This window comes from Ambystoma mexicanum, chromosome 9 (assembly GCF_040938575.1).
Source record: "Ambystoma mexicanum isolate Mex_15411 chromosome 9, UKY_AmexF1_1, whole genome shotgun sequence".
NCBI classification, from domain to species: Eukaryota; Metazoa; Chordata; class Amphibia; order Caudata; family Ambystomatidae; genus Ambystoma; species Ambystoma mexicanum.
Genome location: NC_090931.1, coordinates 697,032,869 through 697,937,667, shown reverse-complemented (window position 1 = coordinate 697,937,667; position 904,799 = coordinate 697,032,869). Strand labels below are relative to the sequence as shown.

Sequence of the window (904,799 nt, the reverse complement as noted above, 5' to 3'; positions counted from 1 at the left end):
ATTCAAGGACTCTCTCGAGTAGCCAAACGAAGACAAGCAGATCTCTGTGTGGATCCTCTCGGCCAGGAAAAGAAAAGGGATCGCAGCAAAAGGCTACACACAGAAGGATTAGAAAAAGCTATCGGGCCAAGGACCAATAATTCTACCCCCTGGCCCGTTTGACTGGAAAATGCTGTTATTTGCCCAACAGGTTCTGCCCCGATGTCCAAAAGTCCCAAGAGGCCCCACTTGACGCAAGGTATGGAGATGTTTGAGACAGACTCTCATCCTGCCCCCACAGCACACTGAGAAAAGAGCAAAGGAGTCCTGGGCTTTGTGGATGGTCATTCACTTAAAGCAAAGGATCAGGAGTCCCAGAACCACTTGCACTGGCAACGAGAAGAGTCAATTGTTTCACACAGTTGGGCCTCATTACAAGTTTGCCGGTCCGGTAACTACGGTACTGATAAACTTGCCGGTACCGTAGTTACCGGATTGGCAAATTACGAATTCTGCTCGCTGGTGCCTTTTCATCCGCCAGGTCAGACCTGGCGGACGGTCCGGCACCTGCGAGCAGAGCACGTCGGATTCACCGGCACCATTCTGAATGGGAAAATACCGGGTCTGATGGGGCCGTAATGACCAGTTAATTGCCCATTCCCGGGCGCCGGCAAACTTCGCAAGTTTGGCAGCAGCCTGCTGGTTTTACCAGTAAGGCTACCGCAAACTTGTAATCAGACTCACACCGCATGACAGTAATTACCAGCTTTATTGAAGTTAAGAAAGTATAGGATTAAATTAGGGAGCTGTGCCATCTCTCACCAGCTTCATACCCGCAACTACATCACTCTCTTACTCAAGCTCCTACCATTCCTTCACATTACTTCACCACACCAGACATCCCATGGTCACAGCTTTCCCCTGGCACATTCTGTGTCACTGCCACACATCTTCCTTCTTCATACAGCAAAGCTCAAATTTACTTTTTGACAATCCAATGTGTAATCCCTAACATTGCTATGCAATCTTTGAGAGGAGGTCTTCATAATTCACTTTCCCTCCTTCCCTTTCGTGTAGACCACCCCCACTCTCCTCATTTGCTTTCTGGGCTGCGTCTCTTATTGTGTGAACTGCTTTGACCCCACACTCTCTGATCAGAGGTTTTTAAAGCTTGGTTGCTACCACTTGCATGCGGTCTGAATAGACTGCATGCTTCCTCCGCGTCTTTCAAAAAGGGACCCAACCTCCTTTTCATAGCCACATTTCTTTGACAGATTTTCTTTTGTTGAATAGTTCCTTGTGCAGTTCCTGCGTGGCAATGTTTTTGTCCTTCCTAGCCAGGCCGAACATAACTTTGTATTCCCCTCTCCGGCACTTTAAGTGGATACTTCAATTAGCACATTGTGTGGCGTGAGCATGTGTGCAAGTATCCGCTTCCTAAGCATCACCTTCCAAATGCTACCACAAACTATCCCCAGGTGGATGGCTTCCCTGATGGCCTAGTCTCTCACTATTTTTACTTTCACCGCTGGGAATAAATGGTTGACTAGTACAATGCGAAATGATTGCTGTACCTTAGACCGTATGGGACCTACTGTATCCAAACCCACTCTTTCCTGCAGCAGATCTGGCTCTCCCACCACTGTCATGGGCACTGTTCTTGCCATTTTGTTGTTCTCGCTCATATCACTGAAAGTAGCACCTGATTCTCTGTTTGATGAACTGATCCCTCGCTGTCCCTTACATCAATAATCGTGTCTCTCACATTCTACAGTGGACTGATTATGTCTCCTCTCATGCCCATCTCAGCTTCAAAACAGAATTCCTTCTTGATGTTCCAAATGGCACCCCTGCCAAGCCTTTCTTTAGTCAATGCTCTTGCTTGTTATCAAGTATTTGAGTAACATATAAAACCATCTTCTCAGCAACGTTTTCCCACTCACCCTTCTAGAAAGCAATTTGCTGAGTTGTGATAACCTGTTCCAACTCCTCCTCCTGTCAATTCTCATTTTCTCAATTTCAGGGAAAATCTGCTGGTTAATTTTTTACACCAGGCACGTAGCCCACCTCATACGTAAACTCTTATAAGGCAATCACCCATCACCTAATGCAGGAGGAAACCTTGCCTAAACCCTTATTGTTTAAAAAGGTTCTGTGCTGGTTATGGTTAATTCTTATCCCGTTTCACACACAAAGGTTCCAACTTTTCCTTTGCCCTTTTTATGACCTAACAGATACCTATTTTTCGATCACTGGGTACCATTTTTCAGCTCCTCCAAATAACCCTAAAGCAAATGCAGTGAGGTCTAACCATGTTCTGTAGCCTGTATGAGAATGGCCTCATTAGAGGAATTTTATTTCTGGAAACTGCTCATCGCACTGCTGATACCATGAAAATGTCTCCCCTTTCTTCCCTAAACTGTGCAGACGTGTTTTCGTACTAGTAACAAGGGTGTTGCTAGGTCTGGAAAAGATCTGGGGCTATGCTAATTTTGGGACTGTCGGGACTGGGGGTTAGCTAACCTTTTTGGTTGTAATCCCTGAGCTTCTATCCGGGGCTACAACCAAAAGACCCGGGCTATAGCCCCCTAAGCCCACCCCCTAGCAACCAACGCCTCTGACTAGCAAAGCTCTTTATAAACTTAGAATGGTATTCGGCCATCCCTAGAAGTGACACCAACACTTCCTCGGTCTTGAATTGTTGCACATTTCTTTTTACTCCAACCAAGTCACTTTGTGGTTGGTTCCTCTACCAGACATTTGGCCTCATTACAAGTTTGCCGGTATCTGAACAGTGTTACCTGCGGGATACCGGCAAACTGTAATACAGTTTCTGCCACTTGGTCTGCCGGAATTACTGACAGATTCAAAGTGTCGGAAACGCTGATAAATCCCCAGTCCATAACATCCGATAGGACTCCATGGGGGGATTTGCTGGAATTACTGGCATCGGTTTTACTGGGCCAGTAATATCTGATATTTTTTTCCAGTAGGATGGCGGATATATCTCCAGCTCAGAGCTGGTGGTAAATCCACCACTCTATTGATTTGGTTTATTTGATTTTGAGTTTTGATAACGCACTCATGACGGACTGATCCGTATAGTGGCGCAGCAGGAATTATAAAAAGAAAGTTGAGCAAACAGATTGTAGCCACCGTCAGATTTGAAACAGACTTCATGTTACAAACATGATAGACAGACAGATATCCAAACAGGAATGTTTTAGTGCCCTACAGAATTGGAAAACAGTGTCCAAGGCCTTGATCTTTCTAGGAATACTATTCCAAAGCCTTGGGCTGATGACAGCAAATCTACTGTTCCCCCTTGATACAAAGGCAGATGAGGGGATGCTTAAAAGTAATTGATCCTGGGATCGTAAGCGCCTGGAAGGTTAGTAACGGCTAATCATGTCCCTCAAGTAGTCTGGATCTACTAATCCATTTAGGCATTTCAATATAAGGCATTGCACTTTAAAATGAATGTGTTCTTCTACTGCTAGCCAGTGTAGTGCTAGACGGGAGGAAGATACATGGGCTGTTTTATTCAGTCCACAAACCAGCCTGACTGAAACATTCTGGGCCTTTTGGAGCCTATAGAGTTGTTTTGCTTGAATGTCCATCAGCAGACTATTACAGTAATCCAGATGGGCATTAGTCAAAGCCCCACCACCATTTCATGTAGATCTTCTGGAACGTATGGCAAAACCTGTCGAAGTAGTCTCAATGAGTAGAAGATTGCCTATACCTTGGCACCAACCTGACAATCACAGCTCAAGTTGTCCTGCCAGATACAGCCCAAATACTTTACTTTGGGGCAAAGCTTAGTCCTATGCCGCGGGAGGTTAGGGACTGGTTTATCTGTGAAGGCTTTGAGTAGATGTTTAGCCTCAAACAGCATGAACTCTGTTTTGGATGCGTTCAATTGAAGTTGGCTAGTGGACATCCACTCACTAACCTCTTTCAGGCAGTAACTGACCCTAGAGAAAGTTTCCTCAAAATTACCAATTTTGATGAAGATCTAGGTGTTGTCGGCGTAGGATTGGTAGCTCCTCCCATGACGCCTTAAAATCTCCATCAATGGTTGGAGATATAGGTTAAAAAGAAGTGGCAACAGCAAAGACCCTGGGGTGCACCACATCCCATACTAATGGGAACTGAGGCAAAACCTCCAAGTTTAACATATTGTTGATGGTTCTCCAGAAATGATTTGAACCACTTGATAGCACGTTCTGATACTTTGCCAACCGTCTTCAGCCGGTCAAGCAAGGTGATATGGTTGACCGGATCGAAGGTGGCGGACAGAACCAGCATTCCCAGAAGTGAAAGTTCACCCTAGTCAGCAGCTTCCAGAAGCAGGCAAACTTGGAGTATGCAAGTGCTGTAGCGTGCGGGTGTGCGGGTATGCGGTAATGCCAGCACATTATTACCACACTGGCACACTTGTAGTGATACCCTTAATGCGGTTTAGATACTCTGTGGTGGACATTTCACTTTACTCAACGTGAATCCACTCTATTCCAACATTTGCAAAACCCTCATCCCCCATCATGGCTTTTCATACCTCCCCAAATAACTATACAGCGTCCTGAAAGAACTAAGACATTTTGTCAGCTCATATAAATTGTACTTCACACTATAAAAACTGGGTGAAGATGTAACCAGTCAAAATGACATTCTGTGTATTGGTATGCCCCACTCTCTGGAGTTATGAATGCCATTAACTACAAGGCTATGTTGAAACAACCAGGGAACACACAGTGACATGACATCATACTTGGGCATGCCAAGAAAAGACAGAGTAGAGGCTGCAATGACAAAATAAAATAAACATGGACTAGAAAAAATAACTCTTAATCACTTTGGCTCAAGTGTATAAGAAAGAGCATTTTTCCTGGATATAGCTGCAGAGTAGATGGGGAAGCGAAAAATAATGTGGGTAGATTGTTAATGATTATGTTGCAGATTGTAACATTAGTAAAGCAGCATAATCAATAAAGACTTCATAAACAATAATACACCCAATCACTCCCTGTCCACTATAGCTGCAATGACTAACATGTGTCTACTCCAACAACTACACACTGATAAACAATTACGACGACACAATCACATAAAAAGTAAGGATAAACAACTAGCAGTAGCTGGCATATCTTGTGCTAATCTGTGATGTCATCTTTGATAGCTTACTATAACTGGCACATTTCTGGGGTTTTTCAGTTTTACTTCTAATCATACCGTCCCTTTAACTAAGTTTTTTCACTGACTTTCATAGGTTTTTATTAGTGCAACTTACCCATAACATTCCATTAACAAATATTTTTCTGTGAATTTCATAGGGTTTTATGAGTGAAAATGTTTAATGATGTCACATCATTGTATTTCCTCTTAACATATGAAAGAACTGTAAACCTCCTTTAAGAAACATATTTTTGCAACGCATACTGATGTGTCTCATAAGCAGCGCATGCTGGGGATGCAAGTCATGGCTGAATTACCTAGGGCATGAGGCTCGACCATGACCCCAGCCTCACCAAACCACCCACATTACCCACTGCACCCAACCTGTATCCATTATACCCTCATAATGTGACCAATGGCCAGTGCTCATGGCTTCAGCAATAGCCAGTCTCCACAATGCATGAGGCATGGGTTTTGACCATGCCACATTCCCCAACAGGCAAACCAGAGTAGACATTTGTCCTTGCTGCGGGCTAGGCCCACTGCCCGGGCAGCAAAGTTATATCACTATTTTTGTACTTACTTTTTGACACTTTCAAAAGCATGGCAGGCAGCTGGGGAGCAGGTGCAAGTGGATCTAGGTCATCTGGCCTAAGCCCCGCCTACCTGGTGCCTTCCTGGTTGCTGCTCTTTTTCACCACTTAGCAAGCCCCGCCCACCTGGTACCTTCCTGCTTGCCGCTCTTTTCCCTACTTAAGGAGCCCTCCTGCCTCTTTTCCTTTGTAGCTGGTGAGCAGGTGCAAGTGGATCTAGGTCACCTGGTCTATGCCCCGCCCACCTGCTGCCTTCCTGGTTGCTGCTCTTTTTCACCACTTAGCAAGCCCCGCCCACCTGGTACCTTCCTGCTTGCTGCTCTTTTCCCTACTTAAGGAGCCCTCCTGCCTCTTTTCCTTTGCATCTGGGGAGCAGGTGCAAGTGGATATAGGTCACCTGGCCTAAGCCCCGCCCACCTGGTGCCGTCCTGGTTGCCGCTCTTTTTCACCACTTAACAAGCCCCGCCCACCTGGTGCCTTCCTGCTTGCTGCTCTTTTTCACCACTTAGCAAGCCCTGCCCACCTGGTGCCTTCCTGCTTGCCGCTCTTTTCCCTACTTAAGGAGCCCTCCTGCCTCTTTTCCTTTGCAGCCGGGGAGCAGGTGCAAGTGGATCGAGGTCACCTGGCCAAAGCCCCGCCCACCTGGTGCCTTCCTGGTTGCCACTCAGTCGGGGCTCTCATCCCAGAACGGACCCGCTGATGAGGAGCTGCACAGAGCTGCTAGCTCATCTCGGTGCCCCCTGGTGGCCAATCATCTTGTGCATTTTGCTGGTTTATTTTTATTTCTTAGTATGTTTTTCATTTAATTTTATTTCTCCTACCATACTGCACATGGCATGGTAGCCCTAATGTGTATGTGAGTGCGGTGGATGATCCAGTGCTTTTCGCAGAAACATTTTCATTTCATGGCATGTTTTTAATTTTGCTTCATCACTCGATCCGTACTGTGCACGTATGGCAGTACCACTGCATATTAGGTACATGGGCCACCATGTGCATTTTGCTAAATATGTTCATTCTGCAGTAAAAAAAAAAAATCTAGTTTTGTCCATCCTACTCTAAAGGGGCATGACTGAATAAGAATGTGTATAAGTGCCTGTTGGTGGTTGCAGATGTTTTTGTGAGGTTTATAATATAGGTTTCATTTTCTTTTGTTCCTCTGATGCTACTGTGCATATACAGCGGTCTTGTTTTATGTGCTGCTGATCAACTTTTGCACTTCACAGAGTATTGTTTTTATATTGATTTACCCTACTGCTGGTTGAATGCCTTGGATCATCTTGTGTGTTTAGCAGAATATATATTATTAATTGTGTGGTATTTACTTTTGCTCCTCCGAAAGTGCTGCGCATATATGGGGAGCCCTTGCTGCGCGTTTTTCATTTCACTATCCGTTTTCCATTTTGTTTTGCCCGTCTAACTCTACTGTGCATGCACAGCTGCACTAAAATGCGTTGGGTTCAGTGGGTCATCCTTTCTATTCCATGGAATCATTTGTCATTTAGTTTTGTCCTTATGATCCTGCTGCAGATGTACGGTGGTTCTGCGTGTGTTGGGTGCTACACATCTTGTGCTTTTCAATGATGTGTATTGAAGTTTTCTCCCTCTGACCCTTCTGCCCATATATGGTTCACTGTATTTTGGTGCAGTGAATAATCTTGCTCCTTTTGTAGTAAACTTTCATTATTCGTCACTCGAACCCTACTGCGTATGTATGTCGGACCCACCAGAATCTGGGTGCAGGGGATCGTCTTGCGCCTTGGCCTTTCGGAGAAATGTTTTCATTCCACTGTATGTTTAGCATTTTGATTTTCCCATCCTGTTCTACTGCCATACATGAATAGGGGTGTGTGTTTGTGTCTCTTGGGGGCTGCGCATGTTTCTGTGTAGTTTGTGGTAAATATTTTTGATTTAGTTGTGTTCCTCGGACACTACTGAGCATATATTTATTTATTTCGGTTCTTGTAGGGCGCGACACGTCTGTAGGCCTCAGAGCAGCAGCATGTAAGATAGAGAGGAAACACCTGGGAGAGTGATGGGATCGATTCAGGAACTATAGGCAGCCCATCTGTGTGCTTGGTGTGGCCAACCATCTTTTGTGTTCTGGGTAATATTTTCCTTTCGCAGTATGGTTTTCATTTTGTTCTGTCCCACCAAAGCCACCGCGCATGCGCAATGGTCCTATTGCATGTCTGGTGCAGCAGATCACCTTGTGCCATTTCCAGAATATGTTTCACTCTGTGCTACATGGTCATTTTGTTTTTTCTCTCGACCATTATGATTGACTAGAGGTGTGTGTTGTGTGCTGCACATGTTTTTGTACATTTTACAGAATATTTCTCCTTTCATTGTGTCGTGGGTTATTTATTAATATTGCCAGATATTTTTTTTGTCTCTGCAACCCTAAAGCACACGTATTGCGGCTGTACTGCATGATGGGTGCAGAGGGGCATTGTGTGCCTTACACAGAATACGTTTAATTTCATTGTATATTTTTCATTTCACCCCCTCGGCCCCCCAAACCCTATAGAGCATGAGTGAATAAGGGGGTGGACGGTCTGTTGAAGCTTGTGAATGTTTTTTTCTATTTATTTTTTATTCTGTGTTGACCCCCCATTCCTACTGAACAGTTACAGATATTTCGATACATTTCTTTTTGCTTAAAAAGTGAATAACGCAAGCTTGGGTGATCCGACTATCAAAATGTATTTGCTGTGGACAACTTCGGGCTCAGAGGTACATGCGTGCCACCAATCTCGATACATTAACACAACTATTTTGAAATATAGTTTTTTTGTTGCTTCTAATGAAATGCAATGCAAAAACCTGTGTTGTACAGCAATCATTTTGGGCATTAACACGTATATGAAACGTTGCTAAATTCTGAAGGAGATTTCTGACTTGGCTGGTTAGTTACATCCTAAATCTGGTGCACTTTCCTTTACAAGAACAAAAGTTACAATGGTATTTCTTTTTCATTTTCCTATATAAAGTGTCATGCAAATGTAACTATAACAGCTGCTATTGTGGAAATATAATATATACATACCATATCCTTGCTATTAATTCCTTCTGAGGCTGCTATGGAATTTGAGGCAGCTAAAAAAGCTTTGAATTCGTCTTTCTTTTGTGGGTTGGTCGATTGTCCTCGCACTCCCGACTCTACGATTATCAAGGCTCTTGCACCTACAATTTGTATCTTAGTGTTTGAAGTAGCAACACCAGGTGATGTCAGGCGACTTCAGTGTGTGGTTTAGCATGAGAGCCAATCCTCGACTGCAGCCGCACCCCCTGCATGATAATATGGACATTCCAGACCATCACTCGCTCGCTGTGGCTCAGACACAGTAAAGGCCACAGTTTCTTTAAGGTCTGGTGGTGTTCAAAATCCTGAACAGTGCCGAAGACTCTAGAGTATTAAAGCACTCTGAAAAACCAGCATTATCGATAGTCCGATGATGGCCAAATCAGGAGTGATCAAAATGTGCTATTTGAGGTAACATTAAAAAAGCAGTGTTTTCGGAGCAAGTAGTACTTGATCTTTGTCCTTAATGCAAGTGGAAGGGTCATTGGGGAAGGAGATTGAGTGGAGAAGGTTTTAACAAACGTAGTTTTAAAAATAAAACCTTGGAGAAGTACAAACATAGGGGTTTAAAGATTTTAAAAAAACGAGTAGGCTGATATAGTGACATTTGATTAGAAAGATATGATGTACATTTGTTTAGTAGATGGTATTTCTTCTCAGGTGTGGTTCAGGCCTCTCTCCTTTTCTCCTATTGTGGTTAGGCAATGAGGCCATTCAATGTATATTTGACTCTTCTATTTCCTCCCAATTACCCCCCCCCTGACAGCACTCACCACCCTGAAGGGAATCATGGCCTTCGGGCTGGGTGAGTGTTGCATATTTCACTGTGCATCTTCTGAACGCTATGCCTTCCTGGTCCGGTTCACATCTCTCCCTTCTCCTAATTACATTTCAGAACTGGATTAGAGCTATGGATGAATCTCTGGTCTCTTGGGAACTCAAATGTACTCCTTGGTTTTGTAACCTGTTGTAGAACACCTGTAAAGCAACAAAATGACTAAAAAAAAACAATTCCGTCTTTGCAATAAGTTGGTATGTGGTAGTAAAATCTCCTATTTTACAGAATGCATAGCATCTACAGTAGTAACAATGGCCACAAAGAACTATTTGCATTGGATACACAGCTATAATCTCCAAAAGGCCATAGAATCAGTCCTTTCCCTATTACTAAGTAAAGACCACACATTTCACAAGTACAAAATCTCCCCGATAATCACCAAAATAATGTTTGCATACACCTCTCAACTGGGCTAATGAATCCTTCTCCTAAGTGCGTCTTCCCCGAATTGCTATCACATTTTGATCTCATTGTTTAGCTTCCATTATGCATCGGTTGGTCATTCGCTCAATCTCATGCATTCTTAAGGCCTCACTTGAAGCTGGCATTGTTCCCTTGGCCTTCAAACACAGCAGGTCAGTCTTCACCTTAAGAAGTCCAGTTTGGACCCCTTTGCTGCGCTTCTGGAGCTTCATGTCAGTAGCAGTATTATGAAATATGTGGAATCCAATGGTATAGGGACCCTTTCCAAGTGGACTTTTGTCCAGGAAAGACTACATAGTCTGATTTGGTGGCCTTTGCAGATGATCTCCACCAGACTGCTGACATAGGAAGTGCCATTGCCTTGATACTCCTCGATCTGTCCGTGGCTTTTGACATTGCTGACCAATCCATCCTACTTGAGGGGGATCTATGTCATTTCATCAACAGCAATTTTTTCCCCCAAACCCTATCTTTTTTTTACTATTGCCAACCCTGCAACCGCTTATATACCCTCCCACAACCCTATATTTTTCAATGTTTTTTTTCAGCAAAAGATGTTTGTAAAATAACCCATCTAAAAAATAGCTTTCGATGAAAGGACCTTGTAAGCTTGAGTGCGGGTCAGAGGACAGCAATGGAGTTGCTGTGTTTTCTAGCTCCACTAATTTATTTTCGGACGTGGTATAATGTGTCCTTTGTCCATATACATCTGTGCATCAGCCTCAAACATCCTAAGTTCCCCATCACCTCTTTCTTTTCAATATTCAGCCTCAGGCAACTGTCATCAACACCTTTGACTTCCCCTTTTTCCTTCTTTCCAATGACACTCACAGCTGCTTCGTGCGGGTAACGTCGGGGAAATACTAACTTCTCTAGTTTCAGGCATGGAGGCCTACAGAGACTGTAGGGACGACCACTGGTTGTAACTCTGCACCACCCAAACTCAGTTATTAGTGGGGGACGCTGAAGAACATTGGAATTCCAACAGAGAATCAGTGCTTAAGCAGGTCAATGCTGTCTATTATTGATAAGAATCTATAACTTGCCCCGCAGGCAGTGGTCGAAGTGTACGAAAAGAAGTAGTGGAACTATGATCCCTGCTGGCCTTGTTCCTGCTCCCCACAAACCCCATAGCCACGCCCCGTCCCACGCGTAATACCAGCCCCTAAACAAATGCACCTACTGTTTAAGGGCAAGTTCAGTGCAATGCACTGAAGTGCACGTTTCAACTGTTTCCTACATTTTTATTTTAAAACGAAACCTTTCCAGAGCGGTTTATTTTTATAACAAAAGTATAGGAACAGTAAAACTTAATTGGAAAAAAAAAAGTAGAGGAGCACCGCTCCCGCCCACTTCGACCACTGCCCACAGGTGGTTGCAGTGGCCGCCTCCTACTTTTCCCCGTAAGTTGCTGCACTGAATACTCGCTATCCTTCCATACGATCTTCACAATTCTGTTGTTTCAGTCACAATCCCCTCCTGCGAGGAGTGTGGGGCAAATCAGTGCATTTGGGGCTCTGCCACATTATCTGCTCAAGTGACTGCAACTGGTGCTAGGTGGCTATGAGTCTGGGCAACGGGGGGCATGACTGTCCTCTCATATCTCATAACTTCTGTGCTCCCCACATTGGCTCCCTGTCAAGAAGCAGATCTCCTTAAAGGCTCCCCGTACTTTACCTGCCTTGCATTTCACTCCACACGCAATACCAATTGGTTTTACACCAAATGACATTTTCATGCTGTCGTAAAACCAATACGTTCCTATGGAATGTGCCCATTTAAAGCACCTGCTAAAAAAGCAGGAGGATTCCATATGGATCGAGTTTAAACACCATCTGTCAGGATTCATTGTGGAAGGCACATACACTCTTTTCCAAAAGTAGCGGTAAAGACCATTTTTTTTCTCTGCAATGTTTATGAATCGATGAAAATTGCATTGAGGGGACAGAGTTTCACATGATCAACACTTCATTTAAAAAGAGGCCCCGTGCATAGAAAATGACCAACTGAAAAAGGTACTGCAGCAAAAGAGCAGAGCAAGGATCCGTCAAGCGAAAGGGCAGATGCCATTTCTCACAGAGACCAATAGCTCACAGAGGGCGCCTGAAATCAATACTCAAGATACAACCATACATCTCAGGCTGTCACATCGCCTGAACCAACTCAGGATAACAGACGGCGGACAGATGAGACGCATCACACGGACGGATGAGATCCTTCCGCTTGAAACACTGCAGAGCTGATGTATGGGGGCAGACTCAAACCGCGAGGTCTTCTGGAGAGAAATCTATAGAGCTTCGATAAACCCTAAGAGCGCCACAGCACAAATTGGGGAGGCTGGTCAAGCGTAAACGGACACAAATGTGAATGTTAGGAAGATCCATAAGCACAGAAATGGGATGGGTAAGTGGAACCCAGCGCTATACGAAGATTACACTTGATCATGGCGCGGCTCATGTTGTGGTTGCCTGTAATTAGCAGGGAGACGAGAGGACTGCCTGCACCCAGGACCGCTGTGCCAATTTCATTGTATGCACTTCAAAAAAGCAAACAATGCACAGCAATTTGGGCCTAGTACAAACAATGGCGTCTCCCGGCATTGCTCATCCACAGCGGGATCCATGGACCTGCAATCCTATTGAATCTTCCAGCTTCTAGCAGGCGCTAAAAGCTGGCAGATGCCACAGGAATCCAAAGCGCATTCGGTTTTGTATGGCACAGAAGATAGCATGCCTGAGACGGTAACTGAAGTGGGTAGCGCAGCTCAGTGGCAACGCGCTCGTCTTGGAAGCAAGACGATGCAGAGCAACACAGGTTCAAATCCCGGGCCCGCGCTCAGAAACTAGATGCCCCTCCGCTATGCTTAACAGTATATATAGCTTTTCTAAACTAAAAGAGATTAAGAGATCATGGAGATTTATTCACAAAGAGCGGATGAGCATCTAGTGATGCAGTGCTTGTGGTTTCTAGAGTATGGCCCAGTCCGCAATAAGAGTTGGAAAAAGATGTTTCTTCATTGAGCTAGTATTAGTGAGCATATTACTTTGGGCATGTTGATATCATCTATGATCATTAATAGGTGGATTGATGCGTATTTGCCTGTGGTGTAGGGCCACACCAGCCAGTAATGGTCCTGCCACCCATCTTAATGGCCTGAGCAAAGCAAGGCTCCCTTAATGCATTTAAATCATTACCGCTATGATCGTCCCACCATTACATGTAATAATGCCATTCGCACCTTTTAGTACTTTGCTATAGCTCGGCTGCTAATGGGTGAAAAACTGAGACTGAAACAAAATGCGCCGGGGCGATCCGGGGCTCTCTGCCAAAGGTAATCGACCACAATGCAGGGATGCACACAGCATCAGAACAAAGAGTTGGCTTGTGTTATAGAACCAATTAACATGGGGAAAGCGGCGGCCATTTTGGAAGTAGAGACATAGGCCTACTAATAGCTAAATGAGTGTCATGAGAAGTTGTTTTGGGAAACAAAGGTTTATTAAAATCATTGCAAAGCACGAAGATGAGGCAACAGAGCATGAACCTTAGATGTTTGGGTGTGCTAAACACAATTTTAAAAAGGCAGGAATAGAGTGAAGAATATGTAGGGAAGATGTGCATGAACTATTCATGGTAAAGTGAAACATGAACAAGAGACTGCAAAGCCAGGATCTTCGAATGTTGCATATGTTAAAAACCGTTTAAAAAAAGGTATGGAAAAATAATGCGAGTTAAGAGGTACGTGAACAATTTGGAGTTCAATTCGACATTGTAGAAGATATGGTGCAGTGGGTGAAGAGAGTAAAGGGCGGGATTGAAATGGAAGGAGAAGAGAAGGATGGGTTGTACATACGATTTGTTGGAAGGTTTGCAGCAGAGGTAGTTGTAGCGCAGAGGTCTGCAACAATTGGCTCTCCAGAAACATCTGGAGAGCTGCAGGTTGCAGACCCCTGTTGTAGGGTGTGGTAAGTCAGAAGGAGTCGGACAAAGGGATGGAATTTCAACTTAGTGTTTTATTCAAATAATAAGAAAAAGAAGGCCTATCGGTTCCTGTTTCTGATAGTCTTTTGTAACAGTTCTTATAAGTCCTTGTAATTCTTCCAAAGGGCTTCTTTGGGCTTGGTGAACTGCCCAACAGTTATTCTTTCTCAGCATTATATATATATTCCAGGACTTTCCTTATCTTCCTCATGACTCTGGAAACGGGAGATTACTCCCATAACATCCTTAATTTTTTCCACAAACCTTCAGACGAGGGAAGACTACCCCTGTAGTGATCTATATCCTTGATATCTCTCTTACAGTTATTGTGACGATGGCGATTACTCCTGAGGCACTCTTCACTCTCGGTATCTTTTCTGTGATGACTGTGATGAGGGAGATTACTTCCCAGATATTCTTCACTCTTGGTATCTTTTCAGTGATTACTGTGATGAGGAGATTACTCCCGCGGCACGAGGCACTCGGCACTCTTGGTATCTTTGCTGTAATTACTGTGATGAGGGAGATTACTCCTGAGCCACTCTGCCCTCTTGGTATCTTTTCTGCAATTACTGTGACATGGGAGATGACTCCCAAAACACTTGCTTTCAGCCAAACACCTACCGCATCTCCCGTGGAAGCACGTCACCGGTTCTTCCCGGGGAGGTGGTTTCGTTCTCTCTAGTCGAACGCTCTTTGCATCTCAAGCTCCGCTTCCTGATGCACTGCGCTGCCTCGACAGACTTCATGGCCTTTCAATATCGGCATAGTTAAAGGATTGCATGGTCCACCTTCCCGATGGTCACGCCACCATCGGCCTCGCTCCAACCTCTGCTTAGGTTGGGTCTCCATCCGACTACAGAGTGCTCTGCCGACCGTTCCAGGGTGTCCTCATGACCAAGGACCAGCTTCTCCTGCTTGTTTCCAAGTTGAATCTCTTGGGGCTGACAGGGTCCATGCCAGGTTCTCCTCTCATTGAGTCCCTTCTTGCTTTTTAGCTTTTTATATTCTGCAGCTGGGTCCTCCCCATCAGAGTGCCATAATCCTTTGTTTGCATTAGTAGAGTATCGTTATTGCCTCCTTGGGCCACCTCTTCTCAGTACTGTCTAGACTTGGAAAAGGATTAGTTTGCATCACTTCTTCAATCTTCCTTTTCTCAGTACTTTTGGGCGATGGACCTCAAGGATTTCTTAGTCTCAGAGGTAAAGGCGTTAGGGAGTTGCACCCCAGAACAGGAGTCCTTGTCTCCATGAGAGTCTCTCCCTGTGAGGTCCCACATTCCACCATCCCTAGGGGGATCATTGCGTAGCAGGCTCACCTTTGTAGCCTCACAGCGAAGGGCTCCACTCGGGAGAGAAGTGACGAGATCCCGTGAATCGTCACAAGAGGAAGGGAGATAATGTGTGGTGAGAGGTGCAGATATAGCAAAGGAAAGAACTGTAGACCAGGCCTAGTTTTCAGTGAGGTGAAGACGCCAGTAGCTTCTAACAGACTATTTACCTTAATGACCACTCACTGATATTATCCGTTGAGTTTCCGCTGCTAAATTGGCCACTAGTGGTATGGATGCCAGTGGTTGGTGTGGGTGTGTGTATACAATAGGCAGTTTTGTTTTGAGGTACATTGTCTTCAAAACGTGTCGTCAATGGTTTACACGAGTGCCAGATTAGGCTGCTTTTCAGATTGCAATTTGATAGCTTTAAGGGGTAATTAAATAATTGGGGAGCTTGTGGAGGAAGCTTAAAGACTGAGGCAGAAGATGTCGTAGTAGGATCCATAAGAAATCCGAAGCTTCACTGGGAAAATATTCTCTTGTGCGATTTGTTGCATTTGGAGAGGCACACATTTTTTTAATGTGATAATGCTGAAGGAATTACGTGGCAATTTCTGTGACCCTTCTCTACCCAGGGGCACAAGATAAAATTGAACATCAAATCACACTATGGAGCTCATTTTGAGCTTGCCATTACGTGAATGGAATTTATAAAAGTCTTGTGTTTACGCCTTCCATTCACACCACAGCTCATTGGAATGGCAGATAGGAGGGGCAGAACGCAACATGTGTTTCTGCTGCCTCCCTTCCTCTCCGTCATACAAATCCTCCAGCATTTGCGCTGGCATGCATTTACATGCCATCGCAAATGCTGGAGATCCCTAAGGACTCCTTTGGCTTTTCACACCAGCAAACAGCAGGGAGACCTCATCGGGATCCATTCTAAACGGTGCCCGTCATGCGTACATATCAGACAGAGTTTAGTCATTTTGCACGGTGGAGTACACAGAGGGAGGGCAAAAAGCTGCATACACGCTTGTAGACTACCTTTTGCACACCATGCAAATGACCAAAATTCAGCATCAGGAACTTGTCTACATCTGGTCTTCACGTACCAGGGTCTACACCGCTGAATTACGGGCTCATCGAAAATGAGCTCCCTTGTGTTGTATTTACTATGGGTGCAGGATGGAGAATAAAGAGGTTTTCTTGAGACGTTCTAAACCAATTTCACCGATAGCTTGCTTGGGAAAATAAGTGTTATTTCCATTCTGTCCCCTTTCTTTTGTAATCTTGACAGGGCATTGCTGGCAGATTGGAAATATTCGTAATGCATATATATATTTCCGAAAAAAGGAATCCGTTGTAAATGTCTGTTTTTTCCAGAGTGGGTTGAAATAAGACTTTGTGGGTAGTAAGGCGTTTCAATGCAGTACATACTTCAGGATTGTCTTTTCAAAGTAAATGGGCTAATTCTGCAGCAGGCAGAGTTTTGAAATTATTATTTGTTTCTCTAAGAGCAATGATTTATATATGCCTAGTGTGGCCCATTTTGTGGCACGGTTGATGGATTTTTCATTCTTCGTTTGTTCTTAGTTCGTCGAGAGCTGACACAGCAATGTACCAGTCCCTTTTACTAGTAAGAGAGCCACCAGGTGGAGAACGAGTGGAAGACCAGGGAGAACTGCCGCTGTTTAGCCATTCCTCCAAGTGGGTGTGGACACCAACATCAAATGCGATTGAGAGAGTGCCTTGTTCTCCATTTTAGAAAGAGAATTTGAATGGGGCATTTGTATTTATTTGAAGAATGGGGATGTCAATTTAGATCCGAAATTCCTTACAGTAACATTTATAGATGGCAGAAGCATTTGACTGTACAACAGCATAAATATATGAAGATGTAGTGAGCCAGTTTCTGAGGGTGTACAAAATTAGGGCCTAAAATAGGGACAAAACAAAGCAAACAAAATGTTTAAAAGAAAACATGTGACTTACAAAGGTAACATTAACCTAAAGGGATCAGGTACTTCATAACAAAGGAGGCGTACTTAATAAATATGCAAAGTTACATTAAGCAGTAGTGGCAGGCCAGGTAGGGAGGATGGGGGAAGAGGGAGCTCCCTCTTTAGTATGTAAGTGACGTTTAAGCCGGACGTTGCATTCCAGTGGAGTAGGGAGAAAGAGCAGAAGCCAGAGGAGGAATAGGGAGGGTATGAGATGCGAGTTTGAGTGCAGAGGAGGATCGGAGAGAACGCGATTGTGAGTAAACCGTGATATAATCTGGCAGGTACTGAGGAGCAAGACCATTGATAGCTTTGTACACTAGAAGGAACTTGAAAAGAGCAGTTGTGCATGCAGAGCCAACAACCGTATTGTCGGTAGGTAGAAGTGGGGAAGAATCTGGGTAGGTTGTAGAGATTGCAGGTAGACATCTTGAGGACTTTGTCTAGAGGGAGGAAGGAGTAGAGAGGAAGGCTAAGGAGTAGCCTTGCGGTAGTCCAGTTGGCTAACCACAGGATTGTAGATTAGAGTGTTTGTAGAGTGGTTAGTAAGAAAAGGACACATTTTCTGAAGGTTGAGGAGATTTATACGGGCAGAAGAGGCAGTAATAGTGATGAATTGTTGCAGTGGTAGGTTGCTATTAAAGAGGGCAACATGATTGCAAGGCTTGGGCGAGGGAGACAAGGAGGTCAGGCAGGAAGGAGATCGGAGAGAGGAGGGATGGAATTGGAAGATGGGAGAAAGAGGACTTCTGTTTTTGAAGAGTTCATCATGAGGCAGCAGAGAGCCATCCAGTGATGAATTCCAGTGAGGCAGTTCATAATCTCTTCTGTGATGGAGGCGTGAAGGAGGGAAAGGAGAAAAATGTTAGTGTTGTCAGCAAAAGGTTATAACGAAAGCCAAAGCATGAGATACGTCTTTTTAGGGCAGAGGTATAGGGGGTGAAGAGAAGAGGCCCAAGGATCGATTCTTGGAGGACTCTGGCATGGAGAGGGTGTGGGGTCAGAGGTTTGCGAGTTCTAAGAGATTTTACAGGATCTACCTTCCAGGTAGGAGGCAAGCCAGGCAAGAGCAGATTTGTGAAACCAAGGTCCTGGAGAGTGAGGAGGAGAGTGGGAAACAGTGTCGAAAGCAGCAGAAAGGTTGAAGACGAGTACAGAAGAAAGTTTGGAGTGGTAAGTATTAGACAGAAAATTGGAGACCTGCATTAGTGCAGTCTCATGGGAGTGTTTACCATGAAAGCAAGATTGAAGTGGAACTCCAAAGCCCTTATCTTCAAGGTACTTTGTGATCCGTCAAAACCACCCACTCAAGGACCTTTGAATAATGGAGGAGAGAAACTGGCGATAGTTTGCTGGGACGTTTGGGTAATCAGAGGGTTTCTACAATAGGCGTAAGACAGTTTCTGTTTTTAAAGGAGGGAAATGTCCAGCGGAAAGAGAAAGGTTTACGAGCTATGAGAGATGAGGGCAAGTGATTGAGACCAAGTCTAACCATTTGTGCAGCAAAAGGGTCACTGGGAGCACAGGATAGGTTAGCAGCTCAAGCAATGTGTTTTAATTCAATAGGAGAGTTTGGAGAGAAGTAGCCAAGTGTAGAAGAGGTGAGGGAGAAGTGGCGGACAGGAGAAGGGTTCGGAAGGGAGAAGCACTGGGAGAGTGCCATGAACTTTAGAGATTGTAGAGGAAAAGGAGTGCACAAAGTCATTAGTAGAAAGAGAGGAAGCAATGAATATTGGCTTGGGAGATGTAAGCAAAGACTGGCAGGTAGATTAACCTTTGCTAGGATGATTGAGAAGGAAGATTAGGTTTGTGAAGTTGGAGGATTTGTCAGAGTCCAGTGTAGATGTTTGGGCAGCAATGGAATTTTCATAGGCCAAGAGCAGGGAATGTTTTCCTTAATTTGCACTATGTTCGTAGGTCATGGCCCATTCTTCTTTCGAGGGTCTGAATTTCAGAGGTGACCCAAGGCAGGGCCCTGCAAGGTGTGAATGTGCAAGCAGGGTATTGTTGGTCAAATGGAATTATAAGTGCATTGTCAAAGTCAGAGAAAGCATGATCAATGGAAGAGGCATGAGTAGGGGAAGAGACCGGAGAGAGGAAATCACATCATCAAGGTAAAGAGAAAGAGAGTCCGGCCTGAATGTCCCCTTAATCATTGAGGAGTAGAAGGAGGCAGGGCTGAGATGTTAAAGTGAACAATGGAGGGATTAGAGAGCGAGGGGTCAATGAAGAGGTCAGAGGAAGAGTGAATTCGAGAGAAAGATCAGAGGCATCCTCTTTAGGCACCCTTTCTGCTTGGTATAGAGGGGTTCTTCCGCCCTATGCTTGCCAAACCACATACTGAAAACCTAGATCTGCCGCTTGTGGTGAGCTACCGAAGAGAGATGTTGGGGGTAGGGAGGAGCAGAGTCTGTAGAGGAACTTGCCCCCAGTTGCTGAAGGTGACTAATGATTGGACTGAACACTATGGAAGCTAAAATACTCATCCTGATAGGATGACACTTTAATGACCCAGAGGATTCAATAAAGATAGAGGAAGTATGGAGTGAAGAGAAGGGAGGGTGCTGAAGTAAACATCCATAATGTTTCTTCAAAAGGCAAGTCCATCGCCCACAGCGATACGAATGCAGCAGAGTCCTTTCCCCAAGTGTGTACACACCAGATCGCTTTAGCCTTCCACGGGTGCCAGCATGTGGCCAGTTTCTTTTCCCAACTTGATGGTACTTCTTCCTTTCAGATTTTGCGGGGTAAAAAAGACCCTGAACGACTGAGAGTGAGAGGCCATGCTAGGCCCCATTGTGAGAGTGAAGCTGGCTTAGTGTGGAGTTCCATTTGAAATACAAAAGCCAGTACAAACCAGTGATTTTACATAAGGCCTAGTGATTGAGCCAGAATGAGCCTCCCTCCACTTTTAGAATGTTCATGGCACTCAGCGGAAGAAACTGCAAGTTAGAACTGGAATATTGTTAACTGCGTCAAACGGGGTGCAAAAGACATGGGGCACGTCAGATGCTGGCTTTGTGTAAATTCACACTTTGACAGATTCAGAACCGCAACAGTGCACATGGAAAGAAAAATACATTGGAAATATTGTGCATTTGGAAGCTAAACTGGAAGAATGATGCCTTAACTTTGAAAAGTAAAGTAGAATGACAAATTGCCTTCATGAAAAATAAAGACTTAATTTCAGTACATGAAAATGACAACTTTTATAAGGAAAGGCCTATTTTGTTTTGCATAAATGAACACTGGTTTCTTATGTAACTGTGGCATATTTGTGAAAAATATCAAGAGTGAACTTATTTCTGTTTATACAGTCTATAAAGAAAGATTATATTGTGACCAACAAGCCCTCATGCAGTATTGAAAGTTTCATGTACATGGTGAGTAAATGCAATATGCTATCCTTTCAGAATTGTGAACTGCAACTTGTTTTTGTCTCTGAGCTGTCACTTTGACCCCAAGACCTTTGGGGCTGGGCCCACAAATGAAACAGGTCTGGTTGTCAATGTAAATGCTAAGATATACAAAGTAGATTGAAATAATGGGATTTACAGATAACATGACTAACAGAAATGATCTCCAAGGTCAGGTTTCAGATCAAATGTACATTAGCTCTGAACAAAGACCATTTGAAGCTCAGCAGGAGAGGGTAGAATAAACATTGGGCTGAGCAAGTGGCTGGTGACATGCTTAAGGAGAAATGGAAACATGGAGGAGAAATGAAACTACCTCTCATAGCATGCAGTGCCATTGGTTAAACATTCAACAAATTTTCCTAAATAAAAAGAGCATTGTGTGTCCCATCAAGTCCATCCCAGGTACATTGTAATAGGGAAGAAAAAAGGTGGTTGGGACCATGTAAAAACAAACGTTTTGTGATGTTCATAACTTAAGGTATGATCAAAAGTATGATTCTGACATTTTCATAAATCTGAGGAATTGGAAATATTGAAAGACCAATAGACAGTGAAATTAATGTTGGAAATATGTAGTGTCAGAGTTGTAACTATTTCAGCGTAGTAGCAAACTACAAAAAACAGTGGTTCTGCCCAGAAAGGGCGTGCTGAAATAAAATTAGTATTTTCCAACTCGCAATAAAATGTAGAATCCAAAAATATATAGATGTATATAGATATCTACATACATCTATATGTAGCATGGAGCATTGGCCTCGCGTCCCACCTTTCTGACACTGGGCAATGAGAGATAGCCATCACATGTGTTTGGCTCAAGTTTGACTGTATGGTGCAATTCCCTCCATGTAGGCTCATGCAGAACCTTGGTAAGGCTAAAGTAAGCTATCCATTTCACATTGAAAGATGGCAGGAGCTCCATATAGCAGGAAGCGCATGACAGTGACCTGGAAAAGGACCTACAAAGACCAAATTCATTCTCCTAAGAAACCACACCAAACATGCCCAAATCCGGAATTGGCTGAATAATATGAAGCTTGAGGGACGCATGCCTCAACTTGCATCCAGTGCAAATTCTCTCAGCTTTTAGACTGTGGCCTCTCATTAGAAAATACATTGGCAAGAAGAGCCAAGTAGCATGGACCAAGCTTGCGCTCCTCCGCAAAGTCAAGCCTTTCATCCTGCCCAGAGTTTAACAACAGTTGTCCAAGCCATGTCATCTTGTGCATGGAAGGTGGCAATGCCCTAATCACAGATGGAACTTTTACCCCTCTGAAAGCCATCCAACATGCTGCAGCATGCTTCATTACAGTACTAAGAAAATGTTACATTCCCACCTACATCCTAAAGGAGCTATGCTGGCTATCACTTCAAGCACACATGTTCAAGTCTGCATTAATCGCCAACAAAGCAAGTCAAAACCAAAACACTCCACTTGGCCAAGCAACTCACCCAACCTGGAGGTCAGCGCATCATCAGAAGCCGCAGCGTCACTAGGCTGGAATAAAAGAACTGCAAGAATGAAAAACCGGAAACAGACCTTTTCCTGCTAATCGCCTTGTCTCTGGAACACGTTCTTAACGCAGATAAGACTGGACTTCTCTCCATGCTACATTTTAGAAATGAACTAGAGAACCTGCTCTTCAAAGAACATCTTGCCAATCGCTGATCTTCCACTCAATCCTATTTCTTCCCCTCTGGAGTCCCGCCCACCCGCTCCCTCCCCTGGTCCCAATACCCATCGTAGGACCTTTGCTACCCCTGCACCCTAAATGTAGTATTGCAACACCTTTAATTAGCACATGGTTGCTTCCCAGCTAGTTTCACACTTTATAAATCCCACACATACAAAATGCCTCTAGGTGTGACCAAAGCCATTTTCTCTGGCGTCATGACCCATGGGGATATGTCTGTAATCTTTTGTTAGGGCGAGGATGGACATTTAGATCACTTGTCCGATTTTGCCCCGTTAATATGGTTGCCAGCAAAAAGACTGCCATAGTTTTTGGGCCCGAATCTGACAATCCCGCCTCGGCCTGCCATTCATGGGTTGGGTCTGATTTCCTCTTCTCCTTCTGCTCCGGAGCCAGCATGGTGATGCTGTTCCAGCTAAAGGCCTTAGTTTAAGACCTGTATCCAGTTTCCTGTCTGGCCCTGTCCGGCCTGGGACACCTAGATGCTGCTTAATACTCGTTCACTGGCATCCGGCTTTGTCACTGCTGTCCCCTCCTTTGTTCATCACCAGGTAAGGTGTGCTTTACCCTCTTATGCACTATCACTGGCCATTGTCTGCTGCCATGTAGCACTTTCGGCATTCTCCTGTAACCTTAACGCGGTCACACCTCTAGACCCTCTTAACTCCGTTAAAACTCTGTTGTGGTCTAACGGAGCAAAGTCACGACCCCACCGGAGTGCACACATTCCTTCAATCTGCACTGGAACCAACGTTGACATGGTTGCATTGCACTACCAAACTGGCCGCAGCACCACTGGCAGGGCCTTACCAGTTCATGTCTATTACACTCTCTGCATTGATTACAAAAGATAACAGGCTTCAAATGTCTTGTCAATATGCCTGATGCTGCCTCTTGTACCACAAGATTTCATTACCAGTACCTACCTATTTTGTTCCTTAATGCTGTTTGCATGCCTGATGTAGCCCCCTGCACCATGAGGTGAAGTTTTGCCAGAATGTATATACACACCCACTTTGTCCTTCATGCCCGTTTGCCTGCCTGATGTAGCCCCCGTTCCATGAGGCGAGGCTTTGCCAGAATGTATACACACACCTACTTTGTCCTTTATGCCTGTTTGCATGCCTGATGTAGCCCCCTGCAACAGGAGGTGAGGCTTTGCCAGAATGTATACACACATCTTGTCCTTCGTCCCATTTTGTACACCCACCCTAATGTTGCATTTTACCTATTGTATTTGATGTAGCCCCCCGTACCATGATGTGAGGCTTTCCCATTTTGTGCACCCATCCTAATGCTGCATTCAAACTATTTTACCTGCCTATTTGATGTAGCTCCCTCGTACCATAAGGTGAGGCTTTCCACTTTGTGCACCCATCCTAATTTTGCATTTTACCAGCCTATTTGATGTAGCCCCGTACCACGAGGTGCGGCTCTGCCAAAGCATGCTTCGTTTAACTTGTCTATTTGCACTTAATGTAACTAGCACTGAGATACCTCAGGGTCTTGAGGGCTGCTATAAATGCTAAAATAAAATAAAAAATAAAATGAATCCTTTCAATCATCTCATTGATTCCTGAGATGGGATATGTGTCCAAGCAAGATATTGTGTTCACTTTCTTGAAATCTATCCAAAATGCCAAGTACCATCAGGCTTCGGAACCAACAGGATTATGAATGACTCCCAAGTACAGCATCTTTTTCACCTAAATCTCCACAGCCTTTGGACGAGCCTTGAGCAGTCCAATAGACTTGCAATTCGACTGATTTCCCTGGAGGAGATATAGTGTGCAAAATTGTTGCACTGGCCAGATAAATCAACAAAGACATCAGTGAAGTGCTGCAGATAGGTATGTAGATCTTGGTTCTGGAGTCATGTCTTTTGGTACACAATTGATTAATGTTGCAGAGAGTATCTCCCTCTACGATGATTCAAGATGTGGCAGAAAATGGTTGGCTCCTCTGGATACCTTCAGATTTTGAGCCAATTTAAATGATATACTTGTAGGCCTTCTGGTGATCATGCTGTGATTTATGGTAGTTGAAGTCACTGGGAACGTGCATGACTTGATGTTGTCCATGCCACATGGTCACCAGATCAATCTCTGAGGTTGAAAGTAACACAAAGATGAGATTGTCTACTTAAAGCCACCTTAAATGTTCTTCTGATCATATAAGTGTTTCTGCTTCACTTGACTGGTCTGTAAATGTTGCTGTGCCAAATTGCAGATCTTACAGTGTTTTCACTGGGTGGTTCTGACAAACTCCGAGTTCCTCCTTCTGGGTCATCTTGTTCATCCCAACCTTCTTTCAGAATAGGAAAGGATGTTTCAGGGTTCTCTTCCATAAACCAGTACAAATGGAGAGAATCTTTTTTTTAACTTTACTTGAATATATAAGGCGCACCAAGTGACCCTGAGGCTTACGGGTGCCAACAAACATGCAAAATAGACAAAACAACAAAACACAAAGCATACTTAGGCAAATCAAGAAAGAATTGTCACTGGATCAAGCAGCGGGTCTATCTAAACAGGAATGTCTGTGGAAGTGGGGAGGTAATTGGGTCAGTGCAGCAAGGAGAGCTCAGGGTAGTAGCTCATCGCAATTCCTCGCATTACCCGCAAACAATTTCTTACATTAGTTTGGTTGAAATGCACCACTAAGCCATCTATCTGGGGGTGACAATCTGTCTGGAAGGTATGCATCAGCAATAATTTCTTTAAATCACTCCGAGGTTTGGACATAAACGGGGTACCCTGGCCAGTGAGGATTTCCTTTGGGAACCCCACCCATGTAAAGTTTTGTACAAAATGTTTCAAAATGTGTTGTGTGGTGTGCCATTTCACAGGGAAGGCCTCAAAGTATTCTCCAGTAGGACTAGAATATAGTGATTGCTGGCCTTTGACAAACTCAGGGAACCTACCAAATCCATTCCAATTCTGGAGAATGGAGCATCAATGATGGGTAGGGGCTGTTGGGAACCTTTACCCACATCATTCCTAGTGGTCATTTGATACACTGGGCTCTGGCTGTAGACAGTATTTTGAAATTTGCTGGTGGATCCCTGGCCAAAGGAACTTACAAACAACATGTCCCTGGGTCTTATTCACCCCTGGGTATCCTGCCGGAAGTTCGGAGTGGGCAGACCTAGATAGTTACTCCCAGGTAATCCTTAGGAGTCCATGTGTTCACGCATCGCTCTACTGAGCTGCTTTATCTTTCATTACTGTGAGATTTGTCTTCATATTCTATTCTATAAACCTATGATCCACAAGCAGTCATTCGCAGGTCATATTTAGCCAATGCATTTTATACTATTTCTCCGCCCTCAGGGCTGGACACTTTTAGTTCCCAACAACCCAAATGTAATTCAAATAGAACGTACATGCAAAAAAAGTAAAAAAGGAAAAAACAAAAGCATAATTAGTAACATAATCGTAATTGCATTTTATCACTTACATATTGATAGATATATTCAAGTTTAAATACCTTTACGAACGTATTCCTGAGCGGACTGTGAAAAAGGGATATATTCAAAAAAGAAACGATTATCACAGTCTAAGTGTTTTTCTATTTAGGTAAGGAATCATGGCATTCGTTGGCTGTGCTTCTTTTAGTTGGGTGTGATGCCAACAGGTGGCATGCTCCTATTTGAAAAAATTATGTTTCAAAAACAGGTTCTCAAATTTTTGATACAAATAAGTCAAAGGGGGCTGGAAAGTCGCCATTCCTACCTCTCTTGTAGAAGAATAGTAGTCACGTAGAGATGCATGCAGTTGTATGGCGTTAGCCATTACTGCATCCCGCTTACCGGTGTTGCTTATTAGCTTTGCGGTATATCGCGTGACGTCATCCACATCCCAACGCCACTGGCGCGTGACATCGATGGCGTGGTAACGTCATGTGCAGCCTAGGTAAACAAAAACATTATGGCTCAGAGAGCACGTAAAACTTGTGTTCAATTTCAAAACATTGGTTAGTCCTGCAAAAGTTGCTACATTATATGTACTTTCCGAGTCGGGTATCTACATTGCTACATAGCAAATGCAACCTATGTTATGCATCCGTTCATCATCTAACAAGTTCCCTTTCTGGGATGTAAGAAACATTGTGGGGAATGCTATTGGTATTTCTAGGTTACTAGTGCTTCCTATAATATTCCTCTGCTGTATATAGGAACATCTCAGTTGTCTCGTGGTAATCACAAAAGTTTCAATATGTGAAACATTCTTTCTCTGATGTAAAGATAACTAACACTACTTGGACTGGTCTTGTAATGTAATAAGCATAGTTCTATATTATTCATCTGCTGCATATTATAACAGCTTGGTGGTCTCATAGTAATAGCAAAACTTCCAATATTTGATACATTCATACTCTGATGTTAGAATAACAGATGTTACTTGACTAGTGTTGTAATGTAATTTGCATAACTAACCTGTTTGTTTACACATTCTCATGCATACCTTATGTTGCTTGATTCGCAACACACATGAAGTACTTCCTCTTCTGATTCTTATTTCAATGCTAAACTTAAAGCATTTGACACTCTTCATTTAAATAACATATGTAGCTGTTGCATATAGTATACATAAAATGCAATACTTTTCAGGTCTTTGTAAAAATGTACAAGTAGCATTGATATTTAATTTCTTAGTTTATCCCATTTGTTGATAAGGAGTCCAAACGCTCTATCCAAAATGTTTCTCTCAGTTCCAAACTCTGTGGCAAGTTGTCATAAGGTCCTCTTCTGGTGAGCGCTTCCACCACTTGAACAAGGATCTGTGAAATATCATGCGTTTGTTGCATTCAGTGTCTAGCCACTGTTTAATTCATATTCTGTGTTCGAATACATGATTTGTATTTGTTCCACCTCAATTTACATGCTCTTGAACATTGTCCCATATAGTATATGCCACAGGGGCATTTAGTTGTATAAATTCCTTTTTTGTATCACAAGTAGCAAAGCATTGCATCTTTATTTTCTCTCCAGTTCTGGGATGATGTATCACATTTCCTTTCGTTACAAACCCACAGTTTGTGCAGTGCAAGCATGCAAACGTATCAATTATTTGGGTTGATGTTGGTTTTTTATATGTTCTTGTTGTCACCAATCGGTCTTTAATATTGGCAATTCTTTGATAAGCGAAAACTGGTAATTCCCTAAATAAATGTTATACTCGTGAGTCACATGTTAGTGTCCGCCAGTTTCTTTAGATCACCAATTTAATAATTGTACTCTGCATTGGATATTTGGAGATAAATACCAGTCGCAGTGACTTTTCAGATTTGGGCTGTTCAGTAGAAGTATTGGCTACTTCTGTTTTCTCTAGTCATTCCTTTCATGGTCTGACATCCTCGGGTTTATAACCCCAGGACACAAACTTATTTTCCATAATCAAAATTAGATCCTCATAATCATCTGGATTGCTGACAATTCTTTTTACTCGTAGCATTTGGCTACAGGGTAGATTTCTAATAAGGCTTAGTTGATGAAAGCACAAGCAATGGGAGTAAATTGTTCCTATCAGTTTCTTTTCTAAACAATGTTGTGTGATACTCATGTTGGGTGGCTTTGATTTCTATATCACATCCAAATAATGAATTTGAGTACTGGACATTTCGCTAGTGAAGTGGATTCTCTCATCTATAGTATTGAGGTATTCAAAGAATCCCTCCAAATTCTCTTTACTGCCTATCGATATTCCAAATATGTCATCTATATATCTTAACCAAATATTTAGGTAGTTATGCCAAATTGGATGGTCAAGTACATGATCTTTTTCGAATTTGTAGATAAAACAATTAGCATAAGGGGGCGCCATGGTTGCCCCCATGGACGTGCCGGAAACTTGTCAAAATAATTGATCTCTATATTGGAAATATGAATTTTGGGCGATGAATTGTAACAAAATAAGGATACATTCCTTAGATGCCTTAAGGTCTTCTTCATTAAGGAGAAACGACTGTTGCCTCAGTTCCTAGATCACGTGGAATGGACGTGTATAGGCTTTTTACGTCTATTGTGAAAATAACGTTATCCAATGAGTATTCAATTTGTCTAAATTGATGTAATAAATGTGTGGTATCTTTGATATAGGTATCAGTCTTTTGTACAAATTAATGGGGCGGGGTCAGATGTTTATGGATCTTCATCTGCTCTGGCATATATGGTGCTATCATTCAATTGTCTTTGACATTCATTGTCATAATCAAATGTGTTCATTATCACTAAAGCTCCACCCTTATCAGCAGGGTGTCCTGTCAATTTTTCATCTCCATACAAGTCTCTTAAACCTCTTCATGAGGTTTCAAATAACCAAATTTAGAATGTTTGTATGAAATGTCTTTGAGGACCTGTTTGTGGAATATGTTCACAGATTGGACTTTACTGGGAGGCATAAATTAACTCTTACGTCTAAATTCCTTCATTTCACTGTCTGGTTCTGTAGAGGTTTCAGCATCTTGACTCTACTTCATCAAAGAAAACCTTTCCTGACAAAATAATAGATTAACTACCAAGTCTTCCTTTGTTGCCTGGTCACCCTTCCTCATCCCTTTACGTTTCCTCTTCCTCGTTTCCTGGGATTTTTCTAAATAAAAAGTGTGTTGAAGTATTGCAAGCAGTGTCCCATCAGTTTCTCCCGATAGATTTTCACATGTTTGATTCACCTGATAATTCTGAACCAGAAGAGGTAATAGTTCCACTTCCCAGTTTGTAGGGTCTATTAACTGGTCTAAATGTATCCAACCAGGTGTGCACTTCATCCTTAAGGTAATCATAGGTGTCTCATTTAAATTTCGTCACTTTCTTAGTTTGTAACTCGGTTTTGTAGTTCTCCAATTTCTTATTAATGTCTGTTAAAATCAGGTCTATCTCTTCTTTATTCAATAGGTGTTTAATTCTTTCTCTATTGTTTGTATATCCTCAGAAATCATTTGCAGGTTTTTAGCTAACTGTATTGTCAAGAGGATCAGAATTAATGGACATTTATTCAAAAGAGATTCCCATTTTTTAAGAAACTCCCTGCTTTCCTTACATAAGGTCTTAGTTGGATCCTTAGACCTCTTGGGATACGTCGATTCTTGTAATACCTTTCCAGGGTAATAGCCTGCAGCTTTCTATTTATTTCCTTACATATCAAATATTCTAATTGTTTAATTCGTTTAGTCGGATCTGCTGTTTTAGTGGGAGTGCGAACGTCAGTGATAACAGTTAAAATGACGTCTGCTTCTTCAGGTGAGAAACTCGATGTTTCTGCTCTTTTGTTAGTAATTGTTTCTATACCTTCAAACAACATGTTCCTGACGTGCCACCGCCATTATGTAGTGCCACAAAGAGAACAATTAAAGGGGGGTAGGCTGTTACCGTCTATTTCAAACTTCCTATATACCACTTAATCTGTTAATGAAAATGTATGCTGAACACAATGGTTAAACTCTGGCACTAGAGTACACATCACAACAGTTACTCCCAAATAATTCTTAGTCCATGTGTTCACACATTGCTCTACAGAGCGGCTATATCTTTCAATTCTGTGATATTGGTCTTCATATTCTTATTCCATTCTATAAACGTATGATTCACAAATCTTAATTTGTTAAGTAAAAACACATAGAAGCAGCAGTCATTCATGTTTGCAGGCCATATTTAGCCAATGCATTTCAGACTATTTGTCTGTTCTCAGGGCTGGACCCTTTTAGTTACCAACAACCCAAATGTAATTAAAATATAACGTGGACAGATCTAGAACAGATTCTTGGAAAGGCGGGGAACCAACAGCTGATAGCTAATCTGCAAAGCTCCCTCCACATAGTTAATCACTCTGTATAAAATACCCCTTCGCTTGACAAAATAAGGCCTCGTCACAACTGCCCTCTTCTGATGATGTAGTGGCCTCAAAAGCAGCATGCAGAGAGGAATTCTTCTGGGCTAAACAAATTTGGATTTTAAAGGAAGTTATTCTATTCCACAAGATCAGGTACCTGCCCCTCTAAAGTGTCTGACCCTACTCCATTCCCCTGCATGGACTCTTGACTGTTTTAGGGGACCTCTGGAGCCCAGGCCACAAACCTGACATCACTCTGTTCGTCTCATGGAAGTTCGGTAGTGTGAGAAACCTAGGGGTATTGTTAAATCAGAGTCCACTATTCACTATTCAATACCTATGGGTATTGTTAAATCAGAGTCCACTATTCAGGTGTCCAGCGGAGGGCCATCGCTCTTGGTTCCCAGCCCCAGGGGTGGACGAGCAAGGGAGGATCACCTGGGTAGGGACTCCAGGGTTGCCTTCGTGGGAATACCCCAGGCGAGATGCAGCATCTGACGGGGTGACAAAAAAGGAGGAGGAAGTCCCAGACGCCTTCATGGGATACGCTGATTCCCATCACCCTGATCCAGGTTTCATTTTCCCTAATTCCCATCCCGTCATCAATGACCCAAGGGGGAGGAAGGAAAGAGTCAATTGCCCAAGGTGGGGAAGGAAGAAAAACCAACTAAAACAAAGTCAGGAGTCTGATGTTAATATCCATTCATCCTCTACCAATTTAAATCACAGGGTATACCATCAAAACCCACCCTTTGAGAGAAAACCAGGCTACATGATTTCCCTATGTCCATTGTCGAGTCCCTGATAGAAGAGCGTTGAAACAGATCTATCCTCGAAAACCCTTCCATCACGCTCTCCCCATTTCCAACCAATACTGAGACGAGGAAGAGGCAACTGGGAGTAATAAAGATTACCCATAGAAACAACAAGGGGAAAGGAAGGGAAATCGACAATAGAAAGAACTTAAACTGTCCGACAGATAAGAGTCAGGCATTTACTAATTATCACTCACACCCGACTCCACTTGACCGTTTTCACAACTATAAAAGGTGTGGTCTTTTTCAAGAGGGAGAGCAAGCTGGGGATGCTGTCTGAACGAGAAGTGCCAAGGAGCAGAGACTGCCAGGAGCTGAGGGGTGCAGGAGAATGGCATGCTGATACACTGGCCCAGTGTCTGCGAGAGGCTGCATCGTGGCGAGGGAGCTATGTCTCCAAGGAGCCGAAGTGAGGCTGCCTGCATCCTGCTGGCAGCGTCATGGACAGTGCTACTTTCCAAGGATGTCTGAGGGGCAGGTGGTGAGACCCTCAACCCCATGTATTCTGAAGGGACCGCCGGTCAACGCGACACTGCCCGGTGAGTTTCGTGAAAGCAGTGAGAAAAACTCGGGAGCGTGCATGTGACCGAGTGGAGCGGGAGAAAGGCACAGAATATAAAGCGCCACTGAGCGAAAAGCAAGCGACGGAAGGTAAAAAGGTTTTGAAGCTGAAAGAGATTGAAAAAGAGTTTGAAAGACACGAAAGTGGAAAGCGGAAAGTGTATAAAGAAGTGCTGAGAGAGCGGAAAGAGGTTCAAATGAGCAGCAGGAGGACAGAAAGGTGTGGGAAAAGGGTGCAAGTAACCCACAACGAAAAGGAGGGTGCAAGTGAGCACCGAAAGGACAAGAGGAGCATGCAAGAGGCACAGGAAGGAAAAGGAAAGTGCCAGGGGCACGGAAAAGGTGAAAGCAAGCGAGAGGCAGGGCAGGTGTGCACGAGAAAGTCAGAAGGGTACAGGTGTGTACAAGTATGCACAAGAAAGAAAGCAAAAGTCACAAAGGAGAACAACAACGGGTGCAGGAAGCACATGAAGGTGAAAGGCTTAAGAAGGAAGAGCAAGGAATAAAGAGTGGGGATACAGATCGAGGTGGTCACGCATAGGGCGAGTAAAGCACCAGGCCGTTTCGAAAGTCTCTGTGTCCCACAAGTGAAGTATGTATGAAAGAACTATGTTTAAAAGGAAACGTACATCCTACCACGTTGAACTTGCATTTGAAACCAAAAAGGGGAAGGGACCCCTGAGAGGCCCAACCAAATTGGAGATTTATTGTTTTGTAACGTTGAAAGGATTGAAGCTTGGGGAAGGTAATCCAGAGGAGCTAAAAAAGGAACTGTGTTATATTTCTTTTGTGGTGTTTGGAACTTGAACACGTTGAAACTTGAGGAAGGGAACCTCAAGGAACCCAAAGACATTGAAGATATTTGAAAGTACTGCAAGGGCTTTGCAAACAGCCCTTTTTGATTGAACTCATTTTTGTGAAACGGACCAACCTACACCTGCTGAGAAGACCACCTGAAACCAGCATTGGTTTCCTATTTTCTGTTGAACCACTACCCTTTTCTTTTAAGACACTTCCTAACACATTTTGGCAAAGAGCAAGGGCAAGCATAGGTTTAGACACAGATAGATCTTTACTTTGCACTTTAAGACTTCGACTGCCCTTAGAAACATCAATGAAGGGATCCCTCCCGTTAGTGTTATGGCCAGTTAGGCATTACACCAACCCAGGAACGTTAGTAAAAAAAAAGGTTTTGAAATTAACATCTTTGTGCCTGTGTCTCTCTTGATACCATGCCTGTCTCACAGTAGGAAGTTACATTGAACAAATCGACTGAGCTATGGGATCCCCCTCCTGGACTATGAACGTGTCAGATTTGTGCTGGTAAGCATGCACCAGCATGTGTTTACTCCCCCTGTCCCCACAGGCCATCCCCACCCCCTCTGGATCCCCTGTGATGTTCCCTTATGCCCCCCTCTCTTCGCGCACACAGGTGTTGCCTGATTTGCTTGATTCTTCTATCCTGCTCACCCTCGCCCCCCTCCATCCTACTTCTGCAGGAGTCTGTCCTGATACATTCTGGTTTCACCATCACCATCTTGTGGCCAATGCTGGATTTTACCTTTATGGACTTCATTGATTCACAGTGCGTCTCCCTTTCTCAACTCTCATGCTGGACTTCTTTGCATCTTGTACTCATGGTGGCCCCGAATCATGCTGTTCCCATCTTCATCTTGTATCCTGGCTTGCAACATTATGTGTTACTACTGACTTCTGCAATTGTATTCTATCTCCCCTCTTTTTGACTGCATGCTCTGTTCTCTCATCCTCTCCCTTTCTCCCTTTTCCTATCTCCTCTCCTCCTCCCCTCACTTTCTTCTATGCACTTAATCAGAATTGTCCCTGGACCTAGTATGATGGCAACCTCGTCGGTCTCCTCCACCCTCCCCTTACTCGTTTCCCCCCGACCCCTCCTCTAGCACAATCTGAAATGTCGTCAGGCCTAGTACGATAGTCGCTCGTTTTGTTCCTCTCCTCCCTTTCTGCACCCCTCTCCCTCATCTTTTATTTGTCTCCGGCTCTACCAGAAATGTCGTCAGGGCTAGTACGGTAGTCGCCTGTCAATTTGCATTTCCTTCCGCCCTCTCCCCCTCTCTTATCAATGTCTTAGCTCTTGCACTATCTGAAATGTCGTCAGGCCGAGTACAATAGTTAATTTCACATCCTTACTGTTATGGCCTGTAAGAATGTAATTGTATTTTCCCTTGTCCCCTCCCGTGCCTTGAAGTGCTTTGAAACACGTGTATAGGCGCTATATAAATTAACTATCATATCAAATAAAAGCACCTTTACCACTCCATGATAATCCCAGTGAATCGCGGACGTCAATGCTGTATTTTCCAGGTATGACCGATTTGGGGGACATTCTTCCATATGCACCCTCAGGTAGCCCAACTCCAAGGCTTGTGAAAACTAAAGACCGTCCCGTCCCTTCAGTGTAATGTTCATATTGCCAAGAAGAGCTTGGTCAGGGGTTGCTTTTGAGCATCCTGGGCCATTCTAGATGTACGGATTGGAGGTTTTAGATGGGCTTGGGAACAGCGTTTGTGGGTCCCACTTCTGACAAAGTCTCGTAAAACAGGTGTTATTCAACACAAAAAGGTCCTTTCATGTGTCGAACTCAAAACAAAAAGGTTGACAGTCTACACTCAACATTTTGAGGGTTTCCTTATAAAGTTCATTGATCTTGTGTACACACCTGTCCCTTTAAGGATTTATGTTTGTGATTCCTATGGATTGTCTCTTGATGGTTGGCTATGTGCCTCCCCCTTCCTTTCTTTTCTGTAGTTATTGGGCGAATCAGCCCCATTTTCCTTTGTAGGATTTCAGCATGAAATCATCGTAATTTTGCTCCACTCCACTATTTCGCTGCAGCGCGGAAATGCAGCCTGCAGAATTCCATATAGTACATGCACCTTTCATTTTATGAATGTGCGCTACATCATGCTTTGCTTCGGGAGAAGTGTAGACTGGTTTCTCTTTTGTGCTCATGCTCCTTACACCATGCTTTGACTCAGGTGAATGCAAGCAGGCATTTCTCTTGCTCATTCTTGCACCTTATGTGAAGTATATACTTGCCAGTGGGATTGTATCTATTTAAGTGACCCTTACCTGTAGTCTCCACCACACCGGTTCAGTTGGAGAGAGGAGCCAGAGCAGGAGCAGTAGGCTCAGTAGCAGCAGCACCACCACCACCACCACCAATTTCTCCCTTGGTATGGTATGAAGACAGGGTGCAAACCATCACCTTAAGCACTAGACAAGAGTTCAGAGCATTCTCTCCAAGACCCAAAGGGATTGAGATGAATCCCAGTGCGAGAACAAAAAGGTCTTTAAATTACATCTACATTCCAGATCTTTTACACTAAGGTGGAGGTCGGCTGGTAAGGAGTTCCAAAGGTTGGTAGCCTGGACTGAAATTGCATAGCCACCCCACCTTATAAGTCTGAATTTAAGAAGTCCTGCCGATGCTGTGTAAGAGTCTAGAAAAAAGATATTGACAGAAACTAGCACTGATAAACAGAGAAGCAATATTATAGTGCGCCTTATGCACAAGACACAGAACCTTACAAATGATGTGTTGCTCATCTGGAAGCCAGTTTACCATCGGGAAAACTGGGGAGACATGAGCTCTTCGATCCTTCATGTACAGGCGATTTAGGCAGTCCCAAATAAATTGCATTACAGGAGACTAGCCAGCTAGACACAAATGCGTTGAATTGAATTTTATTGGAAAAAGTCCAAGAATTTCTTTTGAGAGCGTAAGTAGAAAAAAAACAGGATCAGGAGAACATGGAGATATGAGATTCCTGGGACATCAAAGGGTCCAACCAGACTCCCAAATCCCCAACATTCTGAGATGGAGCTGGACAGGCACCTACTTCATTGGACCAACGTTTGTCAAGCCATGCCTCCGCAGATAAAGGTTCTTCCATAATGTTCTGTTGATTATTTCCATCAGGCCTGTAAGAGGATTTAGAGCACAGTAGAATCAGATAGTTCAGGCCCATCAATAAACTGACGTGTTCCAGGCATTCCTTAAGAGAGTCTGTGAACCCTCCGCTTACCCTGGATGAAAAATAATTGGGTATTATCAGCATAGATCAAGAACCTTGCCCCAAAATTTCCAATTAAGTGAACCAGAGGTCTCATATAGAGGTTAAACGGGAGGGGACTAAGTGCAGACCCCTGTGAAACTCCACAAGACATTGGCTTAACTGATGATTCAAACAGTGGTAACATCACCAATGGATCTCTACTTGCCACAAATTATGAGAACCAGGCCAGCGCTTTGTCTCGAATGCCTCCATTACAAGACTACTATGGTCGACAGTGTCGAATACAGCAGAGAAGTCCAACAAAATCAGTGCCTCCAGTGTCCACCAACCACCTAATGTCATCCATGATGGCAACAACTGTGTTCTAGATCTGGGGCAAAAGCCTGCCTGTGCATCATCCAATAACCCCTGTTGATAAACATAGGGTTGCAACTGAAGTGCAGCCACTGCCTAAAGCAATTCGCTTAATCCCCCCCCCCCCACCCCTTTCCCTCTCTTTCCTCCCTAAATGCCAACTTGTGGTCGTTTTTCTTGTGGGCTATATGGCCCAAAGTACCCAGATGAGATCCCTGCTTTCACCTGATCACCCCCTTCTTGGAATAAACCGCTATATTGCTCCTTGGTTTGTCAACAGTTCCATATTCCCAGTTAGTTTCTGTGTGATGGGGTGATGCTGCATTCAGCTTGTGGGCTTGCAGTTGGCGCCAATGGAGCAGGGGCACACGCTTGCTGCTGAGTGCTAAAGAGGACGACAGACTCGGATCCAAGGACTTTTTCATGTTCTTCAATCCCACGAAAAGTCCTCCACCACTTCCGAATGCTCATCCTGAGGCAGACACTGCATGCAACAAGTCGCAATGTTTTTTGGGCAAGCACCATCTGTTGCCGTGTTCCATTTCTCATGGTGAACACCATCAATTGTCGCCAGCGCCACTGGCAGCACCTGGCCCAGTGGAGTTGTTAGTAAGAGCAGCACCATACGCATTGATTATATCTGCAAAAGCAAGTGCTCATCCAGAGGTGGGCATAGTATTTGCTCACTTTCTGTAAAAAGGCAACATACAAAGACTGTGAGCAGCTGGGCACCAAGCTGCTCACCAAATGCTTAGGCAAATTGAATCAGATAATTTGGGCAATCCCTAATACAACAAGGTGGTCTTGGCAACCTACACACATTTCAATGGAAGCTAGAATAGACCATATGGAAACATGAGACAACAGCTAGACAAGCTGCTACCAAATGCTTAGTCTTGTTGAATCGGTCAATTTGGGCAACATATGACAAGGCCAGAACTCTGGCCTTGTCAAGAGGGGATGGGAGCCCCTACCAGCGAGCAGACCAGAGAAAATCCTTCCCCCGAGGACAACAGTGGTGTTGAGAGGCTCCAGGTTTCTACTTCCCCTTGTGCCAGCATGCTACTATGCATTTCACAAACGCTCCCCACCATGTCACCTACACAAAATGCTTGCCAGACTGTTTTGATAGGTCAACGAGAAGATCAGTCAAGGTCATCAGCAAGGAGCGAAAAGCCCTCCAGCCCTAGCTACTCTCCAAACATTTCAGGCAGCCTGGACCAGAAGCAACTACAGCAACCCTTCCGCTTTGAGCACTAGCGGCATTCCATGTATGGAAGGAGAAAGACCGCAGGGAGAAAGCAGGTCAGCAGAGGAAAAGCAACGCAGCTGTGAGTGGGGCCGCACAACGCCCCCTATCACGAGCAACAACACGCTACCACTGGCTGTACATACGCTAGACCACCAAGGACATTATATGCAAACCTGGAAGTATAAAGAGTTTGGACACTACCCCCCAACACTAACATGGACACTGAACGTCTGGGCCTGCCATCACTATTACACGATTGGCCAGAGCAGCAAACAGGGTGGGACTTACCCTCACCATTTAACAGCTGCATTAATTGTGTCACTATGTGGGAGGGGAAATTCAGAGATAGATTGGTTAGGTGAAGTGAATCGATTGCACGAATAGGGGAGCATAAAAGGAAGCACAGGAAAATGTGGGTTGTAAGGGTGAGGTCAGAGGACGTGGAGGTGGTCGACCAAGATGCCAGCGGGAAGGAGGAGCAGCAGAATGTGGATGCTTTTTCTGGAGAAGGTGAAGTATTGGTTAATGAGTCCAAGTGGTACTGCAGTGTGCGTGTTAGTGTTGGAAGTGTGTTTAGATAAGTTACTGTAAGGAGTTATAGTGGAGTGGATGTGACTGTGTGACAGAGTAGCAGGTGGGTAGAGTGGGAGAAGTTGTGTGGAGGTGGGACTTGTAGCGAGGAAGGAGCTGTAGTGTAGGAGGGAGTGATAGCGTGCAGGAGTGGTTGAGGGAGCAGTAGAATGGAAGAAGGAATAGAAGTGTGGAGGAGGGAGGAAGTGTAACAGAGGGTAGAGGAGAGAGTGAGCGGGGTACAATGACTGAATCCAACAGGGTGTCTGAGGTACAATTGCCTATCCCTCCAGAACACTAGCAAACAGATAGAGATGGGGCAGTTAGGAAGTCCCTGAGGGAGTTTAGTTATAGAAGGCACCCCGCCTTTAGGTCCTCATATCTAATATAAGCCAGATATAAACAGAGTTCAATCTTCAGTAGCTACTAACCTCAGGTCAGTGATGCCTGGGTTAGGGCAGAGGCGCTAAACAAAACAAGAGGGGGAAGCCCTAGGGCCCATTGCGATTTCTATGAAAATCATTGAACTGTCTGAAGCTTGGAGTAATTCTCCTGCCATCTGTGACACACAGGAGATAAAACAAGGTGGCCCTGCCATCCTACAAACCTTTCAGTGGAAGATCGTAAGGATGTTATGGAAACATGAGAAACAAAAGCAAGACAATCTGCCCCCAAATCCTTAGTGCCATTAAATTAGATATCTGGGCAACCCACGACATACAAGATTGAGGCCCTGCTACCATCCATTGTAACAGGGTCAGTGGCTTGACCCAGTCAACATACCCCTACCGACCTGGGTATGCGGCCCAGCAGGGTGTATGCCAGTGTCAACTCTACCCCAGAGGCAGGGGGAAGGAGTTGGGAGGACCTCAGGCCCTGAACCCCCAGAATGTTGCCTATATGGACCTTGGTTCTCCAGTCTGGGCCCACCCCAACTTAAAGGCAAGCAATCCTTGCAGTGGAAACCCTCTGCCAGACAGCTCCCCTTAGCATGAAAGGGCCCAGGAGACGAGAGAGACAGAGACCTTAAACTCTGGCTCGCACCCTCTTAGCTGTGGACCTAGAGTGGAGTTAGAGCCACTCATTTGTCTCAAGCCAAGCTTGATACCTCATTGGCTTGCCCACCACTAAAACAAGTCTATTCTGGGGACTGTCTAGCTACTTGTGGAAAGTATGAACTGTGCATCAACCAGAAAAGCAGAAATATAATTGTTTAATGCCAAACCCAATCACACTGTATATTTGAACATTTCTAAAAGAGCTAGCTATTAAGAAACAGTGTGTGTAAATCGAGTTCTACCACATCACGTAGTGGACAAACTTTATTGAGGGCAGGGTTTTACTTCGTGACTGCAATTTCCCACATCTGCTCAGGTGGAAATGTCGGAAGTGGCACAGGCAATGAGCCAGTGTTCACCTCCAGGTTAGTGGTTCCCCTGTATGGTGAAGGGTGGAAGGGACAGCATATGTGAGGTAAGCCAAGAACGTAGGCTGCAAAGATGCAGGAGTCCAGTCTCCAGATTACCCAAACAGGTGACCAAGCACCATAAGCACAGTTATAAGGCTGAACTCGCCCGCGGAGTAACATTTTGTCTGATGTGAAGATCTCATGCTGCACTTCCGGTCATCGTCTTGTGAAGTTGAGATGAACTGCCAAGCAGGCTGAACCAGGTTGGGGAGGCCTACTGGAGTAAAGCCTTCCCCACTCCGCTAGAAACAGAAATAGGAAGAAAAGGCGGTTGGGCAGAGGTTTGCACTGAAATCACAATTAGTCATGCATTGGCGAACAGTGGGTCCCCAGAAAATAGACACAGCATACCCCGAAGAAACCCGCACGCCCCCCTTTGCCTTCCAGTAGCCACAACAAGGTCATATGCAGTTTGTTTCTGATGCAAAAAGATCAACCCGTGGTGCGCTCAAATTAGTGAATAACCTGGCAAAGATATTGATCAACAGTGATTGGAATGAGATGTCCTGCTCAGCGTGTCTGCCTCTTGCTCGTCTGTCCCTGCTAGATGTATCGCCTATACGGCAATGTTATTCTGCAGGGCCCACTTACAAAGATGTACTGCTAGGGCACACATACTTCCTGATTTGGTGCACCCCCCCTAATACATGGTGACTAGTGACTCAAAGTATTTTAAGATACACTATGTATTTTATGGTAGTAGGGATGCATCGATCGTCCAAACCTCACCTTTCTCTCAAGAGAACCCAGGCCACTTGTGCATTTCTCCACTAGGCGGAGAGATGCAATGGCATTCATTTATACCGGTTTTTCAAAGGGATGCGAGTAGTGTTTTTAATTATTTCTTAATGGGGCGCATGTCTCCAAGCACACTATTCTATGACTAATAATGCAGCGATAGTCCAAACCAATAACTAATGGAAATAAAGCTACCCTGAAATCAAGGGTGGTAAAATGATGGGTCTTAGACGTTTGGTTCTTTCAAAAAGGTTTCGTAAATCGTTAAGGAATTCAATATATGGGATCTATTTGTAAATCGACATTAAACATAACTAGTACAGTGCAGACTGGCCTCACATCAAGCACGTGTAGGTGCAGGTCACAGCCTTTATTGAGTAAACACATTTATATATAAATTTGTAACTGAAAAGAACATTAGCATTTTATAAAGGTCATATGTTTATTATTTTGACTGTGCACCTTAAATTGACTGATTACAGAGAACTATTCATTGGAATTGGTGCACAAGGCGCACACACAAAAATCTCTTTGTAAGTTTGACATTTAAAAGGTTCACTTAAAGCCACGATATCCAAAATCAACCGGGATGTTCAGTTTTGAGAGTTCAGGAATATGTATACAAGTTCTACTATATACCAAAAGGTATATCTGTTTATCCCTGCCATGATAGAAATACCGAAAACACGAGTTCACAAAGACGAAGAGAGGAAACCATGTGTCGCCATTTCCTCAGACAGCCGCAAAAGAACTACACTTTGTAGCCAGTGGGATTCACACCTCCTACAGTGTTGTTCAGATTTCTAACTGCTCCTCTGTAGATTTCAAGCATGGATTGTGAATGGCATCCGGGGAGAAGATTTGAGACTTGAGGAACACAATTCTGTCGTCCATCTTCATTTTCTCAAATTCCTGTTCATGGATCTGAAACAATAGAAGAATAAGTTTAGACTTGAACTGAGTCACAAACTAAGAAAAAGTTATGTTTATAAAATAAACTGGAGAGGGGGGGGGGAAAAGAGTGCTCTTAATAAGCACAATACACTGGGTATTAAATCATCAGGGTAAGAGGGTTTATGGATATGTTCTGGGGACTACACGGATTGTGCTGTTACAATTGCAGTCACTAAAGTTAATTTGAGGTATGTGTGGATGAAGGAAATGGGACTAGAAGTACAGTAGTCAATACGGTGAGTAACTTTTCTTTACTCCTACGTCCCATCCCCTTTCTACCGTACTTATAGGGAAGAGTACCAATCACTACTCTAATCCAAGGGGAGGAACTGACACTGCCCCAAAAATGTTCATGGGGAGTGCATGTCCAAATTCTGCATCAGCTCTAGAGCTGCTCTCAATAGAGTAATTTCTGCAGAAAGCTGACGGGGAGGCTCATGTTGCCACTTTCCAAATAGCATCTCATGGCAAGTGCCTATGAAAAATGTATGCCGTGCTTTTAGCCCTAGTCACTTGGGCATGAAATTCCACAGGCAGAGTTTGCCCTGTAAAGCACAGTGGTGCATGACTGTGGACAGTCCACTGTGCTGTGGTTGGCTTTGCTGCTTGTTTGCTAGGTCAGGTGCCCCCGAACTGGACAAATTCTTTTCGAAGATCTAGGAGTTCTAGTGCTCTCGAAGCCCTGCGGACATTCAGACAGTGCAAGACCCTATGCGCTTCAGCTAGAAAAAACAGTGCCTCTTCAGCCAGTGGGGCACACCCAGGGGAATCTTGCAATTCCTGCAGGCGCAGAGCTTCTGCAGAAACGTGGGAATAAGAGTTAAGAGTAGGAAATGCATAAGCAAACAAACTGTCCCCAAATAAATCGACATGGCATCTCACCGAGACCTCCCCACCCCATCCACCTTCCTGGAGGCACAACACGGTCTCTTGCAGTTTGTCTCTGATGCAAAGAGATCCACCTGGGGTGCTCTGAGCTTAGCGAGGGTTGTCACCCAGTGGTCCAGCCACCAGCAGTGCGCAAAGGGGGTAGAGGATCTTTAGGAATCACCACCTTGTTAGAGATTATAGGGATTTGGGAGTCAGAGGTTGGAAGTCACTGCAGCGGTACAGAGCTCTATTGTGGTCCGCAGCTGCAGCATGGGAATGGGAACCATGATGGCCTTTGAGAACCCTGCAGGAGGTTGGTGTGTAAAGCCTGCCACAACCACAGGCCCCTAAGGGCCATTGTTTAGAGTTCCAGGGCGTAGGACAAGGTGAAATGCCTTAAGGATCAAAGCATCAGATACAAGCAGAAGCTGGAGCACCCTCGGACTGAGCAAGCACCATGAACAGCCTACTCTGAGGCCATGGTGCAAACTCCAATAGTAGTGTGGGGAGTCTAATTAGGCCTGGAGCAGGCTCTCCGAACATCATTGATCGTTGGGAAGGAATGAGCCGGTTGGGAGTGCTAAAGAAAAAATGCTTTAATGTACCTTCTTCAAGGCACAAAACTATTGAAGTGATCCGGAGAAGCAACTTATAGCGATGCTTCAGCGACTTTTGCAAAAGTGTGCCACAGAACGCAGCGGTGGCCAACATTGAAGTGGGCCCAAACATTAAGCACAGAACATAAGGGTTTGTAGCTGAGATACACCTGCAATACTGGTATGTGGAGGCAGCTATGCACGTGGGACATGGCCAAGCCCAGGCCTCCACACCCAGGCACCCACCCCTCAGTCCCTTTACCTATTGAGAGGGCCATGCAGACTAACTATGATTTTAGGGGGAGGGAGGGTGTATGGAGGAAAGGGGATTTCGAACCAGAAGTACAGTAGTGCACATAAAAAGGCCTAACTTTAACCAGCATACATGGGAGAGAGTGGAGTGCAGACAGAGGGGTGGGGGAACCAAAATCAAATTCATAAGTACAGCAGGGAAGCAGCAAACAAAAATATAAGTGAGCTGCATTCGATGAGGAAAAAGGGACTGAGGGGAATGAGGTTGGGGTATAGGCACAGGCGTGGCCACATCCTGCTTGTATAGCCCATCTCCACATCCAAATCCAAATTGTTTAAGGGGAAGCAAGTGCTGCTGTGCTATGGCTCCATTTCTGTCCCTACATGGAAGGAACTTTCATAACTATGGAAGAAAGGGGATGGGACATAGTAATACATTGTATTCATGTCTGGCATTAATGGGGGCAAGAACTATGCTTTAACTGGACAAAATATTATCTGAAAGTTATCCTTATTTTAATAACTATGGTTCTCAGCAGAAAAAAATTGGTGTATTACCAAAATAAATTGGGCAATAAAACTATTTAAAAAAGATGTGAAACAATGTTGGCAACATACCAATGCAATAGATATAGAAATACTGGTTATGGTAGCTGCAAGTGCTTACTGGCAAAACATTAGCAGTTGTCCAAGAGTTTGAGGACAAAAATAAAGTTCAGTTTCTTACTGAAAGTCAGGAGCTTCAGGAGTAAGACAAATGTTGCACATCCACTAACAGGCTTTCAAGTCCTTGTATCCATGATGTCATCGCCTTGTTCAACTCTTTGACACCATCTCTGGATGTTGTCACATCTTTAAACTCACCACCGCCTTTTAGGGGTGTTACTACCTTCAATACTTTACTATCACCTTCTGATTTAATCAACCCTGGACCACCTCCAGGTAGAACCAACTCTTCCCCACATCTTGCTGATTGTACCGCCTTCTGCCACTTCGCCACTTTCTTCGAGTCCTCCAGTCTCCACATCTTCCACCAATCGCTAGTAGTTAGGAAACATTTATCTTTTGGCAACTTTCTCTCCATAGTTTTTATGGACTCCCAATCTGTTTGCTTTGTTTTTTAACCAGATCTGACTTTCTGAGGTGAAGTAAAGCATTCATCTTCACTTCCCCTGCCTTTTGTCCATTTGTTATGGGGAAACTGATCAGTCCTTCAGACTATCGGTACTGGGAAACTAGGTTACCTTTTATCGTATTTATTTTAAAAAAAACTTAAATCTTGCACACAGCATCTTACAATGCAGTGATATGGGGATATTTTTGTATCAACATGTTTTTTGGGACTTGGGATTTTTCTTTACTTTTATATGACCTCAAAGACAAGCTGGTGACCGCAGATATATTTGTAAAATGTTGGCGTTATTTCTCCTGTCAACATGCGCGTTTACAGCATATGGCTACTAAACATGGCAAGTTCTCTAAAGTACCACGAGATTGATTGTGTGTGTGCGTCACATGGGTAGCACTGTATGGTCCCACTCCATATCGGTGGTGCCAGTGGATTTAGGTGTGGGGCACGAGTGAAACCAATAGTTGTCCCGATTGGACAACTACTGGCTGTTTGACTAGTGCAGATCCATCCGATAAGTGGACTTAGACTTGCTTGCAGGCTGAATTTTGGATAATAAGAGCGATTTCTTCAGATCATCGTTGGAGTCAAGAATCCCTCAGACAAAAAGCCAAATGAAGGTCCGAAGAGGCCTGGCATCCCTTCCTGCATCTGTCCTGGTGAGGCCATGTTCGGACTACCTGATCTCCAAAGACCCTGAGCAGTGCTTTAGTCCTTGGACTACAGGGGCCAACTAGTCTCAATACCTTCTCGAGGATACAGTCGTTCTGAACCTTCTAAAGTGTCGCTGGACCAACTGCTGGACTGAACAGCTCCCTTATGGACTACCTCGATAGAAGTGTTACCGTTCTGCGGTTGCTACCAGAACTTCGGTGGTTGCCAGCTTGTGGTACAAGTCACATTCCGTGCAGATTTCAGCATCCCAGCATCAAGGGATCCTGTTTTAAAGAAGGCTCTTCAACTGTGACTGGAAGGACGCCTGCTGCCATCTGTGTGCGGTGGCCATCGCTGCAACTCGCCTTGCCCGCCTTGTGAAGAGTCCTGAAGAGGCCTACTTTGGGGAAACTCGCATTCCTTCATTGCCAGGGGTTGCACCTGGACCTGACCGGAAGAATCCTTCCACCTGCAGCTCCAGGACACACCTCACCAGAACCAACAGAGAGAAGTCCAACCTCCAGCGACCACCAGTCGACTCATCACGTCATCTGGGAAAATTTGAGTCAGGGGGTAGGTAAACGCAAATCATTTGTCTCCCCTCTGTCCTCCAACATTGAGAACTAGTCTCTTTGTGTCCTACCATTCCATTCCACTGCCTTTGGTCGTCGAACTTGGGTAGTAACATCTGAAACACATTTTACTTACCTAGTAACTTTGTTGCATCTCTTCTTTTGAACAATCACCAACACAAGTAACGTACCTGCTACAGATACATTCTGTGGAAAAGCAATAGGGCTCCTGGGACTTTTCGGCACAAGGTCTCATTCTTCTTAGGGATTGGACTGCTGAAGTCAGGGAAAATCACTTGCAACTTAGTTCCAGCTTTACTGCATTAATTTACTTACCTACAACATTCATTTAGTCATTTAAATTTATTTTTAAAACCTATGGTGAATGTATATATGTATTGAGCGATAGTTTTACGTCCTAGTTTCATTTTTAGTGTGTTTAAGGCATAGCATAAATATTATATTTGTATACATTCCTTCCAAAATTGAATTGTGTGCTTGCTGTTTGGACTCGATTTGGAACCCGGAGCCCACTCCGACTCTCCCAGGAATAGCCTGGACTGCCCTCATTTGCTACCTTGATTTAGTTTTGTTAGCCTCTCAGAGTTCCCTGTTCACTATAGCTAAGGTGGCCTCCTAAAATCGGTCCATGAGGTCAGTTTCTAGAAATCCATCTTCCAAGTTAGTGCTCAGCTGTGAGAATACGTGTTTGGGTACCCCGGTGTTGGTCACTGGTGTATTATATAACTAACAGTTGCCTAGTCTTTTTAAATATGGAAACATTTACCATAACTACCCTTGCTGCTCTAGTAGAACATTAAAAAAAAGTTATGTTTAGAGCATTGCTATCCTTGGGTTTACAGGCTGATCTTATGCCGAAATTATTAGATCACCTGGAAACTAGGAGTGTTCCTTTACCAGTTTGTAGTGATGCAGTGGGTGCTGGAGCAGGTTCCAGCAGCAGCAATTGGCTTGTGGTTACTGTCATTATTGAAAATGCATAGGAAGAAGAGGAGGGGTCCCCCCCATGTTTCTATGTCAATCTCAAAGGCGGAGGCCTTTTATGAGGTAAAGAACTTACACTTTCTCTATCTCACCTACCTCGTCGTCTCCATCAGCTTCTGCACACTATTCTCTCTCCAAAATCCTGATCCTTCTGCGTTCTCATTGTTATCCTTTCCTTCCTCTGATTTAGCAAAGTAGCTAGCCTCTGTCTTGCTTTTACTCCTTCTGCTCCTTCACTTTACTATTTTGCATCCTTTACTCCTCTTATAGACCTTGATACTTCTGCTCTTGACTCATGCTCATCCTACTGCCTCTCTCCTCTGACCCTCTCCGTTCTTCTCTTATTCCTCAAGTATATTGCCAATCTTCTTTACTATCTTACCTCTCTTATTAATTCCTCTCTTGTACATTCTTGCTTTCCTGCGGCTTTCAAGCAGGCACTTATTCTTCCCATCCTGAAAAAAATCTTCTCTCAGTCTTCGTTAGCTAATTTACGCCCTATTTCTCTTCTAACCTTGCTCTCTAAAATTCTTGAATGGGACGCCTATACCCAGGTAACCTGTTACTTGAGTCTTCATTCATTTCTTCCTCTCTTGCAGTCTCGTTTCCCCCGTCTCACTCCACTGAAAGTGCTCTTCTTCATGTTTCAAATTCTCTTCTCACGGCTCGTCACTCCAAGCTTTCTTCTATTCTTATCCTTCTTGATCAGTCTGCAGCGTTTGACACTGTGGACCACTCCCTTCTTATTGCCTCTCTTTCCACTTTAGGTATTTTTGGGTCTACTCTCGAATGGTTTCACTCTTATCTTTCGCAAATGACTTATTCTATTACTTGCCCTGGACACGCTTCTTCACTCCCTCTTCTTTATGGTATACCCTAAGGCTATGTACTTGGCCCTCTTCTTTTTTACACTCTATAGTGCTCCTCTCATTGCCTTTATTTCCTGCTTTCACCTTTCTTTCCACCTTTGCGTTAATGACCCCCAGGATCTTTCTTTCTCCTCCTTTGACTCTGCTCTGCACTCAACTGTTTCCAACTGTCTTTTAGCTGATCAGCACTGGATGTCCTCCCATTTTCTACATCTTAATCCCTCAAAAACGGAGGTTTTGTTCTTTCCCTACTTATCTCTTCTACTCCATCCCCTCCCTCTCTATCCTTTCCCCATCCTCTCTTTCCTTTTCACTTTCAGCTCGCAATCTAGGTGTTATCTTTGATCCTTCCCTCTCCGTCTCCGTTCATATCTCCTCTATTGCCCGCTCTTGCCACTATGCTTTGTTTCACATTTGATGCGCTTGCACTGATCTTTCTTTTCACGCCACTAAACCTCTCTTTTCCCTTGTCTTTTCCCGTATTGACTACTGTTCATCTTTACTGCTTGGTCTCCCTGCTTGCCACCTTTCCCCCCTTTGTTCCATCTATAACTCTTCTGTTCGTCTTCTTTTTTCTTTACCCTCTTTGTCCCCATTATATCCTCCCTGCTTTCAATTTCACGACTTCCTTTTGAATCTCGTCTTTTGTATCATTTTCTATTGATTGTCTTCAAATCCACTCATGGTCTGGCCCCGCCCTGCCTCTCTTCCCTACTCTCGTTATATGTCCCTTCAAGCCCCTTACACTCTCAGAATCGAATTCTCTTAACTGTTCCTAAGCCCCCCTGTGCCTCACCTTGTTTCCACACTCTTTTTCTCTTCTGGCTCCTAAACATTGGAACGCTCTTCCCCGCTCTATTCGCTCTTCCTCTTTGCATTTTCCAAACAAATCTTAAAATCAACCTTCTTTCGTTTCTTACTTTAAAAAAAATGTAACCTTTGCTCATTTGTATCATTTTTATTGTACTGTTCTTTGAATTCTTTTATTGTTCAGCGCCTTTGGCGAAAGGTGCTTTATAAATTTAATAAAATACAAGAAGTAAAAGCTTAGACTGTTGGAGTAAGCTGGTGTTTGATAGGACAGAGAAACAGAAAGACACAACACCAGTTAGAGCTGGCCAGACTACAAGGGTCTCAAGGCTCCTCAATAGGTTCTGGTAGTGGTTCTGAGTCCTCTTCTAATTCAAGATTTCCTAAAGGATCTGTTGAGCATATGTGAGAAAAATGATATCATGGATTGGCTGACTACGTTTGAGTATGCGTGTGAGGTACAAGAAGAATTCGAGACCGATAAGATTGCTTGGTTGCTCAGCAGACTACCCCATTCTGGCTGCAGTGCCCATATGGAAATGTCTAAGGCTGGCCGAAAAGGTTTTTGACAAACTAAAACAGCCTCTACTCTTGAAGTTTGAGAAGACTCCTGCCCCATACTAAAGAGATTCAGAGAATACAAAAAGAAAAAGTAACACTTGGGGTGTCTTTTGTGACTGATTCCTTAAAGAATTTGAGTGGATGGGTAGAAGGCCATAAAGTAACCTCTTTTGAAGGCATGATTAATTTGGTAATGCTCAAACATTTTTTCTTCTTGTTCTCCTGTGCTAAAGCAGCACTTGGCAGATTCAAAAGTGTTAGATCATAAGAAGCTGGCAATTGCTGCTAATCTTTGGGTTTCCCATAGAGTGACCCATAAGGTCAAGCATGCTTCTTGTAAGCATGAGGATGGTAAAAAGCAGAAAGAGGGTGGGTCTACTGATAAAATAGTCTTCCCAGAAGCCCCACAAAATGTTTCGTAAGGGGAATACGCTACATGGACAGGGTGGTGGGATTCTTCATCCTAAGCACAAACTTGGACACTTTAAGACTCCCTATATACAAAGGTCCTGTGGATCTTGTGGAGCCAGAGGAGCAAATTATTATGTGAAGGGGGACCTCCACAAGTAACGCTAAGACCTTGGGTGTCCTCTCTCGGGAGCATAGCTCAGGTGCACCATGCTAACCTTGGAAGCAAGACAACACGGAGCAAAACAGGTTCGATCCCCGGGTCCGTGCTTAGAAACCTTTGGGTATTAAGCACATTATAAATAACCAATCATATATCATATCATATCTGTGAATCTAGCACTTCCTTATGAAGAGGAAGATATACTCACAGGAGCAGCCTGCTCTTCAGATTCCTTACCCTGTGGGATAGGATCTAAAGAAGTGTTAGTTTCCCTGGGATCGTAGGAACCTAGAGTTGATGAGGCTTATGCCTCCCATCCCTGATAATACCAAACATTACTTTAGTGATAGTGTGCTGGTAGATGGTGTAGACATCTCTGCTATTTAGGGAAACTGGGGACAGTCAGTCAGACTGCAGTGGATTCCACTCTGGTACATTCAGAGGCACTGACCAGAGCTCCTCTGATGCCCACCAAGTTGGCCGATGGTTCTCCCTCTCAAGCTTCCAGTTATGCCTGTCACTTAAGCTGTGAATGGTGGGGTGGTCAGGATACCCGTTAGTGTACAGAGGCAAGTGCCAGGAAAAATTCTGTTAGGGAATTACCTCAGACTTGGGTCTTGTGAGGGACACTGCAGAACATCCACACACTAGGTCTCAGACCAAGGCTGCCTTAGCCAAGCCTAAGGTCCAGCCAAAGCCAAGGGGGAAACATACGGGTAAAGGAGAGAAGAAACACAGACGAGGAAAGAGAATATCCCCCCCAACTCACCTACCACTGGAGGTGGAGGTAGTTGGTCATGCCCCTGAACATGACTAGGAGGGGCTGACTGAAATACTTAATCCCCATGAACCACCAGAACTGCAGTTTACTTGGTCCCTCAAGGGAAGACGACAGTAAGGCCCAACGTGAGTGCCCATCACTTGAAGGCCTAAGTAGACAGGCCTGCTCCCAGTTGGAGTGTGATGCCCCAGGGAAGCATAGTATATATTGGGAAAGAGGGCTCATGTAGAGCAAGTCTACAGAGTCCACTGAAGGAGAGCATAAGAGGTTGGTGGTTACCCTTCCTACTGCAATTGGAGCATGAGGTCCCCCTTTGCAGGCCATCTTGCCATCAAGAAGATGAAGGAGAGGTTGAACATGCAGTTCTACGGGCCGAAGATAGGGTACAGATAGAAAGTAATTGCAGGTGTAATTCGGATTGTGCAAGTGCAGTAACACGAAGTGCGGGGGAGAGGGGTAGAAATGCCGGTCAGAGCGGAAAGGGCCCATGGGGTATGCGGGTGCCAAGGGGAGGCCAGGTGGAGAAGTGCCAGTGGAATGCAGAGAGTGCAGGGGAAGAAGTGACGGGAACAGGGCCTGAATGGCTCAATGGGGGCTAAGGGTGAGGGAGCAAGAAAAGGCGAGTGCAGGTTACAGGAGTGTGGTCAGGGAGACCAATTGCAGGGGTAGACAGGTCGAGGAGGGCCTAGTGTCCTGTAAGAATCTGAAGAAACAAGGCAGCCAGTCAAAAGGAGGCAGATGGGACATTAGCAGAGGATGGGGAGAGGGAAGGAGTAAGAGAAAAGGAAGGTCTTGAGAAGCTGGAGATCCAGCTCAATTCTGAGAGGGGAAGGGAGGCCATTCCAGACGGAGGCACCGGCAGAGGAGAGAGATCTATACATCACTCTCTACTTAGAAAAGCATCTGATCTACAGAGAGTTGGAGCTAGAAGACTGAAGGGCTCTAGCAGGGAGGTATTTAGATAGAGAGAGTTGGATGTAGCAGGGTCCCAGGTCCCAGAAAGCCTTGAACTTGATCCCTGCAGCAACCGAGCCAGTGGAGAGATTTATATTAGGACTAGAGAGATGCAGTACCTGTGCTTAGGCAAAGGATAAGTCTTGCAGGCCTATTCTGGATTAGTTGAAGGTGACGAAACGAGGAGTTAGGCAGGTTAAGGAAGAGGATGTTGTAGTAGTGCAGCCTGGAGAGGACCAGAGCTCTGGAGACATTAGAGTTTCTGGCGGGAGGTGAGGAAAGGGAGAATGGCAATCAGGAGGTGCAGCTGAAAGTAGGCCTTCTTCGCAAGGCACATGATGTGAGGAGAGAAGGAGAGAGTGTGGTTGACGATGACACCAAGATTTCTTGCATCACAGGAGGGCGAGGGGGCCAGAGTGTAGGAGAGAAGGAGGGAGCTGGGGTCCCAATGAGAAGGATCTCAGTCTTAATGGCATTAAGGCAGAGAACGTTAGCAGTGCACCATGGGTCAATAGCAGTCAGTCAGGAATGAGAGAGGAAGAAAGGAAGGCAGTGGAGGGAAGCTTGAAGGAGAGCTGTGTGTCGTCCGCATAACACTGGATGTTAGGAGATCAGCCAGAGATCAAATGGGCTAGAGGGGCAAGGTAGATATTGAAAAGCCATGGCGAGAGGATAGAGCCCTGAGGGACACCGCATGTGGAGAGTGAGATGGAGGAGAGAAAAGGGCCCAGTTGAATCTGGGAAGGTCGGTCAGAGAGGAAGGAGGCCAGCCAGTCCAGAGTCAGGTCTGTGATGCCAAGGGTATCACAGAGTGGATTTATAAGGTTGGGGTGATTGACCATACCAAAAGGCAGAGGAAATGTCAAGAAGGATGAGAACGGAAGGAGAGTTGGAATCGAGATTAGAGAGCAAGTCTTCTGATTCAGTGTGGTGGATCAGCTGGGAAATGACCAGCTTCTCCAAGAGTTTGCCCAGGAAGAAGGTAATGTTGATCGGGTGGTAGTTAACCGGACAGGAGGGGTCGGCCGAAGGCATTTTGAGCAGAGGGTGCACAAGGAAGCGCTTGAGGAGTAGCGGGAAGGATCCAATGCAAAGGAGTGATTGCAGTAATCAGCCAAGGCTGAAGCAAGGGAGGCAATATTGTCCTTGATATTTCTGGAGGAGCATGGGAGCTCCTGTTTGGATGTTATTGCCCCAAAATACCAAAAATAAAATGCTGAATGCGCAGTTACTGCACATTCGGCATTAACTAAAATAACAAATACCATTATACTGAACAGGGGTTGGAGGATGTCCCTGCTCCCTGTGATCGATATGATGGGATCAGGCGTGTCGAGTGGTGTCCCCCGCTTCCAAGGCGAGAAGTGCGGGAGCGAAAAGAAAAAAGAAAAATAAGGACCCTGCAACGGAAGTCTCAGCCCACATTAGGGGACAGAGACTTACCTCGCATGGGGACGGACGAGGGGACAGAGAGATGGGAATTAAGGTATTTGTGAGGAGGCAAAGTTAAGTAGGGAGGGGTGGTTGGGGGTAGTGGAAAGCAGCACAGAGCGATCAATGTAGTTACGGCGCAATCCCATTTTAGAATTCAACATTTTTGGAGTCGCTAAAAAGGGGTTCGCAGTAATCACGAAATGAAAAAAAAAATGAAATCCCAATGCACACTATAGGTGTATGTCTCTTGGATGCCAATCTGATCCACTACGGAAGAACACTCTAAAATCTTGGAGTGGACACCCAAAAGATCTGCTGAAAAAAAGGACAAGTGGGTACTAGATGAACTTCAAAAACAGCAGTAAAAAAAATGTGAAGGGGCTAGAGGTTTAGTGAAGGAGGAGTATTAGACAAATATATAGGATTAAATCAACAAATAAGAATTTCATATTTTGTAACACATTGAAGATAGCTGGAAAGGTTGGGCGGATAATGGTGATATTTGCACGATAACCATGATGAAGTCGAGATTTGAAATACGAAGCATCATACACATAAGCAAGAGAACCAGATAAAGGGTGTTCAAATGAGCAGTAGCCAGCGAGCACTTAATGAAAATGGCCACATGACTGCTTGTACTATCAACATAGAAAGGAATAATTACAATAAACCAACTACCCACTAAATGCCATCTTAAAAGCGTTTCAAAGTGGCTATTTGTTACAACTTAGTTGGGTGCAGGAAGATTAGAATCTGAAACAGAGGTAGACTAGCTGGTAACACATTTGTATTGTATAGATCACTTGTTTCCTTGGCGGGCCAATATCTGCATGCTAGTAAATATTTACAGGTCTTACAGTAGGTAAGAGCTCACTATGCAAGAAATGTATTCCAGGAGAGAAGCTCTTGCACATCAGGAAGCCATGAGGCCTTGCATAGCCCCCCGGGGCGATCATCATTATTCTGTACAGCTTGTCTGCTGCAATTCAATGTGTTTGCCTGCCACCGAGCAAATCATGAACACATGTAAATGATTAACTGTAACCGACTTACTGTAACTGTATTAATGAAGCACAAAACTGTAACTGTGTTCTTAAAGTTCCAGCGCCTAGATGCATATGGGTTATGAACGCTTTATAAATGGACAAATAAATACATAGCTCACAGTCGCAATAAACATTCAAGGAACAGTGTCTGGGAAGGATAGATAGCAAATCAGTAAATAAGCAAACACCTGGGGGCAATAAATCGCTACAGGAAAAAAGGGATAAAGAGATGGTCAAAAGAAATTTGTATTTGGAGAAAGAGGATAGCGGCAAATCTAGACTAGATTAAGACCTACAGACAGTGAAAGATGAGTGCACTGTTCATAAACACTGGAAAAAGAGGCTAGAGAACATTGAGAAATACAAAAGAACGTAATAGACAACAGAACATTTGTGGAGGTGAAGGAAGCAGAAGGGGCATCATTATCCCGTGGGAATGAAAGTAGGTGGTGCATACATGCCTCAAATAGTTAGGATTAAAGAGCAAATCACTATCCTAGGACTATCCCCAGATAAAGGACGGGCCACTCTTCAGCTATTGAACAAGGTAGAGAGCTCTAAAAAAGCAGCTTTAGCACACAATAAAAATGCAGATGTCATTCAAGAAAAACAGCTAGCAACAATGTTTAAGCTGTGCCAGGGTAGAAGAGATGCCTATTGCCCCCCATGTCAAGCACCAAGCTATCACACTGACCTTCAAGAGGCCAGACACTCTACAAGATGTTGAACAACAATAAATACTTCCATTTAACACCAGGAACTTGACCCATAAAGTATGACACAAGAAATGGATTTCATGATCAGTTAATACAAATAGCATTTTCAGAATACCACTATGAATGAATTAACATTAATATACATGTTGCTGCTTTCTCTATACGCTCATGAGTATTTTAACCAGCTAGTACACTAAACTGGCTGTGAAAAATACTTTACATTTGGCATCCAAATGTCTGCCATGCTTGACCTTAAAACCACCTATCACTACTCAACGGGCAGTAGAGACACACAAAACACTGATGGCAATCGAACTTACCAGTACGACGTGATAGCCCATTGCTCGCAGGTGCCTCATCTTCATTGCTAGCTTGCCCCTTGGGTGTGATGTGCCGAGGCAGTAATTAAAAATCGGGGCATAGATAAGAGCCACTCTGAAAATGGAAAAAAATAGGATTGTTATCTAAGCAGCACTGTGTGGCGTGGATCATGGTCTACACCAGATTAGAGAACACATTTATCGGCTTTTGTACATGTCCATGATATACAATAGATCGATGAAGGCAAACTATTGTATTTAGCTTATCAACGTTTGGCATCATTTATCCATTTAATGGGCTGCGGTTTCTGCATAAATCAAACATAACTATTGCGCAAATGCACACATTGTGATGTGTGCATTTTAATACCACAAAGATAGATTCTCCTGCAGTATTCAACAGTCGCTGCCATAGTCCTTGACCAGCATTCTCCACGTGGATCCCAATGGCACAAGTTGTAACCTTAGTAAATGCATGATTGCAGACCAACAAAGTGTTAGGAAAGCTTTTCCTTTTTGCAACGTTCTTCCATTGCCATCAATGGAACTACCAACTATTTGTTATGACTTTAATCCTGTATTGACTTTTGGAGGAAAATAAAGCCTTTTTGCTTCACTTCCTTTGCTCAACTCACTAATCTTGGTCAGTCCATAAGGTTACCAGTGCAGATGGACCCTGCCCCCTCTGCAATATTCCTGTATTGTTTTACTGTAGCCCACATTACCTTCAAATGAAGTTCTGTAGGTGTAACTTTGCATCGTTTTCTTTGGTAACGTAAATTTTTTAACAGTTCAAATGTGCATAGGAGGGATGATGGCAGTAAACACAGTTCTATTCTTTTTTGACGCACACATTTATGTTCTACCCCATTATGCCATTTTGGGTACCAAATATTCAAAACGGCCGTAGCATGTGGTTTTCACCATATCTCCAAGAATCTTGTTGTTTGGCCTTTCTCCTCTCGTCTCGAGGTCCGTAAAATGACATGCTTGCTGTACAATTTCACAGGATTTGCTTTGATTCCCGAGCAAAGTGATGATTTGTGTGCCCTGGCCTGAAATGGGGGTTGGGACTGTCTGGTTCCAAGCCACACTCCAACCAGATGCCTGGTGCTGGGCGGCAGATGTGGGGCTTGTGGCTGTCCCTGACTGGACAGCTCTTACCTGCTTTAATGGTGCAGGTCATTGCCATTGATGTGCTGGGGCACATTTGGGATAAGAAGGGGAGCCTTGAAGCTGTTCCTGAGAACAATCACTGGAGCCAAGATGCTGAAGAAGAGGAGACAGCAATGAAGACTCGGAAGACTGCGCCTGAGGGCAACCAGCACTGCCAAAATCAAGTTCACGTGAAACCCTGCCTCTCTTTGCAGTGATCCTAAAAGGCCACCATTGGTGGTTTGACCAACGAGTTCAGGCCTCTACACAAGAAGCCCATTGCCAGAAACCAGCAGAATTGCTCAAGGACCATCCTTTGGACTGTCCCGCCTCTGCAAAGGCCTCTGCATTGCATCAGCCGCCATCCTGAGCTAGAGCTCAGGACTCTGCAGGTCGAAGACTTGCAGCTAAAGACCATCTCCTTTGCTGCTGCTACTCTCCGGAACGAAGAGGAGTCTTGCTGGAGCCGAGTCTTCCTTGGCACCACGAATCTCCACTGAGACCCCCTGATCAGGGTGAACTTCACTGCTAAAAGAGATTGTGTGTAGAGGTGTACACTCAATTGCTTTAGTTCAAGATAACTTAAAAGTAACTAAATGGAATTAAAGATTATTTTGGTGCTGCCGGTCTGATCTTGGCTACAAGATCAAATCTGTGATGCACAAGGAGGTCCCTCGAGTGGTTCGGGGGGGGGGGGGGGTGGGGGGGGGGCATGACCTGGGTAGAAGTTGGCAAAATCAATTGCCTAAATGGATTAAGTCACAGTCCACAGAATTCAATAGTGTCGTTTTTACTGATCAAGAATTAACACAGAAAATGATTCAAAATTAAGACACTTCAATAGTTTTGGAACAAAATAACAAATATTTCTTTCCAGAAGGGAAACACTGACTTCAATAATAAAATATTGCATGTGCAGATCTTTTATGTTTCGAAGGTTTGAAAGATACATGTTAAGTACACATGATAACATTACAAAGTAACAATCATGATCGAAAAATTCATGAACACAGATCTCAGTAGGGAAGAGTTCTAGGCGAAGACAAGATGGTATAGCTCGGCGTGCCTCCTCGTGTTTACTACAACGGGTTTCAGGCAGTGGTGCCCTTCATCAGGTAACTGATAACTGCGATTATATTTGTTTCCTGTGAATTAAAATAATAATGTGTAAGTAATATTCGTTGTGGGGGGCGTAGCTTGTGCGTCCCGTGGACAAGATTAACTAACCTGAGAGTTAAAACTTCGCTGTATCTAATGACAGAAATATGAATGCAGTTAAGTGGTTGGACTTGTCAAGCAATGATTAATAGAAAGCAGTCAAACATGGGACCAGTTTCTGGGAAGTAGGGGGGGGGGGGGGTCAGATGTGGCCCCAGAAATTCTGAGTAGCATAGGTAGGGTCACTCCGGGAATCACAGTAATGGGTGCAAGCTTGCATAGCATTTTTCACACCCCACTCCAGGAATAGGGATTGTATGGGCATAACATTCACTCTCCAACTCTTGCTTACCTGACTTTGAGCAGTGGAGTTCGGGCCAAGGATTAGCCCCAGGGTTACACCTGGTGTGGTGAGATTTAAAGATTACTCCTAAAAGCTCTGACTTGCATTCTACACGCCAAAGGTGCTTTATTCTGCATTTGTATTCAACCCATTGGATTTGCCAAAGCTTGCTCTAAGGGGACTCTTCCTACTCCAATTACCTCAAACGTTCACTCTTGAGGCACTAGTCCTACTTAACGGGTAGGGCAGGACTGCTGTAGCAACAGGGGCTTAGACTCCCTAGGCAGGGAATATGGTTACTGAGTAAAACATTTATTCTTTGCTTCACTACTTAGTTTTCTTGCTTTCATTGTTCTTAATTATAAAGCACGAGTGACCTCTATCTGAGATCAACAACTGTGTACATAGGTGCGTTTTGGTGATAACTGCCCTACTTTACCTGCTTAGGGTTAAAGGACTAATACATTAGTATATATTTCTACTCCCGTGTTGTTCATTTTATTTGTGTGCTTTGCGTGTGGTTTACTGTACAATAACAGCACACGCATATCTGCAGAAGTTTGCCGTACTGCTCAGTCTACGTTACCCTGATAGTTTGGCAAGACCAAAGTGGCAATTACCCTGTTTACTAACTAGGGTGGCCTATCGGAACCTTCCCAGAGGGCTATCTCTGAAAATCCCTCTTCACACACAGTAAATTCTAAGTTGGATCAAAGGTTCTCCAATCTGCTAGTCAATCAGCATTTTCCAAAGACGGTCACGTGACCCGGAACACGAGGGAGACACAGTGAGGGAGTACAGAGCACTCCATTTTGGCGAGACTTCTGCTACCGGGAGGCGATCCGGGCCATAAGTAGACTTGAGCCCTTCTTTCTACTTTGATTTGGGCCTTTTCTCCATAAGTCGCCCATCTCCACGCTCTCCAGCCCGCCCTCCCCCATCCCGCCGCAGCATATTGGTGTTCCGGGTCAAGTGACCGTCTGGAACACCATATTTGAAGATCTCCGCCAGGGCAGCCAGCGAAGGACACAGGCTAAGGGCGCCTTCCATCTTCGTTTGCCTGACGCCCCAGCCCTGCCGGGTCCATGTTCTCCTTCTACAGCTACTCCCAGGTAAGGGATGTCTTCTCTGAATCTTATCACTATTGTATTGTGCCACACCTACATAGTGCTTCCCAAGGTGTTCCAACAGGGGATGCGTTACATTATATTTTGCCACTTTTTGCATTTCGCCACACTTTTTTTTGCAGGACTAGGTTTCCCAGTTTAGTAATATGCTTTAAGCCTCGCCATTAGCCAGAGTGGGTTGCCCAGTTTAGATTACTGTGTGAAGCTTGCCACTGCTTGTGTTTTGCCTCACTTGCAATTTTCCAGACCAAGGTACCTAATTTTGCCTGTCTAGGTTTCCCAGTTTGAATTGCTGCTTTGAAGTCCGTCCTTGTTTGTATTTTGCCACACTTGTATTTTGCCGGACTCATGCTCCTAATTTAGATCCCTACTTTAAAGCTCGCCCCCGTTTGTATTTGCCACACCTGCATTTCGTCTGACTATGTTTCCTGGTTTGGAATGCTGCTTTGAGGCTTGCCACTACTTGCAATTACCACGCCTGTATTTTGCCGGACTAGTGCTCCTAATTTAGATCCCTACTTTAAAGCTCGCCCCCGTTTGTATTTGCCACACCTGCATTTCGTCTGACTAGGTTTCCCGGTATGGAATGATGCTTTGAGGCTCACCACTACTTGCAATCACCACACCTGCATTTTGCCCGACTAGTGTTCCTAATCTAGATTGCTACTTTGAAGCTGGCCCCTGTTTGTATTTGCAACACCTGTGTTTGAAGCTCGCGGTTTGGCCACACTTGCGTTCTGCCTAAGACTCCCAATTTAGAATGCTACTTTAATCACGACCTGAGAATATGGGCTGCTTAAGGGAGCCAGTCATTCCCTACCTACCTTCGATCAGGCTATGACTGCACATAGGCATTTTACAACTTCGCTCACTACTTCGTGACTCAGACTACAGTCTTCCAAAGGGCGTTCATCCTCACAGCGCTTGGAGGCCATACCAATGGCAGCAGGTGCTATACAAATGCCAAATAACATCTCTCTTATCAGTTCAGGACTGTGCAACTATTATGCCCACAATGCACAGCAGGAGGTCACCGCACACTATAATGTCCTATAACCAGATGCCCCATTTCATAATCCAGAAGATAAAAATGATGGAAGTGAAGGTCTATATCGAGCTCTGACCTTGGACAATAGGTCAGTTGTGGGCCAGTAAAGCATGTCATTTGCTTGAGGGGTTGGAGCAGTCCTCTCAATAAGTCAGTAACACATTTTGCCTCTGTGCCCAAACTAACCACAAGAGTAGGCTTGTCAGATTTGAATTGTTTCTAGAAACATGCACCGGGGTCTCAGTTACTGTCCTTCTGAGCCTCTGCACCTAGTAGAAATCCCTATGGCCGTTTTCCAGATGAGAAAAATTGCCTTTCCTAGCAGCTTTGGCAAGCTCTGGCTCACAGTTTCTACCGAATGCAAACAAATATGTAGTAGATGATAGGAGTTAGTTGCTAGTTTCTTTTTTTGGCCTGTTACACTAGTTCCAGTTGTGGTCTTTCTTGCGAGACAGACTAAATTCTAGGCTGCCCCTCATTGCACACTTCTCAATGGTATTGTGAGCTATCCCAGAAAGCGTACTTTATGCTTTCTGATGTTCACATCCTAACATTCCTCACAGAAGGCCTTGTATTGTTCACACACACGAGCTCCCACCAAGACATCCCCAAGAAACCTTACTGCATCATGCTTTATTATGTGATGTGGTTTTCATATTGTGCACTGCTGTGCTTTCCAATGTCGGTATCCCGAAGAAACCACCTAATAACTTAATCCTCAACCACCCTCACTCACCACATCTTGACCAACCTCGAGAACACACAAGGCTAGAGAAATAATCCAAACTCCCTTCACCTCTCGAATCAACTTGCAACAAACTCACCAACTGACCTAACCACCCTGACAAGAGAAGCTCCCTCCCGATGCGAGCCTTTCTACTTCCTCTACACTTGTGCTCTCCCGCTCACTCTTCCCCAAGCCCTCACACTACCTTCTTGCTAGCACTTGCTTCTTTGGGGAAGTCTAGCACTTGTTTATTTGCCCTTATTATGACTTGGACTGCACTGTCGATTTGTTTCCCACAGTTACACCGACTGATCTGAATCCCCCCCGAGCTTTGAATGATTAGTTGTACATCTCCCTTTGCATTTTAGCTTAATAAGGCGCTACAATGTGCCCTTGTTGCAGTTGGCACCTTATAAATCACCCATATAAAATGGATGTAAAAGTGGGCTGTTTTACTCCATCTTTGCCACACTATAATAATCCTTGTGTGCAATGTCCTGAAATGAATATCGTTCCGTTTCCCACAGTCTACAGTGTTTATTCTCAATCGCCTTACCAACGTCTTTCAATGTTATTTCTCGTTTGGTAATCTAAGACAGTTTGAAAAAAAGGTCAAATAGCCTTCAATCATTTATTTATTTACTCGATTGCGGATTACATTTTTCTTCCATTCAATCTTTAGTTCTTTACACAGGCTAGTGTTCGGGTTAAAACAGGCTGCTTCTGCCCCTTGCCAGGAGCATAGTATTCAAGCAATTCGGCCAATATCAGTGTGTGTCAGCTAAAGACTATGGCTTGCATCAGTAGTTGGCATTGAAAGGCTACATCTGAAGAGCCAGACTTCTAGCTCTTCGCTTTCCAGAAGACTACCTATTTTGGTCACTGCGTTTGCCTCACTGTTGTGTAAAGCACTGGTCTGCTTTTTATTGGTCCCCATAGGATGATTGCAGCTCCAGCATATTCGAGCCAGCAGACATCTGTTCTTGTACTGACCTCTATTCTGCAGAACATTCTGCATAATGTCTGGATTCCTGTTTTACTGCGTCATAAAAAGTCCCCACCTCAGTCTTCAATGGAATGATAGCGTCAACTGCAAACCACTGAAAATTACAAAGATATGATGTGTGTTCTGGCCCACGACTCGCTGCTGGTTTAGTTAATACGCGGAAGACCTCTGCACTGTAAGTTAAAGGGGAGCAGGTGACATTTGCCTGCAACGAGTGTTGTACCCCCTTTACTGCTGCTCTCACAATTGCTGCATAAATTACCTGGGACCATGCAGGATATACGGTTTAACAAACTCAATTTCTGGAATTATTCTTTAACATATTAGTTCATGTTGAGCATCTTGAACTGCAAAACTTTAATACGGTTTGTACCACAGCCTGAAAAGAGAATCCACCCACCTAACCTCTTCGTTACTCACTCATTGAAAGGAGACCATGTCCGGGGGATTGAAAGGAGACCATGTCTGGGGGAGCCGGCAGGCGAAGCCCACTCCCCACTAAAGCCCACACCAAGGCCTTTGTTCTGTCTGGCCTGTCCAGCCATGGCCGTCTTGCCGTGCTGCCACCCCACTTGTCTCCTTCCTTTCCCCTCCCTGCAGTCGCTGCCGATGTGGTTCTGGATCTCCTTCCATTGCCCGATTGGAGCATCTCCTTCTACCAAGACCTTTAGATAAGCGTTGCAGCAACCTTCTGCCTTGGCTGTGTGTCCTACTTCCTTACCCCTCTTCCTCCTCCGGCACCTCCCTGTTAACCCCTCCTTTGACTCGTTGTCTATTTTCCCTCATGTCCATTGCTGCCTCATTTCGTGCGCCAGGGCCTTTGCAAGGCTCCTGCTAGCATGGAGCTTACCCGGATATGAGCTTGTCTACCCCCAGCTTACTCCACGGACCTCCCTTTGACTTTCTTCTCAATGTCGTGATCCCGACAAAACCTTTCCTGCATCAACCTAACACTGCAACTGGGATATCTGCTCCTTTCTATTCTTGCTTCAGCAGCTACCAAACTGTTAAAGAGCCTCCACGTTCCGCCTCCTAGGCCTGACTGACAATGTTTACAATGATATTTGCCATCGTTTTTGCTGTTGCTACCTGCCACTTTACCCCTCGCTCTTTATTAATCTGTCAGACCTCACTTTTTAACCATGCTTGCTGAGCTTTTTGCTGTCATTTTCGGTGCAATAAGAAATGTTCCTGCAAACTTACTCTTCCTTTCATTGGCGCTGTTGACTTAGCTGTTGCTTTTGCATTGTTGCAGCCCCTACACCATGAGGTAGCCCCCCCATGCATTCGTGTTTTAGCACTTGCACGTACCGAAATGTTGCATGGCCTAGTAAGAGCGTTGTTTTGTTTGTTCTGTTGCTTCAGCCCTCTTCCCCCTCTACCTGCACCGCCCCCCTCCATTCCTTGCATTTATGCGACAGCACTTGCACGTTCCAAAACGTCTCACGACCTAACCAGAATGTTTGTTTTCTTCCCTTCCTGCACTTCCCCTCCTCCCCCATCCGCCATCCCCATGCTATAGCACTTGCACGTTCCGAATATTTCAAGACTTTAAGAACGTATTTTTTTTATTCCCCCATTGTCATCCATTCCCTGCACCTTGTCTTAATGCGCCTTGAAACACAATTTTTTGCTGTATAGTGCGGATCACAAACAACCAATAAATAAACTTAAAATAAATTGTGGCATATATATATATATCAGTACTACAAAAAAAGGTAGCAGGCGCTCCTCTCCAGAAAGAGCATGGCAGGATAACCTGTTCTGAGATGAGAGTTTGCAGCACACGCTTTTTGGTCACTGTACCTTTCACAGATGGGAAAGCGTGTGCTGCAAACTCATTTGCCTGCTACCTTTTTTTTTTATTATTTGCAAGGAACTTGGGGTTGGTCACCCCGAGTTACCTGGGGGCAACCAGACGTGGACTCCCTGGTCACTTTTACTCAGAGAGACACAGCTTCACCTCACTGATGAGGCCCAACAAGGCTGAAACACGTGTATGGGGTTGCTGTTGGTGCTCTTGTTCAGAGAGGAATTGCCATAGCATTTCGATGCTAGACTGCCCATGTGGGCGGGACAAAGACTGATATGCAAATGGATATTTCCCATCTGTGAAAGGTACAGTGAGCAAAAAGCGTGTGCTGCAAACTCATCTCAGAACAGGTAATCATGCCATGTTCTTTCTGGGGAGGAGCGCCTGCTACCTTTTTTAAAATATATATATATATCAGTGCAAAAAAACGAGACGAATCACAAATGTTGAACACCTAATGGTGAAATGGAGCCCACACGCACAGAAGATGCCTACACACACACCAGTAACCAGTGCTTCAATTGTGAGGGGTGAGGTGTACTTTCTTCTGGGCACTAGCACTTCTATCCTTAGATTGAGTTTGATTATGGGGTGATGTTTTGGCAACTTCATTAGCCCGTTGTAGCCACAACACAAGCAACAGAAGTGTGCACGGGTCACATGCCTCTCATCCCAGACTGGTCATTTTTATTCATGGACCTGATGAAGCAAGCCAGCAGCACGGCTGTGCCAATTATCCATTTTCATTAAAAAAACAAGGAGCCCAAAGATGACAATGCTGGGCGCTCATGCCCGCACCCTTTTGCAGTCAGCCTGCATGACACTGGTGTGTTCCACTACTGCCGAAAAGGGCAGCACTGCAGCAGCTAGGTGGGTGTCTCGGGGGTGTGTGCGTCAGGCAGCCACAGTTCTTGAGGCAATTAACTGGTTTAGTTTGCAGGTAGGCATGGACATGCATATGCACTGGCGTCAGTGGTTTGGCTGCAGCGTGGCCCACAGAGCTCTAGTACAGATTCATTTCTGCAGGCATGCTGGGGCTCTCAGCGGACACATGCAGGGCATTGTTAACGTGAGCATTGACCATTTCTTAACTAGTATGCAGCTAGACTGGGGTGTGCCAATAGTCAGGCGCGTCCAAGGCTACTGAGGGATGAGGACTGACCTCTACACACTGGCACGTGACTAAGAGGTGCAGCACACCCACAAGTGGCATTAGCAGGTGAAAGGGGTACTGTGCACAGAGAGGACCACAGCAGCATAGTCACCAGCACCACCAAAGGAGCAAGGTCAACGAAAAGGCCACTGCTGCGGAGTTCCTGTGCCAGTGCTGACCTCTCGAAGATCGTAGTGCTTTCTGCAAGGTCATCAGCTCAATGATGTGGTCTGCATTGTTCATCAGCTTACTATGGGAATAAAGCACGCTCAGTCTATTTTCTGTTGATAGTTGGCCAAAATGTTCCACTTGCCAACCTCAGAATCGGAGGAAAACTATAAAAAGCATATTGTGTTTAAAGAAGCAGTTAAACGTTTAGTGTAATTTCAAGATTATTTTTATCTTAAATTATATGGATTGGTATTTGTAAAACAGACTTCTGCTATGAGTAGTGCACCCATCATCCCCAATGAGCAAGAGGGAGTTGAGCTGCATCCCCAAACACATTCACACTAGGCAGCAGATGTGGGTAGTGACAGACTTGTGTGGCAAATTACCGTCCTGGCGTGGCAGAGGCATGACGGAAAATTTTTGCATCCTGGAACAACTTATTTTACAAATTAACCACGGCCCAAAACAGAATAAGCACACAAATTATATTTTATTTCGAAAGAAAGGGCCACAGACAAATAAAGAGGACATTATTGGAGAATAAAAGATGAAGGAAAAACAAGGCTCATATTGCCATCTTTAAAAATGTGGAGTCTACAAACATTGGGAATGTTAAAGTACAGGACTACTAAGACTCATTTAAAGTACAGCATAGATGTAAACGACCTAATATTTAAGTAAGTGCACCTGTGTTGTCTGTGTGTACTGCTGAATGTGTACTATTAGCCTATCGTGGTCAAAGAAACCTCATCAAATTTGGCAATCTGGCATGGGTGTCTGGAAGTGGCTGGCACAGTTGTTTTGCTGTGGTTAAACTTTTAGCCGGAAGGTCACATCAAGGCATGTGTAGTGGGAAGCAGCACAACTGAAATTCCATAAAATGCTGAAGATGCTTCCCTTTAAAGAGGCAATTCTGAAGTATTGATCTGAAAAGGCTCCTGCTGCAGACGTGTAACCCACTTGGCCACTGTGGGCGAATATAGTTCTTGGAGTCCATGACTGAAGCTCAACCACGCCCTTTTTATAGTGGAATCATTGAGCTCTACTTTCTCAACCACCCTTCATGGGCACCATCCAGGAATTTAAATGTGAACTTGGGCCAGGTTCTCAAACTTTTTTTGGCACGAGTGAGGAGATGCGCTACCGCATCACATCATGAGCACCAAGACAAATATATGTGTGAGGCACATTAAGATACGCTTTTCCACCCCCGTTGAGCATTTGCGCAAATACGGGGGCATTCCAGAGCATTTCAATGCACATCCGAATTAAAAAACATGATGTGCATTGAAATGCACAAAAAACAAACCCATTCCCCTGCATATTTTTGGAACCGGCGCTGGGGTGGTGCTTAATGCATGAGGGGACATTGCTGACTCAATTCATGAACTGCTCTGTCCAACATGCATTGATATCCCCCACAGAGGGAGAGAAATGCGTTTACTTTTTTCGCATTTCACAGAGGTAGGACATTTACCAGCTGGTTAATGTAAAATGCGCTCCAAGCACACGTGTTCCAGGAGCCTGAAGTACATTTGTGTCGAGAGTAGGCTCCTGTGAGTAATGTATTCAAGGGGGCTGACCAGCAATTGATGCACCAGAGGCGTAGCCAAGATTATCTAACAAGTGGGGCCTGAAGTTAATATAGTTGGGCCCACTGCACTGACATTAACAGCTGTAAATGCCCCCACACCGCGCTACCGAGTGGGCATTTACAGATTTGGGAAGGCCTTCCCCGCTCAGGCCCTACCCTGTCTAAGCCCCTAGTTTGCACTCATGTCCAGCACTCCTGAAATGCTAGGTCGCCTTTGAGAATAAGATGACTTAGCTTTTCTGAAAGCAGGCAAATAATCTGTGCTTTATTTCTTTGCACTACCTTTTGCAAATTTTCGGTGTATTGTTGAGATCAGAAAAATGTACGGTTTTTTCAATCTCCCTTCTCATTGTTATCTCGCCTGTTTCCCTCCCCTTCACAGCAGCACCAACACAGCTGTGTTAATGGCTTGCATTAAATCTAGTATAAGGGATCTTTTTACCATGCTCCTGGTGGGTTGGTGCGTATTTGTTTGAGGTCTTCTGCCTAAAATCTTGCATGTAAGTATTTGTGTATGCTACTTACTCATCACCACCTAGGCGCCATTTCAAGTGCTATGGGGTAGGACAGGAAGGAGTTAGGAAGCGGGGAAAACGTGTCAGCGCCAAGCTGTCATAAGTAGGCTAGATTGCTTGGACATTTAATGGCACCCTGAAGCTACTTCTGGGCACTGTTGTGGAAGCGATGAGAGGGGTGCTAGAAGTAAAGCAGGACAGAAGAGGGAAAAGTGTTAGTTACACATTTTTCAGGCAAGAGGTATCAATTATAGAACAGCCCAGGATGCACCACCAATCCTCATATTTCAAGGCATAAGAATCTCCTCGAAGAGACCAAAACAAAAAAGGCAAATGCGAAAAGGCAGTGGAGGATACTAATCAACAGAAAAGGCAAGTGTTTCAGTACCCCCTTCGAAGTTTAAGTAGTAAGGCGTTTAATCCTTATGTTCTAAAATGCTTTCTCAAAATGGACACCTAGTTAAGATGGCGCAACAAATGAAATGAACATGTAAGAAATTCAGAAATAAGGAGAAACAGAATTTCGGAATAGAAAGCTACATTATATGAGAAGTCTCAGACTCCACATTACTCTTTGGATTAGTTCACTGAATAAACACGACCTGGAAGTGCCAGGTCAGACAAACATGGTTACCCAAGTCACTCGCATATTTGCATGAATGTATTCAAAAGGCCTTGGCAATGCTACAATTTGAACATGAAGTTCTCACTCCATGTTTATACTGGGTTTTAGATCCGATGGCTGCCGCTCTCATATCTATCACATGAATTCGAAAGGGCTCGTCAGCATGTAAATAACAGGGACAGGAGACCTGTCTGGTACGGATACATTGCAGTGCTTGTAATCGCAGAAAGTATAGGAAAATATGTACAAACTTCCCGATTTACTTAAGGGAGGGTAGCCGCCATACACACGGGCGAGCCATCTTTGAATTCGTTTTTTATAAATAACACAATTGGTTGAAGGTCAGTATGATGTTTTCTGAGGGGAAAACCATTACTCAGTCTGGAGAGATGAAAACGCATTTTCTCAAACTTGCTGGGCTTTAAGAAGAGGAAAAGTCCCAACCAAAGTTTTACCGTCCTTAGATTAGTTGGGTATGACAACATGAGCAGCAGAAGACCTCTGAGAATTGTACTGGAAAATTATCAAGTAGTAGTGTTATCCGAAGATTAACCTGAAGAACAGCTGAAACAAAGGTACTGGAGAAAATGAGGAAAATTAATTACTACCACCTCGATTTGGGAGCCGGCCAATTTGCCCATTTGAATGCCAGAATGAAACCACCAGGGTAAGCATGCGTATGAAGGGAGCTGTAGGCTATGTGTGCCAGAAACCCCAGTCTACTCACCATCCGGCTGCCCAGGAGCTTCCAGTGCCGACACACTAGAGATCAGTACTTCTCCGCACCACAAGGCACCACCTCTCTCCTCCACCAAGCACCTTTGGACAGTGACAAGGGATTCCCTCCCGAGCTCCTCCCTCATTCAATGGAGGCAATTTGTTGCAAGCCACCTTTCCCTTTGATGAATAAGTACACAACCATGTGCGCCTGATCTACAAAGAGAACTATTTTTATGTTTTGGACAAGACACTATTCGAACACCAGAGCAACAAGCTAGGGTTTTAACTGCATTAATACCTACGTTGAAGGCCATGAGGCCTCCCAGATGCCCAAGCAGTGCTTTGTTCTGCCAGGCAGTTAAGGACTGAATGCCTGTCGAACGCTGGGTTTAATGCTACAAGAGCGTACTCTACAAGACGTTGCTTTGAAGCATTCGTGCAGGCTTTACAGAACATAACATGCCATGGGTTAATGGCAGTGGTGACCACAGTGTTTCACAGAAGTACAAACTAGCGCTTGCAATTAAGGTCAGTGGACCTTACACCTGCAATAGAGGGGTGGGGGGAAAGCACTTCCTCTTCCTAAACCATAGAAAGAACTGAACTCAGCCCACCAACGCATTTCATAAACATCACTAACTGCTATTTTGATTACCATCTTAAATGGTCCAGTTTAATAAGTTCAGGTGTAAGTGAAAAATCCTATAAAACACCATCAACCTGCTCCGCAATGTTTTCCCCTTGCAGACGCACCACATCATAGGATTGGAGAATTCTTGTCTGCTCCACAGTTTGGCACAGATAAGTATACAATCTGTTTTTGGAACCACCTCACTTCATTAAACAAAAAAGGTGGGGCGGAGTATTAGAAAAATGATACTCATTGTCAGAACAATGAAGGGAATGAAAGGAATACACACATCTTTGTGACTGGAGAGCCGAGTGATACACAAGGCGATGCTGGCCAACTGTGCACAACCAATGGGAGGTTTGTCAGTTTTCAAAGGTCCAACAGAGGAGAATTAAGAGTATTTACAAAAAGCTGAGAGTTTATTAAATGCAAGGAGGAAAGGAAAACTTTTGATGAAACCTGGCAGATACTGAATTTGACATCACATCAACAAAACCATGGCATGCGTCTCTTCAAATGCACCCATATCATTCTTTAACTATCTCTGCAGACTGCAATGCTTGTCCTTTCTGTGGGGCAGAATACTTGTGATTAAATAAGCGATCCTGTACAAACCTCCCCAACTCTGCAGACTGTGTCTAAGGTTTGCCTTAAAAATAATTTAAAGGATGGTACCCAGGGTCCGAATGAGGCATAACATAGGCGCAGGCACCAATGAAAACGTGTTGCAATGGCAATTCATTCCTTTTTTGACAGACTGTTGGAGAAGTACTCAAGAGGTGGTTTTGGGTAAAATGTGTTGCAAAATTTCAATTTTAATGAATATGTTTTGAGTAACACTGATGAAAGCTACTAGCTGCACAGTGCAGTAACTCCCAATCCGGCCCATTTGGCCAAAATACAGGCCGACTTCTATGAAAAAAAATCTTCCACAAGCATGTTGCACCTGCACTTTTGGCATTGTCGTACAGACCAGTTGCAGGCTGCTAGTACCTAAATAAAGGAGCAGAAACAAAGCCTCAAATGCAAGAAAAAAAAGATAGAACCGTGATTGCTGCCGAACACCTTCCGAATAGGCCAAACAAGAGGGCAGATGTCAGTCCACAAAAAAAGTCTGCTACATATCCTGTGGGTCAAACAGTCATTGTATGTATTTAACCTGATCGTTTGTCCTGCCAACTATTAGTAAAACACTGACATAAGCAGACGGCGCACACTTCACAAGATCTCCGACGCTGCACTTCGAGGATCAAGTGGTTGAGCTGGACAGATGGTTGGCATCTCATAGTAACCACTGACCCACAGCAAGGATCAAACGGGGAAGCCAAACGAGGTTAAGCTACACAAGAATCATCCTAGGAGTAGCCATAGGTTCTCTCTGCAAATGGATAACATGATTACCCCTATGAGATAATCCACACTAGCATTTGCAACACCTTAAATGATTAGCATGGAGCTGCAAAAGGGCAGAACCAACTTTAATTCACAGTAAACCAGGGAAGCTAGATTATAAAATGCACAGTTGAAACATGATCATGGTTGCACAGAAACATTACCTTTGGATATCTGTTGTATTGTTCAGTTCTTCTATTTCAGTTAGTGGAATCACAGTTCTTCGATCTTTATCCATGCACAATTCGAAATCTAAAATGAAAAAAGGATTAATTTAGGTTGCTGAAGACTTTGGCTGGACGTGGATCCAAGATCCCCAGCTACACCAAGGCCTCAAACTATGAAGGTTTGGTTACTGTTTTGTCATGTCGACTACACATTTACCTCAACAGCAAGTGTTATCCACAAAGGCCACCGCAGCCTATATGATATATGATATTTTATTTGTATCGCACTCGTACACAGGTGAGGTGTTTCAGAGCGCGACTAGGCAAGGGAGGGGAACAGGGCAGAACAACACAACATAATAACGATCTTACTAGGCCCAGTGACATTGAGAACCCGCAAGTGCATGGGAAAGGGAAAAGGGGGAAAGTGCATGGAAGGGGGAGAGTGGAAAGAACGGAGCAGAGGAGAGCAGATAAATAATAATAAATATAAAAAGAAAATGGAGGCAATAAACAGTGGTAGTGCAGCCAGCAAGTGGCAAGTGCAGTGTTTAAGGCTGCAGGCTGGGTAAGTCTGATAAGTGCAGAAAAAGAACAAAAATGGGGGGGGGGTGTATGGGTACAGATACAGTCCCCAGTGCAAGGGGTGGCCAGGAGGAATTGCAGGAGGGTGGCAGGGTGAGCAGGTACCTGGGCCCAGCGGACAGAGCGTGGCCAGGTGCACAGTGCCAAGAGAGAGCAGGGGAGATGGGGAGCGAAGGCAGAAGCAAAGAGGAAGGTCTTGAGGTGCTTTCGGAACCAGAGATGGTTCTCCTCATGTTTTAGAGTGGCAGGGAGGCTGTTCCAGAGGCTGTATGCATCCTGCGAACACTTAGCTACACTTAAGCAACGTTTCAATGGCTTTTTTCTTAAATTAAGTTGCATGGAGTCTAATGGGATGCCACACCCTGCAGCGAGTAATCTCTAGAAAACGAATTGTGGCACTAACGTGTGGACTAACTATCCATGTTGGCAAGGCTTGCTTTTTAACTGAACAGAAATATGGCACACACTGGAATTCTGTTACGGGTTATCAAATTGTCCTTTTTCAAGACACTTGGGCAATTGAACCTGTTCATCTTCAAGGGTTTATTTTGGTTCACATGATAATGGGAAAGTTGGGAACGAGCGGCAGACCCTCTGGGGGTCTGGCCATTTATATGTTGTTAAACCTGGGATGGGAAGTGCAGGTATGTATTGTATTGTATTGTTTATTTATAGAGCGCACCTGGCCGTTGAGTCACTGGGCGCTTGCAGAAAATAAATCTTGGGTTACAGGTACACGAGTATGTTACATTTCTTAAATTACAGGATCATATATTACAAGCTCATATATCAAGCATTTCTTACTTCCAGGAGAGAGATGTTACATAGATCAACATCTTTTTGTGTTGCAATATCGGATGACTTACAAGAGATAAGTTACAGTGTTTACAATAAATATACAGAGTAATTGGTACAGTTGGGGCCTTTAGCGGTCGTTATTTTTAAGCCAGAGTTTAGCGTTGGCTTTGAACGCATGGAAGGAGGGGGTAGCTCTAAGTGCATCTGGGATGGAGTTCCAGAGCTGCGCTGCTAGGACCGGGAAGCTGGACCCACCGGTTCTTTTCAGTTTAAAGTTGGGGACTTTGATGCTATTTGAGAGGGCTTTTCTGATGGGACGTTCATAGGTGTGCTTTGTGAATTTTTCTGTCAGGTATGCAGGAGCTTTGTTGTTCAGACAATTGTGTGTAATGTTCAGAGTTTTGAATTTGATACGGTCATTGATGGCCAACCAGTTGACGGCTCTCCTATGGGCAGATATGTGTTGTCCTTTGGGGATACCTAGGGCTGTTCTGAGGGCATTGTTCTGCAGGGTTTGGAGTTTGTTAGTGTTATGTTTACTGGTGCCTAAGTACAGTGCATTGCAGTAGTCTAATGTTTTAAGGTTTTAACTTCCTTAGCTACCTTGATTTTGATGCCATCGATCGTGATGGAATTGTAAAGCTGGGGTAGTTTGTTCAGTTTATTGGTAGACCCAATGATTAAGAGCTCAGTCTTATCGTTGTTAAGACATAGGCCATGTGTGGCCATCCAGGTTTGGATGATTTGGTAAATTTTGTTTACTAGTCTGGTGTCTTTTTCATAATCGCCTTGGATTGGGATAAGGATCTGGGTATCATCAGCGTAGTTGGTATATGAGACCCCTAGTTTGTCCAATATATCAAAGAGAGGCTTCGTAAAAATATTGTATTACGTGGGGGAAACACGGACTCAAATATCCTCTCTGTGAAAGTCAGTGTAAGAAGAATTAAATCTCTTGGGTTCATACATTTCCATAATAACAAAAATGGGAATAGCTTTGTTATTTTACTGAATAAAGTGCATAACCCAATGCTACAAGACTCCAACACCCTTTTTTTACATTAACAACGGTCGTTTCCGTAGTATTATAGACTTCCTTCTAATCCCATGAAGTGGCAGGGCTGCAATCACGGTCTCAACATTATTGAGGGATGAGAGGGTGACCTTTATCTGTTGTCGCTTTCCTGGGCCAGAGGAGTTGAAACAGGCTCCACCTGTACCCACATAGTGAAAGAGGCACAACAATAGGGTTTTGCAGTGGAGAATTGATAGGGAGCAGGAGCTACTATAGTTATCCAGTATTTATGACTTGTCTGAGCTGTAACGCTCACCTGATTCCCACGGAGGCGCAGGTCTGGCTTCGAGTGCTGGTGCTTCTTCAATGGTGAAGCGCAGGACTCTGAAGATGGACAGGAAGGGCTACTCTGCTCTGGCTTCTCTGGCTCGCAGGAATATTCCCCTGTGCGTGAAAAGGGAGTATTACCTACTGACTGAGTTATGCTCAAGCCTCCCACTCTCTTCTAACCCTTCACGATACCCTTCCACGATTCCCCGTGAAGTCTCACCTTAGGGTCAGAAAGGATGAGCTCTCCATCCTGCTTCGGATGCAGGGGCGCGTTGAAACCCAGTTACTTCACTGGATTGAGGATTGATGGGAGTTCGGGTAAGCTTGACTATTCAGGTAAGGCGCTGTAAAAGTTCTGCTGCAAGTTCAAAAGTCCAAGCTTTATAATAATGTTCATTGTCTTGTTGCAGCAAGCGCTAATGCTTATGTCTTTTTCCCCTTAGGGGCCGGGGTTCGGAATGCCGGAGATATGGCGCCGACCCGAAGTGAAAGGTGCAGTTCGAGTAAATGACAGGTAAGTTCTGGATGAGCGCTCGGGTAATGTCTTTGCATTCGCTCATTCAATGTCTTTGTCTTTTTTCCCCATAGGGGCCGGGGTCCGGAAAATGCCTGGAAGCGGCAAGACCCGAAATGAAATGGGAATGACCCAACAGGTAAGTCTTAGAAGGAAACTGAGCTTTTCCTATTCCTTTCCTTCTCTCACCCTGTTCTTGTCTTTTTCTCTCTAGGCTCTGGGAAGTGGCTGTGGATCTGGATGATCGCTGCTGAAGATGGGAGGCGTCCAGGATAGGTGAGTGAAATGCAGCGCTGCAGCGATCGTAGCGAAATGCTTTTAAAAATGATGTCTTCCTTTTCAGGATCGTCGGTGTAATGTCTCCGTGGTGCTGATTTAGCAGGTAAGGTCTTTTGTCTCCCTTTGCAGGTGACCCAGGATACTGACAGGCGTGGCTGAGGTCCAGATGCAGGAGCTGACAAGGTGAGCGTCCAGCTGCGAGGAGCAGAACAACGCGAAGCGTGAGTTGCTGATCGGGTGTGGTTTAAATAGCTTTGGAAGAAGTTCCAAGTGTGTATCCTTCCACCGATCAGGTATGTATCCTTCCCTGACCACACCCGGGTGGAAAGTAGTCCCACAGGTAAAGTAGTTCCATTTAGGCCTCAAGAGGGCCTGGATGTAGCAGCATGGTCTGCATCAGGTAAGTGCACATTCAAACACTTTAACACATGTCTAGCTTTATGAGCCTGGCGCCTATTCATGCAGCCAGGGCGATAGGTAATTACAAAATCAAATTCCGCAAAGAATAGAGCCCATCGGAGTTTTCGTGAAGATTGAGCTTTGGCTGTCTTTAAGGCGCCAGGACAGGGGTCCAACATGAGCCTGGCGCCTAAGGCGCCAGGACTGCGTCCAAAGGGCCCCAGCTTGGGCCCGCTGGCACTCCCCTGGGGGAAATGATGCCTGCCTCTGGGGTTGCTGGGTCGGACCTTGCTCCTTGGAGGTAGGCATCATGACAGTACCCCCCCTCAAGGCCCCTCCCAAGGTTCTTTCCTCCGGGGGTTTTGGCTTGTTCGGAAATCTCCGATGAAACCTTTGTACTAATCGAGGTGCATGGACATGGTTACTAGGCTCCCACGATCTCTCCTGAGGTCCATATCCCTTCCAGTCAACAAGATAGAAGAGTTTCGACTTTACCACCTTGGAGTCTAAAATGTCTTTAACTTCGAATTCTAATTCCCCTTCAATTTGAACTGGATCTGGAGGCTTGGACAATCGGGTTCCTGGTTGTACTGGCTTCAAAAGTGATGCATGAAAAACTGGATGAATACGCATGTTGGAAGGTAGATCCAGTTTAAAGACCACTGGGTTGATTATAGCCTTGATGGGGTAAGGTCCTATGAATCTGGGATTGAAGGTTCGCGGGCCCTTGAGGGGTAAATGTTTAGTTGCTAGCCATACCTGGTCTCCTACTTGGTAGGGAGGAGTTTTACTTCGGTGCAAATCAGCGTTTTCTTTATACTTTTTCTTGGCTTGCTGTAAATGACTTGCAGCTTCTTTGAAGGCTCGGGTTATTGTGGAATGCAGATGATTTACTGCGGGCATTTCCAGGGTCAGAGGTGGATCTAGGTCAGAGGTCCGAGGATGGTGACCATACAAAGTATAAAAAGGGGTTTGTCCGGTTCCAGAATGCACCGAGTTGTTGTATGCATATTCTGCGATCCAAAGAATGTCTTTCCAATTCAACTCAGATTGGTGTAACATGCACCGAAGATATTGCTCGAGAGTCTGATTGGTTCTCTCGGTTTGTCCGTCGGTCTGGGGGTGGTGGCTGGTGGATAACCGCACATCTATTTGCGCTAATCGGCAACACTTCTTCCAAAAATGGGAGATAAATTGACTTCCACGATCCAAGACTAATACGGAAGGGAAACCATGTATGCGAACTATATTCTCCAGGAATTCCTTGGCCAAGGTGGAAGCTGAAGGCAAACCTTTTAAAAGGGATAAAGTGGGCCATTTTGGAGAATAGGTCCACAATTACAAGGATTGTGTTGTAACCAGCACTAGGAGGCAGGATGGTTATAAAGTCCATTGACAGGGTGTGCCATGGTGCCGGTGGAATATCCAAGGGTTGAAGTAGGCCGGCTGGCCTTTTCTTTTGAGCTTTGTTTTGGGCGCAAATTCCGCAAGACAGAACAAAAGACTTTATGTCTTTTCTCCAAGAAGGCCACCAGAAGTGGTGTTTGATTTTTTTCCTCCGTTTTAGCGATACCAGGGTGTCCTTCCATTAAAGATTCATGATGATGGGCAATAACAAGTTCTTGCAATTCTTTACTTGGCAGAAACAACCGCTCCTGGAAGTAGGGTAAGTCATCCTTAACGGTGTAATGAGGACCCTTTTGACTCCATTCCAGTAAGGTTGAAGAGTCTAGAAGTTGTTTTACTTGTGTTTGGATGTCCTCAATAGTTTGCAATGAAGTTAAACCTAAGATCCTTTGCTCAGGTATGATGGGCACAGGTTCTAAGCTCGAATTAGGTACTTCCATGCCAATCCGGGATAAGGCGTCCGCTTTTCCATTCTTGCAGCCAGGGCGATAGGTAATTACAAAATCAAATTCCGCAAAGAATAGAGCCCATCGGAGTTGTCGTGAAGATTGAGCTTTGGCCGTCTTTAAATACTGTAAGTTTCTGTGGTCCGTAATTACGGTGATGGTGTGTCTTGCCCCGAGAAGGTAGTGAGGCCAAGCCTTAAAAGCAGATTTGATGGCCAGTAACTCTTTATCGGTAATTGCGTAGTTGATTTCAGGAGGAGAAAATGTTCTGGACCAAAAGGCCACTGGTGTAGTTGGTTAGTTTTTGGGTCTCTTTGCGACAGGACAGCTCCCATGGCCGAACTGGATGCGTCGGTTTCCACAATGTACGAGAGATCTGGGTGCGGGTGCTTCAATACAGGTGCAGAGGTGAATTTGGTTTTCAGGTCCTGAAAGGCTTGTTCGGCCTCAAGAGTCCATTCGATGCGTTTGTTTTTCTTTAGGAGAGCTGTGATGGGTTGGACTGTTCGGGAAAATTCCGGGATGAATCTTCGATAGAAATTGGCAAAGCCGAGCATGCTCTGAACTCCCTTCACCGAGCTAGGAGATGGCCATTTGAGGATGGCGTCCACCTTTCGCGAGTCCATTCGGACTCCTTGAGGTGTCAGGATGAATCAGAGAAACTCAACTTCTGTGGTATGAAAAACGCATTTTTCGAGTTTTGCAAATAGTCTGTGCTGGCGCAATTTCTCAAGAACTGCCCTAACATGTTTTCTGTGATCAGATTCTGAAGATGAGTACACCAGGATGTCGTCAATGTAAACAATGACACAGACATCGATAAGTTCCCGAAGAACATAATTCATAAAGTACTGAAAGGCGGCAGGTGCATTGCACAAACCGAAGGGCAGAATGCAGTCTTCCATTCGTCGCCTTCTTTTATACGCATCAGGTGATAAGCTCCTCGGAGATCTAACCTGGTGCACACACAAGCGTCTTTCACCTGGTCGATAAGCTCAGGGATCAAGGGCAGAGGATAACGATTCTTAATTGTTATTTGATTTAGGGCGCGATAGTCTATACACGTTCTAAGGTCGCCCTCTTTTTTCGGCACGAAGAACAGAGCTGAAGAGACAGGAGACTTGGACGGGCGAATAAAACCATTGGCTAGGTACTGATCTAAATACTGACGCAAATGCAGGTTCTCAGGTTCCGTAAGAGCATAAATCCTACTACAAGGTAGTTGAGCATTGGGTACCAGATAGATTTGGCAATCATAAGACCGATGGGGAGGTAACGTGTTAGCCTGTTCTTTCTGAAAAATGTCTTGGAATTCTTGGTATTCTGACGGTAACTGTACAGGGGTGGAAGTTGCTGAGGCTAGACCCATAGCTGAATTTCTTGGATAACAAGTTGGTTCACAATCAGGAAAACTTATCTTCTTTGCTCGCCAGTCAATTCTGGGATTATGTGTTTCTAACCAAGGAATTCCAAGAATTACTTGAAATTGTGGGGCCTTGATCACATCAAACACGATTGCTTCCCAATGTCCGTCCTGACCCACCAGAGTCACTTCAACAGTGGAAAGCGTTACAGGCCCTGAGGCTATTTCGGTTCCATCTACTGTAGTAATGACATCTTGGGTTACTTTCGGGCAGAGAGGAAGCTTAATGCTGGAAGCCAATTCACGGTCTATGTAATTTCCAATAGCTCCACTGTCGATGTATGCTTTTATAGCATGCAACTGCTGAGGCTGTTTTGGGTCCACGAGCACCATTGTCATGACAAAATGCGAGGTCAAAGAGTTAGTTTTCAAGCTCGGCAAGCGGACCCCTACGCTTGTCGGGCTAGGTCGTTTCCCGAATCAGGTGTCAATAATTCGTTATCAGTAGCTCCAACCACCTTCTTAGGTGGTTTAACTGGACAATTCCGAAGAAAGTGACCGGAAGTCCCGCAATACAGACAAAGTTGCATTTGCCGCCTTCTCTCTCGTTCTTTCTGCGTTAATGGTCCTTTAACACCACCGATTTGCATAGGTTCGGATCCGTCGGTACTCTTGGAGTTAGCGTGGGTTTTGATCGGTATTCGGGTTTCGTACTTGAACCGATCTTCTTTTCTGTTTTGAAGTCTGATCAAGTTGAACCACCAAGTCTATGTAGTATGCGCAGACCTGGGGTGGGTTTACTATCTGTGCTAGAACATCCTTAAGTTCTCCGCGCAGGCCTCGATGAAACAATGTGATCCTTTTGTTTTCTGGCCATCCAGTTTCCACAACCAGTCTGTTAAAGGTGGCAATGTAGGGCAGAAGATCCTGATTACCTTGTCGTAAGGATAGCAGTTCGTTATCAAGGGCCTGTCCTTGTGAGTGTCGAGCGAACAATCTTTCCATGCTGGCCTGGAAGCCCTGAAAATTCTGGAGAATGGGATCATCCTGATTTACCAATGGAATAGACCAATCGGCAGCACTGCCACTGAGGTAAGATAGTATAAAGGCTACCTTGGTCTGGTCGTTAGGGAAGGCTCCGGGTCTGCATACAAAGTGTAAACGACATTGGTTCATAAAGACGGCATATTTCTTGGGATCCCCCGCAAAACGTTCAGGCGGGGCCAAAGGCATGTGTCCAGGTAGATTGATTTGTACCAGATTATTTAAACCCATTGATGTGGAAATGTCTCCGGAATTAGGTAAAGGAGTGTGCCCTGCCTGGGCCTGTAATAACCTTTTGGCTAGGCCATCTGTTCTTTCCTTGGATAGCATCAGTTCTCTTTTGAGAGCGTTAGTCTCCTGGCGGGCTGAGTGCACCTCTGCCCGTAATTCCCCCAAAAGCTGGGCCAGCTGGTCAGTCTCGGAAGACTCCATAGCGTCCGGGTGGGAAATTGTGGGTAGGCTTCGCGTTCTGTAACGCTCACCTGATTCCCACGGAGGCGAAGGTCTGGCTTCGAGTGCTGGTGCTTCTTCAATGGTGAAGCGCAGGACTTTGAAGATGGACAGGAAAGGCCCCTCTGCTCTGGCTTCTCTGGCTCGCAGGAATATTCCCCTGTGCGTGAAAAGGGAGTATTACCTATTGACTGAGTTATGCTCAAGCCTCCCACTCTCTTCCAACCCTTCACGATACCCTTCCACGGTTCCCCGTGAAGTCTCACCTTAGGGTCAGGAAGGATGAGCTCTCCATCCTGCTTCTGATGCAGGGGCGCGTTGAAACCCAGTTACTTCACTGGATTGAGGATTGATGGGAGTTCAGGTAAGCTTGACTATTCAGGTAAGGCGCTGTAAAAGTTCTGCTGCAAGTTCAAAAGTCCAAGCTTTATAATAATGTTCATTGTCTTGTTGCAGCAAGCGCTAATGCTTATGTCTTTTTCCCCTTAGGGGCCGGGGTTCGGAATGCGGAGATATGGCGCCGACCCGAAGTAAAACGTGCAGTTCCAGTAAATGACAGGTAAGTTCTGGATGAGCGCTCGGGTAATGTCTTTGCATTCGCTCATTCAATGTCTGTCTTTTTTCCCCATAGGGGCCGGGGTCCGGAAAATGCCTGGAAGCGGCAAGACCCGAAATGAAATGGGAATGACCCAACAGGTAAGTCTTAGAAGGAAGCTGAGCTTTTCCTATTCCTTTCCTTCTCTCACCTTGTTCTTGTCTTTTCCTCTCTAGGCTCTGGGAAGTGGCTGTGGATCCGGATGATCGCTGCTGAAGATGGAGGCGTCCAGGATAGGTGAGTGAAATGCAGCACTGCAGCGATCGTAGCTAAATGCTTTTAAAAATGATGTTTTCCTTTTCAGGATCGTCGGTGTGATGTCTCCGTGGTGCTGATTTAGCAGGTAAGGTCTTTTGTCTCCCTTTGCAGGTGACCCAGGATACTGACAGGCGTGGCTGAGGTCCAGATGCAGGAGCTGACACGGTGAGCGTCCAGCTGCGAGGAGCAGAACAACGCGAAGCGTGAGTTGCTGATCGTGTGTGGTTTAAATAGCTTTGGGAGAAGTTCCAAGTGTGTATCCTTCCACCGATCAGGTATGTATCCTTCCCCGACCACACCCGGGTGGAAAGTAGTCCCACAAGTAAAGTAGTTCCATTCAGGCCTCAAGAGGGCCTGGATGTAGCAGCATGGTCTGCATCAGGTAAGTGCACATTCAAACACTTTAACACATGTCTAGCTTTATGAGCCTGGCGCCTAAGGCGCCAGGACAGGGGTCCAACATGAGCCTGGCGCCTAAGGCGCCAGGACTGCGTCCAAAGGGCCCCAGCTTGGGTCCGCTGGCACTTCCCTGGGGGAAATGATGCCTGCCTCTGGGGTTGCTGGGTCGGACCTGGCTCCTTGGAGGTAGGCATCATGACATGAGCCCAGAGACTGTCCTACTGGAAATTATCAGCGCATTTACCATTCATTTTAATAATTGGGGGACTATTTTCAAGCACAGTGAACATACTAATCTGGCTGTATACAAATCCTGTTTATCAGCCACTTGTAAGGCCAAAAAGAGAGCCCTTTTTACAGTAGTTAAAGCCGCCTCAATGGACATAATTGATATCATATGGAAGCAGAGGGAGTATAAGCTGGAACTGGCTAAGAGAAGGATTGAAATTGCTAAGTGCCTAAGCGATCTATTGTGTACAGCTAGTACTCTCCAAGTATGTAACGCTCTTCTGTCTACTAAGCAGATCCCGGATAATTGGAAAACTAGCATTATAGTGGCAATTTATTTTAGAAAAAGAGGTTAAACTTTTGCGACCTCATATCGCCCGATTCCCCTGCTGGTTAGCATTAAACAGTTCCTGATTTAAAAATAAGATCTCCAGCATTTTTGTTCAAAATTCTGTTAAATAAGGAACTAAAAGGGTCACAAAAATGAACCTATAACTACCAGATGAATTTTGAATCAACATATGTTTGAACTTTTTCCAGCTCCTTTTGGGGCCAACTGAGAGCGCCAGCACTATTAGGGTGTAGTCACCTTATTTTTTGTTTGCCTGGCAGATTTTAGGAGGTCACCCTACTTAGGGTCGACAGGGAGACTCAGTTTGGTCAAAAAACAATCAAGGTAGCAATGGAGAGCAGTCAAGGCTTAGTCTCAGTGTGAGGTCAGAGGCCCTCAATTAGTCCTCACAGAATAACACACAATAATTCAGCTTAGACAGTCAGTTGTAAAAATATGGCATACATTACTCACTGTAATCGTATTTCTGATAGATCCACATGCTGTGCATATAGTCCGATATCTAGTGGTATTCGCAGTACATCTTCTTCCGAAGATCGAAAAAGGGATGTCAACATGGGCTTGACTGTAACACTATCCCTAACGTTACGAGTAGTGAAGCCAAAATTCTTCACGTGTCAAGGTCCCCCCGGTTGTTTTTGTTCTGCCGTGAGGGAGCCTTACAGAATGTGTGAGTGAGTACAGAAGAAAAGAAGGTGTAAGATGTAAACCTTCTACTTAAGGGTGGGCGCATGTGAATCTAAGCAGATACAATCATCAGAAATACAATTACGGTGAGTAATGTATGCCTTCTGATGCTTGTGAATCTGCTTATAATTACATGCTGTGCATAGACTAGCGAGCAGTACAAGGAGATGGTGGTGGAATGTGTGAAGAAACAGTAGCAAAGGGATGTTTTTGCACCGCTGGACCCACCTGAGAATCAGACTTTATGTGTGTCTAAGCAGTAATGTTGAGTGAAGGTGTGAACAGAGCTCCAGGTAGCTGCTTTTGGAAATAGAATCAAGAGGAGAATTTGCTACAAATGCTATAGTAGCTCCTGTGCCTCGAGTAGAGCGAGTTCTAGGCCTAAAGGGTAAATCTCACAAGAGAGATTTACCCTTTACGCCTAGAACGACAAGGCAAGAGAGTAACACAGTGTGATGCATTTAACAATCCATTTAGAAATAGATGATTTAGAAACAGGGTCCCCTTCTCTACCAGCGGCAACAAAGACTAATTTTTGGCTTGACTTTTAGTGGTTTCGTTTTTTCGAGGTAATATACTGCTGCTCCCCCAAAATCTAGTGTATGGAGGCTTCTTTCAGCAGAATTGGTGTGATTCTGAAAGAAAGTTGGAAGTTAAGATGGATTGATTCACATAGAACTTAGAAAGGATTTAGGCGCAAAATATGGGTGTGTGTGCAGTACCACCTTGTCTTTATCAATGGTCACAAATGGCTCTTGAACCGAGAGAGCCTGCAGCTCACTAACTCTCCTTATAGAGGTAATGGCCACTGGGAGGCAGTCTTATAAGTGAGGGTCTTAAGAAAGGCCTTCTGCATTGGCTCAAAGGGAGGTCCCATTAATCCTGTGAGAACAATATTGAAGTCCCATCTGGGAGTTGCCTTAATAACAGGAATCTTCCACCATGAAACCTTGCTCTGAGATGTGGTGTACGCAGAGAGGAAGTAAGGTCGTCCTGAATCTAAGAGGTGTGTTAGATAATAGAGTTGATGTTTTTAGTGTTGCACCAAAACATTTCCACTTATTGGAGTAACAATGCCTGAGAATCCTCTGTAAAAGAAAAAACCGTTTCACTTACAAACTTTTCTCCTTTAAACCAATCACTGCCCTCTGGGTCATACTGCCCCATCCAATGACAGCCCTCTTCCCAAGCCCCTCTGCTGGCAGCCATCTTCAGATTTGGTAAGCTCAGGAAGTGACAGTATGATCAAGAAGAGTTGCAGAGCGGTCGGAGTGAGGGTACACATGTGAATCCATGCCAGACCCATGCTGGAGAACAAGAGTTACAGGTAAGTAACTCGCTCCTTCTCCAGCATGGGGTCTGGCATGGATTCACATGCTCATGAATAACGAATACACAGCAGTACAACATTACACAACCACGGGGGGTGGTAAGGACCTTTTTAATTTGCAAGGCTCAACAGAAGCAATTAACTCTTACCTCCGGAACAGACTCCCCTCAAGCGAACAGGATGCATAGCACTGATTGGCCGACTCTGGACTCCTCCCTGGAATCCCTGTAGACGCAGTATAAATTTGTGTAAGTGTGCGTCACCTCCACTAACAGCCCTGCAGATGTCCATCAGGGGCACATTAGAGAGGAACGCCGTTGTAGCAGCGATCGGCATGGTGGAATGGGCGCTCGGACGGCCAGGCAGCAGTCAGTTTGCCAACTGATTACAGTGGGTGATACAGCCAGAGAGCCACCTGGAAATAGAAGCCTTGGAGAGGGCCTTCCATGGTTCACAGGACCAAAGTTCACAAAAAGCTGAGACGTTTTCTGGAAACTCTTCGTGCGGGCCACATAAAACTTCAGCGCTCTAGCCACATCCAGCGATTACAAAGTCCTTTCAGCCAGCGATGAAGGCATCGGAAAAAACACAGGCAACACCAATGGCTCGTTTAGATGAAAGTCAGCAGCACCGCCCTCGTCTCGTGGAAAGTCAAGTAAGGTGGTTTACAGGAGAGGGCCTGGATCTCACACACTTGTCGTGCAGAGGTGATGGGCACGAGAAAAGCCTATTTCCACAACAGAAACTTGAGTGGAACGGATGGCATAGGCTCGAACGGGGGTCTCATGATCCTGGTAAGTACCACATTGAACTCCCACACCGGGGCTAGAGCCTGCACTGGCAGGAACGAGCGGAATAGTCCCTTGACGAATTCCTTGACCAACCGGTGCGACCACAAGGAGGGTTGTCCTTGGGATCTGGTGTAGTGGGAGATAGCCGCCAGATGAACCTTGATGGAGGCGTGAGCCAGCCCTGATTTGGCTAACGACAGCAAATACGTAAGTACCTGGGGAGCCGTGACCCTCAGAGGGTCGATCTTCTGGGAACGGCACCAAACAGCAAATCTCTTCCACTCGAGTCTGTAGCATTTCAAAGTAGATTATGCTCTAGCCTTGGCGAGAACTTCCTTGCAGTGTGCCGGGAGATCGTAGCCACTGAATTCTATAGCTACAGGAGCTAGGCCTTCAGGTTCAGAGTCCCTGGATCGTGGTGAAGAATGGTGTCTCCATCCCTGGCGAGAAGATCCGCGAACACTGGCAGCTTGACTGGTGGGGACGCTGACATGCTGAGAAGGTCCAGGTACCAGATCTTCCTCGGGCACGCCGGTGCAACGAGGATCATCCGGCACCCTCTGAGTTGACTGATGACTTGAAGCAACAACGGCATCGGAGGGAACGCATACAGAAAGAGGCCGCCCTACGGGAATGAGAATGTGCCACCCATGCTCTCCTGCTGGGGGAACTTGATGGCAAACCTCTGGCACTTGGTGTACGTCGCAAACAAGTCGATCTGGGGATTGCCCCATTTCAGGAAAATATTCTCCAGTAGGCCCTGCCGAAGTTCCCACTTGTGGCAAGAGTGAAGCTCCCTGCTTAGAGAGTTGGCGACTGTTCTTTACTCCTGGCAGATGAAACGGGATGAGGAACATCCCCTGGGCGACGGCCCAGTGCCATAAGTCCTGCGCCATTTTGAGAGCACTGGGGATCTGGTGCCCCCGTTTCCTGATTTAAAACATTGTGGTGGTATTGCCTGAAGACCTGCACCACCTTGCCCTTGAGGGACGGCAGGAACGACTTGAGGGACAAAACGCCGGCTGTAGCTCCAGAATGTTGATGTGCAACGTCTTCTCCTCTAGCAGCCACAGGCCTCTGGCGTGAAGGCTTCCGGTGTGGGTTCCCCATCCTTCCAGGGAAGCGTCCGTCATGACCGTCTCCTGGTACAGCGGGGCCTTGAAATCCGCGCCTCCGGTCAGGTGAGAGCGTACGCCCCACCACCTTATCATCCGACGGAATCCCTCGTTGAGCGTGATCCTGTCCTGTATCTTCCGGACACCTGAATCCACCGGGCGTAGAGGAACTTCCGCAGTGGGCACATCCGTAACGTGCAGAGTCGAAAGAGGTAAATGCATGATGACATCATGCCGAGCAGAGACTTGATGGCTCTCACCGTGGCGATCTTCAGAGCTGGCAGCCATTGCACCTTGACCAGGATGGCCGCTTCTCTCTCCTCTGACGGTGACACCAGGCATGACAGTATTGAGACGGGATCCCAGGAACAGCGCGTACTGCGATTAAGTCAAGCAGGACTTTGCATAATTCACCGAGAACCCCAGATCTGTCAGTAGGGGGATGGTCCTCAGCGTGTGGTGGACAGCGATGTCCCTTGAGCTGGCCCGGATGAGCCAGTCGTCGAAGTATGGGTAGACGCGGATCCCTTGTAGACCTAGATGGGCCACTACCGGAGCCAGGCACTTGGTGAAGACTCTGGGCGCCGACTTCAGCCCGAAGGAAGGGCCTTGAATTGGCAAAGCATCCCCTAAACGACGAAGCGCACTTGCGGTGTCCTGTGTGAATGGGGAAGTGGAAGTACGCATCCTCCAGAACCAACAACGACAACAGATAGTTTCCCTCATCCAGCTGTCCGAGCACGTTTTGAAGAGTGACCATTCAGAACTTCTGGGACTTTTTGTACTTATTTAGTAGTCGCAGGTCGAGAATGGGCCTCTAGCACCCGGTCTTCTTTCGCACGAGGAATTACCTTGAATAAACTCCAGAGCTGCAGAGTCGCCTTGGAACCAGCTTTATCGCCCCTTTCTTTACCATGGCCCGAACCTCCAGCAGCAGCTGAGGGACGTGGTTTTCACTGCCGGGCCTCCGGTGGTATTTGGGGACACTTCCATTTAAACTCTAGAGTGTGTCCGTGCGCGAGCACGTCCAGCACCCAAAGGTTGGTGGAGATTGTCTTCCACATGCTGACGAAGTTCGCCAGCGGGCATCCCACCGTGGTGCACGGGCCCGACGTCCCGACCAGTTCATTCTTGCTTAGAGGTCGATAGGCTGGCTTGGGCTCCCTGTCGACGATGGCGCCCTCCTCCGAAGGCTTTGGAGTGGCCCCTGTTGGTCTCTTGGGCCGAGGAGTGGGAGGGTTGGCGGTGAGAGGAGGAGCCCCCGCCGTAACCCTTTGAGAATCGGGGAGACTTGCCTCCTGAGGACTAAAAGGACGGCCGTCACTGCTGTAGCGTGCCCAGGGCACGTGCCGTCTCCGTGTCTGCCTTGATGGCCTGTAGAGACTCATCCACAGCTTTTCTGAAAAGATTGTCTCTGTCAAAGGGCATGTCCAAAACCTCCTGTCAAATGTTGCTGGCCTTGACCCAGCCACGGCGGCAAAGGCAAATGCCATTGCCCATCTGGCAGAAACCCACATCTGCGATGTCCGTGGCCATCGTGATGGAGTGGTCTGAGGCCAGCTCACCCTCTTGCAGAAACTCCGGCTTCTCTGCCCTCTTATTGTCGAGGAGGAAGTCCAGCAGAGGTGCGAGCTTGAACCACAGCTCCCGGTCATAGCGCATTACGATAGAGAGGGCGTTGGCGGGTTTGATGGTCATCGTTGCAGAATAGATAACTCACCTTCCCATCGCATCCAACTTGCCGAAGAGGCAGAGCCCAACGACTTCTTGGCCGCTGTAGAAACCACAGAGTCCGGCGACGGCTGGGCTCGCAAGCACTTAGGCGTGGAATCCAGTACCCTCTACTTCTGTAAACGGTCCCTCTTCACTCGGGCCGTAGAAGGATTCTTCAGGGAGATGACGAGCATCATCTTCTCTGGGGTCTTCTCAATGGGCTGGAATGAAGTCTCCCTCCTGGTGGGGAGGGACACTCTTGCCTTCGGAAGGGCGCCCTGCGGGTCCACCCTGCGGCTTGTCAAAAAGGGACGCTACCACCACCTCGATGGAAGGAGCCGCCTTAGTCTGGTGCACCTGGGCTTTCACAGTCAGGCCAGCCCCTTGTCCTGCTCAGCCTTTCTTGGTCGCCCCAGGAACATTGTCCTGCTTGGCCTTTTTCATAAAGATCGACTCGGAGGACCAGTCCCCTTTGGCCTTCTCCACCGAGGGTAGGCCAGACGCCGTATGCTGTTTGGTCTTCTCCTTGGTCGTCTCCGGAGCCACCTTCAGCTTGCCAGGGTGATCCGACTTCCTCTTGGATGAAGATCCCGAGTGTTGACTGGAGACCGATGCAGCTGGTGATGTCGAACAAGCCCTGCCCCCGCCGAGGAGACCACTGCAACTGCGCTCCCGACGGTAGTGGACTCGCAGTGCTTGGCCTTTTGTTGGACCCCCGTGGGTGGGGGGGCCTTCAAAGGACTTAGAAGCCCACTCAACTTTCCCGGATCCAGAAGAGGCATGCTCCTGGGAACTACCCAGTGCAGAGGCCTCAGCTTGCAGCCACTGCTCCAGCCGCTTACACCAATCCTTCGACGTGCACTTCGAGAGGTCACGGCAAAATGCACAATCTTCCTCCTTATGCATTGGATACAGGCAGTACAGGCACTGGGAATGTTTGTCGTCCATGTAAACATTCCACAAACCGCAGTCGGAGCAAAGTTTGAAAAGGGAAGTGGAATCCTTCTTCTTGTCTGACATGATCCACGAGGTGTAGGCCTTGAAGAATCTTCTGGAAGCTTCTTCGAAGAAACTCAACGAAATCCGCCCTTGAAAGGTGCTTAAGAAATCCAAAAACGGGTCGCTGTTAATCGGAAGGATCATCAATGGAGAACGAGGCTCGATTGACCGAAAAATAGAGTAAAATCTTCCAAAAAGCCAAAAAACGCAGGAAAAAAAGCTTGAGCGTTAAGCACAAGGACTCCCAACACTTGAACGTGCGGTAAAAATCTGAAGATGGCCGTATGAGGAGGGGCTTAGGTAGAAGGCAGTCATTGGCTGGGGGCAGTATGACCCAGATTTTTTCCTTTTACCGAGGATTCCCAGCCGAACGATGGGGAATATTCATGAGCATGTGAATCCATGCCAGACCCCATGCTGGAGAACATCCACTATGACACCTTTTTCTGGGACATAGAATAAGGTGAAAGTGCAGCTAGGTGTACCTTCAGGGAATTTAAAACCAGACCTGAGTCAATTAGATGACTTGGGTATAAGACAATATGTGTCAGAGAGCAGTCTAGGAGATTGATGCTCTTGGAATTACACCAGATAGCGAAGCGTTTCCATGTATTGGAGTAACAATGTCTGGTGTTAGGCTTTCTTGCTTCTCTAAGTATGTTCAAGCATCTCTGAGGAAGTTAGAGGTACTGAACTCTATGACTTCAGGAGCCAGGCCACTAAGTTGAGAGTTTGCAGGCATGGATGGAGTTTTTTCCCCCTGTCTTGTGATAGCATGTTGCATGGGCAAGGTAGCTTCATCGGAGGAGAGACTGACATCGCCATCAGATGGGAGAACCAGGGTTGGCGGGCCCACATTGGGGCCACCAGAATCATTGTGACTGGTTCCTGGTGCATCATGTGCACTATCTTGTTGAGTAGAGGAGTCGGGGGGGTGGTATGCGTAGGCAAATTTCCCTGAGCATGTTATCCAGAGACCGTTCCCCTTGGAGCGGTTCTGGGGGTACCTGGAGGTGTAATCTGGGCATTGTGTGTTTTCCAGAGTTGCAAACAAGTCGATCTCGGGGAAGCCCCATTCTGCAAAAACGTTGGAGACGATGTATTTGTGTAGTGTAATCGCCATTCGTATTCTGTGGGTAGTGGGAAGTCTCTGCTGAGCACGTCTTCCAGAAGATCGAGTTCCCCTGGAACGTGGTGAGACAGGAGGAACATCTTGTGTTTGAGAGCACACTTCCATATGTTCTGGGACAGTTTGGATAGGCCTGGAGAGCGTGTGCCCCAGTTTGTTCAGGGAATACATGGCTGTGGTGCTGTCCTTGAGGACTAGTACTGTCTTCCCCTTTAGTTGTGTCTGAAAAGCCTTCAGGGCTTTAAACACAGCTGACAATTCCAACAGGTTCATGTGGTTGGGTGCTACTGCTGGGGACCAAACGCCATGCAATTAAGAAGGCGAGGCCCCCTAACCCGTGAGAGATGCGTCCGTGGTGAGAGTGGCTACTACTGTGGGGGTGGTGAAGGTTTTCCCCAGAAGCGTTTTTTCCATTGACCACCACTGCAGAGAGAGAACAAGGGCTGCCGAGACAACCACTAGATCGTCCCATTGTCCGCTGACCTGACACCATTGGCTGTTGAGCCACTCTTGCATGGGGCGCAAGTGCAAACGTGTGTGTGGGAAAGAGTAAATGCAGTTGCATGGCTTTGCATACAGTCACCTCGCGATTGGCTATATGAGGGATCTGGAACAGCATGTTTTGAACCCTGTCGTTAGAGGGGAAGACAAGGCCGTCTTGTGTCTGAATTAGACCCCCACAGAAATAGTTTGACTTGGCTAGGGTCTAGGCTGGACTTTTTCTCATTGATTGAGAATCCCAGACTGAAGAGTAGATCTACCGTCTTCTGGGTGTTTGATAGGCATGTTCCATATGAATCCCCTGTTATTAGCCAGTCGTCGAGGTAAGGATAGACTGGAATGGACGGCCTGTGCACGCGTGCCGCAACTACCGGCAGTACCTTTCTAAATACCCTTGGGGCTGAGGCAATGTCCAAGGCAAGGACCTTTAACTGATAGTGCTTGTGCTCTATAATGAACCTTAGGTACTTTCTGTGCACTGGCCGCATTGAAATATGAAAGTATGCATCTTTCATGTCCAATGTAGCCATGTAATCCCCCTATGTTAGTAGAGGGATTACCTCTTGCAATGTTGTCATTCTGAACTTTTGTGGCTTGACAAATTTGTTTGCTGGGTGCAGGTCTAGCACAGGGCGCATGGTGAGATCCTTTTTAGGTACAAGGAAGTACACTGAATAAATACCTTTGTTTACCTGTAGAATGGGGCAACTTCAATTGCGCTTTTTCTTGCAGGATCTTGAGGTTTTCTGGCAATAAGCGTCTGGACGTTGGGGGTCGGTATCGAGGTGGTCGGATGAATGTGATACAGTAACCGTGGTTGATGGTCTTGAGCACCCACTGGTCTGTAGCGATTCCCTCCCATGCATGAAAGAAAGATGTTATTCGTCCCCCGACCGGGGAGGCGTTTCTACCCCTTCCTTTGCCACAGCCCTGCCCGCTTTGCTGATATTGGCCCGTGATAGTTGCCCCTTGTGTGTTCCCTTTTACGTACTGATTGTGTGGTGTGGGGGGGAAGGAAACATGGGAAGGATTGTCCCCAAAAGGAGCGGTGAGAGCTACCCCATCGCTGCTGTAGAGTCTTTCAGTAATTTGGCTCAGAGACTTTAAGGTTTTGTGTTCCTTTCTAGCTGTTTCCAAGGCCTTGTCCACTGCCTTCCCAAACAGGTTAGTCTCTACCACTGGCTTATTAATTAGGGATGCCTGGGTTTCAGGTTTGAATCCTGGATTTTTTAGCCAATGCGTGCCTCTTAAGCAGGGTATCTTGGGCCAGTGTTCATCCCGCTGTTTCTGCAGCATCCAGGGTGTTTTTGAGGATGTTTTGATTAACTTGCCTCCCTACCAACACAACCGCCAGATGGCGTGATCGTGTTGGCTCCAGGACTTCTTGCAGGCCTTCCTGGCGCAAATTCCATTGGACATCGCTATAACTAGCCAGCAATGTGGTGGTGTTAGCTATCCTAGTGGAGTAGGCTGCTGATGTTATAATGTGCTTCCCAAAACTTCTTGCAATCCTTGTCTGGAGGTGCATCGGCTGTAGACACGGGTACTCCAGCTCTCTTCCCTGTAGTTGCAACTACTAGGGAGTCAGGAGTGACATGTCCCCGGATATATAGCGGGTCTTTTGGAGAGAGGCCAAAGATCTTTTTTACTTGCAGATTTACTGCTCGTTGGAGATGGAGTTATCAAAGAGGAAGCAATGCGCCTTTTGATAGAATTTAAAAGTGGTATTGCTTGACTTGTGGGTGGTTTTTCCTTTAATATGTCCTCCACAAAGTCAGTCTTTGTACCGCCTCTTGAGTGGCAATCTGAAAATGTTCAGTTGTTTTTTTAAGAATAGCATTGAATGCCATCTTGTCATCAATACAAGAGGCTTGTCTTTGATGTAGTGAGGAGGGAGGATCTATACACAGGGTGTCTGGATCGGGGTAGTGGCCGGTGACAGCCAGGGTGACTCGCCTACCGGTGGTTTATCACCCCAGTCTGGAGACTGGTCTATAGTCTCGTCAAAGGGATGCTCTTCCTGATCATAGGGGTCCTGGTGGATTTCCTCTGGTTCAGTTAGGTCAAACACTTCATCATGATGGAATTGACTGGAAGTCCTTTGAACTTTTGACAAAGTAGGGTAAGAGTCTTCCTCTCTTGACCTCCCTCATTCCTGCCATCTAGATTGCTCCTTCTGAGCATCTAAATAGGCACAGGCTAAACTGCCAGGAGACCACGTGAGATATTCAGAATTTTGTTTTGTGCCTTGAAAATGACCCACCGGGTTGAAACATGTGTCAGCACCATTGCACAAACTCAATATATCACCATTAAATTGTTTTTTGTATCAGATTTTGCATTTTCATGTTTTTTATTGATACATATCCGCACATGTTTGGTGATCCACCTTCCTTTTCTTTATCTTTGTGCTAGGCTGGGGTAGCCTATGGATTCACCATCTGCAGCAGACACTGATATTTCACAAATCTTAACTCTACAGACAAAGCGCCCAAAAATACCTAGTAACCCTGATACCTTTTTTGTTTTTGCAGATCTGAAGAATGGCTGCAGGAGTGCTCCTATTATCTATTTGTAATAGCACCACACACCCATGGGCCACAGACCGCTAAAGAGGAAGACAAGATAGAACAAGAGAAAAATCAAACTATGTCAGGCCAGGAAGCAAAGAAGAGTCGAGCCAGGAACAAATAGGCAGGTGTTAAGCACTTTTTTGAAGCATGAATTGGAAGGAATGCAGCAGAGCGAAGGCGGCAGGCTATTCCAGAGAGGAGCAGCAAAATCAAACATGGAATTGCTGGTACGATTCAGCTTGATGCGACCGACATCCAGCTGAAAAGATTTGTTACAGCAAAGACATCTCCTTGGGATAGACAGTTTTATGCTACTGGCGAGATAAGCAGGGCTAGAGTCTTGACAGCATTTATGTGCCAAAGTTCGAATTGTGTGTTAACATGTGCCTGGACTGGAAGTCAGTGTAGAGACTGACTGGCGGGAGGTATATGGTCCCGGCGAGCAACATAACCAACATTAGTACCCGGCACTCATGTCCACGGGCTTACACTGAAAGGTGATTGGCTCATTTCCGAGCCATACCCTCAGTGTAATCCCATGGATGCACGTACCTGCACTGCCTGTCTTCATCCCGGCGGGGGGCGTGGCAGTACTTTAGCCAATGAGGAGGCTCAAAACGTGGCAATCCCCGCTCCGAGCCTCCAAGACAGGAGGCTGCCTTCGTCCCATGCCGGGGCCTCAGGTAAGATTTTTTTTCCTCCACCCCCTCCTCTGCAAGCTATCCCCTCCGCACACTCCCACCCCCACACACCTTTTTTTTCTTTTCTCGGGAGCGAACGCGCTGGGAAGGATGGCTGCCATGGAAAGGAAAAATGGACTGTTTTCCCTTTCCCGGCAGCCATTTTATTTGACTTTCTTTTTTCGTTTCGAAACGCAAAAAATGCTATTAGTATCCCGGTCTAACGGGCCGGGGTATTAATGACTATAAGCCCCTCGATAGCGGGCCAATAACGCCCACGGTAATGCTCCCAGGGCCTCATTAAGGTAACTACGGGCCCCGGGTCATTACCTGGGGCGGTATTGGCCCACTGTCTCGGGGCTTTTTGCCACAATACGAACTGTGCTGTTCTGTATAACTTGCAATATATGAAAGTTGGCTTGTGAGGAGCCAATGAGAAGGCCATTGCAATAATCCAAATTGGAACCCACAATTGCCCTAGCTAGAAGGCAACGGTTGATGTCGGACAGATTTGGTCTAACATGTCTAAGTAATCTAAGCTAGCATGCATAGGAGGATCTAAGCTGGTTCATATGAGGAGAGTTCCAAGTCCAAGATCAATCCTAGTGTCTTAACGTGTCAGCTACTTTAATGGTGCAGTCAGAGCTTAAGAAGGGGCAGTTGCAGGCATCTAACTTCTTAGCACATTGACTAGTGCCAATGATGAGCAGCTTGGACTTTGTGTTGCTCAGTGCTAGAGAACTGGTAGCTATCAAGGCCTGAATACCAGAATAGACTTGATTGATAGCCATAGTCTCTTCGTCATAGTCACCAGATAATTGTAGCAGTATCTGGGTATCATGAGCGTAATTAGTGTAGCTCACACCCATGTGTTCAAGCAGATCAAAGAGGGGCTGCATATAGATACTGTAGTGGGTGGGTGCTAAACAAGATCCCTGAGGGACACCGTAATCAAGTGAGACTGGACATGCAGAATCATCATCAGCATAGACTCTGGCTTGTCTACTGGAAGGAAATGAGTTGACCGAAGCAGAGGCAGATGGAGAAAAATTAGCAACAGCAAGGCGATTGACTAAAATGGAATGATCAACTAGGTCGAAAGCAGCCGATAACGCATGAGGAGTATGGTATTACCATAATGAATAATATTGAAGATGTTAGCTTTAAGATCAATCAGTACCATGGTGCGGTCGGAAACTGGATTGCCTAAAGCTCATGATGTTATGAGTTTCCAAGAAAGTGCTCAAACTGCAAGTAGGCCAACCTATTGAGAATCTTTAGCTTTAAAAGGGGGTGCAGGTAATAGTCCTGTAGTTGGAGGGTATTTCTGGGTGAATAGATTCTTTCTTTAAAAGAGGAATGATCCAAGCCTCTTTTAGATAAACAGTTACAAAAAGCTGCAATAAGGGAAGCATTAATAATCCTTGTAATGAGAGGTATTAGTGAGTCTATGAAGGATATACTGATAGAAGCAGGACAGGGGTCTCCCTTACATGCTGTAGGCTTCAGATTAATAGACTCCTTAATTGAGTTTTCGAAGACAGAATCAGGATAAATTATGGGGCAAGGGCAGACCTGGAAAGAAAGACAGACAGACAGACACACATACACCCCGCCGCTAAAGCAGTAGCTTTCCCGGGCAAGTGCATGACCTTATATGGGATTTAATAACTCGGGAAGGCAGAAAGAAGGTAAAACTACAATATGACTAAAGCATAGGTGAACATCTTGTGGCACTATCATTTTAGGGCTCTAGCCAGGTTTAGTAGTCGTATGCGGTAAAAGCGAATGTGAACAAGGAAAATAAAGCAAAAACAGTAAAAATGTAACTGCTGCCACTAGCTTGTCTTTAGGCACACATGCAAGTAACCAAAAATCCTAAGTGTAAAAGGTTATGGAGATACAAAAGTATCCCCATTGTACTGCACTGTGAGGTGGTGTGTGTATTGTAAAATACAAGACTTCAGAAGGGGAAACCAAGTGTATAACAAATGAGTAAAAGGCAAGGGAAGTGAAGCTGAAGGCTTTACTTCCATTTAAAAAGTCAGGCCAGGATATAAAAACAAAGCAAAAAGAATGGGGTTCCATAGAAAACTCTGGAAGGAAAGTTGCAAAAAGAAAATCTTTCCTAAAACTGCCGCACTGCTGGAAAAGAAAGTTGCCACTTAAGAGTTACACCGATGATGCTGCATTTATTGCGCACCCCCCTAACTCTTTACATACTGGGTGACAGGATAGGGACTTAAGGTGAATGCAGGGAAATGTGGCACTGTGTTTCGTTAACACATTTTAGAGATCCCACAAATTTCCCTGACTGGACATTTGCTAATGGCCAGTGATTCCATTTGATTATCTATGGCTAACTTTTAACAAACCACTTATTGGACGCATGATATAAGCAAGCAAAGGCTGAGATGAGGCAAGTGATCAGTGGTATCTTACGATTTGCAAACATGTTGTAACAGCACACTGCTGATCATCTGCTGACAATTCATGAAGGAAAGGGTGTTGCTACAAATGTCTATGGGAGTGAACCATGTGGCTTTGGTAATTTACAGGGTCATCAATGTGAGGAAAACCCATTTATTACTCTGGCTTTGGTGTTCCTTATTCTACCTTTGCATACTTTACCGATTTGGAAAACTGATCACCCTAACTAACTGAAGTACTTTTGCTGAAGTCAATTCTTTCCTGGTACACTTTGATGATGATGATTTGAGATCAACATGTAACTAAATTATTATTAGTACCCTGGTTGGCAGAGTAAATCAGGTTGCTTGGATCGTGGTCTGAATACCACGATCAAAGCCCGCGTTCAGAGCAACCTGGCAGTTGCTTCCCCCGCCCCACCATCTTCCTCCCACCCTCCATTCCTTAATATTTCCCGTCCCTCCCACCCCCACTTACCTAATGAGTGTGGCAGCTTCTCAGACTTCCTTCCTCCTGCCGCCATGGAAATCAAAGAGGGGCTCCACTTGGAGACCCGTCTTCCAGCTCCGTGGCGGTCGTCTCTGCATAGTCATTTCTATGAATGAACAAGACGCCATTAGGTGTCCCGTTCATTCATAGAAAAGACACCGGTATCAGAGCACCATGTTACTAGATTGGCAACCCAGGATACTAATGATGTTAGTATCCCGTTCCAAGGGCTAGCATGTAGGGGGGGGGAGGGCATTCCAGTGCTCTCGTGATAAGCCCTTGCTTCGCTCAGCCCTGAAACACAGGCTGCCGGGCCATTATTCCCCCGGTATAGCCCGTGGAACGGGTTAATTACAGTATCGTGAGGCACTCGTTGTTTCTGGGGAGACCTTATGAAATAGAATGGTTGGCTGCCATAAAAAGATTTCCTGATGACAGTGCATATGAGAGCATGATTCGATGACTCCGACCCGGTCAGATTCTCGAAGCAGTGGTTCAACAGAGGTTCAGGACTTTCTGGAATCATAATAGAGAAGATATGAATCTCCCCAAAATCACTTTTAGGCAGTACCATCCTCTTTCCCCAGCATGGGAACAGCTGGATAGTTTATATGGTTACAAACACCCAAAAAAATCTTTTGACCAAGGCCCAGGTAAATGTACTCCCAGTAAAAATGATAATCTGTAAATGGTCAGGAGCTCGATTTGTTGATTTTGTTTATTTTATAACACATTAGGCTGCCTCTGGATTGAATCCTATAGTGTAAATGTATGCATTTTATTCATGTGTATTATGATTTATGGATTAAGCTCAATCTGAAATAGAATTATTGGATTAGCTGACTTGTTATGTGCACTGAAAAGCCAAGAGGGCACTGTCCTTGGAAAGTCTTTGTTTGGGAATCTAAGCATACACAGCCACATTTGTTTTTTCTGTAATGTTAGGCTGCCAGGAAGGACTATGTTTGGAACCGAATGACAACAGAGCACAGTTGTTAAATATTTTGGGCATGATTAACATGACCATGTTTGAGTTTTTTTAAGCACACTTTTCACCACAAGAGAATTGCTTAAGCGTCATCTAATCCTAATAAATATATGTTGGGACACTCTTTCATGCCTAACCCCTATCTGAACCATGTGTGCTTCTTGACTATACAGACAATCCAAAACACACCAATTCCCAGTTACTGTTAAGATGGATTTCCAAAATCAGCCCTCAGGAGAGGATTCAGGGAGGTCAGCCTATTATGGTTAACAGGGAAGACACGGTTTAGGCAAACCCAATCAAGCTAAGGTAGCAGGAAGACAGTTTAGGCAAACCCAATCAAGCTAAGGTAGCAGAACGGCAAGACTTAGTCTCAGGAAGGGTGTGGGAGTGGTCTACAGTTATGACGAGTCTACACAGAGCAACACCAATAACTGCTGTTAGACAGGTAAGAATAAAAATATACACAAGTTTAGTAGGCCTTCAAAATGCACACTAAGGAAGTAAAACCTTTATTCAAATATTGTTATACCACCATTTCTAAAACAGATATATACATTCACCTTTAGGAGATATAGAATTGCGTTTGATTCAATGACCAGCGAAAAGCAGGTCAGCACGCTGATGCATTAGAAATAAAAAGAACTGGTAGATTTTCTTTTTGCACCGATTCCTATGGGAACCCCATTGCTCATTTTAGAATCCTGTCCTGATATATGTAGGTCAGAAAAACCTTCTACTTTTACTGCCCTGGAATGTTTTGCTCATTCTTATGGGGAAACCGACTAGTCCCTGAGATGATCAGTACTGGAGAGACTGTCTCTATTATGGAAATCTTTTGCATTTACTGCAAATGGCTACAAAAGATGGCCATTTCCCTAAAACGACTGTGCAATGAGATTTTTTCTTCTTCTATGGATTTCTTCCTGGCTTCCCAGGTCAGGAAATGGCATATATGGCATTCCCTTTCCCGGTGAAAGCTGCAGCTTTCATGGGCAAGTGCGCTTTTTGTGTGAGCCAGAGGAGGGGGCTGGGAGTGTCTGGTCCCAACACAAATTCTCTGGCTCCCGAAAGTCTATTGCTGGATGGATGTAATGGCTAGTGGTTGTCCAGGATTGGACAAACCTGGGCTGTTTGAACTGTGTAGATCCTTCCCATTGGTTGGCTTGGGCCAGCTCCCAGCCTAAATCTTGGATAACAGGAGGGCTCCTGCAGCTATTCAACCGATCATCGTTGGATCCAAGACTTTTACGAAGAAGAGCTGCCCGCTGGCAACCAGAGGATGACTCCTGCTGCGGACCAGCATAGACTCCAGTTCAACCCGGTGAAGCTCTGCTCCCCTGCCTGATCTGAGAATACCCTTGTTGGTGCTTCAACCTGCAGTGTAACATGGAAGAATATGAGTCAGGGGGTTAAGTGAACATACCCGTTCCTGCCCCTCCACCGTCTCTGATAGGGTAACATTGGCTGTAGAGCCCTTGTCCCTAAACTCCCTCTGGCCTCGCCTTTGGTCATCAAACCTGGGCTAAGTATCATTTCCTAGGACTTAGCTTGGGTATAATATAGAGTGGGGTAGTTACTTAACTAACTTTATAGAACTTTCAATGCACCACCAAAGCCCACTGTATCAGTTCTGAAATATGTTCCCTTTAGAAGCCATACATCTTAGGGCTGGACTTCATAAGACAGAGGGAACTGGGTTTGTGCTTATTCAAACTATTCAAACTGTTTTACCGCATCGGATTACTCACCTGTTGAATACTTGTATTTAATTCATGTGTAATCTTATTTCTAAGGGGGGAATGTATGGCGTTGTATATATTTTTTTATTTACATTACTTACCTGCGATTTGTTTTATGCCAAGTGTGTTCATAAAGGCTCAATAAATAATTGTATTTCATATACTGACTAACTTGAATGATTGGTGTTGTGTGGACCAACTGTAGTTCTAGACTGCTCTCGCATTTTTCCTGAGACCAAGCCTCGACTGCTCTTCCACACGCTACCTTCATTGGGTTGTGGCTAAACTCTGTGTTTTCCATGTTTACCATAAATAGGGTGGCCTCCTAAAAAGGATAGACCTAGGATGGGATCCTTGACCAGACTTCCAGCGATCAAAGTCAGGAAAGAACTATTTAAAGACTGGATGTAACCCTATGGAGAATAGGAGAGGAGGCAGAAGAACAAGTTACTTTCTTACATGGTAACGTTCTTTCGATGGGATGGTCCGACGACGTATTCCATATTTATGACAGGTAATGTGCGGCTTCGGAAAATCTTTGGCGTCTGCATCCTGCGTCCGTCGATGCGCCGTCCCCGAGGACCTCCTCCGACGGCCGCCATCACCCGATGTGATAAGTAGGACACACGACGCCCATAGCCTCAGTTATAGTTTTTTCCCAGAACGTGAGCCACCAGTTTTCTGCCAGTCAGACACACAAGGCCTTGCGGAACGCAAGCTGCAATCGCAAAAGAAATTCTGCAGCGGGGAAGGCAGGGAGGGAGCGATATGGAATACGTCGTCGGACCATCCCATCGAAAGAATGTTACCAGGTAAGAAAGTAACTTGTTCTTCGAGGGGATTGGGTCCTCCGACGTATTCCATATCTACGACAGACTCCCAAAGCAGTACCAAGCAAGGAGGTGGGAAAGAATTTAGAATACAAATTTAGCATGCCCAATCAAATTACGGAATAGAGAACTGCCTTGCCAAAGGCCAGATCTTGCCCTCTGATGGAATCGAGGGAGTAGTGACGTACAAAAGTATGTACTGAAGCCCAGGTGGCTGCATCACAGATGTGACAAATAGGAACTCCCCTCTGCATGGCAGTAGACGCAGCCACTCCCCTGGTAGAATGGGCCCGCAAGCCAGCCGGAGGATCCTTACCCGCCAAGCGGTAACACTCGGAGATATCTAAAATAATCCAACAAGACAAAGTCTGTTTCGTCACAGCTTGTCCCAAACGCTTTCCAGCGTAACCAATGAAAAGTTGATCGTCCACTCTGCCCCGGGACATGCGCGAAATATAAAAACTCAACACTCTCCGAGGATCAAGCCTATGGAGCCTCTCCTCTTCCTTACCAGGATGTGGAGGAGGATAGAACGCCGGAAGAACAACCTTCTGGCTCAAATGAAATTCCGAAACCACCTTCGGAAGAAAAGAAGGACGAACTCTAAGGACAACCCTGTCCTTATGAAATACAGTGAAGGGTGGCTTAACTGAAAGTGCCTGTAACTCACTCACTCTGCGAGCGGAAGTAACCGCAACCAAAAACACAGTTTTCAGAGTTAACAGCCTCAAAGGGCAAGAATGTAAAAGGCTCAAACGGAGCACCCATAAAAAACTTAAGAACAAGGTTCAAATCCCAACCTGGCACCAGAAAAGGTGACGGAGGGAACACATTAGTGAGCCCTTTCAAGAACTGCGAAATTAAAGGAATCTTAAAATAGGAACACTCTTCAGACGAGCCCTTAAATATGGACAGCGCCGCCAGGTAACCTTTAATGGTCCCCACTTGCAAGCCCCTGTGGGCCAAAGAAAGCAAAAAAGACAGAACCATGGGAATGTCACAATCAAAAGGATCCACATTCTTAACTCTGCACCAGTCGCAGAACTTTCTCCAACGGTACAGAGACTTTGTTGCCGGCCGCCTGGCCAAGAGCAACACCTCCATCACGTCTTCAGGGAGGTCCCAATCCTTATACCTCAACCTTTCAGAAGCCAAGCGTGAAGGTTGCGGGATCTGACCTCTGGATGGAGAACCTGACCCCCCTCCCGTGAGAGCAGATCGTCTCGGTAGGGAAGACGACATAGAGGGCAGATGGACAAGTCGAGAAGTTCCGGGTACCACGTCCTCCGGGCCCACGCCGGAGCAATGAGGATCATCCGGGAACCGAACCTCCGTAACCTCCGCAGCACTTGCGGGATGACAGGGACTGGAGGAAATGCATACAGCAGTGGGAATGACCACTCCGCCACGAATGCGTCTCCTAAGGCTCCTTTTGGAGGAAATTCCCGCAAGCAAAACCTTTCGCACTTCCGGTTGACACTGGAGGCGAAGAGATCCACTTGAGGGGTCCCCCAAAGGGCGAAGATCTCCAGGAGAATCTCCTGAGCCAGCTCCCACTCGTGAGAGATCGTGCTCTGCCTGCACAGAGTGTCCGCCGTCACGGTGTCGTCTCTGGCCAGATGAACCTCCGAGATAGAAACATCCTGCTGGATGGCCCAGAACTCGAGCTGCATCGCCTCCCTGCACAGCGGAAGTGACCCTGCCCCCCCCCCTTTTGTTGAGGTAGTGCATGGCCACCGTGTTGTCCGTTAGAATCAGGACACTCTTTCCACGCAGAGTCGGCAGAAAAGCCTTCAGGGCTAGCCTGACGGCCCTCAGCTGCAACAGATTGATATGGAGTCTGGACTCCGACAGAGACCAACGACCGCTGACTGTCAACTCGTTGGTATGAGCTCCCCATCCCGTGAGGGATGCGTCCGTCACGATCGTCACCTCCGGCCAGGGCAGCCAAAATGGGGCCCCCTTCATCAGATTGCCCTCGACGGCCCACCATAGAAGGTCCCCGGCTACCGAGGGCGGCACCTGAACAGGGTCCGACAGCCTACTGGAGGACTGAGCCCACTGGAGCTTGAGTGCCTGTTAGACAGAAACCTGTGCAGTTCCCTCTGGGACCACTGCAAAAGATTTAAGACTACAGGTGTTTGGCAGTAAACTCAATTGGTAGCAGTCTGTACCACCCAGGTTTACCTGGTAGCTGTGGCTGAGCAGTCAGACTTCCCTCAAGAAGAGTTAGGCAGTATACAGAGCATACATAATAGGTACAGAGGCACAATAGTACAAGCAAACACTGACCAGAGCTAGGTGTAAAAGTATATAATTATTTATTTAAAAGACACACTCATAAATTACACTAGCACAGAAAAGGTAAGTAAGTCAAAACACAGTCACTATTACTCATATGTACATCCCTAGTTATTGGTTGTACAAGTCTAAGTTAACACCACTTATTTCCAAACAGAGGTGAGCGCTTAACATTAGATGGCACTCCAACAAGTGAGTTAAAAGGGAGGGAAAAGGCAAAGGAAGTGAAAACAGCTAGGTAGAACACTTTTCAGAGATTCACAGTGAGTGTAGAAAGGCAATCTATTGTGGAACAAGGAAGTTCGGTTGCCAGGCCCACTCTAGGGAAAGCCAGGCAAAAAGATGCCCAAGATCACACAATGTCACAAGTCTTTACAGGTGAGTAGAAAAGGTTTTTCCCAGTTAAGAAAAGTTTAGTTAGGGTGCCCAGGCTTACCCAGGGTCGAGAGCCGGGGGCTAAATCTACCCCGTACAATCGGTGGCAAGGGAAGCCGGGCGGAACACAGTACCTTTTAAAATGGAAAGGATCCTCCAGCGGGGGCAGTTGTTCCTGGTAGTGGGTGCAAGTCGCGGCGTCGTCCAGAGGAGGAGAAGATCTCGTCGTGGAGGAAAGCTGAAGGTCGTTGCACTACCAGGGAAGAAACCAGCCGTGGAGTTTTTCCGGTTAAAAGGATGTTACCCCTCTTTCGCGGTTGAGGTAAAAAGTGGTATCCCGGTTGCCGGGGTGCTTGGCACAGGCAAGGCGGCCACGAGGTACTTCAGGTCGGCGAGAAGGCGGCAGAAATTGGTTGTCCCCACCAGTCAAGGGAAGAAGACTCTCCGGCGGGAGATCTCCTCTGTCGTCGAGAAAAGTGGTGAGACGGTTCCGCAGGGCTCCACCGGTGGTGTAGTCTTGGCAGGTCGGCTCGGCTTCTCCCTCTTCGGCTTCTTAGGTCCTGTGGCGACTTCTGCAGAACCAGCCCCAAAGACCCTGCTTTTATGCAGCAAACCCCCATTCATACAGCCTAGCTGTCACTCAAACATGCTAAGTGGTGAGCGGGGTGGCTCACCACTTGGGCCAATCACACCAGAGTGCGACATGAGTTGGCAAGGCAACTCAGTCCAGGGTGCCTAAACCCCCTCCCACACCCCCTGTGGTACCCAGACAGAATGGCACCACTTTGGAGGGCTTCTGTGCAGAAGCCCGCCAAAAGTGGAACAAAGGCTCGACTCGGGTTCAGGGTTACTGAAGTGAACCTAGACGACATTTTGGCGGCGAGTCCTGGCAAAAAATCCCAACCGGTGAATTTATATTAAATAAATAAACCGGCGGTATCTTTAACATTGCACCAAAAAGTGGTGCTTTTAAATCAATGGGAAATCCCATTGGGAAATATTCCGGTGGAATATTTCCGTGGTATCCACTGCCACCAGCCAGAAACTCGGCGAGGGGGGACGGGACAGTACCCCCTCGACAACAAACCCAGGGGCAATCTAATTGCCCCTACCAGTACTTCCACAGTATGATGGCTTGTACTGGTTAAGTTCCTAAATTAAGACTAGTAAAGTCAATGGGGACTTTACAGACCCAGGGAGACAGTAGTCAGTCCCAGGGTGTGGAGTCTATGTTTGGGGGTCCCAATGACACCCCTATGTTACTGCACTGAGGGTGCTGTGTAACACATTCAAAAACCAGTGATAGCCTATGGGGAAAAGAAATACCCCATAGCCCATAAGCGCATAGCAAGTCACAGAAACACTCTCAAGTCATGCCCAAGAGTGAGGGTAAAAGTCTCACTCTTGGCAGGAGAAAAAAATAAACCCCAAAAATCCAGCAAAGCTGCTGGGGGACTCAATAGGTTGGGAAATTCAGCCTAAACAGAGAATTCTCCCTAACAGTGCCCACTGCAAAGATCTCATCCGCAGACGAGCCTCTGGCACCAGAAGAATGCAGGATGCCATGAGGCCGAGCAGTCTCAAGAACTCAGACGCTGGAAGATCCTGGGCAAATTGAAAATTGTTCACCATCTGCTGAATGTGAAGAGCCCTCTGAGGAGGAAAACACTGCCCCAGGGACGTGTCGAGCACTGCTCCGAAGTACTGGAGCTGCTGCGTTGGTGTCAAATGGGACTTCTTTAAATTGAGGGAGAAGCCCAGCCTGTGAAGGGAGTGGCAGGTGACGGACAGATGATCCAGGACTTGCTCGGGAGAGCTCCCCCTGATCACCAAATCGTCCAGGTAGGGGTAGACGTGAATCCCCCCCTTTCCTGAGATGCGCTGCCACCACCACCATGAGCTTGGTGAAAACCCTCGGGGCGGAGGTCAATCCGAACGGCAGGACCCAGAAACTGAAAGTGCGAGTCGCCAACCGCGAACCTCAGGTACTTCTTGTGCTTGGGATGGATCGGCACATGGAAGTAAACATCCTTGAGGTCGAGAGACACCAACCAGTCCTGAAGTTGAAGGGCCTGGAGGACTTGAGAAAGTCACCATCTTGAACTTGTCCTTCCTGAGGAGTTTGTTCAAACCGCGTAAGTCCATGATGGGTCTCAATCCCCAGTCTTTCTTCGAAACCAAAAAATAAGGGGAATACCATCCCTTGTTCCTCTCCGCTACAGGCACCAGTTCTATGGCGCCTTTCTCCAGCAGGGCTAGAATTTCCTGCGCAAGGAGCGGATCCGGACACTTCAAAGAGAGGTTCCCTGGTGGATTGTCGTGAGGCCTCTGCCGAAAAGGAAGACAGTAGCCGTGGGATATGATCTCCAGAACTTGACTGAATGGTAGCGGCTGCGGCATTGCCTGAGGGCAAAGAGGCACCTGCCCGAGCATCCTTGGAATCTCAAGTACCTTTGTTTCCACCTCTGGCACTCTTACGATGGCCTCTTCGACTGCTAGCTCCCCTCGCTTTACTGAAGGACGAGTAATAGCGAAAGGAACCTCCCCTCCATTGCTGTCCCCTAGGACGAAAAGGCGGAGGTTGGCGAACTGCAGCGCCCAACGACTTTGCTGCAGCTTTGGAGGTCTGCAACCTCTCAAGGCTCTTGTCAGCCTTGCTGCCAAAAAGGTGTTCACCGTCAAAGGGCATGTTGAGGAGCCGGGAATGCACATCAGGAGCAAACCCAGACTTCCGCAACCACGCAAACCTGCGCATTACGGTGCTCGCCGCCATGGACCGGCTGACACAATCTGCCAAGTCCAAATCCGACTGAACGGCCTCACACATGGCATCCTTGCCATCCTGAACCATAGCAAGGATACCATCCCGTTCGTCCACTTTGGGAATATGTTCAGCCGCTAATGCAACACAGTTCCACAGAGTGTGTGTGAAACGAGACAAAGCACATATGGAGTTGGCCGCCTGAAGCGCCATACCCCCCCGAAGAAAAAACTTTCTTCGCCCAGCCGTCAAAACGTTTGTCGTCCCTATCCGGAGGGATGGTAGGATACGACGCCTGCTTTGCCGGGGCCGTAGCCTCCTGCACCACCAAACTCTCCGGAGTGGGGTGCCTGGACAAGTAACAGGGGTCGCTACTGGCTGGACGGTATTTTCGCAACAAAGACTTGCCCACTGCCGGCAGACTCTCCGGAGCAGTCCAAGCCGCCGCCGCCACCCTTCTCTGCAGAGCCATACTAAACAGCAAAACCGGGTCAGTGGGGGGACCGAGATCAAGGATGTCCGTGAGATCATCCTGAACGAACTCCCCTGGGGGAGCCGACCAACCCAAATACTCGGTGACCCGAGACATAAGGCGCTGATATGAAGAATCGGCATGAGTGCCAGGCTCCGGCCTACAAAACTCCACCTCCGGAGAGGTGTCCAGTCCACTGGCATCATGCAGTGACTGCCTCAGGTCATCAAACTGGCTATGGCCCGAGATAAGCTCATCTGGAACCGTAACCGGAACCAAGCCGTCATCAGAGCCTTCATCACCCTATGAAATGTACTCCAGGCGGGGAGAGGAAGACCTCTGGGGACCAAAGCAGTGCTTGACCTTAGCCAGAGCCTTTCTAGGGGCAAACCCCGTGCCATGGGGCCCCTCCGACACCACCGCCTCGAAAGGAGTCGAGGGCGCCGAACGAGTCTGCGATGAACGAGTCGGCACCAGCGTCGACAGAAAAGGCGTCGACGTCAGCTGCAGCGCCGCCAGCATCAGCGGCGTCGACACAGGCCTCGAAGCTGGAGCTCCGAGCGTGTCTCTCGACGACCTAGGAGCCGACGGGGTCGACGATCCCCTCTGAGGCGGAGCCTCGAGAGAAATCGTCGAGGACCTCGGCGCCACAGGCGTCGACGTCTTCTTCGAAGACGGCACAGGAGCACGTGGTCTCGAGCGCGTCGAGGACCAGGACCTGGAACGGGCATGGCGAGAACGGCTACCCTTGTCCGAGTGGGACCTCTCCCGCGAGCCGTGCCGACCACCCGAGCCCAAAGGCGTACGAGCAGTGTCTCTCGACCGGTGCCGACCGACCCCACTCAGAGGCGCGGACGGACCGGTGCCCTGCGATTCAAAAATCGCAAGCATCTGATTCCCGAAGGAAGACCATTCCCCCGGTATCGCTTGCATGGAGGGAATGAATAGTCGTCTGTGTGTCTGTCTGGATCTCTTCTCTCCAACTGTACCTTAGAAGGAACAAGTTACTTACCTGTAACTGTTGTTCTCCAGCATGGGTCTGGCATGGATTCACATGCTCATGAATATTCCCCGTCGTCAGGCTGGGAATCCTCGGTAAAGAAAAAACCAGTATCAGTTTCGTTTCTGATCTGTCTTTCGTAGTAATAACCAATCACTGGTCTCTGCGTCATACTGACCACAGCCAATGACTGCCCTCTACCTAAGCACCGCCTCTGGCAGCCATCTTCAGATTTGGAAGCACGTGAAGTGGCAGTATGACCAAGTGAAGAGCCGCAGAGGGGTAGGCGGGAGGGTTCGCATGTGAATCCATGCCAGACCCATGCTGGAGAACAACAGTTACAGGTAAGTAACTTGTTCCTTCTCCAGCATGGGGTCTGGCATGGATTCACATGCTCATGAATAAAGAATACATAGCAGTACACACATGCACAACCACGGGAGGTGGCAAAGGCTCAACATTAAGCATCACATCAACTCAACATTAAGCATCTTACCTCCTCACCAGGCTCACCTCAGGCGAACAGGTTGCGCAGCACTGCTTGGCCGACCCTGGACTCCTCCCTGGAATCCCGGTCGACGCAGTAGAATTTCGTGAAGGTGTGCGTCGACCTCCACGTAGCAGCCCTGCATATGTCCAGCAGGGGCACACCAGATAGGAACGCCGTGGTAGCTGCGATCGCTCTGGTGGAATGGGCTCTCGGACGGCCAGGCAGCGGTCGGTTTGCCAACCGGTGACAGCACATGATACAGCCGGAGAGCCATCTGGAGATGGAAGCCTTCGAGAGAGCCTTCCCCTGATTGACAGGTCCAAAGTTCACAAAGAGTTGTGACGTCTTCCGAAAACCCTTCGTGCGGTCCACGTAGAACTTCAGCGCTCTAGCTACATCCAGCGAGTGCAAAGTCCTCTCAGCCGGCGACGAAGGCGACGGGAAGAACACAGGTAACACCAAGGGTTCGTTGAGATGGAAGTCCGACGGTACCTTGGGCATGAAGGAGGGGTGCGTCCTGAGCACTACCCTCGTGTCGTGGAAAGTCAAGTACGGGGCCTTGCAGGAAAGGGCCTGGATCTCTCCCACTCGTCGTGCGGAGGTGATGGCCACAAGAAAAGCTGTTTTCCACGATAGAAACTTCAACGGGGCCGAGTGCAGAGGCTCGAACGGAGGTCCCATGAGCTTGGTCAGCACCACGTTGAGCTCCCACGCCGGGGCCGGAGCCTTCACCGGCGGGAACGATCTGAACAGTCCCTTCATGAACTCTTTCACCAGACGATGAGACCACAAGGACGTCCGCCCCGTGGTTCTGGTGTATCGGGAGATCGCAGCAAGATGAATCTTGATGGACGCGTGTGCCAGACCAGCTTTGGCCAGCGTCAGCAGGTACGGCAGTACTTGGGGAGCCGTAATCCGTAGAGGGTTAATCTTCTGTGCGTGGCACCAGACAGAGACCCTCTTCCATTTGTGTCCGTAGCATTTAAGAGTCGAGGACGCCCTGGCCTTTGCAAGAACCTCTCTGCAATCGGCCGGTATGTCGTATCCTCCAAACTCTAGCGCTGCAGGAGCCAGGCCTGCAAGTTCAGCGACTTCGGGTCGTGGTGGAGGATGGCGCCTCCTTCCCTGGAGAGTAGATCCGCGTCCGCCGGCAGCTTGATCGGCGGGGACGCTGACAAGTCCAGAAGGTCCGGGAACCATATCTGCCTCGGCCACGCAGGTGCGACGAGGATCATCCTGCACCGTGACCTCTTGAGCTGGTTGACGAGCCGGATTAGCAGAGGCAAGGGAGGGAACGCGTAGAGGAACAGGCCCTCCCAGGGGAACGAGAAAGCATCGCCCATGCTCCTCGTCTGGGGAAACCTGCTGGCGAACCTCCGGCACTTGGTGTTCGTCGCCGTCGCGAACAGGTCGATCTGGGGTGTGCCCCACCGTCGGAAGAGGCGATCCACCAGATCCTGCCGTAGTTCCCACTCGTGGCACGAGCGCAGCTCCCTGCTGAGTGAGTCGGCAATGGTGTTTTTTATCCCTGCCAGATGAAACGGCACCAGAAAAATCCCTTGGGCGACGGCCCAATGCCACAGGTCCTGCGCCTCCTTGGACAGCGCTGGGGACCTGGTTCCGCCCTGTTTCCTGATGTAAAACATGGTGGTGGTGTTGTCGGTGAAGATCCTCACCACCTTGCCCTTGAGGGACGGAAGGAAGGACCTGAGGGTCCAAAACACTGCACGGAGCTCCAGGACGTTGATATGCAGGGACTTCTCCGTCGGGAGCCAGAGTCCTCTTGCGTGCAAATTTTCGGTGTGCGCTCCCCACCCTTCCAGGGAGGCATCCGTGGTCACAGTCTCCTGGTGGGCTGGGGTCTGGAAGTCCATGCCCGCCGTCAGATGCGCGCGGGTGCCCCACCACCGTATCGCTCGTCGGAAACTCTCGTCGAGCTTGATCCTTTCCTCGAAGCTGCCCGTCGTCTGGATCCAGCGCGCATCCAGGAATTCTTGCAACGGGCGCATCCGGAGCCTGCACATGGGAATGAGGTAGATGCAGGAAGACATCATCCCGAGGAGGGACTTGATGGACCTCACCTTGGCCGCGTCGGCCACCAACATCCGTTGCACCTTGCCCAAGATGGTCCTGGTCCTCTCCTCCGACGGGGAGGCCAGAAGGGACACTGTGTCGAGCCTCGCTCCCAGAAACAGTGCGACTTGCGCGGGCACCAGGTGGGATTTGGCGTAGTTCACGGAGAATCCCAGGTCCGTGAGGAGTTGGACGGTCCTTGCCGTGTGGACCACGGCGAGCTCCCTCGTCTTGGCGCGGATGAGCCAGTCGTCCAGGTAGGGGTAGACGTGAATCCCCTCGCGGCGCAGCTGCGCCGCCATCGGTGCAAGGCACTTGGTGAATACCCTGGGTGCCGACCGTAGTCCGAAGGGAAGGGCCTTGAATTGGTAATGACGCCCTTGGACCACGAATCTGAGGAATTTTCGGTGCCCCTTTAGGATGGGAATGTGGAAGTAGGCATCCTCCAAATCCAACGACGATAGGAAGTCTCCTTCCTCCAGCTGACCCAGGACGTGCTGGAGGGTGACCATCCGGAACTTCTGCGCCTTGATGAACTTGTTCAGACGTCGCAGGTCTAGGATGGGGCGCCATCCTCCCGTCTTCTTCTTCACGAGGAAGTATCGCGAGTAGACTCCGGAGCCCCGAAGCCTCTTTGGGACGAGTTCGATGGCGCCCTTTCTGAGCATCGCCTTTACCTCCAGGAGAAGTTGCGGGACGTGAAGTTCCTTCCTGGCCACGGGGGGGACGCGCGGGCACCTTCCTTGAAACTCGAGCGCGTGGCCCCGGGCCAGGGCGTCCAGCACCCAACGGTCGGTGGAGATGGACTCCCACACGCTGACGAAGCCCGCCAGCCGGCCTCCCACCGGGGTGCTCCGGTGGGGGCCCGACCCCACGGCCGGTTCAATCCTGCTTGGACGCGGCCTTGCCGCCTTGACCTCCTTGGCGACGACGGCGGGGTCCGCTAGACTTGCCTCGTCCTCTGTAGGCCTCTTGCGACGACGAGCGGGCCGCTTGACGGTAGGAAGCGAAACCGCCGCCGGAACCTTTGGAGGCGCCCTTGCCTCCGCCGCTCCGAAAGGGCGTTCGTCGTTGCTGCAGGACTCCAAGGGCCCTGGCCGTCTCAGTATCCGCCTTGATGGCCTGAAGGGAATCGTCCACTGTCTTCCCAAACAGGTTGTTCCCGTCGAAGGGCATGTCCAGGACTCTGGTCTGGACGTCCTGCCGAAAGTCCGTAGCTTTGAGCCATCCACGACGTCGAAGGCAAACGCCGTTGCCCAGCTGGCGGAACCCAGTGTCGGCGATGTCCGTCGCCACGGTGATGGCGTGGTCCGACGCCACCTCACCTTCCTGCAGGATCTCAAGGGCCTCCGCCCTCTTGTCGTCCGGCAGAAAATCCAGCAGGGGAGCCATCTTGTACCAGAGCTCCCTGTCGTAGCGGGCCACGATAGCCAAGGCGTTGGCCGCTTTAATCGTCGTCGCTGCCGACGAGATGACTCTACGTCCCATCGCATCCAATTTCTTTCCCTCGCCGTCCGGCGGGGAAGTCGATGTGGAGGCCGCACCCCCCCCCGCTTTCTTCCTGGCTGCCGCGGAGACGACGGAGTCCGGGGTAGGCTGCGCCCGGAGGCATAGGGGGGCCGTGTCCGGGACCCGGTACTTTTTCTCGTACCGGTCTCTTCTAGCTGGCGTCGTGGAAGGGTTCTTGAGGAGGGAAAGGCCCTCATCCCAAATGTCGTCCAACAGAGGCACTGCGAGGACCGTCTTCCTCTTGGCCTCGCGCCGCTGATAAAGGAAGCCTTCCTTTTTCTTCTCCTCAGGGCAGAGTTGGAAAAGCTCGGAAGCCCTGGAGATCATGGAGTGGAAGGATCCGATCTCGTCGGGCGGAGAAGCCCTGGTGGGAGGCGACGACGGAAAATCCTCGTCGTATGCCTCGTCGTCCGTACCCGTCGCTGCCGTGTCAGTCCCCGTATCATCCCCTCGGGTGGACGGGGAGGAGGGCTGGACGGGGCGCGACGGTTGAAAAGGAGGTGGTGGATGGATCCTTCTTTTCTTGGTAGGGGGAAAACCAGAAGGTCCCGGTTCTGGATCCCCCGACGGGAGAGGTTCCTCCGTCGGTAACGGTAGCCTCGTCCTTATCTCGGAGCATAAGGACTGTATGGCCAACAAAATGGCCGCCGAGTTGTCTTGCGGCGCTGGCAGAGGGGAATCCGACGGGCGAGCAGGGGCCCCGTCGGTATCCTCGACGATGTCGTCGTCGTCACCTGCGTCGGGGTCCATTCCGACGGGCTGGCCGCCTTCCACGCCTAGGCCGTGGCTTAAGACCTCGATCAGCTCCTCTTCTGAGGTTGATGCCGAATCTACGACGACGCCCTGCCCCCCCTTCTTCTTCCCCACGGAGGGTTTCACGGGGGTCCTATCGATAGGCACAAAGGAAGACTCCCTCCGAGGAGGCAGGGAGATTCTGGGCCCTGAGGTCGCCACCGCTGGTGTAGCCACCACAGGCTGAGCCAGGGCCGCCGCGACCGTTTCGATAGAGGGCTTGGTCGGATGGATCAAGGCCTTCACCACCTTAGGTTTGCTCACCGCCTTATCCTTGAGGGAGGGGGCACTGCCACGCTCCTCCTCTGCCTTAGAGCTCGACCGGGGCCTCTCCAGGAGCTTCGCCGGGTGCTCGGCCTTCCTCTTACCCGACCCAGAGCGTTGGCTCGTGGTTGATGGTGCCGGGGAGGGTGCGCCCTGCCTGGCGCCCGTAGAGCCCGACCGTTCGGCGCTCCCGGTGCCAGCGGACTCGCGGTGCTTGGCCTTATGTTGGGCCCCCGTCGCCGGGGCGCCCTCAAAGGTCTTAGAAGACCGCTCGGATTTCTTCTTCTTCTCGCCAGACGGGCTCTTACCCTCCAGCCAGTTGGCGAGACGTTGATGGCGGTCCTTCATGGTCCGTTCCGACATGTTGCCGCAAAACGCACAGTCCTTCTCCACGTGCGTCTTGTCCTCATGAAGGCAGTAAAGGCAGAAAGAGTGTTCGTCCTCCTTGAAGACGTTCTGCAGCTGGCATCCAGGGCAGACCCTGAACAGCTTTCCGGGCGTCGAGCTTCCCTTCTCCTGGGCCATCTCCGAGACCGGGCCTGAGCTCGACGAAATCTTCACCCTTGAGGGGCACAGATGAATCCGACACGGGTCCCCGTTGATCGGATGTAGGATCGGTGGAGCTTGAGGCTCTTTTGACCGAAAGAATCGAAGTTTTTTGTGAAAAAGCGCGAAAAATAGCACTAACGCTCGAGAGCAATAGCACGAGGATCCCAACACATGAACGTGCGGTAAAAATCTGAAGATGGCTGCCAGAGGCGGTGCTTAGGTAGAGGGCAGTCATTGGCTGTGGTCAGTATGACGCAGAGACCAGTGATTGGTTATTACTACGAAAGACAGATCAGAAACGAAACTGATACTGGTTTTTTCTTTACCGAGGATTCCCAGCCTGACGACGGGGAATATTCATGAGCATGTGAATCCATGCCAGACCCCATGCTGGAGAACCAGTACATCCACTGACAGTAAAGTCAGACGGCTCAACCACACTACAAATAGTAAGAGATGGGATTAATTTTATGGGCACATTCTTATTTCACCAGGTATGTCTTCTTTCACCCTTCACCAGTGGCAAAACCTCCCTAACTATGGACTAGGTTTTGTGCGGTTGTTTGGGTTAGAAGGCTTACCACTAGTTATACCATTGCAACCTTTTTCTTAAGATGTGCAGGTTGCTTTTTCATTTTCTAGATTTGGGTTTCAGATGTTGGTGCCATGGACATTATGAGGCACATCAGCAGCAGTGTCTCCAATTGAAAGAAAACACTTTCGATGTCTGTATCTTGGTCTTTCTATATGCAGCAAGTACTTGCATCGCTCCATTGGCTGTGATCATGTCAGCATGGTTTTCTTTTTGCCCGTCTAATCAGCCTGTACCTCTCTGAAAGGGACCCTCTGGATTTGCTTGATTCTGCACAATGAAGGTACTGACATTAAAATGTTAAGGGAAGAACCGTCTAGGTGTAGCATTGTCTCTAAGACGTTTACTTCTGCCACCAGGTTGCTGGAAATAATTAAGGCTGCTGGCTGGGATGGTCGCTAAACTTGGAAGTGCTTTTCCAATATAATGGTTAAAAGGGCTGCGTCTTAGGTGGCTGCAAGTCCCGAACTTGCATGTTAGCCTCCATGTCATTTTCCAAAATTCAGAATATCCTCCCATCATGGGGACTAAAACGTATCTTACCAAGGACACGCATGCCGGGATTGTCCCATATATTTTCTGCTTTGCCCATCGAGATCGCCTTCTCAGTTTCCTTCCCCCAGCCTGTGCTGCAAGAGGCCCCCATTCAGGATCCCTGGTGCAGCAGATTGTGTCTGCAATGTGCAAGCTGTTACCTGTGAGCGTGTCCTTCCGTTTGGGGTCTAAGCGAAGGATAAGGCTTGCTTTACTCTTCCTACTATGTAGAAAAATAAAAAATAAAAATAAAAAAAGAGTTGTAAAACTGTTTACTTCGTTTTGTGATAATGTTTGTGATTTTATCCCTTGTGACACACAGATGGTCGCTTTCTGGTTGGTGATCCAACTTCTGTGAAAATAGATGAATTGCATACTGTTGGACTCTGTGTTGTGCTCTGAAACAAATTGTTAAATGGGAGTTTCCCCTCTAATGCCATATATAAAGAAGTGAAATAAGAATCCAAGAGATAATAGGACTGACTGGTTGTGATGTTACACAAAGAACCATTAACACCAATTAAACATCAAGCTCAGTCTGTAACACCAAAAAGAGTCCCCTGCACTGCAATCAGCAGACAGTAAACATAATAACAGATACGAACATTCAAAAAAGCCTCCCAAAGCTCTTCAGATTTTTTAGTAGGCTTTTCACGTTGCATAAGAAAAGCTTTAAGGGAAACTACAATTTAAAGTGCAAATGTGTTATGGATCCTGCAGCAGAGGGTTTTGTTTTCAAAGTAAAACTGTTAACACCGTTTTGAATGGTGTATGACAACTTCAACTTTTGATCATGCAAAGCATCTCAAACTCATCGAGAAGGCTTAATGGGCATTATGATGAAGCCGAGCAAACAGCTAATGAGTTGTGCACACAGGACCTGGGTGACAGGAAAGAACATATGCAAAGTATGAGCACAGAGAATACAGACATTGTAGCCTACGATTTGAATAACCCATGTGACTATCGGAAGTAATATTCATACCGAAGAAGTAATCATTGGGTAGCTGCAAGTTTTGGCGAAAGCATTCGTCCCCTTCTCCTAGAATCTCCTGCAGAGCCAGCAGCAGGCTGGTAGGATTCCGGACAATGCCAGTTGATGGTCTTCCCAACACGACATCTGTAGCTACCTTGGTGACAGAAGGCTTATCAAGTTCCAAGCAGAGGTTGATATAATGAAGCATTCGCTCATTCATCGTAATATTTTGATTGGCTGGAATGAAAATAAAGATAAGGATGTAATCAGTACCTGCGAGTAACACAAATTAGATGTTCAGGATCTTTATTGGAGTAACAAACCTAACAACACTTCTCCATTGTTTCATTTCTTTTTTACAAAAAAACATACTGTATAATAATGTAGTACAATTGTGCACAATGAAAACTTGATTCTTAAAATGTAGCTGTGTCACAAATCAGGGGGTGAGGATGATCAACCACAGGTCGAGAAAATGATGCTTTAAGTAGGGCTTATTCGGGTTACTTACAGACTTGAAGCAAACAAATAGGCAATGCTAAATAATACTGTTCCCCAACAGCAAATGTATGGCTTCTCCTACTTCCAACCTTAAGATGTTTTTCCACGCACCCCAATACCCAAAGAGAATTCCTCTGATTTCAGTCTGGCAGGGTTCTTTAATTCCGACAAGATTAGTTCCTCTACAATCTCATTCCCAATGTACAATAAATTCCACAGGACACGTTCTTCAAACTCAATGCATTAGAAACCACTCTTTGGTTTTACAAATCTTGATCCAGGGTTCTTCCCGAAATGCTGCAGCATTGTAGTCACTCACAGTCCAGGTTTTTTTTGCTCACTCAACATTTCATTCTCACATCCTGCTCCATAGGAATCCTGTAATCCACATCCTGTCCTGGTTTTTGGAGAAGATCCTTCTATGGGTCCTGCGTGGCTGCCTTGGTCTGGTGCTGGGGTTCAGGCTGGTTGGGGAATCCCCAAATGTGCAACCAGTGAATGGCAAAACTAGCTCCTCCTTCTCTTGCTTGCTCATTACTTTTCCAAGTATCAGCATCACTTCTCCTGCTGCCCTACAACTTCCTGTACTTAACACTTTTCCACCTTTCAACCTGTCTTTTCACTCCACTCCCCCGAATTCTCGTCTCCTTCCTCCTCACAACTCTTTACAGTTGTCTCCTTATCTTCACCAGTCAAATCAGTTAATCTTTCCACAACCCACCTGGAAACCCCTCATTACCATGGTTTCTGTCCATCTTCTTCCTCCAGCTTCAGCCAATCTCCTGGTTAGGTGAAATGGGATGGGTTTGCTGCTTTACCTTCATAGACATCCATAGAAACCCCTCCATCCCACCAACTTTTTATTTTTATTTTAAACTTGTCCCGATTTTTGGATGCAAGTGAAGCACTTTGTGTGTGCCTTGCTATGCTCATCTGTTTTGGGGGCAAGGGTCAACCTATATGGCTTAGTGTTCTCTATTGTAACATTCCTGGTTTGTTTTACACTTTACACATAGGATACTTTGTGTCCATATAACTTTATTCTTGACAACTTTGTGGTTATTTGCATGAAGTGTCCAAGATGGGCTGGTAGCAGTGGGGAGTTTCCTACTGTGTTTTTTTATAGTCTTGCATGGACTTCTGCATTTTACCATTGTATCCTATGGATACTTTGATAAATTATGTACTGTGCCTAGATCATAAAGAAAATGTTTTCGAAGTGAAAGAATATTATCAGGAGAAACCGATAAAAAGTTTTTTTAGGTTTACAGAGTAAAATATGGAAGACATAATCAGAGGCTTAAAGCCCTCTCGGGCCCCAGGGCCTGATGGTCTTCCAAACGCTCTTTTAACACTAATCCAAAAATGTGGGTGCGCATTTGTTTACTATCTTCCAAGAGATTGTCATCATGGGCTGTATACACAACTCTTAGAAAAGGTCGCTGTTAGTGCCATTTTATAAAAAGGGTTCAAGAACTTCACATGCAAACTATCGCACTTTAGCTATGATTGACTCCAGCACAAACATTTTCTGTAACTTGCTATTACGATATCTTAATTACTGGATAAACGCCAAAGATTTTTTTAGTAATCAATCAACTGGTTTTAGGCAGGGATGAAGTAGTATCTAATCTTTGGACCCCGACATACTTCATTCTAGACACATAAAAATCTAAGTCAAAGGCCTTGTTTATAATGCTTTGTTGACTTCTCAAAGGCCTTTGACACAGTTAACTGAAACCTTCTATGGGAAAAGATGAAAGCCATCCTCAAATATTGTATTTTACAAAGGCGTTTTATACTGATAATAGAATCCAAATCAGGTTGAATCTGGAAGGCCTGCTGAGTGACGAGATTTTGGTTAACCATGGTCTAAAGCAGGGGTGCACCCTTGCCCGGTACTGTTTAATGTTTATACTGCCAAACTGGAGTCTGTTTTTGAAAAATCTAACAATGCCCCGCTGCATATTTTTCAGCATAAGATAGCTTGGCTATCATAGGCGGATGACTTAGTAATATTGGACCAGATGGCATTGGGACTTCAGCGCAGCCTAGCATCACTAGAACATTTCTCGATCTCGCATAATCTTAGCATACATTTATCTAAAACTAAGATTATAACCATCAAAGCTAATAGAAAAATATAAACAAATATGGATGGGTTATTTAGAATACTTTGGTGGAAGAGGTTTCTAGCTATCTGTATCTTGGCATGTCCATAACAAATGATTTGAATAAAGTGGCTTTCTCACAGTATATTATGATTAAAGCCTCGAATAATTTAAGGCAATTCAATAATTTATATCAAGGACAGGGGGCTATTCAATTGACGGTTTTGCCATTATCTAAGGCATGTATTGTCCCCTTTGTTTTGTACGGACTTGAAGTTTATACGAATGTAGACACTAAGTGGTTAAAAGTTCTGGAAGGAAAACTACGGAGAGCCTGTTTGAGGTTTGTCCCCGTCAGTGCCCATGGAAGCCATCTGTTGTGCGTTAGGTATTACTTCTCTTGCAACACAAAAACTGATTGAGACTTGTAATTTCTATGCAAAGATGTTGATGCTCCAGAATAATGGGAGATCAATGTTCTCATTTTCTTTAAAGGGCTGCAGAGAGCTCCAGCAAGTCCTTAGACCTTGGCTCAGTGAGATTGAGACATTCCTCAATGAGATGGGGCTTTCTTGCTCAGCTTCAGAAAACTTGGCTGTTATATTTAAAGGCTGCAATTTGGGATAGAAATAATGGTATGGCGAGGTTGGTGAAGAAATCTAGCTATGTTGGGTACACTATTTTTCCCAATAAATTCCACGTGTACCTATATTAAAAAAAAAGAAAAAAAAAAAGCGGGGTCTGGGAGTCCCTCTACCGGCACGAACACGGCCCATTGACCTGTTCTTGGGTGGATGGCCCCCGGGAGAGTCTCATCCAAGTCTTTAGATCACTGTGCCTTTCACAGAGGAGACATATCCTAGCTCAGAACCACCGAATAGCCAGAACTAAATACTGACGTCAAAGGTAACCAGTGACCTCTTCCAACAGAAACAAAATACAATGTACAGGGGCCCAGTGAATTCAAGGGCCACTAAAGTGGTTCCTGAGTGAATCAGAGAACAGTGGCCGAGTAAACCTACCTGTTCTAATCCCCCTGCCCTATCTCCATAGGGTGTAATGGGTGTAAAGCCCTTGCCCCAACACTTCCTTGCCTGACTGATCAGTGGAGTTCTGGTCAGAGATACTCCGTTGGGCTGCACCTAACTGTGTTTGCATTGGGAGAGGGCTCCTAAGAACTTTACTCATATTGTGAAACACTTAGTCACCCGATGGCTTTGCCACACTTGTGAGACTCCTTTACAGATTCCCAGACTCCTGAAAAGAGTTTTATTGGGACTTTTGCCTCTAAGGGCACTAGGCCCTATCGTTTCTAGCAAGGAAAGTCTTTTAAAGTGTAGCGATATATTTTTAAGGCTGTGTATTGTGTTTTTATTTAAATTGCCATTTCATAAATAAACATTAACATATGCCTTCTTTTGCTGCCTCCCTCCCTCCCGTCCCCGGTTGCCTCCCCCCACACCCCATTGTCCCTTCTGCGTGGTAGAATTAACAAGGTTAACAGAGTCACTGAATACCAAGGATTCGAAGATGATGAGGGCAATAACTATAATATTAGTCATTTTGTAACAATATCAGCACATCTGCCCAGTCTTACGAGAATTTCGATTGGTACCCCTGTAAAGAATATATAATCCATTCAAGGGCAACAAAGTTCCAAAGTCTGGATAGCCATTCGCTGATCTGTGGTGGATCTTTAGATTTCAATTTTTTAGCTATACCCAGTAGAGCTGCCAGTTGCAATATAAAAAGAGCTTTACATATTTGTTTAGAGCTATGTCTTATATTTGCCTCTAGCATCAACAGAATGTTAGATATGAGAGAACTGGATTTTAACGAACCAAACATTTTCACCATATATACACACATCAATCTCTGTCCAATAACCCTTCAAAATCGGGCAGCCCCACCATATATGCCACCAGTCCCTGAGCATCCCCCACTCTCTCCAGCATTGATCCAAGATGGACGATCTCATCATATGCAAGTGAACTAGAGTACAGTGCCTTACCAACCTATACCAAAATTCTCTTATTTGGATTGAGCGGGTGTGTCTAGGGATAGCTTTCCAGAGCCCTTCCCATTCTTCTTCTGAGATCTGTTCACCCAGTGTTAACCGCCAACAATGTTTGTAATACATAGGGCTATTAGGGGTAGCCTCAGAGATGATTTTATATACATTTGAAATTAGAGCCATGTTCCCTGGGTCGGAGGCAATACATTTTTCAAACATCAACTCGCTGGTTGCCGCTTGTTTATGCAGAGGAGCCAGTATTCAATGCCGGACCTGAAAGTATTGAAATCAAGCTTGTTCATTTAATCCTAGTTCCAATTTGCATTGAGGAAAAGGTTTAGGGTCTTTGCCTTTAAACATATTGCGCAGTTTCGTACAGCCTGTCTGCTTGCATCTAGTAAATGCCTGAGAGGCAAGGTCCGGAGTGAACTGGGGATTAAAAAACTACAGGGTGAAGGAAATGTTGTAAAATTGGCATTGTTTAACCGCTGTGTCCCAGACCTCCTCTACTAAACTCGTAACCCTGCTCTTGTGGATATTTGGGGAACTATCAGATAAACTCGTAACCCTGCTCTTGTGGATATTTGGGGAGCTATCAGATTTAGGGAGCCATAAGGTGTTGCCGAGCTGCGGCCCCTCCTATCGCTCACTCATCTGTATCCACCGCTTCCCAGAATCTGCTCCCCACCAGTCTTTCACTATTCGAATTTGTGCGGCTTGGTAGAACTTTTGAAAATTAGGAAGACGCAGGGCTCCCCTGTTTGTAGGAGTCATTAAAACGTCACAAGCTGCCGGAGGGGCTTTGCTGTTCCACACGAATGCAGATATCACTCTACATAGCTTTTTGAAAAAGGACGCCGGGACCCGGATTGGGAGAGCCTGAAAAATGTAAAGCGCTTTGGGGAGGATGACCATTTTTACTGAGTTGATATGAACAAGCCAGGACATTGTTAATGGACCGCATTTTACTAGTTGACACAACATTTCTTTACGGTGGGTAGTTCGCCTCCTAAATCTCTGCAATCTTAGGAGTTAAAGTGACGCCCAGCAATGTAATTCCTTCTTGCGCCCAGCCAAATTGTGTTTGTGTTCGGAGTGAATGCACTTCCCCTGGCGGGAGAGAGAGATTTAGGATTTCTGATTTAATATGGTTAATTTTCAACCCAGCCACTGACCCATAGTTGTTTAGCTCTCGCTCTACTGTGGACAGTATATGTACCAGATCGGACACGAGGAGTAACATGCCATCTGCAAAGGCCATCATTTTATATGATGTCCCTCCAAAGTTAATCCCTTGAATATCCTCAGTTAGTCGGACCCCAAAGAGAGTTGACCATTCATCAGTAAACGAGTCAACAGTTGTTTATAGTTCACCCTTATTTTGTCTACCTTTCGGGTCGAAGCCCATCCTCGACAAAGTCCGAAAGAGAAATGACCACTCGACCTGGTCGAAGGACTTTTCTGCATCAAGAGAAAGTAAGACCACCGTAATGTCCTTTTTTTTCAACCATCTCTATTGTATGACATGTACACCTAATGTTATGTGTTTGACAATGCTTTATAAAGCCTGACTGATCTGGGTGTATAACTGTGGGGAGTAGATCCTCTATCCTATTAGCCAATATTTTGGAGAGCATTTAGCATCCAAATTAATGAGAGCTATGGGGCGATATGAGCCACACCTACTAGGATATTTTCCTCGCTTTGGGAACAAGATGATCTTTGCCTCCTCCATACTAGGGGATATGCGACCTTTCTGTTTAAACAAGTTATCTAAGTGAGTTTTGGGGTCACCACTTCCCAATAGGTCTTATAGACAAGGTGGGAAATCCATCTGGGCCGGGTATTTATTGAGGGGGAAGAGCGTTAATTACCCTGAGTACTTCTTCCTGGGTGATATCTATCTCAAGGGGATCCTCTTCCTCTGGAGCTATCCGTGGAAGGGTAACTGCATCTAGGTATGTCAGCTGAGCTCCTTGGTCAGGTGACTCCAACTGATAGGAGGTTTGAATAAAATATATGAAACTGCGACAATAAGTGGAGTTTCCTTAGCCTTTTCTGAGGGTAATTGAATCGTCTAGATAGTTTGTGATGCTGTTATTTGGCGTAATAGTCTAGCTAGCAATCAATCTGCCTTATGGGCTTTTAAATAATATTTTTGACGGAGATATTCGATTGTTCTGCCTTTTTTGGCTTGGAGTAGGTTTAGCTTACCCACCAGAGTTCTAAACATTTTTTGAATGGTGCGGCCCACTTTTGTTTCCATTGTCCTCATTACCCGTTGTAGCTCTTCCTCCAGCTTAATTTCTAATGCAATTTTTTAATTTACATATAATCACTGCTTCTGCCATTAAAATAACGCGAATAGTCACTTTAAAAGGCATCCCATGTCACATTTACAGGGGTCTATTGCATCGGATTGAACTCAAAGAATTCCTCCATCTCCCCTTTAATTTTATCTCTCAACACTGCGTCTGCGATAACTTCTGAGGGGAATCGCCATGCCCATAACTCTGAATCCCCCCTGCTATGTTCAAGTCTATGATAAGAGGCGCATGGTCCGAGAGCATATTCGTCCGACAAGTAATCTGGATGACAGTACCTAAAAGTGGCTTTGAAACCCACGCATAGTCAATACGAGAGAAAGACTGAGGGAAATGTGAATAAAATGTATATCCTTTTTTCCCGAGCCCATGAGTGTTGGCCACACATCTACCAATGTTAAGCTTGCACATTTTGGTGTTAACATTTCTGATGGTGGAGCTTGCGTGAAACGGGTTACTACACTTCGCTCCCAGGCAGAGTCCCAGGCCATGTTAAAATCCCATAAAAGAATATTTCCCCCTCACTAAAAGCTTCCATTAGTTTAAGACTTGATTTTAGAAAGCCTTCCTGACGTATGCTTGGAGCATAAATTGAAGCCACCGTTATTGTCTTCGGGCCTAGTGCCAAATTTGTGAAGACAAAGGCTCTCCTTGTGGGTTTTTGTTCGAAGCACTTTAATGTGTGGACCACGCCCCAATGCTATCAATACCCCAGCCCCCTTCCCTACTGCATTTGCTAGCAATATTACCTGGTATTTTCAGAGTTTGAATTTGTTTCTATCAGAGCGATGTGCGTCTCTTGGAGCGCCACCAAGTCCGGTTGGTACCGCCCCAAGAGGGATTCTAATTTCCTGCGCTTCGCGGGCGCATTACGACCCCTAATGTTTAATGTTAGGCACTTGAATTATCCTGATAACTAATAAATATCTAATTGTTGTCCCACGGTCAGACCTTGCAATCCTTGACATTCCTCTCATATACCATGCTTTGTGGACCCCCCTCTTTGTCTGCCCTAACCCGCACGCTAAGCCTCCCCTAAGCCTAACTATCCCAACAAACTCCCCAAACAATGTCCCGTGGTGTGAGCCACAGTACCTTACAAAACCTGCTAAAAGCCCCTAGCTGTGAGTCAACTTTAACCCCACGGCAACGTGCGGGGTATCCTAGTACTCCCATCTGTTACCTGAACAGATGAGATCAGAGATGGTGTGCTCTGTCTCTGCTATGAAGAACCAGTCAGGTCTTTATCCATTCTCGAAAGGATGCTTTCTTCTGCCTTTCCTTATTCCAGTGTCTTTGAGGCGTGCCCTCTGAGTCGTGTCTTCCAGTCCTCTTGAGGTCTAGCCCTGTCTTTCATCCTGTATCGAGCTGTTGAAGTGGACCACTCCCAAGGCTTAGGTTGTTGTGCCAGATGGACAATAGCGGCATTCACTGCCTCCGATGGGCCTCCGGAAGCACCTTCTTCGATTTGTAGTAAGGCCATACCTGATTATGGAGAAGTGATCCTATGCCGTCTGCCTTCCAACGAAAAGGCCACTCCGAAAAGTAAAGTCCATTTATATAGAATTCCTCACAACTGCAATGTTTACACCACTGGTTGCATCTCCTGCCGTTTTTGGAGGGTAATTTGCAAGAGATCTTGAAAGTGTTGTATCTCATTCCCATTGAAAGTAATTAAAGATGCATCCCGTGCCTTCCTAAGAATGTTTTTTGAGGGAATGACGCGTACGCTCCAAAGACATCCCATGAGCGAGCTGCTGGGGCATTGTGAATCCAATCAAGCGCAACCATGACCGTCTCATCCCCTGCAATTAAATCTGCAAAAATGTGAGCGACAGTGTCCTTCAAATCGGCATCTAGTATTAATTCCAGAAGATTTCTTATTCGTACATTAGAGCATCTAGATCTAATCTCAAGGTCATCACACTGTATTTTGAGGTTGCGTGTCAGCCTGGCCAAATCCTCTAGGGTGATATCAGACTGCTTGCTTTCCCCGTGTCAATTCCAGGATCGGCCGCTCATTGCAGTCTACCCACTCCCCAAGGGAAGTTATGTCTTTGCTGAAATCAGATGATTGTCTTATTTCAGCAGTGAAAGCAGTAAGCTGCACCTGAAATGAGGTAAGAAACCTGTCCTGGAATTCCTGGATGCTCGTTGCAAGTCTTCCATTTCTACCTCAGCGCACCTGACCTGCTCACCGGAGTAGCTGTGGCTATATTTCCAGATGTAGGCATCCCCTGGACCAGTGCCCACAGTCTTTGTAAGGGCTTTATCTTGGTTTGAGGGGTTTTGGTGCTCCCTGCGTGGGTGATCTTTCTGCCTCTCCAATGTGATGTGCTGCATACTATGCCACCCGATCCCCGTTTATTATGTAGAGAAACTGTTAAATCTGGAGAATCACTCCACACTTGTTAGATAGTCCAGCCCACATCCATAGCAAGCAGGAAGACACCTGGAGTGTTTCCTCTTTAATTGCCCTCAAAAATCATGCCAGTTCAATTGCAGATATCTCTTATCGGGCATGGACCCTTTAATTGTCCTCTATGCTATCCTTTATGTTGTGCTTGATGTTGTTAGGGCCAGGCCTGAGCGGTTAGCTTGCGTGGCCCCCCCCCTGCAATGTTGGATCTATATAAGGGGTCCCCAGGGTGGCGGAGAGCTTTTCTTTTCTGTTGAGATGCAAACGTTTGTAAGCCCCAATCCCCCCACTTTGCCGTGCACCTACTCTATAAGTGAACTTCCGAGGTGGGAGACAGTCTGTGGTTGTGCCGGCTTCTCGCACTTGCTGGCCACACCCTTACAAGGGCCAGCCTTTCTGCGTTGCGGACGCCACACTGCCGCAATGTTGAAGTAGGAGGGTTTGCTGTGCCTGGGTTCTCCCCGAGCTATATCTGCAGAGCTATGATGCGGTTGGGGGGTGGGGGGGGGGGGCACTGCCTTAATTTTTGCTCTTAGATGGAGCACACTGCACACACGTTTTCAAGGTGCAGCAGCCATCTTGCCTGTGTATTGTGTTTTAACTTGTTTTTCCCTTACATATCAGTTCTTTCTTTACTTGCTTTGCTACATAATAGTGGTCTAAATCTAATTTACCTGTGTTAAAAAGTAAAGTGTTGGTGTGGTACTCCAAAACTGAATGTGCGTATAATAGTGCCTATGCACTATGATACTAACTTGTGTTTTTGAATTGATAAGAGTTGTCCAAGGCCTAAATGAATAATTGTATTTTTATACATTCCGCCTAACTGTATTAAGAGTGCTCTGCATGTGCTTAACTGAACCATTCACTCCTCTCACACTTAAGTCTAAGCATCACTGCTCAGTCATACTATCCAGATAGTTTGGCTAGACATTGGTCATTTCCTCCCAAAGACCTCTATGGGACACTTTTTCTCTGCTGACTTTATGGAGACAAGTACGGCCTTCTTTTATTTTTTTTGTTACTTGGTTTTCACTGAAACTATAACACATTTTTTAAAACACATTTACATGCATACATTTTCTAGAATATCAATTCATTATAAAATATACATTATAAGAATACTTTTCCCATCATCTTAAAAAGTAATACAAAAAGTCACTCATAAAATCATAAATACTATTACAAATTAATCAATTAATCATGTCTTCCACCTGACAGATCTGCTTCACAAATCTAAAAATGTAATAATGTCCAGTAGAAAGCTGTAGAGTGCAATCAGCATTATTATAGAGCAGTCTTCTGAAAATAGCCTTCCCCAAAGCCATTTACAAGGACATGAGACTAAATCCGGAAAACACAATTACCAACCTGTTTCATTTGCGGGGCCTGTAAATTTGCACACAACGCATAAATTATATTGTTTCATTTGCCAGTATGGAAAACTGATAGGCCAAATTTACCAGTCCAACTTCTTTCCACCAAAAAATGATTTGAAGTGGTGGCCAACATGTTTAGTCGAAATCTAAGACCTGATCTGGCAAACCTCCACAAGGGGTATTTAATCAATAACCTTGCCAGGGAACCCAACCTGCATTCACTTTTCGCTAGTTATCGTTTATATACAGGTAATCTATCACAGGTAAGGCACCAAACCCATTTCCAAAGGTGTTATTTGCAACTTCCAAGGTTCTCCACCATTTCTGCTAGACTTGTTCATTTTCTGTATTTGCTGCTCACTGCTAGTTGCCAAAGGTGTTGCTATTTTGAGAAACCTCAACTCAAAGTCACTGAACAGTGTATGAGGTGGGGGGAGGGGTCATACATTTTTTCACAGAGCTGGGTATTTTCCGTAGAATTTTTCTGTTCATGGAAATAATCCCAAACACGTGGCGTATCACTGTCATTGTCACAGATTGGCATATCCCCAAGGTGCCTCTCTATATTTTACCCTCAATGACGTCCAAATCACAGTCCTCCAGTTGGTGAAAGATTTCCCGCCCGTATCCAATATTTGGGTTATTATTGCCTCATACAATTTAAATTTCCCAAACCTACCGAGAAAATGCTTCATCTGAGAAATCAGTGGTTTCACCCTTAGCATCAAGGATCGAATTGCTAATGGTTTTAGTGGCTTTGCAAATATTGCAAATCTGAGACTTCTTCTATAGTCCTAATAAAAGGTCATCCAGTCTGTTCTCCTGGTTTTTCAAAAGTAATTTTTTTTTGTTTCGCCCACATTAATGCCCACGTTGTTTAAACAAGCTTATTGATTGAATGCGTTTCATATCCAAACAATGCCTACTTTATTTAGTAGAGTCAAATAACATATGGTCAGCGCATGTTACCCACAACATTTTCTTTGAATATACTATAGGGGAAATAAAAGCAGACTTTTCAAGGACCTCCACCACGTCCACCAAGTATAAATTAAAAAGAAGGGGTGCAATGACAGAGCCTTGACGTAGCCCATTGTGAATGAGGATTGCTCTTATGTCGTCTCAGGCTTAAGGTGGTATTAGTATGGAGTTGTATAATTGCACTGAGCAGGTGATTTGGGATTCCCCTTCTGTTATGTTTAGTGCACTTGTGTAGTGCCTTATATACCATTTGGTATGATCTGAAAGCGCTGTGGGTTGAACACCCTCGTGGACTGTAGTCCAGGTCAGTGGAGAGAGTAGGGTAGTACATAGTGCTTGGGTGCACTCAGTATGTGTGCAGCCAGTGCGGTGTGCAGCTGCATTCTAATGGTAGGTGTGGTGCAGAGGCTGTATGAGGAAAGTAGAATGTGTGCAGCAAGGCTGTTGACCTCATGGTCTGCATTCTGGCAGTGGTGGCATGTGTGTATGATATATATATATGCAGCTAGGCTGATTTTTTGTGTGGAGTATAGCTGCATTCTAAAGACTGTTGAGGTGTACGTGTAGGTGAGTAGGTATGTAGGCAGATAGGCCGCATTGATCGTGGGGTATAGTTGCATTTGATTATATATTTGTGTAGAGAAGAGAGTAAGCATATTTGTATGTGTGAGTGTCAGTGCAGATTGTTTGGAGACCCCTGTTCTCGTTTTATTTCCAGTGTTCTCTGAGCTGACGTCTATTCTAGAGGAGCATAGGTTCTTCAAGATAATTCTGTCAGATTCCTCGCCTGCTTCAGAGTGACTTACCATGAGGTGGGACAGAGTCAGTCTGTTTCAGAAGCTCGGTTCGAAGTACTAGTGGGCCCATTTTCCGGGTCCTGGATAATAGTTTGTGGCGGGTGAATGGGCCTTCCTGTCATAGTTTATGGTTTGAATTGTATTGCATTATTGTCCCTTCCGGGACGAGAGAGCTAGGGAGCTCCTCAGATTGGAGGGTGTAATGCATATCTGTAGGAGACTAGAGCAAATCTAACCAGACGTAGTTGATATCGCGTCCCAGGTGACGCATTTCATTGCATCATTTTCTAGGCAGATCAGGGTAACCTGGCTTGATCAGAGAGCACCTTGTACATACCTGATGGATATGATATGATCTGGCCCGGTCGTAATGTTTGAATATAAGTGCTGTTTGGCTCTGGGATTGCAGTTCTGTGCATTATTCACTCCAGAGCAAGTTTCTGTATCTTGTAGAAAGTCAACGAGAGGTCCACATTAACTACATACATTCCGTGGACTACTTTCTGCCATGTCAATTGCTAGAGGTGGTCTACCACAATACTTGCCTTCTGCTTTACATCCCTTGCTTTGAGCTAATTTTTATGGGGAAACTGATCACTCTTAAGAGTTTCAGTACTTGTAGACTATGTATTTTTAAAGCTGCACACATCACCTTACAGTGAAGTATGGGTAGGATACTTTGTATCCTTATAAGTTTTTCTTTTGTAACTTCGAAGTTGCAAATGCAATGTGTCCAGACTGGGATGGTGGCAGCGGAAATTTTTCGACTGAGTTTTAAACTTTTCACTCCGGCACTTTTGCATATTACCGCAAAATGTCCCTTCAGTGCAATTTTCCATCCATTGGTGAACCCCCCCAAACCTTTCTCTTTTGTTTGGCTTAACTAACCTGACTTTTTCCAGTGGAGCACAGCCTTCAGCTGCACTCTTATGGGCTTTCGCTCATTTGTCATGGGGACACCGACACATCCTTCATGCTACTGGGAAACTAGGTTTCCCTTAGTCTTGACTATGTTGCCATTACTTGGTAACTTTTTATCTATGTGCAATTTACATTACAGTACCACGCATATGGATCTTTTTGTTTTATGGGCCTAGCCACCCTCAAAGATTTTTTGGGTGTTTGTACAAATGTGCCGCGGACAAACTGGTGGCAGCAGTTTACTTTTAAAGTATTTTTACTTTGTTTTTATGGACCACACCGCGTTTGGCCCAAGACTGTGGCAAGTGCCGAAAATGGCCATGCCACAAAGTCTTTTGTTCTGTCCTTTGGCCATGTTGTCCGTTTGCCTTTCCCCAGGTCGAGGGTATTCCTTATTTGGGCATTCAGCATCCCACGAAAACCACTTCTGTCGCGGGCTCCTGCATGTCACGTTTGCTACCCCAGGAAGAGGGTTGGGACTGTCTGGTCCCAATCCACACTACTGGTGCCAGTATGTCCGGTAGTCATGAATGACTGGAACCACTGTGTGCCACGATTGGCTCACGCCTGGCGTGCATGAAAGAGACCAGATCATCCATTGGCTACTTGAGATTTGAGCGCGAAACGAATCTTGGATAAGAGAAGGGGCTCTGCATCCATTCCATGTCGATCAACTGAGGATCACACCGAACTTCATAAGGAGGAAAGAGCAGACTCGAGGAACCGCCGTTGACGTGCTAGGAAGGTTTGGCACCCGGACCCCGCTGTTGTCCCATCGGATCCTGCTTTTGCATCGTACCAAGGCGGCCTGCAAGGGCTCTTCGACCCTTTGGAGTAGTGGGAACAAATTCTCTCGGCACCTCTTAGCCTCGCAAAGAGCTCATTCGGAAGTGTGTTCTTGGGCCATCCAGTGAACTATCCAGCTCAAACCCAGGGTATCTCCCAGGAACGCTGCCGTCCCGACTTGAGACTTAGGGAGTCGCTTACTTGTGGTCATGGGCCCCCTCCCACCAAACCTCATCGTCGTAGCTCCTCTGGGTCGCGATTTATGACAGTGCGTCATGCCGCAAGCATTTGCGGTCCCTGTGTCACTCGGTGTGGTGACCGCCGCGGTAAGTGCCTGCAGATCCGCCCCACCGTGTCTGAGACGTGCAGCATCAGAACTATTCTTCTCCTTTCTTCGAGAGCGGAGTAAAGGCTACTGTCCCGCAACAGACAATGTCCCGTCCTGCACCCGCTGAGAGCCAGAGTGTCCTTAAACTGCAGGGTTGACTCCTACGAGCAAAGTGGACTGGATTGCCAAAGTTTGGTCCGGACTGTGTCAAGGGTTGAGTACTTTTCATCACTTAGCGGTGGCCCCCGGGCAGATCCATCCTTTTTAATGCACAAGAATCCCTTAGAAGATACTCACTTTGGCTGGGCTAGCCTGCGCTCCCCAGCTATTCCTGAACACTGGAATTCTCTCTATCTGCAAGGGTAGACCCTTCTCTAGGAATAGGACTTTATTCTTCATCACCTCAGCTACAGCCCCCTGAATAGAAACCGCTTTTAGTTTTATGCACAGCCACGTGTTGTTAACACACTACTGTAGGGCTGGACTACATGAATTCGGGATTGACTACGAAGAACTGCCTAATTTGGAGATCAGTGTTGAACTGAACCCTCTCTGTTGCAGGTTGTGGTTATTTTCTCCCATCAGCATTAGGCTAAATGCATTCTGTACATATGTTACAAAGTGAATAAGCGTGTGTGGTAATTGTTTTCTTGATAAATGTGATTTAATCGTGTTTTGTTATAAAGGCCTATAATAAATGTATTTTTTATATACATCTGTCTAAGGGTAATCTGTGGAGTTTTTCTGCTCTTGTGAGCTTCCGATCACTCTCACCCCTACCGAGACTTAGTCTTGACCGCCTGGCAAGCTACCGTAGATTGGTCTGGTTTGTCCAGAAGGTTCCTCTGTTCCACTAGACCAGGGTGGCATCCTAAACTTCTGCCCACCAGGTCAGAGTAGATATCCATTTTAACACTGCATAATGCCATAAAGACCATATACTTTGAAATGGCAGTGCCAGAGGATTTTCCCCTGTCCTTTGGCAATGTTGTCCTTTGGCCTTCTTCCTGTCGTCATAGGGCTGGAATGACTATATATGGAATGTCCTTTGCAGGTGAAAGCTTCTGCTATACTAGGCATAGTGGCGGGTTGTGTGTTCTGATGTGGGGGCTGGGATTGTGATCCCTGTCCACATCCGACCCCCTGAGTGTCTATTGCTGGGCGGATTGTGTGGCCAGTGTCTGTCCATGTCAATTGTGCAGATCCTTACCATTGGAGGACCTGGTTGTGACTCCCGTCCACATACAGGATAAAAGGAGGACTTCTGCAGCCATTCGACAGATCATCGCTGGAGTCAAGACCCCTTCGAAGAAGTGCAGTCAACCGAGGACCAGAGGACGACCATTGCAGCTGATCAGCATTGCCTCCAGCCAAATTCCGTTGAAGACCTGTTCTTCTAACCTGATCTCAAGAAGGCCCCCATTGGTGATACAATCCCATGCTCGGGAATTTGTGCCTGCTGAGCCTTGGCAAGTGTCCCTGGACCACCCAGTGGACTGACCAGCTACCTAGGCTACTTCCCTTCATCTGTCACTGTTCGGAGTGCTTCCTTTGAACTTGCAGATCTTCAAATTGTGCTAAAATGACGCCTGCCCCTGCATTTTCAGCATTCTAGTCCCAATGGAAACTGGTCAGGGCCTGTTCGCAAATCATAGATCACCTGTTGCGGCCTGACTGTGATGATCCCTGTTGCAATCAATCTCTTCACTCCCTGCAAGTCTTCTGAGCCATCTCCTCTGCATAACTCTTCATCCTCGTAGCAAAGATGACCAACTGGCCAGAACATAGAACTGTAGTACAGGTACCACTACCGACCAAAACTAAATCTCCCAAAAGTAGTTTCATGAAAAACTTCTTTTGGAATCTGTTAGGAACATCTTAATTAACAATATGCAGTGCCAAGAGCCTGGAATAATCTGCATCTAAACTACTTTAATCACTGAATATCATGCATTATACAAAAAATTATCTTTCACAGAACCAGAGCAATGGTGAAGATTCGGTCAGCATGACATCTGGAACAGGGCTCAGAAAATGACGAAACCTCAAAAGAATGCTGGTGCTCACACTCTCTGAAAGCTGCTGATACCATGGACCTTCAAAAAAGGTATCAACATAGGGGCCTTGTCTTGTGTCATATCCCAACCCACTTCATTGGGATTCCTCAAGTTAGTGACAACAGTGGAATAAGTAGTGAATATAGGTTTCACTCCAACGGCACAGTAGATGTGGAAAAGGACAGCTTACTCATCAGGTGTTTTGGAAAAGATAGATCGGAACCAATTCTGTGGGTCTTTTTAAATTATTTAAATAAAGATCATTTTGAGTGGCAGGACGAGCCCTTGCCTCAAGTAGGAAACAAGATATGAAGACAGAGCAGCTTCTGTTCAACAGACCCACCCATAGGGGTCTGAGACAAAGGTCCAGGCTGATGAGCACTGACCAGGAGTTGAAGGGTTAATGTTAGGAGCAGGTCCAACTAAGGACAGTACGATAAATCTTGTAACAGTGCCACTTTCTAACGCTAGCCTGAGGGTATCACATGCTACTTTCCCTTGTACGACTCAGTAGAACAAGTTACTCCTTACCTGGTAACGTTCTTTCGATGGGATGTTCCTCCGACGTATTCCTTATCTATGATATTTGTATCTCCAGCTTGCTGGCCTCGGAATTTTTTTTTCCCAGTAGAAGGCACTGTGCGTCGACGTCCGTCGAGTAGGTGTTCCTCGACAGCCACCGTATCAACGCCGACATCATCATGCCCATAAATGGCCACGCGCAGCGTCCGTTGCTCAGTTCCGTTTTGTAGAGTAAGGTAGTTATTTGCATGAATGGTTACTACCCTTGAAGGAGCGTAAGCTGCAACCACAAGGGAAATGTTACTGCGGGGATGGATGGGAGGGGCGATAAGGAATACGTTGGAGGAACAGCCCATCGAAAGAACGTTACCAGGTAAGGAGTAACTTGTTCTTCGAAGGGATTGTGTCCTCCGACGTAATCCTTATCTATGATAGACTCCCACAGCAGTGGTATGTGATTGGAGGTGGGAGTGAGAGATGCCATATTGCTCTCTAAGAATGAACAGAGTGTAACACAGCTTTGCCAAATCTAGTCTCTTGACTAGAGGAGGAATCCAGGCTATAAAATTTGGTAAAGGTATGTGCGGACGACCATGTGGCAGCCGCACATATGTCTCTAATGGTACCCCTCTTTGAAGAGCTGAGGAGGCTGCGATACCCCTGGTCGAATGAGCCCTTAGATTTTGAGGGGGCTCTTTCCCTGCCAGTTTGTAGCATTCCAGAATGGCTAAAATAATCCATCTGGAGATGGTTTGTTTGGTTATTGGTAATCCCAACTTATGTCCTGCGTAACCTACAAAGAGTTGGTCTGCTTGTCTAATTTTAGCAAGTCTACTGATATAAAAACTCAAGGCTCGCTTAGGGTCCAGCCTGTGTAGTCTCTCTTCCTCTTTCCCCGGATGGGGAGGAGGATAGAATGAAGGTAAAGTAATCTTCTGAGTAATGAGAAATTCAGAAACTACCTTTGGGAGGAAGTTAGGCTTCTTCACCTGTAGAACGACTTTGTCCTTGTGAAAAATGGTATGAGGAGGTTTACAAGATAGGGCTTGTATCTCGCTAACCCTTCTAGCAGATGTTAATGCTACCAATAAAACAGTTTTGAGGGTGAGAAACTTCAATGAACAAGAGTGGAGTGGTTCAAAAGGAGCACCCTTTAGGGTGTTTAAAACTAGATTTAAGTCCCATAAGGAACTGGGAATGGTCTTGGAGGGTAAACATTAGTTAGACCTTTCAGGTATTGTATTACCAATGGATTTTTGAAATACGATGGCTCCTCTGCAGTGCGCTTAAAGATCGATAGAGCTGCGAGATAGCCCTTAATAGTGCCAACTTGAAGGCCTGAATTTGCCAAATAAAGTAAGAAGGATAACACCGCAGGTGTACCACATGAAAAGGGTTCGATATTCTTTTCTCTGCACCAACTGCGAAATTTATTCCAACGGCAGCGGTATAGAGTTTTAGTTGCTGGCCTTCTGGCCGAAAGCAACACCTCCATGACGTCATCTGGAAGGTCCCAATCCTTGTACCTCAACCTTTCAGATACCAAGTGTTAAGGTTGAGGGTCTTGATGGCTGGATGGAGAACCGGACCTCCCTTCTGCAAGAGAAGATCCTCTCTGTACGGTAGACGAATTGGAGGATGGATGGACATGTCCAGAAGGTCCAGGTACCACGTTCTCCTGGCCCAATCCGGGGCAATTAGGATCATGGTCTTCCGAAACCTTCTCAACCTCCTGATCATTTGAGGAATGACAGGGACCGGAGGAAACACGTACAGAAGTGGGAACTCCCAGTCCACTACGAACGCGTCTCCTAGAGCTCCTCTTGGGGGAAATTCCCTTGAGCAAAATCTGTCGCACTTCCTGTTGATACTGGTGGCGAACAGATCCACTCGAGGGGTTCCCCAAAGGGCGAAGATCTCTTGAAGGACTTCCTGAGCTATCTCCCACTCGTGGGAGACTGTGTTCTGCCTGCTCAGAGCGTCCACTGTCAAGTTCTTCTCTCCGGCTAGGTGAATTGCCGATAGAGAGATTCCTTCCTGAATTGCCCAAAACCAGAGCTGCATCACCTCTCTGCACAGTGGCAGTGACCCTACGCCTCCTCTTTTGTTGAGGTAGTGCATGGCCACTGTATTGTCCGTCATTATCAGGACGTTTCTCCCCCGTACAGACGGCAGAAAAGCCTTCAGTGCCAGTCTGATGGCTCTCAGCTCCAACAGGTTGATGTGTAGTCTGGGCTCTGATGGAGACCAACGACCGCTGATGGTCAAGTCGTTGGCATGGGCTCCCCACCCCGTGAGTGAGGCGTCTGTGACTACTGTTATCTCCGGCCATGGTTGCCAAAACAGTTCTCCTTTCAAAATGTTCTCTGGAGAGGCCCACCATTGAAGGTCGTGGGCTACCTTGTCCGGAATCCGGAGGAGATCTGTCATCCTCTCTGAGAATTGTGACCACTGAGTCCTCAGTGCCCACCGAAGGGATCTCATTCTCAGGCGAGCCTCTGGCACAAGGGATATGCAGGATGCCATGAGGCCTAGCAACCTCAAAAAGTCATAGGCTGGGAGACATTGGGCATTTTGAAACCTGGTGACCATCTGAAGAATATCTGGAGCCCTCACCTCTGGTGGCGAGGCTTTTCCCAGGGACGTGTCCGAGACTGCTCTGATGAACTGGAGTCTCTGATGGTATCATCTGTGACTTCTTTAAATTGAGGGAGAAGCCCAGCTTGTGAAGGAAGTGGCAGACATAATCTAGTTGGATCGGAGCTTGTTCCGAAGAAACTGCTCTGATCAACCAATCGTCCAGGTAGGGGTAGACGTGAATCCCTTCCCTCCTTAGACTTGCAGCCACAACTGACATTAGCTTGGTGAAGACCCTCGGGGTGGAGGTCAGCCCAAATGGCAGAACTCGAAATTGATAATGAGAGTTGCCAATTGCGAACCTCAGGTACTTCCTGTGCTTGGGATGGATTGGCACATGGAAATAAGCATCCTGAAGGTCCAGAGATACCAACCAGTCCTGAAGCTGAAGGGCCTGAAGGATCTGAGAGAGAGTTACCATCTTGAACTTGTCCTTCCTAAGGAACTTGTTCAATTCTCATAAGTCCAGGATGGGGCTCAGTCCTCTGTCTTTCTTTGGTATGAGAAAGTAGGGGGGAGTACCAGCCCCTGTTCCTGTCCGCTACCGGTTCTATGGCACCTTTCTCTAGCAGGTCTACAATTTCCTGCAAGAGGAGCAGATCCGGCACTTTCAGAGAGCTGTTCCCCGGTGGATAGCTCTGAGGGATGCGTAGAAAAGGCAGGCAGTAACCTTGGGCAACTGTCTCCAATGCCAAGCATCTGAGGTAATAGCCTGCCATTCCGTCAGATGGTGAGTTAACCTGCACCCTACAGGTGTCTTGTGATGGGAGACCTCGGAGTGGTTTGGGAGCGGCTGATGCAGTTGCCGAAGGTAAAGTGGCTCCTGCGGCTTTCTTTCCTTTACCCCGTCCACCACGGGTAAATTTTCCTTGGCCTCTTTGAGCCGGCCATCCTCTGCCTCTTCCATATGAGGAATAATAGCTAAAGGACCTTCCTCTCCAAGAGGATCCTGAGGGACGAAAATTAGTTTGGCGGATTGCAGCTCCTAGTGACTTGGCTGCTGCTTTAGATGTTTGCAGTTTTTCCAAACTGTCATCCGCCTTCTTACCAAAAAGGGAAGAGCCGTGAAAGGGCATATTTAAAAGTCTGGCCTGTACGTCAGAAGCAAAGCCGGACTTTCTCAACCACGCATGCCTGCAGATTGTGGTACTTGCCGCCATGGCCCTGCTAATACTGTCAGCAGAATCAATGCCAGTTTGAAGGGACTCACACATTGCATCTTTACCATCTCTGATGATATTTAAAAATGGGTCCCTTTCTTCTCCTTCCTGGAGGCAGTCAGCCGCTGATGAAGCACACTCCCAAAGAGTGTGGCTGAACCTAGCGAGCGTACAAGTCGCATCAACAGATTTTAAAGCCATGCTACAGACCGAGAAGACTTTCTTAGCCATGGCATCATATTTTTTTATCATCCCTATCCTGTGGAGCAGTGGGGTACTGCCTGATGAAGTTGCAGCCTGGACCACCAGACTCTCTGGAGTAGGGTGCTTAGATAGGTATTCAGGGTCAGCAGCAGATACCCTATATTTCGCTGACAACTTCTTGTTAACCGCAGGGACAACTTCAGGAGTTTCCCAGTTAGTTAAAATCTTTCTTTGTAAAGCAGAATGAAAGGGAACCACAGGATCCTCCTGTGGACCTTTATCCAGAATATCTGTGAGGTCATCCTGTTGAAAAACAGGTGAAGGCGCAGACCAACCCATGAACTCCATAATTCTTGACATTAGGGTTCTATAAGGGGTTTCAGCATGTTCCCCTGGGTCTGGTTTGACAAATTCCACTTCTGGGGAAGTGTCTAGTCCACTTGCTTCCTGTAATGCATCCTGAAGGTCTTTCAACCTTCTTTCCTCAGAGGCAAAAGTCTCTGGTTCAGGTGATGTGGTCCTCTGCAGCCCAAAAGGCCTTTCTTGATCAGAATCTTCCCTTTTTCATAAATTGAAGTTAAGGGGTGATGCTCTGGCCTGTGAAATGGTATAAAACCCATCTCTAAAGCAGAGGGAGCCATCAACAGTGGCCTTGAAAAGGTCGATGTCGTCGACGCCGATGTAAAAATCCTCAAAGGCGCCGACAAAGGCGTCGAGAAAACTGGAAGAGGCCTCGAAGAACTCGAGAGGATCGGAATACTGCTCGAGGATGTCGACGACGTTCTCGACGTCGTGTCGGAGGCTCCCGGTGTAACCGTTGGCTGCGGAGTAGCCGTGGGTTTTTCTTTTATCGGCGTCGATGTCTGCGTCGACGCCGGCTCGATCGATGGATGCAAAGAACCCTTCGATAACGGCGTCGATGGCGCCGATCTATGCTTCGAAGGGGCTTTCGACGATGGCGTTGAAGATGCTTTACTTCCCGATGGCTCATGGCACTTTTGGGTCGACTCTTTCGCCGGGTGCTTCGGCTAGCAGTGTTTAGATTTTTTGGGCTTTTCACCCGGGGTATCACCCTCAGCTGACTTCGAGGGGGTCGAGACCGCTTTCTCGAAGACACTTAGCATCTTTTTTCGGAATTCCTCCCACTCAGCCTGAGAGCTGTGTTTTGTGGGGCAATTTACTCTTTCAGGGGAACTAGAAGACGACGACCAAGGAGATCTTCTACGTCTCTTTTTCGAGTGTCTAGACCTCGACGAGTGGTGGGAGCCACTTCGAGACCTAGACCGAGAATGCTTGTGACGGTGAGGAGACGAACGTCTCGACTCTACCGCGGAAACTTGCGAGGAAGTTAAAACTGACTTACCTCTCTCGAGCTTCCCCTTACGCTCCTTCAAGGCTTTCGCCGTCATGGATAGGCATTCCTCACACTCCGAACACTGGTGTTCGATTCCCAGACACCACAAACAGATCCTGTGAGGATCCGTCAACGACATTTTCTTCCCACAGTCTGTGCATTTTTTGAAACCGAACCAAGGAGTCGTCGGGTCGGAGGAGGAAGCCATCGAGTACGAGTCGGTTTTCTCGAGGAAATATGAATATATTCGACTGACGAACTGAGCAACGGTATTCCGAAGCACACGAAGCGCGGAAAAACGGAACTGAGCAACGGACGCTGCGCGTGGCCATTTTTAAGCATGATGACGTCGGCGTCGATACGTTGGCTGTCGAGGAACACCTACTCGACGGACATCGACACAGCGCCCTCTACTGGGAAAAAATTTTTTCGAGGCCAGCAAGCTGGAGATACAAATATCATAGATAAGGAATACGTCGGAGGACACAATCCCTTCGAAATGTGGGATCAGTGATGCAACAGGCCACTGCAAATGCTGGATTGACAAAACTCATCCTTTCCCTTTACATGCTTCTCACATGAAAGCAAGAGAAAAATGCTTGAAGGATTTAGCCAGAGTAACATTAACTTCATACAAAAAGGTTTAGTGAAGGACTCTTGATCATTAAGGGATTTTGGCAAGGCATGTATCTGGATGTATCTATTGCATTGTTATAAAACACTACACAGCTGTCTAGTCTCTGCAATCAAGGCATATTGAATTTGCGACAGTCTGAGAAAGGGGAACAATCTATGTAGGAAGTAAAATCACAAGCCAATGGAGATGCTCCACATTATATGGAGTTGGTTCTAGGCATATAGTCAGGGTGGGAGATCAAGAGGTTTGGATCTCTGGTGCCAAATATATTTCTGCCTTTTGCAACAAGAAGGAAAGCAGATTCAATAAGGCAATTCAACCCTTCTGACCTCAGGGATTCTATTTGGTTTGTAGTTATTCACTTTATTCGTCACTGGTGTGGGTGCATGACATGCAGGTAATCCCATCAAACATATTAACACAGTAAGCCATCATCTAGAGGGGCAGAAGACTTGAGAAGTGAAGTAGGAATTTGGAAGGCACCTCATCCACCCATTTATCAACTTACAGGAAAGTATAAGAATACTTGAAAATTCATTTTGCTGTACTCCTATCAACCCACTAGTAGTTTGACAGGGTCCAGGACTGGGTCTAGGTCTGTACACTGGACCCTGTCGGAAAGGAACAGGGACCCTCTCAACATGGGCCAGGGAGCATACCAGGGCGAAAGCCAGAGCCAACCCTCTCTGGAGGCTGGAAAGGGAGGAGAGGGGCCCAATCCCTGAAACCCTGTCACGTGCCTTGAATGCAACTACTGGCACCAACTTTGTCTCACAGTACCTTTTCTGGCCAGTGTTTTCCCTTTTCCCAGTGGTGAAGCATGAATAGAGTGAGTGAAAAGAGAGAGAGGCTGTGCACAACATGATCTGCACAACAATACAGAACAAGAATTCCAGGTTCAGTGCAAAAGCAAACAATGCAGCGAAAAGAACCCACAATACCAGACCAGCAGCAAATCACAGAAACAGCAGACAGACCTGTGCGGGGAAAGGGGGTGGGAACAACTCGTTTCTAAAGCTTTGCATATATGTAACCTGGCCCCTGGGGAAGAAATAGCCATAGATTGGCCTGCAGATTGGCCTGTGAGTGGGTATAGAACTAGGAAGATAACTGTATAAAAGGAGAGGTAATGAGAGAGTGTAGATTGTATGGTTGATGTTGTAAGGAGAGGAGGCGGACCAAGACACCAGGTGGAGGGCAGTGGAGAACAGTGGTATGGAGTTGGTGTCAAGTGTAGGTGAGCTATTGATTGTGAGATCGAGTGGTACCCATTTGGAAGTTTGGAGCTGTGAATGTGTGAGAGAATGTGCAAGTGATTGCAGTGAGAGGGAGTAGGTGCTGTGCTAAGAGGAGAAGGGTGGGGAGAGGGGAGAAGGGGAAGATAAAAGTGAGGGCATAGGAAAAGAAAGGTGAGAGGAGAATGGACATAGGAGTGAGGAGAGAGGAGAAGGGATGAAGAGAGGGTGTAGGAGAGAAGAGAAGGGCAAGGCGAGCAGAGAGAAGGCTGCAAATAGCAGAGTGGAGGGAGTGAAAATCGAGAGAGGAAGTAGAGAGAACAATAGAGGGTATGAGAAAGGATGGAAAGAAGGGGGAGAGTGGAACAGTGAGAGTAGTAAGATCAAGGAGATGAGAGAAAGGCACCACCTGACTGAGAGAATGGACCAGGTTTTCTGACATTGGCACAATAGAACCATCTTTCCTATTGAGCTAACCTGGGGAGTGTGAGGTTAGAGAACACTTAAAAGAACCCACGGAGGGAGGCAGATGGATGAAGCCTTGGCCTTTAGGACCTCACCTATAGCTAGCATTACACAGAAGGGGTGATCGCTCGCTAGTTGAAAAACCTGGGTTCTAGGGATGCCTTGGTTGAGGCCGAGTGAGCTCATGGGAGGTTGAGAGTGGGAGGCACATTAGTGTACCCTTCCTGCAAACTAACCAGAAAAATAAAAGCCATACTTTTGGCTATTTGTGGAATAAAGACCCTTGAAACATCCTTCGTAATGCAGAAGTTTGTACTGCCATCTGTGACAGTAGAGAAAGCGTTATGCCGAAGACTGATGGAACATCTTTCATACAATTTTAGCAAGTACTGACAAAAGCATGTTTCCAGAGCCCTCAAACATGGTCTGCCTTGAGCAAGCACTACAGTACAACTGGAGAGGTTCTTCACCTTTGAGTAGGAACTCACTGCTAAAGTGAATAAACAGTGAGTAGGGAATGATCGATGGTGATGGTGGTCTGGTCACCTTTTTGCTGACATCAATATTGCAACCACTGCCAAATCCTTTGTACCTACTTAAAACTTCCTACTGCACCTCCTCCGAGGTACTCTTACTTTCCTCTCATTCCCCCAGAAGCTCATTGTCTCCCAAGCTCTGGTTCTCTCTAGGTTGGACTACTGCAACAGCCTCTTTCTTAATCTACCTGCCTCTACTCTCCGCCCTTTGCAACTTATCCAGAAACAGACTGCGAGATTCGTCCTTGGCCTCAAGCCCTGGCATCGTATCTCTACAGCTCTGAAATCTCTCCACTGGCTCCTAGAGGATGCAAGGATTAAAGTCAAAACCCCCTGCATTGTCCACAAGGCTTTCTGGGGCCTGGGTCCAACATACCTTCAGCTATCCCTCTGCAAATACCTCACATCTCGAGCACTCCGCTCCTCTACCTCTAACTCCCTCAGGGTCAGTCATTTCTCAAAGAAACAAGCTGGGGGTAGATCTGTCTTCGGCTGGGGCCTCCCTCTGGAAAAGTCTCTCTGCCACTCTAAAACTTGAGGAGAACCATCTCCGGTTCTGGAAGCACCTCAAGACCTCTTTGCTTCTGCCTTCACCCTCCCCCTCTCCCCTACTGATTCTACTCTCCCTCGGCACCATGCACATGGCCACCCTCTGTCCTCTGGGCCCAGGTACCTGCCCATCTTGCCACCCTCACGCACTGTTTCTGGGCCACCCCTTGCACTGGGGTCTGTATCGGTACCCATACAGCGCTTCTCCCCCCTGCACTTATCAGACCTACCCAACACTTGCCACTTGCTGGCTACACTCCCACTGTTTTTTTGCCTTTTATTAATTTTTTATTATTTATGCTTTTTCCTCCTCGCTCCACACTCTCCTTTTGTTCCCCCTTCCATGCACTGCTCCCCCTCCCCATCTACCATGCACTTGCACGTTCTCAATGTCACTGGGCCTAGTAAGATCGTTGTTTTTGTTCTCCCCTGTTCCCCTTCCTTTGCCTTGTTGCGCCCTGAAATACATGTGTATGAGCGCGATAGAAATAAAATATCAATATCAATACATGCAGTTTGAGTAGAACAAAACATATAGTGCCAGTTGGCTTAAAGCGAACATCCCCTACATCTAGACAGAGGCTAGATATTGCTAACAAACCAAAAAGACGTTGTTTCATCTCACAGATAAAAACAAAAATAAATGGTCACCGAGTGTGAGACAGGCATGGTATCAAGAGATGATGCAGACAAGTAGATAGATTTGGTAAACCTTTATTTTTAGTGGTCAGGATGCAAGACTACCTATCTTGCCCCAACTCTAAGGTGGGAATGTACCCCAATGAAAAGAAAACTAAGGGAAGTCTAAGTCTATTAGTCAAAAGTAAACTACTGTCTGTGCCAAAACCTATGTTTGGCCACACTTAGTAATAGGACATGTGTGATTTGGCCAACTTAATAGTGTTCAAAGCAAAGTCAATATGAAAAATTGAGCTCTTCCATGGCTCCCTTCCCCCAAGTTCAATCAGGATAGAAAAGTTCCACAAGTTCTCAGGATTCACTTGGCAATATTCACAGTACCTTTTCCTCATCTGGATTCACTTCTTCACAGGGTCTCTCAGGCTTCTCTTGCCTCAAGCTCAGACCCTTCTGGTTATTCTTCAACATACCAATGTTCAAACGTACCTTTTTTCCAAACACAAATGTATCACTCACAAAACTTCCATCAGAAAATATCACTTCACTTGTTGCTTGTGGGACTCCCTTACCCATGCAAAACCAAATCCTTTTGACTTTCAACTTCAGTATCTCAAATGATTCCTTCTCACACCTAGGTCCCCCCTGGTCGTGGCGCAGTTTGCAGATCCAGCCATTACAAGTCACGCAACCAGGTCCCTAGCTTTGCTTAAGTTTCTTATTTGGTGAAGTTGGGGTCTCTTCGGGTCTCTTCGGCCTTCCTGGATCAGCCTCCTGCTTTGGGGCTACCCCAATGCTTCTCAACAATTCTGGTTCACTCACAGTTTCTCAATATCATTTGTTGCACCTTTGCTCCTCAGTTTTCATGTAGATCCCTCACTTCTGTGGAGCTTTTCGCTCACAGTTGACTCTCGCAGAGCTCCTCTGCTGTTGCGATGTGTCTTATCCTTCACAGAGACTTTTGAACGTATAATGTTACACGGGCCCACTCTGCTACTTTATATCCTTTCATACCTTCTTTATCATTGTCCACATCTCAGCGGTGTGCTCTTTCACTTGCTGTCACACCGTTACAAAGTATACAGTCTTTTCTCCATCGATGAGTTTTTTTCCCCATTCAGAAACTCACTGGTTGTGTACTTTGCTGCTCCTTCCTTCAGTGGCTTTCCCGCCTGAGGTCAGGGTCTCTCCACCTGCCCCTCAGACCCTGCTTTACCCAGGAGAACGAGCAACTCTTACCACACAGAGTACGGGAATGGCATGCCCCACGGCTCCCGTCTGGCAATTCCTCTGGCTCTCTGGAGACACAACCTTCTCACACGCTTTCTCCTGCTATACCCGGCAGTCTTAGTGTCCTGGCCTCTCGCTCTCCGTTGCCTTGGTTTGGGCAGCTCTGGCTCTGCTACCTCTCCTGCTCGTTATAATTGCCAAGCATGTGTGTTCCTTTTATATTCACCTGAATACTTAACAGGCTGCAGGTTGGCATAGTTGAAATCAATTGCCTGATGTTGCCTGGCCTTGTTAGTGGGACAGGTCCATTGGGCAAGTTGATGTGCTTTGATTTGCATCTTCCTCGTCCCAGTACCATAGTGGTGTTTCTCATAGGAAATCTGTACTTCTGTTGACTTCCTCTTCTTTGTCATAGTATTTGGATAGCATACCGCAGTCTCAACACCCGCGCTGCCGTCAAACACTCGTCTGACATCTGCAACCTCCTCAAAAGCATGGATCTTGATGTGCTCGCCATCACTGAGACCTGGTTCAAGGATAGTTCTGTCACAAGCTTTGACACACTCCTCCCTGAATGCTACAAAACCCTTTCTGCTCCCAGTTGGGGGAGTGGCACTTATCTTTCCAGAATGGATACCCGTGTCCATCATTCCTACTCAGGCCTACTCCTCCTTCGAGTGCCTAGTCTGCAGACTCTCACTATCCCCAAATTCTTTTCCCATTATGGCCAGCTTTTATCGGCCACCAGGTCAGTCCAATCTCTTCCTCTCTGAATGGGCTGACCTGGCTTCCCTCCCTACTTCCCTCCTCCTCTCAACTCCTCCTGATGGGTGATTTTAACATCCATCTGGACTGTCCGGACTCCTCAGGTCCTTTTCTCACCCTTTCTCTCCATCCCTCTGGCCCCAGACACACTGCGGGTCACACCTTGGATGCTCACATCTCTATGGACATCCCCCTCTCTATCCCTTTCACTACATCCCTCTCTTGGACTGACCACTCCCTTCTCTCAACACACCTGAAGCTCTCCTCTCTTCTTGCAGCAATACATCCGGCACAGTCACTTGGCTTCAAAGACACCAGACCCATGAAAAAAGTGACAGTGGCTGCTTTTGCCTCCTCCTACTCTTCTCCACCCACTCCCTCCCTCCATCCATCCCTCGGCTGACTCCCACCCTGACACAGCCCTTGCTAAACTCAATTCTCTATCTCCAACACTCTTGCCCCTGTCATGAGGGTCCGACTGAAGCCTTCCAAAAAGTGCAACTCTTGGTATGACTCCAACTTGGCTGCCATTAAACTCAAGTGTAGGGCAGCTGAGCGGAAATGGAATGCTCTGGGCGAACCATCTGACAAACGGGCCTGCCGCCTCCTTCAAAGGCAGTATCAACTCTGCATTTGCACCAAGAAAAGAGTCTTTATTCGAGGCTGCATCTCCGCGCATCAAACAACACAGCCAAACTTTTCAAAGTCTGCAGGGAACTGCCCAATTCTTCTGTTACACCCACCCAGGACCTTTGCTCGGCCCTGGCTGCACACTTCACCACAAAAATCCAAGACATCCTTTCCACCTTCTCTTTCACACCACAGCATACACCGACACCAGAGCCTCCCTTAGCCCCCCTCCTCTTACCCTCTCTTCTCTTTCGCCTGTCACACTGGATGAGGCCACCAGACAAGTCCGATCTATGAAGGCTTCATCCAAACAGGTGGCCCCTGCCCTTCCAAAACCATTAAAGACAATGGGCCTCATTACGAGTCAGCCGGTCCGGAAAGAACGGTGGTAGTAAACCCGCCACCACTGTTCTTTCCGGACCGGCGGATTAAGAGTCCTGCAGGCGGGAGGTGTCACTCCCGCCAGGTCTGACCTGGCGGGTTTAACACCACCCGCCTGCAGGCAGACATGGAAACACCGGCACCATTACAGCATTGTGCCGGTGTTTCCACTTCCCCATTCCCACTGAGTCCTTTCGGACTCCATGGGAATGGGGATTAACAGAATTCCGCCTCCAGAAGTCACTGGGGTTGTAATGCCCCGGTGATTCCGGCAATCACGGAGGCGGAATGGTAATACGAGTCCGGCAGTATCCTGCCAGAATTTCCGGCACGGTTACTGCCGGACTCGTAATGAGGCCCAATATCTACACCCTCGCCCCAGCTTTGGCTGATCTCTGCAATCTCTCCTTTTCCAGTGGAGTTTCCCCAACTGCCCTGAAGCACTCCCTTGATCACCTTGTGCTCAAAAAACCCTCTGCCAACCCCTCCATTCCGGCAAAATACCGCCCTATATCCATCACTCCTTTCTTGGGCAAACTCCTGGAGAAACTGGCTATCTCTCAGCTGACCCTCCACACTGATTCTATTGGTTCCTTCCACGAACATCAATCTGGCTTTAGAGCATGCAGAGGCACGGAAACTGCTCTTCTGAACACCTGTGAAGACCTGCTCTAAAATCTTGACACTATCCTGATTCACCTTGACCTCTCCTCTGCCTTCGACACGCTTAACCATAATATCCTGAATGCACCTTTCCGTGACACCCTACGAATCATAGGTTGGGCTCTGACATGGTTAACCTCCTTCCTCTCCGACCGTCCATCCTAGGTGGAACTCTGCCTTTCACTCGACTATCACTCTCTCAACCCGTGGCATTTCTCCAGGCATCTAACCTATCCCTCAGGTTCTTCAACATCTATATGGCTGCCCTGGCATGTTTGATTGCCACTTTCATCTCTAACTTCCAGTGCTACACGGATGACATGCAACTATCTTTCAGGCTACCCTCAGCCACCTCTTCCTCGCTCATATCTGACTGTCCGCTATTCAGTCTTGGTGTGCTGCAAACAACCTCTGCCTCAACGCCACTAAGACGGACTGAGATCATTCGCATTGGGACCTCTGCACCACTTTCCCTCTGGCCGGCCTCCCTTGGCCTTGCGCCCGCACCCACCTGCGAATCAAGAAACCTTGGAGTCATCTTTGCCTTCACTCTTCTTCTCCTCTCACATTTCAGACATCTCTAAAAATTCTATCAGCTTCACCTCCTCAGAGGTACTCAACCTTTTCTCACTTTTCCCCAGAGGCTCACTGTCTCCAGAGCCCTGGTTCTCTCCAGGCTGGACTATTGTAACAGCCTCTTCCTAAACCTCCCTTCTTCTGCCCTGTGCCCTCTGCAACTCATCCAGAACAGAACCGCAAGACTTATCCTTGGCCTCAAGCCCAGTGACTGCATCTCTCTGGCGCTGAAAGCCCTTCACTGGCTCCCCGTGGCTGCAAGAATCAAATTCAAGATCTTTTGCATTGTTCACAAGGCTTTCTGGGGCCTGTGCCCTAGCTACCTGCAATGCTGCTTATTTAAATACGGTCCCTCACGAGCCCTCCGCTCATCTACCTCCAACCTTCTGCGAGTGAGCTGGTTCCCCAAGTAGAGATTTGGAGGGAAATCCTTTTCCTCAGGCGGTGCCTCCCTCTGGAATAGAATCCCTGCCGCCCTCTGTCTTGAGCCCTATCTCCTTAAATTCCAGAAACTCCTCAGGACTTTCCTCTTCTCTTCCTGCTCTCTCCCTCTACCCTGCTAATCCAGTTCTCTGTCTTTTCCTTCACTCCCTCCTCTTCCTTACAGCATGCTGCCTGGCTGCCGGGTATACCTCAGAGTCTCACTGGTCCCTGGCACCCCACCAGTCCTCTCTTACACTTGCCCCTGGGCCCTACACTCCACCCACACTCTATGCACTTGAGAAATTAACCCAAGAGAGTGGCTCTCTCTGCACTTACCCCCAGTCTCAACCAACCGGGTGCACTTGATCCTCCCCGTGACCCTATGTGCACTTACACAATCCGTACGCACCGCGCCTGAAGATCGTTTGTCTGTTCTGAGATTGAAGGAGTGTTGCAACGGGAGTCACCACAGTCAGGCGGCAACAGGTGATCTTGGAGTGGACAACACAGTAGCAGGCCCAGCCCAGCTTCAACTCATGCAAGAAGGCTGAAAAAGCAGGAGCAGACTGAAGACCCTCCAAGTGCCAAGAATGCACTTGTAACAGTGACAGCCGCAGCAAAATAGCCCAGGAGAGAGCTGGTCAGTCCACCAGTTGGTCCAGGAACACTTCAGCAGGGTCAGAAGGCACCTATCCTCAAGCAGCGGGTCAAGTCTGGTTGTTCACACCAGTCAAGGGGCGCGTTGGGGTGGAAGCACTGATGAGGGCCTTCATGAGATCAGGACAGAAGAGCAGGACTTTGGCAGAACAGGGCTTGAGTTGATGGTGGTCAGATTCAGCGGTTGTCCTTGGTTCGTAAGCAGGCTGCACTTCTTAGTAGAAGTCTTGGCTCCAAGCATGATCTGTTGAATGGCTGCCATCCTTTTCTCTAAAATGTAAGATGGGAGCATGCCCAAGCCCCCCCCCCCCCCCAATGGCAAATATCTGCACTATTCAAACTGGCATTGGCTATCGAATCATGGATAGACACTGGCCACATCAACTGACCAGCAACAGACATTCAGGCACGTGAACTGGGAGCAGACAGTCCCAGCCCCTGCCTCTGACCATGCATAGAGACCACCATTTAGCCCGTAAAAGCTGCAGTTTTCCCCGGGAAAGGGATTTCCATATAGGGCATTTCCTGTGCTGAGAAGGGAGGAAGAAGGACAAACAAGTAAAAAACCTTGGGGCACAGCCACTTTCAGTAGCCAATCGCAGTAAATGCAAAAGTGCACAAGTAAAATGCTTCAAAAACAGTACAAATATCACTGCTGCCACCAGCTTGTCTTAGGCACATTGTAAAAGTAACCGAAAAGCAATTATAACAATACAGCAACTAGAAGACTAGTCAGTTTCCCCACAAGAATTAACAAACAGGCAAGGGAAATAAAGCAGAAGGCTTTACTTACCCTCTAAAAAGCAAAAAGAAAGCATGTCACAGAGGCTGAGGGGAGGAAAGCAGCAAAAATAACATCTTTCTTAACAAGCATCCATCTATGTGAGCCTGCAATGGCAGCCTCCATATTGGTGTTAACTGCTTTAGGCCAATATAGGTGCATGGACCATTCGTATCACTTGCTGTGGTGGTAGTTAAAAGCAAGTGCTACTCCTACTGACCAACCAGTATGATTGGTCATCTGATCCTTTCCCCAAGCCCCCTTTAGTGATTGGCTGGCAGGCTTTTGGCCAGCCCATTTGTGCAAAGATATTTAGGCTTTGTCCAGCCCCGGTTGCATTTCTGCTTTCTTGTAACTTGCAGGAGAGGCAGGTCTGCCAACCTACTGAAGGACCAATTCCTGTGCTTCCCATCGTTTCTGCTATTTTTAAAGCCTCAATTACCAAATCTTGCTAAGTGCAGTTGCTTGGGCATATCCTGATTCAGGGTTTTCCCCACTGAAGGTCAATTTTGGGCTTACTGAAGATTTGTGGTAACTCACTACATCTGTTGCATCAAGCCCTACACTCTGGAAGCATTTTCTTTGCCGTTTACCACAGATTCCTGCAATTTACTGCCAGTAGCATCCGCTTGGCTGTGGGACTCTGCTGATATCTAGAGAGGTCTTAAAACTGCATCTCACAGCAAGATTGACCGCTTGGGACTGGCGTGCTGCGGTCTTCTTTTGTTTGATAAGCTGCTGGGTCCTACATCCTCCTGGGGTCCTCCTTTTGCAGAATCTCTGACGCAGGCTTAAGGGGCCAGCACATGGGACGAGCCTTTGCTCCTTTTCAGGGTCACTGGGATCATCGGCGGCCTAGGGTTCAAGTCCTTGGCAACTGAATCTTTAAAACGCATTTGTGGAAAAGATCAATTTACTCACTAGATTGTTTGATTTGTTTGGATTGTTTGATGCTGCTATTTACACTTTCCCAAAACTACTGCAGTGAGTACCTATTTTTGGGTCCTTGAAGGGTTGATTATTTGAGATATTCACCGTTGGGTGTCCCTCGGGTCTGGGGTAGAGTCTCCTTGGAGGAAAGCCTTTGCTGCATTTACCATTTAGCTCTATTGGGGGGTCCATCAGTTCTGCTGCTACTCCTTCTGGGGTCCTGGACCCATCTCTTGACCTCTGGAACACTTCCTTGGGGTCGCCTCTGCCCTTCCCCGGTGTTGTCCATCATAGACTTTGCACCCGTGGTGTAGATGAGACTTATTTGCATTAAAGTGGATGTCTCTAACTTTTCCCATACATTGCAGTGTCACTGTGAACTTACTCAGGAACTCTCCTGAAATTGACTCTGGAGTACTTACCTGTGCCTGGCCATTTCTTCCTAATTCCACAAAGGGTCCAATGAGCTCTGGCCAAGAGTTTATACTTTTAGCACTCACCTTCGATTTTATATTCATTATTAAAGTCCTACACTGTATTTCTATTATGGCGACTGTACCTTTAACATTGTGACTAATTCGGGTAACAATTTGTATATTTTCCTTGAAATAAATCAGGGAGGTAACCGCGTCTAAAATGTTTTATTAATTCTTGAAAGACTTTGGCTAGGGTTTATGCTGGTTTCATACTCTGACTATAATGTATTATATATGTACCTGTGCATTAATTGTAAGATAATGCACAAGGAGGTACTTATGAATGGGGATTATTGTTATAGGCCTCAGGAATTTTTTTAAACATTTTTAACTATTGGTTAAATAGTGTGTCTTTCCCTTTCTAGCTCATACGATGTGTTTGATGGAACAAGTTACTTGCAACTGTTGATCTCAAGCATGGGTTGGCATGGATTCACATGCTTATGAATATAAACACACAGCAGTACATAACAACCACGGGAGGTGGCAAGGCTTAACAAAAGTACTACCACTTACCCCTGGAACAGACTCACCTCAAACAAACAGGTTGCCTAGCACTGCATGACCGACTCTGGACTCCTCCCTGGAATCCCCATTGATGCAATAGAATTTTGTGAAGGTGTGCGTAAACCATGTAGCCGCCTTGCAAATGTCCAGCAAGGGAACACCAGAGAGAAACGCTGTGATGGCTCTGCTGGAATGGGCTCTCAGCCGGCCTGAAGAGGTCTGCTGGCCAGACGATGACAGTACATGATGCAGCCAGAGAGCCACCTGGATATGGAAGCCTTCGAAAGGGCCTTCCCATGATTCACAAGTCCGAAATGTACAAAGAGTTGAGACGTCTTCCGAAAATCCTTTGTGCGTTACACATAGAACTTCAAGGCACGAGCAACGTCCAGCGCATGAAGCGACCTTTCAGTGGGCAATGAAGGATTCAGAAAGAAGACTGGAAGCACCAAGAGTTTGTTGAGATGGAATTCAGAAGGAACCTTCAGCATAAAGGTGGTGTTAGTCTGAAGCACCACCCTCGTAGCAGGGAAGGATAAGTATGGGCGCTTGTAGGAAAAAGCCTGAATCTCCCAGACCCTCCTTGCTGAGGTGATGGCCACTAGGAAATCTGTCTTTGATAAGAGAAACTTCAGAGGGCCTGAAGCAATGGTTCTAATGGAGACCCCATGAGTTTAGTAAGAACGACATTGAGCTCCCAAGCCGGGCAGGAGCCTTCAGCGGTGGAAAAGTCCCGAAGAGGCCTTTCAGAAACTCCTTGACGAGCCTGTGAGACCACAGCGATGGCCTGCCTGCTGACCACGTTTACTGGGAAATGGCCGCCAGATGCACCTTGATGGAGGCATGGGCCAATCCAGCCTTGGCTAAAGAGAACAGGTAGGGTAGGAGCTCTGGGGCTGTGACACGTAGAGGTGTAATCTTTTGCACCATGCACCACACAGTGTTTTCATTTGCGGCCGTAACACAATAGTGTAGAGGACGCTCTAGCTTTGGTCAGGACCTCTTCCTACAATTTAGAGGAATGTCATAATGCCCAGACTCTAGGGCTGCAGGAGCCAAGCCATGAGGTTCAGCGACGCTGGGTCATGGTGCAGTATCGTTCCGTCTTCTCTAGAGAGTAGGTCAGGAAGAGGAGGCAGCCGGAGCTACTGCCATGCAGAGCAGTTCTGGGTAGCAGATCTGGCGAGGACCCACCAGGGCGATGAGTGTGTTCATGCCGCAACATTGTTCGAGTGTGTTGATCACATGTAGCAGCAGCAGAATTGGAGGGACCACTTATAGGAAGAGGCCCTCCCATATGAACGAGAAAGCATCTCCCAGGCTCCCCAGCTGGGGAAACCTGCTGGCCAAGGCCTGGCACTTAGAGTTCACTGCTGTCGCAAAGATGTCAATCCGGGTCTGTCACACATGCTGAAGAGATGTGACGTCTGTGCCTTCTGGAGCTCCCATTCGTGGCAGGACCGCAGTTCTCTGCTGAGGGAGTCTGCAATGGTGTTTTTGATGCACGCCAGATGAAATGGGACAAGAATCATGTCCTGAAGAATGGCCCATTGCCACAGGGCCTGCCTCCAAGGAAAGAGCAGGTCCTGTCTGGTTTACGGATGTAAAACAGTGGTGGAGGTGCCAGAAAAGATCCTCAGCACCCGCCCTTGCAGAAGAGGTAGGAAAGACTTGAGGGCCCAAAACACGGCCCACAACTCCAGAACATTGATGTGCACAGTCTGCTCCTCCGGAAGCAAGAGGCCTCTGGCGTGGGACTGCCCGGTGTGAGCCCCCCCATCCGTCAAGAGAGACATTGTTGGTGACCATAGCCTGGAACGTGGAGAACCTGAAATGGAGCTCCCTGCATAAGGTGCTTGTGTATTCCCCACCACTGAATGACTTGTCTGGAGTCTTGGTTGAGGGTAATTTTGTCTGTCTGCTTGCTCGTGATCTGGAGCCACGTGGCGTCCAGAAACACTTGCAGAGGTCTCATCTGTACCCTGCAAAACGGAATCAGGTGAATGCAGGACAACCTCATACCCAGCGGCGAGTTGATTGATAAAAACGCTGTGGATTGAGCTGTAGCTAGGCGATGTACCTTAACCAACATAGCTGCCACTCTCTCCTCTGAGGGAAATGCCAGAGATGCCACTGTGATGAGGGGGGCACCCAGAAACCGAGTGTTCTGTGATGGTGGCACGCGGGACTTCAGATAATTGATGGAGAATCTGAGCTCCATCAGAAGGCATATGGCATCCCTGGTGTGCTGCACCACCAGGGCCTGAGAGGGGGACCGGACGAGCTAGTCGCCCAGGTACGGATAGACCTGTACGCCCTTGTGCGCTGCCACCGGGGCCATGCACATTGTGCATAACTTTGGCGCCGATTTCAAGCCAAAGGGAAGAGCCTTGAACTGGTAACGACACCCCAGAACCACAAGAACTTCCGACGCTTTGGATGTATGGGGACGTGGAAGTAGGCATCCTCTAGGCTCCAACGTCGCTAGGAAATCCCCTTCTTCCAGCTGCCCGAGTACTTGCTGCAACGCAACCATCCTGAATTCTTGGGACTTTAGGTACTCGTTGAGACTTTGCATGTCCAGGATCAGGCGCCATCTGCCCAGACTTCTTCTGGACCAGAAAGTATCCGGAGTATACTCCGGATACCTGAGGGGGGTGGTGGCGTTCTATTGCCCCTTTTCTTAACATGGTCTGCACCTCTTGTAGCAGCTGGGCCATGTGCAGTTCCTTCCTTGCCATGGGGGGAATGCAAGAGCACCTGTGGTCAAATTCCAGGGTGTGCCCTTTATGAAGTATGTCCAGCACCCACTCGTCGGTGGTGATGTTCTTCCACTCGTTAAAGTCCAAGCGACGTCCCCCCACAGGGGTGCGAAAGTGGGGGTCCAGACTATGGGCCGAGTCAGGCTTGCTTGGGCATTTGCATCTTGGCTTGCGGGCGACGCCAGCGCTGTGCCCCTCCGCCGAAGGTCTGTGAACGGCCCCTGTATGTCTCCTGTAAGGTGGAGCAGGAGTGTTGATGGTACAAGATGGAGCGTAGCCTTTAGAGGAAATTCCCTCTAGATGATCGAAAGATGAAGCCCATCGCTGTTGCAAGGTACCCAGCGATCTAGTAGTTTCAGTGTCCATTTTAATAGCTTGCAGCATTTCGTCCACCACCTTGATGAAGAGGTTATCCCCATCGAAAGGTCATATCCACCAGCTTGGAATGGACATCTGGTCTAAAATGAGTGGCCTTCATCCAACCTTGGAGTCCGAGTGCCACGCTGTTTCCCATCGCGACATCCAACGCCACGTGATGGCGTGCTCAGAAGCCACCTCGCCCTCCTGAAATAGGGCTAAAGATTCTGTCTTTTTGTCATCAGGCAAGAAATCCAGGATCAGGCCCAGCTTGAAGACCCCTCTGGAATATCAGCCTCCCTCCCGTCAGGTTCACGCTGGTTTATATTCCAAATAATTTCTCGGTTGCATTCACAAATCTTAATGTATTTTTACACAGTTCTCCGTGGACATCCTTCTGCCAGGTTCACTTTTGTCAATACACTGTTTGTTGGGACTTTAGACTTCGCCCCTCTTTAATGGTGTCACTCCGTCGGGTTCACTCTTGCCACTTCACAATTCCTTTTGCTTTCTCTTGCTATGGGATTCACTTCAGTTGCGTTTCTTAATGGTGTGTTGGTCAAAGACCTTCAACTGTACAGAGGTTTTGCTAGACCCCTGTATGACCACTTTGACCTTTCTTGGCGGCTCTCCTACGGCCTTCTGGCATCAGTAGTTTCAATCAGCATGGAATCAACCAGAGTCTCTATAGATCCCCTCTGCAGCTGGTATTCCCTTAACAATTTACAGTTCTTTGAACTTTCCAGTTTGCGGAAAATAAAGGGCCATCAGGTGTGTGTGATTCTGGTCAATTGCCCGACTCTGCCTGCCACTTGTATTGGGACATGTCAGGTAAACATCTCTGGTGTTAGTCTGTTCTTTCGTGATGTGCAAAAGTGTTTGTGTGGAAAAAGGGGGCGGGGGCAGTGTTTCTGAATGACGTACGTGGTAGGATGGGGAAAAGGTGTTGGAAGAAGAGGATACCACGTCTCACCCGTTGCACTTCCACTGTCTCTGCTCTTTTTCTGATACTCGTGATGCTCTTGCCCCCGTCATGAGGATCCGTTTTAAGTCCAAAGCCAAATGTAATTCTTGTTATGACTCTGACCCAACTACACTTAAAAGTGTAGGGTGGCTGAGAGGAAATGGAGGGCTTCTTATTCATCCTCTGACAAACTGGCCTGTTGCCTGCTCCAAAGGCAATACCGACTATCTGCACCAAGAAGAGAGCCCACATCAAAGCCTGTGTCTCTGCGGCATCTAATAACTTGGCCAAACTCTCAAATCTGCAAAGAGCTGGCCAACCCGGCTGCAGTCTCTACCCGTCCCGTCACCTCACAGGCTCTTTGAAATGCCCCTGCCTCTCGCTTCATCTCAAAAAGCAAGGATATACTGTCCACCCTCTCCTCTCCTCCTTTTGTGAATGCTGACACTCTTTCAGCCACTCGCCCCCCCCCCTCTCGGCCGTTCCTCGTTTCTCCCCTGACGAGGTCGCTAGACAAGTCAGATCTATGAAAATCTCGTCAAAACACGTTCATCCGTGTTCCTCCAAAACCATCAAGGACCACATTGACACCCTCGCTCCGGCCCTTGCCGATTTCTGCAACCACTCCTTTGCCTCAGGAGCCTTCCCCTCCCCTCTGAAGCACTCTTGTGCATTCTCTTCTCAAGAAACCCACAGCTGATACTTCTTGTCCGGCTCACTATCGCCCAATTTGTATTACTCCTTTACTGGCCAAACTCCTGGAAAAGCTGACCATCTCTCAGTTTAACCTTCATTCCGATTCTGTTGGCTGTCTCAAGGACCATCAGTCCGATTTTAGAGCTGCCAGAAGCATGGAAACTGCTCTCCTGAACATCTGCTCTCCAATCCCTCTGTCCTCATCCTACTCTCTCTCTCTTCTGCCTTCGACACGGTTAACCATACCATCCTGCTCAACCGTCTCTGTGACTACCTGGGTATGACCGATCAGGCTCTGGCCTGGCTGACCTCTTTCCTCTCTGATGGACCCTCCCAGGTCCAACTTGGGTGTTTCCTTTCATCCATCTCCATTTCTACCTGTGGTGTTCCTCAGTGGTCTAACCTCTTGCCCTGGCTGTTCAACCAATACCTGGCAACTCTCGCCCACTGCATTGCCATTTTCTGCTCCAATTTTCAGTGCTATGCTGATGACACTTAACTCATTTTCAGGCTTCCCTCGGCCACCTCCTCTCCTTCTCTCATCTCTGATTGCGTAACTGCCATTCAGGGTTGGTGTGCCGCCAATGATCTCTGCCTGAATGCCAGCAAAACAGAGATTCTCCTCATTGGCACACCTTCCCCCTCCTTTCCCTTCACTCTCTGGCCGGCCTCCCTTAGCCCTCCTCCTACCCCCACCTGTGAGGCTAAGAACTTCAGGGTCATCTTTGATTCCACGCTTTCCTTCTCTGCCCACATCTCTTGATGTCTCTAAAAAGTCAAACTTACTACTGCACCTCCTCAGAAGTACTCAGCCCTTCCTCTCCTTCTCCCAGAAGCTCACTGTGTCCAGAGCATTGGTTCTCTCTAGGTTGGACTTTTGTAACAGCCTCTTTCTAAATCTACCTTCCTCTACACTCCACCCTTTACATCTCATCCAGAACAGGACGGCGAGACTTGTCCTTGGCCTCAAGCCCTTGGATCGTATCTCTCCAGACCTGAAATCTCTCCAATGGCTCCCAGTGGACACACGGATTAAATTCAAAACCCTCTGCATGGTGCACAAGGCTTTCTCAGGCCTGGGTCCAAAATACCTTCAGCTATCCATCTGTAAATGCCTCCCCTCTCGAGGTCTTTGCTCCTCTACCTCCAACTCCCTCAGGGTCAGTGGTTTTTCAAAGAAACGAGATGGGGAATAGATCTCAGTCTTCAGCTGGGGCCTCGCTCTGTAACAGTCTCCCTGCCACTCTGAAACTTGAGGAGAACCATCTACGGTTCCGGAAGCACCTCAAGACCTTCAATCTTTGCTTCTGCCTTTGCACCTCCTCTCCACTGCTGATCTTTTCTCTCTCTGCACTGTGTATCTGGCCTACCCTCTGTTTTCCGGGCCCAGGTACCTGCTCACCCAGCCACCAACCTGCACTGCCTCCAGGCAATCCCTGCACTGGGGTCTGTATCTGTAACCATACAGACCCTCCGGCCCCCACGCTTTTTCCTGGATTTATCAGACATACCGTCTGCTGCCTCAATCCCTTCCATGCACTTTTCCCCTTTACTTCTCCCATGCACTTGCATGTTTCTCAAGGTCACTGGGCCTAGTAAGATCGTTGTTTTTTGTTCTCCCAAAAAGTAGAAAGCGGTCTTTCCTTAAAGGGGAAAATGCACTCGCAGGCCAATAAAACCTTTTCTTCCTAGACTAGAATGTTTGGGACGAGGCCAAGGGAGACCAGTTGTGCACAATTGGGATGTTTTTCATGTGAAAAGATTACCTGTTGCTAAAGTGTCCAATTGAGCAGTTTCTGGAGGTCTGCTGCAGTGCAGCCCACAGGAGACTCCTGGTGATGCAGAGGCGTCCCAGAGTAGAATAAGACAGGTGTTATATATGGATTTCTAAACTTTGACCTGATGGGCAGAAGATTAGGAGGCTGTCCTAGTTTAGTGGAACAGGGGACCCTTCTGGACAAGCCAGACCAATCAAGGTAGCTTGGCAAGCAGTCAAGACTAGGTCTCGGGAGGGGCGAGAGTGATCAGAAGCCCACAATGAGCACACAGAGTAACGAGCCACAGAATACTCTTACACAGGTGTATATCTAGGAAGAACAGACTAGCCCAGCCAAAATGAAGATCTTTTAAGGGATTCTCGTACGTAAATATACATTGGTTGTGCCAGGGTCTACCGGTAAGAGAAGCAAGTACTCAAGATCCCTTAACACAGGTCGGATCAAGCTTTGCCAGTTTAGTTGAGATCGCCTATAGGTCCGAGCCCTGCAGTTTCTCTGCGCTCTGGCTTTCAGAGGCTGCTGGGCAGGACGATCATCTGTGATGGACAGTAGCCTTTTCTCAGCTCATGAAGAAGAGAGTAAGAAAATTCCAGTGCAGAAGGCTTCAGGGCAGAGGAGAGCAGGTAGGAAAAGCACCTACAGCGACAGTCACCACAGCGTAGTGACGTAGGGATAACAAAGGCTTGCGGCGTGGCGCAATCTCCTAGTTCGTAACCCATGGAAGCTGGGACCACGACATTTGGCGGGGGAGGGCCTAAGACCACAAGCTAGCGATTCCATAAGTCTCGATTTGCAACTCGGGACGGCGGCGCTATGCGATATCCTGGGTTAGGGCTGGTCAGTTCACTGGACGGCCCAGGTACACTTCCGTGAAGGCTCTTTTGATGGGTAATCAGGAGGTGCCGAGCGTAGTTGTTCCCAGTACTCCAAAGGGTTGAAGCGCCCTTGCAGGCCTTCTAAGATCAATGACAAAAGCTAGGGTCTGACGGGACAGCAGCAGACACAGGGTGCCAAGCCTCCAGTGTGTCTCAGGCTGTTCCACAGGTCTGCTTCAGCGGTTCAGGATACTTGGCTCCTTCTGTAGTTCGGCGTGAACTTCAGTAGATCGACTTGGAATGGATGCAGAGCCCCTTCTCTTATCCAAGATTTGTTTCACGCTCCAATCTGGGATAACCAATGGAAGATCTGCTCTCTTGCATGCACACCAGATGTGGGCCAATCAGGGCATCAGTCATTCAGGCATACCAGACATCCTGGCACTAGTAGTGTGGATTGGGACCAGACAGTGCCTATCCTCTTCCTGGACACTTGCACACATGGCATGCAGGAGCCTGCTAATTATGCGGTTTTCGTGGGAGGCTGCATGCCCAAATAAGGAATTCTCAGGTCAGCTCAACCTGGATGAAGGCTAAGGACAAGATGGCCAAAGGACAGAACAAAAGACTTTGTGGCACAGCCATTTCCGGCACTGGCCACCGCGTTGAACGCGGTATGGTACAATAAAAACAAGTAAAGATACCAGTACAGTAAACTGCTGCCACCAGTTCATCCTAGGCACACTTGTATAACCACCAGAAAATCCTTAGAGGGTGTCTAGGGCCATTAAATGAAAAGACCCCTGTGCGCGGTACAGTAAGGTACTTGGTGCACAGATAGAAATGGCAACAAAGTCAAAGACGAAGGGAAACAGTTTCCCAGTACTGACAGCCTGAAGGACGTGTCAGTTTCCCCATAACAAATTAGCAAAACCCCAGGGGAGCACAGCTGAAGGCTGTGCTCCACTGGAAAAAGTCAGGTTAGGTCAGTCAAACAAAAGCAAAAAGTTTGGGGTTCATAATATGGAGGGAAAATTGCACTTAGAGAAATCTTTCCAAACACGTTACCCCCCCCTCACATTCGCCCGACCAAGGACAAGAGGGAACTAATCCACCCCTCGATGGGCCTCTTGTTTGGGTCGGGAAAACATTCTGGACAACCCATCAGTATTGCCATGTTGGACAACTGGCCTGTGCTCAATGGTGAAGTCAAAGACTTGCAGGCTAATGGACCACCTCAACAACTTTGGATTCTCTTTCATGTTCATTAGCCACTTTAGCGGCTTATGGTCAGTTTGCACAGTGAAGTGGGTCCCATAGAGGTAGGGCCTCAGCTTCCTTAGGGCCCACATGACAGAGAAATATTTGTTCTCTACAATGGAGCACCTGAGCTCTCGGTCCTTAAGGTGGCGGCTAACTAATCGAATTGGGTGTTCCTTGCCTTTTTATCCACCTGTGATAGAACAGCACCTATCCCAGTGTCATAGGCACCTGTCTGCACAATAAAATAACATTTGTAGTCAGGGGCCCTGAGAACAGGGGCCTGGCACAGGGAGTCTTTTAAGCCTTGAAAGGCCTTCCCACACTCCTCAGACCAAGAAACCTTCTTGGGTTTCTTCAGAGTAGTGAGAGCAGTCTCATAGTCTGCCATGAAATACCTATAGTACCCAGGGAGGCCCAAAAAGGCTCTCTGTTGGGTTTGGGTAGTGGGGTTAGGCCAGTCTTGTAAGTACAAGCAGTACAAGACTAGCCTAGCCCCTCTAAAAGACTTGCCTTTACCCCAGTAAAGTACTGGCTAGATGCTGTATCCTCCCTCCACCAACCTCATGACCAAGGTAAACCACTGAACCCTGACCAATTTGACATTTGCTGGCCTTTATGGTCAGGTGGGCCTTCTGAACGGCCTGCAACACTACTCACAGGTGTTTCACATGCTCTTCCCAGGTGGCACTGAAAACTACAATATCGACCAGATATTCTAAGCAGAATTCATCCAACCCATTTAGAACATGATTCACTAGACTTTGAAAAGTGCCAAGTACATTCTTCAAATGGCATTACAATGAACCGGTAAAGCCCTTCCGGAGTTGAGAATGCGGTCTTCTCCTTGGCATGTTCTGCTAGGGCAATTTTGCAACACCCTGCAGTGAGGTCTAAAGTGCTGGGGTACTTGAAGCACCCAGCGTGTCCATCAAATTATCAGTTCTCAGCAGAGGGTGAGCATCTGTGCTGGTGACGGTATTCAGGGCCTAGTAATCCACACAGAACCGCAATTAAGAAATAACTGCCTTTGGTACCAGAACCACAAGACTGCACCATGGACTGCTGGCGGGCTAAATCACCCCAAGATCCAACATCTTGTTGACCTCTTTTTTGATGTAGGATCTCACTTTATCCGACATCCTGTAACCCTTACTTTTGGTAGGTACAATAACTCCAGTGTTCATGTCATGTTTGCACCAAGGCGTCAAACCTGGAGTCAGTGAGAACAAGGGGGAGAACTGCCTAAGCAAAGTTCTTACTTCCTCTTGTTGGTTAGGAGTCAGGTGAGAGGCCACTTTTGCACCCTCAATGGAGCCATCTGAAGGGCTACCCTGAAATAAGTCAGGAAGAGGCTCCGATTCCTCCTCTTCCGTGTCTGATGCCAGAAGTAGTGCAGCTATTTTTTTTTATTAGCATTTGGTTTAAGAAAAACCTTTTTGCTTAGAACAAAAGACAAACCATCAACAAACACATACCAAAGAGAGAAGATGAAATAAACTCCCTATAATAAAAAGAGAGGACAAAAGGCAATTTAGAAAAAAAGAAGATACAAGAAATTCCAGATTGCAAGGCTTCCTTATAACATTTAAGAACCAACTAAGAAAAAGCCAATGAAAAAGGATAGACAAAATAAAATTAACCAACAGAACTCCAAAAGAAAACACAATTACTTTGGTATGTAGGCACAGTATTTAACGAGGAACAGGCCCCATCTCGCAGGATGTTCAGGTACTCCTACGGGTGCAGTGTAGAAAAAAATATAGTCCAATAAAACATCCATAAAATGATTTTGACACCCATTTCACTACCTTGTGCTCTACGCTCACGCTGCAAACCCTGCAAAAACGTCTTCTAAGTACGGCAGAAGTGCCAATGTGATCGAAATTCGATCACCATTCATCAGTTTAGCCCTCCAATCCTTGGTTGTAAAGTTTGAGAATGCTTTGGAAAATCTTCCCAGCCATTTTATCCTTAGATCTTTCAAACCAGAGTTATATTAGTGTCAAGTGATACAAAGTTTCTTTTTATCAGTTATACAATCCACATTTAAAATTGCGCTGTTCTTTCTTTTTTCTAACTTCCAGAATTTCTTTCGTTGGAAGCAAGTTCATGTGAATGCGCATGAACTGAAACCGTCAGAACTGGCACAGGAATCTGGTCAAGTAGATCGCGACTGTACCCCTGGCCCTTATATCAGTGAAATTGTTTCCGTAGAGTTTGGACTGTTGCCTGTGGTCCAATGTCTTAATCCAGTCCAAGTCATACAATTTCCTTTTTACTTTAGCTGGATTTCCCAGCAGGGTTTCCACTGTTTCATTGAACTCCTAAAGAATGCAGAGGCACGCCTCCCTCTAAACCATTAGTAGCAGGTCGGTGCTGCCAGTCATTGCTTTCTCTATGGCCGCAGGACCACCTTCAGTGTTCTTCACAGAACATTTTCAGAACAGCAATAGCGTTTTCCATACTGTCATGGCATACAGCGAATTTAGACCTAGTTCTGCCCCTATTACCTGCATTGGTACATAGTTAGGTATATTCAAAACTTTTCTCCAGAAGATGCCCTTTAATTTTGCCCAGGCCGCAGCCGCCAGGGTAAAGGACGCCTCGGCCCCATAGGTTAGGATGGGCGAGACCTTCAAGCGGTAAAACTCTATTATTGGCGTCAAAGAGAATTAACAGTACCAGGCTTTGATCAACCTTGCCTGGGCTGCCAAATTCTTTGCTTTACTTCACTGTACAGTTTCCCTGTGGGCATCGACAGCACTATCATTGAGGCACATGCCTAGGTATGTCAGAGATGTGACTTCTAAGAGCTTTTCCCCTTTTATATACCAGGCTTTTATTTTGTCCCCTTTTTTACTCTTCTTGCGGCCAAAGATGAGGATTCAGGATTTCTGAGCATTTATTTTTAAACAATTCATTGTCATGTAGTCTTCTAAAGCATCCAATTGTCTCTGCAGACCCACCTGGGTTTGTTCCAGCAGGATCAAGTCGTCTGCATAAAGGAGACAACTGATCTCCACTCCCACCAAATTGGGAACACTTCGGACTGAGTCAAGGGCATTGTTTACATCCAAAATAAACAGGTTAAATATAGCTGGCACCAGTGCACAGCCTTTTTTAAGTGCATTGAATGTATAAATGGGCACAGTCAGAGCTCCACTGCGATCAAGCCTCACTAGTAGCAATGTATCCTTGTGGAGGAGCCAGAGGGCTTCTCTTATATCTTCCGGACAGCCCCTGTATTTGAGCTTCACCCAGAGTTGATGCCTGTCAATTGTATCGAATGCCTGGGCTAGGTCTATTGATTGAAGATGGAGTTTGCAAACGTTCTTTTTTTTGCTCTAGCCTTTATGTTTAAAAGGAAAAGGTTCAGTGCAGTGTGCGTGTCCTTAACAAAACCCGCTTGCCATTGGTCGTAATGCTTTGATGCTTTGCTCCAAATTTTGAGTGCATGCAGAATAAGTGAACCAAAAATCTTGCCCGTCACATCCAGCAAGGTGATTGGCCCGTAATTAGTTGGAGTTAGTCTGTCGCCTTTTTTGAAGATTGGCCCGATTATAGTGCAGGAGTGTGGGATTTTCTTTGACCTCTTGCTTTCGTTGAGCCAAAGAAACATCATTTATGCCCATTTCTCTGGATCTTGCTTTAGCATAATATTAGTAATGCCATCGGGGCCAGCGGCCCTATATTTACTGGCCTTCTGGATTAGGTTCAGGATGTCACTTCAGCGTCGGAAAGGACCATGCTCCTGTTGATTCCCCTTAGCACAGATCGCTCAGATTGCGCAGATCCCAAGTATCGGGCTGTGAAACCAAGGCCGTAAAATGCTCCTCCCAAACCTCCAATGTTATAGGATTAGAAAGTAAGGAGACTTGCGGTGCATGAAGAGAGGCCATCAAGCTCCACATCTCGGCTGTATTTTTGGAGGACACTGCATTTTTCTGCATCCTGTTGGGACATAATTAGGCGATGGCCTTTTAACCAGTTTTTAAAGCTCTGCTTCAGACGCCTTGAGGTTTTGAGCGCCTCTGGTGTTTCTGCGCCAGTTTACTCTGGCTTCTCTATTCAGACGCTTCTTTCTTTTAGCCACCTCAGAGTCGAATTTATGTTGAGGGCAAAAACCAGATTTATTTGAAGTGGATCTGACTGCGACATAAGTTTCGAAGTCTGAAGTTTTCAATAGGGAGACAGTTTCCCCCTCGTGCAAATGCCACTACAGCAATGGGGTCCTGTTGTATGCTCAACCTTTTTCGACCCGACCCAACTTTCACCTGTGATGTTGATTTCGTTGGTGAATCCATCGGCCATGAAGTAAATGATGCTATAACGATGTTCTGGTCGCTTTGCTGTTTCCTGCACCTCCAGACTAAACATTTGGGCGTGTAGATTCCCCCATGCCAAAGATGTAGTCCAATAAAATTTTCTCCATGCCCCTCTTCCACGTCGGCTTTGCCGGTAGGCCCCCCCCTTGGTATGGCCGTTGGCCATATAGATGTTTCTCAAGGCTAATTAACTTGTCCATTTTAGACCTCGCATCACCTTTGGGCTTGCTAAGGGGGTATAATATTCAATCAAAATGGAAGTGTTGAAACGATGAATGTTCAAATCCCCACAAAGGATAATTTCCAAGTTGGGTCGATTTCCCATTTCATCATCAATGAGCGTTAGAACTCAGTCTGCGAATCCCTTTCCAGCCAATGAGGCAGAGTTCGAATACAGGTTTACTATCAAGATGGTCTTTGCCCGTCAGTGAGGTCCAGTTCTAATTATTAGTCCCTGTATGAGTGTGTTAAGATGGGCATCACGTGAGTGAAGCGTACCTGAAGACTTGGAAGAAGATCTTGACGTGGCAGCCAGACTAACGATGAGCGTATGACGCGAGGAACCGGCCTCTCCGCCACCCAAGGTTTTAACAAGGTGGAAGATGGACCGACTCCCAAAGCAACGGGACGCACTCTCCTGATTTGCGTGGCGTCAGGACAGTGCAAGCACTGACAGGAGAGGCAGATGTCGAATGTCCAAAGACTGAAGTCCGTAGTTGGTGGTAGAGCCGGATAACCGCAACCACTGGAGAAACAAGGATGGCAGGCAGGTGGAAGCTCCGACTGGAAGCAGCTGGGAGGCACAATGCCCCAAAGGAAACAGGTGATGGCTCAGGCAGAGTGTGGGAACCAGACCCAAGAACAGGACTGGGAAACCAACCCAGGAACAGGACTGGGAAACCAACCCAGGAACAGGACTGGGAAACCAACCCAGGAACAGGACAGAGAAGGGGAACCCAGGGAAAAAACGAAACAGCACCTAAGGGTAGAACTCTGGGACCCCAGTGAAACACCAAGACCCCAAAGGGAGACGGACCAGATAAGCTGCAGGGGCAGGAACCCAGGGAAGGGTTCAGGCAAGAGCAGGAGACTGAGCAGGGCCGGAACAGGTAGGTGGCAAAAACGAGCGAAAACACAATCTGGGCAAACCGCGTTGAGACTCGACTTGCTCCTGATCGAGGCTCGCTTTATAGGATGGCCGGCACCCGTGAGAGGCTTGAAACGCAAGCCGTCTCATTACTGGGAGCCGGCACATCCAAAGCGAGGCTCGGAACGCGAGCACTCGCCGTGGAGAGCGCCCAATCTACTGCGCATGCGCGGAATCGAGACCTTGGTCTCCCACGCATGCGTAGAGGACTCCCGACGGGAACCCCAGAAGCTCTCCCCATGGCGGATCCCCGCAGGCGAAAGCACGGGTAGATCCGCCAAGAGAGAGGAGAGCGAGTAGGTGCAGAGGACACCGGTCTCCAGGTAAGAGGCGTGACAGAGTGGAGATGGGTTGCATTCAGAAATTACTTTGAAGCCTGTGTTGTTCTTCAGGGCTATCAGCAGGCCCGCTATCGGTCTTCCAGTTGCGCCTTTCTCTGCTGGGTTGAAATGAATTGAATACCCTTCCAAAACAGGCAGGGTTCGAAGCCACGTCTCTTGTAGATAGACTATGTTGAAATCCTTTAAGTTTAGGGCATCTTCTCCAAATAAATGAACAAAGCCTCTGGTGTTCCAGCTGCAGATATTTATGGTATTACAAAGGTGAGCCTTTGCCGTTTCCTCCTTAGGCTGCCTGAGCTATGCAACCAACTACCAGTGGCCAGTGCCCCTGCCAGCCAGCCCCAAATTTCATCTTCCATTTCTTTCCTGTACACAACTTCCTGTTCTCTATACGGGTGGAGTCAACAACTATGCAGAGTTTCTGGTATTTACTGGCGAAACTTCCGTAGTAGATGGGGATCTTTCACAACTCTTTTGCCGTTGATATCTTTGATCAGGCTCTTGAAGGGCTTTTGAGCGTTGAGCACTAGCCCAATCCTCCTTGGCCCATCCCTTTGCTCCTCTTGGTGGCGCGAGCACTTGTGTATCATAGTCAGATAGAGCAAAGCCCATGGATGAAAGGCTCTCCCTCGTCCCGAGGAGTACGTTTTTCTTCTTGTATTAAGACCAGTAGAGCACTACTTTGTCCGGGCGATCTTCTTTCGGAAGTTCAATCAAGTGCAAGTCTCTAGAATGAATTTGGCTTAAGGCGGGGAGACTATGAATAAGGCGTAATACGTTAGCTCTATTTAGGATCAGATTGTTCTTGATGACCAAAATGGTTTTGAATAATCATCTGAAAGTCTCATTACTGCTCGCTTGGTTTCTTTTGGCTATTACATGATCCCCAACGATAGATTTATATTTTGGGGGGTGGGGCGGGGGCTTCTTTCTTGATTCAAATTGTTGGGTTTCTTTGAATCTACAAAGCTGTTGTCCCCATCCTCTGTCGACCCTTTTCAAGCACTGAGATCTTCTTTGCTCTACGGATTTAAAAGCTACATCGCTTTCATTCAAATCACGGCACTTGACCTCCTTCTGAGGGTTCGTGGAAGGGGCTCCTCCGAGTCCCACTCTTCTACAAAACGTCAATCACACACCCCTTACAGGACTCCTTGAGGCTTTTCTCCCAGCAGTTACCTTTGCTGTTTAAAACATGTTGCGATTTTTCATGGGGGTAACTCCTCCTCGGGATCTGCATCCGCAGTAATGTTAATTAGGCTGCAAGAATCCTCTTGCAGTGTCTGTTTTCAGGAGGACGAGGCTGGTCCTCCCCATCCGCATCCGACCCCACTTTGTCCTGTATGAAGTAAGTCGATTAATTAATGAGGACTGACAGGTCTTGGTCCTCGGACTCTTCCTCCAAATGGCTAGTTGCGGTGACTGTGCTCTCGCGTCTACACATAGTGGCCAGTGTGTTTTGACCCAACGTCAAGGACGCATCCAATTTCTCTTTTTCCACGTGTAGTGTAGAAGTGATGGGAGTAGGGAGTGTCAAATTTCTTAGAGGCCGATTGACTCTTGAAAAAGAACCACGAACCGCTTCTTTGGGTTTTCGGCCAATTGACTTCATAGAGGTCGATTGACCCCTCTCTTTAGTTATTTTTGTTTTCAACGCATCCCTCTTCCGTCTTGATGAATTGGGCACATCACTAATGTCCCTACTCCCCTCTGAAAATTTTGCAAAGATCTCAAACTTTTTCATTGGGGTGCTAGTTGGCCGATTCTCAGGCCTTCTAGGCTGATGGTGGACCGTGTTTGCCTGAACACATGCCGGAGGGTCCAGAGTTGTCACCCCTTAGTCAACTTTCGAGTTTTCGGTAGAACCAGACTGGGCGTTGGGAACTATGTCCATACTCACCACTACCAAGCAATGAGGAGGTCTTTCCAGCCAGTTTTAATTTTGTGCTCCTTGTCCTCTCAGCAGCATTACGGCTCCCGGTATCTTCTCTGCCATTAGCGGGCTAAAAGGAGGCAATGTGTTTCCTCTTTACCCATTGTTGAGATTTCTCCCAGTCAGCGCGTCTTTTGTTTTTATCTTTGATGAATGTTCAATAATACTCGGAAGAATGTTAGTAATATCCTCTTTCTTTTTGTCGATGTTCCCTTGGATTCCTGTTACGAATCCTTCAACAAAGAGGAGTTTTGAATGGAGCATGGCCATCACAGTTGTTTGGTCTCCTATTTGATTGCTTAATGTTTTGTGTAGCTTCAGAAATGGGTGTGTTATAAATAGGTCAAACAGACCCTACTTAACACAAAGCCTATTTCCACCAGTAGGGACAATAATGTGTATATATAACAAGGAGATAAGAAAAGAATGTGACTATTTTGTGTAGACCTCAAAGAACCCTACCTAAACTTCCTGATGTTCCGGCAACACAGACTGAAAAAAATGGGACTGTGTGCTGATAGAATATAAAAATAATGTCAATTTATTACAAAAATTTGCCACAAACAATTTAAAACATAACTAGACCCACAGACACCATACACAGTGGAAGAAAAATAACAAATACCTAATGCCTAAACCTATCGTCTGAAAAACACTTCCTACGTAATTACAAATAACACAACAAGACTCAAAACTAAAGCAATAAACATTCTACATGTGCTATAAAAAAGATTCCCGACATGTTTCTGTTTTCGTCAACAACTCAAACGGTTGAACATTCTTCAGGGGAAAACTTCTGTAAGATATATTGTAGACTGCTTCAACACTGTGCACAATGGGTCAATTTTCACATCTCCAAAAAGGATGTAATCTAAAATACAAAAATAAGGGGAAGAGATAGTAAGGATTGGGTCCGTGAATACTAAATATAAGCCTCCAAACTTCAGGAATAATACTGAGGCATGAGGTAACGTAGGCAAGATAAACCAAATAACATCTGCCTTTATATTAGTTCTTAAAATCAACTATGCAATTACCTTTACTGTATAATTGCTTCCAACGTGTGCCAGTAATTAGAGCTGCACGATGAACACTAATCACTGGGTGCATCTATTGTTTCAATGGGCGCATGTAATTCGCCTCAAAACTTGATCCAGGACACTGTAGAGCCAAGACAAAAGCCAGAAAACACCCACACCAGATGTAATTCAATATGGGTGTATAACCACCTAGTCATCATTAAACAACAAGGGAAAATCCCCTCTATTACCTTCAGTCAGAAACAGGTTTGCTCCGACGGTCGAACTACAAATGATCAATCCGATCTTCAAGAGTTTATGTCCACACTACCTAGAAACAACAAAAGGACACTTGTATACTATCGGTGTACCTCTACATGTGTGGCCCTAAAAGTGAAATTCCAAACACCGCACCACATGGTCTTATAGATAAGTGAAACTAATCCAGAACACTTACTACATGCAAAGTGCTTTTTAATCCGCAATACTGAAAGTTTGGAGGCTTATATTTAGTATTCACAGACCCAATTTTTACCATCTCTTCCCCTTATTTTTGTATTTTAGATTACATCCTTTTTGGAGATGTGAAAATTGACCCATTGTGCACAGTGTTGAATCAGTCTACAATATATCTTACAGAAGTTTTCCCCTGAAGAATGTTCAACCGTTTGAGTTGTTGACGAACAGAAACATGTTGGGAATCTTTTTTATAACACATGTAGAATGTTTATTGCTTTAGTTTTGAGTCTTGTTGTGTTATTTGTAATTACGTAGGAAGTGTTTTTCAGACGATAGGTTTAGGCATTAGGTATTTGTTATTTTTCTTCCACTGTGTATGGTGTCTGTGGGTCCAGTTATGTTTTAAATTGTTTGTGGCAAATTTTTGTAATAAATTGACATTATTTTTATATTCTATCAGCACACAGTCCCATTTTTTCAGTCTGTGTTGCCGGAACATCAGGAAGTTTAGGTAGGGTTCTTTGAGGTCTACACAAAATAGTCACATTCTTTTCTTATCTCCTTGTTATATATACGCTTCAGAAATGGGGCCAGGGTTAATATAAGGGCCACCATTTGTCCGGGGTCTATTGATGGCCTAGCCAGGGTCTGATTTTCCACTTGTGCTGCCGCTATGTGAAGCAAAAGTTCTGCGTCAAATGGATACACCTCAACCTTCCCCCCCCCCCTTGAGTCTCGCTTCCACTTGCCCCTTCCATATCAATGAATGACCAGGCCCTTTGCGGGGATCTCTGCGACCCAACTACCGGATCACACTGTTGGCACGTCTGTCGTCATTTTAGCTTTTTTTCTATCCAGAGTGGAAAGATCTCCCAAGTCCAGATCGCAAATGTTCTTTTTGGGGTTTTAAGGTTAGCCTGACCGGCAACATGAATTCCCTTGAGGGGGTCTGGTTCCATGGTGACCAAGCAGGTCTACTCCTTGAAGGAATCATTCAGAACCGCTCTGCACGCCGGCTTACCTTTCATAAAGTGTATATTTGGACAGGTGGCATCTTTGGCTTGACCATCCACCCCCTGAGGGGTTAGTTCATGCCTCCGGGCAGGGTCCTCCGCCTTCCAGTAGAAGAACCGCTGCTTTGACCAGAGATTTTCTGAGACCAAGCCTCTAGGCTTCCAATATGTCTTCAATGAGTGTTGGGCACGTTTTTTTGATTACCCATCTGGTCCGTTTTCCTGAACCTACAAACCTCTGTAATTGGATCCTCGGCATCCTGGGATGTAGATGATGAAAGTTGGGTTCCAAGTTTCCAGGGGCCAGGATGGCCTGATCTGCCTCCTGGGTATCCCCCTGCATCTTTAGATCGTCTATGGCCATGATCTGGGCTGTAAGTAAGTCTTTTCCTATTTGAATACGGGAGGAGTCTGCCTCGGTTTTATCACCCTCCACCATTTTATCTAGGGTATTATGTGAAGAAGTTGTTTTGGTGCCAATTTTGACCCTAATATGTATTGGGCAGCAGCGCAATCTAAAATTATCCTCGCCCATTTCACCCGAGGCTGGGTGGGGTGATTCGTCGGGTTGGTCTTTAGGGGGGCCCTCCCCTTCTGGGTCTGTATAAGAATTGTTACTCCTTTTCTGAGCCGCGATGACCCTGGGGGAATTCTCACCCGTTCCAAGTCCTCGTCGTTGGGGTGTGACTAGGACACCAACATGATCTTGTCTTCCTGCCTAGGGGAGGCGACTCAAAGGGTTTGAAAGTGGGGCTGAATCAGTCGCCCAACGCAATGAGGGATAATTTGATCAAGGTTGGAATACACCCTTCTCCAGCCGGCACGCATGATTGGGATCAAACACTTCTGAGTGACTAGAGGCTTTATCGGCCGCTCAGATAAAAAAGGGACAACTCCCCACAGTCTTCAAGCGGCTGGTCGTCGTTATAGAAATCTCTTCTGAGTTTCTTTACTCCGCTAGCCTTGGGTTTCCCCCTTTGGCTTTGGCGCAGCGTTGGACTTGGCCAGGGCAGCTCTGGTTTGTGATCTTGTGCATGGTCGTTCTGCTGTGACCCCCACAAGACCCAAGTCTCTGAGGTCATTCCCTGGCAGAATGTTTCCTGGGACTTGCCTCTGTACACTCACAGGTATCCTTACTGATGCTCCATTCAGGGTCATAGTCGCAGGCATTACTGGGCACTTGAGAGGGGGTCCATTAGCTTACTTGGTGGGCATCAAGGGAGCTCTGGCAAGCTACTCTTGGTTTACCAATGTGGAATCCACCACAGTTCTGCTGGCCCCACTATCCCTAAGGGTAGGGGTATCAACCCATTCACTAACAGACTATCCTTAGAGTAGCGCTTGGTATGGTCAGGTATACTTGCATAGGCTTCAGATACTCCACACTCCCAGGATCACAGGGATACTAAAACTACTTTAGACTCTACCTTACAGGGGAAGGAGTCTGAAGAGAAGGATGCCCCTGTTATTTCTTCTCCCTTACATCTGGGATCCCCCTCACATGGCCACTTGCTCCATAAGCCCCACAGCATCCACTGGGTCTTGTAACGCTCACCTGAATCCCTCTGAGGCGCGGGTCTGGTCTGGGCGTTCTCCGAACCTTCCAGAGTCACTCGCAGGTCTTTGGCACCACCCTGGAAGGGCCCCCTCCTTACTGTGATCTTAATCCGGAGAGTGAGATGTCTGCGGGCAGAGAGGAAACCGGGGTTAACGTCTGCCTGACGGGGTTTCGGCCCTTTCCCCTTCCTGACACTCCTACGACTCCCCTAGGCCGCACGTGCTCACCTTAGGTAAGTAAATGCGGCGCTCTCCATCCTGCGTCTGTGCAGGGGCGCTGTAGCCAGTTACTTCACTGGACGATAGTTCAGCCTTTTATTGCGGAGGTAGATTCCAGAAGGCAAGACCGTCGTTAGCTGCACGAACGGTAAGTGCCTTATTTGAGTCTTTTATTGTCCTTTCAGAATCTTGCCTCTTTGCAGGTCCAGTATGTTGATCCGGTAAGTGGAAAAGTCCGGAGTTTTTTGCAGGCAAGCAAAAGGTTCATCTGAAGTTAAATGCACTTTTAAATGTCTTTTTCCCCTTTTCTTTCAGGTCACGGTGCAACCGGCGATGAAGACTGATGCCGAAGGATCATGCCGGAGGACCACTTGAGGAACGTGAGTAGAAATGGAGTCCTGAGCTCTAATAATGTCCTTCTTGTATTTTACAGGTGCGGACAAATGGCGCAGAACGGAGCTCGCGGAGACCGTGGCACAGGTAAGCAGATATCATGGAGTTATCGCAAACCTGTATTCTTTGTTGCTGCAGATGGCTGGAGAACGAAGAATCGCGGCACGAGGCCTTGGAAGGCGCCGACGGGTGGTAAGAGCAGCTCTGGTATTTTCTCGTGCTACTCTAATGTTCTCGTTTTCCTCTTCAGATGTCACGGAAGGCTGGAGCTGGATTTCAGGAAGGTAAGTTAAAGATTGTCCTGTTTTCAGGTGCAGAAGAAGAAGATCAGCTGGAGCCGACACGGTGAGCGTCCTACTGCTATTGCAGAATAACGCGAAGCACGTGAAACCAATCGGGTGTGGTTTAAATAGCCTTCAGTAGTGCTTAGGCGTCTTCTTCCACAGCCTCCAGAGGTAAGAAAAGAGTTCCAGTATGTGGTTCTTGGGAGTGGTGCTGGCCCCACCCAGCAGTTAAAGTAGTCCCAGCAGGATTGGATGAAGAGTTCATCCTGCAGGTAGGAAGGCAGCATGGTCTGCAGCAGGTAAGTCCACCCAAGCACCAATCCCTTTTATATGAGCCCGGCGCTTCCAGTGCCGGGACTGGGTCCCTTTATGAGCATGAGCCTGGCGCCACAGGCGCCAGGACAAGGTCCAAAAGGCCCCTACGGGGGCCGGCTGGTGCCTGGAATGAGGATCATGACCCTGCTTCCAAGGATGTTGGGCTAGGTCTGACACCTTGGGGCCAGTGGTCATGACAGGTCTTGGGACATAGGGAGGCTTACTATAACCAGAACTATGCTTGGGAGACTGACTCCCACTACTCTGAACATTTTCATGGGACTTGCCCTTGTTAAACATTTTGTGGCCCTTATAGAGGAAGATTTAACAGTACCCCACCCTCTTTCTCTTTGTGCTTTTTACCCGCCTCCTGCTTACCAGATGGAAACTTGTCCTTATGGGACACTCTCCGCGACACCCGTAAATCAGCTGCATTGGCTAACTTCTTTGGATCTATCTCCTTAGAATCAGCCAAGTGCTGCTTAAGCCCAGGGGAACAAAGAGCACAATTATGTTCAAGCATGATTAAAGAAATCATGCACTCAAAAGGTGGTGACCTTGTAACCTTCTACCCAACCATTCATGTTTTTTTTTAAGTTTTTTAAGGAATCAGTCACATAAGAAATCCAAGTGTTCACTTCTTTATTTTTGTATTCTCTAAATCTTTTCAAGTATTGGGCAGGAGTCTTCCCAAACTTCAAGATTAGAGTTGGCTTTAATTTTAAAAAGTTTTTTCTGTCAGCCTTAAACATTTCCATAATAGCACTGCAGCCAGAATGTGGTAGTCGACTGAGCACCCATGCAATCTCGTTAGCATCCACAACCTCTTGTACCTCACATGCATACTCAAATGTAGTTGACTGCCATGTCTTTCTTGTCATCATACATACTAAGCAGATCTTTCAGAAACCTTGGATGAAAGGAGGAGCCAGACCGATTGCCAGATTATGTAGAGGAATCATTTTTAGTCTGTAGCTTTTCAAGCTCCAAATGGTGATCCGAAACCTTTTATCTTTCTGCTTTCTCCAACTCTAGCTTAGTCATCAGTTCTTTTTCTCTTCAATTCTATAGGGCCTCAGCCTCAGACCCAGCATAATCTAATAAATCCCTATCTACACCAATACCTTCTATGAAGGCAGCAACAGTTACTTTGTTACTGGGAGCAGTCCCAGCACCTTCTGCACCATCATAGGAGGGTAAAGCTGTAATGCGGCTTTGTGAGGAATTCGACCATCAGCACTGGGAGAGTGCACTCGCCTGGGCTTTTTTGATTTTTTAATAATGAAAAGGAATGATGGGAGGCCAACCTTATAGTCAAATGTATTCCGGAAATGCAGCCTCCAGGTGCCACCTTCCCCTGGAATGTAACAGCCCCGGGTACATCATAACATCTCAAGTAGGGGGCACACCTTCCTGCAGCCATGGACAACCTAATTTAAATATCAAAGGCTCCATGGATCTGCATTCCTTTTGTCCTCCGGCTGGTGGCAGTGTATACTAATGAGAGATAAGTGAAGTTAGCCGAAAGGTGCTTGGTTGCCGGAATAGATAACAGGAAAGGCGGAGATAACACCCCTTTGGTATGCAATGTGTCAACTTTAAGCTAGTTCCCAACCCTCTGTATGAAAGGCAGTGAAATGAATGCATGGGTACACTTTTTAACCATAGGCAAACCCCTGCAGAGCTGACCCCTTTCAGAGGGGAGAAGTATGTGGTTTGGGGGAGACAGGAAGTCTGCTACCAGCACAAACTTCAAGGGAACCCTGCGCTTCAATCAAGAGTCACAGAGGGCTCAGTTAACCAAAGAGACACTTTGCTCTACAACAGACTGGGAGATAGGTGGGACTTGGGTATATGTTGTCACCCATGGTCTGTCCTGTTGCAGAGCACTCTGGTCCTGACCTCATGCATAACAAGATTGTTAGTGGAGACACAGGATTGGTTAATTAAGGCGGGCTTAGCCTGTACCAATCACAGGGGCCCATATGGCTTTAAAAGAGGGCTGAACCCCTCACTTACAGATCATCTGAAGACTTCGGAAGGTGTAAGCAGGACTCATTTGGACCCGAGCGGAAGGTACAGTCTGCCTTACATCTTCCACCAGTGAAGGAAGGCCAGGAGTTCCAAGAGGGAAGCAAAATTCCTCCCCTAAACATCTCCCAGGGAACAGAGGGAGATACCAGACTCAGAGGACCCGTACAGCAGTTCCATAACCGGTACCCAGCTAGCACACATCCTGCCCTGCTAGGTTTGGTGAGCAAGCTTCCTAGGTGGGAAGTGCCAGAGTATCTGAACCAAGGACAAGGCCGTTGCCTGCAAAAAAACTCCTGAACATTGGACCATCCGCCTTGAAAGGACACAAGCCCTGCGAAGAAGCTAGGAGGAGTGCCACACAAACATCATCCAGTGTCCATCTTTTAAGGAAATTTGAGACAGTCGAGTCCTCGAACCACATCCGACTGCGCCGCTGACTGTTGTCACGCCGCAGTCACCAGAGCCGCCCGAGATGCATCGACCAGCATTCCAGATCCGCCAATCAGCACAGACAGCGATTCTTGGCCCTGAGCCGCCACGCTAGACAGCCTGCAGACGTCCCTCTAGCCTTGCTTGCCGAACACCCTGCCGCCTGGTACCCACAGCTGTCTCCCGCCACTAAATCTGTCTCAAGAGCTGCGAACCGCCCTGGAACCGCCTCAACACTGTCAAGCACCAAGAACTTCTTCAGCACCAGATACATTGTGGTTCTGCCCCCCTGGTCCTTCTGCGAAGGCCCGTAGAGACAGTTACGACCCTTGGCCACCATGGTGCTGAAACAAATAATCTTGAACAGTAAGACTAATTACTTTACCAACTACCCTCTTGTCAGTATCCAGCATGCATCCCTTTCCTTTGTGAAACTGTCTGTCCTCTGTGTTCCTTTACAGGGTGAGTTGTATTTTGTAGTGTGCTAGTACTGTCTGTTGCAGCAATGTCATTGTCATCAAGTCAGGGGCACAGGCATGCAGGGGTCGCATGCACAGTAGACCTGGATGGACACTGTCCTGGAGCCTTTGGCACCGGGCTCATGAACAAAAGTACACAAGAACATCCATTTAACACCAAAAGGCTTTTATTATGGACATAGCACTTCAGATGCATTAACCTTGAACATTCCATCCATTAAGCAGCCCCAAGTGTATTCTTGGGTGGGGCTGCTAATGGATTGCCTTTGCACGTGCTAACTCTCTAGGAGTGGCAGGGTGTGGCTGGTAAGCCGGCCCTAATGGGCGTGCCCACGATCTCAGCTATATAAGCTTCCCCGATCCTCAAGACAGACGCTTCGCGTTATTCTGCACTTGCAAGCAGCATAATGCTCACCGTCGCCCGAGGTCAACTTACCTTTGAAGATCCTGCTTCCTGGACATCCTGCTTCCTGCCAGCATACTTACCAACTGGGGGAAGCTGTTGGTACCTGTACAGCCTGTGCCTGCAAGGAAAAACAGAAGACAAGGTTAGACATCGAAAAAACTGTCAGTTTAAGGTTGCGCTTCGCCATACTTCGCGCTTTCCTTAAACCATCACTTACGTGCCTGCTGTCGAACATTGCGGTAGCACCCATCTACCATCTGGCCGCGTCTCGCGTCTCACAGCTGCATTGAGGCTGCATTTCCATCTAAGGGAAGAAAACAGAAGAGAGACATTATTGCGGGCATAAATAGGAGCAACATGTAAAGACATTCAACAGAACGAACAGCATCACAAGAGCTCAAGAAAGATTCACCAATCCTAAGGAGAAGCATAGTCGCAGCTGGACTGGACTAATCCTCATCAGGAATCTGTGAAGGAACTAGATCCCATTCAATGCGCCCCTGCCATAAGTAGCAGGACGGAGAGCTTATCTTCCATAATTCATAGGTGAGCTTTATGGGCTGGTGTATGCTCACAGAAACCATACTATGGGGTGAAGGGTTTGAGAGGTACAACAATAACAGATTGGCGCACTCACACACTCATCTCTACGCAGGAGCAGTATCACCACGTACCACCGCTCACAGCTTTTCTACTGAGGAAGAGGCCTAAAGGGGGTGATTCAAGTTCAGGGAGGGCTGCAACGTGCCCAAACGCCTCCGCAGAGACCAGGTGAGCGTAACAAGTAATAATAAAAGTAGATATTTTTATTTTTATGCAACCTTGACTGGACAGTCCCTTTTATCATTGGGTAATAATGGTATTTCCGCTGTGTTGCAACTAACCAACGATCCATAACCTTGCAGAGATAAGCCTGCTGTTCCGTCCATGTTACCAAATTTGGACAAGTATGTCTTATAATTCACTTGTATTCCAATCTATTCATATACCTTCTGCTGTACTAGAGGTGTGGGGGTTGATTTGATGGTTTAGAAACTGATATTCATCCCTGGGCCATTGGTGCCACGGAAGTTGATTCTTCACAGACTTTCCTGCCAATCCATGATCTTTTGGATCATTTTGGATCCCGTGCCAGTGGCAGACAGGCCTCTTTCTGCACAAATCTTTTAGTGTTTGTGACCTTGAGGCACTCAAAGTACTGTCCGCAATCAATTCCATGTTATAAGTGAGGCAGGTGGCTTACAGTTACGAATTAACTGCAGGTCACTGTGTTTACTGTGTAAGAGTAATCCAGGTCATTTACCAGTGCGCAATACTGGGTACCTCCGATGTTATCCCACCGCTGTACACCAATTTGTTAAGATGGATTTCTAAACTCTGACCTGGTGGGCAGAAGTTTAGGAGGACACCCTAGTTTAGTGAAACAGGGGAACCTTCTGGACAAACCAGACCAATCAAGGTAGCCTGGTGGCGATAAGGACAAGGTCTCAGAAGGGGTGAGTGATCAGAAACCCACAATGAGCACACACAGCAACGAGCCACAGAATACTCTTAGACAGGAGTATATCAAAAAGACATATACATTTATTATAGGCCTTAAAATCAAACATGAATAACGACAGTAATAGAGAAACTTACCACACAAGCGTATCACTATGTAACATATATACAAATCGCTTTTAGCCTAATGCAAGATGGGGGAAACACATCCACGACCTGTAACAGAAAGAAGGTTAACACAATTATTGCATTGGGCAATCTTGCGAATCCAAACTCTAACTTAAGCAGTCCAACCCTACCAAGTGGGGAGTCTTGCGCTCAAAGGTACAGCAGTGGGTTTATAACGTGCAGTCGTGTGTCAGGAGCGAAAACGGTACCTCTTCAGGGGGATGTAGCAGTTCAGGAAGGGGCTTGAGGTGATGAAGAATAAAGTACCACTATTCGAGGAGGGTCTTCCCTTGCAGGCAGAGCGACCTTCGACATTCGGGAATAGCGAGGGAGCGCAGGCTATCCTAGCCAAAGTGAGGATCTTTGAAGGGATTCTCGTGTGTAAAAATATATCGGTTGTGCCAGGGGCTACCGTTAAGTGAAGCGAGTACTCACTGTCCCTTGGCACAGGTCGGACCAAACTTTGCCAGTTTAGTCGAGGTCGCTTGTAGGTTTGAGCCCTGCAGTTTCTCGGTGCTCTGTCTTTCAGCGGCTGCGGGACAGAACTATCGTCCGTGACAGGACAGTAGCCTTTACTCAGCTCACGAAGAAGAGAAGACGACAATTCCAGTGCAGCAGGCTTCAGGAGAGCAGTTAGGCAAAGCACCTACAGAGACCGTCACCACAGCAAAGTGACGAAGGGATCACAAAGGCTTACGGCGGGGCACACTCTCCGAGTTCTCGACCCAGAGTAGCTAGGATGAGATTTGGCAGGAGAGCGCTGAGGACCACAAGCTAGCGATTCCCCAAGTCTAGATTGGCAACTCGGGACGGCTGCGCGCCTATGCGATATCCCGCAGTAGAGCTTGTCAGTTCACTGGACGGCCCAGGAACACTTTCAAGAAAGCTCTGTTGGCAGGTAATCAGGTGGTGCCAAGAGTAGTTCCAACTACTGCAAAGGGTTGGAGAGCCCTGCAGACCTTCCACGATCAATGACAAAAGCAGGGATCCGACGGGAGAGCAGCAAACACAGGTTACCAAACCTTCCAGTGCATCTGTGGCGGTTCCACAGGTCTGCTTCAGCATTTCAGGATACTTGGCTCCTTCTGTAGTTCGGTGTGAACTTCAGTAGATCACCTGGAATGGATGCAGAGCCCCTTCTCTTATCCAAGATTTGTTTCGCGCTCAAATCTGGGATAACCAATGGAAGATCTGCTCTCTTGTATGCACACCAGGCCTTTACCTCTACACTGTGTCTGCCTAAACCACCAGGAACTCAGGAGCAGGGTGGGTGGAAAGGCAATCCGGGTCTGAAAACGCAGGCGGTTGCTTTGTGTCTGTTAAGGTGATTTCGAAAATCAGCCACAGCGGGGAGGATTTCAATAGGCCACCCTATTTTATGGTAAACAGAGAAGAGACAGAGGTTAGCAAAAACCAAATCAAGGTAGTGTGGATGGGTAGTCAAGGCTTAGTGTCAGGAAAAGTGCGAGTGTGGTCTAGCTGTTATGCCACTCACCGGGTCTGGGAGACCGGGTCCTCGGTTCCGGCGAATCCTGACATGGAGGATTTACCCCCAATGGCGCTTTTGACGAGCCTGCCCGGTCTGGGTCTCAGCCTCCGTGGGCGCAACCATGATCGTGGGTGAGCGCATGCGTGGGCGTCCGTGCCCACCTCTCCATGCATGCGCAGTCTGCTTGGCAACCAGAGCTTGCGATCCAACCCTCCCTTTTGGATCCAGACCTATATCCGGGCTCCACTAGCAGCAATTCAGTGCGTCTCAATGCCATCAGTCCCCTGATCACGTTCCTCGCGTAGGACTAATTCTTGGTCCATGCTCCTTGCCGTGTTCTCCTCTCTTGGCCTTGTTGGCCTGCTCTTTGTCAGGCTGATTCCTGTGCCTACCTTCGGTCTGGTTGGGATCCCTACCCTGGGTCTGGGTTGGGTCCTTGCCCTCTGGTTCCTTGTCTCTCCTTCTGGGGGTCTCCCGCTCCTTTCTCTGGTTTCCCGGATTCTCTCTCCAGACTCCCTTTGGCCTCTCCTGGCAGTCTCCTGGCTGTCAGCCTCTTGTCATTACACTGCCTTGTGCTTTTTGCTTTGTACCCTGCCTGCTGGAACCAGCTCACTGCTCCATTTTTGAAACCACATAGTCCAGCCTCCTGGAACTTGTGTACCTCAGTCTCTCGGAACACTGTTCAACACCTAAACTACAGTTGGACCATCTCGAGGCCTTCTGTTTCAGTGCTTGCACTGTCCTGACTTCATACAAAAATCAGAAAAGTGCCGTCCCGTGATGTTGGGAACCAGTCCAGCCCCGTCCCGTTTGAGTCAACCAGGAGGGTGTTGGGTTGGTGCCCCGCGTTGCTTGTTCTTCGCTTCAGTGTACGTCGACAGACTAGCAGCCTCTCCACATCACTCACCAGGAAGAACAGATATCCAACGCTCAAGAGACGCCTCGCTTTACACTACGGCGACAAGATGTCCACACAGAGCACCACCAATATTCAATTTAGTCAGAGAGTATACTAAAATACAATTATTTATTGGGCTTTTATGCACACACCAAGCACAAAACAAAAAGCACAGGTAAGCAATGTAATCAAAAACCATATATACCACATATCACACAAATCCCACCAAAGCAGCAACTTGTAAAGGGAAAATGGGTGCCCTTTACGGCTTTTCATGACCTGTGAAGGTAGGAAGCAGGCCAAAGGACATGGTGGCCAAAGAATACGTGAACATCTTGTGGCACAGCCATGTTAGGGTGCTAGCTACGTTTAGTAGCCTTTCGCAGTAAGAGAAAAAATATCACAAAAATTGTAAAAATCACAGTTACCACACCAGCCTCTCTTAAGCACATAGTCAAAGTAACCGAAAAGCCATCAGGTAAAACGTTATAAGGATACAAAGTATCCTAAATGCACTTCACTATAAGGTTGTGTGTGCAATTGTAAAAATGCAAGAATTCCAAATTAAAGGTAGTGTCTCTCAGTACTGACAGTCTTGGGGACTAGTCAGTTTCCCCAGAAGAATTAGAAAAACTGGCATGGGAACAAAAGCAGGAGGCTTTAATGACCTCCAAAACTCAGACCAGGGTTAGAAAATAAGCAACAAGACAGGGTGTCCCATAGAAATCTACAAAGGAAAAGGTGCAAAAAGAAAATCTTTGCTAAGTGTCAAAATCCTTGCCCGCAAGTGGATCACCCACGGAAGGCCTCAGTCAATCAGAGAACAGTGAAATAGTAGTATTAAAGGGATGGGGTGGTAGGGGGGCAGGGGGATCATCTTTGGGAGGATCTTGCTCCAAGATGTCGTGCTGTACCTTAGCAACCAGGGAGGCAGCCATTCCCAGGCATTTATGCAGCTTTTGCTATGGTCTTCTGAAAACGCACCCTCGTCACTGCAGTGCCATTTGTATAAACCTGCATGAATTTCAGTTCTGGGGACATGTTATGGGCCAATGGCTCTCTCTGGTCAGTCCGAAGCCAAGTTGACCAAGCCCAAATGTCCAACATCTTCTGCCAAAATTGATGTCACTGCTCTTAACTAGATGCTCTAATGGAGGATGGTTTGTTTACAAGTGTTAGGAGGCGATTACTCCGAGTCAGAAGTAGGCTCTTTGAAGTGAGAGTGACAGCGACGTTTACGTTTATTTACTTGTATTGCGCCGGAGCCCGTAGGCATCAGGGCATTCTTGGAGGAAGAACGGTAGTGGCATCTGGAGGAAGAGTCATTCAGTCGTTACTATCTTCAGCACAGTTTCATAAAGGTATCCCCATGTGGATGGACTAATTTCCTTAGACTTCTCAATGGGCAAGATGTTTTCGTTTTGAGCCAGGGACTTGATGGAAGTTTTCCTATTCTTATGAAAACATTAAAGACTATCAAGCAGCTCATTAATGAACTTATGGTGGGTGCATGGACACTTCTGGGCAGGAGCCACAATAATCAGTACCATGGTCCAGCGCCTAGCACCAAATACAGAGCCAGTGCAGATTGATACAGACCTGGGCTTCCCACAGTCTTTGCAGGCCTTCCGTTGGGGGCTTTTGGGGAGTCTGAGGGCAGTATGATGCTGGGCAGAATTCTCAAACAGTGGTACTCCAAAGCAATACCCAGAGTGCAGAAAAAGGGAATTATGATCATAGGGTCCAGCCGGCTCTAGAGATAAACCACCTGTAATATCACATTTAGAGTCATGGGTACAAACAATGGCAAGTAGAGTCATTTGTGCATGCCATCAGATGGAAAATCTTCTGAAGCCAGACTTGCACGTGGTGGATATGTCCAAGAGGAGAAAGCTGTAGAAAAAGAGTCTATTATAAAGGATTCAGATGTCGGACCAATGTCCGACTGCATCCATGAGTGACAATGCGCTCAATGCTTTTATGATAAAATGAGCTCCAGTCAGGCTGCACCCAATCTTTTACCACCTTGCACATTACGAAGAACATTAGAATACAGCTATCCCCACGATAAATTCAGCCTAGCTGCTCCACACACCCTACTTACTGCACAGCACCACATTCCTTAGAATGCAGCTACCCGGGCCGTGACTTACGTCTGGGGTTTCAATACCATTGCACGAGAGTGGCATTTAGGGCATGGTCTCTGTCCTTCACGCGGGAGCCAGTGATGGTGCCGCTGTGGCAGTACATCGCAACTTCGACTGCGGCGAAGCATGTGGTTTCCTGTATTTTTTTAGGATAGTCATGCAAGGAACCCCGAAGGTGGCCTTGGGCTGCAGAGCAAAATGGGAGGTAGATGCTGAGTCTTAATTTACTGACAGGCAGTGAGCTTCGATGTGCGAGTGTTCGCATACCGGGGCTGTGAATGGGAGGCTTAAACGTATTCAGTTCAAGATATTGCATAGGGCGTACGGGACCCTGGCATGGATCCAGTTGTTTGACCCCAGTAAGGACGATAGATGCCTGCGATGTCGAGTGGTGGCAGCGGACTTCATCCATATGTTGTGGGCATGCTCTCACATTTCATGATTATTGGGTTGAGGGGACGGCTATGTTTGCGAGGATGTTTGGCAAAGAAATCCCCTGTGATATACTTTGCTGTAGGTTTGGATGGCTTCCGGGACTACCAAAAGGTTTCCGCAAGTTACTGACCACTGGTATGATATTGGCATGGCAATTAAGATGGCCCAGCTCTACTCCCCCAACATGTCTTGGTTCTGTGATATGGCCTGTGAGTACTGTGCAATAACAGCAGGGGTTAATGGGGCGAGAAATATCTGGGGCCACGTTATAATTGTTCTTTCAGAACACGCTCAATACCAGAGACCAGTTTCTAAGCAGGAGACCAGGATTCAAACCTGTGTTGCTATGCATGGTCTTGCTTCCAAGACAAACAGTGCCCATGAGCTATCCCCCCCAGCCACCGTTTCTTGGTGCTCGATAGCGAGATGGGGAGGAACCATAAACCTCTAAAGAAGGGGGCAAGAGATGTATGGCACTAATGGTAGGATGGCGGGATACTGTGCTGATGTGCATCATTCGGTGTTTTTTTTTTTTTAATTTTACCTGTATGAGTATGAGACGTGAACCTTAAGAGTTTAAAAAAAAAAAAAAGAATGCAGCTACCCCCCACAACATATTCGGCCTAGCTGTACACATGCTACCTGTCTCACATACTCTACACACAACTCCAGCATTAGAATGCAGCTAGCCCCCATGATTAATCCGTCCTAGATGCACATATTTATTTCTCTTAACATTTACACTTATGTTACGTTATTTGGCATTTATATAGCACTCTATATCATTGGTGTGATCTCAAAGCGCTTGTAGGTTGAACACCCTCTGGGACCGTAGTCCAGTCGAAGGGTGCTTGGGTGCACCAGTTAAGTTTGCAGCTAATGTAATTGGTTAATGGTAACTACATTCTAGCATTGGGTGTGGTGTTATTGATATTGGTTCAATGTGTGCAGTCTGGCGGGTGGACACCAAGACTGTGATCTGTCTGCAGTAGGCCTGTGGGACGCTTATGTGTGCAGCTAGGCCAATTTTATTGTGGGATATAGCTGCGTTTTATTTAGAATGAGGTGTTCATGGGATATTGTTCGTATGTGATCAGATAGGGCAAATTAATCGAGGGGTGTAGCTACACTCTAATTGTGTGATGGTGTACAGTATAGAGTAAGCATAGTGATATGATGGTTCATCCGTACAGCGCCCACACACAATGCACTTCAAAAGCGCTCGACGACAAGGGAGGGAACAAGGGTAAACGCAAAGACACACCCACAGGTCACAAACAGCCAGAATGTGAAGACTAGCCATTGCACTCGGCCTAGTGACACCTAGACAGTCCAAGAGCAAAGACAGACAGGATGGAACGGTACACGAGGACCGGAGGGGCTTGAGGGCATACAGCGACAGCATCGAGGGGTCAAAGGGTGCAGGGGGCAGAGAGAGAAATCACAGGGATCAGAGGGTTGGGGGGTACATAGCGACATAAAGGGGGACAAGAGGGAGCTGGGGGCATACAGCAACGACACGGGACATGAGGGGCATGGGGGACAGCAATAACTGAGGGGACAAGGAGCGGGTGCTGGGGGCACACAGCGGCATTGCGGGGAGTCAAGGGACATGGGGGTACACAGTGACATCACGGGGACAAGGGGGGTTGGGGTGCAGTGACGAGATGGGAACATGGGGATCTGAGGGGTGAGTACAGAGCGACATCAAGGGGAGACGAGGGGCTGGCGGCAAACATCCACAGTTACGGGGGACCTGAGGGGGCGGGGTACGCAGCGATGCAGTCTTAACTGGACTGCAGTCCCAAAGGGCGTTCAACCTACAGTGCGTTGACACCATACCAATGGTGAAAGGCGCTATACAAATTCCCATTTACATAAACAGAACAGTAATAGGTGGAACAAGTCTCTGAAGACTGGTCAACATTAGGCTGTGGATGCTTACTATACCTGGAGTCATCAGAATAGCTTATAGTTATGCAAGAAGAGAACAGGCCGATCTGGTTTGAGCCCCTACCACTGGTAAAAGTAACACTAAGACAAACTAACACCCCCTCATGCACCTCAAAATTCAGTCAGGCTAATTTCTGTGTGCCTTGCACGGCCAATCAAATAGAAAGCTTTGCTCCAACTAAACCAACCACAAATCCAACCTTTTTTTCAGGACCCCAAAGTACCATGAGGCCATGCAAATGGAGGACTACACTACAGTGAAACCAAGTAACAACCAATCAGTTTATTAAAATGAGGTTGGATTTAGTTTATGAGGGGAGTAGTTGGCTGGAAACAGCTGGGAGAAATTGTTAGCGAGTGTCTTGGCAGCCGAGCAGGAGTGATTACCTATGAGCAGACTATTCTTTCGTAAGAATCCTAAATAGACAGCATTATGATTTTACAAGGCATTGTGTAAATCTACTTTCCACTCCCAAAGTCATCATTCTAGGCAAGTCTGGGTAACAGAAATAGGTCTTAACATTCATGAAATTCAACAGAATAACAATAATAATCTACATTTCAAAGCGCTTCATGCCGGATTCCTCCTGCTTCTGGACATGTAGTGATTGGTGTTATTACCAAGTTTAAAAGGTACACAATTTCACAACCTCTGAAGGAGGAAGGACTGAACCAGCCAAAGCTCTGACCTGAAGGCTGACCACAGATCCTGACCTGCTAGTCATGACCAAAATATCGTTAGATCATGCTGCTTTTTGGTCATTGCTTGGCTTTGAAAACATATATAATGTCAAAAGTAGGTATTTTTCGTAATTATAAAATTAGCATGAACTACAAAGTTAGCCTTTTTATTGGAGGGAAGGGCCGTAATTGATCAATATGAATTAACAGCAATAGAAAGTAAAATAATATGTCAACATAGACCTGGATTCTGACATTCTGACTGAAAATACAAAATCATCAAATGTTTCCGAGCTATTAGAAAAGGTACTGCAGCCTGCTTCAGATACTGACCAACAGCAAGCCACCCTGCTATAATCAAAGGATCACATACAGCAAACTATCAGCCTGATCCCCCTTCTCCCTAAAATTGGATACCTATTCTTCACCTACCAGAAAAAATAAAGCAAGAATCATACACCACCATCAGAGTATGGCATTTAGTACCCCATCCTAAAGAATATACATAAAATGTGAAGTCCCCTTTTGCCACTTGCTCTGTGATCATTCTTTACAATTAGGTGGTCTGCAGCTAGGGTATGCTGTGTTGCAAGAGTAAATGAAAAAGGGACTTTTTGGAATCTGTGAAAGGGCAACCATCAAAAAGGAAAAAAATCCCATTCTTCAGAATTGCAATATATTCTTATTTGCCCCAAATCGGCCGACTTTCCATTTAAAATATTTTATACAACTGTGTAAACTAGCAAAAGCTCTGTTATTTAACACAATGAGAGAATGAAGGTTGCCGGGAAGTGTGTGCGGCCTATTTCTTATGCTACGGTGGCAGGCAACAAAAAGATGGATAGCAAAACATTTCAGACGTCTGCTCCCTTTACTGGCACAGTACCATACAGAATGCTTCAGCATCTTGCATTATTTGCTCTACAATGTAGCTTTTCCTCATCTAGAAAGCTTCTTTTCAAGGAAATGACATGTAAGTTAATGTATACATTTGCAGATCATATCAACGTTTCCAGGGCAAAATGACAGGAAGCCCTCACTGACCTGAGTTGAGAAGCTCGTTGAGTGTGTCCTCTTGGAGGAGTTTGCTGAGAGCTGCTTGAGGGAAGTAACCCATTATGCAAGATGAATAGACGGCTCTTAGGAGCTCAATGCTAGGAATTCGGGGAAGATATGCCTCCAATGAAGAATTTAGGGCCTCGAGGAACCTTGAGTTGTACATAAATGAAATACAATCATTAATACACAGGAAACATAATTTTATCGAAAAAATCTTAAACAGTGTGAATCTGTCAAGTCTTAGCAATTACTTCCAAGGCCTTTCAGATCATCTTTTTACAAAGAGCAACATTTTGCTTCTGTTTAAGAAAGAAAGCTCTGCAGCAACTTACGGCCCTACACATTTAATTTATTCTTGAAATTAGTCAATTGTTCGCCCAGATCAGGTTTCTTTTTTCCCTTACAATCTTGCTTTCACCAATCAATTTTATTTCACTTCTAATGCAATACATCTCTACTTCTTGCGGAAACCTTTTGGTAGTCCCGGAAGCCATCCAAACCTACACAAGACTCTCTGGGTGCTCCTCTAGGCGAGTGGGTTTGGCTCTATTCCTTTAGTGTCTCAATGGCAATCTTTCCTGTGGATCAGATATTGAACAGAGTTGGATTCCCACGGCATTGAGGGCCTGATTCACAGAACGTTTTCCTATGAGATTGCACCATTATAAAGTGATTCTGTGAATCAGGCCCTTAGTGCTTCTGGATACTTGAAAAGACGGACGCAAATCAGAGGAGCAACTCAAGCTGAAGCTCTTTATGGAAGTGTACCACTTTAGGTGGGGAATTCTTTCTTTTTCCCTTTTCCCAGTAATCCCATGATTAATCTACTAGAAGATTTGCTTCTTTGGTCATTTAGAGTTTCCTAAAGGGCTACAAGCCTAAATGAGATGGCCTTAGAGCAGTCATAATGCAGTGAAAGAATTTGCACACATATAATTTGTATTCAATTGGGCCAACAGAAAAAGTCAGAGGTATAGTGGACTTCATTGGACCTCAGTAGGTTATCCTCAACAAGGAAATGGTAACATGGGGAACCCTTCACAACGGCAAGAGGTGGCAGACAATTTCAGCAGCACAGACGGATTTGGCTCATTAGCAGAAAGAATATCCAAAGAACTGATGCAAAACCAATACTATGGTCAAGATTTTATTTTAAGAATTTGACACACATTAAGACTGCACACTAAAGAAGAGTTCAACAATGTATGTTTCAAAAGGTTTATCAGGTAGTAAGGAACTGTACATTTGGTATTTTGGTTGCTAGTATTTCTTTCCCAGTCTTTTCATTCTTGATCAGGTATGGTTAAGAACTTTGACAAGCTCTGCTACAGTATGCAGTAAATCTCACTTTTTTCAATGGGCACTAGGTACTTTGCCTTCGGGTTCCAGCATGCAGCACATATGCTTGAACTTGCTAAATGTTTGGGTTCTTGGAACCTTATCTCCAGGTTCGAGGCAACAGCCCTTTTTACTTTAAGTCCTAGGACATTCCTTTCCATGTTACAGCTGGCACCCTTTCTCCTTGCATTGACTTTCTCAGTGTGCTTTACTGAGTTGGGTCTTGGACATCTCTCCACCCCATGTTCTTCCTCTCGGTTCTCCCATTGCACTCTGAACCTCTTTGCAGCCTTGCACCTACTTACTGCGCTCCCCCTGCTTTGGTTGGAGCACTTGTCCCATGCAGAAGATTCTCTGAAGGCTCTGTTTCCCCAAGCGCATCTCATTTCTGTTTGACCTCTTGCTCTCTCCGAGGCGAGTCACTTGTCCGATGTCTGGGTGTGGGATTCATCTCTTCTGTGCTGCTGCTTACATGTTCTGTGTCAGCCATCCGATGATCATCTCCATGAATCTCTATGTCTCTCCCCATCTTGGCTGCACTCTAGTCGGTCAGGACCCTTGCCACATGCATGTGGTTTTTATTTGTGTCAAATGGTTATCATGTTCAAAGAAAGACTTTGTACACTGTGTTTTGTCCGATTACCTGGAGGGCAATTCACTGCCCATTACAACTGCCTGGCTTTCCTTTAGTAGTGAAGCAAAGCTCAGTTTTGTAATGCCCTTTGCTTTTACATGGATCGAAGCAATGTGAGCTCTTATGTGTATGATAAATTAGATCCTTGTGGAGCATTTGACCACCTACATTTTTGAGGTTCCGTTTAATGCAGGGTGTCGCCCCTACAAGAATTGGCACCATTTTACTATAGTGAGAACATCAGACTGCTGACTGCTCTAGGTCAGAGCCTGACGAAGGTCAGAGAGCAAAGATGACAAACCAGAGAACAGCATAAAATTAGAGACTCCTGGCTGGTGAATAAGAACTTCAGCCTGAAAACAACCCTGGCAAAAGGGAAGAAATACTTGCCAACAGTAGTAAACAGGCATGGGTAAAGAAGGATGAAATGCTTGCTGTGGTGGCATGGAATGAGGAGTTTCACCAAAAACGATGACATAGTGGTTGTTATAGACTTATTTCTTTAATGAAAACCATATCTATCCCTAACTAGAGGTGGGTCCCCTACCTCAAACAAACTAAAAACTTGTGCAGTCAGGAAGTCTGTTTATTCCAAATCAAATGTTCACTGTCCTAGTTCAAACTCATTTTTAATCCATACCACTTAAACACAAATCCTAATCTAAGAAATGTTATTCCGAAAACCCAGGAGAAGAACTCCCTTCTCCTGGGTATGAGTCTCCTCGGGTGAGACGTGCTCAAGTTCAGGAAATGTTCCAAGGGTCACAAACAAAGGAAAAGTTCCCAAGTTCAAAAAGAAACAAATTTCCACGATTTCCAGATGGAGCTAGAAGGACTTCCCTTCTCCTATCGTGGTTCTCAGTTCTTTGTAAGCCTCTTCTAGGGTGTCCGAACTTCTAGCAAATCTTGTAGGTCCCTCGAAGGGTTTCTAACGCCCTTTACTTTCTCTACCTTCTTTACATTGCCCAACGTTGATGAGGAAGATGCTTGTCATTTGCTCTCTGGTCTTTCGAAAACCATGCTTGGAACAAAGGATTCTCCTCTTTTTAGAAAACGACACGTGTGCCATTGGTTTCAAAGGGGCATGGACTCTTGGCGGGATCTGGTGTCGATGAAAAGAATACCTCTTGCGCACTGTTGTGTGTCGTAAAAGGTATCTTCTGGCTCACAGGCATGTGCCCATGAGGCTGGCAGTTTCCATGCTGCACACCAGAAGGATATGGTTCTTGCCAAGGATGCTCTTGAAGACGCCTGGATCGGAGAGCTGGCCTTTTTTCGGGAACACCTTCCAAAGGATACGTGTCCTCGATTTTTGGCGGCAGAAGCCAGAGCACCAGCCCAGGATTTAAAGTAAGTCTCTTTTGGTTATGTTTCGACTTTCACTTACATCTCCTCTTCTCTGTTCTGGGCAGGGAATGTTTTACTGGTTCTGCCCGGGGCCATTCTGGGATGTTTTGTTTCTTCCTTCTTTCATTGGGGCCTGCTTGGCTTCGCAGCCCTCGGCTATAGGCAGTTTGGGCGTTTGGTGCAGACCAGATTGCCCAGCCCTTCCAGGTAGCGTGTTGCTCGCACTTCTGGCTGTTTCTTGTATAATCGCCTGTGCAGCTCTGCACTGAGGTCCTCCCGCATTTTACCACCCCTACGGTGACTAGTGGTTAGCGGCCTCACCTCCCAAGCCTCATGGAAAGGGTCTCCCCTCTGAAGGATCGTCATAAGGAAAGGGAGGTAAGTAGCACTTGATGGAAGCATCTGCCACAAGGAACCTAGAAAGGTGAACCAGAGACAGATGATGAAAACAGAAGAAGCGTTCTGCGACGTTACCTCCCTGGGATTATAGATTAGATTAGAGACCATGGACAAGGACACCAGTTCATTTAGAATAGGCCCTTGAATCGGTTTAATTGTGCCTCATGACACCTGTAGTTTTGTTGTCCTTTTGAGGTAAAGTTGAACACTGCAGACACTTTATGCCTTAATCCCAAACCTGATAATCCTAACTAATAAAGGCGAGAACCTATATTTGCGTTGCACACATGCTCTGTTGGTCCCAAATCACCACACAGCACAGAAATAATCCAGGAATGACAGAGTTGTGGGTTTGAAAACCATTACATAAACCTGGCCAACAACATATAACACAGACATAAAGGGATAACACCTACACCCTTAAAATGTATCTAGAGATACATAAGTGTCACACAAACCACTTCAATCACCAAGAACCTGAAAATCTTTACCAAAACAAAAAAAACTAATCCCAATGAAAAATAGGAAACAATAGCTACGTAGACCCATGTCCATATGCTTCCACAAACACAGCTCCAAAGATATTTGGAGAAGTGACATTAGCCTTAAAAATAGCCCTTTGGAAATGGGAATTACCTTTTTACTAACTAAAAATCATTATATGTCCAACTTCAAAAAATAAAGTGAAATATTCTTACTTCAAAATCTTATCTGGAGCCATTTATGCAATATTCTTTCCATTCCTCTTATTATGGAGCTCTAGGTAGTTAAATAAATCTATAAAAAGACAAGCCTCAGAGTGGCATTTCCAGAAGTCTTACACCTTTGTATGCCTAGTGACAAAACTTCACAACACTACGTTCAAACATATTCAGCCCACAATTAATATTTTTGGTAAAGGTTTGTGAAGTTCTGAACGGGAGATAAAGTTATAGGAGGTGTGACTATTTGTCCCTTCTCCCCAGAGGGGAAGCCACCCCCTTTGAGGCTAAGGAGGTGAGCCCGCTAGGCAAGACACTCCCCTAGGGGTCTGGGAAAGTGGAACCCCACTGGGAGCGACTCCCCTCTTGGGGACAGAGACTCCCATTCCTGTACGGAACTCCCTTGTCCATAGTACATTGTCTGTCTACATACTTCTGTTTTGGACTTTCCAAATAGTGACATTTTTTTCAATCTCTTTGGCTTCGGGTAATGCTGGATCTCACCTGAACTCTACTGTCAAAGAGCAGCAACACACCCCTTTTGTTTGTGATGACGTCCATACAACAAATAGGAACTTGGAATGGAGGCGAGAGAATCCTACGCAGTGGCGAGCCTCTGACGGGAGGACATCCTGGAGGGGCGGGGTCACACTAGACCACAGAGCCAGCCGTAATGGGAGGAGCGAGCTGATCGCTAGCAAGACACCAGAAGGGTGGCGTGCTGGATGAGAATGTAGCGTAATAGAGAGATTGAGACGGCCATGGTGAAGAAGACTGTCTCATCAGAAGCCGTGGTGGACCTGAGGCCCTTTAACAGACACTGAGACCAGACCGCAGCAGAGAGACCGTATCCCCAATCTCAGCAAGAGAAGTACACCAATTGCTTCCCTTGCTTGTCCCTGCTTGGCAACGATCCAGAAGAGGTAATGCAGCTGAAAGATCAAACAGCTGTATCGAAGACTGGGGGGGAAGGCTAAAAGGTTACAGGAGCCAGAAAACCCAGAACGGGCAGACGGCCAACCGAGGCTCCGCTAAAGTAAGGCGGCCAAAGGGCTTTGGTGAGTGCCGACAAGAGGCATTGTTACCCAATGCTGGGGAAGCGTAGAAGGTTACGAGAGCCAAGAAAACCCAAACAGGCCGACACCCAACAGAAGCCCTTCTAAAGTAAGGAGTTGTAGGCTTTGTAAGATGCTGTGTGCAATGTAAAAATACAAGAATTCAAAAGGGAAACAATGTTTCTCATGAATGATGGTCTGAAGGATTGATCAGTTTCCCCACATCATGTGAGCAAAAGGCAAGGGAAGTGAAGCTAAAGGCTTTACTTGCCTTCAAAATGTCACAACAGGATGAAAACACAGCAGAAATAATGGGTTTCCATAGGAAACTATGGAAGGAAAGTTGCAAAAAGAAAATCTCCCCTAATACACGAGAGGGCTGGAGTCCACCACTCCACTAGCTTGGCAAACCCAGAGTGGGGTCCCCAAATGGGTAGTGTGGCTATTCAAATGTTTGCATACTCTTCAAAGTTACAGAGTTATTTGGGGATGCAAACTTTGGGGATGCCAAATGCCAACCTTTGATAGTCAATAACCGCTGGCTATGCTCACAGGGCACTGGGTTAATGAGTTCAGAGCATATAACAAATACTCAGGTAAATAAATGCTGCAAGGCGGCCCAGCCAAAATGGGAACCTTTCACTGCCAACTAGTCCAGACAGCAATGGTTTTACCTTTAGAATGAACGGAAAACCCAATAAAAAGTTGGTAAGCAATATGGTACTCTATGGATCTCTGGAAATAGAAGGTGAATGACAAGTTAAGCCGATGTAAACTTTCTTCAATCATGAAGTGATGTGGAGGAGGGAAGAGCACTGTAAAATTAACTCTCAAAGAACCCTCATTTCGAGATTACTGTCGAAAGTATTAAATCTCACTCTTCAAAGTCTGAGTTTTCTACCAAGAACCCTAAGGCACTGCAGTCCATCAACATGACACGTATGAGTGAAGATCTTAGGATAGTCCCCTCCTTCAGAAGGTCACAAAGGCAAGAAAGCATCGGCACAAAAAGGAGATTCCATCCGAAGCCTCAGATCATGAAAAGGAGTAAAATATGTTTAATAAACTGCATAAAAGTTGGAATAGCAAAATATGACCTTTGTTCAGTCACCTTGAAAACTGATGCAACAGCCAAGTTTTCATTGCTTGTGCTAACATTAAGGCGAGCCCAATGATAGCAGAACATAGAAAAAAAAAACTAGCTGCTAGGGGCAAAACAAATTGATAGCCCTACAACAGTACCATCTAGAAAAGCGTTGTCTATTGGTATAAGTGGACTATTCTAAAGCCTACAAATCAACATCACCTTAAGGACATCATCTGAGAGTACTGTCCTGATATCTCAGCTTCTCAGTAGCATAAACATTCAGACTAATAAGATTTGGATGGAGAACCTGGAGTCCAGCCTGCTACAGAAGCTCCCTCCTAAGATGAAGTCCTAAAGGAGGAGAGTGACAGGTCTTAAAGTTCTGAACAGCAAGTCCTTCTTGCCCCATCTTGATCCAAAAAGACCACTATTTCAAACATAGATCAACAGTGACTCACTGCAGAGGGCTGCACTGCATTGCTTCTCATGTTGAATCTATGTTTTCCTCTAGATGTGTCTGTTAAGCATGTATTTTCCATGTATGGACAGAAGGGTTGGCAGCAAGACTCCTATTGCTAGTTCAGAACAGGGAGTAGTCATCTACACCATTAACTGAGCGCAAGGATGCCATAATAGTACCAAACACAATAGGTTGCACTGTGACATCTACCACAACAGGTCTCAGTGAATGGAAGCAGACACCAGGACTTCTGAAGAATTGGGACCACTCCATTATCATTGAAGAGATTGCAACTTTAGTGCTGCCTCTGGCACCATGAAGCGAGAACGGGACATGGCACTAAATAGCCAAGAAATTTGGAATCCTGCAACAGCGACTTCTGATGAAATGGAGACACTGCAGACAGATGTCCCACACACAATCTGAGGGCATGAAAAACCATACACGTTTCAGTAACCAAAAATCGTGCCAATAAACTGGATCATGTTTGATGGTGGGAGATTGGAAAGCCTGCAGTTTAGGGAACACTACAGAGAATGAGGGGGTATGCATGTCTTACTAATAAGCATAGAGCCCATTTTCAAATGACTTTGCTTTCAGATACCAGTTATTCAAGTGTAGAAAGATGTTTATTGTAGAATTCCTGAGGTGAGCAGCCACAAATGTCCGAACCTCTGAAGACTGCTGGGACGTTCAAAGCCTGAAAAAGAATATAGTTATCGAAGGCCTAAAATGGGTCACAAATCAATAACTTTTTTTAGCACAAGCACCACCTTGAATACCAGCTCTTCCAAGTTCCCATACAGGACTAGTGTTGTGGATGGTGCTTTCGTGCCCTTAGCTTTGGTAATCTCTTATAAGCGGCTTCTTGGATGATTACTATCCTGTGGAAATAGCACTTCAGTCGATAGGGTGAACCCTGAAAGTTGTTTGGGTGCAGACTGAATTGTCATCAAGAAGGTTGGCACTGATGGAAGCAGTCTGCTCATCTCACTGGCTACTGCATAAAAGGCCCACAATTTGGGGCATAGATCACTAAAGTAAGCACAGTTAAGTGTACGATAAAAAAGCTTTGTACTATACAGCAGATTTCTCAGCCTGTTAAGCATATGAAAGACACAGTGCTCTTTCATAGATTCACATGCTGTTGAACAGACTGCAAAGCAGTTAGGAATACAGCAATAGAGCAGGAGGAGGAGAAAAAAAAAGAAAAAAAAAAAGAGGCTCATCTCTTGCGAACAGGCTGCATAGAACTGCCTGCCAGACCCATAACTCTGACAAGTTCTTTTCGATGCAGCAGAACCTCATAAAGGTATGCATAACTCTCCACATAGCCGCTATGAAGATGTCATGGGAGGGTACCCAGCAAATAAGGCAGCTGTGGAAACTGTTGCACTAGAAGAATGCGCCTTTGGCTTGCCAGAAGGTGGTCTTCCCTCCCTTTTGTGGTAATAGGCAAATGCAGACAGCCATCTTGTGATGCCCGCTTTACAGAGCCCTTTTCCAACTCCAAAAGGGTTAAACATAACAACATATGCTTAGAGTGACAGAACGTCTTCGAGCAGTTGAGGTAGTGCTTATGACCCCTTCATACTTTGAAAGAATTCAGAGAAGTAGAAGGAATACTGAAGAAAGCTGGCAGCACCAGTGGTTCATTGAGGTGAAACGAGGAATGAACCTTGCATATGAATTTGAGATCAGTTTGTAGAATAACCTTGTTCTTGTGAAACAACAGAAAGGGTTCTTGAACCGATAGAGCCTGCAGGTCAAATACGCTTCAGGATGAGGCGAGTGTGGCTAGCAAAGCAGTTTCCCAGGTGACATACGTTATGTCTGCCGTGTGCATCAGCTGAAATAGTTGTCTGATCAACCTTGCGAGGACTGTATTGAGCTCCCATAAATGGTTGACGTTGTGCACTGGTAGAAGCATCCTGAAAACATTTAAGAACTCCTTGTTTATGTAGAGCACAAGGCCGTTACATCTGTAGTCCCAGTGTACCTTTAACTAGTTGCCAGGTGGACCTTGAAAGACGATTAGGAAAAGCATCTTCTTGCCGGTGGGAGAAAGTTGGGCAGCAAATAGGAGGCTTGGCATGCAACAGAATGGAAGTGTTGGCTTGCATACAGACAGTGAATCTTTTTCATTTTTTGCTGTACCATTTGATAGTGGACGGGGCTATGGCGAGAATTTGCCTTCAATCCTGAGACTTTGTCCACTCAACAGAACACCACGTGTTGAGGAGTCGAGCATTGAAGTGGAGGGATGACGGGTTGTGGTGCAAGACTTTACCTCCTTCCCATGAAAACAGGTCCAAGGTTTGCAGAGGGGTAATTTCCTGAGCTTGGGACACAAAAAGCAGGTCAGAGAACTGTTAGAAAAGATGTTCTTTTTGCTGCTTTCATCCCATTGACTTCTGTAGGACATCTTTTCTTTTTGCTTTATTTTGACTCCTGACCCAACTTTGTGGATGTAAAGCCTTTTGCTTTACTTCCCTTGTCTTTTTGCTCATTCTTATGGGGAAACTGGTAGAGACCATCAGCACTGAGACTACATGGGGCTTATTATGAGTTTGCTAGTCCGGAAATTAGGTGCCAGTAGCAATGTGTACCGGCACCTTTCCAAGTCTGCCAGTAAGGGATGTGATCTACTGGCAGCCCTGACCTGTTCAGCCCCCGTACCGGCAGACAATTGCCACAATCACCGGAACAGTGCTGGTGACTGCGGCATCCCCATCCCATGGAGTCCTTAGCGGCCTCTCCGCCACTTGTAATATCCCGGTAATACCAGGATTTCGAGCAGCAGAGACGGTACAGTAGTCCTCCGGTATTCCGCCGAATTACCAGCAGGATACCGGGGGACTTGTAATGAGCCCATATGGCTCTCTTCGTGAATTTCAGGCATTTTTACAACTGTGCACATGACCTGAAAGTGAAGTGCGGTTAGGATATTTAGTATCCTACCTTTTTGGCTATATTTACAAAGTGCCTAAGAAGAGCTGGTGGCAGGGGATATTTTCCCACTGTTTTTTACACTTTTTAGTTGTGCGCTTTTGCATTTATTGTTAAGGGCAACTAAATGTGGCTAGCACCCTAACATGGCCATGCCATACGGTTTTTGCTGTTCTTTTGGCCATATGGTTCTTTGTTCCCCTAGCACAAAAAGTTGCTTTCCTGGGCAAAGAGGCAGTTGGGACTGTCTGGACCCATTACACATCCTGGAGGTGGAATGTCTGAAGCTGGGCGTTAGGGTGGATTTTCAAAATCATCCCTGCTGGGAGGATTTTGGGAGGCCACCCTATTACTGTGAACAGGGAAGATGCAGAGGTTAGCCAAACCCAATCAAGGTAAGGTATGGGCAAGGCTTAGTTTCAGGAAGGGTGCAAGAGTGGTCTACCTGTACAATTAGTCCACCGAGAGCAAATACCAATAATTCTTGTTGGACGGGTCAGTCTAAAAATAAAAACTATTGATTAAGCCTTTAAAATACACACTAAGCAAGTAACATCTTAAGTCAAATATTGTCACATAAACCCTTACAAACTTGATAGGTACAGTCACCATAAGGAGAAATAGAATAGCATTTGATTCAATGACTTCCCACGTATTCCTAATCTTTGATATTCTCTGATATCCTGCTGACAACTTCGGAAAACTTTTTTCATCAGAGAGGGCACAGTGCGTCATCGGCTTGCAGTCCACCAAGGCATCCGTCCTGCTCTCGACTGGGACGTTGACAATGGTATAAGTAGCACGCACGCCACCAGCTACCTCAGTTCACGTTTTTCCTCCCATTACAGCACAGTCTGAGAAACCAGGCATTGAAAGAGGACAAATGTAAAATAATGGAAATTCTCCCCATAATAGGGGGGTAGGATGGGAGGGTGATGAGGAATATGTGGCAGGAACATCCACCAGAAAGAACATTACTACGGGTAAGTAATTTGTTCTTTTAATGGATTATGTCCTCCCATGTATTCTTCATCTTTGACCGACTCCCATAGCAGTATTTAGAAAGAGGTGGGTAAGGAGAATTTATTTTTGATTTATGCTGTGCAGAAGAGCCATTCCAAATTTAGCCTCCTGAACCGATACAGAAGCCAGGCAGTAATGCATGGTCAAGGTTTGCAGTGAAGACCCAGCTGCAGCACAGCAAATGTCCTGCACTGGAACACCTCTCTGAAGAGCCGAAGAAGCAGCCATTACTCTAGTGGAATGTGCCCTTAAACCAATAGGGACATCCTTAACCGCCAAGTTGTACCATTCAGTGATACATAAAAATAATCCATTGGGATAAGGTCTGTTTGGAAACAGACTGACCCAGTCTGTTACCAGCATGCCAAACAAAGAGCGGGTCATCCTGGCTGATCTTAGCCAACCTGTTACTATAGAATCTCAATTCCCTTTTAGGATCCAAATGGTGCAGCCTCTCTTTATCCTTGGAAGGAGGCAGATAAAGGGTAGGCAGAACCACCTTCTGCGTTAGGTGGAATTCAGAGACCACCTTAGGCAAAACATGAGGGCCAAACCCTCAAAATGACTTTCTCCATGTAGATCGTAAACAGATGTTTGCTAGAGAAGGCCTTAAGCTTGGTAACACTACAAGCTGAAGTGATCGCTGTCAAAAAAAGATAGGCCTTGAGAGTCAACATCCTTAAAGGACATGAATGGAGGGGCTCAAACGGAACTCAGATTAAGATCCCAAACTGGGACAATAATCGGAACAGGAGAGAAAATGATCATTAGCCCCTTCAGGAACTGAATGTCAATGGGAACTTTAAAATAAGAAGCAATACTTGGCGAGGGGGCACTGCTTCAACTTAGTGCCATTTACTTGGTTATTATTGTCTATAGATACTGAGTAAACATTACATGTGGGGTGCACACTGTGAGAAACCTGAAGGTGTCTCACCCGCTAGTCCCCGGAGATCCGTCATCCAGATGGCCAGGACACGGCCATCGCTTTTGGATCCAGTTCCTAGGGGTGGACCAGTTTGGGAGGATCACAAGGATGAAGGATGAGGGGTCTTTGGGGAGTGGAAGTGGAACACCGGAGGGTGAGACGTGGTACCCCTTCCTTGTAACATCTTTTCCCCATCCTACCAGGTGAGATACCTAGGAACTCAACCCCCTCACCCCTTTCCCCACACAAACACTTTCTCACGGACAGTTCACCGTGAGCGACAACAGCCCAACACCAGAGCTATATACCCGACATGTTTCAACACCATGGTCAGGCAAGGTCAGGCAATTATGGATCATTACACAAACTTGACTTCCATCACACTTGCCCACACGGATAAAAGGCGCAGCACGAAAGCACATTCTGAGCTAGACAAAATACAAGGAAACAGTAGTTCCAAGATGGCAGTTTAATACAAGGAGAAAGACCGTGAGACCAGAAACGATAGCGAGGAGAGAAGCACCCTTGACCTGCAAAGACTTACTTTCATGAGCCTCGGAAAGTAAGAAACCGAATACCAGGAACTGAGGCTGATCAAACCTGCAGAGTGTGTCGGAGGTACTCTGGCAGGGTGGAGCGATTGCTACCGTGGTACTGTACTTGGTGCCTACAACAAAGCGGCATCAGAAAACAGAGCACAGCCGGTGAGTCGGAAAGACCGATACCAAACCAGCTTGTGTTTGGAACCAAGGTTGCAAGCGGCAACATGGTATAAAGAAAACAGTGTGTGAAGCACCTGGGATGAGCGACGCAAGTAAAATTAGAAGCCAAAGGAAGTAGTTGAACTTTATAATTAAACTTTGGGAGGCCAAGAAAAAATACCATACACAGAGTGGTCCGTCGCCATGTGGGTGCTCATTTGAAAGTCTGTTAGGTATCCAACGGATGCTGAGTGTGAGAGAAAGAAATAGAGATCAAGGTGGTCATGCAACTGGTCCCAGTGCGCATTCAAAAGTCTTCGATAGTTTAATATAATCAAGCAGATACACCCTCAAAGGACTAAGGGGGGGTGGGGGGGGAACTTGTACGATGATGCACAAAACCACTAAACATAGATTCTGGATTAGTTGGGTACTGTATCCACTCAATTACATGTCCTTGCTGCAAGGATTACCAATCCAGACTGAAGGTCCCCTTACGAGTCCAAACCACACAGTATAAAGTGAATAACGTATTGGTTTATCCACTGCGCATAGACCAATGTTCACTTCCTTCCAAATTAAAAATCGCTAATGATTGGCAATTGCAATCTTTTCAAACTCTTGCACCTGAGAAATCTCAGGAATATTTTCCGTTTTCCAATGCTTATTTAATTTCTAATGGCGATTAGCATAATCCTGCCAACACGTGTTTCGACCTCTTAGAAAACGGGTCTTCCTAAGGGCTAATAAATCACCTTTATCTCATAAAATACTTGACCATATTACCGGTGGACTGGTGTCCAAATAAATCAAATAATCTTGCTATCTGACTAGTTTCCACAATGTTGGATGTGTACCACTGGTAGCGCAGAGCAAAACATTGGTAAATACGTTGGTAAATGCATGAATAGTGCTATGTGTCAGGAGGGTCAGTAATGTCCTCTTCTACCTCTGAGAGTAAAGTTTCCCTTTCCTCCCCTTCCTCTTCACTGGAAGAAATAGAGGAGGTATCCAGTCCTTTCTTCCTTCTTCGTAAAGGTAATCCTTTTTTTTAATGTAGATCTGGTCTGCCTCTAGAGGAAGCCACTGTGCCCACAAGTCTCTGGCGGTCCAGTGACTTTTCTCCCAGAACAGCCAAACTCCGAGGGGGGAAAAAGCTGCAAGGCATAAATAAAAACCAACAATGAAGTGCTGTTCAATGTCTGGATCTGCTTGTATGTGGATGCCACATAGAGATGGGAAGTACGGAAAAATATAACAAGAGTATACTGGAACAGAGGAAAAACAATATGCAGTTAAGCAGGGACACCCCGGAAGAAGGTAGCTGGAGAAAACTGGACTACAGCCGAACAGAAAGAAGGGAAGAATCAGCAGCTGGGTACTAAAGAAAGGTTGAAGTGAAATAAGGAAGCGCACAGAGGAAAAGGAAAGGGATGCACAGAAAGGCGGACAGAAACAGGTGGAAGGACCCACGGAAGGCAGGTCGGAGGCAAACTAAGAGAAAGCGGGGGAAAAAGAGGAAAAAACAGCCAGGAATAGCAAGGCGGGTTACCCCAAGAGAAATAATACAGAGCGCTTACAACAAAGGAGAATCCTGGAAAGTTGTAACGCACCGGACGCCGAAGGCAGAGTGATCAAAAGAACTCAGGGGCAGCCATGTTGCAGATAGACTAGACAGCTGAAACAGATACGTGAAGTAACGTTATGGAACAACCAATGGAGGCGAAGTCTCCACTTATTCCAAACACGCCAGTTTCCCTGAGGTATGACACTATGTGAAGCACAATATAGGTTCAGTGCATGATTTTCTAAACCAGTGGGAAACATCCAACAATGTGGAAACCAGCCAGATAGGAAGATTACTTGATTTATTTGGACACCAGTCCGCCAGTAATGTGGTCAAGTATTACATGAGAGAAAGGTAATTTATGGGTCCCCTTGGTCCCCTTCTTCTGGGCGTTGACCCTTCTCATTTCTTATTCCAAAATATACCACAGTTCCTTTATCAAACAACTTCGGGTGACAGCTTCACCCCCGGCTCTCCCTCAGACGGGCTCGGACCCATATTCTCTTTATATTCTTGGGTGATGGCTTCTCCCCTGGATCTCCCTCGGTCGGGCACGGTCCCACTTTCACTGTGGGATTCACTTCCCTTTCTTTCACAGTTCTTGTAGACCAAAGTCTTTCGATGGTACAGGGATTTTGATTGACCCTCTGTATGACCACTTTGAGCTATTTCGCAGGCCCACCTACGGCCTTCTGGTACTTGTAGTTTATCTCATACGGGGTTCGACCAGTCTCTCTCGAGTTAGCACCCACACGGTGCCGGTTTCCCTCTGCAGCTGGTCGCCCCTTCACACTTAACAGTTCATTCAAAGTTCCTCAGCTTTGGTTCAAAACTTGCCCCTTTGCGATTCTCACTCATTACAGCCCGGTTCTCATCGGTTCTTGGCTTGACTTACCGACTGTCGAACCGCTTGGCTTTTGGCTTCTCTGGAGTCAAGGCTGGTACCACAGGCGCAGGAGCACCTGTCGCTCCTGTTTATCGGCATAGGCTTGCCCGTGTACCTCTGACATCTGCTGCAGGACACTTGTGCTATTGTTTGCGGTCTTAGGCTCTCCTCCACAAAGGTTCGGCGGAAGGGCAAGGTCACTTCTCTCCTCGCCACCCTCTTGATTCCCAACGCCTTTCTCTTTCTCTTGCACTGCTGCGTCATAACCCTCTTGTTGTGATGTCTGTTGTACTCGCCTTTCTCCACCTTGTATTCCTATAGGGAAAGGGCCGTCGGGTGTGTGTGTGATTCAGATTAATTGCCTGACGCTGGGGTTGGGATGTGTCAAGAAAACGGTTCTGGAATTAGTCTGTTGTGGTGTGAAAGAATGTTTGTGTCGGGGAAAAAAGGAGAGACGTAGAATTTCCAGATATGTTAACGGGGCAGAAGGGAAAGAGGTGTTACATGCAATAAAGACCTTTGTATTAGGGTTTGTGGGGATCTCGGAAGAGTAGGTTACATTTGACTGGAGGTTTAGACATTGATATTCAGAGAAACAGGATTGTTGGGGTTTGTGAGGTGAACAGGGGATTCTGGGACAAGTAGTGTGTTGTCTGGGCAGATGGAGTGTTCGTAAAATAATAATCAAAAGGATGTGGAGAAGAATGGTTGAGTGTTTTCGGGTAGGCAGTGGGAAAGCTGGGTTTCTGGGAGATGTGATTTTTCACTTTAATAGGGTTCGTGCTCCTAGAGGATTTACCAGATTGGGGGCAAAGGGGGGCGGGGGGCTTGGTAGATTCTGATACAGGAGACTTTATGGGAGAAAAGGGCCAGATGTAGTACAGCCAACAAAGGTCTCCGGGACCTCACCTTCCTCGTCTTTGTAACATACCGCGTCTCATCTGGGGTATCACCCCCATTCCCCCCCCAGACCACAACCCTGGGTTCCCCTACCCAGGTAATCCTCCCCCACTGGTCCACCCCAGGAACTGGATCCAATACTGATGGCCGTGCCCTGGCCACCTGAATAAGGGATTATCTGGGTTTTACAGGGGGAATACCCTCAGGTTTCTCACACTTCCTTACAATACCCTCTAAGGACCTAGACCTCATAGGACCTAGGCTAAATAGGTGACGGCTAAATAGGTGACGGCGAGGGCTGCACTCCCTTAGTTTAGCTTGCCAGATAGTAAACACTGCTTTTAGTATTTGTTTACTCTTGGTTTGTGTTGGGTTCTTAGAAAAAATGACAATTGATGTTCCAAAATAAGACCACACTGTATTTGGATAAAACACAATGTGTTAGCGCCCATTGCCAAAATGCCAATGCATTTCGGACTACACAGTCCATCATCAGGGCAAATTAAGTGGCTGTAAATAAAATACGGGAAACGATCAAAGGGGCAGAAGGACCCAAAACCAACATCGATACATCAATGATGCCCAAAAGGGCTGTGGTCATTATCAAAGCAATACAAATTATAAAACCCCACCAACCCAATGGGCCAACAGTGTTATTTGTGTAGGCCAACAATTCATCACCAGCATGTGACATAAACAGTTACATCTGAACATATGCATCATTGTACACTGTGCTAGGAGGAATGTACAGATGCACGATTGGTGATAGTTGTATCGTAAGGGGGTGGGAGAAAGAAAAAAAAAAGGGACTAGCATTAGAGAGTGCCTCGCCTCAGCCAGTCAGTCATAGCACAAAACGTTACAATGCCTAACTATTTTAATGGTGGTGCAAAGAACCCCCTGCTGGAGTAAAGAAAACAGCAGTGATGCACATGGCCTCTTTGGAAAACTGCCCTGATGTTCAGTCAACGGGTGGCTAGACATCCACTCCGTCACTCATAACACACAACGTTACGAAAATGACAGCCCCTTACTGGGGTAAAGAAAACATTGAAGCATGTAGCATGGTGGATACCTAAAAGTCAGAAAGCTTCTTGTCAGAAAGTATCTGATGCAGGTAAGTGATTTGTGTTGGTCATTGTTCAAAATAAGAGATGCAACAAAGTTCCTGGGTACGTAAAACTTTTCTAATCTTCCAGGTTTAGCTGCCTAGGTGCGATGACCAAAAAGCAGTGGAATGGAAGGATACAAAGATACTTGTCCTCTAAGTTATCCTATGGAGGACAGGGGGAGAAGAATGCTTTTCGTCAACGTACCCCCCCCCCCGATTAAGATTTTTCCAGATGACTAGATGAGTCCATGGGGGAGTATTGAGGAGTTTGTCGCTGGATGATGGATTTTCCACTGTTGATTCTGGTCAGATGCCCAGGAGCTGCGGGTGCAATGCTTCCGGTGCGGTCCAGGAGCAAAGAGCAACTGTTGGCGATGGAGAAATGCAGAATGCAACAATGTAGCCAGCCTTCTTCGGGACACATCACAGGATGGGGGACGGCATGTGTCCTTCCAGTGGCGGTTGTATAAGTCCTTCCAGGACAGGATCCCTTGAAGCTGGGAGACTGAAATTTGTCAGAAAGGCCACAAACAAAAGCGGTCTACCACCAAAGATCCGACTGCAAACGTAGAACTGCAACGTCTCTAGCGAGGTAACCCACTGGAGAGCAGGTCAGTCTACGGGGTAGTCCAGGGACACTTCTGAAGACTCAGGATGGCTGCATCCTCAAGAACAATTTGAGACTGGTTGGTCCGACCAGTCGAGGGGTTGAAGCACCACAAAGCGACTACACAGATCAGGTAGCCCAATAGGGCTGCCTCACTGGGCCAGACATAGGAAGGGATGCTGAGCCTCTTCAGGAGTCTTCTTCGGATCTTCATTTGGATGTTCTTCTACAAGGGATTCTTGGCTGGTGTCCAGACATTTGGTCGACCTAAAACTGTTCGAATGACATTTGGTCGACGCAATTTGGTCGAAAACCAAATGGTCGAATTTCTTTTTTTTAATTATATATTTATTTTTCGGGTTTTCGTTTTTTACAAAAATGGGTTTTTAGAAAAAAAAATAAAAAAGGGGGTTGGGGGGATCCCCCCCCCCCCAAAAAAAAAGGGTGAAAATAAAAAAATGAAAAAATTCGACCATTTGGTTTTCAACCAAATTGGTTCCACCATTTGTCTGGTCGACCAATTTTTTTCGACCAAATGTCTGGTAACCATCTTGGCTCCAATGCTGATCTGAGGAAATTGCTGCAGGAGTCTCTCATCCAAAATCCAGACTGGAAGCAAGTCCAAACCCATGAATGGTAAGGAGCTGTACCATTCAAACAGCCTGTAGTTGTCCAATCAGGGACAGTTATTGGTTCCACTCGTGCCCCACACCTAGTCTCTCTGGCTCCAAGAATGTGACCAGACAGTCCCACTCCCTTCCTCAGCCAGCCAGCCACAGACACAAAATCACACTACCCACTCCCAAAAATAATTGTCAACGATGGCCCACCAAAAATTGAAATACACTAAAACAACAAGCTAAAACAAAAACTACTACTTCCACCAAGGCCTCCAACTATATTGAGCTCCTACTTGTTTGCCTCCTTATCACAAAGCAAATGGCGTCATCTTCCCTCACTCAGAAAGGCTCCCTACACTCCTGTTTTTCCTCTGTAAAATCCTCTTCTTATAAAAGAAAAATATGTAAATCTCGCCACGTGGACTTACCAGACTGCTGCTTTACTCATGCATACCACACTTCCTCACACACCATACCCCTAGTTATCCCTCGCAAGGGGTGTACTCATGTCTGCGTGTTCACCCAAGTTCCACCGTCACGGGGTCCCACCAACGGCCTGAAACTCTCACAGAAGCCGCGCCCCGCTCCAAATAGACAGGAATTCTGTGAAACCGGCTCCTACACACCTCTGCGGTTTGCGTGCTTAGGACTGGTCACTGTAAGTGGGCATGACCCCTTCAGAGAAGCGGCCTGAAAGCCTCGTCGCAGGGGTCACCAAATGTAGGAAATCCCCTAGACGCTCACACCAGAAAAAATACAACCCACTAGGGAAAGAGGCCCAATACACCTCTTACAAGGATAACAAGGTGTATTTCCACCCAAAAATGGAAAGCGCCAACAAAGCACTCTGCTGCCGCGGAACGTTCTGCCAAAATCTGCATGAACAGCGCATTATGAAGGCACAAAGCGCCATTAGTGGCGTCATTGCATACAGTAAGACCCTGCGCGGCTGGTTAGTGAGACCCTACAAATGCACAGTCTGCTCCATAGGGGATGTCAGTCCATTGGTCCCAGCCCCGTCCGTCTTTTCCCGCGTTGGTGATTTTGCATTCGTCATCGGTCCCAAGCCGGGTAATTGGCAATTATTTGCAAATTAAACAACACATCTCTATCTATGTAGCAGTGCACCTGGTATGAGCAGACAAGGGCCCCTGGGGAAAGCTGAGGTCATCCTAGGTCACACACTTCACTCGGTCCCAGGCAGGCCAGCACCTCTCCAAGGTCTTTCACCCTCGTTCTGGGCTATAATTTCATCCCTCCCTTCACCTCACAGCACAAATCACATGACCCCGAAGTGAAGGTAGAAAAGTCCTGCCTTCTGATCATTTTGATCGATCGGGGGTCTCACAGGTTCATGCAGTGGTCTGGGGCTGGCTGGTACCTTGGAATTCAGAGGTCCTACAGCAAAGGCATTTGGGTATTATAACCTAGGATTGGGACTGGTGTGGGGGGGTGGGGGAAATCAGAGACCCATGCCTTCCTTCTCGTGGGATTGTATTGTACAAAGATACGCAGCCCTCCTTCCATGGCCTTGCAGGGCACATTCTTCCCAGGGTGCAAAGGCTGGAAACTTTTTAGACAATTAAGGGTTTATGAATCTCTGTAGCTCTAGCATTTCTAATCAGTGCCTGGATATAACCTGTTCCTTTGCTCATGTTCGCAGCCTAGGCCTAGAGTTCCGACTTTTGCGCTGCGTTTAAGCTTTGTGTTCCAATGTGGCTGCAAATGCGTAAAATGGCTGCTATTCCCACATGGGCACTACATCTACGAAGTATGCAATAATCTAATTGCGTAGAAGTCTTTGCGTTATTCTGCAGCGCTTGGGGTGTGTGGGAAGATTGTGTCCCCTTCCCAACATTCCCTTTGCTCGTAAACTTTATTGCGGGCAGTGTTTCTGCTTCTCGTTTAGAATAATGACATGGTGAAAACAATATTGAGGCAGGTACAGTTACACAATGTAATGCGTGGAGCATGGGGGTGCGTCTTAGACATCGACCAAAATTAAATTAGACACTATTTTCAGCGATAGAAACAGTAGGCAAGTATCATCAGTAGCGACTCAAGATTGGAGGTTTGCCCTATATCTAAAACATGTTTCTTTTCTTTAATGAAGGATGTTTTTAGGAATTGCTATCATCAAAAACTAATATCTACTTTGAGTAAAAATTGTAAAACACATTTCCCATTGCATCTTTTAATGTTTCATAATCTTCCCTTTCTTTGTGTGCTGCACTGAACACTCTCTGGGAACCACATTTTCTAATTAATGTGCCCATTTGCCAACGCGTTTTTAACAGTACGTTTTGGGATCTTTGTTGGGCTCCTGGCTGAGGTGGAGATTACATTTCCTCTACGTAGCGTCTTGCTGTGTACGCCCCGCCTGCCACAAAATCGCGGCATACAGACATGTGGTGTGAGGCAGTCTTTAGAGCTATAAGGCTGATTCTACATGCATCTGATTTTTCTATTAACATAGAAAGAAAACAATCCTTTCCTCTGCCCTCCATCATGTGTTATCGTTACGTTCCAAGTCTTCTTTTCGTTAGCATTCATGTGATAACTGCTAATCAGCATATGCTGTTACTGTGCAATTTCTTTGCATTTTCCACTTTTGCGATCTCAGATTATCTTTTCTGTAAATTCATGATTTTAAATGGTTAAACTTATTCTGATGCCTGCCTTTATTGATTTTACTTTCTATGCGTTTTCCCAGGTTAGTTCTCAACATTAGTTTCCTAATAACATACAAAGGTGGAAGGGGACCTGCGCGAGGACATGCTGGGATATTGTTCTGTGCATTGATGGGTAAAGCTCAGTTACTATTTTCCTTCCTGCGCCCAATGCTTTGGACCAACCTTGCAGATTGTAAAACGTAATTCCCCCCTTTGCTGTTAACCAGATACACGGGAATACCGGCTCAGCAGGTTCGCTATTGATGTATAAATGGCCTCCACTGTAGAAAACACCTTGCACCAAACACCTTCGATGTGATCGATTGCATCCTGAGTTAAAGCCAGAAAAGTTCTTTAGTGCCAGAAGGCCATGTATCTGTTACAGAACGTGGGCGCCTGCATGTATATCCCAGCATGGATGGAGGAAGGGAAGAAGGTTATGTGCCCCCTTCCCAAGTCCGGTGAACCATTTATTGTACCATCGGCATGGTGGGTATTTCAGGGGTCTGTGCACTCAAAGGTTTAATGTACTAGCCATACTCCATGTACCTGTTCTTAGAATCGATCGTCTGGTGGTTGTACATAAGTGACCTTACAGTCTTTCCTCCATGTAGGACTTCTGATGTTCTCTCAGATTGGATCACTTATTACATTATTTACCACGTTTGATGTATTCATCAGGCTTTTCCCCCCAGTACAGACCATCAAATACATGCTCAGGGTTGAGGGGGGTCACTGAAACCTATATAGAACTCTGTGCATTCATAGATTCATAGTGTTTCTCCCTCGCATGAACTATCCGATGCTTCCTCAAGGATGAGGGGGATTACATAAGCTTTGCTTGCACTGTGTGCATTCATTGGGTGTCTCCCTAGTATGAATACTCTGATGACTTTGCAGGTTACAGGAGTGACTGAATCTTGTATTGCACACTGTGCATTCCTAAGACTTTACTTTGTATGGATTCTCAAATGGTTGTCCATGTGCGCCCTCTTAGAAAATAATTTGTTCCATGCCATGTACTGGTATGGTCGCACCCGGAATGAATTTTCCGATGGCTGAACAAATTGGAACAAATAATTAAGGTTTTTGTTCATTCTGTGCACTGGTATCTTCGCTCGCTAGTATGGATCTTCTGTTGCCGGTACAGTGTTGAACAACGATTCAAGCTTTTCCGACACTCTGCTCACTGGTATGGCCACTCTCCAGTGTAGGATCTATGATGGTGCTTCAGGTGTAAGAGAGAATTAAAATACTTATTCCATCCAGTGCGCTCATGAGCCCAGTATTGATCTCGTGATGCTGGGTCAAATTTTACTTCAGAGTGAAGCTTTTAAAATACTACATATATTTGTAGGGACTCTTAACTGTGTGAGATCTCTTGTGCATGAATAGATAGGAACTGTTATTGAAGCACTCCCCACAAAGGCTTCAAGTAAATGCTTGCTCCTTCTTGTGGATCCTAATATGCACCAGGAGTTGGGATTCTACGATGGAGCTCTGACCACAGTAGGTACATATTCTAGAGTTTGTTTGAAGGATCGCCGTTTTGGAAATGGCTCAATTTTCTAGTGGTAGGTGTCAACAAATTATCTATAGCGCATTGCATTGTGGGAAGAGGAGGGAAGATCTGGGGATGAATCTCACTTTTGCCACCGGATGCAGGAATCCAGGTCTCCGATTCATAGGGCTGTGTTAACTGCATGTCCAGGCTCTGGGTCTGTGCTGCCTCCTGCCACTTCCTGTTCATAAGCATCGGAACTTGAAGACGAGTCTGCATCTTCGCCTGAGCGGAGACGGTGGACAGTCATAATATCGAAAAAAAATGTCGACAGACAAAAATGTCGACAAAAAAAATGTCGAAAAAAAAAATGTCGACTTTCGTTTTTTTTTAATTATATATTTATTTTAGGGGTTCGGGAGTTAAAAAAAGGGAAAAATTAAAAAAAAATAATAAAAAAGGGGGGTTGGGGGGGAACCCCCCATTTAAAAAAAAAAAATGCATTGAAAAAAAAAGTCAAAATTTTTTTTTTCGACATTTTTTCGACATTTTGACTGTCCACATTTTTGTTGTCGACATTATGACTATAAACCAGCGGAGACAGTCTTTCTTGCTCACTCTTCTTTCCGTGGCCAGAGGATGGATCAGCTGTAGGGTTTTCTTTCCCTTTAGAACTAATGGATTGTCAGGCTCGGTAATCTGGTTGCCTGGGTCAGGGTCCAGGTTACTTCCTCCAATTTCCTCTCCAAGATGATTAATGTAAATTGTAGGTGGGTCTTCATAATGAATTCTCTCTGACTTCCCCTTGTGACTCAGGTCTTGCTTTTCTTTGGTTCTTAAAGGCATGGTCTAGTAAAAAATGTTATTGTCCCTACGGGTCGGCCATGTTTTTTTAAGCCTAAGTGGCTCGATTTTAGAAAACTTTCCAATGGACCTTACCCGAGTTTTCGTCCATTAAACGCATGCGAAAACAAGCACAAGGGAGCCACCATTTTCTGATAATCCTATCTTTTCCCTGATCGCCCTGGCTGACCTGCTTTTGCAGCACTAAATCAATTCCCCCGCCCCTGAGCCTGTCATCAGCAGACTCGTACCACCCATTTCCCAACGCCAAAGCACGTCTCGTGTCAACATTCGCTGCGCTTCAGCTAATGACGTGTCGCCATGGAAATGGCAGGACGCCTTTCCTCAATAAGTATAAACAGACCATTTCACAACACACAGCAGCAGATTTTCGATTCCATTTCTCTCTGTGTTACTTTGAGTATTCTGTGACGCGTTTCAGTGCTCTGGTCAGCTACCTTTGCCGCTTGTAGCCAGTGTGAACAGATACCAGTACCAGCGCTATAAATTATTTTAGTTTGTTTAAGACACAATGGCTACAATAATGCCCTACATGTACGAGCCCGAGTATACCGAGGAGGAACTACTGGAAAGGGAAGCACGCGAAAACGATGGGGATTCGGACGGCAGTTGGCAGGACGAATCAACAGATGAAGAGCCTGGGCCTAGTCGAATGGACGGCGTATCCACCTGGTGCACATGCAATCGGTGCGAGCTAATGCCAACTGAGGACGAGAACTGCTGCTGCCGAGAAAACTCGGGATGCCTGGCCTACATTTCGGAAGGCGAGCCACGATCGCAATGCATCACCGAGCTGCCAGACTTCAGGGCAGCCTGCCTCACACGGGCCGTGTTGAGAATAATGATGGTGCTTATGCACGAACTTCGAGCAACTGTTCGTCCTCGTAATCCGAGTAACGAGTAAGTATACTCTGCTTGTCATGCCACTCCTATTTCATGTTCTTCTACTATATCCAAAATTACATCTACATATCATTGTAACGCATGTAAGTCGTTCAGTAGTGTGCATTGTCTAGATAGCATTTGTCCGTGTAAAATGCCATTAGTTACAAGAAATGTCATGGACAACAAACGTTTATTAAACTTATCTTGGTCATTTAAAAACAGTTTGTTTCATTCCTTTTCACAGGTGGTACAGGCTGGTGGCCCATCGTTCCTTTACATGGTTACTTCACGGGAGGCTTGGACACCGCGTTCGAAGAGTGATACCCGCCTGTGCCGTTCGTGCCATTAGAGAAACGTTCCCGAGTGACAGCGGTCAGTACAGGGGATTTTCTCTCGCTGTGCTGCAACCTGCCCTGTATAATCTTTAAAGTCTTGTATTTTTGTGTCATGAAAATAAGATACAAAATAAAACACCACGTATATTTTAACAACGGTCGTCTCAATTTTTTTAATGAATCAAGTGTGTCACATTCAAGGATGGACGTCAGACATCTGTGCTCCGAATCGGTGAAGGTCTGGTCGCTGTGAAGCAGGGTGGTCACTATCTATCTAAGCTAACATAACATATTCTCGATAATGCATGCACTAAATAACACTTGTTCAAAGTCTTTCAGTAGGTTATGTCTCTGTAAAAGTCACACATATATCTATACTAACAATTACCATTGGATTATACAGGCCTTAGGGTCTTGACCACTATAATACACCGGTTGAAGTGTGGGTCTGTGCTCACAAGAATCTCCGCTATGTGGGATTTGTTATTGATAAGCAACGATATACTATCATTGATATAAAGGCGATATACTGTATATTGATATAAAGGCGGTTCGCGCCGGTGGATGCGCGCTGGCATGGGAGGCAGTCAGGGGCGCGAAAGGCCAAGGTGCCAAACTACATGTACACTTCAAAGGGTGTCCCACGCCAAGGGGCCATCGGTCACATGGCCTCCTCAGACCCCGTGTCTCCAGCCAGGCCTCCCCTTGAAGCAGGCTGCCCCCCTAAGACCACGACATACATACGTCATTCATTCACAAACACACCCCTGTTTCTAATACTTTATAAACCACTTGATATGTCTCATGAGAACATCTTTGTGCTTTGCAAGTCAACTCCTGAACCTGTTACCTGGCAACCACTGAGATCTACGCTAATCTGCCCGTCATCGTGCTATCCGTGAACTTCTGTGACCGCTTAGAGCAAACCCATCAGTGTGCTACCCGTGGCCACCCACCTATTCTCCTGCAACATACTGCTCTGCTTGCTGAATCCAACTGTTTGTTGGTTAAGGTAAGGCCATGTATCCTAGTCATATTTTGCAGATTTTTAAATTTCTATCTATTTACGAGTTGAGTATACAATAGTGCTAGGTTCATTGGTCTCATTGCTATTGACTTGAGTTTCCATTGCTATGCTATCAATAGATCTATTTATTTTCATCTGTGTCTATTGTCATCGAATTGCACCCTTCGGGGGTCCAGTCTATAATGTAAGCATGTTTCCTTCTCGTGCAATACAGAACATCCAAGGGATGAGTCACATGTTCAGTTTTTAGTCACATCATTTATACATTTCTGCAACTTATGCAAATACTAAGCAACACATAATGAACTGGTATAGTTCCTGCGACCAAAACAAACCTTGCATTGATCATTGTATGATTCATTTACTTTTGTATCAAATCTTTATTCTTGAAGATTGTATAATAATGTCGATATTTACTTTTCAGATTTATCAACAATGCCTGCCTGTTCGATTAGCGGTTGCCCTTCGAAGACCCATGCTAAATCTGAAGGCACTACAATGCATGTATTCCTGAAAACTGTTGATCGAATAAGAGAATGGGTCAGACATTGCGGATATCCACTGGATGAGCTGGAAAGTAGAGTCCAACAAGTCTTACAGGACAAGAGGGGTGATTGATAGCGCATTTGCAGCCAGCAGTTTCCCTTGGACATGTACACAACTTCTTGGGTAACGAAGAATAAACGGCGAACGACACGTATATTGCGCGAAAACGCTATTCCCACTCTATTCGTCCACATTCCGCCACCGGTGAGTCAAGTGTCCGGATTAAGCTTTAGGCCTTGCGGTAGTGTGTAGGTAGCCGAATGGATTAATTGATATTGTAGGTGTTCTATCCCTTGTAATAATTTCGATATTGATATGAGTGTATAGTTTTTTGAATAATGACATTTATCAATATATTCTTTTTCGATTTCATAACCCACAAACGCAATGTATATATATATATGGGGACAGGGAACTGTGCTGTATTGAGCATTTTTCAAGTATTCTGTCGGCTTACATGGCTATTTTTAATATTGGCATTTTATTATCAATCATTAATTGACCTTTACAACTTCTTGACTATCCCTTCAATCTGAAGCAAGAACATTCTACATCCTTGACGTGGTCGCAGTTATCAACCACTTCTAGCGCATATCAGGTAATCTTACTAGGCTAATCCGCTACATACTTGTTTTATGCATGTCAAGTAACAGTTTTATTCTATCGTGTAATTACTTTACCGAATGTTTGGTTACTGCTTTCCAATTGATATACACCTTAGTTATCGTCCACTGGTGTTTGTTTTCAGTTCTAATTAGTGTTATCCATACTAATGCAAGTACTGTCTTTCAGGGAGATACTGAAGCGTCCGCCACATCTACAACATTTCTAGATGTTCTTCAACAGCAGGAGGTATGGATACTGACAGCTCCATCGAGCGTCATCATCAGAGCTGGAATTCTTGTCGTTTGATTGTTCTACACAATGTTTCATTCGTGGTTAGCCGTTGATATGTACCTGTGCTGTCGACCCCAGGTGTGTGTTATGTTTTCACAATTGTAATCCTCACTAATGCAAGTACTATGTTTCAGGCAGTTGATGGAGCGTCAACCCCTGCACTTGATGCAGAGCCTGACATTCAAGTATACGAATCGGCGCAACAGCTTTCGGAAGTGCGCACTACATTTGCAACATCCATAGATATTCTTCAGCAGCACGAGGTATGGATAATGACAGCTCCATCATGCGTGATCATATAACGCGATTCCATTTGCTATACTTTCTTCCCTATTAGCGCAAGTGCTGTGTTTCAGGGAGACGACGAAGCTTCCACCACAATCACAACATCTCATTTAGATGATGCAGATGTAAAGGAATTGTTGAAAAGTCGATGAAATGTGATCATATTTAGATTTTCCTTGATTCTTTTGGACAATGCATCATTTGCGGTCATCTCTTTATATGTACCTGTGCGTTCGACCCCAGGTTTGTGTTATGTTTCCAATATTGAAAACCATACTAATCCAAGTACTGTGTTTCAGGGAGACGACGGAGCTTCCACCACAATCACAACATCTCATTTAGATGATGCAGATGTAAAGGAATTGTTGAAAAAAGTCGATGAAATGTGATCATATTTAGATTTTCCTTGATTCTTTTGGACAATGCATCATTTGTGGTTATCTCTTTATATGTACCTGTGCCGTCGACCCCAAGTGTGTGTTGTGTTTCCAATATTGAAAAGCATACTAATGCAGGTACTGTGTTTCAGGGAGATGCGGATGCCTCCTCTCCAATACAACCATTCATGGCAGTCCATGCAGAGGTATGGATACTGACAGTTCCATCGAAATAGATCATCACTGGTCGAATACTTGTCGTTTGATTGTTGCACACAATGTTTAAATCGTGTTTGGCTATTGAGATGTAGCTGTGTGTTCGTCCTCACGTGTGTTTTATGCTAACAATATAGTAATGAAAGTACTATGTTTCAGGGAGACGATGGAGCCTCATTCCGTGCTGTATATGCGGATACAGAAAATATAGTCGTTGCAGCGCAAGAGGAAGGGAGGACATGCGGAAACGAATCGGAGCTACAGCATGCAGATGTTGAAGGTCGAGTCAAAAAAGTTGCAAAAAAAAAAAAACAAAAAAGTTTTGTTACAAACAGTTCATAACTTTAAAAAAACGTTTGTGCTGGGGACTATTTTATGTTTTTTTCAGTCAATTCTACTACACTCCATCTTGTGTTTAAACTGAACATCCCTTTTCCAATCTCTCCTCCAGTTACCCGTGGGTGTCAGAACTATACACACACAGACAGTGAGGCGAATGAGAGATGTTGCTTGCCAGACCGTGTACACTATGGAGGAACTATTAATTGAGGCGAGGCGTGTTCAGGCTCGAGATGCTCATGTCCAATGGCCAGAACATGAATTAACTGTGTTTGGTGACTACAGCAAAGTTGCATTGGACCATAGCTACAGTGCGACCGCACCACCACAAGAAGATGTTATTGAATGTATTGAAGATAGCTCTGAAGTGGTTGCAGATCAATTTACACAATCTACACCCGCCAAAAATTTGCCACCAAAAAACCTGTCGACATTGTTGTGTTCTCCCATCAATGTTGAAGTAACAGATGTTGAAATGACAGAGAATGAACCAGCCGCAGCATCCATAGACGCATCAGAACTTGATATCAGCGATATTACTTTGCAATGTGTTGAAATCTCCACAACATCTAAGGCCGAAACAACGCTGACGCAGGATGACAGTCTAATGAACGAGAGCAAATACATTGCAAATACATTGTATTCGACAGTTGTTTGATGGAAATTATAAGTATGCTGAAATGTGTGCATTCCATTAGAGGGAAAGTATGTGGGAAGCCATTGATTAATGTGACTCGTCAAATAAAAGGCAGTAACGTCAAAATAAATGCTAGGTTCTCATGGTCTGCACAACCGATGCTGGGGAAACTGCCAGCAGGCAATCTACTGTGTGCAGCTGCATCACTTTTTAGTGGCTCCAGTTTTAGAAAGTTAGAGGCTTTCTTTCAGTTTGTGGGACTCCATTTCATTTCTAAAGCGCTGTACTACATATACCAACGTGATTATCTGTTTCCGGCCATAAGTGATGCTTGGAAAATTGAACAATTGTCTCCAGCAAGTACATTCGAAGGCAAACGATTCAGGCTAGTCGGCGATGGACAGTGCGACAGCCCTGGATTGTCTGCCAAGTACTGCACCTACCACTTTCAGGACATGGATAGTAAGAAAATTGTGAGTTCGGTGGTCGTGCAGGTAACACAACGTACATCCTCAGTGGCCATGGAGAAACTAGGTTTTATAAAATCAGTGGAATATCTACAATTGAGGGGAATGCACATCGACCTCATAGCCACGGATAGACACGTTTCAATTGCCAAGACAATGAGAGAGCAGTTCCCACATATTAAACATCAATTTGACGTATGGCATCTTGCTAAATCAATCACTAAGAAAATCTCGGCTGCAGGGAAAAAAAAAGGTTTTGAAAGTATTTTGCAGTGGTCACATTCTATCACCAACCATCTTTGGTGGAGCTCAAAAACTTGAGGGGGTCAGTGGAAATACTACTTGAAAAATGGCGGTCACTGATGCACCACTGTACCAAAGTTCACTGCTGGACAGCAAATGAACATTTCCACCAATGTGAACATGGCCCTCTGTCCCCAGAGGAGGCACGGAAGAAGAAGTGGTTGATTCCATCTTCACCGACACACAAAGCCATTGAGAAGATTGTTTGACAAAACTCGATCAAGAGATTTGAGAGGACTGACAGAATTCTGTCACACAGGAGATTTGGAGGTGTTCCACAATATGTGCCTAAAGTACAGGCCAAAGCGCTTGCATTTTAGCTTTCGGGGCATGAAAAAATCGCACTCTACTAGCGGTCTTGGCCCCTAACAGCAATGTCGGACGTGAACAATCTAGGACTAGGGGTAAAGTAAGGATGCCTCGCTACACTAAGGTGTTTTCAAAACGAAGTAAGCAATGGGTGATCAAACCAGTCTATGATGAAATGCAGTTCAACTTTGTGAAAGGCCTTATTGTTGCTGTGCTAGAGAAGCACAGATATGGAATTTTGGACGTTTCTGTGCAGAGCAGTGATCCATTGCCACCGAACATTGCGACTGTGCCATGCCCACCCGAAGCACAGCTGATTGTGAAGTACAAATCCCGGTTTCAATAATTGCAATACGATTGTCTTTTTGTAAATAAATGTTATTGTACAGTGTACCTGTAAACCTAACGCCTACCTTCACCATCATGGGTGGCGAACAAGCTGGGTGTCATCTTTGAACTCTCTCTTTTCACCTCACATATGTGTATGTATATATTTTTCTCATGTCTCATCTCATGTAAATGTAAATGCTGCGCACTGTTAATGGAGGGGAGGCTTGCGTATTGCAAATAATAAAACAAACAAACAATAAATCTCACTTTTAACTGAACTCCTGTGGTACTTTATACTTTCCCTGACCTTCCGCCAAAAATTAAATGTCTCAATCTGGGCTGCAAAGCTCGCAGACAACGGGGACAAAATTGGGGCACTTAGAACGCGCCAGCCAAGCGGGCTGTGGCATTTGGGAGAGAAGCCAGTTCGCATTTGCACATTGAGGCGCACTACATAGACGGATTCTAAACTTCAAGTTCTCACAGATGCCTATACTACGTGATTTTGCAAATAAAGAATGCGAAGGACAGCGCCCAGATGAGGCCCACAAGTTGCACTGGAAGTATAAGGGTCTATTGTTTTTTGACCTTGAGACGGGGACCATGCCGAAAGAACTACATTTGAAGGGAGTGCGCAATAACGTAAGAGACGATAAGGCAGAAAATTCAGAAACTAAACCGAGTTTCATTTTAGGTCAGTATACGAAAAATCGTTGTCAAGAGCACGGTCCGTTTTACAGACTGCATTACGAAGAGACACAATGGAAATTTCAAATATAATGTAAGTAAATCTTTACACGCTTTTATACCGGAATGAAGATTTAATGAATGGATGCATGAATAAATGAATGAATGAAGAGCTAGGAAAAGCAAGTAAAACTGTTCGTAGTGGGCACATGGGCATGCAGGTCCACTGGTCTCACCGATCTCGGTCCTTGGCCCAGCCACTTTTCCCTGCACTGCCTACCTGCACTACGGGACTGTCTCTGTATCCTTCAGCCCCTTCTCCCAGTATTTACCTTGCACTTGCCACCAGCTGGCCCTATTTAATTTGTATTCAACTAACCATGTACAGCCCTTCCCCATGCGCGATCAGAAAGACACCTGGCCTAGTAGGATCGTTGTCTGTCTGCCCTTGTTCCCCACCTGCCTCGTCACACCTAGAAACACTTGAGTATAGGTGCGTTACAAATGCCATATCATATCATTCCTCACGCATGTAGACTAACTGTCATTTATCATTGTGTGTTGGACTCGATTTATCTCGTTACTTTTCGCATTGATTTTAGAGACAAACATACTCCATTGAACTATCCTTGCAAGCAAATAGTTTCTGATCGGCCGTAATAAATAAAATGAGTAATATTAATGAAGTTCGGCTAGCGAGACTAATTATCATTTTTTTGTTTTCATCACAGGTATTTGATCCCATTCTGCCACTGTCATCTGTTTGAGACACCGGCGGATGGATTCTTCAGCAGACACCTGCAGCTTCGTGTCAACAACTGGAGCACGATCACCGTATTATGGGACGATCTCAAAGGGCCCACATGCCCTTACGCTGTACTAGTGGCTAGAAGCAACATAACAACCTTTAGGCTGGACTAGTGCCTAGTTGATGGAACAGCCTTTCGGTTCACCGTGCTTCCAAAGTGATTCTTTTTACGAAAATGAACACCCTGTGTACCATAAAGGAACAGCGCGTGACTCAAGATGAAACGAAACAGTTATTGCGGATACAGATAAAAGAAAATAAATGGCTTCCGGAGTTCATATGGCAATTGCTGAATATTCTCTAAACATTTAATGTCAAATAAATGTACTTTACCAAATGTGCCGTGTTGCCGTTTCATTTTAAAGTACAGTTTCATATTCCGTATTGTGGCGCGCTGTGTTGTGAGTTGATCTGTGTTGGTTTCTGGGTTCTGTGTGGAGTCGCGCAGAAGACGACTGGGCGAGTTTGCCTACGCAACACAGTAAAGTCACGCGGAGAGGCGGGGAATATGAATGTTTTGATAATGTCAGGCTCAGGGGCGGGGGAATTGATTTAGTGCCGCAAAAGCAGGTCAGCCAGGGCGATCGGGGAAGAGATAGGATTATCAGAAAATGGCGGCTCCCTGGTGCTTGTTTTCGCGTGCGTTTAATGGACGAAAACTCGGGTAAGGTCCATGGGAAAGTTTTCTAAAATCGAGCCACTTAGGCTTAAAAAAAACATGGCCGACCCGTAGGGACAATAAAATGTTTTACTAGACCATGCCTTTAATGACAGGACAGCAGTGACAAAGTGGAGAAAGAGAGCAGAGCTTGAGGCACTTATTTAATTGCAATCCGGTATAGTTCCATTAGGTAAACCTTCCAAATATCCCACTCCTCTTCAGTGAAATAGGTAGGAGAGGAGCAACATGGAAGAGGACCAGCACATCATCCTATACCTGCCTAGGCATTTCTTCCCAGTGAGAGTGGAAGGAAAAGTGATCTGGGATCGACTCCCCACGAGTTATAATGGATGGATATCACTCTAGTACTCTCTGATGGATCTTCCAATGATCTTGAGTGAAATTCTCTGAATCACAGCAACGCCCACCAGGAGGGAGATTAGGAAAAACAGATCTCTGTGGTCCTAACACTATCTTACCGGAACACCGGACATCACCATCAAGGTACAGAACACAATAGCCCGGACCAACACACTAACCGAAAAGGCAGGGGGCGCCGCAGGACAATGCTAATCACGTGGTAAGAATCACCAGGAGATGCTTGCAATTCTATCACTGCTTGAAAGTTTACAGGAATATTTTTTTTTTTATTTAGTTTGGGATGGCTAATTAAATTAACCTTTCAAACAAAATTACTTTTATACAAAACACATACAATAAAAGGCAAGGTATGCCAATTCAATACAATAAAAGGCAAGGTATATCAATTCAACAAATAAAACATCATACAATATCACATGTGATTAGCATGATTGATCATATAATCGGAATAAAGAAAGCAATCAATTACTCACTTGGACAGATTGGGCATAAAAGCTTATTTAGGAATTGAATAGTAGCTATTCTTACTGTGATCTTTGGAGTCGCAAATAGCTCATTCCATAATTCATCATTTGAGCGTCTTATATAGTGATGTCTTGTTAATTTATCAATGATGTCTTTTCTCTGCATTTTTAAAGCCGTGCATTCTAATAAAAGATGTTTCAGACTTTCTTTGGTTAGTTTATCATTACAAAATCGACAGAATGAGTCATCAGACTTAATGATGCCCCTTCTTACCAAAATTTGTTTGGTCGGCCATAGATTCAGGCGAAACCTCAGTATTTGGCTTCTGAGTTTGTGAGAGGGGCATTTTAGTAAATAATCCGCGGTTTGGCGGAATTTTTTATGCCCAAACAAAGCTCTATCAAAATCTTTTAATTTTAGACAATCTTGTTGGGTTATATGCCAATCGAGTTGATATAATTTAATTTTGGTTTTAGAGGGATTAATTAGTAGAGTGTCTAATGAGATATTGGCTTCCGTCAAATCGGACATAACTGCCGCTCTCCAGCTTGATGGAAATAAGTGTACTGAGCGTAGAAGATAGTCTGCCAGAATCTTAAGTATGCCATTACTCGCCAGGCCCAACACACATTTTCTGAATAAACAGCATCTCTTCCATGAAGCATGTATATTTACTGATAGAATTCCCAACTCAAAGCGGAGCAGTGCTGTTGGACTAGAGTTTGGGAGATTCAAGACTTTCTTCCAAAATTTTGCCTCGAATTTGTTCCAATAGCATGCCTCCATAGGTAGCCAAGCCTCACATCCATAGGTAATAATGGGAAGTACCTTTTGCTGATAAAAGGTAAGAATATGTTTACATGAAAACTTACCATACTTGTATTGCAATATTCTGACTTGTGATATTAATGTGGTCAATTTACCATTTAGTTTGTCTCTTTGGGGCTTATTTGTGGGAGAGTTACTGAATACAACGCCCAGGTATTTGTATTCATTCACCACGGTCAACTTTTGTTTATTCAGAAACCAACAGTACTGTTTCCTTAATCTTAACTTCTGTCTCCCCAATTCCATCACTTGAGTTTTTTCCAAGTTCAAAGTAAGATTATTCTTGGTGGCATATTGATCTAATTTATCAAGCATGTTTTGTAAGCCACTCGGTGTTTTCGAGACGAGGACTAAATCGTCTGCATACAAAAGCCATGCGATGATCTGGTTCCCTAGTTTCGGAGCATCATTCCCTACAATATTGAATTCATTGCCTAAATCTAGAATAAACAAATTGAACAGTGTGGCAGCAAGGATGCATCCTTGTTTCAGGCCTCGCTGGGTTAGAATCTCTTCAGATAGTAGTCCTTTTAAGTTTAATTTAACTTTCATTGAAGTATTGGAATGGAGTAAAAATATTAAGTGTACAAGTGAAGAAGGACACCCAAATTTTAACAATTTCTCGAATAGCAGACTCCGATCTACGGAGTCAAACGCTACTCGAAAGTCAACATAAGCAAGATAAATTGGTTGATTTCTTGATGCATACAGTTCTTTAATTGCATTCAGAGTCGTTATGTTAATACTGGTGCCAAGACCTGCCACAAATCCAGTTTGAAATGGGTCTCGTCGATTCTCTTCTGACGCCCAGTTGTTGAGCTCTCTTAGAATAATTCTACTAAAGATCTTACCCGGGGCGTCAAGAAGAGAAATCGGACGATAACTCGCAGGGTTCGCTCGATCTCCCTTCTTATAGACTGGTACCGTAATGGCCTTACACCATGAAGGAGGAACTGCTTGTTTAATTTGCACAGTTTGAAAAACATCGTATAGAATTGATGCCCATAATTCTGAATTCTGTTTTAATACAAAATTTGACAGGCCATCTGGCCCGGGAGCTCTAGATGAGCTCGCTTTATTTATATAAAACAATACATCTTCTCGATCAAACTTGATTTGAAAAGATGGATTGCTCAATTCCAAGTTTGGTTGTGAGATTTTTTTATTATTTGGAAGACCATATATGTCAGAGAAATAGGTTACCCACTTCTTCTCCGACACACCATTAAGTTGAGTTGCTAGTTGAGTATCAGCCACTCCATTATTTAACAATTTCCAAATTTGCGATGTGTTTTTGGTTTTAACCACCTGTAACCACTTTTCGCCATCATGTTGGAACAAAGCTGCCTTATTGCCCCGGACCCAATTCCTATAATTAGTCTTCAATTTGCGTAACGCAGATTCTCGATAGTGTACCGGTAAAAGGGCTATCTGCCTTTTCTCTTTTCGATACTGTGCTTTTCTCTCTCTGATGCCCTGGTCAAATACATGGGTATGACACTTATTGCCCTTACCAAAACCTGCAGACGGAGTGGAGGCAAAGAGGTGCATTTTATCATGATAATTGGATGAGTCAATACCTTTCAACAAACAGTGATAGTCATTTGTTACACTGGCCGCAAAAGCGTTTAGTCCTTCGTTTGTCCATAATAACCTGTTCCGTTGAGGATTTATAACCAGACCATTCATTTGATACTGACAATATCGAGGTTCAATCATAACCTGGAGTAAAAACTCAGCCCTCAGCATCCAATGATCACTTACTGTAGTCGGAATTACCTTGAACTCAGATATTTTTTCAAATAGCTTTCGGTCAACATACATGTAATCAATTGTAGCATTTTGGCCCCCACAAGTCCAAGTATAAGATGGTGGATTGTCAGAATTAACTGCTCCATTTAGCATTATTAAGTCCCAGGTATCAATAAATACCAACCATTGGGAGACCCTATCCGTATTTCTTTTCTTAGTTGGTTCCAACAGATGTAGATTCAGGTCCCCTGCTAGTATCACGTGCGCAATCTCTGTGGTGGTCATAGTGTTTTCCATCAATGCATTCAAATCATTAAAAAAGGTAGATGTTGTAATTGCAATTGGGTTCCAGTATATGTTTATAACAAGAAATGCCAATTTATGAAACATTATTCTGGAACATTGCAAATAGGGATTTGGGTTAGGACCATCTGAAATTGTATTTATCGTGGACGTTTTAGTGATAATTGTCATCCCTGACATAGGTCTACCTTTTTGTCCCTTAATCGCTGGAGCCAAATGGACATAATGATTGTCCCATGATGGTGGGGCAGTTAGCCATGTTTCCTGCATAAAAACTAAATTGCATTCCTCCAAACAGCTACTCATATTATTTAGTAGGTGTTTATGGCCCCAGGTATTCCAGCTCATAACTACAAATTTCTGGGTTCGCGCAGCAGATTCACCTGTTCTTAGTTATGCTTTCCCGCAGCTACAACTCCTAGCTAAATTACCATCATCACTAGTAGACATGATAGATTTGAAAGCAGTCTCGGACACCAGGGGATCTTTCGTGATCGGAATTAGGTTAAAACCCAGATCAAAAAGATCAGATTTAGCAGACCAAATAATGTTATGAATGACACGGGATCCCAACCACAAACAGGACACCGTTAGATCGTTGTCATCCGGAAATTCTACTTGTACTACATCCCGGGAAGAGATGTCCTCTAAACTCGGCACATCCGAGAATATTTGCATTATACTTTGTCTATTCATAATGTACTTAGGGAAGGAGCCCTCACGACAGCTGAGAAACAAGGCAAATAGCTGGGGGGGCTTTTTGCTCTTTAATCTTCCCTTAGAGCCGGAGCGACTCTGAATACTAGATGTTTCTATGGGCGGATAATATTTGGTCTCTTCAACTGGAAGTTTGAACGAAACCTTCTTAGAAGTGGATCTTTCATCAGAAAATTTTGCCAGATCAGCCTGACTACAGCTCATTGCCTTCAGAGATGATTTAAGAGTCAATTGTTCTGAGGTCAGAGCAGCTAGACAATCTTTGATTGTAATTAAGATATTATTTTGTAGATTTTCTTGAGTATCAAAAGTCCGATCTGCTACTGGCAAAACATTTCCAGATGATGTTATTGGTTGATTATCAGGGGCTCTCCCAGTAATTACCTTCCCATCAATCTCTAATTCAAGCTTTTTTACTGCTGGACTTAGGACCTTGGACAGTGGGTAAGTCAGAGATGGCTCTGGATGAAATTGAGCCATATACTCATCCACTGCCTTTCTAAGATCTTGAGTGTTAATAATTGAGTTGGATACTCTATCATCTTTCGATTGCTTTTTCTTCGGGGCCCTTAAAGCTAAATTCCGATCTGTCGCATTTATGGATTCGCTCTCTAGATCTTCCACTATTTGCACCAGCTCATTGAGGGGAGCATGCGGGGGGATCACATTGAGGGGGTCCGAACCCCCACTCTTCACTCGTTGTCGCTCTTGAGATAAGTTCTGATATTTTTTTAAAATTGCATCAGAAGCTATCAAAGCGCCCCTGTCCGGTTTAGCCAAGGATTTAAAAAATTGTTTTGTTTTCCCACTCGAAGGTATTGTCCTAGACTTCTGATTTTTTGATTTCTTCAGATTTTTCTTCTGTTGATGGTCTAGCCCTTTAGCATTTTTAGCGAATATTGTATATGCCCCTTTAGACTGCTGCTCGTCCCTTGTTTTGGAGGCAATAGCATAAGGGACCTCAGGTTCCTCTTCACATAACACCGCCTGGTCAAATATAGGAGCCAGTTTAGTCAGCTTCACAGTCCCTTGACCCCTTGCGTCCTCACCAACAACATTAGCTGTTCCCACATAAGGGCTTGATTGTGACACTACAGATACCAACCCTACGTCCTCTGCTATTATTTCTCGTATAATACCCTCCACAAAAGGCACCGCAGTCATAGACGTTTGCATATTTTTCTCAACTCTATAAGAGCTCAATTTCCTGTCCACTTGGACACCAATATTATTACTTGATGACACCAACTCACCTAACTGTTTAGAGAAGAATTCTATCTGATCAACATCATACTCTTGTTTCTGGGCCAAAGATAAACCAAAAGCCTTCTGTGACCTCAAGATGGTTTCAACATTATTTTGCAATGAGTTGATCTTTGAGTCTAAGATTTCAAATAATTTAGCGAGGGACATCAGAGCCATATTCATTGCTTCTAATGTTACAGGAGCTGCTTTTTTTATTATCAAAGTCGGGCTTGCAGCTGAACTATTACTATTTAGTCTCCTCGGAGTCGGTGGGATAAATGAAATGGAGCTTTCTGATTCTGAAATATCTCCATTTTTTAAATAAAACAGGGGACTTAGAGAGGTCGTATTCGTCATCTTTGGCCACAAAACAAGAGTCCGATGACCCCAACTCTATAATTGCATTGTCTTCAACAGCAACACACTCTTGCTTCTGCGTGGACAGAGGTGCTAAACTAACAACTCCTGAGCGAGCGTTTAACAACATCATTGAGTCCGATAAAGAAATATTACAATGTTGCTCTCCCATCCCAGTATCAGCATTTATGACCTGGGTCAATCGAGGGCTCAGAGCGGGTTGCTGGATAGCGGAACCCGCTTGTTCATTATTGAGAGGGTGCGCCTCGACACTTGATACACTTAAATTATTACATTCAGCAGTTCGAACCACAGGACGTGTAGAACGACCAACGTCGAATCCGTAGTCTCTCAGGTCACCTGCAACAAAGTCAAGTCGTGATCTTTTCTTCTTTGTTCGCGTATCCAGAGGCGCACTTTTAACAAAAGGACGCGTCAATTTGGGGGTGAACGTTGGACTATCTCTTGAGGTAGACTCCAATAAGGCACGCACTCGTTCCGCACAAGGCATACCAGATTTAAGAGTAAACATGGTTGACACTTTCTTACTTCACAATAATGCCTCGCTTTGCTTTTTTAAAGACTTTAAAACCAGTATTGATAGTTAATCATGAAATGCTTAAAACCTAGCTCTCTCACGATAACCGCGGCACCGCTGCGAAGCGGCAAAGCGGGACTTCACGGGACTTACACGGGTGCGCGCGCGCGGTGCGCGCGCCCCTGAGCTTATATAGCTCCGCCCAGCCCTTATTGCAGAGGAGCCTAAACAGAGAGAAAAGTATATTAAAATCTTGCTTGCTTGTAGCTAATTGATCCTTCACACAGTCAATAGTTCTCCCTTTGTTTTTCACCTGCTGGGGCTTGTAGTTGAACTGTCAACAAATCCAAGGATCCCCAAAAGAAGCGCTGGAAACGCTGGAAACAGGGTCCGCAGCAAAGCGGGACTTCACGGGACTTACACGGGTGCGCGCGCGCGGTGCGCGCGCCCCTGAGCTTATAGAGCTCCGCCCAGCCCTTATTGCAGAGGAGCCTGCTGGGGCTTGTAGTTGAACTGTCAACAAATCCAAGGATCCACAAAAGAAGCGCTGGAAACGCTGGAAACAGGGTCCGCGGCAAAGCGGGACTTCACGGGACTTACACGGGTAAATTATGGATATATTAAGGAATATTGTTTTACAAAATTATATACCAACAGTCCAGGGACGTACAGGATGAGATTAATGTGTATATGGAGAAGTTGCAGAGCGTGAACCCGGTGCCATCATTTTTAATCCTGTGTCCTCTTTCTCACACCCATCATTGGTTAGCTCACTATGGCGTCCAATAGAAATTGACATTTTGAAGGAGAGTCCCATTTTGGTTGGTCCCATTTTGAATTTTGTTACATTTCTTGATTATAATGATGCACAGTAATTTTAGAAGTAATATATATGCATGGACGTTTCCATTATCAAACACTGTATGTGTAATGATTAGCTCGTTTTGGCATTTTATTTCCTTAATTATATTCACCATTCACTCATCCACCAGGAAAGACCCTGGATATTTTAGTCTTCACCCTTCAGCCAAGCCGGATTGATTTTTTACTGAGGCAATGAACATCAACTGCTCCCACACCCTGCACTGGGCGGCTGGCATACATTCTCCCTTAGGCGCTCTACAAGACAACTTCTGTTGGCCTTTCTACAGTTTCTACACCAGAAATAGCTGCCCGCAAAACTGCGGAGTCCATGCTCATCTCTCATCCATAGCCTCACATGTTCCAATGGAGAATGATCATCTAAGGGCATTACCAGCGATCTGCACGCCACATGAAGATAGCAAAGCACAGATATAAGGGGGGCGGGCGCATGCAATGAATAGATACAGAAAACACCTGCAGAGTTTAAAAGACCTTCACTGAAGTGGCAAAGGGCCAGTGCACTCAGGAAGAAAGCACCCCAAGCTTGCACTTCTGGGAATCCTGCATGAGGGCTGGGCCCGTATCCTTTTAGAAAACCAGAGGTAAACCGAGACTATTCACCCAAGAGCCTTCAGGGACAACGTGACCAATGATTCAGGCCTGCAAAGGACACACCAACGCAAACGAGTAGCCTTAGATACACCCATAAACCCAAGTAGCGTTCAGACAGTTTTACTACAGGGATACCTTCAAGCAGCCCTAACACAGATTTAACTTGCAACCTCCTTGGTAATTAGGACAAACTTACAAGAGTTACCTTGCTGAGGAAGAACCATGGTCATTTTACCATTGTTGGGATCTCCTACGATAGCCCCGGAAACAGTATATAGGAACTTTGACCTTTAGTGCAAGCTCAGAGAGCATTGTTTAACCAGTGTATCTATCCTTAAATTGCATTATCTGGTCTACCTTGCTCAGTCTTTACAGAACAATATTGTTCTGGAGTGAATACTACTTCATTTCACCAAACTATTCCTGCAGTTCATCACTTCCTATATGCACAGTCCACAAACCTGTACTAACTGCCAACATATGTCCCTTATACTCGACCTTATCCTAGGACCTTGGTGGCACCAACCCGCAAGGTCTACCATGAACCCCACGCAAGTAGGATTCCTCGCTGGTGACACTGTTCACATTTCTACCTTTTATGCTCCTTCCACAAGGTTGGTGCAAGGGCTTCTTTTCATCAGATATTTCGCATTCCTCGATCTCGTTTAGGGGCGGGGCATGGCATACAGACGTTTAATTCAACCGTTCACAGTTACTGTCATCGGTACCCCACCCCGTGTCCTTTGCTATTTGTGGATTATATTGTATTGATGCTTGGCTGCTTGTCCAACTACATGCGTTTCTGGTGTCCCGCGATTGCCCTGTGGCGTGAATTTACCCTTAATTCGCTTTCGGTTGTTGCTTAACAGTTTCACCATCAAGCTCCTTTGTTGCCATACACAGAACACTCCATGACTCATTATTTCTGGACTCTGTGATACATGTTCATCAAGAACATTTTTAGATGGCTTAAAGAACTGCATACGTTTCTGAATTATTGCCATTTGCATTTCATATCTGTAGTTCGAACTTCCATTTACTGCTGAATTATATGCCACCAATGTCCATTTATTACGTTTTCTACCATTAATGGACTCAAATAGTTGCGCGCGTTATACTAATGTATAACTCTGCCATCCCTAAGCATATACCGACACCTAGTGGCAATTCTGAGAACGTTTCTGTTTCACCTGTATAAATGTTCCTACGTCTTAACCAGAAGGAATCAATAACCGAGCTGTTTAGTTTAACCAATTCAGATAATTCACTGCACAACCGTTTTTTGCGGATTGTTCTTAGTGGAAACCTTAATCACAAATCGGTGTTCATTGGTTACACGTCATGAATATCATACTCCGAATTGATGCTTTTAACAAATGGTTTCTAACGGACTACTCTATCACACGCTGTGTTCTCTAGAGCACATATCAAGTCCGTCATGCAAGCAAACACCGGCATCCTCTACTAGCATGCAACGGCTCCTCTAGATTCTGACGTCAACGTAAAACGGAGCTACACTCCCCCTGAATACCGGTAACTATCGTTTATTAAATATGCATGCCTACAACCAACACCATATCAATCCCACCACCGTCATCTCTTTTATCTCTGCCCCCAATTTTTTGTTTTATTGTAGTCGCCCCTCTTCGTCGTCTCCTCCTATCCCACCCCAGCCCTTCCCCATCACCAGCTTTTCTAACCTTAGCCTTCCTTACCACAGACCAAGCCCTGGAAACACCCTTGGGGAGGTCACAATACGCCAAAGATGACTAGGCTAGGCGCCATACGATCACTGCAGTGGTGATGGGTGCAGTACACATACTCGATATATGTCAGGATCCTGACACAAGAAGCGGGCTCTCAGGAATCTGGAAGATATACACGCCAAATTCCGTAGGAGCCGAAGAAGTTCCCACAAGATGGGAGCGCTACTTTACACGCCTCCTCTGGGACTCCAACGAACCAGATTGTCGGTGTCCCCGAATACTGCAGAGAAGGGAACGTGAACAAGGTTTGGCGAAGGATCACAAGAAAGGAAAAGATAATATGCGATTGTATAATCACATATGGTTGTGAGGAACAGCATTTTACAGAAACAGATTTACGTAACGACAGATGTCCCGATTCTTCCAAAGATTGAAGCCAATTCCCAACAAAGAAAAAAAGGATCCATGAAACAAAGCGCTAAGTGCAGTGCTTTAAATGGCAGGCTTGCCAGTTCTGGATAGAGGTAGGAGAGACTGACAAGGCCCGGGCTGAAAGGAGGGCTCCAGCTGGACACTCGTTTCAAGACGGTACTGACAGGCTGCCCAGTATGCAGTATTCCGTGTGCGACTCTGCACACGACCGGCGATTGAAACAGGTTTCTTTTTTTTTTTTTAAAGCCCGCCGGAACACCACCCTCAGATACAGGACTGCCTGTCCTGCCCCCAGACAACACGATTGGCAGGGGGCAGAACAGGGTGCAGGAGTTACGGGGCAGGGAGTGTGGCCTACCTTAACCCAGCAGCTATGGGTTAAGGTAGGCCACACTCCCTGCCCCATCTACCTTTTTTGGGCATTTCGTTTACAGTTTGCCCACACAGAAATACCCAAACATGAACAAAACAAAAAAAAGAAACAGCCCTGGTGCCTTGTCGGCACCGTAACCGCCATTAGGGCCGAATTATATATTTGGGCATTTTTTCCATCCTGTGCGGGCAAAATGTAAAGTCAAAACATGCCCAAATATGAAGAAAAAAATGAATCTAAAAATCAAACAAACTGCCAATATGTAAAGAAAAGCGCAAAACGGGTTAAAAACGAAAGAGGTCCCTGATGGTGTCACGGCAGGGCCGTGTTTATTTATTTTTTATTTTTTGGGGGTAAGCCATGGATTTCATGGGCTCGACCCATGGTGGGCTCGTAGGACCAGGTCTGACCCCCGGCTCGAACATACCCATGAAATCCCTTGCTCACCCAGCTCTAGTTCCGAAATATCTGCACTTCTTTTATTTGCAAGACATAGTACCTGCACATCTCATAAGGAGGCCTATACTTTTAATGGAGGAGTACTGGCGCTTCTCAACGGTAGGCAGGACACTGGGATAGTGAGTACCTGCCGTTCTGTGTTTCCATTTCAGGCAGTGGGTGAAAGATAAGAGCTTGGCTAGCCATTAGTGTCTTTCCCTGCTCTCTTGAATAGGGTGACCACTCAGACTTTGCCCACAGGGCCGATTCTGAAAATCCATCTTAACAATAATCAATAGAGTGAAGATGCTTTCGTAGGTACATTTCAAGATATCCTCCCAGATGGTCACTAGAACAGCTTCTGTTCCGTGAGATGGGCGGAAGGCAATCTGGAAAGGGTCAATGATTTGGAGCCCTTCAACACGTTTTTGTAATTTAAGAGCAACTACTTTCTTTCCAATCTTTATAGGGATCGGACCATAGTTCTGTGTACATATGGATCATTTTTTTTTTTAACGAAACGCGGCAAGCTGGGGGACAGTAGAAATCTTCAATACCATTGAGACGGTCCCTTGAGACATGGATGAAAGACATGTACCCGTCTGCGCGCAGCAGTTGCTTGTAAAAAAATAAAAAATAAACGTCATTATGATTGGTAGGATTCAGAGTTAAGAGGGGAGAGAATTAGGTCCGAAGATAATGGAGAAAAATCAAAAATTGCCTTACCAGAAACTGATTCAAAAGGTGAGAAATGTAGGTGTCAAATTTAGTTTACTAAGACTTTATTAAATAGATACATTTATACACAAATACATGTTTAAATTAATTGGCCATGTTAGTTGTTGGCAAAAGACTCCCTGAGACACAGGGGGCATTGCATAATTGTTTAAGTGTCAACACGTTTTTTGTTTATTGATAACACTGTTAATATAGTTCTGCTGAAAAAAAATCTTTTATAGTAAATTAAAGAAGTCTTGGCTAACTGGAGGGATGAATCATGCCTGCTTTTGTGTAAATCTTTCTTTTCTGTGATAATCCTGCTTCAGGATTAACAGAGAGGTAGAGTACCAGCTATTGACCTGCTTCTTCGGCCAGTCAACCTGAAATATGGTTACACTTGTAACCCTCTCTGTTGTGCTCAATGACAAAGCAGTGTACATCTCCCCAAGAGGCAGCTCTGACAGAAGCCTGCCTACACCTTACTACTCTACAAGCCCAGTACTGGACCAACACAAAGCGGTTGTCAAATATGTGTGCCCAAGACTTGAATGGAACCCAGCCACCACAGAGAAGCCCTTTGTCACTGTTTGGAGGTATTGGGCAGCCTCAGTGAGACTTTCGCCACTGTCAACTTACCAACAAGAAGTCCTACCTACACAGAGGCCTTCACCACAGTGAATCGGTAATGGGCAACCAGGGGGACGTCTCTGCCACCAAGAACCCAATACTAGCACAAAATCCTACCACCACAGATATAAATTTGCCACTGTGAAGCAGTACTGGGCCACCACAGAAAGGCCTTCGCTACTGTGAACCCGACTCTGGCACAAACTCACACCACTATAGAGAGATTTTTGCCACTGGGAAGCAGAGATCCACACAGCGTGGCACGTTGGACCACACCGACTTGAGTGGGAACCTTTTTTGCACACTCACTCATACTGACCCTATCTTTTGGGATATTTGTATTTATTTTTATACCTTTTTCTTGGAGCTACACTTTCCTCCGGTTTTAGGGCATCGGTCTCTTGAATTTTGCATGACACAGCACTATGTACAGTGTTGCTTCCCTTTTTATTTTCTGCAATAGGAAGGATACAAATATCCTCCTAACTCTTTTTATATTGTGTGATCAGCACATCCCACCTTATGTGGATTGCAGAGTGGTTACACTGTACCCCTTTCTCACTGCTCCTGTAACGTTTTGGTTACAGCAACAGGCTAACCTGAGTGGCTGGTGATGGTGATTATATCCTACTTACCTTTGTGCAAATTTAGCTCCCTGGCTGTACTCACAGCCACGGTAATGCACGGAAGGGGCACAGCTGACCCAAAATGGTGACTGGATTCTTTTTCTGCCATTTCTTGTTTGCTTCTCTCTTCTTGGTGTGGGGTGCATTTACAGGTCCTAACAGAAATCTCTGTCACCTGAAAAACTACATTAAACATTGCCACCAAAAACAGCTGTGCTTTGTTACCTGGCACATGCATGGCAAGCAGTTGAACACTGCATTAAAGAATGGCACTGCGTTTCCTTTTCTTTCATCTGAACCTCATGTTATACGTTGCATTGAAAAATGGATCTACATTTGCTGGTCTGTCATCTGAATACCAATGTTGTGCACTGCATTCAAGATGCCCTGCGTTTGTTTTTTTCTTTCATCTGAAATACCACAAAGTTATGCGCTCCATTGAAAATCAGCCGTGAACGGCAGCACTCTGAAACTCTGCAAACGAATGAAAAACGGCAGGGCTTTTTCTTCTGTGTCAAATCCAAAGAACCTTGTGCAGAGGGTCTAGCCCTCTGTGTTTATGGATCAACTACAAATGCAAACCCATTCAAGAAGGATAAATTAAAAGAATCCCATGACTTACAAAACCGCATTTCAAACATTAGAGAAAATACAGCTTGCAAACGGGTGAAAGAGGAAAAAGGAAAATTACTTTGAAAAACCACCGTCATAGGGTAGCTTTGCTTGCACAGAATTGTCAGTGAATATTTTGGGGGTGGGGCCTGACCAAGCCTTGTATATTATGTTTCTCCCCCACAAGACTTCAATCAATTTGGCAGAGGCTCAGGAATATCAGTAAAACTAGTTTGGCTCAGGTAGGAAAAACTCAGTTGGAAGTCTTGCCTCCCCCTGGAAGTCACATTTATAAGTGAACTATTCCGGAATGACATATGAAGTGGCTGAGGGAGTGATAATTACCTGTTCTGACAGACTAGAAGGCAGTATTAGCAGAGAAGACAAAGAAAGCCAGTGGGGCTAATACTTGACCAAAAAGTGCAAGTTCCTCCAGCACCCGCTCTGAAGGAAAAACGGACAAACTTCAAAGGGGCAATTAAAGTTTTTTGTTGTAAGCTGAGCGAGGGGGAGACCGTTTGCTGTGGGGAATGAAGCACTGCCCCCATATGTGACAGATGCTCCAAATTGACATTAAAATAGTGATTCAATTTGGCATTTTTACGAGCACTCAGAATAAGAAAAACATTTCGTTTTATGCTATTGTTCCATGCAATTTCCAGATGTTAAGAGACTAAGTACATTTTCCTAGCATTTTCTGGACTAAAATTGCCAGTAACGACTTGTTTCTGGCTGATGTATAAATGGGACAAAGAGGAACATTGGTGGACAGATGGGAAATGAGATTATGAACATGCCTAATTCTTTACAGAACTGTAACTTATGTATTTCATGAAAAGGGCAGAAATGCTCCAAAGGGCTATGCTACCTCGCATGGAGTTGGCGATTGGACTGTCTAATTCCGTGTGGCCCACTGAAACCGCCCATCTACTTCTTATGGCGGCGGAATGTATACGTAAGAAGTTATGAGGCATAACTTAGCTAAAAAGTGGACCTGAGAAACAAAACTGTCATACATGACCAAACAGACAAATGATGCTCTCTACCATGAACCAATAAGGTCAGGGGGCAGAGAGAAGAATGATAGACTGTCCAATCCTGGGGGTAGGTGTAATTTTAGAGTACTCGCCTAGATTGTAAAATGAGTGATGCCATTTGGGCTACATAAGAGGGGACTGTACTAGACAAAGGATCAATCCGACAGACACACAAGAATCCAGGGAGACCGGGGAAAGAGGGCAGAGGCAGCTGATCCCATCCAAGAGTGCGCAGAGACCAGACCCTTGCCTAGCTGATCCTATCCAGGAGAGTGCAGGGACCAGACCCTTGCTTAGCTGATCCCACCCAGGAGAGCACAGTGACTGGATCCCTTGTCCTAGCTCTGCAGAGACACCCGAGATCCCGCCGGCTGTCCAGATCCCAAACCAAGGCTTACATTGTAAGTAGCAAATAATCCCAGGCCTAAATTGCATAAACCTTTCATTTGTGACATTGCATCCATTTGAAAGTCCCAAATTGCCAGTATAATTTATTCACCTTTCCTTGGAAGAATTTGTTTAGCCTGAGTATGTTAGTATATTCCCTGTGATAAATCTCTCAGTTGTCTTAGCGTATTTTGAAGTAAATCAATTAATTCCCCTATAAGGACATTCAGTGTAAATTGGTTAAAATTAACCTCCTTGTGCCTAGTGTCTTTCTTTAATAACTATAGTCTTTAAAATATAGTCAACAGAATTGGTTCTTGTGACTGAAAACCAAATGTGTCTTGTGTGCATTCCCTACGAATTCCAATTTGCATCTGTACCATTGAAAACCCAAACTGTAGTCCCATTGAGAGCAATCAATTGTGCCTAGCATCTTACCTGTTGTGTGCCTTTGTCCCGGTCCTTAAAACCAATTTCTGATTTTGACAGCCAATCCCTTCCATACGCTGCCTGCCATTACAAATCCTGTGTAAAATACGAAATTCCATTGCTGTGTGCATTTTTCTTTAGCATTTGCTTTCTTCCCAAAATCGATCTTCCTACCTTGTTTCCACATTGTTCTGTGTGCGGATTAGTAGTCTAAGCTTCCCCATCTCCTCAAGTGTAGCAACACAAATTTCCTTGCATTCTGTCCCGTAGCTGAGTGCATAATAAGCAAAATCTTTTCTGACTTCCCATTTTGGGGTGGTGGACTGTATTCCAAATCCAATTTTCTCTTTCTATACTTACTCCTTGCCATTGCCTTCAATTCAAAGGGAATTAAGTTAGCTGCTGTTTGGGGGTGAGTGTTGAACCTTGGTGCTATCCTTTGCTTTAAAACACATTTTCCTGTTTTGTCATTAAAGATTCATGTGAACTGTGTAGGATTTCTGAACCAATTGTTCTGTAGGAAACATTGCATTGTGTGCCACAACATTGGTGGCTGTTGTCAAATTGTTTGATTTTGCTTTTTTCCCATTAAATAATAAATGTATAAATATTTTATTGATACACTCCGGCCTGGTTCCTAGTCCAGTGTGACATGGGGTGTTTGTAAAGGTTGGTGTGAGACGGGTTGTAGGCCTACTCAACTAAAAGAAACTGTGGGTTATCCAAGATAAGAAGTCTTTTTATTGTTTGCCACATTGTCAGCGGATGGAGTCCTGGCTGGAGTGTGCCGTGTTCTAAAACCGTGACAAAGGTCCTTCTTCTGCCGTGCTGGGCGGGGGAGTTATTGGTTTGACTTTTGTCTTCAGCAGGAATCCTTTGTGAACCCTGCCACGGCTCTAGTGTGTCTGTAAGGACAGGAAACGGGGGGAGGAGTCAGAAACTCCACTGTTCTTTGACTTCTGATGTGCCTGTCTGGAACCAGTTCTAACTGGGGGCTGGCTGTCCTGAATGGCTGTGTGCATGGGTGCCGATTGGCTAGGTTCCTGGATAAAAGGCTTAGATCTTGAGGCTGAAAACAAGGTGATCCGTCGAACTGAAGAATCAACAGGGAAGAAGAGGAGAAGATGTCCGCAGCCACTTCCAGACAACCAGAGATGCCTTCTGTGTAATTGCTGCTGCCCTACCCCTTCTTTCAAGCGTCAGGAAAACTCATAAGAGGACAACTCTCCCCTTTAGACTGGTGGGACCAATCAGTCTTGAGTCGACCTGCATTTCGAGCCATCCCACGACAAGCTGTGACTTTATGGTCTGCAAACCGCCAACACCATGGGATCTGTGGTCACTGTGCAGTGCATAGTCTTCTGAAGATCCTCCCAAAACTTTGGTGGACTCCTTCTGCACTTCAAAAGGGAAGATTCCATTGCATGAAGTGCCCTCAGCAGAGTACTGGACAGATATATAGACAAATCGACTGGGCAGTACTTTTTCTTCACTGATGCACCCCAAAAGGTTCCAAAATCACAGAACCCCAAACAATCCTTTGCTGGAAGCCTCTCCAATCGACTCCTGCTGTGAAATCCACTCCAGTGTCCCTTCTTTCATCTGCCTGACCAAGACGCTGGTGACTGGGTCTGCTGCACCGTGGAGGCATCATGCTGCAACTTCTTAACTCCTAAGGTACTGCAAGCCTCTTGGTAGAACTTACCTAGAACGGAATTACTCCTACTGTGTTGCTGGAGTGCCGATTCGTGTGTTTATGAGATTTCCCATACTCGTTCGCCCAGGCCTAATGCTTGTGAGCCTACAGGGAGACTTCTCTGAAGTCACAGACACTTTTTCCAGCAAATACTGTCACTTACCTGTTACTGAAGAAACCTTTTGAACTTAAGCTGTGCCTTACCGGTTTTGCCCTCCAATTTGACTCAGACACTCATAACTAGATACGGATGGACTTCTAAAGGGGCAGGTGTGAGAAACCAGAGGCGTTTCTCCCAGGCTATTCCTGGGTATCCTTTGTTCAGGTGGGCAGGGGACGGCCATCGCTCTTGGATCCAAACCATGGGGGCAGACGAGTGAGGATCACCTGGGTAGGGGGTCCTTGGAGACTATGAGAGACATGCCCTTGGGCGAGACACTGCATTCCTCCCGTTTTCGATACACCCCTACCCGACCTTCCCTCAGTTGCCATGGGATATTGTCCACCGAGTCCCATCATACCCCAACACTTTTCTGTAAGGAAAAGGCGAAACCATCAGGGAAAACAAAGACCATCCCTGAATTCCAACATGGGTTTTACCACTTCTCAAAACCCACTTTTAAACAACCCTACATTCAAACCCCTTTTCCTTGCAAAAATCCACCTCTTCATCCCTTTTTTGTAGAGCACCGCAATTCCCATAATCCCATTCCACTATTGAAATACCCAAAGACTGGGACGAAGAAGAGGCAGATGGAGTCATGAGGATTACCCATAGGAATCAATGGCCAATGGATTCCTACGGGCAGTCTCAATGTTGTCCTGATAATGAGGTCAGGTAGAGTCCGGCAGGGAGGGACAACTACTCGCACCTGACTTCAATCAACTTTAGCTGGGAGTATAAAAGCAGCAGCCAGAAACACCAATTAGAGCGAACTGGGCCTGCTGGAGGGTGCCAGAAAGCCAGAGAGAGACCAAAGGAGCAGAGAGGAACCTGGAAGGCCTGCAGGTGGAAGGACTACCCAGACACTGAGCCTGACTGTGCAGGGGAGGCTGCAGTGTGGAGTGGAAGCTGGGCCTCCAGGAAGCTTAAACCAGGGGCAGATGGGGTTGCTTGGTGGCACCCACAACAGAACTCCCCGCCTGGGCGGAAAAGGAGAGCCCAGGCCTCTAGGGGACAGCTGACAAGACCCTGACCCCAGGTAAACACCCAAAGTGCTCCTGCTGCTCCTGAAACCAAGATAATGCCGCTTCGGGGAGCGGAGGAAGTGTGAGCAAAATATTTGGAAGTGCATTATGGGATGTGGAGTTCAACACTTTAGACTTTGAAAATTGAGAGGGCTCTGAGCCCTACAGGAGGGGGAACGGGGGGGGGGGGAAAGACTCTTGTAAGCAAACAATCATATCCAGTGTCACAAGACCAACAGCTGCCCTCCTGGGTGAACGGAGTTGGGGAGGTACTAGCAGAAGGAGAGCCAAAGCCTTGACGCCAATGGAAGACAGACGGAAGCAGGAAGCCTCCCATCACAACCGGTAAGTCAAGGAGAAAGATGAAAGCTCGGTTTGTGTAGCATGGCGCTTGCAACAGTTGTATCAAGAGAGTTGATTGAAAAGGAAAAGCGTTGCAAGTGACGATAACCCCAGCATGTGAAAGAAGGAGCTGGGAAAGATAAAGGGTAACCGAGTGGTCAGGTGAGGTAGGAACGCTCATTCAAAGGTCTCGATGAAATGTGTTATATACTATGAAAGTGATTGTTTAAAAAGGCTTGCGCCCGACCGAGGGAAGTCTAATTGAGCTTGAACTGTGATTACAAAACAAAAGCAAGGGGAAGGGAACCCGAAGCAACCACCAGAAAATTGAACAGAGATTGATCCCGGCTGAGGGAAACTAAACTGAAAGGGGGATCCAGGGTGAATCGTGAGTCACCCAAGAAAGAATATCTTATTTTGCGAGAAGTATAACGAGGATCTGAGCCCGGATGAGCGGGATCCAAGGTGAAGAACATTGTGTTCAAAGGATCTGAGCCCGGCTGAGGGAGATCTGGGGTGGATAGTGAATCACCTGAGACATCAATTACTGTGAAAATGTGAAAGAGGAAAATAATGTGTTAGTTGCATCAGACCCTCTGGATCAAGAGACTTTGAAAGGCAAAGTTACTTGTGCACGGAAGGCCCTGATACTAATGTTTGAACTGCACCCTCGTGTCAGAAAAGCCAGACACTGCTGAGCTCGAGTGTACCGTCTTGTCCCGTGCTGAAAATGCGGGGGAAGAGAGGCCAACGGCCTGAACATCCCGACATATCATTTTGTGAACACTTTTCTTTTTCTTAACACTGTTTCCCACACCATTTGTATTTAGAGATATGGATTGGCAATAATGTTTACTAGTATAGGCCCTTTTATTTTGACAATACACCACTAGGACTGCGTCCACCAGGACTGTGTTATTTGATGATCGTAGCTTGCTCCCATCTGTAGATTTAGGATTAGATGGGAGTTTTTCAAACCCTTTTTAAGTCAATAAACACCCTTGAACTGTGATCACTTGTGTCAGTCTTCTTACTGTTGATACCATGGTTTCCTTACATAGGCCTCAGTGAAATAATTGCAAAGTATGTACGTAGCTTCGGTTGGTTTGGTTTCATTTATTTTACCTGAAACTGATATTCTGAAAAGTTAGTACACATGTTTTACTTACATATTGCATACTGCCATGCTAAAAGTATCACAAAGTGGTTTACTTACTGTGAATAGTGCATTGTTTTTTTCTAAAGTTACTTATTGTTGGTCATATTACTTAACTTTCACCTTTACCTTAGTGTGCATATAAAATAAACCATTATTTTAATATAACTATTAGTGTGCCAGTTCTTCTTTGGCCTATGTGTATACTCAAGTTTGTTATACCATCCAACAGCTTTCTCTCCCTCGTAAGATAAGCCTGGCTGCTCAGCCATTGCTTTCAAAAAAACATGTGTGGTTCTGGCCTATACTAAGAGTTGGAGCCCTGTGTCCCAAGTTTGAGTCTCCACAAGTCCTACCATTAATGGATTTTTGTAAAACTCCCTAGCAGAATCCTCAACCCAATAGAACAGAAACTACCCACCCACCCACATTCACAACACACACAGGAATTAAGTGGGGACACCTCTAAATGGACTAAGAATACAACCAAGAAAAGAGCAAACACAGAATACATCTCACGTTAGCTCTCCATCTACAATTCAAACTCAAGGTAAAACAAACAAACAACAACCTGGCAAGAGCCCAACAAACCTGGGTTTCAAAAAGACCTCAATCCTAACATAACAAACGGAAAACCCAGCATCGCGGAAGACAGCGTTGGTAAGACCCCAATAAGAATCAGGGGAAACTTGAATACATAACCATCAACATCCCCCTACATAACCAAAGACTGGAAAAAAGCCCACACGTACAAACAACCAACCACCACAAACCAGAACTAAATACCCTGCAGTCAACCTAATTAAACTCTGGAAAGAAGAGACCGAGCACCCAATCAGAAACTCAACAAACCGCATCATCCAAGAGAGAACGCCAAGTAATGATAACCTTAAAAACACCACCCCGGCCGTTTCTCAAGAAAGGACAGACAACAACTCACAAGGGAAAATAGGCACACTGCACTACAGCTTACTCAATGTAAGATCCATGGCGATACACAAAACAGAAATATATGACCTCCTATGCGAGGGTGGCACAGACACTCTTCTGCACAGAAACATGGCTATCGCACAACTACAAGACAATCACCCACAAAGCCATACCAGACAATTTCAAACTCATACATGCCAACAGAGAAAATGGAAGAGGAGGCGGTATCGTGAGGGCAAACAAAGACCACATCTGTGCCACGCCACTCAGACATAGAATACTGCAAATCTCTGCTCATCAAGATCAAACGACCAGGCTAACATAGTGTTCATTTAAATCAACAGACCACCATCCTACAACTTGAACTTTGCAACGGTGTTCACAGACGCCATCGCCAACCTACCAGGATAACCTAATCGTCGTAGGAGATTTTCAACATCTGGTTCGAAAGAGGGAACAAAACCACAGCAAACTCCCTCTGCGCCCTCCTGGGAACACTCCACTTCAAGCCAACAGTGAACAGATCCACCCACAATGCTTGACACACCTTAGACGCAATCTTCTGCAGAGACCGACTCTCTACCAGCGCCCCACCGGTACCAACGATATGGAGCGACCACCAGCTGATACCATTCTCCGTCAAACATCCGACCGGCATACTTTCCGGTAAAGCAATACTGCACACTACAAAGAGCAGGAACTGGAAGAACCTGGATCTTGAATCCTTAACAGAATTGCTCAAGGCAACTACATCAAACATATCCACGAGCTGAACAGATGACCCCCTGACTCAGGAAAAAATACACAACACCTGGATAAGAGGTCTTAAACCAATTACCACCAGCAAAACCTTTCAAAGCTGCTGCAAACAAAAATGGCCGCAAGGTGGTTCACAGAAGAACTGAGAGAACTCAGAAAAACAAATCAAAAACTGGAAAAACTATGGAGAAACCACTACAATCAGTGTGACAAAATAAAGTACTAAAGACAACTCTGAATATACAAATCAGAAGTCCTCAAAGCAAATAAATAAAAACATACGATTCCACGAGAATCCAAGCGGCAACACACGCATAAAAAGTACTCTTTAAAATTAAAAAAAATAAAAATAAAGTTTAAAAAAAAAAATCATCGAAAACCCTACATCATGCAACAAAGGCATCATCCCATCACAAGCACTATGTGACAACATCACCAACTACCTAACAACAAAAACCGAAACAATCCAACAGACTATTGAAGCAACTATAAACACAAACACAACCATGGAACCACCAACAACTAGCAATCCCCCAACCGCAGCAACACTCGACCGATTTGAACCCATAGGTGAAGAAATCTTCTCCACACTAATAAAGCACACCAACCTCGCCAGCTCCCCCAAGCGATCTATGCCCCCAACATTTACAAAGAAATCCTCTACCGCAACACCCAAGCTTCTTACTACTGGCTACTGATGAATTTATCCCTAATCAGAGGAATAATACCAAAATCTTTAAAATGGGACGCAAGGAAGACGCCAACAACTACAGACCCATATCTAATCTACCCTACCAGGTGAAACTACTGAGAACCATGTATACAAAATCCTATTCATATGGGACGACCCAAAAATAAATGCAGACCACAGCACACGATCTGCCCTCAAACTACTGGATATCACAGCCGCGTTTTAACACAGACACCCAACAATAATTGAGAGACTGGATGAATGCGGCGTAAGAGACACTCTAGAATGAATAAAATATTTCCTCACCGACCCAACCAAAGAAATCTACCTAACGCCATTTACCTCCAACACCAGAAACATCTCCTGTGGCGTACCACAAGGCTCTAGCCACTCTCCACTCTTCGTCAACCTCTACATGTCTCCCTTCATGAAAATCATTCAAAACCATGGACTGACCGCCCAAAGATGACACTAGGGGTGTAACGGTACACTGGTATAATTAGTGTGAACCTCCTCACTTAATCATAATAGCCTTGTCCCTACCTTTTTACTGTGTTGTGTTCAGCATCAGAAGACAGTTTTGTTTGTTTGCATTGGCTTCGCCCTAGCTTAGATGAACAAATCTACACAAAGCCGATCTAGCCAAATTGCAAGCCAACTACCATGGCAGCAGGACCATAAAGGTATCAATTTGGTCCAAGTCAGAGGAACACTCCACAGAAGAATACATTAGCTCCTGTCCTGCAGCACACTTTGCAAAAGCTCTCGAATGCAAAAGCTTTCGAATGGTGGTCTGGGGCCATGCTGCTTTGTATGGGCAAATTCCAGTGCAATGGGTCTCGCCACTGTCTCCAAGGATTGGAGTGTGGACATTGCGGAGTAAAGTGCTGGATATAGGTTAGAAAAATGGGCTTATGGCAGACACACCTAAGAATAGTTATTCACCTCTGCTCATCCAATTACCGTGCTGGACTAAATTGGAGTAGGCTCGCTGTGCATGAAGGTATGTGGGGGGCTCAGAGCTGTATGCTATCAGTTTACACCCATCAGAAAAGTCCAATCGTACTAAATGAAGCGCTGCTAAACCTGGAGCCTACTTTCGTGGCATGCAGAATGTCCGAAAAAGAAGTATGCAATTGCACAATGTCTCAAACCATTTCAGTAAATAGAACATGTGCCGGTTTTCACAGGGGGTGATGGGTGAATGAGCATGCACCAAAGATTTAAAATGTTTGTACGTGTTCACACTTTCTTTGGGCCAACTTTTGAGATGATCGAGTGATTGCTGGGAAATATCCATTGATTAGCTGTTTTTCTGGGTACCTGCAGCTCTGGTTTAAGATGCATGTTTGCCCATTTCAAAATGTTATTTGGTGAGCCCCCATGCCTTACAGCTGGAAAAAGCAACCTGCATACTTTAACAAACGTAGTGTTAGTTTAGGATTTTAAAATTCAAAAGGGCAGTGAGAAAGTGTCAACTATGTTTTTTGGGTACAAGCAGTTTCAGGTGGTGCAGTTTTGTATCCCTGAAGCACATACCCGATCAATAAATCAATAAATTGGAAGGACTAAATCAATTGTGCAATGATTTATCCCACTTCTTTGCTACCAAAATTAATGACATTCGGATTAATATAGCAAAGTTGGTAGCAATGCACCCTGGTAACCCGAAAGTGGTCTCTACCACCACACAGGTAGAACACACAGCCAAATGGTCTGTTTTTCAACCATTCACAGAAGCAGTTGTTCTAGCTGCCATTCAAAGGATTAAATCCTCTTCTCCGTCAGATGCCATCCGAGGGAAGATTATGAAGGAAAACACACCAGAACTTCTAGAAGTTCTAACTGCTGCGGTAAATGATTCATGTCAAATCGGAGTTGTTCCAACCAAGCTAAAATCGGCTGGGGTTGTTCCGCTTCTCAAAAACCCTACACTGGAATCAAATGTCTTGGCCAATTTCCATCCTATTTTTTTGCTTCCATTTCTGTCTAAACTTCTCGAATCCTTTGTTGCACCACTACTTTCTTCTTTCCTTGAAACCTCTAATATCTTTGACCCTGCACAGGCCGGCTTCAGACCTGGCAGAGGGACTGAGAGTGTGCTTGTGTCCGTCCAGGACACTATGTCCCGACTAGTAGACTCTGGTGGGGGCTCTGATTTTATTAGACATATCAGCGGCATTCGACACTGTCGACAACCCCATCCTATTGTCTCGCCTTGTTCAGATAGGCATTTCTGGTCAGGTACTAGCCTGGTTCACCTCGTTCCTGGCGGATCGCACGCAGACACTCTCTATGCCACCTTTCCCTCCTACTCCTTGTCACCTCACGTGTGGTGTCTCTCAAGGCTCCTCCTTGTCTCCAATACGATTCAAAATCTAGATTTGGACCTTGGTGTGCCTCATCTACTCCCACGGCCTGAATTGCTATTCATATGCCGACGACACCCAGATCCTGATCCGTCTTGATCTGGATCCAGGCGGGGTGTCGTTGTGCCTCCGGGACCGTCTGTCGGCCATTGGTGAGTGGATGGGCTACAACTGGCTGAAATTGAATGGAGACAAGACGGAGGTCCTGGTGGTGGGTTGTCCCCTGACTCTTCACTTTGGGTGCCTTCACTTTGGGCGTCTTCCTTTTGGCCTTCCTCCTTTGGTCCTCTTCCTCGTCCGGTTGACAAAGTGAAAAACCTTGGGGTTATTCTTTCAGCCTCTCTGTCCATGGCAAACCAAGTTGCAGCAGTCTGTCAATCAGGCCATTACCAACTTAGGGTCCTGAAGAGTACTCCCTTTCATACCTGAGCTTCTCCGCCCGCCAGTGGTTGCGGCTCCGGTTTTGTCGCGTTTAGATTACTGCAACTCGCTGTATCTAGCCCAACCTAAGGGTCTTACGCAACGCTTACAGCGTATCCAAAACCTGACCGCCCAGATGGCTACGTGCACCCCTTATGGAGCCCATATAACCCTGGTGCTCCGTTCCTTGCACTCGCTGCCTGTGGGCCAGCGTATCAATTTAAAGCCCTATGCATAGTTCACCGGGCCCTTCATTTCCAGGGCGCAGAATTTCTTCAGACCAAATTTACCCGGTATCACCCTGACTGCTTACCATGATCCTCTTCTGCAGATCTTCTTCTTGTCCCCAGGTTCCATCGTTTAAAGGTAGGCAGCGTGCCTACTCCATAGCTGCTGCCAACCTATGGAACGGACTACCATCAACAATGAGGAAATTACCGAATCATCTGGCCTTCAGAAAGGCACAAAAGAGAGCTTTTCTAGGTATGGGCTCCTCTCGATCCTTGTCTATGACATTGTCTGAACGTGCTTCTCTCTAGCGCAAGGATACCCTCGGGTGACCATGCACTCAAGAAATTCATACAACATAACATAAGCATCTCTTACCTCCTCACCAGGCTCACCTTAAAGCAAACGGGTAGCGCAGCACTGCTTGGCCGACTGACTCCTCCCTGGAATCCCTGTCGACACAGTAGAATTTCGTGTGAAGGTGTGCGTCAACCTCCACGTAGCAGCCCTGCAGATGTCCAGCAGGGGTACACCAAACATGAACGCCGTTGTAGCAGTGAGCGCTCTGCTGGGATGGGCTATCGGACGGCCAGGCAGCGGTCGGGCAACCGGCGACAGTGGGTGATCCAGCCAGCAAGCCACCTGGAAATGGAAGCCTGGGACAGGGCCTTCCTATGGTTCACATGACCAAAGTTCACAAAAAGGTAAGTTTTCCGGAAACTCTTCGTGCGGGCCACGTAAAACTTCAGCGCTTGAGCCACATCCAGCGAGTGCAAAGTCCTTTCAGCCAGCGGCAAAGGCATTGGAAAAAACACAGGTAACGCCAAGGGTTCGCTGAGGTGGAATTCCGACGGAACCTTGGCCTTGAAGGAGGGGTGCGTCCGCAGCACCACCCTCATCTTGTGAAAAGTCAAGTAAGGCTGCTTGCATGACAGGGCCTGGATCTCATCTACTCGCCATGCAGAGGTGATGGCAACGAAGAAAGCGGTCTTCCACGATCGGAACTTGAGCTGAGCTGAATGCATAGGTTTGAATGGGGCCCCCATGAGCCTGGTCAGCACCACATTGAGTTCCCACGCCAGGGCCTTCACCGGCGGGAACGAGCTGAACAGTCCTTTGATTAACTTCTTCACCAGACGGTGCGACCACAAAGAAGACCGTACTGGAGATCTGGTGTAGCGCGAGATAGCTGCCAGATGTACCTTAATGGCGGCATGAGCCAGTCCCGATTTGGCCAGGGACAGCAAATATGGATCTACTGGAGGAGCCGTGACCCGCAAAGGGTTCATCTTCTGAGAGGGGCACCAAATCGCAAACCGCTTCCATTTGTATCAGTAGTATTTCAGAGTAGACAATGCACTAGCCTTGGCGATAACTTCCCTGCAGTCTGCCAGGAGATCGTAGCCACCGAATTCTAGCGCTGCAGGAGCCAGGCCTTCAGGTTCAGAGACCCTGGATCGTGGTGAAGAATGGCGCCTCCTTCCTTGGCAAGAAGATCCACAAACACTGGAAGCTTGACTGGTGGGTACGCGGACATGCTGAGAATGTCCGGTTACCAGATTTGCCTCAGCCACGCCGGTGCGACGTGGATCATCCCGCACCAGTACCGTCTGAGATGACCGTTGACTCAGAAGTAACAACGGCAACAGAGGAAATGCACACAGAAAGTGGCCTTCGTAAAGGAATGAGAATGCACCCCCCATGCTCCCCTGCTGGGGGAACCTGTTGGCAAACCTCTGGCACTTGGTGTTCATCGATGTCGCAAACAAGTCGATCCGGGGATTGCCCCATCCGAGGAAAAGGTTCTCCACTAGATCCTGCCGAAGTTCTCACTCGTGGAAAGAGCGAAGCTCCCTGCTCAGAGAGTCGGCGACTGTGTTCTTTACTCCTGCCAGATTAAACAGAATGATGAACATCCCCTAGGCGACGGCCTAGTGCCATAATTCCAGCGCCTCTTTGGAGCGCGCTGGGGGTCTGGTGCACCCCCGTTTCCTGATGTAAAACCATGTGGTGGTGTTGTCTGTGAAGACCCGCACCATCTTGCCCTTGAGGGACGGCAGGAACAATTTGAGGGCCCAAAACACTGTCTGTAGTTCCAAAATGTTTATGTTTTTAACACCTTCTCCTCCGGCAGCCGCAGGCCTCTGGCGTTAGGACTTCCGGTGCGGGCTCCCCATCCTTCCAGGGAAGCGTCTGTCGTGACTGTCTCCTGGTGCAGGGTGGCCTGGAAATCAGTTGCCGAGCGCACACCCCACCACCATATCGCTCGACGGAACCCCTCATCGAGCGCAATCCAGTCTTGGAAGCTTCCGGACACCTGGATCCAACAGGCGCTGAGGAACTCCTGCAGTGGCCGCATCCGTAACCTGCATAGCCGGATGGGGTAAATGCATGACAACATCATGCCGAGCAGAGCCTTGATGGCCCTGACCGTGGCGATCTTCAGAGCTAACAGCCGTAGCATCTGGCCCAGGATGGCCACTACCCTCTCTTCCGACGACGACGCCAGGCATGACACTGTGTTAGCAGGACTTCGCCGCATCCACACTGGAGCAGGAGCTCCTCAGCGCCGTCGCCGTGTGCTGCAGGAGCAGCACACCCATCCAGAAAGCCTCTGAGGTAATTTAGCAGGCTTATTGTAAAATGGCCCTGTAGCCCCTCTGTGCCCCACTGATGATAGTTTTGCACAGCAGCTGCGTCCAAAGATCTGCCGCGGACGCGCTAGTTCATGAATCAATAGCATCTTATGCTATTTCATTGATGAAAATGCCTCTACTACCGAATTCCTCACGAGGCATACTACAATAAAATAGCCGCCACCCTGAAACCCACTGCTGCCTGAATTTGTCCCTCAGTGCGCCTGGACCTCAGCTCTGCCGATTGGCTGCTCGCCAATATTCATAGGCACCCACCCAATCGCCTGCAGGCATTGCCGGTCAATGAAGTAAAGCCAAGGAAAGAAGGCCAACAGCTGACTGAGCCGACAGAGCGCCACATGCGTTTAGGAGCCGTTATGCTGCCAGCGTACGCTACTCCACTTGCAAAGGAATTTAGGTGAGTCTTCTGCACACCACCCCAAAAATCCTTCCCTTGCAGCCTCCTGCTAGCAAGCCAATGGCCCCCCGACCCTTTCACATCTCAGGCGTAGCGTTTCATGCCACCTCTCCCGTGCTGCCTTCAAGCACAAGTCTAACTTTTTAACAGCCTTACAACTATAATGGACTAGCATGCTACGCAGCCCTGTTCAATTGTGCTACTGCCTGCCCCTAGCAGCCCTGATCTATTGTGTTAACTGCCTGCCCCTAGCGGCCCTGATCTATTGTGTTACTGCCTGCCCCCAGCGGCCCTGATCTATTGCGTTACTGCCTGCCCCCAGCGGCCCTGATCTATTATGTTACTGCCTGCCCTCAGCGGCCCTGATCTATTGTGTTACTGCCTTCCCCTAGAGGCCCTGTTCAATTGTGTTACTGCCTGCCCCTAGCGGCCCTGATCAACGGCGTTATTGCCTGCCTGCCTGTACATCTGTTGTCTACAAATGCAGCCCCTTGGCACACGCCCAACAGCGCCTACGCACCTCCTTTCCTCAACCATCTTCATCATATCCCTCTCCCTTCTGGCCATCTGCAGCATGCCGCCTTCGCACCCAGACCAGCAGGCTCACCCATGTCCCACTCCACCACATGATCTCATAAACACCACACCATCGTCTGCACTCCAATCCACACTCAACCACCGTACCAATCTGATCGAACATCACCCACTCCACCTCAGGCTCTGTAGACTTAGAACACGCACCAAACTCCTCCAAGCTCTCCACAGCACTCCACCCTTCACACTCCTTAGGAACACCAGACTTACCTCTTGCACCCATACATCAGTCGCCCAGCTTCACCTCTCTGACCATGCTCAATACTCTAGCACCCATCACGCCGCATCTATCAGGCCCCAGCCTCCCACACCCAAACACGCACCTTCCACCTCCAGCACCCCCAACGCCAACACACACACTCCACTACCAGATTTAAGATGTGCACTCTTTAATGCGCGCTCTGTCCATGCCCATGACCTCGAAATCAATGACCTTATCACCACCCACAATCTTGACCTACTTGCCATATCCGAAACCTGGCTCCATGAAGCTTCAAGTCCATCCATCCACCTCGCCCTCCCACAAAACTATACCATCCTCAGACTGGACTGTAAAAACTCTAAAGGTGGTGGCGTCGTCGCCCTCATCTTTAAAGACACCCTCGCCATGAGAATGTGTAATCAACAATGGGACAACAACGCTGATCTCCTCACCGCTAAACTAGCCCTCTCCCCTAACTGCACCATAAACTTCTTTATCACCTACAGACCACCAGATCTCTCCCCCCATCCCCCCCCCCCCCCGACTACCAAAAGCAACTCCTCCAAAACATAGGCAACAACCTCAAAAGCACCACCAAAAGCATCCTTCTAGGGGATATTAACCTTGGCTTATCTGACCCGAAGGACAAAGCAGCTGCAAATTTAGCCAAAGAACTGTCATACATGGGGTTCAAACACAGAATTACTGCAGCCACTCATAACAAAGGCAGATCCATTGACTGGTTAGCTGATCACAACTGCTCATCTGCAGTCACCTCCATCTCGGCCCTCCCATGGACGGACCTTTACCTCATTCAATTCTCCATTCCTACCACGCCCACCCATAAAACCTTAACTCATGCCCCCCCGCAAAAGTAAGAAGCTCCAAAAAACTCACTGCTTCCAACCTCGCCCCTCTCCTCGATAACCCTGAACTTAAGCCTCCATTTACCCATGACCGTCGCCAACATCTACTCCAGTGCACTCACTCAAGCCATCAAACTCATTGCCCCTCTAGAAGATAAAAAAGGCAAAAAAAGAAAAATCAACGCGCTGCAACTCTTGGTTCACTGAAGAACTATCTGACCTTCGCACCAAGAAACGCAAAGCTCTATCCAGATGGCAATCAGTGCCTAACCAATCTTCTCAACGATTTCAAAGAGACCTCATTGACCTACAAAAAAGCCATATTTCACGCTAAATCCGAATCCTATAACCAGAGAATCACTAATGCCAGCTCCAAATCAAGAGAAATATTCTCCATATTCAAAGAACTCAACACACCTACCTCCAGCCCAGACAAAATCATCAAGGATGAAGCATGGTGCACAGACATTCAGTCTGCCCTCCTCAAAGTCAACACACTCCAAAACAAAATAGCCTCCCAACGCAAAGCTCTCAACACCGCCACCTGCTCGCCCACACCTCCCACTAACAACTCTCTCTCAAAAACACCCCTTTTCGCTTTCAGACAAGTCTCAGAGACGGAAGTCAAGGACCTCCTAAAAAAATAACCAAAAAAAAAAAATAATCAAACCTTCCACCTGCAAAGGGGATATCTGCCCACCCTCCTTAATCAAATAGTGCTCAGAATCCCTCACCCCCATCATCACGGCTTTCATCAATGCTTCATTCGCATCTGGAACTGTACCACAATGCCTAAAAGAAGCTTGGGTTCGCCCGCTCCTGAAAAAACCCTCTCTCAATCCTTCCTCCCCTAATATCTATCGCCCCATCACGACTGTGCACTTGCTCCTCAAAATCCTAGACCAAGCTGCACACAACCAAATCCAACACTACCTTCAAACCAACACCATCCTAGGCAAAGACAATCAGGTTTCCGCAAAGGCCATGGGACTGAAACTGCCCTTCTAGATCTAAAGAATCAAATTACCAAGATAATGGACACAGGCAGACCTGCTCTCCTCCTACTGCTCAACCTCTCTGCAGCATTTGACGTGGTCGACCACAGCATTCTCACATCTCACCTCTTCAATGCTGCACACTTCTCTCACAAGGCAACCACTTGGATTACATCCTTCCTTGAAGGCAGGGCCATGAAAGTGTACTCAGACCAGGCCTGCGCACCCCCCCACCACTATAAGTTGTGGAGTCCCACAAGGGTCTTGCACTGCACCGACCCTCTACAACCTATTCACCAAACCCCTCTTTGACTTACTGGACTCCCTCAACATAGCCTACACAAACTACGCCGATGACACGAAAGTTCTCCTCCCCTCTCCGGAGACTACGACCTTGACTCAGAAGCCCTCCTCAAAATCTACTCCACTATCCAAACCTGGATGGCCATCAATGGTCTCTGCTTAAACTGAGACAAAACCGAAATCATCATCCTAGCCCCCAGCGAAACACTAACTAAACTCAGCCCTGATTACTCTCACATGATTATCCACAGTATTAGCATACCTGTCTCCACTGCCGTCAAGACCTTAGGAGATTACCTGGGCGCTACACTCTCCATGACCAGACAAACTATCGCCTCAGTATCTGCTCTGAACACCAAACTCATTTATGCCATAACCCCTACCTTACCACGTCCAACTGCCTCTCCATAGCCAGAGCTACTATAGGACCCAGATAGGACTACTGCATCACCCTCCTGGCAGGTACATTGACTAAAAACCTAAGCAGGCTCCAAATAGTGCAAAATAATGCCCTCCACGCTGCACTAGACATCCCCAAAACGGACCATATTTCACAGGCCAGAAGACCCGTCCATTGGATCCCAGTCAAGGAAGGAATCAACTTTAAAATCCTCACACACAAGTGCATCAATCACACAGCACCCCACTACTTATCTGAAACTATAACAAAGAAGAACTCCTCCGTCCATCCTAGAAGAAGCCATCACGCCAACCAACTCAGAGTACCCACTGTAAGAAGAACCATAGCCGGCGGCATTGGCTTCCCACACATAGCACCCAAGCTCTGGAATGCCCTCCCCAACTCACTCTGAGCAGAACCTTTGCTGTATTCCTTTCGCAAATCCCTCAAAACTACACTATTCAACTAACATCCTCCCTCCTTCACCTACACTTGCTCGCATTCGTACGATACGAAATGTGTCCTGTAATAAAAATTGCTTTGTAACCATCTTCCTTCCATTGTAACCAGATTAGGTCTTCATGTAACAGCACCATGATGCCCCCGGGCTGACGTGCGCTTTAAATTAATTTGAATAAATAAATATTCACTGAGAACCCCAAATCCGTCAGTAGGCGGATGGTCCTCGCTGTTTGGTCGACGGCAATGTCTCTTGATGTGGCCCGGATGAGCCAGTCGTCCAAGTAAGGGTAGACGTGGATCCCATGTAGTCGTAGATGGGTCACCACCGGTTCCAGGCACTTGAAGACTCTGGGCGCCGACTTCAGCCCGAAAGGAAGCGCCTTGAATTGGTAATGCTTCCCCTGAACGCCAAAGCACAGAAACCTGCAGTGTCCTTTGTGAATGGGGATGTGGAAGTATGCATCCTCCAGATCCAATGACAACAGAAAGTCTCCCTCCTCCAGTTGTCCGAACACATTTTGAAGAGTGACCATTCGGAACTTTAGCATGGCCTGAACTTCCAGCAGCAGCTGAGGGACGTGGTTTTCCTGCCGGGCAACCAGTGGTATTTGGGCACACCTTCAGTGGAACTCCAGAGTGTGTCCGTTGGCGAGAGCATCCAGTACCCAACCGTCGGTGGAGATGGTCTTCTACATGCTGAGGAAGTTCGCCAGCCGACCTCCCACCGGGGTGCACGGGTGGGGGCCCGATGTCCTGGTCGGTTCATTCTTGCTTGGAGGTCGACGGGCCGCCTTGCAGGCCCCGACAACTACAGCGTCCTCCTCTGAAGGCCTTGGAACGGCCCCTGTTCTTTTCTAGGGCCGAGGAGCGGGAGGGTTGGCGATAGACCCCGCCAAAACCCCTCAAGATCGGGTAGACTTGCTTCCTGAGGACCGATAGGATGGCCGTCGCTGCTGTAGCATGCCTAGGGCACGTACCGCCACTGTGTCCGCCTTGATGGCCTGTAGGGACTCATCCATTGCTTTCCCGAAAAGATTGTATCTGTCAAAGGGCATGTCCAAAACCCTTGCCTGGATCTCCTGTCGAAAGTTGGTGGCCTTGAGCCAGCTACAACAGTGAAGGCAAATGCCATTGCCTATCTGGGGGAAACCCACGTCCGCGATATCCGTGGCCACCGTGATGGCATGGTCCGCCGACACTTTGCACTCTTGAAGAATCTCCAAAGCCTCTAACCTCTTATCGTCGATGAGAAAGTCCATTAGAGGTGCAAGCTTAAACCACAGCTCCCAGTCGTAGCCTGCCACGATAGCGAGGGTGATGGCGGCCTTGATGGTCATCGCCGCAGAGTAGATAATTCTCCTACCCATGGCATTCAACTTCTTCCCCTCGTTGTCAGGAGTAGTGAACGCAGCAGAAGACATCGAGCCAGACGACGACTTCTTGGCCGCTAAAGAAACCACAAAGTCTGGTGACGGCTGGGCCCGCCAGCCCTTCTGTGCAGAGTCCGGCAGCTGTACTTCTTCTCTAGGCGGTCCCTCTTCGCTGGGGCTGCAGAAGGGTTCTTCATGAGCGTCAGTCCTTCATCCCAAATGTCATCCAGGAGCGGGACTGAAAGGATGATCTTGCTCTTCGCCTTGCGGCGCTGGTATAAGAAGCCATCCTTTTCCTCCGGCATGAGCTGGAAAAGATCTGATGCTCTGGAGATCATTGCATGGAACGATTCTATCTCGTCCGGCAGGGAGGATCTGGGCGGAGACAACAAGAGGTCACCCATCCCACCGTCGTCATCCGTGCCCGTCGTCGCTGTGTCCAACCCCGTCTCACCTGCGAATGGAGGCGGAGAAGGAGGTCAAGGGTGGCAAGGAGGCAGCGGGTGCCTCTTCCTTTTCTCGGCTGGCAGTTCCCACGTCATCAGAGGCGCGTCCGGCACCAGCGCCGCGGGAGGAGCGGGTGGCGGCGTCGCCGGCCTCCTCCTCTGCATCTTGGATACCAGCATATGAAGGGTTGAGAGAATGTCCATTGAAAGGTCTCTAGGTGGCAGCTCAGGCGTAGGGATATACAGCTGGGGTGTAGGAGCAGGGCTAAGGCCCTCGTCATCCTGAGGCCCTCGACGGTATCCCCGTAGTCGCTGCCCTCGTCGTAGGACGTGACACCGACGTCTCCCTCATCGCCCTCCTGGATGATCCAGAGGTAAACAAGTTCATCCTCCTCAGCAGAGGAGATATCCGTTCCCTGGAGGCCTTCAACACTGCGCCCCCCCCCCCCACCCATTTCTCCGTGTCCAGTGGAGACGGTCTCGGGAAGATAATCTGCATCATCTTCTCTGGGGTCTTCTCAATGGGCTTAAACAAAGTCTTCCTTCTGGGAGGAAGGGACACCCTTGCCGTCAGAAGGGCGTCCTGCGGGTCTGCCCCTGCGGACTTAAAAAGGGACACTACCACCACCTCGATGGAGGGCACCGCCTTCGTCTGGTGCACCTGGGCCTTCACAGTCAGGCAGGGCCCTTTGTCCTGCTTGGCCTTCTCCTTAGGGGTCGGGTTGGACCCTCGATCCCCTTTGGCCTTATCCGCCGAGGGTAGGCCCGACGCTGTACCCCATTTGGTCTTCTCCTTGGTCGTCTCGGGGCCACCTTCAGCTTGCTCGGGTGATCCGACTTCCTCTTGGATGAAGATCCAGAGCGTTGACTGGAGACTGATGCAGCCCGAGATGTCGAACGCACACTGGCCGTAGAGGATCCCGCCGCAGCAGCGCTCCTGACGGTAGCGCACGCGCAGTGTTAGGCCTTTTGTTGGACCCCCGTAGGAGGGGCGCCCTCAAAGGACTTAGAAGCCCGCTCTGCTTTCCCGAATCCGAGCGAGGCATGCTCCTGGGAACCACCCGGTGTAGATGTCTTGGCCTGCAGCCACTCTTACAGTCGATCCTTCAACGTTCGTTTCGAGAGTTTCTGGCAAAACGCACAATCCTCCTCCTTATGCGTTGGCTACAGGCAGTACAGGCACTGGGAAGGTTTGTCGTCCATGTAAACATTCCGCAAACCGCAGTCGAAGCAAAGCTTGAAAAGAGAAGGGGAATCCTTCTCGTCCGACATTATCCACGTGGTGTGGTCCTGAAGAATCTTCTGGACGCTTCCACAAAGAAATTCGACGAAATCCGCCCTTGAGGGTCGCTGAAGAATCAGAAAAACGGGTCGCCGTTAATCGGAAGGATGATCGATGAAGCACACAGGCTCGATTGACCGAAAAATAGAGTATAACTCTTCCAAAAAGCAAAAATCACAGTAAAAGCTCGAGAGCTAAGCACGAGGACTCCCAACACTTGAATGTGCGGTAAAAATCTGAAGATGGCTGCCTGAGGAGGGGCTTAGGTAGAGGGCAGTCATTGGCTGGTGGCAGTATGACCCAGAGCTCAGTGATTGGTTGATAGGAGAAAGACAGTTCAGAAATGAAACAAACTGATTTTTCTTTTACCGAGAATTCCCAGCCTGACGACAGGGAATATTCATGAGCATGTGAATCCATGCCAGATCCCATGCTGGAGAAAACAAAATATCCAATGAATTTATTCATCAAAATCTGCCACTGCTGCCACAATGTTCACAGCGATGCTTGCATTCAACAATGCCGAGCAAATATTTCTGGGTACCTTTCTTGTACCGGCATCAAATGAAGCTGGATGTTAACAGAAGGCTTGATGAATGCTACCTATCAAACCTATACAAGATTGAGAGCAAATTTTGCGCCGAGCGCTGATCTGGCCTGAACAGGCACATGTCCATTAAAGTCTGAGGCACCCAAAAGAATGCCCTCCAGCAGAGGCATGCAAAGGCCCAAGGGAGTTGCAGTTCCCGCCGTCGATTTTCCTAATTTGTAAATGTGGTGATTCCATTTGGGCAATGAGACTCAGTATGCTCGGTAAGCAAAATCAGAACGGATAACAAAGTATAAAGTGCAAGTGCATATAAAACAATTTTAAAAAATTAAGTAGTAAAAAATGAAGATCAATTATTTCATAATCTGGTAGAATCAATCTAAAAAAATCACATCTAAAATCAATTTTGAGCAGCAAGAGGTAAGAGATTTGTATCAAGGAGTTTACAGCAGCTTAAATGTGGCAACAGTCCTCGCTCTGAAGCCCGAGGCACCCAAAAAGGATGAATGCAAGTAGCGACAGGCAAAGGCCCACAGGAAATGAGGTTCCTGTCGTGGATTTGCCGAATATGTAAATGCAAACGTGGTGCCTCAGTGTCAGGCAATGGAGGCTAAATAGCACCACATAAAAATGCGGCAACGAAGGAAATTTAAGAGAAAAGGCATTGTGCGTTATGGAATTTGGTTACACCAGGTCATGGACTTCCACAATGGCTGTGGAGGCCACCATTTTAGGCATTTATGGATGCACCCTACCAACACTTTATTCAGGATTCAGGGGAGCCCATGCAGTCTGCAGTCATAGAAATAATCACTTCCTTTCAAGAGCTGTTTGACGTGTCCTGCCAGCTCCGTGCTGAGGGCGATGCATCCTACGAACAGTTCTGGTACTGCTCAGTGACAAAGTACCTTTGTGATGGACTACCACACCCCACGCTTCATGGACGGGTAGAGTTAGGGAAACTGTCCTTTTTGAATGAAATTCTCTCCACCTGTGAGTCCACCAGTACTTTTTGCTGGAGTCTTTGATTTTATCTGACTCTGCTGCGTGAGTGGGACCCTTTTTCCACACTCTATTTTACAGTGTCCTTGGCAACCCCTTTTCTCTCTTTTTAATACTCTTTTATGGAACTAGGATGTCCTTCATGTTTTCTGGCATCTACCTTTTACTATTGCAGCACGCAGCACTTGGGTGCAGTGTTGCTGGAAGCTCCTTGCGCTTCCCTTTTCCTTTTAACTTGGTTAACTACTGATACGAGGGCAGAGGGACACCCTTTTGTCCTTTGTGCAATTCTTGTGAGATCAGCACACTACACCTTATGTGGAGTGCTGGGGTGAAACATGGTCTCCCTTTTCTCACTGTTTCAGTAATCTGACAGGCTGGTGGCAGTGTACCTTTTTGCGGACTTCTACCACAGGCTGTCTTCACAGCTGCAGTAGGGACACAGGGGTTACGATTTGCCTAAAATGGTGGCTGTACTTTTTTAAGTCTTGTTCATGCGGACCTGTTCTTACTTTGAGCCTTCTTCTACGTTTGTGGGTGGGGGAGGTCTTGATGGGTCTTTTGTCTTTGGCAGGCTTCCCTTGGAAAGCACGCCACGGAGCTCTGAGTGCTTGAAATGACAGGAATTGTGGGATGTGATCAAAACTTCCCTGGTATTTGCCCTGCAGTGTGCCTCCCTGGAACCAATTTGCATTGGCAGGCTGGCTGTGCCCCTGGACTGCCGGCCCCCAGATTTGCTTGGAGGGCTTGAAGATGGTGGACTCAACCAATTTTCTTGCATAAAAGGCAAGGATTCTGGAGCTGAACCTCAGAGTCAACCACTGGACTGAAGATCCAAAGAGAAATTCGAAGAAGGACGTCAGAGCAACTTTCAAGTGACCGCCAGAGCCATTGAGTGACCGCTGAAGACCGGACCTCGAATTCTGAGCGACAGGGAAGGTCTCTTGAAGACTACTTCCTCCCATAGACTGCTGGGACCATCCAGTGAGAAGACCACCTGCATTAAACGCCATTCCAGGAAGAGCTGTGACCCTCTCAGGCTGCGAACTCCCAATACCCTGGGACCTGTGCAATTTTACGATGCAACGTTGTGTGAAGCACAGATCAGGCTGAAACTTTGTGGGCGTCCTCCTCGGCCTGCCGTACCATTTTTCCACTCCTTGAAGTCCCCTCAGTTGAGTCAAGGACCAAGAACCAAAGAAAAGTCTCCTGGACGACAGCAGTCGCTGAACCAAAGCCAGTGAAGGGCTCCAGCGCACAAGTGCCATGAAGATCCACTGCTGGGTGTCCCACTGTTCGAGTGCATCCGTCTGTTCCCTCCAAAGTTCCTTCTTCGGCCATCCAGGCCAAGCAACCTTCACCTTGGGGAACAACCTGCTGCACCAAGTCCTTCATTGAAATATACTGTTCCAAGACTAGGTACTTACCTTGGTCATCTTGTGTTGTTCAGGTCTTCTTTGAGGAATGCATTTAAGACGTTACTTGCAGCCCCTCCAGAGCACTCAAGTCCCACTGGGATGAATAACCCATTGGGCTCTAAATTGCTAAAACTATTACCTACCTGCAAACCTGAAGACACCCTCATAGACTTTGTTCTGTTTGCGGTTTATCTAACTCTTTCTTCTCCAGCCCTTGGTCACTGGATCCCCAGTGCCCACCTTAGGGCTGGACTATTAAAGAGTGGTTAAGAAAGAGTTAACTAAAGTTGCAAAGAGTTAATCTAGGTTTGCTTATTAGTAGTTTTCACTAACATTTGTGCTGCTTTACATTTGTGATTTAAACGGTGCTGCCTTTTATTCTACTGTGATTTTACTGTGTGGATAGTACTTCACGTGACAAATTTCTACAAGCCTTAGTGTATATAAAATAAATAACTTTTTTTCATACAACTGCTAGTGTGACAGTGTTTCCTCGAACCAATTGTATGCTTCAAGTACTGTGTGCCTCACTACAGCCCGTATCCCTCCTACACTAAGCCTGGTTGCTCAGCAATTGATACCAAACCTTTGTGTAGTTCAGGCTAAACCTAAGGGGTAGTCACAGACTGGGGAACACTGGGATAAGTGTACAGGGTAATGCCCTAACAGGTATTTTATCACAAAAAGGAAGGCAAACGCAACTGTGTGTAAATATTCTACGGCGCAGTTAGAACTCTGAGGGAACGGCCACCTACTGTATTGAGTAAGTACTCCTTCACGGCCCGCGGTGGTCGGTCAAAATCTCGAAACAAAAATCTCGAATAACAAAAAGGTCGAAAAAAAAAAAAAGTCGAATTACTCTTTTTTTAATTATATATTTATTTTGGGGTCCGGGATTAAAAAAAAAAAGGTAAAAAACAAAAAAAAAAAGGGGGGTTGGTGGGGAACCCCCCCCATTTCGAATAAAAAACGGCATAAAAAAATATTCGACTTTTTTTTTCGACCTTTTTGTTTGAGATTTTTCATTTCGGTTTTATCACTATAAACCACGGCCCGTGGCCTACAGGCGATTTTATTCCTTTCTCTAACGTAGACCGCGCCTATCTTTTAGATCCGTTGTGGCAAGACAATAAGCGAATTGCTGCCATCAGTGGCCATAGGGTCATGGCTTGCACTGGCTCGCCCAACTGTTTTGGTTACTTTACAAACCAACCCCGAGAATTGACGACTAAATGGGGTATACATGGGATGCCAGGTGGCCCATAAAACTAATAGATAAAATGCCACGCCCTAACTGTGCCATCTTAAACGGAGATAGAACCACGTGACCTTGTATTTTAGCTATCAGATCCTACACCTTCCATTATTATTAAGACTTTATGTAGGCACAACCTCTTTTCGATATGTCATCACAAGAGAAGCCCTAAGGGCATATAAAAATGAGCCAGACAGCACTCAGTGATTTATTTATTTGTTCCCCAAGTAATAACAATCTGATGCTACTGTGAAATACGCAGACAACAGTCTGGCCCCGCATCAGACATAATCACCTATTCTGACTAAGGATGCATCGAAGGTTAGTGCACACTCACATCATCTGTGCCTGCAACACCCTCGATTGCATGATTTTGCAAGCTACAAAAGCATGCACGTAATAGCATGTTTATACTTCAATACGTATCTAGATGTGTATCATATGTATGTCTTGCACACTCACTGTACTGTATAGAAGGGCATTATTAATACTGCACCCTCTATAGCAGTGGTCTTCAAATCTTTTTGGCCTGGGGCCTCCCTGAGCAAAGTTTGGGCAGGATGCCCTCCCCCCCCCCCCCCAAAAGTGCCAGATGGACAGTATGTAGAAATCGCTATGAACTTTTGCGTGCCATCACAGCACCCGACTCCCAGTACAGACCCTGGGCTCTCCCCACCCTACTCCCACCACTATCCCAGTGCTGCCGCCCATCCTGCTCCCACCAGTCCCATAACAAAAGCATACACACATCCATACACATTTAAATAAAAAATAAATCACCATAAACGAACCTTCTGCAGGGGCCTGTGCGTGGTTGCTAAAATGCCCCGCTCCAGGTTGCTCTGCCCGTATGTGCAGGGAGGCGCAGGAGCACCCCCATTGCACATACATACATACATGCAGTGCCCCAGCCAGCATTTCCAATGAGCTATGCAAGGTTGGCGAAGCAAAACACCCCCAGCGTTGCATGGCTCAGTGATCATGTGGGGCCGGGGAAATGAACTGTCAAAGGCAAACAGTGTTTCCCTTTGACAGTTCAGCCAGCCCAGGAGCACTCCCTCAGCTGGAAAAAGCAGCTGAGGGAGTGCTCAGTGTTTCACTGGGCTGGCTCCTCGGCTCCTCCATAATGGGTGAGGTGGTCAGTGGGTGGACGCCCCCTCACCCATTATGGATGAGCCGGCAGGCTTGGATTGGCCTATAGGGCAATAGGGTGAGGACCGTACCAAAAAATGCAAAATGCTAGTGTAGGCCAGTCAAAATGGGCCACTTTTTTGGCCAATGTGGGCCAGTTTGAGGAGTTACTTCACTATGCAGCTAGTAGTTTTGACCATTGTTACTGAATAAATATTCTTTAAATATCACAATTTGTTTACATTTGAACAAAAAACAACCCCATGGGTACAATTCAAACAGACTGTGACTAAAGGACTGAATATCCATTTGCAACTGCTGGCCATTTTTTCATTGGTGCCTAAGACTGTTTTATGGTCCAGTCTGACCATGTGAGCTGCCCCTTCCCATTTCCTCCAATCAAAAAAAAAAAAAAAAAATTATATATATATCTATATATATATATATATATCTATATATCTATATATATCTATATATCTATATATATATATATATATATATATATATATATATATATATCATTTTTTTTTACATTTCATGCTGGTTTCTGGCGCCCCCCCTGGGATGTGGCCACGCCCCCCTGGGGGGAGGCGCGCCCCACTGTTTGAAGACCCCTGCTCTATAGCAATGAAGCCTGGAGCAGTAATTGAGAAGTGACCTTGGACTATTTTTTTGTTTGTCCCTAGGTACCTCTCTTGAACTTCCTAGTCCATGGCAATAAGAAGTAGGGTAAAGAATATCCCCCCATATCAATGCTGGTGATTAAATGTCTGATCTTACCAGAGTTTTGTTTTTAGAAGACTGTCCTGAAGAAAGTGGTCATATTCACACCTGTGTACCACTGAAACCGGTAGACAGTGGTTGTGATACGGTGGAGGCGAAAATAAACCTACCTACACTCTGAACAACCCCCCCTTTTTTTTAACTCTCCCACACTCTTTCTCGTACTAAGCACCTAAGGACAGATGAAGTGGGTTTGTATGAGTTTGTCTTTGTTAGGCAGAAACCTGTGCAGTTCCCTCTGGGACCACTGCAAAATATTTAAGACTACAGGTGTTTGGCAGTAAACCCACTTGGTAGCAGTCTGTGCCATACAGATTCACTTGGTAGCTGTGGCTGAGCCGTCAGACTTCCCTCAAGAAGAGTTGGGCAGTATACAGAGTATTCACAATAGGTCAAGAGAACACCTTAGAACAAGTAAACACTGACCAGGGCTTGGTGTAAAAGAGATATAATTATTTATTTAAAACCACATCTGGAAAAACACACAGGCACTAATAGTAAGCAATTCAAAAACACGGTCACTAAAAGATATACGCTCCCTTAAAAGAATATTGGACAAGTCTTAAGTAAAGCCCCACTTATTTTCAGACAGCGGTGAGCGCTAAACATAGATGGCTCTCTAATAACTCGTTTTAAAAAGGGAGAGAAAAACAGAGAATAAATTGAAACGGATCCCAACACTTTTTCACAAACACACAAGAGAGGAAGGCAAAGTAACACCGTGAATTCAGAATCAGTAGGCTGGATCTGCTTTAAGAGGATCAAAACGAAATGTATCCAAGGTCACACGGTTGCAGTGCACAAAAGTCTTGTAACGGTTCAAAAAGGAGTTGGACCAAAGAAAGGGACCAGTTAGAGGGTCAAGGCGGCCAGCCCAGTCCAGAAGGTTAAGGGGTTATTACCTTGCAGCAATCTTTAGAAAGGGAGGCCTGGCGGACACGGTACCTTAAAGTGGTGAGAATACTCCAGCGGGGGCAGTTGTTCCTGGCAGCGGATGCAAGTCTGTGCTTCGTCCGGGGGAAGAGAAGATCTCGTCGGGGAGGAAGACAGGAGTCCATTGCACTGCCAGGGAAGAAACCAGCAGCGGAGTTTCTCAGGTATAAGGAGCGGTCCGTTGATTCGCGGTTCAGTGGTGAGTGGCTATCCAGCCGCCGGGGTGCTTGGCACGGGCAGTTCGACCACAAACCGGTCTGGGGTGCGAAGAAAGAAGGTAAACCGGTTGTGCCCACCAGTCAGGGGAAGAAGCCTCTCCAGCCGGGAGATCTTCTCTTTCGTCGGGAATTGGTTAGTCGGTTCCGCAGGGCTCCACCGGTGGTGTCATCGTGGTAGGTCCGCTCAGCTTCTCCCTCGTCGGATTCTCCGGTCCTGTGGCGACTTCTGAAGTTCCAGTCCCCAAAGCCCTGCTTTTATGCAGCATACCCCCATTCACTCAGCCTAGCTGTCAAACATGCAAAGTGGTGAGCCGGCCTGGGCCAATCACACAAGAGTGCGACTTGAGTTACCAAGGTAACTCAGTACAGGGTGCCTAAACCCCCTCACGCACCCCCTGTGGTACCCAGACAGAGTGGCACCACTTTTGGAGGCTTCTGTGGAGAAGCCCGTCAAAAAGTGGAACAAAGGGCTCGACTTGGGTTGGAGTCACAGAAGAGAACACAAATGCCATTTTAGAATCGAGTCCTGGCAAAAAATATCAACCGGCGAATTAATATTAATTAAATAAACCGGCGGTATGTTCGAGGCTATGAGAATTAAATAATTAAAGTTGGTAGCCTCGAACAATGGGAAAATCCCATAGGGAAATGTTCGCGGTCGAATATAAAAAGTAGTTTTGACTGCCACCAGCCAAAATGCGATCAGGGGGGACGGAGACGTGCCCCCTCGACTAACAGACCCCGGGGCAATCGAATTCCCCCGACCAGTACGTCCACAATATGATGGTTTGTACTGGTTTCTGTTAATAATTTGGGACTAGTAAAGCCAATGGTGACTTTACATGCCCTGGGAGACAGCCAGTCCCAGGGTACGGAGTCTATAGTGGGGGGGTCACTATGACACCCCTGTGTTACTGCACGGAGGGTGCTGTGTAACACACATAGTACAACCACATGAGACCCTATGGAGTAAAGGACCCCATAGCCCATAAAACACATTAACAGTCAAAGGAACACCATAAACATGTCCAAGAGTGGGAGAAAGTGTGTCTCACTCTTGGCAGGAGAAAAAAAACAAACTCCAGAAATCCAGCAAAGCTGCTGGGGGACTCACTAGGTTAGGAAATTCAGCCTAAAGAGAATTCTATCCAACAGTCTTCTTTCTAGAAGTTTGTCCAAACAGGTAGTGCCACTCTTTTGGCATAACCTTTCTTTGTTTGGGCTATCTGATCTTAACCTAAGTTACCCTAGGACTACTCAGCTTGTCTACGGGATATTAAATCACTACGTACCAACAGTAGAAGGTTGAGATTTTGCCATAGGTGTTACTTTTGTAACACTTTTTTCCATACCTTCACCCATCTGGGTGCTAGTGACCTGGGACAGACAAGGTTGTAACAATCACAAGATTGTCAGTTTATTCAAAAACAAATTCTCTTTACCTTCTTTTCCTGTCCCTATTAGATAAGCGGCTCATCAGCGCATTCTAGTATTATCTTGGGATTGGGTAGGGATAGTGAGAAAATCGATCTATCCTTCGGTCTTCAACAAAAACTTTGTAACTCCCAGGCCACGTTTTGGGGGGTAGGGTGGGTCGATTCCTGTAGCAGATAGTATTCAGGTGTTGCCCCAGTGTCCCCTTCACCACCTGGTTTAACCCCACTTTGTACTGCAACTGGATGATTGCGGTTTAGATGGATTTCCAAAATCAACTCCGTGGATCGGGGGGATTATGGTGAACAGGGAGACACTGAGATTTTAACCATACCCAATCAAGGAAGCTAGCAGAGCGGGTAAGTCATAATCTGAGGAGGGCTGCGTGAGTGTCCTATGGCTACAATGAGTCCACGCAGAGCAACACGAATAATTCCAGTTAGGCAAGTACAAAATACAATTATTTATTAGGCCTTTAAAATACACACTAAGAAAGAAAAACCTTCTAGTCAAATATTGTCACACCAACGCTTATAAAAACAGAACATTCACCCTTCAGGAGATCTAGTAAGGCATTTGACTCAACCAGTGCAACACAGGTAAGTATTGGCAAGCATTTGAAATAGAAAAGTCACTTTAGAATAACCATGAACATCTTCCTTAGCTCCAAATCCAACTCTAAGATGGTTTGGAGCCTCGTGCCCAAAGATCACCAGTTCCAACGTTACACTTCACAGGTAGGTTTATTAAGAGATTGACAATGCCAGAGGATATGATTTAAAAAAAAGTTAATGTATGTAAAATCATTCAATTCTACGCACTAGAATATGTATAGTAAGTGATCCTAAACCAGGCCGCCACCGACCAAAGTCAGGAAAGAGTGATTTAGGGAAAGGACTTTACACCCATGTGCCCTATGGAGGATGAGGGGGACAGAAACGTAGCCCCCTGACTCTGAATTCTCCAGACCACTGCTGAGGCTCAAGATTCAATTGGGCACACAGACTTCTATGCTTTGTCCTGTCGAGAAAGGCCCAGGAGTTGCAGGTGCACATGTCACTTTCGGATGCAGAATTTAGTATCGGCCGGTGGCAGTGCTTACGAGCAGTTACAGACACGTTACAGCAGAACACCAAAACTAAGGAAAGATAAAGACGTCTATGGGGCAGACTGTTGAGATGGATTTCTAAAATCAGCCCTGGTGGACAGATTTTAGGAGGCCACTCTAGTTTTGGTGAACAGAGTTGTGAGAGTTTAACCAAAACCCAGTTGAGGCAGTGTGGGGAGCAGTCAAGGCGTAGTCTCAAAGTGTGGGCATGGGCCCTCAATCTTCACACCGATTCTGTTGGTTGTCTCCATGACCATCAGTCTGGCTTCAGAGCTGCCAGAAGCACGGAAATTGCTCTCCTGAACATCTGTGAAGACCTGCTCTTCAACCTTGATTCCAACACCCCTTGTGTCCTCATCTTACTTAGTCTCTCTTCTGCCTTTGACACAGTCAACCATGCCATCCTGCTCAACCGTCTCCAGGATAACCTGGGTATCACTGATCAGGCCCCGGCTTGGCTGACTTCTTTCCTCTTCTATCGACCCTCCCAGGTCCAACCTGGGTCCCCTTCCACTCCTCCATCTCTACCCGTGGTGTTCCCCAGGGTCTAACCTCTCTCCCTGGCTGTTCAACCAATACCTGGCACTTCTTGACCACCGCATCGCCACTGTCTGCCCCAACTTTCAGTGCTATGCGGATGAGAACTCATTTTCAGGCTGCCTTCCGCCACCTCCTCTTCTTCTCTCATCTAGTGGTGTGCTGCCAATGACCTCTGCCTTAATGCCAGTAAGACAGATTCACCTAATCGGCACACCTGCTCCCTCCTTTCCTGTCACTCTCTGGCCAGCCTCTCTTGGCCCTCTTCCTGCTCCCATCTGTGAGGGTAAAAACCTTGTGGTCATCTTCCACTCCACACTTTCCTTCTCTCCTCACATCTCTGACGTCTCTAAGAGGTCACACTGCCAGCTGCACCTCCTCAGAGGTATTCTTCCTTTCGTCTCCTTCCCCCCGAAGGTCACTGTCTCCAGAGCTCTGGTGCTCTCTAGGCTGGACTGCTGCAACAGCCTCTTTCTAAATCTGCCTGCCTCTACTCTCCGCCCTCTGCAACTGATTCAAAACAGGACCGCAAGACTTGTCCTTGGCCTCAAGTCCAGGGATCGCATCTCTCCAGGACTGAAATCTCTGCACTGGCTCCTAGTGGCAGCGAGGATCAAGTTCAAAACCCTCTGCATTGTCCACAAGGCCTTCTGGGGCCTCAATACCTACAACTCTCTCTTCCTAAATATCTTCCTTCTCGAGCTCTTCGCTCATCCCCCTCCCAATTGGTGGTAGATCTCTATCTTCTGCTGGGGCCTCCCTCTGGAACAGCCTCCCTGCCTCTCTGAAACTTGGAGAACCATCTCTGGTCCAGTAGCACCTCAAGACCTTCCTCTTTGCTTCTGCTTTCTCTCCTCCTCTCCCCTGCTGTTCAACTGGCTGAAAACTGAAACTGCACTGGTTACCTGGCTACACTCTGATCTCGGGCCCGGGTCCCCTCCCCACAAGTTGCACACCTGCACTACCCCCTGGCAACCCTTGCACTCGGGGACTGTTTCTGTATCCCTATAGCCCCCTACCAGCACTTGACACCTGATGTCTGCCCTTACCCTTGCACTTGCCACCAGCTGGCCGCACTTATTTATTGTCTTTATTTATTTTCCTCTTACCCTATGTACTGCACTGCCCTCCCCCACTTTTCCCTCCCCCCACCTGCACTTGCGCGATCTCAATGTCACCTGGCATAGGTAAGATCGTTGTCTGTCTTCCCTCTGTTCCCCCCCCTCCCTTACCACGTTGCGCCTTGAAACAATTGTCTAGAGGCGCGTTATAAATGCCATATCATATCACACTGAATGGCACACACATCAGCTTAGACACTCCGTTATAAAATACATTTTTTTTAAGCCTTTAGAATACACTGAAAAATGAAACTAGCAGGTAGTATTATCACACAACACTCCATATAATACAAATATATACAATCACCATTAGGTTCAATTAATATGCATCAAATAATTTAGCCAAGTAATGCAGTTAAGTAATGCAGATGCAATAAAATGAAGGGAACGGTCACAAGTACAATATCCCTTTCGTTAGTAGTCCAGCCGTACGATTTATGGGGCCCAGTGCCCAAAAATCACACGTTCCAATACAGGTTTCTCACAGGTAACTATTCTCTAAAATGATGCAATGTTCTTGTGGTGGTGATTAGTTTCAAACTAATTAAAAGTTGAACAACAATTTACCACAAGACGGGTAAGTTCTCCTCTCCCTTCCAGACCAACAGCTAACCCAGGGGCAGGATACTTGACCCAGGTTCGACGACCAAAGGTTAATTAAGAGGGTGTCAGGGGGGTGGATCAGGGTGAACACAGGGACTTGTTCCCAATGTAAAGGTTGCAGTTTTGATGATTGTTCCGGCTGGGTGCAGCTGCAAGATGCATTCCCTTTCGATGAAGAATAAGGATCCCAATGATGCAGACATCCTCATAACACTTCATAGGATGGAGGAAGGAGAGTTCCAGTGACGGCATCCTTACAGTCGCAGTCACAGAAGCTGCTCCAAGGAAGGTTTCCTTGAAGATAGGAAGCTGAAATTCAGGGAGAAGGCGAATTCTTGCACAAGCTGGTGACCACCAAAGGTCTGCGCTTGAACGCAGAATGGTGACAGTTCCGGTGGACTGACCAGCTACCTCGCCAGAAGTCCAGGGACACTCCCGAAGGCTGTGAGACGCAAGATCCTTGAGAAGAACAATTACTTTCTTACCTGGTAACGTTCTTTTGATGGATTGTTCCTCCGACGTATTCCACATCTATGACAGTAATCACCACAACTGTGCTGCCTCGGAAAGTTTTTCGGCGTAGGCGGCCTGCGTTGATGACGTCGATACGCTGTCCTCGAGGGCCTCCATCGAGGGTTGACATCACCGGATGTTATATTTAGGACACACGGCGCCCGTAGCCTCAGTTGTCCTTTTTTCTCTGAACGTGTGGCACCAATCTCCTGCCAGTGTGACTGTCGAAAGCCTTGCGGACACGTAAGCTGCAATCGCATAAGAAATTCTGTATAGGGGCAGGCTTGGAGGGTGCAATGTGGAATACGTCGGAGGAACATCAACATTGAAAGAACGTTACCAGGTAAGAAAGTAACTTGTTCTTCGAGGGGATTGTATCCTCCGACATATTCCACATCTAGGACAGACTCCCAAAGCAGTACCAACGTCAGGAGGTGGGAAAAAGAATTTAGAATTTTAGACTGCCCAATCAAATTGAAGAATAGAGGACCGCCTTACCAAAGGCCAAATCTTGCCCATGGATAGAGTCCAGGGAATAGTGTTTTACAAAAGTATGGACAGAGGCCCATGTGGCTGCTTCACAAACATTACAAATGGGAACACCCCTCGGCAGAGCAATAGAGGCAGCCACACGCCTAGTAGAATGAGCCCGTAAGCCTACCGGAGGGTCCTTACCCGCCAAACGGTAACATTCAGAGATGGTCAAAATGATCCATCTGGATAAGTTCTGCTTGGAAACAGCATGACCTAAACGCCTTCCAGCGTATCCTATAAATAGCTGATCGTCCACTCTGACCGAGGACATCCGTGAGAGATAGAAGCTCAAAGCTCTCCTCGGATCCAACCTATGGAGCCTCTCCTCTTCCTTACCAGGACGCGGAGGAGGATAGAACGCCGGAAGAATTACCTTCTGGCTCAAATGAAATTCCGACACAACCTTCGGAAGAAAAGAAGGACGAACCCTAAGGACAACCTTGTCCTTATGGAACACTGTGAAAGGTGGCTTGGCGGAAAGGGCCTGCAACTCACTCACTCTGCAAGTGGAAGTAACCGCAACTAAAAATACAGTCTTAAAGGTCAACAGTCTCAAAGGACAAGAATGTAAGGGCTCAAACGGAGCTCCCATTAGGAATTTTAGAACCAAGTTCAAATCCCATCCCGGCACCTGGAAAGGTGATGGTGGAAACACATTAGTTAGCCCTTTTAGAAACTGAGAAATCAAAAGGAATCTTAAAATAAGAACACTCCTGAGACAAGCGCTTAAATATTGACAGCGCCGCCAGGTAACCCTTAAATGGTACCCACTTGCAGGCCCTTGTGAGCTAATGAAAGCAAAAAAAGACATAACCACAGGAATTGAACACTGAAAAGAATCCACATTCTGAATCCTGCACCAGTCGCAGAACTTTCTCCAACGGCAACGGTACAGGGATTTTGTTGCTGGCCTTCTGGTCGAAAGCAACACCTCCATCACGTCTTCAGGGAGGTCCCAATACTTGTACCTCAACCTTTCAGATACCAAGCATGAAGCTTGACAGACTTGACCTCTGGATGGAGAACCCGACCCTCCCCACATAGGGAAGACAGCGTGGATGGCAGATGGACATATCGAGAAGGTCCGGGTACCACGCTCTCCTGGCCCATGCCGGAGCAATGAGGATCATTCGGGAACCGAACCTCCGTAACCTTCGCAACAATTGCGGAATGACGGGGACTGGAGGAAATGAGTACAGCAATGGAAAGGACCACTCCACTACAAACGCGTCCCCTAAGGATCCTCTGAGAGGAAATTCCCACAAGCAGAATCTTTCGCACTTCCGGTTGACGCTGGTGGCGAAGAGATCCACTTGTGGGGTCCCCCAAAGGGCGAAGATCTCCAAGAGAACCTCCCGAGCCAGCTCCCAGTCGTGAGAGACCGTGCTCTGCCTGCTCAGAGCGTCAGACGCCGCGTTGTCGTCACAGGCCATATGAACTGCTGCGATCGAAATTTCCTGCTGGATGGCCCAGAACAAGAGTTGCATCGCCTCTCTGCACCCTGCCCCCTTTTGTTTAGGTAGTGCATGGCCACTGTATTGTCCATCATAATCAGGACATTCTTCCCTCGCACAGATGGCAGAAAAGCCTTCAGGGCTAGTCTGACGGCCCTCAGCTCTAAAAAACTGATGATGAGTCTGGACTCTGACGGAGACCAACGACCGCTGTCAACTCGTTGGCATGAGCTCCCCATCCCGCGAGGGATGCGTGCGTCACGATCGAAGATTGCCTTTGTTGGCCCACCACAGAAGATCCTGGGCAACCGAGGGCGGCACCTGAACGGGATCAGACATCCTGCCGGAGGATTGCGTCCACTGCATCTTGAGAGCCCACTGCAGAGATCTCATTCGCAGCCTGGGCTCCGGCACCAATAGAATGCAGGATGCCACGAGGCCGAGCAACCTCAAGAACTCAAATGCCGGGAGACTCTGGGCATATTGAAACTTGTCCACGATCTGCAGAATGTGATGAGCCTCGCCTGGGGAGGCGAGCAATGCCCCAGGGATGTGTCGAGCACTGCTCCGATGTACCGGAGCCGCTGGGTAGGTGTCAAGTGGGACTTATTTAAGTTGAGGGAGAAGCCCAGCTTGTGAAGGGAGTGGCAGGTGACGGAAAGATGATCCAGGACTTGCTCGGGAGAGCGCGCCCTGATCAAAAAATCGTCCAGGTAGGGGTAGACATGAATCCCCCCCTTTCCTGAGATACGCTGCCACCACCACCATTAGCTTGGTGAAGACCCTCAGGGCGGAGGTCAATCCCAACGGCACAACCCGAAACTGAAAATGCGAGTCGCCAATCGTGAACCTCAGGTACTTCCTGTGCTAAGGATGAATCGGCACATGAAGGTAAGCATCCTTGATGTCGAGAGACATCAACCAGTCCTGAAGGTGAAGGGCCTGGAGGACTTGAGAGAGACTAACCATCTGGAACTTGTCCTTCCTGAGGAGCTTGTTCAAAACATGCAAGTCCATGATGGGTCTCAATCCCCCGTCTTTTTTTGAGATCAAAAAATATGGGGAATCCCATCCCTTGTTCCTCTCCGCTACAGGCACCAGTTCGATGGTGCCTTTCTCCAGCAGGGATTTGATTTACGGCGCAAGGAGCGGATCCGGCCTCTTCAAAGAGAGCTTCCCCGGTGGATTGTTGTGAGGCCTCTGCCGGAAAGGAAGACAGTAGCCGTGGGCTATGATCTCCAGAACCCACACATCTGAAGTAATGGCACGCCATTCTACAAGATGCTGCGCCAGCCTCCCCCCCCCCATCCGGCGAACCATGGGACATGGCCTCATGACTGAGCAGAAGCGACTGCGGCAGTGCCTGAGGGCAAAGAGGCACTGCCCGAGCGGCTTTGGCACCTGGAGTACCTCGTTTTCCACCTCTGGTACTCCTACGTTGGCCCCTTTGACTGGCAGCTCCCCTCGATCTACCAAAGGAAGAGTAGTATCGAAAGGAACCTCCCCTCCATTGCTGTCCCCTTGGATGAAAAGGCGGAGGTTGACATACTGCAGCACTCAACGACTTCGCTGCAGCTTTGGAGGTCTGCAACCTCTCAAGACTCTCGTCAGCCTTGCTGCCAAAAAGATGAACATTATCAAAGTGCATGTTGAGAAGCCGGGACTGCACATCAGGAGCAAACCCTGACTTCCGCAACCACGCAAACCTGCGCATCACAGTGCTCGCCTCCATGGACCGGCTGACACAGTCTGCCACGTCCAGACCCAACTGAACGGTTTCACACATGGCATCCTTGCCATCCTGCACGAGGGCCAGAAAACCATCCCGTTCCTCCCCTTCGGGAATATGTTCAGCTGCCAAAGATACACAATTCCACAGAGTGTGAGTGAATCTTGCTAAGGCACAAACTGAGTTGGCTGCCTTTAAAGCCATACCCCCAGACGAAAATACTTTCTTCGCCCAACCATCAAAGCGCTTGTTGTCCCTATCCACAGGGATGGTAGGGTACGCAGCCTGCTTTGCTGGGGCCGTTGCGGCCTGCACCACCAAACTCTCCGGAGTGGGGTACGTAGACAAGTAGCAGGTGTCGCCACTGGCTGGACGGTATTTTTTCGGTAGCGACTTATTCACTGCCGGGAGACTCTCCAGAGTAGTTCAAGCCGCCGCCACCCTTCTTTGTAAGGCCATATGAAATGGCAGCACCGGGTCAGTGGGTGGACCTTGGTCAGGTCATCCTGCAGAAAATCCACAGGTGGAGCAGACCACCCCAAGTACTCAGTCACCCTCGACATGAGACGCCTGTATGAGGACTCAGCATGTGTACCAGGCTCAGGCTTGCCAAACCCAACCTCTGGATAGGTGTCCAGACCACTGGCGTCATGTAAAGACTGATGTAGGTCTTCCATCTGGCTGTGACCAGACAATAGGTCAGCAGGAACCTCAGGAGGTACAACCCCCTCCTCATCTGACCCTTCTTCCACCTCGGAGATGTAATCCAAAGGCTGGAATAAATCCACTGTGGATGAGGGTACAGAAAAAGGCTCAAACACAGGCCTCACTGATTAACTGAGGGCCTTCCTCGGAATATCCACGGCCCTCGGGGGGAACCTACGGTAAATCCTCATCAAAAGGCATCGAGGGCGCCGATGGAATCGGCGTAGACGTCTACCTCGGCGCTGACGACTTCGACAACAGCTTCGAGGCCGGAGCCCCGAGCGGGTCCTTCGACGACCTCGGCGCCGATGGCGTCGACGACTTCCTCGGAGCCAGAGCCTCGAGAGAGTCCCTCGATGGACATGGCGCCAACGGTGTCGATGCCTTCTTCGAAGGCCTCACAGGCTCAGACCGTCTCGAGGGCGTCGAGGACCGGGACCTGGACCAGGCACGGCCATGGCGATCAACCTTGTCCGATCGGGACCTCGATGGCTCCCGATGATCGCGCCGACCGCCCAAGCCCAAAGGCGTGCGAGCGGCAGCTCTAGCTCGTTCCCTGCCGGTGTCTCTCTAAGGCGCAGACGGAACGGTGCCCTGCGATTCGAAAATCGCCATCATCTCCTTCTCGAAAGCGTCCCATTCCGCCAGTGATGAATGCTTGTTGGGACAAGCCACCCGCCGTCTAGCAGAGTCTTCTGACGAGGACGGGGAAGGTGACCGGTGACGGCGCTTCCTAGAGTGCCTAGAAAAGGCAGAGGAATGGCGGGACCCACTCCGAGCCCGAGACCCCCTGGACTTACGCTGACATAGAGAATCGCCCCTAGAATCGTCGGTCGAAAAGCCAAGCAGATTTCGACTTACGGGGTTTAGAAACTTTACCTACCGACAATTTCTACTTGCGCTCCCGCACGGCTTTCGAGGTCACAGACTGGCATTCATCGCAGTCGCCGGTGGCGTGGCTCTCACCGAGGCACCAGAGACAGATGTTGTGCGGGTCCGTAATGGACATTTTAGCACTGCAGTCCCGACACTTTTTGAAGCCCGACTTCAGGGAAGAAGACGAAGACATATTCTCAAACGAAGTAGAAGAATCGAGCGCGTCGAAATTCCGAGGCGAACACGTTAGCGGAAAAAACGGAACTGAGGCTACGGGCGCCGTGCGCCCTAGATATAACATCCGGTGACATTGACCCTCGAGGACAGCGTATTGATGTCATTGATGCAGGACGCCTACGCCAAAGTTTTTTCCGAGGCAGCACAGCTGTGGTGATTACTGTCATAGATGGAACAAGTTACTTACCTGTAACTGTTGTTCTCCAGCATGGGTCTGGCATGGATTCACATGCTCATGAATATTCCCCGTCGTCAGGCTGGGAATCCTCGGTAAAGAAAAAACCAGTATCAGTTTCGTTTCTGATCTGTCTTTCGTAGTAGTAACCAATCACTGGTCTCTGCGTCATACTGACCACAGCCAATGACTGCCCTCTACCTAAGCCCCGCCTCTGGCAGCCATCTTCAGATTTGGAAGCACGTGAAGTGGCAGTATGACCAAGTGAAGAGCCGCAGAGGGGTAGGCGGGAGGGTTCGCATGTGAATCCATGCCAGACCCATGCTGGAGAACAACAGTTACAGGTAAGTAACTTGTTCCTTCTCCAGCATGGGGTCTGGCATGGATTCACATGCTCATGAATAAAGAATACATAGCAGTACACACATGCACAACCACGGGAGGTGGCAAAGGCTCAACATTAAGCATCACATAAACTCAACATTAAGCATCTTACCTCCTCACCAGGCTCACCTCAGGCGAACAGGTTGCGCAGCACTGCTTGGCCGACCCTGGACTCCTCCCTGGAATCCCGGTCGACGCAGTAGAATTTCGTGAAGGTGTGCGTCGACCTCCACGTAGCAGCCCTGCATATGTCCAGCAGGGGCACACCAGATAGGAACGCCGTGGTAGCTGCGATCGCTCTGGTGGAATGGGCTCTCGGACGGCCAGGCAGCGGTCGGTTTGCCAACCGGTGACAGCACATGATACAGCCGGAGAGCCATCTGGAGATGGAAGCCTTCGAGAGAGCCTTCCCCTGATTGACAGGTCCAAAGTTCACAAAGAGTTGTGACGTCTTCCGAAAACCCTTCGTGCGGTCCACGTAGAACTTCAGCGCTCTAGCTACATCCAGCGAGTGCAAAGTCCTCTCAGCCGGCGACGAAGGCGACGGGAAAAACACAGGTAACACCAAGGGTTCGTTGAGATGGAAGTCCGACGGTACCTTGGGCATGAAGGAGGGGTGCGTCCTGAGCACTACCCTCGTGTCGTGGAAAGTCAAGTACGGGGCCTTGCAGGAAAGGGCCTGGATCTCTCCCACTCGTCGTGCGGAGGTGATGGCCACAAGAAAAGCTGTTTTCCACGATAGAAACTTCAACGGGGCCGAGTGCAGAGGCTCGAACGGAGGTCCCATGAGCTTGGTCAGCACCACGTTGAGCTCCCACGCCGGGGCCGGAGCCTTCACCGGCGGGAACGATCTGAACAGTCCCTTCATGAACTCTTTCACCAGACGATGAGACCACAAGGACGTCCGGCCCGTGGTTCTGGTGTATCGGGAGATCGCAGCAAGATGAATCTTGACGGACGCGTGTGCCAGACCAGCTTTGGCCAGCGTCAGCAGGTACGGCAGTACTTGGGGAGCCGTAATCCGTAGAGGGTTAATCTTCTGTGCGTGGCACCAGACAGAGAACCTCTTCCACTTGTGTCCGTAGCATTTAAGAGTCGAGGACGCCCTGGCCTTTGCAAGAACCTCTCTGCAATCGGCCGGTATGTCGTATCCTCCATACTCTAGCGCTGCAGGAGCCAGGCCTGCAAGTTCAGCGACTTCGGGTCGTGGTGGAGGATGGCGCCTCCTTCCCTGGAGAGTAGATCCGCGTCCGCCGGCAGCTTGATCGGCGGGGACGCTGACAAGTCCAGAAGGTCCGGGAACCATATCTGCCTCGGCCACGCAGGTGCGATGAGGATCATCCTGCACCGTGACCTCTTGAGCTGTTTGATGAGCCGGATTAGCAGAGGCAAGGGAGGGAACGCGTAGAGGAACAGGCCCTCCCAGGGGAACGAGAAAGCATCGCCCATGCTCCTCGTCTGGGGAAACCTGCTGGCGAACCTCCGGCACTTGGTGTTCGTCGCCGTCGCGAACAGGTCGATCTGGGGTGTGCCCCACCGTCGGAAGAGGCGATCCACCAGATCCTTCCGTAGCTCCCACTCGTGGCACGAGCGCAGCTCCCTGCTGAGTGAGTCGGCGATGGTGTTTTTTATCCCTGCCAGATGAAACGGCACCAGAAAAATCCCTTGGGCGACGGCCCAATGCCACAGGTCCTGCGCCTCCTTGGACAGCGCCGGGGACCTGGTTCCGCCCTGTTTCCTGATGTAAAACATGGTGGTGGTGTTGTCGGTGAAGATCCTCACCACCTTGCCCTTGAGGGACGGAAGGAAGGACCTGAGGGCCCAAAACACTGCACGGAGCTCCAGGACGTTGATATGTAGGGACTTCTCCGTCGGGAGCCAGAGTCCCCTTGCGTGCAGATTTTCGGTGTGCGCTCCCCACCCTTCCAGGGAGGCATCCGTGGTCACAGTCTCCTGGTGGGCTGGGGTCTGCAAGTCCATGCCCGCCGTCAGATGCGCGCGGGTGCCCCACCACCGTATCGCTCGTCGGAAACTCTCGTCGAGCTTGATCCTTTCCTCGAAGCTGCCCTTCGTCTGGATCCAGCGCGCATCCAGGAATTCTTGCAACGGGCGCATCCGGAGCCTGCACATGGGAATGAGGTAGATGCAGGAAGACATCATCCCGAGGAGGGACTTGATGGACCTCACTTTGGCCGCGTCGGCCACCAACATCCGTTGCACCTTGCCCAAGATGGTCCTGGTCCTCTCCTCCGACGGGGAGGCCAGAAGGGACACTGTGTCGAGCCTCGCTCCCAGAAACAGTGCGACTTGCGCGGGCACCAGGTGGGATTTGGCGTAGTTCACGGAGAATCCCAGGTCCGTGAGGAGTTGGACGGTCCTTGCCGTGTGGACCACGGCGAGCTCCCTCGTCTTGGCGCGGATGAGCCAGTCGTCCAGGTAGGGGTAGACGTGAATCCCCTCGCGGCGCAGCTGCGCCGCCACCGGTGCAAGGCACTTGGTGAATACCCTGGGTGCCGACCGTAGTCCGAAGGGAAGGGCTTTGAACTGGTAATGACGCCCTTGGACCACGAATCTGAGGAATTTGCGGTGCCCCTTTAGGATGGGAATGTGGAAGTAGGCATCCTCCAAATCCAACGACGATAGGAAGTCTCCTTCCTCCAGCTGACCCAGGACGTGCTGGAGGGTGACCATCCGGAACTTCTGCGCCTTGATGAACTTGTTCAGACGTCGCAGGTCTAGGATGGGGCGCCATCCTCCCGTCTTCTTCTTCACGAGGAAGTATCTCGAGTAGACTCCGGAGCCCCGAAGCCTCTTTGGGACGAGTTCGATGGCGCCCTGTCTGAGCATCGCCTTTACCTCCAGGAGAAGTTGAGGGACGTGAAGTTCTTTCCTGGCCACGGGGGGGACGCGCGGGCACCTTCTTTGAAACTCGAGCGCGTGGCCCCGGGCCAGGGCGTCCAGCACCCAACGGTCGGTGGAGATGGACTCCCACACGCTGACGAAGCCCGCCAGCCGGCCTCCCACCGGGGTGCTTCGGTGGGGCCCCGACCCCACGGCCGGTTCAATCCTGCTTGGACGCGGCCTTGCCGCCCTGACCTCCTTGGCGACGACGGCGGGGTCCGCTAGACTTGCCTCGTCCTCTGTAGGCCTCTTGCGACGACGGGCGGGCCGCTTGACGGTAGGAAGCGAAACCGCCGCCGGAACCTTTGGAGGCGCCCTTGCCTCCGCCGCTCCGAAAGGGCGTCCGTCGTTGCAGGACTCCAAGGGCCCGGGCCGTCTCCGTATCCGCCTTGATGGACTGAAGGGAATCGTCCACTGTCTTCCCAAACAGGTTGTTCCCGTCGAAGGGCATGTCCAGGACTCTGGTCTGGACGTCCTGCCGGAAGTCCGTAGCTTTGAGCCATCCACGACGTCGAAGGCAAACGCCGTTGCCCAGCTGGCGGAACCCAGTGTCGGCGATGTCCGTCGCCACGGTGATGGCGTGGTCCGAGGCCACCTCACCTTCATGCAGGATCTCAAGGGCCTCCGCCCTCTTGTCGTCCGGCATAAAATCCAGCAGGGGAGCCATCTTGTACCAGAGCTCCCTGTCGTAGCGGGCCACGATAGCCAAGGCGTTGGCCGCTTTAATCGTCGTCGCTGCCGACGAGATGACTCTACGCCCCATAGTATCCAATTTCTTTCCCTCGCCGTCCGGCGGGGAAGTCGATGTGGAGGCCGCACCCCCCCCCGCTTTCTTCCTGGCTGCCGCGGAGACGACGGAGTCCGGGGTAGGCTGCGCCCGGAGGCATAGGGGGGCCGTGTCCGGGACCCGGTACTTTTTCTCGTACCGGTCTCTTCTAGCTGGCGTCGTGGAAGGGTTCTTGAGGAGGGAAAGGCCCTCATCCCAAATGTCGTCCAACAGAGGCACTGCGAGGACCGTCTTCCTCTTGGCCTCGCGCCGCTGATAAAGGAAGCCTTCCTTTTTCTTCTCCTCAGGGCAGAGTTGGAAAAGCTCGGAAGCCCTGGAGATCATGGAGTGGAAAGATCCGATCTCGTCGGGCGGAGAGGCCCTGGTGGGAGGCAACGACGGAAAATCCTCGTCGTATGCCTCGTCGTCCGTACCCGTCGCTGCCGTGTCAGTCCCCGTATCATCCCCTCGGGTGGACGGGGAGGAGGGCTGGAAGGGGCGCGACGGTTGAAAAGGAGGTGGTGGATGGATCCTTCTTTTCTTGGTAGGGGGAACACCAGAAGGTCCCGGTTCTGGATCCCCCGACGGGAGAGGTTCCTCCGTCGGTAACGGTAGCCTCGTCCTTATCTCGGAGCATAAGGACTGTATGGCCAACAAAATGGCCGCCGAGTTGTCTTGCGGCGCTGGCAGAGGGGAATCCGACGGGCGAGCAGGGGCCCCGTCGGTATCCTCGACGATGTCGTCGTCGTCACCTGCGTCGGGGTCCATGCCGACGGGCTGGCCTTCTTCCACGCCTAGGCCGTGGCTTAAGACCTCGATCAGCTCCTCTTCTGAGGTTGAGGCCGACTCTACGACGACGCCCTGCCCCCCCTTCTTCTTCCCCACGGGGGGTTTCACGGGGGTCCTATCGATGGGCACAAAGGAAGACTCCCTCCGAGGAGGCAGGGAGATTCTGGGCCCTGAGGTCGCCACCACTGGTGCAGCCACCACAGGCTGAGCCAGGGCCGCCGCGACCGTTTCGATAGAGGGCTTGGTCGGATGGATCAAGGCCTTCACCACCTTAGGTGCGCTCACCGCCTTATCCTTGAGGGAGGGGGCACTGCCACGCTCCTCCTCTGCCTTAGAGCTCGACCGGGGCCTCTCCAGGAGCTTCGCCGGGTGCTCGGCCTTCCTCTTACCCGACCCAGAGCGTTGGCTCGTGGTTGATGATGCCGGGGAGGGTGCGCCCTGCCTGGCGCCCGTAGAGCCCGACCGTTCGGCGCTCCCGGTGCCAGCGGACTCGCGGTGCTTGGCCTTATGTTGGGCCCCCGTCGCCGGGGCGCCCTCAAAGGTCTTAGAAGACCGCTCGGATTTCTTCTTCTTCTCGCCAGACGGGCTCTTACCCTCCAGCCAGTTGGCGAGACGTTGATGGCGGTCCTTCATGGTCCGTTCCGACATGTTGCCGCAAAACGCACAGTCCTTCTCCACGTGCGTCTTGTCCTCATGAAGGCAGTAAAGGCAGAAAGAGTGTTCGTCCTCCTTGAAGACGTTCTGCAGCTGGCATCCAGGGCAGACCCTGAACAGCTTTCCGGGCGTCGAGCTTCCCTTCTCCTGGGCCATCTCCGAGACCGGGCCTGAGAAGCTTTTGGAGTCCTCCGAAGTGTAGCTCGACGAAATCTTCACCCTTGAGGGGCAAGATGAATCCGACACGGGTCCCCGTTGATCGGATGTAGAATCGGTGGAGCTTGAGGCTCTTTTGACCGAAAGAATCGAAGTATTTTGTAAAAAGCGCGAAAAAATAGCACTAACGCTCGAGAGCAATAGCACGAGGATCCGAACACATGAACGTGCGGTAAAAATCTGAAGATGGCTGCCAGAGGCGGGGCTTAGGTAGAGGGCAGTCATTGGCTGTGGTCAGTATGACGCAGAGACCAGTGATTGGTTACTACTACGAAAGACAGATCAGAAACGAAACTGATACTGGTTTTTTCTTTACCGAGGATTCCCAGCCTGACGACGGGGAATATTCATGAGCATGTGAATCCATGCCAGACCCCATGCTGGAGAAGTGTAATACGCCGGAGGACACAATCCCCTCGAAGGCATCAATACTAGTTGGTCCCACTAGTCCAAGGGCTGAAGCACTAACGAGGGTAATCGGAGATCAGGCAGAGTAACAGGTCTTCATCAGACCGGTCACTGGAGAAATAATGAGCCACAGCAGAAGTAGGCCTCGGGTCATTAAAAGCTTCAAAGAATTATTGGCTCCAACACAGATCTGAAGAATGGCTGCAGGAGGACTCCTCTTAGCCCAAATCCGAGCTGGAAGCAAATCCAGGCCGTCTATGGTAAGGATCTGCACTATCCAAACAGCCAGTAGTTGTCCAATCAGGTCCAACTACCGGTTTCACATCTGACCTAGCAGCAGACTTTCTGGCGCCAGTTATGTGGACAGGGACTAGACAGTTACCGCCCCTTCCTGGGTCTCACACACAAATAGGCGTACTAGCACACGAAAGCAGCCACTTTCCCAGGCAAGTGCATGACCGTGTGGGGACTTTCCTGACCGGAGAAGTCCAGCAGAAGGCCAAATTTCAATATGGAAAAAGAACAAGCGAAAATCTCATGGCACAGCCGTTTTAGGGCCTTAGCCACGTTTTGTACCAATTACGCGGTAAATGCAAATGTGCACACCAACAATGACGCAAAAAACTGTAAAATGTGACTGCTGTCACCAGCTGGTCTTGGCATATATAGAAGGTAACCAAAAAGCTCATGTGTAAAAAGCTAGGGTGATACAAAATTATCTTCATTGCACTGCACAATAATTCAAAAGAGAAATAAAATGTTTCCCAGTACGGATGATCTGAAGGACTGATCAGTTTCCACATAATAAATAATAAATGAGCAAAAGACAAGGGAAGTGAAGCTGAAGACTTTACTTCCCTTCAAAAAGTCAGATCAGGATCAAAAACAGAGCAACAATAATATGGTTCCATAGAAAACTATGAAGGGAAAATTGTAAAAAGAAAATCTTTCCCAACACAGACCATGTCAGGATACCTCCATGGAGAGAAGTCGTCAACGGGGAGTCATCACGGCCAGGCGGCAACAGGTGATCTTAAATGGACGAACAAAAGAGCAAGCCCAGCACAGATTCTGTTGATGCGAGAAGGCTGAAAATGCAGGAGCAGGCATCTTGTTACACATCATGAAGATCCTCAAGGTTCCAAGGATGCACTCAGAATGTTGACAGCTGCAGTGATGTTGACAGCTGCAGTGAGGTAGAACAGGAGAGAGCTGGTCAGTCCACTGGCTGGTCCAGGAACACTTCCGAACGCTCACACGGCACAGATCCTGGAGCAGAGGTCGAGACTGGTTGTTCACACCAGTGCAGGGGTCAAGGCAGGGGTCTTCTTGAGATCAAGCAGAGGAGCAGGGCTTCACTGGGACTTCACTAGACTTGGTGCTGATCCACAGCAGTGGTCGACCTTTGGTCCTCAAATTGCTGCTCTTCTTTGTAGAGGACTTGGATCCAGCGATGATGTATCGAATAGCTGCACAAGCTCTCCTTTTATCCAAGATCTGGGCTGGGAGCTTGCGCAATACCACCAATGGTAAGCATCTGCACCATTCAAACTGGCAACGGCTATCCAATCATGGAAGCCACTGGCCAAAACATCTGCCCAGCAACAGACAATTAGTCAGCAGGATGTGCACTGGGACCAGACTGTCCCATCCCCCCACATCCTGGCTCTAATACAAACTGCCCCTTTAACCTGCAAAAGCAGCAGCATTTCCCCGGGAAAGGGCTTCCCATGTATGGCCCCAGATATTAGTCCTATATTGCAGGTTTGGCGGCCTCAGACCACAGCCTCAGAACTTGGTTAATCCTTTATTAAGGAACTGTGAAAGTATGAGGGCCCCTATATGTCCCTGGAGTGGGCACAGGCAAACATGCATAGAATCTTTGCCAGACCCGCTTGTTGTGTTTTTGATGATGCTGGCAGAGCAAGAGTTAATTCAGCTTGCAGACACCTCTTAGTCACTTTGGTAGCAGAGGTTCAGCCGACTTCAGAGGCTTCTAATCAGCAACCTACCAATGACCCCCAAACTGGACACTACAGCTACAGAAGAGGCCACACCCAGCTGCAGCCACATACCTAGGGTTGTTGACTAGAATCCTCAATGCCCCTTTGTGCCTGCATTACTGCTTGCCGGCAGATTCACATTCTCTCTCACCAAGTGGGAGTGTATGGGCACCTGGGTACTAGAACACATTGTAGACTTCCACAGATGTCTGGTATGAAGCTGGTGCAGCCTGCACCCCTCGCATCATCCCCTTTTGCCAGGGTCAGTGAGAGCTTATCGACCTTGAGGTGAATGCTCTGCTCCTCAAGGGCAACATTGTTGTGTGCCAGTTTCAGAGAGCTTTGTGAGCAACGCATTTCAGATGTAACACCAAACACAAGGGTCCACTTTCACCTTCGTCTAATGATCAGTGATAATCCTCAAGGGGCTAAAATCTTGCGTGGTGTACCAAGGCACCAACTTTTTATTTACAGTTCAGAGACTATATTGCAGTAAAATGTTGCGCTATGCAAGATCACCTCCTTTCTCTTCTCCTTTCGGCGGGGTTCAGGTGTGAGAGCCTTGCTAGTTAAACTAGGTTTATTTATTTTTAAAGGCAAAGTGGGCAGCACAAATATGATAGTGTAAACTTAACTCGAGAACCAAATGAGTGTTCTTATAGCAGCACAAATCCAGGGTTTAAAGAAGCTCCCACACCATATGTTCTTCTCTGCAAGGGGCGTGCCTTATGGTCTCCGGTCGAGCATAAAGGTTTACTCCACCGGCCATCTCCCGTTTCTATAGTGTCTAGCTCCTGAGGTTCCCACTCTTCTGTTTAAAAGGATTTCACACCCTCCTCCCCCCCCCCTCCCCTGCCCCTCTTTTGGGCTCTTCTCCTTTGGTCTCAGTCCCAGCTTTAAAGGGGTTCCTGCATCCTTCATCAACTCCTGTACGGTCACTCCCCCGAACCCCCGGCTCTTCCTGGGGTCTCCCCTTCTCTCATTTCCCACTTGCTTGCAGAAGTAGTCGATTTTATCCTCAAGTTATCAAAGGAGCAGGTTTTAGGAGCGTCTGTTTCACCACCTTGCCTTAGGCTCCTGACTTCTACCCTCTTTCCCACCTTACTATTGCTTGTGCTCATCTTCCTCCTCCCAGATGCCACACCTCAGTCTTGTTACTCCTTCTGTGGGATGAACCCCTGCAGATTGAGGCAGATAGTCCCAGAGTCCTGCCTTGGGCCAAGTGTACCTTCTTGTTCTTTCCTGATCTTAGTAGTTAGCCGACCGATTTTCTTACACAACCTCTTGCAATGTCTCCAAGCAGCCTCCCGATTCTCTGTACCCAACTCCTGATGTACCGCTACTTCCACCAGATTTTCTACTAACCTCTAGATATATCCCTCCTTGATACTCTGTCTCCTTCCCCTTTCTGAATGTCTTTCTTTAAGCTTCTCATATTCCTTCTCCCCCTCTAAATTGCCTCCTCCACCAAAATCTTCCTTGCCACCATCACAAAATGTCTTCCTCTTCGTCCCACATCCATCAAACTCTTTCTGCTCTCTCCAACCTCCTCCAAAGTCTCTTCTCTCTCCAATGGCCTACAAAGTCACTAGCTTTTTCGAACCTCCGGTAAAATTTCCCTGCCCTTTCCAGCTGCTCCAAAATCTCCCTGACAGCTCCTACTCCAAACACCCACACCACCTAACAGAGCATGGGCTAATCCAGACCTTCCTCCTGAGTTGGCCACCCTGTGAGAGTCTGCACTTCTATGGGCAAATAAATGTGCAACAACTAGGGTTTGGTAAATTGACACATTTGCATGGGATTTGGGTTTTGCAGGTGAAGCCAAGCCTTTAGAAGATGAGCCCCCAACCTGGATTAACACCACATGTGTGTGCCCCAGGCCTGTTCTCCATTGAGGGATAAAGGCCCCGGGGATATGGGTGTGTGCACTGTACAAGCCTCCAAAGTTGGTATGGGTTAGAAAACATTTCTCTTTAGGCAACTTTCCCTCCATATTCTGTGGACCACCAAACTTTTTGCTTTTGAACCTGTCCTGATGTTTTACAGGGAAGTGACAGCTTCACTCCCCTGGCATTTTTGCTCATTTTGTCATGGGGAAACTAATCAGTCCTTCACACCATCAGTACTGGGAAACTAGGTTTCCCTTTTGTCTTTTTACTTTTTTGGTAACTTTTAAACAATGCAGTACAGTGCGGATACTTTTGGATCAGCCTAGTCTTTTAAACTTGGGATGTTTGGTTACTTTCATATGTGCATAATGACAAGCGGGTGAGCGCAATTCCCTTTTTACCATTTTTTACATGATTTTTAGTGTGCACATTCGCACTTACCGCGTATTGGCTAGTAAACGTGGCTAGTGCCCTAACATGGCCATGCTTGTTCCTTGGCCATATTGTTCTATGGCCTTCTTCCTGCCTTCTCAGGTCAGGAATTGCCATATATGTTCATGCACTTGCCCGGGAAAGCTGCTGGTCCCACTCCACATTCATGGTGCCACAGAGTCTTGGTGTGTGGCCTAAGTGAAACCCACAGTGCTCCCCGATTGGACCACTGCTGCCCGTTTAAATGGTGCCGATCCTTACCATTGGTGGGCTTGGACTTGATTCCAACCAGGATTTTGGATAAGAAGAGCATTCCTGAAGACATTTCTTGAGATCAGCATTGGAGCTAAGTATACTGTGCAGACGAGCAGTCGACTGGAAATCAGCGGATGACTCTCAACGAGGCCTGGAACTCTTTCCTGTGATTGGTCAAGTGAAGCCCTAATGGACTACTTGATCTGCCAGGGCCCCAAGCGGTGCTTCAACCTTTGGACTGTTGGGACAACGAGTCTTGACACATTCGAGGATCCAGCCGTCCTGAGCTTTCAGAAGCGTCCCTGGACCACCTGGTGGACTGACCAGCTCGCCAGTGGGCTACCTTCGTAGAATTGTCCCCTTTCAGCGTTCGTTGCTGGAACTTCAGTGGTCGCTAGCTCATGCCACAAGTCATCTTCCTGCAAAGTTTCAGCTTCCCAGCTTTTCCCAGCTTAAGGGATCCTGCTCTGGAAGGCGTTCTCTGACCGTGACTCGAGAGACGTGCCTGCTATTGTCTCTGTGCAGTAACAATGGACATTGCTTCCCTTGTGTTCTGTGAGGTGTCCAGAAGAGTACCCCATTGGTGAATCCTCTTTGCCTTTTTCGCAAAGGGTTGCATTCTGCACGAGCAGCCGACCAGAGAAATCCTCAGCCCCAAAGGCATTCTGCAGTAGAATCAAACAAAGGGAAAACCCACCTCCAGTAACACCCAGTCGACCCACCTAGTCATCTGGGAAAATCAGAGTCAGGAGGATAAGTAATTGCAAGGAATTCACCTCCCCCTGTTCTCCTTAAAATAAAACTAATAAACTTTGGTTATTCCATTCCATCGCTTTTTGATCATCAGACCTAAAAGCTTGTATCTGAAAGATAGGAATGTAATTTGACCTAGCCGTAACTTTGTTGAAATATGTTCTGGAACATTTTCACGAGCACAAGAACTCTTCCTACACCTGTTCCCTCTCCTAAGAAGCTTTGTGACATTTGGGCACAAGGCCCCATACATTATAGGGATTGGACTTATAAAGTTAGGATATCATTCTTGTGAACTGGTTTCATTCTACTGCCTCACTGATTACCTTCTTTTAGTTACCAAAGTTATTGTATGCATTTATAAAAACCTAAAAAGGTGACTGTACATATGTTTGATAATTGAGTATTGTGTGATATTACTACCTGCTTATTACATTTCTAGGTTTTTGTTTTTGGGACCTATAATATAGTATTTTTGTACATAGCTTTCTAAATTGAATTATTCTGTGCTTCACTGTGTGGACCACTTACCCCAATCACATTCTCCCGAGATTAAGCCTTGACCACTGTCCACGCTTACCTTGATTGGGTTTGGCTAACCTCCGAGTTCCCCTGTTCAATATAACTAGTGTGGCCAAAATCTGTACACCAGGGGCCAGATTCTAGAAATCCATGTCAACAGTATGCAAAGCAAAAGCATTTTATGGAATGGCGATAGATTTCCGGGAGCAATGTGTGTCTGTGCTACAGAGGAATCTGCACAATGTGCTCTGCTCAGACAGGTTCACCGCTTGAGCAGTACCCGGGAACTTAATTTACTTTTGTGGTCTGTGCTTGTTTACAAAGCAAGCAGCTCAGGACATTTCACTGTGTCTTTTGTTAAAATCAGGATCTCTGAGCAAGTAGCAGATAGAAAGTTAGCATGCTTTTAGTACCTGAGAGTCTGTGAAGCGCGCTGTAGACTTTTTCACCTTGTCTTTGATGTTTGTATGGCACTACAGATTTGTTTGAAGACACAAAGCTCCGTTCTCATCAAAAGACTATCAGTAGTTATATCACAACCATGAACCCATGAATGGCTGCTGTTGGATGTTAAGTGAAACTATCACCTTTGCCATTCATTATAACTCTTCTTTGTACAGGAGCTGAACCTCTTAGAGACAGATTGTTAGGGAGTTTTACTATAGTTCACCTATGGTAGGACTAGAGAAGACTCACTTTTAGGTGTACATGGCTTAAATTCTTAGGTAAGGCCTGAACTACCCAAAAGGTTTGGTAGCAATGGACGAGCAGCCAGGCTTAGTCTAGGAGGGAGAGATGTAGGTAAGTAAAAATAACTTGGGCAGTAACCTTATGAAAATATGCTTATTATAAATACTAAGGCAACTAACACAATATTAAAATCACAGGCAAGTAAACATATTAACATTCATACAGTAAGACATTTAAGGAAGTAATAGTAGACTTTAGATGAATACAGGTAAGTAGTCAGAGTAGCATTCAAGTTAGCAAACCAGTTCTTTAACCAACATTCAATATAATGCAACTAGGAACTGGTAAGTAATTTCTAGGCAGCCTACACTTTAGAAAGTCCAGCCCTATCTGGGGATGAGAGTCTCAAAGTCAGATGGGACACTGGGTGACCAATGCCAGTGGGCGGAACAACAGAGGAAGGCAGACACTGTCAGAATTAAAAGTTTAGCAGGATTCTTCAATGTTCCAGGTGGGTAACATATTCAGTATAAAGAGGGTTCAGGGAGGTTACACTTCCTGATGGATTGCAGCCCAAAGGACTGATGTCCTTAGGCCTGGGAGAACACAGTTGGGTTGTTCACCCAAATGGGTCTCAAGATGCTCCAGAGAAGTAGAGATCCACACAGCAAGCACCTAGGAGCGGAACAGGAGAAAGAAGACGGTCACCAGCGGGTCCCCAAGGTGAGGCGACAGCAGCTACTGTTCGGATTCTTGGCTGAAGGCAGTACTTTTGGCAGAAGCAGACGGTCAGTTTCTTCAGTGGCAAGCTAAACCAACAGATGTTTAAGCACAGAAGTTGCAATCCCAATACATCTTCTTGGTGCAATTAACATACTGTCCTCAAAGGACTTCAGGCGTATTGGACCGGTTTCTCCCTATGATCTTCAGAGTGCTTGGGATATCATCATAAGACATCTGCGTAAATGGGCAGGCTAGCGAGCGCTACACCATTTGTACCCCCCGCCCCCTTTAAATCCATTGAGTGCTTCACATTTCCTACCCTCAAAATGCATCTTCGTGCGTCACATTTCCTACCCCCAAAAATCAGTTAAGTGCAGCATATTTCCTTTCCCCAACCATCCATTTCGGAGCAGAGCCCAACACAATACAGATGTTACGCAATGCCCATCTCAGGGGCAGCAGGGAGCATATGGCTAACCTGTATAATTGGGCCAAATGTAGAACATGGCTAGCCTGCACAAATAGTATAAGTGCCAACAAACAAGAAACAGCTATTTTACACAATTAGGCTAAATGCAGGTAATTATAGGATATTAGGTAATAAGAGTGATGGCTGTGCTCCCCGCCCACACCACACTTACATTTTCCATTGCTGCAGGTTGTCTGCATCAGCATCCTGAGGCGAACACAGGAAAACACAGAGTGGAGCTGCTCAGTAGGGAGCCGCCCTTTGCCTGTGGCCTTTAGCCGAGAGCTGCCCGGAGAAGGGCACAGAGCTGCCTGGGCAAGGGCACTTCTGGTCACGTGACCGAAATCACAGACCAATAGACCAATAAAAGGGGAAAAAGGTGTGGGGAGCGAGGGTCTGCCTGCAGAGGGGACGGCTTTGAGAAGGGCAGCAAAATGGAGGAAGGGGACAGGGCTAGCAAGCCCTGCAGGAGGGTGCCTGTAGACCTTACCTGGAGGGTCCTTTCTCTCCTGGCACAGGTTCAAATGGGCCCAGAAACATGCCACCAGGAGAGCAAAGACACTTTGCATTACGGGCACTTCTGGTCAAGTAACCAAAATCACAAACCAATCTAAGGGGAAGGGAGTGTGGGGACAGAGGGTCTGCCTGGAGAGGGGGCGGCATGGGGGGACAAGCGCAGCTAAATGGAGGAAGGGGAAAAGGTGGGTCCCTCTAGACCTTACCTAGAGGGTCCTTTCTCTCCTGGCACTTGGTAACTGCTGACTTTTGGCAACAAGGCCCCAAACCATCTTATTTATTTAAACTTTATAAAGCGCTAAATGCTCGAAGGCCTGAGGGAGCCCTCTTAGGGTTGGGCATAAGATTTAGGGAAGCGGTCATTGTGTTGATTCTGAAGCGCTCTACCTAGTTTACCTTGCACCCGACTACTCGCCTGTATTGCACCGATAACCGATTCATATGCAATTTTATACCCCTAATGGTGGTTGTGTATATGTTTTATAATGTTTTAAGTAGTACCAATACATACTTGTGATTTTTATATGCTTACTGTGTAACTAAAGGCCTAAATAAATAACTATTTTTATATACTCACTCTCTAACTTGAATTACAGGCGTTGCTATGTGTGAATTTATTGTAGTCCTAGACCACGTTCCCTAGTTTCAGGCTTGACTGCTCGCATAGCCTACCTTCATTGGGTTTTGGCTAACCTCTCAGTATCTTCTCAGTTTACCATAAATAGGATAGCTTCCCAAAATCCTGCTACCAAGACGGATTTTGGAAATCCATCTTAACATGTAGAATCGGAGTTGAGAAGCATCCCGTAATTGAATGGTTTGGTTAAACAAGTTGGTAAATAAAAAAAAGGTAAACATATCTCAGGGTGACAATCTATTTCTGATGGCACAGAAGACTGGTCCATAGGGTGGGTTGATTTAGCAATTTGTTTCAGTCCTTGCCTGGAACTTTGCCTTGCACTGAGGTGGTACGGACAAGTGGGAGGAGAGGGGCACAGACAGTGCAGTCGTTTGGTTGTCAATCCATGGTTGATAAGACCTAGCACCATATTGTGTAGTTGTGCACACACTACGAGTATTGTGCATCCTCTGCAATGAGGTCACAAAAACGATACCATCTCTTGGAGAACCCACGTCTTGCAATTGCAGTTTCTTCATTGAACTCTTCCAGATAGTTGTCCATGCATACTTTACAATGATTTAAATCGGTTCAAAGTTTTATCTTGCAGTGGGTTTTGTACTTCAGGTCCGAGGTCACTTAATCGAAAAAAAAAAATCACTCTGAGCCTAAGAAACTTCTTCATTAGGCAAGAATTGTACCAAATGTTCACCTTTGTTCAAATCGTCTCTCTTCCAGTGTCCCAGGATGGCTGTGCAGATTTCTACGCTCTTGCTGTACCAGACTGGAATGTGGAATTGAACAGTGGCAGAGTTAACTAACCTGCAATTTGCAGTGGAGATGATCACAAATTGCTCAATGTGCAGTGAATGTTCGCTGTACCCACTCATGTACAACCCCAATGAGTGTTGTAATTAAAAGTAGGCTTTCAGCCTGGTATGTGGCTACCTGATGCTGTTAGTGGGTTATTGCCTTTTCTTCTATTTCATCACTATGTGGCATAGTGGCTAAAGAACAGTGTGCCCGTATCGCTCTACAGTCATCCCACCCGTACTCCTGTCGATTATTTGCCTCCATCTGGTCTCAGAATCATCTTACTACATAGGTGAGGCACACTTGTTGACTCACTTGAACAACTGGAGACATAATACCCAATAAACACTCTGAACTCCACAAAGAGGTCGTTCCTTCACCACTGCTCTACTCCGATTACCTAATTCCACGCTAGAAGTCTCACAGGCCCTACCAAACACAGAGAACACCCATAAAAAGTGCATAAAAAGTTTTCCTTATGAGCACAAAATACTGAAACACCTGTAAGGGTGTGGTGTGAAGGCATTGTGAAGCACGACACAGACAACAGATTCACAGTTCAAAATAGAACACTTTGTTAACTTAAATGCCAGGATGGAAAAAGGTCTAACTTGCCTAATGCTAACGGGATTTCCCCACGTAAATGACACAAAGGAAAGTCTGAGTGAAGAGTTCAGCTTAAAGGTCCGTTTGTCCAAAACCTATACTTCAACCCGTATTTCTCAGCTTCTTCCAGATTGCAGCTTCCTTTCAGCTCCCATCCCCAAGTGTCCCCAAAACATTTCTCAAAATTACCTTTCTTAAGGTCAAGTTGATACTGTTTTAAACAATCCTCAGGTTTCCCTTTCCCTAGTTCCAAGTAACACAGTTCATATACAAAAGAACCTTGAGGCTCTGTCTTCAAGTCAAAAAATGTAGTTCCTCAAGTTTCAGGGTTCCCTTCCCCAAGACTTTAATTTCATCACCACAAGTGTCCTTGTCTTCTTAGGACTCCGTTTTACACTTGCGCCCCTTTTTCATAATCTGTTTTCATGTTACTATCTTGGTTGTATAGTGTTTAACTTCAGGGTTTCAATTAACTCTGCTTTATTTTGCTTTCAATGTATATTCATGCCGTCTGAAGCTTTTGCTAAATTCGGTATTCAATACGCCCTTTTTTGGCACAATTTTAAAGTTCCATTCAATTCAGAATTCAACATGTAGGAGTTTTGCTTAATTTCAAAGTTCCGTGCATTACGGAATTTAGCATGCAGAGGTTTTGCTTAATTGTAAAGTTTTTTTTCAGTTCGGTATTCAATGGGCATGGGTTTGGCTTGAGATTCAATTTCCATTCAGCCCAATGTTAAAGATTCATCAGTTTTAGTTTAAGTGAAATACCCAGCACTCAGACTTTCGAAAACGTTCTTCTAAGACACGCGACCACTCCGATACAACGTATTCTACAACAAAAATGTTCATGCATTTGCGCACCGGTTTCTCATCCGACAGGAACTCACTGGTCACTTCGGTAGTTTTCCCAGCAGCACAGAGCACAGACTTCTGCTGGTGTCCAACTCCTGCCCCTCAGACACTCCTGTGTCGACTCCTTGACAGAAGGACGAGCACTTACGATACAAGGGAAAGGGACAGCCTCTCCACATGGCTCCCTTCTCTGCCCTCAAGGAAATGGGGTAACAATATCCCACAAAGGTGTCCGACTATGGGTTCCTTATGGAATGGGACCTGAGGACATCTCATTCCCACTCCCCAAGGATCCTCCACCCAGGATGTCCTCCCTCGCGTCTCCACCCACAAGGTCGGGATACAAGAGGAAAGGCCTTTCCCGAGGCCACCTGAGAAGGGGAACCAAGGGGAATATATGTGAGGACGCCCTCAGATGTCTCACAGTGGAAAGAGGAGACTGACACATAGGTGGAACGCTTTTGGGCAAAGACTTATTTAAACCAAAAGAAAGAAAAATAACTATCCCAAACTCTAAGAGGGGTTTCCCTGTCTCAACAAAAACTGAGGAACTGTCAGAATGTCCTGCGTCCAAATCCTACTTCCATCCCTTACACTTATAAATGGACTAAACTGGATCAGTCACTTCTGAGTCCAGAAGAATGACTCCCTCCTTCTGAACGAACACAGTTCACAAGTACAGGGAATGTCTCCTGTACCCAGGCCTTTTGTAGGCTTGTATTTACAGTTCCGCAAAGTAGGGTGAAAGGCTTCCGTCCCCTGACCTCTCAGTATATTATTTACACAGTTTCATAATGTAGGGTGAATGTTTCCCTTTCCGTGGCCTTTCTCACGCCAGTAGGGAGCCAATCCAGTGACTGACATGGGCTGACCTGGTATTCGACTTTACCAGGTACTGCAACAAAGAAGAGGGCACGTTGGAGGACCTTGTCCTCATGCATGGTTGGGTCCTTGTCCCATGGGTATGCTGGACTGTTTCTTCACCGTATCCCTAGTACACTCCCCAGCCAGAAATACTGTCCCCTTTGTATATTTGACTGGTTATTTATAGTATCCCTGCTACACTCCCCCGTCTCTCTTCCAGAGGGTCCTTGATCCTGTCGTTACGCTTTCTTACCCTTGGGTCTGAGAAGCCTTCACATTGGTTTCTCTTTCTCAGGAACTCAACCCAGTCACTCTGGTTTCTCCGGTCCCATTCCTCCGGTTTCTGGGTTTCTCCTTCTTGGGTCTCAGACCCTTTCTCAGCCCAGGTTTCTCTTTCTCAGGTCCGAGGTCTCTTTACATTGGCTTCTGTAGTGCCCTTGAGGTCCCCAGTCTGCCCCCATACCGTCTGTATGGGCTCCTGGTCTCTCACCTCTGTCTCGGGCCTCCTTGAGTCTTCTGACGGTTCTTCTGCATTGGCTCTTGTTCGCAGCTTCAAAGCACTTCCTGAGAGCCCTGCTGCGCATACCTGCTGGAACGTATTCCGCTGTGCTCCTCCGCCTCAGGAGCCTCAGCCTCTTCCAAGCAGGTTGGGATGCCGTCTCTCCTTCTGCTATGTCCTGGTCAGTAGCTGCAGGTTCAGCTCTTCCGTCTGAGTGGTGCTTGCCTTGCTCGCAGTGCCTCCATGGAGGGACTGACAATGTTGTTTGTCCTTCTTCCCTTTTTAAGTTTCACGGAACACAAAAGTGAGACTGCTCAAGGAGATGCTATTGGGAGTTCTTTGTGGTGCAGAGCTTCTTCCTCAGCTCAGTATATTGAGGTGACGGTTCAGTGGAGTCAGTTCTGATCTTCCTTGTCCCAGTACTAGTGGTACTACTGCTATAGCATAAATACATGGGGGCGCATGTGTGATCAGAGGAAGGAAAAGGTGGTGAGGGAAGAAAGGTGGGCGAGGGTGCACTATGCCGCGTTAACCCATGATGTGCCTCCATGTATTCCAGAGGGGGAAATCCCTCCCCATGAGATCCACCCGCCGAGTACCACCCACCGAGGGACTTTCGGGTAGCAGCCTCGCCTCCCAGGTCTCATGGAAAGGGTCTCCCCCTTGGGGAGAAGGGACGACATTGCAGGATTCGTCAAACACGCTAGAGATTCTCTCTCTTGGTCAGAGTCCTTAAACTGTGGAGAAGAAACCCCAAAGTTTGAAAACAAACTCTGTACTTGCTTTTATTGATCATAAAGGAGGTATACAGATTGGATACTCTAAGGCTTTTAAATGTTTTCATTCATTTACCCTTAAGAAAAAAAGAGAAAGTAATCAAACTGTTGTACTTGAAACAAACATCTCAGGAACGGTTTAGGTTACATGTTCTAAAGAGATCTTGATCGCTTGATTAGGTTATTCTGCAAAAATAAACACACTTTGGGGGATACTGTCCCCAATTATGCATGTCACAGAGCTCTACAAATTCTTAGCTTGCAGAAGGGAGTAGTTTCTTACCTGTAACTCCATTTCTCCAGCATTGGTATCCTTCATGGATGCACATGCTGTGAATATTCCCGGTCGTCAGGCTGGGAAACCCCGGTAACTTTAATATAGTAGTTTTCCTATGGAAAAAAAGTTGACACCTGAGTGTCCCATCAACGTCATTGTGGGTGCTTTTTGCAGCACCAATGGGACGTTGAATGTATAGATCCGCCCCAACAGCTTCCCCTCAGATTTTAACCTTTCCAAATGGAGGATTTCCTAAAAGGATGTTTGCCTGAGGGGGGGAGGCTGGAGGGTGCATGTGAATCCATGAAAGATACCAACGCTGGAGAAATGGAGTTACAGGTAATAAACTAATCCCTTCTCCAGCATTGGATCTTTCATGGATTCACCTTCTGTGAATAGATTTTGTAGCAGTATACATGCTTCGAGGTGTATATCAGGCAAACAGGAGGTAGCCCTTAAGAAGACATGTACATTAAGCAAAAGCATACATCCTTAAGATAAAAAACAGGAACAAACTGTGGAAGCTGCAGGGTTTACCTGACTGGAACAGTCGTTGGAGGATTGCCCGTCCCATTTGCACATCTTCGGCATGTTGCGGATGTAAGCAGTAGTGCCTGTTGCAAGTGTGGGGCACTGCCCATGTTGCTGCATGGCAAATGTCTGAGGGATACGTCAGACCATAGAGCCGCTGAGGACCTCGTTGAATGAGCTCTGGGAGCTGATTGTACTGGCCTGTTGGCCATTGCGTGGTAGAAGGATATTGTAGATGCCACCCATCGTGAGATACCCGATTTCAATATTGACCTCCCTTTATTGGAAGGCCCAAATGCCACAAAGAGCAGATTAGAGGATCTAAACCCTCTTGTGCGATTCAAGTAATACTTCAATGCTCTCTTGACATCTAGAGAATGCAGTGTCTTTTCAGCTGATGAAGAGGCATTTGGAAAAAAGGTTGTAAGAGAGATTGTTGCATTTTTATGAAATTTCAATGTTATTTTAGGAATGAAATGCAGATTCATAGAGAGAACCACTTTGTCCCTCATGAATCGCAGATAAGGTGGATCAATGACCAAGGCTTGGAGTTCTGACATGTCTAGAAGACGTAATGGCCAACAGAAAAGCCACCTTCGAAGTGAGAAACTTGATATCGGCCGATGACATGGGTTTGAAAGGGGGTTTCATAATGGCTGCTAGAACCAGGTTAAGGCTTCATACAGGTGGAATCCTTTTCCTTGGAGGAAAAGTTCAAAAGAGGCCCTACAAGAAATGCTTGATTAGTCTGTCACTGTAGAGTGGGGCATGTGTTCTTTTACGTGTAAATCGTGATATGGCCAACAAGTGCACCTTAATGGAAGCCACCGCTAGACCTTTAGCAAATGACAAAAGATAAGGAAGGAATTGTTGAGGTGTTATATCTAGCGGCTGTATATTACGTTGCTGTGTACACCATGCACAAAATCTCTTCCACTTTCAGCCATATGAGTTGTAGGTGGATGGAGCCCTTGCAGTCCTTAGGGATATTCAGATTTCCGAATTCAGAGTGGTCAGGAGCCATACCGCCAGTTTGAGGGAGTCCAGATTGTGATGCAATATCATGCCCTTTTCTGTAACAGGAGATTTGGCCGGCATCCTAGATAAATCGGATAGTCCACTGTCAGCTGAAGCAGGCCAGGGAACCAGGTCTGCCTTAGCAAGAACGGGGCCACCAGGATTATCTTGCAAAGAGCCTTGCAAATCATTTGTATGGTTTTCCTTATGAGAGGAAAGGGGGGGGGGGGAGAGAAACAGGTAAGCAAACATCCCATTCCAAGGGAAGGAGACTGCGTCGTCTCTGTAGTTCGGATGTGGGATTCTGCTGGCGTAAAGGTCCAGAGTGGTTAGGCCCCATTTCGCGAAGATCTTTGCTGCTTGGGTGCTGTGCAGTTGCCACTTGTGTGTCTGGGAAGAGTCCCTGCTGAGGAGGAGTCCCTGCTGAGGGTATCTACCTGCATTTCTGAATCCTTGGTAGGTGAAAGGCTTGGATCTAAATGTTGTGCTGGACGGGCCAGTGCCAGATGGTTTGTGCTTCCTTGGATAAGATGTCTGAACGCGTCCCCCCTTGCTTCCGTAGGTTGCAAGGTTTGTGGTTGTGTTGTCGAGCTCTTGAGGGGAATAAAGGATTTCAGAGCCAAGTGCACTGCCCGCAAATCTAGGACATTGATGTACAGTAAGGTTTCTGTGGGTGACCAGAGGCCCTTGACCTGGTGCTGGTCTAAATGAGCACCCCATCCTCTTTGGGAGGCATCGGTCACAATGGTGCATTGGAAGTTTGGCTCCACCAGTGGCATTCCCTTTGTGATGTTGAAGGGATGAGCCCACCATTTCAGAGCGTCTGACAGTGGCCAGGAGAGGATTATCCTGTCCAACCAGGAGCCCTGGATTTGGGACCATCTGGTTGTGAGGGTTTTCTGCGCTGGGCGCATGTGCAGGCGACAGTTGGGATTTAGAGGAATGCAAGATGATTATGGTTCCCAGAAGAGCTATGCAAGAGCGGACTGTAATGGATTTGTTCGGTGTAAGTGAGCCTGCTAGAGATAGAAGCTTTTTTACTTTTTCCGCAGAGCGTTTTACCAGATTGTGGTTTGTCAGGAATTGTGCACCCAGGAAGACCAAACTCTTTGAGGGAATTGAGAAGGATTTTCTGTAGTTGATGGCGAAGCCCAATCGTTGGAGCAGAATCTGTCTTGTTGAGAGACGAGAACGCCTGTTGGTAAGTGGATCCCTGCACCAACCGGTTGTCCAAGTTCGGGTAAACGTGATGGCCCTGCCTGCAGAGGAAGGCTGCTACTGGCGCCAGGCATTCGGTGAATATCCTGGGTGCTGATTTTAAGCCAAAGGGGAGAACCCGAAATTAGAAATGGCTGTCGCCCACTACAAACCTAAGGTATTTTCAGTGCTTTGGGTGAATTGGTATATGAAAATATGCTTCCTTGAGGTCAATGAATGTCAGGAATTCTTGCAGCTGCACTGCTCTCATCATCTCTTGCAGCGTTACCATCTTGAATTTTTGTTTTCTTATGTTTTTGTTTAGTATCCGAAGGTCTAAAATCAGGTGCCATTTTTCATCTTTTTTTTGACCACCAAGAACCCTGAATACACGCCCTTTCCTTTTGCTGAGAGGGGTCAATTCTCAATGGCCCTTTTTGTGATCATGCAACGTACCTCACGCCGCAAGACATGAAGGTGTGATTGAGACGCCTTTATGGGTGGGATTGGAAATTGTGGATATTTGAACACTAACAAGTGGCAGTACTGGACAGCATCTAGTACCCATCTGTCCGTAGTTATAGAATGCCACTCGTTGAGATGGAACGCCACATGTCCTCCTATGTGACTGTCTTTGTGGCAGTCATTGTTGTGTTTTATTCTGCTGGCCTCTCTGGGAGGAGGAAGATCCACGCTTCCTTTGTCCCTGGTACTCTCTAATGCACTGGGTAGATTAAGTTGTGCTTGTAACCTTGTGAATAATATGTGAATCTATTATAGCCTTTGTTGTCCCTAGAGCCTGAGAATCTTGAGTTTCCTGAGCCTCCACGAAAATAACGAGCTGTAAGTGATCTAGCTGTGTCTGAATCAGCTTTCATGGCCTTCAGTGCTTCATCTATCTTTTCACCAAAAAGATTTGCCTTCGCACAGCATATCCACCACTTTGGACTGCACCCCTTGGCGAAAGTCTGTACAGCGAAGCCAAGCTTGGCATCCAAGAACCACTCCATTGCTGATCTGTTTAAAGCCGGTTTCGGCCAGCTCTACAGCTATATTGATGCTGTAATTTGATGCCTCTTCCCCCTCTCTCACCAGCAGCATAGCCTCCTTTCTTTGCTGTTCTGACAGGTGGTCTAATAGAGGGACTAAACAATGCCACATTTGATGGTTGTATCGTGCGACAATGGCCAGAGAATTTGCTGCTTTCACTGTTGTTGCCTCAATGGTAAGTACCTTATTTCCAAAGGCATCCAACTTGAAATTGTCATTGTCTGGGGGAGTGGCACACTTATGCTGTGTGCGTGCTTTCCGGCTAGCTGCAGCTGATACAACAGACTCCGGCATTGGTTGTGATGTAAGGCATTTTGGAGTGGAATCTGGGACTTTACATTTCTTTTCCTATCACCCTCTCACTGCTGGTTCCGTAAAGGGATTCTTCATAGTGCATAGGCCTTCCTGCCACACATGATCAAGAATTGGAATGGAAAGAAATGCTTTTCTCCTTTTCCCCATAGGATCAAAGAGGAAGCAATCCTATCTTCTTCGGGAACTAGGGCAAACTCTTGGCAGGCCTTCGCCATCATAGAGTGAAATGCTTATATGTCGTCCGGGGGAGATGGTTGCGACGGACCACCTGGTACGTCCTGTCTGGATCTGTGTCCCATGTATCGGCTCTCCTTGGGGAAGAGGAGACTGTGGAAAGCGGGTCTTCTGGATCAGTGTCCACCAGTTCACATTCTTCCTGTTCTCTCTGTCGTGAACTGAATGTCTGAGGAGCTGGAGTCCTGCAAGGGGATTGCCTTCTAGGGCGAGCTCCCTGGTCTTGAAAATGGTCAGATGTCTCCTTCTGTCGAGGTGTAACCTGTGGGCCTCCATATGGTTGAATTGTTGGAGCCTGAGGCAGAGGAAGTCTGGCATCCAGCTGACCGAGTGGAGCTTGAAGAGTAGACAGGACATGCATGGATAGCAAGGAATGAGGGTTTAAGAGAGGATAATATGATGGAATACCTCCTATGTCTGCTGATGTCGACAGAAAAGAAGGGGTTTGAGATGTTTGCTGTAGGCCCAATCCTGTAGAAGGATCTGGAATGGGTGCCTGTGAACCTCCGTCCTCAGTATTTGATTTGAATACTGCTTGACATTCATAAGAAGGGTCCTCGAAATCTGATGCGATTTCGTGCTGCAGAATTTCACCCGGTAATACCAAATTCCAAAAGAGGCTGGTCGAGTACCGTGGGCCCAGATGGGGCTTTTAATATACCTCTCGGGGACAATACGTCGGTCTCCATTTCTGTACACTCCGGAGCAGTGCACTATTTACGTGCCTGCTTTTGCGCCGGGGATTATTTCTTCATTATCAATGAGGTGGTAGTCAACTGACTGGTTGTCGTCGAGGTGGTAGTCAACGATGTAGTTGATGAGGTAGTCATTGAGGAAGTCGTCGACAGGAGTCGAGACATCGATGGTGCCAAGACTGTCATCGATGTCATCGTAGTCATGGTTGACGCCGCCGTTGGTGAAGTAGATGCCGGTTTGGATGACGATTTGGACGCCGTATGATATTTTGAGGAAGACTCGTGTCCGGAAGAAGACCTGTGCAATCCCAATGACGAGTGGTGTTTCTTGGTGGTCGAAGACAGCTTTTTCGCTGAAGAGGTTGAGGAGGATGTTGGCCTCAATTTATGCTGATCTGTCGACGACAGAGATTTCTGGGACGAGTCAGCGGATCTTGAAGACGGGTGTGAGCCCTTTTCTTTTGGTCTCTCTTACAGCGACTTTGACGTACTACCCTGAGAAGAGTGCTTAGACTACGTGGGATTTGTCACCACCTGAAAGAGGTTTTTCAGGAGGCAATGAATGATTGGCTCATCATGGCCGGAAGACTATTTAGACTCACCTGTCCTCTGCTTTTTCGTCGCCGGTTCCTCAGATTTGGATCTCTGACGTGACGGCAATCTCTTGTCTGAGGGAGTGGTTGACCTCCCACTACGTAACGAGCTGACCTCCGACGCCGGGCATGCCCCCTCATTGAGCCAACAAATTAGGCGTCTATTTCTGTCTAAGGGTCTTTTTTGCGAGAACCCTCGACAGATGTCACATCCGTCGGCCGAATGGTTCGGGTACAGACAAAGGCACTCCGAGTGCCTGTCTCCCTCATACACGTTCTTCAGGCCACAGGTCTTACATGGACTGAAAAAGGACTTTTTCGATCCTGAAGATTCCATAATGGAGCTGGAACTGAGCTTTTTGGGCGTCGAAAGACCGGAAAAAGCAAATGCTGAAGACAAAGAAATTCTCAAATAAATGTAGATATTCTCTCAGGAGAGAAGCGCACGGAATCCCAATGGTTTGGAAGACGGTACAAATCGGAGGGGAAGCTGCTGGGGCAGAGCTATACACTCGACGTCCCATTGGTTCTGCCAAAAGCATCCACAACGACGTTTATGGGACACTCAAGGTGGCAAAGGTTTTTCCATAGGAAAACTACTATATTAAAGTCACTGGGGTTTCCCAGCCTGATGACGGGGAATATTCACAGCATGTGAATCCATGAAAGATCCAATGCTGGAGAAAAAATAGATGCCGGTTTCAGAGTAGAAGCAGGAAAAGGATTATCCAAAGACACTGGAAAGCATTATTTACACAGCAACAAAGTTATTGCTTTACAAAGGACATTATATGGTCAAAGTGACCAGATTACTTAATGAGAAAGTTTGGGTAAGATTTGTAAGTGACAGTAAATAGCATCCACAGTGGTAGTATGGATTGTGTTAATATTGAAGATTCTCCATCACACATATTCAGTTGTTAGCTATATCACAGATTAATCTCCAATAAATTGTGAACTAGATGAGACAGCACTCATTTGAAATCCCATAACTTTTAGAATTCTTTTTTAGTTTATTTTTGTTGTTTTTTTAGGTACAGTCGTAAGTAAATTGTGAATGGCAACAAACTTATTTTTTACTTCTGTATGCATGAAAAATAACTACAATGTAAAGAGAAATGCTTGCATCACATTGTTTTGTGCCTCAAACACCACATAATTAATTATTTATGATGGAGACCTTTGTGGTGTGAAATAATGTACAAATTGACCTGCATGTCTGGCTAATGTTTCAAGAGTTGAGCAGAGAACAAACTTACCGTGGATTCTGGCCACCAGGGAAGTGGTTAAGCATTGAATACACTCGTAGAGTAATAACTAAGTCCTTCAATATAAGGGATTCCGGTTTCGCCATCACCTTCTCAGCGAATGTATCCATCAGGTCCTCATGCCGAAAACCAAGGTTCTCGAACAGAGAAAGGAACAATACAACCTACAGAGAAGAAAGGATTTTTAATAATGTATTCATTTGCTAAGCACCTTGAAACGTATTCAGTAGTTACATGAAACGGTACACAATCATAACAGCGGATAGTAAAAGAAAAATAGTGTTTGGGAGAAAGAGTTGCAAGTAAAATAAATTACAGACTAATGCAGCAATTACACTGAAATCAAACTCAGGAACTCATTGACTTAGCTACGCTGCAGTCCTTAGGACTGCAGCCATTTTTAGTCATATGTGCAGGTGCTTCGGTTGAGGTAGAGCAGGAAGGAAAAAAGAAACCTGAAGAGACTCACAAGGGTTTCAGACTAATTAGGTGTTTTTTTTTTTTTTTTAACCAGTGTTTTGATTTTGTGTAAAGGTAATGGGGACAAGGGGCACCGATGGGTTTGAATACTAGAAACTTGTATCAGGAGGAATGACCCTCAGAACTGTACAGGAAGGTGCAGTATGGAATGCTGAACAAGAGCTGTTGGAAACATGTAATCTTATTCAACTGGCCAGGAGGCACGCTAGAATAAGTAGACCATATCAGTAGTCCATCTTTCTGAAGGGTAGAGCATTAAACAAGACCTTGACAGACTGCAAGGTGAGACGGGGTGTACTGTTGTATACCTTGGACAGGTAGTAGTAGGCAAAGGTGCTGTTGAGGTGAAAATGATAACATGTAAGGTGGAAATAAACTTGGGGTGAATAAGTGGGATTAGTTTCCAAGATAGGAGGTGAGCAATGAAAGTGCAGCACCAGTGATGTCCAAGCTTGACTTGGTTAACTCATTGCCATCAAAGCTAGTGGCAAGGTCAAGAACGATATGGCTAGAGACACAAAGATGTGATAGGCAGAGATTATGAAGCTATAAATGTAGGTGAGCCCTTTCTTGGTGCAGTACATTTGCCACTAACAATCCCACAGGGTGTTCCGCAGGATGTTGTAGCAAAATCATGGGCATACAAAAAGGAGGGGGATGGGGGAGTATACATATTGGCTCAGAGCCAATGCAATCTGTATGGAATGCATACAGATTATGTCTCAAATTGGATGTATTATACAGTGTGGGAACGATGTCATGCTTGTAATTTCTTGGAGTGATTACTTGAAGTTCAAATGAGCCAGGCACAAATCACACGAGTCAACCAAATAAAAACAAAAAGGTCAAGCAGCCTAGCGTGTACCAATTTCAGTGGCTAGACTGACTACATGACATCACAGCCCAATGACTGACTGATGTGAACAGCAGGCCTTCTACTTAACATTTAAAACATGGAGAGGTTGCAGTGCCCATTACCGTGCACCTTGTAGATCCCACTTTACGCAGGAAAAATTAAAACATTTACCAGACAATGGAATTGAACCACAGAGAAATTAAGGGATTTGCCCAAGGTCAAATGTTTTTGGTCAAGACGAGAATCCAATAGTAGGATAAGAGCACAATGGTTCTCACTACAAGTGAGACTTTTTTTTACCATAGTTGTTAGGAAAGATTCTTTTTGCAACTTTCCCTCCATAGTTTCCTATTTAACCCCATTCTTTTTACTCTGTTTTTGATCATGTCCTGACTTTTTGAAGGGAAGTAAAGCCTTCAGCTTCACTTCCCATTTCTTTTGCTCACGTGTTATGGGGAGGCTTATCAGTCCTTCGGAGTATCAGTACTGGGAAACTTTGTTTCCCTTTAGAATTCTGGTATTTTTAACGCTGCACATAACATCTTACAACGCAGTGTAGTGGAGATACTTTTGTATTGCCCTAGCTTTTTCCACAGTGGATTGTTAATTACCTTCATATGTGCCCAAAGATACGCTGCTGCTGCAGTTGTTCTATTTCTACTATTTTTGGTGTGCACATTCGCGTTTACCGCGTAAGGTTACTAAGCGTGGCTAGCGCCCTAAAATGGCTGTGCTGGGCTAGTGAGCTTGTGTGCGTGTGGCCCATGAAGGGGCTGGTACTGACGTATCCTAGTCCACATCCATGGTGCTAGAGATTCTGCTACTGGGGCCGATGTGTAACCAGTAGTTGACCCCGATTGGACAACTACTGGCAGTTTGAATGGTGCAGATCATTACCATTGGTTGGTTTTGACTTGCTTCCAGCTTAAATTCTGGATAAAATGAAGACTTGGGCAGCTATTCTGCAGATCTATGTTGATGCCACAAATCAAGAAGAGCAGCCCGCAGACAATTCAAAAAAGATTACTGCAATGGCCAAGCATCCCTTCCTCTGTCCGGCCTGATGAAGCCCTGCTCATCTGCCTGAAGCCCTGGCATCTGCCTGATCCCCCAAAGACCCTGAGCGGTGCTTCAGCCCTTGGATTAGTGGGACCAACTAGTCTCAATGTCCTTGAGCATCCAGCCCTTCAAAGCCTTCTGAAGTATCCCTGGACTGACCAGCTCCCAGACAGGGGTTGCAAAAATCCTTAAACATGCAACTCTTGGGCACCTATCATTGGAACAAACGGAGGAAGATGGAGCCCACAGCGACCCCCAGACAATCCACAGAGACATCTGGGAAAAACAGAATCAGGGGGGTAAGCAAGCATCATTGTGCTTATCCTCCATAAAACAATATTGGGAACAATGTTAGCCTTGGATCTGGAAGGAAGTGGAAGTCTTACTCATCTTTGGAAAAAATTGTAGAACTTTGAAGCCAAGCCCACTGGTGCCACCATTCTGGTGCGAAACACATTGCATTGGCCTTTGTGACTTTTGGACATAAGGCACCATTAATCTTAATCTTTGGACTTCTAAAGTTTTGATTGCGTCTAGGGATTTGGTTGACTGCATTTAATTTATTTACTTGCTGTGCTGCTTAAGTTAGCTGATGTGTATTTGAACCTATGATGATTGCATACAACATTACTACACGCTCAATTGCTTTTGGCCCATAATAAATAACCATTTTTATAAATGACTGTCTAAATTGACTTATTGTGTGCCATACTGAGTGGACTCATTGAGGGCCCCAGACCCCACTCACACTCTCCCGAGAATAAGCCTCGACTGCTCTTGGTTGGTTTTTGGCTAACCTCTCAGAGCCCTCTGTTCACTATAAGTAGGGTGGCCTCCTAAAATCTGTCCACCGGGCAAGATTCTAGAAATCCATCTTAACAGCTGGCTGCAAATTCACAAGTGGCCCGGCTGTTAAAATGGATTTCCAAAATCAGCTAGGGAGGGAGGATTATTAAAGGCCACCCTATTATGGTAAATCTGGAAAAGACAGTGTTTAGCTAAACCCAATGAGGGTAAGGTAGCAGAGAAGCAAAGCTTAGTCTGAGGGTGGGTGTGAGAATGATCTAGTGACACGATAAGTCGACACAGAACAACACTTTAAAGATTTTAGTTGCTTACTCTGTATTTTAGTCAAATATCACACAGACCCTTTGTGATGAGTCAGAGGGAGCTAAGGCACATCAGGGCCAATTGAATAATGAAAAGGCATTAAATCCGTATCTTTCCAGGAAGAGTGGACTGCAAGGATGAATGCAGAGATGATGTCATAAAAGGCCTTGGAGGGAGGGCCTCCCTGATTGATAGACAAGAGACAAGCAAGTGCTCCAGTGAGAGTTAGAGGGAGGTGCTTTACTTTAATACTGGACTTCTGATGTATGTTTTTGTTTTGATTTGGCAGGACCCGGAGAAGAGCGAGGATGAAAGGGGCCCTTCGGAAGAAGAGACAGTTTATGAGTGGGCCTACTGAATGAGTCTGGGGCCCCTGAGTAACAGGCGAGTTATGCTCCCGTTGAGCACGTTGAAGTTATGTTAAAGTTATTAAACGTTGAGAGAAGAGACTGGGAGTGAGAGAGAGCGGAAAGCATTGCCTGTCAAGCTTCAATCTGCAGAGGAGCCGAACAGCTGTCCGTTCGGTCGAGAGAGAAAGACCGCCTGAACTGTGTAAAGAGCGAGTAGCTCGGCTCCCAGGCAAGTTTGTCGGCAAGCCATAACAAGGGGCGGATGGTCAGCCGCGAAGACCCTAGATTAGCGGTCTAGCTTCTTCTAACGTCTGAGGGAGACGTGGCCGCAGCTCGGTTCAGCTGGGCGGAGGAGCTGCGAGCGGCTCTGGCCTCCACCGTTGCGGGGGCGGGGCTTACTTATGAAAATACAGCCGAGCCTCCAAGAGCCTCCGTGGAGATCAGAGCGTCGCCGGAAAGCACAGCAGGTCCAGAGGTAGCGGATTACTACAGGAAGGGAGACGCCGCTCCCTGCCAGTGAAGGAAGAGGCACAGAAGCCCGATGAAGAGGTGAGAAGTTGAGTGTTCGCGTTAAATAAAGGGGAACGGTCTAAAAGTTTATCCCAACGACCATAAGGCAGGGTTCCGCTCATGGAAGACAGGGACCGAACTATTGGAACTTTGGCTGAAGGAAGTGAAGCCTAGAAAAGACTGTATAAGTGACCTTACCTTTTAATAATCCCAGAAAACACAAAGATAGACAACTAAGATTGAGAAAGCAAGAAAGACTCTCACTCTCAGAGTTCATATCTACTCTTTGAAAGCCTGAATGTGGACCAAGTAAGAAGGGTCTCTATAGTTGGAACTGTGGAGATAAAGGGCAACGTTTCTGTGAAGTATAAAGGTGCCAGAGAAATTACAGCCAGAAAAGTTCCTTCCAAGGTGCTGAATATTACTAGTTGAAAGCCAGAAAGAAAAGAAAAGAGCTAACTAATAAAAAAATAGTTTAACTGAAAACAAAGTGTGTCTGACTCTTCTCTATCCGCTCTATCACACCCTTATAAAACAGAAGTATACATTCAACCATTGGAGAAATAGAATAGCATCTGGTTCAATGACCAGTGAAACACACGCAAGTGCCCCGACGCATTAGCAATAGAAAGAACACTTAAGGATTACCATAGAATAGCTTCCCTAGCTCTTATGAAGACTAGCCCTGAGATGGTTTGGGGCCTTGTGCCCAAATGTCACCAGTTCCCAAGTATATACTTCATAGGTAGTTTTATGAAGAGATTTGCGATGCTAATGGTTATGATTAATGAGTTAAAAGTTAGCTAAAGTTCAGGTAAGAAAATTCACTCAATCCTTGTCCTCAGGTTAGTCCTAGAAATGGATCCTCCACCGACCAAGTCAGAGAAAAAGGTGATTTAGGGACAGGACGTTACGCCCATGTAACCCGATGTAGGACACAGGGGGACAGAAACAGATAGATTAACTTACCCCAAACTCAGATTTCTCCAGAGAACACTTGTGGTGTTCCAGAATTTTTTGGGAACTGCGAGACAGGCATGGTATCGAGAGAGACATCAAGAGAGACATGGACTCAAGAGTACTTGTTTTAAAACATTTATTAAGGCTCCCGGGTTGGGGTAATGCCTTAACTGATGTTTCGAATGACCATCGTTGTCTAGTAGTCCAAAATAAAGGTCCATCTGTGTCTAACCCTATGCTTGCTGTCACTCTACAAAAAGTGTGATAGGAAGACTTTTGAAAAGGAAAATTGTGGTTCAACAAGGAAAACCAAAGTTGGTTTCAGGTGGTCTTCGCACCAAGTGCAATTTGGTCAATGCCACAAAAAGGAGTTCAATGAACAGGGCTGCTCGTAAGACCTTCTCCAAAGGCCCCAACAGTGATTTTCAAATACCTTCAGTGTCTGAGTTCCTTGGGGTTCCCTTCCCCAAGCTTCAACTTATTCAAGTTTCAAACGCCACAAAATAAATGTAACCGTTCCTCTAGAAGCCCCCAGTGTCCCCTCCCCCAAGCTCAGGCCTCTTCCAGCTTTCAACACAAAACAAAATATATCACAGTTCCTTTCTGGTTTTTACAGGGCGCCCTTCCCCAAGCCTAGGCCCCTCTACTTCCAAAGTTCAGCTTGTCAAGATGTGACTTTTCCATATATATAATCTTACATACAATCCTCTCATGAGGTAAAATCCAAGGCATTTGAAAACACCAGGCTCTTTGCTTTTCCTCAGCGTGCTCTGATCCTTTGCACCTCTCTTCCTCCCTGTTTCTTACTCTTGCTTTCCTTTGCACTTTTGTTATCTTCAGTTGTTTCCTGCACCACTTTTATGTATTCCTTTCTCTTTGTTGTGCCCACTTGCACTATCCTTTATTCCTTCTTTCTGTTGTGCCTCTTGCACGCTTTGTTTACTCTTCCGTGCACCTCTACACCTTTTTTCCTTCTTTCTGGGTCGCTTACACCCTTTTTACACTGTCTTTTCCACCCATCGTGCCTCTTGCACACTTCTTTCACACAGTCCTCCCATTTTAGGTCACACAACCAAGTGCCCGGGGCTTAGCTTTGCCCCTTTTGACAGTTCAATCTTCATCAGATTAATCCTTGTTCATAAAAACACCTTAGTGCTTTTCTTTTTTCTCGCTCTTCCTTTAATTTAAAGTTCACCTCTAACATCTTTCGCAGGCTTCTGACCCACTTCACTCGGATCACTTAATTGTCCAACTTCATTCCATTAGTTATTTCTCAAACACGCGTGTCCCTGACTTCGCGCTCACAGTGTTACTTATATCTTTCCATTGTTGAAGTTTTCCCTTTAGCTTCAATCGAACTTTTACAAAACCGCGGTCCTCGTTTATTATGTGTTTCTAGTGTTACTTTGTATCGCGCTCTTCACAACCCGGCTTAGCAATGCTCTTCAGCTCTACAACGACTCTTCGTTCCAAGGTCAGGGTCTTACCGCCTGCCCCTCAGACACTCCTGGGCTGCCTCACAGGCCCAGTGGAACGAGCATTCGCCTTCAGAGGTTCTGCGGGGGACCAGCACGCCTCCCGGCTCCCATGCATCGACTCTTCTTGGCTCCCTGGAGACACAGCTCCCTCACCACGCTTCTGCTCTTTCAAACTGAAGCTTCCGAGTGTCTCAGCATCCAAGTCTGTGGACTATTCCCTATGATTTGGAGAGGATGAATAGATCTTGTTATCAGTGCTCTGATATTGTGTTACTTGCAGCTTCCTCCCTCTTGTGTAATCAACCCTTTTCTTTCTCGCGCTAGGGTCATGACGGATGGAATGAGATCTAGGGATTCTGCTACCTGGATTTGGATCATGGGACTCAAGATACCCAATGAAGGCATCAGGGACTTCCTCCTCCACCACTTTTCCCTTACAATACTGTGTCTCAGCTGGGGCATTACCATGATCACAACCACAGACTCCCCTACCCGGGAGATCATCAGTCGCTCGTCCACCCCCAGGGTTGGGATCAGAAAGCAATGGCCCTCCCCATGCCACCTGAATAGAGAATTCTCAGGGTCTACATGGGAGAATACCCCTAGGTTTCTCACAGTGCACACACAAACCTGTGCTTAGTTCTGTAGAGGAAGGCCCAAGGTTCGATAGGTGCATAGGTAACTTTTTAACTCAGGCTCTGGTTTTCGGTCCGTCACAGTGCTTAAGAATCGGCTTCAGACAACTTCCAGTAGAACACTCAAATAAAAGAAAAGAAATTAAGACTTCTATTGCAACGGGAGTCATCACGGTCAAGCAGTGAAAAGTGATCAACAAAGGATCAGTCCCAGCACAGCTTTGGTTCATGCAAAAAGGCTGACGATGCAGGAGCGGGCGTCTTGTTACACAAGTTGAAGATCCTCCAAGACCCAATGATGCCCTCGGAATAGGGACGGCTGCAGCGAGGTAGCCTCGTAGAGAGCTGGTCGGTCCACTGGTTGGTCCACAGACACTTCCGAAAGCTCAGAAGGAGTGGATCATCAATCAGGGGTCAAGAATGGTAGTTCCCACTATTAAGATGGATCTCTAAAATCAACCCTTGGGAGGGTGGCGGTTAGATTTTAAGAGCCACCATGGGTATGGTGAACATGAAGCTCTGAGATTTTAGCCAAAAACCAATCAAGATAACGTGGAAGAGAAGTCAAGGCTTTGTCTCAGGAGTGAGTGAGAGTGGTCTAGGCCCCCAATGAGTCCACACAGAAAACGCACAATAATTCAGCTAATACAGTATGTATTTAAATAGTTATTTATTAGGCCTTTCAGATCACACTAAGAAATGAAACTAGCAGGCACTATTATGACACAAAAAACATATTACAAATGTATACATTCACCAGTAGGTTCACTTACAATACATCAATAACTGACCAGGTGAAATGAGTAAGTACTGGGATGGAGGTAAAATTGTTAGAACCAGTCACACGCACAACCGTAAAGGGATCCTCAAGAGGTTCAGCCCTAAGATGTGTGGGCCCTAGTGCCCATATGTCACAGGTCTCAACACAGGTTTCTCCAGCAAAGGTTTTCTCTAAATGGATGCCATGAGCTGTGGTGGTGATTACAAAACAGTTACAATCTATTTAAAAGCACAATACAAATGTATCCCAAGACTTGTGAGTTCTACTCCCTCTTGCAAGCCCAATGCAACCCCAGGGGTAGGAGACTTGACTGAGGTTCGACGACCAAAGACAAGTAAAGCGGGAGACAGGAGACAAAGGGGTTTGCACCCAATGTTATCCTATGGAGTACCATAAACATGATTGCTTACTTATCCCCCGACTCCGACTTCATTTTGGGACGAGGGTTTGTTTGCTGGGGATACAAACTTCCATCTTTTGATCGGGTAAGAGGTGTCCAGGGATTGCAGGTTCTAAAGTTTCTTCCAGTAGCGTGCAATTTCAAGATGCAAGCCCAGATTAGGTATACAGACTTTTGCAATAAAGACCTCTTGAGGACACTTCACGGGATGGGAGGGAAGGGGAGGCAAGTTCTAGTTACCGTCACCCTTTGCAGGCGACGAGAGGTGTCCATCCAGTTGCGGTCACAGAAACAGCTCCAGGACAGGTCCCTTGATGCTAAGAAGCTGAACATTAGAGAGCAGGCGACTTATGGCACAAGCTGGCGACCACCAAAGATCTGGGCTTGAACAGGGAACAGTGATCCAGCCCACAAGGGAGCTGGTCAGTCCACTGTGCAGTCCAGGGACACTTGCGAAGGTTCTGAGGCAGGCAACCTCAAATAGGTGTTGAGACTAGTTTGTTCCGCTAGTTCTAGGGTCGTAGAACCAAACAGGGTCTTCCGGGGTCTTGCAGAGGAGCAGGGCTTCACCAAGCCAGTCACTGAAGGGGATGCTGGTCCACTGCAGAAGTCATGTTCGGGTCGTCAGCAGGATGCTCTTCATGTAGTATTCTTGGCTTCAACATAGATCTGAAGGATACAAAAAAGGAAGCAGGCGCCCCTCTCTCGAAAGAACAAGGCATGATAACCTGTTCAGTGGTTATTAACCACATTGAGAGTTCGCAGCCATTGCTTTTTGCTCACTGTACCTTCACAGATGGGAAATATCCATTTGCATATCAGTCTTTGTCCCGCCCACAAGGGCAGTCCAGCACTGAAATGCTATGGCAATTCCTCTCTGAACAAGAGATCTGAAGAATGGCTGCAGGAGTCCTCATCTTATCCAGATTCGGATCTGGAAGCAAGTTCAAGCCCACCAATGGCAAGCATCTGCACCATTCAAACAGCCGTATGTGTCCAATCAGGGATAACTATTGGTTACTTCAAAAAAGGTAGCAGGCGTGTCAGTCTGGAAATATGGATACCTCTACTTTGTGACCGCAAGCGCATTTTGGTGGCCGTGGGCCAACCGTCTCATGCACGATATGAAAAAATATAGGTTTTCGAGTTTGCCAATGAACGGCCATTTTGATGTAACAAGAATCACCATTTTGTTTTCTAACCATTGCTCATTGCTTTCTGTTCCTATTGCTTTGCAGTATATTTTCCGCTTACACTGCTCGACTGTGAAACATTGTTGTCTGTATGTGAAAAGGACAAGGCCGCAGGGCCGAGTGGATAACAAGAGTTGGCTGAAACACAAACGTAGGCAGCGCCAGGAAGAATGCCCGGCTCCCTCCCGAATGTAGCCTTGAAGGTGAGCTGCAGGGCATTTAATCATTTCACAGCTGCCAGCCAGTCTCGTTATATGGTAGAATATGTTAGAATAATACAGCTAAAGGCTTGAATTATGCTTTTCTTACGGCGCCCCCTTTGCTGAGCCCGCTAGAGCGTGTCGGCTCCCAAGACGCGAATAGCACCTGATAGATAGCAAGGTCCGGAATGCAACTCTTCCCCCCGTATGTAGCTCTCTTCCAAGAACAGAAGCGCTGTGTTCTATTCAACAACTGAAAGATGTCTTCGCACTCACAAATTGCAAATTGTTACTAAAATAGATGTTTGAAGGTGTCATAGTAGTCGGAGATGTCCATCATCACACCAAGTTCAAAGAAACCCAATAAAGGGGGCTGTTAAACATGTCGTAGCCGATTGTTTGATATGCATTTTGTATATATGTAATTGATGTACGTAATTCGCGCTCTTGCGTCTCTCGAGGTCTAGAGATACACGTCGCGGGGCGTGAGACCTAGTTGGCCAACTGAGACTTTTGCTTTGCAATAAACCCTAGCTTTGGGAATACAACCTTGTGTCTGGCGTATCTATTGTCTGTGGTGACTCGCCTCGTTTCCATAGACGTCAGGGTCCCGTAGGGGCCGCTTTCAGGCGCTCCTCTCTAGAAAGAACATGGCATGATAACCTGTTCTGAGATGAGAGTTTGCAGCAGACGCTTTTTGCTCACTGTACCTTTCACAGATGGGAAATATCCATTTGCATATCAGTCTTTGTCACGCCCACATGGGCAGTCCAGCACCAAAATGCTATGGTAATTCCACTCGAACAAGAGTGCCAAAAGCAACCCCATACACGTGTTTCAGCCTTGTTGGGCCTCATCAGTGAGGTGAAGCTGTGCCTCTCTGGGCACAGTGAGCAGGGAGTCCACGTCTGGTTGCCCCCAGGTAACTCAGGGTGACCAACCCCAAGTTCCTGGCAAATACTTCAAAAAGGTAGCAGGCGCTCCTCTCCAGAAAGAACACTGCATGATAACCTGTTCTGAGATGAGAGTTTGCAGGACATGCTTTTTGCTCACTGTACCTTTCACAGATGGGAAATATCCATTTGCATACCAGTCTTTGTCCCACCCACATGGGTGTGTGTGCCTGTGTAACTATTGGTTACAAAGGCACGCACCTCCACGCACACACCCACACACACACACACACCCACCCACACACACACACCCACACACCCTACCTTTCAGGGGAAAGTGCATGACCATGTAAGGCATTTCCTGACCTCGGTGGACAGGAAGAAAGCCAAACTACAAGATGGCCAAAGTGCAAGTGTAAATCTTGTGGTAATGCCATTTTAGGGCACTAGCCACGTTTAATAGCCAAAGCGGTAAACGTTAATGTGAACAATAAAAATAAAGCAAAAACAGTAAATGCAGCCACCAGCTTTTCTTTAGGCCCACATAAAAGTAACCGAAAATCCCATGGATAAAATGTTAGGGAGATACAAGTACCCCATTGCACTGCACTGTAAGGTGCTGTGTGCAATTGGTAAAGATACAGGCATTCAAAAGAGAAGCAATGTTTCCCAGTACTGGCAGTGTGAAGGACTAGACAGTTTCCCCATTACAATGAGCAAAATGCAATGGAACTGAAGATGAAGGCTTTACTTCCCTTCAAAAAGCCAGGACATGGTCAAAATCTCCCCTAAAATCCACCAATACAAGGGTCGAAGCACCTATTTCTGGAGATCAGGACGGAGGAGCAGGCCTTCATCGCGAGAGCACTGGAGTCAATGCTGGTTAGCTGCAGGGGTCGTCCTTGGGTCATCAGCTAGCTGCACCTCTTCGTAGAGGTCGCAACTCCAACGATGAATTGTCAAATAGATGCAGAAGCCCTCCATTTATCCAAGATTGGGCTGGGAGCGTGCCCAAGCCCACCAATGGTAAGGTTTTGCACCATTCAAATAGGCAGTGGCTACCAAATCAGGGCTATCCACCTTCCACAAGACCTGCCGAGCAACCGACATTCAGTCACCACGGATGTGGATTAACTGAACGAGTAAAATGTTCCAAAAACAGTAATATCATCACTGATGCCATCAGCTTGTCTTTGGCACATTGTAAAAGTAACCAAAAAACCATCATATGAAACGATATAGGGATACAACGTATCCTAATTGTACTTCACTGTCAGGTGATGTGTGCAATTGTAACAATACAAGAAATTCAACAAAGAGACAGTCTCTCAGTACTGATAGTTTTGTGGACTAATCAGTTTCCCCATAAGAATGAGCAAACAGGCAAGGGAAGTAAAGCAGAAGGCTTTACTTGGATCTAAAAAGTCAGGCCAGGGTTCAGAAACTGGCAAAAAAGGGTGTCCCATAGAAGTCTACAGGAGGAAAGCAGCAAAAAGAAAATCTTTCCCAACAAAGGATTTGTGCAGTTGCAAAAATAGAAGAAATCCACAAAGAGACACATTCTCTCAGCACTGATAGTCCTATGGACTGATCACTCTCCCCATTAAAATGAACACAAAGCATGGGAAGTAAATCAGAAGGCTTCACCTACCTCCAGAAATTCAGGTCAGGAGTCAAAACAAAAAGGATAAAATAAGGGGTTTCCCATAAGAAAGATTTTCTTTTTGTTACTTTCCTCCCACAGACGTCTAACATCCACTGACACCAGGTTACGATCAATCATGGAAAACCTTCTCTCTGGACAGTTACTCATCCATAGCTTGCCCATGCCAAGAACCAGGAATACTATATGGGACACGTGGGTCTGTGGACTTAGCTGTCTATAAGAGATTGAAGCCAGATCAATGGGTTTAGGCACTAGTGTTTCCGGTACCTGTAAAATGGCAGGCAGCAGCAAACTCAAATCAGTGCCAGCAGAGCAGGAGCAATATGTGAAGCGAGTGTCATCCGCTTCCCTGTGTCCTTAAAGAAACCTTTGATTGCGTGGGAACAGTCATTTCTTGAACAGTCAATCTATTAACACTCCAAATTTGGAGGTTGAGCAGCCTGGCCAGACCCAAACTATGGTAGTCTGAGACAGCATTCCAAACTTCTGCTGGGACCTCAGGGGATTCCTTCCTGTTGCCATGCGGGAGCTACTGTGCAGCATTCTCTGCTACTGTGTCCCAGTATTTTGGGAATGGGGACATGAAGTAGGGGGGGAGGTAAGGCGGAAGATATCTACTGGAGGCTGTGCCATCTACACCCCCACCAGGTCTATAAATACTCTGGCCTTAGGATCCTGTGACTTTTATAACTGCGGGTTTAAATATCTGGTTTCCTTCTAATCCCACCCATTGGCCCAATATGTACAGTCCCTCTCTCTAGATAGTGAAGCTACAATATAAGGGTGTGTTGTATCTTATGCCATTTGCTTTTTTTTTATTTCTATAGTGTTCCTACTATGCCTTATGTTTACGTAAAGTACTTAATTAACTAATCGGCATATATAGGTGTAACCTGAGAGAGGTGTATATTTTTCATTATACCATTTGGTAGTACGTGGACTGATTGTACTTTGGCGTAGCCTACTTCCTCTCACTTCAATTAAGCCAGACAGTTCCGTCACTTTACCCAAGGACTGGTTTGGCTTCCCTTTTGGGTTGACTGTACCCATTTTAACCTGTGTCTTTAGGAGCCTGTCCTTTTTTCGAGTGAAAGGGCACCAGCAGCTAGAGGATGCTCAAAGGGACAATAAACCAGCTTTACACCAACCTGGTTTCGATATTCACTGGTTCATGTGCGAAATACCTTGTGGTGTCTAGCACTGATCCATCCTCAGCAAGTCAGGTTCTGAATATTGTAAAGGCAATGATCTGTGTGAAAGTCCACTTAATTACCTCCTGCCTTTCCAAAAGACATGTGGGACTCCCCTCATGGTATTCACTCCGGAACAAGCCAGCCAGGGCGCTGTCGCTGTTAACCGGCTCTTAGACCCATAGGACAATTTTAAACTTTCCCTTGCAAGGTCCAGCCATCACAAGTCACTGGAAACCACCGACAGCTTCAATAGGCACAGTGGCAACAAACCACCATAGGTTCTAGCCGGTTTTATTTGCTATTAACCATCAAAAACTCCAAAATAAGGAAGACTGCAAACTCATGATTGTTTATGACACTACTCCTAACACCAATACCCTAATACCCAAAGACTATCTGGGGTTCAGAACTTCAGAGTGTTCCTGGTGCAACTAGTCGCCCCAGGATGGTTTATCTTCATAGGAGTCTGGCCTAGATTACTAGGGTCATCCAGTTGAAACCTGTTAAAATGGATTTCTAGAATCTGGCCGGTCAACAGATTTTAGGAGGCCACTAGTTAAAGTGAACGAGGAACTCAGAAATTAGCCATACAAGGTAAGCGTGGCGAGTGGCCGAGGCATAAGCTCAGGAAAAAGTGACTGATGTCAGGGGTTCACCACGAGCCCACACAGTGAAGCACACAATTAAATTTAGACAGTAAATACAAAATGACTCCATTGTAGGCCAAAATAGACACTACAGAAATGAAACAAGCAAGTGGCAATATCACACAGCACTCAATTATCACACATATATACAGCCACCTTTAAGTTTGTAGGAATGTAGACAACTAGGAAGAAAATAAGTAGTGATGCAACAGAAAGGAACCAACTCACAAGAATAATGCCCTAACTTTATAAACCCAATTCCTATGATGTATGAGGCCTTGTGCCCAAATGTCACAAAGCGTCTTCTTAGGGGAGTGGACAGATGAAGGAAGAGTTCTTGTGGTGGTGAAAATGTTCCAGAAGATACTTCAACAATGTTATAGGTCAGTAAAATTATTTCCCTATCTTATAGATACAAGCTTCTAGATTGAATGGAATAACCTAAGTTTATTCCAAGAAGAACAGGGGAAGGGGGAATGTATTACAATTAGTTACCCCACTGAGTCAGATTTTCCCTAGTGCCTAAGCAGGTCGACTGGGAATAGTTGGTAGGTTTTCCCACCATTGGATCCAGTATAAGATGCCCAGGAGCTGCGGCTGCAAGGATTCTTCCAGTCAGTTCCAAGAGCAGAGTGCAATTCTTTGTGAAATAGAAATGCACCAGGCACCGATGCAGACTTCCTCAGGACATTTCACCAGACAGAGGATGGCTACTGCACACTAGTGACAGCAGGCATCTTTCCAGTCAGGGTTGAAGACCTTCCAGGACAGGACCTCTTGATGCTGGGAAGCTGAAACTTGCCAGGAAGACGACTTGTGGCACGAGAAGCCTACCACCTATGTTCCGGCTGCGAAAATGCGTAACGGTGACGATTCTCCCAAGGTAGCCCACTGGAGAGCTCCAGAACGGGTGGTCCAGGGACACTTCCAAACGGCAGGATTTTTGAGAATGCATCGCGACTGGTTGGTCCCCCACTAGTCCAAGGGTTAAAGCACTGCTGAGGGCTTTCGAATAATACGTTAGTTTGATAGGGCTTTACCAGGCCAAATGCAGGCGGAGATGCCAGGCCACTTCGGGAGTCATCGGGCGTCTGCTCTCCCACACATGATAGATATCAAAGTATCCTCTTAGTATCACAAATCCTGGCAGGAAGCAAGTCCAAGTCCACCAATGGTAGAGATGATCTGCACCATTCAAACAGCCAGCAGCGGTCCAATCAGTGACCACTGTGGGTTCTACTCATGCCCAACACCCAGAGTCTCTGGCACCACGGGTGTGGAGCGGGACCAGACAGACCCACCCACTTCCTGTCTCACGTTTATACCTTTTTGGGATCACTGGGCAATTAAGAGCTCTGAGCTGAAGGGGGATTTCCCCTGGCTCTCCACTTAGCAGAGAGTAAGTTCCAGCTTTCTTCTATGCAACAGGGAATCTACCAAGTACTAAAATGGAACCCGGAGGACGTCTCCCGTCACCTTATGTCTTACCTGATATTGTACTTTCCGCTACAATGAATTATGAGGGTTTGAAGGCTCAAAATGTAATTACCTTCCCTTATACAGCTCTAATGTACAAACCCTTCACCTGTTCAACCTTACTCAATGGCTCTGCAACAAGTCCACGATAGGTCCAGGTTGATTAATGAATATATGAAGGGGTAGAGAGGTTTTGCACAAACCAGTAAGCCTTCAGGGGGGAAGAGGCATAATATGCACTGAAAAACACTGTTCTCGATTCACAGAGTTCAACGTTTTAGAGCCAATAATGAGTAACATTGTAAAAAGAGGAAATGTTTATTTACACTCATAAAATCCCTCATACGTGCCCTCTAAAATACCACAATATTCCAATTCTCCAAGTTTACATGGAATTAAAACATTTGTTTGTCTGGTATATAGCTCATCTTATAATCAAATCAATCCATAGTTGTTGGGTAGAATTTCCTTCTTGGGTATAATTCTTCCCACTTTGCAAGTCCTATTGGAGTATCGGACTATTTCTTCTGAGTGAGTGGGAACCTTTATCCCCACTCACGCATTCTTTTACTCTGTACTTGGGAACCCTTTTTTAGCTCTTTTGGATACTTGTTTAATGGAGTTATGCTTTCCTCCATGTTTCCTGGCATATACCTTTTACTATTGCAGCACAAAGCACTTTCTGTGCAGCGTTGATGGAAGCACCTTGAGCTTTCCTTTTTATTTTACCCTAGTTAACTACAGTAACCAGTCAGAGGGACACCCTTTGGTCCCTCCTGTAATTTATGTTGTGAGATCAGCACACCCCACCTTATGTGCTTGTGTGGAGTGCTGAGGGGAAACATTGCCCCCCCCCTTCTCACTATTTCAGTCACGTTTAGTTACCGTTACACGTTCATCTGGCAGGCTGGTGGCAGTGTACCATGTTGAACAACTTTTTGTGGATTTCTAACCCAGACTGTCTTCACAGCTGCAGTAGGGACGCAGGGGTCACCATTTGCCTAAAATGGTGGCTGTACTTTTTTAAGCTCTGTTCATGAGGACTTGTTCTTACTTTAGCCTTCTTCTACCTTTCTGGTTGGAGGAGGTCTTGATGGGTTTTTGTATTTGACAGGCTTCCCGTGGAAAGCCAACCAAGGTGCTCCGAGTTCTTGAAAGGACAGGAAATGGAGGAGGTAACCGAAACTCCCCTGGTCTTTGTCCTGCAGTGTGCCTGCATAGAACCAGTTTGAACTGGGAGGCTGGCTGTCCCATGTACAGTCGCCCCCAGATTTGCATGAGAGACTTGAATGGTGAATGGTTGGCTCAGCTGGTTTTCTTGCATAAAAGGCAAGGGTCCTGGAGCTAAACCTCAGTCGACCATTGGACTGAAGACTCTAAGAGGAATTCGAAGGATGTCCCAGCAACTTCCAAGCCACCGCCAGAGCAGTTGAGTGACTGCTAAAGACCCAACCCCAAATTCCGAGCAACAGGAAGATCTCTTGAAGACTGTTTCCTCCCACAGACTGGTGGGACCAACCATTCTGAAGGCCACCTGCATTTTGCACCACCCCACAAAGATCTATGACCCTCCCGGGCTGCAAACTCCCAATACCCTAGGACCTGTGCCATTTTGTGGTGCAACATTTTGTGAAGCCCAAAAACCTCATGGGCATCCTTCCGGGCTTGCAGTGACACTTTTCCACTCCCTGAAGTCCCCTCAGCTGAGTCAAGGACCGAGAACCAAACTTCACTAAACCATAGCATGTGAAGGGCTCCAATGCACCAGTGCGGCGAAGATCCACTGCTGGGCATCTCACTGCTGAGTGCATCCATCTGTTCCCTCCAAAATTCCTTCTTCAGCTATCCAGGCCAAGGAACCCAAACCAGTGACAACTATCGCCTTACCTTGGGGGATCAACCTTTTGCACCAAGTTCTTAATTGAAAAAAGGTACTGTTCCAAGATTAGGCACTTTCCTTGGTTGTGTTGCGTTGATCAGGTGTTCTTGGAGGGTTGCAGTTAAGCGGGTCTATGCACCACCCACCAGAGCACCCCGAGTCCCATTAGGGTGAACAATCACATTGGGCTCTATATTGCTAAAACTGACTATTACCTACCTGCATACCTGAAGACCTCCTCACAGACTTTTTTCTGTTTGCTGCTTACCTACCTCTTTCCTCCTCAGTCCTTGGTCACTGTCTCCCTAGTTCCCCCCTTGACCCTTTGTGACTCATTTAGTATAAGGTTGGACTTTTGAAGATAGTGGTTGAAGTTGCAAGAGTTAATGTAAGTTTGCTTATTAGTAGTTTTCACTAACGTTTGTGTTGCTCTACATTTGTGATTTAAAGTGTGCTACCTTTTATTCTACTGTGAGTTTACTGTGTGGATAGTACTTGCATGACATACTTTCTAAAGCCTTAGTGTATATAAAATAACGCTTATAGTGTAACTGCTAGCGTCAGCATTTCCTTGAACCAACTGTATGCTCTAAATACTGTGCGACTCACTACAGCTCTCATCCCTCCTAGACTCTGGGCCTCATCACGAGTTTGGCGGTAACCCTTAAATATGCGGCGGTAACGCTATTGCTGCTGCATTTAAGGGTCCGCCAAATCACGGGCTAGGCGGATTTACCCCCAGCTCTGAGCTGGGGAAAATCCGCCTCGATTTGGACGATTTTCAGCTCTATTACCGCCAGCGGTAATACCGCTGAACATTCCCCATTGGGCCCATTAGGGAATAGGAAATTCCCCAAATGGGCCCAATGGGGACTTAACATTGTGCCAAACCCGTGATTTGGCGCCAAAAGAGCCGAGGGGTTTGGCGGTAGGGCTAACAGCCCAGGCGTTAATACCGCCGGGCTTAGCACCCAACTCGTGATGAGGCCCTAAGGCTGGCTGCTCAGCCATTGCTATCAAACAGCCTTCCTGCCTCTTTCAAACTTGATCAGGACCACCTATGTTTCCGGAAGCAACTCAAGAACTTCCTTTTTCACTTCTGCTTTCTCTCTTCCCTGCTGATGCACTTTTCTGCTGCGCTAACTGGTTACCTGGCCACATTCTGAACCTTAATGGGCAGCAGGCTCATACACGACCTATAGCCCCATTGAACTGTCTCTGGGATATTGCATACTTAGGGACTGTATCTGCAACCCTACAATCCCCTGCCTCCTAGCACTTACGCAGAGCCGGCCACCCCGACTGCACTTACTCAAACTTTGACCTATTGCACCCCCCCTACCCCTCCCCCTGGCACTTCACCTCTCCCTACACCCTGCACCTGCACAATATGAATGACAAGGCATAATAAGATCATTTGTTGTGTCCTCCCTTTGTCTCCCCTTACTTGCTTTGTGGAGCCTAGAAACACTTGTGTACAGGCACTTTACAACTGACTTAACATATCAAACCTTTGGTAGTTCAGGCTAAACCTAAGGTGTTACAACCCAGTCACCGAAGGTGGGGTGTTCCAAGTTCTGTCACAATAGTCCGGGGCATTCAAATACATGTCAAGCATATAAAGCCCTGTCCAACCCTTCATGGGGTTTAAATAATCTTTCTGACAAAGCCCTGTCCAATTATATCCCTTCTGCTTAAAATACATTTTATGATATATTATTTATAACATGCCTGTATACAAGTGTTTCTAGACGCGACAAGAGAAGGAAGGGGAGGCAAAGGGAGGCCAAAACAAACCATCTTACTAGGCCTTGTGTCATTCAGATCATGCAAGTGCGAGGGGATGGAAAGGGAGAAGTGCTGGGGGAGGGGTGGATGGAGGGGCAGGAAGGGAGAGTGCAGTGGCAAAAAGCGCATGAAGTGCTGATGGGGGGGTGGCTCAAGTAAGTACAGGGAGGCAGAGGATTGTATTGGTTGCAGATACAGTCCCTAAGTGCATGTGAGGCCCAGAGGCAGTGCAAGGGGTTACTGGTCGTGCAGGAGCCTGGTGCCTGTGAGGTTCAGAGGGTGACCAGGTAACCAGTTAGCGCACTGGACAGGAGCATCAGCAGAGAAGAGAGAAAAAGCAGGAAGGTATTGAGTTGCTTCTGGAACCTTAGGTGGTCCTGCCCATGTTTGAGAGAGGAGGGGAGGCTGTTCCAGAGTGAGGCCCTTGCCGAGGACAGAGATCTGCCCCCCACTCTCTGCCTGGAGAAGCTCTGACCCTCAGAGTTGGAGGCGGCCTCGGGAAGGAAGATACTTAGGAAGAGAGAATTGGAGGTAGTGTGGTCCCCGGCCCCAGAAAGCCTTGTGGATAATGCAGAGGGTCTTGAACTTCATCCTTGCAACCACTGGGAGCCACTGGAGGGACTTCAGGGCTGGAGAGATATGATCCATGGGCTTAAGGCCAAAGAAAAGTCTTGCAGTCCTGTTCTGGATTAGTTGCAAAGGGTGAAGAGTAGAGGTAGGCAGATTCAGAAAGAGGCTGTTGCAGTAGTCCAGCCTAGAGAGAACCTGTGCTCTGGAGACAATGAGCTTCTGTGTTAAAGTGAGAAAAGGAAGAATACCTCGGAGGAGGTGCAACTGGTAGTGGAATTTCTTAGAGATGTCAGATGTGGGGAGAGGAGGAGGGTTTTGTGCCTCACAGGAAGGTGCGGGTAGAGGGCTCAGGGTGGGCAGCCAGAGTGAAAGCAGGAGCAGGGGTCCCAACGAGAAGGATCTCAGTCTTACTGGCATTAAGCTAAAGATCATTTGAGGCACACCATTCCCGAATCGCGGACCGACAGCCGGGAATGAGCGAGAGATCAGAGAAGGTTGAGGGGAGCCTGAAGGAGAGCAGTGTGTCATGTGCATAACACTGAAAGTTACGAGAGAAAGTAGAGATGAGGTGGGCCAGAGGTACCCAGTAATGGTTGAAGAGCCAGGGTGAGAGGTTAGAACCCTGGGGAACACCACAAGTAGAGAGAGAGAGGGGGTAGAGAGAAAGGACCCAAGTTGGACCTGGGAGGGTGGATTGGAGACAAAGGAGGTCAACCAGGTTAGGCCCCGACCCATGATGCCCAGGTTGTCACAGAGACGATCGATCAGAATGGCGTAGAGGAAAGATCAAGGAAAATGAGGACAGAAGGAAAGTTAGTGTCGAGATTAGAGAGCAAGTCTTCACAGGTGTTCAGGAGAGCAATTTCCATGCTTCCAGCTGTTCTAAAGCCAGACTGGTGGTCATGGAGACAACCAACAGATTCAGTATGGAGAGTAAGCTGGGAGATGGCCAGCTTTTCCATGAGTTTGCCCAGGAAAGGAGTGATAGAGATCGGGCGGTAGTTTGCCGAGGAGGCAGAAGGCTTCTTAAGGAGGGGGTGCACAAGGGAGTGCTTGAGGGGGGGGGGAGAAAGAGAGAGAGAGAAAGAGAGAGAAAGAGAAAGAGAGAGAAAGAGAGAGAAAGAGAGAGAAAGAGAGAGAAAGAGAGAGAAAGAGAGAGAAAGAGAGAGAAAGAGAGAGAAAGAGAGAGAAAGAGAGATATTTAGGGGTGAAGTGAGAAGCCAGTACCATGCAAAGGACCTGAGAGGGAACAGGAGAGGTGGCGACTGCAGCAGGATTGGCCAGCTCTTTGCAGATTTTGAAATGTTTGGCTGTATTGTTAGAGGCCGCAGAGACACAGGCTTGGTTATAAGCTCTTCTTGGGCAGGACAGAGTCTGTATTGCCTATGGAGTAGGCGGCAGACAAGTTTTACAGAGGATGAGCCTGATGCCCTCGACTTCCTCTCAGCCATCCTACATTTGCGTTTAAGGGTACCGAGGTCGCAATTATACCAAGAGTTGCACTTGGATGTGGGCTTCAAACGGATCCTCATGACAGGGGCAAGAGAGAAGTAGGTTTCAGAGGGCTGTCTCAGAGTGTGAGTCAGCCGCAGGTGTAGGAGGAGGAGAGAAAGTAGCAGTGAAAGCCTCCACTGACACACGCTTCATGGGCAGGTGGGTGGCAGTGCTGAGATTGGCTTTACCTGGGGGACACAGTGAAAGGTGAGAGGAGAGCAGAAAGTGGTCAGTCCAAGTGAAAGGAGTGGTGAGAGGTTTAGAGCATGGGATTTCAGACGAGATAACATCATACAGGGTGTGCATCAGTCCAGAGGGAAGAATAGAAGGAGTCGCAGAGATTTCGAAAGAGCGCAGGAGGGGTTAGAAGCATCCAGGTGGATGTTGAGGTCTCCGAGGCGAAGATGCTGAGATGTAGAGGCAAGGAGAGAGGAGGAGGGGTCAGCCCACTCGGAGAGGAAGAGGGCGACCTAGACAGGTGGCCTGTAAATGGTGGCCACAGTAAGAGAGACCAGGAGAGATAGCGAGCCTGCAGGCCAGACATTCAAAGGAGGAATAGGCCTGGGTAGGAATGACAGAAGCAGGGATCCATGGGAAGATCAAGGCTACTCCACCTCCTGGACGGTTGGTTCTGGGTTCGAAGAGGATCTTGTAGCCATCAGGGAGGAGAGTGTCAAAACAGAGCTGGCCCTGAACCATGTCTTGGCGAGACAGAGGACATCCAGATCAAATTCTTTGAGGAGTCGACAGATGTCAGGACAGTGTTTGATAGCAGAGCGAGAGTTAAGAGTAGCGAGGTGGAGCAGATTGCGACATTTGAAAGACTTCTGTGGAGGGGTACCGGCATGAGGTACGCCCTGCAGAGGTGTTAGAGGTGGCTAAGAGTGGGTAGAGGAGAAAGCAGGAGATGGCAGAGTAGTCAGAAGGGAAGAAGAGGGTGCCAATGAGGTGGCAGAGGAAAGAGGCGGCAGAGCAGCCAGAGAAGATTAGAAGGGCGCCAGATGGGTGGTGGTAGAGGAAGGTGGCAGAGGAGCCAAAGAGGTGAAGAAGGAATAGCAGTGGAAGGAAGGAAGTTGATAAGAGTCTATCAAAAAGGAGGAGATTGGGCTGAGGGCCCTGGACCAACACGGTGCCATTCAGATAGACATTAATGATGGTCTTGGAGGAGTGGAAGTGGGCCAGGCGGACCTCCCACCGAGTGCTACCATTAATGGGAGAGGAGGAAAAAGGAGAGCGAAAAGAGACCATATGGGGAGGTCCATAGGCCATGAGAGGAAATGACAAAGAGGATGTTGGTGAGAGTGTCTGGAGGAAGCACTGGTGTCTATCGGCGATAGGGAGGCCTGGGTTGGAGACCCAGGTGTCCCTTTTGAGTTTCTTCCTACCAGACTTAGTGCGAGGGATAGGATAGGAGATAGAGTAGCAGTCAGAGAAGATAAGGCAGACAGAGCACCATGAAGGGGTGTGAGTAGAAGAGCAAAGGAGGAGGCTGCCCAAGCAGGAGGCGGGGTGGGTACCAAAATGCCCTTGCTCTATCCACTGAAGCAATATTGTATACATTGACATCACATGTTTAAAGGCAAAATCACTATGTTAAACCTCTAATATAATACCCTGTAAAACTCTTCAAACCTGTTGTATGGCAAATCACAATATCTTAAGCAATACATTTCAATATATATCATAATGTTCATATGCAATGCATAATTTCACTACATTATTCACAAAGACCAAAAGTTAACCAATATAAAAAGACCAAAGGTTTAGCAATAACAAAGACCAAACGTTGAGCCCATTACTCAAGTCAAGCAAAACCCATAGCAAATTGACTAAGGTGCAGCTTAGAGCTACACCCCCTGCACTATCTGACAGGGTCTCAGCATAACACCATCATGGCAAGTCAGTCAGCACTCTGAATGGGGCTCTCATCACATATTTATAGGGTATATTCTGGAAAGTCCCTTGCCTCTAAAGCTGCCGTCATCCCGTGGGCAGAAACTCTGCTTCAGTTGATTCTAACCTGTACTACAGGAAAGGTTCATCCCCACCATTGTGATGTGGGTAAACAACCTTAAAAATACCTCCTTTAGCCGACCGGCCAAATGATCAATTCCTCACAATTTGCTTCTGAAGCATCTTGTCGTTTTATCAGTTCTTAGTACGTGGCTCCAATATCAGCCCTTAGCACATAGTAACTTCATCAGTCCTAGGCGAGTTGCTGATATATCTATGTACAGCCTAAATCAAAGACTCATTGTTTTGTCTTCCTCTAGTTCCTCAGCAGGCTGACGTGTATTCCCTTAATATGCAGAATCAAAATGGATTTGATTTCACAGCCTATTGAGACATATAGGGGATCCTGCACTGACCTGCTTACACCTATGTATGTAAGCATGTTTAAATGATCTAGCTGTTAAAAACTGCCAAGTGCTTTGCTATAATAAATGGTTACATGAGTCAATAAAAAAGGTAACACATAAAAACTAATTTCTCACCATGTGGCTACTTTGCAATGTGAGGCTATAACTTGTCTCTAGGGGCGTGAAGCGATTAGAGTACACTTCTGCTGTTTGAAACACTACGTTGCTATGCAGTATAGACTGGCCTTTTGTCTAGACGCTACATTCTACTCAGCCTTGTCCAGCTAATGCTGGCTCACTTTCATGAGGGGAATTCTGACATGAAATTGTATCTCATGTGTTGCCGAAGGGGTAGAATGGGTGAAATCCCATGTCACATTGGGCTACACACACACCAGGCCAGCAATAGCCTGCAAAAGCACCAGATTTCCCAGGCGTATGCATGACCATATAAGGGATTTCCTGACCTGAGAGGGCAGGCAGTAGGCTAAACAACAATATGGCAAATGAACAAGCAAAAATAATCTTGTGGGACTTGCCACGTTTAGTAGTCAGACGCGGTAAACGCGAATGTACACACTAAAAATAATGCAAATATGTTAAAAATGTATCTGCTGCCATCAGCTTGTCTTGCAATACAAAAGTATGCCCACTGCACTGCATTATAAGAAGTTATATGCACAGCTAAGCAGTTACCAAAAAAACTTAAGAAGGTAAAACGACAAAAGGGAAACAGTTTCCCAGTACTGATAGTCTGAAGGACTGATCAGTTTTCCCATGACAAAATGAGCAAAAGGGTAGGGGAGTCAAGCTGGAGGCTTCACTTCCCTGTAAATGTCAGGACAGGTTCAAAAACAACATGTTTGCGGTGGGGGGGGGGGGGTCCATAGAATATGGAGAGCAAGTTGCCCATAGAGAAATGTTCCCTAACAAAGCCTACGGTTGTCTGGAGCCTTGGGAATTAGTGTTCAAGAGTCTTCTGTGCTCTCCATTTGCTGGGAAAGTAACCTCTTTAAATGAGGTCCACCTCGCCTTCTTTGGGCTACACCCAGTGATTTACCCTGGTGTGTTCGTCTTACATTTTGACAAAGACTCTGGATCAAAATCATCGATTGATTTCATGGACACTCATTGATCACTGTGGAGATCATGAGTAGCCAGCTTTTGAGAGTACTCTAGGTATTGAAGTACGCCTTAGATGCCCTCCGAGAACCCCAGTTGAAGCGTCTCAGTAGCCATGGCTCACAAATACCATTTGACATTGTATCTTTAAAATCCTGGTAAACTTGTGCCAATAAAGCCTAGGGACGTGGGATTTGAATGTTTTTTTCTTTCTGAATGTCCTCACTGATGGGTGAATAAAGCCATTGCTTGTTAAATGACCATAGTGTGTACTAGTTTTTCTGGTGTTTCTTTTCTAGCTATGCATAGTGGTATTACTCCAAATGCACTTTTACAGTACAGCCTCCGAAACTACGGGTTCTCCCCGATCAGATTCTCAAACATGTGCCAAGCTTTCCATTTGCCTGGAAAAATGTGTGTTGTGACAGAACAATGCTAAGCGTTCTTGCAGCGGCATCCCAAAAGGATCGAAGATGGTTGAGTGGACATAGGAGTAGATTACAGCAGCAAGCATTGTGTCGGATTGCAAAGATAAATGACAACTATTCCCAGACTAGAGGGTCATATGCCAGAAACCCAGCTGAAAAAACACTGCACCTGTTTAGTCTGCCACATGTACATGGATCCAGCCACGTAGTCTCCTATTGCTGAGAAGAGTTCGACATTTTGATACTGGAGGTCTTTACATGAATGCAAGATGTCCACAAAACGCCAGAAAGGGATTCCATTAATATTCCCTAAGAAATGAAAATAAAACTGAACAGGTGACTTGCTGATAGCAAGAATGATGAACAAATCAAGCATGGAGAAGGCTACAATTCAAGGTAAACGAAAGAGCAGTTACTAAATAACTCAGCATTACCATATTTCAAGCAATTAAATTGGCCCACAGATATCGCTCATTAAATACTGTAGATCTTGTTTTTCAAACAAAAGGTGCTCTTCTGAGTACTTTGTGAAACACTGTGTGACTGATTGTGTCAACCCAAGACAGACAAGCGCAATTTCGATTTTAAAAAGGCACCCAACAGTGAGCTGCTCTGAAGCAGATTCAGTTGCACATTTTCAGCAGATTCAGTTGTGAATATTACCTTCAGTCGCACCGAGAAAGGACCCACAAAATGAGTGTGCGTCTCTTCAGACAACAATGATAATAACCAACCCTACTAAAACCTCACCCCTTTGCATACACCTCTCAAAGATACCTAAACACAACCATACCTCTAAAACCACAGCAAACCGCACACACTTCACTACAACAACAACAAAATAAACACACAGCCTTACACAACAGCACACAACGGATATCGACCAGATACCACACCAAAAGTTCTGCGAACAGTCTTAACCGAACTGAAGCTGCCAACAGCACATCCCCTTTTTTTCAGATCCGCCATAGTGCCATGGGACCACTTCGGTGGGGATAGAGCACGGTGTATATCCATTAACATAACATAAGAAACTAATATGTATATAGAGCAGAATGATTGCAATGTGCATTTGTAAAAGTGTTAGGGAGATTTTTCCCCAGCCCACTAGGGAGTACTGTAATATAATTTAACCTACTGGCAGAACAGGGATACCAGCCAAAGGTTGGAATAAACGATCAGGGTAGAAGGGACAAGCAGTCGGGCTTCACTCAAAGGAGGAGGTAGGTAGTTAGTCTCAATAGTTTCCCCAGAGGATAAAAAAAAAAAAATATTGGCGTACTAAAAAGTATATCCTAAAAGTATACCCTTTAGACACACAAGATCTCTGGGCTAAACTTAACAGATAGTAAGACACAGCTGAAATATGAAAACATAAAAAGGCCTTAAGCATTCCGGAATTAAATACATGCCCAATACCTGGGTAGTGGGCACTGTACATAAGAGGTACTGGTGGCGAGCTAAGGGATCCCTAGACCAGTAAAAAAAAAATGCACTTATACAGTCATGATTAGCACCCAATAATGTAAATACAGTAAAAGTGACAAAATCCCTCAACCTCTAGAATAGAATACAGATAGGCTACTCACACGTAGATCATAAACCTATATGGTACCTAGAGGGAAAGAAGAGGTTAGCAATTTACAGCTAGACCCAGAGGGCCACCAAAAATCTATCAATTTAGGCTTAGTGTCAGAGCTGCTGGTGTCGTTACTCTACAAGAAATCAGTAGTTAGAAAATAACCAGCAGTTATACAAAGTAACACAATAGGTTTCAAAAGCAAGAGTGTAATGTAACAATTTAAAAATGCATAGTAAATTATGCACGCAAGCAAAAATAAAACTTTTGTAGAAAACGTCAGCGATCCCAGGAAAAATGTCAATATTCAGGTGAGTACCGATGATGCAGATGGAATTATTTACGTCAGATGCGATTATTTACACTTTGGACTAATCTTGTATCATGCAAGTTCTTTAATGTAGTAGTGTGCACATAAGCCATGCCCTTAATAGCCTATGTAACCTCTGTGTTCAGCTAGTATGTTCAGACTTCTTGCAATGCTTAATTTAGTAACATAGCGTCTCCCCCAAATTTCACATTTCACATCAGGACCATTTGCATTAATTGAACGGAATATGCAAATTGTTGAGTCAGCCATCGTGCGAGGAAGACGCCATCAAGTCAGGTGATGTGGACTAGTGTATACTGAGAACTCGTATGGAAAATACGAGCATTTGAGAATGGAAAATGGCGATTCTGGTAATCTTTCAGGCAGGAGCCTTCGAGAATGAACTGGAACTTCTGATCAACAAGAAGAAGACGACAACATCTGCTTAGACGAATGACTTACCACTCCAGCAGGCATGCAACTGGAACTGGTGGTAAGAGTTGAATTTATGGAAAAATCGTTTGTGATTTCAATTAGGCCACATAGGCTTGACCTATAAAGACTCATGTCTGGTAGGAGGGGCAGATTGTTGCAGGACTGTTCAGCAGAGTAAACTGTAGCTCTCTGTAATGTCTTGCAAGACAATGAAGCTGTCGCTTTCTTTACTTTCTGAAAATGACTGCATGGTCTTGGTAACTGACAGTACCCTCAAGGGTAACCTTTTAGGAATTTAGTAGCTTTACATTGGTTTCCCATAGGATTTAATGGGACAAAATACATATGCAGAAACATGGTTATGAGGAAAAGTCAGCTAAATCAGTGTTCTACTCCACAGATGAAACCAACTCCAGAGGACTTCTGGATCTCAAAACTGAAACAGAAAACCCAGGAAGGAAGGAAACAAAGCAGGATTCGGGCCAATGAAAGTCACTGGTGATGCACAGCACAGGGGGACTTGCAGAACCACTCTACCACTGGACCAACGGTACCCCCGGTGGATAAAGCTATGAATAACCCAGCAGCCCAAGGCGAAGAGGCAAGAACGTGTGGTGCCACATTCTGAGAACTTGGCTCCGGAACACGGAAACAACCCAGTGAATGAGAATTATTTTACAGGGCAAGTTACAGGATGTGGTAATCCAGGACTTGCATCCCAGACCAGCTATGTCCCAGATGATCCAAGAGAAGCATACATTAGTCTTCCTAGGAGAGGGGAGCCAACAACCAGAAGCAGAAGCAACAGAAGGCACCAGGAAGGCAAAGGAATTAACTACACAGATCCAGACAGCTTGGAAGGAAAAACTGAGATGCTAGTAGAAACAGTCTCACAATGGGAACAATGTAGGTGACCCATGACGGTCCAGTCGAAGAACAGAGGTAAGGGGTTGTGATATCCCACCACACATCTGAATAATGGAGGCATTCCAACTCAAACCACTAGGCCCAGGAGGATGAAACAGGAAGACGGCAGTAAAAGTGCCCAGAACCAGTATCAAGAGGGGACATCCAATTTAGCCAATGAGGAGGAATGGAACAGATCATGAAGGATGTCGAGCAGCCAAAAGGTGACACTGGAGTAAGTGACAAAGGGCCCAAGGCTCAGCCAGTATGGCCAAACCTGGTACTAAAATTCCACAGTCCAGTGTCGTCCCAAATTCTCCACTCATTCAAGTAACGATCCAGAAGAATTGAGGAATGCAGAGTCTTAACTACATATACACATTCACTTATGGGTCACCTGAACCAACCCTGCAATTATACAAAGGAGTGGTCAACCTACCTCTTATCAGGTTCGCCCTAAGAAAATTGTAAATATTCAGGTCCACTCAAACAAAGGTACATTGGACTGCTAATGCGGCAAAAACGCCTGCACACCCGGTGAAGCCAAAACTAAATTACAACTGCTACTAGCCTACTCCACAACACATGTTAGTGACATAATCACCCCAAGGCCTTAATGGAGTGTTTAAAAAGCACCCCTGTTCAATGATGCACATGGGCCAGTAGAGGAAAGTATAAGGAACAAGGTATTCAGTGAGTGCCTTGCTACACTCCTCATGTGAACATCCAACGTTCACGTTTGAGGAGTGGAGCTACAATTAAAAAAAAATAAAATCGCTAACCCGAACTTTAAAGCAAGGCTCTTAATCAACTGACGTAATAAAGAGTATATTTTTCTTTGCTTTCGTTGACTTGCGGTTTCGTTACTCGAACTACTTTGGATGCTAATACAGACATTGTATCATCCGACAAAACGTCATGCGCTGGAGCTAAAAACAAAACCTGGGTATCAGACACCAAACCGGAAGCAGGAGTTACACCTCTGGAGAACAAGGCGCTAACACAGCACACAGCATGCTGCCAATTGAACTTCCACATGAGGCGCAAACTATACCATTTTGTCCATTCAATATGAACCATTGGTTTTAATATTTTCTAGAGGTTTTCAAATGTTCTTCTATACATATTCCCCAAAACACCAAGTTAACGTTGCATAGGCATGTTTATGTGTGGTACGGTTGGGGTCATATTAAATAGGTTCTTCTAGACTACAAAACAGGAGCCAAGTAGCTCCCAGAAATTCCAAACACTCGTGGTCTTACATAGATTTCAGCCCTCACACAGATGTACAAGTGCCTTTCTTTTCTTCAGCGACAGACTAGGTGATCTGGTTTATGCTGCATTTCACAGAAGAACCACTTGCAAAAGTAAATCACCCCTGTGCCATTTAGTAACCTTTAGTCATATTTCACCCTCAAATTATCCAGGGAGTACCAAAACATGACAAGCCAGTTTTGGAAAGTAGTTTTAAATGCATCTTGCAGCCCCAATACATTTTCTTTGGAGAACCTCTATGCTTCAAAAGCTGGATCATAACAAAGTGTCACCCAGAATACCAATCATCACAGTATCATTGAGTGGGCTATACCTTTTGCTGGAATGCAGGGTAGCTCTTGGGAGTGATTTACAAAATATTTTACTTGGTCCAATGCCATTACATCCCTCATTGCTCAGAAAGTGGTCTCATCAGGTTCCAATTACATGAAGCTGGAACCAGAAAAGTTAATGAGTTTAAGTTGCCATATTCCACACAACTTACTACTAGGAAAAAGTAACTTTTTTGCAACTTTCCTTTCATTGACACCAATGGAACCCATGGCTGTTTACTCTGGCGTGAACCATGTCCAAACTTTTGGAGGTAAATAAAGTCCATCTGCTTCACCTCCCTTGATCAACTCACCTCTGTTGGGGGCACTGGTCAGCCCTTATGTTTGCCAGTGCAGGGGCAACACTGTCCCTTCTGCAAGATTCCTCTGTTTTTCTGTAGCACACAACACCTTTCAGCGAAGTGGAATTTCTGCCTGGATACTATGTATCCTTTTTCATGCGACACTTTTGTTACTTTTTAATGTGACCAGGATGGGCTAGTGGCAGCGGATAATATTCCATTTACGATTTAGATGTTTTATATTACGACTCCCATGATCCCTCATTGACTATGCAAATATCTGGAAAGTCAAAAGGTTGCAAACCCCTGTTCTAGAGTATTTTTATTTTATCTGCATCCAAGTTTATACTTTACTGCATACTGCCATTTTAACTATTATATCCTCAAAATAGCCATGCCACTTATTTTTTGCCCCGTCCTTTGGCCATCTTGTCCCTTTGATTTTCCCTGCCTCTCGGGTCAGGAAATGCCCTTTGCAGGCTCTAGCTTGGCGTTTTTGTTAGGGAGAATTCTCCTTCTAGGGCTAATTTCCCTCACCTAGTGAGTCCCCCAGCAGCTTTGCTGGATTTCTGGAGTTTATGTTTTCCACCTGGTAAGAGTGTACATCCTTTTTCCACTCTTACATGTGTTTTGGCCTATGTGTTGTTACTCATTGTGTGATCTTGGGCACTGGAGCACACCACTTCAGGTGCCCCTGTTCTTGTACGGGTTACACAGCACCTTTAGTGTAGTAACCCAGGGTTGTCTTTTAGCCTTCCCTCTGACTCCATTTCGCTGGGGCTGACTACTATCCCCCAGAGAAAGGTAAAGTTGCCATTTACTTTACATAGTCATTTTTACCACAGACCCAGTACACCCCATCTTATATGGAGTACTGGAAAGGGCTAATCTGTACCCCTTTACTGTCTGTAGCTCCCTGAGCATTGTTTTGCTCTTTTAACATTTAGACTTGGCTGGTGGCAGTGGTATCTACCCTAACTTTTGTACCGCGATTATATTAGATAAACGTGGTACTGTTCTTGGCTATTATATTAGCCTCAAACATAAACCCGCTTGACCAAATAGTCTTTCTTTTGGCTCCGTTTGGGTTTATTCGCCATTTCTTTTTGTTAAAGTCCTTCTTGTGTTTTACATTGCGCGGCAAACTAGGATCACCTTCTTTGTTCACCGTCTTTTGGCGGGCTTCTGCAGAGAAGTCCCCCTTTTGGGCGCCTGGGTGTCTAGGTAGACTGAATGTAGGGAAGGGGTGTAGGCACCCCCTGCACAGGGTATCCTAGGAAACCCAAGTCGCACTTTGCCATGATTGGCTGAGGTGGTTGTCCCAGCTGGACAACCCCTCTGCTGTGTGATTGACAGCCAGGCTGTGTGAATTGGGGTTTTGCGCATAAAAAGGCAGGTCTCTTGGGATAGAAGTCAGAGTAGCCTCTGGAACTACAAGGAACCGAAGAGAAGGAGAGAACGACGGCTGCTGCAACTACCCCGTCCCGGTGAAGCCCTGCTGCAGTCTGAGCCATCTACCCTTCGACGACTAAGAGGAGATCCAGTCTGGAGTCTTCTTCCCTTGAGCCTGGTGGGGATAACCAGCTCATCTTCTTCAACCAGAGATCTCCGCCATATACGAAATCGCTGCACTGTACTACTGTAGTGGTCCGAATAGCCACCAGCTGAGCCTCTCCTGTTTTTAAGGAGCACACTTTAGCGTTGTCGCTGCTGCCGGCTTCATCCGTGTGTTGTGCAGATCCCCTTCAGACATCCTCCTTCACAACGAAGCTCCAGGAATTGTGGGTCTGCGGGAAACCAACAGGAACAACTTCCAGGGCACCAGCTGCATCGTTGGAATAAGGTACTGTGTTCTACTCGAGGAAACTGGGTGAATCCCTATTCTTCATCCTCAAGGCTCATCCTTGTCTTCCCTCCTTCTTATAACTTTTGCTTCTGAACATTGACAATATCCAAGTACTTTTTGGCTACACTGAATCGTGAACTGTCTAACGATGTGATATACGGCACAGGTCCCCGGTGTCACTTAAACCTGGCTCCGACCCTTTGACTTTTGAACTCCTGTTTCTGAGTGTTTCTCGATACTGTCTGCCTAACCTAAATATTGCCTGTGATTTTTGCCTCCAACTCCCTCTGGGTATCTCAGGTGCTAAGTGTGCTTTTGCCCCGGTAGCATTTCATGTCACGGATACACGTTTAATTAGTAGACCGAACTGTCAAAAAGTGATCGCAACCAGATCTGCGGTATCGTGCTTTGTTCATAACACCGGTTCATTCAATCACAGGGTACTTACCTTGAGACTCACTGCACAAAGTGAATTGGTTAGTTGTAGTATATTTAACGTGTGGTTTTGTTTAAAGTTTAATAGGAGGTGTTGTGATTATAACTGATGGTTTAAAAATGAATGTACTTAGATTTTTTACCTGAAACCTTGAGTCAGTGTTTGCTCGAGTCACAGTAATTGTGGCCCCTGTGTGTAATCTCTTCTACTGCTCATATACTCTTGATAAGCCTGGCTGCTCTGCTACCACTATAACTTAGTAGTACGGGCTTGTATCAAAGGTAAACTTGTATTGCCACCTGTGGTCTTAAACAGGTGTAGTGGTCCCTAAGGGCACTGCACATGATTCTGCCTAACAGTTTCCCAGGAAAAGTGGAGGTGTGGCTATCCTGACTGGAGAAAAGGGGATGGGACTGCCCATATTCCAGCAGTCGATGTTAGTTGCTGGACAGATTTAGTGCAAGAAGCTGTCCATGATGGGATATCCCTTGCCAGTCTGAATGGTACAGATCCTTACTATCCCCAGTCCGGATTTGGGATAAAGGAGTGTTACACGGGTTCGTCCTGCTCCCCACGATACTAGTGCACATCCAGCTCGCACAAACCGTCTCAGGCATTCGAGGCACTCGCCACTTGGACACAAATAATAAACAAAGCCAGAAGTTTGGTGTAAAATCGCTGCAATGCTAACACACACCAGGCTCTGGAGGGCTGCATTCGACTCTGCCCCATCCAAGGCCTGGCTCATACTTATGTACAAGGTAAAAGCTACATATTTATTCTCCTCCCATTAACAGTATGTATTCATAACAGGTAATTTCGCCGAAGAGGGAGAATCAAGTACATTTCGTAACTTCAGATTGTCTTTGCAAGTCAGGCTCTGAACAACCTTGGGCCAGCAGCATCCAAACTGTGTACATTCTCGAAGGGAGGGCTGTTCATGCTCGTCTCTCTGAGGCTTGCGGCATTCCACAGTAGCTGCTGTTTTCTGCGACATTGTTTTTTTGGCTGTTAGATGTTAGACCAGTCCTTTTGCAAGACCAGTCCATTTGTATCCGATGCATCTCAAAGAAACAAAAAGGAGAGTGCAGAATCAGAAATGTACCAGGTAACATGTGCCCACTTTTTTTTCCTCTTCTCATTTCATCTATGAATCGCTAACCAAAACCCTTGCACTACTTCTACATAAGCACATTACAATAAAACTATTCTTACTCAATAAGGAAACAAGAAAAATAAACATTATCAAACTAAAACAGCTTATTCATGTCTTTACTCATTTAAAGCCATTTACTGTACTGCATTGCATAAACACGGCCACCTATTAAGATCAAACAATCTAGTGTGCTTCTAAAACACCAAAAACAGGCCCAACTACATGTCCCGCCCTTTCTAGCTCTGAGCATCCCTGTCACTCTCACATTCAGCAATACTCCATTCATGTGCCTATCATGTTTCTTTGCACTGTCCAAGTCAAAGTCCCCCTTACTTTCCAGTATATAGTAACCCTCCAGTACCTCCCAGTCCCTAGGTGCACCCCCACTCAGTGTCAGCTGCCGCTTGTCAGTGCTTGTCATATTCCCCCGCCCCCTCTACCACCCTCCCAAGTAGCAACTTGAATGGTGAATACCTGGTCGGTGAAAACTCTCTCAGCAGTCCATGGAGAACAAATGACAGCCAGTCTTTCCTCTGTGTGTCTTTCACATCCATCTGTTTGAACTGCTCCTTCTTTGGCACCTCTTTCTTCAAATGAGCCACACAAATGTCCATATGCTCCTGCCAGCCTTCTTTTGCCATGGGCCACCATGCCATCTCTGTCGGGCACTGAAATGCATTGTCTTGCCCTGCCCTTTCTCTGCATTGATATGCTGCATCATTGGTTCATCCTCAGCTTTCGAAATGGCCAGGAGGCGCTCACATTTCCTTTGATCCTTCTTCTTGCTCATCTGTAGGATAATCTCCAACACTTCAAGCTGTGCCTCCCTCCCTCGCCCCCCCCGATCACATGACACTCCTTATCTTCTATGGATGCCATTAGCTGTGGGTAACAGGTGCCACAGGCCACTCTCGCTCAGATGCCAGCACCACTGATTGAGCTTTACCATGCTGTGCTCTCCCCTCCCCCACCAAACACTATTAAGTCACGCTGACACTGACCACCAACTTCATATGTGGGCCTGTCAATATCCTTCTCTGGGTCACATGCCCTGAAAGCGTCCTGTTGTGATTTGACATTCTCTGACATGTATTCGCTTGACACCACACCTTTCGCTGACATCTTGTTCACTTCCTCGTCTAAGGTGCACACTCCGTCACCCGTCCTTCTGAAATCCTATTTATTGCCACTTTTTCCAGATATGCCTCCCCCCATTCGGTCAGGACCCTGTTGGCCAAATCAGTCATAGCATCTCTTTTTTCCCAAAATGCCCTCCCTCTCCTCTGTTGCACACAGTTGCCTCCTCCGGTACTCAGCAAGCCTGCATCTTCCCCCCCACTTCCTCTACCTCCCCTTTCTCAGAAATACATAGAGCCACCCCCACAGCGGTGTGCGTCATCCACCCCAACCCCCACAGGCACTGGTGCTAGCACTTCACAATCCTGCCCCTCGATGTGTCCTCCCTCCTCCCACTCCTTCACTGACACTGCTTTTTTCATTCCCAGCCATGCGTCATCAGCTGCATTCAGAAAGCCTGCCCACCCCTGGGCGGATCTTAACCTTTCCTCCACATCCACATTCCCTTCCACCACCCTCCTTATCTCGTCTGACAACAGCCGCCATATTGTGCCCCTCATGAAAATCTGTGTAAGCATTACTTCAAAATCTGCGGTTCTCTGATCACTCTCTGCCTCCATCCCCTTTGTGACATATTTGTGCTTGGCTTGGGATTCAGCACTATCTCCCTAGTCCCTTCCCTGCAGTACCCTTTGAGACTGCGGTTCCTGGGCAACCCCCACTCCATTATTCCTTTGTAAGGACTGGGGGACCACATCCCAATTGTCCACCATGCTCTTCGGCCTCTCCAGCACAGCCCTTGCCCCTGACTTATATGACAGATCTCCCTGACCGCCTGCCTTGTCAGTGGACCGGCATTTGCCATATTGCCACTGAAACTGTATTCTGTAATCTGTATTTTTTTTATTCCACTTTAACTCAAGCTTCAGACCTCCCACTCCCACTCTGTGCCCTTTACAGCATCGAACCTACACCACCTTTCCAAGACAGGTGCTCTGACTGTATCACGGGTGCCCAAGAATGCTCTGACCTTATTTCAGTCCTGTAGGTGCCCATGCGACCCTGTACTGTAACACTCCAGCATTCTGAGGCACTATCACCATCTCCATCGTATTCCTAGAGTCCCTGAAGACTCCAAATTCCACATATTCACAATACAAATGTGCAACAGGTACAGCGAACAAAAAGTAATCACTTACCCGTTGTCATGCACTTGATGAAGAGGATCTCTGTGGTTACTGGCACCATATGTTAAACGTGTTCGTCCTGCTCCCCACGATACTAGTGCACATCCAGCTCCCACACACCGACTCAGGCATTCCAGGCACTCGGCACTTGGACACAGATAATAAACAAAGCCAGACGTTTGGTGTAAAAGCGCTGTAATGCTAACACACACACACACCAGGCTCTGGAGGGCTGCATTCGACTCTGCCCCCTCCCAGGCCTGGCTCATACTTATGTACAAGGCAAAAGCTACATATTTATTATCCTCCCATTAACAGTATGTATTCATAAAAACAGGTAATTTCGCCGAAGAGGGAGAATCAAGTACATTTCGTAACGTCAGATTGTCTTTGCAAGTCAGGCTCTTATCAACCTTGGAACTTGAGCCAGCAAGTTCCGAACTGTGTACATTCTCGAGGGGAGGGCTGTTCATGCACGTCTCTGAGGCCTGCCGCATCCCACAGTAGCTTCTGCTTTCTGCAACATTGCTTTCTTGGCTGTTAGATGCGAGGCCAGTCCTTTCGTAAGGCCAGTCCATTCGTATCTGATGCATCTCAAAGAAACCAAAAAGAGTGCAGAATCAGAAATGTACCAGGTAACAAGGAGGCGCCCTGCAAACGTTCCCCTGATGGTCAATTGGAACCAAGACCAAGAAGAAGATGAGCATTGTGTCGAGGACTACTGCTGAGGAAGACTAGCATTGCCTCCAGCCAAATCACGGTGAAGCCCTGCATCTTTCACAACATTACAAGACGACCATAGTCAGTGCTTCGACCTTTGAGCTGGTGGGACCAACAAGTCCGGACCATACATGAAATCCATCTCAACAACTACCAATAGTTTTCTTGCTGCAACTGTGCATTGTGAACAAATGGTGCCAGAATGGCCAACTTTGACCAAGACCACATACAGGAAGGTTTAATAGTAACGAAAATGTGGCACCAAACAAGGAAATAGGTCGACGGTTGAAAGTGCAATCATGGGAACTGTCATATCCTCAGGGGTTGCTGGCTGGTCCTTTTGAGGCACAGTCCACAGACATGCAGTTTGCTTACCTAGGCATCATTCTTTTCGATTCCCCAGCAAGATAGCCACATCAGCGGGACACCAGACCTTCCCAAGATGGTGGATGCGGCCATCGCAAGCACTATGCAAGTCAAGACCTAATCACCAAGATGGCGGCACTGCTTCAGCTCCTGACAACGGTGTAAGAATAAAAGAAGCTGGCTCCCCGAAACATGTCGAAATACACATGTCAGTGCCAAGTCCCTGTCAGATGCTCCTCTGCCATTTTCCTTTCCCTGTTCTTCGCTCCTTCCCCTTGCTGTGGTACTTTTCCTCGCGATTCCTGCCTTTGTGATTTTCCACCTGGACGATGGTATAAATTCTATCATTCAGACTGCCGATACTTCATTAGGGGACCCGGTGCACCCGCCATTTCCCCCCCCCCCCCAAGCAGCAGGTTTATGTAATGTTGATACAGTGCACCCGGGATTCCCCCCGCTTTCATCTGGGTCCCTCTCTCATGGTATAGAGAAGCTTAAGTATTCACAGGCACATGCTGTGATGAATCCTTGGATGACGTCCATTCTCCCCTGGGAGGAGGCCTTTCCCATGAGGCCAGGGAGTTAAACTGCAACCTGATAGTCCCCCCTGGGGTGGTACTCCGTGGGTGGAGCTCATGGGGAGGGATCCCCTCTATGGGACTAGGGACGAATATCCGGGGAGAACCCGGCATGTCACACTGCATGACAACCTCCCTCATCCTCCTACCCTATGCAGGTTACACTAGTTCCCCAAACTTCCATGTATTTGTGTAGGGTAGATATCCCAACCCGCAGGAGAAACACTGAGAGGAGGAAGAGCAGGGACTACCTACGTGGAATACACTGGAAGACTCGGATGACAAAGTGTACAGTTCACCCAGTAGAGATGGAAAATGTCATTATTGGGACAAAGACAAAATGCAGAGCCGTGAGGAAAACAACGTGGATCTAAAGTGAGTCATCCAGTCAATGTGGATGTTGTGTGAGCATAGAAAGTGAGGAGGGACTTGAAAGAGTGTTCGACTCTCCCTGGAGGAACCAGAGAAAGTCATCCCTGGAGGAGATGGGATTGTGAGAGTAGAAGAGCAGAGGAGTTTGAAGATGATGTCTGGGATGCTTAAGGACCTGCTGGAAAGCTCACTTACCGTTTACAGAGGTCGGACGCCCCGGGAAGCTACGCAAGCCAACTTCCAGACGATGTAGACAGCTGGACGTTGCGGTTGAAGGCAGACACGCTGCCAGTGAGGGGCCGTCACAGCGCACAGGAAGGTGATCCAAGAATTCAGAGACCCGAGACCACCTGGCGACCTTAGGCAAGACCCTCACAGGTACTAGGGTTACTGGAACGCTTGATGGGGCTTATGAAAGTTGGGTCTGGGACTTGCACCCAATTAAGAAGAGCATGACAAATCCTCTTCTTTGGCACAGTACCTGGCAGAGGAGTGAGCCAGGCCGAGCAGAGCAACCAGTGAGAGAGGTACGGGTCTGGGACCTTTATTCAGTTGAGAAGAGAATCACAAATCCTCTTCTTTTGGCAGACCTGGTTCACTCTCCTGCAACAGGTTGTGCCAAAGAAATCAGCAGAGTTCTAGGGGTCTGGGACCCACAATTACAAATCTGTTGAAGCAAAGTGAAAGGAAGAGAAGCATACCCCCAGGTGGTGTAGAACTGTGGTAATACAGTACCAAGAGAAGGGAGGCATTTTCTTGGTACACCAAAGCCAGGGGAAGGAAGCCAACCCCCTGGTGTACCATGAAGCCCAGAGAGGTCAGGGGAAGGAAACCATATCCCCCGATTGTGTGTACCAATTAAAAAGTGAAAGTCACACAAAGTGAAAGTCACACAAAGTGAAAGTGTGACTTTTACAAAAACAAACCTAAGATATCTAATAGGTTTTTCTTTTGATAGAGTCGGTTCAATCAAGTAGTGCTCTGCTTCTCTGTGCTTGATGTTGCACATCCAGTGTTTACACAACACTAGACTCACGTACTAACCCCACCACACATTTTATTTGTGTTATACCGATTTTTTCTGGCTTTGTTAAATTCGTGCTGTGTTTATTCTTACACTTATTGTGAAGATTGCTTCTACTTTAACAAAGAATTTTTATATAGTCTTTAGTATGTTTACAAATTATTTTTGTTATGATCTAGTGGTGGTTTCTCCAAATATTTTTCCAACTGCGTTTTCACTTTTAGATAGGTTGAGCGTTATCAACATACCCACAACCTTTGACTGAGTGTGTTAGTGGCTTTGTCTTCCGAAAGTAGGCATACCGGTTACCCGATTGTGGCGTTGAGATAGGGTCACCACCCCCCCTTGTTCTCCTCTTACGCTCTTTATTTACTTGGACATTCTGACAGAATCCCTGGTTTTAGTTGAGGCAGGGACACCCCTCAGAGTTAAGGCGAAATAGGTTTCCCCTTTCTTTTTACAAAGTAAATGTTTATGCCAACAAGCATGCCACGTGTGCTTCAGTCTCCTCCTTCTGCACCCTTACAATGCTAACAGTTTGCTACACCTTCAAACATTGACAAGGTTCAACAAATCGTCGCAATGGTCCAGTCCATGACTGCTGAAGTAACTGAAGCTCCGATGTACAACTTATCTTGTGGGAATCGTGACGGTGAACCTAAGAAACTATAAGAGTTTATAGATGCTTGCACCATACAGTTTGCCTTTAAAGCCTCATTTCGCTACGGACCACTAAAAAGGTGGGGTGTATGATCTCCTTCACTCGTATAGCTGGAAGCGTCTTGGCATGGGCACCTCAGTAACTCACTACAAATAAAAAATTTTCAGACAACTGCCAAGGTTCTCTCATTGATATAAGGGCTATGTTGAGTCACACTGATTTGGCCTGCACTTCACATGAGCCCAGATTAGACTTACATCAGGGACACATAACTGATGGCCTAGGTTACACACTTCAAACAGTTCGCCTTAGAGGCGGCTTTGACTGAGGAAGCCCAGAATGCATTGTTTCGCTGGGGGGGCTGAACGAGACCCACACCGGCATAGGTTGTCGGAATAGAGAACACTCACACTGAAACTGGATTATCGGTTACATGAGCAAAATCTAGACAAAAAGAAAGAAATTGAGAACCCAGACAGCATCAGCCACTGGTACATAGCAGGCATTTACAAGAACCCAAGCCATGCAAAATCGGAGCAGCCCATTGTCCCCTCTCGGAGGAGGAGCGACGAAGACGCAGAATCCAGGGTCTTTTCATGTACTGTGCCTCCCCTGACCCAATTGTCTGATTGCAACCAGAGCATGGATGACCGACAGGCAAACCACAACCAAGCAATATCCCATTCCTTCACTACTGTTCAATACAACACAACAGGATGACTATTAGTTGTACGTAAGGTTTCCATTTGTACCACTGATAATCTTTTAGTGAAGCAGACAATCAGTTAATTTAGACAAGTACAAAAATACTCCATTGATTATAAGCCAAAAAACACAAAACTAGAAAATGAAATAAGCAGGTAGTAATATCACACAATACCTCATTTTATATATAATATATATTAGTCACCTTTGGTTCTTAGAATAGCATTCAATAACTTGGATAACAAAATGAATGCAAGTAGTGATGCAGTAGAATGAAACCAGTTCACAAGAAGGATTTCCTAACTTTAAAAATCCGATGGAGTGATGCAAGAATAGTTCTTGTGGTGGTGAAATGTTCGAAAAGATATTGAACAACGTTACAGGTCAGTAAAATTATATTCCTATCTTTCAGATACAAGCTTTTAGATCCGACGATCAAAAAGCAATATGGAATAACCAATGTTGATTCTAAAGATTTTTCTAAGGAGAACAGGAGGAGGAGAATGTGCTGCAATTACCCCCTGCACCCTCCACGACTGAGATTTTCTCAGGTTACCAGGTGTGTCGTCTGGGGGGCAAAGGAGGAGTGGGTGTTGACGGATTTGCTTGAGGTAGGTTTTCCCGCCGTTTGTTATAGTGCAGGATGTCTACAGGCCAGAGGATTTCTCTGGTTGGCTGCTGGTGCAGGATGCAACCACTGGCTAAGAAGGCAAGCAGGATTCACTGATGCCGGACTCTCAGGACACATGGAAGCAACACCCGTTGACGGTCACTGCACAGCGACGATGGCAGGTGTCCCTCCAGTCGTGGTCGAAGACGACCTTCCATAGCAGGATCCCTTGAAGCTGGGAAGCGGACACTTGCCAACAAGACTGCCAACAAGGGCGCTTGTAGTACGGCCTGGTGACCACCGAAGATCCAGCGATCAACACAGAACAGCAGCGATTCTACTGAGGCAGCCCACTGTAGAACTGGTCAGTCCACTAGGTGGTCAAGGGACACTCCCAAAGCTAAGGAGGGCGGGATCCTCGAGTATGCACCAAGAGTGGTTGGTACCATCAATCCTAGGGTTGAAGTACCACTTGGTGGCTTCACAGATCACGTAGTCCAGCAGGACTTCACTGGGCCAATCACAGGAAATACTGCCAGGCTTCTTTGGGTGTCATGTACGGATCTTCATTCTGCTCGTCTACACAGGGTACTTGGCTCCAATGTTGATCTGAAGAAATGGCTGCAGGAGTTCTCTTCTTATCCCAAATCCTGTCTGGAAGCAAATCTAAGCCTACCAGTGGTAAGGATCTGCACCATTCTAACAGCCAGCAGTGGTACAATCGGGGCCCATGGTGGGGTTCACTCATGCTACACACCCAGACTCTCTGGCACCACAGATGTGGAGTGGGATCAGACAGTCCCACCCACTTCAAGAGATATATGGGATACATGACTCACCGTAAATCGTATTTCTGATGCTTGTATCTTCTTAGATTCACATGCTGTGCATAGGCCAACATCTAGTAGAAGCTGCAGAGTATTATTGTTTGTTTTTCGAAACTCGGAAATGGGCGTCGAACTAGGGCATGCCAGTAATACTAACCCTAATGTGACGTCCCTTGTACCCATGATCCCTCACCCGTGTAGGACCCTCAGATTGTATTTTTTCTGAGATGAGGTAGCATGAGGAGCAGCGCGAGTACAGAGTTTCCAAGCAGATACGGTAGCTAAGACTACAAGCATCCATGCGCCTTCTCTCAGAGGGGAGGAAGGGCAGGCGCACGTGAATCTAAGCAGATACAAGCATCAGAAATACGATTACAGTGACGGTGATTAATGTATCCCTTCTGAGGCTTGTAGAATCTGCTTAGATCACATGCTGTGCATAGATTAGCGAGCAGCGTTAGAAGAAGGAGGAGGTGGGATATGAGAAGGTTCATGAGCGAACAGATGTCTTAGAACCACTTGTCCCACTTGAGTATCTGTCTTGGAATGAGTGTCAATGCAGTAGTGCTGAGTAAAGGTGTGAATAGAGCTCCATGTAGCTGCTTTCCAAATACTGGCAAGGGGTACATTTGCAATGAAAGCCAGAGTGGCTCCGGTACATCTTGTAGAGTGGGCCCTTGGCGTAAAAGGCAGTGTTTCATCTGAAAGGGAATAGCACAGTTGGATACACCTGACTATACTCCTAGAGATGGCATTTTTAGAGATGTGATCTCCTTCCCTGCCTGGAGCTATGGAGACGAACAGCTGATCTGTCTTTCTTAGCGGTCTGGTCTCGTCTACGTAGTAGAGGACCGCCCTCCTCACATCTAGTTTGTGGAGTTTCACCTCAGCAGAGCTCTTGGGATCTTGGAAGAAGGCCGGTAGCTCAATAGGCTGGTTAACATGGAATCTGGAAATTAACTTAGGTGAGAACCTAGGGTGAGTGTAAAACCAGTTTATCCTTATGAATAGTAAAGAAAGGATCCTGCACTGACGGAGCCTGAATTTCACTGAGCCTTCTTATTGACGTGATGGCTACTAAGAAGGCAGTTTTATAAGTCAGGTGTTTGAGGCTAGATTTGTGCATGGGCTCAAAAGGAGGACCATGAGCTTAGCAAGTAGCACATTAAGATCCCAACCTGGAGGTGGGTTAGAAATTGGAGGGTGGAGTCTCTTTACCCCTTCCGTAAATGCTTTGACTGGCACTTTCCACCATGACACTTTGTTGTGGGAAGTGGTGTAGGCTGATAAAGCTGCCAGGTGCACTTTTAGAGAGTTAAACACTAACCCTGCATCCAGTAGGTGGAGCATATAGGTGACCACATTAGAAGGAGTACAATCAACAGGGCTGATTTGTTTATTCTGGCACCAAATAACAAATCGTTTCCATTTATCATTAGTAACAGTGCCTCGTGTTTGGTTTTCTTGACTCTTTCAAGATATCCATACATCTCTGGGGTAATTTGAGATGTACGAACTCTATGACTTCAGGAGCCATGCTGCCAAGTTCATCAAGTTGGGCTGAGGATGCACTGTTTGCCCCACGTGCTGGGAGAGTAGGTTGTACCGGCATGGGAGTTAGATGGGGTCGCATACCGCCAGTTTGCATAGGTGTGGATACCATGTTTGTCTCGCCCACATAGGAGCAACCAGGGGGAGCGTCATCGGTTCCCTGTGTATTTTGTTCACCACTTCATCCATAGGGCGTTCCCCCTTGGAGCCTGGCTGGGGGAACCTGGATGCGAAGTCTGGGCATTGCCTGTTTTCGCTTGTGGCGATTATCTCTCAGTGGGGTTTCCCCACTATAGACCTGAGGTCTCCGACGATTTCTTCGTTTAGTCTCCACTTGTGTTCTTCTGGGAGGGGATCCCTGCACAGAGCATCTGCTAGCGTGTTGAGATCCCCTGGAACATGTTGGGATGACAGGTAAATCATCCATTTGAGTGCCCATTTCCAAATTTTCTGGGCAAGCTTGGAAGATTTGGCGAACAAGTGCCCCCTTGTTTGTTTAGGTAAAACATTGCAGTCATGCTGTCTGTTAGGATCTGCACTGACTGGTTGGATAGGAGGGGTTCAAATGCCCGAAGCGCTCTGAAGGCTGCCAGAAGTTCTAGCAGGTTGATGTGGTTCTGAGCCACTGTGTGAGACCAGAGACCCTGAGCTGTATGGTGAAGGTAGTGGCTTCACCACCCTGCAAGGGAGGCGTCTGTTGTAACAACGGCCTGTATCTCTGGATCGTAGAAGGGTATCCCCTTCGTAAGATTCTCTCTTGTCCACCAGCGAAGACTCTGTACTAGCATTGGCAAAACGCCCACTAGATCGCCCCACTGACCACTTGCTTGAGACCACTGTTTCGCCAACCATTCCTGCATGGGTCGCATGCGCAGGTGCGCATGGTGAACCAGGTAAATGCAAGATGCCATCATGCCTAGCAAACGTATCGCTTTGCGCACACTTATCTGGCGACATGCCTGATATTGAGGAATTTGTAGCAACAGATTTTGAATTCTTTCCACTTTTCTCGTTGAGAAGCCCATTTGGAAGAGGAGGTTGATTGTTCTTTGGATGTTTAGCCTGCAAATTAAGGAGGATTCACCTGTAATGAGCCAGTCGTCCAGGTAAGGGTACACTGGGATTGCCTCCCTGCGTAGGTGCGCCGCCACCACTGCCAGTACCTTGGTGAATACCCATGGAGCCGAGGCTATTCCGAAGGGCAGCACCTTGAACTGGTGGTGCTGGTTGTCCATTTTGAAACGCAAGAATCTTCTGTGCGCTGGGAACATTGAAATATGAAAATAGGAATCTTTCATATCCAATGCTGACATGTAATCCCCTTTTTTAGTAGGGGGATTACCTCTTGTAGTGTAGTCATGCGGAATTTATGTGGCTTGACTTACTTGTTTGCAGGGTACAAATGTAATACTGGGTGCATTGTTAGATCTTTTTTGGCACAAGGAACTAGGTTGAATAAATACACCTGTTTACCCCGGTTCACCTGGCTGCCCGGGACAAGTTCTATGGCGTCCTTTGCAAGCAGAATGGCGATCTCCTCGAGGAGGATTTTCTGGTGTTCCAACGAGTGTACCTTCCGTCTCCGAGGATGGTCGGGGGGTGCCTTAGTAGCTCTATACAGTATCCTACGGACACTGTGGACAGCACCCATCTGTCCGAAGTGATCCCCTCCCATGCGTGGGTGAAGGTGGAAATGCGCCCCCCTCCTGGGGATGTATGGCAGGGGACCCAAAGCGGAATGTCACTGTTTACTGGACAGCGTACCACCTCTGGCGGGGCTGCCTCTACCCCTAGTGCGGCCTCTGCGCTGCCCTCTGGGGAAGCCCTGTGATGATTGAGACTGATTGTTGCCCCAGGTGGTTCCTTGATTTTGATAGTATTTTGAACGCCCCTGGGAGTTTTGGCCCCGAAAGCGACGAAAACTAGTGCTTCCCCTCTGTCCTGGGGGTTTATTCATGAGTTGTCAGAAGGATTTTAGGGTGTCATACTCGTCCTTCGCTGTTTTTAAGGCTTCCTCCACTGCCTTGCCGAATAGCACGTTCGGCTCTACTGGCATGTCTATAAGAGAGTGGCTTGGGTTTTGGGTTTGAACCCCGACTGTCTTAACCAAGCATGACGCTTTATTACAGTGCCTTCGGCTATTAATCTTCGAGCATTATCTGCTGCATCAAAGTTTGTTTTCAGTATGCATCCCGATACAGACCTTCCATCTGCTGCCAGCTGAGCCAACTAGCTCTTCAGTGGTTCAGGTGCGGAGGATACCAAAGCAGCTACTTCTTCCCACTGATTGCAATTGTAGCTTGCCAAAAGAGTGGCACTATTGGCAATTCGTGCCTGATAGGCGGAAGTGGAGGCAACTTTCCTGCCCAAAGCACATAGTCTTTTGCTCTCTTTATCGGGAGGTGCTTCAGAAGAAGCAAGTGGTGCACCTGCCCTCTTTCTGGTGGTTGTTACTACCAGGGAGTCGGGTTTCAATTGACCCCTATTATACAATGGATCGGAGAGTGCGGCACAGAATAATTTTTCAACTCGTGGATTAACCGCACAAGTAAGATTTGGAGTTACCAGCGAGGGGTCAATTCTGCGCTGGATAGATTTTAATTTAGGGTTAGCTTGAGTAATGGCTCTTTTGTCACCTAGGATCTCTTCTGCGAAATCCCTGTCCTCTTGGACATCTTGTGTGTCAATATGAAAATGGGCTGCTGCCTTAGCCAGTACCTCGTTGAGGAGTGGTTGATTATCTACCGGTGAATCATGCACCAGGGTGTCAAGGTCAAGATCCTGATCCTCCTCCTCCTCCTCCTCCTCCTCCTCCTCCTCCTGATCCTCCTGATCCTCCTCCTCCTCCCTCCTCCAATCCCCCCCCCCATAATAAGAGACCCCCGTCTGGTCTTCCAGCATTTGTGGTTCTGTTTCCTCACAGTATAACTCGGGATGGTAAGGTTCAATGTCCAAAGGGTCTGTGACCAAGCCCTGCGCCGGGGCTTCAGAGCGGAGTCTTTTAGCAGGGGGTTGAGAGGCCTTGGTTCTCGAAGGGGCAGAGGTAACTGGTGTGTTGGCATAACTATGAAAATAATTTGGGTCTTTTTTCATAGAAGTCTGCCATAAATGGCATTCTTCTCATAACCCTATAGATATCAGCTGAATTCCATTCTCTGGAGCTAGGGATAAACACAACATCTTCCATTTCCTCCTCCATGCCCATATCGTGAGCAGTGAGAGGGATGATTTTACCTTTAGTCGGAGGGTCAGGGACCTTGGACTTTCCTACTGATTTAGGGGCCTTTTGTTTCTACTTATGAACATGGTGTTCTGAAGGCTTTTTGTGTTGTTTATCCCCCTTCCCATGACTATAGGAATGTTTTCGAGAGCTTTTAGGGGCATCCGAGGGATCTGGCGCCTCGCGTCGAGATTCGGAGGTGGTACAAGTTTCAGAGGTGGTCTTGGAGGAAGGACGTCAAATCTCAGGAGTAGACGCTACGCACCTGGCCTGAGGATAGTAGTCGGAATCGTCTTCTGACGATCGGGCCTCTGGGACTATTGGGAGTGCAACACCTTTTTCAACCACGGACCGTTGGTCTTTGTCATGAGGCGATTTGCGACCGGGAATGCCCAGAGGACACAGATTTGTTGGACTGATCTCTCGGTGTCTTTCGTTGCGATCGCTCAACACGCGTGTCGAGTCACAGCCAGGGCTCATGTGTTGAGTGGAAGTAGTGTGTGTCGCGCTTATGCCGCCGGGTGTTGTCCCCAAAACTGGGCTGCCGGCCAGTCCTCTGCGGTCAGGGGCTTGCACGTGGGTGTCCGAAGTCACCCCTCTGCCTTCGCCGTCCGATACAGCGGCATTGCTGCCATCGCTAAATGACCCTTCGGCATCCATGACCTCTAGTTGCCTGGCGTAGTGGGCCCAGCGTTTAGTGGTGCGGTCCTTAAGTGTTTTCGGCTTGAAGAGCTTGCAAGCTTGGCAGGTAGCCTCGGGATGGTCTTGTGGGAGACACAGGTTGCATGTATTGGGTTTATCTACCTAGGGAAACTTCCTGTTACACTTAGGGCAGAATTTGAAAGGAGTACTCTCCATATGTTTCAAATTGGCATTGGGCGGGTATATGTAGGAAATAAATGTGGGAAAAGCCTGTATGGCCACCCCCCACTCTCCCTTGTACAGGGCCGAGGCCAGAGGCCTTCCAAGGCCCAAAGTCCGTAGTCGAGTTCTCGACGGCTGGTTTCCTCGATCTTCGGCGTAGGGTGGAAGAGAACAGGGATGTTTTTTTAACAATAATTTTAGTATAATTGGCTAAAGCCAAGGGAACTCCGCAACATGTGTCCGACTAGTATGGCGGAAAAAAACAATCGGAGGGTACTACACGCGTGAGGGATCATGGGTGCAGGGGACATCACACTAGGGATAGTATTACTGGCACGCCCTAGGTCGATGCCCATTTTCGAGTTTCAAAAAACAAACTAATACTCTGCAGCTTCCACAAGCGACAGACAGACAGACAGACAGACAGACACACACACACACACACACACAAAGCAGCAGCTTTCCCGGGCAAGTGCATGACCGTATATGACATGCATTACTCACCGTTATAGCATTTCTGATGATTGTATCTGCTTAGATTCACATGCTGTGCATATAGTCCGACAGCTAGTGGTAATCGCAGAGTATTGCATCTTGCCTTTCAAGGATCAAAAGGAGCCGTCGACATGGGTGTGCCTGTAACACCATCCCTAACGTGTATTGTATCCAAAATCCCTCACACGTCGAGGTCCCTTCGATTGTATTTTTTCTGCCATAAGGGAGCCTTATGACTATCGTGAGCGAGTACAGAAAGAGAGAGAAGTAGTAAGATGTCTATGTTCCTTCCATCTAAGCGGGGAGGAAGGGTGGGCGCATGTGAATCTAAGCAGAAACAATCACAGAAATGCTATTACGGTAAGTAATGCACGTCTTCTGATGCTTGTGAATCTGCTTAGAAACACATGCTTTGCATAGACTAGGAAGCAGTACCCTGAAATGATAGTGTGATGTGAGAAGGAACAGTAGTGAAAAGATGTCTTAGTACTGCTTGTCCCACCTGAGAATCAGACCTAGAGTGAGTGTCTAGGCAATAGTGTTTTGTAAAGGTGTGTACAGAACTCCAGGATGCCGCTTTGCAAATGGATTCGAGGCGAACATTTGCAACGAAAGCTATGGAAGCCCCAGTGGCCAGAGTAGAGTGTGCAGATCTCTCTTGGCAAGAGTGTAGCAGTGTGATGCAATTGACAATCCACCTTCGAGATGGCCGATTTAGAGACAAGGTCTCCTTCTCTACCAGCCGCCACTGAAACGAAAAACTGGGGTTTCCTTAGTGGTTTAGTTCTTTCCAGAGAAGACATGACTGCCCTGCGCACATCAAGTGTGTGTAGGCTTCTTTCTGCCACGTTAGTGGGGTTCTGGAAGAATGTGGGTAGTTCTATTGATTAGTTCACATTGAACTTTCAAATGAATTTGGGCGCAAACCGTGGGCGAGTGCGCAGAGCCACCTTGTCTCTGAATTGTGACAAATGGGTCTAGAACTGAAAGGGCCTGTAGTTCACCAACTCTCCTTATTGAAGCGACTGCCACTAGGAAGGCAGTCTTGTAAGTGAGTACTTTAAGGATAGCCTCATGCATAGGTTCAAAGGGAGATCCCATTAGTCTAGTCAATACCACATTTAGGTCCCATCCGGGAGCTGGGTTTGAAATAGGGGGATGGATTCTTGCTTTAATAACTGGGATCTTCCACCACGACACCTTTCTCTGGGATGTGGTATAGGCTGAAAGTGCAGCTAAATGGACCTTCAGGGAATAAAAAAAATCAGACCCAAGTCCAGTAGGTGAATATGGTATAGTACAATAAGAGTAGGTGAGCAGTCTATGGGATTGATGCTCTTGGAATTGCACCAGATTACAAAGCGTTTCCACTTATTGGAGTAGCAATGTCTGGTGTTAGGCTTTCTTGCTTCTCTAAGTATGTCAATGCATCTCTCTGAGGAAGTTGGAGGTGCCCGAACTCTGACTTCAGGAGCCAGGCTGCTAAGTTGAGACTTTATGGGCATGGATGAAGTGTTTCCCCCCCCTGTCCTGCGATAGCATAGTCTATGGGCAAGGTAGTTTTACCGGAGGGGAGATCGACATCTCCATCAGATGGGAGAAACAGGGCTGGTGGGCCACATCAGGGCCACCAGTATCATAGTGACTGGTTCCTGGTGCATCTTGTTGAGTAGGGGGGTCAGGGGAAAAGCGTAAACAAATTTCCCTGACCATGTTATCCAGAGACCGTTTCCCCTTGGAGCGGTTTTGAGGATATCTGGAGGTATAATCTGGGCATTGAGAGTTCTACAGAGATGCGAACAAGTCGATCTCTGGGAATCCCCATTCTGCGAAAACATTGGAGACGATGTCTGTGTAGTCATCGTTCGTACTCGTTGGCTAGCAGGAAGTCTCTGCTGTCTACATCCGCCAGAAGATTGAGTTCCCCTGAAACATGTTGAGACATGACGAACATCTTGTGTTTGAGAGCCCACTTCTTATGTTTTGGGACAGGCTGGATAACCCTAGAGAGTGAGTGCCCACTTGCTTGTTCAGGTAATACATGGACGTGGTACTGTCTGTGAGGAATAGTCTATCCGTGTTCCCCTTTAACTGTGTCTGAAAGGCCTCCAGGGCTTTGAACACTGCTAACAGCTCCAACAGGTTTACGTGGTTAGATTCTACTGCTAGGGACCAAACGCTGTGCGTTTCTGCTGAAGGAGGTGAGCCACCCACTCCGTGAGAGATGCGTCTGTAGTGAGAGTGGCTTCTACTGCGGGGGTGGTGAAGGTTTTCCCCTTCAAGTGGTTGTCCCTCGACCACCACTGCAGAGAGAGAACGAGGGCTGACCACTAGATCGTCCCATTGTCCGCTGGCCTGAGCTGCTCTTGCATTGGGCGCATGTGCAGACGTGTGTGTGTGTGTGGGACTAAATAAATGCAGGAGGCCATCTTCCTAACAGTCGCATGGCTTTGATCTACCCTCACCTCTCGACTGGCTACATAGTGAGGGATCAGAAACAGCATGTTTTGAACCCTTTTGTTGGAGGGGAAGACAAGGCCGTCTTCTGTCCAAATCGGAGCCCCCAGAAATTGTTTGACTTGGCTGGGGTCTATGCTGGACTTCTTCTAGTTAATTGAGAATCCCATACAGAAGAGTAGATCTATCATCTTCTGGGTGTTTGAAAGGCATGTTCCGTATGAATCCCCGGTAATGAGCCAGTTGTTGAGGTAAGAATAAACTGGGATGGATTGCCTGCGTGGGTGAGCCGCCGCTACTGCCAGCACCTTTGTAAATACCCTTGGGGCTGAGGCAATGCCGAAGGGAAGGACCATGAACTGATAGTCCATGTCCTCGATCATGAACCTTAGGTATTTTCTGTGCGGTGGCCACATTGAAATATGAAAGTATGCATCTTTCATGTCCAATGTTGCCATGTAATCCCCCTCTGTTAGTAGGATTCCCTCTTGCAACGTTATCATTCAAAACCTTTGTGGTTTGACAAATTTGTTCGCTGGGTGCAAGTCTAGCACAGGGCACATGGTGAGATCCTTTTTGTGTACAAGGAGGTACGCTGAATAAATACCTTTGTTTACCTGTAGAACGGGGACGACTTTGATTGTGCCCTTTTCCTGCAGGATCTCGACCTCTTGCAGCAGGATCTTCAGATGTTCTGGTGACAAATGCCTGGACTTTGGTGGTCGGCATCGAGGTGGTCCGCTGAACTCGATACAGTAACCACGGGTGACGATCTTGAGCACCCACTGGTCTGTGGTAATTCCCTCCCATGCGTGGAAGAATGATGTTATCCGTCCCCCGACTGTGGAGGCATGGTAGGGGACCCGGATCTGTGAATCATTTCTGATTGGAGGCCGGGGAGCCTCCAGGGGTGGTGCTTCTACCCATTCCTTTGCCACGGTGCTGTACTCTAGGCTGATATTGGTTTGAGGCAGCTGACCCCTGTCCTGAGGTCCATGGGTCTCCCGTTCCGTACTGGTTGTATGGGGAGCTTGGGAAAGATTGTCTGCAAAAGGAAGGGCGAGAGCTTCCACCTCGCTGCTGAAAAGGCCTTTGAGTCATCTGGTTTAACTACTTCAAAGTCTCATGTGCCTCCTTTGCAGTCTCTAGCGCCTCATCTAACGCTTTACCAAACAGGTTAGATTCCTCCACTGGTTTGTTAATGAGGCACGCCTGCGTTTCTGGTTTGAATCCTGAATTTTTAAACCATGCGTGCCTCTTCAAAAGGGTACCTTGGGCCAGAGTTCTCCCTGCTGTCTCTGCAGCATCTAGAGTGTTCTTAAGAATATTATGATTCACCTGCCTCCCTTCTGACAAAACCGCCAGCAGGCGTGACCATGTTTGTTGAAGGACCTCTTGCAGGCCTTCCTGGAGCAGATTCCACTGGACGTTGCTGTAGCTGGCCATTAACGTTGTATTGTTGGCAATTCTGGTGGAATAGGCTGCAGCAGTAGTGACACGCTTCCCCAGGGCATACAACATCTTGCACTCCTTGTCCGGTGGTGCATCACGCGTGGACAAGGGTACTCCTGCGCTTTTCCTAGTTGGTCACCACTAGGGAATCTGGGGTGGCATGTCCCCGAATGTAGAGAGGGTCTGTAGGTGAGGGGCGAAAAAGCTTCTCGACCTATAGGTTCACAGCTCTTGTTTGCGATGGCATCAGCAAAGAAGGCATGATACGCCATTTCATGGAGTTCAATAGAGGTATAGCCAGGCTTGCAGGTGGTTTCTCCTTCAGAATATCTTCCACAAAGTAAGTGTCTTACACTGCTTCTTGCGTGGCAATTTGAACATGTTCTGCAGCTTTCTTCAGAATGGCATTGAATGCCATCTGGTCATCTATGGGAGATGCCTGTGTAATAGGAGGAGATGCGGGAGGATCCATGCATAATGTGTCTGGATCATGGGTGTTGTTTGGTGACAGCAATGGAGGATTATCCACTGGCTACTCACCCCCCCCCCCCCCCAATCTGGGGCCTGGTCAATAGGATCCTCAAAGGGATCATGTTCCTGTACAGAAGGGTCCTGAGGAAACTCTTCTGGTTCCATCAGGTCAAACACCTCCTCATGAAGAGGGCAGGGGGTCCTTTGAAATTCAGATAGAGTTTTAGGCCTGGTAAACCTTTCTGAAAAGTCCACAAATTTTGAAAGTCTATTCATACACCCCTCAAACCTATCTCTGGTCCAGAACGATGAGCCAGAGGGGTCTTCTTGGGGATGGGGGTTTGGGGGCGGGGTACAGGGGAAGGGAGGACTCCTTGTGGATCTGAGTGCTTAGACCGTCGAGATTTATCTGAGAGAGTCTTAGCCAGGGGCTGGGGACCTTCAGAATAGTTTTCCTGCCTTTCTCTTTGGGGTTATTTGCAGCCGAAACAATATTTACGAGGCTCTCGCGGATGTTCAATGTGTCTGGGAGGGGTTTCTGCTGTACTAGTGGCTTTGCCGTAGTTTGACATTGCCAGTACTTTCTGCGTCAGCGTGGTCTTAAGAGGCCTCTCGACGCTCCTATGAATCTTGGTGCAGACGTCCTTGTCACACGTATAATAATCATGTGTGCGTCCCTGTCGCCAGGATGTACACTCCCCATAGCAGAACCGGTGGCCTGCCTGCGGGGCTGGACAACTCGGAGCGTGGCCGCTCCGAAGATAGGTCAATGGCATCCGTGTCAGAGCCAGGGCTGTCGCTCAATTCCTAGACACTCTCGGCGCCGGCAGCAGCTGCCCTCTGCCTGCATCATGGCATAGGCCGCCCGCCGTTCTTTTATCGTCTTAGGACACAAGAGCTGGCAAGACTGACAGGACGCCTCGTGGTGATCGAGGGAGACACTTATTGCACCTCTGGTGCATTTCCTTCCAGGGGTGCTTGCCTTTAAAAGAAGGGCAAAATGTAAAAGGTGTTCTGTATATAGCTCAGGTTTATAGCGACAGCAGAACCAGAAGAGAAAAGAGAGGGGAGAAGGAAATACATTCTTGAAAAGAAATAAGAACCCCGAACCCTACTCTCCCTTCTGTGTAGGCAAGGCAGGAGGGTCAAGGCATTGCGGTCGACAGCATCGACCGTAGCACCAGCCGTCGAAGTCTGGAGAGTCTCTGCAGCCTTCAACGGTGTTAGTAAGGTAGTCGTCGATTAAGGGGACGAATATATAAAACGACCGGCCGTCGTGATCAAAGATATTAGTTAGCAATTTTACGAGATCTGCCGGGAGGGACCTCGACGCTTGAGCGATTTTGGGTACACTACACGTCAAGTTAGCAGGCACGCCCATGTCGACGTCCCCTTTCGATCCTCTTACGACAAGGTGCAATACTCTGCAATTACCACTAGATGTCGGTGTACATGAACAGCATGTGATTCCAAGCAGATTCACAAGCATCAGAAATGGGATTTCCTGACTTAAGACGGCAGAAAGAAGGCCAAACAACAATACGGCCACAGAACAAGTAAAAATCTTAGTGTACAGACATTTTAGGGCACTAGCCATGTTTCGTAGCCAAACGCTGTAAACGCGAACATGCACACTACAAATACTGCAAAAATGCAAAAAAGGTAATTGCAGCCACCAGCTGGTTTTTAGGCTCATACAAAAGTAACTAAAAATCCCAAGTGTAAAAGACTAGAGCGATACAAAAGTATCCCCACTGCACTGCCTTGTACGATTAGGTGTGCATTGTTAAACTTAACAAAAAGGTAAAATGACCAAAGGAAAACAGTTTCCCAGTGCCGATAGTCTGAAGGACTGATCAGTTTCCCCACAACAAAATGAGCAAAAGGCCAGGGGAGTGTAACTGAAGGCTTCACTTCCAAGTAAAAAGTCATGACAGGTTCAAACACAAAAGAAAAAAGTTTGGGGGTCCACAGAATATGGATGGAAAGTTGCCAAATGAGAAATCTTTCCTAACATTCTCCTATCAGATAGTCCAGCACTGGTGGATTGCGGAACAGCAGCTATAGTCCCGGACAATAAATGGGCACTCTCTAAGAAAGTACTACGCATCTCCAAACCTAAAATTTAGACAGTCAAAGGAGTTGATGGACAGCCCTTAGTTTCTGTAACCATTACTGAAGAAGCATCGCAATAAACAAGTGCCTTCGATTTGAGACACAATTTCCCTCTAAACCTCAGACTCCCTTGGCTGAAGAGAGACAGCCCTCGTGTTAACTGGACGTTAGAAGCCATCTTCCTTTGATCCGACTACTGTTGGAATAATTGCGTAAAAACAGGCAATCGCAGGGTATTCCTATGATCACCCAAAGGCTTCCAGTTCCTTCGGATTCCACCATTATTGGTGTTTCCAGAAGATTCCTGGGCAATAGTGAGCCTACTAGGACTATTTTGCCGACAATCAAGAATGTTACCCACCACCTCATCACGCAGAAGAACAAGTTACTTTCTTACCTGGTAACGTTCTTTCGATGGGATGGTCCGACGACGTATTCCATATCTATGACATGTAATCACCGCAGCTGTGCTGCTTCGGAAACTTTTCGGCGTCTGCGTCCTGCGTCGATGACGTCGATGCGCCGTCGTCGAGGACCTACTCCGACGTCCGACGTCATCCGATGTGATAAGTAGGACGCACGACGCCCATAGCCTCAGTTGTAGTTTTTTTCCCCCAGAACGTGTGACATAAGTCAACTGCCAGTCAGACACAAAGCCTTGCGGAACGTAAGCTGCAATCGCAAAAGAAATTCTGCAGCGGGGAAAGCAGGGCGGGAGCGATATGGAATACGTCGTCGGACCATCCCATCGAAAGAACGTTACCAGGTAAGAAAGTAACTTGTTCTTCGAGGGGATTGGGTCCTCCGACGTATTCCATATCTATGACAGACTCCCAAAGCAGTACCAAAGCAAGGAGGAGGGAAAGAATTTAGAATCAAAATTTAGAATAGCCAATCAAATAGCAGAGCAAAGGACCGCCTTGCCAAAGGCCAGATCCTGTGCTCGGATGGAATCGAGGGAATAATGACGTACAAATGTATGTACTGAAGCCCAGGTGGCTGCATCACAGATGTTGCGAATAGGAACACCCCTCTGCAGGGCAGTAGACGCAGCCATACCCCTGGTAGAATGGGCCCGCAAGCCAGCCGGTGGGTCCTTACCCGCCAAGCGGTAGCACTCCGAGATGGCCAAAATAATCCAGCGAGACAAAGTCTGTTTCGTCACAGCTTGCCCCAAACGCTTTCCAGCGTAACCAATAAAGAGTTGATCATCCACTCTGACCCGGGACATGCGTGAAACATAAAAGCTTAAAGCTCTCCTAGGATCAAGCCTATGGAGCCTCTCCTCTTCCTTACCAGGATGCGGAGGAGGATAGAATGCCGGAAGAACAACCTTCTGGGCCAAATGAAATTCCGTCACTACCTTCGGAAGAAAAGAAGGACGAACTCTAAGGACAACCCTGTCCTTGTGAAATACAGTGAAGGGAGGCTTAACTGAAAGTGCCTGTAACTCACTCACTCTGCGAGCGGAAGTAACCGCAACTAAAAACACCGTTTTCAGAGTCAACAGCCTTAAAGGGCAAGAATGTAAAGGCTCAAACGGAGCACCCATAAGAAACTTAAGAACAAGGTTTAAATCCCAACCCGGCACCAGGAAAGGTGACGGAGGGAACACATTAGTGAGCCCTTTCAGGAACTGTGAAATCAAAGGGATTTTAAAGTAAGAACACTCTTCAGACGAGCGCTTAAAGATGGACAGCGCCGCCAGGTAACCCTTAACGGTACCCACTTGCAAGCCCCTGTGGGCCAAAGAAAGTAAAAAGGACAGAACCATGGGGATGTCACATGCAAAAGGATCCACATTCTGAACTCTGCACCAGTCGCAGAACTTACGCCAACGGCAACGGTACAGAGACTTTGTTGCTGGCCTTCGGGCCGAAAGCAACACCTCCATCACGTCCTCAGGGAGGTCCCAATCCTTATACCTCAACCTTTCAGAAGCCAAGCGTGAAGGTTGAGGGATCTGACCTCTGGATGGAGAACCTGACCCCCCTCCCGTGAGAGCAGATCGTCTCGGTAGGGAAGACGACGTGGAGGGCAGATGGATAAGTCGAGAAGGTCCGGGTACCATGTCCCCCGAGCCCACGCCGGGGCAATGAGGATCATCCGGGAACCGAACTTCCGTAACCTCCGCAGCACTTGCGGGATGACGGGGACTGGAGGAAACGCGTACAGCAGCGGGAAGGACCACTCCACCACGAACGCGTCTCCCAAGGCTCCTTTTGGAGGAAATTCCCGCGAGCAAAACCTTTCGCACTTCCGGTTGACACTGGAGGCGAAGAGATCCACTTGAGGGGTCCCCCAAAGGGCGAAGATCTCCAGGAGAATCTCCTGAGCCAACTCCCACTCGTGAGAGATCGCGCTCTGCCTGCTCAGAGCGTCCGCCGTCACGTTTTCGGCTCCGGCCAGATGAACTGCCGAGATCGAAACTTCCTGCTGGATGGCCCAGAACTCGAGCTACATCGCCTCCCTGCACAGAGGAAGTGACCCTGCCCCCCCCTTTTTGTTGAGGTAGTGCACGGCCACTGTGTTGTCCGTCAGGATCAGGACATTCTTCCCTCGCACAGACGGCAGAAAAGCCTTCAGGGCTAGCCTGACGGCCCTCAGCTCCAACAGATTGATATGGAGTCTGGACTCCGACGGAGACCAACGACCGCTGACTGTCAGCCCGTTGGCATGAGCTCCCCATCCCGTGAGGGATGCATCCGTCACGATCGTCACCTCCGGCCAGGGAAGCCAAAATGGAGCCCCCCTCATCAAGTTGCCTTCGACGGCCCACCACAGAAGGTCCCGGGCGACCGAGGACGGCACCTGAATCGAGTCCGACATCCTGCCGGAGGACTGCGACCATTGTGTCTTGAGTGCCCACTGCAAAGATCTCATCCGCAGGCGAGCCTCTGGCACCAGAAGAATGCAGGATGCCATGAGGCCGAGCAACCTCAAGAACTCGAACGCTGGGAGCGTCTGGGCATGCTGAAACGTGTGCACCATCTGCTGAATGTGAAGAGCCCTCACCTGGGGAGGAAAACACAGCCCCAGGGAAGTGTCGAGCACTGCTCCGATGTACTGGAGCCGCTGTGTTGGCGTCAAATGGGACTTCTTTAAATTGAGGGAGAAGCCCAGCCTGTGAAGGGAGCGACAGGTGACCGACAGATGATCCAGGACTTGCTCGGGAGAGCTCCCCCTGATCAACCAATCGTCCAGGTAGGGGTAGACGTGAATCCCCCCTTGCCTGAGATGCACTGCCACCACCACCATGAGCTTGGTGAAAACCCTCGGGGCGGAGGTCAATCCGAACGGCAGGACCCGAAACTGAAAGTGCGAGTCGCCAACCGCGAACCTCAGGTACTTCTTGTGCTTGGGATGGATCGGCACATGGAAGTAAGCATCCTTGAGGTCGAGTGACACCAACCAGTCCTGAAGCTAGCTGAAGGGCCTGGAGGACTTGAGAGAGAGTAACCATCTTGAACTTGTCCTTCCTGAGGAGTTTGTTCAAACCGTGCAAGTCCATGATGGGTCTCAAACCCCAGTCTTTCTTCGAAACCAAAAAATAAGGGGAATACCATCCCTTGTTCCTCTCCGCTACAGGCACCAGTTCTATGGCGCCTTTCTCCAGCAGGACTTGAATTTCCTGCGCAAGGAGCGGATCCGGACTCTGCAAAGAGAGGTTCCCCGGTGGATTGTCGCGAGGCCTGTGCCGAAAGGGAAGACAGTAGCCGTGGGTTATGATCTCCAGAACCCACACATCTGAAGTAATGGCTTGCCACTCTACAAGATGCTGCGCCAGCCTTCCCCCAACCGGCGAACCATGGGACATGGCCTCACGACTGAGTGGGAGCGGCTGCGGCGTTACCTGAGGGCAAAGAGGCAACTGCCCGAGCGGCCTTGGCACCACGGGTACCCTGTCGTCCACCTCTGGTACCCCTGCGTTGGCCTCTTTGACTGCCAGCTCCTCTCGCAATACTGAAGGATGAGTAATAGCGAAAGGAACCACCCCTCCACTGCTGTCCCCTAGGACGAAAAGGCGGAGGTTGGCGAACTGCAGCGCCCAACGACTTTGCTGCAGCTTTTGAGGTCTGCAACCTCTCAAGGCTCTCGTCAGCCTTGCTGCCAAAAAGGTGTTCACCGTCAAAGGGCATGTTGAGGAGCCGGGACTGCACATCAGGAGCAAACCCCGACTTCCGCAACCACGCAAACCTGTGTATCACGGTGCTCGCCGCCATGGACCTACTGACGCATTCAGCTAAGTCCAAACCTGACTGAACGGACTCACACATGGCATCCTTACCATCCTGGACCATAGCAAGGAAACCATCCCGTTCGTCCCCTTCGGGAATATGTTCAGCCGCTAACGCAACACAGTTCCACAGAGTGTGCGTGAAACGCGACAAGGCACAAATGGAGTTGGCCGCCTGAAGCGCCATACCACCAGAAGAAAACACTTTCTTCGCCCAGCCATCAAAACGTTTGTCGTCCCTATCAGGAGGGATGGTAGGGTACGACGCCTGCTTCGCCGGGGCCGTGGCCGCCTGCACCACCAAACTCTCCGGAGTGGGGTGCCTGGTCAAGTAGCAGGGGTCGCCACTGGCTGGACGGTATTTTCGCGACAAGGATCTGCCCACCGCCGGGAGACTCTCCGGAGCAGTCCAAGCCGCCGCCACCCTCTGTAAAGCCATATGGAACGGCAGAACCGGGTCAGTTGGGGGACCAACATCAAGGATGTCTGTCAGATCATCCTGCACAAATTCCCCTGGGGGAGCAGACCATCCCAAGTACTCATAAGGCGCCGGTACGAGGAATCAGCATGAGAGCCAGGCTCAGGCCTACAAAACTCCACCTCCGGAGGGGTGTTCAGTCCACTGGCGGCATGCAGTGACTGTCTCAACTCGTCAAACTGACTATGGCCCGAGACAATTTCATCCGGATCCTGACTAGGAACCAGGCCATCAGAATCCTCATCCGCCTCTGAAATATAGTCCAGGTGGCGAAAAGAAGGCACTCGAGAGTGCTTGCTCTTAACCAGAGCCTTCCTAGGGGGTCCACCCGTGCCCTGGGGTACCTCCGACACGAAAGGCGTCGATGGCGTCGAGAGAACCGGCATCGGCGCCGAGAGAATCGGCGTCGAGGAAATCGGCGTCGACGTCAGATGCAGCGCCTCCAGAATCGGCGGCGTCGACACAGCCCTCGAGGCCGGAGCCCCGAGCGTGTCCTTCGACGACCTGAGCGTCGACGGCATCGACGACTTCCTCGGAGCCAGAGCCTCGAGAAAGCCTGTCGACGCCCTCGACGCCACAGACGTCGATGCCTTCTTCGAAGACCTCACAGGTGCACACGGTCTCGAACGCGTCGAGGACCGGGACCTGGAACGGGTACATCGAGAACGAGTCCCCTTGTCCGAACGGGACCTCTCCCGTGACTCGTGCCGACCACTCTTGCGAGCGGTGTCTCTCGACCTCACACGACCGACCCCACTCGGGGGCGCGGACGGCCGAGTACCCTGAGACTCAAGAATCGCCAGCATCTTCTTCCCGAAGGAAGCCCATTCCTCCGGCGTCGCACGGCTGGAGGGGTAAGCGACGTGCCTGGCAGAGCCCTCCGAAGAGGACCTGGAAGACGACCGGTGTCGGCGCTTCCGAGAATGCCTCGAAGAGGCTGAGGAGTGGCGAGACCGACTCCTAGAAGGAGACCCACGAGACTTCCGACGATGACACGGAGAGTCACCCCTCGAATCATCCGTCGAAAGCCCCGCAGACTTCGACTTCCGGGGCTTGGACACCCGACCTACCGACAACTTCTTCTTACGTTCGCGTAAGGCTTTGGACGTGAGCGACTGGCAGTCGATACAGTCATCCGTGTCGTGGGCCTCCCCGAGGCACCAGAGGCAGGCGTCGTGCGAGTCCGTCACCGACATCTTGGACCCACACTCCCCGCACTTCTTGAAACCCGGACACGGGGTCGAAGACGAAGTAGACATCTTCAGAAGGATTTTCACAAACGAACAGGTTCGAAGAACCGAGAAGAACAGAACTCCAAAGAGTCGAGGCGTTTAAACCGAGAAACACGAAGCAACACGTTCGCGGAAAAAACGGAACTGAGGCTATGGGCGTCGTGCGTCCTACTTATCACATCGGATGACGTCGGAGGAGGTTCTCGACGACGGTGCATCGACGTCATCGACGCAGGACGCAGAAAAGTTTCCGAAGCAGCACAGCTGTGGTGATTACATGTCATAGATATGGAATACGTCGGAGGACCCAATCCCCTCGAATGTGTCATTTTAGGAGTCTAAATACCCTTTCAGAGGCTATAAACCTTGTCCAAATCAGAAAGAAGAGCTATACAAGAATATCTTGCAACAAATATACAAAACTATCCAATTACTGTGTGTAAATCACCTGCAGGAGCTGCTCTCTTTTTTGTGTCCAAAAAAAGACTGTGCTGAATTGAGACCATGGGCCTCATTACACGGACGGCGGTAAGGGTTAACGGTCACCGTTAATGGCAACGGTGACCGTTAACCCTTACCGCCGTACTACGAGGTCCCTTTGCGGGTTGGAGGAGTTAACGCCTGCTTCTTGCAGGCGTTAAAATCCAACCCGCTAAGGGACCTCGGAGCTAATTACGGCACCGCAAAATTGCGGTGGCGTAATTAGCGCCTTCCCCATTCCCATAGAGCCCTATGGGGCAGAAATGGGGAAGGGCAATGGCGGAAAGGGGATTTACCGCCCCTCCAACCTTGGAATGGGGCGGTAAATCCCCTTTCCGCCAAGGCGGTGCCGGTATTTTACCGGCATGAGCCATGGCGCTAATAGCGCCATGGCTCACCGCCTACCGTGTAATGAGGCCCCATGTTTAGATTACAGAGGTCTGAACAAAGTCACCATAAAGGACAAGTATCCTCCCCATCTAGAACAGCTGGCTGTCCACGGTGCGAATGTCTTCACCAAACTGGATCTCAGAGAGACCCATCATTTAATCTGAATTACATCCGGGGATGAATGGAAGACAGGGTTCAGAACACCATTTGGCCACAAGGTGCATAGGGCGATGCCATTCGGCTTATCCAACACACTCAGTTTTTCAACGGTTCATGGACTGCATATTTTCAGACGACCTGTTGCACTCAGTCCTTGTATCGCTCAATGACATTTTGATATTCTGCAAGAACATTAAAAAAAAAAAAAATCACAAAGAAAATTTGAAAGAAGTGCTGCATCGTCTACGCATTTCACCGTCTTCTAGCAAAACCAGAAAATGGCATCTTCCGCAAAACCACGATTTCTTAACTTTACTACGCAACATTAGCAAACGAAATAAGCATTTTTAGTTTGTCGCTGTAGCCAAAAGATCGATCGTAGGTCTGCCCTATCTGACGAACAGACGGTCACCACCTGATCCTGACTATGTTCCCACTCGTGGCAGGAGCGCAGCTCCATACTGAGGGAGTCGGCAATGGTGTTCTATACGCCTGCCAGGTGGAATGGGACGAGGACCCTCCCCTATCCGATGGCCCAATGCCATACGCCCTTGGCTTTCTTGGAGAGCGCTGCGGACCTAGTACCCCCTTGCTTCCTGATGTAGAACATAGTGGCAGTGTTGTCCGTGAAGATCCTCACTACCTTGCCTCTCAGAGATGCTAGTAAAGACTTGAGGGCCCAGAACATTGCCCATAGCTCCAGGATGTTGATGAGGAGATCCATCTCCTCCGGAAGCCACAGACCTCTGGCGTGTAGTCGTCCGATGTGAGCTCCCCAACCTTCCAGAGAGGTGTCTGTGGTGACGGTCTCCTGGTATGGCAGAGTTGGAAATCTCGTCCCCTGGACGATGTGGGAGCGTACCCCCCACCAGTATACCGCCTGCCGGAACTCCTCGCTAAGGGGAATCTTGACAGCATCCCGGATACTTACATCCAACGTGCATCCAAAAAGTCCTGTAGGGGGTCGCATTTGCAACCTGCAGAGACAGACGAGGTAGATGCAGGACGACATCATGCCCAGGAACGACTTGATGGCCCGAACCGTGGCCATCTTTGCCGACGACAGTCGCTGCACCTTCCGTTGAATGGCTGCTGGCCTCTCCTCTGAGGAGGATCCCAGGCAAGCCACTGTGTTGAGTCTGGCGCAGAGGAACAGTGCATTCTGTGATGGCGTTAAGCGGGACTTTGGAAAGTTTACAGAGAACCCCAGCTCCGTCAGTAGTCGGACAGTCTCCTTTGTGTGCTCATCGGCCAGCTCCCGGGCATGGATCAGCCAATCGTTCAGGTATACATCTATGCCCTACAGACACAGGTGGGCTGCCACCGGGGCCAGGAATTTCGTGAACACCCTTGGGGCCGACTTTAAGCCGAAAGGTAGGGCCTTTAACTGGTAGTGTTGGCCTTGTACCAGAAACCGTAGAAACATCCATTTCCCCATCCACAGAAAACATCGGAAGTACGCATCCTCTAGGTCCAACATCAAGAAATCCCCTTCGTCCAGTTGGCCGAGCATGTGTTGCAACGCGACCATGCTACATTTTTGGGACTTCAGGTACTTGTTCAGACGGCATAGGTCTAGGACCCAAACCCCCAGGTTTGGTCTCAAACCCCCAGTCTTCTTTCTGACCATAAAGTACCTAGACTCAGGAGCCCCAGAACCGTTGGGGAATGAGCTCGATCGCCCTTTTCTGTAAGATGGCTCGCACCTCTTCTAGAAGCTGAGGGATGTGCTGCTCCTAACAGGGAACCAGTGGAATACGAGCACAAGGTGTGCCTCACTGGGCGAGAGCTTCCAGCACCCATCTGTCGGTGGTGATCTTCTTTCACTCGCTGACTAACCTCATCTGCCGGCCTCCCACCGGGGTGCACGAGTGGGGGCCCGAAGTCTTAGAAAGGTTCAGGCTTGCATCCAAAAAGGGTACCAACATGACGGTCTTCCTCTTGGACTCTCATTGCTGGTATAGGAAGCCCTCCTTTTTGGTTTCCTATGGCACCAGCTGGAGCAGCTCAGAGGCCCTATAGATCGAGTGGAATGATCCCACCTCGTCTGGTGGAGAGCCTCTATGAAGGGCGTCCAGGTGCGGTGATTAATTATCCGCTGGAACGAAGTCCTCATCTTCGTTGGTTCCCGTGTGTTTATATCCGGGTCTGCTGGTGGAGTCGGCTCCCAACGTGGTGGAGGAGGTTGATGCGGCAGCACCGGGGGACGTTTCCCCTTTTTACGTGGAGGCTGGTCAAGTGCCTGCGGTACAACAGGTGCCGGTGTTGCAGGCAACCTTTGCTGGATCTCTGTCACTAGGGTGTGGAGTGTTGACAGAATGTCCATGGATATGTCCCTAGGCTGTGGAGGGTATGATGGAGTGCTAGGCCCTGCACCGCCATCCTCCTTGATGGACTGTATGGACAGTAGTTTGGTCGTCATCCGTTGATCCGTGGAGTAGATGTCCATTGGCTGATCGTATGGAAACTTGGAGGGCTGCTTTGGGGCTCTTCCCCCCCTTTGCCTCCTGAGGCTCCTGAGGCCTGTTTACCGGGAATGTGAACCATTGTTCCCCCCCCCCACCCACCTAGGGGTGACCGCAGCCTTCACTGCTGCCTCAGCAGCCGTGTCGCGCCTGGGAGGCAGGCAAACTCTCTGCGCTGTAGGGACCACCCTCGTCGGGTCGGTACCACCTGCCGTAGTGGTTGCCGCAGAGGATATCGACAAAGCGGTCGACTGTGTCTTTGGCTGCGCGGGGTGAGCCTGCTGTGAGGCCTCCTTCTCTTCCTTTGGCCTTTGTTTCTTGTATTTGTCCCATAACTTGACCGGGGTGGAGGACTTCCTCTTTGAGGAGAAACCCGATGGCAGGCTTGCTTAGGTGGTGGACAGTGATGGCGATCTATCACATCTGGGACCTGCATCAGTGGCGAACGCGACCTTGTGGTTCTTGGCCTAGTTTTGGAACCCCAGGCATGGGGCGTCAAAGGACTTTCGACCTACCGCAGGGAGACCGCTCCTAAGACCGGGCGGTTCTGTGTGAGGCAGGGCCCTTCTCAGAGGTGAGTTCAGGGGCCCTGCTCGACTCGAGGCATGCCGCCAGCCTGCTATACCAGTCTTTCTTTGAGAAGCCCAGGCATACCTTGCACCCATCCTCGTTGTGATCTGGGTGCAGGCAGTAACACTTTTGATGTTTGTCCACCACAAAGACCTGCCTCAGCCCGCATTGGGCGCAGGGTCTGAAAAGGGTCCTTCCCTCCTTCTCCTCTGTCATGGTCGAAGGGCGCAAAGTAGGCCCAAGTCGGCCTTCCAGAAACTTCGATGAACAACCGCCATTGAGGAGCATGCAACTTCACCGACAACGGACGCCCGTTGCCGGCCGATGAAGATAAGAGCACACGGGCTCCAATGGAACAAAAATGGTACTTTTCAGCGAAACAACTTGGAAAAAAGTACAAAATAGCTTGGAGAGCAACACAAGGACTCCCAACACTGAAGCGTGCGATAAAAATCTTAAAATGGCTGCCAGAGGTGGGGCTTAGGTAGAGGACGGTCATTGGATGGGGGCAGTATGACCAGAGTGATTGGTTTAGAGGAGAAATACATTTTTGAAGTAAAAGTGAAACTTTCTTTTACCGAGGATTCCCAGCCTGACGACGGGGACTATTCATGAGCATGTGAATCCATGCCAGACTCCATGCTGAAGAAAGCTTGGATCGGTCCATTGAAAGATTTTGACAGTAATGAGTCTACTTACACAGTGGTTCCCTCTCCTCACTAGGCTCCAGAAACGAAAGAGCCCCATCAGCGGCTGATCCCACTCCGGATGCTACAAATGGCAGATAATAACCCGCGCCTGTTTTTCTATATTGACGTGAAAGCAAGCGGGTCAATTGGATAGACTATTGGCACAGGATGAAATGTCTAGCTTAGAAGCCTACAATGTAAACATTTTACAGGAAACATGGGCTTTGACCCATATAGGATTGGAGGGTTACACATCCTTCCAAATGAATGCTATTAAAAAAGCGAGAGGCCAAGTAACATTAGTGAAAGTCTCCTTGGAAGTCACATCAGTGACCTTATTATATCCCTCATCTACAGTGCAGTTTACACCTCCATAAAAGGGTTCTCCTTTTTATATTGGAAATGGTTACAATAAAGTGTTTGTTTGTTTATTTTATTTCTATAGCGCTCCGGACCCGGGAGTATAAGGGCGCTTAGTACAAGTTACAAGGCACAGTACATGGTAATAAGCAGTAATAGTAGAGCAGCAGATATATACAGAATATACAGACAATAGAGGTGATAGCAACCAATAATGACAAAATGAGACGTGCAATATGTACAGTTTATAGCTAGGTCTAACTTAAAGGTTGACTTTTTGTCAGAAGCCACCCAATGGCAAGTTTCCTGAACGAATGGAAGGATTTGGAAGACTAAATATTCAGAGGCAGGGTGTTCCAGAGTTGGGAGGCGAGGACAGTGAAGCTCGAGCCTCTGGCTCTTTTAGAGGTAAATCTAGGTACTGTAAGACATAAGGTATTGGAAGATCTTGCGGTTCCGATGGAAGATTTCATTGTGAATTTGTTAGTAGGGTGGGGGGCTAGATGGTTGAGAGCTTTGTAAGTAAGGCAGAGGGTTTTTAGATCGATTTTATGTTGGATGGTGAGCTATTTGCATGTAGCTCTAGTGGCAGAGATGTGCTCACGCCTGGGAATGTTTAGCGCTGCCCGTAGCGCATTGTTTTGAAGGACTTGGAGTTTACTAATTATCGCTTGGTTGGTACCTAAGTAGAGGCTATTGCAGTAGTCTAACTTAGATTGTAGAAGAGCTCTGGCGAGCGTGAGGCAACTGTTAGAGGAAAGAAATGGTCTACAGGCTCCAATTAGTTTTCCTGTATAGGCAGTGGCTGAAGCGGTCGAGTTGACTTGTTTAATGAGGTTAATATTGGTATCGAGATAGAAGCCAAGTGTTTTCACGTTTTTGGCAACCGGGATTGTATTCCCATCAATTATGATGTTGGAGTAGTTGGGACTTAGTTTTTGTAAGTTGTTCATCAGTATTGTAATTGCCCGAGATGGTGAGGAGTATCTGGGTGTCATCCGCGTAGTTTTTCTAGGTGACACCCAGACAGTCCAGTTTATCAAAGAGGGGCTTTGTAAAGATATTGTATAGGGTGGGTGAAACACATGAGCCTTGTGGGACACCGCAAGTGATAGGGATGGGGTCTGCTGCTGCCACCGGAGAGAAGACTCTCATGGTTCTATTGGCCAGGAAGGACTGTATCCACGAGACAGCAGAGGGGGAAAAGTGGGCGGCAGAGGAGAGGTGGTTGCAGAGTATCTTATGGTTGACCAGGTCGAAAGCTGCTGAAAGATCTAAGAGGAGTAGGTTAGCAGCCTTGCCCTTATCTTTAATTTCGTCAATCTGACTTTTAAGATCAACAAGGGCAGTTTCTGTTCCATGTTGAGGCCGGAAGCCAGACTGACACAATCCGAGTAATTGGTTGGACTCTAGGTAATGCTGAATTTGCAAGTAAGCAACTCTGTCAAGGATTAACAGGAAGGGAACGGTTGTGATAGGCCTGTAATTTGTAGGGATGGCTGGGTCCAAGGTCTGTTTTTTTAGTAGCGGGAGGACCCATGACGGTTTCAAATTATTGGGTACCGAATTGGTGGAGAATGACACGTTTATGAGCTTAGAAATGAAGGGGGCGAGGTCTCTTGCTGCATCTTTTATAATCTGTGCAGGGCAACTGTCCCCTTTGCAATAAGATGGTTTGAGGGAGGTTATGATTTTTTGCACTTCTAGTACGGTTACATTTTTTAAGGTGAAGCCATGGTTAGTGTTAGGGGTGGTGGGTGGGGCTACTATTGGAAAGTTGTAGTCTTTTATTTTCAATTTTAGTTAGTAGGCCAGTGATTTTGCTCGCAAGCGCATCTTGGATACTAGTGCACCAGAGTTGGTCCTTCACGGACATGTCCGTAGGTGGATTGGGGTTTTCTAACTCCTTCGGGATGGTGAATAATTCTTTGGTACTGGAACTAGCATTACTTATTCTTATATTATAGGCTTCCTTTTTTGTGCAAATTATTTCTTTTTTTATAAAGGGAGGATGCATTAGTGAGATTGATTTTGTATTCCTCTGACGGGTTCATTTTCGAAAGGGTTTCCATTTTGGACTTTTTATTTCTTAGTATTTTAAGTTCTGTTGTGTACCAGGAGTTAAGATGTGCTTTGGGTTTACCTTTACATAGTTTTAGAGGGGCAACAAGGTCGATAGCTTTGGTCATGGCATTATTGTAGGTGTCTACTAGTAAGTTAAGGTCCGATGAGTTGGGGACCATATTTAGAGTGGGTAGAACCAGTGGGATGAGGGCTTCAGCTGTGATGTTCTGCTTATTTCTCGTCAGACATGCTGGTGCAGGTGGGCACTGTATATGGTGTGTGTTATTAGTGCTAATGTCAAATGAAAGCAGGAAGTGGTCGGTCCATATAAGTGGTTGGGGGTCCTTGCAGATTATGTTGCAGTTGTAGGCAGCGAGCCAGTCTAAGGTTCTGCCTTTCTGATGTGTGGGTAGGGTGTTAAGTTGAATGTATTTCTGTTCGCAAAGTGCATTAGCAAAGGAGGATGCTGGAGTGTCGTGAGGATCGTTGCATCCCAAGTTAAAGTCACCTAGAATAATATTCTGTGATAAAGGTTTAGATTTTTCAGCTATGAGGGAAGTTATATCTTCCTCAAAGGAACCTATGGGACCAGGGGATCTGTATATCAGTTCCAGGGTAATGGTGTTCTTAGGGGTGGTTTGAATTTTAATGGATAGGTGTTCACAGGAATTTAGAGGAAGGGAGGTCACAGATCTAATGTCAAGCGAGAATTTGAATATAAGTGCTACACTTCCTCCACGGGCATTAGGTCTGTCGGCCCTGAGGATGGAATAGTTGTCTGGAACCGCAAGGGTTAGAGAGGGACCTGCTGCGGCATGAAGCCAGGTTTCTGTGGTGGCGAGGAAATCCAGGTTTGCTGAACGGATGATGTTGGCAATTTCCATAGGGTGGGCCACAAGGGATCTAACATTAAGTAGGCTCCTTGGAGAGGCATAGTGTTTGCAATGATGTTTTTATTAATGACTTTAGTTGTAGGATTGGTGGTCATTTTGTTAAGTAAAGTGGGGAGTCTATAGCCTAGTCTGTTATGGGTCATGAGGTTAGGGTAGGCTGTAGGGCGATCTTTTAGCATATTGCGCGAGTTCTGGATATTGTCAGAATGGTCATCTGTGATGAGGTTAGGTGGAGGGTTACCTAAAGTAATGATTTTAGTACTGTGGTCTGTAGGTGCCCTGTGGGGGAAAGGAGGCCGGGAGGGCAGGAAGGGAGTGGGGCAGGGAACGGGGTGGTGTCTGGGACAGCCAAGCTTGGCAAGTCCATTACTAAATGGGGTATAACTATTTCTGCTACATGGCGTGCAATCGGGCATAATGCAGAAAGGGAACATGATGAGTACTAGCCAGGCTGGCATAGTTCAGATATGGATTCGGGGCGGGATGCTAGAGGGATGGTGGATGTTATTGGCTACGCTAATGCTTGCAAGCCCTGGGGCAGACAGGCTAGTTAGAGGTAGCGCTAGATTCGGAATTGAAGCACACTTGCAAAGTTTGATGCTTGCTCGTGGCACAATCAGATGTGGTCTGTTAGCGACCATAAGGCTCAACACAATCAATCAAATGTGGTCTGTTAGCAACTATAAGGCACAACACAATCAAGTGTGGTCTGTTAGCAACCATAAGGCACAACATAATCAAGTGTGGTCTGTTAGCAACCATAAGGCACAACACAATCAAATGTGGTCTGTTAGCAACCATAAGGCACAACACAATCAAATGTGGTCTGTTAGCAACCATAAGGCACAACACAATCAAATGTGGTCTGTTGGCGACCATGAGACACAAAAATCGGGCTCTACAGGTACACTGGCACTTGCATCAAATGTAGGCGGAGCAGGTAAGGAACAAGGCAACGTGGATAGGGTGAGACATGGCGGTCTGAGTATTGCACGGCACACATTAGCAGGCAGAGGCAATGTAACATGCAGTGGGTCACTAGAACAACTAAATTCGAAAATCACAATGAGTGCTGGAAAAGCATTTTTCAACAGATGCGGTGGGGCATTAGAACACCTAAATTCGAAAATCACAATGGGGCACTAGAACATCTAGATTTGAAGATCAACATGGGTGCAGGGAGAGTATTTTACAACCAGATGCAAATAGCCTACTAGAGAGCAAATGGGGCAGTGTGGTGTGTTAGTGCAACAAGGCAGACACATCAAATTATATGTGGTAGGCATCAATCAGGCAAGAGGGGGAGGTAAGTATACTAGTGTCAACAATGTAGACATGCAGTCAATGTATAACTATATATAGGTGATAGATAGCAATATGAAAACCGTGAGGTGCAAATAGACTTCACCACATTGTACACGAGAGCCAAATACAGGAATCAACAGCATCATCAAGGGTGTGTATTAGCAGGCTGAAGTGCATCTATTAGCTTAAATGCAAGATGAGGGTAGATGCAGAGTTCAGAATATGTTGTGAAGAGGCGAAAGTAGTAGTCTCAGCAGAGCAACGGGCGCAAAAAGTTACCTTATCAGGCATCTGTAGAGGGCCAGGGGTTTTGGCAGACGACAGATAACAGGCTGAGAACAGGCATCAGCCTTATTCTCGTGGGCCTTGTTTGAGGAGGGCCGGCTGTGCCTGCTGGCAGCCAATCCGGCTAAAGAAGGGCAGGACAGCCAATGGGCGGTGAGCAGAAGCTGATGTAGGCCTGCCTAGGCTCCGAAGGCTTCCAAATTCGTGCGTGCGTCCATCTTTGAATAGGAAGGTACCTTGTGTACCTTGATGGCGTCTGCAGTGATCAGGGCAATAATACTTCAGTTGTGAGGGCAACGGCAGGGGTGATGTGATGTGAAAACATGGGGGGGTATCCACACTTGCCAACTTAAAACTAAAAATATAGACCATCTATTGAAACAGTTGGTAGTCAATACCCCGTCCATTATTTTGGGAGGGGACTTTATTCTTACAATAGGCAATGGCCCTCCTTAAAGCCTACTGGATGACATGGAGGATGCAATTTTTTTGATATGCCTTCACCTTTGATGGTAAATACTCTTACTTGTTCAAATGGCCTTAAATTGTATAGCTGGCTAAATGAATGGGAATAAGATCAATCAATGGAAGACACGAGAAAGATAATAGAGAAATACACATTCATAAATAGCTCAGGTAAACTCAACAATAGATTGCCTGTGCATCTCATTAAGATTTTGGAAAACAGACCTATATATGGACCACTAAGCATTGTCCTTAAATCTGGAAGCAAGAGTGTCCAAATCCGTCCCATGGAAATATATTTCTAACATCTAAAATTGTGATCTCTGGAAGCAAAATCAGAATTAGATGGGATCCCAGCACTAGTGAAATAACTATCATATGCAAAAATAGCAGCTTATTGGTCTCCATACTAGCGGAGGGGACAGATGTGGAAATGGTACCACAGTATTTCCAGTAGTGAGCATTACAGACAGTTTTGTCATAGACAGTAAGGAACATAAGGGATGGACGGCCAGCTGGATCAATGAAGAATTCAAGCAAACCCTTTTGAAAGCCTTTCAGACTTCTCCACTGGACAAACGGGCAGTAATCGCGCAACTATCCTTTAAAAGAGCGACCCAAGTCAGGGAAAATCCAACTTGCCAACAAAGCATTGGAAGACCTGTCATTAGCTGCCTTGTTTTCCAACAAGGAGCTTTTGGGGAAATGGTGAAGACACTGTTCCCAAAGTAACCTACTAATGTCTAATATTCAAGATAAAGTGTGGGTAAATCACTTTACTATATTATATGGAAAACACCCGAAGACAGCAAATGGGGAAATGTCGGCAAGGGTTTTAGGCGATTACCCAATTGTGGAGTCTACTATTGTGCACTTTGAATACAATAATGTTCTAAGTGCTCTACGAGCGCATGGGGGCAGGGTAGAGGGAGAGAGAGAGACCAGGCCCAGGTCATATCCCCTCTGACCTATATCACTCCTATGAAATATTCTGGGCTCTGGTACTGATGATTATATTTAACAGAATGCTGGAGCAGCATTTCTATCCGGCATCTTGGAGACAAGCTATTATTTCCCCTACCCATAAAAAGGGCCTATAGAATGTGCTGACAATGTACAGACCGGTCAAGACTCAGCAAAAAATATTTGGTAGGGTGGTTGTGTCTAGTCTTTGGAACTGGGGGGGAAAAGCAGCACATTCTTGTAGATAATCAGTTGGGGTTTTGCGATGGTCTAGGAACCAATGAGCAAACGCTGAACCTTAGCTTAATTGCACCATATTCTACTTGTATGTATAGAAAAACCAACATATATGGCCTTTGTGAATCTGTGCACTGCGTTTGATAAAGTAAATAGGGTGAAACTCTGGCAGTGTCTCAGATACATTAATTGCCTGCTGGAATTGATGAATATCCTCTCAAGCTTACACACAGGTAACATGGCATGTATTCAATCGAGAACAGACAGGCATTGCATTGCACACCCCGGTTCTATGTGGAAGTACCGTTCCCCTGCCCACTCTCAGTGTTCTCATTGTATACCAAAGGCCTCACAAACATCTTATTGAGGACTAACACTGGGTTTGCGACACATTGCTGTCCTAGCAATATGCATATGATCATGCTATTAGACAGTGTTTTTTTTCCGCTGCCATACTTGTAAAGGTAAATATCTTAATGCCACCCAATGAGAGTTTGTTGCTCTGGTTTTAAAATTGTAATCCGTATAGTAATTTTTTTTATGTCTGCATTTTAACATGTACTTTGATGTACCTGCTGAGTTAAAGTGAAGTTAGAAGCATCTCTTTTAGTGTGTTGCCTAATTTTTTACCCGGAGTATTGGTGAGTAGACACTTTATAGCTTCTAGCACAGAGTGAATCTTAGCTATTTTCCCCACATGCAAATGCTGCATCACTGCTTAAGGGCATTATGATCTCTCTGCAATTTCAAGGTTTCTTCACATTCATGGAGCGAATAAAATAGAATTTCTTCTACAACGGTCTGTCTAGTATGCTCATTAAAATGCTGCCTTTCAGCGGTTATTTTGCCTATGGTCTAATCACCTACCTCCGATCTTGCATTTTGTTTATTCTTTGAATCTTTACATTAAGCTCCCACTGGAATCAAGTTCTAATAATTGCATGCAAGTCTCTAACTCCAATACGATACTCCATTCCAGTTATTATTTCAGACCACTCCACATGTATTGTCCAATATTATTACAGCATCCTGCCCACTGCCTTACTGGTCTGCCATTAGTGACCTTAGTCTGGTATCCGATAAATGATCACACCTCCCAAATTTCCTTGGGAATGTTCTGTGGAGGCTTCTTAGAGCCAGTTTAACACTGGGGTCCTCGTTTACCCATAACAAAGCAGTGCACTAGAGAGCTCCTTACCCATGCAAGGCATGCATCAACTAACACTGCACAAGAGAATTTCAAACGATTTAGGGGATGAATCTAACAAATCACTGCACTGAGGAGCCTCCAATCACTTACGCTGTCCATGGAGGCTTTATAAATAGACTCACAAGAGTTTATGCATATGAATTGGTCATTCTGCTCACTCAGAAAGAGCAAGAGCAGTGCTCAAGGAACCTTCCCCCATCCAAAGAGGCAACACGCTAAAAGTACTGAACTAGGATCCCTTCACTCGAGCAGCAGCACAGAATATCCAGATCTAGTTTTGTTTTTTTGGGATGGCCTTTAATCTGGCATTTGACCAGTAAACCATTTGCTAAGCACTCCCAGTTTGAATAGGATGGAGAACAGAGGTACACGTGGAATACAATGATTTCACAAGGATCCAATTGGTGAGAATTAACTTAAACAAGGCTTACCAATGATTCTATTACTGCACGCGTCTAAAAGTGGAAGAGAATGGAAATTCATGAAAGCGAGGGTGGTATACATATGCTGGCAGTTTGGGAGGGAAAACCGATCAAACAGCTCCAAAGCTTTGCTCTGTAAGAAAACAAAAAATGAAAACATCCGTTATTCTATCATTTGCATTGCATTCCATTCACTTACGAAAACAATCAAAGAAATTGTGGACCAATGACTCGACGTAGGTTTTGTGCATGATGAAAATCCAATGTGGTTTTTTAAAAATATTCTTATTAGCATCAAAGAGTTTAAAAAATGATATTTATGAGCAACCACATCCCACACACACAAAAAATTGTCAAAATGTTAGAGGAAGGGAGTCAGACGCAGCCAAACGAGGCATTTAGTAACGCTCCTAAAACACAATGCACTTGGATTATTCAAAGTAATTGGAACATTTTAAGGCACCTTACAAACCGATGGCCAGAGGCACCAATAAAATCTATATAAAAGCGCCACTTTGCTCAGTTCTCCAATTGTATTGGTGATCACAGTTTACTGAGGGTTCACAGGGGAGGAAAGCATTTTCAGGGTCAAGTCCATGGAACGTCCCTTCCTTAAAAGAATATCACATACTCAATGTTAGCCTACATAGTCTCCTGGCCATATCTTCTCTAAAATCCCAATGAACAAAATGAAACAAAACTGCCCATCTCCTGTATTGTCGCTTTATGTATTTCTGGCTTATTTTGCCCCAACAAGAGGGATGGATTTAACCTTGCAGGTTAAGTGTGGGGGAGGCGGGAGATGGAAGAATGCTTGATCTGTATCGGGCCCTGCACAATAGCATCCTTCCACATATGCAGTGCCAGAGGAAGCAATGCACAGGATGAGTTCCTATGCACTGGTGCACGGATGTCAATGAGCATATGAAGACTGGGAGGGTATGTCCCGTCTTCTCAAGTTCTCTGTAAGGACTTGTATTAGAGAAGCGCTGGGGGGAGGCTGAAAGCAGTGATCATTGCCTCCTTCCTCCCTTTACAATACCCACGTCCTCAATATCAGATTTATGCAGAGGAAACAAGCCAAGAAACATGCTTAACTGTTCCTTTTTTCCAAATATATTTCAGAATCAGAGGAGGGTGCTTCTTATCCATCTGTCCTGCTGACACTGGCTGCGACTTCCTCGCCTAGCTACTCTTTCTACCTGTCCACTGTCCCCCCTCCATGACACTACACGCTTGATCTTCCAAACCACTTTTTCTCCCATAAAGCTGGCCCTTCTTTTCCCCCATCCTTCCTTCCTTCCTTCACTCCACCCTGCATGGCACTGTCTGCTTTGGTCTCGCATCCTCTGTAATTTTCACCCTTCCTTACCAACAATTCCTTAGCCGTCACGTTATGCCCTGTTCTTTCTCTGTTCTGTCAAGCTGGCACCAGCAGGAAACGAGATGGAGAATCAAAAAGACCAAAGAGGGATGGTAGCACAGGGTGAAGCAGTGGCTTCAACATACTTTTTTACACCAGGGGTGGTGAATTCATGTCACCCGATGGCCAGAACAGGTTTGTCAGAGAAAGAAAAACACATATCGAGTTGAATGGACAAATAGACAAAATATTGTGTTGGAAGCAGCGTGGCATGAACAACTTTCTCTGTATGTCTCTCAACTACCTATGAAAACAGGGATTACTTTCATATGCCGGTTTAACAACAGGCACCAATTATTTTGTAATGAAAGTGAATCTCAGATAATAGCAAACTTAAAAGCTGACTGTTCAATTAGTATTTTGATGAGCCAAGCGCAGTGCCGTCAAACAAAAGTAGAGACGCACACGCACATAGATATGCAGTCACATTTCTTTAGGGTAACTGTGCACATATAAGCAGGTCAAATAATGCATACTACTACGCCGACCACACATTCGTTTTTTAGTTGCCTATAGGAAAAATAGCATGATCATTAAGACCATTGAGTATATTCACATTTTCATCAAAAATTTCACCCCAAAACCTCTGCTCGTTATCATTGTACTGTATTTAACAGATGGCTGTACATCGCAAAGTACACATGCATCACTTCACAGACGCAACGCAAACGAGCACTAAAGTTGCTTTTGCTGGTCAACAGGACTAGCGGTATCTCAATGTGTTCATGGACTCAATTCTGAGAGTGGATAAGCAAATTATTAAAATTGACTGTCTAGTAACCTGTCGAGAGGTGCAGTGCTCTCGCCATCACAGCTGCAACCCACGGCCAAGAAGCTATGGAACAGTGAGGATTAGGAGTACTGCCTAGCCCAGACTGAAGGTGTGAAAGTGCATAGTTTTGCGATGGACCGGGACAGTTTCGTTGCTTCTGCCAGTGTGGTGCGTTGGACTGCTGCCTTGTCTTTCTGTGGGCTACCCTCAGAAGGGCTGCCCAATCCGCAAACTTAAACCAGAATACAGCATCTATTTGGAGATAGTTGCCAGGGTATGAGATCTTGAACGTTCATGGGCTTTACCTATTCAAGGATGTAGCAAGAGCCACAGGACAATAAAATACTCCAGTAGCCAATTGCAAAGCACTCCCCCGAGATTAAAAAAATCGGAAACAAAAGGCATGTCATTTGGAATGAGTGTTAAAGGTGGTTGTGCCAAGAAATTGAATAGAAGTGGGGGATCAGTATTATTATTAGGGTATTTATTGACCGCAGACCTAGCTTCCAGAAGTAACTAAGTGTTTTACAAGGTATGAGGGAGAGGGTTCCACAGTGAGGGAAGAAGAGAACGAATGGAACAAGGAGGCAACAACAGGGGAGGCTGCGCGTTTGGACATTTTGGCAGCAAGCAATTAAGCAATGCATTTCATGGGAAAGAAGTAGTAAAAATACGCAATAACCAATCACATTTGGGGAAACAAGAGGGACCAGGAAATAACCAAACACAACCCTCATTGAGTAATCCCAAAAATAAAATAAAAAATAGAATCAAGTCTCAAGGTTCTGGAGATGAGGTCATGCACACTGGGCCCGAACCAAGAACTGGACCAGAGGGAAAAAGAGCCTGACGCTGGAGGGTTTAAGGCAGAAGATGATGCAGACTAAAAGAGCTAATAAACTTACAATGGTGAACAGGGAGACATGGAGATCTAGCCAAACCCAAACAAGGTAAGGTAGTAGAGTGGCAAGGCTTGGGCTGTGAGAGTGGTCTAGGGCTACAATGAGTCCACACAGAACAAAACCAATAATTCGAATTAGACAGGTAAGTACAATATATACAATGATTTATTAGGTCTTTAAAATACACACTAAGCCGGTACAACTTCTAGGCATAGGTTGTCACACACTAACCATAAAACAGATATATACATTCAACCAAAAGATGAAGAAAGAGCATATGATTCAATGACCAGTGTAAACACAGGTAAGTCGTCAGATGCATGAAATTCAGAAAAGACATTTCATAAAAATCACAGCACAGTTCCCCTAACACAGGGCCTGCAACCTTAAACTCTCCAGATGTTTTGGACTACAAATCCCACCAACCCTAGCCAGCATAGTCAACAGTATGGGATTGTGGAAGCTGTAGCTGCAGGTTGCAGACCCCTGCCTTAACACTTAGTGAGCCCAGTCCTAAAAAATTATTTAGGGCCTTGTGCCCCAAGGTCATCAGTTCCGAAGATGTACTTCTCAGATATGATTTTATATATATATATATATATATATATATATCTATCTATATGACAATGCATTACTTACCGTAAAAGCATTTCTGATGATTGTATCTGCTTAGATTCACATGCTGTGCATAGGTCCGACATCCAGTGGTCACTGCGGAGTATTGCATCTTGTTTTTCGTAGTCGAAAAGGGACGTCGACCGGGCGTGTCTGAAATACTATCCCTATAGTGACGTGTGTTGTACCCACAATCCCTCACGCGTCGAGGTCCCTCTGTTTGTATTTTTCTGCCCTGAGGGAGCCTTCTAGACGTGAGTGAGTACAGAAAAGAGATATAAAAGGAAGTCTATGTTCCTTCCATCCGAGCGGGGAGGAAGGGTGGGCGCATGTGAATCTAAGCAGATAAAATCATCAGAAATGCTTTTACGGTAAGTAATGCATTGTCTTCTGATGCTTGTTAATCTGCTTAGAATCACATGCTGTGCATAGACTAGCGAGCAGTACCCGGAGTTGGCGGTGGGTTATGAGAAGGAACAGTAGAGAAAAGATGTCTTAGTACTGCCTGACCCACCAGGGAGTCAGATCTCGAGTGTGCATCTAGACAGTAGTGTTTTGTAAAGGTGTGCACAGAACTCCAGGTAGCCGCTTTGCAGATGGACTCAAGGGGAACATTTGCAATGAATGCTATGGACGCCCCCGTGCCTCGAGTAGAGTGTGCTCTAGGCTTAAAGGGCAGTTCTCTCTTAGCAAGAGTATAGCAGAGAGTGATGCATTGAACAATCCATCTAGAAATAGTGGACTTTGAAACTGCATCCCCTTCTCTTCCTGCTGCCACCGAGACGAAGAACTGATTAGTCTTCCTCAGTGGTCTGGTTCTTTCCATGTAGAACATGACCGCTCTGCGCACATCTAGTGTATGCAGAGTTTTTTCTCCCAAGTTGGAAGGATTTTGAAAGAATGTTGGCAGTTCTATAGACTGGTTTACGTGGAATTTCGATATGAACTTCGGAGCAAACCTTGAGTGCGTGCGTAGAACCACCTTATCTCTGAACTGTAACGAAGGGGTCTAGAACAGAAAGAGCCTGTAGTTCACTTACCCTCCTGATGGAGGTGATAGCTATTAAAAAAGCAGTCTTAAGAGTGAGGTCTTTAAGAGATGCTTTGTGCATGGGTTCGAAAGGTGAGCCCATGAGTCTGGTAAGTACCACGTTAAGGTCCCATCCGGGAGCTGGGTCAGCTATCGGGGGGTGTATTCTCTTTATTCCCTCCATGAAGGCCTTTATAACAGGGATCTTCCACCACGACACCTTGAGTTGGGAAGTGGTGTATGCAGAAAGTGCCGCTAGGTGTGCTTTAATGGAATTGAACACTAGACCTGAATCCAACAAGTGGGTCAGGTATAGAACAATATGTGTGGGAGAGGAGTCAATTGGGTTGATGCCTTCCCCTCTGCACCAGATGACAAATCTCCTCCACTTGCTAGAGTAGCAGTGGCGAGTGTTAGGTTTTCTGGCTTCCCTGAGAATGTCCATACATTTCTGCGGGAGCAGTAGATGTCCGAATTCTATGATCTCAGGAGCCAAGCTGCTAAGTTCATGTTCTGGAGGCATGGATGCAGAGTCCTGCCCTTGTCTTGTGACAGCATGTTGTACGGGCAGGGAAGTTTCACTGGGGGAGATAGAGACATCTCCATCAAGTGAGCGAACCATGGCTGTCGGCCACCAGTATCATGGTTACTTGTTCCTGGTGCATCTTGTGCACCACCTTGTTGAGAAGGGGAGTCGGGGGGAAAAGCGTAAACAAATTTCCCTGACCATTGCATCGACAGACCGTTCCCCTTGGATTGGTTCTGGGGATACCTGGAGGCGTAACTTAGGCATTGTGAGTTCTCCAGGGTTGCGAATAGGTCTATTTCTGGGAATCCCCATTGTGTGAAGACGTCGAAGATGATGTCTTCGTGTAGTCGCCATTCGTACTCTTCGGGCAGGGGGAAATCTCTGCTGAGTTTGTCTGCCAGCAGATTGAGTTCCCTTGGTACATGTTGTGACAGTAGGAACATGTTTTGTTTGAGAGCCCACTTCCATATATTTTGGGCCAGTTTGGACAGTCCCGGAGAGTGGGTGCCCCCCTGCTTGTTGATGTAGTACATGGCTGTGGTGCTGTCTGTAAGGACCAACACCGTTTTGCCCTGTAGGTGTTCCTGGAAGGCTTTTAGCGCCTTGAACACAGCTAGTAGCTCCAGTAGATTTATGTGTTTGGATGCTACGTTCGGAGTCCACACTCCGTGAGCAGTCTGATGGGATAGGTGAGCCCCCCATCCTGTTAGGGATGCGTCTGTGGTTAGAGTGGCTTCTGCCACGGGTGTGGCAAAAGGTTTCCCTTTTTCCAGGTTCTTTTGTCCACCATCGTAGCGAGAGAACTAAGGCCTGCGAGACCACCACTGGATCGTCCCATAATCCGCTGGCCTGACACCACTGGCTGTTGAGCCACTCTTGCATAGGGCGCAGGCGCGCGTGAGGTACCAAATAAATACACAACGCCATCATGCCTAGCGAGCGCATTGCTTTGCGTACCGTCACCTCTCGACCGAGCACATATTGAGGGATCTGAAACAGCATGTTTTGGACCCTCTCGTTGGAGGGGAAGATGAGGCCGTCCTTTGTTTGAATTAGAGCCCCTAGGAATTGTTTGATTTGGCTGGGGTCTAGGCTGGACTTCTTTTCGTTGATGGAGAAGCCCAACTGGAACAAAAGGTCTACAGTCTTTTGGGTATTGGAGAAGCATGTTTCGTAAGAATCCCCTGTTATGAGCCAGTCGTCGAGGTAAGGGTAAACTGGGATGGACAACCTGCGCAGGTGGGCCGCTGCCACTGCCAGTAGCTTCGTGAATACCCTTGGTGCTGATGCTATGCCGAAGGGTAGCACTCTGAACTGGTAGTGTTTGCCCTCTATCATAAACCTGAGGTATCTTCTGTGCGCTGGCAACATTAAAATATGAAAGTATGCATCTTTCATGTCCAATGTTATGTAATCTCCCTGTGATAGCAGTGGGATCACTTCCTGTAAGGTTACCATACGAAACTTCTGGGGTTTGATAAACTTGTTCGCTGGGCGCAGATCTAATACAGGGCGCATGGTTAGATCCTTTTTGGGTACAAGAAAGTACACTGAATAAATACCTTCCATTACCTGAGATAGAGGCACGACCTCTATGGCTCCTTTTTCCAGCAGTTGTTATACTTCTTGGAGAAGGATGGCAAGGTGTTCCGGTGTCATGTGTCGTCCCCTCGGGGGTCTGTATGTTGGGGAACTGTTGAATTCGATGCAGTATCCGTGGGCTACGGTTGAAAGTACCCAGCGGTCTGATGTTATTCCCTCCCATGCTGGAAGAAAGGCTGTTATCCGGCCCCCGACCGGTGTTGCATGGGAGGGGACGCGAATCTTCGCGTCACTTGGTGTTGTTGGGGGCTTGGGAGCCTCTGGGGGTGGACCCCCGCCCTCTCCACTTGCCCCTGCGCTGTCCTCTTTGGCTGTACTGCCCACTATTGGTCTGGTAACTGGTGGCAGGGTACTGTTGCTGCTGATTCTGCTTTTGGCGTTGGCCACGAAAAAAGCGTGTGTTGCCATAGCCGCGTCTGGTAGTGGGCTTAGAGATCTGGTCAAGAGTTTTGATAGTATCGAACTCTTTTTTAGCCATTTCCAGAGCCTCATCCACCGCCTTCCCGAAGAGGTTTGCGTCCTCAACATGTTTATTTATTAAAGACGCCTGTGTCTCCGGTTTGAACCCTGAGTTGCGCAGCCATACATGGCGTTTTAGGAGTATTCCCTGAACCAGGGAACGCCCCGCTGTCTCAGCAGCATCCAGAGAGTTCTTTACAATACTCTGGTTGACCTGGGTTCCTTCGCCAATAGTTGAAAGCAGGCGTGTACGTAATGGTTCCGGCGCTTCTTCAGCGTCCTTGCGCAGTTTGGCCCACTGCGCGTCCGCGTAGCTAGCTAGCAAAGAATTGTTGTTCGCAATTCTTGCCGAAAAGGCAGCCGAGGATGTGACCCTTTTAGCAAGGGCATATAACCTCTTGCCCTCCTTGTCAGGTGGTGCCTCACTGGTGGACAGCGGCACCCCTGCCCTCTTCCTTGCATTAGATACTACAAGGGAATCCGGAATGGAATGTCCCCTTATGTACAGCGGGTCTGAGGGTGAAGGAGTGAAAAGTTTTTCAATCCTTGGATTAACTCCTCTGATTAGTGCGGGTGTGGATAGCGAAGGGATGATTCTTCTCTTCACTGAAGCGAGGAGGGGAATGGTCTGGCTGACTGGGGGTTTCTCCTTAATTACTCTTTCCACAAAGTCTATTTCCGGAGAGATCTCCCCAGTGTCCAGTTCGAAATGTGCTGCTGCTCTGCGCAACAGGGCATTGAATGTGGGCTGATCGTCAATGGGAGACGTGTTTCCGACAGGTGAATTGTCTGGAGGATTTAGGTTCAGGACATCAGTGTCCGAATATCCTGATGGGGATTGCCAGGGATGAGAAGGTCCTTCTTCTGGATTTTCTCCGAAGCCTTCTCCTACCATGTCTGGGCTGTCTTCCAGACCTTCCTCTTGGTTCTGTCCTTCATTGTCCACAAAATCATCCTCCTCTTCTAAGTATTGTTCCTCACCAGTGAGGTCATACACATTATGGATGTCTAAGGCTGTATCCTGCCTCGGGTATTTGGCCCTGGGGTCCTCCTGAGACCCTTCTCTTGTTCTCTTGGGAGTGGGAGGGTTCTGGGTGTTCATAAACCTCTCCATTCTCTCCATGCAGAGATGGAGCCTTTCCATGGTTTCATGGGGTACCCCTGAGCGGTCTAGCGGTGGAAAATTAGTGTTTTCTTGCTGAAAACGGCTCGACCTCTCCCACAACGTTGAGGAAAGTGTCCCGTCGCCCTCCGAAAAGCCTTCCGGTGTGCTGGGGGTCCCCCCGACTGAAGGGGGTAGTCCCGGTTTTTCTTCGGGCTTTTTCGGCGTGTCTTTCGACCTTTGCGTAGCGCTCGACGTGTCTTTCGGCGTACGCTTCTGGGCGTCAGCTACAACGATCCTCGCCAAGCTCTCTGACTCGTTTGTCAGCAGAGGGCTGTGGTTTGGACGTTACGGGTGTCGAACGTTCTACGGCGGCGTGCGCGCTCTGCTGGTGCGCGCCGGCCGATGGTTTGGAGGCGGCGCCCTTATTTGCCGAAAGCCCAGTCGCTGGTCGCGGCTGCGGTTGCGAGAGGGGCTTTGAACCCGAACGGTCCGAGGAGGCCGCCGGTATAACCTGCGTCTCCTTGGGCGCTGATGCTTTCTTCGTCTTCGACGAGGAAGAGCTATGGGTTGTGTGCTTATGTGATGTATCGTGTGCGTCCGTGTCGCCGGGGTGTTCATGCCCATAAGCAGGGCGTGAGCCGAGCCCGTCCGGGCCGGGGACAGACGACGAAGAGCGCGAGCGCTCTTTAGAGGGGTGTACGACTTCCGTAGCGGAGGTCGTGTTATCACGTTCCTCGTCACTGTCGGTGGTAGCAGCGGCGGGTGAAGACCCGGCCTTCGACATAGCGTAGGCCGCCCACCTCTTGACCCTACGGTCTTTTAGAGTCTTTGGCTTTAGAAGCCGACAAGCCGAGCAACCCTCCTCTACGGGATCGAGGGGCAAGCAGCGGTTACACCGTGAATTCCAAGTAAACTTGCCCTTACAAAATGGGCAAAACCTAAAGGGTGTCCTCTCCATAGCCGAGGCAATAAAGCGTGATAACTACCCCAAGGGAAAGGAAGGGGAAAAGGAAAGGCATTCTCAGAAAAAGAATCAGAGATGTCCCACGACCCCACTCTCCCTACTGTATTTGGCCTGCGAGGCCAGGCCACGTGTTCGGCAACGCCGACGGATCTCCTCCGCTCGTCCCCTCCGTCGAAGATCTTGCTCGGCGGAGACAGCTTCACCACTGCGTCGAGGGAGGGATCGATATATTAAATCTTTAAACAGGAAAAGACGACCAAAGGTCGAGGAGATGGAATGTGCAATGTCTCTCGAGGAGCTCCGCGTAAAGGCGACCAGTAGCTGAGCGGAAAAAAACAATCTGAGGGACCTCGACGCGTGAGGATTGTGGGTACAACACACGTCACTATAGGGATAGTATTTCAGACACGCCCGGTCGACGTCCCTTTTCGACTACGAAAAACAAGATGCAATACTTCGCAGTGACCACTGGATGTCGGACCTATGCACAGCATGTGATTCTAAGCAGATTACCAAGCATCAGAAATATATATATATGATATGCTGTGGCATTTATAACGCGCCTGTACACAAGTGTTTCTAGGGCACGACAAGGAGGGAGGACAAAATAACCATTTTACTAGGCCTTGTGTCATTCAGATCCCGCAAGTGTGGGATAGAGGGGAGGGGAAGTGCAGTTAACTCACAAGTGCAGCCAACGGGTGGCTCATAAGTACATGATAAGGAACTGTAGGATTGCAGATACAGACCCTTAAGTGCTTGGGACCCCGTAGGCAGTGCAAGGGTAACTGGACATGCAGGAGCCTGGGCACGAGTTCAGAGGGTGAGCAGGTGACCAGTGCGCGGAGCAGTCCGGTGCATCAGCAGGGGAAAGGAAGAGAGAAAGCGGAAGGAAAAAGGAAGGTCTTGAGCTGCTTCCGGAACCGGAGGTGGAGCTGCTCAAGTTTAAGAGAGGCAGGGAGGCTGTTGCAGAGGGAGGCCCCAGCTGAGGAGATAGATTTGCCCCCAACTCTCTGCTTGGAGAAACGTCTGAGAGTTGGAGGTGGATGAGCGGAGAGCTCGAGAAGGAAGATGTTTAGGAAGAGAAAGATGGAGGTAGCGGTCCCAGGCCCCAGAAAGCCTTGTGGATGATTCAGAGGGTCTTGAAGTTGATACTTGCAACCAAGGGGAGCCAGTGAAGAGATTTCAGAGCTGGAGAGATACAATCTCTGGGCTTGAGGCCAAGGACAAGGCTCACAGTACTGTTGTGGGTAAGTTGTAAAGGTTGAAGAGTAGAGAACGGTAGATTTAGAAAGAGGATGTTGCAATAGTTCAGCCTAGGGAGGACCAGAGCTCTGGAGAGAGTCAGCTTAAAGTGAGAAAAGGAAGAATACCTCTGAGGAGGTGCAGCTGATACTTTGACTTCTTAGAGATGTCAGCGATGTGAGGAGAGAAGGAGAGGGTGGAGTCGAAAATGACACCAAGGTTCTTAGCCTCACAGGAAGAAGGCCCAGAGTGGGCGGCGAGAGAGTGAGAGGATAAGAGGGAGTAGGTGTCCCAACGAGGAGGATATCAGTCTTACTGGCATTAAGGCAGAGATCATTTGCGGCACACCATTCCTGAATTCCGGCCAGACAGTCTGGTTCTGAGAGAAGAAATTGTGGTGGCTGAGGGGAGCATGAAAGAGAGCGGAGTGTCATCTGCATAACATTGAAAATTGGAGCAGAAAGTAGCGATGCAGTGGGCAAGAGGTGCCAGGTAGTGGTTGAAGAGCCAGGGAGAGAGGCAAGACGCCTGGGGAACACCACAAGTAGAGAGAGTGATAGAAAAGAGGAAAGACCCCAGTTGGACCAGAGAGGGTCAGTCAGTCAGAAAGGAGGTCAACCAGGTGTATGGGAGGTATGGTCCAAGAGACCCCCCCCCCTCCCCTGCATCCTCTCCCCCGGTGAGGTCCATGGCTCGTCAGGGGGTCCCCCCTGCCATCAGGGCCCAGGTGGTGGATGGGCCACTGGCTGAAGACATTGACCAAACCTGCTGAATTTAGCTAGGCCCCGAAAACCATTTTGTCTAATTAAGATGGTTTGAGCCCTGTGCACCGCAGCACGGCCCCCACCCTTGGAGAGTTTCAATTATCCATGTGGCCACAGCTCTCTGGCAGATCCGCTGAGAGCCCGTTCCCACGAACAGACGGACATGAGCTAGTGTTAGATACCAACACTGTAACATTTCACCTTCCGCAGTGTATCGCTGTTTCCAGCATGACTCGGCCAGCAGGGCCTGGGTGGAAAAGAACTGTAAAATGGTCCCCTGACAAAAGCAAAGTCCCCAAATACTAATGAGCAAACCACCTGTGATTAAAGCGTTCTCTCCACAACCTCTCTGACTAAAAAAAACCTGTAAAATGTATAAACATGGCAGAATGTGTGCTCATATGACATTAGGGATGAAGCACCCACATCCCTGTAGCTATGCGCAAATAGTAAAAGCGTCCTGTTTTTTTTTTTCGTGTTATGTGTTTCATTGAGAAGACTGCACCCCACGGTCCCGCGCCATATCTGAACTAATGCTGCTAGAGTGCAAAGGAAGACAAATGCAAACATATTGAGAGCTCATGCAAGGGGTGCATGAAAAGGCACCATATGTAGGTCCAAGGTCACCATGTGCCACTGCCGCCACTCCCATTCGCGGGTTGTTCCTGCGTGCTCCACCAACCCTATTACTACCTCACTTACTGCGCATGTATAGGCATATAACAAAATGTTGTAGTTGCTAAAAACTTTAGTGTACAAATAATGTGCTCAAATTGGCCATATGGATGGCACTAGCAATGTTAAAAACGTGAGCTTTGAAACGACTCAATGAGTATTGTATATTATATGAATGTTTATGTCTCTTCCACCTAAAATCTGCAACACACGAGGAAAATACCTTTGTGAGCACATGCAAGGCCATTCCCCCTTTCCCCCCAGTAAAGCCTGCCAGACGAAAAAGCAGAGGCCTGTGCTGCCCTGCTCCACCTCCCCCAATTCGGCTGGAGCTGCTTCAAGCATTCACATTCCCCCACGGCCTGCCACCTGAATTATTTACAACCCAGCAGTAAACCCCGGCCTTAAAACACAGATCCAAAGGCGCCCTTTCTTAGGCTCCACGACCCACCTTAGGTTAATGGCCCCTGTAAAATTGGGACACCCAATATTATGGCAACATTACAGGAACACATCCATAATGACTTCTAACAAGACATGATAACACGAACCGCCTGTCCCATGCCACGAGACCCAACCCCACAATCTATGATATCCGGTCAACAGGACGATGGTAACCATGTATTGATGAATCACTAACAGACCCCACTCTAGGTGCATTCCTCCTGTGTTGCATTAACCTGTAGAGTAACCTATTGGAAGATTTACCAGAGAAGATAATATTGCAATGTTGAATGTGTGGCCCTAGGGCAGAAAGTCAGGAAAGACATTCATCTCTGACACTGGTCACGGTTGGCACAACAACACCGTCGGGATGAGCCCAGCTGACCTGCCAGGCCCAGCCCAACCCACGAGGGTAACCAGTGACGTTCTCCAGCCGCGGCAAACTACATCGCAGCATCACCTAAAGCTAGTCGTCGCCACCCAATCCCCACAAACTTGTGCCCCCTACAGCATGTAGGTTCTCATGACGTTTTTTGTAAATATATACGCCTGTCTTTGCTATTGTCAGACAGAGCGCTCTCGGAGTTTGCAGAGTTCTTTGCATGCCCTATTCTGATTGATAAACTCCCATTTAAGCTCACCCGCACTTTGTCCTGGCCTTATTCCCATCCGGGGAGAGTCCATTATTGTCTCTCATTGTGGGGAGGATCGTGCTATCTGGGGACGCTCGCCTTCAGTGGTGACCCCGAAAGCGTGATTATTATTTTTTTTATTATATATATCCCTACCGTCCCCTTTGGCATGAAAATCTCTGGTCGAAAAGGGATACGCACGGTGCGCCGGTTCCGGAAGGCTGCCCGCCAACGGCGACCGGTACGCTCAGAAGTGCGCACTCAACAGAGAGGATACGGGATCCCGGTTGAAAAATCCCCTTTGAGTACTGCTCGCCGGAGCCGGGGCTGACCGTTGAGCGTACGGCAACACTGCCTGGACAGACCCAGTTTCGGAGACTCTCGGTTCAAGACGGGCACGTGAGTTCTGAGTGCGAGCGACCATAAAGGGAGTAGGGGAAGAAATATAGGACAGGGAACGAGGCTGGTTGACAGGGGGCACTTTGGGTCTAGTAAGGACCATCCTAAACTTTCTTGCTTTTTCTTCGCATATGGCCATTAGGATTAAGAGGTGAACAGAGATAAAGAGACGGGAACCTAGCTCCGCGAGGGGGTGGAAGGCGGCGCCGCATAGTGCTGGCTTGACTAGTACTGGGAACATATGAAGAAGTAGAAAATGAGATAAAGGTGTCTGGTAAAGGAAGACACGGAGAATACATTAGTGACTGCTATTCTTTCTATTCTTCTCTTTGGGTTCACAGGAAAATAAAACTGGGTTAGCACACACAAGAATATAATCTAAGTAGAAAGACAATTTTGCTCCAAAACTAGGAGACAAATATATATATATCAGAATAAGACGGAGAGGGACAGCTGGCAAGGAAGGAAAGGGAGGACAAACTGGGCTGTGAATAGAGTGCTGCTTATGGGTGTGTAAGCATCGTATGTGTCAGAACATATTTGTTATAAAGAGTGTGTAAAGGTGGTCAGAAATGCGTAATTATGGTATGGTTACGGTAAGTGTGACCAGAAGAAATATCTCAAAGAAGAGTGTAATGTGGTAAAGTGAGTGTTTATTTCCTTGATTTGTGGGGTAAAATTGTCGAAGTTATTGATGGTTTGCTCTTGTACGTGCCCCCCAAAGAGGATAGAATAGAGGCTGTGCGCAGCCATTCCCATATTGTACAGGTGGCGGGAAAACACGCAGGTCCCCACGTTCAGTAAGACATATACGTGACAAATACGTGAACTCACATGGTGATATGTTTATATTGAGATATAGAGATATATAGAGATACATCAGTATCGAGCAAGTATGAAGTATGGGGGCAGAAACACCTTTATCACATATTTGTAAGAACCTACCCGGGTACGCAGAACAGATTAAGAAATATGATGACCAGTGGATCACAGAGTTGAAGGGGAGGGATTACCTCAGATATGGCCCGAAGGGGGATCGTTTGACAAGAGTGTCCTAGATATGGTAGCCACATGCATTTGTTTGAAATACAAGGGGAAGCAGCTACACAATAGGAGAGAAATATTAGACCTATGGAGACTGTTTGAAGACATACCCCCGCCTAAGATAAGGGAATTAGATACTGATCTACCATCTACCACTGACAATCCACTAATGATACCAAAAGATGACAAGGTATTGCCAGAAGAGGAGCCACCGATAGAAGTAACTAGGTTGGACCCAATACTAAATAAGCCAGTGCCCGCAGAGGGATACAGTGACCCAACTTATGTACCCCCAACGACAACCACTACCACTCAAGGGCCAACAGCACCCCCACCATATGAGAGTCATAGGGAGCGAGAGCAGGTAAGTACACCAAGGGTGGAAATAGAGAAATTAACAGGAGACCTAGAATCCAGGCTCTCTATAGCCAAAGACGAGCTCTCGAGAATAAAAAGCATATGTGAGCAGACTGCAATCAATACCGCTAGATTAGAGCCTGCATCAAGAGCGCAGAGTGAGAATAGAACATTTGAAGAAGGGTGGAAAAAAGGAGAGATACAGGAAGAACCGACACAAATAATTGAACTAGAGGGAAGAGAGGGGTGTACTGATGATGAAGTAAGGACCACAGGAGGCAGAGAGGAGCTACTGTGTGATATAGGAGATGATTTAGAAGAAAGTGAAAGGCTAAGTATGGCAATGGGAGGGGGAAGCGAGGGGTTGGATGGCGCATGCTCAATGAGAACGATGGACGAAGAGTGGACAGGGCGACTAAGGAACAGGTTGGGAAAAATGGCATCATTAGGAAAATCAGGAATGAAGGTGAGTACAGATACAACGACAAAGGGAAAATTACAACTCCCACTAATACACAGGGGAGGAGGGAGGCCGAATTACATACCCTGGGCTCAGATGGATAAGGCCAATTTGTTAAAGTTATTGCCCCCGCCATCAGGAGGGGCAAGCAAGTGGATATATGCCTTTGAGAAACACACAGCCGGGATACCTCTAGCAATAGGTGACGTGAAGAGTTTGCTAGTATCAGCAGTTGGGGATCAAGCTGACAGAGTATGGGTAAAAGCTGGCTTCCCGGGAGTAACGTTAGACTGCGATTGTCATGATGGTGCCTCTTAACACAGTACGCGCAAGGGTGTGGGATGCCGTGCGGGAAACGTTTCCAGATACACCAGATCTGCAGTCAGTAATGCAATGTACAATGAACGACGGGGAAGATGCTATGGATTACATTTTCGGGTCCAAGAGATGTGGAGAGCAGAAACGGGTACGCCCTGGTATCAATCGACATCACTATTCTACTTCATAATAAAGAGGGGGCTCCCAAAAGAGGTGCAAAAGGCACTTGACAAAATAGCAGGTATTGAAGCAAAAGGATGGCCCGAAATTCAGAGCATAATAGTTCACCACTGCAAACGAATAAAAGAGGGAAAAGGAGGTGGCGCAGAGAAGATTGGCAGACGAAGCGAAACTAGTACAAACAAAGCTGGTGAAGGTCGCCGCAGCAGTAGCCGCGCTCCCACACAGTAGGGAGGGAGATAAGGAGGAGGAGGGGCTGGTAGCAATACAAGTGAGGATGGCAACGAGTTGGACAGGAGCGGGGCAGCGGCAGTGGAACGAGCAGAGTGTAGGTCCGCAGTGGCAAGAGTGGGCCCCTCGAGGGGGACGAGGTGGGTACAGGGGCCGAAGAGGGGGTGGACAAGGGTACGGGGGAATGGGAGGAAACGGGTGGCAGGGCCCCAGGGGTGCACAAGGAAGTTGTTGGAACTGCGGGAGGTGGGGGCACTTTTCCAGAGAGTGTAGGAGTAGAACAAACAACGGATTTCCAGAGGTAGAACTATATGGCCATCCTCATCCGGGGAGCCCATATGGGACAACCACAAAGGGACCCAGGGCAGGGGTACCCGGAGCAAAGGTAGGGACACCAATACAGAACACAGAATCACCCACAGAATAACGACACTATACACTACGCCCCAGGTAACCCTTTCGCAACAACAGCAAATGGGGCCCCAGCACCAGCCCCCTATAGTGGGGTATCAGTAGTTTCAGGGAGTGTGTTCAACCGGGGGAGGGGCAATGAGACACCCCGCATAGGACAGCCCACAGAGAACACTTGCGTGTCCTGTTCTATCTACAACCTACGATGCAGCAGAGGAACCATTGGTAGGGGCGCAGATAGGAGACAAGCAGTTCATATTCATGGTGGATTCGGGAGCGGAGAAATCATGTATTAGGGAGGGCCGATTTCCGTTATCTAACCGGAAGTTAGAGACGCAGAGGTTCTCTGGGGCTGTAATTGAAGTTCCCTACACAGAAGCTTTGGGTGCGACAGTGGGGGGTAAAACTGTAAAAACACCCTTACTGTATTATGAACAATCGCCAATAAACTTGCTAGGAAGGGACCTTCTTAGCAAACTTAACATGACAATATCATTCACAGAAAAAGGAATAGTGTGCTCAACACCAGGAATATGCCCATTACGTGTAATGCTGGTAGTACAGGCTCAAACAACTGCTCCGGAAATACGTGGCCTGCCAGTGGACGAAAGAATGTTCATTGAAGGTTTGAAAACACTGGCCCAAGTAGTTCCTGAGCTAAAAAAGCTGGAGTGGAGAATACCCACAGAATTCATCTTCCGCCCAATAGTGCGCCCAGACATAGCACCAGGGTCAGTGGTATCGTTAGACTTGCATGCTGTACAGGTATCAGCAAAAAGGATTGCACTGATTGGGATGGACATGGATGGATGTGAATGGCGCACTGTACTGTGCATCAACGCCAACATTGCCCTACGGGACTTATCTGATGAGGATCTCTTCTCCGATTCAGACAATGATGGCGAAATAATAATGGAAATAGCAATGCCCTGTGACATTTTGATTCAGGCTAGACAAATTCCCATCCAGTTGATGGCAGTGGCGGGAACACCACCGTCATTTTTTGATGATGACATGCGACTGGTGCCAGACAATTTGTGGACAACAGGCCCCCATGATGTGGGGTTGTTGCATGGAGCGACGCCAGTGGTCATAAAACTCAAACAAGGGGCAATCCTGCCCCGCGTGAAGCAGTATCCATTGTCCCGTGAAGCTGAGGAAGGGATAAAAGAGACAATAAATGCATTATTAGCACAGGGAATAATAGTGCCTTCAAACTCCCCATGTAACATGTATCTACCCGATCAAAAAAGCAAAGGGAGGGGCTTGGAGGATGATCCAGGATTTACGCCCCCTAAATGATGTCATACAGAAAGAGTTCCCCTTTGGTCCCAAACCCTGCTTCAATATTATGCAGTATCCCAAAAACGGCATCACATTTCACAGTGGTCGATTTGAAAAACGCATTCTTCTCCATCCCCTTGGCAGAAGAAAGCAGATACCCGACGGCATTCACCTTAGGGGGAAAGAGATACGAACATTGTAGATTACCACAGGGATACTGTGAGAGCCCAAGCATATTCAACCGCATACTACACGAAGACCTGGGTAATTTATCAGTTGAAAGTACAATCATTCAGTACGTAGACGATTTGCTCGTCTGCGCGTGGAATGAAGAAACATGCAGAAAAGACTCAGTACCACTCCTGTCGCTGCTGGCAAATAAGGGGTACAAGGTGGACAAGGAAAAGCTACAATACTGTCAGAAAGAGGTCCTGTACTTGTGGCAGCTGATATCAAAAGACGGAAAAAGAATAATCCCTGACAGGGTAGAAGCAATAAGATCAGTAAGAGAACCCACAACAGTGAAGGAGATGCAGAAATTCTTGGGAATGTGTAACTACTGTAGAGCATGGATATTGGATTATGCAGCGTACACCAAACCCTTACTGCAAGCACTCAAGGAGGCCCAACAAGAGAACAGGAAAGTAGAATGGACAGAAGAAATGAGCGCCTCATTTAAGTCACTAAAAGAATTGATTTTGAGTGCTCCAGTACTCGCCAACCCTGACTATGAACGCAAATTTTACCTGTTCTCACATTGCAAAGGGACAATCATGACAGCTGTACTGACAGAAAAGACTTCCCTAGGACACAAACCGTTGGCTTACTATAGTGGCACCTTGGATGCGGTGATGCAAGGACATTTTGCGTGCGAGCAATCACTCGCCGCCGCCGCCGCGTTCGCCATTGAGAAAAGTGCCATAATAGTAATGGGATGCCCTGTCACATTGTTTGTGGAACACTCATTATTTGCTATACTTGAGAGATCAAAAAGCACACGGACCACACAGCGAGCAACTGCCTATGAAATAATATTGTCCAGCACCAATATCCATGTGGTACGATGCAGGACAGTGAATCCGGCAACATTCATTACAGAAGCATGCACACTGGAGGACATGCAGGAACACAATTGTGCGATTTATACAGGGGAAACAGGGGAGGACACGGTGGTGTGCGAGAATGCCCTGAGCGAGGGGGAAGTGTACTTTGTGGATGGGTCAACATCGATTGACATGGACACGGGGGAGAAACATGTGGAATTGGCAGTGGTGAGATTAGAAGAAGGTGAGTATGAGACACTAGTGCAGTACCGCCTCCCATCACATTTCTCAGCACAAGCAGCAGAACTCATTGCCCTAATAGAAGCATTACATGCAGCTAAAGGTTGTGCAGTACAATATACACAGATTCAGCTTACATGACAACAGTACATGGAGGTCTAGCAAGATGGGGGCGGAGGGGGTTTCGAAGAGCAGATGGGACCCCAGTGCAACATGCAGAGCTACTGAGGGAGTTGATTGAGGCCCTAAAAGATCCAACAGTGGTAGCAATAGTGAAGTGCCAAGCACATACGTCCAACACAGACGTTGTGTCTTTGAGGAACGCGGCAGCGGACGCTGCTGCCAAGGAAGCCTCATACTTTGCAAAAAATGAAACAGGTGAGTACATGCTACAGCACAAGACAAACAAAGAGCTCCCAGAAGGATACAATGCGATGCCCATATCACAAATACTAGAGCTGCAGGAAGGAGCAAGTGGTGATGAAAAGATGTGGGAAAAACGAGGGTGCAGCCAATCGGCAACAGACTTACTATGGCGACAAAATAACTCAGGGAAAGTAGTAATGCCGGTCAAACTATTAGAAATAGCATTTCAGCAATTACACTTTCCAGCACACAACACCAAACAACACATTGCAGCAGAGATACCAGACGACTGGTTCGTGCCCTGTCTCCAGGAGCACATATCAAGATTGACAATGGAGTGCACAACGTGCCAGATATACAACTCTGGAATGACGTTGCGTACACTCAGGGGAACAATTCCAAAACCGATAGGGCCATTCAGAGAACTGCACATTGACTACGCGGATATGGGGGAAAGGTGTAATGGGGCACGCTACACGATTGTGGTTGTATGCCCATTCTCGAGGTGGGTGGAAGCAGGCCCATGGTGCACGACCTGATGCTAAAAGTGCTGCAAAGTTCCTAGTAAGGGAAGTATTCACGCGCTGGGGAATTTGCGACGTAATTCACTCAGACAACGGCACTCACTTTGTGAACGAACTCTTCAAGGAAGTGACGACATTATTGGGAATAAAACATAAATTGTGCTCGATTTATCATCCTCAAAGTAATGGCGTGGTAGATAAGATGAACGGACTGTTAAAAGGGAGATTGTCCAAATTGTGTTTCTCATTAAAGAAAAACTGGATCTACTGTTTGCTCCTTGCGCTGTTTGAGCTGAGGAATCAGCCAAGCAAGGACCACCATTTGTCCCCGCACGAAATCGTGACCGGGAGACGACTGCACACAGCACACTCCCCACTGCGCCAACACTCAAACGCGCACAGAAGCGCCGCAATATTAGGAGATGAGTTCACAGAATACCTGAAAAAGCTAATTAGGGCAGCGCGCGCAATATCAAAGCAGCTCTCACCACCATTCACAAGGGAAGAAGGGACCACAACGGAGTCCCTCACGGAACCTGAAACACGGGTACAACTGATGCAGGAGAGTTCATTTATGTCCGGAGCTTTGTGCGCCGGTGGAATGCGCCACGGTTCCACGGACCATATGAAGTGGTATTTTGTACCCCTACGGCTGTAAAAGTTAAGGGGCTCAAATATTGGATACATTTGACGGATGTGCGAAAGGCATATAATAGTGTACATGAAGAGGTGGATGAGGGGGCACAGACAACAGCAAACAATACTAATGAAAATAATGAGTGAACGTGAACATGTGAGTGGACGAAATGTACCCGACGGATCAAATTGTTAACGAAAACCATTATATTTCAGGTTATCGATAAAGATGAAGATTGGAAAAAAAAAACGATTTATGTGTAAAAAATAATGTGAAGAATATGCATATTGTCTGCTCCCTTCTCTGTACACCCCAGCCCCCCTCCCCTACCCAAACATATCCCCCGTCCATGACCTCTTGGCACTGGTAGTGCCAACAAAATGCTTACATGCATGCACTTAATGCACTTTTATATCTCAAACAGGAACTACCATGGCAACTAACGGGCAGCCTGCAACAGATAGATTTATTAGATATAGAGAATTCTTAGCTGAGAGATGTAGATATTCGTATGAGTGTGGATTGTCTGTTTGCATTACATTATTCTTTACAATTATGTTTGGCCTGGTTACGTATTGGTTCATAGCTTTCATCTCTATCGAGATGAACGAGGGGGAGGGATTAACGGGACTAATGTGACGAATGAAACAGCAATTATAAATACTAAATAAGGTGATTTTTTGGTATGGGATGGAACTAAACTGGTATGGGGGTATTACACGACACCATCTAATGTTGCTATCTCGCAAAATGAAGGTCTGCAGGGAAAAATGCAAAACGGCACAACTTCCCCGCCAAAAGTATCTAACTACAATGCCCGCAGTTTAAATGATCGTAACCCCTCTGCTATATCCTGGTTATATAACACCCCCACCAGCCGGCCCGCTCTCGTAACAAAAAACACACTGCTAGATAGCAGAAAGAGAATGAAGAAATGACAGCGAGATATGAAATATTATATGAGGATTGGGCGAATGGGGGCGAGAGGGAGAAAGGAATAAGAAATAACAGACGGAAAATGGAGGCGGGGAGGAGGAAATATGACGAATATTATGGGTTAGGATTAGACAAAATGTAAGACCCACGACACCCCCACCAGACAAATAAATGGTATGCGGACATGAGTGCAATGGATAAGCAAACAACAAATGAGAGCTGTTATGTCTGCTCCCTCATTCCCCATGCTTCAGGTACACCCAAAGTATTGTTACCCAAAGAGTTGCCTATTGTCGATGCCCAGTGTCTCCATCTCACGTTGTGCAGAATTAAGAACACCTTCCAGGCACATGAGGTGACCTTTAGAATGTTGCAGAACGAGAAGACTTGTTATCCGAAGGCAATAGGAGTGGTATGTCTGGAGGACCCATTTTTTATAATACAAGGGACACTTCTTTCAGACAACAAGTGGAAAGACGAAGAAATAATGTGCAAGGCTGAAGCACTGCGGGGTGTGGCGCCAGAGAAACTGCAACAGATAGAAGAGACATGCACACCAGTATGGAAGGAACACATTTCAAAATTGACTTGGGTAACGGCCATTGAAAAACCCTTCAAGCTGCAGAAAGAACTAAACTATGAACTGTGTTTCAAGGGAGACGGGAGAACCACCATGGGGGCAAACAAGAACTGTAACAAGACCCTCACCATCCCAGATATGAGGAAAGGGACAGCGGCCCTAATGGACACCTATTGGGTATGTGGCAACCAGGCATACCTACACCTCCCACAATACTGGGGTGGCAGCTGTTCATTCGCCACCCTACACTCCGCACTAATGGTAATCCCGGAAAGCCACATTGATGGGAGCAAGAAAACGCGAGGACACACTCAACAGAGTGCAGCCCAGCCAACTGCAGAGTCACAAGTATATGTCCTGTCTTCCGGGAACAAGGAAGGGGTGCTGTCCCGAAACAAACGATCATCGAACTACATATCAAAAGCATCATCAGAACTGCTGGCACAGATACCGGATAAATATCGATTATTCAGCTCTGCAGAAACGTTCTTCGCCTCACTCATCCCAAGCATCCAGGCGCGAGCAAATGCAAAGTGGCTCCAAATCACACGTTGGGAGCTGATCCAGCTGGCAAATGATACTGAAGAAGGGTTTAACGTAATAAAAATGGAACTGCAAGCACTACGGCTAATGACCATGCAAAACAGGTATGTCTTGGACCTGTTGACAGCGATGGACGGAGGTGTTTGCCGAAAAATTGGAAGTGCCTGCTGCACTTTCGTACCTTGTGAAGACGCAGACAACGGCTCCCTGTCCCATGTGATCGAAGCAGTACATAACCTAGGAGAAAGAATGATAATGGAAGGTCGAGCAGAAGAAAGCACATGGTTCGACAATATCTTCTCCTGGGTTCCATCGTGGCTGGGAAAGACTGAAATTTTTGATGCCGGCTGTAGTGTTCCTCCTTTTTATTTTTTGCCTGTGCCAGGTGGGCCTTCGATGTTGTGCTAACGCAGTGCCGAATGGTGCAATGATGATGGTGACAATGGGCAACGCCCGCGGTACAATACAAACTATGCAGGAAGTACAGGTACAAACAGGAACATATGATACGCCAAGATACCAGATAGTGCCCAGGTACCACGACAAAGATATAGTAGATAAACTGTGGCATACTACAATTAAAGAGCCCCGTATACTGGAATGGTACGAGGAAGTGTGGGTGGACTTGGAAGGGGAGAGCGGATGTATATACCTGACCTGCACCCCAGATGAATATGCTAGGAGAGGTGAGAGCCTTTGGGGGGTGTGCAGAGCATGGATGTCCATAAAAGGCACACCTGCATGGGATGACGCAATAATTGACGAGGAAGAGTGCAGGAGATTGGAGGATCTAAAGAATTCGTTACTTAAGTAACAAAAGGGGGGAAATGTATGGGTGGATTGGTCCAAGAGACCCCCCCCTCCCCTGCATCCTCTCCCCCGGTGAGGTCCATGGCTCGTCAGGGGTCCCCCCTGCCACCAGGGCCCAGGTGGTGGATGGGCCACTGGCTGAGACAGTGACCAAACCTGCTGAATTTAGCTAGGCCTCGAAAACCATTTTGTCTAATAAAGATGGTTTGAGCCCTGTGCACCGCAGCGCGGCCCCCAACCTTGGAGAGTTTCAATTATCCCTGTGGCTACAGCTCTCTGGCAGATCCGCCGAGAGCCCGTTCCCACGAACAGACGGACATGAGCTAGTGTTAGATACCAACACTAACATTTCACCTTCCGCAGTGTATCGCTGTTTCCAGCATGACTCGGCCAGCAGGGCCTGGGTGGAAAAAAACTGTAAAATGGTCCCCTGACAAAAGCAATGTCCCCAAATACTAATGAGCAAACCACCTGTGATTAAAGCGTTCTCTCCACAACCTCTCTGACTAAAAAAACCTGTAAAATGTATAAAAATGGCAGAATGTGTGCTCATGTGACATTAGGGATGAAGCACCCACATCCCTGTAGCTATGCGCAAATAGTAAAAGCGTCCCAGTTTTTTTTTTCGTGTTATGTGTTTCATTGAGAAGACTGCACCCCACGGTCCCGCGCCATATCTGAACTAATGCTGCTAGAGTGCAAAGGAAGACAAATGCAAACATATTGAGAGCTCATGTAAGGGGTGCATGAAAAGGCACCATATGTAGGTCCAAGCGCACCATATGCCACTGCCGCCAGTCCCATTGGCGCGTTGTTCCTGCGTGCTCCACCAACCTTATTACTACCTCACTTACTGCGCATGTATAGGCATATAACAAAATGTTGTAGTTGCTAAAAAACTTAGTGTACAAATAATGTGCTCAAATTGGCCATATGGATGGCACTAGCAATGTTAAAAACGTGAGCTTTTAAAAGACTCAATGAGTATTGTATATTATATGAATGTTTATGTCTCTTCCACCTAAAATCTGCAACACACGAGGAAAATACCTTTGCGAGCACATGCAAGGCCATTCTCCCCTTCCCCCAGTAAAGCCTGCCAGTCGAAAAAGCAGAGGCCTGTGCTGCCCTGCTCAACCTCCCCCAATTCGGCTGGAGCCGCTTCAAGCATTCACATTCCCCCGCAGCACCCAAGGCCACGGCCTGCCACCTGAATTATTTACAACCCAGCAGTAAACCCCGGCCTTAAAACACAGATCCAAAGGCGCCCTTTCTTAGGCTCCACGACCCACTGGCTCACCTTAGGTTAATGGCCCCTGTAAAATTGGGACACCCAATATTATGGCAACATTACAGGAACACATCCATAATGACTTCTAACAAGACATGATAACACGGACCGCCTGCCCCATGCCCCGAGACCCAACCTCACAACCTACGATACAGGACGATGGTTACCATGTATTGATGAATCACTAACAGACCCCACTCTAGGTGCATTCCTCCTGTGTTGCATTAACCTGTAGAATAACCTATTCGAAGATTTACGAGAGAAGATAATATTGCAATGTTGAATGGCTGCGGTGTGCGTGGCCCTAGGGCAGAAAGTCAGGAAAGACATTCATCTCTGACACTGGTCACGGTTGGCACAACAACACCTTCGGGATGAGCCCAGCTGACCTGCCAGGCCCAGCCCAACCCACAAGGGTAACCAGTGACGTCCTCCAGCCGCGGCAAACCACATCGTAGCAGCACCTATAGCTAGTTGTCGCCACCCAATCCCCACAAACTTGTGCCCCCTATAGCATGTAGGTTCTTATGACGTTTTTTGTAAATATATACGCCTGTCTTTGCTATTGTCAGACAGAGCGCTCTCGGAGTTTGCAGGGTTCTTTGCATGCCCTATGGGCCAGGAGAGGTAGAGGAAGAGAGGGTGTACAGGACGTTCTGAGTTTTAGTAGTGAAATCAGAGGCCAAGACCGTGCAGAGTGTCTGGGAGGGACAGGAGAGGCAAAGACTGCAGCAGGATTGGCCAGCTCCTTGCAGATTTTGAAAAGTTTGTCTGAGTTGTTAGATGCCACAGAGATGCGGGCATGGGTGTAGGCTCTCTTCTTAGAGAGGACAGGTAGTCTGTACTGCTTTTGGAGCAGGCGGCAGGCCAAATTCTCAGGGGGTGCATGCCTGATGCCCTGCACTTCCTCTCCGCCACCCAACACTTGCATTTAATGGCGGTAAGGTCGGAATCATACCAAGAGTTGCACTTGGATTTGGGCTTCAAGCGGATGCTCATGACAGGAGCAAGGACATCCAGAGTGTTTGAGAGAGAGGGATGAAGGTTAGAGAGGGCTGTGTCAGGGTGTGAGTCAGCCAAAGGTGCAGGAGGAGGAGAGAAAGTAGTGGCGAAAGCCTCAACTGACACACACTTCATGGGTCAGATGACCGAGAAAGTAGATGGCAGTGCTGGAGTCGGCTTGACCTGCGGGGGAAGAGAGCGGTGGGGAGAAAGGAGAAAGTGATCACTCCAAGAGAGAGGAGTGGAGAGAAGGTTAGAGAAGGAGAGGTCTGAGGAGATCAGAACATCCAGGGTGTGTCCTGCAGAGTGAGTCTGGCCAGAGGGAGAGAGGAAGAGACCTGAAGAAGGGCTGGTAGCATCCAGGTAGATGTTCAAGTCACCAAGGAGGAGAAGTTGAGAGGTAGAGGCAAGGAGGATAGGTCAGTCCAACCAGATAAGAAGAGGGCAACCTGGCCAGGCGGCCTGTAGATAGTGGCCACAGTGAGAGAGAGGCCAGGAGAGCTAGAGAGCCTGCAGACCAAGCATTCAAAAGGAGGAGTAGTGCTGCATTGGAATGATAGAAGCAGGGATCCACTCCGGGTAAATCAAGGCTACACCCCCAGCGGGACGGTTGGTTCTGGGTTCGGAGAGGATCTTGTATCCATCGGGAAGGAGAGTGTCGAAAACTTGTGACATAGCTGGCCGTGAACCAAGTCTCGGTGAGACCGAGTACATCCAAATCAAGCTCTTCCAGGAGACAGCAGATGTCAGAGTGTGACAGCTGAGCGAGAGTTGAGAGTAGCGATGTGGAGCAGGTTGCCAAATTTGAAGGACTTTCGGGTAGGGGTACAGGCCACAGTACACCCTGCGGAAGTGTTAGAGGTGCCCGAAGCTGGGCAGAGGAGGAAGGAAGAGAAAGCAGAGTAGTCAGAGAGGGGAGAGTGGCAGAGGAGGGAGGCAAGAGGGTGGCCAGAGAAGCAGCAGGGGGTGCCAAAGAGGTGGCAGAGAAATGAGGAGGCAGAGGAGTCAGAGAGGGGTTGAAGGGATAGCAGGGGAGAAAAGGAAGTTGATAAGGCGCGGGAAGAGTCTATGAAAGAGGAGGATATTGGCCTGAGGGCCCTGGACCAAGACAGTGCCATTTAAGTAGACATTAATGATGGGGTTAGAGGAGTGGAAGGAGGCCAGGAGGGCCTCACACCGAGTGCCACCATTAATGAGAGAAGAGGAAAAAGGAGAGGCAACAGAGACCATATGAGGGGTCCATAGGCCTGGAGAGGGATTGACAAAGAGCATGACAGTAAGGGTCCGTCTGGAGGAAGCACTGGTATAGGTATCAGCGATCGGGAGGCTTGGGTTGGAGACCTGGATGTCCCTCTTGAGCTTCTCCCTGCCAGGTTTAGTGAAAGGGATAGGATCGTCGATAGAAAAGAAGTAGAAAAGATAGGTGAGACAGAGCACTATAGGGGGTGCAGGTAGAAAAGAGGGGGGTATGAAGAGGGGAGCCCAGGGAGGGGAGGAGGAGGGGAGGTTGTGCAGCGGCGTGGGGGGGTGGGGGGGAGTCAGACAGGAGAGAGGCACAGGGGGACACACGAAAGGGGGGGGCACAGCACAGAACAAGAAACGACCTACAAATCGGATGCAGTACATCAGAGAGAAAAGAGCACAACAGGGTACCTGGAAGTAAAGAAAGCAGATGCAATACTGGACCAAAAGCAAAACACAGAGGTCATCAGGGAACCTAGAAGTGACAAATGCAGGCCATTGCAATATGATGCCACAAACCGTGGATAGCAACACAATATCAATAACCATAGAGAACAAACACAAAGTCAATACAGTCAACAAGGTGCAGAACAAAACAGGAACCTAGAAGAAGACTGCAGGTAATGCAAAGTAATGTTAGAAAAACAGGGGAGAATAAGACCGTGTCAGAATAGTACACAATAGAACGAAGAGGGAAGGGCTGAGATGCGAGATAGGTTTACTAAGAGATTAGACGAACCCAGTGGTTACGATGAAAAGTTAAAAAAGGTAAGTAAAGTTCAGGTAAATAATCTCACTCAGTCCGAGACACTAAGATAGGCCTAGGAAGGGATCCTTGGCAAGGACACCACTGACCAAAGACAGATTAAGCAACAGGACTTTATGCCCATGTAACCTTTGGAGAACAGTGGGGCGGGCAGGAGTAGGTATGTTAACTTAAATTCCCCCTTCTTCCCCCCCCCCCAAACTCCAAATTCTCCCAAGACGACTGCAAAGGTACCCGAATACATTAGGGACACAGTAGTCTTGGATTGAGCCGATCAAGGAAGGCACATGGGTTGTAAGTGCAGATGTCACTAATGGCAAGGGATTTCATTTTGGTTGTTGCAGTGCTTAGGAATCGGTTCATGGCACCTATCTGAACACTCAAACGAAGAAAAAATGAAGATGTCTGCGAAGCAGGCGACCTCAGTACACCTCTAGGATGTGAAGAAGACGGATTGCATTGGGAGTCACCACAGACAGGCGGCAATAGGAGATCTTCCAGGGAGAGAAAAAAATAAGCGGGTACAGCACAGCTTCCATTGATGCAAGAACGCTTAGAATGCAGGCGCATGTGTCTTGTTGTACATGTTGAAGATCCTCCAAATTCCAAGGAGGCACTCAGAACGGCGGCAGCTGCAGCGAGGGAGCCTAGGAGAGAGCTGGTAAATTCAGATTGGTCCAGGAACACTTACGAAGGCTCAGAAGGCACAGATAGAGGAGCTGGGGTTGGGACTGGTTGTTCCCACCAGTGGAGAGGTCGCAGCACAGACAAAGCATTTCTTGTGATCAGGCAGAGGAGCAGGGCTTTGCCAGGGCTCCACTGGAGTGGATGTTGATCAGCTGCAGGAGACGTCCTGAGGATGTCAGTGGACTGCAGTTCTTCGTAGGGGTCTTGGCTCCAGCGATAATCTGAAGAAGGGCTGCAGGAGTCCTTTTATCCAAGATCTGGACTGTAAGCCCACCCAGGTCCACCAATGGTAAGGATCTGCACCATTCAAACTGCCAGTGGCTATCCAATCATAGGTAGCCACTTGTAAAAATATCTGTCCAGCAACAGACATTCAGGCACCAGGATGTATACTGGGAGCAGACAGTCCCAATCCCCACATCCGGGATCACACACAAACCACCTCTTTGCCCAGGAAAGCAGCTACTTTCCCTGGGAAAGAGCTGATCACATGGTAGTTTAGGACCTGAGAGGGCAGCAAGATGGCCAAAGAACAATATGGCCACAGGACAGGCAAATACCTTGTGGCATGGCCATCTTTGGGTTCTAGCCACCTTTATTAGCCATTTGCAGTAAATGCAAAAGGTACAAAAGTAAAAAGTTTAAAGCAGGGTAGAAATATATATCTGCTGCCACCAGTTCATCCTAGGCACATTGTATTCTTATAACATTTTCTGTAGTGTCTTTTTTGTTACCTTTACAAAGTATCCTAACCACACTTCACTTTTGGGTGATGATTGCAATTGTAACAATACAAGAAATTGACTAAGAGACAGCGTCTCAGTACTCATAGTCTTATGGAATGATCAGTTTCCCCATATGAACCAAGGGAAGTAAAGCAGAAGGATTTACTTACCTCCAAAAAGTCAGGTCTGGAGTCAAAACAAAGCAATAACAAAAAGGGTGTGCCATAGAAGTCTAAGGGCAGAAAGACGCAAAAAGAAAATATTTCTTACATTCGCACGTGCCCTCTGTCTCCCCCCACTCCCTCCAGACTAGGGACAGGGGGACCAAATTACACCCCTGGATGGGATTCCTGTTCCACTCTGTTATACATACTGGGCAGCCCATCAGTATTGCTATGTTTGAGGACATGGACTATGCTCAATATTTAAGTCCAAGTATTGACAGCTTGTGGACCACATGAGAAATGGTGGAATCTTTCCCTTCATGCTCAGCCATTTTAAGGGCGTATGGTCAGATTGTATGGTAAAGTGAGTCCCAAAGAGGTAGAGTTTCAGCTTCCTAAGGGCCAACACAATGGCAAAACACTTTCCACACTAGCCCACGTTTGCTCCCCGCCCTTAAGCTGATGGCTGATAAAAGATAGGTGTTCCCTGCCTTTGTCATCCGACAGAGAGGACTGCTCCTATTCCAGGGTCAGAGCCATCAGTCTGTACAATAAAGGGTCTCTTGTATTCTGGATTTATAAAAGAGAAAAAAAAAATTCAGCCTTGCTGCGGCTACGGGCGCCCTTATGTTTTGATAATTAGTTGGAGAATTAATTGGTAAGTGATGAGCTCCAAGTTATCAGCGATGTCGTTCTGAGATGGCAGCTAAAGAAATTCCAACTACAGTTTACCCTCAGGCTGACGGACCAGGGTTAGGAATAGATGAAAGAAAAGAAGAGTACTGCAATGTTTGAATTAGCGCCTTTATTTTATGTAGAGGATAAGAATTAATCACATGATGGGTCTTTACTTGATTAGATTACTTTACTTTCCATGTAATATTCCAAATATATCTGTTCCTTCTTCTGTAGGGTGGATTTCATTTGCAAAACAGTCACTGAATCACTTTTCTTATTTGTTCAGTTGGTTTGTGAAATAACGTCTCTTATGCTTGTCTTATGTTGTTTTCCAATAGAGTTAATTTGATTGAGTATCTTGCAATCCTTTGAGTCGGAGGCTCAACATGTGTTTACCCGTCTAAGTATTTGGCAGTTCCGCAGGAGTTTCCTACGTATTTGTTTTAAGCATTTCTCTTGTTTTTACACACATATTTGTCTTGTTTGCTTGTATCCATTTGCTTAGATCCTAATAGGTCTGTTGTAGGTCACAATGTTCATTTCCAAACGTTCTTTTTCAATATTAACAGTTGTCTCATTTATGAGTTTTGGAACCACGTGTTGAGGAGCCTCCGACTCAAAGGAACGTAAGATACTCAATCAAATTAAATCTATTGGAAAACAACATAAGACAAGCATAAAAGACGTTATTTCACAAACCAACTGAATAACAAGGAAAGTGATTCAGTGTGTTTTGTGAATGAAGGACATTCTATTGGAAAACAATCTAACACAAATACAAAAACGTCATTTCATAAACCAACTGAACAAATAAGACAAGTGATTCAGTGGCTGTTTTGCGAATGAAAGACACCCTAGAGAAGAAAGGGACAGATATCTTTGCAATATTACAACAGAAAGTAAAGTAATCTAATCAAGTGAATAACAATAATGTGATTAATTCTCATCCTCACCATAAAATAAATAAAGGCGCCAATTCAAACATTACAGTACTTTTCTTTTCTCTTGTATTCAGGGCCTAGCAGAGGTAATCCTTTAAGTCCTGAAAGGCCTTCCAACAGTCCACTGACCAAGCTCTTTGGAGTGGTGCGTGCAGGCGAAGGGGTTAGGAAAGATTTCTCCTTTAGGCAACCATCCCTTCATATTCTATGGACACCCAAATGTCTTGATTTTGTTATTTACCTTTCCTGACTTTCTTCAGCTACACGTCCCTGGGCTTTTTGCTCATTTTTTTCTTTTTTTGTATAACTTTTCTAACAGTGCACACCCTAGTCTTTTAACACTGGCAATATTGTTGGTTACTTGTATATGTGCCTAAAGACAAGCTGGTGGCAGCAGTTACATTTTTACAATATTTTTAGTGTGCACATTCAAGTTTACGGTGTTTGGCTACTAAACGCGACTAGTGCCCTAAAATGGCCATGCCACAAGGTTTCTCGCTTGTTCATTGAACATATGGTTTGTCGTCCTTCCTGCCTTCTCTGGTCGGGAAATCCCTAATAAGGTCATCCATTTGCCCGGGAAAGGCTAGTGCTTTCCATTTGTGTGTGGACACAGGAAGTGGGTGAGACTGTCTCGTGCCAGTCCACAAACTCTGGTTCCTGAAAGTCTAGTGTGCATGCATGAGTGAAACTCATAGTGGTCCCTGATTGCACGACTGCTGGCTGAGTGAGTGGTGCAGATCGTTGCCACTTGACGGCTGAGATTGATCACTCACCTGAATTTAGGATAAGAAGTAGTCCTGCAGCCATTCCAGTAATTCAGCAACAGAGCCAAGTATCCGTGCAGTCAACTAAAGACCTGTGGATGAATTTCCTGAAACTGTCCCGGTGAAGCCATGGTGGACTACCTGATGTGAGAAGGCACTCAGCAGTGGCTTCGTCCCTTGGCCTGGTGGAACCAACCAGTCTCAACTTCTTCTCGCGTTGCTGTAGCTTTAAGCCTTCTGAATCATCCCTGGACCACCCAGAGGACATATCTATTTTTGAATTAGGCTACCGTGCCAGAAGTGTCAACTTTGCATGTTTTCGTCTGGAACTTCGGTGGTCGCAGTTCCTCCTACAAGTTGCCTTCCTGTTAAGTTTCAGCTTCCTAGCACCAAGGGGGATCCTGTCCAGAAGGGCTGTTTGCGACTATCCACACCTGCTGTCGCAGGAACTAGATTCCTTCCTTCTGTATGTTGTCCTGAAGAAACCTGCATTGGTGCCTGATGCCTTTCTTCTTCAGAACGGGTGGCCCACCACAAAGAACTGCTCTGAACACTTCTAAAGCGGAGGTTCGGTTCTTTCCTGCCTCTACTATTGCCTTAAGCTTTCTTCCTCTGTCTCTCTCTCTCTCCCCCCCCCCCATCTTCCCTTGCTTTTTCAACATCCGAGCTGTGGGGTGTAATCAAAGACCCCAAACCAATGGAACTGAAGGGCCCACAAGAAATGACCTGTCAGCATGTACAATAAAAACTTCACATGGCAAACAAGCCTATTAAGGCAAACAGTGGGCTTTCTGCAAGTAACCCAAGGATGGGTCATGTGAAAAGGGCTACCTATCATTACCAAAGGAAATCAGTATTTTAATTCACTAAGGCAGAGGAAATTCAAAGGTTCCTTTCACATGAAAAACATTTAAACACGGACACTAAACGGCTTTGCATGTGTGTTTGCAAGTTAAAGCAAGACAAGTGAATCATTTTCCCCTGCCAACATAAAGAGGTCAGGGAAAAGACATGATGCGTGTAAACAAGATGTAATGTATATTATGCTTCACATGCAAAATACGGGCAACAAGGGAAAAGAAAAACTTTGTTCCATGGCTCACATAAAGATTTAATTTAGGGCCAAGGCAGACCCTTTTGGCATGTTGGTGGGCAAACTTCACAAATAACTCCCCCACTACAAAATTGCCTTTTACATCCCCCACCAGCAATTTACAACTACAATAAAGTGTGTCCTGCTAAGGGTGTCAAAAACCAAGTGTCCACCAGACTTGATGTCTCTGAAGGCAGTTCTATGCGGAGCTGGTGCATCCCAGGTATTTACGAGCTGCAACTGACTTCAAACAAGCAACTTCAAAAGAGACTAATAAAAAATTCTGGTCACAGGCTGGCCCAGAGTGGCAAATGGCCTGGAGGACGGCAAGCTTATATTTGCACGTTAAATGGCTGCATTTTCCCAGCAACCACATGTCGAACTGATTACATGTATGTTTAATTTGTTAAATAATTTCCAGGTGATTTTGGTGATATAAACGTCATCCACCTGCGATCCAGGGAACTATAATGACCATCTAAAATGGGTTTCTGGCTGCTTATAACATGTACCGAATATGAGAGTTGGCATGCTGGTGGAGGGTAAAATTAGGGATATGGGTAATACATTATATGTTCCTAACCATTATGCTTTTTGGGTAAAAACGGCTGAAAATTGCCAAACAGCCGTGCAATATGGTGCGGCCCTGGCTGTTTTATTAAATTCCCCACGATTAGCTGAAGCGGAATATGACATGCATTACTTACCGTAAAAGCATTTCTGATCTGCTTAGATGCACATGCTGTGCATATACTCCGACATCCAGTGGTCATCGCGAAATATTGCATCGGGTCTTTCGAGAATCGAAAGGGGGACGTGGACATGGGCATGCCTGTATCACTATCCCTATCATGACGTGTAGTGTACACAAAATCCCTCACACATCGAGGTCCCTACGGTTGAGGGAGCCTATGACTAACGTGAGCGAGTACAGAAAAGAGAACGTAGTAAGACATCTATGTTCCTTCCATCCGAGCGGGGAGGAAGGGTGGGCGCATGTGAATCCAAGCAGATTCAATCATCAGAACGCATGTCTTCTGATGCTTGTTAATCTGCTTAGAATCACATGCTGTGCATAGACTAGATAGCAGTACCCGGAGTTGGAGGTAGGTTGTGAGAAGGAACAATAGTGAAAAGATGTCTTAGTACTGCTTGACCCACCTGTGAATCAGACCTTGAATGAGGCAATAGTGATTTGTAAAGGTGTGTACAGAACTCCAGGTTGCTGCTCTGCAAATGGACTCGAGGGGAACATTTGCAATGAATGCTATAGAAGCCGCAGTGCCTCGAGTAGAAAGTGCTCTAGGCTTGAAAGGCAGTTCTCTCTCTTAGCAAGAGAGAAACAGAGTGATACATTTGACAATCCACCTGGAGATAGGGGGTGTGGGATGTGGGTCACCTTCTCTACCAGCTGCCATTGAAACGAAAATATGATTTGTCTTTCTTAGTGGTCGAGTTCTTTCCATGTAAAATATGACTGCTCTGCATACATCAAGTGTGTGCAGGCTTCTTTCTCCCATGTTTGAAGGATTTTGAAAGAACATTGGTAGTTCTATGGATTGGTTCACATGGAACTTTGAAATGAATTTAGGCGCAAACCTAGGGTGAGTGCGCAGAACCACCTTATCTCTATGAACTGTTACAAAGGGGTCTAAAACTGAGAGAGCTTGTAGTTCACTTACTCTCCTAATGGAAGTAATAGCTATTAAAAAGGCAGTCTTGTAGGTGAGATCTTGAAGACTTGCTCTATGCATGGGCTCGAAAGGAGACCCCATAGTCAACACCACGTTTAGGTCCCATCCGGGAGCTGGGTTAGGAATGGGAGGGTGAATTCCTGTGGAGAGGACCAATTGTTTCACCGAGGTGTACTGGTGTTGAGGGAATCGTTGGCCACGAAAAAGTCATCTGGACCCAGATCCTCGCCTTGTGGAGATTCTGAGTGATTTGGTCTAGCATCTTCAGGGTGTCATTCTCTTTCCTTATGGTCTCGCGAGCCTCGTCGACCGCTCTCCCAAATAGGTTGGATTCTTCCAAGGGTTTATTAATAAGTGACGCTTGCGTTTCTGGCTTGAACCCAGAGTTCCTTAGCCACGTGTGTCTTTTTAGGAGGGTGCCCTGAGACAAAGTTCGACTCGCTGTCTCAGCCAAAGTCTTCTTAAGTATACTTTGGTTTACTTGCTTGCCCTTGGTTACCGTGGTCAGAAGCTGAGTCCGTAGCAGTTGAGGAAGCTCCTGCAGGCCTTCCTGTAACAAGGCCCATTGAGTGGCTGCGTAGCTGGCTAACAAGGTGGTATTGTTAGCAATACGTGTAGAAAAAGCTGCTGCGGCCGTGTCCCTCTTTCCCAGGGGTAGAGTCTTTTACACTCTGTCAGGTGGTGCCTCGCCGGTTGACAGGGGAACCCCAGCTCTTTTCCTTGTGGTGGTCAACAGCAGAGAGTCTGGGGTGGAGTGAACTCTGATATAAAGTGGATCAGTGGGGGGGGGTGGCCGAAAAAGCTTTTCTATCCTCGGATTAACTGCTCTTGGGAGTGCAGTTGTTGCTAACGAGGGAGCAAGACGCTGTTTAATTGAGTTGAGGAGAGGAATCGCCTGGCTGGCCGGCGTCTTCTCTTTAAGAATATCCTCCACAAAGTCAGCTTCAGGAACAGCATCATCTGTGGAGATTTTGAAATGATCTGCTGCTTTGCGCAACATGGCGTTAAATGTCATTTGATCTTCCACTGGAGAGGGCCGTCTAGTGGAAGTAGACTGGGGGGGAATCAAAACACAGGGCATCAGGATCTAGTGACGGGAATGGAGACTGCCAGGGCTGAGGGTCACCAATATCCGGGTTTTCCCCCCAGCCCTCTATGGGGTCATGCATGTCCTCAGGATCGATAAAATGATCTTCATCCTGAGTGTCTGCAGGAACTTCCTCCTCAGTGAGGTCGTAGGTGTACTCATCCTCCTCCTGAGAGGGATCAAAAAGTCTTGGAAATTTAGCCACAGGGTCCAAAAGGCTTTCTTCCCGTGGTCTTTTGGGGGTGGGTAGCTCTGAGCGGGTAACAAACCTGTCAAGTCTCTCCATACAATTCTCAAATTTTTCCCTAGTCCAAACAGAAGACCCAGAGGGGTCTATAGGTGGAAGCTCCTGTAAACACTCCTCTGCCGCCAAATGTCCAGATTTTCATCTCAACGCCAAAGAAATATCTTCTTCACCTTCTGAAAATTCCTCCCGGGGGACCGACAGAGGAGGCGCGTCCCTGTGCTTCTCCTTATGCTTGGCAGAGGGTTCCGGTATTCCCCCTTAGGTCATCCTTGGATTTTGACAGATTCTTGTCCTTTTCAGTAGGCCTCAGCAAATCCGTTGACTGCCGCCTCTGAGCGTCAGCCGAAACAATTCTCGCGATGCTTTCGGCAACGTCCTGCGCAGACGGGAGACGCGTAGCCTCAGCCTGCAGTTCTGTCGTTTTTTGGCAGAGCCGGGGGCTTTCCTCCCGGGGATGCCTTTTTCAGCAGAGCCGGGTCCTTGTCAGCAGACGCCTTCTTACGATGCGTCTCGACGGAACATGGAATATTGGTAGCGCCCTTTGCTTTCGAATGCCCGGTCGCTAGGCGCATCTGTGGCTGCAGGGAGGGCTGCCGATCCAGACGGTCGGCGGGCAAGGCCGGAACTTCAGGTGTGCCCGTTGACGCGGTGGTCTTTGACTTTGTCGAAGAATGCCCGGGGGTTGTTTGCTTAGTGATCTGCAAATGTTCGTCTTTGTCGTCGGGTCTCTATTCCCCATAGCAGTGCATGAGCAGTGCCTGGCAGAGCCAGGGACAGACAACATGGAGTGGGAGCGCTCCGTTGAAAGGTAAACGACCTCCGGGTCGGAGGTATGCTAGTCACTATGGCCCTCGTCGCACTCGGCAGTTGCGGCAGTGGGAGATTATTCGGCCTTTGACATCCCGAAGGCCGCCCACTGCTTGACACGGCGCTCCTTCAAAGTTTTAGGACGGAGGAGCTTGCAAGCCGCACAACCTTCTTCGATATGATCGAGGGGCAAGCAACGGTTACACCATTGATGCTTATCTATGTAAGGAAATTTGCCCTTGAAAATTGGGCAAAACCTAAATGGAGTCCTCTTCATAGCTGACGATAGGGAAAGTGACGAAGACCAAAGAGGAAAGAGGGAGGAAAGGGATTTTACAGAAACGTCCACCGCAACCCAACTCTTCCTACTTTGTAGGCCGGCTGGAAGGCCCAGCCACGTGGTCGGCAGCACCGACTGGATCACCGTCCGAAGGTTCGCTGCTGGTTTCGGCGGAGATTCGGAACAGCCGTCGAAAGGAAGGACGGTTAGGGTGATCTTAATATTATTATACTCTATTCGACCAAAGGTTGATGGAACAATTTTCAAAGTCTCCGAACGAGCTCCGCTTAAGGGCGACCAGTATGCTGGGCGGAAAAAAACTATCTGAGGGACCTCGACGCATGAGGGATTTTGGGTACACTACACGTCACAATAGGGATAGTGTTGCAGGCACGCCCATGTCGACGTCCCCTTTCGATTCTCGAAAGACAAGATGCAATACTCTGCAGTGATCACTGGATGTCTGACTATATTCACAGCATGTGATTCTAAGCAGATTAAGCATCAGAAACATATATATTTTATGGCAGTTACTATTAAATAACATTTTTGACACAACTAGTTTTTGCCAAACATTTGACATGAGAACAAATGGCGATTGCAAATGGGAATTGCCATATGTCTGCTTCAGACTCCTAAACCAATCCTCAGCTAGGGGCTGGATTTGGGAGGAGAGAGAAGGGCAACTGTCCAATCCTATTTGCGAGAACTCTTACAGGGTACTCCCCAAGATTGTAAACCTTATGGTGTCTCATCGCTGCTAAGTGGATGCAATATGAAGAAGAGAGAGAGCTGCTGAAACTTAGCACCTAACAGCTGCAAGGAATCACAAGAGATTGCATCTGGGTGGAGCCGTCTATTGCTAGGGAGGCCTAGAAAACGCTGACTGCTATGGTGCAGAGGTGGGAGCATCCTTCAGAGTGGAGTGACCAGACAACTGCTCCATCCTTCCAGAGGGTTCCGACATGCAGCTGTCTTACCTGAACTTTAAATAGAGGTTTTCTAAGTAAGTAGAATCGAACCCTTTGCAACCAAAAATGGTGGTGCAGGGGGTGTGGGGGGGGAAATCTACTGACCTTAAATCAATTCCCTTAATAACGGGCAGGGTTGGGGGGGGGGGGAACAAGACTGTAGATCCTTAGCCTATTTTAACTAAATAATATTAATGTGATTAATTCCCCTTGGGAGAACACCACAGGGGATTTTTGTTAAAATTCAAAATTAACAAAGCTCATTCCCGGTGTGCCCTGAAAACTACAGACTGCAATTTAATTGGGTAATCCAATGGGGGGGGGGGGGGGGCTGAAATCCGAAATTCTCAAACCATCCCCATTTTTACTGTCCAGCTTCCCCAACATATTCCTTTAAGGGGAGAGGGGGACTGTAATCCTAAATTCTTAAAATCAACCCAATTTTTCTGTCCGACTTCCCCCACAAAGACAAAAGTAAGGTGGTCGGGGGGGGGGGGATCTGAAATACTGCTAAATAACTCTGTGTTTATTTTAAAGCAAAAGTGTGGGTGAAATCATAATTGTGCATTTGTCCAGATCTGTACAAAAAACTGCTAAACTTTAAAGCGCGCAAGAAAAATCGACGTTGCACAGCATTGCATATTATAGTTGTTTTTGTTTATTGATCAGCTTAATTATTTCTTGAAGTGAAATTTGTAGAAAGTAAAGAATTGCGATTTGTGTTCTTTTCCCAATCCATTGGTGTGAGTTACAAAGAAGGTGGCGTATGTAGTTTAGTGTGATTTCTATTAGCTGGAATTCAAATAAATAAATACATTTCATGTACACCAGCCTGGTTCTTGGCTCATTGGTAGCTCAGAGGGAGAGATCTAAGGGGCATGATATGAGGCTGAGATAGCGCTGAATAAAAGGACTAACGTTAACCGTTTATTGTGCGACACTTAGCTTGGGGAGGGAAGGAACTCCCTTTATTGAGGGTGGTCTCTCAAACCGTTACATAGCGTAACTTGGGCATTACTTTTGATCCTTCTCACTTTACATCTCTTCTATTGCTCGCTCTTGCCATTATGCAAATTCTAACATCCGTCGTGCTTGCCCCATCTCACTTTTTATGCCACGAAAACTCTTTTCTGTTCTCTTGTTTTTTCTAGCATTGATTACTGCTCATCGGTGCTGCTTGGTCTCATCTTCCTCCCCTTCGTTCTGTTTTTAACTCCTCAATTAGTCTCTTTTTTCTTTACGCGCTTGGTCTTCTATTACATCTTCTTGACTCTCCATTTCACTACTCCCTTTTAGTTCACGTCTCCTTTACCACTTTCTCTCAATCGTCTTCAAAATGTACCCGTGGACTGGCTCCCCCTTATTTTTCTTCATTAATCTCATTTTATGTTCCGTCTCTTCCTCTCAACTCACAGAATGTACTTCTTTTAACTGTTCCCCAAACCCCCGGTGCTTCTTCTCGTTTCCATTCCTTTGCTCTTCTAGCTCCCAAACATTGGAACTCGCTTCCCCTCTCACTCGTTCTGCCACATCTTTGCATTTTCCAATCCAACCTAATCTTTTATCTTCTCTTGCTCGTTCATTCTGCCTGCTTTTTTCTGTTTCACGCAGGTTTACATTTTCTTGCAATTGTACTGCTTTCAAATATATTTAGTTCAGCGCCTTTGGCGAAAAGCGCTCTATGAATTCAATAATATGAAAATTAAATAAATACTCACCCTGTACAATCAATTATCTGGCTCAAGGGGGTGTGGCAGGGGAAGTGCTTAGGAAGGCTTCAAAAAAGGGCTTGTAAAGCCTGCCCCCTTTTCTGACAGCATATCTTGCAAAGAAAGTAAAAGACTGACGACTGGCGTCACAGTTTGATAAGGCTTTCTGGTAGGCTTTTTACAGTTAATGTCTGTGGTGGGAGTTCATTAACAAGGCCTCTATTTCTGGACGGTGCATAGACCCGTAGATTCTCTGCTGCATTTCTTTCTCTTGGGACCAGTGTTATGCTGCTTGCCATGTCTGTGGCAAAGTGCAGACCACTGATGTGTGGTGTCTTCCTTCTGCGGCTTCCCCTTGCAGCTTTTCCCTGTCAGAGTTCTCCTGCGCCAGGGACGCCACCATCATCACAGGTAAGCTCCTCCTCCCCAGACCTCCTCTCTTTTCTCCCCATCCCTTCCCCCTTTCCCCATCCTTACAGCATAATTACTTACCTACCTTTCAGATGTTTAAGGGGATTGTATGCATTTCTACAAACTAAAAGTGACTGTATTTATATTTTATAACCCAGTCTTGTGTGGTAATATTACCCACTTGATAGAATTTTCTAGTATGGTTTTGGGCCTATAATAAACAGAGTATTGTTGTACTTCCCCATCCAATCAGAATCATTGTGTATTTGACTGTGTGGACTTATTGTGGCCCTCTGATCCCACACACCTCTCCTGAGCATACGTCTTCACCACTCTCCACGGTTACCATCATTGGGTTTGGCTATCCTCTCAGAGTTCCCCTGTTCACTATGACTAGGATGGCCTCCTAAAATCTGTTCACCAGGCCAGATTTTAGAAAGCCATCTCAACAAAAGGAGCATCTATATAGTTCTTTAGGAAACATTTCTCTTTTGGCAAATTTCCCCTCCATAGTTCTATGGACCCCAAACCTTTTGCTTTTGAACCAGTCCTGGCTTTTACAGGGAAGTGAAGCCTTCAGTCCATTTGTCTGTAAAGCTATAGGCCTTTTAGGGTTCATGATCAGGAGTTCTTGACAGGGTAAAACTGGTCATAGCAGTGTTTCACCAGTGCTTGACCAGCCTTTAGCTTGTCATTGGCCCGAGACAGCCTCGGTCAAAGTCCACCACCACAAGGTTACAGAAGGAGTGGGGGCTTAAGGTCCCCCTGACACATTGACAAAAATAAGCTAAATGTTGCTAAAGCCAAACTCTCTGTAGGCAAAAAGTAAGCATGGTTGCAGAAGGTCTCACTTCCTTCGCTAGGGCTCCCCAAGAGCTCAAATCTTGCTTTTGAGAGTTATATTTAATATCTCTTTATTAGACCATTGTTTTGTGGCTGGCAGGAGGATGAAAATGTACGTGACAGCCATCTACATGACCGGTATATAGTCTAAATAAATGTTTTGCCTCCATCAGAGGCAACTTCTTTAGGGAAGCCAAACCCAGTAAAGATGCCTAACCAATGCTCTAGCAACTGACATTGTAATCACTGTTTTGAGCGGGATGGCTTCGGAATATTTGATGACATGATCCACAACCGGCAGGATAATAAACCTGCTGCCAGAAGATGCTGGATGATTAGAGTGGTATCCGTGAGACCGCGGTGGTGCTATTTGCTGAAGCGCGAGCAGCTGAAACTGCGAAGTGTGAAGTGCCGCTGAATAGAAGTTTGTCCTTGTATGTCGCCGATCGTCCTGTTGTGTTGCAGGAGTCCCCAGAAGGCCTCCCTCTTGTCCCCACGAATGAGGCACAGGAACAAAAGGATCTGCAGAGCCACACAGGAACAGAAGCCAGCTGGAACCATTTCTCCTAACCAAAGGTACTGTACAGTCTAACAGCACTTGCCTCTTGTTGTAGCCTTTCTTAATGTCAGTTGAGACTTGTCTTGGTTGCTTCTGTAGAGTTGCTTGCATCTTGTACCTTTCACAAGCCCCCCCCCCCCAAGCTTGTGGCCTTACATTGATTCTACCTTTTCTACAAAGACTTCTAAAACATTGTGCAAGACTTTTACTTCCCTGCAAGAAGTGCTTCAGCTCACCTAGACTTTTGCCCAATTGACATGGTTGGTTGGTTCACTGAATGACTTCTACACTCTGACATTTTGTTTTACCTTTACGTCCAGGGTGGGGTTAATTTACTTTGCATTGGGGGTTTTAAAAGTACTTGCCTGCTTCAGAATAATTGTGTGATCTCGTGTTTTATTCTATAACCCTTTTCTTTGACATGCTTAACAGTATTGCCCTAAATGCAACACTGATATATTAATGTCCACAGTGGCCTAACTATTTAAGTCACCTGAGGGTGTAGGAAGTGTCCCTGTGCCATTCCCAATGGGTATTTGCTGATTTAAAGAAACTTAAGAGTGTGTATTTTGGAGTGTATTTGTATGTTACTTAAATATTGCCCTTCTGAAGAAGACTTATTCAAACTGACTTCAATAAATTAATAATTGTTTAATAATGAAACCTTGAGTATAAGTGTTTATTTGGATACTTGTCACTGGATCTCTGTGTAACCACCCTACTGCTCACATTGACCCCTCTTGAGATATGCCTGGCTGCTCAGCCACACTACCAACCTGTGCAGTACAGACTTATACCAAAGTTTGGGTTCCTATTACCAGGAGGTCAATGTTGTTGTAGTGTACCCATAGGGTACTGCTCCAAATCCTGCCTAACACTGGTGGCAGGCGGTGAGGATCAATTGTAGAGTTGTTACAATAAGTATTTGCTTTGCTTTTGTTCAACTAAAACCTTCACAAGGCTAAGCTCCACTAGAACAGCAATTGAAACATGCCAAATATCGATAAAAGGATCAGGGCTTCCTGGCTGAAGTTAACAGTAAATCAACTGAAAGAAATGTGTAAAGTCAGGAATCTCCCTGTTAAAGGAAATAAAAATGAATCGATTGCAAGATTGTTGAATCATCAAAGCCTGGGTAGTGGTCCTTTCACACCTAACCCAGGAAATGTGGAAATTGATAATGAGGATGATAATTCAGAGTCCAACTCTAATGTCTTAGAAGAATCAGAGGAGGGAGAGGAGTCCCAGGAAGGGAACCTCTCTATGCCCCAGCCTGCCCTTTTGACTCAACCTTTAGCCACTTGGACCCCACAAGGTCCATCACAGAGTCCAGAATATGTGTCTCTTGAGAAAATGAGACTTCAACTGGAATTTAAAATGGTTACATGCCCAAGCCCAAGCCAAACATCACGACATCAAACTCAGGGAATTGGGAATGCAACATGCTCTTGAAATGAAAATATTGTCTCTTGAAAATGTTTCTCTCCCAGAGTCCTCTAGGTCTTCCAGTCCAAAGAGGCCTCGCCTGCCCAAAGAAGCAGTGAGTATGTATGATGTGAAACTTGATATTTTGGATTGGTTGGGTGCTTTTGAATACAATCATGGGATTCAGGGTCTCACAGGGAATCAGTTTATTCCTTGGCGTTTGTTTAGGCTCCCCCAGATTGCAACTGATGCAATAGAGGTGGTGGAACTTGAAAGATTGGAGTATGAGAATATGAAGCTAGCTTTGACAGCTAGATTTGGGAAAACTCCTTTCCAGTACCTTAAGAGGTTTAGGACCCTCAAAAAGACTGTTGGTACCCCTTGGGCTACCTGGGTGTGTGAATGTTAGATGGTTGGATTAAGGATTACAGAGTGAACTCCTTTGAAGGAAAGAGAAATCTATTTTTGTTGGAATCTTTTTTTGTTGCCTGCTCTCCTGAGCTGAGATAGCACTAGCCCAACTCAAAAGAGATTGATCCCAAGAAGCTAGCAAAGGCTACCGACTTGTGGGTTGCCAACAGGGCCACTCAGGGATTCTGGGGCCACTCATAAAAAGGATGAGGGGAAGGAGAACAAGAAATATAACAAGAGAGTTACAAAGCCTCCCAATCAAGAGAGGGCCACAAACATAAGAAGGGTAAGCCATATGGGAAACCAGGTCAGTCTAGAAAAACCTCTGGTGCTAAACCAGAGGGACGTCAGCAGAAGCCCCCATTTGTCAAAACATTTGGAAAATGTTATGCTTGTGGGTCAACTGGACATGTGAAAGGGGATCCCAGATGCCAGGGTAAACCATCAGGGGTCTACACTGCCTCCTTAGCCTTCACCCCTGATGGAGAAGTACATATGGCAAAAGGAAACTTTAATCTATTGGCTAAAGACCCCATTGGAGTCTCAGCAAGCGTCCCAGGGTCTGTGGCAACAGCAGAATGTACATGTGTATAACTCTATTCCAGATAACACAAAAGAATATTACAAGGACAGAGTAGTTGTTAATGGTCAGGTGACCCCTGCCAATAGAGAGACTGGGCCCAGCATTACAGTGGTGGATGAAACCATTTTGAAACCGGAGGATGTTGCTAAGGCACCCAAAGGTCCCACTAAGCTTGCTGGAGGCCCTGTCCAGATGGTTCCAATACTACCAGCTCTCATCCAGTGCACTATGACTGTAAGAATACCTGTCAGTGTACGAAATAAGGTGCCTGGGAGAGTCCTGTTGGGGAATGACTTAAAAGCTCTTGGAGTTGTATCAAGCACCCCCAGGCCTCCCAGTAAACGGAAGCAGGAGCAAACTAGACTGGCCAAGGAGCAAACATTGAACGACTCAATGAGTAGCTACTGAAGTACCTATAACGCCCAGGCCACAACCTTCTGATTCCAGTAAGAATGAATCAAAGCGATGGCCACCAGGGGGCGCACAGGCAATGGCTGCCTAAGTGCGTAGCTCCCGCCGTGACTGGGCTTCGGCAAGGGATTGAGCCCCCCCCCGACCCCCCCTGGCGGGCCCGCCCCAACGAATTCGCCGGGCGCCCCCCCCGAGCACCTCGGGGGCGAGGGAGCGGCTCTCGAGGCCCCCGGGAAAAGGAAGATCGGGACTCGGGACTTGCGCTGGGAGAGGAGCGCGGCCCGGAAGGCCACGAAGACGGAAGAGAGGTGGGCCCCGCCCGCGGCAAGACGGGTCCATAGCCCGGCCCGCCTTCCCCCCCCCGCGACGGGCATTGTTTCCCCGAGGACACCGCCGGGGCCTGGGAGGCACGCCCTCCCCCCCACGCTCTTCGCCCCGGCCAGGCGGAACAAGCCTGGGGACTCTCCCTCGAACAGGAGACGGCGGGACCCACCCGGAGTCCGGGGACCCGTGGCGGGCTCTGGGGACCCGTGCCTTCCCCTCCACCCACGAAGACCGAACGAGGCAGACGGAGCGAGGCGAGGTGGGAGGCCCCCCCTCCACCCCGGATTCTCAAACGCGGGCTGCCATAAGCCCAACGAAAGAAGAAGGCGGCAGAACCTCGGGAGGCCCGGGGACCGCTCCCCGCGGGCGTGCAGGCCTTCGGATCGCTCTGGAGGTGAGAGCCGCCCCCCCCCACCCCCCCAACGCAGGAGCATCATCAGACAGGGGGGTTACCAGGGTGTGAGGCCCCCGCCTGTCGTAGGTGGGGCGTGTGCCCGCCCGGGGGTAGCCCACCACTCCCCCCCCAGTAAAAGCAAGCCACGGACGAACGGCTGGGACTCCGCTGGATGGGCACTGGCTCTGGATCGCCCCCTCCCCCCCCAGCGGAACCTAAGAAACCCACGAAACTGTCCGCACGGGCTATCGGGCCCCCGGCGCCCCTCCAAAGGGCACCCAGCAGAGGCCCCGATCCACCACGAGGAGTCTGGACAGGGTGTGAGGCCCCCACCAGGTGACGGTGGGGCGTGTGCCCGCCCCCCCGGCAACGTTTTACAGCCCCGGGACGGGTCTGCCCGAGGGGTCGGTCCCTCGGTCTAGGGGGCCCCCCCTGCGGACGTCCCTAGGAGAGCGTTCTCCCCGCTGGGAACATCGAGGCCCAGACAGTGGACCACGGGAAGGCACCTGATGAGCTGGCGGGAGTCACTGCAGGAATATCGCTTCCAGGAGGGCAAAAAAGGCGACAAAGGTACAAGCCTGAAAAGAACCATGGCCCAGTCTGAAGACGCAGCCCCCTCCTCCTCAGCCATGGAAAGGGGCTTCGCCTCAATTTTGCAAGAAATAAGGGACATGCGTTCGGATATCGCACAGAAGTTTGAAAAAATAGACCAGAGGGTGGAAAATATTGAGGACAGATTGCTCCAGGTCGAGATGCAGCAAACAACCTCGGCACCCCAAGAGATTCAACTCAACCTGAGGTTGGAAGCCCTGGAAAAGAGGGACGAGGAGAGAGCCCGCCAGATGGACGATTTCGAAAACAGGGAGAGGAGGAACAACCTCAGGATTTCCGGGGTGCCTGAAATGGAGGGGGAAACGGAGAGGGACGTCACCAGAGCGGTGCGGGACATTATCACTCTACTGTTTGCGGAGGAGATGACCACAGAGCCTACATTTGACAGAGTGCACAGGGCGGGGGGCAGAGCGGGGGGCCCCCGTTCGATCTTGGCACGGTTCCATTACTACTCGGAAAAAACTAAGGTGCTGGAGGAGGCCAGGAAGGCCCGAGAAATCACTTATAATAACGCCCAGGTCTCCATATACCAGGACCTCTCTGCATACACGTTGGCTAAGCGGAGAATGTGCCGCCCCCTCACGCAGCTGCTAAAGGAAAAAGGGATACGCTATAGATGGGGCTATCCCTTCTCCCTGACATTCGAATACATGGGCCAAAGATCTACCCTAATCACAGAAGAAGACATCCGCGGTGCGATCCAGGAATACGTGGTGGACACGAGCCCCCGGAGGGGCCCTTCGGGCCCAGGGGGGGGCGAGCCCGTGGACCCCGGCCCATCGAGAGACAGGAGAAAGAGAACCGGGTCGCGAAAATTTAGGAAAATGAATACTCCATCTCCGGCGAAGGAGGGTGTTCGGAACGGTTCCGAGGACTGAGAACGGACTCGATCCGTTATGACTCAAAATGGCACTTGGAGGAGTCGGAGGTGTATTCGCTATCTGCATCCCCACGAACAGCAAGTATATGGGTCTCACAAAAGGAATGCAGCCGTGGGAGGGTTTGGGGGGCTCAAGAAGATCAGCTTTAAGGGTGATTAGCCTGGCCACAGGGGGCAGGCTGGTGGTTCGGCCAAAAGCCAGTGTTGGCGGAACTATTTGGCTGGACGCCGGGGAGGGGGGAGGGGGGGTACACGAGAGTTAAAGGGGTTCAGTTGGGAGTTGGGGTCGGGGGGCAGTTGGGGTTTTGTTTCATGCCCATCCGGGGGGGAAGGGTGGGGGGAAGAGGAGAGTTCAGAGCACAATTCAAGGAGCATTCGGGAACGAGCATTACAGAGTCGTTGACAGTGCGGGAAAATTACTTTGACCATGGCTGAGAGTCTGCCGGCCCTGGGTGTGGGCTCCCTCAATGTCCGGGGCCTAAACTCCCCCACGAAACGATCCCTGGTTAGTAGGGAGTTCCGAAGAGCCAAGCTCGACATCCTCTTCTTGCAAGAGACCCATTGGCCCCTGGGGAGGGAGCCCAAATTGCGGGGTGGTGGGATTGGGGAGGTCTTCAGCGCCTCCCACAGGGGAAAGAAACGAGGAGTGGCCATACTACTAGCTAGAGGAGTCAACTTTGAAAAAGATACCACATTGAAAGACCCGGGGGGCCGCTTTCTGCTAGTCCGGGGAACCCTGCAGGGGGCCCCACTCACCCTAGCGGTCATTTACGGTCCAAACGAAGGCCAAGCACAGTTCTGGGAGGAGATGAGGGAAAAAATACAACTCTTTGTTCACGGCACGCTGGTGGTGGGTGGGGATTTTAACATGGTCCTGGACCCAATCCGGGACAGGAAGCGAACAGGCCCCCAGACCCTCAGGGCAGCGGATGAAATCATGGCCCGAACCTTCCAGAGGGTCAACTCAGAACTAGGCTTGGTGGACACGGTCCCAACCCCCAGAGTCGAGACCCCCTCCTTTACGTACTACTCAGCAATCCATACATCGTTTTCCAGGATAGACTACATCCTGGTGGACGAATCCTTGTCCCCATTTATATCTGGCTATGGGGTGGAGCCAGTCCCCTGGTCTGACCACGATCTAGTCAGGATTACTATAGCAAGGGAAGGGCTGAGTGAACGGGGGGGGAGATGGAAATGTAATGACTTTCTTCTAAAAGACGATGTACTAGCGCAGGAGATACTTGAGGCCATCACCGAATTTTTTGAGTTTAACGACAACGGGGAGGTAGGCTTACACACCCTTTGGGACGCCTTCAAGGCCACCTTACGAGGAGTCCTGATCAAAATAGGATCCCGGGAAAAGAGGGTAAGGGCTACCCAGGAAAGGGACCTGAGGGAGAAAATTGCCCAATTCCAACCAGGGGGTTCCCCGGCGGAGCCCTTAGACTGTGACAGGATGGCCGCCCTGGCCGATTATAGGCTCCAGTTGAAGGAACTCCTACTCCAAAAAACCGAGAGAAGTCTCCAGCTGGTCAGACAGAGGTACTATGAGAAGGGGGACAGGGCGGACAGGATCCTGGCCTGGAAGCTGCGAGAGGTCCAGAAAAGCAAAATGGTGAGAGCGGTTAAAAATGAGGAAGGGAAACTAGGCCAGGATATACCCCACATAGGAGAGGCGTTCCGCAGATACTATGAGAAATTATACTCATCCGAATATAATGGGGATGAGGATGAAATTGAGGGGTTTCTAAACTCTATACAGATCCCGGCCCTTTCCAGGGAGATGGCAGAGGGGTTGGAGGGCCCGGTGACCGAGGATGAGGTGGAGCGAGTGATTAGCGGCATGAAGGGGGGTACCTCCCCGGGTGAAGATGGTTACTCAGTCTCCTTCTACAAAAGGTTCCGTTCCACCCTGGCCCCGTACCTGGTAAAGGTGTTCAACGCAGTGCTGGAGGGAGGGTCTCTCCCGGACTCCATGATGGAGGCGATCATAGTGGTGCTCCCCAAGGAAGGTAGGGACCCCTCGGAGTGTGCCTCCTACCGCCCGATATCACCTGTTGAATACTGATGTGAAGATTTTGGCTAAGGTGATTGGGAGGCGAATAGAGGGGGTCCTGCCGAAACTGGTCCACGGAGACCAAGTGGGTTTCATAGGAGGTCGTCAGGGTGCAGACAACATCCGAAAAACTATAGACTTGATCCACCATGCCCAGAGGGCTGATCTTAACGCGAGCGTCCTATCCTTGGACTCTGAAAAGGCGTTCGACAGGGTCGAATGGAGATTCATGGCACTCACCCTCCAGAGAATGGGCTTTGGTCCACAGATACGGGACTGGGTGGCCGCTCTTTACAGGGCCCCGAAGGCGAGGGTTCAGGTGAATGGCAGGCTATCGGACCCGTTCTCCCTCTCACGGGGAACCAGGCAGGGATGTCCGCTTTCCCCCCTGATCTACGTTCTAGCTATGGAACCCCTGGCCATCGCAGTCAGAGCTCACAGAGATATCAAGGGGATCGAGAGAGGCGAGGTGGAATTTAAGCTATCCCTCTTCGCAGATGACATCCTGGCCTACCTGGTGGACCCGCGGCGCTCGCTTCCCCCCCTCTGGTCTCTGTTGGCCGCATTTGGGCGCTTCTCGGGGCTCAAAATTAACACATCCAAATCGGTCCTCCTTCCCATGAGAACAATAGACCCGGGTCTGGACCCCCTGGACAGGTTGGAGGGGATAGCAGTGGGGAAGGCCGCTGTCCGTTACCTGGGTGTCCTCATCCCCAGGGACCTATCCAAACTCGCCCCTATTAATTACGATCCTGTGATGGCGGGGATTACGGCAGACCTGAGGAGATGGGGCTCCATGATCTTGTCCTGGTATGGCCGCATGACGGCAGTCAAGATGAACATTCTACCAAGGTTGTTGTATCTCTTTACCTCGCTTCCAGTGGTCGTCCCTGACCAAACCTTCAGGGTCCTCCAGAACGCGGTCCGTGAGTTTATATGGCAGGGTAGGACACCGAGAACCGCAAAAAATGTCCTGACTCTACCTAGGGAGGAGGGAGGGTTCGGGCTGCCAGATTTCCAACTCTACTATCGTGCCGCCCAGTTGAGGGTCCTCCTGGAACATATGAAAGAGGGGCTGGGCACATATTGGTCCTATCTGGAGGACATAGATGCCCATCCACTAAAGGTCCGGGACCTCCTATGGACCCCGCGGAAATTTATCCCGAATAGATTGAAGTCCCACCCAACATTAGGTGTTCTCTGGGCGATCTGGCGGGAGGGCCCCCAGACAGCACACTTAACGTCATGGCCGTCCCCGATGTCCTCTCTATGGAGCCAACCCCTCAAGTTGGGCAGTAGGGGGTTCCGCTGTGCACAGTCCTGGTCCGACTTGGGAATGGAATGGGCAGGGCAGATGTTCAGGGAAGGAGAATTCCTACCATACGAGGAACTGAGGGAAGCCCTTGGTCAGGGGTCACTATCCATTTTTGAATATCTCCGCTTGAAGGGCATCCTATGTGACCAGGCCTGGGGCCAAGACTTGAAAAGACAACTGTCCCCCTTTGAGAAGTTCCTTGATACAGCATCCTCCAGGAAGGGGGCGGTTTCAGGGATATATAAAATTCTGAACACTGTTAATTTGGGAGAGAGGAGGCGGTTCCGCTCTTATTGGAACGAGCTGGCGGGGGAAGAGATCTCGGAGGATGCATGGTCCAGGATATTTAAAATAGCATTCCACGGGAATTTATTTACCGCTGACATGGAACACAATTTTAAAATCCTCCAAGGATGGCACAGAGACCCAGCAAAGTTGTCAAAAATGTTCCCCGGGGTGTCCCCAGCATGCCCAAGGGGCTGCGATCAGGAGGGTTCGAGGGCACACATGTGGTGGTACTGCCCGAAGGTACAGGCATATTGGGAGGAGGTAAGGGGCTGGATCGCTGAAATCTCTGAGGAAATGCTCCCCCAGAACCCTCTGACCATGCTGCTGGGCCTCCCCCCAGAGGACACGGACACATTGAGGTATCCAAGAATGTGGGAAACAATGCTACGAGCGGGTAGAGTTGCCCTCGCCCAAAAATGGAAGAGCCCAGAAACTCCCTCCAAGGTGGAATGGCAAAAGAAGGTCAAAAATATGTTCTTGATGGACAAACTGACGGCAATGGTGAACAATGTCCCGGCCTCCTTCCAGGCGAACTGGTACGGGGTGCAACAGACCTGGGGATGGGATGTCCATTGATCCGTAACGTGGAACTGGGAAAGGTGTGGGCGCCCATGGCCCGGGAATCGGCAGACGAACAACAACCATACGAGAAGTCAACGCTCACGCTCGCTTCTAAGCTCCAGACTAGAAAAGCTTGCAGCTCAAAGCCCCGATGTGGGGTTTTTGTTCTTTTGGGTTAGGGGGGTGGGACTGCATTGGGGTGGTGGGGGTGGGGGGGCAGAAGCCTTCGGGCCCGTCATTTGATTCCATGAGAATAAGCTTGATGCCCCACTGTTTGTCTAAGAAAATGTTAATAAAACCAAAGTTTAAAAAAAAAAAAGAATGAATCAAAGGGGAAACCCAAGGTTTCAGGAAAGAGGAAAAGTATCACCCCAGTGCACAAAACCAGGACATCCCCGAGAGGACAGTCCAAGGTCACATCTGTGACCACTCCACCAGCTGAGGCTGAGTGGGAGGACCACCCAGAGGTTGTTGAACCAGTTACTGGTGAAACAAAACTGGAAGAAGCCCTTCCCCCTGTTGGGAATTTGGATCCTAAAGACCATCCAGAGCTGCAGAATTTGCTTGCAGAAGGTTCCCCTGTAGGGCAGACTTCAGCAGAGGTCAAAGAGTGTCCTACTCTTGAAGGACTTCACCAACAGGCAGCTTCCTAGCTGGATGGGCAAGAGCCAGGGAAGCACAGGCTGTATTGGGAGGATGGCCTCTTTTACAGTGAGCCTATTGAGTCTACATCAGGGTACTACAGAAGACTTGTAGTGCCTCAGAAGTTGAGACGTCAGTTTCTACAATTATCCCATGAGATTCCTTCAGCTGGTCACTTTTTTAAGAAGACCAATGAAAGGATTTCTCTATTTCTACTGGCCTAAGATTGGGTCTGATGTAGATACATTCTGTAGAAGCTGTCAGACTTCTGGCAAGAGTGGAGTCAAGAACGTGTCACCCTTGTTGCCTCTCCCAGTGGTGGGAGTTTCTTTTGAGAGGGTAGGGATGTACATTGTTGGTCCCCTAGACCCTCCCACATCTTCAAGCAATCAATTTATATTGGTTGTAGACCATGCTACCCGGTATCCTGAAGCTATAACTATGAGAACTGTTACTGCTTAGGCAGTGGCTAAGGCCCTCCTGGGTATTTTTACCAGGCTAGGTTTTCCAAAGGAGGTTATCTCAGACAGGGGGGCCAATTTTATGTCCCACTACATGCAAGCCATGTGGAAAGACTGTGGAAGTGACCTACAAGTTCTCAACAGCCTACCATCTCCAAACCAATGGGTTGGCAGAGAGGTTTAATAGAACTATGAAGAGCATGATAGGTGCTTTAGAAGAACCCCTTAGAAGAAAGTGGGACCTTCTACTGCCATGCCTCCTCTTTGCTTATAGAGAAGTCCCTCAGGAAGGGGTTGGCTTCAGCCTCTTTGAGCTCCTCTATGGTCATCCGGTTAGAGGTCCATTGGCCCTAATCAAGGAAGGGTTGGAGAGAGTTCCTTCCCACAAGCCAGTGAGAGTCAATAACTATGCGTTAGTTCTCCGAAGGAGAATGACACACATAATGACAGAAGCTTCAGAAAACTTTAAAGCAGGTCAGGCTGTGGTCAAACATTACATGACCAGAAGGCCAACATGGTTGAGTTTACTCAAGCTCAAGAATAGTGTCTAAACCGAGACACTCCCGTCCCCTGCACACCAATAAACTGAAAAGACAGTCAATTACTTTCGCTCAAATATTTTGTTTTGACTAAATGTTCTTCCGTTGCACAAATTCATACAGTAAGCTTGATACTCGTAAATTCAAAGAAACAAAATTCTCAATTTTACAAAACAATTTCTCCCCTCCAACAAGCGAAGGAAATATTGATTGTACAGTTTTTTGAAGCACAACGCATTTCGGCGTATACACCCCTACTTCCGGAGCAAAAGAATCTGGAAAAAAACAAAGAAACCATTCAGGGATATAAAATGTAAACAGGATTAACACATGTACATCAGTCTGAGTCCAAGGTATACACGTCACCATTTTTCAAATGTTTCACAAATCATTGTAACCTTTCGCCTAATAGGTAAGATATACAATATTCATATATTAATGTATATAGACGGATAAATATATCTGGACTTGTTGGCTATTGTGAATACTCAGTCATGCACCTAAACACAAACTCTAACCAAAACTCTACGGTGGGAAAAAGTTAACGTCTTTTTAAACAACTCCAAAAGACCCCATAGTGGTCACAACTATTTTGCTGATGTATAGTCACTATTATCCCAGAAGTCTCTTCACCAAAGAATTATGTACCATAGCATAAGTCATACCTGTGTCTTATTCTGGCAGAATCAGAGGTCCGGTCGGTTAACATATTCAACTACTGAGGCTGCGATACGAAATCGCTCATCAAATGCACTTCCACACAGTTCGACTTCAAATGTACTGACCAGTACTTATTGTTAGTCTCTACAACTTGAGGACTCCTGCATATAGACAGCACAATTTGGTTTCTTTAGATTGGAACATTCATTTCAGAAGATATACTGCGCTGTGAATAAAACACACTCAACTGTTCAGCTGAGTGCACAATCACGGTTAATACGGATGATGTGGAAGTGGATGGATAAGGAAAAGTTCTCAAAGTGCAGTAATTAGTCAACCCCACAAGGAGTTGCATTCAGAAATCAGTTTGCAATGTCTCGCATCTATAATTCAATAAAATCGCATATTCAATCCCCTCTTCGTCTATGCGGATGCACATTACAAAGTCTTGCAACATATAACTAGAATGCCCCTACTTTCATTGTAGTAAATACGCTTCCAGTCCGAGTTCCTTCAAGCAATAACTTACCCGACGCTATGCCAAGATCGCAAGTCGCTGCTTCACTCAATGTTCTCGCTACGTTCATCTGCAACAAAGTAGCATACTATGTGGGAAGTCAGGTGCGGGTCTACATATACAATGTTACGGCATCACGTACCGTAGAACACTAGTGCGTTCCTGTCCTTCTTCGAGAGCCCTGTACAGGTGCTGCTGTTGTTATGGTTACAACCAAACAGTGTCTTAGGATATTGATCAGTTTCCACTACGTATTCTAGTCCCTCACCTAGCATTCTGTCAAACTGGTTAAAAGCCACTTCTCCTGCTATTCATAGTACCGTTGCTACTGCTGCACTTCCCCATTGAGGGCTGATGGCAATCCACGATGTTTCCATATTGGGGATTCAGAGTGATTCAAAGGTTCATACGGTTCAAAAGCAATGATGGAAAGTTTACCATATAGCCAAATTTTACGTTTGAAGAGGATTATTTCAGATTCAGAGGACTTCTCAATAGAATGCACTGCACTTACAGATATATTTACCAACAGAGGTTACCCAGAAGGAGTGCTACATGAGGCTCATGAACAAGCCTCTCAAGTCTCCAAAGAACAACTGCTCATTCCTAAACCGAAGAAGGAGGGAGGAGCTCTCCCACAGATCTCCAAGTACTCTAGACAGAGTTACCACATTAAGAAAATCATACACAAGAATTGGGCAATCCTTCACCATGATCCCATTCTCTTGAAGCTATTCCCAAAACCACCTACGATGGTGTACAAACGTGGCTCGGACCTTCGTGACAGACTAGTGAAAGCTGAAAAGATACCTAAGCAGGATCAATCAACATTTACGTCTAAAAGAAAGGGTACATTCCCTTGTTTATCATGTAGCCACTGCTACACTTGGCGTACCAAGGCATCTTTCAAGTTAGTGGGAACAGAACTGGTGTCAAAAGATGTGTTAATAAGTGATAAAGGGAGCGAGTGCAGTGGCCACCTCCTTAATGAGCGTAGTCGGGCAGACGTCGCCCTTGCAGTTGGAGGGTTTGAGTTTAAGCATGATATTATTTACTTCTTTGGTAGATAGTGGTTTGAAGCTGAATTGTGGGAGATCAGAGTTAGAGGTCGGTGGCGGGTCTTGTGGTATGGCATTATCAATTTTCTTCATGGAGATTTTGTTAAGTAGCAGAGTAATTTTGTCTTGTAAGGCATGCTGTATATTGGTGCACCATAGGGTATACTCTTTTGTACAGGAGTCTGGTATGGGTGCAGGTGATTCCAGTTCTTTTAAGCTATTCGGTCATTATAGTTATCTTTTTTGCCTGGACAATGGCCATTTCATAATTAAATGATGCTGCGATGAAGAGATCTTTATTTTGTTTAGATGGGGACTTTTTCCCCAGTTTCCGCTGAAAGTTTCTCTTTCCTGAGAGTCTTTAGATGTGGTCTATACCATTTATTGATGTGGGCACAGGGCTTAGATTTCTGTAATTTGAGTGGGGCTATCTTCTTAATAGCGTTAAGGATGGTGTCATTGTAGAGATTCACTAGATCCGATCGGTCTGAGAAGGTATTAGTGGGGTGCGTTGTAGGACGTAATAGTGGTAACAATTTTTCTACCGTGAGAGTACGTTTACCTCTTGTCGTTGATGCTTGAGCTTTGTACATTGTGGTGTAGCTATATCTATGGTGAAGGTGATTAGATGGTGGTCAGTCCACGCGTATGGTGTATTAGCCAGTACCTTGATATTACAATTACAATCCGCTAACCAATAGAGTGTGCAGCCTTTGTTGTGAGTTGGGCTGGTAATGCAATGAGTAAATCCTAGCTCAGAAATGGTTTCCTCGTGGGAAGACGCTCTAGCGTCTTTGGGGTCGTCAAGACCAAGGTTAAAAATCACCTAAGATTATGATTTGAGACTTACATTTAGTGTTGGAATACAAGAAATTCACTAAGAGAAACACAGTCCCTCAGTACCGATAGTCTTTTGGACTGATCAGTTTCCCCATAAAAATGAGCAAAAAGGAGAAGTAAAGCAGAAGGCTTTATTTGCTGCCAAAAAATCAGGCCAGGGGTCAAAACAAAGCAAGAAGAAAGGGTGACCCATTGAAGTCTGTGATAGAAAAGCAGCAAATAGAAATTCTTTCCCAGCAAAGGGTTTCATGTAAGGTATGAGCTTTTTACCTCTAGCTTCTTCTTAAGGGAGAGTGAGGCATCTTTTCCAATGTATCGCATTATGGTCTGTAATGCCAGAGTACCCTTAATCGATGGAATTTGCTGCTCCACCCGTAACCTATTTGGAAAAGAAAAAAGTAATACAATCTGAGAAAAAAAAGTCTGCCAGTTATGTCATAGACTGCAAACCTCTTCTGTTTCTGCATCCATTTAAGAGACCTGCATGTAAAACTTGGTCAATAGAATGTAGCGCACTTATTTTGCACACCAGTAATTCCATGATTAGACTGTTTGTCAGGTGAGGCAGATCCGGGTCATAAAAGTACATCATACACTTCAGGTGGTAACTGGGCTTAGTTTTAAAGGGTAAAACATGCAATTTGATCGGTATAGAACTGCTAACCAGAGCATTGTGCATCAGAATAGTTAAATGAATGGTTCGCCCAAATAAATTTATTGCAAAAAAAAGATTGGCACTTTTTTTTTTTAAAATTATTGCCCATCTATTTTTTTAAGTCCCTATTTAAAATTTGGAGCAATTGAAGCTCAAAATTTACAAGCAAGCACATGGGGGCATCCATTTTGTGAAATGGATGCCCGTCTGTGCTCGCTTCTGCGGCACCAATGAAGGAAAAGCCAGCCAGCTGCAGCTTTTCTGCCTGTAGCCTCCGGTCTGCGTCCTCCGAGTCCCGGCACCAATGAAGGAAACGCCACCCAGTGGTACCTTTTGTTTACTACAGCTGGCTGGCTTTTCCTTCATTCGTGCCGCAGAAGCGAGCACAGGCGGGCATCGATTTCACAAAATGGATGCCCCCATGTGCTTCCTTTTGTAATTTTTTTGCTTCAATTGCTAAAAATTTTACATAGGGACTTAATTTAAAAAAAAATTGCCAATCTTTTTATTATTGCCCATCTTTTTTTGCAATAAAAATTTTTGGGCGAACCATTCCTTTACAAAGTTTCCTAACAAGGGTCATTACATTAAGCAATTTCAATTTGATATCCTATCCTCCAAGTACAAGCACATAAAGCCCAGCAAACGCTTTCAAAGCCTGTACAATTCTAATAATTAAGCACTGACACCAGAAAGAAAGATCAATACAGAATTCAAGGCAATCAACCAGTGAGTGGCTGCAGAAATCATTTTTCTCACTGGTAGGATCTTCCACACTCTCTTTAGCAACATATGGTGGTTGAGTCATGGATTTGCTCAGTAGGGTAGAGTTTAACAATTTGCTGCTAAAATGCTCTGTCATTTGGACAGCTTTCTGTGACCAACTTGTTCCAGGTTCACCTTACAAGCTGTACAACGGGCTGCTTGCAATTATGTAGTAAACAGGTTTGATAATGGTTGGTAGGATTTGCTTTTGGAAATGTCCTACCCTATGTGACGAATCGCAGATATTCGCCACTTCTCCCCAAGGCGGGAGACTCCCCCTGTAAGGCTAGGGAGGTGAATCCGCTTTGCTAGACCCTCACTAGTGGTCGGGTTGAGTCAAGTGGGACCTGGCCGGGAGAGGTTTCTCCACAGCCCCATTGGGGGACAAGAACTCCAGTTCCAGCAACAGGGTTCAAAATTAAGATTCAATGAGCAGGAGCTAAACTAGCTCCTGGGTGTCGGGTATCACTCAATAGGCAGGCGCTACCACAGGGCAACCAGGAGCAAGTACCCAGTGCACCACAAAATGACTTCCACATGCGATGCACACCAACCTTTGTCCATTTTGTAGAATTCATTATGTTTAAATCTGTACTAGATGTGCCCTAAATCTCATTTATAAGCATATTCCAAGTTAATGTCACATATGCATGTTTGCATGGCACCAACTGGCCTGGGCAGCCCAAGGTAGCTCATGGAAGCAATTGGTTTTAAGTTAACCAGGCTCTCCTAGGCTAGAAGCAAGAGCTAAATAGATCCCAGCTACCCTCAATGTCAAACCCTGCTGTGAGGAACTCCATGAGGAAACTACAACAGCTGCGTATATGGGATGGTCTTCCATGGAGAACACTATGGAGGCTTCATGTTTGGCTGAAGGCAATGTAGAAAGAAATCTGACAGAAGAAAATAAGGAAAATATCCCTTTAACTCGAGATATGCATTGTAAAGAACTCATGGTGGCAACAAGTAAGACAGACACAAGCGATAACAGTTCAAGGGTGTTTTTTGAATAATGAATGCTGTATGCAGGTTGGAAAAACGCCTAATCCAAACCTAAATCTAAAATGGGAGCAAGTGTCAACCATCAAATGAAAAATAAGGCAGTCCTAGTGGTGTTGTGTCAAATGAAAGGGCCTATACCAAGAAACCTATTGCCACAACTAATACAAAAAGGGTGTGGGATAGTTCTCAAGAAAAGAAAGCCTGGGTCTCCCTTCCTGCGTTTTGAGCACGAAATAAGGTGCGATCGTGGAGCACAGCACACTCTCGAGCTTTCCCAGCACGAGACGACAGTCCAGCTTTCAGCTATCATGGCAGTCGATGGAAGTCTCTTGCCTTCGAGGACCTGTTGTCTTCAAAATAATAAAACAAAAAGTTCCTTTATCAAATGAAAGTTTGTTTCTTGGTTTCACTTAGGGGGAGGATTTTCCACCCTTGTGTTCCCCTCTTCGGGCGCTGACCCCTTTCGAATCATCTTAGCCTCCATCGGTCGGGTTCACTATGGCTTTTCCTTTTTTCTTTCGTCACAAATCTTAATGTCTTTTTAAACAGTGCCAGCGGACATCCCTCGGCCGGGTTCACTTTTGTCAAGATACTGTTCCCTGGGACTTTTTTAGACTTTGCCCCTCTTGGGAATCGCTTCCCTTGTTTCCACTTACTGTGGGATTCACGTCCCTTTCTTTCACTCAGTTTGTAGATCAAAGTCTTTTGATTGTATACATATTTTGCTTGACCCTCAGTATGACCACTGACTTATTTCGGTGGCTCTCCTACGGCCTTCTGGTATTTGTAGTTTCGCTCAGATGGGGAATCGACCAGAGTCTGTGGAGTTAGCACCGACGTGGTACCAGTTTCCATCTGCAGCTGGTATCCCCTTAATACTTTCACAGTTCTTTTATAATTCATTGAAAATGGTTCAAATTTGCCACTTTGCGATTCTCAATTAACACAGCCAGGTTTTTATCGGTTCTCGCCACGACTCACCAGCTGTGATGAAATGCTTGGCTTTCCTCTTCATTGGAGTCCAGGCCAGTATCACTGGCGCGGGAGCTTCCCTCGCTCCCGCTTATTGGCGTAATGGCAGTTCTCAGGACCGATGGACAAGTCTTATTTCCTTTAAAAGGCTGTTGCCTTCGGGGCCTGACGTGTTCAAATAACAAAACAAAAAACGTTCCTTTAGGGTGATAAAGGATAACCCCTGGGTTCCCCCTCTTCTGGGGTGCTAACCCTTCTCAATTGTAATCCACAGTTCAGATAGGGTGATGGTTCCACCCCTGGGTCCCCCTCTTCTCGGCACTGACCCTTCAAGTATCTTATTCCACAATATATCACAGTTCTTTTCTTACTTGAAGTTTGGATGATAGCTTCACCCCTGGATCTCCCTTGGTCGGGCTCGCACCCCTCTTGACTGGTGGTACTCAGGTGATGGCTTCACCCCTGGATCTCGCTCTGCCGGGCTCGGACCTCTCGCTCGACTGCTAGTACTTGGGCGATAGCTTCATCTCTGGCTTCTCCTCTTCGGGTTCATTCATGCAGTTTCTTAACTTCCGTTTTCACTTTTCTGCTACTAGGGGTAACAACTTTTCTCCCTTGGATCCCCCTCTGCCGGGCTCCAACCCCTCTCGAGTCTTAACCTCCCTTCACCGGGATTACTGTGGCTCTCAACAGTTTGTAGATCAAAGTCTTTCGATTGTACAGGGATTTTGCGTGACCCTCAGTATGACCACTTTGACCTATTTCGCTGGCTCTCCTATGGCCTTCTGGTATCTGTAGTTTCTCTCATATGGTGCTCGACCAGAGTCACTCAAGTTAGCACCCACGTGGTGCCGGTTTCCTTCTGTCGCTGGTCTCCCCTGAATACTTTTACAGTTCCTTGAACTTGGTTCAAACTTGCCACTTAGGGTCATTCCCTCACTCAACACAGCCGGTTGTTATCGAATCTCCCCTTGACTCACCGGCTGTGATGAACTGCTTGGCTTTCTTGGAGTCAAGGCCGGTACCACGGGCGCAGGAGCTTCCCTCTCTCCTGCTTATCCACAGAAGCTTGCCCCACGTACCGTTGACATCTGGTGCAAGACACTTGTGCTATTGTTTGCGGTATTAGGCTCTCTTCCACAAAGGTTCAGCGGGTCTGGGACGAAAAGGGCAAGATCATTTCTCGCCTCTGCACCCTCTCGATTCCTGCTGCCTTTCTCCTTCGTTTGAACTACCACGTGATAGCCGTCTAGTCATGCTGTCTGCCATGCTCGTGCTCTCTTGCTCCACCTTTTATCCCTGTGGGGGGGAAAAAAAATTAAAAAGGGCCGTCAGGGGTGTTGGGGGGTGTAATTTAAATGAATTGCCTGACTTCGCCGGACCCTTTTGTTGGTACATGTCAGGTAAACAGGCAATTTACAAGTCGGTCATCTGTCAAAATGTGAGAAAGTGTTCAGGGTGGAAAAGGAGGGTAGTAGAGTTCCTGAGTGTGCTACGGGGTAGGATGGGGAAGGTTTGTGAAATGGACAAGAATTACCGGGATGCAGAACAGAACATAGGGGATTGTGGGAATGGTAGTATTCGGTCAGAGGAGATTGGGGTTTCGAAAGATGACAAAGGGACGGGATTGGCAGGGTTTGCGGGGTAAGTGGAATAGCGGGGTTCGTGACATGAACAAAGAGGATTGTGGGAATCATGGTGTTTTGTCCGATCAGGTTGGGAATGCAGATGGCTGTGTCCTGGCCACCTGTATAAGGGATTTCAGGGCCATACACGGGAGAACAACCTCAGGTTTCTCACTGCTGCAAGACACTTGTGCTATTATTTGCGGTCTTGGGCTCTCTTACACAAATGTTCCTCGGGTCTGGGATGAAAAGGGCAAGGTCATTTCTCTCCTCGCCACCCTCTCCATTCCTACCGCCTTTCTCCTTCTCTTGAACTGTTGCGCTTGATTAGCTGTCTTGTCGTGCTGTCTGCCGTGTTCGTACTGTGCTCTCAGGCTCCATCTTTTATCCCTGTGGGGAAGGGAAAGGGCTGTCAGGTGTGTGTGATTTGGATCAATTCCAAAGTGTTTGTGTTGGAAAAGGGGCAGTGGGGGAGGCAGTGGTTTTGAATGTACTACGTGAGAAGAGGGGGTGGGGGGGAAGGTGTCAAAGGAAGGGGTATACCGCGTCTCACCCGTCGGTGTCCCACTCCAACCCCGCCGAAGACCCATCCCATCCAGGGGATCCTCCCTCACTGGTTCACCCCCAGGAACTGGATCCAATATTGATGGCCATGTCCTGGCCACCTGGATGAAAGATCCCCGGGGGCTAACTAGAGAGACCCCTTCAGGTTTCTGACAGTGTTTAACTACAAGTCAGAGCAGGAGGAGGAGGAGGAGGAGGAAAGGAGAGTCTGATACACAGAGGAAGCCCCCTGAACTCCTCATGCCTTGTGGAGGCAGAGACAAGGCACATCACAGAGACCGCAAGATTCAAAGAAGCAGACCAGTATATTGCGAGAGGCCGGAGTCCCGGTGTACAGGACCACAAGTAAAGTGGTAGGAACCAGAAGAGAAGGAAAACGTACTTGGTAGTGGTGCAACCACGCATGCAGAGTGGTGGGCAGGAGGCCCAAAGAACAGTGCTGAGACTACCATTACAGGCAGTCTGAACGCCTTCCGAGCACCAGCGTATGCAGATGGGAGACGTCCGACGCCGAACCGAGAACAGGAGACCAAAGAACAGCAAAGAGCGCGATAAGCAATACCCGAGCGAGAGCCGTGCCCTCCAACCCTTCCCCAAATCATGAAAGGTACCGGGGTAATTTGGGACAGCAGGAGACAGCCGGGGTATCATTTACATGAAGAAACCCATCCCAATATCAAGGACGAAACCACAACCAGAGAGTTGAATGACTGGAGCTGTGAACATAGAAGGCAACACATAATAAATAATCTGGTAAAGAAAGACTGAGAGTATATGAAAACAGAAACTCGCCCCAGTGTTGAGAATGAAATATTGTTAAAGAGCCCAGAGAAGAAGGGAAATGGAACAACTACTGATAAGAGATTTAAACAACCCATATGGGGAACTAAGACTGGGAACTGCAAGGGGTCAGAAAAAGTCAGACAAAGTTGTCATGTTTGTAGCTGAAGACTTATTAACATAAAAGGGTTAGGAAAATACTTCTCTGACCGTGCTATAAGAAAAAAGGTTCCCTACCTATAACCAAAAATAAATATGATCTGTCTGCTTCAGGATGTCAGAAATCAAAAGCCGTCCTTGTGTCCAAACTTTCTATCCTGATACTCGCACTGCAAACAAAACAAAGCGCGAAGGGAAATGTCTTTAACCGGATTAAAGTATTCATAAATAAAAATAGAACAGCTCCAACGTAAATGTTCCCCAAGATGAAAAGGCCTTGGGTCCAGAGGGTGATTCCCTTCAAAGAGACAGGCATGATATCAAGAGATGACACAGACAACAGATTTCAAGATTCAACAAATGTTTTATTTCAATATCAGGATAGCGTAAGGCCTAACTTGCCCTATAACTATGGTAGGGATTTCTCCTGCCCAAAGAAAACGAAAGGTAGTCTATGTCTGCAAGTCCAAATCAAAGGTCTGTCTGTGTCAAAATCCTATGCTTGCCCGCACATCTAAAAATAACATGGTGTGGGATTCTTCTTAGCCAACCAAAAAAAGTGCTCAAAAGTAAAGATTTAGCTGTTCTTGGCTCAAAGTTCTTCTTGGGTCCCTATCCAAAGTTTCACAGAGCTCCAATAGCTGTCTGTTTCAACAATGTCCCGGCAGATCTTGAGGTTCCCTTCCCCAAGTTCAATACAGTACAGTTCACACCAAAAAGGAGGTTGTGAGGTTCCCTTTCCTCAAGACAGTGTTTCTCAGTTCTTTCACCTCTCAGGGTTCCCTTCCCCAAGATTTCATCTGCTCAATGTTCAATACAAAAAAACAATAGGTCCACTTGACCCACCTTCTGGCTTGCTTCACCAGTTGTTTCAAAGTTCTTCGTACCTCAATTCCAATGTTCTTTACTTGTTATCATTTAGGGTTCTCTGGTCGAGGCGCAGTTGTCAGACCACCCAGTTCACCCATCACAGGTCACGCAACCAGGAACCCTTTTTCTCCTCGACTTGATTGGCGATATCTGTGATCTTCACAGTGGGGAACTCCCTGGTCTAGGCACAGGTGTCAAGACCACACGGTCCACCATCACAGGTCGTGCAACCATGAGTTCCCTTGGCCCCTTTTCAGGCTCTTCTACCTAGGGCTTCTGACACTTGTATTCTCTTTGGTTAATATAAACACTTTTCTGCATCAGTCGTTTGCTTTACCATAGCCTTATGGTCCTTTCTCACACCGATTGTTAAATATGCTTTTGTTTTGCCCACAGTGCTGCTTACAGTCTGACATTCCATAGGTCTGTTTAACTCAAAATGTTTGTTCAGTATTAAACGTTGCGTGATCTTATTCAAATAGTATTTTCCATTCAGTTTGGTGTTCAATATACTCAATTACAGTTTAAATTCAGTATTTAATTTAGTTCATATTCACTTGGACCGTTACTTGCCTGCGGGGTTCCCTGGGAGCGCTCCCGTCTTCCTGTGTCCTCCGACACTCACCGGCACCACACTTCTCCCCAGGAGCAGCTCCTGTTGCTCCTGCTCACCTGCTCTGTAGTGGGTAAAAATATCGCCACGCTCATCGGGCACGTCCCGAATTCCCTTCTCGGCTTCACACAACACGTGTAGTGCGTCTCCCCTACTCCTGCAGCTTCAGCTGCCTTTGAGTCTCCACACGGACAGCATCTCGCTCTCATCAGAGGGAAGTTAGGGTAAGTCAGTCCTAGGGAAAATACCATGTCTCACTGTCTGGCCCATTCTACCCAAACCCCAAGTACCCTCCACCCAGGTGATCCCTGGCCCTTCCCCCTGAATTCACCTGAATCAGAATCTGCTAACATGACGACTAAGGGATGATTCGGGTGTTAGACCCCCATATTAGGTTCTACGCGTGGATACCCACCGACCCTTCGCCCTGGCGACCCGAGATCACTGGGGAGTAGTTATGAGAGTGCCTTCAGGATTCTCACGCTTCCCCTGTATTCTTCACCGAATAACAATGTCTCTTGGTCTAACAGTTCTATGTGTCTTTCTTGTCCCACAACAATCCTGTTCGGTACAAAGCTCTTTAGCTTTTAAAGTCCTTCTTTAACAAAAGGTTCCTTCTTTGTTGAACAAACGCTGTCTTTCTTGATACTTGTTATAGGATTGCAATTTGCCTAGTACTCCCCTGCCAGGATTCTTAATGCACTTCCGACTGCCAGGAGTGGACTCGCCTGCCAGGATTTCTCTTTACATGCAAAACAGTATATACTGTTTTTGGTTCAGTAGTTTTATCTGCTTCAATGTTACTTTTAAAACGTTCCCCACATCCGCACTCCATGCAATCATATGGTATTGGGGGTTCGCATTTGTACTCTGCCTTTTTGACAAGCAAACAATCTTCTTATTGTTTCTGTCTCTGCAGGTTCACAATGTTTAAACTGGATTTTGCGCCGTCACCGAAACACCCCGGGGTCCCCACTTCTCTTGGGCTGACTCACTGGCTCTGTAGTGTCTTTGGTCGCGTTCGCAGCACTGCTTTGACGTTTGCTTCCCACTGTGGGTTGCTCCGACGTTTCTCCATTTCTCTTGCGGCTCCGCTCCTGCACTCCCCCTTCCCTTCAGGCTCTGCTGAGGGCAATGCTGCAACATCCAGCTGACAAACACCTGGGGATCCTCTCATGGTTCCTGGCGTCTCCACGGCACGTCCTGCTCTCGCAACGCTACTTTCCTTCTCTGCTGGCAAGCCCCTTGGCTCTGCCAAACTGTGGAGACTAGCTTCCGCACGCTTCTGTGGGAGAAGCAACGTCTTCTCCTGAACCGTTGTTCATAGTTTGGCTTCCATCTTTAAATGTCCCGTGCAATGGGGAGTAAGGAAAACAACTAGCACGCTCATTGAGCTTGAGACTCTTTCTGCTTAGGACCATTTCCTTCATCCTCCTCGTCCAAGTACTTAGGTAGTTGTGGATATTGGAGGCCATTGATGCATAGCATTTGGAAAATCTCTCTCAATGGTGCCATATGAAAAACCAGTTCTATATATGAAGGGGAACTAGAACTGAACTAGGTATTCTTGGAGCTTTAACTTTTTAGACAAAAAATGGGAGGTGTGACTGAAGGGTGTTGGGAAAAGGTTTCTCTGCTTTACCTAAGGGGGGGGCAGATGTATGGCAATAGGCCATTAGGGGATTGGGTGTCAGGGGGACTTTCTCATGGGCAAATGGACGATACTGCATCTCATCCGATGAAGTCAGGATATCTCCCCAGAGGTTGACTTCCCCCCACCTCCCCATCCCCCCCCCCCCATGTGATCTTCCCTCATGCAACCGCCCCCAGGGTCAGGTTCAGGTAGTGGCTGCCATCCCCTGTCCACATGGGAGTAGGTCACTGCCGGGAAAACACTGATGAGTGCATCCGATTCATCACAGAACGGAATCCCTGGGAAGAAGGGCAAACACCCTATATATGCAGACTCAAAGTGGGTGAAAAGGATAACTCAGAACAAGTAATGAGCGGGATTTAAACACCCAATGTGGGGAATTGAGAGTGGGAACAGAACCCCTGGGAGAAGGGCAAGAATCCTATATATGCAAAGTTGAAGCGTAGTGCATATAACGAGAAAGGAAAGATAAGGCTCAAAATTGAAGAGGATAGAAGAAACCTGAGCATCAGAGAGAGTACAACAAAGAAAGCCTAAAAGGAAAAAGGATAATTCTCAATAGCATAAACAGAAAGACTGAAGAATGTACATGTGATACCAAGAAAAGGAGAAACAATAGTAGGGAAAACAACTAACAAGAGAGGACCATACAAAGATCAAGAACCAAAGGTTGTCTTGAACAACTACAAAATCTATTCAAGAAAGACTAACAGAATGGACTATACTAAGAAATGTAGAGTATAACAAGAAACTTGGATAAGGCGAAGAGCAAGGGAAGAAGAGACATTTGCTTGGCCTAGTTTACTTCAGTTCCATTTAGTGGTACTGTCAGATAGGGTTAGCTTGGAAGGAGGACCGCTACTTTAGACTTCCTGACATCCGAAGAGCACCTTTACTTTCTTTTGATAGGTAGGGTATTCCCTTTAGTCATTGGAAGAGATAAGCCTTTAATAATTAGTACAAATGTACTTGAGGTTTCCAACGACTCCTTTCGGCCCACCACACCCCACAGAACCCCACCATATGCGCACAGTAACCTTTTAAGGAACACCCCCTCCAGCATTCAGACATTTTCGAGTTGGTCTGCTTTAACATTTCTCTTTCTATTCCCTTACTCTGTTAAGTGTGGACAGAAAATCTGCTAGTGAAAATTGCCACACGTCCAAATCTTAATTGCCATTTAACAATATATGCACCTGGTTACGGTTAAGGGGTGGACACAAGGCTCGATCAGATTTGGTACTCTTCATAGTGGCACCGCAATTTATTTCAGTGTTCAACCGTTTCAGTTCTCTCCTCCAACTGCCCCATCCACCGAAACGTTTGTGCTATTTAGCCCACCGAATGCAAAAGAGAACAGAAGCGATAAACTCCATACAGCCCAAATCGTCACTTAGCTCAATCAATTTGCATGCTGAATCCTCCACCGTCCTTTATGATTGTCTGAAACAGATATTGAACACCATTTGCCCCACCCTCCATGTTCGTTAGCCCCTCATCAGTGATATGAGGCATGTTAGGATCTTTATACAACCCGTTTTCTAGTCTCTCACAATCTAGAAAGTAGATCCTTTGTGGCATTTTTGTATTTGGGAGAGATATTTGGTTAGGTCATCCAATGCTAAATTGGCTCCTTCTTCCAGTGCATCAATTTCTCCTTCTTTGAGTTAACCAAAGCTGTTCTCATGTTAATTTAGAAGGTCTTTATTTTGTATTACATCATTTTCCTAAATTGTTTGAGATAGACTAGTGACTGCAAAATGTCTTGCTCTGCATCCAAGGTTTAATCAGACCTTCTCACGACCTAGCATTTTTGTTCTAGTCTTCAGTTTCTTTCGGTGCTCGCATTGGTCAGCTGAAGCACAAGTTAATAGGTTGGATAGCCCTATTTTAGCTATGCCAGTTCTTCACAACAACTAGAACATCACTGCCAAACCAGACAGAGTACCTCCCTGGAACGGACCTGCTCCTAGCTACATTGACTATAACTACGCCAATGCAATCTGAAGTCACAGGACCATGGGTCACAAGTCCCAACAGGAGCTGTTGTAACTCTACAGTTCACATTGGTACAGGCCTTCCTCCTTGTTCAGGATGACCCCTCACTAGCCCCTGTATCAGAGGACCTATAGTCTCCATGGGCATCCACAGCCAATTCATTTCCTTGCCATATGCCCGCAACAAAGGCTGACAAATCTGTTTGCCTACCAACCCACCAACAGTGCCAGCACACTCCCCAGTATTGCTAGCTGTCCTGTGGTGACCACCATCTTTTGGCTCCTCTTGGGACACAATCCATAAGGCTCTACTGCACCGCCACTTTTTCAATTGGCCCACTCCACCTGCTCTAGGTTGGGCGAGTGGAGGGCTATAAGAAAGCTTTAGACCCACTGCAAACATTTAAGCAGATTGCTGGTCTGGATGGGAGAGTTGTAGAATAAAGGTGAGGGAGATATTGGCAATAAGGACCTCACCCCATCCCCACCATCATCCTTGGTTATGTCACATCATACAAGTTTTGTACCAAATATGTCTCATTTATTTGACAAAAGTGCATCTTAAAATATTTATATGTTGGGGTTATCAGCCAATCATTGTGTTTTGAAGCAACAGAACATGCAACTTGCTTGAGGGAGAATCACAGCACTTCATAGAGAACAACCACATTATGTAGACAATCAAAAATAACACTTTGGCAACATCATCAAAAAGGTCAATGAAGCAAATAAGAACAGTCATTAAAATTAAAAGATATCCAAAATGAAATGTGTCCATTGACATTGTATTTAAATATCTAAATTTAAAAAGGCTGGGCATATGATGGAACACCAAGAAATACTTGGAATGCAGCTTCCTGTTACCGGCCCCCTTTCATTCAACGCTGTCGCAAAATGCTTATGACACTATTGCATAGAACTGAAAGAGATTGGCTTTGTCATAAACAAAAAACAAAAATTTTCCAAGAGCTCTACTACATCATTGATATGATATATATGATAAGTCATTTATAACGCGCCTGTACACAAGTGTTTCTAGGCGCGACAAAACAAGGAGGGGGGACAGAATAAGGCCAAAACAACGATCTTACTAGGCCTTGTGTCATTCAGATCGCGCAAGTGCAGGGAGGAGAGACATGCCAGACAGGGGTGCGGGGGGCGGGGGTGGGTGGGGAGGGGAGTGCTGGTAGCTCAATAAGTGTTGCTGGGGTGTGCCTCATAAGTGCAGAGAGACCAGCGACTGCAGGGTTGCAGATACAAATCCTTCAGTGCTGGGACAGCCCAGAGGCAGTGCAAGGGCAACTGGACATGCAGGAGCCTGGGCCAGAGTTTCAGTGGGTGGCCAGGTGACCAGTGTGCAGAGCAGTCAGGGACATCAGCAAGGAAGAGAGAAAGCGGAAGCGAAAAGGAAAGTCTAGAGTCGCTTCCTGTAAGGAAGGCATGGTATCAAACAGTGAAGACAGACAAGTGATCATAGCTCACATATTGCACTTCAATTGGGTTTTAGAAACGGCATCTAAAAAATGGGAGCAAGCTGCGACCAGCAAATAAAAAATGCAGTCCTAGTAGAGTCTGGTCAAAATAAAAAAAGGGCCTATACTAATAAACCTATTGCCAATCCTTACTTCTAAATACAAATGGTGTGGAAAACAATATTATACAAAAGAAAGAAGAATGTTCAAGAAATGTCATGATAGTTGAGCTGATAGCTTCCCTTCCCCATGTTTTCAGCATGGAACAAGGCAGCAGATTCGAGTTTCGCACACACTCTGGCTTTTCTAGCACAAGGATGCAGTTCAAAATGTTAGTCTCTTTGCCATTCAAAGGTCTCTTATTTCAGAGGGCCTGATGTGACAAACATTCAAAGTTCCTTTCGCTTCAGGATTCTCATATGCACAACTTCTCTGGTGATTCACCGTTCATCCCGGATCCCCGCCTGCCGTGCTCAGACCCACTTTAACACAAACATTCTGCCGGGCTCTGACCAATTTTATCTCATTTTCCAAACTTGTTTTAGTATATCAAAATCGACCTCTTTGAAGCTCTACACCTTACAGAGACCTTCGATTGAGCACCCACGGGGTGCCGGACCACTCCGTCAAAGGTATCGTATGAAAGTCTCTTCAAAGTTCAAACACTCATCAGCAGTTCAACCTTTCTTGGGTCTTTTATTACATGTGTTATAAAAGCATCAATTCTAGCGCTTGCCATACAATGTTGCAGCCTGCAACCGTGGCTTCAACACAGACCGGTCTTTTATCAGTCTCCCAACTCACCGGCTGTGTTGATTCACCGATGCTGCTTTGTTCTTAGATCCAAGGACGGTACCACGGTGGCTGCTACTTCTCACTGCCTTGATTAGTGATGCCGGAGGGCCCTGGGTATCTCCGACACCCAATACAGGATTATTCAGCCTGGTTTCCTGATCTTACGCTTTCTAATAGCGAGGGCTCTTAAAAGTTACAGTTTCTTGTCGGAAAGGTCAACGGAACTTCCCTCCTTGTGATCCCCCTCCCGTTTTGCCATCTTCCTTCCCTCGTTCAGCTGCCGTCTCGAAACTGCTGTTTCCTCATGTACATGTGGCATCGCTCAGAGTGCGCTTTTGTGCTCCACCTTTTATCTGTGTGGGGAAGCTTAATGGAAGTAATAGCCTGACCTACCTTGACCATTGTATTGGAACACGTCGGTTATCCTGCTCGCGTGTTAGTCTGTTTTCTCCCAGAGCAGGCTGTCTGTCTGAAAGTGTTTGTGTAGGAAAGTGGGCGGGGGTACGGGGGGTTAGAGTTCCTACATATCCTTTCTGATAGGATGGGGAAAAGGTGTGGACACCGAAGGGAAATCCACGTCTCGCCATCCGGCGGCCCACTCCTATGCCCCCGAAGAACCTTCACCCAGGTGATCCTCCCGCGCTGGTTCACCCCCAGGAACGGGAGCTCCAAAAACAATGGCCATGTCCTCACCACCTGGATTACAGATCCCCCAGGGACTAATGCGCGAGACACCTTCTGGTTTCGCACTTTCCAGAACCAGAGGAGGTTCTGCTCAGGTTTTAGAGGCAGGGAGGCTGCTCCAGAGGGAGGCTCCAGCCGAGGAAAGAGATCTAACCCCAACTCTCTGCTTGGAAAATCGTCTGATCCTCAAAGAGTTGGAGGTGGATAAGTGGAGGGCTCGAGAAGGAAGATGTTTAGGAAGAGAACATTGGAGGTAGTGCAGCCCAGGCCCCAGAAAGTCACATGGACGATGCAAAGGGTCTTGAACTTGATCCTTGCAGCCACAGGGAGCCAGTGCAGAGATTTCAGAGCTGGAGAGATACGATCCCTGGGCTCGTGACCAAGGACGAGTCTTGCAGTCCTGTTCTGGATAAGTTGTAACAGTCGAAGAGTATAGAAAGACAGATTCCGAAAGAGGCTGTTGCAATAGTCCAGCCTCGAGAGGACCATGGTTCTGGTGACATTGAGCTTCTGGGGGAAAGTGAGAAAAGGCAGAATACCTCTGAGGGGGTGCAGCTGATAGTGTGCCTTCTAGAGACTTTGAAGATGTGAGGAGAGAAGGCGAGGGTGGAGTCGAAGAGGACACCAGGATTCCTAGCCTCACAGGAAGAGGGCCCAGTGTGGGAGGCCAGAGAGAGAGAGAGGAAAGGAGGGAGCAGGTGTCCAGATGAGGAGGATCTCAGTCTTACTGGCATTAAGGCAGCACACCATTCCTGAATTGCAGCCCAGACAGTCTGGTATGTGAGAAGGAGCAGAACTGAGGGGAGCCTGAAGGAGAGCTGGGTGTCATCCGCACTGAAAGTTAGAGCGGAATGTGGCAATGCAGTGGGTAAGAGGTGCCAGGTAGTGGTGAAAAGGCAGCATGAAAGGTTAGCTCCCTGGGGAACACCACAAGTAGAAAGAGATCGAAGAGAGGAAAACCCAAGTTGGACCTGGGAGGGTCGGTCAGTGAGAAAGGTGGTCAACTGTAACGCTCACCTGATTCCCGCAGAGGCGCCGGTCTTGACTGGGTGAATGCCGTATCTTCAAAGGTGATGTGTAACACACGGTTGGCTCTTTGGGCTGGACCTCTGTGCACTGTATGTCTGACTCGAAGAGTAAGATGTCTGCAGATAGAAAATATGGGATTAATGAACTGGGGTTATTGGGTGCCTCTCTCCTCTTCCCTTTCTCTTCTCCTGTAGAACCCCAAAGGTTAACACCCTCACCTTAGGTAAGTGAACGCCGAGCTCTCCATCTGCCTCGGGGCAGGGTGCCGTAACCAGTTTCTTCACTGGATAAGGGTGCAGGCCTCTTGGCCTCAGAGGACTGCTGTCCGTCGTTAACTGCACGAACGGTAAGTTCTGGGCACTTCAAATGTCTTAAAAGTCTTTTGTAATGATATCTCTTGTTTTGCAGGGTTCCGGCGATGGCGGATGGCGGGCTGATGAGAGTTGAGGATCAAACCCGCGTGAGGAATAGAAGCGCCTGGAAGCACGTAAGTAAGCGCTTGTAGCCTGCTTCACGATGCGCACTAACTGTCCCTTTTATCTTGCAGGTACAAGTTCGGAGCTTTAGAGAAGCTGAAGGGTGCTGGAATACCCACTGGATTCGGCGTGGGAAGGAGTAATGGCACGTCAGTAATAAAGTTGCCCAATGTCTTTAAACGCACCTTCTTTTGTCTTTCAGATGCGGGATGCAGCGCCGAAGGCCTCCGCAGCATGCGAAGAGTAGGTAAGCCTTTGTCTTTCAGATGCCGGAATGCAGTGCGAAGACCTCCGCAGCATGCGAAGAGTAGGTAAGCCTTTGTCTTTCAGATGCCGGAATGCAGCGCGAGGCGTTGGTGACAGCCGATGGACCAGGTAAGAGATGCGCTGCCACTGAAGACTGTAGTGCTAACCTGTTCTTTCTTTGTCTTTACAGGTGCTGCTGAAGACTGGATTCCAGGATGGTAAGCCTTTGTTCCCTTAGGCCCAGGATCAGAAGCAGAAGACACGATGAGCGTTCTGCTGCAGAGAATGCAGAATAACGCAAAGCAAGATTCATCCATCGGGTGTGGTTTAAATAGCCTCCTGTAGTGCTTAGATGTCTCCTTCCACAGCCACGCCTAGGTAAGAAAAGAGTTCCTGCTTTCCAGAAGAGTTCCAGTGTTCTGAACCTAGGGAGTGACTCCTGCCCCACCCAACAGGAAAAGTAGTCCCAAACAGAAGAGGATCAGGGGTTCAACTGGCAGGTAAGTAAGCAGCATGGTCTGCTGCAGGTAAGTCCACCCAAGCTTTATGAGCCCGGCACTTCCAGCGCTGGGACTGGGCATCTTTATGAGCCTGGTGCCACTGGCGCCGGGACAGGGTCCAAAAGGTCCCAATTGGGACTGGCTGGCACTCGGAACCGGGGTTATGGGTCTGCTTCCAAGGGAGTCGGGCAAGTCCTGATCTTTTGGAAGCAGAGATCATGACAGCACCCCCCCTCAAGGCCCCTCCCAAACCGGGCTTCTCCGGGGGTTTGGGCTGGTTAGGAAATGTTCGATGAAATCTTTTGATTAGACGAGGCGCGTGGACATATTCTGCAGGTTCCCAGGATCTTTCTTGGGGACCGTAGCCTTTCCAGTCAATCAGGTAAAATAGTTTAGATTTGGAGATCTTGGAATCCAGGATGCTTTTGACTTCAAACTCGAGTTCTCCATCAACTAGAATAGGTTTTGGAGATGTAGTTAGTCGGGTTTGAGGTTGCACGAGTTTTAATAGAGAGACGTGGAAGACCGGATGTATCTTCATGTGAGGGGGCAAGTCCAACTTGACCGCTACTGGATTTACTATGGTAGTGATGGAAAAGGGACCAAGGTATCTTGGGTTGAATGTGCGTGGTCCTTTTAGAGGTAGATATTTGGTGGATAACCAGACTTGATCTCCTACTTGATATTGGGGGGCTTCCTTCCGATGTTGGTCTGCTCCTTTCTTGTATTGTTCTTTAGCCCTTTGAAGGTGAGAAACGGCTTCCTTAAAGGCTTGGGTGATTGTAGAATGCAGGTGGTCTACTGCTGGTGTTCCAAGATCTTGGAGTGGATCCAACTCCGAGGTTCGAGGGTGACTACCGTATAAAAGAAAAAACGGGGTCTTCCCAGTTCCCGAGTGGACAGAGTTATTGTAGGCATATTCGGCTATCCAAGGGATATCTTTCCAAGTTTTTTCAGTTTGTTGTAGCATGCAGCGCAAATACTGTTCCAGAGTTTGATTGGTCCTCTCGGTTTGTCTGTCGGTTTGAGGGTGGTGGCTGGTCGAAAGTCTCATCAATTTCAGCCGACCGACAGCAACTTCGCCAAAAATGAGAAATAAATTGACTACCTCGATCCGAAATTAGAACTGAAGGAAAACCGTGCAGTCGGACGATGTTTGAGAAATTCTCGGGCCAGAGTTGCTGCTGTTGGTAAGCCTTTGAGTGGAATGAAATGCGCCATCTTGGAGAATAGGTCCACGATTACTAGGATCGTATTGTATCCGGAGCATGGAGGTAGATCGGTGATGAAGTCCATAGAAAGCGTATGCCAAGGGCGAGGCGGGATGTCAATAGGGGGTAAGAGGCCGGCTGGTTTTTCCTTTTGACTCTTGTTTTGGGCGCATACTCCACAGGACATTATAAAGTCTCTGATATCTTTTTTCCAAGACGGACACCAGAAGTAGCGCTTGATCTTTTCCGAGGTCTTGGTCATACCGGGATGTCCTTCCATTAAAGAATCGTGATAACAAGAGATGACCTTTTTCTGTAAATCTGTGCTGGGCAGGTATAACCGTTCTTGGAAATATAATAGGTTGTCCTTCACCGTAAAGTCCTTTCCCTGCAGATGCCAATTCTGTATGTCTGCTGGAGTTACCAGTAGCCTGGCTTTATCCTTAACTTCCTCTATGGATTGTGTGGCGATTACACCTAGAATTCTTTGTTCGGGAATGATAGGTACAGGTTTAGGATTGATCAAATGTTCTTCCACTCCCATCCGAGAAAGGGCATCAGCTTTACCGTTTTTTGTACCAGGTCGATAGGTAATTATGAAGTCAAACTCGGCAAAGAATAGTGCCCAACGGAGTTGCCTAGAGGATTGAGCTTTTGCGGTTTTCAAATATTGCAGGTTTCGGTGATCTGTAATCACAGTAACGGTGTGTCGGGCCCCCAGAAGATAATGCCGCCAAGCCTTAAAGGCGGACTTGATAGCTAGAAGTTCCTTATCAGTAATAGTGTAATTGATTTCAGGAGGCGAGAATTTGCGGGACCAAAATGCCACAGGATGCAACTGATTGGTTACTGGGTCCTTTTGTGATAGAACTGCCCCCATGGCAAGGCTCGAAGCATCAGTTTCAACGATGTAGGGGAGTTCTGGGCGAGGATGTTTTAAGATCGGTGCAGAGATAAATCGAGTCTTCAAATTCTGGAAAGCTTGTTCCGCCTCGGTAGACCATTCAAAACTTTTGTTTTTCTTTAACAAGGCGGTGATGGGCTGGACTATTCGAGAGAATTGGGGGATAAACCTGCGGTAAAAAAGTTAGCGAAGCCCAACATGCTTTGAACACCTTTTACGGAGGATGGCGATGGCCATTTGAGAATTGCATCAACCTTCTTTGAATCCATACGCACTCCGCTAGGTGATAATATGAATCCCAAGAATTCAACCTCAGTCACGTTGAAAACACATTTTTCCAACTTAGCGAAAAGTTTGTGTTGACGCAATCTCTCGAGGACCATTTTTACGTGTTTCCGATGTTCAGTTTCCGATGAAGAATAAACGAGGATGTCGTCAATGTAAACAACAACACACACATCTATGAGCTCTCTGAGGACATCGTTCATAAAATATTGAAAGGCGGCCGGGGCATTGCAAAGTCCGAAGGGCATGACCTGATATTCAAATAGCCCATACTTGGTGCGGAAGGCCGTCTTCCATTCATCGCCCTCTTTTACTCGTACCAAGTGGGAGGCTCCTCTAAGATCCAGCTTTGTATATATGCATGCTTTTCTGACTTGGTCCAGGAGTTCAGGGATCAAAGGTAACGGATATCTATTCTTAACGGTGATCTGGTTCAGGGCGCGATAATCTATACAAGTTCTAAGGTCCCCTTCTTTTTTTGGAACGAAGAACAAAGCTGAGGAAGCAGGGGACTTGGAAGGACGAATAAACCCATTCGCTAGGTATTGATCCAGGTATTGTCGGAGGTGAAGATTCTCAGGCTCGGTGAGGGCATAAATTCTACTACAAGGAGGAGTAGATCCAGGTATCAGGTCTATCTGGCAGTCATAAGACCTATGAGGAGGTAGAGAGTTAGCCTGATCCTTCCGGAAAACATCTTGGAATTCTAGGTATTCAGGAGGTAACTGAGGAGCCTCCGAGGAAATTGCTGCCAGTGCAACACCAGCTTGAGGGTGACAAGTAGAGACACATTCTGGAAACTGAACCGTTCTTGCTCGCCAATCGATCTGAGGATTGTGCTTCTCTAACCAAGGAATTCCTAGAATAATGTGGAACTGAGGGGCCTCGATCACATAGAACACGATCTTCTCATGGTGTCCAGCTTGACTTACTAGCGTCACTTCTTGGGTGGTATGCGTTACTGGTCCGGAGGCTATCTCCGTACCATCCACCGTAGTAATGACGTCCTTTACAGCCTTTGGACAAAGAGTCAGATTCATCCTCAAAACCATTTCATGATCCACATAATTGCCGATGGCACCGCTGTCGACGTAAGCTTCAATCGCATGTAATCGATCCGGATGTTCAGGGCTAATGAGGACCATAGGTATCACGAAATGCGAGGTCACGGAACTGGTTTTAACGCTCGGCAAGAGGACCTCTATTCTTGTCGGGCGAGGTTGTTTCCCTGCTCAGAGTTTGTGACCCTGGTAACTGCAGCTCCTACTGCCTTCTTGGCTGGTTTCACCGGACAGTCTCGAAGAAAGTGCCCCGGGTTTCCGCAATAGAGGCATAATTGCAGCTGTTTTCTCCTTTCCCGCTCCTTTTGTGTTAGTGGTCCTTTCAGGCCCCCTATTTGCATGGGTTCCCCGGAGTCTACTCCTTTGGTAGGAGTTGGTGGTTTGGAAAATACTCGAGCATCAAACTTGGAACAATCGGCCTTCTTGTTCTGCAGTCTGTGGTCAATTTGAATGACTAAGTCAATATAGTCCGAACAGTCTTGCGGGGGATTCACTACTTGGGCTAACACATCTTTGAGCTCTCCACGTAGACCTCTATAAAACAGCGTAATCCTTTTGTCCTCAGGCCATCGAGTTTCCACTATCAGTCTGTTGAAAGACGCAATATAAGCCAAAAGGTCTTGATTACCCTGTCGCAATGAAAGGAGCTCATTGTCCAAGGCCTGCCCCTGTGAATGTCTTGCAAACAGTTTTTCCATACTGAGCTGAAAAGCTTGAAAATCATGGAGAACCGGATCATCTTGATTAACTAGAGGGATCGACCAGTCTGCCGCATTGCCACTAAGGTACGAAAGCACGAAAGCTACCTTAGCTTGATCAGTTGGAAAGGCTGCTGGCCGGCATAAGAAGTGCAACCGGCACTGATTAATAAATACTGCAAACCTCTTTGGGTCACCAGAAAATCGTTCGGGCGGAGCCAGAGGTACATTCCCAGGTAGGTTGATCTGCACTGGGTTCGCAGAGGATGTTGAAGGAAGATTTGCCCCTGATGCGGGTAACGGAGTTTGTCCGGCTTGTGACTGTAGCAATTGTCTAGCGAGATCGTCTGTTCGCTCCTTGGAAATAATCAGTTCCCTTCTTAGAGCATTAGTTTCCTGACAGGCTGCATGCACTTCTGCTCTTAGTTCCCCAAGTAACTGGGCTAGCTGGTCGGTATCCAAGGTTTCCATAGCGCCTGGGTGGGAGTTTTGGGATAGGCTTTGCGTTCTGTAACGCTCACCCGATTCCCACAGAGGCGCCGGTCTTCACTGGGTGAATGCCGTATCTTCAAAGGTGATGTGTAACACACGGTTGGCTCTTTGGGCTGCACCTCTGTGTACTGTATGTCTGACTCGAAGAGTAAGATGTCTGCAGATAGAAAATATGGGATTAATGAACTGGGGTTATTGGGTGCCTCTCTCCTCTTCCCTTTCTCTTCTCCTGTAGAACCCCAAAGGTTAACACCCTCACCTTAGGTAAGTGAACGCCGAGCTCTCCATCTGCCTCGGGGCAGGGTGCCGTAACCAGTTTCTTCACTGGATAAGGGTGCAGGCCTCTTGGCCTCAGAGGACTGCTGTCCGTCGTTAACTGCACGAACGGTAAGTTCTGGGCACTTCAAATGTCTTAAAAGTCTTTTGTAATGATATCTCTTGTTTTGCAGGGTTCCGGCGATGGCGGATGGCGGGCTGATGAGAGTTGAGGATCGAACCCGCGTGAGGAATAGAAGCGCCTGTAAGCACGTAAGTAAGCGCTTGTAGCCTGCTTCAGGATGCGCACTAACTGTCCCTTTTATCTTGCAGGTACAAGTTCGGAGCTTTAGAGAAGCTGAAGGGTGCTGGAATACCCACTGGCTTCGGCGTGGGAAGGAGTAATGGCACGTGAGTAATAAAGTTGCCCAATGTCTTTAAACGCACCTTCTTTTGTCTTTCAGATGCGGGATGCAGCGCTGAAGGCCTCCGGAGCGTGCGAAGAGCTGGTAAGCTTTTGTCTTTCAGATGCCGGAATGAAGTGCGAAGACCTCCGGAGCATGCGAATAGTAGGTAAGCCTTTGTCTTTCAGATGCCGGAATGCAGCGCGAGGCGTTGGTGACAGCCGATGGACCAGGTAAGAGATGTGCTGCCACTGAAGACCGTAGTGCTAACCTGTTCTTTCTTTGTCTTTACAGGTGCTGCTGAAGACTGGATTCCAGGATGGTAAGCCTTTGTTCCCTTAGGCCCAGGATCAGAAGCAGAAGACACGATGAGCGTTCTGCTGCAGAGAATGCAGAATAACGCAAAGCAAGATTCATCCATCGGGTGTGGTTTAAATAGCCTCCTGTAGTGCTTAGGTGTCTCCTTCCACAGCCACGCCTAGGTAAGAAAAGAGTTCCTGCTTTCCAGAAGAGTTCCAGTGTTCTGAACCTAGGGAGTGGCTCCTGCCCCACCCAACAGGAAAAGTAGTCCCAAACAGAAGAGGATTAGAGGCTCAACTGGCAGGTAAGTAAGCAGCATGGTCTGCTGCAGGTAAGTCCACCCAAGCATTATGAGCCCGGCGCTTCCAGCGCTTGGACTGGGCATCTTTATGAGCCTGGTGCCACTGGCGCCAGGACAGGGTCCAAAAGGTCCCAATTGGGACTGGCTGGCACTCGGAACCGGGGTTATGGGTCTGCTTCCAAGGGAGTCGGGCAAGTCCTGATCTTTTGGAAGCAGAGATCATGACACCAACCAGGCCAGGGCCTGACCAGTGAAATCAAGGTTGTTGTGGAGGCGATTGCGTAGGATGGCATGGTTGGCCGTGTCGAAGGCAGAGGATAGATCAAGGAGAATGAGGACAGAAGGAAGGTTAAAGTGAAGATCAGAGAGCTAGTCTTCACGGGTGTTCAGGAGAGCAGTTTCCATACTTCTGGCAGCTCTGAAGCCAGACTGGTCGTCATGGAGACAACCAACAGATTCAGTATGTAGATTAAGGTGGGAGATGACCAGCTTTTCCAGGAGTTTGCACAGGATATGAGTGATGGAGATCGGGTGATAGTTAGCAGAAAATAAAGGATTGGCCGGGGGCTTCTTAAGAAGGGGGTGCACAAGGGAGTGCTTAAAGGGTGGGGGGGAGGGAGGTTCCAGTGGCAAAAGGGCGATTGCAAAAATCGGCCAAGGCTAGAGCAAGGGTTTGATATGGTCCTTGATGGTTCTGGATGAGAAGGGGAGAACCTGCTTGGTTGAGACTTTCATAGATCAGACATGTCTAGAAACATTGTCAGGGTTGAACAGGGGAAAGGAGGAGAAAGGTGGAGAAACGGCCTAAGAGGGGCCAGGGGTGGTAGAGGAGGAGGAATGGGAGGTAGAGGAAGAGAGAGTGGCCAGGATAGCCTAAGTTTTATTGGTGAAATGAGAAGCCAGGGCAGCGCAGAGGGTCTGGGAGGGAACAGGAGAGGTAGAGACTGCAACAGGATTGGCCAGCTCCTTGCAGATTTTGTAAAGTTCAGCCGAGTTGTTAGATGCCGGAGTGATACAGGCTTGGATGTAGGCTCTCTCTTAGAGAGGACATAGTCTGTACTGCCTTTGAAGCAAGCGGCAGGCCAGTTTGTCAAGAGCATGACTGATGCCCTCCGCTTCCTCTCAGCCACCCTATACTTGCGTTTAAGAGTGGCGAGGTCGGAATCGTACCAAGAGTTGCGCTTGGATGTGGGCTTCAAACGGATCCTCATGACAGGATCAGATAGATGAAGGTTGTAGAGGGTTGTGTCAAAGTGTGAGTCAGCCAAAGGTGTAGGAGGAGCAGAGAAAGTAGCAGCGAAAGCCTCAACTGACACATGCTTCATGGGGCGGATGACCAAGAAGGTCGGTGGCACTGTGGGGTCGGCTTGACAGGAGAGAGACGGAGAGAGTTGGAAAGTGGTCACTCCAAGAGAGAGGAGTGGTGAGAGGGGCAGGGGTCTGAAGAGATCAGAACATCCAGGGTGTGCCCTGAGTGAGTCAGGTGAGAGAAAGCGAGAGAGAGAGAGCGAGAGCGTCGCAGAGGTTGCAAAATAGTCCCAAAGAGGGGCTAGTAGCATCCAGGTGGACGTTCAGGTCTCTGAGGAGAAGTTGAGAAGTGGAGACAAGGAGGGAGGAGGAGAGGTCAGCCCACTCAGAGAGGAAGAGGACGGCCTGTAGATAGTGGCCACAGTGAGAGGGGCCAGGAGAGATAAAAAGCCTGCAGACCAGGCATTCAAAATGAGGAGTCGTCCTGAGTTGGAATGACAGAATCTGGGATCCGATCTGGGAAAATCAGGGCTACACCCCTGCCGGGACGGTTGGTTCTGGGTTTGGAGAGGATCTTGTAGCCATCGGGGGGGAAGAAGAGTTTCAAAACTTGTGACAGAGCTGCACTGAATCAAGTCTCAGTGAGAGAGTACATCCAGATCAAGCTCTTCCCGGAGCCTGCAGATGTGAGGAATGTTAGACAGCGGAGCGAGAGTTGAGAGTAGTGATGTATAACAGGTTGCAACCTTTGAAGGACTTTCGTGGAGGAAAACAGGCCAGAGGAACGTCCTGCGGAAGTGTTGGAGGTGCCAGAGAATAGGCAAAGGAGGAAAGAAGAGATGGCAGGGTAGTCTGGCAGGGTAGTCAGAGAGGAAGAAGAGTGTCAGAGAGGTGGCAGAGGAAGGAGGCTGCACGGTGGCCAAAGAAACAACGGAGGGTGCCGGAGAGGAGGAGGCAGAGGAGCCAGAGAAGGGTAAGTAGGGCTAGCAGGAGAGGAAAGGAAGTTGGTAAGGCGCAGGAAGCATCTATCAAAAAGGAGGATGGCCTGAGGGCCCCGGACCAAGACAGTGTAATTTAAGTAGACATTAAAGATCGTCTTAGAGGAGTGGAAGGGGGCCAGGAGGGCCTCCCACCGGGTGCCACCATTAATGTGAGATGAGGAAAAAGGAGATACCATATTAGGGGGGTGGGCGTCGGGGAGTCCATAGGCTTGGAGAGGGAATGACAAAGAGGATGTCAGTAGGGGTCTGTCTGGAGGAAGCACTGGTGTAGGTATCAGCGATAGGGAGGCCTGGGCTGGGCTGGAGACGATTATTTAGCAATTTTTATTTTCCATGCAGCACCACTGCATGGGTTTGATGCATTGCTATAATGTGGTACAGAAAGGCATGTGTTGCCAGTGTGACATGGACATGTAAATGAAAACAGGCTATTTCAGTCAAAAACGATTTCTACATCTAAAATGCAAATAATTTTTTTTCACAGTTAAAAGAATATATTTTTTTCTTCACCTGAAATTCCTCTGTTGCAGGAGACACATTTGAGGATTAATGAACTAACATGATTCTAACTCATTAATAATATAATGTGTTCTCCAGTGCAAAATGACAGGCTCTGAAAGTCATCTTAAACGTGCATCCAGATTTTTTTCTCTTTGTTTCTATCTGTGCTCTGTCCACATTATTTGCAGGAAGCAAAGACTTGAATAAGCAGGAAATCAGTTTTGTTACAGTTGCAACTGTATAAGCCAAGCCATTGTTCAAGAGAAGGAGGGTAGGACATGATAGAATTTCATTGGTTGAACTCGTTTGGTAGGCTGTAACAGAGCTTTTCTAATGAATCTCGGGGAAGAAGAGAGGGAGAAGATATTTTTACAAAGCTCGGAGAAAGACCAGGCTGGTGGCTGGGGAGTTTCCCGATTGAAAAAGCAGATCCCAGTGCACTGCTGCAGAGACTGGGAATTCCAGTCAATAAGCCCCGGTTTGAGTGACGGCAGATGCTCGTCCTTGCTGGGGTGATTTAAGAGGGAGCGTTGAACCACTTCCAGAAGGCAACCAGCTGAAGAATTTCACATGCTGGACAGGCTTGGTAATTATATTGCAGGGTGCGGGGACAGTGTGTGTGTGTGCGAAACTATTCAGTCAGAGTAGAATAGGGAATTCCAGTGTTTTATCATCATGTTTAATGTTGCAAATTGAATATGTTCTCGCAGCTCTCTTATTTTGTTACATATAATGTTGTTACTGTGCAATTTCCATTTATTTCTGTAAAAAGAGTAAGATTGTGTTGAAATGCAATTTTTTATAATGCACAAAAATATCTGAAAGCAGACAGGTAGTGTGTTTTATTTTTCACTTTTCTTTGTGCATCTACCATTACAGTACTGATAATATGGGAAGAGGTTTAGACGGTGCAATTGTCATTTTTAAGGTAGCTCAAAATAAGACTTGGCGGTAGCTGTGTGCACGATTCCATTCAGTATATAAGTGTGTGTTTTCTGAACGGAACATAATATAATGAAATGGCCTGCTGCTGGAGGTACATGAGTCAGCAGAAAGAGGCCCTGGACATAGTTCACCGATGTAGATAAGTTGGTGATGAATACCACGTTAGCTCGCTGTCGTAGATAAATCAGTGAGGACAGCCCATGGTAGCACTCCAAATGAAAATGTGGTGTTCCTGAAATGTAAGCCTGAGGCCTCTCTAGTGATCACACGATCAAACTAAACAAAAATAAGGGGTTCTGGATATTGGGGCCACATATAAAACAAAGGAATTATGCTCACCAGAAATACCACCAATAATGCCTACCAACATAATGTATACCATTAAATGTATCTGTGTGCTGAAATAATGTATGTATACTGTAGTACTATATACCAAATCTAATCTGAATGCAAAGAGTGATTATTGCTGAATTATTTTCATTTTGGCGGAAAGAAAATACCGCTAGGCCCCAAATCTATACAAAATACCCAACAAGACCAGGATGTCCCTTTTGAGCTTCTTCTGCCAGACTTAGTGAGAGGGATAGGATAGTCGATAGAATAGCAGTTAAAGAAGATAGTAGAGATGAAGAGCACAATAGAGGGTGCAGGCAGAAATAGGGGGAGGGACAGGCGAGCCCAAGCAGGGGGGTGGGAGGTATGTGTGATGCTGAGGCAAGACAGGAGAGAGGCACAACGGGTGGGGGGACACAACAGACAGGGGAGCACAGCACAGAACAAGACAAACCGGACCTACAAAATCAGGTGCAGTACAGAACCAAGCAACAGCGCACAATACACAACCAAGGAAACCTAGAACTAAAGAATACAGGCAATGCAATGTAATGCCAATATAGAGAATAACACAATTTCAATACAGTAGAGAAAGAACAAAGGCAATGTCAAAGTACAGTACCGAAACCCAACAGAGGCACAGTACACAACTAAGGAACCTAGAAGTAGAAGAATGCAGGCAATGCAAAGGTACAGTAGAGAAAACAAAACAATGGAAAGACCAGAGAAACACTGCACAAGGGGTGACAATACGTCAGAGAATGAAGGGGCGAAAGATGCGAGAGGAAGGTTGAGAAAAGGCTGGGAGGCGAAGCGAAAACAGAATGGGGGGCCTAAGCTGCACGTTCTCACCTTGTGGTACTACAGATAAAACTGAGGTTTCCATGGGAAGGTCATATCACTTGCAACCTTTTCACGTAAAGAAAATGTATAGGGTGTTAAGAGGAGTCATTCCTTACCGTAAACCAGATCTCAGAGCCTCCACATTCTTGCTATCCTCTAGCCCCTCCAGAGAACTGGCCAGAACACATAAGGCCCTCTCGTCAAACTCGTTGAGACGCTCCTATGGGAAACAAAAAGATGTCACTGCAGCACAATGGGTTTAAAAAAAAAAATAAAAAAAAATATGCAGAAAAGTAGACTTCTAATGAAGTAAATAAGCTTCAGCTCAAAACTGCAGTAGCATAGGGCAAAATTAATTGAATTATTCGGAAGAACAGTAGTCTTAAAGCCAACCGCAGCAGGCTTCAACGAAAGCAAAACGGACAGAGACAAAGTTAAAGACCTGAGCGAAGCACAGACTAATGCAGTCTGCAGGGTATAAACAGCTTGTATAGTTCACCATGGCAGCCATTTTTGCTATTAGCATCTTAGCCAAATACCGGATTGGCTAATTGTCTTGATGAGTAACATGATGTACTCCATGTATGCATTTTCTTTGTCAGCTATCTAGAACAATTTGATGTCAGCCACTCTAACTGGTAACAATCAAAACATTCATAATAAGGCAAACCCTAAAACTTTTATTAAATTGTGGCAATTCATTATACTCTCACAAGGACTATGCTATCAGGTAACTCTGCAGAAACAACCCCACTTTAGCTTCAAATTACAGAGCTAAAAACATACCTTATAGTTTGCAAAACAGTACACCTCAGTGGCTGGATGTGATTTTTCCAAAACGAAAACCCCCTACCCAAATCCCCACCCCCAACAGACCCCATCCCCCACACCCTTACTTACATTGCCTTCCGTCTCGCTGGACCCTGAGACGCCTGTTCCCTTTCAATTCCATGATCGGGAACCGGCGCCACAGGGTCCTTTTTATTTTATTTTTTGATTTTTTTTGTTGGTAGCTGTGGGTGTGTTCCCCCTATCTCCCCCCCCCCCCCTCCCAACACCCACTCACTGTATGGTGAGTGGGGTATTGCGGGGGGACACCCCCAAAGCCTTTTTTGACCGACCTCACAAAAAGACCCAAACACACATCACAAAAAAGTTCGAACTTTTGGTAGTTAGAACTTTTCGTGGTGTGTGTTTCAGGTCTTTTGGTGAGGTCAGTAATTTGGGTTAGGTAATTTCGTCCCATTCCTTCCAGATGCCTGGCATAGAAGCCTATTAAACATTGTTTCGCAAGAACGGTGGTAGGGGTGATCCTAGGGACAATAAATAATGAGCACTGTTGGATATAGGAAGCAATGTTCTTGCTACGGCACTCCTGAAAGACCTATAAAAATGGTTGATTTCGTTGGTACCATAGTCTTAGCTCGGCTTTTAAAAACGGACAATCAACGACTCACGGCTGTTTCACCCTGTAACGCCGGGCAGGAAAATGTCTGAAAAACCAGTAAGAACAAAAGCTGTTGCCTTCAAGGGAGCCTTACTAAAATATTTCTAGGATTGTCAAACCTAAATGCTATCCTGCCATTGATAAAAGCCTGAAGCTAAAACACCACGATTCTGTACAGAACCCAATTATAAAACAAGAAAAATTATAACATTTAGACTGGAAAAGCCAATGTCGGTATCAAAGCCCATTAGACCTGTACCAGCTCCAAGTCAAGCAAAGCAAAAGTTGAAACCTCTGGATTGACACTTGTATTCTGAAAAGCTCATGCTACAGCTTTCCCTTTGCTAAATATATCACAAGAGGATGTTGTAAATCAATGCATAATAAGCAAGACAATTACTTTCTAATCAAGCACCACCTGAATGCCAAGACCTACGTTTAAGAGTAAAGCTTTTTGAATCCTTCCAAGTCCATAAAAGAAATCCGGCTTCCTACTAAGAAATATGGGAGCTGCCAGAGCAACTTTGCTCATGCAGAATCACCGTCATATGTCAGTGATTTTAATAACAGCTGGGACCTCAGAATTCAGGATTATCTTGTTAAGACCTCCTTAATTACCCAGACAAAAGAAGTATGAAACTTGCCTGGTGCAAGCAGATCTTATGGTGTAAGAAAGTTCCCTGGATGTCTACTACAAGATATAAAAGGGTACCATCGGGCCCATGCCACAGGCAAAGGAATTGATGGAATTCACTAGACTAGGTTTCAAATTACAATGCGTTATTCAGGACAAAAACAGAGTTTGAAGAAAGACTAGAAGGCCACCACAGCGTGGCTATAACAAAACAAGGTTGCGTCTTCAGGAAATATTGCAGGGGTTCAATAAGACAAGTGAGAGGGGATGGATGAATCACGTGTATGTTTCAAACAAAGTTACTTACAGTTTCTGAAAATTCTCAAAGATCATCAACCCTTCTGTGGTGTGTGGTAAACGTTGGCCTTTCTGGGGGCTTGGTAGCTGTGATGAATCCTGCGGAGTCATCACTAAACCACAGGCTTAAGTCTCCTCCCATGTGGCATGGGGAAGGCAGCTGTTACCTGATCCTAACCCTGGGGGTGGTGTCAAGAGAGGGTCCGGGGGCGGCTGGGGGTGGCGGGGAGGATCACATGGGAGGAGACAGCCATCAAGGGGAAAATGATGACTCCACTAGGAGAGACAGTGTTAATCTTTTTCGGCGGAAGATGAAATAATTCCCAGAAATGTGATGGCAAGTGTCAAAGTATCAATACCAATGTGCAAAGAACCGGTTATAAAAAGACAGTTAAATAGAATACCATTGGTACCTCAGAGACTCAAAGACTTTAAGGTGAATTACCACAATTTGGCCTTACTGAGAAAAAAATCATCTGAATGAGAAATTGCAAACTCCCTCCCCAACCACCCCTTCCTATAAAATCTCTCAGTTCATAGAAAAAAAATCATTTCAGGGAAATCAACTTAAAGTTACCTATTTTTCCATGCAAAAAGTACTGGGACGAAAAAGAGGCGCTCAGAGATAACAGGAACTCAGAACAGTGAATATCCAAAAGGTGCGGTCTATTCATTACCGAGCAAACACCTGAGCGGGATATTTAAAAGCCAGGATGAGACCCAGCTGTGTTTTTCATGAAGATGAGGCAGAGGAAGCAGTTCATGGCCGTGCGGAAGGCGAGGCAGAGGAAGCTCAAGCCATCTGAGGAGCAGCCACGGAGAGAAGCCCGCCAGTAGAAGTCACCCCAATGGGTGAAAACTAGAAAAACTGCCAAGTATGCGCAGCAGAAGATCGCAAACTAAAAAGGAAGACCAGCTGAGAAGGACACATGTACGCAAAGCAGCGTGTGGCAGACCGAGAAAGCCATGGAAGATCAACGGAGTGGTCATGGCTCTGGGATACTGCTGCACAACCAAGCAGAGGCTCGCAGAAGCGGGGGGAGAATACAGACTGGCTGCAGAAGCACTGCCGCCAGGCCGGTCAACCAGAGGGAGTTGCTGCAAAGAACAAGTGGGTTGGTAGAGTGTGAATGCAGACCCTAGGGTGCTCTGTGTACAAAAGCTGACGCATATAAATGCTTTTGAATACCAAACATGTAACAAATCCAAGCAGAAAGTATTTAATGAATAAAAAGTAATTACAGAAAAATGAAGCTAAGTGGCAAAGAAGGAAGTTCCTTCTTAAGGGAATAAGAAAGGGTAAAGGTTATAATCAGTGCTGCCCACAGTCAAGAAGCAGCTACCCAACATTACCTACAGCCAAAAGGTTACAGGCAGACCAGATAAAGACAATCACTGGAAAAGCTCATAACCAGCAATACCATCAGCCAAGAAGTTGTCAGAAACCTTTAAAGCAACCAAAGTATAAGTCCCCTTTTGAGAGACATACTTTTCGGGAAACATACATTCCACCTTGCCAACTGCCAAGTGACTACGAAATCAGACTATAGCGACAAGGGCGCAACTCTTCCTCAATTGGAGGAATCTTGCAACCCAAACTGCTGTTAGTCAGAAGGCTTTCGAGAATTTATTAAGAGACCCTTTAATAATTCTTGTGCATGTTGTTCTCAGTTTATGGAAGATGTCAAGAGACCAGAGGCTATAAGAGGAGACAGTTGGTGGTTAAACCTTCTTCCAAGAAAGACTGGTGTGGATAATCTTGGGATCAATATTGCCATCAAGTTTGAAATTAGTGTTCTTCCTGGCAGGCGAGTATACCGGGAAAGGGCATCTAGTGGTTTGTCCTGGCAGGAGAGTGGACCAAGAAAAGAAGATGATGGTTTGATATCAGTGGTTGAAAGAGTTATGAAAAGAACATCTTGATGCATTAAAGGGATGGTCTAGTAAAAATGTTTATTTAAAAAATAGATAGGCAACATAAAAAAAAAAAAAATACTAGCATTCTCCGTTTTAAAACTTCCTATGTAAAATTGAGCTATTCAAGCTCAAAATTCGCAAAAGCAAGCACATGGGCGCATCCATTTTGTGAAATGGAGGCCCTCCTGTGCTGGCTTTTGCTTTTGCGGCACTAATGAAGGAAAAACCAGCCAGCTGTAGTAAACAAAGGCTACCGCTGGGTGGCTTTCCCTTCATTAGTGCTGTAGGCGGAGGTCGGGGACCGGAGACCAGAGCAGGAAAGCTGCAGCTGAATCTCGGTAAGTGCTATTTATTTTTTTTTTAAAATAAGCACTAGCTGCGTTTTTTTTTCTAAGTTTTCCGGGCTGGAGGAGCCCGGAAAACTTAGAAATAAAACTGCAGCTTTAAAAACGTTGTATTTATGTTTGCGGTTGCTTTTGAAGCGACCGCAAACATAAATACAACGATATTGTGTTGGAAAACGCTGCAGTTTATCTTTCCAAGTTTCTCAGGTTCCAACACAACCGCGTTGTTTCTGCCCGAATCTGCTTTACCATTTGGGGCTCTCTGGCTCCCCTGGGAGCACCGGAGACCCAAAGTGATAGCCACAGCAGGCAGAAACACACGCGGTTGTGTTGGAAAACGCTGTGGTTTTTCTTTCCAAGTTTCTCAGGCTCCTCAGAGCCGGACTCTCTTCAAAAGCGACCGCAAACATAAATACGTTTTTAAAGCTGCGGTTTTATTTCTAGGTTTTCCGGGCTCCTCCAGCCCGGAAAACGTAGAAAAAAAAACGCAGCTAGTGCTCATTTTTTTAAAAAAAATAAATAGCACTTACCGAGATTCAGCTGCAGCTTTCCTGCTCTGGTCTCCGGTCCCCGTCCTCCGCCTACAGCACTAATGAAGGGAAAGCCACCCAGCGGTAGCCTTTGTTTACTACAGCTGACTGGCTTTTCCTTCATTAGTGCCGCAAAAGCCAGCACAGGAGGGCCTCCATTTCACAAAATGGATGCGCCAATGGTGCTTGCTTTTGAGAATTTTGAGCTTGAATAGCTCAAAATTTTACATAGGAAGTTTTAAAACGGAGAATGCTAGTATTTTTTTTTTTATGTTGCCCATCTATTTTTTAAATAAAGTTTTTTACTAGACCATCCCTTTAAGAGAACTCATGTATTTTATCAATGGTTGAAAAGTAGTATCATCACTGAAGCAAGTTAGTTTGCTATCCTGACAAAAAGTGTTGTGTGCGCAAGAAGAGGTATTAAGAAAGAGTGAGGTTTTATTTTGATAAGATGAAATTTCTTTTGAAGAAAGTGCAATATGAAAATATTGTGGAAGACATTGAGTTGTTTGAAGTGTCAACCAGCTGTGGTGAAAAGGACATTTACTGTTTCTTCAAGAAAGACACTGGTTGAAAAAAAGACGTTTCTATTCTTGAACAGAACTTTGCTGAAACAATCGTTATCCAAGAATTACTGAATTAATCCAGGGGAAGGGAATACTACCCTGGTCATAAGGAGAACATTCGAGTTTGAATTGTTAAACTGTTTTTTGTTGAACCAAAAGTCAGCCATATTTTCCATGTATGATTTTATCTTATGTATTTACGTGAGGACCAAAGATATTTTGGACATTAGGTCACTTTTTAGTTTGCTAGGAATGGATTTCTCTATTAGGTTAGGGATCAAACCACCTTTTTAATGTAAATAAATGGCAAACTTTGAGAAAAGCTTTACCTTTGTGTACGTCTCTCGTTTCGGACCCCTCACATAGCTCAGCATTAGGTAAAAGTTGATTTCCTACCATTCTGTACAAGGTGGATTTTCAGGTTTAAGTCATTATTACCACACAATCCAACCACTGATTGTTTGTAGGGTCCAGAACGGGTCTCAGGATTAGATAGATCAAGAGCCCAGAACTTCAGGTTCCTCAGATTCCCACCATAGGCTCATATTCCTAGGGAGCGCACTACAGCCTCACAGTCCTCAGGAGCCCATAACTTGCTCTTGTTTCACCAATACACAGTAGAACTATGGCCTTCTGTAAACCACCGCCAGATTATTCCCGTCAACTCACAGGTATAATAGAAAACAAACAATATCCTTTTCCATCTCCCTTATCAGTACCCTTTAGTTCTCAGGGTTTGTGCGTCTCCTCCAGTGGCAGCCTCAGATCCGGATACCTGGGCCTAGCCAGGATTAATCCACCTTCTTCGTCCTTTTTGGTTCTGGCTTTTGGATTATCCAGGATCAGAATCCTCAGCAAGTTCTGGTCAGGGGTACTCCTATACCACCCCAGAGATTGGATTGCCTCCCTCGGCCTTTGAATCCTTCAATGCACCACCTTCCTTAGGTTCCCATTATTTTCTTTTATTTGCTCTCTCACAAAGCTAACCTCTTCCTCATTCCTATGATTTCCTGCTCCTCCTTGACCCGATCCTCCTCCGGCTCCAACCTCTCATTTGCAGTCCTTCCTCCATCTTGATCTTTCCCTTCTCAACTCAGCTGCTCCCTTGCAGTTTTAACTTCCTCCTTCATGCCCCTCCCTTAAACTCCAGGGTCTGTGTAACACAGCTCATCTCCTCCTGTTCCTTGCAGACTCATTTCATACAACTCTGCTTTTCCGACCTGGAAATTTAGGTTTTACCTGATCTGGGCTCACTTCACTTATGCTGGATTGTTTGTTTTACGACTCCATTTGCCTCTTAGCCGGGCTTAATCTAAAGCCTCTAGTGGTTCTGGATGTTTGTACCCTAGCTTAAGGCTTTCAGGCAGGGTGTCATGAACCGCTGTTTGCGTCCCTTCTGGACTTCGTGGTCCCTGACCCATAGGGGTCTGAATTCAGTAGTCCTCCCAACATGGCCGCTGAACGCTGTTTGCCAGTCTCAGCGTTACACGCTCTACAAAGCAGACACGCCCCCGCCGGCTCAACGCTACCGCTTGCAGTAGTCGGACGTGCGTTGCCGGAGGTCGTTCAGCGCTTACTTTTGATTCCCGGTTCCCTGAATTACTCTTCTTCCTTCCTTCCTTATCCTTGCCTTGCATATCCTGGATTTCTATCGCATTCGGGTCTCAGAGTGCGAACCTCGTTATTCCTGGTCTCCGACATCTGAACGTATCCTGGAGTTGGGTTACGAACCACACACTGGAATCCGAGGACCTACGCACGGGGTTATATAGATCCCGAACTTTTCGAAAGAAGACATCTCCAAAGATCACGAGTAAACGATACAGACAGGTGAGAAGGGGAGAGACTTGTGACACAGGGTTACCCAAATGGGCCCCAGAGTGGATGTATCCTCCCTGTTCTTTATATGGCTAGGCTAGTAGCCGCTGTACTTTTTCCTGAATGGTCTCCAAAATGGTGCCATTTTGTCTAGAAGGGTCCTTTTTACCCACTCCTCCAGGTACCTAAATTGGATTGCGTCTTTGTTCACTGCAAAATCCTGAGGGATCACAAAGGGGAGTGTGAATTTTAAGTTATAATCAGGATGTCTGTTTTTCTAAGGTGGGACTGTACCGCCGAAACCATTTTTGGCGGGCATATGGCAATAACCATTTGGGGAGAATGTGCATTTGGCCCTGGGTGGGATCCCTAAATTCTTGGGGCTACCATATTTGAAGGTCGGTCTGGCTGGAAAATGTTGAAATGTAGCCTGGTTTTGCGATGGAGAGATTCTTCCCCATGGAAATAAAAGAAGACCCCTTAGACACACTCCTTGTACTGCTGCTGGAACACAAACCTACTTACCTAGAAGGTCTGCTGCTCGAGAAAGCTCTGCACCACCATCTTAAGCGCTCCAAGGAATCCAATGGCGAAGCACTGCCTCTCAACGGACCAAAAAAGAACCGACTGAAGTGCTTTTTGCCTCTGATACAGAAGGGACAGCTGGATCATATCTTCTGCACCCTATATTCCTGAAGTTCCTGCACTAGTCATCGCTTGGCGCCAAGCAGGAGTCATTTTCTGCAAAATGTGATTGTTCTCCCAAGGCGATCTAGGTCGAGCATGAGATTTGGGTTTATGGCCTGCTCTTGTTGGCAAATGTTTCGTTTAAACCTTTTGCCTTGAACATCTCTAGTGTGTGTATGTGGGCCAGTGGGAATGCGGAAAGGTGAAATGGGGGTTAGGAAAAATCTCCCATACGCCGCTTGCGGAGACAGCATTGTGGAGCGACATAATTTGCTGGCTCCAACAGTCTCTTGCACCACCCTTTCCACTGCTCACACGTGACCGCCACATCTACATGTCATTTGTGCCTCCAGAATGGAGGGCTGAGCATAGGAAATAGAGCAGCCCTATTTTAATAAATAGCTACTGAAATGTGGAAATACCTGGTCACTCTGAATGAAGGGGGAAGACATTTGAATATGTCTAGCAGATGTGAGGACTAGAAATGGATTCCTAGAAAAGGGGAAAAGCAAAACAATAAAATAAAATAATTGAAGTCACTTTATGCTATACATGGACAATATGGGATTCCTTTTCAAGGTTTGCGCTCAATCATTTTAAAATCATAAAAGATTTGGCGTGGAGGTGCAATGTAACATTTTTAAGTTTTCCCATTTATTGCTTTTTTTAAATTATGTTTTAACACATTTGCATGACTTTCTGAAACCAGAGAACAAACGTTAATATTGCTAATGCCAATACTTAACTAACACCACCCGACCCATTACACCAAAATAGGTGTCCTTCACGCTTTGCATGGGAATTCATTGTTTGAGATGGGTTGTCAATTACGGATTTCAATAAGGTATCTCAAACCATACTTTGCCCAGTGTGAGGCCCCCTTTAAAACTACAGGGTTCTAGTTAACACATCTGCTGTATAAAGGAGAACCTAGAACTTCAGACTAAATATGACTGAACATTGAACTTAACCAGCAACTCTGAAACCTATAGTGGGAGTTCGGACTTGTTAAAAGCTTCTTAACTCAAGGAAGAGGAGAGAAACGCAGACAAGTTATACACAATTTAGCAAACTGGAAATTCTCAGGTCCACCTTGAACTAATACAATTCCTCATGTTTTTAGCCAAGTATGATGCATTGCCTAGTTGCGAGTGACTATTTACAGCCGTCATAACGTTATGGTGATTTTTGGGTAGAAGATATCTTGCACTGACTGTAGCACTCACAATAAAAGATCTATCCGCCTTACGCCACTAAGAAACAGCTGTGATTCAAGAGTAGAAAGGACCTTCAATAGAAGCGGGCACCACTTTACCACAATAAAAGAGTGAGTGGAGGAGAGAAATAGCAGCGGGAGGGAGAAGGTGAAAAATGTTACTGGGTGGATATGGCCAGCTTGGAAGACAAACATTTTTCACTTACATGGTTTAGCAGACCAGAGACATCACTCCAATTGTATTGTGCAATTTAATAGATTAAACTGATTTTATTTACATTATAACAACAAGTTGTGCAAGAAACATTGGGCTTTCCTTGAAATAAATTATGCCAGATAATGAAGCACGCAAGATATAAGGCTTTTTATTGAAAAGCCTGATATGTTTAAAAAAAAGAATTTGAATGTGTGTCATTGATGTTTTGGTGTGTCTTAAGCTACTAAACTTGCTACTAATGTTTCCTGGCACTCAACATGGATACTATGCATGAATAACTAAAAGGGAAGCCCAAATAGTGGAGCTGTCTGAAAGTTTACGAACATATCGCCTTTGTAAATATCTTACCTGGCAATGTCTGAGCAGAGTTTCAATCACCCTTGCCCGTTGAGACACTTTTAGCTTCAGCAGCGCAAGCGTACTGTATGCCAGATCACTGGAGTTCATCCTGCTGGCTTCCTGGGTGACACGAAGGCACAGATGTATAAAGGCTGGATGCTCAAACATCAGCTTACGCTCATGCCACTTCTTCTCCTCAGACATCTTCTTAATGGAATCCCACATGGTGGTGAGACAAGTGCTATTCTGTTTCCAGGTTAGGGAATAGGTCGCTGTGAGGTCCAGCACATCAGATGGAGAAGTACACTTTTGCAGGGCACCATTAAAATCGTGCCACTGTAGATTTTCTTTCACGCCATGATGATCCGATGCCTCGCTGAGGCTTCTGCTGTCTTCCCAAGAGTCTGTGAATCCTCGCCTTTGGCGTCTTCTGGGGTGATAAAGATTTGTTTTTTCAGAATCAAAAGACGCTCCAGGAGGAATACAAAGTTGGTCATCAAGCTCATCTTTCACACTTGTGCCTCGTTCTGTTCCGTCTTGTACATCACTGTCTGGTGTCTCTCGATACAAAAACCGGAATGATGAAGATGGCTTGTGGATAAGAGGACTCAACAATTGGGTCAGTGATTTCACATTATTGAATGTATGTAGTTGTCTTTTGATTCCAGGAGCAGAAAGGTTTCCATTAATGTCAGGTACTCTGCCTCCGAGTGAAAGACCACCTTTCTGGACTTGCCCGACAGCCCTGATCAGGGAACGTGTTGCACCACTTGTCATTTTGCCGACATGTAACTAAGAATTCGTATTACTATGTTAGAAATGAAGTGCTGCTCTACGGAAATACGGATCATCTTTTTCCTGCAAAATACAAATCAGAAAGTTCATTAACATTTTTTAGACCATTAGAAACAAGAACCTGTTTTGATATGTACTTTAAGTAAATTTCTTTCTCCCCGTTTTCACTTTTTTTGTCAAATTGGACGGCATTCTTTAACTATATACATTTTGTCTAAAAAGGGTAACGTGTTTAATTCTTTCTACATGACCCTTCAAAATAGAATGGCGAATACATTTTTCAAAAATACAAAGAGGCAATAACACACGCTGCCTTTCCTGATTTATTACCCATGTATCAACAGCCAAGTGGAAATTAAAAAGGAAAAATAATATAAAAGAAAAGTTCCAAAGAAATCAACAAAAAGCAAGCAAAACACATTTGTCATGGCCTATCTTGTCCATATTTTAAAACTTTCTAACAATGGCTAACATCCTAACTTCTTGATAAGTAACAGACAAGTCACGCAACAAATTATTACTTTAAGTATTTAGATCATATCATTTTTTTAGATTCATTTTGACCAAAATCAAAATGGTTATATCACATTTCAACAAATCATTAATCATGTTAAACTTGAATACTCTTTGTATATCCATAACTATATCCAAGGAAACATCTTGTTTTCCTTAAATATTCTTAACCCAAGCACAAATTCTTCTTTTTCCTTGGTTTCACATTACCACAAATAATATATATATTTATCTTCCATTTATACATTTGTGAAAGTGTGTTTGTATGTTCGGGGTTGGTTCCAGCACTATAACATTTGGTGGGCTGAAATGTTGGCGCACGATCGGCATACCAGTCTGGGGTGTACTGGCGAAAGTGAACTCTCACCCAATCGCCCTGCACAGGGCAACGTCCGGCCCTGTGCCATCAGTACAGGCCATTTCAGGAAATTGCTAATTTTGCGATATTTAAAAAAAAAAAAAAATATAGGAAGTTATGACACAATAAAAACATACACAAGGCTATAGCAGACCCCCACGTGCAGGTCAGCTACAGACACGTGCAACGCCGGGTGGCACCACTAGTATATATACACATATGTATGGTGTTCCATAGCAACCAATAGTACTTTAATTTTTACCAAACAGTTTATGCAAAACTATGTATCAAAACTAAATGTTATGTGTATCGTTTATTGTCAATAATACGTGGAAGCCAAGATTAACTGTCTGAATTGTCAGTTTGCCAACATATGTTTCAATCTATAAAGTAGGGCTGAAATTAAGATTGCATAAACTGGAACTAAAAGCAGCTCCTGGGTATCATGCATTAACCAGTGACTGAGCTACTACTGGGGAACCAGGAGGTAGTACATAGCGTTCCAAAAATCTAACTTCCACATAAGATGGGAACCTAGACTTTTGCCATTACTTAGCACCCTTTAGGTTTCAAATATTGTATAGATGTGCCCACCGGTTTATTTATAGATTGTCCCAAATGCACAGAGTTACATTCACATAGATGTGTTGTTTGGCATCAGTTGGCCTGTGGAGCCAAAGGTAGCTCTTGGTGCCAAACAAACCAGTCTCTTCTAGGCTACATGCAGGAGCTATATAGCTCCCAGCTCCCCTCAATTTCGAACCCTGCATTACATCTATCTATTTTAAAGGGTCTAAGGTGAGCTCCTTCAGGGCACTTCTAATGTACCCGACTTTTAGTTGCATGCTTTTATATACTTTTTCACATCTGTAAATCACTGTCAATCATCTTGGTACTACCCCAAGATAATCAATCATAGGGGGAAAAAAAAGAAAATTGTGTCATTTTATTCCATTTTACTCATTGGTAATAAAATATGGTTTATACTATGGAAATATTCTTTAATTTATTATTACCTCAAATGTGTCCACTGTAGCGACTTTCTACATATATGTGATGGTCTTCCAATAGTAAAAGATTTTTTTAATCAAAGAATTTGGTTTCTTATTCACCCTTATCAGTTGTTTCTTGGCATTGAAGCTGTGAATTGTGACACTTAATGTGTAACTTCTGTATTTATACACAGACAACATTGTATCTGCATTTTTGTTTTATAATTAGCATCGGTTACTGTGTTAGCACATTGCTTACCTGCTTTTCTACATGATATCTCGTGCTGTGGGTCTAATGGCAATCTCTCACAGCCACCATTTTGTTCTCCATTTATACATCTAAACTATTTTGACCATCGACATAGAAAGGGGACATTGTGATAACCAATTTCAGAGTTAGTGTTCACCCATCTTTTTTTTTTTAACATCTTTTTATTAGTATGTCAACAAATAGATTACATAACAGTATAATACAGAAATGAATAGCAAACCAAATAAAACAATTCCAAATCATTCAACTAAATTGCATATCAATAAACAAACATCACAATCAAGTAACCCCCAGACATACTAAAAAACCTTTAATTTATGCAGACAATAAAAGAGCAAAATACAATAGTAAAAAAAAAGAAAATCCAATACACGACACACACAAACACCAACACCACACAAACCCCAGACCAACCCCCCCCCAGATCCCCAAAGTAGAACAGTGAATAAAATAGAAAAAGAAAAAAACATGATTTTAATTTTATATATATTATACCCACTCCTTACATTTATCCAAAGCCCATATATAATCTATCATACAAGGCATTGAATGGTCCCCAAAATAGATTGTTTACCTCTTCTTTGTCTTTTACCTTAAAGGAGAGCTTTTCGAAATTCGATAAAATGCGTAAATCAACCAACCAGTCTTCGACTGTTGGCTCCTTCCTAGTTTTCCAAACCCGAAGGATCAGTCTCATGGCCATTAATAAAGCCTCATCTATCCAATTGCTAGATTTCAAAGAACGTTTACACCTATCTCGATGTAGAAGTAAGATAATATTCCCACCGGATCTCTGTAAAACTACATCCAAAATCAAATTAATCCTATCAATCACATCATTCTAAAAATATCGAACTCTTGAGCAACTCCAGAGAAGGTGTAGAAGGATACCCACTTCATTTCCACACCCCCAACATAAATTATCAGTTTGTAGCCACAGTTTATACATTTTAACTGGTGTCCAGTACACCCTACCTACTACTTTGTCTAATCAGACGCAAGTTCAGATCAGTACCCACATTGCCACTCACCCCAAGTATACCCTTCCATATCTGTGAAGTTCGTATTTAGATCATCCGACCACACCGTTCTCAATTTTCCCATGCAACAACATGTTTGTTTTCTAATTGCATAAAGTTCATGCATGTACGCACAGAATATTCCTGTCCAGTAAGCAGTTGACACAATGCGGGTTTGGTTCCTAAGGAATTACCAACCATACTTTTCCTGAGATTAATAAGGGAGTTCAGTTCAACATATTTTCGTCTTTCTCTTTTATGCAGCCAAAATTTCCTCTGCATTTCCTCAAATGTCAAAAGACGATCTCTAATACATCACCCAGTGTCAAAACCCCCTTCCGAACCCAATTCTGCCATATCAGGCATCTGTTTAATTTCAATATCTCAGTATGCCAAAGAGAAGCATCTTCACTAAAGCCATTTGACTTACTATTCTCTCCAAACCATAACCGCATGGTCTGCCTAGTTGCCACTATTGACTTTATCTTTAATCTACTGACCGACATATTACCCATGGTATAAAGGTTATTTAAACGATACGGACTGCAAACCTCTCTCTCCATGTGCAGCCAGATAGCACCTTTAAAATCATCATTTGTATAATAATAAGTTCCCTTCTTGAGCAGAAACAACAGTACTTATATAAATCTGGATAACCAAAACCTCCTTCCACACTCTGCATCAAAATAAATCTTGGAATCCGCTGTCTTTTGCCCAACCACCACAGGAAACATTGAAAAATTGTCTCAATTTGCAAAATTTGCTTTCTGGAAATTAATAATGGAATCGACTGAATTTATATAACACTTTTGGTAACAAACTCATCTTTATTGCATTTATCTTCGCCCATAATGCGAAATTAAGTCTTTCCCATCTTCTCATTGGATACACAATTTTATCCATGAGTTTATCAATATTATATTGCATAATTTTCTTCAAACCACCAATGATGTATATACCAGAATACTTAACACACTCAGGGGACCATTTGCTCTTCCATACCTTTAGAATGTCTCTACTACTCTCTTTAGACAGTGGGAAAATCTCAGTCTTGTCCGAGTTTATTTTATGACCAGAAATCTTACCCACCTCCTCAAACATCCGTCTCAGAACCAAACCACATTGCTCTGGGTAAGATAGTAGGACCAACATGTTGTCCGCGTAACACAAAGCTTTAACCTCTATTCCTCCAATATACAAACATTTGATTTCTCCACATGGCCTAATATAAGCAGCCAACGGTTCAATTGCTAAATCAAACAAAAAAGGCGACAGAGGGCACCCTTGTCACGTGCCTTTGGATAATGAAAAAGACTCCGAAATTAAACCATTCACAGTCACCCTTGCTTTAACCTCAAAATGAATACACTTCATCATTTTCATAAAGGCTGGTCCAAAGCCCATTTTTAATAAGGTGTATTTCAAAAACCTCCAATTAACCCCGTAGAACGCTTTCTCTGCATCAAAAAACCCAATGACTCCCTATGATTTTTTATTATGATGCATCCCAATAACATTCAAAACAGTCCTGATGTTATCATATCCATATCTACCTGGGATGAAACCCACCTGAGACCCATCCACCAGATCTCCCATATTTACCATAAGCCTATTTGCCCATATTTTCGCAAAAATCTTAAAGTCCACATTCAACAATGAAATAGGTCTGTAATTACTGCATTTTTTGTGATCCTCATCAGGCATAGGAATGACAATCATCGCTTCGGTCATCGATTCACATACTGTTCCCGACTCTAAAAAATCATTTAAGAGAACACATAAAATTGGGGATACTGGCCCTGGTGATTTTCCATCTTTCAATTTCAATATTGCATTAGTAACCTCAGCCACATCTATCAGATTCGAGAATCAAATTTGTTGTCATCCCGAAGTCCTGGAAGGTTAACTTTATCAAAAAAAGACTGCAAATCTATTTCCTTATGATGTAACTGCTCCTTATATAACTCTTATAAAACAGTCTAAACTCTTCACAAATATCATCACTCCTATGAAATACTTCACCTTCATCATTTTCAATTGATGAAACACTTGTCCGCCATTAGACCATTAAGCTTACTTGCCATAAGTCTTAAATTTTTGTCTTGAAATTCCCAAAAAAGCTATTTTGTATAAAACAAGCACTTCCCCGCTTATGATTGCAAAAGTATCTTTAATTCCTCTTCTAATTTGTTCAATTTATGTTTCATGCAATTCTTTTCCACTTGCACACAGCTTCTTTGTAAATCCACAATCTCCTTTAACCTTTCAATCTTTTCTTTTTTTTCTCTTTTTAGCATGTGACGTTCTACAAATCAATTCACCCTCCAAAACAGCCTGAAAACAGTCGCAAACAATCTTAACGTCTGCTGATCCATTATTTTCCTCAAAATATTTCCGAACAAAGTCATCTAGTCCTACATTAATCAACGGGTCATTAAGGGAATTGGCTTGCATTCTCCATCCGTTATTCTTTTTATGAATAGTATGCAAGTTGGCTTTCAGATCTATTAGCGCATGATCAGAAATACATCTCTCCCCAATACTGGAACTAAACGCCTGGTCAACTAATTTAACACTAATTAAAAAAAACATCTATCCGAGAATACGAATTATGTACCGTCAAATAAAATGAATATTCTCCATCTCTTAGATGATGAACCCTCCAAATATCAACAAGATCATATTTAAAAGCAACTGTTTCAATTCTTCTCCTAACCTCCCACTATTATACCTGCAATCTGACTTCCTGTCTAGCCCACCATCCATCACCAAGTTAAAATCCCCAGCCAAAACAATCGCCTCTCCCTCCATCTCCTCTAAAAGACCGAAAAAAAAATATCTGGAGCACATGGAGCATATACTGTCCCCAATAGTGAGTTTCCTTCCATTATGTAATACATCTATGAGTAGAATACGACCATCTTGATCTTTTACTATTTTTTCCATTTTGATATACAGTCCCCTCCTGAATAATACACTGCCCCCTCCCCCCCTAGATTTAGTATCATAATAGTTCAATACCACCTGTGGGTATTTATGATTAGACAAATAACCACCAATTTGCTAATTCAAATGAGTGTCCTGAAGAAACACAACATCCCCTCTACTCCTCCATATCCGTGCCAAAACCTTCCTTCTTTTAAACACACATCCAATGCCTCTAACATTCCATGAAACAAAGTTTAAAGGATCAATATCTCACCATTAGAATTACTTGCATTTTTACACATTTAAATTCCCATCTACAGATACAAATATGTTTTACTAAATCCATTTGTGAGAGAAAAATAAAAACTTCCAACCTAAGAAATACAAGAAAATAAATGTATATATATATATATATATATATATATATATAAAAGATAAAAGATAAAACCCCAACCATATGCTCACAAGAAACAACACAAAACACACATCTACCAGTTCCAGAAGCCCAACAACCATCAGGCTTACGATAAGCAAATGTATATACATACCAACATCCATCCAGAACTAGACTAACCAGACATCCTAGGCCAGCTTGTACATAACATATAAACTAATCTCCTACCCTACTTTAAACCATACCAAACCAAGTTTACTCCTATATATTTATAACTAAAACCTCATAACATACCACCACAAACTTTAATACCAATTACCTAACAACATCGTGAACATTCATCAACACACACATTCTTCTTCTTCCTTACCCCAAATATTGTAATGACATATAAACCCCTAAATCTATATTATTAAACCCAAAATCTGATAGTCCCTTAACATTCATCACCGTCCACGCATATCCTTCCTATAACACACAGATTACTCACCCACTGTACTGTATATATGGCCTATACTTTCAAGGTCACACCCAGCCCATACATACTCAGCCACTCTCCACTCAACTAAGCCTAATCCAAGAACTTATCAGTCTATAACAATCCGTCACACGATTTCTCATCAACCCTCGGACACATCAATTAGGCATCATTCATCCCATCCAATTCTTTCTTTTTAACCAAATCACCATGACACAGCATTTACTAACCTCAGTATAAATGGTTTTTGACAAGCTATAAATAGCAATACACCTGCATGAACCCCTACCAAACCACATAATAAATCGCATATGATGGCTTCAACTAGCATTCCATTCCATTATGGTTCCCAACACAAACACTAGATTTCTTGTTAACACAAATAACCTATCAAATTCAATAACTCAGCGGTCACAAAGTCAGTGAGTCTGCAACAGTTTTTCTAAATATACAAAGTTATACCAACAAATGTATCATTCAAGACCAACTGCGAGAGGCCCCACAAACAACCTATAATTGTAAGTAACCAAAGTGCAATAATATTCACAAACTGTTTGTTGCCAGTTCCCACAAAGACAGGGAGAACCCCCTCCCCCCTCATCTCAACTCAGCACATACAGTATATAAAGCTTCAGTAAACATTGAGATTAAGACGCCAGGATAGAGTATGCAGAGTAGTGTTCTTCTAACAAACATGAAGATATCCTGTCAGAAGTGGGCACAATAACAAAGTAGCACACCTTCTAATACACATACCTCATCCATACATATATTATTTAGGCATGTAGGCAAATCTAATCATACCCAGATATAATATGTATTATCTCATATCTACTCTAAACATCACCTCTCAGTGACCCTACGACCCAATAAACCATAGTATAAACATCCAGTGTAACAAGGTGTTCTGATATACGCATTTGTCATAGTACATAGCCAATACTTCGCATTCGAATATGAATCAAGAAGCACCAAGACAGGTCAGCACCACAAAATGGTGCCCGACACCTGCACAAAACAAATATTGAAACAACTATAAATCCGTCATCATGCATATTAAAAACGAAGAATAGCTGGATTTGTATCTTGTTGACTCCACAAGGACCCGATTAGATGAGAAAGAAGAAGCCAATGTAGCACCTGAAGGAAGGCCTTAGAGTTCTTCGCAGCTTTCCAGACCCATCTTACCCCTTGACACCTCCATGTAGACTAAAGCATTGATGAAGAACTACATTAGCGCACAGGGAAAATAAGTAAAGCTGCCTAATGTCGTAGTAACATACGAAATACAGAATGGCACTCAAACCACGAGGACGCTGGCCGTGTGTAGTTCTCCATATCTTGCTGAAAACATTTTGCTAATGTTGGCGCCACAATATAATAAAGAAATGGTTTTTGTGGTGCTCATGGTCAATGTGATTTACACTTGGCTCCATGCGTTCAAATCAAGGAGTTTGACCAGAGAAACGGCCCAAAACTAGAGGCTATGTCCAGTGCCTGATACCGAAGGAGTAGATTCCAGAATAACTGGTAATACAGGTAAGCTGGTATCCTTGTCGTTATCAGACTGTAAATGGAGTGCCTGCTGTTGCATCAAGAGGATAAATGCCAAGCCCAACGCAGAAAGTATTAATTCCAAGCAAAGTCATAGACAAAAGGCATGTTAATACTTGCAGGTCAGCCTTTTCATGAATTGTTCATACAGATCTATTTCCAGCATACCTACAAGTGAACCGGATAGTACACTGTTAATCTTGACAATCGCCACAGCAACCCACTTGTTTCCAACAAAAAGCAGTTTCAAGACAGGTGGCCAATATGAGTTAAATCTAAACTCACATGCGCAGATGGCATTGACCTATGGAAACCTGGACATTGCAAATGGAGTGGCTGTAATACGGCATGAATAAATTGCATGGGTGGATCACGTAAAATGCCTCAGTAGTATCCGAGTTCCAGCATGGTGAGTGACAAATATGATGAAGCGAATGTAGCTTGTTCACAAAGCATATATGGACCATTTACTCAGGAGGCACATTGGACCACTGCCCCAACTCCAGTGCCTAATGTATTCCGACTGCTCCGTGTGCTTTGTTTAATGTAGCACGGCAACGGGGCCGTGTACTGAGCTGCCTTCCTATTCTTTGCCGCACAAAGCATTTGCCTTTAAAGTGCACCCTGGTGTCGACTAAACCAAATGCCACGTCAGAGGTGATTACGGAGAGCACACAGGTGGAATATAAAGCGAGGGTCCTTTCGGACCACTCGCCTTTGATCCTCAGATGGCAATACTGGCCCCCGAGAGCAAGGATTCTGACATGGCGCCTCCGGGAAGAAGCTCTCAGGGATCCCTTCTTTAGGGAGAACATGAGGGAAGAGATTATATCCTACTTCGAGATGAATACTGGTAGTGTGGACTCGGCGGGCACACTATGGGAGGCATGGCCATTGCTAAATCTAAAGGCCTACAGGGTGGGATCTTGGCTGACCTACAAGAAACAGAAAAGGAACTGGAAAAGGCACTGGGAGGAGGAGGAAGTAACACGGAGGGAGACATGGAGCTGATACTTAAACTGCATCAGAAATGCGCGGGGCACTGGGAAAGACTATGTAACCTCAACTATACAAAATATATAGACAGCATGCGGGAGGGGATAAAACAGGAAGGCTTTTGGCATGGTTGTACAAGAGCGAAACCCCCAGACCCATGATTAGAACAATAAAAAGAGAAGATGGCAGTGTAGCTGATACCCAAGAGGGAGTCAATCAGGAGCTTGTGGATTATTATACGTTATTATATGAGGATGAGGGAGAAAATAGGTATCAGGTAATAATATCGCCACATATATGGTCGCCGTAAATAATATCGCCGGGAAAATGTTGTGGCGATATTATTTGGGTGACCATATATATGGCGACAGGGGCAAAAAAAACAAAAAAGTAAAAAAAATAAAAATTATTTAAAAAAAAAAAAAAAATTGGGGGTTGCGGGGGTGTCCCCCGCATGTTCCATGCAATAATGTCGCCACAAAAAACAACCATTTTTCGGCGATATTTTTGTGGCGACATTATTACATGGAACCAGGAAATAATCATGGGACGACTATAGAAACACTGGAGGACATAGGATTGCCAAAAATAAGTGCTGAGGAAAGAGGAGCTGGACACACCGATTACTTTGGAGGAGTTAGAGGTGGTGAGGCAGCTGCCCACTAGTAAGACCCCGGGGGTCGACGGATTCCCAAGTGAATTTTATAAAGTATATAAAGAAGAAGTGCTTCCCCCAATATTAGAAATGCTAAATGAAGCGTTTGAGCTGGGACGACTGCCGGAGTAACTCAGAGAAGCGATTATAATACTGCTTCCTAAGCCCAATAAGTCTGGGCATAGCTGTGGTTCCTACAGACCTTTGTCGATGTTGAACCAAGACAGCAAGATACTGACTACTGTCTTGGCAAACAGATTGCGGAGAGTTATTGGCAAACTAATTCACCCCTACCAGACAGGCTATGTCCCGAACAGGAATATAACTCATAATCATAGACGTCTCCAACGGGTTGTTGAACTGGGGAGAGAGGACGAGGGCGAAATGGCTATTGTGTCCTTAGACGCAGTAAAGGCTTTTGATTCGGTCAAGTGGCCATGGCTGCTAGTGGCCGATTTGCTACTGTGCCTGAGGCACCCAGAGAAAAATCTTCAGTACATCTTGGAAGTGATGGAAAGATATGCGGGGTTGTCTGGTATAGCAGTGAATCCTCACAAATCTAGCATTTTCCCGCTAGGCGGTTATAGAGGGATCCCTGTGGGACAGTTACCGGTGTTACAAATACCATGGGCGCCGAGTACTTTCCGTTATCTGGGAATAGACGTGTACCATACAGTGGAAGAGGAACATAGGCACAACACGGAGATAGCTGTTAAAAATCGAAATTTTTATGAAATTTTGGATGAAGTTGCCCCTAGCAATGATGGGACGTAGGGCAATGCTAAAGATGGTGGTCTTGCCTAGGCTACTGCACTATTTTGGGAATATACCATATTTGATACCCAAGAAGTTTTTCACTAAATTGAACAGTATGTGTAGGGATTTCATGTGGCATGGCACGCGAAATAGAGTGGCACCATGGAAGTTGCAGAACTTTTATGAGAAAGGGGGGATAAAGCTGCCAAATTTTGAGATCTATTATGTGGCAAGCCAACTGCAGTAAGTCGCCAAATGGCTCTCAGATGAAGTGACCCCTGAATCCAGGTTGTTTGGACACGATTGTGCCCCATTTTACTTGCGAGAGATAATCTGGCTGCCTGAGACAGAATTGGAAGGGCGTCCCAGGATGATGACACTTGGGTGGAAGATGTGGCGCCGAGCATGCCGGTTGATGGAGAACCCATTCCCGTGCTCCCCGCAGTTACCACTAGTTGCACTGGCAGGGGGAGATAAGCAGCTGAGGATGATAATCAGGAACCACTGGGAATCAGTTGGGCTAGTGCCTATGGGAGATATTTGGCGAGAGGGTACCATTGTAGATTTTGAAGCACTGGGAGAAGTGGGATTACACACGGGCCAATACATTACGTATCACAGAATGATGCAGAGAATTAGAAGAACGTGGCCCGAAACGGTACTGGAAGAGGAACCAGATGCTGCCATAGACACAATATATGACATAGCGGATGGGGGGCACGAGACCTCTAGACTGTACGAGATGATGATGTCTAAGGTTGGGAAGGACTTAACGCAACTAAGGCTGGACTGGGAAGCGGAAGTAGGGGCCCCGATAGAGGACGTGATGTGTGAACGAGCCCTGGGGTACCATAAGAAGGTGTCAAGGAATGCGAGATTAAAACAGATACAACTATATACTACGCACAGAGCATATATGACACCTCAGAGGATATCTAGGTTTGCAAAAGCAGGACGACAAGCATGCCGCAAGTGCGACGAGGAAAAGGCTGGCATGGTGCACATGTTTTGGTCATGCCCGGTGATTAAGCGATTCTGGGGGTGAGGGAGTAGCGCAGAAACTGGCGGTGAAAGGGGTCATGATTATTATAGATACAGTCTGGGCCTGCTTGCAGGGAGGGTTCTCCTGATTGCAGAAACTAAAACATGTTAGTAAACTGAAGGACCTAGCATACGTGCTCGCAAAAAGGAGGATTGCCACGGGATGGAAGACATGTCACAGACCCCAGGTAGAGGTTTGGTGGAAAGAGTTGCAGAAATGGGTAGAAGCAGAAACCATGGTATGGCAAGAGGCAAGCAATTTAGGGGGAGAGGAGGCGGGAACCCTGATGGCCTGGAAAGTAATAATAGCGGAGTTGTTTGGATCAATAAAAGATCAGACAGAACCTGCGGAAAAGGAGAACCTGCCATGTGATGCAGGTACAGAGTGAGAGTAGGAATAGGCTCGTGATGGGGGGTGGGATGAGGGGAGCAGTGACTGTAACTAAGAAATGTACTAATGCGCTGCTGATATATGCACTGCATGTTTGGTTTATAAATCCATAAAATGGTTTCAAAAAAAAAAAATAAAAAAAAAAAAAAGGAAATGCCAGATAGGGCCGAGGAAGTGTCTTCTTGGGGACATGCTGCAGTCACATATATGAAAGTCTATCTCACTTACATTTAACCGCAAAGGAGCCAGTGCTGAGGAATGTTGCAAGCCTTTTCCGACACCGCAGAGGCAGCTCCGTGCTCACAGGACTAGAACAGAAAATGCCATCACAGACACGGTTGGCTAAGGTCTATGGGCCGTGGTACTCACTCAGGCTGCTTGTGCTGCCGTTGCCACCGTTGTGCATTTGAGGTCGGTCTTCTGCCACTCACATAGGGCAGGCAGGCGGCCTGGCACTGGTGGCGAAGAAGGGAGAGCAGGGAATGGTGATGCAACAGCAACCTCCAAGGAGGAGGAATGAAACCGCGTTAGCGCATAGGTTTTACGAGTTACCTTGACGTGTGACTCGATGTGAACAACTGTGCTGTTCAGTGCTGTGTCAGATACGGACACAAGGAGGATCTTAGATGGTGTTCATGCAGCACTTGGGAGTCCATTTCGGTCTGCTCCTGCTCCCGCTCGTTTCAATACGAGCCGTACTTCCTCATCAGTTTCTCACGTAACTATCACGTTTCACAGGGTGCCTTACTCGGAAACATGACGAAGGAGAAAGAAAGATCAGATAAGAAAAACACAGGCAAGAAGTTCTGTATGCTTTCAGAAATTCCAAACAGTTGTAGTAACGGCAAAAAAATGCTGGCGGCCATCTTAACAATTAAAAATGAATAATAAAAACAATTAAATTATTAATATCAATGTGAAAGGCAAAGTTGATCCTCAGTCAGCGTAGTTTGGCCTCCCCTTCTTCTTTCTCATCAGATTAGCAGATTTAATGTCACACGATGTACCTTCCATTGGATCAACATCTAAATCTGTTAAAAAAGCCTCTGCAGTTTTACATTCACTAAAAGCATGTAATTGCCCATCAATCACTACTTTCAGGATGGCAGGGTAGACCATGTAGGATTTCAATCCTTTTTCATGAGCTTTAACCTTTGCTTTGTCAAATGCCTTACTCTTCTCCATGACATCTTTACTTAAATCCACAAAACCATAATCTTGTTTCCTCCCCAAGCAAGTCGCGCTTTCTTCAAAATAAAAGTTCCTTAACTGGGAACCTCAAGAACTTCACAATGGTATGTCTCGGTCTCTCACCTAATGAAGGTTTGGATCCAAGTGCCTGATGTGCTCTTTCAATTTCCAAATTAACAGCAGCATCCAGTTGCAGTATTTTTGGTAAATTATTAAGCAGAAAGTCCATCATGTTACCCCTTTCTGCATTTTCAGGAAAACCAGCCAGAGATTATTTCGTCGGGAGAACTTTTCTTGCTCTGACAGTTTAGAGCATGGGTGCACAACATACGGGCCGCGGGCCAGTTGCGGCCCGCCATGCTCTTTTGTCCGGCCCGCGAGGCACAAAGACTTTCCTAATGGAGGGCGGGCCGCGGCCGCCCCCCATTAGGAAAGTCTTTGTTGTCTTCCGGGCCGGACAAAACACTGGCCCTCATTGGCTCAGCACACACACGCACCATGTCGCTCCTACGAGCCACGTAATGCGTGTGTGCTGCACCAATGGAGGGACAGCACTACAGCTGGCGTGGCCCATAAGGCTTGATGCCGGAAGGCATTTCAGCCTTGGACCACGCCAGCCGTAGTACGATTCCAGCGTTCCAGCTTACCTGCCGCTTACCTGCCTTCCAGCACGTCTCCGGTAAGTGGTCTGTTTGTGTTTGTGTGTCGGGTTTGTTTTGCTTTATGTTTGTGTGTGTATGTTGCGATGAGGGGATGGGGGATGGAGGGGGTGGATGTGTATGAATGTTTGGATTTGAATGTATTTTGTGTGTATGTTGCGATGAGGGGATGGGGGGTGTCGGATGTGTATGAATGTTTGGATTTGAATGTATTTTGTGTGTATGTTGAGATGCGGGGGTGGGGGTGTGTGTCGGATGTGTATGAATGTTTGGATTTGAATGTATTTTGTGTGTATGTTGAGATGCGGGGTGGGGGGTGTCGGATGTGTATGAATGTTTGGATTTGAATGTATTTTGTGTGTATGTTGAGATGCGGGGGTGGGAGGGTGTGTGTCGGCTGTGTATGAATGTTTGGATTTGAATGTATTTTGTGTGTATGTTGAGATGCGGGTTGGGGGGGGTGTCGGATGTGTGTCGGATGTGTATGAATGTTTTGATTTGAATGTTTTTTGTGTGCCGAGTTGGGGGGTGGGGGTTCGGGTCTGTATGGGTGCATGTTTGTGTGTGTGCTGAGGTGGGGGGTTCGGGACTGTATGGGTGCATGCTTGAGTGTGTGCTGATTTGGAGGGGTGGGGGTTTGGGTCTGTATGGGTGCATGTTTGTGTGTGTGTGTCGAGTTGGGGGGGTTCGGGTCTGTATGGGTGCATGCTTGAATGTGTGTGCTGAGTTGGGGAGTGGGGGGTTCGGGTCTGTATGGGTGCATGCTTGAATGTGTGTGCTGAGTTGGGGGGTGGGGGTTCGGGTCTGTAGGGGTGCATGCTTGAATGTGTGTGCTGAGTTGGGGGAGTGGGGGTTCGGGTCTGTATGGGTGCATGCTTGAGTGTGTGTGCTGAGTTGGGGGGTGGGGGGTTCGGGTCCGTATGGGTGCATGCTTGAGTGTGTGTGCTGAGTTGGAGGTGGGGGGGTTTGGAGTTGGGGGTGGGGGGTTCGGGTCTTTATGGGTGCATGTTTGTGTGTGCTGAGTTAGGGGGTGGGGGTTCGGGTCTGTATGGGTGCTTGTTTGAGAGTGTGCTGATTTGGGGGGTTCGAGTCTGTATGGGTGCATGTTTGTGTGTGTGCTGAGTTGGGGGGGGTTCGGGTCTGTATTGGTGCTGGTTTGTGTGTGCTGATTTGGGGGGGTGGGGGGTTTGGTTGGGGGTGAGGGGGCCAAAGGGCATTGTGTTTGGTTGGGGGTGAGGGACATGGGGCATAGTGTTTGGTTGGGGGTGAGGGGGCCATGGGGCATAGTGTTTGGTTGGGGGCGAGGGGGCCATGGGGCATAGTGTTGCACTCCAAGAGTGAACCCAATAATAAAGCTAAAACAGGCACAGTTAGGAGATGTTCATCTTTGGCTTTTTGAGGAAACCTGACTCAACGAAGGCCATACTCCTCTTGGGCAACCCAAATAGCAAACTGTAGCAGTCCAAAATAACGGCATGTCCAATCTAGGGTCAATAAAATATATATAAGTTAATTAAACAGGCGAGATGCAATAACTAAATAGAAATAAATTATAACAATGGAAAATGTGTAGTACAAAATGTAAGTTTGAAATGCAAATAAAAATCATTACCCCTCAAAAACATTCTTTTTCCATGTGTTTAGTACAAATTGGGGGTTTAAAAAGCCTCCTGCCACGCCCCGCCTACCGCCCCGCCCACATTTACTTTTCGGCCCACTGTAGCCCTCATGTAAGGTACTTTCCGCCCTCTGTCAAAATCAGTTGTGCACCCCTGGCTTAGAGGTTATTTTCTCATTAACTGTTTTCAGCTCCCTAATTTGATCCATCAATTTCGAAGTCCTTTCATCCACAACAGTAAGATGCTCTTCGGCTGAATTCACCCTTCTAGTCACTGCTTCAAATCTCTCTTCTAACTTACCAAGGGCCATTTTTATCTCAGCCGTGTCCCGTTTCAGTTCCCTAAGCAAATCCAAAAGCTGGTCTTCTCTGCATTCCCCTTTGTTCTCTTGTGAAGCTCCTTTCTGTCTTTTAGCTGGCTGAGCTGGTTCAGGAGTGCTTGGCACAGACATTTTTAAGTAAGATTATCAATTGAGGCCTAGGACAGGAGCATAGCAATCAAGCTGCCATTCCCTGGGCTGATAGTTCCAGAATCTATGTTCAACCATCTTGAAACTATGTAATCTTCCCAAGTATGAACGGCTATTCACTTTTACAAACAGACCGTTTGTGTGTGTGTGTGTGTGTGTGTGTGTGTATAGATTCATTTCTACTGGTCAATGCTCTTCAAATTTTGGGGCATATGTAACTGTAGATGTATATTTCAATATCATAGCCCAATGATAATTCTCTCACTCAATTTAATCATTCAGCAGTTCCAATTTCTCTTGGATGGACATTTATATATATGTCTCACGTTACTTCTACAAGTCTTTATATTGTACTTCAATTCATGTTAGCCATGTAATTGAATTACATTATTGTCTTGCAATTTACCATATTATTTTGTACAATATCCAGATCTCAGATTCATAGCATTTTAATAAACACTTTACCCTTCATTTCACTGTTTGTTATGCCAATGTAAATCATTCTATTTACTATATGCTCAATTCTGCCACCTTTAAAAAAAGAATAAAATTCCTGATCTGTTTAATCCATATGTCGTTGATCTGAAATAAAAAAAAAATGTTTAGCTTATTTTTGTCTCAGTAAAGCTTCCCTGTGGCTCGCACTCCTCAGGGGACAATGCCCCCAAAATAGCACAGGGATGATGGGGGAACGAGCAGGAAATGTTCCTGTGCAAGGATATATTAGAGGAAGTGTTGACAAAACCTGTACATTCTCAACCTTTGGGATATTATGCCACCTACCAAACTAGAGGGTTCTTCAGATGCTTACAGCTGGGATAGTATATCCCGGTTCCCGAATGTGGACTTCCAGTTCTAAAGAGAGACAGCCACAATAAACAGGGGGAACCAAAGAAGACAGCAGTGTCCGAGAGACAGGCAAAGATATCACCTACTTAAGAGTTCCCAGACTCACTGAAGGTAGCTTATCTTTCAATCTTTTGCAGGCCTAACCTCAGTGGGCACAGAGAATGCGTGCCTTTAGAGAGGTGGTGCGCAACATGCGGCCAATCAGGACATTATGCATGGCCCTCCAAGTCAAATGAGTTTAATGATGAAGTGTTGACTGGACTAAGTCAGTAAGCCAATGTGTGTTAATGCCATTAAAGGGCTATGTATAACGTGTTACAGTAACATAGTAATACATAAAAGAAAAATGTTTAAAACACTGCAAAACCCACGTTTCTTTTTTACTCAGATTTTTGCACCGATGGTCCTACAACTCGCTCATTCCCAAGGATACGTCGGCCCACTGTATGGGACTTGTGTGGTACTTTCGGCCCTCCAACGAATGCGGCTGTGCACCTCTGGTTTAGAGCATAAAGATAATAAGGTGGACCTTGCTTTCAAAAAAGCATATGAAAGCATCAAATTGAGCACTCAGAACGCACACTTACTCAGCTTACATGGCACAGTCCTTCCTTAAAGACTTGGAGTTGCTAATAACCCTCCTGGAAGAGGGAAAGGACTGCAGAGCTCCTAAAAATTCGAACAGGAGACACTGACGATCTCAGATTTATCACTGGACATCATTGAAATGATGTCTCGGGATTATCAATGCTGAAAAACTATAAGCTCAGTGCCTTAAATAGGGAGGCCTCCGAGAAAACCATGCCAACCCTCCCGATTTAGGCGGGAGACCCACAATTACTTTCTCGCACAAAAATTACTCGTACCCCAATACAATAGTTCATCTCTCCTACTTTCTGTAGCAGAATCTCCTTCCCAGGTGCTGCAAGAAGTTGGCATGTCTGCTAATATGCCTCACATTTCTAGGCTCTATGGTCCACAGAATAATGAGCTGGTGAAGCAGGCTACAGAAGAAAAACACCCAGTCTCTCCAAGCCAGGCCCAAGGAGAGTCAGCCAAAAAAAGCAACAGATAATCGAGGGCATCTTACATTAGACTGCTCTGAATCTTTATTGTCACTGAGGTGGGTGAAAACAACCAAATTTGTTTTTGGCCGGTCTGGTCCATTGAAATTTATGGGCATGCAGTAGACTTGGCGGGTGAGTCAGCTATTGCAAAGCAGATGACACCTTTCAGAAACGTGCGAGTTGAGAGCTACGATATTATCAGACCAATCAAAATTCCCAGTGAGGTAGATTCTGTGTCAAGACCGGAGGCTCAGATTACACTTACAATACCAGTAACAAAGCCTAAAAACTATAAGTCCCACTTTAGCCACCTTTTGGTAGTCCAGATATTATTGGTCCATGAAAAAGCAACCTGACCAATCCACATCCATGTTGTCCCATAAACACTGCTACTCCTTTGAAACCTCCTCTTTCTTTGCTACTCGGGTAGTGAGTCAAGTAGCATGTTCATTATTTATTTTTATTGTTTGCATTGTAGTAGTATACGGTTCTTGTTAGATGCTGCGCGCGCAGCGTTTAACAGAGCGTGGCAGAGCTTATCCACATAGGGAGTATTATCTTTATAGTTTGTTGCGGTCGTGACAGGGATAACACCTCGGCGACTGCAACAGGTCAGGACAACAAGTAGTGTGCAATGCAGGCAAGAAAGAGAGCGAAGCACCACGGGACCATAGTAGTTCTAGCGCTTCAGATCTTCTTCCATGACCGTTGAAAAGAGCACGAGCAGTGAGAATCAAGCAGTACGCTCTGACAGAAAAGCACCAGGCTAGGCGGTGCATACTTAACACCAAAGGAGCATGACAGAAACTCAATTCAAAGTAAAACGTGCACGAAGTACGCAGAGCACCCCTACAGGTCGTGAGAGCAGTTGCAGCTCCTTTAAAGTGACAGGCACAGTCCCTGGTAAAATCGCATCTTGTCAGTTACTTCCTTGGCTTTTTTCGGCAGGTTTCTCCCACACGCAAACTCCTGGTGCTGCTTTCTAGAAGTTACAGCAGTTTTTGTTCACGTGAAATTTCTACACGCTATCTGCGGCAGACGTCTATTAGAAGAACATCAGACGGCTTTCCTTCACACGCGAGTTTTGGCAGCACTGTCTGCGTGCACTTCAGTCGCGTGTATCCTCACACGCGGGTTCCTGATATCTTCACATGCTGCTTTCCTGACTGCGCATAAGTTTGTTGTGTGTAATTTCCCACGCGGACGCTGGAACTCTCCAAGCGCGGCTGTCCTGGCTGTGTGTACTTTGTGCACGGGTAAAACCCCACACAGACTCTGGAACTCTTCAGGTACGGCTGTCTGGCTGCGTGCACTTCCGTTAGCGTGTAAAATCACACACAGTCTACCCTTTACACGCTGCGGTCCTGGTTGCGTGTACTTGGCACGTGTAAATCTGCACGCGGTTTTTTGAACTATTTGAAACGTGTAATTCCACACGCGATGAGATAACAGGTGGACTAATTTCATTTCTATTCTACGTGGGAAAAGAAGTATTATCAACAAACTGTTTATTTGAAGGGGATTGTGCACAGTACTTTGGACCCTATCCTGTGGTGCACCAACCCGGTATCTAGCGTGAGCCTCGTGTCATTCGGGATAAGTCTCCCTTTCTAACCTCCCCTCCTTTGTCGTTGTTTCAATTCCTGAATTTCTTCTGAGACTTGGTGATGGAGATTCCAGTTCTAGCCTACAGGTTAGTGTTGTAACTAGTGCTATTGCTGTGCTATCAGCGAGAGTTTAGTTGGGACAACTTCTCATGATGCTTTATTTATCCTAGGCTGACTTCCTACAATGCTCCCACCCCCTTTCCAGTGATCCCTCTCTCTGCCTGTTTTACTAGTCAGAGAGTGGTATCATTTGGAAGGTCTAATTTGACTTCACTACTATCAAGCCGTGTGAATTCAAGGATCCGGAAGAGCCCTACCAATTGTATCCTTTTTGGTTACTGTATCCTTTACATAAGATACCTTGGTGATTTATGACAAGTATTACAGAAGGCTTTTCGAGCCACGCTGGGACAAAAAGTTCTTGCAGGTCTTGGAAGAGCTCAAAAGGGATAAGAGAGCATGGGGGGGAGCTCGCAGGGCACAAGAGGCCAAGACCCCCCCAGCCCCACCACGCACGGGGCACACCACATAAAAGGAGTGGAAAGAGAAAGAAGGTGAGATCCAGGGTACAATCTAGCAGAGACAGGTCATCCTGTAGTTCAGGCAAAGGGGCTGACGACTGGCAAGTGGAGTTCATTGAGGATGAGGTGGTTTCTATATCATCCTCTGACGGGGAGCGCAACAAAGCTCCAAAGAAAAAGAAGGTTGATGATGAAGACGAAGCAGAAGGTGACGATTTTTACCCAGAGGCATTAATTCATCCTCACTCTTCAGAAGGGGAGCTGCCCTTAAAAAGCACCTTATGGCACTAATGGCGAAGGTGGTCACAAAGGGTGAATGCCTAACGCTGCATCTCGCCGAGGGGAATCGCTGACACTCCGGAAATCAATGATAAAATGGTCAGTTTCCCGGGGAAAGTACGTGAAAGATGCAAGGAAAGGCGTGGTTCTCTCACGAAGATACTTCAGATGGCCGAGGAGGTCTGTGAGAAAAATTAGACAGTAGATCCAGTTGTGTTAAACTGTTGGGCACAAAGGGCCATGCCAACTGCGCGATTACAACCGAAAGGAGAAGGTTGCTGTCGGTCATCATAGATCCCAAACTTAGCGAGCTGGCAACCTCTGAGTCCTGCAAAAGGAAAACGGTTTGGGGACTCCTTTATAAAAGGAGCTGACAAAATGTGCCAACTCGTATACGGCCGTCGACAAGGAACAGGTGTCCCTGAAAAGGGTTTTTGGGAGGGCTGGCAGGGGCCGCTCTACCAGCCGGTACCCATACACCAGGCCCCTCAGTGACAGTGCACAATGGAGAGGACACGAAGACCGTAAACCAAACCCATTCTTTCCCTCTCGAGGTACAGGAAGGGGCAGAGTGTGGCGACAAAGAGACCGCCAACAAAATAACGCGGACGAGGGCGAGCAAGCAAAAGCATGTAGTAAAGTTAGATCTTCCCACAGTAGGCAGAAGATTAGCAAATAATGTAGAATATTGGCATACCATATCCAAAGATGCTTGCATCTTGGACACGGTCCAGGGGGGTTTCACTTAGATTTTTACATGATACCAAGGCAGACAACTCTCCCAAATTGCATATACCCAAGCGTAGAATATCAGCAGTTGCTAGAATCAGAACTAGAAGCTTAGAGCGCAAAGTGGTTAATGTGCAGGTAACAGACTCCTCAATAGGTTTCATAAGCAATATGTCCTTGGTCAAGGGCAAACACAAGCCAAGGCAAATTTTTAACTTGAGAGGGTTGAACAATTTTGTGAGTTGCAGACATTTGAAGATGGAGGGGATACATCTACTAGGGACATATTACAACAGGGAGATTGGCTGGCCAGGATAAACTTCAAAGATGCATACCCGACAGTTCCCATTGTGGTAGAGCACCAGAGATTTCTGAGATATTTCTGGGTGGAATCAACATAGGAATGTTGTTGCTTAACCTTCGGGTTCGCGTCAGCACCATGGTGTTTCACCAAGCTGATGAAACCCGTAGTGACACATCTGAGAGAACAGGGCATCCGAGTTAGAATATCCCTGGACGACATTTGCATAACGTGCCAGAACAAGGAAATGCTCAAAGTTCAAGTGAATACCACACTAGCATTACTCCAACAAGTGGGGTTTCTAATAAACTGTGATTAATCCAGTGTTCAACCAGATCAGCCCATGGAATTCCTGGGGTTTGTGGTAGACACGATCTGAGGATGACTCAGTTTACCAATAGCCAAAGTGAACGACATCAAGAAGCAGATCAGACACACGCTGACGAGGAGAGAGATGATGTTGTTACAGGAAATTGCCAGACTGGTGGGACGGTGGGCATTATCAATTCAAGCCATCTTCCCACGTTTTTGCAGTGCAGAGCATTGCAAAGGCTAAAGATTCAACACCTCAGTAGGGGCGTATCTTACAAGCAAAGCGTCCCAATTTCTCAAGAGGCGAGAGAGGAGTTAGAACGGTAGCTCCAACACATGGATGGCTCATCCCCGGACCAGATTATAGAACCCAAAGCCAGCAGATGGGGCTAGGTAGCGTGATGCAGGGACCTGTCGACAGGGGACAGGTGGTCGGATCACGAAATGTCATTACACATAAATTGCCTGGAATTACTGGCAGGGTCCTTTGCAGCGAGATGCTGGAATCAGGAGATGGACACAATGTTGTGTGCTCAAGATGGGCAATGTGTGTCCGCTGTCAGGTATACAAACAGATTGGGCGGCACGAAGTCCAGAATGTTGGCAGAGATGGCAAAGGAGTTCTGGCACCTCTGTCTACAGAGACGAGTTTCAGTGACGGCAGAATACCTGCCAGGCTGCCAGAATAAGGTAGCCGACTGGAACGCCAGATTTCTCTGGGATGACAGCTATTGAAAGCTGGACGAGAAAGTGTTTCAAAAGCGGACGGTTCAATGGGGAACGTGTCAGATCGACCTGTTCGCATCGAGGTTGAATCAATTACCCTGGTTCTTCAGTTGGAGACTGGACCCGGATGCGGAAGCAATGGATGCCTTCCTCCAATCATGAGGGCAAGGAGTGAGTTACACATCGCCCCCTTTTCGATGATTGTGAGAACATTAGCTCAGGTGAGGTGGCAGAAGGTCTAGCTAATTCTGATCAGTCCGGATTGGAAGGGCCAAGCTTGGTCCCCCAGTCTCCGGGACAACACACAACAACCTGATTGCTCTTCCCAAGAACAAGTTCATTGTGCGGGACCCCAGAGGAGGCAGCCAGCCGCTGGTGCGGATAAGCAAACTCAACATGATTGCTTGGGCAATTTCAGGGGATCCTGGTTAGGCCAGGACTATCACGCAAAGCAGAACTCATAATCAATGAATCTTGGGTACCCATACAGCATATAAACCAGCATGGGCGAACTGGTGTAGTTGGTGTATGTAGAGGGACGTACCTACCGATAAAACAGACGTGGTAACACACAGCTAATTGTTTGGCTCAAATGGCAGCACAGGGGAAAGCGTACAGAACCATTAACAGCTCGCTCTGCGATTTCGGTAGCCGACCCCAAGATTGAAGGGATGCCGATAGGGGAACACCGTCTGATAGGCAGACTGTTGAAAGGTGTAAGAATGACTAGACTTTGCAGGGAGAAGTACTCACAGTTGTGGGACAAAGACACAGTATTGAAACTGTTTTTAGTGTCCCGATAATTCAGGATTATCTAGGAAAGATTGATCAGCTAAACTTACTATGCTCTTGTGACTTCTTTCATGTAAATGAACTTCAGATACCAGGGCGTCAGAAGTGACTAAGAAGTCTTTATCGCCGACTGGAGTGGCTTTTTTCATCCAGAAAAGGACCAAAACAAGCTTAAAATCTGTTTCTTACCATGCATTTCCAACTCAACCCAAACTATGTCCAGTTAGAGGCTTAGCAACATACAAAGACATTACGAAGGATGTGAGACCAGTGGGGGTATCCCAGTTATTCATAGCGTTATGCAAGTCGCATGGAGCTTTGTCACCAGCGACTCTAGCAAGATGGTTAAGATGGGTGATGGTACAGGCCGGTATTGACGTGCACTGGTATGGTGCACACTCGTTGAGAGGAGCAATGGCCACAAAGGCTTATAATATAGCAGCCAGATTGGAAGACATTATGAGATCAGCAGATTGGTCGAAAGAGTCAACATTTAAGACTTTTTATTTCAAACTAATTGAGAAAATGGCAACGTTGGGGGTAAGTAGGCTTTGAAAAAGCATAATCCGAGCCTCCGGTCTTGACATGGAATTCAGATTTTCAACATATTCGTTTCAGAAAGTCAAGAGGTGAAGGATTATCCCATCCTTGCAATTGTGTTAGTCAATGAATGTATTGTATTGTGACATTATTGTAATGATATTCAATTCAATTCAATAGAACTCAGGAAGTTAAAAAGGCAATATGAAAGAGTATGGTGGAAATCTCCATCCCAGGCGAATCTTATTAAATATCGCATTGCAGCTATTAATTATAAGAACTCCATTATTTCTGCCAAACGAGACCATTTCGATAACAGGATTAATTCTGCCAAATTCCATCAAAAATAACTTTTTATTGTTCTTATGGAATTTGAATGTAAAAACAGCTCTCACCCAGGGATTATAAAGAGTGACATTTGGTGCACAGATATTCAACTTGGTTTTAGTACGAAGCTTAATGCTTATCGAGCAAAGATTGAAGCTCATTGATCGACATCAGGATCATTTGCAAGCACTGAATTTAATACTGATAATACACAGCTTGCAAATCTTCTATCCCCTCCCTGCCCCCCTGATGATAAAGATCATTAAAAGACATCAAACCTACATCCTGTTCCGGGGCCATATGTCCACCTAGTATCATCAAGGCGGCCACTGATTGTTTAGCTCCTCTCATTACCAAGATAGTTAATTCTTTGTTTACCACATCAGTCGTGCCTCCCATCCTGAAGAATGCCTGGGTCTCTCCAATAGTAAACTTGATTGACGATTATGAGCAATTATCACCCAATCACTTATGTTCCTTTTTTATTAATAATTCTTGAAAGAGTTTCTACAATTTCAGAACCATATCTAAAGTTTTAATCTCCTGGGTACATTACAATCAGACTTCCGTGCCATGTATGGCACAGAGACTGCCATGCTCAACCAGAGAGCTAAACTGACTAATATTTATTTTGTACATTTATAAGAAGCGTACAAAACCCACAGGCATCTAGGCGCTGGTTGCAGAAGGAGCCAAGAGGCAGGGGCGTGGGGAGGTATAGAGGGAAATGGGGATCTTTAGTTGAAAAGGAAGGTTTTTAGATTTTTCCTGTAGGTGTGGTACGATTTTGTGGACCACGGACAATTAGCCCTGCTTATGCTATTCGAACTCTCGGCAGCTTTTGATCTTATTGATCATGCCTTGCTGCTCGAGAGGTTGGACAAAATATCTAATTGTTCGAAATTTGTCTGGTCATGGTTGGCTTCCTCTCTGGGGCCTAGAGCTGCTCAAGTGTCCTTGGGAGGTTTGAAATCTCCTTCAGAAATACTATCTTGTGGAGTCAGACAGGGAGACTGCCTTTCCCTACCCTGTTTTTTCTGTACACCCGCCCTCTCTATGATATCCTGGATAGCGTCAGCGTTAAATATACTAATTACGATACCCAGGTGGTCTTCGAGATGACGTGCGATTATGACAGGGACTTGCAGATAATCAACAAAACTTATGACATAATCCAAAAATTGATGAATGTCAACTCTCTGGCGTTCAACGGTAATAAGACTAAAGTCATGCTAGTAGGCTCCAGTCAACGTCTATCTAAATTAGAATGGAGATATTGTCAATTTAAAATTGCAGATTGTCAGAATAAAACTAGTCCTTGGGTGAAAACGCTTGGCGTTTACCTGGATGCTTACTTGAACATGAAGAAGCATGTTCGGCAGGTTAAGGCATCATGTGCCTATAACACTGGCCTAATCAGGCAGATCATGCCTTATCGGTCTATTTCCAACGTCTCCTCACTTACTACTGCTCTTGTTAACTCAAAGGTGGACTAATGCAATGGCCTCCTTGCTGGCAACTCCAAATCCAATGTCAGAATGTTACAGGTTTCTCAAAATAATGCCATCAGGGCAGTATGTGGTCTGGCAAGAACAGACCGCGTTACCCAAGGCCGGAGATCTCTGCACTGGCTTCCTGTCAGTGCTAAGCAAAAACCGACAAACAGGCTTTGGAAAGCACCAACTCCCCGCTCTGTTCTATCTAATTGTCATAATAAACTAAATAAACCTTCATATAAGCTTGAGATCTTTGGAGACACTAACTTTGATACAGTTGCTCCTCGCCAATAGAATTCCACTCCCAGAGAAATCAGAAACAGTCTAGATCTACCACACTTCAATAAGACCATCAAAATTTTCCTTTTTAATTCCAATGATTAGCCTTGTTCTTCTCTAGATCTCTTGCCTCATTACGACCGGAATATGAACTTTGATTCCCCTGTTCTGTCTGTATCCTTTGTTGCTTTGGGGTGCACTAAGGCCTTGAGGCGTGATGTGCATTACAAACAATTCTTAATAATAAAATGTAATGTCATGACACAATTTCATACCCTCTTTGATTCAGTTCACTGAGGTATGTTTTTCATCATAGGTACCAGTGTGGATCACAAGCCAGCTGGGACCGGAGAGGTGGAGGAATTACATTGGAGATCGAGTTTACTGGGGTAAGTTGCAAAGTTGGATAAGCAAAAGAAAGAGGTTTCAAAGCAGTAGCAGTGTTTATGGGGTTATATCGAGGTGGATGAGGATTGGTCAGGTTTAATGATTTTTGATGGACCAATAATATCTGAACTACCAAGAGACAAACTAAAGTAAGACTTTTTTTTACTGTTTATAATGGGAATTGTTAAAGCTGCTTGAGAAGTAAGGTTTAAGAGAAAGCATAATCCTTGGCCTCCCTGTCTTTAATAGAATTATAACTTTCTGGAAAATGTGTTGAAAGTCTGAATTTCGGGGCAGAGTAGCACCCCGTACCATGAGATGAGGCTTTCCAAATTGTGCACCCAAACTTATGTTGCGTTACCTACCTGTAACGCAAGTCTTGATGTACCACCCCGTACCATGAGGTGGAACTCTCCTGTGCAAGTGTTCTGTAACCAATGTAAGCTACCTCTGCAAGGCATTACCTTTGCAAGCTAATCATGCAATGACTAACCCTCTACTACTGTAAGCAACTTTAAGCTAAAAGCACTTAGATGCTTCTGTTTTGTGTGCTATACAAATGACAAAATAAGAGGGCTACAGCCCATTTGGATATAGAAATCTATTTTTTTCTCAAGACAATAAAACAGGGTCACAATATAACATTTTACTTGCCCCCTTGTCAAACTACTTTATTTCTTTGCATTCTGTAACTGGTTTACTTCCATTCAGAATGGGGAATATAAAGCTACAACCATAATCTTTTTGCTTCATACATTTCTGTAAGGATATACTTATTTGAAAAAATGTGTTATTATATATGTTGACCAAACCCACTGATGTATCTTGCCTCCTGCAAGATGTACCTTGGGCCAGTGATGTACAAGGAGCAGGAACCAGGCTGACCCAGGTAAGTATAAACAGGAACATGCTTTATTGTCTCTTAGTTTAGAAAGTAGGAGAGATGATCTGCAAGCCTACACCCTGGTTCCCTGCCCAGCTCCAAGTCCCAACCTTCAGCTCCTGGAGCACTCAGGTCCCCCTACACTCCAAGCTACACTTGAACATTCCACTAGGCTCTGCACACACACACATACAATCACAACATCCAGGATACTACACATCTCCCCCCTTTAAACAACCACAAGAAAATGTATACACCTCCACAATCATGCTAGGACTACAAACATAAAACACTATAGCTCCTTCTACCCTGGCCTGCCACACCAGAGTCTCGGTGCCGCCACCACCAAGCACAAACCTTGCCACAAGGACAAATAAAACCAAACTACAGACAAAGGCCCTAAGAACCTCCTAATCCAAGACACCTTCCGCCAAGACTGCCTCCCCTGGCCTAAGGTCTGCCACACCTGAGCACAAACCAACGCCCCAAAATGAGGCAAACTAACCTACCAAAAATAGTGCAGCCACGATCTTGTAAACTTACACAAAGGCCAAGACAAATGTCCTAAACATGGCAACAATGAGTCGATACACACAAACATTTACCCCCAACAACCATGACTCATCCCTTCTCCTGCAAAATCTAGTAAAAGTGACACACAAAACAAAGATCACAAAAAAAAAATCACTAAACGCAACCACAAAAGAAAGAAGTGTGGCGTGAGAATATGCATAGCAAAAGGGGCTATGCTAAGCTGTCAAAACAACAAAAAAACACAAGGATGAAAACAGTAGTGTGATGAAAAACTCACAAATTCGATAAAAAAACGCACACAAAAACTGTACATTTGTGATGTAGTCTGAAAGCTCTTTAAACACACGCACACAAAAATTTGAAAATGTGTGGTGCACTCTGAAAACTCCAAGTTAAGCATCAGTTATTTGCAATGAATAAAAAAACAGAAAAAAACCCTGCCAGTGTGCATCACTACCACATCACTCACTGACCTTCAACCGGTGTGCCCTCCACAAACAATTGTAATGCAAGACAAACTGGCATGCGTAAAATACTGGTACCTCCTTCCAGGCACACCGCCTGGTACTACAGAAACAGTCATTAGGAGAAAAAAAAAAAAAAAAAAAAAACACTGCTCCTAACAAATAAAACTCCAACCTCAACACAGTGGAAAATGTTGTGCGGTAACCCACAATGCACACAAAACTACTACTCGGAGGGCCTCCAACCCCAGATTTCATACGCACAACCTGCGATGAAAAATAACTATGAACCACAAAATGGGCCCATGCCCTTGAGTCAATCACTACTTAACTCAAAGTTAAAATACTGGAGCACTCCTCCTTGAGTGTCCAACCTCCTCCATAAACTTGGGGTTCCCACTGAAGGTTTTCCTTCATCCTTCATCGGCAAACACCTGGCCAGTGTGTGTAAACCAACCCCACAACATGCATGCAACTCTTAAATACATACTCCTTATTTGCGCAACTACTACACAACAATCGTGCACACTCTAACACGTCAACATCCACTAACATGCAAAATCCAAACGCACACCACTACAAGACATATGTACTACTTCTCACACACGTACAACTACACAACGTATACCTACTGTGCGCACCCTTGCGTCACATACCCATAACTCCACTTGCGCACAAATACGCAAACTTCAGTCCATGCTACAACTTCAACACACTATACATTTCCCAAAGTGCACATTACATTAAGCATAAAATGATCAATGATTCCCCAAAACACAGTGTATAGGTTTTCCTCCAATAATTAGACCATTTGCTGCATTTAACTTCAAAACTTTGTGGACTGTACTTCAATTTTCATTTTAAAATGCTTCTCTGTGCAATTTCATAATTTAAGTATTCTTCACTGTGCAATCAATTTTATTATTTAAATATGCTTCACTGCTTTTCCAAAGTCCTTTGCACCTTCAGTAAAAACCTTGTCATAATAATAAAATCCATTCTTAAATACGTGTGTAGTCCGTATCATGCATTTCCCAACAAAAGCACCCAAAAACCAGACAGCGCACAACGACTCAATGCACCCTCACAGCATTCACCTCCATTCTCCTATATGAATATGTCACGATCACAACAGCAACAATCTCATAAACTGTCTGAAAAGCATTTCATAGTTACTTAATTTCTTGAACAGAGGCACACAGAAATAGTATTCTGCTGCATTTCGAAAGCGTTGGCAACTCACTACAGCATTCGAATGCTAGATTGCCACTCCAATAACATTGCAAAGAAAAATTACATCTTTGTCCCGAAACTGCAAGTTACAGTTCTGTAAAGTGACCGTTAACCAGAAACAACTACTCATAAAAAAAAAGGTGTGTCCATGCGCTCCAGCATTATACTTTATTATGCACGCAATGCTGCTCATAAAGTTTCCATGATTCACATTGTCTCCCTGTATCTCCGTTAAAAATACATTAGTTTCACAGTACCTCTTTATTTGCAATGTTCGGTCACGCGAGAAAGTCCAGAAGCACACGCCCTTACATCAGGCTTGTGAAGGACAACTCCATATCCATAGCTCCAATGAACATAATAAACACAACAATAATCAACCAACTTCCTCATTTGACGTCACCACGTTGGCTCACGGCTCAGGGACCTGTCTTTGATGCAGCGTCCCCAAGTATGACGCAGCTCCCGAGCTCCACGCACCGGAACAATGGCAAAGGGGCATTTCTTATGCATTCCCGCCAACGGCACGGCTGGAACGCAGGGAGCATGATGGGCGCGCGCGCCACCCACAGCCCCATGAAACCCTCCAAACTGCCCCAAAAGCATTTTTTTTTTTTTAGTACAGTACCTTCAAATACAATGTTCCTTCGCGCCGACCACAAGTCCCAAGAACCTACACTCCACATGAGCGCAACAACGCTTGGATCTCCAGTTATAGCACCGGATGCTCACAAGTGGCAACCTCTCTCTGCCCTTCGGCCCCAACTCATTTCCAGGGACAGACACTGCTCTAGTCCCATGGATGGGCTCCAGGCTTCTTTATAGGCTGTCTGATGCGTCGGCCTCCTCCACAGCCCATCTGGTGCCTGTGACACTGCAGCCATATCCTCCTTTCGCAACAGCTGCATTTTTTCCAATGCCATCTCACCCGTAGTCACTTCTCAGAGCTGGCACTTTCTCTGCTTCACTTCTTCTCTCCTACACCCCTTTTCCTCCGGGTTCAATGTATTCCTCGTCAACCATTTGATGTATCTTGCCTCCTGTAAGATGTACAAGGAGGAGGAACGAGGCTGACCCCAAGTAGAAACAGGAACATGCTTTATTGTCTCTTAGTTACAGTTTAGATCAGAAAGTAGGCGGAGTGAGCTGAGTGTGTTTGCTGCTCTGTAACCTCTATTCTCCAGTGGAATTGCTGCCGGAGTCTGTCTTCATTTTCTTTGAACTTGCCAGGCGGAGCTTTAAAACACCCACCCCTCGGCGGAGTGAGCTGAGTGTGTTCGCTGGGGAAGCGTAAAGCAGCACACTATCTGAAATGTGGCAGACTTCTTCCTCTTCCAACATGTGCCGCTGCTGAGCATCCTCATGAGACCTTGTGCCCAACACATGTAAGTCAATTTGGGAGTGTGGGAACGCTAACGCCCACTAAATGTGAACAATGTCAGTGTATTTTGGAAAAACATTTAAACTCAGCCAGTCAAGATACACTGGCGGAGCAAAGTAGCAAGGGTTGTATTGCAACCGAAAATGAACTTCCTATGACTTTTGCATCTATTCCTAAATCATTAAATGCTGAAGTGTGTCTTAGTGCATGTGAACCTGGAGACTCGGCTAACAATCTAAGTGGCAAAAATAACACGGATCTTAAAGAAATCTATGTTAGTAGTGCCAATGATAGTCCTGTTGGCAAAATAAGCTCATTGTCCAATTTAGCGCAAAAAATACTTATAAATGAGACAAGAAACAAAACTGAGAGCTTAGGTCGCGACATGGATCACAAAGTAATCTATCATAATTCTAGCGACCCGGAAATACTGGAAAAACTAAGCAATCATCTGTCTGAGGGGGCGCGGACCTTCGCTCAGGAGGAAGTTTTTGTGGCACCCGTACAAACACAGCAACAGCAATGCTCCGAAGGTCCTTTGCTGCCTATGAAGCTCTTAATTACTAGCCCACATCCGTCTGATGCACAAGCTCTGGATCCGGCCGACTCTACAAAAAACCGCCGTGATTCTCTGAGTGTTGCTGAAGACCTAAGAGTAATGAACCAATCAATGGCAGCCGCTCAAACCAGACAAAAACAAAACATTTCATCCATGTTGGAAAACTTAGAGCCACAATCACGTGAAACCTTGTCTGAAAATCTAGTGGCTACACAACCTGTTATACCGAGACTTGGTCAGAGGCCCATGATAAACTCATTTCAGCAACTGAAGCGGAGAAGGATGGAGCATAGCTTTCACGGATCAATTCCGTTATCCCAGTAACAGCTATGCACAGACCGGGAACAGGAAGCAGGTAAATGCCTGCAAACAACTACAAAGAGAAGTCCCCGTCCAAGCTCTCCATCTAGCTCGGAGACAAGTTCGTCAGAGTCCGATTCATCAAATCACACAAATCAAAAAATAAACGGACGCATGTCCCAACTTGATAATGACAAACTTAGTACCAAAGATAAAGGCGACAAAAATAGGCAACAATGTTTTAGTTTCATTGAACAAGTAATAAATGAACTTCGACCTAATTTAACATCGGCCCTGACAATAACAGTTGCCCCTTTAATTAAACTTTATGAACAGTTGAATGAGGCATGTCGAGATCAAAATACATTGCTAGCTTTACTAAACGCGAAGATGAAAAGCTGTGAAGACGAAATTAAAGGGTTAAAAACCAATTTGAAAAACGTTACAAAGACCTGTGGCACATTTATGGAGATAATACGAGAGCAGCTAAAAACAAACGCGGAAGATAAACGCCTTTTCGTGGAGGTAGCTAGAGAAACAGTATCAATGATGAAAAGTTACCAAACACAAAATTTGCCCTTTTGGCACAATAGTGACGAGCAAAGTCAGAAAGTTGGCTCACAAGCACGCTTTGAGTCCAAATCTGACAAAAATCTAAGACAAGAGGCAACAGGCGATGTGATATTTTCTAACAGCACCGACGTTGAAGACAGCCTGCAGAGAAGTTGCAATGCTATTACCCGAGAAGTCCAAATGGATATGCCAGTATCAACTGTGGACAAATCTCTTAATAATACAATCGTGCCTAATGATACCAGCTGGATAAATATTGTGCAATTGGACTGTTGAAGAGTCGACAGATTCGTCTTGCGAAAGCTTGCCCTCTATCGCTGCTCAAACATTCGCGTCCCCCCCAAAAACAACTGCTACTGTGATCCCCCTGGAACGTTAAATAGATAAAGTGATGCAGAAAAGTCAACCTACTTTTCCAATTTTCCAAAAACCTGTCCAAAAGGTGAAAACGAAGGGATGGAGACAGGAAATACAAAAAAAAGTCTGTCAAAAACAACAACGGAAATCCAAAAACATAATCAAACGAAAAAATCTCCAAGCACGGGGCGCAAGTAAATTCCTAAGGAACGTGAAGACTTTAAATGCCTTGTTACAGACGCGATTAGAATCTGAGGCTGTACTTCCAATCAATTTAAATGCTGATCTGAAATCAGACGCCCAACCGAGCACGTCCGGGGAAGCAGCTGCCCACGACACCGATCCTTCAGCGATCCCAGAAGACGATCTCGCAGAAGTTGTCGATATCACGGATCTAATAAACCTTTCTACATACGAAGAGGATCAAGGAGAAGCTAGTGAAGAACAGCCAGCCTCGAACCAGCCCGAATCTACGGGCGTTAAACTTCCTAAACTGGCGGCGGAACCTCAGGAAAGTGCTCGTCCAATTGGAAGGGATTGTGGGAAAACAGGAAGAAGGTGTCAAATTATTAAAGCAGCTTCCAGAATCCAATACTTCAATACCAAATCACAGTAACGAACTGCCTTCAGAACCTATTTATCTGACCCTAAGTGAGCATCTAAATATAATAGAAGGCAAAAAAAAGCAGCTCTAAAAGTTGGTAAACACTAATGATTTAGGTTGTGTAAATGAAGACCAGCAAATAAGTGGTATTAATCTGAGCAAAATTGAACGTGAAATAGATGAAAACTCTCACCCAAAGCAAAGATGGATCTCAAAAACACAAAAAATAAAACAACCAGTAATAAAATCGATAAGGGCAGCAAATTACTGTTTGATTTTAGAGCAGATCCTAAAAGGGAAAGATGAGTTAATCTTAAATCGTAGAACTGTTTTCCAACTGTTTAATCATATACCACAATTGAGATCAATTGCCTCTGAAGATATTAGGACAGTGGAATTTGTCAACGAAAATCTAATGGATGTAGTAAAACTCCACATACACTCACGAATTGTGAGAGATTTGTTGCTGTCGAACAGCTCGGATTTGAACTGTTTAGGCTTCGATCTGTCTGAATTTCAAGAGAGAGAAGGAGAGCGATCCTACAGTCCGAATGCGAATTCCAGAAATAATTTGACAAAAAATCCATTGAACAAGCTCAGACCTCCCTACATCTCGATAATCACCATCAACAGGAGAAATTAGAAACCTCTGATCGTGCAATCGTTGCAAACGAAAGACATATGTCAGGGAAAAAGCCTGAGATCAGAAGACCGTGACGTAATTCAAATCAGGTACGCAGCCGAAGCGATCCCTGATATGGAAACTACAAATGCAAAGCAAGTGGGTGTCACAAGGGAGAAAGACTCCTGGGCGTGGTTACCGAGTGTTCTAAATACCAACTCAGACAAATAATGCCGGAAGGAGCCGCCGGACCAGACCCTAAGGATAGGGTCATGGAACACCCGAGGATTTACATTCCCAAAGGAACTCAGGCAGTTGGACGTAATCTGTCTTCAGGAAACATGGGTTGTAGAATGCCCTGTTGTGACAAATTACGAAATTGCCTTTAATCCAGCAGTGAAATTAAAGAAAGGACGACCAAAAGCAGGCTTAATTACACTAAACAAAAGCGGAACTTCGATAACTATGAGAACCTCTAAAATTATTTCGCCATATGTTCAAGTAACTTGGATTGAGGTTGGATCTGCCAAGAATGGCAAAAAAGAACAATTTTCCATCATCAATATCTATTGGCAGCATGATGTCAATGACGATTCAGACTTTCTTGACCAGATATGCGATCTAAATCGACTCGTTGCAGAGTGACGAAGGGAAACCTCATATAATCTGATGTGGTGACTTGAACATGCCCTCTCTTCATTTAGTGGGTTCTAATCAAATTGCCTCTAACCCAGTTGTGTCCAAAGATGCCTTTAAGATACAAACGCATGGGTCGAAGAAATGGATGCAAGAAGAATGGCCCTATTGAACGGAAACACAAACGGGGATATACCTCCACAATTTACATGGAGCAATGGAAAGTACCACTCAATCTTGGGACTACTTTTATGTTGCAAATTCAATCCTTGAACAAGTCTATAGTCTAAACATAGTAGAAATGCCACAAAGTGACCACAATCTGGTGATAGCGACTATAGATGGAATCAAAAGAACGAGGGATCATTGGCAAACCCCGATTACGGTCGAACCAGGGCGAAACAGGATCCGATGGAACGAAAGAAAAATTAACAAAATGTCCTCTATCCTGGAAAATATATACAAAGAATACTTGAACACAAACGAAGAATATCTGACAATGTTCGAGCAATACTCAGAGACGGTGCGTGGCCCGTTAAAGAACAAACTGACCCATAAGCATATGTATAATCCAAAGATAGTGGCAAAGAAGCGAGAATTGAGGAAAACACGAAGACAATTGCAAAAAAAAGGAACCCAAGAATGGTGGCTGGAATTTGACAACATCAAAAAAACTTATAGAAGATGGCTAAAACTTCACAAACAGAACATGCTACAAGAAGATGCTGCGGCAATGTTAAAATTTATGAACAACAGAAATCAAGCAAAATACTGGGAAGTCATAAACAAAACAGAAGCTCCTCAGAAAGCGCTCCTTTCAAGTCTAGTCCCAGAGGCTCGTTGGATTAAACATTTCTCAGACCTGTTTGCAAAACAAACTGCTGTTGGATATGAACTAACAAATGATAAGAAAGATTGGGTGCTCCAAATCTCCGAACAAATTATACTCAAGAATATACATAAACTGAGTACTTCAAAAGCCCCAGGACCCGATGGGCTCACAAATCAGCTCTTAAAAGAACATCCTGAGGCCTGGTCAAAGTTTCGCATCAACCTCTTTCGAAACATATCAAAAAAACAAAGAGTCCCAATGTCATGGAAGACAGGCATTATAGTACCAATATTCAAAAAAGGAGATAGAACCCAGCCGGGAAACTTTAGGCCAATCGCTCTCCTGGATGTCCTCGGGAAAATCTTTGCAAGTCAAATATTATACCATCTGACCAAATGGATACACGATTCCAACAACTTTGACACCCGGCAAACAGGATTCGTGAAAGGAGTTGGCTGTGCCCTGAATCTGTTGATGCTTAATATCCTGAAAATGGAGGCGATTAAAAACAACAAGAAGGTTTATGTGGCATTTATTGATTTGGCCTGTGCTTTTGACAGTGTAGACTGTCAAATTCTATGGAGAAAACTTGAGCACTGCGGCTGCCCAGGAAATTTGTTAACACCAATACAAGATCTACATTCAAGTACATCAATTCGCATAAAGCTGAACCAGGCGGGTTTGCTCTCTTCTCCAATATTAACATCAAGAGGGGTCAAGCAGGGCTGCCCATTAGGGGCAACTCTGTTTAATTTCCTAATCTCAGATGTAGATAAAGACCTGTCGGAAGTCCGCTCCTTCCCTCCTAAGATAAATGAGAGAGCGCTGCACCACATGGCCTATGCAGATGATATGGTCATTTTAGATCAGACTCCAATTGGTCTGCAGAGAAAGCTGATAGCCCTAGAGCTGTATATGGAAAAGAAATGGGCTAACAATCAATCCAACTAAAGCGGAGATCCTAACTTTTCAGAATCTAAGGACAAAGAAGAGGAAAAATTAACCGAAATGGTACATCGGAAACAAGCTAACAGCCCAAGCGACCCAAGTGCAATAGTTGGGAGTAACAATCAGCTCAAACATAAACGATGAGCCAATGATGCAAAGGATCAGACGAAAATGCAGAATGCTAACAGCTCAAGGAGCTGTGATCAACAACAAATATGGGAAGTTCAGTCTGAAACCGGTCATGGACTTTTATCTAGTGAAAGTCATTACATCGTTAATATTTGGAGTGGAAACGATGCTTGGATGCTCGCACACCATCTGGCCTTGGTGTGAAAACAATTTTTGGTCCAAGATCTTACGGTTACCAAAAGGAGCTCCGATTGCATGTCTCCGGTACGAACTTGGGTTGATCTCGATTAATGCCCAAATACAATGGAGCACTTTAACCTTATATCGGAAAATTATGGGAGCCGACTGCTACCCGCAGTTCCAAATTTTAAATTCTGATTGGGCGGCCCAACCAACGTCTATACTGACGATGTGGAAAGAATCATGCGCAAAAATTCTAAGTGATCTGGCAACAGATCTACATACACTCATTAACAACCCAAACACTATAAAAAAAAAAACTATGGGATCAAGACTGGACTGAAACGTCGGAACTGAGAAGAGCACATCGTTGCATGAAGAACGCGCCCATAGAAGCTCGACAACCCTTGAAACTTCCTAAATATTTGGAACTCTTCCCTTCTAATCATAAAAGAAGAACTTTTATGCTGATTCGCCTAAATTTGTACTGCACTCAGGAAAAAACAAACATCTGGAACAAATCAGTAATAACCGATGATGAATGTTGGTTTTGTATAAAAGACAAAGAAACCTTGAAACATCACGTCCTGATATGCCCAAAGTTTGACGGACTAAGGCAAGCCATTCTTAAAAAGGTAAATGCCTTGGCAACATTCCAAAGCGCAGAAATAGTGTGGAGTCTGCACCATCAAGGAGACATCAAACAAGTAACTTTTGCACTAACATTCTTTTTAGAGAATTTGGAAAAGTGCCTAAACAACGAAGGGAAATAACATGTGAATCTGGACGAAGGGTGCCATTTCATCTACCGTCTTTGTTCAGCCTAAAATTAGCTTCTTGGACCATTTGAAATAGTACGACTTTTCATCTCTCTATTTTTAGATTAATCAGAAGAACCACCTGTATTCATTCTCTCTCTAAGTTCGCTTGTCTTCTTTTACTTTCTTTTGTTTCTTATTCCGCTTTGTCTTTTTTTGCTGAGGAAGAAAAAAAAAAGAAAGAGAAAGAAGAGAAAGAAGAGGAAGAAGAGGAAGAAGAGGAAGCCTCCACCCTAGTTCCCTGCCCAGCTCCAAGTCCCAACCATCAGTTTCTGGAACACTCAGGTCCCCCAACACTCCACATACATGCCAACCCTCCAGATTTAGGCGGGACGTGAACAAATATTGCTATTTTTTGCATTCTCCCTCCCAAAATACTTGTAGCCCCAATGCAGCCCTATGGGAAAATGTGCAACTCCCGATTTCTCTGATGAAATCTTCCAGCCAGGTGAGTTGGAATGTTGGCATGTCTGACTCCAAGCTCCACTTGAACATTCCACTAGGCTCTGCACATAAAATCAATCACAACATCCAAACCAGGATACTAACCACCTAAAATGATATATAGTCAAACAAGAGCATAAAGTATATGCTAAAAATCCCAGCTGCACTAGTCTAAAAGTGTGTGACCTTGATCAAATAATCGTCTCTTAACGCGCCTTACCCGTCAGCAAAGGGACTCGGTGTAGGGTTTTGGAAAAAGACAAAATAATAGCTTTAACAGGCTAGATGCTCGATTTATAACAATAGGTCAATTCTATGACAAGTCTGGAGGCACGCACGCATTACGTTTTCAAAACAAGTACACTTAGGAGTACCGCACATTTTTTGCCACGCAGCACTCCGGCCTCCCCGGCACCCCCAATCATAGAACCTACCCTGCTACGAAACTCCGTCACTAACCTTTACATAGCCAATGCCGGTACAAAACAATCACTGGGAGCTGCCATGACACTGCACGACCTCATTGCCGTCTGCTGTGAAGACATTTCCGTGTCACGTCACGTTTTTCTGAATTTACAGCATGCAGTCCAGCCTCCAAACAACACGGAGATCGCTCCCAGCCAGTTTAGGAAGCTATTTATAAGTCACAGATGCTTGATCACGTGCATATTTAACTTATATTTTTTAATCCAATACATTCGTTTGCATACAGTAATACATATTACATTTCAGATCTCAATACACACATATCATTTAAAATACTCATGTAGCTGTCTAATGCTTCAGAAGCAATTATCATTTTCGTCCATGTCACTTCCACGTTTTTGAATTTTGTTACAATATGGCGCTTCTATCTCGGCACCATAGCCGTCTCTCAGTAGAACTGTTTGAAACGCAAAAATGTGGCGGCCATGTTGGTTCGGAGTACTTTGCCAGCTTTTGCAGTTCGAGACTATTTCTCTATTGACGTTGAACTCTTCCGGGTTGAACCTGGCTGTGTTTACTAACAGGAAGAGTCATTTTGGAATATCAACTCAATCAAATCCCTAATTATCTATACTGCGGATTTATTTCACGCTGCTCCTGCAAAGCCGCAAGTGTTCTTCGACCCGTGACTTCCGGAGGCTACGACACCCATGCAGTGATGGTTTCCTCCCATGCTCTTGGGCACTACCAAGTGGTTCCAGCACGTGTCGCCTAGAACACTGCAATATAAAACATTCTTCTCGACTACTGTAGTTTCTCTCCAGTTTCTGCCAAGTCCTCTGCTCCCACCCCAACTGTGCACCTAATGCCATATGTTTGTAGAGTGCTACCTGTCCGTCATTGCTGATGGGTTTTGGCAGAAATCCACTCACCATAAGAAATTTACCCAACGGATATATAGCACTCTGTAGAGTATATTTCTTATCCTTAGAATATTCTGCTCCTGCATTCATAGACCGTCTCATACTAGGTACCGGACCGTGAGTACTAGATGGTGATGTAAGCACAAGTGACGGGCCTAATCCTCCGTAAGTGTTACCAAAGCACCGTATCTGCAAGCAATTTCCTGCTCTCCAGGGCGTGGACAGCGAACGTTCTTTCCATCGAAGAGCCGCCCTGTGTTAGGGGGCAGGTACAACCATGCTCTTCCGCTCGGATCCGCCTTAGTATCCACCCGAGAAACCAACGTGAGTGTGTACCACGAAATGCTTGTTTTATTTTGCCGGTAATCTTGTGCGAAACTGGGCCGGATTATCAGTGGTGTGGGCGGGACTGGGGGCGGAGCTAAGTGTCATGTGTCCCTGAGTATAGGATGCTGGCTGCTTTGCATATAAACAAAGTGCGTTTTGGGAACAATACAATGACAACCAATTGATCAAACATGTCAATGCTAGTAATTTAAACGTAAATTCCTTCTGAGCATGAAATGCACCCGTGGTTTCCTGCTAATTTGTTCTGTCAAAATAGTTATTCTAACAGTGAAATATGTGCAAAGCATGATACGTGTGTATATGTGTGTGTATATATGTATATATATATAACTTTATGTGTTTTCATTGCTTGAGTTTGGGCTGTTTAGCAAAGGGCACCTTTCAGATGCAGTCTGCAAAGTCATTGGATATTGTAGCTCAACTACACTCATATTTACACTTTGTCTAGCCATGTGTGTCTATGCTGAGGCTGGGATGTTTTTGCGTTTGTCTTTTTCCCAGCCCAATTCCTCCCCTGCTCGTAATCAATGTCAAGTGATTGAACGCATTTAACACACGCCCTTTCACCATCGGCATACAATGGCCCCCACTTTTGAATAACTTGCACCTAATACCCAAAACAACTTGTAATTATTACTGTCGGATGGTGGCACACGCTCCTTGCACAGCAAATCAATCAGCCATCTAGAATCACAACTCATCTGCAAAGAGGGGACCCACAAACAATCCTTCTCTTGTCATGCACCCATCCCCTGGAACTCAGTGTTGGTTCGGAATGCCCCCACAATTCTCTAATTTCGAAAATTTCTCAAAACGTGGCTCTTTCGACAACACCTGACCAAGGACTAATTCCAATGGACGCACATACCAACGCACAGACCTTACAGTACTGCACTACTGTTAAGATGCCAGCTACCCATGCTCTGTACAGTGCTCCGCTGCTCTAGAGCTAGGTCTGAGCGGTAAACAATAAAATAAAAAATCACCTATCTATAATTTTATTATGATTGCATTTATTGAGTGCAAACATAGTTTGAGAAACAACAGAGCTCTTTACAAGTCATAGGGGGAAGTACGCAGTGAGGGAAGTGGAGATGCAAAAGAGGGGAAGCTAAATCCAAGGGATGCGTAGGGTAGGTGGGCAATTTGGTAACATGGGGTGAAAACGGGCAGAGCAGATCGCAGTCTCAGGTTAGGTGGGGAGTGTGTGAGGACGTAGGTGGTAGGGAGCCATTTCTTGAGGGGGAGAGTCTTGAGCTCCTTCCCGAAGAAAATGGAAGTGAAGGGACACATCTATTGTTGGCGGGAAGGAGGTTTGAGATTATGGGCGCGCGGATGGAGAAGGCCTGTCTACTGATTGTTTCCTTCATGCACCAGTGGAGTTTGAGTCTGCACATGTCCTTTGGTGGATCGTAGCCCTTCGGAGATACAGAGATTGTCAGTGGGTTTGCTTGAGGGCGACGGCCTTGTAAATTATGCAGCAGGATTTGAACGTGATAAGTGCTTGCACTGAGACCCAGTGCCCTCTGGTGATGTGGCCGAATTTGCAGAGTCTTTTGGTGAGTTGTGCAGCAGCATGCAATACAGATCCCAGGGGTGCCAGGGTGGTCACTGCAAGGCCTTTTAGAAGGGCATTGCCACCATCCAGGTGGGAGAGGACTATGTCTTGGACAGCGGATCTGAAGTTTGCTGGAATGAACGGCTTGATTTTCCACAAGAGGTTAAGTTTGTACCAAATGTTTGTCTTCCTTGCTATGTGCTCCTTGGAGAAGGGATGTCTGTCGATGTAGAACCCAAGAAATTTGGCATTGGTGGTCAGCTGGTGTATGAAGCCCTCAATGTTCATAGTGAAGTGCTAGACCTGGATGTCCGGGTGTTCGGTGTTGTTGGTCAGCAGTAGGAATTCAGTCTTGAGGTTAAGGTAAGCACTGGACATCCAGGACTGGATCATTGTGAGGCAGGCCTTGAGGCTGTGGATGTCTTTGATCGAGGATATTGTGAGGTAAAGCTGTGTATCATATGCATATTGGTGGATTGGGAAGTTGTGTGGAGTCTGGAGGATTCCGAGCAGTTCAATGTGTAGGTGGAAGATCAAGGGAGAGAGGATGGATCCTTGCGGTACACCACAGGCGATGGGTAGTGTTGGTGATTGTGACAAATTGGATTCTGCCTCGCAGGAGTACAAGGATTAGTAGGGGTGAAATGGCCCACTCGGCTCTCGCACTACTACAAACCAAAACACAACGCAATCGTAAAGAGAAAATGGGGACAATCAAGAGACATGCCTCCTTCAGCTTTTGTGGTAACGTGAGCTGAGGGAAGGCTATACTCTTAAGAGGAGCGTTAAGGTGAATCAGTAGTGACCCAACAATACAGTATCACAGTCCAAAATAAAGGGGATGTCCAATTAAGATTCGATAAAAATATAAACACTTTAATACCATCTTCACATAGAACGAAAAGTGATAACTATACAAAAACCCACCCCAAAGGAAAGAAGAGAGAAGATGCAACAAACTGGAGAAAGTAGCACTCTGGGTGTAGTTCCCAGGGTGGTAGGTAAGGTACTACCATAAAAAGGATATTGGGTTGAAAACAGGAGCTATCGTGACCTAACCATTCTCCCGGGTCCATGGACCGTGGGGACAGTTCAGTGTGAGCTTTTCTAAATTCTTAAAGAATTTGAGAACTAAACCTCTACGTTCCCCCCGCCCCTCCCATCATTAGGGGTGTAGCATGGTGTTAGGAGGTGCAGAACGAGCTGGTCGAGAAAATCAGCAGCCACCAACGGGCAATTGCATTCAGCAACATAGCTTAAAAAACACACAGAGGCTGAAGTCTCACAAACCCCCACCACTGCTAACCCTACACCACCAAAATATGATTTCCAACAATGCACTGAGACTGAAATTCTTACAGTAGTCTCTCAACTTAAACCTACTTCATACCTGGGTGATACCTGCCCAGCTACCATTTTCAAAGAGTCCTTAGACGCACTTGTCCCATGGATCACCAAGATGGTGAACATCTCCTTAAGGAATGGTTTAGTTCCATCATCTATGAAGGAAGCTTGGGTTACGCCTCTATTAAAGAAGAGTTCCTTGGACCCCCCTTTGGCAAAAAAGTATAGACCAAAAACCAACGTACCATACCGTCTTAAAATTCTAGCAGCTTCAGGAATTCATTGATGGTGATAAGAACTTATGGACTCACCAATATGGATTCAGAGCAAGGCACGGGACAGAAACAGCCTTATTGGACCTTAAGTCAAACATCACAGGAATTGTTCAAAGGGTCACCCAGCACCGTTGATGTTATTGGACCTCTCAGCGGCATTCAATCTTATTGACCAGTCTTCTGCAAGAAAGATTGAACGGCCTCACGCAGCTCTGAGAAGGCCACTCAATGGATTGCATCTTTCTTATGCCCAAGAACGTCAAGAGTAGCTGTTGAGAATGTTCAGACCCTCCCTATTATTACCACCTATGGGGTCCCACCAGGATCATGCCTATTGCCTACGTTGTTTAACATTTATATTGGACCCTTACTTGACCTCCTGGATAGCCTGGGTGTACAATATACAAACGATGCTGATGCCACCCAGGTGCTCCAGGAGCTATAGAGTATCTACGTAGAAGACTCCAAAGCCCTGATTAAAGTTTACACCTCAACTGAATCTTGGATGGCATTAAACTCCCTCGACCTTAAAAACGTAAAGACCGAGCTTCTCATCGTCACCTCAGGCCCTCGGCTTAAGAAACAAAACCCATTGTATAAATACTTCACTGTTCTGGGTAACAAGATCCTTGTGGCTGAATGTGTGAAAACGCTAGGGGTACTCCTGGACTTAGAGTTATTTATGAAAAAGCAGATCTCTCACATTCACTCCTCCTATGGATACTTGACCAAACTATTACATCAAATAAGGCCCTACTTGACTCTCCATAATAGAGCCCTACTTGCAACCACCTTGGTGAACTCTCGGGTTGACTATTGTACTATTGTACTAGTCTGCTCATTGCTACTTCCCAAACCAACTTACACCGCTTTCAAACGACACAAAAAGGTACAATCAGAGCTATTTTTGGTCTATCCACACGTGACCCCGTCCAGAAAGATTCTACATTGACTACCCTTCAAGCAGAGGATTATTCACAAAGTACTTTCTCTAACCTTTGAATGTTGGACCACAGAAGCTTTCCAATATCTGTTCGGTTGATTACTAAGCAGCCCAAGCGTACATTACGCTCTAGCGACAATCACTCACTGGCTCAGCCATGTTTCAAACTGGGCAGCTTTGATGTGCAACCAACAAGGGAATGCAATGCCCTCCCTCTCTCCATCGGAATGTCCCCATCCAGTGCTCCAGATAAGGCGAGCACTATGCCTTTTTACGCATGAAAATCTTGTAAATACGCCAGCTTTATTATTTACCTGGGTACATTTACACACAGAGGGCAGTGCAAAGATCAGGTTACTTGACAGAATCCAGAAGGCTTCTTGTGATTTTTATCTACATGGATGTAATTGCAAGCCGCCTCTGAAACAAAATGTATTTCTCTGAAGCCTTTCAAAAAAATAAACTGCACACTGATAAAAGGAATGGTTTCTTTGCATTCAGCTTCAGAAGCACTGTGCATGTTTTCCTAGAATTTTAGGATTGTATAATTAATAAGATGGAAAACTAAGTTTCAATTGAGATTTTTTTTTTTAACAAGTTATGCTTTTTTCCAGTGAAAACAAACCAGTATTGCACAATTGTATTTTGCAGAGCTCCGGTGCTGTGTGCATAATCATGCAGAGGCAGATCATTTTTATACTTCTAATTTAATTTACAGTCTAATTATAAAAACAGTGTGTAAAATGATGACCATGCACAGTCAAGTTTGCATCCATTCAACCTTGCAGTCAATGGGGTACATTACTATGAATGGTCAGTGGCAGCAGAGTCTTTGCTCAATGGTGAGTAATTGTCATTAGCCTGATCACTGGTGTTCTAGCCTCTCAAATCTTCAAGACTACAAATAAAACATCCAAAACCTGACTCTCAAGAAAGTGCAAGCGCTGTTCAAAAACAAACAAATGAAAGTTACATTGGTAATTGAAATAGAAACTCAGCAAAACCTGTCCCTGTGATCATCCAGATAGGTATTTAACTTTATGTTGTGCTTCATAAATGGTGTTAGCCAATAAGATAGCTCAGCCGGTTGAGCACTTGTTGCTGCAATCTCTGCGTGATCGTGGGTTGCGGGTTCGAATCCTGGCAAGTCCAACTCAGCCTTTCATCCTTTCGAGGTCGATAAAGGAGTACCGACTTTGGTTTGGTGGTAATTGTGATAAATATGTTCTATGTACAGCACTTTGCCAAAAGAGCTAGATAAATACACAATACAAATTCATGTATGCTTTACTATATAATTAGCTAGGTGTTTGTGATTTCAACATTTAAATATATACAGGAGAGATCAAATGCCCAGAAATAACAAAAGATGTGTGCTGTCACAATGCAGAAAGCTGCCGCATAGTAATGTTTTCCATACAGTTTTTTTCACACGTCGGCTGGATGTCGCATACATTTTACTCTTGCTAAGGAGAAAAGTAATGTTTACTCTCTTAAAATCACATTTACTCTCAAAGTTTAAAAATAGAGAGTAAAATACTCACACCTCAAAATCTTATCTGGAGCACTGCATGGCACAAAGCATCCCTCAAAACCTGCCTGTTTATCTCGGAACCAGATTGAAAAGTCACTCTCCTCTGTCGTCCTTCCCCTGACTGCAAGGCTCCAGTTGTTGCTTGTTTTATGTGCGTCCTGAGGCCTACGGGCATGAGGCGCCTTATAAAAATGTAATAATAACAATAATTTGGAAAGCTGACTTATGATTTTCCCAGGGGAAGTGGGGGTGGAGCTTTGCCGGTGGACAGATTTTTCAGAAGTCGCATTGAAAGAATAGAACAATTAGTGCTGATGGCTTTCCCAGAGGGGGTGGTGCCTGGGCCCCGGAACACCTGCATACTCTGCGCCCCTGGTGTCAACAGTATCTGGATTCAGTTCTTGGTTGGCTGACGCTTCACATCCGGTGTCGAACAATGATGCAAGCTGATCAGGCACATAGGATCATGGCGGCCCTGGCAGCAAAAGGGCATTGAGTAGGGGTGAATGTGGGTGCTTTGTGCGGTCGAATGGCAGTGGTTCAAATGATGCAGGTTGGGGCATTCCTAAGATGCGTTCAATTGGCCAGGCCGAGTCGGGCTTCAGCCGCTGGGAGGGGGCGGCGAGTCACGCTCCATCAGAGTATGCAGGCGACGGTCGTGGAAGTGATGATTGAGGGTGCGTCTGTGTGCTATTAATGAGGGGGCAGTTCTCAGGCTAGCTGGGCCAAGCTGTGTTTTTAACCCAGATTGGAGTCGGCAAGTGACCTTCAAGAGATTCGGTTTGGGTTCTGGCGTTGAGCAGTCACTTTGGACCTAGCAGATGACGTGCTTGAGTATGACACAATTCGGTGTCACGTTGGTTTAGATGCAGGGTAATAGTTCGGCTGGTTGGAGGAACGCAGACACCATAACAAGCGCCTTCCCTATTGTTCAAGATTCGGGAAACACAGAGCGACTGGTTTAGTGCGATATTCGGCTGGTCTGGCCGCCCGGTTGCTGTGAGGACTTCGCAAAGGACTTGTGGACAGGATGCTCCAGTTCAAGGTCTACTCTTCTGGCACAGAAGATCTGTTGCAGAATGTTCAGTCCTAGTCCACAGCACTAGTCCCTCTCGATGTTCCCTGTGAGTGGTTAGGGGACAGATCTTCCTTCTGCTTGGATCGCTCCTTCTTCATTTCCGGCGAAGGGCTTTGAACAGTGCAACTGTCCCAAAGGAAGTCCAGGTGAGACGGTTCAGAACGTCTCTTCGGTTCTTAAGGATCATTGAGGAACAGAGGGAATTCTACTGACGGTGTGTGAAACCTTTTCTTTTAAATGTAGACGTTCCCAGGTGATTGGTCTAAAGCTAGCCTGCTTTAGTGGACCAATCCCTGCTCGTGGCTGGAGTGGGCTTTGCCCTGTTGATGTCACACCCTAGTGTTTTGCTCCAAAGTAAGTGGAAGAGACGTGAAAGTGGAGGAGATGTGAAGGGGAATGAGAGACAGTGAGAAACACAATCAATGGTGGAAGGCTCCTTCTACTATTCAGAGCACACCTGCTTATCCTATCCCACCCCCTTCCCTCCTACTGACAACAAAGACATTTAGACATGCATCACCCTGGTGTGAGGCTCCTCCTCCTCCTGAATGGGCGTACTCCTTTGATACATGGGCCCAGGACAGCTGCCTGTTGTACGGCTGTCTTTGGGCGAGGGTGTTACCTGGCCCTCACAAAGAGAGGCTGGGTCCTGTGGGTTTCTGTCGTGTAGCGGTATCGGCCTATTTGACCCGAATACACATTCCCTTCCAGAGCAAAGCGGACTCGCAGGAGCAGACACGTGCAATATCAATTTGGATGTGGCGGCCATGATCATAAGTAAGTCCATGCACTCTGCCTAAACTCAGGCATAGCTTATTTTTAGAGATTATCCGGCCACCTGCATGAAGTACTCCTAATCATCGTATTGTTGGTACAGACGGAATATCTTAAATGCCACCCCTGTTGCATTGACTTTGCTGTTGCTGCGGTGGTCTGGTGGGCATCTTGTGACCTTTTGAACCTGCTCTGCGCCACAAGCCGAGCAGGTGCTGTGGATCAGTCTACTGATGCAGCAGGGCTGGACAGCAGAGTACCCGTTTGGTGAAGGAATCGCCCGCATCATTTTATGTACTAATAAAAATCAGAAAAGTCAGGTCTTTGCACCCTTGCCAGATGGCAGTTCTTTACAGTGATCTAGAGGAATCCATTTGACTAATTGGTGCAGTTAGCAAGGTAGAATTTGAACAAGCGGATCCCCATGCAGTGTTGTAGAATGTTGGGGAGGGTCTGAAGGTTTACTGTATCAAACGCTGATGAAAGGCCATGGAAAACCAGCAGGCAAGGATGTTCATGAAGGATGTTGAGGGCATTGTTGATCGCCTTGATCGTAGCTGTTTCAATGCTGAAGCTGGCTCTGAACCTAGATTTGTAAGTCTGAAAGTGGTTGTTGGCATTGCTGTGTTTGAGGAGTGCTTTCTCAAGGATCTTGAGGGAATATGAGAGATGAAGTGGTAGTTGCTAATCCACTGCAGTATTGATTTCTTGAGAAGTGGGAGGATTCGTCCGGTCTTGAGGGGTGAGGGGAAGGAGGTGTTGATGATTGCCAGGTAAGGGAAGGGGGGTTCAGTCAGAAGGGCCACTAGTTCCGAGGTAAGGGAGTATGTTGTCTGCATATTATGTGCCCATAAAGGATTTGTGTGTGGCAGTCGGACTAATTCCTGGCGACTTGCCGATTTGGAATTATCGTTCTCTGTTGGACAGTGGGGATTTTCATACTTCTAAACGTTTGTGTTGGTCCCAAGTATTCCTGGCATTTAAATTACATAATATGCATTACAACTACATCCCCTCTTTCTTATCTCATTCCATGCCTATAAAGGCAGTCTTGGCCCCCTCATCTCAGTTGTCCTCCAAAAATGTATTGTATGTATTTATGTTATTGGGATGCCCAACCCATACTTCCACATTATCTTCCTGTTCAATGTTCAGCCTTCCTATGGGAAAGCCTATTGGGCTTGTCTTCTCCTCCTCATGACCCTGCATCACAGTCAATGACTCCCACTACCACTGACAGGCTTGCACCATGGGTTGGGGTAATGTGGAATGGCTTGTCCCTTGTTAAGTAGTTATGCCTCCATGGCCTAGAGCCAAAGGCTGGTGAGTCCTGCAGTGTGCTGCCGCCAGAATGTGGCACTGTCCTGCATGAGGGTGGGGTGAGTATTTGGGAGATTTCTGGAAATTCGTCCAACCTGAAGACACTCAGCTAAGGGGTGCTTTCCCTTTTTTTCCTCTACCTCTCCATATGTTGAAACTTGGAGTGTAGGAGGTCTTGCAACCGTGCATGGAGAAAGTCTGCAAAAAGAGGGCAGTTTGATGCCCGATTCCAGAGTAATGTATAAATTGGCTGAGCAGAGACACATGCCATCAGAAACACCATAGGGTCAATGTCAGTCAATGCTTGCTTTTCATCAATAGTGATACTAATCTGTTTATATTACAGGTCTGCAGGGTCTGATGAGGCAACTGTATATTTAAATGAGATGCTTGCAATGTGATTTAGATCTTGGTAGATTGTGATTGCAGTAGGGGGCTTCACGAGCACACTGAGAATTGTCATCCTATGTTTTTCTTCATCTCCAGAAACTGCATGCCCTCAGAAAAGTGGAGCAAGGGTTCTACGACCTAAGGTTTCATTCTCCTTTTTAATTTATTTTCATCTTCCCTCTTCTTGTCAAATGTAATCTCTGGAGAGGAGTGACAAGAACATGTTTGTTCAGGAACATGGTGGGTCAGGTGCTGACCATATAGCCCTCTGTGGTGTTCTCTATGATATCATCACTCGCCCGCTACCAAGCCTGCGGTGAACCAATACAGGATGGCAGCCTACGAGGGTCTTTCCATTATCTCAGATATACAAGTTGAAATATAGATGTAATGGAAAAAATATGTGTCCTGATTTATGTACCTTTATGCTTCTGGTCTTTACAGCTTACACAGACTTTTCTCTCTGGCACCCGTAGAGGGGGCAGTCCTCGACAATCGGGAGAGAATGGTTGATGTAGCCCTTATGAAGCTCCATACTGGGACATGGGCATGTATGAGTTTGGCAGTACAATGCGCAAGGACGGTTTCCTGCACTTATTTCCAGGGGGCTTCCCTGTTCTGTCAATGAATGGCCCAAGGTTCGCAAAATCCATTGGATTGCAGTGGACTCCCCACCCCCATTCCAACTTTCAAGTTGACTTCTCTGCTTGAGCCTTCCCTTTCCTGACTGAACCACTGTTTCCCTTACTCTCTGGTAGGAATATAACTCTGTCAGTTTGTCATTGTGGTCCTCTACAGACTCCCTGGTCCCGAATGTCCTGATTGGGAGGAGTCTCAATATAATTTGACTTTGGTCCCTCCACCAAAAGTGGGTGTCCAATCGTATCCACTGTGAGGAGTCAGAAATGAAAGTCGGACACAGGTTTGCCATGTGTTGTGGTTAAAGACCTTTATTGAAGTAAAAGGGGATGGGAAAGGGCTTCTCTGACCCTTTTCTAAGAGGAACTTCCTACTTAAGCCAAAACTGAGTATCTGTCCATGTCAGGATGTCAAAACAAAACTGTCCTGTGCCCATTCAAGCAAATTTTCCACAAAGAAGATGGTTCTTGGTTCCAGAGGTTCGTCCCCTTCCTCTGGATTCTTCAGTGCGCATTGAGGTTTTTTCATACAATAGTTTTTGTGGTCTCTCCACGATAAAGTGGTCATGTTGCAGGGGATAGCTCCCTTTCCCAAGATTCCTTTTTTATTCCTTGAGTTTTATAAACAATAGTTCCTTGGGTCTTCCTTAGGCCTACTAGCACACTTGGACACACCTGTTTAGCTTCACGGTTTCAAATGAGGTGGTTTCTTCTTTCTTGTGTAACGCAATCTTTTCAAATTGCCTTTTAACGTGGGAGAGCCCAATTGAACACATTAAAGAAACTGACAAGGATGAGAACATTGTAAGGAGGCAGTTACCCAGTATTTTAAAGAATGGATTATTACATATTCAAACAGTGTTAAAGGTGCATTGGAGACCCAATGCTTGAGATGAAGATTTGATACACATGTGAATAGTGTTGTGAGATGGTCGGAGACTCAACACATAATTAAAATGGAGACAAACTTTGTCAAAAGGCAGTCAGTAACCCAATATTGGAAAAACATTGTCACGTGGATTAAAGAAAGAGTGAATAGAGAAAGGAAAGGCCCTGGCAGGTTAATGAACCTGGCAGATGTGAGTCTGGGACCAGCACCCAAGAGAGGAGCGAGAAAAGGAATTGAAGTGATCTACTGGCAGGAGAGTATACGAGGAGTGAGCCGAGAAATGAACCTGAAATGGAGAATACAAGCAGGAGGAGCCAATAAGAAAGTGTCATATACCCTGGCAGGAGAGTATACCAGGGATAGAAAGAGGACTGAGTTTGAGACAGTGAACTGTGATAACGTGACATTTAAACTACCTGAAGGAGTCTAAGGGAAGGGCAGCCCCTTTTCTGGTGGGACTTTATTTCTTTTCTGTTTTTGCTCTGTAAGAACTTTACATTGAGAACTTTGAAAGAAAACAAACTACAAGTACCAGAATTCCCTTGTGCACATGCTGAGTTTGGAGTGTGGGGGTCAGTTTAGGATTTTTGGACGCACTTTTGTTTAACGTAAGCCCTTTTAGGATTAGGGATAGATGGGATTCATTCCAACCCTTATTATTTTCTGGAAATAAGTCTATAAACAAAAATGAATATGCCACTGTATCCGAGTCTTTCTCTTGATCCCTTACATCTGGTGTCAGGAGTCATATATGACTCGGCTGATAACTGGGGGGACTCTTGAATTTATGAAATTGAGTGAACAGTTCGACTGTACCTAGCAAAGAATATATCGGCTTTGATTTGGCTAGCAGTGAAGAGGAAACCTTGTAACCAGGAGACCGATTGCTTCCCGCAGACCTAGACTTCCCTTGAAAGTGTTTATCAGGTTGACCTCTAAATAAGGTCTAGCTTGGAGACACAGTTTAGATGTTTTGGCAGGAGTGGTAGATCCCGACTATAGGGGTGATGTTAAGAATTGTATTTTTGACTTAAATTTCTATCTTTTAATATATCCATTTCTTTTCTCTCTTTCTTAAGTAAGCAACTTTCAATAGTTCACCCTCTGCGTATTCGCCAATATGCCCCGCATCCGCGTTGCTTTTGGGAGGACTCACCGGTTTCTGTAGGCGTTGGTATCTTCTCTCGCGGTCGACCAGGGAAGGATTCCCTTCTGCTTCCTTCTTGCGGTCTTCTTTCCTTTGTTCGGTGGTCCTCAGCGGCTTCCCCTCGACACGCTGCTGCTGTCATCTTGGCTCTTGTAAGCGAAATGCTGTTCCCCTGTGCCTGCGAACGCCGAGAGTTCTTCACTGGCTCCTGCCGTTCACAAAGCGTTCCTTAGTTCAGCAGTTCCTTCTTCCTCCGGTGGTGAGCCAACTGACTCCACCCCGCTGGTCCTGGCTTCTTGGCTCCCTGCTCCTTGTGGAGAGGTGCAGCCTTCCCTCACCAGTCGCCACAGTAGCTGCCTTCCGTTCCTGTGTGGGCTGCTTAATTTTACCAGGCACAGGTGCGCACCAGTAAATACTTGACCGCTAGCTAGGTTTGCAGTCTCTTTTGCTCCACATTGCTCGATCCTTCTTCTTCGTCCCATTGTTTTGTGAATTCTGGGAATAGATGCTCATTATGAACGATTGAGCTATGGAAAGGTTTTGATGGCAAGTCAGTTGTGATTGATGAACAAGTGGAATTGAAAGAGGTGATTTCATCACATTGACAGAGTAGACCAAGGTTGGAAGGGTGGGCAGTAGATTTGGTAAAAGGGGTTTCCCTGCTCTTCATAGGAAAGGGAGTGGATGCATGATAAAGGGCCATAAGGGTTTCAGACATGGGGATGTTAATCCCAAGGAAAAATGATGAATACCATGTCTTCACATGATGATCCACCGGATTCATCACAATTCCCACTTCGAAATCTTATCTGGAACACTGTTGGAAGGTTAAACTAAATTTGCCAAAATGCAGCATGATTTCACATTCCTGTCAAACTTTGTAAACTGAGGCTGATAATATATGCATGCTGGAAAATAAATTCAGCCTTGCACAGATCTCGAGTCCCTTCAGGTGATTTATGCAATAAAGGAAAATAATAAATTTGAAGTGGGTCTTTAAAGGTTATGCCTTTAACTCTACCGTACTGTTTACCTTTTGCTTGTATACTACTCTGTGACGAAGCAAGCAATAAAATGGCAGAAAAACTCCATGCTGAATTAAAAAATGTATATTCTCCATTCCGTGAAATATTTTGTGACTTTTCTCCCAATTACTGAAGCCAGTGTGTCTGTATTTTGGGGAGAAATACCATGATTGCGGGAGAGGGGTTGGAGACTTGGTAAGTGGATGGGCCGAAAGGGGACACATTTTATTTTCTATGTAAAACATTCTATTCTCAGTCATACCTTTATTGCTTTGGGCTGTGCCAATTTTGTGTACAAATAGGCTGCCTTGTAACATTTGACCATTTAATGTATTACTTTGCAGTTTGGCAATGGAGATGACGGTGCTTGATCGTTTCTGCAATGTGGTGCTGGGCTTTTCACTAACTGCCAGTGACTGGGAAGTGCAGTAAACGGTTCCCAAGGCTGGGGCAAAATGAGCGATTCCAAGGTTGGTATTCGCAAATTTCAAGGATTACCTTTTGGACCACAGTCAAATTATTGTCGTTTTTTTATTGTATTGGAATGTAAAGCTTGCACGCTAGCCATTGGGAAGCAAAGGAGTGATGATGTTTTGAAGTGGTCAAATGACTGCTTTTGAAATTCCCCTTTATATAACGGAAATGTTTTATTCCGCTTCATGAAGATCCAAAACCCTGCTTTTGTAGGCCCCCCACTGTATGGACTTATAATACCAGGTTTGAACATTGGCAATGTGGTAGGTTATGCTCACACCTGCTGATGTTGCATTAGCAAACATGTACTGGCTATATACTGGCAGGGCTTCCTGTGGACGATTACTGGGGCATGGTATTCTTTTCATAGGCAGAGATTGAGCATAGCACCATCTTTTCCGAAAATGACCGGACACAATTTCAGGTGATCAACAGCCAATCAGGAATGCACACTCTGAAAATCGCAAGTGCCATAAAGGAAGATATTTGAGAAGTGGAACCACACACGAGACTAGCAAAATAAAGCATCCATTTTTCATGCTTGTCCCATCCAGTCTTCTTTCAGACTGTTGTTAAGATTTCCAGTCACCTCCCAAGAAATATCTTCTGATTTGACTCGTTTCTTTCTGCAAGATGGCCCTGGACCCAAGTGTATATTTGAAGATATTGGGAGTCTTGCGACTTCCCATTATACCGCTGGCTGAGACAAGAAGGTTGTACATTTGGAATTGTTCTTCCTTTTAACGAATAATGAACAGAAAAAGGACCTCGCGGCATGTAAATAAAATGACACCTAGAGCCCTTTAACTGGCAGCAGGTATTTCACCCAATGATAGTCGACCTGGCAATCCATGACGCATATACTGCTGGATATTGTTATAGCCATGTAATCTCACACATATTCCTTTGTATTCAATGGTTCTGCAGTTAAAATGCATAGGATTTCTATAAACATAACAGACGTGTTTCTGGTGACATCCTGTGTAGGGAGACCAGGCACAGGGGTGACGACGATCACTCGTGTATTGATTATATGCTTGTCACTTCTACCCTTTTTCATAAGTGTCCCTTTAAGATTCTTGAATCAGACTTAATTGATCATAATATGCTTGTTGCCAAATTTTCTAGGGGTAACTAAAAGGTGTATTACGGGCCAGTGAACTTGCAGTACATTCTGATAACAATTGCATTACTTAGAACACTAAAAATGTGCATCACCTCAAATGTTATTGAACCAATGTACACGATTCTCCTTTAGTCGAAATGTGTCAAATTTCCCCGAGACATTCTCCCTACTTATTCAAGGACATTTTTTATTTGATATCTGTAATACAGCAAAAGGCCATAAACAACATACCCATGCTTATGATGTTCAAGTACAAACTCGAGTGTTTTGAGACAAACGGTCACAATTGGGTCACGAAGACATGGAATGTTAGTAGTACAAAAATGGTCTGCTTCAAAATCGTCATTGCCTCATCCATCAAGTTGGGGAAGTTCTAACTCAATATGGAAAAACAGGATTCCGACTTTTAGGCCATAATTAACAGTCTTGAAACTAATCGGCAAAACCCAATTATGGAAAGGGTTTGTGTAAAATGTTTTGCCAAACTAAAGACTCCTACACACGGTCATACATCATCCAGCTTGAACAAAGCTTTTGTCATGAACCATTGTCCATTGTCTATGTGCCTTCTGGATCTCCTGGTCCCTGACTCACAGGGGATTGAATGCAGTGATCCTTCCAACATGGCCGCCCGGAACAGAACGCTCCTGGCCAGTCTATACGTTCGACGCTGCTCATCGTACAAGAGAGACACGCCCCCGCGGCTCAGCGTGCCTCAACGCTACCGCTACCTGTAGTCGGACGTGTTTAGCCGGAGTTCGATCGGGGCTCTCGCTTCTATCCCTATTACAGTTCCTTGAATCCCGTCCTGTTCCTTTTCCCTCTCCAAAACTCCTGGAAACCCTTCTGCGCTTGAGTCACGGACCTCCGTGTCTCCGAGCGTACTTATCTACATCCTGGTATTACCCTGGATTTACGAAGGCTCCTGGAAGCTGAACCGATATCCTCACACTGGATGCCAAGGACCAGCGTTCGGGCCGTGAAGAAGAAGAAAACCCAGAAGGTCGCAAGTAAACAACAAAGACAGGTGAGAAGGGGAGAGACTTGTGACAGATTGAGACACCTTAAAAATGAAACAGAGATGGAAGCCGCAGTTCAAGACCTAATGCGAGGTATGCAGGAATTAACTACAGAGGTACAGAACCTCAAGGCAGAGAACGCTGCACTAAAACAGCTAGTTTTATCGCGTGATTCCGCAACCAAACAAAGTGTGATATTGGGAGGACTAGTGGACAAGTATGATGGTTCTTCCAAGATCCTCCGTGCCTTCCTTGATTCATGTTTAGTTCACTTCACCTTCAAGCCCTACTATTTCTCCACTCCTAGAGCAAAGGGGGGCTTTATGATCTCCCACCTCACTGGAAATGCATTAACTTGGGCAACCCCCCTGGTCAATTCAAGCAATGCCCTCTTGGATGACTATGATGGCTTTGTGAGAGCCCTTAAAGAAATGTTTGATCGCCCAGAACAGGTGTATAGTGCTCAAGAGAGACTACTCGAGTTTCAACAAGGGTCCCAGGATATGCTCACCTATGTTACTCATTTCAAACAACTCGTGAAAGAAGCAGATTGGTCTCCAGAAGCCAGCTTTACTCTCTTCCTCAGGGGATTAAACGAAGAAATAAAAGACGAGCTAGCAAGGGTTGCCCGCCCAAGCTCCTTCCAGGCTCTTATGGACCTCTCATTGCAAATAGATGTCCAAATCCAAGAAAGAAGTGCAGAGAAAAGGAAATCTAAGGCGACTTTTCAAAAGACCACTATGGAACCTGCTCCTAGAGCAGAGCCTACTGTTCCTCCTACCCCAGACCCAGAACCTATACAACTAGGAGTCTTCCGTGGTCCCATTACCCCTCAAGAAAGGCTGCGGCGGATCCATACTGGTCTGTGCATGTATTGTGCCTCCGATAAACATCTAGTGAAAGAATGTCCTATAGCCCCTCCACAGCGTTCAGGAAACGTCAGCTCCCGATCCTAGATGGAGCACGGTGTCGGGAGAGAGATGTTTGCTCCACATCAATTCCATCCCTGAACTCTCCTGGACAAAATAATCTTGTGGTTCTTCAGACCCTTCTATCACCTTCCAAGACAGAATCCTACCCCATCCTGGGTTTAATTGACTGCGGAGCTATGGGTGTTTTTCTAGATCAAGATTGGGCCACTGCCCACCACATTCCACACGAAAGCCGAGCAACAATGCAACCAGTGGAGGCAATTGATGGGAGACCTCTTTCTTCAGGACCCATTACCCTTCATACTAAAGAGATTCTACTCTATTAATCACCAACAAGAAAGGATCAGATTTGACCTCATTAAATCAGCCCATTATCCGATGGTTCTTGGAATGCCCTGGCTACAAAGGCATAATCCTTACATCAATTGGGCAGCAGGCTCTCTGTTCCTAGGATCTGAATATTGTATGGCTCACTACTTATCCCAGGATACCTTACCGAAGCCCTCTGAAGACTTCCCAGAGAGCCAACAAGGTCCAGTTACCGTTTCTAACATCATCCAGATTCCCAAGGTCTACCAAGCCTTTTCTGAAGTCTTTTCGACCGCTATAGTTCAAGCTCTCCCTCCTCACAGGCCAGAGGATTGTGCCATCGATACAGAACCCTAAGCAGTGATTCCTTTCGGCAGAATGTTTATATTCTCAGAACCTGAAAAGAAGGCTCTCTGTGAATACCTGAATACTAACCTGGAAAATGGCACCATACGCCCATCCAAATCTCCAGCGGGTGCTTCATTGTTCTTCATGTCCAAGAAAGACACCAAAGAACTCAGACCATGTTTGGACTACGGTGGGCTAAACCAGTGCACTCTCAAGGACCGTTACCCCTTGCCCCTCATCTCGGATATCCTAGAAGCAGTCAGAGGTGCAGTGATCTTTACAAAATTTGACCTAAGCGGTGCCTAGCATCTCATTCGTATAAAGGAAGGTGACGAATGGAAAACAGCCTTTAGAACACCCTTCGGCCATTTTGAGTACCTGGTCATGCCCTTCGGTCTTGCTAATGCCCCAACAGTCTTCCAACGTTTCATGGATCGAGTGTTCTCTGATATGTTGGTCATCTTCGTTATAGTATATCTAGACGATATACTGATATATTCAAAGGACCATCGAAAACATGAGGAACACGTGAAGGCAGTCGTGCAACGTCTACGAGAACATAAGCTACTGGCCAAGCCTGAGAAGTGTCTTTTTCATGTTTCAACTGTTCACTATCTCGGTTTTGTCCTTAGCCCTAAAGGGATTGGTATGGATTCTTCAAACTAGACTCCATTTTGTCCTGCCTACTCCTACCACTGTGAAACAGATAACAATCCTTCCTAGGACTTGCACATTTTTATCGTAAATTCATACCAACCTTTTCTGAGATTGTGCACCCTATCGTCTCCTTATTGAAGAAAGACACCTCCTTCTTGTGGACAGCAGTCCTAGACGCGACCTTTCACCGCCTCAAGTCGGAGTTTACACAAGCCCCCATCCTAGCCCAACCTGACATAGAGCGGCCTTTTCTTGTTGAAACTGATGCTTCCATCTACGCCATTGGTGGCATCCTAAAACAAGAATTGGACGACAACTTAGAGCACCCTATTGCCTATCTTTCTCGCACTCTAACACCCAGTGAAACCCATTACTCTGTTCTGGAGAAGGAATTGCTTGCCATTCGTCAAGCCTTTACTGATTGGCGCCATCTTCTCCTGGGAGCCAAACGCCCAGTGCAGGTCCGAACGGATCATCGAAATCTTCAAGTCCTACAATCCCTGGAATGCATAAACAGTCATCAAGCCTTCTTCTTTGCTCAATATCAGTTTCAAATCCATCACATTCCTGGAACACATAACATAATTGCTGATGCCCTACCAGACGTCCTGACTACGAAAAAAACTGAGTATCGGACCTTTCCAAGGATGTTTCCCCCCACAATCTTTGTGGCCCAAGCTCTCACCCTCCTGGAAAACATCCAAGGCCAAACTCGAAATTCGGACATCTGGAAGGAGCACAAGAGAAATAACAGATGGAATCTCACAACAAAGGAGGATGGGTATCTATTTAAGGACAATCGCTTAGTCATCCCAACTCCTGGGCTGAGAAAAAGGATCACAAGTCTCTGTCATGATACCTTACATTCGGGACATCGTGGAATTACCAACACTCTCCATCTAGTACAGAGACAGTTTTGGTGGCCGAAGATGAAGGATGACATTAGGATCCATGTCCAAACATGCGCAGTTTGCAATCAGAACAAACACGATAATAGGAAGCCGGCCAGACTCCTACTCCAACCAGCAATACCAACAAGACCCTGGGAAATCATTGCCACTGATTTTATCGTGGAATTACCACCCTCTAGAGGCTACACGACAATCATGGTTACCATTGATTTGTTTACTCACATGGCTCATTTTACACCCTTATCCAAACTGCCGTCCTCAACTGACTTTGCCGGAATCTTCCTGGAACATATATTCCGACTTCATGGGCTGCCTTCCAAGATCATTTCAGACCGAGGACCCAAGTACATATCACAGTTTTGGAAGTATGTCGTATTTTTGGAATCCAACGTGCCTTATCATCTGGCTACCATCCACAAACCAATGGAGCCACTGAGCGTGTGAACCAGACTCTCGAACAATACCTACGTTGCTTCGCCACCAAAGTTCAAGACGATTGGTCACTCCTAATTCCTATGGCCGAATTCTCTTATAACAATCCAGATCATGGCGGTGTGGCTATCAGGCCATGTGAGGAGACGCGTTTCCTGGAGGAGCTCCATTGATCCGTAGATGAAACGTGAACGCAGATGCCTATTATAGCTGAAAACGCACGAAAATGCATATGAAGGTCCTCTGCGTCACGGAACGGAGCCTAAAGCCCATCGAATGGATCATTGCAGAGATGCGGACACAATGAAAATTGCAGCGGCTTGAAAGATGGGGTGATCCAAAATGGCGGAGTAGAACAAAGGACCCTGCGGGGACATTCGGCCAGGTGACCTGGAATAAGAAATATCAAGTGCATGCAGTATCGGTGGGGGCCTGCACGCCGCCGAGATACTGGCCCAGCCACTGGAACCAAAGACGACAAGAATACTGGGGGCGAAAGCGGGCGGAGCGCCCGGGGGAGCGAACGACCACTCACACATATGGTCGGACCCCGCACCGCTGAGGCACGGCTGCACACGGCAAGTGGGAGCCGGCGTGCACATGAAAGAGGCTGATCGGAAATCAGCCTGGCTGGAAGAGACCCACTGTTGCCAGCGGGCGCTCGATTAATAACAAGAGCGAGGCCCGACAACACGTGAAGCAGGTCCTGCAGACCTGAAAGAGGACCGGGACAGGCGGAATACGGACGCCAGGACGCCCGCACCCCAAGCAGACACGGAGCTGGGAGGTGCACACAACAAAGGAGAGCGGCCTCCATAATAAAGGAAGACAACGAAGGAAGACAACAGGGGCAGCCGGTGGAAATTTAAAAAGGACAAATGCACATCAGCATTGATATGGCACCTTGGATGGGCACTGGGTTGACCTAAACAAGCAGCTGGGCAGCCTGTGTCCAGGGGTGAGCAGAGGGCTACCGGAGCATACCTAATTGGGGATTGTGACCCCAAAAGAGGGGAGCTGGCAAAAGGAGCCCAACTAAAGAGGCCCAGGCCCCCACATAGCCATGGGCAAAATAAGACCCCAAAATAAAGGACCAGTACAATAGCAGTGGTGAAGACGGGAAGAGCCACATCCTGCAGAAGGTGTGTGAGACCCAGCCCACTCATAGCCTTGGCCAGGCAGAAAAGACAGTTAAAACGACACAGCGATGCGCCCGCTGGGTGTGGGGGCGCAGCTGGGGGACACCACTCCCCCCGGGTGGTGGCGCTAGAGTCCATGTGTAATATGCAACAGCTGAGGAGGTGTTGCTTTAACGACCCCAAGAGCACGGCACTAGCGGGCAAGACATTACGTTGGTCTCACAACGACGAATGATTCGAGATTTCTGAGTATGGTGGGAGGCGCAGGTCCCTAGGACACCACATGCCCCAACGCGAGTGAGGATAGTCTGCTATTAAGCTTTCACCAGGGAAAGGCCTCGCCGCAGGGAAGCAGCGCCACAGTGCCTTTTGGACTCTAGCTGATGCAGAAGTAAATAAGACTGCAGAGGATACAGCCAGGTGAACCAGACAGACAGAAAGAGTGCTTCCCGTGACGCAATAAAACAGTCTGAAACGTGGGAGGACACAACCCACTCGAGAACTAACCAAGCGAGCACAAGCTTAAATAGAGGCTTTCCTGAACGATTGACTCAGACTTGTAGTGCTTCACTGAAGCCGCATCAAATCAGAGGAGCAGGATCGACACATCTGAGGCCAAGCAACCTCGGACAGAAATTGAGGCCACAAGATGACTGGGCGAGGAGCCATAAGCAAGAACAAGAACAAACAATCCACAATGGAGGCATTCGCCAAGACGCAACTATCTCCAGCGATCACAGCGCCTAAGGGTGTGACAGCACCAGCGGAGAGCACCGTAGCGACGGAAAACCATCAGATTTTAGCTGCTATCACGGAGCTGAGAGACTCATGGGGGACAGCGATGGCAGACCTGCGCACTTCTCTGGAGGCCAAGATAGACGCAGTAGGCATTGACGTCGGCTTGCTACGACAGGATGTTAGGGCATTGGCCGAGAGAACGAGTAGCCTGGAAAGTGCAGTGAAAACCAACTCGGAAATGAGCGCCAACAATGCAAAGGAGGTTCAAGTATCAAGGCAGCAGGTAGCTAACCTGGAGAATCATGCGGAAGAAGCGGAAGGGGAAGAAGGCCTAGACCCTACAGACTACGTTGAGAACCTTCTCTTACAAGAAATGGGGGCCGAAAAACTTTCGCAAGGATTTGCAAGGGAGCGAGCACATAGAGCCCTTGTGAGGAAGCCGAAGCCGGTGCCCCCCCGGCAATAATCGCTAAAATACTGAACTATAAGGATCGTGAGAAGATATTGGAGTCCTTTCGCAAAGGAGGAACGATCGAAAGGGCTTCATGCACCATCACAGCATATCCGGATTATACAATGTTGGTTAAGAGACAGCGGTACAGTTATGTGGCGATCAAAAGGAGGTTACGCATGGCGGGAATAAAATACATGCTTCTGTACCCCGCGAAATTGAAAGTGCTGCACAAAAGCAAGATGTTTTTTTTACACCCCCGAGGAAGCAGCGACATGGCTTCAGGGTTGTCCAGAACGAGATGGGGAGCAAGCTCGAGAGGAACACGATAAGTGATGGGGGCATTGCATGTATAATGATGTGACGAAAAGCGGGTATCCCAATAGAAATAATGATGGTGATTATGAGTAAAGAGTGCGACTGAGCAAAGTCGATATTTAGCGGGGATACCTTGACCTTGGTGAACTCAAGAGACTTGAATATAGTAGCGCGTATACAGACGTAAAATGTACAGCAAAGTGTGTTTGAACTATAGCAAATAGGAGCGGCAGGACGCGAGCACCCTACCCCCGAGTAATGATAGTAGTTGTAGCAGGTTAGCCAGTAGGGCGGCCTCACCCTGCAGATCTTCGAGTACAGGCGTGAGCCAGAAAGAACTAGATGCGGGGGTGCCTGAGATCCAGGGATGGAGCTGGGCAACATTTGGGGGGGGGGGTGTTGGGGATGGGATGAGAGTGGGGGTGGGTGGGGGGAATGGAGAGTTGGGTGAGTTGGGGAAGGGAAGGGTGTCGGGAGGGAGGGAGAGCGGGAGGGAAGGGTGGTTGAGGTGTTTGTAGATAGGGGAAGTTTGAACCGGGGAACAAGCCTATATAGACAGGAACGGGAACTGGACTGCACTGTTGGGGAGGGGATGGGAGCTATAACAAGTCATGGGAGACCTTAAGATAATCACATGGAATGTCAGGGGCCTCAACAGCTATTTAAAAAGAAATAAGGTTATGTCATACCTGCGCAGACAAAAGATAGATATTGCGCTGCTACAAGAGACTCATCTGACACAGGAGAAGCTGGGAACGGTTATGAAAAAATGGAAAGGGGTCGTGGGGGGCTCGACATATTCTGCCTTTGCTAGAGGTGTGCTCATCTGGGTGGCACCACATGTCCCCTTTCACATGTTGCAAGAAACTGCGGAGGTGGATGGGAGAATGGTCATACTGAGGGGATTGGTGGAGAATAGGGAGATAAGTATAGTGAATACATACGCACCCAACCAGAATACGGCAACACATTACAGAACCTTGAGTACTAACCTTAGCATGTGTATGGGAAGTGCGGTGATCTGGGGTGGAGATTTTAATTGTGTACTAAACCCCAGGGTGGACAGATCAGATCGGAAATTGGATAGACCTACCCCGGCGGCACGAGCGCTGCAAACACTGCTAGACGACTTTGGTCTGGCGGATGTGTGGAGAACAAAGCACACCCACGAAAGACAGTACTCACACTATTCTGCCCCACAACAGTTGTATACGAGGCTGGACTATGTCTTTGCCACATCGGAAATAATGATGGAAACGGTGCAGGCAGAATATAAAGCGAGGGTCTTGTCAGACCACTCGCCTCTAGTTGTTGGCTGGCAATACCTCCCCCCAAGGGCGAGGATCCCAACATGGCGGCTCCGGGCAGAGGTGCTTAATGATCCCCTTTTTAGGGGAGGTATAAGCAGACCCTCCAGCTTATTGCGATTTTGCGATCCCGCAAAATGCCGCGAAAACGGCCGTTTTGCGCAAAATGCCGCAAAAATGGCCGTTTTGTGCAAAAACAGCATCTTTTAAAAAAAATTTTTTTTTTTTTTTTTTTTTAAGTAATCTGCAAAAATTACTGTTTTGAAAAAAAGAATCCTCAGGGTGCCAGGTGCTCAACTTTTTTTTTTTGTTTTTATTTACACAAGAAATGAAATCACTTGCGCCCCAAAAATTGCAGCCCAATCCACAAGGGACACATGAATGGGCACATTTTATATGCGCGCCCATTCAGATCGCCTTTTTCACCTCCTTGATCAAATAAAGTGGCGTTTCTGTCAATTTAAAAGCACATCCCTCATTTCCAAGCAAGATGCACTTTTAAATGTGCAGAAATTGTAGGCAACCCTACGCGCACGGGATGTGGGGCTGCCACTGCATGACAGGGTCTTTCCTGACCCTGTCATGCATTTCTTTTAAGGTATGAACCGCTGCTGAGTCGCTTGCATTTCTGTTCCTCAAACAGGATAAAAATGCATTTTTTGGATCATATTTTACAGCGGCAGGCACCTAGAGTGCCTGTCCCTGTGAAAGGCGCTGGGAGCTTGCAGAACACTGTCGGGAGAGCGATTCTATTCAAAGTACTCCCCATTTTGATGACAAAAATCTATCGAATGTTACAATTTGACCAATTACGTGCAGTACTATTCGATCGATTTTTATAAATACTGAACATGTGTTGCGGGGGTGTCACCCGCTCCCCTTGTTTAGTATTTTTGGTCTAGGGTGGTTGCAGAAGTGTTTTCCCCTTTTTCCTCAAAATTGGAGGCGGGGACAGAAAAAAAAGGAAAATAACGAAAAAAGGACCTTGCAGAGTCGGATCCGACCCGCGTTAGAGGGACGGATCTGGCACCGCAGGGTTGCAGGGGAAGCTGCAGCGACCAAGCGGTTAAGTAGGGGAGGGGGTCGGGTGGTGGTGAAAGGTACATTTTGGGTTGTTTGGCTGAAGTGCAAATCAATTTGCAGCAAAATTGACTACGGTCAATTCCGCCGCAAATAATTACACTTCGGTCAAACAACCCAGAACACCATTCAAGGCAGCTGCCAGCGCACAATTTGCGCTACAGCTCAAGCCTGTGGAAATGCGCCGGTCACCTTTGAGAATAAGGTGACCTGCTCATTTCCAAAAATGAGTTGTCTAAAAATAGCATATCCTCCGTTCTTTTTTTAAATGCCCCCTCATTTGAGGAACTGGGACAAAATCTACATTTAAAAAAAAATAATAAAAATGGTTACACTATGAGAGAGAGGGAGAGTGATGGGTGAGATGTGAAGTGATGGGCAAGAAAGCAGAGGAAGAGCAGTGGGTCAGAGGAGGAAGTGCTGCACAAGAGAGCAGAGGAAGCAGTGATGCGGTGGGCCAGAAATCTGAGAGCGAGCAGAGGTACAGAAAGTAGAGGAAGCGGTTGGCCAGAAAGAGGCAGTGAGCTGCAGATTGGGAAAAAGGATGAGGGAAGAATGTGATAGAATGGGAGAAAAGATGCAAGATGCAGAAGCAGCACAAAAGAATGAAGGACTGTATATTGAGGGAGGAATTGTAGAGTGTAAGGTGTGAGTTGGGAGTATGATTTGGAGTGTGGCAGGGGCTGGGCAGTGCAGATTGTGACTTGACAGTGTGACATAGCACGTGAGTATTTGTATGACAGAGTGAGAGGTTAAGGAATGTAAGTTATGATGGAGAGTTGGTGAGATGTTTGTGGGTGTTTGGGGGATTGGAGAACATAGAAGGGGAATATTTTCAGCATTACAATTGATAATGATCAATTTAGTTAATACTATTAAATAGGCATGAACATTAAACCAGAAATGTAGCCAAATCAAACACTGTTCTGCCAAGCCAGAGACATCTGGGACTCTTCCTATTAAATTAATACAAAAGACACATAATAATGATACCCTGGCTCTCTTCTAGCCTTGCACTCTACCTATTTCCTGCAATGTGGCAATCTTACACCCTCCAGTTAATACAAAATGTCCCGCAAAAATGCCGCAATAAATAAAGGTTTGTGCCGCAAAATTTGCCATTTCATGCCGCAAAATTTGCCATTTCATGCCGCAAAATCCTGGAAGGTCTGTATAAGGGAGGAGATCATGAACTATTTTGGGGTGAATACAGGAAGCGTGGACTCGGCGAGCACACTATGGGAAGCCTTTAAGGTGGTGTTGCGGGGCGTAGCCATAGCAAAATCTAAAAACAGACAGGCTATGTTCCGAATAGGAACATAACCCATAATCACAGGCGACTCCATCGGGTTGTCGAGTGGGCGTGCAAGAACGAGGGTGAAATGGCAATAGTGTCACTAGATGCGGTAAAGGCCTTTGATTCTGTCAAATGGCCATGGCTGCTGGCAGCCTTGGCGGGCTATGGGATGGGGCCTGGATACATAAGATGGGCAAAGATGCTATATAGTGAACCGTTGGCCAGAGTCAAAACAGGAGCTGTGATTTCTGAGAGATGTCGACTAGGTAGAGTTACTAAACAAGGGTGCCCATGGTCCCCTATGTTATACATACTAGCTTTAGAGCCTTTGGCTATATACCTCAGACAACAGTACGATACTATAGGCATCGAGGTGGGAGGGGAGCGACACTTGATCACCTTGTATGCGGATGATTTGCTGCTGTACCTGAAGCACCCGGAGGAAAATCTCCAATACATCCTGGAGGTTATGGATAGGTATGCGAGGCTGTCTGGCATAGCGGTGATCCCTCAGAAGTCTGTCATTTTCCCGCTAGGCAGCTATAAGGGGATCCCTATCGGGCAGCTGCCGGTGCTGCAAGCTTTTTGGGGTGTTGATACTTTTCGGTACGTGGGGATAGAGGTAGTTATAGCGAAAATTGAAAAGAGTATGAAATTGTGGGTGAAGCTGCCACTAGCGATGATGGGGCGAAGTGCAATGCTCAAGATGGTGGTCTTACCCAGGCTTTTGCATTATTTTGGGAACATCCCATACCTCATACCTAGCAAGTTCCTCACCAGGCTGAACGGCATGTGCAGGGATTTCCTGTGGCAGGGCACCAGGAACAGGGTGGCACTATGGAAGTTGCAGAACTTTTACGAAAAAGGAGGGATAAGGCTCCCTGACTATGAGGTCTACTATGTAGCGAGCCAACTGCAGTATATAGCTAAATGGCTCTCGGACGAAGCAACACCAGAATCCAGGTTGTTTAGGGCAGATTGTGCCCCATTTTATTTAAAAGAAATGATTTGGTTGCCCAAGACAGAAATGAAAGCGCGCCCTGAGATGATGATGATGCTTGGGTGGAGGACCTGGCGCCGAGCATGCCGGATGATGGAAAACCCAGTCCCATGCTCCCCACAGATGCCGCTGGTGGCGTTAGCTGGAGGAGATGTGCAGCTACGAATGACAATTAGGAACCACTGGGAATCGGTGGGGTTGGTAACTATGGGAGATGTCTGGCGGGAGGGGACCATCGTACATTTTGAAGAGTTGGGTGAGGCAGTAGCGCTACACGTGGGTCAGTATATTACATACCATAGATTGGTGTGGGAAATCAAGAAAACTTGGCCTGAAACGGCACTCGCAGAAGAGCCAAATGCTACCGTAGACATGATATATAACATAACGGAGGGAGGACATGAGATTTCTAGATGTACGAAATGATGATGTTCAAGGTTGGGAAAGAACTAACCCAACTAAGATTAGACTGGGAAGCTGAGGTGGGAGCCCCGATAGAGGATGGGATGTGGGAACGTTCCCTGTGGTACCATAAAAAGGTGTCAAGAAATGCTAGATTGAAACAGATACAATTATATATTACGCACAGGGTTTACATGACACCCCTGAAGATATCAAGGTTCGAAAATGCCAGTAGACGAGCATGTCCCAAATGTGATGAAGAACAGGCTGATAGGGTACACATGTTCTGGTCCTGTCCGGTGATCGAGCACTTCTGGAGCGAAGTAGCAGGGAAACTAGCTGAAAAAGGGGTCACTATTGTTATAGACTCAGCCTGGGCTTGCTTACTGGGGGGGTTCCCCAGGTCGCAGAAACTGAAGCATGTCAACAAACTGAAGGATTTAGCATATGTGCTCGCAAAAAGGAGGATTGCCATGGGTTGGAAGGCTTGTCATAGGCCACAGGTGGAGATGTGGTGGAATGAGTTGCAGAAGTGGGCGGAGGCGGAGACTATGGTATGGCAGCAGGCAAGTAACATAGGGGGAGAAGAAGAGTTGGGAACCCTGATGGCATGGAAATTGTTGGTAGCGGAACAGTTTGGAACGGTACCAGATCGGACGGAATCCACTGGAAATCAGACCCCACCACGCGGTGCAGATGCAGAGTGAATAGGATTAATAGGCTCGTAAGGGGGGTGGTATAAGGGGAGCAGTGATCAAACTGTGTAATGAACAATGAGAAATTGTACTATTGATATTTGCACTGTGTTTTTGGTTTGTATTGGTTTTGTTGGTTGAAAAAGAAAAAAAAAAAAACAATTCAGATCATTCAGCTATCAAGACCAGTCCCTTCTTCTGTAGTCCTGGATTTCATCCATCGGTGCTACCTTCCGTACTCCCTCACCCTACCCCAGTGCCTGCAGTAGACTCCTGGATCGGGAACCTCATCACAGTACACAAGGAGGTTAAGGAATATCTAGAAAGGGCCCGAAAGATGTCAAACATTCTGCTGACTCCAAAAGAAGACCTGGACCTTCATATTCAGTAGGAGATAAGGTTTGGTTATCTTCGAAGCTTCTTCCTCGACATCTGCGCCCTAATAAACTGGCTCCCAGATATTATGGTCCATTTTCTATACAGGAGATCATCAACTCAGTAGCCTTTAGACTTTGATTGCCTGAGTCCTGGAAAAGAATCCATCCAGTATTTCACACTTCTCTGTTAAAACCATACATTCAGTCATCCTGAACGGCTCCTTGATCCACCCCTGTTATCGTAAATGATGAACTGGAGTACAAGGTTTCCAGGATTTGTGACTCAAGATATCGACGTGATCAGCTACAGTATCTGGTTGAGTTGAAAGGTTACCCATCCAGTGAGCGTACTTGGGAACCTGTGTCAAACATGAATGCTCCCAGACGGGTTCGACGATTTCATCTGATCCATCCGGGCAAACCCGGAGGAGATGGGTTTCAGAGGAGGCATGCTGTCATGAACCGTCGTCTACGTCCCTTCTGGACTTCCTGGTCCCTGACTCGCAGGGGATTGAATGCAGTGATCCTTCCAACATGGCCGCCCGGAACAGAACGCTCCTGGCCAGTTTATACGTTCCACGGTGCTCATCGTACATGAGAGACACGCCCCCGCGGCTCAGTGTGTCTCAATGCTACCTCTACCTGTAGTCGGACGTGTTTAGCCGGAGTTCGATCGGGGCTCTCGCTTCTATCCCTATTCCCAGTTCCTTGAATCCCGTCCTGTTCCTTTTCCCTCTCCAAAACTCCTGGAAACCCTTCCGCGCTCGAGTCACGGACCTCCGTGTCTCAGAGCGTACTTATTTATATCCTCGTATTACCCTGGACTTATGAAGACTCCTGGAAGCAGAACCGATATCCTCACACTGGACGCCGAGGACCAGCGTTTGTGTCTATACAAATCCCGGGCCGTGAAGAAGAAGAAAACCCAGAAGGTCGCAAGTACACAACAAAGACAGGTGAGAAGGGGAGAGACTTGTGACCCCTTTAGTTTCTTGGAAACTCCATTTTGAGGTTGATGATATAGCTTACCTTATTTATAAATCTAGTAACTTTAGAGCATTTGGACCCAATGCACCTTCTAATAGACTATTTAAACGGGCCCCAACTCTTTGAGCCTCAATATTAGACATATTATGTGTTCACATATTTAGGTCCTGTAAGATGCTGGATACCTGGATATCTTCCCATATGGAAACTAAAAATTCCATAGAAATATTGGCAGTCCTCTGAATAGTTTCTTAATAGATAGCTTCCAGAACATAACCTGGTGCAAGAGTGCCTACCACATCTATCTGCCTGTATAGATCTTACAATGTGGTAAACCATGGACATCTGTGAAAGAAATTAGCAACCTGCCGGCTCCCAAAGGGGCCTCTTACATATCTGATCTACATATCTGATCCACCTCCACTCAGAAACCTCAATACAAGTGAAGCTAAATCACTTAGGCCACCTCTCTAAAAATATCTATTTAGAGATATTAAAGTGTCCTTAATTCCTCCTCGCCTTGGAACGGCGACTGGGCAAAGGAGGCTGGTCGTGGTTGGGTAAGACCTTTTCTGTACATTGTACATAGTTATTGATGGGTGATAGACTCCCATGTTTGCTTGACTACTGTTTCTATGTATTCTTGTTATGGACTTGTTCTGGCTCCTGCCACAGAATGGGAATGCTGCAGGGGTAAGTGTTCCAGTTGAATCAGTTGGCTGTTGGCTCCCTGGCAGGGGGTTGTCTTACCTTGATGCTGAATAAACCTTGCTGTCTTCCAAACCCAGCTGTGGTTGAGTCACCCACATCAAACTGGCGATGAGGATCTGGCTGTTGTGACAACCCCCGGCGGCCCCTGCTTTGTGGGGTGGATGGTGAGAGAGCTAGACGACGTCTGTGGGAGCAGCAGAAATCAACAGGCACTCACTGTCACAATGCCCGCTCCCGGGGAGACGGTTCAAGCCCTGCGTCCCCGAAAGCGGACATCCAGTCCCCTAGGAAGGACCCAGCAACCCCATATAGGGGCCCTTTGGACAGTGTCCTGGCGCCTATGGCGCCAGGCTCATTATGGGAGTGCTTGGGTGCACTTACCTGATGCAGACCATGCTGCAGGATCCCGGCCTCCTTGAGGCCTGAAAGGAACTACTTTACCTGTGGGACTAATTTACCATCCGGGCCTGGTCGGGGAAGGATACATACCTGATTGGAGGAAGGATACATACCTGGAACTTCTTCCAAGGCTATTTAAACCCCACCCAAACAGCCACACGTGCTTCGCGTTGTTCTGCATCTAGCAGCTGGACGCTCACCGTGTCTGCTCCTGCATCCTGGCTTCTGCCACGCCTGCCAGCATCCTGGATCACCTGCAAAGGAAGAGAAGAAGCGAACAGAAGAAGGAAAAGTCCTTACCTGCTAAATCCGCATCCCAGAGACATCTCGCCGACAATCCTGAAAACGAAGACTTTTCTTTAAAAGCTCATCGCGTCGATCGCTGCAGCGCCGCATTCCCCTCACCTTTACAGGGCGCCTCCATGTTCAGCAGCGATCATCCGGATTCGCAGTCACGCCCCAGCGCCTAGGGAGAAAAAGACCAGAACAAAAGGTGAGAGAGAGAAGGGAATAAGGAAAGCTAAATCTCCATGTTAAGACTTACCTGTTGATTCATTCCCTCTTCATTTCGGGTCCGCGCCGCATCCTGGCATTTCCGGACCCCGGCCCCTAAGGGGAAAAAGAGACATCAGCGTTAATGAGCGAATGAAAAGACATTACCAAAAAAAACACTCATTAAAGACTTACCTGATTTCTACAAGGATTTCACCTCTCATCTCGGGTCGGTGCCTGTTCCCTGGCATTCCGTACCCCGGCCCCTATGGGGAAAAAGACACTAGCATTAGTACGTTAATGCATGGACACAAGGGGAACCTCTTATCAAAAAACTTACCTGGAAGCCAAGCAAGTTTGGTTCTCACCAATCCGAAAAATCCAGTGAAGTAACTGGATACCAACGCGCCCCTGCATCAGAAGCAGGATGGAGAGCTCGTCCTTCCAGACCCTAAGGTGAGACGCTACGAGGAATCACAGAAGGGTTTCGAGGAGGGTGAGAGGGGAAAGTGGGAGGCCGATTGCATTATCCCGCAGACAGTTAATCCCCTATTTTCACCTACAGAAGGATATTTCTGCGAGCCAGACAAGCCAGATTTGGGGGCCCGGTCCAGTCCGTCTTCCGTACCCTGCGCATCACCTTAGAAGAGGTCACAGCAGCGCGAACCAGGCCAGCGCCTCCGTGGGAGTCAGGTGAGCGTTACAGAACGCAAAGCCTTCCTACAAATTCCCACCCAGGCGCGCGCTATGGAAAGTTCTGAGACTGATCAGTTGGCCCAATTACTGGGGGAATTACGGGCCGAAGTACATGCCGCTCGTCAAGAGACTAATGCCCTCAGGAGGGAATTAATAATATCAAAGGAAAGAACTGATGACCTGTCCAGACAGCTTTTGCAAGGTCAAGCTGGGCAAACTCCTCTACCCGGTTCCGGAGGGAACCCCGCTCCTGTGGTTTCCAGTAACCCTGTGCAGATTAATCTACCTGGAAACATGCCCCTGGCCCCACCCAAACGCTTTGCTGGGGACCCCAAACGATTCGCCGTATTCATGAATCAGTGTCGTTTGCACTTCCTATGCAGACCTGGGGCCTTCCCTAATGATCAGACCAAGGTAGCCTTTGTATTGTCATATCTCAGCGGCTGCGCTGCCGATTGGTCAGTTCCACTGGTTACTAAAGTTGACCCGATTCTCCGTGATTTTCAAAGGTTTCAAGCAAGTATGGAAAGGTTATTTGCTCGATACTGTCAAGGGCAGGCCCTGGATGACGAACTGCTATCCCTGCGACAGGGCAATCAGGACCTCCTTTCCTATATTGCAACCTTTAATAGACTAATTGTGGAAACGGGATGGCCAGAGGATAAAAGAGTCACGTTGTTTTATCGAGGCCTACGCGGAGAACTTAAAGATGTCTTGGCCCAAGTTGTAAATCCGCCCCTAGAATGCACAGAGTATATAGACTTAGTGGTCCAATTGGATCACAGACTTCAAAACAGAAAAGCAGATCGGTCCAGGTTTGAGACCCGGGTGTTGGTCAAGACCCATGCTAATCCCAAGGGAGCTGATGTCTCTGAGCCTATGCAAATTGGAGGGGTTAAAGGACCCTTAACTCAAAAGGAACGTGAAAGGAGGCGGCAGTTAAAATGATGTCTTTATTGGGGGAATTCTGGACACTTTCTACGAGATTGCCCGGCAAAACCGCCCCGAAAGGCGGTAGGAGCCGCTGATTAAAACCATGAAGACTCTGTTTCGGGAAACGACTCTGCCCGACAAGTGTAGGGGTCCGCTTGCCGAGCTTGAAAACTAACTCTCAGACCTCGCATTTCATTGTGCCAATGGTTCTCGTAGATCCAGAACAGCCTAAGCGGTTGCATGCAATAAAGGCATACATCGATAGTGGGGCTATTGGAAACTATGTGGATCGTGAATTGGTCTCTAGGATTAACCTCCCTCTCCGTCCTAAAACCAGCAAAGATGTCATCACCACAGTTGAAGGAAGTGAAATTGCCTCAGGACCGGTAACACATTCCACTACTGAGGTGACTCTTATTGGTCCCGACGGCGATCGGGAGGGTGTTGTGTTTGATGTAATCAAGGCTCCACAGTTTCAGGTTATTCTTGGAATCCCTTGGTTAGAGACACATAATCCTCAAATTGATTGGCGAGCTAAGAGAATAACCTCCCCGGATTGTACACAAACCTGCTACCCAGAAAACCTGAAGATTAATCGAGCATCTGTAACCTCTGCCTCCATGCAAATACCTCCGGAATACCAAGACTTTCAGGACGTCTTCCAAAAGGACCAGGCCAACACGTTACCTCCTCACAGATCGTACGATTGCCAAATCGATCTGGTGCCCGGTGCACAACCCCCTTGTAGCAGGATTTATGCCCTTACCGAACCTGAGAATCTGCATTTGAGACCAATACCTAGCTAATGGTTTTATTCGCCCTTCAAAGTCCCCGGCATCCTCGGCTTTGTTCTTCGTGCCCAAAAAAGAAGGCGACCTTAGAACTTGTATCGATTACCGCGCATTGAACCAGATAACGGTTAAAAACCGTTATCCTCTGCCTCTGATCCCTGAACTCCTTGACCAGGTGAAGGACGCTTGCATATACACCAAGTTAGATCTCCGGGGGGCTTATCATCTGGTACGAGTTAAAGAAGGCGACGAATGGAAAACTGCCTTCCGTACTAAATACGGATTATTCGAGTACCAGGTGATGCCTTTCGGATTGTGTAACGCGCCGGCTGCCTTCCAATACTTCATGAATGATGTCCTTCGGGAACTCATCGATGTTTGTGTTGCCGTATATATCGATGACATTCTGGTGTACTCCTCTTCGGAATCTGATCACAGAAAACACGTCAGGGCAGTACTTGAAAAACTGCGCCAACACAAACTATTTGCTAAATTGGAGAAATGTGTTTTCCATACCACAGAAGTCGAGTTTCTAGGTTTCATCCTGACACCCAAAGGAGTCAGAATGGAATCAAGAAAAGTGGATGCCATCCTCAAATGGCCATCACCTAGCTCTGTAAAAGGGGTTCAAAGCATGCTCGGCTTTGCCAATTTCTATCGCAGGTTTATCCCGGAATTTTCACGCGTGGTACAACCCATTACTGCACTCTTGAGGAAAAATAAACATTTTGAATGGTCTGAAGAAGCCGAGCAGGCCTTTCAGGATTTAAAAGCTAAGTTTACCTCCGCACCTATGTTGAAACACCCGCGTCCAGATCTCCCTTATGTCGTCGAGACTGACGCATCCAGCCTAGCCATGGGAGCTGTCCTGTCCCAAAGAGATCCCGAAACCAACCAACTGCATCCCGTAGCATTTTGGTCCAGAAAATTCTCGGCACCCGAGGTTAATTATGCAATCACGGGCAAAGAACTGTTAGCCATTAAGTCCACTTTTAAAGACTGGCGGCATTATCTGCTTGGCGCTAGACATACCATCACAGTGATCACTGATCACCGGAATTTACAGTATTTGAAAACCGCCAAGGCTCAGTCATCACGCCAGCTCCGATGGGCTTTGTTTTTCGCTGAATTTGATTTCGTGATTACCTATCGACCTGGCTGCAAGAATGCAGACGCCTTATCCCGAATTGGAATGGGAGAATCTGATACAAACTCGGAACCAGTACCAATAATTCCCGAACAGAGGATTCTAGGCATGACTTCGTTACAGACGCTTGAAGACATTCAAGCCAGAGTGAAACAACTCCTGGACCCTACAACCTTACAGGATTGGATACAAAAGGGATCAGACTTTACCATAGATAATGGTTTACCTTATTTCCAAGGACGCTTATTCCTGCCACATAAGGAATTACACAAACTAGTTATTTCCGGTTATCATGATACATTAATAGAGGGACACCCCGGTATTGCCAAGACGGAGGAAAAGGTGAAACGACAATTTTGGTGGCCCTCTTGGTGAAAAGATGTTAAATCTTTTGTGATGTCCTGTGGTGTTTGCGCCCAAAATAAAAGTCAAAAGAACCTCTAGACATACCGCCAGCACCCTGGCACACCCTATCAATGGATTTTATTACGGACCTGCCTCCTTGTTCGGGGTACAATACTATTCTGGTAATTGTGGATTTGTTTTCCAAAATGGCCACTTTATTCCTTTTGAAAGGTTTACCTTCAGCTTCTGTCCTAGCCAAAGAATTCCTCGAAAATATTGTTCGGCTACATGGATTACCATCTATACTAATCTCTGACCGGGGAAGCCAATTCATTTCCCACTTCTGGCGCAAATGTTGTCAAATGACGCAGATCGACGTAAGATTATCGACCAGTCACCACCCTCAGACTGATGGTCAGACCGAGAGGACAAATCAGACCCTTGAACAGTACTTACGGTGTATGTTACAGCAATCTGAAAGCAACTGGAAAGACATTCTTTGGATAGCCGAATACGCATATAATAATTCGGTACACTCTGGAACTGGCCACAGTCCTTTTTATACTTTGTATGGGCATCACCCTCGAACCTCAAACCTTGACTCACCTCAGAACCTCGGAATGCCTGCAGTAGAACATCTGCATTCTACAATTACCCAAGCCTTCAAAGAGGCAACTACGCATTTACAACAAGCCAAGACAAAATACAAGGAGAATGCTGATCTACATCGGAGTGAAGCACCTTCGTATCAGATTGGGGATCAAGTGTGGTTAGCTACCAGACATTTACCACTCAAAGGGCCTCGAACTTTTAACCCAAAATATCTGGGACCTTATTCTATTACGGCAATAATTAACCCAGTGGCTGTTAAACTTGATTTACCAGCTAGTATGCGAGTTCACCCTGTTCTTCATGTGTCTCTTCTGAAACGAGTGGTACCCGGAACCCGACTACTCAAACCTCCAGAACCTATTCTAACAGATGGGGAGCCCGAATTCGAAGTGAAGAACATCTTAGACTCAAAAATGTTTAGGTCAAAACTGTTCTACCTAATTGATTGGAAGGGGTACGGACCTCAGGAGAGGTCGTGGGAACCCAGCGACCATGTGCATGCACCTCGATTAGTCAGGAAATTCCACCGACTCTTCCCAGACAAACCAAAACCCCTGGAGGGAACAACCTTGGGAGGGGCCTTGGGAGGGGAGTGCTGTCACGATGCCCGCTCCCGGGGAGCCGGTTCAAGCCCTGCGTCCCCGAAAGCGGACATCCAGTCCCCAAGGAAGGACCCAGCAACCCCATATAGGGGCCCTTTGGCCAGGCTCATAAAAGACATCAGTCCTGGCGCCATAGGCGCCAGGCTCATTATGGGAGTGCTTGGGTGCACTTACCTGATGCAGACCATGCTGCAGGATACCGGCCTCCTTGAGGCCTGAAAGGAACTTCTTTACCTGTGGGACTAATTTACCATCCGGGCGTGGTCGGGGAAGGATACATACCTGATTGGAGGAAGGCTACATACCTGGAACTTCTTCCAAGGCTATTTAAACCCCACCCGAACAGCCACACGTGCTTTGCGTTGTTCTGCATCTAGCAGCTGGACGCTCACCGTGTCTGCTCCTGCATCCTGACTTCTGCCACGCCTGCCAGCATCCTGGATCACCTGCAAAGGAAGAGAAGAAGAGAACAGAAGAAGGAAAAGTCCTTACCTGCTAAATCCGCATCTCGCCGACAATCCTGAAAAGGAAGACTTTTCTTTAAAAGCTCATTGCGTCGATCGCTGCAGCGCCGCATTCCACTCACCTTTACAGGGCGCCTCCATGTTCAGCAGCGATCATCCGGATTCGCAGTCACGCCCCAGCGCCTAGGGAGAAAAAGACCAGAACAAAAGGTGAGAGAGAGAAGGGAATAAGGAAAGCTAAATCTCCATGTTAAGACTTACCTGTTGATTCATTCCCTCTTCATTTCGGGTCCGCGCCGCATCCTGGCATTTCCGGACCCCGGCCCCTAAGGGGAAAAAGAGACATCAGCGTTAATGAGCGAATGAAAAGACATTACCAAAAAAAATGCTTATTAAAGACTTACCTGATTTCTACAAGGATTTCACCTCCCATTTCGGGTCGGTGCCTGTTCCCCGGCATTCCGTACCCCGGCCCCTATGGGGAAAAAGATACTAGCATTAGTACCTTAATGCATGGACACAAGGGGAACCTCTTATCAAAAAACTTATCTGGAAGCCAAGCAAGTTTGGTTCTCACCAATCCGAAAAATCCAGTGAAGTAACTGGATACCAACGCGCCCCTGCATCAGAAGCGGATGGAGAGCTCGTCCTTCCAGACCCTAAGGTGAGACGCTACGAGGAATCACAGAAGGGTTTCGAGGAGGGTGAGAGGGGAAAGTGGGAGGCCGATTGCATTACCCCGCAGACAGTTAATCCCCTATTTTCGCCTAAAGAAGAACTTCTGCGAGCCAGACAAGCCAGATTTGGGGGCCTGGTCCAGTATGTCTTCCAAACCCTGCGCATCACCTTAGAAGAGGTCACAGCGGAGCGAACCAGGCCAGCGCCTCCGTGGGAGTCAGGTGAGCGTTACACTCACTCTGATAGTCAACCGCTGTGTTGTACCGCTCGCCAATGATTTGTAACGGCCCGTTGAGTCAATTGTGTAGCTTTGTTAATCGTCTTGATTGTCTAGTTGTCTGTCCCAGTTGTGCGATCAGAGGGGTGCCGAGGCGGCCGTAGGGTTTCTTCCCTTTGAGCCTCTGGAGTATACAAGTGGCAGACTCGCACTGAACCTGTCCAGCACATATTCTGGGACTGCTTTGATCAACGGATAGTGCTGGGTGAGTAGCTCACTCCTACAAGCGGAGTGGCATCAAGAGCCAATCGGCTGTTTTTTAAATTTCGCGGCCTGTCAATAATGCGGATGCACGTTCTCGGCGCAGAGAGATCCCAACTATATATAGTGTGAGCTACCGATGCCCATTTTTCAGTTTTCTTATTGTCAGTGGGTCCTCAATTTAGGGTCGACTTCATCCTCCCTAATTATTCTGGTAAAGTGGGATTTGGAAGGTGTGGTGTAGCCAGATCAGCCTCTCTGTAATAGTGGGAGCCTGGGAGTGTCAGATCAGCCTGACTAATCACTGGTAGCATAACTTTGAAATCGGTGACGGCAGGCTTTAGTAAGCCTTTAAGCTGACATTTTGCTAAAAGTTGGGGTCTGTACTGTTGGAGCACCAAAACCTTTTAGCTGCCACTCGGCTCAATTACATTCGGTGACTGTGGGCCTTAGGGAGCCTTTGAGCCGATTTGGTGTGGCTTTCGTTCTGAGTACCTGTTGGTTTTCGGTGCCACTGAGCTGTATGTTCCTTTTTCATGTAGTCGTGTCTGTGGGTGTTAGTGAGCTTTTGAGCCAACAAGGAAAGACAACTACGAAGATATCTGCTTTCCAAACATGAGCCTTCATTAATAGTTAGTTGCAAGAAGTGGTACCAAGCGTTTTGAGTTCAACTCCGAATACTCCATAGTGTGATAGAACATCACTAGCTATAAAGGGCTTTCACTCCATAGCTCTACCACGCTACTGCACTACTATGTCGCATAGTTATTATCTATGGAGTGGCCTGCTGGAAGATGATCTAAGGGCCCCAGAGTTGGATGAGCCTGTTTCTACTGGTACATTTGTAAAACGGTATATAAAACCACCAGTGACTTCAGACAATGCTGACCTGCTGCCATCAAACTGTTTAGTCATTGAATCATTTCCTCCTTCAGGCTCAGGCCTATGTGATGGGCAAGCTTTGCGGGAGGGCCACCCCTCTTCTTTTAACATTATGAGCCCAAGAAGGACATTCGAGAAGGGCCCCGAATATACATTGGCTGCAACTAGCATGAAGAAAACAATAAGGGACTATTTTGCAAAAAGATGTCACAGCCTGGGGGATGCAGAGTTGCTTTCTATGGGGGGACATAATCGGCATCTTGGATTCCAGCTGTCCAGTAAGGGATCGTTACATCAGTTCCCCCCTCTGAAGCACCGGTTGAGTCTATTGATTCAAATACTCCACAAATCTCCTCTCTTCCAGGCATTTCTCTGAGCCCAGTATTAGGAAAGCCTGATTCCCTCATGGGGGAGGATCGGCCGTCGCCAGAAAGGCTCTGGTATAAAACCAAGGGGGGTGAGCCCCCCTGAGACACTCAAAAAGAGACTAATAACATTACATTAACAGCGGTGTCTTAAACTCCTGGGTCACAGTGTTTGAGTTGTTGCGTGCTGAAGCCCAATCACACATTGGGTTATTATTGGAGCTAACAAAGGAAGTTGGTGAATGCGAAAGCTCAGTCGTTGGTTTGAAAACTGCTGTTAACACTTCTTGGTATGATGCTATTTCTGACTTAAAAATTGAAACAAAACAACAATCGTGGGCCTAAAGGACAGTGGGTTAGTAACACAGGACTCACAAGTCGCTCTTAGTGGCGCTGTAAAATGTTTGTCATAGGAAGCTTCAAAGTTGTCTGAAGTCAGTTTAGTTTTGGAACCTGGTGGTGGAAACGAAGGAAGTGATGCATTGGATGATGCGCCACTTTCAGTATCAATTATGGAAGAATTCATACACTTAGCCCAAATCACTGGGAATATATATGAGCACGGCAAGGTAGCCACAGGTCTAGCTCAACCTGCTCAAGTCGCAGAGTCAGATCTGGGGTTTCACCCTCCAAGCTCCATGGACGATCCTGCAGGAAAAGGAAAAGGATCAATGCCGGTGGTGCACAATGTGACTTTCAAAATAATGGTCAGGAGAAGAAAACCAAGAATCAGAAACTCCATTTAAAAAAAAAAGAATGTGGTGTCTGTTCAATTTGTTTGTGCTATCCCTACATTGGTAGATATGTGATCCACCTAAGGTACTGAGGATTCTGAATGCTTTGAAGCAGAAGGCTCAGACTCTGAAATTAACTGGTGGCATAGTGGCCTGTACTGAGATTAACACGCAAGGTAGTAAAGTAAACTCTATTTCCTTAGTAGCCAGTCCAGGAAATGTGAAAACCACTGTGGGGGTCCAAACGGATCCCGTCCTCGCCCGCCTAAGGATGGCTCCAATATTTCTTCGGGGCAAGAGTTCTTTGGCCCAGCCCTCAACCTCTATCCAGGTAGACCGTAGCATGGAAGGGAAGACTGTCAGGGCATCTTTGGGTCCCCTACAGGTAGTGTTGGACCAGGCGCACAGGTCTATTTGCAATTAAGTGCATAGATATAGTTGCATGCAAACTATTGGTCAATTCAGTGGGACACAGATCAAACCTCAAGTATAGCGGCAGTAATAGATCTAGCACCGGTTGCGGGGTTGCCTGCAAGAATACTCAAGCTAAATGCACTGAATCCCTCACAGTAGTCAGTATTCCTGTTCAAAATACAATGGAAGCGATAGGTGGTAGAGGTAGAAATGAGGAGGACTCTCCACAGGTACATTGAGCTCTCGAAAGTGAGGGCTGAAACACTAAATGGGTGGAAGAATCCCAGGTCCCTCAATAGGAGTGAAATCTTGGTAATTATTCATGAGATTGAAGAGCTCTACCTCTTCTCTCAGGATATCGGAAATGTCAGTTTTCCTGATCACAGGAATGCACAGATCATGGAACTCAGGCTGAAAAGCAGTTTTGTCAGCTTCTCATGCCTTAGAGATAAAGGGCCTCCATGATCTCGGCAGAGCCAATCCAGGAGCAAGGGAAACAGATGGGTAAAGAAAACTATGCAACTGGAGGCCAAGAAGTATTTTGAATGCCCAACGGTGCCGATGGAGCAGACCCGGAGAACCAGAGCCCTTTGAAGTCTATTCAACCCGTGGGGCTGGAAATTAATGTATGATCCCTGGTTCCTGTGATTAATTCTCAGGTCTTTCAAAAACTAGCCCTGGAGGAGGAGCAGTCACTCTAGCCAATCGGCACCTTAAACGGATTGGATGGAACTAGAGAGGTTCTAGTTCCTTCAAAAACAGTCACTACAGAGGAACTATTTAATCCAACACGGAATGGCAAATAGTACCTGTCTAACTGGTTGGAATACGCACATGGTAAATGGTAACATCGAGGGGGATGTTACTTCCGCCCTGACCTGATCACGAGGGGTGCAGGTCTCCACAATTGATTACTTATTTTTATCAAAGGACCTGTTTGACATGTGTGTGTACTTCAATGTCGGGCATGTGAGCTCGAGTGATCACGCCATGTTCTTTGAATCCTTTGATTATACTGCTATTTGTGTTAAAAGATCATAGCCCGTTGTCATTGAAGTTAACACCAAGAATAGAGTTGTAAAGTTCAGGGGTGGGGGCTTGGGTTAAAATAGGGACCTGTACAGTCTGGTGTCTTCTTATAAAGATTAAGAACTTGAATCTCACTGCAATCCCGGAACATTCACTGAATTTTTGTGGAGTATCCATCCACGAGACCATTGGGAGAGAAAGGTAAGTCGAAGAGTCATGCGCCAAAAAAAGAACTGAGGAGCGCTTTGAGGAGACTAAAACAATCATCCTCTAATAAAGCAGAGTATAGCATAGTAAGTAGAAAACTGAGAATGGGATACAGGAATCGGTCTAGGCCACATAATCATATCTGCTTGTAAAATGATGGTGAGACTGCCTGGGGCCTTAAGCAAGCCCATTTTAAGGCATTTTTGGTCACTCGTCAATGGGAACGATCCTAGCCAGAGTAATTCTTGGGGAACTGGTCTGGTGGGATCATTTAGCATCTTTATATGCCTGGCGGGGGCGGACCAGGAATCTCTCACTAATAGGGTACTTGGGAACTGAACTTCACTCGAAAATATAAACAATCTCATAAAGAACTCCTCAGCCTCAAGGGCTTCTGGTCAGAATGGTCTGACCAGCCAGAAATGAAAATCCGACATTCCACTCTGGTCCAACATCCTGTTCCATCTCTTTAAGGAGGTAATTGGGCTGAATACTCTTCCCGGCTCTTGGCGGGGGGCGATAATTATACCCATATACAAGAAGGGAGACCGGGCAGATCCTATAAACTACCGCCCGATATCCCTACTAGATGCTGATAATCAAATCTTTGCAGGGTTGGTGCTAAGAGACCTGGAGCAGTGGAGTAATCCCGAAGGCATACTATCTAAAGTATCAAACAGGATTCCGCCGGGCCTATCCACAATACTGAATGGCCTGATTCTTGGCACTGTGTCGAGCAAGTCATTTAGGAAGGGGGGCTCTTTGCTGTATGGGGCCTGGGTGGATCTGTCACAGGCTTTTGATTCAGTAAATAGAGCCCGTCTATGGTCAAAACATAGATGGTGGGGTATTCCCGGCCCACTGTTGGCGTTGATAGTAGAGCTCCATGAGCGCCCATACTTAAAGGTGAGGCTGGATATCCGCTCCAATTGAAACAGAGAGGGGAGTGAGGCAGGGGTGCACAGTCACACCCTGCCTCTTTAACCTCTACCTGGCTGATCTTGCAAAATATCGGAGTGAGTTTGGTCTGGTGAGCCCGAGGGTGGGCTCAGCAAGGATAAAATGGATGGCCTATGCTGATTATGTCGTGTTGCTCGACTACACCCCCGTGGGACTAGAGCGTTTACTGGATGCCTTAGGGGAGTATGATAGGGCAAATTGAAAATAATAGTCCTCAAGCGGTCAGGGAAGTAGGAGTCATACCGGTTGGGAAGGAGGTCCTCTGGGTTTTAATGTCGGGTCAGATCCATCCGAGAGACATCTGAGAGACTCCTTGGATGGTAAGTTAATTCATCTGAGCGGCCAGATGAAGAAAATCAACCATGGCTTCTGTAAATGCTCTGTGATCTGATAAAATTCTATCTTGGTAAGGTAATACCGTCTCTAATATATAGGCTAGAGTTAAACCCAGTCATCAAAACCTTAGACTGGGAATGCCTGCAGGGTAAACTGTGGAAGTACGTCCTCGCTCTATCACTACCAATATGCTGTCTCCGGTATGAACTGGGTTTTCTATCCCTTCTGTTCCATGGTGAGTGGAGTATCCTATGTCTGTTTAGGTTCATTTTAGTGCCAGCCAGAACTCACTATATGAGGATGTGAAAGACTTAATGGAGGAGAATACTAATCATTTTTTGAAGGTTCTTAGGTCGCGAACCTTGGAAATATTCCAGGCCTGCGATTGTCGGGTTGGTGATCTGATTAACAATCCTATGCATATTGAAAAGATATTGAAATGGTCTGATTGGATGGATCAGAGCAATAGCCAAGATGCGTGCCTCATTATTATCTAAATCCCTGTCTGTTCATGACAAAAATACAGGCCTTTTTTCCTGCTTACCTGACACGCTCACCAAGTTCATCACACAGAAGTGATTTCTTGCGATCAGTCTCAACCTGTTGCCTACCAGGGAGATACTTTGTGTTAGATATGAAGAACAGAATCCTGATGACCTGTGCAGTCGTTGTGACAGTTCCTACATCAAAACCCTTTGTCATATTATGGTTGACTATCGCCCGGCACTGTGGAAATGAAGGTAATGCAATTCTCAAGATTTGTGGATATGGTATGGTGGCTTGGGACCCAGTCATTTTGGGACCGGATGTGCTCAGGCCATAAAACCTTGCTTACATGGGAAGTAGTACACTTTTTAAAGGAGTCTAATTTGCTAATAAATTATGTTTAGTTTTCAGCTGTGCATAACTGTTTGCATTTGCAAATTATTTCTTATATATGAGTGTAAATATATTTATTGACCTGATGTGTGTGTGAAAAGTCAGATTAATGACTACCACAGTAGATAAAAAATGTGCCAACTTCACATAAAGAAATGTCAGAAACAGAAGATGTTTTATGTGTGTTATGAATGTTTGAGGTATGCATGGAGTTTCGTCTAGTTTAATTTAATTTTCAAATATTTTTATTGGCATTTAGTTAAAACATTTTGCGTTACATGAGGTTGATGAGGATCATGCAGTAGTGCCAGTTTTTGATGAAAACCGTCAAAACAAACAAAAAAAAAAAGGTCAAGCGGTTTTCTACTACAATCTTGGCGTGTGGGGACATGCGAGCAAGTGTACATCACAGTGTCTGGGGTGCAGTTCTTGCCCCTTTTCTCGAGGCATCCCCTCCGATTCTAGTATAGTAGGGGTGGGCAGTTTGCCACCTGGGCATGGGAGGCACACTTCATGGTGTGCAGTTCATTCATGGGGGTGTGTCGTCGGATGGCTGAAACATGTCCCACACCAGTGTTTTCCAAGCAACCCATTTGTCGTTGCTATCCAACCCTGATCTATTGACCGCCTCCATCCATACCTTAGTTTCAGCCTCCGCCCATCTCTCAGATTCCCTGTGCCAGTGTTGGTATTGTGGCTCCCGACCCTCTTCCATGACATGGCGATGGTTCTCTTGGCCAGGATGCATGCGAGGTCCATGAATCTGACCACAGGTTTATGTTTGCTGATCCTGGGGTAAATTCCAAGCAGGCACTCCCCTGGTGACCACACGTACCGGACAACACCGGTTGCTCTGCAAGCTTGTTCTATTCGTGACCAGAAATCCCTCACCTGCTCACAGTCCCAGAACATGTGTATTATGTCAGCTTCCTCCCTTCTGCACCATGGGCATCGCGAGCTAGCGTTCTTATTGAAGGTGGCTATCGTGTGGGGGGTCATGTAAGTGCAGTACAACACATTTAGCTGTATCAATTTGAAACAGTGGTTTCGTGACACTGCATTGGGATAGCTCAGCGCCCTCTCCCAGTCCTGTTCCGTTAGTGTCATGCCCAAGTCCTCCTCCCATTGTTCTCTTAGTGCTGCGCTCTTGGGGTTGGGTGTGTCTGTGAGCATGCTATATAGTCTTGAGACTGGGTGCCAGCCATCGCTAAGGTTGTACATCAGAGTGAGGATTGGTTCAGCCTGTGGCTCATCCGGCCAGCCCTCCCAGCCGTCTCTGGCCACCTTTTGAACCCGTTGGTACCCCAGGAACTGCCCGCCGGGGACCCCCTCCCGTTCCTGTATTGAGCTAAACTCCCTGAAGGCCCCTTGGTCATACATGTCTCCCCGCATGTATATCCCATTCCCATCCCATCTTTGCAGCGTCGCCAAGTCTGTGCTGTCCGGGCATGCGCCTGCCGCTATTGGTATTTCTGGGGAGTAAGGGTGCGTGACCTTTAGTACAGCTCGTGTCCTCTTCCATATTTTCCTCCCCAGTGTTACCACCATCAGAGTGTGCTCCACCGCCCCAAGAGTTACCCAGAGTGCTTCTTTCAGTGTGGTGGGCGCAACTAACTGTTGTAGCAAGAAAGACTCCGAGGTGGGGTCATCGGACAGCCATTTGACCATGTGGCTAAGTTGGGCTGCCAGGTAGTAATTTTGCAGATTTGGCAGTTTAACGCCTCCCTGGTTGTATGGCAGGTATAGTGTTTTTTGTGAGAGACTGTGGCGAGCAGCGCCCCATAGGAAACCCCGGATCAGCTTCTCCAGTATGCGAAAGAAGGAAGCTTTGATATCATAATGCACATTGTTAAAGAAGTAGAAGAATCTCGGGAGGATGATCATCTTGGTGATAGCTACTCTGCCTAGTAATGATAACGGTAACTTGGCCCAGAACTTCATGAAGTTCCTCATGCCATGCAACACTCTAGCCGTGTTATGTTTGTGTAGTTGTTCAGGCGTGTATTTTGATGTTGACCCCCAGGTACTTGAACAAGACAGTTTCCCACCTGAGGCCAACCGCAGGCAGCGTGCTGGGGTCTCTCCCTCTCAGGCCAGGTATTGGGAATATGCAGGATTTGGATCTGCTAAAGCTGATTCCGGATACCTTGGCATAGTTGTCCAGTATGTTTAGGATAACTGGGACATTCAGATGTGGGTCCCTGACATATAAAAGCATGTCATCCGCGTAGAGTGACAGTAAGTGCCCCGCTCCCCCAAACCAGATACCTGCGCCTAGGTACTGTTTCCTAAGGTATATCACTATTGGTTCAAGGCCCAGGACGTACAGCATTGGAGAGAGTGGGCAGCCCCGCCTAGTCCCCCTCTCAATGTCCCAGATTGCAGACACCAACATCCCTGTTTTTACCCTGGCCTTGGGATTCGTATACAGGATGCAAACCCAGCGAATAAAGACCTCTCCAAATCCAAACCCCCTCAGTGCCGCCAGCAACCAGTGCCAGTAGATTGAATCAACCGCTTTGATAGCGTCCAAAGTGAATATAGCATATTCCTTTTGGGATCCCTCGGTCTGCGCCAGTATGTGTTGCAGTCTGCGCAGGTTTAAAGCAGTGCTGCGCCGAGGTATGAAGCCAGTTTGATCGCTGTCTATTAGGTCCCCAATTATTCTATTCAGGCGTTTGGCAAGGATTGTGGTGAGGATTTTGACGTCATAGTTTAGCATCGCCAGAGGGCGGTAGGAGTCGCAGCTTTCCGTTGGTTTCCCAGGTTTGGGTATCGGGACAATTAATGTTTCCCTCATAGACCCCGGTAGTACCCCATTGGTGAATGCTTCTCAATAGACCTCTAGCAGTACCGGTGTGATGATGTCATATGCTTTATAGAACTCTGGGGGGAGTCCGTTGCTACCCGGTGTTTTGCCAGAGGCGAGGGACCTGATTGCCTCAGTAATATCTTCACCCGTTGTTTCAGCATCTAGGGCCTCTCTATGTGTTACCTCTATTTTGGGAAGGCCTATTTCTTCCAATGTGTCTAATATATCTGAGTGTGCCACTTGGTGGTTGTGGCTGTATAAGTGGGAGAAGAAATCCCGGAATGTATCGTTTGTCTTGTTGTGTTTTATGTGGCGTGCTTGTTTCGTCCTTAATTTCAGTTATTTGGTGTTGTGGGTGTTCCCTTCTACATAACCATGCTAGCAGCCTGCTTGGTCTGTCACCCTCAGCATGCGATTTGGACATTTTCGCTGTGTAATCAAATTTGGAGTGCCTACCCGATGCTTCTAAGCAATTTCCTCACAGCAATGCTAGTTCTTCCTCCTCCCCCTGTGTCCCTTTGGTGTTGGCTTCCTTGTGTTTTATCTCCTCTTCCGTTTTTCCAGTTCAGCCCTTAATGTTTTCCATATGCCTCCTGCTCCTGTGATGGCCTCCCCTCTGACAACCACTTTCATTGCTTCCCATACTGTGCCCCATTGTTCAACACTGCCTACGTTTATTTCCATGTACTCTTCCAGTTTGTCCCGTAACCCCTCCACAAAAGCCTGGTCTGTCAGGGCATCTGGTGACATGCGCCATAGTGGTATGGGTGGTCTGGGGCCCCTCACTTTCCACATCACCTGCAGCGGGGAGTGGTCCAATATTGACCTGCCCAAGTATTGAGCCGAGTCCGTTTGTGGCTGATAATGTTTGGGTACGAATATATAGTCTATTCTGGTACGCAGGGCGTGGGGACGTAGAAGTACGAGTGCTCTCTGTCCATTGGGTGGAGTTCTCGCCGCACGTCGAACAGGTCCAAGGTTTCTATCAGCACGTTAAGCGCCCCGGTTGCCGCGTCACTCCTGGTTACTGGTGATTTGGATCTGTCCAGTTCCCAGTCCCTAACGCAGTAAAAATCGCCCCCCGCCCCCAGATGGAAAGGCTGTCTTGGCAGCTGGCTAGTTTGGCTCCCAGTGTGTCCAAGTGTTTTGGGATTCCGTAATTGGGGAAATATTAGTTTATTATGCTGATTTCAGTCTGTTCAATGCAGCCCCTCCCCAACAGATATCGTCCCTCTTGGTCTGCCTCCCAGCTCGATACTTTGAATGGGACCAATAGGCTAATCCAGATGAGCACTCCCTGGGCATATTTGGAATAGGGAGCCCTGTACCACTGCCCATCCCAGTGATCTCTCAGCACCCCCAGGGTTTGTTGCGTCAAGTGGATCTCCTGAAGCAGAGCAATGGACACCTCCTTCCTATTAAGGAAAGACTTAATTCTGTTTCTGCGTATGTAGGTGCCCAAGCCCCGGACATTCCATGTTAGGATTCTAATGTTGTTAGCCATTTCAGTGTGTGCGACCCCGCTGGTTGGCTCCGGAGTCATCCAGCCATTGATCTCGCCCCAACTGACGAGCTGGTCCATCGCTCCAGCTGAGCCTGTCCCCCACCCAATAACATTCAACAGCACACCCGTTCTTCATGTTACATGCCCTATTTTGTGTAGAGATCTCACTGCTTGCCTGTTCAAAGCAAACAAAAACCAAACAAACTTGTAACCATTCCAAAACTAGGTAACTGCGCTCAGCAGCCACATTGTGTCCGTGGCGCTCGAGCGCCCCTGCAACTGACAGGCCCTCCAGGGCCAAGGCGTGGGGGCTGTGATGTGTCAGCAACCGCCCAACACTGAAAGGTTTGTGGGGTGTGTTCTTGCGCCCCTTCGGAGGCTCCCGCCTCGCTCCTGCCTCATAACAAACTGTGGCGACCTTCTTGGTTCTGGAGTTTCATCTAGAGTGACAGAAAGGATGGGGCTTCTGATCTCAATAAAGAGGAATTGAGGGGGTGACTAATGAAGCAATTACCCAGCGGATTACAGTGTAATTGGTCCCCTGATGAAGACGTGGTGAAACAACTACACCTATTCTTCAAAAAACGGTCGGTCCTGAAATAGCTTTGGTGATGTGATGATGTGATCACGTTCCATGTAACTACTATCGAGATCCACTCCAAAAAAGACAACATACATATAACTTTCTGAACATTTCACCTTTGAGATGTGTGTGGTTGTTGAATGAATGAGCAAGGATTTTTGTGTGGGAATGATTGACGTCATTCGCACTTTTATAGATGTTATTCATGATTGATTTTCATTTAATCATTTTTGTATCACCCTAAATAAATATTTAGGATACAGATTTATAAAAGTATGTCCTCTGGATCTCCTTTATGCTCATATTGATGTTGTAATTCCCTGCTCCAAAGTTTGGGGATCTCTTGCTCTTCATCACAATATATCTGGAAACCATTTCATACGAAGAGAGGATTTGCTAGTCCCTGGACTAGCAAATCCCCTGGGCCTCATTATAAGTTTGCCGGCCCGGAAACAACGGTAATAGTAAGCTTGCTGGTACAATTGTTTCCTGACCGGCAAACTACGAGTCTAACCTGGCGAGCGGAATGGCACCCACTCGCAGACCTTGACGGATGCACCAGCACAATTCATGAATGGTGCCGGTGCACTTGTCCTCCCCATTCCCATTGAGTCCGATGGGACTCAAATGGGAATGGGGGGTCATATTTCGTGGCGCCCGGGAACGGGCAATTACTGTGTCTGCCGGGGCTGTAATGCCCCAGTAGGTGCCCATTCCTGGGTGGTGGAAAATTCATGACTCCAGCAACAGCCCCGCCAAAGTCATAATGGCCCCCCCCATGTCTACTGATATTTGGTCTACAACACAATGGCTATATGGACCGTCCTGATCTATTGGTATTAAGGGTTGCATTATGACCTCACCTTCCTGATACAGTCAGAATGTATCCTGATCAATCAGGGAGGGAGTTTCAGACCATAGGGGTTCAGGAAGGGAGTTTGGGCTCTCTAGTCCATGTCAGGGAAGGCGGCAGAGTAAGCGGCAGGGGGATCTTGGGTGGCATCTGCACCAGATTGTCCTGAAAATAGGACCCCTGGGGTCTATTTGGGCCCTCATTCTTCCAATGCACAGTCTGCTTGCAGTAATTGCACACTAACCGTCCGTACTCCCTGCGGTCCCTGCTGTCCCCATTGCCTTTGCTGGTCCTGTTGACCGCACTGTTTTGCTGATCTTGTTGACCCCACTGTCTTTGTTGGTCCTGCTGACCTGAGTAGCCATCCGCATGTGCCATCTGTCCCTGGTGCTGTCCACCTCTTCCCCTGTTTCGGGTTTTACCTCCACATTTTGCACATTGTGTATTTGTCTCTGTCAGCTGTGCATTCAGAGAGACTTTTTTTATTCTAAAGTGTATCTTTCTTTAGTTCTTGATATGCTACATAGTGATTCACAACTGTCACTAGCTCCGCTAAGGGTTTGGTCTTCAATCCGATGCACACGTTCTTTAAATTGTGATTGCAACTTGGGTAACAGACAAGCTATAAAGGCGTTTGCTGTAGACTCCTAGATGGTATTTTCTGACTTTGTGATACCTGAATGTTGGGTGAATACCACTTTCAGTCGGTCTAATCTGCAGGTTAATGTGGCGTATTTTGATTTCAGTTCACTATCTTTGCCCAATCAGTATTTCAGGAGCATATCTTTGGGATAGCAGTAACTAGTCTTTCCCTAGTCTGAATAAGGACATCCCTTGTTCCAAAGTGTTCTGTCAAAGTAGCATGTACTGTATGTTCTCGCTTCGGATAGCATCACCACTCTCAAGAGTTGGTTCATGTCTACCCAGGTGGGATTATAGAATTGTGCTGTTGTGAGCAGCTCTTCTGTGAACTGCTGTTGTTCCTCAATAATATTTGGGAATTCTTTAGCCAGGCTTCACAAATCACCTGGTGTCCATCGAACATGTACGATAACGAGGTGGGATTGCTGTTGTCCCTCCTACTCCTCCTTCCCTGTCTGTATATATCCAAGCAGTGCTTGGTGGACCATAATCTCTCCCATGTGTCGTTCCTCCCCTCACCACAGACTGAGTGTAAGGGAGAGGTGCATCTGGCAATAGACACGTTCTTGGGCCCTCGAGTTACTTGCTTTGTGCCGTGCTGGTGCAGAGGATTCAGCATGTTGGGGCTGTACACTGACTGGGAGCTGGACAGCTCTAGGTGCTTGCACTTGTTGCCACACCTTCTATTGGTCTTCTCTTGCTGTTGCACGCACAGTGGTAAAGACGTCTATGATGTCTTCTGCAGTCTCATTCCCCTGATCGTCATATTTAGTGTCTCTCCTCCTGTCTATGGTGCACCGATGTGTCAATTCTTTTGATGTCCCCCCTTGCACTTAAGAATTGTATCTGTCCCTTCAGTCTGTCGTTAACCCACTAATCTTACGTCATTGCATCTATTTGATGCTTCCTCAAACTAAATTGCGAATACCCCCATTGGCAGGGCATATTTTACTCTTCTGTTCCTCAAAGGCTTATGGATGTGCTCCGAATTTTTCCAAATTGAATGTCCCTTCTATAGAAAACTGAGTGTGCCTGTTAAAGTGCCATCCGCGAATGCCAGGATTCTAAGAAGTCTGAATTAGTACTGTTAAAGTTTGTGAAGATAAACTGTAAAGGCAAGCACTTAGGAGGGGCATCTGCCTGTGTCGACGGCCATTTGCCCATTTTCTGTACCTACATTTTATCTCCAAGTGCTCTGTGCTCACTATACTTGATTCTACTACATTGCGATCCTTAATACCCTATCGAAAACACAGATACCAATAATAGACAGGCCTCCGTTGAGTTCCTGTGTCTAACTGAATCTGAGTGCATTCAAACCAATCCAGAAACATATATATGTGAGCTGCAGGGTTTGTTACCAGATCAGCCAAAGTAGATTACCATTCCCAGTATTTTGCCATATCTATTTCAGTGTACAAATGATACATACACATCAAAACCACTGCAATGAAATAGACAAAAGCAAAGATTAGAATAATGTACCCAGTCTAGAACTTCTAATCCAATTTTGTATATTTCTTAAACTGACCCTACCATTGTTGAGGCATTTTAGTAAAACCCTTGGCACCCCTGAGCGGCTACGCATGCAAAGCGCTTACAAACCTGGACATCCTCCTTCCGATAAACCTCTTGGAATTTTTATCTAGGACGCTTTACGTTCTCTTGTGCATGTAGGGACTTCGCGCGGAGGCCGCCTGCCTGTCCGGTGGTGTACCGTGTTCGAGTCGTGTTGCCAATCTGTGAATGTCAAAAAAAATTGTCTTAATTTTCAGCGATGGTTTAGCAAAAGGATTTATTAGTTTACTTGCAAGACAAACGTGCAACATCCTAGCCATTAAAGGCATGGTCTAGTAACATTTTTTTATTGTCCCTACGGTCGGCCATGTTTTTTTAAGCCTAAGTGGCTCGATTTTAGAAAACTTTCCTATGGACCTTACCCGAGTTTTCGTCCATTAAACGCACGCGAAAACAAGCACCAGGGAGCCGCCATTTTCTGATAATCCTATCTTTTCCCCGATCGCCCTGGCTGACCTGCTTTTGCGGCACTAAATCAATTCCCCCGCCCCTGAGCCTGTCATCAGCAGACTCGTACCGCCCATTTCCCAGCGCCAAAGCACGTCTCGTGTCAACATTCGCTGCGCTTCAGCTAATGACGTGTCGCCATGGAAATGGCAGGACGCCTCTCTCCTCAATAAGTATAAACGGACCGTTTCACAACACACAGCAGCAGATTTTCGATTCCATTCCTCTCTCTGTTACTTTGAGTATTCTGTGACTCGTTTCAGTGCTCTGGTCAGCTACCTTCGCCGCTTGTAGCCCGTGTGAACAGATACCAGTACCAGCGCTATAAATTATTTTAGTTTGTTTAACACACAATGGCTACAATAATGCCCTACATGTACGAGCCCGAGTATACCGAGGAGGAACTACTGGAAAGGCAAGCACGCGAAAACGATGGGGATTCGGACGGCAGTTGGCAGGACGAATCAACAGATGAAGAGCCTGGGCCTAGTCGAATGGACGGCGTCTCCACCTGGTGCACATGCAATCGGTGCGAGCTGATGCCAACTGAGTACGAGAACTGCTGCTGCCGAGAAAACTCGAGATGCCTGGCCTACATTTCGGAAGGCGAGTCACGACCGCAATGCATCACCGAGCTGCCAAACTTCAGGGCAGCCTGCCTCACACGGGCCGTGTTGAGAATAATGATGGTGCTTATGCACTAACTTCGAGCAACTTTTCGTCCTCGTAATCCGAGTAACGAGTAAGTATACTCTGCTTGTCATGCCACTCCTATTTCATGTTCTTCTACTATATCCAAAATTACATCTACATATCATTGTAACGCATGGAAGTCGTTCAATGGTGTGCATTGTCTAGATAGCATTTGTCCGTGTAAAATGCCATTAGTTAGAAGAATTGTCATTGACAACAAACGTTTATTAAACTTATCTTGGTCATTTTAAAAACAGTTTGTTTCATTCCTTTTCACAGGTGGTAAAGGCTGGTGGCCTCTCATTCCTTTACATGGTTACTTCACGGGAGGCTTGGACACCGCGTTCGAAGAGTGATACCCGCCTGTGCCGTTCGTGCCATTAGAGAAACGTTCCCGAGTGACAGCGGTCAGTACAGGGGATTTTCTCTCGCTGTGCTGCAACCTGACCTGTATAATCTTTAAAGTCTTGTATTTTTGTGTCATGAAAATAAGATACAAAATAAAACACCACATATATTTTAACAACGGTTGTCTCGATTTTTTAAATGAATCAAGTGTGTCTCCATTCAAGGATGGACGTCAGACATCTGTGCTCCGAATGGGTGAAGGTCTGGTCGCTGTGAAGCAGGGTGGTCACTATCTATCTAAGCTAACATAACATATTCTCGATAATGCATGCACTAAATAACACTTGTTCAAAGTATTTCAGAAGGTTATGTCTCTATAAAAGTCACACACATATCTATACTAACAATTACCATTGGATTATACAGGCCTTAGGGTCTTGACCACTATAATACACCGGTTGAAGTGTGGGTCTGTGCTCACCAGAATCTCTGGTATGTGGCATTTGTTATTGATAAAGCAAGGATATACTATCATTGATATAAAGGCGATATACTGTATATTGATAAAAAGGCGGTTCACGCCAGTGGATGAACGCTAGCATGAGGGGCTGTCAGGGGCGCGAAAGGCTAAGGTGTCAAACTACATGTACACTTCAAAAGGTGTCCCACGCCAAGGGGCCTTCGGTCACATGGCCTCCTCAGACCCCGTGTCTCCAGCCAGGCTTCCCCTGAGACAGGCCGCCCCCTGCAATCCACATAAGTTTGTCTCCATTCAGCAGTCTTCCTGTGCCTTATCTGCACGCCCCAGGGCCATCCATCCACCCCCCTGTATCAAAGGCGGTTCGCGCCGGTGGATGCGCGCTGGCATGGGGGGCTGTCAGGGGCGCGAAAGGCGCGAAAATTCCATCTTCACCGACACACAAAGCCATTGAGAAGATTGTTTTCGACAAAACTCTATCAAGAGATTTGAGAGGACTGACAGAATTCTGTCACACAGGAGATTTGGAGGTGTTCCACAATATGTGCCTAAAGTACAGGCCAAAGCGCTTGCATTTTAGCTTTCGGGGCATGAAACATCGCACTCTACTAGCGGTCTTGGCCCATAACAGCAATGTCGGACGTGAACAATCTAGGACTAGGGGTAAAGTAAGGATGCCTCGCTACACTAAGGTGTTTTCAAAACGAAGTAAGCAATGGGTGATCAAACCAGTCTATGATGAAATGCAGTTCGACTTTGTGAAAGGCCTTATTGTTGCTGTGTTAGAGAAGCACAGATATGGAATTTTGGACGTTTCTGTGCAGAGCAGTGATCCATTACCACCGAACATTGCGACTGTGCCATGCCCACCCGAAGCACACCTGATTGTGAAGTACAAATCCCGGTTTAACTAATTGCAATACGATTGTCTTTTTGTAAATAAATGTGTACCTGTAAACCTAACCCCTACCTTCACCATCATTGTGGCGAACAAGCTGGGTGTCATGTTTGAATTCTCTCTATTCACCTCACATATGTGTATGTATATATTTTTCTCATGTCTCATCTCATGTAAATGTAAATGCTGCGTACTGTTAACGGAGGGGAGGCTTGCATATTGCAAATAATAAAACAAACAAACAATAAATCTCACTTTTAACTCAACTCCTGTGGTACTTTATACTTTCCCTGACCTTCCGCCAAAAATTAAATGTCTCAATTTGGGCTGCAAAGCTCGCAGACAACGGGGACAAAATTGGGGCACTTGGAACGCGCCAGCCAAGCGGGCCGTGGCATTTGGGAGAGAAGCCAGTTCACATTTGCACATTGAGGCGCACTACATAGACGGATTCTAAACTTCAAGTTCTCACAGATGCCTATACTACGTGTTGTTGCAAATAAAGAATGCGAAGGACAGCGCCCAGATGAGGCCCACAAGTCGCACTGGAAGTATAAGGGTCTATTGTTTTTTGACCTTGAGACCGGGACAATGCCGAAAGAACTACATTTGAAGGGAGTGCGCAATAACGTAAGAGACGTTAAGGCAGAACATTCAGAAACTAGACCGAGTTTCATTTTAGGTCAGTATACGAAAAATCGTTGTCAAGAGCACAGTCCGTTTTACAGACTGCATTACGAAGAGACACAATGGAAATTTCAAATATAATGTAAGTAAATCTTTACACGCTTTTATACCGGAATGAAGATTTAATGAATGGATGCATGAATAAATAAATGAATGAATGAAGAGCTAGGAAAAGCAAGTAAAACTGTTCGTAGTGGGCACATGGGCATGCAGGTCCACTGGTCTCACCGATCTCGGTCCTTGGCCCAGCCACTTTTCCCTGCACTACGGGACTGTCTCTCATTGTCTGTCTGCCCTTGTTCCCCACCTGCCTCGTCACGCCTAGAAACACTTGAGTATAGGCGCGTTACAAATGCCATATCATATATCATATCATTCCTCAAGCATGTAGACTGTCGTTTATCATTGTGTGTTGGCCTCGATTTATCTCGTTACTTTTCGCATTGATTTTAGAGACGAAAATACTCCATTGAACTATCCTTGCAAGCAAATAGTTTCTGATCGGCCGTAATAAATAAAATGAGTAATATTAATGAAGTTCGGCGAGTGAGACTAATTATCATTTTTATGTTTTCATAACGGGTATTTAATCCCTTTCTGCCACTGCCATCTGTTTGAGACACCGGCGGATGGATTCTTCAGCAGACACCTGCAGCTTCGTGTCAACAACTGTAGCACGATCACCATATTATGGGACGATCGCCAAGGGCCCGCATGCCCTTACGCTGTACTAGTGGCTAGAAGCAACATATCAACCTTTAGGCTGGACTAGTGCCTAGTTGATGGAACAGCCTTGCGGTTCACCGTGCTTCCAAAGTGATTCTTTTTACGAAAATGAACACCCTGTGTACCATAAAGGAACAGCGCATGACTCAAGATGAAACAGAACATTTATTGCGGATACAGATAAAAGAAAATAAATGGCTTCCGGAGTTCATATGGCAATTGCTGAATATTCTCTAAACATTTAATGTCAAATAAATGTACTTTACCAAATGTACCGTGTTGCTGTTTCATTTTAAAGTACAGTTTCATATTCTGAATTGTGGCGCGCTGTGTTGTGAGTTGATCTGTGTTGGTTTCCGGGTTCTGTGTGGAGTTGCGCAGAAGACGACTGGGCGCGTTTACCTACGCAGCACAGTAACGTCACGGGGAGAGGCGGGGAATATGAATGTTTTGATAATGTCAAGCTCAGGGGCGGGGGAATTGATTTAGTGCCGCAAAAGCAGGTCAGCCAGGGCGATCGGGGAAATGATAGGATTATCAGAAAATGGCGGCTCCCTGGTGCTTGTTTTCGCGTGCGTTTAATGGACGAAAACTCGGGTAAGGTCCATAGGAAAGTTTTCTAAAAATCGAGCCACTTAGGCTTAAAAAAACATGGCCGACCCGTAGGGACAATAAAGATTTTTACTAGACCATGCCTTTAACCATTCCCAATCGCCTAACTCCCTACGCTCTGAAGAGATCTATCATTTTTATATTCTCCTGGGCACCTGGCCCCTGGCGTTTTGAGAAACACTGAACTGGCCTTGCTGCATTCTATTCTGCCTCGCACCTAAGACATTTTCTTGCATTGTCCAAAAAAGTAGCCCATCATTGTTCATGCTGTCACCATGTGATATTCCACTTCTAGTAAACGTGGTTGCTTGGGTCTGCTTCTCATAGCGCCTTCACCTCCATGATGACTTCCTTTGCAGAAGAGAAGCTTATTGTTTCGGCCAGCATGATCCATTAACTTCAGTTCAACGCCAATGCTCTGATGCCCTCAGCTGAAAGTTCATAGCGGTTTAGGTGCACATGTGCAGTTTAGTTCGTATTAGACAAGCATTGCCTGGAGCCAATAAGAGGAAACTGGGTGCTTGCTCCAAAGACTGCTAGGAGATGAAATAAAAAAAATAAACACTAGGGTCATCAAACCGATGATGTCATATTGTGGGTGGTACATATTTGACCAGCAAAGACAAACTCCATCACCCCCGCTTTTCATTGTATTTTGTGCCCCTCATCACTGTTGCTTATTTACTTTATTGACTCGGGTTGTTTTATCACATACTATGTGTGCCTTCTATTGTGAGTTGACGCTTTGACTGTATAAAATATGCATTCTAAAGTGTACATCAGTTTGATTGCTCAGTTCCCAGGCTGACTCACCTGTCAGAGTGCATGACTTATGTGGTTTATGGAAGTTTGGGAAGCAGCAATAGCGTCCTTCTGTCCTGTAGAGCCTACAGTATCTGTCCTGTAGAGCCTACAGTATCTTCCTTTCTCCTTCCGTGAGTCCCCAGTACCAGGTGGTTAAATAAATGTACTTGGTTACGCTGACTTTATGCACGTTGCAGTGTTCGAAATACAGATAAAACCCGATTTCGGGCATCACGTAGTAGGCAGGGGTTATGTCTGTGTAACAAAGAGCTAGTACCTAGCGTGCCACAATTTACCGTTAACCATGTTTCTTTAAATGTCTTCTAAATCTCCCCCAATGCGCCATTACACATGTTCCCAAACAGAGTGAATGCCATATATGTATTTGTTCGGCACAAGGTGCAATGTGCAGTCAAAAGTATCTTCTGATAGCTGTTTGTTTCGCTCTGTCTGGGCTACTAGAGGCTAGAAGCAGGAGCTAAACAGTTCCTTTTTGCTGGCAACGTGAAGCCCTGCATAACAATATGAAAGTTGGTTGTCCACCCTATCAATGCAGACGCTGATCTCCAATTCAGCACTGTCCCCATCAGTGCAGGCAATGTATGTGGTTGAGTGTAGTTTTCTCTTTGTAATCACTCTTCTATCTCTGATGCTGCTCCCTTTTGAAAAGTGAACCTTCTGCTTACTGACTCACCACCACCTTAATCATTGCAGACTTTTAACATGGACAGCGTGAGACATGGCTGAACTATTTTCTAAGAAATTATGTTGGCTGCTCCACTTTTCTTCCCACTACCAATCTCCCTAGACCAGTGCTGTAAGTGGGATAAGAAATCGAGGTTGCGCCTGAAAAGTCTCATGACGAAAATTTGGGGGAGGGGCCTAGTAAAAAGCTGACCGCCTCAAATCACAAAGCTAATTAAAAGAAGCAGGGCTGTGTATTTAAAGGAGCAGCCTACTGGCCGCCAGGGGGCGCACGGATGAACACAGCCTCTGTGTGAGCTCTGTGCCAAAAGTGGCTTGAGCCCCCACTATAAGACCCCCCCCCCCCCCCCACCACCCTGGAGCAACTTGCCTAATCAAGCATCGGAACATAGCCCCCTGGGGCTGAGCGAAGACTCGACGAAAATCAGGACTTCGCAAGAAAATCGAGTATCTCGATTCGATGCACTACAGTGAAGCTGGCCCGACGTTGGTCTGCGCAGGAGAGGGCCTCGGCGGGAGCCTTGCCCTTGCGGAACGGGCGGTGACCTCTGCAACATTGAGGAGGTCCAGTGCTACGGCGGGCCCTCCCGGAAGATGACCCCCTCCAACCGACCAATACAGAGGGCCGCGACCCGGATCGGAGGAGCGACATGGAGGTGGGCCGCGTTGGAGAGGTGCGACTTGTGAAATTTCTGGAAGTGAGCTAAGAGGTACCACCCCGCACCCTGGTCCCGCGCTCGGTTCTCCCTCCTTTGCCACCTCTGTTGGGACTTTACGTGGGCACCTTGGCACTGAGAAACGGCGTGCCCCGACCCCATTAACTTTTGAGAAAGAGCACATGTAGGTAGATATTACTGCCATCTTCTGAAATTTAGGTGAGTCTAGCAGCGGACTCCTGTGTGTCATTGCCCGCGGACTTAAGGATAACACCCCGAGAGACTTGTCCCCATTGAGGACCGGAGAATACGTCCTAAGGAACATCCTTGTTGCCCGGAGCATCCGGCACTATGCAGCTCCATTCACACGACGGGCCCACCATCGCGGGATACACTGCAACCTTGCTGCATCTGTCTGAGTGCGATCCTGGCGACAATACCCCACGGGCAAAGGGCGGTGAGGGATGAGGTAAGAGGGTCCTTTCTCGACACGCCTCCACTGCCGTCCGCATTCAGGCTCCATAGTGGACTGCCCGTGATTGCATCCAACTCAAACACATATTTATTACAAGACTTCCCCACGACAGGCCACAGTGCATGCCCCGAACGCCCTACAACACACAGTGGACATCGGAGGGCTGCAAAAGCCTGCACTAAACTCCTCTTTGCATTTTAGGCCATAGCAGAAAGACTCTGCCAGAGGCACTCAGTGAACCCACCAGTTCCTAGTAAACATAGGAAGACAAACGGGTGGTAGTTGGAGATGGCCTACAGCTTTTATCATGCAGCGTGTACGTAGGTAGAAAGAGACAAGGAGACTCTACCAAAGCAACTTCCAGTACACAGACAAGCTTCGCCCCGGGGCGCACTGCTGGAATCATTCTGGAGACTTCCAAATTGAATATTGACTCGGCAGTCAAGGTTAATTAGTCCTGATCATCTAGCAACTACGAAGGCCCACGCACAAATAGAGATACCACAGTGCGGTGCGAAGTGAACAGATGTGTCTCCTGCAGCTTGAGCTCCCCCAGACTTGGAGCAGATGTTCATGAAACAAACAACTATCTGAATTAAAGAATAATACCAGAGCACTATCCCACGTGATGGTACGACCCTCCCAAGTGGAAGGCCCAGAGTCGGATAGACAAGTGAAGTGCACCCTCCTCTAATAGTGTGGATAGGTCCCCACAGCAGCAAGGAGACAGAACAGATGACCCTCACACGAAAAAGCACGCCTGAACCCCAGGACTCCGTGAGGGGATAGCGAGCCCCCACACGCCAAAGCAAACGCAACTTGGAGCACGCCACAAGGGATTTCTGGAGGGTTGGGCTCCTGTTAACAGGGCGTGTGCCTTCCTCGCGGCCTAGTTGGTACGGCCGTCAAGAGGCTTAGGCCTTCCTCAGGTTTGGGAATTGTCTACAGACGGACGACCTCTGAGCACCAATTTCGACCAATGAAGAGGCTTTTTGAGAAGCTGTCCAAGATCATGAATCACTAGCCCCCTTCCTAACTAGTGCACATCCAGAATATATAGTTTGCTCCTTTGGTCTTGAACCACATCCCTTACTGAGAAGGTTGGGCCCCCGCTTGTGGGGCGGGTGCCCTCTTCTACACACAGCTTCAGTCGGGGAGATGATGAAACCCGCCGACGTCAACAGAATCGAGAGGAGCACTATATCATAACTGGCCCTGCTCAGAGACTCTGATCTGAATGTCTAGGAGCCGGTGTTGAGACGAACTTAGTGAAGCAGGGCATGCTCCACTGACGAGCCCCAGGTGAGAAACGCATTGAACATAAAGCAGAAACTCGCACCATACCGTTTTGCCCCACATCGTGCCGACCCAGACTTCTCCCCAGACCCCCTGATGGCGTCCTCTGGGGCAGAAGCAGCCGTATACTAAGGTAGATGCGGCAGACTTATTGAACGATAAGAAAAGCATGAGAGCAGACATAGGTGGGAAGGTCGACAAAATAACACAGAGAATCGATAAAATGGAAGAAAGACTGGAGGAAGTCGAGCTTTACCAAACCTCACTTGGTACACTGGAATCCCAAATGGACCAAAGGATTGCAGAGATTGAAGCTAGGGAAGAAGTGTTCCATCTGAAAATGGATGATTTGCAGAACCGCAAACGACAAAACAACATATGTATTTTCGGCATCCCACACAGAGAAGGGGAAACTGAACAAGACCTGAAAAGGACCCTTCACACGATCATGAAACTCCTATTTGAAGACGACTCTATCGATGAACCAAAAATTGACCGAATACATGGAGCCAGAGGGGCCGCCTGTGGTCCAAAGACAGTCCTGGCACAGTTTCACAACTATGCCGACAAAGCCAGAATCCTTGGAAAGGCCAAACACAGTGCACACATCGCAAGAGTTATGATCTATCAGGATTTGTCGTCACTAACGCTGGCCATGAGAAGGAGGTGTATGCCGCTGACTAAATGGCTGAAAGAAAAAGGTGTCGGTACCGTTGGGGCTATCCATTCTTGCTCACATTTGATTGGGAGGGGAGTACGATAAAGCTGAGATCGGAGGACATTCAGAACTGCACAACTGACTTACTAGGAGATCAGGAGGAGGGAGCAAAGCAGGGAGAAAGAGGGGAAGATGACAGACAATGGAGCATTCAAGGCCCGAAGCGGAGACGAATACCAGGGTCCAGGAAGTATAGGAGGATGAACGCATCGCCTGGTGCGGATCTTTGAACAGCCTACCACCACAACCCAGCACCGCTGGGACTAACCTTGACGCCGACGGAACACACAGTCGTCTCGGACAAGCATCTTCTAAAGAAGACTGACGGAGGTCACACAGGCACGTGGTAACTCTACGCATAGGCGTCGGATACTTGTTCGCAGCAGGGCCAAAGGAACTGTCGATACGAATTTGTGTCAGAAAAGTACGAGGTGGCACCTGAGTCACCTAGATGGAAGACCTGGGTGGATGCGACAGACCGACTACTGTGCTGATATTGGAGCATGGATAAGTGGCTAGTCCCAGGAACACATTGAGATGCTGCCCAGAGGACAACCTGCCGATGGTCGAGCGGGTTCACCCACGCATTTGTCCCGACATCGATGGTGATGTATCTCTTACTGGGGCTGCCTGTTCGGAAACAATGGGGGGGATTTTGTTGTCTTTGTGATTTGGAGGTAGGGGGGGAGAAGGGGAGGGCTCAATGTTTAGTTGAATGACTTGAGGGGTGGTCTGGGACCAGCTTGGTGAGGATAACCCAGCTGGATCGGATGTCGTCCGGGAGGGTGGGTGGGGGGTTAAAGGGAGGGGGGTAGACGGGAACAAGTTTCTCTGTAAATGTGTTTTGTTTACTGAAGGTCGCTATGAGAAATGGTTGTACCGGCTCACCAGATGAGCAACATACGCATAATAAAAGACATGGAGGTAGTATCTGAACCTTCTAGGGTCGGTCTTTTCAGGGTGGGCACGCTCAATGTAAAAGGGCTGAACCCCCCACGAAACGGTCATTAATATGCAGGGAATTTAAGAGAGCGAGGTTGGATGTGCTCTTTCTTCAAGAGACTAAGTACATGCATGGGGACGAATGCAGGGTCTTGTATTCTAGGATGGATACTGAACATTGGGGCTCAGGCCCTCTGCGGAATGCAGGAGTGGGTATACTTGTGAGGAAGGGGCTGAACCTAGAAATGACCAAGATATGGGCGGGCACAGAGGGGAGGGCCGGCATGGTGGTGGGTATGGTAAGCAACATAACTCTCACACTGGTGACACTTTACTCTCCCAATGTTGTTCAATCTCGATTCCTACAATGAACGATCCCGAAGATAATGTTGGAGGCCTCAGGGCACGTGATTCTGGAGGGAGACCTATGGGTGGATCCCACATTGCATAGAAGGACCGGCAACCCAGACACGCTCGGTGCGATAGATGGTGGCCATGCAGCGGGGATGGAAATGATGGGAATATACGGGTTACGAGACATCTGATGAGAGTTTCACCCAAGCAAGTCAGGATATACATTTTATTTAGCACCTCATTCTACATTCACTAGAATAGACTACCTGTAGCTTTCGGAGGGGTTGGGGGAGGCCGCGACTGCTTCAGAGATCACGCCAATCTCTTGGTCAGATCATGACATGGTCACTGTTGATTTGAATTTGGTGACCCTGCCACACAAAGGTGCAAAGTGGCGATGTAATGAAACCTTGTGGAAGGACCCTGTCTTCCGTACGGAAATGGAGCTGGAAATAAAGGAACTCTTTGAAATAAAGGACACAGGAGAGGTACCTAAGAGAAAGGAGTGGGAGACGGGGAAGGCAACGTTGCGGGGAATCCTGATCAGAGAGGGGGCGAATAAAAAGAGAGAAAGGGCTCTGATAGAGAGTAAATAAAGGAAGGAGATTGTGCATTTAGAGATCGCCGCGCAGAACTCTATAGAGGAGAAGGCGGAGAGGGTTTCAGAAGAAATGCAGAAAAGATAGGAGCTCTGGCTCTTGGAGGGCCAAGTTGTCTGCAAACTCCAGTTTCTCAGACAAAAGCACTACGAGAAGGGGGATAAAGCAGACGCATTGCTTGCCGCTAGGCTGCGGGGACAACGAGCGGAGAGATGGGTCGCCGCTATAGATGGGCGAGGTGAAGATGGGACGTCCGAGACGAAAGCGATCCCAGAGGCATTTTTTTGAGCTATTATATAAATCCGAAGTGGTGCAGGGGAGAACGGAATTAGGTCAATATTTGCGGGAGGTGGACATGCCGAAGCGCTCCCATGATGAAATGGAAGAGTTGGATGCCCTAATTACGGCCGATGAGATCCAGAGAGCGATAAAGAGGCTCCCTTTAGCAGTGCTCCAGATAAGATTTTGAGGTGGCAGTATTTTACGCATGATTTTTCAAATTAGAGCGTAAATGCAATTTCAAGAGAGTAAAAATTAGTTTTCTCCTCTGCAAGAGAGTAAAACCTATCCAACACATACGTTATGGGTATGAACACATTTTAAAAGGGTGCATGCTTTATTGTGTTGCTCGCTTAGCTGTCACAGATTTGGTCTTTCAGTTGGAAATTCACCATCATGCATAAGAAGGCTATGCTGCTGACAAAAGAAATGCTACATTGCCATCTAGTGGTGGAAAGTATGTTTTTTTAATGAATAAATCAAAGCGTACACGGTACGCAGTACAAAATTTAAATGGTCCATATTTGCCATATTTAAATGCGTAAAAGGGCAAGATACGCACGTTAACTGGTAGGCTGCCCTTTAGGGAAGGCACCAGGTAATGATGGATACATGGCATGATTTTATAAGACCTTTATTTCGTCTTATCCTCCCCTTTCTGACTGAGTTATTTAATGACATTCAGCAGACAGGTGTCGCCCCGACTCCTTCTCAGAGGCAATTATTATAGTGACCCCCCAAAGAGGGCAGAGACCCCAAACAGTGCAGGTCATATCGATCAATTTCGTTGCTCAATAATGATGAAAAAATCTATACGCGAGTACTGGCAGCTAGACTTGAGACCCATATGCCCGACTAATATACTCCGATCATGTCGGATTCATCTTGGGGAGGCAGGGTTCCGACACAATGCGTAAGACGCTGCATTTAATCTACGAGTCAAAAAAGATGCTAGGGGACCCCGCACTGACACAGAAAAGGCGTTTGACAGGGTGGAGTGGGGCTTCCGAGAAGCGGTGCTCGAGAAGGTTGGGCTGGGCCCTGCATTCAAAAGAGGGGTCAAGGCTGTATATACGTCTCCCAGGCCATTGGTTGTAGTCAACTCCAAGTATTCTAGATGGTTTACCTTGGAAAGAGGCATGAGACAAGGTTGCCCCCTATCAGCGATATTGTTTGCACTCTCCTTAGAACCTCTCGCCCGAGAGACTCAGAGCAGATCATCAAGTTGAGGGACTCTAGGTAAATGGGAAGGAATATAAGGTAGCCCTTTATGCCGACGACATCCTATTACACATAAAGAACCCCTTGACATCTCTACCAAGAGCCATACAATTGACGGAAAGTTATGGAGAACTCTCAGGCTTCAAAATTAATAGGTCCAAGTCCATACTGTTCCCATTACAGAAACCTACTTGGGAGATCGCCACCAGACTCTCTACACTCAGCCTCGTGACTGGGGTGCCACACTACAGTATCTGGGGATACATTTTAATACGAGAATTGGAGAACCTATATGACGCAAACTTTCCCCACCTTTTGGCTTGTTTTCACGCTGATCTGGCTAAGTGGCAGAAGCTGACAATTGCCTAGTTTGGGAGTCTTAATGCAATTAAAATGGTGTGCCTCCCAAGATGCCTTTATCCATTTCAAATGCTTCCGCTTATACTCCCAGAAGTATTCTTTGGGGAAGTTAAAAGGGCCATTTTGGGATTCGTGTGTCAGGGGAAGAAGTCAAGGATAGCTTATGAGGTCCTTATTTTACCCAAAGAAAAGGGAGGGGTGGGTCTCCCTGATTTAAAAAAAAAATACTATCAAGCCGTACAGCTAAGGATCTTGGCCCCTCACTTGAGAGGGCAGAAAGAACTACAGTGGATACACCTTGACGATTATAATTTGGCTCCGGTTACCGTCTCTGAGTGGCTATAGGTCCCGAGAGATAAATTGCTGCGAAGACTCCGTAATCACTCTATATTTGGCACGATATAGGTGACCTGGAGGGAGGGGGTAGACATGCAGGGAATCACCACATGGCCTTCTCCCCTGAGCCATATATGGGCCCCGGGAGTTCACGAGAGGATTCCTAACCTAGAGCGGTTCCAATCTTTGTTTGAGGCGGGCCCCGAGAGGGTTGGTCAACTTTGGAAGGGGAATGTCTTCCTCACGGTCACGGAATTAGAAGTGGCACTTAGAAAACACCCATTACCAGTCTTTCACTTCTTACAATTCAAGGGCATCTTTATGAGAAAAGAATGGGAAAAGAAGATACAGAGAGGCCTCACCCCTTTTGAGAAATTACTTGACACAATGACAGACACCAAGGGTTTGATCTCAGCCATGTATAGAGCGTTAATAGACGCAGTTAAGGGGTCAACTGTTAAACTGAGGCAAAGGTGGGAATGGGATTTGAACTTAGTTAGACCCTGAACTGTGGACGAGGATATGTAAAGGGGCCTCACAGGTGTCAATAGCTTCCCATTATCAACTGCACGACATAAAGCTTCTCCATAGGTGGCAATACGACCCCCACAGGTTGTCAGAGATGTTTCAATCCGCGAGCCCCGTGTGCTGGTGCCAATGTGGGGAGAGGGCCCCCTATTGGCATATGTGGTGGGCGTGCCCCCGGGCGAAGGTGTTTTGGAATGAAGTCTTGGGTTGGATCAAGAGGGAGGATGGGATTTCCTGTGAGGCCGCGCCTCTCCTAGTATTGTTTGGTCTGGAAGAATGTGATGGCGAAATGAGGAAAATTACAGGCAATCCTGCTCACTGCACGGGCCTGTTTAGTGATCAAGTGGCAAGCGGATTTGGCTCGAGTAAGAGAGAGTGGATCAGTGTGGCAACGAATATCTGCACAATGGAAAGAATGACCGCAGCCCTCCAGAAGAGCTATGCAATATGATTTGCTGTGTGTGGGGATTCTCTAAATGAGTATATAGCCAATCCATCGCAGGTGTTGACACAGAGGGAAAGAAAGAGGTGCCTGTAGTGAATGTATGATCACACGACCACCAAAGGGGCACTATCATGAGGAGTGCTCATCTAAAGACCTCTTGTACATGCTGCTATCTGCGCCATATTTAAGTAATGGGAGCTATGGATTGAGAATCTAAATAGTACATTCTACGCACGTTGTTACTGAGAACATGAAAAATGAGTAGACAAACGAGAAGAAACACTGTTCTGGGGGAAGGGGGCAGTGGGGAATGGGGAAAAGAGTTTGGTTTGTTGTCAAAAGCTGTTGTACTGTTGAAGGGGGGAGGGCGGAGAAGGTTAATAGTTGTGACATGTTCCAAATGATATCTGTATGTGGATTACTATGTTTTGAAAAACCTAATAAAATCAAATAAAAAAAAAGAGGGACATAACCGAGTTTTTTTGTATGTGCAGTGAAAGTGAGTACATTCTACTATTAAAACCAAAATGATATGCCATAAAAATATTGACCAACATCAATGTTTTCAAATATAAACACAACGCCAAATCAAAATGTCCTTGCACCATGTGATGCCAGTTTTTTTTTCTTTTTGTAAGGCATCCATTTTTAGGGACTAATTAAAATCATTGTACTGAAAATAATGTAATCCAGGTTGCAAAAATCAATGCATTCTTTTATAATTATCTTACTGAAGTACACCAGAAGAATTTGGGATTTGCAATAACAATGTCTTGAATTAGCAAAGTATTTTAGGCCCATCAACACTTCCCCAATGCAAAAAAGGAAGACTCAGCCTTGGGGCAAAGTTTACTATCTTTATTTCTCCATAAGACAGGGGTCATACAGAAAAAGACAATTCTCCAGCAATTTCAGCTCCCGAACCTGTCTCACAGGGTTTATGCCCTAGTGACATCACAAAAACCAGGTCCACCCCAAAAACCTGCCAGGTATCCCCATTGGTTATCTCGAGTTTACTACCTATGGAAATCCCCTATATTAATTGTCCCATTGGTTCACAATGTCGGGTGGCTCCGCCTGAGACTACCCCCCAAAAGTTGCCCACTACATTGTTGCAGGGTCGCAGGAAGTCCATTGGCCCATGCAACCGTTTATACCACCTCATAAATTGAGCTTTTGGATTGGGTAGTGTGGGTCCTCCCAGGCCTGGGACCCTTCTTGGTCACAGAGATCTGTGCACCTTTTCAAGGTAATGGGAATGGCTATAGAGTGTTGTGTGTTCCGTAACGTTGCTGCTGGTCTGATCACCGATCCTGAGAGAGTGCCTGCACGTCGCTGTTTTGGTGGGCAACAATTGTATCATTACACTCTGCCTCGCTGGGAACAGCTTCTCTTCCTACCATGAGTAAATGGGCATGGTCTTGCTCTGCTGGATCAAGTCTGAAGGGACTGCAAAACGAAGCCCTTCTGTCTGCAATTATGAGGATTTTATTCTGAATTCTTGAAGTTGGTTTGCTGCCTCTGGAACCAGGAATTTTTCACCCGCCCTTGTCCGTGGTGTTAACACCACCTCTGCGCCTCGTGCTGAAGGGATCATCTCTCCCCTTCCAGGTATTCAAGGCCTGGATTTTCCTACCTGATTCACTTCATTCACTCTATAAGTTACCTATGTGTTTTCATGGCTTCTTATGGTTAGTTGCAATAAAACACATGCAAGCTTGGTCAACGTATATTCTGCCACCTGTGGTTTCGCTTTGGCAAAAGTAGAGAAAGGTTCTTAGCATTATGTAAATGTATCCGTCCTATACCTACAGGAGTTAGAAGCATGTTTTTCATGTCTACGAGCAGTAAAACTAAAACTAGTGTATGACTGACTTATGTGCAGATCTGTTTCATGATAATTTGGTTTCAAAGGTAGCGGGCGCCCCTCTCTCGATAGAACAAAGCTTGATAACCTGTTCAGTGGTTATTAACCACTTGAGAGTTCGCAGCCACTGCTTTTTCTCACTGTGCCTTTCACAGATGGGAAATATCCATTTGCATATCAGTCTTTGTCCTGCCCAGGGGCAGTCCAGCACCGAAATGCAATGGCAATTCCAACCTGAACGAGAGTACCACCAGCAACCCCATACACGTGTTTCACCCTTGTTGGGGATCATCAGTGAGGTGAAGCTGATGCCTCGCTAAGCACAGTGAGAGGGAGACCACGTCTGGTTGCCCCCAGGAGACCTAGGGTTACCAATCCCAGGTTCCTTGAAATTTGGTTTCAAAGGTAGCAGGCGCCACTCTCTCGATAGAACAAGGCTTGATAACCTGTACAATTGTTATTAACCACTTGAGGGTTCGCAGCCACTGCTTTTTCTCACTGTGCCTTTCACAGATGGGAAATATCCATTTGCATATCAGTCTTTGTCCTGCCCAGGGGCAGTCCAGCACCGAAATGCAATGGCAATTCCAACCTGAACGAGAGTACCACCAGCAAACCCATACACATGTTTCACCCTTGTTGGGGATCATCAGTGAGGTGAAGCTGATGCCTCTCTAAGCGCAGTGAGAGGGAGACCACGCCTGGTTGCCCCAGGAGACCTCGGGTTACCAATCCCAGGTTCCTTGAAATTTGGTTTCAAAGGTAGCGGGCGCCCCTCTCTCGATAGAACAAGGCTTGATAACCTGCCTCTCCTAGTATTGTTTGGTCTGGTAGAATGTGATGGCGAAATGAGGAAAATTACAGGGATAGCGGCCCCACTCCTGCTCGCTGCACGGGCCTGTTTAGTGATCAAGTGGAAAGCGGATGCGACCCGAGTAAGAGAGAGTGGACAGTGTGGCAACGAATATCTGCACAATGGAAAGAGTGACCGCAGCCCTCCACAGAAGAGCTATGCAATCTGATTTGCTGTGTGTGGGGATTCTCTAAATGAGTATATAGCCAATTGAGGTTATCAAGCCTTGTTCTATCGAGAGAGGGGAGCCCACTACCTTTCAAGCCAAATTTCAAGGAACCTGGGATTGGTAACCCTAGGTCTCCTGGGGGCAACCAGACATGGTCTCCCTCTCACTGTGCTAAGAGCGGCATCAGCTTCACCTCACTGATGATCCCCCAACAAGGGTGAAACACGTGTATGGGGTTGCTGGTGGTACTCTCGTTCAGGTTGGAATTACCATTGCATTTCGGTGCTGGACTGCCCCTGGGCAGGACAAAGACTGATATGCAAATGGATATTTCCCATCTGTGAAAGGCACAGTGAGAAAAAGCAGTGGCTGCGAACTCTCAAGTGGTTAATAACCACTGAACAGGTTATCAAGCCTTGTTCTATCGAGAGAGGGGCGCCCGCTACCTTTGAAACCCTGTTTCATGATAACGCTGCTATGTCGTGGCGTCTCTAATGACATCATCAAAGTTTAGCTTTTCGGTCAGTCGACCTGGTCCATTGATGAGGCCTATGCCCCCTTGAAACCATCCACTGGATATGGTTTAAATTGCTGTCTCAGGGAATATCTCTTGCCATATCGTTGATACATTGTCGCATTTGGTGTCTGGCCAAACAATGAATTTCACCTTTCATTCTGCGGGTTGACAGTTGCATAGGGGACATGAGGGCCATTCCAGAGACTCTCTTCACTACAGTGTTTGAAAACAACCTAATTCCAAAGGCCTTAGCGGGATGCTGTGATTTTGAACATGGCTGCTAGTGACATTTACTGGTAAAGAGCAGTATAACAATTTATCATTTTAGTTACATTACTGAGGGCAAGACATCTGGTCAGGGAAACAAGTACAGAGAGACCCGGCTCAAGGGAAATATTGTGAGACTCCTCTCAGAATTCTTTTTGCATTGGAACTCTGTTTACCTATGCTTCTTAACCGAAGCCACACTTTTATTCCCTTGAATTCTTTCTGGCAGGTGTCACTTATTAAGGCGGTCTTATTATTTTGTAAGTCTACAAAATAACAAGAGATGTATTTGTAAGCACATTCCACCTGCATGCTAAGACCACGTGGGCTAATGGCCATACCTAACTGATGGAATCAACATGCATCTGGCTACATCTGTGCAGTAAGCTTAAATTCAGTTGTTGAAAAGTCCCGGTAGGTATTTCTGCTTTGCAGATTCTTATTAAACCATTTGACATGTAGATTCTCTCACGCTATTATATCATACGATTTCCCTACTCCTGTGTCTTTCGTGCCCTTTTGCGCTACACATTCCTGGAAGTATAACATGAAAAAACAGAAACATCAGTTTTCTGTTTTTTCCCTCTATTCTGGTATTGCTGTGCTCAAGAAAATGTTAATCTCATCCCTAAGCAACTGTGCCCATCTTCTGACCATAAACTTTTAAGTTTTTTTACTGATACATTCATCACATATTCACATACTCTTAGGTTTATTGAATATTCACTTTCTTTGGCATAACTGTTAAATTGTATGCCCAGTTCATAATCTCCTACAGGCTCTATGAAGTACTTCCAAGTAAGGCTGGGTGATCGACTTGGCCTGAGTGATTAGAGTAGAAACATCTTATTTGTTCCCAACGTTTTCATATAAAACCAATGGAAATGTGCTTCTGCACTCCAGTGTTTTTATGTGTTGTAAAAAGAAATGTGTTTTATGTGGATTTTTCGATCAACGTTACCAGTTCATCTCACAACATTTACTCCTGCACGTCGTCACTTTAAGTTGGACTTTCCTTTTTCAGTCTGTTATACAGATATTTCTAAATAAGTCGAATTTTGCTATGCTCACTGTGCTACATCATGTCAAGTGTTTCTGAACTTGTTTGTATTGTGGGTGGTGATGATGCACAACCAGGCAGTGTAGTGGCCTCCAGAGGTCATGTGGCACGCAGCGCTTTCGAACGCGGACTTGAGGATACAGTAATGAAAACTCACTAACCCGTTTAGCGGGTACGATGGCGATTTTAGCCATCATCCGGTGGGAGCTTTCTGGAATGCTGTGGTCAGGTGATTTATGAAGGGGGCATTTGTGTTGACAACTGACTCCACTACCTATCTTTGAGGGCAGGACATTGGAGTGAAGGACCTCTCCGTAATTACTAGAATATTCCTCATTTCATTTGTGCCCGAGGGTAGGGTCTACGAGGGTGGTGACTTTTGGGTGGGTCACGTTGTTGTAAGTTTGTTCTTGTAATGCAAGCATGCTGTTCTGGTAATTCTCTTGAAAGACAATACAGCACTCTCGCTGCTATTCAAGAATGATTTCATGAGCCTGGTTTCTTTGTTAGTGTGTTAGACTTGCTGACCTTAAGGACGCTGCATGGTACCCTTCTCTGGTGCTCCGCATGTTCCTGATACAGGTGAAGACATTTTCATGTTGGAAGCATGCAGTCCACAATCCTGGGAGCACCTTAGTTCGCAGGCTTTGTAAGAGTAGCTATTTTGCTTTGGGTGAAAAAAAAAAAATATGAACCAATGGCAACTACCATACTGTGGTCTCAATCTTGAGAGGAAGTCTTGAAATGTCTTCGTTTGCTTTTGGCAAAGGTCCTGAGTAGCTAAATATTACCCTCTTCATTGGAGGTCTACCCCTGCTTGTGATTAATGCTATTTTGTGTAGGGTCCTGTTGGCATCAGCTAGTTTTCAAAGCCATGTTCCCATCGCTATATTTGGATACTATCTTTGCAGGAGATGCTTGGAAATGTTTTTGGCTGAACATTTTATGCCTGCGTTCTCCTGAGACGTGTTTTTGTTATTTTTTTTAATTGTGATTTGGTTTAAAAATTAAACCTTAAACATAAATACATCATTAACAAATTATTCATGACAAAAAAATAAAATAAAATCGCAATTAAGAGGCACATAAAAGAACTGACCTACAGTACAAATACTAAAAACATGTCTTGCGTATATTAAAAGCTATTCCAAATGCAGAATTAAATCATTTGTGTCTGCAATAATTCAAAACGTGCATGTAAAAAGCTATAAAGTGCTATTATTAGTGCAGTGCTTCCCCCTTACATCATTAGAACAAGTGACTCGCTGGCATATTCAAATCGATTATACACAAAGGCGCTAAAATACATATGCCTAATTTGGCCCGTTCAAGGGCCATACAATGTTAGATGTTTAAGTGTTTCAAGACGGACCATACTCCAGCATAGTCTACAAGTTCTCTCTTCTTTATGCAAACCAATTCGAGGACTGACTGACACACTCAAGTGTGTCGGTAGTGGATTCAGCTTCAATCTTCAATAAATGGTACGAACCATAATACACGGAAACAAATATATTTGGACAAGTTCTCACGTTTCCTAACCATTTTACAGTATTATACTAGTGACTTATATTGGCTTAGTTGATCGATAGTGGTACTCCAATCAAATGCATAAAGCTTTTTCTTAACTTTGATTGGGTTCCTGATCAATTAAATTCTATTGGACTCGAGCAGATTTAATAAGTTGGTCACACCAAAGTTAGTGAGCAAAGGAATATTGTGCCCCGTGAGAGCCCTATTGAATTCTACATGCAATGGCTTAGCTGGGGGTTTGGGGCGGTCAAAAATTTTCAGATAACGATTCTTACAGATTACTACTGAAGTGAGAGAAATGAGACCCAACTCCTGCTTAAAGCACAGTTCTGGAGAGCGGAGTTGAGAAATGTTCTCAGATTGAACAAAACTGTCTCCAGTCCGTAGGTAACAGCTGGAACTTAACGGCTATATAAAACTTAGATGCATTGTTTGAGCTTACTTCTCAGGTGCTGTTTATCCTAAGTGCTGAATTATTGACAGAACTGTTAAAGCTGAGATATGTATAGTATGAGCTATTTCAAGATGTGAACATCCAACCCTCCAATTCATCATTTTAGGTTTCCTCTTTGTTGAGAAGACTATAACTTTTGACTTGCTCCTATTAATAGCCAAATTATTGTCCGCTGCGTAGACAGCTAATTTAGTTAGTTTTCTCTTTAGTCCTACTGGACTCGGACGTGTTTGCATGTGTAAATACTATGGAGGAGAATGAGGACCTATTTAACAATTTTGTTACTCCTTGATCCTTAGGCTTGTTCTCTTTAAGTGACGCATTTGCTCACCAGCTCTTCGTTTTAGTCCCATTGTGTTTGCCACATTAGATGGGGGGGGGGGTCCTCGACCAGGTAGGTGAAGCTCAGATTATTGGGGAGCTATCCCAGGGGCAGGGTCTGGCATTGTGCTCTGTATTTCCATTCCCCTCTAAGGTGGTCACATACCCAACTCTAAAGGGCAAAGGAGGCTTGAGGGCGAAGGACTAGAAGTATCTGTTGGACAAGGCATATGGAAGTCAATCAGTGAGTAACTTTTTAAATCTATTTTTCCATTGATGGTCTTTGGGGTTTTTAAGAAACAAGGAAGTGTAAAACTGGAAACTGTACATAGTTGTGTGTAAAAAGAGGTCTCTTAAATGTGGTGAATAGATTGGCCCGCGAGTCCTTCTTTGCTGTTCTAGATTAATAACGGTTAGGATAGCATTAAAGGATTAGAGTTCACGGTTTGTGTGCAGTAGGCCATTGTATATCTGTGGTCAAAAAGCGAAGATTAACATTACTTTTCATTCTAATGTGCATGATGGTTGCTTTGCAAACTACAAATCCTCTAGTATGGGGTAAAAATTGCTTCTGACTGATCTGTAGAAGTGCATTTTGAAGTTTCAGTAGTTGTGTGTTTTTTCCACAGTAAATCATTATTTTACTCTGCATTTCAAGAAAATTAAGTGTGGGTGCCACAGACGGTGTCTGATGTGAACCCCCTGTTTTTCTTCTATATTTTTGCAGATGCTTGACATCAACGAGTTCGCTGACCGAGTTTCTGACTCTTCATCTAAAGGTGAGCATAACATTTGTTTTGTTTGTCATTGTGTATATTGTGTGTACTAATACAAGGAGCCATGTTATTATAAGTTTGATGCACCTGTGGCCTTTGCCTTGTAAATGAAGTGCCTTTTCCTATCTGAGCAACAAAATATAACCCTTGGAGAAAGATCTAGCAACACAACCCATGAGACAAAACCTAGCTCTGTCTGCACATTTGTGAAAAAGGGTTTGCAGGTATTGCCATGAGCCAAGCAGCCCCCGGTAATGTTGCTACGCTGCCATGACGCGATATTGGCCTCAAAGTGAAATGTTGGTGTGCTAAAAATAAGAGTTTGTTTAGCACGTTTTAGTAACATTTAGTCAAGAGTAGCACACCTTGCAGCTAAAATCCACATATCCGTAACCCCAGGCTCCTTGCACAGCAAATCTATTAACCGTCTCGAATCACAACTAGACCGTAAAGAGGACACACACCCACCCTCTGGAACTCAATTCCGGCATCGACTCGGAATGCCCCCACAATTCTCCAATTTCACAAATCTCTCAAAACATGGCTTTTTCAACAGCACGTGACCATTGAATAATCCCAATGGACGCTAAGATCGCAACCCAAGGTACTATTGAAAGTTGCCAGCCCAAGCGCTGGCTACCCACACCTTGTACAGTGCTCCGCTGCTCTCGAGCTAGGTTCACGCCTTAAAGAATAAAATAAATAGCCTTACATTGAAAGGCTTCCCTATCACCTGTTCCTTGCTTGGTTAGTTCATAAGCATCTTTGGTTAATAATGCATGATGTGGGACATTCATTGTGCTGTTATATTTGAGAACCACTGTTTCACTGAAATGTTTTTGCATTGCGTCGTGCAAAGAACAAAACAAGCAAGTAAGATTAGTATGAGCACAAACTTAAGTTCTGCAGATTTGCTGTGTACTTTAACTCTGCTGTCACACTCTTCAGCCTTCTGGGCCTGGGTAGCAACTAGAGATGTAGACTTTCATGAGCACAATGTCTGATCAATCCTATAACAATTGACAACTAAAACTGTGATAAAATATCCCCCAGTAATTTCAAATAGCTCATTTGTGCATGAGAGCTGATCTAATGCCCTGTAAATATTATTCTGTGAAAGTGCTTACCAAGTAGTGCATCCTTCCTGCACCAAGTACCGGTCTCATGGGTAGAGCATTTCCTCCTAATATCGTCCAGGCTGAAGGTTCCTGTGCTGAAGTAGAATGCATGATGCAGAGAACCATGCCCCAACCGGTTACTGGTTAAGAGCAACGAGAAGTAGGACAATCCTCCTCCCTACAATGGAAGGAGTGTTGAAGGATCTGTTAGTGGGGTCTGTTATCTATCTGTATTGGTGTATACCTATTGTAAAGCGATCCATTTCTTCTCGAAGCTTTGTCCGCGCTCAATAAATGCCATAATAACAATAATGCACCAAAGACCAACATCCCTATATATTTGTGGCGTAGAGACAGTGCGAACAGTGAACTGGGAGGCAAGGCGGAACAGCTTAGAAGATGAAACCAGGTTGGTTGTAGACGGGAGGTAGCCAGAGCTGGACTGAGCAGTAGAATAAGGCAGGTATGCTGGGGAAAAGCTGGTAGAACATGGCAAATCTAGATTGGATGCAGGCGAGAGGCAGCAAAGCAAAGGAGAACTGGAATGCAGGTGAAATGGCAGGCAAGGAGAGGCAGAAATAGTCAGAGGGCATGACTGAATTGGTAGTAGACAGAACAAGGCACATTGTAGGCAGAGGGCAGGACTGAACTGGACGTAAGCGGATGTGTAACTTGTTCAGCAAACTGCGTTAAGACGCAGCATTAACCCCCAGAAGTGAGGATTAAATTGGTATGCTACCACCAGAGTGAGGTTGTGGATGGTGGCTTCCTTTGCCATAGCAACAGGGACGCGCCATTGCCGTGTGCATGGGGGAACGTGAGGAGGCTCTCCTGTAGCCTGAGTATGTTCGACGCAAGATGGTGGTGCCCAGTCAGGCTAGGAAATGCCACTTTGCCATCCGGCAGAGTGCCCGCCTGCCAATGATGAACTGGCTGCCTCTTCCTTTGGCTGTGGACTCCTGCACCAGCCTGGAAAGAGCCGCCAGCCTTGTTGTGCAACAGGTGAGTCCTTTGAGGGCTCATGTGTGCCATACATGACAGTGTGTGCCACACAATCTTCTAGTTCAGGGGCAGGAAACCTGCAGGCCTTCGCATGTTTGAGCCTGCAACTTTCATGATTCTTTATCACTGTCTGTTTTGTCTTGGGCTGATTGGAGAGAAATGTTAATGGGTCTTGTACCATGCACTGTCGCCACTTGCGTGGTCTCTTGGTGCTCTGGCGGATCTGCAATGGAAGGAGTGTTGCAGGGTCTGGTAGTGTGGTTGAGATGGAGAAGAGCAAGAGAGTTTTGATGTGCTGTTGACCGCTTCGGTTCAGAGAAACTGGTCAGTGAGTGTTGGTGCGTTTTCGGTTGGTATCTGTCATGTGATGTTAATGTGTGATTGTGAATGTTTTGCTTTCATGTGTGTTGTGAAATGCGTGTGGGTTGTGGTGCGTTAGATGTATGGTTGTTGTTTAGTTCAGAATTTGAGGGTGTGTATGCAGAAAGGTGAGTTTAGTACGCTTAGTGGCAATATCTTTCGACATTCCATATAAATGCGATACATTTCCCACCCCCAACCATTCATTACAGTGGAATGCCTTGTCCTCCCCCAACAATCCATCCAGGTGATAGACATTCCCTGTCCCCCAGCATTCAATCCTAGTGCACCACGGTTTCTGCCCCCTACCAATCCCTCTTAGTGCCACGCAATTCTCACCCCGGCAGTCCATTTAAGTGCGATACATCTCCTGCCCCTAATCGTTCATCCAATCGAGACACACTTCATTCAAGTGCAATGCTCTTCTCGCCTCCAACAGCCCCACTGCATGTGACACATCTCCCATCCCCTGCTATCCCTCCCGGTGCGACTCACTCCTCACCCTTAAATATTCCATCTTGGTGTGGTACGTTTACTGTCGCGAACAGTATGTCAAGGTGTGATGGATTTCCCACCCCACACAGTCTGTCTCAATCAAACCTTCATGATACAGAAGTGACACAGTGCCTGTGCCAGAGCACAGCAGGTAGTACAAGGACCAGCTACACCACCAGACCAGATGCAGAACGCGGCCAAACTACGCACTAAGGCCAAGTGTGGAAGTAGCACAATGAACACAGTTAGACTACTGGCAGGATAAGGCTAGCCTATGCCAGTAAGCTAAATGCTGGTAGGTATATGATTTCGGGTGATTAGAGTAGGGTGTTTTTATGGAGTACATTAGTGGTTGTATACCCCACTTTTCTGTACGTTCTTTCTTGTTGGATTTTGTATGGTTTAGCACTTTGGATTGTCTTGATGGGGGTAGATCCCTTTGCTCTGTCTTGCTTCATGTCTGATGTGTTTGGATAGTCCCTGGTTTTCGAGGGGGTTCCTTTCCATGTTATTTGTTCATTTTGTGGTGCGCAGATGCAGTGCAGGTGTTCACCTTGGGTGCTGAAGTGCCACGTTTTTAGATGTTTTCTGAATTTTAGCTGCTCCTTCGTAGTTTGTATTTCTTTTGGAAGGGAGTTCCCGAATTTTAAGGCTATGCAAGAGAAGGCTGATCATCCAAGCTTTTATCACTAGAGTTTCGGTTCTAGGTGGATGTCATTGCTGGATCGAAATGTTTTTTGCAGGTTTTTAGATGGTGATTAACTTTTTTATGAATTCTATTGCCTGGTCATGTATTGCTCTGTGTGTTATTCACATTGTTTTGAAGGTGATTCTTTGTTTGACTGGTAGCCAATGTAGCATCCTTTGCGCTGGTGTGATGTGGTGCCTTTGGCAGACTTTGAGGGGAAGTCTGGCAGCTGCATTCTGTATTCGTTGTAGTTTCCTCAGCAAGTATTCCATAAATTCCAAGGTAAATGCTGTTGGCGCAGTCTATCCTGGACAAGTTGAGGGAGATGATGGCAAGTGGTCTGTGCGTGAAGGAAAAGAGGGGTAGTATCTTTGTGATAGTGTGCAGATGGAAGAAACATTTCTTAATTATTACATTGACTTGTGCTTCTAGTTTTAGCTTGTTGTCCATTATGATTCCAAGGTTTTTGACTACTTTGGATGTTTCTATTGTGGTTCCCAGATGTTCTAGTTGTGTCTTTGGTTGTTCGGTGATTTTCAACGTGTTCTAGTATTAGTTCGTAAACATAGGTCTCTGTTAGTTTCTCTGGCTATGGATTGTTTGAAATAGGTCTGTAGTTTGACCTGTCTCCAAATTGCCCATTGTATTTTTGAGGAGCGGTTTGCTGTAGGCTGATTTGAAGGCTAAGGGTACTCATCCTATTGAAAGTGACAGATTGAAGAGGTTTAGGTAGCATTCTGATGTTGTTCCCTCGGCCATGATCTATGTGTATATGTCTGGTGGACAGGGGTCGGCTGGGGAGCCTACCTTGTTGCTTTCGTTCCCCAGACTGATGACTTTTTCTCTTGGGGAAAGAGGTTCAGCCTGGTATGTGGGCCAGGAGTTGGTTGGTTGAGGTGAATGGTCGGGTGGGTCGGTCTACTTTGCATGATCTGTTGTATGTTGGTGATTTTACTCTTTAAAGTATCTGCGTGATCGTTGCATAGTTTTGGTGAGGGGACCGGTGTGTTACTGCACTACAGAGGATTTCTCACCTTGTTTATGATGTTGAACAATTCTTTCTTAGTGTTGTTGGCTTTCGTGATCCATTCGTTGTAGTATTCTTTTTACTTTGATTATTTCTGCTTTATATGATCAGGTCTGTCTTTGAAATGTTATTCTTTTGTCTTGGTTGTTTTTCCTACATTCTTGTTATAGTTTCCATTTTCCTTTTTCATTGCTTTGAGGTGGTGCGTGAACCATTTATAGCCACAGATTTCTTTTGCAATGGGATGACATTTATTTTTGGTTAGATGTTAACTATTGTTTTTGTGATTCAGTTCAGGATTATGTCTGTTCAAAACATCTGGCAAGTAGCAGGTTGTCTACACTATTAGCTAGTGGATCCTTTAGCTGCAGCTGTATCAAAGGCGTGTTCTTTTGACTCTGCCAAAACCACTGCATTTTAGCTAATTCACATTTAGTCCCTTCTCACCAGCAATATTCTGTGTGCCCCATCATAAAATATGGCTCTGTGTCATAATCTGTGTTGGGCTGGATTATGGCTATGTGTGTGTTATGATGGGTGGTGATGTCAATGACATTCCATGTGGAGCGTTGGTGTAGTGATGTCATTGGCATCCTTGTGGAGTGTTGATGGTTGTTTGGAGTGCTGGGTTCCACTGGTGTCAGTTGAACTTAATATGCTAGGCTAGATGGATGTCCCAGTGCTTTCTCTACTTATGAACTAAGAGAATAAATTTACATGTAAACTATTTACCTTCTGGTGTTCCATGATTGAGAAGGAGTCCTAGTTTATATCACTCTGCTGGGGCTATATCTTTCACTGTTTGATATATCCTGGGGGATCGGGGCTAACGGAAGATAATACTTCTCTGCACAAATGGGATGCTTTTCATTGAGCCTGTTTTTTACTACTGCAGTGAAATCAAATGACGGCCTGTGTGGCACTCCCCATCATCACACCAAATGGAGGTGTCTCCTCCTTATCTAGACACTGGTCTCCCTTCTAGCAGTGCTAAACCCAACTCCACCGTTTATAATCCATTTTGTATTGCCTTGCTTTCTGGCAAAGTCGAATTTTGGTGTGCCTTTCCAATTGAAGATCTTTGAATCTGGACATTCTAGTGTGCTCATTGTTTTTGTCTGCTTTGACTCGCCTGGTGAGATTCTACTGTTGCATAGTGCCTCTATCCCTCTCCCCTGCTATCCACTGATTTCCCCCTTCCCCTCTTTGTCTATGCACCCATCGTGCTCTCCGGCTCCCCCATCTTTTCAAAATGCTTCTCCATCACCTCTGCTCCTTCCCTCACAAAGTCTGGTAGGAAGAAATGTAAAAAGGCACACCTGAGAACCAACCCCGTTCTGGCCATTGCAGACACCTACAACAATGCTTCCTCCAGACAAACTATCACTGACATTCTCTTTGCTGTTCCTTCCTCTGACTTATGGACCTCCATATGGTTTCTGTCCTCTCCCCTTTCTCTTCCTCGCCCATTACTGGTGGCGACAAATGGGAAGTGCTCTTGGCTCATTTTGCATCTTCCAAGTGCACCTTTAATGTCTATCCCAATGGCACTACCATGGCCCAGGGCTCTCAGCCCAACCTCCTCCTCCTTGACAGGTGTCTTGCAACTCTCTTCAACCCCCCCCCTCCGTCCATCCTTCATCTTCTACCTCCTAGTCCTGGCCCCTCACCCCTTTGCCCTTCCTTGCAAATCATTTAAAAGGGAGCAACCAGCTTCACTTAGCTACCCTCTACTCTCGCTCTGCTATCAAACACTCCTATGACATCTGGCACCTATTTAAAGACCTCGATATCCTTGCTCTCACTGAGACATGGTTCAAGGCCAGCTCCGTCACTGCTTTTGACACTCTTCTCCCTGAGGGCTACAAGATCCTGTCCAATCCCAGGCCCTCCCAACCTGGTGGCGGAGTGGCCTCCATCATCCCCACTCAAACCTACTCATCCTTTGAAAGCCTAGTCTGCAGGATTTCTGTCTTGCCTACCTTCTCCCTTACACTTGCTACCATCTACAGGCCCCCCCAGACCGACCTCCCTCTTCCTCTCAGAATGGGTGAATTTTTCCTCCTCTCTTCTTGCCTCCCCCAAACTTACCTTCCTTGGGGACTTCAACATCCACCTAAACTCCCCAGATGTGGCTACTGTACCCTTTTACGACCTCTGACAATCTCCCTCCCTCTGGCCCAACCAACACTCCTTAGATGCTCTCACCTCAACAGACATCCCACTCTCCAACCCTCTTACTACCCCCACCCCTCCTGGTCTGACTATCCTAATGATGCCTCAGCCCACACTGCCATTCTCCTTCTCTGTCATTCGACCGATGAAGCGTGTCAGTCACTGCATTTTCCTCTTCCTTCACCCACCCCCTTCTTTTGATTCTCCTTCCGACTCTGTTCTAGCTAACCTCCATTCATCTATCTCCAACATCCTGGACATCCTTGCCCCCGTCATGATGTTCCGCAAGAAGACCGCCTCCAAATGCAATTTTTGGTATGACTCCAAGTGCAAAGCTGCAGAGCAATGGCAGGCATCAAGCTCATCCTCTGATAAACTGGACTGCTGCTTTCTCCAAAGGCAATACCATCTCACCATCTGCTTCAAGAAGAGGGCTCATGTTCAAGCCTGCATCTCTGGATCCACCAGTAACACGGCTGAACTTTTTAAAATCGGCAAGGAACTTGTCAATCTAACTGCAGTCTCCTCCGCTCCTCCTTCCTCCCAGGTCCTCTGCACTGCAGTGGCCGCCCACTTCTCCAAAACCCAGGACATCCTGTCCTCTGTCTTCTGCTCCCCTCTGCACCCCAACCCCTTTCTCCTGCCTCCCTTGGCCCCCCCTACTTCTCTTACATTCCACCTGACGAGATCTCTAGAGTTGTCTGCTCTATGAAAGTCTCCTCTAAACAGGTGCTCCACTGCTCCTCCAGAACCATCAAGGACCACATCACCTCTCCCACCCCAGCCGCCCTGGCTGACCTCTGCAACCATTCCTTTGCCACTGGCTCCTTCCCACAACACCTTAAGCACTCTCTTTTGTACCCTCTCCTAAAAAAAGCCATCTCTTGACCCTTCTTGCCTGGCTATCGCCCTATCTCTACCCCCCCTTATATGGGCAAACTCTTGGAGAAGCTGATCATCCCCCAACTGACCCTTGTAAGGAACTCATGGTGGCAACAGTAAAGACCAGACATAAGTGATCACAGTTCAAAGCGTTTATTGAACTTTATGATGGGTGATAGAAACACCTAAAGCTAAGATGAGAGCAAGATACGACAATCAAATAATAAGGCAGTCCTAGTAGCATCTTGACAAATAAAAAGGGCCTATACTAAAAACAACTATTGCCAATCCTTCCCACTAAGTTAGAAAAAGAGTGTGGGATAATGTTCACATGGAAAAGAAAGAAGTGTTACAAAATGATAAGTCGGGATGCTATGGCGGGATCTCTCTTACCCATGTTTTTAGCACGGGACAAGGCGGGACTCCTGAGCATAGCACACTCCTGGGCCTCTCCAGCACAAGGTTCACATCAGAACCTTCAAGGGCCAAGTCTTTCCTCAAAATCTCTTGCCTTAGAAGGCCTGCTGCATCAAATCAATAAACAAACAAAAGTTCCTTCGGTAGTCTTGTACCTTGTGTGATCGCCTTCGCCCCTATGATCTTCCTCCGCCGGGATTGGATCCTTTGCAAAATGGGCCTCCCTCTGTCGGGTTCACTATGGCCTCTCAAATATTACTTGTAACCTTCGGGAGCTTTAACGTCCTTTTAAACAATCAACACTGTGGACAACCCTCAACCGGGTTCACTCTCGTTGACACACTGTTCCCGGGTGTATTATTCTTCACCCCTGCTCGTAAACAGAAAACACACAAACAAAACTTCCATCATACTCTTGGACGATTGCTCTTCGCCCTTTGGATCTCCCCCCGCCGGTCTCAGATCCTTCGTGCAACTTGGGCCTCCCTCAGTCGGGTTCACTACAGCCTTTCAAATGCACCTTGCAATATTCAAGAGCCTTAACACAGTTCACAATTTCCTATTACAGTTCGTGATTTGCTTCGTCTCAACAGAAAGCGTGGATTTCCTTTTCCTAGCTTTCTTTCGGCATCCCTCTGTCCGGTTCACACTTGCCAAATATACAGTTCACTTTATTTTCTCCTGTTGCGGGATTCACTTCCTTTAGCTTTCTCTTGGCAATGGGTCAGAGACTTTAGAGTGTACAAGGGCTTTGACGTGACCCTTCTACCACCACTGCAACACCTCATACCACCCTTTCCTAGGGCCTTTTGGTTCTTGCAGTTTCAACGAAAAAGGGGCCAGCGAGAGTCCTGCAAATGATCACTCCTGCAGCACCTGACCACTCTACAGCTGGATCTTCTAGGGCTTTCCCAAAAGTTCAAATACACAAGTTCTTTGTTGTTAAGTTCTTGCATTCATCTAATGTTGCCACTTGGCAACCTTGGGCTCAACAAACATCGGTTTGCTAAATGCTTCCTCCCACCCACCAGCTGTGTTGATTCCGTTGGCTTGTCTTGCTTCTTGAGTCAAGGATGGTACCACGGTAGCCAGCAGGCCTCCCCGCCTGTGCTATCAATGCAGGAGGCCGGCATGTACCTTTGACAACTGTTCCTCCACACGTCAGCTGTAACTCCCGGTCTTATGATTTCCCTCTCGGAGGCTCTGCAGGTCTGAGTTGAAAAGTGCAAGGGCAGTCCGCCCTTCGTCACCCTTCAAGGTCTCGCCGCCTTTCTCCCCTTGAACTACCGGTCTGGTATAGCTGTAGTCTTGTGCGTTCGGCCTTGCCCATAGTATGCTCTCATGCTCCACCTTTTATCCCGGTGGGGAAGGTAAAGGGCCGTCGGGTGTATGTGATTTTTTTCAATTGCCTGACTCTGCCTGACCTTGTCATTGGGAAATGTTAGGTAAAGGGCTCCCGTGTTAGTCCGTTGTCTGTTATGATGTAAGAAAGTGTCCGTATCGGAAAACGGGTGGGTGGGTAGAGCTTCTAAATATCCTACAGGGTAGGATGTGGAAAAGGTATGTGGGGTACCACATCTCAACCTTCGGCGTCCCACTTCCACTCCCTGAAGACCCCTCTTCCAGATGATCCTCCCCTACTGATCCACCCCAAGGAACTGGATCCAATAGCGATGACCGTGTCTTGGCCACCTGGATGACAGATCCCCGGGGACTAGTAAGTGAAACTCTTCAGGTTTCTCACACCCTCCACACAGAATTGGCTGGCTGCCTCCATGACCACCAGACTGGTTTCGGGGCATCTAGATGCACGGAAACGGCTCTCCTGAACACCTGTGAAGACCTGCTCTCTAACCTGGATTCAAACACACCCTCTGTCCTGATCCTCCTCTATCTTTCTTCTGCCTTTGCCACAGTCAAATACATTGTACACGTGACAAGTTCCTCTTTCTCTTTATTTTTTCTTCTTTCCTTTTGTGTTTTTGTCCTTTTTTTCTTTTCCCCCACTTTTCTCCCCTTTCTTTCTGTTCTTGTTATCTTTTTCTCTATTTTATTTTAATGTAATTGTAAAATGTCTAAAACAATTAAAAAACTAAAAAGAAAGAGAAATAACTCCATCCTCCTAAACCGTGTCCGCGATACCCCAGACATTACAGAATAGGCACTGGCGTGACTGACCTCCTTCCTCTCAAACAGACCCCAAGTGCAAATGGGCCCTTTTCTCGCCTCCAACTCACTCTCTACCTTTGGCATCCCTCAGGGCTCTATCCTATCACCATGGCTTTTCAACATCCACCCTGCCCCTATGGCCCACTTGATCTCTACCTTCTCCCCTCATTTCCAGTATTATGGAGATGACACACAGCTCCTCCTCTCTCATACCTGACTGCTATTCAGGCATGGTGCTCTGCCAATGATCTCTGCCTTAATGCCAGTAAGATGGAGATCCATCCAATTGGGACGCCAGCTCCTTGCTTCTCTCCGGCCAGCCTCCTTGGGTCCCACCCTTCACCCATTTGTGAAACAAAAAAACCTTGGAATAATCTTTGACTCCTTCTCTCCTCCCACCCCATCCCCCCCAAGAAGGCCAACTTTCAGCTCCACCTCCCCCCCCAAGAAGCCCAACTTTCAGCTCCACCTCCTCTCCCCCCCACCCCCCCCAAGAAGTCCAACTTTCACCTCAACCTCCGTTCTTCTCCCCCCACTCCTCCCCAAGAAGTCCAACTTTCAGCACCACCTCCACTGGGGAGTTCTTCCTTTCCTCACCTTTCCCAAGAAGCTCAACGTATCCAGAGCCCTGGTTGACGTTAGGCTGGACTACTGCAATAGCCTCTTCCTTAATCTGCCTCTTTCCTCCCTTCGCCCCTTTCAACTAATCCAGAATAGGACCACAAGACTTATCCTTTGACTTTCAGAGAGCCCAGGGACCACATCTCTCCAGCCTGAAAATCTCTCCACTGGCTCCCGGTGACCCTAGCATCAAATTCAAAACCCTTTGCAACATCCACAAGGCTTTCGGGGGCCTGGACCTCTCTACATCCAGCTTTCCCTCCCTACATACCTTCCTGCCAGAGTCCTTCAGTCCTCTTGCTCCAACTCTCTGCAGGTCAAACGTTTCTCCAAGCAGAGAATGGGAGGGAGATCCATTTCCTCGGCTGGTTCCTCCCTCTGGAACTGCCTCCCTGCCCCCCTCAGACTTGAGCCGGATCTTCTTAAGTTCCAAAAACTTCTCAAGACTTTCCTCTTTTCTTCTCCCCCCCATCCCCACCCTTGCTAACGTTCCCTCTGCTGCTGCGACTGCGGCCTGATCCCTTCAAGGTCGCCCAAGGGCCAGGCCACCCCCCAAACAGTCCCTCCAGCATCTCTTGCCAGCACTTACCCTTGGGCTCCTTTCCCTGGACTAGCCATAAATTGCTCCACCATGTCCACTGCACTCATGCTCCCTTCCCCTCCCTTTTCCTCTGCACTTGCCTTCTTGGCTCTCCCAGCACTACACCCCTCTCCATTGGGCAGCCCACTATTTCACTTCTCCCTCTACCCTCTTGAACTTGCACGGTAGTATTGTCAGAAGGCCATGTTCCCCGCCCCATCTTGTCTTGTGGGACCTGGAAACGCTTGTGTACAGCTGCCATACAAATGTCTAATAAATAAAATAAAATAATCTAGCAGTGCATTACACCACAGCTCATTTGCTTTGGGAAACAAAGCAACACTTAACTGTTTACGTAGTTTTTTTTCTTCTCCAGGATCTATATAGTCGCATCACAATTGATCGATTGTACTCATTCACATCATTGAAAGTTGGAATGGGTGTTCCTGCTGTTATTATGCAGCATAAAGGGCTGTTAGTCGACAAAGACATTGTCCTTCGCTGTTTCCAAACTCAGCAGACTTTTTCTGCAAATGAGGGGAAGGGCTGTCTTGTATATCAGTAACAAATTGCTGCAATGGGGGGGATATTTTCCTCTTTCCCCTTCTCCTCCACCACCTGGTCCCATCTCTCCTCTAAAAATGCAGTTGATCCAGGGGCCAAAGTAAAGAGCCCGACAGCAGAGAGAAAAAGGAAAAGTGAGCGACGTGTAGACTGATGATGAGGGATTGGGGGAGTGTGAGGAAAAATGGCAAAGAAAAAAAGCGATAGACATGGAAAGAGAGTTAAATTGAGTAAGTGAGATTGCTGGAGATGGACTGTGAGAGTAGCAGTAACAAAATGTGAGAAGATATACTATGGGTGAGAAACAGACAGGAAGGGGGTAGAGATGAGGAGTGGCCATGAGACAGGCAGAGAAACAAAGTAAGAGACAATATAAAAAAGACACAAACGAGAACAAAGTGAAGAGGAAAAGCAGCTGAACGAGGAAAAGAGCACATTGACGCTTATGTAGCTGAAAATTGCAATATTAGCTGTAAATGGAGTTCCTAAAAGAGCTCAATGGCCTGACGCTCCTAACACCCACTAACCGTAAAACATTTACCTTCTTTTATAAACCTAAATAAAAAAATGCAAATGTCAGGCCCTGCAAAATGTTTCATTCATAAGCATCCTTCAAGGATGGAAATTGTGTTTCTTATCAAGTGGTTTGCAATTTGAGATCTTCAGTCGACAATTGGTATGAAACTCAAAAACTTTGACTAAGGTCATATACTTGCCATTTGGTTCTTAATTTTTGGGGACTCTTCATACAAAGGTGTGTTAAAAATGCAAATATTACATTTTCATATCAGTTCTCTTTTGTTGGGAACTAGTGAAGTGCTTCAAGGCCTGGTTAAATTCAAAGTGTTTATCGCCAGCTGTTGCTTTAAGCAGCTTTGTCTATTGGTTTATTGGTTTTGAATTGTTTCCAATGTATTCCTTCCTCCCAGAGGAAGACAGTTGGGGTTTCATTGCATAGGTCAAAAGTGCACCATGTGACAGGGTTTGTTTGGGTGTAGGGCCATGGGGCCAGGTGCCAACACCCACAGTGTGAAGCTGGGGCTGAGGCGGTACATAGGGGATCCCCCTGGAACACCCCACCATTCTTTGGATCTGTAGCAGAAGGCTTTACATTGAAGTGAGCCTGTGCTTTTAAAGGAATGCCAACATTGTAAGTTTTAGAATTGTTATTGCACTGTGGGTGGTCATGGTATAATTCTTGGCCAACCCAGCAAATGTAGAATGAACAAAGTACTTGCTATGGGAAACAAGAGGGTTGTGTTCTACAATGCATGTGCTGTGCAACTCTGAAGCTGCATCAGCCTCAGTCAGACCTGCACACGGATGGTCTGCCCAGCAGTGTTGGGACCATGTCTGTGCGTTTCGAGATGGCAAATAAACATCAGGTAAGCTCAGTGCACGGTACTACACAGCCTCAGAAGCCCTCATTTCTGGCAGGTGCGCTACGAAGACCAACCTAGTCCCTGAAGCACAGGTCTCATCACTCCCTAGCGCATAGGACAGAGGGAGGGAATAGGATGAAATAAAAACACAAGCACCATAGCCGAAGTGTGGACTTTAGGAGTTGGCAAGATAGGTAAAGGAACAGAAGGAGACAAAGGGCAGAGGAGAAGTGGAGAGAGCTGGTTGTTGCTTAATTTAGATGGGGGGAGGTGAAAGGACTATGGAGAAAGGCAACTGGAGGGAACGCAGGACAGGAAGGATGAGAGATTCCTGCATGGGGGAATGTAGGAACCCAAAGAGGAGGTTGCAAGGGAGTTCCAGGAGGAGGTGTAAGGAACTAGAAGGCTGGAAAGAGTGGTGAAAGAGGATACAGAGAAAACATCAGAAAGGATGTTGGGAAAAGTATCCAGAGGAAAGTGGGACGGAGCACCAAAGAAGTGGCTGGAGGAAGGAGAGAACACCACGCAGACAGCACTACAAGGGAGGTTGGGAGTAAGATCCTATATTGAGGTGAAATGAGTGAGAACGGCAAAGGATTTTGAAGAAAGATTACTGAAAGGAGGAAATGGGGAAGGAGAAAACCTCACACAAAAGGGCCAGAGTAACATCACAGAGAAAGGAAACCTAGAAAGACGGGCTCTATGGAGACAAAAAGAAAATATTGAGGAGGAGGCTGCGATGAAGTATCAGTTTAGTGTTGATGAGACATTCTGGAAGCAGAAGGACAGGGGATAGAAGGGCAGAAGACGAAGAAGGCAAGTATAGTGCTGGGTAGGGGCCAAAGGTACAGGCCTGCAGAATGGTAGTAAGAAGGTACAGGAGGAGACCAGAATAAGAGAGAGGGGAGGGGAGGGGAGGGGCAGTGGTGGTACCGCTCCCTTGGCGAACAAGCCTGTTGTGAATTGTTGAGGAATAATAAGTTGGGATGGAGGATAGAGCCAGGACCCTGCAATGAAGAGGTCATATACTAGATTGTAGAGAGAGCCAGGTTGACAGTCCTTTGGTGGAAGCTTTTGGTATTGGCCAGCCCTTGCCACTTGGAAGGCCTTTTGTTCATGCACAGGTGGGCCCAGAGATTCTTTGGAGAGACATCCAAGGAGGATGACAAGCAGACAACTTCAACCTGCTGAAACAGGAGAAGTGTCACAAGCACTTCAAACCCCTAGAACTCTGAGTGGCGTTTACCCTCCGGGAAGGGAACTTTGAATGATACTTGTAAAGCTGACAACTGTAGACCTCAAGGTGAAGCCACTCTGTTCTTGTGGAACATTTCTAGGTTACATTTATTTTATTTTATTTATTTAGGTCCAACACGGAAACTGTCCACAATAAATACTGGTTTAACTATACTCTGTAGCTGTCAGTGGTTGATACTCCTCTTCTTTGTGCTTTTCTTTCACTTCTGTGTTTAACGGAATAGCCATTGGTTATATGTTTAGTAGTGGCCTTGTCCTTCCAATGCCAAGTTAACTTCTCCGATTATATCTGTTGGTGATGTAATATATCAAGGCTTGCTATGAGCCAATTGTGATTAATTAATTGAGATCATCACTGAGACCCCGGCATTGGCCTCCTCTCATGTGGCCTGGGAAAGGCAGCTGCTACCTGATCCTGACCCTGGGAGTGGCATAATGTGGGAGACTCACATGGGAGGGGGAATTGGTGACCTCTTTAACGCATGATTCATCTAATGTTCCTACAGTATTGATGGCTTACTGTTAGTTAATGAAGTTACTTACTGGAGTTAATGAAGATTAAAAGTGTCATGAAACTTAATGAGTGTTCTAGTTGTTGGGGAAGGAGACGTTGATCAAGTGGTAGAAGCGGCAGAAGAATTAGATGCAGGAGAAGCAGAACAGGCGACAGCTGAGGCCAACACGAGAGAAGGCGCAGCTGGAAGCAGTAATGGGGAAAACTGTGCTGTGTGGGAGAAGAGCTCCCAACACGCTGCAAACCGCTCGGGTAAGAAGCAGGACCTGAGACTGCACAGAGCTCTCAAAGCTTCCATGGAAAACTGAGCTTACCGCAGCAGTCCTACCGGAGCTGGCAGCAGTGCAGGTAGACCCGACGCAAACCTCTGCAGTACCCACGAGTGATCCGGAGATGCAAAGGAAGACCAGTGAGTTGTCCTGACCCACCAGGCGACTAATAATTTTGAATACCAAACAATTTAAATTATCCGAAGGCAGCCAGGGCGCAGTACTCCTGATAAGAGATACCAATTCGGGGATATTTGTAACCTGCGAGCCAACAGCCAAAAGACTATAGAAGAATAATCCAAAGACAATAAAGGTGCAACTTCCCTTTTATGGAATGCCAATTTGGGGAGATCTGTAACCCACCTTGCCTAGAGACTATAAAGAGAAGCAGTTACTGTTAAAGCCTCCTTACATAGGATACTGGTGTGAAAAATCTTGAAACAAGTATTACCACTGAACACAATTGTAGTAGTAGGAGTTTTTATCCTGAAAGGCAAGTAAGCCAGGAAAGGGACCAATAGTAGTTAGTCCTAGCAGGCGAGCTTAGAGCGTACTAGGAAATAACATGATTTAACCCCTTAAGTGCCAAGGGCGAGTTATCTCGTCCTTGACATTACCTCCGTGTTGCCAAGTACGAGATGGCTCCTTTCACGTCGGCGTGCGTAAAGCATGCCAACGTGAAAGTAATTTTCACTGCGGCAGGCATTTCGGGATGCCCCAGTGAAAATGAAAGGTGAGTCTTCATCTTTCTCCCCCTCGATCTCTGGCTGTATTTCAAGCCGGAGATCGAGCGAGGTGTCGTTGGAAAGGAGAGATTCTCTCCTTTCCAACGACACCTTTGTGAAAGCATTGCTGGGCGCGGATCAGGCACAGATCTCTCGATCCACGCCCAGCAATGCCCACTAGACCACCAGGGATTTGTTTTGAAAGCAGAGGGGAAGTGGGGACTGCTTACAGTAAGTAACCCTCTCTCCCATGCCCCCAAAGCATGGGGGCCCTTATGGATAACCCTGGGGCAGATGGCTGATCTGCCGCCAGGGAAGGGGGCAAAATAAAAAAATAATAATAATGATGAAACACAATGGGGGTGGGGGAGCCACTAGGCACCAGGGATTTTTTTTTGCCACCCAAAAGGGTGGTGGCCCTCCCCCTCCCACACCAAGTGGAAAGGGGCGCCACCCCTTGTAGCACTCCCTGGGGGCAGAATTCTGCCCCAGGCAGGAGTACATCAGGTGCCCCCCCCCCCATCCAATTGGAGGGGTGGGGGAGGGCTACCAGGAATACGTGTGCAGGCCCCCAAAGGATGGGGCCTGCAGGTTAGGCCTCCCTGGGGGCAAATGGCTGATCATCTGCCCCCTGGGAAGGGGGCAAACTGAAAAAATAAATAAAACACAAACAAAAAAACAAAAGGGAGATTTGGGTGGGGTGGGGGGCCACTAGCCACCAGGGATTTATTTTACAGAAAAGGGGGTTGGCCCTCTCTCCCTCACCCCAAGGGGAAATGGGGGCACCCCTTGTAGCCCTCCCTGCGGGCAGATATCTGCACCTAGGAAGGGGCATCTGACCCCAGGGAGGGCTGCATGAGATGCCCCCCTCTTATCCGCCCCGAGGGAGGGCTGATTGAGATGGCCCCCCTATCATTTGGTGTGGGGAGGCAAAGGGCAACCTCCCTTTTACATTGGAAAATTCCCCAGAGATTTAGGGTGCCCCTCAACACAATTTCCGCACATTTCACTCTGCTCACCCAAAATACGCCGCCAAAAACACATGGCCTACCGTCCCGCGTTCCCACAGGTGTCCTGACGAAAACGGCACCTCACATGTGTGGGTGCACCTACCTGGGGGCAAACGGGAAAGCCAAAAACGGGACTAATTCCAAGTCTTTTCGGACAGCAGAATTTGATGAATTTTGTGGAAGTGCATATCATACAGATTTGGGCCTAGGGTGTCCAAGCCACCAAGGAAAACTGGGAACCCAATGCATTTCTGAAAAGGTACAGTTTTCGTCGGGACACCTGTGGGAATGCGGGAAGGTAGGCCATGTGGTGTTGGCGGCGTGTTTTGGTGGGTGAGCTGAGTGAAATGTGCGGAAATTGGGTTTTTTCGCAACATTTCAGACTTTGGCAAGGTTTCTGGGTAATACATTCTGGGTAAATTTGCGCAAGTCAGACCCCTGCGGATTCCCACGGGTGTCCTCTTTTCGGGAATGCATAGGGTTCCTGTTTTCCTTTGTGGCTTGGACCCCCTAAAACCATATCTGTATGGTGTGCCCTTCTGTAAAAATCATGAAATTCAGCTGTCGGAAAAGACTTGGGGTTAGCCGTGTTTTAGGCTTTCCCCTTGGCGCCCAGATAGGTGCACCCACACATCTGAGGTACCGTTTACATCGGGACACGTGTGAGAACGCGGGAAGGCAGGCCATGTGGTGTTGGTGGCGTGTTTCTGTCACAATCACACTTATTAGGGGAAGAGAGTTCGACAATCTCCCCCGAACCACAGAAGCCGAATGAATTTGACCCTCCCACCGTGGTTGGCACAGGTATCTGGTTATAGTATACAGTACACCACGTGGCAGCCAATGGGGAAAGAGGAATTAGGGAGAGGTTGTGGATAGGGTGGTGAATTTTAGGAACACCGGAAAAAGGATGAGGAAACTCCTAAATTGGATAGGAATGGGGAAACACAGGGTAAAACCTAACCTATCTGAACACAGCATACATTCCCAATAACTCAATACCTGCGTGGCTAAACACACCTACACATGAGATGAATACACACTAATATACCTGTCTCCTGATCTTACCTAGTCAAACATTCTTTGATACATGTATAAGTTCAACATGGACACATGGATAACAATTTGCCATAAGGGGGATGAAACAAACAAATGGGAAATTTCCCAACATGATAAGGCAGACGCATTGCGTCTTGGCCAGGCATAAGCAATACATAAAGAAACACAAATAGCACTTGGTAGTCCGCTCTAGTTAGCAGCACTAGTTTGGCTTTACACAATGGACATGTGTTATCCTAGCACACATACTTTCCTGATTCGAGGATTACGTTTTCTTCCTCGTGTAAATGCTACTTTGCTTTAGCCCCTTAAAGTTTGTGCTTTCCTAACTGGCCAAAGTTCCAGAGAAGCACATAGGAATAAAGCATAGCTAAATGCACCATTACAGCCTCATAAGCCCTCCCCTGTTTGATGACTAGGACTCCCAACAGACCATAGCACACAACAATTCACATCTGGGCTCCTCCCGTACTTATCTTTAGTCCGGGCACCCCGCGGGACTACACGGACGAAGAATGCGCTGCAAAATAGAAGACTCGGCAGAATCCCTGCCCTTCCGGCCCTCTCAATGCTGTCCCGAAGTCAGTCAGCATTCCATGGTGGGTAGCGAACAGAGAACTCCTTCTTCCTCCAACCGAACAAACGCCTCGTACACAGAATAAGCCGCACATGCACAGCGCCGTTGCCGCCTGATAAGCTGTTCCTAATCACGGGCAGCTGGCAACGTGCGTGCAACCAAGGACTACATTTGCACTCTAAGGCTGCTGGGAAGTGTAGTCTTTGCCTCCTGCATCTCCAAAGCGCTTGTGAGCCGAGTGAAATGTGCAGAATTTTTTTTTTTTCCGTCACATTTCAGACTTTGCCGGGGTTTCTGGGTAATAAATTATGGGCTGATTTGCGCACTTCAAAAATCTGCGGTTTCCCACGGGTGTCCTCTTTTCTGAAATGCATGGGGTTCCTTGTTTTCCTTGGTGGCTTGGACACCCTAGTCCCATATCTGTATGGTGTGCCCTTCTGAAAAAATCGTGAAATTCAGCTGTCGTAAAAGACTTGGGGTTAGCCGTGTTTTAGGCTTTCCCCTTGGCGCCCAGGTAGGTGCACCCACACATGTGAGGTACAGTTTTCATCGGGACACGTGTGGAAACGCGGGAAGGTATGACATTTGTTGAGTTTGTGTGGTTTTCATAACGTTTCGACCCATTTGCTGGTGCCCTTTGTCACACAACCCTTTCATTTCCCAAACGTGCCCTACATTTAGTCGCTGCGTTAGGCATCGTACACCTTTGTTACCTGCATACGTCACCTACCCTTGAAAAGGTCTGCTTGTGCTCTTTCAAAAAATGTTTGCTTGCCGTTCCTCACCACATTGGTTTTCCTGATTTACACATGCTAAGTACGTCTGTTCAGGCCATAAGCATAAAACTCCTGTGTACCATGGCTCAGTGTTTGGCTTGTGGTATTGCTTGTTTTGCGAAACACTACAAAAATGTGTGATTTCCTAACTGCAAGAGTCGGAGGGGAGGGGGGGGAATGTAGCAGAGTACTGTTTTTTCTCAAAATTCATAGAAGCCATTGCCGTACCAAGTCAACCATGTCCACCACATACTTTTTTTTTTTTGTGGTCATTTTCCCACTTTTTCCCCAAACTATGGAATTTTCCCCTACCTAGTTGTTGCCTGACCTGCGCAAATCACCCCTTCCTAAACTTGGAATGTTGTCTACTTTTCAGAAATGTATGCCTTTCTGTCCTCTAATTTGGCTTTCCTACCCTTTTCTTCCATTCCGTCCACGCATGTCCAATTGGCAAAAATGGCCAAAATTGCCTACCTCTCACAAAACGGTTGATAACCACATCAAAATATTTTTTTTTGTTTCCACTCAACCTGTTCTTGAAAGCCAGCAAATTGGGGAATTCAGCACAGGAAACCATTTGTTCCTAGCTCTTACAAGGAAAAATCCACAGGCTTCTTTGTACATCATTTTATTGGCATTTTTGAAAAACCCCAAACATTTTCCCCCTTTTTGGTTATTTTCTCTCACCACAATACAGCAACCTAGGATTCCGGGGTGGCGTTACGACCGCCTACATGTGTGAAAACAAGGGGGTAAATTTAGCTGAGATATCTCATTTAACAAAAATGTTACAAGGCATTGAATGGCGACATACCAAAATCACCAAAAAAGGCCTTGGCACTGGAGGGGAAAAGCCATGGCACTTAAAGGATTAAAGCACTGTCGTTTTGGTAACAAGACGTTTTGGAAAGAACTTGTTGATTTAATTTCCCTTGGTGAACTGTTGAATTACTGAAAGTAGTTGCTTTGCTATCCTGACAAGTGTTTGAAGTATGATATGCTACTGATTACTTTGTCTTCTGAAAAGAGGTGCTTTGATTTATGAACTTGTGTTATGTGGCAGAAACATTTACTTTGTCAAGCGGTAGAATGTGGAAAATAACAGTTGTTTTGATTTGCAACCAAGCATTTGTGAAGGAGACATTTTCTTTGTCAAGTTGAAGAATACAGTGAATGGAAATGACTTTTTGTGTTACGTTAAATAGAACTTTTTCCAACCTTGGTCACAAGTAGTACTTTCAGAAACCTTTGCGTTTGACTTGTTATTTTGTGGAAGTAAACATTGTCACTAGGTCCATTTTCTTTAGTTTTAGTTTGCCAGGTAGGGTCATCCTTGTTAGGTAGGGAAAGATAGGTGTTTATCTTAACCCTTTTTATTTAATAAATGGCAAACATTGAGAAAGAACTGAACAGTCAGTCTGCAATTTCTGATTTTTGTCTTTGGGTTTCGCAATGTGTTGCCCCTCACCCTGTATTTTGATAATGCTTTGAGTTTCTCTCAATTGATGATGAATCTCTGCAGTGAAGGGTAGCCATTAGAAAAATACATTACTTACCTTTTGTTAATGTTATTTTGGATGGTTGTGGTTTTCCTGACACCAGTTGCTCCTTGCGTTCCAGTTTGTGTTAGAAATGCATTCCATCCGAGACATGCCCCGCTCCTTTTGTGCCGTATCTGGCAACCCCAATGGACACAGCGCTATGTAGCTGCCATCGTTGAGTTTTCCCTTTCCACGTTGTTCGTGGAAGAACAAACTGCCACCTCCAAGTGGGATCATGCTGCCCAACCCAACAAGCCGCTGGCATCCAGTCTCAGCTGGCAGTCGTTATTAGCAAGCAGTCGGTATAAAAGCAGGATGCAAGCAAGAAGCAGTGTCTTGCATTGCAGATCCTTAGATGCCATTCGAAGATTATAGGTATTTAGCCTTCCTTTAACTTTCATATCTGTACAGACCGCTTTCCTAAGTGATTGTTACTAAGCTCTTTACGTGTTTGCCTTAAATCCTGGACCCTTCAATCTAGACCCTTTTTCTTGAACTGGAACTCCGTTTACATAACCTTTCAAGATACCCTGGTGGTTTGAGCTCCCACACTGGGGATGAAGGTGATTATTGTTCTACTGAGGAAGGAGGAAAGAACTCCCTAACTGACCACTATTACCAAGACTTATTTGTTATTGCTTCCACTACAGCTCCTGTTTTGAGGTGCCGGGATATCTACCTGAAGCGTCTGTTATGTCGCTTCTGTTTTGGTAATCCTAGTCGTCTCCTGTGTCTCACTGCTGAACGGGGAGTAGTCTCTGACGTCCAAATTAGGAGTAGACCCTTCTTCGTGACTCCCAGGAGGTCGTCGCTGTTTGCAGAATCACAGTTCAACAGTTTGCTCTTCACCTATTTGTAACCAAACCTTTACAACCAGTTCAAAGTCCCTTATAGCTTGTAGAGCATGTGAAATTCTATTCTCTTGATCTGAGGTATGGGGGCTCTTGAGGTTCCAAAAGTATGCCAGCTACATTAGACCAAGCATCAGTAGAGTCCATTATGGATCTGGCTATGAAACTGCACCAACACGCACTGGTGGCAGTGTTTTCTAGATCCAGTCTGCACCTGGAGCTGTTTCAGAAGATAAGAAAACCGTGATACGAAGTTCCTTTCTATTGCAAAGAATGTTACCTTAGGCTAGTCATTTAGGGCTTCTTTACAAGTATGGTGCAAAGTGGAAAAAGTGGTGGTTGTAAAATTACCAACACTTTTACCACTCTACCGAATTAGAGGTCCCAGAAAACTGGTACTAAATCTGCAAGCGGAATTACCACTGAAAATCAGTGGAATTATCCCCAGCAGTAATTCCACCGGCTGAATTGGCACCATGAATAAAAATGGTTATTCCGCCACACTACAAGTGGGAATCCTGCTCAAAATGGGTGCTAATACCACCAAACCACAGTTCAGTTTAACTCCACCTAAAAGGTGGAGTCAAAAGCAGCCAGATGATGTCACGCCCCATGGTCACAGCTGGAACCCCGTGCTTAACTTCATGGAGGATCTGGCGGCTTCATGGCTCCCCGCGGCAACGGCAGCAGCTTGGCGGCACATGCACTCGTGGCGGCAGGAGCAGAGGCTGGGACAGCAGGCGGGCCACTTTGGTGCTCTGTGCATCACGGGCTGTTAAGGATTTCAGTCGGGCGACACACACCTTGGTCTCGGCCTATTATGTAGTGCACAACTGAGAAGCTTTTCTCCTGATCTTATCCAGATTCAGTTTGAGATGGTACACAACCCGCATCGCACCTCCTTTTCAAATACCCCGGGTCATAATGGACCATGAACCAGGCTGGTTGGTAAAATGTAATATTTATTTATTTATTTTAAAATTCAAAATAATTCATACAATTTTTAATATGGGGCAGCAATCACCAATGGTGTGATAATTACAATGAGGATGTAAGCAATATACTTGGTTTAACCTTCTAGTGGAACATATACAAAAGACCAGGGACTAGGAGCACTTTTTCATTTAGGAAAGATGGCACCAGAGTTAGGATTTCCCCCTGCAATGTTCCCTCAACCCACAAATAATCAATTCTGAATAGATAGAAAGACACAGCAGGTAATAAGGAATAAGAGGCCAAAAATAGAATCAAAATCTGACCTTCCCTCACCAAATAAGAGTGGAAAACGGATTTTAAACCCCTTGCAATGTTATGAAATGAACCTCCGAAATGGCCAAATAAATAATTAATGTGCAGTTAATACTCCAAGGTAAATACAATTTCTCACTAAAGCAACAATGCATAGACACTAATAATCACCAGCAATGGATTACCAAGAGCATACAATGGAAAACTGAGTGGAAAGTTTAAAACGGATTGCAGCAAAATGACACGTATAAAAGTTACATTTCATTTCACTCAAACAGTTTATTTAAAAAACGGGCGAACAATTGCAAATCGTGATGCAGTTTTTAGTCTGAGGGACAGAGGTACATCACAGGGATATTACAGAAGTGAATGAATGGGGATAGCTGGTGGATTGAGAGAGATTTGGAAGGTAGATTGAGGTTTGTTTTTAGGAAAATATAGCAGTGGAAAAAAAAGAAAATCGGTTTTAAATGTGAAAGGCAGATCTCACTTAAACTAGATTTAATGGCTAAGCAAAGAGGAACACTACCTGTGAATATAAAAGTTAAACTGCAATTATTAAAACCCTTCACGCAGTGTAGCCCTTTTCTTTAGGGAAATGTATTTAAACACAATATCGCTAATGACTTATGATCTATGCAAGACGGAAAGGAAGAGAAAAGTGGCGCTAACGCTTGGAGATTAAGGGCAAGAACACAGAGAATTCTGACAGTTTTAACAAGTTGCCAGGATAAGGATAGGATGGCTTAGAGAGTGGAATAAGGACAAATGCAAGACAAAGTAGACTATGGATTTCTATGGGGTAGGGATTATACTTGCAGTCCACTTTTAGTTTTGGGATTTTTGGACCGTCAATGGTTCTGGTCACTACACGGAACCACGCCTGGCAAAGGACAGCTGGGCAAAAGACAGCTGGGCAGGGTCGGGTCACCGGATGATAATTCTGGTTGCTGGATGCTACAGGTACCTCTGGATGCAGTTCGTGAGCAAGCAGTTAGTGAGCAAGCCAGGCTGGTCCAGGATGCTTCCCAAAAGAATACCACAGCTTTCCCCTTTGGTTATTTGGGATTTTAGTGGGATTTCAGAATTGAGGCCATGCTGGGATAGGATCAGCAATGCTCAGGCCTTGTAGTTGGGATCTGGACTCAGCAGGATAAATGGAAAAGCAACGCTGGCGCAGGAAAATCAGGAAGAGTGTGAGTGTGTAGAGTCTTGTCAGGGGCTCTTACATCATCTCTTTGATGATGTCACTATGCATTTCTAATGCATAGTGACATCATCAAAGTATATGGCTGGGCAGGCTAAGCTAAGCACACCTCTAACCCACGGGATTGGTCAGGGGTCCTAGTCTCCGAGTCGCTCTCAACTGGTTGGATTTCAATGCAGGAGGGCAGATTTGTGATGTGAGTTTACAATGTTCAAAAACCTCCCACAGTTATTTTAGTCAAAATCCGAGCACAAACGGTACATTTACACAGTTGAAATCTCTTAGCAAATTATATACAAAGGTTACATATTTTATGTAGAGCATAACACTCCAACTCTGCAATCCGTGAGGAATCCGAGTGATTTGCCTGCAGCTGAAATTACTGCGGGCAAATTCTTTGCATGAGAAAGGAGCGAACTAGCAAAAGTTTGCACCTTTCTCCTGCAAACACACATGCAAACTCACACCCATAACACTCCCCCACCCACACCCTCAGTACACCCCCACCCACACCCCCATCATAAACACACCACACTTACCTTGTCTTCACGCTGGGTTCCTGCAGCGCCAGTTCCCTTTCACTTCTGTGATCGGGAACCGGCGCTGCAGGGTCCTTTTCTTCTTTTTTTTTTTTTTTTTTTAAATGTAAAGTTGCGGCGGTGTCCCCCGCAGCCCCTGCTCACTATACCATGAAGTATATTGAGCGAGGTGATGCGGGGGACACCCCCACAGCCCCTGTTTTTTTTTATTTTTATAATGCTACCACCAAGTGTTCGAACCTTTGGTGGTAGCATTTTTTAGAACAAAACGTTCATGCAAACCTTTTGATGTGGGACAATCATCCTAAACCATCCGTGAGACATTGTTTCGCCCTTCTAATACTTTTTGGTAATTTTGAGTATGAACGCCTCGGCCTAAAATTCCATAACTTTATACACGTGTGGATTATCATAAGGGATGTAAATATAAACGTTTGCATTGGCATCATGGATACTTTCCTTGTAATCCCTGATTATTTTCCATTTCTGTTCCCAAGGGGTCAGTGAATTCTACCATGTCTTAAATGAAAGCCTATAGAATCCCTTTTTAAACTGCGAAATGTTTACATTTTTACTAATTTTTGCTGCAGAGATAAGTCTTTATATTTTCATTCATAAATAGTCTTTGGAAGCAAATGGCAGTCCTCTGTCTGTCACTGGACCATTTTTTTTCTTTCTTCAGCTGCCACCAACTGTCATTTCCTCCAGAGCAAGGTGGGAGTTTTCCAGCCTGATTGAAGGTTTATTGCCCCTTCCCCACTTCACACTTCTTTGTCCTGGAACTTCCATTGACAGTGGGTTCAGCCTATACTAGATTCTGTCCAACCTAATTATTATCACTGGTGTGTTAGTATCTGCTGAGAGAGGCCCTCCTGTTGGTAGCATCCCTCCTAAGCAGAAACCTATTTTCTCTCCTTGAGTTTGCGAAGTCCATTTTACTAGTGTGGTAAAAAGTTGCCATTTCTTTTAAATTCGGTTTTGCATCTCCTTCTGGATTCCCACACTGTCTTGCAGCTATAGTTATTTTCTTGTCTGCAGGAGTTTTGTTTGAAGCACAGATGCATTGAAATTGACATAGCTCAGATAGCTGGAGTTTCTTTGAACTACTGAGCTTTGATATTTTGTGAAGAAAATTAACGAGTTTCCTGTGCGGATAAATGTGGAGTTCCTTGTTGATTTTTCTCAGAGTTGGTTTGACAGGGCCTGCCATTCAGAAATCATTCTTGATTTAGCTGAAGCACAATGGGTTATACTGGACATGGCAGGGCCTTATTAATCACAGTGGTTTAAGGAAGAACAGATGGAAATGGCGTCAGCAGCATTATTTTAAAGGTGAAAAAGTTTCCTTTTTAATGGGGATTTTGGGCTTGCAGCAAGACAACACTGCTTTTTCACTTTATTCCATTTGTATTTGTCAGAACACAATGACCCGCTCCCTCAGTGTGTCCCCTTGTTCCATCCTGCCCAATGTATGCTTGGCAAGACAGTGCAGCCATCTTTTTGTTGCTGCAAAACACAGTTTTAAGGCCATGGTGCTCACAGTTCCAGTTTCTGCGCAAATGCAGCTTGGTTTTGGCGAAATTCTGTTCAGTCGATCATTGTAGCCCACAGGGCGTCACCCTCTTGATGAGCAATGCAGGCACGGACCAGGCCATGTGCCTGTGCTCTGTGGCTGGCATCCCAGTTTGCCAGAGCAATCCCAGTGCAGGCTGGGAGTATCCAGCCCATTGCGCTAGAGGATTTCAACCCAGTGTGATCAGAGTAGGTATCGTCCCAAACTGGCCGGGAAGCTGGCGCCTACAGCCTACACTTGTGAAACCCGAACCGGTGGATAACTAAGCACAGCAGGCAGAGACGAGCAACCGAGTCCAAGGTGGTGACATGACCAAGAGTTGATGGACTGCAAAGTCCAAGAACTACGCTGAGACCTCTTACCCGACTGCAGCACTAAGCGGGTACTACGCAGAAGTAAAGGGAAGGGAGAAGCCAATCTACACACAGTGAAGTGGATCCTGTCCTGAAGACAGGCCAGGTGACACTAACGCTGAGAGTTAAAGGTAACGGGCAAGACAGGAAACCTTGGAGGGATACTAAGTAGAACAAAGAGCAGCATCTTGCTTATCCCACTTGGGACTTAATTTTGAAAAAAAAATTCCAGAGAAGAGTGAAGAAGTAGAAGAGCACTCCTAATCATCTTGATGAAGACGGAATAAGAGAGAAAGTTGAGAATCAGTATTTGAACACAGATACTCGTCTCAGTGAAGACGGAATAACAGAGCCAGTTGAGAATCATTACTGGAACCTTCATACTCATTCTAGTAAGACCAAAGACAGAGAGAAAATTAAGAATCATTACTGGAACATCCATTCTCGTCCCAGTAAGAGCAAGAATTATTACTGGGACACTCATTTTCATCCCAGTGAGACCGAAGTGGTGGAGGAGAATGAATGGTTTTTGGAACATTTGAAAACGAGAAGCACCATAAAAACGAAGTGTTGGAAAGAAGTAGGAATCATTACTGGAACTCTTACTTTTCCCAGTAACTACCAACTGGTGGAGGAGAGTGATAATCATTTTGCGAGCAGTTCTAGTTGGCCCGCTTCTATGTGATATTTGCACTTTTTGTAAGTCGTGAACCAAAAAGATCAATTTCTTTTGGCCAATCTTCATCGGGCCAAAAAAAGCATTTCACATCCCTTTACCCCCCACCCTGGCTGGGGCGATGTCTTCACTCCCAAAACCCCCTTCCTCAGCAGCCGCCGCAATCCCCACCGAAAAATTCCCCGACTCCATAAGCACACAAAAACGCAACACACACAATAAATGAAAAGCCGACGAGAAGGTAGTCATTATCCTGTGCCTTAGTTGTTTTGATAGTGGTAGGAACAGGTTAGATTTGTTTTGGATAGAGAATGGTTCTTCCTTTTGGACTCGACGACTGATGAGCACCCTAGTTAGATTGTGTTAGGTAGGGAAAGCCTGAAGCTTAGGGATAGTTGGGAGTTTAGCACTTTTCATTAATACACATATTCCACAGCTGAAGCTGCCTTTTTGGACCTTTTTAAGAAGGCTTTCACCACAGCTCCAGTCCTCCAGCACCCCCGATAACACGCAACCCTTCATTGTAGAGGCAGATGCCTCCGACTGAGCCACTGGTGCCATTTTACAATAGAATCATTATGACACTGACCACGAACATCAAGTAGACTACTATTCCCGGAAACTCGCTCCCATTGAAAAGAACTACTCTGTGATAGAAAAGGGGTCCTTGATTGCTAGAGGCACGAACCGATCACCGTAACTTACAGCACCTGCGTTCCATATGTTGTACCAACACCCGCCAGGCCTTTTGGGGCTTTTTCTTTTACGCAATTCGACTTCTCCTTAGCATATATATCACAAACCCAGAACCAGAAGGATGATGCTCTGTCTCACTCATTCAAGAGAATCCACTGCTATAGACCAAAACTATTCTGTATTATTACCAGGATATTTCCTCAATGCAGACATACTTTCAACAAATAAGAACAGAAACTGCAAGGTAACTGGAGGCAACAACACTACTGGATGATTCCTCAATAACCTCTTCTAACGGTTTGTTGTTCTTGAACTGACGATTGTACGTACCACCCTCTGCCAGTCGACGGAGATATGATCCGGTTTCTATGATTCGCAGATAGCTGGTCATTGAGGGGTTGAATCTACCATGTACCTTATTTCGCAACAATTCTGGTGGCCAGAAATAAAACGACATACAGGAGACTGTCAACTCCTGCCTTGTGATGCCCAATCGAAGACCAGTCGGATCCATCCTGTGGGGCTTTCACAACCTTTAGAGAAGCCGCATTATACATATCACACATCCTAGCTCTCCAGAGGTCTAGAACGAACACCTGCAAAATGGTTAAAGTGGACTGCTTCTCAAATATGTTTAACTTCATTCCATTACCTTCTGTAGCTTTTGCTACCCACATGGAACAAATGTATTTTCGGAGAAGGTAGTCTGACAGAGGGATACAGGTTGTATCTTGTTTCTGGACAGAACTTTTTTCCCACATCAGTATTCAGTGAGCTCTGGGTATCATCCCCAGAGCAATTACCAGACTGAACAGACAAATCAGTCTGTGGAACAATACCTCATTGTTATGCTTACGCCCATCAAACCAACTGGTGCCAGTATTTGGCTACCGTCAAATTGGCATACAATTCCCTGCATACAACTGTCAAAACCAGCCTATTCTACAACACCTACGGATTCCACCCCAAAGTCTTGCCTCTGTAAGCCTATGCATGGTTCGATACCTTCTGCCAATGTCATGGTCCAAGCATCCAAAGGATCCATTGAAAAGCATCCTGCCTTTTATGTGAAACAACGTTGATGGCAAAGAAAGCGGTGTACAAGAAGCAGACGTTGGAACCATCATATGCTGTTGGCGATAAAGTATGGTTGTCTTGGAAGAACCTTCCTCTCAGAAACCTACCTACCAAACTCACTCCCCGGTTCCTGTGTCCATTTCGGATCACGGCACTTGGCTCTCATGTGGCTTTCTGTCTTTGTTTACCTCCCACTTGGCGGGTTCATCCTGTTTTTCACATCGCCTTATTGAAACCATATATCCTGGATTCCTTTGGCCGATGTCCGTCCAAGCCCCCAATGCTTCTGGTCTATGAACAACCTAAGTATGATGTCCAGGAAATCTGCGATTGCCATCTCTGCTCTGGGGACTGTATTATCTGATTGACTGGAAGGAGAATGCCGCCTGTAACCGGTCTTGAGAACTGGCCTCTTGGGTCCATGCCCCTTGCCTGATGTGGCGTTTTCTTTTTCTGCTTCCCTGGTAGCCCGGTACCCTGGAGAAAGCATGGTGTCCCTCCCCATGGTCACTGCCACGCCCCACACTTTACTTCATGGAGGATCGATCAGCTCTAGTGGCTTCACTGCTCCCTGTGAGCATGCACGCTCTGGCTGGCATCCCCCGTTGCCAGGGCAACCTCGGTACAGGCTGGGTGCCTTGATCCCGTTGTGCTCGTGTATTTCAACCCGGTGCGATCAGAATAGGCTATGTCTCAACGCGCTCAGTACCAGCGTTTTGTTAGTCTGTTCCAATAACTCTGCCAGTACCTTTTACTTGCCCCTGTCAGTGCCTACTTCCCCATTCCTGTCTTTTTTTGGTTCCCTCGCTCTTTTTCTGTTCCTTCCCCTCTCTTGCCAGTTTGATTCATCTTACCCTCCAGTCTTGCTTGGTTTCCCCTTGTGTCTGTCCTGCCTACTCAGTTTGTCTGGTCCTCCTTCCTTAGACTTCTTCACAACTCCATTCTGACCATTGCAACCACCTGTCCAAGTCCGGCACCTGCTGTAAAGATCTATTGCTGCAATTCCCCAGTCCAGCACTTTCACCGTCCTCGCTTCATGTTGATAACGGGGAAGCTGAACTGTGGTGCAGGGAGTGGATCTCTGGGCCCCCTTCCGTGTCTAACCACAAGGTATGTTCTGAGGTCCGCTTTTTCTCCTCATTGCAACTATTCTGAACACCCGAAGCAGCAAAGAACCAAGTCCGCTTCACTAAAGGAGAACAGGTACCCAACAGCATCGGGATACCATGCTTGGCATTATGAATGAAAGGCCCACACCTTCCCCGAACACTTCCAAGCAACATGCAACCATAACCAGACATAATCTCTGGCATCCACAACCTGCTACTGTTCATTGAGCTCCAGTGGCATGCGAGATCACAGCACCCAAAGATGGAGGAGATGTGTTGAAGAGGCCACCCATACCACGTGTCTGTCCTTCACCATGGACAATGACTAACAATTGGTCAGGGTATTACTTGGACTGGCACACTATTGCACAACTGCTGACTGTTTGAAACTGATCTTCAGGACACCATCAGAACTGCATCTGTGATGAATCCAATGGAGTCATCACATATTCCCTGGTGGTAACTTGCTCCCATGTGGGCAGGGGACGGCAGCCACTACTTGATCCTGACCCTGGGGGTGGCTATATGAGAGAGGATCAAATTGGAGGAGACCACCTCCGGGGGGATGTCATGACTTCATTGGATGAGACATGGTATCCCCTATTTGCCCATGAAGAAGACCCCTTGGTGCCCAATACCTTAATGGCTTACTGCCATACATCTATACCCCCTTTTATGGAAAACTGAGAAACCTTTTACCAAAACTCTTTTAACCAAACTTTCATCCCTGGACAAAAGGGGGAAACACTCCAGTTCTAATTATCACCCATGTAGAACTGGCTCATCATTTGGAAAGATTGCAAGTAATTTTCCAAGTAAATCTCAGTCAACATCATGGGACTCTCCCACAATTACCCAAGTACTGGGATGACGAGGAGGAAGAAGAGAGCAATACAGAGCAGAAAGAGCCTCAAGCTAAATCAGCATGCTAGTTTTCACAATGCACCTGTGTGCAGGACATTTTTTTTTTTCCTTTGGTTTTTATTAAGCTTTTGCAATAGGAGATACAGTTTCAACCAACAGTAGTAACGTTAAACATTCCATTTTCGCACCACCCCATGACCCTCCCCCCCCGCACAAGAGCTACCACCACAGCCCGTCCATTGGGACATTAAATCTAATAAACGAGACCACAAGATGGATCATCTCTTTCTGGTGCTGGGAAGTCTGAGAATCTTCTCTGTACTCCTCGGTTGATTTCTCCCCAACCCCCCAAAACAAGTGGCGAAAGGAATCTCAATCCCGGTCATTCAATTCGGGTTAGTAGCGTAAATTTTCCCCTCCCTCTTGCGGTACAAAGGAACTCCATTTAATCAAGAAACTTTCCATGTTATCATTAATCATGGCAGACAACTTATCATACGTGGAGATACCCCACATTTTAATTAATAGCTCCTTCTTGGAAGGGAGGGTCTTGTCTTTTCACTTCTGAGCTAGGGCTACTCTACCAACTCTCAGCATTGCTTCAGCAATTTTTGGGAACCTCTGGGATTCTGAATCAGTGGGTGGGGACGCTAATAAGATCTGGAGAGGGCATAAGGGGGGAGCCAATACAACCAAATCCTTGATTCAATTTAGGATTTCAGACCAATATACCTGCACATTTGGGCACTCCCACCACATGTGGTACCACGTTCCCCGCTGTCCACAGTCCCTTGGGCAGAGTGGGGAGGGCCCCCTAAACATCTTAGCAAGCCTCACAGGGGCAAGTGCCAGGAGTTTAGGATCTTAAAGTTCTGTTCCATGGCTGACGTGTAAAGGTTCCCTGCAAAAATTAGCTTGTAGATATTTCCCCATGTGTTGTCCACTATCTCTTCTCTGCCCTTGTTTCCCAAGTGAACTTGCAGTTTTTCCTCCCATCCATATCTGCCATAACCGAGACCCTATGAATCTTATAGAGGATACTCTTCCTCGTTGCGGCTTCACAAACATTTTTCTCCAAAGTGGTAAGGGTTCGAGAGATGTTAGTATGTCATTTGGGGTCAGTCAGCATAACCTTCAAGCGCAGGTATTCAAGTACATTGATATTGCAGCCTCCCAGGACTTCTACTAGGGGATCGTACTCAATAAAGGTGTTTCCACGAACAATTGGCCTACCCTTTACAACCCCCCATCCGACCACTGCTGTGTATTCCAGAATCCTTTATTCCGCAAGTTAAATGGGGCTGGCCACAGGGAGCTCAGGGGAGAGGGCCACGAGGAAAGGAGAGCACGTGTTTTGTTATGTTTCCATAGTCCCCATAGTACTGATAGTCGGGTGGGCCCTGATTTGGTGCAGAATCTCTTTGGGGTGTGTCCACAATAGGTCCCGAACTTTCTTCGGGTGGGTGTGTACATTTTCGATACAAGAACAGTAGGTCCTCATGTTGTCTTTCGGGTGCTCCAGCAGCTCCACTGCTTTGAAATATAGCCTGAAGTCCGGTAGGCCAAAGCCTCCTAAATCCCTAGTGAGTGTCAGCGTGGTGTACCTAACTCTGGGCCTTTTCCCCCTCAAATAAACTGGTTTACCATGGCTTTTAGTTTCATAAAAAAGGTTTATAGCAGGGGAGAAGGGATGGAAGCAAACAATTAAAGGAGGTAAGGGAGAATATAAATTTTCACTGAACCATCCGTCCAAACCAGGAGAGGGTCATATGCATGAGGTCCAATCTTACTTTTTCCAACATGGGGGTGGGGGAATGTTTACATCTACTAGTCTGGACAAATCACTGAGCTGGTGAATGCCCATATATGGAGAGGACGTCCCTATGGACATCACACTGGACTTGGTGAGGTTAATTTTCAGGCCCGAGAACCTCCCAAAGTCCCGTATCTGACTCAAGAGTGTGGGAAGAGATGTCGATAGGTTTGTCAGGTAGCAGAGAATATAATCGGCAAATGGCGAGCTTGAAATCTACCTCACCACATTGGATTCCTGTCTGTGAGAATGGGGTGGACAGAGCGGGACGTGGCCCGCTCAAGAAGGCGGGTTGCGGGGAAGTAAGAAAATCGAGTAAGCCGGGAGCCGCAAACTCGGGGCGAGACGCCCTTTCTTCACTGCTACTGCTGACAGCTGCGCCGGGTCCGGCGGCGGCGAGGCAGGACTCGCTCTTGCCGCGTCCGCAGAGCAGACATCCAGAAGAGGGATTGCCCTATGTACCAGATGGGGTCCAGCAGCACGCAAGGAGAGGCAGTGCCCCTTGCGTTGACCTCCGGATCAGAGCCACGGGGAGAGAAGTCCCTCTGGACCTTCCCCCACCAATAACCCCACACCAGCGTAACTCACCTGATGATCCAACGGCCACGGCCTCCATGGACGCCGTGGCTCCCGGAGAGCGTTCCATTGAGAGGGCGGAGCCAGAGAGACACTGGATGGAGGTGGGGAGGGGCTGTAGGCCGGAGTCAACCCTCCCTGACGGGGAGCAGAGGCGTGGGGAGGCGACAGGGGCTCCAAGGCCAGAATGGACACGTGATTGGAGGGGGTGGTTCCAACCTGCTAACTGACACAGATGGGGAGGAGGCGGAGGCGGCAGCCCACCTTATAATGGTGGGATCCTATAGTCAACAATCTATCAGAGTGGGGAAGACAGGAAGTGCTTATGATTGGTGGGGGCCTGAGCCTATAAAAGGGTATATAAGGAGTAACGAAAATTCCTCTGTGTGTGTTGTTTTCAGACCCCAGGAGAGGAGAAAGGTTGTGAATGGTGCTCCTGCCTGGGCTCATGTGAATAGAAGGAGACGACAGAGGGAAAGACTAACCCCAAGGCTTGGAGTGTAGTGAAGGAACTACCTCCAAGCAAGTTATTGTTTATTATGCAAGGAACAAGGACTCTTTTGTGCATACAAGAAATAAAGTATTCTTTGAGCATCAATATCGTCTTCTGTTGTGCATCCTACAAGTGGCGTAGTCGGCAGGATAGCACAACCTCGCAATGGAGACCCTTATAAAAAAGCTAACAGAGGGACAACAACAGTTGCAGCAAATTCAATCAAAACAGGCTTTGGCGGACCTGCAGGCCTTCCCACAGGCGATACAAATGCAGGGAACCCTGCAGACGGCCACACAGGATAAACAACATGAGATGGTTCTTTGCGGGAGCTTGCTACCGCATCTGTTAGGCAATCAACCACTGGTTCCCTCTGCTATCTTACAAAAATTCAAAGAGGGGGGAAGACCCGGCGTTCTTCTTCACCGGCTTTGAAAGGATAGCCCGGAACGCACAATGGCCAGTGGACCAATGGGGACAATATGTGGCTCCCCTCCTATCGGGGATAATGCAAGGGGCTTACCAGGCGGTGAACCCCAACGGCAACACACCCTATGCTGAGATAAAGAAGGCTGTGTTGGATAGACTGGGCCTAGATGAAGAGGCCTACCGCATACAACTGAGGGACACGAAACTAAAACCCGGGGAGAGTCCCCGACAGCTGTTTTACAGATCAAGGACCTTGTAGAGAAATGGCTTCAGCCTCCTAGTCCAGCCATACAAGACATCCTGGATAAGGTTACGTTGGAGCAGTTCATTGAGGCCCTCCCTCCTCCCATGCAGAGGTGGGTGCGTCAGCATCACCGGCCCTCGCTGGCCGAGGCCGTAGACATCGCCTCGGCTTATCAGAAAGCCAGGGGAAACAGGCCGTTCATAACCGGCCCCTCCATCAGAACCCTGATACCCCTCAATGAACACCACAAACCTAAAGGGACTTGACTCCTAATGCCCAGATGGAGATCTTCCGAGGAACGCATTCCTCGACCTGAAGAAGATAGAAGAACCAGTACGGAAGGAAAACCCCCTGGAGCCGCACCAGGGTTCCGCCAGCCTCAATGCTATGATTGCAGCACTTGGGGCCATATCGCCAGATATTGCCCAAAAAGGAGGGGAGTGGAACCCATGGAGATGGGATATATGAAAGCAGACCCAAGACAACCATTCTCAGGGCCATATACCATGGACATACGTGTGGGTAGGATCCCCGCCAGAGCACTACTAGAGAGCGGGAGCAGACAGACCGCCATTTATCCAACTGTAAGTAACACCCCATACTTACCTGATGTACGTGTGCCTATCCGTTGTATACACGGGGATGTAAGAACATTTCCGATGAAAAACATAAAGATAGAAATAGGCCATGACACTGCTAATGTACGGGCTACCGTCCTACCCTCCTTACCCACGCTGGTTGTTATAGAGACGGACCTACCTTTCTCCCATCAAACTATGAAAACTATGGATCCGGCTTGGTGGTCTGAAGCCCCTTTTTCCCAAAACCATGTAGCAGCAGGTACAAAGGGAGCAAGAAAAACAGAGAGGGAGAGAAAAGGGAACCACCTAGCATACTGCAAAGCCATGTATGCCAACCAACGTATAGAATGGAATCCAGAGGATCACAAAGAATCCATTAGGGGAGAGACCTTGGCCAACCCCACACTTAGGATAGCCAGAGAACCGGCAGGGCTGGAACCAAACTGACCTAAATAAAGGTCAGTGTTTTATATCCCGAGACGGCCTATTATACCAAGCTTATAAAGCAGAAGATGGGTCCCAGAAGGAACAGTTACTTCTACCAAAGACCCATAGGATGATCATACTGCAGTTAGCACACAATCATCCCTGCGGAGGCCACATGGCCTCTCTAAAAACCCAGCAAAACATATTAAAGAGATTTTATTGGCCAGGGATTTATGGGGATGTTGGCAAATTCTGCAAGGAATGTGTAACCTGTCAGCTGACAAGTGACGAGGAACCCGCCAAAGCACCCCTACAGCACATGCCTTTGACCACCGTCCCTTTCCAGTGCATCGAGATGGATCTAGTGGGACAATTGGAACCCGCTTGCAGAGGGTATATAAATACCTGCTAGTCATAGTGGACTATGCGACAAGATATCCGTTGAAGGGGACATCAGCAAGGCAGATATGTGACCAACTCATTCCATTCTTTTCCTGGGTAGGAATACCCTCGGAGGTCCTTTACGGATCAAGGGACTAATTTCATGTCCATAATCGTGCACCAAGTATGTGATCACCTACGGATAAAACAGCTCCGGACTTCGGTCTATCACCCGCAAACTGATGGACTGGTGGAGCGTTACAATAAGACCATTAAAAAAAAATGTTGAGAAGGGTGACCGGACCAGAGGGGAAGGACTGGGACAGGGTCAAACCCCTGATCCTAATGGTGCTAAGGGATACACCACAGTCCTCAACTGGCTTTTCTCCCTTCGAATTACTCTTCGGAAGGCAACCCCGAACGATTTTGGGCGTAGTGAAGGAACACTGGGAGAACATCCAGGATACCTTGTTGACAGAATGTAATGAAGAGCTAACAACACACCTGACGGCGTTCAGGGCATTGGCCGAAGCCAAGCTAGGGAAAGCCGAAGCAAACCAAGAACGGGCGTACAACAAAGGAACCCGCATGAGGAGTTTCAAACCAGGAGAGCAAGTGCTAGAGTTACTGCCAACCAACACCAACAAATTCCTAGCACGATGGAGAGGCCCATATATAGTAAAGGAAGTCCTAGGACCTGTTAACTATAAAATCCACCAACCTTACCGGAACCCACCGACGAAAGTTTACCACATCAACCTCCTAATGAAATGGACAGAACCCAATCCTATGGCAGTATTGACCCATGTTGAGTCAGGGCCGGACTTTAGATACAGAGATTCATCATGCCTCCTGGGAGACGTACAATGGGGAGAGACATTAACACCTGAGATGAAGAGAGAGATATCCGAAACCCTTGATGAACACCGACTGACCTTCTCATCCTATCTGGGAAAAACCCATTTAATGGAACGCCGTATCGAAACAACACCAGGACAGAAGGTACGTCTACACCCATACAGGATCCAAGGAGCTCGACGACGGGTCATCAAGAAGGAGATAGAGAAAATTATACGTGTAGACATCAACGAGCCCTCCAATAGCGCCTGGTGTTCACCTATAGTACTGGTTCCAAAACCAGACGTCTCAGTACGGTTTTGCATGGATTACAGGCAGCTGAATTCCATCTCGCAATACAAAGCCTACCCCATGCCTAGGATGGATGAACTTTTAGAAGGGCTTGGGACAGCCCAGTACCTCAGCACGCTAGACCTAACAAAAGGATACTGGCAGATCCCTTTGAGAAAGTCCGATAGAGAGAAAACCATAGGGACTGTTCCATTTTAAGGTACTACCTTTCAGACTACATGGAGCTCCTGCCACGTTCCAACGGTTGATGGATGTGCTTCTCAAAACCCACGGAGGTTACGCAGCAGCATACTTGGATGACATTGTGGTTTACAGTAACACATGGGAAGAGCACAAAGCCCATTTGAAGAAAGTGGTCCAGACATTAAGACGTTCTGGCATGCATATCAACCCAAAGAAGACAGTGCTTGGAGCCCAGAAAACCAAATATTTGGAACACTTGGTAGGGAGGGGAACTATACGTCCTCAGGTCTCCAAACTTGAAGCTATTCAGAACATACCCCTACCGTCCACAAGGAAACAGATAAGAGCCTTCTTGGGCTTCATTGGATATTACAGGCGCTTCATTCCCGATTTCTCAACAATTGCAGCCCCTTTAACAAACGCATTGAGGATAGGGAATCGCCTGATCTATCTTCCAACGATGCGGCCCTACGGGCCATCGAATCCCTCAAACAATTCATCATCTAGAAACCGGTGCTGAAATGCCCGGACTTCAGTAGACCCTTTCTGCAGACTGATGCATCTGGCTAGGGTCTTGGGGAAGTCCTTTCTCAAGAATATGATGCAATACTCCGCCCGATTTGCTTCATAAACCGCAAATTCTTGTCTCACGAAGTCATATATTCGACCATTGAGAAGGAATGCTTTGCAATCAAGTGGGCTGTGGAGTCCCTGTGCTATTACTTGCTGGGGAGGAGATTCATGTTGTACACCGATCACGCACCCCTACAGTGGCTGGCTAAACACAAGGACACCAACCAGAGGGTGCTGCGTTTTGGTTTTTGTCCTTGCAACCCTTTGACTTTCTTACCTTACACCGTCCGGCTGGGTTCCAGTTGGTTGCGGACTACTTGTCCCGGTGCTCGACCCTGCCTGATCGGCCTGGGTCTTTGGTGGGGGTATGTGAGAATGGGGTGGACAGATCGGGAGGTGTCCTCTCGAGAAGGTGGGTTGCGGGGAAGTGGCAAAATCGAGTAAGCCGGGAGCGGCGAACTCGGGGTGAGACACCCTTTCTTCACGGCCGCTGCTGACGGCTGCGCCGGATCCGGCGGCGGCGAGGCAAGACTCGCTCTTGCCGCGGCCACAGCGGCCGAAGCAGACAGCCAGAAGAGGTTTGCCCTACGTACCAGATGGGGTCCGGCAGCACGCACGGAGAGGCAGTGCCCCTTGTGTTGGCCACCGGACCAGAGCCACGGGGAGAGAAGTCCCTCTGGACCTTCCCCCACCAATAACCCCACACCAGCATAACTCAGCTGATGATCCCGTGGCCACGGCCTCCATGGCCGCCGCGGCTCCCGGATAGAGGCCCATTGAGGAGGGCAGAGCCAGATAGATGCCAGATGGAGGTGGGGAGGGGCTGTAGGCCGGAGTCCACCCTCCCTGACGGAGAGCAGAGGTGTGGAGAGGCAGCAGTGGCTCCCAGGCCAGAATGGACAATGGGATTGGAGAGGGTGGTTCCAACCTGCTAACTGACACCGCTGGGGAGGAGGCAGAAGCCCACCTTATAATGGTGGGATCCTATTGTGAACAACCTATCAGAGTGGGGAAGACAGGAAGTGTTTATGATTGGTGCGTGCCAGAGCCTATAACGGAGTATATAAGGAGTAACGAAAATTCCTTTGTGTGTGTGTTGTTTTCAGACCCCAGGAGAGGAGAGAGGAGGTGAATGGTGGGCCTATCCAGGCTCATGTGACTAGAAGGAGACGACAGAGGGAAAGACTAACCCCAAGGCTTTGAGTGTAGTGAAAGAACTACCTCCAAGCAAGTTATTGTTTATTACGCAAGGAACAAGGACTCTTTTATGCATACAAGAAATAAAGTATTCTTTGAGCATCGATACCGTCTTCTGTCGTGCATCCTACACTGTGATACATGGGTTTTCCCTAATGGCGATCACCAAAGGCTCCAAGGCATAAAGCAAGGGGGAGATGTGGCAGCCTTGTCTTGTCCCTCTAGAGAGGAGGAGGGGGGAAGAGATTGTGCCATTAATGGCCATCTTTGCCATGGGGCCCTGTACAGCATCAAAATCCACTGCCTAAAATTTGTACCAAGCCTCATTTTCTGTAAACCCCTACCCATGTACTGCCACTCGACCCGATCAAAGGTTTTTTCTGAGTATCAATATCAAGTGTGCTTCCAGCCCCTTACCCCTCACCTCATGCATTAGGTCAATGGTCTTCCTTATATTATCTGCCTCTTGGTGCCTTGGGATAAATTCCACCTGGCCCCGGGAACCAACAAGGCCATCTGACGGGCGATGGCTAGCAATTTAGCCATTATTTTCACATCTGTGTTCAACAGGGAGGTGGGCCTATAGGACTAGCACTGGGCTGGGTCCTTCCCCTCTTTTGGGATTACCACTATCAAAGCCGCTAACATGGACCCTGGGAGGATCCCAGTCTCTAGAGTGCTGTTGAACAGTTTGCCCATAAAGGGTGGAACGAAACCTCTTATAAAAGCACACAGTGAATCTGTCTTCCCCCTGGGGTGCCCACCCCACCCTCATGGCACCAAATCTAAGGACATGCTCTCCTCACTCGCCTCTACTCCACAGCCTCCTCCCTCACCTGGCCCCCCTCTCCACCTTTTCCCCTATTTTTCTCCTGATCGCCTGATAAAGACTAGTCCGCTCAATGAAGGTTTCCTCCGAACAGGTGCTTCCTTTCTCCCCCAGAACTATCAAGGACAGTGTTGTCTCCCTTGCTCCAGCCTTGGCCAATTTCTGCAATCATTCCTTTGCTGCTGGATCTTTCCCCTCACTCCTCAAGCACTCCCGTTGTGCACCCTCTCCTACAAAAAAAGCCTTCTGCTGACCCTTCCTGTCCTGCTAACTACCAATCTATCTCCATTACCCCCTTCCTGGGCAAACTCTTGGAGAAGTTAGCCATGTCCCAGCGTATCAAACACACTGAATCTGTTGGTTCCCTCCACGAGCACCTTCTGGCTTCAGAGCTGCCAGAGGCATGGAACCTGCTCTCCTGAACACCGTCAAGACTTGCGTATCCTTCGTTCACATCCTTCTTGACCTTTCTTCTGCTTCGAAATGGTCAACCGACCCACCCTGATAAAGCGGCTCTGTGACACCCTTGGCATCACAGACATGGCTCTTGATTGGCTGACCTCCTTTCTCTCGGACCGACCTTCCCAGATGCAACTGGGCCCCTTTCTCTTCACCATCTCACTATCCACTTGTGGCATCACTCAGGGCTCTATCCTCTTGCCCTGGCTTTTCAATATCTACCTGGCCCCTCTAGCCCTGTTTATCTCCACCTTCTTGCCTAACTTCCAGTGTTATGCAGATGCCACACAGCTTTCTTTCAAGCTACCCTCCTTTGCCTCCTCTCTAATTCCTGACTGTCTATCCAATATTAAGGCATGGTGCACTACTAATGATGTCTGCCTTTATTGCCAGTAAAATAGAGATCCTTCTCAATGGTAGCCCTGCTCCCTCTTTCCTTCCCAATCTCTGGCCACCCTACATGGGCCCCTCCCCTAACCCTTCTGTGAAGCAAAAAACCTGGGTGTCATCTTCTCCTCACATCACAGACCTGGCCAACAAGGCCCACTTTTAGCTGCACCTCCTCAGAGGTATTCTCCATTTTCTCAACTTCCCCCAGAAACTCAATGTCTCCAGAGCTCTGGTTCTTTCCAGACTGGACTCCTGCAAAAGTCTCTTCCTCAGTCTTCAGAACTCCTCTCTTCGCCCCCTTCAACTAATCCAGAATAGGACTGCAAGTCTATTCCCCCAAGGGGCCGCATCTTTCCATCCCTTAAATCTTTCCACTGGCTACCCGTTGCTGTGAGGATCAAGTTCAAGACCCTCTGCATCAGCCACAAGGTTTTCTGGGGCCTGGGACCTGCTACATCCAACGTGCTCTCCCGAAATACCGTGCTGCTAGAGCCCTTCGGTCTTCTAGCTCTAACACTCTGCAGATCAGGTGTTTTTACAAGCAGAGAGAGGGGGTAGATCTCTCTCCTCCTCAGGTGCCTCTCTCTGGAACGGCCTCCATGCCCCTCTCAGACGTGAGCCAGATCTGCAGAAGCTCCTCAAGACCTTCCTCTTCTCTGCCTCCTTCCCTCTCCCCCTTCCCTGCTAATTCTCCCCCTCTGCCCTGGACTAACAGCCTGGTTCCTTCAAGAGTCTTAACAGGGCACCGGGCCCCACATTCTAGTCGACCTGTGCACTTGGTTGTGCCTGACCTACCCCCCTGCCCTCAAGCTGCACTTGCCCTTATGGGCCCCTGCCTGCACTTCTCTGGGTGGTCTGCACCCTGGAGCCATTACAGCCCCTTACCTCGCATTTAGCCTCTGGACCCTCCTTCTACTCTCCCTCCTACAGTGCTTTTGGCCCTGCTTATGCACCCCCCCCCTTCCTTCCTCCTGCACTTCTTGTTACTTGCACAATCTGAATGTCACAAGGCCTAGTATGATTGCTTCCGTTTGTACTCTCCCCCTGCCTTGTTGCACCTTGAAACACTTGTTTGTAGGCGCGTTACAAATAACCAATAAATAAATAATTGTAAGAAGGATTTTGCAATGGGAACAAGCTTTGTGATAAAAAGGATTGTTGTGCAGCAAGAAAGACATAAAGAACTGTTAGGCCAAGAATCGTTGGCATTGTGCTGAAGAATCCAGGGGAAGGGAGTCGCCCTCTGAAACCACAGTTTTTTTTACCTTGGAGAACTTTTATGTTGGAGCTGTTTTTTTTCTTTTTTTTTTCCTTTGTGAACTCTTTTTGCAATCACCAGGTTAAAGAAATTTCCCCTTTCACCTTATGATTTGGTTTCTAGTATGAGGGTCAGTATAGAACATTTGTACACAAGGACAGTTTTGATTTTGACATCCTGGCGACAGATCCTTAGTGTTTGGTTTTAGGTACGGACATTGTTCTTGGAGCAGGGTCAGAGAGTCATTTGCTCAACCCACTTTTTGTTAGTAAAAGTCTTTAACCAAAAAACATGTTAACTGTGTGTCCGACTTTTATTTCCGACTCTTCAGACATCCCAACCCTGCTGAAGCTATTTTTTAATAGATAGATTCCGGTCAAAATCTGGCTTACTTTCCTGGGCGAGTCCATAAGTATAATGGTTGATTTACCAGTTGTCAGCACTTGGGGCACCTTTATTGTGACCGTAGCAATAACTGGAACATATGTTTCACTTTGAATGGTGTCCTTAGACACTGCGCCAACTCGATATCGCTTAATTTGTCTTCAATAATCACATACAGTTCTTGTAGTTTCTATTTATTATATTTTGCAAATATTCTTCAATTATTTTGTATTTTTATCATACATTTCTATACACTCCTACTGTTCATCTCTCAACACGTGTTTCCCTATAGTGGTTCCCATGGTTCATCAGGAGAGAGACTGACATAAAAGAGAGACATCAACCAAAAGAAAAAAGGAGATTTCTGTTTCATCCTTCAAGGCATGCCTTTACTTCTGGCATGCTCCTAAAGTATTAACTCTATTTGTCTTTGTACATAATGTCTTTTTGTAGTACTCACCCTGAATGTCGCATTAAGTTCTTTTTCTTTCTATTCTGGAGTCAATATTGCTCTTGTTTGTCGGCCAGAATTTGATTGTTCAATTGGTATTCAGTTGCCTTAAAATTAAATTGTGTTGATTAGCTTTATTTTCTAACCTAATTGTTCTAATTTTTAGGTTGAATATCATTACATTTTCTATGTTATCCATGGCTAAAATTGATAATTTCAATCGCTGTAGCCTCACTACTGAATGCGCAATGTTGAATTATTTAAAAGGCCCTCTCAGATGTGGACCCACACGAACTGGCTTAACTGTGTATTATCCCCCATTATTTTTACTAACAAGGATGGAAAAAAGCAAAGATAAAAACCGATTGGGTTGAGTGCATGTTATTGATATTCCAGTTTGTTTAGAGCAGTAAGACAGGTTTTAGCTTAGTTTAGATTTCCCATTTTCTTACCTCCTTTATATGCACATAGGCGAAGATTGACCTCCACTTCTGTGCCACAGGCACGTTCCAGTACACTGGTATTGGGGTAAGTGTTTCATACGTTCATGAGGCATACATATAAGTACATCTCCCTGCATGCCACCCAGGCACAGGTGTACGCGGCAAAGGCACAGTTCTCCGCCACTGCCAAGTTCCACAGTGGTGTTGCAGCACTGGCCTGCATTAGTGCCCCCACCTTCCCTAACCCCTGCAGACAGTGGAGCCGGCATATCAGAACCAGTATAATTCCATGAACATTCTGATGACATGTGATGCAGATCTCACCATCAGCCACTTCTGCACCCCATTTCTAGGTTCCAACCATGATGCCTGGTCCTGAGGAACAGCACCCTTCCAGCATACATAAAAACAGAGAGAGAATGGTATCACCCCATTCACCATTACTGTCCATCTCAAAATGTCACAATTTTAAAACCCTATTTAATCGTCTATATATATGTGGGGGGTGGGATACGTTAATAATACATGTGGGAGGGTATGGATTTGACATGTTGGTGGTGCACAGTAAAAAATGTGCAGTGATCACATAGATCCCAGAGAACAGCATGCCTGGCTTTTGGGTGCATAGTCAATCTGACAATGATTTGGCACAAAGGCACACATTGAGACAAGTATGAGAAAAAATGTGAGCAAACTACAAACCCCATAAAGCCTAGTCCAAATGGCATAAAATGCACTGGCCCATTTCCAGCTTTCTTCTGGCCACAGTGATACCCTAGAAAACTAGGCTGTCCTGGTGTGCATGAAAACGGGGACATGATTCCTCGCATCAATTAAGGCACCTGCCTAATCCAACAAGCCAATACACAGGGATAGACCAGTAAATGCCCAAGCCACATTGCTGTAGTCTAACCTTGGGGGAGATGGCCAAACAGATAGAAATATGTGAACAATGATGCAAGACACACTACGCTCTTCTGCTTGTGCCCATTGAAAGCCACTGCCTCCCCCAGTGATGTACAGGGTGTCATTCACAAACAGATGTGGGGGCACAAAGGCAACAGGCTCAATCAGAGTAGTAATAAGCACTTTCACAACCAGCACTTGTGTACAACACTGTTCTTTCTTCCCATTGTAGGTGACTCAGACTATGTTATGTTATGTTACTTGGCATTTATATGGCGCCTTATGTGTCATTAGTATGATCTCAAAACGCTGGTAGGTTGAACGCCCTTGGGAACCGTAGAATCAGTGGGAATCAGTAGAGCGAGAGAGAGAGAGAGAGAGTCATAAAATGCGTGGGTGCACCGGATATGTGAGCAGCCGTTGTGGCAGTTGCATGATAGCTGTAGGTGTGGTGGTGGGGAGGTCAGTTGGATGTGTTCATTCTGGAGGGTGGACACCCAGACTGATTTCTGGCTGCGTTGGGCCTGAGGAGATGCTTAAGATAGCGGTGTGTGCTCAGCTAGCTGTGTTTAATTAGGATGATGAGGAGTCTGTGGCGAGTGTTAGTATGAGAACAGCTATACCGAATGCGTCATAGTATCGCTGTGTTCTAGTTGAGTGGTGGTGTATAGGAGAGAGTAAGCGTGGTAGTGTGATATGGTGGTTATCAGTAAAGTGCTTGAGGCCGAGCACTTCATCCGTACGATCTATTCTATCCGTTTTGTTTACTCTTTTCATTCTACTTTGTCTGTTCTCCCATTTCATTCGTTACATCCATTTAATCTACTAGTCCCTTCCATCCATTCAATCCACTTAACCCTTCATCCTCATGAGGTACTCCATCCATTTCATACACCCATTTCATCCGTTCCGTCCGCTTCGTCCGTTCCGTCCGCTTCGTCCATTCCGTCCAATTCATCCGTTCCGTCCAATTCATCCGTTCCGTCCAATTCATCCGTTCCCTCCAATAAATCCGTTCCCTCCAATTCATCCCTTTCGTTCCTTGGATCCACTTTGTCCGTTCACCGAGACTATCCACAGTTACTGTGGTTCGTGACACCTGTGATGAACCCTGGTACGCCCCAGGAGGTAGCCTATATTAAGGCACACAAGAGGACCAGAACATGCATTAAATGCACATTTGGACTGCTAAAGGGAAGGCTCAGGTGCCTTCACCAGATAGGTGGGGACTCACTTACAGCTCAGTTAAAGTAGGAAAAATTGTCATCAAATGTGCATGTGCATGTGCTTACATCGGAATGTTCCAATGTCTTGTGATTTAGGACAATGCACCCACTGGCTTTGACGATGAAGTTGCAGATGACAACAGGGAATCGCAGGATAGATCTGAGGAAATGATGGGACTAGTCACTGTACAGTTGCCTTCACTGAAATCACATATATCACTGGATTCATTGGCTGTAGTTACACACCCTCATCCCTAATGCCTTATACTCCCTACACCCTTGCGGTGTTCAGGCACATGGAGGTGTCTAATTCTTCTTTGTATTGCCATGTTTTTGAGATGGAGTGTTAGGGATGAGAAATGCTTACTACTGAGAGTGCCTTGGTAGTGTCCTTGCCATGGACATCTGTTTGGGTGGCTGACTCTGAAATAGCAGTTTCACCTACCTGGATGTGCTGCACGGTGAGAGTTATTTCCTGTGACACATTTTCATGAGTGGCAAACAGTTCTACCAACTTTTCAGCTACCTTTGGCTCATCAGTATCTTGCTTGCTGAGCCATCTCCTGCACGTGACACAATTGGTCCAAGGCAGTAGCCACCCTCCTGGTGCCACCCTGCACAGCCTCTCCCGTTGCCTGCAAGTGGCCCTGTTGTTCCTGGGAAATGTGTTCCATCTGCTCCTGCCACCGCTCATTGTGTTTGAGCCTCTCCCAGATGACATCCGGTGTGTTGTGCAACTGTGTTTGGAGGCACATGGCAGTGCCTTCGCTTAGAGCCGGAAGCCTGTGCACCATCTGCTTCATCATCCTCTGGAGGTGAGTTGGTGTCGTCTCCATAGTTCCAATGCAGTGTGTGGCAAGGTAAGGGGGATGGACTGGTGTACAGAGGTGAGATGTTAAGAAGGTAAGGGGAATCTATGGAGCAGTGGTTCACTGGGGCAGCTGCAGAGGTTTGGTCAGTGATGCCTAACACAGGCGCTGCAAACCAGGTAGGTATGGTGTTGGTTTCCTGTGCAGTCGGCTGACCAACAGCCTTACTGGTTTCTGAAGTGGGATCAGTGGTCTGCCCTCCAGGCTCGGTGCCAACAGTGGTTGGAGACGGCTGAGTGATGGGGGCTTCTGAATGATCCGCTGTGATTGCCATAACTGTTGAGGTGTGCTGCTGCCCCCAGAGGTGGCTACAGCAGTGCTCTCGGACAGTAATGTCCCGGAGGTGTCCTTGTGGCCATGGCTACTTGGCGTCTTGGGGGCTACAACCCTGAACAGTTCATGCATGTGCAGGTGCCATAGTAACACTTGCAGGGGCAGGTGTGGTAGATGTGCTGGGTCATTCCATGGCCTCCTGGCTGTCTTGTGTGCGCTTCGGAAGACATTGAACATAGCGTGATTACCCTTGTAGTTATGTTCTCAGGTGTGATTTCAGTCATATACTAGAAATACTTGTTAGGTAGTGTGTGAAGGTCCCAAAAGTGGCTTGTTGGAATGGCAGGCAGGGTCACAGGTTATGAATCCTGGTCGCCAAAACCCAGCCTAAAATATCCTCCCATGTGGACAGGGGAAGGCAGCCGCTACCTGATCCTAACCCTCAGGGTGGTAACATGAGGGAGGATCACATGGAAGCAGATGGCTGTCAGGGGGAAGTGGTGACTCCTTTGGGAGAGACACTGTAGTCTTCTTGTGAGGATGAAAGTCCTATGATTCCCGAATATCTAATGGCATGCTGTCATTGCACAAGTCCCTCCCATGAAACTCCTGAAAGAAAAGGCTATGAAAAGTCATCTAAACAGAATAAGGTTTGTACCTTGGGAGTTAAGGAATTGAATGTGACAGCCTCCATTTGTCATAATTCTGCAGCATGGGTCTGGCATGGATTAACATGCTCATGAATATTCCCAGTCGTCGGGCTGGGAATCCTTGGTAAAAGAAAATAACGTTTCACTTCAAATTCAAAAATATTTTTCTCCAGTAAACCAATCACGGTCCTCTGGGTCATACTGCCCCCATCCAGTGACAGTCCTCTCCCTAAGCCCCACCCCTGCTGACCATCTTCAGATTTTTAACGCATGTTTCACTGTTGGGGGTCCTCAAGTTTGCTCTCCGAGCTAGTTTAATGTATTTACAAATTTCCCAAATTAGTTAATCTTTTTGATTTTTGCTTTATCGTCTCGAAGTTTCGACAGGGCCCGGCCTTGGGCCTATTTTGCGCCTTTCATTATCACTGAAGAGATGAAGGAAAGTCAAAGCTTTTTCAAACTTTGCGCGAAGTGTGGATTATGAAACATCTTCGTGGCGGATTGGCAACATAAATGCTTATATTGCCTGCATCGGGACCCCAATGAGGAGGGATGCAAGGTGTGCCTTGGTTTCTCAAAGAAAACTAAAAAGGAACGCTACAGCAGACTGTCAGTGAGGTTCAAGTTGAGCAAAGCCACTGACCCGTCCATGGAGCGAACTCCCTCCAGGAAGACGTGGATGCTTTGAGTACACCCCATTTGCGGGGTCCAAGAGAAAGCCAACGTCTGTGATGCTAGCTCTGCTGGGTTCGCCGCTGACGCAGGTTCCAAATCTGACAAAAGGCGATCGCCATCATCATCAGCCTCCACAGTGAGCCGAACATCTTCGAAGAGCAAGTCATGGTTCAAGGCCCTCAGGCTAATCTCCTCTTTGATAGGCGGTTCCATTCAACTCCTCAACTTCCTCTCATCTCCAGCTGTCCCCTACTCTCTTCCCCAGGCTACCTTGCCCTCCTCCACTTCCTCCTCTGCCCCATCTCATGCTCCTTCCACACCTCTGCAGGGAGTACCTCTGATCTGTACCCCTCCCCGGAAGGTCTTTAAGGCTGGCAACCTTCTCCATCTTGCCACTCTCAATTCTCGCTCGGCTGTTAAACACTCCTCTGACATCTGTCACCTCCTATAAGAACTTGACCTTGATGTCCTTGGTCTCACCGAGACGTGGTCCACAGCCAGCTCTGTCACAAGTTTTGACACTCACCTCCCCAACGGCTACAAAATCCTCTCAGCCCCCAGATCCAACCAGCCTGGAGGGGGTGTAGCCCTGATCTTCCTTGAGTGGATTCCTGCCTCCCTCATTCCCACTCAAGCTTACTCCTCTTTTGAATGACTAGTCTGCAGGCTCTCTCTCTCCTAGCCAATCTCTTACTGTTGCTACTCTTTACCGGCCCCCTGGTCAAATCACCTCTTTTCTCTGAGTGGGCTGACCTCTCCTCCTCAACCACACAACTTCTCCTCCTTGGTGACCTCAACATCCATCTTGATTCTACCTGTTCCTCATCTGCACTCTTTCGTGACTTCTGTGATTCACTCTCCCTCTCTATCCTTCCCTCTGGCCCAACTCACTCTGCTGGGCATACACTTGATGTCTTGATCTCATCTAGCCTCCCCTTCCCCACCCCCTTTACCACTCCTCTCTCCTGGGGTGATCACTGCCTCCTCGCCTCTCATCCCTCCATCTCCTCCCCCCAAAGCCAAGTCTACTCCTAGATTGCCACCCACCTTCTCGGATATCCGGCCCATGAACTGTGTGTCAGTCGAGGCCTTCGCTGCAACCATCTCCCCCTCCCCCCCCCCAGTACCCCAGGCTGACTCACACCCTGACACATACCTCTCTCTTCTCTACTCCTCTATTTATGCTACTCTTGATATTCTTTCCCCTGTCATGAGGATCTGTTTGAAGTCCAAATCCAAGTGCAATTCATGGTATGACGCTGACCTAGGTACACTTAAACGGAAGAGTAGGGTGGCGGAGAGGAAATGGAGGGCTTCTTGATCATCCTCTGACAAACTGGCCTGCACCCTGCTCCAATGGCAATACTAACTCGCTGTCCACACTAAGAAGAGAGTACACATTCAAGCCCGCGTCTCTGCGACATCTAACAATTCGTCCAAACTCTTCAAAATCGGCAAGGAGCTGGCCAACCCTGCTGCAGTCTCGACCCCTACTCTAACCTCCCAGGCTCTTTGCAGTGTGCTTGCCTCTCGCTCTATACCTAAAACCCAGGACATCCTGTCCACCCTCTCCTCCGCTCCCCCTCATCCTCCCTCTCCTTCTCAGCTTGCTGACCCTCCCTCAGCTAGCCCCCCCTTTCTCCTCCTTTCCTCTTTTCTCCCCTGATGAGGTAGCTACACAAGTCCGATATCTGAAAACCTCATCCAAACAGGTCTATCCCTGTTCATCTAAAACCATTAAGGAACACATTGACACCCTTGCTCCTGTCCTTGCCGATTTCTGAAACCTCTCCTTTGCCTCTGGCTCGTCCCCCTCCCCTCTTAAGCATGAGTTCTGTCGGGGCGATAAAATGGTGGGATGTTTGGCAGCATCTCGTCCAGGGTACTCGGTTTCAGGTTCCTCCTTACCAGGAGACAGTCACCACGGACGCCTCTAAAGGGATGGGGAGCCCACACTGGACATTTGCATGCCAGAGGCCTCTGGCAATCGGAAGAAAAAGACCTCCACGTCAACGTCCTGGAACTTCAGGCCGTATTCTGGGCCTTCAAGTCTTTTGAAGGGCAAGGTGGTAAGGGTCTTCACAGACAACACCACCGCCATGTTCTACATCTGTAAACAGGAGTGGGACCTTCTTACCGGCACTCTCCAAGGAGGTCCAGGACTTGTGGTGATTGGCCATTTGGCAAGGCATGTTCCTCGTCCCGATGCACCTGGTGGGAGTCAAGAACACCATTGCAGACTTGCTCGGCAGAGAACTGCTTTCTTGCCACGAGTGGGAACTTCGCCAGGACCAGGCGAATCTTCTGTTCGGCAGATGGGGCATCCCCAGATCGATCTCACCAAGTGTCAGAGTTTGGCCAGCAGTTTCCCTCAACCGAGGAGCATGGGGGGGCACGGTCTCGTTCCCGTGTGAGGGATGGTTCCTGTACCCTTTTCTTGTTTCCCCATCTCTTACATGTGATCAACACACTCAAACAGTGCCACTGCAGTGCCACTGCAAGTTGCACCAGCTTGACTGAGACAAATCTGGTATCCAGACCTGCTGCATCTGTCAGTGGCCGGTCAATCAGGCTGCCACTGTCACTGGACCTTCTCGCCAGAGGGCATGGCTCCTACAGCCCTATAGTTTGGAGTTTAGGCTTTACCCACAGAATGTAAGTACATCCTGGCCAGGGACAGAGCCTCATCAACGTTTAAGTGTTACGGGCATAAATGGAAACGCTTCTCTGTGTGGTGCCGGGCTCAGACAATAACCCTGCTGTGTGTCACAGCCCACAACTTCTACCATGCTTGCTTTCCTTGCCCAAAGTGGTGCTGCCACACGCCTCTATCAAGGTGCATCTCGCCGCCCTATCCAGGTACACCACGTCTCCGGGCAGACCATTGCTGTGGTCTCACAGACTCATCAAGGAGTTCCTCAAGGGACTCTTCAGGGCTTTCCCACTGATGAAGGCTCCTGCCCCAGCTTGGGAGCTCAATGTGGTGCTAACTAAGCTCATGGGAGCTCCTTTTGAACCTATCCATCAGGTCCTGCTGAAGTTTCTGTCGTGGAAGACAGCTGTCCTTGGCCGGCTGAAAGCACACTCCACCAGAGCCATTGCAGAAACAACACATTTTTCTCTGGTGTGCCCCTGTTCGACATCTAAAGGGCTGCTAGGTGGTGGTTGACGCACAACTTCACAAGGTTCTACTGCGTTGACCCGGGATTCTACAGGGGAGTCCTGAGTCGGGCAAGCGGTACTACGCAGCCTGTCTGTTTGCGGTGAGTCTGTTCCAGAGGTGAGCGTTATTACTTCTGTTGAGCCTTGCCACCTCCTGTGGTTGTGTATATGTACTGCTGTGTAATCGTTATTCGTGAGCATGTGATTCCATGCCAGAGCCCATGCTGGAGAAGGTTTAAGTTACTTACCTGCAACTATTGTTCTCCAGCATGGGTGTGGCATGGATTTACCCGCAAACCCTCCCCCTGTCCCTGCCACTTTACATGCTTTCCAAATCTGAAGATGGCCACGAGGGGTGAGTTTCAGAGCGAGGACTGTCATTAGATGGGGGAAGTATGACCCAGAGGACAGTGATTGGTTTAGAGAGAAATACAGTTTACTGAGGATTCCCAGCCTGACAGGGAATATTCATGAGCATGTGAATCCATGCCAGACCCATACTGGAGAACAATAGTTACAGGTAAGTAACATCTGCCTTAGGTAGAGGTCCACACTCCACTGTTAAATCACAAACCCTTTTCAAAGCACCCCCTAACTCTGACAACTCTCAGTGCACAAAGCAGTCAAAACTAGCTAAATATCAAAGGAACAAAACCACCATGGACTTCAGGATCCATAATATCTGGGACGAGGAAGAAAGGCTTGGAGTTAGTAAGGATCAGAGGTGCGATTGACCAGAACGTGTGGTCTAGTTGTTGTAGAGAAAGATACCCGAGCGGAAGATTTAAACTCAGGAATTAATTGCAGCTGAGGATAGATGCGGAAGAGTAGCAGAAGCAGCCCGGAGTGCTATGATTGCCGCAAAAGGAAGAACGCCAGCTGATGCCGACGTGAGAAGTGAAGGCGTGCAACATTGAAGAGTGCACACAGCAGAAACAGCCTCGGTAACATGAGCCCATCCGAGGGGAATACTTACTCCCAAACTAGCGTTTAGCGCTTTGGTGTGCGAGAGGTCGTGGAAGGTCAATGGAGCTGTCAAGAGTTCCGGGAAAGAGCCATGCTGTCCACCGAAGATACTCAGGAGCTGGTAACATTGTGGACAGGACTCGGGAGGTCAGCCGCAACAGCACAGAGTGAAGCGGAGGCCACGAAGATGACCAGTGAGTTGGCCTGAAGTTAAAGATTACCCGGGGTACGCCGAGCAGGAGCGGTTACAGTAAACAATAATTTTGAATACTAACTAATAAAGTGCCAAGGCAGGAAGGGCACAATTCCCCTTATATGGGACAACAACTGGGGAAACCTGTAACCCGCATTGTCAAGAGGCTGTAAAGAAGTAGTTAAGAGGCAGCTTGGGCGCTTTACTCCTTTCTTGAGTATCCGGTTTGGAGAAACCTGGAACCCACGTTTCCAAGAGTCAAGAGACTATAAAAAGAGCTAGCTATTGTTCAGCCCTCTTTACATGGGATACTGGTGTGGAGATTTTTGGAACACATATTGCCACTAAGATCAATTATAGCTGTAGGAGTTTGCTTCCTGGTAAACGAGTACACCAGGAATGGGACCATAGTAGTTGGTCCTGGCAGGCGAGTATACAAGGAAAGGAGAAGATGATTTGAAGAAGTGTTTGTAGCAAAAAGGTGTGGTGTAAAGAAGGTGTTATCATTTAACTAACTGTTTCATCACCAAAGTGTGATATGCTAATAATTGTTTTGCATCCTGAGGAGAACAATTGCCTTGGTTTATGAACTTGTGTTTTGAGAGAGAAACATTTACCTTACCAAGAATTATATTGTGGGAAACATCTGCTTTGATTTTTAAACAAATGTTTGTGAAAGAGACGTTTACTTTATCAAGTGGAAGGACACAGTGGTTGGAAAAGACCTTTTGTGTTGCACTGAACAGAGCTTTGTTGAATTAGAACTTTACCAAGGGTATTCCTAAATTGATCCAGGCGAAGGGAGCCCCAACCCTGGTCACAAGGAGTACTTGCTAAAACCTATACGTTTGAACTGTTATATTGTTTTGTTGAACTGAAGACTGCCAAATATTCCCTGTATATTTTTGTTGTATGTATTAGTGTGAGAGTCGGAGACATTTTTGGACACTAGGTAATTTTTCTTTAGTTTTAGTTTGCTAAGCAGGGACAGCCTTGTTAGGATAGGGAATAATAGGTGTTTATCACACCCCTTTTCATTTAATAAATGGCAAACATTGAGAAAACATTGTATCCGTCTCGCATTTCTGACCCCTCACACTGGAATGACAGTTGTATTTATGAAGTGTTCGGAATATTCATCTTGGCTGGCTGATGGTTTCATCATCATTCCGGTTGTGCAAAGCTATGGGTGCCCAGGTAGACCTGGTCCATGCTGTTTTGCAATCCGTTATACTATCACCTGTGAGGTTGTTAAGCTATGCGTCCCGTGGACGATGCGTACCTATTTCTCCAGGGGTCTTGCGTACTGGGGTAGCCAGGTCGTGGTCGGCGTGGGCTGGCAGCAGACGATGAAGTCAAATGAACGAAGCAATGTGGTACAAAGAACCGACCCCGGATCCATCCTGAAAACAGGATGGAACAGGGGCCAGTTCCTGACACCACGGATGACACTTCCCCTATATTAATGTGGCGCCAGAACAGTGCAAGCACTGGTGGGGAAGGTTGTAGATGTTATCTGGCAAACGGTGAGTAGAATGTCCAAGTCAGCAATGCAGGTAGGTTGGTAGCCTGTAAGCAGAATGTCCAAGACAGCAAAGCAGGCAGGTGGCAAAGAGTTCTTCACAGTTGCAGGCAGGTAGAACCAGGTCCACCAGTACCCAAGCAAGAAGGCAGGCAAGGAACAGGCAAAACCGGAGGGGGAAGAAAATAGAAGCAAGGGTCAGGAAGGGAGACTAGGAGGAATGCAGGACCGGGCAGGACAAGCGGGCAAGGAACAAGGAGGAGGGAAGCAGGGACAGGACAAGACCCAGCACAGGCAGGGGCAGAGCAGGGACCCAACCCCAGGACCAGGCACCAGGACAAGGATCAAGGAGCAGCAACAAGGTTGTAGGTGAGTGAAGCGGTAGGAAAACCAAACCGTGTTGAGACGCTGCGATTACCTGGACCGGATCGCTTAAATAGCGATCCGGCATGAAAGTGAGGCTTGGAGCGCAAGGCTGAAGCTCATGCGCGAATGGGTGCTGCTGCGAGAACGAGGCTTGGAACACAAGCTCGTTCTACGTGGTTGCGCCGATGGCACCCGTGCCCTGCTCTGATTTGGACAGAAGGTATCCGCCTAGAAAGAGAGCCCAGAAAAGTGCGCCTTCCCCACGACCTGAGGCGAGGATACAACCACCATGAATGAGCCCGCCCCCTAGTACCCCGCTGCCGCCCCGCACAGGTAGGTGTATTAACAGAGGTGCACTTCTATTCATCCTAGTGTGAGTTTTGAGGGCACACACTGTAAATGGAGGCCTTGCTGCTACTGATCTGCTGCACAGGTTCTGTGGAACCAAGCCACTAGCTGCTGTTGGCTTTGCGCTGTGCATTTCTTTTTTTGGTGGGGTCTCTTTGGCTGACATCTGTTCTGGATACATGGTTGTGCTGCGTACAGCCAAAAGTAATTGGTGATGAATTATTGTCTAACCAGTATAGGTGCTGTTGCACGTTTCTGATGAATATCCTAGATCAAGGGCCTTCTTCTCCATGGAGGCACTTTTTAGGGTCACCACCTGCCATGCAATCCTCTGTAGAGTTCTATGGTTGTCAATGTGTTGATTGGGCATGTGCATGTCCTGCCCCCTGTTCTGCAGGATGACTGCAAGTGTGCGAGATGACATTCTCCAACTCTGCAATTCAGACGCTTTTTTCAAGCAGAGAGTGGGGGGTAGATCTCTCTCCTCCGCAGGTGCCTCCCTCTGGAATGGCCTTCCCACCCCTCTCAGACTTGAGCCGGATCTCCTTAAGTTCCGGAATCTTCTCAAGACCTTACTTTTCTCTTCTTACTTCCCCTAATAATGTCCCTGTCTGCTTCTTGACTGGCTGCCTGGTTTCTTTAGTGTCTTAGTCATGGCACCAGGCCCCCCATTCTAGTCTACCCCTGCACTTGGTCTCCCCAGACTTGTCCCCCCCCTCCACCTGCACGTTTCCTTCTGGGCCTCTCCCTCCCCCCCCCCCCCGCAGTTGTCTGGCTGGTCCTGCACCCTTGTAGCCCTTCCAGCCCCTTACCTTGCACTTAGCTCGTGGAGCTTCCTCCCCTGCACTCGCTGCTTCCCCCTGCTCTGTCCACCTGGCCTCTCCTGGCATTCGCTTTTTTCTCATGGACCCTTACGCCCTAACCGGCACCCCTCTCATCTCCCCTGCACCTCTCTTACTGCACTTGCACGTTCCGAATGTCACGATGCCTAGTAGGATCATTTTTGTTTTGTCCTTCCTGTTCCCACACCCTCTTGTCTTGTTGGACCTTAAAACACATTGTGTATAGGTGCATTATAAATACCCAATAAATAATAATAATAAAAAAATTCAATTAAGGTTGGTGGGAAATGTGGCCATGGGTCACTCATGTACTCACCATGGTCTTCCTTGCTGCCGGCTCCTACCTTTGCCACTCCTATATCCTCCAGGCCCGCTGTGTAGACTTAAGTTGTTCACCGTCTCCTCCCTGGGTGTGAGTTGCAGGGGCTCCACTGTCCCTCCTCCAGTGGCAGCTGTTTCCCTATGGTGGTTAGAAATTGGGATGTGGACTCTAGCTTCAAGGTCATTCCACCCGTTTCCGTGGTCCTCATTCTCCATAGCAGTACACACAGCCACCACTTTGTCCCAATCTCACTCCAGATGCCATTTTCCCACTGGTGGATGGGCCACCACCTTTCAAAGCCATATTTCAGGCACCTTGCCTTTTACTTTGCCTCCCTACTTGTTTTTGCAAACTTTCTGTTTCGGATGGAACTTCCAAAATGTTGACTTTGAGTGGGTTGAGTTTTTAAATCGGGCCATGGCTGAACTTCCCATTTGCTGCATGACGTTTTTCAGCTCTGTGCTAATTCTGCAGATTTTACAGCGGTCTGCAGGTTTTACAGTGGTAACGATAATTCAGATGAAAATTGGTGGCATTACCGATGTTCTATGGTTTTTGGTAGCAATTAAGTCTGATGGAATTACTGTTACCGCCGATAGTTGGTGCGCGCACCCGTCCACTTCTGATTTGATGGTTATTCCACAAGACACCACATAGGTCATGCTATTTCTGTCAGGCAGAATTGCCGTCAGATTTATCGCCCTACTTGTAATGAGGGCCGTATTCTTTGATCTGTTTTCTCAGGATTCTGTTCCCTTCCAAAGAGCCGTTTGCCATACTGATATTGATACCTAAGAAAGATCTGTTTAAATTACCTGAATGTATGCTTGAGTGCAAGTTCATTGTTATGTTTGTGTATTTTCCAAAGCATTGTAATTCATGTTTTCTTTTTTGATTCATCTATTTTGACCACTTTGTTCTCATCCACCAATGTATCTTCAATGTGTGGCCTTTCACAATCCTCCACTCCTTTCTGCATACTTCTCCTGGACAATTTCTCTCCAGTCTTGCCCCGTCTTCCTAATTCATGCTTTGCACATTCGTACAAGTAATGGATAGTGAATGAGGAGAAAAGCATAGCATTCAAAAAGGATGTAATTCTGCCCCTTTGACCATTGCCTCATGTCCGACTATTACTTTACTCCTTATTTGGCCCGCGACCAAATGTCTCATTTATACAACCAGGCTTCATTTTAGACTGCAAACTGTACGCCAGCCTTGCTAAAATGCCACCCGTCATTCCTTTCCCACCGTTAACAACGATCATACTCCTGATTTGACTTATCCGAATTTTTGGGTTCTGATAGTATAGCCTTAGATCTTAATGCCCTAGATGGAGACTGGTTTAGGGAATCCCTTACCAAATATGTTGTGGTTTATTCCTTTTGTCCTGCATGTTTGTTACTCCCCACTTTCTTATTCCTGTTCACTCACTATCAGCAGGCATAGGTATGGAACCATATGAGGTGTTATTCAAGGTCCGTGCTGCGCATATTCTGCCCGAATCTGCACATTCTCGTTTTACCACCTTCATTTTGGATGACCACCTTTTTGAGAACCACAAATATCCAGGAGTATGAATCTCAAAATGTGATTTGATCGTATTGTAAGGAACTCATGATGACAACAGTAAAGACAGACACAAGTGATCACAGTTCAAGAGGGTTTATTAAACTGTATGCATGGGTGAGAAAAACGGCTAAACTAAACCTAAAGCTAAGATGGGAGCAAGCTACAACCATAAAATAATAATAAGGCAGTCCTAGTAGCGTCTTGTCAAATAAAAAGGGCCTATACTAAAAAACCTATTGCCAATCTGTAATGCCTTCGTTTTGTTCCCCACGTCCATGGAGACTGTTGCCATTTACATCTCTATGGCAATGATGGAAACGCTTTGCCCCTACCAAGATGGCTACGCGTAACACGAAACGTTGCGTACACGTCATCATGTTAGTAGGCAACCAGGAAGAATCAGACCGGCATTTAATCCTGACACAAACCGGTAAGCACTGCATTGCAACTGCCCTTATTGTTGCAAAACACTTGTTAGCTTCCTCTCGTTCTGTCAGGTTGCTTGCGACTATTCTTCCCTTTTTCCTTCTGCAGCACCTCGCTCGGGAGTCTGTGTTGCGCCTTTGCTCCTGGTGCTGGTATTGGATGTGCGTTTCCTCTCTTCTGCCTTCTCCTTCCTTGGAGTCCTTGCTGCTTTCTTTCTGTCTTGCCTCTGGCATTCCACGGCCGGCGTGCTTTTCCACCTCTCCCTTGAGTCTCATTATCTCCTCGTGGTTGCCTCATTACAATTACCATCAGAAGGTAGCTACTCTCACGGGGCCTCCACCTTCGTCTGTATCATTTGGCTCAGTGTAGATTTGGACCCTTTCATCGACCAGTGCACTCACTGCTTTCCTTGCTCGGGGTCGGATCCTAATTTCCACGTACCAGCATTGGGATCTGTACTTCGTGGGATTACAAGGGTTTTTCCCCCTGGAGGTTTTCTTTTCCTCGAAACCTAGCTCTCCGGGTGGCCCCCGTGCTGTCCAGATTCTACATTGGGTTGGCGCGGTGGCGACTTGGAGTGATAGGCCTCATCTCTTTGCCTCCAAAGAAGTGAAATCCAAGAAGACTACGCCAGAAAAGGACATTGAACCAAGGAAGGTGAGGCACGATACTGACAGTTTGCAATGCCCAAAAAAGAAAGAAGATACAGATGTCATGGAGCAAGTCCAAGAGTTGGTAGCCACAAGAGAGGGCCTCTCCATGGAGATACAAAACCTGAAGACAGAGAACGCAGTCTTTCGACAAGCCTAACTACTGCCGGAACCCTCTGGGGAAAGTGGACAGTATTGTGGTCCTTCTTTGGAGAAATACAACGGAGAACCAAAAAAGTTTCAAGAATTCCTTGATGCCTGCACAGTGGCCTTTACCTTTCGACAAGGATCCTTCCCAACAGAAAGGTCAAGGGTGGGCTGTATGATCTCTCACCTCACAACGAGCGCCTTGTCCTGGGCAACTGCCCTAGTGGTCTCCTCCAGCCCTATGTTGGCCGATTACAAAGGTTTTCTCGTGGCGTTCTCCAGTATTTTTAACCAGCCAGAACTCACATATATGAAACCAGACAGCCTGATGGACTTCAGGCAGGGGAGCATGGATGCGTTAACCTACGTCACCAAGTTTAAACAGTTTGCTCATCAAACCGCCTGGCCAGAGGAAGCATGCATAACGCTGTTTCAAAGAGGCCTAGCGGAACACTTGGTGGACGAGTTGGCACGCATCCCTAGGCCTCCCTCCTTTGAGGAACTCGTGAAACTTGTTCTACAAATCGATCAGCGACTTCAGGAGAGACGTTTGGAACAGAGGCGCTCCCGGAACCCAACCCCTCGTCTCTCCTCTGCTTTACCGACCACTGAACACAAGGCTGGCAATGAGGAACCCTTGCAAATCGGTACTGCCAAGGAGGCCTTTGTCAGACAAAGAATGCTCCAGACGCAAGCGGCTTGGTTTGTATATGTACTGTGATTTAGCAGAACATTTGCTACAATGGGTGCCCGGTTGCCCCAGCTCGCAAGGCGGTTAACGCCAGCTCAAACTCGGAGTTGGGACTTACATGCAGGAGGCAGGCGATTGTCCCTCGATTAATGAGGCCCCCGGAGACCAGAGCACAGGGTTGTTGCTACTTTTGGTTTGTTTCTCTATACCTGGCCAACCTCTGGTCGAAGCGCACGCTATAGTGGATTCAGGAGCCGGAGTATTCATGGACATGGGATGGGCTCAACGCATGAAGATACCCGCAAACAAAAAGTTACAGGTCATACCTGTGGAAAGGGTTGATGGATTGCCGCTGAGTGGAGGACCCATAGAGGAACACACGATTCCATTGGAGATGTCCATCCAACAACACACGGAAGCCCTTGCGTTCGATCTCATACAAACCGCACATTGTCCTGTGATTCTGGGATGCCTTGGCTGGTCAAACATAACCCCTTTGTCAATTGGTCTGCACAAACTCTGTTCTTGTGCTCTGAATACTGTAAGCATTCCTGCCTTTCGGGGCTATTGAAGGAAAAACCCATTCTTGCTACTGCGCCTATGATCATGAAAACTGCAGTAGCGACAATGCTACCCTTCAAATACCTGAAATATCAGGAGGTCTTTGACACCGACATCAAGGAGATATTACCTCCGCACAGGACGGACTATTGTGCAATAGACCTGCTCCCCGGGGAAGTGGTTCCCTTTCTATTTTCCAAAAGACTGGCCTTAAAGAAGTAATCAACACTTACACAACAGACTAATCTAAATCTTCGGGGGGCTTGGGGGTTCCCTGTTCTTTATCCCCAAGAAAGATACGGCTGAACTAAGACCTTGCCTGGGTTATCAGGGGTTAAACAGAGTCACAGTGAAAGATAAATACCTGCTACCTCTGATATCTGATATACTAGAAGCCGTTCTGAACGCCAAAGTCTTCACTAAGCTAGATCTCCGTGGTGCATATCACTTGATAAGGATCCGAGCACGCGATGAATGGAAGACCGCCTTCAGAACTCCATTCGGGCACTATCAATACCAAGTCATGCCTTTTGGTTTGGTGAATGCCCCCGCGTTCTTCCAGAGATATATGGACAGAATGTTCTCTTGCCTCATTACAGTTACCATCAGAAGGTAGCTACTCTCACGGGGCCTCCAACTTCATCTGTATCCATTGGCTTAGTGTGGATTTGGACTCTTTCATCTACCAGTGCACTCACTGCTTTCCTTGCTCGGGATCGGATCCTAATTTCCACGTACCAGCATCGTGATCTGTCCTTCGTGAGACTACAAGGGTTTTTCCCCTCTGGAGGTTTTTTTTTCCTAGAGACCTAGCTCTCTGGGTGGCCCCTATGCCACCCAGATTCTACATTAGGTTGGCGCAGTGGCGACTTGGAGTGATGGGCATTATTTCTTTGCCTCCAAAGAAGTGAAACCCACGAAGACTATGCCAGAAAAGGACGTCAAACCAAGGAAGGTGAGACACAATACTGACACAATCCTTACCACTAAATTGCAAAAAGAGTGTGGGATAATCTTCACCAGAAAAGAAAAGTGTTCACAAAATGATATGTCAGGATGGTATGGCGGGGGTCTCCCTTCCCCACGTTTCAAGCACGGGACAAGGTGGAACTCCTGAGCACAGCACACTCCTGGGCGTCTCCAGCACGAGGCTCACAATTCCAGTTCAACGATACCAGAACCTTCAGGGGCTGTGCCTCTTTCCTCGAAGTCTATCGCCTTAGAAGGCCTGCTGGTTCAAAACAACAAAGTTCCTTTTGTGATGTTCTTGCACCTGGGCAATTGTTCTTCGCCCCTACGATCTCCCCCCGCTGGGCTTGGATCCTCCTTGTAAAGTGGGCCTCCCTCTGTCGGGATCACTACGACCTTCTTTTTACACAGTTCATGATTTGCTGATTTTCATCAAAGCGTAGGTTCCCTTGTCCTAGCTTTCTTTTGGCATTCCTCTGTCAGGTTCACACTTGCCTTATTCCACAGTTCACAATCTTATCAGAAAGTGGGGTTCCCTTCTCTAGCTTTCTCTTGCAATCGGTCAGAGACTTTTGATTGTACAAGGTATTTGACGTGACCCTTGTAGGAACACTTTGTCATTTATGCCGCCCCTTCCTAGGGCCTTCTGGTACTTGCAGTTTTCAACACACCAAGGGGGCCAGTGAGAGCCCTTCGAATGAGCACTCTGTGGCACCTGACCACTCTGCAGCTAGCCCTTGTCTGGGCTTTTCCCAAAAGTTCAAACACGCACAAGTTCTTTCTTCTCAAGTTCCTTGCATTCATATAATGTTGCCACTTGCAACCTTGGGATCAACACAGTTCGGTTTGTTATCAGCTTCCTCCAACTCACCAACTGTGTTGAGCCCATTGGCTTGCCTTGCTTCTGGGATCAAGGATGGTAACCAGCGTGCCTCCCCGCCTGTGTTCTCAATGCGGAAGGCCCCCGTGCACCGTTGACATCTGTTTCGCCACAAGCTAGCTGTGACTCCTGGTGTAATGATTTCCCTCACGGAGGCTTCGCTGGTCTGAGTTGAAAAGTGCAAGGGCAGTTCCCCCTTCGTTATCCTTACAAGTCTCGCTGCCTTTCACCTCTGTTTGAACTGCTGGTCCGGTATAGCTGTAGTCTTGTGCGTTTGGCCTTGCTTGTAGCGTGCTCTGACTTTTATCCCTGTAGGGAAGGTAAAGGGCCGTCAGGTGTGCGTGGTTATTGTTAATTGCCTGACTCTGCCTGACCCGTGTGTTAGGACATGTCAGGTAAACGGCTCTGGTGTTAAGTCTGTTGTCTGTGATGGTGTAAGAAAGTGTTTGTGTCTGAAAATAGGGGTTGGGGGATAGAGCTTCTAAATGTCCTACAGGGTAGGATAAGGAAAAGGTGTCGCAAGGAAGGGGGTACTGTGTCTCGCCCGTCTGTGTCTCACTTCCACTCCCCGAAGACCCGCAATCCAGGTGATCCTCCCCCACTGGTCCACCCCAAGTAACTGGATCCAATAGCGATGGCTGTGCCCTGGCCACCTGGATGACAGATCTCCGGGGACTAGCGGGTGAGACACCTTCTGGTGTCTCACAGTACCACGTCAATTTCTACTTCTATGTTTTACAAATCTGGTGATTCCCATCGTAGGGTGAATGCCTCGCATTACATTATCAATCAGGCAAAATTCTAAATACCTTTTAGTTTTTACCACTATTGCCAAACTCATTCTGAGGTCACTTAATGGATGGTTCTATTCAAAGGATGAAACGGTCAGATTCTGGCCAAAAGGGTAAATGTTACCTGCACATTAATATTAAATGTTTGCGTATATCCCTCTTAGTGTTACCAAGACTGGAAAGAGGTTATGAAGACTGAACTGTTTTCATACATCCAAGTTGACATAGCAGTTAACACTGAGAAAACAAACGGGTGTACGACTCCCTAATTAAATTGGTGTCCCAAAGAAGGGTTGCGTTTTGGTTGGCTGAAGAATGTATGTAAAGAGATTTCAGAAGAACTAAAGCCCATGTGAGAGTGCTCTGAAATTAAGTGGTTCCATATTATGAAAAAAATCTTCTGTGCTTTTGGGAGAGCAGATTGGTTTATGGGTACCAGTTCAATTCCTATTTTGGTGAAATCAATATTTATCTCCACTTTTCTCAAAGATATGTGGACATGAGATGGAGACACACACACTCAATGTCCACAGTAGTGTCATATTTGGAACAAACTACTACATTACGGCTGCTCTTGTATTTGAAAAGAGGGGGATGGGCCCTAGTATTGGAACACTTATGGAACTTTGCTATAAGATAGGGTTGTTTGATTATATAGCTGCAAGGTCACGGGTGGTGGCAGGTGATGCCTTCACCTCCTTTGGTAAAGAGAAAAAGCAGGTTTCTGGATACCTTCCACTTGGCTTGCTTGGCTTGTAGAAAAGAATGAATATCTGCACATTTGTTTGAGTGAGGTCAGTGGTATTTATTCAGAAGAAGACATGTAGTCTTTTTGTGGTCAGCTGACACGTGTTTCGACCTCTCGGGTCCTTATCATTATGGTCATAGACTGCACAACAGGGAGCACGAAGTTAAGGTGGCTTTAGCTGAATTTCAGGGGGTTTGTTGCATTAAGGCCTCACCTTAACATCCCTGCAACTAAAGCTTTTTCCATGCATGTCAATGGTTTTGTTATTCCATAGATTTTAGAACGCTCCCAGACCACTAGCATGATCTCGGCCATGGTCAGTGGGCATGGCCTTTGGCCGAGTCCACTGTCCATTTTAAAATGCTACCAGACCACTAGCAATGGCCTTTGGATTGCAGGCCTTGAGAAGGCACAATGTTTTTAGGCAATGTGCAGTGACATTAAATTTGCCATAGAGCACACACTTTGGTTAAGCAGCGTTCTCCAAGCGGTACCCCCCTTTTCGGCACCATCATTTTGGCAAAGGCCGATTTGGCACGTCCATTCCTCCACAGCACCCATTTCGGCACGACCTTTTCAGCGCGACAGCCACTCTGGCGCTGTTAATTTTGGGCAAGGGATGATTGAACGTGGCTGACATTGCAGCCACGTCTAAATGCCCTCATGCTAAAAATGAGATCACAGGACTGCACTGCAACAAACCTCGCCACCTCCCACTTGCGTTGCTTTTCTTTTAATTAAATTAGTTGAATAAAAAGAAAATACAGCCTTGAACCCTGGTCTGCCAGAGCTCGAGGCAAAGCATTTAACCACTAAGCCACAATGGCTTGCTGCTTCATGGGGCGTACAGTCCATACTTGGCCTATAATTTGATATGTTCAATGATAAAATGCTAGGTATGAAACTTGTAAAAATCCAAACAATAACATCATCGTAACATAATGGTTAACTGCTGCGTCTCGAACTCCTTGAGGCCAGGTTTCTCTGATAGCAATGTTCAGCATAAAAGAGATAGTTTTTTCTTTTTTTTTCTTTATTTCATTTTTTCAGTTTTATAAAAATGCAGATGCCGTGTTTTCAGATATTTAAAACTGAACATACACAGCATTCAAGACTGTGCACTGTCTGCCATCTATGCAATAACTGGGACCGACCCTGCTTAGTTTTAAAGTGAGGAAGGATCCAGCCCCCTTAGGCCATGCTTCTCTAAGTGTTCTTCATAGGGGAGCTCATATTTTAGGCAACATGGCATTAGTAGGCTGACCCCTTCCTCACTTTGAAGCTAAGCAGGGTTCGGCCCGGTTACTGCAGGGATTGGAAACCCACTGTTTCTGTAGAGATACCTGTTTTTTTATTGACTGGGACAAAACAAATACCAGAATGCAATTTAGTGCAAAACCTTCAAGGACTGACAGTAGCATGGTTTAAAAAAAGGAAATGATTCAGATGTCCATTTGGTCGCCCAGCCATACAGTAACCGGGACTGACCCTACTTAGCTTCGAAGCAAAAAAGAGCTGGGCCATCCCTCTAAGTGGTCTTGTAAATTTGGCTAATTTATTAGGCAACATGGCCTGAGGAGGCTGGCCCCTTCCTCAATTTGAGGCTAAGTAGAGTCTGTCCTGGTTACTGCATGAATGGGAGACCTGGATGGCAGTTGAATCACTCGCCTTGGTGATTTTTCTCCCCCGACGTCAATATAGTTCTAAAAATATCTTTGAAAAAAATGTATTAAAAAATGTAACCGCGGGTACTGAGCTACACATAACCACGGTTATCTGTAGCCCTTTGTAACCTCGGATATAGTCCAATATGGGCAAAACAGGCAAAAAATAAAATGCTTCCCTGCCCCCCAAGCCCATCACCAAGTGCCCCCCTCAACTGTGCTAGCTCCCCTCACTCCTCAGATGCTCAGATGGCCTCCTCACCTCCCCTGCCCTCTCCCTTTCACCCCAGAGCACACGCTGTTTCTGTGACGCAGTTTGCTTTCAGATGTCGGCTATTTGCGGCTATAGCCAAGGCTACAGAAAGCTTTGTATTGCAAACTCAGTCCCTGGACCCCCTCCAACTCCCAAATTACACTCAGTGCTTTCTAGCCACCCCCGCCCCCACCTCTACCCTGATGGCATTTGTATATTTTTTAACCTGCAAATACTTTTTACTGCATTTCATTTTCCCATAACCTCGGCTATAGCCTCTAATATCTCTTGCATCGAGGGAAAAACAAGATGGTGGTTGTTTCATTTCTGAAAACCATGATCCTGCAATGCACAATGGGAGATATAACGATTTTTGGAGAAGGGGCTACCCCGTTCTCCGGCAAACTTTAAAAGGTACCACAGCACGGAATAACCCCAAACCATGCATGGCATGCAAGTCAGCGCTTCGTGCCCAAGTTATTTCAGACCTGCTCCAAATCAGTCCTGTGGTTTGGGCTGTACACATTGTCAAAAATTGACCTTTTTGGTCTATGGGAAAATGAATCTTTAACCAATCTTTACTCAACTTTACATCCTGGGGGGGCCTGCAGACTTTTAATCACTTTTGTAATTTCGGCCAACTCCGTTACTCGAATCAAAAGTTATAAACAATATAATTTTGAGGGGTTCCTATGTGTCTCCTACACACCTTAACTATAGGGTGGCTATTGCTGCCCTATAATGAGATATTTAAAACATATTTAAATCAAATATGGTAACCTTAACTCAATTTTTTTTTAAATTTCCAATATTTTGTTTTTGTTCTCAAATGCTTTATAGTCACAGTAATGTAATGTGTTGTGTGAATATTTGTTTTAATACAAATATTAAACTATTTTTCATGTATGTACGGTTTGCATTACTTACTAAATTTAGTTTAGCTCACATATTGTTTATGCACAGTTTAAGGTCTTTACATGTGCATATGTTAATGTTATTTGTAGAAGTAAATCTTACTAAGCTTTAACTGCAAATGATATTTTATTTTGTATTGGTTTTGTGTATGTTCTTTTTATAATACGTTTATTGGTTAGTAAATTGTGAAGTGCTTTGATGGTGTTTGTCAGATAAGGAAGGGAGATCTGTTTTGAAGTGCTTCGATGGACGAGTGTAATGCGTGAGGTCAGAGAGAATGCTGTGAGATGAGAATGTTGATGTACGAGTGAGAGAATGTTGGTGTGAAGAGGTTCCAGCCCAGGCAGTTGGACAGATGTATGCCTGAGTGGTGGGAGCCAGTGGGTTCCTATTATTATTGCAACTTAATGACACCTGATGTAACAGCAATAGAGGAACTTATTGAAGTAGCTTACCTGAGATGCCCCAAAGTTCTCTTTATAACACTGGCGACGAGGATGGGAATGGGAAAACATGTATTTACAAGGATGACTTATACCTTGTTAATTAATATTTGATTTGTATTAATTTATAAAGTTATTTGTTATTTTTTGTATATGTAAAGTATAAGATTTGAATGCCTATGCATATTGTTATTGGATATTTTTGAAAATATTTGCATTTTAAACTGCATTTTCTGAGGAATTTTGCTTGTGTATTTGTTTAAATTTGTAGCAATTTTGTATTACAAATATATTTTATACTTTTTTTACCATTTATCATAGCTGTACATTTAATGTACTTTTGAATGATTTGACATTGTATACAATTGTTTATATGTGTGAAATTGATCTAATTGTATAGTCATATTAAATGCTTTTAAGTGCATGGGTGAGTTGAGGTTTCCATTATATTTGATTTAAATATAATGTTTTGTAAATGTATTAATGAAGTGTATTATACCTTTAACCTTATTTTTTCTGATGTTCATTGACTACGTTTTTGTTGGTTTAACCTTAACTCTTTTGTAAAACAAAATAATTCAATCATTTCTACTTTTTTTACGGTTGCATGATTGAGTCTCAATGTTTGTTCTAGTACTAGCCAGTGTTGTAAGAACCTGTACTAAAAGTGTGTGGCATAAGAGCATGTTACATAACAGCGCGTGGCATAAGTGTGTGGCGTAAGTGCATGTGTTGTAAGTATCTGTGTTGTTAGACCGTGTGTCATATGATTGTGTGTTGTAGCAGCATGTGTTGTAGGAGCGCATGTAATAGCATTGTGTGTGGTAGGAGCACGTATAATAGGCATGTCATTACAATGTGTGCCATAAGAGTGCATGTGTCATGGGTGCACATGCTTTTGTGCTTCTATGCGAGAGCAGGTGTCGTACAGCCACATCTTTTGTGTAGTAGGCACATTTGTCGTAGGTGCACATGTTTTAGGAACATATATCATAGGAGTGTGTGTTGTATGAGTGTGTTTTCTAGGCGCACCTGTTGTAGCAGCGTGTGTCGTAGGATCACATGTCCTACAGTGAGGGCCATATGAGTGTGTGTGGTGGTAGCATGTGTCGTAGACATATGTGGCATAGGAGCATTGTAATTCGTACATGTGCCCTAGGTGAATGTGAGTGTGTCTCATATGATATGATAGGTTATTTATAACACGCTTAATACCCAGAGGTTTCTAAGTGCGGACCCGGGGATCGAACCTGTGTTGCTCCGTGTCGTCTTGCTTCCAAGATGAGCACGTTGCAGCTTAGCTATCCTCCCGAGACATATGGCCACATGTTATATGTAGTAGGAGTATGTGTTGTATGATTGCATGTCGTAGGAGCATGTTAGTAGCTGCACGTGTCGCTGGAGTATGTGTCGTAGGAGTGTGTACCATAAGAAAGTGGTATCAGAGTGTGTGCTAAGTGTTCATCGTAAGAGTGTGTGCCATAAGAGTGTGTCGTAAAAGTTTGTGTGGCCAAGCATGTATGGCAATGGCATGTGTCATACGCCCTCATGTTATTTGTAGTAGATGCATGTTTGTAGTAGTTTATTATAGGAACATGTATTGTAGGAGTATGTGTTGTAGGAGCACGTGTTATAGCAGCATGTGTCATGGGAGCATGTCGTAGGAGCATGTATCATTGAAGCTTTTTTGGTAGGTGCATGTGAGAGCATGTCATACGTGCACATATTATGTAAGTTGGCGCATATGCAGTATGCAAGCCTGTCATAGGAACATGCATGATAGCAGGGTGTGTCATAGGGGTGCTTGTTATAGCCACAAGTGTAATGTTGAGTTGTAAGAGTGTGCCGTGTGATTGCCATAAGGGTGTGTGTGTGTGGTAGGTATGTCGTGGTGCATGTGTCGTAGGTTCAAACTCTGTGCACAGTTTGTATGAAAAAAGTACATTTATTCCACTTCCTTAAAGCGGAGTTCAATGTCAGCTGTGACTTTTTGTTACTTGAGTTTTAAGGTAAAACTCATGCGTTCTGTGGCAGTTCGTATTAATGTGTACATTTATTCCATATCCTTCAAACTCGCGTCAGTCAGCCGAGACTTGCCTTTAATCTGAGTTTTTATGAGCTGTTAATTGTCTATTGTATGTATTGTAAAACTCATACACTCTCTGGACAGTTTGTATGAAAAACATACGTTTATTTCACTACCATTAAACGAAATTCAATGTCAGCTGTGACTTGCCTTTGATGTGCGTTTTAAAGAGATGTCATTTTGTAATGTACCAACTGTAAAACTCGTACGATCTGCGTACGTGATTGCAGCGCATGTTGAAGATACCCTGTGGTAGGAGAATGTGTTGTATGTCGTAGGACCATATGTTGTAGGAGCTCAAGTTGTTGGATTGCATCATAAGAGTGTGTATAGTAAGAGCGTGTGTGGTAGGTACATGTGCCGTACGTCCACATGTTATGTGCAGTCGGCGCATGTGTGGTAAGTGTGTGTGTCATAGGAACATGGATGATAGGAGTGTGTTGTCTGAGTGCTTGGTATAGCCGCATGTGTCGTAGGAGCATGTGTTGTAGGAGTGTGTACCATCAGAGAGTGTGTCGTAAAGGATGTTGTAGGTGCATGCTCAGTGGAGATTTTGTATTGAGTGTACATTTATTCCATCACCTTAAAACTCACATTAAAGTCAGACAGTGTTTGCCTTTAATGTGAGTTTTGAGGAAATGTTAATTGACTAATGTACGTATTGTAAAACGCAAACGCTGTGTGGACAGTTTGTATTGAAAGTGTACGTTTATTCTATACGCTCTGTACAGTCTGTATGAAAAAGGCTCAGGCATTCAGGTGCATGCAGCATACATAGATACATTTCAAACATTAATATCTCAGAATTATCCAAGTCGATTTTTGAATTGTTTCTTCAGTGCTCCAACTCCAGAAAAAAATCTAGGTGCCTGCAAAATATTAGGAAATCGAAGCAGCCAGTTTTGAGATGTTTGGGCCGACAAACCTTCCTATGGAAACCCAATGTAAAAAGCTGTTAAAAATGTGATCCAAGTAAAACTATTTTTTTTAACTATGAGGCCGTTAATGTTCAAATGTGGAATTGTGCAATGCACTGGCGGATGCTTCAACTTTTTACTCTGGAATATTTTCAGATTTTTTAATTCAAGCATTCGAAAGTCATTTTCCGAAACGCCATAGAGACTGTGTATGCACTCAAGCACTTGCAAGGAGCATTACCCTCAGGCTTCATTGAATAATTTGGTCTTTAGGAGTTTCCTGAATTGGAGCAAGGAAGTGGCCAGATGAATGGAAAAGGGTAGAATATTTAACAAACGTTAAACCAGAGACAAACATGAGAGGCAATTTCACATCCTCCTCTGTTCAGAGCGCCGCAGGCAGCAGCTTTGTACCTTAATATGCAACCGTCTGTTCATGCAAGAGTTCTGATTACGCCCCAACAGCTGTATGGGGTGTTTTTTCACTGATATTGGAAATGAAATTCAGCATCCAACCACTAGTTGGCAGAATAATACATTGTTTCATAATTTGTAACACATTAAATTAAGAAATGTTTTCACTACATGGAGTTATTGTAAAATTGTGAATTTAATGGAATTACTTTTCTTTTTTCTCTCTGAAAAACTCCTTGTAAAAAGAAAAAAGGGTGTACTGTGTTTCTTTCAGAGGTAGCATTCCTCTTTGTAAAAGATAGTTAATGGTATTTCGAGGGGATTGGGTCCTCCGACGTATTCCATATCTATGACGGGTAATGTCCACAGCTGTGCTGCTTCGGAAAATCTTTGGCGTCTGCGTCCTGCGTCGATGACGTCGATGCGCCGTCCCCGAGGACCTCCTCCGACGGCCGACGTCACCCGATGTGATAAGTAGGACGCACGACGCCCATAGCCTCAGTTCCGTTTTTTCTGCGAACGTGTTCGCTTCGTGAATCTCAGTACGCGTCGACTCGTTGGAGTTTGCTGTTTTCAACTCTCGGTTCGTTGAACCTCTTCGGTTTGTTGTGAAGACCTGTTCGTGGCGATGTCTTTCTCATCTTCAACCCCGCGTCCGGGCTTCAAGAACTGCGGGGACTGTGGGTCCAAGATGTCGGTCACGGACTCGCACAACGCCTGCCTCTGGTGCCTCGGGGAGGCCCACGATACGGACGGCTGTAAAGACCTTGCGGGAACGCAAGAAGAAGCTGTCGGTAGGCCCGGTGTCTAAGCCTTGGAAGTCAAGGTCTGCGGGGCTTTCGACGGATGACTAGAGGGGCGACTCTCCGCGTCATCATCGGAAGTCGAGTGGGTCTCCTTCCAGGAGTCGGTCTCGCCACTCCTCTGCCTCTTCGAGGCATTCCAGGAAGGGCCGGCATAGGTCGCCTTCCCCGTCCTCTTCCGAGGACTCCGCACGTCAGCGGGTCGCTTATCCCTCCATGCAAGCGACACCGGAGGAATGGGCTTCCTTCGGGAAGTGAATGCTAGCGACTCTGGAATCGCAGGACACCAGTCCGTCCGCGCCTCCGAGTGGGGTAGGTCGGCACCGGTCGAGAGACACCGCTCGTACGCCTTCGGGCTCGAGTGGTCGGCACGGCTCGCGGGAGAGGTCCCGCTGGGACAAGGGTAGCCGTTCTCGCCATGCCCGTGCCAGGTCCCGGTCCTCGACGCACTCGAGACCGTGTGATCCTGTGCCGTCTTCGAAGAAGACGTCGACGTCTGTGGCGCCGAGGTCGTCGATGATTTCTCTCGAGGCTCCGCCTCCGAGGGGGTCGTCGACACCGTTGGCGCCTAGGTTGTCGAGAGACACGCTCGGAGCTCCGGCTTCGAGGACTGTGTCGACGCTGCAGCTGACGTCGACGCCGATTCGCTCGACGTCGACACCTTTTCTGTCGATGCCGGCGCCGACTCGTTCGGCGCCCTCGACGCCTTTTCTGTCGACGCCGACTCGTTCAACGCCTTTCGAGGCGGTGGTGTCGGAGGGGCCCCGTGGCATGGGGTTTGACCCTAGAAAGGCTATGGCTAAGGTCCGGCACTGCTTTGGTCCACAGAGGTCTTCCTCTCCCTGCCTGGAGTACATTTCAGAGGGTGATAAAGGCTCTGATGGCGGCCTGGTTCCGGTTACGGTTCCAGATGAGCTTATCTCGGGCCATAGCCAGTTTGATGACCTGAGGCAGTCACTGCTTGATGCCAGTGGACTGGACACCTCTCCGGAGGTGGAGTTTTGTCGGCCAGAGCCTGGCACTCATGCCGATTATTCATATTGGCGCCTTGTGTCTCGGGTTACCGAGTACTTGGGTTGGTCAGCTCCCCCAGGGGAGTTCGTTCAGGGTGATCTCACGGACATCCTTGATCTCGGTCCACCCACTGACCCGGTTTTGCCTTTTCATATGGCTCTGCAGAGAAGGGTGGCGGCGGCTTGGACTGCTCTGGAGAGTCTCCCGGCAGTGGGCAAGTCTTTGTCGCGAAAATACCGTCCAGCCAGTAGCGACCCCTGCTACGTGTCTAGGCACCCCACCCAGAGAGTTTGGTGGTGCAGGCGGCTACGGCCCCGGCAAAGCAGGCGTCGTATCCTACCATCCCTCCGGATAGGGACAACAAACGTTTTGACGGCTGGGCGAAGAAAGTGTTTTCTTCGGGGGGTATGGCGCTTCAGGCGGCCAACTCCATATGTGCCTTGTCTCGTTTCTCACACACACACTCTGTGGAACTGTGTTGCATTAGCGGCTGATCATATTCCCGAAGGGGACGAACGGGATGGTTTCCTTGCTATGGTTCAGGATGGCAAGGATGCCATGTGTGAGGCAGTTTAGTCGAGTTTGGACTTGGCGGATTGTGTCAGCCGGTCCATGGCGGCGAGCACCGTAATGCGCAGGTTTGCGTGGTTGCGGAAATCTGGGTTCGCTCCTGATGTGCAGTCCCGGCTCCTCTACATGCCCCTTGACGGTGAACACCTTTTTGGCAGCAAGGCTGACGAGAGCCTTGAGAGGTTGCAGACCTCCAAAGCTGCAGCGAAGTCGTTGGGCGCTGCAGTTCGCCAACCTCCGCCTTTTCATCCTAGGGCAAAGCAATGGAGGGGAGGTTCCTTTCGCTATTACTCGTCCTTCAGTAAAGCGAGGGGAGCTAGCAGTCAAAGAGGCCATCGTAAGAGTGCCAGAGGTGGAAACAAAGGTAATCGAGGTGCCAAGGCCGCTCGGGCAGTTGCCTCTTTGCCCTCAGGCAACGCCGCAGCCGCTACCACTCAGTCATGAGGCCAGGTCCCATGGTTCGCCGGTTGGGGGAAGGCTGGCGCAGCATCTTGTAGAGTGGCAAGCCATTACTTCGGATGTGTGGGTTCTGGAGATCATAACCCACGGCTACTGTCTTCCTTTTCGGCAGAGGCCTCACGACAATCCAGCAGGGAGCCTCTCTTTGAAGTGTCCGGATCCGCTCCTTGCGCAGGAAATTCAAGCCCTGCTGGAGAAAGACGCTATAGAACTGGTGCCTGTAGCGGAGAGGAACAAGGGAGGGTATTCCCCTTATTTTTTTATTTCAAAGAAAGACATGGGATTGAGACCCATCATGGACTTGCGCGGTTTGAACAAACTCCTCAGGAAGTTCAAGATGGTGACTCTTTCTCAAGTCCTCCAGGCCCTTCAACTTCAGGACTGGTTGGTGTCTCTCGACTCAAGGATGCTTACTTCCATGTGCCGATCTATCCCAAGCACAAGAAGTACCTGAGGTTCGCGGTTGGCGACTCGCACTTTCAGTTTCGGGTCCTGCCGTTCGGATTGACCTCCGCCCGAGGGTTTTCACCAAGCTCATGGTGGTGGTGGCAGCGTATCTCAGGAAAGGGGGGGATTTAAGTCTACCCCTACCTGGACGATTGGTTGATCAGGGGGAGCTCTCCCGAGCAAGTCCTGGATCATCTGTCCGTCACCTGCCACTCCCTTCCCAGGCTGGGCTTCTCCCTCAATTTAAAGAAGTCCCATTTGACACCAACGCAGCGGCTCCAGTACATCGGAGCAGTGCTCGTCACGTCCCTGGGGCAGTGTTTTCCTCCTCAGGTGGGGCTCTTCACATTCAGCAGATGGTGCACAAGTTTCAGCTTGCCCAGAATCTCCCAGCATCCCAATTCTTGCGACTGCTCGGTCTCATGGCATCCTGCATTCTTCTGGTGCCAGAGGCTCGTCTGCGGATGAGATCTTTGCAGTGGGTACTCAAGCTCCAGTGGTCTCAGTCCTCCGGCAGGCTGTCGGACCCTGTTCAGGTGCCGCCCTAGGTAGCCCGGGACCTTGTGGTCGGCCGTCGAGGGCAATCTGATGAAGGGGGCCCCATTTTGGCTGCCCTGGCCGGAGGTGACGATCGTGACGGACGCATCCCTCACGGGATGGGGAGCTCATGCCAACGAGTTGACAGTCAGCGGTCGTTGGTCTCCGTCGGAGTCCAGACTCCATATCAATCTGTTGGAGCTGAGAGCAGTCAGGCTAGCCCTGAAGGCTTTTCTGCCAACTGTACGCGGAAAGAGTGTCCTGATTCTAATGGACAACACAGTGGCCATGCACTACCTCAACAAAAAGGGGGGGGGGGGAGGGTCACTTCCGCTGTGCAGGGAGGCGATGGAGCTCAAATTCTGGGCCATCCAGCAGGAAGTTTCGATCTCGGCTGTTCATCTGGCTGGAGACGACAACGAGACGGCGGACGCTCTGAGCAGGCAGAGCTCGATCTCTCACGAGTGGGAGCTGGCTCAGGAGATTCTCCTGGAGATCTTAGCCCTTTGGGGGACCTCTCAAGTGGATCTCTTTGCCTCCAGTGTCAACTGGAAGTGCGAAAGGTTTTGCTCGTGGGAATTTCCTCCAAAAGGAGCCTTAGGAGACGCGTTTGTGGTGAAGTGGTCATTCCCACTGTGTACGCGTTTCCTCCAGTCCCCGTCATCCCGCAAGTGCTGCAGAGGTTACGTAGGTTCGGTTACCGGATGATCCTCATTGCTCCGGCGTGGGCCCGGAGGACGTGGAACCCGGACCATCTAGACTTGTCCATCTGCCCTCCACGTCGTCTTCCCTACCGAGACAATCTGCTCTCACGGGAGGGGGGTCAGGTTCTCCATCCAGAGGTCAGATCCCTCAATCTTCACGCTTGGCTTCTGAAAGGTTGAGGTATAAGGATTGGGACCTCCCTGAAGACGTGATGGAGGTGTTGCTTTCGGCCAGGCGGCCAGCAACAAAGTCTCTGTGCCGTTGGAGAAAGTTCTGCGACTGGTGCAGAGTTCACAATGTGAATCCTTTTGAATGTGACATTCCCATGGTTCTGTCTCTTTTGCTTTCTTTGGCCCACAGGGGCTTGCAAGTGGGGACCATTAAAGGTTACCTGGCGGCGCTGTCCATATTTAAGCGCTCGTCTGAAGAGTGTTCCTATTTTAAGATTCCTTTAATTTCGCAGTTTTTGAAAGGGCTCACTAATGTGTTCCCTCCGTCACCTTTTTTGGTGCCAGGTTGGGATTTGAACCTTGTTCTTAAGTTTCTTATGGGTGCTCCGTTTGAGCCTTTACATTCTTGCCCTTTGAGGCTGTTAACTCTAAAAACTGTGTTTTTGGCTGCGGTTACTTCCGCTCGCAGAGTGAGTGAGTTACAGGCACTTTCAGTTAAGCCACCCTTCACTGTGTTTCATAAGGACAGGGTTGTCCTTGGAGTTCGTCGTCCTTTTCTTCCGAAGGTGGTTTCGGAATTTCATTTGAGCCAGAAGGTTGTTCTTCCGGCGTTCTATCCTCCTCCACATCCTGGTAAGGAAGAGGAGAGGCTCCATAGGCTTGATCCTCGGAGAGCATTGAGCTTTTATATTTCCTGCATGTCCCGGGTCAGAGTGGATGATCAACTTTTCATTGGTTACGCTGGAAAGCATTTGGGACAAGCTGTGACGAAACAGACTTTGTCTCGTTGGATTATTTTAGCTATCTCCGAGCGTTACCGCTTGGCGGGTAAGGACCCTCCGGCTGGCTTGCGGGCCCATTCTACCAGAGGAGTGGCTGCGTCTACTGCTCTGCAGAGGGGAGTTCCTATTTGTCACATCTGTGATGCAGCCACCTGGGCTTCAGTACATACTTTTGTACGTCCCTATTCCCTTGATTCCATCAGAGGGCAAGATCTGGCCTTTGGCAAGGCAGTTCTCTATTCCGCAATTTGATTAGGCATGTTAAATTTGTATTCTAAATTCTTTCCCACCTCCTTGCTTGGTACTGCTTTGGGAGTCTGTCATAGATATGGAATATGTCGGAGGACCCAATCCCCTCGAAGAACAAGTTACTTTCTTACCTGGTAACGTCCTTTCGATGGGATGGTCCGACGACGTATTCCATATCGCACCCTCCCTGCCTTCCCCACTGCAGAATTTCTTTTGCGATTGCAGCTTGCGTTCCGCAAGGCCTTGTGTGTCTGACTGGCAGAAAACTGGTGGCACACGTTCTGGGAAAAAACTATAACTGGGGCTATGGGCGTTGTGCGTCCTACTTATCACATCGGGTGACGTCAGCCGTTGGAGGAGGTCCTCGGGGACGGCGCATCGACGTCATCGACGCAGGACCCAGACGCCAAAGATTTTCCGAAGCAGCACAGCTGTGGACATTACCTGTCATAGATATGGAATACGTCGTCGGACCATCCCATCGAAACAACGTTACCAGGTAAGAAAGTAACTTGTTCTTCTCCTAATCCAAAAAGGTGCACTATGCACAAACCAGATAATCTTGAGTGCCAAGGTCAAGCAGGTGGCAGACGTTGCACTGTAACTAAATCCTAACACCACCTAACTCACACTAACCCCTGCCAACATATCTCTCTCATCATCACGTCTCACAGGGCACTACACATCAACACGAGCCATATCATCTTTTCACAGCATGCGCACTGATTCTCACAAACCACTAGCGTTGTGCACATATTGAACACTGCTGCATACTGTTATTTCTTGTCTTCTTGGCAATATATTATATGTTTGTTTGCAGATCACCTGCTGGCCATTCCTCATTGTTAGAATGCTGATGAATGTGGGAGACTGACAGCTCATGGAATGTTAGGTGAATCGGGTGGATGTTAAGGTAGTTCAACGGGTAGCCTTCTCTCTGGCAAGGGAAGGCCAGAGAGAAGGCTACCCGTGACTGAGCTGACCGAGCGTCACCGGCGTGTCGGCGTGTTACGCTGGAGCAGACATTTGCCCTCATTGTACTATTGTACATGCCAACCCTGTTCTATGCATTTATACTTGCCTATATGCCCATACTTGCATTTCGATGTTTAGCGTTGTCTGGTGCATGTGTTAGCAGCACTTCTGTCCTATGCATATGCCGCTTATGATATGCTGCACGTTGGGCTACAAGCTTGTAAGACCGCGACTCCCCCTTGATTCTCCCTCTGTGATGCTCAGATAACCTTAACTGCACTTGCCTAGTCATCGTAATCCTCCAATCTAATTAATCATGCTGCATTTGCGAGTGTCCGCTTCTGCTCATTCGAGCTGCTCACTAGTCTGCCCACTCTCCCCAGAGTCACACTCGTGTACCGCGTATTCGCGCACTACGCACTTTACACAGTATCATCATTACTGTATACTAATATCACAACTTGCGTGAACTTCCTGCCATCAGACTCGCCGCTGTGCACCTCGGCCCTTTTCAATCGGAATAATCTACCTATCAGCAGACTCATGTTGCATGTGAACTTCCTTATTGAAACTACCTTAACTTGTTAAATGCCTAGCCACCAGCCTCATGCGTTGAATAACATATGTTCCTGCCATCAATTTGTCTATGTGAACACTTAGTCACCAGCCTTTGCTGCTCTGCAGTCCTATTTCTGTAAAGGAGATGGTCATGTTAAGCTTGCTAAGGAGGTCCCTTGCTAAGTAGGCCCTATTACTACAGTACCATTCATGCTTAAAATCCTTGACAAAATGGCATATCTACAAATCCAACAATATCTAGAACATCTCTTAGGAATCCGACAATCTGGTTTCAGACCCCAACACGGAACAGAAACCGCATTGGTTGACCTTAAGATACAAATTGACGAGTTGAGAGACCAGGGCAAGACAGCACTACTGCTGCTCCTTGACCTCTCAACAGCATTTGATTTAGTCGACCATGAGATTCTGTGCAAACACCTTGAGTCGGCCGCACACTTTTCCCAAGAGGCAATAGGCTGGATTCAGTCCTTCCTCAGTAACAGAACAATGCGAGTCTTCTCACCGTTAGCAGCTGCTGACCCCACGCCCATTGCCTGCGGCGTGCCTCAGGGCTCCTGCGTCTCACCCACCTTGTACAACATCTTTACAAAGCCCCTTTTCGATGATCTCGATGGTCTGGGTATCACCTACACGAACTATGCTGATGACACCCAGATCCTCATCCCGTTGACGGGGGATTATGATAAGGATTTGGCCTTTGTAAACAGAGTGCACGTCATCATTCAGGCATGGATGGCCTCACATGGACTATGCCTGAATGTTGACAAAACAGAACTCCTCATTCTTGGTACCTCGGCTAATATTAACAAACTTGGCCAAAACTACTCATCATTTGTAATTGACCACAACATCATCGCTGTGGCTAAGGAGGTAAAAACCGTGGGTTTTTACCTAGACTCCTCATTATCATTCAAAAAACAGGTAAACGCAATGACCTCCGCCACTGCCTATACCTGTAAACTCATCCGAGCAGCCAAACCATTCCTAACCCCCAATAACTACATTACCCTGGCTAGAGCATTGATCTTATCTAAGATGGATTACTGTAATGCCCTTTATGTAGGCAGTAACAAATACATCATAAATAAGATCCAAATCCTACAAAATAACGCCCTAAGAGCAGCCCTAAGTATCCCTAAGAAAGCCCACATCTCAGATACCAGAAGATCTGTTAACTGGCTCTCCACGAAAGACAAGATCGTCCTTTAATCTGTCTCCCTGACACACAAATGCCTCCACGACCTGGCCCCTAAATATCTTGCAACGAGATTCTCTAGACAAGCTTCCCACACCCCTCCAGCAGTGCCAATTCCAACTTACTACTAGTCCCAAGATTCAAACGGACGTTGACAGGAGGGAGCAGCTTCCCTGTCAAAGCAGCAATACATTGGAACTCATTACCGCCACCTCTAAGGAAAGACATCCCCTATCCTCAGTTCAGGACGAATATTATCCAACGGATGAATGACAATAACTAATACTCCCTGGTATCCCTCATGCCTGGCCAGCCTATCATTATTCAAATTGGCCAGTATGATCTCCAGTAGGTTTGAATGCTCAGTGTACTCCTGCTACTTTCTTTGCTATTATGTTATTGCCCTAGATAAAAGTGTCCTAGGTATTTGTTACTTATCCTGTCACTGTGTCCCTATTGTAACTCCATGGGACATTATCTAATATGCTATATGTAACCAAGCTATACAACCCTCTTGCTACTCTCACGCCTTTTTACCCTTTGGGTTATGTGCGCATTATAAATAATAAAAACAAACAAAAAAACAAACAAAACAAAAAGGAAGGTCTGTCTTTAGGATTGCCAGTAGTGAGAGCTAATTTCCTTGGGTTGTCTGGGGAATCAAGGAGGGCTGTTCATCATGGCATCTCATGGTTTGACACAGCTTAAAGTCTTATTAAGTTGTTAAGTAGTACTGCAGGGAGGGAATTCTGTGAAGGATTACCAGTGACAAATGGTGTTTGCAGTTCAGTAATTGAGGGGTGCCTTCACCCAAGACGTTCACTGTAGTTAAGTCGTGGGGCATTGTGGCTAGGGAGCGTGAAGTGATCTAGGAGTGGAGTGTCACAAATGGTTAAGTTCTGTTAAAGAACCCGCCTAGTTCGTTCAAGACTGTTTGATGGTGAATATAATCCTCAACACCTAGGCCATCATGTCACCCGCCCCCGCATCACCTCACTTGTTAAATGCCCTCTACTCCCTGCCACCCTGTACAGCTGTACTCCTCTGTATCCAACACCTGCGGCTGTATATCTGTTCTGTTAACTCTGAAAAGCACTCTGTTGCTTCTCGGAGCTAGGTTCACACTCCATAAATACCATAATAACAATAATGGTGGTGGATTTGTGTGTGCATCGCATGTGTTGTGTATTGTTTCCCTGAGGTACAGTGTGCATGCTTCTGGGCATTATCCATCTGACTCGTAATGGGAAGGAGGTGTGTGGTGTCTGCAATGATACTGGTAGCATGAATGTTTGCCGTTTTTGTTATTTGTATCATTGGCATTACTTGTTCCATAGGTAAAGGGAAGGAGGCGCTGTATTTCATATATCTGGAGGGAAGGAGGTGCGTTGTGTCTTGTCTTTGTGGCAATGTATTATATGTTCGTTTGCAGGTCACCTGCTGGCCATTCCTCATTGTTAGAATGCTGGTGATTGTGAGAGATTGACAACTCAAGGAATGTTAGATAATTCATAACATGTTAGTGTTCTGAGAAGGTAGTTGAAACCTGAGCTGAGACACCCGAGGATGGCCGGTGGGTGTGCCCCTGTTACTAACTGGAACCTGTAACTATGTAATTTAAAGCTATGTACTTTTCTACCATGGAGTCTGGAGCCATCTGCCCTGATGTCCTTTTCTGGAGAAGTTCACTTTATAACGCATCCTTCACAAATATCCCTCCAGTCTTTATACCTTGAGAAAAGATACAAATATACTGCATTATACAAATGTACTTTTTCTAAGCACTTTGTTAGGAGGGCTAGTTCAAATATTTTTTCATAAAACTGGTATTGTTTTAATTGTTATTTAGGAATGATTTTATGGTTGTCATTTTGTGAAATAATCATGTTAAGAAGTTTATCTTTCCTTTTTAATGTAGTAGTGTTCCCAGTTGAAGGATGGAGGTGGGTAGTAACTGAAACTATTGGCCTAGATGTATGTGTTACTCATTTGCTAATTTTAAGTTTCCTGGGTGGTTTCACTGGTGTGATAGATCATGTAGATATCTCATAAGTCTGCTCATGTGTCTATATTTTTGTTAATTCTCTCGAAAATCCTTCTCCTGCTTGCCCTCTTGTGCTGTGATAGGAATACCAATGTGTGAACCGTATATTATATTGCTGTTAAAAATTGTAATCTTTTCTCCATTACTTCATGACTCATCTGCTCTCCCTCTCCCTATGCTATTCTAGGCCCTTGTTTGGAAAGGAGGAGTACAGAGGGGCCTAAAAAAAGAAAACGGAACCGGTGAGTTATACACAGGCTGCCCTGTCTTGGCACTCGATCAGTTACCAAATAGCAGACATGGAATGGAATAACCTCGTTTAATGTTTTTCTTTCAATTCTTCCCGAGTGTTTCTCCTCCCAAACTAGGCTGTTAAACAGCAGTGGTGCAAGGATTTATGTCAACTGGGATAAATGGGTATTTTGGCACTGGCCCCATAGCATTGGGGTAGAATTTCTTCTTTCAGGCCCAAATTTGTGCCTCCCCGCCCCCCAACTGATGGCACGTTAGACAGTCTCATAAAGCTCCCATCGATCGTGTATTGCTGATGTGTGGCATGAGAAATGCTGCCAAAATTCTACCTGAATAAATCTTGGAAAAAGCAACAGTTCCAGTACTTGTATGGGCATTAAATATGCATGTTGCAGACATCTGACAAAACGCTGCGTTTAATTGCTAAGGTACGTAACCGATTTTCTAGCTGTTGTCTTCTTTTGGCAGCCTGGGTTTGTGAGTTGGGATTGCTGGGTGCAAGAATATTGATGGCGTTAGGGACAGTATGTGGCTGGGGTGCGTTAGGGTGGAGGGTGGTTGTAGGAAAGTTGATGGGGTCATTTAATGTTGCACAGGGGTTAAGTGTTGCAGTAGTGTGCTTTGTGGTGTTGACAGGGTGAGCTGATGGAGTGAAGTGGTGAGGGTAGGCAGTAGCATCAGGGTTTGAGATGATGGCTTGAGGGCTGGAGGTGGTTTGGATGTATGGGTGAGGTTATGTCAGTGCAGTAGATTGGGTATGGTTGGGCAGGGTGTGTGGGGTGCGGTGGTGGATTTAAGCGAGATAGCGAGCTGCTCTGGTGAGATTGATGGGTGAAGAGAGGTTAGGATAGGGGTGATAGTTGGTATGTGGTTTGGGTTGGGTTGCTTGACATGCTGTCGTGACATTTCAAGGTTTGTGGTTCAACAGGTGTGGGGAGCAATAAGAGGCACAAAGAGGTTGTTCATTCTTGGATAGTCCCATGCTGAGCTCCCCTGCTCTGCTCCTGTGTCTGCGTGTAACAAGTGCCTCTACTGGGTCTTAAAGAGACATGGCCTATTACAATAATGGCCATATATCTGACACTAAAACGTTTGCTCAGCAGGACACAGCCGTGCAGGGAAGCAAAACTGATCCACATTAGCCTCCGAAATGGCAACCCTTTCTACCTATAACAATGCTTTTGGTTCACCTATATCAGCAACAGTTTGCACCACCTAAGCGGGCACAATCCAAACATGGGAACTCGTCATGGAATACTACCGCATTCAAGAAAGGGGCTCAGGAAAGGCCAGTGGCACTAGGGAAATGAACTTAGAATTTCTCTATACAAAACAAACTGCTTGGGACGGGTGGTGGATCCCCTTTTCTCCCTTCTGCCTAAAAGAGATCATAGGTTTAGACATAAGCACATCTCAGTGCTTTCATGGGATGTTTTTGCAGCATTTCTATCATCTATATCCTGTGTCTCCTTTCCTTATTAAATTGTCAATTGGTATGAGAGAAGTGGTGGGTCATGAATCCATTTTCATTTCACTTTGACTGCTTCTTTCATGGCCTGACTTAAGGAACCTTCTATATGTCAATAGAGAATAATGAATGCTTAAAGTGTACCTCTCACAGGAATGGGAAACTTTCAATAACTCTTTCAAATATTCCTCTTTGCTATACTCAAAAGCTGTATAACATCATTATGAGGGGAAAAGAAGTAGAGGATCGAGTTTTCAATTAAAGTTAAAGTACATATAGCTATTGATCTCTGTAATTGGCAAAGCGTCATATCACAATCCATTTCTTTGCATAATTTTATGGACTTGGAGACATTAAGGACTTTTTTGCTTCTTTGATTAGTTATAATCCTTTTGTGATAAAGAAATCTGAATTGAAGGGAAGTGACTGAGAGAACTTAAGTGCAGCATAGATATTCTCTAGTCCCCAGTCTCTGTACAGGTTTGCATCTGATTTGGAGCCTGACACCAAGCAAAACTGGAACACTGGCTGCACAACTAACCAACTAAAATGAGATTTATCTTTGGAACTGGAATCCATCAAGCTGAGTCTGTTGGGGGCATAAGCATGTTTCCCGTATTGCAGATCTAGTGCATTAAACAGGTGCATATGGAATCGATACTGAATGAAAATCCTATAAATAAAAACCATATTTAAAAAGACCGAGTAACCACTCTGAGCGTTCTTTCTAAATCAACTGTCACGCTCCTGCCGCACATGAGTGTGAGCAGGGGCTAATGGGCATCGAGCGGCTCGGAAGAGGGGAGACACAGGTGTCCAAAGTAAGTGTTTTCCGATTTTGACTTGTGATTGTCTGTGTGTGTCAGTGTGGAGGAAGGGGTAGAATGTTTGTGGCGTGTGGAAGGAAGGGGGAGCAGGTAAACGTGACTGTGTGAATATTTGCTTCTCTGGATCAGTGTGTTAGTGGTGCCGGTTGAATGTAAATGCTTTGAGGAGAGGCGGTAGAGGAAAGGAGAGCTTCAGAGGTGAAACACCCCAATTTCAGAGAGAACTCGCCAGTGTGGGAGAGGGAGAGGGGAACCGCTTCCGAAAGTGGTTGGGGGTGTGAAACGCCCCGCCCTCTGCAGTAGTGTGATATTTCTGCTTTTGAAGTCTGCAGAAAAAGCATCTGAAATAAATAACCGGGCAAGTTAAGGCTTCCATGATAGTTTATGTATTAACGTTTATTATGTTGTTACCTTAACACCATTATTTCTGATGTTTGTTGACTTTAGGTTTTACGACGTTTAACCTGAACTCTTTTGTAAAATGTATTTCTTTTCAACTTTCTTTTTACGGATACTTCATTATTGATTCTGAGTGTTTGTTGTAATATTAGGGTGTGCTGTGGGTGCATGTAGTAGAAGTGTGTTTGTGGTATAAGAGCATGTTGTATAACAGCATGGGACTTGAGAGTATGTTTCGTAAGTGTGCATGCTGTAAGTTACTGTGTTGTAGGAGTGTATTTCGTCAGATTGTGTATCATAGGTGCACGTGTCATAGGAGCACGTGTCCGGAGTAGGTGCCCTAACAGTGTGTGTCGCAAGAGTGCGAGTCATAGTGCATTTCATAGGTGCTTACGTCCTAGGAGTATGTTTTATAAGTGTCTCATAGGAGCGCATGACATAGGAGCGCATCTCTTATGAGTGGGTGTTCTATGAGCATGCGTTCTAAGGGGGTGCATAGTAAGAGTTTGTGTTATTAGTTTTCATATACAAAATGTTAATCTTACACATGTGTAGGGTTTGAATATAAAATGTACCTCCATTCTGCTCATGCATTGTATAACTCCTATTTGTATGAAAGCTCACGTTAAAAGTCAACTTTAACTGTAATGTGTGTGTTTATTACGTCTTAGAGGCGTATGGGACTTCTTCAATTCGCACTTTGATGTAATATGTAGCTCCTAAGAACTTACACAAAAGTATGCCGCTACTTTACTGTCGGTTTCAAAAGATATAAATTGTGTTAAAACTGACATTAAAATCTGCTGTGACTTGCTTTTGTGAGTATGTTAATTGTATAATATACAAACTTTATACGGTCTGTGTACAGTTCGTATGAAAGATGGCATTCATCCTGTGCATGCGCCGTTGTGACGAATTTGAGGATGGCTTCCCTTTTCCTCTAGGGGAAGACCTTTTTCATGGTGCTAGGGCGGTGCATCCACAGTACAATAGTCAATTATGGCATGACCAAACCAGGACAGCGGTTAGGTTAATGGGGTAAAACGGGGATGCCTGCTTGCACCACTTTTATACTTTTTGTGTCAAATTTTGATCAAATTTTTATCCGTAAAACACAATTATCTTGAAACTTAATCCAGCAGGCCTAAAGCAAGGCCTTAATTATGCAGAGAATGTTCTGGAAGTAAATAAACTAAAGCTAAACAAAGTCAAAACCTAGATTGTGATCTTCAGGGAAAAAGAAGAATCCAGTAAAATGGGAATTCAAAGGGAGACCAATAAATATAGTGGATTTATACATCTATGTGAGATAAAAATTTCCAAAGGACTGCCTCTGGAAGGAATATATTACATATCAGGTGGACAGTGCGAAAATTAGTCTCCATGGCTTACAAAGGTTCTATTTTAAAAATGGTTCCCATAGGCTTGATTAATGTTTAGAGGTTTTTAAATGCAAGGTGGTAACCCAGATGTTGTATGGTAGCTAGATCTGGGGTTACAGGTCTTGCATGTCTCTGTAGGTTGTCCAGTTGCATTTTTGCTGCCAAATTTTAGTGCTGCCCTTGGATTGTCTGAGCAGTGCCCTATGAATAGCACTGGGGATTCCAAGTATTGAGTCTTTGGCACAAGCAAGACTGCTGGTCTATTTTACTAAATTGAAAACGAGTGATTAAAAAAACTCCAAATTTACAGTTAGGACTTTCAGTGATAGATGGCCGTTCGGAGACGCATAAGCCGGCCTTATATAAAATAGGTTGTAAACTCTGGGACCAGCTCTTAGCCAGGAAAGGGCAGATTAATCCATATCAAGCTAAAGCTGAAATCAAAACCTGGTACAGAGACAGATCGTTGGTAGTGGATGTAAAAGTAGTGGATGTAAAAAAACTCCAATCACTACCTTCTCTTACAATCTGTGTAGTGTAAGGGGTTCCTGTCTGCAACAGGCCCTATCTCTAGCCTCGGACTCACCAGAGGGGAGAATACCTTTAATTATGTACTGTCTCAGAGTTTATTTTCAGTCTGATCAAGTATTTGGATCTGTCCTTAAAGGTGAGTCTACTTTTAGGGATTTTAAAGAAAGTTAAGTTTTACATTTTAAATTATGGAATGTTTAGTATGTTTAGTTTATTTGATAGGGCCAAGTTTTGCCTTTCTTATATTTTATGACTAGAAAGTTTTGGAACTATGTAATGTGTGCTGCTTTGATGTATTCAATGCTAATGGAGGAATCAGAATACATTTTACAAAGAGAAATAGTCCCCCTCAGGGTGGTGCAGTGAGGGAGGATCACATGGGGAAGGAACCCCTCTATGGGATTGGGGAGGACCATCCTCGGAGATCGCAGTATGACTCTGCTTCAATACTTAACCCCTTCTCAAACCCTAAAATCCCCTTCCTCTCTCTGGATAGAGCCAATGTTTTTTGTTGCTGAGTCAGTCAGCCCAACAGAAATGACAAGACTGAAAGACCAGAAAGCACAATCTGTTATACATATAGTTTTGAAACTGTTACTGTGAAGGAAATGACCAAATCGAAGAGTCACTTGGGAGAAGCAGAGTAAGCGGTCTAACTTCTCAATGCGAGTGATTGTCCCAAAGCAGTGCAGCAATCTTAAAGGATAGTTCCGGGACTTTTTTTTTATTGTCCCTACGGTTCGGCCATGTGTTTTTAAGCATAAATCGGTAGATCGTAGAAAACTTTCCTATGGACCTTACCCGACTTTTCGTCCATTAACGCACTCGAAATCAGCCGCCATTTTCTGATAATCCTATCATTTCCCCCCATCGCCCTGGCTCACCTGCTTTTGCGGCACTAAATCAAATCCCCCGCCCCTGAAACAGACTTTATCAAAACATTCATATTCCCCGCCTCTATCCGTGACGTGACTGTGCTGCGTAGGCAAACGCGCCCAGGCGTCTTCTACGCGACTACAAACAGAACCCGGAAACCAACACAGATCAGCTCACAACACAGCGCGCCACAATTGGGAATATGAAACTGTACTTTTAAATCAAACCGCAAGATTGTAAATTTGGTAAAGTACATTTATTTGACATCAAATGTTTAGAGAATATTCAGCGATTTGCATTTTTATTTGCTCACGTTCCAAAAAGTTTGTTTTGAGGCACGCGATGTTCCTTTGCTGTACACAGGGTCTTAGATCATCTCACAATACAGCGCCACAATTCGGAATATGAAACTGTGGTTTAAAAGCAAACGGCAAGATTGTCCATTTGGCAAAGTACATTTATTGGACATCAAATGTTTAGAGAATATTCTGCGATTTGCATTTTTCTTTGCTCTCGATCCAAAATAGTTCGTCTTGAGGCAAGCGATGTTCGTGTGCAGTACACAGGGTGTTGGTTTACGATAAAATAAGCTCTTCGGTCGCACTGATAATCGCATGGCTGTTCCAACAACGAGGCACTAGGCCACCACAACGGTCTGTATGTTGCATCTAGCCGTTAGTACCGCGTAAGGGCATACTTGTACTTGGCGATCGTCCCATAAAATGGTCAGGGTGCTAACGTTGTTCACGCGGAGAAGCAACTGGCGGTTATAAAAGCCATCCGCCGGTGTCTGGTACTCGTGACACATACAATAATGAAGGATTACCTGTTTTAAAAACATAAAAAATGAAATTAGTCTCACCATCAGATCTTTATTAAAATTATTCATTTTATATATTAGGTCGCGAAATTATTTCATAGCTAGGACAGTGCAACTAGGTATTATACGTCAAGGGGGGGGCTGTAGGATACTGAGACAGTCCCCCAGTGCAGGGGTTGACAGGGAGGCAGTGCAGGTGGAGAGTGGAAGGGCCCAGGACCGAGGTCGCAGACAGTGGACCAGTTGTAGCAGGGGAGAGGGAGAGAGAAAGCAGAAGCAAAGAGGAAGGTTTTGAGGTGCTTCCGTAAAAGGAGATGGTTCTCCTCAAGACGGCCAACATTATGGTTATGTGCCAAGACCGCTAGAAGAGTCCGATTTATCATGCCCTCCATGCCAAAATGCAATCGTTTTGGCCTGTACTTTAGGCACATATTGTGGAACACCTCCAAATCTCCTGTGTGGCAGAATTCCATGAGTCCCCTCAAATCTCTTGTTATAGTTTTATCAAATACAATCTTTTCAATGGCTTTGTGAGTGGGTGATGAAGGAATCAACCACTTCTTCTTCCGTGCCTCCTCTTTGGACAAATGGCCATGTTCACAATTGTGGAAATGTTGGTTTGTGGTCCAGCGGTGAACGTTGCTACAGTGTAACATTACTGACCGCCATTTTTCCAGTAGAATTTCCAACGACCCTCCACATGTTTTTGAGCTCCACTAAAGATGGTTGCTGATTGACTTGGACCATGGTGAAATACCTTGCATATCTTTTTTTTTACTTGCAGCCGACATTTTTTTATTGATTGTTTTTGCAAGATGCCAAACGTCAAATTGGTGATTTATATTTTTGTACTCTTCTCTCATTGTCTTGGCAATTGAAACGTGTCTGTCCGTGGCTATCAGGTCGATCACCATTCCCCGCGATTGTAGTTCTTGCAATGATGCTACAAAGTCAAATTTCTCCATGGCCACTGAGGATGTACTTTGTGACACCTGCACGACCACCGAACTCACAATTTTCTTACTTTCCATGTCCTGAAAGTGGTAGGTGCAGTACTTGGCTGAAAATCCTGGGCTGTCGCACTGTCCATCACCGGCTAGCCTGAACCGTTTGCCCGCAAATGTACTATCAATAGACATTTTTTCCATTCTTCAAGCTTCGCTAATGGCTGGAAATAGATAATCGGTTTGGTATTTGTAGAACTGAGTTTTCGCAATGAAATGGATTCCCACAAACTGAAAGAAAGACTCTAACCTTTTAAAACTTGAACCACTAAAAAGTGCAGCCGCTGCACAAAGTAGATTGCCTGCTGGCAGTTGCCCCAGCATGGGTTGTGCAGACCATGAGAAAGGATGATATTTTGTACAGGTGGCATGTATTTTAAGGTTAGTGCCTTGAATTGCACGAGTCACATTAATCAATGGCTCCCCACATACTTCCCCACCAACCGAATGCCCACATTTCATCCGAATAATAATATCAATCAAACAACTATCGAATACAATGAATTTGGCCTCTTTCCTTATACTGTCACTCTGCATCCCAGCTGGTTCGGCCTGTAACGTTGAGGACATGTCACTCACATGAAAGGTAGAATCTCTGATATCGTCTTCCGCTATGTTCAGTGATATTGATGGTGTTTCATTGTCGTCCACTTCATTCTCTTCCATTGCAACATCTGTTCCTTCTCCGGCGATGGGTGAATAAAACAATTTCTTCAACTTTCTCGCGGTCTTAGTTTTTGCGGGTGTGGATTCTGTGAATTGATCTCCGACTGCATCCGAACTACCAGGAGGACATTCACTATCAATGGCTGGATGTGGTATAGCTCCGTTGTCAATCACTTCATATTCTTCCCATTGGCACGATGCATCTCCAGTCTCAAGTCCCTGCCAAAAGGTTTGACAAGCAACATCTCTCGTTCGCTTCACTGTCTGTGTAGATCTAGTTCGTACACCCACTCGCAACTAGAGGACAGATTGGAAAAGGGATGTTCAGTTTAAACACAACTTACAGTATTGAACTATTAACAGTGAAAAACAACATAATATAGTGACCAGGACACTAACCTTCTTTTGCTTTCTTTTCTTTGAAACTTTCTTGCCTCGAACTTCAACATCGGGACGCTGTTGCTCCGACTCGTGTGTGCATGTCTCCACTTCCTCTTGCGCTGCAACGACTATATTTTCATGATAAGCACATCCATCACGCACTGACGCTCCATCGACTCCCTGAAACATAGAACTTTCATTAGTATGTATAATAATATTGAAAACACAAAATGTACTTGGGGACCAATACCCACGTACATCTCAATAGCAAAACACGAATGAACACTTTGTGTAGAACATTCACACGACAATTATTCACGTATTGTTGATCTAGTTAGATGGAACTGTCAAGATCCATACCTCGGGCTCCTCATAGACTTCCATTGATGATATTATTGAAGATGATGCTTCAGTAACTCCCTGAAACACAGTAATTGCATTAGTATGGTTTTCTATTTTGTTAAAAAGAACATACACTTTGTGCAGGCGTCAACGGCTCATCTAAATAGACCTGCACAAATGATCAGTTGTCTAAAATAAATAATGGATATCTAAATATGATTCGATTTGCTCGATCGTTGGAAGTGTCACCACCCAGATATCTGCATCAACTACTAGGGGTGATGTTCTTGTAGAAGAAGCTCCGTCATCTCCCTGAAACATAGTACTTGCGTTTAATAAAGAAGGAAGTATAGCGGATGTAATCACGTCATATGATTTCGCTTGATCGAACTGTCAGTATCCATACCTCGAAATGCATAAGAACATCAAGGGACGATGTAACTGCAGTGCACACTTCTGCAAGCTGTTGCGCCGACCCGTAACTGCATGCTCCCCCTTCTTCTTGGACTAATGCTCCATCGACTCCCTGAAACATAGGACTTTCATTAGTAATTAACACAATATTGAAAAAAGAAGACACATAGGAGGGCGACGACAGAAGGACATATCAATGGCTAAAAACGAAAGAAACATTGTGTGTAACAATCACGCTACAAGAATGCAAGATCTGATGATCTCCATCGATGGAACTGTCCGGAAACGTACCTCGAGCATCTGAGTGACATCAACGGTTGTCGTCAATACGTTGGACTCCTCAGCATCTCCCTGAAAGACAGTACTTGCATTATTTTGGATAACAATAATTATAACTGAAAACAAAGACTAGAGGACGAGTACAAGGGTGTACCATTAGGTAAAATAATCACACGATAAATTAAAACTATTGATTTATATGCCTAAAACAAGTCAGTGGCAGAATAGCTAAGTAAGATTACCCGATAGGCGCTTGAAGTGGCTGATGACTGCAATAACGACACGGATGGAGAATCTTCCGCCTTCATATTGAGTGGATACATAAATGGGGAAATTATTGTTAGCTAATGCTACACACTACCGAATGGGCCGAGAGATAAATACGTAAACTTGACTCACCAGTGGAGGGATGTGGACGAATAGAGTGGGAATAGCGGTTGAGAGCAATTTTCGCCTCGCTCGCGGTGTGTTCTTCTTTATTAGCAATGATGTGGAGTACATGTCTGAGCTAAAGTGCCTGCTGCAGATGCGGTATCGATCACCCCTCTTGTCCGCAAAGACTTCTAGGACTCTACTTTCAAGCTCAGACGGTGGATATCCGCAATATCGGACCCATTCTCTTATCTGATCTATTGTCTTAGGGAAAACATACATTATAGTACCTTCAGATTTATTATGGGTCTTCGAAGGGCAACCGCCAATGGAACAGGCAGGCATTGTGGAAAGTTCTGAAAAGTAAAGATCAACAATTCTCTATGAATACCAATGTGTTAAAAAATTAAATGACACATAAAAGGTTCAATGCAAGGTTTGTTTTGGTTCTTGGAACTATACACGTTATTCACATGCGGATAAGTATTTGAATAACTTTAAAAAAATAGAAAGATAATTTGACTAAACTCAGAACATGTGACTAGTTCCTTGCATGTACTGTCTTGAACGAAAAGAAATTGGACGCAAAATGATTATGGTACATGGCCTTACCTTGACGAACAAACAGTTAGATGCAGGGATCAGTGTAGTTTCTTGTCGTAGAACAGGGAGCAGTTCACAGGTTGCAAACTGACGAGTTTCCTCGAAGTGGTCACGGAAGTTCACAGAGACGAAGAGCAGATAACCAGCACCTTCGCGGGTTAACTAGCAAAGCGCAAAGAAGTTCTCATTAGAATATGAAGTGGGTTATAAAGAATTCGAAACAGGGGTGTGTTTGTGAATGAATGACGTGTATATGTCGTGGCATTATGCGGTTTGCAGGGGGCCGTCCAGCGTGAGGGGGGATGCTTGGCAGGAGACACGGGGCCTGGAGGTAGACATGGGAACAACAACCCATGCTCTATAGACCACTTTGAAGTGTACATGGTCTTTGGCACCTCTTGGCCTTTATCGCTCCCTGACAGCTCCACTTGCCAGCACAAGTACCCCGGTGCGAACTGCCTTTGATAGGGCAGGGGGGGGGAGTGGATTGGGGCGGTGGTCGTGCAGACAAGACACAGGAAGACTCGTGAATGGAGACACACTTATGTGGATTGCAGGGGCCGTCCAGCGTGAGGGGGGATGCTTGGCAGGAGACACGGGGTCTGGAGGTAGACATGGGAACAACAACCCATGCTCTATAGACCACTTTGAAGTGTACATGGTCGTTGGCACCTCTTGGCCTTTATCGCTCCACTTGCCAGCACAAGTACCCCGGTGCGAACTGCCTTTGATAGGGCGGGGGGGGGGTGGATTGGGGCGGTGGTCGTGCAGACAAGACACAGGAAGACTCGTGAATGGAGACACACTTATGTGGATTGCAGGGGGCCGTCCAGCGTGAGGGGGGATGCTTGGCAGGAGACACGGGGTCTGGAGGTAGACATGGGAACAACAACCCATGCTCTATAGACCACTTTGAAGTGTACATGGTCTTTGGCACCTCTTGGCCTTTATCGCTCCCTGACAGCTCCACTTGCCAGCACAAGTACCCTGGTGCGAACTGCCTTTGATAGGGCGGGGGGGGGGGTGGATTGGGGCGGTGGTCGTGCAGACAAGACTCGTTTGCCGCAGGGCCTCACCAAGGAGAGGCCATCTAACTGCATGTAAGAGGCAGGCTGCAGGATCTAATACATGGAAGGCAGGGGTGTGAGTTTATAAATACCTCACCCTCCCAGGAGAATATATGGGTGCAGTTCACCCTGGAGACCCTGGATGCCTAGGCAGTTAGTCAGCAGCAGGCTGGCCTGTGGTGGCAAGGCGGCACGGGCCAGAGGGGGTCATCTCTGTACCCGGTGCCCAAAAGGATGATTTATTATGATCAACCATATGGATTATTTACCTATAACCATGTTTTGTATCAATAAAATCCAACGGCCTTCCTTTTATTGCCAACGCTTGAACAAAGTGGTGTGGTAAGTATTTTTGGGGGAGGAGGCAAGGCCGGGAGGCTTGATGCCAACCCGCAAAATAACATATGTATGTCTGCTGCATATGGGTTCAACGGTTATGTGGATTGAAGGTGGGCGGCCAGCGTGAGGGAGGATGCTGGCCGGAGGCATGTGGTGTGACAAGACAAGGCACAGGAAGACTATTCAATGGAGACACACTAGATTCATTTAAAAAATCAAAACAACCATTGTTAAAATATATGTTGGGTTTTATTTTAGATCTTAATTTCAATTGAACATAAATAATAAACATTACACATTGTAAAGTTCCGGTTGCAGCACATCCAGGGAAAATCCGCGGTATTGTCCACTGTCGCTGGGGAAATGTTGTCTAATGGCAAGTACCGCACAGGCAGGTATTACTCTCCGAACGCGGTGTCCGAGCCTCCCGTAAAGCCACAAGTGAAGCAACGATAGGCCACCAGCCTGTACCACCTGTGAAAATGAAAGATGCAAACTGTATTAAAATGACAAAACTTTCTTATCACTGTCGATTCAGGTAAAAAATGTCATTCTGCTTTGAAAAAAATTCTATCTAGAAAATGCACAATATGGAACCAATTTACATGCATTCGAATGATATGTAGATGTAATTTTATATGTGGGAGACGACCATGAAATAGTAGTGGCATCACTGACATCACAACCAGAGTATACTTACTCGTTACTCGGATTACGCGGACGAACAGTGCCGCGAAGTTCGTGCATAAGCACCATCATCATCCTCAACACGGTCCGTGAGAGGCAGGCTTCCCTGAACTCTGGCAGCTCGGTGATGCATTGCGGACTTGGCTCGCCTTCCGAAATGTAGGCCAAGCACCCGGAATTTTCACGGCAGCAGCAGTTCTCCTCCTCAGTTGGCATTAGCTCGCACCGATTGCACGTGCACCAGGTGGAGACGCCGTCCATGCGACATGGTCCAGGCTCTTCATCCGTTGACTGGTCCTCCCAACTGCCGTCCGAATCCCCATCGTTTTCGCATGCTTGCCTTTCCAGTAGTTCTTGCTCGGTGTACTCGGGCTCATACATATACGGCATTATTGTAGCCATTGTGTGGTAAAGAAAGTAAAATAATTTACAGAGATGGTACAGGTGTTCACAAGGCCTAGAAGCGGCGAAGGTAGCTGACCAGAGCACAGAAACGAGTCACAGAATAGTCAAAGTAACACAGAGAGAGTAATGGAATCGAAAATCTGCTGCTGTGTGTTGTGAAACGGTGTGTTTATACTTATAGAGGAAAGAGGCGTCCTGCCATTTCCATGGCGACACTTCATTAGCTGAGGCGCAGCGATTGTTGACACGAAACGTGCTTTGGCGTTGGGAAATGGGCGGTACGCGTCTGCTGATGTCAGGATCAGGGGCGGGGGATTTGATTTAGTGCCGCAAAAGCAGGTGAGCCAGGGCGATGGGGGGAAATGATAGGATTATCAGAAAATGGCGGCTGATTTCGAGTGCGTTAATGGACGAAAAGTCGGGTAAGGTCCATAGGAAAGTTTTCTACGATCTACCGATTTATGCTTAAAAACACATGGCCGAACCGTAGGGACATTAAAAAAAAAAATCCCGGAACTATCCTTTAAGCGGGATTTTGAAAGCAGATCAGCTGGGAAGCAGAAAGGAGAAACAGCAGGGAATAGCTGACACAAGCCAAAGGGAAAGCCCTAACTGGATAATTGGAGAACCTGAAAGAAGTTCACAAGGCGAGGACTACTCAGGCAGCCACATAGTAATTCTGCCAAATGCCCGGCAAAGTGCGCAATACAGAACGCGCAGCCGCGGAGCGTATGAAAACTACAGAGCGGCTGCCGAGCCCGCTGGAGACCCGAATGCTACCCGAGCCGCAGAAAGGGACACAGCTGCTTGGGAACTGCCTATACCTGCGAGAAGGAAACCTGTACGTGGGAAGCCCGGGAGGTGTTGGAGGTCCAGGGTAGCAACTGGGTAAATGTTGTAGCCTGAAAGAGGGGTCTGGGACCCAGAAGCAAACGAGGAAGAGTTGTAGACATGGCAACAGTGTGAACCAAGCAGATACAACGCAACAGTGCGAGTCTGGGACCCTGTATGCAAACAAATTAAAGCAGGAAGAGGTGTATGCTTAGCAAGTGAGGGAAGCAAGTAGACACTATGCTGCAGTGCGAGTCTGGGACCCACACTCATGTGAGAAAGCAGAGTTTAAAGTGAAGAGGTTATGAGACCCTGTGAGGGAAAGAAAGACAGTTCATGACAGAACTGTTGGGGAGTTCATCCAAAGCCCACAAAGTGCACGCAAATACAAGCTCCAAAAGTCTTTTTGAAAAGACACACCGTGTATACAAAGCATCCCCACACATATAAACGTCCCAGTGTAGGGCCGAAAATGCCCTAGTAGCAATGCTTAAGTAAGCCATAATGTCACGCCGCGCGCTCGCTCGCGGGCGCCACTTACCTGTCCTGGGGTCCCTGGTCCACGGCCGCAGCGGTCTCCTCCTTCATGGAGGCTGTACCCGCGGTGGCGTCTCTCCTCACGCCGACCCGCGGTTCGGATGGGCTCCGTGGACGCCGCCATCTTGCGAGGTTCTGCGCATGCGCGGATCGTCAGTATTCGACGTCCCGCGCATGCGCAGTGTCGGAACATGCGTTCCAAGCCTCGCTTTGACCCCGGGCCATAAAAGGGCACCGCATACACAGGGACAACACGTCTCAACGCAGTTGTTACTGTGTATGCGCTGCTGGAGTCCTGGCGCTCGTTTTCCAGCCCTCCAGTTCCCTGTTCTACCTTTTTCTGCCTAGTCCTGCCTCATTTCCTTATTTCCTTCTTGCTTCCTGGCCCCCCTACCCTTTCTTCCCTATTTTGCTGATCCCTTGTCTGTTCCTGGTTTAGGGATCCCTTGCCTGTTCCTGGTTTAGGGTAGGGGAGGTCCTGTCTGGGTTCCTAGTGGTTGTGGGGATTTCCCTGTCAGTACTGCTTTTCCTTGCAGTCTGTTCTCCTTTGCCTGTCTTGTGCCCTGCCGGTACCTGTGCCTTACTGCCTTCTTGGAAGTTCCTGTGTTCAGCCCTGTTATCTTCGGTGACTTCATCAAGCCTTCTCAGCCAGTGGAAACACTGTCCCGACGTCACGCAAATTCTGAGAAGTGCCACCCGTGGCGTTGGGAGTTGGTTCAGTGCCATCCTGTCTTATATCGTCAGGAGGGGATTGGGCTAATTTCTCGCGCTACCCATTCATCGGCCATCATACATCGACATACTGGCAACCTCAACTCCACGGTCTACAGGAAGAAGAGGTAACCCACGATCTCGTGAAGATTCGTTTAACACATAATCCCAGCGAGTAAGCCATAAATGCAGACCTCACATCCGAGTATTACCACATATCCTTAGCAGCTATAGAAACACTTAGCATTAGTCAGGGAATCAGTAGACGAACTCATAATGATAACAATTGACAAATGAACTCGTACACTAATTGAATGACCAACACAAGTAGGCCTCGAGACATATTCAGCCTTCTCTGAAGCTTACAAATCCTTTTTATTTAACAGGAAATATCAGCCAGATGCTTGCAGAGAAGCACACGCATACAAGCTGCAAATTCCCACAGCATGCTTGAAGGCCGCGCACTGATTGGTCAAGGGAAGTGGGCAAACACGTTCTCAAGCCTGAACTTGGATACTGAAGTCATGCAAAAGCTGCAGAGGGATTGGCTGAGACACATCAGTTTAACTGACTTCCCAAGTCTGTGTTCAAAGGATTTATATAACAACTTATGTTCCTAGCCAGTACATTAAAACCTATCGCAGTGAAGGTCACAAGTTGATGGGAATTAAACAATGAGCAGTGAAGAGCAGGCCTATTAAGAAAGAGTGCAACACTGCCCTCTGTAGGAAAAACCTCACTGAAAGAGATACAGTTGCCAAGATAGGAACCATACAAAACATCAGTGCACATAAGGTTGAAGTGATTAGGTACCAATAACTTTAATAGATAATGCATGAATAGCCCTAAACTGCACATACACAATACTAGTGAGGAGAATGTTTATAATATTGCAAGTCACATACACATATTCATATCATTGCAAGAGAATAGAGTTTGCAAACACTTAAGCCCCAGTTTATGAGGTCACCAACAGAGCAAACGAAATCATTCCAAACCATGAGAAAGGAAGGCGAAGCAAAATGTTTCCAACAAGGAGTTGCAATGTTGAACTGGCAATCAACAGTTCATAATGGTGGGAAACTTTAGAAAGTTGCCAACCGATGAGGTCTTTGGGAAGAGGAAGTAAAGTTATAAATTTGTTATCACACTGTCACATCTCACACAGGGATTGGTTGAATTCTATCAAGTCACTCACTCCACAATACTCCTCTTGGCTTGGAACAGCCAATCACCTATAAAGCCCAGAGGTTACAAGTTCTAAAACATAGCATCCAATCAGCATCATGAGAAGAAAGATGATCTCAGTGCCAATTAATTAATAATCTGATGTCTTGCTAGGGTCATGAGGTTAGAATAAGCCAATTGGGCTAGCTATTGTATAGATTCACCTATAGTGCACATGGCAATGCCCAGTCATAGGCTGGGGATTTGTGACTAACCTATAAAATTTCATGTAATTTCACCTCTGATAATTACTATAAATGCAGCCATTTTTCGGTCGCCATGTTGAATGTCTTTTTGATAATTTCCCAAGTGTAATAAACCTTTTGTTTTTCTCATATCTCGTGCATTATTTTTGGCTTATTGGATTGATTTTTATTATTTGATTTTGGGGCTTGCCTTAAATGGTTGCTGGCCCGTACGGGGATCCAAGTCTCTTCCGAATAGTTGTGAGCTCCTCCGCCACACTCCTGGGAAAGCGAGGCTAAGCTGCAGGAAGCAGAAGACTGCACAGACCACGAGGAGGCAGCCAGCGCCGGGATTACCCAGAGGCTTGCCTGATCACTTCAAGCCTGAGCCTGCCCCTAAAGTGCAAACCATTGAGGGGCGACGCAGCCCCAGAAGACTTCGGAAGACCATAGCGAGAAAATGCACCTGATCAGAGAACTACAACAGGATAATGAGTATACATGCGGAAGTGGAGTGAGTGGCGTGTGAACCATGTGGTTTGTTTTGCTTTGTTTTTTATTTTAGTAGAAACTGAAGAGGGCTGCAGTAGCGAGGAGCGGTGATGTCACGTTAGTTGTAAATATGTGTGGTGGTTTTTGTGATTGTTTGTGCGCGGTGACACACTGTGATTTTGTGTTCGGGTATTGTTCTCTGTTGCCTTTTTTGTTGTTTGTGCTTATACAGGGACTGAGAGGTGCGCCATTGGAGGGGTGGGGTGCAGCCCTCAGAGGTGGCATTGAAAGTAATGTTTTGCTCTTTTGTGTGTATTAGGCACTGATCAGTTGTGTGATTTAAAAGAAAGAGTACTCCAGTAGAGCATATGTGCAAAGAGCTCCCAACCTATGGGTAGAAGATAATTAAGTACAATAATGAGTCCACAATACTCCTCTTGGCTTGGAACAGCCAATCACCTATAAAGCCCAGAGGTTACAAGTTCTAAAACATAGCATCCAATCAGCATCATGGGAAGAAAGATGATCTCAGTGCCAATTAATTAATAATCTGATGTCTTGCTAGGGTCATGAGGTTAGAATAAGCCAATTGGGCTAGCTATTGTATAGATTCACCTATAGTGCACATGGCAATGCCCAGTCATAGGCTGGGGATTTGTGACTAACCTATAAAATTTCATGTAATTTCACCTCTGATAATTACTATAAATGCAGCCATTTTTCGGTCGCCATGTTGAATGTCTTTTTGATAATTTCCCAAGTGTAATAAACCTTTTGTTTTTCTCATATCTCGTGCATTATTTTTGGCTTATTGGATTGATTTTTATTATTTGATTTTGGGGCTTGCCTTAAATGGTTGCTGGCCCGTACGGGGATCCAAGTCTCTTCCGAATAGTTGTGAGCTCCTCCGCCACACTCCTGGGAAAGCGAGGCTAAGCTGCAGGAAGCAGAAGACTGCACAGACCACGAGGAGGCAGCAAGCGCCGGGATTACCCAGAGGCTTGCCTGATCACTTCAAGCCTGAGCCTGCCCCTAAAGTGCAAACCATTGAGGGGCGACGCAGCCCCAGAAGACTTCGGAAGACCATAGCGAGAAAATGCACCTGATCAGAGAACTACAACAGGATAATGAGTATACATGCGGAAGTGGAGTGAGTGGCGTGTGAACCATGTGGTTTGTTTTGCTTTGTTTTTTATTTTAGTAGAAACTGAAGAGGGCTGCAGTAGCGAGGAGCGGTGATGTCACGTTAGTTGTAAATATGTGTGGTGGTTTTTGTGATTGTTTGTGCGCGGTGACACACTGTGATTTTGTGTTCGGGTATTGTTCTCTGTTGCCTTTTTTGTTGTTTGTGCTTATACAGGGACTGAGAGGTGCGCCATTGGAGGGGTGGGGTGCAGCCCTCAGAGGTGGCATTGAAAGTAATGTTTTGCTCTTTTGTGTGTATTAGGCACTGATCAGTTGTGTGATTTAAAAGAAAGAGTACTCCAGTAGAGCATATGTGCAAAGAGCTCCCAACCTATGGGTAGAAGATAATTAAGTACAATAATGAGTGGGCAGTGGGAACAGGAGGGAAAATATTTGTCCGTGGCAACTGTATGAGGAAGTTGAGGGTGTGAATAAAGAAAAGGGAGATACAGAAGGTACAGAAGCCCCACCTTTTCAGGAGCACAAATACGACACCAGCTGCAATGCTTGCAGAGTCTTGCCCCAGACAACCTCAAAACGCATCCAGTTGTCACAGACTCCAGTACCTGTGCAGCTGATGGCCCCACCCACAACCAGACTTTATCCTCTAAGGCCTGCAGCAGGGTACACAAACCCCCAATACAAACTCCCAGCTTATTCGGAAACAAATGTATTCTGAGGAACAGGTGAGCCTATTGATAAGTGAGATCCGGCCATAGTAAAACTAGAAAATAAATCGCATAAGGATTTAGAAGCAGCGCTATGCAAAACAGAAGAGGAATTGATTTGATTTGATTCTAGCATTCATAGAGGGCATTCCCCGTAGGGTACAAACAGAAACTGCATCTAGGTGCAGATGTTAAATTCTAAAGGGGGACATGCCACAAGCCACAAGCTACGTCTGTATATATGTATATATTGCCTGTATGCCCTGATCACTATGTACTGTAAATTTGTTGATTTTATGTAACTGTTCGCTCATGTAACCATGTCTAAGTTGCGCCCTGATACCTCCGGGCCTGATGGTGCGCGTTACAAATAAAACAAATACAAAAATGAAAGTGGTCCATCGAAGTTTCAGCAAAGGGAGTTCCAGGACCGAGGCCCAAAATTGAGAACTGTCTGCCACCCCACGTTTTCATTTTAACAGATGGCACTGTCAGAAGACACTTGTGTGCAGAGCAGAGAGATCGGTTTGGACAATAGGTTTCAATTTTTGCGATCATATAGGCTGGTGCAAGGCCATGAATGCACCTAAAAACAAAACATAATAATCTTAAACAAGATTCGCTGATGAACTGGGAGCCAATGAATGCTCTTTCGATATTGTGAAACCGTTGCCTTTCTTGGCAATGAAAAGATCAGCCTGATTGCAGAGTTATGTGCAACCTGCAGTCTCCTGATTTGGACACCCATAAGAAGGGCATTGCAGTAGTCCAATTTTGAATTTGTGAGTATGCCTACCACAATTGGACTGTCCTTTTCTGCACGATGAGAGGCACGATGGGCTTGATAAGTTTCAGTTGGTAATACATAGATGTAACCATCTGATTAACATAGATGTTGCTGTCCATGCTAGATTGCCAGATGCAGCCAAGATTTTTAACTGCACCTGAAAATGTTGTAGGAGCTCCAAACATGGCTGAGCACGGATTACACCATCTTTCTCTTAGAGACTTTAACAGTGATCTCCGTTTTTGATGGATTCAGCTGGAGCTTATTTTGCAGCATCCACATTTTAATTTTGTTGGCACAAGCTAAAACTCTCTGAATTGCCTTCAGTGGGTGTTTAAGCTGTACATAAATCTGGGAGTTGTCAGCATATGAGTGCTAACACAAACCAAATTCAGAAAAAGATATTGAGTACTGGGCAAATATACAATAACAGGGACAATGACGATCGCTGGGGGACCCCATGCACCACAGCCAGTGACTACAGCCAAACCATTGGTAGACCGGATAGATCTTGACACTTTAGCAATATTGAACAATTGAAAGTAGACCCAGTACTGCAAGCTACAAACATTTAGTTATGTACAAAAACCCCAACACTGGTTATCATTGTGCTGGATGATAGACTTAGCAAGGAAATCTAGGTGACTCAAGGTGCACAGCTGGGATGTCTCCTCGCCCAATGTCTCCTTAACCTTTACACCAATGATGTATACACAATACTTAAAGTGGAAGTTATCTCAGGAATTGTATTGTTCCAATGAATAGGGCATGTATTTTTTTTTAGCATATATCGATTGATCCTTTAAAAAAATCCCTGCGGCATCAGTTTCTCACACTTACCTGGGGTGGTGCTGACGCTGCAAGGTCATTTAAAAAAAATGCTTTGTCTTTTTCCTGTGCTCCGCTTACCGTAATGGTAAGCGGGGGACACCCCTGCAACCCCTGACACTCATTACTGTCACCAAGGAGAGCGGGGGACACCCCTGCAACTTCCACTTCTTTTGGGCGCAGTCATGGGAGTCGGCATACACTAAAATGCCGGCAGCACAGTCAGCATTTTAGCATCTCAATTTTTGTGTTTCCTTACAATAATCCATACATATTGTCCTTTTTCCCTTGTAGGGTTTAAACAGAATTTATTCTATTTCAAGGCCTATTGCCCAGTATTCTGTTGCGTGTTGTCTTGTTTTTATATGCAAGGGAATCTATAAGCTCCCTCTTCAAAAGTTTCCAAATTGTGTGTTTGTAATTCTGGAACATTCTGTTAAAAAAGATTTTAAAGGAATAAAAGCAAAATCTAAAAAATGCGACGAGAAGTGCAATTAAAACAATCTTAACGTGCTGTTTATCGCCTAAAGTAATGCGTTCTTTGATTTCACAAGGATACAGAAAGGCATTGACTGTGCATGGATTTAAGCTCAACTACTAGTTTGGTATTCCTGGTACTCGAATAATGCAGTCCTCTTTAGAGGCAGTAGGTTCTTGTTCTTGAGCCATCCAGTATAGGGACACAGGAGGTCAAGGCGCACGATGTACTCTACAGGCTCCATCGTAATGTCACAGGTTTAACATATCCAAGTGGATAATGATGAAGATTTTCATCGGATAACCAGGCCCTTCAGGTCTTCTGTTTCTCAACCCCCTCGCCCCCTAATGGCCCTGTCTGTTCTATAATCGTGAGCTAATTATTCCTAAACCTTACTCTTTGCTTAATAACAAAAATGATTCCATAACACAGATATATTACATATCTGAGTAATTCTGTTTTGTCTCCTTACAGCTTGAGGGCACAGCTACAACATAAGGCAGAACCTGGGGTAACAGGTATGCAGCGCAAGAGAGGGTATTGCACCCTCTGTCGGGCACACTACAGAAGCCTTGAGCAGGTGAGACTGCAGCAGTGGCTGTTGTGTGAATCGAGGACAAAAATTAAATTGATCTATTCTGCTTCATTGTCAGATTTGAAATTGCTCCCTTGTTCTTCTCCTTCATAACAAATGCATAATTTAGTAATTTGGCTTCTGGCATGGAATTAAAGGTTTGGGTTGAGGCAGGTAGACAGCAAAGGCTCTGAGATGGACCAAAAAGGTATCTTCATTTGGGAGGTTTCCCTACTACAAGTCTATATAAACTGTGAAGGGGTGTTGACTGTCTGGGGTTTTTCTTTTGTTGACAACGCTGATTCGACGTGTTATACTGTTGTACAGTAGTTTATTTTTCTTTCAATGTATAATGGTGTAAGTGTAAAGAAACCTACTGGTGTAGTCACCTCTGTGCTTTCTAAAAAACGGAATTTCATGGGGATAAGGGAAATAATAATGTTATGATATAAACTCTTCCTCTGTACCTATTCTGGAGGATGCTGATAATGACATCAAATTGTTCCGGGAGTGTCTGTTTTTATATCAAAAATAAATATACACTCCTTTAAGCAAGCACAAAAAAGGATAGTGTGCAAATATGTATACCAAAATGACACAAGTCTGTGAAATAAGAAATGCTGTCCCTCTGGGTTCCATCAGGGCGTTTAAGAAGAACATGATGCATGCACATTTTAATACATGCTTCCCCACTTACACAGCATTATTACTCAAACTTGCGTCTTAAGCAGAGCAGTGTCTCCATGCAGGCCCTTCGAGTCCCACACAAGTGATGGAAAGTGGTATTTGGCAATGTCTAAAATATTGGCTTACTGCCCGAGTGAAGTGTTAAGGTTCACAGACTAGCAAGTCAAATAAAGAAGGCAGCATTAGCTTTAAAAGTAAAATTTCCAAACTATGAAAATGGTTGTTATTTAAAAACTTTTATTTATTTAACTTGACATCTCCAAGAGAAGCGAGTAACATACAAGGCACGTGATAATCAAATACATTGCATACAGTGCAGGTACATAGTGTTAATATGCAGCATGATTATGAACATGGGGATCATCTGAAGCACAGGTGAGGGGCTGGGGAACTAAGGCTTCAATAGTTGGTGGGGGGGGTGGGAGGGAATGGGAGATTCATCATCCAAGTATGATTGTTAAAACTAGTGGAACTATGCTGTCACTTAAATATAAAAGTAGCATAACTCAGTTGCCATTAGTTGCCCACTACCTTTCACTTCTGTTGTGCGATGAACGGACAGGGATTATCCGAGGCCTGTGAGATGGGGAATACAAGAAAAACAAAGAAAAGGAATTGATGACAATGTTATGCAGTGCAGAGAAAAAAAAATGGGGTGGGGGAAAGGAAAGAGATGATTTAGACAGTCTTTTTGTGGAGAAAGGGGGTGAAAAGTTAGAGGGTTGGAAGAAGAGGGGTAAGTATGCAAAGATGAATGAGTGATTAAATTAATGATTGGATGAGTGTTCCTTTCCCACTCTGCTGCACGTAACCACCTGCATGTGCTCTGTTCCCGTCTGTAACTACCTGCTTATTTTCTTGTGCTCTATAACTTCTTTTTCTTTTCATGCTACAGTTTCATTTTGCTCTTATCCACCTGCCGTGCTTTACAGGACTCATTGCACACCTTGTGATTCAAGTAAATGATGATAGTTCTGGGGAGGGTCAAGGAGGTGAGCCTATCTCCTATACATGCTGTCCTCTGCCAAGAAAAGGGGGTTCTTTTAAGCTGAGGTTCTGGGTGGTCTGCCAAACATAATCGTGAGCAAACATAAGAGCACTGGGGTGGAGGCGGGGCCACCTTTGGGCACGGGCAAACTGGGCAGTCGCCAGGGGTGCTAAATTTAAATCATGTTTTAGGCCCCTGTGGCTGCAGGTGCACCAGAACGGGGTGCTTGCGTCATTTTAGTTTTTTTTATTCTTTTATCAAGGGTGCTGTGGCACTTGGAAATATATGAAAATTACAATTCCCAGAATTCCAAGCACAACCAGAACTGGATAGCCTTCTCATGCACAGCCACAGGAAACCTGAGACCTCTGTACTATAAAACCGTATTATAAGAGGCTGTGAAATGCAAAATTTAAATATTTGTGCCAAGTGGTGCTTAGAATGTATGTGTTCAAGAGCTTAAATGGTAGCATTGTGTAAGGGTGCAGAACTAAGTTCTTGGGCTTCGCCAACTTTTATCAATGCTTCATTCCACGTTTTTCTCAACTAGCCAACAGTCTAACCCGCCTGACTAGTACCAAGGTGCCGTTTCTCTGGGACACGCAGGCCGAGGAGGCATTCCTGGAATTGAAAAGATCTTTCATGTCGGCTCCTGTTCTTAGACATCCAGATGATGAAAAGCCATTTGTGGTTGAAACAGACGAATCGAACTACGCAATTGGTGCGGTCTTACTACAGCAAGATGCAATCACGGGAATAGAGCACCCGGTGGCATACTATTCAAGGAAATTGTCAGTGAGCGAGAGAAACTATGCAGTGATAGAAAAAGACACGAGGGGTCATAGTGTTTGCTATAAACAGTTATTCAAGGCAAAAAGGAAAAGAAAAGCCCTATCTCGCCTGAACTCTGAGGGGGTTCCCCAATGTCCAGCGTGTGACAAACCGAATGGTGTTTCGCCTACTAGTTCCTGGGGATCTCTTTCTCTCTCTCTCTCTCAGGTGGCCAGAGCATGGCCATCACCTTTGAATCTCTCTCTCAGGTGGACCAGTGCGGAAGGATCACCTGGGTGAGGGGTCTTCGGGGTGTGGGGTGAGATGACCGATGGTGAGATGCTGTATTCCCCTCTTTCCTGTACCCATTAGATTCTCTGATGTCCCAACTCCCCCCCCCCAAACCCCGTTTTCTACACAAACACTGGGCTGAGGAAAAGGGCAACTGAGAGTAAAGAGGCTAACCCTTAGACATGTCCCGCTAATCGGGTCAGACAAAGTCAGGCACTTGACTTAAAGTGCATGCATGATATCAATTTGCACGCCTCACACGGATAAAAGGAAGAACATAGAGACACACTCTGAGCTAGGTGCAGCACGAGAAGGAGCAGAACTTTCAGGGCAAAGGCGAATTTAGTGGAGAAGAGCAACGGACCAGGGGACAAGAGAATGGGTAGAGAACACCAGGAGTTACCTGTAGGAGGTTGTTGCCTCCGAAAGGCCGCGAAAGATGCCTGGAAAAAGCCAAATCCCAAACAATAAGCTGCATTGTGTTTCAAGGACGCCAGAGACCCTCCCGGTTGAACGGCAGAGTTGGGGAGGCGAGGCCAAGCCTGTGGTATTAGCCTTGACTTGTGAAAAACTGCAAAGAAAGAAACGCACACCGCCGGTGAGTTGGCAAGAGACATGAAAGACTGGTGTGCGTCAAGGAAAGATTGAAGTGGTAAAAATATATCGAACAAATTGAAGGCTGCACGCGTGCGGATGAGACGAAAAGAAAGGCGACCTGTGAATGAACATTGAAATACTGATAGCTGTGAAACGAGCGATACTGAGTAACGGAGTGGTCCAGGAAAATAAAGTAGCCCACTCTAAAGTCTTTGTGATAGGTGAAATGTTTGTAGTGATAAAGTGAATGAACTGTAAAAGTGAAGTGATCAAAATTAATCCTGAGAGAAGGGGAGAGTAAAAGGTGAACGTTGAACTTTGGTGCTTATGACATCAAACTACCCATATCAAGAGACACTGGGGCAAATAGCGCAAGAGTGTGATTTAAAAGGGAAAGTCGACGTGGTCCTGCGGACGGTCTATAGTAAAAAGCCACGCACATTCAGAAGTCTTCAACATCAAGGAAAAGGTCTGAGCCCGATTAAGGGAGACCAACGTGAACATTTGCTTTGAAAGGTCTGAGCCCGACTGAAGGAGACGGGCATGAACTTTTTGTTGAACTGTGTTTTGGAAGCTGGAAAGTGAGACTTTAACATGGAAGGCCAGGCGGGCCTTGATCCACATTTTGAACTACCTTTATGTTAAGAATCTGAGCCAGTGTGTGTCATCCTGCCTATGGGGACCACCTTTCTCCGTGCTGTCTAACGTGGGGAGGAGAGCGGACTCGGCCAACTTTAGTCTTTATATTTGAACACTGACTTTCCTTTGCATACATATTCTCCTTTAAACACTTTTTGGAAAAGAGATGGGGCAGGCATTAGGTTTTGTAGTATAGACCATTTTTGATTTCACTGACTGAACTAGGACTTTTATATTTATTTTTTGATGGTCGAGACTACTCCCATCCTAGCTACAGGGTAAAGTAGGAGTTTCTCCAACCCCATTGAAAACTTCCATAAAGGTTTTACCAATTGTACCTTTTGTGTCAGTGTCATACCTGGGAATACCATGCCTCACAACTGTCAAAGTCCAAATTCCGTCCATTACACATTAAGATAACTAAATCAAAAGCAGGTATCTTCTTGGTCCAGAGAAATGACTCCCTTCTCCTGGACAAAAGGGAGTACTTTTTTGGTAAGAAATGTGATTAAGTCCTTGGCGTCACGGTCAGCACCCGCCTTCACATGGGGCTGGTTTTGGCTCTCGTGTTTCGTTCAGGGATGACTTAACGCCTTGTCATGTCCTTCTTTGGTTTTTATCTGGTTTGCTCCAATCCCTCTTTGTGAACCACCAGACTGTTGCAATGGTTACTCAGTATTGCTCCGCATTCCCTTCTAGTCTCAGTAGTAAGTGAGTGTTGATGTAGTAGCTCAATAAGACTCCTTCTCCCATTACTCTCTATTTGGATTGCCTTAGAAAAGTACATAAGAGGCAATTCAGCCCAAACTGCTTGGTCACATCCATTCTGCCTCACACCGCAAGCCTCCTCAATCATGTTTCGGCCTCTTTGCGCCGCATTAGTGAGAAGTAGCTATGGTCTCTAGGCCCAGCAGGCACAGGACCCATGTCCGGGTCAGACCTTGTCGCCCTCAAACGCAAGTGCAGAGTGGCTGAGAGGAAATGGCGTGCTTCTGGTACATCCTCTGACAAACTGGCCTGCCGCCTGCTCCAAAGGCATTACCGGCTCTCTGTCCGCACCAAGAAGAGAGCTCACATCCAAGCCTGCGTTTCTGCGGCATCTAACAACTCGGCTGAACTCTTTCAAATCTACTAGAAACTAGCCAATCCTGCTGCAGTCTCTACCTCGTCTGTCTCTTCCCAGGCCCTCTGCACGGCTCTGGCTTCTCATTTAATCTCTAAAACTCATGACATTGTGTCCTCTCGCTTGTCCTCGCTCCCTCCTCCCTTTACTTCCTGCTCTTCCTCTGGCCCTTCTTTGGCCACCTCTCCTCCCTCCTTCTCTGCTTTTCCCCTTTTCTCCCCAGACGAGGTTTCTAGACCAATCCGATCTAGGAAAGTCTCGTCAAAACAGGTTCATCCCTGTTCCTCCAAAACCATCAAGGACCACATTGACACCCTGGCTTCTGCCCTGGCCGACTTCTGCCACCACTGCTTCGCAACTGGAGTCTTCCCATCCCCCCTGAAGCACTCCCTTGTGCACCCTCTTTTCAAGAAACCCTCTGCCCACCCGTCCTACCTGGCTAACTATCACCCAATCTCCATCACTCATTTCTTGGGCAAACTCCTGGAAAAGCTAGCCATCTCCCAGATAAATCTTCACACTGGATCTTTTGGCTGTCTTCATGATCATCAGTCTGGCTTCAGAGCTGCCAGAAGCACAGAAACTGCTCTCCTGAACATCTGTGAAGACGTGCTGTCCAACCTTGATCCCAACACCCCTGTGTCCTCATCTTACTTGATCTCTCTTCTGCCTTTGACACAGTCAAGACTTCCATCTTGCTCAACCGTCTCCGTGATAACCTGGGTATCACCGATCAGGCCCTGGTGTGGCTGACTTCTTTCCTCTCTGATCGACCCTCCCAGGTCCAACTTGGGTCCTTCCTCTCCTCTATTTCTATTTCTACCTGTGCTGTTCCCCAGGGGTCTAACCTCTCTCCCTGGCTGTTCAACCAATACCTGGCATTTCTTGCCCGCCGCATTGCCGCTCTCTGCCCCAACTTCCCGTGCTATGCGGATGACACTCTGCTCATTTTTAGAATTCCTACAGCCACCTCCTCTCCTTCACTCTTCTCTGACATTCTGTCTGCTATCCAGGAGTGGTGTGCCACCAATGATCTCTGCCATAATGCCAGTAAGACTGAGATTTTCCTCATCGGCACACCCGCCCCCTCCTTTCCTGTCACTCTCTGGCCGGCCTCTCTTGGCCCTCTTCCTACTCCCACCTGCAAGGCTAAAAACCTCAGGGTCATCTTCGACTCCACACTCTCCTTCTCTCCTCACATCTGATGTCTCTAAGATGTCGCACTACCAGCTGCACCTCCTCAGAGGTATTCGTCCTTTCCTCTCCTTCCCCCTGAGGCTCACTGTCTCCAGAGCTCTGGTTCTCTCTAGGCTGGACTATTGCAACAGCCTCTTTCTAAATCTGCCTGCTTCTACTCTCTGCCCTCTGCAACTCACCCAGAACATGACTGCAAGACTTGTCCTTGGCCTCAAGGGATCGTATCTCTCCAGGACTGAAATCTCTGCACTAGCTCCGAGTGGCTGTGAGGATTAAGTTCAAAACCCTCTAGATTGTCCACAAGGCCTTCTGGGGCCTGGGGCCTCAATACCTTCAACTCTCTCTTCCTAAATATCTTTCTTCTCGAGCTCTTCGCTCATCTGCCTCCAACTCCCTCAGGGTCAGTCGCTCTCCAAGCAACGAGTTGGTGGGAGATCTTTCTTTGGCTGGGGCTTCCCTCTGGAACAGCCTCCCTGAAACTTGAGGAGAACCATCTCTGGTTCTGGAAGCACCTCAAAACCTTCCTCTTTGCTTCTGCTTTCTCTCCCCCTCTCCTCTGCTGAATTCCTGACTTAAACTGCCCTGATTATCTGCCCACCCTTCGGGTCTCGGGCCCAGGTCACCTCCCCCGCCAGTTGCACACCTGCACTGCCTCCCTGGCAACCCTGCACTTGGGACTGTTTTTCTGTATCCCTACAGTCCCCCTACCAGCAATTGACACCTGATGTCTGCACTTACTTTTGCACTTGCCACCAGCTGGCCATATTCCTATTTATTGTGTATTTATTATTTTTATCCCATGTACTGCACATCCCCCCGACCCCCGCACTTTTCCCCTTCTCCCTTCACGTGCACTTGCGCAATCTGAATGACACCTGGCCTAGTAAGATCGTTGTCTCTGTCTTCCCTCTGTTCCCCCTCCCATACCTCGTCGCGCCTTGAAATATTTGTCTATAGAAGTGTTATAAATACCATATCATATCATACCCGTTGCACTCAGGGTGACTGCAGAAAAACAAAAGCGGTGATAGCTGGAAGGTTTAGATTTAACCTTAACCTCTGGCATTGCTCTGGGCAACCTTCAGACCATCGTTCTTCGCCTGCCAAGCTCATTACAAAAGGGTAAAGACCATATGAAAATCGGGCTTTGTCCCACCCCAAAAGGGGCAGTCCCGCCTAAGCTGCTTGTTCACATTTCTGCACAAGACCACAAGTATCCCCAAACATGATTCTGCCTTGTTGTCCGACCAGTGCAAGAGGGTTTGCGATGACTGTCTCCCTCTTGGCTATTTATTTAAATAATGGGTGGGAATGGTGCACTTTGCAGTACAATGTTTGTCAGAAAACGTAGTAAAAATCCATACACTTACAATTGGTTCTGTGAAAGAAATCCTGTTGACGGATGCCAGGTCACAAAGTGTACACCGGGTATTGTGCAAATATGGCAGCATTACTATTCTAAAGCATCTGTTTATGAGGCCTATATGTATGGTGTATGCTAGCATTGCCATATGTAACACTTTTACACACTGCCTGTTACCAGATATATGTTGGTATTTCCACTCTCATACACTTTCATGATGGTGAAACATATATGACAGCATTTTGACTGTGAAGCACATGTTCATAATGCTAATCGCTAGCAACTGTACCAACATTGCCATTAAAAAACTGTTCGCCTGTCAGGCCTTACATATCCCTTTTTAAGAAGAAGAAACGCCCCTCCCACTAAGGTTGAAAATGCCTAAAGAGTTCCTCTTGCTAGTTCATGGTGCATGACAAGATGTGTTGTACCATAATCACATGTACACCTGGTGCTATAGTTGGTGTGTCTTTGAAGTGTCAGTGGGCCATGAGAGGAATGTGGGCCTGAAACAGCATAACCTGTAATAGCATAACATTGCATAGTGCAGCATACCAAGGCCTACAAGCTGTAGAAAGAATTCTGTATATGGGCATTCACAACTAAATGAAATCTCCTAGTTTGTTGGTCATTATTGTTTGGACTGCTGGACAAAGAATGGCAACAATAGTCCCCTCTAAATCATTCCAACAACATATCTTTACACATTACAACACCGAAACAGCACGTAATGTTGTATTTTATGCCACTGTAATCACCACCTCAGTGGTTTTACAGAACTGAGATCTTCTATGATACATAGGGGCACAGTGACCCCACCAGAGATACCTAGGCCATGGTCTAGAGTAAGTAAGAGTAGTATGGTAAAGTAAAAGGTGAAACAAAACAATAGAGACAGAAATAATAGGACGAAGAGCTACATTGAGGCACAAAAGAATGAGTATGATGGGGATGGGGGAAGAGGTGGTGTCATTATGTGTATATGAATATGTATTGTGCAATGTTGGAAGAAATGTACATGATGAAAGAAAAGGAAAACGTGATTCCTCATGGTAACTAGCATTTTCCCAGGAAGGCAGTTTTCCAAAACTTCACAGAGAAGTGTTTAGGGAATCCGTGAAGCATGGATGTATGATGGACCAGTGTAGTGCTTGAACGCTTCCTATTAATGATAGCACAATGGAATGTGCACCACACCTATCTACCACAGAAACACTGACACAACCCTGTGCCAGACACCATAGACAATCACACGCATTCACATTACCAACCTGAAGCACACACATTAACCACTGCTCCAGATAACTTTCAAAATACCTAAAAGGTACACTCCACACAGAGCCCTAGCCTTTCAGAACTTCACACATTAATGCTGCAATAAAGCTGCCAAGTTCCTTCTACTTCTACATTATTGCCCTACCTTACCTCTTGGGCTTCCAGCTACTAAATGCCAAAAGACCATAAAATGGATAAAGATGTCCTATGCCAGACTCAATAATAACATAATTTCATAGCAAATAGGTTATCATTTTACTATCGGGTAGAGCTGTGCCTTGTTCAAGCTACACTGATGACTGGCGCTAATGGTGGCAGGGGAGGAAATTAATGTTTGTTCTGCTGCAGCCAGTCCACTGTTGCAGAATCTCTAGTGCCCTAACTGTACCCCTGACTGGCTGGTCAGACTATATATCCCCTGGCCAAATTGTGTGATATGGGACTGAGACGGGCACAGTGTTACAATTACACAATTCTAGGTGACTTCCCTTGAGACCGTTAGCAGAGGAGCAACAAAGGGACACAATTTTTCTTCTTAAACATTAGATCGGCCCCATTGTAAAGGAGGCTTTTTATTAATCGATTCTAGCTACTCCCAATGTTTGCAGATAAGGCACAGTGACATTACATAATTTTCCCAGGATCACACACTTTGATTAAGTAATGAAACAAAGATTTTAACCTGCTCTGCAATTTAGCCACTTGACACATTACATTCAGAGCTCTAGTTGGTACAAATGGTTAGGTTTTGGCTTTCAATCGCTACAATAATGCTGTCTTCTAAAGAATGCCACACAAATCATATGGTATATTGAATTCCTTATAGACCCATGTTTAGCAAAAAGAGAATGCTTGTAGCTTTATTTTTCGCATCCTGAATGGGAGACTAAGCGGGTTACTCTGATGCAAATCACAAAAGAATGGCGTTAGATGTGTCAGTCTTTTTTTGCCGTGCCTCATTTTGCTAAATCTATATGGGGCAATTAGGGAGCAGGGATGCCATAACTTTTCCCCCTCTGACATACAAATGTGGGTTCATTAGCACAAGCATGGATTTTCATGCTGGCCTTAATGTAATGGATTCCTATGGAATCCGGCTGAAAAGACACCTGGTGAAAAAGCTTTTGGATCATCCATAACAATCCATTGTAAACGCTGCCATGGCATTTAGACGTTTCCCCTTGCGTGGTCGAAAAGCAAGGAGTAAAGGTGATTTTACCTATATTTTAAAATTACTCCTCACTTTTCCACAACAGTGGAAAGGAGGACAAATTCAGTGAGCTGACATTTTGCAAACGTGCTAATCCCATCTGGTGCAATTAACCTGGGAATTTAAATGACTCACTAAAATTGCAAGAATGCAAAGTATTGCAAGCCTCTGTTTAAAATCACTGTATGATTGCATTATAGTAAATGTTTAGTACAAACATCCAGCCTGCTGTTAGGTATAGTGCAAAGGAAATATGACTATTCAGAGCCCTCTAGTTTCACATGGCATGAGTTAGGCCATCCAGTAATGTGTCTTGATTTACTTTATTTTCTATTTGAAACTGAGGAAACCTGCAAGTCCCAGAGCGCGAAACAAAAAAGGATTGGATGGCCTTCTTACGAAGGGCCACAGAAAATGTCAAATCTTTGTAGATTATAGAAAACATATTTTTTTGTGTGTAAAAATAGCAGACATCATGCATATGCACTAAGCTTTATTTGATTATGCTGATTGTTTAAAAACAAACCTTAAACATCAGAATATAACAATATAAGTTTCATTTTGGACATGGGGAGTCCTTTCTTAACATCGTGTCTGATGCTCTAAAACGGGGTAATCTATACGCTGATGACCTAGTACTGATATCTCAAATTCCAAAGGGTTTGCAGAACTTACTCTCTTCCTTGGCCACATATGTTGAAACAAACAAATTGGTAGTCAATTTATAAAAATCACAAGTATTGGTTTGCAAAAATTCAGGGAAATCCAGATCTATTAATTACACCTGGACTCGTCAGAACAAGCCCACGAAGATTGTATCAGAATATAAATATCTGGGTCTGACAATACAGAACACTATAACAAACTCACTGTTTCTAATCAACATACAGACTAAACTGACAGCCATGGTCTCGCAAGCAAAGATTTTACTCTTCAAATATGGGAAATTCACATACAAACATGTGCTTCTTTTTTTACGAACAAAAAGTGATTCCTATATTGATCTATGGAATAGTCTATGTTGTATACTCAAGATGTAGAATGTAATAGAAGCTCGTTTTTGGAAGAAAGTATTAAGACTCCCAAACTGCACCCCGATTTGAATTGGGCTTGGTATCTCTGGCTGGACGTGTTTTATGGCGATTGGGCACCTTTTTCTGAAAATGCCTATTGGGTTTTGAAACTAATAATCTTTTGAGTGTTGTAGCTTACCAATTAACTTCATCTAACCATAGTTTTCCTCTAAAATGGCGCAATTGTGTACTGAATGCCTTGGTGGAAGCAGTCATTACGATAGTGCTTTTACTTGAAAATCCTATACGTGCCAAGGCTAAATGTTATCATTGGGACTGGATAAAAAATCGAGTGAAATGCATGAAATATAAGGACTTTGATACGCTCAGCTTTGGTCATAAAAGGTTACGTCAAATGTCAAGTTATTTATCGAAATGTCCGTTTCCGAGCATAAGGAACAAATATTTACGCCATTTGTGGCCCACAAGGGATATCCTTGCTCGAAGAAATGTTATATCATCTGAAATGAACTTTTGCCGTCACTGTAGGGTTATAATTGAAAAGGAAACACTACAACATGTAGTGGTATCATGCCATCAACTGAGTGTACAGCGTGAAAAGTTCTTTGCAAAACTGTTTTGTCTGGAATGTTGTTGCAGAAAATCAAATTTGGCACTGAATATTTTCTAGTACAAAGTTTACAGTGATGAAAGCAATAGTGCAATTTCTCGAAGTAGTTATCCCAGATGAAATTAAAGAATAGATGTTTATATCTATATTGAAATTTTTATAAGAAAAAGGGCACAATGTATAATTATGTATTTTAGCTATGACATTATTTTTGAATTTTACCTTTGCTATAAAATGGATGTATAGATAATTTTACTTTGATATTTTGACTGTGAAACAAAACAAAACTGTATTTGAAAAAGTTGATTTATCAGCTAAACCAAATAAAAAAAATTCCCAAAACAATTATTTATGTCAATAACAGAAATACCAGTCACACAAAAATACACTAAGCTTTACAAAAGGCATTTTTTTTTTTTGCTTAAAAGAAGGCGCATGATATTGCAACTTACTGAAGCTCTGCTGCTGCCTTTCAGATGGAAATGCCCCATTGACCTTTTGTATTCACGTCTTAACTAGTTACTTGCCGGGCCCTTATTAAGAAGGAGGAGGATAACTTCTGGAACATCTCAGAGTCAAGTGCTATAGTAGGAAAGAGGTTACACCCCCTGGCATATGAAGTCGCCTGAGTACACTGGGGATGGGATTAAGAGTTTGTAGTGGGAGGACTGACGATGAATGACATCCCGGTCAAAAAGACATTCAGAAGGTGTGAGCGTTGTTCCCTCGGTGGCTGTTTAAAAGTTCCATGTTGAGACCACCAGCGGGCACACGCAGAATGGCTGCCTGATAGCACAGCTCCTTGCTCGAGCCATGAACATTGCCAGAAACACCTCGAAGATCAACAACCAGAGGGTGAATAATTGAACGTCCAAGCCCCGAATTAAGCTGGTCCATCTGGGTAAGATCTGAGAAGAGCCCATTTTTGTCAACCTTTCACAGCCGAACACTGCAACCTACTCTAAAAGCTTAGGGGAACAAATTAGAGGCCACACATGCCGGAGACCAGCGAGTGGCGGACAAGAAGTTGAACGCAGCGACCTGCATACACACCAACATTCAGGCGCACCTTGGAGGGAGATTTCCACAGGGAAATCGGGAGATGTACATTTCCCCCATAGGAATGCATTGGGGCTACAATTATTTTAGGCTGGGAGATGGTGTAAAATAGCAATATTTTTCACCGAAAAATCGGGAGTCTCCCGCCTAACTCTGGAGGGTTGGCATGTATGCCAGCCTGGAGGAGTGGGTCCTCTGTTTCTTGAGCCAGGGTCTCCCTGTCATTCCTCCTTTTGTATGCAAGCAGGCGGTTGGTGGCCCTGGAATGTGACGGTAGGTGCGGCAACCGTTTTGGAGTGCTTCAGGGTGGACAAAACAGGCGGACCACAGTCCTAGATCCTGGAATGTGTTGTCAGTCTGCTCCCTTCCTCACCCCCCACCTCTGCAGCCGCTGCATGAGGGGGGAAGAAAATCCTCATGGGAGAAAACCTGTAGCGATCTGAGGAAGGATGCCTTGCTAGACAAAGACGCGTGTGGCAGAGAGGAGGGCCTACCATCCAACTGGCCCTATAGAAAGGAAGGAACCTTTCAATATTAACAATCCCCTGGCCTACAACAGCATGTAGTGCATGAGGCTACCTGGTGGCAACCCTCTGAGCGCCTTTTCAGTATGACGGCCCACAGGAGAGGTAGATAGGCTGCAAGCCCTTCTGAAGCTTTGGGTCTCAGACAGCCGCTGCAGCGAAGTCACGAGTGGTCTGACTTGTATTGAAAACTCCCAGTGAAAACGATGTCTACGCCCGTACATATTGACGTTCGCCTCCATTCAGAAATTTCACAGGCCAAATTCACCGGACGAGCACCCCCTTTGATAGCCAAGGTGACCCAAAAGGGCTCAGCCCAGGCAGAGGCAGTCAAGAAGGCAGACATCATGCTGCTGCTCATCATCGAAATTAAATCTATGCAAAGTGACATTCAACCCTCACTCACTGAAATTAAATCCAAAATTGAAAAAGAGGAGGGTAAGATCGAGATTCCAGAAAACAACCAGCTCCTCATAATTATGAACATAGACAGGAGATTGAAGGACATTGAGGGGGAATATGAACGTGAACTAAAAATGGATGTTCTTGAAAACCGCGAAAGGAGATCCAATGTTTACATTTGAGAAACGGAGGGTGAAAATGCTGGGAGCCTGCATTCCACAGAAAATGACCCGTTGAACACACTCTTTAAAGATGTAGGTGAAAAGCAATTACGCTTTCATAGAATATACTATACAGACCACAAGGCCCCCCAGGAGTACCACTTGCCATCCTGGCAAAATGTCATTATTATCGGGACAAAGTCGAATCATGAACAAAGCCAGGTTAATGAACAAGATTGTTTTTTAGAGGAGCCAAAGTTTGAATTTTTCAGGACCTTTCTTCTCTAACACTATCTAGGCTAAGACAATGTAGATCACTGACACATTGGCTGAATGAATACAAAGTGAGATGTAGATGGAGTTTCCAATTGCTCTGATGTTTGGATTTCGCAAAGAAGACTTTCATGCAACTTCATTCAAGGAAGTTGAAGGAGCCCTGGCCCACTTAAAAGACTTGGAAAAACATCAGCAGGCCCTCCAGTCCCTCTCACTTAGGGATAAAAGACCCAGACTTGTCAAGAAGCGGCAGAGGGGAGAGCGCAAGAAACCTCAGGAAACTCAGCACTCCATTGCTGAGGAAATGAACATGTGCGGGCTGGTTGGATTTCACTGTAGCAGACTTTGTGGGTTCACACCATGAAGAATCAGGATGAAGGGAAAACGGGGTGACACACATCATGAAAGGGGCTTCAGATAGGCACTTAACGTCAGAGAGACTGTAAGCATAGGCCTTGATGGCAGACTTAACAGGTAGATAATAAGAACTTTCGTGTGGTAGTATGGGCGGGGTCTGGCATGAGTGGCCCTAATGTGTATTTGGGGAGTTCTGAGGGGGTGGGGGAGTAGTAGTCCAGCTTTGAACATTGGAGGGGGTGAAATGGGTATGATGGGAAGAGTAGTTCACACACAAGGAGGGAACCACTAGAGAACAAAATAAAAACATTGCAAGGATGTAACCGGTGAACAAGGGTCCGGCCCAGGCGGGTGGGAACTTGTCATTTGTGGCAGCAAAAAGCAGGGGTCTATAGTTTAGAATGCCAAAGATTTCACTTGAAGTGATGGGAGGCGAGGGGCTATGTCTGGGCATGCTAAACATGAAAGGGACGAATTCCTGGATAAAAAGAGGAATGTTAACCGGTTGTTCAAGAAAGGAGGTCTGGACATACTCTTTGTGCAGGACACTAGATGTAGGACTGGGGATGAATACAGAATAAGCGATCGTCACTTGGGTGAAGCCATTTGGGCATCAGGTCCACATGAGAGAGGCAGAATGGGCATTTTGTAAATTGCTCAGACTAAACCGACCACTTTATGAGGGCAATGCAGGACAGGTCGGCGGTTGGCACTAGGAGCGATGTACTGTACCAACCAAGACTTAAGCATTCTTATGCGACAAAGCACAAAATATTACATTGAGCTGGAAAGAGGGGACTGTGATCTGCAGAGAGGATTTTTTACATGATAGCCTATCCTGCCCGGGGATGGTCAATGCATGGCCCTAAAACACCTTTTCCGAAAACATTTTCTATTTGACACTTGGTGGGTGGTGAACCCACATATCAGAGATTATACTTGGTACTCCTTACCCCACAAAAAATACTCAAAATATACTTCCGAATTGAAGAGGGTCAAGAACACAGGATTAGAGAGGCCACAATTCAAGTAGTGGGGCTATCTGATCATACATTTTGATAGTCTGGATGGCTCTGAGCGGCCTGGCCCAGAGAGAACAGAGTTGGATATGAATATGAAACAATACTCCGTTTATGGTCATGGCGTTCCATGTAGAGATGAGAGGACCGTACAGGGCTTTCGTCAATCAAATGACATAGGTGAAACCCTTCTGTGTGTTGTCTGGGAGGCAGCCAAGCCTACCCTCTGGGGTTTGATTATTGCAGAGGGTGCCTCCAAGAAGCGAGAAAGATTGCTCCTGGATGCAAATCTAAAAAATAAATAAAGACCTTGGAGGACCAAGTTTAGCATGGTTCGGATGAAAGGGATGCTAAAATCCAAACTATCCTGGATAAAGAACACAACATCCAGAGCCTTTTGACAGGGAAAGACTAGACTATGCACATATTAAATTACTCAAAGGTCACTCCTTGTTTGCTAACAGATTGAAAAGCCAAGCAGCTGGCGGAAGTGGGCATAAAGTGAGGGGCGAAGATGGGAGAATAGTGATGGGCCCAGACAAGATAATGCAGGTTTTCAGGCCATTATTACCATAAACTGTACTCGGTGGAGGATGTAGTCTCCAGGGAAAGTTGCTCAGTATTCCTGGTAAGCACTCCCCTCCCGTCACTTGGAGAAGAAGGGAGATCCACGTTAGAACAGCCCATATCCCTGTTGGATGAACAAAGGGCGATTTCCTCACTGAACGCAGGCATCGGGAGACGATGTGTGCAACCATACTTTTATAATAGGCATGCGGACACCCTTGCACCTTTTTTACAAAAATTGTTTAACTATATTTTTAATGGGGGTAAAGGCCCTGGAGTCGTTCCTGAAAGCCAGGACATACATGCTTCCGAAGGAGGAATGTAGCTTCTACAAACTGATATCGTTATTGAACTGCAATGTTAAGATATTTACTGGTGTCCTGGCTGAGAGACTTAGCTACCTTCTGCCAAGCTACAATCTGCTGAACTTGTTCCACTCTGACCCTATGGTAGGGATGGGCGATATATAGTTTTGGAGATATATTGATATATTTTCAGAATAGATATAGGATGCGACAATATCGTTAACACTGAGAAAAATCCATATATATACATTATTACATATACTACCTTTTTTATTTACATTTTCATATTTACACAGCTGTGTGTAATCTCAAACAGGAAGAGGAACCCTGTATTTGCACTTTACTTTGATCAATATCTTATAACTAAAGGGGTTTGTGACATCTCGCATGTAGTTGGCAGCTTACAACAGATCATTTAACCCACATAAACAATATTGAGATATATATCGTCATTCAGGCCATAACTATTGAGAAATGACCTTTGGTCCATATTGCCCAACCCTACCAGGTGTGATTTTTGCACGAGTGCCTCGGGGTGCACACTATCTGAAAGGCTCTTAACTTAATGGCCACTATTAAAGACCAAGCATCTGATCCTATGTTGCTGTCCCTTGTCACCAAAAAGGCATTTGTCAGGCTAAGCTGTCAATTCCCATTCTTGACTCTGCACAAGATGTGCTTCGTACAGAGGTGGAAGATCGGTATTGAGATGCTTTATCATAACCTGTTGGCTGTAGTTGCCTTGAACAGCATCAAATCATAAGTGTTTCACCTAGAGAGAGAAACCAGAAAGGGCTATCCCGTCACTCCATTGTTATTTGCAGCAATAGAGCCCTTTGCTATCGCCACAAGGAACAAAAGATCTATAGAGGGATTCCGACTGGGTGAGATAAGCTACAAGCTTGCCATGTTCGCAGTTGATATCCTGCTCTATGTAGACCATCACTGTGCAACCATGCCTAACTTAATGTGGCTACTCAGACAATTCGACTTGCTCTCAGGCTTTAAAATGAACCTGAGGAAATCGGTTGCACTCCCACTTGGAAAATGCTGAGCGAGGTTAGAGTATTACTTGCCAGAGAACAGATACAGCTTTGCAGCTCAGGCATTAGGTAACTGGGACGTCTGACAGCCGACATAGGTGATTTGTACACTGCCAATAACCCACAATTATAGAAGACGAAGAGGGATGACATGCCCGGTGGTCCAAGCTATTCCTGTCATGGGCAGGCAGACTATCCACAATTGAAATTAACCTTCCCTCTATGCTACTTTTCCTTTTCCGGATGCTTCCTATTCGAGTCTGTCATTCTTTGCCGAATGGATAAGTGCTTGGTCATATTTTTTTATGGTCAGGAAATTACCTGAGAATTTCATTTGCCAAATTGACTATCTCCAAAGAAGTGTGGGGCCAGAACCTCCTGAACCTTGAGAACTGGTACTGGGCAGCACAGTTCAAGTGGACCGTCTGAGAAACACTGATAAACAATCTGTACAATCGTGAAACCGAGTCCTGGCACCTGTGGGTTCCCGGACGAAAAGCTTCCTAACAGAGTGTTGAATTATTCAATCTTTAAGATGATGTGAGACATCTGGAGGGAAAGACATGGAATGAAGAACGTTACCACATGGCCCTCACATCTTATCTGTATCTAGGCAACCCCAATAAGGCACTTGATGCACAAACCACTACAATTCCAACCATGGTACAAGGTGGAACTTGTTTGAGCAGTTCAGTTGTTGGTAGCGGATACATTTATAGATAAACTCAGCACCTCTTGCATGCTGCCACTATCCTCAATATCTCCCTTCATGTACTAATAGTTGAAGTGTGTCATCATGGATCCCAAATGGAAAAATTCAATACGCTGGCCGCTGACTTCGTTTGAAGACGCACTTGATAGACTGGCGAGTTCGAAGGTGTTAAAGTTGTGTGTGGCAATACAACAAGCCAGCATCAATGACCCTTTCATAGGTAAACCACAGTGGGAGGCAGACTTGGATATGGAGCCGACAGACAACCAATGGAGCCTAATATTCTGTGAAGCTTGGAAAGGCACTATATCTATGCAGTATAAAATGCACAATTCAGGTTATTCAACATGTAGCAACATCCCCCCACAGACTGTCCAAAATGTGTAAGGGTGCCAGCCCCTTATGTTGGAGGAAAACCATATAAAGCTTGTAAGGGCAGTGATTTTGCCACGCATGGACTATTGTAATGCCTTATTGGGAGGTGCCAATAAAGCCGACATCCAACAGTTACAGAAGATACAAAATGCTGCTGTACGGATCATCTTTCAGATGAAACATTCAGAACCCACTAGTGCTGCCAGGAAAAAACTCCACTGGCTCCCAGTGGCAGCTCGCATCCAATTTAAATTGCTCACGACTTGTCACAAATGTATCTTTGGAAACGCCCCCCTATACTTGAAGGAGAAGATCGGCATTTACCGACCTAAGAGATTCTTAATATCCACTGAAGTCTCCCTGCTGGTTCTGCCGCGGATAAAACGATCTCGTGGTTTAGGTCGTGCCTTCCATGTTCAGGGTGCTCGAGCATGGAATGCTCTCCCACCTCAGCTACGAAAGACAGAGGACCATCTCGCCTTTTGCAAACAGCTGAAGACAATGCTGTTCTATTAGAATGATTCACTCAGCTTCCTGCGCTATATCTGTCTCTCGGAGCCTGGATGCCTGCGGGCTTTGGCGCGCTACAAATCTAATTAACATAACATAACGTAACATTGGAGGGGTTGTGTCCAGGTGGGCACCTATTGACATGTATGGTGGGAGTGCTCTCGAGGCCAAATCTACTGGATGGAGGCGTTTATCAAACCCATTTAAGTTAATAAAATGGCATCTTATGAAAAACATCTACAAAGTTGTCTGCCTCACGTTTCTGACCCCTCACAAGACGCACCAACATGAGGATAAGCAGCAAGGAGAGTCCAGGAAAAACAATAGCCATGCACTAATGTAATTAAAGGATTCCTCAAAGAAACTGAAGACTATGTTTTGTGCGCCCTATGACTTATGGGTGTGTGGTGCGATATAAAAATATAAATAAATAAATAGTTCAAAAGGTCCAGTAATGAAAATAGTTCAGAGAAAACGTCAATGCAAGGAAACAAACTGTGGTCAGTAATGGTAATGTTAGTCCAATCACAGTACCTTATCTAATGGGCAGAGCGCAGAGATTGTCGAAAACAGTTCAAAACCGGTCCAGCCGCCAAGATCAGTTTGATCAGGGTATCAAATCTAAAAAGGAGCGATTCAAGCCCAGCACTAAGCCGATCCAGCGACATATCCATCTCCCAATCCACCGGCACATAAAGAGGGTTTTGCTTCCAAAGGGGTGATGGAATTGGATGGACCACTGCACGAAAACCTGCCAAATGCAGTGGCATTGGAGAACTCAGATTGGCGGCTACCGCAAAGGTAGTTATTTACGCCTGGCACCATTCTTGTCCTGGCACTCAGTCACTCCCCTCTCCTCCAGCTAGGTCAAGGACTCTGGGATAGGCTTATGACAATTGTACACGCTTTCCAAGTGGGTCCCCGTTGCTTTCTTTGTTCTCATCAGGTTTTTACTAGGTCTCTAACTTCCTTAATCTTATCGTCTATTTTTAGAGATTCAATTGTGGTATTCTCTTGGCCACCTTGACTAAATTCTCACATCAATCTTTTGAACCACTTCTGCTAACTTGTCTGCTTTTGTGTCCATTCCTCTCTATAAGCAAAACTGTAATTGGCTGCATAGACTGCACTACTCGTATGGGGGAGTTTGGACTCTCTCTTCCATTAGAATTTCTTATGTTGGAGATCAACCCTGAGGACTCTCTTTGCCCACTCACTTGCATATTTTTGGATCCTTGTAACATCACATCCCTCGCACTGCCCACCAAAATGCATAGCTTTAAGCATGCTAGTAGCTCTCAGGCAGGTACCTCTATTGGCTATTATACTCTAGTGTACACACAGAGGTGTTCATTGTGGAGCTTGTTTTCTGTAGCTGTTTGACAGGGTTTAACTCTTTGTTTCCCCAATTTGCGGATTTGATTTATGGTAATACATATTCCATTTCGGTAGGTCTGTTTGGATTCATGGTTGCTGTCTGTTTCAATGCTTTGTAATACCCTTTATTCACTCTTTGGTCATTTACAAGCACATGCCATGCCCTTTTCCTGCCCACAATACCTCCTTGCGCGGACCACCCCCTTTTCCCTTTTTTTCTGGTGTACTCTGGTACTACCTGATACGACAGAAGATTGGGTGGGGGGCTGAGTCCAGTCACTAGCCTCGCGAGCTCCTTAGCTAGATGGTTGTTAGAGAACCACTTTGCGGAGTGATGTTTTTTAAGAAGTACTCCCACCTATCAAATTATGGGCAATAGGACCTGAATAACATGGTTGCTTTTGCTTACCAACACAACACGTTTTACACACATCAAAAAAATATGATGATCAATGGTGTGATTACTCTCCTTTATGTCACAGATGGCACATGAATCACTTCAAGCCGGGTCTATGGTTTTTAGTGATTTTTAAGGGGCTCTATGACTGTCTCATTTCTTGGAAACCATATCCTCCCTAACACTGGCATCTCTGAACCGAGTCTAAGATCTGCCTGATTGACTTAAGTAAAACTGTCCCTACTCTATCCAGTGGTTAGTGTTCTATAAGAATTGGTAATTGTTCCTTGCAGACACTTTTCTTGATTCAGTCTGTCGTCTATCACGCTCTTTCTCCTCTCCCTCTTCCAACCTCTCGCTACTGTCCGCCAACTGCACCCACCTCTATTCTCTCCTCCATTTACTTGTCTTACCCTTTGTCTCTCGTTCCTTCTAGACCTTGCCTCCAGCCTTAGATGTTACTCTATCCTCTTCCACACTACTGATCCCTCCTCCACTCCACTACTCCCTCCTCCATTCCACTCCAAGTACCTCCTACTCAGACACCCTCCTTTCACTCTGGTCCACACACTTCATATTCGCTCCTTACTCTGTCTAACCACAGCCACCAGACTATCATGCACACTCACTGTGCAGTATCACTTACACTCATTAACCAATACCTCACCTTCTCCAGAATTCACCCTCACTCTTTCCTTCCTCTTGCTCGTCCCTTGGTCCTCCACCTCCTCTGACCTCACCCGAACAACCCTCAACTTCCTGCTTTCTGTTGCCCTTCTTATTCTCCATTTCTCTTCCCATTGGTTTAATAGCCCTGGCAAATCTGTCCCTGTCTTTCCTGGCCGGGAGGTGTGACAAATTGGAAATTAATAATAGCTGGCTAAGACCGCTGTGAAGCAACTATGGCGGGCTGCTTTGCAAATTGTCCAAATTTGTGTTGGGGGACCTTGTTACGGCCTTTCCCCAAAGTAAGAAAGGTGTTATTGAGCTGTTTATCTGTTCAGTCATTGGCAATCTAGGTCGGCCACATGGGTTTCGTTGCTGTACCACCAGTGCTGGGGTGCAATGTGCAGCATCAGGCAACATTTTAAGATTACTGGTCATGGTCCTCGCTGGGTTTCTCCATTTGGTCTCTGCATTTCAGATGGCTGTATGCAGCTTGCGTGTTGGTACTAGTCTACTGCTTCCTTTGTGACTCTAAGAGAAAACGTGTCAAATACTTTATTCCAGAGACATGAAGTGAAGCAAGCTGGTACTGCCTGTTTTAAGCAGGCATTTGTGGAATGGGACAGTTTGTTTTTGTTGCACTGATAGAACATGGAGTGAAATCATATAGCTTCCTTAGAGCACATATCTTTTAAAATCTACCCTTCATCTCAGCCTGGGAATGAGTACATGGTTTTGTTCATGAATTATAGCTTATATGCAAGACACCTTTTACGTACACAATTAATGGCCAAATTCCACGAGCACAGGCATATGCCCTGGGACCTAAAGAACTTGGCATTGAAAAAGATGACTGATAGGCCACGAGAATTAGTCTACGGTCGCAGGAAGATCAGCACAGCTAAAAGCTTGCAATCTCTTTTAAGCCATTCAGGATAGGCTCCTGTACCTTCCCTTTCATGTTGAAGGCTTGTTTGCTGAAGCTATGGCTGTGCAGCTGAAAAGTGAAAGGATAGTATGCCGACCACCAAAACATTAGCAGTTCCCACCAAGCCAACACCAAAACCCCCTGAGATGACTCCCAAGGCATATGGGTCCTTTTTGGCATTTTCAATAGTGGAGGGCGTAGCAAGTATCTTCCATGACTGAACAGTGTAGAAAACAGCAAAAATAGAATGTCAGTCTCTTTGGGCAATGGGCTGCTGCTGCTGCAAAAGAGAAGGCGGCTTCAAGAGTCAATCAATTTGAACTTGGCCTCTTGGTTCTTGGAGGGCTGATAATGGATCACCTCAGCCTGCCAGAGCATAATATACATTTGATAGAAGTGATGAGAAAAGGTTCTGCACAGCTCTGATCTCATGTGTATTGGGGAAAAAAGTTGTGCAATGACCTTGCATGTTAGATCATGCTTGGTATTTACTTGATCAACTGTCCAGGGCCAGTATGCATGTTTAGCCCTGCAAGCCCTATCTTTCATCCATTGATGCTCACAGAAGCAATGATTGAGAATATTTTGTATTGTTTTAACCGTTTGTATTGGTATACACTAATGCAAGAAACCATAGCCCTGACAGATAAAACATCCCAATATCCATAATCTCCTTTGTATGTTCTCACAAGTTAGGAGGCCCTCACACTTGTTGGGATTTGAATGTGAATGTCTCTTTTCTGCTTCAAGTCCTTGCAGCACTGAAAATATGGCTTGTGATGTGAAAAACACTGTTGTTGCTGGTGGTTCGTTCAGCTCACCATGTCCGTCAACTATAGGCCCTCTCAACTTGAGAGCCCTTTCCCAAAGATTTGTGATACTTTCACTTGAGTTGAGAAATTGTTTGTACACTTTTTACCTAGCCTTTTTTCTACTGTGGAACACATTCCCACATGTTGGATGTTTGAAATGTGCTTAAGTTGTATGCACCACCGACATATGTTTGTTTTGTTCCTCACTGGGGTTCTTCTCCTGTTAAAGTACCAGCAAAGGAGCTTCTTGCTAGGTAGGGCATTTTCTGAATATTCAAATTCAACTATGTGAGTTGGTGTGACCTTACACCTCCTTTTGAATAGGCACACTCCTGCTGTCAGAGATGATGTGGCTTCTGTCGCCTTTCTACACAAGGTAACAAGGCTTCTGCCACAGTAGTGATGTAGGCCATTGGCCACAAGTTCTGAAAACATTAAACACTGGCCCCAATTTCCAAGTCTGATGCACAATGTGGACAAGATAGAAACATCCTGTTGGGCTGACGTATTGCGTCTGTGTTGTCTCCTTCCTCTTTCAATGAATCATTAATAATCTGTCTCTCAAGTCTGGAGTAACGGGAGTGGATTTAGAAGTAACTAAATGTACACATTATTCAGTCTAGTGGCTCCTGTACTGCTTGTCCTGGAACTCTTCAGTTAACTGACCCAGATTCTTTCCCCCCTCTCTCATAAAACGGACACCTCAAGGCATTGACCGAGAAAGAGGAATGAAAGGGATGTTTTTGCCCATGTTTTACTTTTGTTTTTCCATATTTTGTACAAAGCTGCAGAATGCCCAAGTCCTCCTCCTGTTATGTAAATATCCCTTAAGTCTACCATGAGTCTGTAGGAAGTGAGGGCAGGGCATACAAGTCAATGCAGTGATTACCTCGTTCAAAATTCTGCTGTGCACCCGCTGTTCTTTTTTCCATTTTAAGGAATGGTCCCCTAATAGAGTGAAGATGGGATTAGAATGCACATTGTGGCCGCCCATTATATTAAACACACCTGCCAGTGTTGAGGCCAGGCGACTGCATAATTATCAACTTGAAGTTCTCTTGTCTTCTAGATTAACAGTATTCAAATGTGCTGGACCTTCCAACTTAAGTCCTCTGAAGGAAATTTGACTGCTTGCCAGTCACTCTCCCGAGCCAGTTTATGGTAGTGGCCAACACTTTGGCCCATGAAATGAATAGATCCCTTACATCTGGCCTAACCTAAACATGGCATTCCACCTTATTGCTGCTGACGGGCAGTAGATCACAGCTCACAATTGCCTGGATTCTTGAGTGATGTCTGTTGTGGCTTGTGAGTGTCAATAACCTCCACATCCTAATACAAGGCATCTATGGGACAGTCTCCCCCTGTCTGTGTGTCTTGCCAGTGTCTGCCAACACTGGTGTAACTCAGTTCAAAATGTACCAAGAGGATTGATCAAGTTGAAGGGCCAGTGCCCAACTGTCTGAGATATATCTGAGATTTAAACAATCTAGGTTTTTGTTTGAAAAAATATATTCTTTTTACTTGATCTCTATTGTTTGAAAATAGACTTTATAAATCATGCATGGGCAGTTCTAGACACTTTCTCCAGTACTTTCCGAATGGAAACCTTTGTTCTGCCAAATCCAACTTCGTAACTTGTTGAACACTGATATTAGCTTTGACGTTAGAGGTCTGATAAATCATGCTGACAGTATTTGGAACCATTTCCTGTATTTTCTTTACTTGAATTAGTTTCTGAGGACTTTTATTTGCAAGAGTAAAACAATCTATATTGGGTCCCTTTCCCTTAGTTGGATGTCATTGTTAGGATCTATAGTGACTTTCTGCCTCTCATGTTTGTTCCGGTTCCACATTAACTAACCTATTCCTTACGTTTCTGCCGTAGTTGGCCACCCTTTGGGCTCCTAACATTGGCGAAGACTTGCAGGGATCCTAATTTCTACAGTTGATGATCGTGGCTTAAGAATGGACTGTTAAGTAGGTTTCTAAGCACACAGGAAGACAGCTTGGCCCAAAATTATGGTAGTAGACACATAGATAGATGCAGGCATAACTTCAAGGCTCTGCTGGTAGATGCATAGATGCATAAATAGGCCAGGAGATACACAAATGTATTAATACACAGATAGACAGATATCCGATTTGTTTTTAATGAAGGGGTCAGTGCAAGGGGAAGAAGCACCTCCTAGCTGTTGCTGTACTCAACACGTATGATGAGGCACAATGAGTTGAGTAAATCATAAATAATTTCATTTAATAATAAACTTTAATAAAGGCTTAGGGAATTAGATTCCCAACTGTGGGGGTGTCAAGAGCCATTCTAGTCTGTAAGGCAAATAGCGTTGCTTGAGTCCCAGGCTGCTGTTTTTTTTTTTTTAAAGGTGGCCCTTATGTTCTGACATTTTTGAGATCATGTTCCATCTGGGGGCGAGTTCTCCATTGCCTCGCCTTCCTATCGTACTCAACCCCCCGCCCCTCACCTCCCTGCAATCAGGTCTGCCTGAATGAGTAGAAAGGCGTAGTTGCATGTTATGTTTTATTGAAGGCGCCTCTGCAATTTGACAAACTGGTTCTTCCATTGGTTGTTCCAAAGTACATGCAGTTGTTTGGATGTCAGATTTTCTGCACTGCCATGACAATCACTTTTATTTGTGTCCTCTATCCTAGTTGAGACCAACTACTTAATAAAGCTTAAGTGAAGCAATTTCCACTGTATCTCGATGCAGTGCTAATTAGATGCTTCAAGGGAAAAAGGAAAAAAAGGAGGAGATTGCTGTTCTGTGTCTAGGTACTGTGACCTTTTGTCTGTGTGCTCCTATTGACTGTTTGCACTGGCTGGCTTGTGGGGCCCACGCCAGTTACTTTACTGGTTCAGCATCACCAGCGCCTGCTCTGTTTCCTCTGCAGCATCTCCTCAACCCTCAGCACCGACACTTTGCCACGTACAACAGAAATCATATTGGTTCGGTGACCCTGATGGAGCGTTTCCTGCATGATGTCCGGCAGTATCACCCCCAAAGTTATCATGACAACAGGTACAAAAAAACAATATTCCTGCTTCTGGAAAAGTTTTATCCTGATCAGAAATTCAATATAGGTTTGATTTCTTTTCATCCACTTCTGGCAATTTGTTTTCAGTTGGTCACTTTTGTTGTATTTATTTGCATTTTTGAAAGCCTTAGCTGTACCTGTGGCAGTTTGGTTATGTTGTAATGTGTATACCTGTTTTAAGTTCTCAACCTGTTCTGCATTGAGATAGTTGTGGTGATTTCTCCTAGATTAGCAAGTAGCATGCTCCAGAGGGTTAGGTTTCTTACTGAGGACCATCTGTCTTTTCCAGGGGGTTTTCTTGTGCCATGGCTGGGATGCTGTTTTGGGATTTGATGACAGGCCACAAGGTCTGTGTTGCATTGTACCAGTAGATTATTATTTGTATGTATTTGGTGCCATTTGCATGGGGATTTGTGTGACTGCAGGTTATCATTTGTAATCAAATCTTAATTGGGAACCATTACAGGATTTTAACGGCTGTACATGTTATGTTAACTTAACACAAGGATTGTTGTGTTCTTGACTCTTGCATTGGAGGTCCGATTCTGTAGTATATTTGTTTGTTTACATATATCTCATTGCTCCAGTGGAGTTTTGCTTCCATTAACATTTCAGTTCAGTTTATGACTGTCTTCTTTTAGTTTCTGAAGGAGTAACAGAATTCTAAATTGAATTGATGTTCCAGCTAGAGTTCAGTTGCAGCTCTATCGAGATGTATGTTTTTTTCCTGGATGAGGTTGTATGTTCACGCTTGTTTCCCAGAGTGTGTTGCATACCTTTCCAAGGCTATTGTTAGCGTTCCTGTTTTTAGTACATTTTAACATTGTTTTGGCCAATTTCAGTAGGTTTTCATAGTTGGTTTAATGGTTTCCAGTTTTTCTTTTTTGTTTCCTTAAAGCCCTAGGGTTTTATTTTCCCTTTGTTGCCATCTGGCTGAAATGTTAATTCCTATTCCATATTGTCACAGCAGGCTGCAAGATTGGGCATCTATACTGATTGGTTTAGGGTAGTTGGCGTATCGTTGTGAATAGCACAGGAGGCAATTGGGAACTATTTTTAGAAGGAAAGATTGTATGGCTGATTGCCTGGATTTGATTCTGTAAAGTCTTTGCTGTGAGATTATTGTGAAGCACTCCAGCAACTGAAGTTTGAGAAGAATTAGTGGTTTAGTGAATCAAACGCAGATAGGTTGGGTTGTATACGTAGGTTGCATACTCATTTCTCCTCTGTTTCATAGTTTTTCTAAGACTGCTGTTGAAAAGGAGTTGGCACTGTAAGAGGAAGTCCAATTAGTTTTAGAATGCATTGCGCCTCAAGGAATGCTCAGAGTTAATTTCCTTTTCAGATGAGTGGGGTTACCTAGTGGTTTTGTAATACATTGCATCGTTGAGCACTAGTTTTTCAGGAGTCCCCTAAACCAGAAGGAATTTAATATTGATTTAATAGAATGCATTTTGTATGAAAAGATCATTTGTGTTTGGTATTTTTTTTTTTTTTTTTTTTCTTTTTTACAACCGCCTCCTCAAATAACATGGTAGTACTGCAGAGTCCGATGATCTCAGACATTATAAATGAATATATTTCCTTAACTAAAAATTCACACATGTTTTTTGTGCTGTGGAATTGCCCCAATTTGTGTATTATCTGGTTGTCTATTTATTCTTTGAAGTAATTCTGGACTTAAGTGCACCATTCATTGACAGTGTAACAAAACGGAACATGTCACCATTTTGTTTTTGTTAATCTGTTTTTCTGCATTGTTTTAGGAGGTTGTGTTTATTTCGTTATTTTCCTTCTTTCCAAGCGTGTTTGTGCATTTTTAATGGGTTTCTGTGCTCTTCTTAATGGCCGATTTAAATTTTTATTTGTGTTCCATCTTTGCTTAATGGTTTCGTTTGGCTAGTGTGGGCTGGTTTTTTTAACTATTTACTATTGCATTTGTTTCGAATTAGTACATTTCTTTAGTTTGAGTAACTGCTGCCGTGGGTTAATTATTGCTTTATCGATTTGACTTTGGCTGGTGCATGGGTCCCCGAGTGCTTCACCGCTTTGTGGTGGGCACACCATTTCCATTTTAGTTTGTGGCTATGAATAGTGATGTCATGCTGTGTCTGCCCAGTTATATGGTTGAAGGTCATGTAGGTAGGTTCTAAGTGAGAATTGTGTTCAGTCTGTGCCCCGACTTGTATGTTGCTTCTGCAATTTCCTATTGGCGGATTTATATAATAATTTTGGAATGTTCTTGCATTTATTTTGCTACTTTCAGAACCACGAAATATGCCCCACACAGAATTCTTTCCTGCTGCACCTACAATGCTGACACTTGTCAGGGATGAAATGAGTGTTGTGGAAGATGGTAAATATGTAATGCAAAGAAAGTTCCCTAGGGGTAACGTCAGTACATTTTATTGTATACGTGTAGCAACTAATAATCAAAACTATATCATTATTTAAATACAGTCGTATTTGTGAGCTCATTACAAATAAAAAAAACGATATTACACAAAACGATTTTGTAAACAGTTAATGCACACTACAACCAAGCTTACATACTAACAGAACCCTAACACAATATGACCAGGCATACATCGTGTCAGTCATACTAGACGATCTAGACAATCCACGTAATGATTCTTCATTATTACACTGCATACAACGCCTCATTTTAGTTATGTTGATTTAACCTGGCCCCTTCCTTTACAACTGGCGATCTACACCATGTTTATATCACCCATAAAAACATTTAGGGTACAGTACATGAGGTGTAAGCCTTTTATTAATATGGCACTATGACACTTTATTAAATGCCTTGCCTTCTTCAGGACTGAATATTTCCTGTGGCCATAAGTACCTTTTTCTGTCAAGTGGTCTGTAAGACCTGACATCTTGCAATATTTAATGAAATCACATAATTCAGTAAAGTTCTTGTCTCACACAAATCTGGGAGCAACAGGAACCGGAAGGGGCATACCCTCAATTAAATGGGGGAATTAGCCATATCCTCTTTAAAGAAGCAACCCAACACACAGTCATACATCTTTGTTATCCCAGTGTTTGTAAGGCACATAGACCTGCAAGGACAGAAAAGCAACAGATTTGTACAAGCCAATAGTATATAAATACTTTTTATTGTCTGTATTTCCTACAGTTATGTGAACACAAGTGTAAGTGCCTGATTTACAAAAATGTTTTAACATGGGAAAGTCCCATTGAAAAATGATGCAGATCAAGCCCTAAGACTTTAAGTTACCACCTGAGGGAATGACAACTAATGTTGCCCTTGTCAGTAATAGTTATTCCAACTCGAAAGAAAACCTGCCAAATGTGCATGGCCCACATACTGCATCTTTGAGACAAACCAATATATCCATCAAAGGCATGGCATGGACTTTACCAAAATATGAATGCTCCAAAACACATTTTAATAAGGTGCTCAAAAATTCTCCTAGCTCTGTCACCTGTAGAAAAATATGTAATTCAGGATTCATTCTTACTGGCCTCAGTGGGCCTAAGGAATGGTCAATATCCAAATTACACTAACTCACAGGCGGACATGTAGCTTAACCCCACCACATACTGTCATAGATTCGACAGAGATTGATTCTGAGTAACCATGCATGTCTTGCCGTTAAGACGGTCTATATCATTAATGTGCCAGAGTGCAACAAATAGCCAACCGCAAGTGGAATGCATAATATGACTGTCATAGTTGTGCAACATCCAGGGCAGCACTCAAATGTTGCAAAGTAAGAATGACCTAGCAATATTTCCATTAAGAACAGTCCTATGACTGATGAATCTCTGTATCCGTTTTTCTAGTATTTCAGGTAAAAGACAGACTTAAGTTCGGTGTGACATGTTTGACAGTATCAGTAATGCTCCATCGCCGTTCATCCTCTAAATTATGTTTCTCAGTAAAACAAAGTACCAAAGGTGTCTTCTCCAATTTAGTACAATTTTTGTATCTGTGTTCATAGATGCATTTTAAAGTGTCATCATTCCATATACATTTTCATACATGGACTTTAGATATAGATTTTATTACATACATTGTATATTTTGTTGAGCAATAGGTAAAGTCTTTATGTTGCCAACAAAAGGTTAAGGGCCTAATTCACAGTGTTTTCCAATGGGGTTTTGCCATAAGAAAAACGCTTTTGTGAATTGGCCCCCAAATGCTTGAACTCTGTTTAAAAGTAAATGGGCATGCACTGCATCTTCCACAGGGATGATGTTCCTTTATGGTAAGGATATCTGAATTAAAAGAGGCCGTAATAGTGTTTGGTTCAGTGATGTTAAAGCATTTGGAGTAAACTAGTCTATCACACAGGTTAAGTAATTGCGAAGAGATGCATGAGATTGGAAACTTCATGTGCCAGTTAATACTAGTGAGTATTTGTGTGTATTTTGCCTTGTCATTGTGTGGAGAAAAATATAGTAACTCATGCTAGTCTTTTTACAGGCAAAAAAAGCTTCCCTATTTGTGAACCAGCCTCTTTTGTATTTGTGTGGTGTTTCCCATTTATGGTAGTGTGGTGGATCAGAAACAGGCCTCTGACTACCAGACATTGGTCTCAAGGTTCTTTATTCTCTCGTAACCCAAGAAGACAAATCTTTCCCTAATCTTGAGCCCTATTTTAGAAAGTCACAGGGGTGCTTGCCAGTTTGTCCAAAAAATCCAAGTGTCCTCTGTCCCAAATCCTATTCTAACCTAACCACTATCTTTAAAGCAAATCACAAACAACATAAACCCTTCGGGGAATTTTGGGTTGGTAGGGAATGGGTGCTGGCTTCTGACTCCCAACCGTGTTGCATTTTAGATAAGGCCTACGCCCATAGTTCCTTTTCAGAGTACACACTCCTTGCTTGGCAGGACTGTGGTTCCGAGGTCCGAGCTTCAAGTCTCTCTCTGCCTCGTTCCAGTTCCTCTGAGATTCTTCTTGTTGCTACCCCTTGGGGATTTGGTCAGTCTTTCTTTCTCTTCACTCAGAAGGTATAAGTCTCTCCCCACCCTGGGGCTTTTCTCCTTCTCACTACCCACTCTGGTGTTTTCTTTGTGCTACCCCCACTCTCAGGCATTTCTCAGAGCCCTATTAAGGAATGTTCTCAGTTTCTCCCCACTCTGGGTCTTTTCTCGTTCTTACTTCCCACTCTGGGTCTTTTCCCGTTCTTACTTCCCACTCTGGGGCTTTTCTCTTTCTTACTCCCCACTCTGGATCTTTTCTCGTTCTTACTCCCCACTCTGGGTCTTTTCTCGTTCTTACACCCCACTCTTGGGCTTTTTTCTTTCTTACTCCCCACTCTTGGGCTTTTCTCTTTCTTACTCCCCACTCTGGGGCTTTTTGCTGTTTCTCCCCACTTTGGGACATTACTTCTTTCTCTCTTTCACCCACCTCCCACTCCCGTTGAGCCACTATGTACCTGGTTGTTTATTGCGGTGCTCCTTGGGAGGGCCATGGGATCAGACCTGCTCTCTACTTGTCGCAGAGACGGTTATGCGACTTGTCAACTGGACTCTGCGGCTGGCGGTAGAGGTTCGACTCGTTCTGGCTGTCTCGGCGGAGTCGCTTACGCAACATTTCAGCTGGGCTCTGCATTAGCTGATCGAGGGTCTGTTCCTTTGGTCTCGCAGTCTCTCTGGAATACTCTGGTCGGCTGTTGACAGCGTCCTGGTGCACCCTCCACGTCCGGGGCCTTCACAACAACACTGGCATTCTCTCTTCCTCTCCAGCCACAGCCCCATTGATCTCATTCACTCAGTTAAACACTGCAGGGTCTGGTGAAAGTCTCTTGCGATTGGTTGTTCCAAGGAGGCTTTTCCATGAGGCTGGTTCACTAATTTCCCTTTTGTCTTTGGAGGAGATTGGGTACAGCTAAGGACAGAAGCCGGGTCAGCCATTACTAAAAGTTCTACGAGATCATGGTAAACACCAGTCCTGATATATCCAACAAATGTGTTAGGAATACAGGGATGGGGGATGGTGATATGTCTGTTGGGGCCAAGGTCCCCTATGGGGGAGTCGCCTCCAGTGGGAGCCCACTTAACCTGTCCAATGGTGATGTTAAGAGTAGTGGGCTCACCTCCCTAATACCAAAGGGGATGACTCCCAATGGGGGAAGAGGTGATGTTCTCCCTGGATTCACAGTACCCTCCCTCCTAGAATTGGGCATTGACATGTTCTGTGTATTCGCTTTTGAATGGTCCTATGTGAAAATGTTGTCAGCCGAAACATTGCCAGAAGGTTGATATTTTTACCCTGACTCCTAAAATGTCTCCTCAACATCTTCTAGTACTGGTGATATTTATTATTCTAAACTCAGGGTGCAAAATCTCAAGTTGTAAGCTACTAGCCAGCCATGAAAGTTAATTGCCACCTCAATATTATATATACACGGCTAGTGGCGAGTGCACATTTTGTACCCTGCTACACTCCAGTACTAGAACATCTGGTGAAAGTGCTGGATAATAGGGTTCTGTGAAGGGTCAGTAATGCGAGGCGGACAACTGCTTGTAGCTTTCTCATTATTTGATATTTTATTTCAAAAGGAAAATGCAAATAAAACTAACTAAGCCTACTCTACCAGGGGAATCTTTACCTAGTCTAGAATCTAAGGGAGAATCTCCTACCATACACACAACTGGCCCTCACACTAAACAGAAAAATCAAAACAAAGCATAAACAACATCAATAATAGATTACCAAACAACCAGGGTCTTGGATGGCCTGGGCATATCTTCTTCCCCAGGAATGTCCAAAGTTAATCTCTTAGAAGGAAAATTAAAGTCTTAAATCAGTTCTTAAAAAGTTTTTAAAAACAAAAGTTAAATCAAACAAAAATCCACAAGAAACGGTTCCTTCTTGGTTTGTTAAAACGTTCCCGTCCAAGTTCCACCAATGGTAATCCTGGATAACCTCCGTCCAGGATAGAATGAAAAAACATCAAAACAAAAGTACCACTTCTGCTTTAATAACAGCTCTTCTTTTGTAACCCCTGCAGCGTCATGAATACAATTTGTCAGGATGCTTCTTCTAAGGGGGTTGCTCTCTTCTTGGCATCTCCCTTCTGCAATTGATGCTGTGAAAGCAAACTCCTCTACCTCGCAGTCTACTACTGCTTCAACTTCATTCAGAGAAAAAAAGTCTGACAAAATGATAGATAACCACAGCTCTACTGCTTCCACTGCAAATGGTTATTTTGAAAATATGTTAGGCACCTTTATACAAGACTCTTTGACCTCTACAGGTTGGCAAGGCACTCTTCTTTCTATCCTATAAGAAATGGTAGCCTCTTTGCCTTTCTGTCTTGCAGCTATCAAACAAATCTGTCTCTGCTTCAAGACTGCTTCTTCCTGTCAGCTTCAACAGTCTCAGCTTCACAGATTGTTGAATAGTTCTTTTTAACAAGCACCCAGCTCCCTTCCCCACCAAGCACCAGCTTTATGCACACCCTCTGATATCCAGTAGTTGTCAAAAAGCTGTATTGCCACTTTTCCAGCCTTGGATAACCTTGTCACACTTGTATCAGGACTTTGGGTTTGTATCAACTTCAACAACTTCAGAACACTGGTGTTCAGATCTTAATTGAGCTGGTTTCACTTTATAAAGAAACTGTCTACTGACTTGGGTAATGCTTGTTCTGTTCGCAACTTCAGCAAATTCTACAAGTATTAAGTATTTGTTCTGAATGTTACAAGAGTCAGTTTTCACTTCAGAAATGAAATTAGGTATACACAATGTTTCTTTGATGATAAACTTCAACTTCTAACTTGCGTTCCCAGTTTCCCATATGTAACCATTCTGTGATGTGAAGTGTTCTTGTAACACTTTGGGAAAGTCAATTACTACTTCTTGACCAATTACCGATAATGTTCTCCCGCTAAATAGGAGACACGTGACATCCCGGTAATGGTTTTAAATGCAACAATGGGCAAAGAAAGATTTTCTTCTTACACAAGCACTTTCACTTGTGCTGAAAACGCTTGATACAACTTCCCTTTGTTATAGAGACTTACCACTACTGCGAAAAACTTCACTCGCTCCACGTGAGTGTGAATTCTGCTGGCTACAGTTACTGGCAAGGTAATTCTTGTGCTTTTTTTTTTTTAATTTTTATTTGTGTATATTCAAAAGAATATTACAAAAAGAACCGAAGCAGTAAATTGCGCGATAACTAGCCAGGGTGGGACCCTGTGGCTGTTGTCATTTTCATCGTGTGTTCCAATATTTTCACGGTTGCCAGGAGCCAGGTTATTCTGTCTCCGCTGATCAGTCTATTCCACCAGGTGTCGTCGTCCCACCCTCGATCCTCCACAATTAGATGATTCAAGTAAGCCCCTCTCAGGTTCTGATTTTTCGGGCATGACAGAAGCAAATGTCTGATGGATTCGGTTTTATTTTCACATAAGCGACAAGCGCTTGCATCATATAAACCTCTGATCTTGCGGATTTCGTTTGTGGCCACCAAGTTCATCCTTATCCTTAGAAGGGCATTCCGAGCCCCCCTATTGGGGAATTTTTGAAGGTACTTCATTGGCTCGTTGAGCTTACGGAATGTTGGAGGCAAGTGCTGGAGAAGTTTGTTGTTTGAAGCAGACTCCTGGGTTTGAATCCAGTCAAGCGCTTTCAATTTTTTGAACACTCTAGTTGGATGTGAAGTAAGGTCGGCTTCCGAGCAGACGACTGAGTTGAGTAAAGCCAAGTTTGCTTCCTTCCATACTGCCAGCATTTGCACCTTGCCAGAGTTTAACTCCTTATTTAGGAGACAGAAAATATCATCACTCCCATCCATGATGCATTTTCGGGTACAGTCTCAGGGAACTAATGTCAACTGTTGTCTTTAAAGACACTAGGCTCAGTTCTCTCCGGATAGCAGATATGGACGTTGATTTTGGAAGGGACAGGACCCCTTTCCAAAACACACTTTCCAGTTTCTGCCAGATTTTACTTGGAATCAGAGGCATGGCTTCGGCTCCGTAAGTGATGGAGGGGATGACTTTCTTTCTGTAGAATTCGATCACAGGGATACAAGAAAATGTACCGAATTTTGTGTCAATCGCCTTTCCTTGAGATGTCAACTTCTTTATTCTAAGTTGAAGGTTTGCCTGCGTTGAACTTTCTTGTTTGGTGCTGTCTATCAGGACTCCAAGGTATTTGTATACTGTGACTTTCTCGATCACGTAGTCTTCCAGATACCATTTGAAGTTGTCTGCGTTTTTTTTTCTGGCCGGACTCCAGGGACAAGATTTTGGTTTTTTCTTTGTTTATTTTTAAGTTGTTCTCAGACAAGTAACGTAGGAGGTTTGATAATTGCCTCTGGAGGCTAATCTGGGTCTGGTCGAGTTGGATGAGGTCGTCAGCATACAATAGGTGGCTTATTTTTGCTGTGGACAGGGAAGGCGGAAAAGTCCTTGACGGATCTTCTGAGATGCCATAATCACCAATATAGGCCAGAAACAGTGCTGGAGCTAGGGGGCAGCCTTGTTTCACCCCTCGACCCGTCTGGATTTCAGATGACAAGTTGCCCATTTGTGGCAATCAGACCCTGAGGGTGGTTTCTGAGTGGAGAGCCTTGATTGATTGGTTGCAGAATCTCCTGAGGGCACCCCCAGCCTTCGAGTTTGTACCAGAGGCGCTGCCTGTCGACCAAGTCAAAGGCTTGGGAGAGATCGACAAAGGCCACAAAGATCCTTGGTTTGCCCTCCAAGACCTTGCTTTTCAGTACACTGATGGTAAGTATGTTAGCCGCTGTTCCGACATTTCTTTTAAAGCCCGTTTGAAACCTGTCATTATAAGGCGCCGACTTTGACCAGGCATCAAATCTTTTTAAAAGAAGGCACCCGTAGACTTTCCCAATACAATCCAAAAGGGCTATAGGGCGGTAATTTAGTGGATCGGTGATGTCACCTTTCTTGTAAATTGGGACGATAACCGCCCTCGTCCATGATGGAGGGAGCGATTTCTGGGCGGCACACTGCGCGAAGATAGCCCGGATAAGTGGTGCCCATTCGTCTGCGTTTTTTTTCAAGTCTAAGTTCGAAATTCCATCCGGGCCCGTCGCTCTGGAGTTCTTCAGGTTTTTAATTTGATCTCTGATTTCCGCCAGGTCGTCCAATTTCACCCAATTTTCGTTTTTCGATTTCGAAACAGGCAGGCCTGTGGAGAGTGGAGCTTCAAAAAGGGACGAGAAGTGACTGATCCATTTTGCTTCCGCCGTGGCGTTGATGGTCGTGTTGTTTAGAGAAGGTGTTAAAGTTTTTAGCAGAGACCAGAAATCTTTTGCTTTATTTCCGCAGAGTGTTTTTAGCATGGATTCAGCGTCCTCCTGGTACAAGTTGTGGCGGTGGTTTTTTACCCAGTTTGTGTATGCCTTTATTTCTGACTTTAGTTGGTCTTGATTTTGTGGGAGGGACCCAAGCCGTCGTTTCAGTCTGCGCAGTTCACGCCTCTTTGCAACCAGTGTTGCATCAAAGGAATGTCTCGGAACAGTAAGTGATGGGGCCGATGTTTTTGTTTCGGCCCTATATTGTAGAAGAAGAGGTACGTAGTCCAAAGAATCTTTTCCGCCAGAACGTAGCCCCAAAGCATATTTTGCAGACAAATCTGAGACTGATTTCGTTGTCAGGTTCAAGCGATTGCCTCGTGAATTTGAGTCAACCCCTACCACATACGGTGCCGGTGGATTAAAATGGGATTGCAGAGACATGATGAGCTGGTTATGGTCGCTCGCTTTAGTTTTGCGAACCTCTAAGTCTTTTACCTTCGAAAGAAGGTAGCGCAAGGCAAAAATGTAGTCAATAGTGGCGTGGTGAACACCTTGCTCCCAAGTGGGTGAACGGTCAGCGTTGGGGAAAACTGAGTCCGAATTTTCTATTTTTCTTGATGCCATCAGTGTTGACCACAGGCTCCCTCTTTTTGTGGCGGGATTCGAAGAAGATTTGCCCAACTTTGTGCGGTGGTCCGAGCAGTGGGCGTTTAGGTCACCGCAAATGATGATCGAAGGGACCTGATTGGAAGCTTGGATTTCATCTACTAGATTTTCCATTGTCGCTAAGTATGACTGTTGGTTTATGGCTGCTGGGTTCCAGTAGGTGTTGATAATTGCGGTTTGGGAGGGCCCGCAATTTGGTTGATCCGCCCAGTCAAATAGTACTGCCAGGATTGAAAGGTTGGAAAGGAGGGTGGCCTTGATCTTCAGACTCCTCCCCTACCGGTAGGCGATGAGAAGACCAGATGTCGGGCGGCCCATTAATCCTTTATTTGCTGGTGCCAAAATGACGTCGTAGCCGTCCATAGCAGGCGATTTCTCGAGCCATGTCTCTTGTAGGCAAATGATATCAAAAGCAGCCAGGTTTGCGTCGCTCGGCATTGTTTGGTGCAAATGACCACGGGTGTTCCAAGAGCAGAGACGCAGGGGGGGTGGAGTTGGGTCGGCAGTCGAAGTGACCGAAAGCCCTCTTGGCCGACCTGCGCATTGCTATTTTTTCTTGAGTGTGAGAGCCTTTGGGAGCCAGGCCCACAAACTCTGAGGTTTGTCTTTTGGCTGATTGGTGCTGTCCGAGACAATGAACAATGTGTGGCGTTACTCGGAACAGTGGAAGTATCGGGTATAGATGTCACCTTTACGACTTTCGATTTAGCCGAGTAAGGCCCCTTGCAGTCAAAGGTTTTCTTTATACCCAGCGGTTCAAATTTTCGGATTGAAGACGCGTTGATGGAAGCTGGGGGCTTCTGAATGTGGCTTTCAGAAACTTGCTTGGGATCGGAGTGACTTTTCCTTTCACTCCTGTTTTCGTTGTCACGACCTTTGACGTTTCGTCTCAAATTACACCCTCGGTCTCCTGACTGGTGAGAGTGAGATTTCTGATTTTGGTTTTCCAAAATGAAACCAAGGAATGCCAAGTCCTCTTTAGCTCGAACGATTTCCTTTTTTGCACTCGTTGAGGCAAGGTAAATATAGGCTTTTGCTCAGAGGTATGGAGCTTCACTCACCGGTTCTAAAGTCACAGCGATGGCGGGCGACTTCTACTTCCACCCACTGCTGCACGGGTGTCTCAGATCCGGCCTCAATAATGGAGAGTCTTCTTTTATCAGCTTCCCTAAGCTTGCTTCTGCACACAGGCCTTGGGTAGATGCACAACTTCAGCTCTGCATTCACAGCAATTGGGTGCACCTGGAAAGATTACTAGTTCCTCTCAATCTCTTCCAATGCAGCCAAAGCAAAGTAGAGCCTGTGAGCACAGGACCAACATGGAACCTGCATGTGAAAACCGCTCTTCCTTCGCTATGGCGTCCCTTCTGTGGTCACACTTCCTAGTGAACTAACAACTGCTCTTGTTTCTTCTGCTACTGCTGCCGACCTTCCAGCTCCTGCTCCAGCTTCCCTCTATTGCTCCTTTCTGAAGCAACCTTTTATTCCCCTCAGGTGGGTTCATTGGCTTCAGGTGCAAGCCCTTAGAGTTAATGGCCTGACCCTGCCACAGGCTGTTAGGCCTGCCTGTCCTTTAGCTCTACATGCTCTTCAGCTCTTCGTCCCAGTTATTCATCAGTCTCTGAGGGATTCTGGAACATATAGTCCTTTTTAAGGAAATTAGGGTTTTCTTCTCCCTTATTTCAAACAGTATTTTTACCTCTCTTGATGTTAAGAGAGGGATTGTAGGGTTTACCCCTTTTAGAGACAGATGGAACAAAGATACCATATTTCCATCATCCTTTTTAGCATACCCTTTGCATTGGGGAGGATATATGCATTGGGGAGGATATATGAAAGACCTGTTCTTTGGAGAAAACCCTTTGTTGGATTACACCCTTGCAGTTCACCCTTCCATTCTTAACAGGAGGTCACGATATATCAACATGACAATAAGCCAGTTCCTCCTGTAACTCTGGTAAGAGCATCCCTCTCCAAGGAGAAATACCATGTCTCTCCCTGTGAAATCACCCCACTACCCTGGGCCTTGTCTCCACTCAGGTGATCTTGCTGCAGTAAACCGCCCCGAGGATTGGGATCTAGAAGCGTCTGCTCTCTCCTGGACACCTGGGAGGAGACTTTAGGCATGGGTTTAGGGGTGAATCCACAGGATTCCCCACACTGCACATTTGAAAAAACATTGCCTCCTGATGATATTTTCACTGGATTTATCATCACTGGATAGGTTTTGAAATGACACTTTTGATATAGCCTTAGAAACTGGCTCAAACGAAACATATCATCTTTTGTTTGTTTTAGGGTGTTCACTTGTATAATACAGCATTGTATTCCTGTCGGTGTATTTGCAATATTAAGTAGTATGAAATTTACCTTCATGATATTTTATGGTAATATCCAGAAATGATATTTCACAGAACATTTTTGAGGGAGTTGATGTCACCCCTCCAAGTCTGTAATCCGTGAATCTTTTCCAGGCTGTAACCTGATTTCTGTAGCGATTATTGGAGAAGGTATTTTTTCACTTCAAAAGTCCCCTTATGTTGGCCAAACTGCTTTCCATTGGCCCTAACCACTTGGCAGGACACATTCACACTATTTGCCCTGTGTCACAAGACCCAACACTAATACCCTCCCGCTTATAGCCAAGGCTGCTGTCCTTCACAGCAAATTCGGTACTCCTAGCCATGAAGTTACGGTCATGCCCTTTATTCATATTCCTTCTCAAGCAATACTCAGTAACGTATGCCCAGAAACATTCACTTGCCCTTATGAAGAAACAAAGTTCACTGCATGTTCTCGCTGGCAAGTTATGTCAAGTTTGCAAGCTCCTGGTACTTCCAAAACCAGCCCATGCCCTGTTGCTTCATTGTTCCCCAAGTGAGTGAGACACCAGAGTATAGGTACAGCCTTTTTTCATTGTACAGCTTTGCACCCCAAGGGATAGGAAGGCCCTGTTCCCTGGACTGGAAAGTTCCCAGAAATTATACCTTACTAGCAACCAAACTGGGCACAAGAAAACATTATTTTCAAACATTAACGATTGCAAGGCGGGCAACGGTCCACCTTATTATTTTTCCCTAGACCCCAGTCCAGGCAATCAGGGGCTCACTGAATGCAATGAAACCATTTGAAAATGGTAGCTGGGCCTCATCATTTATGGCCCAGCCACATAAACCACAATTTGACCCAGATGACACTGAAAGCAAAAACCAATCACAGCCATTATGCAATTCCTGCATGCAAGTGCAACCCATCAGTGGAAGGAAAGATCACCCAGGGTGAGGAGAGTGAAAAGCAGTCCCAGTTTTAAGGTATCGTTTGTTGGAGCAGGTTGTGGCTAGTGATTACTGTAATGTGGATTGCGGTTGAAAGATGGAGCACTGCACTTTTTTGAAGGCTAGAAGCAGAGAAGGAACCAAGTGGGGATTGGAAGATCTGGAGTAGGTGGTAGTCGGAGAAGGTAGTTAAAATCTGGAAGATGTGCTTCTAGGAGTTTGTGGTAAAGATCTAAAGGAGGAGGAGGTGAAGACCTAGAGGAAATGTTAGTCTGAATAGATGATGAAGATATGAAGGGAATAGTAACAGGTGGAAGTGTAGACGATAAATGAGGTGGTAACAAGTGGAAGGGGTGGTCTGTAAGGTATTAAGAGCAGGAAGGCACGTGGAGGCCAGTTCAGCACAAGACAGGTCAAGAAGGCAGGAGGAGGTATGCAATCTTGTCCGGGAAAACAGAGCAGGGTTAGAGAGGAGCATAGTAAGGAAGACGTATAGTTAAGCATCTCGGAAGGTGGAGATGGGCCCTGAGGTATAGTCTGGCTGTGGGGACTCCTGGCTCCAAATCCAGCACTTTGAGAAGCTTGTTATATCTACAGTTGGTGAAGGAGATGCAGAAGAACCTCAACAGAGAATAGGAAAACCAACACAAATTGGACCTTTGTGTGGACACTTGCTGATAGATATTCATTGGTACAGGACCCAGGAAATCTTACAACTAGCTTGTCCAGAACAAGCAGCAACCACCCGATGGAAGAGAGAACTTGGCACCCAGGCTAAAAGACTTTATGGGGCTTTTTCTGAGACCTTTACATTGACTATTTTGACTTTTGAGTTTCACCCTTTGTGTTCTGTAGAAATAAAGACTCAAACAGTTGCTTAAATCTCCATAGATTCATAAGCTTTGCATAGACTAGCAAGCAGTGCCTGAAGGAAGAGGCGGGTAAGCTACCGGTACAGTTGCAAATACATTCTTTAATAACACTTGCCCCTCCTGTGAAACAGCTTTTGCTTGTATATCCAGACAATAGTGTTGTGTAAAGGTGTGCACTGAACTCCAAGTTGCAGCCCTACTAACGGACATTAGCAATGTATGCTAAAGTTGCCCCTGTGCTACTTGTGGAATGAGCTCTCAATGTGAATGGAAGTGTTTTCCGCGCTAGCAATCCATCTCGCAATGGTGGTCTTTGTTACTGGGTCACCCTCTCAGTCCATTGCAAATTAAACTAAGAATTGACTTGTTATCCTAAATTATACTGTTCTGTCAAGGTAGAACATTACAGCTCTACATTCGTCTTGAGAGTGCAGTACTTTCTCCTCCCACCACCTACTCTGTGGATTTGAGAAAAAGGATGGTAATTGAATGGATTGATTAACATGAAACTTTGAAATGTATTCCAGTGAAAAATGTTTGAGTTCTCTAAACCAGCTTATGAATAGTGACAAACGTTTCTGTGAAAGGGAGAGCCACAGTTCACTTATTCTCCTAATTGAAAGCTACCTTGTTGGTGTGGTAGGTGATTTCCCCCTGGTTGCACCCTAGAATTGGTTTCTTTAATATCGTTCATGGTCCATTCTTTATGGAGTCGAAGAGTAACCTCTAGGGCAAAGGAAATTTGAATAGGTAATGCTGAAACCCAGATGCCTGCTCAACCCTCCTCCCCCCAATCTTCATCCGAGTCGGAAATATTAAGCGGGCCCTTCTGTTGATTTAATGCAGAAAGTGTCTCGCCTCCCTCGTATATGTTTTTGTCTGAACGTGTGTGAGGAGTGGAATTGTTAGTTTGCTTTTTCTTGCCTCCTTTTCTGTTTCCTGCTTTTTATCGGTTTTGTGTGTGCTCGCGTTGCTTTTCCCATCATGGACGATTATTACTCTAGATGACTGGATGCACACGGTATCTTTGCATTTTAGACCTGATTCCTGGCCCTTCCACAACTTTGTCTCAACTGCTGTTGTGTTGGTGTTTGTTTTGATTTGTGTGTTTTTGCAGCATCTCAATCATCTGGAGTATTCTCCATAACTCGTCTCGACAATGAGCCGTCCGAGTTTTGGATTGGCTGTGCGGCGTTGCCTACTGATGCCTCCTCACTGGGCTGTATGGGGTTGGTGTCGACTCCAGCATCTAAATCCCTGACGTAGAGTTCCTGTATCTGAACGCTGGTTTGGACCTTCACTGATTCCGCCGGCATGACATATGCTGGCCAGTGCTTTTGAACACACACGCTCTTTAAGTGTCTTGGAGTTACATTTCTGGCACGGCCGGCAGCTGTCTTCCGCATGCTCCCGGGGCAGACAACTATTGAACACTTTGTGCTTGTATTTCCAAAGGAGTTTTGAATTACACCCTGGGCAAAACTAAATGGGGTGTTCTCCGTTTGGGCCTCTGGGAATCGACACAGCTTTTCAATAGAAATGGGGAGGGGGAAAAGGCATTCTGTAGGTATTGGACAATATTGGGATAAATAACCCCCCACCCTCCCTACCGCATGCCTGTAACCGACGTGGCTGTGGCTGAACATCTTAGATCATTAGTTCTCCCTCTATGTTGATCGGAAAGTACTCAACCAAAGTGGGATATGTGTCTGAAGGGAAAGATTAGAATAGAATTAAAGAACTAAGGATGTCTATAGGCTATTCAGGTACTCAGGCATGTGGACCACACGCAACTAAAGAAACTCTCATGAAGTATTTAATCATGAGTCATCATATGAACCTTTTAATCAAACAATCTAAAATCCACCAAAAACAAAGACATTGTTGTGCTATGCATCTCATGACATCACAATTATTAAAAGGAAAAGGAGAACTGTGTAAAAAAAAATGTATTTGCTGAACAAACTCAATTACCTAACTCCCCTCAAAATAAAGTGCAATATGCATACAATGAAATAGACAATATTTTCACTGCATATGGAGGGAGCCTGTTTTGGACCCCATCCCTTGGTAAAGAAAGTGCCAAGTGCATACATGCAGTGAACAATGTTTGCACAACATATAAAGGAAGTCCACTAGTTGAGACACAGTTTGGGCTTGGGTTGTCTTCATAACTATTGAGCTCAAAAGATGTTCTTATATTTTCTTTTCTTTTTTTTATTTGCAATACAACCACATTTTGGTTTTTCACAATACATTTCATAAAACTACAAATCGACCAAATCCAAATAACAAATTACAAATCATTACCAAATAAGATGTTTTCCCATGTCTGCATTTTTAGTAAAAAGGGAATACCAGAAAATAAGAAACGGTCAGCAAATCTTAACAGTATTTTAGCATAATGAACCCAGTCTGTTGTAAAACTCTGATCACATTAATTGTTAAGGCGGTTTTCATGGCCCGCTATCATTCTCTCCCAGAACATCTTGTGGATAACCAATCTGTTAAGACAGTTAAAGGCCCCAGATATCCTTCTCTAGCAAGCCACGTTCCCCCAGAATACCTCAACAAAAGCTTGATAGTCTGAGCTTTGGGATCTTTACAACCTAGGCATAGGAGTGATGTTTACCCTCACAACCCCAACAAACTAAAACTGATCATGTATGAATCAAGTTTAGTCGCACTCTGAGGAAATTCTGTCATCTTTTTATCAGGGAATTTTACCAGACAGACAGCGATTCTACTAGGCCAGATGTCAATCAGACCACGCAAGTGCATGGGAAGGGGGGAAAAGGAAAAGTGCGAGGGAGAGCGAGAGGGGGGAAGTGCAGTACATGGGATGCATAGAAAAAAAAATAGAACAATATAGAATTATGGCCAGCTGGTGGCAAGTGCAAGGAAAAGTGCATGTATCAGATGTCAAGTGCTGGGAAGGGGACTATAGGGATACGGACAACAGTCCCCAAGTGCAGGGGTTGCCAGTGCAGGTATGCAACTGGTGGGGGGGTGACCTGGGCCCTGGATCAGAGGGTGGCCAGGTAACCAGTGCAGTTTCAGTCAGGAAGTCAGCAGGGGAGAGGAGAAGAGATGGCAGAAGCAAAGAGGAAGGTTTTGAGGTGCTTCCGGAATGGGAGATGGTTCTCCTCAAGTTTCAGGGAGGCAGGAAGGCTGTTCTAGAGGGAATCACCAGCCGAAGAAAGAGATTACCACCAACTCGTTGCTTGGAGAAGTGACTGACCCTGAGGGAGTTGGAGGCAGATGAGTGAAGAGCTCGAGAAGGCAGATATTTGGGAAGAGAGAGTTGAAGGTATTGCGGCCCCAGGCCCCAGTAGGCCTTGTGGACAATGCAGAGGGTTTTGAACTAATCCTCGCAGCCACTGGGAGCCAGTGCAGAGATTCCAGTCCTGGAGAGATACAATCCCTGGGCTTGAGGCCAAGGACAAGTCTCGCAGTCCTGTTCTGGATAAGTTGCAGGGGGCAGAGAGTGGAGGCAGGCAGATTTAGATAGAGGCTGTTGCAATAGTCCAGCCTAGAAAGAACCAGGGCTCTGGAGACGGTGAGCTTCTGGGGGAAGGAGAGGAGAGGAAGAATACCTCTGAGGAGGTGCAGCTGGTAGTTTGACTTCTTGGAGATGTCAGAGATGTGAGGAGAGAAGGAGAGTGTGGAGTCGAAGATGACCCTGAGGATTTTAGCCTTGCAGGTGGGAGCAGGAAGAAGGGAGAAGGTGTGCCAATGAGTAAAATCTCACTCTTACTGACATTAAGGCAGAGGTCATTGGCGGCACACCACTCCTGGATAGCAGACAGACAGTCAGTCAGAGATGAGGGAAGGAGAGGAGGAGGCCAACGGTAGCCTGAAAATGAGCAGAGTATCATCCGCATAGCACTGAAAATGACTAGTTTCGACAATTGCTACAACTAATTTGCTACAACTAATTGAAGTGTTGTATTCTTCAGGAGTGCATAGACCAGTCTAAAAACAAGTGATATGTATTGAAACATTTGTGGGATATATATTTACCAAATATCTAACAATTTTGAAAGGATATATCAGCCTTCCCCACTAGCTTCTGTGGAGGCTCTAATTTCTAAGGGTTCTCCAATGGCACAAACGTTGCCTGAGAAAACAAACGTTATGAGACCTGGTCTCAAAAAGGTCAACCGCCTCAAGGCCTGAATTAGAGTGGCAGACTTAACAAAACCTAGATTGGGGCAGACAGTGCATACCTGTCTTGTCATTTGTATTAGTATCCAATTTGCAGTTCAGCGTAGTAATTGAGGTACAAAAATCCCTCTTCTTTGGAATTGAGCAAACGTGGTTGCTAGAAGAAATTGTAATGGAACCTATATTTTATTGTTGTTGTGTCTTCCTTCCGATTTGGATTTTAGTGATGTCATGGTGAGAATGTTCCCTGAGTGCCTGGAATGTTGGTGTGTTGTGGTTTGAGTGTGCATGTTCCATCCCAGGCAGTTAGAACCATTTTGCCTGGGTGGTGGGAGCCTGTGGGCCTAACTCCAGCTCCTAGTGAACTTGTCCTATTTGTTATCCTGATTGATGTAATTTAATAAAGATGAATTGATGACCTGCTGCCTCCAAGATACTTGCTTTTAACACTGGCGACCAGTTGGCTTTGTTCTGGACCCTGCTGGACAGGAGGAACCAGCACCCGGTGCCTGCAGAGGAGAGAATGCTGCATTCCTGCTGCGGGGGTAATGAAGGAGAAAAGGAGGAGGGGTCTCACCGCCCCCATGAAGTTGTCCAACCAGGGCAGTGCAGTAGTGGTAAGCCTTACTGCACCTTTTGAGAGTTGAGAGAAAGGAAAAGGCGCCCTGGGCTGCATGCTACAAGCAAGGTGTTCCCAGGTGCTTTGAGCACAAAGTGTCTTATTGCAGAGCTGTGATGGCTTAAATCGTCGAAATGAATATGCACAGTTACCGGTTGATCTCTGCTCACTCTAGAATGTTTCCTTTGGTAAAACTACATTACATAGCTAACGCACAGGAGAGCGTAGTGAGAGGAGATGGCTGCCGCTCATGCCGAAGTTCACCTATGTCTCTAGGAAGCGGCCATTGCAGCTGTTGTGCTGTGGAGAGCTTTGTTAGGTTTTCCGCTTCGAGAGAAACTAGTGAATTCACTGATGGCACTGGGGAGTTGCTGGAGCTCGGAATGTAGCCTCATAAGGACTAGAACGTTACCAGAACTGCGACGAGAACTGGACTCTATCCGAATACGAAGTTCTCCAGGAAGGTCTTACATGGACAAGCACGATGAAAGAAAAAAAGGATTGCCGTATGTCCTGTATGCAAGACCAGAGGAGAGATGCAGAGGCTTTTCCCATTTGATCTGCAACTATTGTTTTACGGTATTGTTTTGGCTGGAATCTTGTAGCATTTACTTATTTGGTGAACATGAAAAGTTATACACGTGTTGATCTATACACGTGTTGATCATTCTGGTGTGCAGTTTACAGGTAAGCTGTTGATTGGTATTGCCTTTGTATGGACAACATTTATATAGGCTGTGTGATATCAGGTGTTAGATTGAAAGAACAGATGTTATCATTTAACCATCGTTTTGAGCCTTTGCAGGTTTAAGCTTCTCTGAAGCGGCATGGACGTTTTGCATTTTACCATATTGCGATAACAGTAAAACGTGTGTTAGTCTCTGTAGGATATACGAGTACAGAAGTTTATATGTTAGTATTAACCATTTTGTAGGGTTCGCCGGAATAGTCTGCTCTTCAGCAGCATGGACATTTAGGCATTTTTTAAAGTGAATTAAACTTTGAGTGTTTGGAATGTAGGGATGAGGTGCTGAATGCTTTGAATATATTAAATTAAATACTTTGAGAATGTTCAGCTATCTCTGTTATGATATGGGATTTATAACGCACCTATACACAAGTATTTCAAGCCGCGACAGTGCCTGGGAGGGGAAACGGAGGGAAGACAAAGACAGTGATCCTACTAGGCCAGGTGACATTGAGATTGTGCAAGTGCAGGGGATGGGGGAAGGGGAACAGTGCGGCGCGAATGGGGAGGGGATAGTGCAGTACATAGGATAACAGTAAGATACATAAAGGCAATAAATGAATATAAGTGCGACCAGCTGGTGGCAGGTGCAAGTCGGGTCTGTAGAGATACAGAACAGTCCCAGAGTGCAAGGGTTGCCAGTGGGGCAGTGCAGGTGTGCAACTGGCGGGGTGGGGAACTGGGCCTGAGATCAGTGGGTAGCCAGGTAACCATTGCAGTTTGAGATTCAGTCAGGAGATCAGCAGGGGAGAGGAGAGAAAGCAGAAGCAAAGCGGAAGGTCTTAAGGTGCTTCCGGAACTGTAGGTGATTCGCCTCAAGTTTGAGGGGCTGGGAGGATGTTCCAGAGGGAGGCCCCGGCAGAAGAAAGAGATCTACCACCAACTTGCTGCTTGAAGAAGCGACTGACCCTGAGGGAGTTGGAGGTGGATGAGCGAAGAGCTCAGAGGGAAGATATTTAGGAAGAGTGAGTTGAAGGTATTGAGGCCCCAGAAACCAGAATGCCTTGTGGACAATGCAGAGGGTTTTGAACTTAATCCTCTCCGCCACTGGGTGCCAGTGCAGAGATTTCAGCCTGGAGAGATACGATCCCTGGGCTTCTGTTGAAGTTCCAAGGTTGTTTTTTGGTTTTTAGCACAGTATTGTTTTTCTTGAAGATGGAAAGCAATGCCTTTTTTACTGTTTAGTCTGCTGTTAGACATGTATATGCCTTAAAGGTTGAGTTGAGTTTGCAGATGCAATACTTACATGCATAGTTTGTGTGCTTACTGCTAGAGTGACAAGATTGAATGATTTGTGATTTTCTTGGTTTGATATTTGCGACTGGTGTGGGTGGGACACCTCCCACACAGCAGTAGGATGTAGCCATTGTTATTGTAGGTTGGGATGCCTCCTACACCCAGTGAGTTATCCAAGGGAAGTGTGCAATTACGAGACCAATGCAAATGGTGCATAGACTTTCTGATTTGTAGTTTTTTTCTCAGGATTTCTGAATTATACACTGCTGTTTGTTTTAGTAGTTCTGGCTCAGGATCTCTGTTTAGTTGGATTATGGACGCATGTGCACCTCACCAAGTCTCAAAGTAAATAGATTGGTGAACTGTTGGAAGTTCAGTTGGCGTGGTGTTGATAGGCTCGGAAGCTCTAGCGTTGTGGAATATTTTGGTTGCTGGGTACATGACTGTGAGGATTACTCTGAGCCCAGTTTAAAAAGTATTTTGTTGACTTATGCATCTCAGTAGTTTTAACACCTAAGGTGTGTGCTGGGGTCACACCTCTGTTGGGTTAACGTGACAAGTTTACCATCTTTTGGCTGCAACCAGATTTCTTGGTTTCGAAGGTTGAGTTTTTCTTGCTCAGTTGAGCTCGACCATAGCTGCCTAGTCTGGCTGGCCAGCATACTAGGGTGTGGTGTTTGTTGTTTGAGGGTTCGTTAACATTTTTGGAGCATTATGTTGTCATACTCTAAATATAATGTGTGTAGTGAGAGTGGTGTTTACTGTGTGTTGAGGCTTTTGTGTGTTGGCATTCCATATGTGGTACCATTCATAGCTTGTCTGGTTATTGGAGTTTAGATTAGTGTTCTCATTGTGCAGCAGCTCCGTGTGCCAACCCGGTGAGGGGCAGCTTGTGCTCAGATGAGGCAGGTCTGAGACTCACTAGTGGCAGCAGTGAGTGGAAGGTTTCGAGTTCTTATGTGGTTGGTCAGGAATGTAGATGTTAGGCCCAAGTAGGGGCAGGCAGTGCGCAAATGGGGCAGGTCTGAGACCCGTTAGTGGCAGTTTTGGGTGTGATGTGTTTTTTGCATTTTCGTTCGTGGTGGACGTAGCAATGTTGGTGCTGATCTGCTGCTTGGTGGTTAGTTAAGCTGGTTTCTGGATGACTTGGTTTCCGTAGCATATGGGGGTGTGCGTGTGGTTGCGTGGCACAGGTGGAAGATTAAAGTTTGGTTGTTGTGTCTGTGTTGCATACATGTGACCTTCTCTATGTTGTAATAGAAGGGAGGCGTGTTACATCGTGTCACTTCCAGGGTGTATGTCCTTGTTCATGTATGTGTAAGGAAGGGAGGTGTGTTATGTCGTGTCTTCCTGCCTGCTTGGACTTTAGTGATGTCATGTGAGAATGTTCCCTGAGTGCCGGGAATGTTGGCGTTTGTGGTTTGAGTGTGTGAGTTCAGCACAGGCAATTGGAACCATGTAGCCTGGGTGGTGGGAGCCTGTGGGCCTATCTCCAGCTCATCATGAACCGGTCCTATTTGTTATCCTGATTTATGTAACTTAAGAAAAGTAGACTTGATGACAATTAAGTATGCTGGAGACGGCAGGTACCTGCTGTCTCCAGCATACTTAATTTAACATAATTTGTGGACCCATGGGGCATGGGAACTCTTCACCTGTTTAGATTAGAATACGTTAATTTAGAAACCATAACGGGTCCGTGTCCCTGCTCCAAATGCGGTTGTTGTAAACCCCAAGTTAATAGCGTGAAAAGTTTCTTCTTATCCTTTAAAAACAGAGATTTGCCAATGACGGAAGCCACAGCAATGTCTTGACGTAATAGCGTAAACTAGTACTTAAACAACTAGAATGCTCATTAAAGATTACACTCTTAAGGGACATGGGAAACTGCCTGTGTGCGCTAAGGTAGTAACACCTAAATATTAAAGCCTTAACGTGACCATGTAAATAGTCTGATTAGGGTCATTGCTCATGATAAACAAATTAGTTCTACTATTTGAAATCTGAGTCACAGCAATGGCCGTTGTGACGTAGGCGTGTACATTTATTCTGTAATCATTAGAATGCTGACTTATGGATGTGCTCTTGGAGTACTTCGTGCTTATAATAGATTCATAGTCCTACCCTATTCATGTTGTAACGGTCAAAAAACAAGTAGTGAAGTAGCTATTGCCTAACATGAGTCTAAACAGGACAAGAGGCTAATATATATGAAGCAAGTAACTTCATTCTTGTAGCACCAGAAGCACTATCATGAATTAAGGGTTGATCGTTTAATCCGTCGGGGAAACTCTTCAAGTGGTACATCCAAAACTGTTGTCCGAGTGATAGTTTTTCTTTTTTTTTTATTATCTGCGTCTGAGATGTTCTCTAAAGCCCACCTATGTAAATCAAGGCTATGGCCCATTGTGACGTGCTGTAATGGTTTTGGTACGTCTTTTGGAACGCTATTTCGGGATACGTGTTTTTACATGTCTTGAGCTTTTGCCCACATAGTTTGATGCAAGGACATTGAATTAAATATATCACATTTGTACTTTCACATGTTGTGTGTGAATTAAGGGCCCAAATGATTTCTCCTAGTTGAAATAAAATTTTGGCTGGCGTAAATTTGCATATGCTGCAGTTGCTGCATGGTAATTGGCCTTTAATGGGTTTCTATGCACCAAAGGTCTCTGAGATTTAATGTTGGTGCGGTGAGTTTTCTTTCAGCGCTTATGTGAGCTTGTCTTCGGTTCTCGAAACTGAAAGACGATTACTGAGTAAGGGGTAGACAAGGAGGTGGTATAGTGCTGTGTTTGTATGTGTGTGAAATAATGTAGACTCAATCCCTCTAGTTCAAGCAGTAACAATTGTAGAGTAATTTGAGGTGAAGAGCTGAGACCTGGCTACAATTGGGTATGATTTTTAAGTAGCAAATCTGGGTGCAACTTCAAGGAAGTGCGGTTTGTTGCGTGATGGGCTCAACATGAGATCCAGCAGTCCAATGTAGAGCCGAAATTGGGAGGCTGGGATCTTTTAGATTTTTTCCAATCTAAACCAAACCATGTAACCTGGGAGTTGGGATTGCCAAAGCTTATAAATTATGAACATGTTAGTCAGAGAGAGGTATGTAAGTAAGAGGAATGCAGGAAGCAATGATTATGGAAGAAGATAAAATATCCAATCAATGTGACAAACCTGCTTAGCCTCATTCTCATGTTACTTGGTCTGTCTGTCTATCTAAAACAAAGTATATTGTATCTGAAAGTGCGTCTGTGTTATGTAACTCCTGTATGCCCGTAATGTGGATGGTATCCAGCATGGAGATGTGGGATGGTGTATCTATCTAGAGTATGTGTCTGTCCGCTGTGAAGAATCAAGGGAATTTGTCCCTTCTCCCGAAGGGGGTGCCTCCCCCTGTGAGGCTAGGGAGTTGAGCACGCTTTGCAACACCCTCTCTAGCGGTCTAGGCAAATGGGACCTCTCTGGCAGTGACTCCGCTTTGGGGGCAATGACTTAACTCCCTCCACCAGGTATCAGGTAATATTATCACCACCAATAATATCGCCGTATATATGGTTGTGGGGTAAGGCCATAGGCGATATTATTGGTGGGGGTAATTTATGGGGGTATTGGGACCGCAGGTTGCGGGGGTGTCCCCCCCTCCATTAAAAAAATGATGGGGGTTGCTGTGGTGTCCCCCGCAGGTTCCATGGCTTAATATTGCAGCAAAAATATGGTGATATTTTTGTATGGTAATATTTTTGCAGGGATATTAACACATGGAACCCTCTACCAGTAAGCATAATGGCATACCTGGGATTATCAAATCTTGTTGAACATAAAAACTGCGCCAAAATAAATGCTGAAGGATATTCTTCACGAGAATAAGAAAATATTTTTTTAATGAAAACTGACCAGTCTACTGAGACGAGTAGAATGAGAGGAAAACACTTGTCATATAAGGAAGGGGAATTAGTTCAAAGAGAAAGAGAGAGAGAGCAGTATATCTCCACGCAGGGGAAGTAACCTGATGACGTAAGCCTGATAAGATGCAGAGCGATCGTGGCAGAGCGAAATCCAAACTTGCTGTTGGGCAAGTGAACAAACGCTGAACTGTCAGCATACTGAAAAGCTGGAGAAAAGAATCAGTGGTGGTGGGACCCTGGAAGAGTCAAGGTGGGCAGCAGACTCGTGCAACAATGCTGAGACCATCAGAGGTCTGCCGTCGCAGGGGACTCTGCTTCCATGAGTGCCTCTCTCCCTGTCCTCCAATCAGGATGTACTCCTCTCTACATAATGTGCCCTGCCTGAGTCCCTTCCTCTTCTTTAGGATGCTGCAATTTGACACTTCTGAAAAAAAAGTCCACTCAAACCAAACCGATCCTCCTCCCAGTGTGCCTGAACCAGAGCCTGCTTCCTGGAGGAGCAACAACTCCGGCCCTGCTGACCGACCAGCCTCCCTTCTCCGAATGCCCAGGTCTGCATTCGCTCAGCCACTTTTTTGGTCATCTCCTGTAACAATAGAGAAACACACCATTAGGGAGGCGAATACGCTGTTACATCGCATATAAAAGTTATACATTACAATCTATAGCGCATATTCGCTTGGTGGGATAATGCTTGCCTCCGTGTCTATAATCAAATCAAGACTCCCTGTGCTGTAAGCTTGGGTAATTTTCATTCTATGTCAAGACCGAAGGCGAGCATTATGCTTGTTCAAAGCTCTCGACTACCGCTGCAGCAATAGCTGATATAGGGTTGAAATAGAAAGTCTTGAACATGCAGTCACTTGACCAATCCGCTGCTTTCATAATCTCCTGCAGGGGAACTCCTGCTGCAAAATCCTTAAAAGCCATGGCTCCCCTCGCGGAATATGCTCCCAAAACTGACATGCCAACCCCTGCTAGGGCCATTATTTCTCTCACCCAATTCGCTATGGTAGCAGATGGCACTGCATGATAAGACTTCCTGTGCACAATTAGCAGCTGTGATATGCTGTATGTCCTTACTTCCGCCATAGCGGCCTTGTAACTCCTAATGCACTATTCTATGCATAACTTTCTATTATTTGGAAAATATGGGTAAGAGATCACTGATGAGTTGGTCTTGGTACGCCATGCTATGCTGAATGCTATACCCTCTGGGTAGAGTACTTTCCTGTCAATCTCTAAAGCTCTGACATCTAACACGTGCCTGCAAGAAACTAGACACAGGTGAGTTGCTAGCTTTCCTGATAACTGTTTAACTGAAAGGTGGTTGTTACATGGCCATTGGTCAAAAGGTTTGACGACCGCGTTGACGTTCACAGGGAAGAGCACTTCCTGCTAACTTTCACTCCCTAGCCACTGCCGGATGCTCGCCCACCGGTGCACCATCAACCAACTCGTGCACCGCTGAAATCGCTGGGACCCTGTCCTGCCGAACCGAGGAGTAAGAGCCGGTTACTCGAATCAAACGAGTACGGCATAAGATCAAGGCAACACACGCATTAGAAGAAGCTGGGTAAAGACATGCATTATCGCAGCCGAGTTTGAACGGGAATGACCGCTGTTACAACGGAATACTTACAAACAAGATGACGTAAAGAGAAGAAAATCAAAATACATGTTACAACTTCCTGAATACTCTAGTTGGGCAGTTTAATAACAACAAAGACCTGCATAACAGATTAAAATATCACGACAAAACCTGTTCCATACACAGCTACCGATAGGTGGGAACAGTTGGCAAAACTACATAGAAGAAGTTGAAATAACTTCAAAATAGAAGCACAGAACCTCTAACGGATGCAATTTTGCACAAAATAAGACTGTCCATGAAAGAACTATAGAATATCCAGATGAATTAGTTATTGTTTTAAACTCAATGAGAAGTAATGTGGAGAAACCAGTATCCAGTCATTGCATCGAATACAAAGCATTGCATGCCAAAAGCATCGGAAAAAAAAGCATTGAATGCATTTTTTTCAAAGGTAAAGGTTTTATTTTAATTGTAATGGGTTTTAAGGGGTAAAAAAACAGGGGTTGGGGGGACCTCCCCATAAAAAAAATGAAAACAAAAATACATTAGATGCTTTTTTTTCCGTTGCTTTTTTTTTAGATGCTAAGGCATTCGATGCTTTGGCATTCGATGCAATCACTATAAACCGCAAAAAACAGAAGTGTCCCCCTGAAGAATTTCCAGCGAAGTGTTTTTAGAGAACCTAAGAGAGGAATGAAACATGTTGGGTCGCAGAAAGAGTATGAAAGAAGTGTGAATGTATGTGACGTAAGATGAAATACAACAATTATAAGAACTGTAGAGTTTTTTTCATAGGAAAACAATTGTTTTTTATAGAAGAAGCTAAGAAAAACTCAGATGCACAGTTTGTTAGTCCACAGTAACCCCAATGATGATAAAAATATGAATTGCATTGTGTAAATATTTATTGAATTAATAATAAAAAAAAAACCTGTTATCAAGTTGAATGGACTGTATGTGGAAATGTCGTCAATATTTGTGATATAAGTACATCTACCTCAAAGAAAAGGAATTGGAAGTCAGCCAACAGTGTGTAGACAGAGAATGACATATGACCACCTAAATACTTTAGAGTTATTTTGAGTATTTGTAAAGAGGGACCGTTTAGTGTGGTCAGCAACATACTCTCTAGTCTCCATTATACGTTTTAGAGTGCCGATAATACTCCAACTGTCCTGAAGGCTCTTCCCTGACTGGGCAAGCTTGCTAAGAAATGTATTACCTGCACTACAGGGGCAGAAATGAGAGGAAAACGCCTCCTCCTGCACCATCCTTCCCAGGTCTGCCATGCAGCACTATAGCGCCTGGAGGTGGGTGTTGCCCAGGATACCCAATGAGCTTCGTAGATTTCTCTGAAAGCCCTGGCAAACACAATCTGTGCCTGAAACTCTGCATGCAATCAATGCTAGACTCTGTCCTTGCACTAGTGGGTGTGCTGCATCGGATGGGTCCGTCAACAAGTCCGTCCAATGGGGAATCCTCTGCAGGAAATCCGAGGAAAGTTCCATCAGAACTGGAAATCATGCCTGCGATTTCCATTCTGGTGTTACTATCACCACTTCTGCTTTGACTCTGCAGACCTTTGCTAGTGCCCTCGCCAGCCTCGCAAAGGGAGGAAAAGCGTAGTGGACATTCCCTGCACATATATGAAGGAAGGCGTCTGTCCCCAAAGCCGCCAAATGTAGCTTCCAGCTGAAGTACTTTGGAAGCTGAGTGTTCAGCCTGGAGGCGAAGAGGTCCGTAGTGAACGGTCCCTGCACGTATTGTAGCTATGCAAACACAGCTTTGTGCAATTTGCAGTCGCTCGAGTCCTGCAAATAGCAGAGTTCCAAACTGCTACTATGTTCTGCGCTCCCGGCAGGTATTCTGCCGTGCCTGAGATCTTCCGATCCAGGCAGAAGTCCTTTGCTAGTTCCACCAGCATTCTGGATCTCGCCCCTCTACCCCCAGCTTGTTGAGCTAACTTACAGCTGATTTGTTATCCATCCGCAAAAGGATGCAACTTCGCACTTCCCTTTGGCGAAGGCCTTCACTGCATAATAGCCTGAAAACAGTTCCAGGCAGTTGATGTGCAACTTGAGCTCTGCTGGAGACAATTTCCTGCCTATCTCTAGCTGTTCGCATCTGGCTCCCCAACTTGATCTGCTGGCGTCTGACTCTTTGATGAGCTCTGGAACGTCTCCAATGGCTCGACTGTTCCACCCTTCCATGTTGTGTAGCCCCCACTGCATCTCTGTCCTGCTCTCCTCGTCTAGCGGAACAAGCTGGGGGTAACACATGCCTCCTCAGAGGTGCTTGATCTTGAGCCTCTGCAGGGCTCTGTAGTGTAGTGTCCCAGGAAAGATTGCTTGGATGGATGCCGCAAGCAGGCCCACTACTCTGGCTAGACTCCGAAGTTACATAACTGGCCTCTTGACAGCTACTCTCAACTCTTTCTTTATCTCTCTCATCTTGGGAACTGGCAACTCAAAGGTCGCCTTCTGAATATCACGAAACCTGCAAATTCCATCTCTTACTGGAAATGAGAGCCGGCTTCTCTCTGTTCACTAAAAAGCCTTATCCTGTTAGTGCTGAGATTGCCCACTGAACGTCTGTGCTCATCCTTTCCTTGCCGCTTGCCATGAACATGATGTCGTCTAGATATTGGATCATCCGTACCCCTTTTTTCTCTGAGCGCTACTGCTACTGGCCTCATTAGCTTGTTAAATCCCCAAGGGGCCAAGAAGAGTCTGAATAGAAGGCTCCTGAACTGCCAGGACTGCCCTCTCGAGGCAAACTTCAAAAAGGGATGGTTTTCTGTTGCTACTGGTACAGTGCGGTATGCGTCTTTTAAGTCTAGATGTACTAGCGAATCGTCTCTCGTGAGAATGTCCCCTAGGAGATGAATCCCCTACATCTTGAAATGCCTGTATGTCAACCAGCCGTTTAACTCCTTGAGATTTATGACTGGGCGGACTTTGCCCTTGCAGTGTACTAGGAACATGTTGTTTTGAAAGCTTGGTGTTCGTGTGTGTCTCTCTGCTCTATTGCACTCTTCTGCACTAGAAGCTCTAATTCCACATCCAGCAGGATACTATCCTCTCGCGTTATGTGAATACGTGGGTGTGAGGGGGTGCGCACTTGCTTGGGAGTCAACGAATTCCAGGCAGAACCTCACGACTGTCTGTAGTACCCATGCATCACCCGATAGCTTGCGCCAAAGGTGCATATAAAGCTTTGTCCTCCCCGCACCCTTTCTGGCGGATAATGCGTGCAGGGGACTCTCACCTCAGGGGGCACTTTGATACCTGTAGTATCCACAGCTCCTGTATCCTCTGGAGCCCCTTCCTCTGTTAGGAATTAAGGTGTCTTGTTGCCTCGACACCCAGTATTGTGCTCTCGGGCCTTGGGGCCTCTGTTGTGAGTTAAAGCGGCCGGTCAAGCGACCCCTGTGTCGGCCAACCCCTGCAAAATTTCTTCTGGGGAATACTTATCAGGTGGCCGCTTGGGCTTTTTCCAGTGCAGTAAAGGTCCTTTTCGAGGGGATTGTGTCCTCCGACGTATTCCACATCTATGACAGGTAATGTCCACAGCTGTGCTGCTTCAGAACATTTTCGGCAGAGGGCGTCCTGCGTCGATGGCGTCGATCCTTTGTCCCTCAAGGGCCGCAGTCGAGGGTCGACGCCACCGGATGTTATATATAGGATGCACGGCGCCCGTAGCCTCAGTTCTGTTGTTTCTGCAAACCTTTTTGCTTCGGAATCTCGGCGCGCTCGATTCTTTCTTCGTGTATGATGTTTTCATCATCTTCTACTACCCCGAAGTCGGGCTTTAAAAAATGTCGGGACTGCAGTTCGAAGATGTCCATCACTGACCCGCACGACATCTGCCTCTGGTGCCTCGGCGAAAGCCACGCCACCGACGACTGCGAGGATTGCCAGTCCCTGACGTCTAGGGCCTTGCGGGAACGTAAGGGGAAATTGATGGTAGGTAGGGTGTCTAAGCCTCGTAAATCGAAGTCCACTGGACTTTCGACCGATGACTCGAGGAGCGACTCTCCACTTCGGCGAAAATCCAGGGGGTCTCGGTCTACGAGCGGTTCCTGCCATTCCTCTGCCTCGTCGAGGCATTCTAGGAAGCACTGTCACCGGTCGCCTTCCCCGTGTCCTTGTCGGAGGAGGATGCCGCGTGACGGTTGACTTGTCCCACAAAGTCTTCGTCGCCGGCCGAATGGGATGCATTCCGCCAGCAGATGTTAGCGATTTTTGAGTCGCAAGGCACATGCCTTCGAAAGGAGCCGGCGGGGAACGGGCTAGGTTTACCACTCGCACGCCTTCGGGCTCGGACGGTCGGCGCGATTATGGGGAGCCGTCGAGGTCCCGCTCGGACAAGGGAGATCGTCCTAGCCGTGCCAGATCCAGGTCCCAGTCCTCGACGCCATTGAGACCGTCGGAACCTGTGAAGCCTTCCAAGAAGGCGTTGACGCCATCGGCGCCGTGTCCGTCGAGGGGCTCCGTCCTCGAAGTCTTCGGCACCACCGTCTACATCTACGCTGATTCCTTCGGCGCCCCCAACGCCGTTTGTGGAGGATTTGACAGAGGTGCCCCTGAGGGCTGTGGAACCTCTGAGGAAGGCTACCAGTAAGTCTGAGGCCTGTTTTTGAGCCCTATTCTGTTCCTCCTCCTAGATTGGAGTTTTTCCAACCTTTACAGGATATTTCAGAGGTTGAGGAACTGTCTGATGAGGAGATGGCCTTGCCTGTGCCTCCTGATGTCCCTGATGACCTTTTGTCTGGGCACAGTCAGATGGAGGAACTCCGTCAGTCATTGCATGACGGTAGTGGCCTTGACCCCTCTCCGGAGGTGGAGTTTGGCCGACCTGAGCCTGGGGCGCACGCGGATTCCTCCTATCGGCGTCTCATGTCAAGGGTGACAGAATTCTTGGGGTGGTCTGCTCCACCTGTTGAGTTTGCTCAGGATGATTTGACGGACATCCTAGATCAAGGTCCACCCGCTGACCCAGTGTTGCCGTTTCACATAGCTTTGCAAAGGAGGGTGGTGGCTGCTTGGACTGCTCCGGAGAGTCTACCGGCAGTTAATAAGTCGCTTCCGAAGAAATACTGCCCATCCAATAGTGGCCACTGATACTTATCGATGCACCCTTTGGTGGTGCAGGCAGCTACGGCCTCCTCGAAGCAGGCTGCGTACCCTACCATCCCTCCTGATAGGGATGATAAGCGCTTTGATGGTTGGGCGAAGAAGGTATTTTCGGCTGGGGGTATGGCGTTGAAGTCGGTCAACTCCACTTGTGCCTTAGCGAGATTTACACACACTCTGTGAAACAGTGCGTCTTTGGCGGCTGAGCATATTCCCAAAGGGGAAGAAAGGGATGGTTTTCTAGCCCTCGTGCAAGACGGCAAGGATGCCATGTGCAAATTCCATCAGTCGGGTTTGGACACGGCAGACTGTGTCAGCCGGTCCATGGCTGAGAGCACCGTGATACGCAGGTTTGCGTGGTTGCGGAAGTCGGGGTTTGCTCCTGATGTGCAATCCCGTCTTCTGAACATGCCTTTTGATGGGGTTCATCTGTATGGCAGCAAGGCAGACGAGAGCCTTGAGAGGTTGCAGACTTCCAACGCTGCAGTGAAGTCTTTGAGCGCTGCAGTACGTCAACCTCCGCCTTTTGGTCCTAGGGGACAGCAATGGAGGGGAGGTTCCTTTCGGTACTACTCTTCCTTTGGTAGATCGAGATGAGCTGCCAGTCAAAGGGGCCACCGTAAGGGTACCCGGGGTGGAAAGGAAGGTACTCGGGGTGCCAAAGCCGCTCGGGCAGTTGCCTCTTTGCCCTCCGACACTGCCGCAGCCATGTCATGAGGCCATGTCCCATGGTTCGCTGGTTGGGGGCAGACTTGCGCAGCATCTTGGAGAATGGCGGGCCATTACTTCAGATGTGTGGGTTCTGGAGATCATAGCTCACGGCTACAGTCTTCCCTTCCGGCAGAGGCCTCACGACAATCCACCGGGGAAGCTCTCTTTGAAGCGTCCGGATCCACTCCTTGCACAGGAGATCCTATCCATGCTGGAGAAAGGCGCCATAGCCTGTAGTGGAGAGGAAGAAGGGATGGTATTCCCCTTATTTTTTGATCCCGAAAAAAGACGGTGGATTGAGACCCATCATGGACTTGCGTTGGTTGAACAAGCCCCTCAGGAAGGACAAGTTCAAGATGGTAACTCTTTCTCAAGTCCTCCAGGCCCTTGAACTTCAGGATTGGTTGGTGTCTCTGGACTTCAAGGATACTTACTTTCATGTGCCGATTCATCCCAAGCACAGGAAGTACCTGAGGTTCGCGGTTGGCGACTCGCATTTTCAGTTTAGAGTCCTGCCGTTCGGATTAACCTCCTCCCAAGGGTCTTCACCAAGCTGATGGTGGTGGTGGCAGCGTTTCTCAGGAAAGGGGGGATTCACGTCTACCCCTACCTGGACGATTGGTTGATCAGGGCGCGCTCTCCCGAGCAAGCCCTGGATCATCTGTCCGTCACCTGCCACTCCCTTCACAAGCTGGGCTTCTCCCTCATTTTAAAGAAGTCACATTTGACACCTACCCAGCGGCTCCAATACATCGAAGCAGTGCTCGACACATCCCTGGGGCAGTGTTCGCCTCCCCAGGTGAGGGCTCTTCACATTCTGCAGATGGTGGACAAGTTTCAACGTGCCCAGAGTCTCCCGGCGTTCAAATTCTTGAGGTTGCTCGGCTTCATGGCATCCTGCATTTTCCTGGTGCCAGAGGCCAGGCTCCGGATGAGATCCCTGCAGTGGGCTCTCAAGATGCAGCGGTCGCAAATTCTCTGGCAGGATGTCGGGCACGTTCAGATTCCGACCTCGGTCGCCAAGGATCTTCTATGGTGGGCCGACAATGGCAATCTGATGAAGGGAGCACCATTTTGGCAACCATGGCCGTAGGTGACGATCGTGACGGACGCATCCCTCACGGGTTGGGGCGCTCATGCCAATGAGTTGACAGCCAGCGGAAGTTGGTCTGAGTCGGAGTCCAGACTCCACATCAATCTGTTAGAGCTGAGGGCCGTCAGGCTAGCCCTGAAGGCTATTCTGCCATCTGTGCAGGGGAAGAATGTCCTGATTATGACGGACAATACAGTGGCCATGCACTACCTCAACAGAAAAGGGGGGCAGGGTCACTCGCGTTGTGCAGGGAGGTGATGCAGCTCTGGTTTTGGGCCATCCAGCAGGAAATTTGAGATGAAAATGCGCCGGCAGACGCTCTGAGCAGGCAGAGCATGGTCTCTCACGAGTGGGAGCTGTCTCAGGAAGTTCTTTTGGAGATCTTCCCCCTTTGAGGAACCCCACAAGTGGATCTCTTCGCCACTAGTGTCAACCGGAAGTGCGAGAGAGTCTGCTCGTGGGAATTTCCTCCAAGAGGAGCCTTAGGGGACGCGTTCGTAGTGGAGTGGTCCCCGAATGATCCTCACTGCTCGGCATGGGCCAGGAGAGCGTGGTACCCGGACCTTCTAGACATGTCCATCTGCCCTCCACACCGTCTTCCTTACGAGACGATCTGCTCTCACAGGAGGGGGGGTTGGTTTCTCCATCCAGAGGTCAAGTGTCTCAGCCTTCATGCTTGGTATCTGAAATGTTGAGGTATAACGATTGGGACCTCCCCGAAGACATGATGGAGGTGTTGCTTTCAGCCAGAAGGCCTGCAACAAAATCCCTGTACCGTTGCTGTTGGAGAAAGTTCTGTGACTGGTGCAGGGTACAGAATGTGGATCCTTTCCAATGTTCCATTCCTTTGGTTTTGTCTTTTTTGCTTTCTTTAGCCCACGAGGGCTTGCAAGTGGGTACCATTTAAGGGTTACCTGGCGGCGCTGTCTGTATTTAAGCGCTCGTCTGAGGAATGTTCTTATTTTAAGATTCCTTTGATTTCCCAGTTTCTAAAGGGCTAGCTAATGTGTTTCCACTGTCGCCTTTCCAGTGCCGGAATGGGATTTGAATTTGGTTTTAAAGTTCCTAATGGGGGCTCCGTTTGAGCCCTTACATTCTTGTCCGTTGCGACTGTTGTTCTTTAAAACTGTGTTTTTAGTTGCGGTTACTTCCGCACGCAGAGTGAGTTGCAGGCACTTTCCGCCAAGCCACCCTTTACTGTTTTCCAAAAGGACAGGGATGTCCTGTGGGTGCGGCTTTCTTTTTTTCCGAAGGAGTTCCATTTGAGCCAAAAGATGATTCTTCCAGCGTTTTATCCTCCTCCACATCCTAGTAAGGAAGGGGAGAGGCTCCATAGGTTGGATCCTAGGAGAGCTTTGAGTTTCTATCTCTCATGGATGTCCCGGGTCAGAGTGGACGATCAGCTCTTTGTTGGTTATGCTGGAAGGCGCTTGGGTCAGGCTCTTTCCAAGCAGACCTTGTCCAGATGGATCATTTTGACGATCTCTCAGTGTTACCGTTTGGCGGGAAATGACCCTCGAGTACGCTTACAGGCTCACTTTACTAGGGGTGTGGCTGCCTCCACTGCTCTACAGAGGGGAGTTCCTATTCGCAATATTTGCAAAGCAGCCACATGGGCCTCTGACCATACTTTTGTGAGACACTATTCCTTGGACTCCATCCATGGGGAGGATTTGGTCTTTGGTAAGGCAGTCCTCTATTCAGCCATTTGATTGGGCATTGTAAAATTCTAAAATTGTAAATTCTTTTCCCACCTCCATAAGTTGGTACTGCTTTGGGAGTCTGTCATAGATGTGGAATATGTCAGAGGACACAATCCCCTCGAAGAACAAGTTACTTACCATATCTGGTAACATTCTTTCGATGGGATGTTCCTCCGACGTATTCCACATCGCCCTCCCAGCCTGCCCCTCTACTGAATTTCCTATGCGATTGCAGCTTACGTTTCCACAAGGCTTTCTGCAGTCATACTGGCAGGAGATTGGTGCCACACGTTCTGGGAAAAAACTACAACTGAGGCTACGGGCGCCGTGCGTCCTATATATAACATCCGGTGATGTCGACCCTCGACGGAGGCCCTCGAGGGATAACGGATCAACGCAGGACGCCCTCTGCCGAAAATGTTCCAAAGCAGCACAGCTGTGGACATTACCTGTCATAGATGTGGAATACGTCTGAGGAACAACCCATCGAAAGAACGTTACCAGATATGGTAAATAACATTTTCATCTACCCCTTTGCCAGGGTTTCCTGTAGAAGGCCCATCACCAGAATTCTCACCTGCTTTGCTAGCAGACCTATTTGGAATATTGTTGCCAAACATGTCTTCCAGGACCTGTAACCTGCCCTGCAGGGGCCTCACTCCTTGTGCAACAGCTTGCACTAAGGATTCCCCTAGCACCTTTTTGAGCCTCCTCAGTGAGGTGCAGCTTGGTTCCCTATAGCACAGTGAGTAAGGGACTCGTCTGGGCATACCCTCTCTCACCTAGGGAGACCAACTAAAACCAAAAAAGTGATGGGTGGAAAGTTTTTAATTTATGTGAACCACTGGCACTGTTCTGTGCAACCTTCCATCCCCTCTTTTGTTTTGCATACGTCACCAAGAGTGGGTCCGGTGCCTGCTGGGTCTAGAGACCCAAGCAACTCCTCACTGATGAGGCCGAAACATGTTTGGGAGTGCTTGTGGTCTCGTGCAGAGGGGATGTGACCAAGCAGTTCGGGCTGGACTACCCCTTTTGGGGTGGGACCAAGCCTGATTTGCATATGGTCTTTCCCCTTTTGTAAGGGCTTGGCAGGCAAAGAATGCTGGTCTGGAGGGTTGCTCAGAGCAATGCCAGAGGTTAGGATTAATTCCAAACCTTCCAGCCATCACCTCCTTTGTTTTGCAAGAATAGTAATTAAGACATATGGCATGTTTTAACTGGAGTAACTCTATATAGTGAGGATAACAGCATCAATAACAGACCCTAGTTAACCTGTTGGGGATCAGAGAGGCACCGCAGGTGAGAGACTAGCTTCTTTAGCCTATGGCAACAAGTGCAGTGAGCTATACCGTTTACACATGAATGGCCACATATATTCTGTTTTTAAATTTTGATTATAGGAACAAGATTAGGAGCAATTAATCTGCATCAGAAAGGTTAGTGCAAATTATGGGACCTTTTTTGCTATTTGAACTGAAAAGAAAGGGTGGTTAAAGATACTTCAGAGTAACCCTATATATGTTATGTAGGTTATATGAAAAAGTAAAAGTTTAGAAGAACATTGAACAGACCCTGAAGATGGATTTATATCTGAAGCGAGTTGGCAATATGTTTTGAGGAGTCTAATCTAACATCCTAAGATTCACCTCGGCTGTTGAAAATGTTAATTGTTTGATCTTTGAAAATAAGAGCTATGCATTAAGTGTGATTGGGTAACACTAGAGGATACTGATTTCAAGAAATACTCAACCTTAGTGTCTGTGATTTCTGAAACTGGCATAGCTGCATTTTGTATGCAGTTTGAAATTGTTGGTTAGCAGAGGAATACATTAGTTGCTAATATATTTATGTAATGTAAAGATTGGAAAATGAAAAAGATGTAATGAGTATTTACTTGCCTACATATAATGATTATTTATCTTTTGTGGGAATTGCTTACTGAAAGGAACAAACCAGGGGAGTTTTCCCCTTAGGAGTGCATTTGGGTCATATACTGGAAACAGTGGGTTTAACTTTTGTGTACTTTGGACACTCTTCATGGCCGGAGAGCGAAACTCTGCTGCACCTGAAATTTATAAACTGTTTGGATACCTATACTTTCTATTGAATTCTAAACAGAATATGTTGCGCACCTCAAACCCCCTTTTGGAGTTTCAATGTCCAAACTTTACCAGCAGCCTGTCTGGTTAAAGTTGGTGCTCTGAAAATGGGGTGCAGATGATATGCTACTCCTGGACTATTGTTATGACTTGATGGTCGTGAAGATTATGGGGGCCTCTGTCCACAAGTTCCGCTCAGAAAGATACAAATAACTTCCTGAGCAATCCTTGAGGCCACAGGTTTTTTGAGTGCCGAAGAACGACGGGAACCAGGAACACCGGTGACCCCTCGACCGCTGTAAAGCAAGCAATGGGTCAGTACAATGGCAAACAATATACTGAATAGCGAGGTAACCAATATCAAGGGGCTTACCAAGAGTCTGGGCACAGGAAGAACAAAGATGAAAATGGAGGTGTTCCGTGTGGCTGCAGAGTGTAGCAAGCGGCAGCGGTGAGGCGTAGATTGTTGTAGAGTAGGCACTGCAAAACCTGTATGGAGAGGGTACTCCAAAAGGTAACAGAAGAGGAAAATCCGAAAACAGTCTGTTAAGAGTTCCAAGGTCAAAAGCCAGCCAAGTTCGTCGTAACCAGGGGTTAATCCAAGAATACAGTTCAAAGGTCCTGAAACAGCAGAGCAAAACAATATCAAAGGGCTTGACAGAGGAATCCAAAAAGAACAGTCCGTAGTCCAGGTTCAAGATGCGGAGACAGGAAGACGCCGAACAGTGCCTGACTGAGTCAGCTGTGAAGCACTGAATGAGTGTTCCCTCTCCAGTTTTAAAGGGGCCTAGGAGTGTCACATGACCCATCACGTGACCGATGATGTAGCACGTTTCTTTGTCACATGACCCAAGTTTCCAAAAAGCCACTGCCGGGTCTTCCTGAGGGCGTGACGAAGCAAAGGAAAAAAACGGCGTCTCCGTTGACTGTCTCCAAGACGCCAGGGCAGCTGTCATGATCTCTGCTTACAAAAGATCAGGACTTGCCCGACTCCCTTGGAAGCAGACCCATAACCCCGGTTCCGAGTGCCAGCCAGTCCCACTTGGGACCTTTTGGACCCTGTCCTGGCGCCAGTGGCACCAGGCTCATAAAGATGCCCAGTCCCAGCGCTGGAAGCGCCGGGCTCATAATGCTTGGGTGGACTTACCTGCAGCAGACCATGCTGCTTACTTACCTGCCAGTTGAACCCCTGATCCTCTTCTGTTTGGGACTACTTTTCCTGTTGGGTGGGGCAGGAGCCACTCCCTAGGTTCAGAACACTGGAACTCTTCTGGAAAGCAGGAACTCTTTTCTTACCTAGGCGTGGCTGTGGAAGGAGACACCTAAGCACTACAGGAGGCTATTTAAACCACACCCGATGGATGAATCTTGCTTTGCGTTATTCTGCATTCTCTGCAGCAGAACGCTCATCGTGTCTTCTGCTTCTGATCCTGGGCCTAAGGGAACAAAGGCTTACCATCCTGGAATCCAGTCTTCAGCAGCACCTGTAAAGACAAAGAAAGAACAGGTTAGCACTACGGTCTTCAGTGGCAGCGCATCTCTTACCTGGTCCATCGGCTGTCACCAACGTCTTGCGCTGCATTCCGGCATCTGAAAGACAAAGGCTTACCTACTCTTCGCATGCTCTGGAGGTCTTCGCACTGCATTCCGGCATCTGAAAGACAAAAGCTTACCAGCTCTTTGCACGCTCCGGAGGCCTTCGGCGCTGCATCCCGCATCTGAAAGACAAAAGAAGGTGCGTTTAAAGACATTGGGCAACTTTATTACTCACGTGCCATTACTCCTTCCCACGCCGAATCCAGTGGGTATTCCAGCACCCTTCAGTTTCTCTAAAGCTCCGAACTTGTACCTGCAAGATAAAAGGGACAGTTAGTGCGCATCGTGAAGCAGGCTACAAGCGCTTACTTATGTGCTTCCAGGCGCTTCTATTCCTCACGCGGGTTCGATCCTCAACTCTCATCAGCCCGCCATCCGCCATCACCGGAACCCTGCAAAACAAGAGATATCATTACAAAAGACTTTTAAGACATTTGAAGTGCCCAGAACTTACCGTTCGTGCAGTTAACGACGGACAGCAGTCCTCTGAGGTCAAGAGGCCTGCACCCTTATCCAGTGAATAAACTGGTTACGGCACCCTGCCCCGAGGCAGATGGAGAGCTCGGCGTTCACTTACCTAAGGTGAGGGTGTTAACCTTTGGGGTTCTACAGGAGAAGAGAAAGGGAAGAGGAGAGAGGCACCCAATAACCCCAGTTCATTAATCCCATATTTTCTATCTGCAGACATATTACTCTTCGAGTCAGACATACAGTGCACAGAGGTCCAGCCCAAAGAGCGAACCGTGTGTTACACATCACCTTTGAAGATACGGCATTCACCCAGTCAAGACCGGCGCCTCTGCGGGAATCAGGTGAGCGTTACACAGCTGCCAACATTGCAATGGGTGACCATAGCGTGTTAAATGCCCTTCTGTGCGCCGCTGCCGTGCTGCTTGAGGGAGTGAGGACATGAGATCAGAAGTGGAAGACAGAACCGGACCTGAGATGGAGGGCTTAGTGACTGCACGGGCATTCGTGTGCGTAAGGTGACCAGTGGATGGTGTAACAGAGCCCCCCCCAAAGGCCCACAACCCCGTGGGCAAGCAGGGAAATCCCGATGAAACTGAGCCACTAAACGAGGGGCATGCACATCCCGGGCAGGAACCCAAGAGCACTCCTCAGGACCGTAACCCAACCAATCCACGAGATACTGGAGCTGCCCCCTGAAGAGACGAGAACCCAGAATACCCCCAACCTCATAAACATCATGGTCATCCAGTGACACGGGGGCAGGGCGAGAGACCAGGCGCGTAGGACCAGGGCATGGTTTCAGGAGGGAAGAATGAAAAACTGGATGGACCTTCCAGGTCAAAGGAAGGGATATGTGATAAGCCACAGGACTCAGAACACCAGGCACCCAAAAAGGACCAACAAATTTGGGAAGCAATTTACGACAGCCAGGCAAATGTAGATAACGGGACGACAGCCAAACTCGGTCCCCCACACGGTAAACAGGAGCAGCAACCCGTTTGTTATCAGCTGAAGCTTTCATGGCCAACTGAGCTTCCTGCAGATGGGCAAGAGTCTGGGCATGAACCATGGCCACGTCGCATACACAAGATGAGGCAGTAGGAGCACAAGAGGAGGAATAATCGGGAATGGGCAATGTACGGGGGTGTTGGCCATAAAGGGAGTAGAACGGAGAAAAGCCAGTAGAAGAGTGCAAGGAGTTGTTATGGGCGAATTCAGCGAGATGTAGCAGGTGTACCCATGATTTCTGATGTTGTAGTGTAAGACAGCGTAAATATTGTTCCATGGCTTGGTTTACCCTTTCTGTCTGGCTGTCGGTTTCCGGATGGTAAGCAGAGGAAAATCGTGCATCAATACCCAATAATTTAGTGAGCGCATGCCAGAAACGGGACGTGAATTGTGAACCTCTGTCAGAAACCAAGACTGTAGGGAGCCCAAACAAACAAAAAATGGACTTGAAAAACAGATTTGCCAATGTAGGTGCAGAGGGTATACCAGAACAAGGAATAAAGCGAGCCATCTTAGTGTAGGCGTCTACTACTACCCATACTGTATCATAACCCTGTGAACAAGGGAGATCAGTCACAAAATCCATTGTAAGGGTATGCCAGGGTCTGGTGGGGAATCGGCAAGGGCTGTAAAAGACCCAAAGGGCGGCCTCTACAGGACTTACACTGGGCACACACTGAGCAGGTGTTAACATAATTCTCAACGAAGGCCACCAGCATCAGCGTTTAAGTAGATCCAGAGTACGCTGTTGTCCTGGGTGCACATGGATGGCAGCATCATGAGACCATTCCATTGCTAGGTTTCGAGTGTCACTAGAGGGTACGAACAACTTGTTGTGAACAAAAGGAAGACCATAGTGATAAACGGGATCCCATTCTTCTGACTGTTTTGGATGTTGGGAAACCCATGTGCGTATGGCTGACAACAGAGGAGGCGAAGGAGTGCATAAGCATACTACATGCCCGTGGTCAAGCACCGCTTCTGGGAAGACCGGAAGTGACACCCCTCCAGGGGAACGGGATAGAGCGTCTGCTTTACCATGAGACAGACCAGGACGGTGTTTCACAACAAAGTCATAGGCTGCGAAGAATAAGTGCCAACGCACCTGACGACTGTTGACACACTTGAGAGATGCGAGATCATCTCTCACCGTCATGTCCCCCAGGATAGGGTCATACAAGGTCCATTGGCGACGTGGAGGGGGATCCGGGTCGTGGACTCGGAGGGAGAGCGAGACTGGGGCATGGTCCGAGAGGATCCGGGGGCCGATCGTGACGTCATCCGTGAATGTCAGGATCCGGGGTGAGGCCAACAGGAGATCGATTCTGGAGAAAGTGCGATGTACATATGAGTAAAAGGTGAAGTCCTTCTCCTCCGGGTTTAACACTCTCCAGGTGTCGACGACATCAAGCATGCGGAACAAGTGAAGCAGGGCCAGGGCTAGCTTCTGGTCTCTGGAGGTGGGGGGGTGAGATCTGTCTTTAAGGGGGTCCGGTTGCCCGTTGAAATCGCCCCCAATGACAAGTTGTCCTTCCGTGAACGGGAGGAGGGTCTCTTCCAGGTCCTGGTAAAATCCATCTTGGAACTCATTCGGGGCGTATGCTGAAACGAGAGTGTAGAGCTGGCCCATAATGATGCATTTGACGGCCGCAAAGCGACCCTCTCGGCAGCGCAGGACGTCGAGGACTTGGGGGTTCAAGTCCGCAGCCAAAAGGATAGCGGTGCCACCCTTTTTGGTGCCATTGGATGCTAAGAATTGTGTGGGTAAGAGTCTGCTTCGGAGGCGCGAAAAGTCTGCTGGAATTAAGTGTATTTCCTGCAGGAAAGCGATTGAGGTTCCATCGGATTGCAGCCTGTGTAGGATGGATTTCCTCTTCGGGGGTGGGGGGAGGGGGGAGTTCAGGCCCCTAACATTCAAAGTGGTGAGTTTCAGTTGCTGGTGTGGGGGCTGGTTGTCCGAGGACCTTTGCCGTGGGGGGGGGGGATTGGGAGGGGTCTAGGTTAGCCATAGCTGCGATGTGTCAGCAGAGGTAGGGCTCCTGTGGCTGATGGTTTTAACAATAGTCTCCAACGGGAGATCCAACCTTCCAACTTTGTCCTCCAACAGGAGGACCTAACTGTGGCCGGGGGGGCGATTGATAACTGTCAGCGGGTCCCCCGGGCATCCCAGGCCGGCAACCAGCGACCTGGGCGACATGGTTGAAACTTTCTCCAAGGGTAATACGATGACATCCACCTTGGAGGAAGGTATAGGCCGCATGGGGTTCACGGCGGACGTAAGAGAGTATCACTAGTCTCTGTGCCGCTTGATCCTTAAGGGAAGCGTGGGCCATCATCTGGGTTTGCGAGATCTCTGCACTCGTGACCAGGGGGTCAGTTTCTGCTTGGGGGAGCCAGGCTCCAGTGCCGGGTCCGATCGAGGTGGGAGGGGAGGCCCCGTGCTCTCGGGAGAGCCCGGCCGTAGAATGGAAGCCGCATCCTCGAGGTGACTGATGGTGCGAGGGGTGCCTTTATATGAAAATTGTAGCGCCGTAGGAAACGGCCATCTGTAGCACACCTGCTGGTCTCTGAGAAAGAGGGTGAGAGGACGGAGCATTCTACGGTTTTGGTGGGTTAGGGGCGATAGGTCTTGGAAGATTTGGAGTGGGGATCCCTGGAAGGAGAGCTCATCCTTTGTGCGGCCTATCGCAGCAAATAGCCTCCTTAGTGGTGAAGAAGTGGACTCTCGTGATGACATCTGGGGGAGAGTCTGTGTCAGTTCCCCGCCAGGGGCGCATTCGGTGAGTGCGGTCAAGTAAGAGTTGCGTTTCATCTAAGTCCGGCAGTAAAGATTGAAAGAGGGTGCTGACATATTCAGGAAGTTCCTTGTCTGGGATTGATGAGGGGACCCCTCGGATCCGTAAGTTATTGCGCCGAGAGCGGTTTTCCATATCCTCTTGCTTAAATTCGAGGATTTCGGTTTTATCCATTAATGCTTGGATATTACGTTGCATCTCCATCATTGAGTTAGAATGGTCCACTGTCAGCTCCTCGACCTCCACTATTCGGTGTTCAACGTTGTCAATCCGCTGTTCGGTTTGTTCCAACTTGGCTGTGAGTTCCGTCATGCAGTTCCGGAATTCCGCTTTAATGTCAGACATAAAGACCTGGAGGTCTTCCTTGGTGCCCAGCGTGCCCTTCACGTCGGAGGCCCTCCGGGGAGTTAGATTCAGGGGGTTGGTTTTCTTCCCTTTCTCCGAGGCCTGCAGCATGGTGGCAATGTCAGTGCCCCTCGATGATTTCACCACCTTGGTCATAGCTTAAGAGGGGGGGGGAATATGCTCGCTGCCAGGGGCCACAGGAGCCTAAGGTGGCGATAGAAATGGAGTGGGCTGGGGCGCCCCAGGAGATTTCTCAGGGAGAAAAGGCAGGAGTGCCTTTGCGCAGTAGTAATCGTGTCGTAAGGAGAAGCCACCCAAGGTGAGAGGCCCGGATCCAAAGCAATGGGGTGGAGGTGGTTCCGCTCCGCCGGTGCGTGGCGACGGTGGGCAGGTGCGCCCCAGGAAGCTGCAGGAGCACCAGAACCACTGCAGTGGAAGTGGACCACGATCAGTAGGAGGTGGGGGGGCAAGATCCGGTAGGCCTCAGGGATGGTGGCGGGCCTCTGGGCAAGCAAGTGGGGAGGCTCAGGGGCCACCTCACTCAATGGGGACAGAGGCGCTCACCTGGAGAGTGACGCGTCGGTTCCTCAGGGTGCCAGCTGCTGGGCAGCGGGTCCGTCGGGGCCTGGAATGCTTAGTGTGGCCAGCGGCGCCCGCCTGGAAAGTAGAGCGCCGACCGCGCTGGAGGTGGGGGTCGCAGGCACCACTGGCTTAGAGCCCGCCAGAGCTCGTCTTGCGGGGGAGGCCCAGCGTCACCAGGCCCAGGCGGGAGGGGAGGATGCAGCGCTGTAGCTCTCGGCGTTGGAATGGTGGTCGCCGGACCCGGCCGTCTCAATCGAAGACCCCGTGCAGATGAGTGGGAGGGATGGGGGAGGTGGCAGGTACTACGAGAGTGCTGTTACATGTTGGAGCCACACTGCCCCTCCCCGCATCAGGCAGAAGGGCGCCAACGGGCCGCGGCGGCAAAGGGCCCCAGTCGTGGCCGCCATCTTGAATCACGGCGGGGAACACTGCGGAGAAGTTCCAACGCCGCGTTTTCAGCCACTCTGCCGCGTTAGGGGCCAGGAATGTAGCCACAGGTGCAGTAGTTGTTCCGCTTCAGATCCCTGCCAGGAGGCCGTTACCGCATAGCGGGAACCGGTGAAAGATCAGTTAGAGCTGCGGACGCCAACGGAGGCCATCAATGGAGCAGCCTCATCCGCGGCGCTCCAGGCCACGCCCCCCGCTCCTGGCCACGCCCCCCCGTCCTGAGGGCTTTTTACGGACCGACAAAAATAAAAAGATTTGTATTTTTAATTTTTCGAGCAGAGCGTTCTCCTGCACCACACCTTGCGTGCCTGTCCCAAGCTAATTCGTGCCATCGCTGCAAGTTCATTCAGTTGTCCGCAGTTGCATATATCCTGTCATTTAAATTGAATCCATTAGAATCGGAGGATGTGTGATATTCCCAAGTGAATGTCTTCAATTTGTCCTATTTTTAAGTTCTGCTTCAATAATCAGTGGTCACAATTTAACAATCTAGTCCCATTAAGATGCTGCTGATAAATCGTGTATCAATAGTAATACGGATGTATTGCACCCATGCTGTGTTCGGCAGTTAGTTTGGTGGCATAGAGAGGATAGACACAGTAGTAGAGTTTATCCATTTACCATTCACACTAACTCGGGGTGCTATGGAAGCCTGGGTTAGGGTGGAAGGAGCCCAAGGCAGGTCAGGGGACCAGTCAGAAATGCCCATTAATCAAGTCTACTTGCAGTCTCAAAAGCATTCTAAAGTGCTAGTAATAACCCTTGAACCATCTATCAGACTCTTTTGAGTCAGATATTCTGTGAAATATACCATAAGAACAGTACATTGTGTTGTATCATTTGTACAGCGCCTTTCAGCATTGATATGGTCCCAACGCGCTGTAGGTTGAACGCCCTCAGGAGACCGAAGTTCAGGTATGGGAACATTTGATAAGTGCTAGTATGCATGTGTGCATAATGGGCAGTACAAAGCTATGGAGGGGGAGACCAAGGCCCTGCTAGCCAGCTATGTCAAGCTGGCATATGGATGGGTGGTGAGGGGCAGCCTATAAGGGGCATGCGAGAGCAGGGTAGTTGTGTGCAGCTATACATCGAATTTTTGTCGTGAGCAATAGCTGCATTCTTATGGCAGAGGTGTTGTGCAAAGTGTTTTTGAGTGGTATATAATGGCAGATGTGTGCAGGTCTGTGGCCATGCCTTTGGCTAAAGTTCCATAAGCATGGAGTGCAACATGTTTAAAAGCATTGGTTAGAACTTAATGAGTTCCCCAGTACTCTAGCTATATTCAACCTTCACCTAGAATCTTGCACTAGCTACATTCCATCGGCATAGCTAATCTTCACAATTCTTTCTAAATGGCTAATCTTCACAGTTGTTTGTAAATTTGACTCCTGGCTAATCTTCAAAATTCTTCCTAAATACGACACATGGCTAATCTTCACAAATTCATTCTAAAAGTGACACATTGGTTAATCTTCACAATTCTTCATAGATGAGATGCGTGACTAACCTTCACAAACCATTCTGAATGTGACGCATGGGTAGACTTCACAGTTCTTTCTAAATGTGACCCATTGCTAATCTTTACAATTCTGTCTAAGGGTATATAAATGCAAAATAACATAACATATATAAATTGTCCAAGTGCAACGCATTGCCCACCCTCAAAGTCCAAGTAGGTACAACACATTTCCTACCCGGTCATCGTCGTCAGTGGCATCTCGCATTCTTCCTTGACGGGTGAGCCGTGTGTTGTTTCTATTGCTTTGTTTTCTTCTTTTCTTGGCTCTGTTTAGCCTTCTATTATGGGGTCGGTCCACTGAAAGTTCACTTTCACTGGCTTACCTTTGTGTGTCACGACTTGCATTGATCTCGAGGCTCAAGCAGACCAAGTTGGATATGCTTTATTTACCTACATCAGATGACCTATCGGCTACTTCTTGACACATTCTCTTGGTCAATAAGGCTGCCGACCTCAGCAATGATCCTTCCTCACCACTGAGCCACAAGTTGGCTAGTTGCACTGTTCATTCTTCTGCGCAGACCCCTCCTTTTCATATTATTTCTTCAACAACCTCACGTCCCCTAACAGTCAGCCAGCATATAGGGAGTAGCACTCCTGCCGTCGATATCTTAGCCTCTCCTGCCACACCTGTGCTTACTCCACTTGCGACATCTAAATCTACGGCTATACAACCCACCATCACATGTTGCCAGCCTGAATTTAACCCCACACATGAGAGTGCCAGTGCCACCAAAACTCAGGAATGTCCTATAAAGATCAAGGCAACTCTTTTAAATATTCGCTCATTAAACACCCACACCAAAAATATTAATGATCTCATCTCTGAAAGACACCTGGACCTCCTTTTTCTCACCGAGACCTGGATTACAGACTCCAGCGGTCCATCGATTAGTCTTGCGGTTCCCAAACTTTTCTCCATTCTTTGTGCCAACAGAGAGCAAGGCCATAGAGGCAGTGTGGCCAATATAGCTAGGTCAGCCATTTGTCTTTTTGTCTCTCCTTATAACTTACAGGGGTGTGAGATCCTCCTTGCTAAAATGACTCTTATCTCCATCCATTGCCTTAACTTTCTTCTGCTGTATCCTCCCCCCCCCCCCCATCTCCCATGCCAGATTTTGCAGAAACATCCCGCAGATCCTAGGTCCTCTCAGCGGTCTCAACCATCATACCCTTTTCCTAGGTGACCTGAATTACTGACTGGTGGGAGGACACATTTGATAAAACTGCCATAAAGCTTAAAAACTAGCGCTACAACATTGATTTCAAGGTAGCTTATTCCGACCCTACCACTGATAACCATATATTAGACTGGATTGTTGTGAAAAAATGTGGAAATAACAATCGAGAGCACATTATTGTATATTAGGTCAGACCACCATTCTGTCAAGTTTCACATTCATATCCCTGAGGGTCATGTTAAGCCTGCGAACCCCGGCCTAAACAGTTTTTAGCTGGAATTTTAAAAGAATTCCACCATCAGACTTAGCAAGTGTCCTTCAATCTATCATGAGTGAGACCTCTGCTATAGACTCGGTTAATCGCCTTGTCTCTTCTTTTTCAGTTAATATGATAAGACTGTTAGATAACTAAGCACCCCTGCGACTCAAACTGGTACGGACTAATTCCAGCCATAGTAACTGGTTCACTCCAGAACTTGCCACTCTAAAAAGGAAAAAACACAACCTAGAGTTAAGATGACTCAAATCAAGATCTGAAGAGGATAAGGCAGCCTGGAAGGGGGCTAATAACATCTATAAATCTAAATGTGGGGGCGTGGCTAGGCGGCCATGGTGTAAGACGCGCTTCAGACCGTCTCCTGCCGATCCGAAATGATCCTTGAGTGCATAGGCACCTTAATCCTGAACATTCGCTATCAGAGACAGACCAGAGTCGGTGGGAACGATAGCTGCATCGAATGATGGTACTCCGCTCAAAATTCATCAAGTATGCTGGCGGCGGAGGACGGCGCTCGGAATCAAAGATGGCGGCCGTGCGAGCTCGGCGAACAAAGGAATGGAAGGACTGAGGAGGAGGGCCCGCTATGCACCTTAAGAGGAAGCGTCCCTGGTCGGCCAGGACAGCGGCCCAGATGACAACGTGAAGAGCCCGATCTGTGCTGCTGCAGAACCTAGAGGAGTGGACGCCTCAGTTGCCGATACAGGCGTCCAGCGAAGACGGGAGTGCACGTGCGCTCCACTGACCTGGCGGTGCACAAGCGCTTTGTGGACCTGACGCAGTAGATACTGGACACTCCCGAGGGGCCCTGAAGGCAGTTGTACATAAGGTGACAGCATCCACCTGGGACTGGAGGGCAGCAGGGGCCAACAGCGGGCCCCCAATATACAGCTAGCCCGTCAGCTGGCCGATGAGATTGCGAGCCTTTCTGATCTACGGAATCGTGGCCCGGGGCCAGTAGGCCTCCCTTAAAACCGCGGGAATGCCAGACGGAAGGACGGCATCCAAACTTCTCAAATCCAAGGTGAAGCAGCCTACAATGGAGGACTTTACCAAGACCCTGCAACAGGCAGAGGGGGCGAGACCTAAGTACAAGATTCCACCTGCAGACATCACCCCTACACGCGTTTACCGGCAGATCCTGGAAGCAATTGCAGACCTTAAGGCAACGTGGGAAAGCAAGCTGGAGGCAGCCACTGGCGAACTTAAGGCAGCTCTGGAGCTCAAAATCGGCACAGTGCCAGAGGAGGTCAACTTGCTTAGATTGGACGTGCGGAAAATGGCGGAATGCTCAGATGAGCTGGAAAAAGAAGTGACCATAAACACGACTGCCCGGACCTCTCACGCTTCGGAGATCCACATCCTGAAGCAGCAGGTGATCAACTTGGAGAACAGGGCAGAGGAGGCCGAAGGGTGCGCTCGAAGGAACAACGTGCGCATAGTGGGCCTCCCCGAGGGGGAAGAAGGCCCTAACCCGACGGACTACGTCGAAAAAATGTTGTTGCAGGAGATAGGAGCTGGGATCTTCACGCAAGGCTTCGCTGTGGAGCGAGCACACAGAGCGCTCACGAGGAAACCCCCCCGGTACCCTCCCCGAGGCTGATTATCGCCAAGATTTTGAACTATCGGGACAGGGAGAAGATACTGGAATATTTCAGGAAGGGGGGCTCCATACAAAGGGCTTCTGCGACCATCTCGGCATATCCTGACTATACACTTCAAGTGCAGAGGCAGAGGCTGAACTATGGGACAGTGAAGAGAAGATTGCGAACGGCGGGGATGCGATACATGTTGATGTACCCAGCTAAGCTGAAACTTGATCCACAAAGCCAAAACTTTGTCTTTTGAGAGTCCGGAGGATGCAATGGAATGGTTGGATGGCCAAAATTTCCCGGAGGGTGCGGACGGCCGGAAGAAGGAAGATGCGGACAAGTGAGGCCCATTTACGGGACCAAGATGCTGTACCTATTGTGACTCTGGGACTTGATTATAATACAGTGTAGAGTTGTTGACTCTCAGGGGCGTCGAATTTTATTGTAATATGGAGGATGCACAATGTACCAAAGTAACTAACGGGAGACAAGTTGGAAGCACTCTTAACCCCAACAGTTAGGACATTAGCTAGGTCACCTAATATTGGTGACACCCTGCTGGGTTCCCGACCTTGGCATCTCGAGGTGGGACCAAACGCGGGGGAGCCTGAGATCCAGGGATGGAGCTGGGCATTAGTTTGGGTGTGGTTGAGGGGCAGGAGGCAAGGGGGAAGTATGCTGTGGGATGAGGGGGGCGGGCTAGTTGAAGAGCCCAAGTGGGGGGATGGAGGGGACGAACCCAATTTCATGCTGGCTGGGACTGGGACGGTGACCCGGGGAGGGGGGAGGCGGTACATACTTCGCACGGCTATGGATAGTCTCGGGATTGTAACTTGTAATGTAAGAGGTCTCAACAGCTACCTGAAAAGGAATAAAGTAATGATGTACCTGAGAAGGCTGAAAGTCGATATAGCATTACTACAGGTGACCCACCTTACTAAGGACAAATTAGAGCTAGTCAGGAGGAAGTGGAGGGGAACCACCACAGGAGCTACATACTCAGCATATGCAAGGGGGGTGGTCACGTGGGTAGCACCTCATGTACCATTCCAGCTACTTCAGTCCACGCCAGACCCAGATGGGAGAATGTTAGTGGTGCAAGGGATGTTTGAGAATAGGGAGGTCAGCATCGTGAACACATACGCTCCCAATCAAGTTACAGCGGCCTATTACAGGGCCCTACATGATAAAATTAGCCCCCTAATGGGCAGCGCTAGCATCTGGGGAGGCGACTTCAACTGTACAATAGACCCCAGGATGGACAGGTCTGATAAGAAACTTGAGACCCACCCCTGCGGCGAAGGCCCTAACGGCCCGCCTGCAGGATTTTGATCTGGATGACATGGTGGCTGCTGCACCCGGGGGACAGGCAGTACTCGCACTTTTCGGCCCCCCACAATTTATATACTAGACTGGACTACATGTTCATGCCCTCGGAAATAGCTGGGGAGATGACGGGTTCTGAGTATAAGGCCAGAGTGCTTTCGGACCACTGCCCCTTGGTGGTGGAGTGGATGCATCGGCCCCCCAGAGCGAGAATCCCGATGTGGAAACTCAGAGCTGAGGCTTTGCAGGACTCAGGATTCTGAGAAGACCTAAGGGAGGAGGCCATTACCGAATTCTTTGACATCAATCAACACTGGCAGTTTGAAGTCGGAAGGTACCCTATGGGAGGCATTCAAAGTGGTAGTACGGGGCGTGGCCATATCCAAGTCTAGAGGGCTCCAAGGGGGTGTAGAGCGGGAGCTACAGGAGACAGAGAGGGAGCTTGAAGAAATAATACAGTCAGGGGGTACCTCACAGGAAGATACGGCGAGGGTGGCCCTACTCCAGCAGGTTAGCAGCGGGCTCTGGGACAGGCTCTTCAAGTTAAACTATAAAAAGTACATCGAGAGGCAACATGCAGGGGGAGATAAACCTGGCAGGCTGCTGTTGTGGCTATATAAGAACGAAACACCGCGCTCAGGGCGATAAAGGATGAAGATGGCCAGACCTGGGATACCCAAGAAGGAGTCAATGAGGGATTTCTTAGATTCTACAGGCGCTTATATGAGGTCACGGGGGAGGTGACGGGGTAAGAGACTCAGGAAACCCTGGAGGACATAGGACTGCCCAAGCTTAGTGACCAGGAGCGGGAGGACTTAGACGCCCCAATCACTCTTGATGAACTAGAGATGGTGGTACAGCACCTACCTGCGTGTAAGGCCCCGAGGTCAGATGCGCTCATGAGTGAATTTTACAAGATTTACAAGCAAGAGGTGCTTCCCCCGCTGCTCGCCATGTTAAACGAGGCATATGAACAAGGGAGGCTGCCGAAGTCCCTCAGGGAGGCGGTAATAATCCCACTCTTGAAACCAGGCAAACCAAGCTCAGACTGCGGATCCTACCGACCCTTGTCCATGCTCAACCAAGATAGCAAGATCCTTACTGCCGTGTTAGCAAACAGGCTTAAACGCATAATAGGGAAATTGGTCCATACCAATCAAACAGGGTACGTGCCAGGCAGGAATAGAACGGACAATCACAGGAGACTCCACCACATAATTGAGCAAACAGAAAAGGACCCGGGTGAAATGGCGAGAGTCTAGTTGGACGCCATAAAGGTGTTCGACTCGGTGAGGTGGCTGTGGCTGCTGGCAGCGCTGAGGGAATATGGCATAGGGCCAGGGTACCCGAGGTGGGTAAGAATGATTTACAGCTCCCCAATCGCCAGGGTTAAAACCGGCGCCATGATCTCGGACAAATGGCAGCTTAGCAGGGGCACGAGACAGGGCTGCCGCTGGTCGCCCATGTTGTACATCCTCGTTCTGGAACCGCTGGCAATCTGTCTCAGACAACAGTATGGGGAGATTGGCATCCCCACAAAGGGAGGGACGCACCTCACTTCGCTTTATGCGGACGACATCCTGTTATACCTGTGCTTCCCAGAGGAAAACTTGCAATTTGTCCTGGAGGTGATGGAACATTATGCCATCCTTTTGGGCATAGCGGTGAACCCCAGGAAATCGAGCATATTCCCCTTGGGGAGATACAGAGGGGTCCCAGTGGAACACTTGCCGGTCTTGCCAATACCCTGGCAGACCAGGACTTTTAGGTATCTGGGCATCAATATATACCACTCAGTTGAGGACGAACACAAATACAACACGGAGCAGGCAGTGGCAGGCATTAAGAACAGCATTGGGTTTTGGTCTAGGCTCCCTTTGGCCATGATGGGTAGGGCGGCGCTGCTCAAGATGGTGGTCCTGCTGAGACTGTTGCACTTCTTTGTGAATATTCCACATATGCTCCCTAGATGGTTTTTTGGGAAGCTCCACAGCCTATATAGAGGCTTTATCTGGCACAATACCAGAAACAGGGTGGCTTTATGGAAGTTACAAAACCCGAGTGGCAAAGGGGGCATACATTTACTGAATTTTGAGCTATACTTTCTGGCAGGACACCTGCAGTATGTGACCAGGTGGCTGTCCGAGGAAGAGTCCGCTGAGACCAGGCTTTTGTACAAGGACCCTGCCCCTTATTACCTGAGGGAGGTGGTGTGGCTGCCAAAAACTAAGGTGCAGGGAAGTGCAAGGCTTCTAACACTGGGCTGGGAAATCTGAAACAAAACGTAGCAGCTGGTCGGAATCCCAACCCCATGCTCCCCGCAGGTGCCGTTGGTAGCGGTATGCGGGGAGGACCCGCAATTGATAATAGCGATCTGTAAATATTGGGAATCAACGGGACTTGTGACCCTCGGGGATGTATGGCAAGAGGGCGAGGCACTAGACTTCAGTAGGCTGATGGAAGACACCGGGTGCATGTAGGCCAACACATTACCCACACGAGAGTCATTAAACGGATGTTGGACAGATGGTCTGCGGAAGTGCTGTCAGAGCAACCTGACATGGTCATCGAGACAATGTATGATATCTCGGAGGGTGGGCATGAAGTGTCCCGTATATACGAGTTACTGATGTCTACGGTGGGTAAGGAGGTGCTGCAATTGAGACCTGATTGGGAGGAGGAGGTAGGAGAACCCCTGTTAGATGGACAATGGGACAGAGTTCACCGGTACCACAAGAAGGTGTCTCGCAACGCAAGACTTCAGCAGATACAGCTGTATGTTACCCATAGGGCATATATGACCCTCGGTAGGATTGCCAAGTTTGGCAACCCAGCGGCGCCAAAGTACCCACGGTGCGGGGAGGCATAAGCAGGGCTGATACACATGTTCTGGACTTGCCTGGAGGTGGGCAGATTCTGGACAGAGATCAGGCTATGCCTGGCAGATAAAGGGATTGCATTGGAGGTAGAATCAGTATGGGCATGTTTGCTGGGAGTGTTCGCCAGGCCGCGTAACTTGAAGCACGTTAGTAAACTGAGGGACCTGGCCTACATTCTGGCCAAGCGGAGAATCGCAATGTGCTGTAAGGCGCCCGACGCCCCAGGATAGAGGCGTGGTGGGCGGACCTCCTAAAATGGGCGGACGCAGAATCGACAGTTTGGTACGAAGCAATCAGTAAGGGTGGGGAGGAAGAAGTGGGACACTTGATAGATTGGAGGCAACTGGTGACCACACTAGCAGGCACCCCCAAGGTGGGTCCCAATGAGGTCACTGCGCAGGAGACGCAAGTGCAAAACGAGATACTTTGGCGGGCGGCATGGGCATAGGGGCTCGAGTTAAAGGGGAGGGAGGGGAGGACCAAAATGTTTGATGTATGACTATATCACAGTACAGTTGAATGTACATGTCCTCAAAGTTGTAATGTTTGGTGTGTTGATATTAAAAAATAAAAAATATTTAAAAAAAAAATCTAAATGTGTGATACTAAAAACATCTTCAATTCTGAAATCTTTCAAGCATCGAACTGTTAAAAAAAACTGTTCGAGATTCAGTAAAGTCTTGAAAAATCCAAGGCTTTCCAGAGCCCATTTGTGCCCTCCGATAGTGATGCCATAGCCATTCAAAGGGTTTTGAAACCAAGATGACCAAAGCCCGGAACACAATTTCCTCTTTCTCTCCAGTTGCCCTGAGCAATTCCCTGCCCCCTGATTTACAATTGCAGAATGCTGCATTTTCCTTTTCACCTTATTCCACTGCACTGAAGAGACAGTAAAAACCCTACATTCAATGCATCCAACATCTTGAACAGAGAATTTTCTACTTTTCCTGCTTTCAAAAGTTATCCTCGACAGCAAGGAGCTTTTTGCTCCTTTTTTTAGCTAGGCTTGCTAATTCGCCTTTTCGAGACGGTAGGGTCCCGTTGGCCTTTAAATCAATGACAGGCACGCCCCTATTTAAGAAGCCTAACCTTTACCTTAAGGACTTGGGAAATTGGAGACCTATCACCAATTGCAATTTTATCCTGAAAGTTCTGGATAAACTGGCATGTTCCCAATTTCAATCTTATATAAAGGCCAGTACCATCCTGCCTCCTAAACAGCCTGGCTTTCATCCAGGATACAGTGCAGGGACAGCACGACTGGACTTACAATCACATATGCTAAATATGCTCGAGAAAGGAAAAATTGGACTATTGGTTTTGCTCAACTTGTCAGGCGCATTTGATCTGGTGGACCACGATCTCCTCCTACACGCCCTAAGTCATCTTAGTTTCTGCTCGGAAGGAGCAGTCAATTATTCCATTCTTTCCTCTCCGAATGTGAATCAAGGGTTCAGTGGGGCACTGCTGGCTCTGCACTATCAGCCATCTGGTGCGGTGTTACTCAAGGGGCAAGTTTGTCTCCATTACTGTTCAATGTCTATATCAAGCCCCTCCTGTTCCCTATTGGAAAGCCTTAGTGTGTCATTCACGAACTATGCGGATGGCACCCAGTTACTTGTGTAAATCACTGGGGACCACAAGTTGGATTCAGAAACCCTTAATTCCATCTACCACTATGTGGAACAGTGGATGTTCGCTAATTGGCTCTGCCTGAATGGGAACAAAACCGAGATTCTTATCTTCGGCTCTAGCCAAACACGAGGTAAAAGCTCTGCATTATACAAAAGCGTTACTGTAGGCAATGATGGTATCCCCATAAAGCAGAAAGTTAAGACACTGGGCTACCCTATTGAAGCTTCACTTAACTCAGATGCGTTTGTTAACCAAATCTCTAAATGTTGCAGAAACCATCTTCGATTGCTCCAATCTGTTGAGCCCTACATCTTGGAGAACAATTGTGCTACCATAGCCCGTGCCACCATTTTGTCCCGGCTTAATTATAGCAACTCCATGCTGATCGGTGCCTCTGTAGACTGCCTAAAAAGATGCTAGATGATCCAAAATGAAGTAGTATGCGTCATTAAAAAAATACCACGGCTACACACTATATCTGCACACAGGCAAAATCTTCAGTGGCTCCCTATTCAGGAGCAGATCAACTTTAAAGCATGCTCACTGATCCACAGTTGTGTCCACGGCCAAGCCCCCATGTACTTCAAATCCCTACTATCTCATTACCTTCCATATAGATCTTTGCGTTCTTCCAACCAGTTGTTGATCTCCTGTCACTGCCCAAGGCTCCTTTCCCAGGGATCGCCTCACCTGGATCTTCACTGTGGCTGAGTACCTTCTGCCTCCTTCTCCGGTCCTTTGGAGGTTTCTCTTCTTCCCCGTCCTTCTTTAGAGATCCTTTCCCCTTCTTACGTTCAAAGAGATAGGGGCGGTCTCCTCCCGAGGCCACTTTGACCGTTAATAAAACAAACAGTCAAGTGAACCCTGGGGAGCCCGCTCCTTCAAACAGGGAAAAAGCCTGAAAGGCAGAAAAAACCCTGTGTAGCTGCAGATGACGATGGCCGGGTAGATTAGAAGGTCCAGAGGCAGGTGAGGACTTTCTTCAATGATCTTGGTTGTAACAGCGGCACTGATGCGGGGCCTTTCTGGATGAAGGAGCCCGGGAAGGAGAGGTAAGGAAGAGTCGCTGAAGAGGACTTCCGCAATACACACGGAAGCGGACAAAGAAGGGTAAGCACGGGAATAGTACTACCGGAGAAACAGGTAAGATCAGAGAGAGTCAGAAAGAGAAAGAGCACAAGAGAGAATGAGTGAGTGAGAGCGAGAGAGCGCGAGTGAGTCTGAGTGAGAGAGAGTGAGAGAGAACGAGTGAGCTTGAGTGCGAGAGAGGGAGAGAGCGAGAGAACGGAGATGTAGTGAAAGTAACCCCGAGCTGGTGGGAGCCGACAAGTCGGAACCCGGCCGCCGGGGAAGGCAGGTCTGCGGCAGCGCGAAGCAGATAGCAGAAACAGAACTAGACAAAGCCGGAAAACGTAAACAGAGTGATATGCAAGGAAGGCAAAGGAAGAGAACCAAGATCCGGCGAGCAGGATAGGGCAGCAGAGGAAATATATAGCAGCAAAAGGGGAAATGCTGAGACGGGAGGAAATCTAGGAAGGCACTGGTAAGGAACAAAACAAAAGTCAGCGAAAGCGAGTTGCAACGCGACTCGCAGTGGGCGTGGCTTCCATATATGCCCGTAGCAAAAAAAAGGCTAGACCGCTAACAGACAAGCCGTAGAGTCCTAATAGCGCCTCCATCTTGCCCATAGCTTCCATGGCCGCATCGGTGTGACAGTATGCCCTCTCCTTATCCCTTCTCCTCCAGGTTTCCCTGGGTGAAGGCGATGGAACAGTCTAAGTAGACGTGGGGCGTGAATGTTACGTCTGGGTTCCCAAGATCTTTCTGCAGCAGAGTACCCTTTCCAGTGGACCAAATACTGTACGGTGCCATGTCTCTAGCGGGAATCCATCAGCCTCTCTACCTCATACTCTTCAGGGTCAGGATCCTCGATCCTTGAAGAGGAGAGTCCACGACGACTCATGGGATCAGGATGATAAGTCTTTAGAAGAGCGGTATGAAATACAGGGTGAATCTTCTTCAGACTAGGTGGTAGTCGTAAACGAAAAGCGACAGGGTTCACCTGAGACGAAATAGGAAACGGGCCTATGAAACGGGCCGAGAATTTCCCTGGGTGAACCCAACGTGGAAGATATTTGGTTGAAAACCACACCTTAGTTCCTACTGTCCACCTGGGATTAGGTGATCTCTTCTTATCGGCGTATTTCTTGTAGCGGATCCTACTAGCCTCCAACTTCTGCACTGCCTCCTTTTGGATGGAACGAAGCTCATGAAGGCGTTGATCAACCAAGGGCACTGTAGTAGGAGGTACCCCAAAAAGAGGTATGTGTCTCGGATGATACCCGTAGGTAAAGAAGAAGGGACTACATCCTGTAGCGGAATGTTGGGTATTGTTGTAGGTGAATTCGGCCAATGCTAGATAAGACTGCCACATGTCCTGTTCCTGATGGCAGAAACAGCGGAGATATTGTTCGAGGGTGGCATTTAAACGTTCTGTTTGGCCGTTGCTCTGGGGATGGTAACCAGAAGATAAAGGTCTCTTTATTCCCAACGAGCTACATAACGCTGACCAAAATCGAGAGGTGAATTGAGTCCCCCTATCAGACACAATGGTCCGGGGCAGGCCATGTAATCTCACCACATCTCTCAGGAATACTTCGGCCGCAGCAGGAGCAGAAGGCAGACCAGGCAAGGGAGAAAAATGTGGCATCTTGCTCAGGGTGTCTACAGTCACCATGATAGCTGTGTACCCCTTAGAGGGGGGAAGATCTACAATAAAATCAGTAGAAATATGTTCCCAGGGTTGAGACGGTAGAGGTTCCTGTTGGAGCAGGCCTAAAGGTCGGTGAGTGGTTTGCTTGTTGGCGGCACATACTGGACAACCCGTCACATATGCCCTAATGTCCTTTGTCATTGTCGGCCACCAGAAATATCTAGAAGCCAAATGTAGAGTTGCCCCTTGGCCCTTATGCCCAGCCGAAGGAAGGTCGTGGCACCAATACAGGGCTTGAGTCTGAAGTTCCTTAGACGGTAGAAACAGTGCGCCCTGATGAAAGTACAACATACCCCTCTTAACCAGGAGTGGTTGGTACTCCGATGACACATCGGAACGACTGGTAGCAACCTCTACATCTTGCAAGAAGGAGCTAATCATTCCCAGGATTCTCTTGCCCACAAGTATTTCATCCTGGCCCTGATTCTCTTGGTACTCCAGGCTCCGAGAAAGAGCATCCGCTAAGGCATTGTCCTTTCTGGGAAGGTAAGTTATTTCAAAATCAAATTGGGAAAAGAAATAGGCCCAACGAGCATTTTGGGAGTTCCGACACTCCATCTGCTGTAAAACCTTCAAATTTCGGTGGTCTGTACGGACCAGAAAAGGATGGGCAGCTCCCTGTAATAAATGTCTCCATTCAATGCAGGCCTGGCGGATCGCCAGTAGTTCTCGTTCCAAAACTGAGCAATTCCTTTCACTTGGTGTGAGCGACCTAGAATAATATGCAACCGGATGTTCCATTCCATCCTTGCCAGCCTGCAGGAGGGCGGCTCGAATTGCTCCTCCTGAGGCGTCCGTCTCGACCACCAAGGGGAGAGATTGGTTAGGTTGCACTAGAATGGGAGCAGTCGTGAAGGTCTTCTTGAGTAACTGGAAGGCTTGGTCGGCTTCATAATCCCATTCAAACTTCTGACCCTTCTTAAGAAGACGAGTGATGGGCAATACTATGTCAGAGAAATTAGAGATGAATCGTCTATAAAGGTTGGACAGACCCAGAAACCTCTGTATCTCCTTGGGACTCTTAGGAGTAGGCCATCTAAGGACTGCCCGTAGCTTTTTGGGATCCATCTGTACCCCCTCCTTTGAGAGGATGAACCCTAAATATGACACTGAGGCAGCCTCGAAGACGCACTTCTCTGGCTTAACCAGGAGCTGATTATCCCATAACCTTTGGAGGACCTGAGTGACATGCCTTCGATGTTCTGAAAGGGAAGAAGAAAAGACCAGGATATCGTCCAGATAGACCACTACAGAGGCATATAACAAGTCCGAAAAGATCTTATCAACAAAACGCTGGAATACAGCAGGGGCGTTCACCAGACCGAAGGGCATGACTCTATATTCAAAATGTCCCAGAGGAGTCCGAAAGGCGGTCTTCCACTCATCCCCCTTCCTGATTCTCAGCAAGTGGTAGGCTCCCCAGAGATCTAGCTTGGTGAATATTGAAGCTCCTTCAACAGCCTCAAGTACCTCCTTTATAAGGGGCATAGGGTATCTATCTCGAATAGTCAAGCTGTTCAATCCCCGGTAATCTATACACGGCCTGAGTTCTGTGGTGCCCTTCTTGGGAATGAAGAACATTGAGACCCCTGCTGGAGAATGAGATTCTTGGATCAAGCCATTTTGTAGATTGGCATCTAGATATTCTTTCAGTGCCCTTCTTTCCGGGAGGGACATCGGATACATACGCCTGAAAGGAACTGATGCTTCAGGCTTCAGATCGATAGCACAGTCCTATGCTCGATGTGGGGGTAGAGTACGGGGTAGTTTATCTTCAAAAATCTCAGCGTACTGCTGGTAATACGGAGGAATCGTCTGAACAACCGCCGAGGAGGTCGGAATTGCGACTCCCCTCCTCTCAACAGGAGATGCCAGGGGTAGACAAGAAGCCGAGCAAAACGGCGACAAAAAGCTGACTGTGTTGGCAGACCAGTCAATCCTGGGATTATGTTTGCGTAACCAAGGTATGCCCAGGATGACAGGGAAGTGTGCAGCTCTAATTACATCAAGGGTAATCTGTTCTTGGTGCTGAAACAAAGACATGGTGGCTGGACCGGTCTCCTGGATGATGGGTCCGGATAATAGAGGAGCTCTGTCTACACCCTCTACTGGCAAAGGACAATCCTTTTGATGTAGGGGAATAGCTTGTTCTTGCGCCCACTGAATATCAATAAAGTTTCCTGCGGCACCGCAGTCCAACATAGCCAAGGTTTCTAATGAAGCGAGTGATTCAAAAATAAGATGAACTGTAAATACCATAAGTCTATGGTCCTCTCCCGACACGTCCTGTTGCCTAGAATTGCAGGGATTCTTCAGCTCTGCCCGGTTCCTTTCCCTGCTCAAGACCGGGGAGATGCGTTTCCCGAACGTCTCGGGGGTACCTCAGGGCAACTCCGAAGCAAATGCTTCGAGGATCCGCAGTACATGCACAGACCCTGATCTCTGTGTCTTTTTCGTTCCTCAGGAGTCAACGGACCTCTAGTTGTTCCAATTTGCATAGGCTCTTCTGTCTGTGGTCTGGTAGGGGTATTTGCCGTGGGGTTTCCTATAGACTGATGAAGTCTAAACCTCCTTCTTTCAGACCTTCGCTCGTGCACTCTGTATTCCAACTGCAGAGACATCGTGACCAAATCCTGGAAGGCAGCAGGACGTGCCATCCGAGCAAGCTCGTCCTTGAGTTCATCATGTAAGCCTCGTCGGAAGAGGGTCTGCTGTACAGAAACCGGCCACCCTGCCTCTGTCGCCAATTTCATAAATGTGGAAGCATAAGTCTGGACATCTTGCTTTCCTTGACGGAGGTCTAGGAGGGCTTCGTAGGAAGAATATTGGACTTCCGGTCTTTCAAACCTGGCATGCATCAATTGAGTGAACTGAGTGTAGTCATTAACAGCAGGATTTGCCTGAGCTATCAGTGGAGTAGCCCAAGCCAAGGCATTACCCACAAGGTTGGAGACCAGAAACCCTACCCTGGCTCTGTCAAGTTCATAAGCTTTAGGTCGAAACGTAAAGTATATCATACAGGCATCCAAAAATTCTTTCAAGAGTTGAGGACTGCCATCATATTTCCCAAAGGAGAATGTCAGTGGTGGTAAATCGCCTCGGAAATCTTCTCGAGCCGCTACCTGTTGACGTAGGTTGATATTCTCTGTTCTGAGGCTCTGAACCTCTGCCTGAAGGCCTTGGATCGCTGTCACCATCTCCTGGTATTGCTCCAAGGAGGCCATAGTAGCTGTTAGGCGTTGCAAACTGTCACTGCCCAAGGCTCCTTTCCCAGGGATCGCCTCACCTGGATCTTCACTGTGGCTGAGTACCTTCTGCCTCCTTCTCCGGTCCTTTGGAGGTTTTTCTTCTTCCCCGTCCTTCTTTAGAGATCCTTTCCCCTTCTTACGTTCAAAGAGATAGGGTCGGTCTCCTCCCGAGGCCACTTTGACCGTTAATAAAACAAACAGTCAAGTGAACCCTGGGGAGCCCGCTCCTTCAAACAGGGAAAAAGCCTGAAAGGCAGAAGAAACCCTGTGTAGCTGCAGATGACGATGGCCGGGTAGATTAGAAGGTCCAGAGGCAGGTGAGGACTTTCTTCAATGATCTTGGTTGTAACTCCAAAGGATAGCGGCACTGATGCGGGGCCTTTCTGGATGAAGGAGCCCGGGAAGGAGAGGTAAGGAAGAGTCGCTGAAGAGGACTTCCGCAATACACACGGAAGCGGACTTCCGCAATACACACGGAAGCGGACAAAGAAGGATAAGCACGGGAATAGTTCTACCGGAGAAACAGGTAAGATCAGAGAGAGCCAGAAGTCAGAACGAGAAAGAGCACAAGAGAGAATGAGTGAGTGAGAGCGAGAGAGCGCGAGTGAGTCTGAGTGAGAGAGAGTGAGAGAGAACGAGTGAGCTTGAGTGCGAGAGAGGGAGAGAGCGAGAGAACGGAGATGTAGTGAAAGTAACCCCGAGCGGGTGGGAGCCGACAAGTCGGAACCCGGCCGCCGGGGAAGGCAGGCCTGCGGCAGTGCGAAGCAGATAGCAGAAACAGAACTAGACAAAGCCGGAAAACGTAAACAGAGTGATATGCAAGGAAGGCAAAGGAAGAGAACCAAGATCCGGCGAGCAGGATAGGGCAGCAGAGGAAATATATAGCAGCAAAAGGGGAAATGCTGAGACGGGAGGAAATCTAGGAAGGCACTGGTAAGGAACAAAACAAAAGTCCGCGAAAGCGAGTTGCAACGCGACTCGCAGGGGGCGTGGCTTCCATATATGCCCGTAGCAAAAAAAAGGCTAGACCGCTAACAGACAAGCCGTAGAGTCCTAATAGCGCCTCCATCTTGCCCATAGCTTCCATGGCCGCATCGGTGTGACATCTCCTGTTTCACAAGTGGGATAAAGGGCTTGGAAGATCATTTGCCGTAAAAGCAGCAAAACTGTGGAACTCACTTCCTCTGGATTTAAGAAGCGTCTCGGAGCTGGATAGATTTAGAAAGATTTTGAAAACATGTCTGTTTACATAAAATCTCCTCTAAATGTTGCTAGTTGCCCGCTGTCTCTGCTTGTCCTGTTTTATATGTTCGTCAACTTGTGTTTTTGTTTCCAGCACTCCAATGCTCGCGGGTTTTCGGCGCTATACAAATAAATAAAATACCCCCAATAATCGGTCTAGGTACTACAGAATTGCCCACCCACAAAATCCCAACTGGGTGCAGCACATTTCCTACCCCCAATAATTCATCTAGGTATGAAAGAATTGCCCCCTCAGATTCCAGCTAGGTGCAACACATTTCCTACACCCAATAATCAGTCTATGTACGACACATAGGCCCACCCTCAAAATCCTTGCTTCTGGCCCTTAGCCAATGGCTGCCTGGGCAAGACTGCCCTGGAGCCCTCCCTAAAGAGAGCAAATTTCTGGAAGGCACCGCCAATCGCTAGCCTGAGAGGGTGGGAATGGGGCGGGATATGGACAGGCGAGGAAGTGGAGAATGAGGCAAAGGGAGATATCTGGCCAGAGAATAAATAAATGAGAATGGGTGGCAGGCGGAGAGGAAAGTAAAATGGGCTCTCCTGCCTTTCTCATCTTTCACTCCTGAAGTCCATAATACACTTTCGACATGCCTTTTAGCCATTAACTCTTGGATGTCGGCACATTTTCTTGTATTAAACCCTGCTAAAACGGAGGTACTTTTCTTTCCGGCTAATCCAACCCCACCTCCTCTTTCTCCTTCCTTTCTTGTTTCCTCCTTCTCAACTCCCTATTTCTTATATGGCTCGCAATGTGGGACTTTACCTAGACACTGATCTATCTTTTAAGTATCATATTTATGTATCTTCACGTACCTGTCGCTATCATTTGTATAACATTCGTAAACCTAGTCCTTTCTCGATTTTCGATGCCAGTAAATGTCCCATAACTTCACAAATCTTCTCCCAACTCTTTTATTGCTCTGTTTCTCTATTTGGTCTTCCTCTTTCTTGTCTTCCCATACTGAAATCTGTCTTTACGGCCTACATTCATCTTCTCCATCTTCTTGCGCTTCGTGATACTGTTGCTTCTTCTCCCTATACTTTTGGTTGGCTCCCATTTCACTCTCGACTCAAATTTAATTTTCAGTGTGTTGTCTTCAAATCTCTTTACGGCCTTGCGCCCGTCTCTCTCTCTCTCCTCTGTTGTATCATTCTATACTCGTTCCCTCCACTCTTGTTCTCATTTTCTTTTTGTAGTTTCTCATCCTCCTTGTGCTCAAACTCAATTCTGTTCTTTTTTTCAGTTGGCTCCCTTCCATTGGAATACTCTCCCACTCTTTGTTCTTTTTCTATATTTTCTTTATTTTGTGTTTCACTGAAGTCCTCTAATATAGAAGGATGAATGCTTTTGGGGCTTGGCATAAAATAGTTTGAATACCACCGCTCTAGAGCATAGTACTACATTCACACGTGATAATTAAAAACAGTGAAAATGGGTAGGAAACATTACACAACCATAGCCAAAGGCCTCAAAGAATTAAAAATACATTTTAGAAAGTTACCTTTGCAATACACAGCAGGGGAAAAGTATTTGCACATTCACCACAATTAGCTACAGTATAATAATGCATTCAGAACCAGAGAAGTTCACAACGTGACTTTGAAATACATGAAAAAAATCAATGGCATCTCCTAAAATTTCTGTTCTTGCTTGAGCGCACACTGAACCCTTTATGGGTACAGGAGAAAATGTGCAGGGCCAGTTAAGCACCCACAGAGTCACCCATGGAGAGTTAAAAGACGGGTAGGAAAGTCCATAAGAATTAATGCTGTTCTGAAGGTTCTTATACCACGCACGGTCGTAACTTGCGTGGTTCCTTGGCGCTCTGGTGACTCTGTAAAGCAAGAGGGTAGGGGGTAAGTTAGCAGAACTCAGCAGGAAAAGGGAGCAAGAGAGCTGTGATGTGCTGTTGGCAGCTCCAGTTCGGTTGACCCCATTCACTGAGCGTAGGTGTGTTTTTCAGTTGTAAGCTGTCATGTGCTCTTGTGTGGTTTGGTTTGTTGTGGTGTAGTGAAGTGTATGTGGTTTGTTGTGCTGTAGAGGTATGGTTGTGTTTAGTTAGGGGTTTGAGAGGTGTATGCAGAAGGATCAGTTTCTTTTAGTAAGGACAGTTAGTGGTGGTGCCTTATCCTGCACCGTCCGCTTTGATTGACTGATGCACATATCCCTTCTCCTGTCATGTATTCTGGTGCGATACACTTGCCCCCCTATGATGTGTGCACAATAGTGGGTCCTCGAGGGCTGTATCTTCCCTTACAGTATGTTGTCTGTGTGCAGCCTTTACCCCCCCACAGGTTCCTTAAGGTTGGGATGTGTTCCCTGTGTCCTGCAGTGGATCAGCTCTGATCTGGCCGCCTCTCTCTGCCCCCCTTTACTCAGGATCTCCATCAGTGGTCCAACCATGTCGGACACATCTCTGACCCCTGCTTCCCATTTGACCCCCTATAGGGAAGGGTACACCTAGGTTTCCCTCCCATTCGGACTGCTCTCCTCCCTGCACTCCGATCCAGCATACCCTCCAGTCTTTCTCCATTGTGTGTTCATGTCATGGTGAGACGATGTTGTGCATTCGTTAGTGGAACAAAGGCGTTTGGCAATCCACTTGTATGTAGATACGTCTGTTTTACCCCACAGGTGAAGATTCTATGGTGCATAACCCCAGAGACTACCAGAGGAGACAGATGTCAGAGGAACAATCGTGGCACCAGAGGAAGATGCATCAAGGCAGGAGGACCACCCAATCAGTAGAGGGGTTTGGGGGCAAAGGGTCCGATGAGCAACCATACTGGTTAGTCAGTAGGTCTGCCTCAGCCTAGATCACCCCCACAGGAGGTGGGTTGGAGCTTGGCGACCAGCACTGGTCTAAACCAGTTTAAATCAATGTGGAGGCTGCCATGCACACTTACAAAGGGCCCACATGGCCAGAACAGCCATTGTGTGCCTTCCTTGTGCTTGCCCTGAACAAAGGGAGCCCTAAAATACAAGTTCGTAGTTTTTGTTCTGTATGCCCTCTTCCCTCTCCTCCCCCATCCCTTCTCTCCCCACTCTTTGTCATGCCCTTGCTCTATCTGACGAGCCGTTAGGCATAGTATGGTAGTTTGTATGCTCTCCTCCCCTCCCCACACCCACCTTCTCTCATTCCATAAAAGTGGAAAGGAGTATTCTAGCAACGGTAAACCTGTTCACTGAGTTCTGTGTCGTGAAAATTAATTAAGATTTGTGGCCCATCTTAACACCATGGGGGTCTCAAGATGCCTCCATGTGTGGTTTCACCTGGTTTAGGATAGTTGCGCTAGACAAATGTCATAGTATCCTTTGAATGCGTGACACAGTGCCTTGATGGAAGATATATGCGTGGAATGTATGAAGCGCCAAGCAGTGGAGCGGCGTACATAGGGAACACACCCGGCGCTACATGTAGGATGCTGGCGTAGTAGTGGAGTCAGGATAGGGGAGGGGTGATGGTGTGTGGGCGGAGTGGGGGGGGAGAACTGGAGGGGCAGAGTGGTCGGCAGGGAGAAGTAGGATTGAGCGGAGAGTTTGGCGAGATGTTCTTTGAAGGCTATGTGTCTTTAGGTCCTGCCTGAAGTGTAGGTTGGTGGCTGTCTCGTTTTACCTGCGTTAGTAACGTGTCCCAGGGGGAGGGTATAGCAGGAAAAGACTTCGACAGGGGTACTTTTATTACAGACGCACAGGAGAGTGGGCGTGGAACTGCTCCTTCCAATGGCCTCAACATGTTCGAAGTGTGGGACGGCAGCAGGGAGATCCTCGGTATGTAAAACTAATTGGTAGACGGGAAGGGTCTTCTACAAGCCCTTAAGGTCTCGCTGTCTTTGTTCTATGACCTCCTCATCCCATGAACACTTAATAAAGCCTCTTTTCTATGGTTTAGTTTTTGGTATGGCGTTGCGCGTTACTGTGGATGGCGCTGCGATACTAAAATCGGACGGGAGATGGCACCCCGAAACCGACTGTAGAATGTGCCTGTGATGAACGGGGATATTTTCCTGGCGACAACCGTTGCTCGTTCCGTCTGTCATGAAGAATATCGTGCACTGTGCCTTCTATCGGCGCCAAACCTTTATTCCTGCATCCCTAAGTCAGAGGTGGAAGTGTAATACAAATTATTGATATACACTACCACTAGTTTATTTTTATTTTAAAGGACCTAGCCTTAGTTCAATGGCTCACAAAATAATAACTTACCTGCGCGCCGTTTTCTTCTCTCACCCACCCCCCCCCGCCAAATCGAGAATCGGCTCGAACGAGCAGCACTGCCCATTTCCCAAATCGTCACAACGCCAGGAGACAAACCCGCTCTCAGACACACCCACAGTCCGCTGATCAGGCAGCACCTACATTACCTTGCAAACACATTTCTTTAGTTGTAAGCAGATCAGTTTACGATGCGTGATATGAGATTTCTGACTGAACGTCCTGGAACAGCCCCAGTTGCATTGCAAATCTGTGTGCACTTCAAAATTAAAGTACAGAATAACTCTCCTTTTCATCATTTGTTTATTATGCCATGCAAATAAAAGGTTTATTTATATGGATAGTCAAAGGTTCTTAACCACACATGCATAGTAATTAGCTGGAAGTTTGTGACCAAGAAGCTCCAGACCTCTGACTTTATTACACAACTTATTGTAGAGTTTGTTTTAAAGTGGGGGAAGCGCAGTGTTGTTGAATAGATCTTCCAGGCTTGCAATATTTTGCATTCTGGGACTTTTTCCTTTCAGATGGTGAAAAATAAAGCTGCACTAAAGCTGCACTGATATTCTTTCAATGCAACATGTTTCCATTAGGATTTACACAGGTACATCATTTGGGGGTTGCCAAGAGTCGCAGCTGCGACCCCTGAAGTCTCCCTTGCTACCCCTAAAACATTTTTTTGAAATGGAAGCTCCTGAGCTGTGGCCAGCGCTCTGTTTCTGGAGTGGCTGGCTTTCTTGTTCAGGCCTCTTTTTTAGAAAAATGTAACACTTTGCGCAGTGACCCTAAATAAGTAATAGGAATACAAAATCATTTGTCTTTCTGGAATTCTATACAATAATTGCTACACTAATTAAAGGTTTATTTCAGGCACACTTCAGGGGGTAAGTCACTAGTTTAGTCTGTTATAAACACCTTAAATTCACAATGCAGACCAAAACTTACAAAAAGCATTTAGAGTACAATAAGCATCCATTTCAGAGTATATATTTTGCTTTGCGCAAGTTTCAGTTAAAGCATGTTTTTTTCTGCGTTGTCTCTATTACGATTATCATAAGACATTCCATCTCGTTGTCCTCGATAACTTGACAAAATCCTTGTGCCTAAAAGCTTGTTTAGGCATAGAAATGTTGACCATAGCACATAAAGTGGCCCTTGATTTCATTGTGCCACAATTAATGCTTTGTTGTAATGTGTCTATCGTTCCTGTCTCCCTGGCATGCTGTTCAGGATGTTTGTTTGCAAATATGAGGTAACAGGAGCTCAAAGTACGGGGATGCTGTGTGAGTGCGCTGCTTTCCCTGCGCTACTCTAAATTCTTTAATACACAGTTAGGAACCCACCCAGTGGTATGTATTTTGCCAACATCTGAAGCCTGAACATTAACGCAGGCTTGACATGTAGCTAACTTTGCACCAGACCTGCAGATGAACTTGCCTGCTGTTAAATCTCAATCACCAGTTAAATGGTATCCACTACAGAGTGTAATTTGCTTTCTGACTTTGAGAACATTCAGAACATTCAGGAAAAAGAGGATGTCTTTGAGGGTCTCTTTGGCGCAAGCCGTGTCTGCAATATGTTTGTTTATTGTGTTTATATAGCGCATACGCCAAAGCGCTGTACATTATAACAACAAGAATACAATAACAGTAGAAGCAATTACAAGATATGAGTCCAACCATTAATACAGCAACTAGAACAATTTACCAGTGCAGATAAATGAGGGAAGATGGGGTGGAGAAGGGAATTGAGTGGGGAACAGGAAGTGAGATAAGCTGAAGGCGAGAGAGGGGGAGAGGGAACATAGGAGACAAGGCAGGGGGAGAGAGGCAAGATGAGGAGGATAAAAGAGGGGTGGGGGAGAGGGAAGGGCAGAGGAGGATCAGGGTATCAGGGAGGGGAGAAGAGTGGAGAAGAAGAGATTGTAAGGAGACACGAAAAGGAGGAATAAGCGGGGATGGAATGGATGGAGAGGGAAAGGGAGTTCCAGTAGAGGGGAGCAAAGAGCTGAAAGGAGCGAAAAAGAGGAGGCACATGGGGACGGGGGAACAAGGAGAAGGAAGTGATCTGCAGATCTGAGGGAACGGGAGGGAGTGTAGAATGAGATGAGGGAGGAGAGATAGGGGGGGCAAGTTCATGAAGAGATTTAAAGACAAGACAGAGGAAGTGGAATTTGAGTTGGGAATGAAAGGAAAGCCAGCCAAGCTGTGAGAGCGAGGAGGAGATGGAGTCGTGAGGAGAGAGAAGACAGAGGGTGCAAAAGGCAGAGTTGTAGAGGGATTTGAGGGGGACAAGATGAGAAGCAGGGAGTCCGAAGAGGAGAGAAGAAAAGTAGAAAAGAGAAGAGAAGGGAGGAGATTAAAAGTTTAGTGGCGTGGAAGGTTAGAGAGGAACGCACTTTGCGAATATTGAAAAGGTGGTAGCGACATGCACGGGAAGTGAGAGAGATATGGTGGGTGAAGGAGAGGGAGGAGTCAAAGTAAATGCCTAGATTACGAGCATGGACAGAGAGAGGAAGATTAGCGGGAGGAAAGTGAATAGAAGGAGGGGGAGAAGGAAGAGGAATAGTGTTGGAGGGAAAGAATAAGACTTCAGTCTTGTCTGTATTGAGAGAGAGAAAGTGGGATGACATCCAGTTTTCAAAAGGAAGGCCTGGGTTGGAGCACAGTATGTCCTTAAGTTTCTTCCAGCCAGTTTTAGTGATAGGAGAAGGATAGGAGATAGCGAAGCAGGTAGAGAAGATAGGAGAGATAGAAAGAGACCTAGTTAGCTTCAGTGGTACTCACTCACCAGTCTGAAGTACTGAGGCACAAGTAGGAAGCAGGGATGTAAGGCACAAAGACGGGGAAAGAGACATAGGGAAGTGCACACAGCTAATGAGACACAAGCAGCCACTGGTCACAGCTAAAATCGATGTTTGCGGGACAGTAGAAAACACGATGTGGTCTTATGCACAGCTAAATTAGACTTTTGCCGGACAGAAGAAAATACAATGTGGTCCTGGGCACAGCTAAATACGATTTTTAGCAGGACAGAAGAAAACACAATGCGGTCCTGGGCACAGCTAAATACGATTTTTAGCAGGACGGAAGAAACACACAATGCGATCCTGAGCACAGCTAAATACGAATTTAGCAGGACTGAAGATAACACAATGCAGTCCTATGCACAGCTAAAATTGACTTTTGCAGGACCGAGAAAACACAATGCAGTCCTGGGTACACAATGCAGGACAGAAGAAAATACAATGTGGTCCAATGCACAGCTAAAATTGACTTTTGCAGGACAGAAGAAAACACAATGCGGTCCTGAGCACAGCTAGCAGGACAGAAAAAAAACACAATGTGGTCCTGGGCACAGCTAAATATGATTTTTAGCTGGACAGAAGAAAACACAATGCGGACGCTGGGTGCAGTAAGTTTGATTTTTTTCAAAGAATAGTGGGGGGTGTGCAGGTAGAGGTTGATGATTTTAGTATGGGGAACTAACCTTCAGTGCGACGAAAAAGTTCCATTACTTGTGGTGCGCCCAGAAGTGTACAAGTATTCCTCTGCCTCCATGAGCACATGAGTGGGAGTAGGGGAGGACCCGAGGACCCGGCCAGGCAATGGACAGGGGAACAGACAGGGGGCTGGCGTTTGCCTGCCGGCTAACAGATTGGCTGCAAGAAGGAAGGGCCAGCCAATCAAAGCCAGGCATGGTAGCTCTCTGGTGCTAGGGACATGCAGCGGCCCCTCATGAAGATTCGAATTTGGATGTAGTAAAGGCCCAGCTGCTCTGAGGAATGCTACTTACTCGCACAGTAGCACACTTTGGAGTTGGCCAGAGTACAAAAGGAGCACTTGTGAGCGTTGAGTGACAAAACCGATTATGCATAGTTTAGTCACACAATAAAACAGCCCTGCAGTATTTTACTTTCCTTTAAAATGTCTCATTTTGTTTCAAATGGAGCTGCTGAACTCAATCTGTGCATTTTTACCAGTTTCTAAAACACAGGCAGAAATTAAAGTGGAAAACAGAAGAACCCATTCGCAAATATTTTAGAGTAAATGCATAATGCGTTCTGGGGATGTCACTTCAAAACACGATCGGAAATAGTGAGGTGTAGTACTATCTAGCAGTACTCGTGAGAAACCTACTTAAAGGTGCACCTAATTGTGCTCCTCCCCATTTTCCCTCTCGTTTGTTGCTTCTGTTTATTTACATCTTTCAATCTCACTGTTCACTACAATAACTTGCCTTAGTTTTATTCAAAAGTCCAACTTTTATTTATACCAATTACCAAAGGTTATGCACTTTTCTAGCTGAACAAATATTTGTTCAATTATTTTATCTAAATCAATAAAGCTCATGATATCATTTTCGTAAATTATTCAGTCACTGCGACCAACCATTTGCATTACCCAGTCTTTCATACCACCATGCATTCCTACAACCATTTTCAAACCTACGAACGTATGAGCATTGATTATCACTGCATCAATTTTATTTTTCCAAAACATTTTTTACTGCCGGATTGTTCTAAAAACAGAAGACTTTTCAATTTTGTAGTTCTCAATTTATTTTGTCTCTATCCTAAATAACACATGTAGATCTGTCAACTATGCATTAGTTTAGAATAGCTTGAACAGGGGGCAGTGGTATTTTTGTTTTCAATGCTTGAATATTATTCAGGGGACAAACTGGTGCAAACAGCAAATGTTGGCTATTGCACAAATGCACTAAAAACACATTTCTAATGGATTGTCTCCTCCCATGTATTCCTCATTTTTTATATGTTCATAAGTCGGCTTGCAGATTTGGAAATAATGTTCATAGAAGAGGGTGCTGTGCATCGTCGACTCGTGACCCTCGTCAGCCTCTATCCTGCTATCGGCCATGACATCATCACTGCTATAAATGGCTTGCCCTAGGCCTCAGTTTAAAGGTTTCTCCCTTCGATGCTCAGGCGTCTTGAAGGTTATTAACCGGATGTTGGAAGAGAGGAAGTTGTAACAATGGAAATACTAATTAGAGGAGTAGGCTGGGAGGGCAATGAGGAATCTGTGGGAGGAACATCCAGTAGAAAGAACATTGCTTGGGGTAAGTAATTTGTTCTTCTAATGGATTGTGTCCTCCCACTGATTCCTCATATTTGATAGACTCCCAAAGCAGTATGTTAAAGGCGATGGGAATCAATAATTAATTGTTGGTTTATGCCTTGTAGAACAGCTTTTTATATGATATGAGAAACAGTCCTGGGCATCCAATTTCTTGAACAAGAGCGAGATATTTGACCGGTACTCCCAAAAGCACAGTGGTGTGAGGGGTGTCTTCAAAGTAGCATCTGTCTTCCCCACTGCACCAAAACGTGAAGGCTGAGACTCTGTAGTTGAGGTAGAGTTGCAGTGTCTTTGAACATTATTGTTTCTGGGGAAAGATTAGGAAGTTGGGGCCTTCTGGAAGGGCACTTAGGGACCTCAACATTCATTTGAGAGTTCAGATAAGTGCTTACTTAGGTTTTTAATCTGCCGCCAACTATGCCGGTTTTTCAAGCCATTAATCACAGTTGAGCACCATCTGACAGATTGGCACAGTTGTCGATTTTGATTTTTGAACGTAACATATATTGAACAAAATAACTTGGCAGAGTAAACTGCATCCAGGCACAGCTCGTTGAGAGGATAAACAACCATTATGAAAGCAACCAGAAAAAAAAATCTTTCAAAAAGGATGGGTTTTTAAGTCTTTCCTAAAAGCAAGAACAGTCTTACTACTTCTCATGCCAAGGCAGGGCCCAAGCACAGATAACCACCTATGATCTCTGGACTTAGTCTGGGAGCAGGGCCAACCAGTAAGAGACTGTTTGGGAACAAATAAATCTAGGGGCTTGGTAAAAAGGAATCTTCATGATCAAATACTGAAGGGTAAGCCCACATATACATTAAAACCGAGACATAGCAGCTAAAACTAGATTCTAGAGATAGTGGTACTCTAAGGAGTTTAAAAATAGCACAAAATGCTGCACTTTGTCCAGTCTGTAATCATGAAAGTTGCTACTTGGGAATCTCTGCCAAGCAGGGCATTATCATAATCCAGTTTGCAAATAATGAGTACCCCACAACAATAGCATCAAGTTACATCATTTTAACACGTGACGCACAGAACGTCAATTAGGGCCTCAGCTGTCCATGTGGGAGATATTATGTGGGACAAACAATGTGTAAAACCAAGGAGCGCTGGATAGAACATTAATCTAATATATGCACCACAGTTTAATCTGGCACCATTGTTCAATTTACTGATATCATTAAACCAGCATTCCAACTTTAGATTTTTCTTGCAATTTGACAGCACATGTTTTGTGATCCGCTTTCTTTCCCTTATATATGTATATAGTTGGGTTCCTTGTAACCAAAACTTGGTTAGGTAGGAAGTTGCCAGACTTCCCTGCGCTCTGGGGTCTCGTGCCTGGTGGCGCTGGTTGTTTCCTATACTCAGACACTCGCCATAGACTTTTCTTCCCTACCATTGATATAAATATGACAAAGAATCAGGATGAGAGATCCCAGTGAACAGCTGTGTGGTTTTGAAACTAAATATTTTTTATTTCAAACCAATTGTTTGCACAGATGATTTTTTAAAAATGATTTACAAAACTTTCGATAAGCACGAAAGTGAAACAGACAGGTTTGAAGGTATACATAGGAAAATACAGGTGAATATCAACCTCACTTTTAAAGAGGTAAAATTTCCAACATAGTGCACAAGCAAATTTCACAGTTGGGTGGAGACCAGAATAAACAAGATGCTACCCGGGACTACTTTTAGTCCGGGGGTATTCAACAAACAGTGAACACAACACTATCTACAGAACGTACAACGTGGGTTAAACAGTTGTGTCACAGATCATCGACACTGGAGTGTTTCGGCCATAGGGAGCTGTGGTTCAAGCCCGTAATTATGGTGGCCTTCATCAGGATAGACGCAAAGCGTGGTGTTGTCAGTGAGTGTTATCTGTGGGGGAAAGGATAGCTGTCAGGATCTCAGAATAATTGATGTCTATTTGAGGTTTACTCAATAAAGGCTGATTTGTGCCAGAAAAATACACAAAGGAGTGTATCAAAGTACAGCTTACCATCTGCTGGGAATGCAGTGGAGGCACTGTGCTTGAGGGTCCATAGTTGAACACAGGACTGTGGAGTGACAGATCCACTGCAATGGATCGACCATGGGTTCCTGAGTCTGTGGATTTCTTCAGGGTCCCATAGGCTATAATTACGCCTTGGTGGGTCTATGATCTGTAACAGGGAAGACCATTGTAAGTCCAACCCCATTTCAGATGGTAAGTGCAATAAAAATTGGTGCACAAGCGAGCTCGAAAGATGACGAGGGTCTGAATCAAAACTCTGCATCAAACTAATGTGGAGCCTGGAGGTTCCTTGTGGATAGTGCCGCAAGATACCAGTGCCAGTGTGAGTGGATACGCATGCATGGAACAAACAAATCCTACCACTGGTGAGTAAGATGATGTATGTGGTGTGATGGCATATCCTGCCAAATCTAGAGGACCCTGACTCAGAGGCCGGCTGTACGCGTGGTGTTGGGACTCTATAGAGTAAACGTGTGAGGGATAGTAGCCACAGTGTAGCTGTGCTGGGTCCAGCTGGCCAAGAGGCACGAGTCCGCCTCACAGTGCAGTATTGTGAAAAATGGTGGCACATGCACGGTTACAGAAAGCAAACCAACCACAAGAAGACACTGATCGCTGGAGGCTCAGGGCGTGATTCTAACTGAGCCTCCCAGGGGTGTAGACCTCTCATAATAGCAAGAGCATTGTAGGTCAGAGGATGCGTAGTCAGCCCTGATGGGATTGGCACTTACCGGTATCGAAGAATTGGACCGATCATGTCGGCTTCCACGGCATGTAATGGTTGCTGTGGAGCTCGGGACGCTTTGGGTACTTGAGAACGCCCATGGAGGGGTGGCAGACCAATCGAGCCAGGGGTGTGCACATCACAAGATGTGTAACTCACCTCTGGAAGGCCCAGCCCATGTGATTGGTTAAAAAAATACCCAGTCATTGTGGGTTGTTCCCCGGAGACTGCGTGTGGCCAGTCACGATCCAGAAGGCTGGGCAGCTGTGAGAACGAAAGTAAAAGTCGGTAGTTACAAGCTTGCTATTCTATCAGCGGGCAGGGCATCGGAATGCTCCAGGCTGGTGAACGCATACTACGAAATGACAGCAAGCATGCTGGGAGATGTAGTGCCTGACAAGTGCAAGTAATGGTGTAACCATTTCCATGATAAATATAAACGCACAATTTGTGCAGCTACGTGCATAAATAATGATGCATTACGGAATGTGACAAATGTTCGAAGGCACGTAGTGCTAAACATAGGCAATTTATGGTGTCCATGATGTCAAGCTCCATATATTTGGTCGGGCATACTGTGATATTGTAGCGAAAACACCTTGACAATGCAGAGAAAACACAGTAAATAAGGTGTGTTCGAAGAGAACAAGGCTGAAAAATGCAACATCAAACAATAAAAAGCTCATTGTTGGACTCTGTTCATGGGCGGGGCCCCGGAAGGGCAGCAAAATGGGACAGCCTGGATGACAAAGCATTATGTGACATTGCAGGTCATAGTGCCGTATATATTAGTGAACAATGATGGCGAATTGCATAAATTAAGGGAAACCACAGTATTGTTGTAAAAAGAAATACACATGTACAAAAGCTTATGTGGCTAACAATACCAGTTGATGGGTGTAACTCCAGTGTATTTTTTGGATATGCGTGGAACAAAAATTAATAAATAAATATCTCCACACGTTCTGGTGACTGGAATTGTATAGTAGAGCCCTTTATTGGAGCGACCAAAGCTCGGTTAGATGAAACTTATGGAGAGAACATGAGCTGCCCAGTCGTACGACCAAGTGGCGAATATCTGTGGCAGTTAATCCCAAAAATGTTTCCACTCAACAGTAATGTTGAGGCCATTCTTTACTGTATCCAGTTTGTGGACCCATTTCTGTTCGAGTCTTGTGAGTGCTAGATTAATGTCTCCTCGTTTTTGCAGTTGAAGTTGTTGTAGGACGGTCCATGTGAATTGCTTGTGAGTGTGACCTTTTTTGCTGCAGTGCTCCACCAGTGGTTTGTCTTGTATGCTGTTCTTGATACAAGATCTGTGTTCATTTATCCTCTGCTTGATGGGCCTGATAGTTTTCCTGATGTAGATGAGGTTGCAAGGACATTAAATCAATGACATGTAAATGACATGTTTGCTTTCACAATTGGTGTGATTCTTCATTGTGCAGTTGAAATCTTTGCAGATGAAGGTTTTGCTGGTTTCAGTGTATCGACAAGCCATGCAATGGCCATAGCTGTAGTGTCCCATAACGGGGGGTAGGATCCACAAGGTTGGTTGTGTTGTGGTGGGTTCAAGAAAAGTATGCACCAAAGTATCTCTGAGGTTTTTATTTTTTCTGAATGCGAAAAGTTTCTTTTGTTGCTAGGCTACCTTTTTTCTTGATAAAGTGCCAATGTTTGTTGATAGTTGTCTTGATGAGATTGCTGACGGGGTTGAAAGTGCTCACACAAACAGTCCTGCCTATTGGATCCTTGGTGATGGTGATGGTGCATTCGGTGTTTGCTGCTCTTTTCTTCGCCATTTTGTTAGATTTCCTTGGGTAACCTCTTTCTGCCAGACGTGTCCGTTATCGTTTGGCGTGGTGTTCAAATTTCTCTTTCTCAGTACAATTTCTACATATACGGAGAAATTGTCCGTAAGGTATATTATACTTGAGTCCTTGGGGGTGATAGCTTGAGAAATGAAGGAGGCTGTTTCTGTCTGGTTTCCTGAAAAGCTGTTTTGAGTAAGTTCCCGGAGCGGTATATATGTAAGTCCAGGAAGTTAATGGCTTGAAAATCCCATTCAATGGTGAGTTTTATGAGTATTTTTGATTTAGCCAATGGTGAAATGAGTAGCTCCTTACTGCCTTCCCAGATCAAGAGCACATTGTCGATGTAGCGACGCCAGAGTTTGATGTGGTGCTTGTACGGGTTGTTCTCGTGGTATATATGATCTTCCTCATATTGGGCCATATATAAGTTGGCTACCTCGGGTGCGAAAGTAGCACCCATACTAACGCCTTTGATTTGTTGGTAGATTAGGTGTTCAAACAGAAAAAAAGTTCTCTGCCATGGCTAGGCGAATGCATTCGAGAATAAAATTCGTTGGTGTCGAGGTGGTGATGTTTCTTTTTTTCAGGCAACTGGCGAGTGCTTCTAATCCTTCCTGTTGGGGGATTGAGGTATAAAGGGCCTCTACATCCATGGTGGCCAGAATCGAGTTTGAAGTCAAGTCAGCGGTTTGTAGAATTTTATTGGTGGTCTGTGCTTCTCACTGGAGAAGAAATACATTGATGACACCCCCATAACAGAAGCCAAAAACAAACTAGAGAAACTAGAAGAAGTTGTTGTCAAGTTAAAACAGATCACTGTAGATAAAAAGGTACACAAATTCAGGCAATATCTTGCAAATTACGCAGAGGAAAAACATACCCGTACCTCAAAGACAACTACTACAGTGACCTTCAGCAACAGCAACTGAATAATTACAACATACGGATGGAGTTTACCATTAGACAGCCCAATACCAGGAAGAAATAAGCCCAGCACACCAATAAGTGTCTAAGATAGACCAGAAACCAAATCAATTCTTTGGAAAACCCCATCCCCAAAAAATAGAATTTTCCTGCATAATCATACATCACTCCTGCAATATCCTCGTAACACAACTTGCACGACCACATCTTCCAAGGAGACCAGTACATTTAGTGAACAATCCACTGTTGCATATATCGCAGTTCCATTCAACCTTGAACCTAGCTGGATCTGCACATATATGGTTCCACTAAATATCCGACAGCATACAGCCTAGGCATGAATCCCAATTACCTCTACCTCATTGTAACGCCAGAGCAAACTCAGGAGTAATGCATTTGTATAAGGTGGAAGCAGAAAGACTTGCTCTTAGATAAGAGTGTAGTGGGCCAATTGTTGACTAGAGAGCATGTGCCCCCCTGCCTTTCTCAGAAGAAACAGAATTATAAAATCAGAAAGGACACATTTGAAACTGCACTTTAAATCCTCCTGGAAATGCAGCTGGCACAAAGAATACTTAGTTTCGCTACACAAGTCGGGGATAGATGAGGCATTGGCTTGCACAATTCATGGGTTTCTAAATAGAACAGATTAGGTGACAGGGAGGCATATACCAAGGATAGGGGCTCACTACACAAGTAGGGCAGCATGGCTATAGTTAGGATGAGGTTACAGCTTACACATAGGTAGTTATGTCATGTGCCAGGCATGCACCAGGACTCGGTAGATGGCAAAATTAAATGCAGAGCAAATGTGTCCTGCAGAGGAACAGAACATGACAATCAGCTGCCGTTTTTGCACCAGCACAGCAGAGCTCTGCAACTTTAAGAAAAAGCCCAGTTAAGCATGCTTGAACAAATACATTTAATTCAGGGAAAATGCTGTGGCCAGCTGAATGGTAGCTGCCTCAAAGGAATGTCAAAACCCAAGGCTTCGTACGGGAGTGTTACATGGCGGAAACAAGATACCATTGTGTGCATCCAGCTGTCAAGGTAAATTAGGTTACGATAACACAGCAGACCGTTTCAAGTTTATGGGACATACTGAACATCCCTGGATGTTCAGAAGTAGTTGGCAGATTAATGCCTCTGCAATCGGCTTGGTGTGACAGAAGAACGCGATGCGACAAAAAAGGCAACTAATTGCCGCAATGAAATCTTAACAGGGTGGAAGTAGCATGACACACAACATAGTTATTCATAAATTTATTCAAGAACAAGATGGTGGTTACCGTTGAGAAAACAGGTCCTCTATCTCTGAGAACAAGATAGCATTTCAAATGGAGGGTCATGCCATAACACACTTATGGAAAACCTATTGTAGACTAGAGCTGCATGACTCAACATATTAACAGTTGCACACTGCTACCATCTATAAGCAAATCACACAGATTCCCTTAATTATACATACCACCCCCCAATTCACGTGTCCACAGGAGCCGTGCTTCCCCAACCCCATGTACTGTGTGTGAGGGGTCAGTAATGCGAGGCAGACAACTGAAAATATATCAAAATACCTTGCAGCTCCTACTCTTCTGAGGAATTCTCTACCTAACCTAAAATCTAAGGGAATAAACTCTAACACTGTATAACTGGCCCCCACACTAAACAACAAATAAATAAAGTAAAGATATGTCAGGTCAACATCACATAACAAACATTCATATTTCCTAAATTACCTTCTAATATCCTGGGAGATTTCACTTCCCCAGGATTCAAAGTCACTTTGGCAAATGTACAATCAAATAAAGAAAAGGTCTCAACTCAGTTCTTGAAGTTTCAAAGTCAAAGAAAAGGTTAATCAACAATTGTTCCACAGGAAGATTTGCCACAGTTCAAAAGAAAATACAATATCCATACTGTCAATGGTAGACAGTTCTTGGTTAACAGTTAGGATTCTTTGAATTATGAGTCCAACCTTCAAAATGGTGTATTTGTCAGGATGACCTCTTAATACTGCTACTTCTTCTCCAACAACTATATTTCTACTTGTGTTACCATGAGGACAGTCATCTTTGTCCCACAGTATTTCACCTTTGTTTCGACAACTGCAGTGTAGCATCTACTGACAACCAGATATACCTTTTTAGTTTCATTCTATTCTTTGGACTACTGCCACAGCTTCAGTGACTTTTAGACAAGTTAGATTTTTAAAGTGCTTTAGCCTCCTCAGGTAGACAAGGCACTTTTCCTCTGAATAGCTTTCTTCAAAGGGGAGCCTCTTTACCCCTCTTCTCTATCTGCCATGATAACTACCTGGATTTGCCTTTGATACTGACTTCTCACTGGCTTCCACATTCTTGGGAATTAAATGGTGAGTCTATTTCAAAATAGTGTTTACAAGCAGTCAATTCCCCTTACCCAACTTTACCTGCACATTTCTGCCAGCTTTCAGCCAAACAATTACCCGCACTCCTTGGTACTAATCCTAACTTCAGGTAATACTTGCACACTGTTGGTTTAGGCCAATTCACTGCTAGGAACTTCACAGTATGGCTAGATTGCAGTTTAACTCTGCAAAGGGTTGGTTTCACTGTTAGAATGGGGTGCCTCTCGGCTTGGGCAAATCGTGTTCTTTTCTTCAACAATTTACATTCTTTAATGTCTTGTGAATGAAAGGTATGCCTTTAGCTAAGGTGGCCCCTGAGTACATGTCGCAGATATTCATGCAGATTAAATCCTCCAGGCTCGTAGGATCCGGCCATGATATATGATATGATATGATATGATATGATATGATATGATATGGCATTTATAGCGTACCTATACACAAGTGTTTCAAGGTGCGAAGAGGCAAGGCAGGGGGAACAAAGAGAGGACAGACAACAATCCTACTAGGCCAGGTGTCATTTAGGTCGCGCAACTGCATGGGATGGGGGAAGGGAAATTGCGGTGGGGTGGAAGGGACAGTGCAGTACAAGGGTATAAGTAATCTAGAGACCCAAGCTACTCCTCACTGATGATGCCCAAAAAGGCTGAAACATGTCTGGGGATGCTTGTGGTCTCGTGCAGAAGGGATGTGACCTAGCAGTTCGGGCTGTAATGCCCCTTTTTAGGGTAGGACCAAACCTCATTTGCATATAGTTTTTCCCCTTCTGTAATGGCTTGGCAGGCTGAAAGACGATGGTTTGGAGGGTTGCCCAGAGCTGTGCCCGTGGTTATGATTTATTCAAATTGGATCACAGAAAGACATCCAAAGGATACAGTTCAAAAGTTAAGTATCAAGGAATTTTATTGAACCTGATACACATGTAATGTATGAAAACAAATCATGATTTAATCTGCACTTGTAAAAAACAGTTTACATAGCAGGAAACAACTTATTTTTTATATAAAAACCACATCTAAGTAATAAAAATCATCTTATTCAATCGTCCAAGAATTCATCCACAGGTATCCATCCAACAGTCCACTCATACTAAACACCATTAAATATACAATATAAAATCTATAAGAAAATTCATGACATGTAATTCATCAAGAAAATTTACAGAAAGAATGTTCAATCCATCTGTCGGACCGCAATAGATAATATCAGTGGCCTAAGCAATTGAGATGGGTCTCAGAAGTCTCCGACCACGACCTCATCCCAACCTTCCAGCCATCACTTTTTCGTTTTGCGGTTAGGCTTTATTGACTGACTATTACAACTGCATGCCTCTTCAGTCTTCTTCCTTGTCCCAGTACAGAATTCTGGGACTTGTAGTTCCCTTCAACAAAATTTGTTATTTCAACTTCTGTAGTTTGGCAAACAGCCATCAAATGTGAGGGATTATTGGGAAAGTTAAAGAGGGTATTGTCCCTTTCTTCCTGGTCTGCCCCCCAACCCTCCATGTGATCCTCCCGCAGTACACCACCCCAGGGTCGGGATCAGGTAGCATCTGTCCTTACCTGGCCACATGACGAGGGTCCCAGACCAGGTTTCTGGGAGCAGTCATCTCTGATTCATCACAGTACACAACACACAAGGGACAGTCATGAATCCCTTTCCCTGCAAACGCCTGGCCTCTCCACTAATATGTGGCAAGTCTCGAAGAAGGGCACCAAATTAAACGTCTCGAACTGCTGTCTTTCACTTACCGTGCTCCAGCAGTATATTTATATGAAGCTGCTGAGTCATAGTACCCATGGATATTAAAATCATCCCAGGCTGCCACACATCCAAGCATCCAGGTTGCTGAAAAGTCAATCACCCGACCACACAGTCTCATGACATCCAAATCAGCCGTGTAGACAAGCTGCAGAAGATTTAATGGGCAAATGTCTGGCACGATTAGGCGATTTAAAACTGTCCCTGACATGTACGAGCTCCACCAGCAAATGCTGCTTACCAGACTGGGATGTTATCACAAGAAAAGCCTCTCGGCAGAGTAAACAATGCAGGGGCAAAGTCCAATGCCGGCCCACTCCCCCGCATCTATAGAAGGTTGAGGATTGCCCCCTTGTGTGGAAGCGCCCGACTACTCTGGGCACTGCGGCTGCAGAAAAACAAGACGGCCCTCCCAATGCCAAGTTCCAATCGCTCTGCACACCACCCATGAGCGCCATGGCTAACGCGGCACAGTGGCCTGTTAGAGGAACGAACCATCCAACTCTTCTGTGCGTCATCAGGAGAATGCACAAGAAGAGAGTAGTCTGTGTTTAACTAACGTTTACAGTTAAATGATGCCGCCATATCAGTTTCTGTTTTCTTCGCATTTCTTTTTCCTTCTCTTATGCCCATTTCCGTTTAAACAAATAAATATTAAGACATCTCCTATAAAAACAGTCTCGATACACAGGACCTGGACAGTGTTAAGTCAAGTGAAACCTCTTTCAGTGCTTGGGGCTCTTAGTCTGTGAAGTCTCACCACGATCTGGGTGTAGTCCTTTCAGTAAAGAGAAGGCTTTGAGAGGTGGTCTGAGAAAGAATGCATAGGCCCATCCACAACAATCCATCTGCTTAATCTTCCCAATTGACAGCACAACACCATCCATCATTTCAGTCAAGTAATACTCAGAAGATTGATCTTCAGGCCGGGCACCAACCAGGCTTCTTTCCCCTGCATCCCCGACTCTCTTAGAAGGTTGTGAGTCTCCATTCAAAGCATCAGCAGGCTCCTCATCACTCCCCAATCTGGTTCTTTTGGAGGTAGAAGGGTCCAACATTTCAATTGAGTCTGCCATAATATATATCAACAGGATTTCCAGGGCAGAAGCTGTGCTCTCAAGCTGCCATCAATCCCAACGCCAGTTCTAGAGTCATGTACTTGTTTATTAATATGGTTTATCTTGCTTTGCTTATTTGTGTTTCCTTTTAGACCCTGCTGTGCAGTGTCTGGCGGGTGACTGGATGGCCCTTTTCACACTGTGCAGACACGCCTTCTGTAGTTTATTTTATTCTTTTATTTTTATCGATATTGGTTTTCTTGATATCCTTTTTTTTTTTTCTGGGTTCTTTGGAACCGAACTTGGTTTAGTAGGAAGATGCCTGGCTTCTCTGCAATCTGGGATCTTGTGCCCGGTGACACTGGTGGTTGTCTATTTTTCTATACTCTTGACACTCACCATAGTCTTTTTTGGCCCTCCATTGAAGCAGTGGCCTGGGATTGGCTAATGTGATAATCGATGTGTATTCAAATTCAAAAGCAATGATGCAGGAAGGGTACTGAAGTCAAGCCAGTTTGTTCTCGTCCGGGCGTAGGGTGGAGCTCGGAATGGGCCGTGGTAGGTTAACGCGCTTATCCTGACAGCTCAAAATGCTACATATTCTGTCCCGAGCTAGCTTACCTAGCTTGATGCCTGTTGATATTTTGTTGCCACCTGTGCAGGCATCTTTCTCGTCCCGGTACTAGAGTGGTGAAAGGAGTTGTTGTTGTTCAGTACTCTTAGTCACCTCTTCCTCGTCTCAGTACTGTCATAGGAAACATGTGTGGTAATGAGGGGAGCTGTTTGACAATAGCCCATAAAAGCCGGGGTAGGTTTAGGCTGGTCTTCAAAAGGGAAAAGGGGATAGCATGTCTCACCTGTGGGTTCCCCATTCCCAATCCCCAATGACCCTCCACTCCGGTGATCCTCCCTCACTTTTCCACCCCCAGGGTCGGGATCCAAGAGCGATGACCTTTCCCTGGCCACCCGAGAAGAGCATCCAGGGGAGTAGGATTGAGGACACCCTCCGGTTTCTCACACAACCTTATTACAAGCCTGTAATAGTACTGCGGACGGTCTGGCGCCACGGAAGCTGTGCAGACAAATATGCTGCCCATCAGAGCCTTGGTTCAATGATGACTTAAAGTCCTTGAGATTGAAACTGAGACAAGTTGGGTATAGGTGGTGGGCCTCCTGCTGCCCGGCTGATGATATCGCACTGCGCTAATCCACCGCTGTCTACCATAAAGCGATTTGGGCAGCTAAATAGACCTATTTTAAGGGCAGAGTGGAACTAGCAATCATTCAAACTAGGGAATTGTTTGACTTAGTTCGTACTAAGCCAGGATTACTTGCTCTCAGAATTTGTGTGATTTGGTAAGAGTTGTTTGTCAAAGAAATTCTTGATATTTGAGACAAGATTGCTTGTTCCAACCTGAAGACGGATCTGTATATTCTTACTTCTCTGGCTGATCCTTCGATCCTGTCTTGCTCTGCTTTTCCTCTCTTTTTGTTTGAGGATATAATTGCAGCTACTAACAAACTAAAGTTGGCATCTCCTCTTTGCCCAATTCTTCTTTCGATCTTAATGATATGATACCGGACATTGCTCCTTGGGTAACAAGTGCATTCAGTGACTCTTGCCCTTGCCTTTATAAATCCCCCTTGTAAAGAAGCCCTGCATAGATTCTTCAGTTTCCATCAAGCTTTTATGCAATTTCACTATTACCTTTCTTTATGAAGTTGTTCGAATCATGGATTTCCCCTATGCTTAGTTCTTTTCTTGAATATTCTAATTTCTTTGATCCTTTCCAATCAGGCTTTCGTCCTGGTCGGGGTACGGAGACTGCATTGTCTCCATGGTCGATGATTTAGTGCGTCTTGCAGATCAGGGTGGAGTGGGGGCGCTGATATTGTTGGACCTTTCAGCTACCTTTTGATTCGGTCCACCACTCCACCCTGCTTGGCTGCCTGTCCAGTGCTGGCATGTCTGTCTAGGTGTTTTCATGGTTTCAATCTTTTTATTTGGCCAAGCCCAGTCTCTTTCCCTCCACCCTTTTTTGTCCTGAGCCAGTGCTGCTGTCTTGCGGGGTCACTCAAGGCTCAAGTTTGTCCCGTTTTCTTTAACATCTACTTTCAGCTTTTGGTTTGACTGATCCACTCCTGTGGCCTCCGGTGCTACTCATATGCTGATGACACCCAAATCATTGTGCGGTTGGATTCGTCTCAACCCAACACTGTGTCTCAACTGTGGGGTTGCTTGGAGGCTGTGTGGGGGGGGCGGGGCTGAATGGCCAGCAATTGGCTGAAGTTGAATGGGGACAAGATAGAGGTAATGGTCTTGGACCCTATTTCTGTTTCTTTGTTTCCTCCCTTTGGACATCGGTAATTCGCCATGTGTTATTGGGTCTTCTCCCACACACGCTCTGGTGGTTAAGGATCTAGGTGTTACATTGTCCGCTTCCTTGTCAGTGGAGGCTCAGGTAACCTCTGTTTGCTAAAGTGGAAAGGTTTCACGCTCCGGTGGTTGCCTTCCTTGTCATGAGCGGGGTTGACTGCTGCAATTCGTTGTATCTTGCTCAGCCAGGATACCTGATTCGCTAACTTTAACTTGTGCATAATTCACCAACAAGACTAGTACCCCATCCTCCATTTCCGGCACACATTGCTCCAATTCTGCACCAGCTTCACTGGCTTCCTATTCAATTCAAATCCTTGTGTCTGGTGCACCAGGCCTTTTATGGGATGGGAGATGAATACCTTTGCTGTAAGTTTTGCCCTTATGTAACTGGCCAGCCACTTCGCTCGCAAGCAACTCATAGTATCCAAGTGCCTCGTATCCGAATGGCTCGTATCCGAATGGCTCATATGGGTGTCCTGGCCTTTTCTATAGCTGCTGCAAAGTTGTGGAACTCTCTTCCTGTGGCCCTTCGTGCCGTCAAAAACTGCCCTTTGTTCCGTTGTACATTTACAAGGTTTTTTTTTAGTCTTTGTCTTTACCGTCTCTTGTAGGTTTAGCGCCAAGATACCTTCTGGTGGGTGTTGTGCTTAATAAATACCATTAACAAAACAGTACATGTACTTGTAATGAAAAATGTCTGTCATATGTCCGCATTTTAAAGCCTGAACACAAAAAAGACAGATTTTGGGTTGTTTTTGTGTTGGATTTAAAATGCAGACATATTACGTACTGCCCCGTCCCTGCCCGCCCTTTTCTGCTCATTCTCTTGTTCATCGGGAGGGTTTAACCCCCGAGCCCTCCATTTCCCCAGCCACCACCCCCCTCCTGCCTCAAAACACGCATCCTCACCACACATACGCACACAGACACATACATACATGCACACACATACATACGCAAACTCACCACTTCCCCCTGCGATGGCTCCGCTGAGGCTCACAGAATCTGCGATCGCCTGCACACACTCAGCCACAATATATCACAATGGAGATATTAGAGGTTGGACATTCGCTGCCAAGGGGAGGTGATATTAACAGAAAACAATCTCAAAGAGAGATGTTCTGGATTGACCAACTGGACTCTTTCCCACTGGGAATGAATGGGGAATTTCACTTTGGCTTCTTTCTATAAAAAAAGAGTTTGGAACATCCCAAGACACTTTTATACCAACAGCGAATAGTTTGTCTTAAAAATAAGGTATGATTTGTACCAGTACATCTTTTCAAATAAGTATTTCAAAATAGTGTTTTACGACTCTGTAACTCTATTAAACTATGATTAGTCAAATGAGGATGATCAGTTTGTTTTATAAATAAGGTGTGATTTACACTTGTACATTTATTCCTTTGCGTATTTTCTAGTTTGAATAATACTATGATTGGCTTAATGTGAATCATTATCTTCCAATATTAAAAATGAGTACAATCTTGAACCATTTATGAAACAACCATCATTAGAAAGTATGGGAACTATTTCTAATTGTTGTGTAACTTTCTCAATTTTTAGAAAGAATGGAAACCTGAGCTACCCATCTAATTATGTTGCTGTCCTCTATGGTTTCTAATATATCTTGTCAACCTTCTATTATTTAAGCTTGCATTTCTCATTTTATCCATATTTTGGAACCAACCATGCAGGGCAATTCAGTCGTCATTATGAAAACGAGAACTTGATTTACCTTCTGCGCATACATCCGAAGGCACAACTCTCCATGCCTTGCACACTATTTCTTGATTGGATTACTATCCATTAAGTAAAGTCTCTTTGCAGTCTTTAATACATCTGATGGTGAGCTGGTCATAGAGAAGTAATTATCAGAGTTCATATGCAATAGGTTAGGTGCTGCTTGAGAATGACTAAACCACTCTGATTGCTGAGTGTATTAGAAAATGAGAAGAAAGTTAACAGTTGCTAGCCACTATTGCAGGCACACCTTCAAACAGTTCTCTCAGAAGATTATAATGAAACTCTTACGGCTTGATTCACGAAGAGAGGGAGGGGCAAAGCAGCGGCAAAAAGGCTTGTACCTCAAAGGACGCTGAAGACGACGACATAAACAGGACTCTGGTTTCAGAATCAGCTACTGTAGATGAAACTTGTGACAGAGCTCTGGTGGGGCAGAACCTAATTAAAGCAAGTGACCATAACGAGTGGAGGTCTAACAAACAGACAACCCCCCTCTACTCAGAGGAACTGGGGAACAACTTCATCTAACGGACAATGTTGGAAAACATTTCCTATAGTTTGAAAAATAACCTCGCGACTATTTCAAACGATGGGATAGCTAATGTTGTTTCCGGAAAAACGCATGTCACTTTTGCCCCAACAAACTCTGCCAGCCATGGAATGTGAGAATATGAATCCACCCCCGGAGGCTACTGACACTGTAAGCAAGGATTGGTGAGCCACGCTACTCTGAACTGTAAAAACATTAGCGTTTTGGATCACTGCATTGATACGGATGGCATTATGGAACGGAGCGATCTCACAGGCCACAACAGGGATCGGGGCTGCAGCTCCAGATTACCTTGCTTTGACTTACGGACGGAGCCCCCTGTATAGCTCAGTTCTTGACCAAACGAACACTGCGAGGCCCCACCCAATTTTGAAATATCTTCTAAATGATCATTATTTCACACCAAAAAATATCTCCCTAAAACGGGACTCAAACATTATGCCACAGATTGAAACATTGGGACCAGCTTCAGTTTCTGCCCTCCACCTCGTTCTAGAGCCCTTACTGATGCTCTATGGTAACGTTAAAGAGGTGGCTCAATATAACGCCCAGAAGCTAAATACACTGGACCGCTTCAAAAATGTGGTACATGGCAATGCCCAGAAGTTAAACACGCTAGATACAATTAAAGATGCGGTACACAAAAACACCCAGAAGTTAAACTTACTGGATACCATTAAAGATGTAGTGCAAATTAACACCCAGAAGCTAAATGCATTGGGACAAGGCGTTACACAGTTACTGACAAACAGGAAAGAATCTTATAATCTGTGCAATCCTGGGGCGTTTGATAATAAGAGTATCAAAGTAGTTGATTTCTCTAACATGGGAGATCCACCACTACAAGATGCATCGTATTGGTTGTGGGTTTGAGACGCATTGATGACCAGACGCTATCTACCAGAGTTAGTGAACCACCAGATTGTCTTTCACTGTTAGCGGATCTATGCGCTAAATGTAATTATATCACCACAGCCTCTCGGAGTGGCATAGAAAAAGAGACTGACCCAACCAACGGTGATGCACAAGATGCAACCTCACAGAACATCCAAGAGGGATGGATAAGAGTTAACAGGCAAAAAAGGAAGGGGAGACAACAGCGTTCCACCAAAAAGTCCAAAAACCTCTCTGACACAAATAGGAACAGAGGGAGCAACTCAGTTTTTCAGTGCTCTGTCAGAGCAGGCATAAGAGAGGGCACACAATGAAGTTACATCTGAACAGATGACAAAGCATACTGTACCAAAGTGTGGAGGGACCGAAAATCAACTTAAAAAAAGAAGCAATCAAAAAGAACTACCTTTCTTGAGATCCCCACTACAAAACAACGGTGAGGTTGTGTCCCCTACGACTACTCCAACAGCATCTACTACTGTCAATAAGGTAGATCCGAGTAGTACTTGGGCGACGCAGTCAGTAGCTGGGGAGAATGTGTGGGTACAACCGTCTGGGAATGATCAGACTCAAAACTTACCTGCGGGAAACACCAAAAAGGAAAACCCACAAGCGGTCACAGCACAAACGACCTGTAACATTTTCCAAGGCACAATTATGGGTTGGTCAATAAACCCGGAAAAATGCAGACAATCGCACATGAATAGGGGGTCAAGTGATAACAGGATTCCAAGCAATTCCTGCAGTGCGTGCACTATGATCGGATAACATCCAAACGGTAGCTTTCCCAAAAAAGGGGGCAAAGAGCTCAGTGTGCTACTTTGCTACCAATTTGATAGCGCAAACTATTTGGAACAACCGGGAAACCCTTAAATCTCTAGGATATGACTTGGTGGAGCTACAAAATCAAGAATCGACTGAGTCCTTCATGACCCCACCATGAAGTGTCATTCTCTGACCGCTAGAGCTGGTATGGAGGACTGGTCATTGTTGGAAGCTGTAATAGAGATGTTTAAGAAATCTAAATCTTGCCAGACCAGTCTTTAGGGAAAGTTTGTTGTGCGGGGCTTCATGGAATGTGTGCAGGTTCCAAAGGCTAAGTGGAACCAATGTTGTGAGTTTAAAATCAGCAAGCGTGATTCTGCTGCAAGAAAACATGTCCCTGGATGTTTTCGAATTGGAGGCTTTCCACACCTATTGCAAGGGTGCTGCAAAAGGCACAAAAGGTCGTCGAAAGGGGGTTTTCCATTGGAGTGGATCTTAACTGCAACTATAGCCATTCTGGGGTGGAGGTAAAGTCTCTGGATATGATGGTTATTAACATATGCCATGCCTTCCATGTCTAAAAGAATATGTACTCTTTGTAAATGTGTATTGGAATCATGCAAACACAACATTGGCAGATTTTGTACCTTGAGCTCGATGCCCGGTTCATGTCATGGCTGGGTAAAGCTCAAAACCAACATGTTGTCTTGGCTGGAGATATAAATGCAGTTTGTTTTGATACACAGGGATTGAGAGGGCGTTTCTTTTGTGATGTGGTTGGTTCGATCAGTTAGCACCCTGGTTTTTGTTGGGAATCAGTTTCTCACTGGTTGGGATATGTAGGTATGCATTCCCGAGGAGGTGCAGGTTATAAATGGTTTCCACACCTGGTGTAGGGGCCTGACTAGGTCCTGGATTGATCACTTCTACGTTCCCCCCCCCCCCCCATGGTTAGCCTATGCGCAAACCCTTGGCTAAAGGGGACCTACTTGGCAGTGACCATTCCCTGATATTTCTTCATAAGTGACTATGCAACAGATAGATCACTGTGCTGCCTTTATTACACCTGTTAACGGGGGGGCTTAACGGTGAAATGGAATGCCAAGGCATGTAGGACCTATACGAAGGGGTGGGAATAAGTGATGCTGCAGATGGCAAAATTGGGGGAAAAACCTGAATGCAGAAAACTACGATGGTACCTTGCAGTTGTGTATGAAAAGCCTCTCAAACGGGCCAATTACATGGGGGAAAAATCCATTGGAGTGCCTTTGACCCAAGGGTGGGAGAGGCAAAGTTGATCAAGAGGAAGGCACCCAAGGATTTGTTTTTTAACATCAAGAGGGTGGTTTAATATAAAACTGCAAAGAATCGGATTGTGTCTACATATAAAGGCACCTTGAAATCAACCAGAAGGAATCACATATTAGAATGAACCAGGAGGTTATCAGAACCCTCATTGATGGTGATAGCTCCAAATTCTGGTCGCTTATGGGAGGTAAAACTAAAGGGTTGGAGGATGCTATGGTATGCCCCATAACGTTGCAGGCATGGGTTAGTTAACTGCAGGATAAATATTCACTACCTAAAGACGAAGTTACACCTCCTGCTGGCATTGGACCAAGAAGCAATACCAGCTTTTACACCTGGGATGAAGAAAATGGCTTGGGCTATTGGCCGAGCAAAATCCTCAAGGGTGTCGGGCCCAGATAACATTCCTCCAGTGCTAATTAAAAGCAACATGGGTGCCTGGCTTTGGCCCCTGAGGGAACTATTCAACCAGGTATCTGCTACACGTAGGGTTCCAGTGACGTGGAGACAATTTCTCATTATTCCTATCCACAAACAAGGCGATAAAGCTGATCCAAAGAATTATAGGCCAATTCCTCTTTTGGATTAATCAAGCAAGATTTTTGCGACCTTACTGCTGAGGGTACTAAGAGCACCAATCTCCTCATTGCACCTGTTGTCTCCCTGTCAAGTATGTTTTCGCTCAGGAATGGGGACGTCATTAAATGCATTCACCATGTCCCATTTATTAGCAGCAGTAAAAAGAGGTGGGGTAGGAAACGTCTAGATGGCCTCTATATACATGTCGAATGCATTCGACACTGTAAGTAGAGGGAGGTTGCGGGCTAAACTCCTTGCTTGGAACATCCTGGTACATTTGGTCCAGCTCTTGGCCCTACTCCACATTAATGCCACATTGAGGGTAAGGTTATATGGAGAGGGTGCCCTGACAGATTGGATATCCACCTTTGTGGGTCTACGATGGGGATTTGTTGCCGCGCCAACTTTATTCAACCTTTACATGGCAGACATGAATAAAATCTGGGCGACGGGTACAACTAATGTTGTAAAACTGGGCTCGGTAACGCTCGACTGGATCGTTTTTTCAGACGATCTAGTATTATTCGATCTTACTCCCATAGGTCTGCAAATGAAATTGGGTCTCTTTTTCAACTATATATGGTGGAAAACAACCTTAAAATCAATGGACAGAAGTTCAAGGTAATTGTTTTCACGACAAAAAAAGAGGCCAAAAACCTTTAATTGGAGAGTCGGGGACAACCCTTTGCAGGGAGTGCAAATGCTGAGATACCTGGGTCACGAGATTTCCAATAAGTGCTCTAAAGAGGGCTGGAAACATTCTCTAAAAAACAAATTTGCCCCGCTGCTGGTTAAAATGAAGTGGATTTACTCACAACTGTGTCACTTCTCCTTGAGACCCCTTCTGTCATTCCATCTGCTCAAGGTGGAACACATTCTGCTATATGGTCTGATATTTCCCTCATTGATTTGGGTGCCTATCTCAATACTATGCCAGGATTTTTCTGGAAAATAACCATTGGGTTCACAAACTCACTCCCAAACGTAATAAGGCATGAGTTTGGCCTGATTTCCCTAGCAGCGAGAGCCTCGCGGAGGAATATGGCTGAGTTTGCCAAGCTATGGAATCCGCCGTCCAATTCTCTATACCAGAGTTTGGGGACTAATCGGACACAGAAGTCGGGTTTTACTATGACCAGGTTCAAACAGCAGATGTCTAACACACTACAACTTATTGGTTCCTTGACAGAAGAACTTTCAGCTAACATCCCTTCAGTAAAGAAAATCTGTTCAATTACGACTAGGCTGAAACTATGGATAAACTGGGCACTTGCGCATTTTATGGTGAACACTCAAAATTCAACACTAAAAGGGAAGAATTCTCGAAATATATCTTTATCTTTCCGTGCCCAATTGTACGCCATGTGTACCTGCGCTTTCGTCTCAACTAGCTACCAACACTGGAACTAATCAGTAAATGGGATCATACTTTGGTTGGCCTAAGTTGTAGATTTTGTGGGAATTGCTGTGATGGGGAAAGTTTGAAACATCTGGGTATGGACTGCCTAGCCAGGGGTGAGGCTAGAACTTGCCTAATGGGTACTGCTCTGTTGACAGAACTTACTTGGATGCGACTAATTTGTAATTTCCTGCAAATTATATTGAAGCAAATGACTTTTTTAACATTAATCTGACTTGATGACAAGCTAATACATATGCTTTTTTTTATATACTTCTATGTATGATTGTGATGTATATGTTAAAGATTTTTACATTTTGTAATGATGAAAGTACAATAAAATAAAATAATATCCTTTGTGTAAACATAGTTGGGCTGTGTTAAGGATCTCTTTCCCATCAAGTATTAACCCACAGGAAGAGAGTTACATTTTTTAAATTCTTTATAACCAGTTTTTTCCAACCTGCAGATTATGAAACATACCAGCAGGAGTTATCTTTCTGAAAATCGTCCTTTCCACAATAATGACCACTATCTTTTTAAAATTATTATCATTATTTATTTTTAATTGTGTAATAGTTCAAAATATGTACTTTTAACAGATTACAAACAAAAGCATACCTCATCATTATCACCATAATTAGATCACTAAATTACACTTACAAAAATACATTTACAACTTCACGGTAAACAGACTAGTCTAGCAATTTTTAAAATCCAATAGGAGCCCAAAAATCTAAAACCTTTAACAAAAAGAAGATTTAATTTATATTTAAAATCCTGCACCAGAGCTCATCTTCAGAACTTGGCTCATCGATCATTATTTTTTTGTTCCTCCGTAGATGAGCAAGGGCTGGGCATAATAAGCAGAGATGTTTAAGTGATACGTCCTCGTTTATGCAAAAGGGACACAACCGAGAGCCCCTTGGGACATTCCCCCTCTTACCCTGGACCTCCATTGTCAGAGAGAGGTTTATTTTTAATCTCAGGATTTTTCTGCTGAATTCCCTAAATGGATGCTTCTTCAAAAATGCTGATAAAACATTAAAATATTTAATTGACCACTTAAAATGCCCGTTAAAACAATGCTATGCCCTTACCTCAGATCTTAGTTCAATTAATGCGTATCTATACCACGTCTTTTTTGTTCTATTCGGGTTGCCCATTAGCTCCTCCGATGACAAATCAATTTTTAGTAGCATTTCGGTACACTTACTAGCTCACTGGTCTAAAACTTTACAAGAGCCATTTAACCACATACCATTAAGGTATACAATGAAAAGATGCAACAGTCAGCACCAACATTTTAACAAACAGTTGTAACTTCCCCCACTCAATAAGTTTGGATTGGAAGCTGTCCCAGTTTATGCAGTATTCCAACCAAATTAGGTAAACCAAAAACCTACCTCCACAATATGGCCTCCAATTTAGCCCACAGAATACCACTTTCCTGTACTTCAGTGCCAAAAATCAAGCGAGGTATGATTTTTATGCCTTTAGAGTTTCATCAAGGGGAGAGCGGAAAACCTCCCAAACTTGTGATCAAACTGCTTAAACCGAGCCGCCGCTGCAACAAATTTTGATTTCATATCATAACAGGGAACCTGCTTCCCTTTGGAAGCATAGATCATGAAGCCCAATACCTAAGGTGATTTATCACTTCAACATTTTAACAGTTTCCATTTAGAGGAACCTACATTAAATACCACAATTTTAGATTTGGCTGCATTAACTGACAAATCAAGGTTTCCCAAAAATACCAGAATACTGTCTTGTCCCCCCTGGAGGCCTATCAGGGTCCTATCCAGAATGACAATATCGTCCGCATAGTTTAGACATATCCATTTTACTCAGCACAATATCGGCTGGTTTGTCCTCTAGCCTTTTCCCAGCATAGCGCCATGTCTCTGATATAGTAATTAAAAAGAAAAAGAGCAAGCACGCAGCCCTGGTGAAGACCTTTATTGGTTTCTATCCATACCGAGGATGACCCATAAGATTTCAGTCTAATGTTTATCTCCGACCCCTGGTGTAGGGATTCCAACTTGTTAATAAGTGGCCGAGGGCACCCATCCTCATTAAGCTTTTGCCACAGAACCACCCTATTAACATGGTCAAAGGCCTTCAAAATATCCAAGAAAGCCACAAAGACAGGCCTTCCAGGCTCTTTTGCCTGCTTTGCCAGTAGAGCTAACACTAGGCTGTTCAATGAAGCCCCTATACCTTTCTTAAAACCTGACTGGCACCAGTCGATCACATCGGACCCTTCGGCCCATGTAAGGAGTTCTTTCGATAACAGCCTGGCTAAACTCTTGTTAGAGACAACCAACAGGGAAATTGGGTGGTACCGAGATGGTGACCTATGATCACCCTCTTAAAAAATTAAAACAATCAGTGCTCCCACACACCCGCAAGAACGCGAAAATCTCTGCTGCACTAAGATATTTCCAAACAACTTTGACATGATGGCTGCCCAAAGCAGCGGATTGGATCTTAGAGTCAGATTTGACAGCCCGTCTGACCTCGGGCACCGGATTTCTTACTGGACTTTATCAACAGGTAATATCTTCCTCCTCTCAATGAAGGCTCCTACCCAGTTCATACAAATATGTAGCTGCTGGCCCAACAGGCCATCCTGGAAGTATACATCTTTAAAATGCTGAACCCATACATTCTCTGGCATGGCTTGTAGCTGATGAAAATGCTCCAAACCTCCTGCTTTGATAATTTTCCAAAAGGCACCAGAGGAGTTTCCACTTACGCATGCCAGCATGTTCTCAGCATCCTTAATATCCATCAGAAACTTTTGTCCCCTTAACCAGTTTTAGTTATTTTATTTAAAAGGTTTACTGACATATTTTAATTTTTTAGCACACTAGCAGGGATCATCTGGGACCAAGCAGTTTTCTGAATAACAAATGCCCAATTTCAAGAACATTTATGATTAGTATAATAACAAATGGGCCAACTTCTTCCAAAAGAAAATGGTTAGGATGATTCTTCTCTTTGGTATACTGTGTCCTTGGGAGAACCCCACAATGACCTTCTTGATTCTCCAAGGTCTGGGGCCTCTTAAATGACCTTCCAAGACTTTTATTTTCCAGCAGTTCTCTGGGTGTTGCAGGCTGTATGGTTTCTCTGAACTCTTATTTTGTTCACCGTCTAGTTGTTGGCATTCCTTGGTCCCACATCCCAAGATTCACTCAAGGCCATAGTCTTGCCATCTGAGGGGTTAGTGAGATTAGCTGTCTAGGAGAGTTGGAGAGGCATCTCTTCAAGTCTACATTAACTGGGATCCCTCCTACTTCTTCTCGCCTCTTTTTTTAAAATCTTAACATAGCCTCCTTGGCCCACTCTCATTCCTCCTTCCACTGCCTGATCCTGCCTAGGGATGAGCAGGCTTGCTGAAACCTTCACGTTGAGGCAGACAATAATGCTGCTGTTCTTCTCCTCAATCCCACCTCCACAACCTGAGGTTCTCTCCAACTCCTCCTCTCCGATCGTGCATTAAGTTCCTGATGTTACCCCATCCTTCTCCTTTATTGATCGCTCTGCATGGCCTGCGCTACAGCCATCACTTGAGGACAACACTTTCTCATCTCATGACTCTCCTTCTCCTCTCAGTGCCATTATGTCTGAGCTGCCACCTCCTTTCTCTAATGTTAGCTACTTCCACCTCATTGATATCATTCTTGCCACCTGATGTTACTACCTCATCTGTATCAATATCGGTTTTGGTGTTCCTACCTCCTTCTGCCTTCTGTCTTGACACCACCTCCCCCCTCTTTGTGACTTCCATCCTTTTATTCCCGATGTTGCCTCCTCCTGTACCTATTATCTTACCCAAGTTTTCTTTTTAACACAATCTCCTTCGGATGTTTAAGCCTTCTTCTGTACTCATAACTTACAACTTCCCCATTTGCCACTTTTCTCCCTCTGTTGATGTTGCCTTTTCCTGCACACCTTTATCAATCTTATATGTCACTACCCCCTCCTGTTGTTATTCGCCTTCACCACCTTTCCAGGCCCCCCTGTGTCTCCAGCCTCTTCTTTCGCCAACAAATGCTAAACTCCAGCATCCTGCTCTTCTACCCAACCTGGTTGACTGGAGTCTTTGCTTTTTATAGTGTTCACTTTCCTAGAGCTGAATCTGAATTCTAGCAAGGGTCTGCACCTGGCTCTGATAATTAGGGCAGATTTGGGATTGACTGCAGCTTCAGAGTACACCTGTTCTCACTTTGTGCCTAGCAGGCCGGACCAAGCCTTCATTTGGCTTATCTGTCATCTTGGCTCCCAGACCTTGCACTCTGCCCCTCTCCTATGCCATCTAGGTCTCTTGTGTCAGCATGTGCATTGTAGACTGGAAAAACTCTGGGTAAGTTCTGAAAGTTCTCGTAGTGTATGGAAGTTTCTGGTTCACAGTAAACTTTAACATTGTATCCGTGGCAAGAGAACGCTCTGCATGGAGAAAATGAACTGGTAACTCAATCCTACGCAAAAGATCTATGGTCAGAAACCCATAGATTAGCAACATTGTGGCAGGTTTGCTTCTCCTGAGTTCATTTGCAAAGAAACCCACAACCAGAGGCGCACAGATTGACAGTATTTTATCTAGTGTGAGATTCCACTACTCATAGAGCATCTAACTCAGATTTGGGTCTGCTTTTTCTAACGCGCGATTTGACATAATTGTATAATTCTTAGATTGGTGTTGTCCCAACACCTAGATTAAATGGAGTCTGTGTAGCTAACAGGCAAACAACATGACATTTCTGACTGTAACCCCATGAAGATGTAGATCCAACTGTGGCATTGGCCGGCCATTGATCTTCTTAACACTCATATATCTGGCTGTGAACAACATTAACGCTTGTTAAATTTGGAGGACACCTTTTGTCTAGCAAAAATGAGACCCATTGTATTATGGCTTAAGTCTGTAGAAAAAGAAGTCCTTCTGTAATTCTGGCAAATGTTTACTTTTTTTGTTGTTGCAGTATGTAATGTTTGTTTTTACTGTTCTCTGCAGACCAACACATGATGATTTACCAGATACCCACTGCCTGCGACCTCGCCAGGAGGATTCCTCATCTGTGTCAACTGTTTGCCTACTTCCCAAAGAAGAGAAGGAGACTGTCGGCACCAGAAAGGAAACATCAGCCACAGACAGTGAATCTTTGGTCATATCTTGCAGTAGCATCCGTTGCAGAACAAAGAGCAGCTTAACCAACAATTCTGTCTCACAACTGTCTGCGCAAACACCACAGAAGGGACCAAAGTCCAAATCTGGGCGCTCCCAGAAAGAGAAGTGCACCTTCAGAAGTATTGACATGTGTGTGCCCTCTAGAACTACTAACCAAAATGCCTTGGTCACTGCAGCAAGCGTGTTACCTCACAGCACTCTGAATTCTTCTGATAGGCCAATCCTTGCACAGAAAATTCCATCTTCTGCATCGCAAATCGTTTCAGTTAGCAAAAGTGCTCAAGGCAATGTGGACAAAGGTAATGCCCAAAATCTGTTGGCCAATTGTTTCAGACCTGGTGCGGTTTTCAGCCCTCTAGGGATCCCTGCTGTTTCCCACTGGAGATCTGGATATACCCCAAACAGCACTTTACCTCTGACCCCAGGCGTTTCAATTTGGAAGCATGTTAGTTCAAAATCTCAGGGTGAATCTGTGACATCTGATGTCCATCTCAGGGATGTTATTGGTGCTGGTTTCCTGTACCCTGAATCATCTGACCACATATGCAAAGATGGTCTGAAAAGTAGTAAAGCAATTGGGTGGAGCAGCAGTCATGGGACATCAGTTGATGAAATCATTGAAGAAGTCATTTTAAAACACTGTTATGGGATTCCACCCAGAACATTCTCTTGCCAAGAAAAGGAAGCAGATCTTCTTGCACATCTTAAGCCACTTCTAGATGACAGCAATATTGAGGGTTCTGACATCAGTTTCAATGTGGAAACCCCAATTCAGTCAGGAGCTGCTCAACCTATAGCATCTGTTAAAGACCTGGACTTTCTCAAAGAAGCTCAGGTCACTCTGGAGGATACCAACTATGAATCCCATCTCCATTCTGTCTTGAATGCATGTCCAGTTCAGGTAACAGAGAACTTAAAAACGGACAAATGGATATGCAGCGTGGAATCTGTTCTTCCAGCCTTGCCACATGTGCCTCCTTCCTTTGTCGGTAAAACCTGGTCACAGGTCATGCATGAGGATGACCTTAAAATTGAAGCACTTGTGCGTGACTTCAGAGAGGGTCGCTTCCATTGTCACTTTGATAGCGACTCTTTGACCACTGGTCGGGGAAAGAGTAGTCAAAGTATTAAGAAACCAAGAGTGGAGGAAAGCATGCTTGCTACAAGTATTTTCCATGATAGTGCATCAGCTAACGCACTGCCAGCATTCAGTGATGACATATGTGACGTGCCAGGTTCTTTGCACCCTTCAGTTACCTCTGATACTCTATGCAAGCCATCACCTATGAAGAACCCTGTAAAAAGGACCTGGCGCCTTGCTTCAAGATGCCAGACAGTCAAGGTTAGCCATGGGACCCAAACCAGTGTGGTAAACTACCCTGTAGTCAAACGCAAAATAATAAGACAGGACTCAGAGATCTCAGATGGGCAAGGAAGGTTTGATTGGCTGGAGGATGAAAGGACCCCGGATATGAAAACAAGGTTATGTGCCCTGAAACTGCCCCAGTCATACACCAAACTTTTGAGCCCGGTGCAGCCTAAGAATATGGTTTACGTCCTTTCGCATCCAGAGATAAATCCATGTAGGGTAAAGCCAGCACGTATCTCTAGAGCATCAAGAAACCACCACTCAACAGACAGCAAGAACTCTGTAACATACAAATACAAACAGTGCCCCCTTAAGTACTATGATCCCCTTACAAACAGAGTATTAAAAGTACATCCCAGCAGCTCTATAAGAGGCAAAGCTAAGAGAAATCCTTGCGTTCGACAGCTCTTCAGGAGTATCAGCTTTGATGTAAACATGTCCAAACTGGATGATCTGCAACAGGAAACCACATCTTCCAAGATGTCTTTTGGAAATGTACCCTCAACACTTTGCACTGCAAAAAAGGATTTCAATCTTGGTGTCAAAGGGGATCGGTTTTCTAATTCTGCAGACAAATCTGAAAACCTCATGTCATGTGATTATGTGAAGCCATGTAGGAGTATTGTGCTTTCCCCATTGAACACCAAAGCATCTCTATTGGATGGCAATCTTAACTTGGCACCACTAGTAAGTGGAACTTTAAAGGGATCAAAAACGTCACTCAAGCACCATCTGTTGCAAGAGGAAAAACTGAAGTCAAGCGTGAGAGGAGGAGCAGCCAAAGGAAAAGGTAGTTTATCCAAAATTGCATCAGTAGCCACAACCGTGAGGCATGGCATTAGTAAGATTGACAATAAGGTTGCTCAGGGCAAAACTTGGCTCAGAACAAAAGCACAATCAAGGAAAAGGACACAAAAGAAGCCACCGGTGCCTTCTCCAAAGACCTCTTTCCTGCCCGTAATTGGTTGTCAGACTAGGATTCGGTCTGTTGAAAAGAGGCCTAACCAAGGGAAGCAAAACTTGAATAAGTCACAGAGGGCAGGAAGTCCGAAGAAGATGGTTTTAAGGTCATCCACCAATGTTATCGCAAGAAAACCGACGGTGCCCTCAAAGTCTGCTCCAGAGCAACTAGAAGTAGCTTCTGTCGAGGTAGAAAGGGAAGTGTTGAATGCAAGTGATGTTCTTCCTAGGACTACAAGAAGAACAAAGAGACCTACACTAGCTCACTAACTCCTTAAAGCATGCCACAGAATGGCAACCTGAAAGAGACGAGATGTGGTTGAGCTCAATGAGTCTCGGAATGGAAGAGCTCGACTCAATTGGGTCATGCACTTTGGGGGCACGTTTGCAGGATTACTGATGCACTTCTTTTTGCACAAAATCGTTTTAATGTAATATAGTTTGCAGATGCAGTATCTCATTTTGAATTGAGGATATTGGGCCAAAAGATGTATACTTGTTAAAATCAAAAGCCCATGGACACAGTGTATTTGACTTGGACACGTTTCTTTCACCAGCACAGGCATTTTGTTTGCATCGCCTACATAAGCTACCTATTTACCTAATGCCTGCTTATGTTAAGCACATTTCTGAATGAGAGGACCACTTCCCCCTACTCCACAGCGAATCGTTATCTAGAACACTATGCAAAGCAGTTCAGTCCAGTCCAAAATAGCTGCTGCTGTGCAGCTGTGGGTGTGCCAGCATCATCATCATCCACCAAAATTCTGGGTTGACCATTTTTGTTGATCTACCTAGTCTTTAACATTGTGTTCTATTAGGGAATTGGAATTCTTTTTGCAAACAAAATGGTTTATTTTTGTTCAAGGTTAACTTGCATACAAGCCGACTTCTCAAAACGGGTCAGAACAGCAATTCGGTGTTTTGTGGAATTATAATTCACATTATTTTTAAATACAGGCCAAAAAAGCATGCTAAAAAAACACTATTTGAGGTCTGCTGCTGCTACAGAAATGTAGAAGAAAGTGTAGAAAGCCAGCCTTTCTGTATTGCTATTTAATCGTGTCTCTGATGTATTAGTGATCAGGGACTGTGTATAAAGATTCCACCTCCCTCACCCAGTTCCCTCCTTTCCTAAATTGTTTGACTACCGCCACAATGTGGCAAGGACCATAGACTGTTTATTCAACTGCCATCAAAGGTGTCAAGCCAGGGGATAAATAATGCACACTACTTTCTTCAGCCCATCCATCTTTGCTCATTTTAGGTCCACTGCATGCATTACATTCTCTTCGTGTATTTTGCCTGGCTTAACAGTGATTCTAGTATATGTTGCTTGGGCTCTAGAGAGGTTCCCCTAAGTCTTCATGTTCTGCTAAACAAAATTAAAAACGAAACCTAAGGCCGCTCTGAAGCCTCAGTAGCCCCACACTCTATTATAATAAAGCCCTTGATAAGTCATATCTAGTCCCCGTGAATTACACCCTCACAGAAAGATAGTGGTATGTAATGCTGCACTCCCAGGTTTCTAGTTCTGTGGGAGCCCATGATATATCCAATGAGGTTTTAGGAACATCCAGTAGAAGTGTAGTCTTCTACTTTCTCCTGCGCTCATTTTCCACGCCAGGCCATATATTTGAATCATGGGAGTGTAGGAAGCTGCTAATTCATCCAGCACATATTTTGAAGGTCCTATTTCTAGCTTTGAAGTTTTTCCTTCTGCTCCCCAGGAACAGGTTGTATATATAATGCAGATGTTCTATCGGAGCAGGCAAGCAGGGTGCACGTTTCATCCTCTCTTCCACTTGGTTATGGGAATTTGGGAACAGGCAGAGCATTGGAGCATCTTCCGTGTATTAATGAAGCTGCAGTGGTGTCAGTAGAGCAATAATGTTGCCATAATGTTGCCTTCACAGCAGTTTAAAGACTGCCAAGCGAAGGGTTCAAAGAGTTGATAAAGCAAGAAGACAAGGGAGTTGAAACCGAATACAGACAAAAACATGAAGGATTTCAGACTTTTCTAAAAATGCCCTCTTGTAAAATTTGAGTTGCTGTTGTTAATGGGATGGTGCGTGAAAAAGAAGAACCTTGTGTTTGTTAGCATCTGTCACAGACCACTGCATGTTAAGGAGCCTTTTATTATGAACAGCTTACCTTTTGATGTTTGTGCATTAGTTGGTTGAGATATTCAGAGACATGCAGCTACAAACCTTTTGGGTAGGGCTGAGGGTTTTGACGTGATGTACTTGCAGGGCTTTAAGAACTGAGATCTGATCTACTGGGGCCAAATGTAAATGAGAAGCATGATTTTACATCTCTAAAGTCTGCTCAGAAATTTAGCATGGAGACCGGACCAAATGGATTTTCACTAGTCTGTATAAAAGATGGGATGGTAGATGAAAATAAAGTTTTGCTGACCAATGCGATCTCAGCGGGTGAGGGAATCCTAGATGTGGACTCAGCTTATCAAATGGTTAAGAGGAGTTTGTCGCCATGAATTTGGAGAATACTCTTAGTCTTTAAAACGTGGAGGCAAAAACAACTTTAGCTGCATTCTGCTTGATACATGAGGCAAGCTGCATCATTTTAATGTAAACCTGACCTTTAAAATATTCTGAATCTAGGGGTCATCTGCATGCATGTAGTCACTCAGGTTGTCCTCATTGTTGAAGCATGCTAATATTGCCAGTTAAACATTACAGGCAGTCATTGATGGGACTGAACATTGTGAGACACTGCAGCTGGTATCACAGGTTTTGGAGAAGAGGGAGTCCTAGTTATATTTAGGCAGCATAATGTGCCAAGGCTGTGTACACTTTCAATGCTGCCTATGCAACATTACACCCTTAAGTGGTGGGAGAGCATATGGTAGTGTTTCCATGGTCTCTGCAGGTTAGCATCTCTTCTGCGTTCGTTATTACAGTTTGTCTCTTGGCTTAATCATGAACCACATGTTCGTTCTTTTTTATAGTCAGGGATGATAATGGCATGTTTGTGCTTCAAGGCGACTGCCAAGTGAGGCGTTGTGATGGGGTCAGGGGGCGAGGCACAGCATACCCAAGCTGACCACCATAGCATTACAAGGAAGGAACAGAACTGCTAGTGCTTAGACCAGGATTAATTGCTTTTACTATTTCGGTGAATTCAGTCTAAAACACTGGTGTTCACTCATAGATAAGCTGCAGGGAAGAGTTGAAGAAGAAATTACTCACCGTAATGTTCTTTCCATGTATTCGTCTCCTGCAGATATCCTCATCCAACTCTGCTGCTAGGAAAGAACTTCGACAGGGGGCGTAGTGGACCTCGACTCCGTCGATCCGTCTTGACTCATTGTTCGATCGTCGGCTTCGGACGTGACATTGGGCGTCATATGTATACTGCATCAGTACACCTCGTACCTCAGCTCCCTGCCTTTTATCCCTGTGCTCAACTGCTGCAGTGGAAAATAGCGAGAGAAGGAGGACAATTAGCCAATAGAAGGTTAATTTAAAAGCATCCCAAAGGGATACATAGACTTGGTGGAAATAAACCTCCACACCAGTAAGAATCGGAAAATCTCCTTTTCTTTTCTTTGTGTGGGTTGAAAACAGAGATTGAGAAAGACATGCGGCTTGCTAGACATAAAACTGTCACTGTACGACCATCACCAGGCGTCTACTCACCAAGACAGACATGCACCAACTGCTAACGCTTTTTTGAGCGGGGATGGATGGGAGGGATGATGAGGAATCTTTGGGAGAAGAACATCCATAGGAAGAACATTACGGTGAGTAATTTCTCCTTCAATGGATTGCCTTTCACCCACAGATTCCTCATCAGATAGGCACCCAAAGCAGTGGAACAAAGGAGATGGGCAGAAAGGTCACAGTAAAGGTTTTTGTAGTACCACCCTGCCAAAACGGGCATCAGCTCCACCGGGCGACGCCCAGTCTCTAGTGCCTCGTAAAAGTATGGAGTGAGGATCAAGTTGCTGCTCGGCAAATGTCCCTAACTAGGACCCCCCCTTTGCAAGGATGTAGATACGGAGACCTCTGGTTGACTGTGCTCTGATGCCAGCAGGCAGTTTCCTGCTTGATGATTGGTAACATTCTGCATTGCATAAGATGATCCATTGGGAAAGCATCTACTTATTCACAGCTAGGCCTTTTGGACCAAAGAGTAGGCCACAAAAGTTGATCAGTCTTCTGATATTCAGCCGTCCTGTGATGTAAAAACACAAGGCCCTATTGGGGTCCAACCAATGGAAGCGCGCCTCTTCCGTAGAAGAGGTGCAGCAGTGGGTAAAAGACTGGCAGGTCTATGGTCTGTGAAAGGTGAAACTCTGATATCGCCTTCGGAAGGAACCCCGGCTTAACCTCAAGCTTGACCTTTTCACGAAAGAACTGCAAAAAAGGAGGATTTACAACAAAGGGCCTGCAATTCACTGACCCGCCTGGTGGAAGTAATTGCAACCAAGAAGGCTGTCTTCATAAGCAGCTGCAAAGGGCAAGAGTGCAACGGGAGCTGCCATCAGGATAGTCAGAATCCGATTCAAATCCCAATCTGGGACACAAAGGGAGTCAGCAGAAACGTATTCACAGGGCCCTGAACCGGGATCGTGACAAAGGAACCTTGGTCCGGGGAGCTTTTGAACACAGACAAGGCCCCCAAATATCCTTTGACTGTGGTGACCTGAAGGCCTGCTGAGGCCAGTTACAGAAGGAACTCCATCACTGTAGTAGATGGGGTCAATCTTGCGTTCCCTGCACCTTGCCTCAAATCTTCTCCACCTGCACGCATACAGGAATCTTCTTGATGGTCTGCGTGCAGCCAGCAACAGCTGGAATACCTCCTCAGAGAGGTCCCAGTCATATCTCGTCCTCTCAAGAGCCATGCATGTAGGTTGAGGGACTCTGGGTTAGGAGATCCAGGCGGCAAGGCAACTGGTAAAGTGGATAGATGGTCAGATGCAGGAGGTGTGAGTTCTATGTCCTCCTCGCCCAGTCCGGGGCGATCAAGATCATGGTTGCTTTCTCTGACCCCGCCAGATGAGACTGAGATCTGGTTCTCTAAGGGGGTCTCTAACAGTCAGAACCACAGCTGCATCGCGCCTCTGCATATGGGGAGGGAACACATGCCACCTTGCTTGTTCAGAGAGTGCATGGCCACCGTATTGTCCATCAAGATCAGGACATGCTTCCCCTTCAGAGATGGAGTGAATGCTCTCAGGGCAAGCCTGATGGCTCGCAACTCCAGCCAGTTGATGTGCCACCCGGCTTCCATCGCTGACCAAAGGCCACTCACCTGCAAGTCCTCGCAGTGAGCTCCCCAACCCTTCAGCAAAGCATCTGTGACAAGTCGGGCCTGAGGCCAGAAAGGCCGGAAGGGCCACCCCCCAGTAAATTTGCTGCTGTTGGCCCAGCAAAGTAGGTTGTTGACCTCTGATCTGGACACACCGAGGAGGTCCTTGAGGGTTCAAGAGGTACTGGGACCACTGGCCTCGTAGGTGCCATTGAAGGGATCTCATTCGCAGCCCGGCCTCTGACACTAGAAAAATACAGGAGACCGTGAGACTTAAGAGGTGGAGGAAGGAAGCCACTGGTAAGGTAGTGTGGTTCTTGAACATGCCTGTTTTAGAGCCCATTTTAGCACGGTTATATGTTCCCCCAACCCTATATGGCATAGCAGTAGGACTATTTGCCCTCTGTAACTGACGCATGTAACCCCTACTGATGTACACTGTTCAGTAGCTTCTGTAAGATACTGATGGTGGCAACAGTAAAGGCAGACACACGTGATTACAGTTCAAGGGTGTTTATTAAACTGTATAATGGGTGAGTAAAACACGTAATCTAAACCTAAATCCAAGATGGGAGCAAGCTATGACCATTAAATAATAATAAGGCAGCGCTAGTGGAGTCTTGTCAAATAAAAAGAGCCTACACACATAAAAAACTATTGCCATTCCTTACAACTAAGCTACAAAGTAGTGTGGGATAATGTGCACAAGAAAAGAAAGAAGTTTTCACCAAATGATAAGTCAGGATGGTAGGGCTGGGGCCTCCCTTACCCACGTTTTTAGCATAGGACAAGGCAGGACCTTTGAGCACGGCACACTCCTAGGCCTTCCCCAGCACAAGGATAGTTGCTTTCAACGATGCCAGGACCTTCTGGGGCCAAGTCACTTTCCTCCAAAGTCTCTTGCCTTGGAAAGACTGCTGTACCATAAACAATAAACAAACAAAAGTTCCTTTCAAATCTTTCACGTTGGGCGATTGCTCTTTGCCCCTTTGCATCCCCCTCAGCCGGTCTCTGATCCTTCTTGGAAAGTTAGCCTCCCTCAATCGGATTCGAGTTGGCATTTCACTCAAAATCGTAGCATTCAATCAATTTCAACATCCTTTTGAACAACTATCCATTGTGGACATCTCTCAGCCGGGTTCACACTTGTTGGCACAATGCTCATGTTTACCCTCCCTGTTTACCCTCAATTCGCAGGCATCCCTCTGTCGGGTTCACATTTGCCAGTTGGGCATCCCTCAACCAGGTTAACACTTGTCACCACAATGTTCATGGGTGTTTTAACACTATGCAGAATTCACTTCCCTTGGTTTTCCAGCCCCCTGTCAGCTGTCACAGATCTACAGTTCGGTCATTTTTCTCCGATGTGTCAAAGACTTTCGAGTGTACGAGGGGCTTTGCTCGACCCTCGTAGGACCACTTTGATACTTTGATACTTCCCACTGGCCTCTTCTACAGCCTGTTGGCTCTCGTAATTATAACAAAACAATGTAACCCAAAAAGGCTTCAGTACGAGTCTTTCGAATGAGCGCCCCCATGACGCCGGACCACTCTGCTTCTGAACCTTTAACTGGGGTTTCTTTAAAGTTCAATTACACAAGTTCTTTGTTTAACAAGGTTGCCGCCTGCAACCTTGGCCCAGCACAGTTTGGTTTTATTATCTGTCTTCTTCAACTCACCGGCTGTACTGAACTGTCAGAATTTTCTTGTCTCTGGAATCAAAGAGAGCACCACAGTGGCAAGTGCTTCCTCCCGCTTTGGCTATCGGTGCGAGGGAGCTCTGTGTGCCATTCACACCTGCCGCACCACACGCCAGCTGGACTTCCCTTCTTATAATTTCCCTTTTGGAGGCTTCGCGGGTCTGATCAGAAAAGGGCAAGGGCAGTTCCCCCTTTGTCATCCCTCCAGGTCTCGCCGCCTTTCCCCTCTATTTGAATTGCCGGTCGGGTGTAGCGGTTTCTTTGTGCCTTTGGCCTTGCTCGAAGTGTGCTCTCATGCTCCGCCTTATATCCCAGTGTGGAAGAGAAGGGGGCATCAGGTGTGCATAGCTATTGTGAATTTTATTTATTTATTTAAACATTTATCTAGTGCAGAGACCACTGACCCGAAGGCTTAAGGGCGCTGACAAACAAGTGACATATGCGAATTAAACAAGCAGCAAAAAAGAAAAGTGCAACAGTAGGAGAGATATCGCAAGGCCAGCAGATGTTTAATTAAACAGGTGTGTCTTCAGTCCTTTTCTGAAAACACAAATAGAATATTCCACTCTCAGTTTAAGGGGCAGATTATTCCAAGCCAGGGGAGCTGCAGAAAAAAAGGCACAATCCTTGGTCTGCGATAATCTACATGCCGGAACAGTAAGCTGAGATTGGTTGTTGGATCTGAGATTATGTTTACTCACCTTAGGCCTTAATTTCGCATTGAGATAGATGGGGCCAGAGTTTTTCAAACAATTAAAGGAGATAGATAGGAGCCGAAAGAGAATTCGTTCCTTAATAGGGAGCCAGTGAAGTTCCCTTCTCGCCTCCGAGATATGGTCTGACCTTTTCTTTTCCAGAACAACCCTAACTGCGTTGTTCTGCACCACCTGCAATCTATTCAATTCACAGTTTGGGAGACCAGTCAACAGGCTACTACAATAGTCTATCCTGGAGCTTATCAGTGCTCTAGTTAGCGTTTCCCTACTGGTTTGTGAAAGAAAAGGGTGGCCATGTGAAAGCAATTTAATATAATAGGAAGATGAAGTCACTAGGCTGCCGACCTGTGTTTTCATGTTAAGGTTACTGTCCAGATAGATACCCAGAGTCTTGACTTTTTTCTTGACCACAATAACACATTCATCGATTACAAATTTGGACTATTGGTCTTCAAGTTTACGAATCTTGGGAACAGTGCCCACAAGCATAAGCTCTGACTTGCTTGTGTTAAGAGCCAGTCCATTGGAACACATCCAACTTTGAATGAGCAGATAAATTCTATTGATGTTAACTTCATCATCTAAAAAGACACCAGTGATAGGTATAATACACTGAGTATCTAAAATACACTGAGTATCGTCTGCGTAATTTGTAAATTCTATGTTATTACTGTCCAGAAAATCAAGGAAAGGCACTGTAAAGATGTTATAGAAAATGGGAGGGAGACAGGCTCCCTGAGGGACGCCTTGAGTCAACTCCTTGATGTTAGCATCTGCCAGATTGCTGCTCACGCTCCAATGGCGGTCTTTCAGAAAAGAGCTAACCTAGTCGGCCGCCGATGCTGAGAAACCCGTCACCTCCCTCAGCCTGGAGACCAATACGGTATGGCCTACCAGGTCAAAGGCGGCGGATAGGTCCAGGAACATCAGCATGCTGGGGTCGCCTTGATCCATATGTCTGAGGATCCTCGATTTCAAATCCAGCAGAGCGGACTCTGTGCCATGTTTTTCCCGAAAGACAGACTGTCTCTTATTCAAGATGTTACCATTTCTCAGATGAGCTAGTAGTTGAATATAGGCATCTTTGTCAAGAATCTTAAGGAGAAATGGGCAGTTAGAGATGGGACGATAGTTAAGTGGGCCATCCCCATTGTGTTGGGACATGTCGAGTAAACGTCTCTGGTGTTAGTCCATTGTCTTTCACAGTGTAGGAAAGTGTTTGTGTCGGAAGGGGGAGGGGTAGAACTTCTAAGTATCCTATGGGGTAGGATGGGGAAAGGTGTTATAGGGAAGGGGTACCACATCTCACCCATCGGTGTCCCACTTCCACTCCCCGAGGGCCCCTCATCCAGGTGATCCTCCTGCACTCGTCCACCCCCAGGAACTGGATCCAATAGCGATGCCCGTGTTCTGGCCACCTCTCACACTTCCCAGAGAGACATTCTCATTCAAGACCTTCCCACCTGAAACTCTAAGAGGCCCTTAATATTGTACCATTGGGAGTCCTTCCACTCTAGTCAGCCAGTCGTAGAGCATAAGATTAAGTACCTGTATAACGAGTGATGAACATATGGCTATCAAGTCATCTCTACAACGATAGAGAATTATCAGAGATCTGAGAAAATATCAGAATTTGAGAGGTTGATGCCCTATATCAGCAAAATTGTTGGCTACTTCTGTAAAGGTCCACTTGCTTATTAGTTTGAACCATGATGGCGGGCCTATTCAGGCGGTGATGAGTGGATTAGACTTGTGGGAATAACTTGATTTTGTCTGCGGAAATTAATAGAACAGCTTGTTAAGAGAGTTCATGACACAATGCCTTAAATAAATAAGGGATGTGTTCTTTGGGATTGTTGATGGAGCTTGGGGTGGCACAAAGCTAACAGAAGACCAGACTTAAGAAGCATCATGTTGGCAGGAGAAAATCAAGGCAACAGCCGACTATTGCTGGAAAACAAAAAAGGCAAGACCACAGATAGGGTAAGACAGGCAAGGTCCTTCATTTTGCTTGAGTAAAGGGGTGACAAGAATCCACAGTATAAATACCTGTATTAAAAATGGCAGACCCACTAGTAACCTTAACATCAAGTGAAGGCTGCAAGACAGCCGTGTGAAATATGTTGTCATTTTAAATACTGTCATTGTCAAAAGGTAGCACTGGTGAAAATGGAATGCACATTTTGATTTCAATGTCATTGTTTTTTTTATAACCTATTTTATTGTATTTTCGTCCTACAATACAAAGACATTCAATTCACAAACATATAACTTGGCATACATGTGGTAGAGCTATGTGAGCAAATACTGCAAATATGTGTACACATATAGAAACACAAGTGAGGAAAGAGATGCAGGGAACAATAATAAATATCAAATAACACTTTCTTATTTGGCTCCTCTGGGTGATGAGAGGTATTGTTATTATACACCAGGACAGCAACAGGGCTGTACACCGGGGTCCATTAGTTCATCCTGTATGCATCTCACAGCGTTAACTCCCATTTCTCCCAGATCTTTTCCGCCTTGCCCGGGCAGCCTCTTGCTCGGTAGACACGACGTTCCATTAGGATGATTGCATCTATGTCTATCCATTGGTCATATTGTGGTGTGATTTCAGAGCCCCACATTTGCACAATGTTTTTTTTAGCTATTCCTGTGGACGTTGAGAGTAACAGCTTTTCAAAGCGCGATAGTTCTCCTTCTGTTTCAATACCCAGGAGAAGGAGTTTAGGGTCTGTTGGGATTGTACGGCTCATGACCCTTGAGAGACTTTCGCAGCATTTACGCCAGAAGTGTTGTATTCGTGTGCATTGCCATAGGATGTGGTAGAAGGTCCCTTCCTCTTGTTTGCAACGTAAGCATTTAGGGTCAGCCGTTTTGCCCCAGTTGTACAGTGTCACTCGGGGGTAGTATATTCTGTGGAGTATCTTCAGCTGAATGAGCCTGATTCTAGCCGAGATTGCCGTTTCTCTGGGATACATTAGGGTCTCAATCCATTCCTCGGGGGAGAATTGGGCCCACGTCTCTCTCCCATTTCAATTTCAGGCTCAACAGTTCTTTTGTGGCAAACAAGGAGATGGCTTTGTACATGGTGGATGTGATCTTGCTTTTCACGCTGTCGATGACTATATTCCTTTCTATGGGCGTGCACTCCGGCATGTCCAGCAGGAGGGCTCTCTGTTCGTGAATGCATGATGTAATTGACCATAGTGATAGCTTTCAGTGGCTGGGAGACTATGTGTGGCCGAGATCACAGAAAACGGGATTATTTGACTATTTACATATATCTGCTGGATCGTATGAATACCGGCTGCTGTCCAGATCGGCCATTTAGGGAGGCTGCCGAGACCTGCAAGATGGGCGTTATTCCAGATAGGCTGGACTGGGGTGAGTTTATTGTCCCAGCCTATGTGCTTATGAACTTCCCTCCGTACTTGGGCTGTATGTGCTGTTATCGTGCCTCCGGGGGGGCCGGTTCTCCCTGTTGTAGAGACTTTCAATCGGGGACATACCATCTCGTGCAGCTATTTCGGCCTGTATGTGGGGGAGTTTCAGGTTTCCATGCAGAATGTCATTTACTGTCGCCATTTGGGACATCCAGTAGTAGACCTGAATGTTCGGGAGTCCTATTCCCCCTTCCCAGACTGAGCGTTGGAGAGTATTAAGCGCTATCCTCGCATGTTTCCCACCCCACAGGAGCTTGCGTGTTGTTCTATCTATTCTACGGAACTCTGCAGTGGGAATGTAGAGAGGGGAGTTCTGGAGGATGTATAAAAACCGGGGTAGGGCCAGCATCTTGAAGAGCGCTGCTCTTCCTAACAGTGTTAGTGGCAATGCTTCCCAGTGCACTACTTTCTTGCGCGTATCTTTTGACTAGTGGATGTAAGTTTTGGGTCACATGGCTGTCTAGCTTGTTTTCAATTAGGATGCTGAGATATTGAAACCGTGCGAGTTCGATTTGGGATGGGGAGCCGAGTGGCGGTATGCAGTCTACCCCCTTCACCGGAAAGAACACGGACTTCGACCATTTCACTGAGTCCGCTAAAGGCTCCATAGTCTATCAGTATTTCAGTTACTATAGGGCAGGAGACCGCCGGGTTACCAAGATATACTAGGAGGTCATCTGCGTATAGGGATATCTTGTCTTCCCAGTCCGAGTTCCACCGGAAACCAGTCCATGTGGTCGTGCCCCACAGAATGATTGCTAGTGGTTCTATTATCAATGCGAACAGCATAGCTGAGAGCGGGCAACCTTGCCTGGTGCCCTTTCCCAGTTGTATATCGCGCAAGGGCCACCCATTCACTCTTACTTCTGCCAGTGGGTTGTTGTAGAGAAGCTGTACCCATTTTATAAATGAATCCCCAAAACTCATCTTCCTCATGATTGCCCATAGAGCCTCCCAGTAAACTGAATCAAAGGCCTTTTCAAAGTATATGGCCAGTAATGCCAATGATTGTTGTAGCACAGGTGCTCTCTCCAGTGCCAGGTGCAGCCTGCAAATGTTCATTCTCGTTGACCTTTGGGGCATGAAGCCACATTGGTCCTGATGTACCAGTGTTGTAATGACCATTTGGAGCCTATTGGCTAGTACTTTGGCAAGTATTTTAGCTTCAATGTTGATTAGTGATATGGGCCTGTAGGAGCTGCACTCCTCTGGTGGTTTGCCCTTTTTGGGCATCACTATTATGGTGGCCTTGCGGAGGTCTGGTGGGAGCATACCCTTTGTTAATGAGTGTTCGAACATGTTGAGGAGGTGGGTGGATATGTCTAGGTGGTTCAGTTTTTTCCAGATATCGATTGGGAACCCGTTGGGGCCTGGGGTTTTGCCTGTTTGGAGTTGGGAGATGGCTGCGGATATTTCATCCACGGTTAATTTTTTATCTAACATATTTGCCTGTTCCGTGGTGAGTGTTGGGAGATCAGTACTGTCAAATATGGTGCTGGCTGTTATGTCGGTTGGAGGTTTGTAGAGATCTTCATAGAAATCAGCAAAACATTCTGCTATCTCTGCATCGGTGCAGACTAGTTCTGCTTGCCTTGTCTTGATACTCTTCACCTTCTGTTGCCCCTCCTCTCGTCTTTCCAACCATGCGAGCATTTTCCCAGCTTTTTATCCCATTTCGTAAAGGCGTGCCTTCATGGCATGATGTGCTTTTCTGGCGCAGTCTAGAGATAGATTATGCAGTTTCGTTTGCGCCAGTATTAGGGCTCTGTTCGTCTCAGGGGTATCATTGGCGATGTGCTCTGCTTCCTTGCTCGCCGCTTCTCTTTCGGCTTCTTTGATCAGTTCGCACTGTGCCTTTTTTTTTGCCGACGTCCATGAGATGATTTCACTTCTTAGGACTGGCTTGTAGGCCTCCCACAATATGTTGGGGTCATCGACCGAGTCTGCATTTTACTCAAAGTAGTTGGAGGTGGTTGCCTCTATCTTCTCCTGTAAATCTGGGAACCCCATGTAGTAGGAGTTCAATCTCCATATAGGTTGAGAACGTGGTCTCTCAGTTTCCAGTTCGAGTAATAATGGAGAGTGATCAGAGATTCCCCACTGTCATTGTTGACTTTGAACGTATAGCTTACTGGAAGTGACTTGTGTTCTTATGTTGTAGACTGAGTCGAATGTGTATGAGCATGTGTCCAACCCATGAAACAGTAGGCCATGTTCCCACTAGCTCTGGATATTCCCAGTGCCATGCCAAACTCCACCCTGAGATAACCCCTGTAGGGTAACCACCCCACCTCCAACAGTAACTGATAGTTCAACATAAGTAACATTGTACCACAAATGGGCATACTGCGAGTCGCCCTTACATTGAAGTGCTAAGATGAAAGAGAGAGACCAATATGCCACAGGGAGAAATCATCTGCCACTGTGGGAATCCTAAAATCAGGATTGCTCATGTGGCAAGGGAAGCCTGCAGGAATCTGGTTCACTGAGAGGGAAGCTACCTGAAGAGCAGTCCCAGTCTGCAGATGTTAGTGCTTGTACTTGATGCAGAAGCCCAAGCAAAAAGGCAAGCTAGCAGAGTAACAAGTGAGAGGGATCAAACTGTTGAGAGGATGCTTAAAGTGAACAGGGTGCTATTTGCAATAGTATGTTGACTGCAGAGCAGCGTTAAATCCCACGCAGCAAAGGTTTTCCACCTGTGGCTGAAAGCCTCTAGAAAGACAAAAACATAACGTTTTATTTAGTCCTGCATCCTGGATTACATTTTGATTAAATAGATTTATTTCTCTCGTTGGTCTTTTATTGTTTCTCTCTGCTGCACAATTTGGATTTAGTCTATTATCACGTAGGACGCCTGGGTTCATGAAGACACTCAAACCAAGTTGGGTCACTTTATACTTTTTACTTGGGAACTGTGTACAAGTAAGGTTTAACTTAATTACAAAACCAGAAATGTCTCTTCTGTCTCAGTGGGTAGTCCCTGGAACCAATCTCTGAGTCGATGCAGTTCTTGGGAGGTTGCCTTCCCTTCCCATCTCTAGTAGTGCTGGCCTTCTGGTGCCCTGCATACCCTCTTGTCTCATCTAGGCTAGTAGTAGGCTACTGGGTCATCTACCCCGATGATTGACTGGCAAGCAAGTCTTGTGGACAGACTGCTCTTGTGTTTATTATCATTAGGGACATCTAGAGAGTGGTCCATGGGCTGGGCTGAAAGTTCCCTGGATTTCTCCCCCTTTGCCTTTCTGATCTGACCGTAACTTCCTGGTCACGGCTCGTTCCTCCTCCCATCATCTGATCCTGGCTAGGGCCAATCCAGCATGATGGAACCTACCTATTCTCGCTATCTGTGTCCAGGTCTTTCTCCCATTTCTTCTTTTCTCTTGGATCTCCTTTGCATTCCTCCCACCTCTTCTGTGCCACACTCTTCCCTTGAGGTGACTGCTTCCATATTACTCTTTGGGCCTGATGAGTGCACCTCCACCTTTTCCCTAGGTTCCACCACCTCCTCTTGGCTCTGGACTTCCTCCACCGCTTTTCGACATCTGGTCTCTGATTTTCTGCCCCCTCCTCTACAACATGTCCTACATGTGATCCCACCATCTCCACTTGTCTTGCTGCCTTCCTCCCTACTGCCACTACCTCCATTTTGATCTTTTATGATCACCACCTCCATCTGTTCATTCCCACCTCTTGATGTTACCAGCACCAACTTAACCTTCTTGGTTGTAACCACCTCCTTCTGTACACTCTTCTCCTGATGTTTCCACTTCCTCCTGGATTTTTTTCACTACCAGTATCCCCGGCCCACTCTTCCTCCTGTTGTTACCACCACCACCTCCTCCTTTCCACTGCCGCCACCTATAAAGACTTGTCCATCCCTCCAGCCTCTGCTTTTTCTTCTACTATCCAGTCCCCACTCTTCTCCAAAGATGAGACTACTGCAGCCAACACTCAGCGGTTGTATAATGTATTTATATTTATTTGATGACATCCCATAACACATGTACTGAGGGTAGGGGCATTTCCCCTGGAAGGTTGCCTGTACAATACCACAAACATGAGAACAAGTGGGCAGCCACAGATTGGGACACAGACCAGTGACAAGACAAGACAATAACAATGTAAGAAATTGGGTACTTTACCAAAATAACATTACCCTTTGGTCTAGTGCTTCTACTCTAAAAAAATATACAAATGTTGCATTATTAGTAGGCACTGGAGGGAGTGGTTTGGTTTGGTCAAGTAGGGAGGATGTGGAGAAGGCTAGGGGACCTCCTTCTAAATCAAGTAAGTGAAGTTTAAGCTGTGTTTTGAAGAGATCCACAGACACCCACAGTCAGGCTGGCTTTGCTTATGATGGGCTGCGGGTTCCAATGGAGCAGGGTGAGTAGGGAGAAAGAGCGCAAACGAGAGAACGCATGGGACAGTGAGGTTGAGTGCAGGGTAGGAACGGAAGGGACTAGATGGTGAGCAGACAAGATACAATCAGACAGGTCCTGAAGAGCAAGACTATTGACACTGGTAGCTTTGTAGCCTGAGCTGAGAGTTGTGGTGTGTTCAGCTTGGAGATCAGAAGCTCTGCATTCTAAACTCTGTGAAGTACTTGGAAAATTGAGCGTGCTGGGAAACGCTTTCTTTTGCGCACAGGCGATTTTGTGGCTTAGAAACAATGATGTTGTATGGTTACTCTGTAATTTTTTCCACATTCCGGTAACCATAATCTTGAAACATTGTGTTTGCGGCCCTATTGATGTTTTAATATGACCCTTTGAGGTGCCGGGTGAACTAGTAACAGTCGCAACGTTAATTAGTTTTGTCATTCACAAAGAATACGTTTCTCTTAAAAGGGAAAGCCTTGCAAGTATTGGTGATCTGGTCTATCTAGGACTACCTTTAGACTCTCACTTGGGGAAGGGGGATGCCTTTCCGTTAATTTTCAGTTTATAGCCACAATTTGAGTTTGAGTTTGGGTTTAGAGCTGGTCTACATTGATGGGGCAGTTAGGTGTGAATGGACTAGAGCACTAGGACTGGTTTTCGATGAGGCAATGTCACTGTTCCCCGCCATGTTCTATCTCAGCTCGGGGTTATCTCTTAACTATTATTTTGATAACAAGCCAGCTATAGCACTAAAACGAGTAGGTTCAGTGCACATGAGACAGCAGCAAAGTTCTGGAGGGGCGTGTGTGAGTGGTCTCCTGGCGTTTATCATTTTCTGGACTCCTGCAAGCTTGTGATGAGTTTATGGACGTGCGGTAAACCTTCCCTTTTGTACCAGACCACAGGTCTTTCTCAAATTACTAACCTAGCACATGAGAAGAAGCACCAACCAGTGTTTCAGTTTAGGCAGGCAGCTTTTCACAATAAATATAATGTGCTTACCTGTTCTGTGCATGCTTTGTACTATGCATAGATTGTCCAGTTTAAAAACAGTGTGCAAGCCCCTATGATAACATGAGATGTTCAACAGGTGTACCGACAACCGTGTACAGTATTGCTGCTTCAGGGAAACAAAATTGAAACAAACTTTCTCATACATTGATGGAGCTTTCATAGCGATTGAAGTCTTCATCTTTGTCTTTACTTGTAGCCCATTACAGCTTCTGCACGTTTCTTGATGGGTTCCCGAAGGGGTGGGTGGGATGTGAAACATCTGCCCAATTGCAGCAGTACCACTACAGTGGTGGTAACGGCAGTGGAGGACGAGGTAAAATTTGGAATGCTATAAAGATGTTATTGCTCCTTAATACATTATATTTACTGCCATGGATAGTCCTTTGAGGTATACACCACAGTGTTTCCTGTGATATGGTGATTGATAAAAATAAGAAATGGCCGCCTGTTTGAGAATAATAGAGGTTGTTATGAAGCCCCATGTGACGTTTGTCATGCCTATTACTTTTTATTTGATTGTGTAAAGTGCGGACCTAGCTCAAGAGCAGCAGAGCACTGTGTACAGAGTGTGGGTAGCCAGCGTTTGAGCTGGCATATTTTAACATTAGCTCACTACTGTGAGTTGAAGTCTGTGCTTTGGTATGTGCATCCATTGGGATTAGTCCTTGGTCAGGTGTTGTTGAAAAAGACATGTTTTAAGAGATTTACGAAACAGAAAAATTGTGGGAGCATTCTGAGCCGATTACCAAGATCAAGTTCTAGGGGGTAGGTGCGAATATAAAATATCAATTTAGGTTGATAATGTCTTTGTAATGGGATCTTATCTTTTTGTAACTGCATAGGTTTATTTAATGTTTACAGAAAGAGCATACTCAATTTTAACAGTGAACACCTTGAACAATGTAATCCTAAAGTTAGAAATCCCTCCAAAGGCAATTACATCAAGAAAATGAACTATTTCACAGAACTAAGTGCAAATTACGTGAATCAGAGCAAAATTCAACTTTTCCCAACCACATTCATCTCAACAATAAAAAAAAAAAACACAACTCATTACACTCGTATAAGGAGAAAACAGACCTGGCAAAAATGTGTACTGCTCAGAATTCTTCTCACCAACTCAATCTAACTGCAACTACTTACTAGGCAACCACATTTTCACCCACCATACAAGCTGTTAAAAGGCGTCCAGCAATCCAATAACATCAGCACATCACTCACCCAAATCTCCACCTGCGTTTTTTTTCCTGGTCTTCCACACTCAGTATCTGTTTTGCTGCCACCACTAGTACTTTGGCAAACCACTGACTATATTGCGGAGCAACTTCACACTGTCCCCTACCAGATAACAAAAGAGCTTGCAAAGGCATCATTGGAAAGCTTATTGATAGTATTGTCTAACCTGTCCAGTACACCCCTCCAAAACTCTGCTGACCTAAAACAGTTCCGTAGCATATGAATAAGCGTGCCCCTCTCCCTTCCACACCCCCAACACATATAATGCATACCAGTGTCCACTATAAACTCCCTAAAGGTTTCTGACTCTCAACTTCAGGTCCAATTTACTTCTATAACCTGCACGCCACATGTGTCCCCACTCACTATCTGCAATTCTACATCCTAAATCTTCCTCCCATGTCTCCATCAACTCTCTCCAAGATTCAACAACAGAAGGACCCACAGGTATTAAATGCCATATGTGGTGAAGATGGAGATAGCACAACCTTCCGGTTCCCTCTATAATGGCATTGATAACATGTTCAATCTCTGTATCAAAAGGGATTCAAGTTCTCTAAATCTACCTTTCTCTCTATTTCCGACCAAATACCCATTGCAATTCCTTTGCCCATCCCGTTATACATCCCATATATCTAAATTCCCTTTACAGATACAACTCTGCCAGTTTAAGGTCTAATTTGCAGACTAGGATTGTGCCAAATAGAAGCCTTATAATGTAAATATAGGTTTCCATTAAAATTAGACAACCAACAGACAAGTGTTTCTCTAGTCACAACGGTAGATGTCAATTTACCAATTACTCCAGGTATTTTCCCCATTTAATAAATGTTGTTCAACTTGAATAGGGGAACCTATCTCTTTCAATCGACAGCCAAATTGGCTCATGTCCATTCTCAGGTAATATATAAAGTGCTGCTTTCTTCAATACGAACCCTCTATACTACTTCTCAGGTCTGGATAACCAAAAACCCCCCCCTTAATACTACGTAATAAAAAGAATTTACAAATCTTCAGTCTTTTTTTTCTCACCCCATAAAACATTCTGAAACTGCAATCATTCTTTTCATTTTCTTTGAGAAATTCAGGGGTAAAGATTGCATAACATAGAGTACTTTTGGTAGGTAGGAGAGACATCGTAATCAAATAATCTTTGCCATATCCGCAAAGTTAACCATTCCCATTTCCTTATGTTCCGCCTCAAAATCTCTACCAACGTATTCACATTGCACTCCACCACTTTCTTCATCGAAACCTCTCATACTGCCTTCCGCAAAGCCCTGAAAATGAGGCTGTTCACCTAAACCACACACTCACTCCTAGCTACACCCATCCAGCTCTTACCTGAGAGTGCTATCTGATACTTTACCATTAGTAGCTGGTTAACCTGTAACCCGTTGAACCATCTACACTGCTATGTTTGTTTTTTGTTCTCTCCTCTGCAACTAGTAACGTATTTACATGTACCAGGTCCTCCTGTAACCTCACGAACCTCGGAATAGCTTCCTATCATTCCTGGTTAACGAAGTAAGCTTACTTGTAACAGTGCTGCAATGCCCAAGGGCTGCTTTGTGCGCTTTATAAATTTAAAAAATAAAATAAATATCTTTAATGAGATAGATCCCTAAATATTTCACATGGGTGTCTGACGATTTGCAATTCCAATCATAGAGTCCCCTCTCCTGCAAGTTATAGAAAGTGAAAAAACCTCTGTCTTATCCCAATTAACTGTGTCTTGAGAGCCTGCCTATCCTTTCAAAGATGCTTTTCAAGATTGTACTACCCTGTCTGGGTTAGAGAGGACAACCACCATATTGTCTGCATAATAAAGCATCTTGACCGCCTTTTGTCCAAATTCCAGACCTCCAATTCCTTGTTCACAATGGATATAAGTCGGCAGTGGCTACAAAGCAATATTGAACAAAAAGGGTGACAAGGGGCAACCCTGTCTCGTTCCTCGTGTAAGAGTGAATGATACAGACAGTTCATTAGTCACCCAGATACTCGCTCTCGTTGCATTTTGAGGATAGCTGACGGCCTTAAGTTATTTCCGAACCCATCTTTTGCATTGTGAACTTTAAAAAAGCCCAGTTTACTCTGTCAAGCGCCTTCTCTGCATCGATGAAAACTAATACAGTATCTGAGAGCTCTCTCTGGCGTAGACTCGTTACATTAATGATGGTCCTTGTGTTATCTTATCCAAACCTGCCCCTCATAAATCCAACTTGAGATGCATGAGTTAAGTTCCCAATACATTTTTCCAGTCTATTCACCAATATGTTAGCAAATATTGTTGCATCCTTATTAAGTAATTTAATGGGCCTATAATTACCACATTTCTTGCGATCCCTCCCTTGTTTTGGGATCAGTGTGATCATAGCTTCTCTCATAGATGGACATATCTCCACATCTTGTATAAAATTATTACACAATTCACTCAAAATGGGAGCTAAAATTGCACTAAATGATTTATAGAACTCTATAAATTGGCCATCCACTCCCAGAGATGTCTCAACCTTAAACTGTTCAATTGCTAACAAAACCTCCCTAACCTCAATTCGAACATCCAAAGCCATGCTATCCTCTGGTGTCAGCTTAGCGATATCCAGTGTCAAAAAATTCCTCCAGATCAGACTGCGAAGGAAAACACATCTTTGTATATGTTTCATAGCTTCTACATATATCAACATTTCGCAAGATCATATGGCCATGTCCATTCTCAACACCTTGTATAAAAGATTTTTCAGCTAACCCATTCAGCCTGTTAGCCAACAGTCTACCACTTTTATCTCCACATTCCTAATACCTCTGTCTCATAAGGAAGAGGCCCTGTTGCGCCATAGAATTAGTTTTACTAGCTACGTTTACTTGGACTCAAACCACCTCCAACTGATCTGTGGCATAACCTGTGCTGCAAAGGGGACAGGTCTGTCTCAAGTGCATTCAGTTCACCCAAATATGTTTTCTTAAGATACAAGGTTGTATTAATCAACTCTCCCCTCACAGCTGCTTTAAAACTATCCCACACCATTCTGGTGTTTGCGGAACCAACATTTTCTCTAAAAAACAACTCGATAAACTTCTGAGTACCAACCACATCATCCTTCTCTCCTAAAACTCCCACTTTTAGACGCCACCTCAAAAAAGAAGATATCTCTCTATTAATATCCCAATGGAGATCCACCAGCACATGATCCAAGATCACCCGCTCCCTTATATCCACCGAAAGTTTTGTCTAATAGCTTATCAGAAATTAATATATAATCAATTTGAGAAAATTAGTTATGTAAAATGTATATTCTCTTAGGGATGGATGCATGGCCCTCCAGCTCGAATTCTCTACATATTCCATGATTTGTGTACCTACGTTGGCCAGTGCGGTCCATTTTGGGATCAATAACACAATTAAAATCACCTCCTAAAATGATAGTTTCTTCATGCATTTCATGTAATAGCCGAGTAATCCCTTCAAAAAAGATCTTCCCTGGTGAACAAGGGCCATAAACACAGCCCAACTTAGTGGTCCTAGCACTGTATTGAATATCTGCAAAACTCGTCCAGCCTTCATCATCCATTGTCACTTTATCAACTTTAAAATTCATGCCTTTACTAAATAAAATACTAACTCCCCTAGACCTCGTTGAAAAACAATTGGACAATTCCTGATGATACCTCGAGTTGGTAAAAAAACCTTTTGACCTCATCAGTTAAATCTGTTCTTGCAGAAAGACGAAATCTGCTCTTACCCTCCCTATCCTATCCATCACCTTCCTCCTCTTTTTGGGGCAATTCAGTCCTTTAACATTCCAAGTTACAATCGTCCGTGCACTCATTTCCTACTGAGTTGTCAACATAGTTCTCGATAGACACACAACCATTAAATCAAACTTGCATTGGTAATTGTTTCCATCATACATACTTGGCATAAGTAAGTAAGAATGACTATCACTTCCTCACAAACCATAGCCATGAATTCTGAGCCATATTTAAACGAGCACATAGGACATCCACGCAATAGACCACACAGATAGACGAGACAAAAACCACACAATAGAAACATAATCTATCAACAATACGGTAGTCTGGAGCAAACTCCCAGACAGTAAGTGAGCATAAATCTCTCGAATATACTGAATATATAATGAATTTCCGAACCATGACCCCCCTCCCCCCCCCAGTTACCAATGCCGATCCCAAACATACCTCAAATAAGCACCCTCTCTCATCCTACATTAGTCACTAAGGTGTCGGCATCATTCCCCAGATTCCTACCATCACCACAAATGTCAGCCTTTATGAAGGATCTACAAACCTGTACGAGTAACACCTTCGCAGTGTTTTGACACATAAAATGTGTATCTAGATATGTATAGTTTTTGACAAGGTTTATTAGCCGGAGGTATTTTATTTAGACCAAGAGCCAAGATTTAAAAATTGAGCTATAAATTATCAAATTAAAAAGGCAACTTTATAAAACCATGTTAGTTTTGCTAAGGCAAAAAACATACCCGCAAATCCCAGTTTCGGACCTTCTCTGAGAAATTTCACATGAGACCCTAATCGTCCACATTGTGCTGTTAGTGATGCTTGACTGGTTCTAGCCTATTACCCTCCTATGTCACCATGCTTTTGGGAGTACCACATGGCATAGCCCGGTGCTTAGCAGAGCTGCCTTCCACGTCAATGCTTTGTACGCACTTGAAGGGGTATTGCTTCATCTATGGAAAAGGGATTTTCTTTGGGACTTCTGAGGAACATGAGACCTCCGTGTAAAGTGAGAAGTCAGGCTCTGGCTGCCTCTTCAGACTTGAATTATTTACTAGTACCCACTATTGGGCCCTTGTGTTCAGGTATGTCACAGACCTGAACACCAGTGCCTTTACTGTGCAGTAATGTGCAAATGTCCAATGCTGATCCTTGCTTTAATGCCCATGCAGCAATTCCTATTTTGAGCTATGATTCCCTATGGTATTTTGATGGTTGCCCCCAGCAACTGATAATGCCATTGCATAGTGCGTGGGTCGATACATGCTTTAAATTGGTGGTGTACTGCCATCTTTGCCCACTGCAAAGTTTTGCTGAAGGAGGGTCTTCGGTGTTTTAATTTTCTTTGGATTCCTCTTGAAAATAGAACTATCAAGTGGAAGGATTTTGGGAACATTTCCGGCTTCTGGTTTTCAAATCTTTTCCCTTGAAGGGCTAACTAGCGAGTGTCTGGCCACACAACACCCTCACCGTTGGATTTTTCTGTTCATGTGCCATTAGGGCCTAATTTTGGGGTTTTATTTGTATAATAAAAGAAAGATGGTCTTTATATTTGTTTTTAAAAAGCATATTTTAATAAGTAAAAATAAGTTTTCATAGATAAGCCTTGGAGATACATTTCTTCTGGAACATTCGTTGTATTACCATCACAACTTTGATGGTGGCACTGTAGTTTTGTGAGAAAACGGTATTCCTAATGTTTCCTAAACGTTTTTATGCATGTGTAGTTAAAAGGTATCGTAATAAACAATAGTTTTGCAAAGATTAAAAAGCTATTGATGGTTTACCTTTTTCTAAGCCAATCTGAATGTTTTCGGGGATTCCACATGTTTATACATTTATATATGTATATAAAATTAGCTCATGGGTTTATGTAAATGTGTGTTTTTATACAGGCACATGTATGGTCTACAGACTTACACTTGTATAGAAAATTTACACATTTTAATATATTTTTGATGTGATAAATAAAAATATTTGTGAATGGCCTCGTTTTCCTATGAAGGCATGTTTTATATAAATTGTAAAAACGTTTTAAAAATAAAATTCGAGTATGTTTTTCTACTACTTGTTGTGAAGCGAGTGTCAATGTATTTGTCTGTATGTTGGTTTGTATATAATTCACATACCTGAAAAAGTCACATGTGTGTTGATGAGATTGGGATAAGCCTGAGCAACGGGGACCACTAACCACTCTGTGATGTAAGCCTCAGAGAAAGTACATCCCCAGGTTCCCCAATGCAGCCCAAGCCACACATGTTAATCCCCAACCCCAATAAACTATCCCCAATCACCCTGGGCAGTACATAGATATGCCACAATATGGGCTGCAAGTCTGCGGCACAACTCCAGGATATATTATTAGCAGAACACTGCTACAAGCACCCATGGTGCAGGCAATTGTGCAGCATTGGTTCACTCTGTGGTTCTTACAAACTATCTCTCACACACAAGGAGGTGTTGGGATCGTGCAGCACTGTGCTCAAGTGAATGTTAGAAGAGTATGTGAATTAGGCAACTATTGCAGTCACAGTATCAAGATTGACACAAAGATGGCGGTTGAGGGAATAATCAAGTATTGTAGCGGCATGAGACATGGACAGCTCACCCAAGTTAAAGCACCGACGAGTTTTGTAGTCTGTGTTTATCAAGTCATCTCCTCGTATGCATACATGCCAGTCAGACTTCATCTCACTTGAAAGATTAAGACCACAGGCCAGACCCCCGCACAGAGATAATAGGGGGTGTGATAGACAATGTGGGTGTGAGGCAAGACTTTGCAGAATGGGGAGATGGTTGGAGCAGGGTGGTGCAGAGAGGAGAAAAAGATGAGAAAGTGTTTCATATTAATGGAGGAAAGTGGAAAACTAGTGAATACAGGAACAGAGGGTAGTGGAGCGAATGGGGAGGTGGGAGTAAAAATGGAGAAGGCAGAACGAAGAGTATAAGGGGGGAGAAAACGTGAAGTGTGAGGCAGAGCAGGGAAACTAGTGGTGATAGAGAGTACAGCGGATTAGGAAGAGTTCAAGAACGAAAAGTGGACGATGGCAAGGAATACTAGAGACAGAAGAAGCTACAGTGTAAGGAAGCTGGAGAAGTGAATGAACAAGTTTAATTCTGGAATGGTAAGGATGTCGAAAAGTGGGAAGTGGCACTGCAGGAGGTAAGGAAAGGGAGTATGGGGAAAAAGTTAGAAGGTCTGCAATGGTATTGTCAAACAGTGTAGGAATGGGATTAGAGGATAGCTTTAGGCCAGGAAGAGTAACCGGCTGTGCCAGACTCACACCACAAGGGGAAAGGAAATGTTGCTGCTCCCAGGGTTCAACATCAATTAAAGTGTCTGACTCCTGACCTGCTTCGAAATAACCCAGAGCACCCTAGGGGCGGTGGTGCCAGGTATTTTGAAAATCCAGGTGGCCCAAAGAGATCCACTCAAGTTCAAGACAAGAAAGACTGCAAGGTAACAATAACGTTTCTTGGAGCACCCAAAACCCCCTAGACTATAAACAGTTGTTTTACTATCAGAAGTCAAATTATTTCAGGGAAAGAGATGGAAGGACCAAGGGCCACACTCCTAAAATAGGCTGCACCCTTTTGCCTTCTTACAAAACCCCACTTGGTGTGCTCTGTCAAACCTTATTCCCATTTTCTGCCTTCTCTGAAAGTTGGCAAAGCCAAACTAGAACTGGGCTTTTGGATTGGTGTAAGTACACATTGCAATTCTGCTCTCTAACCCTCCTGGTGTGCATTCATCCAAGCTTTGTGCATGTGTCCTATCTTTCTATTATTGGTTTTGGCCCATGGAGATGCCGTTTTGTGGCCAAAACAATGCTACAGAGAAGCGATAAGACAAAGGATGTTGTGAAGCAGTGCTCCTTCATCACAGTCCTTAATCAACGTCCTTCTCCTTCATCAGTCCATTGTCAGTCTTGCTCCTTCAACACAGTACTTGGTCTCCTTCGTCACAGTCCTCCTTTCTTAGTCCTTGTCCTTTTTAGCAGTCGTTTGTTCTCTTTCATCAGTCTTTCATCAGCCCTTTGCCACAGTCACCCAGCACCATACTCCTCCATCACCGTTCTTCTCCATTATAGTCCCCCTTTGTCATATTTCATCTACATTGTCTAGTCTTTCTCCTTCATCACATTCCTTCATCTGTTCTACCTAATCATTATTGTCCTTCATTACATTCCTTCTCCTTCATCAGTCCTCCTTCATAATAGTCGATCTACATTGTCAAGTCCGTATCCTTCACATTTCTTCATCTGTCCTGTTTATTCATCTTTGTCCTTCTTCACATAGTATCCTCCTTCATTTTTCTTTCTTTGTCCTAGTCATCAATATGGTCAAGTCCTACTCCCTCACATTCCAAATGTGTCCTGCTTATTCATCACGTTTCTTTGTCAAAGTCAACTCCTTCATCCTTCCTCTCCTTCATAAACCTCCTCTTTCATACTCCTACTTTGCTGTAGTCCATCTACATTGTCAAATCGCTTTCCTTTGTCACATTCCTTCTTTCTTCTTACTTATTCATCATTGTCCATCGTTACAGTCCTACTAATTAGTCCTCATTCATTAGTCTTCCTCCTTTGGCATATAATTTCTCAGGCATCATAGTCTTTCCCCCCTTGTCACTGTCTTTGTCCTTCACAGGGTATCTAGTATTTACATCGAAATCCAATTAATCGAAGTCGTTTCCATCAAATTTTATTCATCAAATACTTTCCATCGAAATACATTTTCATTGAATACATTTGGATGGATTTTAGGGTTAAGGTTAGGGCAAGGGTTAGAAATAGGGTTAAGCTTTGGGAAAGGGTTTAGAATTGGGGTTAGGGCAAGGGTTAGAATTAAGGTTAGGGCTAGGATTAGAGTTAGGATTAGAGTTAGGTTTGGGTTAGGATTAAGGGGGGTTGGGGGCGGGTGGGGGAACCCCCCCAATATACAATAAACATTAAAACGTTACAAGGAGCTGGCCAGTTCGAAATGTCAGCACTGGACCGCTCCATGTTTTAAGTGGGAAATAAAAGCATTGAAATGCTATCTTTTACATTTAAAAGCACATATCCATTGAAAGTTGTCCATCCCTATATTTAATGGACAAGTTTCGATGGAAATGTACTTTTTCATGTAAAAGAAGGCCTTTCGATGGATTTCCATTTGATGGATTTGCATTGATGCATTTGTCTTTCGATGCATTTCTTTCGATGCAAAAACCATCTTCACAGTACTTGACCTTCGTCACAGTCCTTTCCTTTGTCCATCGTTCTTGTTCAGAGTCCTTGTCCTTTGTCACAGTCCTTTATGCAGTCCTACCCCTTTGTCACAGCGGCATTCTGTCCGAGGTCTTCTCCTGTATGATAGCCCTCCTTAAGCAGTGCAACATAGTCCATTCCTTGTGTTTAATCCTTGTCTTTTGTCAGTAATTTTTCTTCATCACAATCCTTCTATCATGGACCAGTCCTCCTGCATCAGCCCTTTGCCACAGTACTTCCTGCATCAGTCATTATTCTTCCACAGTCCTTCTGCCGTGTCAGAGCTTCATCAGAGTCCTCCTTAATCAATCTTTCCCCTTAATCAATGTCCTTCTCCTTAAAGGCTTTCTCCTTAGTCAGTGCTCCATCACTGTTCTTTTCCTTCGGCATAGACCTGTTCCTTTGTCATAGCCCTTTTCCATTGTCATAGCCCTTTTCCATTGTCATAGCCCTTTTCCATTGTCGTAGTCCTTTTCCATTGTCGTAGTCCTTTTCCATCGTCATAGTCCTTTTCCTTTGTCATAGTCCTTTCCCTTCGTCATAGTCATTTTCCTTCATCACAGACCATCTTTCTCCTTTGTCACAGAAACAATTTCCTTTGTCATATTCCTTCTTCCTCAGTCCTTGTGCAATTTCAGTCATTTTTCTATATCAGAGTCCGTCGCTTTGCTTAGTCCTTCTCCCTAAAGCCGACCGCTTAAAGGCCTTTTCTTTCATCAACGTCCTTCTTCATAATAGGCTTTCATTTTTGTAGCACTCATTCTCCTTCATCGCAGCCCTTTGTCCCCCTACTTCTTCACAAGTCTTTTGTCAGCAATCTGTCGGGGGGATTTCCCGTGGGCCGGCAGGGCCGTCCGCGGACCTCCGGGGCTGGGAAGGCCCCAACTCCTCCAGCGTCCCAAAAGGAGTATGAGACACACACAAGAGCAAGGTAGATACTGCTGTTTATTACAGGCAGGGACGAACACTCATAACCAGATGCATCCGGGAGGCTCTCATCATCAGTGGGGCTCGCAGGCCCTTTTTACCGCGGTATGACGCGCTACTTGCGTCACCTGGGAAAACTATCCCCAAAACCTATCGCCACTTCGGGTTGGCTCCCCGAGTGGGAGGGTCAGTATGCTTACCTATAGGAAAGAGGGTTAGTGGGTGAGGAAGGGTCAGGTGGTACGCTTGGGCTGTCCCTAACAATTGTTACACCAAATTTGTTACAAGGGGACACTTGGTGATTGGCTAACTATAATGGCGTCAGTGATGAGCCCCTCGTATTCTGATTGGTTCACCTGCGAGCCCCCAAGCCCGGGACCATTGCTGTTCCCAGCTCGCGGTGTACCTAGTATTGGCAACAAAGTATAACTATATGTCAGTGGCTGACAATGGACAGGTCGGACTAGTGGCTAATGTGCATGTCTTTCCCACCGCTGTAGGTGTCCAACTTGTTACTTCATAGTTGCAGACTGTGTCCCAGGCGTGAGACCCCAGCGTTCTGTCCTGTGAGGCTTGGCATCGTATCAGGCCGGCTTGGTCATGTGTGGAGAAACTGTAGCTGGAGCAGAATTATGAGCATTTGATTTGTATTTCGGCTCTTACGAGCATTTAGCAGTGGCAGGTGTGACCTTGGCGCGGGGAGCTTGGCATGTAAATTGCAACATCGCGGCCTTGGCTGTGGGCTTCTTCTCGTTGGGGCTCGTTCTGCATGATCAGCGCTTTGCAGTTTTCGTCCGAGAGGCTTCTGCCTGAGGACTCTTGCTTTGCGGCCTGCCTGGGCCTAGGTTTTGGGTGGCGGTACATTATCCATAATATGGGTGTCGCGAGGGCGACAGAGTTGTCATAGGCTTTAGTAGATAAGTAGGGTGGCGTCTTTATGGCGTTAGTGGCGAAAAAAGCGTCTGCAAGCAAATACACAAGCTCTTCAGCATCTTGCGTTTCTTGTGTTTCTGCGGTGCTGGAGGTAGCCTATGTGAAAAATAACATTGCATGTCTGTCAGTGTATACGTCCTCTATGTCAGAGCACTGAGTATGTTCTTCGTGTAGGTTGGTGTGTGAGTGACCGATGTGCATGGTGGCACATGTGTTCCTTTTCTGTTGGCTATGTCGTCATGGCATCTCTAACGATGATGGCGTTTTTGTGGTTACTGTTCTAATCGAGTTGGTCAATAAAGTCAACGTCAGTTCCAACTGAGGTTCCCACTCATGGTTTGATCAGTGGGCAGGCTCCCTGGCCATGTGGGGCGTGGCCGCAGTGGATCTTGACGTCTGGTGCGGAAGTGGGTGGGTCGAATACCTCTCGCGGGGGTGCTTGGGCCGTGACGTTCTAGGCCATGGTTTGGATGAGGATGGGGGGAAGGGACTCTCCCATTTTCCCTCTTCAGTCCCCCCCCTGGTCGACTTGTTGACCACAAAATTATCCACTCTTTTGTCTCCGCGTTCTCGCCATACCTTTGTTATTCCTGCCAGGTGTCCATACTGGTTTACGTGATCTTCAAATGACCAATACATATATACGCATCCCTCACCGGGTTTACAATAAACCCACTTTCCAACATAGCTTTTCGGGTTCCTTGGGTTCTCTACTTTTACTGATGGTGGATACATGTCTGCTTCTATTATCTGTTGGCGTAGCCCTTCACGTTCCTTAATAATGATGTCTGTGCGTTTGTCCTCAGCAGCTGGCATCAGGGCATGTATGCCGATCATTTCTTCAGTAGTGCGCGCTGATCTTGCTTTCCATATCTTCACTCCCATCAGGGCGGCCATTCCCAACATTATGCATCCCGCCACCATTTTAAGACCATCTGACAGCCAGGATGGCATCCATGACCACATGTAAGAAAACCAGCTACCGTCCTTCTTTACTCTCTTTGCTTCTTCTTCCATTTTGGCAGGCATCTTGGCCAGCTGTGCTACTGCCTCAGAAAGCGTGCCGTTGTCCTCATCGTTGGCAAGGGCAAACGTGCAACATGAGCTCCCAATCTTTGTGCAAACACCTCCTTCCATTGCTGTTAAGAGTTCCAGCACATATCTGTTCTGAAGTGCTACCATCCGGATTGCCCTCAGTTCCTCTTTTATCACCTTGTGATCTGGAGCCACTTCGCATTTGCATTTTCCTGCATCCCTGGATGTATTATGGAGGAAAAGAACAGTCTGTGTTCTGGTGGGATGTCACTCAGAGCTGTTTCTGACCTTCCCCACTGGTAGCTCCCCATCAATGGTTCGCCTTGTCTTTTCACTCTGGACAGGCTTGTCGTGTCATCCTGTTTTTTGTCTTCTCCTATCTTCACTGACCTCTTCTTCTGTCTGTTCCCTTCGTCCATCTTAGGGAAGTTCCCCATGTTGATGTTTTTCTGTGGTACTACCAAGGACGGTACGTTTATGTGTACCATAGTGCATACTCCATTCCATGACAGTGGCAAGCTGTGGTAAGCCCTTGCTCCGCAGACCTAGTAGTGATCCATCAGAACTGCTGTTCCAGCACCCCCTTCTGGAATCTTTACTATTCTTTTGCAACCATAATTTCTTCCAACATCAATATTCCCATTGTGCTGATAACATAGCGTAGGTGCTGTGAGTGGAAGTATTGCTATCGGTTCCTCCTCCTTATCTAGCCAAGTTACTAGGCCTGCGCTCCTCATCCATCCATTGTAACATTTATTGTTCTCTTCTTTAACCTTTATCACTGTAGTCTTCGCCAGAGTCACCATCTTGCTTCCTACCACTCCGTCCACCCATCCTTCTTTAGTGTATACCTTTTCATATATTAATATCAGTGGTCTTTCCCAGCACCCAGGTATTCCAGCAACGTCTCTTGCGTGCCATTCGCATGGTATACCTACCTTCAATGTAACTTCCTTCGTGTCTCCTTTGTCGGGTCCGTCCGTCCGTCATGTATTGGAGCCCTTGCATATGCTGCCAGGAGTTGTCGTACATAGGCAGTGTTTTTATAAAGTTATTTTCATACGGGTACGTATCCCTTGATTTCCATTTCAGTGTTGCTATTCTACCTTGGAAGCGCCCTCGTGTTTGGAACAAGGCCAAGTATATCAGGCACTCCACTGATGTTGCAGGTACCTACATTGCCACAAATGTTCTAGACGTGATCATGGCGTATGGGATCAACGAGCACACCTAGCAGCTGTCCTTACTTGTGCCTTTACCAATTTTGGACATGTGCTGGTACCACATGTTGTTTGTGACGTGTGCTGATTCTGTAAGGTATGTGTCTACCCCGTGGGTATCAATAGCAACACTACGTTTATCTCTTTCTGTTGTCTCTTGTGCTACTTGTACCACCTGACACAGTACCTGTTGCAGCCATGGTAGTGGGTGGGTCAGTACGAGGTGATGCCATAGCATAAGAAGCAAAGTGTGCCTGCCAGACAGTGGCAGCAAGTAGACCAGTGATGAAAAATATCCCTATCATTTTAATACAATTACTAATATCACTGGCATACCTCTCTTACCTTTGCTGCGGTCCTGCAGCCACTTTTCTTTTAGATGGTATAGATGCCCGCCTGAAAATTTCTCAAAAATGTGCATTATTTTGTTAGTATCTTTTATTGACGCCCTCCCTATCAGATAATCGTTCAATGCCCAGGCGAAAAGCTGTTCCCACGCTTTCCTTACCGTCCTATTTCTTAGGGCGGGTAGTGCTTCGTGGAGATGTGGGAAAGATTGCTCTATTATCAAAAGGTACGTGTTATAATACACACATATTCTTCTTTTCTTTAAGTGTTTTGGTGTTTTTATAACGTAAACAAATTGGTGTGACAATGCTTCTGGGGTGTTATCATCCGCGGGCAGCATTTACCTCTGGGCAATGACGCATGTGTTAGTGATGTATATTTACTTCTTTTTACATTACATATACAACATTTACTGTTCGGTACCTGCATGTGCGAGACAAAAAAAAAAGAAGAGCATGCACGTGTCTACACAATGTTGTGTACATTGATGATCATCAGTCAATGTTCTTCATTGGGTGGTGGCTGGGTGGGGTTTACTTTACTCTGGGATCTTCTGACCATGGGGTGGGCTATGGGTGATTAGTCATTTATGTCTTTAGGCGGGTTTGGTGTCTGGGCTGTGTCGTTGTTGTCGTTAGTTGTCTTTGCTGATGCGTTGGCCATTTCGTTGACATGCAGGGCGAACTGTGCTTTGTAGGGCTTGATGCCATGGAGGTGGGACCACACGTTTTTGTTTTTCAATTTCTCCAGCATGGAGTCTGGCATGGATTCACATGCTCATGAATATTGCCCGTCGTCAGGCCGGGAATCCTCGGTAGAGAAAAAATCAGTATCAGTTTTGTTTCTGATCGGTCTTTCTTAGTAGTAACCAATCACTGATCTCTTGGTCATACTGCCCCCAGCCAATGACTGCCCTCTACCTAAGCCCCTCCCCTGGGAGCCATCCTCAGATTTTTACCGCACGTTCAAGTGTTGGGAGTCCTCGTGCTTTAGCTCTCGAGCTTTTACTACGTTTGCGCGCTTTTTCAGGAGATTTTTCTCTTTTTTCGGTTAATCGAGCCTCAAGCTCCACCGTTTCTACTTCCGATAACTGGGACCCATTTCGGAATTCTTCTACACCCCTCAAGGGTGAAGTTTTCGTCGAGTTCCGCTTCTTGGAGGATTCCAGAAGATCTGTGGCCTACCTCAACGGACATGGCCCAGGACAAGGGAAGCTCGACGCCCCAATCCAAGCTGTTCAGGAGCTGCCCAGGATGCGGATTGCAAAATGTTTTCAAGGAGGACGAGCATTCGAGATGTCTCTACTGCCTTAATGAGGATAAAGACGCACGTGGAGAAGGACTGTGCGTTCTGCAAGAACCTGTCGGAACGGACCAAGCAAGATCGTCGTTCCCGCCTCGCCGCCTGGCTGGAGAAGGGCACAGCAGATGAGAAGGCGAAGAAAAAGACTGAGCAGTCTTCTAAGTCCTGTGAGGGTGCCCCGGCGACGGGGGCCCAACAGAAGGCCAAGCACCGCGAGTCCGCGGGCACCGGGAGCGCCGAAAGGTCGGGCTCCACGGCTGCCAGGCAGGACGCAACTTCCCCGGCACGATCAACCACGAGCCAGCGCTCTGGTTCGGGGAAGAGGAAGTCCGAGAACCCGGGTAAGCTTCTGGAGAGGCCCCGGTCGATCTTGAAGGGAGCCGAGGGGGAGCGAGGCGATGACCCTCCCCCCCAAAGCGCAGGCCCAGGACGCATCTAAGGTGGTGAGGGCCTTGATCCACCCGACAAAGGCCTCTATCAAGGTTGTCGCAGCGGCCCTGGTGAAGCCGGCAGAGGCTACGCCAGTGGAGGCAGCCTCGGGGCCCAGAGTTTCCCTGCCACCGTGGAGGGAATCCGCTTTCCAGACCATTGTGAAGACCCCGGCAGAATAAGAGGGGGGGTGGTGGCCATTACGGACTCGGATTCAGCCTCCGAGGAGGATCCAGTGGAAACCGTGAAAGGCATCAACGAGAGGTTCATAGGCCTCAATGAGAGGTTCGAGAAGGTTCGATCCCAGGGGAAGGTTCCCACTGATATGATCGAAGATAGCGATGATGGTGACGACGACGAGGGCCCAGTGGAGCAGCCATCCCATCCGTCGCAGCCATTACCCGAGCCCCAGGATAGCTTGGCAGCCATTTTGTTGGCGATCCAATCCTTATGTATTGAGATAAGGATGAGATTACCACGCACCCCGACAGAGGATCCAGAACCAGGCCTGTTGGGAAGCCCTCCGAACAAGCGGAGGAGAGTCCACCCCGCTCCGCCCTTTGTGCCCGCGAGGCCTGTGGACCCCTCATCCCCCTCGCCGGACCCTCGGGAGGATACTGCGATGGATACAGCGACGGGGACGGACGACAACGGCGGTGATGACACAACGGACATCCCGTCATCACCCCCCCCTCGGGCCTCTCCTCCAGACGAAATTGGCTCCTTTCATGCCATGATAGCCAGGGCATCCGAGCTCTTCCAGCTCTGCCCTGAGGAACAGAAAAAGGAAGGTTTTCTTTACCAACGACGAGAGGCCAAGAGAAAGACGGTACTTGCGGTGCCGTTGCTCGACGACATCTGGGACGAGGGGCTGGCTATCTTCAGGAACCCTTCACGACACCCACCAAGAGGGACAGGTACGAGAAGAAGTACCAGGTCGCCGATGCTGCCCCCTTGTGCCTCAGGACCCAGCCCACGCCGGACTCTGTCGTCTCGGCAGCGGCCAAGAAGAAAGCAGCGGGTGCGGCGGCTTCAACTTCCACTTCCCCGTCGGACAGCAAGGGCAAGAAGTTGGACTCCATGCGACGACGAGTCATCTCGTCGGCGGCGACGACGATTAAGGCGGCCAATGCCTTAGCGATTGTGGCCCGTTACGACAGGGAGCTTTGGTTCAAGATAGCTCCTCTGCTAGACTTCTGTCATGATGCCTACCTTCAAGGAGCCAGGTCCGACCCAGCAACCCCAGAGGCAGGCATCATTTCCCCCAGGGGAGTGCCAGCGGGCCCAAGCTGGGGCCCTTTGGACTCAGTCCTGGCGCCTTAGGCGCCAGGCTCATGTTGGACCTCTGTCCTGGCGCCTTAGGCGCCAGGCTCATAAAGCTCGACATGTGTTCAAGTGTTTTAATGTGCACTTACCTGATGCAGACCATGCTGCCACATCCAGGCCCTCTTGAGGCCTGAATAGGAACTACTTTACCTGTGGGACTACTTTCCACCCGGGTGTGGTCGGGGAAGGATACATACCTGATCGGAGGAAGGATACACACTTGGAACTTCTTCCAAAGCTATTTAAACCACACCCGATCAGCAACTCGCGCTTCGCGTTGTTCTGCTCCTCGCAGCTGGACGCTCACCGTGTCAGCTCCTGCATCTGGACTTCAGCCACGCCTGTCAGCATCCTGGGTCACCTGCAAAGGGAGACAAGAGACCTACCAGCTATTCTGCACCACGGAGACATCACCGACGATCCTGAAAGGGAAGACATTTTTAAAAGCATTTCGTTACGATCGCTGCAGTGCTGCATTTCACTCACCTTTCCTGGGTTCCTCCATCTTCGGCAGCAATCATCCGGATACACAGCCACTTCCCAGAGCCTAGAGAAAAAGACAAGAATAAGAGGTGAGAGAAGGAAGGGAATAGCAAAAGCTCAGTTTCCTTCTAAGACTTACCTGTTGGGTCATTCCCATTTCATTTCGGGTCTTGCTGCTTCCAAGCAGGACCCCGGCCCCTATGGGGAAAAAAGACAAAGACATTAGATGAGCGAATGCAAAAACATTACCTGAGCGCTCATCTAGGACTTACCAGATCTTTACTGGAACTGCACGTTTCACTTCGGGTCGGCGCCATATCTCCGGCATTCCGCACCCCGGCCCCTATGGGGAAAAGACATCAACATCAGCGCTTTGTTGCAAGAAGCCTCCAAAGGAATCTTCATTCATCACCTGAAAAAAGACAATGAACATTCTTATTTAAAGCTTGAACTTTTGAACTTGCAACAGAACTTTTACAGCGCCTTACCAGTATAATCAAGCTTACCTGAACTCCCATCTAACCTCAATCCAGTGAAGTAACTGGGTTCAACGCGCCCCTGCGTCAGAAGCAGGATGGAGAGCTCGTCCTTTCAGACCCTAAGGTGAGACTTCACGGGGAATCGTGGAAGGGTATCGTGGAGGGTTGGAAGAGAGTGGGAGGCTTGAGCATAACTCAGTCAGTAGGTAATACTCCCTTTACACGCACAAAGGAATATTCCTGCGAGCCGGAGAAGCCAGAGTAGAGGGCCCTTCCTGTCCATCTTCAGAGTCCTGCGCCTCACCATTGAAGAAGCATCAGCACTCGAAGCCAGACCTGCGCCTCCGTGGGAATCAGGTGAGCGTTACAACTTCCTACCGGATGACAAGAGGGCGGAGGCCTTACAGATTCTGGTGGAAGGTGAGGTGGCATCCGATCACGCCATAACGGTGGCAACGGACATTGCCGATACCGGATTTTGCCAACTGGGCAACAGGGTTTGCCTCCGACGACGAGGATGGCTCAAGGCGACGGACTTTCACCAGGACGTCCAGACCACAGTGTTGGACATGCCGTTCGACGGCAACAACCTGTTTGGAAAGACGGTGGATGAGTCCCTACAGGCCATCAAGACAGACACGGAAACAGCCCGAGCCCTAGGAGTCCATCAGCAACGGTGGCCCTTTCGGAGCTCTAGAGGCAGACAGGGAGCCTCAAAGGGATCCAGCGGTGGCTCTTCTACTTACCACCAGGTGGCCCACTCCTCGTCCCAGGAGGCATACAGAGGCCGCGGCAAGCAAGGAGGGTCTCGCCGCCATCGGCAAGGAGGCCAAGGCCTCTTCCAAGCAGGACTGAACCGGCCGTAGCGTCGGGCCCCCACCGAAGCACCCCGGTGGGAGGCCGACTGACGAAGTTCGTCAACGTGTGGGAGTCCATCTCCACCGACCGTTGGGTGCTGGACACCCTGGCCCGCGAACACTCGCTAGAATTTCAAAAGAAGTTTCCTTACATTCCTCCCGTGGCCAGGAAGGAGAATCACGTCCCTCAACCTCTGTTGGAGGTAAGGGCGATGCTCAAGAAGGGTGCCATCGAGCTCGTCCCCAAGAGGCTACGGGGCTCCGGAGTATACTCAAGATACTTCCTCGTCAGAAAGAAGACGGGCGGTTGCCGCCCCATCCTGGACCTGCGTCGGTTGAACAAGTACATCAAGGCACAGAAATTCAGGATCGTCACCCTCCAGCACGTGCTGGGACAGCTGGAGGAGGGCGACTTCCTATCGTCACTGGACCTGGAGGATGCTTACTTCCACATCCCCATTCTAAAAGGACACAAAGTTCCTCAGATTCGTAGTGCAGGGGCGCCCCTACCAATTCAGAGCCCTGCCGTTCGGGTTAAAGTCGGCACCCAGGGTGTTCACCAAGTGCTTTGCACCTGTGGCAGCGCGGCTGCGCCTGCAAGGGATCCACGTCTACCCCTACCTGGACGACTGGCTAATCCGTGCAAGGTCAAGAGAACTCGCCGTTGAACACACAGCGAGGACCGTCCGCCTGCTCACGGAGCTGGGATTCGCCATCAACTACCCCAAATCCCATCTGGTCCCGTCACAGGTGGCACTGTTTCTGGGAGCGAAGCTCGATACAGTGAAGCGATTGGCATCTCTGTCGGAAGAAAGGACGAAGGCCATTCTGGGCAAGGTGCAGTGCCTGTTAGACATGGATGTGGCCATAGTGAGGTCCATCAAGTCCCTCCTCGGGATGATGTCCTCATGCATCTACCTTGTGCCCCTTTGCAGACTTCGGATGCGACCGCTACAAGAGTTCCTCGACGCCTGCTGGATTCAAGTGGCGGGCAGCTTCGAAGACAGGATCCCGCTCGACGAGGAGTTCCGTCGGGCGATTCTATGGTGGGGTGCCCGTGCGCACCTCATGGCAGGCATGGACTTTCAGGCTCCGGCGTATCCGGAGACAGTAACGACGGAGGCCTCCCTGGAGGGATGGGGGGCCCACACCGGAGATCTCCACGCAAGAGGCCTCTGGCTCCCAGAGGAGAGGTCTCTTCACATCAACATCCTGGGGCTACGAGCCATGTTCTGGGCGCTCAAATCGTTCCTTCCGTCCCTCAAGGACGAAGTGGTGAGGATCTTCACTGACAACACCACCACAATGTTCTACATCCGGAAGCATGGAGGCACCAGATCCCCAGCCCTATCCAAGGAGGCCCAGGAACTGTGGCACTGGGCCGTCGCCCAGGGGATGTTTCTGGTTCCCTTCCACCTGGCAGGAATAAAAAACATCATCGCCGACTCACTCAGCAGGGAGCTGCGCTCGTGCCACGAGTGGGAACTACGTGAGGACCAGGTGGATCGGCTCTTTCAATGGTGGGGCAAACCCCAGATCGACCTGTTCGTGACGGTGAAGAACTCAAGTGCCAGAGGTTCGCCAGCAGGTTCGCACAACCGAGGAGCATGGGCGAGGCTTTCTCATTCCCTTGGGACGGCCTGTTCCTGTATGCGTCCCTCCGTTGCTGTTGCTGCTCCGTCTCATCAACCAGCTCAAGAGGTCCAGGTGCAGGATGATCCTCGTCGCACCGGCATGGCCGAGACAGATCTGGTTCCCAGATCGTCTGGACTTGTCAGCGTCCCGACCTATCAAGCTGGCGACGGACGCGGATCTTCTCTCCAGAGAAGGAGGTGCCATTCTCCATCACGACCCGGAGTCGCTGAACTTGCAGACTTGGCTCCTGCAGCACTAGAGTTTGGAGGATACAATATCCCGGCTGACTGCAGAGAGGTTCTTGCAAAAGCCAGGGCGTCCTCAACTATCAAATGCTATGGACATAAGTGGAAGAGGGTCTCTGTCTGGTGCCGTGCACAGATTAACCCTCTGCAGATTACGGCCCCTCAAGTATTGCCGTACCTACTGTCGCTGGCCAAAGCTGGACTGGCTCACGCCTCCATCAAGATACAGCTGGCTGCCATCTCCCGATACACCAGAACTACAGCACGGGCGTCCTTGTGGTCTCATCGCCCGCTGTAGGAATTTATGAAGGGACTATTCCAATCGTTCCCGCCGGTGAAGGCCCCTGCCCTGGCGTGGGAGCTCAACGTGGTGCTGACCAGGCTCCTGGGTGCCCCATTCGAGCCGATGCATTCGGTGCCGTTGAAGTTCCTGTCGTGGAAGACAGCATTTATTGCGGCCATCACCTCTGCACGACGAGTGGGAGAGATCCAGGCCCTATCTTGCAAGCCTCCATACTTGACTTTTCACGACACAAGGGTGGTGCTGAGGAGGCACCCCTCCTTTATGCCGAAGGTGCCGTCGGACTTCCACCTCAATGAGCCCTTGGTGTTGCCAGTTTTCTTCCCGTCGCCTTCGTCTCCGGCCGAGAGGACTTTGCACTCGCTGGATGTGGCTAGAGCGCTGAAGTTCTACGTGGACCGCACAAAGAGTTTTTGGAAGACATCACAGCTGTTTGTGAACTTTGGACCTGTGAATCAAGGGAAGGCTCTCTCGTAGGCTTCCATTTCCAGATGGCTCTCCTGCTGCATCATGCACTGTCAACGGTTGCAAACCGACCGCTGCCCGGTTGTCCGAGAGCCCATTCGACCAGAGCGATCACTGCTACCACGGTGTTCCTTGTCTGGTGTGCCCCTGCTTGGACATCTGCAGGGCTGCTACGTGGAGGTCGACGTACACCTTCACAAGATTCTACTGCGTCGATCGGGACTCCAGGGAGGAGTCCTGGGTCAGCCAAGCAGTGCTGCGCAACCTGTTCGCTTAAGGTGAGCCTGGTGAGGAGGTAAGAGATGCTTAATGTTGAGTTGTTGTATTGCTTAATGTTGAGCCTGTTGCCACCTCCTGTGGTTGTGCATGTGTATACTGCTATGTATTCTTATATTCATGAGCATGTGAATCCATGCCAGACCCCATGCTGGAGAAGGAACAAGTTACTTACCTGTAACTGTTGTTCTCCAGCATGGGTCTAGCATGGATTCACATGCGAACCCTCCCTCCTTCCCCTCTGCGGCTCTTCACTTGGTCATACTGCCGCTTTACGTGCTACCAAATCTGAGGATGGCTGCCTTGGGAGGGGCTTAGGTAGAGGGCAGTCATTGGCTGGGGGCGGTATGACCCAGAGATCAGTGATTGGTTACTACTAAGAAAGACAGATCAGAAACGAAACTGATACTGATTTTTTTCTTTACCGAGGATTCCCGGCCTGACGACGGGGAATATTCATGAGCATGTGAATCCATGCCAGACCCTTGCTGGAGAACAACAGTTACAGGTAAGTAACTTGTTCCTTAATAGCTCGAGGAGCAATTTTTTCCACTTGGTGTGGGCCGGTGAAATGTGGTGTGTTCCACCGCCTGTTGACATTTTTTAGGAGCACTTGGTCCCCCTCTTTTACTGTTCACTGTGCACGTTATTCCTGTTTTTCATTTGCTGTTTCTCCTTGTTGGTTGTTCTTCAACCCACCCCGTGTCCGTTCAATCTGTTGAGAGATAAAGGTGACACTAGTAACCAAGGAAGAGACATATTCATACATTTCTTCACCAAAACCACTTTGAGCAGAATGACAGTCTGTTACTGCTCTTTATGGTGGTGTGAGTGGAAGGTGCATTTGGCGTCCGGTCACCACCTCGTGGGATGTGGGATGGTGGTCCGACCCTGGTCTATTTCTCAATTCAAACAGGGCCAAGGGGATGCAGTAAAGCCAACTCGTTTTGGTTGTGTGCTGAATTTTTGCTATTTCTTCTTTTAGGAGGCCATTGAGGCGTTCGCAAGCCATTTGCTTGTGGCTGGTGTACGCACATGCAAACTTATGTTTTATACCTAAGAGGGCGGTTATGTGTAGGAACATTTCGTTGGCAAAGTAGCACTTCGCATAGTCCCCACCTTGGGAACAACTCCCTCACCAGAAACTTCACTGACCTGAAGGCGTCTGCATGGGAGCATGGACCGGCCTCGATCTACCTGGAAAATGGGCATACAACTACAATCATGTATCTGTACCCTTGACATACGTTGATCATGTCAACGTAGTCAATGTGTAAGTGTAGGAAGGGTCCTTCGGGCCGGGGTATAGTACCTTTGATCACTTGCAGGGTGTGACCGGCCGTAAATTGTGTATGGGAGGATTGGTCCAAGAGACCCCCCCTCCCCTGCATCCTCTCCCCCGGTGAAGTCCATGGCTCGTCAGGGGTTCCCCCTGCCACCAGGGCCCAGATGGTGGGTGGGCCACTGGCTGAAGACATTGACCAAACTTGTTGAATTTAGCTAGGCCCTGGAAACCATTTTGTGAAATAAAGATGGTTTGAGCCCTGTGCACCGCAGCGTGGCCCCCACCCTTGGAGAGTTTCAATTATCCCTGTGGCCGCAGCTTTCTGGCAGATCCGCTGAGAGCCCTCTTCCCACGAACAGACAGACATGAGCTAGTGTTAGATACCAACACTGTAACATTTCACCTTCCGCAGTGTATCGCTGTTTCCAGTATGACCAGCAGGGCCGGGGTGGAAAAGAACTGTAAAATGGTCCCCTGACAAAAGCAGAGTCCCCAAATGCTAATGAGCAAACCGCCTGTGATGAAACTTTTCTCTTCACGACCTCTCTGACTAAAAACCTGTAACCTCCATGAAGATGGCAGAATGTGTGCCTATATGACATTCGGGATGAAGCACCCACATCCCTGTAGCTATGCGCAAATAGTAAAAGTGTCCCGGGGTTTTTCGTGTTATGTGTTTCATCGAAAAGACTGCACCCCACGGTCCCGCGCCATAACTGAACTAATGCTGCTAGAGTGCAGAGGAAGACCCTTTTGAGAGCTCATGTAAGGGGTGCATGAAAAGGCACCATATGTAGGTCCACTATGTGTCACTGCCGTCAGACTTGTTGACGATTTTGTTCCTGCGTGCTCCACCAACCTTACTACTACCTCACTTACCGCACATGTATAGAAATGTAACAGAATGTTGTGGGTGTTAAATACTGAGCGTATAGATAACATGTGTTAAATGGCCATGTGAAAGGCACTAATAATGTCAAAACATAAGCTTTGAAAAGACTCAATGAGTATTGTATATTATGTGAATGTTTATGTCTCTTCCACCTAAATCTGCAACACACGAGGAAAATACCTTTTGTGAGCACATGCAAGGCCATTTCCCCCTTCCTCCCAGTGAAGCCTGCCAGACGAAAAAGCAGAGGCCTGTGCTGCTCTGCTCCACCTCCCCCAATTCGGCTGGAGCCGCTTCAAACATTCACATTCCCCCTGCCGCACCCAAGGCCACAGCCTGCCACCTGAATTATTTACAACCCAGCAGTAAACCCCGGCCTTAAAACACAGATCCAAAGGCGCCCTTTCTTAGGCTCCACGACCCACCGGCTCACCTTAGGTTAATGGCCCCTGTAAAATTAGGACACCCAATATTATGGCAACACTACAGGAACACATCCATAATGACTTCTAACGAGACATGATAACGCGGACCGCCTTTCCCATGCCCTGAGACCCAACCCCACGACCTATGATACCCGGTCAACAGGACGATGGTAACCATGTATTGATGTATCGCCAAAAGACCCCACTCTAGGTGCATTCCTCCTGTGTTGCATTAACCTGTAGAATAACCTATTGGAAGATTTACCAGGGAAGATAATATTGCAATGTTGAATGACTGCGGTGTGCGTGGCCCTAGGGAAGACATTCATCACTGACACTAGTCACGGCTGTCACAACAACACCGTCCGGATGAGCCCAGCTGACCTGCCAGGCCCAGCCCAACCCACGAGGGTAACCAGTGATGTCCACCAACCAGCAAACCACATCGCAGCAGCACCTATAGTTAGTCGCTGCCACCCAATCCCCACGAACTTGTGCCCCCTATAGCATGTAGGTTCTTATGACGCTTTTTGTAAATATATACGCCTGTCTTTGCTATTGTCAGACAGAGCGCTCTCGGAGTTTGCAGAGTTCTTTGCATGCCCTATTCTGATTGATAAACTCCCATTTAAGCTCACCCGCACTTTGTCCTGGCCTTATTCCCATCCTGGGAGAGTCCAATATTGTCTCTCATTGTGGGAGGATCGTGCTATATGGGGGACGCTCGCCTTCAGTGGTGACCCCGAAAGCGTGATTATTATTTTTCTGCTAACATATATATATATATATATATATATATATATATATATATATATATATATATATCCCTACCGTCCCCTTTGGCACAAAAATCTCCGGTCGAAAAGGGATACGCACGGTGCGCCGGCTCCGGAAGGCTGCCCGCCAACGGCGACCGGTACGCTCAGAAGTGCGCACTCAACAGAGAGAGGGTACGGGATCCCGGGGCTGACCGTTGAGCGTACGGCAACACTGCCTGGACGGACCCAGTTTCGGAGACTCTTGGTTCAAGACGGGCACGTGAGTATTGAGTGCGAGCGACCATAAAGGGAGAAGGGGAGGAAATATAGGGCAGGGAACGAGGCTGGTGGGAAGGGGACACTTTGGGTCTGCTAAGGACCACTCTAAACTTTCTTTGCTTTTTCTTCGCATATGGCCATTAAGATTAAGAGGTGAACAGAGATAAAGAGACGGGAACCTAGCTCCGCGAGGGGGTGGAAGGCGGCACCGCATAGTGCTATCTTCACTAGTACTGGGAATATATAAAGAAGTGGAAAATGAGGTAAAGGTGTCTGGTAAAGGAAGACACAGAGAATATATTAGTGACTGCTATTTTTTCTATTCTTCTCTCTGGGTTTACGGGAAAATAAACAGGGTTACGAACAAAGATATAATTTAAGTAGAAAGACAAGTTTATATCAAAACTAGGAGACAAATACATATCAGAGTAAGACGGAAAGGGACAGCTGGCAAGGGAGGAAATGGAGGACAAACTGGGCTATGAATAGAGTGTTGCCTATGGGTGTGTACGCATCGTGTGTGTCAGAACATATTTGTTATAATGAGTGTGTAAAAGTGGTCAGAAGTGCATAATTATGGTATGGTTATGGTAAGTGGGACCAGAAGAAATATCACAAAGAAGAGTGTAATGTGGTAAAATGAGTGTTTATTTATTTGATTTGTTGGGTAAAATTGTTGAAGTTATTGATGGTTTGCTCTTGTATGTGCCCCCTAAAGTGAATAGAATAGAGGCTGTGCGCAGCCATTCTCATACTGTACAGGTGGCGAAAACACGCAGGTCCCCACGCGCAGTAAGACATAAATACGTGGACTCATATGGTGATACATCTATATTAAGATATATATATATATATACATATTTGTAAGAGTCTACCTGGGTACGCTGAACGGATTAAGAAATATCATGATCAGTGGTTCACAGAGCTGAAGGGAGAAGGATTACCTCAGATATGGCCCGAAGGGGATCGTTTGACAAGAGTGTCCTAGATATGGTAGCTACATGCATTCGTTTGAAATAGAAGGAGAAGCAGCTACATAATAGGAGAGAAATATTAGACCTATGGAGGTTGTTTGAAGAAATACCCCCGCTGAAGAAAAGGGAATTAGATACTGATCTGCCATCTACCACTGACAATCCATTACTGATACCAAAAGATGACAAGGTGTTGCCAGAAGGGGAGCCACCGATAGAGGTAACTAGGTTGTACCCAATACTAAATAAGCCAGTGCCCGCAGAAGGATACAGTGACCCAACATATGTACCCCCCAGCGACGACCACTACCACTCAAGGGCCAACAGCACCCCCACCATATGAGAGTCATAGAGAGCGAGACCAGGTAAGTACACCAATAGTGAACATAGAGAAATTAACAGGAGACCTAGAGTCCAGGCTCTCTATAGCAAAAGACGAGCTCTCGAGAATAAAAAATCATATGTGAACGGACTGCAGTCAATACTGCTAGGTCAGAGCCTGCATCAAGAGCGCAGAGTGAGAATAAAACAATTGAAGAAGGGTGGAAAAAAGGAGAGATACTGTTTAGGATACAAGAACCGACCCGACCCGAATAATTGAACTAGAGGGAAGAGAGGGGTGCACTGATGATGAGATAAGGACTACAGGAGGGAGAGAGGACCTACTGTGTGATATAGGAGAAGATTTAGAGGAAAGTGAAAGGCTAAGCATGGCAATGGGAGGGGGAAGCGAGGGGTTGGATGATGCATGTTCAGGGAGAACTATGGACGAAGAGTGGACAGGACGACTAAGGAACAGGTTGGGGAAAATGGCACCATTAGGAAAAACCGGAACGAAGGTGAGTGCAGATACAACGACAAAGGGGAGGTTACAACTCCCACTAATACACAGGGGAGGAGGGAGGCCGAATGACATACCCTGGGCTCAGATGGATAAGGCCAATTTGTTGAAGTTATTGCCCCCGCTATCAGGGGGGGCAAGCAAGTGGATATATGCATTCGAGAAACACACAACCGGGGTACCTCTAGCAATAGGCGATGTGAAGAATTTGCTAGTATCAGCAGTTGGTGTTACACCTTGCCCTCAGCCGCACCACGTTCCCCGGGTTCTGCCTCGTTGCCCCCGTGTACGCAAGGACAATTGGGGAGTTCCAGGTAACGCCAGAATAAGGGACAGGAAAGTGATCGCCCTTCATAAAGGGTTACGACGCCGGCATGCGCCCTTCTTATCGCGCTGGCAGCTGCCGTGGAAAATTGCTACACAAACTACATTATCCAGAAAACCTGTTAGGGGTTGTAGTTCCCGGCGTTGAGACGGGAGCCTCATTCTCAAACGGTACGCCTCTTTGTTGTTACTTATTCCACAGCGGCATACAGAACGCTGCTTCTGTTTAAAGTTACAACCGGCATACTTTCCGAAGTGCTCTCTCTGTATCTTGAATTTTGAAGTCCTTGTTTTCCCGTGTACCGACCCTGCCTGCACACGGACTCCTTCTTCTTAATCCTCAATTGATTTGTTTTCTGACCGCCTGTGTACCAGACCCCTTGCCTGCTTCCTGAACTCTTGGATACTGATTCTGCTGTGTTTCTTGACCGCCCGTGTACCAGACCCCTTGTCTGCTTCCTGAACTCTTGGATACTGATTCTGCTGTGTTTCTTGACCGCCCGTGTACCAGAACCCTTGCCTGCTTCCTGGACTCTTGGATAGTGATTACTCTGGTAAGAACGACTTTATAATTGGATTCCCTCTTTCATCAGACTGTCATCATCTGTGGATTTTGGCTTCATTCCTAAAGTGCATTTTATGAACGCTTTGCTGTGGTGCACCATCCCGAAACCAGTGCGACCCTCGTTCCGCTGGGGGATAGCTGCCTTACTAACCTTCCCTTTTTTTTATTTTATACTTTCGTTGTTACCCAGGACTCTTTACACCAATCCTATTTCCATCAGTGGTAAAGTATAGTTTTCTTGGTTTTCAATACTGAGAGTTACACCTTTAGCTATATACTAAAGCCTCTTTGCTTTATAGGTTGCTCCGGTTCTTTTGGCTTAAGGGGAGTTAAACCAGGTACTTCTGAAGGGGGATAGTCTTGGGAAAACCAGATTCAGTATTGACAGATTGTTTAACTTGTTATCCTTTCCTTTACAGCCTGGGTTCGAGGCGGTGTGTTCTCCCCGCTCTTTTGATCGATCGGTCCCATTGTCTGTACAGTTCAGCAGGTGGTCATATCGGTTTAAAGAGTTCATTCCCTCACAGAGAGGAGGCTTGGGTGGAGGCTCCAACCCTTGCTCCTTCAAGCAACTCCCCAGCAATAGAGGTCCGGCCTGTTTACGTACTCTCCATTCCGGTGAGTAACAAAAACAGAAGCCATGGAAGAAGTTGATCCTTTAACCACCTTGGTTCGCTTGGTATCTGAACTTCGTTCTGATATGACAGCCGCACATAGTGCTATCCATCAAAGGATCGACACTTTGCAGAGTTTTCCAAGCCCCCACACCCTGGGGGTGGATACGTCTGCTGCTACGGCATCAGGTTCAACCGGTCCTACACCCTCTGCCTCTGGCTTTACGACTACCCCGGTGCTTATGGCTACTCAATTCCCACTGGCCCCCCCTGAACGTTTCTCTCGGGATCCTAAACATTATTGCACTTTTATCAACCAGTGCAAATTACATTTTCTCTGTCGGCCCACTGCTTTTCCTAATTCTACTACTAAGGCAGCCTTTGTTCTCTCTCATCTTGGGGGTACAGCAGCCGCTTGGGATAATCCGTTACTTGAATCCAATAGCTACGTCCTTTATGACTGTGATGCTCTCATCACTGCCATGAACAGAGTATTTGACACCCGTTATAAATCTCAAGCTACTGACCTGGAGTTCCTCAATCTGCGTCAAGGCACCTCCTCTTTGTTTTCATACCTTACTAAATTCAATCAGTTGGCGGCTGAAACTGATTGGCCGGAAGAGGAAAAGTCAGCCGTGTTTTACAAAGAGTTGTCAGAAGAATTAAAGGACGTTTTGGCCACAGTACCAGTGGTTCCTACCACTTTTGGTGAACTGTTAGACTTGGTTTTACAAATAGACGCTAGAAGTACCGAAAGAAGGGGTGAACGCAAGTCGCCAGTCCCTGTTACTCCTCAGGTGGACCAGTCTTCTCCTTCTACTTCGCTTCCGGAACCTATGCAAATCGGGCAGTAAGAGGTCCTTTGACTCCTGCACAACGAGATTATCGCAGAGCACATAATGTATGTATGTATTGTGGATCTGCTGAACACCTCTTGAAGGATTGCCCTAAGAGACCTGTCAAAAAGCCGGGAAACGCCAGAACCCGGCGATAGACCGGGTCCCTACGCCGGGGGTGCTTTCCTTGGACTCTCAAGGTGCTGTTTCTGTTCCTGTTAGCCTTCCTGTGGTGTTTACCACTGAAGGTAGTACTTTTTCTTCTTTGGCGATCATTGATTCTGGGGCCCCCGGGAATTACATGGATTACGATTACGCCACAAGTAAGAATGTTTCAATTGTCTCTAAAGCCCAACCCGAGGCTGTTCACGCTGTGGACGGTACATCCTTGGTCTCTGGCCTAGTTACACAAAATACCTCCTTAATTCATATGCAAACCGAGGAAGGACATGCTGAGTCGATCTCCTTCGATCTAATTAAAGCCCCTCAATTCCAGGTCATCTTGGGCATCCCTTGGTTGCAACATCATAATCCGGCCATCGATTGGACGAGGAAAACCGTGCAGTTTCCTTCCACTGAGTGTAACGAAAAGTGTTTCCTAGACACCAGTGTGTCCTCTGAATCTTCTTGTCAAGCCTTGGTAGCATCTATGTCTATAATTGGAGCCATCACTAAATCTCCCGAAACCGAAATCCCTCCTGAATACAAGTCTTTTTGTGATGTGTTTGACAAGGGAGGGGCAGACCAATTGCCACCTCATAGGCCTTACGACTGCCCCATCGACTTACTGCCAGGTGCTAAGGTCCCGGCGGGTAGGGTCTATTCCCTTACGGTTCCAGAAGATAAGGTATTGAAGGAGTACATTGACAAGGCATTGGCCATTGGGTTCATTAGGCCTTCCAGGTCCCCTGCGGCTTCTCCGCTCTTTTTTGTCCCTAAGAAGGAGGGCGACCTCCGCCCTGTATAGATTATAGGGCATTAAACGCGGTGACGGTAAAAAACCAATATCCCCTCCCGCTTATTTCAGTGCTCTTAGACCAGCTCGGTTCTTCTGTAGTCTTTACTAAGCTGGATCTTAGGGGTGCATATAACCTGTTCGAATTAGGAAAGGGGACGAATGGAAAACCGCCTTCAAAACACGCTATGGATTGTATGAATATTTGGTTATGCCGTTTGGTCTCTGTAACGCCCCGGCCACTTTCCAGGCGTTCATGAATGATATATTCCATGACGTTTGGATCAGTTTGTTGTAGTATATTTGGACGATATCCTCATATATTCACCCTCCAGAGAGGAACACACGAGGCACGTGCAAATTGTCTTGCAACGGTTGAGGGAAACCACCTATTTGTCAAAGCTGAAAAGTGTGTCTTCAGCTCCACTGAGGTGGAGTTTCTTGGTTATGACCTAACTAGTAGGGGTATAAGAATGAGTCGCTCTAAGGTTAAGGCTGTTTTGGATTGGCACGTTCCTACATCGATTAAAGCTTTGCAATCCTTTTTGGGGTTCTCGAACTTCTATAGGCGCTTCATCCGTTCCTTTTCTTCTATATCTGCACCGCTGACGGCTTTGACCAGTTCTAAGAAATCCTATCAATGGAACCAGGAGGCACAAAGAGCCTTTGATACCCTTAAAGCAGCATTCACTTCCGCTCCAGTGTTACAGCACCCTAATCCCTTACTCCCATTTTTGGTGGAGGCCGATGCTTCTGGCTTGGCTATTGGGGCAGTTCTATCCCAGAGATGTCCAGACTCGGGGGAAATCCATCTGATTGCATTCTTTTCAAGGAAATTGACGCCTTATGAGCGCAACTATCCAATCACAGAACGAGAACTCCTAGCCATAAAAGACGCTTTTTCCGAATGGCGGCACCATCTTTTGGGGGCTCGACATCAGGTCACGGTCTTTTCGGATCATCAGAGCCTTTTGGCATTTAAATCAATGAAATGTCTTACTGCCCGACAGGCTCGTTGGCATCTTTTCTTTTCCCAGTTTCATTTCACAATCACTTATCGACCGGCCTGATTGAATTCTTGTGCAGACGCTTTGTCACGCATTGCCTTCCATTCTGACAACAAAGTCTCTGACAAACCTCTCTTGTTACCTGGTAACGTTGTTTGTGCCTGCACCCCTCAACCTAGCCTGCGGACTTTGATTTCGGATTGGGTCTCCGCACATAAGGAAGAATGTGAAACTCTCAATCTTGATGTGGTTCAAGGCCTACCCTACATCCAAGGACGCTTGTTTGTGCCTCCAGGACAGGCACGATTACGTGCTCTGGCTTGGTATCATGATTCCCTATGTGCGGCTCATCCGGGTCAGCAAAAGACGCTGGAGGCATTACACCGTTGGTCCTGGTGGCCTACTATGTCAAGGGATGTGATTGACTATCTGGCATCCTGTTCAGTATGTTCTCAATGCAAAGTCTCCCGTTCAAAACCTGTGGGTCTGTTACGCCCTCTCCCTGTGCCTCACAAACCATGGTACATGGTTTGTATGGACTTTATTGTGGATTTACCTCCTGTGAAAGGCCTTGACACTATCTGGGTAGTCATTGATTATTTCACCAAGATGGCATTGTTCATTCCCTGTACAGGTCTGCCTTCTGCTCCTGTTTTGGCTTCCCTTTTTCTCCAGAACGTTTTCGGGTTCTTTGGATTGCCTGCTATCTTGATTTCGGATTGTGGCTCTCAATTTACATCACGTTTCTGGAGGGCTTTGACTGCTTCATTGGGTATTGACGATCAGTTCAGTTCTGCTTATCATCCTCAGATGGATGGGCAAACTGAAAGAGTAAATGCCACCCTTGAACAATTTCTCCGGTGTCTCTGCCTTCGTTTTCAAGCATCCTGGTTGACGATGCTTCCTTCTGCTAAATTCGCTTACAATAATTCTATGCATACTGCCTCAGGGGTCTCGCCATTTTTTGCCCTATACGGTTGCCATCCACGATCATTGCCTTTTGATCCTACACTTCCCATTGATAACCCGGCGGCTCGGGACTGTGTCAGGGAACTGGTGACGACCCGTAGTACGGTTCGTTCACATCTACTTCAAGCTCAGGCGAGGGCAAAGAAATATGCTGATCGTCACAGTAAACCGGCGCCTAATTATAAGGTGGCCATGAAAGTTTGGTTGTCCACCCGTAATTTGCGAATTCCTGGCAAACGCTTCTTGTTACCTAAATTCGTGGGTCCTTTTCCCATTATTGAGATTATAAATCCGGTGGCTGTACGCCTTTCTTTACCTACCTCTTGGAATCAACATCCTGTATTTCACGTCTGTCTCCTGAAGCCTTGTCCACCCTCTGTTCGGCTGCCTGATCGCCCTCCTCCGATTCAGGTGGATGGGGATGATGAATATGAAGTGACGGACATCCTGGATTTTCATCTCCGTAGGGGGCGGCCCTTTTATTTGGTGGATTGGAAGGGGTACGGTCCCGAAGACAGGTCCTGGGAGCCCTTATGCAATATACATTCTCCGGCTCTCTTGCGCCGTTTCCATGCTCGGAGGGGGTCTGCGCCGCTTTTGGGTGTGGATGCTGTTACACCTCGTCCTCAGCCGCACCACGTTCCCCGGGTTCTGCCTCGTTGCCCCCGTGTACGCAAGGACAATTGGGGAGTTCCAGGTAACGCCAGAATAAGGGACAGGAAAGTGATCGCCCTTCATAAAGGGTTACGGCGCCGGCATGCGCCCTTCTTATCGCGCTGGCAGCTGCCGTGGAAAATTGCTACACGAACTACATTATCCAGAAAACCTGTTAGGGGTTGTAGTTCCCGGCGTTGAGACGGGAGCCTCATTCTCAAACAGTACGCCTCTTTGTTGTTACTTATTCCACAGCGGCATACAGAACGCTGCTTCTGTTTAAAGTTACAACCGGCATACTTTCCGAAGTGCTCTCTCTGTATCTTGAATTTTGAAGTCCTTGTTTTCCCGTGTACCGACCCTGCCTTCACACGGACTCCTTCTTCTTAATCCTCAATTGATTTGTTTTCTGACCGCCTGTGTACCAGACCCCTTGCCTGCTTCCTGAACTCTTGGATACTGATTCTGCTGTGTTTCTTGACCGCCCATGTACCAGACCCCTTTCCTGCTTCCTGAACTCTTGGATACTGATTCTGCTGTGTTTCTTGACCGCCCGTGTACCAGAACCCTTGCCTGCTTCCTGGACTCTTGGATAGTGATTACTCTGGTAAGAACGACTTTATAATTGGATTCCCTCTTTCATCAGACTGTCATCATCTGTGGATTTTGGCTTCATTCCTAAAGTGCATTTTTTGAACGCTTTGCTGTGGTGCACCATCCCGAAACCAGTGCGACCCTCGTTCCGCTCGGGGATAGCTGCCTTACTAACCTTCCCTTTTTTTTATTTTATACTTTCGTTGTTACCCAGGACTCTTTACACCAATCCTATTTCCATCAGTGGTAAAGAATAGTTTTCTTGGTTTTCAATACTGGAGAGTTACACCTTTAGCTATATACTAAAGCCTCTTTGCTTTATAGGTTGCTCCGGTTCTTTTGGCTTAAGGGGAGTTAAACCAGGTACTTCTGAAGGGGGATAGTCTTGGGAAAACCAGATTCAGTATTGACAGATTGTTTAACTTGTTATCCTTTCCTTTACAGCCTGGGTTCGAGGCGGTGTGTTCTCCCCGCTCTTTTGATCGATCGGTCCCCTTGTCTGTACAGTTCAGCAGGTGGTCATATCGGTTTAAAGAGTTCATTCCCTCACAGAGAGGAGGCTTGGGTGGAGGCTCCAACCCTTGCTCCTTCAAGCACCTCCCCAGCAATAGAGGTCCGGCCTGTTTACGTACTCTCCATTCCGGTGAGTAACAGTTGGGGATCAAGCTGACAGAGTATGGGTAAAGGCTGGCTTCCCGGGAGTAACTTTAGACTGCGACCTCTCATGATGGCGCCTCTTTCAACACAGTACGTGCCAGGGTATGGGACGCCTTACGAGAGACGTTTCCAGACACCCCAGATTTGCAGTCAGTAATGCAGTGTACAATGAATGACGGGGAAGATGCTATGGATTACATTTTTCGGGTCCAAGAGATGTGGAGAGCAGAAACGGGCACGCCCTGGTATCAATCAACATCATTATTCTACTTCATAATTAAGAGGGGGCTCCCAAAAGAGGTGCAAAAAGCACTTGACAAAATAGCAGGTATTGAAGCAAAAGGATGGCCCGAAATACAGAGCATAATAGTTCACCACTGTAAACGAATAAAAGAGAGGGAAAAGGAGATAGCGCAGAGAAGATTGGCAGACGAGGCAAAACTAGTACAAACAAAGCTGGTGAAGGTCGCAGCAGCAGTAGCTGCGCTCCCACCCGTGTTCCAGGTAAGTATTCTTCCACGGTCCCCACCCAAGTAAAATAGTTCCATTGATAAAATAGTCCCTCCTAAGCCTCATTTGGCTTGAGGCTTCATGCAGCATGGTCTGCGTCAGGTAAGTGCACCAAACACCCTCTTTTATGAGCCTGGCGCCTATGGCGCCAGGACTGATGTCCAACATGAGCCTGGCGCCAAAGGTGCCAGGACAAAGTCCACAGAGCCCCTATTAGGGGCCTCTGGGGTTTTACCCGCCTGCTCCCGGGGGTGCTGGGCCTGTCCTGGTGCTCCGGGGGTAGGCATCATGACAGCACTCCCCCCCCCCCCAAGGCCCCTCCCAAGGTCCTTCCCTCTGGAGGTTTCGGTTTGTTTGGGAAATCCCGATGGAACTTTTTTACCAGCCGAGGTGCATGTACGTGATTGCTGGGTTCCCAAGACCTTTCCTGAGGTCCGTACCCTTTCCAATCAATTAGATAGAAAAGTTTTGATTTTGAAATTTTAGTATCCAAAATGTTCTTCACCTCGAATTCAGGCTCCCCATCTATCTGAATTGGTTCTGGTGGCTTTATTAATCTGGTTCCTGGTTGCACTGGTTTCAAAAGTGACACATGAAAAACGGGATGAATCCGCATGTTAGCTGGCAGATCGAGCTTGACTGCCACTGGATTAATGATAGCTTTGATCGAATAAGGGCCCAAATACCTTGGATTAAAAGTTCGAGGTCCCTTGAGTAATAAATGTTTGGTAGACAACCATACTTGGTCTCCTATTTGGTATGAATGCGCCTCCTTCCGATGCAGATCTGCATTTTTCTTGTATTTTTTTTTCGCTTGTTGCAAATGGGCAGTTGCATTCTTGAATGCTTGAGTTCTAGTGGAATGCAAATGGTCTACTGCGGGCATTTCAAGGCTCAGAGGAGAGTCCAGGTCTGAAGTACGAGGGTGATGTCCATATAGGGTGTAAAAGGGGCTTTGTCCAGTTCCAGAGTGCACCGAGTTATTGTATGCATATTCGGCCACCCATAACAAATCTTTCCAATTACCCTCCGATTGGTGCAACATACACCGTAGGTATTGTTCAAGGGTCTGGTTCGTTCTCTCCGTCTGACCATCGGTCTGTGGGTGATGGCTGGTTGAGAGTCTTACGTCGATTTGTGCCAGTTGACAACACCTTTTCCAAAAATGTGACATAAACTGGCTTCCCCGGTCGGAGACTAATATGGACGGGAATCCATGCAAGCGGATGATATTTTCGAGGAATTCCTTAGCAAGGACAGAAGCTGAAGGTAATCCTTTCAACGGAATAAAATGAGCCATTTTAGAAAATAGATCCACCACAACCAGAATAGTATTGTATCCATTACAAGGGGGCAGGTCCGTGATAAAATCTAGTGACAAGGTGTGCCAAGGCGCTGGTGGAATGTCTAAAGGCTGAAGAAGACCGGCGGGTTTTGTCTTTTGGCCTTTGTTTTGGGCGCAAACTCCACAGGACATCACGAAAGATTTAATATCCTTTCGCCAGGAAGGCCACCAGAATTGTCGTTTAATTTTTTCCTCAGTTTTGGCAATGCCAGGATGTCCTTCCATCAGGGTATCATGATGACGGGAAATAACCAGTTCTTGTAATTCCTTTTCTGGCAGAAATAAGCGTCCTTGGAAGTAAGGTAGGCCATCGTTGACCGAAAAGTAAGGCCCCCTTTGGATCCAATCCTGCAAGGCGGTAGAGTCCAGGAGTTGTTTTACTCGTGCTTGAATGTCTTAAAAGGTTTGTAAGGAGGTTAATCCCAAAATTCTTTGTTCGGGAATGATCGGCACAGGTTCTGAATTAGTGTCTATTTCTCCCATTCCTATTCTAGATAGTGCGTCTGCTTTGCCATTCTTACAGCCGGGACGGTAAGTGATTACGAAATCAAACTCAGCAAAGAACAAAGCCCATCGGAGCTGACGTGATGATTGAGCCTTGGCAGTCTTTAAATATTGTAAATTTCGGTGATCATTGATCACGGTGATGGTGTGCCTGGCGCCAAGAAGATAATGCCGCCAAGCCTTAAAGGCAGACTTAATGGCTAATCATTCCTTATCGGTAATTGCATAATTTACCTCAGGCGGTGAGAACTTTCTGGACCAAAATGCTACAGGATACAGTTGGTTGGTTTCAGGGTCTCTCTGAGACAGGACAGCTCCCATGGCTAAACTGGACGCGTCAGTTTCGACTATGTATGGGAAATCGGGATGCGGGTGCTTCAAAATAGGTGCCTACGTGAATTTAGCTTTCAATTCCTGAAAGGCCTGTTCGGCTTCCTTGGTCCATTCGAAACGTTTATTTTTCCGCAAAAGTGCAGTGATGGGTTGTACTACACGTGAAAATTCCAGAATAAATCTGCGATAAAAATTGGCAACACCAAGCATGCTTTGGACCCCTTTTACCGAGCTAGGAGATGGCCATTTGAGGATGGCCTCCACTTTCCGTGAGTCCATTCGGACCCCATTAGGTGTCAGGATGAATCCAAGAAACTCCACCTCGGTGGTATGGAAAACACACTTTTCCAGCTTAGCAAACAGTTTGTGCTGGCGCAATTTCTCAAGGACGGCCCGGACATGCTTTCTGTGATCAGATTCCGAAGAGGAGTACACAAGAATGTCATCGATATATACGACAACACAAACATCGATAAGTTCCCGAAGGACATCGTTCATGAAGAATTGGAAGGCAGCAGGCGCGTTGCACAACCCAAAAGGCATCACCTGGTATTTGAATAAACCATATTTTGTACGGAAGGCCGTTTTCCATTTGTCGCCTTCTTTTACTCGCACCAGATGATAAGCCCCCCGGAGATCTAACTTGGTGTATACGCAAGCGTCCTTCACCTGGTCAAGGAGTTCAGGGATCAAAGGCAGAGGGTAACGGTTTTTAACCGTTATCTGGTTCAATGCACGGTAGTCGATACAAGTTCTAAGGTCGCCTTCTTTTTTGGGCACGAAGAACAAAGCCGAGGATGCCGGAGACTTTGACGGGCGAATGAAACCGTTGGCTAGGTATTGATCTAAATATTGTCTCAAATGCCGGTTCTCAGGTTCAGTAAGGGCATAAATCCTGCTACAAGGGGGTTGTGCACTGGGTACCAGATCGATTTGGCAATCGTACGATCTGTGGGGGGGTAATGTGTTGGCCTGTTTCTTTTGGAAGACGTCCTGAAAGTCTTGGTATTCCAGAGGTAGTTGCATGGAGACAGAGGTTACAGATGCTAGACTAATCTTCAGATTTTCTGGGTAGCAGGTTTGTGCACAATCCGGGAAGGTTATTCTCTTTGCTCGCCAATCAATTCTAGGATTATGTGTCTCTAACCAAGGAATTCCAAGAATAACCTGAAACTGTGGGGCCTTGATTACGTCAAACACAACTGCCTCCCGATGGCCGTCTGGACCAATAAGAGTCACCTCAGTAGTGGAATGTGTTACCGGTCCTGAGGCAATTTCAGTTCCATCGACTGTGGTGATGACATCTTTGCTGGTTTTTGGACGCAGAGGGAGGCTAATCCTAGAGACCAATTCACGATCCACATAGTTTCCTATAGCCCCACTATCGATGTATGCCTTTATTGCATGCAACCGCTTAGGCTGTTCCGAATCTACGAGAACCATTGGCACAATGAAATGCGAGGACTGAGAGTTAGTTTTCAAGCTCGGCAAGCGGACTCCTACGCTTGTCGGGGGGAGTCGTTTCCCGAAACAGTCTTCATGATTTTTATCAGCGGCTCCTACCACCTTCTTGGGCGGTTTTGCCGGGCAATCTCGTAGAAAGTGTCCAGAGTTCCCACAATAAAGACATAATTTTAACTGCCGCCTCCTTTCACATTCCTTTTGGGTTAAAGGTCCTCTATCCCCTCCAATTTGCATAGGCTCGGAGACATCGGCACCCTTGGGAGTGACGTGGGTCTTGACCAACACCCGGGTTTCAAACTTGGACCGATCTGCTTTTCGGTTTTGAAGCCTGTGATCCAATTGGACCACTAAGTCTATATATTCTGTGCATTCTTGGGGCGGATTTACGACTTGGGCCAAGACATCTTTAAGTTCTCTGCGTAGACCCCGATAGAATAATGTGATTCTTTTATCCTCTGGCCACCCAGTTTCCACGATTAGTCTGTTAAAGGTTGCTATGTATGAGAGGAGGTCTTGGTTGCCCTGTCGCAGGGATAGAAGTTCATCATCCAGAGCTTGTCCCTGAGAATGTCGAGCAAATAATCTCTCCATGCTTGCTTGAAATCCTTGGAAATCCCGGAGGATTGGGTCATCTTGAGTAACCAGTGGTACTGACCAATCGGCAGCACAGCCGCTAAGGTATGACAACACAAAAGCTACCTTGGTCTGGTCATTAGGGAAGGCCCCAGGTCTGCATAGGAAATGCAAACGACATTGATTCATGAATACGGCGAACCGTTTGGGGTCCCCAGCAAAGCGTTCAGGTGGGGCCAGCGGCATATTTCCAGGTAGATTGATTTGCACAGGGTTACTTGAAGCCACAGGAAAAGAATTCCCCCAGGAACCAGGTAGAAAGGGTTTGCCCAGCTTGACCTTGCAATACCTGCCTAGCCAGGTCATCAGTTCGTTCCTTAGATACGATTAGTTCCCTCCTGGGGGCATTAGGCCAACATATCAGTCTCAGAAGTTTCCATAGCGCCTGGGTGGGAATTTGTAGGAAGGCTTCGCGTTCTGTAACGCTCACCTGGCTCCCACGGAGGCGCTGACCTGGTCTGGATTGCTGTGACCTCTTCAAGCGTGATGCGCAGGATTCGAAACACCGACTGAACTGGACCCCCAAATCTGGCTTGTCTGGCCCGTAGAAAAAATCTTTCTGTAGGTGGAGAAAGGGGATTAACTGACTGCAGAGTAGTGTGATTGCTTCCCACCTCCCCTTTGCTCTTCTCTGACCACCTCCGAAATCCCCAATCAAGGCTCACCTTAATGTTTGAATGGATGAGCTCTTCCATCCTGCTTCTGGTGCATGGGCGCTTATTTGACCAGTTACTTCACTGGTTTCGGAAGGCGAAATGCCGTAAGTATGCAGTTTAAAAAGTTCCAGAGTAGAGTCTTCTCTTTGTTTGCTTTTCTTAACCTGCGATCTGTCCTTATTTTCAGGTGCAGAGTGGAAGTGATGCTTCGAGGGATATTGCCGGAGATTGTGATAAACTGATCCCTTTAAATGTCTTTGAATCCCTCTAGTAATGTCTTTCTTTTTTCCCCTTAGGGGCCGGGGTGCGGTACCAGGCCAAGAAGTGGCGCCGACCCGAAATGAGGAGTGGTTCTGTCACATATGGCCAGTTAAGTCTTTTGACGGAAAATCAGGCTTTCCTCATTTGTTCCTCCTGCTCACCTTTTGTCTCTTCTTCTCCCCTGCAGGTGCAGAGATGTGGCAGAATGCCCAGAAGGTCGCAGTGGATAGTGAAGAGCCCACGAGGCAGGTGAGTGATGCGCGGCGCTGCTACAAGTAGTGCGATGCTTTTAAAGAATGTCTATCTTCAGGATCGCTGGCGTGATGATTCCGGAGACAGGTAAGAAATTAGATTAAGTTCTTGGTTTTCACCTTTTCTCTTCCCTTCCTTCCTTTCAGGTATCCCAAGATCGAGGCGGACGTGGCTGGAGGCAAGATGCAGGAGCAGGCACGGTGAGCGTTCAGCTGCTAGATGCAGAGCAACGCGAAGCACGTGTGGCAGTCCGGGCGTGGTTTAAATAGCCTTGGAAGAAGTTCCAGGTAAGTATTCTTCCACGGTCCCCACCCAAGTAAAATAGTTCCTTTGTATTGTATTGTATTGTATTGTATTTTGCATTTATATAGCGCCTTATATACCATTGGTATGGTCTGAAGGCGCTGGTAGGTTGAACGCCCTTGGGAACCGAGGTTCGAGTCAGTAGAGAGGGTGAAGAGAGACAAAAGGTGCGTGTGCGCACAGAGTATGTGTGCAGCTGGTGCGGGGTTATTGTGGTAGCTGCTTCTTAGCGGTAGGTGTGGTGGTTGAGAGGTCAGGAGAATGTGTACGCTCTGGCAGAATTAATCCAGCTCGAGAGTGGCTGCGTTAGGCCTGAGGAGAGACGCCTGGCTGGGGGTGTTAAACCAGCGGTGGTTACTTAGAGTGATGGGGAGTGAGCGGGAGATGTTGATATGAGAACAGTTATACTGAATGGTGTCATAGTATCCCTGTGTTCTATTTGAGTGATGGTGTAAGGAGGAGAGTAGGCGTGAGGTGTGGTATGATATATGTTCATTCGAATGTTCCCGCATATCAATGCATATTGTGTACGTTCCTCACACTCAGCCAATTCCTACATTCAGCCATTTCCCACACTCCGCCATTTCCCACATACTCAGACATTCCCATATACTCAGCCATTCCCACATACTCAGCCGTTCCCATATACTCAGCCGTTCCCCACACTCAGCCGTTCCCGACACTCAGCCGTTCCCCACACTCAGCCGTTCCCCACACTCAGCCGTTCCCCACACTCAGCCGTTCCCCACACTCAGCCGTTCCCCACACTCAGCCGTTCCCCACACTCAGCCGTTCTCCACACTCAGCCGTTCTCCACACTCAGCCGTTCCCCACACTCAGCCGTTCCCCACACTCAGCCGTTCCCCACACTCAGCCCTTCCCCACACTCGGCCCTTCCCCACACTCGGCCCTTCCCCACACTCGGCCCTTCCCCACACTCGGCCCTTCCCCACACTCGGCCCTTCCCCACACTCGGCCCTTCCCCACACTCGGCCCTTCCCCACACTCGGCCCTTCCCCACACTCGGCCCTTCCCCACACTCGGCCCTTCCCCACACTCGGCCCTTCCCCACACTCGGCCCTTCCCCACACTCGGCCCTTCCCCACACTCGGCCCTTCCCCACACTCGGCCCTTCCCCACACTCGGCCATTCCCCACACTCGGCCATTCCCCACACTCGGCCATTCCCCACACTCGGCCATTCCCCACACTCGGCCATTCCCCACACTCGGCCATTCCCCACACTCATCAGCCATTCTCACACTCAGCCATTTCCCACACTCAGCCATCCGCTCTCCAGACCCATACGCTCTCCAGACCCATCCGCTTTCCAGACTCATCCGCTACTCACACTCATACACTCCCCACACTCATATGTTCTATACATTCATACGCTCCTCACACTCAGTCTCTCCCCCCATTCGGTTGTTCCCCACATTTCTCCGCTCTAAATGTGCCTCTGTTCTCAGCGCTCTTTCGTTCTGCATGATCTTGCGCTCTGCATATTCTCCAGGCTCATTTGCCAACAGCATTTATCCTCACATTCACCCATACTCATCTATACTCATCCATACTCATTCGTTCTTTCTACTCATCCGGTCGTGCCCTCTATGCTCATCCGCTCTCCTTGTTCATCCGCTCTCCACGTTCTCTTCTTTCCATTATTCAGTGATTTTTTTTCTATTTAATCATTTCCCTGTTTAGATCTAGTTTATTCGTTTTAGTTCTGTTTGTCAATGTAGGTTACAATCTGGTTCGGTTACTTTATTTATTTATTTTAATATATTTGTTTTATTTGTTTTTTTTTTTTCTTTCTTTTTTTTTTTTTTTTTTTGCGGATGATGGTGGTTTAGGGCTGGTTGGTTTTAGGGAAAGAGCCAGGTTTTCAGTAGTTTGCCGAAGGCCGTTAGGTCCTGAGTTCGGCGGATGTGGGGTGGGAGCGAGTTCCATAGGGTTGGGGCCAGGGCTGAGAATGATGCTCCGCCTAACCTGACTGAGTTTGTTTTAGGAATTACTAGGAGGCCGGCTGAGCTTGATCTAAGGGTGCGGGTGGGGTGATAGGGTATTAGCTTTTTTTGAAGATAATAGGGTCCAGTTTTATGTAGAGCTCGGTGGGTGAGGCATGGGGTTTTGAAAGCTACCCTGCGGGCTACTGGAAGCCAGTGCAGTGTTTTAAGGGCTGGGGATAGATGGTCCCTTGGACCGAGCGCGAGAAGCACTTTGGCTGCTGCGTTTTGTGCTCTTTGTAGTTTATTCAGTTGGTAGGCATGAATTCCGAGGTACAGGGGGTTACCATAGTCCAGTCGGGATATGACGATTGATTGGACCGCGGAGACTCTGTTAGGGAATGAGAGATATGGAAAGATTCGCCTAAGGTTTTTGAGGTGGTAGTGGCAGGACTTAGAGACATTGTTGACTTGGCGCTAGAGTGTTAGGTCGGAGTCCAGGGTGCACCCAAGATTTTTTACTATGTTAGAGGGGGTCGGTGAGATGCCCATGGTGGGTGGCCAGGGTAGTGGGTGCGGAAGAAAATCTGAGTTGCCGCAGACCATGATTTCTGTTTTGGAGGGGTTTAACAGGAGGTGGCTTTGGGTCATCCAGCGCTCGATGTTGAGGAGGCAAGAGGTCAGGTCAGGTTGGGAGTTGGGTTTCGCGTTCAGGAACTTTAGAATTAGTTGAGTGTCATCTGCGTAATTGCAACACAGGATGTTGTGAGCACGAATTATTGGTGGGAGGGTGATCAGGTAGAGATTGAACAGGAGGGCGGATAGACATGCTCCTTGTGGGACTCCTGTGTCAACTGGTCGGGCTTGTGATGTAAAGTTGGAGAGTGTCGTTATTTGTTGTCTGTCTTTGAGGAATGAGGCTATCCATTTAAGGGCGGTTCCACGGATTCCTAGGGAGTGGAGGCGGTCAAGGAGTATAGAGTGATTGATCGTGTCAAAGGCGGCTGATAGGTCGAGAAGGATTAGTGCGGCGCATCCTGCAGAGTCAGCAGTCATTTTTAGGTCATCCCAGATCGAGGTTAGGGTGGTTTCAGTTCCATGGCAAGATCTGAATCCTGATTGGGCGGGGTCTAGGAGATTGTTGGCTTCAACAAAGGCGTTTAGTTGGGAGTAGGCTGTTCGGTCAATGAGTTTTGCAAGGAACCTGGTGTTAGAGATCGGGCGGTAGTTTTTTGGTTCGAGAGGGTCGAGTGAGGGTTTTTTAATCAGAGGTTTGACGTACACTAATTTGAATGCATCTGGAAAGATAGCGGAGGAAAGGGAGGCGTTTATGATAGATCTTGCGTGTTCTCCTGCGCAGGTGGAGGCAAAGATTTCTTTAAGGGTTGTGGCTGGGCAAAGGTCTAGTGGTGATCCAGATGGCTTGCGGTCGGATAGGAGTTTGAGAAATTGTTCTGGTGATATTGGACTGAAGGATTCGAAAGTTGGTTGCGTAGTGGTCGTAGTTGGGGGACTGGCTGGTACGGGCTGAGGATTGCCTGGTGGTTGTAAGAGAGCCTGTTTGGTGGTCAGAGATTTTGTCCTTTCAATGGCCGTTGAGTAGAAATGGAGGGAGAGTGAGTCACATAGTGATTGTGACGCGGTCGGGATGGTTGTGTTGCATGCCGGTTTGGTGAATTCGGAGATAATTTTGTGAAGTTCTTTGCATGGGTTTTTGCAGTTTAGGATTCGTGAGTTGTAGTGGGGTTTTTTTGCTTTCCGGATTTCGGCTTTGTACTGGTACAGGTGTTGTGCCAAGGTGGTCCTGCTGTCTTGGGTTTTCTCTTTATGCCATTTGCGTTCTAGGTATTTGTAATGTCGTTTAGTGTTTTTTAGCTCAGGAGTGAACCATCTGGGGAAAAGGCCAAGTCGGGTTGATGGTTTGCACGAGGGGGTCAGGCGCATCAGGGATGAGTTGAGCCATGAATCAAAGGCCTCAGGGGTTAGTTGATTGTTGAGATGGCAGGTAGGTTGTGGGGACTGGAGGAGTGCCTCGGCTAGGTCCGGGGTGATTATTAGTTTCTTCCAGCTTTTGCGAATGTTCGGAGGTTCAGATACGAGTATGGGAAGGGGTTCGGGTGAGTGGATGGCGAACGAGAGAATGAAGTGGTCGGACCAGATGATAGGTGCAGGCGGCATTAGATGAATCAGGGTGTTGGAGCTGAAGATGGCATCAAGAGTGTGTCCTTTATAATGAGTCGGGCCGTTTATGTGGGGTTGGAGATTAATTGCATCTAAACCGTCAATCAGGGAGTATGTCATGGGGTTGGTGGGGATGTCGAGCCATATGTTGAAGTCTCCAAGAAGGGTGAGGTTGGGATGGTTTAGTTGGAGGGTGGAGATGGAGCCGCAAAGGTTGTTTGCGAAGTGTCTATCATAGCCTGGGGGCCTGTAGATTATTAGGAAGCTGTACGAGAGTGAAAGGGAGAGGGATAGTTTAACAAGGAGCGATTCGCAGGATGGAATGGAGGGTTGGTTGTCGATGATTGAGGCGCGGAAGAGGGATTTGAAGACGAATGCTATCCCTCCTCCCCTGGACGTGCGGTTCAGTGGGATGAGGGAGTAGTCCGGAGGAAAAGCTTCATTAGCGATTGGGCCGAAGTCATCAGAGAACCAGGTTTCGGTGATGAAAACTAGGTCTGGTGTGGCAGAGGAGAGGAGGTCAAAGATGGAATGTCTGTTTTTTGCTACCGATCGGGCGTTAAATAGGATGCAGTTCACATCGGCAGCTAAGGATGGTCTCGGTGCTGGAGCGGGACGGGGCGGTGGAGGGGGGGTGTGGACAGAAAGGGGTAGGGTGGGTGGTGATAGATGGGAATAGTGGGCGAGCAGTGAGATTGGCAGGGTTTGGGAGGGTTTGGGAGGCAGTGTGTGATAGGATGGTCGGGTTTTGATTGGGGGGTTTGAAAGAGGGATGTTGGCGGTTAGGAGTTTCAGTTGGAGTTGATGAGAAATCGAGGGAGAGGGGTTTCAGGTAGGGAGAAGCGACGGGGGAAGGAGGGGATTGCGGGATGGAGGTGATGGGTCGAGCCAGGGGAGGCGAGGAGTGCTGGGAGGTTGAGGGGGACCAAGAACGTTTCCTCTTTAGTTTCTTTGTTGCGACTGGTGTGTGGGAGAGAGTAGGGGGGTCGGAGGGTGAGCAGGAGGCAGATTCGGTTCTTGCTAGGACTAGCCGTGCAGTTATTAGGGAGGGGAAACGGTGTGGTCGGGGGGGGGGTGGCAGGTGTATGAGGGGAGGGCGGGAGGTTGGTGATGGCAGGGGTATGAGGGGAGGGCGGGAGGTGGGTGATTGCAGGGTGGGGTGTGCTAGGTATGGTAGTGATGGGAGCGGGTATGGGGAGTGCTGGTGGGTCGGGGGTGGGGTTCAGGGGAAGAGTGGATTTAGGGTGGGTGGTTCGCCATCGTGCTCCCCTGGCTTGGTGTTTGGAGAGGGGGAGTGCTGGTGGGTCGGGAGTGGGGTTCAGGGGAAGAGTGGTTTTAGGGTGGGTGGTTCGCCATCGTTCTCCCCTGGCTTGGTGTTTGGAGAGGGGAAAGGCAGGGCGAGAGGGAGCGGGAGCGGGGGTTTCGGGGGGGCGGGATGGGAAGGAAGACTGATCGGAGGAAGGGGGTGGTCCATGGGAGATGTTTCTGACTGATTCTGGTGGAGTGGGTGCACTCATGATTGGTGTAAGCTTAAAGGATGGTTTAGAAGGGTTTTCTGATTGTAGTTCTAAGATCGGTGATGACACGCTTTTAGGTACGCTTCAAGGTTCAACTGCTCGAAGATGGTCTTAGGTTTACTTGGTGCTTTTCTAGTTACAGTTGTAGATAGAGATTGTTTTAGTTTATTGGGTACACTTCTAAGATTGTTTGACCCCAGGAGGATATTCGGTCAGCCTCTAGATTCTATTCGCTTAGAGGGGGAGTCAGATTATTAGTCACAGTTTTAGATTCAATAATATACAGGGTACAGTGGTAAGCGATTGGGACACTACTAATGCAATTGGGAACGCTACTAAATGCGACTTTCCTCAGAGAGGCTATTGGCCGCAGCACCTAAACTTCAGAATCCTATTGGGAACACTTCTAAATGCAACTTTCCTCAGAGAGACTATTGGGCGCAACACCTAAATGCAATTTGTAACACTTCTAAATGCAGTTGAGAACACTTCTAAATGCAACTTTGCTCAGAGAGACAATTGGGCGCAACACCTGAATGCAATTTGTAACACTAGTAAAAGCAATTGGGGACACTTCTAAATGTAGTTGAGAACACTTCTAAATGCAGCTTTCATCGGAGAGGGTATTGGGCGCAACACCTGAATGCAATTTGTAACACTAGTTAAAGCAATTGGGGACACTTCTAAATGTAGTTGAGAACACTTCTAAATGCAGCTTTCATCGGAGAGGGTATTGGGCGCAACACCTGAATGCAATTTGTAACACTAGTAAAAGCAATTGGGGACACTTCTAAATGTAGTTGAGAACACTTCTAAATGCAGCTTTTCTTAGAGAGGCAATTGGGCGCAACACCTAAATGCAATTTGTAACATTAGTAAAAGCAACTGCGGACACTACTAATGCAATTGGGAACATGTCTAGATGCAACTTTCCTCGGAGAGGCTATTGGACACAGCACCTAAATGTAATTGGGAACACTTCAAAATGCAATTGGGAACACTTCTAGATGCGATTGAGAACACTTCTATATGCAGTTGGGGACACTTCTAAATGTAACTTTCCTCAAGGGCTATTGGGCGCAGCACCTAAATTCAAATTGGGAACACTGCTAATGCAATTGGGGACACTTCAAGAATGCAGTTGGGAACACTTCAAGAATGCAGTTGGGAACACTTCAAGAATGCAGTTGGGAACACTTCAAGAATGCAGTTGGGAACACTTCAAGAATGCAGTTGGGAACACTTCAAGAATGCAGTTGGGAACACTTCAAGAATGCAGTTGGGAACACTTCTAGATGCGATTGAGAACACTTCTATATGCAGTTGGGGGCACTTCTAAATGTAACTTTCCTCAAGGGCTATTGGGCGCAGCACCTAAATTCAAATTGGGAACACTGCTAATGCAATTGGGGACACTTCTAGATGCAACTTTTCTCAGGGAGGCGTTTGCGCGCAACTTCAGAATGCAATTGGGAGCCTTTCTAATTGCAGCTTTCCTCGGAGAGGCTATTGGACGCAGCGCCTGAATGCGATTGGGACACTTCAAAAATGTAATTGGGAACAATGCAATGCTGGGATTCCGAGTTTGACTATAGAGGGATTGATGCTGAGTTAGAGGGGTGGTAGGGTAGTATGGCCTGAAGTAGTTGCTTCTGGCCCTGCCCTTGCCACACTTACTTGTTGTTGGCTTCTTGCTTCTCCTGCGGATACCTGCAGATACGATCTGGAGCCGTCCAGTTGGAGCCGTCCTTTGCCTTGGGGTCCTTAGCCGATGGGGCTGCCGGGCAGGGGCTGCCCTGGGGAGATTGGCTATGAGTGGAAGTCCTCTTGATGTGACCAATGGGAGGGGGTGGGCGGGAGCGGGAGGCGGGGAGGGCCGGGGAATCAGGAAAAGGATGCGGGGAGGGAGAGGGAGGCGGATGGGCTATCGAGGGGGGCAGGGGACCACGGAAACCACCAGATGGGCGGAATTGGAGGCCAAAATGTAGGCGGCTGCACTCACCTGGCTCTGGGGGCTAAGGCACGCGAGTCGTTAGGCTCCGAGCGTGAGGTGGATTGACCAATGGGAGGGGGTGGGCGGGAGCGGGAGGCGGGGAGGGCCGGGGAATCAGGAAATGGATGCGGGGAGGGAGAGGGAGGCGGATGGGCTATCGAGGGGGGCAGGGGACCACGGAAACCACCAGATGGGCGGAATTGGAGGCCAAAATGTAGGCGGCTGCACTCACCTGGCTCTGGGGGCTAAGGGAGCCGGGGCAGGCACGCGAGTCGTTAGGCTCCGAGCGTGAGGTGGATTGACCAATGGGAGGGGGTGGGCGGGAGCGGGAGGCGGGGAGGGCCGGGGAATCAGGAAATGGATGCGGGGAGGGAGAGGGAGGCGGATGGGCTATCGAGGGGGGCAGGGGACCACGGAAACCACCAGATGGGCGGAATTGGAGGCCAAAATGTAGGCGGCTGCACTCACCTGGCTCTGGGGGCTAAGGGAGCCGGGGCAGGCACGCGAGTCGTTAGGCTCCGAGCGTGAGGTGGATTGACCAATGGGAGGGGGTGGGCGGGAGCGGGAGGCGGGGAGGGCCGGGGAATCAGGAAATGGATGCGGGGAGGGAGAGGGAGGCGGATGGGCTATCGAGGGGGGCAGGGGACCACGGAAACCACCAGATGGGCGGAATTGGAGGCCAAAATGTAGGCGGCTGCACTCACCTGGCTCTGGGGGCTAAGGGAGCCGGGGCAGGCACGCAAGTCGTTAGGCTCCGAGCGTGAGGTGGATTGACCAATGGGAGGGGGTGAGCGCGAGGCGGGGAGGGCCGGGGAATCAGGAAATGGATGCGGGGAGGGAGAGGGAGGCGGATGGGCTATCGAGGGGGGCAGGGGACCACGGAAACCACCAGATGGGCGGAATTGGAGGCCAAAATGTAGGCGGCTGCACTCACCTGGCTCTGGGTAAAATAGTCCCTCCTAAGCCTCATTTGGCTTGAGGCTTCATGCAGCATGGTCTGTGTCAGGTAAGTGCACCAAACACCCTCTTTTATGAGCCTGGTGCCTATGGCGCCAGGAATGATGTCCAACATGAGCCTGGCGCCAAAGGCGCCAGGACAAAGTCCACAGAGCCCCTATTAGGGGCCGCTGGGGTTTTACCCGAGGGCATGATGCCTGCTCCCGGGGTTGCTGGGCCTGTCCTGGTGCTCTGGGCCTAGGCATCATGACATTCATCCTTATTTGCTTTCTTTTCTTCCTTTCTGTCCCGCGCTTCCTGCTCGAACTGTCTGGTCAGTGTGCTCCGTACTTCCCTTAATTCTGACAGTCTTTCCTCCAACATCTCTTCCTCGTCCTGTGACAATTGACCTGTTCTGTTTTTACTTACCCTGTGCCCTGTCTGTAGGTTGTCCGTCTCTTCCTTACTTACCTTCCTCACAGCTCCCTCCTCCTCCCCTGTTGGCGTCCCCCGGAGCTTCAGATGCACCTGTGCTGCTGTCCATTCATCTGGCCCTATGTTTGCAAAGTCTCTCACTGCCCGTTGTCCGCCCCCTGTGCTTGCCTCTTTTAGTTTTGTTTCTGCTGTGCTCTTCACCCCGCCGCCTTTTTGTAACTATCCATTGGCGCGTACCGCGGTGGGCTGTATGCAGGGTTGGAATATCCGTCAGCTGCTGTTAGTTGTGAGTGGGCTGCTTTTCTCAGCTCTGTTAGTGGATACAACCCTCCTTCCTCCTTCTTTACTACTTTAGCTATCGGTATTTCCTCTGCCCCTTCCTTCTTCACCTTTACCTATGATACCTCGAACAATCCTTCTGCCTCTTCCTCACTTTCTTCAGTACTGGGTGGGCTTTTTGGCACCGTACCCCCACCCCCACCTTTCACTTTCTCCTCCATTACCTCCTTTTCCTCCTTTACCCCCTACATTGGGAACATCCCTGGTACTCCTGGTGCACACCCCTGGAACATCTTCCAGAGATCAAAGATCTCTAAATGACTTGCTAACCTAACTTCTTTCCTTTGTATGTGTTGTGTAGATATGTCAGCAGGGAGTGTTGGGTAAACATGTCGAAGCTGTCGTTGGGCGGCCATGGTACCCTTAGTTTGTTGTCTGTTCCTTGTGTCCACTCACTGCTATATTTTACTATGTTCTCTCTGTGTGGTGTTAATGTTGTGCAGATATGTTGAAGGGAGGTGGTTAAAGCGCTTGCTCTGAGCCCTAATCCCACTCCTCCCCCCGACCTGTAATACGTGGACATGCTACAATTTGCTTTTCTCAATATCACCCTTTTACCTGGCCCTGTAAACTGGGGACTTGTGACTGTCCGCTGCAAAGGAAGGCAATTTTTTATTACAATGCTTTTACTGTTCTTTTCTCCCGATGTTCAATTATGGCCCCCTTCGGCCATGGCGCACGGAGCCCCCTGCGGCTGCGTGTCCTGTGTGGCGTGCTTTTGAGCCGCCCCACTACTTTCCTGTGTTGCCAATACTTGGCCCACCTTCAGCTTATCTCCTCCTCCCCCGTCCTCACTGCCCGCGCAGTTTTGTACTTCATTATCCCCTCCCGCCCCTCTTGTTGAGCGCGGGCCGGCGTTCTCCGTGCGTGGCCACCTCTCCCCCTTTGCCCCTCCTTCACCGTGGTTCCTTTTCTCGATCACCCCTGGATGAGAATGAGATGATTATCGTGTCCTATACAAGCCCTATGGGTGACGTCACCAACCTCTACAAGATACTACCTGTACGTACAATTACACAACCAATGAACGTGCGATATCCTTGACACTCTTATTCCCCGTGAACCCCACAGCTCTCTTCCCACCGCGTCTGGAGTGGAGTAATCAACAATCAATTAAAAATTGTGCACGCTGCGTCACCTCGTGTGTGATACGCCCCCTCTCTAGGGGAGCATTACCAGCCAATTATCTTCCGCACTTGGGGAAACAATCTAGCTACCTCCTGCAGGAATACATCTACCCACCAAGCTAAAACGCTCAACTAGTAGGAATCCTCATCTATTCATTGATCTACAACATCAATTCATAGGAAAGCCACACCTCCCTTCTACAGGTGTCCGCGATTCAGACCAATCAGCGCGATCCGCCAGTCATACGTGGGTGCTCGAAGCCCCACCCAATCCTCTCTGTGATGCTATAGGGGACGGCCCTCGTGCCTGTCCCGCTACACCTCACACATCTATTACTGCTTATTGATCAAAATCCTTTTCAACACCCTGTAACAACTGCCCTCCACCCGCTTTACGATCCCCCCCCCGCACATTACATTGCTGGTTGTGTGTCCCATACTCACATCAAGTCCTGGTGCGCCGGGGCCGCTCGACCGCAGGCACCCCTCCCAATCAGCTCACCATCTCCCCTTGTCTGGACCACGTCTGGACACTCACCAACCGCGGGCGGGACACTTCTCAAGTCGACTCCCGACGGCCACTCTCCGGATTGCGCTGTCCGGTCATCTCGCAGTTCCGCGATGGTCCTGTAGTCCTCAAAAGGGGGCAATGACAGAGGGGGCCGCGCTGCCTGGCTACCTCGACGCAAGGGGTCTTGTAGTGGTTGCCCTTAGGTTAGGTATACCTCAAACAGATCTCAGCAGTGCCTCCAACTTGTCGGGGTGATTTCCCAGGGACTGGCAGGGCTGTCCGCGGATCTCCGGGGCTGGGAGGCCCCAACTCCTCCCGCGTCCCAAAAGGAGTATGAGACACACACAAGAGCAAGGTAGATACTGCTGTTTATTACAGGCAGGGACGAACACTCATAACCAGATGCATCCGGGAGGCTCTCATCATCAGTGGGGCTCGCAGGCCCTTTTTACCACGGTATGACGCGCTACTTGCGTCACCTGGGAAAACTATCCCAAAAACCTATCGCCACTTTGGGTTGGCTCCCCGAGTGGTAGGGTCAGTATGGTTACCTATAGGAAAGAGGGTTATTGGGTGAGGAAGGGTCAGGTGGTACGCTTGGGCTGTCCCTAACAATTGTTACACCAAATTTGTTACAAGGGGACACTTGGTGATTGGCTAACTATAATGGCATCAGTGATGAGCCCCTCGTATTCTGATTGGTTCACCCGCGAGCCCCCAAGCCTGGGACCATCGCCGTTCCCAGCTCGCGGTGTACCTAGTATTGGCAACAAAGTATAACTAAATGTCAGTGGCTGACAATGGACAGGTCTAACTAGTGGCTAATATGCGTGTCATTCCCAGCGCTGTAGGTGTCCAACGTGTTACTTCATATTTGCAGACTGTGTCCAAGGCGTGAGACCCAGCGCTCTTCTGTCCTGTGAGGTTTAGCATCATATCAGGCTGGCTTGGTCACGTGTGGAGAAACCGTAGCTGGAGCAGAATTATGAGCATTTGATTTGTATTTCGGCTCTTACGAGCGTTTAGCAGTGGCAGGTGTGACCTTGGCGTGGGGAGCCTGGCATGTAAATTGCAACATTGCAGCCTTGGCTGTGGGCTTCTCGTTGGGGCTCGTTCTGTGTAATCAGCGCTTTGCAGTTTTCGTCTGAGAGGCTTCTGCCTGAGGACTCTTGCTTTGCGGCCTGCCTGGGCCTAGTGTCTGGGTGGCGGTACATGATCCATAATATCGGGGTTGCGAGGGCAACAAAGTTGTCATAGGCTTTAGTAGATATGTAGGGTGGCGTCTTTATGGCGTTAGTGGCGAAAAAAGCATCTGCAAGCATATATACAAGCTCTTCAGGCATATTGTGTTTCTGCGGTGCTTGGGGTAGCCTATGTGAAAAATAACAACGATGCATGTCTGTGGGTGTATACGTCCTCTATGTCAGAGCACTGAGTATGTTCTTAGTGTAGGTTGGTGTGTGAGGGACCGATGTGCATGGTGGCATGTGTGTTCTTTTTCTGTTGGCTATGTCGTCATGGCGTCTCTAATGATGATGGCGTTTTTGTGGTTACTGTTCTAATCGAGTTGGTCAACAAAGTCATCGTCAGTTCCACCTGAGGTTCCCGCACGTGGTTTGATCAGTGGGCAGGCACCCTGGCCGTGTGGGGTGTGGCCGCAGTGGATCTTGACTTCTGGTGCGGAAGTGAGTGGGTTGAATTCCTCTCGCGGGGGGTGCTTGGGCCATGACGTTCTAGGCCATGGTTTGGATGAGAATGGGGTGAAGGGTCTCTCCCTTTTTCCCTCTTGAAATCCTTCTCCTTAGCCCTTCTACTTCATATTCTTTCTTCCTTTGTCACAGTCCTGTCTCCTACTTATGAATCAGTCTTGTGTTTTTATCCTTCATCAGTGTTTCTCCTCCGTCATACTCTTTTTCCTTTGTAATATTCTTTTTCTTTTATAATTGTGTATCCTTTGACCTTATAGCACAGTCCTTGTCCCTCGACTTAGGATTTCTCTTTTGCTGCCCGCTATTTCCTGCATTGCAGCCCTTTCCCCTTTTGACAGTCTGTCTTTTTTCACAGTCTGTTATCCCAGACCTTCCCCTTTGTGATGAAAGGCAAAGGCCTCTGACAGTCCTTCTCCTACGTCGGGCCTTTGTTGGGGTCCATCGCCTTCATAAATCTGATGCTGCATATTTTTCTCTTTGCTAGCGTCCTTGCCCTTCATCAAACATTATACTTCATCACAGTCCTTCTATTACGCTAGACCTTCATTATAGTCCTTCTCCATCATAGTTCTTCTATGTTGTTGCAGTCCTTCATTCGTCCTACTTATTCTTCAAAGTTGTTTGTTTAAGTCCTTCCCCTTTGTCACAATCTTGCCCCTTTTTCACAGACTTTGTTCCTTGTGAAAGAGATCTTCTCCTTTGTCACAGATGCCTTTACCTTTGTCATAGTCCTTCTGCTTTCATCACAGTCCTTGTCCTTCATCATACTCCTGCATCATACTACTTTGCCACAGTCCTTGCACTTTGTCTAAAGAAGAAGGTGCGAGATGACAAACAGCAAGCCCAGCCCTTCACCTTGGTCAGTGCTTTGACACAGTTCGCCTCCTTTGGCATTCTTCCTTCTTCACAACCATCCTCCTTCCTCGCATTCCATTACCAGTTCTTCTTCTTTGTCAGTTTTCTCTTACATCACAATACTTGCCACAGTACTTGCCTTTGAAGGAAGGAGGTTTCAGCTATAGTCACTGTGACACAGATCCCCAGACCTTAGCACCACATGTAGCTGCATGGACATACTTTGTGGTGTGCCAACTACAGTTAGTCACAGGATGGTTGTCAGATGAGCAGACTCAAGATACCCCCCTGTTGCGACCTGTGTGCATCCCATTTTTCTTAAGAGGTAGAATGGATACACATGACACAATTCATAAAACCCCCTCTCTTGCTGACGCTTGGGAAACCAATTTGGCATAGGACTTGTCGGCTGCTGGGGGAATGGGACACCCTATTCTCCCCAAATCCCTCTCGTGGCATTGAGTGCAGAAGATTCGCAAACCAGGTTTAAAGTGAGCAAGTACCGGGAAGCCCTGGGGGTGGCAACTGTTGGGCACCTGCTATGTGGGGGCCAACCAGCAGACTACAGTATACTCATCACAGAAACTGGAATACACGATGAACAGCGCTTACTTCATGCTTCTTTTCTTATGAGACTGAAGCAGAAATGGCTGGGTAGGGCAGGAGAGCTAAAGCAGGATGACAGGATAGAAACGCTGATATATCAAAAGGAGACCACACAGTATCGAGATTACACGAATTATGAACCAGCAAAGTAATGAGTTTGAACCAACCTGCCAATACTGGATAAAGGAACTATAAGAACCAATAACGGACAGGGAATGGGACAGAGTGAAAACATATCACAAAACGGTGTCCGGAAACGTGAGCCTCCAGCTGATGCAGTTATACGTGACTCATAGAGCGTATCTGACTCCCCATAGAGTCACAAAATTCAACGGGGCCGTGTAACAGCGTTACCCTAAGTGTGGTATAGTTAATGCAGATATGATACACATGTTCTGGACCTGTGGTAGGATTCATCAGTACTGGGAGGACATAGCACAAATGTTAGCCAAAGCAAATATATCATTGGACATAAGGTCTCCCACAGCTTTTTTACTCAGGATTTTTCCACGGCCTAAGTAGGCGAAGCACGTTAGCAAGCTGTAAGTCCTGGCGTACATCCTGGCGAAACGCAGGATAGCAATGAACTGGAAAACACACAAAAGCACAGAGGCACGAAGTTGGTGGAGTGATCTCCTGAAATGTGCGCACGCTGAGACCTCGGTATGGCAGGAAGCAACACTTCTGGGGCATGGAGAGCGAAACATAGACTTAGACTCCTGGAAAACATTGCCTCAAGAACTGTTGGTCTCTACCCACACCAGGATGCAGGTGGAAGAACCGAACCTGTCGCCCTTTTTAGAGAAACAATCATAGTCATGAATGCCATGTATGGACCAAAAGGTGCTCGATAGGTAGATGGGAGGGATAGGTAGGGATAGGTAGATGGGAGGGACGGAAGGGACACAGACTTAAAGATTTGTTTAATGTTGCATGGATGCACGAAATGTCTTTAGGTTATGTAAAATATATATATATATATTTAATGTAGCTGCATGGACAGCTTCCATTGATGAGCAGTGTCTATGCAGAAAAGAAAAATTCCCCCAAAACCTCCTATTAAACCTCAAAACACAGCCTGCAGATTGGCTTAAAGTATTCCTACTCCTTTCCACCAGCAGGCTTCACCCTCTTGTATTATCAAAACCAAGTAGTTGGTGAGATACAACCTCTAAACATCTACCATTTACTCCCCCTGGGGCATTTAGCTGAGCCCATTAGCAGTGCCTTTATTCTGTGCCTTTTATGTGTGTGTTAATGACCAGCTTCTTACAAATGCAGTTATTACAGAAAGTGCACTGTAGTTTATGCTCTGTCGGTGTGTATGAGCATCATGCCGTCTTCCACAAATGGCAGAAGAGGAAGGTGCTGGCATTCCACCATGGACACATTCTATTGCTGAACATTCAGATGATGATGTATTCATTTCCGTTGTCGCATTGTCTACACTTCACCATCTGATTGATCATTTCTAAGGGGCAAGCTCACCACGAGATCCTCAGGGGTTCGGTCATCTATATGGGGAAGGGGTATCACTGCAACGACTGTGCCCAAAACATTCAGCCAATGGGGACAGAGAATTTTTGCTGTCTCAGACATTCGGTCATTGATGGATGGGGTTGCATTTGTTTGGCCCCAGGGTAGATTTGGGCTAATAGAGTCAACTTATGTATGGTTGTCCTTAAGGGACTGACGTTAACCAATGGGATATTTGGGATTTACATGTGTCTTGTAACTATTGCAACTTATTGCTTGTGATTTTTCCTTTATATAGCGCTATTTAATGTGGGCATTTTTAATTAAGCTGCTTTTTTCCCGGCCGAAATTGCATGTAATATAAACTTGTTTTTCTTGCACTCTATATTGCTCCTTGGATTGTTTTTGCTTGTTCGGTTATTGTGCCATCAATACAATATCAATGGAGGATGTGGTGTCAGTTGGGATATAAATAGTGGAAGAGATGGTTCTGAAAAAAATAATGGATGAATGGAGAGTTTGTAAGGCTGGTGAGTGCTAATTACATACAATGCAATCTAATGTACAAGAATGTTGTTTTATAAAACACCCGCCCATACCTGCATATGGATCTGTGTGTTACTATTGTAACAACCTCTCGAAATCTACCTGTCTCTACTCTCCGCCCTCTGCAACTAATCCAGAACAGGACTACGAGACTTGTCCTTGGCCTCAAGCCCTGGGATTGTATGTCTCCAGCTCTGAAATCTCTCCATTGGCTCCCAGTGGATGCAAGGATTACATTCAAAACCCTCTGCATTGTCCACAAGGCTTTCTGGGGTCAGGGTCCAAAATACCTTCAGCTCTTCCTCCGCAAACACCTCCCCTCTTGAGCTCTTCGCTCCTCTATCTCTAACTCCCTCAGGGTCAGTCGCTTTTCAAAGAAACAAGCTGGGGGTAGATCTGTCTTCGGCTGGGGCCTCCCTCTGGAACAGCCTCCCTGCCACTCTAAAACTTGAGGAGAACCATCTCCGGTTCCGGAAGCTCCTCGAGACCTTCCTCTTTGCTTCTGCCTTCGCTCGCCCTCTCCCCTGCTGATCTGTTCCCTTTTGGCACCGTGCAGCTGGCCACCCTCTGTCCTTTGGGCCAGGTACCTGCTCACCCTGACACCCTCCCGCACTGCCTCCAGGCCACCCCTTGCACCGGGGACTGTTTCTGTACAAATACAGTCCCCCCCCTTTTTTCTTCCTGCACTTATCAGACCGACCTGGTCTGCTGCCTTAAACCCAGCACTTGCCAATTGCTGGCTGCACTACCACTGTTTATTGCCTTTATTATTTATTTATTATTATTGATCTGTTTCTCCTTTGCGCCGCACTCTCCACTTCTCCCCCCTTCCATGCACTTTTCCCTTCCCTCTCTCCCATACATTTGCGCGTTCTCATTGTCACTGGGCCTAGTATGATCGTTGTTTTGTTCTCCCCTGTCTTGCCTTGTCGCACTCTGAAACACTTGTGTATGAGCACAATATCAATATCTCTATTTCTATATTTTGTAACTTAGGCACGCTTGGTTAGCAGTTTTGAAGTATGCGTGAAACTTAAACTATGTTATTAAGTGTGAAACCTGCAGGCAAGGACTGAGTTGGAGCAGCTGCTTCAGTTACCCCAAAGATAAATGGGAAGACATGAGTGCTGGTCATACATTTCTAAGCTGGAAATGAGGATATGGTTTTCACACTATTGGATCTTCCTTTCATCAGTTTGAACTAGAATGTTTTCATGAATATTAAGGCCGTCTTTGCATGGACATGAGTGATAACCTGTTGCTGGGTCTAGGTACAGCACAATAGTCCCATCAAGCTGCAAACAGTAGTTATGAGACAGTACATAGCATCCTTCACATGGTCTCCTATTTCCTGAATGTCTGTATTCTATTTTGAAGTTGTACAGTCCTGCGCCTAATGGGACATGACAACACTGACCTGACTCCCTTTATAGGTCACTGGTCACTTGACCTGAAGAAAATAGAGACACTGCTAATAGGCCTTCTGGCTCCCACCAAAACAATAAACCCAGTCATTAATAGACAGTCCTTAATTTAGGTCTATTTCTGATGATGATGTCATGTGATGACTTCCAGTGTGCTGATTAATATTGAGGGGCGTTGGACCTCCACCCCATGATGACTTCTGGCCATTTTGGAATGACCTCATTATACGTTGCAGTTCAGGCTGGTTTATTCCACCATGTAGATGCTTTCATCCCTCCATGAGTAACCTCATGTGGTCAGCACCTTCCAGTTCAGTTCATAGAGCGCATTCTCAAAAGAGCCCATAGTCATGCAAGATGTGGCAAAGCCATATGGGATCAAGCCCTGAGGGGAATGAGTGGTGATGTAATGGGCTGTGTCGATTCTATTCCATTAATGATCATTATCCATGTGTATTAAACATTCGGGGGGGTAATTCATAGATTTCAGCACAGAGGCAGCGCACGCGAGCAGCGCAGAGAGGAAGTGTGCGCCAGCCGTGTGCGCTAAACAGCATTCTGGATTTCCCAAGCCATTTTGAGCCCTGGCACAGCGAACATCCCGCAGCGCCAGTTACGCCCCCAAGAATGCCCCTTGCGCAAGGAAAAGCCATCGAAATCCCCAATACAGCACAAAGGGCCGCGCTAACCCTGGACCAGCTTACAGGGCTGCTACACTGTAATCGTGTGAAAATACTACGCATACCCCGCTCACGGCAGCCAAAACGCATGAAAATGTACTCGCACACCCCTCCGAATACACGTGCCCCGGTCGTGCCAGGCAAATTGCGTGGAATGGTCTGCTTGTAGGGCATGCCCAAGGTGGATGGGCTGCCTGCGGGGCATGGGAAGGGTGAATGGGCTGCCTGCGGGGCAAGGGGAGGGTGGATGGGCTGCCTGAGCGTATTTCGGGGGTGCGTAGGGAGTTTTACACGCAATGGGCCTGGCGCGAGCGGGGTACGTATATTCCGGGGGTGCGCGGGGAGTTTTACACGTGATAGGCCTGGCACGAGGGGGGTACATGTATTCCAGGGGTGCGCGGGGAGTTTCACACATGATTTCACTAGCACAAGTGGGGTACATGTATTCTGGGGGTGCGCAGGGAGTTTTACACGCGATGGGCCTGGCGCGACCAGGGTATGTATATTTCGGGGTGCGCAGGGAGTCTCACGCGATTTCGGTAGCGCGAGCGGGTTACGTGTATTCTGGGGGAACGTAGGGAGTTTTATACGCGATAGGCCTGGTGCGAGTGGGGTACATGTATTTCGGGGGTGCGTGGGGAGTTTCACATGCGATTTCACTAGCATGAGCAGGGTATGTGTATTCCGGGGGTGCGCTGGGAATTTTACACGCGATAGGCCTGGTGCAAGCGGGGTATGTGTATTTCGGGGTGCTCGGGGAGTCTCACATGTGATTTTACTAGCGTGACCGGGGTATGTGTATTCTGGGGGTGCGCGGGGAGTTTCACACGCGATAGGCCTGGCGCGAGCGGGGTACGTGTATTTCAGGGGTGCACGGGGAGTTTCACACCCGATCTGGCGGTGTGTGCCCTCATGGGTGTGCCCCCCATGCCCTGCTGGCAGCCCACACAACAGGGGACCAGCCCACACCCCAGTCCATGCCCGACCACCCTGGGCATGCCCCGCAGGCAGCCCACACCACAGGGGACTACCCTACACCCCTGACCATGCCTTGCAGGCAGTCCATCCACCCTGGCCATGCCCTGCAGGCAGCCCACACCACAGGGGACTACCCTACACCCCTGACCATGCCCTGCAGGCAGCCCATCCACCCTGACCATGCCCTGCAGGCAGCCCACATGGCACCATGCACTTGTGAGCCCCAACACATGTCCCCCATCCAAAGTGATGGGCACCTGCCAGCAGGCCCCGACACATGGCACACCAAACATGTCATAACAAAACAGACCCATGGCCCTAATACCAACCCAAATTCCCCCTTGCCCCCAATACAAGCACGCAACCATCCACTGCACCCACTCCCAAATTAGCCATGCCACAAGAGTCTGAAAAGAACCATGCATGAGTGTACAACAGAGCCACACGTTGGCAACACATGACTGAGGCAATGCTCATTGAGACATGCACAAAACCAATGAGAGTACACCACACCAATAATGAAGGAATATGAAATGTATTGAAAAACGTAATGAAATAACAAAATGAAAAATCAAATGTGCAAATAAATAATGAAAGGAAAAAAATGAAATGAAAAAATTCCACTGCAAAACAAAAATCCACTACAGGAAACTAGAAAAGTGGTCCATTGTCATTGCCATATAAAGTACACAGAAAATAAAAACCATTGATCCATGGCAAGTTCCAATAAATAAAAAGTATGTAGAAGTCTTGAACTATTTACAATGCAACTCCAAAGGGTCCATGATCCCAAAAGAAAAGGAAACCTACCAAAAAACCTATAAAAAAATGCTATATACATAAAGTGGAGCAATGCCCATGAACTCCAAAACAAAATACTAAACAAAGGAAACCTAACCCTAAAGAACTATGTAAAAAGGCAGCGGGCAAGTCCTACGGCTCACTCTTTGATGTTCTGGGCCAGGGCATCATCGAACTCCTCTTCAACGTCCCAGAGGCAGGCCTCTCCCCTGGCCTCGAGGTCTCGCAGAGATGCAGCCATGGCCTCCTCCAACTCCCTGCGAGTTGCCTCGAGGCAATCAGCCCGCCTCAATGCCCTGCGCATGGAGTTCTCCGCCCTGACCATAGTGAGCCGTGCCTCTTCCGCCCGCCGCCACTCTGCATCTATTTGCTGACCCAACCGCTGCCACACGGAAGACACTCGCAATCCAGGGTCCTCTTGCCCTCCGGCCGATGCCTACCCCTGTGATGTTGATGGCCCCGAGCCATCATCGCTCCCACCTTGAGCCTGCTGCTGCCATGCATGTGCCCTGCCTATCAATGCCTGAACGTCGTCCTCCTGCTGGAATCCAGTTGTTGGGGTGGCCATCCCTGCTGGAGCTCCGACTCCCGACTGTGGCAGGGATGTGTCCTCCAACAGCCTGGCCACTGGATCAGGGGCAGCTCCACAGGGTGCCCAGGTGAAACTTGGGCAGGAAGATGGAACAGAGGATGACTGGCGCATAGGGGGTTCAGTTCAGGAGGGGGTTGCTAGAAGTTCCAGTACACGGAGGAACCCAGCCTTGCTAACCCGTCCTAGTAGGTCGACGCGGTCAATGAGGTATTCAAAATGACGTGCATTGTCCTCACGAGAACCCTCCACGTCATCCCGAATACCACGTTGACGCAACACCACCCCAGCTAGGACAGGCTCAAAATGGTCCCAGATTGCCACGTCCGCAGGGAGAGGAAGGCCAGTTGTTGTGTGCGCATCCCCTCCCTGAAAACCGGTTTGGACGAAGGCATCCCTGCTGGTGCCGGATGATGCAGTCACAGGATTGGGGACAGGATTACACACAGGCACCTCCTCGGCGGCCTATGCTGCCCCCTGTCCCTGCCCCTGGACTGCACCACTAGCACCAGTGGAATCCCCCCCTCCAGGGGGGATTCCACTTCACAGATGGCATTACACTCCCCAACACACATATCATTTTAACTCACACACATGTGCAATTTAACAGGAATGTTGCAGCAGGCAGCAGCATCCATACACATACAACAGCATGAACATATGTAGGTTAGCCTGACGTCACATGCAACACAGGGAGTGCCAAACACATGCACACACGCCACCAGACATACATGCATCTGTACATCTCCACCACCTGCCACAGTGCTATCATCAGCAACTATGTCACATCTGCCAACCGGGTTCCTACATGTCTGTGTCACATGCATCCATGGCATATCACATTCGCACACATGTCAAACACACACACGCACATGTATGTCGTGCACGTACATGAAGGTGGAACCAGCATCCATGTATCACACCCCAACCATGCCATAGTACATACACAGAAATGCTAACATGTGTGCATCCCCACATGCATTCGGGCATCATGCATTTGAACACATACACCATTGATGTGCCTCACATATGACTGGACTCGCATGCGGCAGGCTCATGTCCCTGCACATACACATCCATAAATGGGCCTTTCCAGACATATGTCCAAGCTGCACACTCCTGGCACACCTCAACATGCACTGCATCCAATCAGTACGCATGGACACTTACCGCTCGACTCCGGATGGGTCTGCCTCTCAAGGGCCTGGAGGTGAAGCTCTGGGCGTATACGTTCCAGGACCCTCATCTGGTCGTCAGTAAGGCGGACCCGGCACCCCTCTGCATCCTCTGCCTCCAAGAAGCACCAGGCCTTCCTGAGGGTTCCTGGACCTGAAGTCCTCCCAGCGCTTCCGGACGTGTGGTATGTCACGGGCTGCCACCCCCTCCATGTTGATGGCAGCCATGATGTCCTTCCAGATCCTCTTCCGTCCATCCATGTCGGTGTGTGGTCTTCCGAAGAGGGCATCATAATGCACCAGGACTTGCTCCACCAGGATACCAACTTCTGCGGCACTGAAGCTGGTAGCCCTCTGCCTCTCTGGCTGGGGGTTGCCAGTGGTCTCTGATGGTGTTTCCCCTGACATGGCAACCCCCGAGGCAGGTGTGGGTGGGCAACTGGGTCCTGGTGCTGGGCTGTGGAGTGATGGAACTTCAGTCGGGAGTCTTCTGTTCCAGGAGGGGTGGTGACAGCAACTGGACAACTGCTGATGGCTGATGTGCAGGCACCAAATAGCAGTGCACGTGGCCGGCAGGCAGCAGCAGATGGCTGGTGGGAGCCGGCTCAGGGCTCTGGGGGGCAGGAAAATGGCCTTCTAGGCAGGAGCGTGGTCTTCCGTGTGTTGTCGCGTGGCCAGCTTGATACGGAGTGATTTGGCAAGTGACAAAACAGCACGTCAGCGTGTAATTCGAGGAAAGGCCCTTAGCGTGTAAGTGACGTGACGCGCGTGGGCGTTTCCCTCCTCACGGGTGCATAGTGATTTAGCATGTGAAAAAACGGCACGTCCGCGTGTTAATGCGTGTAATTGGAGGAAAGGGCCTAAGCGCGTAAGCTCATAAGTGACGTGGCACATGTGGGCAGGGTTAAAAGGTACGCGTAGAACGCCATTTTCTTGTATGTGCTTTTTGTGGAGAGCGAGCGGGTGACTCTTGTACTTCTTGTCGGTTCACACGCGATTACTTCACAACGGTTGCAGTTAGTACTCCTTGTTTACTCAGACAGCGTTCAATTCTTCTTTTGGCATGGGTGTTGCCAACGCGCCCATGCGCGTCTTTTTCACGTTCTTTTTCCAGGCAGACGGTGAGTCACGCACGTATTTTTCAACTGTGGTTGCCCCCCTGTGTCGCGTACCCATTCAGAGGTCATTGTAGCCTGCGTGTACCATGCATACGCTTATTTTTGTTTTTCTGGGTGCCACAGCGTAGTGCGGGTCCTTTATTCCACGCACGTGGGCTACCAGGGATTGCGTGCACGTTAAATTTTGTTTTGGGGGGTGCCTGAGCGTTGCGTGACCCATCATCTTCCCCCAGGGGTCACAGACAGCCTTGCTAGAGCACAGGGGTACGTATTCCATCTAGTACCCTCCCCCCTTCGCCCCAATTGCCCAGGACAATTGTTTACTGCATCTCCCATCCGCACAAGAACTTCAGTGCCATGGTTGGGAGGCGACCAAGTGTGGTAAGGGTAGCAAAGGTGGCCGACCTCCAAGAGGTGTCTGCGGTAGGGGACATGGCCAGGATGAGCAGGGTGGCCCAAGAGGCCAGTGTGTGGAGGACCAATCAGGGACACCTATGCCCCCCTCATGGGTCGGGGAGATGCAGCTGACACCATCGCAGCTCAGGCCCTGTTAACCCAGCCCAAATTGTTCACCGAACTGGCACGGGATGACTCACAGGCCGACTTCCGTGTCACAAAGTCAAAGCCACGTGTGGCAGTGAAAGTTGCTGTCACCAGGCCACGTGGATCTGGGGCAGCAATATCATCTGCTGCCCCAAGTAGCCAGGGTGAGGAGGCTGCAGGGGCAGCTGCAGCTCAATCCACCCCAGCTCTGAGTCACCCAGCCGGGACAGTGTTGGTCCCAGACCATCACACCAAGGTTGGTCCTGGCAACAGCACCCAGCAGCCAATGCCTGCAGTGAGACCTTTGGTCATCATGGCTTTGCCTGCTTCCAGTGCCCAGTCCACCTGTGCTTCAGCCCCTACTGACCAGAGCGGCGTAAACCACTCAGGGTCCGCACCACCTCCCAAGAGGAAGAAGCGTGCTCTTGCGGAACAGGCTGGGACCCCAGACACGGCTCACCCCTCCAGCACATCGAGGAAGCAGAGTTTCAATGATGTGGAACTAGACGCACTTGTGGGCTACGTGTCGGCCCATGGCCGCGAAATGCTGGTGACTGCAGGGTGCAAGACTACGACTGCTTAACGAAGGGCCCACTGGCAGTGCATCACAGACCAGATTAGTTCCCTTGGATTTGTGAGGCACACAGCAGCTGATTGCTCAAAGCGGTGGAATGACCTAAAACGCCGAGCAAAAAACAAGCTGGCTTGCAATCATGCCTCTACTCTGGTGACTGGCAGTGGGTCTCCACCAGAGGAGGAAGTACTCGCAGAACACGAGTCAATCGATGGAGGCTTCATCACAGAGGATCAGATCCAAGGCGTGAGAGACCTACCGAATCTTGAGGCAATGTCCAGTGAGTGGCCATGCATGTGTGTGCAAACCATGTGTATGTTGCTTGGGTGATGTGTTCTGATTGAGTGCCAGGTGAGGCTGTGTAGTCATGACTGCTATAGGTTACCCATGTGGTGCCTCCAAACCATCCCCCGGCCTTGGGTTTGGGTTTCACAGTATCCCTTCTGACCGCAGTTAACACTTTGCACCTGATTACTGCACTTGGCCTTCAACTGCCATCATGCCACAACATTGTTGATACTGTTTTCCTGTTCATTCTGCCTGATTGATGGAATCATTTGCATGATAAACACTAATTTTTGTGCAGTTCTGCCCCAAATTCACCATATTTCAGACATAGATTTCACCCCACAATGCCCCACATTTGTTTACTTATTATGGGAATGAATTCATCAATCAGGCTGATTGACTTTTATGCACCTACATAGGCTCTGCACACGATCACTTCGGGGCCCTGTTTGAATGTTCAACATGACAATTGACTTCTGTCATGTCCAAGTGACCAACCATTGATGTATCCATGTGCCTGCCATTACTGTATTAGTAAACACTGGCTTTGTTGCAGCGTGTGACGCATGCATGTTTTGTCACATTGTTTTGCATGTTCTATTTCATGATGTGCATCTCACATCGATGGGGGACAGAACTGATTTGCTACCATTTGGGTGTCCTTGTTGAATCTGCCATGGCTATGCTACGTGCCATCTGTATGCTGGCATGTGTCATGTATGTGGATTGTCCATGCCACTCACAGACTAATGTGTGATGCAGGTGCTATGCAGCATGCAGCACATGTGTTGCTTTTCCATCTTGGAGTCCTCAGTGTCTGCTTTAGGGTCCCCTTCCACTTCATTGCCAGTGCATGCATGCCAGAGCTAGTGTCATGTGTCATTAATGTATTCGATGTGTAGATTGTGATGCCTATGTGTGTCGGCTATGCTGTTCATGCCTGTCTTCATTACTTTTGTTTTATGTTTGTACAGGTGATGAGGCACTAGATGCTGTTGAGGAGGAGGAGGAGGAGGAGGAGGAGGAGGAGGAGGAGGAGGAGGAGGAGGAGGAGGAGGAGGAGGAGGAGGAGGAGGAGGAGATGGTGCAGAGTCAGGAGTACTCACAGCCCCAACCAGGCACCAGTGGAGGACGTGGGGTGGTGGTGGGTGAAAATCCATTAGTCCTACAGACCATCCTGTCCACGGGTGTCTCTGGGTACACCTCCGAAGACCTCTATGGCTCAGGTGCTGAATCTGACAGTAAGACAAATGTCCCGTCGCAGGTGAGTGATTCTGGCAAGGATGCTGTTCTTTCCAACCCACCTGCACTGGAGTTACACCCCTCTATGGGGCATTCAGTGTTGGAATGTCCGCCTGTGGCAGTTACGGATGCAGGGTCACACTCCACTATATTTGCTCCTGTGCCTGGGCCAGCAGATCAAAGGAGGAATGCAGTCCTGCAGCCTCAGGCAGTGCCAGCACAGCAAAGTGCACATCACCTTGCCCCAAACATGTGTGGTGCCGGCTAACGCGGTGGCCGTGCGCCATCAGGCAATACTGTGTGGGAGAACTCCATGTATACTATTGCATGTCATGATGCCTACCTCCAAGGAGCCAGGTCCGACCCAGCAACCCCAGAGGCAGGCATCATTTCCCCCAGGGGAGTGCCAGCGGGCCCAACTGGGGCCCTTTGGATGCAGTCCTGGCGCCTTAGGCGCCAGGCTCATGTTGGACCTATGTCCTGGCGCCTTAGGCGCCAGGCTCATAAAGCTAGACATGTGTTCAAGTGTTTTAATGTGCACTTACCTGATGCAGACCATGCTGCCACATCCAGGCCCTCTTGAGGCCTGGATAGGAACTACTTTACCTGTGGGACTACTTTCCACCCGGGTGTGGTCGGGGAAGGATACATACCTGATCGGAGGAAGGATACACACTTGGAACTTCTTCCAAAGCTATTTAAACCACACCCGATCAGCAACTCACGCTTCGCGTTGTTCTGCTCCTCGCAGCTGGACGCTCACCGTGTCAGGTCCTGCATCTGGACTTCAGCCAGGCCTGTCAGCATCCTGGATCACCTGCAAAGGGAGACAAGAGACCTACCAGCTAATCTGCACCACGGAGACATCACTGACGATCCTGAAAGGGAAGACATCATTTTTAAAAGCATTTCGTTACGATCGCTGCAGCGCTGCATTTCACTCACCTTTCCTGGGTTCCTCCATCTTCAGCAGCGATCATCCGGATACACAGCCACTTCCCAGAGCCTAGAGAAAAAGACAAGAATAAGAGGTGAGAGAAGGAAGGGAATAGGAAAAGCTCAGTTTCCTTCTAAGACTTACCTGTTGGGTCATTCCCATTTCATTTCGGGTCTTGCTGCTTCCAAGCAGGACCCCGGCCCCTATGGGGAAAAAAGACAAAGACATTAGATGAGCGAATGCAAAAACATTACCTGAGCGCTCATCTAGGACTTACCAGATCTTTACTGGAATTGCACGTTTCACTTCGGGTCGGCGCCATATCTCCGGCATTCCGAACCCCGGCCCCTATGGGGAAAAGACATCAACATTAGCGCTTTGTTGCAAGAAGTCTCCAAAGGAATCTTCATTCATCACCTGAAAAAAGACAATGAACATAATTATTTAAAGCTTGAACTTTTGAACTTGCAACAGAACTTTTACAGTGCCTTACCAGTATAATCAAGCTTACCTGAACTCCCATCCAACCTCAATCCAGTGAAGTAACTGGGTTCAACGCGCCTCTGCGTCAGAAGCAGGATAGAGAGCTCGTCCTTTCAGACCCTAAGGTGAGACTTCACGGGGAATCGTGGAAGGGTATCGTGGAAGGGTATCGTGGAGGGTTGGAAGAGTGTGGGAGGCTTGAGCATAACTCAGTCAGTAGGTAATACTCCCTTTCACGCACAGGGGAATATTCCTGCGAGCCGGAGAAGCCAGAGTAGAGGGCCCTTCCTGTCCATCTTCAGAGTCCTGCGCTTCCCCATTGAAGAAGCATCAGCACTCGAAGCCAGACCTGCGCCTCCGTTGGAATCAGGTGAGCGTTACATTGCAGCACATCAGGGGGCATTATGTGAGATGATGGCTCAGGCCGTGGATAGGGTGGCCACTTCCATTCTCCCCCCTGAAAGGCAGGTGGAGCTCCAGCAGCAGGCAACAGAGTCCATGTGCCGCTCACACAGGGAGGACATGTTGGCGTCCAACAGGGACCGACGGGCTGGACTGGAGACTCTGCGCACAGCCATATCTGCAGAGTCACAGGCCCAAAGGGATGCCCTGAGGTTAGAACACAGGTCCCTGAGAGATACTCTGGGTGCACTTGAGGTGTCCGAGAGTACAAAGTCAGAACAGCAGCTGGAGCAGCTAACATGCACAATCTCAGCTGAGCTCCAGGCAACCCGTGAGGAGATCCGGGCATCACGTGAGGCCTTGTAGGCAGAAGTCCGTCCTACCCGTGAGGTGCTGCATGGGGATCTCCGGACCATCATCCTGCAGAACCAAACCTTTTAGACCCGCATGCTTGCTGCCATGGAGGATCATGCCAGGGCTTTGCGTGGTCTTCCTCCCATACCACGCACACCTTCTAATGTACCACCAGAGGGTGATGACAGCGACGGCAGTTCTCCCACTATAGGGTAGCCGTGCAGGCCATGAGCCCATGGAGGGTTATTTTTATTTTTTTCCTCAAGATCCACGCCTGTGGGTGTTGAGGTGCACCCTGTACCTCCTCCCTCCTGGGTGAAACCCCACCCCACAACCTGGTCGACACATGGCCATTTTTTCTTTTTGTTTTGAATTTTTCTTTTTGACATTTTTTTATTTTTATTTTTTATTTTTCATTTTTGATTTTCATATTTAATTCCGATGTGAACATTTTAATTAGATTTTCTTTTTTCTTTTGCTTTTTTCAGTTTATTTTTTTATTTTCATTGCTTTTTTCATTTGATTTTTTCATTTTTTATTTTACTTTCTTTTTTAAATTTAATTAGCATTTTGATATTTTATTTTTAATTTAATTTCTTTTCTTTACTTTTCATTTTTTTAAATTTACATTTCCTTTTTTGTTGATAACTATTTTCTTTCAGATTGTAAATTCATGTTAGTGTGTTGCTTTGTGTGGCTCCCATAGGCATCCACTGTGTATTCCAGCTGGGCACATGCAGGCTTGTCCTGTGTTTGGATTTGAAACTTGTGTTCCTGACACACATGCCACTTCTGCTTCCCCTTTCCATGAGCTTTCAAGGGTGTTACCAAGTGACACTAACCTTACACAGAGGCATTGGGCTCCCATAAGTTGTGTGGAGAGTCTGTAGTCCAAACTGTGTATACACCCCTGGTGGGGATTGGTGATGATTTCTCCACTGCATGATTGATTTGTATATTGTATTACATACAGGACATTTTGCATATATGCATGTAGCTTCTTCATGTCTTAACAAGCCGGTCTCCATTGCAGATGCAGTTCATGTTGTATGCAGTACACTGCCACATTTGCCTACCAGCAATACACTGGAGATGGAAGGGTCGATGTGCTGCCTTTGTCAGGTTGTGACACTTGCACTACTTTCATTTTTTACTGTTATACGTTACCACTGTTGGGTCCTGTACTAATGTTTTGTCTTGCTGGTAAATATTTGTTCATGTGTGCTGCACGCGGTGGACATGGTGGTGCCCCCACATCCCCAACCACATGCATGGCCACTGCATCTGGGAGGGGAAAGGGCACGTGGTGAGGGAGCCCGTGCCCAGCTTGTGGCAAATTTCTTCACCTAAAATCCCACCCCTGCGGAGTGCGCACATGCCTGGGACATACCAGCTGACAATTGATGATGATGACAAAAGGGACAGTCAACTGTCACAACCATACCACCCTGAGATTGTTTTCCTTGAAGTGCTACATTGTGTGCACCACTAGCTACTTAAACAGACCCAATGATGTGTCAGTAAAAGGCAAGCATTCATGCAGCATGAAGGACTACCCCCTTGCAAAATAGTACACCAAATGAATGCACAACACGACACGAGTATGACAAAGTGCACCGTCCCAAATGGAACCAGGCCAGAGACAATAAAGATTACCCCTGCTAACTGCGCAGGGAGTATTAATTCTATTAAAGACTAGGAGGCGAGCATTATGCTTCAACTTCTTTATTTACTACCCTTCAGCAGTTTCAACAAACTATATCAACAACCAAGAAATGTCCATATGTCCATATGACTTTCACTTTAAAACTACAAATCCCCAAAGTCTCTGTAGTCCTTCTCCCTCCAGCTCAGCTATGACCACATCCTGTTCCTGAGCTCCTCCTCTTCTTTTACTGCTCTTCAAGCAGATAAGTGACTTTCTCTTTACCTCCCAGATTATGTGTGTTTTGATGGCATTTGCATAGGATTTTAATATGTTGGAGATTAGAATGCCTTTGCAGCAAGTTAATACAACTTTTCAAGTGCTTATTGATAGTGTTTGCGGCGTGTGAGGCGTATTAGACATAGGAAAAGAGTGCTTACAGGACTCCGGTCCGGGGAAGGAGCGGCAAACCCGCCGCATTCGCGAGCCGAGTTGTTGCGGACGAATTAGCCGGCTCATCAAGCAGCGGGAGCTCCAGCGGCCACCTGAGCCCTGTGCCGTATTCCCGGCACGTCAGGGGTGCGCACCTGGCCGTAGAGCTCCCACGGCCCCCCGCGCCCTTCCCCTAGCGGGAGAGCGGACTCGCTGCAGCGAGCCCCCTCCTTTGTGGAGGTGTGGCCGGGCGCCGATCACAGCGTGCCCTCGCTGAGGGCCCTTGTGGAAGAATCCAGCCCCCACCCTCGTGGGGGTGGAGTTTACAGGTGCTCGCACCCCGTCGCATTCACTACGCGACGCGGCCCGAGGCAGAGGAGTGAGAGAGCTTGTACGGAGCTCCGTTGTATTTAAATTGCCTATTTCCCCTCGCGCGCTCGAAAGTGCTCACCGAGCGAGGGTTAGCACAGCCTCAGAGGGGAGAGGCAGCAAGCGAGAGCATCTCGCAGCATATAAAAAAAATTAAAAAAAGAAAAGAACAGCAGCGTGCCAGCTGGCACCCACGCACGAGGCTACTGCCTCCAAAATACACCAGAGAATCACAAGCCACCACAGGCACGATATATTAAGAGTCCGGTGCAGCCACAAGAAAGCATAACAAAAAAAATAATACATTTTGTAAGAGAAGAATCTACTAGGAAGTGGGCAGCAAGATACACCTATATTCAGGTAACAAGGCACGCAGCACCCCTATCATGTCGGAATTCGAATGGAGTGAGGAGGAGCAGTCCCTAGACTTGGCTGCAAGTTTGAAGGAGGTGCTGGAGAATTCCCTAGTAGATGCTGTGGCTCAAGGGGTGAGGCCCATACAAGAAAGGCTAGAGACTCTAGAAGCAATGCTTCATCAGCCTAAAGAAAGCACCAAGAAGACTTGCAGCTTGCCCATTGAACCCTCTGGAGCAGGGTCTAAGGGGAGTATTTAGGCCCGCAAGAGAAAAACCTCTGCAGACCCTCAGGGCCCTTCGGATGGGGCAGATGATAAGACCCCGGAGGTCGCCGATGCCTTCGCGAAGCTTAAGAAAGCATATTTGCAGCATCAGGCCGTGCCGGACCTCATGACCCCCTCTCCTGGGGAAGAAGATGAAGGAGATGATGACCCAGGCTCGGAAGAAGAGCCAGAGGAAGGGGACCTGACCCCTCAAGAGCCAGAGGAGCCAGTCGAGGAAGAATGGGCGAGGCCCAGCGGGGGTAAGAAAGCCTGCAAAGAAAAGCACCTCAAAGAGGAGCAGGACAATATGTTCGACCTGGACACCATTAGGAATCCGAGGTCTTCCAACTGGCAGCCCTCACCAAGAGGGGCTCAATATATGACAGCAAGGCTGAGGAAAGCGTTGGATAAGAAGGTGCGACAACGTCTCCGAGCGGAATGCCCCCGACCAGACTTGCCGGGGAAGGTAGCGGAAGCCCCCGAATTGGACCCGAAGATGCTCACCTTTGTCTCAAAGACCAATAAGGACCCCCGTAAGGGAATAGATAGGTCATGGAAGAGTTGCCAGGAGAATATCCTGGACTTAGCCGGTCCTCTCGCGAAGATCATGGACTTGGCAGAAAGGGCGAGAGACACAGGCGAAGAGGTGGACCCAGAGGCCCTAGCTGGATGGGCGCAAAGGGCGGTTTGCCTCCTAGGGAACGCGAATTGCGCTATAGCCTCCGAGAGACGAAGGGGGTTGCTTCTGAAGATAGACTCGAAGCTCAGTGACCTAGCTTCCTACGAGGCCGGGCAGGCAGCCCAAGGCCTCTTGTTTGACAAGACTTTCGGGAAGGAAATGGGCCGCTCTGTAGGCACATACACTTTGCTGGAGAAAGCACAAGCATCCATACGAAAGATCTTCCCTCAGAGAGTTTTTGCCAGGACCGGTCGTTACAGAGGTCGCTCGGCCGGTCGCCAACAAGGAGGTAGAAGACCCCTGAATCACAGAGCCCAGTACTGGGAGAACAGGCAACAAGACACGTTCTTCCCAGCCAGAGGTCGCAATTCCAGAGGACGACGAGGAAAAGGTATCGGACGAGGCCAGGGGTTCACACCAGGTAAGAGTAATAACCTACCCTCCAGTGGGAGGGAGGACAAGTATGTTCTGGGAAAGCTGGCACGCACTTTCCAGCAATGCCTGGATTTTACAAACCGTCAGAGGTCTGCAGCTAGAGTTCATTCAGGAACCAGTGCAGACAAGAGTACCCCAGCACCCGGGCATAGCGAAAGCAGAGCAGGCGGCCCTCAACACAGAATTAGAGCATTTAGTGAAGAAAAGAGCCATAGAAAGATGCCCCGGGGCCCCGAGTTTCCTCAGCAACATGTTTCTCGTTCACAGGAAGGAGAAAGTTCGCCCTGTAATAAATTTAAAGGAATTGAACGGATGGATAGTTTACCATCATTTCAAGATGGAAGGAATCCATCAGCTCAGAGACTCCCTGAGAGAGGGAGACTGGCTAACCAGGTTAGATCTAAAGGACGCCTACCTTACGGTATCGGTACAGAAGCATTTCAGGAGATTCCTGGCTTTTCGCTGGAAAGGACAGTTCTGGCAATTCAGAACAATGCCATTCGGGCTTGCGTCAGCGCCTTGGGCATTCACGAAATTGATGAAACCAGTAGCCGCAGCCATCCGAGGGAAAGGGATTCGGCTGATTATATATTTGGACGATCTGTTGCTTCTGGCAGAAGATCGAGGGGCACTGGAGTATCAGACGGAGTGGGTACTAGACCTGTTGCAGTCGCTAGGGTTCCTAGTAAACACATAGAAGTCAGATACAAAGCTGGCGCAGAGGCTGGATTTCCTTGGCTTCGTCCTGGATACAAGGAAAGCCACCCTGGAGTTTCCAGCGAGAAAGATAAGAGATATCAAGAGAGAGATCAGAGCATGCTTGGGGAAGAAAGTGATTTCTCTGCGAGTTCTGGCGAGAATTGTGGGCCTCCTAGCAGCCTCCATACAAGCCATTTTTCCGGGTCCCTTACACTATCGAGGCTTGCAAAGATTGAAGATCAGACACCTACAACAAGGGTTGAGATATCAATCGATACCGCTAGATCAGGAGTCTATCACGGAGCTGGAATGGTGGTTGCAGAATATGGACGCCTGGAATGGGTGTGCAATATTTGGGGACCGGCCGGACCTTGTGATAGTCAGACGCCAGTCGTCTAGGATGGGGAGCTCGATGCAGAGAATTGCAAACCGGAGGGAAATGGAGCGCAGAGGAGTTGAGCCTGCACATAAACTGCCTAGAGCTTCTAGCAGGCTCCTTCGCGATAAAGACATTCACGAGAGACAGGGTGAAGTCTTGCGTCCTGCTAAAGATGGACAACATTTCGGCAGTACGTTACATAAATCACTTAAGAGGGACGAAGTCCAGGATGCTAGCCGAGCTAGCAAAGGACTTCTGGCATTACTGCCTGAAGACAGGGACGTCAGTGACAGCGGAATACTTAGCCAGGGCACTGAACGTAATAGCAGATTGGAACTCCCGATACCTCACAGACTCCAGTTATTGGAGGCTGGATCCAGCAGTGTTTCAGATCTTGGATCCGAAGTGGGGTCCACTACACACGGATCTGTTTGCGTCTCACCTCAACGCTCAAATACCCATCTACTTCAGCTGGAGGCTAGACCCAGACGCAAGAGATACGGACGCATTCCTGCAGGATTGGGCAGGCGGCACGCATTATGCATTCCCTCCGTTCATGATGCTGAACAGAGTGCTGGCGAAGTGTCGGAGGGAGAGAGCGGAGCTGGTGCTGATAGCACCATTGTGGAAAGCTCAGGTTTGGTTCCCGACGCTAATAGAACGCTTGATAGATCTGCCGAGAGTCCTCCCGGAAGGGGAGAGATTGCTCACGGGCCCAACTGGGCAGTATCATCCTCTGAGAGTGAGAGGGACACTCCCCCTCATCGCGTGCAGGATATCAGGAGACGATGGGAACTGCCGGGCATTTCGATGCAGGCAGCAGCACTCATTGCCGAATCCTGGGCTCCATCGACTAGGAGGAGCTACGACGCGGCTTGGGCCAGGTGGACGAATTGGTGTAGAGGGAGAGGTTTTCATCCTATTTCTGCACCTGTAGTAGCCATACTAAATTTTCTAGCGCAACTGCTGCAGGATCGGAAAGCATTCCGCACTATAGGAGTGTACAGATCGGCGATTTCCGCAGACCATGTACCGATGGAAGGTATGCCAGCGGGTGAACACCCAGCAGTGTGTAGGCTCATTAGAGGAGCTAAGTTTAAAGCACCACCTGTGCCCAGGTATACAGTATTATGGGACGTGACGAGAGTATCGAGATTATTAGAAAGTTGGCCGGTTAATAGATATTTGTCTCTCAAGCAGTTATCGGGCAAATTAGCAATGCTGCTATGTCTCATATCCTGTAAGAGAGTATCAGATGTTAAAGCATTAGAGATTAATAGGAGGACATTTGGACCAGAAGGAGTGACCTTTGTGGTAGTACAGAGGACTAAATTGAGCACATCCACAGTGCACTATCCCTATTTTCCAAATAATACCAAATGGTGCGTAGCTAGTTGCATCAAAAAATACGAGGCCAGGACTGCAGAGAATAGGGCAATGAGTACAAATCAGTTGCTAATAGCGCGCAGGAAGCCCTTTCAAGTGGTAAAGACAGCTAACATAGCGAGATGGGTCAGAGAAGTAACGCTAGCGGCAGGTATTGATTTGAAGCAGTATGGTGCGCATTCAGTGAGAGGGGCCATGGCGTCCAAAGCATATAGGACAGGGGTTCCTTTGCAAGATATTATGGCAGCAGCAGACTGGGCAAATGATCGTACCTTCAGGGAATTTTATTTTAAACCAACTGAGAGTATTGCGAGTGCAGTGTTGGGACAGCTTTGAACAAGCATAATACTTGCCTCCAGTCTTGTCATAGAATAAAGATTACCCCTGCTAACTGCGCAGGGAGTATTAATTCTATTAAAGACTAGGAGGCAAGCATTAGTTCCCACCCGCGACTGTTTGATAAACATATGATATGTAAATGTGTAAGGATATGATGACGAACTAGATTCCGCCCTGATATTATGTTTGTTTTCCCTAGGGGAAGAGCAGAAGAACAATTGAGGGAATGGACTAGAAAGGAAGGTGCGAGTTCAGCCAGTGTGAAGTGGCTATTGTTGGAGTTCAGGAAGTCCTTGCTCGGTTGGCAGGACAAGACAGTTTGGTTACAGGACATTCAGAGCACGTAAAAGAGAGGAGGAGCTCAGGAACAGGATGTGGTCATAGCTGAGCTGGAGGGAGAAGGACTACAGAGACTTTGGGGATTGTAGTTTTAAAGTGAAAGTCATATGGACATATGGACATTTCTTTGTTGTTTATTGATATAGTTTGTTGAAACTGCTGAAGGGTAGTAAATAAAGAAGTTGAAGCATAATGCTCACCTCCTAGTCTTTAATAGAATTAATACTCCCTGCGCAGTTAGCAGGGGTAATCTTTATTGTCTCTGGCCTGTTTCCATTTGGGACGGTGCACTTTGTCATACTTGAGTCGTGTTGTGCATTCATTTGGTTGCTTTCACCTAGCATGCCATGCCATGGTGTGTTGGGTAGCTGAGATTGGGTTAGGGAGGGGTTGGATAACATGCCACTATTTGGGTGTACTATTTTGCAAGGGGGTAGTCCTTCATGCTGCATGGATGCTTGCTTTTACTGACACATCATTGGGTCTGTTTAAGTAGCTAGTGGTGCACACAATGTAGCACTTCCAGGAAAGCAATCTCAGGGTGGTATGGTTGTGACAGTTGACTGTCCCTTTTGTCATCATCATCAATTGTCAGCTGGTATGTGCCAGGCATGTGCGCACTCCGCAGGGGTGGGATTTTAGGTGAAGAAATTTGCCACAAGCTGGGCACGGGCTGCCTCACCACGTGCCCTTTCCCCTCCCAGCCGCAGCGGCCGTGCATGTGGTTGGGGATGTGGGGGCACCACCATGTCCACCGGCATGCCCCGGCGAGTTGCAACATTGTGCAGGACACATGCTGCCACTATGATCGGGCACACTACTGGGGGCGCATATAGCAGCTGGCCACCAGAGCGGTCAAGGGAGCGAAAACATGACTTAAGCACTCCGAATGTGCGCTCCACTATGCCCCGAGTTGCAATAGGGGCTGTGTTGTATCTTACCTCAGGTGGTGTGGTGGGGTTCCGTATTGGCGTCATCATGTAGGTGCTCAGAGGGTAGGCACTGTCCCCTGGGGAGGTGATAATGGTTGTCATTAGTTGGGTTTTCCCATTTCTCAGTGTCTGACATGCATGCATGTGCAGAGACGTTTGTACTCGCCAATGAGCCATGTGTCGCCATGCCTCCCAGCTTCCAGGTCCCGGTTTAGGGTTGACATTCTGAATATAAAACTATTGTGGCTGGACCCCGGATAGTTGGCATATACTGAGGTGATTTTTCCCTTGGCATTGTATACCACCTGCACGTTGATGGAATGCCAGTGCTTGCGGTTTCGACAGATGTGCTCAGTGGCCCTGGGAGGACGTACAGCCACATGGGTGCAATCAATGGCACCTAGCACTTTGGGGAAGTGTGCCACCCCGTAAAAGTCCTGGACAACGGCCTGCCTTGCTGCAGGTGTTCTGGGCATGTATATATGCCTGCGGACTGAGGGGCGTGCAGTCATGATCGCCAACACCTGGTGTAGGCAGCGTGACTGCGTGGCCTGTGAGACACCCCCAACTATGGCACTTGTCCGCTGAAATGACCCAGTAGCCATGAAATGCAGTACATTGAGCACCTTTTCCAAGGGACTCAGTGCTTGGGAGCACAGGGTGGGTGATGTGAGGTCATCCTCCCATTCAGCAACCAGTTCTAGGATTATTTGTGGTGGAAACCTGTACCTCCCATACACCTGGTCATCAGGCATCCCAAAAAGGCTGGTCCTGGGTAATAAAAATGCGGGGCCTGGCTATCCTCCTCCTCCTGCGGTTTCCCACGACCACTGCTGCGAGGAACAGTATATTCATCGTAGCATATGAGCTTGTTTGTTGTTTGTGCGCACTTTTATGCTGGGCGGGCCGCTTACGCCTGCTTCCTGCTGGCGTACGAATTTCCGGGTTAGCACGTCTTTTGTGGCGCATGGGTTTCCCCTGTTCGATTCCATGAATACGTGTTGTTAGCGCGCGTGTGTGCGTTGCGAGGATTTAGCTGCGGTACTTCCCCCATAACGCCCACATTTTCACGTGTTGTTCCCCATTCCACCTGTTCCACCCCGTGTTCCTCCCCCTTTTGTTATGTGCGCTACACGTTGTGCGCTTTCGCTGTGTGCGTCGCGCATGGCGTTTAGTGACGTGTGTGCCCATGTGCGCCACCCGCACATTTGGAGCCCATTCCCGGGGAAAACATGTGCAGTGCATTCCATGAATCGACAAATGGATGCGTGCGCGGCTTTAGCGCGCATTCGTTGCAATTTTCACGCTTGCGCTCCACTTTTCGGCGCACATTAATTCCATGAATTACCCTGTCTATCTTCATTTCATTCACTTATTTATCAGCTGTTCTTCCTGAGTCCGCACGTTTGCACTAAAGTACAACCTAAAATATGAAGCAAACTTTATTCCAAATAATTCCTAGTGCCTCGCCATGTTACACAGTAAATCTCAGGTTTCATGGGAACTGGGCCTATGTTGTTAAGCCTTTAATACTACCATACACTTCAATCTAAATATACATTCTCATCAGGGTATCCACCTTTTAACTGCAGTTCATTTGCATCATAATAACGATCCTGAAACATCATGGAAGAGTAAAAGTGACCATTATTCAGAATCCCATGGGGTCTGAATGGTCAGTGATGGCAATCGTGTGGTCCCTTCTATTACAGCATCTACGACAGCACATACTCACCAGTGCTAAGAAAACAAACAATAGCATTAGACACAAAGAAGTGATAAGCAAAGGTGCTTCCCTAATATTTTCAGTGACATGGCATATCACATCATATAGTGTACACAGAGTGGCAGTACAGTGTGCAACGTGAAAAGCTATCTTTAAAAAAATGATCTTGAAAACATACAAATCTTATAGACCTGTGATCTTTTCAACATGTTCTTATAATTCAATAAAAGGTGCATGCTGATCTTCCACCTCAGAATCCACTGTACTTCGACAAGTCTCTCCAGGGACCCAGATCTTCAGGCATTCCCAAAATATTTCTGAGGATTTTTAGCCAGCCATGATGAAGCACATCTTCTCAAATGCTCACTAGTTGATTGTTTTGAAACTCTCGAACCTCAGAACATGCAAAGTTCCCTTGGAGGGCTCTTTCTGCAGCTATCAGCCCATGAACCAACTAGGTCAAACCTCTGATGAAGTGGAGCTCTCCCACTTTTGTGTCAGTTTTGGTAAGGTGCACCGCAGTAATAATCCCTGAAGCTCTTACTAGACCACTGTGAGACAGGCATGGTACAAAGAGATGAAACAGACAACAAGGTTTAAGTTTTAAACTGTAAACATCTTTATTTAAGGTCAAGGTGGTGTAAAGCCTAGCTTGCCCCATTTCTAATTTGGGATTTCCCACAACTGATGCAACTAGGGGAAAGTCTAAGTCCATAAGTCGAAAACAAGTCTGTCTGTGTCAAAACCTATGCTTGCCGTCACATCTAACTGAGCATAGTGTAGGGATTTTCTTGCTCAATAAAAATAGTGTTCATAAGTAAAATGCCAAAACGGAATTCTGCTGGAGTTCTTCTCTGGCCCCCTTCTCCAAGTTCAAAAGATATTAGTTCACAAAGTTCACAAAGGTTGCTCAGAGCTCCCTTGCCCAAGCTTTAGGTACTTTGTTTCACAAGGTTTAACAACTGTTCTCCAGTATTCAACAGGTCTCTTGGTTCTCCTTCTCAAAGTTCAAAATTTCTTGTCACAGTATTCAACAATCTCACTCTACTTGACAGGAGCTCCGGATTCCCTTTGCCAAAGCTCAAAGCACTTTGAATAGTTCACAATATTCAACAGCAAATTTGTTGGTCTCCTTGATTACTTTCATTGCTGTTTTGGGCCCTCTGGTCTAGGCACAGATGTTAGATTGCACGGTCCACCCTTCACAGGTTGCGCAACCATATGCCCTTAGCTTCCCAGGCTCTCTTCATTATTTTTCGCTCAAGTTTTAACCTTCCTTCAGCATACAATTCTTTTGCCCACACTTCATTTTGCTCCCCTTTTCTGGTGCACATTATTCGTCCTTGATACTTGCAAGGGTTTTCCAATTGTGCAGGGACCTTCCAGCACGTGGCTTTCCTTGTACGCGATCACTCTAATGTTTCACTCACTTTAGCTTTCAGGTCATTTTTCACTTCGACACTCGATTGTCCTCTTGTTAGGGCGTCTCGTCTTCGTTCAGAGACTTTTGATAACCTGCTGACTGCACCCGACCACTCCGCTACACTATATCCAGTCACTTGCATTCACTCACACACCGGGTTTCTTAACACATGAAACTCACTGGTCGCTCTATGGGATCTTGCCACTTCATCACTCCCACAGTTTCTGCCCTTAGGCACTCCTGGGTCGCTTCTCCACTCAGGGAGGACAAGCACTCTTAAGCCACCAGTAAAGGACCGCCTGTCCACACGGCTTCCTCTTACTACTGCTGCTGCCTCTCCGGAGACTCCATTCTCTCACAACTTCCTCTGCTTCACCACAGCGTCTTGGTGTTATGTCTTCTTTTGCTCCACAACATCTCAGCTTGACTTCCTTTCTGCTCCTCTCCCAAGGCGCTTTTTGCTCTCTGGGGTTTCTGCTTTTATACAGCTGCCAGTTAATAATACGTTGACGGTGCAAGGTAACGCACTCAATTGCCTCACTTTGCCCTACCCTATTAATGGGACATGTTTGGTTTTAGTAATGGTATTCCTCTGTAGCCCTCTTCCTCGTGTCAGTACTATACTGTTGTTTCCTAAGGGAGCTCTGCATTACTCTTTGAGGCTTCTTCCTCATCCCAGTACATGATGTAAATACAGAGGGTAGGACAGGATATGAATGGTAATATCCTATAAAGGCTGAAGGAGAGTAGGGTAAATTAGTGTTGGAAAAGGCGGATACCATGTCTCGCCCACAGGTGCCCTCTCCCCATTCCCCCTCCATCAGTTGATCCTCCCTCGCTTGTCCGCCCCCAGGGTCGGCATCCAAAAGTGATGGCCCTTCCCTGGCCACCTGAATAGAAGATCGCTGGGGAGTAGGTAGGACAGTGCCTGTACGTTTCTCACACCACCAACATGGTCATTTAGAGACTGGCCCTAATGTACACTCCATGCTGCAAGGGCTGTGTTTGTCCAACCCACACTGTACCCGACAATTCCCTACTACAGAAAAACATTTCCTTTTGTAGATCCAACCTAATTGCTGCTGCTCCTGAACAGTTTGAGAATTGTGAAGTAACCTAAAAAGCATACGAAGGAATTGAAAACCCAATTGTTCAGAGATTCCTTCACAACTACATATCTGTACCCCGACTTATCTATCTCACTGACTTTATCATACCATGTAGACTCCGTAATCACTTGACTTTCTGGAATGTATAAACCTTAAATGATTCTTGTACCGATTGTTGTATTACTGAACATGACCTATTTTCTGTACCACCAGTATGTTGACAAATGACCTTAGATTCATTTGCGCACACTATTGGTCGCTGTAACATTCATGAGTTTTAAAAACGTTATCTGAAAACAGAGCAATTCAGGAGTCTGATTGGACCTCATATCAGGTCCCCTCTTCTGCTCACTTACACAACATCTTCTAGTAACTGCTACTGTGTGTGATCCCTGTGGGATATTCACCCTCTGATAATCCCTTCATTCAGAGTTTGTTGACTCATTTCCTTAACCAACGTTGTGTCTGCAAAATAATTTTCATCCAACGATCTGCTTCTCCATATCCCAAACACTGTCTATAAATACAGAATAGAAAAACATTAAAAAGTTAGTTAGATAAATGCATCATTTCAGGCCAGACTAAATCCCTGGGAACTGTTGGAGTTGGTATAGAGTCTTAGCTCGAACTGTGGGTCTGTGGTTATTGACAGTTTCTCTGTGACAAGAGTCCGTTGGTAGTCAACATTGAATGTCTAATTTCGAAGGACCTCACACAGCTAGGGAATTTGACCTAGTTGGCAATCAGCTGTTTTAGGGAGGAATCCCAAAAGACAATCCACCCCTCAGACCCAACTTCCTCCTAACCCCCAGATTCCCCCTTTCCATGTAAAAATGTACCCATCGGCTCGTAATCCAGGGCAATTTCTTCACTCCAGAAGTAGTCACCTCAAATGAGAAGTTTAACTTCCTCTCAGGACCATGCCTAGTCAGTTCCGGTATGTCCTGTTTTGAGAGAGGAACGTTATTTAGAGTGAAGAGCAAATAGCAGAATCTCCGGATCATTGGACCCCATTATAAAGATGAACGTTTATTTTTCAGTTGGCACAGTGCATTTGCATTGAGATGCATGTATCCAGGAAAACCTCTCTCTCACACCTTAATCACAGAATTGGTGATGAGGATGATCTGGTATGGCTCATGCCACTTTAGAGACAATGCCGACTTCCACTGGTAGCTTCAGATCAACACAAAGTCACTGGGTTGCATGACAGAAGAACAACAAGCTTCTGTGTGCTCCCTGAGTAAGGATTCCCGAACCTGTGCATGAAGAGAACTGACAGTTGATACGTCGCCTGACATATTCAAGAAGGTTGGTGTCTGTGAGGTGCAAATTCAAGCTAGCATTCTTTAAGGGTGGAGTGTAAGGTAATACCATTGGTCTTCCATAGAGGACCTTGTGGGGACTCAGCTCCTTCTACCAGTTTGGAGTACTCCGGATGATGAGCAACACCAGGGGAAGGGCCTCAGTGCTAGTTTATTTTTTATTTTCTGCCTCTCCACCTGACTGAGGATGGTGGGGCAATGGAGATTATGTTGAATTTTGAGGCCCATAGACAACTCCTTCATGATCTGACTAGCAAAGTGTGTTTTGGCTTCATTTACGAATCTGATGATGGAGATGCCTCCAGTTCCACACCACTTGGGCAGCACTAAGTAGCACCACATCCAGCACCTCCCCACCTGTCAATGAGATCAGCTTGTCTGGCATCCGTAAAGTGAGTCTCTTGTAAAAGAGCTTTCTCCACCAGCTTCCTGCTTAAGTATGACCCGAACCAGTTATGTTTAATATAACTATTCAGCCCTCTCATGTTCCAGGTCACAACATTCAACTAATTTGTCATGA

At 46.6% G+C, this 904,799-nt stretch overlaps 2 protein-coding genes across 8 annotated transcripts; one reads left to right on the top strand and one right to left on the bottom strand.

Moving 5' to 3' along the window:
- Positions 1-40,443: 40,443 nt before the first annotated feature.
- Positions 40,444-502,274, bottom strand: FASTKD2 (FAST kinase domains 2). 5 transcript variants are annotated; one of them, XM_069615584.1, is made up of 13 exons: positions 501,254-501,348; positions 475,700-475,890; positions 462,016-462,864; positions 452,108-452,211; positions 424,622-424,730; positions 368,893-369,016; positions 320,841-320,980; positions 295,135-295,307; positions 182,570-182,733; positions 112,704-112,931; positions 69,545-69,632; positions 54,203-54,317; positions 40,444-41,032 (listed from the first exon to the last, which is right to left on the bottom strand). In XM_069615584.1, the coding sequence occupies exons 3-13, from the start codon at positions 462,781-462,783 to the stop codon at positions 40,904-40,906; spliced, it is 2,142 nt and encodes a 713-aa protein (XP_069471685.1). In that variant the 5' UTR covers positions 462,784-462,864; positions 475,700-475,890; positions 501,254-501,348; the 3' UTR covers positions 40,444-40,903. The 5 variants fall into 5 exon arrangements, with proteins under 5 accessions (XP_069471685.1, XP_069471687.1, XP_069471683.1 ...); XM_069615586.1 differs by lacking the exons at positions 475,700-475,890; positions 501,254-501,348 and adding an exon at positions 502,153-502,274; XM_069615582.1 differs by lacking the exon at positions 475,700-475,890 and having other exon boundaries at positions 501,254-501,403.
- A 67-nt stretch (positions 502,275-502,341) lies between these two features.
- ZDBF2 (zinc finger DBF-type containing 2) lies at positions 502,342-828,343 on the top strand. 3 transcript variants are annotated; one of them, XM_069615579.1, is made up of 7 exons: positions 502,342-502,467; positions 515,751-515,876; positions 575,907-575,958; positions 656,782-656,836; positions 678,112-678,217; positions 704,397-704,524; positions 802,235-828,343. In XM_069615579.1, the coding sequence occupies exons 2-7, from the start codon at positions 515,862-515,864 to the stop codon at positions 805,005-805,007; spliced, it is 3,129 nt and encodes a 1,042-aa protein (XP_069471680.1). In that variant the 5' UTR covers positions 502,342-502,467; positions 515,751-515,861; the 3' UTR covers positions 805,008-828,343. The 3 variants fall into 3 exon arrangements, with proteins under 3 accessions (XP_069471680.1, XP_069471681.1, XP_069471682.1); XM_069615580.1 differs by lacking the exon at positions 515,751-515,876 and having other exon boundaries at positions 502,390-502,467; XM_069615581.1 differs by lacking the exons at positions 502,342-502,467; positions 515,751-515,876; positions 575,907-575,958; positions 656,782-656,836 and having other exon boundaries at positions 678,114-678,217; positions 704,348-704,524.
- Positions 828,344-904,799: the final 76,456 nt, after the last annotated feature.

What these genes read in the sequence shown, in the direction of transcription:
- ZDBF2 (XM_069615579.1), top strand. An exon ending in AAAAAAAGAAAACGGAACCG is followed by an intron (nt 656,837 to 678,111) that starts GTGAGTTATACA and finishes GTCTCCTTACAG; the next exon opens with CTTGAGGGCACAGCTACAAC. An exon ending in CAAAGTTATCATGACAACAG is followed by an intron (nt 704,525 to 802,234) that starts GTACAAAAAAAC and finishes TGTTCTCTGCAG; the next exon opens with ACCAACACATGATGATTTAC.
- FASTKD2 (XM_069615586.1), bottom strand. Translation starts at nt 462,783, where the DNA reads ATGACAAGTGGTGCAACACGTTCCCTGATCAGGGCTGTCGGGCAAGTC. An exon ending in CCCTTAAGAAGAAGCTAGAG is followed by an intron (nt 369,017 to 424,621) that starts GTAAAAAGCTCA and finishes GTTTTCTTACAG; the next exon opens with AGCAAAGCTTTGGAGCTGTT. An exon ending in TGGGCTATCACGTCGTACTG is followed by an intron (nt 41,033 to 54,202) that starts GTAAGTTCGATT and finishes CTATTGTTTCAG; the next exon opens with ATCCATGAACAGGAATTTGA.